The following is a 1,153,433-nucleotide window of genomic DNA, read 5'->3' as shown; positions in this document are numbered from 1 at the left end:
ATGTTGGTTTTGTAAATAATGGTTGTCGTTTTGTTTCCTTTCTGCACATTCTATGTTTTAATGTAAGTTATGATGTCCAGGGGGCGGTCGGGTAGCCTAGCGGTTAAAGCGTTCGATCGTCACGCCGAAGACCCGGATTCGATTCCCGACATGGGTACAATGTGTGAAGCCCATTTCTGGTATCCCCCGCCGTGATATTGCTGGAATATTGCTAAAAGCGGCGTAAAAACATACCCACTCACTCACTATGATGTCCAGTGATAAAGGAGAGTCGCCTTGCAGCTGTTGGTTGGATGTTTTACTACAGGGTCGTGGATGCGGACAGTGTGAGTAGCATCCTCTGTGCCGACATGCGCAGCACAGATGATGAACTCACAATTCTTCTCATATCTAAACTTCACCTCAGGCAGTAGAATGCTCCGATAAACACCGGTCCCAAAATACCGGGTCGCAGATAATATAAAATAATAAAATGTGGAGATGGTGGTGGTCGGTAGTGCTGTCTCACCCCGTCTTAAGGGAGATCTCATTTAAGATGTCATTGCCAGTGCTGTCTCACCCCGTCTTAAGGGAGATCTCATTTAAGATGCCATTGCCAGTGCTGTCTCACCCCGTCTTAAGGGAGATCTCATTTAAGATGTCATTGCCAGTGCTGTCTCACCCCGTCTTAAGGGAGATCTCATTTAAGATGTCATTGCCAGTGCTGTCTCGCCCCGTCTTAAGGGAGATCTCATTTAAGATGTCATTGCCAGTGCTGTCTCACCCCGTCTTAAGGGAGATCTCATTTAAGATGTCATTGCCAGTGCTGTCTCACCCCGTCTTAAGGGAGATCTCATTTAAGATGTCATTGCCAGTGCTGTCTCGCCCCGTCTTAAGGGAGATCTCATTTAAGATGTCATTGCCAGTGCTGTCTCACCCCGTCTTAAGGGAGATCTCATTTAAGATGTCATTGCCAGTGCTGTCTCACCCCGTCTTAAGGGAGATCTCATTTAAGATGTCATTGCCAGTGCTGTCTCGTCCCGTCTTAAGGGAGATCTCATTTAAGATGTCATTGCCAGTGCTGTCTCGCCCCGTCTTAAGGGAGATCTCATTTAAGATGTCATTGCCAGTGCTGTCTCACCCCGTCTTAAGGGAGATCTCATTTAAGATGTCATTGCCAGTGCTGTCTCGCCCCGTCTTAAGGGAGATCTCATTTAAGATGTCATTGCTAGTGCTGCCTCTTCAATCGTAAGGGAGATCTCATTTAAGATGTCATTGCCAGTGCTGTCTCTTCAATCGTAAGGGAGATCTCATTTAAGATGTCATTGCCAGTGCTGTCTCTTCAATCGTAAGGGAGATCTCATTTAAGATGTCAAGAAGTAACCAGTTATCATATGTTAAAAGAAATCTTATTTCATCAATAGTTGGCTATTATTTTATAATAATTTAACTAAATATACAACGGTAATTACTGACTGATAAATAAAGTGAGCGACTTGTTTCACCTCACAGTCAGTAATATCGAAATAGCATGCCCAAATTGCTCTGACTTTTATTGTCTTTTCGCGACCACTGGTTTCATCACTGATTTTCAGTGATCCATATATAGATAATTGTCACCGCTAGTTTACCTTTTACGCCCAAGAGAATCTGTTTCGGAGGGTAATTCGGAGACAAGTCATACTTTATCGATGACGCTTTGTATACTATTATGTACATAGTTTCCGAATTCACATAAATTGAACATTGTAAATTATTTCTACCTGATGTCATACGGTATGAAAGCTAAAAATAAATACACATAAACTAATAATATTTGTTCTGTGTTGTGTCAAGTCTTATTATGTGGTTCTGTGGCAGAGTACGCGCATTACATCTCACACATATCAGAAATCAAACTATATATTCTTTCAACTGTTGTTAATATTGGCAAATATTGTCGTTGTGGCTATTGTCTACCTGCACTGGGGTTGAATATCTACATGCATTGGCATGGTTGTCTTTGTCTATTGGACATGTTTGTCGATATGCATTGGTTGTTTGTCTACATGCATTAGGGTGATTGTATACATGGATTGGGATGATTGTCTACATGCACTGGGGTGATTGTCTACATGCACTGGGGTGATTGTCTACATGGATTGGGATGATTGTCTACATGCACTGGGGTGATTGTCTACATGGATTGGGGTGATTGTCTACATGGATTGGGATGATTGTCTACATGGATTGGGATGATTGTCTACATGCACTGGGGTGATTGTCTACATGGATTGGGATGATTGTCTACATGGATTGGGATGATTGTCTACATGGATTGGGATGATTGTCTACATGCACTGGGGTGATTGTCTACATGGATTGGGATGATTGTCTACATGGATTGGGGTGATTGTCTACATGCACTGGGGTGATTGTCTACATGGATTGGGATGATTGTCTACATGGATTGGGATGATTGTCTACATGGATTTGATTGATTGTCTACATGCATATTACATGCATATTACAAACATTCCCAATCCATGTAGACGATCACCCCAAATCCATGTTGTCAATCACGCCAATCAGTGTAGACATTGGGACATTAGATCTGGAGAAAAAAGAGAGTATTAAACCCGGAGAGAAGAGAGCATGTGATAAGGAAAGAAGAGAGAGTAAGGTCAGGCGAGAAGGAGATTGAGATCAGGAAAGAAGGGAGATTGAGTTCATCAGAGAAGGGAGGTTGAGTTCAGGAGAGAAGGGAGATTGAGATCAGAAATGAAGAGAGACTAAGGTCGGGAGAGGAGATTGAGATCAGGAAAGAAGGAAGATTGAAACAGGAAAGAAGGATATTGAGATCAGGAGAGAAGGGAGATTGAGATCAGGAGAGAAGGGAGATTGAGATCAGAAACGAAGAGATCAGGAGGGAAGAAGATTGAGATAAGAAACGAAGAGAGATTAAGGTCAGGAGAGGAGATTGAGATCAGGAAAGAAGGGAGATTGAGATCAGAAATGAAGAGAGATTGAAATCAGGAGAGAAGGAGATTGAGAGCAGGAAAGAAGAGAGATTGAGATCAGAAACGAAGAGAGATTGAGAGCGGGATACGAGGGTGATTGAGATCAGGAGAGAAGGAAGATTGAGTTCAGGAAGGAAGGGAGATTGAGATCAGAAACGAAGAGAGATTTAAGTCAGGAGAGGAGATTGAGATCAGGAAAGAAGGAAGATTGAAATCAGGAGAGAAGGAGATTGAGATCATAAACGAAGAGAGATTGAGGTGTAGAGAGAAAGGAGATTGAGATCTGGAGAGAAGGAGATCGAGATCAGAAACGAAGAGAGATTGCGGTCAGGAAAGAAGAAGTTTTAGATCGGGAGAGAAGGAAGATTGAGATCAGGAGAGAAGGGTGATTGAGATCAGGTGAGAAGAGAGATTGAGATCAGGTGAGAAGAGAGATTGAGATCGGGAAAGAAGGAAGATTGAGTTCAGGAAAGAAGGGAAATGGAGATTAAGAAAGAAGAGATATTGAGAGCAGGATATGAGGGAGATTAAGATCAGAAACGAAGAGGGATTGAGTTCAGGAACAAAGAGAAATTGAGATCAGGAAAGAATAGAGCTTGAGATCAGGAAAGAAAGAGATAGAGATCAGAAAGAAGGGGATTGAGATCAGGAAAGAAGGGCGATTGAGATCAGGAGAGAAGGAGATTGAGATCAGAAACGAAGAGACATTGAGGTCAGGAAAGAAGGAGACTGAGATCGGGAGAGAAGGAGACTGAGATCGGGAGAGAAGGAGACTAAGATCAGGAGGGAAGGAGATTGAGATCAGGAGAAGGGAGATTGAGATCAGGAGAGAAGGGAGATTGAGATCAGAAACGAAGAGACATTGAGGTCAGGAAAGAAGGAGTTTGTGATCGGGAGAGAAGGAGACTGAGATCGGGAGAGAAGGAGACTAAGATCAGGAGGGAAGGAGATTGAGATCAGGAGAAGGGAGATTGAGATCAGGAGAGAAGGAGATTGAGATCAGGAGAGAAGGAGATTGAGATCAGGAAAGAAGGAGATTGAGATCAGGAGAGAAGGAGGTTGAGATCAGGAGAGGGGAGATTAAGAGCAGGAAAGAAAAGGGGTTGAAATCAGGAGAGTATGGACATTGAAATTAGGAAATCATGATCTGGTTACATTTCAAGGGCCGACATTTAGCCTCACCAAAGAACCAAGCACTTGGCATGACCCACGCGACAGAACTGTCGGATTTCGACTCACAGCGCTCTGTAACTATATGATGATATATTTTCCTTACCATCTACCAGGTTACTCTAGTTTATCACATTCAGAGAAAAGTATCCACGCATCCAGTCTTCCGGGTACGTCTCATTAGTCCTTGAACATGATGAATACTTATGTATATTACATGGCCTCAGTGGGCTGAGCGGAGAGTGAACGTGACACCATCATCCAATCAGTGAACATGGCATTAAAGCATTGCCCCCTTGTCACTGATGCATTACGTCAGGGTGACATCTTAGTACTTGGTACCACGGGCAGCTACACTTAACACTATATACTGGAACTAATGTCTTATATGTTTGAATACGTGCACGTACCGGGAAGTGAACTCAACATCAATATACATCAAATGAGTGTATGCGTCAGTCGTCAAGTACTTAGTCAAACATATCCTATCCCCCGTGAGAATTAAATACACACCCTGGCAATAGAAGTAATTTGTTTGTCGAGAGCCACAATGCCAACTGCCATAAATTTGGAATCGCAAGCTTTTTTTGATAAAGATCAAAACACGTTTCAAAAATATAGAGATTGCATTAATATGTACAATGTTTGTAATCGTAGTCACTGTGATATATTGCACATTCGTGGCTTTTTATCTGGGGTCTTATTGTTCAACGACTATCGCAGCAAATACTTTTAACACAGACTTACCGCTTTGAAGGCTTTATGAAACGGGGTCCATTTTCTATACATTTGTAAAGTGATACAAAGCAAATATTGGTCGTTAAAGTGGTTGAGTTGGTTTGAAGCCGCTTCTAACAATATTCCAGCATAATCAAGTGTACAACAATAACTGGTCTCACTCCTGTACCCATGTTGGGAATCGAACCCGCGACATCGGTGTGACGAACGAATGATCAAACCTTTCCACTACCCACAGCTCCCGGGCCTTAAAAACAGTATCCGTTTGACTCCACATAAAGCTGTTGCAGCGCAATGACATCGAGGAAAACGTATAAGCCAGCAATATATGAACAAATAAAACTGTGACATCGCGATCAGTCAAAAGTGTGATCAGTGTTAATCTGAACGAATGAACTGATATTGATAAATGAGTTGCTAAAGCAATAGTTTCTCAAATACAAATAGGCAAAGGCATATATATATATATATATATATATATATATATATATATATATATATATGTGTGTGTGTGTGTGTGTGTGTGTGTGTGTGTGTGTGTGTGTGTGTGTGTGTGTGTGTGTGTAGGTATGTATGTATGTATGTATGTATGTATGTATGTATGTATGTATGTATCCAAATGATTCACATTTTATAGGAAATACCATTCACGGTGCTGATCTCTAGAAATTTATTATAAATGCATTGTTTAAAATGCACTTTTGTAATTGGATGCAATTGTTTATTAAAATAAATACATGTTTAATACTGAAATGGAAATAGTCATATAAATGTATAACGCAAAATATTTCTACAGTGTACACATGGCTGAACGTGTTTCTCGAGACGCTATGAAATCGACAACCAGGTTATAGATCGGGGCTCCGTGACATTTCTCTGCACCCGCCTTTCACCACGTGATCTGCCAGGTGCCTCGCTTAAATATGAACCAATAAGAAAATCGCTGGCTGAAAGGGGGATTCCCCTACAGCTCATTGAGGCGGTGCTGCGTCATGTCAAGTTTTCAACACAAACGTCTAATTACCCTTAATCTATTAACGTGAATTAGCTTTTTGTATTCAGTTACATTGTCAAATCTGCATCTCTAATTGAGGTCTTGAGAAACTCTACCTATAATTTGTTCACTGTCTCCATGCACGAATGAACTAATAACAGAACGAATGGGTAAACAATTAACGGCTGTGGCTATTAAAATTAAATGGATATATCATTCATACGTAGCAATTTATTAGAATAGGAACGTCTAATAAATAAAAAGATTTAGTGAATGGAAATATCTGAATTTGAATAAAAAGACACATTTGACGTCATCAGCAAGTACCGATGCAGCCGACCAGTGTATTTCGCATGTACACAATTATGACGTTCAACGCCATACCCTCAACCACTGTGTGTAAGCGCTGCGCTATATTTCCCTCCATGCAATTATTATCTTTAATTGTCCTTGCCAGTGGTTTTCAATGGTATTATCTCTATTGACATTAAAAAAGCTGTCGCCAATGTGTCTTTGGACGATCATCGTTCATGGACAAACATATCATTATGTGTCTTGAGCATAGTAAGCTAGTCATTATAACACACAGGTTTTCCGAAGAACGTTCGGTGCGCAGTGAATACGACGCTGCAGTTATATCTCAGCGTGTCAGTTTAATGTTGGAGTAAAGCTCTCCGAGACGGAGATGTAGATGGTTTTTTTACAATTATAGTGATGGAGCTTCCGTTCCCCGTTAATATAAGTTTTTTTTATATGTCTCAGCTGTGGGACCGTCCCGTAAGAAATTAATAGCACACTTCTACATCTCCGATTGGCTATAAATTATAAAAATACATTAATATCTATATATCAGTCTCTTCCTTAATCACTTACCCCTAAACGCGTATGCTTTATTTAATCGAAAGCGAACTCTGAGTGATGATTTCAGACAGAAAACGAACACCGGTGGTGTTATCGAGGGGGCCGCAATCTAGTTTTCCAAGGGGCGGCGGGGAGCCTAGTGGTTAAAGCGTTCGCTCGTCACGCCGAAGACCCGGGTTCGATTCCCGACATGGGTACAATGTGTGAAGCCCATTTCTGGTATCCCCCGCCGTGATATTGCTGGAATATTGCTAAAAGCGGCGTAAAACCATACTCACTCACTCACTCACTCACTCTAGTTTTCCAAAACCCGCACCGGTTTGTGTTTTCAATCTGGAATCCTTACTTCGGGTAACGGATGATGGGGAACGGTAACCGCAGCTAGAGTTTTGTGCTGTATCCCAGAGTATATGTAAATATACAACATCAACGCCAGAAAATAACCAGTCTCGATTATCCGCAATATCAGGAAATCAGATATTAGTTCTCTCTACCGCTAAACAAAGCGAGAACTAAGATCTGATTTTAATGAGATTGCAGTTTTCCACCGGAACAGATTTCATAGGGCGTAAGGGCCAAATAGCAGTAAAATGAAAATCTGGGATAACATCAACTAAAGTCTTTTACGAGTGCTTGGTTAACTGATTAGCAATAAATACTTCATTATAATTGTCCAATTTGTAAAAGCGGAGTAGAAATTGATTATCATGTTTGTGATGACGTGAGATAAACCACAATTATGTCTAATATGTTAATATTCATGTATTTAACAAATATCGACGGATAATACCAATGTAATTGAAGCCATCGATAACTATACATTGTCGGATCGAATTTTCAATTAGTTCGTGTATATCTTAACGAATCCGTTTTCTCATTCGAGGTTTACAGTTGACCAAATCTATTCAAGATAACAAGTTCTGGCTTCAGTTGACATTACAGCTGTTTTGCATGCATCATATTTCAGTATAGATGTACGGTTACAGCGTGTCAGCGACTTCAGAAGTGTCCGTCTGCCTCGCATCCAGTCATTATTAATTCTTCATCGAATTTTATTCCCCAGGAAGAGTCGAAAAATACTATCCTAATAATGATTCGTCTCTCGGCAGTGATCGTCCCTTCATGGAAAATAGGGGATGACACTCGAGCACATCGTGAGCTGTGTATTTGATGCGTCATTCAGGATTATCATTCTAGATATGCGCTTCCACGAAGGTGAGTATTTGATACCGTGATATATGCGTACACGGCTATTAAAGCTTACATTCACAACGCATGTGACGGGGATGTTGATACTCTCCCTGATTAAAGCTGTACATATTAACATTCCTGATTGGAGTGAGTGAGTGAGTGAGTTGGGTTTAACGCCGCTTTTAACAGTATTCCAGTTATATCGCGGCGTGTCAGCTTAATGTGGGAGGAAAGCCCGAAGTGATGCAGGTCTCAGACGTTTACCACTTCGGTGAAACCCACGAGCACGGGTATGGTGCTGACAAACCTAGAAACATAATCGGGGCGAACCGGGATTCGAACCCACAATCATAGGTTTCTGGCGTGCCCAAGGGACGCAACTCTGCACAGCGAATCGCGGCGCCTTAGACGACTGGGCCACCCGTGCCCCCCCTGATTGGATGGTGTCGTGAAAACAGAACATTCCTTGACATTTTTTAGATGATAGGTCTTAAAATATATCAGAAGAAGAATGATTGTTTTACACTGGGAACAAACAATACCAACCTTTGATGTTCAATTTTAACGCGATTATCAATTCTGAGTCATTTTTAGCATGCTAATATCCTTTTAAAGTTTGCGACTCAAATCTTTCTCGGGGGTGCCATCCCCAACCTCTAGACATCTCGCTTACCACTTAATTTGTATTGGCATCCAATTTAAGAACTCTTGAGTCATATCAGTGTACACAGTTGGTTAAAGTAAATTAGACTGGAATTATTCACAGAAATGTCACTCTTTGCAAGGAAAAAAGACAAAAACTACATTTCAACATTTAAATATATTACATCCGGGTTCCAGATAAACATGTCAAGGTTATCCGCACTGCGTCATCTGGAGTACCACTTAACAAGGCACGGCGTCCGGCGTACCAAAAGAGGGTTATACCCTCTTTAGCTGGTTCGGAGAAACTGTCGACAGTTAATGATGGAGGGGCAAATGGACGGATGGACGGACAGACCACGGGCAACAACGTCCTGGCCCGGTGAGATGAAAGGCACCGGGAAAAAAATGGATATATAAGTAAAGGCAATACCAGGATGCTGTACCAACGTAGACAAAGAGTGTCTAAAATTCCTTTGTGAACCAGAGCTGTTTGAAAATACGTATTTGAAACACACACCATGAAGATCCCGGTCATTTGGACAATGTCACTGAAAGTGGACGGCGATTGCTAACATCGTGTTCTGTCTTTATAAACTCATTAAACCAATAATCTTCCTGTATAATATGCAATGCAGATACATGAAGTGTCATTATAATGATATAAAAATGAAATATAATTACAACTTAGTTTGTTTTTTAACGCCGCACTCAGCAATATTCCAGCTATATGACGGCGGTCTGTAAATAATTGAGTCTAGACCAGACAATCCAGTGATTGACATCATGAGCATCGATCCACGCAATTGGGATACGATGACATGCATCAACCAAGTCAGCGAGCCTGACCACCCGATCCCGTTAGTCGCCTTTTACGACAAGCATAGTCGCCTTTTACGACAAGCATGGGTTGCTGAAGACCTATTTTACCCCTGATCTTCATGGGCTACAACTTGCTAAATATCAAACGGCATAGAAAGCTGTATACATACATCCGTGTTTGTTGTTACACAGACAAGTCTAATAGCTTGTCCCGCCCACTCTAAGTATTGATTGTTCACAAATGGGCGTATATCCCTATTGACATTGACTATACGGGTACAATTAATCTGGAGGGACTAAAACAAACATGCCATAAACGCACAAGGGGTAGAGCTACACAGCCAGGATACCCGTATCAAATACACCGGCATGGAATAACCATGTCTTATTTGTTTTATTTTTAGCCACCATCAAACACGGGTATATACTATATCTCGCTCGACAGTTTACAAGGCAGTAAAGCCAGCCACATTTCCATTTTCAAAATTCTCTGATAGGGTACCTTATGGTACCTTTCACAAGTTTATGTGTTTGTTGTTTAACGCACCCAGAAATATGCCAGCTATATGACGGCGGTCTGTAAATAATTAAATCTGTGTGTCAGACAATCCAGTGATTGACATCATGAACATCGATCATCCCATCTCATCTCATCTTGGGTGCGATTCATTTCCTAGATCATGGGTTGAAAAATGCATGACTTTCACCTGCAAAATAAAGGCATCTTAGTGCAATGAAAATAATGTTCAGGTGCTCTAAAGACTTGCTCTCCTTAGGCGTGCCATAACCTCATGCTCCTAAGTTAGAATCACAGAAGATTTTGTCAAAGCGGCGTTAAACTACTTCCACTCACATACTTATATATATTCCTGTTAGTGTTATGCTTATCTTAAAGGGATTGTCGCGACACCGGGTGTTAAGGTTATTATCCAAACCCGAGGTAATGTGTAGACCCGTGGGGATTCCGGTTAGGAATATAAGTCCCCAGCCATCTATGCTTGTCGTAAGAGGCGACTTAATGGAATGGATGAGCAGGATCTCTGACTGTGCTGATTGCCTGTCATCGTACCCAATTGCGTGGATCGATGCTCATGATGTCAGTCACTAGGCTGTCTGGTCCAGACTCGATTATTTACAGACCGCCGTCATATAGGTGGAATATTGCTGAGTGCGGCGTTAAACAACACATAAAAAAACATGACGTGTCATCTAAGTGTAGGTGTAGATTGTAGTCGTACGTCCCTTTGTAGAAATCCACAAGCATGGGAAGGCTGCAGACAAAACAAGGATCATTATCTGACCGATAAATAGATTCGAACACACGACTGTCGGATGCTGACGTCACCCTTCACAGCGAATTGCAGCGCTATAGACAATTAAGTAACACGTGCCCCCTTTTGTATGAGAATGTGTGCAGTAAGTGCGCGGCACTCAGCAGACAAAAAGAACCTAGTTCAAGGAGAAGGTTTCGGCACATCCTCATCATCATGAACAGGAACTGATCATGCACAGTGTGACTAACTAACCGTATCTGTATATCTATACAATATCAATGAGCTGTTTCGTGAAACAAAAATAGTTATATTTAGGACCTGTGGTACTGTACCGATGTAACATCGATCTTGCTGTGGTATTGTACCGATGTAACAGCGATCTTGCTGTGGTATTGTACCGATGTTACATTGATCTTGTTGCGATATTGTACCGATGTAACATCGATCTTGTGATATTGTACCGATGTAACATCGATCTTGCTGTGGTATTGTACCGATGTAACAGCGATCTTGCTGTGGTATTGTACCGATGTAACATCGATCTTGTTGTGGTATTGTACCGATGTAACATTGATCTTCCTGTGGTATTGTACCGATGTAACAGCGATCTTGCTGTGGCATTGTACCGATGTAACATCGATCTTGTTGTGATATTGTGCCGATGAAACAGCGATCTCGCTCCAATGTTGGTGCGATCGTACTGATGTTGTACTTATGTTACTGGTATTTTGGTCCGATGTTGCTGTATCACATGTAACTATCCTGGTATGTTACAGCACTGCTGCTAATGCTGTGGCGTTGCTGTGATGTTGAAAAGTTAGAATTTACGATTTAGTCACAGCAAGACCGAGCAAACATACACTTTAGATGGAACATCAACAGTCACGTTGATGATCGCATGTTTACCAAACGGATATTTTATACAAGTTATGCAATGATTTTAAAATCCTTTGAACAAAAAGGGGATGTTTACCCCCGAGTCATGTTTCAACTGTCCCCGTCGTAAATCACGGACACGTTATGCAGTTGTAGAGATGGTCAGGGCTCGGATACTGGAAAATGCAAACTTCGATCTTTTTCTTTACATTTCATTTAAAGAGAAGAATGCGGAGGCGTGACTGAACATGCCTTCAATCAGGAAGAAGAGTATCGACAATCCTCGAGAATAATAACATTACAACATGCCCCCCTAACGTGAACGTAACTCTAGATAATGTAACTGGTGTCACTGTTAAGTATTTCCAGACACGGGCTTCGGTGTGTTCCTTAGAAAGAGACATGATGTCTGAGGTCCCGCTCAAGGTCAACACACGCACACACACACACACACACACACACACACACACACACACACACACACACACACACACACACACGCACGCACGCACGCACGCACGCACGCACGCACGCACGCACGCACGCACGCACGCACGCACGCACGCACGCACGCACGCACGCACACACACACACACACGTTGGGATGTATGAGTGCCACGTTCTAAAATGAACTATCATCTACGGACATAATACTTTAGTCTACGTAGTAAGAAGTGAGTGAGTGAGTATGGTTTTATGCCACCTTTTAGCATATATCCAGCAATATCACGGAAGGGAAAAGCAGAAATGGGCTTCACACACTGTACCCATGTCGGGAATCGAACCGGGATGTTCGGCGTGACGGGCGAACGCATTAACCACTATGCTACCCCACTGCCCCCCACGTAGATGAAACTTACATCAACGGAATACACTCACATCTACGTAGAAGAAAGCATCATCGACTTTCGAATTATCGACTTAGGTAACAATATGTTCGTTGGGAATCAAAAATACTTCCGGGTCAGTTGTATATAACCTCTGGCTGAATTAATAATTGCCTGTGTGTTGGAACCAGGATATTCTCAACATTTCCGGGGAATCCACTAATTTTTCTTATAATTTTCTCGCTGTGTTGCCTGTTAAGCCTATTGGAATCTGTTTCGTCAGGGAATCGAGCCTGGGTATTCTCCGACATAGAGGTTGAATATTTACATGAGTGATACTTGCTGTTTTAACAGTCATGCTGCTTCACTGAAACTCTATATCAATTACAATGTGCACACTGGACTATGTTACAACAAAAGCCTTTCTTCTATAGCTTTACATTTAACGACATGTGGTTAGTTTCAGAAACTGCAATTCTGATACTGGCTGTAACACTATACCAACCGATGAGACATCCTTTATGAAACCCGTCGACAGTGAATGTAGTTTTGATACCGACGCTGACCCGGTACTGAATACCTCACCACAGTATTATGTCTCTTACCGCGGCTAAATAAATAAATTAATTACCCAAAACCTGACAGTGCATATCATCAACAATGGCAATGGCGGAGGTACGTATACAGGAATGGATCGGGCGTGAGTTTGAGGGTATGGCAGTCCACACACCATTCAGCGCGTCCTGGGAAATACAATACAATTGGGCAATTGCTCTAGCGTGGGTGGTTTCAAAGAGGGAATATATTTTGATGTTTCTTCACAAAACATGTCATCACAACTCTCACAAGTAGTGAGTGAGTGAGTATGGTTTTACCAATATTCCAGCAATATCACGGCGGGGGACAACGGAGATGGGCTTCACACACTGTACATTCGATCGGGAATCGAACCCGGGTCTTCTAGCGAACACTTTAACCACTAGGCTACATATACTACAGAGAGAAGAGGGGGGGGGGGGGGGAGTGAGTGAATGTTGGTTATTGCGACAGCCAACAATATCATGGCTGCCTCTAAACATGGCCTGGCACGGAAAATAGGAGACACAAAAACTGAGTGAGTGAGTATGGCTTACGCCGCTTTTAGCAATATTCCAGCAATATCACAGCGGGGGACACCAGAAATGGGTTTATCGCATTGTAACCATGTCGGGAATCGAATCTGGCTCTTCGGCGTGACGAGCAAACGCTTTAACCGCTAGGCTACCCGACCGCCCCCATAAAAACTGAGCAGCGTCCCACTCCACTGGGATATCATGGCAAATAAACGTCACAGCGCTTGACCCCAATTTCAGACAGTTCTTATGATAAACATAAGGCACAGATACATTGAAACCTCGTTAATCCGGATAGAGAGAGCGAGTGAGAGAAAGAGGGGGTAGAGAGAAGGAAGAGGGAGAGAAGGAAGGGGGGAGAGAAGGAAGGGGGAGAGAGAGAGAAGGAAGGGGAGAGAGAGAAGAAAGGGGAGAGAGAGAGAAGGAAGGGAGAGAGGGAGAGAGAAGGAAGGGGAGAGAGAAGAAAGGGTTAGAGAGAAGGAAGGGGAGAGAGAAGGAAGGGGGAGAGAGGAAGGAAGGGGGAGAGAGAGAAGGAAGTGGAGAGAGAGGAAGGGGAGAGAGAGAAGGAAGGGGAGAGAGAGAGGAAGGGAAGAGAGAGGAAGGAGAGAGAAGGAAGGGGGAGAGAGAGAAGAAGGAGAGGGAGAGAGAAGGAAGGGGAGAGAGAGAGAGAAGAAGGGAGAGAGAAGGGAAGGGGAGAGAGAGAAGAAGGGGAGAGAGAGAAGGAAGGGGAGAGAGAGAACGGGAGAGAGAAGGAAGTGGAGAGAGAGAGAGAGAAGAAGGGGAGAGAGAGAAGGAAGGGGAGAGAGAGAAGAAAGGGAGAGAGAAGGAAGGGGAGAGAGAGAAGGAAGGGGAGAGAGAGAAGGAAGGGGGAGAGAGAGAAGGAAGGGGAGAGAGAGAGGGAAGGGGAGAGAGAAGGAAGGGGAGAGAGAGAAGGAAGGGAGAGAGAGAGAAGGAAGGGAGAGAGAGAAGGAAGGGGAGAGAGAAGGAAGGGGAGGGAGAGAGAGAGGTAGAGACAAGGAAGGAGAGAGAGAGAGAGAGAGAGAGAGAGAGAGAGAGAGAGAGAGAGAGAGAGAGAGAGTACAATCGGTACTGGTTAAAAACAAGTCCAGCAATTCTGCATAATAATTTATTGTATTCCTCATGAGATCTGTCATACATATATTCTACATGTCAAAAACAGTAGCAGCTGCTGCATGCTGCATCTCCAGCTAGTCATCATTTACAGTATTTCAATAATTTAGTATCTGTTCTGTATCTCATGTGTCTGTGGACGACACACAACCATACACAGAGAATTAGGGTTGAGTTCCTGCCTCACCCATCCTCGTACCAGCAGCACGACAGGTCTGCAAGTTATGTACATCCATCTATAGTTTCTCCGTGTATCACATGACTGTAAGACTTGATAAACCTTATATGTACAATATTTAGTTCCGTGTGACAGATTGTCCAGGCACTGTATCACATGACTTTGCCAGATACAATACACTTAGTACAATATTTACATATCTGTATAATGTTTAGCAACACATGACACATATTGCTGAAGTTGTACATTTTGTTGATATAAAGTATATCCGTTATCCTTGTATGAAAAACTTTGATTTGTTTTTGTAAAATAACAATGTAGTAACAAGGAAAAAAAAGTCAGTGTACATATTGCAAGCATATGAAATTCCAGATTTGTTATTTTTATAATGTTCCATACATCCATTACTGTATAAGATGTACTAAAGGCCCATAGTTTCTCAGTAATGTGAACAAACACTGGTTGTGTTTGTTGCCAGTCACTTGCGTAGGCACATAAATACATACAGTGAGTGAGTATGGTTTTACGCCGCTTTTAGCAATATTCCAGCCATAACACGGCGGGGGACACCAGAAATGGGCTTCACACATTGTACCCATGTCGGGATTCGAACCCGGGTCTTCGGCGTGACGAGCGAACGCTTTAACCACTAGGCTAGCCGACCGCCATTTTCCACTTCTCGTTTGTAACTATTGCACGTATGAATAGAGGACGTATCCTTCACCACAGTACAACAAACCGTCTTTAGATTCATGCATTACATATCCACAGAATCGTAAAGGAACAATTAACTTTCATACCGTTATATATACCGTCGATAACACAGATACTTTGTCGTCAGGATAAAACATCCTTGCAAGACATCATGGTCACAATGGTTCGGTTCAATATATTCACCATACATCACAGTCCTGAGAGTTCAATTGTTCAAATGCATAATCCATGCCAGTCCCAATCAGTGCATGCCATAATTATTGCTCATATAGCTCAAGTCTCAAAACAGTTTCTATTCTAGGGAAGTTGAGATCTACCTAATGAGCGACGCTCAAAGGCTTCAGGTGTTGCCCACAATGCACTCGATCGCCTATCTGCCATACGTCTCACTGAATCCAACGACTCGAAAGCCCTTTCATCTTCCAGATCCTTGATGTAGAGGCCTACTTCAGCCACTGAGAATCTTTCATCGGCAACAACACACACGCATCCGTACAAAAGCTCAAAGAGAGCCTTTGACGTATCTCGATTTGGCAACGGCAGCATGGTGATTGGATTTACAAGCTCAATGAATACTGCCAATGACATTGTTCGCTGAGTATTGTATGGCCTACTTGGTTGCATGATTTCAGAAATTAACAGGCCCAAGCTGTAAACATCTGCCTCCTTGGTGTATACGTCTCCTCTGAGGACCTCCGGGCTCAGACAGGTGAAATCCCCGGCCTCTATGACGTCACGATCCTCCGGGAACTTGGCTCGACGTGGTAGGCACATGTTACTTAGTTTAACTTCTCCAGAGGAATTCACCTGTTAATTAAAACACTACCGTATACTTTGTAAAAGGTATTTGTAGGTTAAGTGTTGTAACATTTATAATTGTACCACAATTTCTACCAGTTGAAAAACAACAACATTTAAACCGTTTGATATTAAAATAGAGACAGTAAGCTGTAAACTCAGGGGATTAAACTCTACAACCGATCCACCCATTGAATTAACAAAGTGCATAAACTGTAGTTTTATTCACACAGACTCCGAAACTATCCTCAGATGGAAAAAATGTCTAAATTATGCTTACAATTCATTCTTAGGAGTCAAATTCATGGCATTGGAGGAATTAGCAAAGTGTAGATATTTTAACCTTGGGATAATTTGAAACAAACACATTGTTCTAATGACAAACGTTTTACGTACCATGACTGTGTCTGCGCTGAGCTCCATGTGCACCAGTTGGTTCGCATGAATATTCTCAAGTCCCTCGACAATGCCCTTCAGAAGCACGGGAACAGCTTTCTTCAGTTTGTAGGGGCACATCTGGTCTGTGATTGGCCTCGTGAGGTAGTCTCTTGCTGAATACAGTTTGTCCAGAAAGATGAAGGCTGCCAGAGACTCAACACGAGTCATTCCAATGAAGGTGGCGATGGATGAATTGTTGTCAAGGCATCTGAAAATGTCAAATAAGCAATACAATTAAAATGAATTTTGTAAATTGTATTTTGGGCGACCAATAAGAATACATTGTATGCTTGTGTATTATACTTGAATTCAAAAGAAGCAAGGAGAAAGCATTGATGGTTTTCTGAGAAAATGATATGGACGAATATGATTGAGTGTATTAGTTGGGTTATACTCTGCATCTCAAAATCATTAGCAGTATCCCTGCGTGGCAGCTTAAATTATGGAGGATAGACCAAATTACGCTCCAATCGTAGATATGTACTGTTGTGGTGAAACCCAAAACATGGGTATTGTGCTGACAAACCAAGGATCATAATCAGTATGAATATTGTATTCGATCCCTTGATCTCCGGATCCTGGAGCGTCTTAGGGATGCGACTCTGCACAGTGAATTAAGGTGTCTAGACGAATGGGCCAATGAAGAACAAGTGAAAATTTCACAACATAATGACTTCGAATAAGGGACCATTTAACACAAAGGGAAGCGGTGGATGGGATTTTGTACGGAGACTAGGTACATTTTCATTTCAAGGGCTTATTTTTTTGTATCGATAAAATCCAAGAAAATATAATTCGTAAAACAAGCCAAATAATCACCTGAGCTTTGCGATCTCTCTGAAGAGGACATCATCTGCTGGTTGATGGATATAGTACTTGGTGGTGATGGCCTCGGAAGTATCATCTATAGATAGAGTGCCCATTTGAAATCGTGACCAAAGCACCTGTGACACGAACATGGGCTTTTCACCTTGACCTTGTCTGTGACCTAAGTCAAGTTTTACCACAGAAGAATTGCGGATTCTAGGGTCATCAAATTGCATCATAATGTCATCTGGCATAATTTCTTTTATGTACATGTAGCCAAATCCCCTCACGTGATCCTTCTGTAGCTCCAGGCCCTCCATTGTCTTCTGGAGGTCGATCCTCTTGAGCTGAGCTCTTGAACCAAGGTCCGTGATCTCCACAATGAGTGCTTCAATGTTTTTCACAAACTTTGGTACATGGAGAGCGACCCTCTCTATTTCATTTACAATCCTTCCCGTGTACCTTGATATGAGCTTCAATGTAATTGCCTCATTGTTTGCGATATTTTCTGCAATCTTTATTGCCCTGTTGGACATCCATTCCATGGGGTCATTTGAATGTGGTATTCGTCTTGAATTTCTTTTTGATCTGTGTACCAAACGATCAATGTTATCTATTGCATCAACAGCTGTTCTGACAATGGCTTTGGACAGATCAACAAGGGGCACCGCACTCGATGGTTCCGTTTCAACAAATGTTCTTACTCTCTCAGTAAACGAACTGCTGAGGCCTCTTGTGAGAAGTCTTCTGAACGCCTCTGTGTTCGTATCCTCAATACAAAAGTCATAAGAACTATCAGAAGCATTTGACTGTGTTGAGTCTTTAAGATCGTTGGTGATGCTCGCCATTTTCTCTCCAAGATCACTCATCCTTTCAAATAATTTTGACCTCATCCTTTCCACAAAGTCTGACACAAATTCCTGGGTTAAATCAGATTCATCCAGGATGTCAATAATCCTCTGAATGATGATTGCATCTCTCTCCCTTTGTATCTTCATATCAGAAGCCTCTTCTGTGGAACGATAAAGGCCGGGAAGGTCCTCCACATCCCACTGTGAGGCGTTCAGTAGCCTCTTCATCTTTTTTGTCGTAAGGTAATTCCTGAGCCTACGGGAAAATATCGGAGGGTCTCTCTTGAGTTCTTCTTTCAAGCTTGTAACCATGCTGTCGGCATCAGATTGAAGACTGCCCAGTTTTTCAGTGGCTTGACTCAAAGTCCTCCTCAGGCCTCTATCTGTTTGGTTAGTTTGTGTGACGATTGCCCTCAAGTAGAATGTACATTCCTTCACGATATGTTTCAACCAGCTGTAATAAGAAAACAGATTCCAAATTCCTTATAGGATGTTATCCTCTCATTGATGTAGAATTACAACCAATATGACAGATTTTGTGAGAGTTTTAGTAAACAGAGAATAGTATTTAAGAAAACGTACAACTTTATGGATAACAACTTCTTGTTGCATCCATACTTATTGCATATAGGACGTTTTGATGTAGAGAATAACACCTTTATCAAGCTCCACTCTAGGTGTAAAAATCTACATAAAAACGCTGCTATGTGCCAAAAACAGACGCTGTTTTACATAAGGTTGTACGTGTTCTTATTTACTCACCAATTTCTAGAATGCCAATCAAACAGTGAGAATAGCATTTGGTATCCTGAAACTTCGACCTTGGCATCATAAACACACTTGTACAGTACATGACTGTTTTCTGTGATTATCTCTTATCAAATACTGATTATCATTCTTCAGATATGCATGAGGCTGGGGGAATTATTATTCCCAATTCAACACATAACAAAGGTTGGGACCTCAACCTTTGAGGGGCGGTCGGGTAGCCTAGTGGTTAAAGCGTTCGCTCGTCACGCCGAAGATCCGGGTTCGATTCCCGACTTGGGTACGATGTGTGAAGCCCATTTCTGGTGTCCCCCGCCGTGTTATGGCTGGAATATAGCTAAAAGCGGCGTAAAACCATACTCACACAACCTTTGAACGTCTTTGCTGAACATGGTATTGAATTAGGGATAGAAAAAGAAATCAAAATATCTTACCAATACGAGTTTGTGATGTCAACCTCTTTGGCCAACTGAAACACCCCATCCAGACATTGTAGCAGCGTGTTCAATTGGTCACTGTCAGAAGACTTTGACGAAGAGAAACAAACTTGCTTGTCTTCGAGTTTTGGCCACACGCCTCGCAGCTTGTGAAGAGCGTTTTCCTTGACTTTGGCTTTATCTTTGTCGTCGATTAGGTCCCAGCGGTTGCAAACGAACACAGCTGCTTTCGGATTAAAGTAGTGACTCTCGTCCTGGTGGTCGTTTTTGATGTTGAGGATGCTTTTAAGGAACCGTATTAACTGTAATAAAAGGGGAAAGTTGTAAGAATGTTTGTTAAATAAAAGGCAAAGACAAAAGTAAACCAAAGCCCGATTTTCACCATTTTAAAAAAACCCAACCACACTACAGTTACATCAGATCTCTGTTGACAGTCGTCACTCAGTTTTGATGTATGATGTTACATCGCGAATATATTTCTACCAATATCCATCCCATTAAAGAGAAAGTGAATCAGAACCAGCATTGACATTTTCATTACTGGGCCTCACAACATCGGCCTCCGAGAAAGAAAGTGACCATCACCTGAAGGTGTAAAAACAATTTAAGGATAGAAATTATGTTTCTTTACCCTGTCCTCCTGTACTCCACCACTGCTGTCTGTTTTGATGATATAGATGAAAGCTGCTACGTGATTGTTGGAGACGAAGTTTCTGACAACCGTATCCATGGCCTCGTTCTCCCCAAACCCAGGACTGTCAATAATCGTAACGCCGCACTAGAAAAAAACCCCAACATGTTGCATGGATGCAGTTGGTGATTTATTGTTGGGTTATATTATGAGTGAGTTTGTTGGGTTTAAAGCCGCTTTTAACAGTATTCCAGTCATATCATGGCGTGTCAGCCTATTGTGGGAGGAAAGCCCGAAGTGATGCAGGTCTCAGACGTGTACCAATTCGGTGAAACCCACAAGCACGGTGTTGACAAAGCTAGAAACAGAATCGGGGCGAGCAAGTGTTCGTACCCACAATCATAGGTTTCTGGCGTGCCCAAGGGACGCAACTTTGCACAACGAATCGCGGCGCCTCAGACGACTGGGTCACCCGTTACCCCATGAAATGGAGATGAAATCTGAGGTTCGATGAAAGAGGAAGCAACACCCCATCAAACCTTATTTCAAAGACCTTCAACAAGCTATATCACACAAAAGAGTCGAACTGTTTGTTTGTGTCATCAATAGTTGGAAACGGTTTGAGCATGAAGTATACAATATAATACTAAAATCTTCGATTACAGGGGTGAAACTTCAGATAGTGACTAAGAGAATGTTGGTTATTGAGGCAGCCAACAATATTCCAGCAATGTCGCTGCAGCCAATAAAAAGAATCGGTCAATTCAAACTGGGAACATAAATACATGACACTTTTTATTGATACGTTCTTTTATTCTTTGTAGCCACGTTTCAGAGCTACTCCTTGTCCCTTCATAAGGTTAATGGTGTCAACAAGTCCATATCCCCATCTCAGTCAGCACTTAAGACAAGACATCAGGTACTGGGGTCTTTCATTATTAGTGAGTGAGTGAGTTGGGTTTAACGCCGCTTTTAACAGTATTCCAGTTATATCACGGCGTGTCAGCTTAATGTGGGAGGAAAGCCCAAGTGATGCAGGTCTTAGACGTTTACTACTTTGGTGAAACCCACAAGCACGGGTATGGTGCTGACAAACCTAGAAACATAATCGGGGCGAACCGGGATTCGAACCCACAATCATAGGTTTCTGGCGTGCCCAAGGGACGCAACTCTGCACAGCGAATCGCGGCGCCTTAGACGACTGGGCCACCCGTGCCCCATCTTTCATTATTAAGTCTGAACACAAACACTGATATATGTTGTAAAGAAAACATATCCGAGCTGACAGATACCTACAATCATCAACGACTCATAAAGAGCGAAACCTCGTTAGGCCGGACCTCGTTAATCCATCAGCCCTGTTGAACGGACTATCACATCTATACGTCTATAATAAACGAAAAACATTATTCAGTAACGATGAATCGTTATTCTGGACTAGGATCGATGCTGTCCGGATTAACGAGGTTTCGCTGTATTTCAAAAGATATCGCCTTTCATATGCAATTACCTTGAGAATATCAGCTGGAAGAAGGACCACGACTTCCTGGAAAGATGACCCAGCTTCCCTTGCCTCCTCTTGCTGAAGGGCAACGGTCCCATCCAGGAACGCTCTGGTGGCTTTGTGGTTCTCAAAGGTCCTCTGTTCTTGCCTGCCATCACCGTGGACGACTATCACCTGGTAGGTGTTGGAGTACCTCAGTTTGCAGATGCTGGATGTACAGCTCAAGATGCTCTTCGGCAGGATGTCCATCCCCAAGATGAGGTTCAGGAGAGTGCTCTTCCCTGCGTTGGTTTGTCCTGGAAAAACAATTATCCTTGACATAAGCGGGCTGGGTTTGTCCGTCGACACGAATTAGGTTTCAACAAATATGATTTTTACAATCCATGAAAATTATTTCAGGAAGTATTTAGGGAGAACGAGGTTTGGATATTTTGATGATGTGTTGTGTGTATTGGGTGAGTGAGGGCGTATTTCACTGATATCTTTATATAGGAGGACAGACCAGCGGCACGTTTGCCACTTTGGCGAGACATTCACTCCCAGGGACGGTGCCGACAAACCATGAATCACGTTACCAGGGAGACTCTACAAAGACTCTATGATATTACCTACGACTTTCGGATTCATCGATATTGGGCAAGGGACGCAACTCTGCACAGTGATTTGTGGCACCTTTAACAGCGCTCCTATACAGTTAATGTCAGTTTGTACATTTTACTTATTCAAAATAGACAAAAATAAATAGTAGACAGTAGGTAAAGAAAGTCCCTTTTGACATCCAGCAATTTGTTTGTCAGTTATGAGTGGAGACAGCAACATTTAATGAGACTGCCAACTCTTTGTAATTATCACTGGTAGTAGAAATGAACAGCTAGGAATATGTAGGGAAGTCTGAGGCCAGATGCTTCAGTTGTACGTATTTTGACTAACGTACCAGCAATTAGAACATTGCAGACTCCACTCCGTAGTTCACGCGTGCGTTTGAGGAAGTCTTGTGACAGGTCCGTATCTGATCCTTCTTGTCTGAAGATATTGTTCAAATGGGTCAAACTATGACACAGGCTGTTGGAGACACAATTGATGATCTTCACCAGAGCTTCTCGTTTCTGCTCATTTTCGGCTTTCATTTTATCCAGTCTTTCATCACGCTGTAAGATATAAACGTTTACTTTTACAGCTTTTGTTCTGGGGTATATAATTTAAATATAGGTGAGATTTTGGGATTGGTTATAAGACATATGTAAATTAGAAATATCAAGACAATAAACAATAAACTATATATATATATATATATATATATATATATATATATATATATATATATATATAGTCTTTTGTTATTGTTTATTGTCTTGATATTTCTAATTTACATATGTCTTATAACCAATCCCATATATATATATATATATATATATATATATATATATATATATATATATATATATCCTATTTGTGTACATTAATCAGGTTTTATACTTTAACCTTTTACTGTTGAGTAAACATTATCGTACATAAACATCAACTGTCTATATGTATACCATACCCCCCCCCCCCCCCCCCCCCCCCAATACTTCACAATTCTGTTCATCACTTGCTCGCTAACGGTGTTTGTTTCTTCACCGGTACGTCGCAGTCATTGTAAAATAGAAATTGTATAAAAGCTAAATGCCACTTGAAGAAGTTAAGAAATGTGAGTTGACCTCATTTATTCTAATATATGAAATGTATTTTTCCAGATTTTCCAGGATATTGATTTGCTTATTATGACAGAATGACTTAGGATGACAGAATTATTTATAAACAGTCCTCGCTTATATCTGACGGTTTATTTACATAGTGATTCGAATTTTTACCTTAGGTCACTGATACGTTTTATTTAAATATGTAATCCTATATTTCTAAAGGTAAACATGATCGAATCGGATACAAATGAAGAACTTACGTTTCAAATATTAATGACATTTATTGTATGAGTTAAGATAGTCTTATTGAAAAAAATCATAAAAAGATTTAAACATATTTCTGTATACTTTGTTTCCGACAACTGTACATAATTAATTACCTTTGGGTCTCAATTAGTCAAATGTTCTTGTATGTAACAGTTTGTGTCGGTCATTGATTCTGATACCAACATTTCGTCTAGACTGTGGATATTTGCTTCATGCACATCAACTTTATGGCATAAACCGTACATGTTGACTTCTGAGTAAACCCCTATTGTAATTACAAGCAATGAAACCATTTCAACAATCTGAAGACGATTGTATGATTCCGACTTTAACACGAGCATGTGTTTTTGATGATACCAGGTGGTCGTGAAAAGAAGAGCATATTCTGCTCCACGGGGGGCCCCTGTCACAAACACGTGCAAAGGTAAGTCAATTTTTTGTATCAGGAAGACATGGCAGCATATAGTACAAGTTAAAAAAGGAATTTGCATTGGGCATAAATTTGGCTACTATAAAACTGTTTGAAAACTTTGCCAACGAAAACTAAAACTAAGACCATACAACTTTCGAGTTCGAGTCATATGACGTAAAAGAAAACGACGCTGTGGGTCCGACATTCTAAATGCTCCCCCGACGAATATTAAACGACCGTCAAAGGCATTTAACGACCATTTATCCAATAGAAACATATCATGACACCTGTAGATGTCCAGAGGAATACTGTTAATTTCATCATCCTGTAACACCTGTTGAACACGTTCTGACCAGGAAGTCTTCGGCATCGTTTTTTTCAAAACCACATTTGTTGACAAATCAAATCATCGGATTTTAAAGTACCTGAGTCAGGTCAAGTGCCTTTCTTATAATATCCTCGCTTCAAAAGCTGCCACATTATAGATAATCACATAAATGGTAAGTATTGTTGCTCATTTAACAAACCGTAAACCAGCATCTCTTTGTGAGGGGACATAAAATTCATGGATAGTTAAACTCATTAGACCCTTATTTTATGCATGCTTAAATCGCAATAGGTACGCGGCACAGCTGAAGCAGGAAGTCGCTATGGCAATGATGCACACACACACACACACACACACACACACACACACACACACACACACACACACACACACACACACACACACACACACACACACACACACACACACACACACACACACACACACACACACACACACACACACACACACGTTGGGATGTATGAGTGCCACGTTCTAAAATGAACTATCATCTACGGACATAATACTTTAGTCTACGTAGTAAGAAGTGAGTGAGTGAGTATGGTTTTATGCCACCTTTTAGCAAAATTCCAGCAATATCACGGAAGGGAAAACCAGAAATGGGCTTCACACATTGTACCCATGTCGGGAATCGAACCGGGATGTTCGGCGTGACGGGCGAACGCATTAACCACTAGGCTACCCCACCGCCCCCTACGTAGATGACAATATGTTCGCGGGGAATCGACAATACTTCCGGGTCAGTTTTATATAACCTCTTGCTGAATTAATAATTGCCTGTGTGTTGGAACCAGGATATTCTCAACATTTCCGGGGACACCTAGTGTCTTCACTGATTTTTCTTATAATTTTCACGCTGTGTTGCCTGTTAAGCCTATTGGAATCTGTTTCGTCAGGGAATAGAGCCTGGGTATTCTCCGACATAGAGGTTGAATATTTACAGGAGTGATACTTGCTGTTTTAACAGTCATGCTGCTTCACTGAAACTCTATATCAATTACAATGTGCACACTGGACTATGTTACAACAAAAGCCTTTTTTCTATAGCTTTACATTTAACGACATGTGGTTAGTTTCAGAAACTGCAATTCTGATACTGGCTGTAACACTATACCAACCGATGAGACATCCTTTATGAAACCCGTCGACAGTGAATGTAGTTTTGATACCGACGCTGACCCGGTACTGAATACCTCACCACAGTATTATGTCTCTTACCGCGGCTAAAGAAATAAATTAATTACCCAAAACCTGACAGTGCATATCATCAACAATGGCAATCTCGCGGAGGTACGCAGTCCACACACCATTCAGCGCGTCCTGGGAAATACAATACAATTGGACAATTGCTCTAGCGTGGGTGGTTTCAAAGAGGGAATATATTTTGATGTTTCTTCACAAAACATGTCATCACAACTCTCACAAGTAGTGAGTGAGTGAGTATGGTTTTACCAATATTCCAGCAATATCAAGGCGGGGGACAACGGAGATGGGCTTCAAACACTGTACATTCGATCGGGAATCGAACCCGGGTCTTCTAGCGAACACTTTAACCACTAGGCTACATATACTACAGAGAGAAGAGGGGGGGGGGGGGGGGGGGGGGGGGGGGTCGTCCAGCACCAACTTATCAAACCTTACTTTAAAACCTCTCAACTAGATATGTCCTGCATTTAAGTCGACCGTACTGCTTGTGTCAGCAATATTACGAAATAGTATTGATTGTGACGTCTAAAATATGAACTTGGTAAAACTTCACATAGCGAGTGAGTGAATGTTGGTTATTGCGACAGCCAACAATATCATGGCTGCCTCTAAACATGGCCTGGCACGGAAAATAGGAGACACAAAAACTGAGTGAGTGAGTATGGCTTACGCCGCTTTTAGCAATATTCCAGCAATATCACAGCGGGGGACACCAGAAATGGGTTTATCGCATTGTTACCAGTGCATATCATCAACAATGGCAATCTCGCGGAGGTACGTATACTGGCGGAGGTACGTATACTGGCGGAGGTACGTATACTGGCGGAGGTACGTATACTGGCGGAGGTACGTATACTGGCGGAGGTACGTATACTGGCGGAGGTACGTTACTGGCGGAGGTACGTTACTGGCGGAGGTACGTTACTGGCGGAGGTACGTATACTGGCGGAGGTACGTATACTGGCGGAGGTACGTATACTGGCGGAGGTACGTATACTGGCGGAGGTACGTATACTGGCGGAGGTACGTATACTGGCGGAGGTACGTATACTGGGGGAGGTACGTATACTGGGGGAGGTACGTATACTGGCGGAGGTACGTATACTGGCGGAGGTACGTATACTGGCGGAGGTACGTATACTGGCGGAGGTACGTATACTGGCGGAGGTACGTATACTGGCGGAGGTACGTATACTGGCGGAGGTACGTATACTGGGGGAGGTACGTATACTGGCGGAGGTACGTATACTGGCGGAGGTACGTATACTGGCGGAGGTACGTATACTGGGGGAGGTACGTATACTGGCGGAGGTACGTATACTGGCGGAGGTACGTATACTGGGGGAGGTACGTATACTGGCGGAGGTACGTATACTGGCGGAGGTACGTATACTGGCGGAGGTACGTATACTGGCGGAGGTACGTATACTGGGGGAGGTACGTATACTGGCGGAGGTACGTATACTGGCGGAGGTACGTATACTGGCGGAGGTACGTATACTGGCGGAGGTACGTATACTGGCGGAGGTACGTATACTGGGGGAGGTGTATCCACGTACCTGTGATACATTTCTGTACATATTTGTGGAATATAAAAACTACACTGTAACTATTAAAACATTTAACAAACTTTTAAATAGAGAAACATCCTAGTTTACGTACGTTTAGAATATCAGCAAACGGGAGTATGTATATTCCATTTCTGAATAATCGGTGTTTAACAAACAATGAAATTGAAAACACCAAGAGCCCCTATGAATATGTGCCGCTTTGAACAGTATTTCTGTAATTTAGCTCAGTGTCAGCATTCATCTGATATATTACCGACTGCGGCGTAAAACACCATTCAGCTACTCATATGCAGAAAGGGTACAGTTGATCCATGTCATCGAGACGCGATAAAACACAAGACAACCAATTCTCCAACAGAAATACCTCCTTCCTAAATGGATTAAACAGGATTAGAATTAAAATCTTTATATATGTCCTTTTTCATAAATATATCGTGAACAGATATCCCCATTTAGAGCGAATATTACGCACCAAGGCAGTACTGAATACAAGCGTTAAGTCTCAAAACTAAAAATGCGGCCATCATGTAGATATAGGCATTAGAGTGACATTTGTGTTCTGTGGTGGAGGTATGTGCATATCGGATGTTATATCCCATTATAATGATGTATGTATGTATGAATTATTCAATAGTTGGTAAGAAATACCGCTGGACTTTCACATTATCCATAAACACAACGAATGATAATGCAAGTCGTCTGCAGCGAGTGTGAAACTGCATGTATTTCAGACGGCATAGGTCGTATGCGATGTCCCGCGTGCCGTTGATCCACCTTTATCTCAATCTGTTGAAACTGAATCCGACTAGGATTTGAGGATAAAATAAAAGTTTTCTTTGTCTACAAATTGTATTATGGATACCTGTCTTGTTGGTAACATTCTCCCTGTACCACATCTAACGTTTCACAAATGGTGATAAATCGAACGTCTGAACCTAGCCTGCAAAAAAAACATCAAACTAGTTCATGTTTAAGTGTTTGATCATATCAAGTTTCCCATGTATGTTCCTCTGTACTTGTATGCAGCAGGATCTCTGTACTTGTACACAGCAGGATCTCTGTACTTGTACGCAGCAGAATCTTTGTACTTGTACGTAGCAGGATATCTGTATAACTCAGCAGGATCTCTGTACTTGTACGCAGCAGAATCTTTGTACTTGTATGCAGCAGAATTTCTGTATAACGCAGCAGGATCTCTGTACTTGTACACAGCAGGATCTCTGTACTTGTACACAGCAGGATCTCTGTACTTGTACACAGCAGGATCTCTGTATAACGCAGCAGGATCTCTGTACTTGTACACAGCAGGATCTCTGTACTTGTACGCAGCAGGATCTCTGTAGTTGTATGCAGCAGAATTTCTGTACTTGTACACAGCAGGATCTCTGTACTTGTATGCAGCAGGATCTCCGTAGTTGTACACAGCAGAATATCTGTACTTGTACGCAGCAGGATCTCTATACTTGTACACAGCAGGATCTCTGTACTTGTACACAGCAGAATCTCTGTACTTGTACGCAGCAAGATCTCTGTACTTGTATGCAGCAGAATTTCTGTACTTGTACACAGCAGGATCTCTGTACTTGTATGCAGCAGGATCTCCGTAGTTGTACACAGCAGAATATCTGTACTTGTACGAAGCAGGATCTCTGTACTTGTACGCAGCAGAATCTCTGTACTTGTACACAGCAGGATATCTGTACTTGTACACAGCAGGATGTCTGTACTTGTACGCACCAGTGAGGAAACCCACGATCATGGGTATGGTGCTGACAAACCTAGAAAGGTAATCAGGGCGAACCGGATTCGAACCAACGATCATAGGTTTCGTGCACGCCTAAGGGACGCATAGCGAATTACGGCGCCTCGTTGGGTAACTAAAAATCTAGAAATCTATTGACTAATGTATGACCATCTTTTTTGCTATTAGGTAGTTATCCCACTTTATATTATTTAATTATTTGAAACATATCACAACCAAAAGTCTAACAGGTTGCACCAGGATATTATTCTGATTAATTCCCCCCAAACGTATCGTATATAATGAAAGCACGTAAATAACAATTTTCTACACTCCTTTGTCTCACCGTTTGCTAAATAATAGACTAACGCTTGGTCTATGGAAACATTTCTTTCATATAATATTATAGCAGTAATGATTAAAGCTTATCAGTTTTCTATGGGTGACATGAAAAAAAGCCACAACGATTCTTTTCATAACAATAAGAGTCCATTGTCCTAGTCCGAAGCGTTTCAAACCTTTACTAACGTCGGACATGCAAAGATTCAGGCAAATCCTTCGAGTATTTGAGACTGCACATGGTATTAGTTCCTACTGTCCCAAATACTTTCGGTGAATATAAAGAAAGTCTTTCTTTGTATGTATCATGGATTATGGTAAAACATCTTTGAGGCAGAGATATTTCTAGGTCAGGTGAGAAAATCAGTGGAAGTGAATTGGCTCATTGACCATAATTGAACGATATCAGATCATCTATATACCTGAAGCTTACGATAAACTTCTTGGCCTAATTCACGTGTTTTGAGTTTGTCAATCCAAGCAGACGTCCCGATTCTTTGCACAAAGAAACAGATCAGCAACGAGGGAGCACTGAAGAATCCAAACATGCTCAAACTATATAATTATTATACAAAAACTCATTTAGAGTAGGTTTGATGACATTCTCCTGCAGGACTAAATGACACCTTATCCTGGTGGTGATATAGATCGAGAGTAGGGAAGTGACAGGGTTATATTTTCTCTCCCTATCATTTTACGTTCTTAGCGCAGAAAGAAATGACGGCCAATAGAGTCGACAAGTTTTAACTATATGTCTTTCAGCCGACCGCATGGTAATATTTATTTATGTGTCTTCAACAAAAAGAACTTAAACAGTACTTTCATAATACTTAATGAGACGGCACGTCCAAACGCTTGCAAAGTATTGCAATTCATCGAACATTACAGTGGGGGTAATGGAGTTAATGTACTTGGTCATTTGTAGGAATAAAATGTAGTGTGATCACCATAAACGAAAATATGGAGACGGCTAAAATCCACATATTTCTACCAAGGGGGTGCCCTATTTTCTGTTGTGTTACTTGCAGGGTAAACAAAGGCATATCATATAACAGATAAGTAAGCAAATGCCCTCAAGCTGTCTCTCATTTTAATGAGTATTTGCTTTTCGGATATTGTTGTAAAGTATACAATATTAATTGTTATAAAGATAAATTATTTGCATTTTAGACTCCAACTGTCCACTTACGTGAAATAGTAAACTTTCATTACGTCAGTGGAGTACAGCAGTGACATGTGCTATCTCAAGTAGTAAATACAATAGTCGTCTAATCGTCTTTGCGTTGTTCTGCCAGTGCCAAATTGAGGAGATTAAGAGTTTTCAGTTTTTTCTCAGGTGTTGTTTGGTGTTTGATGCTCGGGATTTTCACTTCACGTTAGCATATACTTGATATTCAGGTAGATAGTGCCGAATACCTGACCATATTATATTCATTCAAAAATATATTTTCCATTTTCAACTGAGAAGTGTGTGAGCAATATTGAAGGGACAGCTGAAACGTACAGTCGACGATTCCATTTGCGTCATCAAATATTATTTCCATTACAACTACGATGAACTGGTTTGAATTGGAGTCACACACAAACAAATTAAACATTTTGAACAGTAAAACATTTAATTAATATATTAGCTAAAGATAACTGGTTTCTTTCACTTATATGACATTTTATTTACTCAGTTTGAGAATAGAAGTGAAATTTTGCTTTCTCAAGTAACAAGGGTTCTGTGTCGTTTAATCCCGGGTCGGCGCAAGTCTCGTTTTTGCAAGAGGCAGATAGTACATTTAGGTGATATCATTGCATTTCACATTTTCCGGGTGTTATTGGGAATTTGATGCCCTGGAATTTCATTATGCATTATCCGAAGGTTTCAAACGGTAAGACTTACTATCAGATTTACGGCTGTTATTAAATATATCACCTGCACATAGTTTTCGTAATTTCCCATAGGAGTACGAAATAAATGTTCTATTAACCAAAATAACCTTTCTTACGCTGTGAAAAGACACTTCTGGGGTTTGAACAATATTCAATCGCTTGTTTAACCAAACAGATTGTGGTACACACTATCTTTTCTGTACAATTATATTTTCAGGGACAAAAGTGTCCTTCTCCACCATCGGGGGCATCAATGTCATTAGGAAGCCATATACATGTTGTTCTTTTTCATTTGTACAAGAAAATATACCTGTTTATTGTATTTTAGGCCTTCGGCCAACAAACAAATGTTACAGTGAAGACAAAATATACAGCAACGTGCACAAATAAACTTTACATGCAGTGTTATATCAGTTTTTATACACAATAGTTGTCAAGATGTTCTTTCTTAAGATCGTTGCTTGCTTTAAATAAAGTGACGAGTGTAGAATATCGGTATCATTTCTAGAGGTCATGATAGGAGAGAATGCAATTTCTTGTGGTTTACGGAAAATACTTGTTGGGTATATATTGGAGTCTCAAATCACAAAAAAATGACATGTACAAATTAAAGTGCATTTAATTTTCTATACCTTTTTTACATAACACACGTGTTATCGTATTTTCATTGAAACCTATTTTTCTACATTCATATATTAATTCTGACAAACCCAATCTAAATCTGACAACTAAAACACGTATTTTTCGAGAAGTTAGTACGGAAAGGTATTTATCAGGTTCAATGGTTTCCAAGTTTAAAATAAGCAACGATTACTTTATTCCAAACATTTTTACCATGTAGAGACAGATCTAATCTGGATTTCCGAAAAGCAGCTCTGAAGACAATAAACTAAGCTTAAAACATGACATGTTCATAAACATCAGCATCAGTGCCAGTATAGAATACCCGGAGTAGAAGCAGCATCAAACACCTCTGTAACAGTTCGTCTTGGTCTCGGGGTGGTCGGGTAGCCTAGTGGTTAATGCGTTCGCTCGTCACGCCGAAGACCCGGGTTCGATTCCCGACATGGGTACAATGTGTGAGGCCCATTTCTGGTGTCCCCCGCCGTGATATTGCTTGAATATTGCTAAAAGCGGCGTAAAACCATACTCACTCACTCACTCACTCACTCACTCACTCGTCTTGGTCTCCATATCGAAAGAATAGAAAAAAATGTCTTACCCAAAGACTGTGTGTGTCGCGTTTACTTTTTGTCTTCATCCCATTTATTATGCGCACCTTCATGTCTTCAGGAGATGTGCAGCCTTCAAGAGACACATTCAGGTTTTCTGCTGTCTCGAGAAGTTCGGACATATCCTCTATATCATTCACATAGTCAGTTGTCACACTTCGCATCCTTACTAGGGTTGGCTTCATTGTCACAGGACTATTGAACTAATTCTTGAACTGACACGGACTGCTGCCTCATCCAAAAGTTGTCGTCTGTTCTGACCTGCGGTCTGCTCTGAACTGTCGTCTGTTCCAGGTTCCTCTTCTTCAGAACCCACTCGGCACCTATTTAACTGATTCTGCTCACTATTTCTGGCCAATGTGTTCTGTTGTTAACGCTGTATATTGCCGTCCTTTACAAACGTTGTCCTCTGCTTTTAAAGTTTACATTTGCTATGTGCATTGTGCACTGTCGTCTGCTATTGCAAGCAGCGGGTGGTATCAAATCACGCAGAAACTATTCACAGCTGCCTGCACACCGGCTGTGAAGTGTTTTAAAATGCACCCAAAATATGTTATATCCATAGACCACAGAGAACGTGAAATCCTGAAATCATAGACAAACGAAACGAAAATTAGGAATTACCAAGGCCCAGACCAATGAAGTATACTCAAGTGTGATATATGACGGTAAGGTGGAAGTGTCTCGAGTTAGAGATATAGATAAATGAGAGTTTGGGTTCCTAAGTGCACAGCTACAAAGGCCCAACTGTAGATTGTATTAAGCATAACCCTAGAACACATGTATGTATGATGCTTACATGCCTATTCTTATCACATTTTCTGCAAAAATCAGCTTTTCCAAACTAATAACTACAAAATGGATATAAAACATTAACATGACTTCAAATGACCCATTACCACATCGATATAACCCTTCTGATCCGCGAGTTACAGTATAACATCTGTCAAAATGACATCAAATTTAAAAGTTTAACTCATGTCAAAGCTATCCGCGAAAGACACAACATTTTGAAATGACCCTATTCAAATTTAAATCACGAATAAAACCAACGAAATCAGGTCAGGTAAACACTACCCCAGCTATTAAATACATGTGCATAAGTTCAACCACCACAATGAATACATATTCTTCCAAGGCCTAGGGTAAAAACTATTGAACCTATTACACAGCGTACACGTTGAAGCTATTATATAAAACGTATTAGCGTTATGCTGGCTTACCTCCGCGATGGCCAGTCGTTCTGGTGTGAGCAAGTTGTAATGATATATATAGTTAGTGTTGGTGTGTCATTGGAAATACAATACGCTATCATGACATTGCGCTTACGAGTCAGTGTGATTGGCTGGGAGAGGCTGAAACACGGAAGTAAATAGTTCTGTGAAAGAACGTGTTAATGCATTCACTTTGCTGTAATTGCATTTCCAAGAAACGTCTTCTCGTAAATGGTGACGTGTGAATTAAAAAAATATCTTCACAAAATATGTTCAGATAGATAAATGAATTAGCGAAACTTTACTTGTATCCGCGTGTATGTTAATGGTATCCATATTATATTATATTTTTGACGATGGAATGAAGTTACAGATTTCTTACAATGGCGTGATGTGTAATGGAGTGTAACGTCGCGTTGAAGATTGTTTCACTTGTTTAGCGACTTGTATGTGTGTGTAGTATGTGCGTGTGTGAGTGTGTGTGTGTGCGCGCGCGTGCGTGCGTGTGAATGTGTGCGTGCGTGCGTGTGTGTGTGCGTGCGCGTGTGTGTGCGTGCGTGTGTGCGTGAATGTGTGTGTGTGCGTGCGTGTTTGTGCGTGCTTGCGTGTTTGTGCGTGTGTGTGTGTGTGTGTGTGTGAATGTGTGTGTTTGCTTGTACCAGTCCAAATTTATGTCGGTTTTATAGTGCTACCTCACTGAGATACCATGCCGTAGTTTAACATGGACACCCCACTCAGGCACAGTATACTGACTCCAAGCTGATCGGTCCCTGTTTCATTCCCGTAATGCCGAGCGTCAGGCAGGGTAACAACAAGTACCGTCTTTTGCTATGCCATGGCTAGGGGGACCTATCGCTCTCCGGGCAGTCGCTGTATCCACTACATGCGGATGCGACCCTGTTCTTACATTGACTGATTGAAGCTAACATAAGTATAAGATAGGGAAATAGGGATGTGACCATAGAGTGTTGATTGGGTTTGGTTTGGGTGGATAGGGTGGTTTGAGTTAGGGTTGGTGAGGGTTATCAGAGAAAATGGCAGGCGGGGGATGTCCCTCATCATTTTGGAACCTCTTGAAGTAAAAGAAAAATATTTAACCACAACACCAAGAAATAAGTGCTAAAAGGAGACTCCGTTGCACGATTCGACAATATCATAAACATGTGTTTATGAATCACTATCGAAGGGATAAACTAAAACTGGTCGTTACTGATAGTGTGATTCAATGTTATTATGCAACTTCGGTAATTCAAGACGCTAACAATGATGTTGGGTGAGGGTAAATTATTGACTTCACTTGATGAAACAACACAGGCTCATCAAGTACTCGTAAAAGACGATAAGTAAGGAACTGCATTTTGTAAGTACACCTCTTCGTTGGATGGTCGCTATCACGGGAGCATCCGGTAACTACTCCGAGTTCTTTCCCATACATCAAAGTATTATATGAAAGCGTGGGTGTGGAAGGGTTTGTATTTTGCGTGGGCAGCGTTCGTTCTGCCCAATCAGTTGACTGTGTGTTGTTAAACGCCGCACTCAGCAATATTCCAGCTTAATGTCCACGGTCTGTAATAGTCGAGCCTGGACCAGACAATCCAGTGACTGATATTATGAGCGCCGTCGGATCAACAAAGTCACCGAGGCTGACCGTCCGATCCACTGAGTCGTCTAAACGACAAGCATGGGTTTCCTTAGGACCAAGTGTGACCCCAAATGCTCACCAGTCGTAGGACTAAGGTCGCTTTGTTGAACGGGATCAAGATTGAGTATGATATTACGCCGCTTGGCATTATTTGAGCCACGTCAGGAGTGGATGAATGAATGTTGATTTACGCCTCAGACAGCAGTACTTCAGCTTTATCACAGCGACCTGTAAATAATCGAAGCAGACCTGTGGTGACATCATGAGCAACGTCGAGGCATGATCACAGAATCAGTGAAACACTGTAACCATCCGATCCTCAATACTCACGATTAGCCCTCATTTCGACAAGCACGGGTTCAGGGGACCTGTTCTGGCACATACTCCCTACAGAGGACAAGACATTGGACACCGGCATTGGGTATCACATACTGAACCCATGAACAGAATTTAACCCTGGTCTTCGGCATGACGACGACACGCCTTCACAGGTAGCCAGACAACCATCCCAGCCAGGAAACCCCAGTGCCCGTGAAGATCCGTGTTAGAATAGGTCTTCAGCAACATATGTTTGTCATAAGAGGTGACTAACGGGATCGGGTGGTCAGACTCGCTGACTTGGTTGATGCATGTCACCGTATCCCAATTGCGTGGATCGATGCCAATGATCTCAATGACTGTATTGTTTGGTCCAGACTTGACTGTTTACGGACCGCCTTCAAGTAGCTGGAATATTGCGACAAACAAACAAAGACACAAACAAACAAACAAACAAACAAACAAACAAGCAAGCAACTCCAACTCCCAACAGGAAACTCGAGAGGCGGAGCTGCGCAAGGTTGTCTCTGAACTAGGCCGGGCTTGAGCAAGAATCCGAGTCACAGTTTTTAAACTGTACCGTTTCCTTTGGCAATTCTTACAGCCTTTTTTTCTGATAATATGCACATATGTAAGGACCACGCCCATGTCGTATTCCCCTCTCATTATACTTGGTGACCTTGAGCGGGACCTCAGACATCATGTCTCTTACTATGGAACACACCGAAGCCCGTGTCTGAAAATACTAAACAGTGACACCAGTTACTTTATCTAGAGTTACGTTCACGTTTGGGGGGCATGCTGTAATGCTATTATTCTCGAGGATTGTCGATACTCTTCTTCTTGCTTGAAGGCATGTTCAGTCACGCCTCCGCATTCTTCTCTTTAAATGAAATGTAAAGAAAAAGATCGAAGTTTGCATTTTCCAGTATCCCAGCCCTGACCATCTCTACAACTGCATAACGTGTCCGTGACTTACGACGGGGACAGTTGAAACATGACTCGGGGGTAAACATCCCCTTTTTGTTCAAATGATTTTGAAATCATTGCATAAATTATGTGAAATATCCGTTTGGTAAACATGCGTTCATCCGCGTGACTGTTGATTTTCAAAACTAAAGTGTATGTTTGCTCGGTCTTGCTGTGACTAAATCGTAAACTCTAACTTTTCAACATCACAGCAACGCCACAGCAACAGCAGCAGTGCTGTAACATACCAGGATAGTTACATGTGATACAGCAACATCGCACCAAAATAGCAGTAACATAAATACAACATCAGTACGATCGCACCAACATTGGAGCGAGATCGCTGTTTCATCGGTACAATACCACAACAAGATCGATGTTACATCGGTACAATACCACAGGAACATCGATGTTACATCGGTACAATACCACAGGAACATCGATGTTACGTCGGTACAATACCACAGCACGATCGATGTTATATCGGTACAATGCCACAAGATCGCTGTTACATCGGTACAATACACAGGAAGATCGATGTTACATCGGTACAATACACAGGAAGATCGATGTTACATCGGTACAGTACCACAGATAGATGCCTATTACATCGGTACAATACCACAGGAATATCGAGGTTACATCGGTACAGTACCACAGATAGATGCCTATTACATCGGTACAATCCCACAGGAAGATCGATGTTACATCGGTACAATATCACAACAAGATCGATGTTACATCGGTACAATACCACAACAAGATCGATGTTACATCGGTACAATATCACAACAAGATCGATGTTACATCGGTACAATATCACAAGATCGATGTTACATCGGTACAATATCACAACAAGATCGATGTTACATCGGTACAATATCACAAGATCGATGTTACATCGGTACAATATCACAACAAGATCGATGTTACATCGGTACAATATCACAAGATCGATGTTACATCGGTACAATATCACAACAAGATCGATGTTACATCGGTACAATATCACAACAAGATCGATGTTACATCGGTACAATATCACAACAAGATCGATGTTACATCGGTACAATATCACAAGATCGATGTTACATCGGTACAATATCACAAGATCGATGTTACATCGGTACAATATCGAAACAAGATCGATGTTACATCGGTACAATATCACAACAAGATCGATGTTACATCGGTACAATACCACAACAAGATCGATGTTACATCGGTACAATACACAGGAAGATCGATGTTACATCGGTACAATACCACAACAAGATCGATGTTACATCGGTACAATACCACAACAAGATCGATGTTACATCGGTACAATACCACAACAAAATCGCTGTTTCATCGGTACAATACCACAACAAGATCGCTGTTTCATCGGTACAGTACCACAACAAGATCGATGTTACATCGGTACAATATCACAAGATCGATGTTACATCGGTACAGTACCACAGAAAGATCGATGTTACATCGGTACAATACCACAACAAGATCGATGTTACATCGGTACAATACCACACCAAGATCGATTTTACATCGGTACAATATCACAACAAGATCTATTTAAAGTGGCAGCAATACCACAGCAAGATCGCTGTAACATCGCAGCAATATGACAGCACGATCGTACCGAAATCGCACCCACATGACGGCGATGGTTCCAGTGTAATGTCAACCTGTGACCACGTGCTTCCACTCTAATGGCTTCAATGACATACAAAGTCAGCCAGATGATGCCTGATATTCATGATATTTTGACACCGTGCAAATTATTATTTTTTTAACGTTGAAAACAACGCCCAGACACCTATGGGATTCAAACAACAGATGTTGGCTGACGCTGAGGACAGAGGGATACGTTCAACAATGGCGCTATCCTTCACGATTAATAAATATTCACACTAATGTTTCGCTCCAGTCATCCCTTAAAATTTAGCTTCTGTTGAAGATTAGTATGATAACAGATATTATGTTTATATGCCCTTAGTACTCAAGTAATAGAATAAGGTATTCACCTCACCAGAACTCAGTCAATGGTAAATTTGCTAAATACTAGATGTAAATACTAATGTACATCTCCTTAAATCTGTTCCTGTTATTTTGTCACGTGAAACTGTACTTTGGCCCCGTCGCCGTACCACAGAATAAACTTCTACCACTACTACTATTGTTAACATACAAGAGCAACCTGGTCTACTTAACAAAACTGGGTTAAGCAGTGCTTGCACGAGGCCTATTTCTAAATGCATAATACGGCTGCATTTACTTGCCACATAGGGCATGCGTGATTGAAATATTTAATAATCCTGTATCTAATAATATCCATTCTTTTCAAATCGTAATTCCGTGTAGGCAAATGTTGGGCAACATATTCTCAAGGAGCGCCCATTGCTTTTGATACCGTATCAAAAACTCCTTGAATGGTATGTATTTATAGATTTTATCACTTCACACCTTTCACTGCAATTGTAAGTGTTTTTCAATACTACCCCGAAAAGAATCTTGATACTTTATTCGTCAACGGTTATATTTGTTACAGAAATAGGATACGCGAAAGAAGAATGCATTATCCTAAATGTATAACTCTTATAAAGGATTTATAATGTACATGTACCTAGTGGGGTAGTTTGGTCGAAGTAATTATACAGTTTGGAATGCTATCTGGAATGAATCACGTGTTTCTGACGTAAAGCCTGTCTGCTGGTGTCACCGTGCTTCACTTCAACAAACATAACTTTCCCTGTACTTCACTTTCCCCTACTTACGTCACTGTACTTCAATTCCCCGTACTTCACTTCAACATACATAACTTTCCCCGTACTTCACTTCCCCCACTTTACGTCACTGTACTTCAATTCCCCGTGCTTCACTTCAACATACATAACTTTCCCCGTACATTACTTTCTCCTACTGTACTTCACCATACTTCTATTCCCCGTACTTCACTTCAACATACATAACTTTCCCCGTACTTCACTTCCCCCACTTTACGTCACTGTACTTCAATTCCCCGTGCTTCACTTCAACATACATAACTTTCCCCGTACATTACTTTCTCCTACTGTACTTCACCATACTTCTATTCCCCGTACTTCACTTCAGCATACATAACTTTCCCCGTACTCCACTTTCCCCTACTGTTCTTCACCATACTTCTATTCCCCGTACTTCACTTCAGCATACATAACTTTCCCCGTACTCCACTTTCCCCTACTGTTCTTCACCATACTTCTATTCCCCGTACTTCACTGCAACATAGAAAACTTTCCCCGTACTTCACTTCCCCTACTTTACGTCACTCTACTTTAATTCCCCGTACTTCACTTCAACATACTTCACTTTCCCCGTACTTCACTTTCCCCTACTGTTCTTCACCATACTTCTATTCCCCGTACTTCACTTCAACATACTTCACTTTCCCCGTACTTCATTATCCCCTACTGTTTCCTCGCCATACTTCTATTCCCCGTACTTCACTTCAACATACTTCACTTTCCCCGTACTCCACTTTCCCCTACTGTTCTTCACCATACTTCTATTCCCCGTACTTCACTTCAGCATACATAACTTTCCCCGTACATTACTTTCTCCTACTGTACTTCACCATACTTCTATTCCCCGTACTTCACTTCAACATACATAACTTTCCCCGTACTTCACTTCCCCTACTTTACGTCACTGTACTTCAATTCCCCGTACTTCACTTCAACATACATAACTTTCCCCGTACTTCACGTTCCACTACTTAACTTCACTGTACTTCCCTGTGCGTTGCTCCCCACATTTCACTTCACCACCCGTCACTTCACTTCACCGAACTTTACAGGTAAATGTTGTTTGGTCAACACAGTTTTTGATATAACTGGTTCTCTGGCGTCGGGTCGCCTATGTTTGTGCTAATTAATTCTAAGGATAAAGTGGCAGTTTGTAAAGTGTATGCTTCATTGGGAGCTATGTACCTATCATTCACCGTATACTTCTACAACTTCTGCAGCGGTTGTTACCACCACAGAGAGCCGATTTAACTTCAGTTTCTCCGCAGACATCACTGTGACAACATTTTGACAACATTTTGACAACACTTTGACAACACTTTGACAACATGATCTTCATGCTTCATCTGACGGAGTTAAAAAAATCAGCAGTTAAGGGGCAACAGGAACAGATTTGAGTGAGTGAGTGAGGCGAGGCGAGGCGAGGCGGAGTGAGTGAGTGAGTGAGCTAGTGAGTGAGTGAGTGAGTGAGTGAGGCGAGGCGAGGCGGCGTGAGTGAGTGAGTGAGTGAGTGAGTGAGGCGAGGCGAGGCGAGGCGAGGCGAGGCGAGGCGAGGCGAGGCGAGGCGGAGTGAGTGAGTGAGTGAGTGAGTGAGTGAGTGAGTGAGTGAGTGAGTGAGTGAGTGAGTGAGTGAGTGAGGCGAGGCGAGGCGAGGCGGAGTGAGTGAGTGAGTGAGTGAGTGAGTGAGTGAGGCGAGGCGAGGCGAGGCGAGGCGAGGCGAGGCGGCGTGAGTGAGTGAGTGAGTGAGTGAGTGAGTGAGTGAGTGAGTGAATGAGGCGAGGCGAGGCGAGGCGAGGCGAAGCGGAGTGAGTGAGTGAGTGAGTGAGTGAGTGAGTGAGTGAGTGAGTGAGTGAGTGAGGCGAGGCGAGGCGAGGCGAAGTGAGTTAGTGAGTGAGGCGAGGCGAGGCGAGGCGAAGCGGAGTGAGTGAGTGAGTGAGTGAGTGAGTGAGGCGAGGCGAGGCGAGGCGAGGCGAGGCGAGGCGAGGCGAGGCGGAGTGAGTGAGTGAGTGAGTGAGTGAGTGAGTGAGTGAGGGAGTGAGTGAGGCGAGGCGGATCGAATGAGTGAGTGAGTGAGTGAGTGAGATTTAACCTAGTTTTAACACCACACGGCGTGTCAGATTCATACGAGAGTCTAACACTTTTACCACTTTGGTGAAATCCACAAATATCGGAAGGGGCACAAACCAAGAATCACATTTAGGACGACTCTTTGAATTGGAATCCGAATAAAACAAAACTAACAGCTACTGTTTAATATATGATAGATTGTGTTAAAGGCGTTGGTACATGTGGGTAGTTGCATATATTTCTCTTTCACTTATTGAACGTTGAACGATTTCTTTTACTTTAGTCACGTAATTGTTAAGTTTTGTTTCTATATTAATTTGAACAGTTTAATTTCTGCGTCTTTTGTTTGTCTAGGTCTGCTTTCAAATTTAAATCATCTTTTGAATAAATTTATCATTAGAATAATTTAATTTAGTTAGATAATGTTTCTGGCAGACTTAAAGTATATTTGTGTGTTTTGTCTGGTGTATATGTTAATGATAAACATAGCAAGGGAGAACTTGGATTCGAACCCAGTTTTATGTCCTTCGAACTCGTATGTGATGTAAAAACTTTAAAATGTAAAGTAATCTTTCTGATATGCCAATATATTAGCATTTGTCTTTGATATACTATTCTGGCACACTGATAAAACGAAATTTACACTGTTCTCTATGTGTCTGTGAAGCACCCAACGATGAATTGCTTCATCTTTTCAAATAATAATGATAAATAAAACGTGTCATTGTATAATGTCTGCGAGCATTTGTGTATGATATAAACGAAAACAATTGGAGTCATGTTGGTGTAATAACTGTATCCCGGAACATGGGACCAAAACTCAGTATCGTTGCCTCAGTTACATCAAGATTCAAAGTTGCCATAGAAAAAAAATAAAATAAAAATAAATGATGAATATCTGTATTAAAAAATAAATGATGAATATCTGTATTCAGCATTGTGTTGTCATTGCATGTCAATTTGACATTTCTTTATCATGATGAAATCAGATAAAGAAATGCCGACTTCACTGCAAAGGTGTGATTATGTTTACGTCTAGCCTGTGTTCAACGCATGACTGATGACTTGCAAGCTGTATGATGATACATACCTGACAGACGAATAGTCTCAGGCCGTAAGAAATTAATTCTTTTTCGTCGGATCATTTGGTTACATTTGAGGAGCTGAGGGAATAAAATAACAAACACACTTATGTTGTCCGATATTTAACTCTCATATACAGTTTTCCATCTACCTTTTAATAATTATAAATATATATTGCTTTTGATCCTTCGTGTCTATTGCGTGACAGCAAGGGACACAACTCCAGCTGAATTCTGACTAATCCGGACTTTCCTACACCGGACTAAACCATCTGCCCGAGGCAAGACCTGTTTGGGCAGTTTATCATGGCGGACTGCAACTATTTGAGTCTGGACAAGGCAAATTATGTAAGTGAAAGCTTGAGCTATGATTCAGACGGGCCACAATGACGCTCACTCATCCAAGTGACCTGACCTGACCTGACCTGACCTGACCTGACCTGACCTGACCTGACCTGACCTGACCTGACCTGACCTGACCTGACCTGACCTGACCTGACCTGACCTGACCTGACCTGACCTGACCTGACCACCAGTTCCTCTGTAGTCCGTTCTTACAAGAAGCATGGGCCACCTGATCTGAGCGTCCGCCAGGAGAGTGATAGATCGGTGGTTCGATTCCCAACCGCGTCATACCAAAAGTCGTAAAAGATGGTACTTATTGTTACCCTGGCCTGCGCTCGGCATAAAGGGGATACACAGGATTAAGTATACTGTGCCTGAGTAGATAATCCATGATAAACCGAACGTATGACGTCAAAGTCGGATATGGATTGGCACCAAATTCAAAGCCCATGTTTGTCACCAAAACTTGAAATATATTATTTTTTTATCGTGTTTTCTTCCAAACATCTATTGCCAAACATACTTTGAATATTGTTCTCACCGAAACGCTGCACTTGTAACGTGTTATTTCAAAATACCTACCGACAATGACTGAGAAAGAAAAGAAGTGACTTTCTTTAAATAATAGCTTGTGCAGTGGTTCCTCAGTCGGATGTAGTTATCATAATTTGAAACCTATGATTGATGTATCAGAATCGGGTATGTTCCAAATTCGTAGTTGCATTCGTTGTAGGAACCAACCAATGAGGATTGAGTGGTGACAGTGTGTGACCCTCTGCGTCTTTGTTATCATACCCCAACAAACGTCAGTCGTTGCTGAAGCCATCAATCACCGTCTTTCCTGGCTCGATTATTTTCTAGTGTCATGCATACTAACAAGAAAATTAACTGTGCTTCATATAAAGTTATAAAAAATATCATGAAATTAAATAATACGTCTTTCAATACATATGCACGTAGACATCTCCTCTACTTTGAAATCGTGATTCACAATTTGTACGTGCATGATCATGGAATGACCAAATTGGGATGTTTGCGTGTTTGTCGGAAGCATGATACTCACACACGGGAACTGAATGATTGTTTTGCTGTCAGGTGCTCATAAAAAACACATTTCTTTAATCGTAGATAACGCTTTTGCAATGCCACAGCTTGTTGAAACTCAACGTCTACGCGCCGTTGGTACGATGCAAACAGAAATGGCGCTAAAAGAAGTTTTTGTTCATCGAAACACAATATCGTTTTTCTGGAGACGTGATCGTCACTCTGGACTTGCCGTGGGTGGGTCGTCAACGTGTGACGTCACGTTAACAACACCACCATATTCGGTTGGTGCATCTACGGAATCGATACCAGACTACCACATTAACAGCTCGGACACACACACACACACACACACACACACACACACACACACACACACACACACACACACACACACACACACACACACACAAACAACACTTTACATGTAGCACAGTTACCTTTTCCGTTAGTATATATGTGTATAGATTCAGGAATAATTTTGACAAGTTTCCATCAAAATATTAGATCAATATATAGTCAGTCAACACAAATAATCACTGAAAATATAATATTGTTCCCAAGTTGAAACAACCTTATTATAGTAAGATATTTTATACATTACTATTTATAATTTATGACAATCTCTTTCACTTTCAAAAACATATGTTCAGATCAAAAGATGTAAGTCGTCAAATTACAACCCCCACGTATATAATTACATATGTTTAACTGTACGCCTCATAGCTTGCATAAACTTCTCCCATAAATCTAATGAATAAACATATTAAAATGTCTGTTAATGGTAGGGTGGCGGCGAAGAATGGGATGGGATGGGATGGGATTATCAATGTTCATAAAGAATGGTCGGTCTTTCTGGTTCGAAATTAAGACGTTAATATCTTAAGATAAGATTTCGTAAGAAATAATAATTTGAGGAGTTGATTTCTTAGGAACAGTCAGCGGAGAAAATAGGTCTCTTCGATAACAGGATAGGACATACATCCCCAGTATACAATGCTTGTGGTAAAAGTATGTCTATAATTTGCATCATATATGGTCACAGTTGTGACTTGGCTGATTGTGACGGGGTGAATTGTTGTTACAGCCTCAATTATGTAAATAAGGTCGGGGCGGTGGGGCAGCCTAGTGGTTAAAGCGTTCGCTCGTCACGCCGACGACCCGGGTTCGAGCCCATTTCTGGTGTCCCTCGTCGTGATATTGTCGGATTATTGCTGCTTAAAACTACACTCACTCACTCACTCCATTGGGTCAGAATTTTTCAAAGATATGTCACACTATTCTAACACGTCAACGGAACGGTCGTGTAGCCTAGTGGTTAAAGTGTTCGCTCGTCACGCCGAAGACCCGGGTTCGATTCCTTACATGGGTACAACGCGTGTAGCCCATTTCTGGTGTCCCTCGTCGTGATATTGTCGGAATATTGCTAAAAGCGGCGTAAAACCATACTCACACACTCAATCTAACACGTCAGCATCACAGATTCTGCGAACAGGGAAATATTCAGAACAGAAAATGTTTTAATGCAGATTTCGTTTGGGTTGAATTGTTTTACTCCATATTTACAAGAAAAATGGGTGTAGTGGATAACAGAAATATATCTCTAACAATAATACGCTTCGTCACTCCTCTCGGCGTTCTTGAAAGTCATGGTTATTATTTTAGGCGCATTGTATTCTCCAGTATATTGAGAAGTCTTTCTAAAGACCCCGCACCCAGTACCACCCATTAGCATAGCATTGTGGGTATACGATTTCAGAGAACCTATCATCATCGTTACAAGTGTCAAACGTGAAGGATTTTGAGTGATCCGACCGTGTAGTGATGGAGGTATAACGTTGTCTGATCTTATCTGACAAAGAAGAGGCTTTAAGGTCTTTGAAACAGGCGATATCGTCTTACCTGTGACACTAGGTAATTAGTGTTAGTGTGTTTTATAATGTCAACAGAGACTAAACATAGCGTTAACGACAAATAAAGTATTGTGAAATGAAAAAAAGTCGATAAAGCGTGTTTGAGATACATTAACTTTGGGCTAACTGTGGAATCTGCCTATGTGTACCGTGGTCACCTGTACTGAAAAGGCACAGTCAGATTTGACACATTCTGGTTGATCGACGTACGGAGTGAATGAAGGAGTTTATTTGAAACTTCTGATTTATAAATAGGGAATCGAGTGTTTTTAAGGGTAGACTTGGATTTAACAACGCTTTGGAGAGTATGTCAGTTATATCAGAGGGTGTCAGATTAATGGGGAGGAAAGTCCGAAGTAAAGGAGTTTATTTGAAACTTCTGATTTATAAATCGGGAATCGAGTGTTTTGAAGGGTAGACTTGGTTTAACAACGCTTTGGACGGTATATCAGTTATATCACAGCGTGTCCGATTAATGGGGAGGAAAGTCCGAAGTAAAGGAGTTTATTTGAAACTTCTGATTTATAAATCGGGAATCGAGTGTTTTGAAGGGTAGACTTGGATTTAACAACGCTTTGGACAGTATTTCAGTTATATTACAGCGTGTCAGATAAATGGGGAGGAAAGTCCGAAGTAAAGGAGTTTATTTGAAACTTCTGATTTATAAATCGGGTATCGAGTGTTTTGTGGGTAAAGTTGGATTTAACAACGCTTTGGACAGTATTTCCGTTATATCACAGCGTGTCAGATTAATGGGGAGGAAAGTCCGAAGTGAAGGAGTTTATTTGAAACTTCTGATTTATAAATCGGGTATCGAGTGTTTTGAAGGGTAGACTTGGATTTAACAACGCTTTGGACAGTATGTCAGTTATATCAGAGGGTGTCAGATTAATGGGGAGGAAAGTCCGAAGTAAAGGAGTTTATTTGAAACTTCTGATTTATAAATCGGGTATCGAGTGTTTTGTGGGTAAAGTTGGATTTAACAACGCTTTGGACAGTATTTCCGTTATATCACAGCGTGTCCGATTAATGGGGAGGAAAGTCCGAAGTAAAGGAGTTTATTTGAAACTTCTGATTTATAAATCGGGTATCGAGTGTTTTGAAGGGTAGACTTGGATTTAACAACGCTTTGGACAGTATGTCAGTTATATCAGAGGGTGTCAGATTAATGGGGAGGAAAGTCCGAAGTAAAGGAGTTTATTTGAAACTTCTGATTTATAAATCGGGAATCGAGTGTTTTGAAGGGTAGACTTGGATTTAACAACGCTTTGGACAGTATTTCCGTTATATTACAGCGTGTCAGATTAATGGGGAGGAAAGTCCGAAGTGTAGGAGTTTATTTGAAACTTCTGATTTATAAATCGGGAATCGAGTGTTTTGAAGGGTAGACTTGGATTTAACAACGCTTTGGACAGTATTTCAGTTATATCACAGCGTGTCAGATAAATGGGGAGGAAAGTCCGAAGTAAAGGAGTTTATTTGAAACTTCTGATTTATAAATCGGGTATCGAGTGTTTTGTGGGTAAAGTTGGATTTAACAACGCTTTGGACAGTATTTCAATTATATCACAGCGTGTCAGATTAATGGGGAGGAAAGTCCGAAATAAAGGAGTTTATTTGAAACTTCTGATTTATAAATCGGGTATCGAGTGTTTTGAAGGGTAGACTTGGATTTAACAACGCTTTGGACAGTATGTCAGTTATATCAGAGGGTGTCAGATTAATGGGGAGGAAAGTCCGAAGTAAAGGAGTTTATTTGAAACTTCTGATTTATAAATCGGGTATCGAGTGTTTTGTGGGTAAAGTTGGATTTAACAACGCTTTGGACAGTATTTCCGTTATATCACAGCGTGTCAGATTAATGGGGAGGAAAGTCCGAAGTAAAGGAGTTTATTTGAAACTTCTGATTTATAAATCGGGTATCGAGTGTTTTGAAGGGTAGACTTGGATTTAACAACGCTTTGGACAGTATGTCAGTTATATCAGAGGGTGTCAGATTAATGGGGAGGAAAGTCCGAAGTAAAGGAGTTTATTTGAAACTTCTGATTTATAAATCGGGAATCGAGTGTTTTGAAGGGTAGACTTGGATTTAACAACGCTTTGGACAGTATTTCCGTTATATTACAGCGTGTCAGATTAATGGGGAGGAAAGTCCGAAGTGAAGGAGTTTATTTGAAACTTCTGATTTATAAATCGGGAATCGAGTGTTTTGAAGGGTAGACTTGGATTTAACAACGCTTTGGACAGTATTTCAGTTATATCACAGCGTGTCAGATAAATGGGGAGGAAAGTCCGAAGTAAAGGAGTTTATTTGAAACTTCTGATTTATAAATCGGGTATCGAGTGTTTTGTGGGTAAAGTTGGATTTAACAACGCTTTGGACAGTATTTCAATTATATCACAGCGTGTCAGATTAATGGGGAGGAAAGTCCGAAGTAAAGGAGTTTATTTGAAACTTCTGATTTATAAATCGGGTATCGAGTGTTTTGAAGGGTAGACTTGGATTTAACAACGCTTTGGACAGTATTTCAGTTATATCACAGCGTGTCAGATAAATGGGGAGGAAAGTCCGAAGTAAAGGAGTTTATTTGAAACTTCTGATTTATAAATCGGGTTTCGAGTGTTTTGTGGGTAATGTTGGATTTAACAACGCTTTGGACAGTATTTCCGTTATATCACAGCGTGTCAGATTAATGGGGAGGAAAGTCCGAAGTAAAGGAGTTTATTTGAAACTTCTGATTTATAAATCGGGTATCGAGTGTTTTGAAGGGTAGACTTGGATTTAACAACGCTTTGGACAGTATTTCAGTTATATCACAGCGTGTCAGATAAATGGGGAGGAAAGTCCGAAGTAAAGGAGTTTATTTGAAATTCTGATTTATATAAATCGGGAATCGAGTGTTTTTAAGGGTAGACTTGGATTTAACAACGCTTTGGACAGTATTTCAATTATATCACAGCGTGTCAGATTAATGGGGAGGAAAGTCCGAAATAAAGGAGTTTATTTGAAACTTCTGATTTATAAATCGGGTATCGAGTGTTTTGAAGGGTAGACTTGGATTTAACAACGCTTTGGACAGTATTTCAGTTATATCACAGCGTGTCAGATAAATGGGGAGGAAAGTCCGAAGTAAAGGAGTTTATTTGAAATTCTGATTTATATAAATCGGGAATCGAGTGTTTTTAAGGGTAGACTTGGATTTAACAACGCTTTGGACAGTATTTCCGTTATATCACGGCACGGCGCGTCAGATTGGCAGTGAAGCTGAATAGATGTTTTCCACTTTGGTGAAATCAACATGTACGAACACGAAGAGTTGCATACCTTTCTGTATCATTTCAACCAGCATGTATGACAAGAGGACGAATAAAACCAAGTCAACAGATGAATCTATGGGGACATCGCTTTCTCGCTTTCAATTACAGCCGCGAGAAGGCGATACTGCGATAACACGAGACGACAAAGCGATATTCATATCGCTTTCTTGTCTTGTGCTTTCGCTTTCTCTTCTCGTGTTATCGCTTTCTCTTCTCGTGTTATCGCTTTCTCTTCTCGTGTTATCGCTTACTCTTCTCGTGTTATCGCTTTCTCGTCTCGTGTTATCGCTTTCTCTTCTCGTGTTATCGCTTACTCTTCTCGTGTTATCGCTTTCTCGTCTCGTGTTATCGCTTTCTCGTCTTGTGCTTTCGCTTTCTCGTCTCGTGTTATCGCTTACTCGTCTCGTGTTATCGTTTACTCGTCTCGTGTTATCGCTTTCTCGTCTTGTGCTTTCGCTTTCTCGTCTTGTGCTTTCGCTTTCTCGTCTCGTGTTATCGCTTACTTGTCTCGTGTTATCGTTTACTCGTCTCGTGTTATCGCTTTATCGCGGCTGTAATTGAAGATGAGAAAGCGATGTCCCCTCTCAGCCCCCGTATGAATTCTCTCACGGACAGAAGCACTTACTAAAGATACCAAACATCCGTACTTTAACAATTAATTCAGCATAATAATGATACTTGATAAAACACTACAGTGTCGATAGTATTAGTAGACGTAGTATGATAAAGTACTGCGAAGTGTCTGCTGCACACGTTCTTGCCCAAAATAAACCTTTTCTCGAAAAAACGTGGGCGTGGTGTTTTTCACAAATGTATTTTAAATTAGAACTTAGCGAGAGTTACACAGCCCACATTAGTCTCCGTGCTATTGAAGGGATAACACAAGAAGATATGACACATTCAATTACACGTTTAGAGAAGTCTTAGGTGCACATGAATAAAGCTGCTTGTTTCCTGAGAGCTTCATGGATTCTCGAAGAAAGTCACTTTCGTTATGCAGTGTGTTGTGCACCCTTGAATCATGCAATGAATATGCATGCAATGTCCACGCGTCAACAGGATAGAAAGTATCCGAATGCAAATACTCGCCTTTGACATATATATGTAATACAATCCTACGGAATGGTATCCTTGCTGGCACACGAGGGTTGTCAATCGGGTTATTACCCAATAGTACCACCAACGGTGGCACAGAAGCATACAATTATATAAAATAATAAAAATTAAATAATCAATCAATATGACATGAGGTGAGGTGAAATTGGGTTTAACGTCGCAACAAAGATTATTGCACTTTTATAACGACGTGCATGCACGTGTGTGTGTGGCTGCTTGTACCAGTCCGGACTGATGCCGTTTTATAGTGCTAGCCCACTGAGATACCATGCCGCAGTTGAACATGAATACTTCACTCAGACACAGTATACTGACTCCGAGCCGACCGGTCCTTGTTTTAGCCCCTTAATGCCGACCGCCAGACAAGGTGACAACAAGTACCATCTTATATCGACTTTTGGTATGCCGCGGCCGGGGATCCTGGCGGACGCTCTACCACTAGACCACGGAGGCGGTCCAACATGGTACGAACATTAATGTAGTAATACTGTTTCCTACTGCAACATTTATATACAATACAGCGTGACATTTCCTTTACTAACTTTGCATGCATCGATGATATAGCTTTATATAGTGGGGGTAAATTTGGCAACGTCTGGCATTCTAGTGTTACACATATTATGCTCTGTACTTTGAAAAACATACAATAACCTCTAATAAATAATTAATTCATCTGCTATAGCAATGGATGTACATAATTACGTCTATTTTCTCAGGTGTATTATACCAACGACGAGTTCCATTAGGGAGATTATGGTTCGATGTTCGAAACTTCAGAACTGGTAAATTACTATATTTTGGTAGATAAAGATAGTTTTCAAATTTTGGCGTATTTGAAAAATAGTTAACATATAATCCTTTCGGGTTTATTAATACATCTTCTCTCCGATTTTGTAAATATTTAAAATATTCAATTCAAAATATCTGCCATGAAATATATGAAAGTGTTTATATGACAGACAGTTATCATTGAACATCTTCAGTTCTGGGACCCATCGACAGCAAAGCTGATGTTGGGGGTGAAATATATTTATATAAAAGTCATTTTGTGTCTGTGTTTTGTGATTTAAAATAATAAAATTATATTCTTACTGATATGTCCGTTGGGCCTGTCCTCATTTCGCCTACACCCTTATCAAAACAAATTTACAGCTGACTGCACATAAGTCAAGTGCTGTGTTACCTCTAAAATAATGAACTGACCCAAAAGAAGGTTAAACAGACAAGACAATCATGAAGCTTCATACATTGTTTAATAGCTGATATTTACATTATGCAGTAATAATAATAATGACTCATGATTACTGTAGCTTTAGTACATATCCAACGGCACCAAGAAATTGCATTACAGTTTTTCTTCCACTAAGAAGCTGTGTCTTTAGTCTTTCAATTCTTTCGTCCCTTTGTCTTGTCGTCGCGTCCGTTGAGTGTGTTGAACTCGTAAAAACAGTTCATTGATAGATAGGGGCGGTCGGGTAGCCTAGTGGTTAAAGCATTCGCTCGTCACGCCGAAGACCCGGGTTCGATTCCCGACATGGGTACAATGTGTGAAGCCCATTTCTGGTGTCCCCCGCCGTGATATTGCTGGAATATTGCTAAAAGCGGCGTAAAACCATACTCACGCACTCATTGATAGATAGTATATCCGTCATCCTCGTATGCAAATATCTGTTTTGTTCATGTCGAGTAGCAACGCCCTAACAACGAAAAAACTGTCAATGTACACGCATGCTATGATCCTAAGAAGTTCCAAAATATGCTTCTTTATATTTTTTCATACATCCATTGCTGTATAACATGTACCATAGGCCCATAGTTTCACAGTATTTTGAATAAACACCAGTGAAACACCGGTGTGTAAAGTTTGTAGAAAACACTGTGTTCTTCATGTACAGATCTTAAACCAAGGAGACACAGGAATTGGAATTTTAGTGGCAATATGTACAACTTTCTTAATTTTTAAAATATCTGTAAAAAGTGCACTATATTGTAAAATGGCTGCTTATGTTTATGCACTATCATGTTTTAACTTCAAAAAGGTATTTTATATATGAAAATACATTAGACAAATTTTATCTATCATAAGGTGTGAATAATTACTTAACAACGTTGCATTGAAAAGAAAACATGTCAGTAAAATGTTAAAAAAGGGTAATTTCTTTATATAATTTCAACATTAACACAACAATTATAACTCAATGATATACAAAAAGCATAACAGAATGTGTTCAATGTAGTGCTGAAACAATATTAGTAAATAAAAGTTGTTTGAAATAAATACATTCTGTGTTATAAGCTTATTTCTGAAATCTGTAGAAAAAGTGAAAAAATGGCCGCCAAAATCGTATTTAGCTGGGCATCTGATATGAAATCATGCAGATGAGACATCAAGCTAGCTGAAAATCATATTGGTTATTTGTCCCTCTGTTTGGTAGTCAAATTCTCTCTGGCTCATGAACAAGAAAACGGTATGCAACCATGTGTCCCAAAAATTCCTAGACAAAAATGTTACGTGTTGGTCATTGAACACACAAGTTCAGCACAACTTCCCGATCAAGATCCCGATCACACCCTATACTTTACTGCTCGAGAGCGGAAGGTCGGGTATTCGAGCACGCACGCACGCACGCACGCACACACGCTCGCATTTCGCCTCATCTACATTCACTGTCACGCATTAACCCGGCTGTAATATTTGTGACTTAGATAAGGCGGACTCATACATTTTCTGGTTGGAGATAGAACACTTATACAACATGTTTGCCGTTATCTTGAGTTCCAGGTTGTCCCAAACATCCTTTCCAGTTTCGAACAATACTTTTGACATGTATTTGTTATCTGTATGCCACTAAACGTGATGGAAATGAGAACTATCCATTAACGTTTTAAAAATAGATCAATATTGATCAATATTAATACATATAAACAATAATTAATTTCATTCAGTGTTGAGCAAAATACACTTTGTGGACTGTCCTGAGATTTTCCAGTTCTACCAGCAGAGGGACTCAAATAACCTCTAAGGTTATAACAAGGTCACAGGGTAAAAAGTTAAAGGGTTAAAACTACAATACGTATGCACAAACGTACAGTGATATACGTACCACATCGTGATCACTGATAAACATCACGTCGACTGACTAGCCTAGGTATACGATTCAATTGAGTGTCTGTCAGCACATTCCAATGTTAGACTGTCAGAAACATCTGTCTGAAGCCGTTCATAATACATGATGCATGAATAGATGGCTGATAATAACATTGTTGAGTAACATGGTTGCCATGGGAACATTGCCAGGTACCAATGAGATCATCAGGATCTGGGACCACGGTTGGCACAGTTGGCTAAGGCGCCGCAATTCGTTATGCAGAGTTGTGTCCCTTGGGCACGTCAGAAATATGTGATAACAGGGTTGAATCCCGGTTCGCCGCAATTATGTTTCTAGGTTTGTCAGCACCAGACCCGTGCTCATGGTTTGATTAAAGTGGTAAACGTCTGAGACCTGCATCATTTCGGGCTTTTCTCCCACATTAACCTTTAGCCTGCTGAATTATTTTCACACTTCTTACCCCTGCCTGCTGGATTAATTTTAGCATAAGGCGCTCTAAAGAGGGTGGGTGATTTCAAACAGTTGGTGCGTCATTAAACAAGGGCCAATTGAAGAAATATTTTGCACATTTATTCCTGATAGAAAACTACACAATACTATATAAAAATATCCTGATGTTTTCAATCATACCAAGGTTAAGACCAAAGCGAACACAAAATTTGTAAATTTTCTTGAACTTACCTGAATTGCGTTATTGAAGGTGGTTTGCATTTCATGCTAGGAACCTTTTAATATCGTAACATTTGTGCAAATTGATTTCAATAATCATATCTCCGATATCTTAATTTTAATTGAGTAAAAATTCGGGTTTTATAATCGGCATATATCAGCGCGATGGTAAATTATGAACCATTTCAGTGAATTTATTATCTAAACGTTAAACAGAAAAATAACTTAATTTTCGAGGTCATCATGTCGGTTGCAGAAATACGAATATTCGGGTTAATCTGACGTGTCATGTTATAAAATTTGCAGGAAACAATTAATGACTTATAAATATTCACTAATCCTAATTTCAAGCGTTTTGGTTGAATATTTACGATATACAAAAATAAACAACCCATGTCATGATGCTAGCAGACGTCCTAAAATCAAACATGGCGCGCTTCGCCCGACCTCCGCATAACTTATTGCTATTTTAATATCAACAAAGTTTACATTGCCTTTATAAATATAACTTGGCGAAAGTTGACGATCTTCTCAATCGAAGAATGTTTTCTTCGTCATATTCCAATAAATATGACGAGAGAAAAATGAAAATAAAGATCGTGAATTCTGACAGCACTATTTCAGTAAGTGCAAAGGTCACCGGATGTGATGTCACAGACAGGGGTAGTCTGCTGATAAGCTTTCGAAACAAAACAATTACAGTAAATTTTGAAATAGTTCGCCTATCACATAGAGCAAAAATATAAGTCGATACACAGTATCAGTAATCACCACTAACATGAAATAAATATGTGACTTTGACGATATAATTCACGTATTAGTTAATCCGTTTGACCTTGCATGCTCCCGTGACCCGGAAACGGTAGACGATAAATCAACATGCCACATGCAAGTTTCTCGGTATCTTTTATTTGAACTTCTGTTGATATTTAAGAATCACCATTCAATGTTGTGAATATAAATGGGACATAATTCATATTTCTGCTGACACACCGTGATATAACTGGGATACTGACAACGAATACTCGTACTTGACAGTTACCATTTATCTTACAACTCGTCGTTTCAAAACGTATCTTACTCAAAACTTAGCACGTTATCTACCTTTTCAAACAACTCGTTCTTAGATAAATAGTATCCGACAGACATCCGTGTAGTAGTCTGTTTCTTACACATTGTTCAAAGCGGTTGTTAACCCAACTCACTGAATAGTAACAATTACTCGAAGTAAGCAGGTTGGGTTTAACGCCGCTTTGGAAAGTATTTCCTTTCTTGATTTAGTTGGTTGGTTTGTTTGTTTGTTGTTTTACGCCGCACTCAGCAATATTCCAGATATTTGACGGTGGTCTGTAATTAATCGAATCTGGACCAGACAATCCAGTGATTGATATCATGAGCATCGATCCACGCAATTGGGATCGATGACATGCATCAACCAAGTCAGCGAGCCTGACAACCCGATCCCGTTAGTCGCCTCTTACGACAAGCATAGTCGCCTTTTACGGCAAGCATGGGTTGCTGAAGACCTATTCTACCCCAGATCTCAGATCAATGTTGGGGGAGGCCGAGGAGATGAAACTCCTAGACGTATACACCTGTAGTAACACATCAATAACCATAATCAGATGGAGATGGGGATTCGTACAAACAATCAGCGGGTCGTCATATTACTGAGGGACACAACTCTTAAACACCTTCTTCCTCCAGGCCACGGGGGCACGGGTGGCCCAGTCGTCTAAGGCGCCGCGATTTATGTGCAGAGTTGCGTCCCTTGGGCACGCCAGAAACCTATGATTGTGGGTTCGAATCCCGGTTCGCCCCAATTATGTTTCTAGGTTTGTCAGCACTATACCCGTGCTCGTGGGTTTCACCGAAGTTGTAAACGTCTGAGACCTGCATCACTTCGGGCTTTCCTCCCAAATTAAGCTGACACGCCGTGATATAACTGGAATACTGTTAAAAGCGGTGTTAAACCCAACTCACTCACTCACTCCATCATTTGCATATACAGTAAAATACGTTTATAACGAACACGCTCATAACGACGGATATTAAGAACTTAATTTTTGGTCCCGGCCATTTGCTGAAATGATGTTGTATATATGCTTATACCGTACTACGGTTATAACGAACTAAACTTAATGGTCCATATGAGTTCGTTATAACAGTAGTTTACTGTATACTTAAAACCAACAGTTTCTTTGATGACCTTCCTTTTTTCAGATTGTGCTTTTTAAGCACTTAACTCATATAGATATAAAAATGTAATGCTTTTGTTGTTTTAGGATTAAGAAGCATTTAACTTCAACATCTTCTTGGAATATTTAAAGATAAACATGGAACCGGTCTACTTTCTTATAAAAGCTAAATATTTAAACAATTTTTAAATATCAAATTCAAATTCTTCCCATCAATATAGTGTGCATTGCCATGTGGAGGTAATCACAACACATAAGGTGTTGGCGGTCTTTCGAGAGAGAAAAAGAAAGAGCGAGAGGGAAGTTAGAAATCAGCGTGACGGCTGTCTTCTCGAGTGTCATTTACATAATTATCCACGCATGGACTATATGTGTGCACAAAAACACTTATCAAGACGGATCTATTTCCACATTAAAACGTATTTTAAAGCAAAGTCACGTTTAGACGTAAGGAAATGCCTTTCACAGGTAAAGTCAACGCGACATACATATGTGGATTTTCAACTCTTCTGTCTACATTCGAAGTCATACTATATTACTATATGCCGTTATCTCTTACCAAACCATTACAAATCATCATGTAAACCTATTTATTAAACTTATAAATTATATGAATGGATCACTGAAAATTAGTGGTGACACCAGGTATTCGCGAAAAGGGTAACCGCGTCCTGTTCCGCCCGTAGCATCCGCTACTCATACAATGTGCATAAAAAACTAGGTGTTTGTTTGTTGCACAATGCCGCACCCAGCAATGAAGTAGTGAGTGAGTGAGTTGGGTTTAACGCCGCTTTTAACATTATTCCAGTTATATCACGGCGTGTCAGCTTAATGTGGGAGGAAAGCCCGAAGTGATGCAGGTCTCAGACGTTTACCACTTCGGTGAAACCCACGAGCACGGGTATGGTGCTGACAAACCTAGAAACATAATCGGGGCGAACCGGGATTCGAACCCACAATCATAGGTTTCTGGCGTGTCCAGGGACGCAACTTTGCACAGCGAATCGCGGCGCCTTAGACGAAGCAATGAAGTAGCCAAAGGGCGAATATTTTTGAAATGGTTACCAAGGCATCCCCGTCGTGATCTTTATAACAACGCGTTGGTGCACGTGCGTTGCAGACACACGTTACGTTGCTAATGAATATTTGCATACTCGTATATGCAAGGGACCAGCGTGTGGTTCTCAGTAGGAAATGACAACTTGGAGACGATGGCTTGCGGTATATACAGTTTTACTTCATACTATAAGTTATGGTGTCTTTAGTTATAGGTGTCATATTAGGTTAGCAGGTAAATATTGGGCGAGAATTTTTACTGACGGTATACGGGCTCATGTGTGGCCGATTGAATAAAGCCACAACACCACCAAGTACCGACAAAAAACACAAATCATGCAATATTACTTCTAACCTTACGACATAATTCTATCAATATGTTAATTCAATTGGAAATAGGATTTCCTTACATAACAAATACAATGAATTTCTACGTAAACAATAGCTAAGACTTCTAGATGGTTTATAATCCGAATACTCTTATTTTAAGAATTTAAATCAATTTGTGATTGCCAGTCGCCATCACTACTAAGTCACAGTTAGATATCTGATAATTTGTTATACAGATAATGTTGCTATAAATCCTTTATAATATCTGCTGTGATAGCATTTATATAGTTGTAAACAGTAGCAGCCACAGAATGGATCCTTGCAGTACTCCCGTTTGAATATTTGGTTCAGAGTCTGTTACTACGCTGCTACAAATAAACAAAGTCACGTGTAAAGAAAACATGTTTTGAAATTCTGAAGAAGGTATGTATGGTGTATCCGTTGTCGACCTGTAATCCATGACATGTCTACATTTTAGGGTGACAGGTATATTGTACAATTTCGACGTCCTTTTCACCTCATACCCTTTCCTCAAACAACCCTTGAAAGTAAAATTTACATACGTTCACAATACTCGCCTTCTGGCAGTTGCAAGCAAGACCTGGGCCCACTTGCACAAAGCGATCTTAGGGCTAAGATGATCGTAACTCCCATACTCTAACTTAGGCTTACGATAGTCTTAGCGCTAAGATCGCTTTGTGCAAGTGGACCCTGGTCTGTGTTATTGATATGATAAACAGCAGTTATCCGATATGTTATTACCCGAGACGTGTTCAGATCATCACGCCCCCATGCATACCTTATTTATGGAACTTTTCAACACTCACTGATCATGACTATGTGTGTTGCCTCATGGAGGTACAGTAAACTACGGTTATAACGAACTCAAAGGTACCACAAATTTTAGTTCGTTATAACCATAGTTCGTTATAAGCATATATAAAGCATATTTACAGCATATGTACAGCAAATGGCCGGGACCAAAAAAACAGTTCGTTATATCCGCCAGTTCGTTATAAACGTAGTTTACTGTACACTTGAAATGAGTTCTTGCGCGTCTTTGGTGCACGTGCACAAGGCTCAGGTTTAAATAAAAGCACATGCAGAATTCGTAATTCACTTTCTTTACGACACCATAAAGTGTCAACTGTCTGTACATCATGCACGCTAGCTGAAGTTGAAATAGAAGACTAAAGAGAGCTAAGGTTGTAACAATCACATCTACACTATCGTGTTACGAAACACAAAATTCTGTTTGTTTGTTTGTTCTTTAACGCCCCATTCAGCAATATCCGTGTATATGATGGAGGTCTGGAGATAATCGGACTAGAAAGCCAACGCCGTCTTGGTACGAGGACACGATCAACAAAGTCAACGAGATAACACGTGATGCTACAAGCAGAGGTTGCTGGGGAACCATTCTAACCTAAAATCCCCTGTATGTAATGACATTCTGACTTTCTACATACAGATAGGCAGTGAAACATATGATAAATTCGAAAGGTTATCATATTTGATTTAAGGGGTATTGTGTTGGATGAATTGTTTCATTGTTTTAAATTGATGAATCTAATTTATCACTTCTAAAATAATGTTTTCAACTGAAAATGACCTGTCATTAATTCACAGATTCGGAGAATGCCGTTTGACAGAAAGAATGGCGCGAGTCGGAACAGCCTCCACACGAAAATGATGACAGCCATGCCAACAACTCCTTAATGGCAATTCCCCGTTTTGCGTCACGGTGTATTTTTTAATGAACAAAATGCTGACTAAAGGGATTAGGTGATCGGGCTTGGTGACGTGGTTGATTGAGCGCATCATACACCCACGTGTGGGGTGTTTCCATTAACCTCTGGTTTGTCTCGAACAGACTTAATTATTTACCAGTTTGTTAACAGGCCACCGTGAGAACTGGAAAACCGCTTACTGCGGCATTAAACAAACGATCTTACTGCCTGTCACATGTTGTACGTAACAGACCTTCGCTGCTGTTGTGTGTGCTGGTGTGTGTGTGTGCTAGTGTGTGCTGGTGTGTGCTGGTGTGTGTGTGTGTGTGTGTGTCTACAAATCGGTACATCTCGATACCTCACTTAAAACTTTGAATACACTGACAGTGCATGCATTTCCCATTCACATACCCATTGACTTGTTTCAAAGCAATTACAAATATAGCCCCACGCAAAGAATGAACGGCACCTCTAAGTGTGCAGGGTCATTAGAACAGGAGGCACGAGGTGCAGGTTAAGATGACACTTCAGCAAAACGGCCCCGTCTTTATATGACGAAAAGTGGCACAACATATATACTAGTATATGGGTTGAACTGTGAACTGTGGTCGAGTCATATTTGAAGAATAACTTTATACTGTAACAAATGTTATATTTGGGATAAGACGTTCTTAGTGATTGTACAGATTCAGTGGGTTCGAATCTCGGATGCGACTCAACCCCAAAAAGAACTAGAATCTATACTTGACTGTGTGTGTGTGAGAGTATGGTTTTACGCCGCTTTTTAGCAATATTCCAGCAATATCACTGCGGGGAACACCAGAAATGGTCTTCACACATTGTATCCATATCGGGTATCGAACCCGGGTCGTCGGCGTGACAAGCGAACGCTCTAACCACCAGGCTACCCGACCGCCCCGTACTTTACTGAGAAAGTGGTATCCCAAATATAAAATTTGTTACATTTGACCACTTTCTAAACGGCATTGTGTACTCATAGCTTTCGGCCATTGGAGCTGTGCCAATTTATACTTGTCAGAGGGGTACAAAAAGTACATGACCTGGATTACCAGTTGTTGGATTTTCATTTTGTGGAAGCCTCGGTGGCTGAGTGGGTTAGATCGCTGACTTTGTGTGCTGGCAATTAGGTTCCTCGCTCTGGCAGTGTGGGTTCGAATCTCGGATGGAACTCAACCCAAAAAAGTTCAAGAATCTGTACTTTACCAAGAAAGTGTTATTCCAAATATAACATTTGACCGCTTCCTAAATGGCATTGTGTATTCATACGTTCATACTGTTGATATCTATAAATTAATTTCAAGAATCAATACATGAGTATAGACATGAAACTACTATATTAATAACTATCTTTATCTGAAACTGACTAGTCCTTGTTTTAGACCCTTAATGACAAGCGCCAGACAGGGTAACAAGTACATCTTTTAACATCTTTTCGTATGACGCATCCAGGGATCGAACCTCAGCGTGCATGTACTTGTGTGTGTGTGTGTGTGTTTTTTTTTTTGGGGGGGCTGCTTGTACTAGTCCGGACTGATGCCGATTTATAGTGCTAGCTCACTGAGATACCATGCTGCAGTTTAACATGAATACCCCGCCCCGCTCTACCACTAAACCACGGAGGCGGTCCGTACCAATATAGGAAATCGAACCCGGATCTTCAACGTGATAATCAAATGCTTCAACCACAAGACTACCACCCCACCCCTGTTCCCAACAGTAGGCCTAACCAAAGAGAGAAAGAAACTTAGGTTGCTGGGTTGGTTGTTTAACGCCGCACTCAGCAATATTCCAGCTATATGACGGCGGTCTGTAAATAATCGAGTCTGGACCAGACAATCCAGTGATTGATATCATGAGCATCGATTCACGCAATTGGGATCGATGACATGCTGCAACCAAGTCCGCGAGCCTGACCACCCGATCACGTTAGTGGCCTTTTACAGCAAGCATGGGCTGCATAAGACCTATTCTACCCCGGATCTTCACAGGTCGAGAAAGAACTTAGGAAAGCAGATGATGATTCAAGGTAAAAGCCAACTTTGACAATGTCAAGGTGAGAAAAAGACACAGAGATGCTGGCTGCATAATGTTTATTGCCTCAACAACTGCATCCATTGTCCATGTTAATTTCACAAAAATCTCTTCTCAGGTCCCATCCAGTGTATAGTACTCTACAGACATATCTACCTATCTATGTACATTTCACGGTCATGCACACCAGTGACACTCATGCTTCTCATATCAAAACCACTATGTACACTGTACACATTAATATTACAATATATTACATTTTGATTAGTTTGCCTGACAAGATTTAAATGAACAAGCAGTCTTATTAAAATCAGATTTTTTACTACACCAGACCTCTCTGCATGAACTGAGAACGCCTCCATAAACGGACCCATCAGGTGGACTTGGAGTGATTTTTGTGTGGGTGGGTTCCAGAGCCAATCACATATCAGAACTAATTTCTGTATAATTTCTTTACTACCGATTTGTAAGCTTTGATCTCAGCATATATAATCGCCACAGAACACAAATACAGTTAACTTCTTTTATAACGAACACGCTTATAACGAACTGACCTGACGGATATAATGAACTGATTTTGTCCCGTCCATTTGCGGTATATATGCTGTGAATGTGCTTATAAAAAACTACAGTGAAAACAAACTAAATTTAGTGGTCCCTTTGCGTTTTATCGGTACAACCCTAGTTTACAGTATTCCCTTTTAGGTGTAGATGCCATGGCTTTCAGAAACGACATAATGTATAAAATACCCACAATATAATATTGCCGTAAAAGGCGACTGTGCTTGTCGTAAGAGGCCACTAACGGGATCCGGTGGTCAGACTCACCGACTTGGTTGATGCATGTCATCGTACCCCAATAGAGTGGATCGATGCTCATGATGTCAATCACTGGATTGTCTGGCCCAGACTCGATTATTTACAGACCGCCGTCATAGAGCTGGAATATTGCTGAATGCGATGTTAAACAACAAACATACTAACGAACAGAACGTTCACCTGAAATGACCCTATGTCTTCATGCAGAGAGAGGTATTGGATTAAAGATCTGATTTGGATGAGATTGAAAAAAAAGCTAATGCAATTACTTAAGGGAGACATGTCTGGGTGGTTTTGTTAGTTTGTTATTTAATGCTGTATTCACAAATATTGCAGCTATTATATACAATCACTGTATGGAGTCCTCAAAAACAAATAAATCCAAAGTTGGATTTATGGACAAATTATTGATGCCAGAAAACTGAATGAATAATATCGTGTAAAGCCTTATTAATATTTTGGCTTTTTGAAGCCTTCTTCTGGACCATAAAATACTCACCTTCATATGTAGTCAACAGTCTAAAATGTCAACAATGATAGCCACTCAACAAAACTTGCAGTCAAATATTTTCAGCAGAAATATGTACGACTAAAAACTAACACAAAGTTTTTTTTATATTTGAACAAAATATGATGCCATCAAAAACAAATAACATGACAAAGTAAGATGCTTCATTTCAGAGATGTTCATAGAGCTAAACATGGAATTTGAGAGAATAAGGTCAAACTTTAAATTATTAGTAAGTGAGTGAGTATGATTTTACGCCCCGCTTTTAGTTATATTCCAGCAATATCACAGCGGGGGACACCAGAAATGGGCTTCACACATTGTACCCATGTCGGGAATCGAACCCAGGTCTTCGGCGTGACGAGCGAACGCTTTAACCACTAGGCTACCTGACTGCCCCTTTGAATTATTAAGAAAACCCCCGGAAGGACATGCTGATTTCCACTAATAACAAGATGTGCCAAATTCCATTACATTTTTAACAAAAATGGCCATCTATAGATCTTATTACAAATTGGATTTGGTCCTCTGGAACATACAGTTGTCCTCATTGGAAAGCATGTGAATCTTCAGCTTCACTGGTTTCTGTTAAGCATGAGTGAGTGAGTGAGTTGTGTTTAACAGTATTCCAGTTATATCAGGGCGTGTTAGCTTAATGTGGGAGGAAAGCCTGAAGTGATGCAGGTCTTAGACGTTTACTACTTCGGTGAAACCCAGGAGCACGGGTATGGTGCTGAGAAACCAAGAAACATAATCAGGGCTAACCGGGATTCGAACCCACAATCATAGGTTTCTGGCGTGTCCAAGGGACGAAACTCTGCACAGCCAATTGCGGTCCCTTAGACGACTGGGCCAACTGTGGCCACTGTTTCTGATAAGAGGTTTAAAGACAACACAGCTAATGGATAAACAGGGCATAACTAAGCTCAGGTGAGCTAAATTTGTAGTGAGGGAGTGAGTGAGTTGGGTTTAACTCCGCTTTTAACAGTATTCCAGTTATATCACGGCGTGTCAGCTTAATGTGGGAGGAAAGCCCCAAGTGATGCAGGTCTCGGACGTTTACCACTTCGGTGAAACCCACGAGCACGGGTATGGTGCTGACAAACCTAGAAACATAATCGGGGCGAACCGGGATTCGAACCCACAATCATAGGTTTCTGGCATGCCCAAGGGACGCAACTCTGCACAGCGAATCACGGCGCCTTAGAAGACTGGGCCACCCGTGCCCCCGGCTAAATTTGTAAGCATGGGGGGAGTAAAAACACCAAGTTTTGCAACAGTTTGGCTGATAGATCATTGTCAAACTACAGGTATATACAACACACTCATACATCTGACCACCCAGTGTCTAATTCTTAGAGTCAGTTCTCTGGTATTTGGGTGAATAGTCAAATCTAATATTTTATGGAATGAATTTCACAAAACAATTTCTTTTTTACCATTTTCATAAAATGACATAGTCAGTAACACCAGGACTTGAGTGAGTGAGTATAGTTTTACGCCGCTTTAAGCAATATTTCAGCAATATCTCACAGCAGGGGATACCAGAAATGGGCTTCCAATATTGTACCCATGTGGGGAATCGAACCTTGGTCTTCAGTGTGACCAGCGAATGTTTTAACCACTAGGCTTGTGACCATGATTGTCGTAAAAGGCGACTAACGGGATCGGGTTGTCAGGCTCGCTGACTTGGTTGATGCATGTCATCGTATCCCAATTGCGTGGATCGATGCTCATGATGTCAATCACTGGATTGTCTGGTCCAGACTCGATTATTTACAGACTGCCGTCATATAGCTGGAATATTGCTGAGTGCGGCGTTAAACAACAAACCAACCAACTAGGCTACCCCACCAGGTCTTGAGCATAGACATACTATTAAACAAAGTAACCGCTTTGTGGTTGGTTGATATATATATATATATATGATAAAACATGTTGGCCTCATATACAAATCTGACAATTACATAAAAATATGTAAACATTTGGCAAGATATATTTTCTTATCCAGCTGATAAAACAGCCTAGCTGCAATATTATAAAATTGTTTAGATAAAACATTTCCAAGGCAATACATATATTTATATATACATTGAGTATTTGACTTGAACTTGTAACTTAAAATAAACATAAATGTTCGTAAAATTCATATATATAATCCTGGCACCAGCTTCAGGTTATCAGAAACATATGCTCTTAAGAGTGAGTGAGTTGGGTTTAACGCTGCTTTTAACAGTATTCCAGTTATATCACGGCGTGTCAGCTTAATGTGGGAGGAAAGCCCGAAGTGATGCAGGTCTCAGACGTTTACCACTTCGGTGAAACCCAGGAGCACGGGTATGGTGCTGACAAACCTAGAAACATAATCAGGGCGAACCGGGATTCGAACCCACAATCATAAGTTTCTGGCGTGCCCAAGGGACGCAACTCTGCACAGCGAATCGCGGCGCCTTAGGTGACTGTGCCGCCGGTGCCCCTTATGCTCTTAAGATGAAATTGTCACTTAAACACAGTAATGTAAACATGTTCTGAAGCTCACCTTCTCATGTTGACTCATACCATCATATATGATCAGATAAGCAGTTGAAAATTTAGCTGACAATATAATTTTTCTGTAAGAAAAAGGACTTGAATTTAAAGAATAACCAACACGCTATGACGGATTATCTGACCCAACTTAAATAATTTGGATTGTTCAACATTTTACAAGACAGATGACACGAAATTCTGTGTTGCCATGTTATTTTACGTATTACCCCTAGTAACTGTACTGAGAAAATGTCAAAAAAAGGAGTTTTTTTATTACAATGGGAGACATCACCATAGAATGACATCATCAATAATCACTTGTGACATATCTAACTTGTCTAATTGGTTGATCAACCCCAAGTAGTGACATAAGATCTACCAATACTATACACTTCAGAAGAGTGAGTGAGTGAGTATGGTTTTACGCCGCTTTTAGCAATATTCCAGCAATATCACGGCCGGGGGACACCAGAAATGGGCTTCACACATTGTACCCATGTCAGGAATCGAACCTGGATCTTCGGCGTGACGAGCGAACACTTTAACCACTAGGCTACCTGACCGCCCCTCTTCTCAGAAGAAATTAAAGAACACCCGTTAATTTCACATTCCATGCCATGACAGATACACTCTTGTAACATGAAAGAATTGTTCTTTAACTTCTTTTGAGTAGTATGTGATGAAGGCTTCTTTGAGTGGCATTTAGAAGTTGGAGTGATAAAGTAAGACAAGTTCTATGGATGAACAACTTCTTTATTACAATTGGTGCGACTCAAAAATCAGCCATCTCCGACCACACCCAAACCCACCCCGATCACAACATCCAGTGGAACAACATCAAGATCCTGGCCAACAACCAATCAGACTACAAAATCAGGAAACTCCTAGAAGCCATCCACATCAAAAGGATCCAGCCAGAAATGAACAGAGACCAAGGCTATTACATCCCGCCTGCTTACCATCACCTAATTGCTCAATCCCTTTGTCCATCCAATTAATACAGTGGCTTCCATCATCTCCATCAGTTAGCTTGTTTACTCTGCTAGTATACTCTAGCTGTGTTCATCAGTCATCCACTGGCTTCCAATTAGCTTAATCACCTCTCTGTGCCCATCAACTAGTCACTGTAACAACTTAGATGTCAATAAGTGTATATATACCTATGTTGTTTAGCCCTATCCATCACTTGCTTGATAAAGGTGTTAGGATCTACACCGAAACGTCGCACCAATTGTAATAAAGAAGTTGTTCATCCATAGAACTCGTCTTACTTTATGTGATGAAGGGTTGAACAGTAGGAGGGTATGTAGTTGAAAAGAGTATAGAGTGCAAGCGTACCAGCTTCTCAACAATCATGACACACGACTCGACATTTAGAAATAGAACATGTTTTAAAACTAGTCATGGTTTAGTGAGCATTCAGGTGATCAGTGGCCTCAAAGTGGCAGGTTTCGATTACATGTTCACTGAAAATATTTTCCGGCAATGTTTTTTGTCCCTTGAATGAAGGAGCCTACTTAAACATTTACAAATGAAAAAGGAGGGATCAGTGCTGTGTTCAATCAAACGTTTCATCAGATGCCATTTCATTGGGGAAACTGAAAGATTTTTCAGATTAGTTTGTGGTTCAAAGAGTTAAGATTGACAAATCCAGTCTTCAAGCTAAAAGTATTGTAAGCACATTCTTAGCTAAAAGCACTTGATCCTGTGGTAAACTACACATTTTGTCAAAACGCTGATCTTACGAATCCTTGGTATCATTGTTCTTCATTCCTGTCGGTCACGGTGGTCCATCCACATCAGTTATTGATCTGTGACATAGGGTATAAATAGTATAACCTAGAAATGGGAGGCTGGCATTGGTGACTTTGAATTACGTCTGTCACTTGCCACAGGAGTGAGCAATCTTTAAAAAGGGACGTAACCCCACCTTCTGATACTCAGTGTAGGGCATTCAGCAACATACTGCAGTCAAACAACTTGCTCTTCCCCCCGCCATGTTCGACTCGCGGCCGCAACACCATTTCATGCCTCAATCAGTTAATTCATGTCAGTTGCAACTTCGGTTACGGTGTCATGTCGTACAACCGACAGTGTTAACACTGCATTTCATGGCTTGAAGTTACTGCAGTCTACTATTTTGTGGTGGAAATAAGTTGCAACTTTTGTGTCAGAAAACACAGGACTTATAACAGATTTGATTTTAGGCATATCTCCATAAAAATACATGTTTAGTCTTATTTTTGACATCTTAGAAAAAAATAAAATTTGGTCTACCCCAAAGTGTTTTGTCATGAACTATTATTATAACTTCAAAGCACTTTGATGCAAGCTTCCTATTACAGTTCAGAGTGAAACTATACTTTATTACACTCCACATGGTGGTAGACCAAACTTTATTGATTACTTATGGCGTCAACATATCAGTATGCATTTACAGGAAAAACAAAAAAATGCTTTTCAGTTTCTTTGTTTTTGCTTTTAAATTTTTTACAGGTTGGTGAGTTCATGAATTACAAATAAACAAGCACATACAAACAAATACCAGGAAACACTTTGCTAAGTATATCTTACATGAAGGATTAAACAACAATAAAAAAGCAATTTTATTAATCTAATAATCTGAAAAAAACCCATTTAAAGTAATAATGCAAAGTAGAAATTTGATAAATTATCATATTGCTGTATAAAATGAATAAAATCTGATGAAAAATATAAATCCAGTAAAACAACATGTATTAAAAATATGACACAAAATGTCTCAGCAGTTCATTTACATTACCAATATTCAGCCTAGTTACTATGGTAACCATAAAAACCATAACACTTTTCCACATTTGGTTTCAAACATTAAACATGTTTCAGAGATGTAGTTGGGAGGAAAGAATCAAAATGCCGAGGTATGAGGAATATTATATTTCTTAAGTCCTGATTTATATCTGATAAGTTTGTGTTGACTGCCCATCTGTCAAAACATTCTAAAATGTTACACTAATCCCTTAACGAATTAGCGTTTCAGTTAAAATTACATATTAAAACAAACCCCAGATTTATTTTTCCATCATCTGGGTTGGAAATCAGTACACTGCCATTTTGTTTTTTGAAAAGGAACTATCATCTGAGTTGCTTATTTCCAGACTGACATTTTCTCAACCATAAGGGTCATCATTATTTTCTTGATTGCTATACCTCATAAAAATTGCATGTCAAAGTAGTGTTTGTATGACTAATAAAAACAAAATATTTTCATTAAAATATACAAAACAAAAAAAGGATATTGTAATTCGTATTTTGGCCTTCATGTGGATGAACACTGCTCAAATTATGTGAAGGAACTACCCATCATATTTCAAAATGCCCATCCAAAGGAACTACTGAACAGTGTCAGTTAAAAATGTTGCAAGGTTGAACATGGTATGATCGTCCAACAACATACGACATGGCATGCGTAACAGTTCGTAACAACACATTATATACATGGCATAATATCGGAGTGTCCATTTCCATAACAACAGTCATGCCTCATCTCACAACCGTATACAAATCATTAGATACGAAATATCTCTCGGAAATATTGCATGCCTCTATATTTCATTTTAAAACCTTTCTGCTACTCGGGCCGTTATTTGTTTATTTGTTATCAAGGATTACAGAAGTCGGAGGAGGGAATAAAAATTGAACTGACAACAAAGTCTTCTTTTCCTAAAGCTAGATTATGGACTGTTTATATAAATATTGCCTGTTGGAAGGTAAAACAATTAACCCACTTCTGTTTACAGTTCACATCGGACAAATTTTACATTTGAGTACCGGTAAAACATAGTTCATATTACATGTTACACAAGGAACTTCACTTCAACTCATTGAAAAAAACATTGTCAAATTGAGCTTTTTAAGATCAGACTAATAGATGAATCTTTTAAAAAAACTGAGTAATCACAAAATAATTATGCTTGTTTCATGTGTCAGTGAAGAAATGTGCAAATTGTGGATTATATTTTCCCACACAATTTATAAATGTGGATTATATTTTCCCACACAATTTATAAATGTGGATTATATTTTCCCACACAATTTATAAATGTGGATTATATTTTCCCACACAATTTATAAATGTGGATTATATTTTCCCGCACCATTTTGAAGAAAATAGGGTCAACGGGTCCATGATCCAACAAATAAAAAAATAACGGCATCAGTGACAATAAAATATTGACTTCAAAGATAATAATTTTCTTGTAAATATCTCCTGTACAAGAAAACAAACAATAACTTTGTATCATGTAGACAAAATAATCATGACTTCAAAAACAAAAAAATCTGATATCAAGCCATTTGTATCTCATAACAAATCATTTCCACAATAGCCCACTTACCCCATTATTCCTGACTACAGTGGAAAACACCAATAATATATCATTAATAATTAGTAATATAAATGCTGTAACTGGTTCGCATTCACTGGCTTCAACACATTATTATCAACGCAATTAATACCCTTTCAACAATAATCTCCGTAACTAAGAACTGTCATGTGAAATGCATTTATTTGCTTTCAAACAAAAAATACCCTGAGAGGACAAATATAATTAAGCATTGGATGAGTTGGCATTAGCATCCTCTGATGAAGGCTGTTCTTTATCACCAGAATCCTTTGATGAAGGCCGTTCTTTATCACCAGAATTCTTTGATAAAGGCCATTCTTTATTAACAGAATCCTTTGATGAAGGCCATTCTTTATTAACAGAATCCTTTGATGAAGGCCGTTCTTTATCACCAGAATCCTTCGATGAAGGCTGTCCTTTATCATCCTTCAACAATGGAGTGAGGGACGACTGAGAATTTGTAGCACTGCTCTTCATGGGTGAGCTTGACTTCTTCCGTTTCCGCTTCTCCTTCTTCCTCCTGGTCACCACTGGCGCCTCGGTGGTAGTTCCTCTACCATCCTCATCCTCATGTTGCAGAGTTTCTAGACTCATGGCACTACTGACAGTGTCTTTGTCCCATGGCTCTGAGCTCACTGAAAACACAGACTTGGTAGGTGACTTATGCGACAAGGTCTCAACCTTCTCAGTATTGCTTCGGATGCAGGCACCATCCAACAAATCTCCACTGCCCCCATCACCAGACTTGGCAATAAGAGGGAACACACGATTACTGTACATCATGGGTTTTCTGCTCTTAGGGCTTCCAAGAATGGGCCCCGAGGGCATGATACGCTCCACTTGTTTAGGCCGCCCATTTGGAATGTTTGTTTGACCTGCTTCCCGTATCGGAGACATGTCGTGACCCCGGGGACTGATTTTATCCATGACCTCGGGGTCAGATATAAATGTTTTACCTTTGGTAAGGTCAATGTCACGTTCCCAGGCAAGTTGGGCCACAGTGGAAGAGAACGTCTGCCCAAACGGATCTAAAGCTGATAGCTTTTCGTCCTCGAACGAAGTGCTCTCTATCTGGGTCAGTGTTGGTCTGGTTCTGTTCTGAAGGAGATTAATATCAACTGTCTGACCCCGTTTCCTGGCCTCCTTTAGCTGTGTCACTATCTCCTTGCCAACACGCTGAAAAGACAATAAAAAAAGACGAGATAATCAGTGGTGGTGAGTGAGACAAAGATGATTTGTTTGTTTGTTTGTTTGTTGTTTGACGTTGCTCTCAGCAATATTCCAGTTATATGACGGCAGCCTGTAAATAATCGAGTCTAGACCAGACAATATAGTGATTGATGTAATGAGCATCGATCCACGCAATTGGGATACGATGACATGCATCAACCAAGTCAGCGTGCCTGACCACCCGATCCTGTTAGTCACCTTTCACGGCAAGCATGGGTTGCTGAAGACCTATTCTACCCCAGATCTCAGAAAAGGGGTCAGTGTTATTTGATTATATAGCAAATTTAAACTTTAAAAAAATGTCGAATGTAACCAACCATTTTTATCATGTACAATATATAACATATCATGTACAACATATATATTATGTTTCTAGGTTTATCAGCACCATACCCGTGCTCGTGGGTTTCACCGAAGTGGGTAACGGAGACCTGCATCACTTCAGGCTTTCCTCCCACATTAAGCTGACACGCCGTGATATGACTGGAATACTGTTAAAAGCGGCGTTAAACCCAACTCACTCACTCACTTACAACATATATCATATTATTTATAAATCAACGTTATTTGGCTGAAATATTGCTGAGAACAGCGTTAAACGACAAACAACAAACACTCAACAGAAAACAAATGTACCACACTTTGTTTGATGTTAAACGCCACACTCGGCAATATTTCAATATTTTTCATTCAAACTTGAGTAACAGATTTTGTTGAGTATGTTTACAGTACCTTGAACAGTTGTTTAAGGGAATGCCACCCTGGGATTTCAGGTAATTGGTTTTCAAGAAATCTCCACTGAAATTCATGTTCATACCTTCACAACAACCCATTTAGGCGAACTATCAATTAAACATTATTTATTGTACACCTCGTTTCCTGGCATTAATATGTATGAGCACATTCTTCTTCTCACTCCTAAAGTATTGAATCACCAGGAGAATTCTACAGATCCATATTGCGTGAGATCAGCATGGTTTAATGAATGCATTAGAATGGGATGCTTGTATACTTGTTAGGACTATCTGTGTGCCATATCTTTTGTGTGGCAGTTTCTTTATAAACTGTGTAAACGAATAACCCCAAGTTTTTGAATGAGCAACACATCAGTGACAATGACCAGATAACATCTTGTGTCAGCTATTAATCATCCCCTTTACACAACCAGTCAAGGAGCAAGGGTCCTTTCAGAAAACTGAAATTGTTATAAATTATGTAATACATGGGACAATTAGTGTTACACTGCATTCAAATTTATCAAATCCCCTGCATAGTAGGCCTTTATTGAGACACTGCAGGAGGCCTCACAATGAGGTCCCCATGTAGTAGGCCTGTATTGAGGTACTGCAGAAGGCCTTTCAATGAGGTCCCCATGTAGTAGGCCTGTGTTGAGATACTGCAGGAGGCCTCACAATGAGGTCCCCATGTAGTAGGCCTGTGTTGAGATACTGCAGGAGGCCTCACAATGAGGTCCCCATGTAGAAGGCCTGTATTGAGGTGCTGCAGATGGCCTCACAATGAGGTCCCCATGTAGTAGGCCTGTATTGAGACACTGCAGGAGGCCTTTCAGTGAGGTCCCCATGTAGTAGGCCTGTATTGAGACACTGCAGGAGGCCTCACAATGAGGTCCCCATGTAGTAGGCCTGTGTTGAGACACTGCAGGAGGCCTTTCAGTGAGGTCCCCATGTAGAAGGCCTGTATTGAGGTGCTGCCAATGGCCTCACAATGAGGTCCCCATGTAGTAGGCCTGTAATGAGACACTGCAGAAGGCCTCACAATGAGGTCCCCATGTAGTAGGCCTGTATTGAGATACTGCAGGAGGCCTTTCAATGAGGTCCCCATGTAGTAGGCCTGTATTGAGACACTGCAGGAGGCCTTTCAATGAGGTCTTCATGTAGTAGGCCTGTATTGAGATACTGCAGGGGGCCTTTCAATGAGGTCCCATGCGTAGTAGGCCTGTACTGAGACACTGAAGGAGGCCTCACAATGAGGTCCCCATGTAGTAGGCCTGTATTGAGATACTGCAGGAGGCCTTTCAATGAAGTCCCCTTGTAGTATGCCTGTTTTGAGGTGCTGCCAATGGCCTCACAATGAGGTCCCCATGTAGTAGGCCTGTGTTGAGGTACTGCAGGAGGCCTCGAAATGAGGTCTTCATGTAGTAGGCCTGTATTGAGGCACTGCATATGGCCTTACAATGAGGTCCCCATGTAGTAGGCCTGTATTGAGGCACTGCATATGGCCTTACAATGAGGTCCCCATGTAGTAGGCCTGTATTGAGGCACTGCATATGGCCTTACAATGAGGTCCCCATGTAGTAGGCCTGTGTTGAGGCACTGCATATGGCCTTACAATGAGGTCCCCATGTAGTTGGCCTGTGTTGAGGTACTGCAGGAGGCCTCGAATTGAGGTCCCTTTGTAGTATGCCTGTATTGAGCTACTGCGTATGGCTTTACAATGAGGTCCCCATGTAGAAGGCCTGTATTGAGGTGCTGCAGAAGGCCTCACAATGAGGTCCCCTTGTAGTAGGCCTGAATTGAGTTACTGTGTATGGCCTTACAATGAGGTCCCCTGTAACATGGCAGTGTAAGATTTGATTCCTTTCAATAAAAAGTGGAAGTGGCAGCAATTTGTACAATATCAAGTTTTTGCAGTGACCTTGACCTTTGACCAGCCGTTGACACCTTTATTACTCTTCGCTGTAAGGAGCTTGTTTACACACATGGTTACTGTTATCAACTTTCGAGATTGACTACATTGTTATGGACGCATCAGGGTTGCAGTTTCTAGTAAGACATGCATCTTATCTACTTTCCCAGTGTGGATGGGATACCTCCCTATATTGTTCTGTACGTACCAATTTATGGGTTAACCTTCGCATTTCAATTTGGTAACCACTACGTTACATGCCTATGACAGTCCATCACTTGCATAACAGTAATATGACCATGTCTACCATGGGTAGTCTGTTCTAACTACTATAACCATATTTAATGCTGTGTTCCACAAGGCCACACCTTCCAGTTGCTGATGGCCGCCTTCCTCTGTTTCGCCTTCGTCTTGGAGGTGGCCTTGATGACCACCAGAGCCCTGGCCTCTGTCTTCTGGTTGTCTTGGGTCGGAGGTCCGGCAATCTTCACAGCATACTCCTGTTGGAACTTAAGTAGCTGCTTCTTGGAGAACCCTCGCTCCAACACAACAACGATCTTCGCCCACTGAAACACAAGCAGCATCTTAGCCCACTGAAACACAAGCATGATCTTAGCCTACTGAAACACAGGCATGATCTTAGCCCACTGAAACCCAAGCATGATCTAAGCCCACTGAAACACAAGCATGATCTTAGCCCACTGAAACACAAGCACACTCTTAGCCCACTGAAACACAAGCATGATCTTAGCCCACTGAAACACAAGCATGATCTTAGCCCACTGAAACACAAGCATGATCTAAGCCCACTGAAACACAAGCACGATCTTAGTCTACTGAAACACAAGCATGATCTTAGCCCACTGAAACACAAGCATGATCTAAGCCCACTGAAACACAAGCATGATCTAAGCCCACTGAAACACAAGCATGATCTTAGTCCACTGAAACACAAGCAGCATCTTAGTCCACTGAAACACAAGCATGATCTTAGCCCACTGAAACACAAGCATGATCTAAGCCCACTGAAACACAAGCATGATCTAAGCCCACTGAAACACAAGCATGATCTAAGCCCACTGAAACACAAGCATGATCTTAGCCCACTGAAACACAAGCACGATCTTAGCCCACTGAAACACAAGCATGATCTTAGTCAAAAAAACACAAGCAGCTTCTCAGCCAAGTGAAACACAAGCACAACAATCTAAGCCCATTGAAACACAAATACAATCTAAACCCAGTGAAACACAATCACGATCTTAGCCCAGTGAAAAACAAGCACGATCTTAGCCCAGTGAAAAACAGCACGATCTAAGTCCACTGAAACATAAGCCCGATATAAGCCCACTGAAAGACAATCAAGATCTTAACCCACTAAAACACAAACAGCTTCTCAGCCAAGTGAAACACAAGCACAATCTAAGCCCAGTGAAACAAACTTTTATGCGACAATTTTTTCTCTCTCATAAAATCCCGGACCTATCCCTCAGAATGCCAAATGGTCAGCCCATTACCTACAGGAATATCCCTATCAAATGTTGAGCAGTATATAACACACCTGTTTCCTCCACTCCTTCTCGGATTTTGAAATGACCTGAGTGTAGGTGTTGCCCATCATGGCTATCAACATGTTCAAGAGCAGGATCGGCACCAGAAACATGAAGAATGCAAACACGATCTTTGTAAGCTGGGGGTAGCGGGCGTAGTTGAATGCCTCGTACTGAAACAGACATAATTCCTGTTATGCCATGGAAATCAAACAACAGTTATGAATGTGTAATTCTAAAAATACTACCTCTATTACATCATAGCCATTATTCCTGCAAATTGGCACACCAGAAATGCATCTACCTAGATGATGAATTTGCAGCAGTTCTAGACACATTAACAAAATTAAAGTAGCGTAAATATCCTTATCTGACCTTGAATTCTCCCAAGGTCATCTGGAAAAGGTTCATCACAGTGTCTTCCAAAGTAGAAAACTTCTGGACATCTGAGTTGTCCGTATCCACATCTCGGAACAGGAAAAAGAAACCTACAATACAAACAAAGAAACAAATGAGAGTCAACAAAGTTCAACATGGTAAACAAAACCTAAACAACATACAGGGTATCAACAACTGATTATTTTATTAATAACACTTTAAATAGGTACATAAAATTCACTGAAAATATAAAATGCTCATGTCTCACAAAAAGTATCCTATAGGAAATATTTTAACAGACAATGAAAACATTTTGCCATATTACAAACATGTTCTAAATATGACATGAGTCAAAAAAAACCTTAAGCCTATGTTCAACATATTCTTCTGATATTTCTGTCATAACATTTATTTCAAGAACTTTAAAAATTCTGCTAATCGTGTAATCAACAGGCATCTAAAACTAATATCTGGAATATATACATTGTTAACTTTTACTGATATTTAACCTCAAATCAGCAAAAACTACTTGTAACCCTGCAGAGATAAACAGGACATCTCAGATAACTGGGCTACTGTGTTTCCACTTCTGGACAATTTCCCCCAAACAATTCATATACAACATAGCTGCCAACTTTCCCAAATTACAATGAATACATCTGAAATATCTTCTGAATGGGTCACAAAGGCCGACAATATTGTTGTCATGGGGAACGAGAGGAGGATGCTCAGTTAATAAACTTATCGATTAGTTTCTATTTTGACGACAGAAACATCTGCTAAAATGAATGGAGTGTCTTGATGGACAGACGCAACACTATAAATAGACTTCATACCAGTCAATAAACAATATGCGCTCACATAGTTTAAAGTTAAATAATTACCATCTCATTACCGGTGTCTATGAAAACTTAGTCCTTGTGATTCTTTTCATAGACTGACATTATTTGTATAGATTAAGGAAGAATTAGTATTTTCATATTTCAATTGCAAATTCGTAACAAATACGAAACCTTGGCAGTTGGCAGCTATGTGTATTGTAAGATCAGGCACAGTGCATCTCAAACCCACCTTGCGTGAATCCAACGAGAAAGATAAGATAGATGAGAGCAAATCTGAAGAGGTCCCCTTTAATCATCTTATAGATCATCGTAACGAATGGACCTGTTAGTTTGACACCCCTGAGGAAAAACAGTGCAAAAATACAATCAAACAGTGCGGCTCAACATTGAAAGTGCAGTCAGGACAAAGTTAGTAACAACATGGGACTTCAGCATGCAAGTTGCATCAACACCTGGTTGGGACGTCATTTTTTTGCTCCACTGCACCTGGTGCAAGCTGCAGATAACAGCTTGATTTAGCCGTATAAAACATGCACAAGTGCAACCATTATTAAAAAATGCAACCTAATATCTTTGAATTGTGTCTGACTAACCCTTACTTGTCCAAACAAAATAAACCTTTGAACACACCCAATACCTCTAAGGTTTATTTACCATTCCAGGGGTGGTCGGATAGCCTAGTGGTTAAAGCGTTCGCTCTTCATGCCGAATACCCGGGTTTGATTCCTGACATGGTAAATGTATCAAGCCCATTTCTGGTGTCCCCCGCAGTGATATTGCTGGAATATTGCTAAAAGCGGCGTAAAACTATACTCACTCACTTACTTCCACATCACTAATCCCTGTGTTACTTGTGATTTGTCATGGTTTGTTTTTTTATTCTTCAGGATTATGTGCTCAGCCATATTATATTTTACAGCCATGTGTCATTAATAAATGCGACACTAGCAGATCAGCCTATGTTTCAACTTTTGATTACAGGACCAGGGTGATTTTGTTTGGTGCAACATGGTTTCCATGTCAACATGCATCTGGTCCAAGTTAAATCAAGTTCCTTAAGTCGAGCCCTGACAACTGACCCCACAACAAATAAACCGGCTGCACCACAAACTTAACTAAAATTAAAACAAAAGGACACAAATTTTAATATTACACTAAGCAGTGACTGTGTCCTGGGACAAATCCATCCACACTTCAACATCACAGTAATTCTGGCATAGCATAAATGATGTCAATACATTTTCTTCCTTTTAAGTCAGACAATCCCGCCCCTCAGCAAACACTGGAAATCTGCATTATAGATAAACAGGATGTCATAATGAACATTGCCAAAATGACAATAATTTCATTTCAATTTGCTTGGATTTTGTACACATGGTATCAAAGTTTATATTTATTTGCCTGTTTGTGGAATATTTTACCGTCTCAGTGCAGTCTGCTTATAAACTTAGGCTGCACAAGCATATCTTAACCTGCACCACTGCAGTCTCGTCAATGGAAAATCACACCCTGAACTGTATCCTGGTACAATGTTCATGTGAGTTATCTCCCCCTTTCTCAGGCATCACCAGGCTCCTTCCCAGTGCGTGACCCCTTGGTTACACTCTTGGTAACATCGCTGCCACCAGTGTGGGCGCGGCCATTACAAGAATCTTGAAATTTGCCCTCTAACCCCAAATGTAGTAACGTTGATACTTTTGTTTATGTCTTTGGGAATGCCATCATATTTCATTTTGAAAAGGTTTACGACTTGCCATGTTTTCCAGATGAATTTACTTTGTTGTTTTAATAATCAGATTGGTTCGAGATTGCAGACTAACAGAAAATCAACCAACTTCTCCCTTACATTCTTACCATATCAATAACACGATAGTTTTAATGAAACAGAAATTCAAATTGACTAACGAAGAAAGTAATTTAGCAGCGATAAGTGTATTCGGCGTCACGACAGTCGTCACTTGTTTGTAAACGTAACGGTCCTTCGGTTGCGAGTTCAACTCCAAGCATGGTTGTGGCCACCTATTCACAGTGGGGAGTTTGGACTGGTGGCAGCGATAGTATAGAGAGCTCCGCGAACGGGCTATCGCTGTGAGGAGCTTGAGGCATCACTTTTTATATTTTGCAAGCTGCGACTTAGATAGTAGTCCGAAGCCCGAATCCAATTATGTTCTGTGCCGTCTAGTAAGTTCATCTGATAACAGTCCATATGACAACAAGAAAGTCCACTGGAAATGAAGCCATCTTCATGCTAGTCGACCCAACAGTTGTTCTCACAGACTGTTTTATAGTTAATGGACTTGCTTATCAAATAGCTAGAGCTGAGGTTCAAGATCTCAAGTTTCCATCTCCACAAGTGAAAATCAACACAACCTACACGATCTGATACCAGGAAGTGACCAACAAAAGCATGAAATATAAGCATGATAAGATCAAAAGATAAATAGACCAACTCCAGTCATCTGCAATCAATCCTAGGCAAACATATCAAGATAACCACGGCAAAGATGAAACACAGCATGGTTTGTGTGCTGTAATGCACATTGCCATAGATCTTGATCAACGTACATGTGACATGCTTTCTGTCGTGCCTTGTCAAATAGCAAGTTTCTTAACATATTCATCCCATTCAATAAGTTCAAGTTTTGGAGTGAGGGACTTCCTTTCTTTTCAAGGCTGTAATAAACGACCCCATACCCGGTACATCAATAGACTTTTGAAAGAAATATTGACGTTTCATGTCTGAAAGGCGTGAGCATTGATAAACACAATATCATGGAAGAGAGAATGCATGGTATTTGTTGTTGCAGTCAGATATATACTGCTCAAAAAAAGTTAAGAACACATTATTCTATCACGTGATTATAGTTAATTTTTCATGGCATGACAGATTAACTACAGTAGAACACGGGTATAACGAACACGGATAGAGTGAACAAATGGATACAATGAACCGATTTATCTCCTATATATTATCATATAAAACTTACGTACATAACAAACTCTCTACAGCGAACTAACGGATATAGCAAACTAATATCTGATCACTAATTAGTGACGTGTATAGCGAACTGAGAAATCTCACTCAGTGTCAAGTGTCACTGACAAATGGCTGTACGCAATCAGCAGCCAAAAAACACAATCGCAGCGAATTAACACAATCACTGGTGACGATTCAACCTTGTTAAACTTGCAATATATTAATCTTAATTGTCCATGTTATTGGACTAATCTTGTCTGTAAAACAAACAAATATCATTCAATAATGTTAACATTATATTGGAATATATCATTCCGATAAAATAATAACTTCAGCTAAAAACAGCTACTGGCGGCAGAGGTTGAATTGTGACAAAACATTAGAGCACCCAGTCTTGTATGACCTAATTTTTCATGAACTTCAGCAGTTTCAATTGGCTAACACATCTCATTTACATTTTAGGGGATTCTAGATATTTGCAACAGAAAAGAATTTGGTTGACTGACAAGCCTCACTTAACATTTTGCCAAGCAATAATAATAGTGACAAGCCTTCTTGGACATTAACAATCACTCCGTGTGAGTGAATATGTATACTGTCACACACTGATTTGGCACTTGTCATACTGCAGCTGCTGTACTGTATAATTAGGAACGCATGCAGCACCCATTGTTTGCAGTTTATGTTATCAGCACCGACATCAATACCGACATCAATACCGCCACTGTGCAGACAATACCTGAATCCCATTGTACCTAACAAGACAACAATGAGCGCTTATGGCATCCAGATCCCAATGTCAAATAAGCATGAGTAAATAGTGATTACTGTATTTCCTCTAATACGTGCCCAATGCTTCTTGTTTGTAATAGGTTCCAAACTCAGCATGTAATGGAGGCCCCGTGTTAATATTTCAACTACGGTTTTGGATAAGCTACAATCTCATTAAAATCAGACCTTAGTTCTTGCTACCCATAAACAAAGATCTGAAGACATCCCATTAGGGGTCACGTCAGAACAACCTTTCATCTGACCAATGAAAGCGTCACTTACCAGATCATGAAAGTGACAGTCAGGATGTGATCTCTAATCATGCAACCTCGAAAACTTTAACACGGGGTATTCCGAACGATAGTTACAGGTTTAACGACTGAATCCATACAATCTAGACCATCTATTAGCCATTCCAGAATGTTCTTTTGTTTAGGTTTCAAATTTGTAATCGAGAATTTGTCAAAATATGTTTCGAAGCGAAGTCGCCAATTTGAAATTAGTGCCGTAAAGCACGAGAAAGCTGCCTTCTGATTGGTCATTCTATTGGTCGGTCAAAGTTCGTGCAAGGTCGTTCTGACGTGACCCGTAATGGGATGTCCTCAGATCTTTGTTTAGCGGTAGCGAGAACTAAGGTCTGAATTTAATGAGATTGGCATAAGCTACAGCCACCACATCAAGGGAGATAACTGACTATTATTCACAAGACCATCAAGGCCAATCTACGAGCCAATTGCAGGGCACCTGCAGCGGAAGTCCCAACCCCAGAGGATGTATATACCACATCCCCTGCAAAGAAAGAACATCAGGCCTCTGTCAACAAACTAGACCTAAAATCCGCAATTTCCGAACGCCTCAAGAACCAAGGCCATAACATCTTGTGGGAAGCCACCAAAGTCCTGTCTACTGATAACAATGACTGGTCACAAAGAAAACTACAAGAATTTTAAGCCATTGACATCAGGAGATACCAGCCAGCCATGAACCGTGACCAGGGAACCTATCTGCCAAGTGCTTGGGACTTTGAAAATTGTCTGTGCTAATTATCCAGCTGACTTCAATTTGTCCATTGCCATATGCATTGCTTTTACCTATCACTGCTAATTATGCCCTGCCTCCCTTTGCCCATTATCGATTACTTATTATCAATCAGTGATAATTTAAGTCCTGGCTTCTAGTTGTTCATCGCGATCTCCTATCAGCGCCAATTAACTGTCAAGTATTGGCTTCCATTGCTAATCACCTGTCAGTGTAAACGTTATCCTTGTAACGTATGTTCATTACAATAGATTAAACCTACTGTACAACCTTGGAACCTGATGTACAACCCTTTGAAAGGAATAAAAAATGTCAACAACAAAAAATAAACAAAATGTTTTTTCCTGTCAACGACTTCCCTTGCTAATTTTCCTCTTTATCTTATTACTGTTGTTGTTCTTACAGGTACATATATATGTTCTCTGTTTCATAGCATTTGTTCACCTGATGAAGGAGTAGGTACATACTTTGACATGTTGTGTTCCTCTTAATAAAGAAGTTTACATCCATAAATTCTCTTCCTCAGGATTTATATTGTAATAAAACGGGTCTTACCTCGCGTAGTGTATAAAATCACTTGAGAACGTTGATTAAAAGAATATTTGGAAAATATCTATCGACGCCCAGTTGGTGGTACACATGCTTTGCAAATCCTGAAAATGACTGAAATCTGCTCGGAAGTCGCCATGTTGTTAATGAACCATACAATTCCGTTATATTTTTCTTTAGACTATGCATAGACTCATTAAGCCAGCCAAAACATGTCTCAGAAATTCCAGTCTAGTTTGGCAAGGGTGGAAACTGGGCTTTTATATTCAGTTAACTCCCTTGCTTCAGGAAGATGCAGTCCCAAATATATTGACATACAAGAGAATCTAAAGCATCTATTCATCCCAGGGAGAAGTAATTTTAATCAAACATATGCAGCGCTTCTTCTAGAGACTCGGCGCTTATTAGAGATCCAGCGTTTATTGTGTAGTACACTGCTTTGTACCCAGTGCCTATGGGAGCTGCCTATTAGACACTGGCGCTTAGTGGAGGAAAATACGGTAGCAGCCTCTTTTCAGCAGAAAACAGGAAACACAATCAGATGGCAAATCTCTTTACTTGAGATCTGGCTGTGTCAAAGGTTTTATGAAGACCTTTTAAACAGTTTTGATTTATAGGAAAACCTGTCAACTCATTCTCTGTGCTTCTTTTTCCCCCTGGAAAACATACAATGATACAACAGTTCTAAAGATGGGTACATATAAATATTTATATAAATATTATATATGTTTGTGCTTGGAGATCAAGGTGACACTTCATCATCAACCATGAACAGATGCTAACGTAAAGGGCTTTAGTCTTAAAAAATGCAGCAAACCTTTAATCTAAACCATTAAAATCCATAAAAAGGCAATTTTAAGAATGACAATGATGCATTTAAACAGAAATGATCCTGTGTTCCTAAACAGATATACAGAAAAAAATCTACTTTTTAAAGTATGCAAAGAAAAATAAACATTAGGAATATCTTTGTATGGAATAAAATATATTCAGAACAACTCATTACAATACCCTAAGCCTACCACATATTGTCAATGATTAGAAAAAGTATTTGCTTAACGTCATAAACAAGCATAAAGATACCCATAGAAACATATTTCAATACATCATGTCAGGGTGTCTCACTTCAACACCAATCTGACAGGTTGGCCTCACAACATAGTAAAGCCTATGCAGGTGTCATGGACTGCTCCTGATTGGCCATATCAGTTTGATTGACAGTTGTGACGAGCGGCTGGAGTTGTGAGATTCAGGTAGCAGGTGCATGTATATATAATATTGGTGACTTGGTGTCTTGTGAAAGCAGGCGGACATTTCAACAATAGAATAATTCAGTACTCCTACAGTAAGCACATCTTGGCGACTGGCTTGAATTAATGATTCATTTCATTAATAAACATAAACGCAAGTGAAAAATTATGAAGATGAAATTATCCGATAATAAGAGACAAACTTAAGTCAGAGTGTGTCAATACATTTATTCTAATGACAAAGGCTTTTGTGACAATCTCATTAAAATCAGACCTAAGTTCTCGCTATTGCTAAACAAAGATCTGAGGACATCCCATTATGGGTCACGTCAGAACGACCTTTCATCCAACCAATCAGAGCCTCGCTTACCAGATCATGAAAGTGACAGATGGAATGTGTTTTCTAATCATGCAACCTCGAAATATTTTACAGAGGGTATTCCGAACAACAGTTATGTGTTTTATGATTATATCCATACAATCTAGGCCATCTGTAAGCCATTCCAGAATGTTCTTTTTATCAGTTTTAAATTTTTTAATCGAGAATATGTCAAAATATGTTTCGAAGCGTAGTCGCCAGTTTGAAACTAGTGTCGTAAAGCTAGAGAAAGCAGCCTTCTGATTGGCTAATGTCAATTTCTTGTCAGTCATCAAGTTGCAAGTGCATATTTAAATCTGCAGAAATTACGTCACAATAGAACAATGTTGGTTAAAAGTAGTTGCTAATCGGTACTTAAAAATCTTGTCTCTAACCAATAACAGGTTTTGGGGACCTATTCTAACCCAGAATCCACACCGGATTAACAAGTACCATTTCTCTCGTAAATGAAACAAGAGTTTGCCACTAACGTGGCTATATCCCCTGCCCCTGTTGCAGTATTTATGACATAATTAAATCTAAACAAACCCTAACATTTTTTAACCGAGGTGGAACTTGTCATGGAAATTGTAAAAAAAAGAAGAGTATGGAACCTAAGTCCATCTTGTTGCCATGGAAACGTAAAAAATAAAAATTTCTAAAGTTTCTAAATAGCAAAAGGCACCAGTTCAGCATGTACCTGACAGACCTGCAGAGTTTCATGAAAAAATATTGAACAGATTATGAGTTATGCTCCGGAAACCAAACGTGACGTACGGACGGAGCCCGTTTCTATATCCCCCGCCAACTTTGTTTGGCGGGGGAGAATAACAAAGCAGAAAACTCTACATCACGAACGTGAACTCTCAGCAGTGTTAGTAATAACATCACGAACGTGAAATCTATGCAGTGTTAGCAATAACATCACAAACGTGAATTCTATGCGGTGTTAGTAATGTCCAATGTTTGGCATTGTGCACACTATGTGAATAGCGAAAGTTTGAAAGGCAAACATTTCATTCAGTGCTTCAAACCAAATGGTCACACCAGAACAATTGTCAAAGAAGAAGATTTGTACCTAACGAAAACTGTAGAAAGAATACAGCAATTATGACAGCAAATCTCCGGAAGTCATTGACCACCATTGAAAACATCATAACAACATTAGGGCCTAGGAGTGTTGATCCCCTGAAACAGTGCAGCAGTGACTTGTTATGAATCTGACCCACAATACATGGGCTCACAGAGGTTTTGTTTGTTTGTTTGCTTGTTTGTTTGTTTAACGCCACACTCAGCAATATTCCAGCTATATGACGGCAGTCTGTAAGTAATCGTGTCTGAACCAGACAATCCAGAGATTGACATCAAGAGCATCGATCTACGCAACTGGGATACGATGACATGCATCAACCAAATCAGGGAGTGAGTGAGTGAGTGAGTGAGTATGGTTTTACGCCGCTTTTAGCAATATTCCAGCAATATCACGGCGGGGGACACCAGAAATGGGCTTCACACATTGTACCCATGTCGGGAATCGAACCCGGGTCTTCGGCGTGACGAGCGAACGCTTTAACCACTAGGCTACCCGACTGCCCAAATCAGGGAGTGACCACCCGATCCCGTTAGTTGAGTCTTACGACAAGCATAGTAGCCTTTTACGGCAAGCATGGGTTGCCGAAGACCTATTCACAGAGGTTAAATGTAGCCAACAATCTCCAGTAAATCTGTACTGAACAAAAATACATCATTATTACATTTGGGGATGTTGTTTGGTTGGGAAGACTGAGCGCACAGTTTCATAAAACATCCCCCAAAATATTCATGATCCCTAACTTTATTTGTTCAGTATATAATTACATGTTCAGTTGTGAAGGGAAGACTGTTTCAAGTATAAATGGAGGGAAGGTTGGATGATTTATGAATCTCCAAGGCATTAGCTCACATAGACTATATGCATCCCAGAGTTATCTCCCTTATATGTGTACGGTGAAATGGGGCTTAATGTCACATGCCGAGCATCAGGCAATTTAAAACAAGACCATGTTATAAAAGTGTGTTAGTCGGGGATTGAATCACAGACCTTTCACACTCCATACAGATGTTCTATACACTAGATCATGGAGGGGATTGACTGACACGGCATCAGTGTAAATAATACTGTGACTCCTCATTAAGGGATTAACTTGAACTCGATACATCAATGTGATGATGAACCTTGATCCTGACTCTTTAGAACCCTCGTATGTTGGCCTGACATCGCCAAGATCGACACTCTGCTTGTATCCAACTACAGATCACTATGCATATAGTACAGGTACAATTATTGGTTCATTGGAATTTGGTGAAATTGTAACAATAATACAATCATAAAATCTATGAAAGCCCCCATAAACACAGACTCCATTCCACGAATGATCTTGGCGCTGAGACGATTGTAACCTAGATTTACGAGTCACATCACTCTGTCGGTTACCTGGCAAAGAAGAGCAGGAAGAACCAGGATCCCGGTATTGCTATGATGAGGAGGATGTCCTCCACTGTGTTTAGCTTCAGTATTCGGAACGGAATACACAACAGTATTAGCAGAGACGACATCATATTCACCGTCTGTGCTGGAGCGTGCATCTGGAATCAAACATCATGTCGATCACACACGCGTATACAGCAGACCTCCAGATATGCTGTGTATTTGTGTAAAATACGCAAAATAAGTCACTATTAGGCTAAAAAATATATAATAGTCTTGGTTCTCAGGCACCGCCCACAACATCATAAAGTCTACCGCACGTTTCATTGTTATTTCCATTTCATTTCAATTTTTTTTCTAAAATCCTAATCCTTAAAAACAATGTGATCCTAAATAGCCAGCAGTTACTTCCCTTTACATGGGCACTGCTTTACTGAGCATCTCGTGTTACGCTCTTGGCTGCAGTAGGAGTTTGTATGCTTGTTTATGTGGGGAGGCCCTGTCTCAGGTTGATGGTACACAACTGTTTATTTGGTTACATACTAGTTTGAACAACAACACCTCCTGCCTGCACTATAATTTAAAAAGTCGTTGTCTAAGAATAAATTCTTATATTTTTTAAGCCTTATCCAATTAATTTTAAACTGCTTGCGTACAAATATGCGTGAAAAGTTAAAAAAAACACACCATAGTGTCGCCGGATTTATTAGTTGCCAAGAGTTATCTCTTTTTCATTTTACGGACGCTTCATCTCTCAATCTTACTCCTGTTTGTCTTACCAGCAGAATCTCGTGCTAATACCTGGGGTGTGACGTGGACACTTTCAAATGCCACTTCATGTCACGCCATTGTCGAGGGAAGACATTCTTTCTTCCTCGACACATCAATTCATGTTGATGTAATTTATATTTTTTTACAGGTATGTACCCGTGTCTATCTACTTTCTTTATGGAAATCTAGTCAATAGAATAGGTAACGCGATTGTAGAAACTAAATAATTAATGTTGTAAATTGTGAATATCATACTCGGTCTAAAGGCATCGCGTTGCACGAGATTACTAATTCAAACACTAAGTTTAAAGCACCATCCTGTAAGTAAGATTGTGAGTGAAAGATCTGGTTCAGTTCCATTTGTTTATCATGTATATATATTTTATTATTACATGAAAGATCATAAAAATGTTACTTTGTTTATAATGTGGTGACGTCACACATAACGTGTGCCGCCGAAATCATTTATTGCTGCATTTATAGTATATAAAGTAACAGCGTTTGAATATTATATTGTGCCATGCTATGCAACGTAATAAAATGCACTTCATGTCACGCCATTGTCGAGGGAAGACATTCTTTCTTCCTCGACACATCAATTCATGTTGATGTAATTTATATATTTTTACAGGTAATAAATCCTTTTATACCTCATCCGCACCGCCTCAGTTCCCTCGATTACATCGTTGGCAGAACCCGCGACAAAATGGCGCCCGAACAGGGACTGAGGTAGAGCCACAACATCATTAACAACGTCATCACAACATCAACATCGTCGTTATCGTCCACGTGATCATCGTTTTCAACCATATCATCCTTATCACCTGAATCACCTTCACAGACTTTTTAAGTATATACTTTGACATTTTAATGATTTTATAATCATAAATCTATATTGTCAAGCTGTGATAATTTATATTCAGACATTGATATTCAAGGACGACTGTGATATTCAAGGACGACTGTGATATTCAAGGACGACTGTGATAGACATTATATGCAGGCAAGTGTGCATTAGAATATCTCCACCTGTACTTGTGTTGTACGCTTCTCATGGCGATGGACTCCGAACACTTCCAGAAATGTTAACATTATTGTTTACAATCTGCAAAGATGAACTTTAACGTCTGCTGATTGACTAATACACTTCTGATTTCACGCTGGAAATGTGTATGCCGTGGAAATCGGTGATATCTATACTGCATGTTTATGCTTTACTACCAGCTTTATCTATTTATTAGTATTTGTGCGCACTAGGTCCTGTTGCATGTATATATATATATATTCTTATAAATCCATATAGTAGATACTTCAAGTGTTTATTATGTGATGATAAGAATATTGACTAACACTGCAGTTATTTATTATTAGTTAGTTGATACTTAGTCTGAGATAAACATTAGTGTTTAGCTTTAGTCCGTTATTTCTGAGTCTTTGAAATACTGCTTCCAGTCTTTCCAAGTGCTCGTCAATTGTGCTTGAGAAGATGATGATGTCATCAAGGTAGATTAGACATTCTCTTAGATTTAAATCTCCCATGCATTTCTCCATGAGCCTTTGAAATGTTGCTGGAGCGTTGGTTAGACCGAATGGCATTCTATTACATTCATAAAAACCTAATGGTCCAACGGAAAATGCAGTTTTCTCCTTGTCCTTTTCCTCAAGCTCAACTTGCCAGTATCCAGAGCGCAAGTCCAACTTGGAGAACCATTTCGATCCAGACAGACAATCTAAGGTTTCATCAATTCTTGGAATTGAGTAGGAATCCCGAACTGTTCTTGAATTCAACAATCTCATGTCAAGACAGAAACGAAGACTGTTATCCTGTTTGCGGACTAACACCACATTAGATGAGTAGGGACTGTGAGATTCTCTAATGGCTCCACATGCTATCATCTCATGTAAGTGTTCCCTTACTTCTTCAAATAATCCAGGAGGGATTCTTCGATGTGGCTGCTTGAAAGGAGTATCATCTGTCAACCTGATTCCATGCTTCACAGTGTTGCAACAACCTAAGTCTGTGATATCTGAAGACATAATGCAATCCCAACGCTGTAGCATGTCAGAGACTACTTGCTTCTGTGGGTCATCAAGATGGCTGTCAGAGAGATCAATCCTTGATTTGCAATGCTGAGAAGAAGTATCTGTTGTGTCCTCTGATACATGATTCGTCTTTTTAGCAGATACATCCAGGGGCACTTGTGTAATGACACGAACTTGGTGGAGTTGACAGAGTCTGGTCTTTGGACGGATGGTGATGACTCTTGCAGACAGGTTGCAGCATCGAACTGGTATTCTGGATAACTTCCCATGTTTTCCAACTTCAACTAGGCGTGGACAAACAGACAAACCTGTATGCATGTCGTATTCAACTTCAAGATGTTCAGTAACAGCAGTGTAATTCCCTGGACTATGACGAATAACTCCACTGAGGGTGACCATCTCATTTGGCTGTGGAGAAACATAAGTCTTCCAGTCAGTTTTCTTATCTTCTTCATAGGTCAACTGACAGGAATTCGGAAGACTCGAACCACACCATATCATCCCCAAGGAAACGGAATGTGTGAGAGATTCAACCAGACTCTTCTGAACATGTTGGGAACCCTTGAAGAAGATAAGAAAACTGACTGGAAGACTTATGTTTCTCCACTGGTTCACGCCTACAATGCCACAAAGCATGAGAGTACAGGATACTCACCTTTCTACCTTATGTTTGGTAGACATCCACGCCTGCCTGTTGATGCTTTCCTTGGAGTCAAGAAGATTGGTGATGATCACACTACCACGACAGAATACATCAACAAATTGAGAAAGAGATTAAACTTTGCCTATGAAAGTGCATCACGTGAAGCCCAAAGAGCTGGTCAACGTCATAAGAAAAGATATGATGCTAAAGTGCGCGCCTCAACTCTCCAACCTGGTGACCGTGTCCTTGTTCGTCTTGTAGGACTTACTGGGAAACACAAGCTTGCTGATAAGTGGGGACGGGATGTGTTCCACGTTGTAAACCAACCAAATAAGGACATACCAGTATTCACCCTGCAACAGGAAGATGGCAAAGGACTGAAGAAGACACTTCATCGGAACATGCTCCTGCCACTTGTGTCAATACCAGCGGAACCAGTGTTTGGACATCAGAAAAACAATGAAAGAAAGGCAGGGACGAAGAAATCTGTATCCTTGAAGGTGAAAGAATACCAAGAACTCATGGAGTCAGAAGACGAAAATGCCGAGGAAGTATTTGTATTGTTACCAGATCCGATTAGTCCACCAGTGTCTCAGGTTACTGGATCCAATGGAACTAACTTTGGTCGAGATCTAGAAGAAAGAACTGAAGCTAATAGAGAGGAATCCATGGAAACAGTAGGAACTGTGATTGAGCTTGAAGACTCATTTCCTGCTGACACGTCTCCTGGACCACCATCTAACAGTTCTCCAACACGCTATACTTCCAGCCCTTCAGCGGAAGAGGAGCCCGGTACAACGTCTGCTCATGACGAGGATGTAGTTGCAGACTCCACTGATCATGTGTCAGAACGGAATTCTGATATGGGGAGGCCTACCCGTAACAGAGCTCCTCCGTTTTGGCTCAGAAATGGCGATTGGGTAACTGACTACAGTATTCTTGCCAAATCATCTGTTTCCTCTGATAAAGATGTTTTCCTTTCTGAGGATACATCATCGGCCGCTGGTATCTCTGAATCGTTTGAGGTTTTTGTATAGTTGTGTTGTTAACTTTCAAAGTTGTGGACTCATAATGTGTGTAAGTAGTTGTATAAAGGTTTCACTTTTCTCTGTTTGGATGCTTCAGCGCATTTTAATGTTGAGGACAACATTTCTCAAAGGGGGGGAAGGTGTCGCCGGATTTATTAGTTGCCAAGAGTTATCTCTTTTTCATTTTACGGACGCTTCATCTCTCAATCTTACTCCTGTTTGTCTTACCAGCAGAATCTCGTGCTAATACCTGGGGTGTGACGTGGACACTTTCAAATGCCACTTCATGTCACGCCATTGTCGAGGGAAGACATTCTTTCTTCCTCGACACATCAATTCATGTTGATGTAATTTATATATTTTTACAGGTAATAAATCCTTTTATACCTCATCCGCACCGCCTCAGTTCCCTCGATTACATCGTTGGCAGAACCCGCGACAATAGAATAACAATACTACGAGTAATTACCCAATGTTGCCCCTCAAACTTGCGTACAGGTATTTCTTTACTAGTATTTATTTATAGGCATCACAGGGGGTGGGGTAGCCTAGTGGTTACTAGTCGCTATTGTTCGCTAGTCAAGCCGAAGACCTGGGTTCGATTCCCCACATGGGTACAATGTGAGAAGCACATTTCTGGTGTCCCCTGTCACACCCAAAGAACACTCTCAATACCCAATGTGAATGATAACATTTGTGTAAATACTCAACAGCTCAAAAGATTATCTGTACCCCTACGCAATCATTAAAGTCTCACTGCCTAATCCATTTAGTCTCATCTTAGGACAAGCAAGGTTGCTGGGGACCAATTCTAACCCTAAATCACCTCTGAGTAATATGCAAGTAGAAATAACAAGAGGATGTCTTATAAAAGTCGGATAAAATCACCAAAGTTCTCCATTTCTGACCAAGTATCCCAACAATGAACTTACGCAGTTCCTGATGAAAGGTTTGAATCCTTGAGAACCGATGGAAATCCCATCCACCATGATAGCACTGAAACACCCCAAACACACCAGCACCTCGGCTGTGTACCGCATCTGCAACATCGCACACAGAACATGTTCTATATATCTGTTTTATATAGTAACCATATTAAGAACAACTTTATGGGGTAAACGTGTTTGAATTTAAAATTCACAAGTATTCTTGGTTCCAGAATGTTGAAAACCTTTATGTACATATTGGTCTTTATATTCCATTGTATTTTTCTATACAAAATAACTCATGTTGTTTGATTCCTTTAAACTGTAAATATGTCAATGTAATCATAGATCAACATAATTTCGCCATCAATATTATTCTCAGACAATGTCACATCAACAAAATCTGTTTTTCGGTTGGAGACAAAAATAACACTTAATGCAACACTTTTGTCACCAATAAACAAACAGAACCTGGGTGCCTGCATAAATGTTTTGAAATATCCTACACGAGAAACAACAAATTCAAAAGCTTAATTCCTTGTATTCCAAAATCTTTAAATCCATGTTCAAATTTCATGTAACAGCGTGTTCTGTTACAAAACTGCTGTGGATGGTCAAAGGGAGATAATCCAATATGATTTATTTCAGCCTCCATGGACACACATGTCCAGAGACACAAGACTGCCAAATGTGCATCTGTATCAAAATAATCAGTGCAATCCAGTAGGTATTGCAGTGCTATAAGTTACGCATGACAATTGCGTGGATGTATGGCACTTTATGACCTGAATTGTCTTGTACACAACACTAAGGGGATGTATGTGAACGTTAAGCCTGTATCTAAACACCCTGCTGTTGATACACGTAACATTTCATGAGTTCAGTATTTTCAGTTAAATAGTTTTGTGTGACAACAAGATGTTTCTTGCGACATCAAACTCCCTGTATGGTGACAGGGTCAGCTGTGACGTGGAGGCAATGTCATATCAGAGATTATTTTTTGTTTGTTTGCTGTTCAACGCCGCACTCCGCAATATTCCAGCTATATGACGGTGGTCTGTAAATAATCAAGTCCTGAGCAGACAATCCACTGATTGACATCAGGAGCATTGGTCTTCGCAATTGGGATATGATGACATGCATCAACTAAGTCAGCAAGCCTGACCACCTGATCCCGTTAGTTGCCTCTTATGACAAGCATAGTCGCCTTTCAAGGCAAGCATGGGTTGCTGAAGATCATGCTGACATCATACCAGCTCATTTTTACAATACTGCGACTATCCAATCAGATAGCTAGATTCTTTAACTGGTATATAGACCATGTATCCTGATGACCCCCAACTCACAATGTCAATGGTCCCCCTGAAGCCCAGAAGTTGGGTCCCCTCCGGCCGTGTATAGATGATCACGCTGATCAGCGCCAAGTGTATGATTGCTATCACCAGTCGCAGGATGAACCGTCTCTGAAGATGACAAAATATATAATGAAGAACATACAGACCAAATATGAATCTGTTAAGGTGGAATAAAAGTTGACGTTTTCATTCATTACCAAAAGGTCGAATAACATTCCTGACATAGAAACTCCATATTTCTATTGGTGTTTGTTTGTTTGTTTGTTTGTTGTTCTATACCACTCTCAGCAATATGACAGGTATATCATATATAATGGCGACCTGTAAAGATCTGTCTGGACCAGACAATCCAGTGACTGATATTATGAGCAACGACCCAAGCAATTGGGATCCATGACATGCATCAACCAAGTCAGGGTTCCCAACCACCTGATCATGTAAGTCTCCTATTACGACAAGCATGTCGTCTTTATGGCAGCATGGGTTGCTGAAGACCTATTCTACCCCGGATCTTCACGTGCTTGGGTACGATAACACACAATCAACCACACCACCAAGTCTGACCACCTGACTGATTAAGTTGCCCTACATAAGCATATGTAATTCTAACCAACACCCCATACAGGTGTATTCAAGAAATGAATTTTACGTTCAAGAGTTGAAGGGTCTATATGATCAGAAACTATGATTTTGTATTAATAACTCCAAGGTGATTAGAAAGGGGTTTACACAGAAATGTGGAAGTAGTCTGTCAGTGTTCACATAATTCCGAGAATACAGTCTCATGAAACATGTATGAACGCCAGATTGTGTCTCTCATCTGGTTGAAAAGCTCAAATCGTGTTTTGGTTGGATTTGGTTTGGTTTGGTTTGTTGTTTAACGCCACACATGCAATATTCCAGCTATATGATGGTGGTCTGTAAATAATAAAGTCTGGACCAGACAATCCAGTGATTAATATCATGAGCATCGACCCACGCAATTGGGATCCATGACATGCATCAACCAAGTCAGGGTGCCCAACCACCTGATCATGTAAGTCTCCTGTTACGACAAGCATGTCGTCTTTATGGCAGCTTGGGTTGCTGAAGACCTATTCTACCCCGGATCTTCACGGGTCCTCAAATCGTATAAACTCCACACTAACATATTATTGGAATATTCAGGTGTGGTATTCCAGTGTATATTCAGGTGTGGTATTCCAGTGTATATTCAGGTGTGGTATTCTATTGTATATTCAGGTGTGGTATTCCAGTGTATACAGGTGTGGTATTCCAGTGTATATTCAGGTGTGGTATTCTATTGTATATTCAGGTGTGGTATTCCAGTGTATACAGGTGTGGTATTCCAGTGTATAGTCAGGTGTGGTATTCCAGTGTATAGTCAGGTGTGGTATTCCAGTGTATATTCAGGTGTGGTATTCCAGTGTATAGTCAGGTGTGGTATTCCAGTGTATAGTCAGGTGTGGTATTCCAGTGTATATTCAGGTGTGGTATTCCAGTGTATATACAGGTGTGGCATTCTAGTGTATATACAGGTGTGGTATTCCAGTGTATATTCAGGTGTGGTATTCCAGTGTATATTCAGTTGTGGTATATCACAGGATCATGAGGTATATCTATTTATCTCCATAAATGTTCTGACCACATAACACATTAACCCAATATCTCTTGACAATATATCTAGTGAGAGCCTGCCACACATCTCGTTACCCTGGCGAATGTCTTCCACTTCTCGTCCAGCAGTTGTCGTATGACCCCTCCCTCCAGCATGTCCAGGTGTTCCTCCGTCTCCCCATTCACAATGATCATCAGCGCCGAGTTCCAGTCTACAAGACACACCTCCATAATCATCATCATCAACATCAACATCATCATCATCATTGTCACCACCTTCGTCGTCATCGTCATCATCATCATCATCATCATCGTCACCACCTGTCATCATCATCATCATCAACATCATCATCATCATCATCACCTCCAGCATAATCACAATCATCACCTTCATCATCACCATCTCCATCATCGCCAACCTCTAAACACCATGTAACAGTGAAGAAAGCATCTTCCAATTGCTAGCCCACTGAGATACCATGCTGCAGTTTAACATAAATATACCCCCCACTCAGACGCAGTAACTGACTCCAAGCAGACCAGTCTTGTTTTAGAACCTTAATGCTGAATCCAAGGCAGGGTAACAACAAGAACCATATTTTAACTTCTTTGGGTATGACGCGGTCGGGGATTGAACCCCCAACCTTCCACTATACAACTAGAGCACGGAGGCGGTTCTGGCTTTGGAAGAAGGAGCCTATCAGTTGGGGACATGGAACAAGTTCATGTCTCTATTAGAATTTCAAATTGTAATCCCTCATATTATTATGTAGACATAGTATATACATACATACAGATACATAAATGCAGATGTAACCCAGTGTACTATCAAATCCACAAATATACTAGGCAAAAGAAGTTAAGGACCACCCAATTCTTTCATATTATTGTAGGTAACCTGTGATGCCTTGACAGATTAAATATAGTAACATGAAAGAAGTGGGTTGTCCTTAACTTCTTTTGAGTAGTATATGATAAATGATCCATTCACTAACTTCTTTTAGGAAGTGACGCCATCACCATCGCTCCTCTCTCTAATACACATCAAACAATTTCTCTCGCTTGAGACGGTATTTTGATTGGATGGCTAAGAAAGCTGTTGTGTGAGTAAGTCCAGGGCCCCGTTCCACAAAGCGATCTTAGCGCTACCACTGTAGTAAGTCAATGTTCAAGAATGGGAGTTACGATCGACTTAGCGCAAAGATCACTTTGTGGAACGGGGCCCAGGGTATTTATCATAGAATGGCAAGAAAATACCCTGGATAAGAAAGGATGATAAGATGGCTAGTTACTTGTGTCTCCCTTGGGGCCTATAGAGTCCAGGGACGTGAGAGGGTAGGCAGAACACAGGATGTTGCTGTACCGCCACAGTTCCTGAAACAAAGCACCGCCATCAGAACACTTGACCAATCACCACACAAACAGGGAATACAAGACAACGGATGGCATCTAAGTTGAACATGCGGTTGGATATTCGAGGCAGAACACAGGTACCTGTAAGCAGCTTCACAGACTGTGTTTGAACATGGACACTTGAGAAAGTCAGAACACTTTAGACACTGCTGACTGTTATGACAGGGCATTCTCATGTCATTCCTACTTGTATGTTACCCAGTTGGGATACACTGTCAGAATGGGTCAAAGTTTATCTTGGATTCCAAACGAAGTGCCCTTTGATAGGCCTTTGGGGGAAAGATTAAGACATTGTTCAAAAGCGATTTCATATTTCATAAATTCTGGGGAATTGGGATTTTTTTTATTCAAATTGGGAATTTACGAATTTAAAAAAATAATTGGGGGCGGTCAGAAGTTTTACTGCAGACTTGGGGCTAGAAATCGAAAATCGGTGTCCCGGCACTGTGACTTGGTTGAATGTGTGTCATCATACCTTGATGGAGTGTGTTCATAATATCAATCACTGGATTGTCACGTCCAGACTTGACTTACAGGCTGCTGTCACATTTTTGCAATATTGTTTAGTCCAGCGTTAAACACGAACAAAAATATCAAGACAAAAACAACTTCCATGCTGTACAAAGCTACTCAGTCCAGAACAAGCCCCATGGTCATAAAACCTTCTCAAATACAATTTCATGCTCAACTCAAAACACAGACATAGTAAACGAAGGTCATAAATGACATGACGTGTTCGGAGATAATATTCATAAATTGTTAAGATCGGAAACTTCTTCTAGAATATGAATAGACGGCACTTCAAAGACATAAGAGTTCTAGCTCACCAAACTGTCCAATTCCAGCATTTCCTTGAAGATGGTGTGTCTCCCAAGTTTGCTGGCAAGGGTGAGGGGAGTCAGGCCATACTTGTTCTTGATGTGGGTGTTGGCTGGGCGTTCATGGTGACACACTGCATAGCGGTACATGGTCTGGAAGCAACAAGCAGTACCACATATTCTACAAGCAGCTCGACATAGGCAATTGATTTAACACTTAAAGGGGTACTAACCTCTGGCTTCTTCCAGGGCTGACCAGCTGCCAAGAGTCGATTTGCTGGCTAATGCAATTAAGAGTAACAAGATACTGTAAGGACAGCGGTAACATACTTTCAGGCAATATATACACACATTTCTGACATTGATTGGTCACCCGTGATCGTGATTTCAGTATTACAAAGGGCACATGTTAATTAATTTCTTCAACCTAACCAAATGACAAAAGGAATGGTAGAAGCTCATCGGATGTCGTTATTTTGAAATATCCCTGATGGTTATAGATTAATAAGAAAAAAGTATCCCTGCTGCGAAAGCATTTTCGGATTTCGTGGATAATACGATTCCTACCCCCTTGTTGTCATCCATGTTTCCTGGTATAACCTTACACCCACAAATTTGTCGTCATTCACTTGATGCTCCGTTAATGAATTTGTTACAAATATAACTAGTGGTAGCACCACTCAGATTACCTGACAAAGGTTCCCATTTGGCATTTCTTGTGTCTGGGGTAATTACTGAATCTAAATTCAGGTCTGCAGTGGGGTGAAATGTATGTTATGTAATATGCACTTGACAGAGTAGCAAGGGATCAATGATCAGTTGCGTTACCAAAAATAAATATGCATCAATCAAAGGATTAACTGAAAATAAGTTTTTTGATTAATCACGGTTATCTAGCACAGTGGATTTGTCAAAAGTAAGTGTTTACATGTGTGGGTGTACTAAAACAGACAGAATACACCCACATCCGAGGGATGTAATTGCATTATAAAAAAGTGCCGATGGAAAAACAACATACTGTGTTTAAATGACTTTCCGTTAATTTGTTGATTCAGTGCTCATTGTTATCTAACTCAGTGGATTTTTTTAAAGAACCGTGGACATTAGAATACAATTCTGAGTGTGCCGTCCCATTTATTATACATGTAGTGTGAAAATATTTGCAGTCATCCTTGTTTATAAGCATTTGAACATCAGAAACCTCGACATGACAATAAAAATGAGTGAATCACTGACAATTGAGTGCACACTGATCCAAAGAGTGAGGTGAGGTGAAATGAGGTTTAACGTCGCGTCCAAGATTATTGCACTTATATAGCAACGTGCATTCACGTGAGTGTGTGGCTGCTTGTACTTGTCCGGACTGATGCCGGTTTATAGTGCAAGCCCACTGCCGCAGTTTAACATGAATACCCCACTCAGACACAGTATATTGACTCTGAGCCGACCAGTCCTTGTTTTAGCCCCTTAATGCCAAGCGTCAGTCAGGGTAACAACAAGTACCATCTTTAAACATCTTTGGGTATGACGCGTCTGGGATCAAACCCGGACCTTCCACTCTCCAGGCGGCGCTCTACCACTAGACCATGGAGGCGGTCACTGATCCACTGACCGGAGTAATAAGATCCATCATGGTCTAAACGCATATGAGAAGTAATAAACTGGAAAGTTTCCTATACAACTCCATAATTTAATATAAATTCATACTACATGTTGACGTTTTTGTATTAGGTAAATAGTGTTTTTTTGGGTAACAGAGCTCCAGATAAGCTGCGTATCTGCGTAAAATACGCATCAGAAATGCAGAAATACGCAGTAAAATAAAATCCAAGCGTATCAAATAAGCAACGAACATTACAGATATGCTACAAAAATAAAACTTGTGTGTATCATCAAAATATTGCGAAGTAACCCTGCGTATTCGAATAGCAAATCAGCAACTTATTTTGAAACTAGAAAGTGTTTTTACTCGTAAAAACATATGTCTCCCCCCACTCCCCTAACCCCCATTCATTCATTTACTTCACGTTAAACCCCATCTCTTCATTCCCACCCTCCATTACTAAATAACAGAGACAAAAATAGAACTCCTAGAAATTTCAAACAACTAATGGGCACCACTTCAGTGCTGGGTTAATGTGTATACAAAGTTTCGCGAAAAAATATTAAACGGTTTCTGAGTTATGGTCCGGAAACCAAGCTTACCCCCATTCAGAGTCTATGTTCACGTTATCTCCATGGAAACGAGAAAAAATAAAAATGTCAAAAGTCTCTAAATAGCAAAAGGCACCACTTCAGTGCTGGGTTAATGTGTATACAAAGTTTCGGGAAAAAATATTAAACGGTTTCTGAGTTATGGTCAGGAAACAAAGCTTACCCCCATTCAGAGCCTATGTTCAACTTATCTCCATGGAAACAAGAAAAAATAAAAATGTCAAAAATCTCTAAATAGCAAAAGGCACCACTTCAGTGCTGGGTTAATGTGTATACAAAGTTTTGCGAAAAAATATTAAACGGTTTCTGAGTTATGGTCCGGAAATGGTGGGAACGCCGACGCCGACGCCGAGGGGAACCGTGCCAAAAACAATATGTCTCCCTCCATTCTGGGGGAGACATAATTATAAACGGGCATTCCGTCAACCTTGCCAAACTCCACAATGACAGTTACATCATGATCATTTGCCATCACACTTTCTTGTGGAAGTATCGTGGTATTTTTTAGTCCTATAAAGCTCTCGAACCCACACAACACCAGTTTGCAGGGACTAGATGAATAGTGTTTTTAAATATTTAACTTAAATACCCACATGTGTAAAAACTAGTGGGTAACAGAAATTTGAATACCCAGATAGAATTACTGATACCCAATGATTTTAAAATGCATGGGTAAAATACCCACAACACCAAAAGCTTATCTGGAGCTCTGGGGTAAGAATGCATTGTATCAATTTATGAATGGCAGTAAAATAGTTTTTGCTGGGAGACCTCATTCGCATATTCATAAGATACCATGCCTTATCGGATTGCACAAACATTGATAACATGATAAATAATCTTACAAGTATGTTGTGATATAATATTGTGCCCCATTAGCTCTCATAAAAGCATTTGAACATTGATGTATTGTGTAAGCAACAATAACTTCAGGAAGAAAGGATCGGTTGGGAGTATTGATATAAGTTTGCATCATGCTAATATTTCATTCAAAATGGCAATGACATCCATCAGGCATAACAACAACAGGTATGAAAATATCATATTCACCACCAGTGCAATGTTCTACATTGACCGCAAGTCCCTGACCACTAAAGCCACCTGGGACTTGTTCTAAAGGGTCAATGACACTGAATATAAAACTGATTAATACGCTAACTGACTGGTACCTTTAGCCATCCCAGTAGAAGAGTACGATGAGAAGATAGCTGCGAGCAATGGGTATTTTTGGATACAGTGGGGCTTTTTATTTGTTTTGATAGAATTAGAATTCCAATTTGTTGTCATGGTAACTGGAAAAAATACAGATGTCCAAAATTCCTAAATAGAAAACAGAGCTCCAGATAACTTTTTGAGCAATTGAGTTTTTACTCTGGGGTTTCTATTTTAATTGGGTTATTACACCTTTCATTAGGTAACCAATATTTTTTCATTCATCTATTCATTACTCTAAAGTAAGACGAGTTCTATGGATGAACAACTTCTTTATTACAATTGGTGCGACGTTTCGGTGTAGATACTATCACTCCAACTTCTAAATGCCACTCAAAGAAGTTATTCATTACTCTATTGGGTTTTTCCCAAGAAAAGTGAACATTTTAAGATTTAAAACAAATGAAATAATGTTTAAGATGTATATAACTGTTCTAAATATATAGCCTTGACTTGGAAAGTAAATTAGCTCGTAATTGTGTTTCAGAAATTAGCTCCATTGTACGCATGCTGAAAAAGCTTTATTGGGTATTTACGTGTGCTGTCTTTAAACATTTGAGTTTTTCATTAAATGCATACATTTCTGTACGCAAGTTAATTGAAAGAAATTGGGTTTTAAATATTTTGGGAGGGTATTTTATGCAAATACACTGCTTATCTGTAGCTCTGAGAAAAAGGCACAAGTCCATATAGATAGACTGATATCTGTGGAAAGTTTGATGAAGAAATATTGAACGGTCTTTGAGTGATGCTCTGGAAATGAAAAATAAAGGACGGATAGCACCAATTCCTTCCATATTAAGGCCATACATTTTTCCTTTTTTATTTCTCGGACACACTTCGGCAAAGGGTCCTCATCGAACAGCAAAATAAAGACGTTTCAAGCAAATCTTTAAATATATTATACAAAGTAATAAAATCAACAAAAATATATCTAAATGTTGCCAAAATGACATCTCAGTTATTATTTCCATTTTTTTCATGCGTTTGCGTGTAATGTAAGTCAAATGACATCTCTCGGCTTTCGTCGCTTTGATTTCTCGGCTCGGACACGATGTTTTTGATGCCAAAATATATGCATAAGACATCTTTGTCACATCTCGTAACCTAGCACTATAGATCTACTTCCATGAAGTTCCTTGTTTTTAATATAGATCGTGATTTCATGCTTAAAAGGTTCAGAATGACATGATTTAACCCAAACCTTTGTCAAAGTCTGAAAATTATCATACACGAGGACAGTACCGTTGCTGTAATTTAATTGGCTGCCTTAGGTCATGTGCTTAAATTTGACCAATCAGGAACTTTGTAGCAGATTATGTCGGTGAAACAACAAGTGTTTTTTTATGTATACTGACATGGCAGCCTTCGACGTACGTGTTATTCATACAAAGCTTCGAAAACGGGGGTATTTCCTCATGTTAGTGAGCTGACAGCCATTCTCATCGGGAAATGGGAGATGACAGATATTATTTGTAATTCTTTTTACAATAACGTTCTGACTATGTAAACAAATGAAAATAAAAAAGAAATAGGTAAGTGGATTTTATGAAATCATATATTTGCCGAAAATCATGAAATTTTCACTTCATTGGTCCTTAATCTGGAAATCATGAATGTTTTAGCTAAAATTATTTTAATTCAAAAAGAACTTAATGAAGTTGTTAATGATTTATTTAAATAATGTAATACACATAATTTTCATATTTATAAACAATAGGATTAATTAGACCTTTCAAATAGTTTATAGTAGCAAAGATGTTTTACAAGCGGATAATTTCCTTGATAAATGTTGGCTTCATCTATCACACAAAAGTCTCTGGGAACATGGTGTCACAGCAGTTATCTTCTGGTTGGCTGGTATTGAAAGAGTTAATCGTCGCCAATGCTGCCAAAATAGCGGCGTCTTTCATGCATTTCCACCTATGAATGCTGCATTTGTGCACAAGCTTTGTGCCAAGGATATGATAAAATGTTCTTGAGAAATTGAGTTGTTTTACTTTTGAAACTCCAGAACATTTTTTTTATAGCTACCTAACTTTTTAGGACATAATTCAAGTAAAAAAAAACTCTGATGCTTTTTTTTTTAAATTGGCCAACCTCACTTTTGAAATGAGTTTGAAATCGGTAAACCAAGAAATAAAAAAAGTGTTGCCTTATACAATATAACATGTTATATATAAATCCCATGTCTACTATCAGTGATTTAAGAGGCCACCTCCAGTTTTAAATCCACAGCAGAATGACTTTCATAAAAATAAATAAATGATTGACATTTATTTTTACTTTTATTTTGACCGACCGTGTGGAAAAGCTTGAATAAACCTGCGAAACATAAAATTAAAAATGTGTGGCCAAATTGTTCACAGGATATTTTATCAGTGGCACTGGGAGCATTTATTTTTTCTGTTGTTAAAATCATGAATAAAAAATGAATTAAGTTGGATGTATGCATAGTACATTGAAATGCTCAGAATAGTACATACACTTCGCTCTTAATTTGTTCTGGGAAACCCCAACAGTGAGGTTTTTAGTCCTTGTGGTAATTTTTTAACTTAACAGGCTCATGTACTTTTTTTTATCATAAACTCACTGAAAATTTAGAAAAACTGTGATTCAATGAAAAAATAATGAAGTGACCTTGTGATATGATCTACTGAACAGGTGACATGTTAGGTAAATGTCCGGTATCACCTGCTGGATCTATTTCTGATCGTGAGTGTCTATTTACCGGCTGGTCTGCTATGACAACCATATGCAGAACTGTGTTTCCAAATGAGTCCTGGAGGTTTGGATCAGCCTTGTGCTCGATGAGGTAGTCGTAGATGTCCTGGTGGCAGACACAGGCAGCGAACGCCAGTGGATACTCTCCATAGTATGCATAACCTGTAATAGAAATCACATTGGCTACAATCATTTATCAGTGACTTCCCAGAGACAAATGTCAATAGGACATTTTCATGATTTTATCAACTTTTGATCGACATTCTGTATTACTTAAAGGGCAAGTTCACAAGGAAATGAACCTATTTTTCGTGTACTTTTTGCACATTAAAAGTGTTAACCTAGTAGTATCATAGACAAAAATATAAAAATATCACAATTAATTGACATATTTTTTGCATTAAAACGATTTATATTTTTCACATTTACCAAGTGTTCTATTTCCAGAACAAAAACACCATGGCTTATGCCCCTTGCAATATGACGTCATTGGTGCCAATTGATAAACATTATGACGTCATCATGCTTTGTTAGAGCCGCTTCACGTGGTGTAGGTACAGGTGTGTGATTCTAGCGTCTCAGATGCCAGCCAGTCTAGTGTTATGCTGAGTCACCACTGCGCCGGAATGTGTCGTAGGCCATGTTGTTTTACCGCAAACTGGTAGTTGATATCTTTTGCGTTGAGAATAGACAGGGACCCAGTTGAATTTGCACCAATTACGTCATAATCTAAGGGGGATAACTCTGGCCTGTTTAGCTCGAAAAACGAAGGCCTCATAACGGCATAGCATTTTCACACTATTTTGAGCTTCCTACTTTCACTGTGAAAAAAATCAGTTTATATTTTCAAACACAGATACTAACTAATTCTAAAATTGCGTTTTGTTTAGAAAAAGAAAGAAAGTGATTTTTGCGTGTACACTTCCCCTTTAACGGGGCATGGGTGGCCCAGTCATAAACGCCCCAATTCTCTGTTCAGAGTTGTGTCTCTTGGGCACGTCAGAAACCTGTGATTGCTGGTTCAAATCCCAGATCACCCTGATTATGTTTCTAGGTTTGTCAGCACCATTCACGTTCTTGTGGGTTTCACCAAGGTGGTAAATGTCGGAGACCTGCATCACTTCAAGCTTTTCTCCCATATAAAGCTGGCATGCTGTTATATAACTAGAATACTGTCCAAATTGGCGTTAAACTCACTCACTCACTTCATATTATAACCAAATTTGTCAAAAGTCTTCAGATGACATCTTGGACGACAAACAGTTTAATTACAAAATAAACATCTGTAACCCTGGATCTGTGTTCAACTTCTAAGCTATGTATTGTAACACTGTGACATGATGAATTTCAAACAAATTTTCCCATTTAAAAATTCAAACATTGTTTTAATTGTTTTATGCAATGATCACACACTCTGATGAAGGTGAGCCATTTGGAATTGGTTTGAACTTTAAGATTCATCACTGGATCGAAAAAGGAATGTATGACCGATAATTAATCAATCGTGACTGAAATAGAAAAGTACATAAATAACAAGAAATGTACTATGCTCTGAACCATGATGGGTTAAAAGATGACAAATTCACTTCTTTCTCTTTTTTCTCCAACAGGTAACATTTGTAAAAGAATTCTGTCATCCAGTTGAAAATAAAAGAAAGCTTTGCTTTCAATACCTTATTCCCTTCTACTCCAACTGACTTTGACAAAAAAGACGAGTGAAGACGAGTGTCATAAAAGGCGACTATGCTTGTCGTGAGAGGCGACTAACAGGATCGGGTGGTCAGGCTCGCTGACTTGGCTGATGCATGTCATTGATCCCAATTGCGTGGCTTGATGCTCATGACATCAATCACCGGATTGTCTGGTCCAGACTCGATTATTTACAGACTGCCGTCATATAGCAGGAATATTGCTGAGTGCGGCGTTAAACAACAAACAAACAAACTAACAAAAACTTTGACCAAAACAATCTGTGATCCAATAAATGAAAAAATAACGGCTTAATCGTGACATGCCATTAGTTAATTAATGTGATAGGGATTTTTAATTCCATCAAATGATGGACCTGGCATGTATTAGAGACCCATTTTTATTTTTTTGGACAGAGCATCATGACCCGGCGTCAATTAAATAATGGCATGTATTGGATGCTCGGCATCTCATCCAGGAAATATGTTATATTTGAAAAAAAGTTTATCACATATTTTACAGATTCATACGTTGGAACTGACAAATACTACACCATTACTTAAATAAACTGATTGGTCCATCGACACTGACAAGCAGGCTGATATTTAGGAGATAAACATACTGTGTTTTCAAAGTGAAGCTAGATTATCTGTAGATTTAACCGCGCTAAATTGAATTTGGAACCGAATGTGCAGCATTCATTGTGACGTAAAGATTATGACGTGACATTCGTATACAGAAAAGCTCTAAATTCCTCGCTCTCTGTTGTCCCCAAATCTTAAGATAATTCTCTTTGTTGATTTCTAGAGTTTTTTTTACATGAAACTTATTGCCACACATCATTTGAATATTGTAGTAACTGCAACTTTGCATTTTTGTAACCTGTAATTGTAGATATAAATATTTAAATATGCCTTCCAACAATGAGTGAAAAAATTATTATTTTATGGATATTAGCTTCCGGGGTGATGCGTTCGTCAAATCAGCTGTTTCAATCAGAGGGGGTTTATTGTGATTTAATAGCCTCTCATTGACCTATCAGAATCAAGTAATTTCCAAATTCATGGATTTATTTATGAAAATTTAGCTCCACTGATAAAGTTCAGTCATAAAGGAGATGGAGAAATCTGAATCACTGTCCAGTGGTATGTAAAACCCTATGCATGTGTTGTTTTGTCCTTTAATGCTGCAGTAACCAATATTTCAGCTATATGATGGCAGCCTGAAAATCAGCAATTCATGGTGCTTGTCCTAATAGGCGACTAACAGGATTGGGTGGTCAGGCTTGCTGTCTTTGTTGATGCGTGTCATGGTATCCCAATTGTGTAGATCTATGCTCATGATTGACAATCACTGGATTGTATGGTCCAGACTCGATTATTTACCGACTGCCATCACATAGCTGGAATACTGCTGAGTGTGGCATTAAACAACAAACAAATGAACACCTTTAACTGTATAAATGTATTGGGTGATTAGATTTCAACAAATTGTACGGCAGAGTCACAATGTAAAGGTTTGCAGCCACCAGTGTTGACAGTCTACTTATCAAAGTCATGTACTTTATGCCAGCCACGTCACTGATGAACAAATGACATTCATTGACGTACTGTCAGTTGTCCATGGCTAGTACGATGACACACACATCCCCATTGTCATATTCAAGTCCACAAATCTATCAAGGTTGAAAATCCCAGGCACACAATAGGTGCTAATGGTTCACTCTGCACGGGCAGGTTGGCTGCTTTCATAATCACTTTCAATATTTCTCGATGTTACTATTGAAAGCAAAACCTGAGACTTAGTGTTGTTGCTTTCATACAACATTCGGCACTGCTGAAAACACATACCTTGCCATGAAACTACTTCTACTGGGGTACATTTGTATCACCTTCCCATCAAACAGAGGGTTTCAAAACTTGGATCATGACATGCATCATTGGCGGCATCAGGCAGGACTGCTGATCGCCTGTAGGGAAACTTTCTATCAGAGTAAAAGATCTGATTGTAATGAGAATAGGTATTCTGGTCACGCTCACTGACTTGGTTGATGCATGTCATCGTATCCAAATTGCATAGATGGATGCCGATGACGTCAATCACTGGATTGTCTGGTCCAGACTCGATGTTTAACAGACCACCGTCATATATGATATAGCCAGAATATTGCTGAGTGCAGCATTAAACAACCAACCAACCAACCAACCCAATTGCATAGATCGATGCTGATGACGTCAATCACTGGATTGTCTGGTCCAGACTTGGTGTTTTACAGACCCCCTTCATACAGTTGGGATATTGTTGAGTGCGGCTTCAAACAACAAACATACAAACAAAACTCACAAATTTAGCCCTGGCTACTCACCATCAAAATTTGTCTTCTTGCTCTTACTCTTCTTCTGGTCTTCAGGCAAGAAGAACCGCCCTGTGGCTCGCTGATTGACTTTAGCACCATTTTCAGTGAGGATTTTCACCCTCTCGAAGTCTCCCTGAACCACCGCTATATGCAAGGCACTTTCACCTGAAACAGAGAAGGAAGTTTCTGGAGGACCATAATCACATCTAACAGATGCTCCACTTGTGCCTGGGGTCATGCCTGTACCAGTCATTTGAGCCACCGTAATTTGCTGTGCAGAGTTGTGTCCCTTGGGCATCCCACAAACATATGATTATGGGTTCGAATCCCGGTTCACTCTGGTTATGTCTCTTATCATACCTGTCTTTGTGGTTCACCAAAGTGATAAATGTCTGACACCTGCCTCACTTCGGGCTTTCCTCACGCATTAAGCTAAAATGCCTTGACATAATGGAATACTGTTCAAAGAAGATCCGGGGTAGAATAGGCCTTGAGCAACCCATGCTTGCCATAAAAGGCGACTATGCTTGTCGTAAGAGGCGACTAACGGGACTGGGTGGTCAGGTTCGCTGACTTGGTTGATACATGTCATTGATCCCAATTGCGCAACAAACAAACAAACAAAATTGTATCCCAATACGATCACTGGATTGTCTGATCCAGACTCGATTATTCACGGACTGCCATCATTTTGCTGGAATATTGCTGAGTGCGGCGTTAAACAACAAACAAACAAACAAACTGTTCAAAGTGGGCGTTCAACCCAACTCACTCATTTGCTCGCTCATACTAGTTGTTGCTCTGTGTGACATGAGAAGCAGTATATACGAGTATGTTCATCCCAATCTCATTAAGATCAGATCTAAGTTCTCGCTGCCACTAAACAAAGATCTGAGGACATCCCATTAGAGGGGTCACATCATAATGACCTTTGGCCAATTTTGACCGACCACAGAAATGACTAACAAGAAGTCGACATCAGCCAATTAGAAAGTGGCTTTCTTAAGCTTTGCGGCACTCCTTTCAACCTGGCGACTTCCATTTTGGATTACGCTTGAAAAATATGTTGACGCAGTTCTCAATTAAAAGTATGAAAACTGAACACACGAACATTCCGGAATGTCTAATATATGGTTGAGATTGTATGGCAGTGCTTCCCACGTACTGTGCAACGCCTCCTCCATTCAAATGTTTATCCCATGGAAGCAAGAGATAGGCGAAAATTTTGACGGAATCAGTCGTACGGGCCATAACTGTTGTTCGGAATAGACCATGTTAACGTTTTTGAGGTTGCATGATTAGAAAACACATTACGACTGTCACTATCATGATCTGGTAGATGACGCTTTAATTGGTCGAATGAAAGGTCGTTCTGACTTGACCCGTAATAGGATACAATAGGATATACAAAATATACTATTTGTAAATTTTGGTTGATTGTGTAGGTTTTGTTTGATTGTTGCTTAATGCCACTCAGCAATGTTCTAGCTTATGACAGCGGAATGTAAATAACGTGGAGTGTGGACCAGTCAATCCAGTGGTCGATATAATGAACAACAGTCCACTACGTTGGGATACGATGACATGCAACTAACGAAGTCACTGAGCCTAGCCTGACCACCCGATTGATTTAGTTGCCTCTTGTCACAGAGCAGCATAGATTTGCTTGGGACCTATTCTAACCAGGAATCTCTATGGTATGACAAGCATGGATGCTAGGGACCTATTCTAACTAGGAATCTCCACAGTATGACAAGCATGGGATGCTTGGGACCTATTCTAACCAGAAATCTTTATGGTATGACAAGCATGGGATGCTTTGGACCTATTTTAACCAGGAATCTCCACGCTATGACAAGCATGGGATGCTTGGGACCTATTCTAACCAGGAATCTCCACGGTATGACAAGCATGGGATGTTTGGGACCTATTCTAACCAGGAATCTCCACGGTATGACAAGTATGGGATGCTTGGGACCTATTCTAACCAGGAATCTCCTCGGTATGACAAGCATGGGATGCTAGGGACCTATTCTAACCAGGAATCTCCACGGTATGACAAGCATGGGATGCTTTGGACCTATTCTAACCAGGAATCTCCTCGGTATGACAAGCATGGGATGTTAGGGACCTATTCTAACCAGGAATCTCCACAGTATGACAAGCATGGGATGCTTGGGACCTATTCTAACCAGGAATCTCCTCGGTATGACAAGCATGGGATGCTAGGGACCTATGTTAACCAGGAATCTCCACGGTATGCAAGCATGGGATGTTAGGGACCTATTCTAACTAGGAATCTCCACGGTATGACAAGCATGGGATGCTAGGGACCTGTTCTAACCAGGAATCTCCATGGTATGACAAGCATAGGATGCTAGGGACCTATTCTAACCAGGAATCTCCTTGGTATGACAAGCATGGGATGCTAGGGACCTATTTTAACCAGGAATCTCCACGGTATGACAAGCATGGGATGCTTGGGACCTATTCTAACCAGGAATCTCCACTGTATGACAAGCATGGGATGCTAGGGACATGTTCTAACCAGGAATCTCCACGGTATGACAAGCATGGGATGCTAGGGACCTATTCTAACCAGGGCGTTCTCAAATTTAGAAATAAGGGGCTCTTATTAGAACATTATTTTGGTGGAAAAAAACCCAGATAGTTGAAAGATAAATTTCGTGGTTTATGCTGAAAGCCTGAAATGTTTATATACGACAGATATATTTTTCCAGAATTTAATTGCCCATAATTAAGGGTGCATATAACACACGAGTGCGTACTATACACGAATAAATAAGTCTTGTGTACATTGATCAATCGGAAGGGGTGCTAATCGGGATTGTTCACTAGCCAATATATGTTCACTAGCCAATTTATTAGCAATATCACCATGGGCGCTTATTAGAGCGGGGCGCTTATTACGTCGAATACGGTATTATCAATTCATGAGCTTGAAGAACTATACATTACACAACTGTCAATCTACACACCATCTTTATACAGCACACAATGAGTCAATACCCTCGTACACGATGAAGTCGTTACACCACCAATGGTTTTATATTTCAGATCAAAATCACACAAATACATTTTACAACGGACCATTAAGCACCAAGAATAAGAAAGTCATAATAACTCTGCGGAAAAGATTATCTCATTCTCTGAGACAGAAATCAACAAAAAGAAATATTACAAGAGAACCTTGTCCTGAAAAGCAACAGGACATTTCATTTGTCCAAGGGGCTCAGTTTCATGCGGAATCAATACACGTCACTGTAAACGTAGCTGGCGCTTATTGCAGGTGAGAAAAATCAATGGTAGGTCGGTGTCTGGACGAAACTAAACGGGTAAATGGTTCACCCTGGTAAAATTGCTGGATAAAATATCCCCAGCCTGTGCTTGGCTATCAGTGTCGTAAACAATGATCAATGATTGACGGGTGTGTGATCGCGATTTACGTTCACACTCTCCATAATCGTTTATGAACATTTTATACAGCATGTGCCGGCAGCTCTGTGTGAAAGGGCTAGGTATTGTAAGGTAATTAATTAATATCAGTCTTGAGGATATAGGAACAAAACCAGGAAACATGTCCTGGTTGCCAAGGCTTCAAGAGAGGGTTATTCCTTGTTGTCAATAGTAACACTTGTGTCTTGGCACTGCCAGGAACCATTCCTCCTACAACTCCCAGTGCCATTTGGCAGGGTGAGGAAGATTAATGGCTTTGACCTGGGAACAATTAACAAAAGTTGGCTTTCCTGGACTTGAATGGATGGCGTACAAACAAACGGGCATATAATGACTGCTGGACTGTTCCTTTTAGCTTGATTAGGAGATAAACCTACTGTGCTCTGAAGGTAGTCTCACTGTAGATTAGATATATTTGTTTTAATTTGGAACAGAGCACTTTTCAGCTTTTTGTAGAAAGATGCAAAATGCAATTCGTAACCTGTAAAATAATTTTTTAGAGTATCTTCAAACAATGACTGTGAAAGAAGTACTGTTTTATACATATTAACTTCTGTGGTGATGCGGCTGTCAAATCAGCTGTTTCAGTCAATGGTTATTGAGATCTGATACCTCTGATTGACCAATCAGAGCTGAGAACTTTCCAAATTCATGGTCGAATAACAATTTGCCTTGACTTTCAAAACAACACAGCATAAGTGGCTGGGACCAAAGGATCCAGTTGGTCGCCTCTTACAGCCAGCAGAAGTGGCTGGGATGACTGGATCCATTTGGTCGCCTCTTACAGCCAGCAGAAGTGGCTGGGACCAAAGGATCCAGTTGGTCGCCTCTTAGGGCCAGCAGAAGAGGCTGGGATGACTGGATCCATTTGGTCGCCTCTTACAGCCAGCATAAGTGGCTGGGATGACTGGATCCAGTTGGTCGCCTCTTACAGCCAGCAGAAGTTGCTGGGATGACTGGATCCAGTTGGTCGCCTCTTACAGCCAGCAGAAGAGGCTGGGATGACTGGATCCAGTTGGTCGCCTCTTACAGCCAGCAGAAGTGGCTGGGATGACTGGATCCAGTTGGTCGCCTCTTACAGCCAGCAGAAGTGGCTGGGATGACTGGATCCATTTGGTCGCCTCTTACAGCCAGCATAAGTGGCTGGGATGACTGGATCCAGTTGGTCGCCTCTTACAGCCAGCAGAAGTGGCTGGGATGACTGGATCCATTTGGTCGCCTCTTACAGCCAGCAGAAGTGGCTGGGATGACTGGATCCAGTTGGTCGCCTCTTACAGCCAGCATAAGTGGCTGGGATGACTGGATCCAGTTGGTCGCCTCTTACAGCCAGCATAAGTGGCTGGGATGACTGGATCCATTTGGTCGCCTCTTACAACCAGCATAAGTGGCTGGGATGACTGGATCCATTTGGTTGCCTCTTACAGCCAGCATAAGTGGCTGGGACCTCTGGATCCATTTGGTCGCCTCTTACAGCCAGCATAAGTGGCTGGGATGACTGGATCCATTTGGTCGCCTCTTACAGCCAGCATAAGTGGCTGGGACCTCTGGATCCATTTGGTCGCCTCTTACAGCCAGCATAAGTGGCTGGGATGACTGGATCCATTTGGTCGCCTCTTACAGCCAGCATAAGTGGCTGGGATGACTGGATCCAGTTGGTCGCCTCTTACAGCCAGCATAAGTGGCTGGGATGACTGGATCCAGTTGGTCGCCTCTTACTGCCAGCAGAAGTTGCTGGGACCTATTCCAATCGGAATCCCCACAGAGTTATTGATAAGTAAACAATGAAGACATGGAACTTTCTGTGGATGACTACTTCTTTATCTGAAACAACGTCTCCAGGCTCCTTCTGGCCCCGTCATCAGTTTCAGGTTCTTCCAAACTCTAACTGCTTATCAAAGACTATAAAGAGAAATAGTTACTGTGTCACTCACAACAAACACCTGGTCTGATTGACAAAACGATCTCCTGTATTTATACATCTCATGGTTATGACATGAGTGAGTGAGTGAGTGAGTGTGTGAGTGAGTGAGTAAGTGAGTGAGCAGTTTTACGCTGCTTCTAGCAATATTCCAGGAATATCACGGTGGGGGAACACCAGAAATGGGCTTCACACATTGTACACATGTTGAGATGCAAACCCCGGGTCTTCGGTGTGATGAGTGAACCATTTAACTGCTAGGCTATCCCACCGCCCTGTTTATGACATGAGGGCCAGTTGTTACAAACAAAAAGTGTTGACTCAGGTAGTGAAAAAGCATACAATAGTCCGTATTCCAGTCTGACAGCGAGATCTCCCATGATCCTAACTGCTGCTAATCATGTGGCTCAATCTGTTCAGACATCCCACCCTTTACCATGTCTTTTGTCACGTGACCACCACATGGAGAGGCAAATCCAGTATTTCTTTGTTTTATCACAACTCCAGCAGTTGATAAAGATTCTGATGAAATCACCAAGTCCTTATTTTATTTCATTCGAAACGCTAGTTCAAACTTTATTATGCCTCAAAGTGAGATTGACCAATCAGAGAGCAGAACTACTAACCCCATATGAGCCCGTCAGTAAAAATCCAAGATGTTTTTACTGACGTAATATGAGACCGTTTACCATCAATATCAGCCATTTTGGATTTTGCAACACCTGCCTCACATATTTCACAGGAAAATTCGGGTACAGAAATTTGTTATTCGACACTGTTTTGTGTTTTAATATCATAAATTGTGATTGGCAAAGACATTATTGTTTAAAGAAACCACATTCGTAACTTTATTAATAAAAAGTATAGAGAAAAAAAGCTTACAACAGAGGTCACTGAGTTACAAATAGCATCGTCATATAGCAATAGAATAGATAGCAGCCTGTCGTTAAGGGAAACAGGACTGCTATCAAGTTGCAGTGGCCTCCAGATTTCTGTTAACATGCAGGCATTTTCATGAAAATTCAATCCATTTTAGCTATAATACTTGTTTAAACATTCACATTTAGTGCATTATATATTCCATTGTTAACGTTTGTGTTTACATTAAAGCATTGTATCTGAAACATATGTACTGGTCCTGTCAATTATACCGGTTGTACATTTTGACATGACATGTTTGATAAAGAAAGCGAATAATGTAAACTTTTCGGCATATGATTATCATATGGCCAGAAGTATATTAAAACCTGGTTTTACGGATCTGCTGACTAAAAAAAATGAAAAAAATGAAAAGCAGTGTTATTTTACCCCAACGACCAGAAATAAGTAAATGGTAAAAAAAACCTCCCATTTACAGTCACTAATAATACAAATAAATAATTTGAAATTCCATAACTAAAACCTGTTCAAAATGTGACTCAAAACTTTCAAATGAATCACAAGAGGAAATAATAAAGTATATATTTTAAATTAGAATTTTTAATTTCATTTTTTTTACCTGCTGACTTGTACTTTTTTAGCTAAAAATCTGTGAACAGATCCCCTTCACCCCCTCCAAATCTGGCCCATACTTGTTAATGGAAATGACACCTTTTAAAGCAAATAAAATCCTTAACAGTAAGTTATTTGTATGTGTCCTTTCGACATCAATCATATACACGTCACAGTCCAAGATGTTTTGTTTTGTTTGTTGTTTAACGCCGCACTCAGCAATATTCCAGCTATATGACGGTGGTCTGTAGAAAAATCGAGTCTGGACCAGACAATCCAGTGATTGACATCATGAGCATCGATACACACAGATGGGATGCAATGATGTGCATCAACCAAGTCAGCGAGCCTGACCACCCGATCCTGTTAGTCACCTCTTGCGACAAGCAGAGTCGCCTTTTACAGCAAGCATGGGTTGCTAAGACCTATTCTACCCCGGATCTTCACGGGTCAGGAAAGATGTACATATATACCTGTATGAAATACTTCGATCTCTGATTCAGGCACATATATTCCCTGTGGGGAGCCAACTACTTGGACAAGTAAAACCCAATTCACTTGCTAGAACCAATTCCTTAAAATCATGCCAGTAAAGTGTCTGATTACGCCATCAGGTCTATTGGATTTATCTGAAACCGGTTTGTCTAAAAGTTGCTTCATTTTATATCCAGGAAACATAAGCACGACAAATGTTTTTTCTCTTAATGAAAAGATTCGGAGAACAGTGAAATGGACCTGAAATGTATGACAAATTTGTTTTACCCAGTGTGGAGAGCAATTTAAAAATAGGCTTGTAATCAATAAAATATACACAAAGCGTTATCCAAGGAACCTGCAGATGGACAAGCAGGAAACTGATCATAATATTAACCATCGTGACTATTGTTGCCATGGTGATAACAGAATGTTTTAGGTGCTACTCTATTTGTAAACATGATGTTCAAGTAGGCAATAAACAATAAACAAAATCACCCACGAATCTGAAATATATTCACTGATATTGTATATATAAAAGCAGTGTTTAAAATACCCACCTTGCAACGGCAAGTTTGTGAATGAGTGAGTTGTGTTTAACGCTGCTTTTAACAATATTCCATTTATATCACGGCGTGTCAGCTTAATGTGGGAGGAAAGCCCGAAGTGATGCAGTTCTCAGACATTTACCATGAGCACGGGTATGGTGCTGACAAATCTAGAAACATAATCATGTCGAATCGGGATTCGAACCCACAATCATAGGTTTCTGGCGTGCACAAGGGACACAACTCTGCACAGCGAATCGCGGCGCTTTAGACGACTGGGACATTTACGTTATTACAAAATAAGTAATTAGATGTAAAAGCTTCTGTTAAGAGTATATAAATGTCAAATTACAGATTTATGCATAATGATTCAGAGTGACAAAACACTCTCCACAAGACTGTATGACAAGAGCTGTGACTTGAACTTTCCAGTAGTCAACTTTCCCTTTATGTCGAGCAATATTCCTGCAGCTCAATCCCTTGGTGTTCACATTTCACAACTTTTTAGGTACAAACGAGCAGGCTCTTTCAATCGAGATTTCACGCGACTCTTGCTCAGAAGTTCTTTGATCAAGGTTACAGTATTCAAGGCATCAGTAAAGCTTTCAAAAAGGTTCTACGGTAAAGTGAGTGAGTATGGTTTTACGCCGCTTTTAGCAATATTCTAGCAATATCACGGCGGGGGACACCAGAAATGGGCTTCACACATTGTACTCATGTCTGGAATCGAACCCAGGTCTTCGGCGTGACGAGCTAACGTTTTAACCACTAGGCTACCCGACCGCCCTGTTCTACGGTAGACATGTGGATGATGTTTCCAAGCACACGCTCGTCATATAGTCGAAATCGTACAATCGGCTATGCTATTGGCAAAGATTTCTTATGAATATCAAAAGGGTCTTGTCGCTTATATTTGCAAGCACTATTGGGAGAAAAGATACTCCTTGATGAAGGTATTGAAGAAATATTTTTGCTATTGTTTGCTGACGATGTACTGATGTTTGCTGACAGCGTTGTACATTTACAATGTAAAATCAATATATTGTATGTAAACATTGCAAGAAATAGGTATGGTTTAACTGTAAATATTTACAAAACGAAAGTACTGCTTTTCAATATTGGTGGTTGACTGTCAAAACATGAAGAAAGGCATGTCAAAGGTAAACAGGACGATGTTGTGTCATATTATAGAAATATTTAGGTATAATCTATTCTTGGGGAAACAATTTTTCGAGAGGCTGTTTAATACTTTCGCAAAGCAGGCAGTGAAGCTCCTTACAGTGGGAAAGCAGTTTGTGATAAGTTTTCTGAATATACCTGAATGCAGATGGCCTTCAAAATCTTTGATTGCAAAATTCAGCCAATTCTTTTATATGGTTCAGAAATTTAGGGTGGCACAATTAGAAAAAACAATTGGAATTATTAACACTAAATTCTGTAAATTCTTGCTAGAAATTGGTTTTGAGCCTCTACAAGGCAGTCCTTAGAGAATGTGGTCGACACTCCATGTATATCTAAAGCTATAAACAGATTATAAAGTATTGGATTAGGTTAACGAGATTACCGCAGAATAGGTAGTAAAACACTCACATTATGTTGCAAAGTTATGACCAGGGGGTATATATTTGTTTTTTGTATGGATTTGGAATTGTACGATGGCACAGGAAGTTGGTGATGCTAAAGTTTTCATGTCAGTGTTTACTAAGAGATTGCAAGATAACTATGTACAAGAATGGACATCCAGGATCTATAATAGTCTTACTTTGGGAACATATTGTAACACCAAGACCTTTCTCCAAATGGAATTATATTTAGATTGCAAAACAAATCTATCACTATGTAAACGTTTGGCAAAGTTTAGAACAGGTTACAATGATCTCAAAATTAAAAGATATAAACGTTCTGAAGTAGAAAGTCCAGTTGATGCTTTTTGTGGTTAGTGTGGTGAATGTCTTGAAGATGAATATCATGCTTTGTTAATCTGTCCAAAATATGTGCATTAAAGGATCATATACCACGCTATTATTATATTTTTTTCCAAATCAACGCAAATTTGTTCATTTATGTACCACAGAAGACAAAAAAACTATTGTTTTATCTCTGTATAAAAAGTGTTCAACCTTAGTACAAATGGTTGGTTGGTTTGCTGTTTTACACCGCACTCAGCAGTATTCAAGCTATATGACGGCGGTCTGTAGATAATCGAGTCTGAACCAGACAATCCAGTGATAAATATCATGAGCATCAATCCACGCAATTGGGATCGATGACATGCTTCAACCAAGTCAGCGAGCCTGACCACCCTATCCCGACTACAAGCATAGTCGCCTTTTATGGCAAGCATGGGTTGCTGAAGACCTATTCTAACGGTTCCAGAACAAATGGTGCACACTGACATTTTGTACATGTGCTGTGCATACACTGTACTTCAGGTCTCATGGCCTCTTATATGAACAAAGTCTGTGCCCTGTCTGAAACATCACCTGGGTCATTCAAATATGCAATATGAACTTTATTCAGGGAGATCCATTTCAGGTCCAAGATCCAGTCTTAATATTACCAGCAGGTCTACGTATAACAAATTTATCTGGCTCTTAACAAAAGACCTACATTCTAATCTCCAATCTATCAATTGTTTTGCCTACTTTTGAAAAAAGTAGAACAAAGCTTGGGTGATCTGGTATTTCGGGATAAAACTTCAGGTGAAATTTATTCTACGGCCTATCTTGCAGGTCCCTTCTAACTCCAAATCATTCCCTTAATACTCCAAATCAATCCCTTAAAACTCCAAATCATTCCCTTCTTACTACAAATCAATCCTTCCTTACTACAAATCAATCCCTTCTTACTACAAATCAATTCCTTCTTACTCCAAATCAATCCCTTTTTACTACAAATCAATCCCTTCTTACTACAAATCAATCCCTTCTGACTCAAAGTCAATCCCTCCTTACTACAAATCAATCCCTTCTTACTGCAAATCAATCCCTTAAAACTCCGAATCAATCCCTTAATACTCCAAATCAATCCCTTAAAACTCCAAATCAATCCCTTAAAACTCCAAATCAATCCCTTCTTACTACAAATTAAATCCCTTCTTACTTCAATTTTTTTTTAAGTCTGTAAATCTTACGTTTACATATTTCCCAAGTTACACACAATCAACAACCCAGTTAAACACAAGACACTAGAACGTGAACTTAGCAACAAACCATCCCCTGTAAGAGAGAAGCTGATCTTAAGGCTATAGGAAACATATGAATCGCTAGCTGCCATCTTTAAGATACAACCCATGTGAGTCATTACTGCACCCTGATCACAGCTACTTCATATCAGTACTCATACCAAGATAACTGCTGCAAGGACCTTGTTCAGACAGTAGATGACTCAATGCTATAATAACTGTCAAGCAGCAATCTTCATTCTTCCAGTTGCAATGTTAATTGGCATGTGAATGAGTGAGTGAGTATGATGTATGCCGATGTTAGCAATATTTCAGCAGTGTCCTGACCGGTGCAGGGCTAAAACAATTTTCTTAAACCTAAATTGTCCTGCAGTGCAAGTAGACAATATTTTCACTTGTTCTGTTAAATTTTATAAAGTTTTATGTTCCCTGCCATATTTGGTCATCTTTGCATATTCAAACTCGCTCAACCATGCGTTTTGCACAATTTGTTTTCATTTTTTACAGTCATACTGTTTTTGAGAAATGTTTCTTTTTTCCATGTATTTTGTTGTTATTACTCAGATCCTGCGAGAGATGAAAATGTATTTTAGGTTTGAAATTAACATGCATATTTTATTTGAAACAATTAAACTTGAATTGATACGACTGAAATATTTGTAATCGCCCGGTAGGACAGGCGTTTGTGCAATTCTTTCTCGCCCTGCACATGCTGCCACTCATCAATACGAACGGACGAGTGGATTTTTCAAGTCCTGGGGTGACACCAGAATAGGTTAACACCATGTACCAATGTGGGAAATCCAACCAGGGCTTTCGGCGTGACAAGTGAACACCTTAACCACTAGGCTACCTTAACGCAACAATTGCCATTAACAAATATCAGATAAAAAGATAAAAAAGACTGACATAAATTTGAATGAAGTTTTTCACAAAACTAAACTCATAATGGTGACAAACATCCAAATAAGGAATCAGAATATTAAAGAAACAAAAACACAATACATATTGTCTCGTGACTTCAGATTCCATGTTGACATCACACAGGCATTATTTCAGTGATCTTGTGACCGCACTGGGATTCTGGGTTAAAAGTGCTCCTAAGCTAACCATACAGGTCCTAAGAGGCGACTAAATGGATCGGGTGGTCAGACTCATTGACTTAGTTGACTGCGTGTCATCGCACCCTGATGGCGTGGATCATTGCTCACAATATCGATCACTGGATTGTTCGGTTCAGACTAGATTGTTTACATACCGCCGTCATATAGCTGAGTTTGATGTTAAACAAACAAACTTTTTTATTGTGAAAACTCAGAAATAGAAACAAAACTCTATTGGCCTAACCATCTCTGATACGGAATTCTTTACAAACGATAAACATCAGAAATCAAACCAATCATTTCTACATCAGCGAACAAAGTAAGTTTATTGTAGCGCTCAAGTGATCGTGTGTGCATGATCTGCAACCTACATATTTACCAGCTTCCAAAACCTTGAGGCACACTGAGTGACCCACAAATTGATATCAATGATCAAAGATGAAATATGATCCCAAACCATAAACCCCTGAAAATAACTTTATCAATCCAGATGTCAGATGCAGGCGTTCTACTTGCAGCTCAGCACGCATGTTGGGCAAATGTCAGGCCATCTCCCAAGGGCAAGGGCAAGGGCAAGGTCATGTTGACTTCAGTCCCAGTCAGGCCAGGTCCATTAAATTACTGGTTTTCAGAGCTACAGATAAGCAGCATATTTGTGTAAAATACCCCCCAAAGTATTCAAATACTTTCAATTAACTTGCGTACAGAAATGCATGAATTAAGGGAAAAAGTCAAATGTGTAAAAACAGCACGCGTAAATACCCAATGAAGCTTTTCAGCATGTGCACACCGGAGCTAACTTCTGAAACACAGTTACGAGCTAATCTACTTTCTGAGTCAAGCCTATATTTAGAACCATTATATACATCTGAAACATTATTTCGTTTTTTGAAATCTTAAAATGTTCACTAATTTTGGGAAAAACCCAATAGAGTGATGACTATATGAGTGAAAAATTGGTTACTCAAAGAAAAATGTAAAAACCCAGTTAAAATAGAAACCTTCGAGTAAAAACTCATTTGCTCAAAAAGTTATCTGGAGCTCTGGGTTTTACACTTTTATATCACAAAAATAACTGAAGGCAAGAGGGGAAAATAATAATATCTTTTTAAGAGAAAAAAATAATCACTGCTAAAATTTATTGTGCTGATTACCTCATTTTCTTCTGTATATTGTTTTTGGGGCGGACGACTTTCAGTCAGGTGAGCTAAAAAACTATGCAGGGAAATTAGTAGGATGGAGCAAGTCCAAATTTACTACCCAGGTATCCAACTCACTGGAATGAGTGAGTGAGTACTGTTCTACCCTGCTTTAAGCAATATTCTAACAATATCACGGCAGGGGACACCAGAAATGGGCTTCGCACATTGTACCCATGTAGGGAATAGAACCCAGTCATTCGAACGCTTTAACCACTCGTTTATCCCACCGCCCCTGTAGACATGGAGTTTTATTGTTATCGTCTTTAAACAACATATGTGGCTAACCATGGGTCCGGGTAGACTAAATATATCTGAAAATATATAACTTATGTAATTTGCAATTAAATTTGTCTTCCATATTATACTGTATATATTGTTTTCGGCCAAAGTCGAGGATAAACAGAACATTTCTAATGAAAAACATCTTCATTGTCATACAATATACTGATATTCATAATCAGGGGTCCAAAACTGACACAGAGATCTCCAATACTGACACAGAGAGATCCAATCCTGACACACAGATCCAAAACTGTCACAGAGAGATCCAATACTGTCACATGAAGATCCAAAACTGACACAGAGAAATCCAATACTGTCACATGAAGATCCAAAACTGACACAGAGAAATGCAATACTGTCTCATGAAGATCCAAAACTGACACAGAGAGATCCAATACTGAAACAGAGAGATCCAATACTGTCACATGAAGATCCAAAACTGTCACAGAGAGATCCAAAACTGTCACATGAAAATCCAAAACTGTCACAGAGAGATCCAATACTGTCACATGAAGATCCAAAACTGACAGAGAGAGATCCAATACTGTCACATGAAGATCCAAAACTGACACAGAGAGATCCAATACTGACACATAGAGATCCAATAATGACACATAGATATCCAATACTGGCACTTGGAGATCCAATACTGTCATATGGGGATCCAATACTGTCACAAAATACCTTACTACAAATCAATCCCTTCTTACTACAAATCAATCCCTTAATACTACAAATCAATCCCTTTTTACTACAAATCAATCCCTTCTTACTTCAATTTTTTTTAAGTCTGTAAATCTTGCAGTTACATATTTCCTAAGTTACACATTATCAACAACCCAGTTTAACATACGACACTAGAACGTGAACTTGAGCAACAACTTCCCCCTTTAAGAGAGATCCAATACTGTCACATACAGATCCAATATAGTCACATGGAGATCCAATACTGTCATAAAGAGATCCAATATTGTCACATTGAGATCCAATAGAGACACAGAGAGATACAATACTGTCACAGAGAGATCCAAAACTGTCACATGAAAATCCAAAACTGTCACAGAGAGATCCAATACTGTCACATGAAGATCCAAAACTGACAGAGAGAGATCCAATACTGTCACATGAAGATCCAAAACTGACACAGAGAGATCCAATACTGACACATAGAGATCCAATAATGACACATAGATATCCAATACTGGCACTTGGAGATCCAATACTGTCATATGGGGATCCAATACTGTCACAAAATACCTTACTACAAATCAATCCCTTCTTACTACAAATCAATCCCTTAATACTACAAATCAATCCCTTTTTACTACAAATCAATCCCTTCTTACTTCAATTTTTTTTAAGTCTGTAAATCTTGCAGTTACATATTTCCTAAGTTACACATTATCAACAACCCAGTTTAACATACGACACTAGAACGTGAACTTGAGCAACAACTTCCCCCTTTAAGAGAGATCCAATACTGTCACATACAGATCCAATATAGTCACATGGAGATCCAATACTGTCATAAAGAGATCCAATATTGTCACATTGAGATCCAATAGAGACACAGAGAGATACAATACTGTCACATTGAGATCCAATACTGTCACATGGAGATCCAATACTGTCACATTGAGATCCGATAGTCACAGAGAGATCCAATACTGACACAGAGAGATCCAATACTGTCACATTGAGATCCGATACTGTCACAGAGATCCAACACTGTCACAGAGAGATCCAATACAGACACAGAGAGATACAATACTGTCACATTGAGATCCAATACTGTCACATGGAGATCCAATACTGTCACATGGAGATCCAATACTGTCACAGAGAGATCCAATACTGACACACAGAGATCCAATAGTCACATTGAGATCCAATACTGTCACAGAGAGATCCAATACTGTCACATTGAGATCCAATACTGTCACATGGAGATCCAATACTGTCACATTGAGATCCGATAGTCACAGAGAGATCCAATACTGACAAAGAGAGATCCAATACTGTCACATTGAGATCCGATACTGTTACAGAGAGATCCAATACTGACACACAGAGATCCAATACAGTCACATTGAGATCCAATACTGTCACAGAGAGATCCAATACTGTCAGTTGGAGAACAAATACTTTTACATGGAGATCCAATACTGACACACAGAGATCCAAATTGTCACATGGAGATCCAGTACTGTCAGAGAGATCCAATATTGTCACATGAAGATCCAATACTGTCACACAGAGAACCAATACTGACACAGAGAGATCCAAAACTGACACAGAGAGATCCAATACTGTCACATGAAGGTCCAATACCATCACATGAAGATTCAATACTGACATAGAGAGATCCAATACTGTCACATGGAGATCCAATACTGTCAGAGAGAGATCCAATACTGTCAGAGAGAGATCCAATACAGACACAGAGAGATCCAAAACTGACACAGAGAGATCCAATACTGTCACAGAGAGATCCAATACTGTCACAGAGAGATCCAATACTGTCACAGAGAGATCCAATACTGACACAGGGAGATGCAATACTGTCACAGAGAGATCCAATACTGTCACAGAGAGATCCAATACAGTCACAGAGAGATCCAACACTGTCACAGAGAGATCCAACACTGTCACAGAGAGATCCAATACTGTCACAGAGAGATCCAATACTGTCACAGAGAGATCCAACACTGTCACAGAGATCCAACACTGTCACAGAGAGATCCAATACTGACACAGAGAGATCCAATACTGTCACATGGAGATCCAATACTGACACAGAGAGATCCAATACTGTCACATGGAGATCCAATACTGACACACAGAGATCCAATACTGTCACATGGAGATCCAATACTGACACAGAGAGATCCAATACTGTCACATAGAGATCCAATACTGTCAAATATCCGCTTAAGGCACCTTTCCTCTACGTTACTCATATGCTGGCCATACGTTGAACACGCCAGATCTTGAGTTTATTTAAAACATTAGTAAGTTTTGGGATCCATGCTTTACCAGGCGCTATAACCGAGTTAGCGCTATATTGAAGAGGGCAATAGTGACGGAATACTGTATCAATCCCTGGATTGTCTGGTCCTGTTTGATTATCTACAGGCTGTGATCATACAGCTTGAACACCGCTGAAGGCAGTGTTAAAAAACAAACAAACAAACAAACAAACAAACAATAAAAAATGTGGTGAATCACTATCCACCCCAGTCAGTGGCATATCAATATTGTCGCAGCTTTTTGTTGTAAATTTTGGTTCAAGATTGCATGGACAAAATGTGGGAAAATCTAAAATGGTGGACAAGGTTTTTGCTAGTAATGAACTACAGATACTAGGTATGCATACTCACTAGGGGTGACTTTTGGGAGGCTATTTTCAATATTGCAATTCTATGGCCATAGTAGCAGACGCTATTGTAATAGTATTGCATTAGTAGTAAACCAATTTTAATTCTCGATAATTATAATAATCAATGTAATAGAAATCAATAAAGTATTGCTGACACTCTCCTAGACAGCCATTTTCCTCCCTGTTGCTACTCAAACCAAAGGGAAGTAACTCTAATCTGAAGTTATCAATCCTTGCTGATCAAACACAGGGGCAGGTTTGAAATTTGCATAATATATGTATTATTTATAACGAATTGCAACTATTGAGACTATCGATTTTTATGCATACTATCGACAATACAATTGATATTTTTAAATTCCTACTGACAGTACTATCGTAGGGCAAACAATTGCGATAGTTCAATAGTCTGATATATCGTTACACTCCTAATACTCACCAAAATACTCCTCCCCTTCATACACATCCAAAGTCAGTTTCGGGTACATCCGTACAAGAATCTTGCAGACTTCACTGTGCACAGGGCTGTCCATGAGATGAGCCAGGTGAAATGGCGTTTCCCCAACACCACCTCGTTTATTTAAGTCCCAACATGCCTCATGCGGCTCAAACTTATTGAATTCGTCCTCTTCAAAATGTTCCAAAATACTCTCATCAGATTTTGTATCTAGCTCTACATAGCCCTGAAACAAGAACGATTATCACTGTAAAGACATATTCTTAATTACTTAATTTCTTAATCAGTGCCCCTGAGGGTACCCCAAGCACATTTATATTTAATATTTATCTCAATAACTGCCAACCTACTCCATCATAAATTAAAATCAAACTAAATTGACACCAGGATGCAAATAAAAAAATCCAAAAAAAATCTAAAGATGCACTTTTGTGCAGTATATTCACTGCAGTAGAGTTCATGTATACGTGAGGCCTGCATTCGATCAGAAGAAACAATCTGTGAGAAATACAGATATACAAGCTGAAAGTCACACTTGGTAATTATCATGATTATGCCCAGTATTGTTATACAATAGAGTTTTTGAAGTTTGCAAACAACTTAAACTTAAATTTAATAATGGTGGATTATTTTGCATATCTTGTGTATTTTATGCAAATATGTAGCTTATCTGCTGTATTAGCATTTATGATATCAATACGTTGTTTCCACTGAGACTTGCGAGTGCCTTTTTGTTATAAGTGGATGAGCGAGTCTCAGCAAAGCTTTGACAGTAATCCAGATATATCACGGCGTGTCAGCTTAACGTTGGAGGAAAGCCCAAAGTGATGCAGGTCTCAGACATTTACTACTTTAGAGAAACCGACCATCACGGGTATTGTGTTGACAAAGACATAGATTGCAGGATTCGAACCCACGATCATAGCTTTAAGTGAAAAAACTCCGAACAGCCTTAGATGACTGTCACCTGTGCTCCATTTTTTGTGATGGCATAAACTGCACTTACAATGACAAGCTTAAAGTACAAAGTCAGCTTTCTTCATCAGTCTGTTGATGGAAATGGATGCCATTCGGTTAAAAAATACAAAGTTGAAATAAAGGACAAAAGTATGCAATAACAGTCAAGTGTTACGAAAAAATAATAAACGTTACAAAAAAAGGTAATTGTTTACATACGATGTTGTGCCCTGTCGTTCTTTAGTACACATTGTTCATTTTTACATATGACGTCTCATTTGCGAGTTGTTCAGTGGCACTGTTTTGCATTTTGAATTCATTATTCGTATGTGAATAATGACTTCGTTTGTAACATTAATTCATTTTTCGTAACATTTGACTGTTATTGCATACCCCTGTCCTTCATTTGAACTTTGTACTAATTTTTGACCGAACGGCTGCCCATAGATGGACTCAAGTGACAGTTTAGGACGAACAATTGCTCAATCTGCTTCACCAGTCACAAATTTCTTATACGAAAGAGGAACCAAGTCAAAAACAAATTCTTCCTCACAGCAAGGGAAACATAATTAATATGGTCTGAAGAATCAATATTGACATTATAAACAATCAATACATATCTTTGTGTGCAATCATCATGCTTATTCCATACCCCTTAAACGGGAGTTAATCACGCAGAAATCAATGGGTGAATAAAAGAACTACAAGTAAACGTAACCATTGAGGTTGAGTGTACTGCAAATGCACCAGCACACATTAAAAATGTATTCATCGGATTCTTTGAAGTTACATTATCAAATCGGCTTCATCGACAACAAATCAGCCATTTGGTGTTAAGCTACGTTGAATTTTCGTTCAGCAGTGTAATGTTTATATATTCACTTTCGAAAGCATGACAAAATACATGCTTGAATTAAATGAAAGAGGTTGTTTGATACCAAAATATGGTCTTGTCTGTGAAATCAATATCTCAACTTAATTGCCATTTTCACTGCAGGCATTCTTATTGTAGTACTGAAAATCGTTAATTTGAAATTTACTCTGCTGGATTAGATATTCTGAAAGCTGGACAAGAGTTTTGACGCGTATGTGTGAGTTTTTACAATAATGTTGTGATACCTAAAAGTGATACGTAATCAATTTACACTCTTTGAACTGTAGTTGGAACCTGCTAGACATCGGGGTCGGTCGGGTAGCCTAGTGGTTAAAGCGTTCACTCGTCACGCCGAAGACCCGGGTTCGATTCCCGGCATGGGTACATTGTGTGAAGCCCATTTCTGGTGTCCCCCGCCATGATATTGCTGGAATATTGCTAAAAGCGGCGTAAAACCATACTAACTCACTCACTCACTCTGTGTCGTCTAGGGGTAACATTGAAATGTAAGTATCAATATATCAACTCAAAAGTATCATGACATATCGACTAATGACAAATTAATTATTATGTATTTATATAGATATCTATTAATCATATCATGGGTAGATTTCTCAGCAAGATAAAGACCCTAGATAAATATGGTATCAGCTGGAGTCACGCACGGATAAATATGCCAATATGACAGGTCAGGTAGGTACTACTTTCAGTGTGTAAGAGGCGACTAACGGGATCGGGTGGTCAGGCTCGCTGACTTGGTTGATGCATGTCATCGTATCCCAATTGCGTGGATCAATGCTTATGATGTCAATCACTGGATTGTCTGGTCCAGACTTGATTATGTACAGACCGCCATCATATGATTAACCATCAGGGATCTGGACAAATTACTGGAATAATTGATAACATTATATAATAAAAATAATAATCCAAAATACCGAAAATCAGTGTCTAACAGGGATGAAGCTGAGACAGTATCTGAACAGTATTTCGACAGTAGGTCTAGCTTTAAAATAATACTGGTTAAAAAAATCAAGCAGCCATAAGCATTTTGCTATCAGGCAAACAATGCATGGTACTCCTACAATTGCATCTTGTCATGTTTTTATAAGGATTTTATTTAGTTTTAGGCCACCAGATTTCTGTCAATTTTGAACCCTGTGACTCGGACAGAGAACTACTTGATTTAGCATTACCTTACCTCCTAAATAAACAAGTTAAGCGAGATAAACACAAATGCTTTGATATCAGCCATCTAATCTCTTATGGCGCACAAAAACAGCAACAAAATTAAGTATTGTGCATACATATCATATCGTGACTCAAGTGACATATTATGTATTAACACATCAGGTTGGCGTATTGTGACACCTCTCCTAGAATCTAGAATAAAGTAGGTTTACTGTAATTGTCATGAGAAGCACCCTGGGTGCTAAGAAAAATGACGAAAGGGGGTGCTTATGGAAACCATGAGTAACAAGTTAACTTATTTTCAGGGATCAAGCAGTATTTCAAATGTCAATAAAACTAAATGTTTTTGATAAGAGTAACCAGGCAAATATTCACCCCTTCTACACTGCTGATTTCTGTAAATAAACTAAATTCCAGCTATATGATTGTAGTCTGTTTATAACCGAATCTCGACAAGACAATCCAGTGATTGACATCATGAGCATCGATCCACGCAATTGGAATATGATGACATGCATCAACCAAGTCAGCAAGCCTGACCACCTGATCCCGTTAGTCGCCTCTTACAACAAGCATAGTCACCTTTTACAGCAAGCATTGGTTGATGAAGACCTATTCTATCCCGGATCTTCACGGGTCTGAAACTTAGAAGGGCGCTTATAAATATTACTTTCAGATTGGTCTAGAAGATGCTCAGGGGTGTATATTGGAACAGGGCGCTTAATATGGCAAATACGGTACTTACCGTATTTTCTTGAGTATAGTGCACACCCATGTATATAATGCGCACCCCCCTCTAGTGGGTTTAATATTTTGGAAAAAAAGAAATTTGAATATTATGCGCAGAAAAAAATTACACCGTACCCTTTCAGCTAAGTCCGGCAACGAATGGGTGATGAGAAACTTCGTCAGTACAAATCCGAAATTTGAGATAAAAAATCACCAGACATGTTTATTTACCGATTAAATAGTATTTATTGTTCTGCTAGGCATTGTTTTATATCTAGGGATTAAGATTACCTTGTGTATTTTCACGTAAACTAAGCCGGAAACGGCAATCAGCTGTACACACGTTTTCTTGGATCGACCGGTGATTCAGATTTGTTGACATGGTATTTCCGGTGTTTCGTGCTCACTGTAATGTCTTTCCATGGGGGAAAAAAACATCCAAACTCATAATTCGTGTATAATGCGCATCCCCTTCTACACAGCTGTGTTTTTTTTTTAAAAGTGCGCACTATACTCAAGAAAATACGGTAATTATCTTGGATGAGCCATCAGTACCAAGAGGTGCATGGTGTTTTGGCCAACTCCATGCATAAAGACCTAAGGAAACTGAGCACTGAATGCAAGGATGACCATCATGAATATGGAGAGCCTTACAAACCAACAAGTGAAACTTTTCTTGTCAAAGTAGAAGTACAAAAAGTCAGCCTTCTTACTAATTTACCAAAAAGTTTGGACTCAGAAGGGCAGTGTTTTATGCCACAATCTGCACAATCACATTAAAATGAGATCTTAGTTCTTGCTACAGCTAAACAAAGATCTGAGGACATCCCATTACGGGTCACGTCAGAACGACCTTGCGCGAACTTTGACCGATGACCTATCAGAAGGCAGCTTTCTTGTGCTTTACGGCACTAACTTCAAATTGGCGACTACGCTTCGAAACATATTTTGACAAATTCTCGATTACAAATTTGAAACCTGAACAAAAGAACATTCTGGAATGGCTAATAGATGGTCTAGATTGTATGGATTCAGTCGTTAACCCCGTAACTATCGTTCGGAATACCCCGTGTAAAAAGTTTTCGTGGATGCATGATTAGAAAACACATTCCGACTGTCACTTTCATGATCTGGTAAGCAACGCTCTGATTGGTCAGATGAAAGGTCGTTCTGACATGACCCCTAATGGGATGTCCTCAGAACTTTGTTTAGCGGCAGCAAGAACTACGATCTGATTTTAATGAGATTGCAATCTGCAGTATTCCAGTATCTGACACTGGGATTACAACTAAATGAACCACTGCCTAATGCTCATGTGCATTTACTAGTCAGACTAGGAGGGTTTTTTTTGGCAAAGAGATTTTGGTATACATAAGGGCTGTATTGCCTGTATTAGAAGCTGAACCTCCAATACATGCTGGCCTCAAATTGACACTGGGTCGTACACTTTGTCCACAATAAGAAAAGCTGGGCCTCCATTAGGTGCTGTGTGTGTCTATTGACCCTGGGTACATTATTTGATGGAATTAATGATCCCTATCACCGGTGTTCGAAATAAATACAAGTTGCCAGGTTGACATCAAGACGCTTTAGTCTTTAGAAGCTACAGCCCCTGACTGAACTATTTCGGCCCTCATTAAAATAAATTGCAACTTGCGACAAATCGACACATAAATTCACTGCAGGCCGTGAGGAACCATACAACTTTAAAACTATGGGCCTGACACGAAATCTACCTGCCACGAGATCACGGGAGGCGCTTATTTTATGAGGCGCTTATGAATTGGATGTGGTAGTGCCAATGTTAATGAATCTAATCCAACAGATGAGAACCAACCTCTACAAATATTTCTTAAAACTCAACACAGGGATTTATCCAGCATTCAAAACCATGTGCCCTTGGCAGTCATGTTGGAAAAAAAGTAAGTACTTTGCTAAATATTGGGATTTTCTAAAGATCTTGTTTTCTTAAATTCAGAGGGTTTTATTACCAATGTAATCTCCACTAAAACTAAGCACTAAAGCCTCTTTCACTGTCATGTTTATTGGCCACATTATCAGTGAAGTACAAGTCTCTTTAAGTCCAATACATGAGTTATAACTCGAGTAACATGAATTGGGAAGTATTTTGATTCCAGTCTGGGAACTTTACTGATATTAGCTGCAGTCTTGGGGCTGAATCGCCCTCTGAGCAGGTCTAGAAAAATCAATGCAACATTGCAACCCATACAGTCTAAGCTGACCATTAATGAGAGTGGTTGTGACTAAAGTTGATAATAAATCTTCATAATCCCAAAGACGAAGACGAAATGTTCGAGTTTTTTTTTTCAAAAAGGAACTCAAAAAATATTTTTAGCAAGTAACCAGGCTTGTGATCCACAGATTTAACCTACCACAAACGACTGCAGGTATGTTTGTGGCGTACATGTACAATCCATTATAAATGCGCCACCTGAAATGAACAATCTTCCAGCTAATTGCTTATTTCATTATTCACCAATCGATCAATCAATGTTGCCCGTGCTATGAGACTGGAATGCACCTGTCGAGACGGAGAGGTAATTGGTGACTACGCGGGGCGTGGAGATTCCGTTCTTTGCCCACATCGTTAATTCTCACAGGGGGTCCTATACACAGTGTGGAGGCATTACTATAACAACCTGGTGCTGCTAGCCTGGCAGCATCCCTCCCCAGGGGTATAGAAGGGGGTCCCACTGTGTGCCTGCTTGGAGGGCAGGTGATGGGTGGGTCAAGATAGGGGTGAATGGGAGGGGGAGGGAGTACAACTATCTGTCTGCTGGGGGAACAGGGTGGGGGTGGTGAGGGTCAAGGAAAGGGTGGATAGGAGGAGAAAGGGAATCCCACTGAGTGTCTCCTTGAGGGCAGGGGGGGTGGTGGTGGTGGTGGGTGATGGGTGGGAGGGAGTCCCACTGAGTATCTGCTCCAGTGCAGCAGAGGGGGGGGGGGGGGGGGGGGGTAGAAGAGGAGAAGGAGGGATGGTGATGGGAGGAGATTGGGAGTCCCACTGAGTGTCTGCTCCGGTGCAAGTTGGGGTGGTGGTGATTGGTGGGTCAAGGAAGGGGTGGATGGGAGGGAGAGGGAGAGGGAGTCCCCCTGAGTGTCTGCTTGGAGGGGTGGGGGGTGGTGATGGGTTGGTCAAGGAAGGGGTGGATAGGCGGGGGAAGGAGTGTCTGCTTGGGGGGCAAGGTGCAGTGGAGGTGGACCAGTTAAAATAACATTATAAAGCTTCATTGGTCAGGCGCTTTGTGAGGAGAAGATGTTTACAGACGCCGCACAGGAGAAGCAGGCAACGAGTAAAGAGAAACAATTGTTTCTCTTTTTAAGTGGACCTAGGTGCTGATCTGTAGCCTGTTTTTAAAGTGTATTGTTATTTACAGTAATATTGTTATGGTCACATGCTAGAAGTCTAAATATTTCACTGTCCTTTGTTGACAGGTTTTTGTAGTCAAAATGTATTTATTATGTATAACCTTTGATAGTCACAACATGGCCAAAATACTGCTGATGTGACTTGACATTTTTAACTCACTCACTCACTCACATGCGCAGGGTTGGCATGTGGTGGCCTGCTTCTGAAGGAAAAAATAGAATGAAATAGTAATATTTGCAGAAATTCTGTCAATTACGAAAAATAACATCAACAACATCGTCAATGCTTCATGGTGTTGCATCCCCAACATTCCTCTATTGTCAATACTTCAGTCTTACTACATTTGTGAAAGACGACACCCATTGCTCTGATTTTTGCAATTATCGAACTATTGGTAAGTAAATTATTTGCTGTCTACAAAGTGAGTGAGTGAGTGAATGAGGAGTAAAATGAGTGAATTACTTAATGCCTCATCAGCAATATGATTTGGTTGGTTTGTTGTTCAACGCCGCACTCAGCAATATTCCAGCTATATGACAACGGTCTGTAAATAATCGAGTCTGGACCAGACAATCCAGTGATTAATATCATGAGCATCGATCCACGCAATTGGGATCGATGACATGCATCAACCAAGTCAGCGAGCCTGACCACCCGATCCCATTAGTCACCTCTTACGACAAGCATAGTCGCCTTTTACGACAAGCATGGGTTGCTGAAGACCTATTGTACCCCGGATCTTCACGGGTCCAGCAATATGACAGATGAAATATACACGATATACAGGCTGCCCTTACAATCACACACTGACACACATCAACATCATTCTTCTCTAAACTCTACTGAGTGTCCCAACATATCAACCACAATATGCCGTGTCAGAAATTATCATGACGAGATCTACATGATGCTATCTCGTACCTGTATCACCCCAAACCACTGTTCAGGTCAAAGTTGTGTCTGCAAGATTAGATATACAAGGTTTACGTTTCTAGTGGGATATGGAAACTAAATCCTAAAATGTGACATTTTTTGCCCTTGATGTGAGGAAAATGTCTGGCTTTAAAAAATTAGAACGTTGATTCCTCAGAATGAAGAAAAGAATCTGTTGCTACATAACCAGAGGTCATCATAGGTCAGTACAAAATTCCCAAATTAGAACTAAAACATTCCCAAGTCATGTTAATACAGTTTTCTCTAAAGTGGTGGCTTGGTCTGGTTGACTTGTATTTCACTATAAAAATGATCAATCAGCTAGTTTGACCACCTGATCCTGTTTGTTGCCTCTTACGACAAGCACAGTCGCCTTTTACGGCAAGCATGGAGTGAGTGAGTGAGTGAGTGAGTGAGTGAGTGAGTGAGTGAGTGAGTGAGTGAGTGAGTGAGTGAGTGAGTGAGTGAGTGAGTGAGTGAGTGAGTGAGTGAGTGAGTGAGTGAGGTTTTAGGCCGCTTTTAGCAATATCCCAGCAATATCAGGACGGGGGAAACCACAAATGGGCTTCATAATTGTACCCATGTTGGGAATCGAACCCTAGTAGTCGATGTGGTGAGCGAACGATTTAACCACTAGGCTACCCCACTGCCCGGATCAGTTTTACACATTGAATGTTATGTTAACAGGGGTAGAAACTAACAGTTTTAGTCCACTTGTTCTTATAATGATAACATATAGCAAAACACTTAAAAATGGCAAATTTCCACTCGTCCTTATGATACCTTAACTATTGGCCAGTTTGGCAAGGACTATAGGACTGGTGCCAATTTCTAACACTGTGTTAATACACAATGTTAAAAGACTTCTGAAAAAAGGAAAATAGGAATTTACTGTTTTTTCCTAATGTGTGTGCCATAGGCTCCTGTAGTTGGTAAACCAAGATAAATCCCTGCCACCACAAAGGTGATGCAATGCAAATACATTCAAAAACCAGTCAACATTACCATGATGCTTATGAGATGAACTTTGTTTTATATGACACATTTTACATGTAAGGGTTTTTGCTTTTATGGTTGGTGTACATAAAAACGAAGCACTCAGCTGAACTGGTGTCAAATCCCTAATGACCAACACTAGACTCACACTGACCTCCCATGATAAAACTTGTTTACCTACCAGAGCTCAAGATAAGCTTTTGGTTATTTGGGTATTTTGCGCATGGGTTTGATTTTTATTGGGTATTCACAATTTTCAGTGGGTATTCAAATTTCCCACATGTTTCTTTACATTTGGGTGTTTTAACTTGAAAACCAATTTTGGAACAATCCCTTTAAACCAAATGAATAGTAGTATACACCTGTTTTTCCAAATGTAATTGTCAGTAAATTAATTTCGCGATCGGCTGATACGCAATCATTAAACAGTCGTAATATATACGCATTAGTTTTATTTCAATAACATTTTTATAGTTTTTATTGCGTATTTGATACACTAGGAATGTGATTTGTCTGCGTATTTCAGTTTATTTAATGAGTATTTTACGCAAATACGCAGTTATCTACAGCTCTGCCAACCATGTTCTTCATATCAAGCACCCTGATTCAACAAGCTTCTAGACCACTCTGTAAGCAATCTAAATAAGTGCCCCTAATAAGACGAAAATTTACATGACGGTCTGTATTTTCTTGTGAGTGAGTGAGTGAGTGAGTGAGGTTTAACGCCACTTTTAACATTATTCCTTTTATATCACGGCGTGTCAGCTTAATGTGGGTGGAAAGCCCAAAGTGATGCAGGTCTCAGACCTTTACGGTACCACTTCGGTGAAACCCACGAGCATGGGTATGGTGCTGACAAACCTAGAAACATAATTGGGGCGAACCGCGATTTGAACCCACAATCACAGGTTTCTGGCTTGCACACTCCCTCACACCTCATCGTCAGACAGAAATGCAAACGTTGTTGACTTACAGTTCAATCATGCAGTTAAGGTGTATTTTTGTCATATAACGTGACCAACCACGTAGTTCTGGAAAGGGTAACTAGGGTACTCGTGTTGGATGGGTACTGAGTAGGACACGGGTACCCACAGGGCTACCCGGACCCATGGTTAGTCACGTGAAATATTGTATAATGACAAAAATATCTAGAACTTCATGTTTGCATAAAGATAAAACTTCAGTCAACTTCAGTGTATACATGACCAGTTCGTTTTATACATGTACATCTAATTACATATTTCCAGGGCTACAGTCAAACTATTCCCAATCAGACATTTTGTACTCATCTCTTGGGATCTACAGCGGGTACCCGGGTAGGGTCAGGTAATAGAGGGGTGGGTACCCGGGTAATAATTTGAACGCGACCCAGCCCTAGAACCAAGGGTCCAGGTAGTCACGTGGGTATCCGGGTCTTACGCAGGACCTACCTGACCCGAGTACCCGAGTTACCCATCCCAGCCCTACTACTTTCAGTCATTAATCTATATTTTAAAGCAAAAATGTTTTTTGACCACCTTCACTGCATTTTCAACCACATTTTGTAAATCAGCTCATAAAAAATAAATGCCCTAAATTAGAAAATGTATGTATGTAAGTCAACAGCCTTAACCAGTATAACACTGTAAGGCGATACTGTGGCACTAGTCCAGCAGATCTGACTACACAATACAAGTTTATCACCAACACTGATAACATTTCAACATAATGGTTGCTACACACGACTGGAGCTGTTGTTGTTAAATTCTTCAACTCTGGCTAGTCGGACAGAGCCACTGCTAAAATGGCATTTTTCAAGATACAGTAACGCTGACTTGTCTCTGGGTCACTTGGTTGTCTAAGTCATTGACATCTGTCAGTCAACATGTTTAAGATCGTACAGCAGTACAAGGCTCGATTTAGCTACATTAGCTATATCATGTGCAAAATATTATTGAAACGTGCAACCTAATATTTATTGTGTGATAGGCATTTCTTAGGAGTTGACGGATGACAATGGTATAAAGATCTATACCGAAATATCTCTATTACAGCATAATAAAGTTGTTATCCACAAACACAAGTTCTACTTTGTGTGATACTTATGTATACATGCACAAACTCTTTTGAATTTGTGTCTAACCTTTACATGACAATATAACATTGATCTTTGAACACACTCAGTACTTTTAAGCTATTTTTACCATTCTATATCAACAATCCCTGTGTTATGGGCAATTTGTCATGGTTTGGGAGGCTTGACGTCATCAACTGTCAACATCAACTTCAAGATAACGTGCATGTGCCAAGGTGCAACCTGGTTTTGTCTGGTGCAACTAGGTTTTCATGTCAACATGCACCTGGTACAAGTTAAATCAAGTTCCTAAATTTGAGCCCGTCTGTTGGTTGTAGATGAATTATCATTCTTGCATGGATAGGCTAATCAGGCCTTACATGGTACAGTGTCTAAGTGTCATGAAGTTCATAACCATATAAGACCGCCTCCTTGGTCTAGTGGTAGAGCGTCCGCCTGGAGAGCGGAAGGTCCGGGGTTCGATCCCCGGCCGCGTCATACCAAAAGACATTAAAAGATGGTACTTGTTGTTACCCTGTCTGGCGCTCGGCATTAAGGGGTTAAAGCAAGGACTGGTCGGCTCGGAGTCAGTATACTGTGTCTAAGGGGGGTATTCATGTTAAACTACGGCATGGTATCTCAGTGGGCTAGCACTATAAATCGGCATCAGTCCGGTATAGTACAAGCAGCCACACACACACACGTGCATGCATGTCGCTATATAAGTGCAAAAATCTTGCACGTGACGTTAAACCCAATTTCACCTCACCTCAGCTCATAGCCATATATCAGTACAAAGTTACTCTGCATGCAGTGTTCTGAACAAGTGGGACACGGACCCCTTCAGCATAAAAACATGGGGTCACTTAAAACGTATGGGGCCACACTCTGAGAGATCTTAAAACAAAAACGTAAAACATCTGATATGCAAGTTATTGATGCGGAATCTCCATTCACGGGTAAAGGTATGTGTTTCCCATGGCTTCTTTCTCAGATATAATGTATTATGTATTGCTGCAACAACATCCAATGTCATATTTAGTCTCAACAGCTTGTTTGTGATCACCGTTAGCATGTCTGTTTAAGGTACTCGTTCCAAATTAATAATTTAGCTTTCTCCTCGAATTAGATTTCCCTTGATTTATGCAAAGCTAACATGTCAAAGTATTTCTGTCTGAGTAATGCTATAACCATGTGTAGTCGTGAAATCATTTTCATTGAAAATCTTCACCTTTCTCAGTCTGTCACTGTCAGGTGCGCCATGCAAAACTTTCTGTGTTTCACGAAAGTTACCTATGGTTGGCCATTCTGCGATACTGCAGCCATTCGAAGAAGAAACATCTTTATCATTATCAGAAGATGGCTTAGGCTGTGTTGATGATAAAAAGCAATTATAAATAGATCTATCTCTGAACATTTTTCCGACTGTCTGCTCTCGGATTTTACTGTTTGGGCATGGTTTATTAGTTACGGTAAAGAACCAATGAAAATCGTCCATATGATGACTATATTACCCAAATGTGTAAGCATGATTGTGATTGGACCATTTGAGACTTTCAGCCAATGAAAGGCGCAGACAGAGTAAATGAGACATGAAAAAGAAGAAGTTTACATTCAATAATTGAAACAGCTGTGCGAGATGTAAAATATTTTTTGAGAAAGTCAGTGATCCCCATAATTACATAAAATAAACCTAGCTACATAACATGCTCGATGTCCCAGTGAGCGGAAATATTATGTGCCAATCAAAACATTATTGCAGGAATCCCGCGAGGCCGCAGCCTTGGCAGAACACAGTGCATGTCCTTTGGATTTCAGGGTTCAAAGTGCTAATGTGTGCAATTGAATTGAAATGGCATGGTTAAGCGCAGAGATATATCTAGACCTCCTCGGAAGCCTATAGTTGGCCCCAATTCTGAAGCAAATGTTAGTGAAAATTCCCAAGTTTTATTGTTTTATATGGCCTTGTCGAAACTTATACTTCACTAACAACAGGACCATAAAATAGGTTATTATGCTTAGTTAAATGTTAGCAATGTGAAAGCACAATGTTTAAAAAATACAAAAGAATTTAAGAAAATAAGAACTTGTAAAATAAAACCAGCATTTCAACAAAATAAAATTTCTTCCCAATTTCCCTGCTATAGGCACTTCTAATTATTTGGAATCCTAGATAAGAATTCATGAATGGTACAGTTAAAAGCACTGGAGCAGAGTTCTTGACATAGCGAATATGGTACATGCACATTGCTCTCTTAAAATAAGCTATAATTGAGTGAATAGATGAAATAATTATTTATCAGAGCCAAGTAAAACCATCGATGACAGACCAGAGCTCCAGATAAGCTGCGTATCTGCATATCTGCGTAAAATATGCATCAGAAATGCAGAAATACGCAGTAAAATAAAATCCAAGCGTATCAAATACGCAACGAACATTACAGAAACTTGTGCGTATCATCAAAATATTGCGAAGTAACCCTGCGTATTCGATTAGCTAATCAGCAACTTATTTTGAAATTATAAACGGGCATTCCGTCAACCTTGCCAAACTCCACGATGACAGTTACATCATGATCATTTGCCATCACACTTTCTTGTGGAAGTATCGTGGTATTTTTGAGTCCTATAAAGCTCTCGAACCCACACGACAGTTTGCAGGGACTAGATGAATAGTGTTTTTAAATATTTAACTTAAATACCCACATGTGTAAAAACAAGTGGGTAACAGAAATTTGAATACCCAGATAGAATTACTGATACCCAAAGATTTTTAAATGCATGGGTAAAATACCCACAACACCAAAAGCTTATCTGGAGCTCTGCAGACTACAGAATGGAAATCAACAACTTGCACATATTTTCATTTCAGTGTCCGTTAGCAACCAGATCCTGTAGAAATAAAAACTAGATTTACAAACATTCCTCTGGTCAGAATATTTCATCTGTTCATATTATTAATATTATTTAAGGAAACATGTCTGATTAGACTATCAGAAAATGATTCAACGTGGAAAACTTTTCGACAATCCTGTGTCTACCCAAAGACGTATATACGTCCGTGGTCTACCTGATAAGTTCACAGAGGGAGAGAAAGAAAACAATCAAAAATGGCATTTCAGGGAATATGTGGAAGAATATTACCCTCTTTCAGTGAACATGTAATAAACATATGGATTATGTGCCTGATTATCCCTGAAATTACTTACCGTATTCGGCGTAATAAGCGCCCAGGGTGCTCTCAAAATTAGAAATAGGGGGCTCTTATTAAAATATTATTTTCGTGAAAAAAAAACAGAGTTGAAAGATAAATTTCATGGTTTATCCTCACAGCCTGAAATGTTTATGTACGGCACCATAATTAATGGTGCATATAACACAGGAGTGCGTATTATACACGAATGAATAAGTCTTGTTTACATTGATCAATCGGAAGGGGTGCTAATTGGGATTGTTCACGAGCCAATATATTAGCAAATATCGCCGTGGGCGCTTATTAGAGCGGTCGCTTATTACGTCGAATACGGTAATTAAAATATTCTCTTACCCTATTCTACGACAAAGTGACATCCTTTCAATCCTTGAATAAAACTTGTAATTCTCTTTGCGGCAAGCTTTGTGAAAATACATGTCAACAGGAACTTATCCATGATTAAATTAAGTGCTCTTGGCAAACAAATTTGGAATAAACTACATTATTTTGTTCCCAATTGGGATTTTTCTAAGTTCTTATTTTCTTGAGACCTGTGAAGATCCGGGGTAGAATAGGTCTTCAGTAACACGAGCTTGCCGTAAAAGGCGACTATGCTTGTCGTAAAAGGCAACTAATGGGATCGGTTGGTCAGGCTTGCTGACTTGGCTGATGCATGTCATCGATCCCAATTGCGTGGATTGATGTTCATGATTCTCAATCACTGGATTGTCTGGTCCAGACTCGAATATTTAAAGACCTCTGTCATATAGCTGGGATATTGCTGAGTGCGGCGTAAAAAACAACAAACCAAACAAACCAAAAATTATTTTCTTGAGTTCAAAGGTATTTTAACATTGTATTGTGAAATGTCCTGCAATGTAATAACCAAAGTAAGTACCGGTATTAAAAGGTCTTCTACTTTTTGGTCCTATTATCAATGACATACAGGTTACTTCTACAAAGCAATAAAATAAGTAATCAGTTATATATAATTATTTTATTAGCATGAATTTGGAAATATTTAATTCTGATTTTAATTTCTTTTAATGACATTTGCTGCAGACCGGGGGTCGAATATTGACCTCTGAGCAGGTCTAGATAACTCCTGATATAGATGCATGAACGTAAACATATTTGAACTCAAAATTGTAAACAGGGTCACTAATAGCACTTAGTTCCAACTAATATTGGAACATGAGGAATAAGATGCTGAGTTAATTGTCTTCTATGAATCAGTTGAAATTTTGAAAGTGGTAGACTGTTTTGACCGATATTGTTTGAATATTTAAACATAAAAACCTAACTTCTCCCACATAACATTAGATCTCACTTCAGGAAAAGACCACTACAAACACACACTTGAAGACTAAAATTGAAACATTTCCAAGTGTTAAATACTAGCTTATAGCACAATGCTTGTTTTGGTTAATGTTCCAACATGTATACGGCAGCTTACCAATCTGATCAGCCTAGCAGATTATAAGTGAGCTGAGTTAAAAGTTCATCTGGATAAGGTAGAGTCAATCTCTGAATAGACTGGTCCTTTGCCCCACAACTTAAGTTTGGATTAGTCGATCCTCCTCAAAGATAATAAATAAACGTGGTAACATTGGGTCCAATGTTTGCAGAGATCTGGATTAATCAGATAAAAAAAAAAAAATGAACTATTTTTATTTTATTTCTGATAGTGGCTACTGACTACAGGCAGTCGAATCCACTTTCTAATTTTATTTCATTTTAATTTTTAATATATTTTTTTTTAAATTTAATATTTCAATGTACTGAGCACACATATTCAAACAAAATCCACATCTGCACTTAAATAATCAGTTTGCACATATTATGTAAACAAAATATTTTGCCGATCCATTAACGCTTACAATTAAGCATTAACAAAAACTACATACAGTGTCAAGCAAACAATTAGTGAGTGAGTGAGTATGGTTTTTACGCCGCTTTTTTTAGCAATATTCCAGCAATATCACGGCGGGGGACACCAGAAATGGGCTTCACACATTGTACCCATGTCGGGAATCGAACACAGGTCTTCGGCGTGACGAGCAAACGCTTTAACCACTAAGGCTACCCGACCGCCCGTCAAGCAAACAAAGGTTTATGGATAAGATTATACTGTATTATACTGTAATAGCGACATTTCAGTATAGATCCTTATACCATTGTCCGATGGTGTAAGGATCTATACCAACGTCGCTATTACAGTATAATAAAGAACTTCACTGTTGTTATCAATAGTTTTTGTCTACTTTGTCATCCATCAACTTCTAACAAATACCCATCAAACAATTCACTAAACAGTCGCAGGCAAAGCTCTAACCGATGTAGACATGTATGAATGACATGTTTTTGTTAACAATCAATAAACAAACATGACAACGAAGTAAGTACTCAATGTATTCTTCTGTAGCGTGGGCCCGAAGGTCAACACTAGAGGTATTTAACCATTTCATCAAGTGTTAAATGTGTAAGCTACTTAGTCTGTAGAGTCAGAATTGACATAATGCGAGTTTAGGGGTTAAGAAGCTGTTAATGCATGTAATAGAGCTGTGGTATGCTTGGATTACAGTACATGACAAGGGATTGTATTCAGATTTTTTCCCTTACTTATCAAACGCTTCAACAATGATTCCACTAACGAGAGTTTCATTCCCTTGGTAATCTGTTCATTGCACAATTTCTTACTTTGCTTGCAAAACATTTCAAATCATATTTACTGAAAAAGTGAGGGTTTTTTCAAAGACAACCATTTAGTCATGTTTATTAACCTTTTCTACTTTTTGCTAACAGATTTGTTTGTCCTGGTCAGTAAAAGAGCCAAAATAAACATAAACAGAGAGATTTCAGATTTTTACTTTCATTTTTGTGACTATGTTGTCATGTGTGCAGTGTTTGTTAAGCTTGTGTTGTCACCCGATGCCTTATAGTGTTTGTGTGAATAGTTATATGTGATGTGAACACTGCAAGTTAGACTTCGGTGATATGAAAAATAAAACTTTTCACGTTTATCGTTTTCTACTTTTTATCTTTTTCGGGACAGCGGAATGTCCAACCAATTTTTCATAAATAATTTTGCGTAATTAATGTATGTATTAATTATCACATGGAATAAGCAGCAGTTCAAACAGAGAAGTTCATGTTTTGTTTGAGTGGCTAAACTTGGACCAAAAGTAATTAAAATTTATTTTAGAGGGTTTATATTTTACCTTAAATCATAAAATTTGACACAGAGAAAAATCCTGACAGAAATATATTTTAGATTTAGACGAATACATTTATGAACTAAATGTCATGCACAATTTCTTGTAGAAACAAAAGTCAAATATTATTTTCGTATCTGACAACTTTGACCAATCAGAAGCAGGTCACTTTTACATCGCTGTCACAACATTAACATATTTCTGCCATCTACTAGTTTCATTAAAATTCAATCGTCTTATTCATTTAGAAGTTTTGTTAAATTCACACACCCTTACATGCATATCACAACCAAATCTCATTCATAGAGACGCCAGGCCTTATATATTCAATAAAACAAACTAACAATCGCCTGAATTCCTTTCTGATCACCTTCTCAACTCTAGCAGCCCCTACCCATCCCTTTCTCTACAATATTAAGACTTTGGAGTCCCTTAATAATCAAAGGTTTGTTTATAGAAATATGGTTATATAGCCTAATACATAACTGTAGTTCAGTTAGATTGTTAGTCTAATCATAAACATTCCAGGTCATAGTACACCCTATCGCCTGATGTAGGGAAAGTCTCTGTGTGGAGCTGGGTCTTGTGAAATAGCCATAACAACGTCTCAGGGTCAGTGATGATAGCATGACACAACCACCCCCTGTTGATCGTCAGCCACTCATTTATTTACACAGAATTCCCAAGTAAGATAGGGTCAGCTTATTGATGATAAACTTTGGCTCTGTGTGTAAGGGAATACAGAAATGTCAACCCACGGTGAAGCACAACGTGAAATCTATGCCGTCAATAGCATGTCTATGCTGTCGTGTTAACTTGATATAAACATGAGCTTATATTTTGTCAATATTGTTTTCAGCAGAACTTTTTCCTCAAGTAGACAGTAAATATTAATAGGCAAAATAACCTTGTGGAAAGTCAATTCAAGTAATTGTGTGAGATATTTCATTTGTCCATATTATTTCATCAATGCTTCTTGTGAATTGACAACTTGAACATAACGAACAACAATATCATGTGATTAATCCCTTCAAGGGATTATGAAGGGATTATTGCATTATCAAGCAATAAATGTTGTTAATCAAAACAATACTGTCAACAATTTTTGATAAAGCAAAAATATATTACAGTAAAAATAAAATATTGAGAAAAGTGTACTTCATAGCAATAGTAATAGTGGTATTATATTCAATTACAAACTTTAAAATAAGAAAATGTACAATTTTAAGGATAAGAATTTTTGGTTTATTGTACATGTATATAGCAACATTTCGATGTAGATTATTACACCGTTATCAAGTTTCATAACTGTGCAAGAATATACATCGAAACGTCCCTGAAGTTGTATGTTTTCTTACACACCAACTTCAAGAATGCCAATCAAAGAGTTACCGTATTCGACGTAATAAGCGCCCAGGGCGCTCTCAAAATTAGAAATAGGGGGTTCTTATTAGAATGTTATTTTGGTGGAAAAAAACAGAATTGAAAGATAAATTCCGTGGCTTATGCTGACAGCCTGAAGCATATAGTACACGAGTGCGTATTATACGCGAATAAATAAGTATTGTGTACATTGATCAATCGGAAGGGGTGCTAGTTGGGGTTGTTCACTGGCCAAAATATTAGCAAATATCGCCGTGGGCGCTTATTAGAGCGGGGCGCTTATTACGTCGAATACGGTAATTAAAAATAATAAGATTATTTACGATACATAGACATCATGTTGTTTCTTTCTCTATCTGTGTGACATAATAATTTGCTATTGATGAACAGGTCATTCAGTGTAACGTAGTTATGTACATAGCAGAGACTCAGACAGGAAACAAATTGATTGGATCTCCCACAGACAAAAACACACTTAGTATTCCTGCAAAGTTTAACCCACCCGGACACAATGATTGTTGGTAAAAAATAAGGTACGATTATGGAATCTGTTCACCACCCAATAGCATCAAAAACAAGATATATCTCAAGAAAGAAAACTTAAGTATACAAAGTTCATATTTATGATCCTCAGAATAGGGTAGGTTACCCCCAACTCTATCCTTAGCCCTTGGATCCTTGAATAAAAATAGTCGCGAACATATTCTATAGGGACTTCAAAAATAACTGTTGTTAACTTTTTGGTGGAGATGAAGACAAAAAACATGTTCATTTCAAGAGAACACATGCCCAGCTTGCAACTCACTTGCGCCACATAAAATCGGTTACACAACAGCCAAAAATAAGTTTTATACAATTACTAGTCTACAAACTTTGCTCATTTGGGCAAATTGAAAAAATAGTTTTTCACTTTGGAATCATATTCTTGGTAACAAAACAAATTTGATGTCAGCCTTACATGTTACAGATTAAGCAGTGATTATATCGATTATATATTTGAGTGTAATAAAATAATACAAAAATCAATATTGGACTGAATTCCTAAGAAAATCTAAAAAATAAGTAACTTTCATGAGGTGGTCAAGAACCAGTTGACAATGAGACTTTCAAATTACAATTATATATGAATGCAGAAATATTTAAAAGATGAATGAAATGATTTAAAAAATGTAACCGAAAATAGCAAATAATAGGATATACCGTATTCGACGTAATAAGCGCCCAGGGCGCTCTCAAAATTAGAAATAGGGGCCCTTATTAGAATATTATTTGAGTTGAAAGATCGTAAATTTCGTGGTTTATGCCGACAGCCTGAAATGTTTATATACGACAGATATATTTTTCCAGAATTTAATTGCCCATAATTAAGGGTGCATATAACATACGAGTGCGTATTATACACAAATAAATAAGTCTTGTGTACATTAATCAATTGGAAGGGGTGCTAATTGAGATTATTCACTAGCCAATATATTAACAAATATCGCCGTGGGCGCTTATTAGAGCAGGGCGCTTATTACGTCGAATACGGTAGTTTAAATGGAATATTTTAGGCTTCATCAATATGAAGGTCAGGAGCAAAACAATATAAATAGATAAAGCTCTCTAATCAATACTCACAGCAGACTTGGCTAGACGTCTTCGGCACCATTTAATATATTCCAATTTAGATATCATGGCACCCTTTCCACCGTTATAGAGGTACGGTTCAATTTCTCGGCGAGCTATTTCTTCCACAAGTTCTGGGCCTCCCTCATTGTATGCAGCAATCAAAGTTCCCTTGTTGTTCAAAGTGATGTACTTGTACATGGGGTTTTCCTCGCTTTCCTCGTTTTGTTGTTTCCATGCCGAGTCTGGATCCTCCTTCAGTTTTCCATGACAAGCGTTCCCCATGATGATGATGATGATGCAAAAATTTTGATTCAACGGATTTCCTTTTTTTCACATGCTTTGATGGAATTTTAGTGTTAATAATTCTAACTGGTGTCAAGTATTTTCTGCTGGTCTTTCATGCTTGCTTGTTCTGAAAACAAATATATGAAGAATGGATTAATAATAAAATAATTATTATAATAATGAACTTAATTAATGAGTGCATTTGATTGTTGGCTCTTCTAAAATTTATTGATAATGCAAGTTTTCCCCCAAAATACAACTTTTAACACTTTCATGCTTAAAATTCTAATGAAATTTTTTTAAAGTGTACATTATCACATGAAAAAATCACAGTTCAAATGGTCTCTGACATAACTTTCTCAAAGGAATCCAACATAAATTGCTTAATTTCTGAAAAATATTTGCATTTAAATTTTTTCACTTTTATAGTTATCATATTGTCCAAATTTAAATAAAATGGATTCATCAGTTAAGTTTCTTTTAGACTTTTCCATATTTGTAAATTGTTAAATCATTTATACGAATTGGCAAGGTAAATTGGTTAATTTCTTTGAAATGTTTGCATGCTATAATGTCTCTATTAGCCTATACATCATCTTTACCGACTTTTGATAAAATCTACGGATTTAACAAGTTTCTTTTGGACTTGTTAAATCATGTAAACCGGTGTAAAGTCATTATTACTACAAGCTGTAAACTCAAGAAACCACCAGTGTTGTAAATCTCACAACCACTCCTTGGTGATAACGGGTCTGTTTAGCTGTGTCAACAATCGCACACGGAGCCTAATGAATCAAGTGATGCATATCTAGCGCTCAGGAGGTCGAAGCGTCTGTTAGCAACGGTTTTCGAAAAGGAGAAATCGAAAAGTACATACTGCCATGCACTCTTATTCAAAAGACAAATTGCTTGTTTCATACTTACCTATTTCCACCCCATTGTCATTTTACATGGGACTCCGGTAAGTGGTGGTATATCCAATTATCCTTGCACAACTTAGGACCCATAGACATGCCTCATCGTAGCCATACGGTTCATGACGTCAAGTCACGTGACTTACCTAACACGACGGAGTGAAACGGAAAAACAGGTGCCCCGTTAGGGGGCGTCTCATAAGTAAATGAGTTTCAAACGACCAACAATTGATTGCTGTCTTTTTATGTGACCTAACACGCATCCAGCACCTGCATGTCTTATGAGGATCGTGCGATTCTTTTCAGTCGTTTGGGTTTTCTGAACTAGACTCGACATCTTACATGCCACAGACGCAGGGTATATCCAAGAGACGCATGACAGTCATCAGACGCGGGGTATTGAAAACACGCCAGACAGTCAACCGACGCAGGGCATCCATCAGACACCGGACAGTCAACCGACTTAGATTCTGGACAAATCAGATTCTGCCTCTCGTATCACTTGCATTTGTTTAAAACAAAATGGCGGCGCCCAGTCAAGACGATCTGATTTATAATCAAGATCTATATTGTGATAAAACGGGTCTTACATCGCGGTGCATCAAGTCATGTGAGCACCTTGATAAAAAAAAAACATGACAAGATTAGGATATGTTGTCAACGACTTGGCGGTGCTATTGCTTTGCAAATCCTGTAATCGACCGAAATCTGCACGACGGTTTACGAACTGGATTTCGATTTCGTTGCGCGATTTTGATTGGACTGTGCATAGACTCGTTAGTCCAGCCAAACTGTAACTCCGTAATACCAGCCGAGTTCTGCAAGGGTGGAAACTGGACTTTTAAAGTAAGTTAACTCTCTTGCCTTGGGAAGATACACATCCAACAGACGCTATACAGTCAACATACGACGTACATTCAATAGACGCCAGACAGTCAACAGACGTCGTACATTCAATAGACGCCAGACAGTCAACAGACGTCGTACATTCAATAGACGCCAGACAGTCAACAGACGACGTACATTCAATAGACGCCAGACAGTCAACAGACGTCGTACATTCAATAGACGCCAGACAGTCAACAGAAGACGTACATTCAATAGACGCCAGACAGTCAACAGACGTCGTACATTCAATAGACGCCAGACAGTCAACAGACGTCGTACATTCAATAGACGCCAGACAGTCAACAGACGTCGTACATTCATTAGACGCCTTACATCCAATAGACGCCGGACAGTCATCAAACGCCGGACATCAAATATACGCCAGACAGTCAACCGACACACGGCATCGAATACAGGCCGGACATCCATCAGACGGGCCTCCAGTGGACGCCGGACAGGTCGGACAGTCAACAGATTATAAAGCTGGACGCCGTACTTCCAACAGACGCCGGGCCGGCAACAATAATTTGGAAAAATGATATTCTCGGGGTACTTATATGCTCAGTTCTCCAAAACCTGGAAAAACTGTTGGCTATCATACCAGTATTAGTCTATGTTCCTCGGCAGGTGCTGCTATAATAGACTGAGGGGCGGTGGGGTAGCCTAGCGGTTAAAGCGTTCGCTCGTCACGCCAAAGGCCTGGGTTCCATTCTCCACACAGTGTGGGTACAATGTGTGAAGTCCATTTCTGGTGTCCCACGCCGAATATTGCTGAAAGCCTCGTAAAACCCAACTCATTCACTATAATAGACTGATAGTAAACTGACAAGAATACTATCTTATATTTTATTGCATTGATTCCCTTTATTGTGGTACCATGCTTTATGTTTATAGCACAAAAGGCAAGATGGAGTCCAGTTGCTTCAATGTCTGCTGAATACAGTGATAGAAACTAACAGTTTTAGTCCACTGGTCCTTATAACGATAACATATAGCAAAACCCTTAAAATGGCAAATTTCTATTAGTCCTTATGACACCTTCAATTTTGGGCCGTTTGGCAAGGACTACAGGACGAGTGACAATTTCTAACACCGGAGCATCAATGCTTGTAGAATATCTGAACAGATTTGGATAAATTAAATTGTGACTTAACTAGCCGTTAATGGAGCTCAAATAATACTAAAATGCATTTCAAATAAAAAAATGTGAATCTTTCCTTGCAACGTCATTTTAGCAAGTCAGTCGCTGAAGAACGCATATTATGAATGATGAAATATTTCCTTGAGACAGCCATCGTTCTGTCCTGTTTAACTGACGCAGGCGATAACAGGAAGTTATTTTCAGTAAATACAACATGGCAGCTCTAAGCCCGTGTGATCCATGCAGCTTCTCGAGACCAGATCTGTGTGCTGTTGTGCACGCCGATCTCGATATCAGTGTGAATTTCGACAAGAAAGTCATCAGTGGAACAGTACATATTACTGTTGAAAAGAAACAAGCTGGAGTTGAAACAATCGTAAGTAATCTACCGACAAAGAGGGTTATGGGCGCAGTTCGTTTGAAAAAGGGGTAGCATCACTGTACAATGATGATAACAGGTGTTTGGTTGCAAGGATTGGTAGATTTATTGAAGTGCTGTTATCCAGGAAAGAAACATATGTGACAAACTCGTATGGAAATGTGTATGACATAAAAAAGTAAGGCATATTTTCTTACATTTATATTTTTGATTTTACCAATTTTCACTTTTAGTCATGGATTATTTGAAAAAAAAACATGTAGTGTAAGCATAGAGTTCGAGATGATTTTTGTCACTAAGCAATATATCACGTGACTTACCATGCGTATGGGTAGTCATGTGGGTACCCGGGTCCTGCTCAGTACCCACCCGACCCGGGTACCCGAGTTACCCTACTAGTTGGCTTAACTTACGTGATCTAAGCCTACTTGTGTGTATGTTTGAATCACTCAGTTGGCAATATTTATCATAGCTACAGTGAAACATTGGGATGTACGTAAAAGTGATTACAGTTATTAATAAATGTGTGAGGTTGTAACTACTGCAAGCTACAAACCGTTTGAACTTTATACCGTAATCGTTTATTGTGTAACAGGTTTTTCCTTTGCTCTCTATTCCTGAGGAATTGAGCCTATTAGGAATCTCAACAAAGGCGAGAATGACACCATGCGACATGTGTAGACTTGAACATGTTGAAAGACTCACACAAGCTTGTGATTAAAATAGTTTTTATACTGTTGATATATGCAATAGTATATGAATATACATATGTAAATTGTTGTAACAGATGTTAATCAGAAAGAAGTTATGACAAACGGGTGAAATGAGTTCTATTTATATGTCACTATTTCCAGTTATGGACAAGTAATTTTTTTGAATATTGTGAGTATGTTTTATGGTATTCTGTTTGATATCTTGGCCATGGTTGATTTTGATTGATTTCTTGTTTTCATTTCAAATTAACAAAACGATAATTGATAGTTGGTTTTTCATAACATTTGCCCTTCAGGCCATCCATATTTTTTTATGTGTTTCTCATCTCCAAACTTAACCAGCTAGAGACTGGGCAGACAAGATTTAAAAATGAAAAAGTAAAACATCTGTTTTTCACTATTTGTGGTCTTATTTTATGAAATTTTAAAGTTTAGAACACTTGGTAACAGTCATTCAATTAATTTATGACATAGATCGAGTCACTTTGCTTTGGAAACAAGTTTTTAATAAATATAGCTGAAGAAAGATCAAGCTGACCTGATGTTTTTTAGTGTGCAATTGTAGTAGTCTTTTTGCATCACATCAGGGAATATATTTTCATAGCGGCAGGGAAAATTGAGATAAGAAGACTTAATTATTTCATGTTGGAACAAAAATTCAGCATGGCAGGAGATAGGAAACACAGAAAAAAATATGGACAGCCTTACAGAGATAGGTTGGTAGCATAGTATGTATTAAGAAGTGATTGTTATTCTAAGACAGATTTTTGAAGGTAGAAAACTAATATTGGTGTAAGTATGTTAATGCCTGGTTTAAATAGTAGCATAGGTCCCATCAATGTTTGCTTATTGAAGGAGGTGACTAAATTGAGTGGTCAAGCAAAGTGACTTGATTGATTGTGCCCTGACACAATTGGAATGTTGCTCATTATATCGACCACTGGATTTTCTGATCCTGACTCACTTATGTACAGGTCACCGTGGTGTAGCTTGGATATTGCTGAGTGCAGCATTAAACTATAAATGAACAAACATATTTATTGATATGATAGAAACATTTGAGTCTCCAGTAATGTTGTTGATGTGTTACTCAACTGTGACATTGTGGAGAAGTATTCCATGGATTGTTGCTGATACTATCAACCACTGGTTGGACTTGCGTGGTAGACAACAGTGGGAAACCCTTTCTTTTCTCCTGCTTTAATACTCATAGAGACACTAAACTAGTGGTTAACTTACTCACTCACTTGCACAAACCATTCACTCACTTGCACAAACCACTCACTTGTCCAAACCATTCACTTGTCCAAACCATTCACTTGTCCAAAGCACTCACTCACTTGTCCAAAACACTCATTCACTTGTCCAAAACACTCACTTGTCTAAAACACTCACTTGTCCAAAGCACTCACTTGTCCAAAGCACTAACTCACTCATTTGTCCAAACCATTCACTTGTCCTCACCATTCACTTGTCCAAAGCACTCACTCACTTGTCCAAAACACTCACTTGTCCAAAGCACTCACTCACTTGTCCAAAAAACTCACTTGTCCAAAGCCTTCACTCACTTGTCCAAACCATTCACTTGTCCTCACCAAACACTTGTCCAAACCACTCACTTGTCATTACCACTCACTCACCCAAACCACCCGCTGACTCTCGCTCACTTACTCGCTCCCTCACTAACTCAGTCATTCTCTCAGTCACTCACCCACTCACTCACTCATTGTCCTGTCATTGTCCTGTCATTGTCCTGTCATTGTCCTGTCATTGTCCTGTCATTGTCCTGTCATTGTCCACTCATTGTCCACTCATTGTCCACTCATTGTCCTGTCATTGTCCTGTCATTGTCCTGTCATTGTCTACTCATTGTCCTGTCATTGTCCTGTCATTGTCCACTCATTGTCCACTCATTGTCCTGTCATTGTCCTGTCATTGTCCTGTCATTGTCTACTCATTGTCCTGTCATTGTCCTGTCATTGTCCACTCATTGTCCACTCATTGTCTACTCATTGTCCTGTCATTGTCCTGTCATTGTCCACTCATTGTCCACTCATTGTCCACTCATTGTCCTGTCATTGTCCTGTCATTGTCCTGTCATTGTCTACTCATTGTCCTGTCATTGTCCTGTCATTGTCCACTCATTGTCCACTCATTGTCCTGTCATTGTCCTGTCATTGTCCTGTCATTGTCCACTCATTGTCCACTCATTGTCTACTCATTGTCCTGTCATTGTCCTGTCATTGTCCACTCATTGTCCACTCATTGTCTACTCATTGTCCTGTCATTGTCCACTCATTGTCTACTCATTGTCCTGTCATTGTCCTGTCATTGTCCACTCATTGTCCTGTCATTGTCTACTCATTGTCCTGTCATTGTCCACTCATTGTCCACTCATTGTCCTGTCATTGTCCACTCATTGTCCACTCATTGTCCTGTCATTGTCCTGTCATTGTCCTGTCATTGTCCACTCATTGTCCTGTCATTGTCCACTCATTGTCCTGTCATTGTCCACTCATTGTCCTGTCATTGTCCTGTCATTGTCCACTCATTGTCCTGTCATTGTCCTGTCATTGTCCTGTCATTGTCCACTCATTGTCCACTCATTGTCTACTCATTGTCCACTCATTGTCCACTCATTGTCTACTCATTGTCCTGTCATTGTCCTGTCATTGTCCACTCATTGTCCACTCATTGTCTACTCATTGTCCTGTCATTGTCCACTCATTGTCTACTCATTGTCCTGTCATTGTCCTGTCATTGTCCACTCATTGTCCACTCATTGTCTACTCATTGTCCTGTCATTGTCCACTCATTGTCCACTCATTGTCTACTCATTGTCCTGTCATTGTCCTGTCATTGTCCACTCATTGTCCACTCATTGTCTACTCATTGTCCTGTCATTGTCCACTCATTGTCTACTCATTGTCCTGTCATTGTCCTGTCATTGTCCACTCATTGTCCACTCATTGTCTACTCATTGTCCTGTCATTGTCCACTCATTGTCTACTCATTGTCCTGTCATTGTCCACTCATTGTCCTGTCATTGTCCACTCATTGTCCACTCATTGTCCTGTCATTGTCCTGTCATTGTCCTGTCATTGTCCACTCATTGTCCACTCATTGTCCACTCATTGTCCTGTCATTGTCCACTCATTGTCTACTCATTGTCCTGTCATTGTCCTGTCATTGTCCTGTCATTGTCCTGTCATTGTCCACTCATTGTCCACTCATTGTCCACTCATTGTCCACTCATTGTCTACTCATTGTCCTGTCATTGTCCTGTCATTGTCCACTCATTGTCCACTCATTGTCCTGTCATTGTCCTGTCATTGTCCACTCATTGTCCACTCATTGTCTACTCATTGTCCTGTCATTGTCCACTCATTGTCTACTCATTGTCTACTCATTGTCTACTCATTGTCCTGTCATTGTCCTGTCATTGTCCACTCATTGTCCACTCATTGTCCACTCATTGTCCTGTCATTGTCCTGTCATTGTCCACTCATTGTCCACTCATTGTCCACTCATTGTCCTGTCATTGTCCTGTCATTGTCCACTCATTGTCCACTCATTGTCCACTCATTGTCCTGTCATTGTCCTGTCATTGTCCACTCATTGTCCACTCATTGTCCACTCATTGTCCACTCATTGTCCTGTCATTGTCCACTCATTGTCCACTCATTGTCCACTCATTGTCCTGTCATTGTCCTGTCATTGTCCACTCATTGTCCACTCATTGTCCACTCATTGTCCTGTCATTGTCCACTCATTGTCTACTCATTGTCCTGTCATTGTCCTGTCATTGTCCACTCATTGTCCACTCATTGTCCTGTCATTGTCCTGTCATTGTCCACTCATTGTCCACTCATTGTCTACTCATTGTCCTGTCATTGTCCACTCATTGTCTACTCATTGTCCTGTCATTGTCCTGTCATTGTCCACTCATTGTCCTGTCATTGTCCTGTCATTGTCCTGTCATTGTCCACTCATTGTCCACTCATTGTCCTGTCATTGTCCTGTCATTGTCCTGTCATTGTCCACTCATTGTCTACTCATTGTCCTGTCATTGTCCACTCATTGTCCACTCATTGTCTACTCATTGTCCTGTCATTGTCCACTCATTGTCTACTCATTGTCCTGTCATTGTCCTGTCATTGTCCACTCATTGTCCTGTCATTGTCCTGTCATTGTCCTGTCATTGTCCACTCATTGTCTACTCATTGTCCTGTCATTGTCCTGTCATTGTCCTGTCATTGTCCACTCATTGTCTACTCATTGTCCTGTCATTGTCCACTCATTGGCTACTCATTGTCCTGTCATTGTCCTGTCATTGTCCACTCATTGTCCACTCATTGTCTACTCATTGTCCTGTCATTGTCCACTCATTGGCTACTCATTGTCCTGTCATTGTCCACTCATTGTCCTGTCATTGTCCACACATTGTCCACACATTGTCCTGTCATTGTCCACTCACTGTCCACTCATTGTCCTGTCATTTTCCTGTTATTGTCCACTCATTGTCCACTCATTGCCCACTCATTGTTTGTTTGCAGATACTGGACACAAGAGATGTGACTGTCACTCAGGTTTCAGACAAGGACTCTGGACAAGAACTGACCTATTCCCTCGGTGAACCAACTGGAACCTTTGGATCCAAGTTGGAGATCAAACTTCCAAATGGAAATGGGAAAAAGTAATTATATTTATCCTGTGATGTATCTTGTGTGCTCAACTACTGTTTGAAGCAGGTTTAAACCCAACTTACTGACCTTCAGTGATCAACAAATTAAAAGTCCCTTGAAAGCTTCACAGGTTTGACTAACAGGATCGGGTGGTCAGGCTCGCTGACTTGGTTGATGCATGTCATCGTATTACAATTGCATTGATCGATGCTTATGATGTCAATCACTGTATTTTCTGGTCCAGACTTGATTATTTACAAACTGCCGTCTTATAGCTGGAATATTGCTGAGTACGGCATTAAACAACAAACAAAAATCATAGGTTTGATTTTCAAGGTATGATCAAGGGGAGACAATGCAAATTTTCTACATGATGAATTGTCTCCCTTTGACCATAGTACATCTTCAGTAATGTTTCAAATCTAAATATGCTCTCGTGTTTATGGCATGTTAATATTTGTGTTATTTATTAGATAAAATTGGTTAATTTCAGAAAGTGAAAAAAAATGTAATTAATTGTTCCTTAGATTTTTAAAACCAGCATCATTTGACATAAAAAAACAAATCAAATGACATCAGTGAAGTGTCTGTATTTAGCAGCACCGTCAGAACAATTCTTGTATTTTCAGATACACCCTGTCAATCAAGTATGCCACCTCCCCCAAGTGTTCTGCACTGCAGTGGCTCCGCCCTGAACAGACCGCAGGGAAGAGACAGCCGTATCTGTTCAGCCAGTGTGAGGTACGGATCCCCAGACTAACATATGGTCTATGTAATCATATATTACACATCTGTTCAGCCAGTGTGAGGTACGGATCACCAGACTAACATATGGTCTATGTAATCATATATTACACATCTGTTCAGCCAGTGTGAGGTACGGATCCCCAGACTAACATATGGTCTATGTAATCATATATTACACATCTGTTCAGCCAGTGTGAGGTACGGATCACCAGACTAACATATGGTCTATGTAATCATATATTACACATCTGTTCAGCCAGTGTGAGGTACGGATCCCCAGACTAACATATGGTCTATGTAATCATATATTACACATCTGTTCAGCCAGTGTGAGGTACGGATCACCAGACTAACATATGGTCTATGTAATCATATATTACACATCTGTTCAGCCAGTGTGAGGTACGGATCCCCAGACTAACATATGGTCTATGTAATCATATATTACACATCTGTTCAGCCAGTGTGAGGTACGGATCACCAGACTAACATATGGTCTATGTAATCATATATTACACATCTGTTCAGCCAGTGTGAGGTACGGATCACCAGACTAACATATGGTCTATGTAATCATATATTACACATCTGTTCAGCCAGTGTGAGGTACGGATCACCAGACTAACATATGGTCTATGTAATCATATATTACACATCTGTTCAGCCAGTGTGAGGTACGGATCCCCAGACTAACATATGGTCTATGTAATCAAATATTACACATCTGTTCAGCCAGTGTGAGGTACGGATCACCAGACTAACATATGGTCTATGTAATCATATATTACACATCTGTTCAGCCAGTGTGAGGTACGGATCACCAGACTAACATATGGTCTATGTAATCATATATTACACATCTGTTCAGCCAGTGTGAGGTACGGATCCCCAGACTAACATATGGTCTATGTAATCATATATTACACATCTGTTCAGCCAGTGTGAGGTACGGATCCCCAGACTAACATATGGTCTATGTAATCATATATTACACAATTTGTTTTCTGTCATTTCAATTGCTAATGCTGATTTCATATGTGGATTAGACCTGGCCAAGTTTTGTGATGATCTAGATTGGTTTTTATTAACCTAAATGCAGATATTACCAAGTCATGGTGCAGGATTAGCTGATCACTAGCAGATTTAGCCAATCACTAGCAGGATTAGCCAATCACTAGTGGGACTAACCAATCACTAGCAGGACTAATCAATCACTAGCAGGACTGGCCAATCACTAGCAGGACTAGCCAATCACTAGCAGGATTAGCCAATCACTAGCAGGACTAACCAATAACTAGCAGGATTAGCCAATCACTAGCGGGACTAGCCAATCACTAGCAGGACTAACCAATCACTAGCAGGACTAACCAATCACAAGCGAGACTAACCAATCACTAGGGAGACTAACCAATCACTAGCAGGACCAACCAATCACTAGCAGGACTAACCAATCACTAGCGGGACTAACCAATCACTAGCGGGACTAGCCAATCACTAGCAGGACTGGCCAATCACTAGCAGGACTAACCAATCACTAGCAGGACTAACCAATCACTAGCGGGACTAGCCAATCACTAGCTGGACTAACCAATCACTAATGGGACTAACCAATCACTAGCAGGACTAACCAATCACTAGCAGGAATAACCAATCACTAGCAGGACTAACCAATCACTAGTGGGACTAACCAATCACTAGCAGGACTAACCAATCACTGGCGGGACTAACCAATCCCAAGCGGCACTAGCCAATCACTAGCAGGACTAACCAATCACTGGCGGGACTTACCAATCACTAGCGGGACTAGCCAATCACTAGCAGGACTAACCAATCACAAGCAGGACTAGCCAATCACTAGCAGGACTAGCCAATCACTAGCAGGACTAACCAATCACTAGCAAGACTAACCAATCACTTGCAGGACTAGCCAATCATTAGCAGGACTAGCCAATCATTAGCAGATCTAGCCAATCACTAGCAGATCTAGCCAACCATTAGCAGGACTAACCAATCACTAGCAGGACTAACCAATCACTAGCGGGACTAGCCATTCACTAGCAGGACTATATTTGTAACACTGTTGAGTAGCACCTGAATATAGACTTAAATTATGTAAATGAGATGATTACAGCATAAAATGTCACAAAAATGGAGTGATGTCAAAAGTTTTAAATGGTTTTGAACAACACAGAAATGTCAAGACAAGGTAAGACCCTGTTAAAGAAAAACTTGAATTCTGACATAATTAAATATCCAGAAGCCTGTCAAGAATTGAATCTGGATATGCCTAGCTTACTGGAGAAAAGTTCTACCCAAGGCTACATTGAGTGATCAAAGTAAAAGTTTATTTCATTAGTATCTTTTTGATTAGTTCTTAATGTAGAATAAAAGCTTAGAATCATATGCAGACATCCTAAAATATATATATACATGTATTCACTGTGTGTGTTATTGAAGCTCATATACAATGTTTATAATGACATTTTTCGAGGCTTACCTCCACACAAGGAGTTGAAACTAATACCGCTGTCAGTACCGGTAAACATCAGTTTTACTTTCCAAAGTAAATGAAAAACACTCCAAGTTTGTTGATGCTTGTGATTCTGATGAGTTGACATTCACCTTCATGAAACTTCTATTTACGAGTAATATTTCAATGTTGATGGCCAACTTTCGGTGTTTATGAATTGATATGATATTCAATCATATTAAACCCTACAAATACAGGCAAAGTTTGTTTTTCTGCATATATGGAGCTTCATCACACTATTTGAAAAATAGTCACACCGTTGCCTGCAGCCATGTTAGTAGCAACAAACAAACGTGACGGTTACTTATCCAGAATTCTGTAGGTGTACCCAAAACTACAACAATTATATTTGTTTGCAGGCAATCCATGCCAGAAGCCTGTTCCCCTGTCAGGATAGCCCTGCTGTCAAGTTTCCTTACTCTGCCAAGGTAAATTATGCCACTGTACACTGTTTGATAAACTGTTTGATCTATCAGCCTTATTTATGTGCCAAGTTTTCAGTTTTTCACTCCTGTCGGGGCGATCGCCTGTATTGACTAAGATTATATTAAGATTAAGATATTTATACTGCTAAAAGAAAGTTAAAGAACACCCGATTATATTACTATTACACATGCAGTAGTTAATCTGTCATGGCATGACGATAAACTATTTTAAGTTCAATGTCAAAGTATTGGAGTAACAATCGTCTTAGCGCAAAGGTCACTTTGTGGAACGGGGGACTGGACCATTTTTCACAAAGCAATCTTAGTGCTATGACTGTTCCTCTGTAGGACCGTAAGACTATTTTAAAGAACACTAGATACTAATGTCTCAGGTCTAGGATATTTGGGGCGGTCGGGTAGCCTAGTGGTTAAAGCGTTCGCTCGTCACGCCGAAGACCCGGGTTCTATTCCCGACATGGGTACAATGTGTGAAGCCCATTTCTGGTGTCCCCCACAGTGACATTGCTGGAATATTGCTAAAAGCGGCGTGAAACCCTACTCACTCACTCACTTCACCCCTGTCACATGGGAGCATGGATACTTGTAGAAGTCACGAGTTGACGTTATAAAATTATGCTTGCAGAAGAAAAACTGACAATGAACTCATTTCTAGCTTGTCATTGTGTAGTGGGACTATAGCACTGATGGGTCACAGGTTTGGTATTGACAGTCCAAGAATCATAATTTGACCACATTTTGGGCTCAATCAATAACCAGTAAATCTCGACAGTGACCAAGGGAAGCAACTGGGCTCCTCATGTGAAGGACATGGGGCTGTGTATGATTTTGGGCTTGGAATTTGGTTTTAGATATTTTTTTGGTCTGTACTTCAAGACATACATTTCAGGGAACAAAAAACTTTCTTTCTTTTTTTTAACCCAAAATACATGATTTAGTCAGAACCTTTGCAGTGTTGCTTTGAACAATTGTATAACCTGGGGACAATTTATTTGTTACAATCAATTTCAGGAACAATTTATGTTTTTTACAAAAATCACAGAAAACTAAATGGTTATCTGCTATTAAAATGCCCTCGTAGCTGTCTGGTATTAGTGTGTTCTGTTGGTAGGTGACGGCGCCTCGTGAGGTGACAGTGCTGATGAGTGCAGTGAGGCTGGGGTCAGACCCATGTGCTGGAGACAGCGCCAGTCTGGAGACACGGTTCCTGCAGGAGATCCCCATCCCCAGCTACCTGCTGGCCATTGTGGCCGGCGACATCGAGAGCAGGTGGGCCGCATACAACATAAGGCTTAAATAATTATCAGAAATTTTCTTAGCACTCTCTGTGTGTGTGAAAAACATAAGACAAACATGACGTCATGCTGAAATGCAATGATGTCATGATACAACGGATAATGCCATATGTTTACGTGATAAACGAAACCGCCTGCATAACAAAGTTTCGAATGAAATAAGTCAACATTATGATGATGTCATGATGTTGTTGTTGCAGATGATTATGAGCGAGGAATTCACTCGCCATTCTGAACTTGCATTTTGTGCAAGTAGAACTGACGCAAATACAGTAAACTACAGTTATAAAGCACTCAAAGAGACCACTAATTATACCAAGGTTCCATCCGTCCGTCCATCCATCCGTCTGTCCGAACATTTTGTCTGCGCAATTTCTCTTAAACTATTCAGGGGATTCATCTCAAACTTAGTACATATAATCTGTATCATATGGAGGGGTGCAGTCAAAAGAAAAAAATTGTTTTTATGAATTTTCCATTTTTTAATGAATTTTTCAAACCCTAACGTCCGTCCGATAACTTTGTCCGCAAGATTTCTCTTAAACTATTCAGGGGATTCATCTCAAATTTAGTACATATAATCTGTGTCATATGGAGGGGTGCAGTCAAAAGAAAAAAATGTTTTTATTAATTTTCCATTTTTTAATGAATTTTTCAAACCCTAACGTCCGTCTGATAACTTTGTCTGCGAGATTTCTCTTAAACTATTCAGGGGATTCATCTCAAATTTAGTACATATAATCTGTGTCATATGGAGGGGTGCAGTCAAAAGAAAAAAATTGTTTTTATTAATTTTCCATTTTTTTATGAATTTTTCAAACTCTAACCCTATCCTAGCTATTTAATTTGTAACTACTGACACACTAGGCGGGTCGGGGGTATTAGTGAGCCACGCTCACTTTTGCACTTGTTTTAATTGTTATAACCGTAGTTTGTTATAAGCATATGTGCTGAATACATACAGCTAATGGACGGTACCATAACAATTTAAATATGTTGATTCCGGAAGTAGACTCAATTTGCCCCTTTTGTTGATTCTACATCCGGAGTTTACAGACTGGAGTCATGAGTCATTTGGCCATTGCATATCATATTTCGTTCAGTCGACCTTTTTGGACAAATCAAGAAACTAAACCAAAATATCTACTTGCCTGGTTGTCCGACAATGGTGTTTCCAACTTTTGTTATTAATTATCGCATTTACAAAGAAACTTCGTCATTAATGAGTTGTTTCAACTGTAAGTATTGACATGATTGATGAATAAAGAGGGCAAATACCCATCAGTGTTAGTAAGGTGTTGTCTCCAAATTGATTTTGTAAGCTTATCGGTTGCTATAAGATGAATTCAACCAATTTTGTGTTTGTTTGTAATTTTCCTTGTTAGTTAAATGATCAATTCGCAAATATAGAATGACTTAGGGTGCTGAATGTTTTATTTAGGTGTAGTTTCTACTTACATGATTCTAGTGAGTGAGAGAGTTTGGTTTAATACCGCTTTTTACAGTATTCCAGTTAATGTTAGAGGAAAGCTCGAAGTGATGAAGGTCTGAGATGTTTGTTTACCACTTTGGTGAAACCAACGAGCACGGGTATGGTGCTAACAAAGCTAGAAACATAATCTGGACAATCCAAAATTCGAACCCACAATCATAGGTGTCAGGTGTGTCCAAGGGAGGCAACTCTGACAACAATTTTACTGAGATTTGACTGTAATATACGGGATGTTTGCTTCAGAAAAATTGGTCCCCGGTCCAAGGTGTGGTCTGAGAAGGAGTTCGTAGATGAGGCGGCTTATGAATTTGCAGAGGTGAGTTAGAAGAATGCACTAAGGACCTCAGGCCACATTTTTTTGTAGTTGCTGTTCAGATCTGCCCTCTGAAAGTTTTTTTCGGAAATGGATTTTTTTTCAGAATTTGCTCACTTTTTTTCTCGCCAGAAAGCTCACAGCATATTGCACCCAAAAGGATTTTCTAACAATCTCATTAAAATCAGACCTTATTTCTCGCTACCGCTAAACAAAGATCTGAAGACATCACATTACGGGTCACGTCAGAACAACCTTTCATCCGACTTATCAGAGCGTTGCTTACCAGATTATGAAAGTGACAGTCGGAATGTGATTTCTAATCATGCAACCTCGAAAACTTTAACACGGGGTATTCCGAACGATAGTTGTGGGTTCTTCCATACAATCTAGACCATCTATTAGCCATTCCAGAATGTTCTTTTGTTCAGGTTTCAAATTTGTAAATGAGAATTTATCAAAATATGTTTCGAAGCGTAGTCGCCAATTTGAAATTAGTGCTGTAAAGCACGAGAAAGCTGCCCTCTGATTGGTCATTCCATTGGTCAGTCAAAGTTCGCGCAAGGTCGGTCTGACGTGACCCGAAATGGGATGTCCTCAGATCTTTGATTAGCTGTAGCGAGAACTAAGATCTGATTTTAATGAGATTGATTTTCTAAACAAGGACACACCATTAATAATTTTGTTTAAAACAAACAAGATTTTTGTGTGTAAATCAAAAGAAGCTAACATGTGTTTGTAAGGATTATTTAAACTACCGTTGCGATCTGATGTATACATAACTCTGTACGCTGACATCTACCGGTCAAACAATGAACTATCTTATACATTATTGTATGAGGGAAGGGAGGAAACTCCAATTCCCTTTGCTGATCTGCCGTGATTGTCACTCTTCTGACAGACATGTTTTTGAAACCGAAATCTAATATTAAAAAAACTGGCACAGGTGCAGGCACAAGACACTACAATTGGTAGTTTTATCAGTGTCCTCTTATGTACAAATTCAAGACATTTCAGTTTGTGAGAGATATGAGGGATCTGTGATGTCGGTGTATCACTGGAAACGCCATGTTCAGGCTGTCATAGATTTGAAAACAAATATGTATTTGTCACAAATATGTAACTGATTGTATTGACAGTGCAGACAGTCACTCACCAAAAGTGTCCCTGATTGACTTGTCAGGTTTGCTTAGCTCAAAGCAACAGCTATGTTACACTCTCTCCTCCCATCCTTCATACAGCTAACAAAAAATTATGATCGAATAGGAAAAATGATGAAATTATAAAGAAGTGCATGCCGTTCAACGTGAAGTGCCAAAAGTCAACAATGGCCGTTTCTGGTAGTTGTGTGCCGAGGAAGTTTGGCCGAAACTTTTGTAACTCGCTATATTTTCTTTTGAGGTAAATATATTACTGAAAGTTTTGATATTGAGCAAGCTGAGCATTTATGCATGTCATACGTAATTTAAATGTTACCAGGTTACGCAAAGCCTTCTTGGTAAATGGATATGGCGAGTTTTATTTTGGGGCGTCGTTATGCTATCCGCCTGTCGAATGGGTTCGACGTCAGATGCACGGGAAGTTACACCTCTGTCGAATGGGTTCGACATTAGCGTGCAGAGTTTTAAACCATATTTATTGGTTTAATACCAGTTGACCTGTCGTGAAGGAGAAAACTAAAAAAAAATACTACAATCTTTTCCCACCTAGTGACAGGTATTTTCCCATAAAACATCTGTGAAGCAAGTAACAAAAAAGTGCGGCCTTAGCACTGTGATGGTCGTAAGTATATGTTAAAGTATGGGAGATATGATCACCTTAGCGATAAGATCACTTTATGGAACAGGCCTTGATCTCGTTCTCATACAGAACATGTGAGGGTTTCTTATTGGAAACAGTATGTATAAGCATCATATGGTGTTACCATGAGACAAGATTGAGGTATTTAATTTCAAGCTGTTCCCTTTTTCAGACGGAGGAGATGCTGGTGGCTGCGGAGTCGCTGATGGGGCCGTATGTGTGGAGTCAGTATGACTTGCTGGTGCTCCCACCATCTTTCCCCTTCGGGGGGATGGAGAACCCCTGCCTCACATTTGTCACCCCCACGCTGCTGGTGAGACTAGTTGCCATGGTTACTGGGCACTTCACATAAGCCGACTGATTGTGTTTGTTACATTTTATAAATGATTTACCCCTTGTGAAATTTTAAGAAAATGATGATAAACTGCTTTGATAGGTGTTTATATTAGAAGTACTGGTAAACACAATCAAAACATGGTTCATAATGATATTGTCATTAGTTTTGTTCAAAGTTTTAGGTGGGGTAGCTTAGCGGTTAAAGCGTTCGCTCATCGCGCTGAAGACCCGTGTTCGATTCCTAACATGGGTACAATGTGTGAAGCCCATTTCTGGTGTCCCCAAGCCGTGATATTCCTGGAATATTGCTAAAAGATGGCGTAAAAATCCAACTCACTCACTCTGGTGCCCCCTGCGGTGATATGGCTGGAATATTACTAAAAGCAGTGTAACAGAAGATTTAGCTTTCTTCTGGTACCATTTTTGAAGACCTTTATGCCAAATAGTATCATATTCATGATTCTCAGGGACTTTCAGGCTAGATCAGGTTGTAATATTATACCTGCCAACCTCTCCCTGTCCTCCGACCTCACCCAATTTCTTTGTAATTTAGTTTCGTTGGATGTCAGTTTAGTGGTGAATAATAAATGCAATGTTGTTTACATTTCAAAGCAGAATTTTTATTGTAGCTTACATGTGTTTTTTAGTTCTGAGAAGCCTTCTTTGTCTTCATGAGAGTGAGTGAGTGAGTGAGTGAGTGAGTGAAAGTATGGTTTCACGCTGCTTTGAACAATATTCCAGCAATATCACAGTGGGGGACACCAGAAATGGGCTTCACGCTCTTCATGATAGGTTTATAGTGGCCACAGACAACATACAATGCCCTTGACGACAATTGTATTTTCAATGTTAATAGTTACTTTAATTACATATGATCTTCTTTAAGTCAGAGGGCGCACGGGTGGCCCAGTCGACTAAGGCACCATGATTCGCTGTGCAGAGTTGCGTCCCTTCGGCACGCCAGAAACCTATGATTGTGGGTTCGAATCCCGTTTCGCCCCGATTATGTTTCTTGGTTTGTCAGCACCATACCCGTGCTCGTGGGTTTCACCGAAGTGTAAACGTCTGAGACCTGCATCACTTTGGGCTTTCCTCCCACATTAAGCTGACACGCCGCGACATAACTGGAATACTGTTAAAAGCGGTGTTTAACCCAACTCACTCACTCTAGTCAGATCATTGTTTTAATTTCATCCATCAAAGATGAAGCAGTAGGGAAAGTTTTATTATATTTTCTGATTGTCGTTTATCGAATCCATCAACCAAAAATATATAAAATGTAACCTTATAAGAAAAGGGTTTTTGTTTAGTTACCGTATTCGACATAATAAGCGCCCAGGGCGCTCTCAAAATTAGAAATGGAGACTCTTATTAGAATGTTATTTTGGTGAAAAAAATCCACCGAAGTTGAAAGATAAATTTCGTGGTTTATGCCGACAGCCTGAAATGTTTATATACGACAGAATTTTTTCAGAATTTAATTGCTCATAAAATTAGGGTGCATATAACACACGAGTGCGTATTACACGCGAATAATTAAGTATCTTGTACATTGATCAATTGAAAGGGGTGCTAATCGGGATTGCTCAATAGCCAATATATTAGTAAATATCGCCGTGGGCGCTTATTAGAGCGGGGCGCTTATTACATCGAATATGGACTACATCATGATGTATGGATAGGTTAGGGATACGACACATTGCTACTCCACTTGTTGTTTGTCGTGCAGGCAGGAGACAGATCGCTGGCCAACGTGGTGGCCCATGAGATCGCCCACAGCTGGACCGGCAACCTCGTTACCAACAAGACCTTCGAACATTTCTGGTAGGAGATGTACATGTTTGGTAATATGATCGCCTGACTTGACTAAGATTATATTAAGATTAGGATATTTATACTGCTAAAAGAAAGTTAAAGAACACCCGATTATGTTACTATTACACATGCAATAGTTAATCTGTCATGGCATGACGATTAACTATTTTAAGTTCAATGTCAAAGTATTGGAGTCACAATCGTCTTAGCTCAAAGGTCAATATTACTATTACACATGCAGTAGTTAATCTGTCATGGCATGACGATTAACTATTTTAAGTTCAATGTCAAAGTATTGGAGTCACAATCGTCTTAGCGCAAAGGTCAATATTACTATTACACATGCAGTAGTTAATCTGTCATGGCATGACGATTAACTATTTTAAGTTCAATGTCAAAGTATTGGAGTCACAATCGTCTTAGCTCAAAGGTCAATATTACTATTACACATGCAGTAGTTAATCTGTCATGGCATGACGATTAACTATTTTAAGTTCAATGTCAAAGTATTGGAGTCACAATCGTCTTAGCGCAAAGGTCAATATTACTATTACACATGCAGTAGTTAATCTGTCATGGCATGACGATTAACTATTTTAAGTTCAATGTCAAAGTATTGGAGTAACAATCGTCTTAGCGCAAAGGTCACTTTGTGGAACGGGGCACTGGACCAATTTTTCACAAAGCAATCTTAGCGCTATGACTGTTCCTCTGTAGGACTGTAAGACTATTTTAAAGAACACTAGATACTAATGTCTCAGGTCTAGGATATTTGGGGCGGTCGGGTAGCCTAGTGGTTAAAAGCGTTCGCTCATCACGCCGAAGACCCGGGTTCGATTCCTGCCATGGGTACAATGTGTGAAGCCCATTTCTGGTGTCCCCCACCGTGATATTGCTGGAATATTGCTAAAAGCAGCGTAAAACCATACTCACTCATATTTTGTGGGCCCTTGATACTAGGTTTAGTGGTGTTTGAAATTATACATGAAAGTCATGGGTCCCAATCATGGCCCTGATGGTTAAAATTAGGCGTTCCCCAGAATCAAATACTATGGGTGCAAAACTCAAGGAAACAAGGACCTCATTAATTTTGAACAATATTTTGTATGTTATTGATATCAGTATTACTGATAGGTTATGTACATATAACAATGGTTACGATGGCACCAGTAATATTTATTAGGAAACACAACTGATAATTTTTTCTGTATGATTATTATTCTTCCCACAGGCATTGTCATTTGTGTGTTGCAGGTTAAATGAAGGCTTCACTAAGTATTTAGAAAGATTGATTGTGTGCAAATTAAATCAAACCCCAGGATATCGGCAATTCCTGGCAAATGAGGGACTGGTGGTTTTACAAAATGCTGTAAGTCGCTGAGTAAGCAAATCATCTATATCCTTCAGTGCTCATGTTGGGAATACAGTGTTGATCTCAACATCGGTGAGACTTCATGTGTTTGTATGAGGGCTGGGACGATACACCAGCTGTGCGATCTGATACGTATCATGATACCTTGCTCACGATCCAGTATGTATCATGATATCTTGCTCACGATCTAGTACGTATCAAGATATCTTGCTCACGATCCAGTACATATCACGATACCTTGCTCACGATCCAGTACGTATCACAATATCTTGCTCCCGATCCAATACGTGTCACAAATTCTTGCTCACGATCCAGTATGTATCACGTTACCTTGCTCACAATCCAGTATGTATCACGTTACCTTGCTCACAATCCAGTATGTATCACAATACCTTGCTCACAATCCAGTATGTATCACAATACCTCACTCAAGATCCAGTATGTATCGGGTTACCTTGCTCACAATCCAGTATGTATCACAATACCTTGCTCACGATCCAGTATGTATCACAGTACCTTGCTCAAGATCCAGTATGTATCACAATACCCTGCTCACGATCTAGTATGTATCACGTTACCTTGCTCACAATCCAGTATGTATCACAATACCTTGCTCACGATCCAGTATGTATCACAATATCTCGCTCAAGATCCAGTATGTATCACGTTACCTTGCTCACGATCCAGTATGTATCACAATACCTTGCTCAAGATCCAGTATGTATCACGTTACCTTGCTCACGATCCAGTATGTATCACAATACCTTGCTCAAGATCCAGTATGTATCACAATACCTCGCTCACGATCCAATACACATCACGATACCTCGCTCACGATCCAATACGCCTCATGGTACCTTGCTCACGATCCAGTATGTATCACAATACCTTGCTCAAGATCCAGTATGTATCACAATATCTTGCTCACAATCCAGTATGTATCACAATATCTTGCTCATGATCCAGTATGTATCACAATACCTTGCTCACGATCCAGTATGTATCACGTTACCTTGCTCACGATCCAGTATGTATCACAATACCTTGCTCACGATCCTGTATGTATCACAATACCTTGCTCACGATCCAATACATATCACAATACCTTGCTCATGATCCAGTATGTATCACAATACTTTGCTCAAGATCCAGTATGCATCACGATACCTTGCTCACGATCCTATTATACTTGCATGTGCTCTTATGTGTGATGCGTAAGCCATCTTTATTATAGTTATGGTTAATTAATTGATTATGGTTAAATACCTGGCACACTGGCAACTTTCAGTTGGCAGTGTGAAGTATAGCGCATTGGATCAGAGCTTGGTGTAACGGTTATTAAAGTAAACATTGAAGGTAAGAATCAATATTTTTTACTTAGTGTGAGACTGTGATCGATACTTGTATCGAGAAGTAAAATATCGCGATCCACCGATGCATTGGTGTATCGTTCCACTACTAGTTTATATAGACTATGTCCCTCCCTTATCCGTGAAAACATACGTCCGCCTCGCAGTGTGATGGTGCTGGTGTGTGTTAGTCAGCTAGTGACATGACGCAGTGTATAGCCCACAAAGTCAGGTCCTGCTCCTTGCATGGACATTGCACAAGCCACCTGTGGCCTGACCTTGAAGCAAAATGTAGGGTATTTGTCTGCAAGGCTGTCACATGTGTTTGGTACAGGTGACCCAGTCGTCAGCTCGCTGTGCAGAATGGCGTCTCTAATTGGGCACGCCCGAAACCTATGATCGTGGGTTGGAATTCTGGTTATGTCAGTACCATACCCATGCTCGTGGGTTTCACCAAAGTAGTAAACATGCACCTGCATTACTTTCCTCCTGACCCGTGAAGTTTCCGGGGTAGAATAGGTCTTCAGCAACCCATGCTTGCCGTAAAAGGCGACTATGCTTGTCGTAAAAGGCGACCATCGGGATCGGGTGGTCAGGCTCGCTGACTTGGTTGATGCATGTCATCGATCCCGATTGGGTGGATTGATGTTCATGCTGTCAATCACTGGATTGTCTGGTCCAGACTCGATTATTTACAGACCGTTGTCATATAGCTGGAATATTGCTGAGTGCGGCGTTAAACAACAAACAAACAAAAACCAAAACTTTCCTCCTATATTATACTGACTTGCTGTGATATCACTGGAATACTGTTCAAAGCGGCATTAAACCTAAGCAGTGTTTCCGTTTACCGGTAATTACCAGTTTTTTACTTATGAAATTAGGCTTGGTGCGGTAATTCATGTGACTGTCAGTCTCTGGGACCAGCAAATAAAGTACCTTATAAATCTTCATTGTTCAACAAAACTTTGGCAATATTCATAGAAAGTATAGTTTTTGAAGTCAGCTTGTCTGTTGTCATCTGGGTGTCCCCTTGTCTATTTAGTGTAAAGAAATAACATTTCACTTTGCTTCAAGGTTAGATATATATTTTTATCATATAATGGGTAGGTTTCTCGGCAGGATAAAGCCAACGGATAAAAACGATATCCGTTGGGGTCATATGCGGATAGAGATGCAAATATCAAAGGTCAAGTAGGGACTACTTTCACTGTTTATAAACAAACATGGCGTCGCCCTCGTCATTCGGCGATCGAGTCAGATTTAACCATTGGGAATCTGGATAAACTACAGAGATAATTGCTTTCATTATCAAAAGAACAGTCTAATATACTGAAAATCAGTGTCTTACTGTGACGTAGCTAAGGCATTTTATACGTTTTGGCAACTTTGGAGATATAAATTTCGACATAATTTTGCGAGGGCATGAGGCCTAGCCAAGCGGGATCAGTAGCCATATCTGTGCTTGTAGACCTGCGGCTTGAATCTTTCTCAACAAATTAAAATAGTTGGATTTGGCGGAAATATGTTTGAATTGTTTCCCTGTTTTGTTTTGTCGCTTTGTGTACATCTGACTACACTTCTTAACGTTATGACAGGACAGACCGACTGTCAACAAAGTCTGACCGTTGCCGTGACGTCTCATAGACTAGGGTTAGAGTAACTTCCCTTTGACAAAGGGCAGTTACTCTAGCAGACAGACCGATGGATTGCCGCGAAAGGCAATTAAAAACAGTTGTTGTTTTGCGTATATGTTGCTTCGCCACTGTATAAGAAAGAGATTTCAGTTGTAACTATATTGGCTACTGTCACTGTCCGATTGACACATCACTTACCATGTGACGTAATAAATATTAATGCGCGCATTCCGCAATGTTTCGGTAATGTTTGTGAGAGAGGGAAAGCGATTTTGAAGAACAGAATTAAAGAATGACATTATATGATAAAGAGGTTATCACGCATGTGTGTTTGGGGATTGTAAATATCCTGTATTAGGAATAAACACTATGTATTTAGCTCGCCAAGGCTCGCTAAATACAATGTTTATTCCTAATGCAGGATATTTACCATTCCCCAACACACTCGCGTGATAACCTCTATGTAACAATTTATTCTCGAAATATTCTAAAAAAGGAAGAAAATTGTTACTGAACTTTGTGTGAATGGCGTGTAGATGTAACTTACTTCAGAGATGACGTCATTGCATTTAACATGATGTTGAAAGAATTAAAACTGGGTAATTTTCGTACATTTTTTTATTTAATGAAAGTTGAGACTGACAAAAATTAGGGGGAACTGGTAATTCTAAGAGTTTCCAGTCCAACAGGACTGGCAGTTTCAAAAGCGAGCGGAAACACTACCTAAGTCGCACACTCACTTACTCACTTAGTGTCACATGTTTTCTATGAGAAAGATTGCTCTGTGTGTGTAGTTATTGGTCTGAGCACTTGATGGTGTGACTCGTGACAGAACCAGGCCATGGCTTTAGGGCTGGGACTGGTAACTCGGGTACCCGGGTCGGGTGGGTTCTGAGTAGGACTCGGGTGCCCACAGGAGTACCCGGACCCGTGGTTAGTCACGTGATATATTGTTTAATGACAAAAAATATCTGGAACTCTATGGTTACACTACAAGTCACACATGTTCGCATTTCTTTCTGATCATGCATCCATTTCTTCTGACTTTTCATATCTTTGAATAAAGATGTAACTTGAGTCAACTTCAGTGTATGCATGACCAGATTGTTTAGTGTTATGTATCTAAATACGTTTTGCCAGTGCGATGTTAAAAAATGCCCAATCGGAGATTTTGTACCTATCTCTTTGAGACCTACAGTGGGTACCTGGGTAGTAAATTCGGACTCGTCCCAGCCCTACATGGCTTGACTCATTGGTCAAACTAGTGACAACGCAGCCAAGCATCCCTATGTATTCACGGGTGTTTGAGGACCATGGTGTATACAAACCCATAAAGTACTGACGATGAGGTCTGAACTTTCTTTGTTTGGTATGTCTGAATCAGAATAATACAAGTTAAGAATAACATTTCCTTTAAGTTATTTCTAACCATAATATATCCTGTCTAACCACAATATATTAAACAAGAAAATACAAATAAAATTCAATAGGAAATTGATATAAAGGACCTATGTAAGTTCTGGTTAATGTTGCCTTGTATAACACTTTGACCATAAAACTGAGGATTATGTGTTGATCTAGATAAGATAAGGTAATCTATCAAGATATCAAAATACTTTGAAAATAATCTTCATTATCACAAAGTCATATTGATATTTTGATGGCAGCGACATTCTGCTGTGGTTTATGTGTCCGGTGTTCATCATGGGGTTTCTTGGGCATCTGGGGCCGGTCGGGTAGCCTAGTGGTTAAAGCGTTCGCTCATCATGCCGAAGACCCGGGTTCGATTCCCGACATGGGTACAATGTGTGAAGCCCATTTCTGGTGTCCCCCACCGTGATATCGCTGGAATATTGCTAAAAGCGGCGTAAAACATACTCACTCACTCCTGGGCATCTGGAAATATACTACTCACAAGAAGTTAAGGAACACTGCTTTATTCACATGACTATGTCATGGCCATGACAGACAAGTATAGTCATATGAAACAATCGTGTATTCTTTAACTTCTTTGGAGTAGTATACCAGCGGCCCTTTACGTTTGAAATATTGACTCATCTGGGAAGGTCATTAAAGCAATGTTTAATCTCTCACAAATTACAAGAAAACTGTTTTTCTGTATCATCAGATAGAAGATTCTACACTTGTAGTGTGTATCAATATACAAACTGACATGACAGATATACATGCTTCTGTTTTACCACAGCAGCATCAATATGAAATATAATATATATAATGACCAAGGGAGACATATTTCATGTATCTGTACTTGAATCCCAGTATCGGCACCAGAAGAGTGAAAGTCACCGCTTGTTAAGGCAAAGTTTGATGATTATGATAATTTTCTGTAGGGGTTAATGTCAATGAGGTAATGGTCGGTAGGGGTTAATGGCAATGAGATTATAGCAGGGGTTAATGGCAATGAGATTATGATCAGGAGGGGTTAATGGCAATAAGATTATGGTCAGCAGGGGTTAGTGGCAATGAGATTATGATCAGGAGGGGTTAATGGCAATGAGATTATGAACAGAAGGGGTTAATGGCAATGAGATTATGAACAGGAAGGGTTAGTGGCAATGAGATTTTGAACAAGAGGGGTTTTGTTGCTATGAGATTATGAACACGAGGGGTTTGTTGCAATGAGATTAGGAACAAGAGGGGTTTGTTGCAATGTGATTATGAACAAGAGGGGTTATAGGCAATGAGATTAGGAACAGGAGGGGTGATAGGCAATGAGATTATGGTCAAGAGAGGTTAGTGGCAATGAGATTTTAGCAGGGGTTAATGGCAATGAGATTTTGATCAGGAGGGGTTATAGGCAAAGAGATTATGATCAGATGGGATTAATGGCAATGAGATTATAGCAATGAGATTATAGCAGGGGTTAATGGCAATGAGATTATGAACAGGAGGGGTTATAGGCAATGAGATTATGAACAGGAGGGGTTATAGGCAATGAGATTATGATAAGGAGGGATTATTGGCAATGAGATTTTGATCAGCTGGGATTAATGGCAATGAGATTATGATCAGCAAGGGTTGTCAGCAATTAGTGTATGGCCCATCAGTGTGATGCTATGGGAACTACCATGTCAGTATTGTGTCCCATTGTTTGGTAGGTTGAATGAGGGTCACACAGTGTTTGTGGAGAGGAAGATACAATCTGCCCTGTTTGGTGGAGAAAAGATGATGCACTTCTGTGGCTCCGAGGGACTGAAGGAATTACAGTACGCTGTGAGTGGCATTTTCATATCAAGTCAGTAGAAAACACGAGCTGAAGACTGATATACAAACCTAAGAAAAATTGTGCCAGTTGTACCCAAAGATATGACTAATCCTACAATTGATGACAACAGCAGTGGTGGAAGGTTTGCTGGATACCTGTAGAACATGAAGATCCGGGGTAAAATTGGTCTTCAGCAACCCACGCTTGTTGTAAGAGGCGACTATGCTTCTTGTAAGGGGCGACTATGCTTCTTGTAAGAGGCGACTAACGGGATCGGGAGGTCAGACTTGCTGACTTGAAGCATGTTATGACATCCCAACTGCGTGGCTCTGTGTCCAATGTGTCATTCACTGGATTAACCGCTCCAGGCTCGATTATTTACAGATTGCCATCATATAGATGGAATATTGTCGAGTTCATCAGCAAACAGACAAAAATGTAGCACATAAACTTCACATGCAATGTCACACTCCATCGCAGTGCCCTGTTCAGTGGAAATAGACTCTCCTGCTCCACATGGAACGTCTACTGTCCCCAAAAGCAGTATTAACTCTGATTTTTTTATAGAGGTGAACATTTTTTTTTTTCTGATTGTAATTTTCTTTGTTTGTCAAAATAACTGCCTCTTTTCTGCCTGTTTGTCTTGGTCATGGTCAGACATGGTCAGTACATGTTGCTATACATAAACCACTCTCCCTTGAAATGACTTGGAGAAATGTGTAGGGCCACAAATACCTGGTGAGACCCGGCCATAGGAAAATCTAAATCTAAAAGAAATCAGTTTTGGTTTTGGTTTTACCCATAATCAGCCAATACCCCATCACTTTTGTTGTGGATGTTTGAGGCATTGGTTGAGACGGTATCACAAACGAACCTGTTGCTGTATTGGCTGACCACTTTGGAAGGTATGGGTAGATCAAACTTCATTTCTTATTAAACACACTTCAGGTCATCTTCCCGAGGCAAGCGTGTCCACTAGCCCATATCAAAGCCGAGTTTCTACCCTTGCCTCATCAAGGCCACTTTACTTGGCTCGACCCTGGCGCCACCTCGCGTAGATCACAAGTTGTGCCCCTTGTAATAAAAACGCGATATCCAGTAAGATCACTGTTCTTATCGCATGTAGCTTCACAATGATGGCGACTACCATAGGCGACAACCTAGGCGACCAGATATTGAAAACATTCACGATTTCATCCCTGACAAAAAAACAAAGGCAATTGTTGGGGGGTTTAAAAGATGACAAAACATATTCACATCAACAAAGACAGCAGCGATAAATCACCTTCATACAAAGGTGTACCAATCGTGGATGTTGATTTTGTCAAACGTTCTCTGAATGGACTATCGATATGTGCGATAGTCCAACCATATTTAGCACAGGAAAGTGGGCTTGATGTGGTAAGGGTGGAAACAAGACTTTGATAAAAAGGCTAGTGGACGCTCTTCCCTTGGGAAGATGACATCAGATAAGAAGTATGACAAACAACTATTGAATAGCACGGAAAACATAATGTTTTGGCAAGCCCATGAACATATACCCCTGAATCCAGCAGTGAGGCTAGCATTGATAGATAATCTTTGACCTCTTGGGATACAAAAATTCATCAAATGATTGTCAGCAATGGGCAGACATACAGTTTTTTCATGAAATTATGGAATCTGATCCATAGAACACATGATAATCACATTTTCTTCCTTTTATGGTCAAAGATATCTGTCTGTGCATGTATGTACAACTTTGAGCTATGATGCAGCATATTGGGAAATGGTGTGCACTTAACACACAACATGCAAGATTAATTTGGCCATTGTGTTATTTCTTCATAAAACATATCACCAAATGATTTAGTTATATGTTTTTTATACCTTTGTAATTCTTTAGAAAGTAGATGTGTGCACCGCATACCCCCTGGATCCGTGTAGGATTTTGTGTATAATATTATGCTTAGCTATTATATTCACTATCAGTTATGACTGAAACCGAGTTTATCATCCAAAACTGGCTCCCACAGGAGATATCGCTTGGGTGAGATCAAGCGATATCTACACTGTAGATATCGCTGCAATGAAATTGCATCACAATGCTTTGCAGACCATTGTGACATCATTGGCGACCATGACGTCACAATCAAATGACATCACTAATGGTTCTGATACTGAAGCTGTAAGCAGTACTTTTTACACTTAAGACACTGCTTATTACTGTCTACAAACTGAAAAAGTTGGAAGAATGATGTTGGATGATAAATAAAATCTCACCCTCGTGTCTTTTGATATCAAATATATCAACACGAGTTAATAAAAGTGGGAAAACTCCGAGGCTTGCCGAGGATATTTTCCACTTTTATCAACGAGTGTTGATATATTTGATATCAAAAGACACTCGGGTGAGATTCACTATTTGTTGCATGTAGGTTGAAACACTGAAGAACGGCCCATACACTCGATTGGTTGTGGACTTGAAGGGCGTGGACCCTGATGATGCTTTCTCCACTGTCCCCTATGAGAAGGGCTTCACTCTGCTGTTCTACCTGGAGACTCTTCTTGGTGGACCAGGTGAGGCCATATGAGAGTCTGTTTGTTAAGAAACATTTTTTCATCATATTTACAGCTTCCAACAGTTCCAACAGTTAAAAATCACCGAATATTTTGATTTTTAAAAGTTTAAAAATGGCTATAGAGTCATTATTTTGGTGGTTTTGATTTATTTTAGTATAACCATCATAACACATGGCATGGTTTCCAAAGGGGTCATGTGACCAACCCCTAATGCATTATGGTCGGAAATTACGTTTTAACCCACTTTGGACTGTATGACAATATTGCTATAAGACAATATGAGTATATCCTTTAAGGCAATATGAGTATATATTTTTGTTCCCATGGAAACAGGGCAGGGACATAGATACTTTTGTCTTCTTTGAATCAGTTGCCATATGTTGTCATATATGGTATTAACTGAGTTTGTTACGTATTGGAGAAAACACGTTCACGAGGTTTTGGTAGACACCCAGGGCATGCTCTGTCTACCAAAACCGAGGGAAAGTGTTTTTCCATGCTTATAAACTGAAAAAAGAAACTTAAAACAACATTTTTCAACATTTTTATGTTTCGAACATACTTTCCATGAACCTTAGGAAACGCGCGTAAAATATCTGTTGCTGGCGTACGGATCTAGAAAAGGAAATTCTAAAAACCAGTGAGGCTTATCAACACCTCTGTAGCCTCGTGGTACACTCACTGGGCTACAGATATGAAGGTTGCGAGTTCAATCCTCGGGAATATAAAGAAAGCATTTGTCATTTGATTTTACATTTCATTACCTGTTACAATCTGAACGGAAGTTATATTAATAAAATACCCGGGACATTATATAATATCCCTGGGATATTATATAAAATCCCAGGGACATTACAACGTCCCTGTTTATGAGATTTAACCCGACTGGAAAGTAAAACCTCACAATAGGTTTTAATGCCTATAGAAAGAAGTCTCTTACTTAAAAGCGATCCCAATGAATAGGTTTATAATCTTAGTTCAGATTTACTGATCGTAATGTTTTGTTTCCTGACAGGTGTGTTTGAGAAGTTCCTTCGCTCCTACATTGAAAAATTCACCAAGGAGTCGATAGACACACAGCAGTGGAAGGAGTACCTGTACAGTTACTTCTCTGACGAGGTAAGGAGAACAGGTGTACAATCTGCTGGGAGTCATTAACTTGAAACTAACATGGGCCTTGGGAAGATTGGAAAGTACAGGATAGACAGTATCATGTTGGAGTGTTTGGGCCTTGGGAAGATTGGAAAGTACAGGATAGACAGTATCATATTGGAGTGTTTGGGCCTTGGGAAGATGCGAAAGTACAGGATAGACAGTATCATGTTGGAGTGTTTGGGCCTTGGGAAGATTGGAAAGTACAGGATAGACAGTATCTTGTTGGAGTGTTTGGGCCTTGGGAAGATTGGAAAGTACAGGATAGACAGTATCATGTTGGAGTGTTTGGGCCTTGTGAAGATTGGAAAGTACAGGATAGACAGTATCTTGTTGGAGTGTTTGGGCCTTGGGAAAGTACAGGATAGACAGTATCTTGTTGGAGTGTTTGGGCCTTGGGAAGATTGGAAAGTACAGGATAGACAGTATCATATTGGAGTGTTTGGGCCTTGGGAAGATTGGAAAGTACAGGATAGACAGTATCATATTGGAGTGTTTGGCCTTGGGAAGATTGGAAAGTACAGGATAGACAGTATCATATTGGAGTGTTTGGCCTTGGGAAGATTGGAAAGTACAGGATAGACAGTATGATGTTGGAGTGTTTGGGCCTTGTGAAGATTGGAAAGTACAGGATAGACAGTATCTTGTTGGAGTGTTTGGGCCTTGTGAAGATTGGAAAGTACAGGATAGACAGTATCATGTTGGAGTGTTTGGGCCTTGGGAAGATGCGAAAGTACAGGATAGACAGTATCATGTTGGAGTGTTTGGGCCTTGGGAAGATTGGAAAGTACAGGATAGACAGTATCTTGTTGGAGTGTTTGGGCCTTGTGAAGATTGGAAAGTACAGGATAGACAGTATCATATTGGAGTGTTTGGGCCTTGGGAAGATTGGAAAGTACAGGATAGACAGTATCATGTTGGAGTGTTTGGGCCTTGGGAAAGTACAGGATAGACAGCATCATGTTGGAGTGTTTGGGCCTTGGGAAGATTGGAAAGTACAGGATAGACAGTATCATGTTGGAGTGTTTGGGCCTTGTGAAGATTGGAAAGTACAGGATAGACAGTATCATGTTGGAGTGTTTGGGCCTTGTGAAGATTGGAAAGTACAGGATAGACAGTATCATGTTGGAGTGTTTGGGCCTTGGGAAGATTGGAAAGTACAGGATAGACAGTATCTTGTTGGAGTGTTTGGGCCTTGGGAAAGTACAGGATAGACAGTATCTTGTTGGAGTGTTTGGGCCTTGGGAAGATTGGAAAGTACAGGATAGACAGCATCATGTTGGAGTGTTTGGGCCTTGGGAAGATTGGAAAGTACAGGATAGACAGTATCATGTTGGAGTGTTTGGGCCTTGGGAAGATTGGAAAGTACAGGATAGACAGTATCTTGTTGGAGTGTTTGGGCCTTGGGAAAGTACAGGATAGACAGTATCTTGTTGGAGTGTTTGGGCCTAGGGAACATTGGAAAGTACAGGATAGACAGTATCATATTGGAGTGTTTGGGCCTTGGGAAGATTGGAAAGTACAGGATAGACAGTATCATATTGGAGTGTTTGGCCTTGGGAAGATTGGAAAGTACAGGATAGACAGTATCATGTTGGAGTGTTTGGGTCTTGGGAAAGTACAGGATAGACGGTATCTTATTGGAGTGTTTGGCCTTGGGAAGATTGGAAAGTACAGGATAGACAGTATCATATTGGAGTGTTTGGGCCTTGGGAAGATTAGAAAGTACAGGATAGACAGTATCATATTGGAGTGTTTGGGCCTTGGGAAGATTGGAAAGTACAGGATAGACAGTATCATATTGGAGTGTTTGGCCTTGGGAAGATTGGAAAGTACAGGATAGACAGTATCATATTGGAGTGTTTGGGCCTTGTGAAGATTGGAAAGTACAGGATAGACAGTATCATATTGGAGTGTTTGGGCCTTGGGAAGATTGGAAAGTACAGGATAGACAGTATCATATTGGAGTGTTTGGGCCTTGTGAAGATTGGAAAGTACAGGATAGACAGTATCATATTGGAGTGTTTGGGCCTTGTGAAGATTGGAAAGTACAGGATAGACAGTATCATATTGGAGTGTTTGGGCCTTGTGAAGATTGGAAAGTACAGGATAGACAGTATCATATTGGAGTGTTTGGGCCTTGTGAAGATTGGAAAGTACAGGATAGACAGTATCATATTGGAGTGTTTGGGCCTTGGGAAGATTGGAAAGTACCGGATAGACAGTATCATATTGGAGTGTTTGGGCCTTGTGAAGATTGGAAAGTACAGGATAGACAGTATCATATTGGAGTGTTTGGCCTTTGGAAGATTGGAAAGTACAGGATAGACAGTATCATGTTGGAGTGTTTGGGCCTTGTGAAGATTGGAAAGTACAGGATAGACAGTATCATATTGGAGTGTTTGGGCCTTGTGAAGATTGGAAAGTACAGGATAGACAGTATCATATTGGAGTGTTTGGGCCTTGGGAAGATTGGAAAGTACAGGATAGACAGTATCATATTGGAGTGTTTGGCCTTGGGAAGATTGGAAAGTACAGGATAGACAGTATCATGTTGGAGTGTTTGGGCCTTGGGAAGATTGGCAAGTACAGGATAGACAGTATCATATTGGAGTGTTTGGGCCTTGTGAAGATTGGAAAGTACAGGATAGACAGTATCATGTTGGAGTGTTTGGGCCTTGTGAAGATTGGCAAGTACAGGATAGACAGTATCATATTGGAGTGTTTGGGCCTTGTGAAGATTGGAAAGTACAGGATAGACAGTATCATATTGGAGTGTTTGGGCCTTGTGAAGATTGGAAAGTACAGGATAGACAGTATCATATTGGAGTGTTTGGGCCTTGGGAAGATTGGAAAGTACAGGATAGACAGTATCATATTGGAGTGTTTGGGCCTTGTGAAGATTGGAAAGTACAGGATAGACAGTATCATATTGGAGTGTTTGGGCCTTGGGAAAATTGGAAAGTACAGGATAGACAGTATCATATTGGAGTGTTTGGCCTTGGGAAGATTGGAAAGTACAGGATAGACAGTATCATGTTGGAGTGTTTGGGCCTTGGGAAGATTGGAAAGTACAGGATAGACAGTATCATATTGGAGTGTTTGGGCCTTGGGAAGATTGGAAAGTACAGGATAGACAGTATCATGTTGGAGTGTTTGGGCCTTGTGAAGATTGGAAAGTACAGGATAGACAGTATCATGTTGGAGTGTTTGGGCCTTGTGAAGATTGGAAAGTACAGGATAGACAGTATCATATTGGAGTGTTTGGGCCTTGTGAAGATTGGAAAGTACAGGATAGACAGTATCATATTGGAGTGTTTGGCCTTGGGAAGATTGGAAAGTACAGGATAGACAGTATCATGTTGGAGTGTTTGGGCCTTGTGAAGATTGGAAAGTACAGGATAGACAGTATCATATTGGAGTGTTTGGGCCTTGTGAAGATTGGAAAGTACAGGATAGACAGTATCATATTGGAGTGTTTGGGCCTTGTGAAGATTGGAAAGTACAGGATAGACAGTATCATATTGGAGTGTTTGGGCCTTGTGAAGATTGGAAAGTACAGGATAGACAGTATCATATTGGAGTGTTTGGGCCTTGTGAAGATTGGAAAGTACAGGATAGACAGTATCATGTTGGAGTGTTTGGGCCTTGGGAAGATTGGAAAGTACAGGATAGACAGTATCATGTTGGAGTGTTTGGGCCTTGTGAAGATTGGAAAGTACAGGATAGACAGTATCATATTGGAGTGTTTGGGCCTTGGGAAGATTGGAAAGTACAGGATAGTTTGTATCATATTGGAGTGTTTGGCCTTGGGAAGATTGGAAAGTACAGGATAGACAGTATCATGTTGGAGTGTTTGGGCCTTGGGAAGATTGGAAAGTACAGGATAGACAGTATCATATTGGAGTGTTTGGGCCTTGGGAAGATTGGAAAGTACAGGATAGACAGTATCATATTGGAGTGTTTGGGCCTTGGGAAGATTGGAAAGTACAGGATAGACAGTATCATATTGGAGTGTTTGGCCTTGGGAAGATTGGAAAGTACCGGATAGACAGTATCTTGTTGGAGTGTTTGGGCCTTGGGAAAGCACAGGATAGACAGTATCATATTGGAGTGTTTGGCCTTGGGAAAGTACCGGATAGACAGTATCATGTTGGAGTGTTTGGGCCTTGGGAAAGTACAGGATAGACAGTTTCATGTTGGAGTGTTTTGGCCTTGGGAAGATTGGAAAGTACAGGATAGACAGTATCTTGTTGGAGTGTTTGGCCTTGAGAAAGTACAGGATAGACAGCATCATGTTGGAGTATTTGACAAGAAATTTGGTTATGTTTTCTTGATTGACAGCCAAGTCTACCCTTCATTTTGCAAAAGAATTTAAAAAGAGCATGTTTCCAAATTAACCTTAAATAAACATTTTATATCTTTTGCCTCAAGTTATTGGCCAAAAGAATCAGTAAGAGAAAGTGACAGCCTTGATTATATAGTAATCATGGTGACGGTATCAGATATCTTACAGAAGTCTGTCGTTACATGGGATAAGAACGCATCCTTGCCCACCAAAATGCCAAAAAAAACAGGGTGACATTGTACAGACTGATCTTAGCACTAAGGTGATCGTAACTCCCATACCTTAACAGAGACTTACGACAGTCGTAGTGCTAAGGTTGTTTTGTACAACGGAACCCAACATGCTCTTTAAAGAGTATTTATTTTATTTTGTAGAAGTCCCAGACAGCCCTGAATACAGTGGACTGGGATACGTGGTTCAACGGCCAAGGAATGCCTCCAGTCATACCAGAGTAGGTCATTGGTCATCTGACCAGTCACAAGTCTTTTGGGCATTTCATAGAGCATTTGAAGATAATTGAAAAAATCCCATTTTTCCCCCTCCCCACTAAAACCCAATGGAGATTGAATGAATTGTCTGGTTGATCCAAGGGAAGTAATTAAAAAACAAATGGGAATGGTGGTTATTTCCCTTGGTCCATTTAAATCACCACTGCCATGTAGGCCGAATTAACAAAGAATGTTTTTTAGACAACAACGAACTTGGAGTAGAATTTACTTATCTTTTCTACTTAATAAGTAAGGATACTGGCAAAGAATAGAATACCATGAGACCTTGATGGCCAGGGTCCTGGAGCCACAGCATTAAAGAAACACTTCCTTGTAAAAATCATTGGCACAAAATTTTGTTTGATTGATCCAAGGGAGGTAATGCAGATGCAATGCACTCATGATTGCCTCCCCTTGGTATCACCATTCCCTGACAATGGTTGGGCTAAACGTTTGTTTGTCACTGGAAGGACATCGGTGTTATTTCTATGGACATTTTGTATTGCAGCTAATATATATTAACTTGTGGATCATCTGTTATTTCAGCTACGACACATCTTTGGCATCAGCATGCACTACATTGCGGGAGAAGTGGTGCACAGCTTCCGACTCTGATCTGTCTCAGTTCAACGCTGATGATCTCACACCCCTGTCGTCTATGCAGAGACGGGAGTTCCTGAGTCAGCTTCTCCAGCAGGTGAGCTAATGTCCAACCAGTAGCAGGTGAGCTAAGGGTAGGGATGCCAGTCAAGCCAGTAGCAGGTTAGAGGGGGAGGGATGTCAGAAAAGCCAGTAGCAGGTTAGGTAAGGGTAGGGATGTCAGTCAAGCCAGTAGCAGGTGAGGTAAGGGAAGGGATGCCAGTAAAGTCAGTAGTAGGTGAGCTAATGGTAGGGATGTCAGTGAAGTCAGTAGCAGGTTAGAGGGGGAGGGATGTCAGTCAAGCCAGTAGCTGGTGAGCTAAGGGTAGGCATGTCAGTCAAGCCAGTAGCAGGTGAGCTAAGGGTAGGCATGTCAGTCAAGCCAGTAGCAGGTGAGCTAAGGGTAGGGATGTCAGTCAAGTCAGTTGCAGGTGAGGTAAGGGAAGGGATGTCAGTCAAGCCAGTATCAGGTGAGCTAAGGGTAGGGATGTCAGTCAAGCCAATAGCAGGTGAGCTAAAGGTAGGGATGTCAGTCAAGCCAGTAACTGTTTTTATGCAGGCTGAAAGACAGTGTGGCTTTGGCACCACGTTTAGAAATATCACTACCTTAAGATTGCAGGGACAAAAAGAGGAGCTTCAAGTGGTTTGTTTATGCTTGGAATCAAACCCTTTTCTTTGTGCAAGGCAATGCTTCCACCTCCAGACCGTCAAACTGTCCTCTTTTGCATGGAAAAATACTTGGAACTAAATTGTTTACTGCCCAAGTCAGAAGTGTTACAGCTATGTCACTGTGCAGTCGATGTAGTTGAGTCAGGACTGAAAAAATACAGTGGTTGATAGCATGAGCAAAGATCCAAACTGAGAAGCATGTACACCATTTGGCTATTAAATTAGAAATTTAACATTTGAAGCCCCAAACTATGTTCATTTGGAAATTCAATATAGCATGATTAAAACTACAGGTAATCTAGCTCCATATTGAAAACACATTATGTTTATCTCCCAACTGTGTAGAAACAGGCATCACTGTTTGTGTATTCCAGCCACCTCTCTCCGTCACAAAGCTGCAGAAGATGCAGGAAGTGTATGACTTCAACAGTGTCCGCAACTCAGAAATCAGATTCAGGTGATGTATTGTTCAAAATATTAGTTGCAATATATTATGTGCATTGATGCTCTCAGATATTTTAGGGGGTGGTCAATCATATAAGGGGGGCACGGGTGGCCCAGTCGTCTAAGGCGCTGCGACTCGCTGTGCAGAGTTGCGTCCCTTGGGCATGCCAGAAACCTATGATTGTGGGTTCGAGTCCCGGCTCGCCCCGATTATGTTTCTAGGTTTGTCAGCACCATACCCGTGCTCGTGGGTTTCACTGAAGTGGTAAACGTCTGAGACCTGCATCACTTCGGGCTTTCCTCCAACATTAAGCTGACACGCCATGATATAACTGGAATAGTGTTTAAAGCGGCGTTAAACCCAACTCATTCACTCACTCAATCATCTAAGGCATCAGAATTCATTGTGTAGAGTTGTGTCCCTTATGCATTCTAGGATCCTATGATTACTGGTTCCCATATTGGCCATGATTATGATCCTTGTAGGTCAGTTTCAAGCTGTACTCATGGGTTTTTATCAAAGTGGTAAATGGCTAAGACCTGAATGGGGTAGTGGAGCTGCCCTGTGATAGGGTGGAGCTTGCTTCGTAACAGTTCATGTGAACACTTGTAAGGGCCCAGCCATTTCTATACTGGATTTAGGTGACTTTGCTTGTCGTAAGAGGCGACTAACGGGATCGATTGGTCAGGCTCACAGACTTAGTTGATGCATGTCATCGTATCCCGATTGCGTGGATTGATGCTCATGATGTCAATCACTGGATTGTCTGGTCCAGACTTATTTACAGACTGCCATCATATAGCTGGAATATTACTGAGTGCGGCATTAAACAACACACAAACAAACAAATATTATGGATTTAATATGTTTGGGGAACCACTGCAAAATTTATTTTTATTATTATTATTTTTGTAAAAAATGAAAAGTCTTCCCCCTCCCGAAGCACATTTGTACGTTTAATTTTGTATACATCTATTGGAACTATGCACCAACAGTTCCACATAATAGGCATGATTGTATCCTAATTGTAACACAGAATAATGTTGCAGTACAGTCTTTTTGAAAAAAATGATGTCTCTTTCAGATGGCTGAGGCTTGGTCTTCTGTCTCACTGGGCTGATGCCATTCCACGAGCAATTCAGTTCGTCACAGAGCAGGGGAGGATGAAGTTTGTGCGACCACTCTACAGGTAATGTGCACATTAAACCACATAGGAATTGATGGGTTGAATAAGATGAAGAATAGGTAGCAGAACTGACTCGGGATCCAGATTAGGATAAAGTGGTGACCATATTCGACTTGGCTGATTGAGTGTGATCGTGACCCGCTTGAGGGTCATCATGACCTAGCTGACAGAGGGTCATCATGACCTAAATGATTGAGTGTCATCGTGACCTGCTTGAGTGTCATCATGACCTAGCTGACAGAGGGTCATCATGACCTAAATGGTTGAGTGTCATCGTGACCTGCTTGAGGGTCATCATGACCTTAATGATTGAGTGTCATCGTGACCTGATTGAGGGTCATCTTGACATATCTGACAGAGGGTCACCATGACCTTAATGTTTGAGTGTCATCGTGACCTGCTTGAGGGTCATCATGACCTTAATGATTGAGTGTCATCGTGACCTGATTGAGGGTCATCATGACCTAGCTGACAGAGGGTCATCAAGACCTTAATGATTGGACATCATCGTGACCTGCTTGAGGGTCATCATGACCTGGCTGATTGAGGATCATCATGACCGGGCTGTTTTAGGGACATTGTGACCTGGCTGATTGAGCATTATCATGAATGGGCTGACTGGGGGTCATTGTGACCTTGCTGTTTAAGGGACATCTAGACCTGGCTGATTGAGGGTTTCCATGATGTAGCTGTTGTAGGGTCATCATGACCTGCTGACTGAGGTTATCCTTACTGGTCTGATTGAGGGTCATCATGACCTTCTTGATTGAGAGGTCATCATGACTGGGCTGTTGAGGGTCATCGTGACCTGGTTTTGTTTACTGTCTTCATGACAGGGCTGATTTTAGGGACCATGATATCATGACCTGACTGATCGAGCATCATCATGACTGGGCTGATTAAGAGTCATCATGACCTGGCTGACAGAGGGTCATCACGACCAGGCTGATTTAGGGTCATCACGACCAGGCTGATTGAGTGCCAACAGGACCTGGCTTTTTGAGGGTCATCAGGACCTGGCTTTTTGAAGGTGTGCCTTATTGTCAGGGGCGGTCAGGTATCCTAGTGGTTAAAGCGTTCCCTCATCACGCCGAAAACCCAGGTTCGATTCCCGACATGGGTACAATGTGTGAAGCCCATTTCTGGTGTCCCCTGCCGTGATATTGCTGGAATATTGCTAAAAGCGGCGTAAAACCACACTCACTCACTCACTCCTTATTGTCAGCATATCATATTTTTTCAGTCATTTCACGTATACGTATATCATGTACATTTTGTATACAGTAAGTATAACTTGTGCCCAATTCTGAACCATTTCTGTATGTACCATAAGTGAAGTTAGTGCAAATATTTGAATAGCTCAGTGATGTGTCATGTTTTTATGTTAAGTTTGATATTCCAATTATTCCTGACAAATTCAGGTTAGCTACAGAGCATTGTGGATCTATCTTTTCAGTTATACTAGTCTGCTACATGATAACAAACTTAATATGCAATAAACAATAGTGAAATGTTGTAATGGATGGGAGGTCATGTAGTGTCTGGGAAGAAGAGAATTAGGAGATTTTAATACAGTCGTGCCCCGCTTATACGGACTTCAGATATCCGGAAACCTCGGTTCCTGGACGATTTTCATTCAAAACGAAATAATTACTATATAAATTTACCCGTATATACGGAAATTCAGTTTCCGGAACCGGACGGTCATTTTCATACACAAAACACTGAAATGCACACAAAATTGTCTCACTTATCCGTACAATACACTTCCGCTGGTGGTAATCCTTCCGCTGGTGGTAATCCTTTTATTCGTGAGAAGTCAATTAACCAAGTGACATATTATTGTTTAAAATTCAAACCTCAAAATGTGGTAAAGTTCAAACTTCCATGACAGACTTTTTGAAACGTGTATGAATAAAGATTGAGTGGATGTATCTGTTTGTTCTGTCATCTGTCATGAGTTGCATAATTGAAGGGAAGTAACTCTGCCAGTAAGAAGCTGGTTTCAGTTATACGGAAATTCGTTTATACGGACGAATTGTGAAATGACGCAAGTGTCTGTATAAACGAGGCACGACTGTATGGGATATTCATCTCTTTATCACACTGATAGCCTGAGGAATTGTTTAAATATCAGCTTCAACTCATATACCGTATTCGACATAATAAGCGCCCAGGGCACTGTTAAAATTAGAAATAGGGGGCTCTTATTAGAATATTATTTTGGTGAAAAACAACAGAGTTGAAAGTTTGTAAATTTTGTGGTTTATGCTGACAGCCTGAAATGTTTATATACGACAGATATATCTTTCCAGAATTTAATTTCCCATAATTAAGAATGCATATAACACATGTATTATACACGGATAAATACCGGTAAGTCTTGAGTACATTCATCAATCAGAAGGAGTGCTGATTGGGATTTTCACAAGCCAACATATTAGCAAATATCGCTGTGAGCGCTAATTAGAGTGGAGTGCTTATTACATTGAATACGGTATATTTTGATTACTTTTCTGTAAATTCAGGTTCACAACATATGTCAATTACCTGATTGTATCAAGTGAATTCAGTAGTAATGATAAATGTATTAATATAGCAAATATCAGCCAAGACTTTAATTATTATTGCGCTGTGGGTCTTCTGGGTCAGAATAGCTTCCTGGTCCCTTATCCTTGTCATAGGATTGGTTGTTGGAACAAATGTTATATTTTGGACAATATTTTTTAGTAAAGTACAAATTCTAGTACTATTTGGGGTTAAGTCCTATCCAGGGTTGGAACTCGCACTCTCAGAGTGAGGCACCTTATGATTGTTGTTTTGTTTAAAGCTGCACCAAGCAATTTTCATATGACTACGACATATCAATAATCTAGCCTGATGTTGACGTAATTGGAGATTGTCAGTGTGTGTGACTTGGCTGAATGTGTGGCTTCCTACCCTGATGGTGTACACTATTGCGAGTGTCTTCTGTCACTGGATTGTCTGGTCCAAACTCCATTATTTACAGGCCGTCGTGATATTGTTGGAGTATTTCTGATTGACACATCAAGCAACATTCAATCAGTTAAAATTAAACATTTAAAATCGAACATTTAAAATAAGGATTAAAGTTGCTGATGCAGGTTCCGGGAGATAACCTTCAAATCAGAGGTTTCAAACAGGAATCCAGAGTTTCAAATCTCTGAATTCAACACACAGTCACTTTATTACTTTCTATGATTAATAATTCAATGTGAATTCTTTGGTCACAGTGAAACTATCCTTCTCAAAAGAAGTTAAAGAACACCCACTGTTTCATGTGACTATAGTTACTATCTGTCATTAAATCATATGAAAAAGGGGGCACGGGTGGCCCAGTCGTCTAAGGCGCCGTGATTCGCTGTGCAGAGTTGCGTCCCTTGGGCATGCCAGAAACCTTTGATTGTGGGTTCGAATCCCGGTTCACCCCGATTATGTTTCTAGGTTTGTCAGCACCATACCTGTGCTAGTGAGTTACACCGAAGTGGAAACGTCTGAGACCTGCATCACTTCAGGCTTTCCTCCCACATTAAGCTGATACTGGGTGTTCTATACCTTCTTTTGAATAGTATAAATAAGAGATTATGCATGGCTGAAGTTGGAGTTGGTTGTAAGTTCTAATTCAGGGATCAATGGGCCTTAAATATACCTTATAATTTTTTCTTTAAACACTGTAAGATGTGGAAATGAAATCGCATAAAGCAGACACTTTGTAAACATTAAACAGACAAGAGTGAGTGAGTGAGTATGGTTTTACGCCACTTTTAGCAATATCCCAGCATTATCATGGTGGGGACAACAGCAGTGGGCTTCACACATTATACCCATGTCTGGAATTGAACCCGGGTCTTCGACGTGACAAGCTAATGCTTTTACCACAAGGCTACATGACCACCCAAAACAGACAAGAGAAATTGTGTTTTCTGTCTGAACTTTATGATCACTTTGCTGATATGCTCTTTGATTGGCTATGCTGTGTTTCTTCTGAAAAATAGTTTCTTTGCAATGATGCAGGCATTAAAACAGATTATGGTCAAACATAGATTCAAATTCTAATACACGGCTTGATCATTTATCATTTGTTTGTTGTTTAACACCACACTCCAGCTACATGATGGCAGTCTGTAAACAATCGAGTCTGGACCAGACAATCCAGTGACTGACATCATGAGCATTGATAAAGACAACATCCAATAAACCAATTCAGCAAGTCTGACCACCCGATTGACTTTGCCAGGAATCCCACATGTTTGATGATCATTTATGAAAAAGTCATAAGATGAAAGCATTTATAAAAAATATCACATGAAAGAACTTCATTTCCACTTATAAACAAATCTAGGGAGCATACATTTCTACATTAAACCAGATATTTGGCTGCAATTTGTTTTCTAAAACATTTTCAGAGAAACGTTTTGTTTTCATCCTCATGATGTATGCCAATGAGACTTAAGTATTGTCATTTTCTTCATTGATATTGTGTGTGTTTAAATGTCAAATGAAAACCATTCATAATAATGACTCATGAGACTTCTAATTGTTTCGTATTGGAGCCATTATCCCCATGTGTTTAGTTTACAGGGATGGAATTTAACTCCATGTCAAAAACCAAGCTCAGCAAAAGGTTACGAGTCCTTGTGAAAAAAGAAAATACTCAAATGTGAATCTTTGATGTGCCATTAATTCTTTCAAATATAAGACTTAGTCAGAATATATGGATCAGGTGTACACAGGAATTATTCATAAGGATAAAGACTCAACAGGATTTGTCGAATGTCAATTGCCAGGATTTGATAGCAGGTATCGAGAGGCAGACAGAAAATCTACAACATTTGTCATATTACTGACAGGCCCCACGGGCTATAAGAATTATAATTTTCTTAACCTGAGGTAATTTCTACTAGCCTTGGGCCTATGGACGAGCATTAATTCTTAGATAGCCAGATTCTTAGATAATGATATTATAGTTACCGTATTTTCTTGAGTAAAGTGCGCACTTTTTTTCCAAAAAACAAAGCTGTGTGGAAGGGGGTGCGCATTATACACGAATTATGAGTTTGGATGTTTTTTTCCCCCATGGAAAGACATTACTGTGAGCACGAAACACCGGAAATACCATGTCAACAAATCCATAATGAAGTACACAAAATTACACTGTCTGGCTATAAAAAGAGTTCTTTGTATATCTGGACTTATGTTTGTAACGTATATCATTAATTTTATTCAAAATTCCTTTTAATATTGTTTTTATTAATTTCGGCGTAATCGTGTGTGAAGCGATCGGAAGATCGCACAACTCACCGTTATTAACAGCAACCACGGTCAGAATACCGCTATTGACGCCTTGAAACGAACTTTAGTTGACAGAGAATGGATACATATATCATAAATGACATACTTTGACTCGGTAATATTACTCAAAACAAGTTAAGGACCACACGATTCTTTCATATTACTATAGTTGATCGGTCATGGCAGAACAGGTTAACTATAGTTATATGAAAGAATTGGGTGGTCCCTGACTTTTTGTGCGTAGTATAAACCTAGTTCTAAGTACTTAGTAAAATCCTGTTTGTGTTTATAGCCTTGGCTGTGTTTCAGATCAGTCAGCATAAAACTACAAGAGTTATTTCTGAATATATGAGTGAAATGTACATCCTTTTCCAGAGACATGTATGCATGGGAAGAAGCAAGACAGCCTGCTATCGACAACTTCCTGGCTGTCAAAGACGAAATGCACAACACCACAGCTGGTCTCATTGAGAAGGAACTCCACCTGAAATAGACTGTCAGTTCACAATCAGATGGTCATTTTACACAGGGATAAGTTCACTTAAATGAAGACCATAGCAAGAAAATCACAGCACATGAAATGGATCATATCTGTCACGTGATTGATTTTACAGGTGCTTCATCATTGAGACAGTGACCATGTTATTTGTTGATGGAATGCCGTAATTAAGTAATTCAATCTTATAGTGTTACTGTTATACTTCAAAGATTATGTTAGATCAAAAATATTATTTTAGTTTTTGTTTAATTAACACCAGCAGTGATCAAAGCAAGCCTATACTTAATCAAAGGTTATTATGTCATTAAGAATATGAAATTAGTCTTAGGACGGCATCATATTTCCGATCCCATCCCATTTTATGTTACATTATTCCAGAATAATAGCTTTTTACCATTTCTTGTCACTTTTGAAATCAAAGATCAAAGTGATTTGTAGAATTCTAATTCCTATTCTACATATTGACATTCTAATCCAGTGTATGCTTATCAGCAATAAAGAAGATGATAGTCATGTTTTTTCTTGAGTAGCTCATCCAATTTATGTTCTTGTTTCAAAGGAACAATAAGTCCAGACCTTTTCTGGGTTTGAAATGAAAGAAAACAGGATGGTCAATTATCTCATTGTTGAATAATTTTCAAACTATTTTACATGTACCACATGCAAGAACTATTTGTTTATAAGAGTTTATTTGAAATAAATTATTTTGAATTACTGAAAATACTTTGGTTTTGTGTTGGTGAATTTAGTTTTTGGACTTGCTCACACCGACAGCTTGACTTGTTGCTCATACTTTCAACCACTGGTTTGCTGGGACAGAGATATTTTATTAAAGTGTCACACACATATAAATGTGTCTGGCCAGATTTGGCCTATGAGACACTACAATTCAATAAATGTCTGTTAAAATATAGTTTAAGATGGTTTAAAATATATAAAGGTAACAATGACAATTATCTATCATGTATGCTGAAAGGGTGTGAAATTGTTAATAAAAAGTTAGTAATGTACAAAATTATATATAAGCAAGTGTCGACCTTCGTGGGTCGAACGTTTGATAGGGATAATCAGATGTGTCGCTCTGTTGCCATATACACTTGACATTGGAGAATCTGTTTTGTGTATCACGGAAAGATATCCCTATCAATACTGGAGTGGTATATTTTTCTGAATGCAGGGTGAGCAATAGACAACATTCACTCCCTGAGTCAGAGTATTATCCCCATGTAATGTACAGATATAGTAACAAGCAAACACAGATGACTTTAATGTTTTGTTGATCTGGTGGGTTCTGTAAACACTTGTTTCAAGCTGTGGAAATACTATACTTTGGAGTTTCACATGGCTGGGCGGACCATACAAAGTACACAGAAACAGAAGTGTATTATTCATGCCTGTGCTGGGGTCAGCGTTGTGTTAAACAATTAACTTTCACTGGTACACATCTACATTACTAAGAGTGAGTGAGTCACTTTTACGCAAATTTCAGAAATTACAAAGTAAGGAAGACAGTAATGGTTTGGAAAATGTCATTCGTGACCAACTCGTGGTATTCCGGTACAAGCCGAATAACGACTCGTGCCCTTCTCGTGACAATTTTTGTGACCGGGTTCCGTCTTAGCGCAAACGGGCATACCTAAAACAATTGTCAACTCGTTGTGTAATGGTTCAGGTTTTATTTCCCCATATATTATATATATTTCAGATGCAATTTAAAGCACATCGGGACATGCGGAATTATACAGTATGACTGAACACATTTAACTGTGTCTTGGGTATATTTTTAGATGCAAGACATATGTAATATCAAAAATTATTTCTGAGGGATTCTTTGACGAAGAACTTGAAATCATACGCGCATTCTGATTGGTTTGTCGTATTTTCGCACATAACATTCATCGATAGGGGGACGAGTCTTCTTGCAGGTTACGGAAAGGGGCGAGTAGTGACGAATGGGAAAATGTGTGGCAGGTGCCGCACTCGGCAATATATTACGGTGGTCTGTTAATAATCGAGTCTGAACCAGACAATCCAGTGATACATCAACCAAGCTAGCCTGACCACCCGATCCCCTTGGTCGCCTCTTCCGACCTGCACTGTCGCCTGCTACGGCAAGCGTGGGTTGCTGAAGACCCATTCTTGACTGTAACTGTGGACAATCCTACGTAGGTGAAACATCCCGCCTCATCAACACCAGAGTCAAAGAGCACAAAATTTCAACCATCAACTCAGACAGCAAATCAGCCATCTCGGACCATATCACCAACTGTCCCAATCACAACTTCAACTGGGATAACGCAAATCCTCTCCAACAACCTCCATGACTTCATTGAAAGAAAACTAACAGAAGCAGTCCACATTCGCCGCCAGAAGCCATCAATCAACAGAGATCAAGGCTGTTTCATCCCATCCGCCTACAATGAACTCAAGCAATAATGATAGTTACCCCACCTGTATACCATGGTATACTTATCCTGTTTAATTGGCTTCCTGTATTTTTGGCTTCCCCATCATGTGTTCTCGTCCATCATGTCGTTACAGTATTATCCTTCTGTAGTCATTACTTAACCTACTCATGTTAATCTCCCTCATGTATGCAGTTGCTGTTGCTGCTAATCCTCTACCTACTATATATATTCTGTGTCATGTTCATCATCAGTCTTAAGAAATGCAGTTAGATCCGCTATCTGTCATAGATCTCCTAAAGCGAAGAGATGCAATAGCGAAGGCCAAACTAACTCTTTTTCTGAGAGATGGACAGCTGCTCGAACGTATATAAACAGAGCAGCCAAAGATGAAATTATATCAATATACGTAAATAGAAATTATATCACTACAAAAACAGAAATTATGTGAATTCCAAACTCACAATAGATATGTGTACCCTAGTCACACACAGGAGTCCCAAAGAGGGACAGGTCAGCCGAAATTGCTTAGGCAGAAGGCGACCTGTTATACACTTAAAGCAACAACATCATCATCAATCTTGCTTGACAACGGTATTAGGATCTATACCAAAACATCGCCTTTACAGTAATTAAAGTAGTTGTTATCCATAAATTGTGTCTACTTTGTCATCCGTCAGTGCTTTTCAAACAATTTATTCCAACCCGGATCTTCACAGGTACAGTGACTCATTGAATGAGATTGGTTTCGTAATTGTAAAATAAAACATACTTGTATATAAAGGACTTGAGAGTGTAGAATATTTCTACATCTGAATATACACGAAGCCAAAGAAGTGCAGGGCGGATCCGGCTGATGGGGGATGATGGTTGAGGTGTGTGACCTTAGACAACTTCCATGTTAACTGCGCCCTCAACCAAGTCATGAAAATCCGGATCCGCCTCTGGTTCAGGCACGATCTCACTGACCTTCACCTTGATCTCCATCTGACCTTCACCTATTGTTATTCATTCATGACGAAGATGGAAGCAGACTAATTCTATATAGGTATCTTTTCGAACCTAATCACTTTACATCGTCATCTTTGCTTCAGGGTATAATTTGACAGCAAGGTACACATAACCTAAACTCCATCACTCATATCGAGACTCGTCAGTCCGTGCTGTCCATACACCAAGACAGACACATGAGACACAAGACAAGCGTGGAGGACCACGCTATGAGGGCCCCAGTAGACATAGCCTTGGGTGCTGGTGGAATCTATCGGGGTTAAGTACGACCTATAGTTCTACGTTGGCGTGTACAAACCGTGTCTCTGTTTATAGCCTGGTGTCTGGTGGCACGTGTCGATTCTGTCTGGACAGTTGTCAGCCCAGTAACTGACAGCTGCCAATTAATCATGTCTCGCTGTCCTATTAAAACAAGGACGTCTGTTGGTGCCGACACTTGTTTGCTTTCTTTGTCTGGTGCAAGGACAGATGGGGATGGGGATGGACATAGTGTAAATAAAAGGGACAAGACCATTTCCATAATCATAAGAAATCTCTGCCAAACGCAGAGTCCATTATATGATTCCGGTTATATCATTAGCATATGTTTGTTAATCACTATCAAATAGTGTTTGTTTGTTTGTTGTTTAACGCCGCACTCAGCAATTGGGATACGATGACCTGCATCAACCAAGTCATGAACCACCCGATCCCGTTAGTCGCCTCTTACGACAAGTATAGTCGCCTTTTACGGCAAGCATGGGTTGATGATGACCTATTCTACCCCGGATCTGCAAAAATCAAATTAACTTGCTAGGCATGAGATTATCAAACATAAGGATGTCATTATTTCACACAGTCATCATGGTTTGTGGTGCGGGGCGGTCGGGTAGCCTAGTGGTTAAAGCGTTCGCTCGTCACGCCGAAGACCCGGGTTCGATTCCCGACATGGGTACAATTTGTGAAGCCTATTTCTGGTGTCCCCCGCCGTGATATTGCTAGAATATTGCTAAAAGCGGCGTAAAATCAAACTCACTCACTCACTCACTCACTCACTCACTCACTCACTCACTCACTCACTCACTCACTCACTCACTCACTCACTCACTCACTCACTCACTCACTCACTCACTCACTCACTCACTCACTCACTCACTCACTCACTCACTCACTCACTCACTCACTCACTCACTCACTCACTCACTCACTCACTCACTCACTCACTCACTCACTCACTCACTCACTCACTCACTCACTCACTCACTCACTCACTCACTCACTCACTCACTCACTCACTCACTCACTCACTCACTCACTCACTCTCACTCACGGTTTGTGTGGCGAGTAAATATTTACTTCTGAAATAGTGTTCTTGTCCTTCCGAGTTAAAGATGAATATGCGCATCCATTGTGTGCCTGTGTGTTATAACAGCATGGCGGTATCCATGGGCAATGGAGAATGGATATTGCTCTAGACATGATGTTGATTTCTAACTGTTTGTTTGTTTGTTGTTTAACGCCGCACTAAGCAATATTCCAGCTATTGACGGCTGCTTGAAACTAATCGAGTCTGGACTAGACAAACCAGTGATTGACATCATGTACATCGACCCAAGCAATTGGGATACGATGACCTGCATCAACCAAGTCAGCGAGCTTTACAAATCCCCGAGATTGTAAATAACATTGATAGGTATGCGGTATTTAACTATATTAAGTGTCTACCCAGACTGGATACAACTGGTCACTTTATAAACATAGCAAATCAATCCGGATTTTAAGAAGCTGACAAGATTCCGGTTTAATCAATATTTACCAAAGCTGGGTTTTTTTGCATCTCCTTTTTACTTTTTTCAATTACTACAGTGCCATCCACATACAATAAAACAAACTTTTTAAACAAAATACTCCTCGTTTCCAAGGAATCATCCCCACTCTCCGCGTCCGTTGATCATGCCGTTCTTCACCATCATGAGATCCTCAGCACCAATTATGTTTGGTTTCTTTGATTACAACCAACAGAAAAGTGTTCAATTCGTCCCCTGCTGAATCTTTTAAACTGTTTTGAAGGAACATAAACAGTGTGAAGATAGGTAGTTTTGTTGGATGTTGCAATCGACGAGGACCAGATTTTCAATCCGGGGCCCAACCCCGAGCCACGTCTAGACGTTGCAATTAGTACCATGTGTGGAATTAAGACACTGTCTGTGTTTATTGGGATAACCAGTTCTTGCCAGACCTGCTTGGACAATGAAACTAGAGTCAGCGAGGAGGTTGTTTTGTTTGAATGTTTCGGTTCAATACTACTGGGACTGCAGCAATGGTGCACTTTACTGAACTTTCATCTAACGTTTCGTAGTTTGATGCACAAAGATGAATATCAAATATCTCATTATTAACATTAATAATATCTATGTTTTATTATACCACATGGGTACAATGCGTGAAGCCCATTTCTGATGGCCCTTATTTTATTAAATAACCAAATCCCGATCGGTGAACTAGCTACATGTAAATACAAGCTGCTTTATGAAAATATAAAAATATCTCGTTTGGTACATATCGTTACTGGGGCGGTCGGGTAGCCGAGTGGTTAAAGCGTTCGCTCGTCACGCCGAAGACCCGGGTTCGTTTCCCGACATGGGTACAATGTGTGAAGCCCATTTCTGGTGTCCCCCGCCATGATATTGCTGGAATATTGCTAAACGCGGCGTAAAACCATACTCACTAACTCACATATCGTTACTGTGGTTAGTTTGTAGGAACGAAACGGCAACCTCCAATGCACTTCTGTTACCGTGAGGATTCCGGGTAGAATTGATCACCAGTTTCCTATCTTTGTCGAAAGAGGCGATTTAATGGAGCAGAAATTCAGACTCGGTTATATATAGCTGCATTATTGCTGAGTGTGGCGTTGAACAAAAATATTATGTGACAAACATTATGTGGACCATACACTCCAGTGACTTAAAGCATAATAAATGAACCACGCCATTTGTGCGAGATGAAACTAACCAAGCCATATGTAGCGACCTGTGAAGATCCGGGGTAGAATAGGTCTTCAGGAACCCATGCTTGCTGTAAAAGGTGACTATGCTTGTCGTAAGAGGCGACTAACGGGTCGGGTGGTCAGGCTCGCTGACTTGGTTGATGCATGTCATCGTATCCCAATTGCGTGGATCGATGCTCGCTGTGCAGAAACCCGTGCTCGTGGGTTTCACCAAAGTGGTAAACGTCTGAGACCTGTATCACTTTGGGCTTTCCTTCCAAATTAAACAGTTATATAACTGGAATTCTGTTTAAAGCGGCGTTAAACCCAACTCACTCACTCACTCGTGAACAAGAACTCCCAGCAAACCGACGACAATGCACGAGCTGCATTCACCGGTCGAGAGTTTATTTGTTTGTCTAATAAACAGTAATAATTATTCATAGATTTTACCGACAATTTCGCGTGTGCAACAAAACTTTCTCGTCACAACAACTCTCAGCGATTGCTTTTACAACACGAAGAATCATTCAGACGTAATTGAACATATAAGGTGATAATATACCAGTCTACTCAAAACCAGTTAAAGGACGGCCTATATTAGCCATAGTAGGGCACACGAGAGTCAAGAAAGGATCAAGTTGCGATATATGTAGCCAGATAGCTACACTACATCTACACTGAGTCTCTGAAAATGTATAACTTCGATAGAAACAAACCCCATTTAATATTGAAAAGAATCCCAGTGAACCTGTGGAAAAACTAGACTTGCTTCATTTAGGGTTGTAGCATTACAGTAAGGGCTGAGCGGTAGGGAAAATAACATGGTTCAGGGACTGTGAGACAGACTACCGGATAGCGCGTCCTGTGTTTAGAAACTGTTAGAATCGCTGGAGGTCTCACGGACGGCAATATTGACTATTTTCATGTGACCAACTCAACGCGTTTATCAATTCCCTCCTTAATGTCTTCCCCGTGTTGATGTGCTTATTATGAGCAAACACATCCCTCGCCGAGAGAAGGGTATTTTTCGGATCAATTCGGTTTTTTTATCAATAGTGTTAGAAAATGGGTAAAGCCTTCTTGACTTAAATACTTTTCTTTGTACAGTCGAGCTTAGCTTGTCTTCGAAATTTTCAAAGAGTGTCACAAGATTCTCAGAAGTTGTTTGATCAGTTACAGCCAAGTCCTTTGTCATGCTTCAAAAGGTTTAATGACAAACATGTGGAGGACATTTCCAAGTTTGACAAAAATGATGTCTGATGCAATTTCCTATTTTGACTTGTACCATATGTTGCTGTAATTTTTTCAGGTGGAAAATTGGCTTGTCTTTGCGTGTGTTTGTGTCGGCTCCCGTGAAGATCCGGGTTAAAATTTGTTTTTGGCAACACATGTTTGTCGTAAGATGTTTTGGGATGTGTAAACATAATACCCAATTTACAAAGTGACTTGGCCGAGGGCCCACTATATGCCTTGACATGTGCATGTGTTTGTGACGGGTGCCAACGGAATGGCAGGATACGCTTGCGTTTCCGCGAACATTCGGTATCACTCCTATCTGATAGTGATTCATAAACACATGCTCATGATGTAATTTGAATCGTACAAAGGACTGTGCTTTCAGCAGATATTTCACATGATTATGAAAAGGGTTTGCCATCGCTGTTCATCATTGCACGAATAATATTATTATCCACAAAACAAAATCTCACACAAGTCAGAGGCGACTAACGGAATCGGGTGGTCAGGTTCGCTGACCTGGTTGATGCATGTCATCGATCCCAATTGCATGGATCGATGCTCATGATATTAATCACTGGATTGTCTAGTCCAGACTCGATTATTTACAGACCGCCGTCATATGGCTGGAATATTGCTGAGTACGGCGTTAAACAACAAACAAACAAGTGTCGGTACCTCTATATGACTGTGTTTAACAATAGGCTACATAGATTAAATTAATTATCGTATCGAACATTATAATAAATGTTTCTCTAAAATCCCTAAAATATTCTCTCCTTGACTCACAATGTGTGTTACTGTCTTCCGTGCATGCACATTTATGATATGTTATTGACTTATTAGATTACACGTGTCAGAACAGCGTTGGCCACGTTATGTATTCGGGTCCACGCTTGCGCACTAGAGCAGACAGTGACCATTGTATGACCACAATCCGGAACTCGGGGAGTTGTCAAGAACACTAAGATCAAATTAACGAACAACATAAATCGACAGCTGATTGGATTAGACGAATCTGGCTAACGTGTCGACAAGGTTTCTCAGATGGGGCAAGACCTTTCCGTGTCCGATAACAATATTAACGTCTAAGCCGCATCATATATTATATAGTTTGACAGTTTAGGTGGTGTTTCGCATCTCCTGGGAAATATTCAAGATAAATTTTCCTTTCAACGGAAATAACATAACAATGTTCACTAAATCGTATTACCATTAATTTCGTTTGATGATTTATCTTTTACGAATTGAAAATCCCGCACTTGAAAGAACGGACATAATACTGTGGCAGTAAGAAAGTAATATATGGATCGATCTCCTAACAATCAAATAAACAGTTAATACAGACAAAATCATACAGTTTTGTGTTAAACCTTAGTGGTTGGATGATTAGAAAACATATTCCGCTGACAATGTAACACAACAATATGAATACTTCATATTTCATTTTCCTACATGTTCGTATCGTTACCTATCGTGTTGTTGTCCAATTTTCGATCACGAACGTTTATAGTAGTACCTAATTTCCTTTATCCGACATACTCGTTAATCCGACATAATCATATTATGCAACCAACAATGTCGGATTAACGGGACTTGACTGTACTTGGCTACACAACTGAACTTTGATACTGCAAAACTCCCATATGCATGTGTTTGTTTGTTATTTGTTTGTTGTTTACCACACTAAGCATTATTCCAGCTATATGATGGCGATCTGTTAATATTCGAGACTGGAACAGTGAGCATCGATCCACGCAATCGGGATACGATGGCATGCATCAACCAGGTTAGCGAGCCTGACCATTCGATCCTGTTAGTCGCTTCTTACGGCAAGCATGGGTTGCTCAAGACCAATTCTAACCCAGATCTTCACGGGTCCCACATACATGTGGGTATACAGACCCATCATCATCTCCTGGGATTAAGTGACTTTGTGTTTTGTTTGCAGGAGATTTTATCAAATATCTCATTCTTACAAGTATACATCTGAGTAGAAAAAGAGGAATATTCCGAAATTTATTATACACTCTTCAAAAAAAGAAACGCATTGGTGTTTTGAGAATTCCAATTAGATTTTTTCCCCCCAGCAATCGTCATAAAGACAATTCTTATGTTTGATTCCCGTTAATCATGTCATGTTTGTTGTGCATTGCGCGCAGACACATCTCAAAATGTTTTATGTAAACGTTTATCAGCAAAAATGCAAGGGATGCGCGGAAATTGCTTTCAGAAAAAATGCACGTGCAAAGTGTAGAGACACTGACTATAAAAGACCGTACAAAATTCATCAGTTCATTACGAATTTTCTGACGTGAACGGAGATCGAAAAATGCCAGGATTAACTGCAGCTGACCGAAATATCGCCAATGGACGTTTGGAAGCAGGGGAGTCCAAGTCTGACACTTCAACGTTCACCAAAAGCACCATATCTCGACTATGGGATCGATATACCCGCACTAATTCGACTCAAGATCATCCCCGAAGTGGAAGACCAAGAGTGACCACCCCTGCTCAGGATCGGTACATCCGGTTGCATCACCTTCGGAATCGATTTGCTACAGCAACGGACACTGCAGGACAAGTGCCTGGTATGCGAAGAATTTCCGACCAAACCATCAGAAATCATCTGAGGGAAGTGGGAATTCGAGTGAGACGACCAAACGTTGGACCTGTATTGTGACGTCTACAGCGTCAACGACGTGTCCGGTGGTGCAACAGAGCACAGGCATGGGATCTCAGGAACTGGCGACGCGTTTGGTTCAGCGATGAGTCACGTTTTCTTCTTCAACGACGGGATGGAAGACAACGTGTATACCGACGTCAACATGAACGTTTTGCGCCGAACTGGGTTCGACAGGTGGACCGATTTGGTGGAGGGAGTGTCATGGTGTGGGGAGCCATTTTCTACACGGGTAGATCACAGTTAATGGTTGTCCAGGGCAATATTACAGCAAACCGATAGATAGACCAAATTCTGCGTCCTCACCTCCTCCCAACTTTGGACCGCCAGAGGGAGCTGTTCCAACATGACAACGCTCGGCCCCACACAGCACGTGCAACAGTTAATTTCCTTGTTAATGAGAACATCAATGTTCTTCCATGGCCGTCCAAATCGCCTGGTCTCAACCCGATTGAACATTTGTGGGACGAACTTGATCGACGCGTCCGTCAACGTCACCAGCGTCCCCACACACTTGCACAACTCGTCAACGCCTTACAGGAGGAATGGCGAAGAATTCCCCACGAAAAAACCCGACGACTTGTGCAATCTATGCCAAGGAGGTGTCGAGCAGTGACGGCTGCAAGAGGTGGTGTGGCCAGGTACTGACCATGACGCCCCCTTGTGGCTACACATGTGCAATGACTGAACTGAATTAATGCTGACAATGCCGACAATGCTGTTGTCGATCACTGTGTCTAATTTCATTTGATTGTGTTCACGCATATTCTGTGTAGACAATTTTACATCCACTTAATAAATATCCTTATTTTTTAACTATGCGTTTCGTTTTTTGAAGACTGTACGTATATGTCTTGAAGTTTATTATCAACCTACCAAGTACATTAGCATTTTGACAAACATTACAAAACATTGTTAAAACAATAGCTAATTCTTGCATAGGTACAAACACTTATAATCAGTTACATCGAAATTTCTCATCTGAATTTGACATAATTTTATTATTAATTCTTTCATGAATTTGGAAAATACTTTATTCTCATTTGTTAATAATAGCTTTAAAATCCCAATAACAACCTCTGGTTGAAACAAGTGATTTGACGGCCGCATTACCGAGGAAGCGAACATTCATAAAACATTATTTAGGGGCGGTCGGGTAGCCTAGTGGTTAAAGCGTTCGCTCGTCACGCCGAAAACCCGGGTTCAAACCCCGACATGGGTACAATGTGTGAAGCCCATTTCTGGTGTCCCCCGCCGTGATATTGCTGGAATATTGCTAAAAGCGGCGTAAAACCATATTCACTCACTCACTCATAGAACATTGAATCTTTCTCAGTACTTGTAGGTGAGCATTATGAAAAGATGATTTGTGCAAATTAATTCAGGTAACACTACTCAAAGTATGTGGAACAATACAGATGGGCCGATTGCATGATGGAAATCGACTGAGGGAGTATTTCAAGTTATAAGTACACGAGGGAACTTTGTTGGTCTTACATATCCATGGCGTCATATCATTTGTGTCACAATGTACCTACATGTACATGTAAGGAGACCCGTGAAGATCAGGGGTAGAAGAGGCCTTCAGCAACCCACGCTTGCCGTAAAAGGAGACCATGCTTGTCGTAAGAGGCGACTAACGGGATCGGATGGTCAGGCTCGCTGATGTCATCGTATCCCAATTTCGTTGGTCGATGCTCATGATGTCAATCACTTTATTGTCTGGTCCAGACTCGATTATTTACAGACCGTTGTTATATAGCTGTAATATTGCTGAGTGCGGCGTTAAACAACAAACAAACAAAAACATGTAAGGGACGAAACTCTGCAATTGGGTTTGCGGTGCTTCAAAGCACCGCACCTCCAGTTCCTGACCTTTAGACTGAGTTGCTCTAAGTACAACAAGTAGTATAAGTACTCACCAGCCGCAGAATTAATGCTGACAATAACGTGTATATGCCAATAACGCCATGTAATTCTAAATCATTTATAAAGATTTGTTATTCCTGTTTCCTTGGTCAATAAGCTTGTCAGTATTCTACTATTTCATATGATTATCTGCCTATGACGGTCAATTTAGTGATCAATACAGCGCGATATACACACTTACTGGCATCTTTGTGGTGGAACTGCCGACAAAACCCATGTCAATTTCATGTATATCGTGTCCATTTCCTAACACACTGCGGTGAAAAACTTGTCAATATCGCTCAGCTGAAATCCCTGAAGATTCATGGATGTTACAGTGATGATACTGCTGACAAACCCCATATCAATTACATGTAAATCGTGTCAGTTTCCTAACACACTGGTCAAAATATTGTCAATATCGTTTAGGTGATGTATAGCTCACTAAGAATGCATGGTTGTTGTTGGGAATTGCTCATGGACCGCGTCGGGACGACAGTGGCTCGTGGCTGCGTGGGCAATAAATAACCGACACCTCAAAGGTTGTTTGATCAAAGCTACAGCATCCAAGGCCAGAGTAAAGCTTTCAAAACAGGACATGATAGACATGTGGATGGTCTGGTAAAACAGAGCATAGTGGGATATCATCCGGGCAAGTTTAGTCGGCGCCATTTTTGTACAACGCTCGATGCACATTGTTGTGTTGTAACTCGGAACAGATATTGCATACTAACAGGAATATATTAACCATTTGTTTGCAAATATGCTTTGATTGTGTTACCGAGGCTATTTGTATACTGCTGTGTCTCTTTTCACTGGGGGCGGTCGGATAGCCTAGTGGTTAAAGCGTTCGCTCGTCACGCCGAAGACCCGGGTTCGATTCCCGACATGGGTACAATGTGTGAAGCCCATTTCTGGTGTCCCCCGCCGTGATATTGCTGGGATACTGCTAAAAGCGGCGTAAAACCATACTCACTCACTCACTCTTTTCACTGGCCGTTCCCCTAGGGGTAGATCTAAAACGTAACATTGTGATGTCTCAACCTCATACACAGACATATCATTACACCTTGTTTCTCAATGCAATTTCAATAGACACATACGGAACACGCTTTCCCGTGCTGTTATGAGAGCAGGTCTTTTGAGAAGTTTTCAACCTTCAAATCACACATAATTTGATCCCATTTTCACCACGCCCGATCTGACGTGTATTTACAGAGCACCCTCATGCCCGGGCCCTGTAGGTTGTACATTTAATTGTGTGGATTTTCCTCATCTCCGATGAATGGTGTACTGCCACCAACTAATGTAAAAGTTCTAAATAAAACAATTGTTTGTCAATTCCATCATCTTTTGAGGTTTTTATTTGCAACTATTTTAACTGGTTTTGTATGGTAAAACATGATATGTCTCGTACCTACTGTAAAAGTTCTGGCAGCTGGTTGCCAGTAAAAGTACCGTACATAAGACTCAACGATCGTTGATACGGACATACGATTTCATGTACGATAGTTTTACTGGCAAGCAGCTGCCAGGACATTTACCGTAAAAAGACGGGATTGTTTTACAGTGTAAAGCGCCTGCCCAGAGAGCAGAAGGTTGGTGGTTCGATCCCCGGCCGCATCATACCAAAATGCGTTAAAAGATGGTACTTGTTGTTACCCTGCCTCTCGCTCTGCATGAAGGGGATAAAAAATGACTTGGTCGGCTCGGAGTCAGTATACTGTGCCTGAGGAGGGGGACTAGTATTCATGTTAAACCGCGGCATGGTATCTCAGTGGGCAATCACTATAAAACTGGACTTACAAGCAGCCACACACAGCTCAGTAACTTCATTTCACTTTATCTATTGTGGTTGCATTTGCCTGATCAGCATCATATCGTCAAAGTAATTTAGGCAGTGTCCGCACTTGCCTCTGACCTTCACCATGTCGACAGATCTGACTCATCCTCACTGAACATGGCACAGCTTCTATGGACGAGTTCACGAAGAAGGTCGAAGCAGACTAATCCTATGTGACGTATGTTATGAACTTGATAAAGTTTCTAATCTATATCGTTGCTTGAGGGTATAATATTGTGGAAAAGGCCACATGGAATAAACACCTGATACTGATTGGATACCTCGACACAAATAAACAGCATCCGGGTCATGGATGGCCTAACACTTACGTCAGATGTTGCGCATTGTAGTAGTCAGAGCCTCGGGGTTACATCTCGTATTTACGACATATTTATGTCCTACGAGACATCTTTGTCATTATTACCACATAGAATATCCAACTTATATCAATCTGTTGTGTTGAATGCTGGAATTACAGGATACAGTAAAACCTCGTTGATCCGGACCTCGTTATTCCAGAAACCTTGTGTTCCGGACGAAATGCCTACCTATATTTAATTAACATTATCCTGTAACCATAATTCTATAGTCCGGACGGTCAAGGAACGGTATCGTCCAGGTGAACGGAGTTTTGAGGTTAAAAGACGCCTGAATGATTAATATTTTTCATGTGTGTTTTTATGTTATCTCTTCATCAAACCACATCCATCTCTGACCTGTCTGTTGCCACTTCGCACTAAATTCATGAAGATAAATCAAACCATCGAGGATGAGTGAGTGTATTACCAATACTCCATCAATATCACGGCGGGGGCCACAAGAAATTGGCGTTACACAGCCCGGGGCTTCCTCGTTAGTAACGGACGCTTTAAGGACTAAGGCGCATCGAGGATGAAGAATAACATGATTAGAAGCAACAAATCAAAATAATGCGGAAGATCCCCAGAACAGCAAAGATTAAAAACAACATCGTCATGAACTGAAACAACATGATAAGCCAGAACCGTAATGAACCAGAGCACTGTGATGAACCAGGACGCAATGGATGAACCAGAACACCGTGATGAACCAGAAGAGAATGGATGAACCTGAACGCCGTGATGAACCTGAACACCGTGATGAACCGGGGACTGTGATGGGCCTGAACACCATGACGAACCAGAACATCATGAATGAACCAGAACAATGTGATGAACCGGAAAACCATGGTGACCCAGAACACCGTGATGAACCAGAACACTGTGATGAACCAGAACACTGTGATGGGCCTGAACACCTTGATGAACCAGAACAACATGAATGAACCAGAACACCGTGATGAAGCGGAACACCATGAATGAACCGAAATACTGTAATGAACCAGAACACCTTGATGAACCGGAACACTGTGATGAACCAGAACACTGTAATCAACAGAACACTTATTATGAACCAGAACACCATGATGAACCAGAACATCATGAATGAATCAGAACAATGTGATGAACCGGAAAACCATGGTGGCCCAGAACACCGTGATGAACCAGAACACTGTGTTGAACCGGAACACAACGATGAACCAGATCACCGTGATGAACCAGAAGAGAATGGATGAACCTGAACGCCGTGATGAACCAGAACACCGTGATGAACCAGAACACCGTGATGAACCAGAACACCGTGATGAACCAGAACACTGATGAACCAGAACACAATGGATGAACCTGAACACCTTGATGAACCAGAACATCAAGAATGAACCAGAACATCATGAATGAACCAGAACAATGTGATGAACCGGAATACCATGGTGACCCAGAACATCATGAATGAACCAGAACAATGTGATGAACCGGAAAACCATGGTGACCCAGAACACTGTGATGAACCAGAACATCATGAATGAACCAGAACAATGTGATGAACCGGAAAACCATGGTGACCCAGAACACTGTGTTGAACCGGAACACAACGATGAACCAGAACATCGTGATGAACCAGAACACAATGGATGAACCTGAACACCGTGATGAACCGGAACACCATGATGAACCAGAAGACAATGGATGAACTTGTACACCGCGATGAACCAGAACACCACGATGAACCAGAACACTGTTATGAACTTGAACACCGCGATGAACCAGAAAACCATGAATGAACCAGAACGCTGTGATGAACCAGAACACCGTGATGGTCCAGAACACCATGAATGAACCAGAACAATGTGATGAACCGGAACACCATGATGACCCAGAACACCGTGTTGACCAAGAACACCGTGATGAACCAGAAGAGAATGGATGAACCTGAACCGGAACACTGTGATGAACTAGAACACTGTGATGGGCCTGAACACCTGAATGGACCAGAAAACCATGAGTGAACCGGAACACCGTGATGAACAAAAACACTGTGATGGGCCTGAACACCTGAATGGACCAGAAAACCATGAGTGAACCGGAACACCGTGAGGAACAAAAACACTGTGATGGGCCTGAACACCTGAATGGACCAGAAAACCATGAGTGAACCGGAACACCGTGATGAACCAGAACACCGTGATGGTCCAGAACACCATGAATGAACCAGAACAATGTGATGAACCGGAACACCATGATGACCCAGAACACCGTGTTGACCAAGAACACCGTGATGAACCAGAAGAGAATGGATGAACCTGAACCGGAACACTGTGATGAACTAGAACACTGTGATGGGCCTGAACACCTGAATGGACCAGAAAACCATGAGTGAACCGGAACAGCGTGAGGAACAAAAACACTGTGATGGGCCTGAACACCTGAATGGACCAGAAAACCATGCGTGAACCGGAACACCGTGATGAACAAAAACACTGTGATGGGCCTGAACACCTTGATGAACCGTGATGAACCAGAACACTGTGATGAACCAGAACACCTTGATGAACCGGAACACCGTGATGAACCAGAACACTGTGATGAATCTCATCACCATGATGAATCAGAACATTGTGATGAACCAGAAAACTGTGATGAACCGGAACACCATGATGAACCAGAACACAATGGATGAACCAGAACACCGTGATGAACCAGAACACCATAATCAACAAGAGCCCTGTGATGAAGCAGAACACCGTGATGAACAAGAACAGACGGACGAACCAGGACACCGTGATGAACCGCAAAATTGTGATGAAACAGAACACCATGGATAAACCACAATACCATGATGAACCTAAACACCTTGATGAACCATGACACTGGGATGAATCAAAACACCATGGATAAACCAGGACACTTTAGATGAACCACAATACCATGATGAACCTGAACATCTTGATGAACCAGGACACTGGGATGAACCAAAACACCGTGGATGAACCATAACACATGGGTTGAACCAGGACACTTTGGATGAACCACAATACCATGAGGAACCTGAACATCTTGATGAACCAGGACACTGGGATGAACCAAAACACTGTGGATGAACCATAACATCGGAAAGAACCGAAACACCGCGATGAATAGCCCACATCGATCTTGGCTTCTAATCAACATCAAAAAGAGGACGTTTATTAAACGGTCTACTAAAACTGTTAAAAAAAGAAATGAAACGCAGGCAGAAAACCGTCGTTTTAAATATCAGATAAACGGAAGCCAAAGCACGTGATAAACATCAAAAAGAAGACAATTTAAACGTACTTTTCGTCAAAAACGTTTATAAATGTAAACACATTTGAGATCTTACACTATCCAATGATGCTGCGATCTCATTCCAAGGTGTAACCATTAACTGCATTCTGCATATCGGAATAACTGTCGCATACAAGCCAGCAATTAATCCAGCCTTCCCAAATATTTATTGTACAAGTAGAGCGATTTATGTCGACAGAACCGTTAAGTTACGCATGCACGCATTCCTCCGAGCTTTGATAGTCACCAAAAAATTACCCCTGGCTTACAAACATGTTCTTAAGAGGTGACGTTTATTACCAATTGTAAATGTCAGTACTCAATTTGTCAAACATTCCCAAACATTATCTTTGCTTTACTCCAAAATGCCTCATTTTTGTACATCCAGGAAAGGCTTCCGCAATTAACTTTTTTTTCAACGTCGCGTAGTGTTTCTCCCGGCTGCGTTTGGCAAGGAAATAACAGTGATGTATACGAGGACGCGTCTGTCGGTTGGGAATGAACCTTAACAGCAAATTGGTTCATGTTTGAAATGACAGGTTTGGTTCACCATGACAGCAATATGGCTTCCAGAGTGTTCCAGATTAAAGCAATGTAGCTTCAGATGAAATGTTACTTGTGAAATTGGATTAGGATTTCCCGTTTGTTTGAGAACAACAATATGTGTCAAATTGTTGTTTTATGAACATGGATTTATGTATTTAATAATCATTCTGATTCGTCAGAAATGTCATCCACGACTTTATCTGCCAAGGATGTAACCAGATGTAATGGGAATCGATACTTTTTGTCTTTTCATTATCAATATTGATAAATACATCAAATTTTAGCGGGGGTTTATGTGTTTTGAAATTTGGAGCGATCAAATTTGTTATATTTGGGATGGAACTGGATTGGACGATAGTCAGATTTTCTGTCTAATACGAAAATAATTTATCCATCTAAATTGTCAGTAATTAAAATTCTTACGGCGTTGAAAATATTCTATTGAATCTTTCATTGTGCTATGTGCCTCTATCTATTTAACATTAATATAAATTAACAGTAGTATCATAAATAGGTTGTTTAAATTTTGTTTACTTTGATCCTTATTACATTAATTTGCCCGTCGTAGTTAAACATGCTGAAAACAATTTCCCTCAATATTTCTAATGTACATAAGCTTGTCCTTGCAGCACAACAGTAGCACAAAAGCTCTTAAAGCGTCTACTACTTGATGCAAAAAGTTTCATTGTCTTATGAATCGAAACATTCATAGATATTCATATGAAATATGGATAGAGAAAAAACACAAATTTCATAATTGTCTAATTGAAGAAGAGGTTGTGAGTCATGAAACATTTCCTTGATTTCCTTGGTGGCTGCTTTCATTATCAACAAAGCCGTGGTGATTGATACGAATTAAGGTCACCACACGTACGTGCTACTGCAGACAGCGTCCATTTAATGACCACAGACCATTCGTCAAGGCCAATTAGGTACGATTAACGAGCTTCAGACATCGAACCATAGACAGGGGAAGTCGGTGTCCGCTGAAATGTCGACAGCGTATTAGATCAAAGTACCTTCGTTGAGCAGAGTTGGCCAAAGCAGCATTAGGAGTGAGTGAATACTGTTTTACGCCACAGTTTACATGCTGGTCACATGTACACAGGGTGCGCTGCTTTTCTTGTCAAATGACATGCTTACATGTGCTGCAGAAGTGAAAATGTCAACGTTTCAGGTCTTGAAACGAGTTAAACATGTTATTTGATAAGAATACTAAAATATCATGTATTTTATGCAGTTCGTCTCTTCTTACAAGTCATTCTCTCGTAACATATCGAAAGATTAGGGCCAACATTAAAATAGTATCCCATATTATGTACATCGTGTATATTGTGTATCCCTTGATTTCTCAGGACTGCATTTTATATTTTCCTGAAGTGTTGGAAAAACATAGTAACAAATGATTTCTAAATACGAAATATGGATTGAATGCATATCATGTTTTAGAAAACAGTGATAGTAAAATATTATTTCACATACACTGTGTCCTTGATGCCATGCGTGTTTAGATTTTTTACATTTTTTACACGTTTAGAGAAAAGATGCAAGAAGACACAAATTGTAAGGTGATATTAAACTACTTCCATGCGATTCATGGAATATGCAGTGTAAAATTGGAATGCTAGTGTTATAAAACATTTGAAAGATGTTACACCAAGAACACACCAGCAACACATTAGCCTGATATTGGATAAGCGAGGAAAATTCGATGCATAAACAGAGTTATCATAATGAACGATCGAATTAAACCTTCATGATAATGTTAACGTCGATAGGCTGTTCCGGATGCCAAACAGTACCGATAAAATCTTCAGGCTACATGACTGAAACTATTTGTGTAAACTCTTATCACGACTGTTATAATTCTGAATACGTTTTTGACTTCCACTTTATTTCATGGGAAATGCTTCCTACAAACAGATGTGTGAAATTAAGACTTTTCTTAGAAACATAAATGGTTTAATGTATGACAGCAGGTTCTTAAGGTGAGCTGTTCTATTTTGGAATGATCAAAGTTTTAAGGAAGTGGCGAAAAAAGGAAGGACCACGTGCAGGTGTGATTATACAGGGATTGTTGATTTTTTTTAACAACGATAACAACAATAACAATGATGATGATGATGGAAATGATGATGATGATGATGATGATTTGAATCAGTCAAGTATAGTTTTAATCATTATAAAGCTAATAGCATTTCTGCACTGTCCAACACTTTATCTTCTCAGCACTAGACGACCCTTTCACACTCGTATGGTAACTACATGTACTTATGGCAGTTAGAGCAAGGATGAACTGCGATGTTCCACTTTACCGTCATAATGTTATCGTATTGATGTGAGTTATGAGTTATCCACGTCAATTTCATGTGATCGTGTAAATACTTCTGTTTATTGTCAATATCGTTTCAGTGATGTATGCAAGGATTGTTGTCAAAAATAGCTCATTGTACGAGACCAGACATCATCAGTTCTTGATAACGTGGTCAACATATACCTTAACGCTTGTCGTTACCATGGTTATATGAGGTCCTGAAGTTCGTGAACTTGGAGCACTGTGGCCCAAATCGATTTGTGTCAATATCACTTACGTTGACTCGAACCATACCCGTGTACCCATTAATCGCAAATCCTTCGGGGAATCAAGATGACCAGATGACCCCCGCAAGCATCCCTTGGGACCACTGGCACAGAGCATTGTGTTACGTGCAGGGTATGTTCACATAGTGGTTGACACATGTCCATCTACGTCAATGTGCGGCCGAAGTTGGCTATGGTGCAAACAAATGAAAGGCCGCCAGCTTTCCTCTGCATGCTGGTGTCAGCACTATTTGATAGTGATTCAATAACACATGCTTATGATATAGTCGGAATCGTACCAAGGACTCGGCTTTTAGAAGAGATGTCATATTACTGTGGAAAGGGTTTTGTCGCAATTAATTAAAGAAACCAGGCTCAGCCCAAACAGTATACTGGTAATTCAAAATGGATCCGAAGGTGTTTCTCCAGTAAAATCGTTCTCGTGATTGTCAACGTTAAGAGAGGTGCGTTATTGATGTCATCTGATTGTAAAGTCATGGGTTATGAACCATAACTGTGCCTCGATCCGCTGCTCGAATAGTTAGAATAACGGATCACGATCATTGCTATACCCCCCCCCCCCCCCCCCACCCGGGGGTATAACTGAAATATTATTCAAAGCGGCGTCATACCAAACCCACTCGCTGTAGCTAGACGGGATCGGGTGGTCAGGCTCGCTGATCTGCGTATATCGATACACATGATGTCAGTCACTGGATTTTGGTCTGATCCAGATCCGATTATAAACAGGCCACCTTCATGCAGCTGGGCTATTGTCGAGAGCTGCGTCAAACAACAATCAAACACTTATAGCTAGAATGATGCTTAAGTCGATATAAAGTCCTCCTAACTTTTCGTACTTACTCTACTATATCGCATTCATCAATCCGCCGAAAGATATCTCTTGCACGTCCAAGAATGCGCTGCCTCAAAGACTTAAGTACTTCATGACTTGTTTAAATTAACACTAATGTCTGTGCCATTTCGAAAACCAATGAAAAGGAGCTTTATTGACTGAGATACTGTTCTTTAAAGGAGTGTGGCTTACGCTGAGAATACGTTTCGAAATAGAAATGAACAATATTAAATGAATGAACATATCAATAAGTCAACAGTTAAGGAAGTGTTATAATGTAAAACAAGAAGTCAGCGGGAAATATCCACACATCAGATTTAATAAAGTTTAGAAACTATGCTTAACATTTCATGACTTTTAAACTTATTATCTTTTATTGGCATGTACGTGCATGTACTTGATGACGTATATATATATATATATATATATATATATATATATATATATATATATATAAATGGATATATATTATATATATTCTTATATATATAGTCGTCATCATATATGTGTGTGTAAATCTGGTTTATTTTAATATCAGTTTGATTCACTGACGTTTATTTTGTCAATACCATTATAATATAATATTTGAGAAACTATCAATTCAGTTTCAGTGGGACTATAGATAGGTTTTAAGCCACTCGGTTAATTTTATTGGTGTCTGTGGACTTGAAGGGACCAAGATATCTGTCTAAATAAGGTGTGACATTAGTCAAGTCAGGAGAAGCAAGTCTGGGGGGACGTCGCCCCTCCTTCCACTTCGTTAGTCAGACACGGAGGCTTAAGAAATACACTTTACATTGAAAGATCCATCACGAGATCCCGGGAGACGGTTCAGGAAATATGTATCACTTCCGACACTGTCCAGCCATGGAAACGTTGAGTGCGTGAGTTAACCAAAGGTAGGCAACTCTAAGCATCCTTACACGACTGGGAAACCCGTGCAAGTAACTTTTGATGCCACGATACGAGTATTGTCTCGTGAGGTCATGTATCGAGACACAATATTCAAGCATGGTACGCATATGAATTTAATTCTGGCAGAATATACGAGAGGTCTGAGTAAGAATGATTGGAATCCATGTTCAGATTCCAGGTTAGAAAATATCGTAGGGTGCGAATAATATGGATCGTGTTGACTTTGACGATTGCGTGTCATAGTCCCTTGATGGCGGGGATCGTTGCTCATAATATTATCCATTTGTTTAACTACAGGGACTAACAGGGACTAATTGGGACAATGAATTATGTTCCCCATCAGGCGCTATTTGAATTCTCATCAATGGCACCTCTTAGTTCTTTGCATCACATGACATGACTTCCAGGCGTAGGAATACATACTGTGGCGTGACATATATCAGGTGATTGTTTAATTTATGTACATAACACGCCCACAAAGTCAGTAGCCAATCAACGGAGAGAAACATCAAACGAAGTTCATAGGACCTGTCAATCAAGGCAAGAGACGAGAAGAAGAACTGTTTAATATGGATCAGAACAAATAGCTCAGGGTGATGGCGGCTGTTTCAAATGACATGGTCAGTTATCACCAAAATCCAAGATTAGTTTCGTAAGAACTGGAAGACACAGTTGGAAAAGTGCGAGTTAGAAATAAAATCCGAAGACATGATATTTGTAAAACTGAGATTGAGCGATGCCGGTGTTTGTGCAGTGAGTGTGGAAGACGGCGGTATTATTTTGTTGTTGGTACACGTATGTTTGATACCAAAAAATAACACTAAAATGGTACTATGTCTGATAAATTAATGACAATGAAGCAGAAAAGGAATTACCTGGAATACAATTGGTATTCCCCGACATTGCGTATGTTGTCCGCTTCGGTGGGCTTTGCCTTAAATTTGTTTGGGAAATGAACGTCATAACACGTGACCAATTCAGCTTATCAGAATGCAGGAACTGCAACGTACACAAAGAAAAATTAATTATGTCAAAGTGAAGCCAATGAAAGTTCTTGATACATCCAAATAAAGAAAGGATGGTGCTTAACTTTTTTCGGGTTATATAGAAACAGAATACTGACACGATGATGTACAACGTGCCGGGAGGGTGTTTTGGATTCAGCCTCATCTATGTCTTAATCCACTTACCATTGATCTTGAATCCTACATCTTAGTAATGATTTAGAATAAACCGTTTACATCAAACCAATGCATCGCGTTTGAAAAGAAAGATAAAACAAACAGTTAATTGAATTTGCCCGAGAGCGCCGAAAATCATTGACACCCAATACAACCGTTTTATAATCACAAGCTCAATAAATCTCAATTGTGTTTCAAGAAAGAATTTAGAGAAGAGCTCGAACAGGATACAATTGTATACATGACCAGGGCTGGATAATGACACTGCGTGAACCAAATCTGGAATTAATGACACTACATGGTGGTTTAACGTTAACCTGTAGTAATACTGATGGTAAGGTTTTCGAGATTTTAACTCATCATTTTTTAACTCATCGACGCCCGTCTCCTTTGATTTCATTTCGCCAGAATCAATGAGGTACAACGCAATGAAAAAGTATTGATTGACCATGTATGTCCACGTCTATGTATGATGAAATATGATCGGTATGTCGTCAACAATTATGTGTTTTTTGTCTAAAAGGTTTCTGAAGGTTAATTACAAAATCACCTTAAAGATAGTATCATATTGACCACTTAGCAGTGTAAGTACATGTAGCATGCGCGCGGTCTTATACCATGTGGTCAATTAAGAAATGAAATCGTTCTAGGCGAAAGTGTCTGCACTGTTTTCTAAAATGGTTTACTTAAGAATATATGGAGATTTATGGAAGTAAAAGAATGTAAAAGTCAATTCCTATAAATAAATATGTTAACGACAATAAACACTTTACAAACTGCTCTTTTAATCATAAACACAAAAACTGTACAAAACAATGCGAAATCAGTGACATCCATGTGGGGGGACATTTAGACATTTGACCCATCAGTGACACAAATTATGTCCGATAGAGGACATTTCCAAATTTGACGCATCAGTGACAAAAATGATGTCCGATGCAATTCCCTATTTTGACCTGTACCATATGATCCCATGTTTTTTCAGGTGAACAGTTGACTTGCCTTTGCATGTGTTTGTTACGAGTGCCACTGGTGGGGCAGAATACGCTCACCTTTTCACGAACACCTGGTATCATTACTATTTGATTCTTTTGGACATGGAAAGGGTTTTGTCGCTTTATTTATATTCAATAAAAATCCCTCCCATACAATGCCAATCAGGAAATAGTAGTTCGGTAGTGGGCTTTGTTAAATATTTTTAATGTTAAGAAAAAAATAAACACATACATAATGATTGCATAGCCTATCACATGACATTGTTGTCTGCATTTCACAACTTTGAAAAATAATCGAGCATGCGCTTTCTATAAAGATTTCAAAGAGCGTCATACGACTCTCACTAAAATAATGTTTTATCGGGGTTAGAACAATCAAGGCTCAATACAGTTCAATAAAACTTTCCAAACGTTTTTATGGCAGAAATATGGAGGACATTTCTAAATTCGAGGCATAAGTGATAAAAATGATATCCGATGCAACTCCCTATTTTGACTTGTAGTATGTTCTTGTGTTTTTGTAGGAAAACACTTGACTTGCCTTTGCATGCGTTTGTGACGGTATGTCGACGGTAGGGGAGGATAGTATTACGCTCACCTTTTTAAGAACACCTGGCATCATAACTATAGGAGAGTGATTCCTAAAGACATGCTCATGATAGAGTCGAAATCGTGCAATGCACTCTACATTTAACAGTTATTTCTTATGATAATGGAATGGATGTTTCACATATAATTGAACGTAGTTACACGCTGCCAGTCCAGCTGGTGAATGGTTCGTGGAACATACCATGCCACCCAGTTATTGTATAAAGTGTCAGATACAGCTGTCTTTGTTTCCGCTGAAATGAATTTGGCCATAGAGTGTATTCGTGGAGATGTAGTCACAAAAAGATATGATAAACCAGATTTTTTATTCCAAACTTTCCGTAACATGTACCTATATATGTACACGATATTTTACAGTCTTTCTGAAAATTTAACTTAATTTTAAATCTGATTTTGATGGGTTCTCGTTTCTCATTGACACTACAAAGAACCGCGTGCCTCTAAAATAGGGTTAAGTTAACAAGAAAACAGAAAAAATAGTTTATGTAATCATTTATTACTGAAAAGAAGGAAGGAAACCCCATTTAATTAACATTTTTATCGAAATTTGTTCCTTTCTTTCTTGTTTCTGAGACACGATGTATATATTTTCTTCAGGGTTTTGTCTTCAAATGTTATTTATTGTCACGCAAAGTAGTAATACATCAATCTCATTTCTATCTATGTGTTATAAGTGTGATCGATCCGTGATTTGACCTCAGAGGAGTTGAAAGAACATGCATTTAGTGTACTTTCGGAGTACGGTTGTCACACGATGAATTTGCGGAACCGTAAATTGCAAATTCTTTAACTTTCCAAAAGTCAACTTTTCCTTTATGTAGAGCAATAGTGCAGCAGCTCCTGCGTTTAGTGTCTACATTTCACAACTATGGAGGTACAATAGAAATTTACTCTATAATGTGCAGGAAAACACACTTATTGTAAGTCCCTTTCTGGGCGATTACAATAAACTGTATCTTGTAACATATGTTATATTTGGGATTCCACTTTCTGATTAAAGTACAAATTCTAGTACTTTTAACGATGAGGTACCATCCAGGTTTCGAACCCACACACTCACAGCGAGGCACTTTATCGCAAGAACACAAAGTTCTTGATCACGTACTTTGTGTACCCCTCTGATAAGTGTAAATGTACTGTGAAATACAGAGAGGGGTGAATACGTATTGTGTGTTAGTGTGTGTGAGTATGTGTTAGTGTGTGAAAGTGATCGAGACAAACTAGTGGTTTACTGCAATGTTCAACGATCAAACGTGGACAAACAGTACCAGAAACTATCTGTATCGTAAGCAAACATTACTAGAAACTAACTACATCGTAGGCAAAATGTACTGGAATCTAATTGCACTGTAGGCAAAGTACACTGGAAACTAACAACATTGTAGGCAAAGTACATTCGAAACTAACAACATTGTAGACAAAGTACATTGGAAACTAACAACACTGTAGGCAAAGTACATTGGAAACTAACAACATTGTGGGCAAAGTACACTGGAAACTAACTACATTGTAGGCAAAGTACATTGGAAACTAACAACATTGTAGGCAAAGTACACAGGAATCTAACAACAATGTAGACAAAGTATATTTGAAACTAACAGTATTGAAGGCAAAGTACATGGGAAACTAACAACATTGTAGCCAAAGTACACTGGAAACTAACAACATTGTAGCAAAAGTACACTGGAAACTAACAACATTGTAGGCAAAGTACACTTGAAACTAACAACATTGTAGGCAAAGTACACTGGAAACTAACAACATTGTAGCCAAAGTACACTGGAAACTAACAACATTGTAGGCAAAGTACACTGGAAACTAACAACATTGTAGGCAAAGTACACTGGAAACTAACAACATTGTAGCCAAAGTACACTGGAAACTAACAACATTGTAGGCAAAGTACACTGGAAACTAACAACATTGTAGGCAAAGTACACTGGAAACTAACAACATTGTAGCCAAAGTACACTGGAAACTAACAACATTGTAGCCAAAGTACACTGGAAACTAACAACATTGTAGCCAAAGTACACTGGAAACTAACAACATTGTAGCCAAAGTACACTGGAAACTAACAACATTGTAGCCAAAGTACACTGGAAACTAACAACATTGTAGCCAAAGTACACTGTAAAAAACAACAATTAGGCTAAAGTACACTGGAAACTAACAACAATGTAGCCAAAGTACACTGGAAACTAACAACAATGTAGCTAAAGTACACTGGAAACTATCAACATTGTAGGCAAAGTACACTTGAAACTAACAACATTGTAGCCAAAGTACACTGGAAACTAACAACATTGTAGCCAAAGTACACTGGAAACTAACAACATTGTAGCCAAAGTACATTGTTGAAAGTAAAATATTGAAACTCTGGTTAAGAAGAGACCAGGCTGCCTGTGTCACATTGTATTATGGTTGAATATTACTTAACGGCGAGGGTTTCGTTGTCATTATGTATTCATCATAAAATAAATAAAAAGTAAATTCGATCACGCTAATACTAACGTCATGGCAGAATTTGGGAGGAAGTCGTGTTGATAGTTTTCATAAAATCGTGATCATTTTGTTACTTTAGGGCAAGTTGCAATAAAATGTGTAGTGGATAGAGCCTTTGCCCGGAGAGGGCATACGTAAAGACGTTAATAGATATGTGTTACCCTGCCTGGTGCTCAGCATCTTCCCGAGGCAAGGGCGTTAACTGACTATAAAAGTCCAGTTTCCACCCTTGCCGAACTAGGCTGCAAATATGGAGTTACATTTTGGCTGGACTAACGAGTCTATACACTTTCGAATCAAAATCGCTTTACGAACTGGACACCCGGTTCGTAAACAACATGGATTTCAACGTGCAGAATTTCGTCGACAGCAGGATTTGCAAAGCATGTGTACCGCCAACTGGGCGTCGACAGATATTTTGCAAATTCTTTCATGTTTTATATCATAGCGCTCACGTGATTTGATGCACTTCGCGAGGTAAGGCCCGTTTTATTACATTATAGATCTTGATTATCGATCAGATGGTCCTGACTGGGCGCCGCCATTTTGTTTGAAGACAATGCAAGTGATATGAAAAATGGAATCTGATTCGTCAACAGGAGGAACATAGAAGGGACATAACTCGCAATAGCCACTGGTGGCGCTACGACCGAGCCTGGAAATTCCAGCCTAGTTCGGCAAGGGTCGAAAGTGGATATTTATATTCAGTTAACTCCCTTGCCTCGGGAAGATGGGTTACTCAGCATTTAGGGGATAAAACAAGGAGTCAGAATATTGTACTTGAGTATGGTATCTCAGTGTTAAACTGCGGCATGGTATCTCGGTGTGCTAGCACTATAAAATCGGCATCAGTCGACAAGTTCAAGCAGACGCCCACACACAGACACACACACACACAGACACGCACACAGACATAGACACAGGCACAGACACACGCTTAGCCTTATATTATTAGAACTAATCCGACTATGCACCTTCTGCCCGTACAAACAGAAATACAAACTTATGTAAGTGTGTAATAATCTTGTGCGCGATGTGAAAACCCCCATATCAACACCTCACAATGTAAATTACATGTTCCCAAGGCTGAGATCTTTCAGCGGGAGCCATGCTGGTAACTCCACGTCCCAAATCTAATGTTCTAAATCATTGAAACTCCAATCAAATCTCAGCGTTACTTCATCTCTGTCGAGACGCGGGGAGTGCAAAATCTAAATCTAATTACTCGCCGTAGTTCATCTATCACATCATAAAAAAGACATTTGTAACACAGTAGAAGAGACGTGCTGCCCCTAATTCCGTGTTTCAAACCACAACACAAACGTTGCACTCTTTTGCGTAGCGTTTTCATGCAAAGGTCAAGTGTGGTTAACAAGCGTCTGGCTTCCAAAGCCGAACAGGCTCCAAGCCAAATCCGAAGCGTCTCCTCTCTTTGTACCAAACGTCGGAGGCGTGGTCAGTTGAAATGGTATTTTTGTTTTTTTCTGACGTCAATAAATCTTTGTCAAACATAGAAACGTTCCAGATCTTGAATTATCCAAAATGGAAGAATGTTAATATCATCAGTTGATTTGCTTTTATTGATTATTTTGTTTATTTATAAATCATTCCAAGTGCATAAACTGTTATTGTCAAAACACTGGGATGAAAGATATATCATAACACAATTGCCCATTGTCAGCCAAACACTGCACGCTTACAACAGAAATAAGCGAAATAGTCATAGGAGGCCATGACCACTTGAGTCCACTAATGTCAACGAATGGATGCTTTAATGCAGGGTGTACCGTCGGCGAACGTGCAGTGTGTAACGTCGGTGTACATACTGGGTGTAACGTCGGTGTACATGCTGGGTGTAACGTCGGTGTACATGCTGGGTGTAACGTCGGTGTATATGCAAGGTATAACGTTGGCGTACATGCAGTGTGTAACGTCGGTGTACATGCTGGGTGTAACGTCGGTGTATATGCAAGGTATAACGTTGGCGTACATGCAGTGTGTAACGTCGGTGTACATACTGGGTGTAACGTCGGTGTACATGCTTGATGTAACGTCGGCGTACATGCAGGATGTAACGTCGATGTACATGGGCAATGTAGCGTCAGGGTACATGGAGGGTATACATAGGCGTACATGCCGGGTGTAACGTCGGTTTATATTGAGTGTGTAACACCGGGGTACATGCAGGGTGTAACGACGGTGTACATGAAGGGTGTAACATCGGGGTACATGGAAGGTGTAACATCGGGGTACATGGAGGGTGTAACATCGGTGTACATGGAAGGTGTAACATCGGGGTACATGGAAGGTGTAACATCGGGGTACATGGAAGGTGTAACATCCGGGTACATGGAAGGTGAAACATCGGGGTACATGGAAGGTGTAACATCGGGGTACATGGAAGGTATAACATCCGGGTACATGGAAGGTGTAACATCGGGGTACATGGAAGGTGTAACATCGGGGTACATGGAAGGTGAAACATCGGGGTACATGGAAGGTGTAACATCGGGGTACATGGAATGTGTAACATCCGGATACATGGAAGGTGTAACATCGGGGTACATGGAAGGTGTAACATACGGGTACATGGAAGGTGTAACATCGGGGTACATGGAAGGTGTAAAATCCGGGTACATGGAAGGTGTAACATCCGGGTACATGGAAGGTGTAACATCCGGGTACATGAAGGTGTAACGTCGGTGTACATGGAAGGTGTAACATCCGGGTACATGGAAGGTGAAACATCGGGGTACATGGAAGGTGTAACATCGGGGTACATGGAAGGTATAACATCCGGGTACATGGAAGGTGTAACATCGGGGTACATGGAAGGTGTAACATCGGGGTACATGGAAGGTGAAACATCGGGGTACATGGAAGGTGTAACATCGGGGTACATGGAAGGTGTAACATCCGGATACATGGAAGGTGTAACATCGGGGTACATGGAAGGTGTAACATACGGGTACATGGAAGGTGTAACATCGGGGTACATGGAAGGTGTAACATCCGGGTACATGGAAGGTGTAACATCCGGGTACATGAAGGTGTAACATCCGGGTACATGAAGGTGTAACGTCGGTGTACATGGAAGGTGTAACATCCGGGTACATGGAAGGTGTAACATCGGGGTACATGGAAGGTGAAACATCGGGGTACATGCAGGTGTAACATCGGGGTACATGGAAGGTGAAACATCCGGGTACATGAAGGTGTAACGTCGGGGTACATGGAAGGTGTAACATCGGGACACATGGAAGGTGAAACATCCGGGTACATGAAGGTGTAACGTCGGGGTACATGCAGGTGTAACGTCGGGGTACATGGAGGGTTTAACGTCGGGGTACATGGAAGGTGTAACGTCGGGGTACATGGTGTGTGTAACGTTGGGGTACACGTGTTTTGTACCGTCGCCGTACACGTAGAGTGTACCGTCGGTGTACTTGCAAGGTGTAACGTCGGCGTACATTCAGAGTGTAACTTCGGCGTACATGCTGGATGTAACGTCGGGGTACATGGAGGGTATAACATCGGGGTACATGGAAGGTGTAACGTGGGGGTACATGGAGGGTGTAACATCGGGGTACATGGAGGGTATAACGTCGGGGTACATGCGGCGTGCAACGTCGGGGTACATGGAGGGTGTAACGTGGGGGTACATGGAGGGTGTAACATCGGGGTACATGGAGGGTGTAACGTCGGCGTACATGCTGGTTGTAACGTCGGGGTAGATGCAAGGTGTAACTTCGGCGTACATGCTGGATGTAACGTCGGGGTACATGGAGGGTATAACATCGGGGTACATGGAAGGTGTAACGTCGGCGTACATGCTGGTTGTAACATCGGTGTACATGGAGGGTGTAACGTCGGCGTACATGCTGGTTGTAACGTCGGGGTACATGCTGGTTGTAACGTCGGGGTAGATGCAGGGTGTAACGTCTTGGTACATGGAGGGTGTAACGTCGGGGTACATGGAGGGATTAAAGTCGGCGTACGTGCAGGGTGTAACGTTGTGGTTACATGCAAGATGTACCGTCACGTTCTGAACACGTGAGATGAGACAGCAGCTTGTGAGAAGCATATCGCGTCGGGGTCCATCTTGAACAAATACCTCACTTTACACCCGTTACCTGTTTTCATTTTATGACTATACAGTGGACCTCATCAATCTAGACCTTTCTCGCGAGAACACACATGAACACACTAAAGTTCCGCATTCATGGATCAGTTCTACAGATAAACGTCGTTTGAATATATATGTCTGGAAAGTCGGTTCGTCGTTGACGTGATTTCACTGTATATTAATGACTTAACAAAGGACGTTATTCGTATCTTGTAATTCACATTATGCCATATCTAATTGATATCATTAGCTAGTGATGTGGTCCGCGCCATCTATGTTAATTGGTAGTTTCCATCGTCAAATTGGTTGTGAAACTTGAGCTTGAGTTCTTGCTATTCTATCAAGAGGTTCCGACACTGTATTTACATACGTGTTAATTCATACTCCCAAGGATGATTTTAATATTCGTATTGCCAAGTATTCCATCAATATCCGTGATGGGCTGTCAATTTCATTAGTGTTAGTGATAATCTGTCTGCTAACATACAGTACGTCCTTACAATTCCAATACTTGTATCAGCCCATCCGAGTTAATCTGAAGGTTATCACGACTTTCTGTGTACATCACTCCAGGTGTATATTACTGGATTATTTAAGTCGAAACGTTAAGCTTAGAGCGGGGAATCTCTGTACGACACCACCAAACCGTACGTCGGGTAATTTAGGGAGTTAGGTGATTTGTCCGGTAAATCTGTATACCGGTGAAAGGACAGCGTGTTACTGAACTGCAGTACAGGTCGCACACGTTTACAGTTGACGGGGGAACGGTCGGCCTTGAAGTCAAAGTCGCTGAAAATCGCTTTGCAAAATTGCGTCCCTTAACTGTGCCAGGAACCTATGACCGTGAGTTCGAAACCCGTATCCAGCCTGAATGTGTTTCTTGGTTTATCATTACTTCATACCTTTGCTCGTGGGTGTCGTCAAAGTGGAAATACATACACGTCTAAGGTCTGCATCACTTCGGACTTCCAGTGTAGCATCTTGAACATTGCGGTACGTCGTCTACAGTTGAAACTACATTTACAGCATCATACAATGAAACAGTCAATATAACAGCTGCGGCTTAAGTTTCAGGCTATATATGGAAATGCAATGTAATCAATTTAAAGATAAATCCACTTTTTAAGTTTAACTAAACCGTTTAACTAAGCCAAAACACGCACGAAACATTGGAACATGAGATCTATCGCCTGTATAAAAAAAACGTAACTTAATCAAACCGTCAACACTGGGTAACAACCTGACCTTGATAATACTCCTCTTCAGAAAACGTTTTAAAGTTGTATTTAAACACTTTTCAATCCGCGGTAACGACAAGAAAAAAATGAAAGCCGTGTTCCACTAATGTTAAGTCAATATTCTTCAAAGAGCATTGTTAGGGATGGTTCACCAAGGTCGATGGCATATTGATCACTTCGTAATGCTTAACTCAACACAGCCTTGACAGTATTGATTTAAACGCCAAGGAAGTTAAATTCTCCTGGAGGGGGAACGTTGCTCTGCTGAAGTTTCACCACCTTCAGTGATCTGCCACCACTTATGCCAGTGGAGTTTCTCAAACCAGCAACGGAGAGTCTGCTATTTGGAAATATGGGTTGGGTAAATTGATTAAGAAGATGCAAATTAGGATGTGTAAGAGGCCAGAGGTAAGAGGCAATTTAATTACGTTGTTTCTTTGAGCGTGTTTCAGTGATATTAAAATCAAAAGAGCAATTTAATGAGGGGCAAAAGAAAATATACCTCTCAGTTGATTTTATCATGTGTTTGATTTGTAATTGAAAACATATGAAGTTATTGTACCCAAACAAGAACTGTACTGGCTCGTATTATTAGTAAGCATTAAAAGAATACTTAATATGTTAATATTTTTAAAAATATAATTTGATTTAACATTTAAAAAAAGTCATATAATATACAACTGAAGATGGATTTCTATGACATTTTATCTTTGAAATAAATAGATTTGTATTTTTCGGCACAAACTTACAACATTTCAAACATGGTAGGAGTCATGTGATTGCAAATTCATATCTTCATTAAACCAATTTACTTTTGCCAGAAAAATATACCTTGTCACAGATTACCTTTTCAGGAATGGGTGATTGTTAATTAATCAATTTTAACAAGATTTCTTTCAGTTTTCAATTACATAAAAAACTCATACTCCGTTTTTCTAGTAATCCGTGCATAACCAACCTTCCCGTGATTGTCTAGCTTTCTGGGACTTTTAGAATTATCTTACTAAGTCAAAGTGGTGAGTGAGTGAGTGAGTTGGGTTTAACGCCGCTTTTAACATTATTCCAGTTATATCACGGCGTGTCAGCTTAATGTGGGAGGAAAGCCCGAAGTGATGCATGTCTAAGACGTTTATCATTTCGGTGAAACCCACGAGTACGGGTATGGTGCTGACAAACCTAGAAACATAATTGGGGCGAACCGGGATTCGAACCCACAATCATAGGTTTCTGGCGTGCCCAAGGGACGCAACTCTGCACAGCGAATCGCGGCGCCTTAGACGACTGGGCCACCCTTGTCCCCGCTAAGTCAAAGTGGCTGAGTCTTTCATCTATTAGACTAGTTTGATATTCATGCGTTCTCATCTACCGGTATTTTATTGTCCAAGGGACTTATTTTAGGGATAGGCCCTCTGTGTTTAATTCCAGTTATTTTACCAAGCCAAAGTCATTCTCTCATTAGAGTGTTAATCGCAGCCGACTTGATTGGCTGTCTACGCATCTTGTCAAAGTGTTGTTTTAGCTACTCACATTTTGTTACTGTAATACAGGTGCTATGCCGCTTGTGTATTTGGTATGATTTATCTAATCAGCGGTCAATGTCAGTATAGTGGGCTTTTGATCCTTTTTATTGTCATCTATTGAAAAAGTTAGCTGTTAGTAATAAACCTGTGAAACTATTACCACGTTTTCTTTATTACTTTATTCCTGTTAAATGACACCCCTGATCATTGGAGCACAGCTCCGTGACAATATCACATCCTGTCCTTCCGGATGTGACGAATATGATGTGCAGGTGTTTTCCGCTCCCCGGTGTGTCCCCAGGTGTATATGGGACGAAGGAGCAGGTGTCTGTGTGGACACTGTCCACCACTCCTTTGTCAAACTTGGAATGAATTATAATGGTCAGGACGGCTGTTTCTAAATCGATGGCGGCCCTATTCTGAAAACCACGGCAACACACCTGCCAATCCTGACCATCTTCTCGCGTACTCCAATGTTAACAAAACAAAGGAAATACAAAGGCTGTCCTGGTATTCAGTTTAAGGTAAGGTTATGCTTTTTGTACATATACATAATTATTTATTGTAATATGCTCTTGTACCACCTTTTGTGGTTTTTGAGAATAAACTGATTCTGATTCTGATAATATATTCATCTATAATGTGTCTAGGGTAAATCCTTCTGATGCCAGACGTGCTGAAGGAACCAAACAGACTTATAATTCAGCACTGTATGTGGATGTAGGGCGATAAACAAAAGAGCACACCCAGCACAGGTTCTTGATAAAAATAGACTTATAGAATATATTTCAAAATGCGTGTTTTGAAACCTCACAGGCCTCACAGTCTGTATTGGAAATCGGAAGGACTGCAGAGTGGCACAATCCTGGCGCTGTAGGGGCCACATGTTACTCACGTAGGATGGGGAGAGACAGAAACACGCAAGGTATGACGTCATTACTATATTACCATACACCATACCAGTGTATCACTAGTTTTCAGCTGTAGCTGAAAGAATATCTGGTCTCAATTCAAAATGCTAACCAATGGGTTTCCAGTTTATCGGGGTCCGTACTAATATGGCTTCACACATTCTATTTCACCGTATTAATTCAGATGTGTAAATCATGCACAAGTAAACTTTATATTTATCAGTAATATCGTGTTCTGATATGAAAACGACGGTACAACTGTGTGTATAACTACTTCTGCTTTAGTAAGACAAGTTCTATGGATGAACAACTTCTTTATTACAATTAGTGCGACGTTTCGGTGTAGATCCTAACACCTTTATTAAGCAAGTGATGGATAGTGCTAAACAACATAGGTATATATACTTATTAACATCAATGTTTATACAGTAAATTGATTGATGGACACAGAGAGCTGATTAAGATAATTGGAAGCCAGTGGATGACTAATGGGACAGGGTAAACAACCACGGAAGCTGATTGGGATGATTGGAAGCAAGTGAATTAGAATCATCACTTATCACCTATCATCAACCATCACCTAATTCCTAAATCCCTATGTCCATCCAATTAATCCACTAGCTTCCAATCATCTCTACCAGTCTGCTTGCTGACTCTGTGTCCATTAGACAATTCACTCGCTTCCAATTATCTTAATCAGCTCTCTGTGTCCATCAATCATTTTACTGTATAAACATTGATGTTAATAAGTATATATACGTATGTTGTTTAGCACTGTCAATCACTTGCTTGATAAAGGTGTTAGGATCTACACCGAAACGTCGCACTAATTGTAATAAAGAAGTTGTTCATCCATAGAACGTGTCTTACTTCATCACACCAACTTCTAAATGCCACTTAAAGAATTTACTTCTGGTTTATTGCATTTAGCGACGTTTGGATACAGATTCTTCCCCGAACCCGGCTCTTCGGCATGACGAGCGAACGCTTTAACCACTAGGCTACCCCATCATCCCAAGCAGACAGATGTACGGTAGGGATAAGGATTAGGAAATTGTAACAAGCTGATTGGATACTAATTATAAAAAAAATGGCAAAAAAATATATTGCTTGATTATTGTCCCTGGGGTGATAATTGGCTTATGTCACGGTCTGGTGACAGCTCTGTTCCCCGGCCTCATTCCGGCACAGCTCAGCGAAGTCCGGCGGTGCCTACAGAGTCAGTTCCGTCTGTGTTAGAGATTTAGTGGCCGGTCTATTTCATTCTCTTGTGATCTAATGGCAGTCACAAACCATGTTTTCGGTTGATGTATGTTATCTCTTATGTGTTCGCTTCCGTATTCTTGTGTTAAAAGGGGCGGTCGGGTAGCCTAGTGGTTAAAGCGTTCGCTCGTCACGCCGAAGACCCGGGTTCGATTCCCGACATGGGTACAATGTGTGAAGCCCATTTAAGGTGTCCCCCGCCGTGATATCGCTGGAATATTGCTAAAAGCGGCGTAAAACCATACTCACTCACTCACTCACTTGTGTTAAAAAAGGTTTTTGTAACTATGATTTTCAAACATCACGGGATATATATGTACATTCAGATATTGCTCATGTATTTATGATCATTTTTTGCCTCATCCAATTGTACAGAGCTTGTTGTATATCTTTAATGATACCGTTGGATAGCTTATGTTCAGCGCCCTATTTTGATACTTACAACCTCAGAAAAGATATAGTAATTAGTTTGCTATTTGTGTTTTCCCCGTGTGTTAAAACACACGTGGCTAAGCGCCCCAGTGTGTTGTATCTTCCCAGTCTTTCTGGATTTTGTGTCTTTACCGTCCAGCTTTCGTTAAATCGTTCACGATTGTCTTGCTAATGGAGGGGTCACGGTTCGGCATACTCTTCGATTTGGATTCTGACTTAGTCTAGTTGTACTGAACTAACCTTAGTTACTAGTGTTTGCAATACTCGTTTTTTTCTGGTAATCCGTGGATAACCAACCTTCCAGTGATTGTCTAGGCACTTAGTAACTAGTGTTTGCAATACTCGTTTTTTCTGTTAATCCGTGGATAACCAACCTTCCCGTGATTGTCTAGGCACTTAGTAACTAGTGTTTGCAATACTAGTATTTTTTCCAATAATCCATTGATAACCAACCTTCCCGTGATTGTCTAGGCACTTAGTAACTAGTGTTTGCAATACTCGTTTTTTTCTGGTAATCCGTGGATAACCAACCTTCCCGTGATTGTCTAGGCACTTAGTAACTAGTGTTTGCAATACTCGTTTTTTCCCAGTAATCCGTGGATAACCAAACTTCACGTGAATGTCTAGCTATTTGGAAGTTTTAGTATTTCCTTTAGTATTTTTAGTCCCTAGTCGATATTCAGACGTACCCAGTCTGTTTTGTAGTCTAAGTGACTTCTTTTCGGAATGGGCCCTCTGTGTTTATTTCCCGTTATTTAACCCAGCCGATGTTATTCACTCATTAGCGTGTTGAGGGAATTGACACAGGTGTTAATTGGTTGCAGCCGACTTAATTGGCTGTCTGCGCATCTTGTCTGTATCTTGTCAAAGTGTTGTTTTTGCTACTCATTTTATTACTGTACTACAGTTGCTTAGTTACGCCGCTTGTAGATCTGCGCTGATGTAATAAATCAGTGATCTTTGTCAGCGAAGATATGGTTTATCTGATCTTATATTGTCATCTATTAGTACAATTATCTGTTATTAAAAAAAACTCTGAACCTGTTATCACGTTTTCATTATTACGTTATTCTTATTTTATGACACATCGGATCATTGGAGCACAGCTCCGTGACAATTAGATATTCCTAGGCAGGCGGGATGTAATACCCTTGATCTCTGTTGATCAAAGGTTGTGATGGCGGATTTCTATAGCTTCTGAGAGTTTTCGTTTTGTGATGTTTGGTTGAGAGAGTGTGAACTGTGTCCAACTGAATTTGATGGCAAGGGGACTTTTGCTGGTGGTCTGAGAGGGCTTATTTGCTGTCTGCTTTGAATGTTGAATTGTTTACGTTTTGCGACTCGTATGTCGACTGGCCGGCAGGATCACTGATGTCCGAGTCATCACAGTCATAACCAATCTTAATGGGGAGACTTCTTGTTGAAGGGAGGGTTACGCCCATAAACTTGAAGATGGGGACCAAGTGAAGATTGACATCATGAGCATCCGTATATGCCATTGGGATGTGTAGGGATGACATGCATCAAACAAGACAGCGAGCCTGACAACCCGAACCCTTTAGTCGCCTCCTATGACAAGAATGGGTTGCTGAAGAGCAATTCCAACCCGGATCTTCACGGGTTTAAATGATTACAGAGAGCGGTCCAAAGGCATAGTTTAACAATGGAAATTTTCCCTATCCCAGCCCAAAAATATTTTGTCGTCGTTGAAAATTGGAAACAGGTTCAGCGTGCGTTTGCACTGTACACGAAACGCCATCTGGTTACTATGCCAACAGCTCATGCCATGTGATGAGGCACCAAATCTTCCTGAGACTAAATCCATTTATTTCCTTCTTTTCTGACGGACCCAGCAGTGAAATTCACAAATGAAAAATGTTATTTCTGATTTGATGTTTTTTTACACCGAATTGTGTTTGCATTTTAATGTGTCTCTGTAGTTTTTACCAATTATGCCGAGTCAACTGCTAAAGAAATGTTTCGGCCGAGACATTAAGACGGCAACCACATCACCAAAAACGAACAAATTTATCATGGCTAGTTTGTTAACTGAGGAAGCAATCTACCAAAACCATAAATCAGTACTGTCAACTTTTGACTTGACTCTAAAACCTGAAGGCATGTCCATTCCTCTCTTTTATACTGGATTCCAAAGCTCCCTAAAAAGCCGTACAAAGAGAGATATATTGCTGGGTCAATCTAATGTACCGCCAAATCCCTGTCTCAAAGACAAACCATAATCCTTAATACAACCAAGGAAGGACTTTCTTTATACCCACAGAAAGTATTTGAGACAATTGGAATGAATATCATGTGTATTCTCAAAAACACAAGGATTTTGCTTGACTTATTGCAATCTCAGAAAAGAACCAAGTTCCATTCTGTCAAAACGTTTGATTTTTCAACTTTGTACACCGCTATCCCACATGACAAACTTAAGGAAAACTTTATTCCTTGATCCATGAGGCTTTTGTTACAAAACGTGGTGGCCACAGATACAGTCACGTATCTATATTCAGAGGTTCGGGACAATTTGTGTAAAATGAAAGCAAATGCCATCTGAAGTTTACTGAGAAAACAATATGTGAAATGCTGGGCTTCCTCATTGATAACATCTACGTAAAATTTTGGGGTAAGACATTTAGGCAAGAAGTAGGCATCCCCATGGGCACCAATTGTGCTCCCCTTCTTGTGGATCTGTTTCTTTATGCACAAGAATCGGAATTTCTGTTCGAACTAGCAAAGTCAACACAAGGTAATTTGTCCAAGAACTTTAACTTAAGCTTCAGGCGTATCGATGATCTGATATCGTTCAATAACAATCAAATAGCTTATTCCCTTCCACTGATTTACCCACCAGAGCTAGAAATAAAGGAGACCAGTGAGACCGCCTCATCTGTTTTATATTAAATTTTAGATCTATGCATAAACATTCAGAGTGACAAAACACACTCCACGAGAGACTTCAACTTTCCCATAGTCAACCTTCCCTTCATGTCATGTCGATATATTCCAGCAGCTCCAGCCTTTGGTGTTTACATTTCACAACTTTTGAAATACAATCAAGCATGCTCTTTCTAGCAAGATTTCAAAGAGCGTCATGCGACTCTTGCTCAGGCGTTGTTTGATCAAGGTTACAACATTCAAGGCCTCAGTAAAGCTTTCAAAAAGTTTTATGGTAGACATGTGGAGGACATTTCCAAATGTGACACATCAGTGACAAAAATGATTTTGCAATTCCCTATTTTGACTTGTACCATATGTTCCCGTGTTTTTTCAGGTTGACTTGTTTTTGCATGTGTTTGTGACGGGTGCCGCCGGTTGGGCAGGATACGCTCACCTTTTCATAAACACATGCTCATCATATAGTCGGAATTGTACAATAGACTCTACTTTATGCTTTCTATTGGACATGGAAAGGGTTTTGTCGCTTTATTTAAACGTCTCTCTTCACTTGTAAGCATCAGAATCGCTGCACGTGTACAGGGGTGGTCGGGTAGCCTAGTGGTTAAAGCGTTCGCTCGTCACGCCGAAGACCCGGGTTCGATTCCCGACATGGGTACTATGTGTGAAGCCCATTTCTGGTGTCTAGCGCCGTGATGTTGCTGGAATATTGCTAAAAAACGGCGTCAACCCATACTCGCTGACTGCACGTGTACATAGCAGACGTAAGTTAACATATGGTATTTAGTTTCAGGAAAATCAGTAAATGCTATAATTTGACATGTGTTACTGGATTGTCACTTGGTTGTCTGGTTTGTTTACAGGCCACGGTCACGTGACAGGAGTTCTGCTGTGCGACGTCAGGCAGCATAAACTTACTTTATACAAATTGTGTCAGTGGCGGGTGCTGGTAGGACAGGCCAAGCTTACTCTTTCGCGAGCACCTGGCGTGATCACTGATTTTCAGTAATCCGTTCACCGCTATTGTGCGTGTAGCCTATTGGAATTTGTTTAGGCAGATAATCGAGGGGGATTATTCTCCGACTTTGACGTTTTGTATTTTCCAGAATGATTATTGGAAATTGACTCCATTGAACCAACCCTGACATTTTTTTTCATTTTTTTTCCTGTCCCCTGGCTAATTCATCAAGAAAATCTGTGAAAAAAACCCCTTTTATTACGTTTTTATTACCACTAATCTAAACAAGATGTACATGCAATAGAGTGTCCAACGGGCAATGAATTACGCCTTCGCTTATAAACAAACGTTCACGATGTTAGCGTGACTTCTGATATTGTGGTTTAAGTGACCTTATTCGGAGTCGGGTTTGCCTGATAAGCCACCGTGTCAAATGTGCCAGATCTAGTAGAATTTGATAAATGTCATACGGCGTTTGATAAAAAATCAAGTCGACTTGTATCTGTGTGATAAATACTTTATGAAAGCAGTTGGCTTTGGGCCAGTGTTGCCAAAATCCGTTTTTTCTTGATTACGATTGTTGGGTGTTGTAAAACTCAAAGACGGGTCAGTTTTAGATGGAGCACACGATAAATGTCAATGTAATTTCGCATTCGCATTGGCTTATTGTTTGATTAGGGAAAACCTTAATTGCTGACGATAATGTCATAACTATGGCATGTCTTTTCTGTTTAAACATTTGTTTGTTTGTTGTTTAACACCGCACTCAGCAACATTCCAGCTTTATGACGGCTCTCTGTAAATAATCCAGTCTGGACCAGACAATCTAGGGAGTGACGAAGAAGGGATACGATGACATGCATCAAGCAGGTCAGCGAGCCTGACCACCCGATCCCGTTAGTCGCCTCTTACGACAAGCATGGATTGCTTAACATCACCTCTAACCCGTATCTTCACGGGTACATTCAAGTGATTTCATTAAAATACTTTTTTTACTTCTCATTGTACGCACAGAGACCATTGTCAAAATTTTAATTTATAAATAATAAGTTAAATTCATTCCTTTTTTGGAGTGGGTGTGTCAGAATCCTGTTATCGTGGGTTCGAATCCCACATTAGCCCTGGTTATGTTTCTTAGTATCATACCATTGCTCGTGGTGGCAAACGTCTAAGAATTGCATAACCTCGGACTCTCTTCCCAAATCACGATGACACGCCCTGATATGACAGCATCACTGTGCAGAGCAGCGTTAAGGAAGCAATGGTTTTGGGAAGGACTCGAAAACCAAATAATTAATTACCCAAATGGGCCTAATTCTTGTGAATCATATACAGCACACTCGCCTACATGTATAATGATCGTAGATCCTACCCTCATGTCTCAGTGTGCTTGGGTGTGCTATTATAGAAAACATTATTTTGTACAATGAGTGAGTGAGTGAGTTGGGTGTAACGCCGCTTTTAACAGTATTCCAGTTATATCACGGCGTGTCAGCTTAATGTGGGAGGAAAGCCCGAAATGATATTGCAGGTCACAGACGTTTACCACGTCGGTGAGACCCACGAGCACGGGTATGGTGGTGACAACCGGGGCGAACCGGGATTCGAACCAACAATCATAGGTTTCTGGCGTGCCCAGGGGACGCAACTCTGCACAATCGCGGCGCCTTAGACGACTGGGCCACCCGTGTCACCTTGTGCAATGAGGCCAAAATGATATTTGCTATTCAGTAAAAATAGCAAGTACTTAATGCACTTTGTTTCAGCTTGACACTATCGACACAACCGCATCTCATCAGACAAAAGAAGATCAGGATGTTTATAAAAAACAATGCAGCATATTCTTGAAATATATATATATATATAAAGATTCAGAAATTAGAAACAACAATCAGAATGCATTATTCCATATTTAAGGGAGTTAGTTGTAGTTACTGAACATAATCAAATAAATTCGATGCAGGGCGTAGACGTGTAACATATTGGTGAATCTAGGAATCGAACCCACGATCAAAGGATTCTTGGAACGAATCTCTGCACGGCAAATTCCAGCGCCTTAGACAACTGAACCAACTGTGTACCCTAACTCTACGATTGATAACGATCTGCATAATTATCTTTAGGAAGCTGAACGGTACCTCAAAGAAACTATATACATTTAATAATTCAATTTTTGCAGTACAGTACAAAGGAAATATTTTGATTCTTATTTGGGATAGTTTAAAAAATAAATGGTCCCAATAAATGGTTCATAATATATCGCTACCAAAAGAGTCGACTGGACGATTCCGACCTTCAAGAGCATGTGTTAATGAATCATTATCCACCAGTGACGATACCAGGTGGTCGCGAAAGGTAAGCGCAATCTGTTCCACCTGTGGCACCTGTCACAAACACATGCAAAACCAAGTCAACTGCTTACCCGAAAAAGACACGGGCCCATGTGGCACAAGTCAAAATAGGGAACTTCGTCGGACATGACTCCAAGGCCGTGAACCAACCATGTGTTCCAAACCAAGAAATCTGTTGCCACGAAATTATGTTATAAATCAGTGAAACAGAAATCAAATGTCATCGTTACTTGTGAAATAAAGATCTAATTTCCTGCGGTATTTAATCTTTCAAACTAACCCAAACCGCATTCAGGCCCTCCCTTCTATTTGAATATAAAGAAGCATTATCAGTATTAATGTAAGTTATATCGTGTGTAAGTTCAATCGTATAGCTAAAGCTACCAAGTGCGAACGGACCCTTGAAGATCCGGGGTAGAATTGGTCTTCGGCAACCCATGCTTGCCGTAAAAGGTGACTATGCTTGTCGTAAAAGGCGACTAAGGGGATCGGGTGGTCAGGCTCGCTGACTTGGTTGATGCATGTCATCGTATCCCAATTGCGTGGATCGATGCTCATGAAATTAATCACTGGATTGTCTGGTCCAGACACGATTATTTACAGACCGCCGTCATATAGCTGGAATATTACTGAGTGCGGCGTTAAACAACCAACCAACCAAGTGCGGAGGGATACTGTTAAATGTGATATGAATGCAGTAACTGTCGTCGTAACAGCGGTTCACATTGGAATCACAACACAATTGCAATTGGAACCAAGAACATCGGCAGCCGAACACATTCGGTTATCTCCGTTAAATTCCGCATTTCACCGAACACACTTCCTGTCGTCACAGCGCGAAACATGGCTGGCAGTAGTGAAGAAGAGATACAGGGAAGTGTTTTAATCAACGCTTGTTTCCAAAGAATGTAATTCTAATTAAGTAGTCAATGTGCAATGAACGTAATATTATAATTCCTCTTCGGTGCAGATTATTCTACTTCGACAAACATGTATTTTGTATGTATTATCGATGTATTTTGATGGGAGTCCAAGGAAAGCTTATCAGTCACAGAGGTAGATAAATTACTTTCCCATAATTTAATTCACTGATTCCTTATAAGATGTGGAGCTTAGTATTTGCCCAACTTTGCTTTCGTGCATATATTTTATCGCTCGGAGTAAAAACAGATACGTTTTGGACAAGATTTATCTATCTTCAGTATGTATAAATTTTCTTTTTGTTACAATACTTTATATTTCTTCAGTGTGTTCTCGTGTTTCGTTGCCAGATAATTACACATTTTGTGTGATTGTTTTCTAAAGGCAGACAGACTAGTGTAATTGCCATGCAGACGTTTGCTGCTGTGATCGAGTGTTGTGTTTCAAATTGTTTTACGCCATTTTATTTTGATAGGTGTTAACATGATTAGCACACTTTGTTTAAGAAAGTTGGTGATTTAATTTAATTTAAGAATGTGTTTTATTTCTTGACTTTGAGTGAGTAAAATACCGTCTTTTTCAAGTTTCTTTCATTCGTGAGACGTGCTGTAGTTTCTTTCAGCCATTTCACACAACAAAAATCAACCCGTTAAGAAGAACTGGTCCATAAACAATGGTTATTTGGGAACACTTTACAAAACATACACTGTTCGATGGAGCTGGGGAATTCCGCCTATTGTTGTAGGTTGTCTGAATGTATAGAATGACTGGACATGGGTGTATTTATAATTATAGCAAGTTTTATCCAAGCCATTAAACCCACTGTCTCTTCGTTGTGTTGTTTAATAACAATGTAACAGTATTAACTGATTATCGTGTCACACACCAACATTGTTTCTCTTTCTGTTTCACTCACTAGTAGATTGCTATAAATCATACAATTTTAGATGAGGAAATACAAATACAAGCGACAAAACCCTTTCCATATTCATAAGAAAGATTGTACGATTCCGACTACATTATGAGCAAGTGTTTGTGAATCAACATCAAATAATGATGTTACCAGGTGTTCGTATCCTGCCCCAGCGGTGGCACCCGTCACAAACACATGCAAATGCAAGTCAACTGTTCACCCGAAAAAAACCAACACGGGAACATATGGTACAAGTCCAAATAGGGAAGAGCATCGGACATTGTTTTTGTCACTGATGATTCACATTTGGAAATGTCGTCCATATGTCTACTATCACACCTTTTGAAAGCTTTACTGAAGCCTTGGATGTTGTTAACTTGAGCCACCCTCCCAAATCAACCCACTCATCCACCCAACCCAAACTCACAACCACGCACCCTTCCACCCACTCACTCACCAATCCACTCACTCACACAGCTACCCTCCCAAACCAACCCACTCATCCACCCAACCTAAACACACAACCACGCACCCTTCCACTCACTCACTCACTCACACAGCTACCCTCCCAAACCAACCCACTCATCCACCCAACCCAAACACTCAACCACACAGCCTTCCACCCACCCATTCACCAATCCACTCACTCACACATCTACCCTCCCAAACCAACCCACTCATCCACCCAACCCAAACACACAACCACGCACCCTTCCACCCACTCACTCACCAATCCACTCACACACACAGCTACCCTCCCAAACCAACCCACTCATCCACCCAACCCAAACACACAACCACGCACCCTTCCACCCACTCACTCACCAATCCACTCACTCACACAGCTACCCTCCCAAACCAACCCACTCATCCACCCAAACCAAACACCCAACCACGCACCCTTCCACTCACTCACTCACACAGCCACCCTCCCAAACCAACCCACTCATCCACCCAACCCAAACACACAACCACACAGCCTTCCACCCACCCATTCACCAATCCACTCACTCACACATCTACCCTCCCAAACCAACCCACTCATCCACCCAACCCAAACACACAACCACGCACCCTTCCACCCACTCACTCACCAATCCACTCACTCACACAGCTACCCTCCAACCAACCCACTCATCCACCCAACCCAAACACCCAACCACGCACCCTTCCACTCACTCACTCACACAGCCACCCTCCCAAACCAACCAACTCATCCACCCAACCAAAACACACAACCACGCACCTTTCCACCCACTCACTCACACAGCTACCCTCCCAAACCAACCCACTCATCCACCCAACCCAAACACCCAACCACGCACCCTTCCACCCACTCACTCACCAATCCACTCACTCACACAGCTACCCTCCCAAACCAACCCACTCATCCACCCAAACCAAACACCCAACCACGCACCCTTCCACTCACTCACTCACACAGCCACCCTCCCAAACCAACCCACTCATCCACCCAACCCAAACACACAACCACACAGCCTTCCACCCACCCATTCACCAATCCACTCACTCACACATCTACCCTCCCAAACCAACCCACTCATCCACCCAACCCAAACACACAACCACGCACCCTTCCACCCACTCACTCACCAATCCACTCACTCACACAGCTACCCTCCAACCAACCCACTCATCCACCCAACCCAAACACCCAACCACGCACCCTTCCACTCACTCACTCACACAGCCACCCTCCCAAACCAACCCACTCACCCACCCAACCCAAACACACAACCACGCACCCTTCCACCCACTCACTCACCAATCCACTCACTCACACAGCTACCCTCCCAAACCAACCCACTCATCCACCCAACCCAAACACACAACCACGCGCCTCCCAACCCCTCACTCACAAACCCACTCACCGAATTATGTACCCACCATCAAACCCACTCAGTCACCCATCCACCTCCCCGCCCACCCACTCATACAACCGAGATGTACACTTATGCGGGGACAAAGAGAGGACGTTTGCACTTACGAACCCCACGAAATCAGTTTCTGACTCATTCTGACTTGACTGGTTTTCCTTTCGTATCGCTGATTCTGAAGTACCACATACCAATGATGTGAAATAAGACGCCGTATAAGACACACACAGTAGAAAACACGCACTCACTCCAACAGGTGCCAACGTACATGTATGTTTATAAGTGCACAACACTGAAAATAGACATCCAACACAAATCACCTGCCAGTAGCACCATTTTCACGGGTCGAATAGAAGATGAGGTTTTTTTCGTATTTTTTCCCAACTGTATGTCAGACATATTTAAGTTGGAGTAGACGGAAATAACCTATTTGATGTGAACTCGACATAAACACGACGCCCTGTCTACTTAATGTTCCTCGGTGTCAACAACAGGTTCTGATTTGTTTTTCTCGAATGACCTCGATGGACATTCAGCTTTGATGAGTTCATCCAGCCTCCAAAAAGGAGCACCCATTGACACTTGGTAGATAAGGCATTGTGACATTGTTTGTTTGTTGTTTAACGCCGCACTCAGCAATATTCCAGCCATATGACGGCGGTCTGTAAATAATCGAGTCTGGACCAGACAATCCAGTGATTGACATCATAAGCATCGATCCAGGCAATTTGGATACGATGAATTGCATCAACCAAGTCAGCGAGCCTGACCACCCGATCCCGTTAGTCGCCTCGTACGACAAACATAGTCGCCTTTTATGGCAAGCATGGGTTGCTGAAGACCCATTCTAGCCTGGATCTTCACGGGTCCATTGTGACATTGAAATGAGGTCCATTCCCACACAACCTTGCTAAACATGCTTGGTGGTTTATTAAGGTTTGCTCTGCAAAGGATTTGATAAAGGACCAACCATTTGATTTTACAAAGTCTAGCTCCCCCAAGTACATCAAATTGTCGGTCCCCGAGCTGTGTTTTGTCTTTGGAGGAAGAAGAAACCTTTCTGACAAATCTTCTGTGTGTGTATTGTTTGTGAGGAGAGTTGATTCGGAAAATCTTGTGTGTAAACTTTACCAAACCTTACAATTCTTAGTTGAATATAAGACGAAATCTAGAGAATGTAAGAGAAATGACGACAATCGACTGTAAAAAAACCCAACTGAATGTGTTAAAAGTGACAGATAACAGGTAGGAAGAGTAAGGTATATCCTATGTTTTAAATGAAAAAAGTATACAACATAACATGACAGTAATGTTCATCAAATACAGTACTATAAAAAAAAGATAGGGAGTAAACTGATAAAGGAGGCGGCTTGACGAAAGTATAGACTTTAACGAAAAGCACGCTGCAACACCCATGTATCTCTTATACCGATGACAGCAGTCGGAGTGTAATTAGTTCTATTCTGTTATGAAATGTAATAATTATGGACGATTACTTAACTAATGAATAATCATTCAAACAAACAGAAACGTATTTATTACTTACTTAATAATATCGGTGTGGTTTTGAGGGTTGTTCGCTGGAAGAATATATTATTCCACAGTTATTAAAGTTCTGTTCTGAAATTAAGTTAACTAATTAAGTAAGGAAGAAACAATAAAAAAAAGACTTACTAATTAATGTAGGTGTAAGTTTGTTTCCTGTTGGAATACGATATTCAACACCGGCCATGAAATAATGTGTGAATTTAAAATGTCGGGGCACTACAGTATGCTTTTGGACCAGTCTCTGTTTTGAACATGTGAACTGTTTTCATGACAGGATCGTGTCAACGTCGTCGGCTGTGCAAGGGGAAGTCCCAGGATAAATGTGTATGATCACATTCGACAAATAACTGTTTTTTGTGGTCACACATACACACGCACGCACGCACGCACGCACGCACGCGCACACACACACTCGCACACACACACACACACACACACACACACAGAGTACATCTGACACACGTTTGACGTGTTCATTTGTAACGTATTGATTCATCTGATACATGCTCAATTTTATACTGTTACTGAATACTTTCGTTTCTTTTTAGATTTCCTGTTTGCATGTCACTTGCAGAAGAATATTCGATACTGGCGGATGTGAAGTTCGTAATTGCAGCTCTTTTGGGAATGTTTCTCTTGCTGGAGGGATTCATCGGAAGATGGCGGAAACTAGATGCCGTTACTATTTCCTTCATCCGCTCATTGTGTAAAGTTGACGAGCTCGTTTCCGAGTCACTGGGTTATTCTGCAGATAACCTCTAACAAGTAGACTAAATCCAGAGGATGATTTCATAAGGTTTCCATTGTAACGTATTCAGGTCACGTGTTACTGTAGGTCAGTCCGCCTTTGGTATCACTCGACAGCTTCCCTTAAAATACATCAGCATGCATCATCGTCGATGTCATAAGAAACTATTATTTGGGGTACGTTTGTACATTTTGTTTCTCAATCCACAACCATGATATAGTTTTTGTGTATGTGTCTCTGATACCTTTTATCTTTACGTAAGATCCTTACGACGGGGGTAGAATAGGTCTTCAGCAACCCATGCTAGTCGTGAAAGGCGACTATGCTTGTCGTAAGAGGCGACTAACGGGATCGGGTGGTCAGGCTCGCTGACTTGGTTGATGCATATCATCGATCCCAATTGCGTGGATTGATGCTCATGATATCAATCACTGGATTGTCTGGTCCAGATTCGAATATTTACAGACCGCCATCATATAGTTGGAATATTGCTGAGTGCCGCGTTAAGCCCCCATCACACCTATTCGGAATCAAAAGGAATCAAGCAGAACCAGACGGAATGAAGAAGTTTCAAAATTCGTGACACATTCGGGGGGGGGGGGGGGGGGGGGGGGGGGGATTTCAAATTGACCAAGCTTTGTAAGAATGACATTCGAATACTTAGAATGCGCTTTGAACCCACTTCAAATGATTCTTGCACATTCCGGGTGTATTAGAGTGCGGCGTTAAACAACAAACAAACAAACAAACATTACGTAAATAAGACCAAAGTAGACCAATAGAAGAAGGAAATAAACCTTTTCACTTATCTTTCAAATTATTTAATCGTGTGCATTCCTTCTGTTTCTGTTAGTCATCGATGGGCTTTCCGCCCACGTTAAGCTGATACCGCGGGTGATTCACTCACTCCCATTTAAGACGTATTTCACAACAAAAAGAATACAAATTTGCACGTTATTTTGTACAATAAGGCCTACTGGCATATATCATTCAGCAAATATGGTTTTCAGCTATTACCCTCAATCAATATATGTAACGACACTAATGCGCCTTCTCAGACAACGCAAGAATAAGCTTTTCATAACAACACCCCTAAAACACTATCATAAACCCTTGTATCCTTGATATGCCACATGTTACGTATAGGCCTGACCTTCTACGATGTGGTCAATAACTCCTTCCCCATGTAAACTGGCTGATCCTCCCTCTTCTACCTGGCCACATTTCAAAAGACACGCCAATATCATTAGGAAAGGTCTCGACATTAAGAATCTGTTTTTTAGTGTGGATTCTCTTTTGCAAGATGGTCATCCATGTAAACGAGGTAAGTAAGGGGTGTTGGGGGTCTGTGCTGATGATAATCGTCCTCTTTTTCCACTTTGCAAGGCAAACAGCTTAAAGGATTGATTTGTTATGTACAGATTAAAATAGAAAATGCAACAAAGAGGGTTTGGGTTTTGACCCTGCATGAATGCTTATCCTCTCAACACACTGCACATAAACTCGATACAGTGTTCGTTCAGATAGCCTCTCCTTGAAAAACTGAGTGATATGGCACTTCGCATGATTGACACTCATTTCAGTACCCTCAAGCAGTACAGAACCATTACCAAAATCAAGATTGACATTGAGATTATGTCCCACATCCTTGGCTCGTGTAAAGAAACTATGGAATGCCTTGTTTTCATCATGAGTCTTGACATGCTTCACTAGAGCAAATAAATGTGTGAAAAAGTTGACAATACAATTCTATCATGAAGAGCCTCCACGTTAATCAAGCCATGCCCTCCCCTCATGATTGGTAAATATAAATATAAGAGCGAGCGTGGTGGGATCTATTACCTGATATGATTCTTCGTGTGAGGGCTTAAGTAAATACCCTGAATTTATCATTATTATTATGTACAGATTAAAATAGAAAATGCAACAAAGAGGGTTTGGGTGATCCTGGAACAGTCAGGCTGGTTTGGCTCATCATCAGCTCAGGGCCCTTGTCCCCTTTCCACGCAGGCCACACAGCGAATGGGACCCATCCAGAACTTTTCGGAGAATGTGAAGACTCCCCAACACTGCAGCATTACCAAGATTGTCAGACTGTATTCCTGGTAGCAAAGCCGGGTACTCTTCCAATGTCAGTCAACAGATTGGGAGGTACCAAACCTAAGGCACTGAGAACAATAGGGAGTCGGACAACAAAAGGGACAGAAAATTCAATAATATAAATGATTTCATTGGATTTATAAAAAAGGGACAAGATCAGGTTTGTTGTCCAGGATAGGTCTGAGGCTGTACACGGGCCTATTCCAAAGAATTTTGTATTTATCATTTTCCATGACGCCCTCTACCTATTCTGGGTCGTAGCATGGATGGTCCTCTGTGTCAAAACCACAAGCATGGCGAAGACGGTAATAAAGTGAACGAGCCACGCCATCATGACGCTTAAGATACTGTGTTTGTGTCAAAGCTGGGCATCCACTGACAATGTGTTGGTCAGTCTCATTAAATTAAATGCATAATCTATGTTTCATATTTAAATTTTGATGCAGAATCACACATTGACGGTTTCGAGTGGGAAGTGACTGGTTCTGACAAGCAAACAGAAAACCTCTTTTGCCATCCAACTTCATCAAAGCGAAGGGCTCTGCGGGGTTGCTGATCCTCTCAACAAACTGCACATAAACTCGATACAGTGGTCGTTCAGAGAGCCTTTTGTTGAGGATTATTATTATAATTATTAAACATATTGATTAGTATATCAAACCATTGCAGGCTCTGAAGGCGCAGACTAGGTTTACCAAGTCAGACTGAACTTGGATTTGTTCTGAACTATGACTTTGAAACATCGTACATTTCGTGGCCCTTCATCCAACAATTATACTGTTATAAATTACGTCACGGGCACGGACGACCATGTCTGAGGCGCCTCAAGTTGTGCAGAGTTGCGCCCCTTCATAATTAGTGCCCTGTTCTCTGATCATGAGTTGATCTAAAGATGTAATAACATCTGTACATGCTGTATTCTTTTTGAAACCTAAAATATGTCGGTTTAATATCAACAAAACTGAGTATTAAAAACGAGTGTTAGCTCCGTTGATTCGGCAGTCTTACTCCCGACTAATACCGTCTCCTTGGTGTAGTGGTAGAACGTCCGCCCGGAGAGCGTAAGGTCCGGGGTTCGTCATACCAGAAGACGTTAAAAGATGGTACTTGTTGTTATCCTCTTTGGCACTCGGGATTAAGGGGCTAAAACAAGGACTGGTCGGCTCGGAGTCAGTATACTGTGTCTGAGTGGGATATTCATGTTAAACTGCGGCATGGTGTCTCAGTGAGCAAGCACTATAGATCGGCATCAGTCCGGACTAGTACAAGCAGCCACACACACACACACGTGCATGCACGTTGCTATATAAGTGCAATAATCTTGGACGCGACGTTAAGCCCCATTTCACATCACCTTACTCCCAACGAGGGTAGTCGTTTGCTCCGCTGATTCAGTAGTCCTCCCAACGAGGGTAGTCGTTTGCTCCGCTGTAAGCGGTCGCAAATTTAAAACCAGTACCTAAATTTAAGTAAATAAACTATACGTCAACTTATCTTGAGTGATGTTGATGCGAGGATCTGTTTATGAAAGATTTATATTATATATATATCTATTTGACCTAGCTGCAGTAGCAAATACGGGAATAGGAAGAGAAAGGAAGGAAAAACTTGATCGTATATATCTTCACGTTAATAGGTCGGACTTGCTCACAAATGGTTCTAGTGTATGCTTAAAGGGGAAGTGTACACGCAAAAATCACTTTCTATCTTTTTCTAAACAAAACGCAATTTTAGAATTAGTTAGTATCTGTGTTTGAAAATATACACTCATTTTTTTCACAGTGAAAGTAGGAAGCTCACAAGAGTGTGAAAATGATATGCCGTTATGAGGCCTTCGGTTTTTCGAGCTAAACAGGCCTGAGTTATCCCCCTTAGATTATGACGTAATTGGTGCCAATTCAACTGGGTCCCTGTCTATTCTCAACGCAAAAGATATCAAGTACCAGTTTGCGGTAAAACAACATGGCCTACGACACACTCCGGCGCAGTGGTGACTCAGCATAACACTATGCTGGCTGGCATCTGAGACGCTAGAATCACACACCTGTACCTACACCACGTGAAGCGGCTCTAACAAAGCATGATGACGTCATAATGTTTATCAATTGGCACCAATGACGTCATATTGTAAGGGGCATAAGCCATGGTGTTTTTGTTATTGAAATAGAACACTTGGTAAATGTGAAAAATATAAATCATTTTAATGCAAAAAATATGTCATTTATTAGTGATATTTTTATATTTTTGTCTATGACACTTCTAGGTTAACACTTTTAATGTGGAAAAAATACAAGAAAAATAGGTTCATTTCCGTGTGAACTTGCCCTTTAACGGTCATATGCGTAATACAGCTTCCAAATATCCAACATCCTATGCCTAAAACTCTTTTTAATGAACAATTCTAACAACCCATCACGATCTACGATTTTGTCTTGTCTGCTCCAAAGGACTCCGGCGAAAGGTTGGTCCTCCGAAGCAGTTATAGGTTGATGGGTGTGTTCATTGATATAACTGAACCAAAAAATATTCAAGGCGGCGTTGCGCCACTCGAACTCACTTTAACATTACAGCTACACTACAAGCAATGGACGTGGGAGACAGTTTGATGGGTGCAGGTTACAACAACGTGACCCTCGAGCTGCGAATGACTGGTGATAAGCTCTCTGAGGATTTCAAACCAGAAGCTCAAGACGCCATCATGAACGAGTCCGATGATAATGGACTTTGATACGCGTAATGTTCGTCACTGTCAATATCGGCTGGTGCAGAGGACGCTCTCACACACATATGGTCAGTCCTGATAACCCGCCAGCGTATGATCGCTGACAGTGACGTAGCTTACAGGTTATAATTTTGTCCCTTACTAGTAATATCTAGCCTTTTAACGTTGTGGGTGGCGCAAGTGATTGGACCTTCTCAGACAAGTTTGATCTTTTGTAGAAACGTTATTGTTTATATAAAATGTTGATACAAGAAAATCTTTGTGAGTGTACTTATGCATGTGGGTTATGCGTTTGCGTGTGCGTTTTGCGTGTTCTCCACACATTGGAACTATCACGCGGGTTTTGTCATGTAAACAAAATGTTGTTAACCTCGATTATCCAGTGTTATAAGTCCATTCTATTGTTATAGTGCAAACCATTTCAATACTTTTATTTAAAATAGTGCAAACCATTTCAATACTTTTATTTTGCATTTCATTTATCTAAATACCTAACTGGTTCAACATGTTTCCAAGTGCACCGAAATTCTATGCCCTTTGTCTGTTTAAAATATTCAGCAAACATTCGACGTATCCCCTCTTATCATAAGCCCCTCCGGGCAGGACCCTTAATCTCCAGGGCTATCTATAAATTTCAATTAACACCTCCTAACGTCGCCGGATCTTACGTCTATACATACACGTGGGACAATGACCTTGCCACACGTTACGTAATACCTCGCTCTACAAAACCCGACTGACATGGTCAGTCAGGGAGACAGTCAGAGAGACAGCCTAGAGAAGAGCCAGAAGGTAAGTGACAGAACGGTTCTCCCACCCGGGAACATTGGCCACTAGGTCCCGGTGTGCGTTCTGTCACGTTATTATCAACATGTACCTTTTCGACTCATTTCAACCATCAACAATAAATATGGCTGCTGTCGTCTAAACTTCACCCCTGAGTTTTGTCTTCCGTCATCACCCTGAGCTACCATCCGAGGGCCGAAACAACGCCCATGGACAGATGATGGAGAATAATCCGGGTAGCGTGAGTTTGCTGTGACTCACGCACGATCCCCCTACCCTAACTCGCAGCAAAGCAAATGGTAGTTCAGAGTTGATGGGAGACAAAAGCAGCGTCAAGCCAGCCGCCATCTTGACGGGAAAACGAAGAAGATGACAGACAGCACCCCAGCCAACCCGATCGTCAGCAACAGACGCACCCCAGCCTACCCCATCGTCAGCAACGAACAGCAGCCCAGCCTACCCGAACGTCAGCAACAACGACATCCAGACAATATTCATGTAATCATGTGAGTACGCCAACGTTCAGCCATGCTACCAACACTCAAGATCAAGTCGACCAACGTCAAGATTCTTTAGCAAGTGCCTACCGTTATATGTGTGTGTGTGACAATATATTTGAACCTTCGTTCCAACTCTAAACGAGTACTGTGCTAAAACGTATTCTCACGGACATTCTTGTTCATGTAAGGTATGTTATGTAATCAAGTCATTATTGTTTCGTTGTCTTAAATTTTTTGTCATGTTTTTCTATAATGAGTATGTATTGCAATCTATGTATTGTTATCAGAGGTACATCCTTATCAGATTAAGTTTTTGAAATCGGCTAGGCTCCTACTCTATTCATGTCCTACACCCTACGCTTATACGCATTTAGTGCAGATCCACGATATCTGCGGGTTCCGAGTCGTCCCATACAAATCAGACTCCCGGTTTCAAGGATTTTTCTTTTAATATGTGGCCCTATAACCATTACTATAGACAATAGCTTTCAAAAAGTTATCCAATACCCTACAATTTCCTGCTTATATCTTCATTTATTCCTTTTTGAGTATGTGAGCACTGAAATTATTGGTACTCTTTGTGAAAACTGATAAAAACGATGTAGTAGCAGCGATTGTAGAAGTATAATAAGTTAGGGAGCCTCGTTGCTTGCCAAGCTTATTCAGTGGAGATTGTGTACAGTCTATATCCTACTTCTTCGTTTTGCCAACGTGATTTTGTGCTTAATTATGATACCGGCGAAAATTATGTATATTCGTGCGATCAACCGTAAATGGTCTCTGGCACACAAAATACGATTCGTTCAAATATCTTCAAGACAATTTCACATGATTGAATTTTTCATTACATTCCAGTTTAGACTTTTGAAGTTGGTTAGGTTTTGCATACACATTCTACTTTTTAGCGCAGATCACACTTCACATCTGCTAGCCTTGTCGAGTCTAGGCTCACAATATAAGACTCCCAATTTCAAAGATCTTACTGTTATCATGAAAATATTACTTTCATATGCAAACGACAACGCTTTACCCACATTATGTTTTTGTCCCTACGTCATCCGTCTACTTTACTTCAACAATGTGTATTGCCTGTTTCAATGTGATACATGTGATCTAGCAGTCTGGTATTCCGACTGCAAGGGCGACCGCGAGCAGGATGTGCTGCTCGGTGGAAACTCGTCCAAGGTTCTTTGTGTATGAGCCGGAATCTCCGCTCACCTGTATTTTGTTCGTACGAGCCGGCACCTCCGCTCAACTTGTTAATGTTATGTATAATTGTTTCACCGATATTGACAATGTTGTTATTCACTTATTTACTTTACACGCCTGTATATCTTATCTAATGTCATTTCATTCATCTCAGTCAAGTGTAGTGCATGAAGCAACTAATTGTCAACCTGTCGATGTCATTTGCATTGATCTGTACTTGTACTCCATATTGTCATTATTTTTTAAAAACTTTTGAGGACAAAAGCTCCACGACGTTCAGGGGTATTGTTATAGTGCAAACCATTTCAATACTTTTATTTAAAATAGTGCAAACCATTTCAATACTTTTATTTTGCATTTCATTTATCTAAATACCTAACTGGTTCAACATGTTTCCAAGTGCACCGAAATTCTATGCCCTTTGTCTGTTTAAAATATTCAGCAAACATTCGACGTATCCCCTCTTATCATAAGCCCCTCCGGGCAGGACCCTTAATCTCCAGGGCTATCTATAAATTTCAATTAACACCTCCTAACGTCGCCGGATCTTACGTCTATACATACACGTGGGACAATGACCTTGCCACACGTTACGTAATACCTCGCTCTACAAAACCCGACTGACATGGTCAGTCAGAGAGACAGCCTGGAGAGACAGCCTAGAGAAGAGCCAGAAGGTAAGTGACAGAACGGTTCTCCCACCCGGGAACATTGGCCACTAGGTCCCGGTGTGCGTTCTGTCACGTTATTATCAACATGTACCTTTTCGACTCATTTCAACCATCTACAATAAATATGGCTGCTGTCGTCTAAACTTCACCCCTGAGTTTTGTCCTCCGTCTCCACCCTGAGCTACCATCCGAGGGCCGAAACAACGCCCTTGGACACTATCATAAAAGTACCCTGAACTGATGCTTTGTCATGACTTTGTTTAGGAAGTGACGTCACCTTCTTTATCTCTCTTATCTAACAGTAACTAGGGCGGTCGGGTAGCCTAGTGGTTAAAACGTCCGCTCGTCACGCCGAAGATTCCCGACATGGGTCCATTTCTGGTGTACCCCGTCGTGATATTGCTGGAATATTGCTAAAAGTGGCGTAAAACCATACTCACTCACTCACTCCAACAGTAACTTACTAGGAACATGTCCATAAGTGTAGTTTTATTAGACCGCTATTTTAAGTATCGCTTACATCGAAGTACAAGTGACCAATGCCCAGGGTATTTAGCATAATAGACAGAAGGCATCATACACAGGATCATCGAGAATGACCCAGTAGTCAAGTTGGCTTCAAACGTGCAGCTGTATATCTCTGTTAATAACTAGGCCACAAATTATTGGCTACAATTTTTTTGTTAAATGTGAGGAGCTTGCAAAGTAATATTTTTCATTATTATTATGGCTAGAATTCCTCAGTAAATAACCAGTGGATGAGTGAGTATAGTTTTACGCCACTTTTAGCAATATTCCAGCAATATCACGGCAGGGAACACCAGAAATGGGCTTCACACATTGTACCCATGTCGGGAATCGAACCCGGGTCCTCGGCGTGACGAGCGAACGCTTTAACAACTAGGCTATCCGACCGCCCCCAGTAAATAATGATAAAAATGAAACACTATCTCTTGGTAAAACTATGCGTCTTATAAACCTATCATCCGAGAATATATCTAACAAGTTGAATACAATTCCCATAGAGAAACATTAAGTTTTGGTAGATTCCAAACTTCAGAAACGTAATACGCATTAGCATCCAAAGGAGGAGACATAAATGATACCGAGACGGACACCCTTCCCCTTATCTTCAGGACTGTAAAACAATATGCTAAAAAATATACGTGCGATCCCAACAAGACATAACCGATTCATTGTGTCACTTGACAGGCGTTACTGTTCAGATGATAGTCCTGCCTCTCGTCATCAACCTTCTTCACATGCATTGTCAGTTATAGGATAGATGAAACATATCAAATGGCCGTTTCTGATGGGATCGCGATGTGGCATTCGACATGTAATACATCCAGACCTGTGCTTCTTCATCAGTGCAGTAGGATGTTTCTAGGCGGGGCTTAACAAAAACTCAATCTGGTTTGTGTAGGAAGCACTGGAAACTATCACACCAGTAATTGCTTAAATGTTAAGTGTTTCATGACACAGGGAAGACACAGGAATTGGGTGAGAAGAATGTACACACACACCTCCATTGAAGGCACTTGCCCTTAGAGAGACACCCGGAAGGCTTGGTGTATCTGATCAGCACTTTTCGTCCCGGGGGACCCAGGGAAAGTGGCGCAGTACTTCGCTATGTAGAGTTGCGGCCCTTAGCTCTACCAGGGTCCGCTTATCATGGGTTCGAATCCCAGACTTGCCCCGATTGTGATCAATTATCTGTCAGTACCATGCATGTTTAACCAAAATGGTAAAGGTCAAAGACTAGATGATATGCCATAAAATATATTCCCCCAATTTATGATATAACTGAAATTCTTTTGGAGTTGGGTTGCACAAAGCCACTTCGATATGTCGGTGTTCTTCAGTATGAACCCCATACGGACTCGGGTATGTGAAGGTCACCAGAAGCCTATTTGAAGTCTTAGGAGGCGACTCGGTCGGATCAGGTGGTCGGACACTTGAATGGCTGCAGGAAATTTTACCTGTCGGCTAGGATCGTTGTGCATGTTCTAGTCACTGGTTCACATCGTCATACAAACATTCTTATCAACGATTTTGTTTTCAGTTAGTGCACGATGGTGCAAGAATCAGATTCTTTACTTTGAACCTCAGAAGAACGTAGAATTGTTGTTATAAAAAATGTCTTTTACGACTTTGTAATTCAAAATAAATATAGGTTTCTGTCGATAATAACATTTGTCATTTCGCAAAGATTACAGTGATTTAAATACAGGCAGAACTCGGGTTTTAATGTTATTGTTAACATGTGACGTGTGTATGATTTGTTATGCCAGGTGATTCAAAGAGAGGAAACGCTGATCGTGATTGAGATCAGGAACACATGTATGTAGCCTGAGGACAACATTTCAGTTCCTTTGTGATTAACCTATTGAAGAGAGTTTGTCCAGTCTGCATTTCTAATTGTGACGGGATAGCGTGGTATATTTCATGTTGTATCCATGGGGACTGGGCCGAGAGTGAGTGAGTGAGTGAGTTGGGTTTAACGCCGCTTTTAACATTATTCCAGTTATATCACGGCGTGTCAGCTTAAAGTGGGAGGAAACTCCGAAGTGATGCAGGACGTTTGCCACTTCGGTGAAACCCAAGAGTACGGGTAAGGTGCTGAGTAACCTAGAAACATAATCGGGGCGAACCGGGATTCGAACCCACAATCATAGGTTTCTGGCGTGTCCAAGGGACGCAACTCTGCACAGCGAATCGCGGCGCCTTAGACGACTGGGCCACCCGTGCCCCCGACTGGGTCGAGAACATGACTCATTGCGTTTGGTTGCAGTGTTCAGAACAAATAATATTTTAGGATAATAGTTGCAGTGATATATAACCATCGCTTATGAAGCAAGTAAACATATTTTTGTGGATCGTGTAATACATAATATCTCCATACTAAAAAATGACCGTGATCATGTTATTTTCATCGGAATTAAATTCGGATTTTTATGAAACCAATAACTCAAACTTTGATTAAAAAGTACTGGTGATGAATTAGTCTGACGATTTACGCCATTTTTGTCAAGTTTCACTTTCAAAAGTTCAAATTTCAATCCTGTCTTGCGATTTCATGCGTTGTTTAATTACACATTCTGATCGAAATGTCTGAATGATTATTTTCTTACCCTGTTAGATATGCACAAGTTGGAAACGAAGCGAAAATCGTGGCGTGACTAGCTTGTTATGTGCACAGTTAAAAGAATTATCAATCAAGCAACACAATCCATCTCATCATACTTTTTGTGCGTATATTTCACTTGAAAAATAAGGATGCTATAGAATCCAGCACATCTGAAACTTGAGACTGTTCAGGTTACAAATATGTGTTTGTATTTTTCCTAACAATGTAGTTACCGATGTCGACTAAAGCCATGATGTGTATATTTCTGCTTTCTAGCGCCTTGTAGCACCAAATGCATGGAATATCTCACCGACATTTCAAAGATGGTTACGTTTGTTTCTTTTAACTAAATTAACAGCAAAATGCATAAAATATTTCTGTGTATTATATTATCAAACTGTCATGACATTGCCGTCACAACAACATTAATTTTAACCCTGCCAATGACGTACTATGGAAATATTTCTTGATTTGGTCAGATTTGTTTAACTGTCAAGTCGTATATATGACATTCGGATGTAGCAAGCGTTTGGAAATATCTAAGGCAATGTTAATCGCCATTGTGTTAAATTAACCAAAACGATCTGTGAATGTTGGTTAGAATATATCCGGAGATGCCTCTATCCTTGATTATACAGTCTTTTATATCTCTATTCTGTTATGATAAATGTCCTATAATACCCTGAACAATCAATGGTATTTACACTTCACTGGCATTTCATCACTATGGGTTAAATCCAAATATTACAAACAACAACGGCTAAAAAACCTTGTTTGGGCGCAAAGGATGTTCCTCGTGCACACTGACAACCTCGCAGGCCAAAATCAATGAGCAATCAATTTCTTCCTTCAATTAAGTAGATTTGTTCACACATACACATGTTAGTCAATATTGCTTGCTCTCATCAAAATTAGCCTCCATTCATAATCAGTAAATCAGATACGGTGCTAATTAACTCGATACGGGTGCAAATACAAACACAACTTATGTCAATTTCACATAAATCATGTCAATGTCATATATATCATGTCAATTTCATCACACCTTATAGGTTACTCGTCACCCAGCTGCCTTGTTAATATCACCTCAGTTGTCGTAGGACACTCGTTGCTTTGGACGACCAACACTCCATTTCCCGACATCGTCGACTCCTGGAAACATGAGCAATAAACACTGTGAAGTGGCCAATATCGGTCAAAGACCGGACTGTAACGTGAGAATTACTGACACCAATAACGTATTTGGTTCTCATTCCAATGAAATTTAGTCTCCAACAAACTGTTTCTGTGAGCCTATGAATTGGCAATGGCATTTTGACATTTATGCATGACGGAACATTTCAGTAGAACATAATTGATCTGAGGCGATCCCAGGCCTAGGGCAGAATAGGTCCTCAGTACACGTTTGTGATAAGAGCTGTCTCAATAGAGGATATGATGGTCACAATGTGCGAGATGGGCGATTGTGTGTCATTCGTGCTTAGAAGGCATGGACCTTTGCTCATGTTATCAACCACTGGTTTGCCTGACCCATTCCAATATTGACAAGACTCCGTGATATATTTGGTGTAAAATAACTTTCAGTCACACTTCTCTATTTCCTCGCTGATTCCCGGTCATAACGGGAAGCACAACAACAGGATAATGATAAAAGCAACAAAACCCTTTTAAAATTCATAAAAAAACCCCTCTCTGCCAAAAGAGAGCAGAGTCGATTGTACAATTCCGACCATATCGTGATCATGTGTTTCTTAATCACTATCAAATAGTGATAATGCCAGGTGTTAGCGAAAGGGGGAACGTATCCTGCCCCACTGGTGCCAACCGTCACAAACACATGCAAAAGCAAGTCAACTGTTCACCTGAAAACACACGAGACATATGGCACAAGTCAAAGTAGGTCATTGCATCTTACATCATTTTTATCACTGCGTCAAATTTGGACATGTCCTCCACATGTCTACCATAAAACATTTACTGAGGCCTTGGGGGCGGTCGGGTAGCCTAGTGGTTATAGCGTTCGCTTGTGACGCCGAAGACCCGGGTTCGATTCCCGACGTGGGTACATTGTGTGAAGCCCATTTCTGGTGTCCCCCGCCGTGATATTGCTGGAATATTGCTAAAAGCGGCGTAAAACCATACTCACTCACTCACTCACTCACTGAGGCCTTGATTGTTGTAACCTTGATCAAACAGCTTTTGAGCAAGAGTCGGATGAAGCTTGTTCATTCTACAAACACCTGTCATTGTGTTTAATGATTTTTTTTAACTTAACTGGAAATCTACTGAAAATTAAGCCAGAATGAATTGTCTTACTGTTCTGTTGTATTGACTAAAATCTGTGAAAAATACATCTTTTAGCTATTTCACAAAGTAAAATTAATATTTATGTTTTTTAATTAAAAGCGTCACAACCCTTTCAAAATTCACAAATATACGTCACAAATTTTCTTTTCGTTTCCACTGTTTGTATATCTCTAACGGCGGAAGAAACTGACCAGACATTCAGACTTGTTTTTAATCCGAACCTGTTTAATTAATGAAAGCAACAAAACCATTTGACCACTGTACTATTCTGACCAAATCACGATCATGTTTATGAAATGCATGCAAAGGCACGTCAATTGTTCACCTTGAAAAAAACCCCACAGGAACACAATTATGGTGTAGGTCAAAATTGGGAATTTCATGGGAAATATCAATTTTGGAAACGTCCGCCACATGTCGAAATCTTATTGAAAGTTTATCTAAGGTCTTGAATGTTGAAATCTTGATAAAACAACTTTTGAGCAAATGTCAAGAGTCATGTACGTACTGTCAGGAACTTTGTGTTCTAGGGATACTAGCTTTCAACAAGGCGTCTCACGCTTACACCCCCCTCCTTACCCATACATAAAACGTTCGAGTGTACGAAAACGTTCATTCAAGTCGTTTACCTGTTTTAGTGGACAATTTTGTCCTTCTTATGTTAGAAATATCGTGCATTATCCTTTCTATGTATTATCGGTTACGCGCTTAAACGGCATTACTCAATAAAACATTTAAAAAACACATACAGATTGAACACATACAATATAAATCAGTGACGGATAAAAACTTTAGCAGAAAACACTCCATGTGTTTTGTCGATTACTCCCAAGAAAGCACATTGGAGCTTCTCGCATTGACGTTCACGGCACGTTGATAGCATACTGATCGCTTGTAATGGTATTGTGTAACCAGCCATCAACTCTATTGATCTCAGAGACAAGGGCTTTCATTTCACTTTAGGAACTTTACTAACGCCGCCAGATATAATTTTGGTCTGCTCTGAAAAAAACAAACTCTTGCGGAATGTTTTTATCGATTATTTAAACTCCTATCAGTACTGCAGCAGTCAATGTGAATAGTGGAAGTTGAGCGTTGATGTTTGTCACATTAATTACCGATAAGTGAAATGTGTGCTACCTGTTAGCCCGAGGAGCATCTTTGCGGGTTTGAAAGCAGTGCAACGTGGAGGTAGTGAAATGACACATTACAGCAAAATCGGTGGACGTTGTAGGTGCGTAAAATACTAAATTAGTTCACAAACTTGTAGCACAGGCAATATACGCCTGAGACTGTAGGCCATGCATGAGAAAGACCATTTTAATGGCCACTGAAGTAGAGGCATGGAGGTTGTGGACGTGGTACTAGTTTTATAGCTGATCGGGTACACTATGGGTAAGCATATAACTAACTCAGTTCTTGATTTTTCTACAAACAGATGTATCACGCTTACCGAATACAAGTTAGTTACTTCGAGAATTATATGCGGACATCTTTTAGTTGTGATAACTTGTAAAGGAACTCATCCTTTTCCATTAATCTGAATCCACGCGTGACTTAGAGCACGTGACAGATCACCAATAACACATTGTGGTCCCACAGATGGTCATGTGTTGTGAATCATAGCTATCCAGTACCAACGCATCCTCGATTATCCAGCCATTTTATTCTCCATTCTATTGTGATACATACAGAACAGAAGTATCATACACTGTATAATCGAGAATGCCCTGGATGCAAAAAGAGGTAACAGAACAGCAGATGAAGTAAATGCGTGAAAAAATGCAGGACGCAGACGAAAACCATATTGGTGAACCGACGAGCAAGTGTATGGTGCTGTCAAACCAAGAATCATATTCAGGTTAAATCCGGGATTCGAACCAACGATCAGAGACTTCCCGGGCTGCACAGCGATTTGCGGGGCCTTATACTTCTGAACAAAATGTACCCTAACGATACAACATAGCATCAGTAAACATTTTAAACAAACTATTTCTTTCCAACATTGGTAGCAATTTGTATCTGGTCTTTAACGTGTTGTGGTGAATTTTATTCGAAATCTGATTTGTTCATTAACGAAATTGAACAATATGATCAAAATATATGTTCAATAACTTAGTTTTTGCAGTACAGTACAAAGGGAATAACATATATTCTGATTCTAACTGGCGACAGTTTGTATTTGTTTTCCATAGACATGAATAATTCTCCTAAAACGGTAAAAGAAACGTCCTCAAGGCCGTGAACCCACCATGTGTTCCATATCAAGAAATCTGTTGCCACAAAGCAAAGTTGTAAATCAGAAAAACGGCAATCAAATCTCGCCGTTCCTTGATATCTGGCGAGACTGCTGACATAGCATTTCGAAATCTAATTCCAGCGATATTTCATCTTCCAGACAAACGCAAACCACATTCAAAAACACAGAAAAAGAACAATGCTTTTGTGGACATCTTCAATAGCCGGGGAAAAACCCCATACACATTTTAAGGGGTTTTATCTGCAGCATATATGTATATATTCTCTACGTTACAATTATGATTTTTTAAATTGTGTTATTGTGTTTCTGTAATTGTTTTTAAGGTAGACAGACCAGTGTCATTCGTATGCAGACATTTGCTGCTTTTACCAGTTTTTGTACCAGTATATTTTGATAGGTGAGGTGAGGTGAGGTGAGGTGAGGATAACTGGGTTTTAACGACGCGTTAAATATCGTTGCGCTGTGTGTGTTAGTGTGTGTGTTAGCGTGTGTGTTAGTGTGTGTGTTAGCGTGTGTGTTAGTGTGTGCGTGTGTAAGTGTGTGAGTTAGTGTGTGTGTGAGTTAGTGTTAGTGTGTGTGAGTGAGTGTGTGTGTTAGTGTGTGTGTGTTAGTGTGTGTGAGTGACAGTGTGTGTTAGTGTGTGTTTGGTAGCGTGTGTGTGTATATATGTGTGTGTGTTAGTGTGTGTGTGTTAGTGTGTGTGAGTGAGTGAGTGTGTGTTAGTGTGTGTGTGTTAGTGTGTGTTAGTGTGTGTGTGTTAGTGTTAGTGTGTTAGTGTGTGTTAGTGTGTGTTAGTGTGTGTTAGTGTGTGTGTGTGTGTGTGTGTGTGTGTGTGTGTGTGTGTGTGTGTGTAAGATTATGGGTACGTATCCCGGGCTAGGGTACTTGGTCTGTCAGCACCATACCCGTGGGTCACACCAGTGTGGTTGACGTCTACAGATGTGCGGGTCAGTCCAACTCACTCACCCCCAAACCCTTTTTTCATAACTATTGCACAATCTTGATTCATGTAATAAAATGTACTTCAAACCTGTTATATTTCTCACAACAGAAGGTTTACTTCCAAATCTTGAATGTTGCTGATAAGGTCGCTTTATAACTTGTATTACACATTTTACAAAGTATGAAATGATATCATAATTAGAAATTGTCAGATTTGTCAGGTAAAGAAGACTAAAGTAGGGCAATGGGAGAAGGGACGTAACCTTTCCATTTTTCGTTATGTTTTATATTAATTTTATCCACATATCCTTTCGTTAGCTTCTTTTAACTAATACTGATCAAACTCACCCAGTAACCCATTTTTTTAATGACGAATTAAGCTAACGTTTTGAAAGAAACCGCCAAATTGACTTTGATTTGTGAATCAGATACATCACTACCGCCTCCATGTATACACTGTAAACAATGTGTTTAGATCTTAAGCACCAACCTAAACACGTTACTTATCAAATCAATTTGACATATTTAGGTCTAAACATCTTTAGATTTTGTTAAAAAGCTAAACATATTTAGTTCACCTATGCTGCCGAGACTGTCGTCGTCAGAAATGTCAATTTGCCTAGTCCAAACTTAGGTGGGTTTACTTGTACATTTTCATGTTAATATTGTGCAAAAATACATTGTAAGCCCTGGTGGTATATGCGTTATGCAAGTGCCTGTGAATCTGATTTACGCATCTAATTTCAAAATATATTATCCACCTTATCCATATTTTACTTAATGCCCAATGATATGAACTTCATTTAAAGATGCCATTTCTCATTTCCATCTTGTCCGTGTTATGATACAAATCTTGGACAAAAAAGCCCAAATGGCATTTTCATTCGGTAAATATGGTTTACTCAACACTCAATAAAGTCACCTTCAGCTATTATCCTTAATCGATATATTTATGTAACGACACTAACGCGACTCCTCAGACAAAACAAGATTAAGCTGCTCATAACAACTCTACTAAAACCCTTTACACCTTTGTATCCTTGTCATGCCATACGTTACATGTAGATATGGGGCAGGTTACATATTTTTTCAGCATAAGCCCTTGCAGTTCCGCTCAACACCGACTGAATATCGATAAAATATATTGATTAGATAATCAAATCATTGCAGGCCTTGAACAGGTTTACCAACTCACGCCGAACCAGACTTTTTTCGTGACTATGACCTGGAAATATCGTTGTTTCAGTGACTCTTAAATTACGTCACGTGCACGTGTGGTTGGGTCCTAGTGATTGGAAATCCTCAGACAAGTTTGATCTTCTGTATAAACCTTAACGTTTCTGTAAATTATTGTCAACCAAACGAAGTGCCATATCAATCGGCCTAGATGTATTTGTCCGATGGTCCTCTTGTGAAGCATGTCAAGACTGATTCCACAGTTTACTTAAACGAACCAAGGATGTTGGACATAATCTCATGTGAGTGTTGATTTTGTTGATGGTTCTGTACTGCTGGACGGTACAGAAATGATGTCAACAAGCGAAGTGCCATATCAAATCGGCCTAGAATCAGCTTTTCAAGGAGAGGTTTTCTGAACGAACACTGCATCGAGTGTACGTGCACTTTGTTGAGAAGTTCAGCAACCCTGCAGAGTCCTTCGCTTGGATGAAGGCGGCTGGCCTGAAAAGTGAAACAGAACTCACTCGAAACCGTCAATGTGTGATTTTGCATGAAATGTAGATTATGAAATGAATTTAATGAGACTGTCCAACACATTGTCAGTGGATACCCAGCTTTGGCACAAACACAATTTCTTAAACAACATAATGGAGTAGTTCGACCACTTTATTACCATTTTTGCCAGGCTTGTGGTTTTGACACAAAGGTCCATCCATGGTACGACCCAGAATATGTATGACAGTCATCATACACAGGATCATCGAGAATAACACAGTTCTTGCTAGTAGTCAATTTGGCTTGAAACGTACAGCTGTATATCTCTGTAAATAATTAGGACACAACGATTCTTTGTCGGGATTTTGGTCAAATGTGAGGTGCTTGCTGACAAGAAGTTGTCATTATCACTATGACACGACTTACTCAGTAAGAAAATAATAAAAATGTAAACCTATCTCTTGGTAAAATAAAACTATGCATCTTATAAACTTATCATCCGAGAACATATAAAACAAGAAGAACAAGTCCCATTGAGAAACATTAAGGTTTGGTAGATTTCATTCTTAAGAAACTTAATATGCATTATGATCCAAAGTAGGAGGCTTAACTGACACTGAGACGATCCCCCACGCCTCCCGATCCCACACAAAAATAAATAGATAAATTGGAAAAACATTACAAATTTGTTTCGTCACTTAAGATGTGTGTTGCTGTTGAGCTTGTGTCTCACTTTGTTGTTAATTTTGTTTGTCCCCCTTAACTGTCTGCACATGCTTTGTCAGGCTGAAGTTCGACGCCTCAGATGAAACACAACAAATGGTCATTTCTGCATGGAATTTGACATGTAACACAATTCAAGTGATGTTTCTTGGCAGGACTTAATTGAAACCCAATCTGGTTTGTGTAGGAAGCTCTAGAAACTGTGACACTATTAGTTGCTTTAATGTTAAGAGAATAAAGTAGGGGACCAACACGCACTGATCTGGTATGGCATTAAACCAGATGGGAAGGAATGTTCACAGACAGCTGCACTGAGCACACGTGCCTGTTGAAAGGTACCAGAAATTGCTATGTTGAGTTGTGTCCCTTAGCTCTCCCAGGGTCCGCTTATCACGGGTTCGAATTCCAGACTGACACCGATCATGATTCGAGATCTTTTAGCATCATTCATGGTTAACGCTGTTGAAGTGGTAAAGGTTTAAGACAAATGTCAATTTGATCTTTCTCTCCTCCACCCGCTGATATGCCGTAATATATCTGAATACGTTTGGAATTGGGCTAAAAAGTCACTCAATCCCCTTCGATAGGTTGGTGTTCTTCAGTATAAACGCCATGAGGACCTTAGCGCTAAGACTATTGTAACCCTATGTTAAAGTATGGGAGTTAAGATCATCTTAGCGCTAAGATCGCTTTGTGCAAGTGGGCCCTGGGTTTATATAGGTCACCCGACGGCGTGGACCTTTGTGCATGTTCTCATCACTGGTTCACATCGTCCACGCCCCTGTTTTCACAGACAAAACTGAAATATCGCTGATTCGGGATCTAAACAGCATTTACTCACTCACTTGCTAATATTGTGCGTCAGTGTCATACAAACATTCTTTTTAACTTCTAAATGTTGTTCTGTCAGCTGTCAATCATTCAATCTTTATTCATAATACTGTTAAGGCCAAATGCCTACAGCACAAAATCTGGTGTTTTACACATTCATACACTTTCTTAGGTTCAAAGCATGATAAATTGACATAGATATATTTGTTAGAGTTTCCGTACAATCACGTGTCATTAAGTTACAAATAGATGCTCTTAAATGATTATGCAAGGGATATATACAATAAAAAGTGATATTCATCTTCAATACAACAATTTTTTTAAACTTTGAATATAAAAATACCTCCAAATCCGCCCTTTTCGATAAATAAATCACGTGAGCTATAATCAAATGAAGAAAGAGCTAAACTTTCGAAAAATGCATTTAAAACATAAGGTTCTGCTATAATATACTGAACCGCAAAAGAAACGTCACCTCAAGTAACATTGCATGAAAAGTTGTCATTTAAATATTTGGGCAATTTTTGTCAAAGTTTCTAAAATGTAACATTACCTTGTCCGGAAAATGGAATTTGAGGATAAAAAAACAAAGAAGATAACAATAAAACCGATCGCCCAAACGCATTACGGCAACGGCCATGGTAACCCGATGCACGTGAGTTCCGTGCAAATTGAAATGCACATGCGTTCCCCCATTTCTTGCCCTATAAAAATCCACCCAGATCGGAAAACATTCATTCGTTATTGAATTGCTACCACATGCCAAGATTGACAAGAAATCAGCGACACCACGCCCTTGGACGATTGCAAGCTGGACAAACCGCCCGGTAAGAAGCCAATGCATTTCAAGTCCACGTAAGGACCATGTACAGGCTCCAGCAACGGTACCAGACCATCAACACTACAGATGACTGACAACGTAGTGGAAAACCAAGGGTCACCACCTAACGTCAGGATCGTCAGATTGTGTGACAGCATCTTCAAGATCGCTTTATTACTGCTGCGGAAACTGCTCGTAAGACCATGGGGACACACCAGCGAAACATTAGTACGGACGTCGTGCGTCGAAGATTGACGAGCAGACACCTCCACTGCCACAGGCCACACCGAGGACCCATTCTGACACCACGTCATCGCCAGGACCGTCTTCAGTGGGCAACACAGCACCAGCATTGGCGCCACCAGCAGTGGAGAAGAGTCCTCTTCTCAGACGAGAGCCGTTACTGTATCTCAACAGCAGATGCCCGAGAGAGAGAGAGTCTGGCGACGCCATGGGAAACGTTATTCGGATGCTTGTGTTGTTGAGAGAGACTCGTGGGGTGGCATCATGGTGTGGTGTGGAATTGGTCTTGCACAGAGGGTCGGTCCTGTGGTCTTCCAGAACATCGGTCCAGGGAGAGGCAATGGTGTCACAGCAGCTCGGTACATTGATCAAGTCTTGAGAACACACGCCATACCCCTTTTGGCACGTCACCGCAACCACGAGTTTCAGCATGATACCGCCCGTGTCCACACTGCGAGAGCAACAAGAGACTTCCTCCAGCAGAATGGCATCAGAACAATGCAGTGGCCTGCCCTCAGCTGAACTGCGTCAGGCGTTCCTCAGGGTGTGGGCTCAAGTGCCTATGGCCTTTATCAACCGCCTCATTCATTCCATGTATCGACGTTGCACGGTAGTCACCAATGCACATGGCGGACACACGAGATACTGACTTGTGATGCTATTTTCTCAGAGACTGGTGTTGTGTTTCACTTTAAGAACATTTGACACTTTAATTTCAACCTTGATGAACATTTTTGGCATGTTTCATCTTTTTAATATGTCTCAAAGTATGTTCACAGTGTTTGGACAAATAAGGTTTATAAAATATCTATCCATGGTGACGTTTCTTTTGCGGTTAATTATGATAGTCTTACTTATATATGTGTTGTAATTAGCTCTTCTGGAACTGGACAAGGACCCATACCATTTTCGGAATGTACAATATGTTAAAGTCTGTGCCAAACAGCTTAAATACGCATCAACATGTCCACAGGTTGCTGTAACCAAATATAAAGCTGTCCACATTCGTATATCCTATTTTTAAAAATTTTGATGCCCGATTTTGCCATGGTTCTCGCGGAGAAGCGTCATATCGTAACATTTGCTTGTAGAGTATCTTGTAGATGGCATGTTTAAAAGGTTCGACCAGTATTTAGTAACCTTTAAATAACTTTAAAGCTACATGGGAAACCTTCCAACATTTACCAAATACCCTTGCGTTTTGTGTGATAGATATTACACCCTTATGCAGGGTTTTCGATATTTGACCTTAAGAAGAAAGGTGTATTGTTGTAATTTTCGAGGTTCGCTTTATGACTTTTATGTAACTCAAATATATGATTTTGATTTCTGTCGATATTATGAGTTGCCATATAAGACAGATTACTGCAACTTAAACATAAAGAGATCTGGACAGACAGTGTTTTAATGCCAAACGATATATATACTCTTCAAAAAAAGAAACTTGACATAGATGTAAAACCACTTTTTGCCAAATATCTAAACTATTTACATTAAATGAGAACCAAATAAGTCAAACAGAAAGATGATGTGTCTATAATTCGCGAAAACACATGCAAAGCACATAAACGTAGCGTTTTGGGATCAATTTTACAGCTTCATCCAAACGCAACCGCCTGTAAAAAACGTGCAGCACAGGATCCTGCATTTAGGCGACAGACGAAGGCCAGGAAGACCAAGGGTGACAACCCAAGCACAAGATCGATACATCCGGCTGCGACACCTCCGAGACCGCACTACCACAGCCACGTCTACAACCACACAGATCCCTGGGGTACGCAGAATATCAGATCAAACGGTACGCAACAGACTGAGGGAGGCTGGACTTTTTGCACGAAGACCTGTTCGACGTCATGTATTGACCACACGTCATCTGGCGGACCGTCTGCTTTGGTGCCAACAGAGGGTTAGATGGGCACGTGCAAGGTGGAGAAATGTACTGTTTACTGACGAGTCCCGTTTCCTACTCACACGTGCTGATGGGCGCGCACGTGTCTACAGACGTCGGGGTGAACGTTTCGCCCCCAACTGTGTGCAGCAGATTGTCCCATTTGGCGGCGGGAGTGTCATGGTATGGGCCGGAATTCATCACGGTGGTAGGACGTCTCTCGTGCATGTGGCAGGTGCATTGACAGGTGTGCGTTACAGAGACTTGATCCTACAGCCTTACGTTCTTCCTCACGTCAACGTTCGTGGCGGACAGTTCCAGCAGGACAACGCTCGACCGCATATTGCACGTGTTTGTCAGGACTTCTTACACCACAACAACATCCAGACATTACCTTGGCCAGCCCGGTCACCAGATTTGTCCCCGATTGAGCATCTGTGGGACGAGTTGGATCGACGCGTTCGCAGAAGGAATCCACCGCCCCAAACACTTCCGGCGCTTCTTGATGCACTTCAGCATGAATGGCAGCACATCCAACAGCGTGTTATTGACAACTTGATTGCATCTATGGGTTGTCGGTGTCAAGCGGTGGTGGGCACAACCGATACTGAAATTTTCTGTACCCCTGTGACATTAACTGTATCGTGTTCGTGTGTCTGTCTAGGTGACACGATTAATGTTTTGAACATTGTGTACATTGATCTTCAATCAGTGTTTCAATTATGGTTTCTGTGTCCTATTTTGAAACAATCGCATTATATAACATTTTGAAAGTCAGTGTCAAGTTTCTTTTTTTGAAGAGTATATACATACTATCCTGAGGACAGCATTTCAGTTTCGATCGTTACGAGGAGAGCATTTCGTAAATACACAATACAATTTCATACATACATGTGATTCTAACATCGTGCTTTTCACGATCATTAAAATCGAGAGGATGATAACATTTCAATCCTGATTCATATGTTTTAACTTTCAGATAGATCAGGGGGCACGGGTGGCCAAGTCGTCTAAGGCGCCGCGATTCGCTGTGCAGAGTTGCGACCCTTGGGCATGCCAGAAACCTATGATTGTGGGTTCGAATCCCGGTTCGCCCCGATTATGTTTCTAGGTTTGTCAGCACCACACCCGTGCTCGTGGGTTTCACCGAAGTGGTAAACGTCTGAGACCTGCATCACTTCGGGCTTTCCTCCCACATTATGCTGACACGCCGTGATATAACTGGAATAATGTTAAAAGCGGCGTTAAACCCAACTCACTCACTCACTCAGATACATCAAGAAGTTAGATCAGAATATTTGAAAAGTTTGCGTTCTCGGGATAAGATATTTCTCTCAAGGCCAATTTGTGAACTTGAGAGAATTCCCTGTGGATTCACCATGGATCTGTTCATGGCAGAGTCATTTTGACATTGATATGTAAGATAAATATAGCAATGTGACATTATCAGTAATGAAAGATTGTTCAGCGGCTGCTAATTTGATTTGTGCCGGGGTAGCGTGGTATATTTCATGCAGTGACCATGGGGAATGGACGGAAAACATGACTCATTGCTTTAGCTTGCAGTGTCCCGTATAACGAAATCTTTAAGATAATAAACTAGTGTCCAAAAGAAACGATACCACCTGTTTGCAACGACATAAAAGAAAAACTAAACAATGCAGAAGTTTAGGATTGGTGTTATGCTTTTGAGAAATCCTTTCATAACATCTGTACAAAAATTTCATTTCAATAAAATCTGTACAACCAATATGACAAGCCTTTAAAGATGGGTGGGGTCGAAAAATGAACTTTTCTTTAGAGCACTGATCACAGAAACAACGGGAAATGTCACACCACACGTCCTAAAGTCAAGTCAGTAGCGGGTATGTCCACCGTGAGCATCAATACATGCCAGAACACGCCTACGGACTGATGACGTCAAACGTCTGATGACGTTGGGAGTGATGCGTTGCCATTCCTCGAGGAGACATCGTTCCAAGTCCTGGACGTTGACTGGAGGCACACGGCGACGTCGGATTTGCCGATCGAGGTGGTCCCATAAGTGCTCGATGGGATTCATGTCCGGTGAACATGCGGGCCATGGCAAAACCTGTACGTTGGCGTTGGCAAGGAAGTTCTGTGTCAATCTTGCTGTGTGTTGCCTTGCATTGTCATGTTGGAAAAGGAGTCCACGAGGCTGTTGCTGAATAAAGGGCACCACAACAGGCCGTAGGATGTCATCAAGATAACGCTGTGCATTCAGGTTTCCACGAATTACGACAAGCATCGTTTTGACGTCACCACATATGCCACCCCAAACCATTAACCCTCCACCTCCAAACGGCCGGACCTGTTTGATACAGTTAGGCGCCAAACGTCCACCAAATCGTCGGTATACAAGCTGCCGTCCATCGTTTCTGAAGATGAGGAATCTGCTCTCAGCAGAGAACATAACACGTGCCCAGTCCCGCCGTTGCCAACGTCGAACTCGCCTGGCCCAGATCAGTCTGTTGTTCCGGTGTCGAGGCGTCAGGAGCGGTCCGCGGTAGGGATGACGTGGCCGGATACCATACTGCCGTAGTCTCCTGTAGACGGTCTGTCGACTGATCCTGTGTCCCAGTGCTGTAGCCGCCGTGGATGTCGCTGTTACGGTGCGGTTCCTCAGGTGTATTACCCGGATGTAACGATCTTCACGGGGCGTGGTTGCTCGTGGTCTTCCACTCCTGGGCCTGTCTGACGTCTGACCTGTCTGACGTAACCGCTGCATCAACCTGGTGATAGTGATGCGTGCGCAGCCCAACCTTCTGGCGACGTCGACGTGTGACGCTCCTTGTTGGACCATTCCAACGGCTCTCTCTCTCTCGATGGCTGTCAAACGTGGCATATCTTGAGTTCTTTTTTGTTGCTGTGATATCAACGTGTCTGATCAGCCGGTTTATACAGTTTTTATGCACGTGCAGAACATGCTAGAGAGGGAAATGTCACTTTCACGAAATTTATGTTTTTTTCCGGAAGTGATCACGTGTTCCCGGTATTTTTTATCGACTATGCTGTGTTTGGGATGTGCAATACGAATTGGCATGTTTTCATACTAGACAATTCACTTAGTAAAAAACAATTTTGAAAATAAGTTGGTATCGTTTCTTTTGGACACTAGTTTAGTTGCAGTGATACATGACCATCCGTTAGGAAGCAGGTAAACAACTCGTTGTGGAACGTGTAATGCATAACATCTACATTGCAAAAAGTCACTGTGATCATGATATGTTCATCGCGTGTTAGCTAACTGACGAAGTATTTTACATTAAGATGGTTGGTTGGTTTGTTGTCTAACGCCGCACTCAGCAATACACCAGCTATACGACGGCGGTCTGGACCAGACAATCCAGTGATTAATTTCATGAGCGTCGATCCACGCAATTGGGATCAATGACATGCATCAACCAAGTCAGCGAACCTGACCACCCGATCCCCTTAGTCGCCTCTTACGACAACATTGTCAAGCATAGTCGCCTTTTTCGGCAAGCGTGGGTTGCTGAAGACCTATTCTACCATTCTTCACATTCAGTACACAAGACATTTAATTGTCGACAAAATGTTTTAACAACGTAATAGAACCAACGTGTAACTAAAATTCACGTATGACATGCCATTTAATTTCATGATTAAATATAAAACGTCAATGCCAGAGAATAACCAATTCGACTGAACAGATTCCATTGGTTGAAGAAGGCAAAATAGCGGTGAAGATTAATCGCGAAAAGGGTCAGCATGTCCTGTCCTAACTGTAACACCTGCCACTCACACTGTTTTCATTAAAAAAAGTAATTGTTTGTTTCCTGACACCTCACAGCAGTAATCCTGCCATGCGACGACGGCCTGTAAACAAACCAAACCATCCATTGATTGAAGGACAAGAACTGGTCCACGATGGCGCATTTACGGCTTTTGTTAAAACTAAAAACAACATGTTAATTTTGAATGAGTTCTGCTGTGTGCAGAGATTTTGCTGCTTAAAGGTACGTTTACCTTGAACAAGTATAGCAATTCCTTGACGTCAAAGTTTCTGATTAATTTCACCCCACCCAGGAAGTGCAATGAGGTCTTTAAAAAAACACCATAATATAATTCAAGGGGATTTGAAATGAAATCTGATAAACAACCAGGGTCGAATACCCTTTGGTTGGGCGCAAACATTGTGCCTCGTACAATGTGACATCTCGCAGGTCATAATCAATGCACCAATGAGCAATCAATTTCGTCCCTCAACGAAACAGATCTGTTCTCACACCTGCCTTAAGTCACATGCCACTCAATATCGCTTGCTCTCAGATCTCATCAACATTAGCTTCCATTCCCAATCGCTTGTTTAATCAGATACGGTGCTAATTAACTCGTCTAATCACACAATGCTGGTGCAAACACAAACAAATCTCAATTTCACATAAATCATGTGAATTCCATACAGATCATGTCAATTTCACATAAATCGTGTCCATGTCATACAGATCATGTCAATTTCCTCACATGTTATAGGTTACTCGTCACCCAGCTGGCTTGTTAATATCACCTCGTTTGTAGGAGGACGCTCGTAGATTATAGCCATGTTGCCCCGGACGGTCAACCTTCCACACCACCACACCATCGACTCCTGGAAGCATGAGCAATAAACACTGCGAAATGGGGTATATCGGTCAAAGACCACACTGTATACTTGGGTATCCCTTACAACAGTTACAGATTCTTTCTCATTCCAATGTAGTTTAGTCTCCATCAAACTTACCATGGGCCTGTGAATTTGCAAGCACTTTTTGACAGACAATTATATATAACGGAGCATTTCAGTAGAACATAATTGATCTGTGGCGATCCCAGGCCTAGGGCAGAATAGGTCCTCAGTATACGTTTGTGATAAGAGCTGTCTCAATAGAGGATATGATGGTCACAATGTGCGAGGTGGGCGATTGTGTGTCATTTGTACTTTGACGGCAAGGTTTGCCTGGCCAAGGTCATTATTTAAAAGACGCCATGATATAGTTAGAATATTGTTGGATGCAGCGTAAAATAATATTCAGTCATACGGCTCTATATCTTCGGTGATTTCCAATCATTGCGGGAACTACAGGAGGATAATTATTTTATTATTCAGGAAAAACAAGATGAGATTCAGGAAAAACATGGCAAATATGCGGACCTCGCTTTCCTAATGTCAAGCTTCAGTTGCATCCCAAGTACCAAGTCGTCCAACTCCCCACTGTTCTAGATGCCTTAGGTTTGGTACCTTGCACTCTGTTGTCTGACATTGGGAGAGTACCCGTGTTTGCCCAGGAATACAACCCTTCGGACAATCTGGGTAATGCAGTAGGCGGCAGTGTTGGGGAGTCTTCACATTTACGCGAAAAGTTCTGGGTTGGTTCGATTAGGCAGCGCTTCCTGGGAGAAGTCCAATTCGCTGTCTGGGCTGAGTGTAAAGGTGGCAAGGGCCCTGAGCTGATGATGAGCTTAACCAGCCTGACTGTGCCAGGATCACCCAAACCCTCTTTGCTGCATTTTATATTTTAATCTGTACATAATAAACGCGACAAAACCCTTTCCATATTCATAAGAAATCTCTGCCAAAAACAGAGTAGATTATACAATTCCGACCATATCATTATCATGTGTTTCTGAATCAATATCAAGTAGTGATGATATCACGACTTCGTGAAAAGATGAACGCATCCTGCCCCACTGGTTCCATCCGTCGCAAACACACGCAAACGCAAGTCCATTGTTTACTTAAAAATACATATGGTACAAGTCAAAATAGGAAATTGCATCTGACATCATTTTTGTCATTGAGGCGTCCATTTTTTAACTGTCCTCCACATGTCTACCATAAAACTTTTTGAAAGATTTACTGAGGCCTTGAATGTTGTAATCTTGATCAAACAACTTTTGAGCAAGAGTCATGTGATGTCAGGAACTTTGTGTTCGATGGATACTATCTTTTAACAAGGCGTCTCACGCGTACACCTCCTCCTTACCTTCACTTAAAATCTTGTGCACGGAAACGTTTCAAGTCGTACACCTGTCTCAGTGGACAATTTGTCCTTCTAAGTTTAGAAATATCGTGCATTATCCTTTCTATGTATTATCGATAACAGGCTTAAACGGCAATACTCAATATCGCTAAAACACCCCCCAAACACATATATATTCAACAAGTACAATATAAATCAGTGACGGATAAAAACGATAGAATAAAACACTCCATGTGTTTTGTCGATTATTCCCAAGAAAGCACATTGGAGCTTCTCGCATTGACGTTCACGGCACGTTGATAGCATGCTGATCGCTTGTAATGGTATTGTGTAACCAGCCATCAACTCTATTGATCTCAGAGACAAGGGCTTTAATTTCACTTTGGGAACTTTACTAACGCCGCCAGATATAATTTTGGTCTGCTCTGAAAAAACAAACTCTTGCGGAATGTTTTCATCGATTATGTAAACTCTTGTCGGCACTGCAGCAGCCAATGTGAATGGTGAAAGTTGAGCGTTGATGTTTGTCACATTAATTGTCGATAATTGAAATTAGTGCTACCTGTTAGCCCGAGGTGCATCTTTGCGGGTTTGAAAGTAGTGCAACGTGGTGGTAGTGAAATTACACATTACAACAAAATCGGTGGACGTTGTAGGTGCGTAAAATACTAAATTAGTTCACAAACTTGTAGCACAGGCAATATACGCATGAGACTGAAGGCCATGAGAAAGACCATTTTAATGGCCACTGAAGTAGAGGCATGGAGATTGTGGACGTGGTACTGGTTTTATAGCTGATCGGGTATACTAAAGGGTAAGCGTGCTGCATCACCATATAACTAACTCAGCTCTTTTATCAAACAGAAATAACACGATTACCTAATACTAGTTACTTCGAGAATTATGTGCGTGCTTCTTTTAGTTGTATAATAACTTGTACATAAACCCATCCTTTTCCATAAATCCACGCGTGACTTAGACAGAACACTAAGTTCAAGTGTACTGCACCACTATGTGAGAGAGTGAGTGAGCGAGTATGGTTTTACGCCGCTATATTGCTATATAGCAATATTCCAGCAATATCACGGCGGGGGACACCAGAAATGGGCTTCACACATTCTACCCATGTCGGGAATCGAACCCGGGTCTTCGGCATGACGAGCGAATGCTTTAACCACTAGGCTACCCGACCGCCCCGCACCACAATGTAACTAACTCAGTTGTTGATTTGTTTCCAACGGAAATAACGCGTCTATCATACACAATTTACTTCCACAGTTATTTGCGTGCATCTTGCAGTTGTATTTTAATGTGAGACTGAACCTGAACCAGCCTTTTACATATATGTGTTTCCACGCTTAACTTAGACAGAGCACGTGACAGATCACTCACAGATTGTCATGTGTTGTGAATCATAGCTTCCCAGTACCAACGCATCCTCGATTATCCAGACATGTTATCTCCATTGTATTGTGATAACACAGAATGTAGACATAATACACTGGATAATCAAGGCTGCTAAATTAACAACCACAATAGTAATTGAAGCATATTCGTCAAAACACTTTAGAATAAAATAAAAGCGACAAAAACCTTTCCATACTCATTAGAAATCTCTACAAAATACACAGTGTCTGTCGTCAGAAAACTCCGAAAATAATCCAACAAGAACGTATCAGTCCAACGTTGCCAAGTTTAACCAGAAAGATTTTTCTGAACATTTAATGCGTTTTTGTTTGCTCAAACGGAAGGAATATATTTGGTATAACGCGCTTTGAACAGAATTTCAGTGACTGAAAATCATGAAATTAATTCGTCACCAACTTAAGATGTGCCAAACCCTCTGTCAAACCATGAATCATAGTCTAATATTCATGACCCGTGAAGATTCCGGGGTAGAAGGGTCTTCAGCAACCCATGCTTGCCGTAAAAGGTGACTATGCTTGTCGTAAAAGGCGACTAACGGGATCGGGTGGTCAGGCTCGCTGACTTGGTTGATGCATGTCATCGATCCCAATCTGGTGGATCGATGCTCATGATATCAATCACTGGATTGTCTGGTCCAGACTCGATTATTTACAGACCGCCGTCATATAACTGGAATATTGCTGAGTGCGGCGTTAAACAACAAACCAACCAACCATGGCATGGAATATATGTAATGAAAGGTTTTTCATGGTGTCAGCATGTCATGATGACAATAATATGTTAAAATTATGTAATGTGGGATGGACATGATATTTTCCCGGAATATATGTATGTTTCAGACTGTTATACGTGTGTTTTACAAATTAACAGAAAATGGTATTTCTTTTCAATAAGACCAATGTTACAGAGGTTACAGAGGTTACAAAATCTTTGGTATCTTGGGACATTGTGATATCTACCTACTTCAGTATGGAGTGTATGAGTGAACTACAAAGATAGCGGGAGAGTGCAGTACGGCATTTATCTGTATTGAAATTTAGAAGATACGGTTCAACACAAAAAAATAATTTAAATTCAGAATAGGTACGCATTTTAGGACTCGTAATCTGAATGCCATTCTTGTTGATGAATATATTTAAATCGTGATACAAATTCAAATACAAATAGGGGGCACGGGAGGTTGCCCAGTCGTCTAAGGCGCCGCGATTCGCTGTGCAGAGTTGCGTCCCTTGGGCACGCCAGAAACCTATGATTGTGGGTTTGAATCCCGGTTCGCACGATTGTGTTTTAGGTTTGTCAGCACCATACCCGTACTCGTGGGTTTCACCGAAGTGGTAAACGTCTGATACCTGCATCACTTCGGGCTTTCCTTCCACATTAAGCTGACAGGCCGCGATATAACTGTAATACTGTTAAAAGCGGCGTTAAACCCAACTCACTCACTCAAATACAAATAGTTTTGTATAATAAACCGATTAGTTTCCCCAAACGTAGCCGAAACCAAATTAGACCAATTTAAAGTTTTTGAGAATGATACACACAAATATTTATAAGAAAACACCTACTAATCTAACATCTCCATTATCCCATTTTTTATTTTCCGACAACATTCCTCCCTTATTGAACACGACTACTTTAGTTTTATCAAAGTTAACAGTTAATGAATATCTATGGCAATAATCTTTAAAAACATCAATGCGCTTCTGTAGGCCAAATACAGTATCAACAATTAAACAATTATAAAAACAGTTGAAGACTGTGTCTGGTTCACATTTGGATTCAATTTCTAGAGCCAAGTCATTTATAAACATATTATTTTTGTTTGTTGTTTTGTTTAACGCCACACTCAGCAATATTCCAGCTATATGACGGCGGTCTGTAAATAATCGAGTCTGGACCATACAATCCAGTGATTGACATCATGAGCATCGATCCAGGCAACTGGAATAGAATGACATGCTTCAACCAAGTCAGCGAGTCTGACCACCCGATCCCGTTAGTCGCCTCTTTCGACAACTCTTGTCGCCATCTAAGGCAAGCATGGGTTGCTGAAGACCTATTCTACCCCGGATCTTCACGGGTTATGAACATATTAAACAGAATGGGGCTTAGTATACAGAATCTGGGATTCGAACCCACGATCAGAGGACTCTAGCATAACACTGAACATCGATTTGCGGCGCCTTAGACTACTGAACCAACTGTGTCCCCTTATAACTAAAGTATAGCACACATAAACCATTTCTTTCAAACTGCCATTCATACTAATTTGTATCTTGTCTCTAAAGCATAGAATTTAATTAAAACATGACCATGATTCATCAGTAATATGATGAACATGAATACTTTCACTAATTCAATTTGTACAGTACAATACAAAGGGGATATAGCATATTCTTATCTTTATGGACGACAGTGTGCAGTTGAATTTCCGAAGACATGAATAATTCATATAAAACAGGATCTCTCGTGAACCCACCATATGTTCCATATCAAGAAATCCGTTGCCACGAAACAAAGTTACAAATCAGTAAAACATCAATCAAATCTCGTCGTTACTTGATGTCTGTCGGGACTGTTGAAATAAAAATTCCCAATCTAATCCTCATTCAATCTCGAAACCACATTCAAAGACACAGAAAAAGAGATGTGCTTTCGTGGGCATATTCTATCGCCCGGAGTAAAAACAAATAGATTGTTTTATCTTCAATATATATACATATGTAATATATAAATTTATATACATCTTTTTGTTACAAGGTTTTCTACTGTTTATTGTTTTTCGTTGCCAGATTCTTACACATTCTTTGTGATGTCTTTCAAAAGACAGGCCATTTTTATTCGTATGCAGACATTTACTGCTTTGATCGAGTGTTGTTTTTTTCAAATTGTTTTTAACAATTCTTTCACTGAAGTCTTGAGAGACGTTAACATCATTAGCACACCTTAAATTGTTAGGGAAAGTTGGCGAAACTGAATTGAAAAATATTTTTTTATACTTTGAGTGTGTGAAAAACCGTCCTTTTCAACAGGTTGTTTTATTCGTGAGACGAATTGGAGCTTCTTTATTTATGTATAAATATAAATTCAACCAAACAAGAACTGGTTCATAAGATTATATGATAATGATTATATGTGAACATTGTAAACACAATATGCTGTTTGATGTAGCTGGATAATTCCCCCTATTGTTGTATCATGCGTCAACATTGATCGGGTTTAGACATGGGCGGGGGAGCATGGAACACAGACTCTTATTAAAGACAGACTCCACGGCATGTTGTCCATCTTCAATCTTGGTCCAGACATCGTAAACAATGCAAGAAAGTGGAAAATAAAGAGGTGTCTAAGTGACTTGAATCAAATTTTTTTGGACTTACAATTTGTCAGGGCATAATCCCCCTTTAATATACAGATAAGGTAACGAGAAAACACAAGATGACTTTTGTTGACTTGCTGGGCTTGTAAAACACTGATTACAAGCCGTCGAAATACTTTTCTTTGAATTTATCATCGCCCGGCAGACTATAATTCCAAAAATTCCATAAATATCAAAGTAAGGGAGGCGAGATTGTTTTATGCAGTATTTGCCATATTAGGAATCGAACCCTGATCTCCGCCAAGATCAACGACTGCTTAAACCACTGTACTTTTCCGCCTTCCCCTTTAATTTCACCTACTAAGATGAAGGGACCGCCTCCGTGGTCTTGTTGTAGAGCGTCCGCCCAGAGAGCGGAAGATCGGGGGATCGATCCTCGGCCGCGTCATACCAAAAGTCGTTAAAAGACGGTACTTGTTGTTACCCTGTCTGATGCTCGGCATTAAGGGGCTTTAACAGGGACCGGTCGGCTCGGAGTCAGTATACTGTGTCTGAGTGGGGTATTCATTTTAGACCGCGGCATGGTATCTCAGTGGGCTAGCACTCGGAGTCTTTATACTGTGTCTGAGTGGGGTATTCATGTTAGACCGCGGCATGGTATCTCAGTGGGCTAGCACTATAAAATCGGCATCAGTCCGGATTAGTACAAGCATCCACAGATGATCACAAATATATACATTGTAAGCGTAAATAACTTCATTTCACCTCACCTCAGATGGGGAGGTCAAGTGCCCAGACGTTTCGAGCTTGTTCGAACCCTACGAAATAATTTTCTGCCACATACCGAGTTTTCCTGGTAAAAAAGGTCTGAACCTAACAAACAAAACCAACAATTGTGAAAGTGTTTTAAATTTTATTTTTCAACATAGTATCACTACTTTTCAATATACTTCTCATATCGACAGTGGAGCTTCTTAATTTCAATCAGGAAGATGTTTTCTGAAGCCACCCTAAAAAAACCATTCATGGCAGCTTTCAGGTCATCGTTGTCGCCACAGCGCTGTCCACGAAGGTGTCCTTTCAGTTTAGGAAACAGGTGGAAAGCACTTGGTGCCAGGTCTCGCGAGTATGGAGTGTGAGGAAGCTCTTCGAACCCACATTGTCGTACAACAGCCTTTTTAAGTCGAAGGGTGTTTGAAGAGGCATTGTCATGAAGTAGTAGAACTCGAGCAGTCAGCATTCCTCATCGCTTTTTTTGAAAGAATCCCTCAGGCGATAAAGCAAATCAGCATTGTAGGCACCGGCAATCGTCTTTTGACTTTCTAAGTAATCAACAAGGATCCCACCATTTGCACCCCAGAATACAGTGGCCATAACTTTCTTCACTGATCTTGAAGACTTGAATTTCTTTGAGGCAGGAGAAGTGGAATTGTGCCATTCCATGGATTGACGTTTTGACTCGGGATTATAGTGGTAGACCCATGTTTCATCACCCGTTACTAATCTCTTTTAACGAAATATGATGAAATCCTCCTCAATTAGCTCTGTAAAATCAGATTTTAGAAACTTTGGCACCCATCGACCAGATTCATCTGTAAATGTTCATGAAAAATAGTTTCAATGGATCCATGGCTTAGGCCTGTATCTTCCTCGAGTTCAGCAAAGGTATACGTCTATCTAACAGTATAAGTTTTTCTATCTCCTTGATTAAACTTCATTGATGGAAGTTGTGGGACAAGCAGTACTAGGGTCATCATCAAGGCTTGTTCTTCCAGCCTTAAACATAGGTGCCCAACGTTTAACAGTGGAATAGCTAAGGCACTTATCCCCATATACTTGTCACATGCGGTCATGCATTTCTTGAGGAGTAAAAAACTTGCTGACTGCTCGGAACTCGTCCTTTTCCATTTCTGTGTCCATTAGGACCCCTATCCCATTCAACCGTCTGTCACTAATATACAAACGGCCTCAACAGACCACATACACTAGCAATGAACTACTCAAACAATGTATTACATTGACTAGTTCACTTTGTTATGACCCATAGTTGAAAGCTAGTCAGGCTTAGAACTTTTTGACAGCCCTCGTCCACGCTTCCAGCTAAACACTGTGTACTATGTACAATCAAAAGACCTTTGAATTAATGTAAGTGCACTCATGAATGTTCAGAATATTGCTACAGTTGAGTGGCTTGAAAGAGCTTGAATCCAAAGTAGTGTTGGAAGCTGTCAGGAATTCGGTGCGTCATACGACTATTGCTCAGAAGTTGTTTGATCAACGTTACAACTTTCAATGCCTCAGTAAAGCTGTACAAAAAGTTTTATGGTTGACATGTGGAGGACGTTTTTAAATTTGACGCATCAGTAACAAAAATGATGACTGATGCTAATCCCTATTTTGACATGTACCATATGTTCCCTTGTTTTTTCAGGTGAACAATTGACTTGCCTTTGCATGTGTTTGTGACGGCTGCCAACGGTTGACAGAACACGCTCACCTTTTCGTGAAAAACTGGTATCATCACTGTTTGATAGTGATTCATAAACAACACATGCTCATGATATAGTCGGAATCGTACAATGGATTTTATCTTATGAATATCGAAAGGGCTTTGTCACTTTTATTCTAATTAGGTTTCCAAAACGTACATGGCGAGTGGTTTAGAATTCTGGTCGGACAAAAAGCCCCCTATGTCGCTCTTATATTGGTACTGCCAGCCTGAAACTGTCCCATCCAGAAACGTCTCGAACGATCAAGTCTGCCATGTTCATGTACACAACAAGGGCAGCTAACTCTATTTCCAGAACAAGCCATTCTGAGAAACTCCATTCGCTGCGGCTAAGATCTGTCTACGACAGCACTTGTTTTTTACCGGTAATTAAATCATTTCCTGCAATTGACAAGTATCCCAAACATATTAACAACAGTTTCTACTGTCACTTTTGCATTAAAATTTGGGATTTATTGATTCATCTGATACGTGCTCGTGTTCTTACTATTACTAACTAGTTTCGTTTTGTTCAGGGATTCATTGTTTGCACGCTATTTGCGTTCATCTTTGACAATAAACGAATGATATGACACTGACAAAACATTTGTTAAACCTCTACACATTTACTTATCCACCCATCTAAGACTCCAAATAAGTATCATATATTTTGTTGGTAAAGGTTTTCACTTCGATCTGGTATCTCCACTTTGAACACTCCATGAATTCTTTACCCTAAAAAAAGATAGTTTGTTTACACCTTTTATGTGTTTCTTATAGTGTTACTTACATGACGCTTAAAGGTAGCGCTCATTCCACGCGCTACTTCATCCCATAACGAGGCTTTCATTGACCAGGGAGTATAAAGTTTACGTTGACTACTATGCAAAATGTAGGGGATTATGGGCATCATCAAGACATATCTTCTGATCTATATGGTATTGACAAATGCAAATGATATGATTGGTCGGGGGTCAAATTCAAAACTAGCATTTTGCAGCCAATGCCAGGTAAAAACACTTCCTTTTGCCAGACATGCACAAATTCGACCATTGCCAGACTCATGTTGTTCTACTCATCAGTGAGACACCGAATAAAGAGTGGAGGGAGGATGTTGACGTTGATGTATGTCAATGACGTCCCAAACGTATTCAATGGGGAGTGGTCAGGACTTAGTACTGGCCATAACATGACATTGAGTTTTGCCTGTTGGAGGAATTGGGTCACAATCCTGACACGATGAGCATGTGCATTATCATCTTGAAAGATGAAACGTTACCCAACACATGGTGCAAATGGCACCTCGAGTGATGAAATTATTTTGTCCCGATATTATTGACCTGTGGCTCTGCCACTAACAATATGGACCGCAGTTTGACCAGGCATTGTGATACCACCGTTATGGACCCAACTACAAGAAGATCATGATGTACGACATTAACGTCCATAAAACGCTCATTAGGACGTCTCCAAACTCGATTGCTTAGGTCATAAGTCCACACTTTGATTATCCCAATGCTGACTCCTACGCCACTGACCCCTCTGATTCAAATGACGTACATTAAGTTGTGGGATGAGTCGTAGACCTCGTTCACTCAAATGCCCTCCATGAAGACGATTTCGCACCATCTGGGCATGTACACTTACACCAGTTGCCTGTTGAGACTTATCCCTTATCCGACTGGCAGTTTGCAGCCGATTTCTTAATGCCATCGTTCTGAATAATCTGTCCTCGGCTTGAGTTGCTGCCCTTTGGTACCCGGAGCGGCGTCGATCATGTGTTTGTGGGAATCAGGCCCAAAATCTGCTGATGACAGATTGAGAAACATGCAGCTTTTGGGCAACACAATTCTGACGTGTCCCCACCTACAAGATGCCTATGACACGTAAACGTTCAGCACGTTGCCAACGTCGCATGATCAATGCCGTTGCTTGCTTTATAGTTAAATGTGATAAATACATTTTTTTTCAAAACAAAGATGTGTCTTCTCACAACGAGGCTGAGTGACAATGGTAAATCTACATACCACCCACTTGCACGTGCTGTCCCAGGGCACGTGCTTCATGACTGTCACAGTGTTGTGTTTGGGAGCTTGTTTTTTCGGAAATGTTCTTGTCACATAAATAAATTACTTTCCTTGCCAGACATTGGTGTAGTTTCACCTCAAAACATCCTTTTGCAGAGTATAATAGTAGACTAACATTTAACGACGGTTACATAACGGAATTCCATTGTAATTTATTAAGGTCATGTGTTACTTCAGGTCAGCCCGCCTTTGGGTACCACTCTATAGCTTCCTTGAATATACGTCAGTATATTAAATCCTTGTTGCTGTCAAAGGAAACTATTACTTGACGACTGTTTGTTATTTGTTTCTCAATCCACAACTAAGACATACTACAACTTAGTTTGAACAAGTAGATAAAGCGTCTGTGATACCTTTGTCTTCTGAGGACTTTACACATGGTTGCGAACAACAACTTATTTGAGCTACTCATGGATCTAATTTTAAATCAAATTGTTATCGAGAATTTTTGGGTTACTGCTAATGTACTAATTCGTAGTCAGTTTTCCCTACCAAGAACTCATGATTATAAGTAACCGTGTGAGATATGCCAGGTCCAGTCGAATTTAATACCTTAACAGAATTCATAAAGAAAATCTAGTCGACATGTATCTGTGTGATAAATACTTCGGACCACGATTTGCCTGGGAGTCAATTTTGTCAAGAACCGTTTTTATTCCTTCTAGATTATGGCTGTTGTAAGTTGCCCTGATCTAGGGACATTGGTTTCATGATTTCATGGAGTGTGTACTTGCAGTTCTAGAAAACCTTAATTATTGAAAATTGCCATTAGTATGACATGCATGATGCATTTGTCCTTTCTTGAGAAACCATTTTTGAAAAATCTAAGTGATTTCATAAAACAAATAACTTTGTATTTTTGTTTGTACGCGCAGAACGTGCATTGTAGGTTTAGTTTGAATAATATAAAGCTCTCTCTCTCTCTCTCTCTCTCTCTCTCTCTCTCTCTCTGAGTGTGTGTATGTTTTGTGTGTGTGTGAATGTCCAAAGAAGGCGACTTGAAAACTTGAAAGGGCTCTGAGTTGAGGGTCTCCTGACCGCGCATACAAAATAATACAAACTATATTGTTGCGATCTCGACAAAACATAACCAATTTGTTGTGTCACTTAACATGCATGCTGCTGTTCAATTGATGTCAGAACAACTTGCTTTGTTGTTAACCTTGCTTCTCGCCCTCAACTTTCAGGACCTACACGGTCAGGAATAAGGTAGACAGACGCCTGAAATAAAGCATACCAAGTGTCCCTTTCAGCTCGGATTTAGAATTAGTCATCTAATACACCCAAAGCAGAACTTCTTCATTAGTTGAGTACATTTTTTCAAGTAAACGGTAAAGGTCTAAGGCCAACGTCACTTTCATCTTTCTGTCCGCCAGTTGAAGCTCATGTGACATAACATGGCTTGTAATGACAAAATAAAAGACGTTGGCTGTCCTTCTATCCAACAAAGTGCCAACGTCGATTTATTGACTCTGTTTCTGGCATCTAAAAGACGTCGACTTAGCCATGATCACAAGAAAGGAAGAGGGCCAAATTATGCCATTCTTTTAAATTTGGAAGATTTGTTGCCTCTCCTTCAGGAACCATTGGGACTGAGCAAGGTAAGAGCAAGACTACGCTCTGTGTCAATGACAGAAATGAAACGACCACAGTATCGACTAGAGAGTACAGTTCTTGATATTGCTTTGAAATATTTGAAATCAGAAACAGACTTCACTCAATCAGACAAAGTCAGCAAGTTCTTGAATTTGAAATTTGCAACCATGGGATATGATGCCTTATATTTCAGTTACATTCTCGGACAAATTCAGTTTCCCAAAATGATCCATGATTTCAAATTTCAGGAACCACTAACAATTTAATTTTACCTACATTAAAGGAAAGTGTTGCAGAACGTGGACGCGGCAGCTCATGATGTATGTCCACTACTTTTGGCTGCCAATTCTCATCAAACTGCCACCAACCTGTAGGTCACATAATCACAGGTGACTGATCTATTGTTGATAATAACGACCTTCGTCAGATATTTAAATATGGACCAAAATATCGTGATCAGCCTCCTACCAATTGGGATCACAACATTAAAATCATTGGATTCTGTCAAAGCAAATGCCAACAAATTGGCCAAAAGAAAAGAGGAACATGTTAATGTCTTTCAGAGTGGGTTACGTCAGTGCGTGATGTTGTCATTTGAGAGCTTGAGAACATTTCATATGTCCAGTGAAATATCAAGTTTCTCTCATCGAGTGACGGTGGAAAGGAGATATTTTCACGAGTGGCATAGCGCACAGACACATGGAATACCCTATTCACTATTTACTTTTTGTGTAGTTGTGTACTGGAATATTAAATGATTTCATTACAAATGTAAAAATCTTGAAACGTAAATTCTACCTGACACGCATGGACCTTTCGCCACTCCATCTAATTGCAACTAAAAAAGTAGTTCCGTGTCAGCAAAATCTTTAAAAAGATAAACAAAAGTAAGAATATCTGTAGGTCACGGAAATCCTATAACATACAATATAATTTGGATATGATTATATACAAAATCAACTTTAACAAAGCATTTCTTGAAATCTACGAGACAGCTGTTTGAAGCAAAAGAATCACCCTGGTCAAGTAACAAAAATGGTTCTTTGCGAACGAACAGTATAGATTGACGAGTTAAATGTAAAATTTACAGTTTATAACAAATCATTTTCAAGAGAATAACATACGACCATCTGTCATTGTTTTGCCTTGTCAATGTGCACTAACGTAAAAAGGAAATCAACAGTTTGTGTACAGGCGAGATATTTACTATAAAGGGAGACCATTTGCTGGGTGGTAACTCTTGAATGACAATAGTTCCGTCCAAGTTTTATGTTCACTTCAGTGAAATATCAAGTGTTATATACACTGCAATGAAAAATCACTTCTCAACTTAGGAAAACTCCGAAGTATAGACTAAAATGCACAAACTGAAAAAGGGGAAACAGATATGCAAAAAACCCGATTCTGTCGAAGCCAGCTGTCATCCACAATTTGTCCGCCCTTCATTAAACCTTTGTAGTTGTTTGGCGACGCATTAATTTCAAGATTTACAGTATCAAATAATGCCACCTATGAGGCCACTATGTCAACTGCAACTATGAAATCTGCAAAAAGCATTGATCAGTACTATCACTTTTGACTTAAAAACCTGAAGACATGTTCCTTCACCTTTTGTACTTGATTCCAAATGTCAGGGTCCAGCAAATGTACCACCAAAATTCCTGTAAATCGTTAACCACAATCCGTAATACAATTCTTGGATGGACTTTCTTTATATTCACAGAAAGTATTGGAGACAAATAGATTAAATACCATGAGGATTCTCAAAAACTCCAATGATTTGCTTGACATTTTGCGATGTAAAAAAAAGTTCAATTCCATCGAAACTTTTGATTTTTCAACATTGCACACAACAAGATGAAGGAAAACATTTAATTCCTTGATTCATGGGGGCGTTTGTCATGGTGACCATAGATATTGTTATATATGTATCTTCAGAGATTCAGGACAATTTGTCAAAGATGAAAGCAACGTTAACGCCGTCTGAAATTTACTGAGAATACAATATGTGAAATGTTGCACTTCCTCATTGATAACTATTAGGTGCGATAGAGCATGCTCTTTCTACGAAAATTTCAAAGAGCATCATACGACTCTTGCTCAAAAGTTGTTTGATCATGGTAACACCATTCAAGGCCTCAGAAAAGCTTTCAAAATGTTTTATGGAAGACATCGAAAAGACAAACCCAAATTTGTGAGAAAAATGATGTGTCCAAATGTGTCCTTGTTTTTTTAGGGTACAATTGACTTGCTCTTGCATGTGTTTGTGACGGGTGCCTAGTAACGGCTGGTAGCATCACTATTTGACAGGGATTTATAAACACAGGTCATGCTTCTGACAAGGTCGGAGATTTCTTATGAATATTGAATGTGTTTTGTCACTTTTATTTTGTACAAAATCGTGAGTGGGGTCAAACCGGACTGCCTCACTCCACTTTGACATGTTGGTGTTCTTTAGTATCAGTCAGCACCACTCTATCGGTCGAGGCGAAAGTCAAATACTTTTGGAATTGGGTTAAAACAAAGTGACACACTCAATCTTTGATGCCTTTATGTTCTTTAGTGTATACCCTATAAGGACCCGGTTTTGTACAAGTCACGAACAGCCTATCTGAGGTCTTAAGAGGTCAGGTGGTAAGGTTCTGGGAATTGACTGTCTCAGGGGGCATCGTACCCGACGGCGTTGATCGTTGTGCATGTCTAGTCACTGGTTCGCCACGTCCAGATTCGATCATTTTCAGCTTGAACTGGAATATTGCTGACAGGGGCTTTAAACAGGATTCACTCACTCAATCTCTAGTGTTGTGTGTCAATGTCACACAGACATCCGTATAAACGTCTACGTTTTGCTCAATTAGTTGTCAGTGCACGATGGTACAGGGTCGGATTTTCGATATTTGATCCTCAGAAGAATGTCGAATTACTGTAATTTTTTAAATGTCTTTTATAACTTTGTAATTCAAAAATATGATTTCGATTTCTTTCAATAATAAGATTTGTCATAGCGGACAGATTAATATATGAAGATCTGGAAAATCGATTAAGGGTGTAAGTAATAATTTGCCTGTGAGATTTGAAATGCCAATTGATTCAAACGGAGAAATATATTTTTGTTGATCGTAATCATTAAAACTTTAGAAAGATGTATTTCATGAAAACATGTATATAGCTTGGGGACAACATTTCAATTTGTCCGTAGTGACATTTTGAAGAGAGTATATTCAGTCTTCCTTGGTAATTGCCTTGTAAATATACATGCTATTTTGAGTGGAATGTGATTCACGGCCTCAGCAAAGCTTTTAAAACGTTTTATGGTGGACATGTGGAACATATTTCCAGATTTGACGCATCGGTGACAAAATTGATGCAATCAACGACTATTATAGTTTGTACCATGTGTTCCTGGGTGAACAATTGCCTTGCATTTGGATTTGTGGCACCGATGGGGCAGGATACGCTCACCTTTTCGCGAACACCTGGTTTCATTACTATTTGATAGTGATTCATAAACACATGCTCATAAAATCGCATCATGGACTCTGCTTTTAGCAGATATTTTTTTATGATTGTGGGATGGGTTTCGTCGTTTTTATTCTCTTGACAATTAAATTTAGCTGAAAATAGATACTATAACGTTTCAATACTTATTCATTCTTTCTTGTGACACGTGAGTTTAGATGAATATTAAAAAAAAGATATTCCAATGAATGTGAAGTTGTGAAATATTTTTTATGAACGTGAAAGAAATCTCTAGAGATTCACTATGAATCAATTCATGACAAAGAATACATTCCCTTTTGACACTGATATGTTAAATAAATATAGCAATGTGACATTAGTGATACATTATAGTTAATTTCATTTGTGACGTGGTAGCGTGGTATATTTCACGTTGTATCATGGGGACTGGACGGAGACCATAGCTTTAGGTCGCAGTAAGGAGAACTTTAGGATAACAGTTAACAACAAGCCGGTTAACAACACTTTGTCTAACGTGTAGTACATAACTTCTCCACGCTGAGAAGTAACAGCGGTTATATGCATGCTGTTAGTTTCATCATTCCCTTTTGACTTTTCTGACGTGTTACGTGTTGATTCCAAAATTTAAATGCAAAGGTGGACCTTGAAATCCGTACATACAGATTTAAATTGTGAAATGACCGCACACGTTCAATGAACAATCTACACATTATATTGTGATACACATGATTAGGTTCACAATAATAAAAGGTAATAATCCGGCTCAAAAATGTGGCATCAACATTAAATAATAGGCCCTGTTACGGAGATCTTTACATTCACCAATTTCCAGTTATATGTCACAGTTGAATGCCTTGAATGAGCATCGTGCTCCGGCCCTTAGTCCAGGAAACAGTGATGGGTTCTTTCAGATAGGTATCCAATCTACACTCAGCAAGTAGATACGTCAATACAGAAGGTGTATAAGGCGTAGCATCGATCAAACCTAGCTTAATATAGGTGCAGCCAGCCTTCTAGAAAGCCGCTCCTTTTTTCGATTTTGAGCAAATCATGTCGGCCTCGAAACGGGCCCCCTAACCCCTGGAGAAAAAAGGTGCAAAATGTCAAGGTCGACTGCCAAGGTGTTCGGAGGGTCAAGGCCTTGTGACAATTTTGAAATTTCGGCTCCATAACAAAGGATTGAGATTTTATGAGCTCTTCAATAGTGCTGCCACTAACAATCACTAGAAAGATACGAACAGTCAATATATACTGTCCCTCTTGTTATTTGAATGTGGAAAGTGAACTGGTGTTTGACGACAATCTCGAAAGTGTGTGTGCGTGTGTGTCCTGTGACTGATAGGCAAACAAGGATGCGACAGAATCCACTACATGAGAAATGTATTGTATTTTTCGGTACAGTGAAGATATGATCCTGACTAAAGTCATGCTCGTGTATATTTCCGCTTTCACGATGCTTAGAAATTTTTATTGTTGATGTTTACGGATCAGGGTTTTTGTTGTTGTACTATATAATCATAAAGAAAACGTCATCTACACAGTTACATTTACGTCACAACAAGCCAATGCTATGAACATATTTCATGATTCTGTCAGGTACGTGATACCGTCAAGTCGTATATAAGAAACACGGATGTCTCGCACCTTTGGAATATCTCAGACAATACTTTTCACCATTAAATTGATCCGAAAGATCTGTAAATGTTGGTTAAAACGAACACATGTAAAGGTCCTATAGTATGACACATATACGGAAATGCCTGAATTTACACATCCTCGATTACCCAGTGTATTACATCTCCATTCTATTATGATAAATACCCCGGACACATTCACTGCAATTGTTTTGATTCCGATTCAAAATACGTGACGCTAAATATAGCCATCCGGTGAAATTGCGCCCACGAGCAAGGGAATGCAAGTGATGGGTGAGCGATAATGAAAACTGATGTGATTGGATGCAGAATATTTGTCATGATATAATTAGGAGATGAACATACCGTGTTTTCAATGTAGAGCTAGGTTCACTGTAGATTTAACCCCGCTAAATTGAATTTGGAACCGAACGCGCAGCGTGAGGTTTCAAATGTTAAATTTAGCGCGGTTAAATCTACAGGTAACCTAGCTCTACATTGAAAACACAGTATCTCCATTCTACCATGACTAAATAAAACGCAAACTCTTTGGTGTTAGCAAATATAATGAGTGAAGCGGCATGGGTTGAGTCCAGTGTTTTGAGTGGGTTATGGATCTGAATTACGCAATCACGGAACAAAATATGGCGCTGTATATACTCAAGCAGTTTGTTTACACCGTAATACTTCACTCGAACATATGAAAGGCATTGAACGCATATACACGTAAGCACGGCAGCTTGGTAAGCTAACATGAGGTTGGCATCCCTAAAGAAAACAAAGCAAGCTTTGCAAGGCTTTCGCTCTGCATCGCGCGTCACCATTATGACGTCATGTCGCTCATGGTGTCGCAAAAGATATGACGTCACAGTCGTATACAGAAAAGCGCCAAAATTCCAAGCTCTCCGTTGTCTCCAAAACGTAAATACATTCCCTATGTAGATTTCTATCTTGTTTTCTCCACGAAATGTATTGCCACATTTCCTTTGAATATTGTAGTAACCGCATCTGTGCATTTTGTAACCTGTAATTGTAGATATAATTATTTATATATGCATACCGACAATGACTGAAAATAGTACTATTCTATGAATATTAGCTTCCGCTGTGATGCGGCCGTCAGACCAGGGGCGCGTTGCAAGCCACGAATCGCTTAGAGAAAGCAAATTCATCGCTCAACCCGGGGTCTGCAACAGTTCGAAGCGCTGCGCACTCTTCCAAAATGGCGGCACAACTACCGCTTGGTTGCCTTGACGTTTGTTTGTTGTTTAACGCCGCACTCTGCAATCTTCCAGCTATATGACGGCGGTTTGTAAATAATCGAGTTTGGACCAGACAATCCAGTGATTGACATCATGAGCATCTATCCACGTAATTGGGATACGATGACATGCATCAACCATGTCAGCGAGCCTGACCATCCGCGTAATGAAGAACGTAATAGAAGAGGCTCGATGACGAGCTGATGAAATTTATGACTACTTTGAAGATGTGGAGCAGACTAAGGATGATGGGGTGTTAGCTCCCTTTGCTCATTTTCTCGTTGATCCAGTCAAGAATACCTTGTTCCACCATCAAAGTAAGCCGCCATTTTGGTTTGAGAACGAAGCGACCTCAGTCAGCGATTGTTTGGCTTGCAAGCGGCTGAAAGTTAGCGCACTGTTGTAAGGCGAATCGCTGTACATCACTTACAAGCGATTGGCGCTTTGCAACGCACCCCTGTTGTTTCATTCAGAGGGGGTTTATTGTGATTTAATAGCCTCTGATTGACCAATCAGAATCGAGTAAATTCCAAATTTATGGTAGAATGAACACATAATACATTGGTTAATCGAGAATGGTATTTAAACTACACCAGGCATTTGATCATCAACAACTCATTTTAACACCTTAATAGAACCAACCTGTAACGGATATTCTCAGTTGACCCGGCATTGATTAAATCGCATTTCATTTAGCTTTAACCAATAAAGCAAGTCCTTGATGTAGAAATTTCCGATAAATTTCATCGTTAGATGCACAGGAAGTTCAATCAGTGCTGTTTCAAACGAAAAGCCCACCATAATATTATTTCAGGGGTTTTGAAATCAAAACCAAATCTCTTGTGAACAATAACGGTTAAAAACTCTCTGGTTGCCTCTGGCAGCCTCTCAAGACGTACTCAATAAGCAATCAATTTCTGCCCGTAATAAAGTAGATCTGTTCACACGACCGCCATAAGTCACATGCCACTCAATATCGCTTGCTCTCATATCTCATCAGAATTAGCCTCCATTGACAATCGGTTTATTAATCAGACATGTTGCTAATTAACTCGTCTAATCACACCATACGGGTGCAAATACAAACACAACTCATGTCAATTTCACATAAATCATGTCTATTTCATACACATCATGTCAATTTCCTCACACGTTAAAGGTTACTCGTCACCCAGCTGGCTTGTTAATATCACCTCGTTTATCGCAAGACACTCGTAGATTAAAGCCATGTTGCCCCGGACGGACAGCCCTCCAAACCTCGACATCGTCAACTCAAACACAGGCATAAACACTGTGAAATAGCCAATATTGGTCAAAGGCCGGACTGTAATACTTGAATATTTCTAACCCCAGCTACTGATTTGTTTCTCATTCCAATGTTGTTTAGTCTCTAACAAACTGACCCTTGTGACATGGCAATGGCAGTTTGACAGACAGTTATATTTAACGGAACATTTCAGCAGTCCACAATTGATCTGTGGCGTTCAGGGGGCAGGGGAGAATACGTCCTTAATACACGTTTATCTTAAGATTTGACTCAATAGAGGATATGATGGTCACAATTTTGTGATTTGGGCAATTGTGTCATTGTGCCCGGACGGCATGGGCCTGTGGTCATGTTATCACCCATTGGTTTGTCAGACATACATACAAGACCCCGTGATATAGATGGAACATTGTTTACTAAGTCGTATAATAACATGAATCGTCTTTTGCATAATTTGTATCCCCGCTTGGCTTGGCAAAGGACAGACATATCATCACCAACACATTGCAGATGTATGTTGACTTGTGCATGAATCGTCCTTTGTATAAATGTGTATCCCCGCTTGACTTGACAGAGGACAGACATATCATCACCAACACATTGCAGATGTATGTTGACTTGTGCATGAATCGTCCTTTGTATAAATGTGTATCCCCGCTTGACTTGACAGAGGACAGACAGATCACCACCGGAACATTGCAGATGTATGTTGACTCGTGCATGAATCGTCCTTTGCATAAATGTGTATCCCCGCTTGACTTGACAGAGGACAGACAGATCACCACCGGAACATTGCAGATGTATGTTGACTTGTGCATGAATCGTCCTTTGCTTAAATGTGTATCCCCGCTTGACTTGACAGAGGACAGACAGATCACCACCGGAACATTGCAGATGTATGTTGACTTGTGCATGAATCGTCCTTTGTATAAATGTGTATCCCCGCTTGACTTGACAGAGGACAGACAGATCACCACCGGAACATTGCAGATGTATGTTGACTCGTGCATGAATCGTCCTTTGCATAAATGTGTATCCCCGCTTGACTTGACAGAGGACAGACAGATCACCACCGGAACATTGCAGATGTATGTTGACTTGTGCATGAATCGTCCTTTGCTTAAATGTGTATCCCCGCTTGACTTGACAGAGGACAGACAGATCACCACCGGAACATTGCAGATGTATGTTGACTTGTGAATGAATCGTCTTTTGTATAAATGTGTATCCCCGTTTAACTTGACAGAGGACAGACAGATCACCACCAACACATTGCAGATGTATGTTGACTTGTGCATGAATCGTCCTTTGCATAAATGTGTATCCCCGCTTGACTTGACAGAGGACAGACAGATCACCACCGGAACATTGCAGATGTATGTTGACTTGTGCACGAATCGTCCTTTGCTTAAATGTGTATCCCCGCAGAGGACCAGACATATCACATAGTGGTCCCACAGATGCTCATGTGTTGTGAATCATCGCTGTCAAGTACCAACGCACCCAGGGCTTTATATCTCCATTCTATTATGATACACATGGAAAGGAGATGTTATACACTGGATAATCGAGGCTTCCCGGAAGCTAAACTAGCAACCAGATCAGAAGTTGAAGCATATTCATGAAAAAGATTTCAAAATATAGAAAATAACTCAACAACCGGAATGCAATGCCAGCATTCTAACGTTACTGAGCTAACCACGAAAGATGTTTTTGAATATTTGTTGAATTTTGATTTGAATGAATACGTCTGATACGTACAACGTCGCTTATAACCGAATTTCAGTTGCCGAATTTATAAAATCAATTCAAGTCCTAAAAATCTTTTTATATATTTTATTAGAAATCTGAATTGTACATCCCGAAAATGAACAACATGATCAAGAGGAATAAATGCCATAATTCAATTTGTGCAGAACAGTAGAAAGGGATATATTCTGATTTCTGTTTCTTACTGGCGACATAAACATGAATAATTCACAAAAAACAGTAAAAGAAATCTCAAGGCCTTGAATCCACCATGTGTTCCATATCAAGAAATCTGTTGCCACGAAGCAAAGTTATAAATCAGTAAAACCACAATCAAACCTCGCCGTTACTTGATATCTGTCGAGACTGCTGAAATAAAAATTCGAAATCTAATTCATCTTTCAAACAAACTCAAACCTCATCCAAAGACGCAGAGAACGGAGCGTTCTTTCGTGGACATGACGTGAACGCAAACATATACAACAGACAGGATGTTTTTAGCTTCATTATATACGTCTCTTCTTTTTGTTACAATGCTTTATACTTTCACATCGTGTTATCGTGTTCCGCTGCAGACATACCAAACGGCAGGCATACCAAACGGCAGACATACCAAAACGGCAGACATACCAAAACGGCAGAGATACCAAACGGCAGACATACCAAACGGCAGGCATACCAGTGTAATTCGAATGCAGACATTGTCTGATGTGATCGAATGTTTCATTATCAAATTGTTTTTTAACCGTTTTCATCGTGTGTGTGTACTTACTGCCTTGTGTTAAACTAAGAAATCGCGTGTGTGTAATTACTGCCTTGTGTTCTACTGAGACATCATGTGTGTGTAATTACTGCCCTGTGTTCTACTGAGACATCGCGTGTGTGTGTAATTACTGCCTTGTGTTCTACTGAGACATCGCGTGTGTGTAATTACTGCCCTGTGTTCTACTGAGACATCGCGTGTGTGTAATAACTGCCCTGTGTTAAACTAAGACATCGCGTGTGTGTAATTACTGCCTTGTGTTCTACTGAGACATCACGTGTGTGTAATAACTGCCTTGTGTTCTAGTGAGACATCGCGTGTGTGTAATTACTGCCCTGTGTTCTACGGAGACATCGCGTGTGTGTAATCACTGCCCTGTGTTCTACTGAGACATTGCGTGTGTGTAATTACTGCCTCGTGTTAAACTAAGATATCGCGTGAGTGTAATTACTGCCCTGTGTTCTACTGAGACATTGCTTGTGTGTAATTATTGCCCTGTGTTCTACTGAGACATCGCACGGGTGTAATTACTGCCCTGTGTTCTACTGATACATCATGTGTGTGTAATTACTGCCCTTTGTTCTACTTAGACATTGCTTGTGTGTACTTACTGCCCTGGGTTCTACTGAGACATCGCATGTGTGTAATAACTGCCCTGTGTTCTACTGATACATCGCGTGTGTGTAATTACTGCCTTTCGTTCTACTAAGACACCGTGTGTTAGTAGTCAGTGCCTTGTGTTAAACTAAGACATCGTGTTTGTGTGTAATTACTGCCTTGAGATCTAAAAACACATCGCGTGTGTGTGTATGTGTGTGTGTGTGTGTGTAATCAGTGCCTTATGGTAGACTAAGACATCGTGTGTGTGTGTGTGTGTGTGTGTGTGTGTGTGTGTGTGTGTGTGTGTGTGTGTGTGTGTGTGTGTGTGTGTGTGTGTATACGATACCTTGTGTTAAACTAAGACATCGTGTATGCGTGTGTGTGCGTAATTACTGCCTTGTGTTGTACTAAGACATCGTGTGTTTGTAGTCAGTTCCTTGTGTTAAACTAAGACATCGTTTATGTGTAATTAGTGCTTTGTGTTAAGTTATTAAGTTAACTGGTACATTGCTCTAAATCATACAATCTTAGAAAATATAGAAATACAGTGACTTTAATCAAATGTACTGGGCTACTTCCTCCCACGCGGTTGTTTGTGTGGAAGTCAAGGGTCAATGTCGTGTTGTATTTCTCAATAATAACTCGAGCAGCTTTTTTCACGGTCTTTTGGACAGCCAAGTTTTTACAATTTTTCTGATCAAAATCCACCATTAATATACAGGTATAGAAACGAACGAACACAAATCATTTAAGGTCATCCAAATGACACGAAAACAGAAGTGTATTTTATTGCTGCCAGTGGGGTGGGGTAGCCTATTGGTTAAAGCGTTGTAAACACCACAACAAAACACAACTATGTGTCTGATTGGTTTTGGCTGTATGTGGCATGTTGGCACTCACTCACTCACTCACTCACTCACTCACTCACTCACTCACTCACTCATCCCTTCACCCATTCATCCAACCACCATACACACCCACTCACTCTCACCCACCCGCCCACACCAAAAACACCCACCCACATACCCACTTGCTAACTCACTCACTCACCCACCTATCACCTACCCACCCACTCAGTCACTCTCACTTACCCACCCATCCACTCACTTTCACCCACCCAGTCATACCCATCCACACACTCGCTTTCACCCCACCCACAACCCCCTTACTCAATAGATATATACATGTACATGTATAAGTTCATATGCACAGATGAGAAGGACAACAAGCCGAGATAGTTCCCACTTGTTCAAACCCGATGAAATAAATTTCTCCCACAATCCGACAATCCTATCACTCACCCACCGACTCACGCACCCAAACATACTCATTCACTCACCCACTCTCACCCCCAAATAAATTTCTGCCACAATCCGACAATCCTATCACTCACCCACCGACTCACGCACCCACCCATACTCATTCACGCACTCACTCTCACCCCCAAATAAATTTCTGCCATAATCCGACCATCCTATCACTCACCCACCCACCAACCGACTCACTCACCCACCATTACTCATTCACTCACTCACTCTCACCCCCAAATATATTTCTGCCATAATCGCCTAGGCTTGATGGAGTTTCATTTCGTGCACATGCTCACATGAACGTGTACACGTATGTTTAAAAATGCACAAAATTGCACAATAAATCCAACCACAAATATCTGCTAAGAGCGCCATGTTCACATCAACGTGTCGAATAGAAAATGCGTTTCTTAGTATTTTTATCTCAACTGTGAGGCAGACACAGTTAGGCTTATTTGGTGTGAACTTGACATGGAAACGACGCCCTGCTATCTTAATGGTCCTCAATGGCAATCACAGCTTCTAAATCTATTTTTCTCGAATGACCCTGAGAGAGCTATGAATTCAACGATTACAACGATTAAGATGATCAATGCCTCCGGCCTTTAAACCCAAGCTCTCACTGACACTTGACAGATAAGTGACAAAGAAATGAGGTTAACATCCCACCGGGCCGTGATTAACATGCCTGGTGTTTTCTTAAAATAATTTGACAAAACCATTTCCATAAATATAAGGAACCTCTTCAAAAAGAAGAGTCCATTGTACGACTTCGACTAAATCATAAGCATGTGTTCGATCCGGTAAAGGACTAAAAGTGACAAAACCATTTCTATAGTCATTAGAAGCTACTTTGTACGATGACTAATATATCATAAGCACGTGTTTATAAATCACTATCAAATAGTGATGATTCCAGGTATTGGCGAGAAAAGTGAGCGTATCCTGCCCCACCGGGGGCACCCATCACAAACACATGCAAAGGCAAGTCAAGTATTCACCGCACGGCAACATACATGTATGGTACATATTAAAATAGGGAATTACAATTACAATTATTAAGGCCTTGAATGCTGTTACCCCGATCTAAAACGTTTTGATCAAAAGTCATGTGCTGTTAGAAAATCTGTGTTCAATGGAAACGCACATTGGACAATATTTGTGGCAAAGATGCGTCAAATATGGAAATGTCTTCCGCATGTCTACCAAGAAACCTTTTGAGGAAGTCGTACGACGCTCTTTGAAATAGCAAAAAAACATCCTCGATTGTACCTCAATAGTCAAAGGCTGGAACTGCTGGAATATTGCTTGACACGGGGAAAAGTTGACTACTGGAAAACTGAAGTCAAACAGTCTTGTGGAGAGTTTCTTTTGTCATTGTGAATATTTATGCACATATCTAAAAATGAAAGAAATGAGACAGTTTCACTAGTCTCTTATATTCTAGTTCAGGTGGGTGGGTAAATCAGTAGAAGGGAATTGGCTACATGTCCGTTATTGCACGATATCAGAACACCGATATATCTAAAGCATAAGTTAAAATCCTTGGGCCAATTCGTTGTTTCAATTTTGCCAATTCGATCTATGTGCACAAAAGAACAGATCAGTCAGACGGGCAGCACAATTGGTGCCCATGGGGGATGCCCACATCTTGCCTAAATGTCTCACATTTTACATAGATGTTAGTCATCGAGGAAGTCAAGCATTTCAGATATTGTTTTCTTTGTCAACTTCAGTTAGCATTTGTTTTAATTTTTGACAAATTATCCTGAACGTCTGAAGACAAATATATAACTGTGTCTATGGTCCCATGTGTAGTTACAAATGCCCGAATAACAAGGAATGAAATGCTTTCCTTGTGATTGTTGTGTAAGAAAGTGGCGTACAAAGTTGAAAAATCAAAGTTTTGACAGAATTGAACACAAATTCAAGCAAATCATTGGAGCTTTTTGGAATCTTCATGGTGTTATTTCAATGTGTCTCAAATACTTTATACAAATATGAAGAAAGTCCTTCCTTGATTGTATTAAGGATTATGGTTAATCTTTTGCAGGGATTTGGTGGTGCATTTGCTGGACCCAGCAATACATCTCTCTTTGTACCGATTTCATTGAGGTTTTGAATCCTGTACAAAAGAGGAATGGGCATGTCTTCAGGTTTTAGAGTCAAGTCAAAACTGGTGGTACTGATGCATGCTTGTGGTAGATTTTACCTAAGTTCCTCGCCTGTGACATTATTTGATATGTCACTTTAATCAAGTTCTTTGATCAAACAGTGAGTGAGTAGGGTTTAACGCCGCTTTTAACAGTATTCCAGTTATATCACGGCGTGGCAGCTTAATGTGGGAGGAAAGCCCGAAGTGATGCAGGTCTCAGACGTTAACCACTTCGGTGAAACCCACGAGCACGGGTATGGTGCTGACAAACCTAGAAACATAATCAGGGCGAACCGGGATTCGAACCCACAATCATAGGTTTCTGGCGCGTCCGAAGGGACGCAACTCTGCACAGCGAATCGCGGCGCCTTAGACGACTGGGCCACCGGGCCACCGGGCCACCGGGCCCCCCTTTGATCAAACAATTGATGTAGTGATGCATTGGTACCAAACTACATTCGTTTCATCTATGTCAGCCAGACTTTGGATGACAGCTGGCTTGGACTGTATGGATTTATTGCAAATTCTATTTCCTGAAATGCTAAACAGAGGCATCCATGTATCTCTTATACCGCTGACAGTGGAACTAGTTGTGTGGATAATGTGTGAATTGAAAATGTCGGAACAAGGGATGAGACAACATCCGGGACAGTACAGTATGATGGGGCCTGTCTCCGTCGTGTGCTGCTTTCAAGACAGGAGCGTGTCAACGTCGTCCGCCGTGCAGGAGGAAGTCCCTGGGAAAATGTCTATGATCAAAGTCAACAAATTACGTTTTTTTTGTAGCATGCAAAAAAACATCACAGCTGATACACGTTTGACGTGTTCATTTGTAAGGCACTGATTCATCTGACACATGCTCATGTTCACACTGTTACGGAATCGTTTCGTTTCGTTTTTAGTTTTCCTGTTTGCACGTCACTTGTGGAAGAATATTTGATGCTGGCGGTTCTGAAGTTTGTAATTGCAGCTCTTTTGGACATGTTTGAGTGAGTGAGTATGGTTTTACGCCGCTTTTGGCAATATTCCAGCAATATCACGGCGGGGGACAATAGAAATGGGCTTCACACATTGTACTCATGTCGGGATTCGAACCCGGGTCTTCGGCGTGACGAGCGAACGCTTTAACCACCAGGCTACCCAGAGCGCCCCTCGACATGTTTGACTTGCTGGAGGGATTCATCGGAAGATAGTGGAAACTAGATACCATTACTGTTTCCTTCATGGAAACGCTCAATGTTCATAATAAATGAGTGAGTGAGTGAGTTGGGTTTTACGCCGCTTTTAACAGCTTAATGTGGGAGGAAAGCCCGAAGTGATGCAGGTCTCAGACGTTTACCACTTCGGTGAAACCCACGAGCACGGGTATGGTGCTGACAAACCTAGAAACATAATCAGGGCGAACCGGGATTCGAACCCACAATCATAGGTTTCTGGCCCAAGGGACGCAACTCTGCACAGCGAATCGCGGCGCCTTAGACGACTGGGCCACCCGTGCCCCCTCATAATAGATGAATTTTTATCAATGTGACACGTCAACGCCAGAGAAAAAGTCTCGATCATCCATCGAAATGGATTCCATTGGTGAATTGTGCAGCCCTTTCCATATCCAATAAAACATCTCTGCATTAAGCAGAGTCGATTGTACAATTCCGACTATATCATGATCATGTGTTATGAATCACAAGGTTAAGCATCTTCCGCCGTAAGCTACGCATGGATATACCTTATAATCAGATTGGTAACCCTAAGATATCGGAATAACTGAAAATATTCGATTGAAGATTCATAGCAATACAGTTTATGGTATGACATGATAGAAGTTACACTTAATAAGAATGAAAGGATGAATCTTCTTAAATCCGATACATAGCGTGAATTGTTACATAATTATAAATGCATTAATCTTTATCTGAGTTTCCTCAGTGTAAATCGAGCGAATATCAATTTCCTCGACAGACATTTTTCAGTAGCCACTTTCACTGTGTGTTCGATTATACCTATTTGCCTGTGATGTGTTTAGCCTGTCAGTCTCTTGAAGGAGATCAAATTACACGGAAATCCCTATTGAATCCGTCATTTGACCAATCGCAGATGCGAAATAAGCACAGAGCCGAAAGATAATTGCGAAAAGAGTACATACGTTACCTGAAGCTTTAATCTCGAACTCCATCCGAACAATTTGTATGGAGTTCCATAGAATCTCCAGCCTATGACCAATCCAAAAAAGTTCTTTTGAGGTTGAACAGACAAGGATTAATGACATTAGCCTTTGGAATTGGCGTAGACAAAGTGAAAGAAACATTCATGTGGATATTGGTTATATCAATAGGAAGACGACCATCGGAGCTGCTTAATGCCATCACAAGATTAGTTCACTTTAAAGCAACTGTTACGTTAGTCAACTGAATAATTGTATTTTTGAAGTAGCATTAAATTATATCCCACTTGTCCGGTTGGGTCATTGTGTTAATAAAACGTGTATAGGTATGTCATTTGCAGTTTCCACAAAGGGATTTAATTATTACCATTAGTCATTTGATGGCGAATGTTTGATGTAAGGGGCGATGTGGGTTTTACAAAATGCTTTTTAATGGATAATATGAGGTGAAGTGAGGTGAATGGTGCTTCAACCGCGTTTAAGAATAATCTACTTATATAGAATGTGTGGCTGCGCGGACTAGTTCAGTTCTTATGCAGGCTTTACAACACCCCAGTTTAATATAGATTCCAAACTCAGACAAAGTATACTGACTCCGAGCCGATCAGGCCTTGTTTTACGTATTTAATGCCGAGCGCTAGGCAGGGTAACAACAATTGCCATCTTTGTACGTCTTTCGGCATGATGCGCCCAGTAAATCGATCAAAGACCCTTTCGCTCAGGAGTTTTGATGTTAAATCTGTATTATTTGGCAATGTAAATGTATCGAGTTGAATATGAAAGTGGTTGAATCTGTCCATAACGTTGTTACGATTACATAACGTTTTGAAAAGCCATACATACTTGAAGTCGTTAAACTGTTCGAGGCACGTTTTTTTATTGGCCATATACATATAAGCTGTTCTTAAAAATATCTTTGTACACAACGTTTTTACTTTATTTCGCAAAACTCCCGCGGAGTATCCGAAACGCAAACACGACACAGATTTATGGTGGTACTTTAGCGTAGCTAGGCAAACACGACATAGATTTATATAATTGGTGTTTCTACGTTGCTAGGCAAAAACCCACTCAGACTTATGGTGGTATATATGTACGTAGCCACGCAAACACGACACAGATTTAATTGGTGTTTCTACGTTGCTACGCAAACACTACGCAGAACCACCTGAATATTTGCCAAACTGATTGCCCCTTTTATGGGACCAATATCTTACATGGCCCCCGGACGTCGGCACATCAGCGTTTAAACATGGACTATCATTTAGCAGTTAATCTATTTCTCTCTATATTTTTATAAGTGTATTCATAATGCCACAGCATTCTTCCTTAAACTAGAACGAATGATGAATTCCATATAAATTATTCTTATGATTGTCAGTTTATTAGCCACTTTGTTTGTATTGTCCAAAGAATACTTTTCATGGTCATCTTGCAGATTCAGACATGATGCCGAATACGGCCTCGTCCGATTTATGAATGATAATTATGTTGATTATTTTGAAAATTATACAGATAATACTTGACATGTACATATACACTGTGATATTCATGTGTTTCACTAACACACATGGACCCGTGAAGATCCGGGTTAGAATAGGTCTTCAGCAACCCATGCTTGTCGTAAAAGGCGACTATGCTTGTCGTAAGAGGTGACTAACGGGATCGGGTGGTCATGCTCTCTGACTTGGTTGATGCATGTCATCGTATCCTAACTGTGTGGATCGATGCTCATGATGTCAATCACTGGATTGTCTGTTCTAGACTCGATTATTTACAGATTTTGCTGAGTGCGACGTTAAACAACAAACAAACAACAAACAAACAAACAATAAAACATACTGACAGAGTAGATAAGTGTATTCACCTTAACGTAACATATACAATCTTCAAAAGCTTTGTTTACCCGTAACCTCATTCCTTAAACAATATGAATGGTCTGTTTGTAATAAGTCAATACAGCTAAATCCGGTTTCTCTGTGTTTATAACAAGTTAGTAATTTACAAAAAATATTATTATAATCATTATTATTATTATTCCTTTCATTCAAACTGTCTTCGGAAATTAAATTCAGTGGTAATATGCTTGTGAAGTTGAACCGATTTTCACGCCAGCAGAGACTATTTTACAAACAGTTCTGCGATTATAGCTCTTTTTGTTCAAGAAGGAAAATTCGCAATTTTACTCTTTACTTGGATATTAAACGTTTGCGCTGTAGGATACACGTAAATCGTTGTACTGATATAGCTATAAATGCTCCAAGTATTTCGTAATGGAACTGGCTTCATATAAGCAATTTGTCCGTTGCCCAATCCATATTCAGTATTTCATAATATAAATTATTGTTTAAATAATCTTCTGTATACCTACATGTTGACTTACACTGCCTGTATGTACACATCACTGGGTGTCTGGAAGGGGTTTTTAGTAACTTGTGTGCATGCTGTTCTCTTTCACCCGGGGTTATTTTTCAACTTAAGTAAGAGAGTGAGTGAGTTTTGTTCTACGACGCTTTGAGCATTATTTTAATAATATCACGGCGTGTCAGTTTGATGTGGGAGGAACGCCCGACGTTAATCGTATACTATAGCAACTTTGGCTTTTTCTCTTTCTCCTTTTCTCTCTTACTTATCAACTTTTCCATTCGCCCATATTCACCAATCCATTCACTCACCAACCCACGCCAAACCTCATCTTTATTCAGGGGCGGTCGGGTAGCCTTGTGATTAAAGCGTTCGATCGTCACGCCGAAGGTCAGAGTTCGATTCCAGACATGGGTACAATGTGTGAAGCCCATTTCTGGTGTCCCCCGCCGTGATATTGCTGGAATATTGCTAAAAGCGGCGTAAAACCATACTTACTCACACACTCATCCCTATTCGAGCGTGATTATATTTATTTGTGCTATCATCATCACATATCTTCCCTGTAGCAAATTGCATTCTCTCCACATGTCCAAGTAACAAGCTTCTATCTTAATATGATTAACTATCTTAAACTATCTTAAACTATCCGCATATGTGTTATCCTCTGAGGGAAACATTCACCTCTCCTTGTAATCAATATCTCCCATCAAGCCATAAAACAAAAACTCCACTTATCTTCCAAACTTTCATGCATATTCATGTCTTTAGGGACATCGGTCTTTAGCGAAACGACGTTACTGTCTGAGAAACGGAGACCGCTGTTAATATTTCACTACAACTATATCTAATTACAGCATATGATACGTCCAACCAAAAACACAGCCCTGAACTGGTGTTCGACAATGAATGTAAATAAGACCAACAAACCCTTTCCATATTCATAAGAAACCTCTACCAAAAGCAAAGTGATGTACCATGCAGTGCCTTATTTTGACCATATGCTCCCGTGTATGTTCTGGTTAACACTTGCCTTGCCTTTGCATGTGTTTGTTACGGGTGCAACCGGTGAAGAAGGATACGCTCATCGCGACCACCTGGGGAATCATATTTAAACGTAGGAACAAAAAAAAACATCCCAGAAATTAAAACTGTTGATAATTGAGGACTTAATTTTAAAACCTTACCTGTACATGTAAGTGTCCTTTCACATTAATGTTTTATGCCAATACAAATTTAGTACTGCTGTAGCGGATATACACGTTATACCGGTGACCGCCTCTGTGGTCTAGTGGATAGAGCGTTTACCCGGAGAGCCGAAAGTCGGTGGTTCGATTACCGCCCGCGTCATACCAAAAGACGATAAAAGATGGTACTTGATGTTACCCTGCCTGACGCCCGTCATTAAAGGGATAACAAAAGTTCTGGTCGGCTCAGAGTCAGTATGATGTGTGTGGATGAGGAAGCCATGTTAAAACTGCGGCATGGTATCTCAGTGAGCTAGCACTATAAAAACTGCATTAGTACAAGCAACCACACACACATATACACGTGCATGCACGTCACTATATAAGTGCAAATGATCTTGAACGCGAATACATAATAATCAGTCTCGATTATCCGCCGAAACATTATTTCCATCATCTTAAGTCCGCTGTACGGTTCCAACTTTTTCATGAGCTTATGTTTATGAATCACTATCAAAAAGTGATGATACCAGGTAGCATATTCTGTCCAAGCGGTGGCTGCTGTCACAAACACACGCAAAGGCAAGTCAATTGTCCACATGAAAAGCACGGGAATATATAATGATTGTGAATATTTATAACGCGCCAAATCCACGCCTTAGAGCATCCTCAAAGCGTAAAAGAAGTCAAAATAGGGAATTGTATCGGACATAATTTTTGTCACTGAAAACAACTTCCACTGATCTACTTGTTTGTTTATTCCCACTGATTTACCCATCGCACTAGAAATAAAAGAGACCAGTGAGACTGTTTCATATTTTGATATGACAAGAGGGGGGACCTTAACTTCCCCTGTGTATCGAGCATTATTCAAGCAGGTCCAGCCTTAGGTGCCTGGAGACTCCGCAGTCTAGTGGTAGAGCGACCCCCGGAGAACGGAAGGTTCGGGGTTCGATCCCCGGCCGCGTCATACCAAAAGACGTTAACAGATGGTACTTGTTGTTACCCTGTCATTAAGGGGTTAAACAGGCACTGGTCGGCTTGGAATCAGTATAGTGTGTCTGAGTGGGGTATTCCTGTTAAACTGCGGCATTGTATCATAGTGGGCTAGCACTATAACTCGGCATCAGTCCGGTCTAGTACAAGCAGCCAGCCACACATACACGTACATGCACGTCGCGTTAAAAGTGCAATAATCTTGGACGCGACGTTAAACCCCATTTCACCTCATTTCACCTTAGGCGTCTACGTGTCACATTTACTTAATACTGTTTTACCATACAATTCCGTGTTTATGTTTTGGAAAGTAACGAATTTCCCGTTTTATAAGGAATTCAACGCTGTATCTTAACGTAAGAATATTGCACCTTTAAGCCCTCAACAGCAATACAGTCAATGTAGGAGAAACACCCGAAGTGTCCCAGGTCACATGCTTACATCACTTTGATGAATCCCAAAAGCATTGGCATGGTACTGAGGCATCGCTAATGATACCGGGGCTTATCTGGGATTCGAACCGTTGATCTGCGGATCCTGCCACGGATAAGGTAAGTTATTCTGCACATGCGTTTCAACTAGCCACGGCAATGCTAACGCAATGGGTTCTCCATACCTACATGTATCAAGATAAATATGGTGCTCCCATCAGCCAAGGTAACTGTACCATGTCTGATGTTCACAAGCGTTTGTGTTTATTCCACGAAGTAAGTGTTCAATGTCGTAGATTATAAGCTCTGTCATATTAGAGACACATGTACAATGAATGATGCATGTGATTGCGAAACACATTTCATTTATTTGTAGGAGCCATTGGCTGGTCTGCGGCTGGCGTTTTATTTCGCCCATTTCCGATATGATACGGATGATTAACGGTATGTCTTTATGTGTCTGGATGATAAAAGGTTGAGCGGGCTTGATATATGTATATGAGAGTAAACTGGCATCACTGCTGTAGATTATTGCCATATGTAATACATAAATTGATCTACAACAAATGCATTAGGATATAACAACCTGTTTGTGAGATCTGTGAACGATCATCTGCAATGATGTATATGCTCTGTGGTAATTTGAAGTCACAGAACCTTCCACTTGGCGTACGCTCCGACTGAAATGGAAATGAAGTGGTAGACTTGATATCCTCGATTATCCAGGGAAACATTCCATTGTGACAAATACCGAAGTCCCATTCGCGAAATCTTCGTCTTAAGTCTAGTTCGAATGAAACGCACCCTTGAAGATCCGGGTTAGAATATGACTTCAGCAACCCTTGTTGTAAGAGGCGACTGACGGGATCGGGTGGTCAAGCTCGCTAACCCGGTTGATGCATGTCATCATATCCAAATTACGTGGATCGATGCTCATGATATCAATCAATTGATTGTCTGGTACAGATTCGATTCTTTGCAGACCTCCGTCATATAGCTAGACTATTGCTGAGTGCGTCGTAACAAACGAAACAAACGATCGAATGAAACGGTGGGGCGGTCGGGTAGCCCGCCGGGTAGTCATGCCGAAGACCCGGGTTCGATTCTCGACATGGGTACAATGTGTGAAGCCCATTTCTGGTGTCCCCCGTCGTGATATTGCTGGAATATTGCTAAAAGCGGCGTAAAACCAAACTCACCAACTCACTCACCCGAATGAAACGACACTAAAAATAGCCATCCAATCAAATTAAGCGATACCGGTTACAGTAGCTCCGTTCAGGGAAACTATCGATATCACCGGTTATCGACTCGTGATGTATGTATCATAATGAGTGAGTGGGTGTGTGAGTGAGTGAGTGTGGTTTTACGATGTTTTAGCAATATTCCAGCAACATCACAACGCGGGACACCAGAAATGGGCTTCACTCGTTGTACCCGCGTGGGGAATCGAACCCGGTTCTTCGGAGTGACGAGCGAACGCTTTAACCACAAGGATATAACCCTGTGTATCATAATGGATAATCATTGCTCATTCTATCAGTCAATTGGTTGTCTGGATTTTGTAAATACATCAACTGAGGGGCAACTGGGTTGATTTTATCATATGTTTGTTTAATATATATCTATAAGACCCGTGAAGATTCGGAGTAGAATAGATCTAACGGGATCGGGTGGTCAGGCTCGCTGACTTGGTTGATGCAAGTCACCGTTCCCAATGCGTGGATTATTTACAGACTGCCGTCATACACCTGGAAGATTGCTAAGTGCGGCGTTAAACAACAAACACACACATTATGTTTATAAAATAAATGAACTGTACTGACGCTTAGTCAGTGAAAAAATACTTCTACATGGCTTTCATTTCTTAAATATAATCTTTAAAAACAACAACAAAAATCGCCTAATACACAACTGCTGGTGGTTATCATAGAATTTTTTTGAAAATCAATAATTTTGCCTTTTTTGCTACATATTTACATTTCAAACATGGTAGGGGTTATGTGGTTTCAAATTAATTATTTAATCCAGTCTTAGCTGAACCAGTTTATTTGTTACAGAAAATTACACGACACAGCCACAAGTTATTCTACAAACTGTTGCAGGAATGAGTGATGGTTAAATAGATATTGATAATATATTTAACGCAAAATCTTTCATTTTTCAAACACATGAAAAACAATCTCGGTATAGCTTCGTTTGTCCCTCAGTTTTAGCTGGACGTTTTCTGACTTCGGCGTTAAATAACATCATCCACTCACTATCACGATATGTTGTAATGTATATATAGAATACTAAACGAGCTCCCGTGTAATACCAATTTTATGAAACGAGTGAATAGTTGTGGTATCTGACTCGCTTTCGCTCGTCAGATACCACAACTATTCACGAGTTTCATAAAATTGGTTTTACCAGGTAGCGAGTTTAGTATTTTATTTATTACTTGCCATTTAAAACGTTTTTAGAATTATACTGTCGAGTGTGAATAGGCTGACACCTACACGATCCACGGCATAGTCCAATTGAGTTTAACAGAATAATACTTCAAACACGTCAAAAGTTGAAACGTATGAATTTAAAACCATACAACGGTCTACCTTTTGAATTCAGGCGTCCGTTCCACAAAATTATCGTAGCGTTAAGGTTATCACAACTCACATATTTAAACTTAGACCAACGACTGTCGTTGCGCTACAGCACGATCGCCTTGTGGAACGGGGCCTTGGACCTCAAAGTTTACAATCATGTCACAATACCCGATGACGTAATTTGTGGAATTTTGTTGCAAGATCCTTCGGCGAAACAATGCCATGTGACGTCAGCCTAGCAACAAGGTTGCTGGGGTCATCGAGTGTGCTTACGCTCCTCTCAGTGATCTATCATCTCCACACGCAATGTCGTTCAATAAGCCAAAGGATGTTGAGAGCTTTCAATATTTTTAGTGAAACGTGTTCCGAGAGTAACGCACGCGTTTTGGTATTACACAATGTGTAATACAGCTGTATGTTTATTAAGCGGGTGATCTTTTCACGGGCAAGTAATAAACTCAAGTACACACGGTACATTACATATATATAACATTTGTAACATATAACACCACACGTTTGTCTAGTGGTAGAGCGTCTGCCTGGAGAGCGGAAGATCGGTGGTTCGGGCCCCCGGCCACGCCATTCCAGAGGATGTTAAAAGATGGTGCTTGTTGTAACCTTGTCTGGCGCTCGGCATTAAGGGGCTAAAACATGGACTGGTCGGCTCGGAGTTTCTTTTTAACACCCAAACTTTACACCCGTAACGCATGGTGGAATTTACAAATCAATAAAATAATTTACAACATGAATCAAATAATTGACAACATGTGTTCGGCGTAAAACCACACGACCTTCGTGGCATTTAGGCCTTTACCTGCTAACACATTTTAGCATGCAAAAAAGTAACAACATAAATTGACCACTTTGCGTTTACAAACCACTTTTCCCCATTATATAAGAGACTTCTTTTACGAAAAGACCAATGCCGGCATTACTATATGAGCATAATCCCGTGTGTGGTATAGGTAGGGTTTCCATGTTCGTGTAAACCGCAGTCTCTCAAATCAACACCACAACCTCTCCAGAACTGGTACAAAGGATTGAGAAGTGAGAAGGTGCTTAGCTGACCTTAGACTTTGGTGCTGTTCCCCTACCAGGAAGAGTGAGTGAGTGCCGCTTTTAGCAATATTCCAGCAATACCCCGGCTGGGGACACCAGAAATTGGTGTATCCATGTCGGGTTTCGAACCCGGATCTTCGGCGTGACGAGCGAACGCTTTAACCACTAGACTACCCTCCCTCACCCCACATCCACACACCGGGAAGAAGGTGTACAGAGAGTCTGAGGTAGAGAAGTTGTGCACTGGGCTAGAAGACTTCTTGAATTTTTGGATGCAGTTCGACATTTGCTACAGCTGAGTTGAGCAATGATATGTTGGTTCTCTGTCATTTGTGCGTTGTTTCACTTCACACTTAGGTAAGCAGGTAACAATTTCTAGTGCAAATTATCTGACCTAATCCCGGTATAAGCCATCTGACAATTGGGAGCTTACCCTGTGTCTGAGTGAACTGTTCATGTCAAACTGCGGCATGGTAGCTCAGTGTGGTGGCACTATGAAATCGGCATTAGCCCGGACTGACACACACACACACACAGACGCACGCACGCCGAAGTATAACTACAATATTCTGACAATCTTGAACCCAATCTTACCTCACCTCATCTCACCTTTCTGTAAGAACAAGATCTTACAACGATATTTTACGAGATATTAGGCTATGTGCATGCTACATGTATCTATTGGTGAACGAAATCTGTGTATTTGTAGAGAGAGGTAAAAAACGATGCAAGTATATCGTTCTGTCATAATATAATCTATCTTACCTATTTGTATTTAATGTCCTATATTTTGAAAGTCAGTTTTGTGTGTATCGATAGATTGTTACGTATTTACAATATATATATATATATATATATATTATATATATATATATATATATATATATATATATATATATATATATATATATATATATCATACAAACTGTAAGAAGATCTTGGCCTGTTCACATGAAACGATCTATTTAAAAAAAATATAAATGCTATTTTATCAAGTTACGTAAATGTATTGCATATATGGTCGCAAAAAAGCTCGACATCTGCCAACTGTTAGATAAATCTAATGGAGTCGACTCCAGTCTTTATTCCTGAAGTGATAGCAATTACTTTAAAAAAAGATATTAATAAAATATTGTCAAAACTTTTTGCGGTAATAAAAGCAAATTGGGAGCTCCTGTACAACATTAAGGTGTCAGATCGCAAGACAAGCGGCAGTAAAGACGTTCCCTTGGGTAACGTCGAAATCGTTGTAAACGCTGCATGACGATTTCCATTCATGTTAATTCACTTTTCCTTGGTATTATTCGATTCTGAAAAAATACACAAATATCATTTCACTGATAAAGACGTAAATCAGTTCTAAACGATGACTTTATTGTCCTTGAAATATCCCCTGGCAACAAAAATGTTAAATCCCTTAAGTAATAAATAGTGATTCGGAAAGCAAGAAAAGCAAAATGATTGGTTTCTGAATTTGAATAAATTGAATCACGCTGATACGGTTTAAACGATTTTCGCTACCGGTGAGTGATTTGTGAAACGGGACCTGGTCATTAACATCTAGCTGCAGTCGTTAGTCTGGTATCGAGCAGAACTTCTTTAGTTTGTGCCTCGTTATACCGAAAACTTCGTATTCCGGACATAGGTAACGCTACCACATAAGCTAAAAGTTAAACGAGACTTACCTGTAAGTTGAAGGTTGACTGTGGTTCTATCAGCTAATCTTTAGTAATTGAGGGACTACATGAGATTGCAATGCGCATGCGCGAGTCAGACTTTAAAGTACGAGTGTGTATAAGAAAATATTGGTGTATGATCTGCTTGAGAAGTGGCAGAAGCCGTCGATGTTGCCGGTTTAGGGGATTTAGTGGCCTTTTGTTTCCTTTAAGATGACTTAGACACGCCCGCGTCGACAGGACAGGGACTTTTCAACACGGCCTCAGCCATTGAATCTCAATTTGTTTTGACTTGTGGAAAGTTTCGAGCGTAATTGTACGCTTACGTAGTAGCAAGTTGATAATGATAACTGTACTCTGTCAGATATGATGACAGTACAGTGTAATTATACACTGTTTTATGAGTTGAAAATTGTCTCTAAACTCTAAAACGCGTCTGCACTCGCTAAAAGCGCGGTTTGCACTGACTCGCGCATGCGCATTGCAATCTCATGGAATCTCGGACATTACGTGATTAGCTGATAGAATATTTAGTTACTCTGCAGTGTATTAATAAAAAAAGGTCTCGATACACTACGTGAATGGTATGGGCTTTAAAACAATATTCCAGTTATAGAAAAAACGTAAAGCTTAGTGAGTGAGTGAGTGAGCTTATAGTAAGATTCTAGCTTTCCCGGTGGGTCACACAAGAACAGGGCTTCACACATTATAACCGTGTGGAGAATCGGACCCGGGCCATTTAGCGTGACGAGCAAACGCCTTAACCTCGAGACCGCCTCCGTGGTCTCATGGTAGAGCGTCCGCCAGGAGAGCGGAAGGTCCGGGGTTCGATCCCCAGCTGCGTAATACCAAAAGACGTACTTGTTGTTACACTGTCTGGCGCTCGGCATTAGGGGCTAAAACAAGGACTGGTCGGCTCGGAGTCAGTATACTGTGTCTGAGTGGGGTATTCATGTTAAACTGCGGCATGGTATCTCAGTGAGCTAGCACTATCAATCGGCATCAGTCCGGACTAGTACAAGCAGCCACACACACACATACACGTGCATGCACGTCGCTATATAAGTGCGATAATCTTGGACGCGACGTTAAACTCCATTTCACCTCACCTCACCTTTAACCTCGAGGCTACCCCACCGCACACCTGTAAACCTTAAACCCAATATGGAAAGTCATTTACAAGATTAGAGAAACCCATCTGCATACCACCAGAGAACTTATTTGAGGTGACTCTAGGATTCCAACCGTATCTTTGGCCACCAAGAATCCCTAAAAAATGTGTGCCTATCTCCACATAGCGATAAACATTAGATCTCGGGAAGATTCGAGGTTAGAATTGGTCTTCAGCAACCCATGAGTAACGGGCTCGGGTAGTCAGACTCGTTGACTTGGTTGATGTATGTCATCGTATCCAAGGTGCGAAGATCAATTTCATGATATTTGCTTCCATTGATTAACAGTCACTGCCCTATCTTGTAAACTTTAGCTTTTAAGGGATTCGAATTCAACGTGCTGATTCTGGCATCAAGGGATCTAACTCAGAGACCTCAGCTCATAAAAAAATCTCCGGACACTGCAATCGGATCCCACAATAGACTCGCCAGCTTATTATTTTCTATTCTGTCTGCATCTATAATTTTTCACTTTTTCATTCGCCAAACAAATATTCCAAATACATAAGTACCCTCGTTATTTGACGAAAGGGATCTAATCTTTCCTGGGATCACAGAACTATATTGTTCAGCTGGCAGAGGATCAATAATGGTCAGAAGAGCATTGCCCCGGCGCCATAAAGCGACTTTCAATTATCGACAAGAAATAAAAAACAAATACGAACCCGATGTTTTGATTTATTTGTGTTAGACTTCTTTTTCACGTTCTCTGCCTGTTACAAAGGATGGGAAAATAGAAAAATCCACTACACAATATGTGATAAGCCGACACAGGAAGAGAACACTGGGCGATTAGTTCGGTGGTATTTTAGTTTCTGTGTTTGTCTACGAGGGTAAATAGAAAGGCCAGTGGCCTCAGAGATATTGCTTTCTGGAATGTGAGGTTTCATCATGTGTTTGACGAATACCATCTCTTGGAAATTCAAAACGGTAACGCCACAGACTAATCAGTCTCGGTGATCTGCCGAAACAGATTCCATTGGGCATAAAAGACAAAATAGTGATAAAAATTATATAAACTGAAATTAAATCAATAATGACACCGAGCGGAAATGGTAAGCGCCATGCTCTAACGGTACCCAACTAATCACACACTTTCATGAAAAGTAAGTGTTGGTTTGTTGCCTAACGCGGCACCCAGTCATATCAATCAATCGAGTCTGGACCAGATAATCCAGTGATTCGTATGATGAGCAGTGATGCACGTCGTTGTGGTAAAACGGGTACGGTGTGGTAGTCTAGTGGTTAAAGCGTTCGCTCGTCACGCCGAAGTTCGATTCCCCACACGAGTACATGAAGCTTATTTTTGGTGTCCCCCTCCGTGATATTGCTGTAATATTGCTAAAAGCGGCGTAAAACCAGACTCATTCACCCAGTGAACGCTGTCAACCATGTCACCAGGTATTGTCAGAGAAGTGGACTCAAAGACTTAAGGGTTAAGGGGGTGAGAGAAACTACGAAAATGGAGAAAACAAAGAAAAGAGCTGTTATAAGTCCCTGCCGAAAAAGGCACAGCACAGGAAATACACGAATATAAAAAAGCACCACTGGAGGCGACTGCTGTTCACAATCAACTGTTATGGAATGGGCGGCTGAATTTAAGCGACGCGGAAGTAGCACAGATGGCCATATCCCAATATCGTCCTCAAGAGGGCACGGAATCTGTTAACAGCACTGTGACGTGTGCACAATCAGCATATTGCTGACTTCATTTGGATCAGTCTTGGTCAGCACAATCCATATTTACTGACACTCTCAAGCTGTGTGAAAGCCAGAATGTCGATACCTGCTGGCCCCCGGCCCATGTCACAAAGCCATCTTAGTGCTACGACTATTGTAAGTTATAGTATGGGAGTAACGAAGGTCGTTTTGTGTAACTGATCTCAGACCAAAAGCTGACCAAATTAACATATCAGTTCGTGAAACAATGTTGGTGCGAATTATTACCGAGGGTTAGGACTGAGTTATTATTATCGAACTCAGTGGTTAAAGCGTTCGCTCGTCATGCTGAAGACCCTGGTTCGATTTCCCATATGGGTACAATTTGTGAAGCCCATTTCTGGTGTCCCCCACCGTAATATTGCTAAGAGCGGCGAGGTGATTGTGGCAGTGCAAGTCCTTTAAGGGGACCAGGATGAAGGCGTCTACAAGGCAGAGGTAACAAAGATGGAGCATCGCTGGACCAAGATTAAGAAGGATAAAATTAAAGGAGAAAGTATTGAAAAATAATGGTGTGCCCAAGGGACGCAACTCTGCACAGCGAATCACAGCGCCTTAGACGAATGGGCCACCCGTGCCCCCACTGGCCAAAATAGTCGAATTACTTTAATTGTATGTGTCCTTGAAAAATATGCGTGAACATTGTAAATAAACAAAACCGCAATGGCAATGAATAAGCTTGTTTGTTTGTTGTTTAACGACGCACTCAGCAATGTTCCAACAATATGACGGCGGTGATATATAATGGAGTCTGGACCAGATAATCCAGTGATTGATATCATGAGCATCAATCTACGCAATTGGAATACGATGACATGCATCAACCAAGTCAGTAGCCTGACCACCCGATCCCGTTAGTCGCCTCTAACTACAAGCAGAGTCGCCTTTCATGGCAAGCATGGGTTGCTGAAGACCTATTCTTTGCGAGGGAGAGAATAGTGTTTATGCCGCCAGCAGCACTATCTCTGTTGATAGCAGGGGCAGCGGTTGCAGTCGTCGGGGTAGGTGAATAGAATCACCAAGGTCACACTTTGTGACCACCCAATCCACACTTTAATCTACTCTGTCGCCAAACAAATAACTGCCGATGGAAAGAAAAAATGGAAATGACAATGTCATGCATTTGTCACATTTTGTGTATATGTACATGCAAATAAAAAAAATAACAATTACTTTTGACACTAAATCGTCAAATGGCTGCTACATTTAAAGCTAACAAACACACAGACACATTCACATCAGGTGGTGGCAAACAGTTTATATGCGCATGCACAGCGGTGAAAGAGACAATGTGGGTGTTCCTATCGCCGTGTGTTGCTAGGTAACGCACTCGTCCGTCCTATTGTAATTGATTTACTGCACAAAAACATAGCGGTCTGTGTATTTTCTTTTACCAAAGTCCATTACCTTACATTCAAATCTTCAGTCAACGAGACGCCTAAATGTTGAATGTTATTTAAAACATGTTGTACCTAAATTTAGTTAGCAACGATAGTCTGCGATTAAGATCTGACAATGTGTGAGAATAATTCTGTTGACGAAATGAATCTCTTGTCAGCTTCTCTGAAACATTGGTTTGTTAGATCCTGAAAGTGTTGATTTAGAGTCAACATCTTCAGATATATGTAACATCTCACTGAACATATATCATTCTAACCTATGTCGACGAACCAAAGATATTGAAAAGAAATTCTTGTGTTGTTCTGTTTGTCGGCTAATATAACGTGTCAGAACACGCGACGATACATTTACATGTCACACTAATCAATCAGCGACCGCCATCACCACGTGCCGCACGTGCATCACGAGCATCAGGTGGCTTTCGACAGGAGGGTTGTGACACCTGGTACCGATTGACAGTTCTTGACAAGCAAAGACAGCTTTTTGCTTCAACATTTATGGTATTCTCTTGCTGGTCTGTGTCGCAGTATTAATTAGGTTGTAGAAAATAAAAGTCCTGTTTCTCATTATGTGCCCGTCACTTCAATTGCATCTGTTCCGTTTTTCTAACAAACAATTTGAAGCACTGTTACGAAAATTTATCTAACTCCCATTTCGTGCTTGCGTTTCAAGCGTTTTGCTGAGCGTGTATCCAATTTCCGTCTTCTATTTTCAGATTTGCAGCTCACAAAAGATATAAAATAGAAAAAATAAATTCCTCTCTCCTTAATCAGTCAGTTTTGAAAAAAAAGTTTTTATTTATTATTTTTCAAATCGACCATACGAATCGTTTTAACTTTTAATCTTAAATATAAATAGATTTTTAATTCGCGTTTGTTAGGCTCAGTCGGCTTGGGCATCGGTGCCGTGTAGAGCTGCGTCCCCTGTGGGTGCCAGAATGTGGATTATAGTGAATATCCTAAATTCGTCCTGGTTATTATTCTTGGTTTGGCACCGCCAAACCCGTTTCGGCGTTTTCATCGTCTCGTAGGTTTCAATAATGTTGTGAACGTCTTTATTTAACTGAAATATTTTTCGGGTGTTATATTCCACTCGCTCATTCAGACAACCTCCGTGGTGGAGCCGAAAGACCGTCTGCGCGGAAGTTTGGGGTTGGAACCCTGGTCGCGTCATACCAAAATGCATTAAAAGGCGTAACCCCGCCTGGCGCTCGGCTTTAAGGAGATACAACAAGGACTGGTCGGTGCGGATGCTGTGTGTGAGTTGGGTATTCGTGTTAAACTGTGGCCTGGTATCTCAGAGGGCTAGGACAATAGATCCGGTAACAAACACACACACAGACACACAGACATACACACACACACACACACACACACACACACACACACACACACACACACACACACACACACACACACACACACACACACACTATCTCCCCCCCCCCCCCCTCGATTGGTTACGGCACTGAATACGTCAGTCCCTATAAAGAGGGTTTTACTGAAAGTACAGTCTCTGATTTGTCATGGTATTCACGGGAGTAATGGTATTCATGGTATTATTTGTTCAGGTCTCTGCATGTTGTTTAAAGCCGAACTCAGCAGTAGTCCAACAACACGACGGCGGTCTGTAACTAACTTAATCTGGACAAGACAATCCAGTCATCGATATAGTGAGCAACGATTCATACAATCGCGACCTGTGAAGATGCGGGGTAGAATAGGTCTTCAGCAATCCATGCTTGCCGTAAAAGGCGACAAGGCTTGTCGTAAGAGGCGACTAAAGGGATCGGGTGGTCAGGCTCGCAGACTTGGTTGATGCATGTCATCGTATTCCAATTGCATGGATCGCTGCTCATGGTGTCAATGACTGGATTGTCTGGCCCAGAATCTTAACGGGGTCCAAGTGGAAACAGACGAGTATTTTTAAACATAATGAATTCAAACACTGGGCGTCCGTTACATTAGTCTTCACGTTTAACCGCGTTTAATTATTTTAAACACGCTAAACGTGCAAACTTGTATTTCATGTATACAAAATCGCACGCATAAAGAGGTATTTCACATGACCCGGGCCGACGGACCACCAGTTGTGGTGATCTTCAGGCAAAGTTTGACAAGCTGGCGACCTGTCAATTGACGACTTTGCAGGGTATGTAATTCTGACGTCACCGTATCTTCGCATGGTGCCCACTACCTTTGGTACAGAACGTTCGATCATAATACCCACAATTCCTGCGTATCTTTCTTTGTAACCGACCCGTGAAGATGCGGGATAAAATCGGTCTTCAGCAACCCATGCTTGCCGTAAAATGCGACTATGCTTGTCGTAAGATGCGACTAACGGGATCGGGTTGTCATGCTCGCTGACATGGTTAATGCATGTCGTCGTATCCAAATTGTGTAGATCGATGCTCATGATGTCAATCATTGGATTGTCTAGTCCAGACCCAATTATTTACAGACCCCCGTCATATAGCTGGAACAGTGCTGAGTGCGGCGTGAAACAACCAACAAACAATGTTTGTAACCGCTGCAAAGACAGTTTAATCTCCTTGTCTGGAACACGAAAACTTCGAGCGACCCCAGCAGAAGAGAATGATGGTAATTCATTTTAGTAACATTAAAGCTGGAATATCGCCAGACTGTTCTGATGCATTCCAGATTTCGCGATTAGTCTGTATAAAGTATTAGTCGTTGTTCGTGTGACAAGACAGGCTATCAAAAGCAATATATTTCAAGATATTGAGACAGTTGTATTTATTCTTCATCAACTTAAACGCAATAACACCGACTTTTACACAGCGGTGCCTCTTTAATCGGAGGAGAAATATCATTTTCTAGTCACTTGTCTAATTTCATGGTTGCAGTACTTACGGTTATTGATGATAAACGAACTGTCCGTGCAGGATAGTGACAACCCTGTATTCGATAAGCCGTACAGCGGTTACCTCCCTTCGACTGATTTATCGTAAGCGGCGTATGGCTGAAGTTTTTCGAGTCGTGAAACTGATCGGCTTTTGTTGTTATCGAGTTCCGGGGTATGAGTGTCAAACCAAGATCTGTGGGCAGTGAAATAAGTGGCGAATTAGTAGACAATTAGTCACGGAGAATTACACGTTGTCGTGTTTTGCAGTGACAAAGAATTATTGGCGATAACGTTTGACTCGACGGTGCTTGTTGGACAGCGTTGATGGATTACATTGTAGGAGAACGGTAACGACACCACATCAGTGAGGTAAGGAAAGCGCCAATGTTGTAGTTACTTTTTTTCAGGAAGGAATTATGGTTTTTATCCTGTATTTTACCCTAATGATAGTATTTTTATGCACACATGATATTTCATAAAAAAGTTATCACCGGCATATTAATACTTTCGTAAGAGAAATTAATGTTTTACATTTGGATTTTATCAAAGGGCTAATGTGTCATTTGTGTCAAAAGTTTTTGACGCTATGAAAGATTCAAGTTGACTTTACTGCTTTAAGGAAAGTTTAATAATTATTACTGTCTGAAATGACAGTGTGAATCTTTATAACAAATTATTATGAATGAAAAACATAATGTATTTAATAACAGTGAGTTTAAATTATCTGATATAAATTCCAATAAAAGAGCTCAATAATGACGAACAGCAGTGCAAGTAGCTGTGCAGTCACTTCAACTAAAAGAGTCATATTGTCAACACTTCTTATTCAGCTAAATATCGTACAATGTGACAGGCGATGTGATTAAGCTCACTGATCAAAGAAATCATACATCTCATATGTTCAGTCCCGTTTGATTTAATGCCATCTCTCTAATAAAATAGCCGTATATAGCATTTTATACCCTTTTTCCGAGAGTCATTTTAGTTGCACTCCCTCGCACACTCTGTTTTATTTCCAATTAATTGTTCTGCGAATGATTGGATACTATTGATCACGTGGTCATGGACAATATCGCCATCTGTTCCAGTGTTGTTGATTTCCACGTGCTGGTTGTTAATTACACGTGTGAATGGCTATCCCACATCAGTGCCATCCAATTGATTTTAATCAGAATCGTGTTGATTTCATTGAGGCAAAGGGGAGATTTCTGACCGTGTGAGGAACTTCGTGTCGAAATGGGAACAACAAAAAATAAATTTACTTCGCAACAATTCTTCATTTGGAAATTAAGCTAATATTGCTCACATTTCATTTTCTCTTTTCAAATTACAGTCCCGAAAATGCAGACCTCCTGGGCGTTGATTTAAAAATCCTGGCCCTTTTTCATATCTTCATTTTAAAATGTTGAAAATTCAATAGAAATGCATGTCGTTATCTTAAGTGAACTTGCGCAAGAGATATAAGTCGTTATTATCAATAGCTTCCTCTGATCGCCCAAATGGAAATACCGTGATTTCCCTTGCTATGGTCTTAAAAAGCGACTTGATGACATTAACTTCGCTCCACAGAAACGTTCTTTCATGAGTTTCCGGCACATTGTGCTCAATTTAGGATGCTGGCTTTAGCTGCATCTTCGATAACTCACAACGTTCAAACTTTCAAACACTGTTTACTGATAACTGTGTGTGAAGCCCATTTCTGATGTTTCCCAACGTGATAGTGCTGGAATATTGCTGAAAGCAGCGTTAAAAAACAGCACTCACCAAACCCACCCACACACTCACTTACTCATTCATGTAGGTTACTCAACAGTGTATGTTTGAGACATATTATAGATGTGTATGCATGATAATGATGCAGTATATCTTTGCAAAAGTAGTCATTCGTGACCACTAACTTGTGACAAGTTGCTTTTTCCAGGGTATGGAAAATGCCAATTGTACTGGCGAATGAGAGGCTTGGGATGCAGGTTATTTTTTTAGCATCCCCTTTTGACAGACACCTTATGTGTCAACCTGCAGCTGTCATTGCTTTGTCCCCTTCGCTTCTTGGGTATAACCTCCCCCCCCCCCCAAACCTCATCCCCTTGTTCAATTGTTCAAATTCCAGGATCAGCCCCTGTCTCGGTTTTGGATGTATTGACATCTCATTTGCATATGTAAATCACTTAGAAGAAAAGGAATTCGGCAAAGACCTCTGCAGCTGCCACTTGCGTATTAAGCTCATCCCAGCGCATTCTGCTTCTTTAACAGAATATTTGAATATCCACCGAAAATATGCAGTAATGATTCTATTCTCAATGGTTTTAACGCCAATGAGGCCAACTTGGTTGAATTTTTCCTGAATTAATTTGTTTTTCAAACGCCCACCTGTTGCCATTTTTTAGGCCATATCAGCATATTTAACTTTAAAACGAATGCTGTCTTGCGTATGACTGACGTTCCTGTAGTTTAAAGGCAATAAATTGTCACAACAAACATTATATGGCCTAACTTCGACGCCACAATTCCTGGTTTCCGAGGCATAGATGCTGGGGATCAATCTTTTCTTACCAACACATTGTCTTGACTACAAAACAACGGTAGTGCAAGTGGACAGTGTTGTCGTTGCATTTTTTCGGGAAATCTCGCATCATTCCGTAAGAAATAGGAGCGGGAAATTGCTAAAGGCGGACTGTCTAAATTTTCCATATTTTGTAGTCAGCTGTGAACAATGTCTCACAATTAACGCCGTTTGGCGCTAAACATTGGAAATTATGCTCTATTTTGTTGCCAAAGCAAGAAAACTATGTCGTTTATTAAATAGAAATATGTATATTTTCCTGTGTAAAAACTCACCAAACTGGCACGATGAGATTTATGAAGGCATGCACCATTATTATGCTTGTAATGAAGACAGTAACTGCTTTCCGTGATCTGTATTCATTTACATATTTGTGTGGATGTGTGTCTCGAGAACTGTCAATACCGCATGAATGTGACATGTCGGCATCGATGACCGCCGTGACCTTAAAATGACCTTAAAGTCAATCTGGAAGAAGTTATCAATCTTGATTGTTTGTCTACGTAGAGTAAATATAGAAATATTGGCACTTGGTGTGTGACAGGTAAACATTACATGGGAGAGCTATTTAATAGCAATGATGTAGATATATCGATGATTCAGAAGCTAATCTTCGCATCATTTCATACGCTCAACGGTGTACACAGAGAAAGCTTTGCGCGGACAGTTAATTTTGCCTTTTTTGAGGCGATTATTTGTTTAATTTGCTCCCTGTCCTGATTGTAAGATGACATGTTGTTAATTTTGAAAGTGTTTAACAAATATCAGTATATTTATATTTTCAATCTTTTAATTGCCATACCTTACGTTATTATGATGAGGAATTTTATTGTGACTCGATTAGAATGCTTCATTCATAAATGGGAATTTCTTTTAGAAATTGTTATTAAAGTGAACAGATAAACTACCTGAGAACAATCTGCAACAACCTCAACACTATGAATGAGTAAGTTTGGTTAACGCTGCTTTACAAAAAACAGTTTAGTTATATAACGGCGTGTCTGCTTACTGTGGGGGCTATATGAAACGTCAACGACAGAGAATAACCAGTCTCGATTATCCGCCGAAACAGATACCACTAGGCGTAAAAGGCGAAAAAGCGGTGAAGATCATATAAATGGGTCACTGAAAGTCATTGATGACACCAGGTGTTAGCGAAAAGCCCAAAAGCCCGAAGTGATATTAAATGCGTAACGGGGAACGTGCCGCCAAATCTAGAGACATAATTAGGACGAATCTAGGATTCTAACTCACGATCATGTGTTCCTGGCACGCTTAAGGGAAGTAACTCTGCACAGTGGTCCCAAAGGGGCCATATAATATCTCACCATTAACAAACATAACTCATGTGGTTTGTGAAACTGTCAGTGCTTTCCATATCTTTTAGCTGACAGTGACGAAACACAGCGAATAAAAACACGTAATGCAGTGCTTCGTGTTCGTAGAGACGGGGCCACGCTTTCTAATGAGCGCTATAAAGATTACTCGCATTTTTATTCAGTTTGTCCAATTGTGGCACTATGAGTCTGTATAACGGCATTCCATCATTTGTTACATGTCTTCAATCAAGATAATCGTTCGTTTAATAGACTTTACAAATTAGAGACCGAGCTTCAAAAGAGTATGTTACCGGTACTTACCAGAAATAACTAGTGTATGTATTTAATAACCCGATTACACTAAATACAATTAGTAATCAGGAGGCTTGACGTGGGAACGCTGCGATCCTGATTATCGGTGAGCTTCACTACTACTACTACTACTACTACTACTACTACTACTACTACTACTACCACTACTACTACTACTACTTCTACTACTACTACTACTACTACTGCTGCTGCTGCTGCTGCTGGTACTAGTACAAATACTGCTACTGATGCTGCTACTACTGCTGCTGCAGCTACTACTATTACTACTACTACTCTCACTACTTCTACTACTACCACTACTATTACTTCTACTGCCACCACCACCACCACCACCATCACTACTACTACTACTACTACTACTACTACTACTACTACTACTTCTGCAACTAATTAAGAACACGTCTTCCTCTACTATGATCCTATTAATACAGAACCTACAATGGCCACTACAACTGGACGTCGATAGCTACACCATGCTGTTGCTTCAACCGCAGCCATGAGTGGTAAACCTGTTTTTTTGCGATGGACGCGTGTCTTCTTGGACGTTCACGAGAAAGAAAATGAACTCTCAGAAGTAGAACATTTTAAACAAAATCCTTAAATGTGTGTAGTAATCGAAATCGTGTTGAAACCTGTCTTTTCTTATTGCTTAGCATAAAATCAAACCAAATCTTGATGTTAAGTTTTGATCATGGAGTTGAGAGACCTGACATATCGGATGAACAGTGAGTGTGAGTGAGTTTGGATTTACAGCGCTTTAAATTTTATTCCAGCCATATAATAAAATAGCCTTGGTCATATGCCAAAATCCTCTTTTGAATAGTAAACTTGAATGCGTCCTTGAATGGACCCGCTTATCGCCCTTGTTCTCGACCTAAGTACAAACGTACACTGCGTGTATTGGTATGCATAGAAAAAACTTGTAAGTTAACAAAAACAAATTCACAAGTAAATAGTACAAAAAAGCTGAAACAAACCGCTGTCACACTACGGGATGTAGTGTTATTTTAATTTGAAAGCGTCTAACGATGCTGTAATGGATCTATTTCACTGTGCCTAGACTGGATAAAACGGTTAAACAGTTAGAATATCCCATTAGAAGACTGTGATACGGTTTAACACGTGAACGCTGCTACAAAGTAGGAAACCGTTCCGAGCTCACATCAAGATCGCTTCCAATATTCTCTTTCGCACTTCAAGAGACCTACAAGTTGAACGTTGTTGATGTCTGAGGCGTTGTGCTGTAATTCTAGAAGACGTCCAAGGCGGTGTCGGTCGCCGAGCTGCACGCATCCATTCTACGTCTATTATGTTTCCTCTGTGTAATCGAAATCACATTTTGTCCGACCAACTCTTTACTGCGCCACACGTTTTTAATTATGGGTTATCTAACAGAAGTGGCAATCAATGTCTAATGCTGTGGCTATTATGGCCCGAAATGACTCTAACAATATTAACGGGGCATTGACCGGCTAGGTTCCATTGAAGCACATCGGGATGGACATGTGAGACCAATTGGATTTGCGTCGAATGCAGTCTTTGACGTCTTTTTCGAAGGCTTGCAAAACACCGTGCCACGAGTGTTAAACTTCCCACGGCATTGTGTGGTGTGGTGTGGTGTGGTGTGGTGTGGTGTTTATAAGCAGTTGCGTAGATCGAGGCCCATGATGTCAATCACTGGACTGTCTGGCCCAGACTCGATTATTTACAGACCGCTGTCATATAGCTGGAATATTGCTGAGTGCGGCGTTCAACAATAAACACTTCAGACAAAGTTAATCAAATATGGACCAAAATATCATAAAGATTGCAAATAATTGGGATCACAACTAAAATGTAAAATATAATGCTACACTATGGACCAATAGAGAAGATAAACCTGTCTTTCGGAGTTGCTTAAGTCAGTCCGTGATGTTGTTATTGGTAGAATGTGCACACACGGAAACAACTGTCATTCAAAGTCTGACTGCCCGACATGAAAATTTTGAACTTGTTCCCACTGACAAGGCTTCAAATAACATAACCATTATATGTGGTACTATAAGCATCACAACATTAATTGTTTGATCAAACAACCTTGAACGAGGGACATATCAAAGAGTGCCACATATGCGGTCAGTATGTAAACTTAGGAAGAAAGCTGCCCAAACCACCATCAGCACTATCTACGTTTGGCTTGACTCTAAATCCTGAAGACGCCTCCATGCCTCTTGTACTGGGCTCCAAAGCTCCATAAAAAGCCAAAGACATATGTAGGGTCCAGCAAATGTACCACCAAATGTCCAATCCAATTTTGTTCTCACAGACAGTATTTGTGACAACTTGAATTAATAACATGTGGATTCTCAAAAACTTTGTATTCCATTATCCCACCTAACAAACATGGGGCATTTGTCACTCAATGGTAACCATAGATACATCTCTATGTTCAAAGGTTCATGACAGTTTGTCAAAAATGAACCATCTGAACTTTACTGACAAAACAATATGTGAAATGCTTGACGTCATCATAGATATCATTTTTGTGGAATTTGGGGACAGGACATTTAGGGAAGAGAACCCCATGTCTTACTGATCTGTTTCTTTAAGCACATGCATCGGCATTTCGCCTCTGATTGGACAAATCAAACAGGGGAATTTGGCCAAGAAGTGAAACTTAAGCTCCAGGAATATCGATGATCTGATATCCCTCAGTAATTGCCAAATATCCAGTTCCATTTCACTGTTTTACCCACCGGAACTAGATAGAAATAAGGATGACTTCAACTTTCCAATAGTCATCTTCCCATTATGCCAAGCAATAATCCAGCAGCTCTGGCCTTTGGTCTCTACATCTCACAACTTTTGAGGTACAATCGAGCATGCTATTTCGTCAAAGGTTTCAAAGAGCGTTATACGGCTCTTGCTCAAATAGTCAATGCGTTAATAAAGCGTTCATAAAGTTTTATGGTCGAGAAAGTGAAGACAGAGACAAAAATGATATCTGAAGCAATTCTCTAATTTTGAACTTGTATGTCCCCAGTTGTTTTTTTTAGGTGAACATATAACTTGCCTTTGTATGTGCTTGTGACGGTGTCACGCTAACCTGTTATCATCAGTATGTGATAGTGATTGTACGTTGTATTCTGCTTTCAGCTGACATTTTGTATGATGATGCAAAGCGTTTATGTTATTACCCTGGTGTACATTGTATGTGATGCTACGGCCCATGTGAGAAATGTTAAACGCCACTTTGATTCCAGTTACATGACATCTTCCCGAGGGAAGGAGTTAACTGACTGTAAAAGTCCAGTTCCCACCCTTGCCGAACTAGGCTGAAATTCCTGAGTTACATTTTGGCTGGACTATCGAGTCTATGTATCGTCCAATCAAAATCGCGCAACGAACCTGACATCCGGTTTGTAAACAACAAGAATTCCAACGTGCAGATTTCGAGCGACTGCAAGATTTGCAAAGCATGTGTACCGAAAACTGGGTGTCGACAGATATATTCCAAAACATTTAATGTGTTAAATCAAGGTGTTCAATGATTTGATTCACTCCGCGAGGTAAGACCCGTATATACACAATAAAGATCTTGATTATCGATCAGATCGTCTTGACTGGGCGACACCATTATGTTTGAAGCAAATGCAAGTGATATGAGAGGTGGAATCTGATTGGTCAATAGGAGGGACATAGAAGGGACATAACTCGTTATAACAACTGGTGGCGCTACGATCGAGCCAAGAAATTCAAGTGTAGTTCGACAAGGCTGGAAACTGGACTTTATAGTCAGTTAACGCCCTTGCCACGGGACGATGGTTACATCACGGCGTGTCAGCTGAATATGGGGGGATAGCCTGAAGTGATGCAGGTAGGTGTCAGACATTTACCACTTTGGTGAAAGCCACGGGCAACGGTATGGTGCGGACAATTCTAGAAACATAATGGGCACGAACCGCAAACATAGGTGTCTGGTTCCCAATGGACGCAACTCTGCGCAGCCAATTGCTGCACCTTTGACGACTGGTCCGCCAGTGCCTCCTGACATATTAACTCATAGTACATCCACGTAGAAAAAAATGAGTTTTTGAAAACACCCAAATCAATTTTTCATTTTTTTCACTGTTTTTATGGTTATTAGAACATACAAATGCATCATTCATGTAGTCGAGATGAGATGAGATAATCACATTAAACTAGACAGTGTTAATGAAATTCATGTTTGATGGAATATCACTCAGAAATGCCACTGTTTAGTGCTAGAAAATCTGAGAATCCTGCGTTATGTCAAATTGGTGCCACAAGGTACAATCAGATCCAAGATTTCATCACATATGACCCCTGGATACGATAACATACACACCTAACCTTCTGGTCTTTCGTTGGGCGTAAATATGTATATATTGGTTGAGAACGGTGTATTGTCTGACGCCGGATATCGAGACATCCATACTGATCCTATCTGAAAGGTCAGCCATTATTCGGGAAAAACAAATGGGATATCACTTCAATCGGCATACGTCCAAAATCTTCAAGCAAATAAGGGAATAATGCATTTGTAAGATGATAATGTTGTTGACTTGAGCGTCATATATCACAACAGTCCGGTATCAGCTGCACTGCGAAGGGACAGATTGTATGAAATAACCGTATATCTTGAAGCAGTGACCTAAACATTATTCTGACAATAACCTTACCCCCAGCACATCTCCCCAAGATTATAAATTGATTCCTAAAGTTCCAACGTCAACCGGGGGGCACGGGTGGCCCAGTCGTCTAAGGCGCGGCGATTCGCTGTGCAGAGTTGCGTCCCTTGGGCACGCCAGAAACCTATGATTGTGGGTTCGAATCCCGGTTCGCCCCGATTATGTTTCAAGGTTTGTCAGCACCATACCCGTGCTCGTGGGTTTCACCGAAGTGATAAACGTCAGAGACCTGCATCACTTCGGGCTTTCCTCCCACATTAAGCTGACACGCCGCGATATAACTGGAATACTGTTAAAAGCGGCGTTAAACCCAACTCACTCACTCACTCACTCCAACGTCAACCCCTGAGAATAATAAGCCTCGAACAATTTGTGGTTTGTATGATGTCAGCGAGCCTTACCACCCGATCCCGTTAGTCATCTCTTACGACAAGCATTGGGTTGCTGAAGGCCAATTCAAACCTATATCTTCACGAGGGTCTCTTCCGAAACAAGTTCCATTGTGCGTAGAGTTGTAAAATAGTGATGAAAATCACACGGAGGGATAATTGAAAATAACAGATAATATTACATGTTCATCTGACGTCATCTATATGTAGCTTCAATATTGGGGAGTGAGTCGTTAAAAAGTTACTTTTCTGATTGCGTGTAAACATAGCGATACTATTGACAATGATGTTTTTGTAATTTTGCCCTTTTTTCTGATTTATAAAGTGTGATATAGTTCAGCGTCCTTAGACCCGTTACATCCTTGATAATCCAGTGTATTATATCTCCATTCTATTATAATAATTACCCTTGACACATTCGCCACTATACAGGGAGTGACGTCATCGTCTCCATCTCCAGCTCAGCCTAATAGTATGCTTTCTCGCGAGAGTAATGTGACTAGATGGCTACTGTAATATCAGTCTTGCGCTTCTGACTCAAAGCGAGGCTGTGGTGGCGAATGTGTCCAGGATACAGGGGACATATATAGAGAGGGTTCAACCAGATCGTCTGTGTGTCATATTGTCTTTCCCGGGCACAGTTGACCGTTTGTTCTCTCGCATCAACGAAATGATCAACAGATAATTTTTTTCAACCATTTTCGTTTTGGTATGAGCAGGAAGAAAACGCAGGATGATTGTCCTTGAATATTATCCAAGAAAACCCATGAAACTTATCATACAGAACAACCAACCAAGCTAACGTGGTGCATTTTAATTTGCTTCTAATATTATTGAAATCGTTTGAAACTGTTTAATACACATACTCTGGCTAAAAGCTGAAATGAGCCCTGCGTCTTTTCAGAATTTGTTTTAATTAATGTAATTATGGAGATAAAATATTAAATATGCTATATAATTTAATAACACGGATTATAATTCTATACCTCATTAAAAATATGTCATTGTTGCGAAACCAAGTGCAATCATTTCATGCTGCGGCCCTTTACCATAATTAGTTAGTTTACATCTTGCATGAATTTTGGTTCTCATCTTCTGGGACAAGATGAGCACGCGGTTGTATAAGTGGTAATTTGAACAACTTACCCACTGCATGAACTATATATAGTGCTCTTGGTCAAACACTCCATACAAACATTTCTGAAGCTTCGGGATATAAGTTATAAGTTTCCTTTTCTTATCACCATAAAGAAATCAAAGAATATTGAATAATGTAGGTTCCGGGGAGGAAGTCTAATAAATAAGTCTTTGCTTGTAGAACGTGACGACTCGATGCGTTGGGGTCGAAGTGTTCTGATTGATTGCGTGTCAGGACGGCGTGGTACGTTCCTCGCAATACCAAACACTGGTTTGACAAACAAACAAATAATTTGTTGACGGTAACTTGTTACCTAAAACATTGTAACGCCCTTCATTTCTTTTCTTAGAATAATTCTGAATTAAATCAATCACTGTTATGCTCGTGATTCATTTTTTTCTTGTAAGATAAATACAAAATATATTACAATTCGAACAAGAAAACGAGGATGCATGACGTCACCCTACGAACGATAAATTATCTAATGTTATAGGTCAGACCGTTATTAACATAGTTTTAAAAATACTAAAATGACAAACCTTAAATTTAGTAAAGAAACCCGTGAATGGTTTGCTTTGGGATGGTCTATTGTAAAACTGTACTCCCAACATGAATATTTATTGCCCCATTAGAACCGAGATAAACCTCGTGACAACTGTGCAAAAGGTCTTACAAAAAGGTAGAATTCCTAACATACATTATCTCAGCAGGAAGTGCTGGAAATCTGCGACAGACTACTTCGGTTTGGTTCAGATTTAAAGGGCTGTAGGGTGGAAGGAAGTGGAGGTTCTCGCTTAATGTATATGTTGTACCACGTAGGACAGTGGACCCCTGAATATCCGGGGTAGAATAGGTCTTCAGCAACCCATGCTTGCCGTAAAAGGCGACTATGCTTGTCGTAAGAGGCGACTAACGGGATCGGTTGGTCAGGCTCGCTGACTTGGTTGATGCATGTCATCGATCACAGTTGCGTGGATCGATGCTCATGATGTCAATCACTTGATTGTCTGGTCCAGACTCGATTATTAAAGACGCCGTCAATTAGCTGGAATATTTCTGAGTACGGCGTTAAACGACAAACAAATAAAAAAACAAAACAGTGACGTGAAGGAAGGGGTATGTTAATGCTTCTGGAAGCCCTTGATGCTAGGTGGTCCATGTAATTACCTATACATGCGGCTTGTCGTATATCGATATGAGCGAGTGACTTAGGTTTAACACGACTTCGGGGAGTATGTCATGGTAGCATCTTAATTGGAGGAAGGCAAATTTACACCCAAAATTGAATGACATTGAAGGAATATTTGTGTTCTGTTGGGGTTTTCTTTTGTTTAGATTGTACTGTCAGAATCGAGGTGGTAATAAATCAAGCAGAATTGTTTTAGGTAGCTGACACCTGTTTGGAACAATAATCCAATCTACGTTTATTTAGCTGGGCGGTTAATGTTCGATTAGGTTTAGACCTCTTTCTATGGAGGTGATGCAAACTGACGTAATGTTCGTTCAATCTCTCTCCCTCTCACTGTGTGTGTGTGTGTGTGTGTGTGTGTGTGTGTGTGTGTGTGTGTGTGTTGAACTTATGAATCAAGTGAGTGCGTATGCCTTTTCCAAAAATATCACGACAGGAGGGGACACCAGAAATGGGCTTCACATGTTGTACCCATGTGGCATCAAACCCGGGCCTTCGGCGTGACGAGCGAACGCTTTAACCCACACCGTCCGACTAAATCAAAAGATTGTTAGGCGAAAGTTATCAATGTATATGCGTGACATTCGGACTATCCTTATATTTTTTGCACTTATTTTGGTTGAATTTGTCAATAATGTGAGCTGAAATGAGAGGTATTTGAAAGTTTGGCCATCACACGTCCCACTACCAGAGTGTTAGTTTAACACACCGAGACATCAAAGAACATCAAATACAAAATGCACAATCCTTGCATATATCACAGTCTAGGTAACAAGAAACAGAACTAATTAGTGACTGAGGGTCGTGACAATCATTCCGAAAATATGCCACTATTTCAGTTACAGTGGCATTAACGTAAATGTTTCATCGTCCTGTACAGTTTTACGAGCAAAAGCTTACCATACTATACGCGAAAGAGGCAAGTTTAGGTACCCATGAAAGAATACTGTAATTTGCGTAATGAAGATCCTGCAGACTGTCAGCTACCGTAATGGTAGACACTGGTGAGAATTAGTCTTAGTCATACAATAATTGCCGTACCCAAGTCGGATATGCTGCATTCAGACAAGACCTGGAGAACTTCTTCATGTCTCATTCGAAAAAGACAAGACAAAATGTCTCTGATCAGTTTTCAAAATGAACAGATCACCAGGCTGTCAGTGTGCAAAGAATAATTTCGTTTGCGCCAGGGCGCAAGGAAGGATAACTCTAGATCTCTTCTTAAAATCAGGACAATGTGGACATTCACTGAAATAATTTTAAAACCGTGTTTTATCCGGCCAAATCCAGAAGCTGTTTATGGCCCTGAACATCAATCAGCAATGGTGATAAGAAACAGTATTTTCATAAACAGTGAGAGTGAATAGAGTACTTACATACATACAGTCAAAGACATTATTATATGAGCATGTTGACCCGTGAAGATCCGGGGTAGAATAGGTCTTTAGCAACCCATGCTTGCCGTAAAAGGTGACTATGCTTGTCGTAAGAGGCAACTAACGGGATCGGATGGTCAGGCTCGCTGACTTGGTTGATGCATGTCATCGTATCCAAATTGCGTGGATCGATGCTCATGATGTCAATCACTGGATTGTCTGGTCCAGACTCGATTATACACAGACCGCCGTCATATAGCTGGAATATTGCTGAGCGCGGGCTGCTGATATACTAATGAAGATGGTTGTGAAATGTCCGAGATGTCCGAGCTTCAAAGCCCATTTAACAAAGTGTTTCAACCAATCAGTTTGCAGCACACGTTCGCATTGTTTTACAATGATATTACTGTATTCCTTGGGAATGTAATCTCATTGCTATCTCAGATGACAGCAGTTAACGTGGTGATGTATGTGTGGCGACTATCTCAGCCGTCGCATTGCCGAAACGCCTTCAACATCTATTAACAGCCAAAACTTGCAATGCTGTATCGCTTGGCAATGTTTATATTTTCGTTATTTCACGGTTGCTTTCGTTTCGCAGAGGATTTGAAACATCGGCACTATGTACGTTTGGCATGTAAACATTTGTTAACATATGGTTCAAATATGTGTACTTGGTATGTAAGTTTCGCAACGTAAGGTGGAATTAGCTCTCACATCTTTATGCTTAATTGACTGTACACCTTTTAGTGATGTCGGATTGCCATCCCCTACACGGCGACGCTATTTACATTGCGAATCATGCGCTGTATGCAACGGAGGAATATAAATAGATTATGTTTCCAAGCTAAATATTTTCTCGTCGATCAAGGAGACTGGGAGACTATTGCTAGTACAATCGACCTGACATTGGGGAATATTTAATAACAAAAGAAACGTCAAATGTCAATTGTGAAGCGGTCCTGCATTCATGGTCTTTGACTCGTTTGAAGATGAATAACCCAGTTCAAACCGATTCGTTCAAACCGTTAAAGGACAATATAATTACGGATAACTTCAAAAAAGACTTTCAAGTCTCCCAAGGCGTGAAGCGATAATTGATGTATCACCTCATCTGCGTTTTGTTAAATATTTAACACTTTCTAGGACGTAGTCATTAGAAAACTGGATATAAAACACAACCCTTTGAAAAATTCTTCTTATTGAATGTCGCTGAAGTTTCAGTTATGCATGGTTAATCATTATATTCATTAAGTGGAAACGTTTGAAGCTATATGGAGAGATAGGACTCATCGTTCTTTGCCATGTGTGTACAAAAACGAAACAAATGAAATATTTAAGAACTATTAATTACATAGTAACCAATGAACAGCCTTCCGAAAAAAGAATAGGTTTTCAGCAACCCATGCTAGGCAACTAAAGAGATCGGGTGGTCAGGCTCGCTAACTTGGTTGACGCATGTCATCGATCCGCGTTGCGTGGGACGATGCCCATGATATCGCTGGATTGTCTATTCCAGACTCGATTATTTACAGACCGCCGTCATATAGCTGGAATGTTGCTGAGTGCGAGGTTAAACAACAAACAAATAAACAAACAAACAAACCAGATACTAATGACAATATGATGCATTCAGACACCGCTTGGTTCATTAACAACCGATATTATTGTTTCAGAAAAAGGTCTTTGTTTCAAGTGAGAATATTTTATATTGTTTAAGGGAGGGGGCGATTTATATGTTAGATCTTACTGTAGCCTCAGTACATGTAGGATATTGAATACAAAACGTCAGAGAACAACCATTCACGTTCATCCGCCGAAATAGATTCGTTTGAGTTCAAAAGGCAAAACAGTGGTGAAAACAATATGAATGGATCACTGATTATATGAATGGATCACTGATTATATGAATGGATCACTGATTATATGAATGGATCACTGAAAGTCCGCGATGACACCAGGTGTTCGCAGAAGTTTAATTATGAACTAAAATGCCATTTGAGTGTCTTAGCCTGCAGGGATTTAATTATTTCCTTATCAATGAAGAGCGTTCACTTTAATACAGGGTTTTGATTTTTCTAACAATTAGATTGCTGCCATTTTTAGAATATGTACGGTTTTCAATCCACACCGCCTTAGCTTGCGACCTTGAACAAGACCAGACTATGCAATCAATGTGCGAATACCACTGTTTCTGATTTCGACTTGTTTTATTATTAATTGACAGTATCTTGAGATCCGCATTGCAGATTATTTGTTATTTCCTAGTGGTCTAATAACATTCAATTACAATCTGATAACGATGTCTTTAATTATATAGATTGGAAAACCTGCAAAAAAAGTTCTGTTAAATCAATAAGGTGCTTATTGCTCTTTGATTGATCCGTTCTGTCTTGTACAGGGATCAGAAGCACAGTTTGCATTAAAAACTTTAAGCATTCATGCCACAACTTCATTCACGATTAAACAGAGGGTTACTCTTGTGTTTTGTGACCTCCTTCGTCATGCCCAGGACTCGGGTGCTGCTCCCCCAAAATTGTACAATGTCAAATCATGTACGGCCCATCACCCTTATGGTAGGCAATTCCTGCGTTTTGCTGACAATGGCCTAAAGCATTCACTCACTTACATTGCACATTATATATCTTCCTATCAGAAAGTACCACTGAAAAATACATATAGGTGAACATTTTGAATCTTAAAATTCTATTTCGAATTCATTTTTTCTCGGGAACAATAACCTTTCTCCATCATACCATACTGACAACACAAATGTTACCCCGTACTGGATAACAAGTGGTTGTAAATGTAAATTGTGTTATATATGTTGAAAATAGCTATGTACACTTACAGAGTAAATGCGGATGAAGGACACTAAGACGTCTACTTAATTTGCTGTGCCCGCTTGCTGCGAAGATGGCACCAAGTTAATAAAATGGCCACAAGAGGGGCATTAATGTCTGTATTTCTGATGCTGTAATGTCAGTCCGGATGGAGCCACACTAATTGTTTAATGATAATAATGACTACTTAATAATTTGCGAACCTTCCGGTTAATCAATCTTTCGATGGCCTTGCAATTACGTCAAACTAAGTGGACATCTCAAATAGCTGAACAGTTTCAACCATATCAAATTTATATTAGTTGCTTATTGTCATAGATATACTGAAATATACCCCAGTGGTGGAACTCCCTCATCAATCTTGTGTGCACAATGATATTGCTGTGCCATTATTTGATCAATCAGTACTCCATTTAGGACGCTTTTGTCTGTGACACGAATAACCTCGCTTTGATGTGGGTTTTCAGTGCCACCGAGCATTTTAATAGCATCTTTTCTTAATACAAGTTTACGATCATTCGTTGCAAATGCATTTACAAGATCCATTATGAAGTCTGAGAAAGGGTTTGACAGGTCTTTTAGCACATCATGAACCAGGGACTACTTTTAGAATTCAGCACCACAAAGTTTACAAATACCTTCACAATAACCATTGACGTAATTGGTGAAACATTGCCCTCAGACGTCCATAAGCAGAGTCCATTGTGCGAATCCGCTGGGATATTTTGTATTGAGACCAGATATTTTCAGCTACAGCTGCAAAACAGGTATTCGTTTACATTTCCAACAATATATAAATATATTAATATTCCAACATACTTACTTTTTTCAAGAATTTTCGGGGTCATTTTATTTTTTTCGATAAAAATCCCAGGCCCCAAAAATATCATTGTTTCGGCCCCATTAATCTTCCAATGTCTTTTTTTTAAACATGAAAAATGATATTTTCAGTGGTATTGGTCAAGTTTTGTAAATGTAGCTGATGTTTCTCCTTACTTTCGTCTCACAACTGTCACCGGCTAAGAAATACAGTCACGTGTGTGACTCTTATCCGCGGGGTTCTTTGTTTCATATTCATTAGTCCTCTTTTACAGTAAATAAATATGTGCGTGATGAGGGCTGGAGTGTCAATTGTGATTATTTAAGTAAGTTTATATGTTCGGGCATTAACAAGATGATTCTACGAGTGTTGTTAGTGACTCTAGATTTTCTTTTGTTTTGATGATGATGAAAGTGGTACAATTTATGCGGACCACGCCGACTGTTAACAAAACAAACTGTGCAATGTTTGTGAAAGATCCACTGAAGAACTGATAATCATAAACACTAAGTTAAAGGTGACATAAAGGTTAAAGGTGACCGCACGTGATGACGCAGCGATGATGACACCACATCGTCTGGCGCATGGTGTGATGCAATCATTCATAAACAGACTTGTCTGAAGCAACAAATAGACGAAACGCATCATTTTAGACGTGTATTATGTAACAGATGTACTAAGATCATGAAGATGTGTACTGAGATATGTTCAAGTAATAGATAGTCTTACATCATGTAAGAGTAGTGATTACTGTAATTTTTGTGGATTATTTTAGTAAATTGGCTTATCCGGATAATGTCCCTCTTGTTGAAGATGGAGTGTCCTCTGAAATCCATGATTTTGAGTCTTTTGTTGAGGAGCTAGATGGAGAAATGAGTCTGGAGGAGGTCAAATTAGCGGTCCAAGGTCTCAAGTCTAATAAAGCCGCAAGTGTTGACAGTTTATTAAGACCCGTGAAGATCCGGGGTAGAATAGGTCTTCAGCAATCCATGCTTGTCGTAAAAGGCGACTAACGGGATCAGGTGGTCAGGCTCCCTGACTTGGTTGATGCATGTCATCAATCCCATTTGCGTGGATCGATGTTCATGATGTAAATCACTGGATTGTCTGGTCCAGACTCGATTATTTACAGATCGCCGTCATATAGCTCGAATATTGCTGAGTGCGGCGTAAATCAACAAACCAAACCAGTTAAATTAATTAATTCTTTAAATTAGCATGCGAGACATTGTTACCTACATTAGTAGCTTTATTTAATGCTGTTTGAAAAACTGCGTGTTTCCCCACTGAGTGGACCAAGGAACTTATTTTACTATTTCACAAGAAGGGAAGTAAATCTGTGCCGGATAATTATATGGGTATAACACTTTTGTCTTGTTTTGGTAAACTATTTACCGGTATTCTGAATGCACGAGTCAAATTATGGTGCGGTAAATATAGTGTTATTATATAGGTGCAGGCAGATTTCAGGGGCAGCTATAGTACTATTGATTGTATGTTTGTATTACATTGTTAGATAAATATTTAATTAACAGGAGATGTCAAATTTTACAGACTGAGTGCATTCGAAGATTTCCGAAAAACGTTCGATGATGTAAACAGACAGGCTCTTTGGTATCAGGGCTAAGTTCCAATATGTTGAATTTATAATGCAGTATGTAGTTTAAGTTAAGTCATGTGTTAAAATGGCGAATGAATCGCATTCGGATTATTTCAGTTCTGGTATCGGAGTAAGGCAGGGTGAGAAGCTGTCGCCAATATTGTGTTTGCTGACATGGTTTTGTACAGTACAAGTGTTGATGGACTGCAGGAGGGTCTTGATGTGCTCTTTGAGTATTGTAGTAAGTGGGGTTTGATAGTAAATGTTGAGCAAACTAAAATTGTCATTTTTAGGAAAGGAGGAAGATTATCTAATATCTTGACCTTGGGTCAAAACCGTCTGGTAGTTTTTCAGAATGTCAAAAAACTTTCTGAATCGGCAATGAAAACTTTTATTGGTAACAAATATATTTCTGTTGATATCCAGTACCAGTTAATTCAATCATTAATTCAAACCATTTTGTGTTATAAGTGTGAAGTGTGGGGTTTTCGGAGGCTAATGCAATTGAAAGGGTCCATCTCAGATTAATTAAAAAGATATTAGGTTTAAATTATCTGCAGTATCAGCATATGTTTATTTTGAATTTGGACCTTCTTCCATTCATAAGTGTGCGGTTTGTTAGAATTATTAAATATTGTTTGATAGGTATTACTTAGAACTTGACGAATGAGGACGGTATAAGGATCTATACCGAAACGTAGCCTTCACAGTAATTAAATAAGTTGTTATCCGTAAATTGTGTCTAAGTGTGACTGAAGAACTGATATAATTAAATCATAAACACTAAGTTAAAGGTGACATAATTCAGCGGGACCGCACGTGATGACGCAGCGATGATGACACCACATCTCATTCATAAACAGACTTGTCTGAAGCAACAAATAGACGAAACGCATAGAATGCATCATTAATATACGTGCATTATGTAACAAACATGTAACAGATGTACTAAGATCATGAAGATGTGTACTGAGATATGTTCATGTAATAGATAGACTTACATCATGTGAGAGTAGTTGTTACTGTAAAATTTATGGATTATTTCAGGAAATTGGCTAATCCGGATAATGTCCCTCTTGTTCAAGACGGAGTGTCATCTGAAATCCATGATTTTGAGTCTTTTGTTGAGGAGCTAGATGGAGAAATAAATCTGGAGGAGGTCAAATTAGCGGTCCAAGATCTAAAGTCTAATAATGCCGCAGGTGTTAACAGTTTAATAAAATAATTCTTTAAATTAGCATGCGAGACATTGTTACCTATATTAGTAAATAAATTAATTCTTTAAATTAGCATGCGAGACATTGTTACCTATATTAGTATAAGGATCTATACCGAAAAGTCGCCTTCACAGTAATTAAATAAGTTGTTATTTCGTAAATTGTGTCTAAGTGTGACCCAAATAGAAATACTTTAGTGTTGTTTATAAAACTCTTTTAGAAATGATGTTAAGTCATCCTAATGTAGAAAGTTGGGCCGTTTTTGGTTAGAAATAATTAAACCAATTTGGTTTCGGACATGTTTGGCAGGGTCAATATATTGTAAATAAAACTGGCATTTTGTCTGAATTTAAGCAGCGAATTCATGATTATTATATATGCGTTTATGTTCATTCAGTGACACTGATATAGAGGACGAATACCATGTTTTAATAATGTGTCAAAAATATATGGAATTAAGACGGCTGTATTTGCCAAATTACTCATATGTACACCCCAGTTAATGCAAGACTTCGCAGAAATGCCACTTTTCGATTGGCAAATGTACCACATTAATGTACCACATTATGAATGAAAGAAAGAACGCATAATGATTAAGATACGTAAATAGTTTTTATTATCTATACACTTAAGCAACTCGTGGGGTGGTGGGTCGGAATAGGTAGAGGAGCAAGTCTCCATTCTTGTTTCATCTGAATTGTTGAGCCGCGCATTGTGGGTTTGGATGTATAGTGTGTTACCATTTGTATCTGGCCTGAGGCCTGTAAATAAACTTTGACTTGACTTGACTTGTAACAGACATACTTGCCCAATGTAACAGTAATAGACACATTTGTATCCCGCAACAGACATGACCGCCTCCGTGGTCTAGTGGTAGAACGTCCGCCTGGAGAGCGGAAGGTCCGGGATTTGATACCCGGCCGCGTCATACCAAAATACGTTAAAAGATGGTCTGACGCTTGGCATTAAGGGGCTAAAACAAGGACTGGTCGGCTCGGAGTCAGTATACTGTGTCTGAGTGGGGTATTCATGTTAAACTGCGGCATGGTATCTCAGTGGGCTAGCAATATAAATCGGCATCACTCTGGTCTAGTACAAGCAGCCACACAAACACACACACACGTGCATGCACGTCGCTATATAAGTGCAATAATCTTGGACGCGCCATTTCACCTGACCTGCAACAGACAAAATAATCTGCAACACACAGAATGTACATGCCATTAGAGATAGGTTTGCATTAGTAACAGATAGACGTCCATCGAAAGACATAGAATGCTTCATGGTACATCAGTTTGTGTCATCTAACATAAATTGGTATCATGAAAAAGATAGACTTTCACAACGAAATAGATAAATGTGCATTACAGAACGACTTACATATGCGCTCGCGTACACAATATATCCTCAATTCAATATTCTAAATTAAATTAATTATATTTGTATGCTATATTAAGGTTGGTTTTTGTAAAGTGATATCATGGTTCAATACATATCGAATTTGTTTTAATTAACTTTGTTACAAGATATGAAGAAACAGATGATATTTACAGATTTAATATTTTTAGATTCTTGATAAGATCCAAACCATATTAAGCATGTCATACGCAACTAATGTAAATGGAAGTTGATTTAGTGCCCCCCCCCCCCCCCCCCCCCAACAAAACAACCAAAAACCCAACAACATCTGTCTCGATTGTATTTAAATTTTTCGGTTTTTGAGGTCGATGTGGTCGTCACTGGACACAGCTGTTCGGCATTTTGGGATCTGCTGAATCTGTTGCGCACCGCCGCACTCGGCAATATTTCAGCCATAGGACGCGGCCTATAAATAATCGAATCTGGACTAGACCAGCAAGTGAATGATATAATAAGCAACGTCCCAACGTCCGTACATGATACTGTATCAAGCACTGGCATAATGCAGACAAACATTTTTCACGACCAGCGGATCCTGTCAAGATTAGTGGCAATTCAACAAAGAGAATCGCGGCGCCTCCGATCCCTGAGCCACTTGTGTACCCTGGTACTATAGAATACGTGTCTGATTATTTCGACGCGCGATCAACCAAGTCACCGAACCAGACCACCACGTCCATAAAGTCACCTCTCCCGTCCAGCTTAGCATGGGGACGTGTTCTCTACCGGGATACCCAGGCAAATCTGACATTAACGACTTGCATCGAGTGTTTCAAAATGTACGAATTATGTGTTCGTAGAGGCGTGAGCTTGAGATATGGACATATATTTCAAACATTAAATATCGTATAGATTCGACTCAGTGGTCTGGCTATGCAGAAATGCTTGGGTTCGAATACGATAATCGCCCATATAATGTTCCTATGTTTATCAGCACCATATCCGTGCTCGTGGGTTCAACCACAATAGTAAACGTCTCATGACTTGCATAACTTCGGGCCTCCCTCCCACATGAAAGTGACACGCCGTGATATAACTGAAATACTGGTTAAACCAAACTTCATCACAAACCCCTGAATAAACAAACGTCCTGAACTAATGCTTAAAATGTTTAAATCAGGCTCAAATACTAAACGTGGTTAAAAGTATTAAAAAATACAAAACGTCAACAGCTGATCGCGAAAATGATAATCATGACCTGTTTTACCGGCATCGCCCTCCACTCGAACAATTTGCATACAAAAGTAAGTGAATCAGTATTTTAAAGAAAATCCACAGAAGACATTGTCTACGTGCATTAACGACGATTTTTTATTTACATTTATGGATACTAGCTCCATATTGGGAAACACTATTTTCTATTCCTGGATCACATGGACACCTATCGGTATCTATTACAGTAATTGATTCTTCGATATCGATGCCAGGAACCAAAGACACTACATTTTAATATATGTACGCCATTACCTCTCTTGTCATGCGGTCTAACTAGCCTTGTCAGGCTAAATTTCCTAAAAGAAAAAAACCCCATTTCCCCTTGTTTAAATCAAGCAAACTATTTTAAAAACCTCATATATCCATTTGGCACTACATCGTGATAGAATCTGCGATAACTGTCTCATTAGATGCGTCATAAAAAGATGGATCGTGAAACTGAATATATCATTTTGGGGAGTGACTACAAAGGGATACTTATGTTCTTCCTTGAAGGCCGTAGTGCAATATAGAGCAATTTCCATTCTATAAGAGACGGGACGGGACTGTAACAGTCTTAACCAAGATCACTTTCCATTTGTGAAAAAGTCGGTACTGTGTGAAATGCAGCAATTAGGCGGTTCAGTTTCAGCTTCAGAAACACCGTAAAAGTTAACCAAGAGGAATACTAGAATAAGTATGTTGGGAATTTCAAAGGAGGCGTACAGGAGAAAGAAGCCATTATCTCTTCATCGACATTAATCAGGCGAACCGTCACGTCTAGGGTGATTTCGAATATCGTTGCATATTGGGAAATAAAAGAGAATCGTAACGTGCAGATTGTATAAGAGGATTTAAATCGAATTTTTCATGAACGTTGATTTTTCTTCACATAAAGCTGCTACGTAGATTTTCTCATATACATGTATAATCAAACTTCTATATAAATTATTCAAAGTCACAGCTCTACGATATATGAAATCGAGGGATTACATATCCCGAGGCTATACAATCATACAATATAATCATTATCGTGAGATGATTTATGCCATCTTTACCTTTATGTCGAGGACTATTCCAGCAGCTCCTTCCTTTGGTGTCGATGCTACCACCGCTTTTGAGGTACAATCGAGCATGCACTTTCTACGATTTCAAAAAGCATCATACGCCTTTTGTACAAAAGTTGTTTGATCGGGGTTCCATCAATCAAGGCCTAAGTGAAGCTTTCAAAAAGATGTATGGGTTACTTGTGGTGGACATGTGTAATTTGACGCATCGATTGCCCAAATGATGTCCAAAATATTTCCCTAGTTTCACTTGTCCAATGCATGTACGTTCCTGGCAGGTTAACATATGTAACTTGACACGAATGTGTTTGTAACGTGTGCCGCCGGTGGGGCAGGATAAGCTCACCTTTACGCGAACACCTGGCATCATCACTACTTGATAGTGATTCATAAACACATGCTCCTGATATTCATGTCGTCGTACTCGTATAATGGACAGATATTCATCATGATGATTGAAAAGGTTTTGTTTATATTTGACACCAAGTGTAATGACAATATTTGTTTGTTTGTTTGTTGTTTAACGCCACACTTTACACGACGTTCAGTAAATAACCCGAGTCTGGGCAGACGGTTCCGTGACTGAGCATCGTTCTACGCAAATGGGAAACGTTGAAATGTATCAACTGAGTCAGCGAGCCTGAACACCCGCTCCTGTTAGGCGCCTCTCACCACAAGCAATGGTTGCTGAAGACCCGGATTCTCAAGGGTTGGTAGATGACAAAGAATGGATATTTAGAGGTCAAACATGTTACTATTCCATAAACAAACTTTGCCGAATGCATACATATTTCTGCAGCAATCACGAAGAACAGGGGGATTGGTGTTATTTACCACACTGTGCGGTCGTGTTTTTGCAACTTATGTAATAAACAAGTACTGTTTAATAAGGACACGCAGGATAAAGTTTGGGAGCAAACACAATATTGCATCTTTATGCCGACTGTATGTGTTAGTCTTCGACCGTAATAAGAAGTCTCTACACGTAATCTACTTCATGGTTTGTGATAATCAGATTGTCCCAACTAAAACTCTCCATACACAGTCTGGGGGCACAGGTCGACCAGTGGTCGAAGGCACCGCGATTCGCTGTGCAGAGTTGCGTCCCTTGCGCAAGCCAGAAACCTATGATTGTGGGTTCGAGTCCCGGTTCGCCCCGATTATGTTTCTAGGTTTGTTAGCACCATACCAGTAGGTTCCACTGAAGTGGTATACGTCTGAGACCTGCATCACTTCTTGCTTTCCTCCCACATTAAGCTTACACGCATGGATATAACTGGAATATTGTTAAAAACGGCGTTAAGCCCAACTCACTCACTCACTCACTCACTCACCATATACAGTCCATGGCACAGAAGTTAAGTTTGTGAGTCTCTGAAATGTGTAACCGTTTTCCGAGTAATGATAACACAAAGTTATGGGGGTACTTCAAATTAACATACCAACACACTCAAAGTAAAAAGATTAAGTTTACATTTGTGTAATTCATGAAACAAAAATGAGCTGACAGATTTATACCAGCTGTGAATCTAAGACGTGTGTCAGCAAATCTGCTACATTGATATAAATTTACACAACACGTTGATAACATGAACTGGATATATTGTAAATTGTGTAATCGTGGTGTAGGATGAAACATATTTACTTCTGAAGCCATCAATTAGACTGTATTGTCGTAAATTATCCACGTATCATCATACTTGTCTATCTATGTATATTTCCAGCATATACAATCAATGTTAGGATTACATTAGAGAAATATGGATATAAACATGCACTGTAATCATTCCTGGCTGTTTACGTCGACTTGCATATAAAACTGCAGTTATCATGATGAAATCACGAATGTGTGTTCAGCAAGGCGTTTATATTGAACCAGGCCTAATTCCTAGTTCCGTTAACTACGCCCATGTCTATAAGTGCGAAATTATACACGTGAATAAGGCTGCCCATGGGTTGCAGTGTATATGTCAATAAAAGAGACACAAATACTACCTTTTGTATCTGAAGATGCTGGTGAGGGTAATTGAACTTGTCCACACTCGTTGGTAGCTTAGACTTTGGAGTTCTAGATAACATGATTTATTGTCTCGCAGGAAAGGTTCATTCGCGTTCAACTGAAGTACTCAAAGCGGTGTTAAACCAACCTTACTTGCTCGCAATGATATTCTATTACAAAAGAGGGCGGTCAGCGGTATCGTCGTCTTCATTTAAACGTTACTCTGACACAGCGCTATGTTTCCGGGTAAGTATGGAGTATGTTGTGCCATTGGGAATCCAACAATGTTTCATCATGTGCAGCATTTTGGTGTCCAGTGTCGTTGAGACGATTACGCTTTTACAGAACACAAAGAATATCAAGATACGTTTTTTAACATGTGAAAACCTCAATTACATGAAAACATTAAGTGAATGTTTAATTTGATGAAATAGTTAGGGATATAAGCTGAATATACTTGCATAAAGACAGCTATCTTGAATGATAAAAGTATTATTATTACATCTAGTGATTTGGCACGAGTGGTGTACGGAGCTGTAACATGTGCACGCTGGTTATTGATTTGAACCAAGACTCTTCCTGATAATAAACCTTGGTTCGTAAGCACCACATTCTGTTATATGACTGTAGGTTTTGTTCAAAGCTCTAAAAGTTGCCTATTTATTCATCGTCGTGAAATATTATCGACATTGTCTCGAGCATTGATGGTAACTATTCTGTAAAGACATGGGTGTTCACGCAAGAAACATGTTATTATTGCGATTTGTGTATCATTATTCCTGGTTATGGGTGAAGAATAAGAACTCCATATAACCCTTGACCATCTCGTTTCACATTGATAATCAGACACGGCGCCTGTTAATTCATACAATGTGACTACACGCGGACCAGAACGCAATTTCTCTTCGAATGGCCTCATAAAACCCGATGGTATCTTTATTATTACCTACATACAATGTAGATGGTTTGAAGGAAATGAACAGTCATAAGCACTGTCAAACATTTAAATCCAGACAAGGACTCGTCTTATTGGTCCCAAAATGGTTTCTACACGGCCCATTCCTTTAGTTTTTAACTGCCTATTGTGCCAATGGGCCTGCAGTCTAATTTCACGGTTGAAGAAGGAAATCAGACCTTCAGGATTACTGATCACATAAGATCTATATGGACACGATCTTTTTCCCCTCCCGGGAGAAGTCGTTTTCTCTAACTCTATGCCATCGACATTTATATGATTGCCAAATTCCGATGATGCGTCCAGTGTCTGGCTATTAATCTTGGAGACCGTGTTGTATTGCGGTTCAAATCAAGTTGTCATGTATTGTAGTAATATATTTGTATCCCTTGAATCCTGATTACTTACTTTAGGTTGTACACTACTCATCCGGGTAACAGTAGGTTATTTATGGATCTTTCCAGATGTAAGTGATAAATGCTCTTGTGTGTTTAGGCGTACCTTGTCAGAACTGTTTCGTTCAAATGTTTAATGTTTCGTAGGAATACACTGACGTTCTATTTGAAACAGCTTACCCTTTATGTGTTTTAACGAAAAGAATACAGTGGTGTTGTATTGGAAACAGCTTACTCTTTATGTATTTCAACGTAAGGATTACACTGGTGGTACATTGGAAATAGCTTACTGTTCATGTGTTTTAACGTAAGGATTACACTTGCGTTGCATTGAAAACAGCTTACTCTTTATGTATTTTAACGTAAGGATTACACTGGTGTTACATTGGAAATAGCTTACTGTTCATGTGTTCTAACGTAAGGATTACACTTGCGTTGCATTGAAAACAGCTTACTCTTTATGTGTTTTAACGTAAGGATTACACTTGTTTTGTATTGTGAAGAAATTACTCTTTATGTGTTTTAAGTAAGGAGTACACTGATGTTGCTTTGGAAACTGTTTATCTTAACTGAAAAGCTCATGATCACGTTGTTCGTAAACCCTAACGCATTCAATCACCCAGTCAACCCTTTAAATATAGCTTCAGGTTTTCCAGGAGCAATTACAACAGCAAATGGCAACTGAACCCATAATCTGCCGAAAAGTACTTTCTGGACAATTTGCTGTGTACACGTATTTCCCCATTGGTGGTTACGGGGCAGACCAGTATCGGTCTCTTGTGTCCCCCGTTTGTCGTAAATGCCGAATTCAGTGAGGATCACGTAGTTACAGTGTGTGACGTGATTGTGTGTTGTATCCAGACTTAGCGGATCGTAACTCATGCTGTCAGGTTCTGGTTGTGCAGGACGCCAAGATATAGCTGGAAGGTATTGCTAATTAAATCTGATTTGTTTACCTTATTAAACTTTAAGTTATGTTTTTGTATATCTATCAACATCTGACAGATCACGGCAGTTATTAAAGGTGATGTGAGGTGAAATTGGGTTTAACGTCGCGTCTAAGATTATTGCACTTATATAGCGAAGTGCATGCACGTGTGTGTGTGGCTGCTTGTACTAGTCCGGACTGATGCCGATTTATAGTGCTTGCTCACTGAGATACCATGCCGCAGTTTAACATGAATACCCCACTCAGACACAGTATACTGACTCCGAGCCGACCAGACCTTGTTTTAGCCCCTTAATACCGAGCGCCAGACAGGGTAACAACAAGTACAATCTTTTAACGTCTTTTGGTGACGCGGTCGGGGATCGAACCCCGGACCTTCCGCTCTCCGGGTGGACGCTCTACCACAAGACCACGGAGACGGTCGGCAGTTATTAAAAGTAGGATATGTCTACCTTATGGCTTCAGTATATAATTACAGTGATGAGACATATTCCCCTCTGTCTTAGAAGTAGACTTTCAGATATGATATCTGTACAGGTATTACAAAACGAATAATCTAATTCAGTTCTTCTAATGGAAATAAAACCTAACTCGCTTCTTATATTATTCATTTTGTTCATTTATTCTCAAAAGAAAAAATCTTACAAACCTTTATAGAGCCCTGTCAAGTGACCAGTGTCTCCAGACAGAGAATATTTATGTGATATAAGAGCAGAATAAAAATCATAAAGAGTTTAAATCTCGTCAGATGTCAAACGCGACTTCTGAAACCAGAGAAGTTTCTAAGTGAATGTGATATGCCGTTCTGACTTTAATTACAATTCTGGTTTTACGACAATCGAGCCACGCAAAAAAGGTAAATTCAATTAATTTCCAAGGTGAAAATACTTGGAGTATTATAAATCATTGGCAAATATACTGGCATGTGCAAATGGGTTTCTTATTAAATCATGCATTTGCCCATAAAAATATTATCAATGTATAATGCAAACTTGTCCATGGGGACACCAGTATCCCTGGGATCTGATGAGGTGCCGCGATCCTCCTTGTAGAATTTTAATCATGACGGATCCTCTGATCGTGAATAGGGTCTGTCTCCATCATGCCAGCGTTTCTGTGGTCACGGAATCGGTGGTCCGATTATAATCCTTGGTCTACCAGCAGCATATCTGTGCTCGTGTGCTTTACCGGTGTGATGCAGGCTTTCCTTCCACATCAAGCTGATAGGACGTGACATGACACAAATGCCCTCCAAACGGCGTTAAATCCAACACATTCACCTTTCGCTTAAACATGAGTTACTGCTGGTCGTATATTGTTTCAAGTTAAAAGGATTAATTGAAAAGTTCTGGAAATCGAGATACTTCATTTATATGAAATGGAAACGTGGCATCGAAATGAAACAGTTTCAAGTCCTCAAAGCTGAAGCTACATTTAGTTATTCTACTTAGAAAAACCACTCCTGTTTGCCTGGAGGTTTTATAGGGTAATAGCATGGACACCTTCTGGGAGGTTGTGTCTTGTAAATCCAAACGCTCAGGTATTAACAGTCTGGCTCAAACAGTTATTGTTTCGTTAAGATAAAAAGAAACATTGCGATGTCGTGGGGTGAGTGTTGTAGAAGGTGACGATAAGTGCCGTTGCTAAAACATGTCGTCCATGTATTTGAAATTAGCAGCACTGTAGTTGGGAAGATCCTGGATTTACAGCCACTGAACGTTTCAAACTGGGTGGTCCAATTAGTCATTAAGTGCAGTGTAAGGCATTGTCCTTAGACAAACGACACAAACAATCTTTATTGCCTCAAGCCATAGGCCTCAAATCACAGCTAACATAACGCTGGCGGAGAACATGTTTCTCTGCCTTAATAATAGAGTAACCCAGTGCAAAAATATATTACTATGAACTAATGTAGTCGTGAGACATAACTGTATCAATTCTGTAGGCAAATCGTTAATAATAATATTAAATCTATTGTAATTGTTTGTCCATGAAGACATATTTCATAACTAAAGTGTAACGTATACTTTAATTATTTAATGCAACACATATGTTTTTGCAAATATTTGGGTAACCTAAGTGTGTGTACAGAGGACAGAGTAACAGTAAATGAATCTCATTATCTATTTACCCACTATCACAATCATTACGCAATGTTTCTCCTCTATTTAATCTGTTGCTGCCACGTCTACCACTTTCTACTATCAATAAATGGGATGGATTAGTTGGTTGGTCGGTTGTTTAACGCCGCACTCAGCAATATTCCAGCTATATGATGGCGGTCTGTAAATAATCGAGTCTGGACCAGACAATCCATTGATTGATATCATGAGCATCGATCCACGCAATTGGGATCGATGACATGTACCAACCAAGTCAGCGAGCCTGACCACCCGATCCCGTTAGTCGCCTTTTACGACAAGCATAGTTGCATTTTACGGCAAGCATGGGTTGCTGAAGACCTATTCTACCCCGGAGTCTTCACGGGGCTAAATGGAAGTCTATGTTTGGTAAGAGTTGTTCAATTGAAATCTGCAGGTGCCCAGTCGTCCAATATGCCGCCAATCTGCTTTCTGCATAGTTGCGTTCCTTGGCGTAACATGATTCTTTGATCGTTGGCTCGAATGCCATATTCGCCCTGATTATGATCCCTGGGTTGGAAGCACTAAAATGCACGGTTTTCACATGATAAGTAACCATCAAAGACCTACATCACAATGGGCTTTCCTCCCACCCGAAGCTAGCGGGCCCTGTTACAGCTGAATAACTCTTAAAGGCAGTGTTAAACAAAAGAGGAAGGATGATGGTGATGTGTGTGTGTGTGTGTGTGTGAGTGAGTTGGGTTTAACGCCGATTTTAACAGTATTCCAGTTATATCACGGCGTGTCAGCTTAATGTGGGAGGAAAGCCCGAAATGATGCAGGTCTCAGACGTTTACCACTTCGGTGAAACCCACGAGCACGGGTATGGTGCTGACAAACCTAGAAACATAATCGGGGCGAACCGGGATTCGAACCCACAATCATAGGTTTCTGGCGTGCCTAAAGGACGCAACTCTGCACAGCGAATCGCGGTGCCTTAGACGACTGGGCCACCCGTGCCCCGGATGATGGTGAACTCATTCACTCCTGTATAAAAAAACACAACACAGTCTTGTGCGTTTAAAACAAACGGCGAAACGTATTGGTAAGACCTTCAAATTCTAAACTTGATGAAGTTGGAGAGTATTTATGTTTGGCAATACGATTCAGAAGACAGATTGCTTGTGGTGCATATAATGTAAGCAATGAAAACTCATCCAAACTCGTTAAGTTTAGGGCCCAATTACAGCGCACCATTAGCACTGGGTCATGATAGTGCCACCACCGCCATGTTCTGGTTCCATTTCAAGTGGCTGTATTACATGCAGTGTCACATGTAACATTGTCTCTGAAACCAATCAGGGTTATTAACCGCTCGCTTGATAAACACAATGCAATTAACAAAGATATCAGCCGTGTAGATGACGACCTTATCATTATTACTTACATAATGAGGTTAAAAACCGTTTTGGAGTCTGACCTGTAAATGCACATATCTACACTGTCAAGTGCCTTCAAGTTGGTTATAGCTATTCAAATATGTTCAATGAATAAATTCAGTTTATTTGTAAAACGCCTAAAATCGGAGCCACGTCACAAATTGCCTGGTCATTTCAGTCATTTATCAAATTGCAAAAACATTTTGGTTGATTCTACGAGAAAGTAAAAGACAAATTGATATTAAGTTGATTTAATGGTTAAGAAGACAGCATTACATTAAGTTAGACTTCAGATGTCGTTTCGTTATATTATTGTATGGTATACCAAAAATAACCGTTACAAAAGTTCATATGAGATCACATTAAGTTATATGACATCTGTTATATGTAACACTTAATATCCGTCCTTTCAAAATTCTTGCCCGAACAGCTAATTTCAGTTAATCTATAAACAAATCCTCCTCTTTTTTAGTCCGTTTGTGTTCTGACCCATCGAATCGCTCATTTCAAGGACGAATCAATATGGAATGCGATGAAGCATTTATTCAACATGTCTGAACGCACTTCATTCCCGGGCCTGCCCATTTATAGCTGGAATTTCATTACAAAAGTTCGACAATTTGGAAAGGCGTTATTCCACCCTTGGCGAAATATTGCTGTGAACTCTGGCCTTGAAGTGAGTGAGTATGGTTTTACACCGCTTTTAGCAATATTCCAGCAATATCACGGCGGGGGACACCAGAAATGGGCTTCACACATTGTACCCATGTCGGGAATCGAACCCGGGTCTTCGGCGTGACGAGCGAACGCTTTAACCACCAGGCTACCCGACCGCCCCTCTCTGGCCTTAAAGACGAACGAGTTCATATATGGTTTACAAGAGGGACATATGCTTTTGACAAGATGTCCCCTTATAAGACAACAACCTTTGGACTGTGGTCCGTTCAGACAATAGATAAAGAATATATATCCTTGGAAGGGAGTCCGCACAATAGGTAAAGAACATATATCCTTGGAAGGGTGTCCACACAATAAATAAATAAAAATATTTCCTTGGAAGGGAGTGCACACAATAGATAAATAAAAATATTTCCTTGGAAGGGTGTGCACACAATAGGTAAAGAACATATATCCTTGGAAGGGTGTCCACACAATAAATAAATAAAAATATTTCCTTGGAAGGGAGTGCACACAATAGATAAATAAAAATATTTCCTTGGAAGGGAGTCCGCACAATAGGTAAAGAACATATATCCTTGGAAGGGTGTCCACACAATAAATAAATAAAAATATTTCCTTGGAAGGGAGTGCACACAATAAATAAATAAAAATATTTCCTTGGAAGGGAGTGCACACAATAGATAAATAAAAATATTTCCTTGGAAGGGAGTGCACACAATAGATAAATAAAACTATTTCCTTGGAAGGGAGTGCACACAATAGATAAATAAAAATATTTCCTTGGAAGGGAGTGCACACAATAGATAAAGAAAATTCTTCCTTGGAAGGGAGTGCACACAACAGATTACTTCCCACGAAGCTGAGACATTATTGTGCAGTGTTCACCATATTATAAGTAAAGACTTCTTGATGTCGTGCTCTGTTACACATGGAATGATTACATTATTGATAAACCATACTGGAATGGGGATTTGTGGCCATCCGGCAGAAGAGAACTGCTGATAAATGTGATGGATTGCCAGATGAAGTTAGAAACATCCATACATGTACTACTTTTCGGAAGCTCGTTGGATTTATTGATTTGGACATGCGAACATTCATAACATACACAGAATTCAATATCCACACACACGTTCGAGGAAATGAGTCCACCTTGTACAGCATATGCGAAACTGGAAGGTCCGACAAAAGTAATCGCTAGGGAAGTCAGTAAATGGATAAATCTGGTTAAACACTAACAAAATGCAAGCTGTAATACTCGAGTTAGAGAAAACATTGGTTGATATTATGAGCACCGTTGCACCGTTAACCTTATCACCGAGCCTGACCACCCTATCCATTTAAGTCGGAGTGCTGGGGACCTATTCTTACCCTGGTCTCATTGTGATTGCTGTGAGAATACAAATCCATCGTGTTTCTTTATACTTATGATTAATGTAAATACAAGCGACCAAACCATTTCCATAATCATAAGAAATCTCTGCTCAAAGCAGGCTCTAATGTACGAAATTACAAGCATGTGTTCATGAATCACTATTATCTTTATATTTGGTTTCGATTTTGGGAACCAATTATAACAATGATCTATGATATGATGAGAAAAAAACATTAAACAGAACACCAATGGTGAGTCCTGCAACGTAAATAAATTTTTTAGACGAAATGAGACGACGATAATACCAGGAATTGTACATGATACAGCCATCTGTTGTACAATGCAAAATATCGGGCTTGAATAACTGGCATTAAGACACTGATTTCGACATGATGGTTTTCATTTTCAAATACAATGTCCAGTCACAGGATAATTTCATTATAAAATGATACGAATTGAACATGATAAAGAATGAGTGAGTGAGTGAGTGAGTGAGTGAGTGAGTATGGTTTTACGCCGCTTTTAGCAATATTCCAGCAATATCACGGCGGGGGACACCAGAAATGGGCTTCACACATTGTACCCATGTCGGGAATCGAACCCGGGTCTTCGGCGTGACGAGCGAATGCTTTAACCACTAGGCTTCCCGACCGCCCCGATAAAGAATGAGAAAAGATTAGTATTTCTTTGCAAATTGTAATAAGTTAAAACTCTTACATACAGATTGCAGACTAGGAAGTAATTGATCTGTGTCTCTCGAGGATATGTTGCTATCGTATCAGCCACACTCTGTATTCCGTGTTTGGCTCTATCTGCACGAATCCTTGAATATATTTTATTCAGTTTTCTTGTCAGACAATACTTATTAGATGTATGCGTAAGACCCCAATATAATATCTCTAGATTTAATATACTTATGTGTATACTGTTTTATTTTTACGAAACATGTGTGCTACACGTGTACATGCATAGTGGTAACAAAACTATCGTCGCAGTATAGGCGTTTTCAAATTCAACTCCACAAACATCGAATCCTGGCACTCGCAAGGAACAAAACTATGTGTTGTGACCTGACGCGCCTTTTACCACTTCGCAAACCGTGCACCTTTAGTTAATTTGATTATATGCATTCCTGGTAGAATGTACGTGAATATATTCAACATATCAATTCATCAAATAAAAATATATATTGTGAAAACCTTTAAGAAATTAACTTAACCGCTGATAAAAAATTTGAAGCAGCGATCATCCGAAATGGAAATTGGATTATTGAACTTTTATTTAAGAGAACAATCACAGCATGAACGTCGGCCTTGCATTTATGAATATTTTTAAAAATAGTTTTCTTTAATCAACAAAGAAACATATTTTTCGTGATATTCCTTGTATTAAAGTATATCTCCTTCCATCTCATGTAATTTTAAAGCACGAACTAAACGTAACGTTGTAGCTTGAGTAACACATAAGTGTTTTCTTGTTCAATAGAAACGGGCACTGACACGAAGCATGTTTAAGGATTAAGGAAAGCATCCCCCAGCAGCAACCGTCACATTTAGAAGAAATACTAAGGCAGGCACTCTCGTTTGCCAGGAGATTTAAAAGGGTAATAAAATTACACCTTCTGGGAGGTTGTCACTTGTAAATTCACACGTTCGAGCATTAACTGTGTGGTTTAAATATTTATTACTTGGCTAAAATAAAAGGAGAAATTACAACCGCGTGAGTTCTTAAGCTTTTTGGGGAGTGAAGTGGTTTTGTTTAAACTGTTATATCTGTGGTGGTTGTAGTTAGTGGAGCCCTAATAGAGTTTGTTCTGAATTTATTTCCCGGATAGGTTTCAATACTGGTGGTCCATGCAGTCATTATCAGGTTGAAACGTGTTGCCTCTTGGAGCTGAGAGCAGTTAGTGTCTATTGTTCGCTGTAATCCACATACTGTTCTATTGACGGCGTTGTTTGAGTAAGTTAGTTTAAAGTTGCTTGTAGCAATGATCAAGAAATATCACGGCGGGAACACCAGGAGAGGGTTTCACATATTGCACCATGCTGGGAGTTGAACCCGGGTCTTCAGCGTGAAGAACAAGCGCTTTGTCCATTACCTTACCCTTCCGCCCCTATTGGACAGCTTTGGGAAAGACGTCGCACATCATTACATGTGTGAGAATTTTTTTTGCATGGAACAGTTTGACATACACATTCATATTTTGTAAAATAATATCAAACCCAGATTGCACAGATGACGACGGTATAATGACATGAAGTTAAAGTAATAATGCATGATAAATTAGTAAGAGAGTTAAATGCTACCTAGGGCGTGAGTGTGCGTGCGTATGTGTGTGTGTGTGTGTGTGTGTGTGTGTGTGTGTGTGTGTGTGTGTGTGTGTGTGTGTGTGTGTGTGTGTGTGAAGCGATCTCCATCATGATAAAATCTGTGAAATTCGAATCCAGTACCAGCAAAATCTGTCACAGCAAAGGGACACAACTCTGCACAGCGCCTCTGACCACTGGGGTTCCACACTGTCAATGACAATCAAAAGATATTCTGCCATAACATTGAAGAATGCTTGATTCTGATTAGTCAAAAAGAGGTATCCCTTTTCCAACTGCTACCGCTTTTAAAAATTAAGCCTTCTCACACAGACACAGTACGCATGAAAACGTCGATATATCGACAGCCTACGCATCGATGAAAATATCAATGGCTGCCGGTAACCCATTTGAATAGTGTAAACCTTCGATTTCAGAACAACAGCTTATTAAATCTATTACTGAACAAACCGAATTAAGTAAAACTAAAACTAAGTAGAGTCATAATTATATAAGATATTTTTTGAGGGAAATTTGACATCTTCTTTCTGAAAAACTATATGTTTTGAACCGTTATTTTAAACTAGTCAAGGCTTTAAGTATCTAAATCTTGAACTTTATCAATATTTAGTACATATACCTACGATCCGGGTTAGACTAGGTCTACAGCAACCCATGATTGCCGTAAAAGGCGACTAAACTTGTCGTAAGAGGCGACTGACGAGATCGGGTGGTCAGGCTGGCTGACTTGGTTAATGCATGTCATCGAACCGAATGGCGTGGATCGATGCTGATGATGCCAATCACTGGATTGTCTGGTCAATACTTGAATATTTACAGACCACCGTCATATAGCTGGAATATTGCTGAGTGCCGCGTTAAACAACAAACTCACTCACTCACTCACTACATATACCTGCGACCTCTTTTCGGACTACTCTGAGAGAGAGAGAGAGAGAGAGAGAGAGAGAGAGAGAGAGAGAGAGAGAGAGAGAGAGGGGGAGGTCCTTTGTGCACATGTGAAATTACGCGTTCCAAGGGAAACCATTTTAAAAGCGTTCTTGTCGTCATTGCAGAATAGAGATAAACCTAGAGCTTTCGCTGATCTCGGTTCCAAATTAAATTAATCTAATCTACATCAAATTTCAAAATATAGGTTTATCTCTTAAATCGTTTTTATAATAAATAACGTCATCGTTCTTATCCGACCAGGTTAATATTAGCTATAATATACGTTCTCATTAACTGTCACGCATATTGGGATCTAAATATAACTTAACCCAACGAAATATTGATTGTAATTCCTGGAACATCGTCACACAATTTTGTCTGAAAAGAATGTTGTGAATTTAGCCTCACGAAATTTACACGAACCATCTCTCTGTTTAAACTCTTGTTGGTCTGTTTAATCATCTGGACGAAGATACCCCATTCCGAAAGTTAAATCTAAACGATCCAGGACCTCTTTCCCAGTTAGCATATCACTTTTAAACAAATGTTAAATCGTAGTGAGTGAGTGGGTGAGTTAAAATTTTGAGTCACATCGGCAATATTTCAGCCATATCGTGACTATCAAGGGTTAAATATAATAAATACAATTAAACTTATATAAAACCTGCCAACGAAGGACATTTACATAACTAGACTTATCACAGAAAAGGATATTAAAACTAGTATTGAATCATAAAAAGGATAGCACTTATACATAACAATAACATGATAAAAACGGGCTATAGATCGCCAGCCCCTGAAGGGAGATCCCAATCCTAGGGACCATGGGGACTTACAGTACCTTAGCTACCTGCATGGACCCCAGCAGGATTTACATCATCCCTTCAAGTGTCGGCGATTATTGGCAAAGTTAGCCAAACATCTTCAAATGACACATATTTTACGATTTAAACGTGGTAGTTCTAAATTTACCTTGAAAGGTGTGGAACTTTTTAAATCCTAAAGTTTTAAGACTTTTTTGACCCAATATCTACAGCACTTGAATCGTTTAGGGACGGTCGGGTAGCATATTGGTTAAAGCGTTCGCTAGTCACGCCGAAGACCCGGGTTCGATTCCCGACATGGGTACAATGTGTGAAGCCCATTTCTTGTGCCCCCAGCAGTGATATTGCTGGAATATTGCTGAAAGCAAATATTACCAAAAGCGTAAAACCATATACACTCACTCACTCATTTGAATCGTTTACCTTTAAAACTTTTATTGCTCCTAATGTTGTGTGCTCCATGCTACGTCTATGTTTTAAATGTGTATCTGTGTCCCCCTTATGTATGACTTTCCTGTGTAACATTTGTGACATTCTGGTGTAAATAGAATTCCTTACGGCAATAAAGCATTATAAAGTATTATCATTCGGGCAGTGTTAAATTCATGTATCTTAGTGGTTCCACTGTCGCCGCGCTGAAGAGCCGGTTTTGAGTCATAACATGGTTAGAGTGTCCGAAGCCCATTTCTTATGTACCCTATCTTGATATGCCTCGAATATTGCTCGAGGTGGTAAAACACCCGCGCTCACTCACTCACGTGTCGGTAGATATCACTGGCTCTTATGAATCAACTAAGGACAGTTCCATACACCGACTTATTTACATGCCCTGCTGTCGGTCATACACACACACTCACACACACACACAGCCCAATTGAACCAGGAATGCTTCACGCCATCCATCTTTGATGTTTGTTTGTGTATGTGTTGTTTAACGCCGCACTCAGCAATATTCCAGCTGTATGAATGTGGTCTGTAAATAATCGAGTCTGGACCAGACATTATATTCCAGTGATTTACATTATAAGCATCGATCCACGCAATTGGGTTACGATGACATGCATCAACCAAGTCAGCGAACCTGACCACAGATCCCGTTAGTCGACTCTTACGACAAGCATAGTCGCCTTTTACAGCAAGCATATATTCCTGAAGACCTATTCTACCCCGGAACTTCACGGATCCCATCTTTGATGAATAACATAACCACCGTAACTAAAATACACTGAGATAAAATTAAAATGACTCCCAGATTAGTTACACCGATTGCAGTGATTAATAGGAAAGTACATGTACATGTACCTTCAAGCGAAGAATGGTACATTTTCCTTATTTTCTGCAAAGAACTGAAGCCATTTTTCAAACATATACATATCTACTCGACCGCGTTTCATAAGCACATTCAACACTGGGTAATACGCATATATGATAAACGCATAGCTAGAATTATACATAACTGTTTAGAATCCTAGTTATGTTTCTAAGACCATACCCGTCCTCGTGGATTTAGCCAAGCGGTAGGAGGCAATGTTTATACAGTGGAGTAGATATTGTTATACTGGAGTAGAGAAGCCTGTTATGTATACACAAGGGTAGTGATGACAATCATCGGTGAAGTCAGTGACCAAACAGGATTATGTTTTTTAAGTGGCATTTAGAAGTTGGTGTGATGAAGTAAGACAAGTTCTATGGATGAACAACTTCTTTATTACAATAAGTGCGACGTTTCGGTGTAGATACTAACACCTTTATCATGTCACTTGCTTAATAAAGGTGTTGGTATCTACACCGAAACGTCGCACTAATTGTAATAAAGAAGTTGTTCATCTATAGAACTTGTCTTACTTCAACAGGATTATGGCTGATTGGGGTCTTTGACGAGTTGATGGTACGCCGGGGGTATGTAATAACCTTGGTCACGGTTGATTGACGGCTGGAGTCTCTTGATGTTGATGGCTTATTGTAGTTTTCTGATTTTGAAGTCTTTGAGGTTGTTGGTGAGGGTTGTAACTCTCTCCCACTGAATGCTGTGGCTTGGGTTGTCACTGATGTGGTCTGATAGAGCTGATTTAGAGTCATCTTTGGAGACTTTGGAGATTGAGCTTTGATACATATCCCCGGCGTACCATCAACTCACCATTGACCCTAATCAGCCATAATCCTTGCTAACGGTGTTAGAACCTACACCGAAACGTTGCTCTTAATTGTAATAAAGAAGTTGTTCTTCCATAAATTCTTATCCTTACTTAGTACTCCAACTTCTAAATGCCTATGAAAGAAGTTACCATGAGCATCGATCCACGTAATTGGGATACGATGACATGCATCAACCAAGTCAGCGAGCCTGACCACCCGATCCCGTTAGTCGCCTTATACGACAAGCATAGTCGCCTTGCACGGCAAGCATGCTCTGCTGAAGACCTATTCTACCCTGGATCTTCACTGGTCGCCTTCGACGTGATCGATGAGGTAACACTTTAATCACTAGACTGCCCAACCGTGCTATGACATGTGTACAAGAGGCGAACCAGTATGACAGTGAATGGTGCGCGCATATGTATGATGACGACCTTTTGAATACAGACGTTCAACGGTCATGATATAATTTGGGAAAACACTGACAGTCAGTGTTTTCTGAGTTCTGGAAATTCCCAAGGGAGTTCGTACACTACTACACGCCAATACGTTTTTGTCAATATAGTAATCATTCCATGTGTAACAGAGCACGACATCAAGAAGGTTATATTTCAAATATGATTAACGCTGCACAATTACGTCAACGCTTCAAGGGAATATATTTTTTTCTCTCCGCACTCCCCTCCTCTCCGTCTTAGTTATTAATACAAGTATGAATGAACCGCAATCTAACGGTTCTTATTGTTGTCTTATAAGGAACATCTTGTCAAGATCATAGAGTTCACAGTAATATAACGCCGATGGTGAAATAACGCTTTTCCAAATTGTGGAACTTGTTAATGAAATTCCGGCTATAAATGAGCAGGCCAGGGTATAAAGTACGTTTACACATGTTGAATAAAATGCTTTATCTCATTCACTATCGATTCGTCCTTGACGTGACCCATTGGATGGAGACAGAGCACTAATGCTGTGTTTCTTCCACGTGATTAATAGAGTGAGTGAGTGAGTGAGTGATTTGGGTTTTAACGCCGCTTTTAACAGTATTCCAGTTATATCACGGCGTGTCAGCTTAATGTGGGAGGAAAGCCCGAAATGATGCAGGTCTTAGACGTTTACCACTTCGGTGAAACCCACGAGCACGGGTATGGTGCTGACAAACCTAGAAACATAATCGGGGCGAACCGGGATTCGAACACACAATCATAGGCTTCTGGCGTGCCCAAGGGACGCAACTCTGCACAGCGAATCGCGGCGCCTTAGACGACTGGGCCACCCGTTCCCCCCGTGATTAATAGACGTTTGTGCGCTGTATAGGTGTTCTTGTTTTCTCCGTGTGTTTGTTGTTTTACGCCGCATTAAGTGGTATTACAGCTGAATGTAGGCAGCCTATATAGAATCGAGTCTGGAACACATAATCATGACTCAGGACTGAGAAGTTTGAAGAAATTCGATCATTTTCCTTGTTTTGGCTCGTGGAATGAAGGGTTAGGTCAGATTTCATTTAATGGTCAACACGTGCTTGCCACGTTCTTACGACGATTTAAGCACCATTCTTCTTTTCCCATAAGACCGCCTCCGTGGTCCAGTGGTAGAGCATCCGCCCGGAGAGCGGAAGGTCCGCGGTTCGATCTCCGGCCGCGTCATAGCAAAAGACGTTTAAAGATGGTACTTGTTGTTACCCTGCCTGGCGTTCGGCATTAAGGGGCTAAAATAAGGACTGGTCGGCTCGGAGTCAGTATACTGTGTCTGAGCGGGGTATTCATGTTAAACTGCGGCATGGTATCTCATTGGGCTAGCACTATAAATCAGCATCAGTCCGGACTAGTACAAGCAGCCACACACACACACACACACACACACACACCACACACACACACACACCCACGTGCATGCACGTCGCTATATAAGTGCAATAATCTTGGACGCGACGTTACACCCCATTTCACCTCACCTTTTCCGACTTTCGAAAATATTTGATTCTGATTGGAAAATCAGGGGTTTCAAATCACAGCACCACTTCTGATTGGAACAGTTCACTTGACGGCTTTAACGATATCACCTCAATAGATACTACATATGTATATTTATATAAAAGTATATGTGACAATACAGTTTATGCATAAAACACAGCAGAAATCGACTTAGAAAATTATTTAAAGTTTTATTGACAAGAATATCGCGCTTCTTGTTCACCCAATGTGACGTATAGTGCGTTGGTGGTTTAGCGTTGTTATTGTAAATCTAAATCTTGTAATGTTTGCTTCAATTTCTTCATCGGTGTCCACTGTTTGCTTTTGAAACAGTTGTGCTACACGCATTCAATGTCTCGCATATGTGTGGGTAAAGAGTAGTGATGTAAAAACACTGAGTATAAACAGCGACATGCTTTGTTTATAAAGGCGATTGACCTTCTCAGAACATGACGCCTCACTCAAAGCGTTCGCGTTCACGCTTGTCATGGCAGAATGGAGATAAAAATTTAGTGCTCTCATACAACTGACGCTGTGCGTTCGGTTCCAGATTCAGTTTTTTAGCGCCGTCATTTAAACAAGTATTATGCATGTAGCTTAAAACAGTATTTTTATCTTCTGAATTTTTTATAAGATGACTATTTCATGTTTTAAACTAATTTTATCGCCTTCAAACTGGAGACCTTGAGACGGCAAGACACAACGTTGGCCATACCTCAAGGACTGTTAAGTTACACAATTAATGTATACTGTCAACTTTGAAAGCAATTCTATTTCTTCAACAAGTTAGAGAAGGAGAAATCATTTTTGAAAAACATGATTTGAATCCTACATGTAGTAAATGGTAAATAATACACGCACAGAAACAACATATTACTTTTGATCTGATACCTTTTACAAGCATTGGTATTAGGTTTGTCTGGAATATGAAAAAGTTCACTTAAAAACAGTTCCTATCCTCACTTTAATTGAATTATGTAGTATCCTAGAGTAAAAACACCAACGCCTACACATTCTGTGCATTCATATTGTTTAGATTTACCCTATGGGGAAACAGAGACTATAGACACACGGAATCACGTATTCAATGCTGTGTGTCAGCCATCTTTACAACCGGTAAGCTTGATTCAATGGAATATGATCTCATTGTAGCCTTAATTCTAATACTACCGAGAGCTGCGAAGTTGGTGGGCTCCAATTAAATTTTTAAAAGCCTGAATTTGAGATAAATGTCAAGAAAGAGCAAGTTGCTACCAATTACTGCACATTTAATATGGAATTTTCATGCCCTTTCGGTTAGCAAGAGTGATGAAGCTTCTATGCACCACGGATGCTATTCAAGTCGTACACTTAATGAGATGTGCTTTCAAAGAAGATGTGAATGTGTTTACTTAATTATAGAGCAAATTACCAAGATGTTCAACCTTAGTTACGGATAAACAGCCGGGCAGAAGAAAGTATGCACCCATTTTTAAAGATGGCCGACAAATGAAATAAACAAGAACTGGTAATTTGATGATGATGTGTTTGATAGGGTATCATAGTTGTGTTTTGGACCTGTGCGTGGAGTGCTTCGGCGGCTGTTTCAACCAAGTAACGTTTTGATAACGTTTGTAGTGCTTTGGTCAAATCCAATTTTCAAGTGTATTCGAGCTTTTGTCCAGCTGTTTTGTTTGAACAATGCCAAGAAAAATGACCTCATCAGCCCACCAGAGTTGGAAATCACAGAAACAATAATGAAACCATCCTCAGTGACCTATAGCATCCTATCTGTGCATAGAAATTAATCGTGATGGAAACCTCTGTATCAAACAGTATTATAGGAGGGATGATTTCGATTTCCCCATGGTGAGCGTCTCATTCATATCCAGCAACATACATTGAGCTCCCTTATTGCGTCTTCACTTTCCAGTTGCTTGGGTATTTAAGAGCATGTACACATTATTCAAAATTCATGGAAAGGCACATTTTGCTTGCAGCTAAGATTTGCAATCAATGTTTGGTCTGGTCAAGTCATTGCAGAAACGAGAGTGTTGAAATCAGACGCCCTGTAATCGGCTTCCAACACAAACATATTTGGGGGCTTGACCTTCAATTTCCGGCGGAGTGGTGCAGCGATGCGTGAGAAAGGTTTTCATTGGCTGATGTGGTATTCTTAAGAACCCGTGAAGATCCGGAGTAGAATAGGTCTTCAGAAACCCTTGCTTGCCGTAAAGGGCGACTATTCTTGTCGTAAAAGGCGACTAACGGGATCGGTGGTCAAGCTCTCTGACTTGGTTGATGCATGTCATCGATCCCAATTGCGTGAATCGATGCTTATGATATCAATCACTGGAATGTCTGTTCCAGACTCGATTATTTACAGACCGCTGTCATATAGCTGGAATATTGCTGAGTGTGGCGTTAAACAGCAGACCAACCAACCAACTATCTCTGTTAATCCTACATCATATCAAACATTGTATGGGACCGACGGATGCTTGGAACACATAGATAACGATTTGCGACACCAAAATACACATTATGTACGTTTTTCCTTCACATCTCAAATTTACATAATTCCAAGTAAATGTGAAACAGCATTGTGATAATCGTTAACAGGCTTCTGGTTGGCATAAATTCTTCTTTTTCTTCTTGGGTGGCATCAAACTGACTGGATTGTGATCGCAGTATCATTCTGCATAACCTGCAGTATCTCAATGAATTTGTACAGAATTGGATGCCACCCCTGAGATGATTTCTTGGCGTCGACCCACTGCTCAGCGAAATTATTGTGCTTCGTGACAAAGTCACCTTTGGTGTTAATGGTGGTTGGGAATCCTCTTTGGGAGCATTTCCAAAGTTTGACCTGCGCATTTGCCACAATTGAATACCGTTTCTTGTCCGTAAATCCTTTTATAGCCCAAATCGTAAAATTGATATAAATTGATAATATATTTTAAAAGTTTTCAGTCTGTATGTGAATGAAGTTCACCATTTAATTGTGTCGTTATAGTTTGATGGTATTCACCAATTAGTTGTGTCATATGTCAGATGCCCCCTTAATCAGCTGTTGTCTAACCAATCACCACACTCGGATGAATGAGTGCTGGAGAAGTGAGAAGACGTCTAAAAAACCACCATGTGCAGACCAATTGTTGAAATTGCGCAACGCGTCAAACACCGGAATACCGTTTAACTCCAGTACGGGGAATCCCCTCAGTGGTGGCATTTTTCGTTTAGGGGACGATTTCGCCTGTCGTTCCTAGCGTCTGATTTACACTATTTCCGTTTATCAAATTTAATTTGGAAAAGCATCTATGATAAAGTATGCCCCAAAGTATTAAAATCTGCAAAGTTGCTAGGTTGACGGTACTTGCTCTTTAAGCTGACATGCCGTGATATAACGGGAATACTGTTAAAGGCGCCGTTGAACCCACTTTACTTAATCATTCCAGACATTTTATGGAAGAAATTCAGAGAAATTTGCTTAGGATGACACGCTACTTGTCAACATGATCAGGCATGTTTCCCTTTACTATGACCTTTACAGGGACTCCTGGCACTTACTTTGAGGGATAGTGTTGTCATGCTTGGTTACCGAGGAGACAGCGTGGTAACTCCATTGGTAACTCCAGCGTAGTAAGCCCCATTGCCCAGACTCGATTGTTTACAGACCCCCAGACAGGTATGATAATTGATGGGTGCGGCGTGAAGCAACAGACATGTTTGAAAATGTTTAAGTGTCGGGTGATGACATGCTTACCCTTTTCGCGAACACCTGGCATCACTAATTTTCAGTGATCCATTCATATTATTTCCATCACTAATTTGCCTTTCACGCCCAATTGAATGTTTTTCGGCGGATGATCGAGTCTGATCTTTATGTGGCGTTGACATTTGGAATGTATATATATTATGTGCTTGGATGAGCAGTCTTGAATGAACTTCTTATTCGTGTAATATTTTGGTATATACGTCCTATTGTAAAACAACTGTGATCGTGTATGACAGATAGAATCCTGGATTGGGATCAAGACCCTCAAGAGTAAACGATAAGTATGTGGTATTTCAATTTTGGACTTGAAATGCGGTATTCTTCATGGGAGCGTGAATATTATATTCATGGTTTCTTCAGTTGGTTGGTTTGTTGTTTAACGCCGCACTCAGCAATATTCCAGCTTAATGACGGCGGTCTGTAAATAATCGAGTCTGGACCAGACAATCCAGTAATTGATATCATAAGCATCGGTCCACACAATTGGGATCGATGACATGCATCAACCAAGTCAGCAAGCCAGGCCACCGATCCCATTAGTCGCCTCTCATGACTGGCATTGTCGCCTTTTACGGCAAGCATGGGACCCTGAAGACCTATTCTACCCCGGATCTTCACGGGTCTAAGAATTGAGAAGGGATATGTATGTACATGTTTTACGACGAAATGTATAACAGATTTTAGTTCGAACGAATGGTTAGACACTATACTTATTACAGTGTATATAATGCAATGTTTGTTTGTTGTTTAACGCCGCACTATTCCAGCTGCATGACGGTGGTCTGTAAGTAAGTCTGGTATATTCAGATTCAATAATACATTCATTATGTAATGATGTCAATACTTTCCAGAGTGACATAATGTTCGCTTCGCAGGTAAAACTGATGATAAACGGCATTCGTTTTCGAGAATTTGGTTATCAGTACATTTTAACCTCGAAATTGTGGCTAACCACAATCAGTTTTAAGTAATATGTCAGGGCGTTACAATTCAATACTTAATAATAGAATTGGTCATGGGAATTGGAAAATGAGATTGTTTACAAAAGAAGTGATCTTTAGCATGTGTATTTGTTGTTCAATACACAACCTGCTTATCGTCACAAATTGTGCAGCGTATGCACACATTTCACCAAATCTGCCCGATATATTTCTTCTGACGCGCAAGCTCCGTGAAGATCCGGCTTAGAATTGGTCTTCAGCAACCTCATTCGTCACCACTCGCCCCTTTCCGTAACCTGCAAGAAGACTCGTCCCCCTATCGATGAATGTTATGTGCGAAAATACGACAAACCAATCAGAATGCGCGTATGACTTCAAGTTCTTCGTCAAAGAATCCCTCAGAAATAATTTTTGATTTTACATGTCTTGCATCTAAAAATATACCCAAGACACAGTTAAATGTGTTCAGTCATACTGTATAATTCCGCATGTCCCGATGTGCTTTAAATTGCATCTGAAATACATATAATATATGGGGAAATAAAACCTGAACCATTACACAACGAGTTGACAATTGTTTTAGGTATGCCCGTTTGCGCTAAGACGGAACCCGGTCACAAAAATGGCCACGAGAAGGGCACGAGTCGCTATTCGGCTAGTCCCGGAATAACACGAGTTGGTCACGAATGCAGCAACCTATGCTGGTCGAATATCGCGACCAAATAAATCTGGTGGTCTGGCTTAGTGGCTTGATTGACGATGTGGATCGTTGGTCCCCTATATGAATCACTGGATTGTCTGGTCCAGACCAGATTTATTAACAGGCCGCCGTCATAAAGCTGGAATATTGCAGATTGCGGCGTTAAACAACAAACAAACACCCCTTAGCTGATAGAATATTGATTATGAACCTGTCTTTATTATTCATTTAACTACTCCAATGATCGTTCTCTTGTTTTTTCCTTTGACGTCGTGACGAATGTCTCCTCCAACGTAGGTGGTTTGGTTCAAACAGCACTCCTCCGGAAATGAAGATGGATTTAAGTGTTTTTGTTCTTAACAAGCGGTAATAAATTGCATGCTGTACCCGATCACTCCAAACATTTTCCATGAATTTATTGTGGCTGATATAAACAGTCGCTGTTTCGTTTCATACGAAGGCGATGCATTGAAAGGCTGTGAGTAAAAGAGATACAGTGAGTAAGAAGAATTGGTTGCATGCTACAGAGGTTGAAATTGTTGAGTAGGCGGAATACAAAGTTAAGCGGGAGATGAGGCATATTGCGTTTTACAGTGATGTGATTACAGTGCATAGGTTTTGTAGATTACTCGTGCGTGTGATAGACACGGCAAATGGCATCCGGCTTAATAATCATACACCTTGGGAGAGTAATGGAATTACTCTTGACTATTTACATAAGAAAACATGTTGCAAGCTTGAGTATGAACATAACACCCACTGACGGTATCCTTAGATTTAAAATATATACTTGTGGAAAAATATCAGGATTGCAAGAAATTTAAAATTAAATCAATGTTTATTACTTATGTGCTGAACAGTTATGTAAAGTCAGAGATGTGATATGGGGTTGGTTGTTTTGTTGTTTAACGCCGCACTCCGGGGTAGAATCTGGACAAGACAATCCAGCGATTGACATCATAAGCATCGATCCACGCAATCGGGACACAATGACATGCTTCAACCAAGTCAGCAAGCCTGACCACCCGATCCCCTTAGTCGCCTTTTTCGGTAAGCAAAGTCGCCTTACACGGCATGATTGGGTTGCTAAAGAGCTTCCTGTATCATGTAAACAAGGGTTCTTTGAAGTTAGTAAACAATGAATGTATGGCAGGGAATTTGTTATCAATTTTATCTACTTGTTGGGAATCAAAATAACGTTCCAGAAACTAATGACAATCTGTACAGAACAACCAGTTCGAAGTTTAATACGAGTGTTAGAAATATGTACTGGTTCAATTATTAAGATTACAATGTAATTGAAAAATATAATCTTTGACAATCAGCGTTACCTCCAAATGACGTAATCACATATATGTTTATGGAACCATTATTTGGTTCCTTTTTGAAAATGGTTTTTTGAATAAGTTTTAGTTTAAAAATATCCAATTGTAAAAATCATGAACTATTCAAGTTTTGCGGACGTTTATTCAGATCGAATACTGTGGCCACACCATTTGTTTGATTAGGTTTTCGCAAGTATTCATTTCTGTGAATAAAACCCATTTCTCCCGAATCTAGTTTCCACGAAAACATTCCAAAATGTAAATAAAGTACTTCAAGGTTAAAAAAACCCCTTTATAACATCAATTACTTTCTCCCACAACTGCAGCACGTTGATTTCAAAGGCTTTCTTTAATGCCGCGGTGACCTGACCTATATAGAGGAGCACCTTTTTTTCAAGGAATTGCATCACAATCTCAATCTGTTATTTTTCTGGACAACTTCTCCAGAAATTGAAGGTGAAACAAAAATGATATTCAAACCGTCCCAAACTGTAGTTTGCAAGTTCGTTAATGCGACCCTCATTAGTCCGGAAAGCTCTTATTCTCTGAGATAACGGATGGTAAACATCTAAATTCAAAGGGACATACCTTTTTTGTCATATATTCGTTAGTAAAGAGCTTTTCCAATCCGGAGGATTACACGATTGTTATCGTCCGGATTAACGAGGTTGTACTCTAAATAAGCCTGCAGATAATCCTAAGTACCGTCACTCTGCAGCGGTAGTAGTGTTGTTTGTTTGTTGTCTAACGCCGCACTCAGCATCATTCCAGATATATGACGTCAGTCTGTAAATAATCTAGTCTTGGCAGGACAATCCAGTGATTGACATAATGAGCATCTATCTACGCAATTGGGATACGAGGGATGACATGCATCAACCAGCGAGCCTGACCACCCAATCCCGTTAGTAGCATCTTACGGAATGCATGGGTCGCTGAAGACCAATTCTAACCCGATTCTTCACGAACGCAACGGCAGTAATGCGATAGAGAGTTACCGACTTGAATGACCAGGGTTTTACTATATGGACAGTCGTTAATCTGAGTACGAATTTTGTAATCCATCCGCAAGTTTTCTATCCGACAAAACTAACTTACCTGATTTCTTAACGTTTTATTTAACAACTGACCCAAGACTGATATTATTTTCATACTATGCTACTAGGAATTGTCAATTATAGATCCAGTTTTCCCACAAGGTAGGGTTATTTTCATCGCCGGCAGCAGTCCATCTTGTGCTGTGCGTAATATATGATGACAGATTTGACCTATAAAAAAGCTACAAATGATTGTCAACACCTAGTAAATAAACTTCATTCAACACACAGTAAAAAAAGAATGCTTGACAAAAAAGGCCACTAACCTCGTTAATTCAACATTTTCAGAAATAATATTTTTGCGGGGTAGTGGTTATGTCTCAAGACTTATGGAATAACGTTTTTTATTCGACATTGATCCCTTAGTGCATTCGCTCGTCACTGGGTCGATTCCCTGAAACAATTTCCAAACATGAAGGCCCTTCCTGCGTCCTTACCTTCCCCTGGTTGTGGGCACGGACTCTTTCTGAGGCCAAGCAGATTAAGGCACACACATGTAATGTTACCCAGCTGATTATGATAATAAAACGTTGTTCAATACCAAATCCACGTCCGCCAACAGTTTCGCGAACACCTGGAGTTATCACTGATTGTTAGGGATCCATTTATACAAATTAAATGGAATCTGTTTCGGCAGATAATCGTGACTGATTATTCTCTGGCGTTGACGTTATATATTTAAATAATTTTCAAATCGGATAAAAAAACCTCACTCACTCACCTAAACATAAGTACACAATGTACAACCACACTCGCTTATTGCATGATATGGACACGTGAAGAACCGGGGTACGTAGAACCCATGCTTGCCGTAAAAGGCGACTATGCTTGTCGTATAAGGCGACTTACGGGATCGGGTGGTCAGGCTCGCCGACTTGGTTGATGCATATCATCGTATCCCAATTGCGTGGATCGATGCTCACGATGTCAATCACTGGATTGTCTGGTCCAGACACGATCACTTAAGACCACCGTCATACAGCTGGAATAGTGCGGCGTTAAACAACAAACAAACATTGCATTATATATAACCTGTAATAAGTATAGTGTCTAACCATTCGTTCGAACTAAAATCTGATATACATTTGGTCGTAAAATATGTACATACATGTCTCTTCTCAATTCTTAGACCCGTGAAGATCCGGGGTAGAATAGATCTTCAGCAACCCATGCTTGCCGTAAAAGGCGACTATGCTTTTCGTAAAAGGCGACTAACGGGATCGGGTGGTCAGGCTCGCTGACTTGGTTGATGCATGTCATCGATCCCAATTGCGTGGATCGATACTCATGATATTAATCACTGGATTGTCTGGTCCAGACTCAATTATTTACAGACCGCCGTCATATAGCTGGAATATTGCTGAGTGCGGCGTTAAACAACAAACCAACCAACCAATCAATTCATTTGTATTATTGTCGCTTGTTCTGTAGTTGTTCCTTTGATTTTATGGCTATAATCTAGTATACCTAGTGGACACACGAGTGAACCACTATTCCAAACCGCCTAATTCCCTCTGTCCTAAACCTCTGATCGTGGGTTCGAATCTCAAATTCACTCTGACTACGTTTCTTGGTTTGTCAGCCCCACATACTCGTGTTCGTGGTACTAGCTTAAGACCCGCATCATGTCGGGCTTCCTGCCACATCAAGCTGACACGCCGTGAAATAACTGAAATGAATTTCAAAGCGACGTGAAATTGAAAAGATAATACGTAGGTTCAGTGAAAATATGATAATAATGTGTGATTAGAAATAAAGAACGTCTAGCTGTGATGTTCGGCTTTAGAAGTTCCGAGGATATTATATCAGCCGTGATAGTGTGATGCTACCAATTATTCCACTATTAAAATGGAATACAGCTTTTCCCCGTGTCAAATATATGACAGTGTGATTACGTCAAGACGTTGGGTACACAATTGTCCTCAAATGACCCCACCCCGGACCCTACTGCACACACATTGTGAATAACAGTTTTCTTCAAACAAGATCAAAGAATGTATTCGGGCAATGTGTTTCTAATTAGTCTTTTCCTTTTTAGAATTAATTCCCTTCGTCGGAAGGTTATTAATTTAACGTGGATCAAACATAATTTAGAATTGTTAAAATAAAATAGATTCTTTTAGTTCAATGATTTGGTTTTTATGTAAGACCATTTAGAGTTTTTGTTGGTAAGGTTTTATTCCATGTCGCGGTATTATCGGCTTATGGCACGTTTCTCCACAATCTCATTAAAATCAGATCTTAGTTCTCGCCTCCGCTAAACAAAGATCTGAGGACATCCCATTACTGGTCACGTTTGAACAGCCAGATCAGGAAAGTGACAATCGGAATGTGTTTTCCAATCTTGAAAAATTTAACACGGAGTATTCCGAACGACAGTTACGGGCGTTACGACTGATTCCATAGAATCATCTCTTGCAAATCCAGAATGTCCTTTTGTGCAGTTTTCACATTTTCAATCGAGAATTTGTCAACTTGTTTTGAAGCGTAGTCGCTTTCTCCCAAGCATCCCATAATTTTGAAATAACAGACAACAATATGGATCGGTTGGTTCCACTGTGTGACCTAACTGCAGGTCATTGCGACCCGACGGCGTTGGTCAACAACTGGTTTGCTTGACCCAGAGTCGATCAATGACAGACTGCATTGAAGGAGCTTGAATGTGGCTGACTGCAGCGTAAATCAATATTCAATCACACACTGTCTGCAAACAGTCCGCGTCTTGACTCCCTTCTGTCTCCCAACATCATATCCTCGAGTTATCTGTTCTCGCGCACTTCACAATCTCCGGCCGTTACTGCATCATGTATACCCATAAAGTGATGACGTCACACACAGACACACACAGACACACACACATACCTCGAAGTAACTAGTGGGCAGTTTTTGCTTGGTGTCAAAATGTGAAAAAATTGAGACAGAAAAATGGAATAGTGTTTCGTTCACTATTGATATTTCTGCCATTTTCACTGTCGGAAAGACATCGGGGTAATGGATGAGCTTATAAACAATACGATGTAAAAAGTGTGCATTAAACCGTATACAATATATACGTATATCCAATATCCAATGAAGATAAAAGCACGTTTTGAAGGTTTTCGAAAAGGAAATAACAGAGGTCTAATTGGCAGTGTCCTTTACGTATCTTAAATTTTCACATCGATTTACCAAAAATGTACTTAAGTAGTTTTAAGGGTTCAGGCTGTGTTCATATTTTTTTTAAATGTCCATGTTATTTGTTCCAGAAACATTTTTATCATGTGTTGCAATCATAAAAAACAGTATGCGGATATAACAAATTCAATACAGCAGAACTATAAGAAAATCAGTCCGAATTTTTTACGTATATCATTCGTTGAAGATATTTTTTGCACGCATTGACAATCAAATCAAGGTAATTTGGCCAAGAAGTTGAACTTAAGCTTCATGGAAAACCGTTGGTCTGTTCCATAACCACGAAACAGCCAATTTCCTTCCACTGATTTACCTACCTTAACTAGAAATAAAGGAGACCAGCGAGACCACCTCATCTGTTTCATATTCAGATCTATGCATAAAGATTCAGAGAGACAAAGAATCTCTCCACAAGGTTTTATGACAAGAGGGATGACTTTACCTTTCCAATTGTCAACGTCTCCTCTATGTCGAGCAATATTTCAGCAGCTCATGCCTTTGGTGTCTACATTTAAGGACTTTTGAGGTACAATCGAGCATGCTCTTTCTAAGAAGATTTCAAAGAGCTTCATTCGAATTGTTTGATCAAGGTGACAACATGCAAGGCCTCAGTAAAACTTTCAAAAAGCTTTACGGAAGACATATGGAGGACATTTCCAAATTTGACGCATCGATGACAAAATTAACGCCCGATGCAATTCTCTATTTTGACCAAATGTTCCCGTGTTTTTTCATGTGAACAATTAACTTGCCTTTGCATGTGTTTGTGGCGGATGCAATCGGTGAGGTAGGATACGCTCACCGTTTCGCGAACATCTGGTAGCCTCACTATGACCCGTAAAGATCCGGGATAGAATAGGTCTGCAACAACCCATGCTTGCCGTAACAGGTGACTATGTTGTAAGAGACGACTGACGGGATCGGGTGGTCAGGCTCACTGATGCATGTCATCGTATCCCAACTGCGTGGATCGATGCTCATGATACCAATCTCTAGTTTATTTGGTCCAGACTTGATTATTTACAGATCAACGTCATATATCTGAAATAGTGCTGAGTGCAGCATTAAACAACAAACAGACAAACAGACAAACAGACAAATGCACCCTATATCTAGTCTTAGTAGTATTGACAAAAAGTAAAATATATGAGGACCGCTGCCTAGATAAGACAAGAATCTTGCTATGATCGTACTCAAGAACTGATGTATGATTTGAACTAACAAAACGTCAACTTCATATACTGATCCAGTCATTGGCAATTGTCGTTACGATTTACATATCAAAGCCTATGAATATTTTTAATAGAATATATAAGAATCAAATACCATTTATTTAACTCCTCAATACGCCGGCTTCTAAACTAGTCAAGGGATTGTTGAAGTAATACCAAATTGATGGAAGACCTAGAATAAAACGTCACTTTAATACATCACGACGGAATTCCATTTAAACTATAGCGTCATGACTACCAGATATCCGACTTAGGATAGGACAGCATACCCCATAATGCAAATTAATAGTATGATAAAGAGAACCTTCTTGTGGAATAAGCAGCGCTTACTATGAAGGCTCGATGGCTACACTTAAGGTACAAGTAATCCCTCTGTAGAGTGGACGAATAAGATGACCATGAAGATCACATTTGCGAGTATTATTATTTTCAAATCAAAGTTTATCCAGTACTCTAGACACTCCAATTATGGACGACCTTCGATCCATCTTATACGACATTTGTTCTAACTAATCGGGTTTCGGAGAACATTAAGCCAGTTCTAGATTGCTGTAATGGTTTCATGTTAAATCCCAATATATAAGTTAGGTCCTTAATATGTAGGGCACATACAAAACTCGATGTCGGTTCAAAGTATTAGTAAGACATTTTTTCCAAACGGCTTAAAGCATCACGTTTTTAATATTGTGATTACATGTGGTTTGTTTTGAAGAAGATTGAGATCACGCTTTGATGTTTCTCTTTAAGTATTTCCAATACCAGTTTTTCCGGCTCTATTAATGAACGTGTCCGATCAGGCTGACAAATCCCAGACTTAACTTTCAGGTAGTTTTCCACCCTTTTTGTCAAATAGTTGTAATCGCCTCAAGGCATTGGGATAAAACGTAATTCTCACAATTGAAGGACTCATCTTTGATGTGGCACAATAATGAATAGGTTGAGTTGTGTTGTTTTCAAGATACCGATAATCAATAATAGTTGATAGTTTATTCTGGTTTTTAAATTCTGTTGAAACAAGATGTTTGTTTAAGGTTGGATGTGAATTGTAATCTTGATGCATATAAAGCGATACTGTACAAACGTTTGTGTACACAACCGTGTATGACATGTAAGGTATGTGCACACATCGATGACTTACATGAACTGTGTCAGAACCAATGCTTATTAAAATGAACTTCAGACGTAAAAAAAGAGATAAATTTAACAATAACAGACGCAAATTGTTTTTCATTGGCTGAGGAGTTCATTTTGGTAAAGATGATCTTACAGATCTTCCAAAACAGAAAGAACAATTTGTTAAAGACAAACAACAGCCATCATAAAATTATGTAAACTACGGTTATAACGAACTCAAAGGAAACACTATTTTTAGTTCGTTATAACTATAATTCGTTATAAACATATATACAGCATTTATACAACAAATTGCTGGGACCAGTTCATTATAAGCGTGTTCGTTATAAACGTAGTTTACTGAATATCTTATCAGGTTTACCCACAAATACGACGTTCTGATAGATTCTTCTATATTGCACTGATTAATGTGCATCTAAGAAGCCGTTAACTTCTTAAAACATTGTTCTTGTTTTTGTTTTACTCGCTTTCGATTTTCTTAGAACTTTGCCACTTGCATAGCTGTCCCATTTTGCCAAAAGCACAGACAGCCACTAAGCTTATTACTTTCGTCAAAATACATAAAGAGTAAACAGTTTCCAACACGACGTCATACTTGAAAAGTTAGCGTATAAGTTTGAACGAATCTGTTAATGTGATACTGGTAAGGTGGTCGTAAAGATGCAAGAGCATTTATTGCTTACAACTGGAAACCTACTTACAATGTATATGACTTACTGTAACCTGGACGAGTATCTACTGGACTTAATCTCGGTTGAAGCGATACCAATATAAAATGCATTAAATTTTGATTTGAAACGTAATACTGCACGGACCTCAAGAGTAAAAGTCAGACACTGGACGTATTGATCAATGGAATTTGGCAAGTTTATAAATGTCGATGCATAGAGTTAGAGAATGGACTGCAATGTATATGACAACGCCTTATCCCGCGAGGAAATAAAAGGACGTGTCCATATAGATCCTATCTGATAAGTAATGGAGGGCCCGATTTCCTTCTTCAACCGTGAAATTAGACTGCAGGTCCCGAGGTACAATAGGCAGTTGAAAACCAAAGGGATTGGCAGTGTTAAAAACACAATTTGGGACCAACAAGATGAGCTCTCGTCTGGATTTAAATGTTTGACTGTGTTTTTGGCTGTTCATGTCCTTATTACCCTCTATGTAGGTGATAATAAAGATTCAATCGTGTTTTATGAGATCATTCGAAGTGAAATGACGTTCTTGTACGGATTCACAGGCGCCGAGTCTGATTATCAATATTCCATTTTGTATAGTAAACGTCCATGACAATATCCTCAACATTTTCACCGAGTGAGTTTGAACTTATGCGGCTTAGAACAGTGTTTCAGTCATGTCACTGAATATGGTACTGCCAAGGCAAAGTTCATAATCAGGTCGAAACTGTGCAATTCCAGAACCAGCACACCTGGCAGGTCAGACACTGCTCTAGTTGCAGCTCCATACATCAAAGGTAAATTCAAAGTCGAAACTGTTTGAAATAATTTCCGTTCTTCTTCACGATTACTTTCTTATTATAAACAACCGCTTCATGTGTTGATATAAAATGGCTGTTAAATTTTGTTAAATTCTGCAAAAATCGACACCGAAATAGTGCCCAACATGAAATCATTGGATTCCCTGTGATATATAAAAGTCCGAAATGATTCGGAAATACAATTTTGTACATTCATCAGATGCGAACATTCAGATTATGGCGGGGGCGTTGCTAATACAATTAAATCTCAGGGTGTCAGCTTGATGCGGTATGAAAGCTTGAAGTGATGCAGGTCTGCCACGTATATCATACGCTCCTGATAAACCTAACCAGGGTGAATCTGGGATTCGATCATATGTTTCTGAAAAGCCCAAGGGACGCAAATCTGCAAAGGGACATTGCAGCGCCCAATATGACCGGGCCAACATTGCCAAATAGAATAACAATACCAAGCCAGACAGAATCTTCTTAGGATTGGAAGGCTCAGAAACCTCTTAAGTCATGACGTTGAACTAAAGTGTATATAAACAGAGCCTTATTATTGTTATTGTCGATGGCACTAACCAGTCCATTAACGAGGATATGAGGGATTACGGAGAACTGGTGTGACGATGTTCAAATGGTGGTTTCACCTTCAAAGATTTGCTTGAAGTTTTTCTCAAAAGAATTCTGTCTAAACATTCAACTTTGTACAACACTATCCCGCATAAAAAACCAAAGGAAAACCCAATTCCTTGATCCATTGGGCATTTGTCCCTAAACATGGTGACTGTCCATCCAGTTCACATATCTATCTTCAGAAGTGTTGCACAGTTTGTCTAAAATATAAGCAAATGCCATCTGAAGTTTACTTGAGAAATTGATGACGTCCATTGATAACATCTTTGTAAATTTTGGGGAAAGACATTTGGGCAGGAAGTAGGCATCGCCATGGGTGCCCGGTGAATTTCTGCTCGAATTGGCAAAGTCATAACAAGTTAGTTTGGCCAAGAAGTTCAACTTCAGCTTCAGGTGGATCGATGATCGAATATAGTTCCATAATGATAAAATAGCAAGTTCCCTTCCACTGATGTACCCACCTGAACTAGAAATAATGGAGACGAGTAAGACTGCATCGTCTATTTCATATTTAGATCTATACATAAAGATTTTGAATGACAAAAAACTCTCCACAAGTCTGGGTGACAAGTGTATGATTTCTTCAACTTTCCAGTAATCAACTTTCCCTTCATGTCGAGCAATGTTCCAGCAGCTCCAGCTCACATCTTTTGACGTACAATCGAGCATGCTATTTCTTCGAAGATTTCAAAGAGCGTCGTACGTTTTGATTATGAGTGAGTGAGTGAGTGAGTATGGTTTTACGCCGCTTTTAGCAATATTCCAGCAATATCACGGCGGAGGACACCACAAATGGGCTTCACACATTGTACCCATGTCGGGAATCGAACCCGGGTCTTCGGCGTGACGAGCGAACGCTTTAACCACTAGGCTACCCGACCGCCCCTGTTTTGATTATGAGTAAGAAGAGAAGGAGAATAACCAACTCGAAACTCGTAATATTACAGATTACCTTTCCCTTAGCTCTATGACAATATTTCTCTTGAGAAAGATAAACCGCAATTCCTCGGGGCACGTTAGTTATTCTCATAATATAACATCAGGAGAAATATCGAGGTGAGAGTAAATTTATAGAGTAAATATATCTGTGCTTTCCATATTCTAGAATACTGTAATGCTGAATATTCGATTTGTTTGACATCATTATAATCAGCAGTATGGAATATTTTAACTGACGACTCTTTTGTCATGGACGGCAAACGTGATTTTAGTCAGGAATTGGGTGTCACGGGTGGCCCAGTCGTCTAAGGCGCCCCGATTCGCTGTGCAAAGTTGCGTCCCTTGAGCAGGCCAGAAACCTATAATTGTGGGTTCGAATCTCGGTTCGCCCCGATTACGTTTCTAGGTTTGTCAGCACCATACCCGTGCTCGTGGGCTTCACCGAAGTGGTAAACGTCTGAGACCTGCTTCACATCGGGCTTTTTGGTTGATGCATGTCATCGTTCCCAATTGCGTGGATCGATGCTCATGATGTCAATCACTGTATTGTCTGGTCCAGACTCGATTATATACAGACCGCCGTCATAAAGCTGGAATATTGCTGAGTGCGGCGTTAAACAACAAACCAACAAACCAAATCATATGAATAAAAATAAAAATGAAATAACAAGTCCAACTAGTTTATCTGAGCATTCTGTTTAATTTGATGTCAATCCATACGACTGCAGTGGCAACATGATAACATTTACCACGAAGCCTTGATTTAGGAAACATGAATAAAGGAATGGGTGAACATTGAACTTGTTACACGAATGATGATTTTCGACATATGTTACACAAACCTTCAAGTTACAATCATAGTAGCACAAACCAACAGGTATTATAAACACTGAAAAATTATTTTTACTGTGGTATTTTGTCAACTATAACGTATAATGCTGGTTTATATCACATTAAATACTGAACTGCAATTACTACATTTTCAGATTATATTTTCCCATTACACATATTCCTTTTCTGACCAGTGTTGTAAACATAAAACATAAAACTTACCAAACTTTGTCTACTTACCAAATTTTGACAGTGTTTCGGTTGATGTAAAAATGATGATCGGCATGTAAATTGATCTTCTCTGTCATTCGATGTGACGTCACATGTGCACATACATACGTCAGATTCCTTGTTTTAACATTCATTAGGTCAAGTGCTATTTTTGGACATTTTCCCCAGATACATACCTGCATAACGTACATGTATAAGACAATTACGTACATACCACAACATATTATACACTACATGGGGGTATTCATTTTCTAACGGCTCTTTCCAAACAGACGAAGTACGGGAGAAGAAATATAGGAAGCGTCATTGGGAGAGACTTGAGGGATTTTTGAGCCCTTTAATCATCCAAATAATAGAAATGTAATATACATGTTTAACTATATGGTCACATAACCCATACACTATGACTGAGTGAGTATGGTTTTACGCCGCTTTTACCACAGGGGACACCAGAAATGGGCTTCACACATTGTACCCATGTTGGAAATCGAACCCGGGTCTTCGGCGTGACTAGCGAACGCTTTAACCACTAGGCTACGTGACAGGGAATATGAAAATAAAATAGCAAAAGGTTTTCAACAGAAACAAGCATGATTGCCCTCAATTCCCTTGACACCGTTCACCAATTTATAATTAACAGAAAACGATGGTATAATATTCAAATTATTAATCGCACGGATCCCAATACAGTTCGTCATGTTTTGCGACACACGATGTTAGTCTAGGCCACATGTCAGAGGATGAAGCTTTTTACACATAATACATTTACTAATGCAGTCTTCTGGTTACATTGTGCTGGACTTTCACAATTAAAGTCAAACTAAAAATAGCAAAGCAAATACATTCCATAATGTTGAAGATTTATTATAGAAACACTATTCTTGTACATTTGTGCACTTTGATTGAGAATGAGTGTTTTATGGTGTTTCGGAAGCTCAAACTGAGCCGCCTAATTCCTCCAATTCACACGGTGTTTTAACAAATTGAAAGTGATGTTGGATAAGACTGTTACACTTCCCGCCCTATCTTCGTAACTAAAACTAACTTGCTGTTGTCCATAATGCCCTTCAAGGGCGAACTGAAACTTTCAAATTTTCAGTTTCACGATCAACTTTTTCATGACGCATCTGACCGCCTCCGTGGTCTAATGGTAGAGCGTCCGCCCGAAAAGCGGAAGGTCCGGGGTCCGATCCCCGGCCGCGTCATACCAAAAGACGTTAAAAGATGGTTGTTGTTACAATGTCTGGCGATCGGCATTAAGGGGCTAAAACAAGGACTGTTCGGCTCGGAGTCAGTATACTGTGTCTGAGTGGGGTATTCATGTTAAACTGCGGCATGGTATCTCAGTGAACTAGCACTATAAATCGGCATCAGTACTGACTAGCACAAGCAGCCACACACACACGTGCATGCACGTCGCTATATAAGTGCAATAATCTTGGACGCGACGTTAAACCCAATTTCACCTTACCTCACACAACGCATCTCATGAGACAGTCAATGCAGATTCGACAAAAATGCAGTGCCAAATTGATATATCAGCTTTTTGTTTATTTAAAGAGGGAAAATATAGTGTTTTTTCGTAATTCAATCTTCATAATGTAAGTACGATCACGAAGCAGTATTAATTTGCATATTTGGGATTTTTAGAATAGTTTGCTTGATTGAAAGAGAGCGGGTTTTTTTTGTTTCGAAAAGTTTGCCTGACAAGGACATTATAAAGCATTAAAAGACCATTGTCATTTAGGTAATGATGTACATGTATAAGTATTTAGATATTGTGTCATTGGTACCTGGCAAAATATTTCACTTGCTGTTATAGGTACTAGAATTATATATTTATATGACACTTTCTAAGATGTCCAAGTAATTTAACATAGTTTCTTTTCGCCAAGCATTTAGTTTCATGGATATATTTCGTATACGTACAGTGAAAACTGATAAATCTATACGTTCAAAGTAAAAACGTCTGGAAAAGCAATCTTCCGGATAAACGAATAATTAATACAGGAGAATATGTCTTTGAATATATATAGACGTTCCAAACAGGATTGTCAGGAGGGTTGGTTTTTCGGACTACTAGGCCCTGACTAATGACGGGGTCCCTGTTCATAAAGTGTCTCTATCTATGAATTCTATTATCGCAGTAATAAAATGCAATAATAATTGTAACTCAATATCATATGAAATAAACACCTTTCCTCGTAATACGTTTCTCGTGTAAAGTTATTCATTCTGCAGCACCCCCCACTGTCCCCTTTGAAAAGAAAAGAAATGCGAAAAAAAGCATCAGTGACATTAAACTATACTACTCAAAACTAGTTAAGGAAGGCTTTGAGTTGCAATACCCACCAGCCAAGATGGATTTACTGTAGTCATCTGAAAATATTGCGTGCTCTTTAACTTTATTTGAGTAGTATATTACTTCCAAGAGATATTGTAAGCCTGCTTGAATCAGGCAAGGCAGATACCCATCACTTAGGTATCCTGTGACATCGGGTTATGAAAGAGAAAGGTACTTCTTGCAGCAGCTATTAATATTGCCTGCTTGTCAACCCCCTATCGATTGAGTTGCCAGCCACTTACGGTGTAATAGAGTGACATCTCTAAAGTAAGTTTTGTCCTCTTCACGATGAAAGTGTTGGAAGAATGACTTTTGAAAAGCCATTATTTATCATCTGATTCCAATTGATGTTGTTGAGAACCTAAATTAATACTAGTCGCGACGAATAAAATGTACCAAATTGGTTGGAATGTAAGCCTAGTTGCGAAATGCTTTAATTTAGTGCTGCCAACCCAATTTGCAACCCCGCGTTTGCACTCCAGTGGTAAACATACTCCTGTTCAGAATGAAATGTCTGAAGTGGTCCGCATTATATTATTGAAATTGTTTTGAAAGGTATCAGAAGGGCAATGGTGATCTTTTCAAAGAAATGAAATGTTCACCCATAGTCGTGTTAAAGTCGAAATCTTTAAATTAAAAGACTGCAAAAAACGGACCCCGACAGCTTGGATCGTTGCTCATTATATCAATCACTAGTTTATCTTGTCCAAGCTCGATTATTTACAGACAAACGTCATATATCTGAAATACGGCTGAGTGCGGCATTAAACAACAAACAGACAAACAAGCAAAGGCACCCTAAATCCAATGAAAGTATCATCTAGACGAAGGAAAAATACATCCCATGACCATGATGATGAGACAAGAATCTTGTTAGATTGGTTGGTTTGTTGTTTAATGCCGCACTCAGCAATATTCCAGCTATATGACGGCGGTCTGTAAATAATCGAGTCTGGACAAGACAATCCAGTAATTGATATCATGAGCATCGATCCACGCATTTGGGATCGATGACATACATCATCCTTTTACGGCAAGCATGGGTTGCTGAAGACCTTTTCTAACCCGGATCTTCACGGGTCAATCTTGTTAGAAGTGAAGCAAACCACATCATGCAAATAAATAGCAACGCTTACAGTGGACACTCGATGGCGACCTTTAATTAATGTATATGTAATGCCTTTATACATTGGACGCTTTGATGACCAAGGTAAATCCTACGACCAATCGTATACGACATATGTTCAAAGTAATCAGGCTTCTGAGAACATTAATCAGTTTTAGATTGCTATGATCTTTTTATATGTCGAAACCCAATATATGCCTTAGCAACTAATTGATATGTAGGACATATACCGTTAAACGTACGGGAAGATATTTTTATACTGTCCAAACGGCTTAAAGCATCAAGTTTTAAGGATTTTGATTACAAGTAATTTGTTTTGAAGAAAAATGAGATCACGCCTTGATATTTCTCAAGTATTTCCCGAATACCGATCCAGATTGACAAATCCCTGACATAAAAGATTACATTCAGGTAGTTTTCCATTTTGTTTTATGATTATAATCGCCTCAATGCATTGCGATAAAACGTAATTCTCACAATTGTAGGGCTCATCTTTGATGTGACATGATAATGAATAGGTTGACTTGTGTAGTTTTCTTGGTACCGATCATCAATGATAACTGATAATTGATTCTGGTTTTTAAATTCTGATGAAACAAGATGTTTGTTAAAGGTTGAATATAAACTGTAAACTTGCAAATGCTACTACTTTGAACTAGTGATTTCTCGTTTAAACTCTGTTTAGAATATTACTCTTGTGAAAGGTTAACTTTCCAAAGGATTACTTTCCGAAAACGTCATTGACCAGTTTGTTTGAATAGTGTCAATTTTCGCTCATAACAATGAGCAGTTCTTGTAAAACCAAACTCTCGTTAACATTCTTATTAATACCAAACGATTATATTCTACATGCTATGTTTGATGTAACTCCTCTCAGCTTATTGGATAATACAGTAACATGTAAAATAAACCTAATTGTGTACTTGGTGTTTGCGAAAAGGTGAGCGTATCCTGCTTCAGATTTGGCGCCCATCACAAAAACATGCAAAGACAAGTCAATTTCTCACTTGAAAATACGGGAATATAAGGTACTAATCAAAATATGCAATTCAATCTGCAAAAAGGTTAGTCTGAAATTTGCCTCTGTTCAGTCGTCAGCTAACGGGTACCCGGTAGTGTGAGATGGAATATGAATACACAGTGATCCGGCGTAATAATTGGCGTAACCATCGGTGCTAGCGTCTGGACACCATGTTGTTCCTGAAAAAGGCTGTTGTCAGTCTTGCCGTGTAAGGTCGGGCGTTGTCTTGTTGGGAAATGACGTTCGCTTGTTGGATAATAGGAAGGACGTGTTTGTCGAAGCATCTCATCCGTGTAACGTCCCAAGGCGTTGCACTACCACCACCAAATCTGTCCGCTTCCGGTATGCAGGTTTGTGCATAACGTTCCCGCAACGCATGTAAACACGACGTCTACCATCCGCACGGCGAAGCATAAAACGTGACTCTTCACTGAACAATACCTGTCTCCATCGCAGTTGTAACTATAGTCTATGACCTTGACACCATTCCAACGCAGCCGACGATGCAGGTTCGTCAAAATGAATACCAGCAGGAATTCCTTCAGCGCGTAAACGGTTCCTCACTGTCTAGGCTGTTATCCTACGCAATGTTATCGTAGTTGTAGAGGTGACCGTGGTGGTTCTTCCACTAATTTACCTACTTGTCTGGAAATAAAGGAGACCAGCGAGACAGCCTCATCTGTTTCTTTTTTAGATCAATGCATAAAGATTCAGAGTGACAAAACACTCTCCACAAGACTGTATGACAAGAGGGGTGACTCTAATGGTCAACTTTCACTTCATGTCGAAAACTCTTCCAGAAGCCGTTGGTGTTTACATTTCACAACTTTTGAGATATAATCGAGCATGCTCTTTCTACCTAGATTTCAAAAAGGTCATGCGACTCTAGCTCAGAAGTTATTTGATTAAGGTTACTACATTCAAGGTCTCAGTAAAGCCGGTGGTAGATATGTGGAGGATTTTCCAAATTTGACGCATCAGTGACAAAAATGATGTCCGATGCAATTCCCTATTTTGACTTGTGTCATATGTTGCCGTGTTGTTTCATGTGAACAATTGACTTGCCTTTGCATATGTATGTGACTTGTGCCGCCGGTGGGTCAGGATACGCTCTCGTTTTCGCGAACACCTGGTATTATCACTATCCGATAGTGATTCATAAACACATGCTTTGATATAGTCTGAATCGCACAAAGAGATTTCTTATGAATATTGAAAGGGTTTTGTCTCTTATATTTTCACGTAAGTGACGCAGCCGTATGAATCTGTCCTGTGCTTTCGTAGTGAAATGTGGTTGATCGGATCTTGGAAGGTCACGTTTTGTCCCGTGTGTCTGATAACGGATCCACAGTCTTTTAATGGTGCTTGGTGAAAAACCCCGGCTTCAGCTGAAGATGAGTGAACTGTCTCATGTTTGCAGTCAGTTGATGACTTTGTTGCGTTGGGTTTCCGTCACTCGTGGCATGGGTTCGCTGTTCACTTGCTGTAAGATTGTGATAGCATGCACATTAAAACCCAACGTTTTTGTAGCCCAAGAATTTATGTTCCACGTGCATGTCATGTTAGTGTGTTTCGGCGCAAGGCTCTCGCGTGGTTGTGTTTTTGCGATTTTTCCATCTTTTCACAAACTTCATTCTTACTTCATTCTTTCCACACAATTCAATCCCAATCCACGCAGTACTGATCAGTTCATGGTGGTATTAATTTTGTAAGGATGTCGGCAACACTCACTTAAATTTTTACGGTTTCACTACTTTTGCGTTTCTTTTTTTGCAGTGTATAGTAATTTACTGTTTTGAGAACATGTATTTGATGACTGATATGAACTCTGTCAAGAACAATGCTTATCGTGATGGAGAGCTACAATTTAAAAATATCAGACCCAAATTGTTTTCTGTTTGGCTAATGAGGTCATTGATGTATAGAAAATCTAACAGATCCTTCAGACCGGAAAGAACAATTTGTTAAAGATTTATGAAAAACGACAGTCATCAGATTTACCAAAAATACGATGTCCCGATAGATCCTTCAATTTGAAATTGATTAATGTACATCTAAGATTAAAATATTTCTCAGTGTCTCTTCAAACTGTATTATGTCACTTCAAACTGTACTCACGACAGTTGATTCATTTGTTTCTCTGCTGTGTCGTATCTTTCTATGTACGAACAAAAGAATTGCTCTTTTTGATTCTACTCGGACTCACTGGCACCAGCTTCAGCAACATACATAAGTTGAGATATCGTCGATCATATAAGAAAATGACGTTTAAAGACATGTTTTTCTTTCCCGTGAAAAATCTGAACTGACAGAGATGACGTTCAGGCTTGCGCAAATACACTCAGTCATCAGAGAATGTTAATCGAGTTGTTTGATGATAATGTTGTATGCTTCCTGTAAGTTTATAAAAGCATATGAAGCGTGGTAAGAATGACAGTCCTAATAGTACCAGGGTTGATATGCACATGCATATGTAGACCTCTCCTTGTTCTGCAATAACTTCAAAGGGAATAATGTTGATGCAATCTTGGTCTGTCAGTACATTAGAGTGCAGCCTATATTCCAAACGATGTTCCACAAATAGAAATTGCGTGTATATGTGTATTCGTTATGACATGCCTCTTGCACAGCTGTCACACTTTGGAAACACACACACGGAGCTGAAGACTAATAGCCAGAGACTGCACGCATAGTTGGACTTTGGTAAGTTTTTATATGTCGATGGAGTTAGAAAATTGGCTTCTATGCAAATGGCTGTACCCTTCCTTTAATGAGAACATTCGAGGAGAAAGTATTGGTTCGCCTGCGCCGAGTCTGATTATCAATATTGTTATACAGAATATGAATGTGATTGTCAATTGTCTCAAGCAGCTTAAACAAACCTAGTAACGTATTTAAGTTCATAATCATGTGGAATCTGTGCTCAAATCCATAACGGGGCGTTCGTGTAGCCGAGTGGTTAAAGCGTTTGCTCGTCACGCCGAAGACCCGGGTTCGATTCCCGACATGAGTAAAATGTGTGAAGCCCATTTCTGGTGTCCTCCGCCGTGATATTGCTGGAATATTGCTAAAAGCGGCGTAAAACCATACTCACTCACTAACTCAAATCCATAACCAGCCTACCTTACAGGCCAAACACTGCTCGAGTTGCAGTAAACGTCACTTGCGAAATACGATAGTTTCAAACATTATTTGGCATGTTTAATGTGACGAATTGTTGATACATTTGTTATAAAAGACCTCTGTGTGTGTGTGTGTGTGTGTGTGTGTGTGTGTGTGCACGCATTGAGCCTTTTTGGGTAACAGTGTGTGAGCGTCACTTGCGAAATACGATGTTGTAAAACAGAATTTGGTGTGTTAATTTGACGAATTGTTGATGCTATTTTAAAAAAAATCTTCCGAGATCGAACATAGACATGAATTGGCATTGTATGTGTGTTTAACGCGCATTGACCCTTTTTTGGGTAACAGTGAGTGGGTGAGTGAGTGAGTGAGTGAATGATGCTTTACAGCATTAGTACAGTCATTAGTATTACAACGATATAACGACGGCATGATAGAAAGCAAGTTTAAACCAGACAAACAAGTCATTGTCAGCACACGCAATGGTTCGCTCCGTCGTGGTACGATCCAGAGGCAGCCAGGTCACACCCGATCATCATTTTCGGGATAGTTTGATTTGGAATCCCGAAAGAGGTTGTGTACTGAACGCGAACTGGTCATTCCTGAAAGAAGTCTAAGGGATGGAGTCTTCCGAAGTCCTAGCTATCCCTGAATCTGAACTGTTCAGTTGCACTCGCCATGTCTATGGATATGAAAGGGGGTATTTGTGTCTTTGACTGGCATATACACAACATCGCAGGGATAGCCATATTCACATGTATAATTTCAAACTTGTGGAGATGTTGGAAGCTGACTGAACTAGGCGTAAGACTTGGCTGAATGAGTGAGTGAGTGAGTATGGTTTTACGCCGGTTTTAGCAATATTCCAGCAATATCACGGCGGGGGACACCAGAAATGGGCTTCACACATTGTACCCATGTCGGGAATCAAACCCGGGTCTTCGGCCTGACGAGCGAACGCTTTAACCACTAGGCTACCTGACCGCCCCTCGGCTGAATAAAAACGCCTTGCCTTACACACATTAATGATTTCATCATGATAACTACATTAATATATGCAACAGCCATCAATGAAGGTGGAAGTTTAAATACGTTCTCCTCATGTTCAATCCAAACATTGATTGTATATACTTGAAATACTCATGGATAGACAAGTATGATACAGTCTGAGTGATGGATTCAGAAGTAAACATTTTGCAGCCTTCACCACGATTACATCAAATTCATTTCCAGTTAGCAGCTTGTTTTCTACATCGATATCAACGTAGCATATTTGTAAGCAAGTGTCTGAGAGTTCCAGCTGGTATACATCGTTCAGATCATTTGTGTATCAGTTAGTGCATAAATGTGAACTGAATCTTTTTAATAAGATGTCTGTTGGTATTTTAATGTGTAATCCTTCCAGAACATGGTACGAGAACTTATTTCATCAGTCTTAAAATCCCCAAACTACAGGACTCGTTAAATTTGTATGCATGAATACTTATACGCTTAGCAGTTTCGTTTAGTGTTGTACACGTATAACATCAAACGAAAGGAGACATAGAGAGTAGAGCCCCAGGCCAGACGGGGCAACTAAACCTGTGGTTTTCATATTCTAGAATATCTATGGACATTGTTGTATGCAACAATGTGCACCGGTTTGACCAATGCATTAAAAGAACACGTTTAGAGACGTTTTGTACTTGTGGCGACTAAAGTATACAGCTGGCTTTGGGCTTAAGGTGCAATATTCGAATAACACCGGGCGGTATTTTATTCTACTCTTTTGGATTGAACACTGCCGATCAAGGCACAAGGTTGAAAGAAAACACTTTACAGTGTGTTCAATTTGATACCAATCCCCATATTCTTCATGATTGCTGAAGAATTATGTATGCCTCTGTACATTACTGTTGCTGGAATAGGAACATGTTTGACCTTCTCATGTCCATCCATTGTGAGTATGTGAGTGAGTCGCTTTTAGCAATATTCCAGCAATACCTCAGCGGGGAACACCAGAAATGGGCTTCACACATTGCACCCATGTCGGGAATCAAACCCGGGTCGGCGTGACGAGCAAACGCTTTAACCACGACCACCCAACCGCTCCCCCCCCCCCCCCCCCCCATTGTACATGTAGTAGCACATGGTATGAAAGGCATCTCATGATGATGATTGTGACTGTGATATTCGAATATACATGTACACATGGAAACTACTCTATGTTTTAGCTTGGAAAATGTTCCTCCTTTTTAGTGAGGATTGGATCATCTTGTAAAATCTGCACGTTGCGTTTATTTTATCTACTGATTGCAAATGTTTTGCAACCTTCATTAATTTCAATATAATGTATACAGATAATGTTTGTTTATTTCTCATCTTCGCCTTCTCTGAAATTCCCAACAGAGTTATTCTAGTAATCCTTTTGGTTAACGTTCATGGTGTTTCTGATGCTTCAACTGAACCGCCAAATTCCTCCATTTCACACATTACCAGCGTTTTCACAAATTAAAAGTGATGTTGGATAAAACTGTTATAGGTCCGTCCCTTGTCCATAATCTAAAGCTATATGAGATGGAAATTTCTCGTCGCCACTCCCAGTATCATATATTCAGTTTACCGATCCATCTTTTTATTACGCATGTAATGAGACAGTTAATGTAAGTTAGACCACGAACCAGAGTGAGTGAGTGAGTTGGGATTAACGCCGCTTTTAACAGTATTCCAGTTATATCACGGCGTGTCAGCTTAATGTGGGAGGAAAGCCCGAAGTGATGCAGGTCTTAGACGTTTACCACTTCGGTGAACCCCACGAGAACGGGTATGGTGCTGACAAACCTAGAATCATAATCGGGGCGAACCGGGATTCGAGGTTTCTGGCGTGCCCAAGGGACGCAACTCTGCACAGCGAATCGCGGCGCCTTAGACGACTGGGCCACCCGTGCCCCCACCACGAACCAGAAGCGCCAAATGCATATTTGAGGTTTTTAAAATACCTTTGCTTGATTTAATAAGAAAGAAGTGATAGCTACTTTTCCTTTAGGTAATTTAGCCCGATTTAGATCGCACGACAAGGCCACTGTCATATAGGTCATGACGTATATGTATCTAGATATTGTTATTAGGTACCTGGCTTTGATATAACAATTACTGTAATTGATACTAAAATAGATTTATATGTTGCTTTCTGACATCACAATGTAAATGAACATTGGTCTTTTTTCAACAAATGTATATATTTTGTAAGCGTACAGTGAAAACGTGTTAATTCGGACGTTAACGTTCAAAGTGAAAGCGTCTGGTTATTAAACCAATCGTTCTGATTGAAGAAACATTGATAGAGGAGGATATTCCTTTGAATATGTATGGACTTTCCAAACAAGATTGTCAGGAGGGCGGGGTTTTCGGACTATTTGGTCCTGACTAACGTGAGGGTCACTATACATACAGTGTCTATATTTGAAATTGTCTCCGACTATTGCGGTGATAAAATGCAATTATAATTATTATGAATCAATGCAATATGAGATAAACATAGTTTCTCTGAATACGTTTCTCATGTACAGTCAGTCATTTGTCTGCAGCACCTCCAACTTTCCTCTTTAAAAAGAAAAGAAATATGAAAAATGGAAAGAGCACTAGTGACATTAAACTATGACTTCGAAGAGATATTGTAAGCCTGCTTGAACCAGCAAGGTAGAAATACATCACTGAGGTATCCTGTGACATCGGCTTATAAAAGAGAAAGGCACTTCTTGCAGCGGCAATTAATATTGCCTGCTTGTCAACCCCCTATCGATTGACTTGCCAGCCTCTCTGGTTGTAATAGAGTGACATCTCTAAAGTAAGTTTTGTCCTCTTCACGATGAAAAAGTTGGAAGAATGACTACTGAAAAGCCATCATTTAACATCCGATTCTAATTGATGTTGAAAACCTTAAATAATAAACACATCGCGACGGATAAAATGTTACAAATTGGTTGGAATGTAACTTACAACCGGCGTAAAACTAGTTGCCAAATGCTTTAATTTAATATTGCGGTCCCGCGAATGCTCTCCAGGGGTTAACATACTGCTGATTAGTCCAAGTCAGAATGAAATTGACCCGTGAAGATCCGGGGTAGAAAAGATCTTTTGCCAACGATGCTTTCCGTAAAAGGCGACTATACTTGTCGAAAGAGGCGACTGATCATGGGATCGGGTGGTCAGGCTGGCTGACTTGTTTGATGCATGCCATTGTATCCCAATTGCATAGATGGATGCTCATGCCAATCACTGGATTGTCTCGATTGTCATGACTCGATTATTTACAGATTGCTGAATGCGGCGTTAAACAACAAACAAACAAACATTATTTCCAGATCACAATGCTATTGATGAAATATTGCTGACTGCTGTGTTTCACACCTTTCTCTAACCCACGAGCTAAAGGTTGTTTAAACCCCACCACTCAGGAACATGTACTTCTATGAATGATAATTAAGTCTTCCTGATCAGATTTCTGATCACACGCGGGCCCTGTAGATTAGAAATGGTCCCCACCCACCCCACCCAAGCCTAAGCTTGTCGTCACCAAAGCCTAAGCTTGTCGTGTAAGGCCACACAGTGGATGGGGTGATTGATGGGGTCACCACAGGCTGACCACAATGGGTGGTGATAGAAAGTGTTTTAGGCGCACACTTACATCAAGAACGTTGTTTACAACATGATGTATACAGCATCAACTTCAGAGAACAAACAATTCTCGATTATCCGACGAAACAGATTCCATTGGGTACGATAGCTGTGAAAACTACAAATCCATACATTCCAGTGATCAGGAATCGTTTATAACGTGTCAACGTACCCCGACAGCATGGATAATTTCTTACCGTATCAATCACTGGTGTGTCTGGTCCAGACTCGATTACTTACAGACAGACGTCATGTAGTTGGAATACAACAAACAGACAAAAAAAATGCACCCTAAGTCTAGTGAAAGTGTCATCTGAAAAGGCAAGTACTTGCTTTGGTCGTATTCAAGAACTGATTTATTGCTTGAAAAAGGCTGTTTTACATGCTGATCCAGTTATTGGCAATACCTGATAAGAATAACATATTAAAGTGTGTGAAATATACCATTTTGTCGAATATTTGAAGAATCAAATACCATTCAATTAACTGTTCCAAACCACCCCATTCTAAGGAAACCTGCGAGGGATATCAAATGGCTGGAAGAAAATAACACGTGACGTAAATAACTCAAATGTAACTCCTTTTCTGAACACCACCACTAGCAGGATGTGAAGCAAACCCCGTGATAAAAATAAACAACAGCGCTTATTATGAACGCTCGATGACAACCTTTTATGTATATGTAATGCCTCTCTAGATCGGACGAGTTAAATGACCAAGGACAATCCTGCGATCCATTTTGTACGACATACACGTATGTTCTAGTATTCAGGTTTCTGAGAACATAAAGCCAGTTGTAGAATGCTATGATCTTTTTTATATGTTAAAATCCAATAGATCCAGCTGATTTATTACTTGAAACAACAAAAAGGCTGTTTTACATACTTATAATAGCCGATACGATTTACCTATTAAAGCCCACCTAATATACCTCTTTGTCGAATATATACACATGCACAAAAGTTAAGCGCCACCATATTAATAGTCTCTTGATTTCACGTGTGGGAATCAGAAATACGAAATATGATGATGTATGACTGAATTAGGCTTCCATAGTTTCATGAACCCAAATTTGTCCAGATACCACAAAGAAAGCGTGCTTTACGTGTTGCTGCAGTTCCCCTACCCTATTAATAGTGAAATTCAAGTTTCAGACACGTGGTTGCATTTTGCTCCTGTGTGAGATTCCCCTTCCAAAAGAGGTTGAAAATCAGCCATGGTGAGGAGAAAGTTAACGAACGCTGAGGGGCGGTCGGGTAGCCTAGTGGTAAAAGCGTTCGCTCGTCACGCCGAAGACCCGAGTTCGATTCCCGACATGGGTACAATGTGTGAAACCCATTTCTGGTGTCCCCCGCCGTGATATTGCTGTGATATTGCTGCAATATTGTTAAAAGCGGCGTAAAACCATACTCAGTCAGTCAGTCAGTAACGAACGCTGAAAGATGGCAAGTGATAGGCATGAAAAATGCTGGCATGTCATGCAGGGCTATTGCAAACAGACACAAAAAGACCTCTAACAGAGAGGATACACGTCTTTTCAGGATAGTCAGACAAAATCCATTTGCCACTTCAACAGATTTAAGACTGCCGTGGATTACCCATCAGAGACTCTCGACGATGACCGTAAGGCGTCGCCTCAGAGCGGCTGGTTATAACGCCAGAAGACCAGTAAAACGTCCCCAACTGACTGAGAGGCACATGCGGCATCGTCTGATATGGTGTCGTGCCCGTAGTCGATGGAACTTGGCCAACTGGAGAAGGATCCATTGGTCTGACGAGTGTCGAATGCTGCTACGAACTGTTGTGTTTGGAGGCAACGTAACACTCGTTTTGCACCAAGGAACATCCAGAAGACCGTAGCATGTGGCGGGGGTCTGTCATGATATGGGGTTGTGTTTCCTTCGGCTGCAAACTTCCGCTGGTGACAATTCGTGGAAACCTGAATGGCCAACAATACCAAGATGCCGTTCTTCGTCCAGTGGTAGTCCCTCATTTTGACAACCATCCTCTTCAGACAAGACCCGTTTACATGGACGACAATGCTAGACCACACAGATCTCGGGCAGTTTTGGCTTATTTGCGTCAAAAAGCTGTTGCCACTCTTCCTTGGCCGGCCTGTGGTCCGGATCTTAATCCGATTGAGCATCTCTGGGACATTCTTGGCCGGAAAATCAGACATCGTGATCCCCCAGTTCAAAATCTCGCTGGACTTGAAGCCGCACTTCATGAAGAATGGATCCATGAAGAATGGATCTGTCTTGCAATAGACTCTGCACTCTGCTGATATCATGACAGTTACATGACAAAAAAAGTTTTTCAATGTTTTCTAATCCTTCAATTTCTGGTCTTCGGTAAAATTCCATTCTGCTCATATTCTTTTGGAACACAAGATAAACTTGCTTTGGGACAACTTTTGCATCACATGAGGTTTACATCAATCGTACATCTCGTTATAATAGTCATCATTAAGTGCCTAAAGTAACAGCTCACAAGTATGGTTGGTGGCGCTTAACTTTTGTGCATGTGTATATAAGTTTGGTTGGTTGGTTTGTTGTTTATAACGCCGCACTCAGCATTATTCACGCTATATGACGGCGGTCTGTAAATAATCGAGTCTGGACCAGACAATCCAGTGATTGACAGCATAAGCATCAATTCACGCAATTGGGATACTATGGCATGCATCAACCAAGTCAGCGAGCCTGACCACCCGATCCCGTTAGTCGCCTCTTACGACAAGCATAGTTGCCTTTTACCGCAAGCATGGGTCGAATGTATAAGGAATTAAATACAATACAATCAACTGCTCAGTACACCGCCTGTTCCAGACCACCCATTCCAAGGAAGCCTGCGAGCGATATCAAATGGCTGGAAGACATAAACAACATGTGACCTAAATACCTCACAATGTAATTCAATTTATGCGCTACTTGTGAGAAGTGAAGTAATCCACGTGATGCAAATAAGTTAGTGCTTACAGTGAACACTCGATGGCTACCTTTGATGTATATGTAATGCTTTTATACACTGGATGCATCGATGGCCAAGATAAATCCTCCGACCAATTTTATACGACTTATGTTCTAAGTAATCAGGTTTCTGAGAACATTAACCAGTTTTAGATTGCTATGAGCTTGTTCATATCTTTGTCATAAAACCTAATGTATGTCACGGCACCTAATTAATATGTAGGACATCTACCGTTAAACATACCCTGAAGACATTTTCATGGTATCCAAACGGCTTAAAGGATTAAGTTATACAGATTCTGATTAAAGATAGTTTGTTTTCAAGAAAAATGAGATCACGCTTTGATGTTTCTCAAGTTTTTTTCCGATACTGTTTTTCCAGCTCTGATAATGAACCTGTCCGACCAGGCTTACAAATCCCAGACATTACATTCAGGTACTTGTCCACTTTTGTCAGATGATTGTAATTACTTCAGGGCATTTCGATGAAACGAAATTCTCAAAATTGTAGGTCCCATCTTTGATGTGGCACAATAATGAATAGGTCGAGTTGTGTAGTTTTCTAGATATCGATCATCAATGATAATTGATAACTGATTCTGGTTTTATAATTCTGTTGAAACAAGATGTTTGTTTAAGGCTGGATGTGAATTGTAAACTTGATGCATACGCTGCTACTTTGATCGTATGTCTTCTCGTTTAAACTCTGTTTTGAAAATAAGTCTTATAGAAAAGTTAAATTTCTAACGATTAGATTTCGAAAATGTCATTGAGCCGTTTGTTTCAATATCTTGTTTTACTCATAACATTGTACAGTCCTTAAATTCCTTTAAGGTGGCTGTTTTGTTAAAGATCCTTTGATCATGGGTTCGAATCCAAGATCCGTCCAGATTATGTTCCTTAGTGTGTTACCACAAGATCCTTGCTCGAAGTCTTCACCAAAGTTGTAAACGTCTAAGATCTGTAACACTCCTGGCTTTCAAGTTGCACGCCTTGCTATAACGGAAATACTGTTCAAAGCAGTTAATTCATATTGATACCATAGGCTTATATTGTATATTCATTATGCTACATTTGATGGAACTTGAGAATTGTTTTCTCAGCTTATTTGATAATACAGTGACATATAAGATATACCTAATTAGACACCATGTGGAAGCACGGCATTAGTTGCTTTGAATTCTTTGAACTTCATGCGTTCCGCTTGGGGGCGTTGCCTCAAACTAAAAAAACAACAGGTTATTAATAAAAAGCAAGAAATCTCTTTCCAGAATCATAAGAAATCTATAGCAAAAGCCGACTTCATTGTACGATTGTATATCATTAGCAAGAGTGTTTATGAATAAAAAAACAGTGATGATATCAGATGTTCGCGCAAAGGTCAGGGTATCGTTCCCACATGTGGCAGCCATCACAAAAACATACAAAGCCACGTCAATATTAATTCACCTGAAAAACGAACATATGGTACAAATCAAAATAGGAAATTGTATCGGACACCATTTATTCATCTGCAAGTGATAGTAAAACGTTTACATGTATAACCGTCTATATTTTGTGAACATAATTAATTTACAGTTTTGAAAACACATACATTTACATGTATGTGATGGCTAATGGGAACTCAAGAACAATGTTTATCATTGTTATGGAAAATAACTTAAGACATGATTCAATGAGTAAGTGAGTAAGTGAGTATGGTTTTACGCCGCTTTTAGCAATATTCCAGCAATATCACGCGTGTACGGCAGGGGACACTAGAAATGGGCTTCACAAATTGTACCCATGACGGGAATCGAACCCGGGTCTTCGGCGTGACGAGCGAACACTTTAACCACTAGGCTACCCGACCGCCCCTCATGATTCAGAGATACACGTTGAAAATAACAGACACAAATTGTTTTCTGTTTGGCTTATGAGGTAATTGTGGTATTTTTTTATTCAGACCAGAAAGAACAATTTGTTGAAGGCTTAAGAAAAACGACAGTCATGATTATATATTAATACCTTATTAGATTTACCTACAAATACGATGTCCTAACAGATACTTCCATTTGGTACTGATAAATGTACATTTTAGATTAAAAGATTCTTAGTGTGTCTTCAAACTGTATTCATGACAGTTGATTTATAACAGTTTCTTTGCAGTGTTCATTTTTTTCTGTATTCATATAAAAGATCTCCTTTGTTGGATCCTACTCGGACTCATTGTCGCCAGAAACAACCATAAGTGGAGATGTCTTCGATTATATAAAACATTCGTCGTTTTCAGATATGTTTTTCATTTCTGTGAAAAATCCGAATTGACAGAGATGACATTTAGGTCATCAGAGAATGTTAATCATATTGAATGTTATTTGATGTTGTCTGCTTCATGTCTGTTTATAAAAGCATATGGAATGTGGTTGAGAATGACATACGTAATACCATAGAGGTTGCATATGTAGAGCTGGGGCGTTCGGCAATAGCTTGAAAGGGAATCATGTTGATGCAGTCTGAATCCCTCAGTAAATGAGGGTACAACCTTTATTTGAAATGACAACTACAAAAGGAACTGCCAATGTAATACCATTAACTTCTTAAAACGTCTTTTTTTACCTCTCAATTTTAGATCTTTGCCTCTTCCATAGCTGTCACATTTTGCAAACACACAGAGCGTCTTCCTAACGCTAAGATACATAAAGAGAAAGTTGTTTTAAATACAACCTCATGCTTCAAGAGTTTGCGTATAAGTTTGCACAAATCAGTAAATTTAATTCTGGGAAGGATGTCTGTAAAGATGCAAGAGCATGTCATTCTTACAGCTGGAAAGACACCTAAGTGACTTCCTTAAACCAGGACGAGTAGAGAGCAATTTACTGAACGTAATATGTCTATCGCATAGAGTTAGAAAATTGACTTTTTTAAGTAGAACAATACTTGATGAAAGCACTACGTGGAAAGAAAACGCGACCGCCCAGTGTATTTAATGCAACGTCAATCCCCCAATTCTTCATGATTGCTGCAGAATTATGTATGCATGCGTCAATTTCTGTTACTGGAATATCTGGAATATCCAATGTAATAGCACATGGTGTAAAGACATCTCGTGGTGATGATTGTAACTACATGTGACGTTATGACTTCCATATGTGTATGATTCGGACTTGTCACAGGGTAAAGTTGGGTAAATGGAATTTTTAATATACATGTACGCAGATGAGGTCCACGTTCTAGCTTACATTGTGTTGGAAAATGTTTTTTATATTTGAATGACGCATCTAATGAGGCAATTAAATTATACAGATTCAATCACGAAGCAGTGCCAAATGGATATTTCTGGTTTTCAAAATAGCTTGCTTGCTTTAAAGAGGACAAACTGATTGTTTTCCTTTTAGAACATTTAGCCTGATTAGGTTTTTTAGACCGCACAACAAGACGATTGACATAGGGGTTATGGTGTATATGTATTTAGATATTGTGTCTTTGGCCTCTGGCTCAATAGGACATTTACTGTATAAGATACTAAAAGATATTTAAATATTGCTTTCGAAGATGTCAAGGTAATGGAACACAGTTTGTTTTCCACTACAAAGGGATTAGTTTCGTGTATATATTTCGTTCGCGTACAGCCCAAACTTGTCGGTGGAACCGACTTCAGATATTGCAGTGTTAAAGCTAATACCTCAATGAAATGTGACATAAACAGCGTTTCTCTGAATACGTTTGTCATGTAAAATCATTCATTTGTCTAAAGCACCTCTCATTCCCCCTTTAACACGAAAACATTATATATAAAAGCATAAGTGAATCTATTACTTCCATGAGCTATCCTGTGCCTGCTTGAACCAGCCAGGCAGCTATCCATCACTAACGTATCCAGTGACATCGGCTTATGAAATAGAGAGGCAGATCTTGCAGCAGCAATTAATTTTGCCTGCTTGTCAACCCCCTATCGATTGAGTTGCCAGCCTCTTTCGGTGTAATAGTGCCGTCTCTAAAGTAAATTTTGTCCTCTTCACGATGAAAGAGTTTGAAGAATGACTACTGAAAAGCCATCAGTTATCATCCGACTTCAACTGATGTTGTTGAGAACCCTTATAATAGTAAACGCGACAAATAAAAGTTCGAAATTGGCTGGATTTTAACTGAATATGTTTGTATTGTCCCCTATTCCTAAACCTAGTGTACACCTTGTTGCGAAATGCTTTAATGCTTTAATTGCCAAACCAATTTGCAGCCAGTGGTTAAATGCTCAGCGATGATAATGAGATCTCTAAAGTGGTCCTTATGAAGTGTTTTAAGTATGAGAAGGGCAATTGGTGTTGCACTCACACCCTCAGGCGTGTTATGGTATTAGGTCTGTCATTCTCACCACACTCCATATTCTTTTATAAATTTACATGAAGCAGACAACATCAAACAACATTCAATATGATTAACATTCTCTGAAGATCGAATGTGTTTGCGCAAGGCGAAGCAGCATCTGTGTCAATTCCGATTTCTCACTGAAATGAAACACAAATCTGAAAACGTTGACCACTTTGTATGATCGACGGTGTCTCCACTTATGAATATCTTCAATGCAAGTGACAGTGAGTTCGAGTTGGATAAAAAAATGAATAATTTTCTTTGAACATAGAATAATGAAACAACGCAGCAAAGACACTGTTGTGATACATCAATTATTGTGAGTACAGTTTAAATAGACAGGGAGAATCTTCTTATCTTATCAGCAGTGCCAAGTTGAAGAATAGATTAGGATTTCGTCTGATTAGATATAATTATACTGATGACTGTCGATGTTATCATGCCTTTAACAAACTGCTTTGGAAGATCTGTTACCTTGAAGTGATTACAATCATTTTGGGAAAATGTTGCCGAATGCAATGTCGCTGATTTGTCAGCCTGATCGTGAATAGATGAGCGCATCCTGCCCCACCGCCGGCACCCGTTACAAATTATGATAACTCACTTATTAACTTATTCATTCATGTATTTATTATGGGGAATCTCTTGTCAAAATACAAAAATGCATTTAGTAATTCGACAATACGAAGGTATTAATTATATTTAGGATCATAATTATATTTCTCTTGATATTTTAATACAAAAAGGTGTATGTGGTGGCGAAGGACGTTTTAAAAAAACCTTTCCTCCACATGTCTACCATACAAACATTTGTACTATGACCTTAAATGGTGTAACCCTCATCAAACAAGCTTTGAGCAAGAGTCGTATTACGCTGTTTAACATTTTCGCAGAAAGAGCATGCTCGATTGTATCTCAAATGTGGTGAAATGTAGGCACAAAAGACTGGAGCTGTAGGAATAGCGCACAACGTAAAGGGAAAGCTGATGTTTGGAAAGTTGACCTTCAGATGACACATACTTTCATTTTGACAAAATTGTCCCGAACCTCTTGACTATAGTTTGTTTGTTGGATGGTTGTTTAACGCCGCACCCTGCACTATGCTAGCTGTTTGGAGGAGGTCTGTAAATGGACAAGATACTCAAGTGACATATGTCATGAGCATCGATCTTCGCATCCAAGTCAAGTCATGTCCAGCTTGTCAAGCAAGACTGAATTGCCGATCCCGTTTTAGCCTCTAACTACAAGCATTGGTTGCAGAGGGCGATCTATCCCGGATCGTCATGGCGTGGGGATCTGAGCATAGAGATGTAACTATATATGGTCACCACATTTAGTAATGAATTCCCCATGGATCAATTAATGAAGTTTTCCCTTAAGTTTGTGATGTGGAACAGTGGTATTGCAAAATCAAAGGTTGTGACATAATTGAACATGTTTCTTTTCTGAGATTGCAAAAGAAACACGCTAATCCTTTGAGTGTTTGAGAATCCACATGGTATTAATTCTACATCTTCTCAAATACTTTTCCTCATATATAGAAAACACTTCCCTGGTTGTGTTCAGGATTATGATTAATCTTTGAGACAGGGATTTGGGGGTACATTTACCGTCCCCAGTAATGTATATCTCTGAATACACAATGCCATTTATAAATTCTCGTACTTTTTATATATATCTCTGTACGTAATTTTATGGAGCTTTGGAAACCAGTACAAAAGAGGAATTGACATGTCTTTAGTTCAAACGTTGATAGTACCAATTGGTGGTTCAGGTTTTTTTCTCAGTTAACATACTGGCCTATGTGATATGTCAGCTATACACAGTTCTTTGATCCAACAATTAATGTAGTGATGCTTACATAAAATGGCTACGTTATTTGGGGTAGAATTAAAATAACACGTAAATTGTTTTTCGTTTGGCTAAAGAGATCATTTTGGTGCAGATAATCTAACAGATCTTCTTCCAAAACAGAAAGAACAAGTTGTTAAAAACATATGAAAAACGAGAGCCAGATGTCCCCTGCAAACACTTAATCCTAATAGATATTTTCATTTGGCACTGATTATTGTGTTATAGGATTAAAAGATGTTCAATGTCTCTTCAAAGTGTACTCATGACAGTTGATTCAAAACAGTTTCTTTGCTGTGTCGTATTTTTCTGTGTTCGTATAAAAGAAACATGTTTTTGTTTCGACTCGGTCTCACTATCACCAGCATTAATGACAACCATAATTGGAGATATATTCGATCATATAACAAAATCGTTGCTTTCAGGTATGTTTTTCATTTCTGTGAAAAATGGAAATTGACGCTACACTCATGTAATGTAAGTTCATATAAGCATATGGAGTGTGATAATAATGACAGACCTAATAGCAATAAGGTTGATATGCACATGCACTTCACTTAGTTCCGCAGTAGCTCCAAACGGAATCATCCTGATCATGATGCAACCTTGAGGGGGCAACCTTTATTAAAAGAGATGCTCTACAAATAGAAAGGCATATATGTGTATTTGTAATGTAATGTATCATGCATAGCTGTCACATTTTGCAAACACACAGAAAGCTACTCAGAGTATTCCTTACTTTAAATACATAAAGTGTAAGCTGTTTCTAATACAACGTCGAGCTTCAAAAGATAGCGAAGTTTGAACGATTCGGTTAATGTACTTCTGGAAATATACTTAAATGACTGTAACCTGTACGACTATTGACCAATCTACTAACGGTAATCATGACTGCAGCAATACAAATATGATATGCATACAAACTTTTTTCTTTTTTTTAAAATACAAAGCGGAATTCAAAAGTAATAGCCCGGGACTGGATGCATCGGAATTTGGCAAGTTTTTATATGTAGATGGCATAGAGTTTGATAATTGGCGTCCATGACTTCTTTTTACATGTGTTTGTGACCGGTGTCATCGATGGGGCAGGATACGCCCACCTTTTCGCGAACATCTGGTATCATTGCTATTTGATAATGATTCATCAATACATGCTCATGATATAGTCAGAATGGTACAATGGTCTCTGCTTTATGCAGAAAGTTCTATTGGATATGGAAAGGGTTTTGTCTCTTTATTTATATTCAGTCACATCACTGAGTATGCTGCTAATATAGCAAGGTTCATAGTCATTTTGAAATCTGTGTTTAAATCCAGAATCCTTGCACTTTGCAGGCCAAAATCTGATCGAGTAGTGCCAAATTACTACGCAGAAATAATAGAAATATGTTTCTTACCATCAACTCAAAAAAATAAATTTCCGTTCTTATACACGAATACTTCTGTCATAATAAACATTCACGTCATGTGTTGAGATGAAAGGCTATTAAATTATCTCGAATTCTTCCAAAAACTGTGTAACTTGAAAAATCTTCTGAACAAAACTGGACACTGAAATAGAGCTCATAATGAAATTTCGTTGGATTCACAGTGATATATCATGTTCCGAAATGATTTGGAAATACAGTTTTGTATGTGTATCAGATGCGAATGTTCGGATTAATGCGGCGATGTTGCTGTTCCAGTTATATCCCGGTGTGTGGTGTGAAATATCGCTTTAACACTGACTTACCACAATCGTAGCGCTAAGATTGCTTTGTGGAACGGCTCAGGTCTTTAATGAACCAAGAATCATAGTCAGGGCCAATCTGGGAGTCGACCACATGTTTCCGGAAAGTCAAAGGGACGCAAATCTGGATAGGGAATTGCGGCGCCACAGACGACAGCGGCAACATTGCCTCACTTGAATAACAATACCCAGCCAGACATAATCTTCTTATAGAGGTGGTAAGCTTGGAAACCTTTTAAGTCATGACGTTGATCTGAAGTGTATATAAACAGGGTTTGTTGTTGTTTGAAGTCGATGCCAACTGACCAGGCCATTAAGGAGAATATGACGGATTACGGAGAACAGGTTTGACGATGTTAAAATGGTGGTTTAAAGAGCTGAAATCTTTATTATATGAATGAATAGAATTGTTTGCTGTTTGGAAATTGTGTGATTGCTGTGTGGGTCTAGAGTGAGTGTGTGTGTGAGTTGGGATCCCCTCTGCCTTGAACAAAAAAACTTAAGTCAAATGGGTCAGTTTGACGTTTGAGTGGTTTATGACTTTCGTGACTTTTGCCACTTCAGTGAAACCACAAGGAACGGGTGTGGTGCTGACAAACCAAAAAACATATTATTGGAGAGCATTAAAATCGGACAATGATCCTCGGATTCTGGCACTGGTGAGGGAGGCAACCCTGCACAGTAAATTGCGGTATCGCAGGCTATTGTACTACATGTGTCTCACAGATCTAAAAATCACTTGAGAAATACAATAATCGAAAACATTAAATGGCATATATTTTGAATATAACGAATTGTTGATACTAGTTCTGGGTTACGGTGAGTGAGTGAGTGAATGTAATGTCATACCAAGTCATAGCTGAAGGAAGAGTGAATTAGGTCCAGCTCAATACAAACGTCTATCTGAACACGCGTACATGATTTCATCATGATAACTGGAATTTTATATACACGTGAACGTAAACTGCCAGAATTTCAGTGCGTTTATAAATCCATGTTCCTGAAATGCAACCATAACATTGATTGTATATGCTGGAAATATACACAGATAGACAAGTATGATAACACGTGCATGATTTACGTCAATACCGTCTAATTGGTGGCTTCAGAAGTAAACATTTGTCATCCTAAGCCACGAATATTTACAAAATATCCAGTTCATTTTATCAACTTGTTGTGTAAATCAATATCAATGCAGCAGATTTGTAAAAGAAGCGTCTGAGATTCCCAGCTGGTACAGATAAGTCAGCTCATTTTTATTTCAGTAACTTAATCTTTTTAATTTGGCTGTGTTGGTCTTTTAATGTAGAGTCCGTCCACAACTGAGTATTACCAGGGCTCGAAAAAGAGTCCCACATTTCGTTCAGGACTAACTCTTGTTTATCAGTTTTAGAATCCCAAAACTACACGACTAAAAGTGTTCACATGACTAATAAACCCATTGTGTAAACCCCTCAGTTCTTATATAGTGTTATATAACTTCAATAGAAAGACGGATTACTGACAGAGAGTAGAGCCCCAGGCTTGACACTGCAACTATGTATTCATATTCCAGATTACCCTTATACTGAAGTTTCCATTCGTATGCAACAGTGTACAACGGTTTGACCGATCAATGAAGAGAACACGTCACGATAACGCTTGTGACTTTTGTGACGTTACGAAGTTTGAATGTACCTGTACAAATAGAAGGTTTACGTTTTAGCTTAAAGCACTCTAGAAAACGTGATCGCCTCCGTGGTCTAGTGGTAGGGCGTCTGTCGTCTGTACATGCACGTCGCAAAATAAGTGCTATAATCTTGAACGCGACGTTAAACCCAAATTTCACTTCACCCCACATCTAGAAAATGTTCCTACATTCTTGTGAAATTCAGTTAGGATCATCGTGTACAACCATCATGTTGCGTTTTATTTTGATATTTTCAAAACTATTCTCAACCCGCCTAGACTTGAGGGTTCGCCTGACTGATGCCAATGTAAAATAATAAACATAAGTGGCGAAACCTTTCAATATTCATAATAATTAATAAAAGCGACAAAACCCTTTTCATATCCATCAGAAATCTCTGCCAAAAGCAGAGTCGATAGTACCATTCCGACAAGGAAATCTATAAATCATAAATCATGTCTTTTTTACTCAATGACATGTACCTTCCTTGGAATTCCTAACATATTTACTCTACTATTCCTCGTTTCCTCAACTTTTATGATGTTTCGAAAGCCTTAACTGAACCGCCTAATGCTTCCATTTCACACATTACCGGCTTCTTCACATTTGAAAATTGAATAAAGCTGTTACAGATTGAACCTCCTTAATCTAAAGCTTTTCGCGATGGAAATTTCTTTGCTCTCACTGCGAAAATGATATATTCAGTTTCACGACCTATCTTTTTATGACGCGTCTAATGAGACAGTTAATGTAAGTTCGATCACGAACTAGAAGAGCCAAATGCATATTTGAGGTTTTCAAAATAGTTTGCTTCATTAAAAGACAGAGAAAAAATACTTTTTTTTTCGTTTTGGAAGTTTTGCCTGAGGCCATTAGGACTGCATGACAAGACCATTGTCATAAAGACAATGCCGTATATGTATCTGGATATTGCTTCTTTGGTACTTGACTTTGATACAACAACTACTGTAATTGATACTGAAAAAGATTTATAAACTAACGACCACCAGAAACTTTACGACTTTAAAAATGTAATTTATTAAAATTTAAAAACACAAGTTCAAACTAAATCCATGTAATTATGTGGACCACTGAAGGAATCTGCCAAGCGGAAATATCAGAGTAACCCACAAAACGAAGGTTATCCCATACGATCCCTCAGCAAATCGTATAACACTCTTGGTACCAGATGGATGGTTCTGTCTAACATCAAGGCGGACAAGTCGTTCGAAGAACTGAAGAACATCATATCCAGCTATGCCCATGAACGTCACGTCCGTGTAACATATGCCCGACTCACGAAGAAGCGGATCCACTTTGATAAGTCTGAAACTTGTCACTAGATGAATATAACATCATGGTGGGTGACCAAGACAGCGTCAAACTGATCCGAAACAACAACAACAACAACAACAAGAATACAGAAGGAACTAACAAAATTGGCTATGTTCATATTGACTATGTTGTCTATTGTGATGGCACCAAATGTGTTGACCTGTAATGTGCGTGGTATGATTCAAAGATCTTAAATGATATAAACTTCTGTCTTACATATGTGATGATGCATCTACCTTCACAAGAGGTTCCGGTGGTATAGCTCATCTACAGAACACTCATTCTAAATGTAGGACACAATGTTTACATTCGTCTGACAGTAGTATTGCCGTGAAGTTTACTCACTCACGTGCCGCTGACATGTATGTGATTGCGTGTCGCCTTCCGTCCACTAATGCCCTTCACACTACGTATAGCACGGCTCTTGGCGAACTTTCTGACTTATATGATGAGTTGTGTGTTCAGGGTGACACAATTATCCTTGGTTCTCTCAACTCGGATATATGTAAGCGTCTTATGTTACCACGTGACAAACTTCTGTCTCACTTTGTGAGTACTCGTTTTTAAGTGAATATCATTCCAGACATTAGCTCATATACTTTCAGGAGCAAGGATAACGTAAACAAGTCTCTTATTAATTATATCCTGGTTCCTTCCCATTTGCAGGGTAAAGTTAGTTCAAGTGAAGTGCTATTCACTAGTTAGGATGCTTCGAGCTGCAAGGCGAAGATGGTTATCCGAGGATAAACCAAGGGGGGTAATTTCCATTCTTATACATCATACAAGCAAGCTAAGCGAAAATTCCGACGTCGTCACAGGCCTATTCCAAGAAATATTGTTTGGAATTAGAAAAGAAACTTGTGAGACTCATGTGAGAAAACTACGTAAGCAGATGATCGGAGTTGATAAACTTACATATGATGACCGTAATGTAACAACCCCCACTGACATATGTCAGCTTTGGGGTAGGTACTGTGCAGATCTAGCAAAACCATATGACTCCGACCAGTTTGATCAAGACTTTAAAGATGGTAATGACTATGAAATTGAGAAATTAGCCCCCAGTAATGAATCTAATTCTTGTGTTGATAATGTACTGTGTGCTGACATATCCGTTCAAGAAGTCACTAGATATGTACAGACACTGAGGAGAAACACATCACCTGGCCCTGACTATATTGATAATGAACATGTGATGTTTGGTGGTGAGCTGCTAGTGCGGAAGTTAGCACTGTTATTTAATGCTGTTGCTAGACTTAGACACACCTTCAGCCTATTGACACGGGGTAATTTTACCTACTCATAAGGGTAAAAAAGATAAATCAAACCCTGTCAAGTATAGAGGTATCACGCTAACATCTTGCCTTAGTAAGCTTATTGAGAAAATTCTCCTAGGACGATTAGAAACGTTGACATCCAGAAAGCCTGTTATTTTCCCCGATATGTTGCAGTTTGGTTTTAGGAAAGAGTACGGTGCTGTCATGTCGCTATTTACCCTCATCGAATGTATACAAGGTAATGTTAACAGGGGATCATGTATCTACACAGCATTTCTAGATAACGAGAAAGCTTTTGGTCGAAAAAAGCACTCACGTCTCTTCGTAAAATGTAGTATCTGTTACATCACTGTTATATTTCCATGTATGTGTGTTTCCAGTATAGGGGCGAGCAATCTGACGTATTTGCTATAAGAAAAGGTATAGGTCAGGGTAGAGTTATCTCAGCTTGGCTTTTTCTTGTGTACTTAAATGACCTTATAACTGAGCTTCTGCAGTTAGATACAGGGAGATGCATATATTATGTCTTTTGGTCTAAAAAGTAGTTACTTACATCAGTAAGCAAGTATTACGATTTGGAAAAGAATGATTTTAACAAGTTTTTATGAATGTGAATTTCTAGCTCCTCTGTATGGTAAAGAACTTGAATTAGATGAAAGCACCCAGCGTTACTTTGCCAGGATTGTACAAGGTTTTGACAAACGTTCTCCCACTGATGCCACTATTGCTAATCTAGGAGCATGGTTGGCTATATAGATAAATGTAGACGTAGCTGCCGGGGCGTGTCTGCAACAAATCATGTGTCTCAATTTGTAAAACTGTTATCTGCGCAATAACATCACCCTATTATTTTCATAACAATAATTTACAGTTTATTTGGAGTGTTGCTTTCAAATATAACCTACCTCATCGTGTATTTCATTACTTTTGCACTGGTGAATTCCCCATGAAGACTAAGTGGAGAAAGATTGTATTAGATAAAATAACTACCCACGAGGAAGAGGTATGGAAATATAAACTATCTTGTAGAGCTGATCTGTTCCGATATTCTGCAATTCACACAACACTTACTCCTCAAATGTTATTCAACATTGTAATGTTATATCCAGAATTGAGAAAGAAATACAGTATGCAATAAGGATTGGATCAAGAAGCAAAATATCTACGGAATGTACAAAATGTAATACTTTTGCTAATGATTATTATCATCATGTCATCTTAAACTGTGATTGTCTACTTTCAGAGAGATGTATTCTTTTCTACTCTAATTGATAATCTTGATGTTGAAATGAATGTTAAAATAGAGATAATGGAAGACCGTGATATGTTAGCATTCTTTCTTGGTGCAGATAACAATGACAATGATGAAATAACGTGGCATTTCACTATTATTGAATTCTCAAAGTATGCATATCAAATTAAACATATCCTAAAAACAATGTGTGGTAATCTTACCAATATTTCTCACTGTTAATAGCCTGTAAATATGAGGGATATATATATATATATATATGTTTGATTATTTTGTTTTTTAATTATTTAATTACATTATCTTGATGTTTTGTGAATCTTCGGATTTATCTGGAGGGAATAAAGACATTCATTCATCGTGCTCCATGCAGAAGGTGAAACACGTCTGGGCATTCAATGGAACATAGTTTTTTTTCCGATAAGTATTCAGAATTCATATATTTTGTACACGTGCAATGAAGACGTGTTAATCCATATGTTAACGTTCAAAGTAAAAGCGTCTGGTACAGGGGGGATGTTCCTTTGAATATAAAATACTATTAGACTTTACAAACAAAATTATCTGGAGGACGTGGTTTTCGGAGTATTGGGACAGGACTACAATATATATTATCACTCAATATAATATGTACGTAAGCATCGGTGAATATGGTTCTCGCGTAAAAGCATCCATTTGTCTATACACACCCTCCCCACTTTAAAACATCCAAACAATAAAGGAAGAAAACATCAGTGATATCAAACTACCACTGCTACTTTAATACTGCTTGAACCAGAAAAGCAGATATCCATCACTAAGGTATCCTGTGACATTGGCTTATGAAACAGAAAGGCAGTTCTTGTAGGCAATTAATATTGCCTGCTTGTCAACTCCAACGTCGATTGACGTGCCAGACTCTTTCGATGTCATTGACTGATATTTCTAAAGTAAATGTTGTCCTTTTGCGATGGAAGAATAACTCTTGAAATACCATCATTTACCATCCGACTTCAACTAATGTTGTTGATCTGTTATCAACTGACATTGATGGTCGACGTCTAGACAACTCAGTCAGGTGTTTGCGAAAATCCTGCCCCATTTCATTTATCATGACTTGGGAAATCTTTTGTCAATGTTCACGTAATTTAATAAAACGAACGTATTTTTTTATGTTGGAGATCTTAAAAATATTTTTTTTAGTTTGTTTTATATTATATTATTTTATTAAGTTTGTGTGAGGTAGGGGTGGGGCGGGTTTGGGTGGGCGGAGGTTTCTAATGCCCTGATCCTACCTATCCCACTGCCCATAATCATGGGTAATCTGTAATAAAAGCAGATTCCAATGTTCGATTCCGATAAAATAATATGCATCCCGTTCATGAATCACTGTCAAAGAGGGGGCGAAAGGGAGCATTCTAGATTGTACCTCAAAAGTCGGAGCTGCTGGATTATTGCTCGACATAACCAAGTCTAAACATGAAACAGATGAGGCGATTCCACTGGTTTCTTTCACATCCAGGTTTTGATTTTGCCAATCTGAGCAAACATTTCCCATCATATGCATAAAGAAATAGATCAGCACAAGTTGGGCACGCATGTTGCCAAGGCAGATGCCTATTACTTGCCTAAATGAGTTATCCCCAAATTAACACATAGATGTTATCAATAAGGAAGCTCGGCATTTCATATGTTGTTTTCTCGGCAAACTTCTGATGACATTTGTTTTCATTTTGACAAATTGCCACGAATCTCTGTATATAGTTTATTTATATGTTGGGTGGTTGTTTAACGCTGTACGCAGCAATATTCCATCTATATGATGACGGTCTGTAAATAGTCGAGTGTGGACCAGACAATCTAGTGATTGACATCGTAAGCATCAATTTACACCAATGGGATAAAATGACATGCATCAACCAGGTCAGCGAGCCTGAACCATCCGATCCCGTTAGTCCCCCCTTATTACAAGCATGAGTTGCTAAAAACCAATTGTAACCCTAATCTGAACATAGAGATGTAACTGTATTAACGGAAAAAGTAACTGTGCTTAATATAAAGTGGTTAAATGTTATATCATTGAAAAGATCAACATAATAAGTTCTGAAATACGAGGGCTGGCTGAAAAGTTCTAAGCCAAAGTGGGATATCTCAATCGGATTGAAACCAACGTTTGCCACCAACAAGTACAAACATTTAATGAATCATAGACATAAGACATAAGACATAATAGTGTTATTATTGTCTTTGTACCAGACCATCTTGTGAACCTACCCATTGAAATCACCAGAAATGGACAAAGCTGGCTATAGGGCAGTCATCAAGTATCTGCAACTGAAAGGACTGTCTCCACTTTAGGGGATGATGCCCCTTCCTTTTCCACTGTAAAGAAGTGGGCTGCGGAATTCAAGCGTGGCAGAGAGAGCCTTGACGATGACCCGCGTCCAGGAAGGCCTTCAACAGCAACCATTCCGGAAAACATTACCCGGGTGCATGACATGGGTTATCGACGATTAACCACTCGACATATTGCCAGTGTTGTGGGCATCTCTCATGAGATGGTTGAGCACATTATCACCAATGAATTTGGAATGACAAAAGTTTCTGCAAGATGGGTGCCAAAGCTCTTGATAGCGGATCAGAAACGTGTCAGATTCCTGACGTCCCGTGACAATTTATGCCGTTTTGAAGCAGATCCCGATGATTTTTTGGCCCGATTTGTAACCATGGATGAGACCTGGATTCATCACTTTCAACCAGAAACCAAAATTCAGTCTAAACAATGGAAGCATCCGGAATCACCAGCTTCCCAAAAGGCCAAGTCGGTTCCTTCTGCTGGAAAGGTGATGGCTTCAGTCTTTTGGGATTCCAAGGGTATTCTGCTGATTGACTATTTTGAAAAAGGCCAGACTATCATTGGAAGATATTATGCTGACCTACTGACCTACGCGACGGGGAATGCTCACTAAAGGAGTCCTGTTCCACCAAAACAATGCTCCTGTTCACAAATCGGTGGTTGCCATGTCAGCGATCCGTGATTGTGGCTTCGAACTCATTGACCATCCCCCTTATTCACCCGATTTGGCCCCGTCAGACTTTCACCTGTTTCACAAAATTAAAAAGGAACTAGACGGTCGCCATTTTCCTAGTAACGATGACGTCATTTTCGCTGTGAATGACTTTTTTAGGGTGGCTGAAGAAACTTTCTTCTTGGCCGACATCCAGGCCTTGCAGCATCGCTAGCAAAAGTGTGTAAACCTTGAGGGGGACTATGTGGAGAAATAAATGAAAACCATCGACTTTAAACGGGGCTTTCGCAGTTAGGCTTAGAACGTTTCAGCCAGCCCTCGTACATGTAATTGAACTTGGCTCTTTCTGAGATTGTCAAAAACAAGATCCTTTGAGTGTTTGGGAAATCAGATGGTATTAATTCCAATATCTCAAACTAGATACTTAATACTTCCTGTGAATATAAAGACAACATTTCCTCGGTTGTATGTAGAATTATTGTTAACCTCGGAGACAGAGATATGGTTGTACATTTGCTGACTCCTGCAATATATCTCTCTTTGTTCGGATTTTAATGGAGCTTTGGAATCTAGTACAAAAGAACAAAGAACATGCCTTCAGGTTGTAGAAAAGTCAAAAGTTGATGGTACTGATGCATTTTCTTTGCAGATTTCTTCCTCAGTTGACATACTGGCCTTATATGAAGCGTCACTTGTACAAACAATTAATGCCTAGTGCTTATATATAATGGTTATATAATTTATTGTATAGGTTGAAAATGGAAGAAGTAAATTGTTTTCCGTTTGGCTAATGAGTTCTTTTTTTGGTGTGGTCTGTTAGCATGTCATTCAAAGTATATTCATTACTGCCATGGTTTAATCGTAGAGTACATGTAAATTCGGGTAAATTTGTCAACAAACGCCAACACCTGAAGGGATGTTGTAAATCCTGCTGAGGTCCATTCAGGTAGCAAAGGTACTGTAAGTCCCCATTGTCCCTAGGATAGTGATCTACCTTCAGTTTCTTCATGTATTGTTAGATTCATGTGGTACATACTAGTTTTAAATATATCTTTGTTATTTTACCGCCCGTTGTTTTGGTATTGCCTAAATGTATTTATTATTACTTCATCACTTTTTATAGTCACGATATTGCTGAAATACTGCTGAGTTTAACTCACTGTTTTACTCCTTTTGCTGTAGATAAACAGACCTTCCAAAACAGAAAGAACAATTTGTTAAAGACATGAGAACAACTACAGCCATCATTATAATTATATCTCATCAGATTTCAACACAAACACGATGTCCTGATAGAGTCTTCCATTTGACACTGCTTTCTGTGATCTACGATTAAATGATTTTCAGTGTCTCTTCAAATAGTACTCAGTTCACTTGATTTATCATAACAGTTTCTATGCTGTATGTTTTTAAATTCTAAAAGAATTCCTCTTTTTGACCCGACTCACGGCATTAGAAACATCCATAAATTGAGATATCTTCGATTGTATATGTCCATTTTTAGACATCATATATCATGTTTTTCTTTTCTGAAAGAAATCGGAATTGGCACAGATGCCGTTTAGCCTTGCGCGAATACACTCATCATCAGAGAAGAGAATGTTTATCTTATTGAATGTTCTCTGCTTAATGTTTGTTTAAATAATCGTATACAACATATATTGAGAATGACATACCTAATACCATTAGGTTTTATATAAACATGCATATATAGACATCTCCTACTTCAGCCGGGATTTTCTGCGATAGCTTCAAAGGGAGTCATTTTTTACGCAATCGTGTTCTCTCAGTAAATGAGAGTGCAAACGTTATTTAAAATGACGTTCAACAACTAGCAACACAAATGTATGTGTTTGTAATAATATTTCGTAAAAGTATTAAAACATGAATTTTTGGTTCTCGTCCTTTGTGTGTGTTTTTTGGTAACTTTACCGCTTGCATAGCTGTCACATTTTGCAATCAAATATAACGCTTCTCAGAGTTTCCCTTACGTTAAAATACACACAGAGAAAGCTGTTTCCAATGCAACGTCATGCTTCAAAAGAATCAGTTAATGTAATATTGGCAATGTCGTAAAGATACAAGAGCAGATATTACTCATAGCTGCAAATACACTCAAATGACTTACTGTAACCTGGACGAGTAGTGAACAATCTGCTGAACGTAATGAAGATTGAAGCGATACAAATATAATCAAAATCCATTAAATCTTGATTTAAAACGTAACACATCACCCACGTCAAGAGTAATAGCCATAGACTGGACGCATCATTAGAATATGGTTAGTTTTTATATGTCAGTGGCATGGAGTTTCCATGGCTTCCTTGTAAAATAAATCCGTGTCCTATAAATCTTACTTGATCAGTAATGGATGGTCCGATTTCCCTCTTCAGCCGTGAAATTGGACTACAGGTCTCGTGGTACAACAGTCAGTTAAAAACCAAAGGAATTGGCAGTGTTTAACCAAATTGGGACCAACAAGAAGACTTCCTGTCTGGATTTAAATGTTTGACTGTGCTTATGAGTATACATGTCCATCAAAGCATCTATGTAGGTGATAATATTCAATCGTATTTTATGAGACCACTCGAAGGCAAATGGCTTTTTTGTCCGAGATTGTGTGGATTCATAGTCTATATATCAGTATTCCTAGGGGCGGTCGGGTAGCCCAGTGGTTAAAGCGTTCGCTCATCACGCCGAAGACCCGGGTTCGATTCCCGACATGGGTACAATGTGTGAAGCCCATGTCTGGTGTCCCCCGCCGTGATATTGCTGGAATATTGCTAAAAGCGGCGTAAAACCATACTCAGTCAGTCAGTCAGTCAGTCAGTATTCCTATACAGAATATGTACAAGTATGTGAATGTCGATATTTCTATGACAGTATCGGTAACATTTTCACCAGTTGTATAAGTGACTTTGATCTTATGCGGCCAAGAATATGGTGCTGACTAAACACGGTTCATTATAGTGTCGAATCCAGATCCGGCGTACCTGGTAGGCCAAACACTAGCCGACTCAAGCAGTTCAATACGCCACGTGTGCCACTGCGCGGAAAAAGAAAAGTATGGTTTTTTTACCATAAATTCAAAAATTTAAAATCTACACCGTCTTAAATGCATTATCAATGTTATACTCGAATAATTAAATTTTCGTTGTGTTCATTGAAATTCCTGCATTCTGATTAGCTGAATTGGTCACCTGTTGTTGCATTCAATTCCTAATGAATGTGAAAAATTAAGCCACGCCCACCGAGGCGGACTACTTTTATAACTACGGAATGTCGGGGAATCCCAATATTTAGAGTCAAGGGATTTCCTTTCTGCTTACGTGTATCGTCATGCACAGGATATTTAGCGAAACCAATGCATATTCAGTATCCAAACAACCATTTGAAACCGAAGGCCGAGAAGGAATGACAGGGAAATGTGCAGTCTCGCTAGCCTGTTTTTCCCGGTCGCCTCCACAACTTTCATGTCTTTCACGCCGCAGTATGTATTCCTAAACCTGGGATGTTTATCAATCTCGTCATTTTTGTCTGCTTTCTTATATACAACTGTTTTTGGTTAAACTATTGTAGATAAAACATGTTTTCGATGTCGAATTTATTTATAAGCATTGACTGTGTATATCTTTTTCGGTTCATATAGATATGCGATATGGCTGAAATATTGCCGATGTGACGTTAAATATATACTCACTCACTCATATAGGTATGAATCGAAAAATCGAAGTGCAAACTTTTGTAAGAATCCGCTATGCAGGATTAGACAAAAGTAGACAATCAATCCTTAAATATGTTTTCATAAAAATCATTCACTTCAAGTGTTAAGCTAAAAGTCTTTGAGGCTTTCAAGTATTGTTGAGTCCTGCCAAAAACATTAAACTTGTAAAACCCTCTCGACAAATTTGGACACCGAAATAATGTTCATCATGACGAAGTGAAAAATGAAAATCATACTCCGCATATACAGGATTTTACATGTATCAGATGCGAATACTCAGATTATCTTGTCTTGCCATGTTGATGTGGTTTGAAAGCCTGATCGCACTGATTTACGGGGATATGAAGGATTTGGGAGAACTGGTGTGAGGGTGAATTGTTTGATAGGCATTTTGTAGAAGTTGACACAGTTTATAGATAACAAAGAAGTATTTCAAAAATAACATACCATCTTTTAATAATTTGAACCAAATCAGTAATGGTACTTTCTTGTCACTGGATTTTCTGGTTAATCGATCACTTGATTGTCTGGTTTGTTTACAGGGTGACATCATAAGGTAGTAGTACTGCTGTGCGGGGTCAGGTAATAAATACTTACTTTTTATGCAAATTGTATGAATGGGCAGAACATGCTTACCCTTTTCGCGAACAGATGGTGCCATCACTGATTTTCAGTAGTCCATTCATGTAATTTCAACAGCTATTTGCCCTTTACTCAAATCGGTTTCGGCAGAAAATCTGGGCTGGTTATTCTCTTTCATTGACAATTTATATATAATAAATAAAAAAGAAGTTGTTATCCATAAATTGTGTCACGATGTTCAAGTGGTGGTTTCAAGAGCTGACATCTCTGAATCGTGTGCTATATGGAGGGGGCTGTATGGTTGTGGTACGTGCTCTGGGGTGAGTGAGGGAATATGCTTTAACGCTGCCTTGAACAGTATTACCAGGACTCGGAAAACGGTTACACATTTCGTTCAGGAATAAGTCTTTTTTTAGTGTGCTGTGTTTACCTCGGCTGACAAGACATTATTAATGTTGTGAGTATTCACAAAAAATAAACGGTTTATGTATAAATGTCTGAAATCATTGAAGAACTTAGAAATACAAAAATTAGAAAAGGACATAAATCCCGACATTACTCAATTAAAAGATGAACCTATACACGTGCAAGGAGATATAGAGAAAGCAACTGACACTGACTATTGCTGAGCTAAATGACAATACATAATTAAATGTTGTGAGTATTCAAAAAAAATAAACGGACAGGTTTATGTATAAACACCGTCTGAAAGTTTTGGGAACACCAGTAAACGACATGATCGACTTAGAAACATGTAGAAAACGTATAGGATGTCACACGACCCCATCTGGGACAAGGTAGACAATATGGCTACCCGATGGCTACACACACACACACACACTGGTCATTTTGGACAGATCTGAACTTAAGAATGGTAAGCTTACCAATGTTAGCCTGCATTCTTGGTGCCATACATCAGATCGTGTTTTCGGTTTCTGTTTGTAAATTCACCGATGGCTTCAGCAAATTCTGTGTTCCAATAGGTCATTCATAAGCTGCAGTACACGTCCAGTAATTTTCTCGTGTCCCGTGAAACGTAACAACTATCGGTGTCAGCAAACTTACTGTTACTGTGTTCGGGCAATGTTGAACTGATCACAGGACCAAAAAGTCCACAACAATTTTAAAAACTGAGACTGAAATCATTGAAGGACTTAGAAATATAAAAACAGACATAAATCCTGACATTACTCAATTCAAAGATGAACCTATATATACACGTACAAGGAGATATAGAGAAAGCAACAGACACTGACTATTGTTGAACTAAAAGTGATACTTCCCAAGTGGAAGAACAGCACATTACACAACTGGATGTGGACTATGTACACGAGCAGCTACAACAAGGTTTAAAGCATAGAGAAGAAATAAGTGTCATCGCAAACAGGGTTGACAGACTAGAAATGTTCAGTCGGCGAGATAATGTCATCTTACATACATAGTGTGCCAGAGAATGGCGACGAATCGTTGGGATCATGTAGGAACAAACTCCGTGTATGAAGATGGCGACAGCGCGATTTGAATCAAACGATATTCGACGAGCGCATTCACTTGGAGGAGCTACAGCAAAGAAACTGAGACCTATCATATGTGCGTTCTAGGAAACTGAAGTAAATATCTGTGTCTGAAGAAGAGATAATAATTGAAACCCAAACAAATGGGAATTTCGACCTTACTGCACCACAGCGGAATACACTGAAATCACCAGATGAAGATTGGAAGAGGGGTTACTACAAACAATGGGAAACTTGTAGTTGTGGATATTGCCCCAAACCAAGACTCCGCATCTGTCAATAACACAACTCTTGAGAACAACACGACAGATCCCGATTAACGTCCCCATTGGCGGAAACTTAACCTGTCAACACTGGGTCGACTTTGAAATGGAATATTTCAGGTCTGCGCAATAAAATGAACGATGGTTATATTAACTATATCAGTGATTTCGACATCATCCACTTATCAGAAAAGGATAACACTGATTTTTCCATTCCAGGATATAATGTTTTTTATTTACCCGATATTAAGCTACCACAGTAAAGGTGCGCCTCGTGTGGCATCATATTGTTTTTATAGATAACGTCTCAAGATAAATCAAACGTGTCTGGTACTTTGCAATACTATTTTCACTCTGACAATAGTTTGTTCTCATGGGAAAAGCATGTATTATATACATCTACCTCTATGTTCAACCAGAAGGATCAAGATGGTATGACGATAAGCGTTCGAAACATGGAACTGACCTCGTCTTAGATTCTTATATTGATTTTACAGCTAACATGCCACATGTTGAAAGTATACTGCTAGAACTGGACATGATGATTGCACTGATGATAATTTCAGTGAATGAGTGAACGAGTTGGATTTAACGCCGCTTTTAACAGTATTCCAGCTATATCGCGGCGTGTCAGCTTAATGTGGGAGGAAAGCCCGAAGTGATGCAGGTCTCAGACGTTTACCACTTCGGTGAAACCCACGAGCACGGGTATGGTGCTGACAAACCTAGAAACATAATCGGGGCGATCCGGGATTCGAACCCACAATCATAGGTTTCTGGCGTGCCCAGGGGATGATATATTAATTTCAGACATTCAGCAGATGATGATGATGTCATGACGGAACTAGTTTCAGATGGTTTTGACAGACCTAGGTTTTCCTGCGGTCAGCAAACTAACAAATTTGGAAAATCTGTAAATCGATAATTGAATTGCACATTCGATGTGATACTGTCAAAGAAAAGGGCGACTGTACATTTGTTGGACATAATAGATGCAGTGTCATTGATTATGTCATTGGATCGTGTTGGTAACTTGAAAAAGTTCTGTCTTATTTCAAGAAATGATTCAGAACATCTCCCTATGGCATTTAATCTGTCTACGAATATTGATTTTTTAGAGACTACAACAGAGGTCCGTTCAGGTGACCATTTGATTAGTACTAAGTATTCATGGCTTGAGGATAAGGGGTCTGTTTTCATTGAAATGTTAGCATCCTTAAATAAAGATTTGAGGAGCTGATGAAGACAGTGCCTCATGTGAGCACCCGTCACAAGGACCTGTGTAGTATTTCAGGACCAGACACATCTACTGTTCATGTAGAGGATTAAAATACATTGAATACTGAAAGTGTACTAATGGATGAATATACTGGTACTAATTGGCTTAAGTCTGTCACTGATAACATATTTAATGCCCCTACCAGCAGTGAGGAAATACAGGAGAATATTCGAAAATTGAAATGTAATAAAGCAGCTGGAACAGATTATGTAATCAGTGAAATGTGGTCAGATAATCTTCTTGTTCCGTGTTTACTTGTTCAATCTGTTTAAAGGCTTTTGTTCTAATTGTTCAGAAGCAATTACTGTCATTGCATAAAAAGGGTGATAAGAATAATATTGATAACTATTTGGGGATATCTGCACCGAGCTCTTTTGAGAAATGATGAACCATGGTCCTTAATGGCAGATGACAGATGAACATTTGGTCTGATGCGGGAGGGGTGTTAGATCATTTGCATGTTTCGTCGATTTTGCTGAGGCATTTGATTCCGTTCACATAGATGGCTATCAGAGATGGAAAATCATTTGCAACCATTTACAAGTCAGTGCAAGCTTGAGTCATTTCTCTGATACGGTAATTGGTCTTCTACGTCATACATCATGCATTGCCAGTTGGAAGAAGCACGCACACCTTGTAAATGTGTTGAACTGTGGGCATTTGGCCTCTGAGTCTGCTTTGAATGAACAAGTTTTGACACAGTTCCGTCCCATCTAAAACTATATATGCAATGGCAATTCTCCGTCGTGCACAATGGGTTTCAAAGGAGAATTGAAATATCCCTTTGTCGTCAATAGGAATATGAAATATTCAGTTTCACAATCCATGTTTTTTATGACGCATCTAATGAGACAATTCATGCAAATTCGAACACGAAGCAGTGCCAAATGCATATTTGAGGTTTTTAAAATAGTTTGCTTGTTCTTAAGAGGAACAAATGAGTGTTTCTCTTCGGTCATTTAGCCTGATTAGGTTATTTAGACCGCATGACAAGACCATTTATATGGAGGTAATATGATATATATATGTATTTGGAGTAAGTGTCTTGGCAATTGGCTTTGAAATATCAATTACTGTCAAGGTACTGAAAGAGGACTGGAAAATAATGTAGTGGTTACATGTATAGATGTGAAAATCGTCCAGAAAAAAATAATCATCACGAATCATTGATGCAGGGGGATATTCATGTAAATATGTCAATAGCGAATCAGAACGACAAAGTATCTTCAAGACTGTATGACCAGAGCAATGACTTCAACTTTTCAAATGACAACTTTCCCATTATGTAGAGCAATATTCCAACATTTTAAAAAGTTTCATGGTAGACATATGGGGAACATTTCCAAATATGACGCATCAATGACAATTACATTCGATGCATTTCCCAATTTTGACTTGGGCCATATGTTTCCTTTGTTTTTTTCATGGAAAAAATTAACTTGCCTTTTCGTGTTTTTGAGGCGAGTGCCAGTGGGGAAGGATGCTCTCACGTTTTCTTCGCAAACACCTGGTAACAACACTTTTGTTGTTCATGATGTAGTTGGAGTCGCACAATGCAGTCTGCTTTAAGCAGAATGATTAAGGAAAGAGTTTTGTCGCTTTTAGCGAATTAAATATGTATATATTCCAAACAAGATTGTCAGGAGGCTTGGGTTTCGGACTATTGGCTAACGATAGGTCATTGTACAAAGAGTGTCTATGGAATTGATTACAAATATTGAAGTGCTAAAATGCAATATATGTTATACCTCAACATAATACAGCATAAGCTCTGTTATTTTCTGAATACGTTTCTCATGTAAAAACATTCTTTTGTCTGTACTTCCCCTTTAAAGTTAAAAAGTAGAAAACTATCAGCACCCAGCACGAGAGATATCCATCACAATGTATCCTGTGACAAGGCTTATGAAAAAGAAAGGCAATCCTTGCAGCAGCAATTAATATTGCCTGCTTGTCAACCCCCTATCGATTGAGTTGCCAGCCTCTTTCGGTGTAATAGTGACATCTCTAAAGTAAGTTTTGTCCTCTTCACGATGAAAGAGTTGGAAGAGTGACACTTGAAAAACCATCAATTGTCATTCGACTTCAACTGATGTTGTTGAGAACTTTAAATAATACTAATCGCGACGAATTAAATGTTCCAAACTGGTTGGAGTTTAACTGAAGTCGTTTGTATTACCCCCTTGTTGTTCAAATAGCGTAAAACGTCTTGCGACATTCTTTAATTTAACATTGCCAAACTAATCTGCAGCCACGTGTATGCACTTCAGTGGCTAATATAATGATCAGTCAGAATGTGATTTCTAAAGTGGTCTTTATTATTCTATTGAAATTGTTCTTATAAATATCAAAGGCCAATAGTGTCCTTGTCGAAGAAATGGAGTGTGTTCCATGGTCATGTTAAATTACATTTTTGACTGGATAGCACCAGAACTCGATCAGACGGAAGGATGACCCTTTGTGATATGCGACACCTTGTAGTATCATCTTCTTTCTCCAATGCCGTAAAAGGCAACTAACGGGATCTGCTGGTCAGGCTCGCTGACTTGGTTAATGCATGTCATCGATCCCACTTCGATCGATGCTCATGATATCAATCCCCGTGAAGATCCGGGGTAGAATAGGTCTTCAGCAACCCATGCTTGCCGTAAAAGGCGACTCTGCTTGTCGTAAAAGGCGACTAACGGGATCGGGTGGTCAGGCTCGCTGACTTGGTTTATACATGTCATCGGTCCCAATTGCGTGGATCGATGCTCATGATATTAATCACTGGATTGTCTGGTCCAGACTCGATTATTTACAGACTGCTGTCATATAGCTGGAATATTGCTGAGTGCGGCGTTAAACAACAAACCAACCAACCAATCATGATATCAATCTCTGGATTGTCTGGTCCAGACTCGATTATTTACAGATCGCCGTCATATAGCTGTAATATTGCTGAGTGGGGCGTTAAACAACCAACCAACCAATCTTTCTCCAATGTGTTCTTAATAACCAAACCTTTGGAACGAAATGGACAGATATCGATGCATAACAATTGACTTCGTTTCATGCATAATGCCATCGAGCTTATTATCGTTAGCTGTGCACTGATGAATCTTAATAGACCATGGCATACATGTACGACTACATCACTTTGAAAGTCAAGGCTACTACATACGATTGATGTTATTTGTTTCGTTGAAGCAATTTAATAGAATTATTAATGCAGTTATTAGTACGTTAATTTAAAGGTTTTTTTATGATTACACAACCCATATATGCTTAAAGTAATCTTTTTTGTAGACAAACATAATTTCTTTGCACGTTTGATAGCACACATTACATAATTGTTCGTCAAACATACCCCTTGTAACATCAAATCATAAAGATATAATTCTTTAGTCATATATACATCTAATAACTGGTCGATATTGGTATAAATTAAGAAACAATTATGAATAACGACCTGTACATAACTTATAGCTACATGTATATAGTCTTCCATGGACGATTTTGGTATTTATGTTACCGCTGGGCATTGATTTTGGCTTTGCTATCCAGACATTGCAGTCAGCCTATACAGAAGATTGTTCCAAGATAAGTGCTTGGTGGACATTAATGTCCAGAGATGCCCCATTTTATCTCTTCACTGTCTCAGCTCCATCCTCCTTCCTGAATGACAGCAGTTTGTCAATGTAAGCTGAACAACGAGGCACAGAAACGACCGCCCTGCATATCCCTCTGACTATCACGGCTCTCTTTCTGGTCGATGGTGAAGATGACGGTCATGAGAATAGTGACCGATTGTGAGCTTGTTTATACACTCTCTTCACCCTGATTGACTAGAATGATGTAATTATGATTGGCTGAATGATTCCGCTTTAGCCATTTGATTACACGCTAACCAAGACGTATTAGTCTCGGCATCTAAGATTCGCGCAGACTGCCAATGGTAATGCATGCACATCAACTGACAACATAATTCTTGGCCAATAATCCAAGGGAGTCTAACCTCCGTCGGAGATTGGTTACAGGATATGATTAAATAAATGTACATGTATATGTATGATTCAAGCGGTCCTAGTTAAAAATACTTTGTTGAGGATTACTACGTCCGAGTATATGTCTATATATCTATGGGATTCAAACGCCTATGGTTTAGGGCCAGACTGTCTGTCGGAGGATGACATACTTGCAAATCTGTACATGATTTAAGTGTTGAGATTATACTTATAACGTATCGATATATATGAAGCCAAGGAACACTTGTGTCAGGGAGTAGACTCGTCAATAGAGACTGGATAAAGAAGAACATGAAGCATAAAACTCCATCTAAACGAATTACGAATTTTTTTTTATGGTTATACTGGCTCATTCAGAGATGCTATTTATCATGTGTCTTGACTCCAACTATCACACAACTCACGTTGACACAATACCATCTGTAGAAACATTGAATGACCATGTTATTACTGTAAACAAAATGCTTCTGTGTTCATCAGATTGAACTTGGGGGGGGGGGGGGGGGGGGGGGGGTGATTAACTCAAAGAAACAAAGCATGTCTGAGACGTTTACCCACTTGTACCGTTATGGTTATTACAAAATAATACAACAACGTATTCAGTGAGAATCTGTGATCGATCATAGGTTCCTGGAACAGCGTACTGCAGCTCTTTGGAATACCAGCGCACCGGTGCCCCGATCAGTATTAAAGAGACTTAAATGATCATTTTAGCAATACATGATTATCTTAAATACACCGGGACAATATCGCCATTTCACACATGAATGTTAATTTAAATATTTATTAATATAATCCTACATTGATAATGAGGTCCGGGGTAGAATAGGTCTACAGCAACCCATGCTTGCCGTAAGAGGCGACTAACGGGATCGGGTGGTCAGGCTCGCCGACTTGGTTTGATGCATGCTATCGTATCCCAAATTGCGTAGATCGATGCGCAATCATATATTGATATCAATCACTGGATTGTCTGGTCCAGACTCGATTATTTACAGACCGCCGTCATAAAGCTGGATTATTGCTGAGTGTGGCGTTAAACAACAAATATACAAAGAAACAAAAAAGAAGCCAACTGGGGAGTCTTGTGTCCCCTTTTCAGCCGTTTCAGCAACAAAATCACATCAATCAAATAGGAAAATCCCCGTTGTTTAAACGCCACATGCCCGATAACTGACTCAGAGATTCCAAAACATTCCAATTCCCTATCTTTACTCAATATTAAGATTTTCAGCTGATATCATATTTTACAACAGAAAGGCTAAATTGTCAACTCGTCGCAGCTCTACTCGCCTAAACGCAAATAATCAAGAGCAGATAGGACCCCGGTCTGACCCTTAGAGGAGCTGAGATTGTCATGACAATCTGTTACGTGAATGATGTCAGAAGGGTATTGATGTTGGAAGATTTACGAAGTTTGTTATCGCCTGTCTTTACACACACGCTGAAGGTGCTTGTTGTGGAGTGCTCGTCAGTGATTCCTGTACGATGAATTCAACAGCGACCTAAGTACCCCCGTGAACATCCGGGTTAGAATTAGTCTTTAGCAACCCATGCTTGTCGTAAGAGCCGATCGCGCCTACCGAGATCGGGTGGTCAGGTTCGCTGAACTATTGCATGTCATCGTATCCCAATTGCGTAGATCGATGTCCTTGATGTCAATAACGGGATTGTCAGATCCGGGCCCGACTATTTACATACCGCCGTTATCTAGATTAAATATTGCTGAACGCGGGGTTAATCGACCCAAGCGTGTAAGGGAGGTTTGGTTTAACGTCCTTTTGAGCACTATTTCAGAAACGTCGGTAAAACCTACGAGCACGGTTATGGTGTTTACAAACTAGGAGACTTAATCAAGGCTACACTGGGGTTCGAACCTACGCTCATGGGTTTCGGGATTGTTTTATGAACGCAACTATTGAGAGCGAACTGTGGCGGCTAAGACGACTTGGAGCTACAGTGTTCCTGTGTTAAAGAATGATGGTGTAGACAGTTCAGTGTGTGGTACATCAGTGGCAGCTAAATGTGATTTGGACTGTACTACTTTAAGTCAGTGGGCGGTGGTTTATGCCGCTGGCAATAGCATTGGAGTTCTGTGCTGGAGGATAGCCTGATGTGATGCACGCCTTAGTAGTTCACAAATATTATGAAGTTGTGTGTATTGTATGTGGTGTGTTGCATTGCATATGTGTGTTGTATGTCTGTGTGGTGTGTTGCATGTGTGTGTGTCGTGTGTTGCGTGTTGTATGTCTGTCTCGTGTGTTGTATGTCTGTGTGTTGTGTTGCATGTTTGTGTCCGTGTGTTGCATGCGTGTGTTGTATGTCTGTGTTGTGTGTTGCATGTGTGTGTTGTGTTTCATGTATGTGTGTTGTGTGTTGTATGTTTGTGTTGTGTGTTACATGTGTGTGTGTGTCGTGTGTTACGTGTTGTATGTCTGTGTTGTGTGTTGCATGTGTGTGTCGTGTGTTGTATGTCTGTTGTGTGGTGCATGTGTGTTGTTTCATGTATGTTTGTGTTGTGCGATGTATGTGTGTTGTGTGTAGTGTGTTACATGTGTGTCTGTGTTGTGTGTTGCATGTGTGTGTCGTTTGTTGTATGTCTGTGTTGTGGGTTGCATGTGTGTTGTGTTTCATGTATGTATGTGTTGTGCGTTGTATGCAGTGTAACATGTGTGTGTGTGACGTGTGTAGTATGCTGTATGTCTGTGTTGTGGGTTGTATGTGTGTGTGTGTCGTGTGTTGTATGTCTGTATTGCATGTCTGTGCCGTGTGTCGTGTTACGTATGGTATGTTGCACGTTTCGTGGTTTGTTATGTGTGGTATGTGTGTGTGTGTGATATATGTATGTTTGGTATGTGGTGTAAAGGTGTGTTACGTGTGTGTTGTGCGTGTATGTATGTATGTGATGTGTGTTGAGTGTTGTGCGTGTATATGTGGTGTGAGTGATGTGTGTTGAGTGTTGTGCGTGTGTTATATGTGAGATGTGTATTGTGTTGTGTAATGTATGGTTTATTTATTTTGTGTGATATGTGTGTGTATGTTGTGTGTGATGTAGGTATGTGTGGTCTTTGGTGTATACGTGTGTGGTGTGTTGTATATGTGTGCTATATGTTGAGTGTTGTGTGTGTATGTGTGTTGTGTGTGTAATGTGTATTGTGTGGTGTATTGTGTGGTGTTTTGTGTAATGTATGGGATGTGTATTGTGTGTGATATATGTATGTGGTGAATGTGTGTGTGATGCATGTGTGTTGAGTGTTGTATGGTGCATGTGAGTGTGTGTGTGTGTGTGTGTTTCATGTATGTGTGTTGTGTGTTTGTGTTGTGTGTTACATGTGTGTGTGTGTGTCGTGTGTTACGTGTTGTATGTCTGTGTTGTGTGTTGCATGTGTGTGTCGTGTGTTGTATGTCTGTTGTGTGGTGCATGTGTGTTGTTTCATGTATGTTTGTGTTGTGCGATGTATCTGTGTTGTGTGTAGTGTGTTACATGTGTGTCTGTGTTGTGTGTTGCATGTGTGTGTCGTTTGTTGTATGTCTGTGTTGTGGGTTGCATGCAGTGTAACATGTGTGTGTGTGTGACGTGTGTAGTATGCTGTATGTCTGTGTTGTGGGTTGTATGTGTGTGTGTGTCGTGTGTTGTATGTCTGTATTACATGTCTGTGCCGTGTGTCGTGTTACGTATGGTATGTTGCACGTTTCGTGGTTTGTTATGTGTGGTATGTGTGTGTGTGTGTTGTGTGATATATGTATGTTTGGTATGTGGTGTATAGGTGTGTTACGTGTGTGTTGTGCGTGTATGTATTTGATGTGTGTTGAGTGTTGTGCGTGTATATGTGGTGTGAGTGATGTGTGTTGAGTGTTGTGCGTGTGTTATATGTGTGATGTGTATTGTGTTGTGTAATGTATGGTTTATTTATTTTGTGTGATATGTGTGTGTATGTTGTGTGTGATGTAGGTATGTGTGGTCTTTGGTGTATACGTGTGTGGTGTGTTGTATATGTGTGCTGTGTGTGATGTATGTTGAGTGTTGTGTGTGTATGTGTGTTGTGTGTGTAATGTGTATTGTGTGGTGTATTGTGTGGTGTTTTGTGTAATGTATGGGATGTGTATTGTGTGTGATATATGTATGTGGTGAATGTGTGTGTGATGCATGTGTGTTGAGTGTTGTATGGTGCATGTGAGAGTGTGTGTGTGTGTGTGTGTGTGTGTGTGTGTGTGTGTGTGTGTGTGTGTGTGTGTGTTGTGTTGTGTATATGCGAGTTGCATGCACATGTTCATGTAAAACTCAGGCAGATATTGCCTTAATCATCACTAAATTACGCCATGCAGTCAACATAGGAAAGCTTTATTTCAAAATTAATGAACTGTATAATGTGAAATCCATGCTGCGATCGACGTGCTTTCATTACTCTGACACATGACGTAAGGTTATACGAATTCCTCCAATGTTGATGAAATAATTTTGTAATAACTAATAAGAAATTGACGACCATCTGCATTTCATAATTATTTAATCAATATCAGTTTGTTGGAATTCCGCAAGAACACGAAAACTGAAATGACAACGTCAATCAAACGTTCAGTTTGATGTACAAGGTATGAATTTTTAATGACTTTTAATACCTTCATCGTAATTGACTTCAAAGAACATTCTTTTTATGTATGGAAAATTAGCAACAAAGCGAACATCGGAGCCGTCAGCAAATGGAATTCATCACTCACAGCCCTCTCGAAGCGGAACCCCTGACGGCAAACGTCATCTGATGTTTGCTGAGAAAATAATGTGTGAAATCTGGAATTCCTCATAGATAACATCTATATGAAGTTTCGGGATAGGACATTTTGGCAAGTAGTAGGCATTCCAATGGAGCACCAGCTGTGTTCACCTTCTTGCGGATCTGTTTCTTTATGCATATAAACCGGAATTTCTGCTCGGATTGGCGAAGTCAAAAGAAGATAATTTGGCCACGAAGTTTAACTTAAGCTTCAGATATATCGATGATCTGGTATCGTTCAATAACCATCAAATATCCAATTGCCTTACACTGATTAACCAACCTGAACTGGAAATTAAGGTGAGCAGTGAGACCGACTTCATCTCTTTCATAGTTAGAACAATGCATAAAGATTCAGAGTGACAAAACACTCTCCACTGTATGACAAGAGGGATGACTTCAACTTCCAAATAGTCAGATTTCCCTTTATGTCGAGCAATATTCCTGCAGTTCCAGCCCTTGGTGTCTACATATCACAAAAAAATATAGAAAATTAATACAATGGAGCATGCTCTTTCTACCGAGATTTCAAAGAACGTCATAGTACTCTTGCTCAGAAGTTGTTTGATCAAGGTTATAACACCCAAGGCCACAGTAAAGCTTTCAAAATGTTTTATGGAAGACACGTGGAGGACATTTCAAAATTTGACGCATCGGTGACAAAAACGATGTTCGATGCAATTCCCCATTTTGACTTGTACCACGTGTTCTCGTCTTTTTACATGTTAACAATTGACTTGATAGCAAGACTTGTGTTCTTGACGGGTGCCACCGATGGGGCGGTATACTTTCACCTGTACGCGAACACCTGGTATCATCACTATTTGTAAGTGATTCACAAACTCATGGTATAATGGGACTTGTATAGTGAACGCTGTTTCTGGCAGAGATGTCTAATGACCATGGCAAGGGTTTTGTCGCTTTCAGCTGTTGTTCATTTCATCTATATAGTTCAGGGCCATGAAAATGAAATCCTAGAAGCTTATTCCATATCTTCAGAAACACATGTCTTACACACGAACCTCATACATTGATGCGCGCCAGTACCGTGGCGTCACGGATTGTTGTGCGAATAAATTACGATCTCGCATAATTAGAGCATAATTAATGTCGTTGTCTGCTCCCTTGCGTCCTCTGGAAGTTACATAAGGACGGGTTCCGCGTTGGTCAGCGAGAAAACCCCCAACATATTTCGACCTTAAATGGTGCTAATTACGACCTGAAACTACAAGGACGTTTATATTCGGTGAGAATATCACGATATTACTGTTGGTGGAAGGGGTGAACTAAGTTTAACGCCTTTGTTCCATCATGGCATGGCAGCTATATAAAGGAAGAGTTACAGTGTAGCTTAGTGGTGAAAGTTCTCTCGCCATGTTGAAGGCACGGGTTCTGTTTCACATATTTGCACAGTGTGTGGACCAATCATGGTTTCAAGGCTGTGATATAATTGCAATAGTGAATAGAGTGGCATAATATCAAACTCACGCACTCATATTGAAAGGGAAAGTCTAAAGAACACGGCTCGTCGTGTCTTCTGTATATGTGTTCAATGTCGTGAGCGTCTACATTGTCATTAAATTGAATGCTTCGCAACTAACGCAAACGTTGCCATTTTATTACAGAGAGACATGGGACTGTACTGATAAATCGGGTCCTAAGGAAGCCTTTAGGGTGCTCATGGGGTTAATGAAGATCACACACATGATGGATCCAGGGCAGTATGGTTCCCGCATGCGCCGACTAATGACGATCGGGCGGCTAAGATGTGCGACCAGGCTGATGATAATAAAACAATAAGAAGAAACATACTGTAGGGGCACTCTATTGCTTGTCACTTACTGGAGCCGGGTTTAGAATAGGTCGAGAGGACGCTATTATTGCTTGCAATTGTCATTCAATGGTTTGAAATAGGTCCATAGCACTGTGCTGCTTGTCACTCAATAGGCCTCGGGTTGAAATGAGTCGACAGCACTCTACTGCTTGTGACTTAATGGCTCCCTCGTTGAAATGGGTCCACAGCACTCTACTGCTTGTGACTTAATGGCTCCCTCGTTGAAATAGGTCCACAACACTCTATTGCTTGTGACTTAATGGCTCCCTCGTTGAAATAGGTCCACAACACTCTATTGCTTGTGACTTAATGGCTCCCTCGTTGAAATAGGTCCACAACACTCTATTGCTTGTCACTTAACGGCTCCCTCGTTGAAATGGGTCCACAACACTCTACTGCTTATCACTTAATGGCTCCATCGTTGAAATGGGTCCACAACACTCTACTGCTTGTCACTTAACGGCTCCATCGTTGAAATGGGTCCACAACACTCTATTGCTTGTCACTTAGTGGAGCTAGCGTTGAAATAGGTCCACAACACTCTACTGCTTGTGACTTAATGGCTCCCTCGTTGAAATGGGTCCACAACACTCTACTGCTTGTCACTTAGTGGACCTAGCGTTGAAATAGGTCCACAACACTCTACTGCTTGTCACTTAATGGCTCCCTCGTTGAAATAGGTCCACAGCGCTCTATTGCTTGTCACTTAATGGCTCCCTCGTTGAAATAGGTCCACAGCACTCTATTGCTTGTCACTTAATGGGGCCAGCGTTGAAATAGGTCCACAGCACTCTATTGCTTGTCACTTAATGGGGCCAGCGTTGAAATAGGTCCACAGCACTCTATTGCTTGTCACTTAATGGGGCCAGCGTTGAAATAGGTCCACAGCACTCTATTGCTTGTCACTTAATGGGGCCAGCGTTGAAATAGGTCCACAGCACTCTATTGCTTGTCACTTAATGGGGCCAGCGTTGAAATAGGTCCACAGCACTCTATTGCTTGTCACTTAATGGGGCCAGCGTTGAAATAGGTCCACAGCACTCTATTGCTTGTCACTTAATGGCTCCCTCGTTGAAATAGGTCCACAGCACTCTATTGCTTGTCACTTAATGGCTCCCTCGTTGAAATAGGTCCACAGCACTCTATTGCTTGTCACTTAATGGGGCCAGCGTTGAAATAGGTCCACAGCATCTGTATTGCTTGACACTCAATAGGCCTCGGGTTGGAATGAGTCAACAACACTCTACTGCTTGTCACTTTGTTGAGCCGAGGTTAGAAAAGATCGACAGTACTCTATTACTTGTCACTTAATGGAGCCCTGGTTGAAATAGGTCCACAACACAGTACTGCTTGTTACTTAATGGCTCCCGCGTTTCAATAGGTCCACAGCACTGTATTGCTTGACACTCAATAGGCCCCGGGTTGGAATGAGTCGACAGAACTCTACTGCTTTTCACTCAGAAAGGCCCGGGTTGAAATATGTCCACAGCACTCTATTGCTTGTCCTCCCGGGGACGCGGGCTAGAATAGGTCCACAACAATCTGTACATGTTGTAAGAGACACTGAACTGGATCGGATGGTCAAGCTCGGGAACTTGGCGCGTGAACGTGCCCTAACGTCTTGAGTCGTTATACATGTATCATACCATCAACCTTGGTTTGCCAAACCGATTATTTAATTATTAACAGGTTGCCGTATTATGGCTGGCTTTATGTTCATTGAGGCTTAAACAGCATTTAATCTGTCACAAACTTAGACTGATGAAAATATCAGGCCTCCCTAATGCCTTGATAGCATCTAAGTAACTTGAGAAAAATGATTCAATGATTCTGAAACTCTGAAGTGTCTGTACGTAGGCGAATTATAGACTGCCAGGAGTGGCCACGGGACACATTTGTATTCTGAGAATCCTTCTTATAGACTGTGCCATACATACAGACTAGCACAAGAGCTCGTTCGTAATTAATGACACCTTCAGGTAGTGAGTTAATATCAAAATTTGGTCGTTCATTTCAAATTAGAAGCGAAACACAGTCATGAATATAGATGAGGCCAGACCAGGAGTGTCCAAAGTTTGTCAGTGTTGATTTCAACTAACGACAATTTACTTTTGGCAAATTGTGGCAATGACAGCTCGTTACCGACAGCGTGTTATGTGGAACATCATTTCGGAAGTCGACGGTTATTGCCATGTCTAAGGAACTCCGAAGATAATTTTGCTATGTACAAAAATCGTTTTTCGCGTGGACAACATTTAGTATAATTCATTATTAGTAAGTCCTTGTTTGATTGTTAGACGTGTATACACAGTCAAATTAGGATATACTGAAGTTAATATATCCGGGGTAGTGTTTACAAATAATACATGGACATAAACAGTGAAAGCATAAACAATAATATCCTACGTGAAAGTAAATTTCCTTCAAAAGGAGGATCTTCTCAACAAGAAAGATGCAAAACTGTTGTAAGTGTTTGAATAGAAACTATAAATATGAGTGGGTAATTATGATCATATTCGAACTGATGATAAAGAGGTCAGTAAACGAATGTATGCTAAGCCAATTTTATATGGCAAGCGAACCTAAACCACAGAGACGCGAGAGTATTTAATCTTATGGCAACATTGATCGTAAATTACCCTTTATTGATTTATCATAACCAAACCTGTGCCTGTGCATGAAGATTTCAGAGCCGCTTTCACACCAAGGTCTTGGATGATACGGACGATGCAAGACAGGATCAGTCCGAACACCTGGCACCATCATACAACAAGCTGATGTTATACTTAGGAACAACATTCGTATTTGGTAGCACAGAAGCTCCAACCCTCCAAGACACAACAATGTGTCCAGAGAGTTTCCCTTCGACGTTTCTGATCTTTTGAGAGCAGGTTAGAATTCCATATTCGCCTTGATTAGGGTTCTTGTTTGTCACCACCAAACCCGTTCTCGTGGGTAATGACTGACTGACTGACTGACTGACTGACTGACTGACTGTGTTTTGATAGACACCAGGAAAACATATGCATATGCCTGACGAGGGGAAACTGACTGACTGAGTGACTGACTGAGTGACTGACTAAGTGACTGACTGACTGAGTGACTGAGTTAGTGAGTGAGTGAGTGAGTGACTGACTGACTGACTGTGTTTTGATAGACACCAGGAAAACATATGCATATGCCTGACGAGGGGAAACTGACTGACTGAGTGACTGACTGAGTGACTGACTGAGTGACTGACTGACTGAGTGACTGAGTTAGTGAGTGAGTGAGTGAGTGACTGACTGACTGACTGTGTTTTGATAGACACCAGGGCCCACTTGCACAAAGCGATCTTAACACTACAACTATTGTAAGCCTATGTTAAAGTATGGGAGTTACGATCATCATAGCTCTAAGACCGCTTTGTGCAAGTGGGCCCAAGAAAACATATGCATATGCCTGAAGAGGGGAAACTGACTGACTGACTGACTGACTGACTGACTGACTGACTGACTGACTGATCCATCTACATGTGCTGATCACAATCTTCTCAACGTTCAATGCCGGTGTTACAACAAGCCTCTCTACCATCACAAAGTCTTTGGTGATGCCTCAGAGATGTACAAAATCCAAATTTAGAACTCACTTTCTGACACATGATTAGCAGCAAGGTGAAATATGTCCACAGCAGTCTCAATTCCTTATACACACACTCAGACTCGCACACATGTTCCAATATTCTAATCTTGAGGATTCTCACAACATCGTTTCATCTTCTACGACAGACACATATTTGCATCATACTCTTTAAAATCAGCGATAGTTTGATCTTACATAATCGTTTTCCTAATTCCCGAATTCTTTGTATTGATCATGTCACTTGGGTAAGACTCTGATGTCTAGAAGAAAAAGCTTTTTCTCGTTTACGTAACTTTCCTGTTTCGGCAGATAATCGAGACTGATTATTCTCTGGCTTTGACGTTTTATATTTCTTAAACCCCTTTGACCTCTTCAAGACCAGCCTGGTTAATTGTATGCACAGCGTTGGCACTGTCATTTCCCAGTGGTACAAATAGTTGCTGTTTTTGATTTTATTATCTGAAATCCATATTTTTTAGATATGGCATGGTGCGACTCTCTCCAAAATGTATATTCTACATGTGATGCAAATATTATGCAGTTCTTTCAAGTAGTGTATGAGTTGTCATTATACTGGTATAATGAAATGGCAGACAGGTTAAAAACGTTTCATTTCCAATAAGCAAAGTAATATGATCTGGGCAGTATCTGTCACATCAAATATATAATCATAATGTTAATTTCGAGTTGCACGGAATCTTCCTTATGGCGGAAAAGATATGTTGGTATTTTATATATAAATGGAGAAGTTAGTGAATAAATGGTCGTGGCAAGTCAGGTTGATGGGGGAGGAACGAATAAAGGGATGCAGATCTTAGATATGTATTGTTTTGATTAAGCCCAAGAACACGGGAAGGAGAATGACGAACCTAGATATATAATCAGGGCGAACCGGGATTCGAACCAACGATCATCAGTTCCTGGGACGCCCTAGACACGCAACTCTGCACAGTGAATTGCGGCACCTACGACGCCAAGGCCACCTGTGACGTCATACAACAGAGACACAAGCGTATAGGGGCGGTCGGGTAGCCTAGTGGTTAAAGCGTTCGCTCGTCACGCCGAAGACCCGAGTTCGATTCCCGACATGGGTACAATGTGTGAAGCCCATTTCTGGTGTCCACCGCCGTGATATTGCTGGAATATTGCTAAAAGCGGCATAAAACGGAACTCACTCACTCACTCACAAGCGTATAATCAATAGTATGAGATGCCCAGGGCCCGTTTCACAAAGCGATCTTAGCGCTAAGACGTTACTTTCACACATACATTGGCTGAGACGGCTTTATCTGCTTGGAATAGGGCCCTGTTCCACGAAGTATGTCAGCACCAGACAGCCGTACATGTAAGTCTATATTAATGTATCGGATTTACGGTCGTCCTAATTTGCCAATCGTTTTACGGAACGGGTCCTAGGACACTATGTCTCCCCTGTCATTACAAAACACATACTAGTATTCTTAGTGCTACGAAACATGAAATTAACATTCGTTTCATGCAAACTTGTAGTAATGATGATTGTCAATAGACTTCGCGCTAAGGTGACTTTTTCTGGTGCCATTTTCCAACTTGTACCCTGGGCAAATAAGTTCATATGTTAACTGTATGTTCACCAATACAATATCGGTATTTGAGAAATAGTTGCAACCAAATAGATTGTCGTATTCGTTGAATGTCTGATGCGTTGAATGTCTGATTCTCTGAAGCTTTATCGAACAAGGAAATTTACAGACAAACTAGCTCAACTGGAGGAGAAAAGAAGTTGAAACAATTGATTTCAGGCTGTTGCAACAAACACCTTCATCAGTTCATTTTATGTTTAAACAGATGCCAAAACGCCAGTGCTATATCACATAGCTGTCTGATTGGCAATAGGTGTGCAAGTGCCTTAGGAGTAAAGTCTGTATGTCGAGAAAAACAGATGTGCGTCTTTCATTACTCTCTTACTTCGACTTTCTCAAATCGGTTTATCCCGCTGAAGGCTTGTATTGAAGTGGGTCGTTGTACAAGCATAAGACGTCCATTAGGCGATCTAATTGAGTGAGTGAGTGAGTGAGTGAGTAGGTAACAGCCAGAGTCGGAAGCAACTGGTGAGTGAGTGAATATGGTTTTACGCCGCTTTTAGCAATATTCCAGCAATATCAAGGCGGGGGACACCAGACATGGGCTTCACACACTGTACCCATGTCGGGAATCGAACCTGGGTCTTCGGCGTGACGAGCGAACGCTTTAACCACTAGGCTACTCAACCGCCCCTGGAAGTAACTAACTTCGGCTAGGGAAGAAACATAATGAGGGCGAATCTGGGATTCGAGCCGACGTCGGCATTTTAACATCAATTCTCAAGATTCTTATCTTCAGTCTTTTTTTCCATAATGAAATTTATACAATGTAAAGCTTTGTTTCGGAGGAAGGAACAATCCAATGATGCTATGTATTTTCAAACGCGTATTTTCTTCTAGAGACCGGGCAATGCGACCTTCTTGATATCGTTATTGATATGATGTTTTTCGTTTTAATAATCTACCTAAAAGGTTACGATGTCGTTGAGTCATTTGAACCCTGAACATATATATGTTTTAAAGTTATTCCATTCAGTGTATTACCTGAGGATTTAGACGATGTGTTTTACTACATAATACTCATTTACAGTCGTAATATCAGTGTCAGTGACACATTTCATATCGATTATAGTATTTTAAGACTGCTAATTTGTGTACTGATGCACAAATCAATGCCTCACTAATTGTTTATGGCATACATCGTAGATTTGTATCTCGTTAGAACACGATTCGATTTAATCGCCGTCGACTTTAGGGAGCTTTGGTAAGACAATCAACAAGTTGTTAACCTATTTCTCGTTTAATGCATCTGACAACATGTTTAAGATAATCGACAAACAGTGAGATCAATTAATTTCCATTTACAGGCACAAAGTCACTCAAAATTAGTTGATCCATGTCAATCTCTGTCTGAGAAATCCATGATGAACTCATGAACTCGGTGTCCTGTTCGTTCAATGACTCCCTGTGGGGAGTCTGGGTCAGAATACATTCCGACTACGTCATACTTGTCGACTGAAGGGACATCAGCTAGTTTGACTCAATGATTTGTCACATTGAATGTCATCGTACCCTGATACCATGGGACGTTATTCATCCTTTCGGTCGTTGGATATTTACATGCTGTGGCGACACCGCTGCATTTGTGCGGCGTTAAACAACATCCTTGTTCTTTGTCGAAAATTCGTGAAATCTCACCCTGACAGCGTAGGACTTGCTCATAATATCAGTCACTGGATTGTCCTGTCCAGACTCGATTATTTACAGACGGCAGTCGTATAGCTGGAATATTACAAAGTGCGGCGTTAAACAACAAACACGCTACCAGTTGACACAAATATTTGCCTGCGAAAGCCTACCTTGCCAAACAAGGATACAAAACCAAATACCATCACTTCATCGTTAATTCATTGATAATTGAACCGAGCATGCTTGTGTATATTTGGCCATTCTCTTCCGGTAAATCTATAATCATTTGAATGACATAGTGATCCAAACCCTTCTAAGTTAATTAAGTGTTAAACCACTCGTTAGAAGCACCGATCTTCACAATCCTCTATATCGATGTGCAGATTCGTCGTCCTCTGTGAGAGTACAATGTAGGCTTCCGGAAATGGCATTACCAGTGCCTACTTATGTACGAACCTTGACGCACTAATTCATAGGACTTCGACACAACCCAATTACTGGGTTAGGACATGAGTGCCCACAAAAGGATTATAGACATCCAACTATATTATGCATTAGTGGGGAGAGTCTTCGGATTACGAGTGTCAGATTTAAGATCTGGTAAATGAGACACATGTATTCGTGACCAACATGTACCAATATTTGGTATAATGTTGATGTAAATTGTTACAGATTGGGAGCAGATTTGTTCTTATTCAGTCTGGTAGAAAAACCTCTAAGATAAAGATCATGAGACAGCCGGAATCGTACAATGGTCTTTGCTTTTATCAGATATTTCTTTAGATTATGTAAAATGTTTTTTCTGTCTTTTATTATCAGTATATTTTAGTAACGAAGTTGCTTCTTGTTATCTTAGCTGTACTCATATGGTCCTTTGGGCCTGATTAGCTCATGCCATGGCGAGTCGTTGTTGTCGGCGTCACTGATGAACTTTTTCCAGATTCGAGCATATAGAGAACTGAAGGTTTTGAAGGTATGAGTGGTCAGAAAGACGGTTGTTTGTTCAATACATGTGAAATGCTGGTCATTTGGGTTAAAAGAATAACAATGTTATTATTTTATTTTTTTCGATTTTAGTCTTTGGTGTGTTAATACACATCTGTGACGACATATTGTTTAAACGATCCATAATGTTACAGTTGGTTGTCACATGGCAGTGACAGAAATTAACTATTAAATATCTTAAAATATTTGTTCAATCATCTACGGCTAAGGACATAAAATGCGCAATGTTGTGATACATTATGCAACCTTCAGTGACATTCATTTAGGAGTGATTAGATAACCATTTGAAAACATAACCAGAAGAAATCAATATATCCTTGTTCAGGGCTCGATATACTCTATAATCCCAGTCAGCATGCTCTCAAAACCTGCAAACGATTGTTAAAATTCTCTTTTGTGATCCCGCGACAGTGTAAAAAGAGCCCCGTGCCGTGTATTGCAAAGATCTCTTCGCAATCGCTTCACACACATGCAGAACATGTTTTCATACATCACAGAAGGGCGGCACAGTATAAATACAGGCTACCGTACAAAGAATTCCGATTTATTTTTCAAATATTTCTCACAAAAGAATGTTCTGTCAAAGTCTGAAAGTAGAGATTTATTTCAAGATTGAGGTTGTGTTTTAAAGTATGAGGACATACTCGAATGTGAGCGTATTTAGCATGCAATGCACACAGCTGGACTCCTAACCATAAGATATGAAGTGTACTGTTGTTAATTTTGACTTTATTTCCAGTTGGACATCAAAGTGTTCCTAAAGATATTTTAATTTTTGTATTTCAAAACTTCAAATTCAGCCTTTTAATGTTACTTTTGTATCCTTTACCAAAATATATAAAAATGATATTTTTGCCATTTTCAATAAGCAAAGTACAACTCTTTGAAAAGAAAAGAAAATTTGTGTTGTAATTGTCGTTTTGATCCTATATGAATTAAAAAAGTCAACGCCATCGAAAACAGTCTCGATTATAGGCCGAAACAGAGGCAAAAGGCAAAAAGTCTTCTCATTAGATTGGTACCGGAATTCACTGTACAGTGTTCCGCCCCTTATAATGAGCGACGTGAATTTACGTGTGTGTCTACCATGCCGTCGTTTTAGATGGATAACCCACTAAGACACAGTATATTGACTCTTTGTTTTATTCCCTCAATGCCGACCGCCATGCAGGACAACAACATGTACCATATCTTTCAACGTATTTTCGCATGACGAGCCGGGGATCGTACAACCGATCCTCCTCTCGCCGCTCTGTCCACCAGACCACGGAAGCAGCGAGCCGTAATAAAAAAACGGGGGGAATTAATAATTCAGTTGAGTTTCAATAGGTGGCCAGTAATGCAAGGCGCCACAAAACCATTTTTCTATGAATGCGGCAAAATTATCTTTGTGCCCAAATCCCTCCCAATAAAAGTATAGAAGGGACGACTGAAGCCAAACTCTTAGGCTACACATTCACAACCAGGTAAGAAAGAATGCATTATTAGTGGTCTTGGTAAGGTAATTACTACCGTCAGTGCTCCAGGAATATTCGTATATCCGTCACCAAAACAGGAGCAGTTTAAACACTGTTGAAAAGATCCGTTGTGAATTAACGTCAGGCAGATAACTCTGGGTGTAAAGCTGCAGAAGCATCGGACTGCCAGGAGCCATGCTTTGAAAATCTAAAAAACATCTATTCCACTAAAACAGACGAATGTAGACATTTTCACAATCTTTGTCCTTAATCCTCCTGATTGAAGATATTAGTTTCAGAGAAATCTGAATCCCAATTATACATGATGGTTACACAATGGCAACAGTCTAAACTATGTCTGCTGAAAGTATAATTTGTTATGCTTAATAGAAGATACTCTCTAATATTAACAGCTTGCAAGTATGTGCTAATCAAAGGGTTAAACAATGTCGGTGTTAACTTGCAGGTAAAGAAGTGTTTGTCGGTTACACTACTTGTTATATTGTATCTCAAAATCTAGTCAACTGTGATCCCACAGGAAATAGTTTGAAGAAGTATTTGGCGGAGTAAACTCTTGTTATTCTTGCTTACAGTATGTTCTCAGATGAGAAATTAAAGACTAATGAGGTTGCACATGGACAACAGTCTAAAACTATGTCTTTTGAAATTATCATTTGGTATTCTTACTAGAAGATGTTCCCTAACATTTAAAATTTGCACGTATGTACTAATCAAGTGGTTTAATCATACTGGTGTTAACGTACACATAAATAGGTGTTTTGAAGGGTTTTTTCTTATTATTTTGTACTAAAAATAGTCAGCCATTTGGTAACTTGCGATCTTAATATTCACATATAATGTCAAAATATGGCGGCCAACAAAATTGACAGTTCCTTGGCTGCTGGAATAAGAAAAGATGATGGTACAATGTAAGAAAAAAGCTTACAATGTTTTACTTGGAAACTTTTATACATGTTTTAATGTACATACGATGTCTCATTAGCCTGTAAAGGCTGGGTGCAATACCGATGATAATTGATTTGTTTTTGTTTTTATGCAGTATGTATAAGTTATTTGCACGTGACATCTTAATAAAATATTCTCTCTCTCTCTCTCTCTCATGATGAATCTTGTTGGGATTGTGGGGGTAACCCATGAGAGACTTAAAATCTGCTTTGAGCTTAGGCTTGGGAACCTGGTTGGAACATCATTCACCAGTAGCGTAGGATGTTATTTCTGATATCAGTCACTGGTTTGTCTGGCTCAGAGTTTATTACTTGGAGTCGCCATAATATAGCTGAAAAGATTACATTAAATATTGCTTATAAACAAACATGTATAAGAAAGGTGTGGACATCTAGTTCGTTCAATCAACGTCACTAACAAGAGTTCATACGGATTTACTTTCTGAAGTTGTTGGTAATTCCTCTATCATCATACACTCTTTCATGGATAACAGAAAAAACAACAACGGACAACACGATTTAACGTAAATAACGTATCGTATTGTGTCCATATAGGCTTGGGCTATTATTGAAGTCTGAATCAGCCATAATATATCTAAGAAGCTGATTGGGAAAATGTGTTGAGAGGTTTAAGAACAGACGTTTGAGATCTTCAGAGACTATGTATTATAAAACATCAACGCCAGAAAAAAAATCAGTCTCTTTTATCTTCAGTGTCAGATTCCTCTGGGCGTACAAAGCAATATACTGAAAAATAGGCCAAAAAGATATACCAGATTGCCCTCGTAATTACCAGTGCCGCGCACATGTAAAGTGTGCCATGTGTATTAAGTAATGAGAGATGTGGCGTTTTTATCCTTGGTGACAGGTTCGTAACAATATATTTTCTTAAGGTAAAAAACGCCAAATTAATTATCTGTCAGCTTCAGCCACGAGAAGAGGTTTAACAAACTGAGTCATTTTCATTTCATTGGGAATAAATGAGCCCAGATACGTTTTTTTCACATTTGAGTTGATACTTTTTCTAAACGCTGTTGAACTGTCATCCCCAAATTAAGTATTATACCAGCGACAGAAATATATCTTCGTGATATTGAATCCATTTCTGAGCAACCGTGCGTTCAATTCGATCAATATCCTAATCATGAAGATAATGGTTTAGTTCGTAGAAATGGAAACAAAAAACAATCACAGAAAAGGTATCAAGTATTTCATACTGAGTTTCAAGACATCATTGAAGAGACTATAGATAACATATGTCAAGCAAAGTAATCTACATCATTTAAACTTAAAATAGACAGGTACTGGTTTGAAATTGATGACAGCGGAAAAAAATAATTTCTTTCCTGAAGAGGTGAGGTGAAATGGAGTTTAAAGTCGCGTCCAAGATTTCTGCACTTATTTAGCGACGTGCATACACGTGTGTGTGTGGCTGCTTGTACTTGTACGGACTAATCCCCGTTGATAGTGCTAGCCCATTGAGGTACCATGCCACAGTTTAACATGACTACCCCACTCAGACACAGTTTACTGACTCAGAGCCGACAGGTCCTTGTTTTAGCCCCTTAATGCCGAGTGCCAGGAAGGGTAACAACAAGTGCCATCTTGTAACGTCTTTTGGTATGACGCAGTGGGGTATCGAACCCCGGACCTCCCGCACTCCGGGCGGACGCTCAACCATTAGACCACGGAGGCGGTCTCCTGCAACAAAACATGTGATGACTGCAAACAACGCCAGGCACAAAATACAAGTATTCCTACTCTGTAACCTTATACAAAGATAGGTCGTGCTGTGCCTGTGAAACGCCGTACTCTGCAAGTTCGGCAACTGTAATCACTTTCTCCCACATTGTAACTTCAGTGTTAATGCATAATACACTGTATACAATGTGATTAGAATTTAAGCACATACAAGACATGTTTAGAATTATGTTTAAATCCGAAACGGAATACACATTTGGTTGTTCTATCTAAACGGTTTAGGTTCCAAACATACGAAACGAGGTCTCTTCTTACGGCATTAACAACCACAACATTCCTATAATCTAAAAAGGGTTTCGACAAAATGAATATATTAATGTATATCATCCAAATAATTTAAAGATGTTTAAATTTTTACATGATAAAGTGCATATCATTGAGCATTAAGTCAAATATGGATATGAATACAATATATATTGACATTATATATGTCATCAGATTCACAGGCACTTGCATAACGCATATACCACCAGTAATTACAACGAACTTGGTACAATATAAACATAAAAATGTTCAAATCAACGTCAACGATCTCCTAAGCACAGGTTGTGGCATAAAGGATTTCAAATCAAGAGGTCGCAGATTCGTATCCCGCCGAGGTTAAAACATGCATGTTTTGTTGCTGACTGCTCGTGGATTTCACCGAAGTGGTAAACGTCTGAGACTTGCATTACTTCGGGCTTTCCTCCCCACGCAAGCTAACATGCCGCGATATAACTGAATACTATTCAAAGCGGCGTTAAACCAAACCAACCCACACGCTAAAACGCAATTCGGTACACTTCGCTTTCTAGATCCATTTGTTCAAGAACGCTATCGATTTTAGACATAAAGTTGCAATATTAAGCCTTTGAATAATCAACATAAAGTCAGCAACGTCAAATATTATCATTGCATAATTCTAAATTACATTTAAACAACACTCTTGCAGGGACTAGCATATAAGGTCTATTGCACAAAATCAATTGAGAAATTCACACAGAGCAAAGATCAGCTTCATTCCTATTGCCATGGGGGATTCCACATGTGTGCACTCATAAAGCTCCCAATGACGTCAGAATATCTTGAGACAAAAGATTTGCATCTGCCTTTTTCGGGTGCGCTAGCATCAGTATCAATCTAGATCCTCCAACAGTTTCTTTCAGTCGCGAGTATTGATGGTGTCATTCTGTAAGGCTTCAAAAGTCCAGAGAAAGCGGTTTTTTTCGATTTTCATACTACACTGCCGTAAGTCTTGGACTAGTCAGACTTATATAGCTTCCCTGCAGTGGAAACTCCGATAAGTCCAGTTCCCATGCGTCCACTGAATTACGGAAGAATTTCGCTATGGTAATGAGATGGAATGGTATTTTGTTTAGTAGGACATGCTCATTCTGGTTCGTTTTCTTCTAATGAATACTAATATTGCCTTCATCCAAAGCTAGGTTTTGGTTTGTAACGATTGGGTGTTTAGCAAGTATGATTAATTAAAAGCCGGTGCTGTAATCGCATCTCTATCGCGAGACCAGCTTTCCTGATGGCATTCCGGAGTAGAATAGACACCAAGTACCCAAAAGAAGCTAACTAACGAGGAGATCGTGGTCTTGCAATGGTCAAGCTTCATGTGTGACGGTTCACCGATGACGTGAATCATTAAGCAGGTGTCTAGTAAGGTGGTGAGCTGATATGGGGTTTAACGTTGCGTCCAAGATTATTGCACTTATATAGCGCCGTGTATGCACGTGTGTGTGTGTGCGGCTGCTTGTACTAGTTTAGACTTATGCCGATTTTTAGTGCTAGCCCACTGAGATACCATACCGCGGTTTAACATGAATCCCCCACTCAGACACAGTATACTGACTCTGAGCCGACCAGTCCTTGTTTTAGCTCCTTAATGCAGAGCGACAGGCAGGGTAACAACAAGTACCATCTTTTAACGTCTTTTGATATGACGCGGCAAGGGATCGAATCCCGGACCTTCCGCTCTCCGGATGGAGCTCGTGCCTAGTCCAGACTCGAATATATACATTCACTCTCATACGTTAATTTGATAAAAATCAAACTCAGACAGACAATTTATTTCAGTAACAGGCCAAAGGCCACAGACCCATAATACATGAATATAGCATGACAAATCACGCATTCTGGAGTAAAGTACGTGCATATACCATTTTCATTCATGAAAAAAGATATTAAGTGTTTCGTAATGTGTGGACTTTTGCGAAGAACTCACCATATTATGAAGGATATGATTATCACCTGTTGGCATTGGAGGTGTGTTTGTTTGTTTGTTGCTTAACGCCGCACTCAGCAATATTCCAGCTTAAAGTCGGCGGTCTGTAAAAAAAAATCGAGTCTGGACCAGACAGCCCACTGATTGACATCATGAGCATCGATCCACGCAAATGGGATACGATGACATGCATCAACCAAATCAGCAAGCCTAACCACCCGATCCCGCTAGTCGTATCTTACGACAAGCATAGGTTGCCGCTGACCTATTTAACCCCGGATCTTTACGGTACTGCATTAGCTGTGTGAATTTCAGAAGAGATGGATATTCAGCGTAATATAGCGAGAGGTACTTTCTGCTCGCAGTGGCATATCGGTCACAAATAAACATCACATGGTATTTGATAAAAAAACAAACTGATAATGTTTCATTTTGAATAGCTTTTTCGGGGAGACAGACTCAGGTCAGTTGGTGCTATTGGAAAGGTTAATAAAATCGTTAAAAATAATTACTATAAGTACATTTATTAATATCAATCAGTTAATGATTACCCTAATGACACAGCGACAATGCCCGTTTAACACAGGACACTATCGAAAACATCTGGGCCCGGATAACAAATGAGAAGCACATCATAGAAGAATTAAACTCTCTTCAGAATGTGCTTTGGAAATACGTATGTAACGTTGTAGCGTTGATGATTTTAAAAAACGCTGCCAACACATGAGCAACATACCTACTTATCTACGTGTACAATGTACATGAATGTGAGACGCCTGATTTGGTTGCAGCACTGTCACCTCGGAACCGAAAAGGTGAGGTGAGGTGAAATTGGGTTTAACGTCGCGTCCAAGATTATTGCACTTATATAGCGACGTGCATGTACTAGTGTGTGTTTGTGTGGCTGCTTGTACTAGTCCGGACTGATACCGATTTATAGTGCTAGCTCACTGAGATACCATGCCGCAGTTTAACATGAATACCCCACTCAGACACAGTATACTGACTCCGAGCCGACCAGTCCTTGTTTTAGCCCCTTAATGCCGAGCGCCAGACAGGGTAACAACAAGTACCATTTTTAAACGTCTTTTGGTATGACGCGGCCGGGGATCGAACTCCGGACCTTCCGCTCTCCTGACGGACGCTCTACCACTAGACAACGGAGACGGTCTCGGAACCGATATGAGCGCCATCATATGAATGCCTGATACATACCCATGCTCTAAATTGGTAAACGTCTAAGACCTGCACCACTTCGTACTGTCTTCAAGCCGTCGCCATGACGTAAGTTCTGTTGAGGTGCATAAAGTAACATCGACATAAAGTTACTTCAAAGCTAGACAAAGCACGCGGACATCAGCACTCGGTCGTAACTGTGTCGCGATCTTAGCCGAGATCACACACCCGTCAATAATCACGATCCCGCCTGATTGGTCTTGTCGTTATCATTGTAATCACTGGTATGGCTGTTGAGTAATCAACTTTCGTCATGCATATCTTCAAACGCAGCCGCATAACTGTAAACTGCCGGGCTAATGAAAATATACACCCATGTTTGATGGTATGTTTGAAACAAACAGGAAATGGTTATTCGATGGTGATGTATTTGATACTGAACATGTTTTGACCCTAAACGCGTGAAAATGATGGGACACGGATCGCGCTTCGGTTAGTGTTTAGGATCTATCACATTTTTTACTATGTAAACGTGCCAGAAACCTAATGGGTTAGCATTCCGGTTGGTCCTGATTATGTTTCAACACCATACCCGTGTTCATGGGCGAATATGATTGAGAAATTTGAGAAAGTAGGTTGCAAGAAAATGATGTAAGTATGAGAAACTGTCATTTATGTGATCGAGGAGGTATGGAGGATGCTTATCAGTTTTGACTTGTGTATGCTACTTTTGATGCTTTTAAAATTAAATATTTACCAGCGAGAAATGCAAATATGCATACATTTATAAACATGAACAAATCAAATCATTATGCTTGTTACTTTATCGTGCTCATCAAGGAAGAAATTATTTGGTAAAATATTGTAAAACATTATGTACATTGCCACTATTGTCCTCGTAAAGTGTTATTTGTATTTGGGCCTTTGGCCTTCATACTGGATCAAGATTATTTAAACGTCTGGGACCTCCATCTCTTCGGGCTTTCTTCTTTACATCCAGCTAACATGCCGCAATATAACTGGAATACTGTTCAAAGTTATTAGGCTTTTAAATAATCAACAAATGAACCAAACAAGGAATATTCAACTTTTTTCGATGGGGGTTTATTTGATACTGGTATTACAGCTATGTTTTAGACCTAGGTTTAAACCTAGGTTTTCGGCGACTGTTCCATGCCCAGTATCATTTTGATAACGTTTGTAATTTTGCGGGTAAATCCAATTTTCAAGTGAACACTTTCTTTTGCCCGGCAGTTTATGACGAAAAAAACGACAGAAGACAAATACGATATCGACTTTTATTACTTATGACCATGTTGCATGTATTTCTTGAACCTCATTGAAACTTCTTGCACAACATGATTGCTTTGGTACAGACAAGTCGTCCTTAAACAGATTTCAAATTCATGATTTGACCTGCTGGAGCCCTGGTCTACACTTGGTGTCTCAGCGTCTGTATCCGTCAGTGAGCCGACCTTCACGAGAGAACAAGAGATCGATGTCCATTAGAACTGTTATGGCGAAGGTAACAGATTTCTTCACGCACCACTAACCTTTATATTATCTGGAAGAAACAAAATTATGTGCCTAAGATTGATTGAACACAATCACCAAGTTTCGCTTCTCATCCAAGGGCTGCATCAATGATCATATAAAAATATTTCTTCATCGAAGTATTCGTTTTTGTGTCCTCTTGAACATACATTATACACTGCATAGTTCGGCAATAAGAATAAATACGAGCTGGAACACTGCACAGAAGTCTTGCATCCTCTGTGATGTGCGTTACGAAATGAAGATGGATATGTTTATAGCAGTGAATCAATGACCTCCAAAAGTGATTTTCTTACTGTACCCTATATTGGCCAACATTGCTCTTTGCTTGCCCGCCTTAACTCTAATGGCCACAATCAGAAGCCCTGTCATTGCCTTCTCGCAATCTTTCAGCAGCCAAAAATAATTAGGACTCCCATTTTTTGTTACATCTTACTTCATTTAGATAATGCAGGGTATAAAAATAGGGTTTTGAGTACCAGATATCTACACTTTTCTCCACATGGTTTTGTTTTTGTTTGGCTTCTGCTAGGAGATAAAAAAAATGCCGAATAAGTAATTTTTTACTATGTTGAAGGATTTTGCCATTAATGTGGTTCATAAAAAAACCCCTGGATATCTACTTTTGACAACAGTTCAAGATATAACCTTTATAGAGAATTCAAAGGAACCAGAAAGGTGAAGATGAATTAAAGAGTCGAGACGTTTTAGTGCAATTTAGATTGGGGGCGAATATGGTTCAGAAATTATAAAGGGTTGCAAGAAAATGATGTAAGTATGAGAAACTGTCATTTATGTGATCGAGGTATGGAGGATGCTTATCAGTTTTGACTTGTGTAGGCTATTTTTATTGCTATTAAAATTAAATATTTACCAACGAGTAATGCAAATATGCATACATTTATAAACATGAACAAATCAAATCATTATTCTTGTTAATTTATCGTGCTCATGAAGGAAGAAATTATTTGGTAAAATATTGTAAACAAATATGTATACTGCCACTATTGTCCTCGTAAAGTGTTATTTGTATTTGGTCCTTTGGCCTTCATACTGGATCAAGTATTGATTGATTTACACATGGTCGTAGTTCGTATGTATGTATGTATCCGAGGGCACGGATGGACCAGTCGTCAAAAGCAAGCATCATGTCATTCACTGTGGAGAGTTGCGTTCCTCGTGCTTGCCAGAATAATGTCGCCCGGGCTTCCAGAGTTGCCCTGAGTATGTTTCTGGGTTTACGAGCACCATGTCCGTGTTAGTGGGTTTCATCATGGTGATAAACATCTACGACCCACCACTTTGATCTTCCTTCCCACAATCTGACGCACCATGATATAACTCAAAAACCTTTCAAGGCGTTGCTGAAACCTCACTCACTTTTATGTATATATGTTACATTTTCATTGATCAAATTCATTATGTATTCTACACATATATAGTTTATATAACATGTTAGCCATAGATCATCTTCAGTGTAGCGCTGTATTGAAGGTTAGAAAATACCATTTACACAATTTAGAATCATTTCTTTGGTGATGGAGAATGGAATTTTAAGCAATATTTCAACTATACAAACATTGTACTCGCCCACACACATGGCTGTCTGGACATCGAGACATATTTTCTCTCGGAATCGGCATGGATTTTTGGTTATGTAGTCAATATGCATGCTAAACGTTTTACAAGTCGCTTTTACTAGCACTCTGGGTGGTTAGGATGGAGGATGGATGGCACGATTCTGTCATACGCGTCAAACGCGTCAGCAGAAATAGTTTTTGATATCCATTTAATCAGCATTGATATTTACACAACTGCGATAAAGCCAGCAACGACTGATGTCGACTTCCCATGATCATCAAATGCATTCATCTGATGACTATTAAGATAAACATCAATGCTCTTCTGTAAATGTGATGCACTTGTATTGAATTCATTAATTATACAACGTACCATAAGATTATCGCCATTTTATTGGCATTGAGATTGATACAACTGCAATGACGTTATGAAGGGTGTTTGTCTTCCCAGGCCATCCCAGTAGTTTTTCAAGTGCTCTTTGTGGTAATGTAATTTCTACTTGCGCTTTCTTGTGTTGGGTCCTTTGGGTATACACTGTTTTCACGACTTTTGTGGGCACTGTCATCATGACGTGTTTCCAGGAAATTCTTTTTATCGCCCACGGACATTCCGATTATTAGGTTTCTGTTTCATCCCGGTACTTTATTTCTTTTATCCTCAAGTGTTGTAACCCTGTCATTCGGGCTTCATATCTGCAAGACATGCTGAACACAATGTAGGACATGTTCACTACAATGTAAGACATGTTCACTACAATGTCAGACATGTTCAATACAGTGTATGACATATTCACTACAATTTCAGATATGTTCACTACAATGTCATACATGATCACTACAATGTCAGACATGTTCACAACAATGTAAGACATGTTCACAACAATGTCAGATATGTTCACTACAATGTCAGACATGTTCACTACATGTCAGACATGTTCACTACAATGTCAGACATGTTCACTACATGTCAGACATGTTCACTACAATGTCAGACATGTTCAATACAGTGTATGACATATTCACTACAATTTCAGATATGTTCACTACAATGTCAGACATGTTCAATACAATTTCAGATATGTTCACCACAATGTAAGACATCATCACCACAATGTAAAACATTTTCACCGTTATGTAAAACATGTTCACCACAATGTAAGACATGTTCCTCACAATGTCAGACATGTTCACCGCAATGTAAAACATGCTGACCACAATGTAAGACATGCTCAACACAATGTAATACATGCTCAACAAAATGTAATACATGCTTACCATAAACATTTATCGACTCATGTGAATATATTTAATATCAAAAGCCGCTTGTATGAGATTATCTATATCTAAATTCCTAAGAAAATCCCCTCAGGGCAAAAACTTGCTCATGTTCAAACATTGTAGTCTAACCTCTACATCTACTCTGATTGCACACAACTCGGATTCTTATAGCGCGAATTCCCATGCGTATGAACAACGTTGATGACTTTCAAAAATTAATTTTATAAAAATTTGCTAATTCTTTTAATTAAGGAGAGCATGTAGGCCTTAAAGGGTCTTTATCATGCCTCATCCTTTCTCACTTACATATGTACCGATTGTGTTAGCAGTTGTATTAACGTTTGAATGAAGTGCGTGCGTGACAGTGAGCCGTCCGTGGGAATAGTGAGCCAGTTGATGTACAACAGAGAAATGAGCAAAGGGTTTCATTGTACCCTCGTGGAAACCGGAACCAAGTTAGGTGCACGAAGGCCTAACGTAAAAAAACACATTCAAGTGTGCCACGTTTCTTCTAAAGAGGATGTTAAAATGAGAAAAAAGTGAAACTCATTAGTGTTGCTTTACCAATGTACACCTGTTCCTATAAACGTCTAATACCTGCATCACGTCGACTTCTCCACAACTAAACTGATACGCCGTCATATGACTGAAAACGGCGTTAAATACGCTGGCGACTATATGATGCTTGTTCCCATACATTTATTTCGTTTTAAGATCATACACTTATGTGTTAAAAATATACAAGTTGTTTTCTTATAAAACGTTAATGCCTCAAGGGCAGTAATGTATGACGTAAAAATATGTATGGTGTAACTCCAAGGGCCGTATAGACGTTTATCACAATTGGGATACTATCATGCCTACCTCATCCTTCGTGGGTCTCTCTCTCTCTCTCTCTCTCTCTCTCTCTCTCTCTCTCTCTCTCTCTCTCTCTCTCTCTCTCTCTCTCTCTCCCTAACGGTTGTACAACACGTGGTCGCCGAGCGTTACCTTGGCCAATGAAATTCAACAATACTAATGGCTCAGAGCGATTTGACGATCTTTACTGAAGTATCCAGGAATGGTACTTGTAGACGTTCCTCCCACAAGCTGAGACCGCCTACGTGGTCCGGAGCGTCTGACCGGAGAGCGGACGTTCCGGAGTTCGATCCCCGGCCGCGTCATATCAAAAGACGGTAAAAGATGGTACTTGTTGTTACCTTGTCTGGCGGTCGGCATTAAGGGGCTAAACAAGGACTGGTCGGCTCGGACTCAGTATACTGTGTCTGTGAGATGCATTCATGTTAAACTGTGGCATGGTATCTCAGTGGGCTAGCACTATAAATCAGTATCAGTCCGGACTAGTATAAGAAGACACACACACACGCACGCACGCACGCACGCACGCACGCACGCACGCACGCACACACACCCGTGTGCAAGTCGCAATATAATTTCAATAATCTTGGACGCGACGTTAAACCATACTTCACCTCACCTCACCCACAAGCTGACACGCCATAATATAACAGAAGAGCTGTTCATATAGGCGCCGACGCATTCATTCACTCACACATTCAAGGAATGGTAATTTTGAACTTTCCTCCCACATCAAGCTGACACGCAATAATACGACTGAAGTGCTGCTGAAAGAGGCGCCGACCAATTCACTCACTCACTGACTCTCTCACTCAAATCGCTCAATCTTCGGCAATAAATGCAAGGGGCCTTGCGTCACCCTGTCTCCCTGTTCCACGGCACAGACATCGACGTAGCATGCTATATCACAGCAAGACAAATATCCCATTCCTTCCACCCCTGTCAATTACCAGGATTGTGTAATGTTATGTACTGCATGACAAGCCTCGCAGAAAGGCGGTCTGACAGGTGCGACCATACAAGCAGAGCGGTTTTACCTGTGCGAACACCACGCTGATCTATCACCGCGGAGCCAGTAGACGGTGAGATGTACTCTGGGCCACGGGAAATAGAAATGAACGGATTAAATTAATACAGTCTGTAGGTAATGTCTATCACTGTGAATACGTATCAAGTATCAGATTACATGTAGGTTGGAAATGTTATAGATTACTTCCTAGTATATCGCATATGTTCTGTACGGTTAGACAACCTCCGTGATCTTGTGGATAGAGCGTCTGCCCGGAGAGCGGAAGTCGGGGCTTCGATACCCGGCTGCGTTTACCCAAAGTGAGTGAGTATGGTTTTACGCCGCTTTTAGCAATATTCCAGCAATATCACGGCGGGGGACACCAGAAATGGGCTTCACACATTGTACCCATGTCGGGAATCGAACCCGGGTCTTGGGTGTGACGAGCGAACGCTTTAACCACTAGGCTACACGAACGCCCGCGTTAACCAAAAGACGTTAAAAGATGGTACTTGTTGTTACCCTGCCTTGTGCTCGACATTGTGTGGATAAAACAAGGACCGGTTAGCTCGGAGTCGGTGTACTTTGTTGGGTAGCCATGTTGAACTGCGGCATGGTATTTCAGTGGATTAGCAATAATCTTGAACGCAACGTGAAACTCCATTTCACTTCACATCACCGGAACACGGAATTCTATAAAGAAATGTACAGTGAGGGAATAAGGATGGTTTTACGCGGCTCTAAGCCCACCATCCCCATGCCCAGTGAAACTTCATTAATCCAGACGGTACCGTTTCAGTTGATTGTCGAAAGTCCGGATTAACGAATCGTTGCCCTTTTCATGTAACCTTAGGGTCAAAAGAAAGTATACCGAGTTTGCTTTTTATGTGATTAAAAATTGAAAAAAATGGTGTTAATATGTTGACGAGAGTTTAACCATTGTTCTTCCTGCAACAGTTTGTAAAAAGTAATCTGTGGCTGGTTTATTTTGTGTATACATAAATTGGTTCAATGAAGACTGGGGTAAGACATAAATTTGCCACCACATGACCCCTACCATTTTTTAAATGTAAATTTGTGTCGAAAAAAGCAAATTTATTGATTTTTAAATATAAGATGTCTAAGATACCCATCAGCAATTGTGAATCATGCGATTTTGTTTTAATATTTTAAAGTTTAAATCAAATTATATATTTAACAATTAAACCATGTAGAAGTATACGTGGTGTGCTGTCATAGCGCCAAGCACACATTAGTTATGTGATTGTGCCATTGATAGAGTGGTTCCGTGTTCAAGGGTCCCGATCATGGTCATTATTGGTGTACACACCTGATGCTAGGATCATTGATATTAATTAAATATCAGTGATATATGTCTACATACCATGATGAAGGACAGGATGATGATGGAGTGAGGGAATAATATTTAGCACCCCTTTACAAACAGTATTTAAGATATATGACTGTCTCAACTTGTAGGGGGAACGTCCAAAGTGATGCAGGTCTTAGAAGTTCACCTCCTTCGGTGAAACCCACGAGCGCGGGCATGGCGCTGACAGCTTGGTAAAGACAAGCGTAGCACAAATACATGGCTTTTGTTTGTTTGTTGGTTAACGCCGCATCCAGCAATATTCAAGCTACATGACGGCGGTCTGTAAGTAATCGAGTCTGGACGAGACAATCCGGTGATTGACATCATGAGCAATTGGGATACGATGACATGCATGAACCAAGTCAGCAAGCCTTACGACAAGCATAGTCACCTTCTACGGCAAGACTTGGTTGTCCAAGACCAATATTACCCCGGATCCTCACAAAATAGCGTAATAACATTAAAACTGACATATCAGCTACCCCAACGACCATTAATGTGAAAGAGACATTGCTTGATATGGAAGGGTCCCTCATCATTGAACTATATACACTTCCAACACTGATGCCTGGATGATTTGGTGAAACTCTAATGTATTCACTCATTACGAACAATGTGTCTGGATGTTCCAACTGAATGCTGACAATGACAGGTAATTTGGACCCATGTCCCTAATTAATTACACCGTCAACTTCCTCAGCGGTTACAATAGTCATGAGAACCAGTGTGTGGATGGTCTCATCCTTCTTGACGAGCAAGAAGCCGTGGTAGTGACAACGCTAATGCCTCCTCATGTGCCGTCGATTTCCGTCTTGACCAAAGAGGCTTAAAGACAAGAATACGACCATTCAGCGGTTACGGCCTCTACTCCTTAAGGTTTCGTTGATTGGCAGATGCTAGAGATAGGTCCCCCAGGCTCTTGGCGTCCAGGGGCGGTCGGGTAGCCTAGTGGTTAAAGTGATCGCTCGTCACGCCGAAGACCCGGGTTCGATTCCCGACATGGGTACAATGTGTGTAGCCCATTTCCGGTGTCCCCCGCCGTGATATTGCTGGAATATTGCTAAAAGCGGCGTAAAACCATACTCATTCTTTAATTCTTGGCGTCAATATCAAAAACCAATAAGCAACGTATGTGTAATGATGATATGTAATGATGATGATGATGATGATGATGATGACAGTGATGATGATATGTGTATTCATTGGATTATTACAGATGTACAGTATATCATCATATTTATATTTTAAGATGCCTGGAGCTTGATGTGTTTGTTTCTTGTTTTGTAATTCTGAACAAGTCCCCACTGGTTAGATTTCGTCCCCAGTCACCTATGCTGGTCGTTAGAGTCCACTTAGCTATCGGGTGGTCAGAACGATGACTTGACTGATTTATTTACCGACCGTCGTCATACAGCTGGAATATTGCAGAGTTGGATTCCGTTTTCCCGATCGTAGATTCAAGAGTTAAAATACGTTTTTAAATAATCAAACTCAATTTAGTTGAAAAACATAACTTAGCAACAACACGACACAGCATGAAACGTCAAAGAGGAATGGAGTAGGCAGGGGGTATGGACCAGGTGCTTCTTTACCTCATATGGTAATATGTTCAAATCGGATGTGTCGAACTTCGGATAATTCGAACACTTTTCGAGACAACTAATCTAATCTAATGCACCTAATGTACTGTCTTATTCCGATCTAATAATGGGGAAACTATCAACATCACATAGAGCGTGTCTTCGATGGACTTAACTAAGCTTTACATCAGTGTTTCTTTGTTTTGACGTTGATAGGGTGATTTATGAAATTCAACTACACCATTTTACCGGTATGGGTAAGGAGACCATTGCAAGAATTTCCCTCGACATGATGTGTAAAAGACTACAGAAGTTGATGTTCATGTGCCTTGTGTTTGTCTGTGAGGCCTTCTTTACAACCTGTTATTTTTGTGTGATTAGTTGTGTTAACGCAGTTTTGTACAACGATTTAGTTATAATTTAGTTTATCTTGTTACCGATCACAATTAGAGCAAATCTGGGATCAGAACCGGGGCCTAGTCATCAGTTCCCGACGTAGCTAGGGGACGCAACTCTGTACAGTGAAACTCGGCGCTTTTGACGAATGGACTACCTGCGCAAACTTTTGGCAAATATGTGCATACTATTTATCTTGACCTATATCTTCACAAATCTTTTCTTCATATCAATTTAACTCATAAAAGTCAAAGAAATGATTTCGCTAGCGTATTAATCAAAAGTTTTTTCACAACTATTAAATCCCATTTCTCTTTCAGGAAAAAGTGGATTTATACCCTGAATGTCTTAGTCACCACTCACAGTTTATAAAATACCATCTCCCTTTTTTCTAAGGGCTTTGGGAAACTCTGGATGAACATATACTCAAAAGAGTCACATTCTCAGACTCAAGGGAAAAACATTTGAATACATCCTCTAACTACTCTATATGACGTCTGTAAAACGCAAAACCGCGTTCTTGAGACTTTAAGGTTTTCAACTATCCAGGTTTCTTTTATACCATACATCAATTTTTGACGTTGATGGCGACATTCTGTGGGCTTCGCGAGTCCAGGGGATGAGCCGTTTCTTAGGATGAGTTCGTTAAAGAAGAATGCATGCATTATAAAGATAGGTTTCTGTCGTGATGAGATCAAGTTTGACAGGTGTGTCTCTCCTGGATGGCTACGGGTATAGAAATAGACTGGTCTTTAAATTTGAACGCACATGTTCATTTAAAGGAAACTAGGTTTTGGTTCAAGGAATTGAGGTTCAAAGATTTATGTGTTTGAGATGTTTTTCTTTGCTACTTTCTGTATTACATTAACGCGTTTTGAAATGATACATCTTCCTTAAGTTTTATGTTTGTTCTCATTACATGCAGTGAGTGAGTAAGTTGGGTTTAACGCCGCTTTTAACAGTATTCCAGTTATGTCACAGCGTGTCAGCTTAAAGTGGGATGAAAGCACGAAGTGATTCAGGTCTCAGACGTTTACCACTTCGGTGAAACCCACGAGCACGGGTATGGTGCTGACAAACCTAGAAACATAATCGGGGCGAACCGGGATTCGAACCCACAATCATAGGTCTCTGGCGTGCCCAAGGGACGCAACTCTGCACAGCGAATCGCGGCGCCTTAGACGACTGGGCAGCCCGTGCTCCCGGATCAATATAGAGGTGTCACTGACATCATCCGACTGAAACATGCAGAGCGACAGGGATAACTGCACAGGAAGGCTGCCGATAGCAGGTTATTCCAATTGGCTTCTTAGCACCAAGCCTACAACGCGGATATTTCTTGGTTTCTTACCTGAATATATACGTTACAAGACAATAAATTACGAGTTTACATATAGTTCCCTGAATGATGAGCAAGCTGCCCCTATCCACACGTACGCTTCACTAAAGAAAATTCGCGTGTCGCTTTTACCTTAACTTCGAGATACAAAAAAGAAATATTTCCTACACATGTCCAATTTCGGAATATTTTCATGTTTTTTATTAAAACATATTAACATTTTTCGTGAACATATTCTCATATTGCAATGACGCATTCTCATTCTAAATTTTCCAACAGATTGAAGAAAATCTTAAGGTATCTTTATCCTATGGTTGTGGTAAAGTTCTCATTGATATCAAAGTTGTCTTCCTTCACTAAGCTTCTGAGATCTTCCGGGGAAGATAGACTTCTCCTAAGTCCGTTGATCTACACGTCTGTCGGACAAAAAAATGAATCATCTCAGGTTTTACCTCATTGTGTATTTATCTTACAATATCTCTCGTTACAACCGTCGGCTTCTTCAGACCCAGCTCTCCTTGATCAGATCGATTCCTGTCACGAAAGACCGTACACGTGTGGTCAGTCACCGCCGTCTGTCGTCTGCTTACCTTCAGCTCACGTCTGCCGCGGTTCGTAATGACAGCATCAAAACTACGATCATAGTACACAGGATTTTTACATTTTTCAATACACATTTGGCTCCAAGAGTATGCTATCGTTAACACAGTTTTTAGATTAAGACGACACATACGTGCATTCAAATGTCCGATTTGCACTGGAAGCTGCGATTTGTCAGTTCAACTGAAAAGTGGATAGCGTCGGGCGCTATCGTGTGGCGCTGGGTATGTCGGGAATTGAACCGATTAATCACGATCTGCAGTGCAGGAACGGAATTTAGTTTAGTTTAGAAGCGAGTAGTAGTTTTACGTACGTTTTAATCTTTTAGTAACACGCAGGCGGAGCCTAACGCCAAGTGCCGAACGCGGGAATGGAATCAGGGACCTGTCGCAAACTGGTCGACACGTTACCCACTGGGCTATCCTACGCCCGCTTTGTGGTCAAAGCGTTAAGACCTATGTTGGTGTCACGAGATGGGTTCAATGTGTGATAGCCTCTCTTGGTATCCGTGATGAATACAGTCACTTTCCTTATTCTCGCGCATGTGCTTGATGCAGTGCTCATTAACACTCAATCCATATTGTTGTTTATCGTTTGTTAGGTACCAAGGGCATAGAGAAAGATGGCTGAAATTAATGTTTTTCTTGATATCAGTTCCATTTTTGAGGATGCATGAGACAATCCTACGTCTTTGCTTCCCGCTATCACCTGTCACCCCGTCCCCCACACACATCCCGGTTTGACTGTTCCTGCTATCATCCCCGGTTTGACTGTTCCTGCTATCATCACCGGTTTGACTGTCCCTGCTATCGCACCCAGTTTGACTGTTCCTGCTATCACCCCCGATTTGAGTGTTCCTGCCATCATCCCCGGTTTGACTGTCCCTGCTATCGCACCCAGTTTGACTGTTCCTGCTATCACCCCCGATTTGAGTGTTCCTGCCATCATCCCCGGTTTGACTGTTCCTGCTATCGCACCCAGTTTGACTGTTCCTGCTATCGCACCCATTTTGACTGTTCCTGCCATCGCACCCAGTTTGACTGTTCCTGCTATCGCACCCAGTTTGACTGTTCCTGCCATCGCACCCAGTTTGACTGTTCCTGCCATCGCACCCAGTTTGACTGTTCCTGCTATCGCACCCAGTTTGACTGTTCCTGCCATCGCACCCAGTTTGACTGTTCCTGCTATCGCAACCAGTTTGACTGTTCCTGCCATCGCACCCAGTTTGACTGTTCCTGCCATCGCAACCAGTTTGACTGTTCCTGCCATCGCACCCAGTTTGACTGTTCCTGCTATCGCACCCAGTTTGACTGTTCCTGCCATCGCACCCAGTTTGACTGTTCCTGCCATCGCACCCAGTTTGACTGTTCCTGCTATCGCACCCAGTTTGACTGTTCCTGCCATCGCAACCAGTTTGACTGTTCCTGCCATCGCACCCAGTTTGACTGTTCCTGCCATCGCACCCAGTTTGACTGTTCCTGCCATCGCACCCAGTTTGACTGTTCCTGCTATCGCACCCAGTTTGACTGTTCCTGCCATCGCACCCAGTTTGACTGTTCCTGCCATCGCACCCAGTTTGACTGTTCCTGCCATCGCACCCAGTTTGACTGTTCCTGCCATCGCACCCAGTTTGACTGTTCCTGCCATCGCACCCAGTTTGACTGTTCCTGCCATCGCACCCAGTTTGACTGTTCCTGCTATCGCACCCAGTTTGACTGTTCCTGCCATCGCACCCAGTTTGACTGTTCCTGCCATCGCACCCAGTTTGACTGTTCCTGCCATCGCACCCAGTTTGACTGTTCCTGCTATCGCACCCAGTTTGACTGTTCCTGCCATCGCACCCAGTTTGACTGTTCCTGCCATCGCACCCAGTTTGACTGTTCCTGCTATCGCACCCAGTTTGACTGTTCCTGCCATCGCACCCAGTTTGACTGTTCCTGCTATCGCACCCAGTTTGACTGTTCCTGCCATCGCACCCAGTTTGACTGTTCCTGCCATCGCACCCAGTTTGACTGTTCCTGCTATCACCCCCGGTTTGAGTGGTCCCGCTTTCACCCCCGGTTTGACCATTCCTGCTTTCTCCCGATTGACCGTACTCGATTAACATATGTTCAATATCACCGTTAACAGTGTTAACTCAAGTAGCCCAAATCACCCACCAATAAGTTACGTTATCAATCACATGTGACTGATAGCAGTGACGTCACCTATGTGTGCAGCAATCGTCATCAAACAACTGTTGACTACATGACTACAACATTGCCCTTACCATCGAACATTAACGTTCGATAAGTAGAAGCCTGACCTCTCGGGTACCATGATTATCTCATCTTGTGGAGGAGACGTGTTGTTACCCTGCCTGGGTCTCGCCATTGAGGGGGAACAACAAGGATTAATCATGTTAAATTCCGACATGGTATCTTACCTCACGTCACCTCACTCCAAACCACCTCACCTACCCAACCTCATCTCACACCACCTCACATCGCATCATCTTTTTTCGTAACTGGTGTGTTTCGAAAAAGAACCGTGTATTTATCTTATTTAAGGTATTTTGATGTAGTATTTACATTTTATTATAATGAAATGAGAGTGCTCAAATCAAAATGAGTATCCTACCCATAAATTAAAGATCCAGGGTAGAATTGGTCTTCAGCAAGTCATGCTTGTCGTAAAAGGCGACTATGCTTGTCGTAAGAGGCGACTAACGTGATCGGGTGGTCAGGCTCGCTGACTTGGGTGATGCATGTCATCGTATCCCAATTGCTGAGTGCGGTGGTAAACAACAAACAAACAAACAAATCAAAATGAGAATCACTTGGCATCACATGTGTTGTTATGATGATGGTCGAGGTATCATTTCAGTCGATGACGTAAAAGGCGTTACTGACAACGTTCCACGACCGATTCCCGATTGCAGAGTATCCAATTCTATTAATCCTCTAATACGATCTTCCCAAGAAATCTTTCGTCCAAATTCACTTTTCACATCGACTGAAACCATTGACAAAGCACTAACTGGATCGCAAACCTATCAAGGGCAGGTCAACATCAGTACCCAACTAAGTTAGAAGACGTGGCCCCTAGTTCTTTGATAACTATTATCCGTGAGCCTCAAGGCCGGAGAATATGTAACAACACTTCCGCGAGGAAAGTGCCAGATTTCCTCATTCGTGACCACTCGTCTCATTCCGAGACAAGCCGAACGATCACCACCGAATGGCGACTCGTACGTATACGCCTCTCGTGTCCATTTTATCAACTCAGTTCCTTATTTGTGCAAAAGGGCTTAGAAATGGTCAACTTGTTGGACACTCTACACAATATATATGAATAACTATAAGATATAACGCAAATAACAATGAAGAACGAAGTGTGGTGTATTTCGCGATAAAACATTGTTCTTTCATGACGTCAGCGTTTTGACGTATATTGGACGACGTTATGTATGAGAGGGGATTGTCTCGTGAGTTGTTCCCCATAGATGTAGCTGAGCAACGCGAACGGAGGGAAGTGTGTGTGTGTGTGTGTGTGTGTGTGTGTGTGTGTGTGTGTGTGTGTGTGTGTGTGTGTGTGTGTGTTTGTAACTGTCAGCATCCAGGCCACTTCATTTCTTCGTGAATTGTTGGTCACGATTCTATTGCCATTTAAGTATATTTCCCAGAGGGTATAAAATAAATTTTGAGTGTTCAAAACCGAAATGTAACTAATATGGTGCTTTGAACATCAACGTGGTACTGAAAGTTGACCTATTATTCACAATACACAGTAAATCAGAGTAAAGTGTGAATGTTCAATGTAAACTTTCTTTTGCCCGGCAGTTAGAGTTAGTCAAACATATAATCTAGGCGAACTGATTCTTGTATTAAATCACCGTATCCAAGTAAACAGTGTACATACAAAACACAGTGGACGCCTCTACTTGATGGTATTAGAAACCAACAAGATAAAACAGTTACACGTGTTGCCGATGTGTCATGTATGTATCAGGCTCCATGCGGACATGCTGAAATAAACACGCCCACATGTTGAAATATACATGACAGGTGAACAGCAGCAGGTTGATTCTGCGCGACATGCAACTGATATTGATGATGCAATTGATACACACAGAAGAGCGATGCAACTGCCGTGGATTGTGGTACACCATGTGATCAGTCGCTGAGAGTTTACAAAACTGCTTATAAACAGAAAACCAGAAACAAACGACCGAATCGAATCGGTTGATTGATGTGACCCTGGAAAATAAAATTAATAATGTATCTGAGGTTTGATATGTACTCATGTTTGTTTGTTTGTTTGTTGTTTAACGACGCACTCAGCAATATTCCAGCTATATGACGGCAGTCTGCAAATAATGAAGTCTGGACCACGACATTCCAGTGATTGACATCATGAGCATCGATCCACGTATTTGGGAGACGATGACATGCATCAACCAAGTCAGCGATCCTGACCACCCGATCCTGTTAGTTGCCTCTTATGATATTTACTCATGAACAAAAGCCAACAAGCATCAATAGGTCTGAGTATGTTGACAATGTGATTAACAGTTGTGAAGAACATTTTGTTTATGCCTGTGTCACACTGATTGGATGCTTTCATGAAACTGGAAAAATTGACGACTATTATAAATAATAAAAAGTGATAGACAAAGCTACTTAAAACACAAACCTGAATGCTAACAGTGGTTTAGCCCATGTACGTGCAAGACATGTCAAGAAACAGTCAATGTGGGTATGAAATGGTTCATTCCAGATGCAAGTACTTATGGAAGTGGAAAATGCGACGTTTTATCTCTTGTTGTCTGCGTGACGACTGAATAATGACGATGATTATTGATAGAATAATAATGTAGGTCAGTATCAAACATTATTAATGAAGAATTTAACACGTTGGATCTGAGACAATGAATTTGGACGTCAAGATCACTCAAAATGGTGGGGTGAAATGTAGTTTAAGCTCACGTCACGATTACATCACTATATAAGCAACGTGCATGCACGTGTGTGTGTGTGGCTGCTTGTACTTTTTACCTCATTTCTTATGACGCGGCTCGGGGATCGAACCAACGACCGTGAGGCTCTCAGGTAAGACGTTCTATCAACTAGACCACGAAGGCAGTCCCCACGGGGTACGCAAAAAAAAGTATAAAGTAAAGTATTATTGTCACACAGATGCGATTTGTTTGGAAATCTTAAACCAATTGTCACACTGTCAACAGTTTGACACGGAAGTAACATGGAGTGAGTGCGTGGGTGAGTGAGTATGATTTTACGCCATTTTTAGCAATATTCCTGCAATATAACGGCGGGGACATCAGAAATGGGATGTACACATTGTACCCATGTCGGGAATCGAACCCGGGTCTTCGGCGTGACGAGCGAACGCTTTAACCACTAGGCTGCCCGACCGCCCCTGAAGTAACATGGAAATAACAATGCTGGGCGAAACTGCGTGTGGGTGGTGAGCGGGCTTTATGTGGGTGGGGATATGTGATAGATTAATCAAGGACGTTTGTCAGTTCACACATTCCTGCAGCACGCCAATTCAAACCCAGCAGTCCCGATACAGTCGCATCCATTATTGCTGCAACATTTGGCAATGACACGGGGACATGTGTTCTAGCCGTCGAATGTACCGTATTTAAAATCATGATGAATTTGTTCACTCATCAATGCGAAGGCCCGGGTTTGAGTCCCCACGTGGGTACTATGTATGAAGCCTATTTCTGGTGTCCTCCGCCGCGATATTGCGGGAATTTTGCTCACAGCGGCAATCTAATGAGCGAGTCGGGTTAAGGCACAGCTCTGAACAGCACATTAAGGTGTTAAAACGACTGAACTGCACGTGTTTCAGCAAAACCAGGTTTTCTTCGGCTTTACAGCACATGCTTGAGATCACATGGTTAAAAAGGTATTAAAATAACAACGACAAAACCATTTCCATCAATATAACCCGTGAAGATCCGGGTTAGAATAGATCTTCAACAACCAATGCTCGTCGTAAGAGGCGACCACGCTTGTCGAAAGACTAACGGGATCCGGTGGTCAGGCTCGTTGACTCGGTTGATGCATGTCATCGTATCCCAAATACGTGGATCGATGTCGATGATGTCAATCACTGATTACCTGGCCCATACTCGATTATTTACAGACCGCCGTCATGTAGCTGGGAGGCGTTAATCAACAAACACAAAACAAAAAAACCATACGAAATCCATTGTACTGTTCCGACTATATCATGAACATGGGTTTAGTCTAAGGCGCCGCGATTCGCTGTGCAGAGTTGCGTCCCTTGGACACGCCAGAAACCTATGATTGTGGGTTCGAATCCCGGTTCGCCCCGATTATGTTTCTAGGTTTGTCAGCACCATACGTGCTCGTGGGTTTCACCGAAGTGGTACACGTCTCAGACCTGCTTCACTTCGGGCTTTCCTCCCACATTAAGCTAATACACCGTGATATAACTGGAATACTGTTAAAAGCGGTGTTAAACCCAACTCACTCACTCACTGATGCGTCGAATGTGGACGCGCCATCCACACGTCTACCGTAAAACCTTTTGAAACTTTATCGAGGCCTTAAATATTGTACCCGGATCTCCTACGGTCTGCATGGCGTAACACATTTACGCAATGCAATAAGGTCGTAAGAAAGACATATTTAAACGATATGAACACTTTACCCTTTCCGTAAGCTGTGATAGGTAATTGTGTAATATGCGCTGCCTTCAACAAGTACTTGCCGACACTTGGCTACATTAGCGGCGCGACGAGCTCGGGTACGTGTGCATATCACCACCCACTACAAGATGGCGACGCCTTGCACCTGCAGGCTGAATGTATCTTAATGTTCCCCTCAGACACAGCTAACAGGATCTTGGAGAGGAGGGAATTAGTCAGCCTCTTGTTACCTTGCTTTTTCGGGGGGTGATCTCTTACTGCAGAACCACAGCAAGTGGAGACTGGTCGATGACGCGCTGGCGAAGGCGAATAAGGGATGTTGTTGTTTTAAGTGTTTAAGAGGTCGCCTTCTGCCTTAGCAATTTCGACCGACTTGTCCCTCTGCGGGACTCATGTTTGTGAGAAGGGTACACATTTTAATTGCGATTTTTATTATTCACAGAATTTCTGTTTTTGCATCGATATGATTTCTATTTTCGTATATTGATATGATTTTATTTTTATTTGTGACCGAGTCTCAGGCGTGAGATGGTTATTTTAACTTTCCTTTCATTTGAGTACAAATATGGTTTTTGGTTGATCTTGGGTTGAATTTTGTATAGCCATCTGCCGATCTTAATTGCGTCCCATCTATGGAGGCTTTGATTATTTTTGAGACACACAACAGTTTAAAGGCACCCGGTAGATGAGAAAGATGATGCTGCTAGCTCGGCGCCGTGCACACGATGATGTCCCGAGACACGTGAGCAGCACGTATCTTCTGGCTGGAGCACGGACAGTTATATTGAGCCGTGGCTGGAGTAAAATTGCATTCTGCCGATTTCGGTTCCAATTTAGAGAAGTGTGTAAAGCTTTAGAACGTGCACTTGGATATCACTGGAAAAAGAAGGGTTTGTGATTACTATCGACTTTTATCTAGATGTTCGTCAATCATCGTCATTTTTTCGTACATTACACCTTTCAACCGTCTAATATAGATGGATCATTGTTGAAATACCTGTCAACCAAATGTCATGTGAATTCGAATGTACATACTTGTATTCAACAGTTTACATGAGTACTTTACACATACGAAGACAATTAATCTAATAAGTACTGTCCTTTATCATAAATTGAATTCGATTTCGTATTAGTGCAATTCAAATAGACGTTGATATATGAGAAAGGTCACATTCTTGCAAGGGGCTGGAGAGGCCCAGTCGTCTGAGGCGCCGTTATTTAGTGTGCAGAGTAGCGTCCCTTGGACACACCAGAAGCCTGAAAATAAGAAAGGCCACATTATTGCAAGGGGCACGAGAGGCCCAGTCGTCTGAGGCGCCGTTATTTAGAGTGCAGAGTAGCGTCCCTTGGACACATCAGAAGCCTGAAAATGAGAAAGGCCACATTATTGCAAGGGGGACGAGAGGCCCAGTCGTCTGAGGCGCCGTTATTTAGTGTGCAGAGTAGCGTCCCTTGGACACACCAGAAGCCTGAAAATGAGAAAGGCCACATTATTGCAAGGGGGACGAGAGGCCCAGTCGTCTGAGGCGCCGTTATTTCGAGTGCAGAGTAGCGTCCCTTGGACACACCAGAAGCCTGAAAATGAGAAAGGCCACATTATTGCAAGGGGGACGAGAGGCCCAGTCGTCTGAGGCGCCGTTATTTCGAGTGCAGAGTAGCGTCCCTTGGACACACCAGAAGCCTGAAAATGAGAAAGGCCACATTATTGCAAGGGGGACGAGAGGCCCAGTCGTCTGAGGCGCCGTTATTTAGAGTGCAGAGTAGCGTCCCTTGGACACACCAGAAGCCTGAAAATGAGAAAGGCCACATTATTGCAAGGGGGACGAGAGGCCCAGTCGTCTGAGGCGCCGTTATTTCGAGTGCAGAGTAGCGTCCCTTGGACACACCAGAAGCCTGAAAATGAGAAAGGTCACATTATTGCAAGGGGGACGAGAGGCCCAATCGTCTGAGGCGCCGTTATTTAGAGTGCAGAGTAGCGTCCCTTGGACACACCAGAAGCCTGAAAATGAGAAAGGCCACATTATTGCAAGGGGGACAAGAGGCCCAGTCGTCTGAGGCGCCGTTATTTCGAGTGCAGAGTAGCGTCCCTTGGACACGCAAGAAGCCTCCGAGTTCGAATCCCGGTTCGCCCCGATTATGTTTCTAGGTTTGTCGGCATCATATCCATGATCGTGGGTTTCACTAAAGCGGTAAAGGTCTGCATCTCTTCGGGCTTTCCACACACATCAAGCTGACATATATCACTGGAATACTGTTAATACGGCGTTAAACCCAAATCACTCACTTTCTTGCAATGTAGATCTATCATCAGCTGTGACATTTCTTCGTAATAGTTTATTCTAAGTTCGAAATATACACTGTCAGCCTCCTTCGTTGTGATGTTGCTGGAATATTGCTTAACGCGGCGTACCACCATATTTATTCATTCACTCACTCTAAGGCGCCGTAAATGAATATGCAGTGATATGCCCTTTCTCTGCTGTTCATTCAATCTGTTTATTTCGTAAAGAGGCCACCGGCCCATTTTTGTACACGTTTCAATTTTTAAAGCATATTAAGTAATAATTGAATATTACTGTACACGCGTTTCTCTCTTTTCTTGAGAACCAAATAAATTTAGCTTTGTGTTTTAATAAAACAGGGTTAGGACTAGATGTTTTCTTTTGTATGATGTTCGTAATTTTTTTTTGGCAAAGTAAGGATTATATAAAATGGATATTCACAAATAAAGTGTCATTTTGTTTCAAATATGTTTTTTTTTAATACAAAGTGGACATCTTGTTTTCTTTCAATATTTTACATTCTTCCATCTTTAATCAAGAAGTAATGACTGGAACATCTAAACTATCAGAATGCCTTTCGATTAATACCATTATCTGTACATGAACGATATAATATTTCTTTATGGAAACGTTTTTAATGTCGTTCATGAAATATAATTTGGAAAAGTATTCAATATCGATATATCAAATTTGCGTGTCTACAATTGCGTGTCTTTGCGGCGTTGTTTAAGCAGTTCTATAAAAAGCATCCAAAAGCTCAAAACCATATTCTGACCATATTTCTCCCAAACAATTAAGAATTAGATTTCACTATGTGTGACTCCCCTGGAGTATGAACCGTCATAGAGTGAGGTCCTGTATGAACGTCGGAGCTAGCTTATAACGTTATATATCCCTATTTATGTATGTGAGTGAGTGAGTGAGTTGGGTTTAACGCCGCTTTTAACAGTATTCCATTTATATCAGGGCGTGTCAGATTATTGTGGGAGGAAAGCCGATGCAGGTCTCAGACGTTTACAACTTCGGTGACTTTGCTGACAAACCTAGAAACATAATCGGGGCGCACCGGGATTCGAACCCACAATCATAGGTTTCTGGCGTGGCCGACACCATGAACGCGTAGTGAATGAACCCATGTTGATTGGGCGTTAGTCATCACTGTCACCTGGCCGAGCATTCAAGGATGATTGTAACGAAGTGTCGAATGGACACTGAAGTAAATAGACTGATGTAGAATGCTGTTGACTGTAGTGTCAGACCAGGTACGGATCGAGTCGATGGTTGGATGTGAATTTCTTCTTTCTATCACTAGATGGGTCGTAGTTAGGATATTCGATCACGGATATAGAGTCACTTTTTCAAAGGTATGCAAAAACGCTGAGTTTAAGACTGAAGTGTCGAAATGATCAGAAACAACGCTCTTGTGTTTATTTGTTCCTGGGCATTGCCAGGATTATCCAGGAATGTCGATATAGTCCATCAGTGTTTACGTCATTTCATGAATTTACAAAAAACAAACAAAAAAACACACGTGAAAAACGTATAAATGTGTGTGCATATACTTATGAACCTCAATTTCGCGGTCACGTGACCGACCTCCCGTCCAATGGAAAAGACGTATATCGTGAAAACGTCCCATTGGAGATGTATATGACTTTTAAGGCCCGACATGTATGTCCTCTTTCTGCTCTGCTGCATTGGCAAATATAAAGTTTAACTTTTGTGTTCCAGAATCGCCATGCTGAACAATAACCGTTCCCAATACGTGATACTCTTACAAACCGTAAATACTTTCAGAGAACACAGCCATATGTCCCATCTGGTAACCAAGTGTGAAGTTAACCTCTTTAACACTGAAACAAACTCACGGCATTTATCACGGCATTTGTCTTGGATGAAATGTTCATACTTCAGTTCATTAAAATAATATTGTCAGTGTCAGTTTTTTTGCAGTGAAAATTTCAAATCACACATTTACAGGTAAAACTGAGAATTGAGAAACTTTACACACACTAAAATCTGAATAACCTTCGACGAGTGTAGTGTTGACTTTTTCTGCGCAAACCAGGGACCAGATGATGAAAAGTGGACATCCAAATAATCATAATTTTAAACAGTTTCAAGGTTTTTATTGTTGAAGCGAAATCTTGCCCTCCCTTTCTAAAAACAATAATTTTACTTTTCATTGACATCATGAGCAACGATCCACGCAATTGGGATACACTGACATGCGTCAACCAAGTCAGCGAGCCTGACCACCCGATCCCGTTAGTCGCCTCTTACGACAAGCATATTCGCCTTTTACTGCAAGCATGGGTTGCTAGTAATGTTAGTAATTAAATTGGTCATTTGGATTTCCCTTTCTTGTAAATAGGCAACATAACACCTTACGTCCATTCACAGTGGATATATACCACTATATTAAATATCATTATAACATGTAATAACCTGTCTAAACAACATACAGGTGTATTAGTATACAAACTCTGCAGATATGCCAGAAAACCCTGGGTACCTGCCAAGTTTCATTTCTTTAATATCAGCAATCAGTTCTTAAGCAAAGATATGGGAGTCCACGGCAGAATCATCTCTTGAATTGTCAGTAACTTCATCAGGTAACGACTCTACAAGGTGACACGCCCACTCATGTGCTGTGGTTACAACCGCCAGAATGTTTTTTGTCCGTGGATTTTAAAGATTGTTGAACGTGTTTTGTAGACAAACTCATAGGTGAGGTGAGGTGAGGTTAAAATAGGGTTTAACGTCGCTTTCAAGATTATTGCATATAGTGTGTGTGTGTGTGTGTGTGTGTGTGTGTGTGTGTGTGTGTGTGTGTGTGTGTGTCTTCTTATACTAGTCCGGACTGATACTGATTTATGTGTGTGAGTGAGTGTGTGTGTGAGTGAGTGTGTGTGTATGTGTGTGACAGAGTGTGACTGATGCCGATTTTATAGTGCTGGCCCACTGAGATACCATGCCGCAGTTCAGCATGAATACCACTTTCAGACACAGACTCCGAGCCGACCAGTCCTTGTTTTAGCTCCTTAATGCCGAGCGCTAGGCAGGGTAACAGCAAGTACCATCATTTGACGTGTTTTGTAATGACGCGGCCTGGCTTCGAACACCGACCTTCTGCTCTCCGAGCTCTACCACTAGACCACGGAGGCGATCTGTTTGTAGATAATAAATGCACTATTCTTTTTACGGTCACCCAAGTATGTGTAGTATTTGCACTAAAATTGGCGTAAAACTGTACTCACTCATTCACTCTAAGGAGCCGTAAAATGAATATGCAGTGACCTACCTTATATCACACCAGGGGAGGGGAAAGGGGGTTCACACATTCAACTCATTTGGGCACTCGAACCCAGCTTGAAACAACTCTTTACCACAAGGCAGCGCATCACCATTTTAGAGACTCGTCCACTTTTATAGCCCCGTTTTCGACAACGACTGCAGTCGTTTGTAACGAGGCCGTAGTGACAGCAGCATCGTCAATAGCACTGTCGTGAGTGTTCTGTAGCTACAAGAATCTAGAATGAGTGTGGCGGGCTAGGCGTCCTGAATCTTCGTGTAAGACCAATAACATATTTCCGACACCATACAACCTGGCAGATGAGATTTATGATTTGTGTTCATACGAAGTGACTGAGAAAACGGAAATCCGAATATATAAAAACAGATGCTTTTCATCCCTTAGCTTTAGTGTGAGGATACCGCGTGTGTTGTCAAGGGCGAAAAACAACATATCACGTTCAATGCTTCATCACTCCTGCGTTGCACGCACGAAATATTTCTAAAGCTGAATAATTATAAAACATCAAAAAAGCAATTCCTCTCACCAGAGCATAAAAACTCTAATAGCAGAGTTAATTTATACTGTCAAGAATTGACGTTGCTGTTATCGTCCGTCAATAACACCGTAAGAACGGCAAGAAAACCCAATCCGGTCATTTTAGACTTGGATTAATGACACCAGGAGTCAAGGACAAGGAAAAGCGTAAAGGAACAACTAGACGAAAAGGTCCAAGGTCACGCTGGTTTGATACTCATAGTCATTCCACTATGTCACGTACCTTTAAGTTATATCCCTTAAGGTGAGGTTAAACTTTGGGATTATCACTGATATAGAGACGTGCATGCACGATCTGCGTGGCAGCTTGAAATACTCCGGACTTGTACCGGTTTTATAGTTCTAGTCCACTGAGGTGAGGTGAGGTGAAATGGGGTTTAACGTCGCGTCCAAGATTATTGCACTTATATAGCGACGTGCATGTACGTGTGTGTGTGTGTGTGTGTGGCTGCTTGTACCAGTCCGGACTGATGCCGATTTATAGTGCTAGCTCACTGAGATACCATGCAGCAGTGTAACATGAATACCCCACTCAGACACAGTATACTGACTCCGAGCCGACCAGTCCTTGTTTTAGCCCCTTGATGCCGAGCGCCAGACAGGGTAACAACAAGTACCATCTTTTAACGTCTTTTGGTATGTCGCTGTCGGGGATCGAACCCCGGACCTTCCGCTCTCCGGGCGGACGCTCTACCACTAGACCACGGAGGCGGTCCTAGTCCACTGAGACACCAGGTCGCAGTTTAACGTGGATTCGTTACTCAGACACAGCATACTCCCAGCCGAGAGTAACAACAGAGTAACACTCTCCGAGCAGATACTCTATCCGCTAGACCACAGAGGCGGTTTCACAGGTACAGAGAAATGGCTTTGCAAATAACAGTAGTCGGGATCCTGTCTAATTTGGCACGTGGTCCTGTTCCCAGCGCACAGGTCACATATACGGTGAAGTTAAGCAACGTCGGTCTCGGAGAGTCCTTGGACGGGTGACCGCGTTTCGATAGCTTGGCTCCTGAGATTTTATAGAGCTTCGGTCCTGCCCCACACTGAAGCATATATAACAAATGTGGCATCTCCTTTGACAAGAGACTTTGTTCGAATATGGGCCTCTGTTCACCCAGCAGCGAATGGATACCCGGTAGGATGAGTTGTTAACCTTCTAGCGCCTAACAGGCAGCTTGGGTTGTATACTCCCCAGGGAGCTGAGAATGATTCTTGAGTGCAAAGCGACCGGGGTAATAATAGCGCTATGAGCTTGCCCCTGTGTGGTGTGGGAATATGTGCAATATAAATTGCATATTATTATTATTATTATTATTATTATTATTATCATAACTGACTTTCACCGTGGTGATAAAAAATTAATAATCAGCAGATCGTGTTGAATGCGTGTAGGTACATGTACATGTTCTGTTGGTAAACACCACGGATAATAATACATTGCTGGCAATCCACAACGAAAGTAACACTACATGCTACGCCAGGGAGCCATAACAGGAAGAGTACACAGAATAAATACAGAAAACTGCAATAATAAAGACATCTGGTCTCAGATTATTGCTCCGCTGAGAGGATTAAAAGTTGAAAAAGACTCAAGGACTATAACTAATGGTTATAAGTCGTTCATACACTTCCTAATGAGTCATATTTCATCGCTTTCTTTGCATCATGCTATTGTATTACACAGAATAAGCTTCGTTAAGACCCATTGAGCGCCAGTTTGTTTTAGTGTTTTTATGCTTCTTAAAAGCTTGATTCAGTTGTTTATTTCATTTGGATCATTAAAATTATAATGTTATCACTTGCGTTGTCTGCGTTATTGCACAATAAGCAATGTCATTATATCATATAAAGAAGGGATAAGTATTTATTGGATTTTATATCGCTCGTAGAAATGATGTCCGCATCGCGAAGTTGTTGGCTTTGGGAAGACGAAGCTTTCATGCAAACCGTAGCTGTACTGGAGGTATGTTGATAGTCTAAGCCATGCCTCCTTTATCTTCGAATGGGAAGTTGGCTTCATAAAAGGGAGGGAGGTATAACTCTTATTGTTTACTGAAAACAAAAGGGATTGGGGAGGTAGACATTTTCATATCCTGCATCCATCACAAACACATGCAGAGGTAAGTCAATTGTTCGCCTGAAAAAACAGAGCTGTGACATGCAGACATCAAACGGAATGTGTGTGAGTATGGTTTTACGCCGCTTTTAGCACTATTCCAGCAATATCACGACGGGGGACACCAGAAATGGGCTTCACACATTGTACCCATGTCGTGAATCGAACCCGGGTCTTCGGCGTGACGAGCGAACGCTTTAACCACTAGGCTACCCGACCGCCCCAGACATCAAACGGAGCTGGAGCTGCTGGAATATTGCTTGAACAAGAAGTTGAGCTGAGACCAGACACAATAGGGACTAGTGTAATCATAGTACATAGTTGACATTTCATGTCTTGTCGTCTTCAACATTTCACATGATTATTTGAATATTTGAAACACTTTTACCTGAAAATTAGAACTTGAAATTTTAAGACGAATTTATCCTACATTTTCAGGTCCAAAACAAGCTTATAATACAGTCGAATCTTTCAAAGGATTTCTTGTAATTATAGAAAGGGTATTGTAGCTTTTAGTGAATAATTAAGATGTTTTTACGAATTGAATATTCTGTTTTGTGGGTTTGAATCCTGGTTTGTATGTTTGTCAGCACCATAACCGTGATCGTGGGTTTCATCGAGAAGAGGTCAACGTCTCGGACCTGCATCACTTCGGGCTCTCCTCGCACATGAAGCTGACACGCCGTGATATAACTGGAATACTGTTAAAAGCGGCGTTAAACCCAACTCACTCACTCACTCCTGAATTGTGACAATGAGAACGAACTGCACACAATTCGGATATGATCCACAGTGTCTAAGAAAATGCAATATTCAAATGTGTTTGACGATACCTTTTACAAGCAAGTTTCTACTTGGAGTGTGGCAGCTAAACTTGCAGATACATGTAGCTGAATGTCGTATATGTCACTTTTAAACGTCAAACAGGGAATACTTAGAATATCACATCTACTAATGCAGGTCGTGTATCTCAACGTCACTGAGAGGGGCGGATATAACACAGTCGTAGTACCTATAATAACTTATCCATGATCTTGTTACAAAGGCTGTTGGAGCTGAATTTTTTTAACCCAAAAATATTGAAAAGTTTGTTGGGTTCATTGTAATTCCTGCATTCTGATTAGATGAATTGGTCACGTGTTATTACATTCATGTCCCAATGGATGAAAAAAATAAGCCACGCCCACCGAAACGGGCTTCTTTTGTTACTACGGAATGTCGGGGAATCCCAATATTACAGTCCAGGGAATTCCCTTTCTGCTCCCGTGTATCGTCATGCACGGGACGTTTAGCGAAATTCATGCATAATCATTGTCCAAACTACCCTTTGAGACGAAGGCCGAGAAGGAATGAGACAGCAAACGTGCAGGATCGTTCGCCTGGGTTCCTCAAATTTCATGTCATCGGGTTTCATTTCTCACCCACATTTTTCCAACGGTGTCTTCTAGTTCTGAGGAAACTAATGTTAGTGGTAACTGACCATGTCATTTGAAACAACCACCTTCTCTCGGACATATTTGTTCCGGCTCGTTACAGTCTGACTGTCGCAGTTCTTCTCGCCCCTTGCCTTGATTGACAGGTCTTATGGACTTTGTTTTGATCCTACTCTCCGTTTATTGGCTACAGACTTTGTGGGCGTGTCAAGTTTGTTTCATGTCACACCATAGTATGTATTGCTGCACTTGGAATGTTTATCAATATCGTCAGTTTTGTCTGCTTTGATATGTACAACTGTTTTTGGTAAATCTATTGTAGATAGCACGCTAATACGGCACGCTACTTGTGGCAGTACGTCAAAACCTCTACAATGCAGTTGTCTTTTCTAATTATTTTATATATAATGTATGCAAGACAACTCTCTGGCCACATGGGTATGTCAGAGGCTATGCAGTCAGGGTTGTCTTTCTCATAATAATGAAATAAAATAACTGAAGATGTTTTTATCCTAATGTTACGTCAAATAAGAGGTAATGCGGTAGCCTTCTGCTTAAATGTTGGTTCGTCACGTTGATGTCCGGGTTCGATTCCCAGTAAGGAGACATTAAGTCAAGCTTGATATTGCTGTAATATTGGGGGAAAGTCCAGCTCACGCACTCTCTAAAATGAATACATTTCATGACTCTTCGCCATGTTCCATCTCCGAACCAGTTGTGTATCGACTATATAACTGTTGATTCAGTACAAAGCCAGACATACGGCCTATTTAAAAAAAATAAATTCTTGACTTAGCAGCTACCCCATGGGGATTCGTGGTTAGACTAAGTCACCAGCAACTTATGCTGGTCGTAAGAGGCGATTTTATGGATCGGAAATTAGACTCGGTTAATTAGTTGAAAATTCGTGAATTCGTACCCCGACGGCGTGAAACGTTGCTCATAATATCAATCATTGGTTTGTCTGGTCAAGAGGCGATTGCATACAGGCCGCGGCGAAATAGCTAAATTAGATGAGTGCAGCGTTAAACAAGAAACAACGACATAATTGAACGCAAAGAAAGTATTTCCACAAGAACAAAACAATAACTCCTTAAGGGATGTGATGCAGAACTTCAATTAACCCAAACATTCCATGTCTTGACATTCCAAATGTTACTGGTAATAACCGAGCAGCATCAGCGAATGTTGACTATTTAGTTGAAGATAGTGGGGTGTGCTAAGAGAGAACACTACTGGTGCAATTACAAACTTTATTCTCTTGAGCCTCTAATGTTTTCTACTGCAAACAAAGAGGCTTTCTGACATTGTTGCTGAGTTGTTGCTGAAATCGTCTTCATTATTCTACATGCAAAAGTGATACTTATATTTTATAAGTATATGGGTTGAACCAACCAAATCCAAAGCCACAATCCGAAGATAAAATAACATAGAATAATCTGTTTTCATTCACCTGACAGCTCTTCTAATTGATTAGATGAATACAAAGGTACAACTACAAACAGCAATGGTTCACTTTATTCAATAATAATTGATGAAATACACACAATATCTGTCCACTCACACTTAAACAGTGACATTCATGAATATTGGTGTTTTTATCCATCTTCGACCTCGGCGAATCTAATTTCAGCACGAGCTAGTTTCTCCCTTTCCTTTCATTGTTTAATGTTATTAATATTTATAATTGTACCCTTCAGACACCAGGAGCCTCTTAACCATGCCATTGACACTGTAACACAAAAACGTTCGAACCCCGTAGCCCAAAGTAGTTCGGGTCTTATATGTGTACGGGTATGGTGCTGACAAACCCAGAAACATAATCAGGGCAACCCACCATTATAGGTTTCTTGTAAGCCAAATCGAACATGAAAGATTTGTATATCTCATATACATGTATGGCTTATAATTAGCGTAATCGTTAAGGGTTTGGCTCGTCACGCCGATGACCTGGGTTTGATTCCTTATGTGACAATGTGACAGTCTTTCTTGTTTGTGGAATGAATAACATAATGCGGCGTAAAACTACACTTAATCTCCAGTTCACCTGCATATCCATACACTGACACACTTACGAGTGGATCGACTGTATGTGTCTATTCCTGCTTAGTGGGAGCAGACAACCGGTATTTAAAAGTAGTCCGTTTTTTGCTTAGGTGTCATGTGTTTGAAACATTGAATAGAACATATTCTTCTTGGCACTGAGGAATACGGAAATAAGGCGACATAAGAAATGTATGTATTAATTTAAGAAAACCATTCTATTTTTTTAACTCGTACTTCACAGAATATCCACAATTTCATTAGTTAAATGTAGTTATATATGTAGTTACATGTGCCATAATGATTTAACGTTCATGACGAACCGTAAACGTTGGTATCTCTCCTCTATCTAACAGAAGCAAATAGTCAAAAACATCTATCTATATGCAACACGAATTCGCCAAAACACAAAGCATGGCGGTTGAAATGCGTGGCTGCAGTACGTTTCAATCTCATAATGAATCCTAAAAAATAACAATTACCAGAAAGTCTGAATAATCCCCTCACCCATCCAAATCCCAACAGCCCAAGAGGAGACGAGACGATCCTATATCATCACCGCATGTCAGGTATAAGCGCCTAGGAGCTCCTCGGGAACATGTTCCCAGCATTGTGAGGAGTCCTCCACGTTTGAAATCTAGGTCTAAAACTAGTCCCAAACATCTTCTATTGGATTCAGCTTTGGTGACATGGCAGGGCAATCTATTCAGTCAGTTGTATGCTGTCGAAGATGGTAATAATGTGAGACAAGCCCTGGAAGGGGGAACGCTGGGGAAAACGGTTAGCGCCAAGGTTACACAATAGATGCTTGCAATATTCTGAACCACTATCTGCTGATGTAGCATTTTCATTGACGTTGGTTTGTATTGAAGCATGTTTCGTTTTTTCTTCGATCGACAGAATAGTAGAAACAACTGACTTATTCATGAACCCATTTGTTCATAATATTTATCAAATATCTACACATATATGTTAGTGCCTTGATATGTGTACTCATAATCTAACAAACGTATCAACGGATTGAAATTTCAAAACATGTGGAGGGTAAGGCTCTTTTCTCACATGTTTATGGTGTTTACACGCCATGGAACTGACGTTAACATAGGAAACATTATCAGAATGACATTATGAACACGCTTTATCGCAATATGCAGTTACATACATGCCAAGTCGCCTAAAGCGTCGTGATTTGCTGTGCAGAGATGCGCCCCGTAGGTATATCAGGATCCTGGGTGCATCTGATTTCGAATCCCAGGTTCGCCCTGATTATTATCCTTGGTTTGTGCGATCAGCACCATACCTGATCTCTTCTAAGACTAGGATTAATGTGACCGCTCCAGCTTCAAGCAGTTTACTTCATAACGGTTAATTATATACTGTTCACAGCGGCATGAAACAAAACTTGTGCTTTTACACACGTTAAGAAGCCATAATACAATAGGTTCCCAGCACTCTAGATTTTTTGTTTATCATCCGTGACGTCTATATTGTGGATCGGGTGGTCAGGTTCGGAGACTTGGTTGATTGTAACCCGACAACGGGGGAACGTTGTTCATAATGACCACCACTAGTTACCTGGGTCCGGTTCCACAAAGCGATCTTAGCTCTACGACTGTCGTAAGCCTATATTAAAGTATGGTAGTTACGATGAGCTCAGCGCTACGATCGCTTTGTGAAACGGGATCCTGGCCCAGGCTCGATTGTAAACAGGCCGCCGTGAGGAAGCAGGGGTATTACCGACAACAGAGCAAAACAACAAACAAATTGATGAACACCATTTACATATAATCACGTCGGAGTATCATATGACCGGTGACGATCCGGGTTAGAATTGATCTTCACAACCCTTGCTTGTCGTAACGGGATCGGGTGGTCCGGGTCGCTGACTTGGTTGATGCATGTCATCGTTTTCCAAATGCGTAGATCGATGCTCATGATGCTGATCACCGGGTTCTCTGACCCAGTCTCGATTATTTACAGAGCTCCGTCATATAGCTGGAATATTGTTGAGTGCGGCGTTAAAAAGCAATCACGGAGCAAAAATGTCACGAATCTTAATATTAATTTTCATATGTCACAGGCAGAGCACATACGTGACTGGCGATGTTACATTTCTGGCAATGTGACAGAGTTGCAATCTACTCTAGCAATTATCTAGACCTATCTGCAAGTCCCTTGGGTTTCTGACCAATTTTCGGCTGTCACACTGGTACCACTGACGTTCAGAATCCATCACAGGCATCACCTGGTGCGTGCATCGTATTCATTGCGTCTGAAAGATACAATTGGATCCCTTCACACATTTGTCACAATTGATTTACCTACCTGAACTAGAAATAAAGGAGACCAGTGAGACCGCCTCATCTGTTTCATATTTAGATCTATGCATAAACATTCAGGGTGACAAAACACTCTCCACATGACTGTATGACAAGAGGGATGACTTCATCTTTCCAATCGTCAACTTTCCCTTCATGTCGAGCAATATTTCAGCAGCTCCAGCCTATGGTGTTTACATTTCACAACTTTTGAAATACAACCGAGCATGCTCTTTCAACCAAGAATTCAAAAAGAACGTTTTACGACTCTTGCTCAGAAGTTGTTTGATCAAGGTTACAACATTCAATTCATCCAAGGTTACAAGTAAAGCTTACAAAATGTTTTATGGAAAACATGTGGAAGACATTTCCAAATTTGACGCTTCAGTGTCAAAAAATGATGTCCAATGCAATTCAATTTTGTCTTGCACAATATGATCCCGTGTTTTTTTCAGGCTAGCAATTGACTTGCCTATGCATGTGTTTGTGACATGTGCCACCGTTGGGACAGTATGCGCTCACCTTTTCGTGAACACCCGCTGTCACTGTCTGATTCTGGTCCATAAACAAGGGGCGGTCGGGTAGCCTATGGGTTAAAGCGTTCGCTCGTCACGCCGAAAACCCGGGTTCGATTCCCGACATGGGTACAATATGTGAAGCCCATTTCTGGTGTCCCCCGCCGTGATATTGCTGGAATATTGCTAAAAGCGGCGTAAAACCTTACTCACACACCCCCATGAACACATGCTCATGATATAGTAGGAATTGTACAATGGGCACTGCTTTTAGCCGAGATTTCTTTCTTCTCAGAAAGGGTTTTAATTTGTTGCTTTGTCTAATCCCTGCATCACTTTGGGATTTCCTCCCACATCAAGCGGACACGCTGTGATGTAACCGAAAATACTGTATAAAGCGTCGTTAAAAAAAACCCACTCACTAACTCACTCACTCTCTCATTCGTCTACTTAACGTTTTACTGAGTCGTCTAAGTCCTGCATGTACCTTCGAACGTGAACGTACACCAATGTCACAATATTGATTGTTATGTCTACTTTATTGTTTCACGCTGGCGTATCAAATAAACAACGGCATTAGCGTTATGAATATCAACACGTTGATGGTGTGATGAGGAGGCTTAATACACATTCCTTTTCCGACTGTAGATCCTGATGAGCGAATCCTATTTTTAAATAGAGGATCAAGATTTGAGCTGTCAATTTATGAACGTGGCAATTTCAATGGGAGAGATTTAAGTTGAATAGAACGAAATCAGAACAACAGCCTTGGCATGATCCGCGATAATAAAGTAGATGTTGTTTTCGTCCATTCCCGTTAATCTTCAATTAAACTAACTGCATTATCCCGAAATGGGATTCCATTTTAAATCTTTCTGTTTGCATTCGTGTCTTCTCATGTGCCATAGCGACCGGTTCATGACAACGTTTGCGTGACTGAATAATTTAATTCGAAAAGCTTATTATCATGAGCAACATTTACTGTCAGCCAACCTGAACGAGCGGTACAATTATTATGTCAGTTCTTATTTTACAATTATTACTTTTTTCATATTTATGAGGGGGCACGGGTGGCCCTCGCTAAGGCGCCGCGATTCGCTGTGCCGAGTTGCGTCCCTTGGGCACGACAGAAACCTATGATTGTGGGCTCGAATCCCTGTTCCCCCCGATTATGTTTCTATGTTTGTAAGCACCATACCCGTGCTCGTGGGTTTCACCGAAGTGGTAAACGTCTGAGACCTGCATCACTTTGGGATTCCCTCCCACATTAAGCTGACACGCCGTGATATAACTGGAATACCGTTAAGAGCGGCGTTAGACCCAACTCACTCACTCATATTTTATATAATCCGTGTTAGGTGACCTTGACTGTATAAGGCTTGGTCCAGAGAGGAAAATAGGTATCGCCCTAAGCCCTTAGCCTGGTTTGAAAAGGTGCTCCATGACACCACACCTCAACTGCTATGTGTTGACCTTGCACAAAGTGCTTCTTGTATGCATGCACTTGCATAAAACAACCTTGTATATACCGCCAGCGATCGACTCGATATACCCGGAACCCTACACGGGTGGCTCCTAATTATATTAACGCCGCAAGCCTGTTCACGCACGCGTCTAGCGCCCTGTCACATGGGCGCTGCAAGGATGAATATACCCAACGCTGGTTATGACGAACGTCTGGTCCAGTCTGGTCAAGTGGTAGAGCGTCCGCCCGGGGAGCGGAAGGTCCGGGGTTCGATCCCCGGCCGCGTTATTCTAAAAGACGTTAAAAGATGGTACTTGTTGTTACCCTATCTGGCGCTCAGCATTAAGGGGATAAAACAAGGACTGGTCGGCACGGAGTCAGTATACTGTGTCTGAGTGGGGTATTTTTGTTAAACTGCGGGAGGGTATCTCAGTGGGATAGCACTATAAACTGGCATCTACACAACTACGTAGTTAGGACCTTCTTAGCGCTACGAGCGCTTTGTGGAACGGAGCCCTGGAGACTATCACATGACCACGGCTGACGTAACTCCCATTCTTTATCATAAACAAACAAGACGCGTAGATCGCTTTGTGGAACAGAGCCCATTTCGCTTTATCCGAAAATCACATTTAACAGAATATAGACGGTTATTACTTCCTATTGCTCATGATGTCAACCACTGATATACTGGTCCAATATCGATTATTTACAGGCCTGGAATTGCTGGAACATTGCGACCCAAACAAGAAACAAACAAGGCAGTCTTAAGTTTCAAAAAGAGCAGATAATATGTTCACTCAACCAGCTTACCTTATAACTTATTTATACCTCGTACTTGAAGCGATATTTACGATGACACTATCTCTTAACAAGAGGGGATCGATATCTTTCAACATAATCTATACCTTTGATAAAGCCCTACCCTCCTGCCTTTGACAGACAAACAAATCACTATACAGTGTCGGCGAGTATAAAGGCCATTCCCATGTTAAGTCACTTTCAATGATAGGAGCGAGTAGAGGTCCCGCGTCTGCCACCGTGCTAAGTGATTTTGGTTCTGCAATAGCTGGGGAGATCCATTCATGTCTTCGAGGTAGACTATGGTAGCTTATCTTCGTTTCGTTTCGTGTCAGCCGTGGATACGGCAAGGAAGGTCTGACCAGGCTTGGACTGACATGTACAAGGAAGTCATCAGCTGCAGATTAACTGAGGATTAAGCAGTGTTTTCCATTACAGTGATTATCCGTCCTGTATCTTTTCCTTGTCACAGGTGAGAATTAATTAATATACCACATCTTTATTTCAATTGTCAAAATGATTTGAAATGCACATTTTGAAATGAACAACAAGTGGCACTGTCTGATGACAGGGTTTTTGAAATGAGCATCAAATATCCGTTTTGACTGTTTATCGTATTATCATGCTATATAGACACTGTTGCTTGTAATTTAACAATTGGTAGAGATACATGCATGCATCTTGAATCATATTACATTGTATTGTATTTATTATTTGAAGACATGTCTTTGTAAACTTGAACAGTGAACATGTCTTTCAAAATCGTGTTCCAGTTACGTGAAATTGGCATTTTCCAGTGGGAATTTCAAGTGAGGTTAAGTCAAGTTTTCGAGCACCATTAAAATGAAAGAGTTTTGTGTAGTTGACTTTCTCTGGATCCATGCGTTAATCTGTGACTTTGTGAAGAGATATATACTACTCCAAATATGTTAAGGAACACCTGATTCTTTCATATGACCATAGTTAATCTGACATGTCATAACAGATAAACTATAATCATATGAAAGAATCAGGTGTTCTTTAACTTCTTTTGAGTAGTATATATTTTCTTGCATAAACAGCACCCTACTGTTCATAATACCATTGTTAATTGTCATATCCATATCAATTACAATCACATTAAGTATCCACACCAACAGCCTTCTGTGTGTATTAGTTGCACAAACTAAGCATGACCAGAGCCCGAGGCATAAGCATTTGGTTGCTATTGACACCTTACTGAGTTGCAACTCCGTGTCGATTTCATTAAATATGCATGCATTGCAACACCTTACAGCCTATAAGGTGTATATAGAAACACATACATCAAATCGATTTCAGATTTCATTTGGCCACAATAACCCTGTGAGTTAATTATGTCTACAGACAAAGAAAACATTAACGTACCCTCTTGCCTTGCCTTGCCTATGATATGGAATTGACAACAGATGACAGGGAAATGCATCGATTCAGATTTCGTCTCAGGAGAATATTCTTCGGAATTCTGTCATTCATCAATGCTTCAGCATAACAGTGAACGAGTCCGTTTTACGTTGTAACGTTCCACTGTTAAGGACACGGACGTGTAGAGTATGTATAACATGTAGATGTCACTGTCTGGATCACTCATTTTGTAGAACCACAGTTGTTCATTTCACAAGTGACATTGCAATTATCACAGGCAGCATGCCACGGTGATATTTGTTTCGGGTTGATTATGTCGTTGATGGGGACAGCATACTAAAGACACATTGTAAAATGTACCCCAGTTCATCAACATGTATGGCGTGCTGCAACAATTACCACTGCTGCTGCTGCTGCAGCCGCTGCTACTGCTACTTATACCAATGTGTTGTGTTAAACGTCGTGACATTCCTGGCGTATTGCTGAATTGCTCACACGCTATTACTGCTTCTACAAAAAAGGATAATACCACCAGTGAAAATAATAATATAATAATAATAATAATAATAATAATAATAATAATAATAATAATAATAATGATGATGATGATGATGATAATCAAGAATGCCCATATCAAGGAAAAACTTCGGGTATAGTACAAATGTAGACTTAAGAAGATCTGGAGTTCAGAGCTGAACGCTCGCAATAAAGTAAAAGCCACAAATACGTATGCTGTACCCGTGCTTTCATATTCTTTTGGTGTTGTTGATTGGACGAAACAAGAAATTCAGGGTATTGATACCCTCACACGAAGAATCATGTCAGACAATAGATCCCACCACCCTCGCTCTTCCCTCAATCGCTAATATTAACCAATCATTAACGTTTGGGCTATTCGTGATAGAATTGTTTTGTGCATTTTTGCACGCATTTATTTGTCTGACGATCCTCTTGTGAAGCATGACAAGATTCATGGTGAAAACAAGGCATTCCACAGTTTTCTAAAACGAGCCAAGGATGTCGGACATAATCTCAATGTCGGTGTTGATTTTGTTGATGGTTCTGTACTGCTGGACAGAAATGGTACAGAAATAAGTGTCAACCAAGCGAAGTGCCATATCAAGTCGGCCCAGACTTCAAGTAAAGGCTATCTGAACGACCACTGCATCGAGTTTGTGTGCAGTGTGTTGAGAAGATCAGCAATCCTGCAGAGTCCTTCTCTTGGATGAAGTCGTCTGGCCTGAAAAGTGAAACAAAAGGCTTTCTGTTTGCTGCTCAGGACCAGTCACTTCCCACTCGAAACCGTCAATGTGTGGTTATGCATCAAAATGTAAATATGAAATGTAGATTATGTAATGAATTTAATGAGAGACTGTCCAACACATTGTCAGTGGATGCCGAGCTTTGGCACACACACAGTATCTTAAAGGACATGATGGTGTAGCTCGATCATTTTATTGCCGTCTTCGCCATGCTTATGGTTTTGACACAGAGGTCCACCCCTGGTACGACCCGGAGTATGTAGAGGGCGTCATGGAAAATGATAAATACACAATTCTTTTGAATAGGCCCATTTACAGCCTCAGACGTATCCAGACCAACAAACCTGATCTTGTCCTTTTTGATAAATCCAATGAAATCATTTATATTATTGAATTTTCTGTCCCTTTTGACACTAATGTGATTGACAAGATTGAGGAAAAACATGGCAAATATGCGGACCTCGCTTTCGAAATGTCACGCTTGCATCCCAAGTACCAAGTTGTCCGACACCCCATTGTTCTCGGTGCCTTAGGTTTGGTACCTCCACATCTGTTGACTGACTGACAGAGTACCCGGGTTTGCTACCAGGAATATAGTCCATCTGACAATCTGGGGAATGCAGAAGGCTGCAGTGTTGGGGAGTCTTCACATTCCCCGAAAATATCTGGGTGGGTATTCTGCATTTTTCTTTTTTAATATGTACAAAATAATAATATACACACAAACGCTTAACAAAATGTAAAAATGAACTGAACATAATAAAACGGTATGGCTTAAAAGATCGCTGACATTTGATGCACGGGGATTTTTGAAAGTATGTGGAACCTTTTCGTGTAGAGTGTTAACAATTTACATCCCTTCCCCACCACAAACATGCAGTGCTGTATCCTCGGTGTTCCAGACGTCTGTGAAATAAAACACTGTGTTGTCGATACTTCTGAGTGTTATTGACACGATAAATAACAATTTCTGACATGCAGATCGATATTACTTGAAATACACGTGTTACGTCTTCTTATCCGCGTTACATGCAATAAATACATCTTAGCATAGTCTAGTTATAATATCGACATAATACGCCTCATGGTGCATCGGGAGTCTCATTAGCTCGAACTGTCGTTAAAGGCGACGTGAATTTGTGATCTCGACAGATTCTTTCAGATACTTTGTCTACATGTAGTATCGAGAAGTTAATTGTCTCGTATTACGGAAGGGCGGCCTAGTGGTCAAATCGTTCGCTCGTCCGGGTTCGATTCCCGACATGGGTACAATGTGTGAAGCCCATTTCTGGTATTCCCTGCCGTGATATTGCTGGAATATTGCTAAAAGCGGCGTAAAACCATACTCTCTCACTCATTCACTCGTATTACGGATAACTCGAACTGTCGTTCAAGGCGACGTGGCGTTGTGGTCTCGACAGAATCATTTAGATAATATAGTCTAATCGCGGCACTTTACTTGCCTCAAACTATGGATAACTCGATTATGTTCGGTTCACGTAAGAGTTAACAAGGCTTTCGGTATAAGAGAACAAATCTTATGAACGTGTTTCGAGGGTATGCAAACTTCTCCAAATCAAACAGAGGAAACATAATTCAGTAATCTGACCGTTGTTTTATGCCGCAGTTACCGCTATTCCATCTGTAACCCGGCGGTCTGACCAGACAATCCGGTGACTGAAAGTGTGAGCACCGATGTCGGCCATCACGGGCACGATGGCTCTGTGTCAGCGAAATGACAGAGCCTGACCACCCGATCCCCATCTCAGTCGAATGTTACGATGAGGAACTTTTCTTATACTAAATCCCCACATAGCGTTTGATAATTCACCATACATGTATATGCGGCCGCCTTCGTGGTGTAATGGATAGAGCGCCCGCCCCGAGAGTGGAAGGTTGGTGGTTCGATCCTCTGGCCACGTCATCCCAAAAGACGTTAACATATGGTACTTATTGTTGTCGTGCCTGATACTCGGGATTATGGGGATAAAACAAGCACTGGTCGGCTCGGGGTCAGTATAATCCATGTTAAACTGCAGCAAGGTATCTCAGTGGGATAGCACTAAAATCTGGCATTAATCCGGACTGTTACAAGCAGCCACACATACTTGCATGATGTCGCTGTTTAGTGCAATGACCTTGAACGTGACGTTACACCTCAAACATGTGTATGAAATTCTAACAAATGGTGGTTACATTTTAATGCAAGAATTGCTAATCCGGAAAACTCTGCTTTCGTACTATTACGAGTGATAACCCTTATATACACCGAAACATTGCTTTGTACCCATTATTCATTTATCCAGACATTTGTTATTCGGACGATTTCAGTAGGAATTCTACTGCCTGGATCATCAGGGTTCCACTGTAAAAACTAAATGGGAGACCAATACGAACCCATGGACTTATTAATACGGATGAAATCACTGGCAATGTTGCCGTCAGGACAATAAAGTGAGTGAGTGAGTGAGTTGGGTTTTACGCCGCTTTTAACAGTATTCCAGTTATATCACGGCGTGTCAGCTTAATGAGGGAGGAAAGCCCGAAGTGATGCAAGTCTCAGACGTTTACCACTTCGGTGAAACCCACGAGCACGGGAATGGTGCTGACAAACCTAGAAACATAATCGGAGTTAACCGGGATCGAACCCACATTCATAGGTTTCTATCGGCGCCTTAGACGACTGGGCCATCCGTGCCCCCCTCAGGACAATGAAGATTTCGCTGTACAATAATGGTTAATAATACGTTCCAGTTTAATCGTAATGATTTCAATGGAAACTGTCAGGGTTTAACTGTACACAATACCGGCATCAACAACAATAACAGTGAATGGACGAAGTACGATAAGGGCCTCTTCTGACCATCTGTCAATGTCAAATGTTAAAGTTGTTGACAATATTTATTCGGATAAAAACTATATTTTTTAACCTTTCTTTTACGTATTCCTTTTCTAATTATCACACGATCAAAGAACACAAGACGCCTGCTAAATTAGTGAATAGGTACGATTTTCTTGAGCTATGAACAAGATGATATTTTTTCCATATACATGCATGTGTTCTGTCTACAGGTTCGGAGAAAATCAACTTTTTAAAAGAGTTGCTCATTTTCAAATATTAGCAAAATGCTTCTTGAAAACTTCTCAAAAAGCCGTTTAACATGTTTTAGCCTAATTTCTATATAAGGTGGTAAAAGTCCAAAATATACAAGTCTTAAAAAGAACAAAATCAAATTGTCAATCATATGAACGAATCAGATACTTTGTTCTTATTTCGTTAATAATGTTAGAACTCGTGGGCCAGAGAGGGACCGTTTCATACATTATACTTTGAGGAATTTTGAACAAATGTGTACACATGTCCTATGTTAATCGTCCTGTTGATTCCGAGTATGACCCGTGAAGATCCAGGTTAGAATTGATCTTTAGCCACCCATACTTGTCGTAAGAGGCGACTGACGGGATCGGGAGGTCAGACTCGATGACTAAGTTGATGCATGTCATCGTATGCTCATTATGCCAATCACTGGATTGTCTTGCCCAGATTCCATTACACAAAGACCGCCGTCACACAGCTGGAATATTGCTGAGTGCGGCGTTGAAAAACAAACAAACAATTTCGAGTAAACACAATAAAGACATACTCGAAACATATCCGATGTTAGTTTGTCTTGCAATGTCATGGCCGCACACTCTGATGAATCACTAGATCAAGAACGAAACTCTGACCCGGAGGAGATTTCGGAGTAGAATAGATACCCAGCAACCTGTGCTTGTCATCGGGTGATCAGACTCAGCGACATCGATGCTCATCACATCAACCACTGGTTTATCTAGCCAAAACTATTTAGCTGTAATATTTCGTGCGGTGTTAACCAATAACAACCAAACATCAACACCACTGCGATCTAGAAGTACACAGGCAGAGAGACTGTCCTTTTCCCCAACACATATCCCTGGGAGACAAAAGTGTGCAACTATGATACCTCTGGTCGTTGTCGGTGATAATTATCCCCAAGCTGAAATTGACGCCCTCACCGACAGCCATAGACATAGATATGTCAGCATTCAAAGTGATATTTACAACTCAACGAAGTTGTCTATCGCCGACTGATTAAATCCAAAGATTTGACTAGCCCCTTATCGAGGTGTCAGCTATATCTATTATGGAGATTACCAATGTTTGGAACATTTCATACGGATATGCTCCCCTTTTTGCGAACACCTGGTATCGTCACTGTTTTATAGTCATTCAGAAACACATGCTCGTGATATATTCGAATCGTACAATCCATTCTGTTTTTGTCAGAGATTTCTTTTGAATATGGAGAGGGTTTTGTCGCTTTTAATTAAAACTTCATGATTTTAATAATATTAGGAATACTGAAAATCCAGAGAATTAAATGGTTTCAGTTTCAAAATCGTATTAATGATAAATCCATATGTCTCACTTAAGAATTTATAAAGTAAAGGCAAGAATGCGATTCATTGCCATAAATTGCCGGGTAAACGAAAGAATTCACTTAAAAAATGGATTTTATCATAAAATTACAAACGTTATAAGAAAGTTACTAGGCTGAAAACAGCCACGAAAACACTCTAAACACGTAAGGACAAAAACTAAGTTATGATACCCGCATCAAATATATTCATCTTATAACCATTTCTTGTTTGTTTGATTTTTAGCCACCATCAAACAAGAGTGTATACGTTCTTTTACCCGGCAGTTTATATCAATAACATGATTTAGAATGTGTCAATGTCTCATAACGATTAGTATCCCAGGCTAAAATAAACTTCTACTAAAGAGTTCATAGCCAGATACATGATTAATGTGGACTCTCATACACTTAAATTTCTCGTTCACTCCCCTCGCATGGCAAAGTTGGTTGTTTGGCTTGTGTTGTGTTGTGTTGTGTTGTGTTGTGGCTTGTGTTGTGGCTTGTGTTGTGTTGTGTTGTGTTGTGGCTTGTGTTGTGTTGTGGCTTGTGTTGTGTTGTGTTGTGGCTTGTGTTGTGTTGTGGCTTGTGTTGTGTTGTGTTGTGGCTTGTGTTGTGTTGTGTTGTGGTTTGTGTTGTGTTGTGTTGTGGCTTGTGTTGTGGCTTGTGTTGTGTTGTGTTGTGTTGTGTTGTGGCTTGTGTTGTGTTTTGTTGTGGCTTGTGTTGTGGCTTGTGTTGTGTTGTGTTGTGGCTTGTGTTGTGTTGTGTTGTGTTGTGGCTTGTGTTGTGTTGTGTTGTGTTGTGGCTTGTGTTGTGGCTTGTGTTGTGTTGTGTTGTGGCTTGTGTTGTGGCTTATGTTGTGTTGTGTTGTGGCTTGTGTTGTGGCTTGTGTTGTGTTGTGTTGTGGCTTGTGTTGTGTTGTGTTGTGTTGTGTTGTGGCTTGTGTTGTGTTGTGGCTTGTGTTGTGTTGTGTTGTGTTTTCCTACAACGATGCAGTAATCTGACAACACACTGTTTGTCGTTTCACACCGCAGTCAGCAATATTCCAGCTGTATCTCCGCGGCCAAACCATAGAGTGAAAGTATGAGCACCGCTATACGCCATCCGGGGTACGATGACATTGATACAGAATCTGACCGCCCGATCCCCATCTCACCCGACTTTAACGACAAGCACGCGGTTGATGAACTTTTCAGATACTAAATCCCCACAAGGTGGTTGATGAGTATATGCAAGTATATGCGGCCGTGGTCTAGTTGATAGAGCGTCTGCCAGGAGAGCGGAAGGTCGGTGGTTCGATCCCCTGACCGCGTCATTCGAAAAGACGTCAAAAGATAGAACGTGTTGTTACACTGCCTGATATGGAATACTACAGGGGACATTGTCGCGTTGTCGCCCTTCCAGAAACAAACAAAAAGTGTCACCGCGACAATGCGACAAATAGCCAAAATATCACGTTGTCGCAATGTCGCTCTTTGGCTAATTCTAACACTTTTTGCTTTGTTTTGGAAGGGCGACAATGCGACAACGCGACAATGCCCCTTGTAGTAATCCATAGTCTGATGATCGGCATAAAAGTGAAAAAAATAAGGACTGGTCGGCTCAGAGTCAGTATACTGTTTTCTCAGTGGGCTAGCACTATAAAACCGGCACAACAGGACTAGTACAAACAGCCACCCCCAAAGTGCATGCACGCCACTCAATACGTACGCGAAGTTCTATTTCACCTTTCCGTTGCACCTTAAATTGGAACTTGCATCGTAACAAGCCTTCACATTCTGTATATAATTATTACATGTATATAAATCGACTCTTTCAGCTGCTGACCTGTTTAGTCTCGCACCTGCCTTCCTACTCGTCAGTTACTAATCATGACGCTAGTGACACGATACGACGTGCAGCCAGTGCTCGAAATGGGTTCATTTCATTACAGTTTACGCATTGTCAAGCACATGCTAATAGCGAGAACCATGCTAATTTGGGAATTTATACATCCGAATAATTGCACTGAGGAGATTCTAAACGTGCTATTACAATGCCCATGTGCTCTGTTGTCTTTATCGATCGAAGATAAGAAATGTCAACCTTCTGAAGTTTGTTTACTCGTTGTAGATTTCGAGATTGACTGTTATCTACAACTTGGCAATTACACCTGTGTAAACACACTAGAAACGTTAAGTTTCTTATCGGGTTAATGGATTGCATCAAGGATCAATGCACGAAAACTGTGTACATTGTGTTAATTGAGTTTACAGATCGGAAGAAGGGCCAAGTTGTTTACTAACAAAGATATGCACAAGGTGTACACATACTTTGGTGGTCGAGCGGTATCATGTTCTACACGATGAGCAAGGTGGTGTGTGTGTGTGTGTGTGTGTGTGTGTGTGTGTGTGTGTGTGTGTGTGTGTGTGCGTGGCTGCACGTACTAGTCCAAACTTACGCCTTGATTTATAGCACTAACTGAAATAACAAGCCACAATATACTGACTCCGAGCCGTCCAATGTTTTATCCCCTTTAGCCGAGCCCCAGGCAGGGAAACAACAAGTACCATCTTTTAACGTCTTGAGGTATGACGCGGCCGGGGTTCTAACCGCGGACCTCCCACTCTCCGTATCAATGAACACAGTTGACTGTAGAGAAGATTTCTTCACTTCTGCACAGTCATATTTTATACTTTCAATGCAAAGTTTCGGTACAGATAACCTTCCGTAAATTCATGTTAACCTCATTTAAATCTATTCTAATACCGTTATCTGAATTCATTTATTTAATATGTCTCGCGAGGTATCATTAATACATTTTACGAGAAAGCGTTTAGTCTAACTGCTCCTGAATACCTCGTTTGGGTTGTAAAACCTCTTCCTGCAAATGAAAACGCAAGACACAGAGTTTATCAGATATCCCAATATTCATCACTGACGGGACTATTAAAGAGTGACTACTGTTTAATAGCCCAGTCAGTCAGCATTCAGATAGCAAGAATTTTTACGTTCTCAACAATTCCACTTGTCTTGTGCTTCTTTCGGGTGGATAATGAAAACGTCGCATTTTTAAACGTCGATCGGATGATTTGAAATGGAATTTTTATCATCATTTTAATATTCTTCTGGAATTCCTTCATTTTCATCTTTATACTGATACAGACGTTGGTGATGATACTACTGAGAAGATTAAGGCAATGTGTTGAAAGTGATTTTGATGATAATAGTGCTAATGGAGACTGTTATGCGATTGATTGTGTAATTATGGGTGAGTGAGTGAGTATGGTTTTACGCCGCTTTTAGCAATATTCCAGCAATATCACGGCGGGGGACACCAGAAATGGGCTTCACACATTGTACCCATGTCGGGAATCGAACCCGGGTTTTCGGCGTGACAAGCGAACGCTTTAACCACTAGGCTACCCGACCGTTATTATGATCACGATGACTATGATAATACTGCTACAGCATTATGTCCGTGGATCAGTGTTAACTGGTATGTTTCTGACCACCTGGTGTCATGACTGATTTTCAGCGATCCATTCATGTAATTTTCACAAAAATGTTTGGTTTTTACGCCCCATGGAATTTATTCCTTGTACTTCTCTGTCATTGAGGCTTTATAGTATCTCAGAAATCTCTGCACTAAAACGCACAAGACGTAATTAAAAATTAACACATCGTTTTTTGTTTCACCACCACCAAAAACAACCGCGCTATTGTTTTACTGGTTTGTCTAGTCCATAGCAAGATTTTATGGTCAAGACTAGGTTGTTTACTGCTGTACCGAGTTTGACAACAAACACTCAATTCTTTATGCTGATTGTATGAGACGCGGGTGCTATCCTTAGTGCAGACGTACCTACCCTTTTCGCGAACACCTGGTGTCATCTTTCATTTTCTGTGATCCATTCATATAATTTTCACCACTTATTTTGCTCTTTTCTCCCAAAAGAATCTATTTCGGCAGATAATCGAGGGTGATTAGTCTCTGGCGTTCAGAGTATATATTTACCAGGTGACTTATCTAAATGTATCTTGAATGTATTTGAAGACACACTACACCAGCAACATTGGCACAGATATGCCATCGGCTGCGATCAACATCACCAGTGTTGTTATAAAAAGTAAGAATTCAGGGAATACAGTTTTCGTGCTACGTTTGGTCCTCTATGGAATCCTGGAAGGGATATTGTCGCGTTGTCGCACTGTCGCCCTTCTGAAAACAGTGAGTGAGTGAGTTGGGTTTAACGCCGCTTTTAACAGTATTCCAGTTATATCACGGCGTGTCAGCTTGATATGAGAGGAAAGTCCGAAGTGATGCAAGTCTAGCTCAGACGTTTAACACTTCGGTGAAACCCACGAGCACGGGTATGGTGCTGACAAACCTAGAAACATAATTGGGGCAAACCGGGATTCGAACCCACAATCATAGGTTTCTGGCGTCCCCAAGGGACGCAACTCTGCAGAACGAATAGCGGCGCCTTAGACGACTGTGCCTTCTAAAAACAAACAAAAAGTGTAAATAATAACCAAAGTGCGACATACTGCAATGCGACAACGCGCACCCAGAAAATGTTTATGTGATGGAGAGGCTGGATTTCGAGTGAGTGAGTGAGTGAGTTGGGTTTAACGCCACTTTTAACAGTATTCCAGTTATATCACGGCGTTTCAGCTTAATGTGGGAGGAAAGCCCGAAGTCTCAGACGTTTACCACTTCGGTGAAACCTACGAGCACGGGTATGGTGCTGACAAACCTAGAAACATAATTGGGGCGAACCGGGATTCGAACCCACAATCATAGGTTTCTGGCGTGCCCAAGGGACGCAACTCTGCACAGCGAATAGCGGCGCCTTAGACGACTGGGCCTTCTAAAAACAAACAAAAAGTGTAAATAATAACCAAAGTGCGACAATGCTGCAATGCGACAACGCGCACCAAGAAAATGTTTATATGATGAAGAGGCTGGATTTCGAAGTTGTTTCCAAACAATTCATAATATTTTTTATTATCGAGACAATTTGTCTTTATATAAAGGGAGATTGTTTTGTGCTTTTGTTGATTTGAAAGCTGCCTTCGATTGTGCATCAAGGAATGTCCGCTTGTGTAAAGCATGGAATGGAATTATCAAGGGTAAGACATATAGATTGTTACATAACATGTGTGCCAATATGAAATCATGTGTGTCTTTGGAAAAAATGTGTACAGCTGTCTTTGAATGTATGTTTGGAGTTCGTCATGGTTGCCAGTTATCCCCGTTTCATGTTCATACTTTATAAATGACATTGTCCAGTTCCTGAGCTCCGGTGGCCAAAGGTGTATAAATATTGAACTCCCGAATAATTATATTATTTTATTTACAGATGGCATTTTTTTGTTTGATGGTGCTGTAATAGATCTCAAGTAACAAATTGAAAAACTGGTATCTTATTGTGATAAATGCCAGTTTTATGTCAATATTGACAAAACTAACGTTATTGTATTTATTTCGTGAAGCGGGTAGACTTCGGAAATATGAGAAAAATGAAATTATATATAATTGAACCTCTTACCTATAAATATTTATCTCTCAAACTCTGGTTCGTGCAAACACAAGCATAGGAATTTATACTTTCGTTGAAATCTCAAATTAAATTTTTTATAATTTATTATAAAGGTAATATTAAATTTACATATGTTTATGCCACATTTTGCTAGTTTTAACACTAGGGTCAGAAATAAAGGGGTTCAACCCATCACCAAATATTTTGGATGTACATGGTTGTTTTGTAAATTATTGTTAAATTCTAGAACATCCACACCAAATACTGTGGCCAGAGGGTGACTGGGTCGATATTCTTTAAAGGTAAATCCGCACGTTAAAATTATTAGATATTGGATAATATTACTCTTTCCTCAAAATATTCCTATTATTGAAACAAATGTAATTTGATCAATGTGGGTTAGCAGAATAGCGAATTCATTGTTGGGCTTTGAGTGTTAAGAAAATGTGATTTAGATTTGGTTTTGGAATTTTGTGGGTCTAACAAGATCTCATTTGCAGCCAACAGTTTTTATAAAAGAATTTCAACAAAGGTGTAAGGAAAGATATCGATAATCAGTTGTATTTTGAGAAATTAATAAATATATTTCATCTTTACAAGCATATTAAGACAGAAAATATATTTGAAGATTATGTTTGTTGTAAATGTTAAACCATATAGAATTACTTTATCTCGTCTTCGTTGCTCGTCTCTTGATTTAATGGTTTCTGAAGGTAGAACGTTGAATATGCTCCCAATTTGCAATCAACCGATTAAGTCCATTATGCATTGTACCCACTGTAGATAACGTATATCAATTTTACTGCAATTGTCCGTTCTATCAAGACAACATCTTCTTCCTAACTATTACATTGTACACCCAAGAGAAAGAAAGTCTGTCCACCTCTTAACATCTTGTAATGTTCATATCATTCAAGCCTTGGCTAAATATACCTTTACAGAGTTTAAAAAACGCAGTAAACGCTTAAAAAAAATAACAAAGCTGTTGTGTGCCTCCAAGGTTTATAGGGGGCACGGGTGGCCCAGTCGTCTAAGGCGCTGCGATTCGATGTGCAGAGTTGCGTCCCTTGGGCACGCAAGAAAACCTATGATTGTGGGTTCGAATCCCCGTTCGCCCTAAATATGTTTCTAGGTTTGTCAGCACCATACCCGTGCTCGTGGGTTTCACCGAAGTGGTAAACGTCTGAGACCTGCATCACTTCGGGATTTCCTCCCACGTTAAGCTGACACGCCGTGATATAACTGGAATAATGTTAAAAGCGGCGTTAAACCCAACTCACTCACTCACTCACTCCAAGGTGTATAATAATGCTTTTTCGTATTATATATTTGGCCGGTGGCCTATTTACCGACACAAAGCATTCATACTTGACTTTTGACTACATGCACGTATGCATCATAACTGGCATAAAAGTAAACACCTTAGCAACATGCCCAGAACACAATCCAACAGAATCAGTTACAAAAACAGTTAACTAATTACAGCCACGGGAGATCTGTTGACAGTAATGGTCAAATATCCGATCTCGTTCCTGAGACCGCAGCGAAATCTACATGTAAACAGTGCAAATCACTGATTGGTCTGAATTTTGTTTATATAAGGGAATTGTAAGTTTGCACAAGTTGACATGATCCTTGATTCATGTCTGTTGTAAAAGTGCTGTCTATAAAAAGGGACGATAATGGACCTGTGAGCTGCACCGTTTAAGCACACGTCTCGTGTGATTGTTTACAGAGATTGTAATAGACACTCTCCGATTTCATGCTGCCCAAAAGCGGTGAAGCACCTGTCGTTGGAAATGTACACCTGTGTACTTAAGCTTACACTAAAACACGGCATGTTCAGGTTTGTGTTGACATGAAAAGTTTTTTTTGTGTGTGTGATGAACTGCGTTGATGTCTGAAGTCTTAAGCAGTTATAGCTTCCCATTGTGAACATATTGTACTCGAAATAGTCGTTACCTTGGAAATACCTTTGTCATTAACTTATAAGAATATGAAATAGTTTTATTATATATATATATATATATATATATATATATATATATATATATATATATATATATATATATATACAGACAGACAAACAAACAGTAATAAAGCGAAAAAAACCTTACCATATCCAATAGAATAAATCAGAGTCAATTGTACGATTCCAACTATATCATGGGTGTGTGCTTATGATACCAGGTGTTCGCGAAAAGGTGAGCGTATCCTGCCCCACCGCTGAAAAACACATGCAAGGGCAAGTCAATTGTTCACCAGAAAAAAAACCCAAATTAACATATGGGACAAGTCAAAATAGGGAAGCATCGGACATCATTTTTATCACTGATGCGTCAGATTTTGAAATGTCCTCCACATGTCTACCATAAAACTTTTTGAAAGCTTTACTGAGGCCTTAAATGTTATATCCTTGATCAAACAACTTCTGAGCAACAGTCGTATGACGCTCTTTGAAATCGTGGTAGAAAGGGCATGCTCGATTGTATCTCAAATGTAAATGTGAAATGTAAACACCAAAGGTTGGAGCTGCTGGAATACTGGTCGACATGAAGGTAAAGTTGAAAATTCGAAAGTTGAAAAGTTGAAGTCATCCCTCTTGTCATATTGACTTGTGGAGATTGTTTTGACACTCAGAATGTTTATGCATAGATCTAAATATGAAACAGATGAGGTGGTCTCACCGGTGTCCTTTATTTATAGTTCAGGTGGGTAAATCAGTGGAAGGGAATTGGCTATTTGATTGTTATTGAACGATATCTGATCATCGATATGCCTGAAGCTTAAGTTAAACTTCTTGGCAAAATTACCTTGTTTTGACTTTTCCAATCCGAACAGAAATTCTGATTCATATGCATCAAGAAACAGATCCGCACGAAGGGGAGTACCATTGGTGCCCATGGGGATGCCTACCTCGTGCCTAAGTGTCCTACCCCCAAAGTTTACGTGGATGTTATCAATGAGGAAGTCGAGCATTTCACATATTGTTTTCAGATGGCATTTTCTTTCATTTTTCACAAATTGTCCTGAACCTCTGAATATAGATACGGAACTGTATCTGTGTTAACCACGTTTTTGTAACAAAAGCCCCTTGGATCAAGGAATGAAGTTTTTCCTTAACTTTGTCATGTAGGATAGCGGTGTACAAAGTTGAAAAATCAAATGTTTTGACAGAATGGAACTTGTTTTTGAGAATCCACAAAGTATTAATGCCACTCGTCTCAAATACTTTCTGTGAGTACAAAGAAAGTCATTCCCCGATTGTATTAAGGATTATGGCTATTCTTTGCGACAGGGATTTAGTGTTACATTTGCTGGACCCAGCAATATATATCTCATAGTGCGGATGTTTATGGAGCTTTCGAATCCAACGGAGAAAAGGACATGTCTTTAGGTTTTAGAGTCAAGTCAAAAGTTGACAGTACTGATTTAGGGTTTGGGCAGATTTCTTCCTAGGTTAACATACTAACCTTATATGTGGCATTATTTGATATGTCATTTATGCCTTGATATGTCATTTATGCCAAGTTCTTTGATCAAACAATTAATGTAGTGGTGCTTACATATAATGGTTTTGTTATTTGAGGCCTTGTCAGTTGGAACAACTTCAAACTTTTCATGTGAGGCAGCCAGACTTTGGATGACAGCTGTCTGAGACAGAACGGGTCTATTCCAATTCATTTTCCTCTTTTTAAGGTTGTACATTCTACCAATGACAACATCACGCACTGACTTAACCCACGCTGAAAGAAAAACAGGTTTCTCCTCTCTTTTGGCCCATTCTTTTGTCATATTCTTCGACAGTATCCATAATGATTTTAAAGCTGTGATCCCAATTGGTAGGAGGCTGCTCATGTTATTTTGGTCAATATTTGAATAACGGACGAAGGTTGTAATTGTCAACAAGTGAGAAGTCACCAGTGATTATATGACCTATAGATTGAAAGCAGTATGAAGAGTCTTGGCAGCCGCAAATAGTGGAATTTACATCATGATCTGCCATGTCCACGTTCTGCAACACGTTCCTATAATTGAAAAACCTGGATGAAATTGTATTCATATTGGAAAATGAAATTGTTGGTGGATCCTGAAATTTGTGACATTTTGGGAAACAGACCTTTGTCTGAGAATGTTCCGTGGCAAAGAAGTCCAAAATACTTCATGTTTCTCTACAAATGCAGCTAAAATATGGATCGGATGGTAATAATGTGGGTAATCTGAAGGGATACTGGTGGACAAGTCGTCTAAGTCGCCGCAATTCGCTGTGCAGAGTTGCGTCACTCGCCAGAAACCTACGTTCGTAGGTTCGAATCATGGTTTGACCAGATTATGTTTCTTGGTTTGTTAGCACTGGTGCTCTGGAGTTTCACCAAATGGGAAACATCTGAGACCTGCAACACTTTTGGCTGTCCTCCCACATCGAACAGACAAACCATGACATAACTGGAATACTGTTCAAAGCGGCGTTTTACCCAGGTCACTCACTGTAATCTGAGAGCGGCTGCCGTTGATTATGCTATCAGTCATGATTGTCTGGACCAGACTTGATTCCGTACTGACTGTTGTCAGACACATGCAGTCATAATAATAAAAATCGCTGACGAACAACATCCACGCAAACATTTAGTTGGATATTTCCTAATATTACATTCTTGATAAACCTTTCCGTTTCAAGAGGACACGTAAAGTCTGAAATAGGCAACCATTATTAATATCAACGTTCTCAATGAAAATATGAAAATCAAAGTAGTTATTGAAAACTTCCTTTCCTGTCTTACCACGGCTTACACATGCACTTACATATGCCACTTTCAAATTAATTTGTAACGACAAATCCATCTAAGCCAGTCAAGATAGCCACGGACGCAACATACACGAAACTGTCTGTTTCTCTGATCCCTTTCTCCAAATATCATATCAAGAGACGGACCATACTTATGTTATTATGTCTACAGACATGAAAAGAACACGTAGGGCTTGTATCATCTAAAATGACGATGACTTCGCCAGAGCAATTATGGATGGTCGAAGTCAACACCAAAACCAACGGTGATCTAAACCGGACACACGGCCTAAGGAGGTCCAGCAGAAGTAGGTGCAATCCATGTAAGCTCCACACAGTGCCAAGTGTTCACACGCCTCCCAAATCCTCACATGTTGAATTATTTCAGCGGGATTCGCCATCGAGAGAGAAGCCAAGTTGAGTTTTCTCTCCAGTTTGATGGAGACGGGAAACCTGAAAATAATCCTTTCTTTGATATTTAAGAACATGAGTTAATAACATTGTTTATGAGATCAATGAAAAAAGTAAGAATGGATGAGGAGGTTTGTCATTGTTGTTGATTACGGACTAAGCTGAAATGAACATCGTTCAATATCTGTCTTTGTCTCTGTTGAAATGTACACTGTGAGTTATTGTTCTTTGTTATCGGACGACTGTGATCTTTTGTTCATCGTCAACTTAACTGTTGTACATTACGATGTGTAATTGACAGGGATGATGGGGTTCCCTCTGTGATCAGGTCATTGGTAACAAGATAAATGTGTCTTTTTATGTAGTCTTGTAGAATAGAAACATGAAGTTTTGTAAACCTTCGTTGCGTGAGTAAGAGATGCTATTTGATACCGCAGTCATCAATAGGTTTTCTATATCACGTCGGCCTGTAAGTAATCTAGTCCGGACCTGGCAAACCAGTGACTGAAAACATAAGCAACCATCCATGCCATTGGGTTACAATAACAATCTGTCACAGAACCTGACCACACGATCCACCTGCTTCTTGCAACAAGAAATAGAATCCTGGGCACCTGTTCTAACCCATGTCACCAGGAAGGTATGCGTGTAGCTTCTGTCTGTGGTGCAACATTTTAAAGACAACTGGCAGTAACTTCACCTAATTAATGTATCCAGATTTCAACACACATATATCCTTTCATCCATTGTTTTAGCATTCTAACTTATCAATATGTCTTCCTGTATTTATATTTTACAATTAGAAACTATGATAGCTTGATTTAATTGGCCTGAGTTAAAATTGTCTTCTTGACAGCCAAACGTCAGTCTGTCAGTACTCTCTGAATATTATCCTGTGTTATCCTGCGATATGAAAAAAAATAATCAAAGAAGTCCAAACCCTGCTTGAGAAATATTCCCCAATTTTGTTCTGAAAAGAATGTCTTTTTAATAAGAACGAACATTTCAGGGAATATATTTAATATCTGATTCACTCGGAATATACATAATCCCTAAAATGTTCAGGTATTATACATATTCCCTGATTTAACATCAAGTTTTTTAGACATAAATTACTTTTGGGGCTCTTATTTACTTAAACCTGATAAAAAACAAACTATTTAACAAACAATACTACTTAACAAACAAAAGGTCTTGTACATGTTTTTTTTCGGAAATTCTCCTCTTATTCTCTTCCAACTTGACAATGTGAGGTAATACATAATGTCAGCAGTTTAATACCTTGAATTTCGCATGTTCTTGCAGCTTACTAGTTTTGTACTTCATATGCGAACACAGGTTCTTTGATGGCAATGATAACCATGTGTTGTAATAACAATTACTGTAAAATCTTGTCCTTCTTCTTTGCGACTGCATCAAAGGCCGACATGTAAGGTTGGATTAAGGTGAGGATTCTCCTGTATTTTCTTCAGATATAAATCCACTGATACTTGAGAGGAGGGGGTGTCGCATTCATATTGAGTATTTTAATCTCATTTCTATCCTATGTTTTGATTACAGTTAAGACTAATTGTTAAGTTAAGTGAAAGGTCAAATAAATTGGTCTTCTCGATTTTTCTATCAAGTTTGACCATATGTGAGCCTCAAAAGTAATTTCAGGGAATATGTCTAACAAACATGATGTTCAATTATGTATAATATGTATATGTATTATACCTGAAAAATTTAGGGATTATGTATGTTCCCTGAATGAATCAGACATTGAATATATTCCCTGAAAATTTCAGGGAATGGACATTTTCCCTGATTATACATATTTCCTGTAACACACACACACACACACACACACACACACACACACACACACACACACACACACACACACACACACACACACACACACACACACACATACAATTATCACTAGCATTTTGGATGAGCTTAAATTGCATCTTTAAAAAAATGTGATTTGTTTAAAAAAACGGATGAGTGTATAAACCGATACCGGAGCGTTACCATTGATATGTCTCTGTGGGAGTGACACAGAATTATCTTCACAAACCACAACACCTTTACCAGCGAGTCTTGTAACACTGCACACTGCTCAAATAACGGCTCCGATCTCAACCAATTGCAACACATATTAAGACAGATCGCATCTACAACTCAATTAAGTCACATCGTAATTGAGTTTATTGTATGAAATTTGATACATCACGAATCCCATTTTGATGTATCACAACCAACACCAAGCGCAACCACCGATATTTCACTGTGGGAGAGACACAGAATGATCTTTACAAACCACAACACCTTTACCGGCGAGTCTTGTAATCTGAGAATCAATTTCCTTAATCACACGAGACATTGCACAGTTGTCGAACAAACCTGAATCAACGAAACCCCAAGTTACCAACCAATGAACGTATTAACCTTTTCACCCATAAAATGAAAGAATCTCGATTTCTTCAACCTATCCATCTCGACCATTTTCATAAGCCTTACCCAGCCAGTTCCTGCCATCGACTGAGGATCATACATCGATGCTAACCACATTTATATTCTTCGCATGCAGTGGCTGTGCACAGTCCTGGTAACACCAGGCCAATTTAATGATACTCCGGGAGCACTGGCACTTGTCAAACTGATTTTCCTGGCACTCTGGATTAGGTCGGGAGAGTAAGTGTGCGTCAGTTAGAGGCGGTTACCAATTGCTGTGTCAATTGGCTTAGGAGATAAATGTTAAGTGACCTTTGTGTAATAAGATTATGAAGCTTGTGTCTGTGGAAGGGGTGTTGTATTAATCCTCCACACTTTCAGCTGGGGCCTGTTATTTATGCAACTAAATCTGATGAAGCATTGCACTGGGTCAGTTTGTTTGTCATTAGTGTTTAGATGTTCTTTAATTAAATAATACTGTTCGCACTGCAAATGGGCATCTTTCATGTAACCTATTTAATCTCTATATATAGTGATCTCACTAAATTCTTTGACGGACACGTAGTCTTTTTTTCTAGTGTACCACTAGCTAATATTCATAAAGATGTTGAAGATTGCCCCTTAGGATTTAAGTGTCCCCCAAGAAGAGAACTTATTAATAAACAAAACTTAGTTTTCTTGAAGTTCTGTCCATGTAGTATGTTCACATGTTCACCATTTCCATGTGCTTGTTCAGTTATTGTCGGAGAGTATTTTACATGGTAACTAGACACTGGTTTCCTGTGCAGAACAAGAACTCCAATGTGATGCATCTAGGTCAAGTGTTTTCGTGAGGTCTTCCAGTTTTTGGGTATCGCTCTTTGGCTTTCTTTAACGGATGTTTCATGAGGAGTCATAGTTGCACATACACGTTTGTTTTAAATAAATGAAACAGTGCAACACACTTTTCACACTGTATCACTGGACAATTGACTACATGACTAACGCACATATGCATCTTAACCATCATTATAGAAAACTTCAAAGTAACAGTTCCAGAAGGACAATCAAGCAGCGTCCGTTACAAAAACAGTTAACTTATTACAGCCACTGTAGATCTGTTGATAGCATTGGTCAAATATCGGATTTCGTTACTGAAACCGTATTGGAATTTCGTGTGAACGTCGAGAAAAACTTTAATGCACATTTTGGAGAATAACTAATTCATCAAAATAAGCCCCGAATACCAATTTAATGTGTTCCAGTACCATTACATACATATACATGCCAGTGAATGTGTTACCTGGTGCATGTGTACAGGGGATAATTGCATACGAGTGTTGAACTGGATGAAATCCTACTCAAGGACCAATGAATGTCGATTGTCTGCTGAATGGCCGATTATCTGAAACGACAATCACAGTTACTAGTAACTTTTCTGGATATTGTCAAGAAGACATTGTAAGTATTTAAACATTTTTTCGCAAGTGGATGTGTAAAAATATACAAATAGATGCAATAATACTGTTCCATATAATATCCGGAATTCTCACATTTATGTTGAATCGAATGATTGGGATATTTGATGGTTTCCTTCTTTTTTTTTTGTCTTTTAACGCTGCACTCAGCAATATTCCAGTTGAATGATGGTGGTCTCTTAATAACCGAGTCTGAACCAGACAATCCAACGGCGTTTTTTTCATTCATAAACACATGATTCTGATAAAGTCCAAATCGTACATTTTTTAAATTTTGCTTTTAACCGAGATTTGTTGGGAATATGGAAAAGGCTTTTGTCGCTTCACTTTATATAAACTGTGATGCTTAACAAACAAACAACCCAGTTCCCGTAATGTTTTGGCCATCTTACCCCAAACATTGATATTTGATCCAGGTAGGTACATGGGGCCAGGTTGGGCCTGAAAACTTGAGAGTGCTTCATGCTTGTGATACTCGCAGAATACAGATCCAGGTAAAGTTATTCTGCTACATCTTTGCCAGGTCCACATGACTTTAACTGAAGCATGCATTCAATAAATAAGTACATCAATTGTCGTTTACATTCTAAATTTCATACCAAAACACTTTGTTAATGCAGTGCTTGTCACATACAGCATCAAAAGAAGTGGTTAACTTACCACTGCTTCATAACGTGCGGTCGGATGGCCTAGTGGTTAAAGCGTTTGTTGGTCACGCTGAAGACCGTTCGATTCCCCCACATAGGGTACAATATACGAAGCCCATTTACCGTGTCCCTCGTCGTGATATTGCTGGAATATTGCTAGAATATTGCTAAAAGAGGCGTAAAGCTGTATTCGCTTCTTCACAACGCCGTAACAAGTAGGGCATGTGCGTGAACAGATAAACTTTGTCATTTCGACATGTCTGTTTAAAGGAACAATGTGTTCATTTTTTTTCATTAAGCCTGGTTTAAACGATTAATATTTTTTTAATATAAGAAATCTTCTTCGATACATTTATGTTGGTGCTGATTAACATATGTATAAACAGTGCAAATCACTGGAGACATGAAAAGGTTTTTTTGTTTGATGAACTGCATTGATGTCAGTTAAGCAGTTATATCTTCCAATTATGAACATGTTTTACTCGTGAAAGTCGTTACCTTAGAAATACATTTGTCATTAACTTATAAGAATATGATTTAGCTTTAATTTCACGAACGTCCACGTTAGGATTGATATTCATTTGAAATAAATAGATTATCAGAAGCAGGGACGTCAAAACCTCCGAGTGGAAGCTTATTTAAAATAATTTCCATCTTCTTTTTTCGTGCTCAATGTAATCTGTTTCGGTGGATGATCGAGACTGGTTATTTTCTGGCGTTAATGTGTTATATTTATTCTATTGGCCTTACCTCTCTTGTCATTATGAACGCGTATTGCAAATACCTGAACACCATATTCTACAATCAGCGAATAAGTAATCATTGAACATGAGTGAGTGAGTGAGTGAGTTGGGTTTAACGCCGCTTTTAACAGTATTCCAGTTATATCGCGGCGTGTCAGCTTAATGTGGGAGGAAAGCCCGAAGTGATGCAGGTCTCAGACGTTTACCACTTCGGTGAAACCCACGAGCACGGGTATGGTGCTGACAAACCTAGAAACATAATCGGGGCGAACCGGGATTCGAGCCCACAATCATAGGTTTCTGGCATGCCCAAGGGACGCAACTCTGCACAGCGAATCGCGGCGCCTTAGACGACTGGGCCACCCGTGCCCCCTCATTGAACATGAGATAAAATATATCCTAAATGATTGATGACACATAATTAGGTTTAAATGTGATTCTCTTTAACCCGAAATGCAAGCAAACACTATAGAGCTAAGAGAAAAAAGAAAAGAAAAAACGGAGTGAATAAGTAACTTCCATACAACCGCTTCTCGAAAAAGGTGAGGTGAAATGGGGTTTAACGTCGCGTCCAAGATTATTGCACTTATATAGCGACGTGCATGCACGTGTGTGTGTGTGGCTGCTTGTACTAGTCCGGTCCGATGCCGATTTATAGTGCTAGCTCACTGAGATACCCTGCCGCAGTTTAACATGAATACCCCACTCAGACACAGTATACTGACTCCGAGCCGACCAGTCCTTGTTTTAGCCCCTTAATGCCGAGCGCCAGACAGGGTAACAACAAATACCATCTTTTAACGTCTTTTGGTATGACGCGGCCGGGGATCGAACCCCGGACCTTTCGCTCTCCGGGCGGACGCTCTAACACTAGACCACGGAGGCGGTCGCTTCTCGAAAAAAACGTGCTTAGTGTACAGCCATATATACCATGAAGCTTCCGTGGAAAAGAAGTCCCAAGTACTTCACGCTAGGGTGGTAATAATGTGATGCCTTAAGTTTGCTGAATGCGGGGACACAGGTGGCCCAGTCGTCAAAGGCGCCGCAATTGGCTGTGCGGATTTGCGTCCCTTGGACACACGCAAGAAATCTATGGTTACGGTTTCGTATCACAGTTCGACCTGATTATGTTTCTAGTTTTTTTAGCACCAATGCTTGAGAGTTTCACCAAAGTGGTAAACATCCGAGACCTGCATCACTTTTGGCTGTCAACCCAAATCGAACAGACACACTATGATATAACTGGAATACTGTTCAAAGCGGCGTTTTACCAAAGTCACTCACTGTAATCTGAGAGCGGCTGTCGTTGATTATGCTATCAGTCATGATTGTCTGGACCAGACTTGATTCCGTACTGACTGTTGTCAGATAATGCAGTCATAATAATGAAAATCGCTGACAAACAACATCCACGCAAACATTTAGTTGGATATTTCCTAATATTACATTCTTGATAAACCTTCCGTTTCAAGAGGACACGTAAAGTCTGAAATAGGCAACCAATATTAATAACAACGTTCTCAATGAAAATATGAAAATCAAAGTAGTAATTGAAAACTCCCTTTCGAGTCTTATCACAGCTTACACATGCAGCGAAAATGTCACTTTCTAATTAATTCGCAACGACAAAGTTAATATCCAAAGTCCACGAGTTATTTTTCTCGTTTACACGTAATCCATCTGAGCCAGTCAAGATAGCCACGGACGCAACATACACGAAACTGTCTGTTTCTCTGATCCCTTTCTCCAAATATCATATCAAGAGACAGACCATACTTATGTTATTATGTCTACAGACATGAAAAGAACACGTAGGGCTTGTATCATCTGAAATGACGATGACTTCGCCAGAGCAATTATGCTTGGTCGAAGTCAACACCAAAACCCACGGTGATCTAAACCGGACACACGGCCTAACGAGGTCTAGCAGAAGTAGGTGCAATCCTTGTAAGCTGCGTACAGTGCCAAGTGTTCACACGCCTCCCAACTCCTCACATGTTGCAATTATTTCAGCGGGATTCGCCATCGAGAGCGACGCCAATTGGAGCTTTCTCTGCAGTTTGATGGAGCCGGAAAACCTGAAAATAATCCTTTCTTTGATTGTAAAGAACATGAGTTAATAACATTGTTTGTGAGAACAATGAAAAGAGTAAGAATGGATGATGAGTCCCGTGATGTGTTTTTCATTGTTGTTGATTACGGACTAAGCTGAAATGAACATCGTTCAATATCTGTCTTTGTCTTTGTAGAAATGTACACTGTGAGTTATTGTTCTTTTTCATCGGAGGACTGTGCTCTTTTGGTGATCAACAACTTAAATGTTGTACATTACGATGTGTAATTGACAGGGAGGATGCTTTCAAAGGACGAACAATGGGGTTCCGTCTGTGATCAGGTCATTAGTAACAAGATAAATGTGTCTTTTTATGTAGTCTTGTAGAATAGAAACATGAGGTTTTGTAAACCTTCGTTGCGTGAGTGAGAGATGCTATTTGATACCGCAGTCACCAATAGGTTTTCTATATCACGTCGGCCTGTAAGTAATCTAGTCCGGACCTGGCAAACCAGTGACTGAAAACATAAGCATCCATCCATGCCATTGGGTTACAATAGCAATCTGTCACAGAGCCTGACCACACGATCCACCTGCTTCTTACAACAAGTATCCTGGGTACCTATTCTAACCCATGTCACCAGGAAGGTATACATGTTCCTTCTGTCGGTGTTCTGAAAAACTGTCTTTTTAATAAGAACGAACACACACACACACACACACACACACACACACACACACACACACACACACACACACACACACACAGAATTCTTCCAGCCTTGATGGCATCCTTTTACGGAAGTTTCGTGATGAGTAATCTTTACACATACATGCTTGTTTTCAATATATGAACACTTTTCACACTGTATCACTTGTCATTTGACGACAGGATCCATGCACATTTGCATCGTAACTAGCATATAAGAAAAAAGGGATCAGGTAGGCCAAAGAAAGTGAATTAGTGTTAGAAGGCGAATTGTTTTATTGGCGTCTAAAACAGAGGATGAGCCTAGAAAATATTAGGCATGAAAAGATTAATGTAAGAACAGTTCATGTTTCTTAAGCGACAAGAGCACATTTGCATGCTATGGATCGACAGAAGGCACGAAGAATACCATCACCTCTCCGAAAACCTGAACAGCAGCATGAACGACGTTTGACCTGGTGTTTGGAGCATAGATATTTCAACACGGCCAAAGTGATGTTTTCAGATGAAAGTTTAGTGTGGCTACATCCAAACTGCATAAAATGTGGACAAAAGGTACCGAAAAACGGATTTACCAGCGTCCAAAATACATACCTAAATTACATGTGTGGGGTGGGGTGTCTGTGTTGGGTACAATGTGCCATTACCTGTATTTAATGGTAACATGACTAACGCAGGCCTTTGAAAGGCATTTAGAAGTGATTCACATTAGGAAGAGAATATATGGATGTCAACTTTTTTTATTATGAGGAACACAATGATGAATGATTCACCTGATGAAGGACTAAGCATATACTCCGAAACGTTGTGTTCCTCATAATAAAGAAGTTGACAGTCATCCATATATTCTCTTCCTTGTGACTAACGCAGTGTACATTGATATTCTACAGTGACATCTCCAAACAGCACAAGTTCGTATGGTAACGGGTGGGTATTCCAGCAAGACAACGATCTATAACATAGAGCGAAGTATTCTAAGGTATTGTTAAACAAGCCGAATGTTGCACTCTTGGAGGCGCCGCGATTCGCTGTGCCGAGTTGTGTCCCTTGGGCACGCGAGAAACCTTTGACTGTGGATTCGAATCCCGGTTCCCCCTGATTATGTTTCTAGGTTTGTCAGCCCAATACCCGTGCTCATGGGTTTCACCGAAGTGGTGAACGTCTGAGGCCTGCATCACTTCGGGCTTTCCTCCCACATTAAGCTGACACGTCGTGATAGAACTGGAATACTGTTAAAAGCGGTGTTAAACCCAACTCACTCACACACTTCACTCCTGGAATGGCCCGGCTACAGTCCGAACCTGAACCCAATTGATCATATTTGGGGAATCATGAAGGACAATATCAATCAAAACAATCTAAAAAATATATGTGATATGAAAACAGAGGTAGTGAAATATTGGGACAGTATGGTCAAAGAGGTGTCTGTACAGTTTGCTGTTTTGTAGCTTTGGGTAAGCTGTGTTTGTTGGACAAACTAATCTAGTGGTCTATGACTTTATAAATCTATAATTTACCATTTCTGGTCAAACTATATATAACAATAACACCGTATTTAAACCATACCATTTTGATTTTTACCGTGTCATTGGCTCTCTGTCACATGCACAAGGAATGGTTGGTGGTGATAACGATGGGGATATCAATAAATATCTGGATAGAAAGGGCTCTGGCCCACGTACATTTGATTACTGATATAACATATCGAATTAGTCACAGGAATGAAGATCTAAGATCGACAACCTCTTTAACATTATTTGCTATGTTCTTAGGGAAGATAACATCAGAAGACTGTGGGAAGGTGACGGGGTGACAATTGTCTTACATGTGTTTATGACGGGTGCCACTGGTGGAGCAGGATATGTCACCATTTCGTGAACATCTAGCATCATCACTATTTGATTGTGATTCTTGAACACCCAACCGATGATAAAATCGGAATCTTACAATGGACACCGCTTTTAGGAGAGATATCTTAGGATTATGGAAATGTGGTTTGTCGCTTTTATTCCTTATCAAACTTATTATAAACACCTTTAATTTCTGATGAAATCTATAGTTTTAAATTACCTTTCAGATTATAAGAGACAGACGAAAAAACAGGTGGAATTACTGTCATCGGATGCGGTGCGGTAAGTGGTTGTTTTCTTCCATGTTACTTTGACTTACAGTGGTACCTTAGCGGCCTGTGTTTCGTGGTGATATCTCCCATTTGTCTTGTCCCTGTCTTCAATTCTGTGTATGGAGAACTGCCTCCGCTAATCCCATCTATGGTTGTGTTACCACGAATCTGGGTATATATTTCCCCCGTGTCCCAAGGCAACAACTGTCCATACCAAATTGATGAAATTTATGTTCCAGGATGTCAAATGCTGGAAATTCACTTACACAAATTGGCTCGATTGATACGCGACGCCCCAACCGTTACTATCTATTCCACACACCACACTCTATTCCGTAGTTCGTTGCTTTTCCAATCTGGCATTTACAATTCCCCACACGAGATCTCGCGAGCAACCAAGAGACCTGGAGAGGTTTGGTAATGTGTGTGAGATTTCTAAGCAATCAAGGAGATTTGTTCCATTACCTGAACTAGATGTTCATTGAATATTTGAGAATGTACAAAATGGGGGTAAATAATTGCAACATGGGATGAATTCAGAATACACCGTGGCGTGTAAAAGTATGACACATTGTCAGGGTTAGAGTTTAATACAAATGTAAGTTATGTTACACAGTATTTCCCGTTCACATTTTAAGCATTTCAAGCTGTCCACGAAGGGTAGCTTTTAATGCTAAATATACAATTGATATGATTCGGGAAATTTGATTGCAGCAACCTCATGATGGCATTTTGAAATGATAATTTCTTATGCGTCAAGTATAAGCAGCATCTACGGTCTTGTCTGCTTTAATTTTACGCATGTGTTCACTTTATGAGATACGTGTAATTCAATAGACATGTGACGATCAAGGCATCTGTTCGAAAATGAGTATGTTTTGCTAAAATGCCACCAGCTTCTCTTTGATCTTACTTGATAAGATTGTTCATAATTTTTGTTTTGCATATTTAATGTTTAATTATTATTTTGTGAATTACATTTTTAAATTAGATCTACTAAAAACACATTAACGGAGGCATTTTCATCACAAATGATTTGCTAATGGGAGCGTTTGACATATTAATCAATTTTTCCATTTCCCCAGTAAAGGTCAGATATAAGTACATTGTAGATGATTTATGTCGTCACGCCATTTTACACTTGAACTAAATACGCATCTTGTCAGAACCACAATGTCGATTCAGGTAGAATATCGCAGGATCCCTAACTTTTGATGCAAACAATAATATTATATCAAATGTCAATATCCCATACAATATACGATGCTTGGAACCATCAATAGCATTAAGCAATTAAAACATGATCCATGTACACATGTACATTGCAATCAATAGCATCTTAGTGACGGGGCTTGAAATTAACTTCGACTGAGATATTGTAATGCATCGATAGAACGGAACGTTAAGGCTTAAAGACTTGTTTGTTGCTTTCAACATTCTGCTCTTTTAACCTTTTCCATGTTGTGCCGTTTTTGTAGCAACTCACTGAAAAACACAACACCAGAATCAGAATTAAAGGTGCCATTAAAAGACCAGGAAGTGAGTAATCGTAGCATTGAACACATTCTACATGAAACGGGATGACTATAAGTTACATTTAGCTTTTACAAGATATTGGCGAAATTTAAAGTTGCGGACACACGCATAAAGCTTGGAATAACTGGTGATTGTTTCACTGTTATGTGTTTATCCTCTTCATTATCAGAGTCTAAATGGTGCCCATTGATACCGAGCGTGACATTAATTTTTCGAAAGTGCTGAAATGCATGGCTTATTGATTTAAGATCAGGTTAAATTTATGCAGGGGTGTTCTAATGTGTTTTCCTGTTTCTGGGTCTCTCATGGGGAAGACTGTAGGGTTACCACACACAACTTGCACATACTCTAATTGTCAATAACGCCTTCTTGATGTGACATGTTCCAAATCCAATCAATTCTGGTGAAATCTTGCCCAACCACCGTGGCATATTTGACATCGACTTAAGAGAAGAGTAATCAACGGATTAGCCGCTGGTTCCCGAATAACATGTCATAATGGATAAAAGAGTTCCAGGAATCGAAGGAACGCCAACACAACCGAAAAGCAAAGCTCCCAATACGACATTCTTGTTTTCTGTTGATTGATTTTCGGAATGTGCTTCCAACAAGACAGCGATTGTTGTATATGTCGTCCTAGCAATTCCGTTGTGGATGCTGACGCCCCAGTGACCGGTTAAAAAGGAAAATGCCTAATGGAGCCTCCTCATCTCTTCATCATCTTGAGACATTTATTTCATTTATGTTCTGACAACAATGAAAGAGAAAGTATTGCCGTGGGTAAAATTGTCATTAAACGTCTTCGAATACTGCTATATTATAATGTACTGTGTTCTTAGTTCCGGAGAATCTTTCTTCGGAAAAAGTAAATAACGTCTTTGTTTTCAAACACCTGAGGCATTATTCAGCATTGAATATGTAGCTTACTTAAAGCTTAAGAGCATATGAGCATCTATTACCTTGTATGTTTTTCCTTGTGCGACAGGGAACAAATGTAAACAACACGTTGTGCCTATTTGATTTTTGAAATACTTGTGATGAGCAAAGAGCATTGGACAATTATTTTCATGGCACTGCCAATGGATGAAGTCAACCAACTTATAACGTTAAAAGCAAAACGAGTTAAAGATTGGTGAAGATCACGCTAACATTGTCTGTTCGTCAAACTAATCCAAATAAAGAAATTTTAAATTTCATGACAGTAGACATTCTTGAAATATATGTCATTATGTCAAGTCTTCAGGTAACGGATAATTAACCTTTACATATCACTTAAAATGTAATTCCAAGTTAAGAATAAAGAACTTCGAAACATTTTATGTTACATGGTATTGATTACCATGTCTTCGAGTGTACAGATGGACAATGAAAGCGATTAAACTTTCCAAGAAATGATTCACTTGAGAAAACAACACTTTATTTTACTAAAACAATGTTTGTGCTTGCATTCAATGAGGGACTCGTTAACTGATTGTGATTGTGTTGTATCAAATGCCAGTTGACTTGATTTGAAAGAAATATAGATTACGTAAAAATATATAGAAATGACTTAAAGTTATTTACTCGCATGTGTTCTAGATATATATCCCTCGATGAAATGCCAATAAAATGAGTCTTGGGTAAAAGTTCTTTTTGTTGATTATTTAAATTACTAAAGGCTAAAGGAACATGTACATCACAAATGAAATGTCACGCAGTGACAAGTTAATGGCACTATAGTGCGTGGATTAAAAAACACTTTGTGTTAATGTACAGAGTGAAATAACACGCGAGTGTGCTGTGTTGTAGGAGAGGATGTCTGTACCCATTCATCTATGGTGACTGAAGCATTATATGGTTATGCGAAGAAGTGTCCTGCTATTTCTGAGAAGGATCCTGTTGTTCTCTTCTCCTGATCGATCGACACTTGCAATCAAATTACATATGAAGGCACAAGTTGTAATCAACAAGAAATGGCCATTCCTCAACCACTGCCCAATTATATAGTTTATCTGGACACATCCTCTCGCCAATCCCCCTGGACAATCTGACATGTCTTCTTAGCGTCCCTGTAATATTGCTTGACCTCGAATTGTGGTCAATTATCCATATTTGCTCTGGACAAACACTCTAGGGACATGTATAAGGTTCTGCATAAAGCCACGTGTTGTATAATGGACGGAGGGTTGAGAAATAATCGCTCTTGTAGTATTCTTAAAGGGAACTCCAGAATGGGATATAACACGAAGCAGAGTCTATACGAATGTGCATACATGCAGAAAATATTATATTTCACTTTTAGCAATATTCCATCTTTACTTTCAACAATATTCCTGAGTACTGCTGTTAGGCGTCAGGCGACAAACGAACACTGATTTTTTAAAATGAAAATTGTTTGAGTGGCGAATGCCTCCGGTAGGGCAGGACCTGCTTACCCTTTTCACGATCACCTGGCGTCATCACGTGCACTGATCCCATAATATAATTTTCATCACTTTTTGGCCTTTTACGCCTTGTTGAATCTGTTTCGGCTGACTGGTTATTCTCTGGTGCTGACGTTTAATCTTATGAATGGGCTTTAGTGTACTGATTGGTGTGATTCTTTTCTTTATTTTGGGGACCACCTCCGTGGTCTAGTGGTAGAGCGTCCGACCGGAGAGCGGAAGGTCCGGAGTTCGATCCCCGGCCGCGTCATACCAAAAGACGTTCCCCTGTCTGGCGCTCGGCATTAAGGGGCTAAAACAAGGACTGGTCGGCTCGGAGTCAGTATACTGTGTCTAAGTGGGGTATTCATGTTAAACTGCGGCATGGTATCTCAGTGAGCTAGCACTATAAATCGGCATCAGTCCGGACTGGTACAAGCAGCCACACAAACACACTCACGTACATGCACGTCGCTATATAAGTGCAATAATCTTGGACGCGACGTTAAACCCCATTTCACCTCACCTTTATTTTGGGAAAATGTTTTGATGATGCATCGGCACGTGCATTCGTTTCGTGTTGGTGACATACCTTTACGTTTGGGATTGTTATCGTAATAAGTTGTTATCCTCAACTGATTTGAGAACAATCACTACCCATCTGGACTTTGAAACTGTTTCTATGGTCAAATGAATAGTGCACGGGACCTTCAACCATGAGGGGGCACGGGTGGCCCAGTCGTCTAAGGCGCCGCGATTCGCTGTGCAGAGTTGCGTCCCTTGGGCATGCCAGAAACCTATGATTGTGTGTTCGAATCCCGGTTAACTCCGATTATGATTCTAGGTTTGTCAGCTTCATACCCGTGCTCGTGGGTTTCACCGAAGTGGTAAACGTCTGAGACCTGCATCACTTCGGGCTTTCCTCCCACATTAAGCTGACACACCGTGATATAACTAGAATACTGTTAAAAACGGCGTAAAACCCGACTCACTCACTCACTCACCCTTCAACCATGACATCTTTCCTGGGAGTGTTGGGTAAAATCGTCTTTACAACGAACACTTTTTGTTTGTTTGTTGTTTTGGGGCGGTCGGGTAGCCTAGTGGTTAAAGTGTTCGCTTGTCACGCCGTAGACCGGGTACGATTCCAGACATGGGTACAATATGTGAAGCCCATTTCTGATGTCCCCCGCCGTGATATTGCTGGAATATTGCTAAAAGCGGCGTAAAACCATACTCACTCACTCACTCTTATCGTCGGTGTATAAAACTCCACTGAAGAAATAAAGACATACCTTTTCTAAAATATTCCTAAAAGCGGCATAAAACCATAATCACCCATTCACTCACTCATGTTTGTTGTTTGTGTGAATTTAGCGCGACCGTCTTGCATGATGTCATGTTTATGTTGTGTCTTGGTGTAATCATGCATTACCTGCTACACCCACGGCAACTGCGACACCAAGGACAACTGCTACATCCACGACGTTTGCTTCACCAACTACAACACCCACGGCAACTCCAAAGTTTCTTCTGGACTGTTTTGTTTAAAGAATTAAACAATCCTATGAACTTTAGCATAATTGGTTCGTTCCTACATTTACATGGGATATACAATTTACGAGCATCGGTAAAATATGGACATTTAAAAATAGAATGGTATTCACCACCAACACCTTTCATTTCACATATTTTACAAATTCGATCACTTGTTGGAGTGTTATTTCAGGTGTGACAAATCAGGTTAAGTTCAACAACGTTGGTCGCGGAGCAGTCCAGCCAAACACTGAAACCGTGTATCACATTCGGTGTCTCCTTTGGCGAGTGACATTGTTCGAAATATGCTTCTTGTTCATACAGCAGTGAATAGGTACCCGGTAGGCCTGCTAACTCCCGCACAGGCAGTTGGGTCCGTTGTAAACCCCGGTTCTCCCCCAATGTCAGTCTACAGATTGGGAGGTACCTAACCTAAGGCACCGAGAACAATGGGGAGACGGACAACTTGGTACTTGGGATGCAAGCGTGACATTTCGAAAGCGATGTCCGCATATCTGCCACGTTTTCCCTGAATCTTGTCAATTGCATTAGTGTCAAAAAGGGACAGAAAATTCAATGAAATTAAGGATTTCATCGGATTTATCAAAAAGGACAAGATCAGGTTTGTTGGCCTGAGGCGTTGTACGGGCTTATTCCAAAGAATTTTGTATTTGTCATTTTCCATGACGCCCTCTACCTATTCTGGTTCGTAGCATGGATGGACCTCTGTGCTCAAACCACAAGCATGGCGAAGACTGTAATAAAATTATCGAGCCACGCCATCATTCCGTTCAATATACTGTGTTTATGCCAAAGCTGGGCATACTCTGACAATGAGTTGGACAGTCTCATTAAATTAGTAGTAGAAGTAGTAGTAGTAGTAGTAGTAGTAGTAGTAGTTGTTGTAGGAAATGTTAGTTCGAACGATGTCACAGGAACGGCATGGGAATTATGGGGTATGAGGTTTTATCCAACGAGTACATATGTGACGGTTAAAAAATATTATCCCGTTGTTATTGTATCTTGGCTTTCTTGCACTCTTGAAATAACGCCGACAGTGCTGTACGATAGACATGTAATGTCAGGGTATCAACCGTAATCGTGTCGTCGGATACTTCCTTTGAAGTAATTTTTTAACTTCAAAGTAACCCTTTTGCCTTGAGTAATCTCCGAGTTGAAGGGAAACACGAAGTGGTGAGTGAGCTGGATTTAACGCCGCTTTGAAAAGTGTTTCATCTACACCACGACGTGTCAGAAGAAAGCCCAAAGTGATGTAGGTCGTGGACTTTAACCACTTTGGTGAAACCGCAGTCTGTACTAACGAATCAAGGGTCATAATCTGGGCAATGCTAGTACAAAATGTCATATCAAGACGTGTCAACTTTCTTAATCAGTTACACCTGGATCCTAACTACAAAGAAGGGAGGCAACTACGCACACTGTGCGTCCAAGTGAATGAATGAGGAACATTTTATGCCGCTTTTAGCAATATTCCAACACTATCACGGCAAAGGACATCGTAAATGGACTTTAAACATTGTACCTATTTTTTTTAATCGAATGATTTAACCAACAGGATACCACAACCTCCCCTAGTTTTTAGACCCGTGAAGATTCCGGGGGTAGAATAGGTTTTCAGCAACCCATGCTTGTCGTAAAAGGCGACTAACGGGATCGGGTGGTCAGGCTCGCTGACTTGGTTGATGCATGTCATCGATCCAAATTGGGTGGATCGATGCTCATGATATCAATCACTGGATTGTCTGGTCCAGACTCGATTATTTACCGACCGCCGTCATATAGCTGGAATATTGCTGAGTGCGGCGTTAAACAACAAACCAACCAACCAACCTCCCCTAGCTTTTAGCTTAACGGGAAAAGAAAATGGATACACATATGTCCGGTCACACTTTACAGTAAAAAGCTTGGCAAAAGAATGTATACGCACGTGTCTGATGTTGTCTGAAATGTTAAACAAACAAGAAATGGTTATTCGACGGTGATGTACGCATATCATACGGACGTCATGGTTATGGTTTGGACCTTACGTTTGCAGTGTTTCGGTGTTTTCAGCCTAGTAACATTCTGATGACGTTTAAATTCATTGGTCAAATGCAATTTCCAAGTGTATACTGAGGTGTATGTGCCTCTAATTGAGTGAGTGAGTGAGTGAGTATGGTTTTACGCCGCTTTTAGAAATATCACGGCGGGGGACACCAGAAATGGGCTTCACACATTGTACCCATGTCGGGAATCGAACCCGGGTCTTCGGCGTGACGAGCGAACGCTTTAACCACTAGGCTACCCGATAGCCCCGCCTCTAATTGAAATAGCAACACTTTTGTTAATATGTATAACATGACATAATATTATATTAGTTTTTGTGTGACATATTTCTTTTCGTTCAACACGGATTCTCTCTTTTTCGTCTCTTTATTTTTTTAATTCACATCTAAAACGCGTATTTTATTGACCACATATGTTTGAATGTCGTTTTTCTTGCATCCGTAATTCATAATTTTCAAGTCCACATTCAATATCTTTTCACGAAAATCAAGTTCAGGTATTGATTCCTCACTTGAACAGCAATACTATGCAGTAAGTACATTGTATGATATGATGTTCTCATAAAAACGACAGTTTCTCGAAGCACCAACTGCTGTGCGAAGTATGTGTGTCTGTAGTTTGACAAGTTAATCTGAAAAAATAATTGTGTGATTTGGTTAGAGGGTCTTATTGCTATTTTGAATGTCTTATAAAAGTTGATGTGGTAGCATTTTTTCAACTTTTAGGGCTATGTATATTAGTTTTATGTCATAAAAATAGATGGGCCAAAACCATTCCCATAATCATTAGAAATGTCTAGAGTCCATCGTAAGATTCTGAATAGATCATCGGCGACTAACGGGATCGGGTGGTCAGGCTCGCTGGGTTTGGTTGATGCATGTCATCGTATCCCAGTTGCGAAAAGATTTACTGAACTGCTGGAAAATTACCAGACTTATAGGGGAAGTTAGTTATTGGAAAGTTGAAGACATCCCTTTTGCAATGCAATCATGTGGGGAGGGTTTTGTCACTGAATCTTTATACACAGATCTAAATATGAAACAGATGAGTCGATTTGATTGGTCTCTTCCATTTTTAGTTCAGTCGGGTACATCGGTGGAAGGAATTGGCATTTTCACCGTTATTAAATGATATCAGGTCATCGATATACCTGAAGCTGAAGTTAGACTTTTTGGTCAGATTAATTGCTTCTCCTTTCCCAAACCGAGCAAAAGTCCCGATCCTTATGCATGAAAAAACATATCAGCAAGAAAGGGAGCATAATTGGAGCCAATGGGATGTCTACTTCTTACATGGGTGTCTTAATCCAATTGCCACGTAGATGTTATCAATGAAGAATGTGAGTGTAAGGAAATCCTTCTTTGATAATGTTAAAGGACAGGTCTTTGAGGCAGGGATATGGTGGTACATTTGCTTTATCAAACAATATATCAACAAGTCCAGCTCAAGGATAGGGCAAGTCTACATTGACTCTGCTTCAGGCGTTGCTCTGGGATGCATTTGGATTTTATTTTTTTATTTTAGACATATATATTTGTACAGAGGATAACTTTATTTCTGGGACAACGTGTCCATCTGTACCCCTCACGGACTTTTATGGAGATTCTCAATCCAGAGTCTAGTCAAAAGTTGATAATAGTGATGTGTGGTTTGGGCAGATTTTTCATCAGTTATCATACTAGCCTTTTATGTGACATTATTTGATATGTTACTTATCCAAAGTCCTTTGATCAAAGAAGTAAAGTAGTGATGCTTACATATAATGGTTATTTTACTTGAGTTCTGATCAGCGAGAACAACTACAAACGTTTCATGTTGGGCAGTTAGACGTTGACTGGCAGCTGGCTGAGGCAGAATGGGTTTATTCCAATTCTGTTTCCCTTTTTTCTCAGTTTGTGCATTCAACCGATGACAACATCATACACTGACGAAACCCACTCTGAAAGACATTCGACGGATTCATCTTTTCTCTTGGTCAATGTTTCTTGTACATGCTTCTACAGCAGTCATGAAGATTTAAAGTTGTGATGCCAATGAAACTATCATACTGCACACGATAATCTTGTTGTCGTCAACATGAAGGAGTCACCTGTGATTATATTTCCAGCAATATTAACAGTATGGAATTTACAAATCATATTGTCTTGTTTTTTTTGGTTGTTTGTTGTTTACCGCCGCACTCAGCAATATTCCAGCTATATGACGGCGGTCTGTAAATACTCGAGTCTAGACCTGACAATCCAGTAACTGACATCATCAGCATCGATCCACGCAAATTGGATACGATGACATGCATCAACAAAGTCAGCGAGCCTGACCACCCGTTCCCATTAGTCGCCCTTTACGACAAGCAAAGTTTGGGTTGCTGAAGACCTATTCTTCCCCGGATCTTCACGGGTCTTTTGTCATTCCGAGTAGAACTAACATGGGCCGCAGGGAAAACCAATGACAAGGGTATAAGTATAAGAAAATTGCTAAAACAAAAATACAGACTGAGGGTTGAATATTGCTTCATTCAAGGTTTACAGTCACACAGCACTAAACAATGATTTCTGACAGCAAAGCTTCGATACATGGGTCGAACATTCACGGGTCACATGTTCGAGTTGAAAATTGATGTTTATACAAAGTAATGTTTACACAACAGATAAGGTTAAAGTTTCAACATCAATTATCCACATGTATATAATCTTCCTACTTCAATGTCTGTACGTCACTTTCTTGACAATGGTGTTAGTATGTTCACCGAAACGTCGCAGTTATTGTAATAAAGAATCAATAGAATCCCTTGTCCTTTATAGAATTTATTTATTTAACCTCATACGTAAATATGTAACGTCAACATCTGAGAACGACCAGTTTCCATTAGGCGTAACAGGCACAATTGCGGAGATAAATATATGAATGAATCACTGCAAATCAGACAGGACACCAGGTGTTGGCGGAAACCTTTCAGGGTTTATATGTAAGTCATAGTGGTCAGAGACACCAAGAAAGGGCTTAACGTAATTAACCTTATTTGGAATTGATTTCCAACGCGAAAACTATAAGCTTACAATATAACCCCTGTAACTTAAGGGGGTCACGCTGAAGCCTTGTTCGATTCCTAACATGGGTACAATGTTTGAAGCCCATTTCCGGAATCCCGTGTCGTGATTTCGTTTAAATAGTACTAAAAGCGTCGTAAAACACAACTCATTCACAATATGTTGGTATTTGAATCTATAACAGTCACGGCAGATCATCAACTTGTTCGAGAATGCGTTCGACTGAACCGTTCTTATAGCTGATATAGCTATGATATGACGTCATTCATCACAAGCGTTATTATTCCGACCCACAGTTTTCACGATCTACTGGTTGCAGGTTGGAATACCCTTAGTTTGCCAACACATTGCCCTTAGTTTGTCAACACATTGCCCTTAGTTTGTCAACTCATATCCCTTAGTTTGTCAACACATTGCCCTAAGTTTGCCAACACATTGTCCTTAGTTTCCCAACACATAGCCCTTAGTTTGTCATCAGATTGCCCTTAGTTTGCCAACACATTGCCCTTAGGTTGCCAACACATTGCCCTTTGTTTGCCAACACATTGCCCTTAGTTTGCCAACACATTGCCCTTAGGTTGCCAACACACTGTCCTTAGTTTGCCAACACATTGCCCTTAGTTTGCCAACACATTGCCCTTAGTTTGCCAACACATTGCCCTTAGTTTGTCAACACATTGCCCTTAGTTTGCCAACACATTGCCCTTAGTTTGCCAACACATTGCCCTTAGTTAGCCAACCCATTGCCCTTAGTTAGCCAACACATTGCCCTTAGGTTGCTCACGCATTGCCCTTAGTTAGCCAACCCATTGCCCTTAGTTTGCCAACACATTGCCCTTAGTTAGCCAACCCATTGCCCTTAGTTAGCCAACCCATTGCCCTTAGTTTGCCAACACATTGCCCTTAGTTTGCCAACACATTGCCCTTAGGTTGCTCACGCATTGCCCTTAGTTAGCCAACACATTGCCCTTAGTTTGCCAACACATTGCCCTTAGTTTGCCAACACATTGCCCTTAGTTTGCCAACACATTGCCCTTAGTTTGCCAACACATTGCCCTTAGTTTGCCAACACATTGCCCTTAGTTTGCCAACACATTGCCCTTAGGTTGCCAACACATTGCCCTTAGTTAGCCAACCCATTGCCCTTAGTTTGCCAACACATTGCCCTTAGTTTGCCAACACATTGCCCTTAGTTAGCCAACCCATTGCCCTTAGTTTGCCAACACATTGCCCTTAGTTTGCCAACACATTGCCCTTAGTTAGCCAACCCATTGCCCTTAGTTTGCAAACACATTGCCCTTAGTTTGCCAACACATTGCCCTTAGTTTGCCAACACATTGCCCTTAGTTAGCCAACCCATTGCCCTTAGTTTGCAAACACATTGCCCTTAGTGTGTCAACACATTGCCCTTAGTTAGCCAACACATTGCCCTTAGGTTGCCAACACATTGCCCTTAGTTAGCCAACCCATTGCCCTTAGTTTGCAAACACATTGCCCTTAGTTTGCCAACACATTGCCCTTAGTTAGCCAACCCATTGCCCTTAGTTTGCAAACACATTGCCCTTAGTTTGCCAACACATTGCCCTTAGTTTGCCAACACATTGCCCTTAGTTAGCCAACCCATTGCCCTTAGTTTGCAAACACATTGCCCTTAGTGTGTCAACACATTGCCCTTAGTTAGCCAACACATTGCCCTTAGTTTGCCAAAACATTGCCCTTAGTTTGCCAACATATTGCCCTTAGTTTGTCAACACATTGCCCTTAGTTTGCCAACACATTGCCCTTTGTTGTTAGTCCTGCGTGGCGGCGGGCCTTTCCAATTGCATCAAGATATGTCGTGATATGTATGAAATACTGCTCAACGTGGCGTCAAATCCAACCCACTCACAAACTGAGCCATGTTCATGTTGTTCCCCAAACTGCCATGTCAACCAACACCGAAAAATGAAATGAATTTGTTCGCTGAATGTTTATAATGTTAATTTCTAAAGGATAATTCTGTGACTTCCTATTTTATTACAACATCACTATACATCATTCGTAACTCGAAATTGAGAATGTTCCGACTCTAAACAAGTGTCATAGTTCTGCAATCAAAGGTAGATAGATGCCCATGAGATGGAGATAAGATACAGCAACTCCTGTAAGAAGCTTCCTATAAAAAATGAGAAAAGAAGATTTTTTTCCTTTAGAAGGGTTCGTTAACAGAATGCCTGGAGAGAATGATGTTTTTACAACCTTTCTTCCAGACATGTACTTATTTCACAAGGCGCGCAACTGATATTTTATTGCAGAGAGTCAAAACGTCTCGGCTATATGATATTATCGATTGAGAAAGGTATCCTGCCTCGCTCCCAGACCAAGAGAAGCTCTGCACATTGAAGTCAAACATCAAATATACGGAAAAAATATCCGTAGACAAGGGACAGACAGAATATTAGTATTCCTGAAGCCAATTTTACCATTCCTTTGACATCTGATAATTCAATACCGCATCTATAACATCATGAAAACCCAAACCTCAAGCATCACATTGAGGAAGGTCGTAATCAATAATGTGATCCTAAATTATATGAAGTTTATCAATGACTCTACATACACTGGGGGCAAAAGAAATCAACGTATTGTAATTGGAAATTGAAAGTACAGTTGTCATATTTGATAATGTTCATTCAACCCTCACTAATTCCTGTAAAAATAATCTGTCAGGGTAAATGTACGTAAAAATAAATTGTTTCAATGAAGGCTGGAGTAAGAAATGAATTTGCAACTACATGATCATGACCCCTATATTTTTTGAAATGTTGTAATTTTTGCCGAATATCAAGTGAATGTATTGTCTTGCAAAGAAAAGACGCCTGAGACACCAATCAGGCGTTATGTATTATTTTTTAATTTTTTTCGTAACAATTCCATATCTTCAATATCAATGCAGAACTAAAATGAGTATGGTGAATAGAGTTTCAAAACGAAATGCTTGTGAGCATGGTAGTGTTAACCTTACTTTGAAAAATATTTCAGTTCTGTCACTTGTCAGCTGATGCACATTATTTTGTGGAAACCTGTGTATGGTACGCCTTGTTCGAATATGGATTTCGAACCAAAAGTAGCGAATCCTGGTACGAACAAGGCGTGCAACTCTGATGTGAAAATTACAGCTCTATAGCACTTGGACACCAATGCCCCGACAACAAACATGACATGTTTGTTTCACCTATAACTAAAGTTGCGTAGATTGAAACGGTTGGCGTCCCTTGGGCACATCAGAAACTTATGATCGTTGGTTCGAATCCCGATTGGCTCGTTATGTATCTAGGTTTGCTAGCGCCATAATGGCTCGTGCGTTTCACCAAAGTGGTAAACGTCTTTGACATGCATCACTTTAGATAATGGATTCGAATTCCGGATTCTCAATGATTCTAATTTTTGTTTTGTCAACACCATATTCATGCTCGTGGTAAACTTCTGACACCTGCATCACTTCGGGATTTCCTCCCACATTAATCTGACACGCCGTGGTATAATATCTGGAATACTGTTCAAAGCGACGTTAAACCTCACTCATGTTCACTGACTCAAATACATAGGCGTGAGTGCCAACGCGGGATATATTGTTTTACTTGGAGTGCGTATTGTTTACAAAAGATTAAAAAAAATACAAACACACTCATAACTCGAAACTCTCAGAGCATCTGTCAAATGTACATGTGTAGACGATGTTACACATCATAGATAATCCTTCAGATGAAGGGGTACAGGTCGTCGGGCACGCCACAATTCGCTGTTCAGAGAAGGCTTCCAATTGTGCAGATACCTGTAAAATAATGGATTCAAAATCCGGATTCTCCCTGATTCTAATTTCTGGTTTGTCAACACCAAAATCATGTTCGGGGTAAACATCTGAGACATGCATCACTTCGGAATTTCATCCCACATTAACCTGACACTCAAGGACAAAATGAAATACTGTTTAAAGCGGCGTTAAAGAAGATCGTGAAGATCCGGGTTAGAATTTGCCTTCAGCAACCACTGCTTGTCGTAAGAGGCAACTCACGGGATCGGGTGGTCAGGCTCGCTGACTTGGTTGATGCATGTTATGGTTTTCCAATTGCGTGGATCGATGCTCATGGTATCAATCACTTGATTGTCTGGTCCAGACTCGATTATTTACAGACCGACGCTATATAGCTGGAATATTGCTCAGTGCGGCGTTAAACAACAAACAAACAAATTAGACTCACTCACTCACCACCGACCCATCCACTCACTCACTTACTCACAGGAATCAACCCATACTTGTTACAAAAGGCGACTATGCTTGTCGTCAGAGGCGACTAACGGTATCGGGTGGTCAGGGTCGCTGACTTGGTAGATTCATGTCATCGTATCCAAATTGTGTGGATCGATGCTGATGACATCAATCACTGGATTGTGTGGTCCTGACTCGATTATTTACAGACCACCGTCATACAGCTTGAATATTGCTGAGTGCGGTGTTAAACAACAGACAGACAGATATAGGCAGTATCGTCTTTAACTGTCATTCTCGTGGCCTCTGAGGCTGTGTGTCCACTGATTTTGTAATACATGACTGTTCTTTATTTAATATGTCTCAAGGGACGAGCAGTGGACAGTAAAATTCCACACAGGTCCCCCTATTCAGTCTTGATATCACGCCTGGTTTCTAAGGAGACAATTTACAGGTCACATAAAGATTTTATAACTTAAATGCCCGCCTGAGTAATAGTCCCGATCTTGAATCCTATTTCGTTTCTCCCCTTTGATTGTCAAGGTCGTAACACTTTACCCGGTAACATTAAAAACACGCACCGGAGGAATAACGAAACGAAACTATCAGGGAACGAGACAGTTCACTTGTCTGTGATGACTGGCTGATATATTGTGTTTGATATGAGCTGTAATGGGAAGCCTGTCTCGACTTGATGCTTCATAGTTAGGCCTTGTGTGGCGTTCGACATTTGTGTGTACATGTTCCTCTCTATCGTTACTGAGTCTGATGTTGAAATGGGATATCAATAGCGATTTCTGGAATAAAGATTTCTTTATCCGACATGCCATGCATAATGGGATTTGTAAATGTTTTTAATAATCATAATAAGACGAAGGAGAAGAAAAGGGAGTAGAACAAGAAGAACGACAATAATAATAATAATAATAATAATAATAATAATAATATCAAACGAGCCAGGCATGTGAGACAAAATCTCAATGTCAGTGTTGTTTTTGTTGACCGTTCTGTACTGCTGGACGGTACAGAAATGAATGTCAACCAACGAAGTGCCATATCAAATCAGCCCGGATTGAGAAGAAAAGCAACCTTGAAGAGTCCTTCGCTTGGACGAAGTCGGCGGCTGACCTGAAAAGTGAAACAGAAGGCTTTCTGTTTGCTGCTCAGGACCAGCCACTTCCCACTTGAATAACTATAATCTGTAAATAACAACAACAATAACAACAACAATAATAATGGTAATAGGTAAATAAATGAGCAGTTGGTGATTTTCCTCATGGAGTCGTTCTACATTTCAATCATCCTGAAGGAATAATTCCGTTACTATATACACGAACTGAATCCAAGGTACGTCCAAGCTTAACAAACTTCACGATGAACTCTTTACACAGATACGGGGCAATGTACATTAAGTTGCGAGGTCGTAATCGCTACATTGATAAACAGGATCCCTCTCAATATATAGCTAAAGTACCCAGCCGTGTCTTCCTGCAAAGTCTGTTTATGTAAATTTAATTGAAACACATCCACCGACACTGACATAGTTAGCTGAACAGAGCGACATGTACAAATAAACAAACCATTAATCAACACGTCTCGTAAAACTCTGACAAGGCTAATTTCAATAAAGCACCAGCGACATTTTGGGCAAGTCGGAAGCTTGTTCAATTAACGCTGCCTGCTCGTCCGTCCAGGGACTCCAAAGGTTTACGACCAATTCTGAGTGGCAACCCAATAATATGCCTTATCCGATAAGCGGTCATTGGATGGGTTCCTTGGACTCTGTAGAAGACACAGATGGATGAAGATTTGATCAAGGACTGGGGGATACAATGGATGAAGTAGTGTCGGCACACCTTCTGGCACTGCTGTTGGTGCCAGGAACAATGGAATGGTCTTCTGAAACTCTGATGACCATACAAATCTTTCGTGAGCTGCGATACTCTTACTGATGAGATGCAAAGCAAAGCTATCGATGTAATAGTTGCTGTCACTGGTGTGCCTGGTCTTGATTACTTCCATGCCGCCGTCATATAGCTGAAATATTGCTGCGTTTATAAACTGTAACAAAAGATAACAAACAAAACAAAATGATGTGAGGCGATGGAACTGTGAAATAGGCACCAGTTAATTTAGTTATACATCGGGAACATGTTCAGACATTAGTTTGAAACCATTCCCGTGAGGACTACTGTAAATCTTGAAATTAATGCGCCTCCAAATTAATACGACCCGTGAAGATTCCGGGGTAGAATAGGTCTTCAGCAACCCATGCTTGCCGTAAAAGGCGACTATGCGTGTCGTAAAAGGCGACTAACGGGATCGGGAGGTCAGGCTCGCTGACTTGGTTGATGCACGTCATCAATCCCAATTGCATGGATTGATGTTCATGATATTAATCACTGGATTGTCTGGTCCAGACTCGATTATTTACAGACCGCCGTCATATAGCTGGAATATTGTTGAGTGCGGCGTTAAACAACAAACCAACCAACCAACCAAATTAATACGACTGCTGACCCCTTGCCAAAAATGCGAATCAATATCTATGCGATCTACCACTAGACCACGGAGGCGGTTTAGTATTTTAGATCCCTAGTAACATATGGAGGTTGTAAGAGGTGATTTGGTTGATTGCGTGTCGTCGTACCCCCGTCGACACGAATCATTGCTCACAATATCAAACTTAGGTTTGTCTGGTCAAGACTTATTTACAGGTCACCGTCATATAACTGGAATGTTGCCGAGTGCGGCGTTAAACTACAACAAACTCGCTTACAAGTTTAGATACCAGGATGATTTAGTTTTTGGGGCGTTTACATCGATACAAAAGAGCCATACTCCGTTCCACTATTTTAGTTATTTATTTATCTATTTTATTTATATATTATGATACAAAGGAGCCATATACCCATGAATCATTAATCTGGAACCTATTTAATACGGCCTGTCCTGATTGGCTGTTTTGCGGTGCCGTCGCACCTTTCAACCAACGAAACAAGCCACTGCCTGGTTCCAGAGAAGAAAAAAACAACGAGTGATGTGACCAATGACCTCAGATTAAATGCACAGACGAAAATATTGCTTGTGAACATGTGTTACAGCCTTGCCGCCATCACTCAATGTCAGGAGGTAACGGTAGGGTTCACACAAAATATTCATGGTTAACTTGATTTCTGAGTGTTAAACAAGGCTTAATGTGACCCCTGGACATAACAGAGACGACCTGCGAAGATCCGGAGTAGAATAGGTCTTCAGCAACCTATGCTTGCCGTTAAAGGCGACTATGCTTGTCGTAAGATGCGACTTAAGGGATCGGGTGGTCAGACTCGCTGACTTGGTTGATGCATGTCATCGTATCCCAATTGCTCATGATTTCAATCACGGATTGTCTGGTCCAGACTCGATTATTTACAGACCGCCGTTATATAGCTGGGATATTGATGAGTGCGGCGTTAAACAACAAACGAACGAACTTAAAAGAGACATGTGTCACAACTGTTTATCGGCCATATGTACGGGTGATGGTGGAACGTATGTATACAGGTTCGTGAGGTGCTGCGCTCCTACCGAGGACAGCATAAATAATTCAGATTTGTGTTGTAAGAATTATCACTGGTATTGGTTGTATAAAAAAGGCTTATATGTACGTCTTATATGGTTTTATGCAACCAGAAACAAAAATATATTGTTTAAATTACGAACACCATCTCGCCAATACTCACACTGAAAATATTTCTTCCAACAACTTGTGATGTAGAAAAAGCTCATCTTAGATCAACTCGGTGGGCGCGGGTGGCCCAGTCGTCTAAGGAGCCTATGATTGTGGGTTCGAATCCCGGTTCGCCCCGATTATGTTTCTAGGTTTGTTAGCACCATACCCGTGCTCGTGGGTTTCACCGAAGTACTAAGCATCTGAGACCTGCATCACTTCGGGCTTTCCTCCCACATTAAGCTGACACACCGTGATGACTGGATAACAGCTGTTAAAAGCGGCGTTAAACCCAAACTCACTCACTCACTCACTACTACTACGACTATAATTCTACTACTACCACCGCTACTACTACTACCACCACCACCACAGCTATTACTCCTGCTAAATTAATTAAATGTTACTACTACATGTTCGTGCTGCTGCTGCTACTACGACTACTACTACTAATAATAATAATAATGCTAACAACACTAACAACGACAATGATGTTAATAAAAAACAATATAGCGAGGGCGCTGACGACGACGACGATGAAGATGATGATGTTTGGAAGGAGGTGATGATGACATCATTTGTAATGATAATGATACAAAATCATAATCTTTATTATCACCCGAATCTGTTCAAGCATAATTGGGATAACTTTATTCGAGGACCGACGGAGCATTACAAGTTGTTCAAACCCCGGGATCTCCAACTAATTGTATACATGACAGGGGGCACCTTTAATCCACCTCCGAGGGAACTCCCCAAGTAGAACCCAACACTCCAATACTTTAAACTCTTCTCTTTGCCCAACTCTCCGCTCGATACCTTGACACTATCAGGACAAGCAGTATCCCTTGTAATAAAATACATGCGAAATTGATAATATCTGCTCTTTTTATTACAACAAAACGCAATAGTAGATTACCTGCTAAGTATCGAAATACCTTCCGGAATCGATTAATGCTTCTAGCTTTGCGAGGCAAATGAAATGTTCAAGGCAGAGCTAAAAACGCGTCCTATCACAGTGGCAATTTGACGTACATTGTCACAACAACGAAGCCATTAGTCAACCACCTGTGGCCCTATTGCAGGGATATTGGCTGTCCGCTTTTAAAAGCTGTCTATTGGTTTTTATCGATGTGCATTAGAAAATCAGCTGTATTTCTTTTTACGCTGCCAATATGTTTTAACGACGATGGTGCTTTACACAAATAAAAATAACTGTCACTTAAACTTAAATCATTTTGTAAAAACGTGAACATCTGATGGCAAGATTTGCTTTGGCAAATCAAAAAGGAACTCAGCTTGACAAGGGATAAAAGAGAACGGGGGATTAACCAAAAGTGAAGTGGTATTTAAAAGACGTGAAGTTCCACTGAAAATACTGGGTGTTGTACTTTTGTACAGGGTGATTTTAATTACAGGCATTGTCATGTGGACTGTGTTCGTTTCGTTTTAACTGATGGCATCGATGAGGGAAATTATGTTTTGGAGATCACAGCTCGTATTTGCATTTCATAGATAGATGAATCTGGTTCCTGGTGTATATTCATATGGACGTATTCAATATTTTATTTATTGTCTGATATTTCGTTGTTTAAATTCTCCAATTTCTGTTTGTTTTATAAATACCTCAAGGGATTCCTGTTCAGAATGACTTCCCAGAACACCAAGCTTCCCACAAGAGGGACATGAATGGTGATTGGGTGGTCAGGTTCGGTTACTTGGTTGATTGTGTCATAACTCAGCGGCGTGGATCGCTGATCACTTTTTTGGCCGATCCAGACTTGCTGATTCAAAGGCCCCGGTGAAAATGATGGACTATTGCTTACCGCGGCGTTAAACAAACTCACGTACTATATGTTTTCTAAAGTGGTTGTTGCAGGTCAACACTGATTTAATCGTAAAAATATTATTGTTTTACAACACAAATAGCAGGATCACAGGTGTAGCATTACTGCCCTTGAGCAGTTTAGTAAACTCAGTAAACACGTGGCTGATAGCAAGAACCGTTTCTTTCACTTTACTAAATATTATTTGTTTATCAGCCATGCCATGACAGATTAACTACAGTAATATGTAAGAATCGGATTTTCGTCAAATTCTTTTGAGTAATTATGCATCTTCAAGTCCTGAGTATGAGTAGGCATCGATCAATCAAACCCCTGGTTAAGAATAAATATGGATGTCGTGGCATGTGAGTGAGTGAGTGAGTGAGTGAATTGGGTTTTACGCCGCTTTTAACAGTATTCCAGTTATATCGCGGCGTGTCAGCTTAATGTGGGAGGAAAGCCCGAAGTGATGCAGGTCTCAGACGTTTACCACTTCGGTGAAACCCACGAGCACGGGTATGGTGCTGACAAACCTAGAAACATAATCGGGGCGAACCGGGATTCGAACCCACAATCATAGGTTTCTGGCGTGCCGAAGGGACGCAACCCTGCACAGCGAATCGCGGCGCCTGAAACGACTGGGCCACCCGTGCCCCCTAGTCGTGGCATGACAGATAGTAACTATAGTCAGATGAAACAATCGTGTTCTGTAACTTCTTGTGAGTATAACAGATTAACCATAGTCATGTAAACGAATCGGGTTTAACTTCTTTTGAGTCGTAATGTTGGATTTTACTCGCTAGGACATAAGATACAATTCACTCACTGAGGAGTTAGACCAAAAACGTTACCGGGAACACCTGTCCGTTGCGTGTTCATTCACACATATATACACAGTGCTAATTTCAATCAACTATCTTGGAAACCTCACGTGGGAGCTTATTCGATAAATATCATCAAAAGCAGCCGAAGCCAATATTTATAAAAGTGGACAAGCTTTCTTTTTAAAGGTTAAGGCAATATAAACTTGCTTACAAGAAGCTGTTTTCAATTTTCGAAGTGGCAAAACCCTGAATTTGAAGTGTAGCCCAAAGGTTTTTGAAATTCCCATCTGATCATTGTACGAGTTGTAATATAGAAGTATTAGGCCCACTACGTCCTGTATTACATGGTTTTGCACTTTGTTGCCACTCCATAACGATTGCCGACATTATATACGCTTGTCTGAGAAGCTAATTGTACCGTCCCAAACTCGAGAAGGGGGTGTTCATGTTCATAAAATTAATGCAACCAAAATATTTTCTAAATTGCTCTCCTGTATAATGCATTCTAATATCTTCCTCTTACTGCTATAAAACCCCAAAATAACAACATATTGCACTCAACAGTAGATGCTTAGAGCATGGAGAAATCGAATGTTCTGTGTAATTAAAACACTAACTGAAACAGTGAATGTTGTGAAATTATTATTTGTGATTCGTACCTGTAGCAATTTCAGGCCAGAAAAGATGAATATCCTTTATGTCTGTCCTATTCGACGACTAATATGGATGGGTGGTTAAAAATATGTGACTTGGCTGATTGTGTAACCGTCATCGGTGCTTATGCCACCAACCATTTGTCGACCCGCACAGGCAGGCCATTAGAATACTGCTGACCGCGGCGCGTAACAACATTCACTCACATGAGAGAGAGTGGTAACATCTCTATTTGTCAGTCATAAAGTTGTAATCGAACTATAGACTCTAATTGTAGTGGAGGTGTCTTATGATTGTGGAAAAGATCTTTGTCGCTTGTACTGTTGGTGTCTCGATGTCCAAATCAATTCTGAACGGTCGTAGAAATGATGGTTCCACCCAGTTCAACAAGTAAACCTGACCTTGCATTGAAATACGAGGTTAATTCTCTTTTCTTTGTTGACAGGAAACGGTGAATTTTTATTACTTATATATACAACATTTTTTCTCCTGAAGATCAAAGCTGTTACCAACGACGTCCCGACCTACAATAGATATGTGGACACAACCACACATTGCACTCCGATCAAATATAATGTACTGCCAAATTATTCGCTAATTATTCCCAAGACAATTACTCAGCACGCGGCAAGTAGCGCACGCCTAGGGTAAGAAAAATGACTAAACCCTAAGAAAGTTGGAAAGTCAATGATAACCGAAGGCTGATAATTTCTGGCAGTTCATCGTTCGTGAAGCCAAGGCTTAGCGCACAAATCTTTGGCCTTTCTCGAGGGCGTTCCGGTAGGTTTGTCTGCGCGTCTTTAATTTGGCCACATGTTTACCTCTCTGCACTCTGCTGTTTAGAAGTGAGGCCTTTATATGATGCACAGATGTGTGGGATTAAAACTGAGTCAGCGCATGAAAAGTTGCCTGGAGGTGACAGGGCTAGATTTCATTAATTGGACTGGACGACTATTGTAATAGTTGTCGAATGATTTTTGTCTTAGGAAAGGATAGATCAAAATTTGCCTTTAATCATGGAAGCAAAAACAAGGGATAGGGAGCAATGTCAAAAACCACATGACTTATTAATTACTGTCTTTTTTATATTTTTTACCTTAAGTACGGAATAATAGATGACTTATTAATTACTGTCTTTTTCATATTTATAACCTTAAGTACGGAATAATAGAAACAATATATGAAATTAAGTTAAGATTATTCATAATATTCATGTTTTATTAATTAAAGTTTCAGCAAAATCGAATTTAAACGTCATCCATGACCGAAGACCTGTTCGTAAACATAACGTTTCCTGAAAAAAAAACTGGACTGTTTAATTTTTTGGTAACAAATGACAGTTCCTGAATTTATTTCAAATACTCCTGACCACAGTGCTGATGTAGAATCATAGTGACAGCTATTATATGACATACAACTGTTTAATCATCGATTATGGAAGCGATTAATGTGTCTTTGCATTCATTCTTTAAATTTTAATTTGATTACAATTAGGACTACGTAAAGTACATACTGTTTAAGCTATTTTTCCATGTTACGCAACTTTTTAATTATAAACTATTTTTAAACTCCTAAAGTTGCTCGTGCATGAAGTTTCATGCCAGGTTCATATTCAATTATTCACAGGCCGCCGCATTATAGCAAGAATGTTTCTGTCTGAAGCGGCAGACATTCAACAACATTAAGTCACCCACTTTAACCCCCCCACTCGCTAACCCACTGACACACTCACTCAGCCAGACACCCATCCACCCACTCACTCACTAACTCACTGACGCTCTCACTCAGTCACTCAGTCACCCACTCATTCTAATATGCTCAACATTCTTACATCTATTTATGGCTGCTTTTACATGTAGTTTGTCATTTTAGATTTCCGAATGTTTCCACAACTTGTTCAACACTTTATCGAATTGTCTTGTACACCCAATTCCAACATCAAATGCATATCCTCAGTGCCCATTTGATAGACACAGAGCCAGTTAGGATGCTCCGTATCATTCATTCTCTGCTTGTGTACCAGAGTCTCCAGCTTGGTTGGGACACATCAAATGAAGCGTTTTATCTACATTCTACTTACAAGTTGACGGTACGGCCTACACGTCTCCTGACATATCTAATTGTGCGTTGTCTGCATTGTTAACACCAGGTACATATTTTTTCAAGGATTACATATGTCTACTAAATTTAAGATATGCGTCAACCAGAAGGGAAAACGTCTACGTATAAATGATGAGTACGCCTCTGGCGCAACAGAGTGCAAGAAGACAATATTTGAAGATTAAGACAAACCAATACTAGACATAATCTCCTTCATCCGATTTTAATATTTGTTTGTTGTTGTCAGTGTTCAAGTTATTCTGTAAGTTACTGAGTGAGTAAGTATGGTTTTACGCAATATTCCAGGAATATCACGGCGGGGGACACCAGACTTCGGGTCTTCGGCGTGACGAGCGAACGCTTTAACCACTAGGCTACCCGACGCCCGTGTAAGTTACTGAGTCTGGACAGTCTTGGGCACGTGCAGTGATCAAATGCTTGCAGAAATGGGCTTAACACCAAAACCGTTCATGAAGATATGGGTACAACATTAGGGTAGGATGCCCCTTACTGACATCTGATAAAAAAACCACGCACAACATGTCTCGTGATAATCTAGCTCTGTTTGAAGTTGACGCATAAAGGTTCTTGCAACGATTTGTATAGATGGCTGAAACCTGGTTTTACAAAGCACAAACAACAATCTACGGTGAAGATCCTGGTTAAAATTGGTCTTCAGCAACCCATGCTTGTCGTAAGTGGCAACTAACGAGATCTGGTGGTCAGGCTCGCTGGCGTGGTTCATTCATGTCATCGCTTACCAATTGCGTTGAAACCAAGCAACATTCGGAAGAATTTGTCATCACCACACCAAAGAAGGCATAGGCCGTCTCATCAGCTGGCCTCCGTGCTCTGGAACGCCGACAGTCATCATGATGGACTATCTCCCCAAAAACGTATCATGCTGCACTTTTGAGGCAATTAAGTTATGAAGTCATGACGAAGAGACATGGGAACCTGAGACAATGTGAGCTCTTCCGTCAGGACAACGCACCAGTGCACACAACAGTCATTGCTGTGGCTACAATCCACGAGTGGGGCTTTGAACTCCTTCAGCACCGCATTATTCGCCTACTCTAGCTCCGCTAGACTTCCATCTGTGCCCAAACATTTCGACTCGAACGATGACGTCAAAGCAGCTGAAGAGAACCTTTTGGACAGCCAAAATGGACAGCCGAGATGGATGTCTGAGAAACTGGGCTAAAATGCCTCGAACATCGTTGGCAAAAGTGTATCCATGTGGAAGGGGACTATGTTGAAAAAAAATCATTTTAATATCTTTAGGTCAAGTGTTCCTGTGTGAGCCTCAGAACATATGAATCCCCCACTATATACTGGCAGATTGACCCTTTAGTATACACATTTTATGTATATCTTTCGTCCAAATCTGTTAAATTCGTTCCGTCTGGTTTCGAGTGCTCCCCGATCTTGTGACATTCCATCCGTACGTGTTGGCTTTACTGAAGTGGTAAACGTCTACGATATGCGTCCCTCCCTCATGAAACAGATAAGTCCCAAGCGACGTTAAATTGCCCGTCACATTGCTATTCGTTTATTTCTTTTACACATACACGCGATACCCATTACTCGATCGATATTACGCCGACAGTCACAATAAACTTCAACAATCACTATCATTTCCCTTCTGTCGTATTCAGGTTAAACATTTGTATTTGGAAGCGAATATACATGTATGCACGCCCTGATATTATAAACCATCGTGTATGTTATAAATAGTTATTCATATTCATTTCTAAAACTGGGACGTATTATCTATAATCTCTATCATTTGCTCGGTAACGATCGATCATGTTCCGTAATTTGTTTTATGCTGATCTGACTTTCCGGCAAACTCCACGACTTCTCATCGGAACTTCTATTGTTCCGGAAAGTTTTATCGCCGATGTGATTGGTTATAGGAACTTGAAATTCTTAAACAAATTGACAAAATTAAATGGACATAGAGTAATTAAATCGACACAGAATCAAACTTGACAGTTTGCGTAAAAAGAAAAACCGGAACACAATTAAATTGCCTTTACATCTGTGGTGAAATGAACTTTAAACACTGGCATTTAACACTAAAGCGGTCTGGGCCACAGACAACGCAGCTAGAAAAGCTATGAATACAAATTCCTCTCAACAACAAATGCGAAAGGATTATGAAAAAAAAGGCATGTCTGTCAGCATAATTCCATTGAAAAAGAGCCATTCAGCAAAAAAATACCGTTAACGTAATAATGGCATCCTCTGACGTTAACATTGATAGTGTCTTTATTATCGAAGGTCCCCTGTCACGCTGCACCTATGAACTGCTATCTTTTACGTCAACAGACAAAAAGACGACTGTCACAGCCGCTGGCGTACTTTGGAGGACGTATCTTCAGAATAAATTCCCATGACAACAAATTGAATGTAACCACTTGAAATGAAATTGTATTAAGTCCCTGATGGGTCACTTAAGGGGCTCGAGTATTACGTGATAAGTTCAGGTTCATTTGAATGGGTGAAAAAGTAGATTTGAGTTACATTATTGTGATGCTAGGCATGATCCCTTAGGGTTGGGGTATACCATGGAGGCCCTGGCTTTCTCGTAACGTGATGATACCCATTCAAGGTAGTCCTTGCAGTAGTCCCAGAAGAGGCTCCGGAATAGATTAGACTCCCAGCGCTTGTCGGAAAAGTCAGTTCACATGGTGATCGTTAAAATTAGCGACTCAGTGTTATTCACATGGGTGGTTGTTGGTTGGTTGGTTTGTTGTTTAACGCCGCACTCAGCAATATTCCAGCAATATGACGGCGGTCTGTACATAATCGAGTCTGGACCAGACAATCCAGTGAATAATATCATGAGCATCGATCCACGCAATTGGGATTGATGACATGCATCAACCAAGTCAGCGACCTGACCACCCGATCCCGTTAGTCGCCTCTTACGTCAAGCATAGTCGCCTTTTACTGCAGGCATGGGTTGCTGAAGACCTATTTATTCTACCCCGGATCTTCACGGGTCGTTATTCACATGGACAGAGGTGTGGGTGCTCATATTGTCATAGAGCGGTTGGAAGTTACAAACTATTTCCAGGCCTCTATACGTGTTGTTTGTTGTGTTGTTTAACGTCGCAGGTTCTGGCAACATTCCGGGAATGGTAAAATCAAGTACATTTGTCACTATTACTTAACAAATTAAAACATGACCATTCTTTAAAACATACATATATAGGTTTCCCTGATTCCCTTATATATAGAGTTTGGCAGCAAAGCAAAGCTTCATCTTCTGCAACATGCTTAAATTAAAACTGAACCGGAAATGAGCCGGTACATTCTCATATCTGCCAGTTTCTATGACCAGTGGAACCACGCCATATCTATTTTTACGCAACGCCCTCATATGGGATCCAGATGGGTAACAACTAACATCAACTTCACAAGAATAATCTACTTAAAATGCTTATAATTGCGTAATTTGTTTTTGCCATTTCCTCTCATAGAATGTACAGGATAGAATGTATTCCTGACAGACTATTTTTCCACTTTCCTTAAAACCGTGAAACAGTACTTACAAATTTTATAATCGGAGCACTTCACGAACTCGAAATGTCCAGTTTTTCCTTTCAAAATTGAGATGACATTTAATTAGCTCACAAAACCTTACGGTCAACACACTGTCTCCTCGAGGGTGGCATCCAATCCTCCTCATCCGTTATTGCGACAGTTGGTGCATATTTAACCTGCTTGTTACGACGTAAATTGTAATAAAAAGGTAAATTGTAATACTTGCAGCAAATTGTAATAATTTTGACGTAAATTGTAATAACAACGTCAACTGTAATAATATTTGACTTAAATTGTAATACGAAAATTGTAATAAAAACTGACGTAAATTGTAATAATCTCTACTTGCAGTAAAATGTAAATAAATTCTTACGTAAATTGTAATAACCTTACTACCGTAGTGTCCAAGACGCCAATTGACTAGAAATGATCTTTGTCAGTTGAGCTTGTGTTTCACATGTACAATTCGAGAAATACTGTGTATGATGACAAACGTACAAAACTGTTAAGTTAGGGATGGTTGGTATAGGCTTCATCGTACAATCGTCATTAAAGGGTGGTGTCAACAACGATAAATATAAATGACTGAAAGATCCATCCTGGGGTTCAAAATGGGTTACACAACCGTATATTCGACAAATAACTACATTGTGACATATTGTTCGATACTCTTATAAGGCTATTCAAGATGTTTTTTTGCATTACTTGCTTCAACAGTACGTTGACCAGTTCGACACGAATGATGACGAAGAGTACAAACACAGGCTGGTCAACCAGTGTGTCGATTTGCAGTGGAAACGCTATACGAGTTGATAAGGACTACATGATCCTTTTCTTGAAACAAACGGGGAGATTTAATCATATTTATACAAAAATTATTCATTTTATTTTGACGAAGAATTCAAATACAACAAATGACAACGCATGTTGACGGGAAATTAGCTCTTGGGGGAATAAGAACAATATCGACATCACTGTCCCGGAACGCTTTATGCACAACATGTACAGTCACTGTAAACAACAATTGCACAATGAGCTGAATACCTGCTCTGACAACACAAACACAGCGATGAGCGGCCTTCCAGCTCAGGCGTACAAGAGGTGAGCGGAGCTCCAGCTCACCTCAGGACGTTTCCTACGAGCGGCACATCCTGCTCGAGGACGTCCCTACACCAGCACTCGGAATACCAAGCCTGACTAACACCGTAGTAACTGTGTAATGGTAGCACATTTATAGTAATGAACAACAATGGAAATACAATGACGTTGCTCTGGACATGGGACTTCTGGGGATGACACAGCTTAGGGGATGAACAATTAAGGCAATAAATGTCATACTATAAATAACAGTAATTAACGGGAAGTGATAAAGTAGCCCAGTTTGGCTGTCAGTCAATATACAATGAAATGTTGGTGAGGATTAACAACGGGGATTAGCGCCTAAAACGTAATGACAATTAAGTTATGGAGACATGGCTACAGGGTAATTTGCCTATGGAGTCAAATTTACTTAAGACAATGGTAGTCATAAATCAGTCGCTATGACACTAGGAAAGGAAATATTTTATGTTATATTAATGATCCATATGTTAACCATACATTGCTACAAATATTGCATAAGTTAACATGGTTTGCATTTATTTATTATTATTTCTATATCTGTGAGAAGTTCACAGAGATCGAGAATACACAATATCTAATAGTATATGCAATGTAGGTAAAGAATATCCACCCCCCTCTTTTGATATTAATATAAACATAGTATATAATGTCATGTATTAAGTATTCTCCTTTCCCATTGATGGGAAATCTATGCTGCATTTGCTAACGTATGTTTTTTTTCCTTTGACATTGCACAGGAGATCTTTCACTCATTTGTTGTATTTGAATTCTTCGTCAAAATATAATGTATAAATACGATTGAATTGTCTCGTTTGTTTCAAGGAAACAGCCATGTGCTCCTTATCAAATTAAGTAAACCTCCAATGCAAATCGACATAATTTCAGGGTCCGGTTGCACAGAACTCTCTTCGGTAACTCGTAATTCAATGTTATTGCAATAAAATATGTACAAATATACAGTTGCAAAATAAATAAATTTGCTTCAGTCAGTAAAAGTCAGACTTTCCACATTTACACATCAATATATTTGTGTAAGTGTGTTACGTTATAATTATTCCATTGTGTATATTACTACCTACTTTACCAATTGAAATATGATTCCATTAGGTTAAATATGAACAATTATGATGAAAATCGTCAATAGGATATATATCAATTAAGTACAAAACACACAGAGTATTTCTCAAATAAATAAGATAACTAAGTTCATTCTAGTAATTAATACTCTTCTGGACAACCATAGAAATGAAATTCCAATGCGTTTATATATACATATAATTATAAAGCAACGTACGATAACGACCTCAATCCTCCCCCACACCCATACTTTAATGACGATTGTACGATAAACCCTGTACCAACCCTGACAAGGATAGGTTCTAGTCATTTAACGCCTTTGACACTAAACTTATAAGGTTATTACAATTTACGTAAAAAGTTATTACATTTTACCGCAAGTTGAGATTATTACAATTTACGTCAATTTTTATTACAATTTGCGTATTACAATTTACGTCAAATTTTATTACAATTTACGTTGTTATTACAATTTACGTCAAAATTATTACAATTTGCTGCAAGTATTACAATTTACCTTTTTATTACTATTTACGTCGTAACACTGCTCTTTATATTAACGAAGTGCTTTATGCTGTACTGAATTTACACATGAGTAAATTATTTCGTCACCCATATTGCTGCTTTCCCATACTTTCGATTATATAGAGTGAGTGAGTTTGATTTACGCCGCTTTTAGTAATATTCCAGCAATATCACGGCGGGGGACACCAGAAATGGGCTTCTCACATTGTACCCATGTCGGGAATCGAAACTGGATTTTCGGCGTGACGAGCGAACGCTTTAACCACTAGGCTGACCGACCGCCCCTCGATAATATAGGCCATACCACAGTATTCTACAATTTCGAGTACGATTTAAAGGCATTCACACCACATTACAATACAAACAAGTTTAGTTTAGTTAGATTCTGATGAAACATAAACTTTGTAGATAATATTTATTTTAAACACTGAAACCTCGTGAGTCCGGACCCCGTGAATCTGGACGATTGTTTTCGTTATGCAAAATTTAAACTGTCCTGAAAAAGAAATTTTACACTTGAAAATTGGATGTGACCCAAAAATACACCTTCAACACGTTACTGAATGCTGAAACACTGCAAACTTAAAATCCGAAACACAACTATGATGTCCGTATCAAATATATCACCATCGAACAACCATTTCTTTTTTTTGCTTCGTTTTTAGTGACCCTCAAATTTGGGTATATGCGTTCTTTGACCCGGACGTTTAGTTCAAGAGATGGTGATCCAACCACGATTGGTTTGTCAGGACTTTTAATTTCCCGGACCATTTCACTGGAAACGAACCGTCCGGATTAACAAGTTTCACTGTATCTCCAAACCCGATACAACCATTTTCAATGATGTGTACCGTGAGCGTCACATAATACCGCATCAGACGCTCTGGTTGTCTTCGCGGCCTCTTTCATGCACCTTTTCCATCTTGTCCATCTCAGCTGTGAGCTGTCGTGGCAAATCGGAAAGATTTCCTGCACAAGGTACACAGCCATGTGTTTTGATGCAGCCAGTGTCTCTTTCCACTTCAAGCGTCTGTCTACATTTTTCATGTTTGCGTCAGTATTTCTGAATAGCAACAAGTACCACAGCGTCATAAAGATTAAATCCTTCAGCTATGTCCAGTCCTGATTTGAAACGGAGACGTGAGACGTGGTTGTCGGCTTTCATAGCCGACGTCCACTTCCACGTTTCCGTTTCTCGAAAAAACGCAATTCATATAAATGTAAATGTATGTCAATATCTTTTAATGCCTGGCGAGGTCATATTATACCTATCCGAAACAGCCGCTTACTTTCAACTTGTCTGGAAGATCGTGCATAAAATAGCGGAGATTCCGTTGTGTGTAATTACGCGATGTCTAGACTTGGAGACGATCGTAAAATGGTACTGTCAGTAGTCCCAGATACTCTTGTTATCTCTGTAGGTCTTGTTATCAGCTCGGATATATTACCATTCTTAGGTTTATTTGTGTGTATGTGTGATGTTTGATGTATATGTGTGTGTATGTCTGCGTGCGTGCGTGTGTGTGTGCATATACATGTATTATATACCCCCTTACAATGAAGCTCCGTGGTGACATTGTCATTATGATGAAACGAAAGATCGCAGTATTCCCTGGCCTAGCCCATCGATAACTATACTATAAATTCGCGAAACTGTGGACCAAGGCTTTATAGCGAACATTGAATTTTCATCATCAGTTTTCAATTCCTTCCTTTTTTTCGTTTCTCCCCGTATAACATATATTATGAGCTAAATGATTACATACTATTTAATCGCCTTTAAAAAAAGGTTTCGGCTCAAGTGACAAACAGCTGCTCACATGTACACCTTGAAAGCACCACCCTTCTTTATTTATATACATTTCGAACTGCCCTGTATCTTTTGGAAATAATCTGGCATTAATTTCAGTTTGGTAGATGGTTAAGATGTTTCGCTAAATGTTCACAAGTAACATATATCATATCACAATGAAACAGAAGAGGCTAATAAACGGGAATTCAGATAACTGCAGTAAAACATGTCATTAGATAGATTTTTTTCTCTGTGTTTCAGTATGAGTTATATACATTGTAAACAAAAACAAATCTGCATCGTCGGAAAATTATTACAAGATACGAGGTTTTAAAGTTATTTTGTAAGGAATATATATAGTAAGTGGTGTTTCAGTATTGAAGACCCTCTTGCCAAGAAGGCGGTTCCATGTGTATGCTAGGCAATTGGGTATTTTATCGTGATGTTAGTGTGTTCAAAATGTGTATTTAGTGCGCTGCAACTGCAATTGAGTCAAGATGAACAATATTCCTTCAATAAGAACGCGTAACAATTTCCATTATCGTGAGAAATCTCTCCGAAAAGCAGATTCCATTTGCAAGGACAAAACCCAGAAGAAATATCTGTCCATTGTACGATTCCGACAATGTCATGAACATGTGTTTATGAATCACCATCAAATAACGAATAAATTGAATATGTTTTGTCGATTCCTCAGTTCATGGCCGGGATACAAGTTTCAGTTGAGATCTTTTGAACTATTTTATGATTTCACCTGCTGACAGAAAGTCAATTATTAACCATTTGAAGTTTTCTTTTTCTATCTGACTTCTTTATGATGATGTTGTTGGCGAGTATTTTAGGACCCGACTCATTTTGGACACTTAGTAATTGTAGGCACAAAAAATAGCCATTGATTCTTAAAAATCAAATAAAGAGAACGTCGTTGTGACGAACACGTGCAATTAATAAGTTGTACGATAAAAACATAAGTTCTTACTGATGGGCGTAATGTAAAATTGAAGGATCGATTTGGTCAAAAAGAGTTGATGGTCTTGTTCATAAAGAGGTTCATCGCACTAATCATTTATCTGAACAGGCAATGAAAGCTTTATTTTCAATGTATGATTTTATTAATGGTAATAAGTATATTTCTGTTGATATCAAGTACCAGTTTATTCAATTATTAATTCAACCCATGTTGTGTTATAAATGTGAGGTGTGGGGTTTTAGGAAGGCTAATGCAAAGTACATCTTAGGTGTTAAATTATCCACATCATCGGCATATGTTTATGGTGAATTGAGAGTATTGCGATTGATAAGTGTCTTAAAGTGTGAACCAAATAGATGTATTTATTTAGTATTGTATATAAAGCTCCTTTTAGAAATGATGTGAAGCCATTATAATGTCCGTTTTGGTTAGAAGAAATATATTAATTTTAAATCAATTTGGAGTTAAGTTATTTACTTGCCAACTAACTCATGTGTACACCCTAGTATTTTTAAATTTGTCCAGTTAAGGCAAGACAGTCCCAGAAATGTCATTTATCGATTTGTCTGTGTACCACATTATGAATGAAAACAAAAATGCATTAAGATCAAGATACGTAAATATTTGTAATTATGTATACACTTAGACAACTTTAAGTGGGATGGGTTGGTCGGGATTAGTCGGGGAGCACGTCTCCAGTCCTGTTTCTTCTGAATTGTTTGGGCGCGAATTATGCGCTTGGGTGTATTACCATTTGTATCTCACCATAGGCCTACAAATAAACTTTGTCTGCGTAGAACTTTTATAACGTTTCGAGCAACGTCACGTTTTGTTATTGTGTAAAGAAAGTCCTACAGGAGTATGTGTCACGTAAAACGTAAAAGAAATCACTTGTACGATCACCCTGTAGGTACACGGATGGCCCAGTCGTCTAAGGTATGGCAATTCGCAGTGTGAAATTACATATACCTCCACGCACATGACATTAAAGTTCTTGACGGCCTTGACGCAAAGGTAGCGCAGTCCTAAACGAATTCTGCGGTAAAGTTACCAAAATTCTTCAGTAAAAACATGTTTTTATAATCATTTACCTATTCAGGTTTGCTTTACCATATCAACTTCATGAAGTCATAATACAACAAGGACGTTCAAAGTGAGAATTATTTATTTTAAATTTCGTTTTATTGCAGGATTAATATTTTCTATGTTTGAATCGCATGATTAATGTTTGTGCACAATTCGATTGCCAAATGCGATAGAAAAGATTGAAAATAATAAAAAATAGCGTATTGATTGACAAAAAAAATCCTATTTTGCAATTTTTCTGCAAGTCTGCGGTTAGTCACATTTTCTGCAAATCGCGGAATCGCAGAATTCGTTTTGGACTGGTAGCTATGTTGAACGAGGTAAAGGATCATGGTTTCGAATCCCAGATTAGCCCTGATTATAATTCTTGGTTTGTCAGCAACATACACGGCGTCGCCCTCGTTGTTTTCACAGAAAGTTGTAAAAGTCCAAGACATTGCTCTGACACTCAGCTGGCACGCAGTGAGATAACTAACTACTTCTCAAAGCGGTGCTAAATCAAACTCACTCACTCACGAGAACGTCCCGTTGTTTCTCCATCGTTACGGAACTATACACTCGTCTCTTATATGAACGAAAGTGTTGATGCATGTACTTAACGGGAAGGTATGTGAAAAGAAGGCAAAGAGTTAAAGCCGGCATACAATAATACAATCGAAGATGAGGTGACCATGCCATGAAATGATTCTTTTAACAAATTGTGAAATATTTTTCGTATCGGCTTTGCATATTCAATGCAAAACTATCTATGTGCTTTCCATATCCGCATTTGCACACCTGGACAACATACTTGAGTAGAGGGTGATAGATACGCTCACCATCCACACACATGACATGAATGGGCAGCCACGAATGCTTGCAGCAAGTTATCCCATGGGAGGTATAGTCGTGCATGTTGATTCAAAGCGACGACTCACGCACTGTACTGTGCTGAAGACGTGCTGGCAGATGGTCGAGACTGAAACTTGCTCTTCGCTGTATGAAGAAAGTTATCGATTTTGTGCCTTCTAGGGTGATGTTTTAGTCCGTTTTGTTTCTGTAGAGAACGTGGAAACCTATGGCTGATATTGTGAGCATTTATCACCGCCGGAGTTTGATTGTGTGAGCATATTTTATCGACGGGATGTGTAGTCGTTGATGGTGTGATCACCTAACAACGCAGGAGTACAATGTTTTCATCGACGGGGTATGTTGTCGTTGATGGTGTGATCACTTAACAACGCAGGAGTACAATGCTTTCATCGACGGGGTATGTAGTCGTTGATGGTGTGATCACTTAACAACGCAGGAGTACAATGCTTTCATCGACGGGGTATGTAGTCGTTGATGGTGTGATCACCTAACAACGCAGGAGTACAATGCTTTCATCGACGGGGTATGTAGTCGTTGATGGTGTGATCACTTAACAACGCAGGAGTACAATGCTTTCATCGACGGGTATGTAGTCGTTGATGGTGTGATCACTTAACAACGCAGGAGTACAATGCTTTCATCGACGGGGTATGTAGTCGTTGATGGTGTGATCACTTAATAACGCAGGAGTACAATGCTTTCATCGACGGGGTATGTAGTCGTTGATGGTGTGATCACTTAACAACGCAGGAGTACAATGCTTTCATCGACGGGGTGTGTAGTCGTTGATGGTGTGATCACATAACAACGCAGGAGTACAATGCTTTCATCGACGGGGTATGTAGTCGTTGATGGTGTGATCACTTAACAACGCAGGAGTACAATGCTTTCATCGACGGGGTATGTAGTCGTTGATGGTGTGATCACCTAACAACGCAGGAGTACAATGCTTTCATCGACGGGGTATGTAGTCGTTGATGGTGTGATCACCTAACAACGCAGGAGTACAATGCTTTCATCGACGGGGTATGTAGTCGTTGATGGTGTGATCACTTAACAACGCAGGAGTACAATGCTTTCATCGACGGGGTATGTAGTCGTTGATGGTGTGATCACTTAACAACTCAAGAGTACAATGCTTGATGATGGCAGCATATATCACTGCCGTAGTTAAGTCGTTGATGATGTCAACATACATCACTGCCGGAGTTCAAAGAATGATGATGTCAGCATATATCCCTGCCGGAGTTTAAAACGATTGATGATATCAATATATCACTGCCGGAGTTCAATGATTGGTGATGTCAACAAATATCCCTGCCGGAGTGTAAAACGATTGTTGATATCAGCATACATCACTGTTGGAGTTCAATACTTAATAATGCCAGTCCTTATCACTGCCAGAGTTCAAAATGCTTCATGATGTCAGCGTATATCACCGCCGGAGTTCGATACTTGGTGCTGACAACATCTGACGGGAATCAGTGGCGAATTTAAAATTAATCTCTCTCTCTCCCTCTCTCTCTCTCTCTCTCTCTCTCTCTCTACACACACACACACACACACACACACACACACACACACACACACACACACACACACACACACACACATACACAACACACCAGAATAATAATGGTTTTAATTTTGTATATGCAGATATTCTACGCAGATAAGTGCATTGGACAATCGACTGTAGTTACGCTCATCAGACATTGTAAAGGTTGCACGTTGATATTGAGTAATGTCAGCCGCCGTCTGCTGTCTGTGTTTGCAACCTCAATCAATTAATACTTCAATTTTGACTATACAACGTATCACAAGTCCCTTGAATTGTAATTACGAATGATAAACTGGTGCCCTTGACTCGGTCGTTCGGGATATAACGTGACGAAACGATCGAAAGCTTTGAAGCATAAAGTGGAACCTCATTTCACGCGTGATCGAATCAATGTGTGTGTGTGTGTGTGTGTGTTTTTGTGTGTGTTGTTTTGTGTGTGTTGTTGTTGAAATTTTGCAGTAACTCGATCTGGTAGCTTGCGGGGATGGCGTTAACTTACACGTCAGGAAATAAATGCTAGATATGATGATTGCAGCAGTAAATGTACGAGTCGTGCGAGGTAAACAAACTGTGACAGCTACTAACTCTTGTTAACCTGGCCACACGGAATATGGAATATGGAGTAAAATTGGTGTAAAATATCACGATAGGCATCGTATTGTGAGGTTGGCGTATCGTGACAACCCTAAATGAAACACAAAATAGAAGCTTTGTGGCAATTCATCGTATACTGTCTTGTTATATATGTACAATGTACCAGTATCGTTTGAGACTTCTATTTCCTATATTCTCATGCCTACCAATGAAAAAACTATGTGCCCAAACAAATTAAAAATAACTTGCACTCCAAATTCGTACTGCGTCAGAACGCAAAACGACTTTCTTTTAAATATATTTTCAGAAATCAATTCATATAATTTGATTTTTTATCAGTATTTTGCCTTTTTTGTTCTCTGGCGTTCGTGTTTTATTTTTACGAACAAGCACTTGGAGAAACGACGACCTGAATTACTTCCGACATTATCCGTGTGCTTGGTCGTCTTCTTCAGATACAGCAAGTAGTTTTGTATCCATCAAGATCTAGATTTCAGCTATTTTTTGCAATTTGCAAAATGCAATTTAATAATTTTTGACACATTTGGCTTATTTCATTGGTAGACGTGTAGCTGTTCCTATTAACATTCGCATGTGTTTGTCATGAACACCTTTTAGCGAACAGCTGGTATCATCACTATTTGATAGTTATCTCTAAACACATGCTCATGAACAATCGATTCTGCTTTTGGAAGAGATTTCTTATGGATATAGAAAGGTTTCTTTCGCTTTTATTTACCCATCTGTCAACCAGCCGTATGTTAACCATTGATATTGTTCGCTATTTTATCTGCAAGAGTTGAAGGAGAGTTAGTTTAGATTTTCTTTTTAAAGTTAATTAAAAAACAAGTATGTTAAAGTTTATGATTGTACCCTTCTCAAAGTTCTTACAGTTAGCTTCACGTATTATGCTCAATGTGACGCCCCTATGAGATCACTGTTTCGAATCAATGGATAATACTATAAGAGGGTTATACACAATCTTTTGTTTACTCTTCCTTTTGATCAGTCAGTCGTCATGTACAACGAGAATATACACATGTAAATGTTTATCACATATAAACAACACACTCCTCGTATGGTATTCCATCAAAACGGACAATGTGCAATGTCCTGTATAAAAAAATCCGTTCTTCCGTATAACATCAATACATGGCCAAAACAAAGATTCAGAAGGAAGCGATGCATCTATTATTTTCATGTAAAAGTGTGCATGTATTAATCATATCCAAACGAAAATTCGCCCATGAATCATCACAAAACCTACAACCAGCGTCAACACAAAACTAGCACAAAACAAACACACGGCGTCAACAAGCAAATACTTTGATGAAACATCTGTAAACAACGCATACATAATTCCTTTCCTGTATTGTGTAGCATATCAATTTTCACTTCAATCACAGGACAGCGCTTCTCATTCTTTAGAACTTCCTTAAGTATAAGCAGTGACGCCAGTGTTTATTCATGGCATGAATATTTACTTCCCTAAAAAAGTTTGAAAAAATAATGATCGGATTGAAACGGATTGCAGATCACCAACGTTCAGAAGGTATTATTTCTTTAAACCTAATCGACAGAGACACTGGCTTGTTTAGTCATTGTTTGGTAAAGACAAGAAACGACACATTTTTGCATTAAGCACGTGTAGATTGTCAAAGCGATTTTCACGGCGACCGGATTCAAATCCGCTGAATTCCTTTTTACGAGAAAATCAATAACTTCGTGCCTTGGTAAGAGGCCGATTCGAACCACATGGAAAATTTGAAAAAAGGTATTCAAGCAATTTCCATATGAAATAACTGAAATATGTCCGATTATTGGATTAAAACACGTCTTTTTGCTTCAGTGGAATAGATGAGAAAAGCCATTGCAGAATAAAGACACATATTTCATGGCTCCGTGAACAATACATCCAAGGTCTTGAAGATGTCTCTCTTAAGATGTGGGATTATACGGAGATCATGGTTTGAGCACTGTGATTTCGTTAGCATATTTCATATCCAATGAAAAGCACGAACCTCACGCACACTGAAATCATAATGCAGTTCCATCATCGTGTTGAGAAATGCGCGTACTAAGTATGGTACATGTATCTTGTTTGATGTGCCATTATCACGGATATAATTATTAATCTTTCAAAAACTTCAATTTCACGCGTGAAAATGATACTCACAAAACCTTGTTTGTTTGTTTGTTGTTTTAAGCTGCATTCAGCAATATAACGGCGGTCTGTAAATAATCGGGTCGGGACCTGACTATACAGTGATTGACATCATGAGCATCGATATATGCCATTGGAATACGGTGACATGCATCAACTAAGGGAGTCTGACCACCCAATCCCGTTGGTCGCCTCTTACCACTCTTCTACTATATGTACAAAAAAATAATAGAATCTACTGAGATCCATTCAATTCATATCGCGTGGATCGATGCTCATTATGTCAATCACTGGATTGTTTGGTCCAAACTCGATTATTTACAGACCGCCGTTACATAGCGGGAATCTTGCTGAGTGCGGCGTTAAACAACAAACAAACAAACAAACAATTCATATCACTTGTACAGCGCCATAATTTTGTTTTGATGCCAGTGTTAAAAGAATTACAGCCCAAGTGCAACATGAATGTTCTTATGACATGAGGGGTGACTAAAGCACAAGAAAGATGACTTCAACTTTCCAACAGTCAATTTTCCCTTTATGTTGAGCAATATTCCAGCAGCTCCAGCCTTTGGTGTCTACATTGCACAAGTTTTGAGGAACGACCTAGCATGCTCTTTCTACGAAAACCGCTTCCGTGGTCTCGTGGATAGAGCCTATGCCCGTAGAGAGTAAGGACGTAGGTTCGATCCCCGGCCGCGTCATGTCAAAAGACGCAACAAAGATCTTACTTGTTGTTACCCTGTCTGGCGCTTGGCATTAAGGGGCTTAAACGAGGACTGGTCGGCTCGGAGTCAGTATACTGTGTCTGAGTTGGGTATTCTTGTTAACTCATCACTATAAAATCGGCATGAGCCCGGAGTAGTTCAAGCACACACAAGTTAAACCCAATTTAACCTCACCTCACTTCTTTCTACGAAGATTTTAAAGGCTTCATACGAAGTGTGCTTAAAGGTTGTTTGATGTAGGTTACATCATCCAGGACCTCAGTAAATGTTTCATAAAGCTTTTGGAAGACATGTGGAGGATATTTCCGAATTTGCCGCATCAATGACAAAAATGATGTCCCATGCAATTTCCAACATTGACTTGTGCCATTATGTTCCCGTGTTTTTATGCAGGTGACTAAGTGACTTTCCTTTGTGTACACCTGGTATCATCACTCTTTGATAGTGATTCATAAATATTTTGTTTTAATATAGTCGGAATCAATAATAGATGTGATGCAAAGGCACACACACACACACACACACACACGCACACACACACACACACGCAAGCACGCACGCAGGCACGCACGCACGCACGCACGCACACACACACATACATACAAACACACAGAGAGGCAAACACTCGCACACACGTGCGTGCACAAATCGTGAACGCGGCGTTAAACTCCATTTCACTCTCTTGATTTCTCTCTCCAACGTCTTTCTTTCTGCCACTCTTGCTTTTTATCTTTTTTTCTCTCTCTGTGTATATAAATGAATATGCATAATATACAATACGATAGTTAAGTATATTGTTTTGTCCATATATCTGTGATACCCTTTCTTTCTTTTTTTCACTCTCTCCTAACATATACGTAACCTCTTTCTTTATCCCTCCTTCTCTCCATCTGTGTCTCTCCGTGTGTCTGTATTTATTCTTCCCCGATGACGACACAGGCACATGTACCACAGTGCCTGTTATTGACATTTCTGATGTTCTTGACATCAATGTTGAAATGAATCCTTGGCACAAACAGCACTTAAAACAAGACACTAATGCACTGCTCATGTTAATTCCTGCAACCCCGACAGATGCTATTTTGAAATTATTTCACATATGTAACATCAGAAGAACACTTTCCATTGTTCTTTAAGGGCAACATAGACACAGCGCTGGCCACTTGTAATCGTCATTTCCACTGAAAGGTCTCACAGCGTCAAGCCCTCCAATGCCTTTGTCGCTCACCATGAAACCATGTAAAGTCAACAAGGAAACGCTATCTTCGATTAGTGCTTTTAAAGCCGAAATGAGTGAAATATATCTCTCCGACAAGGCAGCAGCTTTCAATGAATTTCCGACTTTCGTCCACTGAAGAGCTCCCGAGTTAGTCTTGAGAGCAATTATTAGCTATTGCCACAAGTCTCAGTGGGCCCGATCGTTGAAGGGGATTTCATCCGAGCTAAGAAACAGTGCAAGTAGCAGGTTTTGCTTTGATGGATGTCTATATCAAAGTGATGTTTATTTCATTGATAAATAGATGTGTTGATGTCGGTAACTTGATGGATGGTAATTGAAAAGTAAAGATTCGGGATGAAACACTTGAGCGTCAGGTCAAGTCGAAAATAGCGGCACATTGGGTCCAGAGTGGACGTTGAATGAAAATGACCGCCGCATGGCATCGCCGTGGCCTAGGCCTCGGGGCATCGCGAAATGAGTTTCTATTATGAAGAAGAGAAAATGTCTGTCCCTTGAAGTGACAGACAAGTGAAGATTGCTATTTCTAGTGCATGTATATATTTGATGACATAAGTCTTGAACTTCTTCGTGTCTGATTTGCTGCTTAATTGAATGAGAACAAGAACAGGATATGATCAGAAGTTTGTTTTTTTAGATGAATGGGTCTGCCAGTGAAGTCTATTGACATTTGCCCTGGGAAGATAACGAAATGATAAATTGGAGATGAGTTGTATTTGATTTTGTATGTTCAATACATTTTTGTAGAGGTTGTGAAGCATATTTCTTATGAAAGTATTATTATCTGAGGATCTGTTTCAATGCACACATGTAGCAGTTTCAAGAAGGTGTTTTTATAATGACAATTAGATACTAGTGTATATTAGGGATTATTATGAAACGATATATGTTTTTCGAAAGTGGACTATCGTAATCATTAACAAGAGGTTTTTAATAAAGTGCCACACTCCACAGAATGGTCATATTATTATCACCGTGATCTGATCAGTGTACATTGGAATTGCATTCTCAGCTCCCTTGGGACCATACAGTCTAAGAATGTTTCCATTGACATGAACATCTCATCCTACCGGGTACCCATTCGCTGTAAGGTCAATGTCGGGCGATATCACTTGCTTAAACAGCTCTGGTTGGCTGACTTGGTTGATGCATGTCATCGTTTCCCAATTGCGTCGATCGATTCTCATAATTTCAATCACTGGACCGTCTGGTTGAGACTCGATCAGACCGCCGTCATGAAGCTAAAAAATTGCTGAGTGCGGCGTTAAACTACAAACAAGCAAGATTATTTTATCGCAGTCAAGTTGCTCTAAGTTTCCCACGAGACATGGTTGCAGAAGACTATAATGTTGGGTAAAGCCCCACTCTGCCAGGACTTACAACAAAAACTTAAATCGGATAGCTTTACACTTTTGGCATTAAGTGTTTTACATCTGCTCAGAGAACGTATTAAACATGGCAAGCCTTCCAAGAATAGTCAACCATATCTGTTTGTTTGCTGTCCCTGCATGTTTTTGTTCTCTTACGAGACCAAATGTGTAATTGATTCAATGTGGCTTACAAATACATCATGTTGAATCATATTTTAAACGTCGATCAGCCATTTTTTGTAATAATATTTTCGGAAGTAATACACTGTGCATACTTAAAGAGTCGTAATTCACGGATGATGTAGATCACGTTTAATCAAACATCGGTAACAGCCATTATAGCAAAAATGTATTGTATTTTATTATTAAACATAAATGTTTTTTCTAGAGATCAGAATTAATATCTTCTACTTACAGACACCGCGATTTTCTTATCTCCAGACGACCAATCATTCGTCTCACATTGAAATCGAATCATAACTCCACAGATATTGACAACCCTCGATTTATCAACGACAACGTCAACCTAAAGCAAGAACGATTACTTGACTGGGCCGTAACACGATTGATTGATATGTACATTGAACGGTTGCGCAATAACATGGCAATAACTCCGAAAACGAAATGAATCTGATTATACGACTGATATGATTGTTGAATAAGTAAAGCTAGATTAATCCACGTTTCTGTCAAGTATTTATGTGCCCCTTGAAATATCCTAGGATACAGGTTCATTCGTGGCCGAGCTCGATGGCCATTTTGTAATTGGTCTGTGAAGGTTTTTTGTGTATGAAATTGGGATTGAAGAATAGGAAGATATGTTCGGAGCAACATATATCCATACGTAAATATCGTAGTACGTTCGTGTTTCTATCAAACATTTATATAACACATGTAAGGATAGCGTCGTGATAATATTGATATACAATTTATTCTCTTACACTATTGAATTTTGAACGCAAGTTTCTAAAATAGTAACCTTGTGTGGGTTTGATTTAACAGTCAATGTCTGCTTCTGACAAAAAGACTCCCCGTGAACATCCGGTTTAGAATGGGTCTTCAGTGACACATGCCTGTCGTAAGAGGCGACTAACAGGATCGGATATTGCAAGTCGTCGTATCCAAACTGCGTCGATCGATGAACATGATGTCAATCACTGGATTGTCTGGTCCAGACAGTATAATTAAAGATCACGTAACCTACGCGGTGACTTCGAATTGAGCGCATCTTTGTATAAAACCCCAAACAGTACAGACCCATGAAGCCGGAAAGAATAGGTCTTCTGCAACTCATGCTTGCCGTAAAAGGCCACTATGCTTGTCGTGGGAGGCGACTAACGGGATCGGGTGATCAGGCTCGCTGACTCGGTTGATGCATGGCATCCATCCCAATTACGTGGATCGATCCTCATGATATTAATCACTGGATTGTCTGGTCCAGACTCGATTATTTACAGACAGCCGTCATCTAGCTGGAATATTGCTGAGTGCGGCGTTAAACAACAAACAAAACCAACCAACCAAACAGTACACTCAGAACTACACCATCACTATCACAAGGACAGATCTAAGTCCGTCAGGCTAATCAGGTTAACAGATTTTGATTCAACACGCATGGACGCTCACAAAAAAAGGAAAATACAATTACACACTCCAACTGATGTTACCAAAGGCAAGAATAATATCGAACAGACAGATGGCCATGCAATATTTATCAATTTAACTACAATTGCTGCAGGAAATACGTTTCTGTGTCTTTTCTTGGAGAAATTATTATTCCGCCTGAGTTATCGTTTACGAGTTGGTTTTAAAGAAATGTCTAGCCGTAATGGAGAAGTATTTCGATAGAGGTGTTTCTTGATCGATTCCATCACTTGAGACTTCAACGTGTATACTGTCTTGGATTCAGCAGGTTCTTGGTTAGAAGAAAAAATGGTTTTGAATGAAATACTTAAGGAAAGAAACATTGTCAAGCAATTTACAACAATGAAATAGCTGTATTTTATACGATTAGAAACACTTGAATCGAACCAGGTCTCATGTAATTTGTACCATAGCAAGTGTGTGTTACGTTTGTTACCTTACAAATGTGAAAGTCCTGGAGAGGGCATGGATGGTCCGGTAGTCTGAGGCGTCGAAATTTGCTATGCAGATTTATTTCTTTTGAAGTGGTTCGAATCGCAGATTCGCTCTCGTTATGTATTAGTCTTGGTTTGTCAGAAACATAACCATGTTCGTATCACCGGCAGACCTGCATGACTTTCTTCTCTGATTCCACCACTTACTCATATATAAAAAGTCTCCATCAATACATGCTTGTCGTGTGGGGCAACTAACGGGATCAGATGGTGAGACACGCTGGCTTCATTCAGGCATGTCATCGTATCCCAATTGGGTAGATGGATGCTGATGATGTCAATCACTGGATTTTCTGATGAAGTATTGACGACCATCCGCTCCCACCCCCGTCATAAAGCTGTAATATTGCTGATGGCGGCGTTAAACAACAAACAACAAATAAACCTTAGAGCGATCATTAAACGATGCACTGGATGACGAAAGGCTCCAGCTTCACTTGTCTATGGTTGGAATTTAAAATAGATGCAGTTTTTAGGATTTCTGTCAGAATTACCAAGCTTGGGTATTTATTTTATTTACAGATTTAAAAAAACCCACCGCGCATATATTTAGTCTTGATCTAAATATGGACTTCTTCTGAAGTTGGTAAGCAAGACGGGGCACAGATGGGTATATATCAAACCAACAGATAGTGGTATAATGGATCCCTTAATTGGAAGTCGAGAAATCACAGTGGGAAATTTCTTATAACTCTACACAAGGAAATGCTTGTGGGAATTCCCGTTTGAATAGATCCCTAGTATCCAATACTTGTTATAGGAGCTGACTAAAATGGGGAACAGTTGTCAGGGATTGCTGATTGCTTATTATCGTAAACCAATGGCGTGGAATGGTTCTCATACTTTCATTCACTAGTTCGTCTAGACTGAACTCATACATGTATCTGTTGAATTGGCTCATGACCAAGCTCATCCGTTTTGCACATACCTGGAGTCATCCTTTTGTTTGTTGTTTAACGCCACACTCAGCAATATACCAGCTAAATGTAAAAAAATGAGTCTGGACTTATAACGCCAGTGATAGATATTATGAACGACGGGTACGATGACACACAATCACCCACATCACCAAGCCTGAACACTCTGTCCATTTAGTCGCCAAGCACGACAAGCATGGGTTGCCTGGATCTATTTGGTCCAGAATCCCAAAGGACAAGTCATCTTCAAATATTCATCGAATTGTGAAAGTACATGTCTTTTTTCCGATGTTAACCCGCGGTTCTGTGCCTGTTTCCAACGCATGGCTATGGCCGTTGCATTGTCGTTTGTGAACGACATGGATTCATGTGTAATGAACAACTGTTGCGTGGTAATCAATAGTCACTGGACTGTATCAGACAGGTTCATGCTTCAAGTACCTAACAACACACAGTCTACTATGTTCGTTGGTTGTGATAGTATCAATGTGAAATCCAACACCAGCTTCTGTCACCAGTACCACGGAATTGAACTCTTGACATCTGTTGAAATTGACAACTGAAATTGACAACTGTTCTTGTAAGACATCCATCAATCACAAATCGTCTTCATACTACATTTTCCTAATTGGTGTCTTGTGCGAATTTGCTCGTAAGTTATCAAAATGAAAACCCCAAACACTCAAAATTAAAGAGAAAGTGTCAAAGTGTCACGGAAGATTAGTTGACCTGCCAGATTAGGATTGGAAGTTGATAGAAGTCTTACTAAACTCACTAATAGTTTAGTTAATGTTGTTCTGGTGATTTTAGATGCATGTGGAGGCGATGAAGACCAAAGAATGGTTTATATGTCATGTGAGACAGAGACAGACAGCGTTTTGTTCAGTATTCAAGGCCTCAGCACAAAAAATATTCCGGATAGATTTCATGCTTGCAATGCCCTATTAATATTTTGGAACGTCTAGATAATTTGTAAAGTTTGCGCTATTTGAGGGACGGGGATTTTTTGTTGCTAGAAATAGGCCAACACATGTAAGAGTTCTTGTGCAGTCAGTGGATATTGGAGATAAAAACATTGGGTTGTAAACAGGGCTTTCGTCTAAACATCGTTAATGTTCTGATTGTATTTATGTGAAAAGACAAACCTCAAATAGGGTATTCCGTGGCAATCCGGGTTGGTCATCAGCAACCAATGCTTGCCGTAAAAGGGGACGATGCTTGTCGTAACAGGTGACTAACGGGATCAGGTGGTCAGACTCGCTGACTTGGTTGATGCATGTCATCGTATCCAAACTGCGGGTTATCTCCCTTTAGTTAGACAGCCAGTTGTTAGACAGCAGGTTGTCAGACACTGAAGTAGGGGATTAATTAGGGCAGTACCCATAACAATGGTACAGTCCTACTCAGTGAACAAATTAGGCATGTCTTAAGGTTCATTGTTTGATCTTTCTCTACTTATTTTCTACTTATTTATTGTTATTTACATAGTTATTTACTAGACTGCTACTCCAGTTGCATGTTGTACTCTGATTATAAGTTATTATGTTAATCCAAAATGATGTGTTTGATCTTTAAAACTTGTTGAAAATGAAGAACTTCTCAACTAGACTACTACTCAAGTTACACTTGCACTTAGCTGCTTGTTATAATAATATTCTTAATATAAAACAATTAATCTTTTACTATCAATTTGTCAGAGTCTACCGTATATCGATGCTCATGATATCAATCACTGGACTGTCTGGTCCAGACTTAATTATGTACAGACCGCCGTCATACACCTGTAATATTGTTGAGTGCGGCGTTAAACAGGAAATAACGTCAATGTCGAATGAGTGAGTGAGCGAGTTTGGTTTAGCACCGCTTTAACGCTTTAACGACCATCATTTGTAGCAGAATACGTGATTATGATTAACATTCAGACGTTTGTATAGTTCAGTAGAGAACTGGGCGGTCGGGTAGCCTAGTGGTTAAAGCGTTCGCTCGTCACGCCCGGGTTCGATTCCCGACATGGGTACAATGTGTGAAGCCCATTTCTGGTGTCCCCCGCCGTGATATTGCTGGAATATTGCTAAAAGCGGCGTAAAGCCATACTCACTCACTCACTCAGTAGAGAACTGGGTTAACATTAACGTACTGCACATTCACTAAATGCTCTCCAAAAAAAAACACCGACCGTCTTGATGGACAGGCATAATATTACACAGAAAATCTGACAGATGTCCCTCTTGAGAAACGACCCTTCGCCGCTTGAAGATTAGCATGCTGGTCGTAAAATAAAATCTACGCTACAACTTGCTTATATCTTGAAACAGATGTAAATATATGGGGCTGCTGATGTAGAGAAACAGATGGCAAACGTTGTGTGTATGTCTGGTAAATATTAGACGTCACAGACAACACAGGGAACACAAGCAGGTCTTAAGCGAAGGCGTTGTACCAAATCAGCTCGTGAATATCTTATTGTTATTTACTCCTATTCTTTTAAGTTTTCTTTTAAACATACGACACGAAGATTTTGGGGTCACGAGTGGCCCACTAAGGTGCAGTGAAGAGTTTAGTCTCTTAACCGTGGTCAATTCCCATGTTCACATTGTGTCATTCCAGGCATTCTACGACCTGCTATCCTTCGACGTTTGGACAGTCATACCTCCGTGTCAAAATGATGAGATCTGATTGGTCAACGTGATCGCGATAAAATACAGTGTAACCCGACATGGATCATAATACATTTCTCAGCGGGGGAATAAATCTCTTATACCCTGCCACGAGCAACGCAGGCTGCACTAGGATATATCTGAGAGGCAGAAAAAATCTCTTATATCCCGCTTCAATGCAAAAAGACGCACGCTTTTCCCGAGTCAACGGAAGTCACGTGACATAGCACAAGTTAACCAGCTCAATCGATCAGCTGTTTTCTGTCAATTTTTAATTTGTGTTAATTCTTTTACAATGTCGCTTTAAAACAAGTCGGTTACCCCTCCAGCTCGTGGTATAAATCCTAACGCGGGACGCATACAACCCTAATGTACCCCTCGTGATCCTGCCACAACTCATATTGTATCTCCAGCTTGTACGACAAAACAAGGTGTCGTAGCTTATATAATACGAGTGTGTGCTATATTTATATGACGCGCGACGGTGTCCTGTCTCTAACGTATACAATAAGAGAGGGTGTCCGAGCCCTCGGTTGTACAATTTGAGTGGTGTCTTAGCTGTAATTTACATGACAAGAGGGTATCCTATCCCTAGCGTTTACAGCAGAGGGTGCCCTAGCTCGAGCTTATACAATACCAGTAGGTGTCGAATTTCTATTTTATATGACACGAGCGGGTGCCCTACGTCTAGCGTATACTATAATAGAGGGTGTCCTTGCTCGAACTTGTATAATAAGAGTCTCCTAGCTCGAGCTCATACAAAAGAGATTTTTACGACAGGAGTAGATGTCCTAGTAGATGTCCTAGTTCTAGCTTATACAATTAGAGTGAGTGTTATCGCCCTAGGCTAAACGACAGTAGATGTCCTAGTTCTAGCTTATACAAATAGAGTGGGTGTTCTCGCTCTAGGCTATACGACAATAGATGTCCTAGTTCTAGCTTATACATTTAGAGTGGGTGTTCTCGCCCTAGGTTATACGACAGTAGATGTCCTAGTTCTAGCTTATACAATTAGGGTGAGTGTTCTCGCTCTAGGTTATACGACAGGAGTAGGTGTCCTAGTTCTAGCTTATACAATTAGGGTGGGTGCTCTAGCTCTAGCTTATACGACACAATAGAGCAGGTCCTAGTTCTATATCATGCAATTAGACAACGAGTCTTAGCTCTAACTCACACACGTGCTCATGCCCGAGCTCTGTTCTACATATAGCATTTACGATGAGACAACGTGTCCTAGCTTTCAATTTACTCACTCGACTAGAGCGCACGTGCTAACTTTGACAATAAACGTAAATTACTTATCGCAAGCTCACACAACATTCTGCGTCCTTATGTTAACTTATTGGACGAGACATCGCGTCCGATTCCTAGCTTATACCACAATACTTTAGATGTTTTATTATTTGTATATTTTTATTGTTATATATTGTCCGCTAGACACGCTGGTTGTCCTGAAACAAATGTCTTGGGAACTTGTGTTAATTCGGTTCCCCGGTAGAGAAAAATATTGTATAACTTGGAGCAAAAATTATTCTTCCGCTAACAAAAAAGAGGCCTTTACGACAAGACTGTAGAAGATTAACGGTATGTTTTGTCCTTGTTATAGCATGCCGTGTCTACCTTAATACAATCACCACAACGGTAATTAGGAATGTTCTTTTGTTGATAACAGCTACTACAATATCCCTGTTTGCATTCAACCCATGTGATGGAAGTCGGTTTACTTTAACCCCCTTTTAAGCTCACATCAAAGACCATTGGACTCTTTAATCTATCATTCCTATAAAAACGTAGACGGTTTCGTTTAAGAAGTCGAAGATACTTCAACAGTAATTCAAATTATGTCAGTTTTTACGTGATAAACCATGCAGCCCCCTCTATCGTGCACCCACTTACACTGGGTCTTGACGCTTTGTGTTGGACCACATAGAAGATATTGCCTACTGTAGCTCTTTTAGAAAGAGCATTTAAAAAGTAAGACTGGCTTTTATAACGATAAGAAAAACGCCCACAATTGCGCACACCAAGTTGTCTGGGGCTTAAATCCCTGGAAAGAATATACAGATTGCCGGCGAGTTAAAACCGTGTTGCTTCATATATCTGTTAAGCGACAGCACTCAATCATACGTAATGGCTTTGAATTGGACTTATTAAGAACATGTCGAAGCAGATCAACCCCATGCGTTCAATATAAATATACCGGGTAGTAATAACTGTCATCTATCTTTATGAAACTTATAATTACAGTGATAAATGGCTATATTTGCATCAATAATCGAATGTGTTTATGTACTGGACCATGTGGCAAGCCAATCCTCCTGCATTCTGCATGTCTCAGTTTCCAGGCAATAAAGCTATGGACAGATAGATAGGTAAGAAAGGTTCAGTCAGTATTCAGTGTATTCGGAAACTGTCAGTGTGGGCTTCGGCTTGTAGCAGATAAGGGAACTGTGCTATTGGGTGTTTTCTGTCTGATTACTGGGCATATTTCAGAGCACTATGTAGATATGTTTTGGATTGTAATATTATTAATACTTCATTTCGGATGTAACGAGTCCCAGAGGTCATTAAGTTCAGCGTTATTGCTGTGGATATATCAGGGCAAGTCATTGTAAAAAAATATTTTGGAATATATTTCATTTTAAGTGTAACGAATCCCTCAGTTTTACTGCTGTTGGTATATCAGGGCACGTCAATGTAAAAAATATATTTTGGAACATATTTAATTTCAAGTGTAACATATCCCAAAGATGATCAAATTCAGTGTTTTTACTGTGGATATATCAGGGCACGCCATTGTGAATAATACATTTTGGAGGATATTTAATTTCGGATGTAACGAATCCCAGTGATTCTCTAATTCTGTGTTATTGCTGTGAGTGAGTGAGTGAGTGAGTTAGTGAGTTGGGTTTAACGCCACTTTTAACAGTATTAAAAGATATGATTTCATCTTGTTAGATGTGAGATCTCACATAGTCACAGTTTACCATTATGCGGCGTTTCGGGGATCATATCATGGGAACACATTTGGAAACACATTGGGGAACGCTTTCGGGAAATCAAGGAACACATTTGTCGGGATGGGAACGAATTAACTCTGAATTAATTCTGAAGTAATCTGGAGCTGATACATTATTGTATTTACTTCCAACTGCCCTGTGTCCCAAAGAAATCGAATTTGAAAAATATAAAATATAAAATTCGACCCCAAAGAAGAAACAGAAATGTTAGATATTTGACACTGCATATGATAGGTCTCCTTTGACATTATTAATTATCTATATCAACTCTTGGAACTTATCATTTACTTAATATTTCGTTTAAGATTTTTGTTTGTTTGTTTGTTGTTTAACGCCGCACTCAGCAATATTCCAGCTATATGACGGCGGTCTGTAAAATAATCGAGTCTGGACCAGACAATCCAGTGATTGATATCATGAGCATCGATCCACGCAAATGGGATCGATGACATGTATCAACCGATCCCGTTAGTCGCCTTTGACGACAAGCATAGTCGCCTTTTACGGCAAGTATGGGTTGCTGAAGACCTATTCTACCCCGGAATCTTCACGGGTCTCGTTTAAGAAGAAGAAACTTTACCATTCCCTTTCGTCTATTGTAAGCTCTTCGTTTGTCTCGAAGTATGGATAACTCGACAGTCCAAATCGCTTTGAGTTCAAGAGGTTCCAATACAGTTGTTAATGTCCCTGTTGTCTCCAAAATGCAATATTATCCACAAGGGACGAAAGGTAGAGTGTAATAGCATTCCCATATTTGTACATGTACAAAGTCATTTAGCGATTCTCGATGCTGATTGGTCATTTGAAACGACATGACATCAATGTGCCTCACTAAACAATACATGACGTCATCATTGTTCATGACGTCATCCGAACAATAAGGGTGACAGTTATACAGTTTTTCTCTAAACATCACTTCGGCGTGTCAGGAACCTTTTGTCCTGTGTTCGAATCCCAGATTAACCCTGATTATGTACCTATTTATGTCAGCACCATACCAGTGCTCGTGGGTTCATTTCGGATATTCCTTTCACGTCAAGCAGACACCGTGATATAAGTGAATGACGCGGCGTTAAACCACTTTCAAACACACTTTAGACTCCATACAGGACTGTCTTTCTTTATGCCTGATATACATATAAAGCAACGTTGACAATTCCCGCGTTGTTTATAAAATACAAAAAAGTACGAAAAATTAGACGGTCCTTTAATCGAAGAGGAATAACCTGATCAGATTGCTTTTGAATACGCTTGCCGTTGTTTATGAAATAGACAACTCGGCAAAATCAGCTTGAAAATCTTGATTAATTGAACCATATACGACATACATGTCACACATGTATTTACACGCGCAGCTAAGATGCAAATATATACTAATACCATCGAGGCAGGATTAATCTGCGAGATTTCAGATACACATACTTTAACAACGAGTGATATTCTAGAGTTGTGATATGCACAAAAAAAACACTCTCAACGATACTCATGTTATACACCAGATGGTATCGAATGTACTGTCAATATTTCGGCTTGAAACGAGCAAGACAATTTACTTGAAAACAGTGAAAAGGAAATAATTTAGCTTTTAACGATTTCTTTTGGAGCCAGGACGCTGGTCAAATTTACTTTATGGACAGAATATTTATACAAGACCCACCACGCCACGGAATACACACAATTAAGTCCTTTAAGACCGATACTAAATGGGATGTTAGGTGGCCCAGTGGTTTAAGCATTACTCCGTCACGACGAAAATCCGGATTCGAGTCCCGACAGGTGTACAATTAGTGATGACCGCCACGGCGTGGTATGAGTATTTCTAAGGAAACATGTTAAAACAGTATATTGAAACAAACTGATTCATGCGTGACAAATTGCATGCGAATGAATATATAATTACGATAAATATTTCCGTTTAATATTTCGTACTGGTAGCCTTCTCCAATGATCATTTCCCTCACATTCAACTTCGGATATTATAATTACCAACTTGGATATACCGAAATTGTATGCTAATCGATATGTGATAAATAGTTTCGTATACTATTTCTTGCTGGTGTTTGTCATATGATCATTGCCCACACAGTCAACTTCGGATATACCGAACTTGGATTCACGTAATTGGAAATTGGAAATATTTGGGCAGCTAATAACTATTCTGATGACGGTTGATGGTTTCGCGCGCCGCGTCATATCAAAAGACGTTAATGGACGGTACTTGTTGTTACCCTGTCTGGCGCTCGGCATGAAGGGGATAAAACAATGATACAGTAAGCTCGGATTCTGTGTCTAGGTGGGATATCAACATGTAAGTGAAATAGTCTTGAACGCGACGTTAAACCCACTGTCATTCCCGTTCTACAAGGCAACCTTAGCACTACGATCATCGTAAGTCTTTGTTAAAGCTTGGGAGTTACGATCGCCTTATCGTCTTAGCGCTAAGATCGCTTTGTGGAATGGTGCTCACTGTGACCATAGTGAGTTCGAGATAACGGAATCATTGATAAAAGTTATGTACCCAAACTCTGGATATCTGGAAGTACGGGGAATTGAACATCAAATCGGGCAACGGGTGAAAGCATTCGTCTCAGATGCACTAATTTGCTGTGTAGAATTGCGTCCCCTAGGCCTGTCAGAGGGTTTGAATCCCAATTCGTCCTAATCATGCTTCTTGGTTTGTCAGTACCATACCATTGCTTAAGGTTTAATCAGAGTGATACACGTTTTAAAATTGCCCACTTTCAACATAAAGCTGACAACCTGTGAAATGACGGCTTTGAACCCAACTCACTAAACTTACGTTTATTTTACACATGCCCCTGTTACATGTAACAAACAAACAAAATTGGCCACCTGGTGTCATAGTTTGAAGCATGTAGGTGTATATGGATGTGTCGACATAAGAGCGCCGGGTTGTTCGAGAAGCCCTGTTGGTTTCGACTTCTCGCGCAGTCGTGTCGGTTCTGCGGTGTAAACACGACTGTAGCCTTTCAACACCCGCCTACCTCTGCTATCCTCCTATGGAGAAATCCATATTTTAAGTGACATCATGAATATTCTTTTCTCCCTAAACCAATCTCATCAAACGATAAACACAGTTCAACGAAACATTATCACATTTATTGACTTCTATTTCTACTATTCTGGTAATATTGATAGGACGATTATACGTTAGTTAGTAAATCCGTCACCACTAATCTCTTAATCCCTTCATTTCCACCGCAATGTTAATACCACGATGCCGAAACAGAAATATGCATGTAGGATCGATTGTGACGTAACCGGTTCACTCGCAATCAGAAGATAGCGTTGAGATGAACCGTGTTTAACTGTGGCATGTAAATGACTTTCGCGTTGGAAACGGAAACCGGTTTCTTGAGAAAGACGAAACCAGAATGTAGATATCGACCAGTTTGAGGATTTGTTTTTGATACTCGGAGTCATGTGTCGCCCAAACTTGGAGTAGCAGAGAGGTAGGTAGGACGTTTATTTCATACAAAAACTCACTTTAATAGGGGAGTGTGCAGCGAAGTATAGCATTATGCTTGTCAATGTCTTCGCAATGTGAAGATGTCCTGCTCTGACACAGCAAGAGACATAGATCTGCTACCAGGCAAAACTGTATTATAAGGGTCAGAAGTCACTATCGCTTCAGATCGAGGTAAAGTTTGTCCTTAAGTGTCACCCAGCAGAGTGAAAGGGTCGTGTCAGGTATGCGACGTACATCGTGTGAAATGTACATACTGAAATCGACATGATTCTCTCTGATGTTTTAATGAACCACCTGTAGTATATATACTTACATCATTGTAAATTTGATAACCGTTGTATTGAACGTGTTTGTTATTGCATTGTGGTACATAACAATGATAATTATAATAACTTTTAATCGCAGAATAGATATGAACGCGTTACGCACATAAGTGTAAATGTCCTTACTCTTGAAATGAAATTGCATGTTGATACATGACAATGTTAGTGATAATAAATTTAATCACAGAATTGATATGATTGTCGTTGTGCTTTTAAGGACAGGAAGTCGCTTAATATAATTTCTCTCGTAACCTGTTCATAGTTTTCAGTATTTATTTTCATTTATAAGAAGAATGAAAAAATGTTCATGTCATATTGTATTTCATCGTGGAAACCTCAAAGGTTACTGAGATTAAGCGTTTGTCCTGATAACCCCTCCACGCTGCAGAGACAGATAAACAAGCCTGTCTCCTGTCTCCTGTTGGGGTGATTAGTTGGTTAGAAAATGATGCCTCTAGTCGAGGAAGGACACTGTCACGCTAGGCTTGCAACACGCTTCATTTTCGTTGGTTTCAAATGACTATTTGATTAAGAAGACATTTGTTAGGCTTCACATCTATGTGTTGTCAGTATAGATATTTGAATACAAGGGTACTCATGCAACGATTTATACCACTCAATGATGTCATCGGTACTAGAATACGTCAGGCTAAAAAAGCATGGTGTCGCCACACGCGTTTGCGTGACGTCGTTGTGAGAAGCATACGATAGAGTTAAGTGTCACTTTGAAATACGCCGACGAAGACGACGACGACGACGATGATGATGATGATGAGGATGATGATGATGATGATGATGATGATAGACTCAGTTTGACTAAAACTGCGATACGACCTGTTTCAATGTTTTCAACACGTCACCATCTTTGTTTTGCAATGCAAGTAGGTATATCTATGTTTGCTTCTCAATATAGTGATAGGTGTGTGACTGAGTGTAAAAGTGCAAACGGTTAGTAAGTGTATGTACACATTGAACTAATATTGAAACTGTCAATATAATCAAATGGTGTTCTTTTAAGTTCAATTGATCACTTACATGTATATATGTATACAGTAGATGGGAAAATAATATTCATATTTCTCAAATATTGATTCAATGACATTTTAAGCATTCATATAAAACGTAGTTGAGGCACACCTAATGCACAATATCTCGTGGATAAACACACGTGAAGATGTAGTTTTGTCAGCTGCTGTTCCTACATACTCACCCCCTTGTGTTGCGAGATGTTTGAGATCTTCACAAACGAATCACTTAAAATTCGCAAAAGTATGGTGCAATTCGGCAAACGTACCGTGTTTATTCCACAAACGTACAGTTTTAATTCCACAAAAGTAACACGGTAATTTCATGAACATACTGTTTAAATCCACAAACGAACAACGGTGATTCCGCAAACGTACCGCGGTAATTCCGTAAAGGTACAGTGTTAATTAAAAAACCGCAGCGTTCTAATTCAACCAAAATACCGTATTAATTCCACAAACGTACCGCGGTAATTCCGCAAACGTACCGCGGTAGTTCCACAAATGTACCGCGGTAATTCCGCAAACACACCGCGGTAGTTCCGCAAACGTACCGCGGTAGTTCCACAAATGTACCGCGGTAATTCCGCAAACGTACCGCGGTAGTTCCGCAAATGTACCGCGGTAATTCCGCAATTACACCGCGGTAGTTCCGCAAAAATACCGCGGTAATTTCGTAAGTTATCATTCCCATTCTGAGGTCACTTCATTGGCTCCCTGTTGCAGACAGGCTTGAATTTAAGATACCGACATTTGCCTACAGGCCTAGCCTGTTTAACAGGCCTGATTCAGCAGTTCAACCCCGCCAGGAGTCAACGATCTGTTGAGAAGATGCTTCTCTCTGTTCCAAATCTCAGCCTTGGACAAAGATCTTTACCGTGGAACACTCTGCCAATTAAATCAAAACAACCTCCATCACTTTCGGTTTTAAGGTCAACCTCAAGACATATCTTTTAAGTAAGAACTACTTACTGTCACAATTGCTCATGTTCGCTCAGAGCAACCACATAGTGGATGCACAAAAACGCTTATTATAACGTAAAGGGTAAGCACCACTGTTTATTTCATGAACTTTTCCGTGATATCTGAGAGGTGAGTGAATGCGAGCAGTAGTGTATTGTGTGTATTTAACTGTTGTTTGCCATTTATTTTTTGTAACTGAATGTGATGTCTTTTATGTAACTGAATATGCTGTTCATAAACAACATGCTTAAAGCCAAGTCTGCTATTTAGGCGTCTTCTTATGTCAGAGTAATTCTTCCTTGTGCCATTATGTCGTCCGAGTATCTGTCATTTGAACACATGAAGATCAAATGTAGTTTGATGTTTGAGAACATACTTAAAAAAAAGTAACGTTGTTACGAGTTATATGCAATATAAAACACACTTTAAAAATCCTCACAACTCTCTGTGGCTACTGCAGTGTAACGTTTCTGATATACCCTACGATTTACTGTCGAAGAACAATAAGCGTTCCTATTGATGTAATGTCACATTTATTAGATTTACTTCGTAATAGATTCACTGATATTTCACTGTTAACTTCTTTGTCGCTTCTCAACACAGATTCAACTTAATCCAACGCCAAATACAGTAGTCAATATCAGTTTGCTGCGCCGTGCTGTTGACGAATAAATAATCCGTGTACACAGTTCAATGTGTACCGTCATCTTGACCTTGTTGCATAACGTCTGTTCTTTGACGTGACGGAGTAAAAGTTATAAGATATTACGCACATTTATGTTTCCAAGAACCAGCAACATAAAGTGTAACTATAGCTGCAAATGTGCATAATATTCCTCTTGAATAATGTTTTTGTATACATTTGGATTTCTTTAATAACCTCCATTTTGCTGGCGTCATGCAAGTAGCCGGCGGCTCTGCATAAGGAATCAATGTTTGAGTCCATATCCCATCGTGAGACGTTTTAAATGGTGTACTATACACGGGATATAAATAATACTCATACATCTCTGTCACTGAGTTGGTTATTTCCTGGATCAAATTGGTCTACAATGTAGGTAATTAGCTACTGGGGATGAACATCATTATGGCTTCTGTCATATCTGCACTGTGGACCATACGTCAAAATCCCATCAGATTCAAATGCTGTGTGTGAAGGATTTTGAAAACAGCGATAGTTCTTGTCAGTTAGTGCAAACTTTTCCATGTACATTAGACAACAAGTTCAAGTAGTTGTGATACTGTATATCGTTGTTTAATGAAAAGAGATAAAAGAGGCATTTCAAGCATCAGCTGATTTTCCTCGTTTCAATTATTGATGAATATAAATATTCAAATACGTACTTGCAGCAATAAGCACTTGCGCATCATCTCAAACTAATGTTTTCTACTGCCACAAAGCATATACATGTTATGTTGATGTACATATATGCAGTTATAAGTACTTACAATGACAAAATAACATGAATCAACTATTTCTAGTGCGACAAAACATGCACAGGAAATGTGAATAAACTAGTTTATACATGCAATTATCTGCACTTATAATGACTATAATGAATGAGTCAACTGTTTCCTACCGCGACATGGCCTTTATTAAAAATGTTACATGCATACACGCATTGCAATTGTTACATGTGTGTATACTAACATGAGTGAAAGTGACGGTTGCGTCTAGTACAAGGTACTCGTCATGTTCGGTCAGCGATGGTTCCAATGCCGTCGGGGGCACGTGTGTGCCACTCGTTTATGGCGCCACAGTTCGCAGTGCAGAGTTGCGTCCCTTGGGCACGTCACAAACCTATGGTTGTGGGTTCGAATCGCGGTTCGCCCCGATTATGCACCATACCCGTGCTCGTGGGTTTCAGCAAAGTGGTAAACGTCTGAGACCTACATCACTTCGGGCTTTCCTCACACATTAAACTGTCACGCCGTAATATAATTGGACTACTGTTCAAAGCGGCGTTAAATCCAACTCACTCACTCGAATACCGCCACACTGACTCATTTACTCATGGCATTCTGTAAACGTCGTGACAGTCAATACTTTTTGTAGACAACTACTTAAGAGTCAGGAACAAGCTATTTTTATCTGACTGCATGAGATGACCCATTGGAATCCAGTGGTGTGAAACTGAACTCACCATCATAACTTCAGATACGTTTTTGTCTTAGCTTCTTAACGAATGTCGACATAGTATTTTATCGGCGGACATATAAATTGTGATTAACGGCTACTACAGAGTAATCTACATATACCCAAACGTGAAATTACCATGGCCAACGCATTTTGGCGTTCAAAGTATTTTTTCAAGAATGATGTATGATGCGGCCATCAGTAGAGGATGGGGACAGCTGAGCTAGGCACATTTACATCACGGAGCCAGACTGATAGGCCCAAATGACTAGTTAATATTAATACAAACAAATGCCAGGGAACCATTTTGCAATGCCAGAATTCTGCGACTCTTGACCTGCACAGGCGGAAACCTGACATTTGTGAATAATGAAGACAATGATATTGATTTTGCGGGGTTTTTTTAAATAAAAAAAAATGTTTTGTCGTGTCGACGGAAAACATCAAAGATGTCATGGCAGAGTTTGTATTTGGCATTTCCAGTTCAGCCGTTTTAGGGCGATATGGATATTGTTCGTCATAAATAGTGTTTACATGTAGCTCACCTGGTCCTCAGTGCATCTTCCCGTGGCAAGGGAGTTAAATGACTGTAAAAGTCCAGTTGCCACCCTTGCCGAACCTGGCTGGAATTTCTGGCCTCAAACGTAGCGCCACCAGTGGCTATTACGAGTTATGTCCCTTCTATGTCCCTCCTACTGACCAATCAGATTCCACCTCTTATTTTACTTGCATTTGCTTCAAATAAAATGGCGGCGCCCAGTCAAGACGCCCTTTTCGATATTCCAGATCTGTATTGTAATAAACCAGGTCTTACTTCGCTAAGTGCATCAAATCACGCGAGAACCTCGATTTATAACATAAAAATGTTTGGTAATATATCTGTCGACGCACAGTTGACGGTACGTACACATGCTTTGCAAATCCTGCAATCGACCGAAATCTGCACGGCAGTTTACAAACCGGATGTCGATTTCGTTACGCAATTTTGATTGGACTATGCATAGGCTCGTTAGTCCAGCGAAACTGGAACTCCGGAATTCCAGCCTAAATGATGATACTTCGTTGTTGCGATTAGCATTAAGGCTAATTTTACAATAATGAGCATATATGAATTACGTATGTTTAAATAATGATTTGATTGCGGTCGGCCATGAATCGTTACTGTTGGAGTCAGTTTATCGAAGTTCCAAATACATGTACAAGAGATTAAAGGATCCGCCAAGAAAGTTAACAAACCATGATTCAACTTCGTTTCGGCAAATCAAATACAGCGCATATCATTGACATTTTACTGTAAGTATATTTCAAGCGTACATGTACACCAAAACCCAGACAGTAAGGATTCTTGTCATTCCTGAATATATATATTGCAAATGATTCCGAGGCATTTCATTAGCTCACAAGTCCTGAAGACGACCTGGGGTTTCATGATTGGCTGATAATAGAATGGGCGGGGCTAGTGTTGAATTATTCCGCTGCACGATGCATATGGCACTGATTTCGTTTTGTTACCTACAGTTAATTCTTTGTTAATCGTTAAATAAACAATCTGTGTAGTTATTATTGTTGATGTATTTATTAATAACATTTGACTTTAATATGTTTCTGCGTTTATGGAATTATTTACGTTAAATCATGTGTGTACACGTTGCGTAGATCCGCTCGGCTACGCGTTTCCACAGTCAGCACTCCGGTTTTTAAGTGTTATACCTCCATAAACGCAACACTCATTCTCAAGGCAAGTCTTAAATACCCGCCTTTTATATCTAACTGCTAGTGCAGAGGCCACTACCCACCCTTAATTTCTTGATCAAGACACCTTTTAATCCAGACGATGACAACTGTATTGTCTCGTTTAACCGGGTTTAACGTGAATGTATGCTAATTATTTTTTATAGAAATTTTAATATTTCATGTATCGTCAAGGTCCATCGATTTTGGTTTTCTCAAACCCACTGTCGACGATTTCTACTCCGCAAGCCAATGGGGATTCTATGATTAAAACACGGGAATTTGAATACTCTATATCAAATCGTACCCCTCTTCCCGATGGATGAGTGAGTAAGGATTAACATTCGTCGACACTCCATTCCGGCATTATCACGCCTGGGGGCTTTCACACATTGTACCCATTTTTGGAATCGAACCCCCGGGGCTTCGGCGTGGCGAGTAAGCACTTTAACCTAAAAGCTACCGTCTGTCCCCTTTCCTCACAAACATACCTCAACGTTTTTATTTTCATACCATTTTTTTATGACAAAACCTCCGCAGAGCTGGCCCGTGCTAAATTATGTTAAACTTCCTATTACGTCTTAATGCATCGTAGCCTAGAGGCGTTAGGGGCAACGTAAAATTTGATTAAGGCATAAAACGTCAGGAAATCGCCGTTCCTTCTTCAGAATTTAGGTCAGCTTTTGGAAACGCTTGACTAGTTGTAGCAATGTGCACTATGAAATCATCTCTGTCACAGAAGAAGGCGGGCTGAAAACTCTTTTCTAGGCCTTAAATTCGCTTAACTCAAATCAATGTAAAACGTGTTCTGGGCACAATCGATGTCAACCACATCGTCAACATCCGACTGATGCTTTATATTGTCGGTGTCTTTGAAATATACAAGACAGTGCAACCACTTCAGCTCCTCATGGAAGAAAGACAATACCGATTTACTTGGAAAACAATAGCCACTTTTCCCCTGTGTTTATTCTTTCATTGCACAAAAATGCCATTAATCGACAGTCGTGTATTGTCGCGACAGGATGCAAATTACAACGCCGCTATATAGAGACGCAACGGTCCGAGCAAAGACACTAAATAACGTGGAAAATGTAATCGATTGACAATGACACGTGTCGATTACATACCGTGAGTTTGATCAAGAACCTGTCGTCCACGGTTTTCGACTTCTATATGGGTGTGTATAGGGAGTAGTGATATTGACAAATTATACCCAGCCACTTTGATCAGAGATAACTGTCACTGTAATGTTGTCGATTTCAGCCTCGACGTTTTACGCCCCTTTCGGTGTGTATTGCCTTTGATCTAACACGTATTTGCAATGAAATCGATGCCTTGCAACATATCAGCTGATACACATTGATCCTGGAGTTTTTTTACGATTAGCGAGAAGAAACAATAGTTGTTCTCGGAGAGACAATTGTACAGTTTTTACATAAGATCTGATTGACAAACACATCTTCGTTTAAAGTAGATTACTATATTTGTTATGTTAAGACATTACTTTTGTTTTTGTTTAACGCCGGACTCAGCAATAATCCAGCTATATGACGGCGATCTGTAAATAATCGAGTCTGGACCAGAAAATCCAATGATTGATATCATCAGAAAGCTATCGTAACGCAACGATTGTCGTAAGTCAATGTAAAAGTAAATATATATTTACTGCAAGGCGTTCCCTAATAGAGACAAGGCGAGGTAGCCAATGCGGCAGACATGACGTCACTCGAGAACGACGTTGTGCTTGAAAAATATGACTTCACCCGCATGCGAATCAGCATGTGTAAAAAAAAAAACATTAAAAAAATGAAGCGAAGTTGTTCTGATAAATATTGATGAAACTACAATGTGGTGTCCATTTCGCCAAACCAAATATTGGATTGAGTAAAAAAATTATAATAAAAACAGTATTCATGTGCAGGGAATAGTCCGAAAGATATCCGAGAGAGGATTGCAGCACACACTCTCATTTATTTCACAATTGAGTATAACGAAGCAGTGTGCCAGGCCCAGGCTGAATGTCGACTTCCAGGATTTACCCATCTGCGTAATTACGCCACTTCCATATCTCATGCCAATCAAAGTTCTTGAAACTGACATCTGTTGGTTTCCGATGATGCTAAATATGGAAAATAATTTCGAATAGAAATTGATTTTAAAATTACGTTGATTGCTCACATACTTCAGTTGCACTTGTTTGAAATTTAGTTTATTATAAGGCACGCGTCTTTTTCTGGATTTTAATCATTAATTTTACTGGAACACATTTTTCTATTATAAAGCAATGAGTTCAGTCTGCTCCACTGAGGCATATATGACCTGAAATAGCTTCTAAATAGCCTTCTAAAATGCCGTATTAGATAGCCATTTGTGATTATTTACCACGGGGAATGTACTTGCGTATGGTGCTTTTCGTAAGAGGCGACTAACGGGATCGGGTGGTCGGCCGCTGACTTGGTTGATGCATGTCAGTGTATGCCAATGGCGTAGATCGATACTCATGATGTCAATCACTGGATTGTCTAGTCCAGACTCGATTATTGAAGGACCGCCGTCATAAAACTGGAATATTGCTGAGTGCGGCGTTAAACAACAACCCAACAAACAAACACTTGTGGTTAAACAATGGCATTGGATGCAGTGACAGTTTGATGACTGGAAACTGGTCTTCACAGCCTGATAATATCGTGTGGCGAGTCACGAACGCCCTGATTTCTGTCACGTGTTGCATGAACTTCACACGCAGCACGCATTCCTTCAGTCCCGATCATATTATGTAAATGCTTTTTGTCGTTTGTTTGTTTGACTGTTGTTTAACGCCACAACATCATAAGCATCGATCCACGCAATTAGGATACGATGACATGCATCAACCAAGACAGCGAGCCTGACCATCCGATCCCGTTAGTCGCCTCTTAAGACAAGCATAATCTCCTTTTATGGCAAGCATGGGTTGCTGAAGACCTATTCTACCCCGGGTGCATTTTGTCGTTCTGAAGCACAGTTGACTCGAACGCACGTACACCTCATAATGAAATGTCATTGATCAGGATATAAATGTAGTCCACGTGATTAAATGGCGATATCTCATTGGACAGCTTCCAGCTTGGTCAGTCCACGTTATATTATAGCTTATTGCTTTTGAACTCAGTTGTCAGTTGAAACACAATCTTTTTGCTATAACTTTGTTTGAACAATTTGATGAAAACGTGAGTCACCAAAGGGTGAAGGTTAGCTACAGTTGCGGCGTTGAGTAGGGGAACGTTAACTGCCCCCGGCAACCGTGATTTACGAGAGTCTCCTGCTAGGTGAGAGGGACTATTTCACGGTTTGCCCCCTTTCTAAACATACACACACATACGCTATACTGAATATACATCTATCAAAACGATAATTATGTCTTTGAATTTATATTAAAGCTGTTAATACGGTACCATGATACCTCTCATTTGGTGTACGTGTCGCCATTCATACAGACGTAAGTGCGTGGTGGTTTTGGTTGTCGCACTGAAAAATTTATTTGCCAAGCCGAATATCATCACGGATACAGGAAACTATTTTTACGTTTTCTGCTTGTGCCTGTTTTGGATATTAACTCTGAAAAAGCTAAACGATATAGTCAAGTACAACTTGTCTGGCAAACATATTATTAGACATCCATTTTTGAGCATTAGACCTCATCACGTCGCTTTAGAACTGTAGGCAAATTGGGACTGTAGGCAGAAGGGGAAGTCCCCCTACACCACTTATTAACAATATGAACATTGTTCAACAGCAACAACATAATACAAGCACTTCGACAATCATGTAAGTTGATATTCCGAGACAATAGTCTTTCCTTTATGGACATGAATATAGTGAGAATAAGAATATAGTGTGTTCCAAAACATAATGGGTTAACCTTTATGGAGTCCCGCCTGGATGGACAAATATTATGTGTCAATGCTCTTTAGTGGAAAAACACGTCTTCACACGTTCTCCGTGGTCCGAACGATGATGAACAACTTGTATCTCCTGGATTTCCTTTCCGCTCCGGAGAGTAATCGTTCTCTGGCGTTTCCAGGACTATTGAATCAGCGCGAACACCTTTGACAGTTCCCGGGGAGCTTTAAACAGGAAGTTTTTACCAGGAATAGTTGTTTTGTCAATTTTCAAGATGAATTTGATTGACGCGAATTGACAACTACTAACAAGTATGATAGGTTGAGTTCGGAGGAGAAGAAATTGAGATTTATAGACTTGTCACATTGGCTTAATCTCAATGACCATCCTGACGGTTACTTTTAACGCAAAAGTACAGCGGATCAATTTCGGTTCCTAGTCTGTCACACATTTGGAGGTGTAATTTTATTATACAATCTAGTGGTATGCATGTTGGTCATTTGGGAGTTATCTCCCTGTCTCCCCGCACGAGGCAGGATTAAACCTGGCATACAGCAGCCTTGATGGGAGTCGCGTCTGTGTATAGAACTAACTGAAGCTGAAAAATTCGTCAAAATTGTAGGTTTTGACATTACAGTGAGATAAAGAAACTATTCCCACCTAACTTTAATACACATTTTGCTATTTGTTAAAATGGTATTTCCAAATCTGCTTGTCTGGTTTTCATGACCATCGAATGTTTGGTGAGTGAAGGAGTATGGCTTTAACGTCGTTTTTAGCAATATTCCAGCATTATCACGGCGGGGGACACCAGATCTGATGTTTGGGAAATAGTCAATTTAATATAATCACACTCGACATAAGCATGCATGTACTTCCACAACGACTACCCTCAACGCTATAGATACAGTGTCATGTCAGTTTTTTCAACTACAATACCGCGTTTGTCAAAATGACAGTTGACTTTCTCAGTACATTTGATTTAAAATACCAGGTGTTCGCGATTACCATGATCTTTGGTGAACTGTATCTGTATCAAAAAACGAATAATATCTGCCCAACGTATGGAAATATAGTTCCCGGAGTGCGGTATACATTGGCATGTCTTATGATAAATAAATCAATAAATTGTCATATTAATATAGGACATGTGCTGTTGAAGTCAAGTCTGTAATATGAACCTACCAATTAATACATATATGCTTAGTGACTGGGCGCCCCGTGTTCATGACACGTGTTGGAATAGGAAGACAGAAGACGAGAAATGAAACGTATGTGTTATGTTTTCAGACACAATTCTTTTTCATAATGTGTAATATAAACACTTTATGTAAGCAAAATTGTATACAAACAAAAAGCATGTAAACAAAACACTATCCACTCAAATGCTTCACACACAAACAATGTTTACAAACAAATACTGTATGTAAAAGGTATATACACCACAATACTATATACACTCAAATAATTCACTCACAAACACTGTAGACAGACAAACACATCACAAACACACACACACACACATAAACAAACACTATACTCAAACAAAAATGAATACACACAATGTATACTCATGAATACAATGTATAAACATAAACACTGTATACACACGTAGTTTATGCACAAACAAAATGATAAGAATAGACACTCTTCACACACACACACACACACACACACACACACACACACACACACACACACACACACACACACACACACACACAAACACACACACACACACACAAATACACACACAAATACACACACAGAGCAAACATGTACACAAACACAGCCTCGCGCTGGTCCTACCATTTCAGATACACCTCATTACCGATGTTGAACCTAACTTTGCCAAGAACGGGTTTAGTGAAGCTGAGAACGTTGCCCAAAGTAAAGCTGAAATCAGGTTACTCATGCCCTGGTGTACTGACACTCATTGTTGCAATACTATTGCATTAGAAGGAACCCTCCACCCCAGTAAGTGTCAATTTGTTCTAGCCGATTTTTATGTCCAGCACACACAACTACGAGCCACTGTCCTGGTCTGCACGGAAGCCAGTCGACACCCTTGTAGGATAGTGGTCTGCTACAGCACCCGCCCACACAATATCTCTGCAAAGATTGAAACACTATCCAAATAAAAATTATAATAACGGTCGTATTTTGAAAAAGCCGGTTGTATGTTGAAGTGAAAACACATTATTTAAGCATCTTTCTGGTAATACTATGTAAAATGATGTTATTTCTGATTCAAGGAAATGTTTTAAGTAGAACGTTTCTTTAATAATTTTATTCATTTTGAATTTTCTCTTACGACAGTTCTTGTCCTTAAATATCTATTTCAGAAAATGTCTTTCTGCGATTTCAATTTTTTTAATTTCGGTAAACGAAATCCATGGCCTTTTGACTGATTTGAATGCAACGCGGGTGTCCCCCGCGTGATGTTGATGAAACATTGCCCAAAGCGGCGACTAAACATACTCACCCAATAAAACATTTAGTGGCTAAGAAGTTTATCTCAAGCTTCAGGTATATCGATGATCTGATATTGTTGAATAAAGGTCACCAATAGCCAATTCTCTTCCAGTGATTGGCCAGCCTAAACTGGAAATAACGAGACCAGTGGAACTGCCCCAACCGTCATTTTTAGATTTATGTCTTTTCATAGTTATCTACTTTTGAGGTAAAACTGAGGAGATTGTTAAGGGCGCAATACTAGTCGAATTCTTGCTCAAAAGTAGTTTGGACAGGTTACAGCAGACGAAACCTTAATAAAGCGTTCAAAAGGTTTTATGGCAGATACGTGGATGACATTTCCAAATCTGACGCACCAGTGTCAGATGCAATTCCCTACTTTCACTTGTAGGATTTGTTCCCAAGTTTTGACTTGCCTCTGCATGCGTTTGTGACGGGTGCCTCCGGTGGGACAGTATAAGCTCACCTTTTTGCGAACATCTGGTATCATCACTATTTGATAGCGACTCAGGGAGACTCTTATGATTGTTTAAAAGGTTTTGTAGCTTTTACTTAGTTCATTAGTTGCTTGTTGTGTAACGCCTCAATCAGCAATAATGCAGCTATATAACACCAGCCTGTAAATAATTTAGTCTGGACCAGACAAACAAGTAAATAAAAGAATGATCAACGTCCCACGCTGTCGGGGTACGATGACACGCAATCAATCCTTCTCCGAACATGACCACGCAATCCATTTGGTTTACGACATTCAATAGTGCTGCAGAACTTTTCTAATCGTGGTTCTGACGGGTAACGTTCCTTTCAAAACCACTTGTACAGATTGACAAATATGTCATTGATCAACTGAATAAATAGCCAAATATATGCATGGTACCATGATGGTTTCGTACAGTGTGCCTGTGTCTTTGATTTCAAGTAGCAAATTTCATGTACGTGCAATCTCATTCAAATGAGATCATGTTCTCGGACACGATACTTGTCTGCGTGACGATCTGACAAACCTATATAATCAGTAAATCAGCGACGAGGTTTCTAAATTCTCTGAACAAACGAACGAAGCATTTAGAACAGCATATCTAATTTCTGTATCTTGAAACCGAACTAAAACGAGCAGTTCAAAATGGAAATGATAAAGGCAGTGATAGCAATCGGGATCGATATTGCTTTACTCTTTGTCGTTTCTTAGTGTCACGAAAAGTATGCATAAAAGTAGGTAGTATCGGAGGAATGTGTTTGTTCTGTGTGGATTAACTTCGATATTTTTAATCGAGGTGACATAGTCCACTTATAACGGAGAGTTGGAATCGGATTGACTCAAGAACCCACGCACCCTTCATTTAGATTATGCGTGTAGTTCAAAGTTTGCTCACGCGTCACCTGAAACGGGGTTTGTCAGATTTATACCTGTTACAAATGATGTTCGCACAGCGAGCGTAGCGAAATTCGTTGGCTATTGAGAAGCAAATATTGAATTGTGTAGACTCTTGTACATGTATAATAATAACTCTCAGCGATAGTATGAACTCAAGATCAGTTGACATGTGTAGCACATATGCGCTCAGGGATAACGTCGTAGGATGATACTTGCATTGAAGTAGGATATCATATAAAACCGGCAGTATTATAAGGATCCGTCTTTCGCGATGCAAGAGGTTTTTTTTCAAAGAAAGTTTGATCCATGCCAAACTTTTCCTTACTTTCTCAAATTTTGTGTGCGAATATCTATTGATGGACATATGGCATTTTCTGTCGGATAATCAGTGTTTTAATCTGAAAACATCTGTAATGCTGTGTGATGTTTTACATATACGCGCGTTATTTTAGTTTCATTTACACCCATGTACCACGGTGCTATTTGACAGCAAACAAAATGTCTGTTTTCAAGAAGCATGAAGTAACTACTAATATTATTAGAAGGACACAAAGGGTATCTTTTTTTAACAAACAATCCCTTAACATCACGAGAATCGCAGAGAATTCATACCCATAGCACGGTCGGGATGTAATGCATCAAGTTGAATTCTGACACTATTTTCTTTACGGAGATTGATTTCCCAGTGGATAAACTATGTAGCATCGAAATATGAAGGCAGGAAATTTGATCCGTTCTACACCAGCAAACTATCGCCACTTCCCATGCAGTTGATGTATCGTACACGCTGGCGTTGGCGAGGAGAACTCAAACTGTTTCCACTTGATAAAGGGCTTGTTTACCCGTCAATTATTTCGCGTATCCATCAATTACAGACGATTGCCGTGGCACGCGCATGGAAGTAAGTGATTCCGCCGAAAAAAGAGATCCGATTTAAGAGATGTTGGTTTGTGCAGTAAAAAGCGCAAAAATAGGCTTAAATCTCTTTTTTGTTTGTTTTATCATTATAATTACCGTGGCTGTTTTCTTTTTTTAAATATTTAAAACCTGTAAACAATGTTTGATAAATGATTTAAGTTCAAACAGCACCATATCCCTATTCTGTCGAAGTAGCGCCCGACGATGAGCCGCTGCATTGCTGATATTTTAAAGGGGCTCTTGGATCGGGCTATTTGCTACTGCCAGCAGTTCAGTTTTGATTTGAGTCATTTAAACACCAATTTGTTTGTATATCAATCAAACAACAAGGTGTTACCCTCCTATCATTATTATCGTAACACAACGCACTTAGATTTTCAAATGAAGCCCATGGAACATAGATGACGGTACGGGAGGTCAAGCTGTCGGACAAGACGTGCCACTGGCACTCCTTTTTACCAGACACACTTCCATAATGAAATAACCTCAGGAATGTAGAGATTCGTCTTCACTTTCATGTTTTAAATGTAGTGTAACACCAGAAATACATTTAATCCCTTGTTACTTCTACTCTGGGGATAGAAGAGAGAATACACTTCATACTCGTTTAAGACATTCCTGTAGTTTTTTCAATGCAGATTTGTTTAAAGTCCGTTTGCGTCAGAAAACTTAACATGTCTGTTTGGAAATCCAATGGAAAAAGCGTATAACTTTTTCTTAAACGTCTAAATATAATGCCATTAGAGCTTCATTGTTGAACATTAAATTGTCAGGGGAGGTCATGTTTCAGTCTAGATCATTTGATATTGGGAGACATGTCATACTCATTAATAAATAACATCTGTATAATTTAAAAGTGTTAAAAAATATATCATGTCAATTAAAAGATTTGATTTACATTTTCTTTTACTATAATTCATACTCCTAAATCACACTCATGTACTTTTCATTTGTTGTCTTGCCATTAACAAACCTGTCACCAGTGATGTACACAGTATTCATCATTTTAATATTCTACATACCCTTCTTAATTATTAATTATACTATTTCCAAAGAAATATCCTTGCTTATCCTTTTGGCGAACACCAGTTGTCAAAACTGATTTCAATTATCTGTTCGTATTATCATCAGTATTTTGCTTTTTTCACCCAATGGTGAGGTGAAATGGGGTTTAACGTCGCGTTCAAGGTTATAATTGCACTATCACAGCGACGTTTTCTTGTATAACGCGACCTTCAGTTCTCTGAGCAAATGTTCTATCCTTGGAGTGGTTTATGCCCCATGGTATTTGTTTCGGCAGAAATCCAGAGTGGATTTTTCTGGCGCTGATGTTTTAAATTCATGATCCTGTATTAATTTCTATCGTGGGTTAAGGATTTGTGGCCCAAATCTCTTCAACTGTCGTGAAATATGACAGTTAACTACGTCCCAATTTCAATAATCCCGGTATTACGTTGAACTGACAGCATGAACCCTTGAAAAGACACTTGCGGGGCATCTTTAATCTGACTGCTTATTGGAGACATGAATAATTGGAAAGTTTAAGGTTTCTGAGATGGACGTAATGTCCCAGGTGCAAGTTGACCATGGTGGTCATTACGAAGAAAATCCCCCAAAATGGTGTGTTGTTTTCAGTGAAAGGCTAGGCTTTGGTTTGGTTGGTTTGTTGTTTTGTTTAACGTAGCAATATTTCAGTATATGACGGCAGTCTGTAAATAATCGAGTCTTGACCAGACAATCCAGTGATTGATATCATAAGCATCGATCCACGCATTCGGATCGATGACATGCATCAACAAAGTCAGCGAGCCTGACCACCCGATCCCGTTAGTCGCCTCTTACGACAAGCATAGTCGCCTTTACGAAATGCTAGGCGTTCATAAAACAAGTACAGTAAACTACGGTTTTAACGAACACGCTTATAACGAACTGACCGATATAACGAACTTATTTTTTAGTCCCGTCCATTTGTTGTATATATCCTGTATATATGCTTATAACGAACTACGGTCATAGCGAACTAAATTTAGTGGTCCCTTTGAGTTCGTTATAACCGTAGTTTACTGTATATTGTTATCTTCATGAAAATATTAAACGTCCACGCCGGAGAAAGATCAGTCCGATTATCTGCCGAAACAGATTCCAATGGGCGTAAAATGCAAAATATATAAATGGTGACAATTTATATGAATGGATCACTGGAAATGAGTGATGACAGCAGAAAGGGGTAAACAGGTCCTTCTCTACCGGTAGCACCCGCTACTCACAAACTGCTGAACATATTGCCTAACGCCACACAGCGGCACTCCTGCCATACGACGTAGGCCCGTGACACATCACCACACTGCATTTGTTACGTTAAGTGATCATTATGCATTATCCATGATCGCAATGCGTTGGAAATTAAACAAGAGTACTTCAAAGGCCCACTGCGATCATACGTGTTTACCTTTTGTAAATGCGAGTTTGGCGCATTTGATCTTTGCAGCGAAGATGACATGAAAGTGGTGTCTGCATCTCGACATCTCTCTCTACAGGCTTGTAGATGCAGTAACATGGTGATTATCTTGACAGTTTACTGATATTGACCATATTATATAAAATCAAACTTCACAATTCTCAACTTATTTGATTGTGTGCTATGCTTAAGCTGGTGTGGTAGACTTTGAGACGACCATGCAACTACAGAATCGTTGTCAAGTGCATTTTCGCTCGCATTCGTTGAAAAATGGCGTTTACATTCGGTTTCAATTATTCCTCTTTACGACAGGACATGGTTTTCTCAAAGCATTGATCATGACTTCAACAAGATATTTTGTATTTATCTTTATTCGTGGAAGCTGTCTGTCTCAGGATTTTTCTATTATTTTAAAACCTTTGCATCCGATGGCTTTGCACAGTTGATGGTAGGGAAGAATGGCGACACAGAACTAGGCTATGTGTCAGCACGGTTCAGTCCATGTTTGGACAGTATTTCTGTGATGTCATCGCGTGTTAGATTAATTTCGGAAGAAAGTCAACAGAGAGTCAGATCGGAGACGTTTACCACTTTGGTGAAACCATCAAATACAGGTGTAGTGCTGACTAACTGAGGCGATTCACAATACCATAGTGCTAAAGGGAGACATGGTAGCCTGGTGGTTAAAGCGTTCGTTCCTCACGACAAAGGCTCGGATTCTATTGCGCACATGAACGTGTGAAACTCATTGTTGGAATATTGCTATATACGGCTTAAATCCACACTCACTCATCCACAGTGTTCTTGATTGCCCTAGAAACTTTTCTAGATATTTTGGAATAAAACAAATACATTCGAGATAAGAGTATCCCTTGGCATACAGAATTAGCGAACCTGATCTCTCTGACAGACGTTTCAAAGTAACGTCATGCTAATGTGACGTCCTTACATGTGTCCTCGAACTGAAAACGTCATGCCAGTCAAGAATTGATATTCCCTTTTACAAATCTCCTAAAGATATGTCCTCTCATTCATAATACTTTTGTTAAAAAATATAGTGTCTAAAATGCCTGTGCCACTTGGCCATGCTCTGATACCGTTTCTTGAACGGGCACTGGTCCAAGTTTCAAAATTATGTCGGGATGTTATGATAAATGCCATCTTTCAAACTGCAACATTAGTTAGGGCAACACTGTAGTTAGCATGCGAGATTCACATACATTATACGAAAATGAGTTATCACACACACAAAGCGGCGTTTAAACTACATGAAATATGCTAAACCAGTACTGTTAATTAGCCCGTTTTAGGTTCCCTCTCATTAAGTGTTATCATCGTTAAAATGTCACAAGAAAGTCATCAATATAACTTCGTTACATTGGCGTGACGATAATCCATTTCCTGCCGCAAGGATCATTTTGTAAATCAATATTAATGACGAGTTCAGATCTATTATTATGTATAAATGAACTACTATCACTTAACGATAACACTTAATGGCCTTCAGTCGTAGAGGCAATTGATCTTGGCCCCAAACGCGAATATATATAATTTCGTGTAAAGAATAAAATGACATTTAGGTCGTAATGATCCAGACAAATATTCCTTATCATCAGAGCATTAATGTAAGTGACTCTCTGTGGATTTGAAGACATTGAACATAGACGTTTTATGTCATGACTAAACCATCTTTCTTCATTGTATTGCTTGATATACATATAACATTTCAGGAATAATTATCGTGTTGCTGTCTGACCTCGTCTGAATGTCAGTTTGTTACTCGTGTCCACGTGTAGCAGTCGTGCTAGTATTACCCCTGGAGCCAAAGGGACATATATGTCCTTGCCCTTCAACCTTCACATTGACGTCAAATAAAGCCGAACTACAACATGCACATAAACCCACTTCATACTTTGCCTTACGCTGAGGTTTTTCTTTTTTGTGATATCATCCGCAGGCATTTTAGGCAAAGGGAAAGTACTGTAAATGATCCCTGAAAATTAGATACATCGTAGATATCGCTATTTGCTAGATTTTACCCAATCACAATTTACGGGTTATTTTGTGAATGTTGTGAATCGGGGCGGTCGGGTAGCCTAGTGGTTAAAGCGTTCGCTCGTCACGCCGAAGACCCGGGTTCGAATCAGGACATGTGTACAATGTGTGAAGCCCATTTCTGGTGTCGCCCGCCGTGATATTGCTGGAATATTGCTAAAAGTGGCGTAAAACCATACTTAGTCAGTCAGTATGTTGTGAATCAAAATATCGCACATTTCCATGGAGTATCCAATTACAAAAATATCACACAAGTGATAACGGATATCCAGGATTTATCAAGACAATTACATATGGTATAATAATTATGCATAGCGTTTGTCAAGGCAAATTTGGTTTCATAGTTTCGTCGTTTAGTTTAGTTCAGCAAAACCGCAAACACGAACGCCGTGAACGCAACACTATATTAGCGGGTCATGAGACGCCTATTACATCACAAATATTTCACACTGAGCTGCGACACATGCACCCCTGAACCCCTCATACAATTGAGCATCAAATGACAAAATACCTATGTGACTAATGTAAATGATGCAGATGAAATCATACAATGTGAATCAAGCGTGAAAACGAAGGCTCTGCTCGGATAGCCGTACTTGTTTGAAAACGTAAACAAAACAAAGTTCAGATTTTCCAGTGTGGACAGATCAATTCGTCATTTCGCGGAATACTTTGGATCTCATTATTGAGAATATTCATTGGAAGATTATCGTTGCAATAATTAGCGAATTAAAAACAGATGCTTTACAATGATATGGTAAATTCCACAGAAATTGTCCAAGTTTCGGTTCCGTACGACGCCATGGGTGAAGCAAAACCACGCACAACATGTTCTTATCTACATTCTCCACCCAGTCGCTTGGTAACAAAAGAAACATCAAATCACATACCAACACGCTTATTGGCCTATCGATTCTGATTACTTACACGCTTCATTTATGTCCATACGATTCCCGAATCAAGGAAAATCCTGCTCTTAACGTCCCGTGTCCGATTGTCAGTGAACACTCCATTCTGTGAGAGGTCGTCACCGGTAGTGATGTAGTTATATCATTGTTGTACATATGTGGTATTTTCGCTGAGGCGAAGGTCGAGTGGATTAGTACTCACCAACATTCTATTCTGCCGTTTACAGTTTTAATGATGATGTTGAATTTGCCTAATATGATATATTTTATTTTTGTCTTGCAATAAATCACACTATACATATGTTATACTGTCCAATATTATATCTCAGACCAAAAACTACTTGACACTTTGACATCTAAAATTAATGTTTGTTTGAACGTTGTTGTCTCACAAAAAAGAGAGAAATGTCGGTCATATGCAATATTTCCTAACATTAGATGATAAAGCGTGAATATATAAAATTGTGGTATGTTCATAATTCATTTGGAGTGTAATTATCATTTTCGTACTTTCATATTGACAGGTTAATTTATAGCCATTTCATTTTATCTTTCAACTAAAACTGAGTATACATCTCTTTTACAATATTTGACATATTTATGAATTATGTGCGCATTTTATCTGAAGAAACATTTGTTTTTAGTCTTTTGATTGACAGAACTCTGGCAATGTGCGTGTTTAATCACAAACGATTTACGTGTTACTCCCCATGGAGTATAATTTGATCACGTTCCACAATTTCTTAAATTTTGAATTAAAAGGATAGTTATCGGTTTGCTGTTTGTCTACAAAAGCTGTAAAATAAACCAGATGTGACATGTATCCAGTCTGTTGGTCGAGCCTTATGCGATTTGTCCTGATAATTCCATATTAGGAAGGGCGTTCTCCGTATGTCTTAAATTAGTTGTATGATATTGAGACAAAACGAAGAGAAATAACCGCCGCATATTAATGAAACACCGACACGTCTTATATGATAAAATTAATATTGTGTGTCATCGGAACCGGGCACCATTGGTCGTTGTTCATGCTATTAAACACTGATTTACCTGACAAAGCTCGATTTATATAACCATGACACTTCCTGGGCGCTACTGACTGACTGACTGACTCACTCACTCACTCACTGACTGACTCACTGACTCACTCACTCACTCACTCACTCACTCACCCACTCACTCACTCACTCACTCACTCACTCACTCACTCACTCACTCACTCACTCACTCGGCATGACCCCGTGGGATTACCCGGGTCAGAATAGTTCGCATGCACGTTTTGGGCGTAAAACTAAATTTTACTGTGGGTCAGGCATGGATGCTTGGTGACTTGGCATCCCGAATGCGTGTTCATTATATCAACCATTGGATAATCTGGCTCGGACTCAATTTTTCACAAACCGTCGTTATTCAAACTGCTGGGTAGAAAATAGAAAGTATACACCAATGCTTGCTTCTGGCTAAAAATAAAACAAACAAGTGGTTATTCGATAGTTATATAATACAGGTATCATAGTTATGGGTCTTAAGTTTACATTGTTTCAGCGATGGTTTCAGCTTCGTAACATTTACAGATCGTTTCTATTATTTTTTGTCAAATCCAGTTTTCAAGTGTATACTTTCTTTTGCCCGATAGTTTAGTTGAAATTATGTTGACTGTGGCTTTAGACTTGTTTTTTGAACAGGATGACGTAGTGATTAAGTCACCATTTCGCATTATGTTTGTCATTTCAGACATCAATGTTACAGCTTTCCGCATTGTGGTTAAGATGATCAATACAACGTCTTGTAAACATGCTTCAATAATCAAAATGATATTTCTTCACTACATTGTTATCAATTGCCCTTTACTAGTTGACGCATACAAATATAAGCATGACCTTTTAATAATATAGCACTGATGACATTTGGTCAAACAGACAGGATTATTCTTTGTTTGACATTTTACACAATATTTTTCAAAGACAAAAAGAAAAGATCAACTCATTTAAAAAAGACCCTATTATGTTGGAAATGGTATTTCTAAAACATGAAAACTAAACGCATGCACGTATTAAATATGTCTTAGAAACAGTTATATTTTTATTCTCACTTGGCATTAAGGGTTTTGTTTCTGTACAGAGAAACTTCCAAATCGTGAATCAAGTCGGTTTGACGTGATCATGAAATGGTCCAGCACACTAATTGTCGCATCAGGATATGGGCAAATGCCATTTTACATGTGGATAACGTTACCGGACAGCAGTCGTCTAGAAAAGGGTGTTTCCGGACCACCGGAGTCCGGTCTATGGAGGTTTCACGGTATACAAATAAACAAATTGAGAAAAAACGCAGAAGTCCTTTATAACTATGCAAAACAATTAAAAAAAGATTATTCAACCTTGGATCTACATCTTCCATACGTTGCCCCGAATTGGTTGGGTCCCGTGAAGATATTCTATTTAGATTAGGTCTACAGCGACCCATGCTTGTCGAAAGAGGCGACTAACGGGATCAGGTGGTCAGGATCGCTGACTTGGTTGATGCATGTCATCGTATCCCTATTGCGTAGATCGATGCTCATGATGTCAATCACTGGATTGTCTGGTCCAGAGTCGATTATTTACAGACCGCCGTCATTTAGCTGGAATATTGCTGAGTGGTGTTAAACAACAAACAAAACAACGAAAATCGAATGGGTTGATATCGGGCCGATTTAAGCAAACATTCCAGGTAAATCACTATGTGACCCACCTTGACTCAGGTCTTAGACCTTTACGACCGCCTCCGTGGTCTAATGGTAGAGCGTCCGCCCGGAGACCGGAAGGTCCGGGGTTCGATCCCTGGCCGCGTCATACCAAAAGGCGTTAAAAGATGGTACTTGTTGTTACCCTGTGTGGCGCTCGGCAGTAAGAGGCCAAAACAAGGACAGGTCGGCTCGGAGTCAGTATACAGTGTCTGAGTGGGGTATTCATGTTAAACTGCGGCATGGTATCTCAGTCGGCTAGCCCGTTTAATGGGCAACAGTCCGGACTAGTACAAGCAGCCACACACACACACGCATGTGCATGCGCGTCGCTATATAAGTGCAATAATCCCAATTTCACCTCACCTTAGACTTTTACCAGTTTGGTGAAACCCACGAGCACGAGTATGGTGCTGACAAACCCAGAATCAAGCACCATAATACAGGGTCAATTAATGATTCCCACCTTCGATCATCGAAGTCTTTTTGGCAGTGCACAGCGACGTACAGTGAATGCAGATGGTGACAATGATAGCTATTTTTGTGTTAGTCAGTATCGTAGAAAGATGAATACCAATGCAATGTTTCAAGTATGTAGACACCTGGTGTCAACATGTCTGTGATCCATTCTTATGTTTTCCATCTCTCTGATCGAGGCTGATATTCCCCGGACATTGATTTTTTGAAATTTCGTTGACAAAAGTAAAAAAACTTTTGATTTGGCTATCAAGGTTGACTTGACCGTCATAAAGATAAAGGTCGTGTCAAACATGAAATTTTATATACTCGTTAAATGCATTGAGGAATAATCAGGTTAAAATAGAGAGTGGCTTTTGTTCTAGAGATAATAAATTATTATTACTTATCAAGTTGACACAAATGGCGCGATACCTTTCCCATTCTCATTGGCCGCAAGGTCGATATCTTTTAGAACCAGAACTATTGTCATAGCGATACTCAAGAAGGTGCTTTCGCCTTCTTAAGTGGCCATTATAACTTATTAGTTCGTCATCGATCATGAGCGTCTAAAAGAGAAAACCCTCAGATTTATTTCACCTTTTATTTTGTCAAAGTATCTCACATTATTGTGCCATATATCTTCGCTTGGTTTCTGAAGTGATGTCTATTTTTGTATGCAGGTGTCCTTCTGAGTTCTTCCTTGAAACATTTCTAACATTTTACGTGATAGGTAGCTCGTTTGGAACGGAAACAATTTCTTCGGATCAATGCCAAACATGCAAATGCCAATAAGCGTTGTCCTAAAACGTCCGATATACTGGCATGAATCACCAGATTCTATATAAAGAATGGAGGATACCACGACAGACAAAGCTCTTGGCAGATTTTCATGGGATCCGTGCAATAATGCCTCCCCGGCTTTCAAGTGATTAATCTCATTGTGATTATTCCCATTGGTGAAAACCGAATTTACGATATGATTCTGAATGAAATATGTTGCTGGTAATCATGGCTTATTGAGACTCGGGTCCGTTGTGACCGCGTTACAAACACTTTACATCACCCTGAATTTGCCGATTGATAAAACATTTTAATTCATTTTTTTGTAAGTGGCCCGAACTTGCTGACTTGGCAGTTTAGATTTATACCTGTCTTGGTGAAACATTAAAGCTTTCAAATATATTTGATATATAGCGGGGAGAGTTTTCTTGTCAGTAATTTTGGTGATGAAGTTGAAAGGAATGTTACAGACTGAATTGATGATTTATGCGTGATAGATACCGTTATTCCGTACACGCATTCATTCTAAGATGATTTAGTAAAATAACATTTTACAGAAACTTTACGTGTAACCAAATGGATCTGCAGGAATATATACATGCATGTATTAATACTTAAGAATATTTAGGTGGCAAGGGGCCCAGTGCCAGGAATCTATAATTGTGGGTTCGAATCCTGGTATGTAGGTTTCTCACTATCATAGCTGTGGGTTGCACGAACGTTGTAACACCTCCTTCTCTTGGGATTTCCCCAACACCAGGCTGATGCGTCGTGATATAATACTGCTCAAAGCAACGTTAGGCACAGCGTGCTTCGTGGCCTGTGCTTACATCCGATCGCCTCCGTGGTCTTGTAGATAGAGTGTCACCCCGGAGAAGGGAAGTTCGGTGGTTCGAACCCCGGTCGTGTCATACCAAAAGACGTTTAAAGATCATTGTAGTTGTTGGTATCCTGCCTAGTGCTAGACATTATAGGTAAAATAGCAAGGACTGGTCATCTTCCCGAGGCAAGGGGTTTATTTACTGTAAAAGTCCAGTTTCCACCCTTGCCAAACTTGGCTGCAATTCCGGAGTTACGTTTTGGCTGGACTAACGAGTCTATTCATAGTCCCATCTGAATAGCGCAACGAACCAGACATTCGGTTCGTAAACAACGGGATTTCAACGTGCAGATTTTGATTGACTGAAAAATTTGCAAAGCATGTGTACCGCCAACTGGGCGTTGACAGATATTTTACAAATCTCTTCATGTTTTTAATCCAGGTGCTCAAGTGATTTGAGGCCCGTTTTATTGAAATATAGATCTTGATTATCGAGCAGATGGTCTTGACTGGGCGGCGCCTTTTTTTGAGGCAATAACAAGTGATATGAGAGGTGGAATCTGATTGGTCAATAGGAAGGACATAGCTCGTAATAGCCACTGCTGGCGCTACAATCGAGCCGGGAAATGTCAGCATAGTTCTCCAAGGCTGAAAACTGGATTTTTCATGTCATTGAACTCCCTTGCCTCGGGAAGATGAGACTGTTCGTCTCGAAGTCATTTCAAACCAATAATCTTGAACGCGAGTTTAAACCAATTACACATCACTCATCAATGCTAACAGCTATTGTTACAAGCCAAAGAAACATTACTGACTGTGGCGTTAAAGAACACTCTCTCGTCGGTAAGACTCGGAAAAAGTGATCATTGCAGTCAAGGCGAGACTGCCAACATGTAAAAGCAACGTCAACACGCAACATTTGTGCTTTTTTAGTGTTTGTGAAATAGTCGCGGAGATAGGCCTTTTTTGTCACATGGAGTGAGTGAGTGAGTATGGTTTTACGCTGCTTTTAGCAATATTCCAGCAATATCACGGCGGGGGACACCAGAATTGTCACATGGATGTCCAGTAGACAATAAGGAGTTAATTTTTTTTAAAAACAGTTGTAATAATTGGAATATGAAAATACATGTTTTGTTAGTAAGGTGCAATAATGTATTTTAATGATATATCCAGAATGATGAACGTGAATTCGAATCCCAGATTCGCTCTAATTATGATTTGTTATTTATTAGCATCAAATTCGTGTTCAAATGATTCACCAAAGTGGTAAGTGGTCCCCTCAAGCCCCGTCAATTGGGGCATTCGTAAACAATTACGCTGACACGCCGTGATAGAACTGAAATACTGTTGAAACCCCACTTACTCACTCACTCACTGTTTTCATGATGTATAATCACTACAGCTGTTACGTATCCGTGTACACAACGCCTACCTTGCAATTGCCTATTGGAGCCGTAGCCTTATGTAAACTGGACGACGCCAGCTCCCCGTCGATCACCACGTCACCACCACACATGCAGGGGTTGCTTCGACTAATGTCCTATCGACCCTTCTGATCCATGCATGACACAAGGCCTTCCCTTACCCAATCTGGTGCATCTATGAAGAGCAATTATGGGCTGTCATCGTGTCCACACACCGCGATTGTACTCATTAGCAATCTATATTATTGTGGAGTTCTCTGCCACAAGTGGGGCAGGATACGCTCACATTTGTGCTAACACCTGGCAGCATCACTATTTTATAGTGATTTAGAAACACATGCGCGTGATATAGTAACAGTAACACCTGCTCTGATGTCGCTGCACTGGTTACCACTCAAAGCCAGAATTGAATTCAAAATTCTAACCCTGGCCTACAAATGCTACATGGAAACAGCTACATTATATCTCTATGAACTTACTGCCTAAATACAAGCCTTCCAGATCACTCCGTTCTCAGAATAACCACCTGTTACAAGTCCCGGAAACCCGTCTCAAAACCTTTGGTCCGAGATCTTTCCAGTTCGCGCTTCCTAGCTATGGAACAAACTACCCTCTGATCTTAAGCTGTCGCCATCGCTTTCATCCTTTAAGGCTCATCTGAAAACACACCTTTACAGACAACCCTATCAACTTTAACCCCCTTTCATTAGCATTATTTGCTAAAACTATGAAGCGCCATGAGCATTAACGTGGTGAATGGAATCTGGCACAGTATAAATGGAATTATTATGATTATTATAAAAAAGTAGGAATCGTACAACGGACTGGTGGTAGCAGAGATTTCTTATGAATATGGATAGGGTTATCTTACGTTATCTCAAGAGTTCCAAACTATTTATAAATTATGAACATGTTTAAAAATCGCTCGTTTGCTGTGTACACAGAGAGACATGATCAAAATATTCTAACGATGAAATACACGAATTCTGTTTTTATGAATACACAATGTAACAATTATTGTAATTACGGAGCGGGATGTATAATTAGGCTAGAGAATGATTGGATACATTAGTGTTGAGCAGGGCGGTAATTTAGGACCGTCGGATATGAGATATACATACAAGAATAGACGGAGATAAGTTAGCTTTAATGTCGCACTCAGCAATATTCTAGCTGTATGGCGGTCCGTAAATAATAGGGTCTGGACCAGACAATCCAGTGATTGACATCATGAGCATCAATCTATGCACCAGTGAGATACGACATTTACCAATCACCGATCATGGTTATAAACTGCTCGTCTCTTTCCTTAGTTATTTCATTCAAAACCGTGCAGTCTTCAACAACAGAACCCGTTGAACCCGAGACGTCATACACGTTGAAGTCTCAAGTGATTGAATCAATGAAGAAACGCCTCCACCGGCGGAATATTAATTTCTCCAAGAAAAGGCCCAGAAAACAATTTCCTACAGCTATTGCAGTTAAATTGATAAATATCGCAGGGCCATCTGTCTGTTCGATATTGTTCTTGTCATTGGTAACATCAGCTTAAGTGTGTATTAGTATTTTCCTTTTTTAAGCTGTCATGCGTGCTGAATCAAAATCTGTTGAAACTAATGTATCATGGGATACACTATTCAATTTGTTATTCTGGATGTACTGTTTCAAGTTTTGTTCAGTTCGTAGTCACCGCGTAAGTTACGCGATCTGTAATTATACTATCTGGACAGACAAACCAGTGATTGACATCATGAGCATCGATCGACGCAGATACGACGACATGCATTAACCAAGTCAACTTGCCTGAACACCTGATCCCGTCGGTCGTTACCGGTTACCGGTTACCGATTACTGAAGACAAATTCTAACCCGGATGCTCACGGGTCGATAAGTTAGTTTATGAATAACCTTGTGAGCATTTGATACATTGAAGTATATGTAAATCTGTCGCACCGACAAGCACCAAACAGTTATATTTTTCGACAGCAGATGCCGAATGCTTCAACAAAAGACTTTTAATTAAACTTTACAAATAATTGATTTAACATTATTCGCCGTATTACGTATGCGGCCATGTATGAGTTAATATAATGTAATCAATGTCAGTACGTACAAAATCATGTAATTATTATTATAATAACCTAGTTTGGTACCCTGATCAATTCTATTAAGGTTTTTCAAAAATAATCAACTGCTGCAATCCAACCAACCCTTTCAAAACTTTTAGAATATCTGTCCACGGTTTGATCACACACCTGTTTCAATTAATGGAACATCTGTTGGCAATGATAACAGTGTGTCTAAAGGTAGTCAAGCACAGAGCTGGTCAGGCAATATGACAACAGTAAAACAGCGGCACAGAGAACGAGATAAACATCTTAGCAACAAGGTCATCATTGATGGGCAAGCTTCGATCGATATTCATGTCATTACGGGTCTTCTTGGCGTGAATAATGCTTTGATGTACAAAGGATTTTACTTAATCTGGCAATCACCGAGAGTTACGCAACTGATATTGGCCATCTTTAGTTCCGTCGGTAAGTAGCCTTCTATTGAGATGATTAGGGGAGAAAGCTTCAGTGTCTGAATATAAATGTATGGAAGGTTCCGGTGTATAGACGATGTATGCTTAAATGAAGGCTGTTCGTTGAGTATCTGTAGCAGTCTGATTGCTTTAAAACTGTTGAAATCTTGTCTGAAACCTGATTTTCAGTGATCCATTCTATTTCCATTCATTTCAAACCGCTTTCTTACTTTTTACACCCAATCTGTTTCGTTAGATAATCGAGATTGGTTAATGACGTTGGCGTATTATGATTGTTAAGTATCGTATTATGTTATTTTTGTTCGTCGCAAAATTTGAAGAACTTGGTTTTCTGCGTTGGGTGGGGGGTGAGGGTGGGGTGAGGGTGGGTACGAGTTGAGTTGGGTTGGGATGGGGGTGGGGGTTGGGCTGGCGAGTCGGATATGGTACTACTATAATCTAGGTGATGAATATTTGGTTGAAACCTTCGTCCAGTTGGGCTTGCTTTGTATTCTCCTTGTCCAGGTGGGACATGTGACACGCGCTTTGTATCGATAAATATATATTAACAATATCCATAGACATAACGTGCTTCAAGGTTTGCAGGGGTTATTGAGTACTCATGGCCTGTGGATTTTAACATCAAAGATTCAGCGAAATCCGAAATGATCACAAATCGTGGCATTTATATCAAAATGTTATTCTCTTGATGGAAAGGTTGGAAGTCCCCAGGTATTTCGATACATCTGAAAAAATAAACCAATGCAATGAATGATATGTGTACATCCCCGCATCGGCTATGTCAGACATGACTTATTTACACGGTTATACATATAATAATATGAAAAGTATAATTATTGTTAATAATAAACTCAACTACTCACCCATTTCATTAAACTAGACATGTTATCCTTTGACATAGTTTGGTACATGTACATATCTATTGAATAATGTACACAGTGTTATTTGTTATGATGAAAACTCATTTCTTTTCCAATATCAATGCATCGGAAAAAGTAACTTTACTTGACTACAACAGAATAATGCTAAATATCCTTAAATCATGGAAAAAAGTAATAAATGGTAGATTTTATATCACAGCTAATTTACACATAAATAACATTTTGGGAGACTTGTTGATAAGAACAAAGGGATCCAGAATATTTAATGATAAACACAACTAACTACTAGCTGCACTAACTTTCCTCTTATGTGTGATAAAAGGGAAAATGAACTTAATCAAAGTATATTATGGAATAAAGTTTTTACTAACTGTAAAATGTGTACCAATGATGTTAAACAGTACAGATTCATAAATAGAGCTCTATATACCAAAAAGGAATGATTGAAAATGAAGTTAATTGATGATAATATATGCTCTTTTTGTATCTCTGAATCTGAAAACGTATACCATGTACATGTATTATGTGTTTTTTTAAAGGAATATTGGTTAGGAGTGAAGTGTACATAAACTCAAAACACTTGCATATGATATTCATATTACTTGTCTAGATAAATTGATTTGCTACAACAAAATGAACTCTCTTTTCAACCATATAAGGCAATATCTTGCAAAAAATACATTCACCAGTCAAACTCCATTATACTTTCCATTATTTATAAAAAATATTGAAAGATGTTTGCAAAATAGAAACAATGTTGCAATGTAAAATAGTAGTATTTATAAATGTAACAAATAATCGAAAGAATTATCAGCCTACTTATTATAATATATCAGACAATCCGATATATACTGAGTCAAATTAAAAACTTCAGAGAAGGTCATTTTTAATCATTAATGTCCAAAGAAGGATTTCAATTAACGGTGGTAACCATAATTTGTTCCAAGCACCTACGGTATTCGGTAATGACATCAACAGTTTAAATCATAAGTCCCAAGCACGAGAATCTGATGGCACACAAGTTCATTAGCGTATATGGCCACCATGTGCGTTGACAACTGCCACACAACGCCTCCGCATGGACCTTGTGATGCTTGTGAACACATGATTGGGAAGACGACGCCGTTGTTGCTGCAAAATGGTGCCAAGATCTTGCAAGTTCTGTGGTTGGTTCTGGAGAGTGCGCAGACTTCTGCCAAGAGCATCCTAGACGTGTTCGATGGGATTGAGGTCGGGAGACCTTGACGGCCAGTCCATGACGTTGACTCCCGCATTCTGAAGGAAATTCCTTGTCAAAATTGCTGTGTGGGGTCTGGCATTGTCGTGTTGGAAGATCAAACCGGGTCCATGTGCTGCCATAAAAGGCAGAAGTTCTAGTGCCAGTACCTGGTCGCGGTAAGCAGCAGCGTTGAGGTTGCCACGGATGACAAGAAGCCTGGAACGTGCATTGCCACAGAAAGCACCCCACACCATGACACTTCCGCCTTGAAATCTGTCAACTTCATGTACACAACACTGGGCGTAACGTTCATGACGGCGCCTCCACTCCCTCGCCCTACCATCAGCAAATCGAAGATTAAATCGGGATTCACCACTGAAGACGACTTGATTCCAATTCCTCTGAGTCCATCGTAAGTGTCGCTGTGCCCACAATTGACGCTGACGTCTGTGTAATTGAGTCAGAATCGGCCCGCAGTATGGCCGTCGTGCTTGAAGGTGAGCAGTTCTCAGACGGTTTCGAACAGTTTGCGCACTCAGTCTACCCTTAAACAGTTCATTTCTGGTTGATGTAGCCGTCAAAAATCGGTTACGGAGGTGACGTAAGACAATCTGACGATCCTATGCATGTGACGTCACACGTGGTCGACCTGGCCGAGGGCGATGAGCGGTGGTACCCGTTTGCTGTAGACGCGTCTGTAAATTATAAACAGTCCGTCGACTACAACTAATCGTCCTTGCGACTTCAGCTACGGACGTTCGCGTCTGCAACATGCCGATGGCACGTTCACGTTGCACATTTGAAAGGCGTGGCATGACAAATGGCCGTAAAGACTTTTGTTTTCTTGTGTTTTTCTTTTTTTTTGTTAATGACTGCTAACAAGTATGGATGAAAACACGTGCGGTATTATGGCCACGTGAAAAAACACTTTTGCCACTATAGTGCTGTGCACATGATTTTGATCGATTCACCTGCACAACAAAGGGTGTTATCTGAAGACAATACGTGGCCATTACTGTTTAAATACACAATAAGGGCCAACAATGATAACTGGTCAAAATGTTAAATTTTTAGGATTGTGAAGTTTTTAATTTGGTTCAGTATAATTATGTATATTACACATATCTGGATCTTGTTTTAAGATCCTATGAATTACAACACTTCAATACCTCGTGTACCTATGTTACTGATATATATCAACTGAATTGAAATACAAATATTTTAAAAAGTAAACATCTTAATTACACTTTCTTTTAGCTTATGAATAAACACTAAAGCTACATCTTCTCTGTCAAATAAACACTCTTCAATGTGCTGATCAAATAAGGTAATGGTTTACTTATAAAGATGAAGCTGTCATTTATCCTTGAACCACGGCAGCACATCATCACACAATGTGACGAAAGGACCATAAATAGATACAGATGGATATTTTAAAATGATTGTTGAGAGAAAACTATTTTATTCGTTAAGCACCGAATTACTTTGCGAATATATAACGTCAATTTTGATATGTTCCAACCTAGGCCGATAAACACACCAAGGGCTACAGTATTGGAAATCATTCATCCAGCTGCTCATGGTTGGTGTGAGTGATAAAATAATTTATTTTCTCTTGAAACGCAGATGTTGGATGAAGTCGTGTGGTCTGCCTTTGATGACCACATTACAAGACGACTACTCCTAATTGATTATTTTTCTGCGGTGGTTGGAGGCGCGACGAATAAATTCGACGAACGGAATTCTGTGTCGTTTCTGTACGTTACGGTAAAACTACATGGGGACATCCGTTCAGAATAGCTCCCTGCTACCCCAGGAATAGACACGACGAATCTAGGAAGATGTGCCTATCAAACAAACTCAACGTATAAACTTGAAAACACCAGCAAAATGCAAAAGATCAGGGTGCCGTTGTACAAAACAATCTTAGTGCTACAACTGTTGTGAGTCTATTTTAAGGTGTGGGAGTTACGATCACCTTAGCGCTGAAATCGCTTTGTACAATTGCGCCCTGATGTAGATAACAAGCTCTTAAATTATATGTTTATATCATTAACCGTTGTCTGCAACAAGAATACCTCAAGTCGAACCAGATGAATAAAATGTTAGCAAGATCTGTTACTGGTTATTCACAATATGGTTTCTATCACATGGACAAACAGACTCGAATCCCAAGATATCTGGCCGTTGTCAACATTGTCATAGATTGTTCAATATAACAGCTGCCTTAGGTAAAACTCGCAGACACACGCATGAAAGGTTAAATACGTCCGAGACCAAGGATACCAGTTCACAAAGCCGTTGACATCATGATCGTTGTCATGGTTTAATATAACAGTAGCATCTCCACCACCTTGTACGCCGCTGTCTTCTCAGAGCATCCGGAGAAGTTTGAAGGTGAGGTGAAATGGGGTTTAACGTCGCGTCCAAGATTATTGCGATTATATAGCAACGTGTGTGTGTGTGTGTGTGTGTGTGGCGGCTTGTACTAGTTCAGACTGATGCTAGTTTTATAGGGCTAGCCCACCGAGATACCATGCCGCAATTTAACATGGATACCCCACTCAGACACAGTATACTGACTCCGAGCCGACCAGTCCTTGTTTTGGCCCCTCAATACCGAACGACAGACAGGGTAGCAACAAGTACCATCTTTAAACGTCTTTTGATATGACGCGGCCGGGGATCGAACACCGGGCCTTCCGGTCTCCGGGCGGATGCTCTACCATTGAACCACGGAGGCTTTAAAGAAGTTTGAAAGCGCAGTACTACATAAGTGCGGTAATCGAATCACCCGTTATGTCACATGTACGGTTTCATTCACGACCGATTTCGCCCTGTTTCGATTCCGGGTTAAAACCTGTTCCCAGCAACGTATGCTAGTCGTAAGAGGTGGCCCACTGGACTGGGGGGTCAGGCTTTAGGTTGACACCATGGCATTATATCCTTCTCCGACGGCTTCGATCCAAGCATAGAATAACAATCACAGTGTTGGCTCGTCCAGAAAAATAACTTACAGGTCGCCGTCATGTAGCTGGAGTAGTGTTCAGAGTTGTGATAAACAACAAACAAACAAATAATAATCTGCAGACTGCTGAAGAATCGTTTGGCGATACAGTTGCACTTAAACCGGAACAGAAAACAACTTACTGACAATTATTTATAGCTTTTGATGGATCAGATTACTTAACGCACAACAATGTCAGTATAATAATGATAATAATAATAATAATAATAATAATAATAATAATCCATTTATATGACTATAGTCCATGTATAAGCATTCTCTAAGTCCTTAGACATTTATTACCCCGGTCAGTGGGTCAGTGTACATTCAACAATCATTCTCAGCTCCCTGGGGTGTATACAACCCAAGCTGCGTGCCAGGCGCTCGAAGGTTAACAACCACATGGCCATCTCTTCCTACCGGGTACCCATTCATTGCTGGATGAACAGAGGTACAATTCGAACAAAGTCACTTGCCCAAGGAGACGACACATGTGTTGACTGTGCTTCAGTGTGGGGCAGGACCGAAGCCCTAGAAACTCCGAGGAGCCAAGCTGCTGAACACGGTCACCCATCCAAGGATTCTCAGCGGCCGACGTTGCTTAACTTCACCTGATTTGAGACCTGTGCGCTGCCACTACAATATAAGTACAACTTTGTTCAACGACATTTTTCACAGTGCCTTGCTCTTTAACACAGAGTAAGCCAACGAGTCGTGATATGCAAGAATGTCGACCCCCAGACGCTATGTAGGTCATATTACAATCGGATCACAGTACATGTGATAAAATATGATAATTGCTTTAATCTGGTTGATGGGTTGTAACATTCCCAGCTGTAATTATGTCGAATGTCCTCATTTGAGATATATAGCTTGCCTTGACATTAGACCTGTTACATGTCTGTTGGTATGTATTGTCGGTCGATTTTGGTAGACGAAATGATGAGGTAACTGTGACGTTGTCGTGTACGGTTAATTGCAGGTAAGGTCGTTGTCAGATTGTACATTGTTTATATGCACCATATGCATGTTTGGATCTTTGTGTATGACAAAGGTAGCCCATCCGGGTTGAGATACGTCCTCAGCTACCAACTGTTGTCAGAGGAGATGAGAAACATGACATGGTGACTTGGCTGATGGCGTGCCCCGATGGCGTGCCCCGATGGCATGCCCCGATGGCGTCCATCGGTACTCGTGTTTTCAGTCACTGGTTTATCTGGCCCAGGTTCAATTATACAAGCCGCGATTATGCGGAATAATCTTGCGTGTGGAGTCAAACAACTTTTATTCACTCATTCGTAATGGAGTGAGTGAGTGAGTGGGTGAGTTGGGGTAAACGCCGTTTTTAACATTATTCCAGTTATATCACGGCGTGTCAGCTTTATGTGGGAGGAAAGCCCGAAGAGATTCAGGTCTCAGACGTTTACCACTTCGGTAAAACCCACGAGCACGGGTATGGTGCTGACAAACCTAGAAACATAATTCGGGCGAACCAGGATTTGAACCCACAATCATAGGTTTCTGGCGTGCCCAAGGGACGCAACTCTGCATGACTTGACCACCCGTGCCCCCTCATTCGTAATGGAATAATTAGCATATGTGATCTTGCTACTTGCTTCACAATGACGACATCGTAATACATTATGTGGTCTAAAACGTTGCAATCAACACGATTTCCTTGTAACCTGAACAACAGGTTATTGTTATGGGATTGGTATAATGAAAACAATTACCTACTGTCGGGAATTCATAATATACATCATATTTTACTTTCAATCTACATAGGTAATATTAAGAAAGCCCCAGTGGAATTTCGAAGTGGGGTATGCAGCGCTGTCAAGCAACTGATTAACTGACCACCGATTTTAACAAAGTACTTTCAGTGATTAATGTGTGACAGGTTTAGTACCGGAAAATCATTTTCAACGCTTCTCATGTGACACGCGTGTGCCATATGTCCCTTGAAAAGTGTGATGTTAGGAGTTCACGTGTTAAAAGGACCTTATGAAATATCACACAAGCTATTATTCACTTTACACAAGTAGCAATCCGAGCAAACATGGCATCTATGATATGTATGTATTGCGATATGCACAAGGACCCTATGTGCATGTGAAAAATATAAACGACAAAACCCTTTCCATGTTCAAAGGAGATAAGAAAAACCGTGTCGATTGTAGATTCCGACTATAACAGTTTATGAATCAAAATGAAATGGTGATAAAACCAGGTGTTTGCGAAAAGGTGGTACAAGTCACAAACACATGCAAAGGCAAGTAAAAAAACGCGGTTATTTTAGTGTCATCATAACAGTTAAAAAACAATAAACTTAATTCGAAACTGTAAATGAATGATTACATAAGATATGTTTTACATACTGGAGATCCTTCATGTGACTCACAGAGAATTTGATAAAATAGGTCAATCGATCGCCTTTGATGGCGAAAATAATTTCGTTTTTACCTTTACGATATTTTCTCATTTGAAGATAACGGTCAATGGCTACAGCGAAATAAAAATATAAAAAACCAAGTCATTCCAGTTGTGCCTGTAATTTGTGACTAGATGACAAAACGTCGCAGCATGTTCGTTTCAAATGATCTCCATTCTTCAAAATTTGAAATGTGAAAAGAAAAAAACCCGTCCCGTACAAAAAGTTGTACGTCAGATGACACTTCGAAAACTTCCGATATTAAATGCCCAACCCCGTCCAGCTCTCAAAACTTAAGCAATTTCCGGAAGTAATCGCGTTAGAATCCCAATAATTCCGAATCACTTGTACAACTTGTCAGCGTTTTCAAGATGGCCTCCGTGACTATCGTCATCACCAAGCCAACAACTGAGTCTTATTTTATCGAATTTCCGCGAGAAACATTCTCACAGCGGCACCGGGCTTGTAGGAATACACTACTGGCTTTCTGGATTCTCCTTCGGTTCTTCTGTATCTGCAGTGAGACAAAAGTAAACGGATTACCGAAGCCAGCTGCTCTAAGATCACGTTGAGATCTCGTTAACGCGTGGCTTTAAGCTCACGGACGTGAACTAATCGAGTCGGATGAGAGCAGATAGAGGTAGTGTAGGATCTACTGTGTTACTGGTCTAATTGTGATCAATTCAAGCGCGTCGCCAGCTGACGTACACTCGCCGTAAATGATTGCTAGAGTTTGGTGAGTTTTCAATATCATTTATGTCGCACTTTAATCGCTTTTCAACATGTGTAATGTGTATGCATCTCTGTGTAATTGCTTGAGATGATCAACGTTATGCTCCGAGAAAACTATTTTAATGTATTTCCTGTTCATCAGACTGGTTAAATTGTCAGAGAACTGTAAAAAGTGTTTATCTGTGGCCTTTGCTGGTACTGTTATGAATTGTTTCCATGTGTTCATTAATCTTGATAATACATTTCCATTTCGTATCTTTCCAAATGTTCTATCATTTGATCGTATAGCGTTTAAAGGAGAAAATATGGATACTTATAAAACTCCTAACATAGTTTATATACTAGTATATCAAGGTATTATGCTGTTACAATTCTAAATGATTTCAAATATATTTGTTTATTTCTCAATTTCGTATGATTCAAACAGAACAAGAGGAACAAAAATATTTTCCATAACCATGTGAAATCTTTACTAAAATCAAAGTTCATTGTATGAGTCCGACTGTAGGATTAGCATGTATTTATGAATTATTATTTGGCTCAATGAGACAAGGAGTTTACGAAAAAGTGATCTGTCCCAACGTCAAGGATGCGTTCTGCATACATAGCAGTTTATGGATGTCAACGAATAATTCTTTTACAATTTCATGTCTTCAGCCGTAAAATGTGACTATGCTTGTCGTAAAAGGCGACTAACGGGATCGGGTGGTCAGGCTCGCTGACTTGGTTGAAACAACAAACAAACCAACCAACCAACCAACCAACCAACATATTAAAAAAAATAATAATTAAAAAATAAAAACAACATATATCACTTGCCAGATGGTATTGTTGACCCAGCCATGTGTTTTATTCATGACGGTATTATATCGTGGGTTCACTGCAATGACGTTATAGCGAAACACACCATATGCATGGGCGTGTTGATCATTCATTCACATATCTAGACTTCGTTTTCTCCCGACGTAATAAGAGACCAAGGAATAAATAGATCATGCTATCCTTGTCTAAATCGTGTAATCATCAATATATGCAATAGAACCTCCTGTCTCGTAAGCAGTTCAATAGGTCATTTCTCACATATGAGACTGGTAAGGGGTAAACTTTCAACGAACACTCTAACATAGTTTGACATTTTAAACAAAACTACGGAAGGTAATGGAAATATGTGATATTAATCCACATCGATCAAGAGTAAAATTGAATCAATGAATTTAGTATCTTTGTTATATTTGTATACACTTTTTACGTTGTAGTGTCGGACATTGGAGTATACGAACAGAATCTACTTTCAGAATGTCATCAGTCTCACTGAAAGAATCACCGCGTGTGTTGCAATGATCGGAAAGACCTTTACGTTCGCGATGATTGGAAAAGTACTTCATTACAAATCAGTTTCTTGAGTCGTTTGTATGTCGTTAAAGGTTATTTTGCAAACTTTCGATACTCATCTGTTTGGAAAATGGTATGAAATAGTTTTAAGGTGGCATTACTGTCACAATTAATGTATGTGAGTGCGGTCATGGACACAATGGACACAATTCCTTCATTGATGTAACATATCAAGAAACCTTTTGGAAACTACACATTTCACCAATATCTCTTGGGTGAATGTTTGATCAAAATCTCTTCAATCCATATTGAAGTACAGTAAACTACGGTTATAACAAACACGCTTATAACGAATTTACGGATATAACGAACTTACTTTTCAGGTCCCGACTACTCGCTGTAGCTATGCTGTATATATGCTTATAACGAACTACGGTTATAACGAACTAAAATTAGTAGTCTCTTTGAGTTCGTTATAACCGTACTTTACTGTATTTGTAAACATATATTTATATCGATAATTTCGAAGATTTAATGCTGTGGATTGTATACCGATATATCCATTTGAGATTTTAAATATGACGTACGAGAGTCAGAATAAACACATGATTCACTTCACAGTGATGGCACCTGGTGCGAAGTAATGGGTATGTCAACTGTCCTACTGTTAACGCTGATAAAACACCATTTTATGGTAATTCACAGAGGCAAGGAAACGACATCAATATTGAAATGTTGAGATACAATGTGGATGTGTTGAACAGGGATGTTAAAAAGCAGTACGCATAGTTTAAGATGCTCACGTAACAAGTAATAAGATGCGCAGTTATAAATGTTCACGTAACAAATAATGCTTCAGGTCGCTTTAGATGTTAACGTCAGTAAGTAGGCATCATATCGTTTCAGATAATAACGTCACAAATAAAGCTATATGTAGTTTTAGTTGACGTAACATAATATGGCACGTCTTGTCTCAGATGGGTTAGTAACAACACATCCTACATGTTAATACAACTAATAATGCAACGTTTTGTTGTAGGCACATAATGTAGCATACAGATGACCTTGTGTCATTGTACTGATATGATCATATTGACTCATGACTGACGTACTTTTATGTGTCACATTTACTCAGGATTACCGACACAATAATTATCTTGTATTTTATTACATGAGATGCTCACGGATAGACCGATACTTTTGAGATTTTAAATATGACGTACGAGAGTCAGAATAAACACATGATTCACTTCACAGTGATGGCACCTGGTGCGAAGTAATGGGTATGTCAACTGTCCTGCTGTAAACGCTGATAAAACACCATTTAATGGTTATTCACAGAGGCCAGGAAACGACATCAATATTGAAATGTTGAGATACAATGTGGATGTGTTGAACAGGGATGTTAAAAAGCAGTACGCATAGTTTAAGATGCTCACGTAACAAGTAATAAGATGCGCAGTTATAAATGTTCGCGTAACAAATAATGCTTCATGTCGCTTTAGATGTTAACGTCAGTAAGAAGGCATCATATCGTTTCAGATAATAACGTCACAAATAAAGCTATATGTAGTTTTAGTTGACGTAACATAATATGGCACGTCTTGTCTCAGATGGGTTAGTAACAACACATCCTACATGTTAATACAACTAATAATGCAACGTTTTGTTGTAGGCACATAATGTAGCATACAGATGACCTTGTGTCATTGTACTGATATGATCATATTGACTCATGACTGACATACTTTTATGTGTCACATTTACTCAGGATTACCGACACAATAATTATCTTGTATTTTATGACATGAGATGCTCACGGATAGACCGATACTTGCACTTTCGTGCAATATATTTATGCACCTATATCTTATGAAGCTTATACGGTTGACTGTGAACACATTGCTGGATCGATGACGTGCTTTTACACTGGTGACGTCGCATCTTCCTCTCATAATGGCTTTACGATGGCGTTAAGGGTTTGGAAGAAGGGTGGGTGGTTGTGGGGGTATTTAAGGACTAAACACAAGAAATCGCTTGTTGATGGGATATTTTGCAGTCAAAAGAACACGACACTATGTGGATTCCTTATGTAAATTCGTGTTCCCGTTTTGAAGGTTCAGTGTCTGGTGTTCTTCCAATGCTTTGTGTATGTGACCAGCGTGACATTATGCTTATTTTGGAGTCAGTCATAATTGTGGTCTCTGCAACGTGATTAATGTCATGGTTTCTCGGAGACAGCATCTGGTTGTGCTCAGCCTCAGCAGCTGGTGGTTCGTAATGCACATACATTGTAATCACAAGCAATACGTTTTGTAAGTGTGAAATGAGGTGAGGTGAGATAAGGTGAGGTGTGGTGAGGTAAGGTAAGGTGGGGTGAATTGAGGTGGGGTGAGGTGAGGTGAGGTAAGGTGGGGTGAAGTGAGGAGAGTTGATGTGTGGTGAGGTAAGGTGAGGTGTGGTGAGGTGAGGTAAGGTGGGGTGAAGTGAGGTGAGTTGATGTGTGGTGAGGTAAGGTGAGGTGTGGTGAGGTAAGGTGGGGTGAAGTGAGGTGAGGTAAGATGGGGTGAGGTGAGGTGAGTTAAGATGGGGTGACGTGGGGTTGGGTTATGTTGGGTGGATTTGGGTTGGGGTGGGCTGGGGTGTTGTGAGGTTGAGTGAGGTGAAATGGGTTTAATGTTACTTTAAGAAAGAATTGTTTCCTTGTTGTTTAACGCCACACTCAGCAATATTCCAGCTATATGACAGCGGTCTGTAAATAATCGAGTCCGGACCTGATAATCCAGAGATTGACATCATGAGCATCGATCCACGCAATTGCGATACGATGACATGCATCATCCAAATCAGCGATCCCGTTAGTCGCCTCTTACAACAAGCATAGTCGCCTTTTACAGCAAACATGGGTTGCTGAAGACCTATTCTACCCCGGATCTTCACGGGTCCATTTTATAGCGACGCCAGTGAACCAGTGACCTCCCGCTCTCCGTGCAGACGCTCTATCCACTGAACCACGGGGGTAGTCTTGAAAGGATGATGAACAATGTGCATATAATTGGAAAAAGGTGGAAGACTGTGCACAAATGTAAACATTAAGGGTTTACACACACAGAGACAAATATTCAGTGTCTTATTACTTCAACAGTTATGCATCAGAACAAGGTAGTGATGTCGAGTTAAACGCAATTATAGTTTACCTATCTGGTAAAATGTGCAGTGGGGTAGTCTTGCGGTCAAGGTGTTCACTCGTCACGCTGAAGATCCTTATAATCACACGAGTACCATGTGGCTGGGATGTTACTTACGTACAACGTACAACGGTTTTTCAACTTGAAGCAGTCCTTGTTCCACGTGAATATAAAATGAATATATAAATAATCCCAGTTATGTTTTTCCCTCTTCTCTGAGTGTGAACGGAATGACCCAAGGTGTTGTAAGTCTCTATTTGATAACAAAAGTTTTGTTGCATTTTGAGACATTTGAGTTATTTGTGAAAATATCAAACCATTCTTAGTTACACATATTTAACATTCGTACCCTATATAAATACATGTTTCATGGTATGAGCAACGATCAGGGTACTATGAAACAGCCACACACACACACACACACACACACACACACACACGGACACACACACACACACACACACACACACACACACACACACACACACACACACACACACACACACACACACACACACACACACACACACACGGACACACGGACGGACACACACACACACACACACACACACACACACACACACACACATACACGCAAAGCCCAGTGGAGATCCAGGTTAGTATTGCAGTAACAAGCAGCCCATGCTTGTCGTAAGAGGCTACTAACGGGATCGGATGGACAGGCTCGCTGACTCGGTTGATGCATGTCAAAGTATCCCATGACGTAATGATGTCAATCACTGGATTGTCTGGTCCAGATTCGGATTTTTTTACAGACCGCCATCATATAGCTGGAATATTGCCGAAAGCGGCGTTCAACATTAAACAAACAATGACACATAAATCAACCAGGTCATATCAAATCCTCATCCGTCGGCTCTTACATTAAAGCATGATGTATCTATTCTGTCACGGAATACCCACGTGGTGAGGTAACGGTAAAACAATACCGTTAGCCAACATGATGAAAGCACACTCGTACGACAAAGTAAATAGTGTTTCTGACAGGCAATAACCTACCATGTGTGCATATTTGCACATAAATCCGCGTAGCATTTACGATATTTACCAAAGATTAACGTAAGCTTATTCAAATACCTTTTGAGTATAAGACAAAAAATTGAAGTCTGTGACATGTTTGCTGAAAAATATTATGTCGATCCTTGTTAAATATTATTGATATAAAAGGTTTCTGAGTTGGACAAATTGTTCCAGGTGCATCTTGACAATCGTGGTAAATACGAAGAAAATACGGCCATATGTGCCATCAGTGAAAGGGAACTTTAAGGTATTCATGACACAAGTATATTGTTATCAACATGTCAATATAGGAGGGGGGCGGTCGGGTAGCCTAGTGGTTAAAGCGTTCGCTCGTCACACCGAGGCCCGGGTTCGATTCCCGACATGGGTACAATGTGCGAAGCCAATTTCTGGTGTGCCCCGCCGTGATATTGGTGGAATATTGCTAAAAGCGGCGTAAAACCATACTCACTAACTCACTAACTCACTCAATATGGGACGTCAACGCCAGAGAATAACCAGTCTCGATTCTCCACCGAAACAGATTCCATTGGGCGTGAAAGGCAAAATAGCGGTGAAAAATATAATGAATGGATCACTGAAAATCAGTGATGACACCATGTGTTCTCGACGAGTGTAAGCATGTCCTAGCCTACCGGATGCCCCTTACACTCACGTGGTTTGTGTGTTGCCTGACGCTACACATTGTTATAGTGCAAACCATTTCAATACTTTTACTTAAATAGTGCAAACCATTTCAATACTTTTACTTAAATAGTGCAAACCATTTCAATACTTTTATTTTACATTTCATTTATCTAAATACCTAACTGGTTCAATATGTTTCCAAGTGCACCGAAATTCTATGCCCTTTGTCTGTTTAATATATTCAGCAAACATTCGGCGTATCCCCACTTATCATAAGCCCCTCCGGGCAGGACTCTTAATCTCCAGCGCTATCTATAAATTTAAATTAACAATTAACAATGTCCTTGCCACACGTTATGTAATACCTCGCTCTACAAAACCCGACTGACATGGTCAGTCAGGGAGACAGCCTGGAGACAGCCAGAAGATCGACTCGTGAAAGTGACAGAACGGTTCTCCCAACCGGGAAGATTGGCCACTCGGTCCCGGTTTGCGTTCTGTCACGTTCTTATCAACATGTACCCTTTCGACTCATTTCAACCATCAACAATAAACATGGCTGCTGTCGTCTTAAACTTCACCTCTGAGTTATGTCATCCGTCATCACCCTGAGCTACCATCCGAGGGCCAAAACATACGCCCTTGGACAACAGCAATAGAGCTGGCACTCGCCGGCCACCTGCAAACAAACCAGAAACAATTCAGTGACACGATGGCGCGTTTACTGATTTTGATGATCAATGTTAATTTTGAATTACGTCTTATGTGTACAAGTACAGACAGTCTGCTGCTCACAAGGAAAGAAATTCGTTCAAAATATTAAATTACTTCGTTATCTTCGTTTTGCAAGTTAACAGAACTAGAACTCTTCTAATCCAGTAACTTCATCAATATGTGCCTTGTAACAATTTCCTTTGTCATAATTGGTTTTATAGTTAAGTTAAGATGTCTGAACCATGGCAGTGTGGTTCTTTGAATTAATTATTCAGAACGAAGTGTCTCATATATCACGGATGGGTTGTGTTTAAAGAACCTCGACAGGATTCCGATACTTAATACACAAAACGTCATTCAATTCTCACGGCCACGAACCGAGTGTGAGATGTCGCGCGGAAGCGAAATAACTTTTATGAGTTTAATCGAGTAAATCATTCTCCAGGGACAAGAATTATTTTCGTTCACTTCAGTGCTCAAATGTTTTGAAATTTAAATCTTCATAGTAAATATCGAACTGTTAAAAATTGAAGATCATTTTTTGTCGATTTAAGGTAAGGGTAATGAGAAACGCCTCTATATTACCGTCTGTTCCAGTGAACATGTCAACTAAGCTGGCAAAAATGCCTGGAGTGTCATTTTCTTTGTTGATAGCAAAACAAATTCTCACGTCCGTGACATTTTATTAAAAGTAAAAAAATATTCGATTAATTAAACATTCGAGAGTATAGCCACAGTACTTTGTAAACTTATGGGAGCATTTTCTTGCCCGGTTATCTGAGATACAGCCCTTCGCTGTGCAGAATTGTGTCCTGTGTTCCTTAGGACTTACCAAGATCAGTTGTGGGTTGTTGTGAGTGAGTGAGTGAGTGAGTGAGTGAGTGAGTGTGGTTTTACGCCGCTTTTAGCAATATTCCACCAATATCACGGCGGGGGACACCAGAAATTGGCTTCACACATTGTACCCATGTCGGCAATCGAACCCGAGTTTTTGGCGTGACGAGCGAACGCTTTAACCACCAGGCTACCCGACCGCCCCTGTTGTGATTGGGAGAATCACGCATTAAATAAGGCGGGGTTTTTTGCAAGTTAATATGTTCTATTCAATTTATACTGTCGCCTCGTCAGTAGGTGAAAGTTTTGACGTCATTTAAAGTGTTCCGCGAGATTGATATATAATTCTCGTCTCTGAGGATCATGTTGTGTTTGATTCCGGCCTCGAATAGACCCCCAGCGCCGAGCATGCTTGGCACACGAAAGGAGTAATGGCATGAGGACCAGCTGCGTATTGGTCTGACTGGTCCTGTACAAACGTGCCCTGGTGGTGGGGGTCACGCTACGAGAGGCGGCTGAAAAGTTCTGAGCCTCACTTTGATTGACTGCGTTGATGGAGTAGGTTGCTAGATATCTTTCACGTAATCCCCTCTGAGGTCCACGCATGTCCGCCAACGACTGTGAAGTGCCTGGGTCCCAATTGTGCAGTTTTCCTCCTGGTAGTTTAGAAGGTCTCCGCAGCTATTTGCATAATGCTTGCCACAGTGTTCCTTCTTCAAGCTTGGGAAGAACCGGAACCCTGACGTCATGTTCTCCTAATTCAATCTTCTCGGGGTCTTCCAGTCAATGTAAGATACGCGTTTAGATAACAATACTATAGCCTTCAGACTCCGGGCCAAAAGCCAATTTCCAAAAGAGCTACCGAAGCACCGCGACAATATACTATTCCAAACATACAAATAAGCGTTGTTTGTTTGTTTGTGTGGTTTCTAACGCCACACTCAGCAATAGTCCAGCTTTACATTCTGTAAATGAACTAGTCTGGACCAGACAATCCAGTGGTTGACATCATCAGCATCGATAGGACTCGATGTCATGCATCAACGAAGTCAGCGAACCTGACCACTCGTTAGTCGCCTCGTACGACAAGCATGGGTTGCTTAAGACCAATGCCAACCCGGATCCCTCACGGGGGCTCAAATACGCGATCGTGGCGATATGACTACACCAACCACAATAACAACCTATCAATATTAAGATGATTTCGAAGAATTGGGCCAAGTGTCCTCTTCAACAAATCGACCGCAGAATTACGACAGTCGTAAGTCTTTACTAAGCTGGGGTTTACCCATGAATTTCGTGCGAACAAAACAGTACCACGTACCGTACATGTCGCCGATAACGACGGCAATGATAATTACGAACGTACACCGTACGAATTTGTTTCAACTATTTACGCAACGTATTCGCGCCTAGCGGTCAATCGTATGACAAAATGGAAGCGTGAGTACACAGATACTTTAGGAGACAATTGACAAGGGCAGTTTTGTGGAATAACGTTAAACAAAACCACCGAGTGATATCCAAAGGCCGGAAGACTTAAAGTGACACGTGACGTAAGAACGTGACAATGGCATTCCCTTTAAGCACGTGACACGTGTTATAAGTACCAGTTAAGTCATGTGTGTACAAAAACCCGTGCGTCTGACATGGCACGATAATTTGAGCCTCATTTGGGGATTAAGCAACGTTTGGAGTAAGCGCTCGTTGACTTCCTTTAAGTTGCTCAGAGATTGTGTACACCTTGTTATTGAATCTTGCCGGGACGGCCTCTTTGCCCTGATAACCTTGCGACGATAGCCCACTCTATCTTTCGGCGTACGTGTATTGCTTGAACATGGAGGATTAGTGGTCTCGCACAGCTATTACCCAAGCACCCCTGGGAACAAAGGGAGGTAATGATCTCGTCAACTTACTAATGTACTTTGAGGAAGGTTGCGATGTGTGGGGATTAGATTGTAGCGGGTTGAAGAGAATGAGGCCTTGCATGTCTGCCAATAATTTCTCGGAGCATGTCCTTCTTTTTGGGCTGTATTGTATACACTATTTAGTATAAACTGTTAGAATTAATGACATCCTTCCTTTGAAATATGCTATAGTTTAAAAATACAAAAACGGCGGCATTGTTAAAACACTGTGAAAACTAACGTTGATTAGCTGCTGTTATACTGTGATCATTGTGATGAATTAGTGTTGAGGACGACTACCATTTTGTATGCTTCTATCCTTATAATAAGCAAAGAAGAAATACACTCATTCCGCAATGTTACCAAAAAACATCCTTCTCATCAGAAATTAATTGAACTAGTGTCCCCCACAACACATTCAACAATAAAAGGTCTTGCTTTGTATCTGAAGAGAAATGTATGTAAATCAATTTTTTTATTATGTATTACCTAACATATCATGAACCAATTGTACATCACTAGTGTAAGATCCACAAATCAATTATCATGTATAAATGTACAATTGTTCTCTGGAAGCCTAAATACTGCAATAAACAATCGTGAATAAAGATTCTTGAGTATACGTATGCACTAGTACTTACAGTCATTAGGGTTTATATATTAAACAAAGTAGTCAATATAGAGATACTTTTTTTAAGCCATCTCGAGAATTCCCATTTGTTTGCATACAAAACGTAAGCACCCAATCGACAATCAATTTATACAGAAAATTATGGTGCGAAAATATTGGCTTAATACCATATCCGAATATTAAATTTTTACTGAAACAAATTACCCTACTTCGTGGATTAATTATAGCTGCACTCCAAGCGCTACATGGGATTAACGGATTACTGTCATTGACACAAGATAAAACCGAAGATTACACAATTAGTAGGTTAATCCGCACAAGAAGCCTTGCATTCTCATTACAAACCACACACAAATCTTTCGGAATCTTTTGTTCTGGAAGTATTGACTTATTGAGGTCGCCAAATTACGTATAAATCCCCAGCTGATTATTAAAATCCTCCCACGGAGAATTACATACCGCATTGCTGTTGGTCGGTTTTTCGATGTTCCATTCTGAGATCGAGTTATTTTCAAGCAGGGCACATGTTCCAACCAGCAGCAGGTAGGCTTCTCTTTCTCTTCTATATATATGTTATCGTACTAAATTGTTCGTGGCATGGTCGATGTGATATACGCTGATATGCTGCTAACTTAGTTGTGATTGAATTTAGAACCATTTACATATTTCTTAGCGTTGGATGGTCACAATGGTCGATCTGGCTAATCTTCGTTAATTGACGACGATCACGTACATTATATCATTGTCAGTATTATTTTTCTAGTCCAGATCTAATGACTTACATGCTCCTGTGATCATGTAATCTTCAGCAATCAAAGTTGGTCGAAAGAGGCGACGAACAGGATGAGGTAGTCAGGTTCGCTGACTTGGTTGCAGCATTTCAATTACGTAGATCTAATACCTAAACTCCCTGTGTTAGACCTTACTTGAAATGTGTTTTGTAGGAATAGTGGTGTATGTTTAAGATATCGCCATTGATGTAACCTTACAACTATACCCTTGGAAAAAAGTTAAGCACCACTGTCCTAAATTTCATATTTCCAGGACGTCCATGTATCTGTTTGAAATATCTGAATATGGTATTGGTTTCGTTTTGACAAATGTCTCAGATACCACCGATACCTGATAATACCCGTAAAGATCCGAGAAGAATAGTCGTTTAGCAACCCATGCTTCTTGTAAGAGGCGATAATGCTTGTCGTAAGAGGCAACTAACGGGATCGGGTGGTCAGGGTCGCTGACTTGGTTGATGCATGTCATCGTATCCCAATTACGTGGATCGATGCTCATGATATCAATCAGTGGGTCAAGATCTGGTCAAGATCCGATCATGTCTAGACCGCTGTTATATAGCTCGAATATTGCTGAGTGCTGCGTTAAACAAACAAACAAACAAACAAACAAATGATACCTGCTTAACGGGTACCCGAATAAAGAAAACTGTTTGTGTCGCTAGATGGTCACAAGAACTGAGTCATGTCGTATGATTCAAAGCCTTGGAAGCAATGGAAAGGGAAGTCAAAAACGTCCTAACGTGTACGTCAGAAAATTGATACAGGATACAATCTCTTTAAATCGCTATTATATGGAAATATTGTGTAACCGATTTTGAACGGTAAATAAGTACATGTGTGCACATTGCTTTTCAACCGTAATTTCTCCTTCGCTCCAACACATCATTAAGAATTATGCCGTGCACATAACCATTATGACGTCCATGAAATGAAAACTGATAGTTATAACAGTCTATTGTTTTTCATTGAATGCCTATCCGTCCAATATTCCTTGATGTGTAGGCTGCTAGCAGGACAGCATGACACAGCTGCATGGCACTCTGTCATGGTCGAAGTCCCCTTGTTGATTGACTGACACACGTGTAAACCTTTACTATGGATATTGTAACATAATATTTGAGCTGTACTCACTTTACAAAATGACAGGACTGATGTTCATAATATCAACCACTCGTTGTTGTTTCAGGTTGGATCTGGACGCATACTCTGTAGGATTACACCAGAAGATCTTCATCACTGACATATCGTGGTTACCTGGATCTTATTAACACTGAAGTGAAATAATTCCAATCTTAAGGAGTATCTACAAGACGCCTAACTTCAAGCTGTGATATCCATTGTTTGTGAAATATGTAGGGATCCTTTTTGTGATTAATATACAACAATTATATTATGTATTGACATATAAGAATACTACTTACCAGCTGTTGCATTGGATGTGATGGAATTGTTTCGAATGGAATACTACAACTGAAGCTTCTTTCTTCTGTCGAAAACAGCAAAATGTTCTCTTGATTTTTGTGTTCGTTCATAGAATCATAACACACCAACCATGTGTGTGAGGCTGTTAAGTTGGTGTGTGTTCTTGTGTGGATTTTATGGAGTAAATTCAAATCCAATAATGATAGCCTCGCTGTTACCGAGTGATAAAAGCAGATTGTTCAGTTCCATGAGGGTCGCACCTGCAATAAGCATAGCTGTGGAAAAGGTGACCAATTCCACGGGACCCTTACCAGGCAGACAAATCATTGTCAACTATGCCGATTCTAAGTGCTCAATCGCCGATGCCATGAACGAAGCCATCAATTACTATGTGAAAAAACAAGTCCATGTGTTTTTTGGGCCATGTTGTGACTACGCGGCTGCACCGATTGCAAGACAAACTAGATACTGGGACATTCCTATGGTCACCACTGGTGCCATGGCTCGGGATTTTGCCTTAATGAAGCCTCGCATGTTTCCGCTGTTGACACGCGTTGGGACCAACTTCAACTCACTTGTGAATTTTATTGTGACAATTTTGAAAAAGTTCAATTGGAGTAGAGTGAAGTTGTTATATGAACCTGATGGTCATAATCACGTCCTGGAGAGATTCTGTCACATTGCCACGGATGGAATACACTACGGTCTGAGACACCAGAAGGATGTTCGAAATCTTTCACAGGAGTACTTCAAGTTTGACTACATAAATGACATCCTCACCAATCTCGCCACAGAAGTGGGAAATAATTATGCAGGTAAGATTTATATCCTTATTTCATTGACATTTGTTCTTTCAGTGCCAGCAATGCAACAAACTCCGTGCATGGCCCATCAGCACGTAACAAACTCTTCACTCATAACCTACAATTTCGCGAGATCAATGATGATTTATTGAAACCTCCGTTGTTGCATCGTTACGTTTCTAGCTGGTCCACACAGACCTACGAGTCATGTTGAACAGTGATCTCGTGAACACCCTTTGTTGTTTCAGCAGAATTTGGATACGTAACGGTAAACTTTAACCGTATCACTGTACAGTAAACTACGGTTATAACGAACACGCTTATAACGAACTGACTGATATAATGAACTTATTTTTTAGTCCCGGCCATGTGTTGTATATATGCTGTATATATGCTTATAACGAACTACGGTTATAACGAACTAAAATATGCGGTCCCTTTGAGTTCGTTATAACCGTAGTTTACTGTAGTAGAATCAAGAATCAAGAATTCATGTATGTCACCCAGCGATTTTAGAACAATTATAGTTTTTTCCAAAGCTGTAGCCATCATGGCTAATTCATCCAATGAACGCGATATCATGTAATGTCCCAAGTGTGTTGGGTCATGTCTCCACCACTGAACCAACACGTCAACTTACAATGACACAGGACGTCCTTGTCCTTGTGGCGTCCTCGGGAGGCAGGCAGCAAAGGATCAAACGTGATATATATGTGAATGCTTTACACAAAAAAACACACACACACACACACAAATACCCATTATACCCCGTATCGAATGTCAACAACCTTTGTCGTTTAGTTGTAAAAGACCAGATAACAAGATTTACAAGATCAACACAGAACAGTACAAAGCGCGTAGTATTCAGTTGCTACGTTTATGAATATTTCTGACACAAGACAACAATAACTTTTGTGCTCATCTTACAAGGGAAAACTAGAAATAGCTGGCATTAGACAGGCATTGAAAAGCACTTTGGTAGCAGATACGTGTACTATAATCAAGAAGCTCTCAAGAAGCTCTCAAGAAGACAATGACTAATAATTGAATGGTTTTATTTTGATCGAATGTTTGGGCAGTTGGTAGGCACGTTTCTAAATAAATAATCCAGTCTCTTCAGAAGAAGCTCAAACAATAATTGCCACATATTAGAGTTTAAAATTGTTTGAAAAAGATAGAAAAACGTGCTTTGTCTCGAAAATGTAATCTCACATGGGCATTACATGTCTATTCTATTCAAGTACAAGTATACTGATCTGTTCCTTCATAACACAAGAGAGGTAAAAGAGTACTCCAATATTGGTCATGTGGGAATATCAAGTTTCCTTTGTCCTCTGTAAGGTGTCACACACACATGTTCAGTACAATACTTGTGGAGTATTTCACACTCCTATCGGATTGTACTTTCATTTTCATTCGTTGGATGGGGGAATTCTGTTGGGAGGTGCAGCAATCTCTAAAAACCGTTTCTCTGCGAAAACGTTCATTACTTTTAGGTATGGGAAAACGTTGTAATATACGCTGCTTTAAAGAACCTGAACTCGTGGGGTTGTTTCTACAAGAATAGAGAAGTATACGGCAAAGACAACCGTTAGAAAGTGCAATTCCATTGTCAAATTATGATATGTTAGAAAATCAAGCGTACATGTTCAAAGGAAAACGCGATTATGTTAAAACTTTATGTACGCTACACACATTGGCAACGTGTAGAGTGAAGTGATCCGGGTGCATCCCGTTTGCCACTCGTGTGGAACCTTTCAACCATGTGTTACGCGTTGGACGCGCGTGTGCAACATGTGAAACATAAGTATCACATGCGTGTGCCATACGTTCTTAACGCGTGTATTACATGAACTTATGCAGTGGTGTAGATGAGGTCCGCAAACCAAAAGGTTCAATGAACAACTGTACAACATACAAATTGTTGCATGCATGAAGAACACTCCATGAAGGTGGCGATGGAGTAGGCTCGACACGCCGAACGCCGGGTTTGATTCCCCACATGGATACAATCTGTGAAGGCTATTTCTGTTGTCCAACGCCGTGATATTGCTGGAATATAAATAAAGTCGGCGTAAAACCATACTCAACTAGTCAGAAGGAACCCTGAGAGAAAATGTTATTTAGGGGTTATAGTTACCGAAAGGCAATTAAGTAGACGCTATAAACGTTTCACGCGGTAAAGATGGGTAAATAAACACTCCCAGGAAACCACTTGTCCCCCATTATAACAAAACCTATCGTGTGCAAGATGAGCAATCAGCATCCTTTGTCTCGTGGAATAATAAATCTGTGTAATCTGTTTCCTTAAAGGCTAAAGCACTAAAACTGTTTAGTTTTGTTTGTGTTTCAAGCGATGTGTGTTTGGATTGTGTCAACAATTCGAGTCCTTCCATCTTTCTATATTTGGCGATTGTATATTAGGGATCACCTCAAAGGTTTTCTTTAAGAAATGGTTCTAACAATGCAAACGAGGTGCAACTTAAATATTATGTTTATCATAGGATTCGATATTCGTCACAGACACAGTGTCAAAGAAGGAATTCTATTTAACATGGTAAGCTCCTCGTCACATTTACTTTCCGTAGCAGATTTGAGATAATCCCCAAAGTCATCACTCGTGATGATAACTTTGTTCAGATGAAAGGAAACACTGGCCATTCTTGCCTTTCAGAGGAATTACTTTGGGTCTTTAAAGTTTTATTTGTGTTACTCTGAAACCTATTCCTAGAAATATCTTATTGCTACACCAAAAGCAATAAATCCAACGAAAACGGAGATTGAATCGTGAGTTTATTCCATCTTAAGTAAACACCAAAATGGGACGTAAACAGACATATCCGGTAATTGAAAACGTATAATTGAGGATTGTACTGACCAGTATATGTCGACTTATTTTAAGGGACTCTCCGAGGTCATGTTGAGGAATGTCATTGTAACCTTTCAGTAATTTTACTTCAAGTGCAAGGCGTTGTAAGGAATGGTTCAAGCGCGGGAGCTGCAGAGAGGAGAAATAAGGGTGCGTGTGACATGTGACATGTTTACCCACCAGGACTTGCTCGTTCACGTTGTGTGTATATGTCCACAGACAGAGCCAATTTGTGGCCACAGACAGAGACAATTTGTGGCCACAGAGACAATTTATGGCGTAGCATAGTGGACATTTGTCCAGTGGAAGTCAGCGTGGCTTGAGTTAAGTTTGCTCTTTCCTAGCATGTAGACCCCCGATCCTAGCAAATCCAGAGTCTGTAGAGAGCTTCAGTCAAAGGTCTCTTCCAATTGAAAAAAATATATAGACCTTGTGAAGCAAGACATATAAGCCGGGATAGACTTAACATAAGAATGCCAGTCTTTGTACGCTTGTAAATACTGTATTTATATGTCTGTAACTCTCCTATGGAGGAATTAATAGGATATATATATATATATATATATATATTATATATATATGGCGTGGCAGATTCATTACATGACGTGATTAGAACACAATTTGCACGTCAGTGAACGTTAACATTTCCGATTTTCTTCCTTAAAATGACAACGAGTCATAAATAGAATATCCCTGAGTTCGACTAACATTTATCAAGAGGGCAATACATACCTGCAGATGCTCATTTCTCAGTGACAATCTCTAACTGATGTTTATTCACTGAAATATGTTAAATTCATGCCACTAAAAGAAGTTACTGTATGAAATGGTTGCCTCTAGATTTGCAAACAGGACTGGTTATTTTGGAGTGTTGTGGCTAACAATCACTTCCCGTTACCTATATATTCCCTTACATCTTCCCCACAGTATACAATACGTCCAATCCGAACATGGCATACAATACCAAATTGTATCAAATCCGAAAATAATATATTCAAATCAAATATATAATAATCAAATACGAATATCATGCACAAGGGATGTTAAATTTGATAATTTCATAGGCTGTTGCCGTATAACATTTCATGTTTGCTTTTCAACTTTTGAAATATTTTGATCACTTCTTGATTCATCCAACTTGTGTCATTACTCATAACGTTTTAGATCTGGTAGCATGAACTATCTCAGTACCCTTGTCAAAACTTGAGTAGTATACGTTAAGTTCAATATTATCATAAAGAAGGAAAACATTTACTCTTGATACAAACATTATGTGTGATTGGATGTCAAGAAGGATTGACTGATCCCGAGGCATTATGGTCTTAGTATTTTATCAACCACTCGGAAAAAAAGGACTCGAAAATATCGTCTTAAATTTGAGCAATCACGGGGCAGCATTATTAGATCTCCGTCTAATTCGTCCTGTTTGCTCAGCTCTCTGAGAGTCTTTAAACCACCAATAACTGTTTGCCCTGCCCTCTCCTCTTACAACTCGAATTCCGCATACACTCCTTGGTTACTGCAATTTACATCATCGATTGCATGTCAGTTTCATATGTGCCAACGTAAATGACGCCTTTATGATGGGAAATGCCTTGTCGTTTAGCATGTTGCGTGAAATATACCTGTCTCCGGTGACAGGTAAGGGGAAACCAGGAGCGCGGTCGTTGCTAAGAAGGCACGTGCTTGCTTGTCACTTGTTCATTTCAAGGTTGTTGAAAGAGACACACGTCTCTTAGTTACTTCTTAATTTCAGATTTGCTAGGTGACATGCACTGAGAAAATTATTCGGACAAAGCCGTGTTTACCTAATCAATCTGGAGTTCAGTGCAACGATATTGAACTAATGTAAGCGAATAACAATAAGCCACAGAAGATATTACAAAAATACGATCTTACGTCATATCCGAGAGGGACGAGCCCGCCGCGGCGTATGGAATATCTTAACATATCATAAGAGAAATATTAACTCCATAAGTGCAGTTTCGTACAATATTGTGCGGTGAGGTCTGTTTACTGATAACGGATGTAGTCACAATGTACACGTAACAGTTTGGTAAACATAATGTAATCTCGATAATTTCAATTAAATGTGTTTACATTCTCGGATCAATTGTGAGGTTTCGGTTCAGCAAGGTCAAGATCTGCAAGTTGCAAACGTATCGGACAGTTCAATCATGCTTGTTTGTTTGTTTGTTTGTTTAACGCCGCACTCAACAATATTCCAGCTATATGACGGCGGTCTGTAAATAATCCAGTCTGGACCAGACAAACCAGTGACTGACATCATGAGCATCGATCCACGCAATTGGGATACGATGACAGGCATCAACCAAGTCAGCGAGCCTGACCACCCGACCTCTCCTCTTACGACAAGCATAGTCGCCTTTTTCAGCAAGCATGGGTTGCTGAAAACCTATTCTACCCCGGATCTTCACGGGTCGTTCAATCAGGTATCGATGTCTAATCCTGTTACGTGAAACTGAAATATTTATCTACGTTCTTGTGTCTTAGTAACTGCAGTTAAAACACATTCCACTCTCTGATACATGTTCCGTGAAACCTTATTTAACCGGAAACCTTGCTTATCTAATCAATACTTGGAACGCTTAGTATGTTTATACAAAGAGTACATCGTTTTGTACCCATCGTCGATTAATAAGGACATTTGTTTATCCTGACGATGTTACTGAGAACACTACATTCCGTATTAACGAGGTTCAAAAGGAAATTTCCACAAAACAAACTCAGAAATACAGATTCGATTGTATACACATTTAAGCCCTTCGACGACCCTAATGGCACCACTTGTATATGTAACAAAAACTTTTCGACTCGCACGCTTCCAAGTTCCGTGGTGACCATTTTTGTCTGAACCATTGGCGTTGTTGCATAATGACTCCAGTCTCACGGAATCTTAGTCTTGGAAAGATCTAACACAAATATAGCCATCACAAGGCCCAGACGTCATTGTCAGCTTCCCAATGTCTAATCCACGGATCAGTTGAATACCAAGCAACAATGAATCTCAAATTTTCAATAGCACAGAAAGTCGGTTAGCTTCTATATGTGGAGCCTCTTTAGATTTCATTTTATCTATTCTTACCTTAGGGAGTCACAGCAGTATTTTAATGCACAGTGATGACGGTGAATGTGTTGATTAAGTATTGACAATACTGACAAGAAGTATATATCGGAAATGTCTTTGTTGTATGTCAGGTCTGATTAGACTTTAGAAAGCTTGGACGATATGCATGACTTTTACAATAATCTGTGTTGGTTTCTCTGTTGGCCTATTGATTGAAACGTTGGCTCATCACACCGAAAACCCAGGTTCGATTCCCAAAACAGATTTGTTTGTTTGTTGTTTGACGCCGAACTCAGCTATATTGCAGCTATATGGCGGCGGTCTGTACAAAATCGAATCTGGGCCATACAATCCAGTGATTGACATCATGAGCATCGATCTTTGCAATTAGGATACGATGACATGCATCAGCCACGTCAGCGATCCTGACCACCTGATCCCGTTAGTCGCTTCTCACGACAAGCAGGCCACCCCCAGAGGTTATTTGTTATACTGGTGTAAGGATTATTGTTGGTTATTTCTAGTTAAGATCGGTGGCAGCAAATGACCGAAACGTTCGTAAAATATCATGTGCTGCACTGACCAGCCTGCACCCCAATTGTGATTTAGAGTTACCTGCCTTGTTTGTCGTTGACGTACAAGATAGACTTGATTGTTCGAGAAGTGTGAGTGAATGAGTGAGTGAGTTTAGTTGTACGCCGCTTTTAGCAATATTCCAGCAATATCACGGCAGGGGACAACAGAAATGGGCTTCACACATTGTACCCATGTCAGAAATGGAACCCGGGTCTTCGGCGCGACGAGCGAATGCGTTAACCACTAGGCTACCCGACCGCCCCTGAGTAGTGACTGATGTGACATGAGATGATTGTTTCTAGAAGTTGGCTGTACTTGTATAAGTGGGAGCCGATGGCGATGCAAGGGCTTTTACGACTTGCGTCTTCTCTACATGCCAAGTGCGTATTTACATAACTGGCTGAAAACACCGAAGTTCTGCAAGCCTTCAACGACTTTCCGGATTTATGAACCAAGTAGCCTCTTTCAAGACATTCGACATATCTGGACATTCGTGAGTGCGCTGGTCAAAATGCCTGTTTCTCATTGCTGCTACCACTTATTGGTCCCATTGGATTGCCTTTCGTGATTGTACAAACCTAAAACTGTGTAATTCAATTTAATTTGAATTCTCTGATTTTACCATTTAATTCTGGACGAACAGATTTCTGGGTTCATCTCTGCGTTTTAATGTGGAAAACACTTCATAACACATGTGTTAAGCCTATTTTTGCTGTCCCTAGTTCCGATATGATTGGACTTATGTACCCCCTAATAATTAAACAGACTTACTCAGTCCGTTTATGTCTCACAAAATAGACTCCACTTTTACGTCAAGTGCTATTGTCAAGCCTAGTTCTGGGTAAAAATATATTTTCATAATGGGCTTATTTATAAAAAAAATGGTTTTGCAAACGAGGTGTTAAGTTTGTGAGGCACATTTTCTGTCAATGTTTTTGCAAAACCCCAAAGCGCCTTATATATCATTGTCTTTTTGTAACTTGTTTATGTTGTGTCCATGGAGGTTTGTTTGTAAGTAAATGTAAAATACATGCATTGTCAGTTTGTTGTCTTTTTAGTGTGTTTTTATCGTTTGCTTCATGTGAAATGTGTCTATCTTTAAACGATAGCAAGTGTATTTGTAAGATGCCTTGAGTTCAGCGCTCATATCAGACATTTCGCAGTTGTAATGAGGGGGGACGTTTCATGTGTCTGCAGTTGATTCACACACCGACGTAAAGGCCGATGTTAGCAGCAGTACCCGGTAATACTACCGGGAGGCACAGTCATGTAATACACGTAGACGTCTTACACCCATCATATGGGTGGATTTGATGGAAGTCTTTCGCACGGCCATTTTAAACAATGCTTTTGGAAAACAGAGATGATGTTGTTCAACATAGAATGGTTTGGTGCCATGTTGATGCATCGCGTTAAGTTTTTCCTGTTCTTGACGCAAAACGATAATAGAATTGTATTAACTTAAGCTACTGAACAATGATGACCGAGTCAAAAACATATTACGTTTGCCGGACGACTGGTGTGACAACCAGCAAAAAAATAAATGCTCTTGAGAAAATAAGTTTTACTTCAGGACATGTCTTGATGTGCATGCAGTCAATTCAATTACGCATTACTTCGAAAATGTAGCTAGACGCTTTGCTAGTAGTTGACGGTTAAAACTGATGGACTGGAGCCATAACGACCGTCTGCCACACGGCTCGTGGTGGGATACGGCTAGCAATGACTGGTGACAACTGAAAGCAGTCTTTAGGGGAATAGTTTATTACCTCGAACATGCAACGTGCAATCTCGCGAGATTTACAATGCGTGATGGCGGACTTTCAAGTTGAAAGTGGTTAGACGTTGTTAGAACCGTTTATTAGCTCGGTCTGAACCCCATCCACTTCACACTTTGCTGTTTAGAACCGGTCTTGCTTTGAACATTTATTCTTCCGAAGCAAGGTGGTCACAAATTAGCAGCAATTACTTTTTGACGGTATTGTTTCCTGTTAACCATGGATTACTAGTTGTGTCCCTGTCAGGGGTAGGACGAGGTTTGAGTTTGAATTATGAGATCCGGTGATTTTATTTCTCGCGGAAACGGCACATGATTTAAGACAAGAACTGGCACCAGGAAGGGCGGCTCTAGGGTTCATATATAAACGTTAGAAAGGATCGGGTTAATGGACGTAATTTATGGCTTAATAGACCGAAATGATTGAACGACTGAAGTCGACCGGGGGTCCAGGCTGAGTCGGGTCTTCATAGGAAAGGTTCGCACGGGTCACGTGAAGCTAGGCTGTTGTAGATAATGAAAGGGAAGACAATGAGTTGTGTTTGACTTCTGTCACAGCTGATGAAACTGACATCAGTCAATGTGTCAATGACAACGACGGGTCGATTGCCCTGGCGAGAGTAATGAACACTTATGGCTGTCCTGTCAAGGATTGTGATCAGTGTGTCTGTCCGTGTTGGAAAACTTGACAAGGGGAAGTAACCGCTGCTAACGACACAAAACTACGTGCATTTGGTTATTATGGTGTAAGTGGTTACCACATTTCGGGGGTACTTTGGCAGCCTGGTACACAAGTATATTTCATATCTGTATATTTCATGTAACACCCCCCCCCCCCCCCCCCCCCCCACCCCACCCCACCACCAACACACACACCAAATACATGTAAAAGGTTTTCATGAACCCCCCTCCAAAAAAACCCATAAAACAACACAAAAAACCACACAAAAAACAACAACACACACACACACCCTATGATAAATGACCATTCCTTAAATAATGTCGAATTTTCTTATTGGAAAGAATACATCAGTGTCCCTTATTCCTGCCCACCTTATCCTAATTGTTGTTTTTTTATTTTGGCGATTCACCTCTTTCGCTGTGTCATTTTTTCATGAGACCCCTTTATCTCACCAAGCAGGCCGTCCCCAATAATAATTTTCCAGTCCCTTAAGAACCAGAACCAATTTCAGTGTCAAGAGTATACAGATAATTTGCATCTGCACGTGTTTACTGAAACAAATGGCAATACAATGCAAATGGAATACCGTGATACTATAAGGACACAATCCTTCAATCTTTCTCGAATTACACAGCACTAGATGAGACATTGTGATGCCTACTGTGAGAGAGCACAAATTCGGTTTCCGAATTTAGCCGAACGTAAGTTCGGGACGGATTGACCCAGGAAGCATGATCTAGACTTGCTGCGTGTCTACTGTGTAAGTGTCGATCCCAGGCGTTGCCAGTGATATTTGGAACAGTTCATGTCCAGGCTGTTAAAGTGTGTCTCACTGGTAGAGGCAAGGTGAAATGGGGTTTGACATCGCGTTCAAGATTATTGCACTTATATAGGGACGTTAATGTTGATGGTCGCTGCACTCCAAAATATATGGAAAAATCAGACAAACTGTCGATAGCATGATTAACAAGAACACTCATTGTGACCGTCCGATCCTCAATTACGTCGGCTCTTACAACAGTGTGTCTTATTAGGTGTGTCAGTGCGATGCCCGGATTTATCTCAGGGCCTAAAATAATAAGTATAATTATAATAATGATGATGATGATGATGATGACGATAATAATAATAATCTGAAACGTGGCAAGGTAGACGAGGGAGGATCAGTCAGTTTAGTTGGAGAAGGACTTATTGACCATCTTGTGGAAGGTCAGGCCTATACGTACTTACATTAGGGATGCAGATTAGGGACAAACTCCAGAATGCCCATATCAAGGACAAACTTCGGGCAGAGTACAAATGTGGACTCAAGAACATCTTGAGTTCAGAGCTGAACGCTAGCAATAAAGTTAAAGCCCTTAATACTTATGCTGTACCCGTCCTTTTGTATTCTTTTTGTGTTGCTGATTGGACGAAACAAGAAATTCAGGGTATTGACACCCTCATATGAAGAATCATGTCAGACAATAGATCCCACCCCCTACTCTTCCATCAATGACTTACCAACCATGATGGGACGGCGTGGTCTGATTAACGTGGAGGTTCTTCATGATAGAATTGTATTGTGCACTTTGCACACATTTATTTGTCTGATGATCCTCGTGTGAAGCGTGTCAAGACTCATGATGAAAGCAAGGCCTTCCACAGTTTTCTAAAAAGGGTGTGGGACATAATCTCAATGTCAATGTTGATTTTGTTGATGCTTCTGTACTGCTAAACGGTACAGAAATTAGTGTAAACCAAGCGAAGTGCCTTGTCAAATCGGCCCAGACTCAGTTTTTCAAGGAGAGGCTCTCTGAACGGCCATTGCATCGAGTTTATGTACAGTGTGTTGAGAAGATCAGCAACTCAGCAGAGTCCTTCGCCTGATCAGTGAAACAGAAGGTTTTCTGTTTGCTGCTCGAAACCGTCAATGTGTGATTTTGCATCAAAATGTAAATATGAAATGTAGATTATGCAATGACTTTATTGAGACTGTCCAACACATTGTCAGTGGATGCCCAGCTTTGGTTCAAAACACACTGTGGCTTGATAAGTTTATTAACTTCTTCGCCATGCTTGTGGTTTTGACACAGAGGCCCATCCATGGTACGGCCCAGAATATGTAGAGGGCGTCATGGAAAATGATAAATACAAAATTCTTTGTAATAGGCCCGTATACAACCTCAGACGTATCAAGGCCAACAAACCTGATCTTGTCTTTTTTGATAAATCCAATGAAATCATCTATATTGTGGAATTTTCTGTCCCTTATGACACTAATGGGTTTGACAAGATTCAGGAAAAACATGGCAAATATGCAAACCTCGCTTTCGAAATGTCATGCTTGCATCCCAAGTACCAAGGTGACCGAGACCCCCATTGTTTTTGGTGCCTTAGGTTTGATACCTCCCAATCTGTTGACTGACATTGGAAGAGTACCCGGGTTTTCTACCAGGAATACAGCCCTTCTGACAATCTGGGGAATGCAGAAGGCTGCAGTGTTGGGGAGTCTTCACATTCTCCGAAATGTTCTGGGTGGGTTTGACTAGGCAGCGCTTCCTGGGAGAAGTCCCATTCGCTGTCTTGGCTGCGTGTAGAGGGGGCTGACGATGAGCCAGTCCAGCCTGACTGTGCCAGGATCATCCAAACCCTCTTTGCTGCATTTTTTATTTTAATCCGTAAATACATCAGGTTCTCACAAGCGTGTTGAAAACGCATGCCATGTCAGTAATGTTGTCAACAGATCAGTATGCATGAGTATTCTCGACTCCCCGGGGAGTATATGACCATAGCTCTAGTTAACTACAGTCACACTACCATCTGGATACTGATTGGATACTGATGGGAGCGTTTTTTAAGAAAAAGAAATATTACTGTAAATCTCCGGTGAACAACGTTGATCGGCACGTGTTACATACTAACATAAACACATAAATAAGAATAAAGATGTTAGCACAAACATCAATGAGCGTTATTTATTGCGAGTGTATGCTTGGTTTAACACTTGGTTTCTTTAGTACAAATAAACGTAAACACAACGACGCATTAAATCAAGCTTTGAATATATTTTTCTGTCGGTGATTAAACTTGAACTATCATAACGAATTGAAAGAAACCCCTTTCTATACGTAAAGTTTCTCTTAGATTCTAAGCAGGGCCTTTATTAGTGAACACTGGATCTACCCAGGAAGAATTATCTGACGAGGAAACCTGATCTAAAGACACATGATCGTGTGGATATAAAAATATATAGAGAGAAATTAGCATGTAGATCTTACTTTATCAATAGATGAGATTTTTATATATTTTCAAAGACATAGACCTGATTCCGAAGTTTAACAAATAAAAATGATTATCATAAACATGTGAAAGTGGAGACAATTGATGGATAACAACTTCTTTATTTTACTATAATGGCGACGTTTCGGTTTAGATGCATGTACCGTTGTCAAGCGCGACTAACAACGTTAAGGGCCTTGCACGACAACGGTAGAAGGACCAGAAAAGTACTGATTCTAGTACGTTTTGGGGTTCAGTCCCATCCGGGATTCGAACCCACACTTCCAGGGTGAGGCAGCTAATCGCCAGCTCAAAATCAGCGATCTAACCCCCTCAGCCACAGAGGCTTCCATAAAAGATAAATGTCCAACTGGTAGTCTAGATCAAGTACTTTGTATACCTTTCTGACCAGTGTAAATTGGCACGGCTCCCATGGCCGAAAGCTATGAACACACAATGCCATTCAGGAAGCGGTCAAATTTAACAAATGTTATATTTGGGATAACCGTTTCTCAGTAAAAGACAGATTCTGGTTCTTTTGGGGGTTGTAAGAAGTACAAGTGTGATAATGTGATCACTGTGCTGTGAATACCGAATTAGAATCTACTAAATGTACATTATGTTCTCATGAAGAACAATCCGCACTTCCTTCGCAATGAACGTGTGGAACAAAGGGCCAATTAGTCCGTATTATACGTGGACATACAAGCCATGGTCTCTTATGGTCGGTTATGTTTACTATTTATTAAATTCCGAGTAAGGAAGCCATAAGCAATGACTGAAGAGGAGAAATTAAATAGCCTATTCCTCTGAAAAATGATACTCGTGTTTACAAAGTTTGAAACTTTAAACTTCATCAATATTCTACACAAACATCGCTCGCAGGGAGAAAAGTAAATTCTATTCGAAGCATATTTGTAAAGAGACGGACTTCGATCATGATAATACATGTATATAAAAACGACAAAACCCGTTCTATGGCAACAAGAAATCTATTGTTTGATTCCAACTATCAATGAACTCCAAGAACATCTTTGCTGTCATGCACCAAATCCTTTCTGAAAATCCCATTCACATGAGTTGTTATAAACCCATGATGAATAGTTACTATCTTTTATTACGTTGAGTAAAACAATGAGTTGACATATACACGTGGAAATAAGTTGAGGTTAATATGTATAAAATTATACAAATAAGTCATTTGTTAATCGATTACCTAATTTTATGACTGTCCCATCGCAATAGTCCTCTGGCTACCCTTGCTTTCTCGGCTTCTTTGCCTCAAAAATCTACTGGCAACCATCATACATATTATGAATGTTATTTTCATAATTAATATTAAATGTGGTGTGTACATATATAAATTATTGTTTGTTTGTTTGTTTTGTGCCAACGTTTCCGGTATCGGTGATGTCAACTATTTACGCGGAGGGGCATTCCAATGATAAGTATCGACTTTAAATTCCTCCCTATTTTCATAACATATAAAGATGTCGCTGCAAAAGTATATTGGACACAAGCTTGTATGAAAGCCTGAAATTGAAATCGTTCTTGATAGGGAAGGGAATATAGTTTTATGCAGCAAAAAAACCTATTATTCCCGCTCATCTCAGAGGAAAAGAGGTGTTGTCGTGTGGGGTGTGGGGAACCCGGTGCGCGCAAAGCATGTGAAGAAGAGAATGTTGGTACGGAAATCAATACGAGCTCAAATGCTTCAGGGCTTCAGGTATCTAAAGGCATTTAGGTTTGTTTTAAACTAGAATTGAACAATTTGGAGTGTAGAGAACTATTTCAATGCCAGTATATGCTAAAAAATAAAGCAGGTCATCCTAATAAAGCCACAAAAATATTTCCGTCATCGTAAGAAATATCTACTAAAAGCAGTGTTCATTGTACGATTCCCAATACATGATGAGCAAGTGTTTATGAATCACGATATGTGTTCGCGAAAAAGTGAACGTATTCTGACCGACCGGTGGCACCCATCAAAAACACACGCAAAGGCAAGTAAAATATTCAACTGAAAAAAAAACAAGGGAACATATACAAACAAGGATCATTTTAATGATTCTTGGTGAAAGACCGACGTTGCATGCTGACAAGATATCATCGTCCGCAGAGAGGTTTCGGAAAGGGAGGTCCGTGACTAGAATTCGGCCCTCTATACTTGTCAGAGTTGAGATGTGTTATTGAGCATTGGTCATGCTGCCAAAGGAAGTCATAATTTAAGCTTCCTAGCATTTCTACCTTTCTTTAACATTGTCTACTTCTTATGTGAGTGAATGAGTATGGATGTTCGCCGCTTTTAGCAGTATTTCAGCCTACTGCTAGAAAATATTTAATTATCCCCATATGTGTAATATAACTCCAGTCATGAATAGCCTTATCCAAATTTGACAAAAATACTTTCGGAAACCTCTTAAACCTGGATTCATATTTTTTCATGAACTGAATCCATTGACATGCTGAGTAATGAGCTTCAGAAATGTTTTTTTTTATCAGCAATTTATTCTTTATCTTCAAAAGATCGCTAGAAATAGAAAAAAATATGCCCTGTGTTAATATTGTATTGTAACATATGTTTCCGTCGGGAAAGGAATCGTTTGATCACCCTGCGTTAGCCGAAAAAAAACAGAAATCGAGGAAAAATATTACTACTTTGATGCGTGTAAATAATATTTTTTTCGGTTCAGACGGAGACGGTACGGCAGTGTTTTCCCTTGTTATCGGAGCAAGTCGATCAATGCTGTTCCCTGTCGAAATGGTTGACATACAGACCTTTCAATGGTTTATTTTGCAAAAGCGTGCTACCTAATTAACGGTATTCAGCGATGAGAAAAAGTTCAAATAAACTATGCTTATTTCTTAAGCAAACAGCGACAAGAAGTGTAACAAGTAACTGTTTTGTTGCCAAATACTCAGTTGCAAGCTAATGTCAAGTTGTCGTTTAGCTTTTTGGATCTTTCAATGGGTAACGCGGTGTGGTTCAGGTTGCTGTAAATGTTACGGGTAGGGCAGGACATGGTTAACCTTTTCGCAAACACCTGGTGTCATCAATGGTTTGCAGTGATCCATTCATTACATCATTGTCACCGCTATTTTGTCTCTGAAGCCCAATGGAGCCTGGTTTCCTCTGGCGTGGGCGTTGTATATTTAAACAATATTCCAACCATTTCACTTTTGCTAACAACAAGAATGGGTTTCTCAGATTGTACTTATGTGCCTGGCGATCGGGCACTTTAATCACACATTCCAGTGAGTGATTATTTTTAACGCCGCCTCAGCAGCCCGCACATTCTAGTCTAACAAGCTTCGTCGAGCTAATATACACGTTCAAACATTTTGGACAAGAATTTTTTTTTTTTTTTGTTTGTTTGTTGTTTAACGCCGCACTCAGCCATATTCCAGCTATATGACGGCGGTCTGTAAAATAATCGAGTCTGGACCAGACAATCCAGTGATTGACATCATGAGCATCGATCCACGCAATTGGGATCGATGACGTGTATCATCCAAGTCAGCGAGCCTGACCACCCGATCCCGTTAGTCGCCTTTTACGACAAGCATAGTCGCCTTTTACGGCAAGTATGGGTTGCTGAAGACCTATTCTTCCCCGGAATCTTCACGGGTCGGGGACAAGAAACTATCATTTAAAAAAATAATAATTTACTTACCCCGTCACATTAAAACAACCAGAGACAATTTAAACGACACACGACATTTCGGTTTTCACAGTAAAAATCGACATGTAACCCAATGATTATTTGCGTCATGTAGCACCGGTGTTTAAATTAGATGTATTTGTCAAAACGCCGGAATTCTATTCGATGTATAGACTAATCGTATAGTTTTACAAGGACTTTCGCCAGGATCCGGATAAGACTTGGTCTTCAGCAACCCATGCTTGTCGTATGATGCAACGAACGGGATCGGGTGGTCTGGCTGGATGACTTGGTTGATGCATGTCATCGTATCCAAATTGGGTAGATCGATGCTCATGATATGAATTACTGGATTGTCTGGATTATTTACCGACCCTCGTCAAAGAGCTTGGATATTATTATAACAAACAAACAAACAAACAAAACTCATAATGAAAGGACAACACAGAAAGTAAGTTATTCTAGTGACACGTTGTAAGGCGAAATTGCGAGGTTTTTCTTTGATTTGTTTGGAAGCAGTGGTTAGAGTCTGTGTACTGGGACCCGTGAAGATCCGGGGTAGAATAGGTCTTCAGCAACCCATGCTTGCCGTAAAAGGTGACCATGCTCGTCGTGAGAGACGACTAACGGGATCGGGTGGTCAGGCTCGCTGACTTGGTTGATGCATGTCATCGTATCCCAATTGCGTGGATCGATGTTCATGATGTCAATCACTGGATTGTCTGGTCCAGACAAACAAACAAACGAAAACTGTGTACTGGATACACAGCAAAACGTGGATATTTTTTTTCAGCTATGCAAATCAAAATAACCCCGTGTAAGCCGAGGGGTCAATCCCACCCTGTCGAGTACCTAGATGCCGTCTCACATCTTGTCGAGTACTGATCTCAATGCATTGTAGATGTAAGGATTTGTTTGTTTGTTGTTTATCGACGCACTCAGCAATATTCCAGCTATACGACGGCGGTCTGTAAATAATCGAATCTGTACCAGACAATCCAGTGATTGACATCATGAGCATCATGACATGCTTCAAACCAAGTCTGCGAGTCTGATCCCCCGATCCCGTTAGTCGCCTCTTACGACAAACATAGTCGCCTTTTACGGCAAACATGCATATGACCTATTCTACACCGGATCTTCACGGGTCTTAGAAGTTGTATATCATGTCAATGATAAATTGTATTAATTTTCATATACGGGGTTATATTTTATACAGACTATAGTCGGTACATCAAAGAAGCACATGCTGATCACAACATGCGGATTATCTGTCGGCATGATAACAAAACCGGCAACGCAGGACGCCCCCGTACCCAACTAATCCGTAGGGCAAGATCCCTTTCAGCCAATGCATGCAATCCTATTATCAAGGCCCTTTCGATGAACCGTGGATTAGTGTTGAGGAAACAGCGTACTAGTACAGCGACGGCAGGGGGTTGGATATTGAATGGGATTCAGTCCAAGCGCACATTGGCCATGACCCATATGAAACGTGTATTTCACAGAATCGGGAAATTTTAAGCTGTGTGATGGTGCCACGCAACTGGAATGAGAATAATGGTTACATGTATCATTGATCCAGTTTACTAATAACTAAGTTTTAAGAACGATAGAAATGTTCTGGTGTATAAACGTTGTTTTTTATACCATTGCGCCGGGCACGACGTTGCGGAAACGTTGCCGTAACCAAATAGCGTTGCTGCGACAACGTAATTTGAAGCAATGACTGCACAATGGCCGCCTCCACTAGACGAACAAACATGGCTGACACGCCATGTATATACTATAGAAAAACGCTAGAACGGGTTGTTAAATATTTTTTCTTAGCATTTTCATGAATGCTCTTGCAAGTATATGTCACGAGAATAACGTCCGTTGTTACTTTTAGTGAAGGAAAACATTATTTAAGCTGTTTCGAGACTCGAAAGTGTTCTTCAAATCAGTGAAATGTAAACAATGACACACACTAAATTTTCGACAGTGATACGTGCGTTAATATTTCGTGTCAGCTCACTGTTAACACGAAATCGTATACATAATACGATCTTCATTTGATGAAGTAAATATCGCCGATTATGTCCCGTATTTTCCCATTGTGAAATGGTGGTTTAGCGGAATTATTGAACGCCCAGTATCCTTAACAATCGTGTTTAATGATAGGGTCTGTCATTGGTTCCGATATTTGGCCTCTGGATTTTATTCACATGAAAATCCATTTATTTGACAATTGTTTTCTTATTACACAATGAAATTAATCATAAATATATCTAATAATTTTGGAATCATATTGGATTAATTTCAGTCTAGTGTTTCTGAACTATATCTCTGTGTGTTCTTGTTAAAATGTAGGGTCTGAATGGGATAATAATATAGAATATGATCATAATTAATTTGGTACAGTGGCATACACATCCATGAGTATTCTATATGATGCAATATAGCCACTGGGGAATCCGTGTACAGAACAACATAAAGAACTGTGCATACCATTATTATTGAAAAATAGTTATGATTATAATTACCATGTTAGATGAATTATCTGTGTACGAAATTATCTACAAATAAACGACTCAATATAAGAAGTTAAGTTACATTATTGTTCAAGCAAAGGACAAAGACCCATGGCCAGTATGATCATAAAGGACCACTCGCTAATTAGGTTCTTGTTTACTTAAGAGCAGAGTTGACCATGTTAGATGATATAACCAAAATCCAGGCGCTCCGCCGGGGTCTAACTGGTCTTGTTATTGTGTGGCATGAGCTGTGACGTAGACCCAAGAGAATAATGTAAAAAATGAGACCAACTCAAGTCTATAATGATTTGGAAAGTCTAGATTTCCACAGCTCTAGTCTGAAATTAAGAATTGTTCTGTGCTCCTTTTTAATTGCATTATTTTCATTTTGTAGACATGGATAGACCAACCAGGAAAGAAATTGATGGAATATTAATATCACATGTTACCACTGATCCAGTCAAATTCATCACATAATAATATATTAGTATTTGATATTACGACATTTGATTATGAGGGCATGATCATGTACATGTTCACTGTAGTAATGTACACGCTAGTCAACTTGATTATAATTTTCATTATAGTGTAGCGCGGCATCCTCACTTGTCATTGTGTGCCGGGACCCTGTCACGAAATATATTCGCCCCCAGAATAAAATCTCCCCCCCCCCCCCCCCCCCCCCCCCCCGGCGAATTTATACCGGTACTGTTCCGCCCCTCTCGAAATAAACTCTCCCCCCACCTACGAAAAAAAATATCCCCCCAGAATATCCCCCCCCCCCCCTTTTTCGGTCGTTTATATAAATACTTGCCATGCGTGTGTAATCGGTTAAATTGTAAGGTATACATTGTAGACAGACAGACAATAATGTATTAATGTCCCACTTCTGTACATACATAAAACAGCTTTGTACAAATAAACATTGATAGAATGTACAGAACCATTCAATAGAATTATGAGAGATTATTAACAGAATATCCCACTGCTAAGTATATGATAAATTGTTGAATTAACATTAGATAAGGTTGAGAATTAAGTGTGTGTATTTTCAATACATCTTAGACTGGTGAGCCGTCTGCTCTATGATAACCAGCCTACTCATATTTTTACCCTTTTCCCCATTGTTGGAAAGTGTGTCGTCTGCTACACCAGCTGGAGCCATCTGGTAACAATTTATCACAATCTGTCAATATACAATACATTATAATACATCAAGATGGCAGTTTCCATGTAAAGATTAAGTATTTCTAAGCAACTTAAAGATATGCACAATATCTAGATATATGTATCTTTAATTTGCTTAGAAATACTTAATCTTTACATGAAAACTGTCATCTTGATGTATTATTCTGTTTTGTATATTGACAGCTGGCGATTGATTATGAGGTTATACTGTATCATTTTTACTGTTTTGATATTTTTCAATATGTTGTGGTCATCAGTTATGCAAATCAGTTTCGGTGTGTCTTTTTAACAAGGTGTTTTTCATTAAGATTCACCGCCAGCCCGATTGTAACAATTACATGTGCACTTTGCTTTGACGATGCAGGTTGATGTTGTTCAATATAGGCTGGCGGTGGGTGTTTTAGAATTTATTCTACATGCTAATCATTTCGGGAAGATGATACACATTTCTCTATATTTTGGGTTACTTTGCTTATAAAATTTCCGATTATCATTCTTAGTTTTACTTTTTCTCTTTTGCTGCGATAAAATAGTCCGAATCCAGGACCTTTGCATAGTCCAGATTTAAAGAGTATACATCTAAACGTTCGCTGTCTTAAAGACACAGTAGATTTAATCACTGCTGAATTAGATAGTTATGATGTTGTATGTTTAAAGCAAGGACTGGTCGGCTCGGAGTCAGTATACTGTGTCTGAGTGGGGTATTCATTCAACTGCGGCATGGTATGTCAGTGAACTAGCATATAAGTCGGCATCAGTCCGGACTAGTACAAGCAGCCACACACACGCACACGCGTGCATGCACGTCGCTATATAAGTGCAATAATCTTGGACGCGACGTTAAACCCCATTTCACCTCACCTCACCTACACCGATACCATTTTCAAATCGTAGCCTGTATTAAGGAATATATTTTAGATCTTAAATCAGAGTATAACAGACAGCCTGAGCTGGAGGCGCGCGTGGATATGTTGACAGTTTGTACGTGTTAAAACCGAATGTTTGCGAGGATTAATAAGATTTCTGAATTTACAACATTTACAACAGTAACCGTACATGTATTTGTCACATTAAGTTATTTTTAATTCAAATTTGTTTGGTATGATTATGTCTTATAATTATTTTAGGATGGAAGGTACAGTTACCAAATAACATATGCTGAAATATCAATTCATTATGACCATATTTCATAATCTATACTAGCCACATAAAGAAACTGTGCACGGAGAAAATATAGATATAAGGGCACACCGTCCATATATGAAATATAGGTTTGAGACATTCAAACGCTCGTGCACGTGCCATGCGATATGACGTCATTGATGGGGGCCTATGGACGTGCAATGTGTTACTGCACGTGCATCCTGTGCAGCTGTACACAGCATGTGCAACTCAAAATTCGCTGTCACTTTGGAAAGCATAATCTGTGGTCATTCAAAAATTCAAAACTTCTCAGGCGCAGACACAAGCATATCACAAGCAGATCATGCCAAGATTGACAGCTGCACAGCGTCATGAAGCCATTGGAATGATCCGAGCGGGAATGAGGCAACAACAGGTGGCAACACATTTCCAATGCCATCGTAACACGATATCGGCATTGGTGAGGCGTTATCAGAACACAAATGACGTTGCCGACCAACCACGTTCAGGACGTCCCCGAGTAACGACGCCAAGACAGGACAGATGGATTCGAGTTACACATCTCCGACACAGGTTCCAAACGGCAGTAACGACGTCCCAGACAATTCCTGGACTGCGCGTATCCATCCCAACACTGTCAGGAATCGTTTACGTCAGTACGGGATTCGACCACGACGCCCTGCCATACGTCCCATCCTGACACACCGTCATCGAGTCAAACGTCTAAGATGGTGTCGAAATCATGTTCGCCAACCTCGAATATGGTGGAGAAATGTTGTCTTTACAGATGAATCGAGGTTCAACATTTCCACAAGTGACGGGCGCCAACGTGTCTACCGGCGTTTGGGAGAACGTTATGCACGCAACTGTATTGTGGAGAGAAATCGTTTTGGAGGTGGCTCTGTGATGATTTGGGCTGGGATAACAGCACGGCACCGAACCCCTTTGGTGGTTGTTCAGGGCAATCCCACCGGTGTTGGCTACAGAGATCAGATTCTGAGGCCTGTAGTCATTCCTTTCCTGCAACGTCATGGCCCGGGATTGACATTTCAACAGGACAACGCTCGTCCTCACACGGCTAGGGTCGCAATGGATTTCCTACACCATAACAATGTCATGTTACTGCCATGGCCTGCAAATTCTCCAGATCTCTCCCCAATAGAGCATGTGTGGGATGAAATGGAGCGCTGTCTGCGTCAGCTTCCACATCCTCCAGATAACGTCGGTGACTTGGCACAGGATTTGAGGAGGATATGGCAGGCCATTCCCCAGGCCTTCCATGCCCATTTGGTGGACTCCATGCGTCGCCGATGCACTGCTGTGATTCACGCACAGGGTGGTCATACCCGTTATTGACTTTGTGACTTTGTCGTTTGACCCTCTACTCCATTTTGATCTTCTGACGTCATCGTAACAGATGTTGTTCAGGTCCCGTTGACATTTTCTTATGGTCCGATCATTCAGCTGCTACAGCATCTGCATCATTTTGTTCTTGCTGTGTTGTATTTCAGTCCAGAATATATTTTCTCCGTGCACAGTTTCTTTATGTGGCTAGTATATTTTTAAAGTAACCCTCCTTACATTAAAGATAACTATTTAAAGAATATAGTACTTAAAGACATTGCAGCAAACCGAATAATCAGAGGGGAGACTTAATACTGAGGGGGCCGCGAAATATATCCGCCCGGGGGAGATTTTATAAAATCTCCGGGGGGAGAATTTGTACGGGGCAGTGTTTATACCGGGACACCGGCGTCAGTACAATTTTCGTAGTTAAAAATATGTATCTACAAAATATAATCTGAAGCAGCCAAGAACAATATTTTTTATTAACGCTTACTTTCATTGATAGCATTGAGGCAATCTAGGCTTGACAAATAGTTCTAGACTTGAGTTGGATTCCTTTTAAATTTATTCTCTATGGACTGGGAGACGTACAAGAGCGACAGTATCGCATGGAGAACTGGAGGACTGGGTCAGTGTAATCGGATAAGGGCTGTTTCGGGTTTGGGCTGTTGGCTGAATAGAACAACGGCTCACGAACATGGGCACAATGTAGAGATTAAACCATTAGCACCTCTGTTTATATAAGATATGTTATTGTGATTTGAAATCTCTTTTGAACAATTGCGAGTTATTGTATACTCTGTATTCTTTCGTTATGATAGAATATATATTTTCTACTTTTGCTTGTTGAATTATCCACAAATAATGAGAACTACAATGTAAACCTCTCTCTGGAGATATACACTAATACTACTGAAGGGCATATCTGACTAATCGACTAATATTTCTTTCTTAAATACTGTCCGTTACAGGAATTCTCATCATTATATTATACTTTGTACAGTATTAACGTCAAATAATGGCAAATTGTGTATCTTTCTACATTTTGAATTCATTATAATTTCTGCAATAAAACCTTAACACCAGATAGTGATATAAACGAATATGATCTATACTGTGATAAATGAATTATTAATTTCGTATTATGAATTGAATAAACTGAAATATGATAGTAAAAACAAATTATTTTAATCTGTGTGTGTGAGAAGGTAACGAGAGATCTAGGCAACTCACTAACGTAACCATTATTGAAAAAAATCAAATATTCAAAGTTTAGGGGTTTGAACATGTACATTGAATGACAGACAAGAAAGCAATGCAATAATTAAATTATGAATCAAATTATGTTATAAATATAACAGAATATATAGAAAATATAAGTTTAATTTCTCATTGTTGGAAGGTGTTTAATAATAGTTTTTGTTTGAGTGTGTGTTGTCAAACGCCGCACTCAGCAATATACCAGCTATATGACGGTGGTTCGTAAATAATCCAGTCTGGACCAGACAATCCAGTTATGATCATCAAGAGCACCGATCAACACAATTCGGATACGATGACATGCATCAACCAAGTCAGCGAACCTGACCACCCGATGATGTGAGTCGCCTTTGTACAAGCAAGGGTTGTTGAAGACCTATTCTAACCCCGATCTTCACGGGTATTTTTTAAAATAATATGTTGCAATGAAATTATGTACATGTCCATAAAAAATATGTATAAGTAGATGGATAATATGTCCATACACGGCAATTAGATGGGTTAGACTGCAAATGGTTCAATGATGGGTTCTGTTACAAGTCCATATTTCAAGACATGTATTTGATATTCATAGCAACTCCACAAAAGCTACACAATGGCGACAAAACGGTACCAGCACCACAGATACCAATAATACATTTTTTTAACATGAGATACATATAATTACTTTAAAGTTAAAACTTGTATCTAAATAGAAAATTAGAAGGATTAAGATGAAACACTTCTGACATTTTTCGTATTTTATTTTCGTTTGGAGAGAGAAGTAGTGACTTGAATCTGATGGGTGTAAACAGCTTTTTTCTTCCGCCCAGGCCTCACTGCAATGCTATAGCCCCAAATGAAACAAGCCTAGATGTTCAACAGGTTCAGGCTGAAATGTCCATCCCACTGGGGCTCCTTTAAATTTAAATATAGTTTCTCGTTTTAATCAAAGTAATATATTTTCAGAGACTGAGCGTTAGTCTAGCCGTGAGGTACAACTATCCAAAAGATCCCATGCGTGTCTATATATCTTCAGACAGACTCTCCATGTTCCTATCGATATGTGTCAAAATACAAATAAATTAAATATTACAGCAATGGTGAATAGGTTACTAGTATATGCGCATGTCAGCGTCGATCCTACAATATCCTTTTGCGCAAAATACATATATTCTGATGAATTAACAATCGTGCTTTAAGCTCTTTTTCTACAGGATATTATGGGGTGTTACATCACACCAGAAAGCCAGTTCCAAATTCAAGTCATAATTTCATGGTCCGTCTTGTATGTTGGAAACCAATATCGCAATATGGCTGAATATTGTTAAACGTGGTATTAACCCGATTACTCACATAATTATTCCATTTTCTTCATGCACGTTCTACAATCATCTACGAACACTATCTATAAGGAGGTATATCTATATTCATCCAAATGTTCATACATATATGTCTAGACATATCTGTATAAAGCAAGTCGTCCTGCACTCTTCCTTAAAAGGTAGATGCTAAGCATTTCCTCTGTATGTATTTATATATGTAAATATCGTTTTAATGTCAACTCTGATGTAGTGAACGTACCACAGACTTATGCTAGAATAGCATCTAATCTCTGAAAGGAACATATTTGACAGAAAAAAACAGTTATAAAAGAATAGTTATAAAATATAATAAAAAGGAGCCGAGAGACCTTCTTCATTTTGCCAAATATTGGGCTGTGTTGGACATATTTGTTTCGGGGTCTGTATGACAGACAACACTGATTCTTTTAAGTATAAAGATAAGCAAGTACAGCTGTTGTATATATTCAAATATGTTGGTGATAACCCAACCTTGAAAAATATTGAACGATGAGTGGTAACTATTTATGTCTTTATTTCAAATTAGGATGATAACCCATCAGGTAAGCATGGCACTTTAATATACGTATCTTGTTAACCCAACAGTTCTTTTTAAGTAAGAGCAACATGTATATCGAGAGTAAAGGTTTGGTGCGTGACTTATCACTCATTACTTTCAGAAAGTGTGCATATTCTGTTTATCGCCAATAAATGACATAAGACGATTCATAAGGGTAAATACGATTTACTTCAGAACTAGGATATTACTTAAGGTTAGGGGAAAATGTAAAAACTATGTAATTAACATAACTGTTGGCGGGTTTAAAGGATTAGGGTCCTTGCTTGGGCTTTGTGTTGGACGTGTAGACGACATTTCAAGGTTTGACGTATCAATGACCAAAATGATGTCTGATGCAATTCTCTGCCTTTTCAGGTGAACAATTTGCTTGCCTTTGCGGGTGCCACTAGTGGAGCGGATTGAGCTCGCGTTTTTGCGAGCACCCAGTGTCATAATTTTTATGGTGAATCATGAAACATGCTCCTGGTCTTGTCGTAATCGTGCAGTTGGCGCTACTTTTGGCAAGGGTTTCTTATGGTAATGGAAATGCTTATGAAAAGATATAATGCTAGTGTATATGGTCATATAATTAAGACACAAACGACGAGTAGGAGTTGTTTATTGTTCCATAAACAACGACCACGACTTGTTATTTCTATATGAGATATCCACATTATTTACAGCCTCTTTTAAGGGTGTTAAATTAGGAAAAAGTACACGTTTTAAAATATTTATCCTACAGTGAAGTAGTCCTCCACACTATACATTCAGTGAAGAAGCCCATGAACATATTTACTATGTAACATACATTAATCGAAATAAGATGAACAGTTGAAGTTAGCAAATGATATTTTTCGGTCGAACGTCTATCAGCCAATAGTACATTATTGAATTGTGACTCCACGGTGATTTTGCAAGGCTACCTTCATAAATGTCATGACGCATTTTAGGCCAGGGTTCTATACTCGCATTAATGTGCTTTCTTATGATTGCATTAATTTCATGATTTACAGTATATATGAAGAACATTTCACGTGGGACCAACAGAGGGACTTATGACTATCGATTTGCTAATTACTTTTTTATATTCATGCTAGCTCAAACGATCCATTGGTTTGATTTATTTTTATGGTATCCACAAAATAAGTAGGATCCGATTTTTTTCCGTTTTTGTTGAAATAAAACTGAATAGGCGAAAGCTGAAACATGGTGAGATTTACAGAACAAAGGCAGTTAGTTCTAGTTTCTTACTGATACTCGATGATACATTTAATGAAACAATTAATGTGAATGTGTGTGTGTGTGTGTGTGTGTGTGTGTGTGTGTGTGTGTGTGTGTGTGTGTGTGTGTGTGTGTGTGTGAAGAAGAAGTAGAAGAATTGTACAGCATAAAAATGACTACGTAGTTCGAATAGATATGTAGAATGCCCGGTCACATTTTTTTGAGTAAAAGAAAACACTACTTATGTTTACATTGCATGCATCGAATATCACGTTTCAAATATTTTACAATATGTACATATTATATATCAGCAAACAGAGATTATCATAACGCAAAAGATTTCATTCATCAGAATGCACTAAGAAGTTCAACTGGTCAGGAGGTGAGAGTTGCGGAAGATTACGATAAACATACAGATCTCCTTTCGAATATCTAAAGTGTGAATAAAGATCACAGCTTGCTATAACGTGTACTGCATTCCTGCAGATTTAGCAATGTCATCAGCTATAAAATTTATGTCTAAATGCTCATGCAGACAAAGACCCAAATGTTTATAGGCATGATCATATTATATTCTAAGCAAATATCTCCATATTAAAAAAACAAAGCTAGATTGAGTCTTTGAAGGGCATTAAGAAGTGATACACATAAGGAAAAAAATATGAATGTCAACGTCTTTATTATGAGGAACACAACGTTTCGGTGTATATACTCACCACTTCATCGGGTGAATAAATGCTATGAGGCAAAGAACATATACATGTACCTGTAAGAACAACAAAAGTAAAAAGATAGCAAAGAAGGAAACGTAACAAGGGAAGCCAACAGATAATTAGCGCTGATTACCCCGGCCTCCCGTTTGCCCATTGTCTATTGCCCATTACCGATAATTCATAAGTTAGGTTTTGGCTTTAATTTGTCCATCAACGTCCATTATCTCAACCTTAAATATTACGAGAATATGTAGTTTACTGAGAATGGATTAGATCGCTGACTTGTTTCCTGGCGATTGGGTGCCTCACTCACAGTGTGGGCTCAAACCCCGGACGGGAGTCAACCCAAAAAAACACGAGAATCTGTACTTTACTAAAAAAGTGTTATCCCAATTATGACATTTGTCGTCAAGAAAGCACAATAAATATATTCGGCTTTGGATGGGTAATAATATCACAGACATTTACGGATATTGATGACGACTTGGTAACGACTTCGTAACGCACGTCTTTTCATTTCAGGGATTGGTAAATCAAAATTCATCTTGGGCGGGATGGTAGTTCGAGTTGGATAAGCATGTTAACTATGATCTTCTTAATGTAAAGAATGCCGCGCATGAATGTATTAATGAGATTCCCAGGTACATGGGGCCTTTTCGTCCCAAGGAATACGCACAGTGGAGATTTAAATGGGGATATGGTGTACATAATGTCATCAAACCAGACAACGTTGGTCCTTGACTGATTGTGGCGTAAGACACACTTATTCACTTACTTGTATCGGAAATTGAATGTTCATCTCAATTGTTATTCATGAACACGTAATAAATGTTTAAAGAAATAAAACAGTGCCATAATAACTACAACTTTATTGACTTTATTGGGTAATCAAAAAAGAGATCGCGACGTAAAATAGCCCAAATATCATACGATTTCACTTGTCCACCATCTTGGGGGCAAGGCGAAAACATTTCAGGGCGTTTGAAGCCACTGAGAATGCCCCATGCAGAGTTGGACGAACATTCTGCGGTAACGCGGCTGAGTTGACTGCTATCAGCAGTATTTCCTGTCCAGGTTATTTAAGTCCGTGTGTGTGTGTGTGTGTGTGTGTGTGTGTGTGTGTGTGTGTGTGTGTGTGTGTGTGTGTGTGTGTGCTGGATTTTTGAGCGGCATGATAGTTCGACTTGGATAAGCATGTTAACTATATAATCTTCTAGAGGTAGAGAATGCCGTGCATGAATGTTTTAATGAGATTCCTAGGTAAATTATGCCTTTTTGTCACCAGGAATACGCACATTGGAGACTTAAATGGGGATAGGGTGTACACAATGTGCTACCTGGTAGATTGTGTGTCATCAAACCAGACAACGTTGGTCTTTGACTAATTGTAGCGTTAAACACACTTATTCATTTACTGGTATCGGAAATTGAATGTTGTAGTGACTTTATTGGGTAATCAAAAAAGAGACAGCGACCTATAATAGCCAAATTTCATACGATTTCACTTGTCCACCATCTTGGATGCAAGGCGAAAACATTTCAGTGTGTTTGAATGCCCCCCTGCAGAGTTGGACGAACATTCTGCGGTAGCGCGGCTGAGTTGACCAGAGGCTATCAGGGGAGAATATGCCTTTGTGTGAATAGGCATCACCAGTTTGGAATTGTACGATTCCGAACTTTCACGAGACTGTGTTTATGAATCATTGTCAAATAGGGGTGACATGAAATCTCGGAAACAATACGCGAAAACGCGCATGCTCAGAACGGAAAATTTGGACAAGGCATTATGTAATCCGCATGCGCAGAACGATTGATTTCAATACTTCCGCTAAGCGCTTCGAGTGCAGCGTCAAACGCGGGCCTGTAATCTAACACGCAAGAACTGACCAATGAAATCTGAGAAGTAGAAATACCGGTAGACGCTGTTGCTTGATTGACAATGTCAATCAAGAAAGGGAGGAGCTTGATGATGATATCGTTCTCTCCCAGTAAATTCCGATGTCAAATAACGACGTTATTTGGACGGAAAAACGATGGTTTGAAAACGTCCAAATAACGTCGTTTTTCCGTCCAATGACCATATACGGAAATAAACGACGTTTTCGTGTTTGCAGTGTCATCCGAGAGTATTCGAATGAATCTTCCAAATGCGTGGAAAGTCCTGTAGGCTAGTTGACCTGTATGCCCTTTAGTGCAGAGGTCAAGAACACCAACGTATGCTCGTTGATTATCCAGTTGACCCGTGAAGATTCCGGGGTAGAATAGGACGTAAAAGGTGACTATGCTTGTCGTAAAAGGCGACTAACGGGATCGGGTGGTCAGGCTCGCTGACTTGGTTGATGCATGTCATCGATCCCAATTGCGTGGATCGATGCTCATGATGTCAATCACTGGATTGTCTGGTCCAGACTCGATTATTTACAGACCGCCGTCATATAGCTGAAATATTGCTGAGTGCGGCGTTAAACAACAAACAAACTGCAGCACCTGGAATATTTCATATTACTTGCCCTAATCCTGGAGGACATGCCCACCCTTTTCGCAAACACCTGGTGTCTTCACTACCTTTCAAATTAAAGATCCGCTTATATAGTTTTCGCCCAATGGAATCTGTGTCGGTGGATAATGGAGATTGGTTATTCTCTGGCGTCGACGCTTATATTTGTTCTAATATACGGACGGGCACTTCATTTTACAGACCAAACCATATGATCACCTCACCTCCATTTTTATTTCTTCTTTCCTTAAATGAACACAACTCACGGACTGGTGTCTATAGCTTGTAGATAACACCCCGGAAATCAATTATCTGGAAAGAAGAGTGCTAGAAGTGGTGTTTATAGCAACTCAATAGCATGTTAATTGCAATGTATATACGACAGAAAGCAGGCCTAAGGGCGCTGTTTATATAAAGGCACTTGTGTTTCTGGAAACCCGGGAGGCCTAACGCTGATAAAGTTGAATATCTGTATGACTGTTTATACCGTCAAGTCAGGCAAAGGCAGCATAAACAGCATTTCGAAAAAAAACACTTGACGCATCTTCAATCTTCTACGGTCTGTAATATATTTTCAACATTTGGTGAGTGAACTCAATTACGGCATATGATTCTGTTGAACGCACTCGGCTTGAGTTGAAATGTACTGTTAGGCGAACTAACTGCATACAGTGGAACATATTAAATTTGTTTGCGAGGAAACACGTGTCTGTATGGTCGGCATAAACGTAGTCAATATTAGAATATTCATACATTGAAACTTTGGATGTGAAAAATGTAAATTTGAAGATGGTCAGTCTTTTGAAACGTTTTGGTAATATGCAGTCTATCATCATACTTACACGTCACACACTGAAATTACAGCGTGAATTCTAATTTTGATTCGTTCGTGCCTATTGGCAGAATTTATGGTGATTTGCTTTATACAAATCACTAAATCCAACTCTGATAATCACCCGAAAATACCTTCAACGCGTCCTTCTAATGTACAGTGACACTGAAGTTGCTATCCTTTTCGCGAACACCTGGTGTCATCCTTGATTTTCTGTGATCAATTCATGATACTTTTCACCAATAGTTTGCCTTTTACGACCAATTGAATTTTTTTCGGCAGATAATCGAGACCAGTTATTCTCTGGCGTTGACATTGTATGTTTGTTTTTTAAATTTGACATTTTGTAATGTGATAACAGTCTCGGAACTTAATATACGGCTTTTCACAGGCACAGCACGTTTTATCTCTGTAGATGTTTCCTCAAAGTAGGGATACTTGTATTTTGTGCCTGGCATCCTCTGCAATCATCAACTGTTTAAGAAATACGGCTTTGTGCAGAAAAGAAATTAATCTTTTCCGCTGTCATCAATTTCAAGCTATTTCCTGTTTATTTCCGTTTTAATAATATAGATTACTTTGCTTGACATGTGTTATCTGAGGGGTCTCTTCAAAGACGTCTTCAAACTGAGTATGAGATACTTAATTTCTTGTAAGCGTTTGTTTTCTTTTTCAAAACATTATTAATATTTTCCATTATGTGATGATTAGGATATTGGTGGAATTGAACGTCCGGTTGCTAAGAAATTGTTTCTGTATCACGAAGACATATTTCTATCGCTGGCATAATTCTTAAACGACTATGAGATGTACGGAGATGGATTTGGGGATGACATATTAAGAGCGCTTCGAAAACGTATCCAAGTCAAATGCGAAAATAAAACTTCTGAAGCTCATTTCTTTATTCCGTGACAACATGAAATCAAAATGACTCAATTTCTTGAAACTCCCCGCATGGTTAAAGCTGACTGAAAAAACAGGTAATTAATTTGGCGTTTTTTAACTTCAGGAAACATATTGTCACGAAAATTTCACCAAGGATCAAAACGCCATATCTCTCATTACCTAATACACATGGCACACTTTACATGTACGCGGCACTGGTAATTATAAACAAGGCAATCTGGTATATCTGTTTTTGCCTATTTTTCAGTATATTGCTTTATACGCCCAGAGGAATCTGACACTGAAGATAAAAGAGACGATTATTCTCTGGCGTTGATGTTTTATATTACATAGTCTCTGAAGATCTCAAACGTCTGTTCTTAAACCTCTCAACACATTTTCAAAATCAGCTTCTTAGATATCTTATGGCTGTTTCAGATTGAACAATAACTCAAGCCTACATGGACACAATACGATACGCTATTTGCGTTAAATCGTGTTGTTCTTTGTTGTTTCTTCTGTTGTCGCTGAAACAGCATGTAATGATGGAGCAATTACCAACAACAACGGAAAATGTATGGACCCTTGTAGTGAGTGAGTGAGTATGGTTTTACGCCGCTTTTAGCAATATTCCAGCAACATCACGGCGGGGGACACCAGAAATGAGCTTCACACATTGTACCCATGTCGGGAATCGAACCCGGGTCTTCGGCGTGACGAGCGAACGCTTTAACCACTAGGCTACCCGACCGCCCTTATGGACCCTTGTAAGTGACGTTGATTGAACGAACTAGATTTTTCTACACGTTTCATGTACAGCGGGAAAAGTTGACTAACGCCACAGTTAGCAATATTCAATAATACGGCGACTCTAAACAAACCAACGGGCCAGACAAACCAGTGACTGATATTCGGAACAACTTCCTACTCTATCGGGGTACGAGTGAGTGAGTTTGGTTTTACGCCGCTTTTAGCAATATTCCAGCAATATCACGGCGGGGGACAACAGAAATGGGCTTCACACATTGTACCCATGTCTGGATTCGAACCCGGGTCTTCGGCGTGACGAGCGAACGCTTTAACCACTAGGCTATCCGACCGCCCCTTATCGGGGTACGATGACATATTTTCAACCAGGTTACCAAGCCTGACCCCGATCCAAATTTTACGTCTCTCAAAGACCCTGGCTTGGCTTATAATCCTAACAAGATGCATAGTGTACAATGGGGATTCATGTTTTTCTCTGAAGCTAATATATTCAATCAGCAGGATTAAGGGCAAAGATTGTAAACCTATTAGAAAATGTCTTCATTAGACTTTTTGGGTGGAATAGATGTTTTTAGATTTTCAAAGCATGGCTCCTGGCAGTCTGATGCTTCTGCAGTGTTACACCCAGAGTTATCTCTCTGACGTTAATTCACAACGAATTGAGAGACAGTGTACACGCAATCTAATTAAAATCAGATCTTAGTTCTCGCTGCCGCTAAACAAAGATCTGAGGACATCCCATTACGGGTCACGTCAGACCGAACTTTCGCAAACTCTGACCGACCAATGGAATTACTGACAAGAAGTCGACATTAGCCAATCAGAACGCAGCTTTTTCGTGCTTTACGGCACTAATTTCAGATTGGCGACTGCGCTTAGAGACATATTTTGACAAATTCTCGCTTAAAAATTTGAAACCGGAACAAAAGAACATTCTCGAATCGCTACTATATGGTTTAGATTGTATAGATTCAGTCGTTAAGCCCGTAACTATCGTTCGGAATACCCCGTTTTAAAGTTTTCGAGGCTGCATGATTAGAAATCACATTCCGACTGTCACTTTCATGATCTGGTAAGCGACGCCCTGATTGGTTTGATGAAAGGTCGACCTGACTTGGCATAAATGCAAATGTCCGATTGGGATTTTAAATGGGATGGGATGTCCTCAGATCTTTGTTTAGCGGTAGCGAGAACTAAGATCTGATTTTAATTAGATTGGTGTACATGTGGCAGTGAGCAATCTTTTTCATTGTGTTCAGACTGTTCCTGTTCAGGTGATGGATATACGAATATCACTGACGTTAGTAATGACCTTGTCTAGACAACTAACAGTGCGTTCTTTCTTACTTGGTTGTGAATGTGTAGCCTTAGAGTTTGGCTTCAATCGTTATCTATACTTTAAATGGCTGGAATGAAGGCAAACGAATAAAATATTTGCTTCATATATAAAAACACCAGAAAGTGGTTCGATCACTTATGTGTAAGATAAGACCAAAGTGACACAGATGTTTACCATCTTTAGGAAACCCATGAGTACGGGCTTATTGCTGACACCAGGGATTATAGTCGGGGATTCGAACTCTCAAGAAGCGGATCACGGCGCGGTAAAGGGACGCAACTATGCATAGCAATTACCTTCTGCCCGGAGAGCGTAAGGTCGGTGGTTCGATCCAAGGCTGCGTCATACCAAAAGACGTTAAAAGATGGTACTCGTTGTTACCCTGCCTGGCGCTCGGCATTAAAGGGATAAATGACTGGTGGGCTCGAAGTAGGTAAACTGTGTCTTAGTGGGTTTTTCATGTTGACATGGTATTTCAGTAGCACTATAAAATCGGCATTAGTCCGGACAAATACAAGCAGCCATACAAACAACAAAACATGCACCTCTCTATATTAGTGCAATAATTTTTGAACGCGACGTTCAACCCCATTTCACCTCACCTCACTTCTACTGCTGCTACCGAATTGCATTTTTATAAAAAAAAAGAACCAACTTATCCGTGTATAATTACAGAATGTTAGTTCCGATGATAAAACGTCGGTGAAGAACCCATCCATTACATATTGTTCCTTCCGGAATGACATCTTTCCTTTTTTTAAATCCCCAAAACAAACTTCAAAGTTTTTTAACTCAATTCACGTTTGAATAAAAAATGCTCATTGTATGCACATAAAAAAACAAAAACATCACGAACAATTTCTGCTTTCACCGAATATACATAACATCGGCAGACAAACCACAGACTTCATAAAGTTTTTTTAGCGGTAAAATCACTGGTAACTATCACCTTCATCTCAAGACGATAAAGAAACTGATTCTGCATGTTTTCCTCATTCCGACACTGACACCAGGTCCCAACATCAAAGCGAAGTACCGTTACTTCCAGTTGTTGTCAATCATGTTTCGTTTCCCTGCTGGCACGGCGTGAATGGAGCGATATGCTGGACTTGGTGTCATTTCACAGATCCTCATTACACGCTCCCCCTAGCAATTATCTTGTCTCTGTGTTGTGTTAGAGGAGTTGAATAATTTTACCGAAGTGTTAGGAAGGACGGGCCGTTAATTATACACATCGTTCTGCAGTTGACATAACAGTAGAATGCATGTTTCTTCTTAATTTGACAGCGGTGATTTCATCAAATTATTTTATCAGATGTTTCGAGGTGTAATGCCACAGTGAATCTGTGTTGTTTCTATTTCTTTTTTTTAATTTATTGCCACAGTCAGCAATATTCCAGCTATATTACGTCGATATATGTATATTATCGAGTCCGGACCAACGGATCCAGTGATTGATATTATGAGCAGCGTGCCACGCTTTCGGGGTACAACGACACACAATCAATCAAGTCCCAGAGTCTGAACAACACTGTTATGGAGGCCTGACCCGCTTGGGGTTCTTTCGTTGTACATGTACCTACAACACGCATACTAACTCAGGTTGCACAATCACACACTATCTAATACAGTCCCAAACAATCTACAATTGACATTGTTTATAAAAAGTAAGCCTTTCAGCTCCTGGAAATTGTGACAATAGCTATCACTTCACTTTTGAGAATTTGGCATGAACATGTCCACTGTTCTTTCAAAAGTATCATTTTTGTCTATATGTTCTGAGTATTACCTGCACGCCACGTCCATGTTCTTACTTCAGAAAACGATGCTCTGAACGTCACGAATGCAGAACATGTGATAAAACGTTAATCTATTTTAAAAGGACACAAGTATTTCCTTACCGCTCTGATAAGTATTAACTACCATCGATGGGTTTTGGAACCTACAGACGTAGTACAAGTACCATACCTCTGTGAATCCGAGAAGGGACCTGGTCGCGTTGTCGCCCTAAAAAAAACAAGCAAACAGTGTCGAAATTCTTCAAATCGCGACTACGCAACATTGTGAACATCTGTCGCATTGTCCCGCTTTGAATAATATTTGTTACTTTTACCAAAGGGCGACAATGTGACAACACAACATTTTGTAAGGTCAATATATGTCGCGCTATCGCCCGGTCTTAGATGTGTAAAGATTTGTTTATTTTGTTTGTTTCCTGTTTAACGCCGCACTAGGCAATATTCCAGCTATATATGACGGCGGTCTTTAAATAATCGAGTCTGGACCAAACGATTACAGTGATCCGCACATTGTAACTCCTTACTCCTCCGTCCGCACTTTGTAACTCCTTACTCTTCCGTCCGCACTTTGTAACTCCTTACTCCTCCGCACTTTGTAACGCCTTACTCCTCCGTACACTGTAACTCCTTACTCCTCCGTACACTGTAACTCCTTACTCCTCCGTACACTGTAATTCCTTACTCCTCCGCACATTGTACCTCATTCCTCCTCCGCACATGGTAACGCCTTACTCCTCCGTACACTGTAACTCCTTACTCCTCCGTACACTGTAACTCCTTACTCCTCCGTACACTGTAACTCCTTACTCCTCCGCACATTGTACCTCTTTCCTCTTCCGCACATGGTAACGCCTTACTCCTCCGCACATGGTAACTCCTTCCTCCTCCGCACATGGTAACTCCTTCCTCCTCCGCACTTTGTAACTCCTTACTCCTCCGTACACTGTAATTCCTTACTCCTCCGCACATTGTAACTCCTTCCTCCTCCGCACTTTGTAACTCCTTACTCCTCCGCACATTGTAACTCCTTACTTCTCCGCACACTGTAACTCCTTCCTCCTCCGCACATGGTAACTCCTTCCTCCTCCGCACTTTGTAACTCCTTACTTCTCCGCACACTGTAACTCCTTCCTCCTCCGCACATGGTAACTCCTTCTTCCTCCGCACATTGTAACGCCTTACTCCTCCGCATATTGTAACTCCTCAGTAATGCTTTCAGTGCTGTAAAACCTTCTACTGTGAATGATCGTGGCATAATTCTTTTGACAACATACATATTATTTTTCATTTGAGGAAGTACTAGAAGTGACAGAACATCACTGTCCATACTTAATACATTTAGAGTAGAGCACTGTTGTTTCATATATCGTGCATTTATAAGGACTCTGATGGCGTTAAGGTAATTGTGTTATCCTGTATCATGAATCTTTTTAATAAAAACTGAAACATCTTTGAAAAATAAAAATAAATAAAACTATCGACTTTTGAAAGTTAGATAAGAGCTGTGTTCGTAATACATGAATTTTGCTAAAACATCTTGTTACTCATTGTAAGCAAAACGTGCGTGACACCAATGAAGGAAAACAGAATACCTCCGATGTGAGGTATCAGACCCAATCCCTTGGAGCGTCAATCAGTTACATATGTAGTAGGTTCAAGTTTCAAATCGCCTCGAATACCTGTAATATTGCTGATGCGGCGTCAGGCAATAATCACTCACTCACACACTCAAGTTTCAAAAGCAAGTGGAAAGATTCAACTCTCCCTCTATGGTGGGGCCCATCCGTCGTCATCCGCTCAGTTTCATGACCCTGGCCTGGTTGCAAATGAGCAGGATTCCAGATCATGATCAGACATCAGACAGATTTATTTGATGCGACAGACAGGGGATATCTTTTACACGCCTCTAACACGCTGAAAGTGACATGACTATCTCACATGAAAGCGCCGACAATCGTCACTGTGCTAAGTGCAGGGAATCCCGCGTCGATATCACCTGGACTACACCGGTTTCAGATGGTTCCTTGTATGTGTGTTTCATGTCCAGCATATTTTGGTCTGATATGTCAACAGTTTCATTGTTGAGAACGAAAATGACGTGGCTACTTGAATACAGGTTAACATGAAACATTCACTAAAGTATTTTAGTCCTTTTAACATTTCCGTGCCAAAACGCAAGTCATCGCAGGCCGTTTCCTACCTAAAGGCCCCCAAAAAAGTATACACCCATGTTTGATGATGGCTTAAATGAAACAAACAAGAAATGGTAATTATTCGATGGTGATGTATTAGATAGGGTATCATAGTTATGTTTTTGTCCTTACATTTGGTGTGTTTCGGCGACGAGGCTAGTAACGTTTTGATAACGTTTGTAAGTGTTTTGGCAATTCAAATTTTCAAGCGTACACTTTCTTTTGCCCGGTAGTTTACTTCCATTGTATTTCAGTTAAAAAAGAATAAAAATAAAAATAATTTATTGTTTCTAATTTTAATTACTTGTGAACACAAATACACGAATTTTAACATAAGGTGGATTCATCTGGGAACCATTCACATAATTCTCTTTATTGGCACTTTATATGGTAATGAGATTCATCTGAAAGGGCACTTCCTGCACCCTTAACAATGCCGTAAAACTTATCCTTGTCATTTATTTTATTTCATTTTTAAATAGTAAAATCGCATGGGTGGCCCAGTCGTCTAAGGCGCCGCGATTTTCTGTGCAGAGTTGCGTCCCTTGGGCTAGCCAGAAACCTATGATTGTGGGTTCCAATCCCGGTTCGCCCCGATTATGTTTCTATGTTTGACAGCACCATACCCGTGCTCGGGGGTTTGTCCGAAGTGGTAAATGTCTGACACCTGCATTACTTCGGGCTTTCCTCCAACATTAAGCTGACACGCCGTGATATAACTGGAATACTGTTAAAAGCGGCGTTAAACCCCACTCCCTCACTCACTCACTCACTCACTCACTCACTCACTCACTCGACAGAAAGATCAACATCGTGTCTTGAAATATCGTCTCAATATCCTGTTTGTATATTTCTTGCCATCATCTGTGCGGTGATGTAGTCTAGTAGATAAATCGTTCGCTCGTCGCACAGAAGACAATGAGTAAAAACCCTTTTCTGGTGTTCCACCGCCGTGATATTGCTGGATGATAGCTAAAAGCGGCGTAAAACCTTACTCATGTCATTATCTAGTATGATGAAGATAACAGTGTTCCAAAGGAATAATAAATCAAGTGTAATGGTTGTTAAAGGAATAGGTGCACCTCTTGTTTGATCCACCGACAGTTAAATTAGCAGATGTGACCTCGTTAATCCAGACTATACACGTGCCAGTGACTGACAGCGATGTAAAATGGTTTGATCCTGACTGTGAAGCAGTTTTTATGCTATTGTGTCTCTTTGGTGTCTTCCAACAGCCGTCCAGAGCTTGATGCTGAGTTAATGAGACGGTGTTGTGTAGGAGAGTTTCCGCCCCAACAGTATATGTCCGGAGGTAACGTTTCCGGGCTAACGGGGCCCTTCCTAATGGAGTTTCATTGTATGATTCCTCATTTGGTTAAATCATATTAATTCATATTTAATTATGTGAATAAATGAATTACCATATACACAAATAATAAGATAACTAACGAATACAAGGAGAGACTGAGAGAGCCCGCGACAGACAAAGACACATTGTGGTAGCGACATGGGCAGAATAGTGGAAAGAAAGAGACACGTAGACAGAGCGATAGCGAGATAGTTATCGAGAGACGGATGGATAGGCAGATATAGAGTCAGTTGCATAGAGAGACAGTGAGATTGAGAGACAAGGACAGTATACAGAGATACAGTTTGATAGAGTGAGGTAGAGATAGTGTGAAAGAGAGACAGTGAGAGTGGCAATAAGATTGATTGACAGTGAGATAGAGAGACAGCTAGATACAGTGAGATAGAGAGAGTGAGATAGAGAGACAGTGAGATTAGGACACAGAGATAGATACAGTGAGGTTGATTGACAGTGAGACAGAGACAGTGAGCTAGAGACATGGGATGGAGAGAGCGGGATAGAGAGACAGTGAGATTGGGAGACACTGAGACAGAGACAACTAGATACAGTGAGAAAGAGAGACAGTGAGATTAGGACACAGAGATAGATACAGTGAGGTTGATTGACAGTGAGACAGAGACAGTGAGCTAGAGACATGGGATGGAAAGAGCGGGATAGAGAGACAGTGAGATTGGGAGACACTGAGACAGAGACAACTAGATACAGTGAGAAAGAGAGACAGTGAGATTAGGACACAGAGATAGATACAGTGAGATTGATAGACAGTGAGACAGTGAGCTAGATACATGAGATGGAGAGAGCGGGATAGAGAGCCAGTGAGCTAGAGACACTGTGACAGAGACAGTGAGGTTGATTGACAGTGAGACAGAGAGACAGTGAGCTAGATACAGTGAGATGGAGAGAGTGGTATAGAGAGACAGTGAGCTAGAGACATGAGATGGAGAGAGTGGGATAGAGAGACAGTGAGCTAGAGACATGAGATGGAGAGAGTGGGATAGAGAGACAGTGAGCTAGATACATGAGATGGAGAGAGCGGGATAGAGAGCCAGTGAGCTAGAGACACTGTGACAGAGACAGTGAGGTTGATTGACAGTGAGACAGAGAGACAGTGAGCTAGATACAGTGAGATGGAGAGAGTGGTATAGAGAGACAGTGAGCTAGAGACATGAGATGGAGAGAGTGGGATAGAGAGACGGTGAGCTAGAGACATGAGATAGAGAGTGGGATAGAGAGACAGTTAGACAGAGAGACAGTTAGATAGAGAGACAGTGAGCTAGAGACATGAGATGGAGAGAGTGGGATAGAGAGACAGTGAGCTAGAGACATGAGATGGAGAGAGTGGGATAGAGAGACAGTGAGCTAGAGACATGAGATGGAGAGAGTGGGATAGAGAGACAGTTAGACAGAGAGACAGTTAGACAGAGGGACAGTAAGCTAGAGATATGAGATGGAGAGAGCGGGATAGAGAGACAGTGAGCTAGAGACATGAGAATGAGAGAGTGGGATAGAGAGACAGTGAGCTAGAGACATGAGATGGAGAGAGTGGGATAGAGAGACGGTGAGATTAGGAGACACCTGGATAGATACAGTGAGATTGGTAGACAGTTAGACAGAGAGACATGAGATGGAGAGAGTGGGATGGGGATAGAGGGACAGTGGGGTAGAGCGATAGTGGGATAGACAGACAATGAGACAGAGAGACAATGGGATTGAGACGATGAACAAGAGACCATTATTTCTTTAGACAGACAGATACTGACTGAATGACGTAACTGTAACAATAGCGTACACTACCAGTCCAGCACCTACACCATGATGCATGTTCTCCCCAGCAAGTCGATGGTGGATACCTCCTGGGCGTCGTAATAAGACCACAAATATGATTCAATGACCCACAATTCCTTTGTCGGAAGCCGAAATGAGGAGAATAACCCCAAGCCATGATAGACCGCGAACACCATCTGAAAGTATCGCCATACGGAAAAACCGCAGTAATTGTCGGATGCATTAGGCCCGGGGCTGGAAACCTACAGTCAATAGACCCTTCCAATAGCTCTTAATAGTCTCCCATTTTAGTATTACGAGTCTTGACGGAGACGTTTCAGGTCGAAAAGCCGCGCAGGCTTTCGTGTATGGCAGTCTACTGGAAGCGTTCGTTAGAACCGGGCAAGAAGAAAAAAACAGGTTCCCATAGACTTGGGGCCCCCAGTCCGATTGTTGAGTGATTGAGCAAGACGTAAGTGGTACTTGTCACCATCATGTCATTGGCGGTTTTTTTGTCACTATCGTGACGAAAATTGTAGCTTTGGGCACGTTGTCCTCCGTCGCTTTCTTTTGCCTTGGGTTCTGTGAGGGTCTGAGAGATTTACTGCACTGTTGGTAACTCGTTTGTGTTCGTAAATACATTTTGGTTAAGTATTTTCTGACTTCGGCGATTAACTTGAATTCCCGTACTACGTTGGAGCACAGGTGGCACTGTAATCTATGGCGACGCAATTCCTTATGTAGAGTTGCGACCCTTAGGTTTTCCAGGAGCCTATATGATCGTGGGTTCGAAGTCGACCTGATAATGATCCTTCGTTTGTATAAGCACCATATCCGTCGGGTTTCACTGGAGTGGTGAACGTCTAAGACTACTTTCACTTTGTATTCAGCTGACACGTTTTAGAGGTGTGTATAACAAGTTTGGTTGTTTCCAATTCCGGCAAATGGAACTTATGGTGAACTTTATGTGTCTTTTCAATAACGAGTTCTTTTTGACTGATTCCTAGTAAAATATCTTCAATATATCGACCATATTCGTAACGACAGAAGGATACATTGTGATTTTTTATTCAAGCTCATAACTAAAACTAATACTGAAACTCAATAAATTGTAGATCCTTGTCTAGTTTTCAAAAGTTAGTTTTCAAACTTTGGTTAATGATGTAATTAAAAACTAAAGAAGACTCTTTTTTATCTTTTATCTTGTAAGACTGAAGGATCGGACAGATGAGAAAAAACATCTTCACACATTTTCTGAAATGTGACAGAAATGTTATTTTAGAACGTTAAAATGAGTGAGGTGAGGTGAGGTGAGGTGAGGTGAGGTGAGGTGTAGTCTAACGTCGAGTTCAAGATTATTGCACTTATTTAGCTACGTACATGTGCGTGCATGCGTGGGGTCGTGCGTGTGTGTGTGTGTACACTTCTCGGTACTAAAGCCGGTTTTATAACGCTAGCCCACTGAGATACCATTCCGCTGTTTAACATGGATAATAACACTCAGACACAGTATACTGACTCCGAACCAACCAGTGCTTCCTTCTCCCCTGGTGAAGATATGAATATATATATGAGCAACCAATTAAGGGTAATTAAGCATGTATCACCTGTCTCACTCCACCAGGGAAACAATTTGTGATTAATAATCGTGATTACCAAGCTGGGCGTTAATAAAAACAACTGTAAACATGAATTCCTGATATTCCGCATTCCTGATATATGAATCGCTTATGCATAAGCGGTAACAAAATAAAATTGCCTTTGATCATTGACTATAACTGCATACACGTGGATACACATATTCACGAAACATTCATATTGTTAATGATGAAACTGACAACGATCAATAACGAATAGATACTTCTCTGAACAGATAAATAAAGCAGGGGGGGGGGGGGGGGGGTGATGTTGTCACAGTGAAATAGGTTTTGACAGCTATGTGATCGGTGTTGCTGAAATCTGATCCAGGGCCACCTGTTGCATCAATCGTGGAACGGAGTTGCGTTTTAGTGATCAATTCCAGCCGTTATATGTTAGGAACCGTTCTGGTTCGGGTTTTGTAGTATGCATATGTACAAAGGCGATCTGTACTCTTATAGATCAAACAAATGAGGATCGGGTGATTATAATTTTTGAGGTTGATGATTTCGGGCCATTGTGCTCCGACGGCGTGGGTCGTTGTTCATGCAATCAACGCGAACCAGGATTCGAGTGAGTGAGTGAGTTTGGTTTTACGCCGCTTTTAGCAATATTCCAGCAATATCACGGCGGTGGACACTAGAAATGGGCTTCACACATAGTACCCATGTCGGGAATTGAACCCGGGTCTTCGGCGTGACGAGCGAACGCTTTAACCACGAGGCTACAACCCGCCCCCCCCCCCCCCCCCCCCCCCAGGATTCGACCCACCCCCGGGCGTAGTATAAGTGGGGGTAGTGAGCGCGCGCTGCGTGTGGGTGGTGTGTTATCTCGCAGAATATTTTTATCTCCACACTGTCACTAGAAGGAGTTTGCTCAGTTTAGAATAAATTTATATCCATGTGTTTAATAATAAAAGCTATGCTCTTCAGCTTTGTCTTTTGACTTGTCTCAACAAAACAAACACACACACTGAAAAACGCTCCCACGGACCTGCAATGTGGTGTAGCCTATCGTTGAGTTTAGATTAAATTAAATTAAACTTTCGATTCTGAAATATATTGTGCTGCTGTATCTGGGGCATTGCATTTTGTCGTTTCAACGTATCCTGAAATAGCGTTGGGAATGGTGTTAAACCTTTCAACGCGTGGTCGACTGCACATCACTTCCATGGAGTCAACACGTGGTTGCTGGAGGCGAGATTCACACGATACCAGCTCGAGGTCTCACCTGCTGCTAAATGGGTTTGTCACCTGTCAAATCAAGCAGGTATCACTTTCATGTCCTTTAAGCAACCGGGTCTTTGTTAGGATGTTTCCATGATAAGTGTCATTGTTGGATGTCCATTTACTGCAAAAAGCATAACATACAGTAACAACAATAATAATGACGATAATAACAATGGTAATAAAAGTGATAATTCTAATAACTTCTAATTACTACCACTACTGCTACTGCTGCTACTACTAGCAACATCAACAGCGATAAAAGTAAGAACGATAAGAACAAACTGTTACTTCTACTGCTGCTGCTATTACTACAACAACCACAACGACGACGACGACGACGACGATGATGATAGTGATAGATAATAACAAATTAATAAATAAAATAATGCTGAACAGTTACAAGCATGATTTAAAGGTAAATTGCTATGATAATGATCATAATGAAATTAGGCTTAACGACCGTTAGTTTACAGCATTTCTATACTGTGGTAAAACTACTGCTACCATGACGACAACTGCAACAGCTACACCACCTCTACCATCACGACACGGACAGTAATATAGACGGTTTCTTATGCACCCTTCCCATCTACCCCTGCACCGTCTGCATTCAAACGGCTGCATGCGCAACAGTTGACAAAAGACGTTTGTCCATCAGACCCACAACTGAAACTGCAACTGAAACGGTTCATGCCTATTGACATTCACAGGCGAAATCATGTCTCGTTCATCACGATCACGTCCTTCAGGTTTTAACGATACACGAATCATCAACACTGATGGGAGTCCAATGAGATCCGGCGTCTAGACGGGAAGATTAGACAAATCGAATCTACATTTATATTTTTATATATCACGATGTGAGCCAAGATTTGATGAGGATTCCTGATGTAGGGGATCCCGTCCAGGCACTCTACCGCCTGACAGCTTTGTCCTATTTGGACAAAGTGATGAGGATTTTACGACGCTCCTTTTTTTAACCCTGCTTGTACAAATACAATGGGTTGCGTTTAAGGCATGAATATTTTGTTCGGGTAAAAAATACATTTGAGTAATGAAATCAAAACATGACTTTAAATAAAATCAATGACTCGGTAAATAATTTATGTCTCATTCCAGAATAACCGTTGGCTGATTTACATTGAAAATGAATATGTCGAATGAAAACAAGATGGCCACTTGGTATTTAGTGAAGTCAAAGAAATGCCTGTTCCAGGAACCGGGCATCTTTTCCAGATTTGACCAGGATATTTGAAGAATATACTTCTTACGTCGATGTACAACCAGTGTTAAACCATGTCCTGTTATTACGTCATCCTCAGTTAACAGGTCACTTTAACCTCGTTAATCCGGACGGAGAAATCGTCCAGATTAACGAATCATGACGAGGATGTAATGATCCACCGTAGAAGAATTATTTAGACGTTGCCTACCGTATTGCCCGCAAGACGAGTTGTTGGGGCCCGGCATAACGAACTTAGAATGCTTATGCGGGAATTGATTTGATTTGCTACCTAATTGTTAATTTCTAATCACCAACATAATATCCATGAGTGGACTATTTATACGTTGTAGATGTGAGCATATACAGGGAACTCAAATACAAATTATTAAAAAAAATGACGATTATGCATTGTACATGTCACGTACAGACACATTTCGTAAGGTTATACAAATTTAAAGGTTATATAAAGCTTGCCATTTTTACAGTATTTTAGGAAGGTTTACCATCTTCCCTTGCAAGTGCTGCTGCAAATGTGTTTGTGTTACTCTTAAAGAAGTCTTCAGCATCTCGTGCTTCCGTAAGAGGCGACTAACGGGATCGATGCTTATGATGTCAATCACTGGGTTTTCTGGTCTAGACTCAATTATTTACAGACCGCAGTAAAAAAACTGGAATATTGCTCCGTGCGTCGTTAAACAACAAACAAACAAAGTTATTATATAATTATTAAAGATAAGTCGAGTCCTGAAACCTCGCGTCTACGGTTATAAGTGTATATTTTCCGAGCGCTTCATTCAACTGTGGGCAAAGCTGCAAGAAGATATCATGTTCAACATGCCAATTATCAACCTGTTTGGCCTTTAAATTCTTTTGAATATACAGTTGTTAACGTGTTAAGTATGTCTACAAATGTTGTCCTACACAGTTTGGTCTCTGACTTTATATCCTCTGCAATCCAGGGGATCAGCTTGATCAGCTTGAATGCTGTACTTTATGTGAGGACTGTTCTGCATATTGTCATGTCACAAGCAAAATTAACAAAGTACAAGTATTCAAATATTTTAAAATCGAAGTGAGTTTATGTACCGATATTTCCTTTCTCTATGCAGTTGCTCAATATTGATGCTAAATGTATGAAGATATCTCTTGTTACGGGAGCGCGAAGGTAACTGTAGTTACCTCCCTTGCATCACAACTTCCTCTCAGGTGTTTTGAGGCCATTCGTCACCACTCGCCCCTTTCCGTAACCTGTAATCGGCATGTCCCGGAATAACACGAGTTGGTCACGAATGGTTTTGGGGCAAGCCTTTGTCCTTTTTTTTCATCAACATTTGCGATTAATCATGACATTATTTTCCTTAATATTTTGACCGATGAAGCCGGCTTGTTTATATGCATTTTGACTGTGTTCGTCAAATAGTATTTGATCATGGATGCATTGCTCCCCCGTGGGGATACAGGGTTAGAACTGATCTTCAGCAACCCTTTTAATGTGAGAAGCAGCTTTATGAAAGGTGGCCACGCTCTGTGTTGATAAGTATGTCAACGTACCCAGGCGGCGTGGATTGATGCTCATTATATTAATCACTGGTTTATCTGGTCCGGCCTTGGATTTACAGGAATCCACATATTGCTAAAATGTTGTTTAGTGGGCGTTTAAAAAAACAACAAACACGCATTGTGTATGTCGCCTTTCCACAACACGACTTGATTTAGTGATTGTTGACAGCAATATCACAGATATACATAGAGCAGAAATAATAATCATTGATTGTAATGCACTATTCTAACCCTTTAAATACTCACATATTAATTTTCAGCCCAATCCCGTTGTCTCGAACTCGGATGTGTCGAATTCCTGGATGTGTCGAACTCACAGTTGTCTGTCCCGGCTAGGTCAGATAGTAATAAGGTCGAGTTGGATGAGTCGAACCTCGGATAAGTCGAACTTTTTCTCTGGTCAACCAGGAGTTCGACAACAGGGTTCGACCGTACAATTTTAATACTATGTTCTTCCCCATTCTTTATTACGGATAGGTAAGGTTGGTTGGTTTGTTGTTTAACGCCGCACTCAGCAATATTCCAGCTATATGACGGCGGTCTGTCAATAATAAAGTCTGGGCCAGACAATCCAGTGATTGATATCATGAGCATCGATCCACGCAATTGGGGTCGATGAAATGCATCAACCAAGTTAGTCGCCTCTTTACGGCAAACTATTCTACCGCGGCATTACGTAGTAATCACCACTAGTCCAGTTACATCAGGGAATCATGGCCAGGTAACGCGAGCATCGACCCACCCTTCCCGGCTGCAACACACAGCTCACGGTGCACGATGACGCATCATCGCAACCACATTTTATTATCAACCATCCAATACTCATTTTAGTCGGATTTTAGTAAATGGGCAATGGGCACTGTTAAGCTTGACACCGGTTGTGAATCTATACCGAAACGTCGAAATTGCAGTATAATAAAGATGTCGTTATCCACAAAACACTTGTCCGATAACTTCTAAGAAACAATATATTTAGAATAATAATTCGACACATCATGAATTATAAATAAATACACTCAGAGTTACGTTTCGAGAAAATGAGTGAGTGAGTATTTCAGTGTCAACTTAATGTGGGAAGAACGCGAGTGTGATACAGGACACATGCTTGCCGTAAAATGCGACTATGATTGTCGTAAGAGGCGACTAACGGGATCGGGTGGTTAGGCTCGCTTACTTGGTTGATGCATGTCATCGATCCCAATTGCGTGGATCGATGCTCATGATGTCAATCACTGGATTGTCTGGTCCAGACTCGATTATTTACAGACCGCCGTCACATAGCTGGATTATTGCTGAGTGCGGCGTTAAACAACAAACAACCAAACAACATTAGACCTGTACTTCTGTGGTGGAATCCTCGATGGTGCTGACACAACAAGAAACATAATCAAGGTCAATCTGGGATTCAAACCAACGATCATAGGTTTCTTGAAATCATGATCTCAAAGTTTCAGGTTAATTCGGGAAAAGAGAAGACTTATTTTGACATAATATCAACTTTTTTTACGAACCGATTTGTTAAAAGTATCCATTTAGTGACGTCATGCATGTAGGTGTTGCTGGAATCGTTGTTGTCTGCAAAGTTTGACGTGTAACTGATACTGAAAGTTTGCTGACAGTTTTGCATGAAAAACAACTTATATCTAAATGTGAGGATAATACAAGATCATCAATATATTATGGACTCATGAATTATATTTCCTTCAAGATCAATTTCGTTCCAGAATAACCATTTCTTCTCGTTTTTATTGTTTCTCTAACAAATAAAATCACATGACTGATCATAACGATATAACATTCAAGGAAGATATTACAGAGAAGTTTCAACAAACAAATGCCACTTTTTCAATGAAATGCTTGTTTCAGGTGTCAGATATCCATTGCCAGACTGGATTGAGTCATAGCTGTTAATGCTTTCTGTACCTTTGCTTGTCTGGTGTTATGCGCGAGTCTGGGCCTGACGAACTTGTGGTTGATATTATGAACAACGTCCATGCTATCATGTCCGAATCACCTAGCCTGACCGCCAGCTCTTTAGTTGACTTCCGACAAGAAACGAAGTGCGTTGAACCAATTATGACTTCCCAACGGGTAGTATGATGAATTGAGAGCTATGTTGAATTGAGAACTGGGAATTATGTTAAATTGGGGCCAAGGAATTATGTTAAATTGGGGGAAAGGAATTATGTTGAATTGAGAACTGGGAATTATGTTAATTTGGGGGCAAGGAATTATGTTTAATTGAGGGCAAGGAATTATGTTAAATTGAGGGCAAGGAATTATGTTAAATTGTGGGCATAGAATAATGTTGAATTGAGACCTGGGAATAATGTTGAATTGATACCTGGGAATTATGTAAAATTGATTAGTGTGTATCATGCCCAATTAAGATAATACCTATATATTAATGTAATTCAGGCCTACAGTTTTGAGATCATCTGAATAATAAATCTATTGTTGTTTGAAATGTACCCATTCCAATTTTTTAGGACTGCAAATTTTTCCGAACGGGATCGGGAGGTCAGGCTCATGGGTGTTGCAGCGTGCTTTTCGTTAAAGTCTATACTTTCGTCAAGCCGCCTCCTTTATCAGTTTACTCCCTATCTTTTTATAGTACTGTATTTGATGAACATTACTGTCATGTTATGTTGTATACTTTTTTCATTTAAAACATATGATATACCTTACTCTTCCTCCCTGTTATCTGTCACTTTTAACACATTCAGTTGGGGCTTTTTACAGTCGATTGTCGTCATTTCTCTTACATTCTCTAGATTTCGTCTTATATTCAACTAAGAATTGTAAGGTTGGGTGAAGTTTACACACAAGATTTTCCGAATCAACTCTCCTCACAAACAATACACACACAGAAGATTTGTCAGAAAGGTTTCTTCTTCCTCCAAAGACAAAACACAGCTCGGGGACCGACAATTTGATGTTCTTGGGGGAGCTAGACTTTGTAAAATCAAATGGTTGGTCCTTTATCAAACCCTTTGCAGAGCAAACCTTAATAAACCACCAGGCATGTTTAGAAAGGTTGTGTGGGAATGGACCTCATTTCAATGTCACAATTGAACCGTGAAGATCCGGCGTAGAATAGGTCTTCAGCAACCCATGTTTATCATAAAAGGCGAACATGCTTGTCGTAAGATGCGACTAACGGGTCCGGGTGGTCAGGCACGCTGACTTGGTCATCGTATCCCAATTGCGTAGATAGATGTTCATGATATCAATCACTGGATTGTCTGGTTCTGACTCGCTTATTTACAGACCGCCGTCATATAGCTGGAACATTGCTTAATGCGGTGCTAAACAGCAAACTTTTCAAAAAGGATATTTATACAAAGACAATGTCAATAACGAGACATGGTGAAACCCTAAACTACTAATTAAACATTAGAAGCTATAACAGGCATATGTATATACAACGTGACTTGTGACAGCTCAATCGGGTTATTTATCAAGGACAGTCCAGATCCAATGTCATGTCTGAGAACGGGCGTCAATCTCCGACAATGCGATTAATGACATTTCATAACATTCGACTCTGTTTTTAGAACTAGCGATTGTGATACCACTGGAAAATTGGTTTCAAAAGATCGATGAGGCGGTGACTAAGTTTGCTGTTGACATATGATGCAGTAGGTTGCTGCAGAGTGTGTTTAAGCTATTGTCTAAATTTGGACGAGGAGTAAAACTGTGTCTATACGCAGTGAGTGAGTGAGTCGTGTTCTACGCCCCTTTTAGCATTACTCCAACCATAGCACGGATGTGGACACAAGAAATGTGCTTGACAAATTGTACCCATGGGGAGACCCGTGAAGATCCGAGTTACACTAGATCTTCAGCAACCTATGCTTGTCGAAAGTGCGGACGAACGGTTTCTGGTGGTCAGGCTCTTTGATTTGGTTGTTGCAATTCCATGGTATCCCAATTGCGTGGATCGATGCTCATGATGCCAATCACTGGATTGTCTGGTCCAGATTCGATTATTTAAAGACCACCGTCATATGGCTGGAATATTGCTGAGTGCGGCGTTAAACAACAAACAAAACAAACAAAACCCATGGGGTATCGAACCCTAGTCTTCGGCGTGACGAGCGAGCCCAATTCACAGAGAAGAAATGTTTTGTTATTGACAAGAAATTAAGTAGATGCAGGAATATAGTTACTAATTTTGACAGGAAATCTATAATGAAGTGAGTCACCTGGGCGGACTTTAGGGTGGTAAGTAAAGGATGAATGGGTATAATGATACTTTGTATGGGTGGCCAAGTGGTCTAAGGTGTAGCAATTCGCTGTAACTGGAGCCAATCCAGTGACAGTAGGTTCGAATCCCAGATTCACCCTGATTATGATACTTGCCTTCCCATCACCATACCCGTGTTCGGGGTTTCACCAAAGTGTTAAACGTCTTGGACCTGCATCCCTTTTAGCTTTTACCTCCTTCCACTCTTCATACTCTTTCCGTTTTTGTCACGGTATATCATCTGAATGTGGGCTATGTGAGGTAAAATGGGTTTTATCGTTTAAGTTTAGTGTATGTGTATGTGCGTCTGGAGGTACGCAGTTTTATGGTGCTTGCCCACTGAGATACAATGCCAGAGTTTACCATGGATACCCCACACAGTATGCTGACTCCGAGCCAACCAGTCCTGGTTTTATTCCCTGGTCGAGCGCCAGGCAGGGTAACAACAAGTGCCATCTTTTTGCGTCTTTCGGTATGGCACATCAGGAAATCGACCACTTTCCGGGGGAACGCTCTATCACTAGACACGGAGGAGCTCTAAATTTGGAAAGGGCATCACAGTATATCGCGGGTCTAAGCTGTTAGGCAATTTGTTGAATCTCGTAGTTATGTAGCTAACAAACAAAGGTTCATATTCTGACCGAATTTGTGATTCGAACCAAGGACCAACAAATCAACAAATTTGCATATCAGCATATTTAAACCTCCCTTCTTCATTGAGTATATGCTCTAAAGTTCTAAAGTTTGTCAGTCATGAACAAATACATTAAAACAGTTACAAAGGCAAAATATACCAAACACACAGACTTATAATCATCTCCTTGTCTCAAAATGGCGAGCGTGAATCTCACCTAGTCGAAAGTGAAGAATGTCACGTGGTCTTGACGCCGATACTGAAATTGGGGTACCCCTCCTCACCAGGTAGAATAGTAAATTCACTGTTTACTAACCTTCTGGCCGCTGTCACTAATTAACATATGAGAAGTCACCAGGACTTTTTCTCAGTGTGGGAACATATTAGTGATGTTTTACAAAGCGTCGGGTATCTCACCTAACGAGGCAAGTAAACAGAGTTAGCCACATGCACAATGGCATCTAACTGTCTTTTAGCCGATCGATAGTGTTAGCAACCGTTCACTTGACAGATGTTGCAGGTTACAAATCCCCGTACTGGGATGGGATGTAGGTTCTTGCTGTGTATGTATGAAGATCGATGGGGATTCACGGTGTGTCATTCGTGGAATTGAGCAATGCTGGAAATGGGAAGGACGAAAACTGGTAAATGGAGAAATGCGAAAATAGGGAAACGGATGAACGGGAAATTGAGAAATGAAGAAACTGGAAAAGGGAAACAGAAGGAAAGAGTTCAAGGAGAAAGTAACAGAGGAAATCCAGATTCTGCAAATCGTAGAAATAGTGAACAAGTAACTGTTATAAAGGGAAATTAGGAAATGGAGAAATGGTAAACCAGACAACCGAGAAACTGTGAAAGGGATCTTGGAATTACAAAGAGGGAAATAGAAAAAATGTGGAATGGAGAAACGGGGACACGCGGAAACGAGAGAAAATTGAAAATATGACCCGCTTGAAATTCATCGAGTGAGTACAGGGAAATCGCAATGTCTCTCTTATGGTAAACATATACGTATCCCTGTCAAAATATCTGACGGGTCAAATGGGAAAGAACTACTTCATTTCTATAAAGCCTCACTCTGCATGTCAGCGGTCATCAAGTGGAGCGGTCTGAAAGTGTATCTTTCAGTAAGTCTTCAAAATCTCGTTCAAAAACAAGGAATCTGTCAAAAGTAAATTACCTTAATCTTACGAAGCGCTGATCCCACATCAATTTCATTTTGTGGCTATTTAGGGACTGTGTAATCGTCTTGGACGTTGTTTTGTAAAAAAAAGTAATGAAACACCTTCCCCGCTTCCTTTTCAAACGTGAATTGAAACTGTCTTCATCTCGGCGTCTGGGGAATTTAATTTCCAGAAAACTAATTTACCTGCGGACCAAATTAACTTTTTCAAACGCAAAATTCTCGAGTGAATCACGACAAAACTATTGAATATGAGAGAAAATTAATAATTTCGATTGGACGGAAGTATTGATAAAGCCTGTCTAAGTGGACTTAATCTCATGTAATTACAATAATCTTCATTACAGCAACTTAAGGATTCAACACCTTCCAACGCAAAAAAAACATGTCCATTGAACATGCATGAGGCCATGCCTTCTTAAGATTGATTAAACCGTCCATATATATTGAGACCACTTGTACCTAACAAGATCGCTGTTTCCATTTCGTGAAGTCCTTATAAACGCCAAGGAATGCTATATTGTTAAAATAGATGCACTTCTCAGGACGTCGATAAAAATGAATCAATTTTAATTTTCTTTTTATTCATAATCGTTTCTTAACAGCCAAAAACTACAAGTAATGAAAAGAGGAATAAAATGAATCGATTTAGGAACGCTGGCTTCGGGCAAATTCCTTTTCGAATTTCCCAGTTAATATCACAGTCAGTCATCGCTGTTGATTCATAACAAGTCCGGATTTTGGCATTCATAGCAATATTCTATAGCATTCAAATGTGGAATTTTGGCATCACGTTATAAGACGTTGTTGAACTAATCTCACTCAACCTCTGAAGATCCGGGTTAGCATTCGTCCTCAGCAACCCATGCTTGTCGTCATTCGTGACGAACTCGTGTTTTTCCGGGAGTAGACAATTAGCCACTCCTGTCCCTCTCGTGGCCATTTTTTTGCCACTGGGTTGTGTCCAAGCGCAAACGGGCATAGCTAAAAGAATTGTCCTTTTTCTCCATATGATATACATTTAAGATGCTATTTAAAACACATCGGGACTTACGGTATTATACAGCACGTCTGAACACATTCAACTGTATGTTGGATATATTTTTAGATGCAAGACATATGTATTGTAAAAAATTATTACTAAGGAATTCTTTGACTAAAGTATTTAAAGAAATACGCGCATTGTGATTAGTTTGTCGTACTTTGGCACATACCATTCATCGATAGGGGGACGAGTCTTCTTTCAGGTTACGGAAAGGGGCGTGTGGTGACGAATGGCGTGTCGTAAAAGGCGACTAACGGGAACGGGTTGTCAGGCTCGCTGACTTGGTTGATGCATGTCATCGATCCCAAGTGCCTGGATCAATGCTCACGATGTCAGTCACTGGATTGTGTGGTCCAGACTCGATTATTTACAGACCGCCGTCATATAGCTGGAATATTGCTGAGTGCGGCGTTAAACAACAAACAAACTTAGAAAATGTTATATACTTTTGTTCCTGACACCACAGATTTATTACTCATAAGAAATCAGCTTATTCTTAATATTGATATCCCTTTTTTGTCATGCCATGACAGCTGACTATAGTTATATGACAGAATCGGGTGTTCTTTAACTTTTTAAGTGGTCTATCTATATATGTACTTGTAACTGTAGATGTTGACATGATCTGTATTAAAATGACTTCGCTACATTGAAACAGTGACGTCTTGTTTCACTGTCTGGGGACTTTCTTTTAAAGTAATTGAACGCATGTCTGTAGCTAAATGTTGATCAGTATCTTCATAATTACATTTATAGTATTGATTTACACAACTTTTAGATTTTCAGAATAAGAAAAAATAGATTACATATGACTTTCACTGGTAGCCAATTTGTGAAATACATACAAAATGCTTTTCAATGAATATGTATATCAATATTTATTCAAACCCCGATTGGATTCTGGGTTAGAGATGGTCCTCGGCATCCTACTTTCGTCGACTTAAGGGAACGGGTGAAAAGGTGTGATTTTTTTTATTTTTAAATATTTTTTTATTGTTCCTAGAGTTGGAGATTAATACAGTATTCCGTCAAAAACATATTTCGGAAAACATAGAATGGCACAATACACTCATTAAAAAATTAAAGGGTTGGAAACAAATTTGTCCTATTTCAAACCCAAAACGGTTGCAACACACAATCAGACTCAAACAAGGCATGTATCAACAGAGAGCTAAGAATCAAATACTGAGAATAAAGGTGACCATTTTTTGTTAAAGTTATTTTTGTCACCTTTTTTATAGCAATATATTTCTCGATTGAGTGTATGTTTAAGTATATCTAATTTCGGTTTGGTTCCTTTAATTCCACTTACATGAATATGCCTTCTCCCAATAAAACTATATATCAGCATAGTCGACTTAAGGGAACGGGTGATAAGGTGTGATTTGGTTGATGTACATGTCCACGTACCCCGATATCAATCACTGGTTTGTATGGTCTAGATTCGATTCTATACAGACCGCTGTCATGAGCGCGGCGTTACACAACATGCAACCAGGACAGCTATTCCAACATTCTCAGTTCCAGGAACGATGGGCTATCATACAGGCATAGAGTATTCCACCATCGACGAGTATGTTTCATTGTTACGAAGTTGCCTCCGCCCAGAGAGAATTGCTGACAAGCAGTTATTTCATTAGGAGGAAAACATTAATACGCAATGGAGAAAACTGTTCTTTTCGTGTGTGAAAAAAAGGACGGGACACGCAATCACCCAATTACCGTGAAAACATCCATGGAACTATTTTATCGGCAGTGTGGTAAACTGACGTTTTTAGACAGGCGTTCTTAATCTAATTGCGGGGAGCTAATATCTACATGCGTGTGAAAATGTCCAACGTCAAACCTCTCGGGAGTTAACGTTTGTTTTTATCTTCAACGTGACTTCAGCCTTGTGTTACTTTAATATGACTATACGTGTTATGTGATGTACTACAAATACTAGACTCACATGTACACGTAATGTTGTGTTTTCATACTCGAATATATACTACTCAATTTTGTTAAAGAACAGATTGAATGTAGTCATATAAACAATCGGGTGTTCCTTAACCTTTTTTGAGTTTTATATATTCGATATGACCAGAACGTTTTGGGCCCACAGAATCATTTAAAAAAAGAGAAATCGTTTTGAAAATTGTCATAAGCGTGCGTTAGAAAGGGTTTTTAGACTCTTTTCAACACTTAATTAGTACTTTATTGCAATGCTAAAATGTCCAAAATGACGGTTTTAGAGGTTCTCCGGAATGACTGTTTCTAAACCACAACCAACCAAATCCATACAAAACAAGCGTACACGTGAGAAAGGAGAAGTAAGCTAGTCATGTGGACATAATAACATATCCATACAACATTTTCCCGTAATGTTAATTGTATTAAAAGCGACAAAACCCTTTCCGTTGATTGTACGATTCCGACTACATCACGAGCATGTCTATGAATCGCTATTCAATAGTGATGACACCAGGTGTTCGCGAAAAGGTGAGCTGTCCCACCTGTGACAACTGTCACAAACACATTCACGACATCCTTTTTCATCCTATACATCATCCCTTCATGTCACTGTTTGCTTGTCTGCAACTCCCGAATGAACCCAATGACCCGAGCTCTTCTCATTTCATAGTACATATAACCTGTTGTTATTAATGTTGCGGGCCAATATGATGTCCTAATTACCATTGACAAGGTCAGATTAATCGGAAAAGCAAGTTTACTGCATGCTGGTTGATTATTCCAGGAGGGATTCCAATGGGTTTATATCCTGGAATAAACCAAGCTTATAAATCTGAAAATAGGCGAGAACGCAATAACACGAGTAATCAATACCCATTGTCCAAATTATTGCTGTTGGCGGTCACTGTCAGTACTGACCAGCTATTGAAGGTGACCAGTAACACCCTCTTGTGTCTCTTGCACGTGAGAGGAGATTGTAAGGTCTCATGGCTCACTGAATGATAGTAATCTCTCCCGATCCGCAGACTAATAAGACCAAATCGCTGTGACCCCATCTCACCACAACGCAGACGGTGGTTTTATTAAGCTATGAATTATTTTCCGTGTATTGGGTTCTTTTTGGTCAAGATGCTTTTGTATATGCAAGCTGGGATATCAGATACGTTAGTGATGGAGAGAATTAGGGCAGGAGTTCACAGTTATCTGGATGGGTGTATTCATGAACTGAAGAAACACATGTATGGGGACCGAATCTATGAATATTGCGAACGTGTGTTCATAGTTAAGATACGTATGGATATGTAGTCACTATGATTCTTTTTTTGTTTGTTTACCATTCCTGATAGGATACATATGAATATTCATCATTTGGGTCTTTATTTCTAAGATACGTATTGACTGGTACGGTTCGTGAATTCATTTAGCTGAAACATTGGCATTTGATATGGTTCTTCGTTTTCTTTTAAAAGAAAACACTTCATCTATACAGAGGTACGACAGAACTAAGGATAACATCATCATTAAAATATCATACGTGCTTCTTATTGTATTAAATCAACATTTAAGTCTTGTTTAATGAGCTGACATTAGCAAGGGAAATCTAGGATTGAAGCCAGCACGTTTCGTATCATCAAGAAGTTATTTCGAAGACACGTTTAACGTGACAACATTATTTTCACAGACTTCCATATATCAAGTGTGTTAATTCGCCGCTCTTTCATATTATCGTTTTGAGATAACGCATGGTTATGATCACTCCATGAAACGTCTTTCCACCATAATCAAATAAATTAAAGAAGTCATAAAAAGGTAATTATCTGCAAAATAAGGTGATGAGCGGTGTATATTTATCACAGTTCTGACATACTACATATATGAAAAAAATATGATTTATAACCGTCAAAGCAAAACATATGTTCTTCCAATAAAGTCCCTGATTACCCGGCGCTGGGGAAAATGGCTTTCGGATGCTGATAACACAAGTAATCACAAGCTGGCATTAAGGCGAGAACAAGGAACCACAGCGCTGCTTCAAAGACGAGACAAGACACCCCCACTGTTACAACAGCTGTGCATGTTGAGGAGATATAAACGCGGGTCTTAAATCCTACATTTCGTCGTACATCTGGTACGCGTTCTGAGCGGGGGCAATACATATGCCTGTAATATCTTCTTGGTTGTGCCTAAAAGAAGGATTCTCATTTCATATCGCTCAGCAGCATACCGACTAATTACTTTTGCATGTAAATACCAAGAACAATGATCCGTGTTCCTAATTGCCAATGCTTTGAAGGTCTGTTCTTGTTAACTTCTATCGTAGGCGTTCTGGTAGAATTCTTTGCATCATGAGGTCTTCGCATGTACAAAATGATAGAGTGCACATTTGCAATGCCCAATCCACACCATCGTCCTTAAAGCGCTACATTATTACCTACGATGGATCAGTGTGCACTCGATTTGTATTCTCAGCTTCCTGGGAAGTAAACAACACAAGCTGCCTTACGAGGTAATAAAAGGTTACCAGGTCACTATATCGGTGTATACTTCCGGGTACCCATTAACTGCTGGATGAACAGAGGCACATTTCGAATAAAATTACTTGCCTAAGAAGGCTCATGTGCTACACGTGCTTTAGTGTGGGGCAGGACAGAAGCCCATGAAACTCTCATGGGCCAATCCGTGCATAGGACCACGTGCCACGACCATGTATCCAGAACATTACTTTGTATTGCTCATTGCCAGTGCTTACCATCAGTACTCTCGGCAGCGTACTGGTAATTTGCCATTCATCATGTAATTCAAAATAATTGGTGAGATTTACGTGTTTATGTCATACATATTTGCCTTTCAAATCTAAAATCTAACGGCACACGCACTTGTGCATACCCAGTCCATTAATTGTACTACGAATATTAAATGTTAAATGATGTTGTTAATCTCTTCCCGGCATCGAACATGTGTATATAGAGGTACTTCGTGGAATCAATCAACGGCGTACATGTACATAGCCAGTACAAACCTGGGTACTGATAATTGCTAAACACTAAACAGAAATATTCTTGTTAATAATACCTCTGCACTTGTTATTGCTCCGTTCTTTTGAAACGCACATACCACGTTCGAATCGTACACAAACTAGCTTTACCAAATGTCTCCTGATCAGAGAAATAAAATGCATCGCCAGATCCCAAGATACCTACAAGGAGTTGGCAAATCGAGTGTAACTCTCTTATCTGCACAGAGAACGAGAGGATCGTGTTCAAGATATTTTCCAAATTCATCAAAGCTGAAGAAGCACCTTAGCTATCCTGAACTACAAACTCATCTGTTCGCCAAACCCATATGTCATTTTGTTAGTTTTATGACATTTAAATGATGGCATCCTGGCGCCAAGGAATATTTACTTTTGAATACAGACACCAGATTACCAACTTTCAATTACATACATAGGCGTCTTTTGGGGGACGGACTTAAAACATATACATGACTGGGAAGACCTAATATGTATATTATTAATCATCTATGATATAGATCTGCTTTGAATCGTGATTGATAATTTGTTTTTTAACTATTACGAAAATAAGCACCTTCCCTTTGTAACAGTGGTACTTCAGATTGATTTTTGTTTGACGTGTATTATAAGCATGATTGTTTTAGCCTTGTGAAAGGTTGTTTTGTGCATGTACACAAATAATCAACGGCTGTTAACAGCAAGCTGGCATTTAATGCCAATACCTTGGTATGACTGATTATATGGACCTAAAAATATATATATGTAGTTATTATTCTTATCCCATCGGCGACGGAAAAACAAGCAGAAAATAATTCCGACGCAATGAGTGAGGAGAAAAATATACCTCTTTGACATCCGAAGCTGAGTTATCATGCCAAGGTTTATTATGTTTCTGTTTCAAATCGATTTTCACGAAAGCATTAAATCACTGTCAACAGCCTACGTACACATGGAGATGTAACAGAAAACCTACATATCGTTAAAAAATGTAACTTTATTTATACGGACTGCCCGGGGACATCGATGTCATCCGGTTTAAAGAGGGGTTTGATTACATTTCGGTATTACATAGTTGTGTAGATGCCAAGGCTACTGTCTCGGGTGTCTTGTTTGAGAAATGAGGTTCTTAAATTCTGAATTTTTTTCTGATGTATTGTGATTTGTACATGTGTATTCTGATGTATGTTCCTTTAAGGGTGACCTCAAATACGACAACGCTTGATAATAGACTAAGTATATCGGTAATTGGTATCAATCTGTGATGCTGTTTTATACAGCATCGTCAGTCGCCAAAACTCCACTTGTCAACAACTACGGTCTGAAGGTTTAATTGTTATGAATTTCGCTGAAGTGCGTATGCGTGCGTGCGTGCGTGCGTGCGTGCGTGCGTGTGTATGTTGCTTGCCGCTCAACTCAGTAGTATTCCGGGTATATGCTAAAGGTCTGCATATAAACGAGTCTGGACCAGATTATCCAGTTATTTATATCATGAGCATCGATCTACGCAAATGGGGTACGATGGCTTGCATCAACGTCGTCAGAGAGCCTGACCACCCGGTCCCTTTAATCGCCTCTTACGACAAGCATCGTTTACTGAAGACCAATTCTAACTCCGATCTTCACGGGTCCAGGGTTGTCTGTAATAGATCCGAGGTTTGACAACTGGTTAAATATGAACCATATGAAAGAAGTACGACACGAGAGTGATTGATGGAGCACAGGGGGATTATGATCAAACTAACAGAAGCTTAATGCCTTGATCAACATGAGAATAGGCAACAGAAGCACGTTGATTGGTTGATAATGTTTCGGATCGTTAGATCAATACAACATTTTAAGCTGAGGCCTTTAAAGAGTTTTGCTCTAAGAGATGAGTTAAAGTGGCTCAGAGTGGATAGTTTGGTGAATCTTAATGAAATTATTTCAGTTAAGATTTAATGTGACTATTGTTATTATATGAATGTATATGTATGGTACGTTTTTGTTTACTAGGGCGTTACATGAAGAACGTTCAGTGAGAAGATTTGTTCACTTTTGCCTTTCAACTCGTGCTCTTTTCATTCATAAAATGTTCACAGCCATTTTGCCTTCTTTGCCAAATGGAATCTGTTTCGGTGGACATCGAGACTTCCGTTGATTTTTACATTTCTCTTAAACAACAGAATCGCGATGTTTCAATAAATAGTTTGTATTTGAACAAATATATTTCTGAATTTCACTATATGCAACATTTTGTAGTTTGAAGCTTTGCAGGTTTGAGTTTTATCGACCAGTGTCATCAGAGGTCGAGTATTCACATGAGATGTTGGTAGTTCAGAGATATTGTGTATTGTTTCTACACAACATTTCGAGGATATTTCTTGCCCCATTCACTTTATGAAGGGCAAGAAGTAGTCTGGACACGTGGTGCAGAAGAAGCTGAAATCCATGAATGTGACTTGTTTGTGTCGTTTAGTCCTCTATATATAGCTGGCATGGTGCGTGAGATGGCATAATGCACCCAAGGATCCAATCACATTACTCGTGATAAGTACATGAGCAAATATACTTGAGGTGCTTCTCAGTAGCATGCCTTGTTGATTGGCCGTTAAGTGGTTAGAAGCTGAATCTACACTTACCAAAATAGATGTCTATAAATGTAAATGTTGTGAAAAAACTCATGTGGCGATGAGTAAATATAGTTTCCGGAAATAAGCGATTACCGTCCCCGCTTTAAGGAGATTAACCCATCTCACGAGTAAATCCATTGTTGAGACAGGAAAGCCCGGGCAAGGTTCTACCACGTGTGCTTTTTAATTGGTTCCGTGAAGTAAAATCCACGTCGTTAGTTCCAAGCCTCAAAGCCTTCTTGAGTTTTGATAGGGACAAGGACCATATCAACAGAAATATCTTATCTGTTCCTATACTTCTTTTCGTCAAGGAGCGTTTTAGAACAGAAAGCTTTTTTCAGAAAGTCGCCCTGGTGTCAATCGCAACTGTGATAAAGGAAGCATTGAGAGTTGTTTGAGTTGGCTCCATTGTTATCAGTTTGACATTGACCTGATTTCATTGTGGCATCCTGTATCATAAAGCTTTAATAACATTTTTAATGCCCGTTGGTCGAAGCTGTCTTTGAATCATTCTAAGTTTTAATTTGTTTGGCTCCAGTGTTATCAATGTGATGCTGACCTGGTTCCACTGTGACTGTCTGTAATAACGATCATACAACTTCGATACGTTCATTGGACAACCTTGAGAATGGCCGTTGGTCGAAACTATATATCTGAATAATTATATTTGACTAATTTTTCAAATGTTATAAATGAGGTGAGGTGAAGTAAGGTGAAATTGGCTTTAACGTCGCGTCCAAGGTAAATGCACTTATATAGCGACGTGCATGCACGTGTGTGTGTGTGTGGCTGCTTGAACTAGTCCGGATTAATTCCGATTTTATAGTGCAAGCCTACTGAGATACCATGCCGCAGTTTCACATGAATACCCCACTCAGACGCAGTACACATAATCCCAGCCGACCAGTCCTTGTTTTATTCCCTAAATGCCGAGCACCAGGCAGGGTAACAACAAGTACCATCTTTTGGCGTCTTTTGGTATAGCACAACAGGGGATCTAGCCCCCGACCGCTTTCCGAGGAAACACTCTACCACTAGACCACGGAGGAGGTCTGAAAGTGATTTTTGTCTTTTGGAATGACGCGGCCTGGGATTGAATCCCCGGCCCTTCACTCGACCACGGATGCGGTCCTTAGAAATGAATGAATAACATATGTCAACTTTGACAAACGAGGTTCGTGTTAAAGTTTGTGTATGAATAGGTACTGAATAAATTGCTTAGTGAATGAAACATACACATGTGTCTATGCTGCCTCTTTAAATCGTATGGAATCCAGTTTAGCATAAATCCAGATCAGCCAAGTATATTTGTACGAGGCTGGATGGGATGGTCATGTTCGACGACCTGGTTGATCTAGTGCCATCGTACCCTGACGGCGTAGATCATAAAAACAATGATTACTTTCAGACCGCCGCCATATAGCTGACTGGTGCAAACAATATTCATCGCTTACCACATGAATATGGATGAACAACCGGAAACTATGTATATCCTTCGGTTGTAAATCTTACCCAACCAGACCGCCTCCGCGTCAAGTGAGTGAGTGAGTATGGTTTTACGCCGCTTTTAGCAATATTCCAGCAATATCACGGCGGGGGACACCAGAAATGGGCTTTTTAAAATTGTACCCATGTCGGGAATCGAACCCGGGTCTTCGGCGTGACGAGCGAACGCTTTAACCACTAGGCTACACGACCGCCCCGCCTCCGCGTCAAACCAAAAGACGTTGAAAGATGATACGTGCGCATTAAGAGGATAAAACAAAGGCTAATCGGCTTTGACTCGGTGTACTGTGTCTTCATGTATTCATGAAAAACTGCTGCATGGTATCTCAGTGGGCTAGCACTATAAACCGTCATAAGTCCGGACATGTTAAGGCATCAACACACCCACACGTCTTTATGCAAGTGCATTAATCTTGCACGGGACGTTAAACCCCATTTCACCTCACCACACACTACATTCTGATGATATGCCCTCAAAACAACTGAAACTGCATACAATATAATTGCAATAATCTTGAATGCGACGTTAAACCAATTTCACCTCACCATTACACTAAATATAGTTGATCAACCTTCAGTCCCCAGGAGCACTTAGACCACACTGACGTACACCACGCCTTTCCTCAATTAACATACAGAAATATATTTCCAATTCACCAATACATCTTCAACAGAGAGTGGGTGAACTACGTTTAACGCCGCTTTGAACACTATTTTAATAACATCACGACGAGTCATCTTAATGTGGACAGCCCAAAGTGATGCAGGTCTCAGACGTTTACCACTTTGATAAATCCCAGCACGAGACTGGTACACACAAGCCTAGAAACATAATCAGATGAACGGGACAGATTTAGAATATACATAAACATATACGTTTGACATACAACGTAAACGAAAAATAAACACTATAAGAAAATATACACAATTCAGCGTTTTATACAGAAGATGTTCTTATCACAGGGGAATGATCAGCCTACAAGCCAGTTCTGATGAAACAGCAAACTGTAGGAGAAAACCGGTTTTACCTTCAATGCAATACACTGGAGTGATACACACGCTTATCTGGCTGGTGGTGTCCGCTCTCCGTGTATGTGCCTGTCAATCAATTTCCCCCGCTGTCCACGTTTGATTGCTATATCATTTTGGTCAATTGCTGTTGGAGACGAAATGGCGATCTGTATTAACGTTAGTGATGGGAATGAGGTTACGGGGAGTTCGCTTTATGTGATTGTCAATTGCATGTAAGATGGTCTAAAAGATTTTGGACGTTTCCAGTGTATGTGGGCTTTGTCTTGCGTGCTTTTAATTGCGATATGACTGCAATAGTTTCGAACTCTGTTGAATTGCCGACCCCAAGACCACTTACTGGAATGACAATTTGTATTGAAGCATCTACGTGTAGTTTTGAAGTAGGTGCACTTACATGATAAACTTTATACAAATGTGGGTAGTGCGTTTTTCATTATCGTGGTTATTTATAACATTTTATGGGCGTAAACACGTTCTCTGAATGGAGTAAGATCTTAAAAGCTGTAGTGAGTGAGAGTGAGTGTTGTACGACGCATTTTGCAATGTTCCAGCAATTACATGGCGAGACGCCAGAAATGAGCTTCACATATTGTACCTATGTGGGAAATAGAACCTGGTCCTTCGACATGACGAGCGAACTCTTTAACCACTAGGCTACCCCGCCCTGATGAAGTGATGTAAATGAGACGTAAGAACATGAAACAAGCCTTCAATTACCTTGCATAATCAAAGGAAGAATCTATTGTTTGATGTACTGAAACCATGTTAATCTACATCATTCTACCAGCAAACAAGTCGAGTGATTCTATGATGACTCGAGCTCTTAGATGGTGTGTATGACTGAAATAATAAGTGCATATAAATACACAGTAACAAAATGACTCATATTAGTTCAAGCCTTTAATCATCCTTATTAAGCATAGAAAGACTATTTGGTTTATAAACGTATATCTGGCACTCGTTGAAAGAAGCCAAATATTGCCTCAGGTCATCGGAAACCTTTGATTTCAAGCTATTCTGTATAAAGGAGAACGTGACACAAAAGAATAATCAATTTTGATGAAAATGGGATTAATGGGATGTAAAAATGAACTTCCTCTTTAGATGCGTTGTCCTATTTGTCATCCGCCAAGCAGAAATCAGTTACATCTTAGCCACGTTTTACCGTGATAATTAAAGGATTCTTGATGGACAATTGAATGATTCTGCAACAACAGTCAGATGTATTCTAGTTCACGATGCTTCCTCCCACGACAAGAATTAAGTGTCTGCTGTCAGCTACAGGATAGCAGGATTGTGTCATGAGGTCGTGAATGGTTAAATAATTAAAATGATCAGCCATTAGAAGTTGTCCTTAAACGAATCAACTTGGAACCATGAAGAAATAATCTATCAATGAAAGCTCGAAGCTCAGGATGAATCCAAACGTCGTCACATAGCGTGAGCTTTTTCTATCATTCGAACCACCACGCCAGTGCATTGCTTGCACAATTTCCGTGATGGCGTCTCGTTTCCTTCTTACACGAAATGCAACGTATGGTCCTGGGGCTTTGAGGAAAGATCGAGGAAACCGAATACTCGCAAAGCTTTCAACCAAAAGCTATCTTTGGCCGACATTCTGTCACTTGGAAAGGATTAAATCTCCCAAACCGGTGACAGTTCTTTAAAGGATTTAATACATCCCTTTTGCATTGATTTGCTTTGATATACAACCTGCCGGCCGTCCAGTGTGGCGTATGATCCTTCCCGAAGCTTCCAAAGTCGGCAACGCGTACCGATACGCTTACACTGTCACCTTTTGTATGAAGGAAATATAGCAAGGTTATTATTTGGAGTTTTTTATATGGAAGGAAGTGTCACAGACATCTGAAGAAGACTAATTTGAAGATGAACAAGTCAGACTTGAGATGTTTGAATGCCAAGCCGGGAAAAGATGAATCCTTGATAAAAAATTATGGACATTAACGATGAATGTAAAACGTGAACAATAACTGTACGATCATACTATAGAACTGTAGGCTGTAGGGTTTAAAGATGTTCATGCATTGTTTATGGTCATGCATAGGTAATGTCGATGTAGGTTCAGTTTTGTGCAGACTTATTGTATCAACGGGTAACAATAAGAGGTAGATACAAATAAATACCAAAATGTGGCATGATAAGTGTCTTTTGGGCCAACTGTATCTGCATCAACTATGAAATGTGTTATCAAGGTTAGTACATGTGTTCTTGTGAATGATAATAGTTCGATTATCAGAAAACACAGTAAATATATAGGTAAGCTTAAAAGAGTAAAAAACGGCTAATTTTAAAGGTAAAAACTGTTTTTCTAATATTTGAATATGATTAACTAATTTTCCATGGGCATGGAGATAAAGTTATATGGTAAACAATTCATCCTGGTCCGAACTTGCTAATAAGCTTATAATATTTCCTTCGACTTTGCTTATATGTGTATTGGCTTTTTATCGCCATATGTGTCTCTGAGGTACATAAAAAGCGTGAAATAATCTTCTTTATCATAACAACGGATACACTATTAAGGAAACCAAATTCACATTTTTGACAACAAACATTTCTACATCAAGCGACAAGAATGAACGGGTAATGAAACAAGCGTTAATACTTTCATATTTTATGGCAAATTATGGTTCGAATCTGGGAACCTTTGGAGATATTTGTTTCAACGTTGTGTTAAGTCGTTATTGAAACTGTTTGTTTGTTTGTTTGTTTGTTTGTTGTTTAACGCCACACAGAAATATTCCAGCTAAATGACGGTGGTCTGTAAATAATCCAGTAATTGACAACATGTGCATCGATCTAACATTTGGTATATGATGATATGCATCAACCACGTCACCGATCCTGACCACCCGATCCCGTTAGTCGCCACTGTCGACAAGCATGGGTTGCTGACGACCAATTCTAACCCGGAATCTTCACGGGACTATTGAAACTGAATCTGAATTGCTTGTATCACTGGCTATATCTTCATTCGACATAGATATTGTTCCAAGTGGCGTTAGACCAAACTCAATCCCTCCGCTATGTCCAAGCGTTTCTTCAATTGCCCTGACCCTAAACCTGAACCCTAGCTGGCAGCCCCAGGTCACTCACAACTACACAGAGACTCAATACATGGATTGTAACGGTACTGCATTTGAACACATGATACGTCGGATAGCTAGACTGTTGCGTGTATGTCGTGGTTTCGCTGGCCGGCAACTGTAGGTCAACGTGCTCTGTGTCAATAGACATGCCCTAGATGTTAGAGGAAACGTCAGAGGTGGAACACCAGATCATTGTGTAAGCAAACATCCGAGATTGCCCAGCCCTTTCCAAGATGAAAATGTATTATCTGAGAATATTAAACCAAGTTTGGGCTTTAATTATGCCACATGCTGGCCGATGGAAAGCATCGATGTGAATTATCTCGTTTCTATCGCTGCAGGGCTGTCGTCAAGTCCAACCAATCATGTATTATTTTTCCCTTTCCTTGCTTCAATAAATGCAATCACATGCCTTGGAATTTCTTATAATGTTGATAAAGAAAAATACATTGGTTAAAAAGCGAAGGGTTTGGATACTGATATGCGATTTGCTAAGATACTATATCAGTCAAATTGTTGCCAGGTCTGTAATATATATTCCTCTCCAGGGTCTTCGGGTCTAGTCCTTGCGAGATCGGCACCATCGTCAGAGACTAATCAGGTGTAACAATCACTCCGTTTTCGGAACCGATCTCCCGAAGTTATCGATTTTTGTGACAACCCATCTTCAACCAGATGCTTCCTTGAATGGCTGCGGCCCAAGGGATGTAAACAGGTTAAACGATGATTTATTGTTTGGTTGGACAGAGGAGAAAGGAAAAAGCCTACAAGGATAATTTGTCAGAGTCTAGGAGACACCTCATTGTCTGCTGGTAACGATAATAATTTACCATAGGTGGGACTCTTGTGCCAAAATGGACCGTACTTCCCCAAGATGAAATTTGTTGGGGGCATGATAGATTAGCCACAAGAACGCCCATGGTCATTCATCAAATCCTTGCTTTTCGCCCTAAATGAAGGGAACTTTGACATCGCAGGGCCAAATCCTTGACCTGCCAGGGTTTTCCGGTAATCAACGCGACAAATCTGTGAGGATAATAATGCTGAATGGGTGTGAATCAAGTGACTCAGAATAAATATATACATGTCGATATAGAAACCAGCTCAAGCGCTCGTAGAAAATGTGGCGTGGATGCGGTTTGACCGTATTGAGCATCCAGGACTCCTCTAATAAAAATCAATACAGAGTTGACGAAAATGAAAGATCTCGTTCCTGTTCCCATGTTCACCCAGTGTACATGTATCAAACTGGAAGTCAGAACTGAAAAAAAATACGAATCTATTGGTATTGATAGTTACTGATTTAATTTCGGAGTACTTCATTCGATAGAGCCACAAAACAAAGCATCTGTGTACACATCACTGTTCGAACACATGTCCACTTTGGCCGCGGCGGTTTCAATTTGCATGGCTGTAGTGGGTAATCATTGTTTTTGGCGCAAATAACAAATTTATGATGTGATTAAAGAAATACCCCACAAGTAAGTGAGTGAGTATGGTTTTACGCCGCTTTTAGCAATATTCCAGCAATATTACGGCGGAAAACACCAGAAATGGGCTTCACACATTGTACCCATGTCGGGAATCGAACCCGGGTCTTCGGCGTGACGCTGACACAGGTTCGGTGCAAGGTGGCGTGTGACGTCCTCACTAATTTTCAGTGATCCATTTGATATAATGTTCACCGCTATTTTGACTTAAACCCAATGGAATCCGTTTCGGCGGACGAGGTTTTCTCGGGCATTGACGTTTTTATAGATTCCAAGAACAGCTGTTCTTATCCGTGAACTGATCCTTTGATATGTATGAATTCCACCATTGTTGACTGTAAGCAATAAATGGTGTTTGATAACGTGCAAACTAGAAAAACAGGGTCACTACATTGTTATACTTTAGTGACGACTTTTGATGCATAATACCATTTCACCACCGCATACGTACTAAGATGTAAATATATTTACTATCTCCTCTGTAAGATCTTGAGAACAACGAAGTGAAGTAGTGTTGATCTTTGATTGCATGATTTCGAACCCAGCGGTCTCGACTCCCGAAAACACCAGCCCATGTGTCCTCGACATGACCCTTGGTTTAATTGAACACCAGCCGCACATTTTCGCACGTTGTTTTAAGAATCAGACATATGCATTAGGATTTCATGGTTCCTTGCCCTAGGCTCTTTGTACGAGACACAGGGCTAACTGAATGCCCTTACTTTTCGTTTGTAATTCGATATAGGATTAATCGTATCTATTATGGCTTTTTGTTTAATCCTATCTTCACGTGCTTGAATATCTGATATGATCATAATTTAAGTTTGAAGTTTTCGTCAAATCTCATATATTTTCATAACATAAATATATAAATCCACCTCTTTTTGCTTACGGCAGTGTTGTATTTGTTTGAATCATGTTTTACCATCGATCTTACCAAAAATATAGGAGCCAGAGTTTTTTTTACGTTTTTTATGGAAATGATAATACTCAGGTGGCTAAATTCAAACGAATTGTGATGATTCAACCAGTTTATATAGCAAACTCAATATGCAACAAGATATGCAACATAATATAACACTCCCACGTGATGATACACTTTACTTAACTTTTGATGAATTGCGCCTCATAACATTTTAAAGCCAGGATCGAAATAGAATACATATGACGAAGTATATGTTGTCTCTCGACATAGTTCTGAATAGCGAACATTAACATTATACAAACATAGCTTTTGTCCTTGTACACTTCATGTAAACCGTATCAGCCAGAACGACAGCAAACGGTCTCACAAATACAAAACATCCCCCTAATTAAATATGTCCTTTGCAAATGGCGACATAGATCTTTCTTAAAACTACCAATGATCCACCTTTTAAATATCTCTTGCATCGGTTTATAACACGGTGAGTTAAAATAGTGTGGATCTAGATTTGTTGTTCTGTTAAACATAACTTTATGGCTTTATGTCGAAGGTTCATGTACAAATGATATCTTGATAGTTCCATCTCAGACGTAATCAATTAATCACAAACACCACAACGCCAACACCAATCAAATACAAATATTTTCATCTTTGATGATGAAATCGAGAGCATTTACTTAACTTTACATCACTGGACAGATTGTCATTTTCATCATGACAATCCTGTCTGTAGACGTTCTGATTATAAAGACTCTACCACACAACGGGATTATATTTCTTGTGATGTATATTGCTACTGAATTATCGATATATAATGCTGACTCGTAATGGTTCTAATGGAATGCGTTGTCCTCGTGATACATCATTCTCTGGTATCGAGACTGCGTATGTCTGAATATGTCTACGATGGTCAAAGGTACATCGACTACAGACAAACTCTGAGAAATCATTTCCCTTCACGAAAGTTTGCAAAAGAAACAATTTCTTTTTCCTGGTTCCTCTTATGGTCGAAGTTTTGTTGAAGCACGTTATCTCCCTCGTGGTATTAAGGAGTAGACAGAAAGAAATTTTGTTGAGTGTCTTCATATTTGCGATAGCAAAGATGTCAACAACGAATGACACAGATACTTAATCTGATATGAACTCCTTGGGGACCGGTCTATCCTGTGTATGGTAGAAGAAAGATGTGTCAGTATCGATTGTATACATCAATGCCTTGTCACTACAAAGGACAGAGGTACTCGAGTTGCGTCCCTTAGCTGCCAGGATCCGCTGGTCACGGAATCGAATCGATTCGTCCCGATTGTGACAACATATTCGTCCTTGTTGGTTTTACGGAAACACCTGGGCTTTTAAGTCTTATATTCATAAGTTTGTAATCACATTATCATTTCCACCTTGCGTGTTATACGGTAATGTGTTTTTAAAACACACTCGAGTTGGGGAGAATTTATGGTTGCGTGCTTGTTGGTTTTACTGATCCATCTACGACCTGCGACACATTGGAATGAGCGAGTGAGTGCGGTTTCACGCCGCTTTTAGTAGTATTTCAGTAATATCACTGCCGGGGCCACAGGAAAAGGGCTTCACACATTGTACCCATGTGGGTAATAGAACCCGGGCCTTCAGCCTGACAAGCGAACGCTTTATCAACTGTGCTACCCCACCGCCGCGACACATTGGACGTTCCTCCTACATTACGTTGACGCTTTCTGATATACGTTTTGTTCATGTGACTCATACAACACGTTCAAACAGACTCCCTCGTTAAGCGTATGCAGAGATTGGTTTACGGTAACATGCCAACAATATCTATATTAGTATTTCTGGACCCTGGTATTAACATCGATAAAGCAACACCGTCAATCAATATGAATTATATATGCGAGGTAACACGTTAACGACACTATTTAATATCAATATAAATGTTCTTGCTCCATGGGGAATGTCCATCCAAGCTTAAAGATATATTACTCCTTAGCTAGAATTCGTTTATCCGGCGAAATAGTCAATTTTAATGGAATCGTATTGTCGGGTTTTACAGGGTTTCGTCGCATTTGTCTAGCAGTTTAGCTAAGAACTTGTAATCATATTTTGGTAAATGATTAACTTATTCATAGTTTGCAACATCAATCACATCAAAATTATCTATTAGGTCTATGCATATAAGCAAATAAATACAATCTTCATTATCTGTACCAGGTACTGTTAACATTTTCATCACATGGCAAACGGTTCCCTATCAATTACGGGTAGTTAACATGATGTCGGCTTAGGGTGATATATGCTGATGCTACCGTATTATCGTATTTAAGTGCATTTTTTTCTGAGATCCACGCAGAGCGAAATACATTAGAGTGTATTAGCGTCAAAGTACTTCATTATACTTTCAAAGCCATTGATGTCATCCATACTACATTTGGACACATGTGTCGCCAAATTGCCATGCCATGGTAACTTAGTTGTCTTGATTGATGGATCGTGAACCAATAATTGGCGTCATTGTCCGGAATATGTCCGAATCCTAAAACCATTACCACCTTTCCTTGTACTGGTAACAAGTGTAATAGGGGACCGGTCTTGGGTGTGTTATAAAACAAGATTTACTCATTTTCATCTGGAATAACGGATCCATATATCGATGGGATTTAGTGGTATTACATAGAAATTGCTTTGAAGCATATGGAATTTGGTGATAAGACTCACCCTATCACTTGAAATTGTCCTAATATGGTTTGAATGCCAACGGCGTTACTTTGATCTTTCTGTTCATGAATATGTATAATAATTGGGGAACACGACTAAGTATGTACCAAGGAATGCTCGTCTCTGTAGAATAAGTCAGGTTATCTTCTTCGTCAGCACTACACAGGAAGGAGACATGGGTGTATCGCTGATGCACTATCGATGGCGGTCATTGATGTGTATGTATGCAATCTTTCATAAAAAGTTATTTTGTCCCATAAAACGTCTGGGATCAGAAGTGAGTATTATATAACGAAGGAGCGGTATAAAAATGTTCAGAAACACGAACGTCATATCCGGCTGGCAGCTGATGGCGGAACATGTTTTCCAATGTCCTATCACATTGTAACAACATTACATTAGGGAGAAACAAACGGGTCTTGGATATAAACGGATGAATTATGTAATGTTTGTTTCAAGAACCACGAAATGATACATAATATGAGTTGAGTAAATTGTACTTAATATGCCAGACATAAATGTAAATGTCTGTTTCCTGCCAATAGTGACAGAGGCTATAGTCTGGCTGTCATAATCATGTGTCGTTAAAGTGCAATGATGGCCTAAAATATTTCCACATTAATGTCAAGCCAACAATGGATAGTTTTTACATGGCTACACATAGAAAAGACTTAAATAGAAAAAACTATTGCATTATAAAACAGTACATGTTTCCTTTCATTAATCGATTAATGTATGATTCGAAAACGATATTTGGTCGGTATTTAATATTATTGGTCTTATACTGTTAATGTCTTAATCACATTACCATAGCCACCTTGTTCGGTATACGGTAACACGGATATGCAATATTGTTTTCCAAACTTTTTAGTGAGGAGAATATACTTTTTCTAATTGTTACGCGTGGTCTTAATTGTAATGATGATAAAGTATGCGTGGACGATGTTTAGTTATTAACCATGTAAGAACTTTATCATTATAAATTAGTAATGAATAATTCATGATGCAATAATCAAACTACATGTACCTGCAATTCGATACACAAACTTATTCCAATACACTGAACCATAAAACGTGAAGGATCAATATAATAATACCAAAACTACCACAACTGTTACTACTACTACTACTACTACTACTACTACTACTACTACTACCACTACTACTGCTATTAATACTACCGATGATGATGAAGATGATGATGATGATGATGATGATGATGATAATAATAATAATAATGGATATTTATAAAACGCCACATCCACCCACGAGTGCATATCCATGGCGCTACCTGACAATAAGATAAATTAATAATAAGAAACAATTATTAGTCGTGGGGTGTTAAGAGATTGGCTTTGAACCTGCTTTGAAACGGGCTGGAGGTGGAGACTGCTTGATGACAGAATTGAGAGACTTCCATAGTGAAGATACACAGACAAGTGTTCTGTGGCCATACAACTAGACTTGGAGCATAGGCACAGTGAGCACATGTTTATTCTCTGATCGAAGACTTCTAGTTAGAGCATACGAGTTGGTGAGCTCAATAAGACAGCAAGGATCAATTCCGTTGTCACAGTCATATAATATGTCACAGAAATAATTCTATAGTCTCCCCTGGCCCTTACCAAAAGCCATATGAATATGATAACAAAGAAACCTAGTTAACTGGAACTCAATTAATTCCATTTATCGGCGAGGTCCCGGTAGAATCACTGGTCTAAAACCAGAACTCCTCGTATCTCGCACCACAGATAACGGATTATAATTTCAATGATCTCCAAGTCTTCCCACGGCTTTACTATTGATTATTTTTTTATTGTTGTCCAGTAACTCCTGAACAGCTTGCACAGAACTAAATGTCATGCCATAGCAATGTTATGATATTTCAATGCATCAACCCTCTAAACATCACTACCAGTATATAGAATTAGCCCGTGGCGGAGCTTTGGCTGTGTTTTGGTATGCTTAGTTAATCATTCCCAGTGGACGAGATAAATCTCAGATTAGCGGTTTCAACCCTCAGCAGTTGCTGAAGACATTAACTAAATGTACTCCGTGATATTGCAAACTTACCTCTTCTCGTTCTTGCATCATTTTATGACTTGACATTTTAACTAAGTTGTACTATTTATGTTAAGATGGCTTTGTTCTACAATGAATAAATTGTGGAAATTAGAGAGCTTGACATTTAGATCACCTCAACACTGTTGAAGGCTTGCCGTCGTCTTGTCAGATGTGTTCCATGTTATTGGTCAACTGCTTCGTCGATCGAAGTGGATAACAATCCCGATGAACATTATCCTAAACGTTGACATTTAGGCTTTTGAAATTTGAAATTTGAAGACGGATTGTTGGGTCATCCAAAAACAAACACTCTCCTAATTGCAAGAAATTGTAGAAGTTGACGTTGTCAAGATCGATATTATTGAGACCAAGTTACAAAATATCTCAGCAAGGAAAGTTTATATATGAATTTCAAATGTCCAATCCGTGCTTAGGAGCGATTTAACATTTGTCAATTTCATTGAACATGTTTTTATTACTCTGTTATCAGACATATAAAGTGCCAAGTTACTTCAATCGTTGAACCAAGATCGGAATGTTGGAACATGCATGGTCTCGTCATTAGCATTGATGTAAACGTTAATGTCATAGAAATAGTTCCACCCTGAAACGAAGCGAAAAAACGAGTTCCATGTCAGCACGTAAGCATCTCTGTTAGACGAAAGAGATTGAGGACAAGTCTTTGTCCACCAGGTACATTGTAACAAAGGTTGAAGGTGAATTTTTAGGTCCCAACTTAAAGGTATGCCTTTAACATCTGAAATGAAAACTAAGGTTCTAGGAACTTGTTGGTGAAGCTTTATAGTCTAAATATCAGATTATTATTATTATTATTATTATTATTATTATTATTATTATTTTTATTATTATCATTATTATTTATAGGCCCTTTTTCAGCTTGCTGACAAAAGTAAGTACAATGTATCATGCATGAAAGATTTAAACGTTCACCAAGGTGAACTGTAAGCCTTCAACTAATGAATCAGATCCGCTGTATTATTAACTTCACTTACAGATAGTGTGGCCTCAGTGAAGTGTCGCCGAAATCACCATCGAAGTGATAAATGTTTTGTGACAAACGAAATATCTATGCAATCAGTGTGTCAAATTGGTGGTCATCGAATGCTTTATCGGAAATATGCATGCGTCTGCGTTTATAACATTGTAATTGCCTTTGACACAACGACCAGTTCTGTATTGGAACACGCAGTACCGACACAGACATTACATTGTTATCAAAATGTAGGCATTTTAGTAGGAAAGCGTAATTGAATACACTTATATGTCTGGCTGAAATGAGGCTCGTCCGGTACTTTCGAACTTAATAATGGCTCACACTGACATATTACCTCGGGAAGACAGTCAGTGTGTGCCGCGAGCCTCTCCGACATTGTGGACAGGAAGCACACCCACAGTTGCTGAGGTAAACAAATTAGAACGACTGGGACTGTAACCTGTATCATGAACCCCTTGTTACTTACTAATTACAACACACAGTACTTTATGTCGTCACTCCTAAGTGAATAATACCTCAGGGAAATGTAATTACTTTCAGAAGAGAACATACAAACTTGACACTTGACAAGGAATTACAGCGTCTTGCGTAATGCAATTAGGCTGTTTGACGAATGTTGTAACACGTTAGGTGTGGGATGGTGGCACTAGCTTGTTATATACATTGTCATTTGCAGGGTCTTAGTTATCTGAGATTTTTTCTTCAAATGGTGCAACATTTAATCAGTTTTTACCAGAATAAGCAAGAGACACGTGAGCAGTGTTCAATGTGCCATGCAATGACTCATTAGTTTTGGAGGTATTTACTACAAAGACAGGCCTATGTCATATTACTTGGTGTCGCTCCCACGAGTCTCTGAGATCTGATGATTGGCATCCATGCACTCATCCAGTAGAGTTGTGTTTCTCGTTGTAGAGCAATGCCACCAACAGAGTGAGTGAGTGGGTATGAATACCGCACCAGCAATTAAACAGCATGTCAAAACAATAGTAAATTCAGAAAAATATGAACCTATCACATTAGGTACAAAATACACAAATGCTCGCATGTTGTCATTTGAATTATTTAATAACAGTTAATATAACGTCTTTAATGCTAAACTTTTGTAGGATGCTTTTATTTGAAAGTGTACACAGAAAGGTAACACATGAAACACGTGAAATATCCTCTAGGTATTTTCTGAGGTGAATGTGTATGTCATAAGCATATATTATCTAGGGAGACAATAGAAGGTAGAATCTAGATCTTGTCTTAACACATATTGTGATTTTTCGAACATGCTCAAAGGGTGATCAGAAAAGGAAACCGGAATTAACGGGAATTTGTGGGACGAGTACAGAATAATACGTTGGAACCAGAATTGTGTATGCATCATTACTGTATTAATCAGTATTTAAATCAGAATTATGTTATTACAATCTACTGCCTGCAATTGACTTTTGATTAGAAGCAAGTATACGTCGTAATCTATTTTAACTGAATATTTGTTAGCTCTCTCAATCGCACATTCAACGTTTACCAATTTTCAGCAAACATAATGAAATTTAACTTTTCCTCATCATCACATGTTCTATCTCTTTTAAATCCTGCTTCAGTGTCCAAGACGTACTCATTTGTGTTCAGTTGGTATGCACGCTTGGTCCATGCCAACAAGTTGTCAAAGGAGTTGTCGTTGTCCTGGGCAATAAAGATACGCGAGCATGTGTCGTTTGGTGATTACTTTGTTAAGCAATGAACAAACTCACAAACGAAACATGTATGATGACAAACAATCTGCAATGTCACAGAGATTGATCATGATGTCACCCAATCCTAATTAAGTCGGCTCTTATAATATGCATGAGTGATTTCTGGTGATTTCATATCTTCTGAGTAACCAATCAGAATCGTAAGTATACGAAGGTAGAGGTACTTCATAAATGTTAGACTAAGTGTATTTTCCAACACTATGTTATTGTCAGATTAATTGCAGATCGTATCTGTTCCTTGAAGATGACACCCACATTGGAAAGAGGTGTCACCGTACAGAAGGATTAAACGCACAGTTCTGATGGAAACAGTTCTCTGGTGGACGGGAAAATAGGGACGTAAATAATTTCTGTGAGAGATTTATTTTTGATTTTTCAGTGGTTTTGGTTGGCTTTATTCCGTCTTGATAACACGGCCATCGTAAAACAGACATTGAGGCGGCACGTCGTATGCCCTTGGATGACTTCCTTCAAAGAAAAGAAGTACGACCACACATAAATCTTTCTTTGGCCATATTGAGCGTCTCAAAATATATCGTCGGGAAGAAGATGTAAGCCTATTTTTCGTTGTTATTCACTGAGATAAAATACACTTTGCTTCAAGTCACAACATTGTAAGACAAGAATGCAGACAGATGAAATGTTTCACCAGACCACATTATAAGCCATCAATTGTGCTTTTGTTGCGTAAACACATCATTTGTTGTACAAATCTTGACATGTTGTAATGTAGGAAGCTAAAACGGTATTTTATAAGACAACTTAGTCCATTTAAAGAGATTCGGATGATGACAATAGCTTGTGCTTGATGCCTGCTTTTGCGACATACAGTCCATTATGACCAAGCTTACATTATATAACTAGGGAGGTGAACACCAGACCTTACTGACATGACATATAGAAGATTAAGTAAGAACCAAGGCAAATCCATTCAATCTAATATTGGGTGAATGATCGTCTGTGTGATGTTTAACTGTGTAAACAACGCAGTCAGGTTGGTTGATTTAGAAGAGGAAATAATCGGAAATTATCTCCAAGACTAGCTACATTACCAATGTTGTTTTTTGTCAAAATTAAAACAACACTAGCATTATAACCAGAGAAATGAAACGTTTGTTCTTAAAAGCTTTGGTATGGCATTTATAACCGGGTTGACACAATAACATGGGAATTTTACACCGCGGAAAACTAGTGGCATTATAACCCAGGTTGCATTAGGACCAGGGAGAACTGCATTGAACTACATTTATGTGGACTGGTTACCCATTTGCATTCATCTCATTACGCTGCTATTGTCATTTACGCTGCTGTTGTCGTGAATAGTGAAAAGTTATCGGAATTTAAATCAGGAATTAAAAGCTCTGAGGAGAAGACCGAGGCATAATGACGCCAGTTGAAATGCAAGTCATTATTTCACATCACCTTGTTTTTTTTCCACGAAGCATAGAAATCAATGTTTACATCGCTTAAATGCATTTTATATGACAAAATTGCCTTTTCAGACAATGTACTATTTTTGGGCAACAAAGACCTACTCACATCATACACTTGGTAAGTTGTTGAAGTCGAAGAACAATATACATGCAGTACCAAACGTTATGTATAGTATGTGGGGTAATCAATTTTCTCCTATTTTACTTCCTTGCTTCAGGCCGATGGGGTAGCCCAGTGTTTAAAACATTCATCAAGTTACTGGTTCGATGCCCTACATGAGTACATGTGAAACCCATTTCTGGTACTGCCCGCAGTGATATAATTGGAATATTATTGCCAATAGAATCGACAGAAACAAACCCACTCACTTTCCTGCTTCTCTCCACTTCATGGCAATGATTTGTTTATTTTGTTTGCCAATCCTCCTGGATAGCTTATATGAAACCTTTATGAGTTGTCTCAAATTTAAACCCTACCTGGTTCTCAGCATCAATATGTTGAACGTATCGGCTTGCACGTGCATAAGGACACTATTTACCAAAGGATACAAAGTATTATCTATCAGGGCTTCCATCAAATATCCATTCAACTTAAATATTATCAGGATACTTATTAAAACAGAACACATAAACTTTCACAATCTGTTTCCATCTCACTGTCAAACGAAAAAGGCACCCATCTCAGTTCATAGGCACGCAACAAAGCTCGCATGAACAAATAAATTTGCAAAAATATTGATCATACCTTTCCATGGCACAACAGGGTCTTCACGGTAAACGTATTCTGTGCACCAGTTTGTCAATTTTCGGAACATAAGATTGCAAAACACATTAAACGCAATTATGACAAATATTAACGGAAAAATATTATTTGTGATTTTTAGGACGAACCAATTTCATAAAACTGAAACAGGGTGGGTTTCATTACCAAAAGGGTATCAAGCTCATTAGTGTTACTCAACTGAAACCTTTAGATTCTATTCTTTTCTCTGAAGTTCAAATGATGATTATTCCTATCGAAAACAAAAGATCTGAAAGAATTTGGTTTTAACAGCAAATCATATTTTGATCTATGTGCCAAAAGGATTTTAAGTGCATTACCATTACAAAAATAGTCATTGTTATTTTTCTTTTGTCAAAAATCATTTGCGAATGAAGTTTGTGCGTTCGGAATACTTTAGTAGGCACGTTCGTGTTCACGCGTGATTAAATTATCTGTCGAAAAATGGCTGAACTAATGACGAGAAGACTAACTTTTTACCTCACCCAATCTTCCAATTAGTTAAACATTAATACATGTACATCATCATGGCTATTCCACACCATATTTGTTTTGCCACTTAAATAATGTCTGTCACTATTAAAAAGATGTATAATTCTCTAATATTATTACTGCAACGCCTGCTTGTATTTGCAAATACTAATACAGTGATTTATAACACGATTGTAACCTTACCACATAAACTACAACTCTCGAAGTGGATTGGATGTTAAACATGTTACGTCTTCAAGTTAGGCTGAGCCAGTCTCAGATGTGACCCACTCTTCCCGATATAGTAACCATAACACACTACGACTCTAATAATATGTGCCACATTTCCCCTTTACGTCTGTGTGAATTATGGTTCAGTCATGACATTTATGCCATCAATCCCATGCCTCAGCCATGATTTGAAATGTTTGGTCCAGTGTGCCAAATTTAATATTGTGGAGTCACACAATCTCCTCTTAAGTAACTACTTTCTTCTGTCTTAGTTCCATCATTTGACTGCAGTGTTTCCCCCAAATAATCCAAGCACTCTTGGGCTCTCAAATTAGGTTTCCATGTTTGCTAGACTGCCGCTGTGCATTGCAGGATATGATCAATGACTTTTAGTGGCTAGGGCTTCGGGGTCTGTGTCAGCGAATAAAACATACAATCATATGCTCAACCGCAAAAGAAAGTCCGTTTTTTTTGTGTGAAATGCACTAAATAGTAATTTGTGTTAAGAAATGTATACACACGTAAAGAGATGCATTGAAGAAGCACAGTACGATTCACTATTTTCATCATTCTTTTTTAGCACGTCGCAGGAACGCAGTCGTTTCGTCTCGTTTGACGCTTTTTGCACGTGCAGCGCAAATCACATGCAAACATGCGCGTATTTTCCCCCTTGTCCATTCTTTATAAGCCGCCATATAAAATAAACCACCAAGCATTTTCCACTCGACTTTAAAAAAATTACAGGAACCGCGGTTCAATTAACTGAACTCCAGAGAGGCATTGCCATTGGGATGCTACAGGCCGGAACAACGTCAACTGCAGTGGCGAGGCACTTTATTTGTCGTGTGTCTGGCATCACCAGATTGGTCGCAAGGCATCAGCAGACCGGCAGTTCATCGTCGTCAAAGAGCGGGGGTAATCTACACGTGTTCCGCCAGCGTGTGCAAGCTGTCGTGTACAGGGATGATGTGCTTCGTAATCACGTCATACCTCTCTTCCTGGGTCAACCTCAACTCCACGTCCTTCAGCAGGACAACGCTCGTCCCCATACATCCCTTGTCTCTATTGACTGTCTCAGGTTGAATAACATTCCTGTGATGGCCTGGCCACCCTTGTCACCGGACATGGCGCCAATTTGGCATGTCTGGAATGAGATTGGGAGACGTCTTCAGGTTGCAAGGCAGCCATATACACTACAGGAACTGGATGCCTTTTTGGTGCGGGAATAAAACGGGATTCCTCAAGCCTCCTTCCAAAGACCTGCCGATTCAATAAGACGGCGATGTGCAGCCTGTATCGCAGCTAATGGAGGCCTCACACGCTATTATGGACATGACTGACACTTGTCATTTTTCCTTTTGGGGGGTACCCAGTGTTCAGGGGAATTGTCAATAAACACGGATGGTTGTCATCAAACAATCAACGCCCATTGGTTACCAAATGTTTTCTCTGTTATCATTTCTATATCTTAACTACATATCTTTTATGGCCTTAACCTTGGCCGTATCCGCATTTTAGGTACAACTTGCGTTTTTTTGCGGTTGAGTAGATTATTAAAAGTCCGGTATCCTCTCCGCACGACCGCTTCGTACTGGCGTAGCCAAACAGTAAGTCATGCCCTTTTCCAGAATTGCTAAAAAGAACGTATCAAAATCATGCCCCATTTTGTTTTAACTTCTATTGTATTGGTTCTTAATTCGGTTAATGAAATTAAAGACGAAATTGACACTGCGATTAAACTCAAAGATGTGACAGTTCATCATATGACCTTTTGGTGGTGGAACATTCTTTTGCTTCGGGTGTGGCTGAGCAGTCCTTGCAAGGAGGAATTCTATTTAGTATTCCTGTTTTACTTCTGTCTCGTTAAAAGTTCATTCTTTTCTTATGGGGGTTGTTTGATAATCCTTTTGCCTAGACATCAGTGAAGACCGCTTCTTGAAACTCCATGACGACTTGTTTGTCCAATTTACTTTGGATGCATCGTAAATGACACGCACGTTTCGTTTGAAATGTCGTTTCTTTGTGCTTTTCACCTTTGTAAAGACTACAATGGGCAGACAGATATTTGCTGATGCGAGATTGTGGGGATTGCTTTTGTTATAGCTCTTGCATGCAGGTTTGAAAGAATATTCTTCACTGTACCAAACTTTCATCTGTTTGCATTGTAATCATCGAAATGAGAGAAGTCAGGGATTTTTCAAAATATTCGCTCTTTGTATTTGTCTTGCATTCGTTTCTTGTCTTATGCGCTTTTATATCACAGAAACGTTACTTTATTTAGATAAAGGAATAATTGAATCATTATTTGTATTAAGATGCTCATTTTGCACTTCATTCTTCCATTTTTATTAAATGACTCTTAAGCAATTAAAAAGGAGTTCAGAAATTGTTACAATTATTAGCAAATTGACGGATTCGAGAAAAAACACGCTGAGACATTAATAGTTTGAAAGGTTTACAAAAGCCTTCTTTAAAGGATGTGTATACAATCTGTGGTTCTGTCAATTTAAGAAACACGCGTTGATGAAGTAAATTGTCAATGCAGGGGAATTGACCATGAAAAAGTAGGAACTTATATTTTGGTAAATATTAAATTAACTAATCCATAGTTTGCGTCATCAATCACATCAAAATGATCTATTTGGTTAATGTTGTTTGTTTTGTTTGTTTCTTGTTTAACACCACCCTCAGAAATAGTAGATAATGGAGTCTGAACCAGACAATCTAGTGATTGATATCCAGAGCATCGATCCACACTATTGAAATACGATGGAGTAAATCAACCAAGTCAGCGAGCCTGACCATCCGACCTCGTTAGTCGCCTCTTACGACAAGCGTAGTCGCCTTTCACGGCAAGCATGGGTCGCGAAAGACCTATTCAACCCCGGATCTTCATGGGTCTTTAGGTCTTTTCAAAAGCACAAAGGTGAGGTGAAATGGGGTTTAACGTCGCGTCCAAGATTATTGCACTTATATAGCGACGTGCATGCACGTGTGTGTGCGTGGCTGCTTGCACTTGTCCGGACTGATGCCGATTTATAGTGCTAGCCCACTGAGAAACCATGCCGCAGTTTAACATGAATACCCCACTCAAACACAGTATACTGACTCCGAGCCGACCAGTCCTTGTTTTAGCCCCTTAATGCCGAGCGCCAGACAGGGTAACAACAAGTCCAATCTTTTGACGTCGTTGGGTATGACGCGGCCGGGGATCGAACCCCGGACCTTCCGCTCTCCCGGCAGACGCTCTACCACTAGGCCACGGGGGCAGTCTGCATAAGCACATAAATAAATTATTCATTATCTGTACCATATACTGCAAAAGAATTCATCACTTAGCAAACGGTTCCCTGTCAATTACGTGTAGTTAAAATGTTTTTGGGTGATATATGTTGATGCGACCGTCTAATCGTATATGAGTGCATTTTTCCTGAGATCGACGCAGAGTGAAATACATTAGTGTCTATTAGCGTCAAAGTACTTCTTTATACTTTACAAGTATCTATACTACATTTGGGCACATGTGTCGCCAAATTGCCATGCCATGGTAACCTACATGTAGTTGTCTTGACTGATGGATCGTGAACCGATTATTGGCGTCCTTGTCCGGAATATTTCCGATTCCTAAAACTATTACCACCTTTCCTTGTACTGGTAACAAGTGTTAAGACCCCCTTCATCACTAAACTTGTCCAGATATTGCATAAATGCCTACGGAGTTCCTTTGACCTCTCTGCTTATGAATATGTGTAATAATTTGGGGGCACCATGAAGTGTGTTCTTGGGGATTCTCGTCTCTGTAGAGTAAGTCAAGTAATCTTCATTGTCAGCCCTTCACAGGAAGGTGACATGAGTGACTCGTGGATACATTGTCCCATAAAACGTCTGGGATCAGAAGTGAGTATTTTATAACAAAGGAGAAATGTGTTTAGAAACATGAACATCACGCCCAGCCGCTGATTCCGGAACATGTTTTCCAATGTCCTATCATGTGTTGACGCCATTACAATACGGAGTGCGAAAACAGGTCTTGTACATTAAGGCATGAATTATGTAACATTTTTCTTTCAAGCATAACCACGAAATGACACTATGAGTAGCGTAAATTGTACTAAATATGCCAGGCATAAATGTAAATGTCAATAGTGAAAGAGGCTGTAGTCTGGCTACCACAATCATATGTCGTTAAACAACATTACTGTCTGGCTAACAATGGACCGTTATTCACGGTTATGCACTTTTCAGAAAGAAGAATTTATATTTCTAAATTTTATGGTTCAGATGTTGATGTGCTGATGATTTTGAGTTATTTTCCAAATAGGAACTTTATTATTGTAAATTAGTAATGAATAATTCATGAATCATTTCTCAAACAACCTGCAATTCGATATACTAACATATTTTCAGTATACATAAGTATAAGACGTGAATGATAACAATAATTATAATGAATAATAAGATAAAATAAATAATACTATAAATAATAATAAAAAATGCTACTACAACTACTACAAATACTACAACCACTACTACTACTACTACTACTACTACTACTACTACTACAAACGGACATATATATAAAGCGGCATATCCACCCACGAATGCATGTCCAGGGCGCTTTATGACTATAACATAAAATGCACTGAAGAAGGAACAATTCTAAGAAGTGGAGTGTGAAGAGATTGGTTTTGAAACTGCTTTGAAATAGGCGACTGCTTGATGGCAGCATGCAGAGACTTCCCGCGTGACCCTGCTGCACAGGCGAGTGTTCTGTGGCCGTACGACTTGAGTTCTAGCATAGACACTGAGCACATGTTGGTACTCTGATCGAAGACGTCTGGTTAGAGCGTGCGAGTAGGTAAGCACAAGCAGATAGCAGGGATATGGCAGTCATACGATATGTCACACACAGAATTGTATCTTCAACCCTGGCCCTTACAAGAAGCCAATGTAATATAATAACCATGAAACCTTGTTAAGTCCAACTCAATTAACTTCATTTATCGGCTGCTAGGTTCCGGTAGAATCATCGGTCAAATAGCAGAACTCCCGTATCTCGAGACACGGATAACGGATTATAATTTCAATGATCTCCAAACCTTCCCGAGTCTCCCCTATTGATCAAATCTAATTTTGTTGCCCAGGAACTCCTGAACAATTAGCACAGAACTAAATGTCATGCCACAGAAATGTTAAGATATATCAATGCCTCAACCCTACATTTAAACATCGCTACCAGTATCTAGACTTAGTCCCTGGTGGAGCTTTGGCTGTGTTTTGGTATGCTTAGTTGATCATTCCCAGTTGGCGAGATAAATCTCAGATTAGCGGCTTTAAACCTCAGCAGCTGCTGAAGAAATTACCTCAAGGTACTCAGTGATATTTCAAACTTACCTCTTCTCGTTCTTTCACCATGTTATGACTTGACATTTTAACTAAGCTGTACTTTTTATGTTGAGATGGTTTTGTTGTGCAATACATTTTTGAAATCGGAGAGCTTGGGCATTCAGATGATTACATCAACAGTGTTGAAAGCTTGACGTTCTTTTGTCACGTGTTTTCCATGTTATTGGTCAACTGCATCTTTGATCGACATGCATATCAATTCCGATGAACATTATCGTGAACGTTGACATTTAGGCTTTTGAAATTTGGAAACGGATTGAAGTGTAATCCAAAACCAACATTCTCGTCATGTAAGTAATCGTGGAAGTTGGAAGGTCCATCATACGGAATGAACTTTGTCGAGATCGATATTGATGAGATCAAGTTACAAAATATCTGAGCGAGGAAAGTTTACATATGAATTTAATCCGTGACAAGGATAAGTAGGGATTGTTTTCATAGAACATGCTTTAGTTACTTTGTGATCAAACATATAAAGTACCAAGTTACTTCGTTGACCCAAGATCAGAATGTTGGAACATGCATGGGCTCGCCATTAACATTAATTTGAACGTTAATGTCACACATGAGAAATATAAGAAATATACATGCATCTGGGTTTATATCATTGTGACTGCCTTTGGCACAACGACCAAATGTTCTGTATTGTAAAACGCAGTATCGACACAGACATTACATGGTTATCCGTATGTACACAATTTAGTAGGGAGGCGTAATTGAATACACTTATATGTCTGGATGAAATTAGGCTCGTCCGGGTAATTTGGAACACAACAATGGCTCACACTGACATATTACCTCGGGAAGACAGTCAGTGTGTGCCGCGAGCCTGTCCGACATTGTGGACAGGAAGCACACCCACAGCTGCTGAGGTAGCCCCTTGTTACCTACTTAACATACAGAACTTCATCTATTCACTCCTTAGTGAATAATACAAAAGGTAAATGTGACTTCTTTCAGAACATAACATGCAAACTTGACACTTGACAAGAAAATAAATCGCCTTAAATAATAACATTATGTTGTTTGATATTAACCAATTTTGTAACATGGTGGATATGGCACTTATTTGTTTGTAGAATTAAGTTATCTGAGAACGTTTCTTCAGATGGTGTAACATTAGTTTTCCCCAGAGTAAGCAAAATTTATTTAATCAGTGTTCAGTTTGCGGTGTAATGACCCAACAGGTATTAACTACATTACTTGGTATCGCTACCACGAGTCTCTGAGATCTGATAATTGTCATCCATGCACTCATCCAATAGAGTTGTGTTTCTCATTGTAGAGCAATGCCATCAACAGAGAGAGTGAGTGGTTATCAAGACAGCATCAGCAGTTAAACGGCAGGTCAAAACGATAGTAAATTCAGAAATTTAGGAAACTTTCACATTAGTGAGTGAGTGAGTTTGGTTTTACGCCGCTTTTAGCAATATTCCAGCAATATCACGGCGGGGGACACCAGAAATGGGCTTCACACATTGTACCCATGTCGGGAATCAAACTCGGGTCTTCGGCGTGACGAGCGAACGCTTTAACCACTAGGCTACCCGACCGCCCCACCTTTCACATCAGTAGGGTTGTTCACAAATGTGTGTTGTCGTTGGAATTTGGACGTTTTATTCTGGATTATTTAAATAATAGGAAATGTAACGCTGTCTTTGTTGCTAACCATTTGTAGGGTGAGTTTGCTTTTATATGCAAGTTTATGCTGTAACAACGCATATAGCCAGGTATCGTATTCATGTGGGTGTTAGTATCGGCATCATCTATTTAGCCACACAGCAGAAGGTCGGGGGTTCGATCCCTGACCGCGTCATACCAAAGGTTAAAAGATGGTATTTGTTGTCACCCTGCTGGCTCATTGGTAGGCTCGGAGTCAGTATACTGTGTCTGTGCTTGGTTCTTATGTTAAACTGCATGGTATCGCAGATGGCTGGTACTTAAAAGCGGCATTTGTTTGGACAAGTACAATCAGACACACAGACAACACATACGCGCATGCACGTGGCTTTATACCTCCAATAATCCTGAACACAGCCTTAGTTACCTTGTCACCTCCATTCGTACCAAGCCAATATACTCGTGATTCCTTCATTAAAGCTATCTATATTTTATTCGATAGTCGTGTCACGTGTCTGATCCTGTGAGATAACTGACAAGGCATATGCCACCATACATATAACCCGAGTCACTTATCATCGAGTGTATTGATGGAAGTGTTAAAGCCCATGACTCCATCTTAGAAATCTTTTCTTAATTGGAAATGTTGATGGAAGAGGCTTGCACGCGAATCAACTAAGGGCGATATTTTCTAAGGGAACATGGCGGTATCCCCTTAGGAATGTTGTCTAAAGATATAGAACCAAAGGAAATAGTATATAAGTGCATATCTTCTGAGGTGATACACGTATATCCAGGCAGTTTTGTTTTGTCTTGGGAAACGTTACAATAGAAGGTACATGTATTATCTGGGAAGATCTTGTCTGACACAAACATGTAGTGTGATCTTTCTATCATTCTCAGGGTTTGATTCTTTGTCGAATTCTCCTTAAACATGAATAAAAAGAAACTGTCGACGAGCCAACAGGAATTTGTGGGAAAAAGACAGAATAAAAAGCTGAAACCACATTTAAAATTTCATATGCATCATTACCGTCTTCATCTACTTTTATTGTAATGTGATGCCTGTTTTTGACCTTTGATTAAAGGCAAGTATTTAAATCTCTTTTAACTGTGTATTTGTTAACACTCTCAATCGCACCCTCAGTGTTTACCAATGTTAACCGAATTAGAATCATGATTTAACTTTTCCTCTACATGGTTTATTCTGTCTCTTTTTAAAAATCCTGCTTCAATGACCAAGTCGCGCTATATTTGTTTTTAATTGGTAAGCATCCTCATTCCGTGCCAACAAGAGGTAAAATACGTTGTCGCTCTATCACCCACGCAATAAGGATAGGTACGTATGTGTCGTATAGGAATCTGTATATCAAAACATATATCGTATCGGAGTTTTGGGAATGAGATATATTTTGTAGTAGTGTGACGATATTTTTGCTGAATAAAAGCGCGTTTGATCGGACGACGGCAATGTGGTTAATGGCGTCAGGGATTGATTCTGTATTCTTTCTGTCTACCTATTTCATGACCAACAGCCCAAAGCGTTAGATGTGTTTGTTTGTTGTTTTACACTGCTGTGAATAATGGTAAATCATGACCACATGAAACTAATCAAGTATTGGTGTGTCAAATCAGTGCTTAAACAAGCTCTCACGGTGTCGTGCTTGTCGTATAAGGCCACAAATGGTATCGGGAGGTCAGCTTCCCTGACTTATTTGCTGTTGCCGTATCTAAATTGCGTAGATCGATGCTCATGATGTCAATCACTGGATTGTCTGGTTAATGGTTGATTATTTAGCGACTCGTCATATAGCTGATCTATTGCTGACTGCACCGTTAAACACGATTCAAACACACAATTAAAACATGTATGATGTCCAACAATCTGCCATGTCACAGACATTGACAGCGCAATCCTAATTTTAACCCTGTTTTTTTCAACAATATGTTATCGTTAGATTATCGTATCGAATGCATATCGTATCTGCTCCTTGAAGATGACACCCACATTGGAAGAGGTCACAAACCATTGACATTCCCAGCCATGACTTTAATCTCTGGAAGACAAATATTTTCATACAAGTCAAATATTTCTCATTTGTCTGTAACGACTGGGTTTTATGGTGAATCGAAACTCACCGTACAGAAGGATTAAATGCACAGTTCTAATGGAAGCAGTTCTTTGGTGGACGGGAAAATAGGGCCATAAATAATTTCTGTGAGAGATTTATTTTTGATTTTTCAGTGGTTTTGGCTGGCTTTATTCCGTCTTGATAACACGGCCATCGTAAAACAGACATTGAGGCGACACGTCGTATGCCCTTGGATGACTTCCTTCAAAGAAAAGAAGTACGACCGCACATAAATCTTTCTTTAGCCATATTGAGTGTCTCAAAAAATATCGTCGGGAAGAAGATTTAAGCCTATTTTTCGTTGTTATTCACTGAGATAAAATACACTTTGCTTCAAGTCACAACTTTGTAAGACAAGAAAGCAGACAGATGAAATGTTTCACAAGACCGCATTGCAAGCCATCAATCGTGTTTTTGTTGCGTAAACACATCATTTGTAATACAAATCTTGACATATTCTAATGCGGGACGCTAAAGCGGTATTTTATAAGACAACTTAGTCCATTTAAAGAGTTTGGGATGTCGCACCTTTTCTGTGCTTGACACACAGTCCTTCCTGGTTTTAATGCAAAGCTTCGCCCAGTTGAAAATATGTCATTATAACCAGACTGACATAATATATAGAAGATTAAATAAGGAACAAGGCACATACATTCAATCCAACACTGGGTGAATGATTGTCTGTGTGATGTTTAGATGTGAAAATAACAGAGAACAATGTAGTCATGTTGATTGATTAAAAAGAGGAAATTATTTCCAACATTAGCTACATTGCCAATGTTTTATTCAAAACTAAAACAACAATGGCATTATAACCACGGAAAACTAGTTCTGAGAAAAAACAAGATATTATAACCAGGGTGACATTATAACCAGCTGACTGTATAGAGTTACAGTATTACTGTATTACTGTATGAGGACCAGTTACACATTTGCATTAATCTCATAACGCTGCTGTTGTCATTTTGATTATTTTCGTGAAAAGGGTAAAGTTAACGGCGTTTAAATCAGGAATTAAATGCTCTGTGAAGAAGATAGAGGTATCATGACGCCTGTTGAAATACGAGTGATTATTCATTACATTGTTCATTTTAAAAGAAGCACGGACAATCAATGTTCACTTCGCTTTAATGCCGTTTAGTTGACGACATTGCCGTTGCTGCCAATGTGCTGTTTTTTGGCTGCACACACATATGTTAGTTGTTGAAGTCGAACAACAATAAACAAGCAGTACCACAAATGGCGTGTATAGTATGTGATGTAATGAATTATCTGCTATTTTATTTCCTAGCTTTAAAGCCGATGGGTTAGCCCAGTGTTTAAAGCATTCGTCAAATCATAGATTCGATGCCTCACATGGGTACAATATGTGAAACCTATTGCTGGTATTCCCTTCCGTAGTGCTTATAGCGTCGAAAAATCAAACCCACTCTCTTTCCTGCTTCTCTCCACTTCATGACAGTGAATTGATGATTATGTTTGGCAATCCTTCTGTATAACCGTTATAGGTTGTCTGTGGCGTAACTCAACACATTTAAACCCTACCTCGTTCTCATCATCAATATGTTGAAAATATAACTTTATCGGCTTGCATGTGCAAAAATGCACTATTTGTCAAAGGATACAAAGGTTTATCTATAAGGGCTTCATTCCAATATCCATTCAACTTAAATATTATAAGGATACTTATTATAACATAACACGATTACTGCTTCATAAAAAGACGTCCGATCTAATATTTCAGCTTGGTTGACATTGACGAGTTATACAATGAGCCGATGTTACAGAATGTTTGGCGAAATTGCACCATCTGATTCGGAGTTATAATACATCTCATTGTCAAACGAAAAAGGCATCCATCTCAGTCCATAGACCTGCAACATAGATCGCATAAAGAAGGAAATCTGCCATAACCTTGACCATACCTTTCCATGGCACAACAGGGTCTTCAAGGTACGTTTGTACTCTGTGTACCAGTTTGTCAATGTAAGGAACATAAGATTGCAATACACATGAAACGTAAAAACCTACATGCATCATCCGATAAATATTATTCGTGATTTTCCATTCGAACAAATTCCATTATACAGACTGCCGTGGGTGTTTATTGCCAAAGCTGATTGTGTTACTCAGCTGAAACCTTTAGTTTCTGTTCTTTCGCTGAAGTTCAAATGATGATTATTCCTATCGAAAACAAAAGATCTGACAGAATTGTGTTTTAACAGCAAATCATATTTTGCCCATCTGCCAAAAGTATTTCAAGTAGATAACCATAAAAAAATAGCCATATTTTTATTTTAATGAAGTTTGTGCGTTCTGAATATTTAAGTAGGTACGTTCGTGTTCATGCGTGATTAAATTATCTGTCGAAAAATGGCTGAACTAATTATAAGAAGACTTACGTTTTACCACACCCACTCTTTCAATTAGTTAAACATTAATACATGTACGTCATCATGGCTATTCCACACAATATTTGTTTTGCCACTTAAATAATGTCTGTCACTATTAAAAGATGTATAATTCTCTAATATAATTACAACAACGCCTGCTTGTATTTGCAAATACTAATGCAGTGATTTATAACACGATTGTAACCTTACCACATAAACTACAAATCTTGAAGTGGATTGATGTTAAACATGTTACGTCTTCAAGTTAGGCTGAGCCAGTCTCGGATGTGTCCCATTTTTCCCTATATAGTAACCATAACATACTACGACTCTAATAATATGTGCTAAATTTCCCCTTTAAGTCTGTGTGAGTTATGGTTCAGTCATGACATTTATGCCATCAATCCCATGCCTCAGCCAGGATTTGAAATGTTTGGTCCAGTGTGCCAAATTTAATATTGTGGAGTCACACAATCTCCTCTTAAGTAACTTCTCTTCTCTGTCTTAGTTCCATCATTTGACTGCAGTGTTTCCCCCAAATTATCCCAGCCTCCGTTGGCTCTCAAATTAGGTTTCCATGTTTGCTAGACTGCCGCTGTGCATTGCAGGATATGATCAATGACTTTTAGTGGCTAGGGCGTCGGGGTCTGTGTAAGCGAATAAACCATACAATCACATTATTAAACGTCCGGTATACTCTCCGCACGACCACTTCGTCTTTGCAAAGCCAAACAGTCAGGCATGCCGATTTCCAGAATTGCTGAAAATCATTATCAAAATCATGCCCCATTTTGCTTTAGCTTTTTTGGTGTTGGTTCCAAGTCAGTAATTGAAATTAAAGACGAAACTGACACGGCGATTACACTCAAAGATGTGAAAGTCGTCATATGACCTTTTAGTGGTGGAACATTCTTTTGCTTCGGCTGTGACAAAGTAGTCCTTGCAAGGAGTAATAGTATTTGGTATTCCTGTTTTACTTTCTGTCTCGTTAAAAGTTCATACAATTCTTATGGGGGTTGTTTGATAATCCTCTTGTCTAGACGTCAGTGAAAACCGCTTCCTGAAACTCCATGACGACTTGTTTGTCCAATTTACTTTGGATGCATCGGAAATGACACGCACGTTTCGTTTGAAGTGTCGTTTCTTTGTGCTTTTCACCTTTGTAAAGACTACAATGGACAGAGACAAATTTGCTGATGAGTGATAGTGAAATTGTTATAGTTCTTGCATGCAGATTTGAAAGAATATTCTTCACTGTGTCAAACTTTCATCTTTTTGCATTGTAATCATCGAAATGGGAGATGTCAGGGTATTTTTCAAAATATTAAGATGCTCATTCAGCTCTTCATTATTACATTTTGATAAGAAAAGCAATCTTTCACAGGAAACACGCGTAGATTAAGTAAATAAAAATTGTCAATGCAAGAGAATGCAAGTTTAGATTATCCGCCGAAGCAGATTCCATATGGAATTAAGGGCAAAATAGATGTGAAAATTATATGAATGAACCACAGAAAATCAGTAATGACACCGCGTGTTCGCGAGAAGGTAACTACGTCCTTCCCTACCTGTAGCACCCGGGGGGCACGGTTGGCCCAGTCGTCTAAGGCGCCGCGATTCGCTGTGCATAGTTGCGTCCCTTGGTCACGCCAGAAACCTATGATTGTGGGTTCGAATCCCGGTTCGCCCCGATTATGTTTCTAGGTTTGTCAGCACCATACCCGTGCTCGTGGGTTTTATCGAGCTGGTAAACGTCTGAGACCTGCATCACTTCGGGCTTTCCTCCCACATTAAGCTGACATGCCGCGATATAACTGGAATACTGTTAAAAGCGGCGTTAAACCCAACTCACTCACTCACTCACTACATTCACACAATTGGCAAAAAGAAGTAAGTATTTATTGCCCGACGCCGCTCAGCAGTGCCTGTGCCATGCAACATCGGCCTGTAAACAAACCAGAAATCAAGTGATCAATGAAGCAGAAATCAAATGACACAACCGTTCAGTTACTTATCTTGTGGAAACTATTTAAAACGATACGTTAATTTTGTATTACGTCTGCTATGTATACGTGTAGTGATTCTGCTGCTTATAAGCAAAGAAAAAAGTTTAAGAAATATATTCGTTTTGAAATACAGTAGATGGTAGTTGTCCTGTTGCCCTACAGAACGAATCGGCTCGCACGTCTTTGAAGACGTCGTTTACGTGCAAGGGTTGTTTACAAGTGTATGATTATATCATGTTTGGGTATTGGAATTGTTGTGAGATATGTTAATCAATGTCTATGGTCTATGAAGATTAATTTTTCATTGTGGGACCAACCATTCTTGGGTCATGGTCATTGCATTTATTACCAATTTGGGAGTTGACCATGAAAATACAAGAACTCGTCATTATATTATGGTAAATATTAAATTCATAATTCATATTATCATATATGTATCATATATCTCATAAACAATATCCATTCTTCATTATCTGTACCAGATACTGTTAACAATTTCATCACGGCTGTATTATTAACTTCACTTACAAATAGTGTGGCCGAAATCACCATCGAAGTAATTACTGTTTTGTAATGCATATAAGCAAATACATACAATCACTGTTTTGTTATGCATATAAGCAAATAAATATAATCTTCATTTTCTGTACCAGATACTGTTAACATTTTCATCACATGGCAAACGGTTCCCTATCAATTACGGGTAGTTAACATGTCGTCGGGTAAGGGTGATATATGCTGATGCTACCGTATTATCGTATATAAGTGCATTTTTCCTGAGATCCACGCAGAGGGAAATACATTAGAGTGTATTAGCGTCAAAGTACTTCTTTATACTTTACAAGCCATTGATGTCATCCATACTACATTTGGGCACATGTGTCGCCAAATTGCCATGCCATGGTAACCTAGTATTCTTGATTGATGGATCGTGAACGGATTATCGGCGTCCGCAATATGTCCGAATCCTAAAACCATTACCACCTTTCCTTGTACCTGGTAACAAGTGTAATAGGGAACCGGTCTTCGGTGTGTTTTAAAACAGGATTAACTCAATTTCATCTGGAATAACGGATCCATATATCGATGGGATTTAGTGGTATTACGTAGAAATTGCTTTGAAGCATATGGAATTTGGTGATAAGACTCCTCTTATCGCAAGAACTTGTCCAAATATGGCGTAAACGCCTACTGAGTTGCTTTGATCTTTCTGCTCATGAATATGTATAATAATAAGGGAACACGATTAAGTATGTACCAGGGGATGCTCGTCTCTGTTGCATAAGTCAAGTAATAGTCTTTGTCGTAGAAAGGAGACATGAGTGTCTCGCTGACGCACAATCCAGATACTGATGTTTAAGCAATGCTTCATAAAAAAAGTTACATGTCCCATAAAACGTCATGGATCAAAAGTGGGTAGTTATAAATATGTTTAGAAACATGAACGTCATGCCAGGATGTTGATTCTGGAACATGATTTCCAATGTCCTATCATGTTTTGACACCGTTACAGAACGGACAGCGAAAACGGGTCCTGTACATTAAGGCATGAATTATGTAACGTTTTCTTCAAGAATATACACGAAATGAGTAGAGTAATGAGCAGACGTAAATGTCTGTTTCCTGCCAATAGTGAAAGAGGCTATAGTCTGACTATCACAATCATGTCATTAAAGGACAATGCTTGCCTGACATATTTCATCATTAGTGTCTGGCTTATAATTGACTATTCATGGGTACACACAAAGAAAAGATTAATTAGTTTTAATAACTAAAACCATTCGTGTTTCCTTTTTTTGTATCAACTAATATAGGAACCGAAATATATATTTCGTCGTTGACAACAAGATTTTTTAAGTCATTCACTTAAAAGGTTTTAGTCAAAGGTTTGGTATCCTGTTACATGTTTATACAATATCCTTTGTTTTAAAAAAAAAAAAATTGAGAAAGAAGAATTTACATTTCTAAATGTTATGGTTCAAATGTTTCTTTCTACCAAGATTTCAAAGAGCGTCATACGACTCTTGCTCAGAAGTTGTTTGATCAAGGTTACACCATTCAAGGCCTCAGTCAAGCTTTCAAAAGATTTTATGGTGGACATGTGGAGGATATTTCCAAATTTGACGCTTCAGTGACAATAATTATTTCCGATGCAATTCAATATTTTGACTAGTAACATGTGTCCCCGTGATGTTTTTTTCAGGTGAACAATTGACTTGCCTATGCATGTGTTTGTGACGGGTATTTGATAGTGATTCATAAACACATGCTCATGATATAGTCGGAATCGTACAATCGACTCTGCTTTATGCAGATATTTCTATTGGCTATGGAAAGGGTTTTGTCGCTATATTAACAGAAATGATGATAGACAATGTGCAGGTTATTTTGAGTTAGTTCCCTTTTGAGAACTTTATTATCTATAAATTAGAAATGCATAATTCATAATACAATTCTCAAACTTCCTGCAATTCGATATGTCAACATATTTGCAATATACATGATCATAGTGAGTGAGTGAGTTTGGTTTAACGCCGCTTTTAACAGTATTCCAGTTATATCGCGGCATGTCAGCTTAATGTGGGAGGAAAGCCCGAAGTGATGCAGGTCTCAGACGTTTACCACTTCGGTGAAACCCACGAGCACGGGTATGGTGCTGACAAACCTAGAAACATAATCGGGGCGACCTGGGATTCGAACCCACAATCATAGGTTTCTGGCGTGACCAAGGGACGCAACTCTGCACAGCGAATCGCGGCGACATGATCATAAAACGCGAATAATAATTATAATTAATAACAACAACAACAACAACAATAATAATAATAATAGTAATGAAAAACATGGCAAATATGCGGACCTCGCTTTTGAAACGTCACGCTTGCATCCTAAGTACCAAGTTGTCCGACTCCCCATTGTTCTCGGTGCCTTAGGTTTGGTACCTCCCAATCTGTTGACTGACATTTGGAGAGTACCCGGGACAATCTTGTTGATGCAGAAGGCTGTAGTGTTGGGGAGTCTTCACATTCTCCGAAAAGTTCTTGGTGGGTTTGACTAAGCAGCGCTTCCTGGGAGAAGTCCCATTCGCTGTCTGGGCCAGGATCACCCAAAACCTCTTTGCTGCATTGTTTATTTTAATCTGTAAATAATGATAATAATAATAATAATAATAATAATGATAATAATATAAAATACTACTACTACGTTTACTACTACTTCGTCTACTACTACTACTACTACTACTGGTAAGAATAAGAAGCATAATGGACATGTATAAAGCGCCATATCCATCCACGAATACCTGTCCTTGGCGCCACATGACCATAACATAAAATACACTGAAGAAGAAAGAATTTTAAGTAATGGAGTGTGAAGAGATTGGTTTTGAAACTGCCTTGAAACAGCGACTGCTTGATGGCAGAATGGAGAGACGCTGCTGCACAGGCGAGTGTTCTGTGGCCATACGACTTGAGTTCTAGCATAGACACTGAGCACAAGTTGGTACTCTGATCGAAGACGTCTGGTTAGAGCGTGCGAGTAGGTAAGCACAAGCAGATAGCAGGGATATGGCAGTCATACGATATGTCACACATAGAATTGTATATTCAACCCCGACCCTTACCAGAAGCCAATGGAATGTAATAACCATGGAACCTAGTTAACTCCAACTCAATTAACTTCATTTATCGGCCGCTAGATCCCGGTAGAATCATCGGTCTAATAGCAGAACTCCCCGTATCTCGAATCACGGATAACGGATTATAATTTCAATGATCTCCAAACCTTCCCGAGTCTTCCCTATTGATCAAATTTAATTTTGTTGCCCAGGAACTCCTGAACAATTAGCACAGAACTAAATGTCATGCCATAGCAATGTTATGATATATCAATGCCTAAACCCTCCAAACATCACTACCAGTATCCAGAAATAGCCCCCGATGGAGCTTTGGCTGTGTTTTTGTATGATTAGTTAATCATTCCCAGTGGGCGGGATAAATGAGAGATTAGCGGTTTCCTCCCTAAGCTGTGGTTGAAGTCATTAACTAAATGTACTCAGTGATATTTCAAACTTTCCTCTTCTCGTTCTTATATCATGTTATGACTTCACATTGACATTTTAACTTAGTTATACTATTTACGTTTAGATGGCTTTGTTCTGCAATGCATAAATTGTCGATATCGTAGAGCTTTGGCATTTAGATGATCCCATCAACAGTGGTGAAAGCTTGACGTTCTTTTGTCACGTGTTTTCTATGTTATTGGTCAACTGCATCTTTGATCGGCAAGGAGAGCAATCCCGATGAACATTATCGCAAACGTTGACATTTATGCTTTTGAGATTTGAAATTTGAAGTATAATCCAAAACCAACATTCTCGTAATTGCAAGAAATCGTAAAAGTTGGAAGGTCCACCGTACGAAATGAACTTTGTCAAGATCGATATTGATGAGATCAAGTTGCAAAATATCTCAGCAAGGAAAGTTTATATATGAATTTGAAATATCCAATCCGTGCTTAGGACTGATTTAACGTTGATCAATTTCATTGAACATGCTTTAATTACTCTGTAAGCAGACATGAAAAGTGCCATGTTACTTCAATCGTTGAACAAAGATCAGAATATTGGAGCAAGCATGGGCTCGTCATTAGCATTGATTTGAACGTTAATGTTACACAAACATTTCCACGCTGAACCGAAACGACAAAACGAGTTTCATGTCAGCACTTAAGCATCTCTGTCAAACGAAAGAGATTGAGGACAAGTCTTTGTCCACCAGGTACATTGTAACAAAGGTTGAAGGTGAATTTCTAGGCCCCAACTTTCGATGCAATCATCTGTTACTCAATATCATTTCTATACAAAGGCATACCTTAAACATCTGAACTAAAAACTGAGGTTCAAGGAACTTGTTGATGAATCTTTATAGTCTAAAAATTAGATGTAATTATTCCTAGGACCTTTCCAGCTTGCTGATAAAATTAAGTACTAAAATGTACGCATGGATATTTCAAAAGTTCACCAACGTAGACTGTAATCCTTAAACTAATAAATCAGATTCTTTGTATTATTTACTTCACTTAGAGATAACACTATGCCTGAAGTGTCGCCAAAGCCATTCGTAGCGATTTCCGTTTGTAACAAACGAAATATCTAATCAATCAATGTGTCAAATGGGTGGTCACCGAATGCTTTATACGAAATATACATGCATCTGCGTTTATATCATTGTAATTGCCTTTGACTCAACGACCAAATGTTTTGTAGTGTAACACGCAGTATCGACACAGACATTACACTGTTATCCGAAGGTATACATTTTTTGTAGGAAGGCGTAATTGAATGCACTTATATGTCTGGGTGACAATAAGACTCGTTCGGGTAATGTGGAACTTAATAATGACTCACACTGACATATTACCTCGGGAAGAAGTCTGTGTGTGTGCCGGAAGCCTGTCCGACAATGTGGACAGGAAGCACACCCACAGCTGCTGAGGTAAACAAATTAGAACGACTAGAACGGTTACCTGAATCATGAACACCTTTTGTTACCCCATGTTACCTACTTAACATACAGTACTCCTAAGTGAATTATACCAAAGGTAAATGTGAGTTCTTTCAGAAGTTTTGCAAACCTGACACTTGATAAGAAAGAAATCGCCTTAACTAATAATATTAGGCTGTTTGATGGTAGGTGTAGGATGATGGCACTGGTTTGTGATATACATTCTCATTTGCAGGATCAGAGTTATTTGAGAACTTTTCTTCAAATGGTGTAACATCTAATTAGTTTTTACCAGAGTGAGCAATAGACATTTAACCAGTTTTCTATATGCTATGTAATGACTCATGAATCTTGTAGGTAATAAGTGCAGAGATCGGCCATTGTCATATATTATGGGGTTTCGCAATGCCACCAACAGAATCAGTGGGTATTAAGACTGCATCAGTAATTAACCGGCAGGTCAAACCAAGAGTAAATTCAGATAAATATGAATCTTAGATCAGTAGGCCTGTTCGCATTGGGCGTGTGTTGTCGTTGGAGGTTTGTAGTTTTACTCTGGATTATTTAAATAATAGTAGATGTAATGCTGTCTTTATTGCTAAACATCTGTGGGCATGCGTTTGCTTTTATTATTACCTCGTTCTTAACATCAATATAATATGTGGACATTATCTCTATATTGGATTGCATGAACACACAGACACTAATTGCCAAAGGATACAAAGTATTATCCGTCAGGTATTCGCATGGCAGGAGTACTGCTGTGCGGCGTCAGGCAATAAATGCTTACTTTTTAAATCAAATTGTATGAATGGCGGGTGCTACCGGTAGGGCAGGACATGCTTACCCTTTCCTCTAACACCTGGTGTCACCACTGATTTTCAGCGGCCCATTTTGCCCTTTAAGCCAATGGAATCTGTTTCGGCAGAAACTGTAGGGTGGTTATTCTCTTGCATTGACATTTTATATTTCTATGCATTATCCATTCAACATACATATTATCAGGATACTTTACGACCGTGGGTGTTTATTGACAAACGGGCATCAGGCTGATATTCAACTGAAACCTTTAGTTTCAGTTCTTTTTCTGCAGTTCAAATGATGATTAATCCTTCTGAAAATATGCGATCAGAGAAAATCTGGTTTCAATAGCAAATCATATTTGATCTATCTAACATTAAGATTTTTATGTGCATAACCATAAATAGCCAGAAAAATAGCGATTTTGTTATTTTACTTTTTTCAAGCATTTGAAACGTTTGTCAGTAAAGTTTGTGCGTTTAGAATACTTAGTAGGTTCGTTCGTGTTCATATGTGTTTAAAACCTCTGTCAATAGAGAGATAGAGAAAAAAATCGAAATAAATAAAACATTCGTGTGTGTACATCATCATGACTTCAAACCAAATATTTGTTTCGTCACTTATATATCTGTCACTGGATGTATAATTCTCATATTATAACACCAACGCTTTCGTGTATTTGCAAATACAAATGCAGTGAGTTATAACACGATTAGAAACTTATCACATGAATAACAACTCTGGAAGTGGATTGGATGCTAAGCATGTTACGTCTTCAAGTTACGTTAATCTAGTCTCGGATGTGTCCCATTCTTTCCTTTATGGTAGGCTGGTGGGGTTGCCTAGCGGTTAAAGCGTTCGCGCTTGTCATGCTGAAGATCCGGGTTCGATTCCCCACATGGGTACAATGTGTGAAGCCAAAAACTAGTGATATTGATGGAATATTGCTAAAAGCGGCGTAAAACCATACTCACTCACTCATTCACTCCCTGAATAATAACTTTAAACCGTAAAACGACTCTTATTATATGTGCCAAATTTCTCCTTTATGTATCCATGAATTACAGCTCAGTCATGACATTTATGCCATCAATCCCATGCCGCAGCCTGGATTTGAAATGTTTGGTCCAGTGTGCCAAATTTAATACTGTGGAGTCACACAATCTCCTCTTAAGTAACTTCTCTCTTCTGTCTTAGTTCCATCATTTGACAGCAGTGTTACCCCCAAATTATCCCAGCCTCCTTTGGCTCTCAAATTAGGTTTCCATGTTTGCTAGACTGCCGCTGTGCATTGCAGGATATGATCAATGACTTTTCGTGGCGAGGGCGTCGGGGTCTGTGTAAGCGAATAAACCATACAATCATATAATTAAACGTCCGGTATACTCTCCGCACGATCACCTCGTACTGGAGTAGCCAAACAGTCAGTCATGCCCCTTTCGAGAAACGCTGAAAATCATTATCAAAATCATGTCCCATTTTGCTTTAGCTTTTTGGGTATAGGTTCCAAGTCAGTAATTGAAATTAAGGCCGGAACTGACACGGCGATTACACTCAAAGATGTGAAAGTCGTCATATGACATTTAGGTAGTGGAAAAGTCTTATGCTTCGGCAGTGGCAAAGTCATCTTTGCAAGGAGTAATAGTAATTAGTATTCCTGTTTCACTTCTGTCTCGTTAAAAGTTAATTCTCTTTTATGGGGGTTGTTTGATAATCCTCTGGTCTAGACATCAGTGAAAAGCATTTCTTGAAAACCCATGACCATTTGTTTGTCCGATTTACTTTTTGATGCATCGGAAATGACACGCACGTAACGTTTGAAGTGTCGTTTCTCTGTGCTTTTCACCTACGTAAAGACCACAATGGGCAGAGAGAAATTTGCTGATGGGTGATTCTGGGGATTTCTTTTGTTATAGTTCTTGCATGCTGGTCTGAAAGAATATTCTTCACTCTGTCAAGCTGATTTGATCTTTTTGCATGGTAATCATCGAAATGGGAGATGCCGGTTTTTTTCAAGCTGTTCACTCTTTGTTTTTGTCCTGTATTCGTTTGTTGTCTTATGCACGTTTTATCGCAGAGAAATTACTTTATTTAGATAAAGGAATAAATTAATCACTTTAGTCAGATGCTCATTTTGCACTTCATTATTCTATTTTCAAACTACAAAGATGTCGAAAGCTGATGTCCATTGGTTTAAATTGAATCTTATAAAAAAACCTTTCAGTCTTTCGCAATTAAAAATGAGTTCACATAGCGTTACCACTGTTACCAAACTGACGGATTTGAAAACAAACACGCTAAAACATTGTTAGTTTAGGGGTTTACCAATGCCTCCTTTACCGCCTCTGTGAGATATAAACGCTGAGTCTACACAAATGGATGTGTATACAACCCGTGGTACTGCCACTGGAAGAAACACGCGTTGATTAAGTAAAGGTCTTTGAGTCATATGGGTTATAAATAATTAAGTGTGATCGTCTTTGAAGTGTTGACAAGTCTCGTATCCTTGTCCTATAGAAAGAAGCCGGTCGCACGTTTCTGTAGACCTTGTTTACTGGTACTGGTCATAAATAGGTGCATGGTTTTGCCTTGTTTACATAAAGGTAAATATTTGTAGTGAGATATGTTAATCCATAGATTTTGTCCATATAGCTGAAGTGGTCACTTTAGAACCAACCATTTAATATTCTTGGGAGAAGGATGGGGAACTATTTTTCTTGCGGACAAATCTGAGGCAGTTCTTTCTGCAATACTTTTAGGAACATTTTGAGGGAATTAAAACAATAGTTTTGATTATCCAACGTAACAGATTATACCCTTTTCGCGAACACCTGGTGTCATCACTCCTCTTTTCAGTGGTCTGGTCTTTGAAAGGCATTTTGGATTGATTCACATTAGGAGGAGAATATATGAATGTCAACTTCTTTATTATGAGGAACACAACGTTTCGGAGTATATGCTTACTCCTTCATCAGGTGAATGAATGCAACGAGTCAGAGAGTAAGCATATACTCCGAAACGTTGTGTTCCTCATAATAAAGAAGTTGACATCCTTATATATTCTCTTCTTTCAGTGATCTGTTCATATAATTGGGCGTAAAGCAAAATGTATTCTGTTTCGTTGGAAAGTCAGGACTGTCAAAATAGCGAGGTGAAATATATGAATAGATCACTGCAAATCAAAGTGATAACACCAAGTGTTCGCGGAAAGTTAAAGCCGCCTTACCTCATCATCATAAATTTAGTTGAATAGTTGAGTGAGTTGAATAGTTGAAATATTTTCCACATATATATGAGTGTGATCGCCTTCTTGTATGTCAGCGTATGTACAATAATGGCTTTTCTGTACACTTTTGAGCGGCTGTGTTTACCTTGCAAAAGTAATTAAAATGAAATCAAAACATTTTACTGTCACCATTTATATGATCTTGTGACTATGCTGCCGAACGCGGGGATTGCTGGAAGAATTTACAAATATTTCATTTAACAAAACGACCAAAGGCGCCAATGGTTTTTGGAAATTCGAGCAACGTTTGGTCGCATTAAGTATTGAAGAGAGTAACTCCTTTGAGGTTCCTTTTCCGTTTTCAATCAAATTAATTGTTCAAAAGCGCAAATATTGGCCGCCTTCGAAAACGACCTTCAGTGACGCGGCATCTATCAAGATCAAAGCCTTCTCGAACAGGTGATGGTTAAGATTCCACAAGCCTCGTTAACGGGTTCTTGTGACATTGTGAGAATCAGGCATCTAACCAAGCTCATATATCCAAATTTCTAAACCAACGATCAGCTCCCGCAGAAATTTCTACCGTTTTGGCCGTGAAAATGACTGGCAAAATGATTTTTTATGAGAAACTTCTTGCTTTAGTTCATTACTTATTTATACAGCCTTGGGGAATAAATCTTTCAAATCTGATTCCTCAAGAGGTATGTGTTAACCCATCTTAGCCTAGCTGAGCCTCTGTTAACTGGCATAATTGCTTATTTATGGCTATCGTTGATTAAGTTATGCCCTCTGGGGACGTTGTGCCATACTGTACTGATAAGGACATCGATTTGGGGTTTTTCAGATAACCGACGCTGAGGGTAGTGGTACGAAATAGCCCACTGACTGTATAAACCAGAGTATCCATGCTCAGTTTGTAGTCCATGCACATGTCTTGCTGTTAATTTGAAGTAAAACGGTCGATTGGGAACATAAGATTATTCCGATTTTCTTCAATTCTGCACATCCATGCAAATGTCTGTGGGAGGCTGGAACGATTCGTCGTATGGAGTATATTATGTGCCTGAGTGCTTAAGAGTAACGATAATTTTTAATCGCACCAACACTTTTGCTTAATGGATAATGTTTCAACGTCTTCTGCGGGGATTCCATGGTCGAAAAGGATGCCTGCAACCATGCTGGTCACAAGTGTCTACAATTGGGGATCGGGTGGTTACAATGTGTGATCTGACTGCTTGTGTGTCACGTGACCCCGGCGGTATGGGTTGCCGGAAACCACTGGTTTGCCTGGTCCAGACTCGATTGTGTCCACCGGCTTGACTGTAAGATACCATCACATTCGGGCTGTCTGTACTTGTGTGAGGTTACACCCGGCTGGTGTTGATCGGTTTGTTTATCCATGAGATCCCGAAACTTCAATGTCCCAAATGATAAAGGCTCCTTTTGAACCACAAAATAGAATGTAACGACGGCAGTCTGGCTATATCACTTACCGACAAACGTTATATTTCCAGTAATAGCACTCGTTATTGGAAAATCATGAAGGATCACTGCTAAGTTAAATGTTAAAGTTGCATGTATATATAACGTTCAGCAGTAAGAGGCTTTTTGAATTTTCGCAAATCAAGGGTACTCTTTTATCCGAGATTACTTGCATTTGCACCTCTATATCCATATCTCGTGTCCTCGCGTAACAAGGTTTTTTTTAGTTCGGTAGACTAGTCATATACTTAATATGCATGAACCATTAGAAAGTATGATTCAGGACAAACATTTTGAAATGTCTGTTGCGATGAACCAAAGCCTCATTCACTTGTGCCTCATGAAGCGTGTCCTCATATTGACGCCATGTTCAATGCAGAGTAGATTTTCTTTATTGTTTCTCCCAAATACAATCTGTATTTTCATCAGTCAAGGGGATATTATCAAAAAGGGTGGCTTAAAATAGAGATTCCCTTTGGTTATTCCTCCGATGTTCGTAAATAAGCTTTAAACGTAGCGACACAACCATTTCCATATTCTTCAAATATGTCTACTAAGATTGTAGGTTTTGGACTATTTAATAAGCATGTGTTCATGAATCACCATCAAAGAGTGATAATACCAGTTTTTCGCAGAAATGTAAGCCCTGCCCCATCGTTGGCACCCGTCACAGACACAACGAAAGGCAAGTCAGTTGTCCATCTGAAAAATACACGGGAACAAGTTGTAAAAGTTAAAGGAGGGAATTGCATCAGACTTCATTTGTCACTGATGCGTCAAATTTGGAATGTCCTCCACATGTCTACCATAAAACGTTTTGAAAGCTTCATCAAGGCGTTGACAGTTGTAACCCTGATCAAAACAACGTCGGAGGAAGTCACGTAACGCTCTCTGAAATCTTAGTAGAAACAGTATGCTCGAATGTGCCTCATAAGTTGTGAAATGAAGTATCCAAAGGCTGGACACATGTGCAGAAGTAGTTATAGTTTTAAAAAGTTTATAGTGTGTGAGTGAGTGAGGTTTTACGCCGCTTTTAGCAATATTCCAGCAATATCACGAGGAGGGGACACCACAAATGGGCTCCACACATTGTACCCATGTCGGGAGTCAAACTCGGGTCTTCGCAGTGACGAGCGAACGCTTTCGCCACTAGGTTACCCGACCGCCCCTAAAAAGTTTATAATTTTGTTGATGAAACCAACACCAAGAAGGTAAAATTCGTTTCTTTCCATGAATACACAGACTGGTCCCTGAAATTAAACGATGTTTATTGATGAGTAATAATCCATAAAAACGAAAGTGATGTGAAGATGTGACTCTCGTTGACAGGGTATTGAGTGGAATATTGCGGAATATGGGAATTAGAATAGGTGCCTAAGCAGAATCATATACATACACTTTCTGATAACTTGATTTACATGTATATGTGCCCCGTAGGGATCCCGGATTAAAATAGTTTCCCAGCAACCTCCGCTGGTCGTGAGAGGCAATCAAATGGATCAGGTGGTCAGGTTCGATGACTTGGTTGAAAGCGTGTTCTCGTACCCAGAGGGCCAGGATCGTTGCTCACAATATCAATTACTGGATCGAGACGCGCTTTTGGTATTATAGATTGGCATTACCCTATCAAGTTGTTACTATATGACTATTTTGTTTTCATGCGACATGCATCACATGTTCTGTAGGATTTCATTTTCAATATATAGGTTAGTGTAAATTAGCAAAGAATCAGTCTATGATTGATTCCTACATTACAGAAAGACTGGACTCAAGTTTTGTAATCTTGTTCTTGCAACATAGTCTTTCTGTACAAGGTAGGGATAACTATTGGTAGACACATTTCAACATAAATAACTAATCACAGAATCTAAACTGTAAGCTTTATTTTGGTACAACTTACACCTCTTTCGAATTATGATCTGGTGTACTTGACATCAACCCTGAGACTGTAGGTCATGCAAACAGAAGAACGCACAGTAAACCAGGTTTGCCGAGTGCCAGGTTACCCACACATTCGCTTGCCAATTCCCCCTTCCATCAGAACATGGTGTTAAGCCTCCTAAAGCATGAATAATGGAGTGTGTTAACCGCGTTTAGTTCACCTCAATCTCATACTACGTTGGGCAACAAAAGATGACTGATATTTGCCATTGCTTTGAATTTAATTACACATATCCAAACGTTTCAATATGACACTAATGGGCAATAGGACCATAAGATGTTTCGAGGTGTAGAAAGTGTCTTGTGTTTGATTCCAGTAAGGGTCTTGATGGACATGTAGAGAGGCGACTTTCTCATTTGATTGGTGTATGTATGTTTGAATTATGTTCGAATGGCTGGTTCGCAATTTTTGTAGAGTATGTCTGTCAATCGTGATATTGGACTTCTTGGAGTAATTGGTAAACCGTTACGTCCGGTCGTCCACAAACAGCACTGCAATGTGGATGTCATAACGGGAGTAGCAGCAACTCAGACAAGTTAATCAACCAAAGCTCATTTCTAACCACATGGTTTTGAAATGGTATTGCTTATATCAAGTAGACATCCAAATGCCCCAACAAAACTTCAGCTGACATGGCAATATGCAAGTACATATTTCAAGGAGAATATATTTCATTTTCAAATTCGTCAAAAATTGGAATGTCAATTGGATACATATATTGATGAGCCAGACCATTGTGGAAGACATGCATCAAGAGACCGGTTATTAGGACGGATCGAATGAATCACCAAAAAGAAACAGTGAAGGAGTTCAGTAAATCTTTTGAAACGAACACCCTGCTTGCTGGCTTCTCCTTTATGTCTCTCAAACCGTCTTAACTGGAGGGAATTGGACGATTTATCCCGGAGAGATGTTCATCCCTGAACGTTTTATCGAATTCATGACAGACAGGTTCTTGTGGCGAAATTTAAATCCAAAATCTGCTCAATACATTTCATTAAGTCGTCACGAGCTTACTTTGAGTGTGAAAAAAAGCTTTGATAAGTGCTATAGAAAATCCCATCTTCAAACAAGGTACTGTTCTTGATTTCGATATCTTTCTCTAACCTGTCAGTAATGACACGCAACGTATTTTGAGCTTACTTCCAAAGATTTGCCTTGAGTGAGCTTTTGTTTCATTTAGTGTAGTTTGACAAATAAGAAGAGTATCATTGTTTATTTTTTGCTGGGATTTCACGCCTACTTTTTTGGTTAAAAAAATCAAGGTTTTCATAAAATATTAGATGTTACGAAGCGGTTCTTAAATGGGATAGAAGGGGAATTGTAAAATGTTTAAAAGCGAAAATGATGCCCAATGATGGCAGTTAAAGATCTTTTGAAATTTACACGCTATCGGTATTTTTTATTCTTACCCAGTGTTCGCAGATTTTGTTTTCTTGGGATTGTGGAACGATCAGAATAGCGTCGATTGAGTTTGTGCTGCAAGAAATCATGAAGTATTATTGGCATATCGTTTACTGGATTGTCAAAGTTGGAAAGAGGGTTCAGCTGCATGGCATCATGTATGAACGGCTGATGGTAAAAAAATAATCTCAACTGACCTGCCAATTTCATAACCTAACCTTCCCATTCTCGATGTTAAGTTTAACTTTTAGCTAATAATCTTGTACACTTGTTGAAATATTGGTCGATTTGACATAATTATTGATTTCAATTACAATATGAATCGGAGGTAAAACTGTAATTCGCTTCAGCATATCTTACGTCTTCATCACGTATCTGTAATTGAGAATAGCAAGGGTCGTGAAGACCATGACCCAAAACAGAATGCGCCATCATTAACAGTAGTAAAATCAATTTCAGTGTAATCCTGTAAGTGAAGAAATTGATTGTGCGGCACGAAATAATTTTGGATTCTCAAGAAAGAAGTTTCATGTGCATTAGAAACGCATTGTGAACAGCCTTCTGAAATCCCAATATTGATTTCAGGTAGCGGTTTATTGTACTTTTGAAATCCATTTGGATTTTTTTGTTAAATTTGAGGAAATTGTTATGTGCTTTAGTTATCCTAAACTAGCTAAAAGTTCGATGTTTCTATATTATCCAAGTAATCTTGGTTTTCCCCAATAGGTCAGGAGCGTGCCATTCTGCGGCATATTGATTTTAAAGAAGCGAGCTCCACGAGTAAACAGAGGGAAATTCTGTTTAATTAGGTAGCAATTGCAGAGACAATCGTGTATTGATATGAGAGCTAAGCCGTGGGCATGAGATGAGCGGTATACCGGATTCAAATTGTGTAAGGACTTCAGAGCCGGTGTCATGAATCGCTGAAATGATCAGAAGCATGTTTTAATGAAACTGTCACAATTAATATGTCAGCTTGCGATTTGTGAACCACTTTTTCCCCTTTTATTCAGAGGATTTTTCAATTCATTAAGGTTCAAGCCTAATGTATGTTGTAACAGGACTTTCTCAGACTAGTGTCAACTATTTTACTGTCATGTGCATGAGTTACATCCCTTTGACTTGGCAGGATATAATATACGTTATTATATACGTTATTTGTATGATCCTTACTTTGTCAGACCTATACCCATATTCCTTGATGTGCCAGTGAGTGAGGGAGTGAGTTTCGTTTCTAACGCCGCTTTGAACAGTATTCCAGTTAAATTAAGGCGTGTCAGCTTGGTGATGGATGGATGGTGACGTTTACCATTTGTTTTAAACCTACGAGCGCGGGTTCGGTAATGACACAACTTGAAACATAATCGGGGCGAACCGGGATTCGAACCGACAGTTTCTGGCATGCCAATTCTGCGCATCCAATGGACAATTGGGCCACCCGTGCCCTCTCACACAGGGTGTGGGGATAAGGCGAGACGCAAGAAGCACGGTTATGGTGCTGCCAGAGAAAGGATCTGATGACGAATCTTGCAGAACGTTATCACCACAAAAACAATCTTCGAAATGCCCAAAGCCAATATCTACTTATAGTCAATGAAAGTAACAGCCGCTATGCATTGTGGAGCAGATTCTGGTACTCATAAGAACATCTTTCCACAGAAAGGCATTACTTATTTTTCCCTCTAATGAAAAGAATCTACATTTCACTAATGAATGAAATAAACAGGATCAGTGACAACAAAAACACCACCAAGTCTTCCACTGCTACGGATATTCATTACATTCAGTCCAATCGAATCCTATATAGTACCATATAAGGTATTAGCCGTGAGAGAGACAGCCATAAGTTTATTCCTCATTTCGACCCTTCACTACCAATTCACACATAAAACTGACTTATGACCACTTTGCACATGGGTATCAGAGTATACTGACAGTCTAATTCCGCATCCATATGAAAATTTCCGAATTTTCGCAGTTACCAGACGTTTTTGACGACAATGGACGACCGCCGACACTGGGTTAACTACGCGTAAGAATACAAAGACATAAACCATCCAATCGTGCAGAAAACGGAGGCTTGGGGATCTTATTAGTTTGATTGTTCTGGCAAATTGAACAGGAAGACGCTCTGTAATATGTGAAGAATGTCTCGTGGTTTCTTTGTCCTTTTCATTGATTCCACAAATAATAGAGGGACCCAAAGGCCAGATAATTAAGCAATCAGAATTTCGCTTGCCTAAACTTAATTTAGCCTTCCTTTGGCTTGGCTGTCATGGCGCTAAGGTTGTACAATATGTACAAATGTTCTACGATTGAAATTTGTTTTGAGATAGATCGCAAAGGCGGAAACAGTGGTGTTCACTTAAACATGCATGACCCACTCGACACTTCAAAACTGTAGAACGGTTGTATTTCTTTTAATCATTGATTGTTTGAGTCGATTACAATTAATACATACTATCCAAAATGAAGTAAAAGAACACGTGATTCATGCGATGAGATACCTATGGTAGTGTGATTGAAGGATTATGGTTTTACGCCGCTCTTATCATTACTCCATCAATATCACGACAGTGGGTACCAGAAATGGGTTTCACCTATTATCGAACCCGGGCATTCAGTGTGTCGAGCGAACGTTTTAACTACTAGGCTACCCATCCTCCATACAGTAATATGTAATAATCGGGTGTTCTTTAACTTAGTTTGAGTAGTATATATCAACCATTGCTATACTAAAACAAAAATAAAGAAAAATGTTGGAATGTTGACCATACAGTACATAGATATTTGATTTGACTGAACGATTTCTTCTGTGGACATACTGGCATCACAATTTATGATGTCATAAACAATGGAAGATTTAGTACTGTCTGCACGAGTCTGCCAATTATGAAGACAAGTCATTTGTCTTTAGCGGAACAATACACTTTGAGAATCGATGAAAAGCAAATATTAGAAAGTTAACAAGTTAACTCGATAATTTAACTCAAACATTCAACTCGATCATTTCTAGGATGGGCGGATAATCATGGCTTGTTGTTCTCTGGCCCTGACATTATGTTGTCCGGACAAACTCTCACGTCATATGTAGATACTATAACATACTGATTATAGAATTCAAGTAACTAAACATACTTGGTATGGTAATTATAGTTTATGTAAAATTGGATAGTAAATATCATGAACAATATGAATGAAAATGTAATGAAAACATGAAATGAGAAATATCTGAGACATACCGAATTGTTATGAGTATTGATTTTTATGGCTTCTCGAATGTAAATATGGGCATAAAATCCAATCAAATTGGAAATATTCTTACATAAACTGTCACCAGTTGCGTCCCATTTCATTACATATATCACAGAAAGAGGTCGAGTATTCAAAGAAAACAGCACGTTATGCATATGTAATCTACTTTTCTAGATATTCTAGAGGTTGAAGCACTGTTTTAAATCAATACGATGATCGGATTCTACAGTTATTTTGTCATCCCTGTCTGACTCATATCCTTTAGCCATGAAGAAAACATGTAGGCCGGAGATTGTGTAAACATCTATTTCAACAGCTCGTCGTACACACGGCAGAACAATTACACGTACAATATAGCTTGTTTCCCTTACACGTCGTGCTCCTGTGGCCAAAACAGAGCCAAAGAAAGTAAAATCTTGCTGCTACATCTGCGTCGGAAACAAGTTGCTTTTTCACCTTTGGATCAGCGTTTTTTAAAATAAAATATTGCTTCCTCTTTTCCCCTGAGTTGGAATGCAAATATGTTTCCGAAAAAATATGTTTTATTTCAATGTAATAGTGTGCTTTGCGGAAGGGATGTTCTTCACATCATTTAACAATTTCAATGAAGTCCAATCACTCATTCTGAAACCATTGCACGTTTATTGTATTTTTGAAAGGTTGACGTGACGTCATTTTAATGCTTTTTTTCTATAAAAAATAATAATCATATTTCCGATGCTTTCTTACACAGATGTTATGTGTTACAGAACTTTGTTTCCTTTATACGTGCCGAAGATAGATTAAATTCGATTTGGGATTTCAAGCAAAACTGTCCCAAAATGAACGTTATGGAATAAACACATTTCCAAAATATGTCCAATGTGAAAACGTAAAAAGAAGTTTTTATTAGCATTGAGTGAAATAACTTGATGCTCATTTGATACTAATTTAAAGTTGACTCTTTGTTCGGTTATTTCATTGACGAGTGGAGGTGATTTTGCTAACTTTACAGTGTAAAACACGTGTTTCGTTCATGCATGCACATGCGATCTATCAACGTATGTCATTTACTTAGTTGCTTTACCATTTTACGCCAAATATTATGTGTATATTATGTTAATTATGTCATACCCAAACGTCTGTTAATATTAATGTTATTCATTTGACTCTTTGCTTGTACTTCGAAAATCATCAAAACCATATGTTTTCACATGTCACTGGAAATATTTACTGGTATCAATATTGCTTTGATAACACCGATTCATAAACATCAATGGTACTAAATAATGGCACGAAAACATATTTCCATAATCATAAGAGTCGATTCCGACTATTTCATAAGCATGTGCTAATGAAACATTATCAAATAGTGATGAAACCAGTTGTTTGCGAAAAGGTATCCTGACCCGTTTCACAGACACATGCAAGGGCACGTCAAGTGTTCACCTAAAAAAACACAGGGTACACGTCAAATTAGGGAACTGCATCGGACATACGTTTTGTCACAAGTGCGTCATGAAGCCATCAAGCGCTCGTGTTATCGAACGGCTTCGATGTATGCTTTATGTTACTAAAACAGGGTACACTGTTTACTCAAATGGATCGTTCAGCGAAAGAGTTCAATCAAGCCGTTGTGCTTGAAACGTGCGCAGAAGACAATCCATTTTGACGGTCACGTGTTACATGAGATAGTTCACTCATTTTGAATGACTCGATGACTATCTTTACGTACATAAACTAGGCAATACCAACATCAATAAATAAAACCCTTTCCATGATCATGAGGGGAAAAAAGCAGATTCTATTTACTATTCCGACCATAAAATAAAGCGACTCTGCTTTTGGCAGTGAGTTCTTATGAACATGGCAAGAGTTTTGTCGCTTCTGTTTCTGAATCACTATCAAATAGTGATGGTGTTAGGTTTCCGTAGAAAGGTGAGCGTCTACTGCACTCCCAGTCGCACCCATCACATACACATGCATAGTCAAGTCAGGTGTTCACATGAAAAAGGGCACAAAATAGAAAATTGCATTGGAACAAACTTTTGTCACCGATGCGTCAAATTCGGACGCCACGTTTCTGCCATTATGTTATTATTTTCATGACTGAGGTCTTGAGTGATCAAACAACCTTGAGCAAGAGTCGTATGGTGCTCTTTGGAATCTTCGCAGAAAGTGAGTGAGTATGGTTTTATGCCGATTTTAGCAATATTCTAGCAATATCACGGCGCCCCTCTTCGCAGAAAGAGCATGGCCCCAAAAGTCACGTATGGTCTGTACACTCACCAGGGAGCTGACAATGAAATTCAAGCTAGTGGACACTGATCCATTGACTTGGGTAATTATACGCTGGTACTGTAAGTCTGAATCAGTTGGACGATTCATCGCATTAAAAATGTCAATTGTTATTATTGTTATTTTTGTCCTATATAATAAAAATTGGAAAAGACGTATATTTGTTTAAGCGAACTTAATCCAGAAGTTGTAATTATATCATACTACATGCTCTGCAGTTTGTTAAAGAAATAGTTGTGCATATAATAACGCGTCATGTTGAAACATCAAAACATTGTTCTTCTTTTCATCAACCTTTATGAAATCATTAAGTTAGTATTTATTTACTGTTGCATTAATTATACAAACTTCCGGGGATGGCAATATCAGCGTGACACATGTTAAGGTGACAGAAGCGGGTCACTTCAAAGAAAGGACAATATCCTGGACTCTTTGATGTTATTTGCTTCGCTTCAAAAATATTTGTCATGAAAATAGAATAGAAGAAATGTCAGCAGACGTTTTATGTTATGATCTTAATCATCTCAAAGGATTTCTTTTATCTTTGAAATGTTGCATCTGCTGTTTCTGGATATCAAACGACTAATTAAACACATACACAAAGCTTTTAAAGTTTGTACAAAGACATACACGTATTATTATTTTTACTCCAAATAGTTTGAAAAAGACCCTAAAAGCTAATAATGTAACTTAATATCTAATAATTACGTTTACAACAATGTCGATCTCGTGGTTCGTTGTGCATTTTTTTGTAAAGGAAACATATTAAATGAGGTTAAGGTTGCAATTATCTGGCAACCGCAAACCGGCATTAGCTAGAAATGAGAACACTGCGAATTTGACTCGGAGGGAACTAGAATTGTCGTCTCAATTTGGTTGTAATAAAGGGCACGTTTCACTGGCTTCTTCGGATACACAGCAGCAATGCTCTGCGTGTAAGGTCATATTACGTGCGTATGTACGTGTAAAGCAAATGTCTCGCTTCGTTTTCCGGATGATTTATTGATCTCGCAAAGTAATCAAATCTACTGGCAGTGTCAATAAATATTTGTTTTAGTGTTATGTCACAAACATTGATTCTCGGTGTTTGTTTTCCGATTATTTTCCTACTCGAATAACTCAATGGTCATAAATGCACGGGAGCTTCTATAACAAACCAGAATAGCAGCTTGTTGATATGCTCATGGGGCCATGGATGTGCTAAGTGATGAGGCGTGCCTGAAAAGAAGATTTGTCCGAGAACTGAAAGAGTCTTTGCTGGTATTTATTCAGTACAAGGTATTGTCAGTTTTCAGAAAAGCATTTGTCTCAAAATAGATCGTACTTGAGACACATTTGTGTTCTTGCCCATCTTAGGCCAGGGAATACAAGCAATCATGCTTGGAAGATAGAATGGCTCAGATACTGTGTACATACAACTAATTATATAAATTGATAGAGATGCGTGGCTCCGAAGACATACGATTATTCTAATAACTATTCTGTGGTCTCATAATTGAGTTGTAACACTTGTGAAGATCTAGTAGACAAAAGGGTTAATCAATGGTCTGAGGCACGTTTTGTGATCAATTTTCACAACCTTCTTTGTGCAAGTCATTACAGATACGTATGATAGACTGTAAGTAGGCTGCCATACTAATCGTACTTTATTGAACAGTTTGGGAAGAAAAGCAGCTACACCTTCTCAAGTACAACATATGCGCACACGCTGAAATTACTGGGAGTGACCAAATGATGTGAAGATATGATGTCTCGAGGATAAAGAACAGTCAGAACTTAATCATTGGAATTACTGTGCAGGGCACTCGTTAACTAGCGTTATTTAGATTGGTACCATTAAATAAATCAGGGTTTTGATTTCCACCGTACAAGTTGAATGAGTGAGTTGTGTCCCCATATCTACATTTCCAGACGTGAAAAAGGTTCCTTCTGTAACACGTAGAATTGTTGGTCGTTTGAGACCACAGGAAGGCAAAATGCAGTCTTGGGCTTGTATATCGAGTGACCAAACTTTCTTTTTTTGGCGTTACATGATGGTAGTTCGCGATATGTTCAAACGGAACCCTGAAATAAATTCATCTTGTATATCAAATCGAGATGCCTCTTATCCACTTCATGAGGTTTCATTTGTAACTCGAGGCGGCGGGGTAGCCTAGTGGTTAAAGTGTTCGCTCGCCACACCGAATACCCGGATTCGATTTCCCACATGGGCATGAAGTATGAAGCCCATTTCTGGTATTGTTGGAATTTTGCTAAAAGGGGAGTAAAACTATACTCACTTACTCATTGTAACACACAATCTCACATTTCAGGTAGCCTAAAAATCTCTTCCATGTCTGATCATTGGGCATTTTCATTATATAACTACCGATTTCAGCCTTTCCATCGCGATGAAACTCATCCTATTCAATACAAGTAAGTAATGGAGCAGCGGCGGACATGTCTGGATGGCCATACCCAGACATATCTGTTTTGAATAATTAGCAGCATATTACAAGAAACCCAACAAGTAATTGGATAATACGTACCAAATTATCCATACCGCCCACCAAGTCGTTTTAACAAAATACTGCATTAAGTAAGTAATACCATTTGGTGTGCTAATGCCCCTACACGTGACAGCCCAATGTACTGAGGCGATGGTAAGTACGTGTTTGAGCCAGGCCAGACGGTTTATGGCCCCCAGGGATATTTCAGTTTGTGATATGAGCACCATATGATCATGAACATGGAAGCGGCGTGTGTTTTCAGCAGGAAATACAATTGACTGAACCTGTATCCAAAAAATAATCCTTTGTGACCTGACAACATCCACTAGTTCCTTGATATACACGGGAAGGCTTGTCACATGAAAACTAATAGTTTTCTGTGAGAAGTGAGATTTGTTTGCTGTGTACACAATGTTTGACATGGGAAAGATATCCTGAGACAGAAATTGTCAGAACAGGAAACCGATATTCTTGAAGGGAGTGATGCAGGCGTAACTGTTTAATGCATTTAGCTGTGCTGAGAAAACATAGTTATAACATCAAAGACTGAAGAATCTCCACTGCTTCGGATGTAGTCATTCAGTACCATGTAGATGGGAAGTATACATCGGCGTAAAAAAATACTTTTCATAATGTTTTTTGGGTTGTTTAACGGCGCACTCAGCAACATCCCAGCTATATGATGGCGGTCTGTAAATAAATTAAATCGAGTCTGAAACAGACAATCCAGTGATTGACATCGTGAGCATCGATCTACGCAATTGGGATACGATAACGTGCATCAACCAAGTCACCGAGCCCGACCACCCGAGTTAGACCACGACTAACATGGGTTGCTGAAGACCAATTCTTACCCGGTTCTTCACGGGTTGTTTCATCGCGAAAGCATGGGCATGTCAATGCATAAGTACCTTATGACATCACCCGATAAGGAAATTACATCTATGAACGTTACATAAAGAAGCTTGAAGTTGTGATATGATCAATACATATTCCGATAGTTTCAGAAGATTAAGTGATCAAACACCCTCACCATACGGGGCTAAGACGCTAACTGGTAATAGCTGATACCAATGCGCCATTCCTTTGCATAGTGCCCGCGATGCAAACAACCAATCTCACCGATCGACAGGTGTACGATTTACCCGGTTACAATAACGAGACCCTAAGTTCGCAAACAGTATTAAGTACCTACTTCAAATATATCTTAACTGATATGTATATGACAGATATTAATGAAGATTAAATTCGGACAGGAAGCGAATATTGACATTTGGATCTGGATGCTTGCGATAATAATTGCATATATAGCTTTAAAAAGAAACCTCATCAACAGTAGGATAGCAGATTTGCATCCGAATCTATTGCAGCTAATTAAATCTATCATTCCACACCTATCTCTTGGATAGGTTCTCCTTCAAGGCATTGCAAGCAGTAAAGGATTCCCAGAGAGCTCTGCATTTATATCTTTCTAACATTCCTAGGCGCCGAAGACTAGTCCATTTCTGAAATGGAAGCAAAGCATCAATAAAAAGTCTCTGTCAGTATCTATAAAGTTCTCTCAGAATAGGAAATTAGTCTACTCAACGGCTTGGAATCCCTTGGGTGTGCAAAGGATTGTAGGACGAAGCACAGTAATAGTGCTTAGCGCAGTTCCATTCTTTTCTGTTACTCCTACAAAAACCTGTTTCAACATCCAGCACTGTTTCTTCAGCTACATTGTAAGAGTTTTTGAAACCATACACGGATACGATGTGTCAGTCAAAATGTGACGTTCCAAACCAAGTGGGCATCGTCAAACATGTGTTAGGAAGGATTGTGTGGCCATACAAGTACACTTGGTGCGAGTTTCGCATTATTAATATCAGCTTTGCATATCAGATGTATTGTTTTCAGGTAACGTAGTTCCTATAGCTACAGTTTAGTTTTATATCGTTAGTAGAAAGGGTGGGTGATATTCAGTTCCTGTCATGTCATGCAAATAAAACTGGTTCTGGTTTCATGATCTATAGATGGCGTTCTATCACACATCTGGAATTGATTGAACCAAATACTTTTGTATGCACATTGTGCGAGCAGCGAGGGCCACCGATAGGCGAGGATATGTGTTCCTTTTTGTTCAAACACCTGGTGTCATCACTGAATATCAGCGATCCGTTCATGTAATTGTCACCGCTATTTGGCCTTTTACGCCAAGTGGAATTTGAAAATCGAGACGTCTTATATTTGCAGTATTCAAAATTACCCCTCCAAATACATTTATATGACTCAGAATCCGCCATCACTTTACGCTATGGAATGCCACTGGTAGGGCAGGACAATGATCAACCTTTCGCAAACACTTGGTACGTGTATCACTATTTGATGGTGATTCATAAACAAACGCTTATAATCTTGTCTGAATCGTACAATGGACTCTGCTTTTAGCACATGTTTCGTATGATTATGAAATGGTATTTCGCTTTTATTCTGTATGTCACGTAGATGGAAAAAGAGTGAAGTATGTTTCTTTATTTGCTCATTGGATTGTATATCGGTTTCAAACATTCACGATTTTGAGGTGATACAACGACATGTTTTCCAATAAAGGCTGAAACCTGGTTCCTTATGACATTTGATGTATATCTTTATGTGGAGTCTCGTATTCCAGTCAAAGAAACAAACAATCGTACATCAACTTGGTGACAATACCTTGGAATCTTTCCTTTCCAGCGCATTTGAAAATACAGATAAAAATGCATTAGCTATGCATTTCAAATTTTCTTGAAGGTGATTGAAAACGTTTAAATAATTATTTTTGTGTCATGCAGGGGACATTAAGACCAGCGCTAGTATTCTTTCGCCATCCTTTTATTTTCGTTACACTTGAAAAAATAAGAGCTGTGAGGCATTTGACTTTTAGCTGAGTCGCTATTGATTAAGCATCATGGCAACTTAACAGGCTTTGACCATGGATCAAAGGCGCTGATTGAAGTTTATCCCAGGATAAACTGATATTTTTTGTAGCATAGCAATACACTTGCCTTTAAAAATGACTGTCAGAACACCTCGGTCTGAGGTGCTGATGACTCGCCACTTTGTACGCCAAGGAAAGACATTTGTCCCGATCATGGTGTCATCACTGCTCGTTAACGTTCCGGAAATGTGACTATAATTGTCGCAACGTGTATCGCACAATTACAATCAGCGATCGATAATTTAAACATGAATTATCACCTACAAACGGTTCTTTTTATCATCAAACAGTACCATACACCAGCGACCATCTATTATATGGTCTCTGCATACACATACATACAACAACGTTTTCTAGAAAGTGTAATATCTGTGTGAGACAATGTATATTTTTGAATATAAACCTTCACTGTATAACTCCATATTCACCTGGTGCTGTTCGTGTCATGCTGGTGAAAAGTGTTGCTCAATGACTTATGACAAATAACTGTAATCTATAGCCCCGGATTATAGTTGATATTATGAAATCATACTGTTATCTTCATCTTCAGTATGAAACATAGTATTTTTTGTATTGTCTTGAGATGTACTTTTCGTTCCACAGACGTAATGAATTTTAACCATTATTTCTTGTCGCCTCCATATAGCTGTAACATTACTCAATCAATCACTCACTCTGTTAAACAATTGTATATAGTTGTTCCTGTCTTATTGCATGTAGTTGTTACTGGTTTGGTCAGACGTTTTTCTCTACACCCTCATCGTTCAGATCTGGCAACTCGTCCGCGTCGTCGTCGTCATCATCATCATCATCATCATCATCATTTCAAACTCATGATGTTAACACTCAATGATAATAATAAGAAGAAGAAGAAGAAGAAGAAGAAGAAATACTCCGTACAGATCCCCAACACTCCTTACTCACCTCCTTTACATTGATGACCTTGGACTTCTTGCCAAAGGAGACTCAACTTTCAAAAAGCATATTCTTCTTATCAGAGTCCTTTTGTCATGATATTGGAATGTCATTTACACACGACAAATGCAACATTTTTCATTTGAAACGTGGTAAAGTAGAAGTGGGAGGATCAGTCAGTTTACCTGAGGGAGGAGTTATTGACTATCTCATGGAAGGTCAGGCCTATGCCTACTTTGGGATGCAGGTCAGAGACAAACGAAGGTTCTTGGTGGGTTCGACGATGCAGCCCTTCCTGGGAGCGTCCCATTCGCTGTCAACAACAACAATACATGTACTTCTGTATCAAAATGATATTTTATGTATTTAAGAAACAAACGACGAGTGGGAGTTGTTCATCGTACAATAAAACACTGCAGGGAGAATAAACCAAGAGGGGCGCAGATAAACAACGACCACGAGTCGTTTATTTCTTAGAAGAGACATCAACATCATGTACATCATATTTAAGGATGTTGATAAAATGTACAAGTTATAAACACATTAACCAAACTTTTAATAATGCCGACTCCCTAAATAGAATCCGACCCGAAAATGTCGGACAAGTCCACATTACGAACAGGTAAGTTTGGTATTTCCCGCATATACTCACAATCCTCACGTCGATTAGCTGTACCTTTTCTCCTAATACGGATTGTCATTTTACTCCACTTATGGATGCAATCGTTCGGGCCACTGCGTTTATCGGCATTGTAGCTGCATTTATTGGGAACAACTTACTTGTCACTTCCCTCTCAAAAATAACGGTCGCTATATGGCTGAAATAATGCCGATGCGACGTTAAACTTTAACTCAATCAAAATTAACGTCGTCCAAAACATGACGACATGACGTTGCGAGCGCATATTCGAATCTCCAGAAATGACATCATGATAGAACAATGTGTTATCGGTTTTATTAAACCACGCTTGGTTCATCAATGTTCTTTGTGATTTATCGCGAAGCTGCCTTGTATAAAATGATAACACTTGTATGTCGCTGTACTAATTTAAAAAGCTCTGTGTATGTGTTGAAGTAGACGTTTGATATTAAGAACAACCAACATTTCAAAGATCAAAGAAATCCTTTGAGATGATTAAGATGCAAACATAACACTTCTGTTGACATTTTTCTATTCTATGTTCATGACAAATATTTTTGTAACGATATTGTCCTTTCTTTGAAGTGGGACGCTGCTGTCACCGTAATTTGTGTCACAAACACAGTTTCTTTAGCGACATGATGGCACGACCCGACCCTTTTATTATTGTCTTCGACATGCTTGTGGTTTGGACTCCATCCATGGTACGGCCCGGAATGTATAGAGAGCGTCAGGAATATGAGATGCTTATAAAAGTCTTTGGAATAGGACCGTAAACAGCCTCAGACGTAAACCAGACCAACACACCTGATCTTGTCCTTTTTGATAAATCCAATGAAATCATTTATATCGTTGAATTTTCTGTCCTTTGTGACACTAATGTGATTGACATGATTCAGGAAAGACAAGGCAAATATGCGGACCTCGCTTACGAAATGTCATGCTTTCATCCCAAATACCAAGTTGTCCGACTCCCCATTGTTCTCGGTGCCTTAGTTTCGGTACCTCCCAATCTGTTGTCTGGCAATTGGGAGTACCCGGGTTTGCTTCCAGGAATCCAGCCCTTGTGACAATCTGGTAATGCAGATGGCTGCATTGTTGGGGACACTTCACATACTCCGAAATGTTCTGGGTGGGTTCGACTAGGCAGTGCATCGCTGTCTGGGCTGCGTGTTGAGGGGGTCAAGGATCCTGAACTGATGTTGAGTCTAACCAGCCTGACTGTGCCAGGATCACTCGAGTCCTCATTTCAGCATTTATTTATTTTAACCTTTAAAATATAATCATAATAATAACAACATTTCTATTGTGATTATGATTTGGATTAGGAGTATTCTTATTTGTAGGAACATTTAAAGCAAGCTTTTACTGGCTTCCAAAAAAAACGTTCACCGACAAATACTGTCGCCTTCCCACATGTAACGCACTCATGCTCACTCATGTAACTACTTTCCAGTAAATGAACAAATTGTCTTGGAAGCATTAGGTCATTAGTGAACTCGCCTGATTAATCAGGACTCACCTGAACCCATGAATACCAAGCAGTGAACTTAATTCGGCCGTGTACGAACCGTGTCGTTGCACAATGAAGTGGATGTTTTAAGTTCACGAGAATTTCGTCTGTGGAAGTGTTACAGCCAAATTGAAAGTTAGTGTTGGAAAACTCAGAAGCCAACGAAGCAGGTCTAAGGAAACACCAGTAAAATCAGTCAGCCGTCATAAGGGACATGTATCGTTCATGTGTCGATTCATTTCGGCCCATTAATCGTCGATTCAATAGCTTTGTGATTAACCAGGCTTGAGTAAGCTGACTCGATGTCACATCCAATTTTCGGATTACTAATTGATAGTTTAATACTTTTTTTTGGTACGATCGATATTCGTCTCATGTAACGATGATGTCTTAGAATAGAGCAAATCATTTTTACGTTAACGTAGAACAAAATGTTATAATTATAAAGACATTCCGACCAATCATTTTATGTTGCATAGTAACCCATTTAGGATGCACTGCAGGCACAGTACTCTAAAGCCTCGCAATTCGCTGTGCGAAGCTGCTCCTTAGACGTACCAGGATCCGCTATTCTGGGGTTCAAATAAATACTCCGTCGTGATTATTATCCCTTGTTTGTCTTATCCGTGCACGTTGGATTCACGAATGTGGTAAACGAGACCTGCATCACTCCGGGCTTTCCTCCCACATTGAGCTGACACGCCGTCATATAATTGAAACACTGAGGAAAGTTGACTGTGTTTCTTCGACTGATCTTAGTTTGAATCATCTCAGTCGTATGGCCGCATAACACCACGGTACTGTCACTCTTGTGTCACTTTGTTTAACTTGGCCAGGCAACATTTTAAGTGATAGAACTGCGACCTCCTTTTCAATGTGTTAATTTCATTTACGAAAGGAATTGATATAAAGGCTTCACGCTTTCTCTAGTTTTTCTTCTGGCGGGATCTAAATCAATACTTCATTTATATTAATGGTTCACTTATTAAATATATGGACATTAACTTGGAGCCTAGGGCCAATTTTGAATTGATTTGAATTATGTTCAATCTCATATAGTATTTGTAGGAAAGTTGGATAAAAATGTTTGCAACAGTTTGTAGTCATGTTAAAGACTTTCAAATTGTAAGACTTTCAGAATGTAATATTCACACGGCAAACGTCTATCCACAAATAAGGATTGACATACACATGATTTGATCATTTCGTACTCAGTACTATTTTCTCGCTTTCAAAAGTAATGTTCACTGATGTAAATAATATTTATTTTTCTGTTGCATATTACAATTTTGAATATGTGTTGATTCGATAATGAAAAACAATGGACAGTGATATGATTACAAGCTGCACAAAACTTTACTTTGTTGTGAACCAAACGTTAAAAAACACCTTGATCCAAATTTGTTAAAGAAGTTCGTGTTAGCATATATATTGATCAAGTGTATGAGGTCTTGTAGTGATATTGTGTAAGCTCCTCTGTTTGTAGATGTTGTCTTTCTACATAGTCGACAATAGTACTTATAGTGATATTACGCCAGATTGGATATGATAAGAGTTTCTGTCTGGCAACGTAATTCAGTAGTCGATAGTATGAGGAGATATCCACTGTCCACACCATCGGGGTAGGCGACAAATCCTTGTCAAACATTTTGACCAAATGGCTCACATTTCAGATCAACCCTCAAGCATTCGACACAGCCTTTTCTCGCAAATGTCGGCTAGCGGAGAACAGGGTACCTTTAAAATATATCAATCTGATTCAATTCTAAAAAATATTGTCAAGGCATTAAACGACAAGGTTAATTATTGAAACGAATACATTCAGTGTTTATTACGTGTTGTTTCCAGATTCAGGGAGATTTTCGTAACATTTATTCGATTTGAGTTTCCACCGTAAAACTACATAATCCTTTTTCCGAACAAACAGTCTGGGAGACGCCGCTCAGTTTAAAAGCTTAATCAATGCAAACGCGCTCGTAAATTCACTCCGGTACTTTTAGATTTTAATCAAAATAAACAATCTTGCAATGTTATTGTTATTCTACGGTCAAATCAATTGATAACATCGTAAACTAATCTGTATTCAAATTTTAATCATTATAAACATCTCGTACAATTAATCGGTCACATCACCTACACACAATGAACCACGGCGAAAACACTTACTTCATCAAATAGCCCTAAACATAACATAGACATTTCAGTGAAGTCAATTCAACGCAGCGTGGGACTGTGAACGTTTCACTAACATACGCTTCAATGACTTTGTCACCGTATATCAAAACCTTCAGGCGGCCAACGATTTAGTGACAGTCTGTTCTCTGCACAGTTGTCCCTTGACAATAGTGTGTATCATCAGGTCGTCCTTTCGGAGACGAAAGAAAGCTTCTTTAGGATCAATAAGATCGCACATGGTCTGGTATCGGGGCTATGAAGGGCCCCCACAGCGGACACAACTTGGCCGAGTAACACACACAGATCGCGTAGCAGAAAAGACGGCCCCTTACAGTTCTCCGAAGCTTGGTTACATGGACAGAGCGTTGAGCCCTCACTCATATACCAACATAGCGAGTAGTATTGAAACTGTAGCGTGCGTGCTTGTTGAAGGATAGGAACTGATACATGGAGTATACAAGTGATCTGTGCCATGTAGAGTGTGTGAGCGATGTCATTCAAAAGGAACATCGTTAAGTATTTTCATCTTTTCTGTTTATGTTATGGAACATTTTTAATTCGTTAGAAAACGTAGTTACTGTAAAACCGTTTGTTCGTATCTTCAACAATGTTTATGTGATGGAGATGTCTTAAAGCACACCTTGGAGTATTTCAAAGAGCGTCGTATTGTGCTTGATCTTCATTTCCACGTCAGTAACCTGCATGTTAGGAAGCTGCCTATCTGGGCTTTCATTCGAGCACCTCAGATGTTACATTGGGGAGATGTCTAGGAAAGCATTGCTCGAACCGTGTTGACATTTCATATATCGACTTTACATTTTTGCCACTGATGATGTGCATGTACACCAATTTGTAACAGTTGGGCCGGTGATTGTACAATCTTGTATGCGGATCCTTGAAATTGAATAGACGAGAATAGAGGAAGCTACGCCCCTTGAAGGACTGTTAAATCGCATGTCACCATGGCAGTCACTCGCGACATTGTTCGATGAAACATATGGCGCCTGAACACAGTTGGATTTAATGAAAATTTAAAAAAATCTCCTTTCCCGCCATATGATTTGTCCGGAGTAGTACAGGCGACATATTTATCGTCATAGTTGTTTAATAAATCGTTTGGAATTTTACTTCTCGTTGAATATAATATTTTTTATATTTATAATATTTATATTTATATATTTCTTCAAAATTTGTATATATATCCCGATAATACTAATGTAATCAGAACTGTGTAAATAAATAATATTTGCGTGGGGTGTATATATCAGTATTTATTATCCTATGATAATGTTAGCGTGAGTAAACTTACTCATTCGTGCTGAAATTATACGTGTAACCTAGATCCTTCATTGAATGAACAACAGATGTGAAATCTACATATGTACATTTCGAGTACAATCTATCTATGAACCGAGGCTAATCAAACCGCCACAGCTAGTTATTTAATCAGATGTCAGCCAGGTGCGACATCAGCATTTGTTGCCGTCACCTTACTCTTGTTTCACTCAGTGTGACTTCACGGTGACATATCGACCCAACTTCCCCAACACGCCACCTCCTAGCCAGCCCTGATTCAACCTGTAGAGTGGACATATTCTTTATCAATGCACAATACACGTACAGCGAGCATGACTTGAGTTGAGCGCTGTGTAACCAAGAGCTTCCTGTTTTGAAGGAACCACGTGACGCTTCTTCCTACATAGGCACTAACGGGAGGAACATGACGCCACAAGTTATTTGATGAAAGGATGATTAGCCTAATGCTAGACTAATCTGATGACTGGTAAATTAGAAGAACATATTGATGCGCTGAAGAAGTGACAAGCTTCCACCTTCGGCTGGGTTCTTTCGACTTCAATCATGGGGTGTCTTCTGTATTTCTTGGTTTGGTTGCCTGTTTATTTGTGTATGGAAGTGAAAATTGCAGTGATTTTGCCTTTCGACGACGAACGTATGTTCTCGGTGAGACGAATAGCACCGGCTATTAACCTTGCTATTACCGAAATCAACGATGATAAGACTTTGATGAAGAATCACAAATTCTCCGTCAAATACAACGACTCGAAATGTGACATTGCCGAAGGAATCAACAAAGCTATCAATTTCTACATCAAGAAACAAGCCCACGTGTTCCTTGGACCCGTGTGTGATTTTGCAGTTGCCCCCGTTGGACGACAGGTGTCTTTCTGGAACATACCCGTCATTTCGGGAGGGGCCATGGCTCGGGATTTTAGTGTATACAGATCAACCCAGTACCAGCTTCTTACTAGAGTAGGGCCTGTTAATTCTAGGTCTCTATCGACATTCTTCGCCAAGATGATGTTGCATTACAAGTGGTTGAAGATCAAACTTCTGTATTCAAAGGAGGGACAGGATTATCTCATTAAAGGGCTGTGTCACTTGGCAATAGAGGCATTGCATTACGATCTGGACGCACTGGACCCTAAAATAACTCAGGATTATTTCCGTCTTGACAGTAAAACCAACATGGAGAAATTGTTGAAGGAGGAGATCGGCCTTGATTACTCAGGTAAGAGAGTTTAAGTACACGTTTACTAGAATTGAATAGAATAGAATAGAATAGAATAGATAGACTATGGTTAAGCTTTTAATATGTTTGGCGGGTCAAAGAAAGTTTACACATTTGCAGATCATCTAAATATTATATACATTATTAATGAAGCGTAACGTCCGTGTGCTTGATAACGAATGATGTGTGATAATGTGCTCGATGTCAAATGATATATTCATTTATGCGTCATAAATAATGTGTCCAGTTTAATCTTTGTGAAGATTCATTCATGTTATTACTATGACTAAATTACAGCCTCAGACAGTATTGGTACAATTAATAATAAATTATACCGAGAATGAAACAAATGAATCGCCGAGACAGTACACGTGCATCAAATCCGTTTGTTTAACAACCTACAAACATATACCACAGTGTTAAAATAGACATATACAAGTCAGTGATGTGGCTGGTTTTATTGCCATGACTTATGTGGTGGCATTGGTTATTTTGGATTGTTGTGTGTTTGGGATGAAACATTTCAATACAGACCTAATTTAATACTCCCACTAGATCTACGTCATGAAGACCGTATATATGCATACGTATGAATTTGGAGAAGTAGTGTTTAAATTTTCATTTGATATACGACAAGCGAAATGTCAAATTGTGTCAGAGCGCTTATACATCATGCCTATGTCTATTTAATCCGGCATAAAAAGTTCACTTTTCGTTAAAACACAATACAAAACAACTGAATAAATGATTAACCAATTTAATTTTAAATCGAAAACTAAATTAATGCAATTTTCAGTTCCAAATAAAGTGTAGGTGTCGAACTGTCTGTCCAATACATCAGTGCTTACAGGAATTGATAAAAGAATATTATTATTATAAATCATGAAGTTAACACAGCTTATGCAGTCAGACTGACAAGTACGCAGACATTAGGAAGTAGTATAGACCTTTACATCATTACTATACACCGAACCGATGCATTGATACCCAGATGGAGAAATAAATACCAGTTTTCTGACCGTGTACTCAATAGTTGGAGTATAACGAACGGTTTTATGTTCTTTTGTGTGTTCTCGTATTGCCTCCATTGAAGTTTTATACCTTTTATTCAAGCTACCAACAAAGGTGGGTGCTGACTACAATACTGTTGTCGTATTTATCAATACATAAAACCCAAATGCTGCCAATCCCTGTTAGTTTGAATGATTTAGGGTAGTTTGTGCTTTTCATTTTGTACACATAAAATTTTACGACCTCCAGTCGAAATAGAAATGGCCGTGTTGATGGTTTATTTATGTGTTTACAATTTGCCATGTCGGTCATAAGTCACTTGTACAATCCCTAATACATAGAGACTCACGGCAAGCATATGTGACAGTAACATATCCCGAAAAAATCCAATCAAATTTGTCCGTCGTATAAAATGCTGTATCTTTCTGTTAGTTTTATATTTAGTTAAGAAAGTTTTTTTCTTGAATCTGAATGTATTCAGTAAACGGTTTTGTACCCATTAGTCCTTGATAATCAATCTAATTAGGTCCATTTGTATGATATTCTGCTTTTTGATAATGTAATGAATTGTAGAGGGATAATTACTTTGGAAGTGTAAGCTGGTCTGTATCACTGACTGATATTGACATGCATCTATAAAACTGACTGATATTGACATGCGTCTGTACGACTGACTGATATTGACATGCGTCATTAATACTGACTGATATTGACACGGTCCTTAACACTGATTGGTATTGACACGCATCTTTAACACTGTTATCGACATGCGTCTATATCATTGAGTTATAAGTGGCTGTAGTGAGTTACACACATATTAAAGAGGAGGAACGAGAAATGAAGAGCACGTGAAACAGACGCATGACAGAAAGAACGAAAGAACGAATTTGGATGGGGCTGAAACGAGCATAAAAAAGCGACATGGCAGACACATATAACCACAAAAAAATATATAGGCATGTTAGTGTTCGTACCTTTTTATATGCACTGATGGTTTTACCAAGTGGGAAAATGTATTTTAAACCCTTTTTAAATTAGGCATGTTCCGGAAATTCGTCAGGCGATAGTGTCAATGCATGAAAGACTACTAAATACAATTAATTATCCGTGTCCATTTCCCTCTTGGTGGTATGGTACACGATGCTGGTATATCCGTCAGAACATGTGGTATTGATACATTTCCAAAACGCTTACATTACTGCTGACATCTGCAAATCAAGAGATAGATCTATGTCTGAAAAAGCCCTCCAAAGGAGAAATCTGAATAAACGCTTGTCATTTAATGTAAGCAAACTTGATTTCTAGGGAATTAACGAAGTAAATGAAATTACTGGAACAAGGTGAATCAAACCCACCATCCTTCTCTATGTTGGTGGTGATTATTGCCTTCACACGCTTCTTGATACAAGCTCCTGTGGCCTAGATGGTTCTGTTGGAATACGAAGGCACAGCGCATATATGCCTGGGTGTGTGTTATGCCTGCGAGGCTGAATTAAGCAGTCGTCTTTACAGTGCTTAAGCCTTATTCAGACATCGGCTGAAGATGAGAGACTCTGATAGCCTCAAGAACGGAGGGAACAGAAGGAGCTTTAGTACTCTTAAGATCCGTATATGTGTTGGTGATGATTTGAGCTGGCGATGTAGTAATATTAAAGCTTGTCGAAGCTAACCATAATCTAATTGACGTGTAGTTTGTGATGCAGAACCCACAGTCATATATGTTTGCTTAAAAAGAATGAAAAGAGAACACCATCTGCCTGACAAAAGAAGCAGTGTGTGACATTAATGTAACGGACGTACATAAACTCAACACAAGGATCAATCAGCGATCCAATACTAGTATATGATATAATCAGAGTGAGTGTGTGAATTGGGTTTAAAGCCACTCTAGACAGTATTCCAGTTATATCACGGCTTGTCGACTTCATGTGGTAGGAAATCCCGAAATGATGCAGGTCTTAGAGGTTTTTCACTTTGGTGACATAATTAGTATTACACTAAAAATGTTTGTATTTGTTGAACCAAATGGGTTCGGATTCTGCTTCCTTGCACGTGACTGAGACACGAGTATGTATATCTGTGCTGATATAATGTGACATATTTTCAACATCATGACTGCCAATTGTTAACGTAGACGGTGATGTCACTGAATGTGACGTCATGTTCGAACCGCGACGACGCCCAAATTGCATTGTCATTCTGATCTCAAATGTAGTCATCATGTATCTGGTTTGTTTCGACGTAAATCAAAATACTGCTGTGTCTCGTTATAACAAATATCAAATCCGAAGCTACCTGGATGTCAATCCTGACGTATGTCTGATTTATACAGCAAACAATACACTCACCGGTATAAGTAACAAGATACGCACTTGGTATCATGCTCTAATGTTTCTCTTATACGAGTACCGTTTGATATTTGATTATAGATTATCAACCTTATTTTTCCCGGCGTGCCTTATAGTGATAATACACCATCAATGTATCAAGTTATATGTTAACATACACCTGGTGTCGTGAGTGTTTGACAGTGATTCATACACATCCTTAAAAATATGATGAAGTCGGAATAACAAAATTGGCGCTGCTTTGTAGCAGAGCTTACACACGATTATGGTAATTTTTTCGTCACTTTTTTTGTTTTATTGATTTAAAGGACAATTTGTTTGCGTTAGTGCATTCCTCCATTCAGCATGTGCACAAAAAAATACCTCAGGTAGCTCTGATTTTTATAATTCAACATAGCATCATATGCGAATTACAGAAATAACAAGCGAAAGATGATTTCTTACACTGTAATTATGATCTGTGTAATTCGGTACTTTGCATCTGCTATAATCGATATCCCCCCTTGCCCATCACGCAGTTACGTAGTTACTGCTTTAATCATACAGCCCATTAATTTCATGGTCAGTCGTCAGGGTCACAGCGAGTTCACTTTCGTGTTCATTTCATGTATATTTCATGTGAGTTTAATGGTACATCGGAGATTGCTTTTCACAGCATGGTATCTTCTCGGATTGTACAGATTGTAGTGGGAGCACGGGTGGCCAAGTCATCTAAGGCGCCGCAATTCTATGTGCACCCCAGAAGCCTATGATCTTCAGTTCGAATCCAGGTTCGCCCTGAATATGCTAGTTTTGGCAGCTCCGTGATCGTGGGTTTCACCAAAGTGGTAAACTAGCGCCATGCCAAGACTTACGAATATATAATTATAATAATAATCATCATCATCATCATCATACGACAAAACCCTTTTCATATCCTCTAGAAATCTCTGCTTACTTTATCATGAGCATGCGCTTATGAATCACTATCAAATAATGATGATACGAGTTGTTCCCGAAAACGAGAGCATAACCTGCCCCACTGGTGGCATCAGTCACAAACACATGCAAAGGCAAGTCAACTGTTCACCTGGAAAAACACGGGAACATATGGTACAAGTCAAAATAAGGAAGAGCATCGGACAAAATTGTGTCACTGATATATCAAATTTGGAAAGGTTTCTCCACATGTCTACCTTAAAACTTTTTGAAAGTTTTACTGAAGCCTTGAATGTTGCAACACTCGATCAAACAACTTCTGAGCAAGAGGCGTACGGAACCAAGCTTAAGGACGACTCTTTGCTGTTGGTGACCTGGTATCGTTACTGTAATCTGTAGATGGTTCTCACGTAGACATTAAACGCATTGGCAATGGTTCGTGAAGTCTGGTCAGCATGCAGTTGTCCTAAAGCCTGGTTTCTCTGATTCTTCGTACGACTTAGCATGTCACAAGAATGTTGGATCCACGAATTTGGGTGCCGTTTATCAGAAAGGCACAAGCAAACGCAAGTGAATTTTAATTTCATGGTAAGCATTCGGGACTGTGTATCACGGTCGCATTAAATTTGGATACAGAAGATTGTCAAAAACGAGAGACCTCCTAAAAATGTATTGATATTTTTTAAGAAGTGACGTTTCTTTTGTGGTTCAGCATACACACTAAGTATTGTACTAACGTCTAACGTTACTAAATTAATAACCTACAAGTCGTAATTGCTGATCACAGAAGAAATTTCAAACACTCTTCCTCACGGGTATGATCAGGTCTACTTTCTCTCATTCCCTTGTAGATTCCCCTTTACATCAGTCATAATCGACCCCTGCGGTTAACTTAGGGGTTAAATTACCCATTTGACGGAAATGCAAAGCAATCATTGTTGTTTAGGAACAGGGACAATTTCAAGTCTAAATACTCTGAAGGCATAGTGGTGTCTGTTTACAGAAGTGAAGTACTGGATTCATCTTGTTTATAACAATGTACATACTGGGCACTCTGAAGGTGTTTCTTTGCTTGCATTACTATTCGAATCCGGTGGGATTTCTTTGCTTTCTATTTCCTTTACAACGGGTTTGCAAATACAAGGTATTCTGGTTTGTTGTTCTCAGTACATTTAACAAGACATCTATATCAACTGTATACAACTACTTAGTATTTGCTGAGGACCACAGCTTTGGTAGAAGAAGACTGTATTGTTCCCAAACAAATGTTGAGTAGTATAACACAGATATCTGGTAGATACATATGTGGATGTATGAATGCAAGAACACCCGTAGGAGTTTGTTTCTGTTCTTTCTAACATAAGTGATCGTTATTGCTAACATTGTGTCAGGATTGTTTCTACCTTATAATTAAACCTGCAACATGGTGGATCGTCAGACGGTGAAATTGACCCTATATAGATACACCTGGGCATACACAGGACGAGTATCGTATAAACGTAAGGTGTTGTGATACTATTATTACCATTTTTCAACAGATAATTTACGTATTTAGTATACTATTCGATAGTCACTCCCTTTAATATATTATCACTGCTAGAGCTATCCAATTGTTAATATATGTTCAAATGCACTATGTACATATTTGTCTTAATTCGCATACACAGCTCAAACACAGGATACTGACTCCGAGACGACTAGTCCTCGTTTTATCGCCTTAATTCCGCGCGCCAGGCAGGGTGACAACAAGTACCATATCTCAACGTCCCCCGACCTTCCGCTCTTCGGGGAATAATTAATTATAAAGGACATGAACACAACGTGATGTTACACGTACATGATGAAGTAAAATTTCAAATTCATGTTTTGTATCAGAAAAATATGATGAAATATTTGTCAGAATTTCTTGAAATTGTAATAATATATAGTATATGCATAGGTGACGAGTTTCCTCATGTTCATCATCAAGCAATAATTTGATTTCATTTTCAAAGTTCATTTTATGTAGACTAGTGTTATATACATGTGGAATATGTTAGAGTTACCATAGATCTGTTTTGAAAATGATTACTGGTACCACAGTGTAACATAAGCGGCTGACAGTAAGATGTTTCATCAAAGACAATGCAAGAGGTAATGTGAAGAAGATGTAAAGGAAATGCAAAGAGACATTTGAGAAGGCTACTTCTGAAGACTTATACAGAAGTAAGGCTTATCAGCCGGTCACCATGGTAGTCAGATGGCAGAGCGTGTGCTAATGAAGTTAATGCGTTTGTGAATGAGGGCAGGAACGTAGGCTCTTGTTTACAAATCACGTAGCGTTGTAATGAGGCCTGATGTGTTGAACATCACACACGTTAACAAGACAGGGCTAGCACCCTCAACCAACACCCATTAACAGGATCAGGAGGATGGTGGTGTGATTTGTAACTGAAGGATGTTTATAATTATCTGTTGGTGTTATCATTATGGGAATCATAAAGCCTTGGTTAACATCACATTAGTGTAACGTGCAGCCTGGCGAGGAAATGGGCATAATCAAATAAGAGACCTGATGCGGTTTCGAAAATGTTTACCTCCTGCAGTAAGTGCCTTGTTGATTATACAGAAAATATATTGTCGAGGATAGCTGCGATATATGTATGTACTGTGTTGTACATGTACCTGCGGTGGTTGTATTTACTGTGACATACATGCAATGTGTGTATGAACTGTGATGTACGTGTACCTCCGATGTGTGTATGTAGTGTGATGTACCTCCGGTGTGTGTATGTGATGTGAGGTACCTCCGATGTGTGTATGTAGTGTGATGTACCTGCGATGTATGTATGTAGTGTGATGTACCTGCGATGTGTGTATGTACTGTGAGGTACCTGGTATGTGTGTATGTACTGTGAGGTACATGAACCTGCGATGTATTTATGTAGTGTGATGTACCTGCGATGTATGTATGTACTGTGATGTACCTCCGATGTGTGTATGTAGTGTGAGGTACCTCCGATGTGTGTATGTAGTGTGACGTACCTGCGATGTGTGTATGTAGTGTGATGTACCTGCGATATATGTATGTAGTGTGATGTACCTGCGATGTATGTATGTAGTGTGATGCACCTACGATGTATGTATGTACTGTGAGGTACCTGCGATGTATTTATGTACTGTGATTTCCCTGCGATGTATGTATGTACTGTGAGGTACCTGTGATGTATGTATGTACTGTGAGGTACATGCGATGTATGTATGTAGTGTGATGTACCTGCGATGTATGTATGTAGTGTGATGTACATAAACCTGCGATGTGTGTATGTAGTGTGATGTACCTGCAATGTGTGTATGTAGTGTGATGTACCTGCGATGTGTGTATGTAGTGTAATGTACCTACGATGTGTGTATGTACTGTGATGTACATGAACCTGTGATGTGTGTATGTAGTGTGATGTACCTGCGATGTGTGTATGTAGTGTCATGTACCTACGATGTATGTATGTACTGTGAGGTACCTGCGATGTGTGTATGTAGTGTGATGTACCTGCGATCTATTTATGTACTCTGAGGTACATGCGATGTATTTCTATACTGTGAAGTACCTGCGATGTGTGTATGTAGTGTGATGTACCTGCGATGTGTGTATGTACTGTGATGTACCTGCAATGTGTGTATGTAGTGTGATGTACCTGCGATGTATGTATGTAGTGTGATGTACCTGCGATGTGTGTATGTAGTGTAATGTACCTACGATGTATGTATGTACTGTGATGTACATGAACCTGTGATGTGTGTATGTAGTGTGATGTACCTGCGATTTGTGTATGTAGTGTCATGTACCTACGATGTATGTATGTACTGTGAGGTACCTGCGATGTGTGTATGTAGTGTGATGTACCTGCGATATATTTATGTACTGTGAGGTACATGCGATGTATTTCTATACTGTGAAGTACCTGCGATGTGTGTATGTAGTGTGATGTACCTGCGATGTGTGTATGTACTACGATGTATCTACGATATGTGCATGTACTGTGAGGTACCTGCGATGTATGTTTGTGGAAAATTGCTGAGCGCTGTGTTAAACATCAAATAAACAAACTTAAACTTTGTACTGAAAGAACATATGCTAGTGTTTCTCTGCTTAGTCACTCGTGTATGAAGATAGATCCTAACAACACACACCTGTCAATCCAATCTCTATTAATCACTATGTCGTTTAGGACTGTGACACTATATCGTTCCGACATAATTGTTATCGATGTTTTAAGGATGGTATAACAATACTGATTTTCTATGATTTAAAACGACCACATATATACACAAAAAAGGAAACAAGCAAGCAATACATCTTTTGCAAAAAGTCATTCGTTCTCCTCGATCAGGTTTGGAATATTAAGAGCATATGAATGTTTTTTAATGGCTTAAAACAACCACATAAGCTTTAACTACAACCTGAGGTCGTATTTGCTCTTTTCCCCGTTAAATTCACAGTATACGCAAAAGGCTGATCACAATAGCTGAAAAAGACAAAGCTGTGACATAATTTGATAGCGACATATACTTCTTCATTTCTTCCATAATATATCTCATGGGTAGGTCATATTCCAAAGTACTGTCATGAGCCAGGCTGTTGGTTAAGGTATTTAGAAATGAAGCACTCTGAGATATACAGGGACTCTTTAGTTACTATTTTACTGAGGAGCATGACAAAGCAGCGATTCGATACCCTGACGAAATTAGTCACGTCATTCCTTTCGATTTTGTTCAACCGATTAGAAGTCAGTAGACTTATTCATTCCAATCCTCTCTCTGTCTTAAGAAGGCGGAAATTACCTACTACCGACGGTTCCGTAGGAGTTGAAAGATGCAGGTAACGGAGATACGGCCTACACGCATCCTCTGCAGTAGTGCACATTTGTCGATTTGTGGTTGAGGAGAAGATAAGAAAAGCTATTGACCTTTACTTAATTCAACTGCCCGTTCCATTGGGACTGTACTGTATGGAGTCACATCTGATGTGAGCTGGAACTAAAATACAAACTAACTAAATTTTAGCCCATGGGATGCACGAGGGTTGAACAAAGTAAGCCTGTTTGCTTTGAAATGTCTACTATTTTTTCAGAAGTTTATCTTAAAACAATCGTCGTATTTGTCTGGGTGAACATCAAACTTCTATGATGTGAAAGTCATGTCAGTACGTGATAAGTTCCAACATAACATGAAAATAACATTACTCATTCCCGTAAAACCACTTTAACATGTCACACACAAGGCTTATCAAGGCACTTTTAACTAATTGGATACTTATCCAGAAAAATACTTAAACTGTTTTTGTAAGACCACTAGCTGTTACAAACAGCAATATGAGTGAACACAACAGCATTTTTATGAACCCGTTGGTGTGAACCAAAATTGAAATTTCTAAAGAAAAACACACGTTGTCAATAGTTAGTAGATGCTGTGAAATTAAACTTGTTTCACCTAGCTATGCATGTTGTCAATTATGATCGGGAGTGCAATAAATCATATGAAAACCTTGATCCTTTCAAGCAGAACTTGCTCTTCCTCGCCATGTTTTGTGCCCCTTAATTATATGTAATTACCTTAATGACGGCGCAGAATCCTCTCCGTCTGATATAATTATTGCATTCAATGTCCAATCAAACCAAGGTGTTCTTGATTTGATTCAAAAGATAATCACTGAATCAATGCTCAATGCGAGCGACTCGTCAAATCAACTATTTCTTCTTCATTCTCTACTTTTGATTTATTTTATGAAAAGGTAAAAATGTGAGGGAAATTATTAACATTCGCAGTTTTATCTCTTAAGCCTCGAATAAGTGCTTTACCTAAATGGTGCAATGTAATTTTCTTGTCTTATTGCATTTTAACTTGATAAAGAAGTGAGTGAGTGAGTTAGATTTAACGCTCAAGTGACGCATGTTGTGGAATGTACCCCCTTTGTTGGGCAATCCAGAGCGGGTCTGATGCTGACAAAGGATATTTTATAACACTATGTTTTGACTCCTACAAATTACATGCACAAAATATACGTCATACGAATAATGGCAGATGGCAATATGATATAGATAAAACTTCACATCAGTTCGGCAAGAATAGGTATCCAATCCTGTTGCGAGTGTTAATGGATAGAGCCTCTGTTCCGAGTGCGGACGGTCGATGGTTCGATACCTTGGCCGAGTCATACCAAACGAAGGTGGTACTTGTTGTTACCTTATCATAGGGATAAAACACGGACTGGTCGCCTCGGCGTCGGAATACTAGTTACGAGTGGGGTATTCATGTTATATAACGGCAGGATATCTCAGTGGACTAGCACCTTAAATCCAGCATAAGTCCAAACCAGTACAAACAGCAACACACACACACACACACACACACACACACACACACACACACACACACACACACACACACACACACACACAAGCGCGCGTACATGCACGTCGTTATTTAAGTGCAATAATCGTGAACGTGAGGTTAACTCCATTTTACCTCACCGGCATTGTAGGAACCTACAGAGTGAAAGAAATAGATTGCTAACCCGCCAGATCATGGGATACAATCAGCAGTTCTCCAGCCGGCCAAAGTGCGCAGCCCAATACATGTATTGGATTTCTAACAACCTTGTTAAAATCACAGGGTCCAGTCTGGTCCTGGATTGATCTTGGCCAGTGGTCAGTTTACTTAATTTGTGTGCCCTTGTCTCTGTTGAGGTAACGTACACGGGCATACTTGTACAGTGCCGAGATCGTCTTGCCAGACGGTGAGGGTAATTGTATGCTTAGTAAATATAAATGCACCTACGTAACAGAGGCATTGATGTTGCAACAGAAACTGATATTCTTTTTTGAGGAATTGAGTGACACTGTTTTTTATGTACATTGTGAGATACTTCTCCATTCAAACGGACCACGTGTTTGTCTGCGCCATATTCGATTGTATCATATGAAACGTCAATGCCAGAGAATAACCAGTCACGTTCAGACTCCTTTGGGCCTAAAATGCAAAATAGTGGTGAAATTGTATAAATGAATGGCCAATAATCAGAGATGACACAAGGTGTTCGCGAAGTTGCATGCTCCAACGGAAGCACCTCACCGATTTCCATGAAAAAGTAAGTGTTTTCATGTTGCCTAACTAAGAGCAGAATCTATTTAGGATTCCAACTATGTCATAAGTATATGTTTAAACCCGAATGATGTGTGCGGGTACGGATAGGTCCTTAGTACCTCATTAGTGTTTTAATAAGTGTATAGAACTCATTCCGCACAACTGTCCGACATAAACCCGGCACTATAACGAGTTTAATGTCATCTTCCCGAGGCAAGTGAGTTAACTGACTATAAAAGTCCAGTTTCCACCCTTGCCGAACTAGGCTCGTATTATGGAGTTACATTTTGGCTGGACTAACGAGTTTATGCATAGTCCAATCCAAATCGCGCATCGAAATCGAAATCCGGTTCGTAAAGTGTCATGCAGATTTCGGTCGACTGCAGGATTTGCAAAGCATGTGTACCGCTAACTCGTTGTCAGCAGATATTTTCTAAATCTTTTCATGTTTTTAATCAAGGTGCTCACGTGATTTGATGCACTTCGCGATGTAAGATTCGTTTTATCACAATATAGATCTTGATTATCGATCAGATCGTCTTGAGTGGGCACCACCGTTTTGTTTGAAGCGAATGCATGTGATACGAGAGGTTGAATCTGATTGGTCAATAGGAGAGGCATAGAAAGGACATAACTCGTAATAGCCACTGGTGGCGCTACGATCGGGCCCAGGAATTCCAGCCTAGTTCGGCAAGGGTGGAAACTGGACTTTTAGAGTCAGTTAACTCTCTTGCCTCGGGAAGATGGTTTAATGTCGGCATATGGTAAACGGTTTCATCCCCCTTATATTAAGCAGACATTTATCACGCGAGACCTCAATATCACGAAGAGAAAAAAAAGAATATAACACGACTTACAAATAAAATGAATCTTGAAGAACATTAAAATACCAAACTCCTATTCAAAACACTTTTAGCACCACCAGCATTCTGCGTCTGCCTTCAATTTCTATGAAGCTGAACCCACCTTTCCCACTCAAGAGGCAGACATTTCAATGTTCGGGATACCCCCTACTCGACCAATAATGTCATCAAGGCATGTTTATGGGTAGTAATTGTTCCTGGAATGTTGTTATTTATTATACTATTCAATCGCGCGACGCCCCCATTAACACTAATATAATTTACCTAGACAACACTGCGTTTGTGTACATGTACATGAATTGCTGGTATTTTCGCATCTGTGCCCATTCAACTGTTGACGCTAATATAATTTACCTACACAACACTGTCTTTGTGCATATATACACAATGTCATGTATTTCTGGTATTTTCGCATCTGTGTGATATGGGGTTAATATTCTGGTTTCGGAAGATAACCGCCACTGGTTTTTCCCTTTCGTTGACGTTTTGTGTAATAACTTCAGCCTAATGTTACAAAAAAGGGTTTGTTTGTGGGGAAATATCTCAAATGTCTCCATTAAAATGGATGAGAAGATTATAAACGGAAGCTTAAAAGTCAGTAAAATAAGTCAGTGGTGTACGATTGGAACATTAATTGTGGCTATTTGTCACGGCTCTCTGACTTCAGTGATCTTTTTAGTGTGTTGTTAAGTCAAATGGATTTTCTATTTTATTGTGTGAGTGGTAGGTGCTACCGGAATAGCAGGCATACTTACCCTATTGTCATCACCTATTTTCAGAGATCCATTCATATAATTTTCACATATGTCTGGGGGATAGAATAGGTCTTCAGCAACTCATGCTTGTCGTAAAAGGCGATAATGCTTGTCTTAAGAGGCGACTAACGGGATCGGGTGGTCAGGCTCGCTGCCTTGGTTGTTGCATGTCATCTGCGTGGATCGATGTTGCATCCCAATTGCGTGGATCGATGCACATCATATCAATCACTGGAATGTCTGGTCCAGACTCGATTATTTACATACCGCCGTCATAAAGTTGGGATATTGGTTAGTGCGGCGTCAAACAAACAAATCAAACATGTGTTTGGGCAGACTAGATATTTTCTTGCGTTGTTACAAAGGTGCGCACGAACGAAACAGACATTTCATTGGAGTTTCACAAGAGAAGCATGTATTAAAAGCATAGGATATATACGTATTCTCGGCTCAGCGGTTTGGTACTTTTAACAATAGTGCTTTATAAATTTGACATTGTTAAAGTAATAGATTAATGGACATGAGGTTAATACGAGGTTAACGTGTTTTATCATGTAATCCAATTTGTCGTACTTGATTCAATTTTGTACATGCATCCGTGTCCTGAATTTCGTAATTTATGCTGTACGAATCCGCCATTTCACTTTAGAAATACACACAATATGTTTTATATATATATATAAATACACACATATTGTGTGTATTTCTAAAGTGAAATGGCGGTTCAGAAGACATATGTATGTGTGTCTTCTGAACCGTGACAATGGTGACAATTTATTGCTTCTATGTAAGGGTGACATGAAAGAGGATACTTACTCCAATTTTTTCATTCATGGCTTTTTAGTTTCAGAGTAATATAAAACTTGTTATTTAAGTACGAGCGATGATGTCATAATAGTAATAATTCATATGTATCATAGCACATGAACATGGTGACCTTTCAGCATTTTGTAAAAGCCTGCGTGATAAAAGTCATTTATTGACAAGGAAGTGTTACTGTTTTATTTCTACCCGTGGCCATTGCAAGATGATATTGATTAATTCGAGCTGTTTTTCTAATCATGCCTAAGGACTCATTAACGAGGGCAAGTGTACAAAGTTTGTTTCTGTCACTGATCAGAATGATTGTTATTAGCGTAGGGGGTAGGATTCCTTCTTTTCAGAGAATGAAATTGTATGTCTTATCGCGCTGACTGAAAAAGATTTCTATCCCAAACAAAACGCCAGCCACTGATTATTTATTACATGATTCATTCCTTAGGTGTCCATGTACAAGGTCGCGTTCCATAAAACTATCTTAGAGCAAAGACGATCGTAACTCCCGTACTAGCCAGGCTTTACTGAATGATATGTCCATGGGTGTATTGTAATTCTATCTTTATAATAGTCAAGTCTTGATAAACGGACAGTATGTCTTAGACTTGCACAAGTCTCCAAGGCAATAATCATTGGTTTAAGTCATCATTTCTAGATGATTATATAAATGTAAGAACACTTTGTCCATATAAAAGACTAATGTCCTTTGTACTGTCCGCTTATCTAGATTTGCATGTTATAAGGATAGAATTACCATACACCCATGGACTTATCATTTAGTACGAGCAAGGCCATTGAGCATCTAACGAAAGCCAGTCTCTTTCTCTTATTATATATATAATCTAGAAATTATGGTTAAAACTAATAATTATTGCCTTGTACAGTCTGCTCCAATTTTTAACAAAGACTTACGCTAAGGTAGTTTCCTGGAAGTGTATAAGGATTGATCGAACTATTGATCATGGCCCGGCGGATATTTAGATGACAAGATTATCAATAATTGACGTCGTCTCCACACAGGTATATCAATATTTTCGATTTATGTCATGACATGACTTGTATTCAGCACCCATGGTACTTAACCATTCTTTTCAGTTTTGTAAAAAGACAAACTGATGGGAAGCCATCCGAACACTTTCCAGACTTAAGACTATGCATATTTAACATGTTTTCGTATGGGAAGCCATCCGAAAACTTTCCGAAAGTAAGACCATGCTTATTTAACATGTTTTCATATAGGAAACCATCCGAACACTTTCCGAACTTAAGACCATGCTTATTTAACATGTTTTCATATGGGAAGCCATCCGAACACTTTCCAGACTTAAGACCATGCTTATGTAACTACACGTCACTAATGTTTATTACTTCAATATAGGCAACATGTAATGACAGCCGTATTAGACGATAGTACTTAAAGCTAGGAATCTGCATTATTAGCAAGGTACCGTTCCTCCTCATACCAGTAATAACTACAGCAATGATGATCCATTTACTGTTACCCTGGCGAGATTATCGTGTTTTGACCTATTGCTATAGTATTAATAGTTAATGTTTTCTCCGCAATAGTCACCCCTAATGTCCATACGTCTCCGGTTACTAGACTTCATTGACGTGAATAATGACGTTAATTGGTACTGTTGAGAAGCTTACTAACGGAAGAAGTATCAGTATAGCTGATTTCACTTTATCTGGAGATCGCTATAGGTGTGCACTCAGGGGCATTGTTTGGTAAAGAACATATATAACGCCTTATCTTATTCTAAGATGCGATATTAAGTAGGGCGTGACTCTGACACACATAGGATGAAACTACTTTGACTTTTACTACAGGGATATGTGTCTGTGTGTAATTTAGTTCTCAGCCCCCCTGGGAATCCTCACTAGACTTGGTCTCATACTTCATGCTTAGCGTGCGAGTCGCCCATCAGGGGGCTCCGGTCTGTCCGTCCATACTATTTGAGTGCCACCGTTCCCTCACGGCCTGGGGCTACGTACATGTCTCGGACTTAATTCTTTAAGGTGTATGGTTACTAAGTCCTGTAGTTGACTTGCCTACCATGCTTACCATGCTTACCATCGCTACAGACCGGCTTCGTGGTCTTGTGGTAGAGCGTCCGCCTGGAGAGCGGAAAGGTTGGGGTTCGATTCCCGGCCGCGTCATACCAAAAGACGTTAAAAGATGGTATTTGTTGTTACCCTGTCTGGCGCTCGGCATTAAGGGGCTCGGAGTCAGTGCACTGTGTCTGAGTGGGGTATATATGTTAAACTGCTTCATGGTATCTCAGTGTGTTAGCACTATAAATCGGCAGTCCGGACTAGTACAAGCAGCCACACACACATCTACACGTGCATGCACGTCACTATATAAGTGCAATAATCTTAGACCCCATTTCAACACCACCAATCGCTATTACGGTAGCATAATTCATCTTCCGGTTAGTTCGGTGATTACAAAGGTTCACCAACTCATATTTATTTTTTTAAAACCGGTTTCATAGATTTCATTAAAGGATATAATACAGCTATGTTATAAGGGTAGATGATAGAAATAAAACTGGTTTAAGTGCCATGGATGTTTTCATATGGGAAACTGCACTATGTGATTATGATGTGCTTGTGTGTGTATGTATGTGCGTGCGTCTGTGTATGTGTGTGCGTGCGCGTGTGTGTGTTTACTGATCGTGCTGTATATCCTTGAACGAATTCAGATCGTACACATATTTAAATTGAGTCAAGAATTTGTTGCCATGGTGATTTTTGACTGTAACCTTTCATTGTATGGAGAAGACCAACGTTCCAGTAAACTGTTGTCAGCCAAACAATGTCTATTTGGAGCAGGCGTGCTGCCTGATCTTGCAAAGCCTAGAATCGAAATCTTTCCACTTCCAATATATTGTCAATCGCAGGTTCGAATCCCAAATTATCTGTTATTGATTGGACAGCACCATGTTCCTTCGCGAGGCTTGCAGCAAAGTGGTCATCCACAAGAGCTGTCACAGTGGCTTTAATTTCTCTCACGTAGTACGTGACAGTCATGCTATTGATCCTGATATACCTTAAGCACGACAATAAACTAAGCACACTTTCTATATCTTTTGGGCCAGTGTATCTGTCACATGTATCAGATGCTCAAGCAATCCAAGGTGAACAACTGACGCGATTTGTGACAGGTTTGTTTGTCGGTATTGATTATTCCGATTTAATTAGAACATAAATATTATTTATAGCGACGTAACCTTGCACACTTAGTGCATCAATATTGCAAATACAATGTACACGCTTTTTTGTTGAATTTGTCGCAGACAGACGCAATCGACGCCAACTAAGTGAGAGATATACCTCATGTACTGTCAATGTTGTTTTTATTGACACAGATATACACATGCTATAGACAACGCTGCGCTGACAGCGAAATAAAGTAATCAGTGCAAGCAGCTGTTGACCTAGTGACCTATCACTTGTGTTACCGATTTATGTGCAGTCATACCTTTCTAAAGGGCTGTGTGAGCAACTCGTCTTGATGTATTGAGTGTTCTTTGCATGTAGTTGACGTTGTCGCTTCTGCATACAATTAGCACTGTGGGTACGACTGATATGAAATATTCATGGAGTGTGCCACAATTTGAATTGATAAAATTTGTTGTTGCAGCCAAGACATATAACACACGTTATACAGTACGTACATTAAAGTAAATACATATTCCATGCTTGGTAGGTCTAGTTGTTAAACGAGCTACAACGTGCAGATTTGCGTTCCCTGGGTGTGCCAGGATCCTGAATATATGATAATGGATGCGAATTTGAGCTCCACCCTGAGGCGGCTGGGTCGCCAAATCGCACCGAAAGGTTCGAATCCCGTGTGAAGCCCATTCTTTGTGTCGATACCCCAATGTGATATTGCTGGAATATTGCTAAAGCGGCGTACAACTATACTCAGTCACACACTAACTATATCCACACTCATTATCATCCTTGCTCTTTCAGCATCGTTCACATGCTCGTGGGTTTCATGAAAGTGGACCGCCTCCGTGGTCTCGTGGTAGAGCGTCCGGGGTTCGGTCCCAGGCCGAGTCATATCAAGAGACGTTAAAAGATCGTACTTGTTGTTACCCTGCCTGGCGCTCGGCATTCAGGGACTAAAACAATTACTGGTCGGCTCGGAGTCCGTACACTGTGTCTGATCGGGGTATTCATGTAAATATGCGGCATGGCATCTAAGTGGGCTCTCAGTCCGGACAAGTACAAGAAGCCACACACACACGCACACACAAACGTGGATGAACGTCGCTATAAATTATGAATGCAATAATCTTAGACGCGACGTTAAACCCCATTTCAACTCACCGCATGAAAGATCTACATTATTTGTTGTATTTTCCAAACAGTAACCTGAATAATTAAACACTGTTAAAAACTACATCGAACCCAACTGACTCACTCAGCAAGTTGGTTCAGGTGTTTTTAGGTTTCTAACCAGGCCGTATATAAAGATAGACAGTAAAACATAGAATCTAAATGTTAAACTTGTTTGGATTTGTGCTATAACCAAGGTTCTTGAAATGTCCCTGAAGTTATTAACTGTTTCAAAGTTATCATCAAATGATATTTCAACTTACTGCCAATGTCTCTTGATTAGATTAGATATAGAACATTATTGAAATAATACAACCCTCTGAGGTATAGATTTCAAACGCCGTTGAGTTTAATAAACTCGACACGTTAACAGTTTACGCATGAAACATAAGAAACATCGATATATGGAATACATGAAAGAGATTGATGTATATCCGTTTCTTTGTTATTCTAGCACGCACAAATAGCTTTCAAATAAGTAAAATAATATAAAGTAGCTCTGTGAAATGGTCGAGCTTGATATTAAAAATTCACTTTAATATTAGAAACCTGAGTCAGCGATAGGAGTGAGTGAGTGAGTATGGTTTTACGCCGCTTTAAGCAATATTCCAGCAATATCACGGCGGGGGACACCAGAAATGGGCTTCACACAATGTACCCATGTCGGGAATCGAACCCGGGTCTTTGGCGTGACGAGCGAACGCTTTAACCACTAGGCTACCCGACCGCCCCGTTTCACCTCAACCAAGAGAAGAGCGGTATGCTTTGATAACACCCGGTGGCAGTAGTGGACAGTTACCTACAGTGATGCATCAACGGTCCGGACCCCACCTGTCCGGGAATTCACTGCACGTCAATGATGTGGGAAGTGAAAATTCGTTCTCCGTGAATTTGTCGTTCCTCTCTGACGAGATCCTGAATACGAATAGGCGTTTCAGCTGAAATCGTCGGATTCACTATTGTTAATAAAATAAGAAATCATTTGTATTTATATCATCCTGTTAGACTTACACAGATATTGCGTAGAGGAATCAGCCAGCAGTATAGGTTTACAGAATAACGGTGTTTCATCAAGGTGTGTGATATTGTTATATTATTTGGTCAGAAGGGGTGACAGGGGGTTCAACGTCGCGTCCAAGAATATTACACTTATATAGCGACGTGCATAGACGTGTGTGTGGATGCTTTTACTAGCTATAGTCCAGGCTAATGCCGATTAATAATGTTAGCTCACTGAGATACCATGAAGCAGTTTAACATGAATACCCCATTCAGACACAGTTTCTGACTCCGAACCGACCAGTTCTTGTTTTAGCCCCTTAATGCCTAGCGCCAGGCAGGGTAACAACAAGTACCATTTTTAACGTGGTAAGACGCAGCTCGGGATCGAACCCCGAACCTTCCGCTCCCCGGTTGGATGCTCTACCATTGAACCACGGAGGCTATATTTTATTATTTGGCTACCATGCGATTCAACAGTTTGGAATTCTCGTTATCGTTTCCAATTAAACAGTGATAATTGCACGCGGCTCATTTTACATTTGCATTATTCATATTTCTCTGTTCCGTTTTCGCTTAATCGCTTTTTATAACCAATTAGGTGCATACACTAAAACAGGGAATCTATATTTTCCGGTTTGAGTACTCACAACAATTCATTATGCATGTGAAATTATGTAATTTGATCTGTGTTCGAACGGTTGTTAATAAATAGGTATGCACTACCCTATCGTAGACATGTTGCACATGTAAATAGATTTACTGACAGAGTGCATTTTGCGGGTTATATGTCATGTTGAACCATTTTGATGACGTCACGCTATTGTTACAGTTACCCATTCCAGCCGGTTACTCTTTGGAACGTGACACCTGCATCACTTCGGGCTTTCCTCCCACATTAAACTGACACGCCGTGATATAACTGGAATAGTGTTAAAAGCGGCGTTAAACCAAACTCACTAACTCACTGTTTGGAACGGCTATAAGTAACAAGAAGGATTGACCACAAGAATGACGCGTTAATCCAGACATTGAACAATCGGAACGATACCATGTTCAGTGAAATCGCCCGCAGCAGCCAGTGACAGGATCTGGATATGCGGAGCATACTGACACATACAGAAACATTAAGAACCTTCGTTAACGATTACAGTTGTGTTCCCCTAAAACGTCTGGATTAACCAATGTCCGGATTAATGGATGTGTACCTGTGAACAGTATCCGAGCAGTATCCGTCCGATAGGTTGTTTGTTTGTTTGTTTGTTTGTTGTTTAACGCCGCAAACGTATTACAACTACATGACGGCGCTCTGTAAATAATCTAATCTGTACCAGACATTCATAAGCATCGATCAACGCAATTTGGATACGTCGACATGCATCAACCAAGTCAGCGATCCTGACCATCCGATCCCTTTAGTCGCCTCTTACGACTAGCATAGTTTACTTTAGTGCAATTCTAACCCAGGTCTTCACGAGAAGATAGTTTGATTTATCGGGTTCCATACAAAATAGGTTTCACTGTGTTTGACTGTCTTCAATGTCTATTGGTAACGCTTAAACATTTGCGAAATAACCAGGAATACTCACATCTTCTGAAAAGTTGTTCTTTACTTCTACAAAAGAAGCTTTAACGTTTAAACCCTTTCACGATAACCATTGATGTTATCTTTGAACCAGAGAATCTTGACAGAAGAACTATTATAGAGTTTCAAATCTATTAATATTGACGTCTGTTGCCATACGCACAACCATAGGACAGGTGCCCTGTAGATGTTGGTCTTGTGAAAAAAAAGTTAAAAAAAGCCCTGTGTTCCTTTACCAGCTGGGTGCCCTGCAAAAACGATTACTTCCCGAGTACCCATGAATAGAGCTTTTCACGTTCAGTGTGATTTATCACCGTACACGATTAGTACGCGAAGGTCGTCTTCAATATTCTCAAAAGAGACTCCCTCCCATACTGTTTGAGTTATGGGCTAACCGAATAACATAACTAATGTTGAAGCCGGTTGGTTTCGAGCTAAACCGGCCAGTAAATGCGAAAGTTTAAGAAGTTCTCGCTAAACACACAGGCATAAGAATACTTTATCCCAATCTCCGTGCTACCCCACAAGACGTATCCTATTCACTGTAGTCGTATGCTCCATCACACAAGGAATCGCTAATGGCTTCAGACAGGCCCCAGACAAGCTCCAGACAATATGGGTGAAGCGTTAACGCAGGCTGCCACCTTCGGGAAATTAATTCAGAAGCAGACCTTTCTCTTCGATTTTTATACCTTCCTATTTAAACATTTTAATCTGCATATTAGTGTACGTACTCACATTGTGCTTTTTGGAAACACGGTTTGATCAGAGAGCAAAGAATGTACTTCTTTATGCTTCCTTGTGTAATGTTGTGTGTGTGTGTGTGTGTGTGTGTGTGTGTGTGGTGTGTGTGTGTGTTTTTGTGTGTGTGTGGGGGGGGGGGGGGGGGGTTGGGGGGTGTTTGTTTGTTTGTGTGTGTGTGTGTGTGCGTGTGGGGTGTGTGTGTGTGTGTGTGTGTGTGTGTGTGTGTCCCCTTTACGCCGCTCGTTTAAAGGTGAGATGTTGTCGTTGCAGCGTTAAGTCTTAACTTACTTAAACACATACAAGTATACGTTAAGTACGTTAAGACTAAACCTTACATCGATAATATCTCGGCATCAAGAGATCGATGTAAAGGGGATATACTGTGCAATGTTTCTGATGCAGTTCAACTTAATCCTTCATATCTGTTTCATCACAACCAGACTGACAGCTTTCTTAATGCCAACTTGGGTTTGAAGTATATCTTGAACAATTCTCAGTCGCATAGAATTGATTAAAACGACGAAGATTATATGTGGTTATTTACGTGTCACAATCACGTATCAGTTAGTAATGTATTGGTCACATATATAATGAGTCCGCCGTCTAATGTTACCACACAGACGATGTAAGTAGTTTGGATATTGAATTAGTCGCCCGCCTTGTTATTTCTGCCGACAGCAGCGATAATCTGGTTTCAAATCACAGTAATGTAGTTATGTAAGTTAACGGTAAACTCTCTCCTTTATCATGTCTACAGCCCCATGCATTCATGTTATTTATATTCACCACCTTATAGGGATGGAACAGTATAAGGTCCTGCTGCAACGTGTTGCAATCCGTAAGGGATTTCAAGCTTAATAAACAAAAAATAATACATTATAATTGAGCTTGGTCAAATAGTGTTCATATCTTGATGTGACGCATGAATGTGACACTGCACTTGTTTACTTTTCAGGATGCTTTATTCAACAGATATGTACATTCTGTTTTTTGACAACCTGTTCATGGTTCTGTCACTAACGTTTGCCTATTAAAGTCAAGCATTGATGGATGACCCCAGGAGTAATTCCCATGATTGTCCAGGGAGCTCGTCAAAATGGAGATTGGCTGTCACAATGACTAACCTGGTTGAGTGTGGACATTGTAACTCATTCACGCAGTCACTCCTTGTCTTGATGATGTTGATGTGCCTGATTAGTACAAATTGTATTAAAACACGAGGTCATAAACCGATTACCTGTTTGATGAAAATTATTTAAGAAAGTATAGAATGAATCTTTAAGAAGTTCAAATGCTTACTTCGCTTCCAAAGCAGACCCTCTTGACGATTTTCAAGACTGACTTGATGGGAAGAAAAGACGGATCTCAATGCTTTTCCTCATATTTGAAAATTGGTGTGTAAGGATAGTAGTATAAACAATGTAGGCAGTCCAACTGCATGCCAAAAAATAATTATTTCATTTTATATATAATGTATAATTTCATTATCGTTTTAGAAACGTGAGTTTTTTTATCCCAAAATGTGTACATGAATTTCATTGGAATTTCCCCACTATGATATTGTCGGGGAACGCGGTATTATCTTTTGATCAATTTAGTGTTATCAGTTCCATTGATACTGGCCATGCTGACAGATTTGACATCCTAAAGCACAATCCAGTCGCGAGTGCCTGTTTCAACAAAGAATTATTCTTTTTTCCATATGTTATAATGTCATATTTGACACTGTAGATTGTGAATGTGCCTAATGCACCTGCTCAAGGTTCTTCGTTTATGCCAATTGTCATCTGGAGTAGTCAGTCATCGAAATATTTTACTTTTTTCCTTTGTCAAAATAATCCCAATCTCCTTCGAGATGGACGAAAAAATGCTCCACACCTCACCAAAGGGGGATGGCACTCACAATGATGTCACATCTTGGGTTTTAAATCGCCTGATTACATCTAATCTCCAAGGCTGTTTGAAAAACGGCCTTGTTCGTTCGGATGGTTCTATCTACGTGCTAGGGACGGCCCACTCTTAATCATAAGAGTTTTCTGTTAATTTTCAAATGTTTCTGGCTGTATAAACCGCCCACAATGGAAAGGGGATATGGAGGCTCGCAGAGAAGCTTCACGTGGATGAGCATGAAGAGACTCACGATGATGGAAGAATATTTGAGGTCGTCTCATCCGATGCTGATGAAATATCAATCGTATCCTTCTCATATGGTAATCATGAATGTATCGATTTGTCTCCGACGTCGCTGTACACAATTAAAGGAAGATATGCATCGCCTTGAGACTTGTGCTGGCACAAAAGTTTAATTTTGTTGGTCATGATGATAAGGGACAATATCCTCCGGGCTTCTTTGTGTTATTGTAAATAGGTCACTCGTGTTGGATGTTCAGGGTAGAAGTGACATAATTATACAGATAGGATTCCTTTTATTCTTGTCTGTGAAATGTCTGTTGTATACCTCCTGGGTATTACAGTGTCTGCTAAACTTTAGAATTTACGTCACATCAAAGATTGTACAGAGTCTTTAGAATCTTTTAACGACAAAACATCGCACTGGTGTAATATCTTGAAGCATTGCGAATGTTGAGCCTTTGTTTAAAATGCTGGTCAAGACTGACGGTCTAAGACTTCGATTGCGTCTAGGTGCTGATACTGGGGCAAGACAATTTCACGATGTTACCTGGTGAACATTACCGACGAACACCTGGTGTCATGGGACCGAATCATATGACGGTGTGTCATCCAAAATTGTTTCCATTTCAACATTTGCTCAAAACATGTGAATATAAGAAGAACCGGTTCCTCGTTACAAAGTAATCTTTTCTATCAAATTTCCTCTTCTTAACCCACACTTACGATTAATGTAACGTCCTTGAAGTGTAGCTCCCATGTTCTTGGAGGGTTGTTGTATCGATTGAGGTGACTAGTTAAATGAAATTGGGAAATTGAATCTAGAGCCATACTTAAATCAGCAGAAACGGAAAACTACAGATGTGTACATGTAGGCTTTTACTGAAACATACACTTGTGACATTTCTCACTGACGGAAACACTCACTCTTTACGTACTGGAACTCTTTTCTTTGTTAATCGGGAAGTCTGCTTTGTCAGTAATTCTTAACGATCGAAGAAATGACGAATTACTCTATATAGTTACTTACGATATACTGACCCAATGTTCACAACTCATTTCTATCAAACCGACGACACTCGCCTCATCTGGCGTCCTTGAACAAATATCCAAATCATCGAGCAATGTAATCAGTCAGTGGAACAGACTAGGCTTTCAATTTTCACCCAAACTGAGTCTAGTCAACAAGCGTGTTTACATGAAAACTAACACACAAACGTTTGACAGGACAGATTAGAGTGTTCGAAACGGAACGTTTGCCAACCAAGAAAGGAAAATCCTATAGATATGGCGTCATGAAACCTTACCCCTTTGTTTATAGGTCAAAAGTTGTGGGCGCCATCTCAATGTACACAACACAAGTTGTTAGCTACCCTATTCCAACGGTTAGTCGTCTTCAATTTTCATATCGGGAACGACCATAGTTGCCCACAGATCCGGTCATTCTGTTAAACACTTAAAATGTTTTTCAGATGATTCATTGAGATGTCCAATCACTGTCTGCGATAATCGAAGGTAGTTTTCCTCCGGCAGATCCGTGTATGCAATGATCAAGTACAGTTAATACCGAACCTAACTGTCAACTTGAGTAAGTGGCCTTTGATCCTAAATCTCATTCATTTTCCAAGTGCACCCTTAATTGATTCCCATTTCTCACTGGCCAACGTGTCTACGTTGTCCACATCATCGACCTTTCTTGAGTAAATAGCAGTCCTCCATATTGTGCTTATGGCTGAAGGATATCCCAAAGAGTTGGTCTGGACCGTATATTGGAGGCTTGCGTCAGTGGCACGTACCAGTCGTTTTAGGCACCATAATTCGCTGTGCAGAGTTGCATCCCTTCTTTGATCGAATGATCTGGTTCTCCCTGATTATGATTCTTGGTTCTTGCACACCATTCCCTTGCCCCTAATAAACGAGACCTGCATCATTTCGGGCTTGCCTCCTACATCAGTTCTGTTTTTGAAAGTGGTCGCATAGCTTCCGAGATTTGCTGGCTCAGGATTCAAAGATCCGTGGTTGGCAGCCTACACTTACTGACTACAGCGGCGATCGGGTAGCCTAGTGGTTAAAGCGTTTGCTCGTCACGCCGAAGACCCGGGTTCGAATCCCGACATGGGTACAATGTGTGAAGCCCATTTTTGGTGCCCCCCTCCGTGATATTGCTGGAATATTGCTTAAAGCGGCGTAAAACCATACTCACTCACTACTGACTACAACCCACACACTGCGATAATATCTGAAATAAACCCAACTCACAATGTGTGAAGCCCATTTCTGGTGTCCCCCCGCCGTGATATTGCTGGAATATTGCTAAAAGCGGCGTAAAACCATACTCACTCACTCACTCACTAAACCCAACTCATTCAAAACAAGTTTGGCTCATACATCTATTTACACTAAACGTGCACGGTTTCCTGATGCGAGCAAGGACCTTTATGGTACAGTATTCCTAAACAGGGATCTCTTCCTGTTTGAGTTGTAATTTGTAATGCATATTGTGTCATTAGATTGGTGATGAAAACTGTCGCCCAGTTCTCATAGTATAGACCGATGGTAATCTGTGTCATTCAAGCTGTCCCACGGCACTAATCGATGCAATGGCGGTCTCATCAGATGTTTGATAACTCGATACTGACTGATGCCACTTATCTACAGGTGCCATAACACACAGGCAGTACTGCAACTCACGCTAATCCAGATATTAACGCTTTAGAAATGTCATAGGTAATCTGAAGGAATGAAAATAAGACTGCTTTGAACAAATGACTCTGATGTATTAGTACTCCGGTAGCATGAATGACTACTCCGATAACATTTACAAAATGAGCATGAATCAACGAAATTGGTAAAAGATGACACGCACCAACCAAGGCAGCGAGCCTGACCACCCGATCCCGTAAGTCGCCCCTTATGACAAGTATGGATTGTTGAAGACCAATTCTAACCCGGATCTTCATAGGTCATTATATAAGTGATACAGGGCACATTTGAACTGCTTTGTTAAGCTAAGTGGCCACATACATATCTCCCCTTCACATGGTGGCCGATCCGTGAAAATCTGGGGTAGAATAGGTCTTCAGCATCCCATGCTTGTCGTAAAAGGCGACTATACTTGTCGTAAGAGGCGACTAAAGGGATCGGATGGTCAGGCTCGCTGACTTGTTTGAAGCATGTCATCGATCCCAATTGCGTTGATCGATGCTCATGGTATCAATCACTGGATTGCCAGTTCCAGACTCGATTAGTTATAGATCGCCGTCATATAGCTGGAATAGTGCTGAGTGCGACGTTAAACAACAAACAAACCAAATCACAGGATGGCCCGTTGTCTTTTTGACGTTTCCCGCTAGGGATTCGATGGGACGAATAGATTCCAGTGATCCCATGCTTGTCGTGAGAGCCGACTAAAGGTGGTCAGGTTCCGCTACTTGGGTGATTGAGTATCAGTTATGTTTTCTTCTTTATATAATTTATCGACAAGTACTTGCAAAAAATGACAATGATGTATGTTGATTTATCTCTGGAGTGACCACCATCTACACTTTCGAACAAATATGTTCTAAAACAGAAGCTACCGTGATTTTAGTTACGTCAGCTGTACGTGTCACAACAACACAAACACGGCCAGGACTGGATGAATTTATCCTGTAAATAAAACCCAAACAAACAACCTTTTCTATAATCATATGAAATATTTTCCATTATACAATTCCAACAATATTACCAACATTTCTCAATTAAATTTCAACCATTTTACCTGAAGCAGTCCAGCAGTCTGAAGACACACTTACTGTCCATTTATATCTACACACACCGACATATGTATGTTCTGCAGGCTTCAAGATATATATGTAAAGAAATATCCTATGAGATACGTTCTTTCATGCGGCCAAGTTCGACGCAGGGGTCAGTCTAGAAAGTATTTATCGATGTAACTACATTTACCCAGACAGTAGAAATAGAAAATAAATATGTCTGAAGATTGTCTAATATAGCTTCAAGAATGTGTACTTTGCCAGTGGAATCTAGTAAATTCCCAAGCATCATGTGTGGTGTTTTGTACACCTTTGCAAGACTTCATTCATGCACCCCATCGCCCTCCATCTTAGTGTTGTATGGTTGACGCTGACGGGCAACAACGATCAACAGCGTTCGGCTTGCGATATTAAACCTTTGTTAATATAGCCAAGGCCGTGAGCGTCGGTTCTTTCTTGGAGAGGGTTCCTGCACACAATATGTCTTGTAGCTGACAGAGCTTGTTAGCTCTGGTTTGTCAGCAATCTTGATGGTGAAAATGGGATTCGTGTTTTGTCCAAAGGAAGCACAAATGTATAAGTACACATGAATGAGGCTTGTTATCATGGAACATGCTTGTGAGGCGTTTTTTGTACCAATTAAAAAAAAACATTGGTGTGGGTGAATGAATAAAGATGAAACGTAATAACTGACGGGGGTTATTGGTTCCTATATTGTAATATTATTTACAAAAAAAACCAATTTGTTATTATTATTATTATTATTATTATTATTATTATTATTATACCGATGTGTTTTGTATCAACTGTAACTCAAACACCAGTCGTCCGATTCCGTCTAAACATCACCAGCATATATGGACTCATGAGGACAAGTGCATTAACAATAATCAGGCTTAGAGGTCTCAGGACTAAGGGCAGATAATTCCAAATCAATTACTTTTGATGTAGCCCTGGTCCGATCTCTTCGGTCATAGAAGTTGGGACAAGGGAACCGAAGTCTATTTTATAGTCTCTGAAGTGACCGACTATTTAACTGCAGTATCGTGACTCCGCTCACAATCGTCAACTTTCACTTCGGAAGGGGGTTGCAAACGATTTCCTGTGCTCAAAACGGTCGCATTTAGGCATTTATTAGGTGTCCAATGCAGTATCTCTTCCTCTGAAGCTACGTGCTGAAATACTTTAAGACTTGACTAGAATGACACAAGAAAAAGTTGGAGCGATTTATCGTAGTTTTTAAATTGCATTGTTTTTTCATGTCAGGTCAGTTCTGTAAGCTAACAACATACTGCACATCACAGCACCACGCACAGCACAACATCACACGGCGCACAACACAACACTACACGGCGCACAGCGCAGCGCTCCGCACAACATCGCGCACAGCACGTCATTATACAACACGGCACACAGCACAACACAATGCGGACCAACACCGCACAGCACGGCACATAACACAACACTACACGGCGCACAACACAACATAACCTAGCGCACAGCACGTCAAAATACAACAAGGTGCATAACACAATACAACACAACACAGCGCATAGTACAAGACAGCACACAACAATACAGAGTACAACACAGCGAAATACAGCAATTGTATCCATCGTCACCTCTTCTCAACCCCTTCACAAACGAACAGGCGGCAATGCGATACTTTGATAAAATATAACCCTCCTATAAAGTATTTTTATCTCGATTTTCCTTTGAGCAATATGTATCCATTAAATCTTATGTTTTGATAGATACTATCAACTCCAACTGAATATTTGCGAGAACTGATGAGTGTTTTACGCCTACATGTACATCAATCCAGATCTATGCTGCTGCTGCTGCTGCTGCTGGGGGCGACTGACGTCATGTTGCACGCGTCCATCACATTTTAAAGTAGGATGACAATAACTCAATATTTCAAATGCCGGGGGAAATTCAAATTTATTACTTATTTGCTGTCATTCTGGTACAGATGTTTCCGGAGTTATTTATTAATTTCAGATATGGTAATACTGACAATGGTGAAGTATGGAAATGTTTTAGTTTTTTTTCAAAACAAAATGTATTACAAAGTGGATGGTGTTTTTTAACTTCAGTTGGTCGCTTAAAAAACGATGGGCCGTGTCAAAAAATCAAAAGATCAAAGACACATTATGGATTGAAATATATTCAAGAGCATGTATACTATGACTCTGCCAATCATATAGCTGGAATATTGCTAAATGCGGCGTTAAACAACAAAACAAACCAAACCCTAAAAGGTCAGTTATAAATATCTATGCTGAGTCAACTAGAAAAGCCGAGTTTGGGCCGAGACATTAAACCGCCCCCCACTGTGTTGCAAAACGAATTATTTTCATGAGCGATTTTCTTTAGTTATAAGCAGATGCATCACTGCTCTTGTACACAGCAGACGAAACTCAAAATTAAAATATCGTTTTTATGAGTTTCAACAAAATCTGTAACGCACTCTCGTGTCACTGGATTTTCTAATCTATCGATCACGCGATTGTTTGGTTTGTTTACCGGCCGCCGGCGCATAGCAGGAGTAATGCTGTGCGGCGTCTGGAAACAAACACTTACATGTACTTTATGCAAATTGTATGAGTGGTTGGTGCTACCGGTAGGGCAGGACATGCTGACCCCTTTCATGTACACCTGGTGTCATCGCTGGTTTTCAGTGTTCCATTCATATAATTTCAAAGCTATTTGCCCTTCACGCCAAATGGAATCTGTTTCGGCGGAGAATCAAGACTGGTTATTCTCTGGCATTTACGTTTATATTTGCAACAAGTATCTTTTTCACCATCGTTCAATGATCATCCTTCGAATACATAGCGTGGAGTCCCCCTCTCTTCATCTTCCGCTCAAACAAAAATCACGCACGAAGGAACCGAGCTACGATTAACCAGCGAACTTCTAAGGGGTCTTCGTTGTAAGAAATTATTGAATTGGAATTAACGTTAACATTGAAGACATCTTAAAAAGTAAATTAAACTCTTTGATCTTTCGTCACGGGAGTACACAGTATTGTTATGTTCACTGCCCTAGATTTCAGAATAGTAAAGTCCCTCACCTGAGAAAGACAAGGTATGTTTATAGCCACATACACGTATGTAACGCCTAAGACATATTGACATGATTGAGATGGGGGTATTGGTTGAGGCTCTTTGTAAGTTGTATCTAGTTACTGCTGTTTCGGGGGCACGAGAGTTGTGGAGAGTTGCGTCCCTTGGGCATGCCAGGAAGCTATGGTTGTGGGTTCAAATCCAGTTCGCCCAGATTATGATTCTAGGTTTGTCAGCACCTTACCCGTGTGGTAAACGTTTCAGACATGCATCACTTCGGGGTTTCTCCAACATAAAGCTGACATGCCGACATATAACTGGAATACTGTTACAAGCGGCGTTAAACCCAACCACTCACTCACTCACAGTTTCCAGTTGGTATTTAATTGAAACCGTGGTTTAGCACAGTATCGAAAGTAATGTTTGACTACAATACAATTATACTGAAAGAAGTTCAAGAATATGTTCAGATGTAGGTTGTCGTTTTTGCATGGTTTGGTCCATCACTGGATTGTCTGGTCAAGACTTGATTGTATACAGGTCAGCGACGTATGGCAGGATGACTGCTGTGCGTTGTGTGGCAGATAAAGAGGATTGATATTCTCTCTTTTCTTTAGATTTATGGGAATGTTTTAGAATTTCGGTTTTATTTAATTCAGCATTGGTTAGCAATGTCTTCGTAAAAAAATGGTAAAAAATGTGTTTGTAAAACTGTGCATTTTGGGACGAAAATTACATTGCATTTGGTGTACAAAACATTCTTGAGGAGGTAAATCCTAATGCCGGGGCAATCCAAGAACCTGGAATATTTTCTTTCTAAATATTATGTCGTGAAATGAAATATCACATTTGCGCAGCATTGCATTAAAGTCCATTACTCAACAAAACCTGTTAACGTTGGTCTCCGAGCGCCCTGCACCATATCATCGTGCTGCTCCTTGATTGGCATCGTCGTTTATATGCATCGATTTGAAGGAACCACATCAATCTTTCAGTCTCTGACAAAGAAATGGAATGAAAACATAATGGAGTTATTATCCTGGATTTAGTACTTTACTTCCGCCTTAAATCCAATATCGACTGCCAAGTCGGTAGTTAATGATAGGTTAGTTCGTTGGATATTTTGCTGGTTGCAATTCATTTAACCTATTCATGGCTTGCGTTATACATATTCATGCTTTGATTTTATCGCATTTGTCACGGAGATTGTATGTCACCTAATGAATGACAGCAACTATCAGAATGATGGTAACTGCACATGCATCTAACAGCTAGAGCAGATGAACCAAGCATACACTCGATAGTTCCGACGTATCAGTTGCGTTCTGGCAGCGCTCCTTTTGCGACCACGTCTCGATGTTTTCCAAGGGATTCGCGATTGGAACGCGATCTGATCGCGATAGGAAAAGATCTGGTCGTGATTGAAACCGGCCGAATCGCGTGTTAGGGGATCCATGTTCGGCATTTATGTCTAGAACCTGTTCTGTGGCGATAAAACACAACCTGGGTTGTGAAGGGTTATCACGTACAACACAAGAGAGTGTCTCTGTTTGCATATTCTACTGTCCGTATGGTCCTGGGTTATCGTGCTAATGATGTTATCACTGATTTCCAGTGATTCATTCATGTCATGCTCAGCACTGTTTTACCACTTACGCCCAATGGAATCTGTTTCGGGAGATAATCGAGTCTGATTATTCTTCCGGCGTTGGCGTTTTTAATTTCAATGGCATGCATGATAAATCGTTATTGGGGAATGAGGGGTGGGAAAGTTTTAAAATGGGAATATGGTGTTGATAATTGTTGAAACTGCGGATGTTGACGGCATGGCAGACATGCACTAGTGTTACGGCACACAACAGAAAGCAACGGTAAATGGCCACTGCACATGACCAATATCCATTGTACATGTAGTTTAGACAAGTTTGGTAAACAAGAAAAACGAACGATAATCAGCTGATAGTGATTCAAAAGCACGCGCATATAAATAAAGTCAGGATCGTACAATGGAGCCTGGTCCAGACAATCCAGTGACTGAATTCATGAGCATCGATGAACGCTATTGGAAAACGATGACATGCATCAACCAAGTCAGCGAGCATGACCACCCGATTCCTTAAGTCGCCTTTTACGGCAACCATGGGTTGCTGAAAGCCTATCATAGCTAAAATGGATACAATTGTCATTAAAATGCCCGCATGTTATCAGAAATGAGCGGGCCATTGTAACTTGATGATATCCTCATATTGCTTGATATATCATATCACACCCGTTATTAGGTGACGTCTTGGGAATAGTGAAAGGTTTGTTTGTTTGTTGTTTAACTCCACACTCAGCAACATTCCAGTATATGACGGCGGTCTGTGAATAATCGAGTCTGGACCAGACAATTCAGTGATTTACATCATGAGCATCGATCCACGCTTTTGAGATACGATGACATGCATCAACCAAGTCAGCGAGCCTGACCACCCGATCCCGTTAGTCGCCTTTTACGACAAGCATAGTCGCTTTTTCCGGCCAGCATGGGCTGCTGAAGACCTATTCTACCCCGGATCTTCACGGGTCGATAGGGAAAGGTGACGTCACGTTCAATAGTGACGTCTTTCTTGTTTGTTCTATGACGTTTCTATATTTGTGAAAGTGGGTCAGTGAAATTCGTGTTGATTGCAGTAAATGTTTCAAAATTGTTGTTTATTTTTATTTTATAACAAATTCTATTCATTTTAGCTATAATAACGATAACGCTATTTTCCAGGGCATTATCATTTGCAGAAGCCCTTGATCTTTTCAACTGCCCTCCTTCGTCGGGTAGTTAATGGAAACCTCGGGCTTCTGAAAATGATAATGCCCTGACAAATAGCGTTAGCCTTTATTTATCATCCAAAACTGGCTCCAACAGGAGATATCGCTTGGGTGAGATCAAGCGATATCTGTAGATATCGCTGCAATGAAGTTAAATCACAATGCTTTGCAGACCATTGTGACGTCACTGGTTACCATGACGTCACAATCAAATGACATCACTGATGGCTCTGCTACTGAAGCTGTTAGCAGTGCTTTTTTACACTGAAGACACTGCTAATTACTGTCTACAATTTGAAAAAGTTGGAAGAATGATGTTGGATGATAAATAAAATCTCACCCTCGTGTCTTTTGATATCAAATATATCAACACTCGTTGATAAAAGTGGCAAAAATCCTCGGCAAGCCTCGGAATTTTTCCACTTTTATCAACTCGTGTTGATATATTTGATATAAAAAAGACACTCGGGTGAGATTCTCTATATATTCTAAGCCGGATTTGCACGTGTATCAAGGACAAATATACATGTACCACAGACAAGTATATGTACCTGTGCATGAGATAGAGCACAGACCGGACATACAATTGTACGTTCATTGTAATCCGTACGCAAGATTACTGCGACAAACTTCGGATGTATCCTATTGAAAAGACATTTTCCGCACAGTGTCGTACACTTTACTGGCTATTCTTGTGGACTCAGCTGATTATACTAATGGTTAAGTACATTCTTGTGGGCAGATTGGTATGGCTGTCAATCAAACAAGACACTGGTTTTTGTTATACGTTCTAACTCCGTTGTGATGAAGTGAACCTGACTGATAGCACACTTAACCTATTATTTCGCTCCCGATCACATCAATATATTCTAGCGCAATTCTTTTGAGTCTATTCTCTGAGCGGGGCCACGGGTGGCACACTTGGCAAAGGAGCTACAATTCGCTGTGCAAAGTTTTCTGCGCCAGAATCCCGGTTCGCCCCGATTATGTTTCCTGGTTTCTGAGCACCATACCGTGGGTTTTACAAAAATGGTAATAAAAATCTTAGACCTGCATTGACACAAACGAAAACAGTTTCAGTGGAATAAAACTTATCCTTTAAACTGAAATTCTGTTCAATGCGAGGATAAGCAAGACGGAGGTCCATGTGTAAGACAGCGATAGCTGATCATAAGCAGTGTAAAACAAATGCTATTAATGTCGCAAAGCATTTATGCCCCGTGTGGTAAGACACGGTTGTAAACTTGTATCACGTCGGGCTTATCCCCGACATCAAGCTGACGTGCAATGCTATTATTGAAATACAGACCCGTGAAGATTCCGGGGTAGAATAGGTCTTCAGCAACCTATACTTGCCGTAAAAGGCGACTATGCTTGTCGTAAAAGGCGACTAACGGGATCGGGTGGTCAGGCTCGCTGACTTGGTTGATACATGTCATCGATCCCAATTGCGTGGATCGAAGTTCATGATATTTATCACTGGATTGTCTGGTCCAGACTCGATAATTTACAGACCGCCGTCATATAGCTGGAATATTGCCGAGTGCGGCGTTAAACAACAAACCAACCAACCAATTATTGAAATACTGTTAGAAGCAGCGTTTAAACTCACTCACTCACTTCATTGAAGCAAACGCTGATAAATTAGGAATTTATGTGTGCGTGTATTGAATTTAACAGAGTTCCCGTAACATTCCACTACGACTTGACGATATAGTTGTAAATATGTGATACCTTTATAAGTAAAAGCCAGGCCACATTTATATGCTTGCTTATCTGGTAGAGACGCAGGAGTAGTAAACATGTGAAACCGTGGCCGGTGTTCAAACTTAAAACTCTACTATCGCTAACAAAGTCACAGCTATCAACAAATGCTCTCATGCAGGTATAAATATGTCTGATGAGGATGTGGATGGTAGAGATAATGATTCATGATTGATTTCACATTTCATTTATTATCCGCAGTGGGAATATTTACGTATAGCTTCGTTTTGTCAATTTAACATGCGTTCATCCGGATCCGGCTGGTACAATGATATTCTAGAATAATGCGTCAGGTAAATGGCGTCTGTTCGAGCCTGTGTGTTTAATAATTAAAGGTTGGGTACCCCTTAATTTCGTTAACGAGCGTGTGAACAATGGCAACACTGTTCTTGTTATGTTCTATAGTTATTTCCAGGATATATGCAATCGACGAAATTGCATTTCCATGTTGTTATGGTGTTCCACTCCACGTTATGTGATATTCATGCGTTGTCAGTACGCCATGACTTTGGCGAATTAATTAAAGAAAAATACATTCCCTGTTGTGGCAAGACATCAAAGTGATGACACTTCAGAATATGATTCAATAATTCAAAGAGCCAATGCAACTTTGTAAAACAACATTGACATCTCCATGCTCTCCACGTAATCATTTAATATCATTATTGTGCCAATTCTCATATCAGGGCTCTGGAGTAAGGAGTTAGTTGTATCATGTTCCCAGTCACAGGGAAGACATATTGGGGCAGAAAGTTGACAGTCGCACATTGTTTTGAACGACATGCATTCATACATGGTAATGTCAGTGGTAATAACGAAAACTTGGATAAATAAATAAATAAATCAATCAATCAATCAATCAATCAATCAATCAATCAATCAATCAATCAATCAATCAATCAATCAATCAATCAATCAATCAATCAATCTAATGTGAAGTCATATCAACACAGTCCGGTCCAGACTTACGCATGTGGCTACCCCACTCAGACGATGTATACTACTGACCAGGCAGGGTAACAACAAGTGTCATATTTTAGCGTATGTTGGTATGAAGCGCCCAGGGGATCGAACCACCGACTTTCTGCTATCCGGGCAGACGCTGTATCCACTACATCACTAAGGCGGTCTTTAACGTAAAGTTACATCGTCTTAAGCGATTTGTATTTGGCTGGTGCAATAAGACACATCTAAACTGCCTGCACAAGTACAAAATTTTAATTTGTTGATTCTATGTTTACTCTGAAAAGAGAATCAATATACATGTACATGAGGCAGGAGTATACACCGATGTATATCACCACTACTATTGGTAATAGGCCGCATGGTATTTGCCTCTAATACTATTGCAGAACCTGAGGTTGGCTGATTCAATTTACCGCTTCCTTTGAGTCCATCTCATAATTGTGTAATCATGTTTTTGTAAGTTATATAAATTATTACAAGCGCAGGTGTAAATAAGCATATATCCGCCGCTCAAATAGCAATCGCATAGTCTGGCGTAGGGGGAAAAGCATTGATTGTGGTAATCCGTGCATATATTTATTATCCCTTATTAAGTGTCTGTCACACTTATTGATGTTCATATCTATGAAAACAATATCAAGGGAGTCAATACTAGAAACCCGAGTCAAATGCAATTACCTTGTCTAGACACAGGAATACCAAGTGACCACAGCCTTATATAACCCAAGTAGAACATTCCAGCCAGGCACTGTTGACATAAGGGTTTCATTCCTCCAGATCGACGTAAAAGGGAATTGTAGTATTTCAAGAACAAATCCTGTTTCAATCCGGCTTACAATTAGGGTATTTGACTCGCGTGTCCCACAAAGGAGACTCAAATATTTAGAGATGTCATTTGTCGATCAACAGGAGCATAAGGCTTATTTTCCGAACAACTACCGTTTGTTCATCGCTGGATTTGTGATAAACAGTGTTTTCATAGCATGAGGTTTGTACACCACATCAATGGTTTGTTTGTAGTGTGGATTAGGCAGAGTTTCTGGATTCGCATTGGGCAGAAATTACAGTGCAGTCAGAACAACATGCTCTTGCACTTCACAATAGTGGTTAAGACACATATTTCTGTGGATTTTTTTATGACTATGGAAATGTTTTTGTCGCTGTCATTCATAAAATGTATGGGTTTTTTCCGTCGTGGACAGAATTGTTTTGTTTTGCCTCTCGAGGCTTAATTTGCAACACCAAAGTGTAGGATACACTCACCTGTTTGCGAACACCTGGTATCATCACAATTTGATGGTGATTCACAGTGAGCGAGTTTGGTTTTACGTCGCTTTTGGCAATATTCCAGCAATATCGCGGCGGGGAACACCAGAAATGGGCTTCACACATTGTACCCATGTCGGGAATCGATCCCGGGTTTTCGACGTGACGAGCGAACGCTTTAACAACTAGGCTACCCGACTGCCCCGACAGTGATTAATAAACACATGAGTATGATCGGAATCGTGAAATGGATTCTGTTTTTGGTTGAGATTTCTTATGATAATAGATAGTATTTTGTCGCTTTTATTTACATGTTTCGTAAAATCGCATATACCCCAAACGTGATACTTTATACTAATTTATCATTATCGTCACGTTTTCACAAGAACGGTGACTTATGTTTGTGTGACAATATCAAATCTGCCTCAAGTGGTTTCGATATGGTAAAACGGGAACAGAGTCATTAAGTCGTCATATAAAACACCATGACGTCATGGGGTCCGTTGAGGACGGCCGTACCACTTGTATGAATGTTTATAATCACAAGACCAATAAAATAGGTGGATTATATTTTGATCACTATTGTCCCTTTAACGTCCAAAGGAATCTGTTTTGAGAGATAATCGAGCCTGACTATTCCCTGGCTTTGATGTTTTATGCTTATATGTACATGTAATGTCACTGACCCACTTTTACAAATATGGAAACGTCATAGAACAAACCAGATGACGTCACTATTGAACGTTACGTCACCTATCCCTATCCTATGACGTCACCTAACAACGGGCGTGATAACGGCCCGTCGTCAAGTAATATGAGGGCATTATCAAGTTACAGTGGCCCGCTCATTTCTGATAACATGCGGGCGTTTTTATGATAATTCTATCCATTTTAGCTATAATAATGAATAATTCCATCAGTCGCCTTTGGCATATGATCTAACAAAACGTCGTTCACATCATATTGACAAGTCTCTTATTAATCAGTACAATTTATATTACCTCTGACATGGCTAAATTTCAAGGAGGTAGATATACGTTTATGTAATCGGTTTAAGAGGATACAACCAAAACATTTCTTGCTGTCGGTACAATGCGTTATCTCTTTGTTGGCTTCAGTAATAATGTACATATTTATGTTTATTCTTTGGCACGATGTGTGGGTTTCATTGTTTACCTGTTCAGAAGGTAATGCGTATATACATTTACAACCCGTGACGTGTTATGTAGATCATTACTTGATAGCTCTGGGCGAAACATTAGGGCGTACAGTAGTATTGCCCAAAACAAACTACAACCATGGCATGAAGATAACAATGGCAAAGCTTGAACAGATAAAAGCACTGCACTCATATTAGGCATATGTCTAAAAAAGAAATGATTTGATTCTACTTGAAGAACACAACATCCCTTTGTGATATTGCCAGTTGCATGACATCAGATATTGCAGCTGCTTCGTAAACGGAGTAAAAAAAACCTTTTGAACAATTGTGACTCAAATGCTCCCGATATAACGTTTTGTTTTATGTAGATGAGTTATGGCAAAGGTATTGGTCTGTTTATTCCTTTGAAAACGGCAAGGAATCCTTAAACAGAGGAACTAGTCTTTCATTTCCCTTATTTTCATTAGCCCTGAAGAATCCTTCCAAATCCCCTTGTGCTCGTCACAACGCATAAATGGCTTCTACACTGACAAGCAGGCAGTGGTTCTATCGACTTCCAAATCCCATGTTATTCATCTTAAGTATCGATCAGTTTGCTAAATCTTTGAAAATCCACACTGCAGATACTTTCCAGGAAATATCACACTCCACGAATGTCATACACAGTGCTGAAATCACTTTTTCAAACCATAACTTAATTCAATATTTTCACAATGGTATTGTGTTGTGGTCATGCAGGCACAAATGAACGTGATCATTTAACACAATGCATGTTTTGGATGCATATACAGATTCATTCAATTCGAGACACAAAGAGGATATCATTTTCATTCATCATATTCCCAGGAAGCACAGGGCGCTTCATATTAAAGTATTATAAAGATACATTAGTGGTAGTGACAAATAAACTGATAGTTCAGAACGTAAGGTTATCTTCACTATGAAATTTTAAACGGAACTATTGCGTGTTATTACGGGTGTAACTTTGTAATATGGAATATGATTTATTAAACTAATGCGTTTTAATCTGTGCTAACAATGTTGTATTGGCTTCGTCATCGACAATATCACGACAGCGTTTTAGTCACGTTTATGATCAACACGAAATCCTAGTTTGTTTGTTTTTGTAGTGCATTTTATCACGACAATATCTTTTTGTACATTTGGCACGTCAGGAGGAACATGGAATTATCACACACAAATAAGAGATAACTAGAAATACACCATTAGTGAATTGACGCATTGGTTAACTTATGCGGTATATTACAAGTACAAGGCTGTAGCTTGATATGAATAATCTGAAACTTGTAACAATTAGGGAATTTATTATACGAGAGTAGATCATTTCAGATCATGGATAAGATATCTGACGATTATTTTAGACTGTCATTTAATCTTTATCCACAACTGGTACATGAGAACCATCGACAAAGACTATTGTCTCTACGTCCTTTTCTGATGTATTGGTTATACTTTTGTCTGTTAAGTCCTCATTGAACAATGTAATTGACTAATTGACAGCCATTTAGTCATTTAGATTGTCTAAATGCAATCTCACATGCCCCAAAGAAAATATTCCTTCCAGAAATGCTAATCGTTTGTAATGAGGCATTATTATTATGATCAACATAAGTTATTCATCTTTTTATTCAAACACGATTAATAATAAAAGCCAATTTATTAAGGTGGTCATTATCCGCCCTTTTGATCTTTCTTAGCAGGTTTGTTTCCGAGAACTAAGACATATTAATGACAAATGAATGGGAGCCGTTGATGAAAATAGCCATAGTGCATATGATTGAACGTTTCCGTTTCATATTTACAAAATATGCTCCTTCTTGCGGACACGGGACTCAGCGATCTTCCCTTGAACTGACAGTTATTCAAAATGATGATGCATTATTATGAAACTTAAGTTATTTCGTAACCATATAAGATTGATGGTGGTTATTTATCGCAGGAAAATCTCTAATCAGCAGTCTTTGAAATGCTAAGAGCTCAACCAAGCTTATCCCTACCTTCATTATGAAGTATTATAACGCTGATAAATTGATAACTGACGTCTTCACAGATCTCAGTTGAACGATGGATGTCATCAAAGTTGAGTTAATTTGAACTTATTAAATGATGTGCAAGGATGATGCAAAGAAGTGTCAAAGTTTAGCATATGTTTACCACCGTGTACATTGCGAGTTATGATGCTGAGTTTTTCTAATATCGATTCGCTATATTCTCTCATGTACAACTAGTGGACACAAATAGCCTGTAAAAGTATCAGCTATCTGAAGGCAGCGTCTGACTCATCAGCAGCTTCAAAGCGAGATTTTGATATCAGATTCACAGTGAAACTTTTTCCATCTCGGTGTGAAATTTAAACAACCACTAAAAAGTTTACAAGATACTGAGATGTTTAAATGTCTGATCGAATGATGCAATTCAAGTTTTGAAACTTTTTTGTAGGTTTTTTTTGTATGAAGTTTAGGTAGTGCACAAGTGATAGCGTTAGTGATTGAATGCAACCTTACGACGTAGATAAAGATATATCTATAAAGAAGAGTATGAAAACACATCGCTTTAAACACAATGATCAACCTTGCTGAAGAAATCAAACACTTGTATCTCAAGGCACTCGGTGCACTCATATTGAACACTGATTTAGGACCGAGGGTCCATGACAGATAATTAAGCACGAGGCGTGACTTACATCTTCAGTAATTATGACGACGATGTAACAGACGGCCTGAGGATGTAACTTTAATAGCTACAGTGATAGCATTTATGTGTTTCTGTTGAGAGCACAGAACACACTCCTTGCAATAAATAACTCCCATCTCCTCAATGATGCCACATCGATTCCAGTAAATTAATTTAGGCGTAATTAAGGAGGTCATTATTTTCAGCTGATCAGCTTAATGCCAATGGACCTATACCCTGTCTGAAACGACCAACGCAGTGTGCTTTTTCGTCTCTGAAATAAGAATATTTACTACAAACGGATACAGTTTCCAGCCGTGTTCTACAATAGATGTTTCTGTATCGGAAATGAGACCATTAGGAATACCGTGTCAATATTAATGTCGATACGAGGCCGTGCTTATAGCTAAGTGTTTTATCATACATCATATCTATTGAAAATGAGTGTAGAAGTCCTACAGCACAAGTTCTACCTCAAAGAACTGTGATAGTGACCATGCTTCCCGTAAATACAAATACAGTCATAGAAATCAACACTATGCAGCGTATAGAACATCAAAATGTTTCAACATTAACTTTGTAACGTTAACCAGCAAAGAAACAACCATAAATTGAACGTAATTACACAATTAGCCTGTTTACAAGTCCCCCAGAACAGAAAAGGCTTGCCATTAGTTCTACAGGAGCTCAATTACGTAAATCGCTATCATTATCTGCACATGAAACTGGCACTCTCGGCATCTTTGCGGTGACCTGTTTAACAACAGTGACCGTCTCCGCGAGCGACTTGATGGACCAACAGAATATCCTGCAATAACCATCATGCATTATGTAGCTGCCCTATGTGGGGACTTTGTTCTTGGAATACTTCCTGCAATTTACATCATAAAGCAAAAGAATAGATAATGAACCACTTCCACCTTTTAACTGAAAAGGTCAAAATGTATTTGAAGGCTATGTCTAGAAAGTATTAAAGCAAAACCAAGAGAACACGAAAGTGCATTTTCAAATGACACTGTTATGAAAGTTCTGTGTAAAAGTCAGTGAGTTAGTGTGAGTTAAACGCCGCATTGAACACATGTTGCGCGTTGGTTAATGTGGGAGGAAAGTCTGAAGTCTCGATTATTTGCCGAAACAGATTCCTTTGGAGCATAATAGGGAAAACAAAAGAGAAACGTTTATGTATATCACTTAAAACAGTGGTGAAACCATGTGCTCGCGAAAAGTGTATACATTGAAAACAATGTATTGATTTGTAGCCTAGAGGTTAAACCGTTTGCTCCTTTACAATTGAAAGTTCCTAATTCGATTCCCACAAGGTGCAATGAATTAATCCCTTTCATGATGTTCAACGCTGTGATGTTGCTTGAACACTGCACCGACGAAAACATCTCATTCGCTCAACTCAACGCAATGTCTCAATTGTGTGTTGTTTTATCAATTTGAAAATATAGTTTTAATGCTTCGCGAATGGGTTTTTTATGCATGCTGAATCACATATTTGTGGATTACACCTTTATATTTGTTTACACATAATACAGATTATACGTGCAATGTTTAAAAGGCATGTGGTAAAACTAATTAGCACCAATCGAAAATGTATTCATCCTCTTTTATTGTGATCAAAACTATATTTCAATGTACGCATAGCGGAACATATTTGGAAAGTGAGCTACGCCTGGTAGTGCCCAGTCCTCACATTGTCGAAAAATGTGTCACGTTCGCAAATGGACCAATGGAATTGCCAATTATACTGGATATCACGGCCCTCTCGTTCCTCAAACAGAATGAACTATTTTTGACATCGATCACATGATAATGAACGGAACCGGTATTAGAGGGAGACGACTATGAGATTTGTTACAACACACTACGCTGGGAATATTCAGATTCTGACACGATCCGAGGTTTTTATGACAGAAGAAGCTACATTGGATGGAACCAGATCAACATATTCACCCGACCTGCTGACATCATGTTTTTTAGGGAGTACAGTTCTTCATAGAACACAGATACGGGATCAGCCAATGTGAAATTACAGGGCATTTTGGGAAACGTATAAAAGATTAAATAAGTGGTTGGTGTTTCACTGATCTTCAATCAAAGGGTTTGCATTTTGGAATGAGATTACTTCCGTGATGAATATGTTTCTTCTTTCTTGACATTTGATCTTATGCCTTTATATCACATCTAATTTGCTTACTGTAAGGAACACAGATGGAAATTGTACTCAGAGGCTTCGTAACAGACTTCATTGAAGGGATTGCATTTGATATTTGCCTCTCTCATGAAATGGTATAAACTTACCCATCAAACGTCCTTTTCCAGTTAAGTCTTTCTCCGCATGGATACCCACAAATTACATTTAAAAATATAAGACACCAGCAATATACTCTTCTGTGCATTAAACCTTCTTTAATGTCAATAAGAAGAAATACTAATTTCGACTGAAATGCCCACTTGCGTGAATAGCTCTTGAACCGTATGTTTTTGTGCAATTACAAGTCTTCACCACTGTCACATAAAATGATCTTCTTGACAATTCAATTAGGGAGAATGGCAGTCTTTTTCCCCGTAGTCCTGTTCTACTTCTTGGCCCCGCTTCTAATTGACACCTCTTCGTGGAATCTTCGATTTTTCTTTCAGCACATTAGCGTTTGTTATAAGGCCGCTTTGTGAATTATATCAGAGACTCAGTAATGATATTGCACTCACAACCAAATGCTTTTGTTCGCGAACACAACCAGAATGTGTGTTTTCTTGTTTTTCCAAGAAACACCTGGTGTTGGTTTTATGTGGTGAGAGATTACTTCCTAATCACCTGTAAATAGTCGGACCTCCTGCTCCCTTCGTAGTTGATTGCAATGGTTCGACTTCCCCCACTTGTCATATCACGGAATTGATTTAAAGGGTATTAAACTCTATTAAAAATCCTGCATTGCAATAAAGCCTCTTTGAACTTATTCTGAGCATGTTTTCCATTTGTGTTTAATAGGCGGTTGTGTTTGATCATTGTTGGCAATCTTAATGGCCCAATAAAGCCCTTACAAAACCTAAAAAGTCAACGTTTTGCCATCATTTCCTCTCTTTGTTCTCAGTATTTTCTGAGTATTTGTTATTTCTTTGGACTTTCTACAGCATAAACACGGGTGTAGAGAGTGCAGAGATTAAAGTTTGCAATATGCACTTTTAGAAATTATTAAAGTTAATAGATTGAACTTTGATAACGTGTATTTTGAAAGTTTGTTTTCATTTCTATACTTCAAAGTATCATGTTGGGGATGTGATATCTGACAACCAGGTAAACAAACTGATGAATACAAATATCCTCTGACATGTTCCATACACCATATCACTGCATATCTAAAGTGTCACATTTGCATTTCTAACATAGATTTAATGTACAATAGCCATGTTGTTTAATTGTGACAAATCTTCACATGCTACTTTAAATATTTACAAGAAATACGATTTACAACAACCGACAAAATTGCACGAAGATGGACACGTTTTCGTCAAATTCATTTTCCGTATGTGATGTTTGTGAAACCATTAATTGCTTCTGGAAGCATCCCTACCATCCAAAGACGTAAGACACCTATAGTGATCCATACTTATGATGTAGTAGAAATCATTATTTGAGACCATAGGTAAGATATCTGACGATTATTCCAGACTGTCAATTAATCTTTATCCACTACTGGTATACGAGAACCATCGACACAGACTATTGTCTACATGTCCTTTTCTGATGTGTGTGTTATAATTCTGTCTGTAGTATCCTCATTGAACAATGCAATGGATGTGTTATAATACTAATTGACGGCCATTTAGTCAAAACTGTATAGATGCAATCTCTTTAAATCCACATGCTTCAAAGATATCTTTCCTTCCAGATATGCTAATCGTTTATACTTGGGCATTATTATTATGATAAGTTATTCATCTTTGTATTCAAACACGATTAATAATAAAAGCCAATTTTTTAAGGTGGTCATTATCCGGCCTCTTGATCTTTCTTAGCAGGTTTGTTTCCGAGAACTAAGACATATTAATGACAAATGAATGGGAGCCGTTGATGAAAATAGCCATAATGCATATGATTGAACGTTTCCGTTTCATATTAACAAAATATGCTCCTTCGTGCGGACATGGGACTCAGCGACATCTTCCCTTGAACTGACAGTTATTCAAAATGATGATGCATTATTTTGAAAGTTATTTCGTAACCATATAAGATTGATGGTGGTTATTTATCGCAGGAAAATCTCTAATCAGCAGTCTTTGAAATGCTAAGAGCTCAACCAAGCTTATCCCTACCTTCATTTCGAAGCATTATAACGCTGGTAAATTGACACATTGCAATTGCGTTTGTTATAAGGCCGACTCATGAATTTGATCAGAGACGCAGTAATGATATTGCACTCACAACCAAATTCTTTTGTTCGCGAACACAACCAGAATGTGTGTTTTCTTGTTTTTCCTAGAAACGCGGGGATTTATGTGGTGAGATATTTATTCCTAATCACCTGTGAATAGTCGGACCTCCTGCTCCCTTCGTAGTTGATTGCAAATCATACAATGTACTCTGCTTTTAGTACATTTCTCACGACTATGAAATTGTTTTCGTCGCTTGTATTGCAAAATCGATTTTCGAAATTGTGTGTAAATATAACAATTTCTGCTTTGCCTGAAACATTTCATGTAACAAGGTAACGTTGATGATCAGATGAAAAACACTCTGGTTTTCTTATTTTCTGTTATAGTAAAAGTAAGTTGTGTTGCATTATAAAAAAAAACATTTGTCGATAAATAAAAGCTTTCCCTGCTCGTAAATTTGTTTTTGCCAACAGTAGAGTAGATTCCGACTGTATCGTGAGCATGTAATTACTGTCGAGTAGTGATGGTACCGGGTGTTCAAGAACAGGTGAGTGTATCGCCCGTCACAGACACATGCAAAGGCAAGTCAATTGTTCACCTGAACAAAAACTGCAAACTTAAATATGGTACAAGTGAAAGTAGGGAATTGCATCGGACATCATTTTTGTCATTTATGCCATACATTTGGAATATGTCATCCACATGACTACCATTAAACTTTTTGAAAGCCTTACGGAGGCATTGAATGTTGTAACCTTGATCAAACTGTTGAGCAAGAGTCGTATGACAATCCAACAGAAATGGTGAATGTACTTCATACAAATCACATTGAAGTACATGCACTTCTTGATTGTTCTGAAAGATGTATCATGTTTCGCTCAAAGTAACAATCAATTATCCTAATTGCGTTGTTCTTATAGTTCTTGCTAGTCCGAAGAGATGTATCATTTTCGGCTCTTAGTAACAATTGATACAAATCTGGTCCATACTTAATGATGCCATTAGACATCAATAGGGTGTCATTTACATCACGCAACACGGACATCGCCTGTTCAAGAAAGGGCACAGGGTGAAGTTTATACCTTTAAACGTAACTATAGCGATCAAAGGTTTTATTTAATCCGTTTGTAGTCTTTTTAATGAGTTCCTCTGAATCCTTCAGCTGAACAGACGGAACCCTGGTGAGCCCAAGTCTTCACACTGAGCCTTTAATTATAGCGAGGCACGATTTCTTCATATGGGTTATATGATTGGTAAAACCGTCTGAAGATTCATCGATATAGTACTGAGATTTCCTTTTGATCTAAATATAACATTATTCATTACAAAGAAATGTGGGCTTTGCATATGAATGGCCGACACTTATGTACGTTTCACCCGAAGGGTGTTTTAAAGAATAAAATGTTATATCGGTTTTATTTGTATTTTGCTTCGTTACAGCTCCGTGGTTCAAGTTGATTTATGCAAACTTTAGTCGAATATGGTGATTTACATTATCACAATCAATGTCGCACCATGGATTTGTTGAGCGCCGTTGACGTTAGGTTGCCTTTGTGGCTTAAGAATTGAGCCTATTCTATATCTAGAATTATACAGTCATATTAAGTTTGTGTTGGAAATCCCGTCTCCTGCAAGAGTTATTGTCCAGGGAATTCGACTTTAAATGTTCATTCATACTCATTTTGAAGCTACGGTTAGATATGTAGGTCGTGTTTGAAAAATACACCTGTATAGTCGCGCCATCTTGGCATTTTATGTCATGCATATACCTGTATATAATTGAAATCAATTCACTTTTCCTTTCAATGCACAAAACAATTCGTGAAGTCGATTTAACGACGACAAATGACAGAATTTATTACGATATTTCATATGTAGTTTTAAACCGGTATTATTCGCAGCAGCAAGTTCAATCGGATCTATGAAAGTAAATAGGTTATGTGAGCATAATATGTAATATAAATTCTGCTTACATGCGTCCCTTCTATCAAGGCAGCAATAACGCAGTTCTTAAAGTTCATTTGCATCAGAAACTCCAAATTGAAGCCCCATATGATCGGAGGACCCTCTCAATCAGTACCGCACCAGCCTTTGACCAGCAGCTTCATTGTCAAGATGGTGCTAGAGTGACCAACGTGCTCATTCGGACCACAGCGGTGACCGTTGCCAATCAATATTGCAAAGTTCGTTCTATTCTTCGACCAGTTCTGAGCCATCCAGTCACTCGGTGAAGTGAAGCTAAGTTGTAGTTATACGTCGAAAAATTTACATACCTGTAATATTGCAGACAAGGTTGTACGTCTTTCTGAACAATTTATACATGTGAGCCTGTATAGTTGTCTAACAAAGTTACAAAAACATTACAGTTATTAAATATATATATAATACTTACCCAACCATAATTGTTGATAATATTCCATCTAACAACTTTGCAAATAAATAAAAGCTACACAATCATTCCGTAGTCATAAGAAATCGCTGCTAAAAGAAGATTCGATTGTATGATTCTGATTATATCATGATACCAGGTGTTCGCGAAAAGGTGAGCGTATCCTGCCCCATGGCCACCGGTGGCACTCGTCACAAACACAGGCAAAGGCAAGCCAATTGTCAATATCAGAAATGAGTGAATGAGTGAGTGATTATGAATCGGTAGGGATTAGAAATAATGCAATCTTCTATTAAACTTTCATTTAAGAAACGACACTGGTTAGCATCTAGAAATGCAATGGTGTCGTCGCCATGGGATATTAAACGTGTATTCATATTCGGCTGAAGTTCACGGCCTGCTTGATTTTCAATACGGGTGTAGGAATCAAACATTGTCAGCGATATATACCAAATATAAAACAAGAGTTTGGGAAAATAGAATCTACTCCCATCATTTATTCTCAACTAATCGGAATATAAGCCTGCCCAAGACCACGACTAAAAGTGCTTAGTCCGGCGAGCTCATTGACAACGAACAGTGGTCAGCCTGTAGCTCTTGACCAGCGAGATGATTAGTTTCGAAAGTCGGGAAGTTTATTTCCTGCTCAGCTGGGTGACCGGAAGTACAATACCGGCATGCATCAAAACCTTTTGTCACATATTTCCGATAGCCCTTACTTTTGTGGACAGAGAGAAAACCATTAGAGATTGTCAAGGATTGGCTGTACAATCTTCAGGCAACGGCTTTGGAAATTCGAAAGCTATTTATTTGCCTGGTTTGTCATTAGGGTGTGCAATCATTCAATCATATTTTCACGTGTTCACCATGATATGACTGAAATCCTTAGGATGGAAGCTTGGGTGTATAAACGTTAATGAGTGCAATTTAACCCTGCTTACATGCACATAGAAGATTATTTTAAATGGTAATAATTCATTCCCAAGTAAGTATTTTAATTGATGTTTAAGGTCACATATATATTGAATATCGATACGAAGTAGTTTCGCGTATATATTAAGTTAAGTACAAGTCTTATCAAAGTAACTTTGGTTCAAGTATTTACTTTTAAGACTATGCAAATAGAATGAGAAGCTTTGAAGTTAGAAACGCATAAGATATAGTTTCGACTGGCATAGATTATCACACAACACGCGGATATAACTGACAACGAAGTCTTTCATCGTGTTCTGCACGAACGTTTCGGTAAGCTCTGCGCAAATGATAACCAGAGATAATCTTCTTTTTCCTGTCCTCGTGCAATAATGAACAGCTTTATCACTAATTTACAGTGATCTATTCCTACAAATTTCATCACCATTTTGCCTTTTATGTTCAATCTTATTTGTTTCGTCAGATAATTGAGACTGATTTTTCTTTGGCGTTGACGTTTTGAACAAAATTGCAAAATACTTTCTGTGGTATTCGTGTGGTGGTGACATGAGGAAACTCTTCGGGTCTTCAGCAGGACGTTTAGAAAGTAAAGCACCACACTTTAACATTGTTGTGTAATATACAAACATGATAACGTTACAGATAAACGATAGATGACATGCATCATCAGGAAAAGAAAAATGCTGATACTGATTGTGACAGCGGTAAAACAGAATATGATGAAGCATATCCAAATGTCACATTGTGCTTGAAATATATAGAAGTGTAGTGGACAGGCCTTTCTAGTTTATGTACTCCACGTTAACAAATATCAATTTCCCAAGGGAAAATCTCCTTATAGGATGTCATCGAGCGATATTCAAAGGCTGGAAGACTTGAAGTGACACGTGACCTGAACCTGTTCTTGAGTACAAAGCTGACTATAGAAGAGTCAGTGCATGAACACCATTTTACATCCACGAGTGTGTACCCCACCTCTGGTGTATATGGTATTGCTCAGTAATACAATAATTAAACTGTGGACTAAGCTGTCAATTGTACAAAGGCTGTGGCATTTTTAATCAACGTTCATGAGTCGTCAACGGAAAGTAGGCCAGTGAGGCTGGACAGGAAACAATTGCTCTGGGGTTAGTCCGTTTGTCTTCACATACGAAACAACAAAGGGACAAGTATTAGATCTCACACTGACCTTGCCTCCCCGAGCAAATTTACATTACCGACCAATATAACCAATTTGTCTGATACAATCATGTCTCTTGTTTGTTGATCTTTGCACCCTTTGTGAACTGTTTGCACCTTCTGGTGGGAAGGTTACGTTGGAAACTTATTTAAGACGGCCATATACAAAGATGCATATAAGAGGCCCACTCTGTGTCTTCACATGACTGGCTCTTTGGTAGACTCTTAAGTGAAAGTGAATGGAGGTTTAAAAGTACGGAGGTACATGTAATAAATTAAATCTTTAGGCCTCTTCCGTCTTATTTGAAGTTAACAGTCTTAAAATGAACTAAAAGCACACTCAGTCAAGGGAGCCTAGCCTATAACTTCAAATATATTATTACATTTAGGAATATAATGGATTATATATTTGTCGTTAGTTACAGACACAACGTTTCGTGTAGATGGGCTTAGTTGAGTTAAATCTAAATGTCAGAGGGGAATTTCTGATCCATTAGCACGTTTTTAATATGAGTTTCCCTTTGTCAGTAATGATGGAAGTACTTGCAATTTTAGATTTCCTTTTTAGTTTGAGGTTCCAAGGTGTGGATACGATCCAGTGTAAACCTGTGTTGAGAATGGGCAAACTTTGGTTTTTGAAGTTTTTAAGAAAACATGTGCTGCAATTTCAATTGACAGTTGAATCTGCAAATAAGCAATTATCGCGCAAAATGTGGGTATAATTTTGCGGCGGCGGTTCTCACGTTCATGGAGGCACGAGTGCCCTCGTCGTCTTAGGCGCCGTATTTCAATGTGCGTGTGTTTCACCGAAGTGGTATACGTATGGGCCTGCATCAAAACGGTCTTGCTCTAACACCAAACTACATAATGTAGCTCGCCGTGATATAACCGAAATGCTGACCAAAACAGCGGTAAAACAAACATACTCACTCACTATATCGTACAAAACGAAAGGGTTTCTTATAAACCAACTGCTTCTTTCATTCTTTGAAGATGAAGCTTTGATACTTGAACACAGTCATCGAACTGTCTGTGTGCACTAATTTTCAAAGACTAACAGTCACTTGAAACGTACCACCTGTGTGTGACAAAAGCTATCAAAGAATTGTTCAGCGGCTGCAGTTGCTTGAAGAAGACGTATTTTCTATAAAATATCCGGGAAAATGTTCTTTTGATCAGACTGACGTTATTATGGTGGCTACACACTATTACAATGTTACCCTAGACATCACCATCATTTTATTACTGAACGCTGACAGTGAAGAATTCATTATAATGACACCATATGTGCCTCTTTAAATTTCTTTACATTCTGAACTTTATGTAGATAACTATTAAACCAGAGGATAAATTACACATGCAATTAGGTTAGATGTAAAGAATTACGTTCAAATAAACAGTTTTCTTTTAATGTATACAGTAGTTAAAATCCATGGTTTCTTAAAGACGTTAGTCAAAGGCTTTCTCAATTAATAGAACTGTCCGTCGTTGTCAAAGATATCTTCATTAACGCTTTCCAAGACCAAAGACGTGAAAGTCCTTAGCAATATCCTTCATTAAAAATGTCTGCAAATGGCTTTTTGTTTCCATCAACGAAACGTCTGAGCTGCTTGTGTATTTAACTGTAAGACAAGACAGAAACATTTCCATTAATGTTCCTATATATAACAATATAAGAGCAGGTCAACTCTTCCTTTCTCTTTCTCTGCTAACAAGGTTGGAACTTGGGGCTATAATGAGAGAGCCTGATCCAGGAAGATATCAGCTGATCATGTGTCAGCTGACATTGATGACCTATTAGTATCTTTGCCCTGACAAGGGTGTCCTGGTGTAAAGACTATACTGTGACATCCTAAGCAGTCAGGGGACAACCATTAGCCGATCGCCAGACGAGCAGCCATACTTGTATTTTTTCTCAGTCTGTTCACGCCAGAAACGTGGAATCAGTGTTATCTTGGTATTAATGAGATAGACAATCTGTTTGCATTTCGGCGTTTTCACGATCCTCCCCTTTCGGCTAGTAAATCAGTGGTCGTGTGCTCGTGATATATGTGATCAATTTATTTGACTTTTGTCTTGAATTACCCCAGAGAAAACCTCCTGACAGATATGTTCCCTGCACGGGGTTTTAACTCTTTCACAAATACCAGATGTCACGCGTAACGCGTAAACGAATTTATTGTTCAACCTTGGAATTGATTGATTGATGTGTAAGGGGTGTCCTTTACCTACACGACAACGTGAAATGTTCATCAACTTTTCAAAAGGTGGAACTTTAAAAAATGCATTTAAATAGGAAAATGTTTTCTTGAACTATCAGTGCTAACACGTGACTGCATATGCCATTATAACATGAACGTGCACAATGTTGCTCTCAGATATGAATGTATATATTACAGTGGAACATGTCTGCGGCATGTAATTATATATCATTCAGCGCCTCTTAGGGTACATATCAAAACGGTCCAAAGACAGCAGATAGAACCTCAAATGGTCCCAAGGGAAGAATAGCCGATTGAGACGTAGGCTGTAACTGACATAGAGGGGAGATTGTAGAGAGTCCAATTTCACTTAATCTTTCAAGTTTGCATAAGCTATAGTACACGTCAATAACTTGCATTGAAATGGACTTGTAAAAAGGCATTTTATCTGTCGTTTCACGCAGCCTCTAAACAGTTATTAGATGATCAATAGTATCATAGGTTTTGAAATTAACGTCAAAATTGTAGGGGAATGTTCGACAAGAGTGTTTTTGCTTTCACGCCTGCCCAAATCAACATGTCGTTCTGTGGCTATTCTTGTGAAACGTTTTAGATTAAATTGTTCGATCCCTCTTGTAAAGTGCGGGGTTTAAACAAATGAACCATCACAAGCATGTAGAAATTGTTGAAACTGAAAATGACATGTTGTCGACGCGTCAATCTGGGCAATGTTTACACACCTTATTTATCGAATATCTGTCGTTTTGACATTACTTCGTTGATTTGAGGCAAATTCACACAGGCAGGTCTGAGTTACACAAACTGTCGGTTCCCACTCAAATTTGGAATACCATTTTTTAAGCCGTCATGATTCATTTTGAAACGTCGTCTAAATTATGATATTTGTGATACTTATTAAGGCATTCAGAACAGAAAAGGGGGAGGGGTGAGTGGTGTATCGGGGGATTTTTATTTGTTGACTCCGTGTCAATGTAATATGAATATCCATTAGTTTTCCATATTATATTTCCATCTAGATTTTTAAACATACATGTTACTTTCACGCATCCATATCTCATATATTTGATATCGCCTGTCTGCAGATATGTGCATTGCAATGATAATGATAAAAAACATTATCATTAACTCTGCATAACCTTCTTATATGTTTCATCTCAAACTTTGTACAAATCAATATTGCAATGTCGAAATGTATTGATAAATGCTTACCTGTAACTATGTTTCATCAGTACTGTGATAACGGTTATTCTCATCAATTATCATCATTTAATATATTCATTTTCGTGAAAGGATTGCTATGGTACCTGACCTAACACTCACTTATATAACTACTTGACAGTACAAATTCAATATCTCGGGGCATTTATTCATTTTCACGTTATGTCAGTCTATTTGAAATGAATTAGTCTCACTATGACCACGGACAATTTGTTTAATGAATATAAACTACATGACATTTTCGGCCACTCCGTGACATCTTTTGATGTAGTGGTTTAGGAACAAAATCGGTTTTCATTAACGCGAGAATTCTTTCTAATGTGAAATATCATTTGTCACGAGGCTATAGCCCATATGACACCCCCAGTTAGTAAATGACTATTCCACCACACTTGATCTATTTCAACGCCGACGTCAGGAACACCGTTATAGCTTTATGAACAATTAGGAAACGGGTTATTGGAATAATTCCTCTAGATTCCTCACATTTGAGTACCTTTGATAACCGTTACTTTGATTTGTGTTCTTTGATGCTGTCCAAGACTCATTTTTAATCCAGTTATCTCCTGCTTTTGAGATATCATAGAATAGGGGTAGAATAAGGTCCTTACTACTACCAATACAGTTATTGTAATACTGTCCAATAGAAAGGCAATACGACTTATACGAATATAATTGGATATATATATATCCGATTGATGTTTAAAACTGTATCACATATGGAAGTCTTGGTATCATGTTTGTAAATCGGGATCTGAGACTGACGTAGCCTTGCATATGCAAATAGTGACCCTGTGCTAATTGCAGAATGGGGTTGCGTTGGGAGATCGAGTCAAATTCTAAAGGCGTTGCTGGTTTAATTTACAGAATTATATGGTTGTGATCTAGGCATTCCCTTTGGTGATTGAATGTTACTTCTTTTGTATTGCAACCGCCGAGTGTTCCGTTATGGTATCGTGTGTCGCATGTATTAAATTGCGAGATCCTTACAATCATGCACGTGCCTCAGTGGTTTTGTCTTCAAATCTTGTCAAAGAAATCATCAGAAACACACAACTATAAAGCAGATCTACATTTACTGACATACAATTCTCTCTTACTTTTAAAGATCTGATTGAACCCCTTGTTTACGCTGCATAACGTCATTTGGCTATGACGTTACGGCAGTCGACGTTTCTGTGTGGTGGCGGTACAAGTACAGTACACACATGTTGTTATGTAAGCCACTCGTGGTTTAATGAAGCAACTGTTTACATTATAGTGCAAAAAATGGCCACGATATTTAATTAAGATTTTAAAAACGTCAAGTCCGTGGACTTAAGCACAGGCCATACATCTAGGATCAACGTTATCTCCGCCACGTTCAATGCCCAAAACCACGCTGTGTACAAATGTCGTTGGGACATGCTCCGGTTCTGGATTGTTTTACGCGGAAGCTGTATTGGATTTCTAAATCAATAACAGCACTGTTGGAATGCCTATAACGTCCCTGAACATGGCGTTGACATTTTGCAATCTCCGTGGTACAGAAAGAAAATGAGATCACCCTTTTGCCTGGCACTCGTCAAAATGCAAAGTAGTGATTCTTTATAGTTTTCTTACACGTATTGCTTTTGACAACCCGACGGTTGGATGATTTGACAATTATGTGCGGTCATTGACGATACCTTTGTGTTTGGAGGCTTTTTAGTGGAGAGATTGATAATTGAAGCACTGACATTGCTCCGATTGCAACTGTTTGTATTGTATAAGCATTTTTTAATGAGTGTGTTTGAATTTAGTAAACGTGTATCATAAAATATTTGGACACACGCGTGATTATTGGTAGAATATATGATAACGAGATTTATTGAACGAACGATGAATTGTTTATCAAAGCAAACATATCGATACGATGCTAGAAGGTGCCGATAAATTCATTTGAAGTGTTGTTTTGTGATTTTGTTTACACTAATCACTGTCGTTGTATGCATATCATAATTGGGATGAGGGGCGGTCGGGTAGCCTAGGTTAAAGCGTTCGCTCGTCAAGCCGAGGACCCGGGTTCGATTCCCGACATGGGTACAATGTGTGAAGCCCATTTCTGGTGTCCCTCGCCGTGATATTGCTGGAATATTGCTAAAAGCGGCATAAAACCGTACTCTCTCACTCACAATTGGGATGATAACCAAAATAATGAATTTGTTATTATTTTCTGTGAGTCTGTGAACCTTAAGCAGCATTAATATAGTTACTTATGTGAATGTACAACGCTAGAAGAATCAGTTTCGGTTAACTCCCGAATCAGAATGCTTTTGGCCAAAAATGCAAAGTAACGGTCTCTAAGGATTGGATGGATCACTGAAATCTGTTATAACACCAGTTGTTCGCGAAAGCATGTCCTTTGTGCACCAGGGTGTCATTCACTGTAAGGTTAAATTTTGCTGTCTTAAATGTAACAAAAAATGTAATTTCATTTCTTTTAGCTTTTTCCTTTTTTTAACATTGTTGCACATTCATTGACCTATACTGTTAGCTACTCCCCTACGTGTTTCAAACGGAGAGCTTTCTGAATCTATCAGTACAAATACCAGATGGAATGTAATTGCATACATTTTTTGTAACAGCTACAAGACCACGGGAGTTCCTAATTCAATGTGTGATCTGAATAATTTCCGGCACAGCAGACCAATTTTCCATAAACATTGGTTAGCTCCCTGAAACATTACAGGTTTACTTGCATGTCATCAATTACATTCTCCATGGGGATATATGCTATAACTTGACGATTAGGCGCGGGTATGCATCCCGGTATCAGTGACAAATGAGTTTGAATTGCAAAGAGAATCAAACCTTCTGAAGTGGTATCCAGTGTCTTGGACAGAATGCATTTTGCTTTGCAGGAAGAAGACAACCCTTTGAAAAGAAAAGTTACCATAATATATTTGAATTTGATATTGAAACCTGCCTTTTCCAGTTCATTAATATTTGGCAAACTATTTTGTAATCGTATTCAAGGAGAATGTATGTGACGGGAGTAATCCTCAATACCTGTCCTTTCGATAGCGCGGATAAGGATTGAGGTGCAAGCAATGCAATATTGTCACTTCCTTCGAAAGGAAGAGTGATCTTTAAAGTTAAAGACGTCTTGAGTGTATTTGATTGGATTTGGTCATTTTAAGTTACAAATCAAATAAAGCCGACAAAACCAGTTCCAGTTGGAACCTTAATTTATTGAAACAATACTTCAAAATCTCTTCCAACCCATCCAGATCTTAACATCGAAATTGAAATAGCTTGCCAATATACGCCAAAGGAGAATTGAGGGCAGAATAACTACATGTACCCCATACTGTCGTTACTGTCGACAAAAATGGGGATTGGCGGCTTATAGTGAGTGCTCTGGTTGATTTTGTGGCCTCGTATCCCCACACAGGTTTGCCCCAGCTGTAATCATCTGGCTTGTTTGACAAAGACTCAATTTAACGGTTTTGTTACAAGCAGACTTAATATCGCTGTAACATTACTGACTACGGCTTGAAACACATAAATAATAACGGTGTGTATTTTTTATTCTTAACTTCTCTTTGTTTGTCACATTGCACAACAAATAAGTGTTTCATTAGAGGGTAAAGGGTCCCGTCACTAGCAATTATATATAAACTAAGCGGCAAAAGAAAGTATAGGTTGGCAATTTGTAATTATCCTAAAAACAGCGATAACTAGTGGAAAGTGGGTATTGGGAATATGACTGCCCAGGAACAGGTACCAAAAAACACCTCACCCAAACGCGCCACCTTTGACGGCGCTCGTGCGGTGACAAAAAAATGGTGAAACAGGTTTCCCGCCTTTGGCATAAACTGCACGTGCATGTTAGCTGTATGAATGCGTTCGTCTGCAGGGTATAACCACACGTGATGAAAGCACACAAATGAAATGCCACTACTCTCAGGAGCAGAGAGAGAGAGTGACATCGGTATTGCCGAAATGGGGGCAACACAGGTCCAAATTGCCAGAAGGTTTGGTTGTACACCATTGACAGTAGCCAGGCTGATTCAACGGCACAGGCAAACAGGGAGGATACAGGACAGGCCTAGAACCGGTCGACCCCGAGTGACAACACCACTGGAAGACGGTCAGATACGGTTCATTCACCTGCGAAACAGATTCGTAACGGCGACGGCGACGGCGACGGCAGCAACAGCATTATGACATCCCATTAGCCAACGTACAGTACTACGACGACTTCGTGCTGTTGGAATGCGAGCGTATCGTCCTTTCCTAGAATGGTACTGACTGCTCAACATCGACGCCTGAGACTGCGAGGGGCGAGGCAGGTTCGACGCTGGCAAGTGAGAAATTGGCGTCGAGTGCTATTTACTGATGAAAGTCGGTTTAACTTGTTTCGAAATGACGGCAGAGGACGAGTTTATCGATGCAGAGGGGAACGTTTTTGCTCCTGCTGGTATTCGAGAGGTCCATCCATCTTGACAGACAGATTAGAGCACGCCATCAGCCTCCCGTCAACAGACAAGAATTGCAGCAGGCCCTGAGAGACGAGTGGCAGCGGATTCCAGTCCACGTCATCAGAAGACTGACGTCATCGATGTTACGGCGTATCACAGCATGCATTGAGGCAGCTGGAGGTCATACACGCTATTGAAGGCAACTGTGTCGACAATGAACTTGTAGTGTGTCTGACAATTTTTGGGTGACATTTCAGACAACTTTTAAAAATGAAATTTCTTTACCCACCATTGTTTACCTTGAGCTTACATTACCTGTGATTGCACAATTTCATTTAAATTGTGGTTGATCAATCATTTGTTACCCCTCCCTAGATTAAATTATAATTCACAACAAAACCTCTTGGAACCTCATGGAACTCGACCTATACTTTCTTTTGCCGCCCAGTTTAGTACATCACATGTATGCTCTATTTGAAAAACAACTACAGATTGCCCGCATAAATTAGTCATGATCAGTCATATTAAATACTCATTCTACAAAGCTTGATTTAGATTCGAGTGTTTCGTGAACAATCTGATATCAAAACATCAAGGCAAAGTATCTTGCATCTACAGCGTACAATCTCCTCTGTCTCCTACCATTGATGCCAAATGTATCCCGAATATCAATTAAAGAGCCATTTCGATGTCTCGTCATATGATATTCTGCAATCAAGACGGAAAACTGGCGATCCCTTAAAGCAAACCCCCACGGCATCTCTTTGAGATTAAAGAGATAATGATTGTCCTTGGTGATTGAGAGTTCCGATACTTGACAAAAGTCAGAGGATGAAGCCAATGGTATGTTTCAATGATTTTGTAACATGCAATTGCAGATGGGAAGTAATTTCCTCTGTGTGTTATTATATTTGGCTGTGGTGCAAACATAGAAATGTCAGTGGATTCGACCGATGGATTTATGGCATGGTAGTAAGAAGCTTATCAGTGTTATACTTTCATTCACGTGCATACTCTTATCGGAAATGACAGGATAGGTAAGGAGTCAGACAAATGTACATGGAGGATAGCACTTTGAATACAGAAACATTAAGATGAAGAACAAAATGTCCCCTGTGTGATCCAACATGTATCTATTCAGAATTTATGTCTTATTACTGTGCTAAATTTGACATTGAAGGATGTGAGTGTAGAACTATGATCATGATATATTTTGCTCACATATGATAATGTTGGGCACGAATGACCCATTCGTCTAAGACACCGACACTCATTGCTGGTCCCTTAGGCTTGCCAGACACCAAGGTGATAAAAGCCTAAGCCTTGCATTATGTCGAGCTTTCTTTCCACATTAAGCGCACACGCTACATATAGCTATATCACTGAGGAAAGTAGTATTAAACCCAGTTCATTCACTAATCTCGTTGGATTGCCTTTTATGGTAAAATATGATATAATCCGAAAACGAGAGCAAATATCCATTTTTCTTCGTTCTTTTCCCATGTAAAAAGAAGCTATGAAATAATTTCCATAATCATAAGAGCAGAGTCCTTTGTGATTTTCTGACTTTATAAAAAAGCATATATAACCAATTGACTGGCACCAATAGGAACGTAATTATTACACATCCATGTTTAAAGCTCTGGCATTGATACCTAGGTGAGGTGAGGTGAAATTGGGTTTAACGTCGCGTCCAAGATTATTGCACTTATATAGCGACGTGCATACACGTGTATGTGTGTGTGTGGCTGCTTGTACTAGTCCGGACTGATGCCGATTTATAGTGCTAGCTCACTGAGATACCATGCAGTTTAACATGAATACCCCACTCAGACACAGTATACTGACTCCGAGCCGACCAGTCCTTGTTTTAGCCCCTTAATGCCGAGCGCCAGACAGGGTAACAACAAGTACAATCTTTTAACGTCTTTTTGTATGACGCGGCCCGGGATCGAACCCTGGACCTTCCGCTCTCCGGGCGGACGCTCTACCACAAGACCACGGAGGCGGTCTGATACCTAGGAAACAAACACCCAACGTCAACGCCAGGTTATAACAAGTCTCGATGATCCGCCGAAACAGATTCCATGGGGCGTAAAGACACGTGGCGGTGAAAGTATGTATATACTTGGATCGCTGATAATCAGTGATGACACGAAGTGTTGGCAAAAAGTGTAAGCATGTCCTGCCCTACCGGTAGCACCCGCCACTCACACAATTTGCATAAAAATGTAAGTCTTTCTTGCCAAACGCCGCACAGCAGAAGTCCTGCCATGGGACGGAGGCCTGTAAGTAAAGTTCTATGCAATTGGATTCCAAGTGCGAAATAAGGTTTGTCTGAAATGCTCTTTAAGATCATACACACTATAGAATGGGTGAGTGAGTGGGTTTGGTTTAACGCCGCTTTGAACAATATTCCAGTTATATCACGGGGTGTCAACGTCATGCCCGTAGGGATACAGGTCGTAGACGTTCACAACATCGGTGTACTCACGAACAAGGGTATGGTGCTGACAAAGCTATACTCACCTGGGGAATGGATCCCTATCCTTTTTTGCATCTAAAGAGGCAATTATTTTGGGGATGAGTGGGTCAAAAGAGCCGACAGCAGCTCCACATAGTGTTTTTAGCGGGTTAAAACCGGGAATGTCTGGCACCGTTGGTAACCTGACTAATTGGCGTGACATCGCTCTAACAATCTAAACAGTCGCAAGGGCATGGCTGCACATTTGTTGACAACGGCGGAAAATCCAATTCACTTCATCACTGGCAGATGACCTAAACCATCGAAATATCCAAGTTGCGGGACAAAGTTGGGTTTTTGCCAATATAGCCGTGTATGTCATTTACTGTTAACTCCCGACCTCCATATATCTTTAACCTGTCTAATACATTTTGTCAATTCCACGTCACTCTCCAAGCTTTTATTGATTTGGGCTGTGAAAATTTAATTTTGGTGTAAGCGATGGAACAGGATTACAGTAAATTCCTTGCAACACTGTTGAACGTTCAAAGAAAGCTCTTAATGTTTCAAGCAAACGACGTCATGACGTTAGTTTTATCTTTACGGGTAATCAGATAAAATCTCTTTTGCGTCCGGAGTTTCTTTTTATTGTCTATTTACAATTTAAGAAGTAAAGCAATTATTTTGTCTCCTGAAGTGAAGGGATATAATTGAAGTAAATGTCATTTAAATTCTTTAAGTTTTCTTTTATCTCCATCAAAGCAAGACGTTTTTGGCACAACTACGGATGCCGGCCTTAAACACTGTCCCGCAAGACTTTCCTGACCGGCATAAAAATGTCTACAAATTTAATGACTTTTGTGATATAGGTTTTGTGGTTTCAATGATGTTAACTTCAATAATCCTCCCGGTAGCCAAAACATTTAAAACAATAGATTCACTGATCATGTTGTACCATTAGTCTGAGCCCCTGCCAACTGACTTGGGTGATTTCATTACATTAAGCAGACAGTGTTCGTTGATTGTGGGTTCTAATCTATTCGTTGTGATACCCATGGTGGTTGAAGGTGCATATTTAAGACTAATTATCAACTCGAGCTTTCCCGCAGTGTTATATGCTATTAAAGCCCCATATAACTAACTCAAAAACAGGCATTCCAATTCATAGTGCTTGTTCAAACCTATATAATTCCCATTATACATCGTGTACAAAATAATAGCACATGCCCTGTCGAACTGCACAGTTTTACCGTTATAGATAAACGGATTCTGGAACATTTGTATTTGTGTGTCACACTGAAAGCAACAGGTTATAATTCCCTAACAAGTAATTATATGAAAAGATTGGTACTCTTGTACAATCTACATATTCAAGCCCCACGTGTGTTGTAGTAGCGCAATTTAATTCAATGATAAAAGTTTGGGTACAAATATTCTTTCTTTCCGCTGTGTCTGTTACCTCATTTCAGTAATGAAAGAAGTTCAAAGTAAGTCAATACATGTAGTGAAGTAACCGCTTGACTTTACATTATCATCACAACATCTTTTTTAGCTTTACTTTAACCCAACCCAACGTTGCACAGTTGCTTCCCTTAAGCTTGTCTGAAACCTATGCCCAAGCATTCGAATCCCATAATCTACCGTGTGTTCGAGCAAGGTGATAGCGGTCCACCTGTTTTTGCGCATCAGCCGTTTTGGTCGAGCCAGGTGATAGCGGTCACCCTTATTCGCCCCAATTAAGTTTCTAGTTGTGTCAGCACCATGCTCGTGGGTTTCACCAAAGCGGTAAACGTCTAAGACCTGCATCACATCGGTCTTTCATCTTACCACAAGCTTATAACACGCTTTGATATAACATTGTTCAAAGCGGCCATAAACCAAACACTCATTCGCAGCATCTGTCTTTATTGGTATCATTGAAAACCTTAAGCCGACTGACCATGATATAACTTAACCGTTCAAAGAACGTCAAATCCACTCCACTCACCCACTCTTGTGTATGGGCAGAGGAAAAAAGGCGTTCCTCCACCAGTGTCCAATATTTAGCGACACTGAGCAACGAGTTCAAACTCAGACTATTTCATTGTTCTCAAGTACCCCAGCCTAATCAGACTGAGAGGAGACTGGTTGCACCTTAGCAACCTTTACGGTAGGTTGTAGTGGATTTATGTCTGGCGCATTGCAAATTGCTGGCAGGACATCATTGTGTCTACCAGTGTCTCCAGCACGATGACGTGTTGTTGTCTCGGAAGGCGCGTGAACTAGGCCTGGTGCCAGACAAATACTATATTTATTGATTTGATGGCCAATGATACTGCAAGCACTTTAGGGTGATATTTGCTTGTCATTTTCAAATTGAAAACATAAACCTTAAAAAGTTAACTTTCTGAAACTGCTGAATTCATTCCCACGTAAATACTATATGTTGATTGTGTAACCTGAGTTGATGAATAACTGCGCAGTCCTCTGTCTGGCTGTGCTGGTGTCCCTTAGAAGTTGTGCCAAACATTGGTAAATCATGGTTTAATGAATATGCTTAAAACCCAAGCATGTTACTCAACTTCCGCGTTTTGAACGGTATTTGAGTTATATCTTTGCGTGTTAGTTTGGTGTCGAAACCTAGATTTGAACCCACTCACTTGTTCATGATTTGCAGGCTAATGTTTGTGGTAAGGTAAAGGGCTTTCCTCTAGCAATAGCCCCCGCTACCCCATGCAGCAGGAGACACTGGCAAACCATGAACTTTAACTAGGCTAGTGGACGCTTTAACTACTGTCAACCTACCCTCCCTCCAGATACAAGAACGGTTACAACATTGGTGGTATAGACACGTAAATGTGATATTCCTTCGGTCCTTTCTGGCCGAAATGCCAAGAGTTATTACAATAAACATGGCGTATGAAAATCAAATCCATTCTAAGCATCCATCAATATGGATGGTTAGGTACTAGGGATAATCAACTATATTTAGCTCCAAGGCCTGTTCTGATACGTCCGTGAAGATCAGGCTAAGGGCAATATAGCTAGTCACCTCTCGAACCTTCAAGTCTGTTTTATAAAAGTCAGAAGAGATAGCGTTGCTCCAATTAGTTTAATCTTTGATGTCTCCCAAAGTGAGAGCCATACTTTAGTCTCTAGTGTTCAGAAGTTAAAAAGTGGATTGATTCCTGCAATCGAACTCTCCACACTGACAATGAACATGCCCAAGAGAATCGGCGTCCAGACAAATTAAGGACATGAACACAATCAAGCATTTGTTGAGGAACACATTTTGCGATAGGGATTTTTTGCATGGGTTACGAGTCACGAAGGCAAGATAACTGTAGTCTAGGACTTGCGTGATAGATTGCTTCTACAATGTAGTGGCGATCAAATGACGATATTTTGGGTCCGTGACTACATCTGCATGTCAATTTGCATTCATCGAAGCATTGATGTGTGGTTTTAACAAGGTCTTGGTTGGGTGAATGAGGGTGGTTCGACACCACCTATTGCTGCAGTTTAGATATTCACACGATGGCTGAATGAGAGAAGGCTTCCCAAAAGGCCACGCTGCTAAGCGTGGCGTATTTCGTAACGTCATATGTACAGCAGCATATTGTTGCATCCTCTTGGCTCTTAAGCAACCTATGATCGTGGGTTCACAACCCCGGTTCGCCCCGATGATGGTAATCCTCCTTGATTAGTACAATTTGAGGGCCAGAAGTCTGAATGCTTCCGGGGGCAAAGGTGGCCCAGTCGTCTAAGGCGCCGCGATTCGCCGTGAAGAGTTGCGTCCCTTGGGCACGCCAGAAACCTATGATTGTGGGTTCGAATCCCGGTTCGTCCCGATTATGGTTCTAGGTTTGTCAGCACCATGCCCGTGCTCGTGGGTTTCACCAAAGTGGTAACAGTCTGAGACCTGCATCCCTTCAGGCTTTCCTCCCCGGAAGCTGACACACCAAATAGACTATGACTATGTGCGTTTGAAGGAAATATTCAGTTCATCATTATGTTTGACGTAGACACGAACTTGTTCGACATGAATATTCTCTACACAATTCAGGTGGCAAGGCTTTAACTCTCAACGAGTAATCCACCCGAACGTCAATACAGTTGTGTCCACACTGAGGCTTAAACCACTTCAACTTTCTCAGACAAGACATACAGCCAATGGAACATACGTTCAACCTTCTCGTATCTTTATTTATTAAGCTTTGTAAATTTATTCTTCATGGGACTCAGCTGTATGAAATTGAATCCAGAATTCAATAAATAATAATGAAATAATAAAAAACATGGCAGTGTGAATCTTAGGTGAGGCAATTTGGAACAAATCCCTAGTATGTACTTTTGTGAGTGTGCGTTCCCTATGTACGTTTGTGGGTGTGCGTTCCCTATGTACGCTTGTGGGTGTGCGTTCCCTATGTACGCTTGTGGGTGTGCGTTCCCTATGTACGCTTGTGGGTGTGCGTTACCTATGTACGCTTGTGGGTGTGCATCACCTATGTACGCTTGTGGGTGTGCGTTCCTTATGTATGCTTGTGGGTGTGCGTAACCTATGCACGTTTGTGGGTGTGCGTTACCTATGCACGTTTGTGGGTGTGCGTTCCCTATGAACGCCTGAGGGTGTGCGTTACCTATGTTTGCTTGTGGGCGTGCGTTCCCTATATATGCTTTTGGGTGTGCGTACCTATGCACGTTTGTGGGTGTGCGTTACCTATGCACGTTTGTGGGTGTGCGTTACCTATGTACGCCTGTGGGTTTGCGTTACCTATGTATGCTTGTGGGTGTGCGTGTAAGTTATTTTAGAGGAACCATTTGTATGTATTTCATATATTTTAATATATGTTATACTTGTATTTTAAATTGACTAATTTTCAGGTGTCTCATAGGCCAATCTGGCCGGACATGTAACATGTGTGACACTATAATAAAATAATTTTCTTCCACTTCTCTTTCATTGCAAGTGAAAACACATCCTTCACACGGTGTATCTTTACACGTCTTTAATCTGTAGTCTGTAGTCTTTAATGTCAGGACGTCTTCCGAGTATTAGGTTAAATAGTGTTTCCATGTTCCTATTGGCATGTCCGACAGTTATATGTAAGACGCTCTCAAATATTTTTTTGTAATCTTGTTTTTCATTTGGTAAAAGTAAAAGATCCATTTTTTGTTTTTTTCTGATTTTGTGGTGGCTGAAAAGCCCTCGCCGGAGGACACATATCACTTTGGATTTCGAACATTTGATCGCGCTCTCCTTTTTATTATTTACTTTATGTTTCCGAAATGAGATGCATAAATACCCCTGCCAGCCGAATTAATCCTACGACTAACCATATCTAAGTTTTAACACTGACGTCTTGTGGCCATGAAAAGAAACCCACATGCCTCTGAAACTAGTTTACAATAACATTGATAGTGTATCGGTTGATGAAACAAACGGCTTTGTGTTAGTGTTTCATTAGGTCTGTGGTTTCAATCAATCGATGCTTTTGTGATAAATTTTCAATGCTCTTTCAGTTGAGCCTTCTTAAGGTCTTTAGAAAACGCGACTCAATCTTTGCGATACATAGGATATAGCTATTTGGGGATGGGGATGAAATAAAAGTATATTTACTTCGCTTCACTGGGGTATTATCCGGAAGAGATATCTGTCAAAGCCTACTTCAGGTTGCGGGGAAAATCGAAGGCTAAGTCCACTGGGGAAATTACCAGTCGGTAAAAGAAATCAATTATCGAATTTGGTTTGATGACAAAACTCATCACTTGTGATCCATGTGACGTCTTGCTGCCTGTAACTGACCTGTTAAGATACAATAAACAGAAAGATGCGCCGCTTTACAGGGGGCTGACATGAAAGGGATGTATACAATGACCCATATTAAGCACAGCTGTTTGATGCTACTTTAAAGAATGCGGTACAATGCCGTTTTGAAGCAGTATTTACAACTACCTATGTTGAGGACGATTGTTGATGCTTTCCTTTAAGGATGCCACGCAGTGACTTTTAGAAACATGTGAATGCGTCGCGGAAAAATCCTGATTCAATTGCCTAATTACATGACTGCATGTGAAAGACAGGGAATGATGAAACCCACGGTTTCCACGATGGAAACAATACAATGACCCTGCATGTATTTGATGGATGCCTGCCTGTGGCTTACCTGGTCCGTGAAGATCCGGGTAGAATAGGTCTTCAGCAACCCCTGCTTGCCGTCAAAGACGACTATGCTTGTTGTAAGAGGCGACTACCGGGATCGGATAGTTAGACTCGCTGACTTGGTTGATGCATGACATTGTATCCCAATTGCGTGGATCAATGCTCATGATGTCAATCATTGGATTATCTGGTCAAGACACCATTATTTACAAACCGCCTTCATATAGCTGAAACATTCCCGAGGGTGGCGTTAAACAACAAACAAAACAAACTGTGGCCTACCTTGTGTGAGTTTCCTACAATCTCATTAAAATCAGATCTTAGTTCTCGCTACCGCTAAACAAAGATCTGAGGACATCCCATTACGGGTCACGTCAGACCGACCTTTTGCGAACTTTGACCGACCAATGGAATGACTGACAAGAAGTCACCATTAGCCAATCAGACGGCAGCTTTCTCGTGCTTTACGGCACTAATTTCAAATTGAGGACTACACTTCGAAACATATTTTGACAAATACTCGATTGAAAATTTGAAACCTGAACAAAAGAACACTCTGGAATGGCTAATAGATTGTCTATATTGTATGGATTCAGTCGTTTAGCCCGTAACTATCGTCCGGAATACCAGTGTTAAAGTTTTCGACGTCGCATGATTCCGACTTTCACTTTCATGATCTGGTAAGCGACGTTCTGATTGGTCGGATGAAAGGTCGTTCTGACGTGACCCCTAATAAGATGTTCTCAGATCTTTGTTTTGCGGTAGCGAGAACTAAGATCTGATTTTAATGAAATTGGAGTTTCCTATTCACCCAAAACGCTTGAAACGATTTCAAGCATACATTACAAGTGATGTGGGGTTCGTATTTTTTTACACTCAAACCTGGTTATTACTGTTTATAAGCTGCAAAAGTTGGGAAAATGATTTTAGTTGATACACAGAATTTCACCCCCGTGTCGTTTTACACTCCCCGGAGTTATAAAGTTATATCGACTCGTATTGACATATCTTATATCAAAAGACCCTACACATAAATGCTCCATATATGCATATGCGAAGTAACTTGTTCGTCACATACACTGCATAACAATTCGGTTGACAAATTAGATCGTATTTTAACCATGTATTACGTCTTGATGTCCGTGGCTGGCCTCCTGGTTTTGCTTTATATGACAGACCACCTGTGACAGCTGAAAGCACAATGGCACAACACTTGACAGATGTGAGGTTCAGCCTCACTAGAGACTCGGGCGGCATCTTCTAAAGCATAGTCCAGCGCAAGCCAGGCAACAATGAAGGTCTACTGGGCCTGGTGACAGTTAGCGCAACCTTGTGTAGCCGCTGGTACAGACCACACTGTAACCAGTTTAGGAACCTGTTGTGGGGGTACTTATAAAGAATATTCAGGTGGTAAAATGAATGAATGAATGAATGAATGAATGAATGAAGGAGTGAGTATGGTTTTACGCCGCTTTTAGCAATATTCCAGCTATAACACGGCGGGGTATGAATGAATGAATGAATGAATGAATGAATGAATGAATGTAATGTCACGCATACCATTACATATACAGAATATTTAGTAAAACAATGTGGTATATGTATGCAGACACCAAAACATATGTGTAGGTAGATAAACAAATACATGTATCGTTGAAGCAACTCATCAATTTGAATGGTTTTATTGTTTTACAAATGCTTTTTGGCACAAAGCACAATTTAGTGCAAGAAAATACGTGGAAATCAGCAATAGTGTGAAATTATTATCAATATTTGGAAAGTATTTCGAATGTTGTAACCTTGATCTAACATGTCTTGAGCGAGAGTCGCATGACGCTGTGTGAAATCTGCAGAAAGAATATGCTCAATCGTACCTCAAAAGCTGTGGAATGTAGACACTCACGGCTGGAACAATTGGCATATTGCTGGAATATAAAGCGAAAGTTGACTATTGATAGAAACAAAAAACGAGGTTTATACATACACAATTATTTTTACAAATCATGTCCTTTCCCCTATAGTAAGGTAGGACAAAAGTCGAGTTCCTGAATGCATTTTTACTGTTCATGCATCTATTTCCTTTTTACCTTTCCTTAACAGACAACCATCTCCCTATACATAGGCACTTAACTTATAGAAGATTAAGTTTTGACAGAGGGTCGACATGAACAATGGTACCATCATATCAATACGATTGCAAAGTGACATTGAGCTTAACTAATGGCGTCCTGGCACTTGATTGATGGCTAGATAAACATGCATATTGCCATTTGTCTATTTATCCCATTCGCGTGGTCAGACTTAAGGGCTACTTACAATAGGATAGTTTTTGGCTTTACTCGTTATCGGCGCGATTGACTTGAGATACGCAAAAGATTTCTTGATCGCGGGAGAAGGTTGTCAGCAAGCGGCCTTTCACCAGGTTGATTTCACTCAGGCGGAAATTGATTCCTGGTAGGCAAATTGAAATAGTTTGTCATTTCGCTGACTGAAATTGATCACGGTGATGTCTTTAACACATTGCCATAGGACTGTCATCGATACACGGCTGCCATTTGAGTTTGGCTCATGGCGACACGGGGTCCACGTTTTGAGGGAATTTATCTCGCGTTGGTGTTGCTGTAGATGGGAATGCCGAGGAGGGAATCACGGCGAGAATCGGTGCAAGGACTACCCAATCAACCGTGTTGATAATATATGGTTTCCTTCGCTGTTATATACGCTTTATGGCGCTGATTTGTCACGCATTTGTGACTTCATTGAAGTGCTAATTAGATTGGAGGTCGGGAAACGACATATTGGCGGTGTGAAATCGAGCCCTTTCGATTTCGCCGACGGACGAAAACAGCTGGGTTTGATGTGGACGTGCTTTTCACGCATCGTTTAAGGTTATAATCTGGCACGCAATCTTGTTAACGTGATTTACATGTTTATACATGTTTTCCCCAAGGAAGAGATCGGGAAGAAATGTCAATTCATTAAGGAGTGATGTCACTTTCAGCTGATGCGTTTTTCAAGACCTGTCAATCATTACTTCATGGTAGGACACGCGTGCATATATTGCTATACCCATGGGAGGAACATGAAAGCGATTAGCATTTCTACAATGTATGGCGTAATTGAAAGCTTTCGACATAGACACTGAAGAAATTAACTGTATTGACATGTAATCGATGGCGTTAAAGCGGAAATCGGCATCCAAAAGGATACGTCTTATTTGTTATCCCTGAAGTGTTGAAATTGATTTAGTACATCCCAGCCCACAACGTTCGATTGCCATGCAAATATTTGACAGCGTAATCCATTTCTTGAACATAATGATTGAGATATATCGACTGTAGCCTGATGTCACAATGGACAGAAAAATAATTCTCAACAACGGTTGTCGCATGATGAAATGTACATATGTCAATTGCAGCTATATCGGCGGTATCTCAGGTGCTGTTTAACTTAGGGTTTTTTTCATTCCTTAAAATATCTCCTCACAACTTTAATAAAAGTCGATTTTCATGCAAGGAAAACTTTCCTGTTGGTTTTGTTTGAAGGGAAGAAAAAACATCATCCAGAATGGTTTATGGAAATATTCGTATCAGCGATAATGTCGATTTCATTTTCGCTGTTCGTGTCTCATTGTCATGACATACACATCACTCATCCATGGCCAGATTTATGTTGATGACTGCGAAAGTGTAACGAAGATAATGTGTTTGAAGTTGTATTTGTGACATGTACATTTCATGTAAACCGCGAACCGGAGACGTAGAAGTAGCTTGTTCTCATTACCCATCGATCTGTAGATATCGTAATGGCGTAACAAGGTTTGATGGGATCGACATGTGCTATTTTGATATCCGTTAATCGTTAAAAATGCATTGCCGTGTGGAAGTCGCATGTATCACTACTTTAAGCATATGAAAAAATAATTGAGATTTTTTTCATCGATTGTTTCCCAGCAGCATAAAATACAATAGAAGAAAATGAAAATGCGTTTCACTGATTTGCGCTGATAAAATTACTTACGGTGCAGTTAGTTCTAAAGTAGCAGGACCATATCAATAAAATTACACTAATATAGTTATCAAATGTTTTCCTTCTCGTATAGAACAATAATGTTTTTCATATTGTGCAGGGACCTTGAAACGAATTTCCAAAATTGATTTTATATTTCATGAAATAATACTTGTTGATGCCCATTTTAAAAACTTAAAAACAAAATAAAAAGTTATAGAATTAAGATTGGCATTACTGCCTCTACATGGATGTTTCTTGTGAGTGAAAACATTATCGAGTTTAGAACCTTTTTCCTGTGGGAACATGCACGCGTAGTCCCTCCGTCCCACCACAATCCTTTGATCGTGGTTCGAATCTGTAATTATCCCTGATCGTTGTTCTTGGTTTGTCAGCACCATACAAGGTTTTGTGCTTTCAGGACTGGTAAACATCGAGCCCCTGCATCACTTCGGGATTTCCTTGACGTACAATACGTAAGGGTGATTTCTGGTGCTCCAAAGTATTGTTCTCGCTCACTCCATCAGATGAGTAACGGCCTGACACTAGATTTTGTCCGTGGGATTTTGGGTGAATGTGTTGGATTTTAGCAATATTCCAGCCATATCACGACGTGGGGATACCAGAAATGGGTTTCACTCATTTATCAATCTGGGAAATCGAACCTCCGGCGTGACGAGCGAAAGCTTTAACCACTATGCTACCCTACCACCCTTCGTGGCAGCTACTTTCGAAGATGAACATAGCTTCGTCTCTACAAAATCTATCACGACTTCCAGAACGTTCCAACAACGCGTTATTTGTGGGTTAACTAAATCTTGTGCAATCTAACAATCTCTACCCACCTTCAACTTGGCTGCTGATACATTAAAGAGACAAGCGTCCCATTGTTAAGTAGGACTCTCGTTTTGACTTCTAGTTAGCCTTGAAATTAGAAACCTAGCCATGAAGGCGAGATTTTATCTTGTTTCTGTTTTGTGTTTAAACGTGTTGTAAATATACAGCGTCAACGCCAGGGAATAACCAGTATTGAATATCAGACGAAACAAATAAAATCGAAAAAAAATAATTCCACAATAAATATCTGCTAAAAGCATCCCTAGTGTCCAATTCCGACAGTATCATGAACATGTGTTTCATGAATACCAGATGTTCGCGAAAGGGTGAGCGTACGTATCCTGCCCCATTGGTGGCACTCGTCACAAAGTTCAATCAAAACCACACAGAACGAATCTAGCTATTACGAATAGTGTCAATAACCCAGAACTGGTACTTAACGTCCTTGATTAACTCTCGCGTGAAAAACAAACTTCGGTTATAACGAACTGAATTCTCAAGTCTCTTCGTTATGTCTAGACTCATCTGTAATTACCACCGGGAATGTTTCTTTGTCTTAAGTATATCCGGCAAATGGAATTGAATGTTTTGAAGACGTTACAAGAGGCGTATAGCTGTTACGTTACTGCTCAGACTGAAGGACGGTCGGGTAGCCCAGTGGTTAAAGCGTTCGCTCTCACGCCGAACACCCGGGTTCGAATCCCGAATCTCGAATGGGAACAATGAGTGAAGCCTATTTTTGGTGTCCCCGTCGAAATATTGTTGGAATATTGCTAAAAGCGACGTTAAACCATACTTACTCACTCAGATGAATGACGAAAATTGGATAAAACGAATTCGTTGCACCCATAGTTGGTTTGCTTTTGCTTTACTTTTACCAGTGAAAGAAACTTTTGAAGACAATGTCTTGAGCCTCTGACACAGACCAGGTTTTGGATCTCACCCGTGCTGCGCTGAAACTAACACATGCTTGAGTAGCGTTCTGTGATTACGCCATACAAATATTATTCGAAGGCTGTCCAAATCTGATGCTTTACCTGACCATGTTTTGTTACAGCTCTCATAATTACCACGATATTGATCAAACAGAGAGATTCTCTCTGCTTGACGGAGCCAATTTTCAGCTTCCTTGTCAAGTAAACACAATCTGGCTATCAATAGAAATGGTCGGATTATTTCTGACATGCACAGACTAAACTCTGTACGTATCTAGAAATCGGCTACTTGATAAAAATGTCAAAAAAGCGTAAATCGATTATTTGTGGCGTGCACAGACTAAACACCGTACGTATCTAGAAATCGGCTACTTAATAGAAATGTCAAAAAAGCATAAATCGATTATTTGTGGCGTGCACAGACTAAACACCGTACGTATCTAGAAATCGGCTACTTAATAGAAATGTCAAAAAAGCATAAATCGATTATTTGTGGCATGCATAGACTAATCTCTGCACGTATCAAGAAATCAGCTACTTAATAATTTGGTGGGAAAAAAACCGAAAATCGATTCATTATGATACCAGAATAGATAAATATCATGCACTGACTGACTATATTAGTTAGAAACTCTAGGAATGTGTGTTATCTAGTTCACACATGGTCGTTTAACGCTGCAGAATTAAGAGATAAGGTGATGACTCGGATACATTCATGATTAACACACAATAAAGATACAAAATAAAATGATTGCATGTAATTTCAAATCGGCGATGTACCATTTTTTTTTTAAATACTCTAATGACACGTTTATTAAAAAACGTCAGCAAACGCGATTTGCATCATGCAAAATGAAATCTACCAACATGTGTGTTGTCTAAGTATGTCAAGGCTAGAAAATGAATTTGGAATGCTTACATTATTCGCTGCCCTGTGACTTCAGGAGAAAGCAATCTTCAGATTCAACGCGGAGCTCTTCCTGAAGTGTACCAGACAGCTTTAATAGCCTCCAGATATGCCCATTAAACAGCCACCGAACAATCATTTTAGGGTCAGTAATGAGTTGTGTGTGCCTTATTTACCTGAAACCGTACTATTACAAATTGGCCAACCCAACCCACAGAGACACCTGCAGAGATGTAATCAGCAAATCTACAGGCTTTAATTGAGAATGGGGAAAAACTGGAGACGAACATTCTTTGTCATTTCCTGTTGTAAAGTTTGTTTATTGAACATATAGTTTAAAGGGGTAGATGTACGAACGAATCGATGTTTTTTTCCTGCATGTGTTGGTCATGTACTCTTCAAGGCCTTAGTAAAGCTTTCAAAAATTTATATGGCAGTCAAGTGGGGGACATTTCCAAAGTTGATGCATCAGTGACAGATTGACCAAAATAAGGTTCGACGCGATTCCCTATTTTGACCTGAACCATATGTTCCCGTGTCTTTTTGTCGGATGAATAATTGCCTTAACATTTGCATGTGACTGGTGCCACCGCTTGGCCAGGATACGCTCACCGTTTAGCCAACAGCTGGTATCATCACTATTGATAGTGATTCATAAACAAATGATCATGATCGAAGGAATCGTACAATTGATTCTGCTTTGAGAGAATTCGTTTGATTATGGAAATGGTTTTGTCGGTTGTATTGTTTAAATATACCTGGCTGGGACTGTTAATTTGTCCGAGAATAGAGGTTTGCCCTTGTGAAGTATTTTTGCCTTTGTTAACTAAATGCAATTTAATTCGTAATAGAAATGTATTAACCTTTACAGAACGAAGAGGATAGACTAGTGCGACAAGTCTTGTTGAAACAAGATGTATGTCTCTAAACTGTCGATAAAATGTAAAAGTAGTTAAGGATCTGCAAATGCATTAAGCACAGAAGGTGCACTAACATGTGTGTTTTGCAACTTGTCGCGTTCGTAGACAGTGACGTTATGATTCTGTCTTCTTTAGGGTGTGATTGCGTCTTAGGGAAATCGCTCGTATTATCTGGGATGGATGAAATTCACTGGTTCTGTGTTGTCCACGTGCTCCTTGAGGTCAGGGATAATATGCCTGCTCATTGTGCTAATAGAATATCCACGTGCACCTCTAGGGCAGGGAAAATATGCGTGCTCATTGTGCTAAAAGAATATCCACGTGCTCATTAAAGTCAGGGACAATATGCGTACTCTTTGTGGTTAGAGAATAACCACGTGCTCCGTGAGCTCAGGGACAATATGCGTGCTCTTTGTGCTAAGAGTATATCCAAATACATCTTGAGGTCGGGGACAAGATGCGTGCTCTTTGTGCTAAGAGACTATCCACGTGCTCCTTGAGATCAGGAAAATATACCTGCTCTTTGTGCTTAGAGAATATCCACGTGCTCCTTGAGGCCAGGGACAATATCCGTACTCTTTGTGGTAAGAGAATATCCACGTGCTCCATGAGTTTAGGGGCAATGTGCGTCCTCTTTCTTCGGAGAGAACATCTACGCGTTCTTTGTTCTAGGAGAACGACCACGTGATCCCTCTGAGATCAGGGAAGAAATGCTTGTTCTTTATGCCAACAGAACCAGTATATAATCATTCTGATAACAGAACATGCAAAAATGTGCACAAGCTATATGACGCATACCGTCAAACCCGCCAACATAACAAATATGCTCAGGTTCGAAAACGCAAGTGCCTTGTACACGATATTCAGCAGTACAATGTTTTTAACTTTGCTTCATATTTGCTTAAAATCGGAAATATCAATAATCCAGCTTTCCGATGTGTTTCTCTGAGAAATTCTCTTTTTTTGGTTGAATGACACACATACAGATGACGACAACAAGCTTAGTATAACGATAATACTGTCACGCGTATACACTTAGTTTCTTTCAGTTTGAAAAAAATCCCATTGATCTCATAATCAAAGGGAGTAAAGCCCTAGTCATATTTTTCGCATAACGAATTGTTCAACAAATAGGTGAATTAGACACGTAAACTATTGTCAACCCTTGGCAGTTTGTAGCTTGGTCTTCATGCAACAACACCGCAGGTATAAGGTTATTTAATTCTGGTTTCACAAAGTTCGATAAAGAAATGTATAAAGATTCTTTAAAAACGGAATGGTTAATCTCACTTGTTATTAGACATATATGGACTTAGCATTCGTAACTTACAGCCACCTCCTCTCGGAATCCATGTATAGAGCTTAGGTTCTGGCTTAAGCTGCAAAACAACGAGCTAGCTAGTGAGATCCACGAACATGTAGGTCGCCGAACACAGTCATTACATTGAGATGGAACAAGCTGGTTTTTACAGATCCCCTTGGCTTATTAAAACTCCGCGCTGGCTGATGTTTCATATTGTGCATTTGATTATAACAATACATATAACAGTACATAGAACAATACATAAAACAGTTCGTAGGACACCTACAAGTATGCCGGATCACACAGAGTCGAGGAAGCAGGAATGAAGTTAATTACGCTGAGGTCGACGTGACTGTAAAATGTCATATGGCCATGACTGCTGTCACGCTGGCATTTCTAGATATAAAAGACGAATGCTGAATTTTACATTCTATGTGTAACAATTACATAAGAACTTGTTTGTTTTTTCGATGCTACATATTTCTGTACCAAATCTAGTTTCTTTATCGATCAAACATCTCTTTGAAAGAATTGTTTGACAATGTTTACTTTTGCGATGCTACATATTTCTGACCAAAGCAAGTATCTTTATCGATCAAAGGTCTCTTTGAAAGATTTTTTTTTAGAAAAGACGTTATTGATACTCCAGCTTTAAAATAGGAGTTTAAAATGTTATATGTCAATCCCAGAGAGAGATTGGAACGGAATCATATATGTTTGATAGTACGTGAGTGAGTTTGGTTTAACGGTGCTAGTGACTGTATTTTCTATTATATTACGGTATGTGAGTTTAAATTGGGAGGAGAGTAATTCAGGTCTTGGACGTTTTACTTCTTTTGTGAAACCATCGAGTAAGGGTATGGTGCTGACATACTTGGAAACGTGATCATTGTTCGCCTGTGACACTGCCAAAGGTTTCTGTCACGCCTAAGGGACATCGGCAAAGGAAACCGATTGTATAATTTTCTTGTATGGTGGTTATTGTAGTGTCATATTTCGTTAAAGGGAATTGGAATGTTGGAATTATCTCTATCAAATCGGTGGCAATTTATGCATTGACTTTTCAAATCCCAAGACTCACAGGGGTTCAAACAACAACCACATGGTGATACCTGATGTACGACTAACTACAATGAATACGTATCTCCGAGGGAATGGATTTTCATCCCATTTTAAACTGCAATCGACAGACGGTGGCACCAGCTTGGGGGCAGAGACAACCAAATTGATGACTGCAAATGAGTTCCGAAAGAGCAATTTCTGATCTAACAGTGCAACAATGGGTCAGTTTGGAAATTAAGATGTATGGTCGAAGCTTTATAGGAACCTGTATACGTCCAAATATACTCAATTGTAGCCGTCGGTTAAGGTTAACGTGAAATAGTATATGAAAGGCAATCATTTGACATGGCTTCAGTTGGTGGTTACAGCAGCGGCAAGACAGACTGCATCAGAGATGCCCGAGACAGTCTAACAGTGGTACGCTTCTATTTCAGGACAGCTATGACATGGCTGGTTTTAATTAGTGTTCTTGGTGTCAGTTTTGCGGAGTTTGAGTTTGGTTTCTGGCAACTCAAATCATGGCAACATCGTTTCAGCTGTGTTGTATTTTCAGTTCAACGGGATCTCAACACTGGATTTTCATTATTTCGTTGTCATTATTCAAGCATTGCTTCTCGGTGAAATATTGGAAGTGTAGGGATAGTTTGATTTGTTTTTTGATTGATTGTTCTGTCTTGGTAACGGGATGAGTTAGACAACTGTGTAATTCATGATTATTTTTTTATGGATTTTAATGGAAAACAGAGTTTATTGTGAATATAAATCAACTTGGTTGTGGGTAAATTTTGAATTTGTTATTCAGTCGTATGTGACAGTGAATGATAAATTACTGTATACAGTAATGTAAATAATTCGCAATACAATATATTCCTTAAGAGATCATGACACAGGAGGTGAAATAGTATTGTGGTGACAGTGTATTGTTATTGGTATAAGAGCTGGCATAAACAGCTGTTGGCCGAGCCTTTTCTACATCACATACTCACTCATCATGATGTTAGACAGGCACGGTATATATCCATTATGTTATTTGTCACCATTGACAGCTGCCATTCATATGTCATAAGCATAATAAATTACTTACGACATTACAACAAATACCGGCTTATTATGAAATCAACAATGGTCAATTTCACCTAGGGTCGTCGATATATAATCAATGGAGGTTGTTCATTACTATATTGGTTTCGTGCTGGTAAATTCAGTTGACGTGTGGTGTCAGAGGGGTAGTGACCGGCGAGGATGTGTTTGCGACCTCATCTGGCGTGCCGCACTCTCCTGACACTTCACAGACCCTGCAGTTTTGAGGGAAGAAAACACAGAACTCCCCCATCAACCCATAACTAAGTTACGAGCACGAGATGTTGTCAGAAATAATTTGACTAACACCGGCACAAAGCTATGTCAACACGACTTAGCATGACTAAGTCAGTCCAGACATTTTGTTAGGAAAGTAGTATCGAACGACTGAGGTTTCGGTTCGACGTAATTTGTGATAAGAGGATTCCAGGAAGTAGTATTTGAAACGTGTGTCTGGCTGCTAACGACGACTGGTTTTGTGTGTTTACAATATTCCGTCATCAAAGTAGTATAAGGATCATCACGTGACCACATTTACATGGCCGATGGTCTTTGAAAGAACTGTCACAATACCCCGTTGTAGGAGTTTCTGTTGGTACTAAGCGGTTGCTAAACAACAAATTCTCATTGATTGATACAAGAAACTTCAAAGGTTTTATGCTAGACATGGAAATGACTTATCCAAATATGACGCAATTCCATAATTTGATTTGAACCATATATTCACGTGTTGCTTTTCACTTGCCTTTGCATGTGTTTGTGAGGGGTGACACCGGTGGGGCAGAACACGCTCATTTTGTCATCAGTTTTAAAATTGCTTATGATATAGTTGGAATGATCGTATAATTGATTTAAATTAGCAAATATTTCTAATGATCGCGGAATTGGTCTTTGATACAAGTAAATTCTACAACAAAATCCAAACTCAGCGTGTCCTGAATCATCATCATCATCATCAACATCATCATCATCATCATCATCATAATAATAGTAATAATAATAATAATAAAAATAATGCTATTCAGGATGTGCTCTGGTAATGATGTGGCCTCTGGTTCTCGAAGAAAACTAATAAATATTTCTTCCGTTCACTTAAGTTTTCACGGTGTTTCTCAGCCCACCCACCCTAATTTAATGCCATAAAACCACATAACACCAAGGACTAACCTGGTTGAATCATCAACACGATCGGGTCAGTGGGGTAGCCCAGTGGATATAGCGTTCACTCGTCGCGCCGAAGGCCCCGGATCGATTCCCCGGTACAGTGTATAAAAGCCATTTCGGGTGTCCTCTGTTATGATATTGCCGGAATATTGCTACAGCGGCACAAAACTCAATTCACTAGCACATCAACATGATATTTAAACATTAAATTAAATATTCCAATATTAGTTATATTTATTACAGTAAATATTACATATTACAATTCACTATGCAGAGTTGCTTCCCTTGAGCACGCCAGAAACCTATGATCGTTGGTTCGAATCCCGGTTCGCCCCGATTACTTCACTAGGTTTGTCAGCACCATACCCGTGCTCGCGGGTTTCACGGAAGTGGTAAACGTCTGAGACCAGCATCACTTCGGGCTTTCCTCCCACATTAAGCTGACACACCGTGCTGTAACTGAAATACTGTTCACAGCGGCTCACTCACTCGTTTTTCATAACCATAGCGAAAAGTTTTGATGTTCCATTAAGTAAAGGGTTCATTAATCATGAATAATTGATGATCAGGTGTCTGGAAACAACGATACAGATTCTAGGTATTGCGACACTCAAGGCTTGACAGGCCTCCCGACAAGTTATTCCTATCTATAGCTGTATCACATGGCTATCAGGTGCTTCATCACTATCATAAATTTCCTTTCGAAAGTGGTATCGAACGACAGAGGGCCGAAAGAGTTGCAGATATCAGATAAGTTGGAAGGGGTATACGATAACGTTGTCGTTGATCATGATTGAGTATTTGAGTGCCCGATGGCGAGTGGAGATAGCTGTGAGGAGAATACGATCGTTGTAGATAATTACGATCGGAGAAGGTTTGTGAATACATAAAGAGGGTCTGTCATTAAAATACAGAATCACCTTGTCCACGAAACGTCGCCTCGCGGGTGCATGTCAGAGAACCGTTTGTGAAACATCGAAAGGAATTAACTACAATATTTACGGTCACAGATGCCCAACATCCGCAGCCCATGCACAACCCGCCATTTCACTGAGACTTCTACGAAGATCATTGCGATAGAAGTAGCTGTATTATTACGTTGAGTAGCTGATGCTGTCGATGATAGACTCTGTGGCAGTAGGTTTGGTGGCTCTAGTAGAATAAATGGACTGTGGAATCGGTGCCTTGGAAGAAGTTGCGTAGCAGAAGTGTTCTGGGGATTAATTGTCCTTGAATAAATCAATTTTGGCAGAAGTAATGTTGTACGTTTTCTGTGCTGCAACCGTTGCTGGAAGAGAAGTAGCTGGAAATATAAACAGCAACACGTTGCAGTAAGCGTGTCTCAGCAGCAGAAACAATAGTGTAACAGAAGCAAAACTATATGTAAAGGTAACCGTAGCAGAAGCAATGGTGTCTATACATGTAACATCAGTAACAGAAGCAATAATGTCTATATATGTCACATCAGTAACAGAAGCAAAACTGTATGTAAAGGTAACCGTAACAGAAGCAATAGTGTCTGTATATGTAACAGTAACAGAAGCAATAATGTCTATATATGTAACATCAGTAACAGAAGCAATAGTGTCTGTATATGCAACATCAGTAACAGAAGCAATAGTGTATATATATGTAACATCAGTAACAGAAGCAATAGTGTTTGTATATGTAACATCAGTAACAGAAGCAATAATGTCTATATATATAACATCAGTAACAGAAGCAATAGTGTCTATATATGTAACATCAGTGACAGAAGCAATAGTGTCTGTATATGTAACAGTAACAGAAGCAATAATGTCTATATATGTAACATCAGTAACAGAAGCAAAACTGTGTGTAAAGGTAAACGTAACAGAAACAATAGTGTCTATATATGTAACAGTCACAGAAGCAATAATGTCTATATATGTAACATCAGTAACAGAAGCAATGATATCTATATATGTAACATACATGTAAGTAACAGAAGCAATGATGTATATATATGTAACATCAGTAACAGAAGCAATAGTGTCTATATATGTAACATCAGTAACAGAAGCAATAGTGTCTATATATGTAATATCAGTAACAGAAGCAATAGTGTATATATATATATGTCACATCAGTAACAGAAGCAATAGTGTCTATATATGTAACATCAGTGACAGAAGCAATAGTGTCTATATATGTAACATCAGTGACATAAGCAATAGTGTCTATATATGTAACATCAGTGACATAAGCAATAGTGTCTATATATGTAACATCAGTGACAGAAGCAATAGTGCCTATATATGTCACATCAGTAACAGAAGAAATAGTGTCTATATATGTAACATCAGTAACAGAAGCAATAGTGTCTATATATGTAACATCAGTAACAGAAGCAACAGTGTCTATATATGTAACATCAGTAACAGAAGCAATAGTGTCTATATATGTAACATCAGTAACAGAAGCAAAACAGTATGTAAATGTAACCGTAACAGAAGCAATAGTGTCTATGTATGTAACAGAAACAGAAGTATTACAGAATGAATATGTAACATCATTAACAGAAGGAATAGCGTCTGTATGTGTAACATCAATAAATATAGCAACAGTGTCTGTATAAGCAACATCAATAACAGAAGCAATAATGTCTGTATATGTAACATCAGTAACAGAGGCAATAATGTCTATATGTAACATAAGCATCAGAAGCAGGAATGTCTGTATATGTAACATCAGTAATAGAAGCAATAGCGTATGTATATGTAACATCAGTAACAGAAGCAATAATGTGTATAGGTAACATAAGTAACAGAAGCAATAATGTTTGTTTATGTAACATCGGTAACAGAAGCAATAGTATCTGTATATGTAACATCAGTAACAGAAGCATAAGTTTCTGTATATATAACAGTAACAGAAGCACATGTATGCACATGTAACAGTACATCGTATATCGACGCATCAGAGGCAGTGTGTATCAACAGCTACAGAAGCATTGATCAGTGCATGTAGCCACGTGGTATCATTACATACACACACTCCAAAGATGAGGAATGACACAGTCATTTTTAGGCTTACGGGATGTGCTATGTTACTAACTTTCAGTGATTCATTTATGATATACTTTTATCACTATTTCCGCCCTTTAGAACTTTGGCACATAGTCGAGAATGATTATTTCCTGGCGTTGACGTCTAAGAAACAGACGTGATCAGTTTTTAAACACAAGTGCACCTTGCTGCCATTTGTCTTTTTACCCGTTGCTTTTTGTCAGCATGACCGATTACTAGGAAAGTCAGAGACGCGAAATACAAAACACAGCAGAGAAAGAGGTCAATATCAATCTAACGTGGCTGTCTCCGCTCCGCACCAGATGAAAAAGAACGTTACATGATCTGTGTCATGTCGGCAGTGAGGTGTCACGCCTCCCGCGACCTTCCGTGAATAATGGATAGATTTTACAAGCGCTTCAATAGTTCGGCCAGGCATAATTAGCTCTTCCCTGGTCTTTGAAACACTGTCTGACCCAGCTGTTAACACGGCTTTGAAGCACGTTAATTATTAAACACAGGATGACAATTTAACTGTTTGATTGGCGTTCCAGAAGTTGGTGAGTGAATAAGAAAGCAAACAACTTTATTTCATTTAGCAACATTTCGATGTAGCCTCGCCAAAACGTCGCTAAATGCAATCAACCAGAAGTTGTTATCCATAAAGTTGTTCATTTTCAGATTTAATCTCCAACCGGGAGTTATCCCGTTATGTCAAGCTGGAGTTATCTTACTTGATAACGGTGTAAGAATCCACACCGAATCGCTAAATGCAATAAACCAAAAGTTGTTATCCATAAAGTTGTGCGTTTTCTGATGACAATCAAATGACTGCAAAATGTGTCAATATATTTTAATTTAAACACTTACATGAATATAGAGTGAGTGAATGTTGTTTTACGTCACTGCAACAATACTACTACAACATCATAGCCGTTTTAGCCTACTCTTAGGATAATTGAGTGAGTATATTTTAACGACGCTTTTAGCAATATTCCAGCAATATCAGTGAGTGAGTGAGTTGGGTTTAACGCCGCTTTTAACGGTATTCCAGTTATATCGCGGCGTGTCAGCTTAATGTGGGAGGAAAGCCCGAAGTGATGCGGGTCTCAGACGTTAACCACTTTGGTGAAACCCACGAGCACGGGTATGGTGCTGACAAACCTAGAAACATAATCGCGGCGAACCGGGATTCGAACACACAATCATAGGTTTCTGGCGTGCTTTGCACAGCGAATCGCGGCGCCTTAGACAACCGGGCCACCCGTGCCCCCTCCAGCAATATCAGTTCGGGACACCGGAAATGGGCTTCACACATTGTACCCATGTCGGGAATCGAACCCAGGTCTTCGGCGTGACGAGTGAACGCTTGAACTACTGGGCTACCCGACGGCCCCTCCTCTTAAGATAAACTTTACGTACTGGGTACCTGTCCCTCCCATTGTTTATGTACATTATTATGTTTATGTTTTCTTTCAGTGACTCAGAGCGGAGAAATGTAAATAGATCGTTTGTATTTACTCTATGGTGTATTCTTATGTTCTTTTATCTATTTCAGGTAAGTGCTCTTTGATGATGCTATGTTTGAAGATCGTACTCCTGGTTTCAAGGTAAAACGATTCTTTTCAGTTCACACCTTTTTGTACTTGCAATTCGGATGTAACGAATTCACTTGTTAATCAGTAGATTGAGAACTAAAACGGTTGTGACGAGTAACCAATTATCGCGACTACATAATACTCAGTAATAATGGAGACCCGTGAAGATCCGGGGTAGAATAGGTCTTCAGCAACCCATGCTTTCCGTAAAAGGCATCTATGCTTGTCCTAAGAGGCGACTAACGGGATCGGGTGGTCAGGCTCGCTGACTTGGATGATGATGCATGTCATCGTTTCCCGATTGCCTGGATCGATGTTCATGATGTCAATCACTGGATTATCTGGTCCATACTCGATTATTTACAGACCGTCGTCATATAGCTGGAATAATGCTGAGTGCGGCGTTAAGCAACAAACAAACAAAAGTCAAAAGTGACAACGATATTCATCACCACCGGGGTTCCCTGTACTTGATCATCACATACGAGTGATGACACATCTTCCATAACTGTAATTAATGAAATGGTTCTTGTGAGGTTGTTGCGATTCAAGACAAGAATGACTGAAATAAGTCTTTTGTCAAGTTTGAACTGATATGATGTTTCGCATTATTGTTTTTAACTGGAAACCGGCAACAAATTACACCCCACTAATCATAACATTATAACTGCTACTTATTCGCTGAAAATAACATCTCTCTTGCTTAAGATATCCAATCTTTAATCAGAGATTACAATCACAAACAGCATGTTCAACCATTTGATTTTGGTTGGTTGGTTTGATATCAGCATTTTTTAATGTTTAGGAACTCGATCATTTTCTACAACATAAACAAGTGCTTTTTTATATAAATAAAACAAATCCAATTCGATTCTAGTGTATTAGATACACTGGATGAAACCCATCATTGTGATGTTTCTAAAAGCGCATTTAAAGATATAATCTCTACTCATTGAGGCATTTATCATTGTGCATGAAACGAAATATCAACACATTGGTCTCTCGATCGCCATGCAATGGTAGAAACGTGTTATTTGATGGCTAAACGAGGATACAGATTGATGTTATTGAATTGATAAAAACATTGAATTGATAAAACATTTCAATCAGGATCTAGGACGGTCTTTGTGGTGTTTCGCTGGGGAAAGCGTAGACTTATAGTTTTAGCCTAAAAAATGCGCCCGTTGTCATCGTAAGTGTCGCTCACAGTATCCACGCCCAACCAGAGACTCCTGACTTGTTTATGTGTCTTTTGTTTGTTTGTTTTTGATTAACGCCGCACTCAGCACGATTCCAGCTGTCTGTAAATTATCGAATCTGGACCAGACAATCTAGTGATTGAAATCATGAGCATCGATGTACGCAATTGGGACACGATGACATGCATCAACCAAATCGGCGAACCTCGCCCTGATCTTCTTACAAGCATGGGTAGCTGAAGATCAACCCTAACTCGGATCTTCGCGGGGTTGTGAGCAGTCATATAGCTGGAATATTGCTGAGTGGGGCGTTAAGAAACAAACAAACACATGGTTGTGTATCATCGTACTTTGACCATGACCATCACATGACCAATCACTACTGAACTGACACACCAGCTCAGGAATAGCTTTTTAACATGTAAAGTGCTGAAATATCATGTGGGGTGTCGGGTTAGAATTGATTCCCAGCAACCTTTGCCGGGTTCCCGTTCCACAAAGCGATCTTATCGCTCCGACTATTGACGCCTTTGTAAGGGAGTTACGATCACCCTAACGCTAAGATCGCTTTGTGGAACGGGGCCCTTGTTCCAATGTTAAATTTAGGTGTTGTAGATGAGTAAGATATACTATTTTATTCTTTCCGATCAATGGCAGATAACCGCAAAATGAATTTACTCTCGAAAATCGTTTACTGTTACCAGTTTTTCATGCTATTGACCCGTGAGAATCCGGGGTAGAATAGGTCTTCAGCAACCCATGCTTTCCGTAAAAGGCGACTATGCTTGTCGTAAGAGGCGACTAACGGGATCGGGTAGTCAGGCTCGCTGACTTGGTTGATGCATGTTATCGTAACCCAATTCCGTGGATCGATGCTCATGATCTCAATCACTCGGTTGTCTGGACAATACTCGATTATTTACAGACCGCCGTCATATAGCTGGAGGTGGCTCAGAACGTTTTAGCCAGCCCTCGTACAAAAAATATAAATGAATGTAAACTGATCTTGCCAAGGCTATTACCGAAACGGACACAGTCTTGGAATGACCTGGTGCGGAATGGTCGTGATCTGTGACCTGTCGTGACTTTGCTACAGCATCCTGTGTGTCATTGATTTGTTGTCACGCCTTGAATAACTTCACCCAGTAAATAACATGATAGCAATACACGTTGTAGTTGTCGTCGTCTAGAGGGAGCAATACAGTTATTTAAGTCATAGGTGTTTAGTAGAAATCTAACAATTAATTCATTATGGCCTAAAGAAGCATACGTTTTGTATAAAATTGTGAATAGATCCGAATAAAATCAGTGATAAATCAGCAGTGTAGAGAACCATCAGGACAGTACTATCCTTCGGTGACGTGCTTTGTTGATATAAAATATTCTTTGTTAACACTTGAGTAAACATTAGCCAGCATGATGTATAACGGTACTTGTTCCCATGTTTTTCATCATGTCTTGTTTTGAACATGTAATCACTACCTGGTTCATTGCCCATGCGACTTATCAAATAGTTAATATTGCTTCAACCCTTGACTTGATAAAGTACCATAAACCGATTACAAGTTACACAAATATGCTAGTTGTCTCGATAGGGGCCGCGTAAATCCTTAAATAATTTCGGTGGAAATACGTTTTCCGCACAAGCTTGTTAACAGCCTATTACTTGAAATACATCCCGTGGAGACGATGTCTTTAGCAGTCAATCATCTGTCATAACATGTCGGTTTATGGACTTGAGTTAACCTACAAACACCTCCTTGGGGCCCCAAACGGCGACTCTTAATCTATGCAATTTCTTTTTTGACTTTTCTGGTAGTATTTCAATTATATAATGGCGCTGCTCGCATTTCGGACGTGATTGTGCCGTCATCTGAAATTGATTAAGATTAATGGCCATGGTTCCCAGAAAATACTACCCATCGCGTAGACTTTGCAATTGATTCAAGTGTCAGTCGTGAACGAAGAGCATGTGCAACATAGCATGCGTTTTCCGTGCATGTTTCTTGTGTAAATTGTTCGAAGCTGTTAGATACAGCCTTGTGCCTTGCCAAGCTGTCAGCCATCTTCAACATGGGCAAGCATTCACGTAATCTGATTTTACGAGTTCATGCATTTGATTACATGCATGTCTTAAGAAAATATATTATCGTAAATACTTTTTGTGAGTTTTATTTCAGTTTTTCATAACCGTCAACGAAAGTAGTTGGATATTTACATTCAAGGTTAACACGTAGAACGGTTTCCTTTTTCAGTGTTATTGATTATACTGTGAAGATTTTGGTTTGATGGCTGTAAAACACAATATTATTTCAGCCATAAAAAATCCCGAATGATTTCACAGTGTTATCATTAGAAAAAAAGCAAAGACATTTGACTTCAGCTTTCTTTCTGTGATTAATCCTTATATTAACCCTTATATTAACCCATATTCGTTCTCTGAATTCATTAGGGACATGCATGTCCTGGGTGAATTTGAAAGTAAGTGAATATTTTACTGCGCTTCATATGCCTCCCCGGCATACGTTTAGGATCTAAGGGAAATAACTCTGTTTGGCTTATCCGTCTTCAGAAGTGTCCATGAATATGGTCAAATGATTTAGTTCGCTCACCACGTCTTGGCTCCTGTAGATTCCCAGCTTAACTATGGAGTCTATGGCTAAATATTGTTGTGACATTGATGAACGATTGTTAATTTAAGTGGAGTGTGTTGCGGAATATTACTTATTTATTTCATAATATTTAATATCACGATTATATATTAATTTTTATTTTTCACAAAAAATAATGACAAAAGCAATAAAGGTAGTCACAATTATTACCATATACAAGTCCGAGTGTCACCGAGTGTCTTAATCCGTTTCTTTTGCCTGTTATTATTATTCTTAGTACCTGCAAATACTTTTCATTACTTTTCATAGTACTCGCGCACAATTTTCTTATTTATAGTGCTTGCACAAATTATCATTATTATTCATAATACCTGCACATAATTACATTATTATTCATGGAACCTGCGACCCGTGAAGATCCGGGTCAGACAAGGTCTCTAGCAACCCATGCTGGTCGAGGCGACTAACGGGATCAGGTTGTCAGCCTCGCTGATTTAGTTGATGGATGTCGTCGTATATATAAATTGCGTGGGTCGATGCTCATGATATCAGTCACTAGATTATCTGGTCCAGACTCGATTATTTAAAGACCGGCGTCATAAAGCTGGAACTTTGCCGAGTGCGGCGTTAAACAACAAAAACAAACAAACAAAACTTCTTCATGTTAAAATTATTATTCGTCGTACCTGCACACATTAGCATTGTCATTCGTAGTACCTGCACACATTAGCATTGTTATTCATAGTACCTGCACACATTATCATTTTAATTCATATTACCTGGTTACACTATCATGCCTCTTCAAGATCCGGGTTACAATAGGTCTTCAGCAACCCATGCTTGCCGTAAATAGCGACTATACTTGTCGTAAAAGGCGACTAACGAGGTCGTGTGGTCAGGCTCGCTGACTTGGTTGATGCATGTCATCGTATCCCAATTGCAAGGATCGATGCTCATGATGTCATTAACTGGATGTTCTGTTAAGACTCTATTATTTACAGACCACGGTCATATAGCTGGAATATTGCAGAGGGCGGCATTAAACAACAAACAAACAAAACAAAAGCTTGCATTATCAATGATTTCTATAGTGCCGACAACATCGCTTCTAAACTAAGTAATTATCATCTTCCCGAGGCAAGAGAGTTAACTGACTTTAAAAGTCCAGTTCCCACCCTTGACGAACTAGGCTGGAATTCCTGGGCTCGATCGTAGCGCCACCAGTGGCTATTACGAGTTGTGTCCTTTCTATGCCTCTCCTATTGACCAATCAGATTCAACCTCTCGTATCACTTGCATTTGCTTCAAACAAAACGGTGGCGCCAAGTCAAGACGATCTGATCGATAATCACGATCTATATTGTGATAAAACGAGTCTTACATCGCGAAGTGCATCAAATAATCTCAGCACCTTGATTTAAAAACATGAAAAGATTTAGAAAATATATGTTGACGAGTTAGCGGTGCACATGCTTTGCAAATCCTGCAGTCGACCGAAAACTGCATGAGACTTTTCGAACCGGATTTCGATTTCGGTGCGCGATTTTGATTTGACTATGCATAGACTCGTTAGTCCAGCCAAAATGTAACTCCATAATACCAGCTTAGTTCGGCAAGGGTAGAAACTGGACTTTTATAGTCAGTTAACTCCCTTGCCTCGGGAAGATGAGTAATTAGAGGCATTCGGCTTCCTTTTCAGTTCAATTCCCCCAATGGATAAACTCATCCCCCACCGATTTGAATAGAGCTGAAAACTGCGTAAAACACTACCAACCAAATGTCATCTTAATTCAAGCATATCGTATGAGTGTGGCTCATGTGGTTTTCTAAAATTACGGAACGGTTGTATATCCGAAAGTGGAATTCATTTGCATTGACTTCAGCACTGTCGGGCACTTAACACGTGTCGACTGTGTAATTATGTATTTAAGTATTTTTTTTTTAAAAACTCGTTTTGCTGACCAATACTTTCTCCAAACGAACCCCGCTTTCCGGGAAAATCTTAGCTACATTACTTTTGTTTTTGATTTAAACGGATTAGTGTTCCATGGTAAAATCAAACATGGTTTACTTTTGTTTCTAATGCGTATAACACTGTATGAAGCACTTGTAAAATCTCACATAACAGTATAATGTGCAGGATCTAACTAATCACAAGTGCTTTATATAAAGGATGCTGCTTGCTTGGAAATGTGAATACGATGTCATTATTTCACCAGATCTTGGTGTTCCTGTGATATATTAAAACAAAACAGTATTATAATACCAATGATCAGCAAACAGCATATCAATTATTGATTATTCTCTCCTGGGTAAACACGTTATCTCGTCAACTCTTCTAATACTTCCCATCCACCCTTGCGTGGTGCGGTGTGCACTTAGAAGCAAAGTAACAATTAATACCATTTCGATGAAAGTGTTTCTACGTCCTACATCAACACTGCAGAGTGAAATCGTCTTGGTAGGCTGTTCAATGCGTATCAGGAGTAAAAAGACCGGTGATAAACTGTGTTGTTTGTACGACCCGGTAGAGTGTTGGCGTGTTGGACGCCCCTTTTCGAAAGTTCAAAGGCTTATCGAAGGAGACGAAGTTTCGACGCCGCTTAATTTATGGCATCAGGTAATATCCGGTTCGTACCCGAAACGTGAATATCTTACGAAGGCGTACTGTACCGGCTGTCTATCTGAGCTGTTCCAAACACAAATATATTTGCGGGATTGTTAATCCAAACATAATTGTGACAAAAGGACCACCTGAATATTCACCATTGGCATCGTCACTTTTTGCTAGTGATTCATAAACACATGCTTACGATACAGTCGGAATCTTAAATTCGACTCTGCAGAATTTACTTATGACTTTGGAAGGGTATGCCGCTTTTAATTGTTGTGAAGGGTGATTAATTTTAAGTTTTATAGAACTTTAATTCTAAACACACTATTAAGGAGCAATCATATGAAAGTAACAATAATTTACTTTTTAACGCAATATTCAGGAGTGAAATTTGAAAAATAAGGACATTAATTGTTTACACAGAGTGGAGAAGTCTATTTGAAAGTTGACAAGAAATTAAAATGTATATTCTCGACTTATTAAGGGATGTCAGCTGAATTTGTTCAGAATGGCGAGGCTGACACTGTATGTCCTTTCCGCCTTGCAACAACCTGAACTAGGCTTTTAATGTGGTCAGAGCGTCCAAAAGTGACATTTTTTTCTTTCCGAAAACACCGCCCCACACAGCGCAGTAAATGATGTGTAGCGCCGGGCCAGCACGCTTTGATAATGTATTGCCTTCAGGGGCATTCAAGCTTGAGGACGTTCCTGTGAATTGACTTTCAATGATATTTGCATTATTTGTACATACAGTCTGCGTTACTTCCTTGACATGCCATTAATCAACTCAACAAAATCACCCATGCATTGTCATGGCATCAATCTAATCTTTCCGTTCAATTTGAAATCAGCACATTCATCATACTGAGGTTCCAGTGCTTTGCGGGGTCACGGGTGGCCCTGTCGTCTGAGGCGCCGCATTTCGCTCTGCAGAGTTGCGTCCCTTATGCACACCAGAAACCTATGATTGTGGGGACGAATACCGGTTCGCCCCGATCGAGGTTTCATGATCTGCCAAGTCTGTCTGTGTTCGTAGGTTTCACCGAAGTGGTAAATATCTGAGACCTGCATCACTTCGGGCTTTCCTCACACATTAACCTGACACGCCGTGATATACAAGTAACTTGAATACTGTCAAAAGCGGCTTAAACCCAACTCACTCACTCCAGTACTATGCGGTCATGAGGGAGAACCATACATGAAAAATCTTAATTGAGTGATGAGTTGCGTCCCTTTGTCGTTAAAGGATCTGCTGGTCTTGGATTCTTATCTTCTCATTTAACTCCGAAATATGTTCCATGTTGCATGAATCATTGGTTTGTGTTCTTAATTACGAATGCAATCCCTTATACTGATTTGTACCATATTCTCCTGTGCTTTTTCAGGTGAACAATTGACTTGCCTTTGCACGTGTTTGTGCCAGGTACCACCGGTGAGGCAGGTGGTAGTTATTCATTAATACACGCTTTTGATGTAAACGGAGTCGTATAGTAAACACTACTTTTAGCAGAAATGTCTTATGATTATTGAAATGTTTTTCGCTTTTATTTATCTAGATGTGATATATGGCAAGCATTTGCTGACACATCATGCTGACACGTCGTGATATCACTGAAAGGATGTTCACGGAAGCGTTAAACAACTCAGTGTTCAGTGTTTCATGTGGACGGAGGTTTTATTGTAGTTTACCGAGGCCAGTTACTAGCCAACACTTCACGTTCGTGTACAAGTAAATCACAATCTGCAACGAATAAATTACAACACGTAAAAGTATCGCAGTGAACAAATGTTCGGCATATCACATACTTCACTGAAATTGTTTTCACGAATCGGGTGCGTATTGCCTAAAAGTAGCTTTATGAATAAAGTCTCCTTTACGTGTCATGATTTCCTAAACACCTCAACTGACATTTAAATTTGTATTTGAAATAATCTTTATGTGCATTTGAGGAGGTACATATACTTGTAGCTATGGCAACGGGTTCTTCAGACATATCTGAATGCTTTTCACATCAGCCATATTTCTTCACTCTCAGGTAACAAACCGAATGGCACTTTGAATATACATTGATAGCAAAGCCTTTAATAGCTTCGATCCAACTTTAACCTACGGTGACAGGTCTGCGAGACAACGCTCACGTGGATGGAATGACTGTTGTGTGGTTGTTTTTACTTCACTGAAATTGCCGTGTTTGCAATAAACTCAGCGGCCTCTGACCATCAAGCACAAAGGCGAGGGATATCGCCTCCAGCAACGACGTCCCTGAATAGACATATTCTTAATTAGCAATTCAGTTTATACGTGTTTCCAAACATTGCCTCGAGCGTGTTGGGCATTTGTTGAAGAGATGTCACAACAATGATCGATGAAGTACGCGTGAATTGATGACGTAATTCTCACATTTTGCTTATGTTGATTAATGCACGTGTTTGTCAGTTGCATCTGTTCAAAGTGAAGGCTGTGATATCGATCGCGAAAGTGAACAAAGAGACGTTATATTTATATATAACTGAATTAAGAATTAAGATGTATGTATATAAACATTATAAACATGAGAACATATTGCATTCAAATGTATAATGTATTATATCGTGCAGCCGCAATTGATTCTCAACCAGCTGTTCAGCACGTATGTACATATCCCACACCCTCATCACCGTCAAATGATGCTGTTTTCAGTAATCGATTTTGTTTTGTAATATCCTGCTGTCCATCATGCATAGATGCCATCATAATAGAATACTCTAATGCCGTAATGAGTCATTTTTCTTTGGGACAACCGTTATAATCGTATTTCCGTGGAGAGTCCGTGGCAGGTAATGTCTCCGGTAAGTCATGTTTGTCATAAGAAGCGACTTAAGGAGATTATAATGTGTCATCCGAGTAACTGTATGTCAAGAACTTTTCCTCATGCTATCAAACACTGGTTTATCTTATCCTGACTTTATCCTGACCCTTTTCGCCAACACCTGGGCCCACTTGCACAAAGCGATCTTAGCACTAAGATGATCGTAACTCCCATACTGTAACATAGGCTTACAATAGTCTTAGCGCTAAGATCGCTTTGTGCAAGTGGGCCCAGGTGTCATCACTGGTTTTCATTGATCCACGAATACAGTTTCCACCGTTATTGTGCTTTCTATGCCCAATGGAAATATGTTACGACAGATAATCGACACTGGTATTCTCTGGTGCTGACGATATATCCTTTATGATCAAAATCCGTCGCGATGTAACGGAACGTAAAGCAGCATACACACTTATAATTCTTACAATAGGGCGTGTGCCACAGCTATCATTATAAAGCTATTTACGGCGGCCTTGGTAAAACCAGTGGTTGACAGCATGAACACGATTCAAGATGTCCACACAATCCTCCATATCTGGAGCCCCAACTGGAATAGTGACCATTCCTTTCATTCCCCAAACCATCAGTTCGCATTTCAGTACTCAAATGTTTTTAATTACGGCTATGCTAAGTAATTCAAACATAGATATGTATATTTCTTCTAGTTTAATTGCAACATAACAACAAGCCTGATTATTGTCATAACAGGGAATTCCATGCACGATTCATAACTACATTGGCTTGTTGATGCGAATTTCCACAGCTCTTAGAAAGCGACATAATGTCTCCATTTGAGTGCAGTCTAGATAACGTCCGTTGCTTATAATAGGTGGATTACTTGTAGACATATTGCATTACGTACCAATTAGGCTGACCAAAACTAGTCTATATCGGGTACATTTCATTTAGACTTCATGTCGACACAGAGTGTCTGTATCAGTTTTCAAGTTTCGACAATCAGGTTTCAACGAATCCACATGGCGATATCCCCAAGGCCGATATACCAATTACCCGAAGGGTGACATGTAAGGGTATTGGTCTTGTTTTCATTCCCCCGAGGATCGCGTGAATCTGGCAGCTAATTTCAGAGGAAAATATTAAATGTACAAATCACAAAAGCAACTCACCGCTGCCCCACTCTCATGATTAGGTAGACTCGTCCTCACAGCCAATGGGAAGTTTCTCTGCTGACGAGATTCTGTTTGACTGTTTCGAATAGTGCCTTTGGTGACCATCTTGCATATGAAATGACTTTCAGGAACGAGGTAAGCACCTGAAGCCATATGCAACTGTTTCGGTTGCTTCCTATTGATTATGCTCTGCCCTTAAATTCAATCAATTTCTTTTCCTTCGTATTATTAATGTGTTCAAACCCGATTTTCTTTTTTATAATATTTTAAGGGCGTCTCCAGTAGAATATCAATCATATTCTGTGTTGATTTTCTTATACTGGCAAATTTGAAAACCCTTGAACGACGTCTACGTTTGTTATATTGACTAAACGTCCCTCCTCTTAACACTGAACTCAGTCATTAACATCAATGAGACAGTTCCGCTCCACGTTCCTTTTGATGGGATTTTGAGAATATCATCAGTGAAAGTTAACGTCAAGACCAAGTCGGCAACTGTGCCATGACAGACACCAGCCTTCAAGGTTCCCAATCAATCTGAATGCAAATGTAGGTCAAGAGTTATCGTTCCTGGATCAAAATGGCGGCTGGTCAGCCGATTTGTCTGGTTGGATGTATAAGCGCAAATAAGCCGAATTCAGTGTCCGTAGAAAGGTCTTTGGGATTTAGAGGCACTAGGAGGCCGTTGTTGTCGACACAAGGATCACCAATCACTGTATGGAGAAAGATAAAATGTATCAGATGGATCGGAATTCTCAGCAGGGATTTTCGACGTGTGTGGAACGTTGTTACGACCGCATCGTTAAAGATATGGGCTGGTGGTCGGTTTTATCACCAGGAATATGAGTTACTGGATCACGTCTGGAGGTCGTCTGAGATCCATACATCAGAAGCAAATATAACGTACCCAGTTTTGTTTAAAGAGGCTTAGGGCACTGACGTGAAATCAGTACATACTGTTGGAACGATTTATTGTACTGTTGGTTAGATAAGTTTAAAGGTTTATGATTGATCAATGGACGTTAAACAGTCGATAGGACTTAAAACTCATGTAAAATGTTCTTTTAATGACGATTCCTTGATGCATAAGGTCTTTTTAATATATACTTGTCTACTTAATATATACTTGTCTACTTAATATATACTTGTCTACTTAATATTTACTTGTCTACTTATTGGTCCCCGGTTGGGATTCTGGGTTCCCAGAAACCTATACTGGTTTTAAGAGGCGACCAAATGGATCGGATGGTAAGATTCAGTAATTTGGTTTAATGCGGATCCTGGTACCTCGACGGCGTGGGTCGTTGCTCACAATATCGATCACTGGATTGTTTACACCAGACTCGGTTATATACAGACCGCCGTCATATAGCTGGAGTATTGCTAAGTGCGGCGTTGAACAACAAACAAACAAATACACAACCAAACAAATAGACAACCAAACTTGATATACTAAGATAACACCATATCAATCACTGTTTGTAAATTACATGCATGATAACTGTGTTTGTAATCTACACATTACATAAACAACACGTAAAATATTCAGTAAATGTAACCCACATGATTTCCCTTTATTACTAATATTGATTTTGCCGGTTTGCAATAACATTTTATAAAGGCAACACAAACATTATGCATGCAGCACACACGTTTGATCATCCACGCTAAATGTTTTTTTGGCCTCGAGACAAAACGATACTTGCGCTTCAAAATACATTACATTCTAGTAAGTATTGTTTCCACATGGAAATCGCCATGATATATACATTTGTGTCAAATTACAGAAATGTTTAGTTAATGATGTACACATTAATCTTATGAAATAATCCTCATGTGTAATTTGCCAACAATATGTAGAGGCAGAACAAGCTGGAATTTCGTCTTACATTATCCACGTTTCATGGCCACACTTGCAGTACTGTGGAAATTATTGACATGCCTGTACCGAGTATGGGTGCACCTGTATGTACATGTATATATACTAATCCCTGAAACGTGTATATGTGTTAAGGGGTTTGTTTCAGCACTTCAGAACCAGACTATTTGGTACATGTTCCCAACAAGTGACTATTTCACCGTTAAGGAAACTTAAACCCAGAGATGGATTTCTACTGTATAAAACTCAGCTTCGAGCTGTCATTGACACATGACTTTTCTCAGCCGACCGTCGACGAAAGAAAATGTTCAATGATACTTTTTATGGTTTATTTTCTGATCATATACCCCAAAGTGCTCAATCAGCTCCACTCAAGCACCTTTTTATGACTATCGAATGGTCTTGATTACCGTACGTGATGTTTGGGAAATCAATCTTGCGCGGCTAGGGTGATGAAGTGATATGTTTTCTGAAGATAATGGTCCTCTTGAGAAGTAAATAATTCTGAGTCGGCTTTTTTTAAGTGTCTGGTTCAGTCCGTCCTGAGGAAACTTACTTTTTGGCTATGTGCTCGTCGTCATTGAACTCAATTCTACTAATTCTGAAATGGTAAATGGTTCGAATTCGAATTGTTAAAGTAATTATTGAACGATAAAATCGTTGCCTCCGGATAGATTAGATAAATATCTAATGGTTGTGATTGTATTGCCATTAAATGCATGCGTTTGTGTTCATTGCCAAGCCGCTATTGCCTGATTTGTTAGAGATAAAGAGCTTTGAATCATACATATAGATGAAATACGCCTTACGCATATTGTGGATAGATGGTATTATAAAAGTATAAAAGATCTACCATTTGATTTGAAGTTCTAACGACCGTTTCACTCTCATTGATCAATCACAGACCCTTAAGCATACCTGCGCTGTAAGCAATACTGCAATGTATCATTCTCAGTAATACATGTAACCTTATAGCTTCTTTACAAAGAAACTGAGTTGAACACCAACTTTTCCATCCTTCCTCCTTCAATTTATGCATACTTTATGCATACTGCAATGATATAACAGGACTACGGAGTACTATAATGACGTTTTGAATGAAGTGTTTCTTGACGTCAAGAATTGAGGGAATGTCAACATTGTTACCCCACGCCGACACATCATGCTGCTTTTATGAACGGTTTCATTAATTAATATGTGGTGTCTACTTTATAATTGGATGTTGACAATTTCACAAATCCACGTGTAATAATAGATAGGTTAGCAAGCCCTCATGTATTATTTAAATAATTCTCTTTGACATAATCAATTTAGAACAATACAGTCTCGAAGATAGATTTCTCGAAATAAAGCATTTGTTCTAAATTCTACAATTACTATGTTGAAAATCGCTACCTATCGAATAATTCAAGTCTATTCAAGAGGCTTCCCTTGGTACCTTTTAACAAAAAATATTAACTATACTTTACGCTCCATTTGCTGCATTCTATATCTGCGTGGAAAAGTATAGTGTTGATGTATAGTCGTTTCGATCCGATTGGTTTGGCTTATCTCTTTTTTAAACTTTGTTTCAAATGGCTTTTTTCTACTTCATTTATATCAATTTGCGGCGTCACTCGGGGGATTCCAACTGGGGCATACAGCGTCATATCTAGTTATTCATTCCGATAGCCGCCCAACAATTTCCTCACTAGCTGTTCCTCCATCCCATGCTAATACTTAATGGCGTGACCCTGCCGAGGACGACTCAATAGTCCCCCGCCACAACTCAAATTAGTTGGCCGGAAGCTGAGGTCGTCAGGTAGGATGGCGTCCAATTGGTCAGTAATGGTAAGCAATTGCCCACCTTTTCGTACCTGGAGGGTTTCCGGTGTCTACGCTCACCAGACACAGAAACCACTTGCGAATTCAAGTCAAGAATTTCCCAAAGAAATTACCGAGTTTCTGAGAAATTACTGAGTGTTATTCACAACAATTATTTGTCATATATCTCATATTTCCAACCGAAAACTTGACGTGGAGAAACGTGCGCCAGCTTGTCGTAACCCTACACCATATGCCATGCATGAAAGGATGTATGTCTCTTTTATTTAAAACATGCTATTTTGGAAGTCTCAGGGAAAGGTCTCTACACGTATGTGAAATTTGGACTCTATCGGTATGTTCTGTCGTACATATTATACATGTAGGTTCTCATCACACAGTACGTCGATGGCAGCTGTACATGTTCGGAAGGCAAATATCTTTCTCAAAGCACTCGGAAGTAATCCAACGTCATACTCAATGTATACATGCATGAATCTAACTACTCAAGCAAGTTTAGGTATGAACCCATATTTCTTAACTTCTAACGACCGTATCCTTGAATTGATCAATCGGCTGTTATATTTTTATTTTTTTGTCAATTTCTTTCAATTCATAAAAGGACAGTAATGTATCCAATCACACATTATTGACGACTGTCCTGACTTGACATAATTGATATGACACATTGTTTGTTTCGTCAATGCATGCGACTTTCTCCTCGCCACCAATGACGTAGAGATTGATGGTTATTGGGGATATCAGTTCAGCTATTCCACAAATGTCGAGGAGATACAAAAGGGTAATAAATCAAAGCTAATATCAAAGTCCAGAGCTGATATATCACGTTCAGGGGTTTAAGAAATACGATGTGCATACTTGATTATTATAATATCCGTAAAGGGTTAGATGAAAACGGATTGGGTTTAGGTTAACTCGTGCGATCATTGTCTTTCTGCATTGACTTTGCTATTGACATTTGTTGGAAGTTCTATCATCGTATCTCCATTACTATCTCTCACGCTCCATGTCACTACCTGTCCCAGTACCATTAGTCCAGTTCCCCGTGGGTATTCCGGGTTAGAAAAGGTCCCCAGCAAACTAGGCTTGTCATTGGCGACCAAATGAATCGGGTGGTCACTCTCGGTGACTGGGTTTATCACGTCCCCGTATCCGACGTTTGGATCGTTGCTCAAAATATCAATCACACGATTGTCTGTCCAGACTCGATTATTAACAGGTCGCCGTTACATTGCTGGGATATTGCTGAGTATGGCGTTAAACAACAAACAAATAAAAAAAAAACAGCCTTATGCAACCCATACCCAGAAGAAGGATCAATACATTCTCCTGAGTTACCCGTAATACAATTTACATATGTTACAAATAGCTCGATCGTGCCAATGTGATCAAACCCACGACCAACTAAACACTTGAACTTCAGAGAGAGTATTTGTAGTATCGATTACAAGGTATGCGTCTCTTCTGTTCTCATCATACTGTGTTACAAAAGAATGACCACGGTTTTATGACTGTGTTTTATGTTGTTGCTAAGGAACCAACTCTGACCTTTAACCAAGAAATCTACATTAGTCCAGTTCTTGTAAATGACTATTAGAATATCTATTAATATTTTCTTTTGACCGAATATTTCTGTAAATCTTCACACCTTAATAAGTAATACATTCGCTCCAGTTGACTTAAATATGATTATCAACAATCCCTGAGAAACACAGATACAACGTATTGTTGTTACATTGTACGTGTGTGTCTCATACATTACTAACACCATTTGAAACGAAGTCCTCCTACTTCAAGGGACCTAATTAGACTTGACGATGTTGTTTCTGAAACATAATTCACATGCAGCCTAGTCATATCACCAGGAAGGTCGTTATTGCTACCATGAGCATGCGAGTGATGCTGGTTGGTACGCTTGCTTATTTATTTTCGACCATCACGGAAGTGGAATATTGGTATATAATGAGACTCGGTATCGTCCGTTCTTTTTCACCGAGTACACGGAGAACATACATTGTATCTTCAGGAACGCGAAACATAACATGATGTACCATGGCAATATGTCACTGGCAGTGTATGAAAAACAAATAATGAAGAAATCTTTTTTTATGTTGAAAAAACAAACAATTAATATGTTCTCTCTTTTTTCATTTCTGCCATATGTTGGCCAATAGTATCAGACATTACATCGCCTTTCTTGAATTCTGAATTATTAAGTGCAAATTTATAAACGAAGTAATTAACTTCCAGTGGTTATGCAAATGTTTCCATTTTGAAAAAAATAATGCGTCAGCAAAATTACAGTTTGGTGGTTTTGGACACAGGAAGGCAACCATATTGTATACAATATTGTATATTAACAAATGAATGACAAGGTCGCGGTATTAAGTAAAGGTTACTCTTCCATACCATATGAACTTCAACCATCTGATTTGGTATATACCTGGGTTCCCGTTCCAGAAAGCGATCTTAGCGCTCCGACTATCGACGCCTTTGTAAGGGATCACCTCAGCGCTAAGAACGCTTTGTGGAACGGGCCCCTGGTTCCAATGTTGAATTTAGGATATTGTAGATGAATAAGATATACCATTTTATTCTTTCCGATCAATGGCAGATAAACGCAAAATACTCTGGAATATCGCTTATTGTTACCAGTGTTTCATGTTTTCATGCTGGATGCCTAACTTCAATATGAAATGTCAACTCCCGGGAATAATCATACTGCCGAAATTCCATTGGTCGTTGAAGGCAAAATAGTTATGAAAATATATAAATGAATCACTGAAAATCAGTGTTGGCACCAGGTGTTTGCGAATATGGTAAAAATGATTGTTTATGACGTGTGTGAGGCAAAATAAGCAATCAATTTTCAAACTTCCTTTGAGGTAGAAAATGTAGGACAGTGGCATTGGGGCTGCTAACGAGATTAGGGAACTGACTGATATATTCATATGTGTCCCATCCTTAGTGCATTGTGATCTTGTAAGGGTTTGGTGGATTTGCTGGTTAATTAACAGCTTAGACGCGACAAATCGGAACAATAACGGTAATTGCTTTGGTCAGCATGGTCGAACAGGGAATCAGAACACGTCCTTGGTGTGAAGGAGTTTCACTGAAATTAGTATTCTTTTTCAGGAGTCGTACAGGAAATTTTCCTGTCAAGAGAAAATATTCAGTGACAGTCCTTCATCCTTTCCACAAGATTTTCCTCTTAAGGCTTTGAGTTTCTTATTTATATTTTTATTGAACGTGCCGAGCAATGTTCTTGGTGCTTCGCATCTGACGATGTTACTCAAAAACTGCGACTCAAGACATGCTGAAACGAACTCGTTGCGAACCATGGATCGAATACCTTACTAATTTGAATTCGTGATTTCTGTTATCTTCAAAGTAATGTCACATATTGAAAATGTACAAATATCCTGTCCTCTGATTAGGTGTTCTGTAATCACTACAATGTTGGTATCCTCTCATCATCCAAATCAATGAGACTTGTAAATTAAATTGGTAAATCGAATACAAGGCTATTTCTGGTAGACAAAATACCTAAAGGAGACACATTTGTTTTAATCTGTCATATCTACCTCGAACAGTATTTTCAGCTAATCGAAAGGTACCTTTCATGAAAAGTAATTTGTCTTTTTATAGTGTAAGGACTGAGATAATGAATGTTATTGGTAAAGGCATTTTCTGCAAATTTGCATATTTCATTTGTGGGTTTACGATCAAAATACACCTGATCGTATAATTGAACTATAACATATCAACACATACATTACGTTTGGTGTGTTTAGATCCAGATCCAAACTTCTTTGTCTTCATATCACATTTTGGAACACATACACTTGTTCTTTGAAAACATTCTCAATTCCCTGTCTGCACATCTCAATTTTATACAAATTTTTTTGTTTCTTACTTTTGAAGCAAGTCAATGGTTGGTCGGCAGGTAGTTAATACTAAACAGGCGGTTATCAGGGCTGGACATAATTAAACGATGTGCAGGGAATTCGAAAATTGTGAAGTGATTATTGCGTGAATGTGTGTAGTATGTGCATGTAGCGTGAATGTCACATTGCTTGATGTTGTGTCATGGATTCCACTCCTTTCAATCCTTGTGAAATCTCTCGAACCTTTGTTTGAAGGTGAGGTGAAATTGGGTGTAATGTCGCGTCAAAGATTATTGCACTCATATAGCGATGTGTGTGTGTGTGTGTGTGTGTGTGTGTGTGTGTGTGTGTGTGTGTGTGTGTGTGTGTGTCCGAGCCGACCAGTCCTTGTTTTAGCCCCTTAATGCCGAGCGCCAGACAAGTACCATCTATTAACGTCTTTTTGGTATGACGCGGCCGGGGATCGAAGCCCGGAACTTCCGCCCCCCGGCGGACGCTCCACCTCTAGACCACGGAGGCGGTCCTTTGTTTGAAGAACAATAGTTTGCAACAGTTCATATATCAACATCCTGGCACAGAACTCACGTCAATCCCAGTCATGCATCAGCATAATAATTGAAACAAAAAATTAACTGCTGAAAATGCCCCTTTCCTTTCGATGACATTCACAAATTCATTATATCTCCGATGACATTTAAATTTCTTTTATTAGGCAAGCTGAACGAGCAAAAATAGTCTGTAATATATGTGACAAGGTTCAACGGAAAGTTAAATTATACTCACTGGCCATTTAACATTTTTAGCTCGCCCCCACATTACACAAAAACATGTCTGACGTTTAGCAAACAGCAGTCCTTGACTGTCAATTTCATGTCTGTTTCATTGTCCACGTCTTATTGCCCACTTAAAGGGCAAGACGCATACATCAGTTCACTCTTATCATTGTGTTAAAAGGATTACGTTCCCTTCTCTACATTTTCGGATATAATGCATGTTGACAGGACCTAGTTCTCCGTACTCTACCGTAAATAAAGTATTGACTCTTTTACCCCGAGTGCTTCTGATTGCCGGGAAGAACATTGGCAATACATGTTGATTTCATGAAGGATCGAACACTGACGTAAATTGGCCTTGTATGCGTCAAGAAGTTGTTCGCTAATCAGAAGCGGATTACGGAGCTATATCTTTCGGTATCTTTAATTTATCTCGTCCATATTTTCAAGCCTCCAGCAACGGTATAATAATTTCATTTTGGGTTAACGCAACGTGTCTGAATTTCTGTCTTCTGACAAAACACGCGTCAGTCACATTATTTGAATGCATATTTACACCAGATGTAATAGATACCACATTGGACGTAAGAAAGAGAGAAATTAAATAATATATATATTTTTATAAAAGATTTGCATTGACAAACAAACCACTCGGTATTATTTCTTATTTGATTGTCATTGGAAGAGAACGCGTCGATATGCACATTATGAACGGTGAAGTCCAATAGAAACCTGTGAGAATTACGTCACAATTACTATTTCACTAGGTAAATCATTAGTAAAGAGTTTTTTTAATTTCTTTCATAACATGTGTGATGGCATTACAGGATATAAATGTATGCATTGTATTAACAGTAGACACTTGCTATACATGTATTTTATATATACATTATGTATATGTGTTATGATTCATATACTGATCTGTTGTTTGTTTCCAGATTAATGAGACACCTTGCATGTGAGTGTCACAAACCATAGCCTTTGTTTAAAGGTAGTCATTGAGTGTGTATTCCAAGCTATGCTTAAATTCAAAATGAGGCCTTCACCATCATGCTAGTTTTTGGCGCTCGGGAATTTTACGCCGAATTCCTTATTTCGATTCCCCACATGGGTACAATGTGCATGTGTGAAGCCTATTTCTGGGGTCTCCGTTGTGATATTGCTGGAATATTGCTATTTGCGGAGTAAAACAATACTCACTCTAACCTGGAGCCCTAACTGGTAGGAATACACTAATGTCTATGAAGAAAATAGAGCCGACTCGTCTCTTTCCGTATAGAATCTCTGCTAAAAAAAGGAATTCCATCGTTGCGTATTTGTCACGTGCTACGTTAAGGCGGCAAACCTTTGGACGTTGCTCGATACCTTCCTCTTAGCGTGCATAGCAGTGGTGTATAAAATCAATATGGAAGGTTGACACAGACTCCATGCTGGTGAACTCCCTCCGGGAACCGCTACAGTTATTTCAACGTCAGCTTTAAGAAATACGATTAAAATATTTAAGAATTTAGCAGGCATCATGGACTGCAGAAAATGCTGACGGCGAAAAACTCATTTTTTATGCCTTCAAGTTGAAATGGAGACTTATTCACGTGTAGTATGTGATAATACAATCTGTATTTGTTATACACCCACAATGTACGTATTACATGACTGTACATACAGTGAACCTCGATAATACGGACTGAATCGTTCGGTCCATTACCATTGTGAATAAACACGAATCTTGAGTAATGTGTGTGTGTGTGTGTGTGTGTGTGTGTGTGTGTGTGTGTGTGTGTGTGTGTGTGTGTGTGTGTGTGTGTGTGTGTGTGTGTGTGTGTGTGCGTGCGTAGGTGTGTGTGTGTGTATTTAGTTGTGTGTGTGTATTCATACATGTACGTATTGGTGTGTGCATGTATTTTTGTTTGTATGCATTTGTGTGCGTGCGCGTGTGTGTGAAATGCGTGAGTGCGTGTAAGTGTAAGTGTAAGTGTAAGTGTGTGTACATGTATCCAACAGTTTTTATTTAGAAGGAGGGTGAAACCGTATACATGTAGCTAACTGAAGCATCACACGACGGGAAGAATACAGGGAGCAAAAACACGCACCTTTAACCAACTCTTACCTGCTGCTGACGAAAATAGAGACATGCAATATTTATTAAGGCACAAATTGGTGGTGACACCTGTGTGTTTCAAATGAGCTGAGCAATCGAAGACTTCCACTGCTACACTGTGTCATTAATTGTTCCGTGACGCGCGGGGGAGTGCGACCTGAGCGGTGAAGGTCTATGTACATATAGGATATATTTGTGTGTGTTTACACCACTGCCTCATTTATTAGGCCTGTCTGGTTTTTGTGTTCTGTCTATCAAAGGAACGCTGACATTTGATAAGATAACAGGTCATTCAAAGATATGGGTTTGATCAACACCCGGTGAGTGTTGAACATGTTCGACATAAAAAGGAGAAATAGAGAGGGAGTGCGGGAGTGATTGAGAGAGAGAGAGAGAGAGAATGAGAGAGAGAGGGAGAGAGAGAGAGAGAGAAAGGGAGAGAGAGAGAGAGAGAAAGGGAGAGAGAGAGAGAGAGAAAGGGAGAGAGAGAGACAGAGAGAAAGGGAGAGAGAGGGAGAGAGAGAAAGGGAGAGAGAGAGAGAAAGGGAGAGAGAGAGAGAGAAAGGGAGAGAGAGAGACACAGAGAGAGACAGAGAGAGAGAGAGAGTACTGAGTCCGAGACGCCCAGATCTTGTTTTATCCCCTTAATTCCGTTGTGTTGTACATGTTCGACATAAAAAGGAGAAATAGAGAGGGAGTGCGGGAGTGATTGAGAGAGAGAGAGAGAGAGAGAGAGAGAGAGAGAGAGATAAATGTGAAATTGTATCAAAACACCAGATTATCAAAACTTGAAAGTCCAATAGATGCTGTAAACATTGAATATAATCGTACCCTGAACTGATTGCGACATTCAGGGTAACAAGATCATGCTCAGTACATATCACTCTTGTACAATGTGTGAACACGTCCTCGCCTGGTTGTTATCAGGTAAAGAACCTATCAGGCCCTCTTGTGATAAGTCACCGCGGGGTCAGGAAACAGATCGGAGTACGCCTTGAACCCATTAACTCTTTCACTGGAAACTTTAAGTTCAGTTAAAACGTCTCTAATTTAGAAGTGAACCAAATAAACTCGTATAAAGATGTAACATTATAACCAAGATATCGTTTTAAAAACGAACAGTAAATCCCCAAACAGTAGCAAAAAAAAATACAAGATTAAGTTATCATTATCTCCGCGGCATTGGATAACGTTCTTGCCAGAGGCAAGTGTGTCAATATCTGGTAAATCATATTAGCAGATATTTGTAATATGTTTGTCCCGGGATGCTAATGCAAACTTGATAAAAATAAACATTAAGGGATACCGATAACCAATCTTTGAAAGACGTCGACCATACACGTACGTGATATAACATGTGGTTACAAGTCAATCCTTTACTTACATACATTCCTTTGTGATAGGGTCAATCAACACGCATACGTCTTTATGTAAAAATGTACGAATAACAAGAAAGAAAGGCGTTCATAAACCCTCGCGCAATTTAACTAATTCTGGGTACATAATACGAGGCGAAGATATTTCTGAAAAGTTGAAGCAGGTGAGCTTAATAATAATAATCTAATTATAGTGCACATTTTTAAATTAAAGTTCATGTTTGTTTAAGTGAGTGAGTGAGTATGTTTTTACGCCGCTTTTAGCAATATTCCAGCAATATCACGGCAGGGCACACCAGAACTGGCCTCGCACATTGTACCCATGTCGGGAATCGAACCCGGGTATTCTGCGTGACGAGCGAACGCTTTAATCACTAGGCTACCCGACCGCCCCCGTAATTTAAGAGTTAAGTCGATGAATTCCTAGATTCATGTACATGTATACCCAAGCACAGCAGACAAAGCAGATATCAATATATTTATTGTTAAATCGGGCTCCCTTGTTGACACCTTGTTGGCTGACATTCGTATGAACTATTTGTGTAAATAAGATGTTTTGTCTAAGAATATGTTTACTTAGTCTTGGGTTTATAACGACAACAGGCAGTCGGGGTTGACCGAATACAATACAGGTACAGGTTTCTGTGCTTAGAAAGGTTTTGTGACATCGCAGGTTGTGACCCTTTTCTACAAATACAATGGGTGAGTGAGTGGGCGAGTCAGTCAGTCAGTGATTGAGCGGACGGGCTTGCGGTCGAGTGGCCGAGCGGTTGGGTAAATGAGAGAGTGAGTTGACATTAACACCGCTATCAAGCTGAAATGCCATAACTGACACATTCAAGTTGATTTTTATTTTGGTTGGCAGACATATTTCTAAAATGCGTATAGAATGTTGAAAAGAAATATAAACATCACTCCAAAGCATTAAGATGAAAAAGTATTCAGCAACATATGCTCTATTAACTCAAGATGGTCACAACATGGTAGCAACCAAATCTGCTCTCGTAGTTTGGTCCAACTGTATATTTACATAACAGAGTCTCTAATGTACAAATACTGCCCACGGACATTAATAATTCCATACAGATAACATTAATATTGTTACTGGATGACAGGGATGTGATTAATCCTCCAGGTCCAACTCTCCAAGTGCCTGATGATATTTATACAGAGATAACAGATCCTACGCGTGTCGTTCATATTTCTCATTCTTTCATGATGGTTCCAAAATTTAATAAGTCCTTGCCCTAAGCAAATGCGTGTTGGCTGTAAACTTACGGGCCACAGTTATCGTTGAATTTATCAAGTGTGCTATTTTAACATGTAACTATTTGTCGACTGTTAGCCTCGGTATTTGGTAATGGGCCCTAAGGTAAGCCTCCTGATCATTTGGAGGGCCATGAAACGGATATTAGTTTGGAATTGTCATGTAGGTCTTCCTGATCGCAAGCACCTATTGTGGGTATTGATGGAATCTGATACAAATTGAGGGTGTTTAAGAGAAATGAATAATTAAAAAGCGGTTGATTAAATGTGGTTTCAGATGACAGACTGTGGTGTGAATATATAATATCGGATTTTATCATTGATAAGACCTGATGTTTTCTTGACAATTAACGTAAATCGAGTGTGTTATTGTTGATCACATTGGTATTCCAATCAATAAATTCTTTGGAAATATTATTTTTTCTGTAATGTGTGAGTTTGGGTTAATTGTACCTCTTGTGATATTCAAACATCATGGTGGGAGAAACCCGGAGCTGGGTTCACTTATGCTGGGACTTGAACCCGGAGTTTCGTTTTGACGAGCGATGGCATTAACAGCTGGACTACCCATTTCATTTCATCCAAATTGAAAAGAAAAACATATGGAAAAGTGGTTGATACATTGAAAAAGCTATGTGTTGCGGATGGGATAGCCAAGTAATCAAGTGATCAAACCCATATCTTCGAATGACCTGTTATCTTATCAAGTAATTCCTCGTGAAGAAAACTTCAAACGTCAACGTTTGTATACAAACACTTCAAAGTAGATTGGGATACACGTAATACATGAAGTTCAAAACTGCAAGTAATCACGTCTAAATTTAGTTCTGTTTATTTTAAGAAGAGCTGCTATTATATGCATATTTTGGATATGCTTCGAAACACGATGCAGGTAAATACCAGAAAAAAGTGACACCATGAGGAAACATAGCAAGCGTATCCAGGCATAATGAAGGTTTTAATTGGATAGCCCATGTGTTAAAAAGCTGAAGAAGCCGATGGGTATCAACAAGATAAAGAAAGCTGTCGACGTGAGCCTGACAATTTACAGCACGCACCGAAAAGCTGTTTCCTTCTGGAATGTGTTGTTGAGTCAACAACTTCCATTGTCGTTTTGGGTTATAATTTACTGTTCCAACTGAATATGTAACAACACCGGTTCAGTTTTTCTCATTTGACAAACACAGTCTGCTTTTATTGTAGATTTAGTACCAAAAGTTATTTTATGCAGAATAGGACAGTCTTATGCAATTCGCCACGTGGCTATTTCAGGTCATAATAAGTTCCCAGTAAACTATGCTTGTCGAAAGAGGCGACTTAATCGATCGGATGGTTAACGCGGTGACTTGGTTGATAACCTGTCATCGTACCAAAGCGGCGTGGCTCGTTGCTCAGAATATCAATCACTGCAACAATCGAATGTGATCCACACACAATCATCTCTAGGCAGGGAGTTAACTGGCTATAAAGCCCCAGTAACACCCCCCCCCCCCCCCACCCCCCCCCCCCCCCCCCACCCCCCACCCCCACCCCACCCCCCTCCCCCACACCCCACACCTGATGAACTAGGTTGGAATTGTTTTTTGCTGGACTAACGAGTCTGTGCATTGTCTAATGAAAGTGCACGGCGAAATCGACATCCGGTTCATACCCAACGTGGCGACTGCCGTGCAGATTTCGGTCGATTGCAGGATTTGCAGAGGATGTGTACCGTCAACTGGGCGTCGACAAATATGTTCTTTTTCATGTTTTAATCAAGATGCCCAAGTGATGTAAGACCCGTTCTATTACAATACAGATCTTGATTATCGATCAGATCATAAGGATTGGGGGCCGCCATTTTGTTTGAAACAAATACAAGTAATATGAGAGTCGGAATCTGATTGGTCTGTCTGAGGACATAGAAAGGACATAACTCGCAATAGCCACTAGTGACGACATGATCGAACCACGAACTTCCAGTCTAGTTCGTGAAGGGTGGAAAGGGTGGATTTCCACACACAGCACAAGGATCAATATATTCTGTCATCTGTCATGTCACATATGTTACAAATTGCTTATATTCCTAACTAACTCGATCATGTAACTGCGAACCAACTCACGACAGTGAGTGTTCAATATGTTGTTCAATATGTTGACTTTTGATAAAAAAAACTAAACTCTTAAATCCCGCGCGCGTGAGCATTTGCAGAATCGATTACAAGTTGGATGGCTCTTTCTTTTCTCATCAAACAGTGTTACAAAATAATGACCATGGCTTTATGGATGCATTTCTTGGTGGTTGCTGAGGGACCAAATATGTCCTTCAGAGTGTATATTTTTAACACTGCATATTAAGAATATCCATCTGTCCGCCTTTCGGTTTCCCGTTCGTGTTTAAATACCAACTGTGAGATGGTATTTGGATACAGAACCAAATAAGAAGCCTTCTTTATACGCCCAAGGTGATCTCGACTTTCCCGATAAAGATGTTGGAGCTCTTAAACGCTGTTGTTGACGACGCCATTCTGGCATATGGTTTCTGTATTTCCTTAATATTCGTTTTGACTGCAATGGAATTATACATGATTGGGCACTCTACTATAATTAATAAATTCCCCACTAACTAAATACGTCGACTGTCATGAATGATAAAACCCAAGGCCTAAGAAGGCTCTGGTTAATAATAATCCTTCTACCTTTCATGAGGTCTCTTGAGTCAGTATACCTGCATACGTATTCAATAGTTTGCCAGTAACATACTTCGAAAAAAAAGCGTCTGGTGAACTGGTACTACAAGTCCTCGACCTACATTTATGAATGATATGATACATTCATGATTCACGGGGTTTTGTCGAGTAAATACAATGCATTTGTACAGGCTGCAATTGTTTACACAGAGATCATAAAGATTATTGATTGTTACATACATGAATTCGGTTGTAATATACAACGGCCAAACGCTTGACACCTTGTTCAACACCACACAGCTGCCTGCAATCTACAACACTTTATGTGATAGTTATTGGCGAGTCGCTCTACAGACCACTTGGGGAGGAAAATTTATACGTCACCAATGTTCAATTGTGTGTTGCACTTGCGAGTATCACAGCTCCTCGACGCGGAAGAAAATAATTGTTTTACATGCGATTGGTTTGAATTGAAAGGGCTTACACATTCATCCGTATTGGATTAAATAATGAAAGTTTTTCAGACACCTAATTTGGCGGATAGGTATATCAAAGGCGAGGTTAGATCGGTACATGGAGTATTACTTATGGACCAGTGACGAATTATCATTCATAAGGATAAATGACATGTAGGGTTTATTTTAGTTGCACTTTGGTATTATATTAGTCTAGTATGTCCTTAGAATTCTCCATACAGGCACTGATATACATGTTATAGTTGTGACGTGTAGATTTCACTAATACTCCACATGTTGATGTACAGGCTTTAAGTGTAAATGCACCTAACGTCAGTGTATTGATTTCGTTCCAATAACCTTTACGTTTTCCGTCTCGTACACGGTATTTCGAAACGATGGTAAAGTAACCACGCTGGTGTTTGTCACATACTTCTTATTGCTTGATTTAAACAGTTGATTAAGTTGTTTCGTATTTCCTTACATCCCCCCCCCCCCCCCCCCCTCCCCTCCCTAAAAAAAAGAAAAAAAAAAAAGGAATATATATATATATATATATATATATATATATATATATATATATATATATATATATTATGTTTGTTAAAAAACAGTTTATTTCATACAAAAAGAGTCCTAAAATTATCCATATGCTTAAAATGGCATTTTAGAATCTGTAACAGTATTCGAGACAGAGTGACATTGGTACAGTTGCTAGATAAATATACTGAACGTCACATCGAACGAATAAGGAAGTGTAAACGTATTTGTCAAATTTTGGTGTACACTTGTGCTTTGATCTTTGAAAACTGTCCTTCAGCATGGATATGAAAATATAAGCGACAAAACCCTTTCCATATTCATAAGACATCTCTGCTGAAAGCAGAGTCCATTGTACGATTTCGACAACATCAGAATATATTTATCTCAATCGAATAATACCAGGTGTGCGCGGAACGATGAGGGTATCCTACCCTACCTGTCTCACAAACACATGCAATGGCAGGTCTATTGTTCACCAAAAAATGGAAATGTATGGTACAGGTCAAAATAGAGAATTGTATCGGACATCATTTTGGTCATTGATGTGTCAATTTGGAAATGTCCCCCACTTGTCCTCTATAAATCGTCTTCAAAGCTTTACTGAGGCCTTGAATTTTGAAACCTTGATTAAGCAATTTATGAGCAAGTGTCGTACAACGCTCTTTGAAATCTTGGTAGAAAGTGCATGCTCGATTGTACCTCAGAATATTGATCGACATAAAGGGAAAGTTGTCAAACAGTCGTGTGGAGTCGTTTTGTCACTCTGAATCTTTATGCATATATCTAAATATGAAGCAGATGAGCTAGTCCCACTGGTCTCCTATATTTCTAGTTCAGGTGAGTAAATCAGCGGACTAATGAAATTGGGTATTTTTCTTATCCCAAACGTTTACATACATGTTATCAAAGAGGCAGTCCAGCATTTCACATATTGTTTTCTCAGTAAACTTCATATGGCATTTGCTTTCATTTTGGCAAAATGTCCTGAAAACAGTCCTGAAGTATGGATCTGAAACAGTATAATCTTCAAATACCCTTCTCCAGGTTTTACTGTATCGTAAGAACATTAATAAAAAAGAGTGAAGTATGAAATGTGATATTTGACATTGACATATGCCAAAGGTGTACATACAAGGGCTTTGTCACAAAGGATTGAGTCGCCATGCTGGTGGCAAGTATACATAGCGTAGTCACTTGGATCGCCGTCTCTAATTCTCCCGAGCTTTGATACATCCATCTGAGTCCGAGTGTTCAGAATGAGAAGCCAAATAGCATCTTTCAAAGCACGGACAATTTGACCTTAGCTTTGATTCAGCGTGTGTACCTTTAATGACCAAGATGGTAAGAGTCCACTGTGCATTCTCTATCGGTATTTTTTTGTTTCAACTGTCTGGGTCATGACATGTCATACCATCATAATGTATCTGAAATCTGTTGTCTTCATATTACATACTATATAGGTACCGCCGATCGTGGTTCAGATTCCTTTCTTGTATGACCCTTGTTGGACAACATCATTGCCTTGGGTTTCACCAGCGTGCTAAATGTCCAATGCTTCTTTACCAGCGTGCTTAATGTCCAATGCTTCTTAATCAGCGCGGTAACTGTCAAATGCTTCTTCACCAGCTTGGTAAATGTCCAATGCTTCTTCATCAGCTTGGTTAATGTCCAATGCTTCTTCATCAGCTTGGTAAATGTCCAATGCTTCTTCACCAGCGTGCTAAATGTCAAATGCTTCTACACCAGTGTGGTAACTGTCCAATGCTTCTTTACCAGCTTGGTAAATGTCCAATCCTCCTTCGCCAGCTTGGTAACTGTCCAATGCTTCTTCACCAGCTTGGTAAATGTCCAATGGTTCTTCACCTGCGTGCTAAATGTCCAGTGCTTCTTCACCAGCTTGGTACATGTCTAATGCTTCTTCACCACAAGTTGATACGATGTGGTGTAACTTAAATACTGTTGAAACAAGCTGCAACCACGACTCACTCGCCATCTCAAATGTAAAGGGGGACCCAGTTGATATGACTAAGAAATTAAATGAGAAGAGTTTTGCCACTTGTTTTGCTCATTTCTGTGTCAGGATCCGAGGATCCTGAGTTCGAATCCCAAATTTGCCACTGTTATGATCCATGGTATGTAAGTGCCGTACCTTTGATCTTGTTTCACCAAAGTGGTAAACATCTTCGATCTACGTTACCTTTGTACTCCCATATTATGTTGCCATGCTGTGATTTTTTACCGGACTCCCACGCTATAATGTCAGAGAAGGTGTTTCTGTATGTGCAGGATGCACCAAGTAGCACCATCTCAAGTATAACACTGCACATTTATACCTGAGTTCATGCTATGTCTAAATGTTATCCCGATACACTTACAAATGTAAACATGGCAAAGTATATCAAATGTGAAATCTGTCTGATTAATTTGCACAGTTTCTTTGAAGAAATGGGTTACTAGGTGCGAAGAATCTGCGAAACAGACTTCTGAGTATGATGATCACAAATAATTCTCTCATACGACCCTATCTGTTTATTACACACTTCCTCAGATAAAAGTCCGTAATTTTTATACAAACTGCAACGCCCGTTTTACGTGTTAATAGCAATGTATGAAACAGATTTCATTAATCGCTGCAACAGTTTGGCTCTTTTGCAAATGGTTGCGGATTCTTTGTTTCATGAAATAAGGACTTGTGGCCCCCACACCATCGCCCTGACAGTAGCCACAGAATCCTTTTAATCCTAGACGATAGAAGGTTAAATCCAGCTGACGTACCATTACTGTTTACGTCAATGCTTGCCCTAAGTAATCGACATGACACGATATCATGTAGATTAGGATGGTATCGTACTACTGTTTCTAAAGGCTAGCCATTCGAGAAGAGATTGACCAACTTTGCTTTCACGAATGGTTTTACTGCTCATCAATTGTCCACTACTGTGCAAACATTCTTGCAAATTCCCTCATTTTTCATTGTTTGTGGTCATATTGTTATCATAAAACGTCAGCTGCAAGATTATTAACCATTCTTATGCTATTTGCTCATCGTGTAGTTGTGTTTGGTCATGGCCTAGAGCAGAGAAAGAATCGTAGTAATACTTTTAGATAAATATACTAGTCTTTGATTATGGTTCATCTCAGTGTCCCGGGAATAATTTTCCCATTGTGTTTGTAAATGCAGCCGCCCATTACGGCTGTTACATTGTTCATTTAAAATATATCGGAATAGGTTAGGTTCATTTACAGGTAGAGCTATTTACAAATATACTGAACATGTATATATCAGATTGCTGTAGACAGGTAGAATCGTTTCTTTGTCACTATGGTAAATTAGTCTGAATGTTTGGTGTGTGTGTGTGTGTGTTTGTGTTTGTGTTTGTGTGTGTGTATGTGTGTGTGTTTGTGTGTGTGTGTTTGTGTATGTGTATTTGTGTGTGTGTGTTTGTGTGTGTGTTTGTGTATGTGTCTGTGTTTGTGTATGTGTGTGTTTGTGTATGTGTGTGTGTTTGTGTATGTGTGTTTGTGTATGTGTTTGTGTGTTTGTGTATGTGTGTGTATGTGTGTGTTTGTGTGTGTGTGTTTGTGTTTGTGTATGTGTGTGTTTGTGTGTGTGTTTGTGTGTGTTTGTGTGTTTGTGTATGTGTGTGTGTGTTTGTGTGTGTATGTGTGTGTTTGTGTATGCGTTTGTGTATGTGTTTGTGTATGTATGTGTATGTGTTTGTGTGTGTTTGTGTGTGTGTATCTGTGTGTATGTGTGTGTTTGTGTATGCGTGTGTGTGTATGTGTGTTTGTGTATGTGTTTGTGTGTGTTTGTGTATGTATGTGTGTGTATGTGTGTGTGTGTTTGTGTATGTGTGAGTGTGTATGTATGTGTGTGTGTGTGTGTGTGTATGTTGTTGTGTTGTTGTTGTTGTTGTTTTTTGAGTGTGTGTATGTGTGTATGTGTGTATGTGTGTGTGTGTGTGTGCGTGCGTGTCACATAATCACCAAAAATGAATTGGACTGATTGACAACGGTGTGTTCCGTGTCCTCACCGTTGGCAGCGGTTTCGAGTCCATATTCTTTCATTTCAAGAAAGTAATATGTACCAGGACTTAAGCCAAACCATATTTCAAGAATGTCAGCATCCGAGCTGCTTGTATTTGTGTAATATCGAACCACGGATATGATGGACGTTCTGTTCATGCAGTCAGCGATCACTTCTCTACTGCAGACACATTATCAACATGCTAGTCATGCATCCTATCATGTATAGCAAAGTGATAGAATAACACACGTTCACACACTTTGCAAAATATCGTGCTATCTATGCAACCCTCCAAACCTTTATATTTGTATCTTTATTTCATAACTGCCTCATACATGTCTTTCGGCGCCATCCAATAAAGACCGCAGTCCCTTTGCATACGCTATACTTGCATTTCAGCAATAAAGGCTGAGATAATTAGATTACAACATTACCATCATCGAATATCATATCCAATGAACATACAATATCATCTTCGGTCGTCTTCAAATAAGCCATCTGTTAGAATGTAGAAATAACTCTTCATATTAATCTCAAATAATGGTATTGTCCCTTTGGCAATGTGGGTATGATTCATAGATTTGCCAATATGGGGGGCGTTATGCTGTTACAAAGACCGATAGGTGATATTTGTGATGTGGTAGGTATTCTTATTTTTATCATGTTGGTCGACCTCTGTCTGTTTGTCCAGAGGGATGACTGTTAATGGACATATCTTGGTTGATGTATATCGGTTTATCGCAGATCGTCACTGACCTCTAATTCCTGATGATACTTGGTGGTATTTTCGTTGTAATCAGAATATATGATGATAAAAGCGACAAAACCATTTCAATATTGATAAAAAATCTCTGCAAAAAGCAGAGTCGACTGTATATCATGAGCTTGTGTTCATGAATCACTATACAAAAAGTGATGAAACCAGGTGCCTACCAGTGGTATCCGACACAAACACATGCAAAGGCAAGTCAAGTGTTCACGGATAAAACACATGTGGTAAAAAGTCAAAATAGGGAATTGCATCGGATATCATTCTTATCACAGATATATAAGTCAAACTAGGGAATTGCATCGGATACCAGTGACAAGAATGATTTCATGCGCCTTTGATCTCTTGCAGCTATTAAGAAACATAATGTTTCTGTTAATTTGAGAACGTTAGTAAACGCATCAGTAACCAAGCTATCGTATCGTTTATCTCGTTTATTGTGTCGTTCATCGGAAATGTAGGCCATCTCGGTCATAATTCACATACATGCATGCGTGAGTAAAGTTTGGTTTAACGCCGCTTTGCATAGCTTCTCCCTTGGATCATATCGGATTGTAGGAAATCCCGAAGTGATGCAGATCTTGGACGTGTACTAGTTTGGTGAAACCCACGAGCTTGCCTTGATGCTACCAAATAAATTAATAAAATAAAATCAAGCATTCGAAACCCACGCCTCAAGTAATCAAACTGAAGAGCTAATAGCGGCGCCTGAGACGACTGGGCCACTCATGCCTCCTTAATATCCATGAGCGCCTATGCTACTTGTGCAACATTTATTAAGTGTTATCCTCTACAGGTAATGGTTACAGGCCAGTAATCCTCATACACAAGAATATTTTGGCAACTGCGTATTTACTACGTACCAAGAATACGCTTAGATCACATATTATTGGGCCGCCTCCGTGGTCTTGTGGTAAAGCGTCCGCCCGGAGAGCGGAAGGTCCGGGGTTCGATCCCCGGCCGCGTCATACCAAAAGACGTTAAAAGATGGTACTTGTTGTTACCCTGTCTGGCGCTCGACATTCAGGGGCTAAAACAAGGACTGGTCGGTTCGGAGTCAGTATACTGTGTCTGAGTGGGGTATTCATGTTAAACTGCGGCATGGTATCTCAGTGAGCTAGCACTATAAATCGGCATCAGTCCGGACTAGTACAAGCAGCCACACACACGTGCATGCACGTCGCTATATAAGTGCAATAATTTTGGACGCGACGTTAAACCCAATTTCACCTCACCTCACCACATATTATTGAGGTGTCTCTACTGCCATCCGTTATAATTGCGATTGTTTCTGGTTACAATTACGACTGAACGGAACACAAAACTCCACCTTAATGAAATAATGAAATAATCATATCGCCATGTTGTGCTGGCCACAAGGTTATAAATGAAATATTACATATTTGTGTAATAAAATGACAAAAACTCTGAATTGTCTCAGTTCTCTATTTTACAGGGGAGGTCGGGTAGCCTAGTGGTTAAAGCGTTCGCTCGTCACGCCGAAGACCCGGGTTCGATTCCCGACACGGGTACAATGTGTGAAGCCCATTTCTGGTGTCCCCTACCGTGATATTGCTGGAATATTGCTTAAAGCGGCGTAAAACCATACTCACTCACTCTATTTTACACAGATTCTTTTTATTATATCTCAGTTTTTGACATGATAACTCAGATCAATACGGAAACCTTAGATGCCTAACCACGAGTTCCAACATTAAGTGATTTTTAATGATGTTTTAAAAAACCCTTACAGCACACATTTTGTCCCTAATACCTTAAATGTGTTAAGGTATATTTTATTTCATGCATCCATAAATGTAGTTAAATATAATCTATTTTTGGTAACAACATACTCCACAGGCGAAAATATTTTACACAGGTGATAAACAACAAAGAACATAGGTCAAAAAGTATTTGCCGCCGTGGAATGTTAACCCAAACCACTTATGCAGTCTTGGTTCGTATTATCTATCGATTTTGTTTGTCAACTGGTGTTCGAAAAATCCAGGCTTTGACCCAGCATGTTAATCCTCAATCACAATGTATCAGTCACAAGAAAAAATACCCATATATACAAAATATACAATTTTGTATATTTGATATTTCCAAAATATACAATTTTGTATAGTTGGTATTTCCAAAATATACAATTTTGTATATATGGTTAGATTTTACCACTGCTTCATTCAATTTCCTCACCTCTTATAGAATGTTTCACATAATATGTGGTTGCAAAGTTTACTAATGATACCGAACAGTATAATTATTGCATGTGACAATAATGCTTTAATACTATTAGTTATGAAATAATTTGTATTTCGTTATGTTTTACAGATCTTAATAACAGTTTGATCAATATAAAATGCGTACGCCAGCAACAAGTAGTTGAAAGTAGTTTTAAACATTGATGTTTATCGTTCCAAAGCTCTGTTCTCCAGCTCAGTTCATCTTTGTTTACGAGAACGTTTTTAATATGGGCAATTTTCTTCTTTCGGGACATTGGAGCAGTCATAATATTCATAACATCATAAATATTAAGATTACAGGCAATTTTAACAACTTTAGTACTCCATGAACTTTTACATAGTAACCATTTTCTTCATCAAAGCGTTACAAGTACTGTTATTAAATCTTGGGGTAGTCTAAAAACATTAGCATGTAATGTAACAAACGGGGAGGAGAGACCCATGTCTCCATTAGTGGCTATACATGGAGGTACCGTTACTAACACCAAGAAATAATTTACCGGCTCTATTGTGGATTAGATTAACGTTTTATCCTCATATACCAGAGCCATAGATCATTACTGGCTCAACAAGACTTTCATACAGTTTCATAAAAAACATCATAAGACATACACCCAACAGAATAAGACAAAGCATGGCTGGCAGAATTGTACAACTCTTTCACAGTTTCACATATCTAGATGCTCGTCAACCCGTAGTCCCAGATAACGATATGATTCTACATAGACCAGTGTTTGCCCAGCGTAGAGGAATCTGGTTAATCTGTATCACTTAACGAGTGGTGAATAGCTTACTCTGCCCACAGTCGAGAGCAGCACAGTAATTAGTAGTTTAGACCAGGCGAATACACTGGTCACACTTGACTGGTCTGCCTGATGATTCGGTCACCTGCCAAATGGGATGTCTGACAATTGGGTGTGAACCTTACAGAGGAAGTTATTTTATGAATGCGTCAAGTGTTTCAAAAGAGATGACCATTATCTAAGTAAAATACTTCTAAGATCATAAAGGACATAACATTTAATAAAGTGAAATTCATTTTCGACAAACTTTAATGAACAATTTTAAAACAGTGCGGGCAAATTCTATTTTCTAAAAGGTTTGGGGGGTTGTAAATCGTCCTGTTTCGATCCAGATCTAAAACTAGCTAAAATGCGACGGTGGTCCCTGTATTTAAAACATAAGGAGCAACAACGTTACGATCATGAAAGTTCTTAATGTATTGCCCTTAACGTTATGTTTATCGTTCCAAAGCTCTGTTCTCCAGCTCAGTTCATCTTTGTTTACGAGAACGTTTTTAATATGGGCAATTTTCTTCTTTCGGGACATTGGAGCAGTCATAATATTCATAACATCATAAATATTAAGATTACAGGCAATTTTAACAACTTTAGTACTCCATGAACTTTTACATAGTAACCATTTTCTTCATCAAAGCGTTACAAGTACTGTTATTAAATCTTGGGGTAGTCTAAAAACATTAGCATGTAATGTAACAAACGGGGAGGAGAGACCCATGTCTCCATTAGTGGCCATACTGGAGGTACCGTTACTAACACCAAGAAATAATTTACCGGCTCTATTGTGGATTAGATTAATGTTTTATCCTCATATACCAGAGCCATAGATCATTACTGGCTCAACAAGACTTTCATACAGTTTCATAAAAAACATCATAAGACATACACCCAACAGAATAAGACAAAGCATGGCTGGCAGAATTGTACAACTCTTTCACAGTTTCACATATCTAGATGCTCGTCAACCCGTAGTCCCAGATAACGATATGATTCTACATAGACCAGTGTTTGCCCAGCGAAGATGAATCTGGTTAATCTGTATCACTTAACGAGTGGTGAATAGCTTACTCTGCCCACAGTCGAGAGCAGCACAGTAATTAGTAGTTTAGACCAGGCGAATACACTGGTCACACTTGACTGGTCTGCCTGATGATTCGGTCACCTGCCAAATGGGATGTCTGACAATTGGGTGTGAACCTTACAGAGGAAGTTATTTTATGAATGCGTCACGTGTTTCAAAAGAGATGACCATTATCTAAGTAAAATACTTCTAAGATCATAAAGGACATAACATTTAATAAAGTGAAATTCATTTTCGACAAACTTTAATGAACAATTTTAAAACAGTGCGGGCAAATTCTATTTTCTAAAAGGTTTGGGGGGTTGTAAATCGTCCTGTTTCGATCCAGATCTAAAACTAGCTAAAATGCGACGGTGGTCCCTGTATTTAAAACATAAGGAGCAACAACGTTACGATCATGAAAGTTCTTAATGTATTGCCCTTAACGTTATGTTTATCGTTCCAAAGCTCTGTTCTCCAGCTCAGTTCATCTTTGTTTACGAGAACATTTTTAATATGGGCAATTTTCTTCTTTCGGGACATTGGAGCAGTCATAATATTCATAACATCATAAATATTAAGATTACAGGCAATTTTAACAACTTTAGTACTCCATGAACTTTAACATAGTAACCATTTTCTTCATCAAAGCGTTACAAGTACTGTTATTAAATCTTGGGGTAGTCTAAAAACATTAGCATGTAATGTAACAAACGGGGAGGAGAGACCCATGTCTCCATTAGTGGCCATACTGGAGGTACCGTTACTAACACCAAGAAATAATTTACCGGCTCTATTGTGGATTAGATTAATGTTTTATCCTCATATACCAGAGCCATAGATCATTACTGGCTCAACAAGACTTTCATACAGTTTCATAAAAAACATCATAAGACATACACCCAACAGAATAAGACAAAGCATGGCTGGCAGAATTGTACAACTCTTTCACAGTTTCACATATCTAGATGCTCGTCAACCCGTAGTCCCAGATAACGATATGATTCTACATAGACCAGTGTTTGCCCAGCGAAGATGAATCTGTTTAATCTGGTTAATCTGACTGTTGGAATATTATCTATGCATTATCCTGTCTAAAAATCTAGATATATTTACAATATCATGTATGCATTTTTGAATCATTGTATTCCGGAGTGGTCTTCATATAAACTTCTTGACCAATCCGCTTCATGTACATTTTCAGAAAAACATAACATAACATGGGAATACCGTTCGAAATGAGCCTCGCTCAATTTCCCTGTGCGCTGTGATTTTTTATTTATTTTTTTTTAAATGAAAATTTTACAGGGACTAGCTGTGCTACCACACATGTTAAACCATTTTTACAGTTTTGTCTAATTTTAGCGATAATGAAAACTGAGTAGAGATAAGATATATTGATGAACAACGTCTTTATTACAGTTAGGAGCGACGCTTAGGTGTATGTTGTAACACCATTATCAAGCAAGTGATGTTGTTCATCCACAGATCTTATCCTCTCAATACTCCAACTTCTAAATTCCTCGCAAAGAAGATAATGATACTTGTTTTGAATCTTGCCATCGTATAAAATATTCTTCGCACAGTATTCAAGAAACAATGTAATATTAATATCATACTACGCCATCAATATATGTTGTGCAATATTTGAGAGGTTGGCGCCTGTCGGGACGGTGTGAGATGCTAAAACTGTTCTTGTATAGTCTAGTATCCTTTGGCTAGTGACAGCTACCACTGTTTATTCCCATTCAAGTTGCTAACGGTGTTTCATCTAAACAGTATTATGGGAACGGAAATTAAAACATTACTTCATTCGTTATGCTACCATTTTTGAATATATGTCCATGGGGATTAATCTGTTCATTTTTCCGTATTTTTATTACGGAACTTATAGCTTTGTGTGGCACAAACGATCAAATAGTAAGATGACTACAATTAAAGGGCATTAATAACGAGAGGCTGTTCACATATATGTACATCATATATGTATCACGCGAATCATTTCTGATTTTACTCGACGTAAGAGCTAGAAACGTTACCTACTTCCGGCGCAGCGGTTCTAGATGTTGGCGCTATCTAGATTGGGTCCCTGACACATGCAGCTCTATTTGATGGGTGCATTGTACTTAATAAGCTGAACTTTTATAAATCTATTTTTTGCAAATATATACTGGTCACTCCAACTAATCATTGTTACTAAAATATATAGGATTGTTGTCTATAACGTGTCCATTCGTATGTCTGTTTTACGTCTGTTCTACTAATTATTGACACTAAGAAACTCGTACAATTTTTTAAATCATTACTAAACGTGTTGTACTTGTCTACATCTGAATTGAAAAGTGGGAGAAAAGTTGCTTACTGTATTTTGCCGCCTTTGATGGTTCTGATGATCAAGATGACAACGTCAAAATCTAAGTGTTCAGGAGTCGATGAGGATTCAGGAGTTTTTGAATTGATGCAGAATCAAGGTTGGGGGTTATTATAGGCCTAATAGTGCACCACGTGATTTATGTCCAGGCCCCCGTGACATGCAGTTGTCATGTGACATGTAATTAACTAATTGAATTGCAAAAACAATTCCGACAGCAAATAACCGCATCCACAACAACAATGCGTGGATGCAAAGAAAGAAACCATTTTAAACCCCTTTCTGTATATTTGTATTTGTATTCCTTTCTGAAACTATCATTCTACAAACAGTTGTGTTCACCGCCCATTGTGATACTTCTACTTAAGAAAATAAAAAGGATGTTTATTTAGTCATTTGACATGCGTTCATTGTAAACAAGGATTAGTGTGAAAGGATTACTAAGTTTGTCATCCAGTATAATGCACTTCCTCGATTAGCATAATTAGAACAGAGTTTGTAATTAGTTATATCCTGACTCCAGTTAACCAAGGCAGCTACATCAGTTGTGATTTATGAATTTGTGGAATCTTAATGAAAATAACGACCGTCTGTCACAAAAATGGAAACGAACATTGAACACGCACAGTTGCAGATTTTCCTTTCGTACATTTGAGGGTGAACGTGAACAAAGCCGTGCAAGATGCTTTACAGCGATTTGTCTTCAGAACACATATTGAGCTCAGGTAAGTTTATTAATGATGATATTTTCATCCATTCATAGATATGGCGATCATGAGCGCTGACACTATATGTATTCGCAATAGAACATTTGGAAGACTAGACACAAATTGAGTCACAATATGACAACATCAAATCAAAGAATTTGTTTAATGCAACAGATTTAAGGCATTGAAATTGTACATTATTATAAAATACATGAGTGTCGCTACGTCTCATGTCAAATACATCAATGAATTCTTTATTAAAAAAATTAATTTAATATTACTATGAATATATAGCTAAAATTATGGAGTCTTGCATGTCGAGCCAACAAACTATAGTACATATTATTCACCTTGGAATTTCTGTTTACTGTGCTTGCGGTGGGGTCAACCCTATTCCCAAAATGGACAGTTCCAAATACTACTGCATAAAATATTAATGCCAATTTGGAGAAAATTACCAAATGAATGAATGCAAGTAAAACTTAATCCAGGGAAAAAGAAAACTGTTCAATATCACGTCAAAGTGTGCCCAAGTGCAAAACCTAATCTTAAAATGAAAGGACTTTGGTATTAATATTTCAGTCAGATTATGATATTGGCGAGTTAACGAGGTAAGCCCTATGATTAATTGTCTTAAATACCTTTCTGGTGTCCACCGCCGTGAACCATACTCAATCACTCAGATAAATAACCCCTTTTACATAAGTCATGAACAAGCATATATATATTGCCAATATTTTGCTCCCATGTTTTGGATAATTGTACCAAAGAAAAAGAATTAATCCTAGAATGTCTACACATTAATTCATTACGGACGCTGAAATAATGCCGATGAGACGTTAATTTTTACCTCGCCCACTCACTGATTACGGACTATTTGTGGGCCAATAAGAGGTACAAGCCACGTGAAAATGTAGAGTGAGACCATTGTAGCCATTACACCTTTTTACAAGATGGAAAACATCTTTGCTGTTAGGGATTACATATAAAGAAATCTAACCAATTCACAGGCTATACGTTGTAGAACTGAATGCAAGTCATTCCTACCTGATACCATTAATAATTGGAATAGTCACCGGAAAAAGAGGATTATTAAACTTAGACAATGTTATATTCAGTTAAGCCATGATACCAGATTTTGTCACTTTAAACTTCCATCGGCTTAAAAAACACATCTTAGATAACACATCATGCATGCTCTTGTGGCTGTCACAATGGTACACTGCATTAATTTTTACACATGCCCAAACTACAATATATTTAGAAACGATTCTATTCTAAAGGTTAAGTGAGTTTCTAATCAGTGGTTTATTGGAAACAATTTGAACAGTGCCTAATTTAGCTATTTTGAAATCGGCCATGTACATCCGACGTTCGGGTGGATTTGCACATATATAATAACTAGTAGTAAGACTTAATACATACTTTGAGACACGTATTAAGTATTAAAGAGTTAAATAACTTTTCTTAGGAAACCCCTTTCCATCAACCGCACTGTTGACCTATCTTTTTTGTTCTGTTTTGATGTATTGATGTATTATTTAATACAATATGTATATCTCCCCTCATCCCAATGTTAATAAAAGGAAGCTTGGTGGGGACTTTTGGGATATAAGAAATGAATACAGACTGCCATATTGTCTGAATGTCTTAACAATCACCGGGTGTGACCACGTAGACAGGATATCATTCGGGTTTCTCATAATTACTCCATGAGCATGCTTGGTATTGTAGCTTGGGGATATTAAATTTAAGTTTGTTATCAGAGGAGATTGATAGTGAACTTTTAGTACCAGTTAGATATGATATCTATATGACTTCTTTCTGTTTGACAAAGGATTAAGGGTATATGTGTGGGTAATCCTTCCACGCTGATGAAAGAAAGTCACTCTACTAGTTCATGTAATCTACGTCAAATAAGATCAGAACACATGCATTATTACAACATACTCAGGATACCAATAACAACGAAATGTACAAATTAACAAACATGATCAATATTATTATTACATTTTAATGCCATGTATGTAAATATAGCTATATAAACATATGTTTAATTTTTCAGCTTGTGTGAAGTCGTCCATAAATACAAGAAAACGTATATTTTCCCAAAATTATATTACCCTCAAAAGGGCAATTATATTCATGTTACATTTTTTCAGTCTCTTTTTTAATTCGAATGACGTAACATTTATGTTACTTTGATTTTATTAGACCCATGTTGTTGTTACAGATCCAGGGATTGACTAGGTTCATTACATGTCATAAAAGTGCCGGGACATAATATGGTGGCAATACATTCTCTAATTAACACCTGTCACAAAGGGACGGGCAATTTGGGTTTGTCCTCAGGGAATGAGTTATGCAATTTGTGTATTCACGAAATAACATTCAACAAATTATGTACATGGTCCTGTGATGTAGGATTGATGCATTCGTACTTTTTATAAATAAATGAATTGCATTTTTTTTCTTAACCGTGTGCGAAATACGCATAATGTCGGAAAGCGCAAGTTAAATACTGACTTCATCCCAAAATAAATCACAAACCCTCTCTTATAATTTGTATATTATTCTATATTTTAATTATGTAAATCACGTTCCTGTCACTTTTAAAGTAGAATACGTTAGTCACTCAACCAATTCCATTATTATTTTCCCAAAGATCAAAGATTAAAGCAGTTATCAAGATTTATTTTCCATATCTTTAAAAATACTTAATCTTTACATTGAAACTGCCATCATGATGTATTATTATTATTATTATTATTATTTTTACTATTATTATTGATGTACATATGGTTTGCACCCAACCATGCGCGTGCCAAATTATACAGCGTCAAGCTTTGAGAGCGCCAACTAAGTTTTCCAAAGTAGAAATTAAGCCAAATGAATATATATCAAGTTTCCTTTTGCTAGAACATATGCATGCTGTTGTGTTTTTTCAAGGTAATCTTCGTTCTCGCATTGATAACAATATTTAAAGAACAAGTATTATAAAATATAATACGGGAATATATTACACACGTTATTTACGCATCCGGTTGCTCATAATACAATTTTCCCCAAGGACTACCGTTTTACAAAACGCGATTTTCCGCGTTTCCGCCGAGATTTCACATTATAACAATGTATATCTACAATGGAACCGACAGCCCAGAACAAACCAAATTCAACACTTTTAAGTAGTGATAAAATAGTTTTCATCCTCTGTGCAATCCACTCTGTTGGCATATGTGCACGAGAGCATGTTACAAAACACATCGCGGCCTCCCCGTAAAACAAATCCAAGCTCAAACACTTTCAATACAGAAGTTACCGCCAAAGCAATCGCCCCCGACAGCTAATCCCCTCTGTGCATTTGACCATAAAGTCTACTCACATACCAAGCACCGCGCCAGGAAAAGTACCAGACGCCTCAACCGCCCACCCGTCAATATCATTGCAAGGACAGTATGTACTCCCACTAACAGTGTGGAGTACTAATTAAACCTTCCAGTAATGTTACCCGCCACTAAATCAGTTTTTTGTAACTTGCTGATACTATTTTGCACATACAAAACATTTATAGAGCAATACATAGCAATTATCCTCCTTTACCAACATATACAAAGAAACACAGTGCTCAACTTAAAACACTTCAATTTGCACATATATCATAATTATACACAAATACATAATAATTATCTCCCTTTACCAATATATACAAACAAAACAAATTTGGATACACCATATATACAAATTTGTATATTTTGTATATGTCATATATACAAACTTGTATATTTTGTATATATCATCTTTCCAATCTTGTATATCCTTTGGAAATATCATCTTTCCAAAGGATATACAAGCTTGTATATATGGATTTTTTTTGCAGTGAGTATATTTAGTTCGAACACCCTCATGTGTACGTTGGAGGTCAGTATATCCTATCTTTACCTACAAATCAATCACAAGTGGATCGATTTATTTGACACTGAAAATTTGCCCAAACTCCAACTACAGAATGATTTGACACCTGGCTCGTGGTATTATTGATCTCGTGGCTGAGGATTTTGACACAGAAATTTGTTTGCTTTATTTAGAACATGTATACGTGTACGTCTATTGTCGTGGTAACTGTAATCCCTATTTAATTGGAATTGTATGTACAACACGTGTACGCTCAGTTCTTTTGCCTGAGATGTGATTAGCGATATGAATAAGATATTCACGCTTACTGTATGAAACGAAAGGTTTAATGCATTCAACACAAACATCTACCTGTTGCCTGTTCGACATTTACGCTTTAGAAGTTTGCAATTTAATTACAGATTTAGCGTTTAAAAAATGTCCGGAGTAGGCGTATAAAGAGACTGTTATTTATGTCAAAGACTTCCTGATTTAACGCACGCTCAAGTTAAAGATGCTGGCATATTGCCTTACAGATGCACGGTCTTTGAAACTGAAATTAAGACTGACGAATAACGGTAGGTTTATTACACGTTATCCTAAATTGACTGCCCTCTCTTTCTGTGTGTACACAGACATTTAGCCTCAATATGAATTCATGCTGTGCGGTCGCTGTAGTCGTACAATCTCGCCCTCCTGCTCTAAACGGCTCCTGCTTCTAAGGTCGAACTGTAGACTTTCCATTGGCTTTCCTTGTCGATCATTTTCCGAGGAGCTGTTGTTATCGTTGCGTTGATTGGTCAACGAGCGCTGCACGTGGGGTTAACAGCGCGCGAGTTTCCCTTGTCGTCTGCTAGTACTATTGATACATATCATCAGCTTGGAAATAGCACAAGTCATTTCACTGACGATGGATCCCGTTTGTATGGATGTAACGCCAGCATACATAGATGATTTACGTCAAGGATCTGTGCATTCGAGAAAGGAAATTGTCTAACTGTGTCAAGTCAACTTTCTCTTAGTGTTCGCAGGTATAATTTACAATGCCGTCGTCCTTCAAATCACGCCTGTAACTCACCCAAGCGGATTTATCACATTTTGTTGTGAACAAGTCTGATATCATCGCAATGTCTCCGAGGCATGTTTTGCATGAGCGATCCAACGGGATAATATATCATGTATGTATGTCTCTTTTGTTCACGTCATCGGTCTTGTGTATGGAAGTTAAAATCGGTGTCATCCTCCCGTTCACTGGGAGGTTACCATGGATGATCCCAAAGACAAGACCGGCCATAGAGTACGCCGTAGAAACTATTCAAAATGATGCAAACGTTTTAAAGACCCATAACATATCTATTGTGTTCAAGGATTCACACTGTTCGGAGACGTATGGGCCTTTAGCAGCGATAGACATGTACGTGGAAAAGAGTGCCCATGTTTTCTTTGGCCCGAGCTGTGATTACTCAGTGGCTCCGATCGCCAGGTTCTCCTTCAAGTGGGGTATCCCAGTAATATCCGCAGGTGCGTTGGTCAGCGCCTTCCAAAACAAGTCCAAATATAAATTGCTGACTCGCATGATGGGGTCATATGCCAAAGCTGGGGAATTCTTCCTTGATCTCTGCACGACGTTTGGCTGGAAGCATGTCGGTCTGCTTTATCACAGCTTTAAGACCGACCCAAACATTGGGAAATCTAACTGTTTCTTCACCATGGAGGCCATCTTTTTAGCATGGAAATACATACACGGGGGAGAGCCTTGGCATAAGGATTTTGACCAAACCACTCCGGTCAATTACAGAGACATATTGGTGGATGCGTCGAACAACGCACGAAGTAAGATGCATTTTTAATCTAATTCACACAATGTAATGGTCTGTTTATACACACACAGCAAGATTCACCGTGATGGATACAATTTAGGTCCGTTAATACATTTCAGCGCATACACCTGACTAAATATGAATCATGTGTAATTATTTTATGAATACGGTGACTAGGACAGTTCCATGTAGCTTCACACAATACTATCATATCTTTGTTAAAAATACACATATTTGTTATAAAAGCTGAAACATTTATTTTATTAGGTCAGATTAAACAGGGAAATGTAACTGTTAGTTTCAGACAGCTTGTAATGTTGCTTTAATCATCGACACTGGGATACTTTTGAATACTCATAAATAACACGAAATGTACACGTGATATTGACCAGACGGTTGATATATGATATTAACATAACTATGATGCATGTGTGTCGATATTAATGTGTCCCCTGCAATTACGCCCCAATATACGACAATAAATATCCCAGCATGATATTCGTAAATGAGACAATTATGAGTGATTTGATGTCATAATGTTGTGTTTGTCAAAAACCTTGAGATTAAATCTAAATGACTTCCATTGGAGGGAAAATAGACTTTTCCCATTGTGAAGAGGCGGCTGCAGCTGTATAGTAAGTAGATTGACAACGGTTATATAGGAGATTGTGTTATAAAAGGTTATAATTGAACAAGCATGGTCGGTTGTAACTAAAAGATAAAATATTAAATGACGCAAATACACAATCTGTATCAAATTTAAGACAATGGAAAGAATTATTTTAATGGGTCAGAGCACTACTGCTTTGAAATGCATGACACGAATCGAGTTATCTTAACCCATTACGCGGTAACTTGTAACATATATGACAGTTAAACAAATCATATATTAATTATATATCTATGACGTCACTAAACCACTGAATTTCTGTCTGCCATATATGTCGCAGGTAACACTACTAAAATCTGTTAAATCTATGTCTGCAAGAGGACCGCAGTCTAAATAAAAAACTGACGGTTAAATGGTTAAGGTGCATTCAAGTTCGTTAATCACGTAATCGGCCTCAAGCATGTATTTTAATGGCACACTTTGAAATTGAGTTATGTCTTAGTTCGCTACCTTGATAAGCAGATGCTTTTGCATCATAAAAGGAGACCCAACAAGACCTCAGATTAATAAAAAAATCCCCAGTTACAGCTTTTTAAGAGAGTTCCTGCTACGTATAAAGCGATAACATACTGTTAAGTCTCGACGCTGTGTGTCATTTTAGCGAAGGGAAGCCTGCCTACTTACATGTAGGTTGTATATTACTGGATCTCCCGGTCGAGAGATATATGCTACATTTGAAAGGGCAGTTTTTGATCGTTTATACGTTGAACTCAGATGTAAGGTACAAGAAATAAAGAAGTCGTTTAGCAAGTGGGTCAACAGAGATTTTATCAGCCTCTTTTTGACTTAATATTCACTCAAGTTTCAACTTGATCATTTAAACACGCCGAGACACTGCCAAACTATACAATTCGTGTACTTCCACGTGCCTGTACGTTGAAATATTCGCATCAACGACCAGATATAATGGGATGATACGATTTGTGTTTTAACTAATCCATGTATATCTGTCATCGTTTTCTTATATCCCCACAAACAAAATATGTTTATGAAATGTTAAAATGTAACAGTGTACATGCAGCCTCGTTAATCTTGAGGATAGAGCCTCTCCAGATATAGTTACCAGTGAAAGGGAAGAAACATACGGTGACTATGCACCACGTTGAGATGCCCAGCTTCGGCCTTGGTCTGAACATTGTGATTAGTACCACGTGTGAAACTTAGACCGTGTCTCTGTGTTATCTGGGTAACCATTTACTACTAAATTGGCATGCACAATAAAATGAGAACTAGCAGGCCAAGGGAATGTTATTTGAGGGACGTGAATCAAATTGACATGGACTTTCAATTAACTGAACCTTGTCTCCCTTTAAGAGTTATGTCGCCGAGGAGGTGGAACTTCTTAATCAGTGACGGACAGATCCAACGTAGAGACACATGGTCCTCACCAGTAACACAATATCGACCATTTCGGAAACGAGTTTGAAACAGTGACAATCCTTGATACACGAAGACCAACCGGTCTAGAACAGTTCAACAGAGGAAAGTTGTCGAATGATCCGAAGTTGTCTTTTCGTCACGACCATTTGATATTTTAGGATTAAAAACAGAATTTTTCTCAGCTTTTTCCCCAAAAAATAAAATGTAACGCGCTACTTGCTGATGGCGTGAAAGAATTAGATTATTCGTCTCCTCCTTTCACAGAAAACGTGTTTTAAAGAATTTTACGAAAAAATATAAAAATCCCAGGCCCTCGAATTGTCGGTTCCATAAATGAGGGTGTATGTTTTTAGTGTTGATTCAGTCGTTTTTGAAGTAGCTGATTTTCCAAAGAGGCTATTATCATGACAAAAGAGGCATTATCTCGTTTTCCCGTTTTGACAGATACTAAGGTATTAGAAACGAAATAAAATTAGTACCGAAAGTCTGGAAACGATGCGGTGGGCATTACCACTTTGAATTGATTATCGAAATTAATCCGTTTTATTACTGTCATGACAATGATCGCGAATATGTTATTCTAAGCACACGAGTTTTACATTGGGAATACCTTTCACTGTTGTAATGATGAACTGTCAGCCTACACTACAGTGTCATTTGATACAACAATAATGTCATAGCTTAAAATAGCATATTTATCATTAATGTAATACCAGTACGACAATTACAATGATAATTCCAAACCACATTTTATACAAAGGGCATACGTTTACTGTAATAATACCATTTTTAATATAATTGCCATCTCGTGTAAATACCACAAATTATCGTTTATTGTTTCTGTCATAATGATCCGTGGTTGTCTCGTCAACACCAACAGCTCATTGCCTGGTCGGTTTTAATTGTACGGATGGTTCTACAATGTCGTATGGATGACACTAATTCATGTACAGGTTCTTAAAGGGGGAAGGCTTAATTCAGGCACTCTGGCAGTCCCAGCCTTGTTGATTCAAGTTTAAATTGTATGATGGATCTCAGTAGTTACTGATTACCTTCACACAGTATGCTGTGAAGTAATTAAGTAATTCTGTTAAGAATTGAGAAATAATATAAATGGCATTAAAATGATGCATTTTCAAACAGACCACATTGAAAAATTTTATATACTGAGGGGAGAAAAAAGGGATTATGTAAACGGAAGCATTGTTTGACATGGTATCTCTAACGCACATGTACGTAAGACAATGGCTAGGGGGTTTGGGGCACTAGATTGACACTTACGTTTGACACTAATGTTTCATTCTGTTTCTTGTTTGAAGCATTTATAACTCAGGCACAGGTGGCCGAGTCCTCTAAGGCGCAGCAATTCGCTGTGAAGAGTTGCATCCCTTGCTCAGGACATCATCCGCTGATCCTTAATTGTGTTAACGCCATACAAGGACTCTTTGGTTTCGCCAAAGTGGCCAATGTTTACAACCTTGTCACCTTGGCTTTCCCGTAACATTAAGTGGACCCGCATCATAACTAAATACCCTCACTCACTCTATAATTTGACGCTGCATGAAACGTTCTTCTGCGATATTTGTTTGGCGTCACTTGTCATACAGGGCGAGTGTCGATTGTGTACGAGTAAACTTCATAATATGATGGAAAGGAAGTGGATCCAGGGGTGTATTTTCACTCTTTCTGAGTGAAAAGTTACCGATAATTAAAAAAACACATTCCATGCCGAGAAGGCGATCAGATTCTCATAGGGTTATTTTTTCTCAATGATTGAAGTTTCTTAGCTGACACGCTTTGTTATACAACATACTATGCAACAGTGTAAATAGGCTGTAGTACATTTCTTTTAAGTCACAAAAGATTCGTGTAGAATTCAGACTACAGTGCCCATGTTCCCGTTTTCATGGTGCAAGACCTATTCCGGGGGAGCATACTGTATGTGAGGTTAATCTATGGAAATGCCTATTCGACTCTGCCTTCAAGGATTAAGCTTTGGATGGCGTCTTTACAAATTAATATTTTATGCTGCTTAACACAAGGGAGAAACAAAATGGCACCACGACACCCGATACCGTGTCTACAGTTCTCATTCAACGTAACGGTTAGACGGGCAGGTATATTGTTAATTCGACGACAATGTGACGTTCTCGCGTGAACGGACAAATGCTATCAAGATATATCATAGCGTTTCGACATAGTTTCTAATATGCTGCAATGATCATACTTATGTCAGAACAAATGGAGAGCGTTCGAGGATATTTCTATTGTTCAGATCATCCCTAAGGGCACTTTATAATGAGACTCTTGTAACTTATACCACTATGTGAGCGAAACATATTTAATCAGGTTTTTACATCAGTTCAGATTACTTCATTTTGCTCATGGTTATTTACTGATGATTGTTTTTACGATTGCGAAAGGACATCAGATTGGTTTAATAGTATCTATTCGTGGACACTAAAGATCTGATATCAGTTGCAAAGTTAAATTAACTTCAGAAATTGTCGTCATAGGAATAATAGAAGACGTTATTGCAACACATATCTGACAGAATGGAATGAACTTGTTTTGCTCATGTTCTGTTATTTCTTGCAATATCATGTCAATCCACAGACTCATGTCTGGAGTTGAATTTTATCTAACATACATTACTGTGAACATCAAGTCGATAAATGTTGTCTATTTAATTACAAACTAGTCCTTTGCACGAGTCCGATGGTAACATAAACATTTAATGGTGATGATCCCGTGTTTTCGTGAATGGTGAGAGTATCCTATCCCACCTGGGATAGCCGTGCAAGGGCAGGTGAAGTGTTCGCCTGATGAAACACGGACATATGGACAAGTCAAAATAGGGCAGTTGGTCATTCAAAAATGTCCTCCCCTTGCATCCCTAAGAAATTGAAATCTTTAAAGGCCTGAATGATTTAACCTTTATCAAACACTGTTTGAGCAAGTGTTGTATGATGCTCTTTGAAATCTTCGTAGAACGACAATGCTCGACTGTACAAGAATTTTTTGAAATGTGGAATCTAACGCTGGATGTACTGGACTATTGCTCAATAAAAAGGGAAAGCTGACAATTGGGAGTTGAAAGTCATCTCTCATACAGTCTTCATACAGTCTTATTGACAATTCACCCTGAATCGTTATGCATAGATCTACATATTATTTACGCTACTCTTAAAAACATTCACCATACGTAGAATACTATATACAAGTATATACATACCTCACACCATCGTTGAATCATTTTCGCTTAATTTCCGTTTCAATCCTATCGTTCACGGACATGACAAGAACTGTTGGCGCCCAAGTCATGATTATGTGCATGTCTGTTTGAACAGTAGTAAAAAAGTGAGATTCAGGTGCATTTTATAGTTCAAGGATATTCACTCTGTAATCACAGTCCGTTGTACTTCAGTTATTGAAATGTATTTCTGTACGGACCAAGAAGCCTTATTGTTAATTTCTAAAGGTGGCTATGTTATCCGGTGAGTTGACGAACATATATTGGTGTTGGTGTTCGCTACGATGCTTGTATAGTAAACCCACTGATGTTAATATATTCCCAAATATGATTTACCTCTCGACGGAGATGGCATTACCATTATGACCATCTCTCCAGCAATCCCTTGACACTTTGATAGAAATGATTAGGGTATTTGCACGACGCTCTGCTAACAGCATGTGTGTCTCAAGGGTCTACAAATATTTCTCGTGTGAAGCTTGAAAAGCCGATGACCACTTATGCCAAACAGATTTCTGACTGCCATCCAGTGATTATCTTGTAAGGGCAAGATGAAAATCCATCGCGATCGCTTTATTGAAATGGCCTGTTATTGAAAGGCCCGGAAAGTGCCGAGCAATGCCATCAAAATATTAAGATAAGCAGTCGTTGCTGTTTAGTCACGTAAACACCCCTCATCACAGGAGTGTAAGGAGCTTTACTGTCTTTGAGAAAATGTCCGACAGAGGACGAAATACAATAGCGAAACAATTAACTCAAAGATTTTAGTCTTATGGACTTTTTTTTCGCTCTAACACAGACAAAGAACCTTTGGAGATGAACTTGATACTCGTATGCGTCGATGGGAAGTCGTTGGCGTGACATAATCGTTGCTTTACTTCAAAGAAATATTAAGTTTGTATGGATTAAAAATACGTACATTCAAGTTAAAAGCTTGAGTATGGGCCTTCCTGTTCTCGCTTTAAGAGAAAGTAAGACCATGCGGATGTCGAAATATGTCCTCTTGCACATAGCGATGACGAGTTTGTTTGTTGTTTAACGCAGCAACCTGTAAAATTCCAGCATTATGACGCCGGTCTGCAACCAGCCGAGTCGTGACCAGACAATCCAATGATTAACGTCATGAACAAGTGAAATTACACCTTCAAACGTATACTTCAAGGGGGCTCTGATGGCCACGTTATCTAAAGAGCTGAAGTTTCGGTGTGCGGATTTGCGTTGCTTAATAATGCCAGGATCTGCTGATCATGATCCCCGCGATGTAATTGGGGAGCACCGTACCCACGCTTATGGGTTTCTACGTCCTGCGTCACCATAGGCGTTCTTCCCACACCATGCTGACTCGCAGTTAAACCCAACTCACTCACTAACCCTGGCGGAGACTCCCTACCTTGGGTGGTCACGTAATGTTGTTTATGCATCCATGGCAACTATGCGAGAAGATTTATGATGTCCATCACTCCAACACAGTGATTAATGGTCGACGGCCTATCGTTGACTCTCTTTAGATTGTTTATTTTGCATGCGAATTACCTCTTCAAGAACATTTCAGCTCCGAAATATGTTATGCCATTAACTGATTTCATATGCATAAAGTGCATTCTTATCTGAAATATACAACATGCTGCTTGCAACTAAAAGCATTTCTGGCAGAGGTGGCAGGTTTGATAGGCATATATATGCCTTCATAAATACGGAACTTGACAAGCACACATGCGAGCGCTAATTAAGACTAATCGTAGCACACCCATGACTCCCAACAGCGACCCCAAGGGATACCATATGCATAATGATAGGTTATTGATGAAACGTTATCATGATTGATTTAAACGTTAAACGAGCACTGTCCTTATATCTAAGCACCCATTTGATTGGTGCCATGGTCGTGAACAGGACATTGATTTGGTTTTATCGATAACCCTGTGCATGTCTTCACGGCACATCAGTGAAGATATCATCCCGATTTATAGTGTTACAGTCATAATATTCCATCGTATAAAATTCAGTTTGTCCTCTGTGTACTGGCCTATTTTTTATACCCTTTAAGTGTCCTGTTCAGAATTAATATTTATGAGCAGTGAGTATCATAAAATCCCCTAGGATCGTATCTATGCATGTTTTAGCTTCTCTATCGGTGTCATTTATTGTTGTCTTTTCATGTCAAGTTTGAAATAGTTTTTCCTCGTGATAGTTTTTCTGCAATTGAATTTACCCTGTATAATATTATAGTCAGAAGCCATATCGAATTCGTTAAATCCGTATTAGGCTTTACTTATCCAATATTTTCGGCGAGGTTCGGACGATTCCTTTCCCAGTGAGGCTTCCCAAATTTGCAAATGTGCGTATGATCGATCGAATCATTTCAGCTGAAGAAATGTCCTTTGTATGTAGCCGTTCCTAACAGTTACTGTAACGACAATTTCCGGAATAACGGGGTTACATTGCATACCATAGCAACAACCCACACATTCGGGCCGCAAAAACACCCACTGACGACACGGACCAATGTTACGACACCCAGGAGGAAGTGTAGATTGGCAGTAGATAAAGCTGTTGGTATATTCCCGTTGAAAAAATACCCGATGTATTCTGACCTTTTTTGACATGTTAGTCGGGGTATTTGTCCGATTAACAAAGGCACAATGTATTCTGATTGACTGTTTTTGGACAGATAGTTTTCACATCACAATCTTGTTATCCCGCCATCTGTCAAACAAAGGACAACATTTTTGTCTAGACACACGCATTTCATAGAACGTTTTCTCACTGACCTGGAAATACGACCATTGTATGGCCCTATCTGTACCTATTTCAACAGATTGGTCCTATAAAACACTCTCAAGTGACGTCCCGGGCCCCAAAACATTACTTTATCACCACTAATGCCAACTTGTAACGTCAATCATGGGTTAATGTATTCGAACATTTCTTGTCACTGACTTTTAAACAATACTGCGACTGCCTAGTGGTAACTTCCAGTGTATACAGACACATGCGTACGTTAAAGGTGACCGGCAAATACAAATGTTTAAACGAGTTGTATCATTGAAGTCGAAACGCGTACTTTCAAACACTAACGGCGATATTTATGTGAGGGCATCGGTGGCCAAGTAGTGCAGAAATTCGATGTGCAAAGTTATGTCCCTTGAGCACGCCAGAATCCTATAAATGTGAGTTGGAATCCCTGTTCCGCCGATTATGTTGTAGGTTTGTCAGGTCCGTCTGTGCTTGTGGGTTTCACAAAAGTGGTAAACGACCAAGGCCAGCATCACTTCGCGCTTCCCTCCCACTCTGAGCTGAAACACTGTGATATAACTGGAATTATATTGAAGGAACGTTAAACCCAACTCACTCACTCACTCTCTGTATGATATTGGGTTTTTTCAGACCACATGGAAGTAAATAATTCGTCAGAAGTTTTAAAGAAAAAGACAAACAGAAGAAACATTACGTGTTTGAACGTCTCTACGCTTAACTTTTATACAATTACACCTGTCAATCAATTCTCTTTTCACGTTCTGATTTGTTTTCTTTTTCGAATCTTGACAAATAGACACGATAAATATAATAAATGGTTAATGATGTGTTCTATCAATACGAACAATTAATTTTGATATTTGATTGTAAGCTCACTGAATTAACATAGTTACAATGACGAAGTGTTCAATACCAACGGTTCGACCATTGACGCTTTGTGTGGATCATTATTAAACACTGTGTCCCGGTGTCAGTGTTATTAGCGAATATTATATAGCAACGTGTCAACTTTTAACGTTTCTGTTTGGGATGTTGTTGACATATCCCCAAATAATCATTTATCAAGATGCTGATAATTGGGTAATCAATACACGTCAGCTTTCATTTCTGAAGATTATTAGGATTTCACTTAGAAACACGCATTAACGTCGAATCTTATTTAAGGTCTAGACGAGACCAGTGCCATCATCATTGTTAACAAATCGACTCGCTGCTGATAAGGTAATGGATACGCTTTTGAGGCTGGAAGCAAAGAAGAGAACTGATTGGTGGTCGAATTTAACAGATGTTCACAGAGGGACAGCATCAGTAGCAATGGTTAAGTTATCAGTAGCATATAGTGTTACACATGTTACACTGACTAGAACTGGTGACTGAGGAGATGGTACCCGTTAAAGTCCAAGTTCTTACCCCAATGGTTTGCCTGGCCCAAACTCAATTAGCTGGACGGTTACTGATTGTTGCTGTATATAACTCACTCGTCAAGTCAAAATGGGAAGAAGTTGTAATGCACATTCTTAACATACCTCGTGATTATATTGCATACCTCTTATATTCTTAACATACCTCGCCATTACTGTAACGGTACTTTAAATTATCATAACGGTACATCAGTACTTATCATTGTCAAATTTAGAGTGAGTGAGTGAGTGAGTATGGTTTTACGCCGCTTTTAGCAATATTCCAGCAATATCACGACGGGGGACACCACAAATGGGCTTCACACATTGGTCAAATTTAGAGGTTTATGCCATTTTGAATATTCAGTTTCATGGGATCACCAAGCACCTCCCTGCTTCGATCTTTAATTATATGTGCTCGGGTGAGTCAGTGACCTTAGTACATCTATAAAACTCTATGTGTGGAGTTGCGTCCCTAAGCTGCAAGGATCCGCTGGTTGGGGATTATTTACCCAACATTATCTTTTAAGACCTATTGTCTGTGAGCTCAAGACGCGTAGTCCTTAGTTTCACCAAGTGAAAAAAAGCACTACGAAGGACGTCATCCAAACCTACGTACCTACCTGTCCCGTAGTCCATCAACACTCAATTTTACACTTAAAACATATCGCAGTTCAAAAGGAGAGTTAAAAAATCATTTCCAATGTTGAAAGTGACATGTGCTGTTTCCAAATCTCAAAAATCATTTATATGAGCGAAAATTAAGTACTGGGGGAAAAGATATGTCATGCATCAAAGTCTTACATAACGTCAAAACGCTATGTCCATTAGACTACAGATGATTAAGGTGGCGCTGTTTGCCAGCTACGTTCTCTGAATTTACATACGGTTCACATGACCATGAACATACAAGCGATAAAACCCTTTTTATAATCACAAGAAATTCATGAACATACAAGCGATAAAACCCTTTTTATAATCACAAGAAATTCATGAACATACAAGCGATAAAACCCTTTTCATAATCACAAAAAGTTCATGAACATGCAAGCGAACGTCTCTACGCTTAACTTTTATACAATTACACCTGTCAATCAATTCTCTTTTCACGTTCTGATTTGTTTTCTTTTTCGAATCTTGACAAATAGACACGATAAATATAATAAATGGTTAATGATGTGTTCTATCAATACGAACAATTAATTTTGATATTTGATTGTAAGCTCACTGAATTAACATAGTTACAATGACGAAGTGTTCAATACCAACGGTTCGACCATTGACGCTTTGTGTGGATCATTATTAAACACTGTGTCCCGGTGTCAGTGTTATTAGCGAATATTATATAGCAACGTGTCAACTTTTAACGTTTCTGTTTGGGATGTTGTTGACATATCCCCAAATAATCATTTATCAAGATGCTGATAATTGGGTAATCAATACACGTCAGCTTTCATTTCTGAAGATTATTAGGATTTCACTTAGAAACACGCATTAACGTCGAATCTTATTTAAGGTCTAGACGAGACCAGTGCCATCATCATTGTTAACAAATCGACTCGCTGCTGATAAGGTAATGGATACGCTTTTGAGGCTGGAAGCAAAGAAGAGAACTGATTGGTGGTCGAATTTAACAGATGTTCACAGAGGGACAGCATCAGTAGCAATGGTTAAGTTATCAGTAGCATATAGTGTTACACATGTTACACTGACTAGAACTGGTGACTGAGGAGATGGTACCCGTTAAAGTCCAAGTTCTTACCCCAATGGTTTGCCTGGCCCAAACTCAATTAGCTGGACGGTTACTGATTGTTGCTGTATATAACTCACTCGTCAAGTCAAAATGGGAAGAAGTTGTAATGCACATTCTTAACATACCTCGTGATTATATTGCATACCTCTTATATTCTTAACATACCTCGCCATTACTGTAACGGTACTTTAAATTATCATAACGGTACATCAGTACTTATCATTGTCAAATTTAGAGTGAGTGAGTGAGTGAGTATGGTTTTACGCCGCTTTTAGCAATATTCCAGCAATATCACGACGGGGGACACCACAAATGGGCTTCACACATTGGTCAAATTTAGAGGTTTATGCCATTTTGAATATTCAGTTTCATGGGATCACCAAGCACCTCCCTGCTTCGATCTTTAATTATATGTGCTCGGGTGAGTCAGTGACCTTAGTACATCTATAAAACTCTATGTGTGGAGTTGCGTCCCTAAGCTGCAAGGATCCGCTGGTTGGGGATTATTTACCCAACATTATCTTTTAAGACCTATTGTCTGTGAGCTCAAGACGCGTAGTCCTTAGTTTCACCAAGTGAAAAAAAGCACTACGAAGGACGTCATCCAAACCTACGTACCTACCTGTCCCGTAGTCCATCAACACTCAATTTTACACTTAAAACATATCGCAGTTCAAAAGGAGAGTTAAAAAATCATTTCCAATGTTGAAAGTGACATGTGCTGTTTCCAAATCTCAAAAATCATTTATATGAGCGAAAATTAAGTACTGGGGGAAAAGATATGTCATGCATCAAAGTCTTACATAACGTCAAAACGCTATGTCCATTAGACTACAGATGATTAAGGTGGCGCTGTTTGCCAGCTACGTTCTCTGAATTTACATACGGTTCACATGACCATGAACATACAAGCGATAAAACCCTTTTTATAATCACAAGAAATTCATGAACATACAAGCGATAAAACCCTTTTTATAATCACAAGAAATTCATGAACATACAAGCGATAAAACCCTTTTCATAATCACAAAAAGTTCATGAACATGCAAGCGATAAAACCTTTTTCATAATCACAAGTAACCTCTGCTAAGAGCAGAGTCCCTTTCCGATTCCAACTGTGCCGTAGGCATGTGTTTCTGAATCACTGCCAAATAGGGGTGATGCCAGGTGTTACTGAAAAGGTGAGCGAATCCTCTCCCACCAGTGGCACCCGTCACAAACACATGCAAATGCATCCTTTCTCATCCATATGGCTCATGCAAAACACAGTAAGTAGGGGATGGTACTGCTTGAGGGTCCATTATCTTTTATCACCTTTTAATATGCACACGCAGGTGCACGCATCTGTTTCAAAGAGTATTAATACCACGTTCAGTTGACTCATTGGCTCCCCGGTGACGCTTTGCTCTGCATTTCTTGTTCTTGTTGGCCATTGTCAAGTAGGAACGAAGCAATATGGTGTATTTCAAGGTATTATTACTCTACAAGAAAATTAAAGAGTAGTCAGGACATGGTTATCTTTCACAGTACGGTAATGGATGGGAATCACAATTCATCTGCCCACTTTACCAAATCATGACACAAAAACGGGGAATTGTAATTGCATTCGGAGAAATTCGGCTTTGATGTACCAGGAGGTGATGGTATCGTACTTTTTGACGATGAGATTTTTTTCTAATGGAAAATCTGAAAAAGCTTACATTCTAATTTTTTAAGGAAGAACAATTCACCCTGTGGTAAAGCTAATTCAAATAAGATGTTCTACTAATGATAAGTTTGTCTTGGAATAGTTTTTTCATTGTCCGTTTTGAGAAAAGATGATAACAATTGTCACGACTGCTAATGAGTATTATCCATCATCTCAGATTTCAGCGGGCGATCTTCTTTGAACTAGTCAGGTGGTTGAAGCAATTATTTCACATAATTAGCTCCCATCTTTGAAACATTGTTGACTTTTTACTCGTAACGAAATTGTTACTTAGTTTCCACAATCTTTGCTTGTTAGAAGTAGGAACTCATTGAGGAAGGATTCAGCCTTGGTTCATACACGCATCTCCTGTGGAAGATGAATAGTCTTTATAAAAGCATCAAGGAACAGAGGAATACTTCCCATTAACAACGCTCGATGAAAGGGTTGCTTATGAGTATTGGACACTATTTCAGTCATATCAAGGCGTTGCACCTTAATGTGGAAGACGCATGCCTGAGACGTTTAACATGAGAATGAGAATGCGCATGATGCTGTCATTCAAATGATCATAATCAGGGATCTTGGACTCGAACCCTTGCCCAGCGGATCCTGGCAAGGCTATGGGAGACAAATCCTGCACGCCTCAGACTTTCTCTGAGACATTACTGTAATGTAGGTCCTAGTTTTAATCCCCAAATCGGTTTTATTCCAAGTAAAAGGTTGGCCATAGCAGTTAATGTTGAATGCCGTTTATTACATAAGGGAAGCGTCACAGTGCACCATGTTTTTAAAATTGCTTGAAAGTGTAAAGGTGTGGTTCTAATTGTTTAGTTTTAAAACCAGCACTGCATTTATGATTCCGTTAAAGAGATGCATGTTACGGCTTTGTTTCGTTAAGCGGCCATTCTTCCTGGATAAGATAAGGTTGCAAGCATCGCCATGTGTACAGCACGGTGCATTAGTAAGTGACATTTATTGTTCTAAGAACAACTTTGAAACGCGTTACAGCCACACTTGTGATAAGTAAATTAGGCATGTATACATACTCTTCCACCTGTAAGTTAGTGACTGAGTATCGGTTTACCCCACTTTTTGGTATAATCCAACAATATCATGGAGGGGAATTGTTAAATCTTGAAACATTGCGCGTTTATTCAAATTGTGTTTTCATAATTTTGGCGTCTTTTTTGTATCAGCGAGAGTAAAAGTATACATTTTATAACTTTTTTTCAAACAAGGTGTTCATATTTGTTCATTTTGTGGACTCTGAAAGATGGATACGCCAGCTGCAGAATACCGAAAACATGGCCGGTTAAACTTCAAATGTGAACTGGCGATACATCGACAGGGGATAAATCTTGGGAAATGTACAACTAGCATAAAACGATTCAGCGTCTTGATTATGGTGGTGTAAGGTCAGGTTTTGATAAGAATCTCAATAATATTTATCAACCGAAAACAGGAAAGTCATGACCGCGGGGTCGAATCGAACCAATTGCGATCGTTAGTTTGTCAGCACCTATCCGTTCTTGTTGGTTTCAGCAAAGTGGTAAGTGTCGATGATTTATGTCACTTCGAGCCTTCCTCACACAGCACACCCTACATGGCTCAACATGAGGCCAATTTAAACATCCATCAAGGCAACACAATATCAACACCACGCAAGCCTTTAATAAAACAATCAATCTACGTTTACATAATAAAATAGGCGTGAATGTATAGACTGCAGGTACATGATTATCTAAGTGTGATAACAGTGCAGGTGTGACATGAATATCATATCTGGAGATCTTGTTTCAAATGATTCGTCTTCGAGGTTCCCGCTTTGGCTTTATAGAAATACGTACTTTTGTTGTCAAGTTCTTTTATTTTTTATTCTCCGTCATTGCATCCTTGAGGGTATGTGAAGCCTAGGTGAACCTACATCCTCAACATGACTGTGATTTTAACTTTAAATCTATAATTCACAGCTCTCAAAGTTTATCTTCAAAGTTGTGTGTCATTACCAGGCATGTATCCTTATGACGTCCATGAAAGGCATATCTTTATCATAAATCGAAATCCTCTTATCTTACTTCAGAAGATTTAATAGATTATGTATGAGCGTTAAAAACGCCGTGGGTTGCCCACTTTCTGATTGTAAATATGTATTTGAAAGACTTTACAAATTGACATGCGTGTCTGGAATTGATTTTATCGACATCACCCTGCCAAAGTCGGATCCTTGCCTAACAATCTCAAGCATGAAACCAATGGGTTGTCAGCACTGATGAGTGTTTTTGGTTTTGAATTTTAGAGAGGTATTTAAATTGCGGTTTTATGGTGATATATCTGGTCCTGTTACACCAACATGACTGCCTACTGTAGAACCCTATTACTCTTTAAAAGGGAGCCTAACAGCTGCAATGTTGTAGGTACTTTGGGTAAATTGTCAAGGATTCAAATGGGGAAATGATTGTGAACGAACACAATAAATCTAATTTCTTGCCTCAGTGCAAGATGCATTCCTATGGGTAGTGTTCGCAGTTATTTAATCGAAATGTTTCTAATTAAAATGGTGTATATGTTCCTGTACATATACATGCCGAGGAAAAAATGTCAAGGATGTGTACATTTGTTGGCTTTATGTCATGTTATTGGTACATTTTGTTATTTGCATGAATTCATTGTCATTGAAGCTGGCTCTGCGTTTCCTTTCAAACCATTAGAGAGCAATTCAGTGCCCCATTACAGAGAGCACACCCTTCAACTCGAGTGGAACTACATGTGTATGTTAAGTAAATGCATCTGTTAAGACTATTAGTGGTTGCCAATATATTAGCTTCAATATAATGCATGTTTATTTGACATGCATACTGTACATTAATTACTTAGTTTTATAGTCTTTTGTACAGTGAAGCTGTAGCAGTTTTCAATACATTTTCATTGAACATTTAACTGTCTCAAAATCTTAAGAACGATATCTTAGGGGACCTTGTTTCAAGTCTGTCAAACATGCAAGTCGCGTTCCTTTTCATCGTATTTCTGTTAATCGAGTTGTGCATAATCAAGCTAAGATAGTCCCTTTATTTGTGGCACGAGGCTGATTGGGTCAGTTCTTTTCATTAAAACTCTTTCCTTTGATTTAAGGGATATTTTTTTAGGATAGATGCAGCAAGTCTCGGATAGGCTTCGCCATGAATGACTTAAGTATCAGTATGTTTGTTTGAACGTCTTTAGTTGGAACCTTAGTTGGTGAAAAGAAGGGAAATTAATTGAATGCATCTGCGAGCTCTCTGTTTAAAACTCCTGTCGATATGTGTCTGTGAGCAGGTTTTGGATAGTGAAAGCTGTATAATCGAACTCGGTACGGCGTGTAGCACCATGACATGTCCCAAAACTTCGCTTGCCCCGAACTACGTGCAACTTGATATACTTTTGAGTTGATGATGTTTCACTGTAGTGAAGATGTTGTGTATTGGTGTCTACACTCCGTAACGATTTCATTGCACCGTTTCGTTCTGCAGAGGGGGTTGTGTTCCATAGGCGTGCCAGGATCCGTTGATGCTTCGAGTCCCGGATTCGTTTCTTGGTTTGTCAGCACCAAACTTATGCTCGTGGGTTTCCCCAAAACCATGCACCTCTGCAACCTGCATCACATCGGCCTTTCCTTCCACATAAAGCTGACACGCCTTTGTAGGGCTGACATACTGTTCAAAGGGGGCGTTAAACCCAACTCCTGTGTGGTATTATCCATCATTTCCACTCAGAAGCATCTAAGACAACTTCATAGCCTTACAATCTTTTTATTTCATATTTTCGGCTTTAAATTTCATCCGTGTAGATAGCAAAATGTGTTAAATTCGTGTGTGGTGGCAAGGCTACTGATGGGTAAACGTTACCTCATTAAAACCAGACGTTGACGCACATTTTGTTTAGAATCAGGTGTGAATTTGATCTAGGTAATCGAAAAAAGTGTATTCCAGTTTGTTTGAGCGTAACATGTTTGACATGTTGTTTCTCGATTTAGTTTAACTCATTTGCTGTAATGGGAAAGGGCACAGCGGGGTATTCACGAAAGTGTGTGGCAGCAGGTCCAATGTAAGCATCTGGTGAATAAACATTTGTGCCACGTCAACGTGATATGCTCCCCAACTTCACAACTATTTACCCTGTGTGTTTTTTGCAATGTTTTATGGTCGTAATAATTGTGTTATTAGCGTTATTAACGATCTGGAACTTTCATTGACAAAAACGTAAGAGGTTAGTACCCACGACTCTACTTCAATTGAAAACATATCTATTCTTTGCCATACATTCCCAGATGTTCTTATGATAATACATTGATTTATGAACTTATATACCTGTCTCACAGATAACCATCATCATTGACACATTCAAGGAAAGACTTTCTTTATATTCACAGAAAATATTTGAAACAAAACGATTTAATACCATTTGGATCCTGAAAGCATATGCTTGATTTCTTTTCAATCGCAGAAAAGAACCAAGTTTAATTTTGTAAGCAAAAATGATGTTTCAACTACCCCACTACTTTGCAAGAAACACCTTCTTTCCTTGATTCATGGGTAATTTGTCTTTAAACATGGTGACCATATATATGGTTACATCACTGTCTTCAAATGTTCAGGACATTTTAAATGAAAGCAAATGTCCAATGAAATCCCTAAGAAAACAACATGTGAAATGACTGATTTTCTCATATATTACATGTATGTGAAAGTTGTGAAAAGGGCATTTAGACACGAGCTACGCATCCCCATGGGCACCAAGTGTGCTCCCCGATTTGTTGATCGGTTTCTTTGTGCCTGTGAATTGGAATTTCTGATCGGATTGGCAAAAATCAAAACACGGGAAGAAGGCAAAAAAGTGTATTGTAAGGTTCGGGTATATGACCTTTCGCGAACATAATGGTTGCTTTATTAATTGATACTTATCAATACATGCATTCTTACAATAAAGGAATCGTACAACGGACTCTGCGTTTGGTTGAGATTTCTCAGGATTAAAGATCTAACCCCTTACACGATTTTCTTTTTGCTAGTGTTTTGCTGGTGCTGTCGAAGGAGCACCGGACACATTAATGATGTTTGAGATATCAATTGCTCTTTGGTTGTGTCATCTAACAAACATCACTACACTTCAATTTTATCTCTCCACACGCCAGACACGACCAATACGTCTCATCAAATGAAGCCAAACTAAATTAATTTAGAAAAATAAGAGTTTTAGGCAGTTTCTGCTGTAACTGAGCTATCTCGGTGTCAACAGATTCTGTGGTTTTGTAACTAGAACATGAACGATTAGCACAGAATTCTGTTCTCAACACCATTTTGTTAAGCTGCAATTTGATAACGTTTACAATATCCTATCTATGCCGTGGAGACTGACAAAGGGCTATCGAAATGGAACATTTCAATTTCCAAATCGTTTGTTCGTCGCAAATATATTTCCAAGCACGCGTAAAGCAAATTGGAAACTGCTATTCAACGTTAGACGATAGGTACGTTCAACTGGGCATTCACAGAGATTGTCTATCCGTGTAAGAGACTTTATGCACATGCGAACGAAAGAACATTCCCTATTGTATTGTCGTAATGACATACCCATCAGTTCAAGAATCAGTATCAAAGATTGGCGGAATCAAACTGAGCATGTACGGAAGTTTGCATAATGACAATACTCTCAGTAAGATGTGGCCAATTACTAGACACATAATTACTCCATGACCTGCCTTTATTTCTCGGATAAGATTGTGTTTCAAATTTGTGTCCAATATCAACATGATAAATGTTTGAACGTTCATCAAGAATCAGGTTGTCTGTCAGAAAGGAACAAATAGACTTTGTATTGTCAACTGTTATTGTCTGACAATGCCTCTGCGTTTACATTTGTTCTTCGTGTTAAAGAAACATACTAAACGTGCCATGCAAAGTATTGGGTTATCTCATTCTGATATTGGCTCCTTCTTCCCATGGGTCATCACCTTTTAGATGCCAGGTTAATACAATATAAGTAGTGGGTTGTTTGAAAACGACAGAACCGGCGATCCGTAATTGTCAAATCCTATAAATAAGCGCAATATCAAATTGGGATACATTAACGCCGTAGGAAGAAGACGAGGCGGCTGGGGATTCGTTTTCATCTTGTGAACGTCCGCGAACAAAAATGAAGTGGTGGTTAAACCTACAAGAAAGCTTGACATGAAACAGACTTGACCGCTGGAGAAAAAAATGTGAACTACTTGGAAATCAGGAGGTGAAGGAAGGACGTTATACATGATCTCAGTCACTGGTCTACAACGTGCACACATTAATAATTATCAAGTCCCAATAATTTAGATAAGAAAATATGTGAGGGTTGTGGAAAGTCATAGTGACATTTCTGGTTTGGAGTATTCTTGCAGACTGGCAGGTGGATGTACACAGTTATTGACTCAATAGATGAGGAATGGCACTGATGTTGGTTAATAGGGGTTGGGGAGCTATGTGTACCTCACTTAGTGGCATGTAATAGATCTGTGTACGATGTCGAGAGTGGATCGGCTTGATACATTTCTCTGTTATTGTAGATCAGCAAGGGTTGGATTAGCCTTGTTTGTGAAAAGTCTCCTCCCACTATAATTTTTTTGTAAAACTAAATCTATTTTACACAGACGCTTTCTGGTTTTTGATTGCATCTTAAGTAATGTGCATCATTAGAAAGGGTTAACTCAATTTGATACTTTCCACTAAGTGAACTTTCATACAGTGGAGTTCACGAGGATCGATGAGTAAAATGAAAATGAATTATTTGGGGTTCAAATAGTTCGTGAAGAAACAAACAATAAGATTATGTGAAGGTAAAACACATGCTGACGAAAACGATATGATATTAAAGGCAGAGGTTCGAACTGACTAAGACAATTATTATTGGTCAGCGAAAACGAATGTAAAAGAAAAATAACGTCAGATGAAAGTGTATATTTATGTATATTTAAACAAAGGTGGTAGATAATAGCGAGACAATGAGAAAGATATTGAAGAAAACGTAGAAAAGTATAAATAGAGGTTTCACGTGATTGTGTTTCGGGATGGTGAATATCCTGTATTAAGAATAGACATTCTAAATATGCAGTGTTTATTTCTAATACAGGTTATGTACCATCCAAGAACACTTAAGCGTGAAAACATTTTTATCATATACATAGGTTACAAGGTTAGTGAATAGTCAGTCGCATAGTGACAACAAGCAATATAGTTCAAACTGAAACCTGTTTTTAGTCACTGAGCCGAGTATCCTGTACATTCTGAATGTATCACCGACAGACAATGGCGACGCCATTTTTGTTTGAAACACAGAATATGACCTTTTTCATTTACATATGTATCCGTATATACTGGAACAGAAAAAAAGTGGGATGGAAAGAAAATCTGAAAGTGATCATGAAACGTACGACATTGATGTCATTATTGTATATTATTTCTGACAGCAACCGTACATTGACGTATCCTGATGGAGCACAATCTTGTTCTAATGACTTTACAGCAATAATTTCCCACCAACCAAATATATAGGATTTCATCTCTATGTATATATAGAATAGCACTTTTGTCGTAATTACCTCTTTATAATGCACAGTTCAATCGTACAGCGTGATTATTTTCCTATATGATTTTGTATAAATGTCAGCGATGAACAAATGTATATATTCCCTCGAGCAGAGGCAAATGATGAGAAGAATATCAAGTTTCATTTGTATGATCATCTTGCTAATGGAGTACTCTATGCAAGGTAATGCAAGGTAAATACCACTTTTACTGTTTTTACGGTATGTTATTCCGTTTATACTATTCAGTCGTCTTTATTTGCTGTTTATTATTCACAGATAACCTACACACAAGGGTAGGGGGTAGCATAGTGGTTAAAGAGTTTGCTTGTCAGCTGAGGACCCGGGTTTGGTTCCCCACATTGGTGCAAAGTGCAGTCCACTTCTTGTGTCCCCGGCCGTCATATGACTAAAGTATTGCTAAAACCGACGAGAAATCTTACTCAATCACTAATCTGTACCGAAATTTAAAATTCATTTGATTTACGTTTTAAATTAAAATTTAGATCGTTTGAAAATGTCAATCCGACCTGTGCATGTGGTTTGGCTGAGAAATTGAATGGTGTGAGAAATATAAATGTGTCCTGTTGCCTTATGACATTTTGTTTCTTTGCATTGTAAAGACAGTATTCATTGAACTTTATGCTTGTTCTTTCTGGCTTACAAGAAATAATAATTGCTTTTCATGGTAACGTCAATATGCTGACAAGTACGACCGTGTCAATGACGCCAACATATTCAATGTGAAAGCGAAATATTTCTTCAAACATTTTTCTGTTAAATTTCAATTTGAAAAGCCCATATACTTCACGATCGATAGACAATATCGGTGTTTACTTCTCGCACCTTTTCAACGACCCTGATAAATTGTTCATTGCTAGTTCTCAAAAACTAATGAAAATGGCTTCAGCAGATTATAACATCGTCTAACATTGGTGTCACAAGCTGATCACGATGCCATTGGTCTGTACCTCCGGTCTCATGAGGCCTCTAACTGCAATCCAAAGCAATCAGAAGAATCTTCATGGAGGTTTTTGCATTCAGCCTGGGGCAATCTCATTGCTTTTTCAATTGCATGGTGTTATTGGTCAAGTTAATGCGTTCATGTCAATGTCACTACCCACACGCAGTAACACGTGTTTCTTCAGCATTATAATGGTGTCTTGGTAATGTATTTCTGAGAAGAATCGTTTCGTAATTGCCTTACTGATAAAAAAATGCAAACCATTGTCTTACGAATTATTAAAAAGATGTTGCATTTTATCAATCACCGTGGAGCTTATTTGACGCAAGTTCTATTTATACTGAACTGATTTAAAAAAGAGAACGCTTACAATGATAAATATTTGTCATTGTTTGTATGCTCCTATTACATTTATCATTATTGCAAGTGTTTATCAAAACGTAACTAACACATTGGCTTGATTGCACCAGCATGAAATCTGAACTTGAGTTTGACGTTGACATCCTTTGTTTTATAGGTAGTGTTCATGTTGTAATATGTTCACCCGTCGCATAGCAGTTGTTCTGAGCACTGTGCGGCGCCCGGCAACAAACCAAAACTTGGGTGGCGGGTGCCAACGTTGGGGCAGGGATTGCTTACCCTTTGCGCTGATTTTCAGTGATCCATTTATATAATATTCACCGCTTTTTGTCCTTTTACGCCCCAGGGATTGTTTCGGTGGATAGTCGAGACTGGTTATTGACGTGTATGGTGTTGACGTTTTATGTTTGAAAGGAATGAAACATTATTACGTGAATTATGAGTGTAGAAGGTTTTGTGGCTTCAAAGCTTCACTTCAGAGAATTCTTTGAAAGCTGATCGATAGCACATGTCATCACTGTCAACAGCATATGTCATCAATGTCCATAGCATAGATCATCATTGTCAATAGACACTGTCTCATGTTTTACGATATGTAAATACTCGGACATTGCCTCGCTTCACAGCACGTATCCCTGTTCCTCTAGATGCTATCTAATCTGTGGTTGTGAAATCAATCAACGTTCTCTTTTCACCCATTTCCACACCTTCCTGATGGTAGCTCCATTCCGTAAATATTGAATAAGCTAAGATGAAAGTGTCATCTTCTGAAAATGATTCATGCGGGGAATCATTTATGCAAAAACCGATTTCGTTAATTAACTTTCTGTCGAAATATTAGGAAGCTCCTTTGCCTTCAAATATATTCTGAATAGATGTATTTGAGGAATTTAATAAAACGTGTGTTAGAAAGTACAAGGTCATTCAACGTTAAACAATATATAAGGTGTTTATTGAAACGGGAATCTCGTTGGATAACCATGTGAGGAATCGAACCGACATGGCAGCAATAGCACTACCCCATTGCCGCTCACCACAACACAAAGAGGTCGTTGTATCAACACCATTATGTTTCCATGTTGTTTCTGTTCTTCAAAGAACTCTACAAACATACACGTATCAACCACGGGTGATATCGCTACAAAGAAATCGTAGTACAAAGCTTTGCAGAATATTATGACGTCATCGGTTACAATTACGTCACACTCGAATACCATCATCCATCTCTCTGCCACTGAAGCTGGTTAGCTTTGTAAACTCACACTGGTTATTGCTGTTGTCTATTGAGAAAAGTTCGAAGAATCATTTTGGATGATATATGGAATCTCAACCACGTGTCTTTTGATATCAAGGATATCAACACTCAAGGTCGACAAACGTTTTTAAAACATTTGATGCACGAAAAAACAGGATGAGATTCTCTATTTTCTTGTTAAGTATTGACAATAGTTTCGATTTCGTTAATTTGAAGTTCACACAATACGCTGCTTTTCCATTTGAAGAAAGGGTGGGTCACATGCCCGCTATATTGACGTTCATAAGCGTATGAACGACACAATTTGACGTTCATACGTTCATATAGTTTGGCCCTCACTCTATGAAGGTTCATCCTCCAATGAACTCACACAAGTGAAAGTCAATTCTTAATTGATAAAATGCGGGTAAATGAATTTAGCTTTCTGATATACCTATATTAAGTTGCTAAACTTTGGTTAAACATAATCGCAATGCCTTTTTAATTCACTTTCGCTGATATTCCTTTTCTATTCTTTCCTTTTCGTTGCGTGCTGTTCCTTCAGCGAGTTCCTCGTCATGTCACTGTAGAAATATCTGCTTCATTGGTCATCACAGATAAATATCGGTTTCATAGCTTATCTCAGATAAAGTATAGGTTACATTGGTTATCTCAGATAAAGTATCTGCTCCGTTGGTCATAATAGTTAAAGTTGATAGTAACAAGTTCTGGTTTAATTAGCCTTTTGCGCTTTGTTGAAACTATTCAATGATTATTCTGTATATAGGGTATCACGTACCCAAGATTGCAACGGAAACGTTGACTACCGTATTCGACGTAATAAGCGCCCCGCTCTAATAAGGGCACCCCTTCCGATTGATCAATGTACACAAGACTTATTTATTCGCGTATAATACGCACTCGTGTGTTATATGCACCCTTAATTATGAGCAATTAAATTCTGGAAAAACATATCTCTCGTATATAAACATTTCAGGCTGTCAGCATAAAACTTCTTTTTTTTCAACAAAATAATATTCTAATAAGAGCCCACTATTTCTAATTTTGAGAGCACCCTGGGCGCTTATTACGTCGAATACGGTAACTTGAATCGTAGGTGCATGAGTATTACAGGTAGGCATATCCATGAACAAAATATGTTTGTAAATATTGATGAACATGTATTGGTATTTTCCTCAGGCTGTATATTAGACACTCTTTTTGCATTAATAAATTCTTTTGAAGTATTTTAATGTATCACATATCGTCTCAGGGGTTTTCAGTGTGATAAATAACATCTGAATGTGACACTGAATCTTTGAGGGAATGTGAAAGGTGAAATAGGAATGTGTTTCATCAGGGAATACAAACCCTTTAGATGTTACAAGGAGGCGTCAAGATTATGAATGTCCGAACGTGTGTTCTGTATCCTTCTCCACTGTTACGTTTCACAATAGGTATCACACAATGACACAAGTTTTCTGCTTCGAATGCAGTGAGTCTTTATTAGAAGCAGGTGGTTCACATATAATCTTAAACACGACGTTAAATCCCATTTCGCCTCACCTCGCCACTAACCTAAGATAAGCATGTTTGCGTCTGGAAACATGTAGACGCTCATCCTCCATCTGTATGTGGGACATTGTCTGATACAGATTGACCTCAGTATGGATTCCGTATGCTTTGAAGATGGATAAGTAACTTAACTATTTCCCCTGCGGGGAAGTTGATAAATAACTCTAATATTTCCCCAGTGAGGAACTAATGTACAGTGTTATTCTTTCAAAGAGCTTTCTGTAATGGGATCATACTAGAGCAAAACAAAACAAACAAAAACTTTTGTGGTGACATCTTTCAAATATCAACTGTAAGAAGAAAGTGTGTCCCGACAAAGTTTTTTGTAATATCTGAGTAACGCCGGAGCAGTATCGAAGCACTATATGAGCAATATGTTAGTAACAACATTACTTAGCAATTTAAGAGTAAACGGCACAGTAATATATGCCCAATATCACAGAAAACGTATAGGATGATTTTGGATAATCACCGCAAACGACAAACCGTCCGAGAGTCCAATCTTTCAACAGGATATTACCTAACTTACAATTGAACTATTTTATTGTTACCCTGCTTTGACGTTGAATATATAATATTTCGTTATTTGCATCACGTCCCTCCCTCCTGGACACCATGCACAGCAGAACGTTATTTCTGCATCAGGTAAACCCACATTACTGAACACGCCAGATGAATACAAGAATCCTGAAAGAGTGGCCCAAATGGATATCCTACGGAGCTGGGATCCCTGTCTCTACTCCATTTCTTAGACTCTGCGATCGGTTCTAAATAGTATTAATTCGATCGATTTTGCTGTTAAGGGACTAACTCCAGGCCGCACTTAAGGATCAGCCTCAATTTGACTCGCTGTCCTGTTGAACCGTTTTTCTAGAGGGAATAGATGGATAGAGAAAGAAAACTGATGAGGCCTATTCAGAAGCTTGCCATTCCTCACTTTGTACTGTCTGTTCTGTGTCATATTTGGCAAGAGCCTATTGAATGCCGAGTGCACCACATGGCCAAACCTTGAACCATCCACTTTCGAGGTGGGAATTTAGAAAATATGCCTGTCGCATGGTGTCATAACGTAAGTCGTTTGGAAGACGTCTGAAGAGCTTTTAAGCCACACGACGTGTTAACGCAATCGTTTATTTATCTACACTGTGGCTCCACGTTACATCTACTCTGTGGGAATGTAAGAATGTTCGCCTGCATATTGTGTGCGCCAACATATGGTCTATGTCATTTGTGTCAGTGGTGCTTTGTAAATGCATGTGTACACTCCTGTTGATCGATTCTGATAATGCACATGTCATGTTAACACGTTTGTGTATAAAAATGTTAAAAGGACATCACTGAAGGCTTGCAGACATACATGGATACAATGATAATACAATCCGCCAAATATATCTTTGTAACACTCGCGATTACACTTGGTATTCATTGCATAAAGTATTACGTCCATTTTAACTGAATTCTAACGTTTGTGGTACAAAAAGACCTACAATAAAGCCTCACTATTGCCGACTTATCGTTTTGTGTTTAAACCTACTTCCTAGTTCATAAACAGAAACTATAATATCAAGGAATTAGTTGCACTAATCAAATATAATCGTTCTGAATTTGAGTATTCCGGATATATGAGGTTAAACAGTATCGATTATTTGGACAGCTCGTTTTCTGTTCAGAAGAACGAAACCTGATATTTGTTTCCAAAGTATGGTGTATCCCAGACAACTAATTACGCCTTCTTGCTCTGAAACATCGATACTGCAGTGTTGAAGCATGTGCTGACCAATCAGCATCTTGCTGAATTGGATAACGGAGACGGATGTACCATGTTTTAGGAGACTTTTCTTCGGAGATACATGTGTTAGTTATTGAAGGAATGAAAGACTTCCTTCCTACAAGGCTAAGCATTTACGGATGTCCTGTCATTAAACCTACACATTACTCAATGTGAATAAATATTTATCAGATATATTTGCCGGACGCTATCGCACAGAGTGCACAATTGCTTGTTAATGAATGTTAGCATCTTCACAGAAAATAACCGTAATTCTACAGACGTCTGTGAGTACATCCAGGTAGTGTACAATGTCAGAATAGTTAACGATCACATGTTAAGTTGTTGTGTCAAAAAATAATTAAACCTACCAATTAGAACTTACCGAAGAATGAACAACCGATATTTCAGATACATTGTGAGTAGTTCATGCCAAACCAATAAAGAAGCTTTATCCTACAGCTTTTACATCTAAACTTTGCTTTTTGATAGCCATCATCTATTCAGCAGTAGATCCGATATTCAGAAATAAAAAAGTAGCGTTTAATTCTGTTTACATTTTACGTTGTGGCAGGTTTCTCTTCTTACTTTTGATTCAAATCATGACGTTGGATGAGTTCAAATTTGCATCGGAGGGAAGAAAAACTATGTTGTTACATATTTTACAAAGTCAGAATACGGACGTACAGACGATAAGAAAACACAAGAATAAACATGGAACGAGGAATATCAGATATGAACACGTGTAACGTGTTTGCATTTTGAGAAAGAGATCTAGAACGAAAAAGAATGTAGAGAGGGCACGAGAAAAATGAAAAAAATATAGAAAGCATATGAAGGTCACTCTCCTGTTGTTTACTGTTCGTTGTATATTTCCTAAATGTATTGTAATAAACTGCCTCCCACATATCGTGCATATGCTCTCAGTATAATTGATGAAATCTCATGAAGTCCATATCCCCAGCATGCAATGAACAGCCTTCAGACTTTGCTGCCACGTTATGTAAGAGGTTTGGTGACCTGTTCGCTATTTCTCACACATATGAACACGTCCTCTAATCACGTAAATATCTCCCTAAAGAATTGTGTCTGCATGAATGTTGAATTCTGTTCAACTCATTAAAACTTCAAGAACCCTTTCACACGAAAGCGTATTTAACGTGATCAAAATGACTGTTATTTCGTGAGAAACATTCGAGACTGTTTATATCTGACACTACAGAAGGGGATTACAATGTGTGCGTGTCATTAAAAAAGTTGACGTATTGAGTTATTCGGTTCAAGAAAAAGCACAACGGTTCCAAACATTTATAGCAAAGTTTCCCTTCACAGGAAATAGACGAAAGGTCCGTCGCTTGTATCCCTATTTTTCAGCCTTCTGTGCACCCAGTCATCGCAATAATCAGTTTTAGTTTTTCACACAGCAAGACATATTTCTTTTGGAATGACGTCATTCCAGTGCAGCATGTAAATAACACCACATACCTTTCACGAATTGAAAGTAAAACTCTTCTGTTTCATTGGTCATCACAGAAACTAATATCGGTGTCATGAGGCTCCTTAAAAGCGAGTCGCCGAGGTCAATTGCCTCAAAACTCCTGTAATGGTTCACGCGATGCCATTTTCGTGAATTCAGTTCATGAACCAAACTGTCTGAAGATGTTCGTACAAGGCATTCCATCCATTTCATAAAGTATTATTGTAAATTGGAAGGGAACAGGGTTCGCGTTTATGGTAGTCGTGGCACTGGATGGCGCCAGATAAACGTACAGAAGCACCATCATAAAGATGTTTGCTTAAAATGTGCATGCAATGCCAGTATTCGCAGCAAGAACCTGGCAAACAGGTTCACAAATGTGTGTGTTGTAAAATAAATATATAATGTCAACACCCCAGGATAATCGGTCTTTTGAGTTAACTTTTTTATCTGCAGTAATGTTTTACATATTCCATCATATTACTTTGAACTGTGGTGGTCAAAAGATATGTTTAATTTATTGTTGATGTCAAATGTAAAAACAGCATCTCTGGATGGGACAAAATGGAACGAGTTTCCCTCCAGTTCAGTTTCTCATTTCCAGAAAGAAATGGCAGTATTGTAAATGTTACTTCGAAACGAGTTAACTCATGTCTCCATTGTACAGTTGGTAAAAAATAGAAAAATGTGCAAAATGATATGTACAATTATAATAATGTTTTACGAGATTAAGTATACCATTAATTCATTAATATGACAACCTGAATTGAAAGGGTATGTACAATGTAGTTGCAATGTAAACATCCAAACGCATGTTCAATGAATAAGAAAGAGACACTAAACACTGTTGTTGACATTACTTCCATCGTGTATGGGTTCCAGTATTCGAAGAACGATGCTTAGGTTAAAATAACCCTTCTGTTCCCACGTCGTCGACATATAACTAGGTATTATTGGATTTAAGGAAGGGAATCCTTCCACAGGTCGGTAATATTAGCGTACCAATTGGGTTAGTGTTCGCGGGCAACGTGCATGTACTATTATTCGTAATTATAACATATACAGGTACAAGTATGTGTTTTAGTACCATCGATGTACTGACCATCACAATGGCATTATATCATGTATGGTGTTATCTTAAAAGCGACAAAACCCTTTTCTATAAGCTTAAGAAAGAGTTCATTGTACAATTACGACAATATCTTAAGCATGTGTGTTGGAAGTTCTAGTTCAGTTATGTAAATCAGTGGAAGGGAATGGGATAAATGTCAACGGCCATGTGTACGGATACTTAAGAATGTCCATATGTATCGATGCTTATGAATGGCCATATGCATGAATGCTTATGAATGTCCATATGTACGAATGCTTATTGATGGCATTAAGTACGGATGCTTATGAATGTCCATTTGAAAAGATGCTTATGAATGTCCATACGTATGGATGCTAATGAAAGTCAATATGGATGGAGCTTGTGAATGTCCATGTGTAAAGATGCCTATGAATGTCCATATGTATGGATGCTTATTGATGGCAATATGTACGGATTTGCAGTTCGTGATGTTTGAGAACTGCGCTGTATTACACCAAACGTGCTATAATTCCATTGTTTCGCTCACTACGAATGAGGGTACCAAAACAATTACTTGTCATTGGCAGTGTGTCATCCCTCGTGGGGATTCCGGTTTGGAATAGGTCCCCAGCAACGCACCTTAATGGAACTGGTGGTCAGGTTCGGTAACTTTGTTGGTTGCGTGTGATCGAAGCCCGAAGCGTTGCATCATACTACCATCCTCTCTATTCAAGACTCGATTACTTATGGGCCACAGCCATTTACCCGGAACTGTGCGGCATTCAACAATATACAGACGAACAAACAAACGAAGAGCGTAGTTTTTCAATATATTATCTATATCACACGCAAATGGACAAAAAATATCAATAAAATGCGTATCCAATTCAAATGAAATATGATTATACCACTGGTATTTTTAAGCAGATCTCATCGACATACATTAAAATAGAATTCATTGCTATATATGGACAGTTGTAAACAATGTTATTTTAGGTTCAATGGTTAATGCTGAAATGTTGTGCTGAAAGACATCGAAATGCTATTTACTGCCAAATAAGGAATCGTTCTGATTGGTCTGAATAGAATATAAATTAATGTATTTTTATATTATCTTTCTTTTCAGAAGTAATTTAATTGATAATATGTGAAGAATGTATGAAACAACTGTCTACAAGAAATGTGTTGCAATGATTATTTGACTCCTAAATATTACCAATACCTAGCTTATTGTGAGTGAGTGAGTTGGGTTTAACGCCGCTTTTAACAGTATTCCAGTTATGTCACGGCGTGTCAGCTTAATGTGGGAGGAAAGCCCGAAGTGATGCAGGTCTCAGACGTTTACCACTTCGGTGAAACCCACGAGCACGGGTATGGTGCTGACAAACCTAGAAACACTCATGATCATTACATTATGATCATGTACTGTTTGCATTTAGATTAGATTCATAACACGCAAATATTTTTTCTGGGTTTTGTTATCTCAACAGGCGCATATTGATGGTTTGGTTCTGCTACAAATTGTGCGACAATGGCGAAGCAAAGCGACTAACGATTTTGTTCGGCACGACGATCTTCCGGGTCCTACAGTATGTGAGGCGTGTTGTTGCGGGAACATCACTCACTGATACAAAAGGGTCGTCCTTAATTTTTTCGTTGTATTTTTCCTTGAATCCTGCAATGCATGAATACCAATTGTTTGCTAAATAGGAACGATATTATCAGTCGTAAATAGGTAAGCGTAAGTCGAGCTCAATTTTACGGTATAGTGAGTGAATATGAGCCGCAATCAAAACTGTTCCACCTGTCTGTAATCACATGTGACCAAGCCAGGGTTTAATAACATGACCATAATCGTGTTTGGACCAGACAAACCATCGACTGAAAGTATACTCAACCATCCACAGCATAGGGTCATGAGGGTACACAGTAAGGTGTTATGATAAAGCTGGGATATATTGCCGTGAGCGGAATACAACATCACTCACAGATGGGTACCCGGTAAATACATTATACGCGATCCGCGAATCCCAAAGGGAGCAATTATACGAGGAATGGGTTCTTGGTGGATCAACACCTGTTCACATTCCTTAGATGGATGCATGATCACTTACTACTGTGTACAACGATCGACTGTTCGTGTATGAAATGTCCTTACAACGCTAGTATGCTGCATGTAAGGTATCGCGGAATTCCATTCCATCAGCTGTTGCTCAAATAAACGTGTAACGCCATGTTATGTTTAAGTTGTCATGAACTCTCCATGAGTAGGCATTGCCATGAAACCACATGGTACAATATGGTAAATGTGTTATCTGTTATGTAAGCAAGACGTCCTCGATTCACAAAGGCCACATGTTACTAAAAGCCTGAGCGTTACCGCAATTACGATTACATATATTGACTTTCTCTATTCTACTGCTGATAGCACGACAGCGTGATGGATAGTGCTTCCCAAATGTGATTAATTGTAAACATGAATAGACATTCGGCGCATTTACCTTCCGAAGGGCAGTTACAAATGGAAACATCAAATTTACAAGTATCACATTTTAGTACGGTTTCGTAATACAAAAAAAAGTTGTGTTTTTGCAATGAACACATCAATCCTTTCACGTGCGATATTGGCATTTGCGTATCAGTTTAGAACAAGATCTTTTAGTTTTAAAGTAGGACTGATGATTTAGGCATCGCAAATGTTGCATGCGAAAAAAGAACTGCAACAGGCTATCGAAAGAAGGGCAATCATTGCTTATCAGAAATAGACATTACTCCATGTGAAAACCTGGACACAGATCTCATGCAATGAACTGATCACGAATGTGTATTTCGATCCCAGATGTGTTCTCCATATGCGTGCTCACTGGTTTCATCTTCTTCCTGATGTTCTGTCACTTTGGGCTTTCCTACGACATGATGCCGACTCTCCGTTATATAACTGGACTATTGTTTAAAGCGCCATAAACTGTCATAAATCATTGAATGTTATTATGTTGATTCTGTTAGTGACGGCATTTCACTTTGTCGGCTCCATCAGTCTTGGATAAACAGAAAAAAAACACGTTTGACGTTTAGGGTCCTAACGTTAAAGCTGTGTGTGTTATGAAAAGCAAATCCTATTACTTGAGCAAGACGGAAGCTAAATGCGGTAACATGCAAAAACTAGATGCGACGGGTTAAGAAACAGGGCTTTATGTATGCAAATATTTTTTATCATATTAATAATTTTTTTATCACGACACTAAAACAGGTCCAGATTGAAAGGATTACAGATGGTGCCCAATAGCACAGTAATGAAACGTATCGATTTCCATTGCTGAAGTATTTTCTTCAAAGAACGTTAACGACAGAACATGACATTAACGAATATAGCATCTCATTTGTTGTGTTTGTTTGTACCGTAGCATATGTGTCACGTATGATTTATAAACCTCTTAACCATCATGACAAACTTTTACTTTTGGAATGACATGTATGAGCTTGAATGTCTTATAAGCAACTGTTCAGAAGAACCAACACTAACTAATTGTAACTTATAGAATATCTGTCTCTTAAGAAGGTCCTCTTTGTTTCTTTTTCATATTCCCGAAACATCCTGTAAAAAATTAAAAAGTTGAAGCAATCAGAAAAGAACCTGTATATTTATCGTGTCGAACAACAACGAACGAATAGGGACGAGAGCAATGGCAACTTTACGAACCAACGAGTCGTAAAATAATGGTTTGCAAAAACGGTGCCATTTGAAGTTTTTATGCACACAAATAGCTGTAATGTATCACAACGACTTTGACTGGAACATAACTTGAGCAATTAAATGTCATGTTTTGAATACTAGTTATCGAGAAAAGACTTGTTTACTCGTTTATCACTGCGTGTATTGAGATATACCGAAGTAAGAAAGCCCCTGGCACTAAACAAATGGCTTCATGACAGAAAGGTCTATCGATGTTTTTAACTACCAGTACGACAATTATAGCTTTCTGTGAGTATTTCTCTCTTGGAACACTGGGTGGTATGAACATTAACGAAATCATTTTGTTGCACTATGTTTGTGTCAACAACGTTATTTGAAAAAGAAATCATCTGAAACAAAAGCAGAAAGTATTCCGTGATGCCATTAAATTTGGTATTTGTAGCAAGCCATGCTGCCAGCAGCAATTGTTCTAGACATACACAGAAATATTAAACTTAAAACGATAAACATCTGATTCAACACTCTAAGTATCAACAGTAACTGTTAACGGGAACAGAAAATAGAATTAATGTCTGGCATGCTTTCAATACAGCTCTACATGCTTATCGCGTATGTTGAAACTAATGTGTCGACGTTTTCTTGACAAAATAGTAATTTATATTTCAAATTTCAAGTTAGCATATTAGAATAAACTGATGTTTATTAGCTGCAATTAATATAAAAATAATTTAATTTTCGGGGGGAAAGTCAATATAAGGTTCAAGTGTAAGGCAATTGTTATAAAGCAGTACAAGTATACAATGAGTGGTTGGATGGCACCAACACCTATCAGCTCACTGTTATAATGGTACCCTGGAGTCGATGGCCCCGGGGATGAATCGCACAACACGATCCCTGCTTTATTACGTCTCCTTCTTCAGTGAAGTACACCATTGCAAACAAAGTCGATGGCACATGAAGACAATTGTGCTAGAAGAAATACTAATCTATAACTTAGTAAACTCAGGTTTATGTTAGACAATACGGCACAATTATTCATCCATTAGCCACGAGCCTAAGTCAAATAGAGCAGTATATGGAAGAGATTGCAGCTAATCACGATCATCTCTGGTGTAGCTTCATTGGATCGAAAGTACCAGGGGCAAGTTGCGGGTTATTTTTAACAGGCCCCACAGACTAATTTCACATGCTCTAGATTACCCGAACATGCCCTTTTAGTTTAATGTTGCATTCATTGCTAAGCGCGCGACGGGAAGTCCCTAAGGCCAATAAATTAGACACCGTCTCCTTCCGCTGAACAGGAGAGTCGGTGCTGATCATTTGGGTAAACTTGTTAAATTATCAATCCAATGGACGACAATATTTTTTTAAATATAATGCTGAGACATCTTTTGTTCCAAACGTCAACGCCTAAGGGGTTTCATATTCGTAGTTTTGTATCTTCAAACAAATAACAAAAACATCATGTTTTATTTTGAAAGAACTGTATAAAAACAATATTGAAGTGTTTTTTTCATGCGATTATGGCTCTTGGGTTCTTCGATGAGTAAATTGTTGTTTGACTGTTCCAGTAACTTAGTTGTATAGAAAATATTTACTAATACAACTTGTAATAGCTGTGAATATGACTTTGTAGACGTAATTGTTCATTCATGAACACTGAATGTTTTATGTTGGGTCATGGGTAACACAGTCGTCGATGTGCAGAAGGTCGTCCCTTGGATGAGCCAGAACCATATGGTTGTGGGTTCGAACCGCGGTGAACATCTATGACCTCCGGCTTCAGCTTAGGCTTTTTTAAAATGTTAAGCTGACACGTGATATAACATTCACAGCGGCGTAAAACCACATTCTCACCATGTACGTTTAGCCACAGTGTCAGTATATGACGCCTCGGATACTGGTTTAAATCAAATGTGGAGTCGATTCTATAGATAGTGGCAACATTATTAAGTTTACTTTTAAATAATTGTCAAGCATTTCTGAAGGAGATTTAAATGTGTTCAAATTCAAAATGTCTTGTCAATTTAGTATTGACGTATATGAGGATTACACCAAGGCATTACGAAATATTGCCTTAGATGTAGCACAGCCGTAGAATGATTGTTGTCCAATCCCTCTTAAAAAAACATTTTGCAAGAAAGTGAAAAACAATACAGAGGTGAGCAAATGGATAAATGTTCAGCATGGCATCCCTGTAACAAAAACGTAGGATGATATAAGGTTTCAATCTAGCTTGTGTTAAGGTTTTGACCTTTTCTAGACTCCGCGCCTAATCATTTCAAATTACAAATATCAGATATCTTAAAGATTACCCATATCGTGCGACCCTCACCAGATAGGCTGGACACAATCTGGTATTTTGCGTCGACGGAAGTCATTTTCGAGTCAAAGGATCGATTTCGCGAATGGCTGAACACTGACCTTTTACAGTAATTGGAAATGTATATTATTTTGTATTTATAGTAATTTCACAGACTAAAATGCCGGTAGCTTTGTTACAGTTGACTTGTAGCTCGCCTTACGTTTATCAATAACCAGTGTCCTATTCACGGTGTTAACCAAACACTAAGGAATGACAGATTGAATTCAACGTGTAGCTCAGGCCAACGTCACACTTTGCACTGATCATGAACACAAAGACGTTATGTTAAATATATCCAGGCTATAGTGTTTGAATTTGGTTCATATCGAGGTTGGTATCGTTTCAAACAAAATGTAGAATGCATCTTTTGAAGGATTTTCGTATCAATGCACAAATCGAATTTGCTGCTGTCGTTATTTCGATAGACCATGAATAATTGAGACTCGTTGACATGATTAATCTGACAGAGAAAGTCGTACTGTTGTCTATTGAGTCCATGGTGTACCATGTGAATGGGGCTTTACGATACCAAATGATACAATTACAACGTTTACCACGGTGCTTAGTGTCGTGTGAATACCAATAACTCCTGGTGTCATTGTTTTTCATTTGCATTGAAAAAGAGCGTAATTAAAAACAGTATATCACCATGACACGTTATTAGAGCCAGGTTACCTTATATCAATTCAAGGTAACCTTATACTGAAAGGTTGATTAAAGTCCGACAAACAAGAAACGTGTGTGATGGTAACTTAATAACCACGGTGATATAAATCATTAAGCGTACATGTTCATGCACACGTTCCGGTTTCGAAACAAGGAAACGACAAGGATGTTCTCTTTAACAGTGTGTGTTTAGGCATGGAATATTCTTTTGTCATCATATTGCCGCTATATTTTCAGAACAAGTAATGTTCTTATAATGAACGTAAGCATAAAATTATGTTCAGAATGAGGGATAAGACAAGGATGGTCACTTAAACAATGTTCATCATGTTTTTAAGAAATGTGTGTTAAGGCTTGGATAGAATCTTGTGTCATCATATTGTTGGATTGTCAAAATATATAATAAACTCAAATGGTTTGCCTCTTCACACAACATATCTATAATATATGAATTCAAATAAATGTCATTGTTACATTAAACATTATTTTATTAACGTATGCTGTCTTTCTTTCGTTACAGTCGTGGTCCTCTGTGCCTCCCCGCAAGCTGTACGGGAAATCATGATCAAAGCTCATGAGCTCAACTTCGACAATGGAGAATACGTCTTTTTCAACATAGATCTATTCAGCAGGTACTAATTACCGTAATAAAAATTGGCATAATAAATAATACTTCAATACGTTTCAATTGTTTGACCATATGATACTAGTATTTACGAACTAACGAAAATTACATTAAAAAAGCTAAGGTCACCGCTGTAAAATCCTAAAACTCCTAATCTGTTGATATTTAGTTTCATATATAAACATATAAAATGTGATATTCTTAGACAACAAATGATGATTCTTTCTTGCGGGGGAGAAACGTATGATCGTTTCTTGGTTTGTCAGCACAATACCAGTCCACGTGGGTTATACTTCATGGAAATGATGGTAAATCTACTTACAGCTTTAAATCAAACTCACTCACTCACTCACTCACTCACTCTTGCAGTAAAAACGACAGTGAACGCCCATGGTATAACGAGGATGATGATGCAGAAAGGAACAATAAAGCCAGAATAGCGTACGAAGCCTTAATGACGGTGACGCTTCGTAAACCAACCAGCCCCGAGTACAAGATATTCTCTACTGAAGTGAAAAGGAGAGCCAAGGAAATGTATGAAAATTTCACCTATGGAGAGGAGGAGGTAAGATACCCTTTTTTCTTGTAAAGATGTGAATAGTAGTTGATTGAAAGGTGCTCGGCCTATGTACAAAGTTGTTAAAATAATCTTATATATTTATGGGAATTAGGGGGTAGATAACACACTTGTTATACAAATGTCAATAGCAAATTTGCATTTCAGAGCATTAACAGACATTGGCACATGAAATGTAAATATAAAACTATATATTCGTACAACTACAAGTATTCTCTGATGGAATGAATAGTCGCAAATTACTGGATTGTCTTGCTTCTTATTCCCGCCTATTAAGCACGACATACACTGGATATACAATGTATCCGTTCCCGGGCTCTTGTCATTCGGTGCACTTGCTTCTTAGACTATCTCGACAGCTCGTGTCATTCCCTGCTCACAGTTCATCCTGTAAGATGGTAGACGTTTAATGACGTGGTCTTAAAGTTCATGATAACAGGCTGCTCAGCAATTGGACGCACTCACCTCTTGTGGTCTTGCAAAGCAGAATATGGTATCAACTGTACTTCGTACGAGATCATTACTGGTATATCTTTCACAGAAGTGGAGTCCGAATGAGATGGATTAGTACATGAGCATTAAAGCCGTGTATAAAAGTCTTTTCTTGGCAGACATCCACATGGTATACCATTATGGGATGTCATCCATGTCCTGATGTTAATGTCTGTGCTTGTATTCGAATGTGCTGTTTCTCGATATCCGAACCCCAACAATAGAATTCTTTGACGTGTATCATGACTTGCCCAGTGATTTCATTCACCGCATCTCAAGTTGCTCCCAAGGATCCATCGGTTATGTCTTACAGAGCCTCATTCCACTTCTATTCCTTTGTAAGCACCAGGTCCTTTGTGGCGATCGTGGTTACACTGGGAATTGCGATGTGATAAGTCATGTGTTTTCACTTAAAAGTTCTTGTGAAAAACATGTATCTGCCTTTGAGTGTTATTGGTGCTTTTAGCCTTGCTGGTTTAGTACTTGGACAAAGCGCTCTTCCAAATCCAGGGGACACTTACCAAGGGTGCACGGATGTATCTTAACCCCCTTTCATTGCAAGCTGCCTTTACGATTAACAGTGAAACGTCATGCAAAAAGAATAAATATTTCAGAAGCTACATGTGTATAATATCCATCTCCTACATGATAATTTAGGTTAATATCTGTACATTTAAACATAGTTTTAAATTTTGCAAATCAAAATAAGGGAAGGCCGTTGACACTCTGGGGTAGGGGTGAGGGTTAGGTTGTGGGGGTGAGGGCTAGGGTGATCTGGCTTGAGATTGTGTCCAAAAAATGCTTGCTAGAAATAGATATGCTTCCGACGGTTGAAAATAACGCATTGTCTGCAACAATGAATACATTTCTGCAAGCTGGTTTAAAAAACAATAATTAGGCTCATAGTCTTAATTAAAAAAGATAACTGTTTTCGCGGCTGTAGCTGAAAATATATCCAGTTTCAATACACAATTCCCAGACCATCGACCCCCTAAGCCCCTAGAATATCAAACGGTCAGTCCCTAAGTCAGAAACACATTCAAAAACTAATATTTCTTATCAGGATTCCCTCGTCTCCAATTTATCTAAGGAGCGTCACGTATGCCCCTGCATGAACAGAGTCATCGTGCCGTCAATCGGAACATCGCAGCAAGGATTCCTATCCCAGCTGTCTTGAACCGACTATGCTTCTATCGCTGAGACTCATTAGAGTGCTATTACAGGACTCACCGTGCTGTCGATAGGTGGCAAAAACAAATTAAACTTTGCACCCTTGTGTCCTCAAGGAAAATCATTTCCATTCTTCCCATTTCCTTCGTTTCCAATTTGCTTCTTTCCGGACCGCATAATTTCTAATGAAGTATCAGACCCAGAAATATGTTTCACCTCCAGAGTCTTTCATAATTACATATGTCTTTATTGTTTATTGGCGTTTTTCGTTAGATGTTTTATTTTTCGGTTTTCATATTTAAGATTTCAAGATAATAATAAAGCGACAAAACTCTTTCCATATCCAATAGAAATATCTGCATATAGCAGAGTGGATTGTACGATTCTGACTTTATCATGAGCATGTGTTTATGAATCACTGTAAAATAGTAATGATACCAGGTGTTAGCGAAATGGTGAGCGTGTCCTGCCCTACCGTAGGCAACCGCCACAAACACATGCAAAGGCAAGCCAATTGTTTACCTGAAAAAACATGGGAACATAATTTTATGGTTCAAGTCAAAATAGGGAATTGCGTCGGACATCATTTTTGTCACTGATGCGTCACATTTGGAAATGTCCTCCACATGTCTACCATAAACCTTTTTGAAAGTTTTACTGAGGCATTGAATACTGTAACCTTGATCAAACAACTTCTGAGAGTCGTATGATGCTCTTTGAAATCTTGGTAGAAAGAACATGCTCGATTGCATCTCAAAAGTTGTGAAATGTAAACACCAAAGGCTGGAGCTGCTGGAATATTGCTCGACATGAAGAGAGAGTTGATTATTGTCATCCCCCTTGCCCTGTGAAAAGCGTTTTCTCACTCTGAATGTTTTTGCATAAATCTGAATATGAAATAGATGAGGCGATCTGATTTGTCTCCTGTATTTCTAGTGCAGGTGGGTAAATCAGTGGAACATTTACCTCTTCATTTTCTTTTTGCCAATTTCATTATTCATCTATACACAAGGTCGGCTAGATTATGCCTATTTCCACATGACGCCCTGTTCGGAAGGTTGTGAATGCTCCAGAAGACAACGTTTAATTAAATGTGATCAGATGGATTATTTAATACTCGTGACTCAAGTCTAAGATACACGATATCCTGGTAAATATTAACGCCGCAATATTCAGTTGATGGGGCTCTTTAGTGATCACGAATGTTATGATGATAAAATGAAATTCGAATTAGAAAGCAACGCTTGCAGAAAAGGTTAATCCTTGAAACCTTTAACAGTACTTTACACATGTTTATTGCTACGTTATTCGTCAATTTAATATTACGTTTTTTCTGTTTCAAATGAGGTTCTTAATCAGCGTTTTCTATCCAGTAAGTATCACCCTCAAATCGTATGGTTACCTCTCGCGTAACTGATGTGGCCCATAATGTGAATCATAATCAAACTACTGAATGATCTTCAGTTAATGTTGGTGTAAAAGTGTATCGCCGGACACTCTACGTAATTATAATACCCATTACATAGTAATGAGGCTAGAATTACGTTTGATTAAATGTGAAATGACAGTGGCAAGTTACACTCTCGTGTCCAACTTGGAGATATTTGAACGCTAACATTACTTTGATAACGCGCTTCTTACTTCAACAGATTCCTTTGAGTTCTGTTGCTTCCAGACCTACTGACTCTAAGCTATTTTCAATCTTGAAAAGTTGAATCGATGCTAGTTAATTTCAGTGTTGATGGACAGGATCACACACCTTTGGGAATCGATACTGATTCGGATTTTCCTTAGGGTGCAATTGACAATCTTTGAGGTATCATCTTTTCAACAGCAGATTAAACCGATTGCTGGAGATCGTCTTCATTAATCAGAAATCGAATACGGCTGCATCTATTCTGTTTGAAATAGAAGGCGTACTTGTTTAGTTGGATCACATGATACCGTTAGTTTGATAAATGACCCAACAGCGAGTTCTTCTGTGTTTTTTCCTGACATCCATTACAGGCTGATACATCATGATGTCACACATTTATGTTTCTTCGGGATCGTTAAAATACTGTATTCGTGTGTTATTATTAGTATTTATTTATATTTTTAATATCATTATTATTATTATCATCATTATTATTGTTGTTGTTGTTGTTGTTGTAGTAGTTGTTGTATATTGTATGGACTAAAGCTGTATATATACAATAGGATATCGATATATCATAAACTTAAAAAAATAATTTAAAATTACTTAAATTACTAGTAACTTAAGGACAAGCTGTGTTTTCTATGAAGAGGTAGGACCAAAATATACCATGGTGCGATTATGTTTCTTTCGATACACGTTCGATTCTGAACAGTGATTACAACAGTAACAGTCGTGCAAATATATTCCGAACTAGTTTATCCTTTTGAAATCTCAATGCATGTATCATATTCCTGCCAGAATATTTTTTAACGTTTTTATTCACAAATGGTGCCATAACGATCTGAAAATGAATATGGTTAAGATGAATCATACTGAACTTGAAACCTCTTTTCGACTTATTCACTGTGAACTCACGATGAATAGATGAAGACCGTTGCTAAACCCGACTCGTTAAATCACGCTATGGTCAATTACCAAGTGATCAGTGGATACTCCAAGGGGAGGTTGTGGTCTCTCACCTAATTCTCTTATCGTGACCGATTGACCAGACGGGTCAGTTTGCGTGGTGACCGCTGATTAGATGCCACACGCTCTTATTTTCACAACCGGTCACGAGTTAAGCTAACGGACGTGGCTTAATGTGCTGGGTTTCAGGCAGGCCTAATGCACATATTGTACATGTCACAATCAAAACACATGAGATCAGAATGAACGTCTTACACTCTTCATACCTTCAATTAATAAGTTCGTAAAGTGATATAGGCTACTACAGCCGAGAGTGAGTGAGTGAGTTGGGTCCACGCCGCTTTTAACAGCATTCCAGTTATATCACGGCGTGTCAGCTTAATGTGGGAGGAAAGCCCTAAGTGATGCAGGTCTCAGACGTTTACCACACGAGCACGGGTATGGTGCTGACAAACCCAGAAACATAATCGAGGCTAACCGGGATTCGAACCCACATTTATAGGTTTGTGGCGTGCCCAAGGGACGCAACTCTGCAAAGCGAATCGCGGCGCCTTAGACGACTTGGCCACCCGTGCCCCCACTACAGCTTAGAAGGGAATGCTTCAGCGGTATGGGGGTCATATGCTCTGGGGTGTGTGAGAGAGACTCATGTTTATGGTTTCTGAGATGCTTCGGTAAATGATCAAGGGCGCCGACGGTACTTTTGAGTTTTTGAGTAACGTAATAATTCAATGACGTCAAATTATCATACCCCGCGATACAGATTACAACCCGATTCATCGTTTTTTAAGAGCTTCACTATGCCTTGGTTGTCTAACCATGCATGAGTGGTTTCTCCATGGGTCGGTGTAATCCGTGTGGTCACTGACCCGTACAACATGTTTGGGAGAGACCATCAATGGACACAGGGGTTTGGGTTGGGACGACTTAAGATAGAGCTACACTTTGATTATTATATTATTAGTATTTTTCATTTACTTTGCAATTAAAGGTGTTTTTTCAATTAAGAATTGTATGTGAACTAAGATAGTTTGAGAGATGTATAGCAGATTGTATAGAGATGTAAGGATTCATAGCAGATAATGGATTCAAACATCCAATACTATTATCAGTTATGGCGAATGCAATAGCGCAGTTTTCAGTCCTCCCCAACCTCCACGGTGGTAGATGTGCGTAACGTGGAGGCTACAATTACTTTATGAACAGAGAGAAGAACGACTGCGTGTACTGAAGGTGCATCGACAGAACATACACGGGGAAACTGCAGACAATGAATAATTGGCTTGTGAAACTTGGTCCAACTCCACATTGCCATCAGAAGACCCTTATCTCCATAATGAGAGGCAGTCAGGAATTTTACAATGGCATCAGAACGCATCAAGAACTTCAATTAGTCAGCAGGTGATAGTTGAGGGAAATTACGATAAACCTCAGCTACAGATCTCCATTACGAATATCTAATGTCTGAGTGAAGATCACAGTTTGCTGGAAAGTGTACTTCATCCTCAACAGTTTGATCTTTACAGTATTTGCATATACGATTGTCTAAAGGTGTTACGGGTCTAGTAAATCTACCGACCTCAACTTCTTATGGCAACGTTCTACATCTACGCATAATAGTGCGAACGTAAGGCCCCAAAGAGAGAGTAGTTTTAAACTGCCTGTATGTCCAAAGCTTATTACAGTTAACTAAATGGTCTGGACAAGATTATTATACAAACTATGAAATACCTCGTAAGGCATGAGTGCCCTCCCTGCAGATTTAGCAATCTTCTTCTGGGAGAATTCGCATGACTTTAATTAATTAACCTTATGCTAAGTGTCTGTCAGATCGATTGATAGATAAATGATACAATAAAAATGTGTCTTTTTGGTTTTAATTTTCTGCAACCCTGTTGACAGTAAAATGGGTTCATCACCATGCCTGCATTGTCTAACCAGCAAAGTCACTCATCCATGACTATGCCTGGGTTATCTAATAGCTACTGTTTACCTGTTTTTAAATGGGTGAGTGAGTTAGGTTTAACGCTGCTTTTTACAGTATTCCAGTTATATCACGGCGTGTCAGCTTAATGTGGGAGGAAATCCTCATGCAGGTCTTAGACGTTTACCACTTCGGTGAAACCCACCAGCACGGGTATGGTGCTGACTAACCTAGAAACATAATCGGGGCGAATCGGGATTCAAACCCACAATCATAGGTTTCTGGCGTGCCCAAGGAGCGCAACTTTGCACAGCGAATCGCGGCGCCTCAGACGACTTGGCCGTCCGGTCCTATCAATCAAGATCACGTTGATCCACGTCGTTTGTCAATCGGTGAAAAAGTTTCATTTAATGGAGAAATGGGTCGGGTGATGGTGTTACTGATCTCTGGGAAGAGATATCGCGAGAAGGTTTATCACTGAAAATGTGAGGACTGGTTCCAGAAAACGTCTACTCGTACATGAACTGAACTTTGACAATAGCGACGACGAAATGATACTCCGCGCAAGCCTCCTCGTGCTTTAACTTTAATAATTCATGTCAAAACTATAATTTATTACATCATACCTGGGGGCAGTTCAAACTTTATTCCTTAAATAAATGAGTATTATAGATACAATTCTGAATCTTTACCTTTCCAATCCTTGTTGTTAGAAGTATAATATGTTAACAATCAGGGCCAAACTACTTGTCAGATTCTGAAATGACAAATTATGTGAGAGCCAAATTTAAGATTGTTCTCATGTTTGGTATCTGGTCCAAATGTGTATTTAGTGTTAACATAGTGTCATGATGCTTTACATTACTTTCAAACAGAAGCAAATCCTGAAAGGTAAGTACTAAAAACTACAGTAAAATGTAAATATGGTATTGACACAATCCTGGAGCACAAGTATTCTACATTAGGATTGAAGCCCTTCAGTACACGTTAGTTTGCTTCCGCGGTTCATATCAACGTGTATTTTCCGAAAGGTCACTTAAAAAACTACTCGAGGAGTCTATAATACACACAAAACGCCACCATATCAATGACACTGCAAACGTTAGTGACCGCATCAATCCTACTATATCACAACCCTCACGGGCGTGTGCATGAAGAAGGCAAATTATCATCTATCAGTTGGGCAATGAATTTTCCCACTTGATTAAATTATCACAAATGGTTCAATTCAAAGTACCCCAATATTGGCCAATTTATGATCATGAACACGACGGTTTGGGTGAAATATCACACTCCCGGTCAGATAAAACACCACAAAGCTTTATACTAGCAACGAAGCAGCGATAACTCGAACACCAGTTTCCATTAGAAACGTCATCTACTTGTAAAAAGATACTCGTTCATGCATTATTTGCCCAATGCACTTTAAAACCTTCAGCCATACATCAACTCACGAAGAGTGTGAAATCGCAGAGCAGACATTGATCTCATCGTGCATGTAGGCTGCTTGATACAACCCTCTCGAGGACTGCAATCCTGCCAAGGTCATCGAGGCATTATCCAGATAACAGGACCTTAAGATTTATTTACGACCGACTTGACAAGGGGCCATCCTAGAGGAACGTAACTGTTGGCAGCGTGTCTTCACACCGGCGTCTGCTGCGGCAGACACCTCGGCGGTGTTGTATATGCAAAATGTGTTCCAGACCTGATCAAGACACGGGTTCTAACGTCCATGCCACTTATGTGGTTTCTAATTGATAAGCCTCTTACCTAGCGTGTCTCAATGTTTTGTAATACTCTGCGTAGCATGTGAGGGCTTGATCGGATCCAGAGTGCGCGTTGCTGGTGGAAAAGCGGGCAGCTCTTTCAGCCCATCATGACTCGTGTCTGGAAGAGGGACGTATTTGACACAAAATCTGTAAACACTTTAAGAAGGATGGACGTTTTGGACATTATACAAACTCCAGGATTACGACTTGACGTACAATTGTACCTCGAATCCACCACTACTGTTACGCTTATCTAAAACCATTTATAATCAAAGTTAAAGTTATTTTTGTCACATGTTTAATTATCCTCAGGTCACGTTACGGTGTATAGGTAATCTTGTATCACACTACTTACATGTACCGGTAACCTTGTAACACCTGCTGTGTTTTGAAATCTGAGGTAGTCTAACTTTAGATAAGATACCTTATCTTTTTTCATTTGAAACAGAACGCTTTCGTATATTTTGTGTGAAAAAGCATATTAATTGCGAAGTTATAAAATGGTATTAGATACCTGATTTTCTTCAATCAGAATCAAGTCATGGAAGAATTAACCTTTTGCAAGAAAATGTTTATTTTAAACACAGCAGTAAACACTCTTCTACTATTTCTTTATATGTTCCTTTATTTCTTTTCATCAGTATATCAGGTCTGTAGCAGTCTACACAATATCAAAGGCAAGATTATGACTTTTTGCCGTACTCACTGCAACATTTATGCATGATTTTGTACTGGTGTATACCTTTAATGACTTCGTCATGGTTCTGTGTCGATACTTGTCTGACTTAAAAAACTATGACAAAAATCACATTTAGATGTGTTGGATCTTCTGTTTCATTTTCAAATTTCCACAAGATATATTCCCATGCCGTCATAATTAGTATACGTGAAGTAATAAAGGGAGAAAAGTTTCCTTTGTGATGATTAATGTCAATGATGAATCACATTCACTCACTCACCCACACATAGGACGCTACAAGTTTAACAATGTATACAATGCATGTAGTTACATCATAATACATTGGAGAAAGTTTCAAATGCCGGAAGAATGCTTAAAACTGCTCACTCCATGGATGTTCAATACTTAGGTGAACCCACGGGCACGTTTCATTCATTGTGTCATTCATATCCTGTGGTAGTCATGGTTCCAGACAAGAATAAGCATATCCTGGTTATGTGAGAACACATCGCTGCACAGCAAGTAGCACCCACAGTGAGGAGTCCACTGGCTCTTTAGTGTGACCTGGCCGTGAGATTAGTTCGAGTTAGCCTGAACCACTACGACATCCTAAAAGTTGAAAATCTTATTATTTAACATCGAGCTAAATCTAGTTTCATAACTTTGCTTTAACCAGTACTATTTCTGAGGGCACACCTATAGCTTAAATATAAATACGACAATGGTACCAGTACATAATCTCGCCAACATACTACAACATCGAAGTCTTAGTCAAACTCTATATAGCACAACTTGGTATGTACTCCTCTCTATTGATTTATGTTTTCCTTTGAAAACTACAGTAGAAATAATGTTTGCTACTCCTATAAATAACAAACGGTTTGTACATAACAAAAGCTACAGAAAGCGATGATGATGGTTAACTGAAATTCGATACACGCCAAATTGTGAAATTAGACATGGTTTGTTGCGTCTCTGGTGTCTGACATTAAGATGCGGCTAACCTATTACCAGCTTTCGCGTCCAGGAGCGGACGTTATGATTAACTGGAACCACCTAGCCTTTCGGGGGTTCGTAAAAACTCGACCACTCCTAATTATGATGTTGGGTCAGGATTCGGACGCGAATCCAAACGTTCACAGACAACGCAATTGATAATTGCTTCCTCACTCTAGACAAAGACTTTAATAGCACTGCCAGAGGCTACTGGCTGACCACTGCATTGTAGATGACCGCCAAAGATCAAATAGATCCCGCATATCTTATTGTAAGTCTCACGGATTAAACCGTTAATTACCAAAATCAATTGGCGTCAACGTTGGGTCGTGATTTCCCCTGAATTTGGTCGACGGGTGGTTCCTTAATGTGATACCGGATCATGTTGGTATGGTCCATGGTGTCTGTTTTATATTTGCCAATGTCTCCCTGGAATCTAATTTGAGATATAAAGGCCTTTAATTTTAGGAGTAATGTCACTCAGTGCCAAGATGCAATTACATTACTCTGTTGCATTACATTTGGCGTAGAGCTTTATGATTATTGATTTCGTAATAATACTGATTGAATACCAAAGGAGAATTACGAATGGACGCCCAAATACATTGAATTCGAACACGGAAGCATCTGTCTGTATATTTCATGGCATATAAGTACACTTAGCTACATCATCACACATGTGTATTTAGGAGCGGTAAGGTAGCCCAGTGGTTAAAGTGTATGCTCGTTACGCCTACGGCACGGGTTCGATATAATGTATGCAACCAATTCGTAAAGTATCTACCAGATATGGCTTGGAAAGTCCTGAAAAAGAAAAACCCCACTCACTCACTCAGTCAGAAAAGGTGAATAATCAGTTGCTGGGAGACACACTGACCATGTGATTTCAGAGAGTGTAGGAAAGAGATCTACAGGCAAACGGGAACCTTTTTATTGTACATTTAACGAAGAATTAAAGTATTCTCAAGGAAGGATACCGATTAGTTTCAATATGCTTCAAGTTTTACTTAAGTCCACGATAAAAAGAGTGAGTGAGTGAGTTGGGTTTAACGCCGCTTTAAACAGTATTACAGTTACATCGCGGCGTGACAGCCTAAGCCCCCCCCCCCCCCCCCCCCACACACACACACACGATAAAAATAACCCAACCTGAAATTCAATCATAAATCGTAGCTTTAAACTTCATGCTGTCGAATTCTTGTTTGACGAACCTGTCCAATACTTACGAGCTTATACTTATGCATATTAATGTCATGGAACAAGGGTATGTCTCCATGTTGTCACATTTCGATGGGCCTAAAAATGAGTAGTTTGTTATTATAATAAAAATACTATGATTAGTCTACATTCATACCATGTCCGTCCGTTCCTTTTTACCAAATCTTCTGTGATATGTGTATGTCGAAACGTGTAGAATAATTTAATGTTTGCTTTTTTCACATTACATATTTTCAAATTCAATAAAGAAATCACCATTTCCTTTATGGGTCGTACATTTCATATTCCCACATTATATTTAACAGAATCCCCAAACGCGTCCAATAAATGTAAGCGACTAAAACCATTTACCATTCTTAATCATAAGAGTCCGCTATACGATTCCGACTATATCATGAGCATGTGCTTAGGAATCACTGTCCAACATAATGATGTCACTGATGCGTCAAATGTGGAATTATTCTCCCCATGTCTACCTTACACAGCTTGAAATCCTTACTGGGGCCATAAATGTTGTTACGTTGATAAAACAACTTTTTGTGCAAGGATCGTATGAATAAGGTATTCGTACATGTACACGACATCGTCTATTTCGATAACATAAGGAGATGAGATGTCTCGAAAAGACAATCATGGAATAGAGATGTACACAACCTCATCTCGTTTCAACAACACAATTACAGCAGTAGGACGGACCAACACCTGTGTCGACCGTTATCAACTAAGTAATCCAATATAAATGTGCACGTGCAACCCATGTGGCAGCCTCAGCTTCCTCTGAACGTGTTTTGAATTCTCATTCAGAAATTCAGTAGCCACGATCGTAACTGAGATGGAGCATTTGCATTTAACCGTTATGAGGACCATAGCGAGCACGTGTTCTTGATATTGTGATGGCCGTTGTCTTACGTGCATGCATCGTATATTGAGACCTTGTATGGATGAGGAGTAAGTGAACATTTATCTGACGTTCCCGATGATTCATCAGCTTGTTCGGTGTTTTAAATGGTAAAACTAATCTTCTTTTTTAATGATTATTTGTAATGGTTTATAAAGAAGACACGTGAAACCACCCACTCTCGTATATTTTTAGATCTATGCATAAAGATTCAGTCACAAAAACCTCTCCCCAAAAGGATGACTAACTTTCAAACAGTCAACTTTCCCGTTATGTCGAGCCATATGCCAGTAGCTGTGGCCTCTGTTTTCTACATTTCACAACTCAAAACCGAGCACGCCCTTTCTACGATGATTTCAAAGAGCGCCATACGGCCTTTACTTTACCTTAATCATGGTTACAACCTTCGAGGCCTCAGTAACGCTATTAAAAGGTGTTATGGTAGACATTAGGACATTTCCAAATCTGACGCATCAGTGACAAAAACGATGTCCGATGCAATTCCCTATCTTAAGGTTTACATTTGACTTACCTTTGCATGTGTTGGTGACGGGTGCCACCGGTGAGGCAGGATACGCACACCTTTTTGCTTACACTTGGTGTCATCACTATTTGATACTGATTCATGAACACATGTTCATGATTTAGTCGGAATTGTACAATCGACTCTGCTTTTAGCAGAGGTTTCTTGTGGCTATGGAAAGGGTTTTGTCGCTTTCGTTTACACAACACGAAAATCGTGCGTTGAGAAGGGTTAAGAAAACCAAAGCGACATTTATTATGTTCTTTATCTTTACTTGGAAAGTCTTTATAAATATGGGTTAAATATTTATTCACGCATTTATATCGTAGTATGTAGCAATCGTAAGCTATACATCTTGGTAAATTTTGTCTAGACCTTGTGTGCATATCGTATTTGCATTGTCAATATGAAAGAGGATCTTGGCAAGCCTTAACCGATCTTCTAAGTTGACATTATGAACACGTTCTGTTCTGTAACGTTTACACATAATTACAAGTTTCGGCAATGCTGTGAAAGCTAGTGATTATTTACGTACGAGTTTGGTTTTCAATATGTCTGACATAAACTTGTAGACTGGTTTATGGTCCATTCTCTTTGGTATTTGGAAAAGGCCCTAAATAGACCTTTCTGTCGTGTATTAAAACCTCTAGACATCATTTGTCATCCAGTGTGAGTTTCTCTGTGGAAATGTCCCGATCCTTTTATACCAATTAGCATGCGCTGGTGGAGAAAGTCGTATATCTTAAATAATGAGCCGTCTTTGACTCAAATGCAAATGACACGGGTTATAACGGTGGATTAATTATTATGGTAAATACCACACTTGGCATGAACCATCTCACAAGATATCGGAAGTAGCTTTTCTCACCATTTAACCTTTGGTCACAGGTGTCCTTAGGTTCAAGTATACACCGAAGTATTCAGCAATGATATCTATAGTATCCCAATAACAAGACACAGGTGGATGGGTATTTGTTTTGTATTTATGACATGGCTATGTTCCGACGCCAGATGGGTTTGTATGTAATGTTACATTCTGGTAATGGTCTGTTTTACAGTCTGACACATGTGATCTTGATCTCACCTTTTTATGAAATATGTTGTATTGTAGGTTTAAATAATGTCCTGTTTTTACATTTCAACAAAGACGGCAATAAATATAAATGAAAGTATCGTGTGGCACTTTTATTGTGTGTGTCTCAACGGATGCGTATGATTAATATCATTTCACAATGCATCGTTGAATGATCTCAAACGATGTTGAATCAATGTGCCCACGTACCGTATTCGACGTAATAAGCGCTCCGCTCTAATAAGCGCCCGAGGTGACATTTGCTAAGATATTGACGAGTGAACAATCCCAATTAGCACCCCTTCCGATTGATCAATGTACACCAGACATTTATTCGCGTATAATAAGCACTCATGTGTTATATGCACCCTTAATTATGGGTAATTGAATTATGGAAACATATATCTGTCGTACATAAATATTTCAGCATAAATAACGATACTTATCTTTCAACTCTTTTTTTTTTCACCAAAATAATATTCTAGTAAAAGCCCCCAATTTCTAATTTTGAGAGCGCCCTGGGCGCCTATGACGTCGAATACGGTATTTCAGGCTCATACGTTGCTTTTTTTTCTTTATCGAACACATTTTCTTCTGTGGTGTAAAGATTGAGACAAAGCTATCTACAAAGTATTATGGATGTCTTTATTGGGATGAAAGATTTTCAGCTGAAGCATTTTCTGAACGAAATCCCACCATTTTATATACCGCGGGGTCGTTTCAATGAACACACAGTGGACAAAATTGTGTTCGTGTCGAATGCTAATACTGTCGGTATCAAATTGGATATGAGAACTGGCTGGCACCAACGTTGATGACAAACGTGCGTTTCCTATTTCTCCAAGATTGCTTTTGATTTTATAGCCTTTCAGACACTTATGTTATCATTCGGACCAGTCTTGCTTTGATACCTTTTGTCTATGAGGTGATGTCTGGCGCTTTATCTGGTCACACTGAAGGATGAAAATATACTGCATTAACGCACGCATTAACATGGCTGTTGATGAAAAATGTTTTCTAGGAACCATAAACAAAACGTTCCTCAATAAATATCCCATAGTCCATAATTCACATATATGCCATTGCACATGTGCAAAGATTTACTTGGAACTCTTATAACATAAAGGATATATATGTTGTGAAAATTAAGATCAATACACCTGACCCACATATTGGCGCATCAAAGTATATGTCCAGGATATGGTAAGTGTATAATGCTACCGATTACCAAACAGCTGACATTGATATTACTTCCTTCAAAATCTTTGAAAAGCGTTATTTCTGAACTCGTCAGGAAACATCATACAAGTGAACATGGATATCAGACTCCGTATGATGTTCCAGTAAAGGTTTTAACGGCACAAGATAAGCCTCCGCGTGATGCGATCATTAGTGACACACGCCGTTTCTGGAACGAAGAGCTTACAAGCCGAGCGAATCCTACCTTGGGTGGTTATCCGTTTTATATGTTGCAAGGATGAAACTAATGCACGTGTGGGTAATATGTTACAGGTTTCTGAAAAAACGTTTCAAAATTGCATGCAGTGATATGCTGTGGGAATAGAAACGTTAATGTATAACGGGCACACTCTCATAAGTGATTTTTAACATTCCGACACATATTCATATTATAGTGCATATGTCGTTTAATTGGAATAGAAGAAGACTGCTGTGTTTCGGTGATGTTACAGAGTGAGTATGCATGCTTAAGAAAGGGCGTGCTTACAACGGACTGTGTCTAAAAGGGTCTTAGTTTGATAAGACAGCGTTCACAAACAAGCTCAGAATAATGCAATGACAGTAGCCTTAAATAATTAATCACACCACCGTCTTCGTCTGCCCATCACCGGTGTGATTCGGGTTATTTAACGTCTGTGGACACTGTTCAGAACGCGTTAATATGTCGCCGTATGTCAGCGTTACTGAACTGGTGAGCTCGAGAGTATTGTTACGTCAGTAATATACAAATTTTATCTAGAAGTATGCCGTCAACACTACCACCATCATCACCATCATCATCAGTATCATCATCTTCTTCTTCTTTCTCCTCTTCTTCTTCAGCAACATTTTTATCGTTGTTCGTGTTGTTGAACTAGGGGCTGGGGGGTCCCGTGGTTAGTGAGTGAGTTCGGTTTTACATCGCCTTTTGCAATATTGCAACAGAGTCACGTCGGATCGACACCAGCAGTGGGCCATATGTTACCTATTTGAGGGAGGTGGGTGTAACTGATGCATGACGTTGATATTTATTTCTTCGATGAAATCCACAAGCACAGGTATGATGGTAACAAACCTGGAATTCTAACTCGAAAATAAAAAAGCGACAAAATGCTACAAACCCTGTCCACAACCATAAGAAATTTCTGTCCATTTTACAAATCCGACGAGATCATAAGCATGTGTGGCGGGTGCTAGCGGTAAGACAGGACATGTTTACCCCTTTTCCTGGTGCCATCGCTGCTTTGAGACTGGTTATTCTTTAGCGTTGACGTTCTCTATTAAGAACCACTATCAAATAGTGAAGTCGTGAGGAGCGGACGCTGGCACATACACATGTGAGGGGTTTTGCATAACGAGTTGATGCATCTATGTTTACTGGACCAAATGTACGCGTACTCCCCGATAAAGAGAAGTGATCAGAGATGTTTCTCAGTGTATTTCAATGTTGAATATATCTGCATGCGATCGCTGCATCCACGGCGATCCGAGTATAATAACAGTTGTGAAGTTTACAACGAAAAGAAACTTAGTTCGGGACTTTGGATGTTGAGAAAGCGCCCTCTCGTCGACCGTGGGTTTGTTAAGTAAAGGTTTTGCTCTGAAATGAGGTCATTTATAACAAAAGAAATGGATCGAAGCGAAACAAAAACCTAAATGAATTGAAATTACTCCAATCTCATGTGTATTTTTTGTGTATTGATCGATGACAAATAAAACATTTTCTGCAACAGGGAACTCGAAATACTTCGCATAAAAATGTAACACTGATTTTCAAGCAGTGTTGGCAAGTAATTGAAGCAATTACCTTTTAAGGAACAGTTAGAGAAAAACAGATTATGTCAATGAAAATTGTAATTACTCCATCGAGAAAATTGGGTCAGTCTCAGTTTCAGATGTGGGTTGGTTTTGTGAAGGGTTGTTTAGAACTTGTACTGAACTGGAACATCGATATATCGAACCACATTTCATTTAGTTACACATACGATTGTACGTCATTCAGTTACATGTCAAAATAGCATGGTACGCTATGTTATCGCGGTAGTTAATTTAGAATGGATCGTAGTGGCGAATGTTTACTAACACATAAACTGTCATACTGCAAAATGTTTCTTGTTCTTTATTCAGCTATTAAGACACATCACTTAGGATTGATCGATGCTGATTTTCTTTACCGAGTTCGGTATACATAGTACCTGTCATTGGCGACTCAAAGGCGGGCAACTCTATACTGTCGCGGTATCACTATTTTGTGTGGATTATGTGGTTTACATCACTTCATGTTTTGAATTATGCATAATCAGTATTCATACGACCTAGGTTGGGTCAAAGGACATCGTCCAAACAAGTGGGACCCGTGAAGATTCCGGGGTCTTCAGCAACCCATGCTTGCCGTAAAAGGCGACTATGCTTGTCGTAAAAGGGGACTAACGGGATCGGGTGGTCAGGCTCGCCGACTTGGTTGATACATGTCATCGATCCCAATTGCGTGGATCGATGCTCATGATATCAATCACTGGATTGTCTGGTCCAGGCTCGATTATTTACAGACCGCCGTCATTATGCTGGAATATTGCTGAGTGCGGCGTTAAACAACTAACGAAAAACAACCAACCAAACAAGTGGATTCTTTCCTAACCAATTTTGAATGGAGGTAGAGGTAATTCCACTTCAAAAACATTCCAGAAACGATCATAAAAAAGTTATATGTGTGTACTTACGAGTAGCCGTGACATACGTACCGAAATACATGTATTCGATCATGCGATAAAATATTGTGCTTAGTTTTGCATAAGTAAACAGTCGACAGGGAATGTAGATTACGAGAGTTTACCGATACCGCGATAATATAGAGTCATGCTATACATTCGACTCACCAATACCTTACGATTTGAACTTTGCTCATTGGGCCTCGTATCGTATCGAACATCGATTATCTTTATTTACGGTATGAACGTCCTTTGGTGCTTACAAGGATTGAACTTCTTCTCGTTTTCTCAAGTCCTACTAACATACATGCAATTATATACATGTATAAGTGAGTGAGTGAGTTGGGTTTAACGCCGCTTTTAACAGTATTCCAGTTATATCACGGCGTGTCAGATTAATGTGGGAGGAAAGCCCGAAGTGATGCAGGTCTCAGACGTTTACCACTTTGGTGAAACCCACGAGCACGGGTAAGGTGCTGACAAACCTAGAAACATAATCGGGGTGAACCGGGATTCGAACCCACAATCATAGGTTTCTGGCGTGCCCAAGGGACGCAACTCTGCACAGCGAATCGCGGCGCCTTAGACGACTGGGCCACCCGTGCCCCCACATGTATAAGACTCTACGAAGTAACGGTTCGCTTGAATGTTATTTTCATGTATGGTTTATGGCTGAATTCATTGTGTCAATGTAACTGTTTATATTGATTCCGTTCTTCGTCGAAATGTGGACACAGGTGATCAGGTGTTCTAAGGCGCCGCAACTCGCTGTCCATGGTTGTTTCCCTTAGGCGTGTCAGGATCTGGAACCATGGATTCAAACCACAGAATATTCTCAATAATAACCATCTGTTGTCAGATCCGTACTCGTGGGTTTTGTCGAACGACCACGACCACAGCCTCACTGAACTGACACGCCGTGATATAACTGAATTGTTGTTTCAACACCCGCCATGATATTGCTTTAATATTGCGGAAGGTAGCGTAAAACCATACTCATTCACTCACACCCAAAACGCCATTAAGCAAAACCCTCATTTCATGCTGCAGTTACGGGGTCCAGATATATTGACCACCTTAGCGTTACAAGGCAAATTACCAGTGCCTTTTTTGTGGGAATAGAGTACAAATACACAATTTATAAAGACGGCAAATAAACTCATGGTAATTGCATTGATGGATTGGTTATAAGGAGACACCGATCGGATGTTTCCATGGCTTCGGTTGCTTTATCGACTACCGTTGTCATTTTAAACCTCTCAGGTAGAATTTATTTGATACGGAATTCAATTTTATGAGCTGTTAATGTGTTTTCAGGTCAACAGCTTTGTGGGGGCATTCCACGACGCTGTCATCCTGTATGCTCTGGCACTGAATGAAACCCTGGCGGCGAACATTTCTATAACTAATGGTACGGAAATCACCAAACGAATGTGGAATCGAACATTTGAAGGTAAAGTACTTTCCGTGATTCTTTTAGATAGCAAACTGGAAGAAACCCGCATTGCAGACATGCATTTTATACCTATAACAGATACGTTAGGGTTGTGTACCCAATGAAAAAGATTGGCAAAGAACAGCTTCACCTCCATCAGGCTTCCCTACTGGGTCTATTCTGAACAACCGCCTCCGTGGTCTTGTGGTAGAGCGTCCGCCCGGAGAGCGGAAGGTCCGGGGTTCGATCCCCGGCCGCGTCATACCAAAAGACGGTAAAAGATGGTAGTTGTTGTTACCCTGTCTGGCGCTCGGCATTAAAGGGGCTTAAACAAGGACTGGTCGGCTCGGAGTCAGTATACGGTGTCTGAGTGGGGTATTCAGGTTAAACTGCGACATGGTATCTCAGTGAGCTAGCACTATAAATCGGCATCAGTCCGGACTAGTACAAGCAGCCACACAAACACACACACGTGCATGCACGTCGCTATATAAGTTCAATAATCTTGGACGCGACGTTAAACCCCATTTCACCTCACCTCACCTATTCTGAACATAAAATATATGGGACACTGGGTCAGAATACATGTGCTGTCCCCCACACTTGTAAGCACCATACGACTGATTGTGGGTGTCATCAAGGTGGTAATCCTCTGAGACCAGCATCACTTCGGACTTTCTTCCTGTGTTAAGACTTTCTTCCTGTATCAATGCGACCTAGGTAAAACCAAACTCAATTACTGACCATAGTTAAAAGCATAAAAACCTAACGACTCCACATATATATGTTTCATAAAGCTCTACCCTGCTCTAGCACTAAGTAAAAACAACAAAACCATTTCCATAACAATAAAAACCTTGCTAAGAGAGTCCATTGTACGATTCCGAATTTGTCATGGCTATATCATGACATATCATCAAATAGTGATGATACCGTCAATCAAAAGAAGAAACGCCAGCAGCGTCATTTATTGCATTCTGGTTGCACAGTTTCCAATACAGTCGTGATAATACACATGCACGACTATCAATTTGTGATGATACCACGTATTGCCGAAATGGTGAGAGTATCCTGCCCTAACGGTAGCACTCATTGCGAACACATTCAAAGGCAAGTCAAATGTTTACCTGAAAAAAAACCCCGCACGGTACAAGTCAAAATAAACCCCATATCCATAAACCCCGTGACCTCAACCTTAACTTGAAACCCCATGACCACAACCTTAACTTGAAACCCCATGGTCACAACCTTAACTTGAAACCCGATGACCACAACCTTAACTTGAAACCCCATGACCACAACCTTAACTTGAAACCCCATGACCACAACCTTAACTTGAAACCCCATGACCACAACCTTAACTTGAAACCCAATGGTCACAACCTTAACTTGAAACCCCATGGTCATAACCTTAACTTGAAACCCCATGACCACAACCTTAACTTGAAACCCCATGACCACAACCTTAACTTGAAACCCCATAACCACAACCTTAACTTGAAACCCCATGACCACAACCTTAACTTGAAACCCCATGACCACAACCTTAACTTGAAACCCCATGACCACAACCTTAACTTGAAACCCCATGGTCACAACCTTAACTTGAAACCCCATGGTCACAACCTTAACTTGAAACCCCATGACCACAACCTTAACTTGAAACCCCATGACCACAACCTTAACTTCAAACCCCATGACCACAACCTTAACTTCAAACCCCATGACCACAACCTTAACTTCAAACCCCATGACCACAACCTTAACTTCAAACCCCATGACCACAACCTTAACTTCAAACCCAATGGTCACAACCTTAACTTGAAACCCCATGGTCACAACCTTAACTTGAAACCCCATGACCACAACCTTAACTTGAAACCCCATAACCACAACCTTAACTTGAAACCCCATGACCACAACCTTAACTTGAAACCCCATGGTCACAACCTTAACTTGAAAACCCATAATCATAACTCATTATCACAACCATACCGCTACTAATCACAGGTCCGCACTGGACTCCAGCATAACATAGTGTGAAGTATATGTGAATCTTTTCCCTGACCCGTTTTTAATTTTTCGTGTGTGCTAATTTGTTTTGCTTTTTCTTGTTGTGTTTGCTTCGCAACTTTTAAAACTAGAAATATGCCTTTGATCTTTGCCGTTGAACCTAATTGAGCAGGTTTCGTGATCCCCGGAGAGATCGGGTGCTTGTATTCTCAACAAGCCTCAAATCCTGCTTTCAGAAAGATAAAAAAAACCTTCTCTATCACTACATGTCAACATAAACCAGACTTGATGATGCAGTGTTCGTAAACGAAACTAATTTGCCTTTTTTTTAATTCACAGAATTCAAATATATCTTTGTTGCTTCCAAAAACAGCTGTGTGTATAAACAAGGACAACGTCTAACTTAACTTTGGATGAGTTTGAGCTGCCATGGGTATTTTCCATGCAACCTTACGATGTTTTATTTCGAACCTCATTTGTGATCGAATGTGTGACTTTTCATACTGAATATAGATTCTGTTTCACAACCGAAAGGCGCAGTCAATATGATGTGTCAATCCTTCAACATTTTGTCTCGAAGGAAATTCCTTAAACGACCAGTTTCCGTCCAGATCAGGTATTACATGATTAGTATCATTTTTGAACCAGGGAGGCAAGCGCGTCTAAAACCTGATGCCCATTCGTCAATATGCTTCTGTTGCTAGGAACCATCGGAGAGTTAAGTGAGATTGATATTTCACTGGTTTGAGCATTTCTGTCGAGTTACTGGAATTCCTTCACCGTGATGCACGATTTCCTTAAATCCGCCTGATATGGGATTAGACAAAATGCATCGAGAAGGCAATATTTTTTTGATCTAGAGAGCGAAAAATACCTCTAATGATCTAGAACGCGCAATAACCATCATTACAATGCAAGCCTTCATTAATGTTTTCGTTAAGCGATTCAGTTAATTACATTGACATATGTAAGGTTATCTGAATTAAAACATTTACATCTCACCGAATCTACTTTATGCCACGTTAATCATATCTAATAACATGCGTGATCCTTTTGTATATTTGTGTCTGGACAAAAACAGATTTTTGCACGTAATTATCATGTAATTGTTTTTGATTGCAGGAATGAATGCTGGAATTATCGAATTTTAAATAAGCATAGCATTTTCAAAAAAAGCATTATGCTAATTTTCGTATCCTGCTGATTTAGCATTATCTCGTGTGTTCAGATTACATTTAGACATGCCGACTAATATTGCAGCATGGTATACACTGAAACCGCGGTAGTCAGGCAGCCTCATCGTATGGACACTTTCAAGTGGGAACGTTCCGTGTACTGGTGTAGAAAAGGGTTCGATTTTACTGAAACGACCTCGTCCGGATTGGCGAGCTTTCGTCGTAGCTGGAATATTAATGACAACGGTTTAAAACAACATTCACTCACTCCTTCCACTCTCCCTTTGTCCTCATTTCAAGTTAAATTTCCTAACATAACATCGTTTATATATATGAATGAATGCGTGTTTGTTCCCCGTCGGTTTGACATTATTGCTCACTCACTTTAAAGATTCACTCACTCACTCACTCACTCACTCGTTAATTGCTGACCGAGAATTATTTAGCTCATATTGTACGGTACAAATGTCTTGGTCTCATCGTGTTAACGTACAAGGATGTGTGGGCGAGTGAGTTTTTTTACGTCATTTTTAGCAATATTCCAGCATTATCACGAAGAGGAAACTAGAAATGGTCTTAATACATTGTGTCCATGTTGGAAATCGAACTCGCTCCTTCGGTGTAACGAGCCAACGGATTGACCACTAGGCTACCCCACCCCAACACACACCCCTATACTAGGATGAGTCATATAAGTGTTATGTGCAAGTGTTCTGTCTGAAAACTATTCGCTAGTTGAACGTTTTCAATCTTTTCGTGGGTGTTTTATGGACATTTAAGATGGAGAGGTCGTGACCTACAACCAAATTTCACAGGGGTTTAAGCAAGCTTTTAGTGGAAGTATTCAGTGAACGAAAGTCGATTTAGACAGCGACATATTGCGATTGAAAATACGCGCTTTGTCGGAATGCGAAGACCTGTCTCTTAGAATTAAGATTTCACGGTGTATTTGCATACGCTGTAAACGAATCGATTTTCAAGCGTGTGTGATTATATCTCCGTTAAAAGTTTACACACAATTAGCTATTTTCACGCTATTTGATCAGAATAACTGTCAAAAGGTTTTAACATATTTTTCTGCTGAAGAAACTTACTTTTCTTTCCTTTCGATTTATTCACTCGGTTGTTAATTGCAAGTGCTTCTTTGATGAATTTTCGATAATTAAAATTAATTGATAATTTAATTTAGTGTTTGTTGGTCTTTTAATGATATAAATCAATTTATTATGTCCTTAAATAAAACGGCTTATAAGTTTACTTAAATTTATACTTCTTAAAAAAATATGAGAAATGTCTCTTGAACATGTTAGTGTTAACATTGAATATACCGCGGAGTGAATATGTCATGAAACAATAATTATTAACGCAGTTAAAAGTATGAAGCATACCTCAAATAAACCCCGTGAATTCGAATAGGTCACTAGAAACCTATGCTTGTCATAAGAGGCAACCAAATAGTGTGGGTAGTCGGGCTCGGTGATTTTGTAGATGGCGTGTCAACGTACCCCGACGGGGTGGATAATTGCTCACAATATTGATCACTGGATTATCTGGTCCAAAACCAATTGTGTCTAATGTTCATGATATCAGTTACTTGATTATATGGTTCAGATTCGATTATCTGCAGGCTGCCTTCATACAGCTGGAATATTGCTGAATGCGGCGCTGAACAGAAAACAAACAAAACCTCAAATAAAAGGAAAGCGAAAAAGGATTTAACAGGATCTTCATAATCGCTTATCAGAATTCATTAGAGAACCAGAGAGCAAACCAGAGGATAAAACAACTCCAAACAGAACCACTCTTCCGTACAATAGTCATGGTATTCAATGCGTGTTAAGTAGGAAAGGATTATTCAGATAGAGGGACCAGTGTTTACTGTTGCCTTATGGATGCCCATTCGAAATAAATATTGCTAAAATAAATCAAAAGATCGTACATATATTTATTTGCACCAAGGAAAACCTGTTTTTGTCAGCGTACATGCATTTGGGGCTTTGACACAACAAACAGTTTATCACTAGCCAATTCCCGCAGGAACAATTAAGGAAACTAAATGCTACAGTATACCAATCAGCCTGACCATTCGGGTGACACAATTTGCCCTGTTCGCCTCATACATATGCTGCAAGGATGATTTACGATGTGATAAGGTTCCCAAATTATTCAGTGTTGTGCGTGTCAATCCTGTCAATGTATATATGGATAAATGTCGTGTGACGTATTAATCGCCCGAATATTTTAACCGCAATTATTGCAATGACCGTGTAAGTGGTGGATGTTTTGTTACATTTGACACTTAAGTCGCGACTCTCTGGCTAGGTTTGAGTTTTTCACAGCATGAAAGGTTCATTTTGTCCGAAGATTTCAAACTTTCAAAACTAAGCAAAATTATTAATTGTTTTGATAGCCATTGGGCGTTTTCGTGTGCCGAATTCCCTGAAGATATGCGAGAATTATGTGTGTCACAATCGCATAGTTTTTTATTGTAGCTTTTTTAATTGACATTTTTTTAAACTTTTGAATATTTTGAAAAGGCAAAAAATAATTTATATTGAGCATTTCTAGTGGATCAAATCGTGCTCTTATCACACAATGTCCTCTAGATGAATGTGCATGTTTTACTCATTACATTGACTCTATAGAGGAAAGAGGAATGAACACAAACAGTCGGTGATAGAAGGATGTTCTTTTCATGTTTCAAAAAGGCCAAATGTTTCTATTATATGGATCTCTACTGATATATCCCCGACATGTTGGTGAATGTCTTCCATAGTTGCAAGTTGGCCACATACTTAACAAAATCAAGTAAGGCCTTTCTCAAAATGTATGTGGGCCTACTACGTATGGTTTAGGGGCGGTCGGGTAGCCTAGTGGTTAGGGCGTTCGCTCGTCACGCCGAAGACCCGGGTTCGATTCCCGACATGGGTACAATGTGTGAAGCCCATTTCTGGTGTCCCCCGCCGTGATATTGCTGGAATAGTGCTAAAAGCGGCGTTAAACCTCACTCACTCACTCACATGTGGTTTATGTAAATATATATAATAATGATATTACCAGGGACGCATATTTCGCAATTACCTACATTTATAAGAACACCACGTGCTGTTCCCAATGTTATTAACGCAAATGTCAGAAGAGAATTGAAATGGATATGAACATATCGCTTTCTCTCTGGTGATTTGTGTAATGCAAGAATTATGCTGTGTTGGCATCATATGAGATATTGGTTTCAAAACCAGTAAAGGTATTGCCGGAATTCTGTTCTTTTGAAATGATGATTGGAGATAGGAATGGAATAGACTTGTCTGTCAATATTGCGTTGACATGAACATTCACTACTTGGTACTAACATAAAACAATTCATTCTGATTAAGCCCCTTGAGCACTTTTCAACTTTTCGACAAAAATGCTAACTATAATGACATCATCGTTAGCTGATCGAGAAGTGGCAGCATATGCGAATATAATCGCCGGTGCTGCTTTTATGTTGAGGTGAAATGCATTGTAACCTAATTTGTTATGGAATTAAAAATAGAAACTGTGTTTTCCGGTGTCCATTATCTATTTAGTTACAACCTGGATTCTTATCACACATGTAAACGTTATTCGCATTTCATACATTTACATTCGCATACCCTTTTCACAAGACACCTGGTGTCATTACTGATTTTCAGAAATCCACTCCAATAATTTTCACCACATTTTTGTCTTTTGCTCCCAAAGGAATCTTTCGGTACATAATCTAGATTGATTATTCTCTGGAATTTGCGTTTTTCATTATATGTTTATGAACAACATTTGTGCGGATATTTCATATTTTGTTCATATCTTCAAAATAAACCATCGATTCGTTGATCCATTACTCGGGTAATGACACTGCCATGCATTGATACAAATCTTTTAGGTATATATTTATAAAGCATTTGTTAAAAATTAATCGAGTGAGTGAGTGAGTATGGTTTTACGCCGCTTTTAGCAATATTCCCGCAATATCACGGCGGGGGACACCAGAAATGGGCTTCACACATTGTACCCAGGTCGGGAATCGAACCCGGGTCTTCGGCGTGACGAGCGAACGCTTTAACCATTAGGCTACCCGACCGCCCCTAAAATTAATAGACGAACGAACACTTACACGACATGATATATAGTATTACTCTTTCCGTCACAGCTGCCATTTGACATCCCTCAGACATCTATGCAGAGGAACGCGTTTAATCGCTCTGAGCGTAGTAATATACCCTGTTACTTTATCCTGTTGCTGAATCAAAGGCTCAACGTAAACTCATCAAGATGGAGAAATCGACGCAACATGTCATCATTACAATTTAACTTGTGTGTTAACTAAATTACAAAAGTGTCGCCTCCATGCCTGTGCTACAAGGTGTTAACTGCATTGGGTGATCCTATTCGGGCAACCTTGGACGCCCACGTTAACAATACTCTTTTCAAATTTGGATTCGGGATCGTATGTATAAATCTATATTCGAACACACACTTTTTGACCAAATTCATGTTCTTATAAACAATTCAAATCCCTTTCAAATATTGAAGCTTATTTAAATACTTTTTATGCCGTAAAGGCGGATTTTATTATGCTTTAGATGAAGCAACTGTATTTTCTGTAAAGTCTAGAATATACAATGACATACCCTACAAAGAAAGACTCCTTTGTCAGTTTGTCTCCTTGGAGGAAACTTACCCGTAAAGATCAACCTATGCCTGTCGTTTAACTGGCGACTAGGCTTGTCGTAAGTGGCGACTAACTGGATCGGCTGATGAGGCTCGCTGACTTGGTTGATGCATGTCATCATATCCCAATTGCGTAGATCGATGCTCATGATATCAAGAACTGGATTGTCTGGTCAAGACTCGATTATTTGCAGACCGTCGTCATATATTTGGAATATTGCTGAGTGCGGCGTTAAACAACAAACAAACATACAAACACAACTTAGAGGAAACCACTACACTGAAAATGAATTTTTGCATTTTGCTGTATTTGTATATTTGGGATGGAGTAGTGCGTACTTGATGGCAATTACGCAAGGGATACCCGCCACCGATTGCAGTTATGCATCTAATAATTATCAGTCCAAATGTATACATGGCATCCTCGGTGCATAAGAGACACGCACTAGTATGACTAAAATGGACGATGACGTTTATGCGGCATCAGTTCACTCTTGGGGTACCTCAACCAGCAGCAGTCGTGCATGTGTATTACCACTGCTCAGACATGCTGTTTGCAAACAGGGCAAACTGAATGCAAAAGATCGCACTGTTGGCGTTTCTTCTATTGATTGATGGTATTATAACTATTTGATAGTGATTCATAATCATCATATACTATGCTGGTAGCCGGAATCATACAATGGACGAGATTGCTTATGACCATGGAAAGGGCCTTGTTGCCTATAGTTACAATACTAAACACGACGGTATGCCATTTCTGGAATTTCCAAATGCCTGCATGTGGTGTATCCAGACAAATGATTTCAATCAAAATATATTAGATCCCGGTAGCCCGGTACTCGAATGTTTCGAGGAGAACATTTCCATGTTGTATGTTAAAGGTTTTGTAAAGTAAGAATCATGTTAAGAATTAGAAATGTTACCGGGGCAAATTGTAATGTGAAAATCGTTAATGGATATACATAAAACATGACTTGTTTCCTTCACCTACCTATATTGACACCTGGCGTGTTGATAGCGTTAAGATGATCTTCAAAATGATCATCTTTCCAAACGAAGTTTAAAATAAAATTTAAATTATGTTCAGTTATAGAGACGCAAGGTTCTCAGCCAAATTGGCAGATCAAGCAATCATCTCTATCCGGTTACCCCATAGTATGATATTAATCGAAATAGTTAATATTCAATTTATTACACAAAGCAAGTCTTACTTGTAGGCTGGAAGTTGTCTTTAGACCACAGAGCACAGTCCCACTTTAACGGTGGAAAAATTGAGACCCACAACCTCCTTGTTCGACATTAACTTATGCTTTCTGTTATATATATCATATGTATAAAATGTACGTGTAAAAAAACAATGATATTATTAAGGATATTTTTATTACTTCACAGGTATAACCGGTACCGTCAGTATAGATCAGAATGGCGACCGAAACGCTGATTATTCCCTGCTCGATCTGAACCCTGAGACTGACACGTTTGAGGTACGTAATGTTTCATGTACACATAAATGTATACACTTTGTGATAGGTATTTCCACCCAAAGGATATATATACCAGAAAACAATCTGACCATTCCCATATACATACATATATATCTTAGGCTTCTTGTGATTAAAGCGCTAGCTTGTCATGTGGAAAACCTTTGATATATACATTATTACAATGTGTGGAAGCGATTATTGTTGTGTTCCATTGTGAACTTGCTGACATATGATCAAAGCGACAGGTCTCAGTCATTTCGCAAGAGCTATCACTCGTTTATGTTTATTCTCACGGACCCAATGCTTCCGCATGAACAAAACCATGATGATCGTGAAGTAAAAATATAATGCGGGACGTGTCATTGTACCTCGCAGTCAGTTCACTGTGACGTTGAGACCCGTGAAAATCCGGGGTAGAATAGGCCTTCAGCAACCCATGCTGCCGTAAAAGGCGACTATGATTGTTGTAAGAGGCGACTAACGGGATCGGGTGGTCAGGCTGGTTGATGACTTGGTTGATGCAGATCATCGATCCCAATTGCGTGGATCGATCTTCATGATGTCAATCACTGGATTATTTACAGACCGCCGTCATATATCTGGTATATTGCTGAGCGCGGCGTAAAACAAGAAACAAAACTGTGACGCTGAACAACATTCGCTACTTCACTCACATACCCATGTCACTGTTTATGTGTTCTCAGGTTGTGGCAAATTACTATGGCAACAAAAAGCAGTACGAGCCTGTTGAGCACAAGACCATTCACTGGGCAGGGGGTAGAAACAGTCCCCCTCCGGACACCCCTGATTGCGGCTTTGATGGTTCAAAATGTCCCCCAGATGGTGAGTTGACGTTGTCGTATGTGTTTGTTTCTGTCTTAAAGGAGGACTCTAAAAGCTAACTTTTGCTAAGTTGCTTCACGTGTCTCCCATTTCCGGTAAGGGGCTTTCTAGAGTTCATGTGTATACCCACTAATGCAAAAATCAAGCAAATCCTATGCGTTTTCGAAATGGTTTTAATTCCTCTTGTTTCAAATATTTTGTGACTATAACGAAAGTCGTTCCTTCGTTGTATGAGGGAATATGGTTAATCTTTGAGAAAGGGATTTGGTGGTTCATTTGCTGAACTCCTCAATGTATCTCTCGTTGTGCGGATGTTTAGTCTACCGTACAGACCCTGAAACGAATACATCCAATTAAGCCCATGCGAGTCTATAATTGTGGTCAAGTCTAGATTACAAAATTTCAGGTAATAAGGAGAGTCTCTTGGCTCCTTTTTATTATATTTTATTAAGATAATTAAACAACTGGGTTTTTTCAGTAAAATATGGGTTTTTTTCGGAGACAAGATTTTAGTCTAAGTTTTTTATGTAACTTTGGAATCCAGTACTACAGGAATGGACATGTCTCAGAGTCAAGCCAAAGGTTGATTTCTTCCTCAGTTAACATACTGGACTCATGTGTGGCATTATTTGATATGCCACTTATATTACGTTCTTTAAACGAACAATTAATATGGTGATACTTAAATATAATGGTTTTGTCATTTTAGGACTTGTCAGAAGGAACAACTACAAACTTTTAATGTAGGCTCTCCAGACTTGAGATGAGAACTGGCTGGGACAGAATGGGTTTATTCCAATTCTGTTTCTTCTTTTAAGTAGTACTGTATTCTATTAATGACAACACCACACGGAAAGACATTCAACAGTTTCATCTTCCCACTTAGCCTATTGTTAGGCATACGCTTCGACAGCATCCATAATGATTATAAAGGTGTAAACCAAATTGGAAGCAGGCTGTTCACGATCTTTGGGGCCATTTTTGAACAACCGACGGAGGGTGTTATTGTCAACAATAGAGACCTCAACTGTGATTATATGACCAACAGGTTCGTTGCAGTATGATGAATCTTCGCAGCCCCGTGTAGCAGAGTTGACATCAAGAGCTGCCAAGTCCACGTTCTGCAACACGTTCCTATAATTGAACAGCTTTGATGAAATGGCTTCTTCATAGGAAAATGAAACCATTGGTGGTTCCTTAAATTTGAAATATTGTGGGACTTGTAGCAAAAATGCTGTTTGTCTCAGATTGATTATAACATCGATCCTCTAGTTTGCAAATTCAACATACAGCAACACGCAGTCCTATTTTCAGATTTGTAAGTCTTTTTCTGGTTTGGCCCTCTAGGCGATCTTTTGGCTCTTGCTTTTTGTAGACTCACCTACACTGTATCAGCCGGCAAAAGCTTTAGAAGTATGAAATAAAGGTTAAACAGACACGGTTTAGGGTTTTGTAAAATCTGAAGTGACAAAATCTCCTCAAAGAAGAATTGCATTTTCCTAACAACTTCTTCAGGCGTAGACAAGTCCCATGTGAATTTAGGAGATGATATGAATTCACGACATCGACACATTTCTAGCCTTGAAACCCCACACATGATTACTCATGTTTTAAACGTTAAATTTGCATTGTGGGAATACTAAATAAGGATCCGGTATGTATCATAATGACAGTGACTGAAAAGGACATTACTTTTCGTATTTCGAATATATAAAAATACGTTATGACAGTTTAAGAAGCCACAGAGCGGACACAAACACGTTTTACTTAATAATATTGTGCATTAAATCGCGGATTTACATGATATGGACGCATATATAGTCGATGTCATACACTAAGTGTTTTGTTCACGATATAATACGTCGATTATTGACGTTCCCTACACCACTGATGCCTCCTATTGGGTAAAGTGTTCTGTGGTGGGTAAAGTGTTCTGTGGTGGGTAAGGTGCACTGTGGTGGGTAAAGTGTTCCGTGTTGGGTAAAGTGTTCTGTGGTGGGTAAAGTGTTCTGTGGTGGGTAAAGTGTTCTGTGGTGGGTAAGGTGTACTGAGATGGGTAAAGTGTTCTGTGGTGGGTAAAGTGTTCTGTGGTGGGTAAGGTGTACTGAGGTGGGTAAAGTGTTCTGTGGTGGGTAAAGTGTTCTGTGGTGGGTAAGGTGTACTGAGGTGGGTAAAGTGTTCTGTGGTGGGTAAAGTGTTCTGTGGTGGGTAAAGTGTTCTGTGGTGGGTAAAGTGTTCTGTGGTGGGTAAGGTGTACTGAGGTAGGTAAAGTGTTCTGTGGTGGGTAAAGTGTTCTGTGGTGGGTAAGGTGTACTGAGGTGGGTAAGGTGCACTGAGGAGGGTAAGGTGTACTGAGGTGGGTAAGGTGTACTGAGGTGGGTAAGGTGTACTGAGGTGGGTAAGGTGTACTGAGGAGGGTATGGTGTACTGAGGTGGGTACGGTGTACTGAGGTGGGTAAGGTGTACTGAGGTGGGTAAGGTGTACTGAGGTGGGTAAGGTGCACTGAGGAGGGTAAGGTACACTGAGGAGGGTAAGGTGTTTTGTGGTGTGTAAGTTGTACTGAGGTAGGTAAGGTGTACTGAGGTGGGTAAGGTGTACTGAGGTGGGTAAGGTGTACTGAGGTGGGTAAGGTGTGCTGAGGTGGGTAAGGTGTACTGAGGAGGGTAAGGTGTACTGAGGAGGGTATGGTGTACTGAGGAGGGTAAGGTGTACTGAGGTGGGTAAGGTGTACTGAGGAGGGTAAGGTGTACTGAGGTGGGTAAGGTGTACTGAGGAGGGTATGGTGTACTGAGGTAGGTAAAGTGTACTGTACTGAGGTTGGTAAGGTGTACTGAGGAGGATATGGTGTACTGAGGTGGGTAAGGTGTACTGAGGTTGGTGGAATGTACTGGCATGTGTGGTATGTACTGGGATTGGTTAGATTTACCATTAGGAAGTACAACTTTTCTTCAAATACATATCTTTTAGCTCTGGTTGGAATGTTTGGCACTCCAGAAAAGCTATTTTGGAAGATGTATGGTGTCAGTATGTACAGTTAGATGGACATGTAACGTAACTAGTGGTTGTTTGTGCCTTTGAAACAATAACATATAAAAGTATGTATCCATGAGACTTACAAAACTGCTGAACAAACAACCTGCCAAGGCTACAAACCGATGCTTACCTCAATATATGTTGCCATTTAAAAATTGTTGTGGACGAGAAACACGATCCCTACGTGAACCATTTCCCAAGGAGAACTCTGCATAGTTGCATGATGTCCACAAATATTACACCAATCGGACAAAGAAAATAAGTTTTCTTTCACAAACTCAATTTTCTCTTTTTTTCGCCATAAAGAATGGCTAGTATGGTGACTTACGTTCTTCCAGGACAATATTGCTTCAACCACTTGTAAACTTTAAAAAACACCATCCGATAAAGAAGTTATCCCCGAATACCGCCGGAGCTCGTTTTAATTTGTTCTTGAAATACACCCCTTGGCATATTGACAAACGGATTTATAAGCACGTTATCGCCATGTGGTTGTTATTGAAGGTTCTGAAAAAACGGTTTATCTCATACATTTAGATGCTGCTCTTGAAAAAACTTGAATACGATGAAGTTTTACAGATGCGGTGTTCTGTGCATACATGTATGTTTCGAATGAAGTGGGGGTTTTTTCAAAGAATAAATCATGTCCACACATCTAAACGTTAGTTGGATCAGATATAGATTTTCCTACAATGTTACACGTGATTGTGTGAACTCGAAGAAAGGTTAATTTCCTTGGAGGCAATTTAACACCCAAAGTCGGACAGTTTCAAGCACTAAGACGCCATTTGAACAGGGCCACGTCCCGTACATAACGACATTATTACTTTCTTCTCGACAAGGTATTGTTAAGAATTAAAGGGCATTGTTAGTTTATTCATATTTTGTCAGTAGTTTTCATATAAATGACAAACTTTGGGGTTTATTAGATATGTTCTTGTGAAAATCAAATATGATAGTGGTAAGCCATATCTTTCATCTTGTATCATTTTGTGTAAACATAACTGGTCCAAAAAAAACAGTATTTTGAAAATGTTGAGAATATGTTTCACATTCCAAATAAAACTTGCACTGTTTCTGAAGTAATCATACTCAACTAGGCAGGCAATTATGATGCAGAAAACGTTAACCCTCGTAAAACCTAGTGCTTCAGAACTTACGTTATTGAACTCATATGTTATTCTTGTTAATGGCAATATTATTCTACTTGTTCAAAAGCGTTACTAATTCAAGAAGTATAACTTCTAACTGAGAACAAGTTCATGCTTTGCTTATCCGGAAACCCAACATGTGATACTTGAAAACACTAATCCCAAAATCTGTAGCATGATAACAAATCAATGTTTGTTCATAAAACTGTTCTCTTTTATTGATGTTTAAACCGCAAGCAAAGGTGAGGTTGCTGGTATTGAACTTCATTCCCTGACCAAATGACAGTTAATACATGGTCCATGTTTGAATTGCCTTACGAGGGGACTAAAGAATTACGAAAGGTCTGCACTCGAAATATTGTCCCTGGAATGCAAATACGAAATGGGATTAATATTTATCCATTGCTTTAAGATGTCTTTGATGAGCATTGGTCGAAGTACCTGGACGAGGAACCTCTTTGTTCATTGAGGATATTAAATCAAAAGATTTGAAAATTATCTTAAGCCTTCCACTTCAACCCATGGCTTAGTGTAATCAAATGGTGAAGTCATTCGGTTTAATCAAAAATCGGAATTCGAATTTTAACGACAAGTTCATATCCTATTGAATCTTCAAATCTTTTTTTTCCGTTCCAACCCTTTCGTGCCAACGATAATTCAGATTTGGCTACGGTAGGGGACAAGGCGTTTTTCATGAGAGCTTTGGCCTTCGCTCTGCGTGCTGTGTGCCATTGATTTGTAAGTGACTTTACGGATTTAAATGTTTTGAAACTAGCAATTTTCAACGGTTGGAAATATTATACCTGTATGGTCGATTTTTTTATGTACTCTGATTTTCGCTGTCAGCTTCCTTGGGAGTTTACAACCCAAACTGCATATGAGATGCTAAAAGACGTTCCATTACCTTCTCATCCTCCCGAGTACTCATTACTTATGAGTGGGTACCGGCCTGTGTATATCCGGATTAGAATAGGTCTTCAGCAACTTATGCTTATCGTAACAGGCGACTAAGCTTGTCGTATGAGGCGACTAACGGTTCGGGTGGTCAGGCTCGCTGACGTGAGTGATTCGCGTCATTGTATCCCATTTGCGTGGAATGTTCATGATATCAGTCACTGGATTGTATGGTCCAGATTCGATTATTAACAGACCGCCGTCATATATCCGGAATATTACTTAGTGTGGCATTAAACAACAAGCAAACAAACATTACTGGGTACCACTCAGGCATATTTGGAACAAAGTCACGTGACTTTGGAGACACCACATGTAGCATGGCTTTCAGTGTTGAGGAGGAACGATGCCATAGAATCTCTCAGATGTCAAGCTGCCGAACACAGTCGCCCTATCTACTACACTCAGCGACCAACTTCGCCTGATTTGTGAACTATGCCACCATGATGGCGGTTGTGTTTTTCTTTAAGAAAAAATTAATATGAAAGTAATTACTTCCTAGGCAATATAAGAATACATAAAACTATCTCATTAAACCCTACGCGTTTTTTATTTCAAAGACTTAGTACGCAATGCTACATTAACTGAGAAAATCCAGAATGTCTACGCTGCAGACACATTTGTCAAGCACCGCGTTAATTAACTTTAAACCCTCACACTGAATACAGGAAATCGGATTTTATTTGAAAGAACAAACTACATCAGCAATATACCTTCAAATAATCCGTAACCTTTTTTCCTTAATAGGAATGAAAACCGCCACACACCTTGTAGCTTAGAATTGTAAGGTGATCCTAAAAGGCCCTCTCATAAGACAGACCTCCTTTTGGCTATCAACCAGAATAAGTACAAGCATTCCATCCTGAAGCTTAATATAAATGGAAGGAATTGGTCTGTTCTGCGGAATTTCGCTCAGAGTGTAAAGTGCATCCGCTTATTTTCTGTCATTTTACTCATGGCCTTTGGTTATTGGGATTTGGCGGGAAGGGTTGATTCATGGAAATGTATTATATTCTCCGTATCTTTAATCCAACATATGGCTTGGCATGGAGCGGATCACGAAATGCACGAGATGAAACGGTATGATAGATCCATCCGTCGATTTTAGTGCATATTGTGATTTAATACTGAGTGCTTAGATTATAGAAACGTGTACCAGATGTTTAGGATATCCCTTGAAGTTAACATATTCCAATCGATACAAGAAATGCAAATCATTTACAGATTATTTGTGAAATGATCAGAAATTAAATCATACCACCATCAAATTTTCATTTTATGTACAGTAAACTACGGTTATAACGAACTCAAAGGGGCCACTAATTTTTGTTCGTTTTAACCGTAGTTCGTCATAAGCATATATACAGCAAATATACGGCAAATGGACGGGATCAAAACACATTTCGTTATATCCGTCAGTTCGTTATAAGCGTGTTCGTTATAAACTTTAACGTAGTTTACTGTTATGTATTTAGTCAATGCGTCTCATACAACGTTCATAGAGAGGATACAATATAATCTGAATACAAATGTGACATTGGTTATTGTATGTCACCATGACGTTTATTGGGGAGGGATTAATACTTTGAGTCAGTAACAACATACGATTTCCTCTATCTATAAAATATCCATGTGATGTATGTTAATACAACAATTTACACAATCTACCGTCAGTGCATCATATATGATACCAGTCAATGTCATGTAAATTTGTTTCAGTTGATATTTAGTTTTCAAATTTTCAGTCGTATGGGTTTCAGAATTATGCTTTTTTCATTATGGTTCGGAAGTCACTAATCTTCAGTCTCGTGAATTCCAGGTGTTTTTGTTTCAGACTTTGCTTCAATGGTTTGACATCGGTTATATTCATGTTTTGTTCTTTCAGAACCTTTTCCGGAATATGGCATCGTGATTATCGTCTTGGGCTCTATAATTCTCATCGTGCTGGTCGCGGCGTTTTTCATCTACAGGTTTGTAACCTTCCAGCATATCGAGTCATGTGAACATATTTCTTCTCCAATCTCTTGACTGAACCCTTATGCTGAGACATATGTGGACAGTCATGTTGCAACTAGTTTCCCGATGTGTTTCCTTTTCACGAATAGTTTATTGTTTCCTCATCTGCGATTTCTCTTTCTACGTTGTGTTGAAATGTGATGTGCATTTGCGTGTTGAACTATCAGCCGTTAGCCTAAAACGTGTTCATGTGAGATGATTTCATGGTATGTGATCACTTTTTCTGCTTCCATTTCTAATAGTTTTTTAAGTGTCTGTTTACCTATCACAGTTAGTAATACTTGAAAACATGTCAAACTTGAGAGATTTGAGTGACCACGTGAGGATTACCGGTTCGAATAGGTCCCCCGACACCTTATACTGGTCGTCAGAACCGACTAAACTGATCATGAAGTGTGTTTATTGGTTTGTTTGTTTGTTTGTTGTCAAACGCCGCAATCAGCAATAGTCTTGCTATATGGTGGCAGTATGTAAATAATCGAGTCTGGACCAGACAACCCAGTGACTGATATCATAAGGATCAATCCACGCAATTGGGATACGATGACATGCATCAACTAATTAAGTCAGCGATCCTGACCACCCGAGCGCCGTAGTAGGCTGTACAGAATTGTGTACCTTTATTTGAGGATCCGCGGATGTTTGGGTTCAAATCACAAATTTGCCTTCATTTCCTGCCATATTATGCTGACACACCGTGATCTAACTGAAATCATCATGTTTAAAGCAGTGATAAATTAAATTACACTTCACACATTCAGTTCTTCTCCTATAAGAGAGTGAGTAAGTTTGGTTTGATCCCGCTGTGAACTTCATCACCACAGCAGTGGCAGCATTATGAGGGAGGAAAACCCGAATTGATGCAGGTCTCAGAAAAACTTTGGTGCTGACAAACATTGAAACATAAATCGGGCGAAACGGGATTCACACCCACAATGGTTTCTGGAATGACCAAGGCACGCACCTCTGTTACGGGTTTGACGACTGGGCGCTTCATACAAGAGAGAATCAATTGAGGTCTGTTTATGACAGGGGCGGTGGGGTAGCCTAGTGGTTAAATCGTTGGCTCGACATCCTGAAGACCCGGGTTCTATTCCCCACATGGGCACAATATGAGGAGCCCCTTTTCTGGTTTCCCCCGCTAAAAGCGGCGTAAAACCACTCTCTCTCACTTTTTATGACCTTCATTGTGTACAATGTACATGTACATGTACTTTCGTATAGGTATAATCGCTTATACATATAACTACGTTCATTCTTGGACACAAGTAAGGTACATGTACATGTTTAATAATGTTCATTATACAAATTGAGCATTTCCTCTTTATTTCCTGAAAGCAAGATCTCTCTTTCAAATGTGCATCTTCCACTTCTTACCGAAAACCCACCGGTATGCAATTGCACGACAGTGTTTGCATGTTTTGCTACAAAACACATTCATTTGCATCTAAAAGTAGCCCAGAAATAACCATCCGAGGAGCAAGTCTACAAAGAAGAGATGTTTGTCCGGAGGGGGTCGATCAGAACGTAATCCACAAACAAGTGATTACAAAATTGCTTACCCAGCGTGCTTTTGGAGTCGCTTTGGACTTTAAGCATATAGCAAGATCGGCATTGTGTTCAAGACATTTAATTCAAGCACTGTTATAACAGGCACAAAAGGGACAAGACCTACGAGGAGGTCGCAAAGGCTTTCGGACTTCCTGGTGAGTTCATTTTTATTGAATCCTCAAAAATATCCATGTTGTTTTTCAACTCTTAGTTATAATATCAACCGAATCTTTCAAAAATCACATTTGGAACGCAACTGCATAAAGCCTTACTTAAATAACCATCCAACCCACCCGTTATGAATTCGTCAGGCTGGGACCTCACATATATCACATATGAAATTGTCGGTCGACGATCCTTATTAAAATTAAATTTACAGATGTGTGGGGAATGATTAGTAGAAAACATCATTTTAACCATTTAAACGAGATCATTTTCAAACTTATATGGCTTAATCATCAGTTATGTGAAGTACCTGGATCTTTTGTGCAGAATTGGTACTACAAAGTTATTCATGTGATACAAATATATACTAGTATGTTGTTTAACTCGATTTTGTTCTTTTCATGATCATAAGAGATTGTATAATAATAGAGGTACCTATGATTTTAAGATATTGAATGGCATTGTTATACTGTGGAAGGAACAGATACTTGCTTCAAAATCTTAGATATTGTTAACATTGGATTGAACTTTAGTATATTTACTACGTCGAGCTCATATAGAGGCTTAATGATATCTATGAAGTATAAGCTGATGCCAGCTGACAGACGCATGTAACAAATGAAATTATTCCTTTCACTTTAGAATTTAAATGATTGTAAAAAGATCTCTGCTTTTAGTAGGTATCTGTCATGTTTATGGACTTGTATTTTACGTTTTTATTTACACAGAACAGTTTACACCAACAATTATACACATGCGCATTTGGTAAATCAAAGAGAGAAAATGAACTGCATGTATTTCTTGAATGCGAAAAGGGGACACATGTCTAAATAATATAAATATATCATTTATCGACAAAAAATGTATAATAAACCTTATGACATATAATAACCTTTATTAAGGGTTTATGTTTGGTCAAGGCTAATTATAATTCCTAGAATTAGTTGTCGGGGAATTAGCAAGGGACCGCACACCTTAAAACAACCAAGAGAAGCATCTATTAGTGGCCAGTCTTTATTCCGTGTATCTCATCAGTCTTTACATATCACAATAAAACATAAACAAAGTACAACCTAAGTCAATTAAAGTATTCCGCAAATTATGAACTAACAGTTACAGTATAAATCTTACAATGAATCATACAATAAGCAATTGCATTTAACAATGAAACTTTACATTTGGTTGAAAATAAAATACACGTGATATAGCGCAATTAAGGACAATGTATTTTAAATAAATAGGATAACTCTTCGGTAAGACACTACATGTGTTACCAATAACTGAAATAATCTTACATGATCTTTGCTATTTATGAAGAACGTAATGATAAGCGTTACTTTAATATACCTAGCAGACATAACCTAAACTGAATAATAAGAATATACATACATTAATAAGTACCTTACCAATCACTAGAATAATCTAACATGATCTTTGATGTTTATAAAGAACGTAATGATACTTACTTTAATACAACCTTACAGAATACAACTTAAACCAACCGAATAATAAAAATACACAAAAAATTAATAAATATCTCACCCATTGCTGAATTAATCTTACATGATCTTTTGATGTTTATGAGAGACGTAAAGATGAGCTTTACTTCAATACAACCTTACAGAATACAACTTAAACCGAATAACAAGAATACACAAATATTAATAAGATTTCAATCCGCTAATTAAATAATATGGCCACATGTTTTATATCTCAACTACCGTTAATAACCAAAAGTCATATGCCCGACGGTATGTCATTAAATGTGTACAATGTAGACATAAATAGAGCTTAATAATACTGAAAATATAGCAATACATGAGCAAATGAATTAAACAACAAGTGTTTAATGCGCGCACGGGCTTTGCGTGTACAGTATAGTTGCCTCGCTTAATAAGTACATTGTTTAAACATTAATTACATCAAGGGTAGTTTGAATCATTTGAGTGGAACACACGGTAATCATATAAAGATACATTCATTTACATACACTTCATTTGCAAACATTCAATAAAATATACAATTGACAACAGATGCACAGGAATTACTTTGCTTCCACGAGCCCGATTATGTGTAATTTTAATTTGCTTGAACCAATGTCTAAAAACGTTATCATATTATATTTTATACTATTTTAATATACACTATATTGTTAGATTGTTTCTCGTGCTACATGATCTAACCTAACTATAATACTAACTTTACTGGTTACCTTAATCAGTAATGCCTAATTTAAAATGATGATTTTATTCAAAGCAACTAAGAATATAGAATGCAATAGAAAACAGGAAAAATAGGAAAATAGTTTACGAACATACAATATATATGAAGTGAACATATCTTACCTTAAAACAACCAAGAGAAGCATCTATTAGTGGCCAGTCTTTATTCCGTGTATCTCATCAGTGAGGTACCCGCGGGAATAAAGGCCGTTATTTATACCACTGATGCTCTTAGGTCATCATATGGTCGCATTTTCAATTATCACTTACTTAAACAATACCTACACAATGTTGCTAAACTTACGTCCTGACTATCTGAATTTAGAGATTACCTCGCAGTTTTGAAGGACATGAGTATGCAGAAATGACTAAAATTACATATTAGGTTTTCTTGGAGAGCGCGTTATCATAGAGTAATGTTTACTTCTCTCGCTGGACATGTAGTCTTTACGATTAGCTCATAACGCTTATAGACTAAATCTTGGGAATGAAGGCTGGTGTATATCAACACCGACTGATAATAAACTTTGGACGGAACACGCATGTAATCTTAACGCTTAATACCTAATGCCTATCAACAACACGCATGTAGTCTTAACCCTTAATACATAATGCTTATCAACCAAACCTTGTGAAGGCCGGACTATATCATCGCCGACTGAGATAGACTTTTAGTACACAAATGATTAAGTAATATACACAAAATATGTTGTTAAGTCTTATTTTATAAAGTCAAAATTATTTACATAAAATAGAAGAAAATATGATGTATTCTGGAACTGTGACAGATGAATGAAGCATGATAAAATGTTTTCAATTTCCTATTTCCTGTTATGAATTGTTTCAAATAAATTCATTCATTCATTCATTCGTTCATACTAACTCTATTGCTGTCTGTTAATGATTCGTTTACCTTTAGAGTTATATTATTGCCCTTATTATTCGTTCAAATTCTGTTACATGGGATTAAACCCTGTGGGGATTTTTTGCAACCAGTTTTATCACATGCGACAAACCCTGCATTTTGTGCAACCAATTCTATCACATGTAACCAAACACTGCAATTTTTTTTGCAACCAATGATATCACATGCAACAATATTGTTACTAATATTAACAATTTTAACACAAACCTGCAGTTGCCTGCAACAAATAGCATGCAGTAAAATGGTTTATGTTCACTGAAATGAGAATAAAACGTTCTTTTTTTATCTTAAGATTGTAAGAGTTGACATTTTATATGTTTCAGTGTAAAATTGAAAGACAAAATTGATTTAACTGTTTTCGTATTTTGCATCATTAAATCTGGAATAAAATACTTTTGAATTGAATTTACTTTGATAAATTGTTAAAGCACTAAATTAGATACGTTTCGAAACGTTGAAAACATTCTAGCAATTAAGATTTCCATGGTTATTTAAGGTCTAAAAATCAAACATGTTGCTTTCATCGATTGTTCCAGAGTCAAGCGTAAAAAGTAGAGTTCGCAACATGAGGGTGGAGTATACGAGAAAGAACATTCCCGAGATCTCGAGAGGACTTGTACATAGTAATGAGGATATGTCACAAACGCAGGAAACCCACGTTGAACGGATCTCGTTTCGTGCGGATCTCCCTTCTCCCAAAACATCTGTGTCCAACAAAGAGTGTGAAAGCGATTTCGCTCTACAAAGCTGTTCAGCGTCTGATTCTGCGTCTGTGACCATGTTGAATAAGCCTTTGGACAGAAGTATTAGAGTGACAACGCGAAAGGACGACACTTTGATTCAAGCTGTCAACAACGACGACTGTTACGGGCAACATGTTGCTTCTGAGATGCGAGAAATAGATGATGTTGATATTAAGAAGATGGCCAAAGGACAGATCGATGTTATTCTTGCGAAAGCCCGACGGTCCACGTTAGGTGTTTCAACAGACGCTTAGATTATGCTTAGATGTCGAATAAGAAATGACTGGTATACGTAGAAGTAAACTCATACATTCTTACCGATGTGTGCTTGCATGTTGAAGGGGATTTATGAACACGAACACGAACACACACGCACACTTATACTTTCCATCTGGCGTTCCACACGCACAGAGAATGATTGCATGTTGAAAAGGACTTGAAGGATATTTGTGGAAGTAAACTTATACTTTCCATCCCATGTTCTCCACACACCAAGATTGATTGCATGTTGAAAAGGACTTGAAGGGTATTTCTGGAAGTAAACTTATACTTTCCATTTCGTGTTCCACACACAAACACAGAATGATTGCATGTTGAAAAGGACTTGAAGGGTATTTGTGGAAGTAAGCTTATACTTTCCATCCAATGTTCTCCACACACCAAGATTGATTGCATGTTGAAAAGGACTTGAAGGGTATTTCTGGAAGTAAACTTATACTTTCCATCCAATGTTCTCCACACACCAAGATTGATTGCATGTTGAAAAGGACTTGAAGGGTATTTCTGGAAGTAAACTTTTACTTTCCATTTCGTGTTCCACTCACAAACACAGAATGATTGCATGTTGAAAAGGACTTGAAGGATATTTGTGGAAGTAAGCTTATACTTTCCATCCGATGTTCTCCACACACCAATAATGATTTCATGTTGAAAAGGACTTAAAGGGTATTTGACGAAATAAACTAATACTTTCCATCCGATGTTCTCCACACACCAATAATGATTGCATGTTGAAAAGGACTTGAAGGATATTTGTGGAAGTAAACTTATACTTTCCATCCGATGTTCTCCACACACCAATAATGATTGCATGTTGAAAAGGACTTGAAGGGTATTTGTGGAAGTAAGCTTATACTTTCCATCCGATGTTCTCCACACGCACAGAGAATGATTCCATGTTGAAAAGGACTTGAAGGATATTTGTGGAAGTAAGCTTATACTTTCCATCCGATGTTCTCCACACACTAAGATTGATTGCATGTTGAAAAGGACTTGAAGGATATTTGTGGAAGTAAACTTATACTTTCCATCCGATGTTCTCCACACATCAATAATGATTGCATGTTGAAAAGGACTTGAAGGGTATTTGTGGAAGTAAGCTTATACTTTCCATCCGATGTTCTCCACACGCACAGAGAATGATTGCATGTTGAAAAGGACTTGAAGGATATTTGTGGAAGTAAGCTTATACTTTCCATCCGATGTTCCCCACACACCAAGATTGATTGCATGTTGAAAAGGACTTGAAGGGTATTTGTAAAAGTAAACTTATACTTTCCATCTCGTGTTCCACACGCTGCATGTTGCATGTTGAATAGGACACGAAGTGTATCTTTTTAACCGAATGTTCCTTAGAAGTAAACAGTATACTTCAGCCGTATATTTGCGCTGTCTGGTTTTCATGTTGGTCCTGTCGGCATTAGTTGTGATGATGGACTGGGCTGGTTTAATGTTCTACGATTATATACTGTATATGTATATATTACATTTTACCATCACGACACATATGTAGCATGAAGATTAATACATATGCACATTCTTGCACCAGTTGTATAATTCACATATTTTACCATCTTTGAAAATATATATGCAGAAAAAAGCCAATAAAATATGTCCATAAATGCATCCATTAATGTTCCCTTTGAAGAGTGTTAGAGATAAGAAAAACTTTAAGATGAGTTTAAGACGTCATATTCAGGGAAATAACAGTCATTGTCTCTATGGTGATCTTGGAATAACCAATCACATGTTATTATATCCAGGGGAAAACCCCACTGTGTGTTTAAACATACAGTGTGTGTATATATATAATTTGGATATGGATATGGATAGTGAAGTCGTTATGTCGTCGTGGGAATCATGCTTTAATCCTGTCATTTTTATAGTGTGGATTACTGTCAAATTATAATTGTAATGAATATGTTGTAATCTTTTTGAATAAATTTTATTCACGAGGCATAAAAGATGGTTTTGGTTTTGACAATTGACATATTTTTCTGTGATTTCTTATTTTGTCTTCCTTGGTAAGGTTACTGCTATTTGTTTCCTCGTTTCATTGGTAAATTCAGTTAAACAAAAACAACATTTCTTTTGTTTACTCGTGATGAATATTTTGTGTATATGTTTTTACATTTTCTTGAAAGACTTTTGTTCCATTGTTTGATCTTTGTCTAAGTAACATTTCTGATAGGTTGTGTCTGCACCTATACTGTTTGTTAAATGCGTCTATGTCTGTCATGTTTCTACATGTTTGGCTCTGTATTTACATGTTTGTAAACCTGACAATATGTGTCATTTGTGTTACACATTGAGAACATCAGGAAAGTGCGATTTGGAAAACTTGACTATGATTTGCTAGGGCTGCCGGTTATTGTAATAATCCCCATTTTGAGAAGTTGTTGTTGTGTAACATCATTTTTATAAAATATTTTACACAATGTACTCTACATAACTTCTACTTTCGAGCTGGACAAAATAACGCCCCACTACCTTTTTCTTGTCTCACTGTTGGGACTTCCATGGCAAAAGTCGTCGATGTCCCCTAGCTCCTGCTCGTCCTTCTGTTGGGATTCCAGGACAAAGGCGGTCATCGGTGTTTGCTTGTCTCCCTGTGCGGATTCCCAGACAAAAGAGGTCCCAAATACACGTGCATTGTACATCAAGCGCGTCTCCCTATTAGGGTCCTTGGACAAAGGAGGTCACCGGTGTTGTTTGCGTGTCTCCCTGTGCGGATTCTCAGACAAAAGAGGTCCCAAATACACGTGCATTGTACAGCATGCTCGTCTCCATATTGTTCCCTGTCTGGGGGGGGGGGGGGGGGGGCATTTCTCCCTGGGGATTCCGTGACAAAGGAGGTCCCAAATGCTTTGTAATGTGGGGGTATCATGTCAAAGGAGATCACAAGTGATAATGTTTTTCTCACTGTTTGGATGGCAGGAGAAAAAGGTCTCCAGTACTGAATGTGACTTATCCAGACTCCAAGTAATTGTTACCATGTATTCCAAATGCACATGCTCTGGTACTGGCTGCAGGTGTTTGTATGCCATATAATTGGCCAAATAAACTACTCAAAGGAAGTTAAATAATACCCGACTTTTTCATCTGAATACAGTTAATAAGTCATGGCCACGAGAGATTAAGCATAGTCATATGAAAACATCGGATCTTCTATAACTTTTTTGGGGGATTAAACAAGGTCATTATGAAATATGATTTGTATTCAGACACTACCGTTACCTTGTGTTAAGAGACGTGCCAACGGACCTGAAAACAAGGTTAGCTACCAATTGTCCGTGCCGAACCTATGGCTGATTACACGAAACTAACTCTCTCGTTAACAGACATATAAAACTAGAAGCGGAACTGGCTGAAATGAACTGGAGAGTGCGGTGGGACGATATCATTTTTGGATCGCCGGAAAAGAATCGGAAATTGGAACGTCACGGAAGCCGAATGAGCTTGAACAGGGTAGGTAATTGATGAAAAGATTTAACTAAAATGAGTTGAATGGATAATGACCAGACGTTTGAGCTGTTTCCTCTCTTAAGCTTCATTCAACAATCAGTAAGGAGAAAGGAGATGTCTTTTCCTGATTAAGGTAAGGATATAAGAGTGTTATTGTCTGAATGTTAATCTGTTGTATCCGGTGTCTGTCTGCTAGGTCAGATGCATAACAATCAGTTGCGAGGAAAGTGCATCAGGATCGATACCTAGCATCATGCGGTGATGCACTAATAAAACCCTTTCAATGTTTTAACATGATACAGCAGTAATAATTCGTCAGCAGGAAATTTAATGCGACAATTTATAATTGCGTATCGTGGTGGGTTCTCTTTATCGTGAACTTATCGTGTAGGACTTGTAGTGTATTTAAATTAATCCGGGGAGGTATTCTCCTTTGCGAATACTTGTATTCTTTGTTACATGTACGATCTAAAATGTCTTCCTTGAAGACGAGACGGTTCCCCTTTGCCTGTAGTCTCTTTCCTACACTCTCTGGAATCGCACGGTCAGCGTCTCCCAGCAACTCATTCATCCTCTTATCCAACTGCAGATCGTGTGAATGAGTTGAGTGTGAGTGGGTATGGCTTTGACGTCGCTTTTATCAATATTCCAGTAATATCACGGCGGGGACACCAGAAGTAGCCTTCATACATTGTACCCACTAGGCTACCCCACACACCCCATCACCCTCTCCCCAAAATGCAGTTATTATTATTATTTATTATTTATTATTATTATTATTATTATTTATTATTATTATTATTATTATTATTATTATTATTTCAGAGAATGTCTTACAATAGTTCCTGTTCGGGTGACACAATCGCTGCACATCTGAGTGATGCTGGCAATCGTCAACTCTTCACAAAAACGGGATATTATAAGGTAAAACGGAACATCTTCATCCCAACGTCACCAACCTCCACACATCCGTGAAGGTCCGGGTTATACGTGGTCTTCAGCAACCAATACTAAAGAGGCGACTAACGGGATCGGGTGATCAGGCTCGCTGACTTGGTTGATGTCATCGTATCCCAATGGCGTAGATCGATGATCATGATGGCAATCACTGGATTGTCTGCTTCAGACTTGATTATTTACAGACCACCATCATATAGCTGAAATATTGCTGAGTGTGGCGTTACACAACAAACAAACAAGTCTCCACAATGATATATCTCCCAATGAATCCATCAGTTTCAATTAAAGAAAGGAACTTGAGCCAATATTTGTTTCATCGTGATAAAAGTATCTCCTGCCAAAGATGATCTTTTCGCTTGTATATGTAGAAAGGACAATAATAGTGATTTTTCGTTCCATATATGTTTGTTCTCTGATAGAGATTTGAATGTCAATAAAATTATCGAATCTCATAATGTTGATTATTTTCTTCTGGCTGTGATTTCAGTGGTATGTAATTGTATCTGATGAAAGTAACGTCTACACGTCTTCTTTCAGGGTGCCATCGTCGCTGTCAAACGGATACCCAAGTCTAGCATAACAATTACTAAAACACTCTTACTGGAGGTGAAGCGGGTAGGTGATACTTTTTTTACTAGATTCTCGCTCTCTGTATACCGCGAGATTTTCAAGATAATAGTTGTACTAAGATGTTATGAAAATATATCTATAGATTTGCCTTGGGACAGGATATGGTCACCTTTTCGCGAACACCTTGCACGTGCACTGATTTTCAATGATCCATTCATATAATTTACACCTCTATTTTACCTTGGCCTCAGGGAATCTCTGTGGGAGACTGGTTAATTTCTTGCGATGGCGTTTTATACATATTTGACAGTACATTAACAAATATACATAAGGATTTATGAAAGAGGCCTGTTTCACAATTATCAATCAGGTTTCTTTTGAAATACACTACTTTATTATATGTCGAGCATTGAAAGCATGTAACCCACTTTGTTAAATATGCGGGTTTATCCTAATTTACAAATTCGTTATATTGCAATATCTATAAGATACCACGCGGATTAATCAATCAATACAGGCTTCAGAACTATCGATCTACAGAATCATATTTCTTTCAATTTGGTGGCTATTAATGCGACTAATGGAAGTGCGCCATAAACTGAATAGATTTGCCCCGGAGCATGGGAGTGAAACGCATGTCATTTTTATGATTGGCAATGTACATTTCAACCGACTCTGAAATGACATAGACACGGAAACACAGAGGGCTGTAACTGTGGTGGTCGCATGTCCAACCTTATTCGCCTGAATACGGACCACCCCCTGCTCTTTAATACCCCGGTCATTAAATTCGGGTCTCTGTAATTTACCCAAAATACACGCTAAATGGCTTGTGCAGGATGTGACATATTACATGCCAATTTCATCTGGTTAACTTCTTCCGCTGTGATATATATAGCAACTTGATTATTACATGTATATTATATGAGCTATGTCATATTACATACATAAGTGCACGCGTGTCAAAGAAACTGAATTATGTACATTTATCGTTCATGATAATTGTCTGGTATCCGTTGCAAATTTATTTACATGAAAAAGTTACCAGTCTGCGATAACGAAACATATGTACGAGTGAGAAACTGTATTTATCACCATTGTGTATAAACAACCCTCACAAACGTGTTACATCAACACATGTACATCAGATGAGAAATGAACAAGACACGTGCGATGTACATATCAATCAATCAATCAGGTGAATAAACGTCAACGTTAGGATTATTTACACAGGCTGATACCAAGGTTCACACTTCTTAGGAGCGGTACAGGGAGACTTCGGTATGACTTCAGATTAAAGAAAGAATCAAGGAATGCGTGTTCTGAGTACAAGTGCACATGTTGTCAATTTGAATCAGGAAACGTAATTACATCTGTCAAGAAAGTTAGCGTAATCACTTGGCGTTGGATGGCAAGCTTTTCTTCAAAGATGCTGAAGAGGTTTTAAGCGTAAATCATCTCTATCTCCGTAGTTGGTGCTGGTGTTCAGTGCAGCAGGGACGTGTGGTCAAGCCGGACAGCTGACCTCTGTTACCCTTCGATGCTTGCCTTTACTGACCGTATACAGGAAACATTTGACCTTACTGAAGATATTTGTTGCATTGGAAAGTTTAAATCGATTTGTGAGAGTGAAACACGGGTTAGGTAGCGGCAAGAAGTTAAAACGGCGTTGTTTTTGTTTCAGATTCAAGATAGCATAGTGACAATAAATTCTTAACAAATTCACACGTCAATGCATTCAAAACAAATACCATTAGTTTGTAAAGAATTTTAATTATGAAACGCGGTATTTATGGGTACCAAGGTGAACTAAAAGAAAACACTTGAAACAATACTACTCAAAAGAAGTTGACGAGCACTTTCATATATTACTTTTTGTGTATTCTAAGATGAAAGCGTCGGGTGTTCTTTAACCTCTTTTGAATAATATACAGTGATTATATATTGATGATGTACTTGATTATTCATATTCTTTATTATCTGATCATTTCAGGGAGTACTGTTATAGAAATATCTCATATAGCGTAGCGTGGGCATAATATATGTTCCGTGCGTGTTACTTGGTGTATAGTATCACACATCTGTCTCTGACCGCTGATATTTTTGTAAAACCCACGTCATCGAGTTATTTCCGAGACTTGTGCGACAGATTGAGACAACATTTTATACATAAATATTCAGTGTATTATCAACATCGTGAACCCGAATATAGAATAATCCGATCATTTAAAATGAACACTTGATTTATTTGCAGATTAAAGATTTACAAAATGACCACACCGTCCGTTTCATTGGCGCCTGCATTGACCCACCGAACAAGTGCATATTGACGGAATACTGCCCCAAAGGGAGCCTTCAGGTATGTACTTCATGGATGGCCCAGCTGTCTAAGGCGCCGCAATTTGATGGCATTGTGCAGAGTTGTGTCCTTGGGCGTAAAGGACCAGTGATCCGGGTCCAGTGGATCCGAATAGCATATTCGCCCAATTTATGATCCCTGGTTCTTAAGCACCATATACTGATGGGTCTAATAAAGACATTAACGTTGACTTCCGCCACCCGCCCACATTAAGCCATTACGTCGTGATATTCCTGAAATAGTGTTCAAAGCGGCTCATTCTCTCAATCACTATTTTAGTGTGATTACTTATCAGTACGCATGCATTACATATGTCGAATTATATTTAATGCAACTGACGTATTAACGTTAAGGCAACTTCTTTGAAGACGTTGATAGTCTGAACGTTTGCTAACGATGTTAGTTATAACATTTAATCGCATTCATTTAATAAAGAAGTTGTATATCCACAGAACGATCTTCCTTGATCAACGTTAATGCTAATTGGAAATACATACACGTAAATGTTCGCTGCAATTGGATGGAGCTATTCGTTGGTTTCATGGTGTATTTGTATGAAGATTAATGTCCGCTTCTATCCTTTCAGGATGTTCTAGAAAATGAACAAATCAAATTGGACTGGATGTTTCGATATTCCATCATGCAAGACATCGTCAGGGTAAGTCTTTTAAATAGTTTAAAAACTGGTAGCATGCTTGTTGATGGTTTCATTAGTTGAAAATTATTTAGTACAATATATGATATACAAGCCAAATATAAGCTCGATGACCGAAGTCCCGGGTTCGATTCTCTAGACGGACATGATGTTTGATATGGCTGGAATATTGCGATTGCGGCGTAAAACAATATTCACTGACTGGTATACACATGTATGTGTGTATTATATACCATATAAGATGTTAAAATGTTCCCAAATCAACATCCTTTGGAAGAGGCCCATTTACAGCCTAAGACGTATCCAGGCCAACAAACCTGATCTTGTCCTTTTTGATAAATCCAATGAAATCATTTATATCATTGAATTTTCTGTCCCCTTTGACACTAATGTGATTGACAACATTGAGGAAAAACATGGCGAATATGCGGAACTCGCTTTCGAAATGTCACGCTTGCATCCCAAGTACCAAGTTGTCCGACTCCCCATTGTTCTCGGTGCCTTAGGTTTGGTATCGCTCAATCTGTTGACTGACATTATGAACACATGTTCACTACAATGTAAGACATGTTCATTACAATGTAAGACATGTTCACTACAATGTAAGACATGTTGACTACAATGTCAGATATGTCCACTACAATGTCAGACATGTCCACCACAATGTCAGACATGATCACTACAATGTCAGACGTCCACCACAATTTACGACATGTCCACCACAATGTCAGACATGTTCACTACAATATCAGATATGTTCACTACAATATCAGATATGTTCACCACAATGTCAGACATGTTCACTACAATGTCAGATATGTTCACTACAATATCAGATATGTCTACTCCAATGTAAGACATGTTCACTACAATGTCAGACATGTTCACCACAATGTCAGACATGTTCTCCACAATGTAAGACATGTTCACCACAATGTAAGACATGTTCACTACAATGTCAGACATGTTCACCACAATGTCAGACATGTTCACCACAATGTCAGACATGTTCACTACAATGTCAGACATGTTCACCACAATGTCAGACATGTTCACTACAATATCAGATATGTCCACTACAATATCAGATATGTTCACTACAATGTAAGACATGTTCACTACAATGTAAGACATGTTCACTACAATGTAAGACATGTTTACTACAATGTCAGACATGTTCACTACAATGTAAGACATGTTCACTACAATGTCAGACATGTTCACCACAATGTAAGACATGTTCACCACAATGTAAGATACGATCACTGCAATGTAAGACATGTTTATTACAATGTCAGATATGTTCACTACAATGTCAGACATGTTCACCACAATGTCAGATATGATCACTACAATGTAAGACATGTCCACCACAATGTGAGACATGTTCACTATAATGTAAGAAATGGTCACTACAATGTCAGACATGTTCGCTACAATGTAAGACATGTTCACTACAATGTAAAACATGTTCATTACAATGTAAGACATGATCACTATGTCAGACATGATCACTACAATGTAAGACATTTTCACTACAATCTAAGATAGGTTCACTACAATGTAGTGCTACTAGGAGTACATCCCTTCTGACTATCTGGGTAATGTACAAGGCTGCAGTGTTAGGGAGTCTTCACATTCTCCGAAAAGTTCTGGGTGGGTTCGGATAGGCAGCGCTTCCTGGGAGAAGTCCCATTCGCTGTCTGGGCTGCGTGTAGAGGGGGCAAGGGCCCTGAGCTGATGATGAGCCTAACCAGCCTGACTGTGCCAGGATCACCCAAACCCTCTTTGATGCATTTATTATTTTAATCTGATAATAATAATAATAATAATAATAATAATTATAATAATAATAATAATAATAATTCTCTTCCAGGGCATGGCGTATCTACATAGCAGTGAAATCCATTCCCATGGCAACATGAAAAGCACAAATTGTGTTGTGGACAGTCGTTTTGTGGTTAAAATCACCGATTTTGGTGTCCACTCTTTCCGGGGCTCACAGGAAGATGTAGAAGGGGGCACATATGCTTATTACAGAAGTAAGTAACGCTTCCTACATATGTCACTGTTGTCTACCGACTCCTCTGTGTTACATACGTTGCACTGTACATATATGAATGTGTCTTCGTGATGAACAGAAGCGGTTGGGAAACCTAGTGGTTAAAGTGTTGGCTATTCACGTCGGAAACACGGTTCGATTTCCCACACGGGTACAATTTATGCATCTGTGTTGTCCTCTGCGTTACATACAAGTATTTAGCTCGTTCGATTCCTTACAATGTGTGAAACCTCCTCTTGGAGTCTTCCTCCGTGATGTTGCTCGAATATCGCGTTAAGTGGAGTAAAACCACACTCATTCACTCACTCTTAGTTGATGACTTACATGTCTTTATATGTGAGACAACCTCCGTGGTGTAGTGAATAGAGCGTTTGGAGGAAGGACGTAGATCGATCCCCGGCCGTGTCATTTCAAATGACGTTAACAGATGGAACTTGTTGTTATAAGTTGGCACTCCCGGCATAAGTTGGGGCTAGTACAAGCAGACACACACACCACCACCATTGTGCTTCTAAACTATTTTTCTAGCGTCAAGAGTATTAATTGTTCTGAACTCGCTGCCACATGTTTTATGTGAATAAGCTCTAAAAGCCTGCCCAAGACTTGTATACAAATGCCCTCTTTGTCTTCCCGTGGCCTAGGGGCGGTCTAGGGGTAGCCTAGAGGTTAAAGCGTTTCCTCGTCCCGCCAAAGACCCGGGTTCGATTCCCGACTTGAATACAATGTGTGAAACCCATTTCTGGTGTCCCCCGCAGTGATATTGATAAGCACAAACAATTATATCTGAACATAATTTATAAACAAAGTGACCCTGTAATAATCATATTGGGACATGGCGGCCCCGCGGTTGAGAAGCGTTAACTCACAGTACAGAGTCCCTTACCTGACAGGTTCCGTTCGAGTCTCGAGGCTCTGACGCCTTAAGTCAATTATATGAATGTATCGGTGATGGCACCAGGTGTTCGCGAGTAAGCGTAAGCAGGGTTGACCTGACCTCACTCAGAAACGACGCTTGGTTTTCGGCTTTTTAGAAATACCACAGAGCAGTTTAGTCTCACTCTTTCCAAAATACAACTTACTTTCATGATTACTGAAGGCAGTTATCATGGAGTACGGTTTAAGAAGTTCCACAAATTGGCTTAATGAGCAGGTTATTATCTTATAACGTGAACCTCATGACAGCCAACAATGCACAAGGCAATGGTCGTATAAGTTCCTTACCCTTAGAATGCTAAAAACGTTACGGAAAACGAAAGTCTGAGAGAAACACAGCCTTAGGAAAAATGCATTGTGAGATAAACTAAACTTTTCACTGATGGAAAATTCCATGCATATTTCGCTGAGGGTGAGATAGCGGAGAGGAGGCACTGCGTGCTCTTCAGATGATTAAATTACATGACGGTCGATTGTTTGGAGGAACAATGACAAACAATGGTGCTTAACTATGTGTCACCAATTCGTACAGAGAAGGCTTCTGGAGTAGTTAGGGTAATATCATTTGACACTCTGCCTGTGCAGCTTATTCCTCTTTCTCATTAGATTCCGACGGAAGTTAAAGGATACACTCTTTTTAACGTTAGATGTCACCATTGATTTCCCATTGCCGTTAGCAGTTAAACTAGGTTGGAACCGTTCTCCATAAATAAATGTAATTGGATTTTCAAGGAATTGACATTTCAGTTAAAGCTGTAGACTGCAAAGTTAAGACATTGTTTTTCAAGACTTGCTACATTTACAGAAGTTATTAAACATTAAGTTCATGTCTGTTTCATATGGATTTGCTTTGTATGCATAGTGAACGTACATTCGGTTTTTTTGTGGTTGGTCTAAAAGTGCGGATTATTCGCGTAAATTGTTTGTGAAACAGTTTCGGAGGAAACTTTTTGAAAAGGAACTGTTTTAATAATTGTGGCGTTAGTTGTGACAAAGTTGGTTCTCATGTTTGACATGGCTTTCAAGACATAATAAGCAGATTAAAATTAATTGTTTACATCTGTGTAAAATCTGTAATCTTATAATACCGATAGTGAAACTATCGGACGAGCAATACATATTCACTCTTTGGTGAAAGAAAACGTCCCCGAGATCGCGAAAGCGAAAGGCTGTGCGAAACGTTCGCGATCGAGAGGCGTTTTTAATAGTACTATATATATGTCGCTTCAGCAGATTTGGATGAAAATATCATCTAACTTAAAGGTCATATGGTTGCTGAGCTTTTTGCTAGCATTGCCTAATCAAACGTATATTTGAATGCAATCTGATGACGTCTAACAGTTGATATTATGTTTTGCAATAATTCATTCTGTGCACCAAATGAAGAACTCAAGGACGTTTGTACTGTCTCAAAGAAAATAATTCTTTGATGTCAAAACCTCAAATCATTCGCTTTCTCCTCTGGCGATTAGAAGATCAAAAGGAATTCTTGAAAATATCAGCTCATAATGTTTCTGATATTTAGAACAGTTTTTGGGTACTATACAGTTAAAGTATTGATTGTTAGCGAACTACGAATCGCTTTTCCTTCTGACGGTGATATTCTGGTGACTGGTATCCATCATTCACTATGTTTCGAATGAACGTGTTGACAAATATAAAGAATCTGTATTTATATGTAAAGTCTACTGATATTATTTGCAATTGACACTTCAGCCTCCATTTCATCTTCAGTTCGATGGCCCATACATAGATTGAGTGAGTGAGTTGGGTTTAACGCCGCTTTTAGCATTATTCCAGTTATATCACGGCGTATCAGCTTAATGTGGTAGGAAAGCCCGAAGTGATGCAGCTCGTTTACCACTTCGGTGAAACCCACGAGCACGTGTATGGTGCTGACAAACCTAGAAACATAAACGGGGTGAACCGGGATTCGAACCCACAATCATAGATTTCTTTTTTATGATTTTATTTCTTTTTGGAGTACACAAACAATATGTTTACAGAATATAGTTCAAGTGCAATCTTAAATACATACAAGTTACAAAGTATATCTATAGATGATAACAAACAAAACTAAGCTATTCCAGTGTCATATTGTTGGATTGTGTAAGTTGGTGACAGAGACACCAAAATGTCATGAGCTGTGTGTATTTACATTCTGAATATGATATATTTCTGTCGATGTAATATGAATCGGTTATTTCTTGTTTGATGTCTGTGCACTCAGGTTTGTTCCTCGTTTACAGAAATTGCAAAGAAATGATTCTTTATATCCTATTTTGTACAGTAACTCGTTTTTTGGAATAATTCTATGAATAATACTGTATTGGAACCATTTTTGTTTTGAGGACACGTTATATCTGTGGGGGCTACGATTAATCGCTTGCCAACCTTTTCCCGTCACATTTAGGCCAAGATCTAGTTCCCATCTTTGAATGTATTTTGGGGATATCATATTGTTGGATACTAAGTTTTCAAGGAAATATGGTATTAAGGGCAGATGTAACTTAGATGTTAGGGCTATACTCTTACGCTTTAGATATTGTTTTATTGCTTGAATAAGACTACAATAGTCCAGCAAATGTGTTTTACAGTCGTATACATGATCTAGGTCTTTAAGATCTAGAAAATTTCAGTTTTCGTCTATCAAATCATTTACAAGAGTAATGCCTTTTCCCGAGTAATGTTTATAGTATACCGGAGTGTTCCCTATTCTTATATTCGTATAAAGGTTGTGATAATATATCTTTTTCCTCTTTGATAGAATTTCCTTTTTTTCTTTTAAGCTTCCCCATGCACACATAACCAGATAGCATTGGTCCTATCATTAATAACCTTTTCCGAAATATAGAATTGGCATTTTTGTAGAAAATCAATTTGTGTTGGAGTATATTATTAATCAAAAGAGTGGTAAGTTTAGAGTGGAGATGTGAATTGAACAAACGTTTAATCCAAGATATCTTTTTAGCATTGATTGTATTTTTAATATCAGGCACCCTTAAACCTCCCTCTTCATAAGGTTTCATCATAATATTTCTACTGATTTTGTCTGGTTTATTTTTCCATATAAAACGAAAATACAGTGTTTCGAGTACTTTTATAAACCTTTCACTTGGATTAGGTAGGGTTGAGAAAAGATGGGTTAGTTTAGGTAAAATAAGACTTTTTAGTACAGTTAATCTACATTATGGGGTCAGGTCACGTGCTAACCAAGAGTTCGTGATGATTTTTAAACTTTTAAGTTTATGTTTGTAATTTCTTTCTACCATTTCTGACAAATTATCCCTCTCATTTAACCAGTTGATTTGACGGTTGCCATTAACAATATCTACTGAAAAAAGCAGAATAATACAATTTCATCCTCACAGTTAACTATTACGTTCCGAGGATGAAGGGTCGATTAACATCTAGTATCTGAAATGAACATATCGTACAGAAAAAACAGTTGTTAAATTATCTTGATAAAAATAAAATAAAAAGGAGCCCAGAGACTACCTTTATACTGCAGTAATCTAGACTAGCCAAACATTATAGACTTGCATGGGCTGTATTTGATATATTTGTATCAGGGTCTGTAAGACAGACTAGGTGAAGGGTGACGATGAGATTTAACAGGTTGCCCTGCTCGTAGGTTTATGTTAACAAAATGGTATACGTCCAAGATGTGCATTTCTTCCAGTTTTCCCACCACATTAAGCTGACATTCCGTGTTATATCTGAAATACGGCTCAAAGCGGCGTTAAACCCACATGGTTTCCACGTGCACGTACAGAAGCGTATCGCGGCTTCCAAGTGGCACATTTAGCTCGTTCTCTAAGTGCGACATCCAACCAACCTCGCTTTCAAAAATAAACTCGGCCTGTTTGAACGAAAGCTTGAAGCTTGACCCGTGCCGGTTAAAGGCCCCTGTACAACTAGAATCATGAAAGTACTTATTGTGTCACAAACGTGGCGGTGGGGTAGTGCAGTGGTACGAGCTCTGCCTCTACACGCGAACACCCGGGTTCGATTCCCCACATGGTTAAAATGTGAGAAACTCATTCCTGGGGTTACCATTCAATGACTGACCTATTACAAAAGATAAGAGGCGGTTGGGTAGCCTAGTGGTTAAAGCGTTCGCTCGTCACGCGGGACATTCGGGTCGATTCCCCACATGGTTACAATGTGAGAAACTCATTCCTGGGGTTACCATTCAATGACTGACCTATTACTAAAGATAAGGGGCGGTTGGGTAGCCTAGTGGTTAAAGCGCTCGCTCGTCACGCGGGACATTCGGGTTCGATTCCCCACATCGGTACAATGTGAAGCCCATATGCGATTACCTCGGTAATATTGCTGCAATTTTGGTAAAAGCGGCGTATATTCATACTCACTCACTAAAGATCAAAAGTGAAACCAAACCTCACTCTCCAGTCACATGTTGATGAAGCACGTGACATAGTCACGCTGAAGGGTCACGTACAACTCCCAGTCTTGGAAAACGTACACCGTTTGACCTCAATATTGAGGTATTGTGGAAGATGCCAACGACAACAATGAGCTGTCTGCCACCATTAGTTCATCTTCACTCTATCATGTGAATCTCGCATACCTTTTCAAACATATGTATTCCTGGCTTTTTCCTTTTTTTCACTGTAATGTAACTGATGACAACTACTACCGGGAATAGATCAAGGCACGCTCATTTTTATGTCTGGAGAATGTCAAGATGATTGCACTTTCATAGCGACGTGCATGGACGCGTGTGTGTGTGTGTGTGTCTGTGTGCGGATGCTTGTACTCTTTCAAAATAACGCCGGTTTTGAGGTGCTAGCCCACAGAGATATCATGCTGCTGTCTTAACATGAACATCTCACTCAGACACAGTCCTTGTTTTATCCCCTTGATCCCGAGGGACAGGCAGGGTCGCAACACGTACAATCTTATTTTGGTATGACGCAGTCTTGAATCGAACCGTCAGACGCTCTGTCAACAAGAACACAGATGCAGTCAATTGTTGAGGAAATCAATTACGTTAGAAACACATTTCTAATTCATATAATGAGCCTACCTGCAGGGGAAATATTTTCATTCGTGTGATTCAAGAGAACATGCTTTTCTTGTCCGGGTTTGGCAGAACCAATCATGAACCATATTTTGCATACAAGCTGAATTAGTAATCCTAATGTAGACGACTCGGCCACCGTTCTACAAATTCCGCTGCAACAAATCATGACAAATCTTCATTTCAGGCAAGTTATGGACATCTCCGGAGCTGCTGCGACTACATCATCGGCCCCCAGAAGGCAACATCAAGGGGGACGTCTACAGCTTCGGCATCATATGTCAGGAAATCGTGTACAGAAGTGGCGTCTTCCACGTCGCCAATGCCGACTTCAGCCCGGAAGGTAAGTAACGACGACAGAAACCATCTCATTCCAATCAATAGCCTTTGAGACAACAGTGCAGCGCAGTTTAAAGTAGATATGTAGAATTGCCAAATAGCTTTGCCCCCGGAAGAATATCGAAGACATGATATCCCGACTCGTGTTAGTGCAATTAGAAACACCTGTCCAAGTCTGACATCTAATTCCTTTTGATCCTTGGTGATAGTCGGATTTTCTGAACATGGGGTGTTGAATCATTAAATGAATATATTATAGTAATTATGATAATGCACTTATTAAATGTCCTACAATTGGGATGTTCGAGTCTTAAAAGGCCCAGCGTTGAATACTTTAAACAAAAGAAGGTACCATCGCTTTCTGCAACTGGAAAATGCCTCGCAGAACTGTTCCGGACCTGCCATGTCTTTTGGGTTCTTTTTTATCCCCGTCGTATTTTTTGTATTTTTGTTATGGAAAACATTTTCATCAACTTCATCAGTCAAGCAAAGCATCACTTAAACCTCTATGTTTATGAAGACTATGCCAAAAGTAATGAGCGCTCTTGAGATGAACATTCGCGCTCGCGCCATCTCCTGCCTCTCGAATAGATGTAAATCCAGCGTTCAGATTGATCACAGAAGGAGAGAGTTTTTTTCAGAACGTGGGTTAAAATATATTGCGACGGGAATGATCTTATCTCAGATCCGTCTTGACAGACTGAGCGTACGCTAAAGGTTTTGGAAATATTATGCATATTGGCGCCGACACATGAGAAAGAAAATATGATAGAATTATCGGGGGACGACATGGAATGCCGTACACAAATAAACTTCTCATGATAATGAGGATGATGTCTATTTTGGTTATGTTCGTCTTGGAATTGTAACTAGTATGTTATTTTTAGAAAGTTAGGAAGGGGTTGACCGAATACGGTAGGCAGATATACTGATGGAAATACATAACGGAACAGTACGTCCTGTATGTACCGAAATAAACAGAGTGTTATATACACCAGACATACTTACTTTTCATTCTATGATTTCTCTTGTTGAGTTGAAGGTAATGTAAGGCACGACAAGGTGGGTCGTTGTTCATGCTATCAACCACGAGTTTGCTGTTCAAGTCGCGATTATCATCTGGCACTCTTAATGAAGTTTGACATTTGCTAGCTGTGGTGTGAAACATTATTGTTTTGCCGTTTGTTTCGGTATTTATTTCCATGAGCATATATGTCGATGAAAGTAATTTTGCGAGTTTTAACTTCCTTTCACAACGATAAGTCAGCCAGTGTTCGATCGAGTTCAATATGGTATAAATAATACGCACATCCATCTTTGACGCCGTAACAAAAAGCTTGCATGATGGTGTCAATGGAGCAAACAGTGACGGCATTAACAGGTTTCAAATGGGAATTCGTTTTCGCCATAATGACAAAAAATACATAATGCTGAATAGAAGTATGAGAAAGTAAATGTCAAATATGATTTTGTAAGGCCAATCACGAGAAATGTAACGTGATCTCTAGACCATTTCCAAAGGATATTTATACTTTTTAATGACACCATGTTATAAAACGTTTACATAAAACATAAGTGTTACAAGGTTGTCATGAATGTACTTCAACGTAACTTCAATAAAGATCCAGGTTAGAATTGGTCTTTAGCAGCCCATGCTTGTCGGAAGATCGGGATCGGGTGGTCAGGATCGCTGACTTGGTTGATGCATGTCATCGCATCCCAATAGCGTGGATCGATGCTCATGATGTCAATCACTGGATTGTCTGGTCCAGACTCATTTATTACCTGACCGTAGTCATATAGCTGGAATATTGCTGAGTGCGGCGTTAAACAACAAACAGATGCTATTAAGGGAACTCTGTATACGGTGAAGCCCATTTCTGGTGTCCCCCGCCGTGATATTGCTGGAATATTGCTTAAAGCGGCGTACAACCATACTCACTCACTGTATAAATGAAAGTGGCTTATTTTCAATATTTCAGATATATATGAAAAGTTGAAGAACGGTGTGCGGCCATACTTCCGGCCCACCATCGAGGAATATGACTGTCCTTGTGACGAACTTGCTGACGTCATCAAACGGTGCTGGGCAGAAGACCCGGCCGAGCGTCCGGACTTTACCGCTCTCAAGTCCATCATTAGGAAACTTAACAAGTAAGTGATCTCGTCGATCCGTATTGAAATTGTAGTCTTAGGAATGTAAACATAAAACCCCTCAACGTTAGAGAAAAACCAGTCTTAAATATCCGACGAAACAGATTCCATACGGCCTTAAGGCGCATACATGAATGGATCGCTGAAAATTAGTGATGACAACAGGTGTTTACGAAAGATGTGAGCATGTCCTACCCTACCGGCAGCGCCTGCCACAAAAAATTGTCCAGAAAATATTTGATTATTTCCCGTTGATATATTTAAGTTGTCTCATGGCGTGATGGTAATTTGCCCAACAATAATTGCCTGTAAGTATTTCAACACAGTCTAAGGGAGGGAACTCCTTTCGAACAAAATCCACGTAGAGATCATGAGTGTAATATGTTATATATGTTATTGTATATCAGCGACACTTATACTCACAATTCATCACAAATTGATGGTTGTTTTGAATTTAATGCACGTATTTTGTATCGTATTTTATGAGAAGAAAGATATTGTTTGTGTTCGGGAATAAACACATACATGAACAGGTATATGCATCCTAGATATTCCTGCTGGTGTTATCTTGTTGAATAAAATGTAAATATTCAAAATAGGTAGTTATACGCCTTATCATATCTAAATTTAAGTCCCATGAACCTACACGTCCTAAGAAGGGACATGAAGGATGCTGGCCAGCATGCGTCGCCATGGTGATACAGTGTACGCCACCGGCACGTGCTTGTTGCTGCCACTATGTAATCTGGCACATTTGTGTGTCGTAGTAATCAGTGTTCATGCTATCACTCACTATCTTTTTCTGATCCAGACTGATTATCCTTGTGGTCACAGAGATGTAAAGGTTGTAAAACTGCAATCAAACACATACCATCAGTTGGGACACACTTGGTCCCACGTATTCCTCTATTCCTCTATTATCCTTATTCCTATGTAACCTAGTTGTAGATGCGAACTCTGAGCTCTCTCAGTTATACACAATTATATTCTTATATTCAGTCATTCAGTGCAATTGATACAGAAAACAGAATGTAATGATTGACATTATTGGTTGTTTCAGGGACGGTGACAAAGGCAACATCCTCGACAACTTGTTGTCCCGTATGGAACAGTACGCCAACAACTTGGAAGCTCTCGTCTCGGAGCGCACAGCGGATTATCTGGAGGAGAAGAAAAGAGCGGAAGATCTTCTCTACTCCATGTTGCCAAAGTAAGCTCGATCTACAAAATGCAATACAAATTGATCTGTTATAACCCCAAATTATAGTCTTTAGTTTTAATCTGTTAGTTCAACGGTGCACACTTTAGCTATATGCTGCAATGGTCGCCGCAGTTTGTTGTGAAGCCTTGCGTCCCTTCGATGTGCCAGGATCCGCTGGTCGTGAGTTTGGATTTTATATTCGCCCCGATTATGATCGTCAACCCATCGACTCCTTGTATGTATGATCTCCGAGGCTGTAGATCATACATACTGTGTGAGAGGTGTCTGTCTCCCACATCAAGCTGACACACCGTTTATATTTCAAACTCAGACGACGTTCGAGCCCAATTTACATACAGTGTGTTATTGTGAATTATATTGTGTCAAACTGAAATAAGCCTTTTTTAGATGTTTTAATATCTGAATATTAAACTGCCGGGCAAAAGAAAAGTAAAGACAATGTTTGATGCTGGCTAATATGAAGCAAACAAGAAATTGTTATATTATGCGATGGTGTTTATTTGATACGAGTATCTTTGTTGGATTTTGACCTTAAGTTTGCAGTGTTTGGCGACTGTTTTCAGCCTAGTTACGTTTTAATAACATTTGTAATGTTTTGGTCAAATCTAATTTTAAGTGTATACTTTCTTTTGCCCCGCAGTTAACATGTAATATTCACTGAATCTACAACCAAATTGACTGTGTTTAACGGTGACTCTTACATAACTTGGATCAATTGTCCCACCAAAATTGACACAATTGCAACACATAATTCGATCTTCTGTGTATTGATGGAGTTGTGGAGACGGCAATCAGTGAAACTCATCTCTTGGTTCCAGGGAAGTTGCTACACAACTTATACGTGGCAGGTCTGTCGCGGCTGAGAACTTCGAATCTGTCACGATCTACTTTTCCGACATATGCGGCTTCACTGCACTGTCTGCAGACAGCACTCCCATGCAGGTCAGTGCTCGACGAGACAATGAAACATCGGGGGCAGAAACTGTTCGTTTGGCTCGAGAGGCTCTAAATGCCCTTCTTGTTGAATTCGTTGAATGGGACTGACTACCAGTCATTGCAAATGGATGTCTTTGCACTTAGGGTTGTGTTGTTTCGTTTATCAGGTTGTGAGACAGGACACTAAGATAACTGGTATTATTTTCACTTTATTTTGTTTTGGGGTTTCGGCATGTTTCATCTTTGGGTATTGCCACATGTCAATGAGACATTTTGATGACAGTTTAGTTACGTTACGTACGTCATGTTACGGTTCTTGTTTTAAGGTTATAAGGGAAGGATAACTCTCATTAATTTTACTTGTTTCTCATATGCTGTTGGAATGAAATGAGGGAACGACTTAGTTTAGCAAATCATTGTGTTTCTCGGAAATAGATATTTACTTCCATCGGTATTTTGTTTACGGTTGAACATAAAGACTTTATTTGACCATAGCATTCACATTGTTTAGTCTATTATCTATGCTAATGCGTCTTCGTTTTGTCACCACCATTAAGAACCATGTATCTGAGCTGTCTGGGTGTATCATTTTCATTCACAGTATAGTTTCATATGAAACTGACACTGTATGATTGATCTCTGCAGGTGATCGATCTGTTGAATGATCTCTACACGACCTTCGATTCCATCATTGAGAACTTTGATGTCTACAAGGTATGATTGAAGTGACATAATGTTATGTAATTCATGATGTATTTAATGGACGTCATGCATATCAGACTTCGGTTTGCTTTAAACAGCATCTGTTTATGTAATAACGAAATCTCATTTTTCCAATCATTAATAAACATTGTGACAATGAATTATTACATTTTTCCCCACCCCTGAACATCCGGGGTAGGATAGGTCTTCAGCAACCCATGCTTGCCGTAACAGGCAACTTTGCTTGTTGTAAGAGGCGACTAACGGGATCGGATTGTCATGTTGATGCATGTCACTGTATCCCAATTTCGTAGATCGATGATGATGATGATGTCAATCACTGGATTGTCTGGTCCAGATTCGATTATTTACAGGCCACATACATATAGCTGGAATATTGCTGAGTGCGGCGTTAAACATTAAACAAAAACCATACACAACATTTTTCCTCCAAAACGGGAGATACGAGGCATTTTGTATATTACTCATATTTTTATCCAAACAGAATGTTCACGATATATAACATGTACATCAAATGTTGACGAATTCGCGTACAGCATGAATGTTTGGCTGGACCACGTAAATGATGTATTTCATCAAGTAACGTTTGCCAGTGAGGAGGAGTGACAATCTGATTTTATTTCTTTATGACCATAAGTTTTTCAATGAATCATGAAGATGGAGTTGTCTCCCTTTGTAAATATACCAGAAAGTACTGGCCCTCCGAAAAGAAACTGTCCTGGAGAGGGGTTGCTAGACAAACTTAAGGAGTGACGAGGTATCCTTGAATCAGTATGTATGCGAACATTTGTCCACATACAGCCAACACCGGATATCAGTAACCCTAAGAAACATGTCTCATAGGGTTGTTGTCTTTTCATTTGAACAATAACGTTTGTAACCACTGTTACGGAAATAAAATTAGGTTTGTCACAGCCGACATAAACTTCGTGATACCCGAAGCCGCCTGTGCAGTATTCATGCACAGAGTGATTAATTTGACAATCACCACATCCCTCTCACAACCCACGTCATGCCATCAGGTGGAGACAATCGGAGATGCGTACATGGTGGTGTCTGGACTTCCGGTTCGGAACGGAAACTTCCACGCTAGAGAGATTGCCCGGATGTCGCTGGCTCTCCTCAACGCTGTGATGTGCTTCAAGATCCGCCACAGACCGAATGACCAGCTGAAACTCAGGATTGGAATACATTCAGGTACCTGAAGAATTATCGAGGTTTCTTTGTATCAGTATTTTATCATTAGAAGCAGCTAGTGTTACACTTATTGGGACATTTCCCACATACAGTCAACTCCAATACCCGTATTATATTGCCATTCACGTAACACGCCACCGGAACATTTGATGCTACTTGGGTTGAAATACATGTAGTACGTGGTTTACGATAAATATTGACAGCCATATCGGATACTTTAACTATATATCAAATTTCTCACAAACCTTGTCATACATTTATGCATCCATTTATGTTATGATATGAAATGAAACTACATCAGACTTGTCAGTGTGCTGTTTCTGTGGTGGGTATCCTTGTTATACAGCGGCATGGTATTACAGTGAGCTAGCACTATAAAGACGGCATTAGTCCTGGCTAGTACCAGCAGACACACACGTGCTTGCACATAGATGTGAAATAATCTTGACGCGACGTTAAAACCCATTTCACCTAACCCCGCCTCTTTGTGAGGACTCCGGTCCCCAACACGCCAGGGTAGCCGTAAAACAACACTCGCTCCCTTTGGAAAAACAAGTGGCCCAGTATCTAAACTGGTTCACGGTCTACTGTATAACTACTCTCTCTATGTTCTAGGCCAATAGTCTAAGCCCTAGCTATGCTGGGATCCGCAGGTCCTGGGTTCGGAGCCCGTTTCGAGCACATCATGATCAAATTGTACAAGTATCATCCCGTACTGTTTTCCCTCATAAAGCTGACACGCCGTGTTATAAACTATTCAAATCGGCTAAAACCAAACTCACTCACTCACTCACTCTTCACTTATCCAGGTTCCGTGTGTGCGGGTGTGGTCGGTCTGAAGATGCCCCGGTACTGTCTATTCGGGGATACTGTCAACACCTCTTCTAGGATGGAGTCGAATGGACTTCGTAAGTAATACAAAATATCAATAATAACAGTAATATAATACTGCGAATAATGTATATAACTGACTGTGAAAGCCTCAGGCACTGAACATAAACAAACACATTTTCTTACACGTTGAATATGATTAGGAGGTTACTCTTTGAAAACGAAATACGAACATGTTTTTGTTTATCTTTTGAAAAAAAAATGTGATCATTGTTCTGATATATTAACATGTATGGTTTTGTATTTATAACAAAAGCCCTCTTCCCTGTTGTTTTCAGCTCTGAGAATACACGTTAGTGATTACACAAAACAAGTGCTTGATGAGTTCAAGACCTTTGAATTAGAATGTCGAGGTGCAGTCGAGATGAAGGTAATACATGTATAAAATAGTATATATAGTTTCAATTTAGTCTTCCTTAGTATGTTCCCATGAAAACAGCGTGTTGAATATTGTAAATACCTTTGACCGGGACTAACCACAGCATGGAGAGATTCTGAACAAATGGATTTCAAGAATTAAAATGGGACGTGTTAGTTGTAGAATGTCAGAAGCTGATCTGCTTGAACAAACAAGTGTTTAAGGTTTAAAGTCACAGGATGTGTTGATTCCCATGCTTGGTGTTAGCGCTGACTGAAATGGGGTTCGTGTGGTCATGCCATCATGCGGCTAAGCCATGGAACCTTGCTCCTGCTATCAGTCACTGGTTTGCGTGTTCTGGACTCGATGTCGTGTGACAAAGCTTACTTATTCACTGACTCATTCGAAGATTCACTTTCACACTCATTTATTTACGTAAGCATGGAGTGCTGCTCCATAATCTGAAAATCATCTTCAAGGCGAAGAATTTCAAAGGTTTGCATACGCAAAATACTTTCTACGAAGGAACCTTGTCACTCAAGATTACCATACCTTGTGAAATGGTCCCTATTAACACATTGATATTTTACGTTTTTTGTTTGTTATGTAACGCCCACTCGGCAATATTCAAGCTATGTGACGGCGGCCTCTAAAAACATCCGACTCTGGGCCAGACAATCCCGTGATTGATATCAGGAGCATCGATCTTCGATACGATGACATGCATCAACCAAGTCAGCAAGCCAATCACCCGATCCCTTAAGTCGCCTCTTACGAGAAATCTGGGTTGCCGAAGACCAATTCTAACTCGGATTTTCAGTGGGTTCTGTATTAACGCATCATGGGTATTGTAACGTTGCTCTTCCGCTTCTCATTTCACTTTTGGGGGCCGCAATTCGCTGTGCACAGTTACGCCAGAAACCTATGATGTTGGGTTCGAATCCCGGTTCGCCCCGATTATGTTTCTAGGTTCGTCAGCACCATACCCATGCTTGTTGGTTTCACCAAAGTGGTAAACGTCTGAGACCTGCATCATTTCGGGCTTTCCTCCAACATTAAGCTGACACGCCGTGGTATAACTGGAATACTGTTAAAAGCGTCGTTAAAACCCAACTCACTCACTCAATCTTTTAACTTTTCTTTGTTTACAGGGCAAAGGTAAAATGACGACATATTGGCTACAAGGAGAACGTGAGTCGGCTGACAACACCAGTCCTCTGAGAGCCATTGCATCATGACGTCATTCGTGACATCATCAATACGTCATATCAGCTGACAAGCAATCTACGAGTGTTCGTGCTGCAAGTTGTGCATATGTATATCTGTAATAGATAAATGTAAATTGAAATGAAATGGTTCAGTGCCGTAGTGCTGATTGTGGACACAAATTTGCCACAGTGTGTTTGGTGGAGTTTGTACTGTGAGAGTTACATCCTACTGCGAAACTTTCACATATTTCAACTTTGATGATTGTATTTCATGTTCGCAAGAGAAGATAATTTTTTAAGTAGTTGGCGCTCTGTCTCTGAAGTGTGACTGGTTTCATCGAAGTGCTGCGACGACGTTTCACCATTCCATTACTTCTCCTGTTCACCGAATGATTGACAGTGTGTGCCTAGTGAAAGAGACCGAAGGAAGAACTGTATCCATGTTGACTATTTTGGTGGTGCCTACACGCTTTGAAATAGACGTTTAAATTGTGGATCCAATCAGGTGTAACCATTTGATGGTAAGTACTGCCAGCTGTTTACATTTATCTTGTGCTTAGGAGGAACGCTGGAGCAATGACCTGGGGCTCACAGTTGAAAATGGCGTTTAGCGCTCCTGCTTTCAACAAGCTTCAGATATTATCTTTCATACGATTGTAGACCTGTGAAGATTCCGGGGTAGAATAGGTCTTCAGCAACCCATGCTTGCCGTTAAAGGCGACTATGCTTGTCGTAAAAGGCGACTAACGGGATCGGGTGGTCAGGCTCGCTGACTTGGTTGATGCATGTCATCGATCCCAATTGCGTGGATCGATGCTCATGATGTCAATCACTGGATTGTCTGGTCCAGACCCGATTATTTACAGACCGCCGTCATATAGCTGGAACAAATCATGCGGTTATATATGGTAGACACGTGGGAGACATTTCCGAATGTGATGCATCAGTGACAAAATTATGTCTGTTGCAAAGCAGCAATTTCTTATTTTATCCTGTACCATATGTTTCCGCGTTGTTGTCAGGTGAACACTTGACTTGTCGTTGCATGTGTTTGTGACGGGTACCACCGGTTGGGCAGGAAAGGCTCATGATTTCCCGGACACCTGGTATTACCACTACCTGATAGTGATTCATAAACTCATGCTTGTGATACAGTCGGAATTATACAGTGGACTCTTATACAGATGCCTTTTGGAAAGGGTTTTTCGCATTTTATTTAGCAGACAGGATCCGCTGATCTAAGTTTCGTTGCTTTTATGATCCCTGGTATGCCATATCGCGGCCATGATCAAAGCGGTCAGCGTCTACAACGTGGTTCTCGTTGACCTTTATTCAACATTAAGCCGACATGATATTACCGAAACACTTCAAGCTGGCGGTCAACTCAACTAAACAAAAACAAAAATGCTACATGTACATCACAGATGTCGTCCCTCAACACGTCTTTATCAACAACGCAGAAATATTGCTGATGCTATGTTAAATGTAAACTCAATGTACAAAGATTATTTCCTTAACTGTGACTTATTTGTAAATTTTGTATTGAGAACATATGGTATAAAACATTGACACTGAAAAAAATCGTTTTTAGATCAGAGTTCAATGCGTGTTAGCTGAAACGTTATCGCGTACGTATAAATTAAACGAGAAGCAGTTACCTCCCTTTTGCTATTTCGCATCCAAGCTCTTTCACAGTGAATGACACTTTGGTGGCGTAACCAACTCGTGTCATTCCGGTACAAGCCTTCTCGTAGGTTACGGAAAGATACGAGCGGTGACGGTTCACTTTGACCCCGTGTATCACATTGAAAGATTATCAGTTGACCTAGTTAACGTTGCCGTATATAAGAGTGAGTGTGAGTTTAACGGCATGTTTTAATAGTATACACCAAACCAGTTATATCACGGTGTGTGGCAAAAGTGATGCAGGTCTCAGACGTTTACCACTTTGGTGAAACCCACGAGCACGAATATGGTACTGACAGACCTAGAAACGTAATTAGGGCGAACCTCAATTAAACAAGACAGTCATTACTTCAGCATAAATTCAAACAAGTATTTTAATTATATTTCCTTTTTTCCAGATATGATGCTTCCACAGATCTTTGCCATATCAGCGATGACGTCATTTGCTCCAATCCACACAGTCTGTCAAGTGTCTTTCAGCTTCATGTGCATATATTAGTGCATAGACCACGTGTACATTTCAGAATAGCGTCACTCCTGTCTCAGACAACCGAGACATGAACATGTATGTACATAGATATTTTCATGTTTATTTCAAATCTGGATCTATTACTGCTATTTATTGTTAATAACACCACACACGTCTCATATCTAAACATATCATTTTACAAAGATGGTATTTAAAATCCATGCTTTGACGTCTCCCTTAGTGATTGATATTTACAACTGTTCGTGTCTATTTCACTATCACTATGTTATGTACAACTGACTAACGGGTCATTTACCATGTAGATTTCACGGTACTTATACGCGTGCCTATAACGTTTGCTTGAAATCGCTGTGATCGATATTATATACAAATCGATGTCTTGCCGTTGTGTTAGTTAAAATGTATATATATCAATGTATATTGATCCCATTTCGAACAAATTTCTTTCAAAACCACATTTTGAATTATTATTTTATAATAATTAAACCACATGGCGAGTATTTTTTTCCAATCAGGGAGTATTAGTTCATACTCCCGTGTTAAATGATGAGGAATATCAACTCGAACCGATGTTTTGGTTGACGGCTCAAATGCATATGTGATAGCCTAAATGCTACTGCTTATTATGATGTGTCATGACGTCTCAAAGTCTTGTTTAATTATATGATAGTTCATGTTTAATTCTTGAATGTACTCGTATATATTTAGCGTGCATATTCCAATAAAATGTTTCGTCATATTCTTTTGTTTATGAATCTTCTTCACATGTATACTTTAGAAAATGACAATAAATATGTACACGTATATTTCACAAAACATCACGATTGATATGTGTTATATGTTTAAATGATATTTGGAAAATATTGAATATTGAAGCTGTACATAATTATGCAACCGTATTTATTTTGCTTCATGCACAATGATTATTTATTTTTAAAAACATTGTATATAACTTGATGTGATTTCCTATCAGGTAGATAATGCTTTATAATGAAACTGCTTGCTCTAACAGTAAAATCCATTTCTAGGTTGTCGCTTATGTCCTCTGTGTGTCACTTGTCAATCAAGCATAAGAACGGTGTGGATTTCATGTAGATATCGCTCGTGCTGTATTGAGGCCCCCGAAGCAGCTAAAATCACTGTTTGCCATCGTGTTTTAATTATATCTACAAAGTAGGTATGCTTGCTCCTCCAATGTATTATATTTCAATTCAGTTAGTATTCATACCTTGGACTCATTCGCAACCATAGCTCCGTTTCAAGCCCGGTTCAAATGACATTATGCCAAAATAGCCGCTTTGAGTTCGAATGGGTCTATGGTATATAATATTTAAGAATGGGAATATAATACCCTGGAAGATCGAGGATGCAAAGTAGGCGCAACCGTGGGGATTTCATTCTGTTAAAATGACAGGGTTATCAAATTCTGAACCAGATGCCGTATTGCCCCAATTAAACTCGGACATTGCGAACTTACGTGATGTTAAAGTTCGGTAGCCATATCCAAACTTCATTATGTACATGATTAAAATATTAAAACCTACTATGAGGGGAGTAAAATTGAGTTTAGTTCATTAAAAATATTTTTAATCATTTTACACCGCGTTTTATCATTTAACCTAATTCCTTTTTTTCTCATTTTTAACTTCACCTAAAAATCGCGACATAATCATTATAAGAATAGATTTTTTACTTTCACAGTTTTTGGAAAGACTTGATCTGTTTGAGAGTATAAATGTTAAATGCTGCATTAAGCAAAGTATAGATATATGGATAATGTACTCTAAGTCTAATTACACAATAACAGTACACATGAAAGGCTACCATTTATAGGAATTGCTTGCTGTCACAATATTATCAAAATTTAGTCCATGTGTCGTTAAGCTTACGGGTGTCCATATTTTAACTGCTGGACAAACGAGAAAAAAAACACAAATCGCACAAATCTGTATTTGTTAGGCTGTTTCGAACTTTATCAAGCATAAATTGTGAGTTGTGGTGATATCAAAACTTTTACAATGTTATCCACGTGCCATCGGCTTCAAACCAGCGTTTTAGTCAGGTAGATAGTTTGTGTTTGATATTCTTTCTAGAATTTCGTTTGCCCGAAAAAGACGATTGGCATAAACATCAAGACAAATATTGTCCCACAGAAGTGTCCAAACGATATCGTGAATACTTGTTTTACTCTATCTCTGCAGAACTTTCTTATAAATTTTAAAATACAATTACAAATTATTATCGCAATATGTCAAAAATTATATCAAGATACCACGGCCTCCGACGATATTTAATAAAAATAAGAATGACCAAATGAATAGTATGGAATCCACACGGTGATGCGGCTGCAGTTCTTTAGTGTCTGTACCCTGTATATAATAGTATTTGTAAGTATAATGATCTAATTCCGGTTAGTTATACCACGAGTGTTGGTTAAGGCACCTACCTGCACAATCGCATGCAGTCACCCCATAGGTGACGCTCGTTAGATCTGTCCTAGTACTGCGACTCGCCACAGTGAGTGTTGGAGCCCCGTTCCACAAAGCGGTCGTAGCGCAACGACAGTCGTAAGTCTATGTTAAAGTATAGATGTTATGATAACCTTAGCGCTGCGATGGCTTTGAGGAACGGACCCCAGGGTGGGCATTGGAAGCGCTGAGGCCGTCCTGCTAATTGCCTAGTGCAGGCGTACTTATGTGTCTTTTCCACAAGATTTTACAGTTGCCATTATTTCTGTTTGTAACCAAGACCCGGGCCCTAGCCCCACATACAGATCTCAGTTCTATAACTGCGACTGTTTATGTTCTTTAAGAAGGTTCACGGCATGCGTTCCACAAGAGGATCTTAGTTTAAGAGCTGTCATTATCCTTGTCGTTAAAGCACATTTCCAAATTTGACGCATCAGTGACCAAAATGATGTCCGATACATCCCTATGTTGACCATATGTTTCCGTGGTTTCTTTAGATGAACACTTGACTTGCCCTTGCATGCATTTGTGACAGGTGTCACTGGTGTGGCAGGATATGTTCACCTTTTTGCGAACACCTGGTCCCATTACTATTTCATAGTGATTCATAAACACATGCTTATGCTAAAGTCGGAATCTACAATGGACTGCAGGAATTTCTTGTGAATATGGAAATGCACTTGGTCTTATGTCTGCGATTTGTTATGTCTTTAACAATGTTCTTACAATCGTCAGAAGATATTCATTTATTGCTATTGCTGCTTGAACTAGTTATTTTAATGTAGGGTCATAAACACTGAGATTATTTTGTGGAGTAGAGACAAGAAGCCGATATTCAGGGCTTACATACTCTCCTCACGCGCTTAACAGTGTGAACCTATTTGAAGACATCTTCCCGAGGCAAGAGAGTTAACTGACTATAAAAGTCCAGTTTCCACCCTTGCCGAACTAAACTGGTATTATGGAGTTACATTTTGGCTGTACTAACAGGTATGTGCGTAGTCCAATCAAAATCGCGCAACAAAATCGAAATCCGGTTTGTAAACTGTCGTGCAGATGTCGATCGATTGTAGGATTTGCAAAACATGTGCACCGCCAACTCGTAGTCAGCAGTTCCAAATCTTTTCATGTTTTTAAATCAAGGTGTTCACGTATTTTGATGCATTTCGCGATGTAAGATCCGTTTTATTTTGATCTTGATTATCGATCAGATCGTCCTGACCGGGCGCCACCATTTTGTGTGAAGCAAACCCAAGTAATACGAGAGGTGGAATCTGATTGGTCCATAGAAGAGACTTAGAAGGGACATAACTGGTAATATCCACTGGTGGCGCTACGATCGAGCCCAGTAATTCCAGCCTAGTTCGGCAAGGGTGGAAACTGGACTTTTAGTTAACTCTCTTGACTCGGGAAGATGATTTGAAGAGGACATGAACATAATACCGAATGAAAATGTAAAAAAGTGTTTTTTAATCTGTTTTTGTTGCCGTGTGTAGATATACCACACTAACGTATATGTGTTTGTTGATTCAAGTGTTATTATTCCCCTGTTATATGTGTGTCCTAAAGTTTATTAACAAATGTTACACATGTTAATTAATTGAAAGTAGCATTTTAGTGCTAAATTATGTATAATACCTTCTGACGACATCATAGATATGGAACGGACAAGAACCGCTGATATACATACTCAATTCGGGCTGATGATAGAGACAGCACAGCCCTAATTGAGTGTTTAACTCTTGATGTAATCGGATGAAATACTCTGAGCTACAGTGCAAGCGACGGTTAAGGAATTGTCAACGGATCCGTATTGCATTCCGAGCCGACCGGTCTTTGTTTTAGCCCCTTAATGCCCAGCACTAGGACGAGTAACAACAAGAACAATCTTTTACCGTCTTTTGGTGTGACGTGGCCGGGGATCGAAACACCGACCACTCTCTCGGACAGAAGCTCTGTACACTGCACCACGGAGGCGGTCAGTGTGATTGTGATGGCATCAATCGCTCCTGTATCTTTCTACCATGCCAGGGCGGTGAATTAATATCGCTGTACATATAGCTGTGATGTTTCATTCACGATGTCATCAGGAGTTGAATGATTCAGTTGGTTCTTAAACTTCAATGTTAAGATATATGTCCCAATCATTTTTGTTGAATGAAGTGAAAGCTTCAGTTCATATGTTGAAAATATGAAACATGATTGAAATGAACAAAGTTTTATGTGAAATCCAAACATCCAAATGATGCCAATTTGTTTATCGTTATGTGATGGCAAAACATAAATTTATCGATATTCGTAACGATATGTGCATTGTGATTTTTCATGTCACAATTTCTGGTTTTAGGCCTGGCGTGTTAAGTTTCATTGTTTAATTATGAAAATGACATGCATAATTATTATTTATTTGGATGACTATTTCCTTTCCCTTGTCTCGCTGTGACATCCTACTTTCATTGTTTTAGACATTGTGTCTGTGATAGTTTTATTGACAAAGAAATCAACTTATGAAGAATAAAGTATTGATGTTTTTCATAATCGGTGTTCTGTTTTCCCTAATCATCCGCGGGAGGGGGGCATGGGTGGCCAAGTCATCTGAGGCGCCTCCAGAAACCTATGGCCGTGGGTTCCAATCCGATTCGCCCAAATTGTCTTTATAGGTTTGATTGCACCATGTCCCGTCTTCCCGAGGCAAGGGTATCCATTAGCCGATATCAAAGCCTAGTTTCTACCCTTGCCATTACGAGCCTACTTTTCTTGGCTCGATCGTGGCACCACCCAGAGTTGTGTCCCTTGTGATGAAAACGCGATTTCTAGCCATATCGCTGTTCTGATTTTGAATGGCTTTACAGAGATGATAACCATAGCAGACGACCTGATCGATCTGATAATGAATAAATTTGAAATTACATCCCTGACTGACAAAAACATGACAGATTACCACTGTAAAGATACGTTGTTTGTTTTGTTTGTTTGTTGATTAACGCCGCGCTCAGCAATATCACAGCTCTATGACGGTGGTCTGTAAATCCTTTGCTTGATATCATGAGCATCGATCCATGCAATGATGGCATGCATCAACCAAGGCTGCGAGCCTGACCACCCCATCCCGTTAGTCGCCACTTACGACAAGCATAGTCGCCTTTTGCGGCAAGCATGGGTTGCTGAAGACGTATTCTAACCCGGATCTTCACGGGTCAGTGATGATCCGTATTTCTGACGCTTGTCGCTGTTACAATAATACAGACATACACCGTATGTTACTACACAATATCAAGTAACACTGCACATCACGGCCACCTGAAACGTTTAGCAGGGGTCGTCTAAAAATAGCACTCAATCTTTGTCACTGCAAAAGGCGTTCAGTAGTTCGAGTTAAAGAACAATGAAGTTGTCACTCAAATATACTAGAAAAATTTATTTAAGGAAAAACACAAAAGTATTGAGAAATGATGTGTAAAGAAATGACTTTGTGGGATTCAATCTTCATTGTAAAGTCAATATCTGGTCCATGACCCGTGAGCATTGATGCAGGCAAGAGTTCTTTTGGGAATATTGGATATAAAGCGCGGTATCCTTGGCCATTCTTCTTGTAAGGTGTGCCCTTTCTGTTGCAAATTCTGGGAAGTCTGAAGTCGTTTGCGAACCCTTCGTCCCAGAACATCCCAAAGGTGTTTAATCAGTGACACATCTGGAGATTTGGCTGCCCAGCCTTGCTTTTTCAGACAGTCGTCAGGGAACACAATCGCTGGACGTGCGTTGTCATCCTTGAATTCAAAGTTCTGACCTTCGCGCAGCACAAATGTGATGGTCACATGACGTAACATCTGGTCCATAAAACGTTGACTGGTCATGTTCCCTTGCATGACCATCCGACCCGTACTGCTGTCATATTGGATGGCAGTCCAGACCATGATGCTGCCGCCACCGTACATATCGCGCTCTTGGATTGCTTCCGGATAGCACCATCTGCAAGCCGTCTCGAAACAATTTGACTACCATCTGATAACCGTAAGCAGAACTTTGATTTATCGAAAAACACGAAGTATCTCCAATGCCGCTGTTGACGACCAAACTGCTGTGCCCACTGTTGTCTGAGACGCTGCAGTCAGACGCATTCATCCGCATTGGAAGAACGTCTAGATTTCAAACCCCCAGTTTTCAACCTATTTCGTATCTTTGATGTCGAAAGTCGGATTCCTCTGGCAACCCTAAAATTGTTGTCCCTAACTTCTGGAACAGACTTGAATAACCATCTCCCCCTTGGGGCTGTGCTAGGCCTTCCTCTAAATCTTAACCTCACCCGTTTCCCAATATTGTTTCATCAGTCGGGATATCACACTTTTATATTTACGAAAGAGTCTGGCAACTGCATTCTTTGATTGGTCAGGTACACTTTTGGAGGCATTTTCCTTCGTTGTACCCGATAAATGAACCATGTGGGTTTGACGTTCGCAGGATGTTTCACTATGGACGGCATCTTTTACATGTGCAGTGTGCTAAATTTGAGCGAGTTTGCTATCCGCGTTCACTGTTTCTCGTGCAACAAAGATGACCATTTTATTCTTATAGTTGAAATAACAGGGGGTCAATTAGATAGTGTTCCTCCTATATATGGAAGTACCTTGGCGAGTGAAACCACTTCGAACATATTTGTCTCTCTATATTTTTTTAATAATTTCAGCGCAAATTCGACAGGCGATGGTTGTCGCCAGCGCAGAGGCCACGTTTTCGGGACCCGGATGTTGATTTTGTAAAACGTTTTCTGATTGGACTATCGATAAGTGCGGTAGTCTAATATATTAGCACAGAAAAGTGGCTTGAATTTTCAAGGCTGGACACTAGACTTTAATGTAGTCAAGTGGACGCTCTTGCCTCGGAAAGATGCACCATACCCGTGCTCGTGGGTTTCACCAAAGTGGTAACCGTTTGAGACCTGCATCACTTTGGGCTTTCCTCCCTCATTAGGACGAATTGGAGTCAGTATACTAAGAGCATGCTAAGCTGCGACATGGTGTTCTAACTGGGCTGGCACTATTAAACAGGCATAAGTCGTCAGGACCAGTACACAAACAAACATACACACACTACCAAACAAACACACAGATATACAAGCATGCATGCAGTACATGTATGTGGCGTGTATGGAGAAAGTACTGGAAGTACTAAATAGTGCCAGAGAGGTAGAGAAAAAATGTCCCCCACTCAATTCCATATATGAAGAACGTGCACATCGTATTTCGACGAAGAACCCAAATAAAACTCGACCTCTTATCGTGAAGATGCTGCAATGGGACGACAAAAAGCTGTTTCAATGAGGACTTGACTTTGAATCAGAGGCAGGAATTACTAAAATGCAGAACAGGCACACGGTTCTACTAAAAAGGAGGGAAATTAGTGAGGGAAACCAAAGAGGGGAGAGATACCAGAAAAGATTAAGCTGCACAGAAAAGCATATCTGGATGCAGAGAGGTAGAGGAAAGACAACAGGATGGACGGGGACGTAAGGATGAGAGACGGGCTACGCTTCAGGTCACAGAGGCCAGCAGTAGGGAGACAGAGATAAGGGTGTAGCCAGGGCCTGAATTTTCTGCTCATCAAGAGAACCCATCCAGTGAGAGAATTGATAGTAATAACAGCTTCATTAACTTTCTCTTCTGGAATGTCACAGGCATCAAATTTAAGTTAACAGATAATGACTTTGTCAACTATGTGAACATATTTGATATAATTGGTGTCACCGAAACTTGGTTGGATAATGTAGAAGGTCACTTTCACAGACTTTACCCTTTATAGTAAAGATGCTGATAGGCTCGCTGAGACAAGCAGACTTTCAGGTGGGATAATAGTACTTGTAAAGAAGCAACTACAGCAATATATTAAATGGTGTAAAATAACGGAAATCGTACATATACACTCTTCCAAAAAGAAACACACATATAGATTTTTAGTAAATTTATTGTACCTAATAAAGTCGATATATCAAATTTAATATCATAGTTACAGATATGAAATTTTGGAGCTCGATAGTCACATGTTGTCGTTGTACAAAGGCATTGACAACTGTTCATTGCCACAAGGTTGCGCCGAACTCAGTGTGACCGCCTCGGGCAGCAATCACGGCTCTGCATCTCCTCGGCACTGACTGGATAAGTGTACGAATTCTGTCCGGCGGAATTCTGAGCAGTTCTGCTTGTCACTCGTTGGCCAGTTGTGGGTGTGTCTGTGGCATGTTCGATTGCCAGGACAAGCCGATGATGTTGGCATTGTGAAGGTTATCTACCGTGACACGAGCTGTGCTCGTTATGCAACATTCATGTCATGAACGGAAGATCAGGAACTGACCGTGAAATTGGGGATTATACATTCGTTGGGCAAAATAGATTTTATAATTGCATCTGTGGCAGTGTTTGAGCTTGCCAATGACTTTTCTATCCAATCACGTGCGGAGTCACCTCATCTCCCGCTCACCCTGAAGCTAAAAGCTTTTGAAGCCTGTGAAAATGTAAATAACACCATATCAATCAAAATTCATTTAGATTTAAAAGGGACTCTCAAAAGTTAGAATTATTTAGGGAAAATATGCTGTCCAATCATATACAAGAATTGCTTGATAAATGTGTTGATATGATTTTTAATGACATTGATAGAGGTATAGAGTGTATTACAGATGCATTATGTGTCGCAGCAATTGACATGAAGAAGCCAGCTGGAAGAAGTAAATACAATAATGAATGGTTTGATACTGAATGTGAACTGTTGAAACGTAAAAGATCAAGAGCATTGAATAAGTTTAAAAAATATAAGGATAGTCACAAGTTGAAGGATTACAACTACATAAGAAACAAATATAATGTTGTATGCAGGCAAATGAATATTTTGAACACAAAAAGCAATATGGAGAATAACATTAAGAACTCAAAATTCTGGTCTGTGATTAAAAAGTTTGAATTGAAAGAATTATGTTCAAAATAGTATTAAGATTGCTCACTTTTTTGCACATTTTAGAGATATGTTTGCTGGTGAGCAAACATCAACTGTGTCGGACGACTTTCCGAGAATCTGAAAAGATGACTGTACCAATGATTATGTCACTAAAGATATTACAGAGGATATTCTCAATATGCTAAATAACAAAAGACGAAATATTAAACAGCATCCATCATTTAAAATGTAACAAATCTCCAGGAATAGATGACACCATTTTTTAATTATTTATACATTCGGCTTATCTACTTGTTCCATACCTAGAATTGTTATTTAATGTCATGTTTGACGAGGGATACTTCCCTGAAACATGGTCTATTTGTATTTTAATTCCGCTTCATAAAGCAAATGCTTCTAATGATGCAAACAGCTACAGAACGATAACTCTCTTGTGTATCTTCAGTAAAATATTTACTTTTATTATTAACAAGAGACTTGTGTCTTGGGCAAATGACATGGATACAATTGCAGGCTGGATTTAGGGAAGGATATTCAACAGTTGATAATGTCTTTATATTGCAATCTCTGATACAGTGCTATATCAGCAAAAAAGGGGGAAAATTTCATGGATTATTGGTTGACTTCTAAAAAGCATTTGATTCTATACATAGGTGTAAACTATGGATATTATTTACTGCACCGGACTTAGTTCCAAAATGTTAGAGTTATTATGTAATATATGTGAAAATGTTAAAACGTGTGTACGAGACAATGGTTTAATGTCTGATATGTTTGATATGCAAATTTGGCGTCCGCCAAGGATATATATTGAGTCCGTTTTTATTTTCCTTTTTCATAAATGAATTAGTATCCGAAATCCATAACAGTTGTACAAACGGCATGCAATTACATCCAGATGTCGTTCAACTCTTTCTTTTCTTATTTGCAGATGATATTATCATGTTCTCAAGTACAGCTGGTGACATTCAAAGGCAAATTGATGTCTTAGAAAATTACTGTGATAAATTGAAACACACTGTTAATCGAGTCAAAACTAAAATTATTTTATTCAAAAATCGTTGCAAACTTGCCCAAAAAGAAAAATGATCCTTTTAAGGTGAAAGTTTGAATGTGACTACACACTATAAATATTTTGGGTGTTTATTGCAGTAACAGTCTAAATTGGTCTATTCATGTAAGAGAAGCATCAGTTCAGGCCAAAAAGATTTTATTTGGTATATATAAAACAATATACATATCCTTGGTGATATAAGTTACAAGTCATTCTTTACCATCTTTGATGTTACAATTAACCCAATTTTACTTTATGGTGCTGAAATTTGCCTGTAAAACAATTCTTGGTATAAAACCCAACACATCTAGCGCAATGGTTTATAGAGAATGTGGTAGATTTCCTCTACTTGTATATTCACGGCTGAAAGTCATAAAGTACAGGCTGAAACTCCTTAATTTGAATTCATCGAGATACCCTAAGAAATGTTACAATATGATAATGATATACGATACGAATGGAAAGACTTATTGGGTAAATGATGTGAAAAAAATGTTATTCAATAGTGGTTTTGGAAATTTTTGGTATGATCAATTTGTACAATCTGAAAGCGTATTTACCAATTCTTTTCTACAGAGGCTAAAATATATTTACATGTATCTGCAATCGTGGTAATTTTCGTTGACATTTTCAAATAAATTTTGATTTTATATAATGTTGAAAACTCATATATACACCGAAGTGTGTCTGTTTTATGTGAATATAAAGAAATACCGCAATTCATTGGCAAGATGTCGATGTTCATCCTATGATGTATGCATCGAGAGTGGGAGATACACAAAAACTGAAAGGTCAGAACGATTATGTAAAATGTTTAAGAGCCAAGATATAGAGGATGAATATCACTTTTTACTTGTATGTCCATTGTAATCCACTGAGAAAAATTATAAAATTCCTGTATACTACTTTAGTTATCCAAATATTGTGAAATTCCGACAACTGTCAAACCGTCTAGATAAATAAATAATACAAACCTTAGCCATGTATATATTCTACGCACTGTTATAAAGAACCAAATCTGTAAATAATAGTTAAAATTTGTGCAACATCTCTGTCACGTGTACTATAGGCCTCTTAAGTGCTTGAATAAAGATTGATTGATACTTGAACTTTCCAATAGTCAACATTCCCATTTTGACTGGGCGCCGCCATTTGTTTGGAGCAAATGCAAGTGATAAGAGAGGTGGAATCTGATTGGTCAATAGGATGGTGACGGAGCTTGGTCTTCAACTACGTCATATGGCGGCTATTTATGTCTCAGTTTATATTGGCTGTCTCAGTTAGACAGGGTGTCAATAACAGTATAATGTACGTATACATATTGGCCTCAGGGCTACTAGGATGGTGGTTTGGTTCAGGAGAGCCACAATAAGAAGACTTTAGTTATGTTCTGGTTTATAGTTGTGTGGTTTCCTTAATAGCACAGTTAATAGACAAGGTGTTTTAACAAACAAAGATATAGCAATTTTGTCAGCCTGTTCTAAATGCTTCTTATTCAGAAACGGACTGACGTCAGTGGAAAAAATAAAGAGTCCTTGAATTTCAAGTTTTGTGCATACGTTATGTTGGCAGACATTTTGAACAAACAATTCAAGGTTACTATACACTGTGATAATGAACTCATGACTTTTTGTATATAGTGTATACAGTTTTTACAGAGTGTATAGAGAATTGGGCACGCTAGAAACCTATGATTGTGGGTTCGAATCCCGGTTAGCTCCGATAATGTTTCTAGGTTTGTCAGCACCATACACGTGCTCGTGGGTTTCACCGAAGTGGTAAACGTCTGAGACCTGCATCACTTCGGGCTTTCCTCCCACATTTAGCTGACACTCCGTGATATAACTGGAATACTGTTAAAAGTGGCGTTACAACCAACTCATTCACTCCATAAGGCCCCATTCCTCCTGGTGGGTCAGAAATGTTAAAAACGTGATGTTAGCTAGCTCCAAGGCCCCACCCTGCACCCATAATCATAAGTTAACACGCTGTTCAATGCATGGATGTGGTGTACAAAGAAGGATCACGACCAAGAGGCTTTCATTGTGTTATTTATACTGTTTTTGCCGTATCTTTCATTCGCATTCTCTCCTCCCCGTCGACGTGTACGTCGTCATTCCTCGGAGTTATTCCTCATTTCTTGACAGTAAACGGGCTCTTCAAGTTCAAACAGGCGGCTACATAACACCTGCGGTTCCAGATAACTTGACTGAAGCTGAGTGAGGAAAATTCTTCAGTTCTGCATCCCATGGGTGATACAAATGTATGAAAAAGATTCATATAGGAATAACAAAAAACGGATGACTATCAATGTGCAAGAATTGAGCTCCTGTCGCCTGCTGTGCCTCCTGTTCAACGGTGCGTGCAATATATGATAGCAAAGAAGGACTAGGTTCTAAAATACCATAGACAGGAGTTACAGTATCCCCCCGCCTATGTATGTATTCTACTTACCGTAAGCTTTCTAAAGAATATTTCTATATAAAGTATGACCAGAAATTATTGAGAATTTTAGGGATATGTTTAAGTGGATATCTAGTATAAAAAACACTGACCAGCTATCAAGTGCTTGGTTTCATTCAAGAGAGACAACTCAGTTAATCCTATTTCATTAGTTTGTCAAGAGTAATCCCACTTTGTTTACTTGCTACCAGACAACATTTTCAGTGATCCTCAGTATGGATCATTTAGAGTATTATAACAAGGACATCAGATTAGCGAAAGTGATCTCAAGTAGAACAGGCATCCCTTTGTCCAATGTTTATCGTGTTTTGAAAAATATTGAAAGTGGTGATGGCATTGAGCACAAGAGAGGCGCAGGTAGGCCCAGAAAATTGACAGTCGGTGACAGGAGGCGACTTGGTATTCTTGTTTCTAAAAACAAACGATGGAGTTTAGAAAACTTAAGACTGGATATGATTGATAGAGGAACTGTGGCTGTCTGTAAGGGGACAATTAGAACTGAGCTGCATGCAATAGGTCGAGGAATTCCATCACCGATCATGAAACCTGAATGTTTGGGGGCTTATGAAGGAAAGTGTCAATACAAAAATCTGACAAATATTGCTGAAATGAAAGAAGAGTTGGTCCGATATTGGGACAGCATGAACCACGACTTTCTAACTTCTTTGATCAGTAGTATGCCCCGCCGCCTTTAAGCCTGCATTGCTGCTCATGATGACTTGACAAAATATTAAGTGTTCACCTGTCTTTGAAGCCGGAGTTATGTTGTAATAATATTCACATTTAATACGTGAGTAATGAGTGAAAAAAATAAAAACACTACAATCTTCAAATTCTCATTAATTTCTGGTCATATGTATTTTTAACTTTTTGACGTAAAGGGCGTCCATCTTGAAACGAATGTAGCGGTTGTTATGCTTTGCGGTTACCATAATGAAAGAAGAATTGTCAGATTCATCACAAAGTAAACTTACGTATAATAAATACATATAAATATATTCTGCACATATCTACTTATTCATCAAACCTTTCTTAGAAACTATTCCAAAACTCATCAAAAGTACTTAATACATGTATGCAAACTGTTGAGGATGTACTATACTTCATAGTTAGGCTCAGAACTTTTCAGCCAAGTTTTCAAGTTTTCTCATAGTCTCCTCGAAAGCCCCTTGTACACGAAACCGTGGGAATCAACAGCCCAATGCTACAATGAGCAGGACTTGTGATGACAATACCTCAGCCCAAAAGCCGTGTATCGTATTCCATGCCCAAACTAACAGAAACGCATCATCAAAAATATACAAGTAAACGAGAACACCACTGAAAAGGTTATTGGTAAATAAATCCGTTGTGTTTGTGTCCGTGCATTGTGGTTATTGTAAAGAAAAGGCTTAACTGTTAATTATATACATTCACATTATTCAAATTGATCTCATCTCGTAGTTCATCTAAGGCACCCTGCTTTGAGACAGAAATAGAAATATTTGCATGAGGCGTGTCATCTCAGAAGAGAAACTGTCATAAACTGGAGTATGCTTTAATCTATGTGAGTCACTGTTTGAATAAATACTCCCAGCTCGGCAGTCATTCAAGCAGACCTGAGACGACCATCAGTCGCAGCTGTTGAAGGTGACAAAACAATTGCAGTCAACAACGTTATAACTCTTCATTGGAGAAGACTAGGAACTTCGCAAGGACTTCCTTCAACAAAAGGTGTCAGCAATTACTAGAGATGGCGACTGGATTCATCAACGCTATTCGCTCCTTCTCCATGCCTCTGACTGGGGGAAGGGATCGTTCTGATCCACAGGGCTGTCGTCTTCTAGCATGTGGCCCAAGAGATATAACTCAGGCGCTCAAGCAGACCTTCGAGACACAAATCCAGAGGAAGTCAGCATCTCTGGACACCCTCAGCATGAACAGACTTCAGGGCCTAGCAGCTGGCTTTAGCCGAATCACCGTGAGCATGAGTGACGCTTTCATCCTAGTCTTCTACATGGACGATGAAGAATGTTTCCAGACCATATCAGCGTTCAGAGAACGTATTATTGAGTTGAAGGGAAAGGACGTGCCATTGCTAGTTGTTGGCTACAACCGCGCTACATCTGCTCCGCGCATCATGGGCCCGGAGACCGCAGACTGCCTCGTCACTATCGAATGGGGGCTGAACTACAAGGAGGCTTCCGATGGTCAACCGGGCGATCTAAAACAGGTGTTTGAGGAGATGTTCAACATTGTCAGAGATAAGAAGTCATCGAAAACGGCAAATGACCGCAGAATGACAACGTTTTGATAACCTGAGAGGTTCGGCTACTTCAGATACATTTCTCAATAATGTAAAGAGACGGGTTATTTTATACGAGTTGGTGACTTCTGTGGACCTATGGTCGAGGGAGCCGCAACTCATAGTGTACAGTTGCATCTTTTAGCTGTCAGGAACTGCATGTTGTTCATATGTACGGTGATTCATGTTCTGTAAGCTTCTGCTGTTGTGATGAACGTCCAGGAACTCCGACCACATTCTTTTCCAAGAAAACTTTGAGCTGACAAGCCATGTTATAACTGACATTCTCTGCAAAGCCGTGTTAATATCAACACGCTATCATATCACGATTCTATGGAAAGCAGGTAAAAAGCTGATTGCCTTGTAAAGCTATATTGGCTGGTCTGTTCTCAACCACTGGACCCCAATGTACATAAACTATTTGTGGGAGAAAATGCTGGGATTGTATTAACAACGTTGTAAATATTAATAAAGCACGTATAGATACGTTTGTGTTTTTGATCTTTTACGGTACCAATGAAGGAGTCTCGCAGGAACGCATTCTCTGCAGAAGGAGGAAAGTTTCTTGTCAAAATCACACAACCTCCATGTACATAAACAGTTCGTTAAATGAATTGTGTTGTGAACTAAAAACGCTTAAATGTGATTTTATCTCTGATTGTGTTCTCGAAGGGTAAAAGAAGGTCAAAACTATGATAGGCTTATGTCGAGATACGCGTGAAAATCGTGACTCATATTGATATAAGTAATACTATTGAATTGTGGAAAATGTTCACGTTGACAATCTAATGTAATTATTAGACAAAGAGAACAAGAGGTGAAAATGGCAATACCGATATATTTTTCACACGAAGCTTTTGTTCACAGGGCGGTTTATTCATTTGAAGTATAAAATGGTTTCGAAGAAGACGGTTTTTTGAAATTGTGTCAGGTATAACCCTAGGTGAATCTTGAATAATCATTAACCATCACGATTCGTTATCGTTCTCTCAAGGTGTAAGTGGTTCATTCATAGCTGCCATCTGACGTCATGGATGAGGTGTTGGGCACCACTACCACGCGCGATACATGTCGCAATGGCAATACAACTTGAACACTACAAGTACCCTCTATGCACCCATAATCATTCGGCCAGTGGAAAATATGGCATTATAACCAGGGTGGCGTTAAAACTTGGGAGATAAATCTAGACTTTCCTGACATGATATATGGACGTTTAAAGAAGATCCACGAAACATCCATTCAACACAAGTTACTTTTTTCGAACCATATTGCCAACTCGGGATCAAATGCAGACAATTGTAATTTTTAAAAGAGAGTCGTTGACATAAATCTGTCTAGGGACAGCTGATAATTATGTCAGTGCGTCAAACAAGTATAAGCCCTACCCCAAAGTCCTCCCTTGTGGATTGGCCTGTGCCTCAACACTCCTGATCACCTCCGTGATGTAGTGTTTGCATGTAGACTTTGATGGTAGGGGTAGGGTTAGTACATCATCCTTACTGAGGGCAGTTTAGTGTCAAAACGGTCTATCAGAAGATTAAGCTGGAGTTTATGATGTTGGGACTTCCATGATTGTAACCAGGGTATTTGAACGGTTGGTCTAAGAAACATAACCATGGCATTGTAAACAGGGTGGCATAAAACAGGGAATTTTGCATTGCAAACATTTGGACTGTGGGAACTGTCAGTGCACAGCAAAGTGTATCTCATCGCCATATGTTACTAATTACCTCCTGACTGTGGTTTCCACACACTAAGGAGCCCACGCTAGCAATATAATGCAGTCATACTAACGAGCCATTGAAAAACATACTAATATGGCAATCTTCCATGTGATTTGTTTGTTTGTTGTTCAACGCCGCACTCAGCAATATTCCAGCTATATGACGGCGGTCTGTAAATAATCGAGTCTGGACCAGACAATCAAGTGATTGACACCATGAGCATCGATCCATGCAATTGGGATCGATGTCATGCATCAATCAAGCCAAGCCTGACCACCCGATCCCGTTAGTCGTCTCTTGCGACAAGCATGAGCTGTTGGAGACCAATTTTAACCCGGATCTTCACGGGTCTCATTTATAAGGGGGCATCGGTCATGAACATGATGTATATGTAACTGTTGCCTGGTAACCGAAATAAATCTGTCTTCATCTGATCAGTAAGTATATATCCGTGTTTCTCTGTGGACAGTCGGTGGGGGCCTAACGCATTGGGTCGTCACACCGAAGGTCAAACTTCTATTCCCCACATTGGTACATTGTGTGAAGCCAAATCCTGTGATTGTCCCGAGACGCTTGATACCGTAAATAATCTGAACAAACAAATAGCTTGATAAACCGGTGTGTTGCTGTTCACCCTGTCAACCAGACACAGGTCGGTGTTAATGTAAACCCCGCTCACAAACCACTCACACCAGGTTGGGTAATATACTTTCCTTTCCATCAAGGACGGAGTTCATCTCAGTTCGTCGCATACGGATAGTGCACCTGGTCCTGTAATAGTGAAACCTCGATAAACCGTATGCACCGTTCCCAGTGAAATTGTCCGCTTTTAACGTATTTCCGGATTTACGAATCATTAGTAAAGAGTATTGTCCTTGGTGTTGGTATGATGAGAGCTTGCCTAAAAGTCGGGCCGGGCCGGGCCAAGACGGGCCAACGTTATTATTGGCTAATTACTATATTATCGACGACCATACCAACAAAATATTGATGCAACATACACAGGTGACATTAAGGAACAATCACAAACAACATCATGACTGGAAGAAAGTATGCATTAATTTATTGTTATATCATATAAAAATATGTCAACGATAGACGGTGCAAAACCAAGTATGTCATTAGATATACCTTAAAAGTTCTGACTTATTACATCCTAAAACAGACTGATGATCACCAGGGACTAAAGTTAGGCCGCTGTACTAGGGACCCGGGGGACTTACGTTATCTCTGCATCATTTGATTCTCAGTATCAGGGATTAGTATGATCACGTCCAGGTTTTGACCCGGGAAGATCCGGGGTAGAATAGGTCGTCAGCAACCCATGCTTGCTGTACAAGGCGATCATGCTTTTCGTAAGAGGCGACTGACGGGATCGGGTGGCCAGGCTTGCTGACTTGATTGATGCATGTCATCGTATCCCAATTGCATGGGTCGATGCTCGTGATGCCAATCATTGGATTGTCTGGTCCGTCCTAAAGCTGGAATATTGCTGAGTGCGGCGTTAAACAACAAACAAACCAACAAACAAAACGTCCAGGTTTAGATGTAGTCACAATTAGAGCATTTCATCACGAAGACGGAGACTCTCCTGACGTTCAGACTTCATCAGATACTATCAAATGAGCTTCTAAATAAGATTGTGGGAAATGTTTTTGTAGTTGAAAATGTATTTTATCAGATCCTGTACCATTACCATGATGCTTGCCCAAGTGCAGTATGAAGCTCATGAATGGAAATTATTTCATTATGATCTTGTCTATTATCTAAATAAAAATCAATATATTCTCTTGTTGCTGTTTTATTATTTTTAATTAAGATACGTGATTTGATTAAGAATGTTTAGCCACAGTTTCACCAGGATTATTTGCAATATCCGATTTATCAGTTATTGCATTGATCCCCGTTTTTAAGATGTTGAATGCTAGATTTAGTACCCTTATCATTAATTTTCTTAACCATGTTCCATGGGATTTCGGGAGTTAATTCTGGAAATATAACGATTGAAGTTTATTTTGCTAAGAAAGTGTGTCGCGCTTTAGCATTTACGATCTTACATTTATTAAGATGATGTACCATTTGATGGCGATGGAAATACTCGTTCAGCCTTTCTCCTTGCCTTCCTAACTTGTTTGCAATCATTATTAAACCATAGTTTACGCATATGAGGATTTGCAGAGGACTTCGTAATACATTCATAGGGTCGGGATCATCAATGAATTATTATTGGTATATTTGACAATATTTTTTGTTTCTCTTTCAAGGACAGAACATAATTTGGAATAGGACATGTGCTCACCGTTGCACACCTGATGCCATCTGTACAATCACTGCTGTCGTGATTGTTACTGCAGCGGGAGCAAACTGGGGAGTTAGGACAGGAATTAGCTCCGTGTCCAAACTGTACGCGATAGGTTAACCTGTTTTCCGAGTTATAGTTATAAAATATAACAAAAAGGAGCACAGAGGCTTTCCTCATTTCCTGATACTGCAGTTGTCTTGACTTGCCAAATATTATAACACTTGAAACAACGGATTAGGTATATTCACATCATCTCCTATGTTAAAACAACCAGCTTTTATTGGATATGGAAGCTTTGAAAGAGCAAATATATAAAGATATGTGTTGGCATTTATTTCTCTGTCATGATCTTTTCTGGTGAATCGTTTCACATATGTCACCCCTTGAGATTCCAGTTCCGTCGCAATCTCGTCTGACGCGTCTAAGAGAGATTTGTCTCTATTTCGGACAACACCCCTGTATGAATTCATTGTTTTATGCACCGAGACAGCAAACTCAATATTGGCAAATTGATGTGCTTTGAACAAACTATCAATTCCTGTCTCCGCGCACATACTATCCAAAGAGAAGCAGAACTGAGACGAGTGACATTTTGTACGTCACAACAATTTTCTTCAGCAGTCTTTGATTCTACAAAAGTGTTGATCTTGAGAAGCAGTCCGTCACCACCTTCCACAACCACAAATCGTGGCCACGAGTCAATGTTGGTTTCAGAAGATGCATCGTCAGAAGATGAAACAATATCTGTCCCAAAATGTCTTCCCTTATGTATATTTGTAACGAGAACCAGTGAGTTGTTGGGTAGCCATAATGGAGGTGTTGTAGTGGAAACCGACTACATAACAGCAGGGTTACAGGGATGCTATACTCGAGAAATATAGGCTCTGGTAGCTAATATTGCTAAACAGAATAAAGTTAGGCTGATTCCGAATTTGGCAATTATCTGAAGATAAATAGGACCCGAAGGTAAATAATTCGCATAAGACTCCAGGCAAATGCATGATAATTATGAACAATTGATAATTGCTCATACATGTTATGCAAAATTATTTCAACATTCACGATTTTCAGGCTCGGGGTATGGCGTGACCAGCCAATTGCTAGAACTGGGCTCATTTTACCACCCGTTTGGGTGAAGTTGGTGTCAAAGTGGTGTGTTGGGCTCAGAAACGTTGTTCCTGACCCCAGTGCCCAATGTACGCGTCTCTTACAGCTATCATTGGGGAACTTTCTCGAAAATGGGGAATGTTTTGATTCAATAACGAGCTGCTTTGAAGGTAAATGTTTGCTTGGAATGTCGACTTATATGTGTGAGGAACTACAGTATGAATTACCATTCCATAACCCTTTCCAGGCAGACGGAATAATGCCAAAATATTAAAGTATCATTAAAAGCTTTGAAAAAACAATTCCAGATATCTGTTTGTCGGTACAGCCGAGATAGGGGTGTTCAACTGTCTTCTATCAGTGGGCGCATTTACCCGCTGTGCCTGTCAACATTGTTTATGTTTACACGATTCTCTAGTGAAATGCTAATTTGAGAATAAAAACTAGGCTCCCTCATCTCCTATAATCCGTGGTTTCCATGGTGACACGTGCTGTGAACAACGTTAATACACGAGGCAATGTCACCTTCCACGACTGAGAACAAACATATTTTGCAAACAAAAATAATGTCTCGCTTTGTTTGATTGGCATATTTGGAAACAATTAAAGTTGGCAAACAGATACCTCTCGCAACCTTTTGGAATGAATTTGTGGGATTATCCGGTCGCTTCAAACGCCGCATAATCGACTACATTTATGGTAGTCACGGTAAAAATGAGACTTTTTGTTTTTGTCAGATTTGTTGTTCACTGTGACAGTGATGATGATTTGTCACTGGATAGAATGTGTGCTATTGCACGTGGGGTGTTGCCATCACTCTTGTGGTTTAACATCATACACAGAAATAAAGATAGAAGGCATAAGACTTTATATACCATTTGTTTTTTCGAGAGGGGGTTAAAATCTGAAAAAACTGATTTCTTCTTTCCAGTGTAGGCCTTCAGTCCAGCCAGTAAAGAACCCAGCAGGCGGTCAGTTATTATATATCCATTAAAAAGCAAACTTATTGCCATATGTCAACACAGCAGAATTGCGGACTAGTTGTTAAAACATCTTAGTCTATACTAGACCAGTTATATCAACGCGGTTTGTAAATAGTCGAGTCTGGACAACACAAATCAGTGGTTAAAACAATGAAGAAAGACCCAGGGCCGTAGGGGTACCATTGAATGCAATAACTCGGGCCTGACTGACGAAGCCATTTAGTCACCACTTATGCAAACATATACAGTCATGTAGGCATGAAGGCCCACAGCACAATGCAGATTGGATTTTAACATTTGTCACGTGTGAACATGATTAGATTTTAAAATCAAGTTACACATTTCTCATCACAAAGACATGTTTTAAAAATACAGAAACAGCATGGATCATATCAGGATTTTCAGAGTTCAGTAGAATTATCATTAACCGACGGTCTCTAAAAAAAACCTTGCAACATGGTTTTGGTTTGGTTTGGTTTGTTGTTTTACGCCGCACTCTGCAATAATCCGGCTATATGAAAGCGGTCTGTAAATTATCGAGTATGGACAGGACAATCCAGTGATTGATATCATGATCATCGATCCACGCAATTGGGATCGATGACATGCTTCAACCAAGTCAATGAAACCTTAATCCAACAGACAAAATGTAAAGTCATTGCCTGTCTTGAACTACCTTTTCACAAATTTCGTTTTTCGAACCAAATGGCTATTCAATCAGTAGAGTAAACGAAATATGTTCAGCACGGTCCACGTGCCCTGTGAACATCCATATGCCTCGTGTTATGCTAATATACATCTCATGACGTCACAAAGATGCAGAACAGGTTTGATGCTCGCGTTTTGCAAAGCGACATGCAGCAGGAGATAGTTCTTCTCCATTCGCCCCCACCTATTGTTAAGAATTAGTGAGTGAGTTGGGTTTAACGCCGCTTTTAACAGTATTCCAGTTATATCACGGCATGTCAGCTTAATGTGGGAGGAAAGCCCGAAGTGATGCAGGTCTCAGACGTTTACCACTTCGGTGAAACCCACGAGCTGACAAATCTAGAAACATAATCGGGGCGAACCAGGATTCGAACCCACAATCATAGGTATCTGGCGTGCCCAAGGGACGCAACTCTGCACAGCGAATCACGGCGCCTTAGACGATTGGGCCACCCATGGCCCCCTGCTATGAATTAGGAGTGCAGTCAGACGTATATATTGGAAGAACAAAAGAGGTGACAAGGGACATTTCAAACTTTTCTTGGTAACCTTAAACAAGTCAACTCAGTTTGTAACAGACTTTAAGTTCCTACATATATTGCATACAATTGACATTGTAATATGCTTTTATTTTACACATTTTACGTTTTATTTCATATATACATTTTATAAATGTACATATTGTGTACGTTAAATACAGCATATATCTGCAGTATAATAAATGTAAGTAATAGGTTACTAGTAAACATACATATCACAATCACAGTCATATATTTGCAGTTCACAAAATCCATAGTCCCACGATGTATGATATAGTATTTGTATACAATCGATAATAAAAACATCATACTGCCCCACCAGTGACACCCGTCACAAACACATGCAAAGTCAAGTCAATTGTTCACCTAAAAAAACACGGGAACATAAGGATACAAGTCAAAAAGGAAATTGCTTCGGGCATGATTTTTTATCACTGATGCCTCAAATATAGAAATGACATCCGCAAATCTGCCATTAAGCTTTTTGAAAGCTTTACTGAGGCCATGAATGTTGTAACCCTGATAAAACAACTTTTAAGCAAGAGCAAGAGCTCTTTGAATTCCTCGAAGAAAGTGCAAGCTCGATTGTACTTCAAAAGTTGTGAAATGTAGACACCAAAGGCACGAACTGATGGGATAGTGATCGAAATACAGTAAGCTACGGTTATAACGAACTCAAAGGTACCACTCATTTTTGTTCGTTATAACCGTAGTTCGTTAGCATATATACAGCAAGTGGCCGGGACAAAAAATATTTCGTTATATCCGTCTGTTCGTTGTAAGCGTGTTCGTTATAAACGTAGTTTACTGTAAATGGACAGAAGAAGTCATTGCAAGAAGGTCAAGTCAAGGCAGATTAAATACTTCCTGTTGGATTCAGGTTTCAGCTAATAACAACTCTACATACCATGTAAATTATCTAAATATTAATAACAAATTATTTTAGGTCAAAACGATTGTACAATGTAATACTGTGGTTATGTTTTGGTCCTAAGCAACGCTTGAAAACGCCACTGGTCATCACAACAGTTGCATGTTTTCTATTTCGACTGTAAGGAAAAACGAAAATTATCTTTGTTACGTATTGTACACATTGTAAAAAACATGCATCTGTTCACCTCTATATTGAATTCTGATGCCACTGTGAAATAATACATTAGACATAACAATACAAACAATGAAAAGGAATTTATGTTTTGTGAGCAGTGTATCCACTTCCAAATAAATAAATAAAATACAATAGATTTATAATTAAATAAATTAATTGATTATTATGAACTTGTCTCCTTGGCGATGTACGATGTTGACAGGACGTGTGAAACGTTAAGGTGTGAGACTGAATCGAATATCACGCTCACGCGCAGGGATTTTGTAAACACGAAAACAACTTGAGACAGATCTTCTGATGCGATCAGGGTATATTCTGTCAGAAAAGATGCTTTATTCATATCAATACATTAATAACGGAAAACTGATAATAATTATGATACAAAAGTAATGATTACATAATTACATTTACATTGTGCTACTTCCACACACCACCCTCCGATAGAGTGTACACTTAGAGTACCCGATAGATCTGTATACATATTTAATAAGGCGAGTATGCTTGTCGTAAGAGGCGACTAACGGGATCGGGTGGTCAGGCTCGCTGACTTGGTTGATGCATGTCATCGTATCCCAATTGCGTGGATCGATGCTCATGATTACGTCGGGTGTTTACCATATTTATTCGGAGAGAGTTTGGAGTTAACCAATCGAAATTGGTAAAACTGGACGTAACTCCCCACAGAGTGGTATGACACCAGTCGGCATTCATTCCGAGTTCCATTCATGTCAGTGAGTGAGTGAGTTTGTTTTTACGCCGCTTTTAGCAATATTCCAGCAATATCACGACGGGGGACACCAGAAATGGGCTTCACACATTGTACCCATGTCGGGAATCGAACCCGGGTCTACCCGACCGCCCCCCATTCATGTCAGACAATGTACGTACATGTTATGATCACATGGAGATGGAATATAGTAAATGCTCATGATATCAACCACTGGATTGTCTGGTCCAGACTCGATTATTTACAGGCCGCTGTCATATAGCTGAAATATTGCTGAGTGCGGCGTTAAACCAAAAAAACATATTTAATATTATAGTTCATTCTCAGTTCCCTGTGGAGTGTACAGCCGAAGCTGATTTCACATTACCATCTCATCCTACCGGGTACCCACTCGCTGCAGAAGAGAACAGATTCACTTGTCTACGGAGACATAATAAAGTACATAACATGTGGTTCAGTACGTGAATGGACCAAAGCCCCAGAACTCCTCGCTGTCTATTGTTGCTATATCACGCTGTCTATCACGGCGGGGGACACCAGAAATAGGCTTCACACATTGTACCCATGTCGGGAATCGAACCCGGGTCTTCGGCGTGACGAGCTAACGCTTTTACCACTAGGCTACCCGACCGCTCTGACCGCTATGGAAGGAGGCTCATTATTGATTTGGGGTTGGATAAGTAGAGTTGGAAGAACCGATCCCCACGTCCTGCAGAGGGCCACGGTTACAGGTGTGCTCTACAGGGATGACATTCTGGATGAGTACGCACGACCTTACGCCTTCCTAATACTAAGAGCAGGAGACCATTGTCCGCATGGAGAGGCCAGCCCGGTCACCAGACCTCTCCGTTCTTCTCTATAGTAGATAGATCTATAGGCCCTATCGCCAATTCAGAAAACAAGCAAGACTGAAGACTGTAGTGAAAGTTTATATCAAAGTTCAGTTCATATTTCATAGCGTGTTGAAGTCTCACTTGTGACAGTGAGTGAGTGAGTATTGTTTAACGCCGCTTTTAGCAATATTCCAGCAATATCACGGCGGGGGACACCACCACTTGTGACAGATTGACTGCAATAAATAAGAAAATATAGCATGACATAATGCTATTTTACATTTTGATACTATTACAACCTTATGTAACAAACTTCACCAATAAAGATATATTTTTACAAAGTCTACAACTTTGAAATTCTGGAGAACCGAAACATGTCAGTCAAGTCATATAACCAATATTTCTATAAATAAGCATTTACTGTTAAATAATAAGCTTGAAAAACCCTCGCAAAACAACCTGTTGCAAAATCTATTTTTAACACCTCGTGCAAAGCGAGCGAGTTTTGAATGCAGCAAACAGCTTCGAAAGCCATGTGAAAATACAGACTAAATAACGTGACTGAATACTATAGAAAGTGCTGCTGATAAGTTAATAATATTAACACAAAATGCTTCCAAGCAAAGACTGCTAATAAAGTAATTCATACCGTTTGTAGACCATCTATTCTTCCAAAAGAATAACCCACATGGCAATGATGGCAGGCAGGCCAGCGACATACTTCAAAAATAAAACCTACCAGCAGTTATCCCCCTTTGTAACCACGAAAATTGCAACCCGCTAAAAATCAAACTTGACAATAAATCACTGCTATTTGCACTAGGGTTAATCATAGCAATTCTCCGACAATCTATCTAGAACACATAAATAACAAATAATAATTTTATCATTTTGGCCGTAACACTCTCCCTATCCAACACACGTGGAACGAGCTGCAGACGGCCAACTCGCAACGCACTGTCTTTCCGGCAACTAGGCAATGCTCTTACTGGAGAGTGGAACTATCTTCCCTTGGCAACAACCCAGACGCAGACGACGGTGAAGGATGTGATCTCATCCAATGGATCAAATAAGCGCTACTGAGAGTTGTTGTTTTTTTTACAATGATTTTTTTAATTTTGTTATTTATTTTTTTTATTTATTTTTTTCAGTTTTGGTAAGTAACTCTCATTTTGACGGGTGATCTGGCTGATTAATGGACTTTATCATTATACATGTCTTCACGGGTATTGTCTTTGTCTTTTCAAAAGATGCACACAATATGACATATTACCTTTTAAAGTTGGGATCCCCAGTAAACTTTGAGCAGTATAAAAGGACCTCTTAAAATCTTGACTTGACAACTCATGGAGTTTTGTATATGGTTGACGGTGGCTTTTGTTTTGGGTTTGGCTTTTGCAGTGACAATGAGTATTGCTGTGCCCATGGCTGTTACTGTGACAATGGTTGTTGTTTTGGCTGTTACTATGGCAACATGGTTGTTACCATGTTAACCAAGTACTTACTGATTTGAGTTGACTCAAATGAATATTAGGTACTTGGGTACATGCAGGTTGTATTTAAATACCTTGTACAATGAATGCCAACAAAATGAAACGGCCACAATAAGTGAGCATGACATGTCTTCCACACATACATTTCAATGATAGAGTCACGTTACTAGGTTAATTCCACGAGCATTGATCTATTCAATTGGGATATGATGACATGCATCAACCAAGTCATTGAGCTGCACAACCCGATCCAGATCCCGTTAGTTGCCTCTTACGACAAACACATGTTGCTGACGACACACTTTGCAGTAACTATCATGTACCTTTCTCTTGAAGCTGAATATTGACAACATCATTCTGCACAGATGTACCACCTAGTGGACCTGATCAACCAACACCCAAATGCCACCAACAATAAAAAAATAATTACGTCTATGTTTTTTTTTCAGAATGGATGAGAAAAATGGATGATACAAATTCAGAATGCAACGAAACATGTTTGTTAATTTCATAAACTAATAACTTAGGCTAAAAAGATATGGTTCTCCAACACCGCCTGCATCATCAAAATTTCGCCGCACGTTTCGTTTTAATTTTCATTTAAAATGTGTTTTTTATCCTTAAAGTCCAACGGGAGTAAAATACTGTTTTCCAGTATTTTACTCAAGGAATTCATTTATGTAGGGAGGCCCTTTCCCACGTTTATTGTACACAATTGTTTATTTGGTAACATACCAGTTTGAACAATTTGTTAATTTCATAAATAACTATAAAGCAACAATCATAAAGACTGTGGCTGCAAGAGAGAGCAACAAACTCATCCTGAATACAATGTGTACCTTCTACTGTGATGACAGAAGACATAATCCAGTTGAGTGAGTGAGTCCGGTTTAATGCCGCTTTTAGCAATATTCCAGCAATATCACGGCATAGAACACCAGAAACGCGCTTCACGTAATGTACCCATGTCGGGAATCAAACCGAGTCTTCGGCGTGATGAACTAACGCTTTAACCACTAGGCTACCGACCGCTCTAATCTAGTTGAAACAGGCTTAGTATTTCGATATTGTTACATGTATCTTATTGTGTAACAATGATTGTAACTGTGTTACACTGTTTCTGTTCAGTTGACATTTATTGCATTGATTTTGGGCAATGATTAGTCGTCAGGAATGTGATACTTTTTAATCTAAGCAGTCGTCAGGAAGTTACTATATATAGGTACTAGTATGGTGTGTAAACTTCCGGCATACCGTGGACTGGTTTGGAATGTTCTGTGGTGTTCTGGAAGCGAGTTGGACTAATATAAGGGGACAGTTGCATGTTTGCATATCTCTCACACATTTGACCTCTCACACATTTCATCTCACGCTTGTTCATCGCTTTAGTACCAGTTTTCATGTGAGGATCAGTCATCCTTCCTGATTCCCTGCTTAGCCAACCTCGTCAACCTCGTCGTCAGAAACTTACCACTGTTGCTGCTTGTAGAATATATATTATCACTGCCTTTTGCTATCACCACTCTACAACATTGTTTTGATCCCAATCTACGTTGATTGGCTACTGACTGTGTAGGCGTGTCAAGTTATGTGCATAAATTAAACGATCACCTGATTCATGTCATGCCACAGTATGTACTCCTACACCTGGAATGTTTATCAATCTCGTCAATTTTGTCTGTTTTGATATATACAACTGTTTTTGGATAAACTATTGTAGATAAAACATGTTTTACGTTGTCGAATGTATTTATAAGGATTGACTGTGTAGTTTTTTCGGTTCATTGAAGTATGAAAAACCGTCCAAGGGACGCAACTCTGCTCTGCAAATTGCAGCACCTTAGACGACTGGGCCATCCGTGCCCCCTCAAACTTCAAAGAAACTCAAATGTTTTAGTTATTAGTTACAGCTGTTGCTGACACTGCATGAAGTAATACAATGTACCTGAGTAAGTGAGTATGCCGCTTTAAGCAATATTCCAGCAATATCACAGCGGTGGACACCAGTAGTGGGCTGCACAAATTGTACCCATGTGGGGAATCGAACGTGGGTCTTCAGCGTGATGAGCAAACGCTTCAAACACTAGACAATGTACCTGAAGTGAAAACTGTAGCTGAAAATCTACTCACGATAACAATAATTAGAGACTTGTAATGACATATATGATATGATATGTTTTGGATGAGTAGGTGTGTTGACTTCCAGTTCAGGATTAGTCATCTGAAGCTGATCCTGCTGCACATGCCTTTTAAGAGATGCAGCAGTGAGGCATCTCTCATCCTACACGCCCGTGCAGTCTTGTCATACGATCCACTTGCAAAGTGGCGACAATCAGCAGTAATGGCCACACTCTTTATTGCCCCTGAAAGAAAATATAACTGCAATTACTTTGTGGAACCTTTACAAGGAGCCTCAAAATACACTTCTGTTTCTTGTAACATGCTTTAAAGATGTTGTTACAATATAACATTAACAAAACAAGAAGGCAAAGGTTACAACATAACATTAACAAAACAAGAATATTATGAACAACATGTCCAGAAAGCAGTTAGGTTTCTTTTTCTTTTTCTGGAACAAATTATTGCAGGACCTCCATCCAAGGTTCAGGCAAAAAATGACATGGCATAAATCACAGTGTCAGTCCCAAAATGACACAACATCCATCAAAGTGTCCCATAATGACACAACATCCATCAAAGGGTCTGTCCCATAATGACACAACATCCATCAAAGGGTCTGTCCCATAATGACACAACATCAATCAAAGGGTCTGCCCCATACTGACACAGCATCCATCACAGGGTCAGTCCCATAATGACAAAACATCAGTTAAAGGGTCAGTCCCATATTGACACAACATCCATCAAAGGGTCTGTCCTATAATGACACAACATCAATCAAAGGGTCAGTCCCATAATGAAACAGCATCCATCACAGTGTCAGTCCCATAATGACACAACATCAATTAAAGGGTCAGTCCCATAATGACACAACATCAATCAAAGGGTCTGCCCCATACTGACACAGCATCCATCACAGGGTCAGTCCCATAATGACACAACATCAATTAAAGGGTCAGTCCCATAATGACACAACATCAATTAAAGGGTCTGTCCCATAATGACACAGCATCCATCACAGTGTCAGTCCCATAATGACACAGCATCCATCACAGTGTCAGTCCCATAATGACACAACATCAATTAAAGGGTCAGTCCCATAATGACACAACATCAATTAAAGGGTCAGTCCCATATTGACACAACATCAATTAAAGGGTCTGTCCCATACTGAAACAGCATCCATCACAGTGTCAGTCCCAAAATGACACAACATCCATCAAAGTGTCCCATAATGACACAACATCCATCAAAGTGTCCCATAATGACACAACATCCATCAAAGGGTCTGTCCCATAATGACACAACATCAATCAAAGGGTCAGTCCCATAATGACACAACATCAATCAAAGGGTCTGCCCCATACTGACACAGCATCCATCACAGTGTCAGTCCCATAATGACACAACATCAATTAAAGGGTCTGTCCCATAATGACACAGCATCCATCACAGTGTCAGTCCCATAATGACACAGCATCCATCATAGTGTCAGTCCCATAATGACACAACATCAATTAAAGGGTCAGTCCCATAATGACACAACATCAATTAAAGGGTCAGTCCCATATTGACACAACATCAATTAAAGGGTCTGTCCCATACTGAAACAGCATCCATCACAGTGTCAGTCCCAAAATGACACAACATCCATCAAAGTGTCCCATAATGACACAACATCCATCAAAGTGTCCCATAATGACACAACATCCATCAAAGGGTCTGTCCCATAATGACACAACATCAATCAAAGGGTCAGTCCCATAATGACACAACATCAATCAAAGGGTCTGCCCCATACTGACACAGCATCCATCACAGTGTCAGTCCCATAATGACACAACATCAATTAAAGGGTCAGTCCCATATTGACACAACATCAGTTAAAGGGTCTGTCTCATACTGACACAGCATCCATCACAGTGTCAGTCCCATAATGACAAAACATCAATCAAACTGTCAGTCCCATAATGACACAACATCAATCAAACTGTCAGTCCCATAATGACACAACATCCATCAAAGGGTCAGTCCCATAATGACACAACATCCATCAAAGTGTCAGTCCCATACTGACATATCATGAGCTAACGGGATTTGGAGGTCAGGCTCTCTGACTTGTTTGATGCATATTGTATTCCACTAGCGTGGATCGATGCTCATGATATCAATCACTGGATTGTCTGGTCCAGACTTGTTTTTTTACAGACCGCTGTCATATAGCTGGAATGTTGCTTAGTGCAGCGTTAAACAACAAACAAACAAACAATACAAATGATAAGGCTCAGATCATGATATATGTTGAATTATTAAACGATACACCGCCTGGAGCGCTAGTTTCAATGGCTACGGTTTGCAATTATTCCATTTTGGTGAATGAGATAAGTTGTACTTTAGACTTTGGAACATTACTGATTTTTCAGTATCCTAGCATCCAAGTATCTTCATCAGACATGTCTGTGACATTGAAAAATATTTCATCGTTATTCAACAATGTATACATGCAGTGGAGGATAAGAGAAAAAACGTTTTGTGATGAGAGAAGCAAGAATCAAAACGAATGACAAATTACATGGGACATGAACTTGAATAATAAAAGAAATGTTTAAAAGGAAACACGGATGTGCTACAGTAAACTGGACAAAATACATTCACCAACATTCAGTTCATAGGATCCTTAGTTGTACAGAGCAGAGTTTGAAGGAAAATCAGGAAAGACAATTGCATGCTGGTAATTGTGACCTAGAGGAATAGATTGAAACAGCACTATGTTGCAAATTCACTTATAAGGGGGGGCACGGGTGGCCCAGTCGTCTAAGGTGCTGCAATTTGCAGAGTTGCAGAGTTGCGTCCCTTGGGAACGCCAGAAACCTGTGATTGTGGGTTTGAATCCCAGTTCGCCCCGATTATGTTTCTAGGTTTGACAGCACCATACCCGTGTTAGTGGGTTTCACCGAAGTGGTAAACGTCAGAGACCTTCCTCACTAATCCTCCCACATTCATCTGACAAGCCGCGATATAACTGGAATACTGTTAAAAGCGGCGTTAAACCCAACTCACTCACTCACTTATAAGGACATAGCCCTCTTTTCAGAAAACAAGTAGTTCCTACTAATAGAACCATACACATATGGGTTTCAGGTTTGTACATGTTTTCAAAAAATTAAAAAAAGCTGTTATTTTGTAGAAACTCGAGAAAACTCACAGACTGAAAACGACAGGCTTTTTATAGTATTCAACTGAATCGGAAGACTGACGTGTACATCACGGCGACTGATTCAATTCCAGCGGATTGTGTATGAATTAAAACTTATAACCCTGAAAATACTTAGGAATGGAATATTTAATATTATGTGGCTGCAGGATGTTTGGGCGAGGATAATTTGTATGTATAATTCAAATGATATGTACATTTCAAATATTGGTCATATGGGAGTCCGATGACATGTTTATTTCCTAACATTCATACATTTGGGCAACACCGTCATTTCGTGTCCTGTTCTCTGATGCAAGATCAATGATCTTGTGAGCATAGCTTGGCCACAGAAGAGTATGGTGTACACTAAGAAATGGAACTAGGCCCTGAGATCAAGCTTATACTGGCATCTGTGGAAATTCGAATTCCTCCAACTTCGGCATTAAAGGATACAGCAGCTCTTTCTGCTCTGAGGTAGAGAAATGTGTTGTTTGAAAGGGATTATTTAGAAGAGAAATGAGGGTGAAAATCTCTCAACGGAAAATAGTAAGATCCATCACGAGTTTCTTTAACTCCTTCTGAGTCCCAAGGGTCAGAGATAATCCTTGGGGAAGACAAAGTCTAGCGTATGGCAGCCGGATCAACCAAAGAATCCATGTGGTCATCACGCGTGTCTTCATCAGAGGGCGACCGCGACTCGGGAATGATCAAGGCCCATTGAGTGTGATACTCCAAACTATATGGAACGGTTCCCGGATGGTCGGCTTGGTCATGATTGCCTTCTCTGTGGTCCTGATCCAGGTAGCCGAATTCTGAGTGCTTCTGAGTGCTTCTGAGTGCTTCTGAGCGCTTCTGGGTGCTTCTGAGCGCTTCTGAGTGCTTCTGAGCGCTCCTGAGGTCTTCTGAGTGCTTCTGAGCGCTTCTGGGCGCTTCTGAGCACTTCTGAGTCCTTCTGAGACACCAGTGGGATCCGTGCGGTGACCATGAAGACCTGTTAACGGATAGTGGCTCGGCCCCTGCCAGGTCCATATGGGTACCATATGGCGACCGTGACGATGTGCGGTGCTTAAGCGACAATGTGCACATTTGATCCATGCAGTAGGTTGGCTGGACAGTTGGCTTCCCTTGCAATGGTCCTGGTTACCTTATGGAGACCATGGCTCCTGGGTAGGTAATGCTGACTCACAGGCTTCGACCTGGTTGGTTAGTCGGTGACAAAATGAGAGCACCCTCAGAGGCAACGAGTCGGTAGACGGGAGAGGATTATCTGGCCGCTGTCCCCAATATGGCCTCTTGGCTGGGAGTATCAGCTAATAAGGACCTTTTATCAAAATGGACTTCTTAAGTGTTTAATAACTTGAACAATAGATAAACAACTAATTATCTGGATTTTAGACTACACAACCCTAAGCGCTAGGGATTAAACTCATTTGAAAACCTAAGGTAGACTCTTGCACACACAGGACTGAAATGAGGTTTTCCCTATTCTGCACTATTTCTGTCTCACGGCGGGTGACCCCTGTACCTACATTGAACCCATGGTAGTGAATCGAAACCAGTTTACGGCCTGACCACTGGCCAACCCTCATGCACCCCTACCCCGGGGCCAACAACACAACAACACCTCCCCAAAGATTATATTTTTCAAAAACTTCATAAGAACATCTGAACATGTGTACAACAAAGAAAGATGCCTTATAATAATTTGTGTGGGGTTTAGCCGCATTTAGCAATATTCCATCTATATGGCGGCTTAGTGGTGAACATTATATGAATGGATCACTGAAAATCTGTAACGACTCCTTGTAAGAACCGACAAATTGGAAACGGATGACCAGGCTCTTTCCTGTTTGGGTGTCAATGCTGTTTATGCTGTCACTAAAAGACTCAGTCGTATTATTCACATGCCGCTTTTATTCAACAACAAGCATTACATTTGGGGTGAGGTGAATTGGATTTTAATGTCGCGTTCAAGATTATTGCAGTTCGACGTGACGACGTTTGTCGGATTCATAGTGCTAGCCCACTGAAATACCTTCGACAGGTGAACATGGGTACCCTGCGTGACAGTTGATACTGGCTCCGAGGCGCCCAGTCCTTGTTTTATCCCCATAAAGCCGAGCGTCAGGCAGGGAAACAACAAGTGCCATCTTTTAAACGCGGCAACAATTATTTTAAAAATGATAACTAATCAAGCATTATTATCATCAAACAGCCATCATCATTTCATGTCGCACGTGCATGTACGGTCACGCGACTCTCCTGCGTGACGTCACGTGTCTCCGGTGTCGTTTGTTTGTTGTTTGTTGTTTGTTGTTTGTTGTTTAACGCCGCACTCAGCAATATTCCATGGCGGTCTGTTAATAATCGAGTCTGGACCAGACAATCCAGTGCTTGATATCATGAGCATTGATCCATGCAATTGGGAGACGATGACATGCATCAACCAAGTCAGCGAGCCTGATCACCCGATCCCGTTAGTCGCCTTTTACGGCAAACATATATCCGTTGTCGTGGCTTCTTGACACCTCCTAATGAGGTGGGTATTACTCTAAAAACTGAGTCAGTCACGTTGTCATAAGAATTAGTCTAACAGATGTTGACGTATACATGTCATCATTTGCGTTCTACACTAAGTAAAATGGTATCACCCATGTAACAAGAAAGAAAGCTGGGTAGAGTTCACAATTTTTTATTCAAATGTTATTTCATGTTATTTCATTGTCATTCTAGGTTGTTGTTTGTACGGGGCCCTTGTGTCGCATGGTATATCCACAGTCGAGGTGGGAACCGGGCATCGTCATCCACCCATGTCGTAACCTCCAGTACACATTTTCATTCTTCGTCCTGTACTTAGCATACGTGTAGCAGATTAAAGAAAGGAGGAGTTTTTTAAGACATTGTTGTTGTTGTCCACTACTGCTCATTGTCTCAACATATTGACAATCCCTCATAGCAGGGGAAGTGGACCAGTCCATTCATTAATTAGGTGTGACCAGCATGGCCCAATTAATTAGTGAGCTAATTTTAACTGCTTTTGGGGAGGTCTGCATTTTGGAGGTCTACGTTATGGGAGGGAACCCTCTGGACAGAGACCATATACCGATGGTCTCTGGTTTGGATGTTTGGGTATTGGTTTGGTTTGTTGTTTTACGCCGCACTCAGCAATATTCCAGCTATGTGACGGCGGTCTGTAAATAATCGAATCTGGACCAGACAATCCAGTGATTTACATCATGAACATCGATCCACTCAATTGGGATCGATGACATGCGTCAACCAAGTCAGCGTGCCTGACCACCCGATGCCGTTAGTCGCCTTTTACGACAAGTATAGTCGCCTTTTACGGCAAGCATGGGTTACTGAAGACCTATTCTACCACGGATCTCCACATGTCCTGGTGTGGATATGGGCAGAGGGTTAGCCTAGTAGTTAAAGCTTCCGCTCGTCACCCCGAAGGTCCGGGTTCGTTTCCCGACATGAGTACAATGTGTGAAGCCGATTTCTGGTGTCCCCCGCCGTGATATTGTTGGAATATTGCTAAAAGCGGCCTAAAACAATACTCACTCACTCACGTGTGGATGTTGCCGGAGCTGTTGGAGCGAAGCAAATACGGCCAGTGATTTTATCTGTTTATGGTTTGTAAAGGAAGGTCCGATTAAATTATTTAAATGTGTAGAGGTCGACTACTATGGGAAGGTCACAGCGTATTATATAAACCTCGTTATATAACCACGCAATTCAAAGTGGCATAAAATCACCATTCGCTAAAGTCTGTCTCCGCTTGTCAAGGGAGGTCACTCTTTATTACAACCGAAAAGCACACCCCTTAAATAATGTCTCCCCAGAGAGTTAGGATCGAATCCAACTGGCGTAGCGAGCGAACGCTTTAACCACTAGGCTACCCGACCGCCTCTATAACATAAGAAAACTGAGGCTTGACAACCCATTATTTATCCAATGCCACTTCTATACACACCGCTAAATGCATTCAGATAAGAAAATAGCCACATGTATTATGAAAACGTATTGCCTAGTATGTTTGTGATTTACTAATTATTACAGAATCTGACGAATTTCTGTACATAAATTTCTTTGCTGCCGTGGTCAATAGGATCATAATTGAAAGGTAGTACGGTCAGTATTACTTTTTGTGGTGTTATATTGTTGCAACCTGCGTAATTTCGACGTGCATTTAGATATTCTTTAGGAACTGTGATACATAGTGTTGCCTTCACTGCATGTTGAACAGAGAAGCTGCGTAGTGTTGCCTTCACTGTGTGATTAACTGTGAAGCTAAAGTGTTGCCTTCGCTGTGTGTTTAGCTATAAAGATGTTGTGTTGCCTTCACATGCATGTTAAACAGAGAAGCTGTGTAGTGTCGCCTTCACTGTGTGATTAACTGTGAAGCTAAAGTGTTGCCTTCACTGTGTGTATAACTATAAAAATGTTGTGTTGCCTTCACATGCATGTTTAACTGAGAAGCTGTGTAGTGTTGCCTTCACATGCATGTTTAACAGAGAAGCTGTGTAGTGTTGCCTTCACTGTGTGATTAACTGTGAAGCTAAAGTGTTGCCTTCGCTGTGTGTTAAACTATAAAAATGTTGTGTTGCCTTCACATGCATGTTTAACTGAGAAGCTGTGTAGTGTTGCCTTCACTGTGTGATTAACTGTGAAGCTAAAGTGTTGCCTTCGCTGTGTGATTAACTGTGAAGCTAAAGTGTTGCCTTCGCTGTGTGTTTAACTATAAAGATGTTGTGTTGCCTTCACATGCATGTTTAACAGAGAAGCTGTGTAGTGTTGCCTTCACTGTGTGATTAACTGTGAAGCTAAAGTGTTGCCTTCGCTGTGTGTATAACTATAAAGATGTTGTGTTACCTTCACATGCATGTTTAAATGAGAAGCTGTGTAGTGTTGCCTTCACTGTGTGATTAACTGTGAAGCTAAAGTGTTGCCTTCGCTGTGTGTATAACTATAAAGATGTTGTGTTGCCTTCACATGCATGTTTAACAGAGAAGCTGTGTAGTGTTGCCTTCACTGTGTGATTAACTGTAAAGCTAAAGTGTTGCCTTCGCTGTGTGTTTAACTATAAAGTCGTTGTGTTACCTTCACATGCATGTTTAACAGAGAAGCTGTGTAGTGTTGCCTTCACTGTGTGATTAACTGTGAAGCTAAAGTGTTGCCTTCGCTGTGTGTTTAACTGTAAAGTTGTTGTGTTACCTTCACATGCATGTTTAACAGAGAAGCTGTGTAGTGTTGCCTTCACTGTGTGATTAACTGTGTAGCTAAAGTGTTGCCTTCGCTGTGTGTTTAACTATAAAGTCGTTGTGTTACCTTCACATGCATGTTTGACTGAGAAGCTTTGTAGTGTTTCCTTACTGTGTATGTAACTTTGAAGATAAACTGTTGGCATCGCTGTGTGTATAACTTTGAAGATGAGGATGAGGATCTTAGTGAGGATGCGGTGTGGATTTCGCAGCGTGTTGTTCAACTGTGAAGATGTAGTGTAGTGTAACTTTACATATTCAGAATACATTTTTTTCTGCGAATATGAACAGTAGCCCAGTGGTCAACGCAACGGTTTGTCGGGCTCAAGACCTAGGCTCGAACCCCCTACGGTTACAACACGCGCTTCTAACTATGCAACGAGGTGGTACGGATACGTTAGACTAATATCAGATAGGTCAATTTGTGTATTTTGAGAGTGTTATTTATATTATTTACTATATATATATGGTCGATTATTTCCAAAACTCACTCCTCCTGTGCTGCAATATGTCGCGAAACATAATCTGATTGTGGTTATAACATCAATGATATAAACGCTTATCGCCTCATAAAGTTTGCTGTGTGGTCACGTGACCTCAATGTCTCGCGAAGCTGTGATATGACCTTTTCCTGTTTTCTCGTCCGTCTGCTAAACAACTGTTTTGCCGACTTATTCGTGAAAAACGGGCACAATTCATGCTAGGGACGACCCCATTATTATCTCAGGTGGTTTGCCTTTCCTTTTTGCATGTAGGATATGCACAGGTGCGCAATATACATGTACACACATGACAGCCACGACATACCTATAACCCCTGTAGACTGTGCCACTCATTCGTAGTCCTTGAGACGACAACACAAATCTCTTCCGCGTGTGTCATTCTGCCCCGATATGGAAACAACTCCTCCCAGGCGTCGCGGGCACAATGCATGTGAACGCGTTCTATTAACGATATATGACGAACGCATGCGTGTATTGATGAAAGTGTTTTGTAAACACAGAGTGACACGATTTGTCATGACTAATAGTCCAGTCAAAATAGCAAGGCACCCACCACAAATTGCAACAGAAACGATTTCAACTGATTTACACACTGAATTTATCCCTTTGTAACATGTAAAAAGTCTACCAAAATCGGAGCGGTGGAACACGGTCAAATTTGACCCCAAAGGTCAGGGGGGTCAACGCCACTCTGAAGCACACGTGCGATTATGATATGTTTTCATTTTTGTTTCAATTGTGTCGTGATGAATATCAAATGAAAGCTCTCTTCATAACCTTTTCAGAAATATATACTTTGTCAAGGTGAGATATATAAATCTTGAGAAATACAAAAACAATTTTGGTAGACTTTTTACATGTACAGTAGATTGAACATGAACAAGTAGTGAATTACACAAAAATAAAATATACAAACTCTATAACGTTTCACCGACGTTTCAGAAACGTAGGTTACAAAACGTTGTGTGATGTCCAATGCACAACGTTTTCACAGCGTGAATGTGCAACGTTGTTATAACGTTGTGAGATAACGTTGCACGTTGACGTTATAATAACGTTGTGACAACGTAATATCACGACGTTACCAATCCACAACCTTTCCACAACTTTGTGACAACGTCGTGTGTTAGCTGGGTGACTGTCAGTTCTGTCAGTCACTGCTTGTATTGTTTTCATTGTACACAGAATAATTTTGTGGGTCATCTTGTAGTTTAGACTAGATACCGGATACGTGCTCATCTCGATCTAGGTGGGAGTGAGTGAGTGAGTATGGATTTACGCCGCGTTTAGCAATATTCCAGCAATATCACGGCGGGGGACACAAGATATGGGCTTCACACATTGTACCCGTGTAGGGAATCGAATCGGGTCTTCGGTGTGACGAGCGAACGCTTTAAGCACTAGGCTACCCCACCGCAGTTATCAATATTGTGATTTTGTATGATGCAAATAAAAGTAATACATACACACTGTTAATATTTCGCTTAAAACATACATGTACAGGTAGAGTAGAACTTCATTCCTTTAAAAATCGGAAAACCGACCCATTAAACTTCAATTAATTGATGGGGGCAAGAATCGAAGACGTTGTAATATGTATGGCTTCTTTGAGTAGCAGTATTGCTGCAATATATTGGAAATAGTTATCGAAATATCACGTAAGAGACTGCACGTTTTGATACAACCAGTCAGTGTCGACAACTCTCACGTATCATAAAACACGCATCAGGTTGCAAATTGACATTGTACTCAAATCTAAGAAAAAAACACAATGATTATTTATCTCAACCTTGCATAGAGCGCGATAGTCAATATTTGAAATATATATGTCATGTAATTCAATTATAGGCATGGCAAAAACGAATTAAATTGAATTGACGAAATTGTTTACAGGTCGCCGTCGTTGGGCAAGAGTACTGTAGTGTACACTTACTTTTGTATGCACATTGTGTGGATGGTGGGTGCTACCGGGAGGGCAAGACATGCTTACCCTTTTAAAGGTGCGTAAAGGTGTCCTGTGGTATGAAATTAAACGTTCACAGACAGTGCTTCAGCCATGTAGTGTCGTAAATTAAAGCGAAGTAATCCATTTCCATTAAGAATTATAATAATTATATAATTATGCTAAAACTCGATTTCGACTAAAACATGAACATGTGTTTATGAATCACAATCAAATATCGTATCCTGCTCCAATGGTGGTACCCATCTCAAACACATGCAAAGGCAAGTCAACTGTTCACCTGAAAGAAAACACGGAAACATATGGTACAAGTCAAAGTAGGGAATTGCATCGGACATCTTTTTTTGTCACTGATATGTCAAATTTGGAAATGTCCAACAAATGTCCCACCTCTCAGATGCACTCACCTGGTGTCATCACTATTTGTTAATGGTTCATAACACATGCTCATGTCAGTCAGTCAGCCAGTCAGTCAGTCAGTCAGTCAGGTATTACGCAGCTTTCAGCAATAGTCCAGCAAAATAACGGATGGGGACTCCAAAAATAGACATCACACTTTGCACTGTTGCCTTCGGCGAGACGAGCGAACGCTTTAACCCGGTATAATGTGTGAAGCTTATTCCCGGTGTCCCCGCCCTGATATTGATGCCTACAGTACAAAATGCGGCGTTAAACCCAACTTACTAATTTACTCACGCATAAACTGAGGCTGTGTTATGATGAGCTGTTGCCTTGTGTGTTCGTCTTTTAGATTCAGCGTTTTAGTTGTACACATGTAAATGTTTATATGTGCATGATAAAAAAATATCTGTCTTCATTTTAAAACATCTTATACTTGAGGCACCAACTGCACCTGCATAATCACAAAACACACAAATTAGCACAGTGTTAGTTAAATAACTTTTACAAGAATCACATTCATTCATTCATTCATTCATTCATTCATTCATTCATTCGACCGCCTCCAGTGGTAGAGCGTCCGCCCGGGGAGCGGAAGGTCCGGCGTTCGATCCCCGGCCGCGTCATATCAAAAGACGTTAAAAGACGGTACTGCTTTAAAGGCCTAAAACAAGGACTGGTCGGCTCGGTGTCAGTATAATGTGTCTGAGTTGGGTATTCATGTTAAACTGCTGCATGATATCTCAGTGAGCTAGCACTAAAAATCAGCATCAGCCCGGACTAGTACAAGCAGACACACACACACACACACACACACACACACATCTGTATAAGTGCAATAATCTTGGACGTTACGTTAAACCCCATTTTACCGCACCTCATTCATTCAGAAAAGTATGACAAAATATTGCGTCGGTTCTAAATACAGAATTTGACCTACAAATGTTTGCTATCCACAGAGGACGAGCTCGAAGGGGAAACAACATCTTAGAGTACGGTTAGTTATTTTCATATGTTTTTCAGTCGCAGCATAACTCATATTTAACGAAACATTTTGCAAATCAACACTTTCAGACAAATGGTAGATATCTACATTATATAGGAAATTAAATCAAAAGAGGCGACAGCTTTTTGCGATGATCGTCGAAAATGAACATGAAAATGAAACCTGCCATTTTTTGCCCGCTTCTGCTTGATACATACCATACATAATTTCTTGCATATTCCTTTTTGAACAAAAGCCTACATGTATACTGAAATCGGTGTCCACTGTTAAAAGGGTATTAGTGCAGTCAGCCATGGTAAATGGAGAGACAATAATAAGGTGATTAATTATAGTCTGTTGCAGAATATGCGGTATAAGTGTAGTCATTTATACATATACACATTACACATATACAGATGAAATACACGATATGATACAGTGCAAGAACAAATTAAGATACGGTTTCTATTAAAAATAATTATACGATTATGGATTTAATTAGCATGTTTAAATTTTCCGGCCAACACGGTTGAGATACAGAATCGGCATACTCAACTGGAGTTGTTTTCTGCCGGTCGTAAGTTCATTGTTTGACTGAGCACACTTGTGTCGGGGTTGCGATATGTTCTCTTTGTTGGCAGCCTGCCACCGGCCTGAATTTTGAGAAAGGTGCAGCATGGGACTGTTAATTACTTCTTAATGATGTCTACAAGCTTACAAACTTGTAGATGTTGGGGCGGTTAGGACCAAACTTTTTCCAGCTCAGAGTGTTAGTGGTCCATAGTGTCAAACAGGTTCTGCACAATACGTCCATCAGGTTCTACTGTTCAGCAACATTGTCACTGAATTTCAGAACTCTGGCATGATTTAATAATCAAGGATTTCGAAGGTGAACGAGAGGAAAGGCAGACGCACGTGGATTTACTCTTAGGTTATTATTGTCTTATCGAGTTCACATTTTTGGGCATTTCATATACTAATTGAACAGATTTCACCTGCACATGTCCACTTTAGTGATACAGACTGTAACCAAAAATGCAATGAGCCGTAGCTCTTAATCCCTTATAACAACGGTAACAACAACCAGGGTGAGGACACAGTAAGGTTAAACCGTGTCCAACAGACAATCTCAGGTGGCTAACGCCATATCTCCCATCAAGTCAGCTCTGTTTTTAAGCGCATAATTATGTTTTTACATATTGAAATAAAAGGAATTTTAAAAAATCATATTAAACAAACCTACACATTACCAAATACAAAACTTTATAACCCTTTCTAGACTTCGTTCCAATTAACCTGGATCATTAAACTCGCTCGCGAAGGTCGTATACGACTTTAAAGTGAATACGTCTACAGTGTACAAGTAACTTTTAACTGTATCATATATACTCATGATAAGCAATTATTTTCATTCCTAATTCGAATGAGCACATTCTGAGGCTAAATCTGCAAAAGGACAGATAAAATATTTCTTTGTACAATGCAAACGATTCAAACGTAGCGGCTGATAACAGAGACAATGATTTAATTATCTGCAATATATCATTTGTTCTCGTTCAATCTATTGTACATATTGAAGTGATTGTAGCGGAAAACAGTCACCATATCAGATGTACATGTATAACTTGTCTTCCAACACCACGCTTGTGCCGAGGCCCATGGTCATAAAACTAATCGGTCCCATAAAAGGAGCAAATAGTTACGCAGATACTACTTGCTATGGTTCACTCCCAATTGTCAGACGACCTAATCATCAGTCAGACCAGTCAAGTGTGACCAGTGTACCTGCCTGGTCTTACCTACTAATTACTGAGCTGCCCAATACTGTCATACTGTGGGCAGAATAAGCGGCTCCAACTCGTTGAGTGATACAGATTAACCAGATTATGATTGTGTTTGTAAGTTGCCTTTAATCTGTGTCGAGTTGCAGTTGTTTTATTAGGCAAGACCAGGAGTAGTTTTTTCAATGAAACCTTTTAGCCGTTGAGTTTGTTTTGCATTCATTTCATTAAATACATTGTTAGGTAGAATAATAACACGTTATATGGATTAAACATCTCCCTAACCTGAGTATAATCTCACATGTACTCTAAGTACCGTACTATATTACTTTGCGGAGACACTGAGTATATTTTTTGAGTTGGCATTATATGCTGTCTGAATGACTTTACACAAATCCCTGCATTCAATGGACCCGTGAAGATCTTCAACAACCCATTCTTGGCGTAAAAGGGCGACAGCACTTGTCGTAAGAGGCGACTACCGGGATCGGGTGGTCAGGCTCGCTGACTTGGTTGATGCATGTCATCGTATCCCAATTGCGTGGATCGATGCACATGATGTCAATCACTGGATTGTCTGGTCCAGACTCGATTATTTACAGACTGCCGTCATACAGCTGAAATATTGCTAAGTGCGGCGTTATACAACTAACAAACAAACAAAACTTTGAGGAATTCACAACAATCACTATGACGAGGTATGCATATCTTGCAATCAACCTGAATCCAGTTACTGGAATGTCAAACCCGGGCTTGATTAAAACAAGAATTGCAGTTAGATCCGCTATATGCTGTAGATCTCATGTAGTCAAGAGATGCAATAGCGAGGCAGAATTATGTCAATTTATGAGGGACAGACAGCTACTCGAACATATATAAACATAGCAGCCAAAGATAAAAATGAAATCATATAATGTACGAAAATAGAAATCATATCAATACAAAAAGGGAAAGTGTATGAGTACTAAAACTTGCAATAGATATGCGTACCCTACGTACACACATGAGTCACATTCGACAGTCTACAACACACGAATAACTGTCAAACAAGTTTGGGTACCCCTTCTGTTCAGGCAAGTTATTTAGTTCAATAATTTTGTATTAAAATCCTTTTCAATTTGTTTTCACCATTTTCCCTATTCCATGCATGTTTATGTTGCTACATCTTATTGCTCATGTTTCCAAGTATTGTAAAACACTTTAATGTTTCTCCTTCTTAATCTAACGTTATAACATTTTTTTATTTATTTTTTAAACATATTTTTATTTCAAAAGACATCTGGTTCGGTAAACATGCAAAACTTGCTTATGTAAATACCTCTCCAGGTAATAACTTTACAACAGCTGGATATATATCAGATTATATGTAAAATAGTGCTAAACATAAACATACTAAATGCACAAATGAAATATATGAAGCCAATACAAGTGGTGTCTGTGAAATAAGATATAGCAGTTTTCCATTACTACATGCATAAAATTAAGCTACTCGAATCTTTTGCTTTTGATAATGAAATCGTGAACTGATTTAAGAATAGTCATGCTTGTAGAACTGCTAATTGAACTATTGCCATGTAATACCGTTTTTAAATCATACCCATGTGTGTAGAAGTACATAGTGTTTCTGATATTATGGTATTTTTGACAGGTATAGAAAAAGTGAATTGCGTCTTCAAAGTGATACCCACAAGTGCAGTCTGATATGTCTGATACATGTCGTCTAAACTTATCAGCGTTTAGGTCGCTGCAGCCGAGCCTAAGGCGACAGTGGACAATTTTGACAATTATAACATTTCAGGTCATTGCCATCGTCTAATACACAAGAGATGATACCAAGACATATTTTATTTGGTTTTATGGTCTATGCGGTCTTACAATTGACTTTATTAGTCTTTAAATCTTATGTCTAGTAAATATTTTCACAAACAGGGCTGTTAGCTGATATAAGGAATGTAACATCCAGTTGAGGACTGAATACGACGTACGTTAGTCTGTTAACGACGTTTCTACAATTAATATTTTGAATAAGCCGTTAATACGCCAGTTGTGACAGGGATGATGGTATGGTAGCTGTAGCAGACAGATTGACAGCCGTTGGTACGTGAGTCACTAGGTTATTAGTAAGATAAGATAAGATAAGATAATATTTTATTTGCGTGTCACGCAGTATAAAAATACATACATTCAAAGTACAAGACAAAATATATAATATACCACCCGGCCGGTTGGCCTATGAGACACGAGAGATAAAAAAATAGCTCAGTTTTATATGAAGAGATTATGCTAGTATCGTTTAGTGAGATACTTGTGGATCAGAAGTGCACTACTTACAATGCAAGTTGAAATTTTCTTCTTTTATACATAGCAGTAGCAACTGCGGCTAGGGGAATAGCTAGACTGTCATTCTGCATAACATATATAAATTGGTCTTCTGGGGTTAAACTGCTTAGACAAGTATGTATTGGAGAAAACAAATGAGAATAGTCATATCGTAGATCAGAGTAGAATTCACATTCTGTGAGGAAATGTACTTCGTGTTCGACACATTGGCGGGGCGGTCGGGTAGCCTAGTGGTTAAAGCGTTCGCTCGTCACGCCGTAGACCCGGGTTCGATTCCCGACATGGGCACAATGTGTGAAGCCCATTTCTGGTGTCCCCCGCCGTGATATTGCTGGAATATTGCTAAAAGCGGCGTAAAACCATACTCACTCACTCACTCGACACACTGGCGGTCACATAACCTAAACGGAGGTGTAGTGGTGTCTTTGGACGGGAGTAGCGACCAACTTCAACCTCCAAAGGGAGAGAACTGCAGCGTAGTTTTGCCAAGGTACTACGTTGCTGTCTGTCTAAAACAGAGCGGACATAGGTCGACGTATTTAGAGTATTCTTAAAGAGTCTGAAAGTCCTCAACTTATTCCCATGTTCATGACCAGTGTCATTCCATAAATCACGTGACCAACAATCGGCGTCCTTGCATCTCAAAGTGCGTGTGATTAGATGGAATTCACTAATAGAGAAATTAAACAAATCCATAGATGGAAGTTGTAGTGATATAAACATTGCGTTAACTGTCTTATCCCATGATTTGCGGAAGGTAAGAGACCAATTTCGAATCTGTGAAACAAGTCTAGATGGCGGAACAGAGTTTATCTTTCTCCAAAATCGCAAAACTTTTATTTTCTGTTTAGTAAGCTGAGCAGGCCAACCCATCTCGCCCCGGACAGCTAAATTTGGAGTATATTTACCCACCCCGGAAAAAAACGACAAGCTTTATTTTGAACTGCGTTTATACAACTGAATTCTCGATTGCCAAAAATAACTGAGCCATATGATAAAATTGGTTGAACAAGATTATTGAATAGCGTATTATATATGTCATATGGCATTCCTCCAAATAGTTTAAATTTACTTATAATTACACCCAGAGCTCTACTCGCGGATTTGGCGATTTCTTTGGCTGTAGAATTCAAATTTAAGTGTTCTTCTAGCCATAAACCAAGATATTTGTATGATGAGCATATGTCAATGTTGTCATTGCCACACTGAAACTCAAATGATGTTCGTTTCACAGATGGTGGCCGGTAATGTACTACTTTAGTTTTGCTGGTATTAACTTGAATTCGCCATCTCTTACACCAATCAGCAACACAGTGAAGCATTGATTGTAATGAATGCTCATTTGGCGCAATTAATGCCATGTCATCAGCATACATCAAAAGACTGAGAAGACTACCACCAACGTCTACACCGCATTTTAGATTGTTTATCTCATGGGCCAGGTCATTAATGAATACTGAGAATAGTGATGGGGACAAGACACATCCCTGCCTGACACTGCTCTGTATATCAAACCCTTCAGTAAGCCGATCATTTACCGATACACGGGGTACACTGTTGTCATATAAAGACTTTACAGCAGAATAAAATTTACCATTAATTCCTAACTTCATCAGTTTGTACCATAAGCAGTCTCGATTAACACGGTCAAAGGCCTTCATGGCATCAATATAACAGACAAGTGTAGAGGACTTTGAAGATTTCCTGTTATTAATTACTGAAAACAAAGTGTATATGTGCTCAACGCTTACTTCGAAATCCATTTTGCTCCTCAGCCAATATGTCATTATCTTCTAGCCAACTTGTGAAACGAGAGTTTAGTATATCTTAATATATCTTACAGGGAATGGAAAGTAGTGATATACCACGATAGCCAAGGGGATCTCTGGGGTCACTACCCGGTTTCTTAATAGGCGTTATTATACTTTCATGCCAAATATCTGGACAAACATTATTCTCGAAGCAGTAAGTAAATATCCGGTGCAGAATGTCAACACAAGTCTCATTCTTAAGTGCCTCTGCAGGTATATGGTCACAGCCTACGGCCTTACCACACTTAGAGCGGCTAACAGAGCGTACTACCTCATCGCGTGATATAGGGGCCTGCAGACTGTTTACATCTACATCTACCTGAGGGGGGTCAACAACCATGTTGCTTAACTCGTCCTTGATCTGATCATAGAAAGATTCATCAAATACACCCACTGGATCAGCGTTAAACAACGAGCTATACTCACATTTCCATGCATCTAAAACCCGCGACTTATCGGTGACAACCGTGTCTCCCTGGATTATCTCCCATGGAATGACAGAATCCCGATCGGAAGCTAAGCCAATCTTACCAATAAGTTTCCAAAAATCTCTGCTATTACTATCTTTGTATTTATGCAACAGTCGCTGCTGACGTTCTAACTGAAAGGAGCGTTTGAATTTTCTATGCAGCTTATCAAAAGATTTACGATTAGAGACAAAGACGTGTTTTAATGCCCGTTTCTGAGAGACTTTCTTACATCTGAGCCATAGACGTTCACTATCAACTACTAGGTCCCAGGCAGACTGAAGCTCTGCACACCAATAAGGTTTACGGAGGGATTTCTTGTTAGACGTTTTCGTTTTATTTTCATACGTGCCAACTTTCCTGTCTAGCTCAGAGTATGAACAAGTTAAGAACTCCTCATATGCAGCATTAACATCTTGTTGTACCGATAAATTAAACTCAATTCTACGGATAGTATCAGAGACAAGTGTTGTACTCGAAACGTCAAAAAGATTGTCATCAATCCCACTTTGTTTATATCTCTTACGGCTATAGTAATCAGGTAAAGGTTCATCACACCGAGGACTACTGACCTCACTAGGAATCCTCACATCACAAGTAATAACAGAGTGATCAGGGATGACATCAGGGACAGACGAGGCGTCAACAAAGCTTGTCATTCTAGTGACATTAAAATCAGTAAACAAAGGTAAGTTCTCATGTGAGGTCACAATATAGTCTACGATCGAACATCCATTTTTAACATATGTATAGTCATGATTTCCAATACGGCCATTTAACATACATAGATTGCAGTTGATGAGAAAATCTAAAAATAGAGAACCATGAGAATTATCGGTATGGCCTATGACATCTCTGTCGGGCACCTCGTCCACCCCGGCTTTATAGTCTCTTTGTGACCCCACCCGTGCATTAAAGTCCCCACAAATAATTGTGAAACCTTCATTTTGATACAAATAATACTTTTCAAGCAATGTGTCGAAAAAACTTTCAGCATCGCTTAGCCTGGATGAACCAGTGGGTGGTAAATAACACACACACAACACCAAATAAAATCTTTCACAGACTTATGCGATAGTCTAAACCAGATAATATCATCCGTATCATCATCTAAAATGTGCACATTAAAACATTGTAAAAGTGAATTTTTTAAAAAGGCACCGACTCCTCCCGAGCCCCGTTTCGCCCTAGGGTCGCACTGGCCTCTGTTTTTACCAAACCAGGAATATCCTTTCACAGGGATACTATTCTGATCCTTTAAGAAAGTTTCACAGACTCCGAACACATCGCAGTTACTTTTCTCCAGCACAGATTCCCTAAACTGTTTTTTACAGAGTCATTTAACGACCACCCACAACTGTTCCATAGCCCGAGCCGCAATCTGTCCTATTCTCGGATATTCACCAGCCTCCTACCCTGGAATCTCAGCTTCTTGTCCACCCCAATCTCTTTGATGACCGCCTGAAGGTTCGACCGCTCGATGAGATCTTCCTGCGACATAGCACTGTCAATATACACACGGGGGAAGTTAGTCTGTTAACGACGTTTCTACAATTAATATTTTGAATAAGCCGTTAATACGCCAGTTGTGACAGGGATGATGGTATGGTAGCTGTAGCAGACAGATTGACAGCCGTTGGTACGTGAGTCACTAGGTTATCAGTACGACATTGGCCTTGTTGTTACTATACTTTGAGGCCAGTGGCGGACGTAATTCAAACTCCTTCCACACTGACATCGCACCAAATATATTTGTGTACCGATTACATAACTCTTACTGACAGGGTAGGGTGGTAGTTCACGCGAAACGGACGACACTGTGCAAATTGAGCGGCTCCTTTGATATCGCCTCACAACATACTTTTAATGAATGACCCATTAAACGATGATACACATCAGGATCGCGGAGAAAATACAAGATTCGTTGAATATATATATCAAGGCACTAATTCATCTTTCATAAACCTTTTGTGTCTTTGTGCTTAATATATCCACATATCAACGAAAATATGTAATACATGAATCCACAAAAATATGCATGTACAGGCTAGGTATTTGCCCACAGCAACACCTGCATAACTGTTTATTCACGCGTGGTGTGGCAGATTGAAATTGACCGACAGCAGGTATTGTAGAATCACCTGTAAATAAGGCCGACACTGTAATTAGACACAACGTACTAATGAGAATATGAGAATTATCATAAGAAGGCTGTTACGTTTTTCTTAACTATTACCATATTCATACCAAAAGTGACAATGCAGTTAAAAGTTGCTTTAGTGTCACAATATTCACTCACGTTTTCCTCAATCGCATTGAAACATAATTCCTACTGGTCAGTTCGACACCGCATGTAATTAAATAATTATTTCGTGATTTCGTTAGAATGTAAGATATTCAAGCAAACGTTATGCAATAAAAGACGAATAGTTTTTTTCCATTAAAATACGCGCACGCGTACCTGTATATTGCATACCTAATGTCACGTAATTGCCCAGTGTGATGTATCAACGGGACATAAAATGGGAAATGAAATAAAAACTAACTAAACTTTAATGTTGTGGAAAATAACTCCAAAGAATTGGAGTACACGCACATGAATTCGTATGATAAACTGCCAAAACGTTTAGAGAGGTAAGGCCGGGTTCATTAAAGATCGCTACAATATGTAAAACAGGTGAAATTTGTAGAACTTCTATAAAGGAAACATCCAACCAAATGCCCTTTTTAAATAGTAATGTAATGATATAATATAAAGTATATTTCACATGATGCAATATACTTTGCACACAGTTAGTTGATGCTTTAAAGGGACTGACGAAAACATGGGCGAAATATTTTAATAACGCCGTAAAATAGTTGGACCTGTGAAGATTCCGGGGTAGAATAGGTCTTCAGCAACCCATGCTTGCCGTAAAAGTCGACTATGCTTGTCGTAAAAGGCGACTAACTGGATCGGGTGGTCAGGCTCGCTGACTTGGTTGATACATGTCATCGATCCTAATTGCGTAGATCGATGCTCATGATATCAATCACTGGATTGTCTGGTCCAGACTCGATTATTTACAGACCGCCGTCATATAGCTGGAATATTGCTGAGTGCGGCATTAAACAACAAACCAACCAACCAACCGTAAAAGAGTTGAATCATGTGTCATCCACACCTTTATGTATTTGCGAAACTGAAACTGTTAAGCAAAGGAAAATATTCTCGCCCATGGGCCACACTTTCTCGTCCAGAGCGAAATATTTCAATAACGCCGTAAAATAGTTGAATTAAGTTAAAATTTGTTAAATTATGTGACATGCAACTTCTAAGAACACCTTTATGTATATGCGACACTAAACCACAAGTTTTGAGCACAGGGAAATATTCTCGCCCATGGGCCTGCCCCTGGGCGAAATATTTCAATATCGCTATTAAATCGTTGAATTAAGTTAAAATGAGTTAAATTTTGTGTCATGATACTTGAATAAATACCTTTAATGTATTTGCGAAACAAAAACATGAGTTTTAAGTAAAGGAACATATTCTCGCCCATGGGCCTGTCCATGGGCCAAACGTTTTTCTCGCCCATGGGCGAAATATTTCAATATCGCTATAAAATCGTTGAATTAAGTTAAAATGAGTTAAATTTTGTGTCATGATACTTGAAAAAATACATTTAATGTATTTGCGAAATAAAAACATGAGTTTTAAGTAAAGGAACATATTCTCGCCCATGGGCCAAACGTTTTTCTCGCCCATGGGCGAAATATTTCAATATCGCTATAAAATCGTTGAATTAAGTTAAAATGAGTTAAATTTTGTGTCATGATACTTGAATAAATACATTTAATGTATTTGCGAAACAAAAACATGAGTTTAAAGTAAAGGAACATATTCTCGCCCATGGGCCTGCCCATGGGCCAAACGTTTTTCTCGCCCATGGGCGAAATATTTCAATATCGCTATAAAATCGTTGAATTAAGTTAAAATGAGTTAAATTTGGTGTCATGATACTTGAATAAATACATTTAATGTATTTGCGAAACAAAAACATGAGTTTAAAGTAAAGGAACATATTCTCGCCCATGGGCCTGCCCATGGGCCAAACGTTTTTCTCGCCCATGGGCGAAATATTTCAATATCGCTATAAAATCGTTGAATTAAGTTAAAATGAGTTAAATTTGGTGTCATGATACTTGAATAAATACATTTAATGTATTTGCGAAACACAAACATGAGTTTTAAGTAAAGGAACATATTCTCGCCCATGGGCGAAATATTTCAATATCGCTATAAAATCGTTGAATTAAGTTAAAATGAGTTAAATTTTGTGTCATGATACTTGAATGAATACATTTAATGTATTTACAAAACAAAAACATGAGTTTTAAGTAAAGCAACATATTCTCGCTCACGGGCCTGCCCATGGGCCTACCCATGGGCCAGACTTCGCCCATGGGCAGGCCCATGGGCGACATAGTGTAAATATTGAGTTTTTGAAAAAAATGTTTTTCATTTTTTCTTCCTTGGTATGTTCCCACCGAAATAAGACAAAACATTGCGTCAGTTTCTAAATACAGAATTGACGCATTAGCAAGCGGATATTTGTTTTTGCTGTCAATATAGGACGAGCTATCATCATTGAAGATTGTCAGTGTATTCAGTACAGTATCATTCAACAACAAAAATACCCTTTCCATAATCACATTAGCGACATATCCCTCTCCACAAGTAATGACAATTGGCTGATTCTGGATATGTACTTGTCATGGCTCCATGGAAATTGGCCTTTTGAATTAATGTTCAGTCAAAGGTTGATATATACAGGTCGCTGTGTTAATAAGACAACGCATATACACTGCCGGGCAAAAGAAGGCATACACTTGAAATTTGGATTTAATTCTTATCAAAACGTGACTAGCGATAGCTCGTCCTATATTGACAGCAAAAACAGATTTCCGCTTGCTAATGCGTCAATTCTGTATTTAGAAACTGACGCAATGTTTTGTCTTATTTTGGTATCACCTCGACAGAATAAAGCAATCTAGAGCATATTTTAGTGATTGAGTTTGTTGGGTTTAACGCCGCTCTTAACAGTATTACAGTTATATCGCGGCATGTCAGCTTAATGTGGGAGGAAAGTCCGAAGTGATGCAACTCTCAGACGTTTACCACTTCGGTGAAACCCACGAGCACCGGTATTTTGCTGACAAACCTAGAAACATAATTGGGGCGAATCGGGATTCGAACCCACAATCATAGGTTTGTGGCGTGCCCCAGGGACGCAACTCTGCACAGAAATCGCGGCGCCTTAGACGACTGGGCCACCCGTGCCCCCACATTGCAAAAGACTATTATACCCGTATCAATACATCACCATAGAATAATAATTTTCGTTATGTTTTAATTTTAAGCCACAATCAAACATGGATGTATACTTTCTTCAGGCCGGCATTATATCTTGAATTTGTACGTAAAGCCGTGGCGTTCCCATTATATTAAAACAGTTTATCTGTTTGAATTTGAGATGTGGTGATTGTCAGTGTCTTTTAATTAGCTATCCTATGTCTCTGAATGTCATCCACGCTGCTATATTAAGTTGTTTATTGCTAGCTCATTAATTAATTAATTAATTAATTAATTATGAAATATACCATTGTTTTTAATCCGATTTTAGTTGTGTAACATTCCGTGCTAGTGTTGTCCCGGTAGGAGGGAGAGTTACACGGGGGGGGGGGGGCTCGAGTGACAGCGCTCCAATATACATTTCGACTAAGCCTTTCGGATGTAGCATCTCCTAGTTGTTCACTGTCCTGACGTCTCCGTTTACCCATGCTCCTCGTTGGCATTCTCCAAAAGTACCTTTGGCTTACCGTGTCCGCCCTGACTGATCTTGTGTATTCAAGGCCGTCCACTCACTCACAAACTAACTCACTTACTCACTCTCCCACCTACCCACCCTCACTCTCTCACCCTCATTCACACACTCACTCACAAACTAACTCACTCACTTACTCTCCCACTTACCCACCCTCACTCTCTCACCCTCACTCACTCACTCACTCACAAACCAACTCACTCATTCACTCTCCCACCTACCCACCCTCACTCTCTCACCCTCATTCACACACTCACTCACTCACTCACTCACCCACCCACCCACTCACTCACTCACTCACTCACTCACTCACTCACTCAGTGCGGTGCCGTACTGTGAAACCCCTGCACTGACACTACGTATGATCACCAATGCGTGTTGACGTGTTCTATTAACGGCAAAGTGACACATGCATCTGTGTACGGGGCTACTGTAAGACTGTATTGAAAAGCACGTAATTACAACACCAAGGCACACGGTACTACCACGCGCGGACTATAAATAGGTGCAACACATAAATCATGGACAACCAACCTACCGCACTCTGTAACAAATTAACATTAGAAAGCGACGACGCGCAATTTGGGTTGTCGAATGTTTTCTGTCATTTGTAGCTTGTGTCATCGCGGAAAGACCGAGTGGTGACGAATTGCTTCATGTTCGGAAGAATAACAGCATCCAATATTATGAGCGGACTGATTGGTCAGTTTCCACGACTGGTCGGTCTGACGATTCCAAGCGGTGCACATGTGTGTATAAGTCATAATGACTTGCTGGAGTACAAGTCCTCGTGGTCTAAGCGTTGACTCTGATGATCATGATGATGTTGTTGTTATAACGGAATAAAGTCAAATTTAAACATCAGCATAGCCAGTGAGTTTATCACTTGGAACTGGATATGACATACCTGTACACGGACATGGGGACGGAGTTTTAAGGTAATGTTTCCCTATTTTAGGAGATGAGGTAGGGTCAAGGACGACGCAACTAAATTTGTGGCATGTATGTCCCCTGGACCTTGGCTCGATCCTAGTTTCGGCAGATTATGATCCGTTGTCTGTAGGTCACTATGACATGCGTAATTTTGAAGTTCGACTCTAACATAATGATTAAAACCTAACATTATGTACCCTGTGTTTGCAGTTCTGTTCTATCCGCTCAATCTTAGAATTAATGCAGTCTTTTTTCAAAGTAGTAGACTAATAATCTTAATCTGATTCAAAGTGTAAGAACATATTCTGGACAGAAAACACGATAATTTGACTGGCGTGTTTGTGTTTTTAGTGACGACAGAGAGATTGAAATTTGGCGCTTTTCTAAATCCGACTGAGCCGGCATGTCTTTTGCCTAACAAAGAGCGGTTTGTTGTCAAAATATTGATGTGTTGAGTAGAATACACCCGCCCAAGGTTGTTACAACAAAAATATAATTAAATTGACTAAAACATAAATTGTTTCCCGAAATATTTGCTATTATTTGTTTTGTATTTTAAGTGAACCCCACTTTTCCTTGATATGTACCCTTGTGCTTATTTTAAAGGCTATCATCGATGTTTTATTAATGCAAATCGACAGTCTAATTAACTCATAATTTTGGAGTCGACAGATGCCGCGTCAATCAAAATTTTCGTCAACACCAAGGAGTTCGCGTGTAGATTTGTCATGGTAGACTGACGATAAGCACATTATTTTTACAATACAGAGCTGAGTTACCTGAAGTGAGTGAGTTGGGTTTAACGCTGCTTTTAACAGTATACCAGTTATATCGCGGCGTGTCAGCTTCATGAGGAAGGAAAGCCCTATTTAAGTGATGCAGGTCTCAGACGTTTACCACTTCGGTGAAACCCACGAGCACGGGTATGTTGCTGACAAACCTAGAAACATAACCTGGATTCGAACCAACAATCATGGGTTTGTGGCGTGCCCAAGGGACGCAACTCTGCACAGCGAATCGCGGCGCCTTAGACAACTGGGCCACCCGTCCCCACTGAGTTATCTGAAGATGTAACCGCGCTAAATGTAACGTTTAACCCAAACTGCGCGTTCGTCTTCACATTCAGTTTGGCGCAGTTACAGGTAACCCAGTCCTACATAAACCTAATTATACAATGAAACACAGTTTGTTTACTTTCAATTAAAAACAAGACATAACGCAATAACAATGATTTGTTATCTCGGGAGCAAGGGTTACAAAACACCACTGAAGCACGAGAACCGCTAATAAGTAACTGTTGCCTGATGTTAATATAAGTTTAAATTTGTGAAATCGTTCGACGGACTTTCGAATAATGTGGACAGAGAAAGGATTTGACAAATCTTTCAAGACATGTGCGTGAAAAAAGAGTCAGCAGTGTTTCACTGTTAATACAGGGGAGGTTACTCTTAACTTCTAAACACACGTGTACATAACATTGTTTTACGAAAACATTACAAACACATATTTCGACCTTATATATCTTATATTTGTACACTAGATCTTCTGCGGGGTTGTTCTACAACGGTTGTTCTGTAACCACTTTGCTCTATGGTGCTCTATAAATAGCTATGACTCTGCAGTCTCGTGCACGTGGCTTTTGACACGCAGTGGGGATTCCCCGCGCTGTAACCTTTCACTGAGCCAAAAGCACGTGGTTATGCGGAAGATTCGTCATGTGTTCGCACTTACAGATGGGACGGGTTCTGATATTATAGAAACGTACTAACTCAACTCACACACTCTTTGAACTATAATCAGGGTTGAAGCTATAGAAAAATACTACGTTTAGTCAGTCAGGTCATACAGTTCTATACACTTTTACACGTCACAGTCACACGTTTACAACCACACATGTAGTATAAAATCAATCCTCTATGTGACACAATCTGATATTGTAACTGTAATCCTTCGATAAATGCACACAAAATGAAAAACAATCCTTTAATGAGAATTACATTTCTGTATATTATTTTGAGTTTTGTGCTGGTGTGGTCATGTTTAAACATAAACTAGTTTGTTTGCTAAGCGATCCAGTTTCCTGTAATTTGTGGGCACATATGTGCGGCGTTAAACAAACAAACAAACAAACAAACAAAAACATGTATGGTAAAATCCCTTTTAGCTTACGAGAGTACGTGAATGCAGTGTTGGGAAGGTTCAGTGAAAGAACGATATACATATTTAAGGACTATCTTTCATTTGTTGTGCATATATCGAGTGAGTGACTATGGTTTTACGCCGCTTTTAGCAATATTCCAGCAATATCACGGCCGGGGGCACCAGAAATGGGCTTCACACATTGTACCCATGTCGGGAATCGAACCCGGGTCTTCGGCGTGACGACCGAACGCTTTAACCACTAGGCTACCCGACCGTCCCTGCATATATCGAAGGGTAACAGACACAAATTGTATAAATCGCGTAGCGAATCGTTTAGAAAGTTCAATGTTAATTAGCCCAAGACCCCACACATCCTCGTTTAGGAATCGGCGGTCAACGTTCATCAGGTTTTACCTGAGGCAGACTTATGTGGCGGTGTCCCCAGTTCATACACATAGAGGTTTGTTTTGTTTTGTTTGTTTGTTGTTTAACGCCGCACTCAGCACTATTCCAGCTATATGACGGCGGTCTGTAAATAATCGAGTCTGGACCAGACAATCCAATGATTCATATCATGAGCATCGATCCACGCAGTTGGGATCGATGACATGAATCAACCAAGTCAGTGAGCCTGACCACCGGATCCCGTTAGTCGCCTCTTACGACAAGCATTGTCGCCTTTTACGGCAAGCATGGGTTGCCTATTCTACCCCGGATCTTCACGGGCCATACAGAGAGATATCGTATCGGAGTATCTTAATTGAACCAGATTGGACTCATATCTGACATAGCGGCGACTTGGTCACACATGATGAGGGTTATGCCGGCGCATGTTTGTCCGCTACAGGTTCCTGGGTTTTATTCTGTTCAAATTGTTATGTTAAGTGTCGGATGTCTCCCGACGTGAAGTTGAATATTGCTAAAAGCGGCGTAAAACCATACTCACTCACACACTGTAACGTTAAGTGTGTTATACAATCCATTGTCACTCATGACATCAATCATTGGTTTGTCAGTCTCGACACAAGTCGACGTCATGTGGCTGGAATATCACTCCCGATACAGGTGCCCCCCCCCCCCCCCCAGATCTCCACACAGAGAGATGTGGTATCTGAGTAAATATGTGATTTTAATTGGATCGAATTCAGTCAACAGCTCTTTGTCCAAATTACAGAAACAAACAAAGGTCTATATTTATCTTTGTACTCATCCAATTCACGAGACGAGTATGTACTTCCCTCTGTCAGTTACTATTTATATACCAGCTAGATCGTAATTATATTACACATGGTAAGTCAGAGGTTTCTGGTACCTCCAACATGGTCGACTTCCCTTAAATAGGTAAGATAATTTGCTATTTCTGTGATTAGTTTGAATGATAAACCGCGTGTGTCACGATATCTTAGAATACACAGTTTTGTTTGCAACAAAATTAATAGCGATGACTCAAAATTTATAACGCTCGACATATCTTTGACCTATATCTTAATTAAGTCGACAATATCATATCAATATTCCGCGGTGCCGACTTAGAGCATGTATGTGTTTCAAACAGTACATATGCATATTTAAGCGGGTGGTGGGTGGGAGAGGCATTGAAAGAAGCGTGCTTAAAATCTCCAAATTATTGATGCATTGCATGCATGGTTATGTCCGTAGCAGTATCAGAATCAAAGTGTCACTGTCAGAAGATCGCTTTAGAAATGTTAAATAAATTGTATTCGATTTGTAGCACGAGAGCCCATATATTTTCCCGGCATTGCTTTTAATATACTGATGAATTTCAAGGAAAGAACTCCCGATCCGTTCACGTTTTAAGCAATATACAAATATCTTCATGTATATTTACAAAAAATAGTTTAATTAATTCCACACGGAACAAGTACTTTTCTAAAATATGCCGATTTTCGATTTGAACTATTCTCTCTTGAAACTAAACTTTAAAGCCTGTGGTTATTTCGCTGTACAGTGTTGCGTCTGGGCGCGACAAAACCCTATGAAGTTGGGGTCGAATCCCGGATTCGTCACTCTGAACTTAAAACGAAGAAAAATATTACTACAGGTGAAAGTGGTTCCTACTGGGGTCCATGGTCATCAACCAACCACAACCTCACAGATTACTTGACAGCTAATTTAAATGTAGATAACAAACTTCATATGTACACACCACGTTGAGGGGGGGGGGGGGGGGGCAGGCTGAGTGACGTGGTTAATAGCTTGTCATCGTACTCTGACGACGTGTATCGTTGCTCATAATATCAATCACTGGTTTGTCAGGTCCAGACTCTATGCTCTAATAGTAAATTGCTTTAGTAAAGAAATCTACCCTACGTGTCTTCTCTCACGTAGAAATCATTATTACAAAATGGTAAAACCCCTTACTTGGTCGATGCCTGTGGTCGTATCCCAATGCTCATGATATCAATCACTGGGTTGTATGGTCCAGACTCGATTATTTATGGACCGTCGTCTTAGATCTTGAATATTGTTCAGTGCCGCGTTAAACAACAAACAAGCATTAATAAACATTCTTTACTGTAAATATATGAATATGGTGACAATACGCGTACATACATTTACTTAAAACACTTTGCGAGGCTGACTGTCATGTTGAACTTGACCACACTATTCTTATCCAAAAGGGGGCACGGGTGGCCCAGTCGTCTAAGGCTCCGCGATTTGCTGTGCAGAGTTGCGTCCCTTAGGCACGCCAGAAACCTATGATTGTGGGTTCGAATCCCGGTTCGCCCCGATTATATTTCTAGGTTTGTCAGCACCATACCCATGGTCGTGGTTACACCGAAATGGTAAACGTCTGAGACCTGCATCACTTCGGGCTTTTCTCCCACATTAAGCTGACACGCCGTGATATGACTGGAATACTGTCAAAAGCGGCGTTAAACCAAACTCACTCACTCACTCACTCTTATCCAAAAGTTCACATGTTTTTGTAAACAGGATTACCTGGAAAACAACTGTCATCATTTCTATCACCATGTACAGTTTGAATTGTGAATGTGACCTTTTTGTAACTAGCCAAGATATTTGACAGGGTACACTTGATCAAGGTCATTCACGACACATGTGAAAGTGACTTTTCAACATGACCGGTTATCTGGCAAGCCAGGGTTAACAAGCATTTCCGGCATGTTGTTATTGCAACCCGACATTGTAAGAGTATATTTATTCAACGTCATTCACGACAATTTATCTTACTGTGAATACATCAAGTACATGTTCACTTTACCGTAAGGTAAGAAGTAACTGTATATTTTATTGCTGAAACTAAATATCCCACGTACAATTAATTGGGTGACACACAGTTAACCGCTAGATCTCACTACTCAGTAAACTAACAGAAGAGATCCATTCAGCATTAAAAGTAAGATTTTATTTACCTTTTCCTAATTGTTATATACAAATCCCTGCATACAACTTCAACCGTCTGCATGGATATCTCACTCTTAATGTAGCTGGGGGCATGGGTGGCCCAGTCGTCTAAGGCGCCGCGATTCGCTGTGCAGAGTTGCGTCCCTTAGGCACGCCAGAAACCTATGATTGTGGGTTCGATTCCCGGTTCGCCTTGATTATGTTTCTAGGTTTGTCAGCAACATACCCGTGCTCGTGGGTTTCACCGAGGTGGTAAACGTCTGAGACCTGCATCACTTCGGGCTTTCCTCCCACATTAAGCTGGCACGACGTGATATTACCAGAATACTGTTAAAAGCGGCGTTAAACCCAACTCACTCACTCACTCACTGAATGTACTACAATGAGTGTGTGAGTTCGATTAAACTCCGCTTTGAACAGTATTTCAATTATGTCACGGCGTGTCAGCTTGATCGAACTTCGCTGAGTAGTTAGGCGTCCCTGGGGCGTGTCAGCTTGATCGAACTTCGCAGAGTAGTTAGGCGTTCCTGGGGCGTGTCAGCTTGATCGAACTTCGCAGAGTAGTTAGGCGTCCCTGGGGCGTGTCAGCTTGATCGAACTTCGCAGAGTAGTTAGGCGTCCCTGGGGCGTGTCAGCTTGATCGAACTTCGCTGAGTAGTTAGGCGTCCCTGGGGCGCGTCAGCTTGATCGAACTTCGCTGAGTAGTTAGGCGTCCCTGGGGCGCGTCAGCTTGATCGAACTTCGCTGAGTAGTTAGGCGTCCCTGGGGCGCGTCAGCTTGATCGAACTTCGCTGAGTAGTTAGGCGTCCCTGGTGCGCGTCAGGATCCTATGATTGTTGGCTCGATTCCAAGTTTAGTCTTTATTTATTTATGTTTCTTAGGTTTGTTAGCACCACGCCCGTGCACATGAGTCTCACCATAGCTTACTACCCTTTTTGTGTACATAACATGCCTCTCCACTCCAGTGTAACTACATCTGATATCTCCTACCTGTATATATACTTGTCAACCATACTCTGTAGTACATCACTTGCTTTATGACGTTGTTAGAACCTACGCCGAAACGTCGCTCCTAAGAAGTTGTTCATCCATAAATCGTATCCTTTCTTCAACAAAGTGGTAAACGTCTGAGACCTGCACCACGTTAGGCTGAAAAAGCTGTGATTCTGTTCAAACCGGAGTTAAACCCGAATCACTCAGTCAAAATAACAGCTCATGCATGAAAACGCACAACGTCTATACCAAGACTGGCAACACAGATTAGGGATGACAGCCCCTCTTTTACCCACTGACAAAACATTTGATTCATAAAAAGTCTAGCAGTATCACAGATTGTTTACGTATATGTCTTTGCACAATCAAAATGTGAAATTTCATCTTGTTTGCCACATACCAAATACGGATAATAAAAGATAGATAAATCCTGTAACAGAGGCCCATTGTGATTTCGTTAGACAAATCCTCTACTGTAACATGACAATGAATGACATTGTCTTCTTGTTATTTAAGTACGCAAAGGGGTAAGTCAAAAGGTACACTTCTGTATCGACTTGGAGCCATAATGTGTCTGAGTGGGATATTCATGTTAAACTGCAGCATGGTATCTCAGTGGGATAGCACTACACACCGAGTAGTACAAGCACACACACACGCACTTACATGCAGGCAAACGCAGTGCACCCGTGAAGATCATGGGTAGAATTGATCTTCAGCAACCCATGCTTGCCGTAGCAGGTGGCAATGCTTGTCGTAAGAGGTGACTAACGGGGTCGGGTGGTCAGACTCGATGACTGGTATCCTCCCAAAACGTAGACCTGCCAAAACGCAGACCCGTTAAAACAACACTCGTTATGGCTGGTTGCATCAGTATTTAGTACCCTGAACCCTTAAGTAAAATGGTATCACCCATGTAACAGTGAGTGAGTTATTATTTAAAGTCACAGCGGCAATATTTCAGCCATATCGTGACTTGAACATACCCATGTAACAAGAAAGAAAGCTTGGTAGACTTTGTTGATGCATGTCATCGTATACCAATTGAGTGGATCGATGCTCATGATATCAATCACTATTTACAGACCGCCGTCATATAGCTGACATATTGCTGAGTGCGGCGTTAAACAACAAGCATATAATTATAATATAAGTGGAATAATCTTGAACGCGACGTATGTAAATGTATATGTCGGTGCCTTATATATTCGTCAATATCACAGGGCTATTGTATGTAAATTGGACTCAACACGAATTGGGTCCACTCGGCTCATTCTGTTACCTCCTTATAAAGGTGAACAATGGAACTATTTGCAGTTCCAAATTTGAGAAAATGATATCGGGTCACAACGCCGCCAGGTGCATCAGTGAAACCAGAGAATTCATATCCCAAACCCCCCCAGCCCCTCCCACCCCACCCACCCACCCAAACCCCACCCCCAAACCCCCACCCCCCTCCAAAATAAGTGAAACAATAATGGTTCAGTACATTGACATAGATAGGGATGAAACTGAGTTCCCAATATGCCAACATCAATTTCTGTTGGCAATTTGGGATGTAGGCACAATGGGACTGAACCCCGATCATCACAAGTCAACATTTGTCCCTCATCGCTGCACCATTGCACCGGTCGCTTTAGCCCCCCCCCCCCCCCCCCCCCCCCACACACACACACACACAAAAATAAATATAGTTTTGTTTTCGAATCCAATTACGGAGCGTGTGATCTCAGCACTTTCACTTGGACATTTAAATACTTCGGCGAACATTATGTTATTTTTTTTTCTCTCGGGAATTGCCTTAATATATCTGGGACAACTGATATTCGCATCAAAATCGCAATCATTTTTTCTCTTCACTTACCCTTGAACAGCAGCCCAATCACCAATCAGTCATATCAAATCTTTAGAAGAGAATTGTGTTTAGATATTAACTTCATTTCAGTGATATGGATAATTAATTTCAAAATCGTATTTATTCCACTCCACGTTCATGCATATCACTTAATTGCAGTGATATTGTAAGTAAAAATCATATTTTATACAACTCCCGTTCAAGTTGTTCGGTATCCGGGGAATAAACTTTGAGATGACCATGAACATGGTCGATGTCCGAACACAATTGCTGCAGCTAGTACCTGTTAAATGAGAGTTCTTCTTTATTGATATTATCCAAATTCCACGCAACTGAGCTTAAAGAGGCTAACAAACACATATTGATGTAATGAGGGTTTCTCATGCTTGGAAAGGTCTTAACGGTTTAGTTTAGTCCAGTTAAAACTGGAAACAAGCGCAGCGGGACGTGGATTCAATGCAAAAAATGGCATCCTTACCCATCTTCGCGAGGCAAGTGAGTTAACTGACTATAAAAGTCCAGTTTTCACCCTTGCCGAACTAGGCTGGCATTATGGAGTAAATTTACATTTTGGCTGGACTAACGAGTATATGCATAGTCCAATCAAAATCGCGCAACGAAATCGAAATCCGGTTCGTAAACTGTCATGCAGATTTCGGTCGATTGCAGGATTTGCAAAGCATGTGCACCGCCAACTCGTTGTCAACATATCATTTTAACAATCTTTTTATGTTTTTAATCAAGGTGCTCACGTGATTTGATGCACTTCAAGATGTAAGACTCGTTTTATCACAATATGGATCTTGATTATCGATCAGATCGTCTTGACTTGACGCCACCGTTGTGTTTGAAGCAAATACAAGTGATACGAGAGGTGGAATCTGATTGGTCCATAGGAGAGGCTTAGGAGGGACATAACTCTTAATAGCCACTGGTGGCGCTATGATCGAGCCCAGGAATTCCAGCCTTGTTCGGCAAGGGTCGAAACTGTTAACTCACTTGCCTTGGGAAGATGTCCTTGCCGTGTCGGCCTGCTGACAGAGTTACCTTTTTTGGTCATGTGCACAACCGTGATGCAGATGTCAGACGTTTACCACTTTAGTGAAACCCACGAGGACGGGTATGGTGCTGACAAACCTAGAAAAATAATCGGGGCGAGCCGGTATTCGAACCCTCGATCATAGGTTTTGGGCGTGCCCAAGGGACGCAAGCCTGCACAGCGAAGTGCTACGAATTGCAAACCAGTGCCCCCTAAATTATGATAAGAAAGAGTTTGTTTTAATTGTAATGATATGACTGAAGATGAGAAACAGATTTAACTTCATTGCCAATAATACGATCACATACGACTCGTATTGTTTACGGGGCGGTCGAGTAGCCTAGTGGTTAAAGCCTTCGTTCGTCAAGCCGAAGACCCGGGTTCGATTCCTGACATGGGTACAATGTGTGAAGCCCATTTCTGGTGATCCCCGCAGTGATATTGCTCGAATTTTGCTAAAAGCTGCGTAAAACCATACTCACTCACTCGTATTGTTTACGATTTTTAACAGCTACATCCCCCAACTTTTAAAATCTGTCAAACCAGGACAATATGTGTGTTTATTCAAGTGGATTCATTTTAATGTCCAAACTGATTTTTGATATTACACCACAAAAAGGTTTATTTTATGAAAAGTATTTTGTTGCATATTTCATGTAGTCTGTTATCGCCTCTCATAACTTATGACTTGGCGGTGTACAATTTCAAATAAATGCTACTATTTTATATATGTATTATATTATGAGTGAGATGTATATAAACTATTTGTCTGTCTGTCTGTCTGTCCGATATTGCTGTAATGCATATATGTAGGTGCTGTTTATTTTGTTTTCTATTTTAAATCTAATATTAATATACGTATTATGTTAGTCAGGCAACATATGGAAGTACGCCAGGCAAATTGTGTATGTGGCGGATGCAATCGGTAGGGCACAGTATGCCTTCCTTAATGCGAACACCTGGTGTCATCACTGATTTTCATTGATACATTCATTTGATTATCAGCGTTATTTTGCCCTTTACGCCCAGTGGAATCTGTTTTGTCTGCACATCGATACTGCTTATTATTTTTTATATGTGCATATAAATGACATTTATCAAATCATAAAATTGACGTATTAAGTTATGTATTAAGTATAACAGTATCCCCTAAGTCAAAACATACGTTTTAATGATTGAATGTGTTTTATCGGAAGGTGTGTAGCATGTGACAGCTTGTCAAACTGGTGCCCTCTGCTGCGTGGTACTATAACCAGCAGGAGGTGAGGTGAAATTGGGTTTAACGTCGCGTCCAAGATTATTGCACTTATATAGCGACGTGCATGCACGTGTATGTGTGTGTGTGGCTGCTTGTACTAGTCCGGACTGATGCCGATTTATAGTGCTAGCTCACTGAGATACCATGCCGCAGTTTAACATGAATACCCCACTCAGACACAGTATACTGACTCCGAGCCGACCAGTCCTTGTTTTAGCCCCTTAATGCCGAGCGCCAGACAGGGTAACAACAAGTACAATCTGTTAACGTCTTTTTGTATGACGCGGCCCGGGATCGAACCCTGGACCTTCCGCTCTCCGGGCGGACGCTCTACCACTAGACCACGGAGGCGGTCATAGCCAGCAGGACGTCAAGTATTAACACAAGTACGGAACGCTTGGACAGTGACAAAGTTAGGCAAATCCTGCCGTGTCCTCCCCGTACATGTACATCTCCATGTAGTTTTGTGGTTGAACAGGAAGGTGAACTGGATAATCTCGATCTGATGCTTGCATTTCACCTCTAATGAAATCCTTATTTTCGAAACCTGAAACGATAGAAAAACCCGTTTGAAAGCGGGATTTACGGTAAGCGTTTTGAAACCTGATTTGTTTCAGTAAACTACAGTTGTACAATACCACGCGAACACGACTAGAGTTTGTAGACAGTTTCTCTTCACGGAGTCATAGAGAAGCTAGGTTCATATTTGGCTATACACATTTAACATAGCTAGTGTGTCAGCGTTTACACACTTGTAACGTAGACTTGACAGATGTCCTATGTAATTCCTTATTTTGACTTGTATCATATGTTCACGGGGTTTTTTAAGCTGAACAGTTGACTTGCCTTTGCATGTGTTTGTGACCGGTGGGACAAGACATGCTCGCCTATTTGCGGATACCTGGTATCGTCACTATTTGATAGTGATTCATATACACAGACAATCGACTCTGCTACTGGCAGAGATTTCTTGTGATTTTGGAAAAGGTTTTGTCGCTGTATTTATTTGTATAAAGTTGTAATATGTCAACATGGTACAGTATCATTGGGTCCACGGATAGTGGGTGTGTGAGTTGGGTTCAACGCCGGTTTGACGGTATTCCAGTTATATTACGGCGTTTTATGGAATATTTCCTGACTAAGGAGGCTATGACTGCTCTATTGTTGACAATAACAACCTTCGTCAATTATTCAAATATGGAGCAAAATATCGACTCCTACCACTTGTCGAAGCATATGCCAAAAATGGGCCAAAAGGGAAGAGGAACCTGTTGATCTAGTGTGATACTACTTGATATGTTACTAAATACTAAAAGTATATTAGAACAAAGAAAACTAGCACAGTTACCCTTTTCGCGAACACTTGGTGCCATCACTGATTTTCAGGGGTCCATTCATATACAGGGGTGGCCCAGTTTATATCAAATCGTTCCTCATTGTATTTGACTTGTACTGTGTCTGAGATGAGACTGGAATACATTATCGTAAAATGACCTTAAGTATTGCTGTTGTTTTGCTACTGTTTGGCTACTGTTATGCTATTTGCATTGCAACCGGATACATGTTTGTGGTGCAACGCATATGCTACCAATGCCACTATAGTGGTACACAGAAATATTCCAGCTATATGACGGCTGTCTGTAAATAATCTAGTCTAGACCAGAAAATCCAGTGATTGACATCATGAGCATCGATCCACGCAATTGGGATACGATGACATGCATCAACCAAGTCAGCGAGCCAGACCACCCGATCCCGTTAGTCCTTTCTTACGACAAGCATAGTCGCCATTTACGGCAAGCATGGGTTGCTGAAGACCTATTCTATCCCGGATCTTCACGGGTAGCTTGATATCTAGGCTGCGCTCAAGGCATATTTTGAGTAACCTTTGGGGTCACAGTCATCTGAGTTGCGTTCTGAAACCGACCACAAATTACAGAAATATTGATTTTACTTCATGAGAATTCGTTGCGTGTATCAAGACCGTTGAACTGTTAATATCTGTCAACTATCAAGGGCATTAGCTCATAAAATGGCACGTTTACAGTATAATTCAGGGTTGCATTGAAACGACATATTTGCTGCGCCACCCAGAAATGCAATTTCTAAACCGATTTTACTGCCTGACATTGAACCAGACATTTACTGTTAGATATTTGCTTAGGCCTAAAGGTAATACTGATTTTATTGTAACCGTGTCAGCTTTATCGTTTAAAAATAGTTTCTAATAATATGTATGAATACAATAGTATATTGTAATTTTATAATAACATCATACTTGACTCAGGTACAGAAATTCTGAAGTGCATTTTCGGTTTATCCACAGGGACAGTCAGAACTGTAGGATAAAACTCTTTTGATTGTTGTCAGTTTACAGCTAGTTCGTCTCTGGCTGATGGAAGTTGTCATTGTTTCGCAATAAATGCTGTCGTGATGTGCTGCATCAACCGCATCACATATCGTTCGTAATGCATCTGATGGTAATTTTCTAGGATGTACTGTTATCCCAAATATGACGACTGCAATTGATTAAAATAGGAAAAACTATTAATCATCCAAAACTGAATTCGATACGACATATCGTTTGGGTGAGATGAAGCAATATCTCCCAGCTGATATCAATACAATGAAATTACATCACAATCCTTTGCAGACCATTGTGACGTCTTCGCTACCATGACTTCACAATCAAATGCCATGATTCCTAATCCCTCTTCCACTGAGGCTGGTCAGCTGTAGTAAACTGTTGTTTTTGCGCTCAAGACACTGGTTATTTAAGAAATATACCTGCTGTGTTTTGAAATGTGAGATGGTCTCACAGAAGAATCAATATCTCTTATTTTTAATTTGGAACCAAGCGCTTTTGCGCTTTTGCACTCTACAAGCCTCGGAGATTTAATCTTTCATCGTCTTGTGTTGATATATTTCATATAATAAGATACGAGGGTGATCTCTATCGATGTCTCTTTTGTATGTAAACTCAGGTCGCTGTAACCTATAATCCGTTATACAGATTTCGCAGCTCGGTGGATGTCGTGTATAATACACAGTGAAAAAGTCGTGGCCTGTACATGTTACAGTCAATGTGTTATGAAATTCAACATCAAAATATTTTGGTTTCGTTATCAGAATTTTTAGTTTATCTGTGAAATAATTGCACACATTTTTTCAGACAGTTTGTATAAAGAAATATATTGGCTTTTTGTATAAATGTATGTAATGTATAACTCCTTGTACAAATTGCTGTAATACATTCTGTTCTGCTATGTTGTGTTGCACCAACTAACGAATCAGTGAATCATATATCAAATATCTGATGTTATGTTTGTCTAACAAGGTCATCTTCACACAGATCTATGTATCTTCCAGCTGGATACATTGAATTCTCATCCAGACACATACTTATTAATATTTATGTTTTATTAATTATTTTCTGTCGCGCAATTACACGTGCAGCTGTTCCCTGTTTATGGGCTACTAGAGTACACATTACACATCATGCACATATTAACCTAACGTCGACCAATACCGGCGGAGGATGACACTTATTATGTAGACCATCCATACCTGAAGACACACAGCTGCGCACAGATATAACCATTATACAACCACACCATAGTTTCACGCTGTGAGGTAGGTTGTTCCTATTCCTGAAGAAGAAATCATTCTGATATTGTGAAATGTTTGTAAACGTAAGGTGGCATCTGTTAGTTTCGCGTTGTTATGTCAGTTGCTATAGCTTCTGACAGACATCATTACAACAGTTGATGCGTCAGTGACAAAAAGATGTCCGATGCTGTTCACTATTTGAGCCTTTACCATATATATGTTCCCGTTTGAAATGTGAATGTGAAAAGTGTTTGGGGGAACAATTGACTTGCCTTTGCATGTGTTTGTGACGGGTGCACCGGTGGGACAGAATATGCTCACATTTTCGCGAATACCTGGTCACTATTTTATAGTGTTTCATAAACACATGCTCATGACATATATTTCTTATGAATATGGAAAGGGTTTTGTCGCTTTTATATCCTTCTGTAGACTTTCCTGGGACACAATGAAGTCCATGTATGTATTTTTGTGGTTATTGAAAATGTCCTGCCTTGCTTTACCGGTTGTCGCCCGTGAACATCTCACTGACAGAAACTATTGCACCAATGTAGTCGCAACTGCATGCTTGTTCTCAAACATTTTCGAGACGATGAAATCGGATTTTCAATATAGCAACTGAAGCCATCTTGAAAAATCAATAAAAGATAGCTACACGATAAATCGCAAAGTACAATGAAGAACGAGGCGTGGTATATTTCACGATAAAACATTGTTCTATCATGATTTGAGATCTGAACATACTCTCATAACTTGATGTCGTAAAATAGACGACATCATGTTTTGAGAGGGAAGTGTTTTGTTCCCTTTAGATGTAACTAGGCAACGCAAATAAAGGACATTACCGAAAGATCGCACCCAAAAGTGGGTAGGATATGACAATCTGTAATCATGGGTAAATACTATAGATAATGGCCGTAAAGACTTTACGTCAAAGAGTGGGTAACTGGAAAAATCGACATACAACTCGATCTGCTAACTTTGAAACCCCTTACTACTCTGCTAGTGTTTATTTTTATTATATTAATAATGATCTTTCACCTTCTCGGAAAGATGAGAAACAATTGACTTGCCTTTGTATGTGTTTGTGACCGGTCCTCCCTGTAGGGCCTGAAACGCTCACTGTTTCGCGAACACCTGGTATCATCACTATGATATATGTATGGCAGGGCAGCATATATATACACGGCAACTTTCCCTTCGGAGTATAGGGCTCGTTTGATTTCAATGAGCCATGACCGGTCTCATTTCATTGATAGGAGTGAGTGGGTGAGGTTGGTCTAACACCGCTTTTGTAAAGCAATATTCCCGCAATATCACGGCGGGGGACACCAGAAATGGGCTTCGCACATTGTACTCATGTCGGGAATCGAACCCGGGTCTTCGGCGTGACGAGCGAACGCTTTAACCACTAGGCTACCCGACCACCCCTGTTGAGTTCATGTAATCATAATCATGACATGAAATAATGATCCGTCTTCGGACCCTCTCTCTGTACAGTTCCGTAACCATAGCACGCTTCATTGGGTAAGGGTTCAAATGCCAAAGTAGTACCATTGGCGTGCCGGTGTCACGAAATATATTCGCCCCAAGAATAAAATCTCCCCCCGGCGAATTTATACCGGTACAGTTCCGGCCCTCTCGAAATAAACTCTCCCCCACCCTACGAAATAAAATCTCCCCCCAGAATATTTCCTCCCCCGGTCGTTTTATAAATACTTGCCATGCAGTTGCCAATAGTTTTAATGTTAATTTGTTTATGTGTTTTTTAATTCATTTTTATCTCCTTTATTTTTCTGAATTATACATTTAGTTACTTGTGTGGGGTGTGGGGTGTGTGTTTGGGGGTGGGGGGTGTCCCACCTTTCCTTTCGTTTTTCATAATAATATATTTTTAAGTTGTATATAACGTATGAATCCCTTCTCAGATTACTTTATCTCAGTTCTATATGACGTACTATGTTACTTTTTTGTTTCGTTCTTGTTTTCTCTTCAGTGTGAGGTTAAACTGTATCATTTTTACTATTTTGATATTTTGCAATATGTTGTGGTCATCAGTTATGCAAATCAGTTTCGGTGTGTCTTTTTAACAAGATGTTCTTCATTAATATTCACCGCCAGCCCCATTGTAACAATTACATGTACACTTTGCTTTGACGATGCCGGTTGATGTTGTTCAATACAGGTGTTTTTGAATCTATTCTACATGCTAATCATTTCGGGAAGATGATACACATTATCTATATTTTGGGTTACTTTGCTTATAAAGATTATACATGTAAACGTACGCAGTCTTAGTAGATTTTAAAGTAGATTTAATCAGTGCTGAATTAGATAGTTATGATGTTGTATGTTTAACAGAAACCTGGTTGCACCATGATATTCTAGCCCCTGGTATTACACTGATACCATTTTCAAATGGTAGCCTGTATTAAGGAATATATTTTAGATCTTTAATCAGAGTATAACGGCGTGGATATGTTGACAGTTTTTACGTAGTTAGTGTTAAAACCGAATGTTTGCGAGGATTAATAAGATCTCTGAAATCAGTTACATCAGTAGTTCCGGTGTCACGAAATATATTCGCCCCCAGATCTAGAATTGCCAATGGAAATACTACACCATAAATGAACTGTTTCGATTTGCGCGGTTTCACCAACCGTTCAAGATAACTAATACTCTCTGTCAATGCGTTCAACGTGTAAATGCATTTCATACCTGACATACTGACATGGTCCCAGCTGGCAAACAAGACTTCTAAGAGCTTACTGTTTCGGCAAAACTTCATCTATTCATCGGAGGCAACAGATTTTTGCAAACAATTGCGGCATCACTGATTTTCAGTGATCCATTAATATATTTGTACCGCTATTGTCAACGTTCACGCCAAAAGGAATTCTTTCGTTGGAAAATCGAACTTGGTTATTCTCTAGCATTGATGTTTCACATTTCTATGGTTGTTTACGTTATGAGTATTGGTTGATAACAACATCTGGTGTCACATGACACAAAATAATATGTGTATGCCTGAAGTAGATAATGTTTTATTCAGGAAATAATAGCTAGAATTGGTAACCCGAACAGACTAAATGGTTATATTTCCCTTTAACTTTAATATAACAGTGTTTCAACACACAAAAATGTTAAACAAACACACGTTTGTGTTTACCGTTATACTTGCCCATGTAGCCGTCGTATACATGTAAATATATAAATGTTGTGTACTGTCATGGGTGGAATTGAATACAATATTGAAATAAGGAACGTGTTCATGAGGCGAGACATTTCAAAACAATATACAATCTAAAGTGTTGAATATCTTCTTTGGTTGACTACAAACTACAGTTTTTACACGTGCACATACCTTAGCTACATCATAAATAATATATATTTCATATTTTTGTTGTTATCTATAAATACCCACATCTAAAATCAACCAAAGGCGTGCTCGAAAGTTTCAAAACATTGCTAAACGTCTGTGACCCGTCTCCCTTTGGACTTTCCTCCTAAGGTAAGTCTACACGTGTTTATATCACTTAAATACTGTTCAAAGCAGCGTCCAACCCTCACTCACGCACTCTACCACCCACTCGCTTACGTGAGATGTAATTTTAACGAGTTTTATTGCAGTCTTTTGTCTCCTTTCAGGAAATGAAGAAAATTATTTTCTTAGTCATCTGTGTGACGTCGCTTCCAGTATATTTCTTCTGTCTTGCACAAATGAAAAACGTTATTTCTGCTCTACACGTCTTCACTCGTTTTGGAACGAAGTCTGACAAGATTCACACTCGTCGGGCTTCACCAAGTGTCACCCGAACAATTCAGCAAGATGAGACAACTCGTCCAAACCAGTATGGCGTCATACCGGATGTAGCACCACCAATGGACGTCTTGGTTGACAAATACATAATTTATGACTGCAATTATGTTTGTGGCGGTCTGGCTGACAGACAGAAAGGTATAATTACATCATATTTAGTATCACAGATGTTAAAACGAAACTTTGGATTATCCATGAAAAGACCTTGTGAATTTTCAAATTTTGTCATTCCAAATCTGGTTGAATGGCGTGTTGAAAAGACAAAGCTTAAAGGTCGGAGTCACGAAACTAAGAGAAGCATTAATAGTAGATGGCTTGGACAAGAAATGAAACACAAGAGTCTGGAAACGATGTATGACAAGGATGTGACTTTCTACATGGGAAATATAGATTATGTGCCTAGTCTCATGCAGAACCCACTCTTTTCTACTGTGAAATGGGCACAGAACAAAAGTCACCATGATATATACAGAATCGCATTTTCTCAGCTCTTCCGGTTTTCCCCCAATACACAGTCAAAGTTCGATTCCTTTAACGCTAAAGAAGAAAGAGCATCTAAAACCTTAATTTGCGCACATCTACGTATGGGGAAATCAAATACCATACCCAGTGATGATGCTAAAAAGTCCCGACCTGATCTGGATTCACTAGTTCTGTTTTTACAGAAACAGATACAGTTTGCTGATTCGTGTAGATTGTTCATAGCAACGGACTCGGACGAGGCCAGAGTTGTGTTAAAACGAGCGTTTCCTGAACATTTCCTGGAGATCGAAGGTCAAATAGTTCACATCGACCAGCCTCACGGAGGTGCTGTTTGTTCTGGCATGGAGAAAGCTATTTTAGATGAATATATTCTCTCAACGTGTGACACTCTGATAATGTCGAGAAGTGGTTTTAGCCGAATGGCTGCCGTCGTGAGGGGCTCTGATGAGGGATTGTTTTGTGCTACCCAGAAGAACATAACACGAAGCAAACGATTAAACCCAACATAAATGCTTGAAATAATTACACCAAATGTTGTTGAATGATTTCAAACATTATTGCTTCCTGAAAAAGCTTCTTGTCTACGTAGCACTGAATGTACCTGAAACACAACTTGACAGTATTCTTTCTGAAGCAAGTGATATCCGGGTGCCATATACCTTGATATAGAAATGTATGGCTTATGTGTTGATAATAATATCAACATTCACACACTAACATACGTTGAACCCCGTGGAAATTCCGGGTTTGTTTAATCTTTGCTCAGAAGCTTTGCGATCAAGTTTACAACATGCAAGGCCCCAGTAAAGCTTTCAAAAAGTTTTATGTCAAACATGAGGAGTACATTTCCAAATTTGACGCATCAGTGACAAGAACATCCGATGTAATTCCCTATTTTGACTTGTACCATATGCTCCCGTGTTTCTTTTTGGTGAACAATTGACTTGCCTTTGCATGTATTTGTGACGGGTAGCACCGGTGGGACAGGAAACGCTCACCTCTTCGCGAACGTCTGGTATCATCACTATGTGACTGTGGTTCATAATACAGTCGGAATCGTACAATGGACTCTGCTTTCGGCAGAGATTTCTTATGAATATGGAAAGGGTTCTGTCGCTTTTAATTATATCGATGATACAGCTTTTGGGAAATATAACGGTGCATTTTGTCAATCAATTAAATCGGGTTCAGTTATCGTGTAACTTTGTTGAAAATATATGATCAATGGAAAGAATCATATTGTTGTTATACTTTCACTCTTACACCCGATCACCTGGAAAATGTTCGTGTGAATGCATGTTAAGTATGATAAGGAAGTGGGGGTACGCATCCTTGTAGCCACCTCACCTTATCAACGTGCATGTACGTGCTTGTCGTACGAGGCGAGGAAATGTCAGATGAAGGCTCGATTAGTGATTGGCCGTTGTCATATATACTGAGTCAAATTAAAAACTTCACATTTTTAAAAGTAATGCCATATATGATATACAACGGATAAATGTATCAGAGAAGGTAATTTTTAATCATTAATGTCCAAAGAAGGATTTTAATTAACGGTGGCAACCATAATTTGTTCCAAGCACCTACGGTATACCGTTATAACATCAACAGTTTAAGTCCCAAGCACGAGAATCTGATGGCACACAAGTTCAGTAGCGTGTATGGCCACCATGTGCGTTGACAACTGCCACACAACGCCTCCGCATGGACCTTGTGATGCTTGTGAACACATGATTGGGAAGACGACGCCATTGTTGCTGCAAAATGGTGCCAAGATCTTGCAAATTCCGTGGTTGGTTCTGGAGAGTGCGCAGATTTCTGCCAAGAGCATCCCAGACGTGTTCGATGGGATTGAGGTCGGGAGACCTTGAGGGCCATTCCATGACGTTGACTCCCGCATTCTGATGGAAATTCCTTGTCAAAACTGCTGTGTGAGGTCTGGCATTGTCGTGTTTGAAGATCAAACCGGGTCAATGTGCTGCCATAAAGGCAGAAGTTCTGGTGCCAGTACCTGGTCGCGGTAAGCAGCAGCGTTGAGGTTGCCACGGTGACAAGAAGCCTGGAACGTGCATTGCCACAGAAAGCACCCCACACCATGACACTTCCGCCTCGAAATCTGTCAACTTCCTGTACACAACACTGGGCGTAACGTTCATGACGGCGCCTCCACACCCTCGCCCTACCATCAGCAAATCGAAGATTAAATCGGGATTCATCAGTGAAGACGACTTGATTCCAATTCCTCTGAGTCCATCGTAAGTGCCGCTCTGCCCACAATTGACGTTGACGTCTGTGTACTTGAGTCAGAATCGGCCCGCAGTATGGCCGTCGTGCTTGAAGGTGAGCAGTTCTCAGACGGTTTCGAACAGTTTGCGCACTCAGTCTACCCCTAAACAGTTCATTTCTGGTTGATGTAGCCGTCAAAAATCGGTTACGGAGGTGACGTAAGACAATCTGACGATACTCTGCATGTGACGTCACACGTGGTCGAACTGGCCGGTGATACCCGTTTGCTGTAGACGCATCTGTAAATCATCAACAGTCCGTCGACTACAACCCATCGTCCTTGCGACTTCAGCTACGGACATTCCCGTCTGCAACATGCCGATGGTACGTTAACGTTGCACATTTGAAAGGCGTGGCATGACAAATGACCGAAAAGACTTTTGTTTTCTTGTGTTTTTCTTTTTTTGTTAATGACTGCTAACACGTATGCTAACTACTAATTTGTGAGCTATATATTTGCATACTTGCTAATATATTGCTAATCTGTGATCTATATATTCGCATACTTACAAATACCAACATGCCACCACTGTAAACAAAGTTCACTCGGTGACTTCCTTAACGGGATGCGGGTCCATTAAATGAGTAGGTCCTCCGCATCTTTGAACAGTAGTTCAGTTGTATCACGGCGTGTCGGTGTGTCGGTTTGATGTTGAAAAGGAAAGTCCGAAGTTGTGCATATCTTTGACGTTTAACGGTTCGATGAAACCCAGGTATGATGCTGACAAACCCAGAAATGTTATTCGAATCGGGATTCGAACTCTACACAGCGAACTGCGGCGCCTTACACGATTGGACCATGAAATGGGTGTCTTGTAGCGCAGGGATGAGTTCGGTCTGTGTGCATGCGTGCGTGTTTGTGCGTGGCACAATTTGTGAAGTTCAATTCCGGTGTCCCCCGTCGCGTTGATATCGAGGTTCCGTGGATGGAATAGATTTCAGGCAAACACGACTGGGCGTAGGTGGCAACGTAATGACTGGGGTACTTAGATGATGCATGTCATCGTATCCCAATTAAGTAAATCGTTGCTCATGATGCTAATCGCTGCACTGACTGGTCTAAACTCGAATAATTACAGAGCGGCCATATATCGGGAATACTGCAGGAGTGCAGCGTTAAACATCAAGCAAGGATGTTGCTGTGAAATTGTTAAAATGGCCCACCCTTCCATTCAGTCACTCGACCACACTCACTCACTCTGTCATGTAATTTAGCTCCGAATGCAATACTCTCAATAATGTTACACATGATTTCTGATAGTGGTGTTATTCTAAAACAAAACCATTTGATTACAAACACATATGATAATCTCATACTGTATCGTTGTCTCGTTCGTCCATCTGTTGAGCTGTTTAAATATTTAAATCAATCCGCCACTTCTTATATGATTATTTCATTTATTCGAAACGCACGGCTTTAAGATTCCCGATCGCCAGACACATTCCAGTTCTGAATACGTCACCTTGGTGATGCATTTATAGCGTAATAGACATAGGTTAAAAACAGATTCGCTCTGACATAACTGATAATAAATTACGTCATTGCGTCTGTCGATGATGTGTATGTTGCCTAGCAACAATTTATATACGTAAAAGAAGAGACGGTAGACCGTCTTATATCTCACTGACGTCCAATATGAGTGACGGCTTGACATAATGGACTGAAAAGGTCAAATGTGCCATTTATTCAATATTAAACTTCCAAATGACGTTCAAAATAATATTTTCATTAAAACGTGATTATCTAAATAACCATGGCAACAACGAAATAACCATGCTGTGGTTTGGAAGGCTTAGAACTTCACGTTGTTATCAGAATTCCTGGAATGAACACGCGAAATAGCAATGTGCGTGCTGAGAATTCATTTGTTGTGAGAAGAACTACTTTTGCGATCATGAATTTGACTGATGATACAGGTTTCCGATCAATGGGAACACTATCCATAACTCCACACAGTATTCGGAGTCCTCCCCGTCCCTAAGCGCACCATCCCCCCACACGAGATGGGGTACCAGATAGGGTGCGGTATGTTATACCCGTCATATCAAAACACACTTAGACCGATTTGCAGAAAAGCAGCGGGTCATTGAGAGCTTGTCAACTTCTTTAACATCCGTGAAGGACTGACTGTTCTGTCTGCTTTCAAGGTAAAGGTAACAAACATTACTGTTTTTTAACAATATAATACCAACAGAAAAAGCTAAATCGGAATTTCAACGATTTTGGTTTTGCGTTGTTAACTTTAACGATATTTGCATAATGTCTGTTTTGAAATGAACTAGGCTACCCGCCCGCTCCTACTGAGGTTTGAAATATATCAACTATACGAATTATTATAAGTAGCGTCTCAAGAGTACCATACACGCACATAGTTCACTGGACTATAATTTCATATTAAATTTCTGAGTCAGTTGATGTTTGCTGGGATTGGGTATGGCTACAGCCGTAAAACCAGATATTTCCTATGTTAAAAATTGAGCCTATTATTTGTTATTTATTTTTTGTGGCAGAACATTGCGTTACCTTTCATCAGACTAAAGCATAAATATTGTTTTCAAGCATTAAAAACTGGGACAATTGGTTCTTTCGATAAAACCCCCAGTCCCATTCTGACTCATCATCTTGCATTACCTCAGCAGCAACGATGACGTTGCGTAGACTGAACATGAACATTGACGGTCTCAACAAGATTGTCTTCTCTAATAGAAAGAATGATTATTTTTTAAATAAGATACACGACATTAAGTATTATAGCAGAAAGCATCCAGACACAATCGTAATCTTGTCATCATTTGGCTGGAGCTCCTTCTTCATCCCCCACGTTCCCCAGCAGCTGTGACAGCCTCCGGGGTCTAGCGGTATAGCGTCCGCCCGGAGAGGGGAAGGTCCGGGGTTCGATCCCCGGCCGCGTCATACCAAAGTACGTCAAAAGATGGTATTTTGTTACCCTGTCTGGCACTCGGCAACAAGGACTGGGCGGATCGGAGTAAGTATACTGTGTCTGAGTTGAAGTTTTGTGTTAAACTGCCCCATGGTATCTCAGTGAGCTAGCACTATAAATCGGCATCAGTCCTGACTTGTACAAGCAGCCACACACACACGCACACACGTGCGTGCGTGGACGTTGCTATATAAGTGCAATAATCTTGGAAACGACGTTAAACCCCATTTCACCCCACCAACCCCAGCAGCTCGCCATTTATCAGGGATCGGCATTACTAGTCTCCAGTGGTACCTTTCAACACCATTCTTCTCAAGTAAGGATAAGAATTTATGGATGAACAACTTCTTTATTACAACTAATAGCGACGTTTCGGTGTAGGTTCTAACACCGTTATCAAGCAAGTGATTTACAGAGTGTAGTAGGCAAGTATATATACAAGTAGGAGGCAATGTTTACACAGTAGAGTAGATATTGTTATACTGGAGTAGCGAAGTCTGTTGTGTACACACAAGGGCAGTGATGACAATCATCGGTGAAGTCAGTGCCTTAAACAAAGGATGAAGTCATCCTGTCAAGTGGTCAAGCGGTCAAGCGTGAAAGGTTCCTAATAAGGTCGGAGGAACTCATTAAACTTCTAACATCATAAAACACAGCTTATTCAAAAACGAAACCAGAGGCACAATGACGTCAATGTACATGTAATTAACACGTCCCATTTTAATTCTGGAAACCCAATAGTCGAGAAACTCTACGGTGCCCAGTCTCGGTCAAAGGTATTTACGAAATTAAACATGCTGTTTTCATGGGACCATACTGAGGGAAAAAAATAAAAAAAACATTGTTCAAAAACTCAATATTTACACTATGTCACTATGGGCAGGCCCATGGGCGAGAATACCCAAAACTCGGGTTTTAGTGTCGCAAATACATAAAGATGTTCTTAGAAGTTTCATGTCACATAATTTAACTCATTTTGAACTTTAACATTTTCAACGATTTTATAGCGATATTGAAATATTGAAATATTTTGCTTATGGGCGAGAAATAGGTTTGTCCCAAGTGTTGAAGACTGACGATTAGCAAGTAATTGTCATGCTGTACACATAGTTCCATATACAAATTCAGATATACAACCGGTATGAAGCCGAGAACTGACATGCATAATCGGCATTCACACACGGAAACAATAATATTTTTTTGTGTGTATGCCCTCTCCTCTGAAAAATGTGTCACTAAAGTATTTGCATTCATAATATAACTGTATGTTCAGTCAAGTTTATAATCCTAATTATATGACCATGACACTGCACAGATGTTTAGTTATATTTTCTTTAAATATCTACAATATTTGTAATTGGAAGTAAAATCGTTAATTCTATAATAATAATTTCATAACATATATAATATCTTCACTTGACTATTTCATTTGATTAAGAATGTCACTCCAATTTATGGATTTTGTTAAATCTCATTTTAAAATGCTTGATTAATAATATATTATTATTATTATTATTATTATTATTATTATTATTATTATTCATTACAGTGTCATGTGTTACAAAGTAATAGAACATTTAGCACATACTTAAAATACAAACACCAGGCCTCAGAGGGCCGAAATGACACCTTAAGATATAAAAAGTAATCATGCATATTCTTAATATCTACATATACACATATTCACTAACACAATCACATAATGCATGCATGCATACACACATACATACACACATACATACGCACGCACGCACACAATCAATCATTCTAATATTCTCCCGCACATATTAAACAGACACCCAAACACATTCAGATATCCCCCACCACCTCACTCGAGACGCAGACGCACACGCACACACGCACACGCACACACACACACACACACACACACACACAAATACACACAAATACACCCATACCCAAATTCGTGCATCTACACACACTCCATATCCTTTCTTCTGACCGTACCAACATTCATATCCCCTCCCTACACACACCCATGACCCATAACCTCACACACTCAATTACACTTTTCATATAAAATTCATATTGAATAGTTATTGTAGTTATTGTAATAAGGCCCTGGTAGCTGTGATGTGGTGGTAAATAATGAGTAAAGCTTTATTTAGGTTTAACTCGGTAAGCATAACGCAGCCGATCCTCTGATCAGGTCACGATCCGCACGTGCTTCTGCTACCGCGAGGGCACCGCGCCTCACCCATGACACACAGTCTTCTCCCTGCAGGCGAGAAAGTAAGACTCCCATCCTCCCTCCCAGGGCTCATTAGTTTTTAATTATTGTTTTTATGTTGTACATTTTAGTTCGGGAGATATTTTTACATTGTTTAGTAAAATTGTCAATTAAATATTGACCTATTCCCCAAAGCGGGTGTTTGTCTTTTTTCTTGATAAGAGTTAAACGGAAACATACAGGGAGGCCGGCTTCCCTCACGAGACTGAAATGTCACTGTGATAGTTTGGGCTTTTCGCCAGGGGGTGAGTCACTTTGCTGACAGATCACCTTTCTCCGTTGCTTTGGATCGCCTATCACCCCAAGGTAGGCAGTTCATGTTTGTCGTTTACAGGATGTTGATTATTATAGGGGTCAAATCCAGGTTTACCCTGATTATGATTCTCTCAACAGACTCGGATCTGTGTCGGGGCAGAGACCATATAATAGATATGGTCTCTGGTCGGGGGTTCCACCAGATATTCATATGCCTCGCATTGTAGGAAAAACAATTGCAAATTATATATTAATGTGTCCTAAGAATACAATTCGTCACACACACATATAAATATAAATATATATATATATATATAAATATATATATATAAACAATAACTGAGCTCCTAAACATTAACGTAAATGAGGTATCCCAAACCACTAAATCTGACCTAAACAGAGGAAAGTCAATGTAAGTGTCTCTCTCTCTCTCTCCCTCTCTCTCTCTCTGAATTCCCCAAAGTTGCTGCTACATCCTCATTGATCCAGAACCAGTTGATAGACGTGTCTCGCAACTGGACGACCTCAGGTTACTGGGTGCGACCATTGTGTGATGTCTAGACACATTTTCCACCAGAGAAAATATGGGTTGGTTTCTTCTGCACAGACATTAACAATTTGACAGGGTCTTCCGAATTATGTAAGTGGGGTTTGAAAGTAATTCGAACAAAACGAATAAAAAAAGAGCTTCCCAAAACATGAAAACATTGTTTTTAACTAAATTTACTGTGATCAGAACACAATAGAGTACAATAGAGTAATCATCATGACGTTGCATATCTATATTGTGTCGAATCCTAATCCTAAACCGTGCTCACAGGGTTACGGGATTAAGCTTATCAACGGTTAAGTGTGCGTTCCAATGTTGCTTAGATACACACAGGTATAGTTTATTAAAGTGTCACAAGTATACACACATAGACTAACATTTCATAACGCATTTATTCCTGGGTGGCTTCCCCCCCCCCCCCTCCCCCCCCCCCTCCCTATGCTAGACTATGTACAACTGTGAGCTGTATATTGGACTTTGTACAACTGTCAGCTGTATGCTGGACTATGTGCAACTGTCAGCTGTATGCTGGACTTTGTACAACTGTCAGCTGTGTGCTAGACTATGTACAACTGTGAGCTGTATGCTAGACTATGTACAGCTGTGAGCTGTATGCTAGACTATGTACAACTGTGAGCTGTATGCTGTATGCTAGACTATGTACAGCTGTGAGCTGTATGCTGGACTATGTGTAACTGTGAGCTGTATGCTGGACTATGTACAACTGTGAGCTGTATGCTGTATGCTAGACTATGTACAGCTGTGAGCTGTATGCTGGACTATGTGTAACTGTGAGCTGTATATTAGACTGTGTACATCTGAGAGCTGTATGTTAGACTATGTGCATCTGAGAGCTGTATGTTAGAATATGTACAACTGTGAGCTGTATGCCAGACTATGTACAACTGTCAGCTGTATGCTAGACTATGTACAACTGTGAGCTGAATGCTAGACTATGTACAACTGTGAGCTGTATGCTAGACTATGTACAACTGTGAGCTGTATGCTAGACTATGTACAACTGTGAGCTGTATGCTAGACTATGTACATCTGAGAGCTGTATGCTAGACTATGTGTAACTCTGAGCTGTATGCTAGACTATGTACATCTGAGAGCTGTATGCTGGACTATGTGTAACTCTGAGCTGTATGCTAGAATATGTACATCTGAGAGCTGTATGTTAGACTATGTACATCTGAGAGCTGTATGTTAGACTATGTACAACTGTGAGCTGTATGCTAGACTATGTACAACTGAGCTGTATGCTGGACTATGTACAACTGTGAGCTGTATGCTGGACTTTGTACAACTGTGAGCTGTATGCTAGACTATGTACAACTGAGCTGTATGCTAGACTATGTACAACTGTGAGCTGTATGCTGGACTATATGTACAATGTAACTGTGAGCTCTATGCTAGACTATGTATAACTGTGAGCTGTATGTTAGACTACGTACAACTGTGAGCTGTGTGCTAGCCTATGTATAACTGTGAGCTCTATGCTAGACTATGTATAACTGTGAGCTGTATGTTAGACTATGTACAACTGTGAGCTGTATGTTAGACTATGTACAACTGTGAGCTGTATGCTGGACTATGTGCAACTGTCAGCTGTATGCTGGACTTTGTACAACTGTCAGCTGTGTGCTAGACTATGTACAACTGTGAGCTGTATGCTAGACTATGTACAGCTGTGAGCTGTATGCTAGACTATGTACAACTGTGAGCTGTATGCTGTATGCTAGACTATGTACAGCTGTGAGCTGTATGCTGGACTATGTGTAACTGTGAGCTGTATGCTGGACTATGTACAACTGTGAGCTGTATGCTGTATGCTAGACTATGTACAGCTGTGAGCTGTATGCTGGACTATGTGTAACTGTGAGCTGTATATTGGACTGTGTACATCTGAGAGCTGTATGTTAGACTATGTGCATCTGAGAGCTGTATGTTAGAATATGTACAACTGTGAGCTGTATGCCAGACTATGTACAACTGTCAGCTGTATGCTAGACTATGTACAACTGTGAGCTGAATGCTAGACTATGTACAACTGTGAGCTGTATGCTAGACTATGTACAACTGTGAGCTGTATGCTAGACTATGTACAACTGTGAGCTGTATGCTAGACTATGTACATCTGAGAGCTGTATGCTAGACTATGTGTAACTCTGAGCTGTATGCTAGACTATGTACATCTGAGAGCTGTATGCTGGACTATGTGTAACTCTGAGCTGTATGCTAGAATATGTACATCTGAGAGCTGTATGTTAGACTATGTACATCTGAGAGCTGTATGTTAGACTATGTACAACTGTGAGCTGTATGCTAGACTATGTACAACTGAGCTGTATGCTGGACTATGTACAACTGTGAGCTGTATGCTGGACTTTGTACAACTGTGAGCTGTATGCTAGACTATGTACAACTGAGCTGTATGCTAGACTATGTACAACTGTGAGCTGTATGCTGGACTATATGTACAATGTAACTGTGAGCTCTATGCTAGACTATGTATAACTGTGAGCTGTATGTTAGACTACGTACAACTGTGAGCTGTGTGCTAGCCTATGTATAACTGTGAGCTCTATGCTAGACTATGTATAACTGTGAGCTGTATGTTAGACTATGTACAACTGTGAGCTGTATGTTAGACTATGTACAACTGTGAGCTGTGTGCTAGCCTATGTATAACGGTCAGCTGTATGTTAGACTATGTACAACTGTGAGCTGTGTGCTAGCCTATGTATAACGGTCAGCTGTATGCTAGCCTATGTATAACGGTCAGCTGTATGCTGGACTATGTACAACTGTGAGCTGTATGCTGGACTATGTACAACTGTGAGCTGTATGCTGGACTATGTACAACTGTGAGCTGTATGCTGGACTATGTACAACTGTGAGCTGTGTGCTAGCCTATGTATAACTGTGAGCTGTATGTTAGACTATGTACAACTGTGAGCTGTATGTTAGACTATGTACAACTGTGAGCTGTGTGCTAGCCTATGTATAACGGTCAGCTGTGTGCTAGACTATGTACAACTGTGAGCTGTGTGCTAGCCTATGTACAACTGTGAGCTGTGTGCTAGACTATGTACAACTGTGAGCTGTATGCTAGACTATGTACAACTGTCAGCTGTATGCTGGACTATGTACAACTGTGAGCTGTATGCTAGACTATGTACAACTGTGAGCTCTATGCTAGACTATGTACAACTGTCAGCTGTATGCTGGACTATGTATAACTGTGAGCTGTATGCTGGACTATGTATAACGATCAGCTGTATGTTAGACTATGTACAACTGTGAGCTGTATGTTAGACTATGTATAACGGTCAGCTGTATGTTAGACTATGTACAACTGTGAGCTGTGTGCTAGCCTATGTATAACGGTCAGCTGTATGCTGGACTATATGTACAATGTAACTGTGAGCTCTATGCTAGACTATGTATAACTGTGAGGTGTATGTTAGACTATGTATAACTGTGAGCTGTGTGCTAGCCTATGTATAACGGTCAGCTGTATGCTGGACTATGTATAACTGTGAGCTGTATGCTGGACTATGTATAACTGTGAGCTGTGTGCTAGCCTATGTATAACGGTCAGCTGTATGCTGGACTATGTATAACTGTGAGTTGTATGCTAGACTATGTATAACTGTGAGTTGTATGCTAGACTATGTATAACTGTGAGTTGTATGCTAGACTATGTATAACTGTGAGCTGTATGCTAGACTATGTATCCTCGACACATGCAATGTCCTCTGTATATTTGCTTTCTTACCCGCATATTGGAACCTGCATTTTTAAATTATTAACGTTTTATTTTCAAATGAAATAGTACAAATATAGAAGCTGAGCGGGAGACATTTAATCAAAACATACAGGTGGTTTATATCCGTATTCACCACGAATACGAATCAATCTATGTGCAGGTAAGTGTTAGATGTATGTGGACAACGATGCTATTTGAGGCGATTACTAAGGGCAATATATACTCCCTGTATGTACTGTCCCAGCATCAGATTCTATATATACCTACATGTAGATCGTAATTATATGACGTGTATACTTCAGTGGTATTACAAATAAAAGCACATCTCCTATATACTGAGGTAAGAGGTTTGCTTCACGGGTTAAGATAATTGGTTAATTCAGCAAAGTTGTCTGTTTGTAGGTTTGTAGATGTTGAACAACACACCGTGTTTTTGATCGAAAAATAATTGACTCCGTCTCAGCACCATGTGTGGGAGACGTGCATCACTATGCGTCATTATACAGTCAAGTCTCGATAATTCCATACGTACATCAACGATGGTTTGTTTGTTCAGCTTGTAAATATATTTGCTTGATCTTATATTATAAAGTTCGTTATGAGTTGGAACATGTAACCCAGTATGAAAAATATGTCGAGGATACGTTTAAATTTATTGCACAACGTCCATGCAACGTTGTTGCTGTGATAGAGCAAAACTAACAAAGGGAGGTCACTCTAATTGTTATCATGTATGACAAGAAGAAACCATAATACCAAAACCAAAATATGCTTAATTTGGTAACAACTGCTTGATTTGGTAACAACCATTGTATCTTTAAATCACTGGACGGAAGACCTGACTAATCCCAGTTACTGACCAACTGCTACCACTAATGTACATTTTTAAAGGGCACAACATATAACAGAATACACAGTTAGATCGTCACAGCAATAAATAGTGACAAGTCACAATGAGGTTTTTATAGCATTCAAAACAACCTTGACCAATACCTTAATTTCTTCGATAATATCTTTATAAATCTTGGCAAAAATGTATGTTCATGTGTGTATGTTTTCTTACCTGCACCATGTTCACATTTGTGATACAGTAGCATTTGAGAGGTGGAAAAAGGAATTGAATGAAGCGGAGGTAAAATCTCCAAATAATAAATACACTGTACAGGCCACATTGTTTTGGTTTTGTGAATATAAAAACTATTTTGGAAATGCGTTCAGTATATTTGCTTTGTAGGTAGGCCAATATGTTTTCGTAGTTTAATCTACTTTTACAGGAGGATTTGCACATGTTCAAATGAATGTCGATTGTAGATTTAACTCTTCTCTTTTGAAACTAAACATTGAATACTTTGAAGGGTATGTTGGTGTAGCCGGGCGTGGGCTGCTAGTCAAAACATGAGGCAGTTCTTGGATGATGATGATATTTATTCCTTTGGAGTAGATGGTTGGAGAGAAGCTGTAAAGAAGAATCCTCCCTCCATAAAGAGTTCATGCAGAATTGTTATAAGTTAATTTAAGCCAAAAAGGAAACAGATTAATTTATTAGGATATGTTGGGTAGCACATGGTGCTCAATTAATGTAACACAAAATGTGTGAGCAGGCAAATATTTAGATATAACAAATTAAATAATAATGCAATTAAATATATTTTACTTTAATGAAAAGCTGTGGTACCCTTTCTATGAATATATTTGTTTCCAAAGCAGGATGGAAAGAGATAAGAATATTGAAATGTTTCTCACCTGTAAAGAAGAATCCTCCCTCCATAAAGAGTTCATGCAGAATGCATGAGGAGGGCAGGTGAGAAAGGAAGTTTAAAGAAGTGGACCAAAGGGCCAATCAGAAGAAAGGTAGCATCTGACAGGTATTAAAAGGAAGTCAAGATGCTTCAGTCACATGAAGTGGTGGACATATCTAAAAATAGATAGGGGGAAGTCCAGGTGAAGCTGGAGAAATTACAGAGGCTGCAAAAGGGTACCAGGGTTGATGTTAGTTGGCTGACATTCAACTGCAGACAAGGACAACATATAATGAACATATAATGAACACAGAATGAAGTGATGGTGATAATAGAAGAACATGTATATATGTATGTATATATGTATAGAATGAATACTAGGGGGTTATAAGTGGATGGTACTTATGTGGCTATAACTCATTCAAAGTTAGCACCACCACCCGGCTACATTGGGTTCATCCGTGGGCAGTCGTCCAAGGCACCGCAATTAGCTGTGCGGAGTTATGTCCTTTATCCGTGCCAGGATCAGCTGATCGTCGGTTCGGAACTCTTCATTCGCGATTCCCAATTAATTTCATGTATTCGAAAAAATACTTATGAACTTCTGGCACAAAAGCAGCGATTTGTTTTATCAGAAACAATGTATACCTTTTCTGTATGCTTCATGCTTCACGCTTCAAGCATATTGACAAATCGTTGACAAATCGCATCCATCAGTCACGTGAAAAGCTGAAATTTGATGGAATTTGATGGAAAGACGTACGATATATATGATGTACAATGTGTGAGCTACCACACGAAACACATCCTTCACTGGACACCTTGGCTGTTCTGACAAGTAACCGGTTGTGTCTCTCGTTGTTTGGCTTTGGCTTTCAGGGTAAACAATGCACGTCTTGAAGCGTTACCTGAAAATATAACCTGTCTCACGATGTAAATTCTTGAATGGAGGAAATGACATGTCAGTGAAAGCAGTTCTGACAATTCCCCGCGGGCATGCCCCACACCACCTCACTGGCAATCAAATGATTGTCACTCGCACCCAAACCTCCTCACCGGCCTGTCCCAGAGTCGGTCTGAGCTTTACAGTGAGTGAGTGAGTGAGTTGGTTTAACGCCGCTTTTAACAGTATTCAAGTTATATCACGGCGTGTCAGCTTAATGTGGGAGGAAAGCCCGAAGTGATGCAGGTCTCAGACGTTTACCACTTCGGTGAAACCCACGAGCACGGGTATGGTGCTGACAAACATAGAAACATAATCGGGGCGAACCGGGATTCGAACCCACAATCATAGGTTTCTGGCGTGTTCAAGGGACGCAACTCTACACAGCGAATCGCGGCGCCTTACACGACTGGGCCACCCGTGCTGAGCTTTAAAGACATATTGTTGTTAAGGTAGCTGGGGGCATTCATTGTTGAAATTTCCGTTTTAAATTTGTTCTACATTTGTTCTTAATGCCCCTGTGATGTCATTAAACTGGGAGTAAGTTTAACTTGTTAGTAGGACAAAGGACAAAGGTTGTCTTGCATTAGTCACGATTGGCGATCAAAGATGAGTACGGATAGACATTGGTGAGGTTAGCTAATTAGTTGAACTTGAATATCGCACAGAGGCTTCCAATGTGATCTGGAGAAACACGTAAATGTTAAGTCGTATACCTTGTAGTTATATGTCACTCTCAAAACCGTAATGTTCAGAATATTTTGGGGTAAAACCCATTCACAGTAGCCGCGTGTTTGTCGACTGGGTGGATGGTCAGGGTTTGTAATGGTTGAGAGCGTGTCATAATACACGAATGGTAGGGATTATGTGGCTGTCATTTCCTGGCAGCCGGCATATAGCTGGAATATTGCAGGATGTCACTCACTCACTCACTCACTCACTCACTCACTCACTCACTCACCTCACTCACTCACTCACTCACTCACTCACTCACTCACTCATGTGTTAGTGTACCCTGAACAATGCTTAACCATTTATATTAATATTATATATATATCATTCTGTATTATCAAGTGCAAAACCATTAAAAATGATTTTAATTGGAAAATGTACATGTTCATGAAATGACTATAGACGTAACGGCAAAGCTGCAATCTACACAGGAAAAGTACATATGTGTATGCCATTGTTCATTGTTTATACACGTGGCGGTCTGCCTATATATACACAGTGTGCTTGTGTCACGCTCATGGGCTCGACGCAAAATGAAACACTGTCAATAAGAATGGTACCTTTGTGGTAATATTATTATCCTGTCATTTGTCACTAGCATATGGTTTTGATGGGTTGATATTTTTTCAACTCATGAAATATACTATTATCAAACAAACACTTAAAACAACCTTCTTTTTTTTTATAAATGACTTGTTTACATTCAGTCGAACAATGGACAAGGATAATGTCGTATTGTCAGAAACTGCGTTTCTGTTTTCAGATTTACACCTGACTACACGCGTCCCTAGGCACCTTGATAAACCTCCTTCCTGCATCTATTGACAGCTGCGGGGAAGTTTTGACACGATTACGTCACGAGGTATGTAGGTCTTCTCACATTTATGCTCAACTCATATTTTGATTCATCATTTACACGTGAATTGTTGACAGGTATGTTCAAAGACTTCAACCGTTATCATGATTCATCGTGTAGAAGCTGACATGTATACACGTGCAGATGTCTGTATGTCTGCATGTGGAGTGAAAACACTGCCCTACCCATTCGTCACCACTCGCGCCTTTCCGTAACCTCCCGGAATAACACGAGATGGTCACGAATGTGTCCTACCCATTCGGGACAACTCGGGCAGTTCCGTTACCGCCATTACATCATTGGCAGCAGTGGTGTGGTAATACTGCATGATTTCGCTGTCAACCGCAAACCAATCAATCAGTCCGCATATGAATTGTAGTTCGCACAAAAATGATGCCTATATTTGAAGAAAAGAATATGCTTAATGGAATTAAAGTGAAAACAAGACGATTTCATGAACAGCATTTGTATCAGATTGTGATGTGAAATATCATGTAACCTAGTGAAACAAAACTATTTTTGAAAGTAGTGTCTCACCCCTGACCTGTAATTGAGCGATTACAAACAATCAAATCCCACCAACATCGACAAAACATACTGAACTATAGTAACACGCAACGCCTTGGGACCTTAAATATAATGTGACATCATATTATACCGTGTCACAATGACCTGTCTGTGGACCATTATTTCGTCATAATAGTCGAGGGTGTTTTGCAAGGGTCGCTCCCAATTTTGTCTTCGGTTCTGAAGTGGCCTAATGAAGCTTACTTACGATGTACAGTAAACTACGTTTATAACGAACACGCTTATAGCGAACTGACGGATATAACGAACCTTTTTTGGTCGATGTGCTGTTTATATGCTGTATGTATTTTTATAACGAGACCGCCTCCGTGGTCTAAGCGTCCGCCCGGAGAGCGGGAGGTCCGGGGTTCGATCCCCAGCCGCGTCATACCAAAAGACGTTTGAAGATGGTACTTGTTGTTACCCTGTCTGGCGCTCGGCATTAAGGGGCTAAAACAAGGACTGGTCGGCTCGGAGTCAGTATACTGTGTCTGAGTGGGGTATTCATGTTAAACTGCGGCATGGTATCTCAGTGAGCTAGCACTATAAATCGGCATCAGTCTGAACTAGTACAAGCAGCCACACACATACACACACATACACGTGCATGCACGTCGCTATAAAAGTGCAATAATCTTGGACGCGATGTTAAACTCCATTTCACCTCACCTCACCTTTTGTAACGAACTACGATTATAACGAAGTAAAATTAGTGGTCCCTTTGAGTTCGTTATAACCGTAGTTTACTGTTCATACAATTCGCTCTAGGCAGAGAGGCGCCACAGGCACAGAGACAGTATTCGTGTGAGACATCCTTCCAACTCTTTAACCCAACTCTCAACATACCACTCTCGAGCTTCCTTGCCAAATGAGTGAGTTGGGTTTAACGCCGCTTTTAACAGTATTCCAGTTATATCACGGCTTGTCAGCTTACTGTGGGAGGAAAGCCCGAAATGATGTCTTCGGTTCTGAAGTGGCCTAATGAAGCTTACTTACGATGTACAGTAAACTACGTTTATAACGAACACGCTTATAGCGAACTGACGGATATAACGAACCTTTTTTGGTCGATGTGCTGTATATATGCTGTATGTATTTTTATAACGAGACCGCCTCCGTGGTCTAATGGTAGAGCGTCCGCCCGGAGAGCGGGAGGTCCGGGGTTCGATCCCCAGCCGCGTCATACCAAAAGACGTTTGAAGATGGTACTTGTTGTTACCCTGTCTGGCGCTCGGCATTAAGTCTCAGACGTTTACCACTTCGTTGAAACCCACGAGCATGGGTATGGTGCTGACAAACCTAGAAACATAATCGGAGCGAATCCTGCCAAATGAAGCTGACACGCCTTGATGTAACTGAAAAACTGGTCAAACCTCGTTAAACCAAACTCACTCACTCAGTCAAACATAGACGTATTCAGTTTGGTTCAGATCGAGCCTGCTTTGAATTCACAATATTTCTGTAAAAAACTGACACAGGTACTTGACCTTTTCACTTTGGTTAAACCGACGAGCAATGATATGGTGCTGACAAACCTAGAAACATATTGTGGGTGAACCGTGATAAGAACCCAAGACCAAAGGTTTCAATCCGGGGTAGAATAGGTCTTCAGCAACCCATGCTTGTCGTAAGAGGCTCGCTGGCTTGGTTGATGCATGTCATCGATCCTTATTGCGTGGATCGATGCTCATGATGTTAATCACTGGATTATCTGGCCCAGGCTCCATTATTTACAGACCGACGTAATAAAGCTGGAATATTGCTGAGTGCGGCGTTAAACGGCAAACCAACCAACCAACCATAGGTTTCAGGCATGCCCAAGGGACGCAATGCTGCACAGCAAATATTGGCACCTGGGCAATCAGACAGGTTGAAACAAGGCTACACCAGCGTTGATACCCTCCTTAACATAACAGATCCATGGACTACCCTACTAGTTTCTCTCGTTGTTTACAGGTTTCTTTCATTATCTACTCGATATTACTGATTTGTAACGTTTTCGGGTCTTGAGTTTCCAATGATCTGACCGTCTCCGTTTTGTCGTGGAAGGTCGTTGGTTCAATCCCCTGTTGTCATCAAACCAAATGGCGTTGAAAGATTGTACTTGTTATAATACCCTGCCTGGCGCTCGGCATTATGGGTATAAAACAAGGACTGACTCGGAGTCAGTGTATATTGACTGTAATATTAGTATGATAATAGTTTACAGCGAGTACTGACTTAACAAAACAACTTAATTATCGACTATAATATACACTGTAAAAATGTGTTTAGATCCTAAACACAAACTAAAAGACGTCCCTTGTCCCATAATTTTGACATGTTTAGGTCTTAACATGTATAAAACGTGTTTTAATTGTAAATATGTTAAGCCTTTTATCATGTTTAAACGCTGAACATGTTTAGATTATGGGGATGTAGTGTTTAGGTGGTGTTTAGGTTGTGAGACGACAGCTCATTTCATGTGTTTAGACCTAAATGCGTTAACACACTGAATGTGTATTCAGTTCAAGATTTAAACACATTCCTAAGCATGTTTAGAGCATGTCTTGTCTGTGTTTACATTCTAACATAATCTTACAGTGTATGCCTGATGATATCCATCATGTTAAACTGCGGCATGGTATCTCACAGGGCTAGCACTATAAACCCTGCGTTTGGCCGGATTGTTATAAACAGCCACACACACATGCACGTCGCTATAGCAATGCAATATTTCGGAACGCGACGTTAATCTCACCTCACATCACCTCCGGGGCGGTAGGGTAGCATAGTGGTTAAAGCGTTCGCTCGTCACACCGGAGACCCGGGTTCGATTCTAGTGTCCCCCGCCGCGATATTGCTGGAATATTGCTAAAAGCGGCGTAAATCCATACTCTCTCACTCAACCTCCAGTCTATATAAAAACACACCCGAACAACTATCGCACTGGAAATACCATTCGCTTGCCGAATCGGACAGAACAATTGATGAAAAAGTCAGAACATCATTTGCATTTGTAAATCTCAATTGTTTCGGGGGCACGTGTGCATGGCATTAAGGGCGTCTTTGTGTTCACATGTGGGCGCCCTCATGCATTATTGTTCACGAATATAACACGCTTTCTTTTTATAGCGTATTGAGCGACCGTTTTATTCACCATTTTATTTTGCTCAGCTGATTTGTTGCAGCTGTTGTGAAATACCCTATTCTGCGACGCGCACGTTCACGTACATGCTGCACCCATCTGCATACCCCGCCTGGTTCGCCAGTTCTACGATTTGCAATCTCAGACGAAGCTGTAAATGGATATATTTTATGATAAGGAACAGTTGTCGCCTACTCTATGAAACTGCGGACCATGTTTATAATTGATCACCATATAGAGGCTCAACAAATCGCGAAACAAACCTGACGTCCGGTTCGTAAACAACATTGATTTCAACAAGTAGATATCGGCCGACTGAAGGATTTGCAAAACATGTGTACCGCCAACTGGGCGTTGACAGATATTTTGCAACTTTATTTAATTATTTATAATAAGGTGTTCAAGTGAGTTGATGCACTTAGCGAGGTAAGGCCCGTTTTATTACAATAAAGGTCTTTATTATCGATCAGATGGTCTTGACTTGGCGCCGCCATTTCGTTTGAAGCAAATGCAAGTGATATGAGAGGTGGAATCGGATTTGTAGCGCTACGATCGAGCCTGGAAATTGCAGCCTAGTTCGGCAAGGGTGGTAACTGGACTCTTATAGTCAGTTAACTCCCTTGCCTCGGGAAGATGGTAGGGGTCAATGTGGTGGTAAATTCATACCTTATCCCAGTCTCCACTGAATCAATACATGTGTACCCACTCACAAATATGTTTTTACAAAATTACCTGTTGCAGGATTGAGTGAAGATTAAATAGACATAATCAAATTTTACAACAGTTATTCCAATTTTCAATTTTCAATCACATAAAAAGCCAGCTTGGTATACCTTCTTTTCCCCCCTTGGTTTATAAAAATATCCCTAACAGTTCTCAGCCAATTTCTTGCATAGTTCGAGACGGGATGAGGTTCCCAATAGGATTGGCAGTGTGCGACCCGACTGATAGTGTGTCATGGTGCCCCGGTCGTTGCTGATGTGTGGTTGCCTGGTACAGTCAGTACATTTAGCTGTTGTTGTGCCATGCTCACGCAAGGGCGTTAACCGGCTTATAATTGTCTAGTATGCATGACTCGTTAGTCCAACCAGAAAATGACTCCGTAATTCCAGCCGAGTTCGGCGAGACTGGAAACTGGACTTGAACTGAACGCCAGTGAACGCCCTTGCGTCGGGAAGATGGAACCCTACGATATTTGAAACGTTGGAAATTTCTGTCGATAAGGCACATTGATTGATTTTAAAAGATAAGATGTCTAAGATACTGTTGGGCATTGGGTGATTTTTTTTAAAATTTTTATTAAGTTTTTAATGAAAGTATATTTTCAAAAATAAACACCATGTAGAAGTATTCTCTTTGAGTGCTGACTAAACGCCAGTAGCAGTTCATGTTTTGGATATAATATGGCTAATCTCAAATCAGCTGAGAGCTAGAGCTTCTTTTCCCCCTCAGTTTATAACATACGTGATTCCAATGAAAGATAACACAAGACAGAGTTATACTATACTAGAAGACACATCAATAAAGCAGAGTTGCTACAGTAATCCGTCTCAAAGCCAGGTAAAGTGTATGTCATAATTTTGAATATATATGGCTAAAGGATTTGCATATGGCAAACGGGTGATTGTTAAGCATTATCGCGTGATTTTGTCGGTTATCTTTTAGTGTCTAGTTTGGACAAGAAGAGTGAGTGGGTATGGTCTTACGCCGCTTTTAGCAATATTCCAGTAACAGCACGTAGGGAACACCAGAAATGGGATTCAGACATTGTACCCATGTCGGGAATCGAACCCAGGCCTTCGGCGTGACGAGCGAACGCTTTGACTACTAGACTACCCGACCGCTCCTAAACCAAGAAGAATTCAGACAGGAAGTAAGGTGCGTGTGTGGATTTATCTTGGGCACTCCCAATGGATCCGGTTCAGCAACTACTCGACGGTGGACTCGCCTCGAGAAAATGTGAGCCATGTGCACTACTCGCGCCGATGTGCACTTACGGCATTGGGTGTCAGGGGCTAACTCCGGGATATCTTGATTCATAGGCTGTCGATGCATTCCAGCTGCTCGTGGCCCGGTTACAATAATATACTTACAGGTCAAAACATAAATAGTTAACATGTAATCTTGTCTATCGATGATGTCAGTATTGGTGCCAAAAGGAAAATTATACTGATAAACATGTTTGAAGGCTTATTTTAACAACATCCCTGCTGTCGTCCGAATTTAGGAAACGGTGGGCATGTTAGGACTTAGTTCCACAAAGCGACCATAAAAGTGGCAACAAATGTCGTCATTAATAGTGATTTCAAAATTGGAAGGCGTAACCCAGAAAACGGTACGTTCAGACAAAAAATTGTGAAATCGGTGAATGAATACACAGGATCAGTGAATGAGGGTGACAACCCTCTCCTACCCTAAATCCTTAAGACCACCTAATTTTACACTTGTTTAACATTGTAGTAACAATAGCAGTTGTCATTGTAGTGGTTGTTGTAGTTCCAGTAACGTAAATTGTGGTAGGGCTAGTGAGGTGAGGTGAGATGAAATGGGATCCAAGATTATTGCACTTATATAGCGGCGTGCAGTTATTCGGGAAATTACTTGTCTTCAATGTTCGTCTGATATATACATTTTGAAAATATTTAATAAACACAAAATTAGCATTGCGTTTTCACATGCCCCCATAGATAATAAACAAATCGCAATTGGTTACATAGAAATGAACAACTTCCTCATTCTATCAATAACACACTCCCTCATCCTCTAGCCACACACCCAGAAAACTGGATTGGCTCATAACAGCTATTGATAGCTGCTGTGGATTTTCCCAATGTGCGCGAGTAATACGATGAAAGTCATTCGACCAGTTTTTTGCTCCAACTAAATCAGGTAGGCTTTTCATCTCATCCATGTAAAGTTTATTTTTCATCAAAGTCTAGCTATTTCAGCATGTATAGCATGCGTACATCTTATAATAAACAAATTAGTGATTCACGTATGAAAGCTAGTTTACATACAATAACGCCATTGTCCTTGGAACGAAACTGTCGTCCTTTGTCAGAGAACAAAGTGATCGATCGCACATGCATTTCTGCTATATATGATCACGTCCACAGGGTGTAGGGTTTGGGTGGCATATCACGTGTTTTTTGTATATTCAATTGCATGAACAACCATACCCTTTGTCCTACACTCATATTACCAGTAGATTCGGAGCTATCGTTAACGTTCAACATGGATGTCACCGTCAATACTTCGACCATCTGTTTGTTGTACCGTTATGTAGTGTGTCTATACCCGTGCGGTATTGACTTAATTTCATCTGGACCGCTTGCATCAGGGACAAAGAGAATTTGCCATTTGATTCTAAAATCTACAGGTATTTCAGGGACGTAGGCCTGGTACTCTATTCAGGGAGTAAACTCACGACAAAACTACGACTGGAATGAAAGCTAATCTTGAAACTGTCTAAGCCTGCATCTTAACGACGACAGGGAGCGCTAATTTAGATGAAGGTAAAGGTTATCTCCCTTTAGTTAGACAGCCAGTTGTTAGACAGCCAGTTGTCAGACACTGAAGTAGGGAATTAATTAGGGCAGTACCCACAACAATGATACAGTCCTACTCAGTGAACTAATTAGGCATGTCTCAAGGTTCATTGTTTGATCTTTCTCTACTTATTTTCTACTTATTTATTGTTATCGTTTTTTACTAGATTGCTACACCAGTTGCTTATCCAGTTGCATGTTGCACTCTGATTATAAGTTATTATGTTAATCCAATATGTAGTGTTTAATTTTTAAAACTTGTGGAAAATGAAGAACACCTCAACTAGACTACTAATCAAGTTACGTTTGCTATATCGTGTCAGCCGTCAATCATGTTAAAAGCGGTGTTCAACCAAACTCACTCAACGCACCATTCACTTCTAAAGATATCCACATGGCTGAATCATTTTAGATATTTCAAATCAAAGTCCACTGTTTAATGTTTATACCTATGACTGCACCTTTCGACCTGTATTGACTGTGTTATACATCATTCTAGACGTGAAAACATTCACTTTCCTATTCCATTTTGAGAAGGGTTTTAAGATGTCTCTGAAACGCACATACAATCCTCACAATCATGCATCCCTTATATGTGTCTAGTTTTATCCACGTCAACTGGAATTGCATATCATAAATGAAAAGTGAAAATGGATAGACTTTAAAAGGTAAGGATAATTAAAAAAATCATTCCTCCTTACTGATTGATCGGAAGTATCTATGGCAACGAAACTAACGGTGGAGAATAAGTACTAGTTTTAACCGATAGAGATGTGTGTGTATGTATGTGTGCCAGTGTGTGTGTGTGTGTTAGTTTGTGTATGTGCGTGTGTCAGTGTGTGCGTGTCAGTGTGTATGTGTGTCATGTGTCCGTGTTTATCTGTGCCTCTATGAATGTGTGTATCAGTGTGTATACCTAAAAGGTTATTCTTTTAATTGTTCTAAACTAGTTTTACTTATAAACTGTGATATGCTAGTTGTTATACTGTCCGTCGATGACAGGTTTTTTATTTTAATGTCAGTGTTATAAATGTTCTCGTCGCGATATGGCTGAAATATTGCCGATGTGACGTAAAGCTAACTCACTCACTCTCTCAGTGTGTATGCCGGTGTGTGTGTCTGTGTCTGTGTCTGTATCTGTGTGTTTATGAATGTGTATATCAGTGTGTATGCCGGTGTGTGTGTCTGTGTCTGTGTCTGTATCTGTGTGTTTATGAATGTGTGTATCAGTGTGAATGCCGGTGTGTGTGTCTGTGTCTGTGTCTGTATCTGTGTGTTTATGAATGTGTGTATCAGTGTGAATGCCGGTGTGTGTGTCTGTGTCTGTGTCTGTATCTGTGTGTTTATGAATGTGTGTATCAGTGTGTATGCCGGTGTGTGTGTCTGTGTCTGTGTCTGTATCTGTGTGTTTATGAATGTGTGTATCAGTGTGTATGCCGGTGTGTGTGTCTGTGTCTGTATCTGTGTGTTTATGAATGTGTGTATCAGTGTGTATGCCGGTGTGTGTGTCTGTGTCTGTGTCCGTATCTGTGTGTTTATGAATGTGTGTATCAGTGTGTATGCCGGTGTGTGTGTCTGTGTCTGTGTCTGTATCTGTGTGTTTATGAATGTGTGTATCAGTGTGTATGCCGGTGTGTGTGTCTGTGTCTGTATCTGTGTGCTTATGAATGTGTGTATCAGTGTGTATGCCGGTGTGTGTGTCTGTGTCTGTATCTGTGTGTTTATGAATGTGTGTATCAGTGTGTATGCCGGTGTGTGTGTCTGTGTCTGTGTCTGTATCTGTGTGTTTATGAATGTGTGTATCAGTGTGTATGCCGGTGTGTGTGTCTGTGTCTGTGTCTGTATCTGTGTGTTTATGAATGTGTGTATCAGTGTGTATGCCGGTGTGTGTGTCTGTGTCTGTATCTGTGTGTTTATGAATGTGTGTATCAGTGTGTATGCCGGTGTCTGTGTCTGTGTCTGTATCTGTGTGTTTATGAATGTGTGTATCAGTGTGTATGCCGGTGTGTGTGTCTGTGTCTGTATCTGTGTGTTTATGAATGTGTGTATCAGTGTGTATGCCGGTGTGTGTGTCTGTGTCTGTGTCTGTATCTGTGTGTTTATGAATGTGTGTATCAGTGTGTATGCCGGTGTGTGTGTCTGTGTCTGTGTCTGTATCTGTGTGTTTATGAATGTGTGTATCAGTGTGTATGCCGGTGTGTGTGTCTGTGTCTGTATCTGTGTGTTTATGAATGTGTGTATCAGTGTGTATGCCGGTGTGTGTGTGTGTGTCTGTGTCTGTATCTGTGTGTTTATGAATGTGTGTATCAGTGTGTATGCCGGTGTGTGTGTCTGTGTCTGTATCTGTGTGTTTATGAATGTGTGTATCAGTGTGTATGCCGGTGTGTGTGTCTGTGTCTGTATCTGTGTGTTTATGAATGTGTGTATCAGTGTGTATGCCGGTGTCTGTGTCTGTGTCTGTATCTGTGTGTTTATGAATGTGTGTATCAGTGTGTATGCCGGTGTGTGTGTCTGTGTCTGTATCTGTGTGTTTATGAATGTGTGTATCAGTGTGTATGCCGGTGTGTGTGTGTGTGTCTGTGTCTGTATCTGTGTGTTTATGAATGTGTGTATCAGTGTGTATGCCGGTGTGTGTGTCTGTGTCTGTGTCTGTATCTGTGTGTTTATGAATGTGTGTATCAGTGTGTATGCCGGTGTGTGTGTCTGTGTCTGTGTCTGTATCTGTGTGTTTATGAATGTGTGTATCAGTGTGTATGCCGGTGTGTGTGTCTGTGTTTGTGTCTGTATCTGTGTGTTTATGAATGTGTGTATCAGTGTGTATGCCGGTGTGTGTGTCTGTGTCTGTGTCTGTATCTGTGTGTTTATGAATGTGTGTATCAGTGTGTATGCCGGTGTGTGTGTCTGTGTCTGTGTCTGTATCTGTGTGTTTATGAATGTGTGTATCAGTGTGTATGCCGGTGTGTGTGTCTGTGTCTGTGTCTGTATCTGTGTGTTTATGAATGTGTGTATCAGTGTGTATGCCGGTGTGTGTGTCTGTGTTTGTGTCTGTATCTGTGTGTTTATGAATGTGTGTATCAGTGTGTATGCCGGTGTGTGTGTCTGTGTCTGTGTCTGTATCTGTGTGTTTATGAATGTGTGTATCAGTGTGTATGCCGATGTGTGTGTCTGTGTGTGTGTCTGTGTCTGTGTCCCAGTTATATCAGGCGCAGACTCTCGCTTTTCAGAGTTGCATCCTTTACTCGTGCCATGGTCACGTGATTGGGGGTTGGACTCCAAGAGTTATCCCCATGCATCCCCAGGGCACGCCAGAAACCTGTGGTCGTGGGTTCGAATTCCGGTCCGCCCGATTATGTTTCTAGGTTTGTCAGTACCATACCCGTGCTCCTTGTTTTCATCAAAGCGGTAAATTTCTAAGACCTGCATCACTTCGGGCTTCCCTCCCACATTAAGCTGACACGCCGCGATATAACTGGAATATACTGTTGAAAACGGCGTAAAACCCAACTCACTCACTCACTCTCCTGAATAGTCTCACATTTGTCTTTCAGTTGTTTTGATATAAATACATTACTTATCGATCATGCCAAAGTAATAACAACCAAATGATAATGTAAAACTTATAGGCGTTAATAGCCAAGGATTAACTAACTTCTTTCCTTTGAGTAAACAGATTTCTGTAAAAATGCTGAGTCAATTAATTATCAGGAGATCTACATGTGCTTTTAGTAAGTTACTATAACTGGATATATATATATGGGTTGTTTTTTTTCTTTAGTTAAAGTTGACTTGTTTGCATAGGTATATCTAAGAAGTTGACGAATGACAAACTTCTTTATCACGCTGTAATAACAACGTTGAAGTATAGATCCAAATACCGTTGTCAACATAGTTAAACTGTTTCAGAATCAATTTGATATCATATGGTGCTGATTCAGCTCCTTCTGCGGAATGAAACTATTATAGAGCAATTAGTTGGCTACAATCATAATTATTAGGAATATTGTTTCTGAAGGGGTAAGCTCATTACCCTCTGATCACAAGTATAATATATATATATATATATATATATATATATATATATATATATATATATATATATAATAAAAAATAAAAAACATAGGTGTGTTTGACTGACTTGAATCACTGAGACCTGGACTGCGTGGTGCCCTTTTAATTAGCAGGGTGTGTGTTGATTCCCACATTCCCCTGGCCTGGTTCCAGTAACCACACAAGAGACGTCCATTTAAACTAATAAACGTGAGTAATAAAGATGTTGTAGATATTGTGCCACCTGTAAATGTCTCTTTTGAGTCTGGGAAGAAGACGCAGTGAATGGAGCCGAGTGAAGGGTACATTGTCAGCTGCCTCAATACCCTCACTGTTGGTGTATTAATGTGTATATGCCTCATATAACACATATACCTTAAAAAGTTTATATATCCCGTCTCTTACAAATGTGAGTCTTCATTTACCGATTTACTATGTTTGGTTTGTTTGTTTGTTGTTTAACGCCGCACTTAGCAATATTCCAGCTATATGACGACGGTCTGTTAATAATTGAGTCTCGACCAGCCAATCCAGTGACTGACATCATGAGCATCGACCCACGCAATTGGGATACGATGACATGTATCAACCAAGTCAGCAAGCATGACCACCCGATCCCATTAGTCGCCTATAACGACAAGCATAGTCGCCTTTTACAGCAAGCATGGGTGACCTATTCTACCCCGGATCTTCACGGTCCGATTTACTAGTATGGATACTGCTGAACCTTTCAATAATTGCGCGGCGCATGTGTAATGAGTGAGTGAGTGAGGATGGTTTTACACCGCTTTTAGCAATATTCCAGCAATATCACGGCGGGGGACACCAGAAATGGGCTTCACACATTGTACCAATGTCGGGAATCGGCATGTGTAATGAGATGTGTGTCTATTTATATATGTCAACAGCAGTGTCTGCTTAGAACCTGATTCTATCTAGGTAGGTGACACTGTCGGTTAGCTACGATGGTCGAACTGCAAGTCTTATATTCTTAGGATTCATATTTAACACCATTCCTCTGTATCAGATTTGATGTCACGTGTGTGTTTGTGTGTGTATGCTTATTACATACATATAGACGTTAAAACTATAATATATTTGATTTAATTCTATGTTAATCGATAGACATCCCAACATGCCACATAGTAGTGATATTCGCGTGTTGACTATCTACTACAGGCCCGTGAAGATCCGGGGTAGAATAGGTCTTCAGCAACCCATGCTTGCCGTAAAAGGTGACTATGCTTGTCGTAGAAGGCGACTAACGGGATCGGGTGGTCAGGCTCGCTGACTTGGTTGATGCATGTCATCGATCCCAATTGCGTGGATCGATGCTCATGATATCAATCACTGGATTGTCTGGTCCAGACTCGATTATTTACAGACCGCCGTCATATAGCTCGAATATTGCTGAGTGCGGCGTTAAACAACAAACCAACCAACCAACCAACTACCTACTACATAGTGTACACAGCGATGGAGTATCCGAGTGGTTAACTCGTTAGCTCGTCATGCTCAACTTCCGTGACCCATTCTGGATATCCCTAGTCGTGAATTGAAACATTGCTGAAAGCTCCCTCACACCCTACCATATATACACATCCTAGAATACCTCTTAGGGTGGCTCAGTCGTCTAAGGCACTGCAAGTTGGGAGATGTGGCCTTAGTGGTGTCAGGATTGTGTGGGCATTGATTTGAGTCCAGGATTTGCGCAGATACCGATTCTTTCACCAAAGTGGTAAATGTCAAAGGTCTGCATCACGTTCGGGCTTCCTCAAGCTGAAGCGTGGTAATATTGCTGAAACAATGCTGTAAACCGCATTGAACATCAAACGTTAACGCCAGAGAACAACCAGCCTCGATTATCTGCTGAAACAGATTCCACTTGGCGAAAAGGCAACACAATAGTGGAAACTAAAAATCATTAATGACACCAGTGTCTGCGAAAACCCAACTCACTCGCCATCCAAAGTCACTTCCCAAAACACCCACTTCCCTGCCATCAGAGATATAATAATATAATAGTTTCTTTGCTACTTATGAGTCGTATATATACCACGACCATTGTTGCATACATGTTTAACTGGCATAGATCCAAACGGCGTTCAGAGTGTGCATCAAATATACATTTTGCATCCAGTGTGCAATGTATATATGCACATATTTCATAACCCTACTTTCCACTCCATGTCACATGCATTCAAGTGAATGTGAGCGTAAATCCTGTGTTTTATTGATTCAACACCAGAATGTTTGAACCACATATTATACCTTATGAATAATGTAATCAATTTATTTATTCATACAAGATTGGCTACCGCGTTGTCATAAAGCATCTCCAACTAAAAGGACTAACTCCCACATTCATGCGGACAGGGGCGGTCGGGTAGCCTAGCTAGTGGTTAAAGTGTTCGCTCGTCACGCCGAAGACCCGGGTTCAATTCCCGACATGGGAACAACGTGTGAAGCCCATTTCTGGTGTCCACCGCTTTGATATTGCAGAAACATTGCTAAAATCGGCGTAAAAACCAAACTCACTCACTCACTTACCCATGCGGCCATGGTGTCGACTTCAGAGGATGATCCTCCTTCCCTTGCCATTGATACAAGGCGGGCAGTGGGGCTCACGAGGGGATGAGGGGGCCTCGAAGATGATCCATTACCAGAAAGACCTTCAACTGCCACCACGAAGGAAAATGTTGATAAAATACAAGGTGTGATTATGGATGATAGACGACGTACCACACATCCCATAGACACTACGGTGAGAGAGTTGAGAAGATTCTGAGGAAAGATCTGGTCACAACACATGTTGTGCATGTTTCAGCACGCTGGGGTACAAGGCTTCTGACTCCTACTGGAATCCTACTGTTGGTCTACCTCCCGAAATGTCAGATCATCAATGGCCAATATAATGCAAAATCTGCTCAGGCAATTGTGTGAGAATATCAAGGCTAGCATTCGTAGAAAATTCACAAGACAATGCACTTATGCACATTCCTGTTGTAGCCATGTCTGTAATGTATATTTGTGGCTTTGAACTTTGAATGTTGAAAAATAATTAACTACCAACACCATCAACGCAGCTCTTGACATCCCTCATGTACTGCAAGGCCCCTTTGATTCGATGCGCTTACTCCGGGGGTATTCCGGGTCCGAATTCGTCCCAAGCAACCTTTGCGTGTCGTAGTAGGCGACCAAATGAATCGGATGGTCAGTTTCTGTGACTTGGATGATGGCCTAGTTGATAGGCCGCCGTCTTATAGCTGTTATATTGTTAGATGCGACGATAAATAAAATATTACCTGACTATGACCATGAGTTCTATCAAAGTGTGTTTACACTCTCTGTACATCTTTCAATCACCTCTAGTCAACGAGTTGCTCGTGTTCAAATATGACCTTCTTGGCACATTGCAACCTTAACTAAAGTTGGTGTCAAAATACGCACGAATTGAACAACGCAAAGTGCAAATATCTCCTATATATAGAGTTAGAGAATAGAATGTAATATAATCAGCTGATATAAATTCTAACCACGATACAGTATATATTATGTATCGTGGTTATGCTGCATGAGGTGGACCTATAGCCTGCTACATTGTGCCAGTGACGTGTGTCTATTTATGTCAGCCATAGTCCTGGTGATCCACTCTAAGGTAGGCGAACAACTCATTTGTCTCGGGATATTTGATCCTTCGTTGGAAGCTTTTTGGTGTCATTGCTCTAAATCCATTTCTCTATCTCTCTTTCTCACACACACACACACACACACACACACTTACGTACACAGACACACACATAGACACACACAGACATACACACTTACGTAAGCATACAAACATACACATATACACACATATACAGACAGACATATACAGACATACACACGTACGCAGACACACACATACACAGACACACACAGACATACGCACTTACATACACAGACACACACATATATGCACAGATACACACACAGATGTACAGACAGACATACACACTTACGTAAACAGACACATACACATGCACATACAGACATACAGATTTGCATAAATTGTACTAAGAAATACTATAGTCAATAGCACGTGGGGACATTCGAACCCTTCAAACTCATATGTTTCAGGACTGATTCGTAAGAAGCGATCCACGTCATACAGTCATGTCACTTTCAATCAGTTATCGGTTGAATCCCCACCACGCAGCACTGTCAGTATCTGCTTTAGGGTATATTAATCTATACAGACTGGGAAATTTATGTCATATTTATCTTTACGCCCTGCGGCAACATTCCATCATATAAGTATAGATAAAAAACGTGTGGAATGTCGATTTGATGCAACAAACAGATGAATGTGATATATATGGTATAAGTTCTCGATATTATATTGCTCTCATAATCATTTGCCTAGTGATTCTCTGCGATTTGGCGTCTGGCGCTCGGCATTAAGGGGCTAAAACAAGGACTGGTCGGCTCGGAGTCAGTATACTGTGTCTGAGTGGGGTATTCATGTATAACTGCGGCATGGTATCTCAGTGAGCTAGCACTATAAATCGGCATCAGTCCGGACTAGTACAAGCAACCACACACACACACGTGCACGCACGTCGCTATATAAGTGCAATAATCTTGGACGCGACGTTTAAACCCAATTTCACCTCACCTCACCTCTGTGATTTGGCAATCTTACTCAGTGGGGTCCCGGTTAGAATATATATATTCCTAGCAACCTATGTGTATCGTAGTGAAGGATTAAATGGATCGTGTCACACTCGGTAAGGTAGTTGAAAGCCTGGTCATACAGCAGTGATATTGCTGAGTGCGACGTTAAAGAACAAACAAAATAGTACCTGGCTATGAGTATGTCCATGAGCCGTGATGAAGCTATCAAAGCGTGTTTGTAATCTCTGTACATCTTCTTAGTGAATCAAATTGTGTTCAAACATCACCTTCTTGCATTAACACAATTCATATTTACCCCCCTCCCATCAGCACACAAACCCCAAGTTTTCAAATCATGCAAGCAATGAAAAACGTCCAGATATTACCCCCACCCTCTTTCATTACACCCTATCCCCACCACCATCATGATAATATATAAGTAGACTTTGTGTTTTACGCAGAAGGAGTCAATGCAATGAGAATTAATTCGTTTGATAAGTCCCGTGCAGGTGCATTTCACCTAAATATCTATATTTTATATTACTTTGGATTAATATAAGTATAACAACCACGGGGCGCTAGTTTTGTGTTTGATATAAATGTGATGTTGTGACTGGCATACGCCCAAGTGTGTCACCCTCGTGTGTGGCATTCCTATTGACTGGGATTTATACAACAGCGAATACTTTTAACAAGAGCCTAGATCTGTGGAGATCTAGATATGGGCAAGTCAAGGTCTCGCGCCTGTGTTCATTTCCAAACACGGCAGAGAAATGCTTGCTGCTTATACGCTGGGTTACAGTTTCTTTACTATGACTGAATATGACAGATATATATATATATATATATGTGTGTGTGTGTGTGTGTGTGTGTGTGTGTGTGTGTGTGTGTGTGTGTGTGTGTGTGTGTGTGTGTGTGTGTGTGTGTGTGTGTGTGTGTGTCTTAACCTTAAGCAAAAAAAATGAAATAAAGCAGAAGGTATTTACGACAATGAATTTGTTGTAACGTGTCTATCGGTCATAATGTGTGAAATCAGTATGCCCTAGAAAAGAATATCCTGTCCCGTATGTTCAGATAAGAATAGGTTCTCGGGGAACAAGGGACTCATATATTATAATACAGAATGTTGGGAAATCCCTCAACAATGCAGTGGGTCTATAATTGACCGCCGAACTGGTCGTTAACTGTACCGTACATATCCTACTACTTGTTCCTGTCATTGTATACCAATACATCATTGTACAATGTACACATTGAGTCATTGTAATGTAGCCAATGTGACACCACAAAGTTTTAAAGGAAGACTCCTAACTCCTAAGTTTAATGTCTGGATATAACCGTGGCAATTCGCTGGCTATTCAACTGAATCAAAATCCTGTCAAATGAAGGGGAATGACCCACCTTAGAGAAAGAGCGACGAAAAAACCTTTTATACGAAGAGACGCCATTATTATTCCGGGGCAGAAGAGGTTAACAACATCCCATGCTTGCTCTAAGAGCACACTGGTGATTGGGTGGTTACAGTGGAGAGAGTCGTGATTTAGCTAGAATATTGCTGAATGAACTTAACACAACACTTATACATGACACGCAAGTCCACGCGAGTCATTGTAATGTAGCCAATGTGACACCACAAAGTTTTAAAGGAAGACTCCTAACTCACTTGGTTACGAACAACAACTTTGTGGGGTAAATCAATCTAGCTCAAATTTAGGTTGGCCACACTGAATCCTGGTAACACCTGGGACCACTTGCACAAAGCGATCTTAGCGCTAAGACTATCGTAATCCTATGTTAAAGTATGGGAGTTACGATCATCTTATCTCTAAGATCGCTTTGTGCAAGTGGACCCAGTGCGTTGGGAATTGGTGACTGACTTTATTGGGCCACCGACAACGTGCGTACAATAATATGCATAACAACAGTGCCTTACACGAGAGGAGAGCAAGGGGGATAACTTCCGCTCTACCGTGAACCCACAACCCTGTGCAGGCGTGGCAGTTGAAGGAAGGCTGTAGCTACTAGCTTGGTCCACAGGTTCCAAATGTCCAACCCTCACTACTTCTCATAATAATTTACCTCTGTATTGCGGCAGTTTCGGAAACGTACTGCGATACATCCCTGTTCTGATGTTTTTCTGTGAGTGAGCGCGTGAGTGAGTTGGGTTTTACGCCGCTTTTAACAGTATTCCAGTTATATCGCGGCGTGTCAGCTTAATGTGGGAGGAAAGCCCGAAGTGATGCAGGTCTCAGACGTTAACCTCTTCGGTGAAACCCACGAGCACGGGTATGGTGCTGACAAATCTAGAAACATAATCAGGGCGAACCGGGATTCGAACCCACAATCATAGGTTTCTGGCGTGCCCAAGATGCGCAATTCTGCACAGCGAATCGCGCCGCCGTAGACGACTGGGCCACCAGTGCCCCTGATGTTCTTCTATACGGTGTCGTTGAACTGACCGAAGTCAATGCCTCAATGCAGTTCCATGAAACGCCATGTGTGATGCATTGTAATGTTATACCATGTATGGCAAATTGAACGTGATCTGTGATGTTGTTGGGCAAAACGGTACGATGTCTATAGCAAATTAGAACGTGGTGCGGTTCATTGCTTCAGATCTTCTTGTATTACTGGTCCGCTGTGATTCTCTGTGCTGAGTTGTGTCCCTTGGCGTTGCCAGGATCCGCTGATTATTATCGAATCACAGATTCGCCCTGATAATGAACCTTGGTCTGTCTCCACTGCAACCCTGTTCACCAAAGTGAACATCAACGACCTGCGTCTTCATCACTTTAGGTTTTCTCCCACAGTATGGGACACCTGACATCACTGAGATAATAGTCATACGGTGAACACATGGTGATTTTGAATTTGCACCCATCCTGTCATACCCATAAAGTAGCTTCAGATATCTCAGATGAGTAATCCTTCGCTTGTTGAGATGCTTAAACCCATTTTAATCTCAAGGAGGCTAATTACGTTTCGTGTTTGTATGGCGCCGGTCGGCTTCAGCTGGTTTATTTTGGAGGTGGATACCTCATATAACATATACCAGCTTGTTGTCTTTCTGTTATTGTACACAAGTCAATGCTTTCAGGAAAAATTCTGCAGTGATCGTTAAACACGAGTTTAGAATGGAAACGTTACTTTGCTAAACTTCTTTGAAAATTCCAAATCTCCAACAGTCAATCAGAAGATGCATTTAAATAGTCCTTCGTTTTAACCTGATATTAGGGTGACAGTTATTAACATAGCCAGATATTTGACCATGACTTCTTTAAACACAAACATTTCTACAATGTATTGATTTTGAGTTATACTAACCCTACACTTACCGAGAAGGTCCGTCTTAAGCCAGAATAAACCCACAGTGAATGCGGAATGAAGAGCTTTTTTTAATATAGAACAGTATGATGACTAACATCAGATCAGTGTAGACATGTATCCTTAGCTAATTATGTTTTTGACACCAGATGATGAAAACATTGCTTGTGCTTAAAATTCTAGTGCTGGTACAGTATTCATCTCATATGCCCCGTGATGATTAGCCTATAATGGTCGTAAGAGACAGCTTAATGGCTCGAACGTTGAGGCTCGGTGACTTTGTTGAGCGTGTGTCATCGTACCCCGACAGCGTGTGTTCTTACTCGTAATATCAAACACTGGATTGTCTGGACCAGGCTGATTATATACAGACCAGTGTCATGGAGCTGGAATAGTGATTCTCGCGTTACACATCAACAAACAAAAACAGACATATGTGGGTGCGAGGGTTGATTTCGTAATCACTGACCCTGTTTATTAATACTATTAGTTAATGACGTCAATACTTCTTGTGTAAGTGCACTGGATACATCATTTGCTTTGTTTTATTCAGGGTCAAAGAGTTTATAATGCCACTGGACAAATCACGTCCACGTTTGAAATACCGACAATTATAATCACGGCCCATTAACTGAACATTAAAGTTATTTACAGAACGCTTCAACGGTATTGAATAAACAATGTTCACAGCGTTATGCTATTGACATTGTTGGGTTTTGCCGTGGCAGTATGACGTTTGTAGTTTGCTGGAAACGAGTCGTCGATCTCTCTCGTTTTGGATCATTGGTGTAATAGGCACGTCATGTCCATTTAAGCATGTTATTTTCTTGAGAGAATACAAGTTGATCTCACCCAAGCGATATCTCCCATGGAAGCCAGTTGTTTTTGATGATAAATAGAGATAAATATACGAGCATGTGTGTCACACTGATTTTACGAATTGCCAGGGTTCTTGTAATACCCGAGCTACGGTAAATCAGCATGACACACATGCGAGTGTTATAATTTCTTTATTACTCATTACTTCTTAATCCTTTTGAGATCCCTTCAGAAGAATGCACCGATCACGACCGCCGTCCTCAGCTTTGACGTCGTTTCTATTGTGACCTTACGTTATTCCGACCATACGTCACAATAATATTCGAATGACGTCAACATTGCCGTCCGGATGACGTAAACAATACAATGGTGCACGTGACGTGACGTTTGCACCAGTGCACATACGCATTTATTAACTCGGTTATTTCTAACCGTATGGGTAATACTTGTTAAGATGCGACTAGGCCCAACCCTCTCAGTAGTCACCTCAAGTGAGTCTTGACACGTAATGTATCAGGGTTAGAATTGTACATTTGTTTTTGTCTGACACAGTGTAGGTGTGATAATGGTATCAAGAACAATGTCCCAAGCGGCCAAACAAGTCACCCTAGTCCAAGGCACTCGTAGGTTGCTGGGATCCTATTACAACCTGAAATTCCTACGTGGGGTGTGGCAGGTGGGGTAATATATTACAACAGATCATTTAGCTGAGTACCAAGCATTCCTGAATCTACTACATATCCGCCCCAAAGCCCCAATGTCAACTATGTCTTTGATGTTTGAGTGTAGAATATTCAGGTTACTCTGGCGTAGGAGTTCATTTCATACAATAACCTGCACCACACACGTCAGGGATGAGGAACTGGGCATCGTTGATTCAACACAGACGGGTGTGTTGAACTTTATGTGCCGACAACTGGCGGGTCGTGAAACAAGTACATGTACATAAGTTTTGGGAAGGGTTTCAATAAAAGGTTGACAAAATTAGTCATCTTTGTATACTACTCAAAAGAATTTAAGGATCACCCGATTCTTTCATATTGGTAATGTTTATCTCTCATGGCATGAGAGATTAACTGTTGTAATATGAAAAAATTAGGTGATCCTTAACTTTTTGAGTAATATGTAATTATTAACAAAAGGAAACAATTTTGACTAGTGACAAATGCACACATTTCTAGCAAGGGGTTAGAGAAGAAAGTTTACACGCTCACTAGAAAACAAGGAACTGCTTTGAAGTTTGAGAAAGACCTCATCGGACGTTACAGACAAGCGTTGTTTTGAAACACTGTCACGTTATAATAAACAGCGTCTGTCTAGTACATACACCCCCGTCCACCACCATCAATTTCAAGCCAACCTGGGCCTTTTAATTCAGGTTTCACCAACTGTTTTCGTTAATAATTGAACCTGTTATTGTTCACTCGTTCACAACAGCCTTTCCTGCATGAATAACCCGTATATACATTCTTTTGTTATTGTTGATTCGATTCTCCAGTTTCTACAAAATAAACTATTATTTATGTTATTAGTAATATTTTTACTGAAATATAATGCCATATTTAAGTTGGTCAAACGCTTGTGCAAGAGCATTCGTAAGGTCCATTTCATTATGAAATCAAAGATATAATACACTCAATAACCGAAGATGATGCAAGTATGACATTTCAAGAAAGATGTCACAATCATTACATCAATCAGCGTGGTCCGCTTGATCTACCGCCGCCATATAGCGGCGTTAAACATCCAACAAACAAACTAGCAAACAGAAGTCAAGCAATAGAGCATTATACCTTTTCTAGCCCGTGCCCCTCTGGTTAACTGGATATGTTCGCTAAACATTAAAGAGGCTGTTTGCATGAGAGACGGCATTTGGTATCTCTTTGATGTGGGTGTTGCTTTCAATGCTTTCAATCCTTTGTATTATACACTTGTCGTATATATATATGCGGCCCAATCGTCTTAGGCGCCGCGATTCGCTGTGCAGAGTTGCGTCCCATGGGCACGCCAGAAACCAGATTGTGGGTTCGAATCCCGGTTCGCCCCGATTGTGTTTCTAGGTTTGTCAGCACCATACCCGTGCTCGTGGGTTTCACCGAAGTGGTAAACGTCCAAGACCTGCATCACTTCGGGCTTTCCTCACATATTAAGCTGACACGCCGTGATATACCTGGAATGGAATACTGTTAAAAGCGGCGTTAAACCCAACTCACTCACTCACTCACTCCAAGGTATTTTAGAGACACACCTGTCACTGCTGAATGTGAAACCGATCACCACTCTCGATTCAATCACGTCATGAAAGTTTACTGTTAATTTATATGACACCTTATATAGGTGTTAGCAATACTACGAGAAACGGCATTGCAAATAAATGCCCCGATATGGTAAAATATATACACAGACAGTTCATGCATACAAGTATGTAATTCGACATGGTAAACATTTCTTAATTTTTGGCACACACAGAAGACGATTCGTGTGTTTATTTAAAGGTTATGTTAAGTTTAAGAGAAGCCGCTTAATGATGCTGTAAGTGTGTAAGGATGTGTACATATTGTTCCTTGAGTGTAAATGATCTTTGAGAACACATTGTCAATTATATTTGTGATGTACGTCATTCACACCTTGTATTAAGCCTACTTGTGTCGCCAAGTCGTCTATGGCGCCGCAGTCCGCTAGATGCGTCACCCAGGATATATATATATAATAATGTATTTTATATTAAATTTTCTAATTTCAGTTTATGCAGTTGGGTCATACATTACTTGGATCTATTTATAGCATCTATCGATTTTGTCTGGGATTTTAGAGGAAGACGCAGTACAAGGTATGTGAAGATGCTCTACGTGTTTATATATTAGACCCTCCTATCATTCACAGTTGAAACAAGCATGAGTGTCCATGCACATGTATGTGTTCAGTTGCATGTATGAAAGTCAGGATATAAAATCGTGATGGTACCAGGTGTAATATACGATGCGCATTCTAAAAGTCTTGTAGAGAATCAAGATTCGAAACGTGAGATATAAATGGTTATGAAAATGTTTAAATAACTAAAATCCCCCTGCCCTGCCCTGCCCTGCCCTGCCCTGCCCTGCCCTGCCCTGCCCTGCCCTGCCAAGCTTGACTCCGAAGTAAAGAATTATCGATCAGCGTCGAGCTTACCATTCTTACCAAATAAAAGTGATAAAACCCTTTCTTTATTCATAAGAAATCTTTGCCAAAAACACAGTAGATTGTACGATTCTGGTTATGTCATGAGCATGTGTTTATGAATCATTATTAAATAGTGATAACACCAGGTGTTCACGAAAAAATGAACGTACCCTTCACCACCCATCACAAACACATGTAAAGGCATGTAAATTGTCAACACCTGTATATATTACATTTGCGTCTGTTTAACGCCGCACTCAGCAATATTCCAACTGAGTGACGGCGGTCTTTAAATAATCGAGTCTGGGCCAGACAATCCAGTGATTGACATCATGAGCATCGATCCACGCAATTGGGATACGATGACATACCAGCGAGCATGACCACCCGATCCCGTTAGTCGCCTCCTACGACAAGCATAGTCGCCTTTTACAGTAAGCATGGGTTGCTGACCTTACATGTAGACTAACGGACAAAAGAAACTTCTCACTGCAAAAAAAGCGTTTCCATTAAAATCATAATCAGTCTTAGAAACGCAATTAGGCTAAAAACGTCCACCCAATCATTACCGAGGTGTACTGGACGATTTGATCGCGGAAATGATTGAATTCCGTACAATCCCAAAAATGGCAACCGGTGGCCGACACACATGTTATTAGTTATTTGGAAACAACATTAACAGAAACAATTTCAATTTTAATTTCAATTTGGACCCCATGTCTGCTCAGGACACATTTCCACGCGATTAATTGTATCGTATCGATAACTTCCGATTACCTCAGCCGTGAGGTAGACATCACCTTTTCTGTTCTAAATTTCACAAACGTTTTCCTCACGTTCCATCGCGGAAGTTGCTTTAATGATAACATCACACTGTACATATGTACATGTCTATTTTGCATTTGTGCATTTAGAGTTACCATTATTGCATACTTCGGTGGTTATCTGTTTCAAAGATGATATTTGTATGTCTTCAGACAATACATGTGTTCCAACTGCAGCACGGCCACACAACATTCGGACTGATTTATTGGGCATAACGGACAAAATACAATATCGATGCGTGGTAGTCATACGGCAATCTGATAGCATACTGAAGCGTACCGGGGCGGTCGGGTAACCTAGTGGTTAAAGCGTTCGCTCGTCACGCCGAAGACCCGGGTTCGATTCCCGACATGGGCACAATGTGTGAAGCCCATTTCTGGTGTCCCCGCCGTGATATTGCTGTAATATTGCTAAATGCGGCGTAAAACCATACTCACTCATTGAAGCGTACCTACAAAGAAACGCAAAAGTGGTCAAATCATAAATATCAGACAGAGTGTTGCCGACATCCATATAAAATTCTGCTTTTCTGCATGGATTGGGATTAATGTGTGTGGAAAGAATCAGGTACAGCAGAAATGAGAGCCTGGCGTCGAAACACACCAACATGACATACACGTGCAACATCAGGCTATAAAAACGTCGTGTGTTCACTTGTATGCCATCACAATCGTACAGCGAAAAACACGCCACTACTGACGGCAGCCGAACGCAACAAAGCTATCGGTCGACTGTAAACAGGTGAATCACATCAGCTGTAGCCATGTTTTTGGACGTAGCACCAAACACCATTACACGAGAGGGGAACCTTTATCAGACACACGGGACAACGCGGAACCTTCCCAGATCAGGTCGGCCACGCAGCACTGCAAGACCAGGGGGCATGGGTGACCCAGTCGTCTAAGGCGCCGCGATTCGCTGTGCAGAGTTGCGTCCCTTGGGTACGCCAGAAACCTATGATTGTGGGTTCGAATCCCGGTTCGCCCCGATTATGTTTCTAGGTTTGTCAGCACCATACCCGTGCTCGTGGGTTTCATCGAAGTGGTAAACGTCAGAGACCTGCATCACTTCGGGCTTTCCTCCCACAATAAGCTGACACGCCGTGATATAACTGGAATACTGTTAAAAGCGGCGTTAAACCCAACTCACTCACTCACTCACTCACTGCAAGACCACAGGACTGATTCATACGGCTACGTCACTTACGCGAAGGAACAACAACGGCCACCTCTACAACTACGGAAATACCAGGATTGCGAAGGATATCAGCCCAGACAGTGAGGAACTGTTAAAGTGCTGAAGGTATTCGCGCTAGACGAACAGTTCGATGTGTCATTTGGATGAACCTACATAGTTGGCTGGGTCAGCATCAACCACAGAACATCCGACAGTTGGCACAAGCATTGCAAGCAGGTTGGGTGAACATTCCCAGGCCACAATTCGGGATCTGATTGTTTCCATGGGACGACAATGCCAGTTAGTTTTGGTCATTCAAGATGTTAACAAAGGATGACCTTCACCTTGAAAATCTACTGTTCCGTGTGTGACATATTAAACCTGGGTCAATGACAATGATGTGGGCCAATGAAAATTCGATTCCCATCTGTTGATTATTTACATGATATATAAAATGTACATCTAAAATCTTTTTTAGTGCCTGACTGTCGAAAGTCTGTGTTTATTTACTTATAGGAGATACGATCGCCTTAGCGATCACTTTGTGAAACGGGGTCCAGGCCCCGCCAAACGGCTACAACTTGCTGTGTCTGCTGTTTACATAAAGTCTAAAGCGTACATTTGTATGGGATTTGTATGACGACAATGACATGTGGCAATCAACAGTCTGAACTAGGGTTTACGTAAACCTCGCGCCTTCAATATAGCCGATTGTTTTCTTATCATTATAGTTGATCTGTCATGGCTGAGGCAACGCACATCCTTCCAATTGTGGGTGTTCTTCAACTTGAGTAGTGGAAGACAACTTAGTTTACCTGACAATGCAAACCTCCAAACTAATCAGTCACAAACCACTTTCAATAAACAAATGCACAAATAAACAATATGTACATATGTGGTTAAATAAAATAGCTTGGACTTGCGTGTCATGTATAAGTGTTGTGTTAAGTTCATTCAGCAATATTCTAGCTAAATCACGACTCTCTCCACTGTAACCACCCAATCACCAGTGTGCTCTTAGAGCAAGCATGGGATGTTGTTAACCTCTTCTGCCCCGGAATAATAATGGCGTCTCTTCGTATAAAAGGTTTTTTTGTCGCTCTTTCTCTAAGGTGGGTCATTCACCTTTATTTGGCAGGATTTTGATTCAGTTGAATAGCCAGCGAATTGCCACGGTTATATCCAGACATTAAACTTTGGGACCAAGGAAGATCACTATGTGGTCTAATGGTCAATAATTGTGTGATTGCGGTCATCTTTGTAATAAATTCATGTCTAAGTCATATTACTAATAACATACAGAGAAGTTAGAAATACTAGACTATAGGTACATACGATTATAGGGTACCCCACCGACAAATTGCGTCATTAAATGATTTTACGTCTATTTTTGAGATGTAATAATTCAATTATCTTGTGACTTGGAGCTGGGTATAAATAAGTTTTTCTTTTGCGTTTTAGCTTGTGTTCACGAAGCGTTTAGTAGGTAATGATTTCTGATAATGAGTCTTTGTATGTAGAAATATATATTGTGGCTCTCGCATCACTGATCATACAGAATTTTGGGTTTGAGCTGGAAGTAGAGGATTTTTATGTGCAGGAGTGTACATGCGTTGTGTGTTTCACTGTTGGCTCATCAAAAGGCGGAGAAATTGGCTGTGCGGAGTTGCGTCCCTTATTGTATGCTAGAACGGTAACACTCTCGGCTCTCAAAGTTTCCTGTCGCATCCGTGGTCCAGTATCTGCTCGGAGAGCGGAAGGTCGGTGGTTCGATCCCGAGACGCGTTATACCAAAAGACGTTAAAATATGGTACTTTTTGTAACCCTGCCTGGTGTTCAGTATTAAGAGAACATTGGTGTGTCATGTTAAAATTGCGGCATTATTATCTTAGTGGGCCAGCTGTATAAAACCGGCATCAGTTCAAGCAGAATCAAAGAGCACCAAACCTCAACCATTAATTCAGACAGCAAATCAGCTACCTCTGACCATATCAGCAACTGTCCTAACCACAACATCAACTGGGACAACCTCCAAATCCTCTCCAACAACCTCCATGACTTCACTAAAAGAAAACTAACAGAAGCAGTCCACATTCGCCGCCACAAGCCATCATTCAACAGAGATCAAGGCTGTTTCATCCCATCCGCCTACTATGAACTCAAGCAATAATCAATTAACCTGTTTAATTGGTTTCTTGTCCCTATCGGCTTCCACCTATGTGTTCTCTGTCCATCGTGTTTTGCCAGTATTATCCTTCTGTTTTCATCACTTACTCATGTTATCCCAATTTTTTGTTGCTGTTAATCCCATTCATGTATGCAATTGTTGTTGCTGTTACTCATCTACTGTTAACCCTCCACCTACTATATATATTCTGTACTATGTCCCTAATTCAGTCTTGCTTGACAACGGTATAAAGATCTATACCGAAACGTCGAAGTTGTTTCCCTTAGTCTCTTAGTCCACACCCACCATACCCTCTTGCCATTCATTCCAACTCTTTAAATTCCAAAATTTCTATATAAGCAACAACTAAACTCCCCCCCCCCCCCCCCCCCCCCCCCCCCCCCAACCCTGGGTTGCCAAAACTTCTCTCCCCCCTTTCGGAAATACACTAAATGGCCCGGGGCCGGGCCCGTGTGCGAAATACGCTAAAAGTCGGAAAGCGCACGTAAAATCTCCAATGTAAGTAAGTAAGTAAGTAAGTAAGTAAGTAAGTAAGTAAGTAAGTCGAAGTTGTTGTCCATACATTTGACCACTTTCTAAATGGCATTGTGTATTCATGCATATATCCTGCATCACCTAATCCTCAATAGTTGTTTGGACGCTGGGTATTCTAGTAATTAACGTAGCCGCTCGTCACGCCAAAGGTCTGAGGCCCATTTCAGGTAGGATATTGTTCTAATATTACTAAACGCGGCGACAAAAAGTGCACCCGCTGGCATTATTGATGTGTGAGTCAGCATAGTCATTTACTGTGGGATTGATTTGTTAGAACGTTACTGCATTGTCATTCCTCAATTCAAAACTGGCAGACAAGACGACAAAAGTATCAAAATTTTTAACGTTGGTCGTGTCACCTTTTTAAAGTCACTCTTAACTTTTCCATCAATATCATCAGTAACAAATTATCTGAGATAAAGAGCGGGCTATAAATAACTGACGGGTTTTCCCAGTGATACTCTGAAATGTTCTCCAAGGATGACTCAGTCTCGACGTATCTGTGCCTTCTAACGGTAAGACCAGTTATATTCATAGTTTTATAGTACATGCATAAGATATGAACATTGCAGAGGGCTCTTTCTACAACGGACAAACACTAATCTCTGACCTCGCTAGCCTGACCTTGTTCTCGCGTCATCATTGAACAGAGCCACGCCGTCAGTGTACACAATGCAGGCTCTTTCAACATGATGTTATTTCGGGGCGTTTCATTTCTTTTCCCTATATTGTGTACTTGTAACAACGGTAGAGAACACCATTACCTTGATCTTCAAACAGTAAGTCGTTGTTCAATGTATAATTGCAATACATAGGCGCCGAAACACCTATAAATACAACATGTTAGACAAGCACAATTAGCTGAAATAATTTGTGTTTGGTGGTCGTGCTACTTTTGTTGAAAACTAAATATGAAATACTTTTTGTTATGGTTATGTTTTACTATGCTTACACTTGGTTACCAAATATATAAATGTTCAGCATCCTTAAAAAATGTGGGGTGCGAACCCCTACACCCACCTATCCCCAGTCGATCTAGGTACTAATGTATTTCATTACACGACGACAGTACTGTTCGTATAAGCATATGATATTAAATCCTATATGCACAAAATAACGACTACAAATTTCAATTCTATTTGTTTAGATTGTGCTATGATAAACTGAAACTGCACATACGCCTTAAGAGATAATATCGTGTTTCATATATACATGTTCAGGGTAATAATAATCAATCTCCGAATCTATTACCGAATGCTGCAGGGAAATTATGTCAACACCTTCGCAAAACGTGAATGCATGTATTTAATTGATGACACGTATGAATTCTACATATGACAAACTATGTATATGTATGTAGCAAACAATGAATCTAAAATCTGTTTTTAACTATTGAATTGATTTATATAATAATACTATCCTTTGGAAATTGTTTAGAGTTGAACCATTTTTCAAACTCTTTGACTCTGGTCAATTTGAATGCGAATTGCACTGATTTACTTATTAACTGGGGTAAAATATAAAAACAAATATACAAAGGAAATACTGAAAAATATCATAATTATTCCAAGGGTATAATACCAAACAGTGATGTAATTATGAAAAACACTTCTTTGTTTCCCATGAGTATATAGCTTTATAATGATAGAAATTTTGCACTTTAATATTTGAAACGAAATGCTGACTATCTCTTCCGGAACAAATATTTAACTTACATGTTGTACAAATGCTGTCATTGTACATGTAGTTGCCATCACGTTTGTGTACATGGGTGATGTCAAATAGTTTGTATGTTGTTATGAGCCGGCGACCTCTGTCAACTGAACAAAAGACATCGCACTCATTATTATTACATGTACTTCTTACACTATGTTACAACTGTAACATCATATGTAGGGAAAATTTAAAACAAAAACAAAATTCCATAACTTAACTGCTTTTGAGTAGTATATATAAACGTACATTATGGTTCGTTATTTTTTAGAAGTTGATGGATGACCCAAGAACGATCTCTTGGGGAACCACAGTACATTTTGTCTGAACTTTCGTCTGGTCACGTGACTTTGCTGTTGACAAGCTTTGAATAATGAACGAAAGACCATATACCAATAGATTAAAAATTACTCTCCCAATTTAAAATATTTTAAGATTTTGAGGGATAAAATTTTCTTTTCATATGTAACGGAAAGGGGCTCGGAGAACCTCTTCATTTTCAGAAACGGAAGAAATGTACGCTTGAAGTATTGTAGACTTGGGATAAATCGGGTATTTTTTCACATTCACATTATTTTCGATGAAGAGTAAACATGGGACTTTTCATCCCATCTACGATCTAGAAACTGGTATAAATCTCATACGTGGTTAAAATGGGAGTTGGGGTGTGGGAGGGGGAGGGGGAGATGATACAGGAAACACGACTCTGTGACGCTCCCACGGGTTAGTTGGTTAGTTTGTTGTTTTACGCCGCACTCAGCAGTATTCCATCCATATGACGGCGGTTTGTAAATAATCGAGTCTGGACCAGACAATCCAGTTATTGATATTATGAGCATCGATCTACGCAATTGGGATACGATGACATGCATCAACCGAGTCAGCAAGCCTGACCACCCGATCCCGTTAGTCGCCTTTTACGACAAGCAAAGTCGCCTCTCACGGCAAGCATCGGTTGCTGAAGACCTATTCTACCCCGGATCTTCACGGGTATAGTAAAATAAATAGGGGGGGATGTCAACAGAGACGCGTTCTCCTTTGTATGTTGGAATATTGGTGGTCTTCTCAGCAAAATAAATGATGTTGACTTTTTAACTTACATCAGTAAATTTGATATTGTGTGCCTTGTTGAGACATTTGTTGTAAATATTCCAGGAAAACATTGGCTACATGGATATGATACTTTTTACTGTCCTGCAGTTAAGTTATCCAACTATGGACGTTTATCAGGTGGTATTTGTCTGTGTGTACGTCAATCACTGAGTAGTTTCTGTAATGTTATACAAGCAGATAGAGACAACATAATTGGTCTCTCGTTATCTAAAGATTTATTTAGAATTGACAAAAATGTGAATTTGTTATGTACCTATATCCCTCCAATGGGGTCTCCTTATTATAATCATGTAAACACCAATAGTAACATTGTAAAAGTAGAAGAATTCTTAATAGATAATGATGAAATGTTTTCAAATTCATACAATTTAATCTGTGGAGATATGAACGCTAGAACAGGTGAGAGAAATAACCCTGATATTAGCAATAATGATGATAGCTTCAATCATACCTCCCCTTTCCCTGAGGAGGAGGATGACCCTGTTGAGGATCGTACTTCACAGGATACAGTTGTAAATAGATTTGGTCAAATGTTGTTGGATTTATGCTATGTTTTTAAACTTTACATCGTAAATGGACGTGTATATGGTGATACTAATGGGGAATTTACTTATTGTAGCCAACATGGATCTAGTGTGAACGATTATTTTATAAGTTCACCAGATTTTTTTCAGTTTATCAATATGTTCACTGTCGGTGATCGATCTGATTCTGATCACTTTCCATTAGAATTGATGTGTAGATTTCCAAATATGGGTAAGAGGTGCAATAATGATTCATGTATGGATCCACAAGCATCAGAGAAAATTGTATGGAATGATCATTACTCCAGTTTGTTTCTTGATAACCTGAGATATAATTTTACTGAAAACAAAGAAATGGTCCTTAAAGAAATTGATAATGCTATTGAAAACGCAATTAGCCACTTTGTCGACATTGTATTAGACTCTGCTAACTGCATGAAAAAGACAATACGACATAATCCACAATTTGCCAATCACAAACCACTAAGTCTAGAATGTAGACAAGCGAAACGAGAAACACGTAGGGCACTTAGGAGATTTAGAACACAAAGAACAGTCGCTAACAGAATTGTGTACTGTAGACAAAGAAATCATTTTAAATTTTGTTGCAGAAAATTTAAATCCATTTCACGTAAGAAATCAGTTGAAAGATTGCATAGAAGCATAAATAGTCAATCTAGCTTTTGGAAACAGATAAGATCATTACAAACCAAACCCAGACAGAAGAATCATATAACGAAAGCAGAATGGCTGTGCCATTTTAGAGAGGTTTTTGCAAATGACAATGTTTTTTCTCCTCACTTAGATGATGAAAATGAACTCAGTTCTAATCAGTTTACAGATATTGATGCATTCATACTAAATTCTACGATAACTGAACATGAAATTACATCATCAATAAATAAGTTAAAAAATGGAAAATCCGCCGGGCCCGATCAAGTGCTGATAGAAATGCTTAAATGTTCCCAATTAGATATTATGCCATTTCTTCATAAATGTTTCAACAAACTCTTTGATAATCAAATATTTCCAAACAGTTGGTCTTGTTCAGAAATAGTCCCTCTACATAAAAAAGGCGATCCGAGAAACCCTGACAACTACAGGGGGATCTCATTAATGAGTGTTCTGGGGAAAATTTTTACCTCTGTTTTGAATAACAGGCTTACTAACTGGGCAAATATGAGAGATAAGATACCGGAAGTTCAAGCTGGTTTTAGAAAAAATTATTCAATCGTAGATCATATTTTTACATTATATGCTGCAATTCAAAAATGTCTAACACGTCGTAAACACAAGGTTTACGTTGCTTTTATTGATTTTAAAAAGGCATTTGATACAGTTGATCGTTATAAATTATGGTGTTGTTTAAGAAAAGCTGGACTACAAGGGAAGATGTTTAATATAATACAATCAATGTATTCAAATATCAAGTCATGTGTACGTAGTGATTATGGTGTTACTGATTTTATCGATTGCCCATCTGGTTTACGTCAGGGATGTATACTGAGTCCTCTGTTATTTTCGTTTTTCATAAGCGAATTATATTATGAAATCTCAAGTAACGGCAAGCATGGTATACAGATGTATCCTGACATCCTTGAACTTCTTATGCTCCTTTTTGCCGATGATGTTATTTTACTATCTGACACTGTTATTGGTCTACAGAATCAGTTGAATGTATTAGATAAATATACTAAGGAATGGAATTTATCTGTAAATTTAGATAAGACAGAAATTATAGTATTCAGAAAAGGGGGTCCTTTAAATTTTAGGGAAAGATGGTACTTAAATGGACAACAAATTAATGTAGTTAATGGTTATAAGTATCTCGGCATAATGTTTAATTCAACACTAAATATGAACAAATGTGTATCTGACTTATCACTGCGAGGGAAACGAGCTTTACTTAATATAATGTCTGTTTCACATAAACTTGGAGTTATTACTCCAAAAGTATTTTTCAAATTATTTGATACTCAAATACAGCCAATTTTATTGTATGGATCTGAAGTGTGGGGTTACCGAAGATATGAATGTTTAGAAAGAATTCACCTACTGGCATGTAAAAAGTTTCTTCGCGTTGGAATAGCAACACCAAATAATATGATATATGGAGAATGTGGAAGATACCCACTTTACATTAATTCACAAATAAAGTGTTTAAAATATTGGTTTAATATCATCCGTATGCCAGAACATCGGCTTCCGAAAAAAGCTTATAACATGCTCTTTCATTTAGATAGTATCGGTAAGGTTACATGGGTATCGCATATTAGGACACTATTATTCTCACATGGATATGGGTATATATGGCTTAACCAATCTGTTGGTGATCAACATTTATTTCTAAATGATTTTCGTAAAATAGCAATAAATATGTTCTATCAAGGGTGGCAATGCAACTTGGAAAATAGTTCACGTTATGATTTGTACAGAACATTTAAGACTCTATTAGAGCCAGAAAAATATCTATCAGTTTTAACAAATAGTCACCTAAGAAATGGATATATTAAATACAGACTTGGCTTGTCAAAACTTATGATTAACTATGGACGGAATATATCACTTGAAAGAATACAAAGAATTTGTCCATTCTGTAACTCTGCAATAGAAGACGAAATACATTTTACCTTTGAATGTCCTTATTATGCAGAATTACGTACTAAATATATACCAGAATGTTTCTTATCTAAGACAAGTAGAATAGCTTTTGTTTCTATTTTGTCATCGAATGATGCCGATGTAATGTTTAAACTGTCTTTATTTGTAAAACATGGGATGGAACTACGAAATAACATGTTGAGTGGAAATTCATAATTTTAATTACCTCACCCTAGAAAGTCCTCATGATTATCACCGATTGTTAAATGAATGTTATATTTATATAATTTTTGTTGTATCTCCCAATCTGTAAATTCTCACCCACTGTATTTATCTGAACTTGTATATGGGCCGATGGCCTTTGATACAATAAACATCTTTGACTTTGACTTTGACTTGACAAGCATGGGTTGCCGAAGACCTATTCTACCCCGGATCTTCACGGGTCACTCTCCCACGGGAATAATACACCTGCTTTGAAGAGAGACTGCCACCTTTGTTCGGCAATTCAACATGTACTTTCGTTCTTATTCATGATGATTATCATAACAGCTATTACTTACCCCTCGTTTAACACGCTGCGTTTTTCTCATCTAAACTCGTCTTTGGATGGGCGTTGTTTCCGGGTTGTCGAGCATTTACTCCCTTTCAGTCCGGTATTGCCCAACGTTGATATATGTTAATATACTTTATTATTAATGTATACTTTATTCTAGTCAAGATATGGCTGAAATACTGTCGGTGTGACTTTAAATTTTAACTCACTCACTCACATTTATTCAGATCCTTAATTGTCAATACAAATGTTCTTAAACTGTGCGTCCTGTCCAAGATGGAATGTGACATGACAACATGAATGAGGTGGTATGTTGTTGTTTGTTGTTGTTGTTTGTTGTTTGTTGTTTAACGCCGCACTCAGCAATGTTCCAGCTGTGTGACGGTGGTCTGTAAAAAATCGAGTCTGGATCAGACAATCCAGTGCTTGACATCATGAGCATCGATTTACGCAATTGGGATACGATGACATGCATCAACCAAGTCAGAGAGCCTGACCACCCGATCCCGTTAGTAGCCTATTACGACCAGGATAGTCGCCTCTTACGACAAGCATGGGTTGCTGAAGGCCTATTCTAACCCAGATCTTCACGACTGTTGCCTTGTGTATGTGCACGATAAGCAGCTACGGGCAACATCCGTTGTTATGACAAACTACATTCCATAACAATGCATGATTGGTACGCATAACATTGTTGTATTTGTCTGGTGATAACAACCGGAGTCAACTGTGAAATATCTTTCTAAGATAAAGAACCTGTCAGCTATACATCGTCAAAAAAAACATTGTTATGAAGGGTTCATCAAATATACTTTTTTGTGCTGAATATTTCACATTCCTGAAATTGGTTTCGAAAAAGCTCACTATTGCCTTTAGCTTATATCATTGTTTTAGATCAGGTATTGTTGTGCTAACTGTCCAAGAGGGGACATCTCGGTTATTTTGGCATTACACCGCTATTTTTATGCCAAAAGGAATATGTATGTGTGGATAATCGAGACTGGTTATTTTCTGTCATTGACGTTTCATACTTATTATCAGATCGACATGTTGAGAGAGTACACACTTGTATTTTCCTATGCATTGACACATGGCTACGAGTGTATGTTGGTTTCAAACTACTTCATCAGATAATCAATTGTTATGCAAACTAGTACAATGGTTAGACAATATTTAACCCAAATAACACATACTGTCAGATCCCAGGACCCTTGCTCGTATGAATGATAAGTGTAACGAATTGTCATAATGGCAGGTTAGTACATAATAAGAAGGTATACTTCCCAGGAAGCTGAGAATGAAATTCAAGGTTGATTGAGTGATGTCATACCCTAAATAAGTGGTATTTACTCACACTATCGACCACTGGTTTGTCTGGTTCCGGGTTGATTATCCACTTCTGTGTATTATATTAGATTTTAATGAATACATTATTCCATGAGTATCCTACACACTACCGTATATTGTAAGTTTCACTGAGTATATTATTGACTGAGTAACCCACACACTGTTGTATATTGTAAATTGTCCACGAAACGTCTTGGAAAATAATTAAGTTTCAGATTGTTTAAAAAACAGAAATTGAAGGCCACCAAGCTTATATTGCTGCAAGATGTTTTTCTTTCAAAATCATTTCAAGCAGATGTTTTTGAATAATGTTGTAATAATAGCGAATCTATTACATTGTGCCAGAATTATTTCACCATGTTAATGCTCATACACTTAGCTCCATCACGTAGAGTCACCAGGAGATGACATATGCCCGAGGTCTGGTGCAGTTCGGAAATTGAGTTTGGCAACGTAGACGCTACTTTTGGTTCATTGCCTTTGGGTACCTTCAGTTCAGTGAAGAAAAAACAATGCTGTTGAGTATTTTTCAAAATCCCAAATCATCAAAAGGCACCAGTTCCCAAATAGACTGATCTATGTGGAAAGTTTCAACAAGAAATATTTAACGGCTAAGGAGTTCTCCGGAAACGGGAAAAGGACGGCGGGCGGACGGACATGCTGATCGCTATATCGCCCGGTTTTGTTTTGTTTTAAACAAGGGCTGCTACTCCAAAGTTAAAACTAGTGCATAGTTAGAACTGATTGTGTAATCGACAGTTCATACGACAGGCGACAGTGTCAGATATTGTGATGGTTGGTCCATAAGCAAGATTCACATGGCATTCTGGATCCCAGATGAAGTGTTCATTCTCGGAAAGGATGTGGTTGGCTGCGAAGTTGCAAGGCGTATGTTCGTGCGGGCTCATTATTGTATTTATGTCCCACTGTTAAAAGTTTGAGATCAGTCGACAATTATAAGTACCCGTACAACCTGATCATGACCGAGGAACATATAGCTGGCGTAGTGCTTACGACTGAAGAAAGTTGTACATCTGTTATGTCGAACGGTAAATTTGTTTCACAAGGTTCCATGGAGATTGAATATTTGTAACGTTTACTACTGGCTTTCCTATCCTTTCAGGGGGCGGCAGGGTAGACTAGTGGTTATAGTGTTCGCTCGTCACGCCTAAGGCCCGGGTTCGATTCCAACATTGTACATGTGTAAAGCCCATTTCTGGTGTTCCCGTCATGATATTGCTGGAATATTGCTAAAATCGGCGTAAAATCCCACCCACTCACTCCTATCCTGGTTTCGGTATATTTTTAAAATATTCGTTTTTCATTTTTTAGGAAGAAGTAGCGAATAACTCGAAACTAATTCCAATTTGAAAATAGTTTTTTGTGTAACCGTTGGTAAAGTGAAGGTACGTGCATGCCTAAAAATAAAGTCGACGTGCCAGAATTTTCAGAAGAATATATTGTAATCATCTAACTTTCCGGAGAACACACGCAAGTCGCTGCTACAATCAACACACATCTTATTATTTCATGAGGGCGGTCAGGTAGCCTAGTGGTTAAAGCGTTCGCTCGTCACGCCGGAGACCCGGGTTCGATTCCCGACATGGGTACAATGTGTGAAGCCCATTTCTGGTGTCCCCCGCCGTGATATTGCTGGAATATTGCTAAAAGCTGCGTAAAACCACACTCACTCACTCACTATTACTTCATTACTATACAAATCCAATTCCTTACGGTCTAACTGCCCTCTCCTTCACTCTATTCTTACCGCGCACCCGCGCACCTGGCAACGTGTCCCCTTCGTCCACCATATTCGTTCTACATCCTTTTAGAGTTATCCCCCTTATATGTATGGTGATACAAGTTACCTCCCCTTATACTGCAATATTATAATGCACTAGTCGTAAAAACGTCAGCCCGGCAGCTGCATTACATGGATTTATATTTAGACGGGGGAATTATGTAGTGGGGAAATACGCCTGTGCATGTAAGTAGAATTACTCTGCTGTCACAGTTATAGTATGTGTGAGTTCGATAAATCTTTATATATTCAAGTTGAAATTTAGCATAAATATAAAAAAAATGATAGGCACTATAATTCATATATTGCACATGCGGTATGGGCGCGGCTAATTTCAACGGAAAACTTCTTTTTTTAAAATAATCAAAATCATATTCTGACATTAAATTTATTGTTGTTTGCCGGCGTTCGCTGTACGGAGTTGCCTCCCTTACTGCGCCTGACTCCGGTGACCTTCGGTTCGAATTTCATATTCGTAATGATTGGTATAACCTAACTCACTCATTGGTGAGGTGAGGTTAAATGAGGTTAAACGTCGTGTCAAAGATTATAGCACTTATACAGCGACGTCCATGCACGTGTGCGTGTGTGTGTGCGCGTGTCTGCTTGTACTAGTCCGGACTGATGCCGAGTTGTAGTGCTAGCCCAGTGAGATACCATGCCGCAGTTTGTTCTCTGTGTTGTCTATATGTACTTTGATATTCTGTCACGAGGAGGAGCTGTTGTTGACCTCTGTTTCGAATATCCAATTATTTGTTTTTACTTTTAATGATAAGTTTGTAAAAGGATAACTTCATACTCTGGACTGGATTTCAATCGTAAATAATGATAATGAGTTTCTTGAGAGAGTTTAGTTCTTTAATCAGCCATGTTTGTTTGTTTGTTGTTTGCCCTAAAAGGCGACTATGCTTGTCGAAAGAGGTGACTAACGGGATCAGGTGATCAGCCTCACTGACTTGGTTGATACATGTCATTGTATTCCAATTGTGTGGATCGATGCTCATGATGTCAGTCACTGGATGGTCTAGTCCAGACTCGATTATTTTCAGACCGCCGTCATTTAGCTGGAATAGTGCGGCGTTAAACAACAAACAAACAAAACCATACCGTAATATGCTTAATAGTAAAGAAAAGGCCATCCTTGGATGGGTGTTTTAGAGGTCGCCACACCTTGCTTACATTGGAGTTTATAGTGCATGTGTTACTGAGGTACCCCATGGTCAGGTGTTTAGATAAAGATAACATTCTCTACTCAAACATGAATCCAATGTTTGGTTGTATTAGGGGATTGTTTTGTCAAATGTGTGGTTGATCCCCCTTGTGAAACTGGAGGAGAGTTGTGTGTGTCTCACAAGTCTAAAGTGTGCTCATGCACATTGTTCAATAAAGCTACACGGGTAAAAGGGCTTATTCCAACGAGATAGACCTTTGGATTTCCGGTAGATTTACTTTGATGTGGCATGTTGTGGTGGGTGTTTTGTTTCAAGGGATAAAACACCTGGCTGCTGTAAAATTGTGGAATGTGTCCACTCAGGAACCAAAACAGGATACTCACAAGTATGAGGTGAGGTGAAATGGGGTTTAACGTCGCGTCCAAGATTATTGCACTTATATACCGACGTGCATGTACGTGTGTGTGTTTGTGTGGCTGCTTGTACTAGTCCGGACTGATGCCGATTTATAGTGCCAGCTCACTGAGATACCACTGCAGTTTAACATGAATACCCCACTCAGACACAGTATACTGACTCCGAGCCGACCAGTCCTTGTTTTAGCCCCTTAATACCGAGCGCCAGACAGGGTAACAACAAGTGCTACCTTTTACGTCTTTTGGTATGACGCGGTCGGGGATCGAACCCCGGACCTTCCGCTTTCCAGGCGGACGCTCTACTACTAGACCACCACAAGTATAAAGTGGTTGGTAGTGAGTTGGGTTCACTCAGGAATCTGTTCAATCAAACTTGATTAATTCAGTCAAAAACATGATTTAATTCACTTTAAAATGATATTCTTGAAAAACACGTATAAGAACTATCAAAATGCTGGTGGAAAGTATCATTATTATTTTCATTATGACAAATGCACAGTTAGAATACACGTTCGTTCCTTATTTTCGCTGTGGTAAATATGTGTGTGTAGATCGTAATGTGTTTAGAGTAAACAAAAAGAATGAAAGTGGATATCATGAAAATGTGTCACCAAAGAAGGCAGTGCAGCTGTTTCAGCAGTTCTGTTGATGACATCGTCTTATATCTGCCTGACAACCACAAGCATGGTCCAGTGCTGAATGTCAGCCACGAAGGCCTTGAAGCCACCAGCCTTCATTGGAGATTGGAATGAAACCATCTGTCATCAACTTGAAACCACCATGACACCGATGGGCCCGGCACAAACAACAGTCCGGATGGATGACAATTAAAGAGACTGAATAAAGTGATTGGCACCCCAGTGGTGAGGGGATGACAAGGAAACTAAATAAAGTGATTGGAAACCAAGTGGTGAGGGCATGACACAGGAGACTGAATAAAGTGATTGGCACACCAATGGTGAGGGGATGACACAGGAGACTGAATAAAGTGAGTGGAAACCCAGTGGTGAGGGGATGACACAGGAGACTGAATAAAGTGATTGGTAACCCAGTGGTGAGGGGATGACACAGGAGACTGAATAAAGTGATTGGCACCCCAGTGGTGAGGGGATGACACAGGAGACTGACTAAAGTGATTGGCACACCAATGGTGAGGGGATGACACAGGAGACTGAATAAAGTGAGTGGAAACCCAGTGGTGAGGGGATGACACAGGAGACTGAATAAAGTGAGTGGAAACCCAGTGGTGAGGGGATGACACAGGAGACTGAATAAAGTGATTGGCACCCCAGTGGTGAGGGGATGACACAGGAGACTGAATAAAGTGATTGGTAACCCAGTGGTGAGGGGATGGCACAGGAGACTGAATAAAGTGATTGGCACCCCAGTGGTGAGGGGATGACAAGGAGACTGAATAAAGTGATTGGCACCCCAGTGGTGAGGGGATGACAAGGAGACTGAATGAAGTGATTGGCACCCCAATGGTGAGGAGATGACACAGGAGACTGAATAAAGTGATTGGCACCCCAGTGGTGAGGGGATGACAAGGAGACTGACTAAAGTGAGTGGAAACCCAGTGGTGAGGGGATGACAAGGAGACTGAATAAAGTGATTGGCACCCCAATGGTGAGGAGATGACACAGGAGACTGAATAAAGTGATTGGCACCCCAGTGGTGAGGGGATGACAAGGAGACTGACTAAAGTGAGTGGAAACCCAGTGGTGAGGGGATGACACAGGAGACTGAATAAAGTGATTGGCACCCCAGTGGTGAGGGGATGACAAGGAGACTGACTAAAGTGAGTGGAAACCCAGTGGTGAGGGGATGACACAGGAGACTGAATAAAGTGATTGGCACCCCAGTGGTGAGGGGATGACAAGGAGACTGACTAAAGTGAGTGGAAACCCAGTGGTGAGGGGATGACAAGGAGACTGAATAAAGTGATTGGCACCCCAGTGGTGAGGGGATGACAAGGAGACTGACTAAAGTGAGTGGAAACCCAGTGGTGAGGGGATGGCACAGGAGACTGACTAAAGTGAGTGGAAACCCAGTGGTGAGGGGATGACACAGGAGACTGAATAAAGTGAGTGGAAACCCAGTGGTGAGGGGATGACAAGGAGACTGAATGAAGTGATTGGCACCCCAGTGGTGAGGGGATGACAAGGAGACTGAATAAAGTGATTGGTAACCCAGTGGTGAGGGGATGACAAGGAGACTGAATGAAGTGATTGGCACCCCAGTGGTGAGGGGATGACAAGGAGACTGACTAAAGTGAGTGGAAACCCAGTGGTGAGGGGATGACACAGGAGACTGAATAAAGTGATTGGCACCCCAGTGGTAAAGGGATGACACAGGAGTCCGACTAAAGTGATTGGAAACCCAGTGGTGAGGGGATGACACAGGAGACTGAATAAAGTGATTGGCACCCCAGTGGTGAAGGGAGGACAAGGAGACTGAATAGAGTGATTGGCACCCCAGTGGTGAAGGGATGACAAGGAGACTGAATAAAGTGATTGGCACCCCAGTGGTGAGGGGATGACACAGGAGACTGAATAAAGTGACTGGCACCCCAGTGGTGGGGGGATGACGAGGAGACTGAATAAAGTGATTGGCACCCCAGTGGTGAGGGGATGACACAGGAGACTGAATAAAGTGACTGGCACCCCAGTGGTGAAGGGATGACAAGGAGATTGAATAAAGTGATTGGCACCCCAGTGGTCAGAGGACGACACAGGAGACTGACTAAAGTGATTGGCAACCTAGTGGTGAGGGGATGACAAGGAGACTGAATAAAGTTATTGGCACCCCAGTGGTGAAGGGATGACAAGGAGACTGAATAAATTTATTGGCACCCCAGTGGTGAAGGGATGACAAGGAGACTGAATAAAGTTATTGGCACCCCAGTGGTGAAGGGATGACAAGGAGACTGAATAAAGTTATTGGCACCCCAGTGGTGAAGGGATGGCAAGGAGACTGAATAAAGTTATTGGCACCCCAGTGGTCAGGGGATGACACAGGAGAGTGGAGAAGGTGATTCGCGAGTCAGTGATGGAGGTTGAACGATTGAAGATGCTTCAATACAGTGCTGAGCAGAGGCTCTCATCCAAGAAAAAGAAGTACCATGACCTCCATAGCTAACGTGTTACATTTCCATGATATGGCATCGTGGTGTTTAATTGTTATTGTTGCCAATATTTCTGCACTGGCTTTCGCTCGTTAGATACGATTTTAAATTTAAATACCCGAGGTGACATGTGGCGTATGAATATATCATTCATAGATGATTCTACAAGAAGGGGCAACCTTGTAAGACACTGATTATTCTCAGAGGATCGATCAGAAACGATAAGTTCTAAAATCGTTTTCATAATAACATTTATATACACAAACATCACCAAGTTATACACATCAAATTGATCGGACAACCTAGCTTCAAACTCGGTGGTGCGAGGGAAACCGGCTACTCGATCGAATAAGCATGTCATGTTATCTACGTGAAGTCAGTAGATTGTGTATCTGTAATGGAATTAGTTATGATTACCCTTAAGCTACACCATCTGTTCAATTTCGGAGCACGAACGAGTGAGTGAGTGAGTGAGTATGGTTTTACGCCGCTTTTAGCAATATCACGACGGGGGACCCCAGAAATGGGCTTCACACATTGTACCCATGTCGGGATTCGAACCCGGGTCTTCGGCGTGACGAGCGAACGCTTTAACCACTAGGCTACCCGACCGCCCCCGGAGCACGAATGAATCACAACACAAGATTGACATAAGGGCGACATTTGTAACTGTCCACCTTGATCCAAGGGGCCCTACTCTTATTTACAACACGAAGTTCAAGGTCACCATGAATGGTTGAGATGATCTTTCAACGAAATGTTTCGTTTATTAGTGATGCTCTGAACCTTAATAATACCACGATGCTTGCAATGCTACACTACAAAGTGTGAGTCTGTATACTGTCTCTGGTGAAACGTATTTGTCCGCGACACCTGCAATCAGCAGCTTCGAAAACACACAGACTTGACATATTCAAGTACAGTAAACTACGGTTATAACGAACTCAAAGGGACACCTTATTTTAGTTTGATATAACCGTAGTTCGTTATAAGCATATGTACATCATATATACACCAAATGGCCGGTAACACATGTTCGGTATATCCGTCAGTTCGTTATAAGCCTTTTCGTTATAAACGTAGTTTACTGTAAAATACAATTTTGAGATGCATGCGTAGTGTGTCTAAGCAGCTCTGGTGTTTTATGAAATATTGTACTAGTGTCAATCGGGAGTGGAGTATCCATTAAAGCGTAGAGTAGACGTTTCAGACTTAAGTTGCACAGTCCTACCGGCGTCGCCATTCCAATGACCAGCTGATAAAAAAATAATCCCGTCCGCACGTCATTAAACACTTAGTCTATTATTTAAGATGTGTTGTTATTAAACGGGTGCTCTCTTCACGGGTAAGATACAGTTAATTATTCTACCACTTCGCTTTTTAACACCACCCTTGTGCCTATAATCACACTTGGTGTCTTGACATCATCTGACCTTGAAGACGTTCCCCTGCGGTTAAGCCACTTTGTGTTCACACCCTTCAGAACTTCTACTTCGTGGGAACTAACAAGTAAAACCGTGTACAATGTACTTCCTGTCAGGATCACTGTCTTCGTTTCTGTCTGGAAACGCCCGCCCGACATTAGTGGGACTCTCCCTCTATGCATCATCCTGCAAGAGCGCTGACATGTTTTCCAAACAATTCGTTGATACACGAGTATGTGCACGGAATTATTTTACAAATATTTCTGCTGGACGGTAAGGTGAGATAGCTGGAATATTTCAGCGTGCGGTGTTAGCAAACAAAAAGATTTTCCTGTAAACGGTCACTATAACAAAAGCAGTGGGGAGAAAAATCTTGAAATTACGTCATGTAACATGGCGATATCTTGATCTCTTAATCCTATCTCCTTTTTATGTAGCTGTTATCTACAGTTGTTATTTAAAAGTTTGGTTTATTTGGTGACGGTGAGCGGCTTGCCGAAGGTTCATACCCAGGTCTGTTTATTTAAGCTGGGGGCGCTTTAGACGACTTGGCCACCCGTGCCCCTTGTTGTATAAGTTTTATTGTTAACTGTTATAATAATACCATGAATTTGGAACAAGAACGATACTGATTGATCACTCAGAGGTTTCAAATCACAATGACCACCTCTGGTTATTATTATCTGTTTCAATGCTGGGTGCCTTTAACAGTTTACATTACAATACGCATTTCAACCTAACTTATATGACGTTGGGGAAACCTTCTTATGGGAATGAAAGCCTACTGACGTCTATGTTACTGTTCACTCTAATATGACTTCCTTGATACATAGCACGTTCACATAAAAGGCATTCGACGAACTTCTTTATATATACTGAGCATTATACTCGGCGTGATATGTGTTTTACTAAGGACTAACTCTGGCGAACCGGGAAGTTTTATTGTTCACGCCAAAACACTTTAGTTAAAGGGAAAAGGTTGCAAATGTCTTCAGGCACAAGTTCATAGCACAGGTGGCACTGTCGCCTAACGCGTAAAATACGCTGCACGGAGTTGCGCCACTTTGGTCTCCCAGAAACCAATGATGCGGGTTCAACTCCCAGATTCTCCCTGATTACGTTTCCAGGTTTATTTGGGGGCACGGGTGGCCCAGTCGTCTAAGGCGCCGTGATTCGCTGTGCAGAGTTGCGTCCCTTGGGCACGCCAGAAACCTATGATTGTGGGTTCGAATCCCGGTTCGCCCCGATTATGTTTCTAGGTTTGTCAGCACCATACCCGTGCTCGTGGGTTTCACCGAAGTGGTAAACGTCTGAGACCTGCATCACTTCAGGCTTTCCTCCCACATTAAGCTGACACGCCGCGATATAACTGGAATACTGTTAAAAGCGGCGTAAAAACCCAACTCACTCACTCCAGGTTTATTAAGCACCATGCCCGTGCTCGGGCATATAAAACCAGCATCTCTTCAGACTTTCCTCCCACATCAAGTTGACAGGTTGGGTGTAGCTGAAATACTGTTCAAAGCAGCGTTAAACCGTACTCACTCACTCCCTTTGTTGCATAAAAAACTGATTTTTGTTGAGATAGATGTTCAACATGTATATTACTATTGGCCAAACAATCGGTATCGCAACTATTCATGGTGCTGTATAATAAACCAATTCAAGATTTACATTTTAGAATGAACGACTTCGTGTCAAGTGATAGCAATTAATAATGTTTTGATTTTTCCATTTTTGATTTTGGATTTGAGATAACACACTAGCTTAGGGTCAGGTATTATGAACTGTTCTGAACAGTTACACATTTGATTCGGTGTTATGAGCTTTCTTGAAGAGTAATTACAGATTTATTTATATTTCAGATAATTCCCTCAGAGGTTCGTGAGAACCCGGCTCGGCTGTGGGTAAGTACCATTGTTTCCCCTTATTTCCGAGTCTGTTTTTTTTTTTAATTCTGAAACATGCATCCATATTCAACAGTTAACTGGAGAAAGATTGGATGTGTACTGTTAGACCAAGCGAAACACAGCCAACACTTCACTTGTATTGAGCTAGCCGACGAGTGCCACTTGTACATTGTGACAAAAGCACTTAATTGTAATTATACAACCACTCCGACTTAACTATCCCGTAATTACGATGTAACCCTTATGTTATTGCGAATTAAGACCGAATGAAGTGTTTTAGGTTTCTTAAAACCCCATCATCACATGCGTGACGTATGTGTATAATGCCTTCATATGTTTTGAGAAATCAGGCGTATGATGTCTAATGGCGTGTGTGTGTCTTGGGGATGGTTTGGGAGCGAACTCATGTAGGTCTTAAACGTTTACCATTTTGATGATAACCAATAACACAGCGTATCGTGCAGACACACTCACAAACATAGAACCTCCATAAAAGGATCCTAGCACGTTTAAAGGACGTAACTTGAGTGAGTGAGTGAGTGAGTATGGTTTTACGCCGCCTTTACCAATATTCCAGCAATATCACGGCGAGGGACACCGGAAATGGGCTTCACACATTGTACCCATGTGGGGAATCGAACCCGGGTCTTCGGCGTGACGAGCTAACGATTTAACCACTAGGCTACCCCTCTTAAAAGGAAAAGAGCATTATGTTATATTTCTGACAAAAATGAAAAGTATGGTATTTAAAAATCTATTTCGAATTAGTTTAGCACATTATCTTATCCTGCGCGAATAAGACACTAACATAAGTTACTTCCTCTTCCGCCATTAAACCACGTGTGACAATGGGCTTCCTTCACAGCAAGTGGTGGAGTGGGATTTAACACCGCTTTGAGCAGTATTCCAGTCACATCGCTGTGTGTCAGTTTGGAGTGAAGCATGTATATGGTGAAACGATCATGGTGCTGATTGGACCTCAGGTTTCTAGCTTGCCCGTCTGAGGAACGCACCTGCTACTTTGCGGCTCCTGAGTCGAATGATCAGAGTAGTCACGAATGAAGATAACTGTTTTCCTCGAGATGGAGTGTGTCATCTTCAGACATAGCACAGGCAATATCTCATCAAGGATGCTGTCGTGCACATAATCATCTTTTTATGTGAAATGTTGCTGTTGGTTGAAGACAGCATGACATGAATAGTCGACATTCAGTGACGCCAGAATCGTCAACAACTCTATTCACTGTTTACATAAATCCTGGGTGTATAAATATTGACATGTAGAATTTCTTGATCAGTGTTACATCATTCAAGGCCTAGCAACGCTTTAAAAATGTTTTATTGCAGACATTTCTATATTTGACGCATCAGTGACATACACGATGTACGATGCAATTCTTCTTTGATTTGTACCATATGATCCCGTGTATGTTTCATGTGACTTGCCTTTGTGACGCGTGCGACCGGTGGGGCAGGGTATTATGACCTTTTATAGAAAAATATATATTATATTAGGCTCTTAGTTTTAATTAAAATTCTGTTTTTGCAGCTGTAGCTGCAAGATATTCCAGTTTCCACACAATATCCAAGACCCCCACTCCCACAGACCCCCGCTCCCCCAGACCCCTACTCCCCCAGACCCCCACTCCCCCAGACCCCCCTCCCCCAGACCCCGACTCCCCCAGACCCCCAAACCCCCATTCCCCAGACCCCCGCTCCCCCACTCCCCAGGCCCCCACTCCCCCAGACGCCAGACCCCCAGACGCCACTCCCACAGACTCCCGCTCCCCCAGACCCCCACTCCCCCAGACCCCCCTTCCCCAGACGCCAGACCCCCAGACGCCACTCCCACAGACTCCGGCTCCCCCAGACCCCTCTCCCCCAGACCCCCACTCCCCCAGAACCCCGCTCCCCCAGAACCCCTATCTCCCAGATCCCCCACTCCCCCAGACCCCCAATCCCCCAGACCACCGATCCCCAGACCCCAACTCCCCCAGACCCCCGCTCCCCCAGACCCCCAGACGCCACTCCCACAGATCCCCGCTCCCCCAGACCCCCGATTCCAGGTGTTTCTACGACATTTTCAGAGGTTTAACTATGTATGTATTGATTGCAGTTTTAATGAGTACTTGAAAGTCGACATGTTTGCTGAAATGTTTTGACATATTTTTTTTTATTACATTACGAACTAAAGAGTGAAAAATACCATATTTGTGTACAGTCCGCACACGTGGCGATTTTTACGGAAGTACGTTGACGTCATGCGTCTTACTTTATGACGTCACAGAACAATTGTATCCTGGCACCCATAAGGTCGCTTTTGTCCCGGTGGGTCACAGTCGTTGTAATTGCTCTTACAAAAAAAGTCTAAAGAAGTATAAAATCACCGATGTGTAGTATACAGGTGTAACAGACGTGTGGAAGTACCGACTACAGTGGTCTCATGCTTGAAGTGTTTCCTTTCTTTAAATATATGTAGTGTGTTACGTCCACCACTCCACAGGTCTTAGACATGTCCCGGATACCTTCTCTACAGGCAGAGGTGCACAGTGGGTTTAGACGCCACAATTCGCTATGAAGAGTTAAGTCCCTTAGGCATGCCAGGACTCTGTGATCATGGCTTCGAGATCCAGATTCATCCCCATTTATGATCATGTGTGTGTCAGCAAGGTTGTCTCCCCTTTTATGCCAGGATCCGCCCATGTTGGAGTCATCTTGAACAAGTGACAAGTATTAGGATTAATTTTTAGGACGAGCGTGGGGCAAAATGAGGCTTACTTGCGCCCATGGTTTGGTTTGCGGTTGTTGTACAGCTTACGGGCCACGTGGATGTTTGATAATTATACATAATGTGATAGGAGGTCATCTTGCGCCCATGTTGACAAGTCTATGTATTGGAGAGTCGCCTCGTTAGAGAGCTCCATCTCAGCGCGTGACATCTTCCTTACCTGACGAATTTCCTGTTTTTATTGCTGCGTTGCCACCAGTGACCTTACGACTCTCATATTACAAGGTTCTTGATAATTATGTTTTTCTTTCAAAACAAACTGTGGTGACATGGGGTTTTTGTGTGTGTCTGTGTAGTGATATGCTGGGAAACAACAACAATGGGTTTTTTCACAACGCTTCAAGTACCAGACAACCCACCACGAAGGATGCTGTTGTGTGAACAGTGCATAAAGTATTAAACACTTTATCTTAAAAGTGGTAAGGGCGGTAGTCACTCTCGAAAAGAATCAAAGTAAAGTCTAACGACTCTGTTATGACCGTTAAACTTCCTTGTCAACTTCCAAAATATACGTTTTCTCATCGGATTGATGTAAGTTTGTCACGACTGTATTTATGTGTAAGTTCAGTTGGGCTTGGACACGCTATGTGGTGTTTATCTTTATTGTTCAAAAGGTCATACGTAATCTCTGAGAAAATGATGTGGAGGCAACTCACACAATGTGTCAGCTGGGTGTGTGATGCTCCAACAGAGCATGTGAGCATGTGTTGTTGTTTTTATCCGAGGGTGATTATTGAGAATTGCAAAATCAACAGTCCGTGAAGATCCGGGGTAGAATAGGTCTTCAGCAACCCCTGCTTGCTGTAAAAGGCGACTGTGCTTCTCGTAAGAAGCGACTAACGGGATCGGGTGGTCAGGCTCGCTGACTTGGTTGATGCATGTCATTGCATCCCAATTGCGTGTATCGATGATCAATCACTGGATTGTCTGTTCCAGACTCGATTATTTACAGACCGCCGTCTTTTGGCTGGAATGGAGTGCGGCGTCAAACAACACACAAACAAAAAATCAACATTTGTTTTCTTTGAATATTGAAAGTGTATATAGAGAGACTATTTAGTGGGTGAGTGAATGTTGTTTAACGCTATGTCAGCAAGGTTCCTACCGTATTTCGGTTGTCTGTAGTCGAGTCTGGACCAGGCAAACCAGTGATTGAAAGCTACATTATTGAAATTTTAGACAGAGAGACTATTTAGTGGTTGAATGGATTTGTTTAACGCTCTGTCAGCAACATTCCTGCCGTATTTCGTTAGGCCGTAGTCGAGAAAGGAACAGGCAAACCAGTGATTGAAATTTGAAGCAATGGTCCGTGCTAACGAGTGTTACGGTAGAGTCGGATTGACCTGGGGCAAGTGTCATCCTTTGCCCAAACAAGGCAATTTAGAAAGGTAACGATTAAGTTTTACCTATTTTCGTGCCCTTATCATCTGATAAGGATCATTTCGCTGTTTTAAAAGCAGATGATATGAACTCTACCAAAGATATTCTTCTGAGACGATTCCGTTTATGAGAATATTTACAATGTCGAGGTAGATTAAGATGGCAATGTCAAAGCCTACACAATCCATTTTCCCATTGCTGTTCACAGCTAATTCCTACAAACATGTTTTTGGCTTTTAAGAACCTGTACAATTATATTTTTGTGTTTCTATTTTTCATTTTGTCCAACGGAGGGAAGTGTTATTGCCGTGTAAAGTAAACATAAATGTCGAGGGCTCATTTACTCATTTTACTGCCCAGTAATCATTGTACTGTCTGTATTCCACTCACAATGACTCAACCAAGTGGGCCCATATTGCTTTTTAATGTAACTGTAAATGTGAAGGCACAAGAACTTACACGCGCCATCCCCTCTATTCTACACAGCAAGTTTTATACTGGTACAATACTGAATGTCATAGTTAGGATATACATCTTCATTCACAGCCCAGATCCAAGCCAAATGTTAAGGAGAAACCCACTGTCGGAAACATGATCAGGAGATTTGCATTTTAATTGAAATTTAGTCTGTGTTTATTTCAAACTCTATAGTGAGTGAGTGAGTGAGTATGGTTTTACGCCGCTTTTAGCCATATTACAGCAATATCACGGCGGGGACACCAGAAATGGGCTTCACACACTGTACCCATGTCGGGAATCGAACCCGGGTCTTCGGCGTGACGAGCGAACGCTTTAACCACTAGGCTACCCGACCGCCCCTCCAGCTTTATAAACACAAGACCATGTACCTCTGTATAACCAGGAAGACGATGTGAGAATGGGTAGGTGTCAATGGCGAAAAGACCCTTACAGCATATCAGTGTACATTACATTTATCTTGACACGACGATGACGCGGCCATGAAGTCCTTCAACTATAATGACTTCCTAACCGCGATCCTTGGTATGTCAGCGCCATATTGTACTTGTTGGCTTAACTTAAGGGGTAACCGCATCCGTGGTGTAGTGAAAAGAGCGTCTGCCTGGAGAGTGGAAGGTCGGGGTTCGATTCCCGGCCGCGTCATCCCAAAAGACGTTAAAAGATGGTACTTGTTGTTACCCTGGCTGGCGCTCGGCATTGGGGGGCGAAAGATAGGACTGGTCGGCTCGGAGTCAGTATACTGTTTCTGAGTGGGTTATTCATGTTAAACTGCAGCATGGTATCTCAGTGGGCTAGCTCTATAAAACCGGAATTAGTCCGGACTAGTACAAGCAGCCACACAACCTCCCTTTTTCACCTTACCATTCCCACATCAGTGGTAAATGTCCACGACACCACTCAGGGTTCCGCCCACGTCAAGCTAACACGCCCTGATTAGAATGAAACAGTGATCACAGCGACGTTAAACCCAATTGGATGACTGACAAGACCCTCATCAAGTGTGAATGAAGCGCGTATGTGTATTCCCTGTGTTAGACGATTCATTGTCACATACCTTGGTAAATATCATATAATATTATGGAAAGTACACAATTCTGTCCTTGATAAGAGTTCCTGTATTCCCTTCATACGATGCAGCAGGGTACATGTAGCCAAGTGGGTAGAGCTTTCGCTCGTCACGCGGAAATCCCGGGTTCGATACTACGTGCAGCCACACACTACTGTTGGGGACCGTTGCGTTCGGGCGAAGCTGTCCAGTACCGGGAACAACCTCACAATACACACTGTAAGTAAGTAAGTATTGTTGTCCCCTTGTTGAAGTGGTATGTCTGAGATATTCCAAAGAGTCAAAGCCACATCCGTAATTCTATATCACTACACGTACGTGGTTCCGGGTGAGATTCGAAATATCAAATGGTCGGTCTCTATGTCCACTTCCTCTAGGGCTGTGGAGCAAAGTCCACAAAACCCTCCCAATAATCATTATAACTCTCTGCTGAAAGGACATTCGTCACCACTCGCCCCTTTCCGTAACCTGCAAGAAGACTCGTCCCCTAAAGATGAATGTTATGTGCGAAAATACGACAAACTAATCAGAATGCGCGTATGATTTGTACTTGCAAAATAGATTCCAAAGTATAAAGCAATAATAAATCAAGCATAAACACTGATATGTATAAATTTTGTTTTTCTTTTGTACCAGTTGTCAGACAGTTGTAGACGACAGGACAAGTTTATTTGGATTTAAAGGAATATATCACACACCTGATGTGCCCTCAACCATATAAGTTGTTATTTAAAGCTCTTGACAAATGGGGTGTCTGACAAATGGGAGATGACCTTTCTGAATCACTATCGGGCGGTGGGGTAGCCCAGTGGTTAAAGAGTTCGCTCGTCACGCCGAAGGACCGTGTTCGATTTCCCATATGGGTACAATGTGCGAAGTCTATTTCCGGTTCTCTCCCCCTTGAGCGCTTGAATGTTGCTAAAAGTGGCATAAAACCCTACCCACTCACTCACTCACTGAATCACTATCATCTAGTGATGACTCCTGGTGTTCGTGAAAAGAAGTGCGTATCCTGTCTCATCAGCGGCACCGATCACAAACACATGCAAAGGCAAGTGTTCACATGAATACTACTTCCCTCTGTGTCCTATTGCCTGATTATTTAATATATGCTATCAATGAGGAAGTCCGCTATTTGACATAATGGAGTGATGTATTATATTCTAGATCACTAGAGATTGCTTATATTACATTGTAGGCATGTAACTAGGAAGACACGATTCACGGTATTTCAGTGTAAACAAACCACTTCCTACATGCATTGAATGCTTCATGTGTTTATACTGTGACGCTCTACGCTCTCTTATTCAAAACTGTACGGCACAAGCTTCGATATACAGGTAGGTGGAAGCGTATGAATGTGAATCTTAAAAGGAATGAGTATTGTTTTACGCCGCTTTTAGCAATATTTCAGCAATATCACGGCGGGGGTCACCAGAAATGGGCTTTACATATTGTACCCATGTGCGGCATGGAACCCAGGTCTTCGGCGTGACGAGCGAACGATGTAACCACTAGGCTACCCCTCTTAAAAGGAAAAGAGCATTATGTTTAGTATCATAATATGTGTGCGTCAACACCTTGTCACTGTTTATTATAACGCTGTAGAGTTTTATCGCTACTTCGCAAATAGCCATAGCGTGTTAATCATACGGAACTAACGATTGAGGTGAGGTTAGGTGAAATGGGGTCTAACGTCGCTGCTTGTACTAGTCCGGACTGATGCCGATTTTATAGTCCTAGCTCACTGAGATACCATGCCGTAGTTTAACATGAATAGCCCACTCAGACACAGTATACTGACTCCGAGGACATGAAAGTTCGCTATTTAGAGTGACCTCCCTCTGTTTACAATCCTAGCTCCGTTTTAGCGTAAATACATTCGACTGTGACAAATTGTTCACATTCATGAGTATACTAACATTCATGTACATGTATGTAATAGGGCCTGTTTATATTGCTGCTGCCACATATTTGACCCACTGTATTGCCTTTCGATTACTGTTAACCCAATCTTGTGTGTTTTAATATAATTTATCAATTATTTATTAAACTTGTGTGGTTATTTACTAATTTCACAATTTACATCTGCACGTACTCCATTTCTGGGTTATCTTTCGCGTTGCACCCTGGGAAACACTTTTGTTTATGCCCGGGCAGATACCAAGGAGCCATTACGTGGTTAGACTTTCGTCATTCCGATCTTAACTTGGATAAAAGATATGGCAGTGCTATGATGACGTCTTACGTTGTGATTATGCTTTTCGTGTATTTGATTTTACTTATCTTGAAACGGACCTATGTTTATACCCAGTGTGTAAGTAGCGATGGGGCGAGTGGTTCAAGAAATCGTTCGTTCTGCAGAAGATCTGGGTAGAACATGTTCGATGTTTCCTGTCTTAATTGCTTGAATTTTTCTGGATGCGGCTTAAAACCATACACACTCACTGGTATTTAAAATGGCGAACACTCGGGGACACACGCCGCTTAAACATGTATGCTTTAGGCGTCTATGACAGCTGGTTGCCTATCTCGGTGTTTGTCAAGATGTCTACATATTTGTCGGTCGAAACATTAAGCACTCCCTGAACACAACTTCCTTATCTCAACCGGCTGTAACGACCTCACAAGCCAACAAACACACTGCTGTCTATCGGGGCGGTCGGGTAGCCTAATGCTTAAAGCGTTCGCTCGTCACGCCGAAGACCTGGGTTCGATTCCCGATATGGGTACAATATGTAATGCAAATTTCTGGTGTCAAACGCCCTGATATTGCTGGAATATTGCTTAAAGCGGCGCAAAACCATACTCACTCACTACTGTCTCAAGTTTAAGAATGAAAACGTGCCATACACAGTCATTATTCTCCATCTAAGATATATACTATGTTGGGAGCCTGATTTTGTTCAAATAATATGATTGGATGTGTAACTGTGAAGAGTTTCGTCTCTTGGTAGAGCCAGGATCCGCTGATAACTGGTTCGATTATAATTATGCTCCTTGGTCTGACAGCACCATACACATGCCCATAGGTTTTACAAAATGGGAACATTATGTTTGTATTACCTTCACGAAAACACCTAGTCACTCACACAGACCATGAAACATATATATCTAATATAGCCCGTGCAAGTCTATAATAGTCGACAACACAAGATTACTGCAGTAACGGGATATGAAGAGAGTCGCTGGTCTCCTTTTTATTATATTTTATTAAGATAAATATTTTATATGAATATATAGATAGATAGATAGATAGATAGATAGATAGATAGATAGATAGATAGATGCAAGTGGTCGGAACAAAAGAAATAAGTTCCCTTTTCGTTATAAATGTGTTCGTTTTTGACGTAGCGTACTGTGTATGTATATATAATCCTACAGCAAGAACTTCGGGCTTTTCTCCATGCAGCTGACACGCCGATTTAAGTTTAACGCCGCTTGGAAACGTAGCACAGGCAACCGCAGCGCCTGAGGCAACTCTGTCCATGTCATTTAATCATGCATACATCCATGCGAAAAATCTGAAGAATGTACATATTCGTACCACACATCACCCCGTGCGATTAACTGTGTATCCTTGAGGCATCCTGCATATTTCATGACTTCAGTGTGTTAAATATGTAAAAATATTTTGTAGTCATCATTTCTTACGATTTGTGAAAATACCAAAACGTATACGGTGTATATGTTGATATTTGTGTTGCAGCAGTTCGGTTCCTCAGTAGAGTCCCAAGTGAGTGGAGTTACAGTGCGTTATTTCTAAGCGTAGCTGAGTTATGCCCCCTTTCTTATCACGTGTGTACACCTCACTGTCGTCTTTTGACGTCAGAGAGGAAAATCGATTTTCTTATTTTAAAGAAAGCTATTTTTCGTATCGAATGTATAACGTTCTAATTGAGCATACACATACATTTTTTTAAAAATTTGTGTCGTAAAGATATTAGGCAGTATTTTGTTCGCTCACAGTTTCCGTAAAGCTGTTCAATAAAAAATCGCCTCAGTACTTTGCAGTACAGTAATTTGCTGTTTTTAAGCATGACAAATTCTCGGAAAACACTTTTTTCTTTTTCAAACCATTTTTAATATTTACAGTAAAATTGACACCATGAGATAGGAAATGCAATATTCTACGGAGGGGACCTACTGCCGCGCGAGCGCAATTCTCGCTCAGCGTTCACATTTTATGAAATTGCGCGTCAGAAAAATAACTCGGCATCATGGGGTTAAATACGTTAAATATGTTATCAGCTGCATCCCAGCTGTACATGAAACAAAACACGATTCCCTGATGAGCGTGAGTTTAGGTTAGTTTAAAATTAAAACCTCAACGAACTTAGCTTCTTTAAGTCTTGTGTGGGCTTATTCTTCTCGTTGTCATGCCAACACCTCTGTCATGTGAGCCTCCCAAGCTGTTTAAGCTGGGTATTTTGATAAGCCGACACACGGGTAATATTGAATTTGTGTCATCCAACTTGAAAGCGAGACTTGAGAAACGTTTCTTTTTATGTAAAGCGGTGTTTCATTGTTAGAAAAGCTCATTCTGGCTCTCTCGAATCTTGCTGTTGCTAGTAAATTTGATGTTTAAATGTAAAAGAAATTAAATTTCAGAAATTATCTCCAGGGAATCCCCTTACAGTATTCCATATTTCTCGCTTTTTACATGTAGTTGGTAAATGATAAGGCAAAGCAAAGTTTAGGATGTTTCTGGTCCCCGTCCTCGTCATTTTCAACCCCAGCGTGGAGATACGATAGTTAAGTCTGGACCCTGATGCAAATATACCCAGTACAGCCCATACAAGTCTATAATGTTTGGCAAGTCTAGATTACTGCAGTATCAGGGAGAGAGTATCTGGGCTCCTTTTATTATATTTTCATTAAGATAAATAAACAGCTGTTTTTCTTCTGTAAGATGTGTTCATTTCAGTGACTAGACGTTAGTCTAACTATAGGTATGCACGAATCGTGAGGGGGCGTGAGGAGCTTGGGGCTTGTCAAGTGTAGTTCAGTTCACTCTACAGAACCTTTATGAATCGCTGCGCAACGTGCTTTCTAACACTGGAGACAACTACGTTTTTGCCTCTAGATTGTATAGTGTACAGTGTTAAGTTCTTGTCAAATGAGAGATCGGCATTTCATCACGTAGTGTACATAAGATCCCTATAAATGCCCCATTGACACCAAATTCATAAACACTGTGTGCATGCAAAACGTGATATTCGGCTATATTTAAAGGAGGAAGTTCAGGCGGGTTCATGAGCTTCGTGTGTCATTTTGACAATTCGTAATAACAAAAAGAAAAGTTGGAATGCTCCACATCGTTTACGGAACACATGATGTTTTTCTTTCGACGGCTGAGACGTTGAAGGTTCCTTAGGCACTGGACGTATTCATTAATGTTAGAGGGCAAGAGTGGCCGCCCTTCGCTGTGCAGAGTTGCGTCCCTTAGGCACGCCAGAAATCTATGGGTTCGAATCCCGGTTCGCCCTAATTATGTTTCCGGGTTTGATGGTACCATTCCCGTACTCGTGGGTTTCACCAAAGTGGCAAACGTCTGACACCTGCATCACTTATAGTTTTCCTCCAACATCAAGTTGACACGATATAACTGGACTATTGTTCATAACAGCGTTAAACCCAACTCACTGACTCAGTAGTGTTAATAATAAATAGTGTAACTGAATGGAGCACTGTATCCGTTTCCTGTGACAAAAAGATGTCCTGATCCTAAGTCAACACGTCAACACTGAAAATAGCGTCTAGCAAGACTAAAGGGGAGTTTTGCATTCGTCACGCTCACGTATATTGATGTAGAGAATGATTGGAGAGATACATGTTTTAATTAAACATATTTTATTGTCCAAAAAACACAAAGGGGCACAAGTGCACAACGTATTACCGCCTTCTCCCTAGAGATGCATTAAAAGATGAGGGACCGATCTATTGATTTTCGTCAAGGAGCGATTGACATAAATGGACACGACTTTTAACTAAATTATTTCAAATATCCTTTACCACTGATTATTTATACTTTTGTAACTTGTTTCTGTGTATAAGACATATGCTTTCGGAGGAGGGTGTCAATTGCCAAGCCTTGTTAGGCAACCCTGGATCGGTACCCTTTGAGGTGTTCCGTAAACTGCAGTGCAGGACGTTGCATGACAGGCCATGTTTATCGTGAATATCTGCAAAATATTTGAATGTGCAATTATATTATTATTTTATTTTTTTCCGACTTTTTTCTTGCAGAAAGTGAAATAGATTTAGCCCAAAGCTTTTGATCACGCATAGTCACGCAATGTGAAATCCCCAGTCTAATTTCCTGTGTTCACTTATATGACTCGAGTTTTAAAGTTGACGTCGAGACAGGTTAAGTGGTACGCCGGATTTCTGGTGTGTGTGCGTTATCTTCAGTTTAATAAATATTAATATCTACTGCCGACGTCAATTCTGAATTTTTCAAAGTGTAATTAATTCGTAATAAATGGTAATTATGGATATTAACATAAGATTTGTTTATATGTTCATATAAGATAGTTACGTTACATGTTGTTCGTGTTTGATAGTCATTCCATCGGGGGGGGGGGGGGGGGGGGGGGGTGTCGGGGTAGACTTGTGGTTACAGTATTCGCTCGTCACGGAAAAGGCCCGGGCTCGATTCTCCACACGGGTAAATTGTTTTAAGCCAATTTCTGATTATCCGCCCTGATATTGCTTACAGGTATAACTTGCATGAGTCGTAAGAGGCGACTAACGGGGTAGGGTGGTCAGGCTCGCTGACTTGGTTGATGCATGTCATCGTATCCCAATTGCGTGGATCGATGCTTATGATGTCACTCACTGGATTGTCTGATCCAGATTCGATTATTTACAGACCGCCTTCATATAGCTCGAATATTGCTGTGTACCACTATAGTGGCATTGGTAGCACATGCGTTGCACCACAAACATGTATCCGGTTGCAATGCAAATAGCATAACAGTAGCCAAACAGTAGCCAAACAACAGCAGCTTAAGATCATTCAAGTAGCGTCCATGCCACGCAACAAAATCCCCCTGATTATAGAACCACAATAGAACCGTGGTCAGATGACCTGATACTGGGACATGTGATCATGGTCATTACCCTGTGTCAACAGCACGCACAGTGTAAGCTTACTGTAATCCAAGTCGGCCTTATTGAAATACCAACATTCATATATCAAGCACCGTTCAAGTACTTCCGCGTTTTTAGTTCGCCCCACCCAGTATTAGTATGTTATTATAGTTACTAGGAAGTTGACATGTTGCTATGTTCTGAACGAACCATGACTCATGCAAGTTATACCTGTTTCTCATCACCGACCACCAACCCTTGAGGTTTGTGTTGTATGGTCATGCTATATTCCACTCTCCTACCCAGAGCACCCCGTGGGAAGCTAGTACGTCTACCACAGGCTATTGAGATGTGAAGATTCGCCCTACGCAGTCCATTCCAGATATTGCGTGTCTACCACAGGCTATTGAGATGTGAAGATTCGCCCTACACAGTCCATTCCAGATATTGCGTGTCTACCACAGGCTATTGAGATGTGAAGATTCGCCCTACGCAGTCCATTCCAGATATTGCGTGTCTACCACAGGCTATTGAGATGTGAAGATTCGCCCTACACAGTCCATTCCAGATATTGCGTGTCTACCACAGGCTATTGAGATGTGAAGATTCGCCCTACACAGTCCATTCCAGATATTGCGTGTCTACCACAGGCTATTGAGATGTGAAGATTCGCCCTACACAGTCCATTCCAGATATTGCGTGTCTACCACAGGCTATTGAGATGTGAAGATTCGCCCTACACAGTCCATTCCAGATATTGCGTGTCTACCACAGGCTATTGAGATGTGAAGATTCGTCCTACGCAGTCCATTCCAGATATTGCGTGTCTACCACAGGCTATTGAGATGTGAAGATTCGCCATACACAGTCCATTCCAGATATTGCGTGTCTACCACAGGCTATTGAGATGCGAAGATTCGCCCTACACAGTCCATTCCAGATATTGCGTGTCTACCACAGGCTATTGAGATGTGAAGATTCGCCCTACACAGTCCATTCCAGATATTGCGTGTCTTTCATCTGTTTCATTTTTGAAGAGTGTACACATTGAGGAACACATATTTCATAAATTGAGAAAATGTCCTGAACCGTGAAAAACTATTTCCACATGCGTTTCATTTGTTTACTTTTCACTAAAGCGTTCTGTTTCACACTTAAAACAAACGTAAGAGGTATCTACTCTACAGTGAGATCAAATGTCAAACCACAGTAGGTTTAACTGTTACCAACGGTTTCAGGACATATATGGTCGGATGTTTCATACTTTGCCTGTCGTATATATAGGATATATAAGGATATAGTATCCACCAACTGCAACATTGGATCACGATGGTAAAGTTGTTTACTATATTCCATCTGCATGTGATCATAACATGTACGTACATTGTCTGATATGAATGGGGGGTGGGGGTGGGGGGTGGGGGGGTGTCGGTCGGGTAGCCTAGCGGTTAAAGCGTTCGCTCGTCACGCCGAAGACCCGGGTTCGATTCCCGACAAGGGTACAATGTGTGAATCCCATTTCTGGTGTCCCCCGTCGTGATATTGCTGGAATATTGCTAAAAGCGGCGTAAAATCAAACTCACTCACTCACTCACTCACTCACTCACTGACATGAATGGAACTCCGAGTAGTGTCATACCTCTCTGTGGGGAGTTACGTCCAGTTTTACCAATTTCGTTAACTCCAAATTCTCTCCGAATAAATATGGTAAACACCCGACGTAATGATGAGAATCGATCCACGCATCTGGGATACGATGACATGCATCAACCAAGTCAGCGAGCCTGACGACCCGATCCCGTTAGTCGCCTCTTACGACAAGCATAGTCGCCTTTTACAGTAAGTATGGGTATCTGAAGACCTATCCTACCACGGATCTTCACGGGTCCTGTGTGAAAAGGTTTTAGTGTTTTGCAACTGAAACCGAAACTATTACTTCTCTTGGACAGACGAGATATGTTCAGTACGTTATGCGTTTTGGTCAATTCAACATTTCTGATTAATATCAGGGGCGACAACTCTGTATATACACTTATCCGTCGAAACATTTGTTGCGGCGAAACGATCTTCAGTTTTAATAACTACGGCAAAACTTCTAGAGATGTACAGCTTTGGCATTTATTATATTCTAGTAATAACGCGTTGTTGGGACGTTGGTAATGTATCAAAATCTGGTAAAATACCTCGATACTCACAAACATACACACTTTAATACCGTCACCAGAATCTTCTCGACTGATGCGAGGGCTCGGTCGTCTAATTAAGGCGCTGTAAATCGCTGTTCAGGGCTGCGTCCCCTGGGCACGCCAGAAACCTATTGTCGTGGGTTCTAATCCCACTTTGCCCTGATTATGTTTCTAGGTTTGTCAGCACCATACCCGTGCTCGTGGGTTTACCAAAGTGGTTAACGTCTGAGACCTGCATCACTTCGGGCTTTCCTCCCACATTAAGCTGACAAGCCGTGATATAACTGGAATACTGTTCAAAGCGGCGTAAAACCCAACTCACTCACTCTCGACTGTTGCAAAATAAAAGAATGAATATATTATTAATTAATTGGAATTAATTATATTTTACAACCATGGCAACGAGATATCTAAATTCCAACAATAATTTAAGAAATTATGCTGACATTTCTTTCTGAGCTGGTATCTTGCATGTTGTGGTGCCGTGTTGTGTTCCCGTTGTTCTCTCTAATATCACTATGGGCTGCATGACATAAAAGCAGATTATTCTTTGTGATTATGTCTGGGCAGCAAGGTATGTGTTCGATTGTGTAATGACGCAGATTTCCTCCCGTGCAACCAGTCATCTGCCTTGTGTGTACTCGATTAATCTCTGGTGTTGACGTCTTTATTCCATCTGACATGCACGTCCTCTATACTGCGGCATGGAAATTCGGTTTTCATGCGAGGCTGACATGCGCTGCCGGTACAGGTCATAGACAATGTCCGTGATGAGCGTCAGCCAAGAGTCTCATAACGGTAACACATGAGGCACACATTAGACCAAACTGGATATCCTTGAAATCTGTTTGTTTGTTATGTGTTTGTTGTTTAACGCCGCACTCAGCAATATTCCAGCTATATGACGGCGGTCTGTAAATAATCGACTCTGGACCTGACAATCCAGTGATTGACACCATGAGCATCGATCCACGCAATTGGGATACGATGACATGCATCAACCAAGTCAGGGAGCCTGACCACCCGATCCCGTTAGTCGTCTCTTACGACAAGCATAGTCGCCATTTACGGCAAGCATGGGTTGCTGAAGACCTATTCTATCCCGGATCTTCATGGGTAGCTTGATATCTAGGCTGCGCTCAAGGCATATTTTGCCATCATCTGAGTTGCGTTCTGAAACCGACCACAAAGTACAGAAATATTGATTTTACTCCATGACAATTCGTTGCGTGGTACCAGTCTGTATCAAGAACGCTGAACTGTCAATATCATGTCAACTATCAAGGGCATAAGCTCTTAAAATTGCACGTTTACAGTATAATTCAGGGTTGCATTGAAACGACATATTTGCTGCACCACCCAGAAATGCAATTTCTAAACCGATTTTACGATTTTTAATAAGAAAGCATAATCGCTTTATGAGGAGAACTCTCCCATCTGATTGAGTAAATTTTATTGAGAAAAAGATGTATCTGCTATTAGATTTGCTAAGAAGACACATGCTTCGAAAAAAGACGATACATTTAAACACTCGAGTTGCACCAAGACAGGGTGGAGACTAGTTAAAACTGTATTAAAACCATAAATGAACTTTTCATAGAGCAATCAAGGGTAAGTAAACAGAAAATTTAATGTTAGATATTTGCTTAGGCCTGAAAGTAATACTGATTTTAGTGTTACCGTGTCAACTTGTCTACTTGTGTTACCGTGTCAGCTTGTCTACTTGTGTTACCGTGTCAGCTTGTTTACTTGTGTTACCGTGTCAGCTTGTCCAGAGCAAGGGCCTTTTGTGTGTATTAATTTCGCATTTAATCATTTTTCTGATGACAAAAAATGGCCCAAGTGCCTATCGCTTCTTGAGGCTTTATGGGTCTCTTTTTATAGTAATGTTCACTACTATATATGTGAACAAACAAACTTCTAATGTGCCTCATGGCGGGGGAAAGTGATAACGCTGTACTGGTACAAGTCCTGACTAATGACGGTTTTATAGTGCTAACCCACTAAGGTACCATGCCGCAGTCTAACCTGGATACCACACAGTTTACTGACCCCGAGCTGACCAGTCCTCGTTTTATTCCCTTAATGCTGACCAGATAGGAACCCATGGGGGTTCCAGGTGCGAACTGGTCCCTATAGGAGCAGCCTATTACCACGTTGTAAACCAAATTTCACCAACTTTCCCAAAAAATAACAAAGCATTATCCTATCTTATCTTCAAAGCGTTGTAGGACCGCCTCCGTGGTCTTGTGGTAGAGCGTCCGCCCGGAGAGCGGAAGGTCCAGGGTTCGATCCCCGGCCGCGTCATACAAAAAGACGTTAAAAGATTGTACTTCTTGTTACCCTGTCTGGCGCTCGGCATTAAGGGGCTAAAACAAGGACTGGTCGGCTCCAAGTCAGTATACTGTGTCTGAGTGGGGTATTCATGTTAAACTGCGGCATGGTATCTCAGTGAGCTAGCACTATAAATCGGCATCAGTCCGGACTAGTACAAGCAGCAACACACATACTCGTGCATGCACGTCGCTATATAAGTGCAATAATCTTGGACGCGACGTTAAACCCAATTTCACCTCACCTCACCTCAAAGCGTTGTACACGGACTAAGTACATGTCGAGGACATGGGTGTCAAACAACAGAGGAACGCAGCCACCTTGTACCACGGGCGTCGCTGGTGAATTTCCGGAAATACCTAAGATAAACTTATGTTGAAGGACAGACATAGGGGACATGTGTTATATACATTGCAAATCTAATGAGAAACCACCGACGTCTTCGTGTACCATTTTGTCAGCAATATCACCTTTCGCTAGCCTTTGTAAAATGTTGGTTATTGTATATGAGTCCTTACAAAAGGGTTGACAAGGCCACGAGGCGGTGGGACAGACTTCTGGTAAAAACGTAGCCACGGGTTAGAGTTCAGTAATATCAGGGGAAGGGGAAACAAGAAATGGGCTTCACACATTGTACCAATGTGGGATCCCCAACCCGGGTTTTCAGCGTGATGAGCGAACACTTTAACCACCAGGCTACCCCAGCGACCGACATCTGTCCACTAAATAATGTAATACCTTCTAATATGCATTGGCCTTGAATATGACACCTGGCTCTATAGTGTATTATGCACATGTGGCATGCAAAATATAATCTATGCATTACTGGATACAGATGGCTTTAAATTAGTTTACTACGATGCAACATCTGTTGAACTGTCTGAGGAATATTCAAGATTGTACTTTAGAGGGTTTGTTGATTAACAATATTCCAGTTACATGATGGCAGTGTGTAAATATTCGAGACTGGACAAGACAATCCAGTGAGTGACATCAGGTGCATCTACGCAACGGGTATACGACATGCATTTGTTGCTGAAGACCAATTCTAACACGGATCTTCATAGGGGTCAACACTCGATACCGTTAGCTTGTAATTACAGTAAACTACGGTTATAACGAACACGCTTATAACGAACTGACGGATGTAACGAACTTACTTTTTAGTCCCGACTATTTGCTGTGGTTATGCTGTATATATGCTTATAACGAACTACGGTTATAACGAACTGAATATAGTAGTCCATTTGAGTTCGTTATATGCGTAGTTTTCTGTAGATTAATAAGATGTAGCATGTGTGGAAAGTGTTTTGAATGTTTCTGCATTCGGTCATGACGTACAGTCAATGTTACCGCTCTCCTTACAGCACAAAGTAAAACACTTAGGAACCAGTTCAAAGTTCACTGATAAATAAACAATTTATTCCTTTAAAAATAATACTAACAATAATGATGTTAATAGAATTATTTTCAGTGCAGAGCTTTCGATGTTTTGAAGTTGGCTGCTTTTCCACTCAACCCATTTTATACATACGGGGAAGAGTAAGTGAGCTTTTACGCCGCTTGTGGCAATATTCCAGCAATATCACCACCAGAAATGGGCTTCACACATTGTACCCATGTCGGGAATCGAACCCGGGTCTTCGGCGTGATGAGCGAAGGCTTTAACCACTAGGCTACCCGACCGCCCCTACGGGAAAGATGTCGTTCCAAGATACAAATAGGACGATCTGAGATCATCTTCTATTCGACTGAAGCTATATGTCCCCTGACAAGTTGGTTTTGTCGTTATGGAAAATTTGCAGACAGGTCGTAAGTCTATGTTAAAGTACGCGTAAGTAATTCCTAAGTTACGACCGTCCTATCTCTCAGTCCAAATCTCTTGGTGAAACCAGAGCTTTCGATGTTTTGAAGTTGGCTGCTTTTCCACTCAACCCATTTTATACATACGGAGAAGAGTGAGACCCTCTTGGTGAACCCCTATACTCTACCCCGCTGATTTATTTGTAATGGTAGACATCTACGAACTGATTTCCCACCTGCATTAACCTGACACGATATAACCGTATTTCATGATGATGTTTCTTTAAAACAAAGTTGTAATACCCTATCGCATCCACAAATCCACTCAAATACATTAAGTGTTTTTTTTATTATTGAATGAAGATCTGATGAAAGGTCATCCTCAAAGTATGCATTCTCGATAATCCAGCGTATTATATCTTCATTCTATGATAGAGGAAATGGACATATGATACACTGGATAATCGAGGCTGCATGGCATGAAGTGTGGATGCTGCTTATCGGAATTGCCTTGGTGTATGAAGTATGTGGTATGTAGTATGTGTATTGATATGTTTATTCCTTCTCACTGTGACTGAATGATAAGAGCTGATGGACAAACAGCACTAAATATATAATAACAGCAACAATTTCAACAATCAAAATTATCCCATACCCATTCAGAATAATTCAGTTTTGAACGTACGGATACCTGCGAGTGAGTGACTTGGCTTTTACGCCGCTTAAAGCATTGGAGAAGAATCACTCAAGGGCACACCAAACATGGACCTCACATATGTACGATTACACCATTGCATTGGAGAAACTAGTGGCAGTAGATGAGCTAGAATTGTGGTCAATGTTTCCAAGTGAGGACGTCACCACTTTGGTTTGACATGGAGACAACTTTCTTAAGGAACATGGTGACTCTCTTATATTGTAATAAAATTAACATGATTAAAGTCCATGGCGACATGCCACAACAACTAGACTGATATCATTAACTGTTACAGTGCATTGTATGTACGTTTCTTTCAAATTTGGTTGCAGAATTAACATAAAAATATCAATAATACTGTGAAAGTTATATTAGTATATTTTTTCTGGCGGATATATTGGAAAATGGCCGCCATGTCCGACGGAAATTGAAAACAAAGTGGTTCCACCTCTGGAAACATTGCCGACATTATGAACTATCATTGTACCAAGGTTCATACTTTTATGACAAAAGGTACCATTTTAAGTTATATTGCTCATATTCACGGGAGTGTGAAGGGATAGATTAGTGCTTAAGGCGTTCGTTCGTTACGATTCCCCATCGTGTATAATAAGTCCATTTCTGGGGTCATCCGCAAGGATATTGCAGGAACGTTGCTAAAAGCGTTAAGCTCACATATTTGATTCCCCACATGGATAAAAATCGTGAAGCCTTTTTCTAAAATTCCTCACCGTGATGTGACTGGAATTTGGCTAAAGGCGGCATGAAATCGACATCCCTCGCTTACGTCTGTGCACGCCATGTTACAACATCTTGGAAGTTGGAACAGTCACGTGGTTATATTTAAAACAGCTTGCATATGCAACTAATACTGCTTTAAGCTTTAAACACATAAACACACAATGACAACGTCAAGCAGATGGATTTCTATGTCACGAATGACAAAGTATGTTCCTTAGCGGTAGTCATGTGCGTCCTGTTTTCATTGATTAATAATGTAATGAAGGACCTCATAAATATTAACTTTATTTACTAGCGGATTCTTTGGTTACATGTATTTGAGGACGACGCTGTACACCTATGTTTAGTTAGTCATTTCATGTCGACACCCCAGAGTGGGGCTCCAAGGGACCTGTGTTTGTAGTAAGAGGTGAGGTGAAATGGGGTTTAACGTCGCGTCCAAGAATATTGCACTTATATAGCGACGTGCATGGACGTGTGTGTGTTCGTGTGGCTGCTTGTACTAGTCCGGACTGATGCTGATTTATAGTGCTAGCTCACTGAGATACCATGCCGCAGTTTAACATGAATACCCCACTCAGACACAGTATACTGACTCCGAGCCGACCAGTCCTTGTTTTGGCCCCTTAATGCCGGGCGCCAGACAGGGTAACAACAAGTACCATCTTTTAACGTCTTTTGGTATGAAGCGGCCGGGGATCGAACCCCGGACCTTCCGCTCTCCGGGCGGACGCTCTACCACTAGACCACGGAGGCGGTCGTTTGTAGTAAGAGCCCGAGGTACGTCTCGGTGAGCTGAGCGTGTCCTGGTGTTCCGATATGTCGTTGTTCATACTTTCAGTCACTGGTTTGTCTTGCCCAGTCTTGTATATTCAAGCAGTCGTGATAAAGTGGGGATATTGCTGACTGCCAAGGCAAAGAAACGCGTGGTTTTCATGCCCGATGCTCCCAAACATAGTAGAATTCTAGAGAAACCGAGCCCCACTCCAATGATGAAGGATGTGCAGAGCTTCAAACCCAACATAAGAGGTTCAGTCAGCTATATGTTGACCTTAAGGCACAGGGACGCATGGTCTTCATATTGCTGCCATACATGAATGCGGTTATTGGCAATCATTCACACAAGAACCGTAAGACGGATGGCGTCACATTATCAAGAATGACGCGCATGCTAAATGTTTTACTATGTATTTGCTGTGCAATGTTCCCTATGTGTACATGTTAAGGTTTGGCCAAAGCAAGTTAAAATATCTCACTGGTAGAGAATAATTCAAATATATCAAAGAAAATGGAATATAACAGAGCTCCTCATATTTAAATCCGATAAAGCGTACGTAAAATCAGACCTATGTAAATGTGAGTTGATATTCCTATCAGTGATAAATCAGAATCGAGTATTATGGCGTCTGTAACGGTATGTTGAATGCCTAAATGGAAGTTTGTTGGATTTTTTGTTTGTTTGTTTGTTTATTTATTTTTAACGCCGCACTCAGCAATATTCCAGCTATATGACGGCGGTCTGTAAATAATCGAGTATGGACCAGACAATCCAGTGATTGATGTCATGAGCATCGATCCACGCAAATGCAATACGATGACATACATCAACCAAGTCAGTGAGCCTGACCAGCCGATCCCGTTAGTCACATCTTACGACAAGCATAGTCGCCTTTACGGCAAGCATTGGATGCTGATGACCTATTCTACCCCGGATCTTCACGGGTCTTGTAGGAATTGTTGAAATAATCAGAATTGTTGACATAGTTATGACGCGTAGTTGCTACAAAAATGCTTGTATTTTGGTGTAAGTTGCAATAGCAATGATGCGCAACGCTTTATATATTATATTAAGATAAATGATAATCTGCGCATTATTTGGCCGTCAATACTCTGAATATAATCTTTCACGAACTAATAGTTTTGGAAGTAAATACTGCATAGCTCTATCGTCAAATACTACGTTAAGTTACGATACCGACAATCGTGGATGTAGCATACATGAATGAATAAGGATATATCATATGAATACATTTAATAATAAGGATAATATAATGGTGCATGATCCATGACATCGGGCTCTCGCATTGTAGTCAGCACACCTGTAAACTGCTGTGACCTTGAACGCTTTTATTCAATTGAATGTTTATAACGAAACGAAAAGTAGTGACCGGCCCAGCCCATTCCCTCATTCAGTCTGGCAATACAAGGCTGCTGCAGTTGTGTTGTTATGCGTGTCTGTTATGACATTTCGTTATATACTGTTGGCAGAATATGTAGATTTGTGATGTCTCCCTCACAGAGCTGCCCCACCACAGCTACCTCCTCTATAAAAAAAAACCTTTCCGAGAAATACATGTCATTAGGAAATATCTACTTTCATTTTCACTTTCGTTTTCACTTTCGATTGCCACTGTGGACAACTAACCTGCTCACGTAAGTACGGGTATGTATCATAATGCAGCAGTATAAGATTCCAGGTTTTACGATCTTATGATTCCAGGTTTTACGATCTTAGGATTGTGGGGTTTACGATCTAAATTAATGACGTTCAGGAACACAAAATGTTGACCTATCTCGATCCATGGAAACAGGCTGTGGGCGTCACGAGTGTATCTGCTTTGAGGCTCTTCCTGTCGAAACTCGTTTGGATATATTTGAAGGGTGGGGTTTAGATCACTATGTACTCTGCTATATGGGAAGGGCTTTTAGTAATATTCCAGAGTGGGTGGACACGAGAAATGGACTTCACACATTGTACCCATGTGTGAAATGAGCGAACGTTTTAACACGATATAATTCACCATGGTCCGTGATATGCGTCGTGTGTATCGTGAACGGACTTTGTGGCAGCAGTGTGATGGTTAGCGTCCATGCATGTCTGATGAACGACCCGATTCATTGGAGGATTGGAGCGAAATCACACTTAACTCACCTCAAACTTCAGCTCTTGTGGGACTTTGATGCGTTGCAAATTATCCGTCCGTCCGTCCGTCCGTCCTTCGTAAACGTTTTTATTTTCAACTGATACAAGCCACGTGAAGTTGAAAGGGAGGATGGCCGCAAAGCAATGGCACATAATAGAAACACGTTATATCATGATATTTTTAATCAGTGCCTACATCTGTGCATTTTGGTCGGAATATCATAGTAATCATTTCAATAGCACATGTACATCATACATATCCTTTGTAACCACAGCTACGTGGAAATACATAGAGCTTATATACCCATTCAAACCATATACATGTACTTCAATATGATGCATCCCACGACCCAGAATGTTTGCTGTATACATTAAACGGACAAAGGGGATATAATTTCGATGCACTTTGGAAACATATTGAAACAATTAGGTATGTTAGGTAAATGAAGTTTTTGATAAAAGTATTGTAATGGTTTGCACTATAACAGCTTTAACAGGAGAGTGAGTGAGTGAGTTGGGTTTAACGCCGCTTTTAACATTATTCCAGTTATATCACGGCGTGTCAGCTTAATGTGGGAGGAAAGCCCGAAGTGATGCAGGTCTCAGAGGTTTACCACTTCGGTGAAACCCACGAGCACGGGTATGGTGCTGACAAACCTAGAAACATAATTGGGGCGAACGGGGATTCGAACCCACAATCATAGGTTTCTTGCATGCCCAAGGGACGCAACACTGCACAGCGAATCGCAGCGCCTTAGACGACTGGGCCACCCGGGCCCCCTAAACAGAGGAGAAACCAATTAAGTAAAATAGAGGTGTAGTGATGGGCGGGGTGTGATAACTAGAGTGATAACTAGAGTATGGTTAAAATAGAGGATCAAGAGGTTCGTTAGTGTTATGATAGGGTTAACGCACAGTGGAGTACACACTTAGGATATTAATAGTTTCTTGAAAAAGAATAAGATGTATTTCTTGGTCATGTCTTACGAAATAGAGAAAAGTTACTTATGACCCACGTGTGCACGGCTATGTGTCATGTCATACCCGGACACACACGAGGCCAAACTTGCCATGACGAATGTATCTTAAATTGTTGAACTGCACGGAGATAAACTTTGTCTAGGTGACTTGGCTGTGTGACGGTACACAAAGTACCATCCCACTGGGATGCGGATCTGTAACGTATATGTTTTTTGTATCCTTGTGTCGAAATAGTATGCATATATCATATCCTCATATTAACGCGATTTGTGTATATCAAGCTCATTTTGTGAGTCATGATGACTTTACGAAACAAATGTCATGAATGCTAACAATTTATAATTAGTGCAATTGGAATGAAACACTCAGGCATCTAGTAACATGTGTTCTATCCCAACTTTGTGATTAGTTGTAGTTTACACTATGTGTTGTAAACCGTGTCGATAAACCACCAGTACTGTCAACATTTCGTCAACATTGATAGTCTGTGACGTCATTGCTATTGTGACGTCATTACACTTTAGGTCAGCAATGATGTGGAGTGGGTAAATATAGAATACTAAACGAGCTCCCGTGAAATACCAATTTTATGAAACGAGTGAATAGTTCTAGTATCTGACGAGTTGTCAGATACCACAACTATTCACGAGCGAAAGCTCGTCAGATACCACAACTATATACGAGTTTCATAAAATTGTTTTTACACGGGAGCTAGTTAAGTATTTTATTTATTACTGGCCATTTATAATGTTTTTAGAATTATACTGTTGAGTGTGAATAGGCTGACACCTACACGATCCACGGCATAATCCAACTGAGTTTAACACAGTAATACTTCAAACACGTCAAAAGTTGAAACGTATGAATTTAATACCATTCAACGGTCCACCTTTAGAATTCAGGCGTCCGTTCCACAAAATTATCGCAGCGTTAAGGTTATCGCTACTCACATACTTTAACTTAGACCAACGACTGTCGTTGCGCTACAGTACGATCGCCTTGTGGAACGGGGCCTTGCACCTCAAAGTTTACAATCACGTCACAGTACCCGATGACGTAATTTGTGGAATTTTGTTGCAAGATCCATCGGCGAAACAATGCCATGTGACGTCAGCCTAGCAACAAGGTTGCTGGGGTCATCGATTGTGCATAAACTCCTCTCAGTGATCTATCATCTCCACCCGCAATGTCGTTGAATAAGCCAAGGGATGTCGAGAGCTTTCAATATTTGTTCGTAAAACATGTTCCGAGAGTACATAAGCACGCGTTTTGGTATTACACAATGTGTAATACAGCTGTATGTTTATTAAACGGGTGATCTCTTCACGGGCAAGTAATAAAGTAAGTGTTACACCTTCGTGTCTTATGGGTGTTAGTAGCATATAACGGGTCGCCAGAAGGTAGTTTTGGTTGATCCGGTTGATCCAGGCGTATCCGAAGTTGATTGGCTGATCCAAGTCACGTGATCAGATAGGATGACTCATGCATCAACAGCGCGTCGGGAAAGGGTGGGGAATGAAAGGTGTGTGTTTATAAGGCAGAAAAGAATTCATAAGAAAACAAAAGTAAAGGGTTATGAATAGAGCTATGTGTATAGCGTGCTGCCCTAAATAGACACACCGTACCCGTCAGCCCAGTTTGAATTGAGCGCGCTTGACAACTCACGTGGCCTCGTCGTTTCAAATAACCCGCGCTCGCTAGAGCGTGCGACCTGATTTGATGAATACAGGGTGTGTTGAAAGTACATCATACCACAATAGAGACGGGTTGTGTCAACATGATATATGCCGGGTAATGTAGGAATAAAAAATGTACGTCTAGCTGGATCAAATTCATCTTGTACGGTCTACACGTTGTACACCATGAATGTTAGACAACCTATATAGAAAAAAATATAGACAAAATAGATAAGACTACACAATCAGCAAGCTAGCAGTGTAGTTTACATTTAGCGCGCAACAACGAGGTAGTCATGTCACCCTGCATTGACTATAACGCTGAAGGCAGTTATGAGGGGAATACCCATATATATCCTCTCTGAAATAACTCCCTTTTAAAATAACAAATGTACAACACATCTTCCCTAACATATCATTAATACGGGACACTGGTCACACAATTTATGAATGGGAAGCTTCAGTCGAGGCTGGTATGTTAACATTAATTGTAAGGCCGGGGTATGTTGACATTGTTATGGGCGGTCGGTCGCTTAGTCTCTCTGCTATACATTAGCTATGAATAAACCTGCTTCGACATATATTTCCTATAAAACATTTTCCTCGTCAAACAATTTTCCATGATAAACTCTCTCTCTTCGAATTAAGGGTGAGTATTGTAAACATGAAAATGTCCTATAGATTGTTTCCATCACTTTCCCAACAAACCTAGCTTCGTGCCGTCACACTGGTACATGGTCTTATCAGTTTTCTATCTATTTTCAAAATAGCACGTTCTGAAGTAAAACTGTGCACATCATGTTACACGGTTAAAACTCAAACCGTACGGTTTATTTATCATCGCGTTAAAAGGAAACGCTAGCATTGAAACATCAACTATGCAAGTCGGGACAGGGCTGAATAATTCTTTACAAATGTTTCACAATAGTACGCAGCGCAGGTGATTCGAAATCCGGCTGCCTTCAGCGTTATATTCAATACAGGGTGACATGACTACCTCGTTCTTGCGCGCTAAATGTAAACTACACTTCTAGCTTGCTGATTGTGAAGTCTTATCTATTTTGTCTATATTTTTTTCTATACAGGTTATCTAACGTTCATGGTGTACAACTGGGCTGACGGGTACGGTGTGTCTATTTAGGGCAGCACGCTATACACATAGCTCTATTCATAACCCTTTACTTTTGTTTTCTTATGAATTCTTTTCTGCCTTATAAACACACACCTTTCATTCCCCACCCTTTCCCGACGCGCTGTTGATGCATGAGTCATCCTATCTGATCACGTGACTTGGATCAGCCAATCAACTTCGGATACGCCTGGATCAACCGGATCAACCAAAACTACCTTCTGGCGACCCGTTATATACTACTGATGTTTATTACCCACGTGGTGAAGAGACAGGTGGTAAGATACTAAATCCGTACGTCACACGTGTGTCGTACAAGGTTGACCTTGTTTTATTCGTTTTGATTGGATAACCGTGACCTCTGTCACACCGAGACTACTTTTTTCATTCATAAAAAATCGCGAGACGTCATTCATTTTGCGATTAAAAGGCAGAACTGAAGAAATTCATGAGAACGAGAGATATTTACAAACACTTTATTAAACCAAACAAGATAGTCACACGCATCAAATTCGGTTTGCATTCTATATAAGTTATGCATAGAGCTCCTACAGACATATAATCGAGCTAGATCTATAAATCGATTTACAATGTACGACTGCCGATCGAGCGCGCCCCTTGAGCGTGACGCACCCGACCATTTTCGCAACTTTCAATTTGATTTAACGTAAGAGGATAAGCGTGGTGAAATGAAGTCTGTTTAAACTATCTGGACAGATATCGAGACTTACTTGGGATGATCCGGTTGTGCCATCAGTTCCCCTTTGAAGCGTATTTTATGGCGCTGTTTCGGGAGGTGTTGTTCATGAATGAACGAACACGACAGCACGACCAGATCACTTATAGTTCACAGTTCCGATACAAATCATTCGAAAACTCCGTGGAAGTGTGCTTGACCTTAGATTTTGTGGCCCCAAACATCCCAAATGTGAACAGTATCATTCCCTATCTCTAGCGTAAAACGCTGTGAGTGGATCGCGGTTGTCTTTTCTTATTCCGGTGGCGACCTTGCCCTTCGATCGTTCGAAGCTGTCACTGACATGCAAGCAGATTTGAGTTTGTTGATTTTCACGTCTTCAGTATAGGGTGGTACAGTTAACATGAATGTCTTTGGAGAACAGTCTGATTTCCCTCTTCCAAAATGGTACGGACATGATATAAATTCAGCTGATAGATCCATGAAACCGAACCATTTTGATTGCACAGACGGGACCCCGGCAGTGTGATGCGTGTGACTGTTGATCCGATATTCAAAGCGCGGCGCTAATGTTACATTTCAAATTTTCTTATCGGTGTCGTGCGTACTAACAACATGGCGCTTGAATTACCATAAGTTGAAGACTTTCTTCCAAAAGGATCTTGAGTGTCGGTGCTGGTTTGTTTGCAAACAGAACAGTAGGCGCATGTTGTTAATGCGTATGCATAAACATGTCAATAATGCCCATATTTGATCATATATCAATATTCATGCGCAACCAGATTTTGCAACCGGTTTCCGTTTGGTCTGTCAACGAACGAAAGTTGTTATGTATTTACACTTAAATATATTTTTAACGTGGGTAATAAATAAAATACCACACTCATTCTCGTTAGATACCATTTTTACGAAACTCGTGAACTTTCTATGGTCTCTGACCTCGCTTTCGCTCGGTCAGATACCATAGAAAGTCCACTCGTTTCGTAAAAATGGTATCTAACGAGAATGAGTGTAGTATTCTCTATTTATTACCCACGTGATGAAGACACAAGTGGTAAGATACTAAATCCGTACGTCACACGTGTGTCGTACAAGGTTGACCTTGTTTTAATCGTTTTGATTGGATAACCGTGACCTCTGTCACACCGGGACTACTTTTTTCATTCATAAAAAATCTCGAGACGTCATTCATTTGCGATTACAAGGCAGAACTGAAGAAATTCATGAGAACGAGAGATATTTACAAACACTTTATTCAACCAAACAAGATAGTCACACGCTTCTACAGACATAGTATATAATCGAGCTAGATCTATAAATCGATTTACAATGTACGACTACCGATCAATAGAGCGAGGGTCCCCTTGAGCTTTCGCTCGGTCAGATACCATAGAAAGTCCACTCGTTTCGTAAAAATGGTATCTAACGAGAATGAGTGTAGTATTCTCTATTTATTAACTCGCTCACTTCCCGACCAATGTCTGCCTTACGGCTTCGACCCGATGTCAAGTTCTCGGAGGGTTCTTTAAAAGAAATGAGCGAGATATAACCAGGATGTCCAGATACGTACATCCTTGATGCATCTCGAGGAATATTCGACTGAGAGGAGGTGTGTTGTGACTAGGACAAGATTGTGTATAGGTGAGCGTGTTTACTATCGTAGTGTCTGTGTGTATCAGTGAATAATTACAAGCAGTTGTTTATGTTGACTTGCACATATGCCAAAGGCAATAATTATTAGTTTATATAGATAATAGATTATATAAATAATCAGAACAGTTGTCCCTATATCCAGACTTGCCTATTACAAAGAAAGAATTACAACACATCCATGGACGTATATTTCAGTTCAGCCTTGGAGCAAGGCTATTGTTTATGGAGTGCGGTTGCTTCGATCTAGAGTTCAGCATGTTCTCAAGCACACTGATGTCAACTGAGTGAGTGATTGAGTTTGGTTAACGCCGCGTTAAAAGTATTCCGGTAATATCACGGCGTGTCAGCTTTATATGGGAGGATAGCCCGAAGTGATGCAGGTCTCAGACGTGTACCCCCTTGCTGAAAACCACGAGTACGGGTATGGTGCTGACACAACTAGATACTGGAGTCCACCGTTATGTTTAAGATGTGTCTTAGACGGCTGGGTCCCCCGTGCGGCGCCCCCTTGATTTACAACGTTTCCGTGTCGAGATAGGACAGTTTTGTCAGTTTCTTTAGCGACACGTGAGGATCCGGGGTAGAATAAGTCTTCAGCAACACATGCTTGCCGTAAAAGGCGACTATGCTTGTCGTAGGAGGCGACTAAAAGGATCGGGTGGTCAGGCTAGCTGACTTGGTTGATGCATGTCATCTTGGGATCGGGTGGTCAGACTCGATGACGTGGTCGATGGTGTGATACTTTGCTCAAAATATCAATCGCTGGTTTGCAATGCCAAGACTCGATTAAGTAGAGGCTGTTTTTGGTATAAAGGGAAGCGTGTCCTGGTGTTCCGATATGTCGTTGTTCATACTTTCAGTCACTGGTTTGTCTTGCCCAGTCTTGTATATTCAAGCAGTCGTGATAAAGTGGGGATATTGTCTACTGCCAAGGCAAAGAAACGCGTGGTTTTCATGCCCGATGCTCCCAAACATGGTAGAATTCTAGAGAGACCGAGTTTCCCTCCAATGATGAAGGATGTACAGAGCTTCAAACCCAACATAAGAGGTTCAGTCAGCTTTAGTTTACCTTAAGGCACAGGGACGCATGGTCTTCATATTGCTGCCATACATGAATGCGGTTATTGGCAATCACTCACACAAGAACAGTAAGACGGATGGCGTCACATTAGCAAGAATGACGCGCATGCTAAATGTTTTACTTTGTATTTGCTGTGCAATGTTCCCTATGTGTACATGTTAAGGTTTGGCCAAAGCAAGTTAAAATATCTCACTGGTAGAGAATAATTCAAATATATCAAAGAAAATGGAATATAACAGAGCTCCTCATATTTAAATCCGATAAAGCGTACGTAAAATCAGACCTATGTAAATGTCAGTTGATATACCTATCAGTGACCAATCAGAATCGAGTATTATGGCGTCAGTAACGGTATGTTGAATGCCTAAATGGAGGTTTGTTGGATTTTTTGTTTGTTTGTTTGTTTATTTATTTTTAACGCCGCACTCAGCAATATTCCAGCTATATGACGGCGGTCTGTAAATAATCGAGTATGGACCAGACAATCCAGTGATTGATGTCATGAGCATCGATCCACGCAAATGCGATACGATGACATGCATCAACCAAGTCAGTGAGCCTGACCAGCCGATCCCGTTAGTCACATCTTACGACAAGCATAGTCGCCTTTACGGCAAGCATGGGATGCTGATGACCTATTCTACCCCGGATCTTCACGGGTCTTGTAGGAATTGGAGAACCTATTAATCAGAATTGTTGACCTAGTTATGACGCGTAGTTGCTACAAAAATGCTTGTATTTTGGTGTAAGTTGCAATAGTAATGATGCGCAACGCTTTATATATTATATTTAGATAAATGATAATCTGCGCATTATTTGGCCTTCAATCCTCTGAATATAATCTTTCACGAACTATTAGTTTTGGAAGTAAATACTGCATAACTCTATCTTCAAATACTACGTTAAGTTACGATACCGACACTCGCGGATGTAGCATACATGAGTGAATAAGGATATATCATATGAATATATTTAATAATAAGGATAATATAATGGTTCATGACCCATGACAACGGGCTCTCGCATTGCAGCCAGCACACCTGTAAACTGCTGTGACCTTGAACGCTTTTATTCAATTGAATGTTTATAACGAAACGAAAAGTAGTGACCGGCCCAGCCCATTCCCTCATTCAGTCTCGCAATACAAGGCTGCTGCAGTTGTGTTATGCGTGTCTGTTATGACATTTCGTTATATACTGTTGGCAGAATATGTAGATTTGTGATGTCTCCCTCACAGAGCTGCCCCACCACAGCTACCTCCTCTATAGCGTACACCCATGGCATATCAGTGTTCCGTTTTTGTTCCATTATCACAATACAAAAAAAACCTTTCCGAGAAATACATGTCATTAGGAAATATCTACTTTCGTTTTCACTTTCGTTTGCCACTGTGGACAACTTACCTGCTCACGTATGTACAGGTATGTATCATAATGCATCAGTATAAGATTCAAGGTTTTACGATCTTATTATTCCGGGTTTTACCTTCTTAGGATTCCAGGTTTTACGATCTTATGATTACCCTCAAACATAGACATATATTAGACATAGACGTGATCAAAAATCACGTCCAGCACTTCACATATTGTTTTCTCAATAAACTTTAGATGGCATTTGCTTTCATTTTTTACTCAATTTTCCTGAACCGTTGAAGATAGATATGTAACGGTATTATTGGTCACCAAGCTTTGTTACAACAAAAAAACATGGATCAAGGAATGAAAAGTTTTCGCGTGGTATAGTGGTGTACGGATACCGAAACGGAGTTTTGAGTTAAGGCAAAGACGTTACAACCAGTGCATGGCATTTGTTGTACGTTACACCTCCAAGCTATGTATACAGGTAAACCTGTGAAAACCATTACTCTCTGTTATGAGATATTCCCTTGGGGATTCCGGGTTACAATAGGTCCCTAGGGACCTGTGCTTATCGTGTACGACAAGGTGAAAACCTGCCGCCTTTGTTATTCTATTTATACCACAATGACCTTGAGGAATTCTCACTAAAAAGAAATGTGATGTTATTGTCATTGATGATACGTCTCTGAATGTGTACATAGTGTTATTTGCATATCTCTATGCTGATGATTCTGTTCTTTTACAAAATAAGGATGACTTAAAAAGACTTCTTTGTACATTTGAAACGTTTTGTGATAAATGGAAGCTAAGGATAGATATTGACAGATTCTCATATTTGGTGAAACGAAAAGTGATTATTCTACCGTGTTTACCATAAATACTGTTATTGTAGTAACTTTCAAAAAGTCATGTACATTCAATTCCACCCAGCAATTATTGTGTGAGAAAGCCTCAAAGGCAATACATTTCATATTGACCAACACTAGATTACATACCCTTTCAATAACCTGCCAGTTAAAATTATTATATGCAATGATAATCCTAACGTATGGTTCAGAAATCTGGGGTTTTGCAAAAAAAGCACTATAATGGAAAATATTCACTTGATGTGATGTGTTGTGATGGTTTTTGAAGAAAAATTGTTACCTATCTGAAAGTGTACTCCACTTTATATGCTGTGCGAAGATATGGGGCGTACACAACTTTACATCACTACAATATGTAAAATGATTGCTTTTCGACAAAATTAATCACGACCTGATATGCAGTTGTCTCACTCTAACTCACCTTTGGTAAGTGGGCTGAAGGGTGTCTCAATAGGACGATGTCCGGTATAGCTTCTAATGATTATCTTACGCTTACACCACTGCCTCAAACTACTGTGTTCAACATTACAATACTATTAGAATATACACATAGTTACTGTTTTGGGGATAGATTATCTGCAGATTTAACCCCGCTAAATTGAATCTGGAACAGAACAGTCAATTCTACCATGACTAAATAAAACGCGAACTCTTTGGTGTCAGAAAATATTTTGAGTGGAGCGGCATGGGTTTACTGTACATTTTTTGACTGTAACTGTACATATCATTATTTAAAAATACCTACCGACAATGACTGGAAAAGTGCTATTGAACTATAAATATTAGTTTCTTCGGTTATGCTGCCATCACATCGGCTGTTACAGATGGGGTGTATGAGATTTTAATAAAGAAAACAATTGGTGTAACCTCAGTGTAAATCCCTTAGGTTAGAAATTACTATTGCCTGAATACCTTACAATACCTTCGACTCCTATAAGCGAACGTAATATGAATGAACCAATTGTACCTCACCGACAGGCTTTATAACATGACAATATATATTTCTCCTCTATGTGTCTGACATAACTATGATGCAACGTTTCATATCCAATGAGCGACTCACTAACCGGCTAATGTTGCCACCATTACTTGGAAATGTGTATGCCGAACTTTGTCCAAATACATCGAAACCGTCTTAACATATTTCCTTGAAAGCCATACGTCTTCCTGGAAATAATCTTCTTTCGGTTTTGTTACAGGTGATGCTTTGTGCTCTTTCCTTTGGCGGCGTCTATTGACCACGAAAAGTAAGTCTACAGTGAAACTTGTTAACTCGAACTCTTTCATATTGTCGATTCTCTACCATTATACTAACAGAGATTCGACTGGAACGTATTCTTAAACAGTTGTAAGCGAAATGTCGAGAAATAGAAGTTCGGGATAAGGTTTCAGGTCATTGTTTTGTTTCTTGCTTGTGTTGATGTGTCTATTTAAACTAAGACATTGCCACGCGATATGAATACACCAAGACACTACAGACTATTTCATCGAATTATAAGGGCATTTGGAAATGTAGAACTTGCAATGACCCAGAAAACATTTACACATTCCAAGGACCATTGGCCTTCTAGGCCTCATTATAAGTTAATAAACGTAACATCTTCAAACGCACAAGATTCATTCACGTAACTCGGCAATACACAAAAGATGAAACAACGTTGTCCTTAACACCAGTCTCTTTCTACATGCAGCATACGGTTGAAACGATAACGGCCCATGCTTTAGCATCTTAATGCAGAGACATTACATCAGTTTTTCCTTCATTTCAAATACGCACTTTTCCACTTTTCTTCCAAGATTTACCGATGTCGGAAACAAAAGGTCTTCTTCACATGAACATGCTCATCTTTCCGTCCTTGTTTTTCAATTCGTTTCCACAAAGCAACACACAATCATTTGGAGTGGGTTTTTTCAAGGTATATTAGATTTACACCAATGCTTTTCCGCAACATACATTTCGTTCCACTTGCATGGGAAATTATCACCCTGCGTCGCTTATTACTGGGAGAGCCTGGTATACGACCGTTCTGGGAGGAAGGGTTTCTTTCATCTCGCTAAAACCCACAACGACAAACTCATCATAGGCACTACCATTTAAACCAATGTAAAGCCTCCAGTTTCGTTCATACGCTGATGTAACCTGACTGTTGATAGTACAGTTTCGTTCATACGCTGATGTAACCTGACCGTTGATAGTACAGTTTCGTTCATACGCTGATGTAACCTGACTGCTGATAGTACAGTTTCGTTCATACGCTGATATAACCTGACTGTTGATAGTAGTTTCGCTCATACGCTGATGTAACCTGACCGTTGATAGTACAGTTTCGTTCATACGCTGATATAACCTGACTGCTGATTGTACAGTTTCTTTCATACGCTGATATAACCTGACCGTTGATAGTACAGTTTCGTTCATACGCTGATATAACCTGGCTGCTGATTGTACAGTTTCGTTCATTCGCTGATATATAACCTGACCGTTGATAGTACAGTTTCGTTCATACGCTGATATAACCTGACCGTTGATAGTACAGTTTCGTTCATACGCTGATATAACCTGACCGTTGATAGTACAGTTTCGTTCATACGCTGATGTAACCTGACTGTTGATAGTACAGTTTTGTTCATACGCTGATATAACCTGACTGTTGACAGTACAGTTTCGTTCATACGCTGATATAACCTGACTGTTGATAGTACATTTTCGCTCATACGCTGATATAACCTGACTGTTGACAGTACAGTTTCGTTCATACGCTGATGTAACCTGACTGTTGATAGTACATTTTCGCTCATACGCTGATATAACCTGACTGTTGATAGTACAGTTTCGCTCATACGCTGATATAACCTGACTGTTGACAGTACAGTTTCGTTCATACGCTGATATAACCTGACTGTTGATAGTACAGATGAACAGACCTTATAAGTAGAGCGTGGCCAAGTTTGAGGAACAATGCGGGATCGACATTTCATACAAATACATCCTGTGTTGCTAAGTCATTCGGTCTAATCACCCGAAAATCACTGAACAAGTCTCAAGTGAGTTAGTGAGTGAGATTGCTTCGGAGAGTATCCCACTTAGTGTCTGTGTCAGCAGAAGGTGGCAGGAAAGTGATGCAGATCTCAGACGTTTACTACTTTGAGGAAACTCATGAGCATGGTCAAACCTAGAAATATAATCTGAGCGAGCCTGGATTCGAAACCAGGATTCAAGGTTTCTGTCGTGCCCAAAGGACGCAGCACTGCTCAGCGAGTTGCGGCACCTCAGAAGACTGGGCCACCCGTGTCCCCAATATGCACATGTACAATAGACCACCCTCAATACACCTCTGTTTGATATACATTCGACCATTCTTAATACAATAATTGGTACATGTGTGTATTTATCAAAAGATAAATGTATACTCGGCCATGTGAGTTTATAACAGTGTCTATAACGTTCCTGCTTGACGGCTTGTCCACTCCTTAAAGTTTCATAGTCTGGCGAGTTCCCACATCTGTTATTGAAGCCCCCACATAATATGTAATACCATTAGCATGATGGTTATTATCCCCCCGGCATATAATGCGGGGGGATATAGCGATCAGCCAGTCTGTCTGTCCGTAATAATTTCCTTTTCCGGGACAGAACTCGAACGCCATTCAGTGTATTTGATCGAAAATTGGCAAATCTATCAGTCACATACTGAAGTGGTGCCTTTTGATATTTTGGGATTTTTTAAATTTTTATTTTTTTCCGTTTCCCTGGCAACAAGTTTGACTTTGACTTAATGTTGGTGTGTACGTGACATAGAAATACAAAGTTCCGAATCCCAATTCCATGGGATTGTTTTGATTGCTCGATAACTACTCTTGTATACTGACAGACAGATCAGATAGAAATTCTTCATCAATTTGTAGGAGCCGGGGTGGATTTGTCATCTTCTGATGACTCTTGTATATTTATAGTAACATTGTCTCTTGGAAATCTGACAAATGTCTACATGTCTACACACACGCACGCACGCACGCACGCACGCACACACGCAAACCACAGCGATCTGATTGTTGGCTTTATGTGCGAGTTTAATCCGTAAAATCCATCCAAAGGGATCATCTATTGAAACAACATTAACAGTTTGACATAATTTTTATTACTTTTTATTTAAAAACAACCTCACCTGAACCTTACACACACGCACACACACAAACACACACACACACGCACACACACACACATACATGCATACACACAACACAAACACACACATACACACAACACACACACACACACACACACACACACACACACACACACACACACACACACACACACACACACACACACATTCCGCCAATACACGCTGATCTGTTCATCTCTCCTGATCCTTGCGACTCTCGTTTGTCATGGTGGTTGGTCTGACGCATTCTATCGCGTGGTGTTTGTTGGTAAACATCCCAACATGTTTCTCGGCCTGTGTAACCATCGTTGTGTGCCCTTTGGTTCGTGTGCTCTATGTACCGTGATCTCAGATGTCTTGGTCTTCCGTCACCGTCAGTTCCGTGGAGCCTCCGAACCACGATTCTGTTTCCACCATTACTCCTACATATTTTACATTTCCTATTGTCCCTCGGCTGCTGTTCTCACTTCTAAGATTATAACTTTGTCCTATTATAACGATCAGGATACCTGCTGAAGAAAGGCCGTCCACTCCGCACATATAACCTATACATGTCGCCACGGATCAGCATAGTCCATTCACTTTAGACAGCACATTCTCAGAAGATGATTCTGAGATGTTTCTGAAAACTATTCCCGAAAGTAGATTATTAGAACTAATTATGAAAACAGGAAATGATCACACAATAGTTATAACTGTGTAATAAACAAATTCTCTTCAAACGCACAGTTTGAGATTCTACAATAAGAAACAGCGCCTACAATATACATCAGTGCTCTCACGATTGTGCAGAGTTTTGTCCTAGTCGAATGTCTTGAAAGAGGCCGTGCTCTGTTCTTAAATCCGGAATACTATTGGAAGGTGTCGAGGATTCGGTGTTTTCAGGTAGGTAGCCAATCCGCACGTTGAGAAGACGTGTCGTAAAATGCCCCGAAACAAAACTGTATCGATCTTATACTAGTACAGCCAGTCATATCACAAAACGAATCAAAAGATCAAGACAACCATGCGTGTACACATCCAAGGGAGGTAACTCTAAATTGACTCCTCGTGTTACAATCTGGTCACGACTGCACCGGGTGATTTAAGAGCGTTTCAATCATTTCTTGCGGCGACTGACATTTACCACAAATAAACCAGGTCCTACAACTATCGCTTCTGACACATAACATTATGGAACAGTCAAAGATATTTATCATTGCATGTGAGGTCTCTGGCCCACATACATATGAGTAACATATAACATTTTACATAGTCGGATAAATCTTAAATTTTAATAGTTCGTTTCTGAGAGAAATAGCGTGTTTGACATAGAAAGCCAGTTTTAATATGACAGCAGCATATTTCTTAGAGTGAGAGAGATATGTATATATAAAAGCATGTACGGGATAACTTAACAGATACCGTTCTGGCATAAACTTATTTCTTAGATCATAATGATAAGGACATACAATTTTATTTTTCTACAGCTGAATGACAGAATGGGCATAACCTCTTCGTGTTTTCAGACAAGTGAACCGTTTTCCGACTTCATTCATCAGGAGATCTGACAGTCTAAGCCTAAACTGAATGAATGGACGGACGTCTGAACGTTTTGTTGTATTTTTCTGATTGAAATAGGCTCCGAAACGTTCCATACAAGTCAACTGTTTTCTAGAGTGGAATGCCGTCCTTGGTAAAACCTATTTATAGATTCGTCACGAAATCGAGCTCACACTTTTAGTCTTGTCGATTACCGGTGATGTTGCCGCTCTTTTCAATCCTGAATGAATGTATTTTAGCGTCGTGTTGGAACACGAACAAGTGTATGTTGGCGAATGGGTACACTGTATAATCGTGGATGTAAGTCTTACCCTTGTAATATCATTATTACAATCTGGCATTTCATTATTCTGACCAATCAGTTAAATATTAACAACGATTAAAAACGCTTTTGAAATACCATTTCTACTGCCAATCATGAGCATTTTTAATTTTTAACATTTTGTCATCTCAATTTCTTGACAATCACAGCGTTTATGGCTAACTCACAGTCAACACAATATATGTGAACTTCTAAGAACACTATAAATCAAGAAAACAAAGAGGTTCAATAGTCACTGCAGCTTCTTTCGGAAATCCAAACCTGTTCCAGGAAGTCCTAACACGGTATCTCCCATTTGCTAAACATTCGCCCCGTGGATCTTCTGAGGAATTGTTTGAAGACCATTCTGTAGATACTGAAAAACAGAAATTCAGTGAATGAGTATACGAGTAGGGTCTTACTTCCCATATCATATGTTGCCATAAAGATGGCAATATAACATACAATTCAATAAACACTTAAGGTGAATCTAAACCTAATCGAAAAGAGTATAACATACAATCTCCAGTCAAAGGTTGGTGAGCAACCTCAGCGACACCATACTCGTATCTCGTACCTTGAACCCGTTATCGCGACGGCGTTCCATGTATATGGTGGCTTTGGTTTTTCCTTTCTAAACTGTGTAAGTACGTACATTTGTAATTTATGTTCATTTACATTTTGTTTTGCCCTGTACAAGTTTGTATTAGGTCATTAATAGAATAGGATTTCAACAAGGCATACATGTCTGGTCATGTATATCGACACTTAATACATGTAATAGGCAACCCTTCTAAATAGCACACTTGAAAAGAAACAGGCCTAGGACAGACATGTTCATCATGCGTTGTTTCCTAAAAACAGACTTTGAGACACTTTATTCAGATGAATACAATGACATAAACAGATGAATGATTGGTCGGACCAACTCTATGTTGACCCAGTAAGGATCTCTGTATCGCGAGGCTCCGTACTGAACAATTTATTCTGGCTTGAACATTGGCCCATCCGTGCGCTAATGACTCATTGCATTTAGGTCGGTGTACAGTGAGCCATGGGAAACCTTAAGCCTTCTCTTTTAGGCTTCGACCGCCTCCGTGGTCTAGTGGTAGAGCGTCCGCCCGGAGAGCGGAAGGTCCGGGGTTCAATCCCCGGCCGCGTCATACCAAAAGACGTTAAAAGATGGTACTTGTTGTTACCCTGTCTGACGCTCGGCATTAAGGGGCTAAAACAAGGACTGGTCGGCTCGGAACCAGTATACTGTGTCTGAGTGGGGTATTCATGTTAAACTGCGGCATGGTATCTCAGTGGGCTAGCACTATAAATCGGCATCAGTCCGGACTAGTACAAGCAGCCACACAAACACACACACGTACGTGCACGTCGCTATACAAGTGCAATAATCTTGGACGCGACGTTAAACCCCATTTCACCTCACCTCACCTCACCTCTCTGGCGTTGACGTGTTATATTTATGTGGGACAGATATAGTTTTGTCTAAGTTTGGGTAATGTTCGGTGATACTATAATGTTATGTGAATTTGAGAATGAGGAATGTAGTAGTAATAGTAGTAGTAGTAGTAGTAGTAGTATGTAATTTCATGAGACTGTCCAACACATTGTCAGTGGATGCCCACAAACACAGTATCTTGATGGAATGGCTCGATCATTTTATTACCGTCTTCACAATGCATGTGGTTTTGACACAGAGGTTCATCCATGGTACGACTCGGAATATGTAGAGGGCGTCATGGAAAATGATAAATACAAAATTATTTGAAATAGGCCCTTATGTAGCCTCAGACGTATCCAGACCAACAAACCTGATCTTGTCCTTATTGATAAATCCAATGAAATCATTAAACTCATTGAATTTTCGGTCCCTTTGGACACTAAAACCATCATGAGCTGATGATGAACCAGCCTGACTATCACCCAAACACTCTTTGCTGCATTTTTCTATTTTTATCCGTACAATATAAACCTTACAGAAGCCATTATCTTTATATTTATATCCACTGATACTTGTTATTTGGGGCTTATTTATATTGAGTCGCATTTTTGGCTAGCGGCTAGCGGTCGCATTCATTTGGAGACGCATTGATTACATGATTTACTGTAATCAATCAATCAAATAAAATACTCAGCAATAACAGCACACTTATATTCACATTGGTATGGACAATGAAATTACTTTCCATCGTGTTGTTTATTTCTTTCGAAATCGATTAGTAAACTAGGGGTGTTTGCAAATACTGGCAAAACCGGAAGCAGCCCCTTCACCACGTAACATATCTGAAGCCCACTGTAGGATATCCTCTAATATTAATAAGAAGACCCTGATAGCATGATACCTAATGTCAGTTATCTTTGTGTAGAATAAGTTACAAAACGACTTGCGTTCGCGATTTTGTTCGTGCCAATCGGCACAACATTAGCTGCGTGAAATCCCCTGAAAGATGTTTTTTAGGTTCACAAAACTTTTGACTGTTTAGGCTTGAGGGTCAGTATAAATCTTAAATCTTTTAATCAGTATAAATAGATGTCTGAATGACATGTCCGGTCATAACATCCGGTTGCACGGAGATTGAACAGCTGCCTTATCTCCAAAGGAAGTATAAATTATCGTGCTACTTTCAGCGTCACTGGGTTCTTTTTGTCCGCGGGGATTCGGGATTACACAAAAGTCCCCAGCAACAAATGCAGTCGTAAGAGGCGACTAAATGGATCAGGTAGTCATGGCTCAATGTCCTGGTTGATGGTGTGCCCTCGTTCCCCGAAGGTCACAATATCTGGATTATCTGGTCCAGACTCGATTATTTACAGGTAGCCGTGATATAGCTGGAATATTGCTGTGCACGGCGTTAAACAACAAACAAACAATTTACAACCCTCGTTCCCATTACGACGTATTTAGGTCACGTGCTACTTCAGATCTTCAAGCCTTTGAGGATCAGTCTACAGTTTCCTTTAATAATACCCGATGTGTTGTCATTGAATACTCGATGCTCAGAGACAGAAAATGAATAAGGTTGTGCTTCCTTTGTCGTCCATAGTTGAATACCATATGGCATCAGCCCAGTGTTCAAGCCATAGGAATAAAAACAGTATAAAATATTCAGACATCCGGTTTATTTGTGAAACTGTAAAGGTTTCGTGAGGAATAGATTGATCATTTATCACCAGAACAAACATAACGCAAGGCAATGAAGACAGCTGCAGAGGGGGTTTTACCAGCCATGTCCCCTTTGTGCTGGGCCTTTTTGTGAAGCAGCAAATATTTGAAAGCCACGTTACCAATTGGTTCATTAATGTTTTAATAGTTCAGGAAGCATTATAAGCTGTGCATGCCATCAAAGATACATAAACCATAATTGTCAAATTAAGGTTTTTTTCGGTTTGACGTGACTGATCCTAAGTCCATTACACCATTTGAATTATTTTATGTTTTATTTTTTATTAAGCAGCAAAATGTCTCCTTACAAGAACCCAACCATGTGTACGAAGATTTATTATAATGTGCTCATATAATAATAATAATAATAATCCCATGTAAGAAGTTGTCCGAGTCCCCACTGTTCTCGGTTAATTAGGTTTGGTACCTCCCAAACGTAATTTTCCAAGTGATTCATACTGTGACTATATGTTCTTGTCTCACTCTCAGACCTTTTCGATGATGAGGGTGTGGTTTTGTTGTTCAGTGTGTCTCAAAATCATGTTTGATTGCCTTCATTGTCTCACGTCAGTTTACAAATGCCAAGAATGTTGATATTTTACTGAAGATACTTATAATAGAACCTGCATGGTACAACTTGGTTTCGAACCCTCGATCGTGAGTACGTGTACACTCTTCGAAACGGGATTTTACGAACTGAAACGACTTGTACGAAATCGTACAACATATTGACATACACGAACGTTTGTCCTGCAGCGTTCGGTACATTCCGCGATTAACACAGGTTATAAATACTCATTGTCCGTGGGAAAAAAAACTCTTTTTTTTGAGTCAGTTGGATTTAACGCCGCTTTCAGCAGCATTCTTATTATATCACGTGAGGTCAGCTTAATGTGAGAGGTCCGAAGTGAAGCAGGCCACAGACATTTATCAATTTGGTGACACGACGAGCACGGGTATGGTGCGTCCAAACCTGGAAACATAATCGGGGCGAACCGGGATTCGAACCCACGACTACAGGTTTCTGGCGTGCCCAAAGGAATACATTGCACAGCGAATTGCGTCGTCTTAGGTGTCTGGGCCACCCTCGCCCCCAATAAGTGTGTGTGGCATGTATCTAATTTTGAACATAATCCTGACGATTTAATCCTACAACTAAATTTAAGATTAACGTAAGAAGACATCGCATGGTAAATAATATTTCCTTTCAAAACAATACTATTTCTACACGTTATCTTTTATTGCAAACAAATAGAGCATATTTGTATTTTCCCGTCAAATAACATGTCAGTCTTTACGAGTGAATTTATATTGTCAATACTTCGGGGTGACCGTGGTTTACGCATATGTATGGAATATTAGTTAAATAAAACACAAAATAAAAAATCATCTGTTTAATGTCATTTTCTATGATTAAGGCGATCTTTAGTAAATCGAAGCACAGAAGAAATATAATATTTGTGAAGCGATGAATTGAAGCTGATGACGTGAACACTTTTTGTCCAATAAAAATGAAGGTTGGAGCTTAAACATTGAATACCAGTGAATCTATTGCTAATATATGCTTAGAATTTAAAGCCTACCGTTAGGTACCAGTGTAAGGAAGTATAAGCAAGAGAGGATATCTGGTAACTTGTACATGTATTTGAGCGATGTTCATAATGCAAGTACTGCATCACACCCTGATCTGATATATACACAAAGACAATAAACATTATCAAGAAATGTAAGATGTTCATTCGTGATATACTGTCTAGGCATGTTTCGTTTCGTTTTCATCTTGATGTTGTTTCCGTGATTAGATTCAAGGGGAACAACTCTAACTTGTTAACGTACTGCTATCCAGATTGGGTTGTGCTCTTTTGTAATTAAGGTAGGTTATAACCCGTGAAGATCCGGTTTAAAATAGGTCTTCAGGAACCAATGCTTGCCTTCAAAGGCGACTATGCTTGTCGTAAAAGGCGACTAACGGGATCGGTGGTCAGGCTCGCTGACTTGGTTGATGCATGTCATCGATCCCAATTGCGTGGATCGATGTTAATGATGTCAATCACTTGATTATCTTGTCTAGACTCGATTCTTCACAGGCCGCCGTCATATATATAGCTGGAATATTGTTGAGTGCGGCGTTAATCAACAAACAACCACAATAATGCGGTGAAAGTAAGTGACACTTTCCTACTTCGGCACTCACAAATTGTGTAAGTAAAAGTAATGCAATCCTAACGTCTCTTGCTTGTAACACTATATCGAGTAAAGATTCCATAGACGTTCGCACAAGGCAGCTCTACGGTAGCAATCTTAGGTCGGCCACACCAAGTTATGATCGAACAAAAGTTCCCTTGTGAAACCGGCGTAACTCGCGACTAAGGTGACCTAACTTCTAACCTTTGTGGTTATGGTTAACGTAGCTAAGGATGTCAGCCTTTATTGGCATTATTTACTGTTGTCTACAGTTGACCGCTGAGCAACAGGGCCATATTTACTTCTATATTCAATGTAAGTGTTGTGACAACCATTAGGCCTATCTATCGTCATCGTCTGTCGCGTATTAAAAAACAGTGTAAGTGACATTCGTCAACAACAAAGCGTGAACTGAGCGACCCGGATTGGTTTTCAGTGCATGACGTCCTCAAACGACCTGACATGAACATTTTTCCATAGAGACCTAACATGTAATTTCTGTCATGGTGCCTATTGTTCTCAAGTTATCTAAAAGGAGGGTGTCTGCATGTTACCTCAAATATGAAAAAATACATTCGATCCCGCATTTGTAAGTTGTTTTAGCATATGTTGAGTATGCCATAATGACATGAGTGAGTGAGTTGGGTTTAACGCCGCTTTTAATAGTATTCCAGTTATGTCACGGCTTGTCAGCTTAAAGTGGGAGGAAATCTTGAACTGATGGATGTCTTAGACGCTTACCACTTCGGTGAAACCCACGAGCACGAAAATGCTGCTGAAAAACCTAGAAATATAATCGGGGCGAACCGGGATTCGATCCCACAATCATAGGTTTCTGGCGTGCCCAAGGGACGCAACTGTGCGAATTGCGGTGCCTTAGACGACTGGGCCACCCGTGTCCCCGATAACGACAAGAGGATGTAGTTCGTGACGTCGTAAGGTAATATAAGGTGAAGTTTGTTTTGAATAATTTCAACAGTTTGTGCCTTTAGCCTTATGTGACATGCTTTTCCTGTTTAAACTAGTCAAACTGCATGTGCTGCACATGTATATAGAGGGTGTTAATTAAGATACGAGGTCTGAATATATAGAGTGAATGTGCACATATCAGTATTGCTCGCGTTGCATATTTCATGGTTGAAACTTCGTACACAAATATTGATAACGTTTGGAAACTTGACGAGGTTTAACTCATCGATCCACAAACGTCAATCAGTCGTCCATTTCAGCCAATCTCTGAAAGTTTTTTTCTCAATATTGATATTCCATGCTGAATGTTTGATGTACGAATTAATTAATGACATTAAGTTAGTCGACGTGTACCTTACTTGATGTCTAGATGCCAATCAGGGCCAATCAGAGCGCCGTATTTCTTATCTGACCCAGCCCGCTAAGCACATGTTACTTCCTGGGGCATACAGCTAGGGTTGTCAGCGGGTGCTAAGATCTATATGTGAGTGTTTATGTCTTTGAGCCGTTAATACTTTATATAGACGCTTCAAGCTGAACGTTTCAAGCCCAAAGCAAGTATCCGGGACATTATTAATTATTGGAAACAATACCATAATTTGGGCGTAAAATCTGTCACAGGATAATAATTCTGACTTTCAGTTACATTAAATTCCGTTTTTACAAAGTCTAGGTTGTGCATGTCAGGCATGGAGTACACATACAAACCGACAATGTTTATTATATATCGGTGGTTGCTGAACAAGCATTTAATATTTAATTGATAATTTGGAAACTGAAATTAACTCATCAGTACCCTGAGTATTACGATAAAAATAAGAGTCTTTGCATTAATCATTGATAGAATTAATCTACCCACGAGAAGTACCTAGCAAGATCATAAAGTATATAAATCATGCCTTACCTTTCAACTTCTTGAAAAGTCCACGCATCAAACCCTTATAAATAGGCGAACATATCAAATGAGACCCAAATGAGATACAATAAAACGGTTATATCCTTAGATAGGTATATATACTGATGGAAATAATTAAACACTTAGTTTTAAACACAGTAAAATGCTATCATGGGTTCCCAACCTTGTCTGCCACATACGCGCTGACCACAATACACACAAACATCATCTCAACATTTGATTCTGACGTGTTGAATTTGTATGTATTTCAGATGTTTTTTGTTTGTTTGTTTGTTGTTTAACGCCGCACTCAGCAATATTCCAGCTATATGACGGCGGTCTGTAAAATAATCGAGTCTGGACCAGACAATCCAGTGATTGACATCATGAGCATCGATCCACGCAATTGGGATCGATGACATGTATCAACCAAGTCATCGAGCCTGACCACCCGATCCCGTTAGTCGCCTTTTACGACAAGCATAGTCGCCTTTTACAGCAAGCATGGGTTGCTGAAGATTTCAGATGTACTGACTGCGCAAAAAGCTTCTATTTTTTTCTTTCTTTTTTTCCATTGTTCCCTTATTCGTTTCCATCAGTATATTTCCTTAGAATTGTGCCGTGCAAGAAATACGGTACTCTGATTGTCTGAAAGGCAATACTTTCAGGTTTGTTGATCGGTCTAATTTATCCTTTTGATGATGGTCAGGTAAAGTAATATGTCAAAGCAATAAGTAAACAGTCGAAATGGAGTCAATATGTATTACTAACGTTGTTGCAATTCATATATCTAATAATGGAACATGAGCGGAACTCGTGGATATCTTAAGGAATGGGTGACATATTTGTTGATGTCATGTCATTTTTGGTAAACGACACTAAATCTGTAATAAGGGCCTTATAACTGCTTATCCCGAGGGCGGAATCAAAATCTGAAAGATGCTATTTACCCGGTATTAAAACGTCTTATATTGGATCACACTATTTAGCTAATCGTCGTCCTTTAAACGTTTTGTTTTGGCATTATGTCCTGAACCGATGTTTTTGGTTGTGTTGGTCATACGAGGGATAAGATTTGTAAAGTTCTTTTAAATATCACCCTCTCTCATTATTGGAAAGTAACAAAGCAGTATGATCACATCAGGTCAATACTGAATCGTCTGACAATGTTTCATGAGTCAGTATTACTCATTTGCAGGAATTAAGTACGCAGTAGGATGTACGTTTGCCAGCGACAAAGTAGGGTTGTTTATATATTTTCCCACTTTTGTAATGTCCAGGGCCTACTTGTACAAAGCGATTTTAGCGCTACGACTATTGTAAGCCTATGTTTAAGTACGGGAGTTGCGATCATCTCAGCGCTAAGATCGCTTTGTGCAAGTGGGCACCGATATGCATGTAGTTCAATGATGTAGGCTCGAACCGGGTGAACGTCATCTTAAATACAGCTCTTGCTTGTCGAATACATATTTCAACATGAATCATATCTTGTGTGAGGTGTTTGTTGTCAAGAAGGTCCAACGTACTTTGTTTTTGGTATTTGGCATGATTACCTGACTGTCTGATCTTTACAAGGTATTCCATATGTAAATCTCGTCTCTCCAGAAATGTGTATCCCATTTATCATATGCGCTATTTGTTATACACAGCAGAGTGAGTTTGGTTTTACGCCGCTTTTAGCAATATTCCGGCAATATCACGGCGGGGGACACCAGAAATGGGCTTCACACATTGTACTCATGTCGGGAATCGAACCCGGGTCTTTTACCACGAGGCTACCCGACCGCCCCTATGCACAACAGAACGGGATTAGCTGAGACAAAGCTGATAATAATGTTGTTAAACTGTTGACTGTTTGGGTAATGTGTCACCTTTCCGGTAATTCAAAATAGGTGCGAATTCTGTATCTTATATGGTGTTTTCCTTTTGTTTAATGGGACCTATTGATAAAACCGCAATTGTGTTCTAGGTCAGTTTATATAATTTGCGAAAATATGAAGCACAGTGATACTCACGTCGGTTTATGTAAATAACAAATGTGAACGAATGGACAGAAAGAAGCAGTAACCGACTATTGACTAAAGCCTATAGTTTTATACAAGTTTGTGCAAAATCTAAGGTGAAAATTCGCATTATTGATAAAATTATTGAAAAATGAAATTGTTCCATGCATTCTGCCCCTTACAGTACTATTTCGCACCTACCAGTCACAGCTCCACACTCTGACAGGAGTCCACAGTCATGCACGGAGCTGACCGTCATCCACTCCACCAGGATGAGACTGACTGAGTATGGTTTTACGCCGCTTTTAGCAATATTCCAGCAATATCACGGCGGGGGACACCAGAAATGGGCTTCACACATTGTACCCATGTCGGGAATCGAACCCGGGTCTTCGGCGTGACGAGCGAACGCTTTAACCACTAGGCTACCCGACCGCCCCCACCAGGATGAGAGTTGATATCAAACGTATATCATTCCAAACAGCTTCTAGGCCGTGAAGTAATATCGTGTATACAGTAAAGTAGTGACTTGTATATTCAAATATTCTTCTCGTACAGTAACTGCTCACTATTCTATTCACCGAGACAGACTGACATATTGAATTCCATTCTTATCTACAACAATTTATACGCTTAAAAACACATAATATACTTATTCACAATAGCAACACACATGAAGCGTTCGCTGGGTAAAGCTAATAGCGTCACATAATACTTTTCACTGATATCAAATGAATGCGCCTTCCAACAAGGAAGTAAAATGCGAAAGTTGCTACTCTAAAACTTCCTGGTCGCGACGGGTGTTGAAGGTAAATTTTAAGTTTCCACACAATATGCTTGTATTTGCTTGTTTCAAGATATATGTGATCCTCACGTCCTCCGTTTTCTTCAACACCCTTTATGCCCAGACTGTAATCAAGCTGTTGTATCTACAATGACAGCCACTGCACGGCTTTTGTATGTAAATAATGTTCTGGACGTGTACAGTGGTTACTGCCTTCGGTCGTTTCTCCAGTTGGTCACAAATATGTACTGCATGATGCATACGGATGTAACAACACACTCATGTGCTATGCAGTGGGAAAGGATGTGATTGGTCAATTTTCATGAGTTTTATGTCTTAGTCAGGAAAATGTGTGTCCCTCTGATAAGACCTTTCTTTTACGATGTACCCAGGGATGATATGTAACATACTGGTTACATATATTAGATTTACAGCTTTAACGCATGACCTATATATTGGACTGTCATATATATGTGAACCATTACACGTGACATTTGAGTTACTTCCTTGTGTTCTTTTCTGAGAAATTGATCATGTATTTCAGGGAGTTGTAGGTTTTTCCCATGAAATTATTTCCGCTACTCCTGTAGCCTGACACTTCGTTAAGTCACACTGTCCAAAAGTGCTAATATCTTGCTACATGGCAATGGGTCAACGTTTCCCGCATAGACATGCTGTGGAACTGTCCCCGACCCTCTCGACAGAACAACCCGCTTCTCGGAAATGGGTCAGCGTTTCAATGCAGCGAAATGCTGTGTGGGGAAATAGGTCGGATAGAGCTAGACTGGTACCCAGCACTTCTCCTCCTAGCAGCTGCAAGCGAGGAGCGCAAGCGCTCAAGGGCAGGGAAACCAATTTGGGACAGGACGTGGCTCCTTGTTGATTGTTGCCGTGTAAAAAGTTACAGTTAGGAATGTTTTTCATAATTATTTATGTATTTCGTATGCACGCATCATCATGCACAGGTGAGACAAAGATAAAGTTTCTTTTTTAAAAGTTTGGATACTGCCTACAATGACAGCCACTGCAGGGCTTTTGTTTGTAAATGATGCTCTAGACGTGTACAATATTTGGTTACATCTTTCCACCATGGCCCCCTCCCCATGTAGGTTTCTCAAAGCCATATCAAATTTGGCATCGACATGACCCATAAAACAACTAAAAATTAAGGCATCGACATGGCCCAACCAAACAACAAATAAGGCATCAATATGGCCCAACCAAACAACAAATAAGACATCGACATGACCCAATTAAACAACTAAAAAATATGGCCTCAACATGGCCCAATTAAACAACAAATAAGACATTGACATGGCCCAATCAAACAACTAACAAATAAGGCATCGACATGACCCAATTAAACAACCAACAAAAAAGGCATTGAAATTATCCAATTAAACAACTAACAAATATGGCCTCAACATGGCCCAATTAAACAACAAATAAGACATTGACATGGCCCAATCAAACAACTAACAAATAAGGCATCGACATGACCCAATTAAACAACCAACAAATAAGGCATTGAAATGATCCAATTAAACAACTAACAAATAAGGCATCGAGATGACCCAATTGAACAACTAAACATTAAGGCATCGACATGGCCCAATTAAACAACAAATACGACATCGACATGGCTCAACCAAACAACTAACAGATAAGACATCGACATGGCCCAATCAAACAACTAACAAATAAGGCATCGACATGACCCAATTAAACAACCAACAAATAAGACATTGAAATGATCCAATTAAACAACTAACAAATAAGGCATCGACATGGCCCAATTAAACAACAAATAAGACATTGACATGGCCCAATCAAACAACTAACAAATAAGGCATCGACATGACCCAATTAAACAACCAACAAATAAGGCATTGAAATGATCCAATTAAACAACTAACAAATAAGGCATCGAGATGACCCAATTGAACAACAAATACGACATCGACATGACCCAATTAAACAACCAACAAATAAGGCATTGAAATGATCCAATTAAACAACTAACAAATAAGGCATCAACATGGCCCAATTAAACTACTAACAAATAAGGCATCGAGATGACCCAATTAAACAACTAACAAATAAGGCATTGACATGATCCAATTAAACAACAAATAAGGCATTGACATGGCTCAACCAAACAACAAATAAGACATCGACATGACCCAATTAAACAACTAAAAAATATGGCCTCAACATGGCCCAATTAAACAACAAATAAGACATCGAGATGACCCAATTAAACAACTAACAAATAAGGCATCAAAATTGCCAAATTAAACAACTAACAAAAAGGGTATCAACATGGCCCAATCAAACAACTAACAAATAGGGTATCAACATGGCCCAATCAAACAACTAACAAATAAGGCATTGACATGATCCAATTTTAACAACAAATAAAGCACTGACATAATCCAATTAAACAACTAACAATTAAGACATCGACATGGCCAAATTAAACAACTAACAAATAAGGCATTGAAATGATCCAATTAAACAACTTACAAATAAGGCATCAACATGGCCCAATTAAACTACTAACAAATAAGGCATTGACATGATCCAATTAAACAACAAAAAAGGCATTGACATAATCCAATTAAACAACTAACAATTAAGACATCGACATGGCCCAATTAAACAACAAATAAGACATTGGCATGGCCCAATCAAACAACAAATAAGGCATCAACATGGCCCAATTAAACAACTAACAAATAGGATAGCGACATGGCCCAATCAATCTACTAACAAATAAGGCATCGACATGATCCAATTAAACAACTAACAAATAAGGCATCGACATGACCCAATTAAACAACCAACAAATAAGGCATTGAAATGATCAAATTAAACACCTAACAAATAAGGCATCGAGATGACCCATTTAAACAACTAACAAATAAGGCATTGACATGGCCAAATTAAACAACTAACAAATAAGGCATCAACATGGCCCAATTAAACAACTAAAAATTAAGGCATCGACAAGGACAAATTTAACAACAAATACGACATCGACATGGCTAACAAATAAGGCATTGACATGGCCAAATTAAACAACTAACAAATAAGGCATCAACATGGCCCAATTAAACAACTAAAAATTAAGGCATCGACAAGGACAAATTTAACAACAAATACGACATCGACATGGCTCAACCAAACAACTAACAGATAAAACATCCACATGACCCAATTAAACAACTAAAAAATATGGCATCAACATGGTCCAATTAAACAACAAATAAGACATCGACATGGCCCAATCAAACAACTAACAAATAAGGCATCGACATGACCCAAATAAACAACCAACAAATAAGGCATTGAAATGATCCAATTAAACAACTTACAAACAAGCATGAAATACTCACATCCCCCGCCAATATGACATGTCGGGTGTGTGCAATGCATTAGCTCCCGTGAACTATGTTCACTGGGCCTTTTTGTAAAGAAATATAGTACGTTTTTCAAGATCGCTCCGGAAACGAGGACTACTGCCATTTTCAGTCTAAATCAAAGTCGTTGCCATGGAAACTCGAAAAATACTTTTTTTTAAAATCCCAAACTATCAAAAGGCACCAGTTCACCACTAGACCTATCTATGTGCCAAGTATGACGAAGAAATATGGTACGGTTTTCAAGATCTGCTCCGGAAACGAGGACTACCACCATTTTCAGTCTAAATCAAAGTCGTTGCCATGGAAACACAAAAAATAACTTTTTTAAATATCCCAAACTATCAAAAAGCGCCAGTTCATCACTAGATCTATCTATGTGCCAAGTTTGGTGAAGAAATATGGTACGGTTTTCAAGATCTGCACCGGAAACGAGGACTACCGCCATTTTCAGTCTAAATCAAAGTCGTTGCCATGGAAACTCGAAAATTTTATTTTTTTTAAATTCCAAACTATCAAAAGGCACCAGTTTACCACTAGATCTATCTATGTGCCAAGTTTGGTGAAGAAATATGGTACGGTTTTCAAGATCTGCTCCGTAAACGAGGACTACCACCATTTTCAGTCTAAATCAAAGTCGTTGCCATAGAAACTCGAAAAATAACTTTTTTAAAAATCCCAAACTATCAAAAGGCACCAGTTCACCACTAGATCTATCTATGTGCCAAGTTTGGTGAAGAAATATGGTACGGTTTTCAAGATCTGCTCCGGAAACGAGGACTACCACCATTTTCAGTCTAAATCAAAGTCGTTGCCATAGAAACTCGAAAAATAACTTTTTTAAAAATCCCAAACTATCAAAAGGCACCAGTTCACCACTAGATCTATCTATGTGCCAAGTTTGGTGAAGAAATATGGTACGGTTTTCAAGATCTGCTCCGGAAACGAAATGTGACGGACGGAAAGACTGAAGGACGGAAGGACGGACG

General features: G+C 39.8%; 10 protein-coding genes and 1 long non-coding RNA gene across 21 annotated transcripts in view; 7 read left to right on the top strand and 4 right to left on the bottom strand.

Moving 5' to 3' along the window:
* Positions 1 to 1,792, top strand: part of LOC124135515 — a 19,279-nt gene extending 17,487 nt beyond the window's left edge. The window contains exon 9 of the mRNA XM_046500917.2: positions 1 to 1,792. This exon is cut by the window's left edge and continues 2,175 nt beyond it. The gene's annotated coding sequence lies outside the window, so the exon portion shown is untranslated.
* LOC125376708 lies at positions 437 to 1,792 on the top strand. The gene is made up of 2 exons (XM_048388405.1): positions 437 to 493; positions 545 to 1,792. Exons 1-2 carry the CDS (start codon positions 473 to 475, stop codon positions 1,229 to 1,231), a joined length of 708 nt encoding a protein of 235 aa, XP_048244362.1. The 5' UTR covers positions 437 to 472; the 3' UTR covers positions 1,232 to 1,792.
* A 12,805-nt stretch (positions 1,793 to 14,597) lies between these two features.
* Positions 14,598 to 33,746, bottom strand: LOC124135505. Its single transcript, XM_046500907.2, has 9 exons — positions 33,643 to 33,746; positions 32,410 to 33,004; positions 22,677 to 22,890; positions 21,749 to 22,038; positions 20,239 to 20,385; positions 19,605 to 19,909; positions 17,564 to 18,856; positions 16,703 to 16,952; positions 14,598 to 16,315 (listed from the first exon to the last, which is right to left on the bottom strand). Exons 2-9 carry the CDS (start codon positions 32,602 to 32,604, stop codon positions 15,806 to 15,808), a joined length of 3,204 nt encoding a protein of 1,067 aa, XP_046356863.2. The 5' UTR covers positions 32,605 to 33,004; positions 33,643 to 33,746; the 3' UTR covers positions 14,598 to 15,805.
* Positions 33,747 to 66,311: 32,565 nt separating this feature from the next.
* Positions 66,312 to 145,990, bottom strand: LOC124135567 (transient receptor potential cation channel subfamily V member 6-like). The gene is made up of 16 exons (XM_046500932.2): positions 145,735 to 145,990; positions 144,535 to 144,937; positions 123,982 to 124,225; positions 106,494 to 106,649; positions 102,447 to 102,601; positions 96,299 to 96,442; positions 95,351 to 95,432; positions 94,155 to 94,270; positions 92,433 to 92,549; positions 91,093 to 91,200; positions 85,682 to 85,833; positions 76,495 to 76,604; positions 75,421 to 75,533; positions 75,057 to 75,218; positions 73,864 to 74,061; positions 66,312 to 70,795 (listed from the first exon to the last, which is right to left on the bottom strand). The coding sequence occupies exons 2-16, from the start codon at positions 144,805 to 144,807 to the stop codon at positions 69,824 to 69,826; spliced, it is 3,102 nt and encodes a 1,033-aa protein (XP_046356888.2). The 5' UTR covers positions 144,808 to 144,937; positions 145,735 to 145,990; the 3' UTR covers positions 66,312 to 69,823.
* Positions 145,991 to 147,942: 1,952 nt separating this feature from the next.
* Positions 147,943 to 189,907, top strand: LOC124135577 (leukotriene A-4 hydrolase-like). 2 transcript variants are annotated; one of them, XM_046500953.2, is made up of 16 exons: positions 147,943 to 148,129; positions 153,402 to 153,541; positions 154,160 to 154,271; positions 157,167 to 157,235; positions 158,362 to 158,519; positions 160,281 to 160,353; positions 162,323 to 162,463; positions 164,216 to 164,310; positions 165,556 to 165,670; positions 174,303 to 174,444; positions 175,463 to 175,566; positions 180,322 to 180,398; positions 180,982 to 181,132; positions 182,118 to 182,200; positions 183,273 to 183,377; positions 189,063 to 189,907. In XM_046500953.2, the coding sequence occupies exons 1-16, from the start codon at positions 147,968 to 147,970 to the stop codon at positions 189,178 to 189,180; spliced, it is 1,845 nt and encodes a 614-aa protein (XP_046356909.2). In that variant the 5' UTR covers positions 147,943 to 147,967; the 3' UTR covers positions 189,181 to 189,907. The 2 variants fall into 2 exon arrangements, with proteins under 2 accessions (XP_046356909.2, XP_046356899.2); XM_046500943.2 differs by lacking the exon at positions 165,556 to 165,670 and adding an exon at positions 171,779 to 171,893 and having other exon boundaries at positions 147,944 to 148,129.
* A 30,657-nt stretch (positions 189,908 to 220,564) lies between these two features.
* Positions 220,565 to 221,176, bottom strand: LOC124136798 (guanine nucleotide exchange factor subunit RIC1-like). Its single transcript, XM_046502839.2, has one exon. It carries the CDS (start codon positions 221,174 to 221,176, stop codon positions 220,565 to 220,567), a length of 612 nt encoding a protein of 203 aa, XP_046358795.2.
* A 1,608-nt stretch (positions 221,177 to 222,784) lies between these two features.
* On the top strand, positions 222,785 to 239,093 carry LOC125376718. The gene is made up of 3 exons (XR_007219217.1): positions 222,785 to 222,864; positions 224,793 to 224,901; positions 238,624 to 239,093. It is a non-coding gene; the product is annotated as an uncharacterized LOC125376718 (long non-coding RNA).
* A 73,578-nt stretch (positions 239,094 to 312,671) lies between these two features.
* Positions 312,672 to 967,269, top strand: LOC124135588 (atrial natriuretic peptide receptor 1-like). 6 transcript variants are annotated; one of them, XM_046500976.2, is made up of 25 exons: positions 312,672 to 312,763; positions 499,235 to 499,289; positions 603,621 to 604,671; positions 895,204 to 895,315; positions 895,678 to 895,873; positions 914,478 to 914,613; positions 923,874 to 923,965; positions 924,670 to 924,808; positions 931,833 to 931,917; positions 941,190 to 941,316; positions 942,139 to 942,237; positions 942,811 to 942,888; positions 945,098 to 945,202; positions 945,789 to 945,860; positions 947,734 to 947,899; positions 954,087 to 954,242; positions 956,221 to 956,392; positions 957,453 to 957,602; positions 958,433 to 958,556; positions 959,196 to 959,264; positions 960,296 to 960,470; positions 961,280 to 961,378; positions 961,640 to 961,731; positions 962,871 to 963,448; positions 965,012 to 967,269. In XM_046500976.2, exons 3-24 carry the CDS (start codon positions 603,987 to 603,989, stop codon positions 962,955 to 962,957), a joined length of 3,216 nt encoding a protein of 1,071 aa, XP_046356932.1. In that variant the 5' UTR covers positions 312,672 to 312,763; positions 499,235 to 499,289; positions 603,621 to 603,986; the 3' UTR covers positions 962,958 to 963,448; positions 965,012 to 967,269. The 6 variants fall into 6 exon arrangements, with proteins under 6 accessions (XP_046356932.1, XP_046356941.1, XP_046356950.1 ...); XM_046500985.2 differs by lacking the exon at positions 312,672 to 312,763 and adding an exon at positions 471,533 to 471,775; XM_046500994.2 differs by lacking the exons at positions 312,672 to 312,763; positions 499,235 to 499,289 and adding an exon at positions 582,877 to 583,088.
* On the bottom strand, positions 448,501 to 449,859 carry LOC124136803 (elastin-like). Its single transcript, XM_048388416.1, has one exon. It carries the CDS (start codon positions 449,857 to 449,859, stop codon positions 448,501 to 448,503), a length of 1,359 nt encoding a protein of 452 aa, XP_048244373.1.
* A 12,496-nt stretch (positions 967,270 to 979,765) lies between the features above and the next one.
* On the top strand, positions 979,766 to 980,326 carry LOC124136821 (ras-related protein Ral-B-like). Its single transcript, XM_046502873.2, has one exon. The coding sequence runs from the start codon at positions 979,766 to 979,768 to the stop codon at positions 980,324 to 980,326; it is 561 nt and encodes a 186-aa protein (XP_046358829.2).
* Positions 980,327 to 1,019,391: 39,065 nt separating this feature from the next.
* LOC124135651 lies at positions 1,019,392 to 1,134,246 on the top strand. 5 transcript variants are annotated; one of them, XR_007219212.1, is made up of 5 exons: positions 1,019,430 to 1,019,482; positions 1,054,303 to 1,054,401; positions 1,077,230 to 1,077,316; positions 1,100,025 to 1,100,066; positions 1,134,203 to 1,134,246. XR_007219212.1 is itself a non-coding variant. In XM_046501092.2 (2 exons), exon 2 carries the CDS (start codon positions 1,037,415 to 1,037,417, stop codon positions 1,038,573 to 1,038,575), a length of 1,161 nt encoding a protein of 386 aa, XP_046357048.2. In that variant the 5' UTR covers positions 1,019,392 to 1,019,482; positions 1,037,412 to 1,037,414; the 3' UTR covers positions 1,038,576 to 1,038,986. The 5 variants fall into 5 exon arrangements, 2 of the variants coding, with proteins under 2 accessions (XP_046357048.2, XP_048244380.1); XR_007219213.1 differs by lacking the exons at positions 1,019,430 to 1,019,482; positions 1,054,303 to 1,054,401 and adding an exon at positions 1,060,767 to 1,060,978; XR_007219214.1 differs by lacking the exons at positions 1,019,430 to 1,019,482; positions 1,054,303 to 1,054,401; positions 1,077,230 to 1,077,316 and adding an exon at positions 1,082,829 to 1,082,883.
* The last annotated feature ends 19,187 nt before the right edge of the window (positions 1,134,247 to 1,153,433 follow it).

This window comes from Haliotis rufescens, unplaced genomic scaffold (genome assembly GCF_023055435.1).
Source record: "Haliotis rufescens isolate VD_foot unplaced genomic scaffold, xgHalRufe1.0.p SCAF_70, whole genome shotgun sequence".
NCBI classification, from domain to species: Eukaryota; Metazoa; Mollusca; class Gastropoda; order Lepetellida; family Haliotidae; genus Haliotis; species Haliotis rufescens.
The sequence above is the reverse complement of the archived record's forward strand: the minus strand, read 5'-3'. Positions and strand labels throughout refer to the sequence as shown.

Excerpts from the sequence above, each read along its gene's own strand:
- LOC125376708 (XM_048388405.1), top strand. The coding sequence starts at position 473 with ATGTGGAGATGGTGGTGGTCG. Across the intron at positions 494-544 it reads TGTGGAGATGGTGGTGGTCG|CCAGTGCTGTCTCACCCCGT; the intron begins GTAGTGCTGTCT and ends AAGATGTCATTG.
- LOC124135505 (XM_046500907.2), bottom strand. The coding sequence starts at position 32,604 with ATGAAGCCAACCCTAGTAAGGATGCGAAGTGTGACAACTGACTATGTG. Across the intron at positions 22,039-22,676 it reads CTGCAATGTTCTAATTGCTG|GACAAACCAACGCAGGGAAG; the intron begins GTACGTTAGTCA and ends TTGTTTTTCCAG. Across the intron at positions 16,953-17,563 it reads AGAGAGATCGCAAAGCTCAG|ATGCCTTGACAACAATTCAT; the intron begins GTGATTATTTGG and ends TGACATTTTCAG.
- LOC124135567 (XM_046500932.2), bottom strand. The coding sequence starts at position 144,807 with ATGGGGAACGCTTGTCATGGAAAACTGAAGGAGGATCCAGACTCGGCA. Across the intron at positions 124,226-144,534 it reads GACGTCTAGCCAAGTCTGCT|GGCTATGTAGAGCTAGATAC; the intron begins GTGAGTATTGAT and ends TTCTTGTTTCAG. Across the intron at positions 96,443-102,446 it reads TTGTCATAGCAGACCAGCCG|ACCATGTACCGCTATGCAGT; the intron begins GTAAATAGACAC and ends TGTTGCTTCCAG.
- LOC124135577 (XM_046500953.2), top strand. The coding sequence starts at position 147,968 with ATGGCAGCTCTAAGCCCGTGTGATCCATGCAGCTTCTCGAGACCAGAT. Across the intron at positions 175,567-180,321 it reads ACAGTTACTTCTCTGACGAG|AAGTCCCAGACAGCCCTGAA; the intron begins GTAAGGAGAACA and ends TTTATTTTGTAG. Across the intron at positions 180,399-180,981 it reads ATGCCTCCAGTCATACCAGA|CTACGACACATCTTTGGCAT; the intron begins GTAGGTCATTGG and ends CTGTTATTTCAG.
- LOC124136798 (XM_046502839.2), bottom strand. The coding sequence starts at position 221,176 with ATGCTTCTCACAAGCTGCTGTCTCATCTCACGTGTTCAGAACGTGACG.
- LOC124136803 (XM_048388416.1), bottom strand. The coding sequence starts at position 449,859 with ATGGTCAAACCGGGGGTGAAAGCGGGACCACTCAAACCGGGGGTGATA.
- LOC124135588 (XM_046500966.2), top strand. The coding sequence starts at position 858,325 with ATGTCTCCGAGGCATGTTTTGCATGAGCGATCCAACGGGATAATATAT. Across the intron at positions 859,031-895,203 it reads TGCGTCGAACAACGCACGAA|TCGTGGTCCTCTGTGCCTCC; the intron begins GTAAGATGCATT and ends CTTTCGTTACAG. Across the intron at positions 942,889-945,097 it reads TCTTACTGGAGGTGAAGCGG|ATTAAAGATTTACAAAATGA; the intron begins GTAGGTGATACT and ends ATTTATTTGCAG.
- LOC124136821 (XM_046502873.2), top strand. The coding sequence starts at position 979,766 with ATGGCGACTGGATTCATCAACGCTATTCGCTCCTTCTCCATGCCTCTG.
- LOC124135651 (XM_046501092.2), top strand. The coding sequence starts at position 1,037,415 with ATGAAGAAAATTATTTTCTTAGTCATCTGTGTGACGTCGCTTCCAGTA.